A 1122254-nucleotide genomic window follows, 5' to 3' on the forward strand; every position below is an offset into this window, starting at 1 on the left:
TCATTTTAATAGTCAACATAAGAACATTTACCTCTACCATCATTCATATTCAGAATGACTTCAGAACATTTGGCCTCCCAGCACAGCCATTCGGGAAGTTCAAATTCAAATTTAACCGGGTGTCCTGTACTTTTCTTGGCAGCCTCTGGCAACCTCAACTGGAAACCCTTCAATCCTTCCCCTTTTCCTGAGTAATACTCCTGAGATAGGAGGTGAGCAGCCTGACCCAGTCCGTTTTGTTGGGCTGAATCCCACCCCTTCTCTATAATTCAGGAGGAAAAATTACCTATAATCTTTTCATTATTCTCTTGTCACTGAGTCCAGATTGGGATTTAGTGCTTGTTTGCCATTCAGAGCCTGTTCTCCCTTTTCCCTCATGAGCTCTGATAACCCTGTTAAGGAGTTAGGAAAAAAAAATCCTTAGCTAAAGAAAAGAAGGAAGAATCTTCAGGCACTCAAGAATTAAATTTTCTTGATGTTATCTCCTCCCTCAGCATTTCAGTAACTTGTCATTGACATCTTTAGTCAAGGTGATAATTGCAGAAGAGTTGAGTCACCCAGAGAAAGGCTTGTGCTGAGACAGCCGTCCAGAGAGACTGAAGAGCCTAGCCCCACAGGCAGCCTTGGGTGGTAGAGGAGACACGGGGAGTAGTGCAGTGATAGACTAGAGGCCTTGGGACTTGCCAGTTGTAGACCTCACCATCCTGATAAAGCACGCGTCTCCAAAATCTCCAATTCAGAGCTTCTGCCTTTGGAACTCAGCATTCTACCTGCAATGTCATCCATCCATCATGCCCGTATTACTGGTTTTCCCTGCTGTTGGCAACTTTAGGTCCTTGTTTCCTATGTGCTAATCCATCCTAATCCATCAGCTTCCAGCTGGAGTCCCATTCTAATCTGCTTTCTCGACCATTCAGTGATATCATAATCTTTTGACCTCTGGCACTGTCCAGCATATCTATTCCCAGTTCAGCTTGTCTCCCTTATCTGCCTTTCTGCACTCCTCCCAGACTGTTAAAAGTAGCAGCGGAAAGTCTTGGAGAATACAAAGTTGACGCTATCTGACTTCAACTGGTACCCAGTGTTACTCGGCAATCCTATTACACCTAATTCTTATTAACACCCTGTGAATTCCCCCGAAGTGTCTGTTCAGCTTATTTTTAGGTTTGAAGACAACGTCCAAGAATGGGCATTGACATTTCAGCAATTCGCAAGAGGGAAATGGTTTCTGTTTTAGTGGAATTAGCACTCCAATTGTGTGGGGGAGGGGGTACAGACAATAAACCAGTTAGTTAATAAATAAGATAATTTCAGATGCTAAGTGCCATAAGTAAAATTAAACACAGCGATGTGATAGTAGAACATCTTATGTGGAGGGAGGTCACATTAAGTTGGTTATGGAAGATCTATCTGAGGAGGTAATTTAGAGCTGAATGACAGGAAGGATCCAGCTTTGCAAGACCTAGAGGAACATTCCGGTGCAGACGCTTGGAGACGGAACAAGTTTGGTGTGCTCCAGGCACAGGGAGACAGCCAGTGAGCAGGAAGCTGACGCAGGTCGGGGAGCGCAGTAGAAAGAGATGTTAGAGAACCTCAGCCAGGCCAGGCTCATGGAGGACAGTGGTCGGGAACTTAAATTTTATTCTGACCACAGTGGAGAGCTATGGAAGGATTTTAAGCAGAGAAGTGACATGGTCTGATTATTTTCCTAAAAGATCACTCCAGCGAGACTGGGTTATAGGGAGCAGGGATGGAAGCATCCCCTCACCGCTACCCCATTAGAGGTTATTGCAGTGTTCCAGGAGTGAGAGAATGGTGGACTTGGACAGTGGAGATGGTCAGACATAGAACACACACTGGACTGGGTCAACAGGAACTGCTGATAGATTGGGTCTGGGCGCAGGGAAAGAGGAATCAGCAGTTCCTCCTGCCTTTCAGCTTGAGCTCCTAGGTAGTAAGGCCACTTACAGAGCTGGGAAAGACCAGGGAACAGGCAGGCTTGGGGGGGAGTAACCAGGCGTTCTATTTTGGATAAGTAGTGCTCGGTCTTTGTTAGACCTCCACGTGGAGATGGCACCTGCTGCTTCTGCTTCCTTCACCACTCACTCTTTCGTTTCTTGCAAACAGGTGCTCACCCCCATCATTTTCTTAAAATTCCCTTCTCAATGTTTCTTGAGGCTTCTTCTTCTCCTTTTTTGTTTTTTTGCAGGGGAAGATTCACCCTAAGCTGACATCTGTTGCCAATCTTCCTGCTTTTTGTCTTCCCCCTAAAGCCTCAGTACATAGTTGTGTATGGTTGTAAGTTCTCCTGGTTCTTCTATGTGAGCAGCTGCCACAGCATGGCTACTGACAGACAAGTGGTGTGGTTCTGCACCCAGGAACCGAACCAGGGCCGCCAAAGCGGAGCATGCTGAACTTTAACTGTTCGGCCATCAGGGCTGGCTCTCCTGTGACTTCTTTTTGTGAGGAGATCAGCCCTATGCCAGCATCTGCCAATCCTCCTCCTCTTCTTCTTTTTTTTTTTTTTTGTGAGGAAGATCAGCCCTAAGCTAACATCCATGCTAATCCTCCTCTTTTTGCTGAGGAAGACCGGCTCTGAGCTAACATCTATTGCCAATCCTCCTCCTTTTTTTCCCCAAAGCCCCAGCAGATAGTTGTATGTCATACTTGCACATCCTTCTAGTTGCTGTATGTGGGACACAGCCTCAGCATGGCCGGAGAAGCGGTGTGTTGGTGCATGCCCGGGATCCGAACCCGGGCCACCAGTAGTGGAGCGCACGCACTTAACTGCTAAGCCATGGGGCCGGCCCATCTCTTCCTTTTTTTTTTGCTGAGGAAGACTGGCCCTGGGCTAACATCTGTGCCCATCTTCCTCCACTTTATATGGGACGCTGCCACATCACGGCTTGCCAAACAGTGTGTCGGTGCATGCCTGGGATCCGAACCGGTGAACCCCAGGCCGCCGCAGCAGAGCACGCACACTAAACTGCTTGTGCCATCGCGCCGGCCCCTCTCCTGTGACTTCTTGAACCCCAAATCCAGTGGCATTTGTTTGGTTACTGTCTGTCTGGACTCTAGGCAGTATTTCAGTGTTACCCACTTTCATCATTGTAACCTCTCCGTCCTTGACTGCTTCACCTTATCTCCCTCTTAACTTCTATATTTCTCTGTGGGTTTGCTTTCTTCTTCCTCTTGCCTCACATTCAGGACCCTTTGATCTGGGTTCACTTATCTTTCAGCCTTATACCCCTTGACTTTCCTTCATGGATCTTTGGTTCTAGCCGGAAAAAAAAAATATTATTCTCTGAACACTCCTTGAACTTCTTTCATCTTCACCCTTTGCTGCATCTCTGAGCTTGTATGTAGAGTCATTGACCTTCAGCCTAAAAAACACCCTATGGGATTTCTTTGAGGGTGGGGCTGCTGTTGGAGAACTCTCTCAGCTTTTGTCTATCTGAAAATGTCTTTTTCTTGCCTTCATTAATATTAAAGGATATTTTCTCAGGGTAGAGAAATTTAGTTTGGCAGTTATTTTGTTTTCCAGCACTTTGGCAATATCATTTCACTTCCTTTAGGCTTCTGCTATTGCTGCTGTGAAGTGATTCTCTTTCTCTTTTGGGGATCCCAATTAAACACGTTAGACCTTCCAGTGTATCCTGTATGCCATTTATTCTCTCTTTTGCATTTTCCGTGTTTTTATCTCTATGCTGTGAAGTGATTCTCTTTCTCTTTTGGGGATCCCAATTAAACACGTTAGACCTTCCAGTGTATCCTGTATGTCATTTATTCTCTCTTTTGCATTTTCCGTGTTTTTATCTCTATGGCTTCTTTGTGGATAGTTTCCTCTCACCAATCTTCCCTTCACTAATTCTCTTGTTTTCCTACAAAAAAGTTTTACTGCTTTATTGAGGCATGGTTTATGTGCAATAGAATACACATATTTAAAGTGAACAATTTTATGAGTTTTGACACGTGTATCCACCCATGAATCCGTTACTATAATTAAAATGACAAACATTTCCATCACCCCCAAAAGTTTCCTCATCCCTTTGATAATCTATCCCTCTCTTCAATCCTATCTCCAGGCAACTACTGATCCACTATCTATCAGTGTGGATTAGTTTGCATTTTCTAGCATTTTATATATGGAATTGTAGAGCTTGCTCCACAGCTGTCATCCTGCATCTTCCCTATACCATTGTTGTAGGGTGACTCTTCTCCTCTCTCCAGTGTTGGCAGCCCTGCTTCCTGTTTTATTCCATTATTTTGGTGGAGCAAATCTTCCCACAGTTTGAGAACTTGGGTGCCCTTATCCTACCTTTATATTTGATAGCTAGTTTGCCAGACAGTTTGGCTAGGTATAAAAGTCTCGGGTTTTAAATTTTTTCCTCAGATTTTTGAAGGCATTGTTTTACCATCTTCAGTTTCTCAAATATTGCTGGCAATAAGATTGACTCTATTCTAATTCCTGAGGCTTTGTGACTATCTTGTTTTTTCTTTCTTTGGAAGTATTGTTTTTATTCCTGGTGTTCTGAAATTCCGTGATGATATTCCTTTTACGGATCTTTTAAAATTCATTGTACTGTACATTCAGTGGGCTCTTTTAACCAGGAAACTTCAGTCCATCACTTCTGGAGAAAATTATTTGATTGTTTGATCACTTAATTCCATTGGTTTTCTTACATTGGTTTGTTCTTATTGGAACTCTATTTATTGTGTTGTTGGACCTCCTGGAATAATTCTCTAGTGTTGTTATTTTTTTTATTTACATCATTTTGTCATTAGTCTTTTTTTGGGGATCTCAACTACGTCTACCAATTCTTTGGTTTTTAAAAATGTTTATGTGGGGGCCAGCCCAGTAGCACAAGAAGTTAAGTGCGTGTGCTCCGCTTCAGTGGCCCAGAGTTCGCTGGTTCAGATCCCAGGCGTGCACCAACACACCGCTTGTCAGGCCATTCTGTGGCGGTGTCCCATATAAAGTGGAGGAAATGGGCACGGATGTTAGCTCAGGGCCAGTCTTCCTCAGCTAAAAAAAAAAAGTCCCTTTAAAAAAATAATAAAATAAAATGTCTATGTGATAATGTTTTTTAGTTTTCCAGAGCTCTTTCTTGTTCTCTAATCATTTTTTTCTTTCAAATAGTTTTATGAATGCAATATGTTCTCCCAAATCTCTGAGGATGTATTTAAGTTTTATTCCACTCCCTCACTGTTTCTATTTCCTCCTAGTTATTTTTTTTCCTGTTTGTTTCTTTTGTGGAGGACTTCCCTCAAAGCTCTGGTGATCCTTGGCTGTCTATTCATGGGAGCTCCAGGTACATGTTTGAGGCTGTTCTTTTAGTGGACCTCTTGGAGAGTTGTCAGGAAAGGTCCCCCAGATGTCAGATCTGTAGGTCTTTTCTCATGGGTGGATTGATTTCCCCAGGGAGGAGTCCTCCTTGCTCTTTTTTTTTTTTTTTTTAATTTTTATTTATTTTCCCCCAAAGCCCCAGTAGGTAGTTGTACATCATAGTTTCACATCCTTCTAGTTGCTGTATGTGGGACGCGGCCTCAGCATGGCCGGAGAAGCAGTGCGTCGGTGCGCGCCCGGGATCCGAACCCGGGCCGCCAGCAGCGGAGTGCGCGCACTTAATCGCTAAGCCACGGGGCCGGCCCCCCTTGCTCTTGCCTGGGGTATGTAAAAGCCCTGCAGGGAAAGGGGCTGGGAATAGCATTTCAGTACCTAGGCATTCACAAAGTTCCCATTTTCAGCACAACATCTGGTGTCTAGCTATACTATGATATCTAGACTCCAAAACCTTTCCTGTTGAGCCTCACCAGGGAAGAAACCTCCTATAGGAGTGGGGTGTTGTAGTTGCCTGGCTGGGTAGATTGGGAAAGGATATCTGGGGTTCTTAACTATTCTTTGTGTCCAGCCTCCAATTGCTGAACCACTCCTGGATCATGCAGCACAAACCAGCTCAGTTTCCAGTTGTCCTACCCTCCCTAGGCATTTAGCAGAGTGGAGAAATCTGTAACCTAAGTCTGTGACAAAGGGCCCCTCTATTTTACATCTTCCAAATTTTTGTTGACATCTTTTGTCTGATGTTATCTCCTCTCCCATTCATTTTGTCCGTATGCATTTATACCTGTTTAATTCCTCTATTATCATTTTATTTGGATTTCTCGAGGGAGCAAAGACACATTCCTGCATGTGACTCATCAGCTTTAACCTAGGTCCCTTTGTACAACATAATGTTATGGCACTTACCCATTTGTACCACTTATATTCCACTGACAAATTTCTATCATTTACACATTTATTTCCTCGTCAGACTGTAAGGTCTTTGAGGCAAGTGCTCACAATATTTCGTGTTTATATTTCCGACAGCATTGTGTGCCTGGCTTAAGGCACATGCGTGTATTTAATGTATGCTAAAAGTAAGAGGAGAGAGAGAGCTGGAAACCAAAGATGATGGAAGTAGAGAAGCAGAGAGATGTTTCCATCCACTGATAGGCAGAACAACAGAGTTCATGTTGGAGTGCCAAGGACCCTCAGGAGAAAAATGCCAAGGAAAGCCCTAAGTCTTTCTGAATTGGGGTAAATCAGCCCTCTCCCCAGCATCTCTGATCTCAGGAAGGGCATGGCTCTGCAGTTTGGTGAGCTGCCCATCTCCCTTGCCCATCTTCTTGGGAATCGCCAGAAGAGAAGGTGGCTGTATCACAGAGGGTGGTTGAGTGGGGGCCTGCCTTGAGCACAGAGTCAGACCAGGTTTGAAGAAATGGTTCCTTTTAAATTAAGTGCCAACTTAAAAGAAAAACCTCTAGGTTTTTTTGTTGGTTGGTTGGTTATTTTATTTTGTTTTAATTTGTTGTTACATTTTTTTTTCAAACAGTAAGATGTTTATTATGTAATGTAACGAGTCCTGGAGCCGGGTGGTTCCAGAAGTGGATAGGTCAGCTGCTCGACTACATCATTGGGAGGAAGGTTCTTTCCAAGTTGCCTCTCTGCATTTTTGGGAGTCATGTCTACTTAGACTGGATCCTCTTATGGTGACTAGATGGCTGCTGCAGGTCACTTAAAAAAAATACATGAGCTTTTTATCTTAAAAAACTATCGGGAGTCCTTGGAAGGAGGAGGAACAAGGAGTTGTTTAATGGGTATAGAGTTTCAGTTTTGCAAGATGGAAAGGGTTGTGGAAATTGGTTGCACAATAATGTGAATGCATTTAACACTGTTGAACTGTACACTTAAAAATGGTTAAGGTGGTAAGTTTCATCTTATGTGTATTTTATCACAATTTAAAAATTTTAAAAGTATATTGGGAGTCTTGATCTCTTGCCTTTGGGTGGCTTTTAAATCCAGAGACCTTATTCCTGACCTCACTGTCATCTAGAAAGCCAAGCAAGTGATAAGCAGAAATGCTACCCATCATTCTGGGACTGAAAGTTCTGGAACTCAGCAGAGAGTCAGCACTGCTTAAGGCCACACCTGACCTATAGTGAGGGCTAGTAGCTTGCCTTTCTGAATGAGTTTTCAACTTGAGGGAAGCACAGGTTCAGCTGTAGACAGTGGCTGGCCAAGGCCTTAGTTCTTCAGTTGTAAAGCTAAAGACACTTCTAGAAAGGCCAGAGCAGGGTCTCCAACCTTAGCGCTATTAGCATTTGGTGCTAGATAAGTCTTTGTTGTGGGTCTGTCCAGTGCACTGGAGGATGCCAAGCAACATCCTGGCCTCTACCCACTAGATGCCAGTAGTACCACACCCCAACTGGGACAACGAAAAATGTCTGCAGACATTGCCAAAAATCTCCTGGGGGACAAAATTGCCCTGGTTGAGAACTGCTGGGCTAAAGATGACCATGCTGTTCATAAACCACAAGGATCTCAACGCCCACTTCTCCAACCTTGGCTTCTCCCACTCTGGACACTGAGTAAAATTTTCTAGTTTCTGGAATAAAATGAAATGAAAAAGAAAAATATTTAAGCTATCATCTATGGAATATTTACTATGTGCCTGGCACTGTGCTAATTCATTATCTCATTTAACCTTTCCAGCAATTTTCTGATGTAATTATTAGCAGCCTCATTTTACAGATAAGGAACTTGGGTTTAGAGAAGTGAAGTGCTTGTCCCAGCTTGGAGAGCCAGTAAATAGCGAAACCAGGATTCCCATGTGGGTCTGTCTCCTTTCATGACTGCCTTTATGTTTATTTATTTGTTTTTTCTCTTTCAGACTAATTTATATAATGATCATCATTTATGTAATGATATTTCAGAGGACTTTTAGCCATATATGTGATCATGCCAGCTTTATCTTATAATTCCCTTGATGAGTGGTGTGTAAAGATGTTATCTGGGACCCACAAAGTGGGAAATATTCTGTTGCCCACTCAACAGCTCTGATTCCGAGATAAAGTCTCTATGAATTAGGAGATGAGTACATTTCTGCATCCATGGCGAGGCAGCTGGTCAAGGGGCCCAACACTGATCCCCTTCTCAGTGGTAACAATGCTAGAATGTCCCTTAACCAGCAGAGGGCAGACCTGTGGTCCCAATCAACAGCAGTGGGCAAAGAAAACTGTTCCTGGGAGTTTGGAACAGAGAGGGGGAAAGGTTTCCGGAAAATGGCAGCCCCATCACTTGCTTGTCCAGAGGTGGGACCATTTTTACATTTTTGTGGACAATGTATTAAATTGTCCTGTTCTTTTAAAAATGCACAACCTCCTTCCATCAGGATAAAATGACGTTAAAAGACCACCTTAGCTTTGCTGTCCTCTTTCTGACTTTTCATTATTAAGCTGATCTTGGTCTGTAAGTATTACAGAGCAAAAACTGTTTCTGCTGTGAAATATAATGAAGGAGGAGAAGGTTTTCCTCTACATCCTCCTTCTTGATAGGTTCTCAGGGGCTTGGTGCCATGACTGCAAGGTGGGGCCATGTGTTCAGACCTCAGCACGCTACCAAGGCAGGACACTGAGTCCAGAAGGTGATGGATGTCTTAAAAGAGGACAGTCACACCAGTCTTTGTTTCATGAAGAAAGAAATTACCCACAGAACCTATAGCCAAAATTCTGTCCAGGCTGATGAATTTACCAAAATCTGCCCTTTTACATGCTTACCTGCATGTAAGAAAACAGGCTTTTACCTGCTGCCTGGCCCTTCTGTCGGCTCCTCAGAACTAGTTATGTGTCTGGCAGAGCTGTATTCATCATGATAAGCTATTCATATAGAGGCTTTTCCTTTCCTGTCCACGTCACTGCCAGCCATTCTGTAGGGTCGAGCATTTTCAAAATCTCTTCTGAGTTGGAGTGGTGGCGGGTGGTAAGTATTAGAAACATTTCTTTCCCTTTCTAAGTCTTCTGTACTCCTCACTTCCAAATGCGTCTGATTATGTTTAAAGCTGAAGGTTGTTGCTAAGCCTAGGACAATGGTCGTTTGGGAAAAATCCAAAGAATGCCACAGATTCTGTTCGTTTGATAAAGGAAGAGGAAATTTCCCGCTCTGAGCAATGAGTTGACTCCAGAAACAGCCCACCTATCGGATTCATGTGTTTCATGTGGTGTTAGAGCAATTAGTTCCTTGCAAACAATACAAAGGGACAGAAGTTTCAAGGTTTGGGATCACCATGGCAACGCCTCTGATTCCCTGCCTTACCCAGGTCTCAGACTGATAGGAACTGGTCATGCCATTCCTCTGAAATTGGCCGAAGCCTCAAGACCCACAAGGTCACCCATTTGGTCTCAGAATGTGAATTTTTGCAGCTCCCAGGGCAAAATCTCCTGTTATGTGGGTGTAGTGGGTGGAATAGCAGCCCCCCCAAAAGATATGTCCAAGTCCTAATCCTTGGAACCTGTGAATGTGACTTTATTCGGAAAAAGGGTCTTTGCAGATGTAATTAAGAATCTCATGGTGAGATCATCCTGGATTTAGGGTGGGCCCTAAATCCGACGACAGGTGTCCTTATAAGAAAAAGGCAGAGAGAGGTTTGAGAGACAGATGCACAGGGAAAGGAGTCCATGTGAAGATGGAGGCCGAGATTGGAGTAATACTGCCACAAACCAAGGAACTCCAGGAGCCTCCAGAAGCTGGCAGAGGCAGGGAAGGATTCTCCCCTAGAGCCTTCGGAGGAAGCACGGCTCTGCTGACATCCAGATTTCAGACTTCTGGCTTCTAGAACTGTGAGAGAATAAATTTCTGTTTTTTAAGCCACCCAGTTTGTGGTAATTTGTTATGGCAGCCCCAGGAAACAAATACCATGGGTGACTTCTGCTCCCCACATCCTGAGCCTCTCTATGCTTGTTATAGCAGAGAGTCCTTTACCCTTGACTGAAGAACACACATTTTTCTTAAGAAAAGGAAACAAAACAAAAAGGTAAAGCAGTTTTGGGATGGGCCGCCAGCCAGCCAGATCATCAGGATCAACCCAGGGTCAGCGGGCTCTGCTTGGGCTACGAGTGCTCATCCTGGGTATCTTAAGAGCATTGCTCTTCCTAAAAGTAGCTCCAGGAACGGCTCCTTGGTTTTTCCCTGTCCTTCCCTCTACCAGAGGCTCATTTGAAAGCCAGTTTTATTGCTACTACTCCTTTCTCACTCTGGTCAGAATCCTCTTTTTGTGGCATCATAAATGGTTTCCATGGAAATGAAAGGTTGCGATAGAATGGTGCCAACGTGCATGTAAACTTCGGAATTAAACAAGGGCTATTGTTTTTGCCAGGGAGCTTCATTCATTCTGAAGATGTCACAGAGAATTTTGGAATGTATATCCATAACTTCCTGATTTTCTACCACATTCTAGCCCACCTGGTAATGAGCATGGAGTGACGTGGGAACACCCCAGATCTGCATGTCCCTCACTCTTCAGGCTTTCTCTTAGTTTTGGCATGTGTGTGTAAATGTCAACAGGTGAGGTGAGATTTGCTGTAAATAAGCAGATGGTCCCCACAGGGTAGGCTGTGGATGAGACAGAAATTCTAGCAGGAGATATCACCAGCTAAAGATTTTACCAGTCTAAACTCATCCTTTGTTTAGTGCATCAGAACCAGTGAATGGAAGTGGAAGGCAGAGCCAAGGCTGTGTGCTTGCCCTCATGACCCTGAGGACAGGGCCTGGAGTTTGCGCCTGCTTCCTCCCGCTACCAAAGGCACAGGCTCTGATGTGCACAGACTTCTCCAAGATGGTTTAGTCATAGGGAGAGGCAGACTGTAACCAATCCTCTAACTGGCTCCCAGTAACTGAGATGTGCAGCTGGTGGACGAGCCCAGGTAGGGATTCTGAGTCACTGAAGCTCGGCACCTTCGCTTTGCAGGAGATGCCACCTGGTAATTCTTTCTTCAGAGTAGGTGGGGTGTAGATGGAGTGACCATATTATCACCCGAACTGGAGCACTTTTCAGAGTGAAAGGAGCCATAGGCACAATAGGCAAAGGACCATAGGCACAATCTGCATTTGTCCCTGGAAAGGAGGGCCATCTCGTCACCCCAGCTTTACTCTGTTCCACTATAGATCTCAGTGTGGAAGAGCCCTAGGACTCAGTGGTTGGACCTCTTCTTTCTAATATCTTGTGTACTCCCTAGACCAGTGCTGTCCAACGGAATTTTCTGCCCTGATAGAAATGTTCTGTGTCTGTGCTCTCCAATGCAATAGCCATTGGTCAGGTGTGGCTATTGAGTACTTGAGTGTGGCTAGCGTATTGGGCAGTGCAGGCCTAGATGATTTCAGCCAGTCTCACGGCTTTAACCACCATCTCTAGGCCGTGACTCCCAAATTTGCCTAGTCTCCCCACCATCTCCCCTAAAATGCAGACCTGTATATCCAAGTACCTACTTGATAGCTTTCCTTGACTGTCTAACAGGCACTTCAAACGTAAAATATTCAAAACCAACCTTCTGATCACAATAAGATACTACTTCACACCTATTAGGATGGCTGTTATAAAACAAACAAGCAGAAAATAACAAGCTTTGGCGAGGATGTGGAGAAATTGGAAGACTTGTGCTTTGCTCATGGGAATGTAAAATGATACAGCTATTGTGGAAAATGGTAGGGCAATTTTTCAAAAACTTAAACAGAATTACCATATGATCCAGTACTTCTACTCCTAGGTATACATCCAAAAGAACTGAAAACAGGGACTCAAACAGTTATTTGTACACCTGTGTTCATGGCAGCTTTATTAACAAAAGCCAAAAGATGGAAGCAACCCAAGTGTCAATCAATAGATGAATGAATAAACAAAATGTGGTATATTCATATAATGGAATATTATTCAGCCTTAAAAACGAAGGTAATTTTGGGGCCAGCCGGGTGGCACAAGCGGTTAAGTGCACGCGCTCTGCTGCGGCAGCCTGGGGTTCGCAGGTTTGGATCCCGGGGATGCACCAATGCACTGCTTGTTAAGCCATGCTATGGCGGCGTTCCATATAAAGTAGAGGAAGATGGGCACGGATGTTAGTCCAGGGCCACTCTACATCAAGAAAAACGGGGAGGATTGGCATCGGATGTTAGCTCAGGGCTAGCCCTCCTCACACAAAAAAAAAAAAAAAAAAAAAAAAAAAAGGAAGGTAATTTTGACATGCTACAATGTAGATGAACTTAAGACATTATGCTAAGTGAAATAAGCCAGTCACAGAAAGACAAATGCTGTATGATTCCTCTTCTATGAGGTTCCTAGAGCAGTCAAATTCACAGAAACAAAATAGAACGGTGATTGCTAGGGGCGGGAGGAAGGGGGAGTGTTTAATGGGTACAGAGTATTAGTTGGGGAAGACGTAAAAGTTCTGGAAATAGATGGCAGTGATTGTTGCACAACAATGTGAATGTAGTAAATGCCACAGAATTGTACACTTTAAAATGGTTCAAATGGTAAATTTTGTTATGTATGTTTTACCGCAATTAAAAAAAGCCCTCTGATATTCCCTCCAAACCTGCTCCTTCTGCAGACTTCCCATCTCACTGAACACTAACTCTAGATTTCCATGTGCTGAAGCCGAAGACAACCTCTGTCTCTCACAGCACGTGTTCAGCACGTCAGTAAATCTTACTGGCTCTACCTTCAAATACACGCATTCAGAATCTCCCCACACCTCACAACACCCATCACGCTGGTCCACGGATCATCCCTCTGCACGCATCTCCATGGGCTTCTCATATCATTCGGTGATAGCCTGTCTTTACTAGGACCCGAAAGCCCTGCACCGTCTGTCTCCTGCCATCACCTCGCCGACTTTATCTCCCGCCTGTCTCCATGTTGTCTGCTCTGCTCCAGCCGCACAGGCCTCCTTCTCCTCCTCAGACATCCCAGGGATGTCCCTGCCTCGGGGCCTTTACCCTTGCTGTTTCCTCTGCCTGCAATGCTCTTCCACCCAAATCTGCATGCCCCCGCCCCCCGTGTCTTAGATGCGCACCTATACCTCAGTGAGCCCTGCCCAGGCCACGCTGGAAAACCTCAGCATCCCCTGACCCTTCCTGTCCTTCTTGCTTGCTTTAGTCTTTTCTCATTCACACGAATCGCTAACATATTATATATTTTATTTATCTTGTTTATTTTCAGTCTTCCCTAGTAAAAGGTCTGAGGTTTTAAGGCAGAGGTTTTAAAATCTCTTTTGTTTTCTGTTTTTCCCGTAGTGCTCAAATCAGACCCAACATATAGTTAGCGCTCAACAAATATTTGTTAAATTAATGAAGGAATCTGGACGTTTAGGGAATTGCTCAGGATCCATCTCTGTTAGGAAATCTTCTTTGATTGATGTATAACCACCCTAACCTCTTTATATGTGTTCAGTCTACTTGAAGCATCTTTATAAGCTTGGCCTACATTTGATTTAAACCAGTGGTTCTCAACTAGGGGCGATATTGCCCCCTCAGGGCACATTTGGCAATATCCGGAGACATTTTTGGTTGTCACAAGAGAAGGAGGAGTGTACCGGCATCTGTGGTTGGTAGAGGCCAGAGATCTTGCTAAACATCCTATAATACACAGGACAGCTCCCCACAACAAAGAATTATTCTGACAAAATGTCAATTGTGCCAAGGTTGAGAAACCCTGATTTAACCTAGTCATGTTTGGAGTTATCTAGTCTGCATTTAATAAGAGGTAAGTTCCTTGAGGGCTGTTATGGGTTGAGTGGTGTCCTTCAAAAAAGATTTCTTGAAGTCCTAAGCCCCAGTACCTCACAATGTGACCTTATTTGGAAATAGGGCCTTCAAAGAAGTAATCAAGTTAAAATGAGGTTATCAGAGTGGGCCCTAATCCAGCGTGACTGGTGTCCTTATAAAAAGGGGACGTCTGGACACAAACACACACAGGGAGAAGACCATGTGAAGACACAGGGAGAAGACGGCCATGTGGCTGGAGTGATGCAGCTACAAGCCAAGGAAAGCCAAGGATTGTTGGCCGCCACTTGAAGCTGGAAGAGGCAAGGAAGGAGCCTCCCCTAGAGCCTTCAGGGAGAGGATGGCCCTGCCGACACCTTGATTTCGGAGTTCTAGCCTCCAGACTGTGAGAGAATAAATTTCCATTGTTTTAAGCCATCCAGTTTTCGGTACTGTGTTAGGGCAGCCCTAGGACACTAATAGAAGGGCAGAGCCAGTGCTAAATCCAACCTTGATACTAATGGGGTCTATACCCTGTGTCAACTAAATTAGTTTCTTGGAAAAATGAGAGATTTGACCAGACTGGTGGTTAGATCCTCATCTGGGAGGAGAGACAAGGATATTTAGTCTTTTGCGTATTCTGAAACTCATGACCTGGCGTCAGCAAAGAGCATTTGTATAATAGATGTTCAAAGCCACCAGTCGCCAAAGCCTTTCATGGGAAAATTACCCCAGCACAAAGTGTTTTTTGCTAATATTAACTTTGGTTCTATTTCAGATCAATGGAGGCAAAAACCAAGAGATCCCATAAATCCCGCTGAGCTTGTCATAGCTGCCAAATGACGGCCTGATAGAGGTTCTGGTGGCTAAGGATACGGCTGTTCACCCAGCGTGGACGTGGGTGGGAGGGGGCTTTCTGGAGAGCATCTGGCCCACCGTGGAGACACTTGTCATGGAGTGTTATCTGAAGGCACTTTGCCTCTAATGAAGGGTGAAGCTTTGAATGTGATTATTTCTTAAAAAAAAAAAGTAAATAATGAGAATAATTTTAAAATAAAGAAAGACCTGGATTTAAAGGCTACTCACTGTCCCAGGACCAAGATTAATGGTGAGTGGCAAGTTTTCGTGAAGATCTTCTGTAGCCCGATTAGCCCTGCTGGGATTCCAGAGAGATAATGTCTTTTCACATATAAAAGATCCTATTGATTTCCTGTTAGTATTATCCCAAAAATGTGCAGTGTGTATCTATGGAGCAGAGACAATCTTCCATCACTTGCTTTATGGGAAGAGAATGGTTATTGTATCTCTTCCCATAAAATATAATCTCTTTTTCTCTTCCAAAATCTACCTGTCCGCCTGGGAATTTCCAGTTGTAATCTGTGGAAGTGAATTGATTTTTCTTCTCTTTTCTTTTTTTTGCATGTGCTAGTGTTTTTATATTTGGCTTCTCTACATTTTCTCATTGTTCTCTGGAGTCTGGCTTTTCTAGATTGTTGTTTGATCTTGTCTAAAAATTCCTTTTTTTAAACCAGTCCCATTGAAACACACACAGGATGGTGGATGTCAGGCTTCTTGTGACTTGCTCAGATGGGGGAGTGCCCCTCTCATACCCTCCCGCGGGGTAGGGGGGTGTGGCTCTTGTTAGTGAGTGCCTAGGAGGGCTTTGGAGGCAATGAGAGGTTGCCTGGTGTATTCCAACGGGATAAAAATGCACGAAAACCAAATCACTGAAGGAAGGAAGTTCTCTTCTTGTGGATTGGGGTTCTTAGCATTACCTCTGGACATTTCTTCAGGATCAGTTAAGATACAAGAGCAAAGTCCCTCATAAGTAAATGTCATGCTCTGAACAGTGGCTTCCTAAGCTAATGAGATTGGCTAGAAGACTCCAGCAATGCAGTCTTCTCCAGACCTTACATATGGAGGGCTGCAAAGTGTGGCTCCAGCTGCAAAGCCTGTCTGTGTGGTTCTGAATTCACCTCTTTGTTAATGCAGACCCTCCCTCCATTCTCCTATCCCAAACCTACCCACCCTTCGAGGTAAAACCCCTCCACAAGCCCCCTGCCACACTCTCTGCCCTCTACACAGGCTTCTCTCTTTTCCCTGCACTTCTGTGGTACTTATGGATTGCACCATCCCAGCCAGCGTTTAATTACAACCACTTTTTATTCTCTCTGCTTATCGCATATGCATTATTTTACAGCACTGCAGCGGTCCCATGTCTTCATGCTTCACTCTATTCCTACTCTCTCCACTTCTGCACTGTGCCTGGAGCCAACCAATTTATTTTGCACTATTGAGAGATGATTTTTTTTTAAAGCCTAAGTATATATATATATGTAAATATACATATATATAAAATATAAATATAAATCTCAATGTTATGGGCTGAAATGTCCCCCCAAATCCATATGTTGAAGTTCTAACCCCCAGTGCCTAAGAATGTGACTATATTTGAGACAGGGTCTTTAAAGAGGTAAGTAAGTAAAAATGAGGTCATTAGGGTGGGCCCTAATCCAGTATGACTGGTGTCCTTATAAGAAGGAGAGAGAAAGACACAGACACACAGAGGGAAGACCATGTGAAAACTCAAGGAGAAGATGGCCATCTACAAGCCAAGGAGAGAGGCCTCAGAAGAAATCAACCTGCCAACACCTTGATCTTGGACTTCCAGCTTCCAGAACTGTGGGGAAATGAGTTTCTGTTGTTTAAGCCACCCAGTCTGTAGTCCTTTGTTATGGCAGCCAGAGCAGACTAATTCAATCAAGTGGTCACAGAGCCCAGTGACACAAGACAAAGGCCAAATTTTTTAGCTTGATATTCAAGACCTTCTATGTCCTTGTCCCATCCCATATTCCCAATCTGTCTTCTTTCTTCCATATTGGAGCCTTCTGTCCACACTATCTGGTCCCAGGCTTCTCACACCCCAGATGCCCTCCCATCCCTGCCCCTTTGCCTTTAGTGCATTCTCTTCCTGGATGGCTCTCACCTCCTCCCATGCAGACCCAAACCAAGGCCAACCCAAATCCAACTCTTTCTTGAAGCTTCAGTGATATTCTATTAACTAGGAGAGAGACATGGAGGTTTGTTGTGGATTGTGTAGTGGTTTTCAAACTATGCTCCCTAGGACCCTGCCTCAGGGGCTCCTGTGTGTAATGAGGGATGAAGACAAGAGAAAAGGGTCAGCCTCTCCTAGCCATCCGCCAAGCAGAGCTGGCTGACTTTCTTCTGTGTGATTTGTTTGTTTTTTCATATATTATTTAAAAAAGCCTTCTGTGGAATGGAAATGATGCTGGAGAGCACCACTGAAAATCCTATCCGGGATGTAATGACAACAAAATGTCCAAAAAAGTCATACGAAGCTAATGGTCCTTGCTCAGGAAACACTTAAGCAAACAAAGCCCATAACGCTTTTATCTGGATTTCCTAGAACTGTACTCATTGCGAAGGATAAACTCAATTATCAGAACTCATTGACTCTGAAAATGTAACTTGCATATACTACTGCCCATTCCAATTCATCAGACAGGCAGCTGTTACACTATTAATGCAATCATGGCTTGCCACATTATTAATCTATTTTCTAAGTAGGAAAGGATGGCAGTTTGGATTCTCTGACACAGATGTGGACATTTGCCAGGTCACATCTGTCCGAGGGTTTGTTGAACAATGACTTCATGAAGAAATCAATTCCTGTTCCCTTCAGCTGACCTTAGGGCCATCTTCTCAGGCTTGCTTTTTCTCTATTGTAATATAAAAATGAAATTTCACTCTTTATAACTTATGCAGTGCTATTTCTTTCAGAAGTTAACGGCACATCTTGTACCTTAGTGAGGTCCCAATGAGGCAAGGAGGAAAAGTCTATAATTACGTCCCTTTGAGAATTAAGCTAAGGTCCTTTTCCAAAGTTTAGAGCGAATTTCCTTGGACCTTTTGGCTTCAGAGGCCCAACCAGAATATTACGCCCCCCCCTGCCCCCCGGGGACTTAGTGCTTTCTTAAACTAACCTTTTAATATCCAATACTAATCTGTGAATCTACAGTGGATTTGTAGAATTCTCATGGGATAGTGAATCAGGAAAGTAAATCTTCCCCATCGAAATACTCACGTTTTTCATCGTTCCCCGATCCCCCCAACCTGCCAACACACACACAACTTTTGAATCTCAGATCCCTGGATATTTTCAGAGAAAAAGTGCAATTTCCTTAGAATCAAGGTGAGGTTATTTATTCTGACACAGATGGATGTTATGTTGAGATGAGAAACCCCTCGTTCTCTCTGAAGGTATAATTCTTTTTCTCATAAAATTCCATAACTAGATTCATAAGTCAGTATCATCTACTCTGATTACTCTGTTTCATCAGAGATTCCTGTGTGATAGATTTCCTATGTTTCTGATCAGTTTCCATGGATATCGCTTTGGTGATCACAGTTCTCAGTAACTAGAGCTGTACTTTTGTGGGCTTCACCCACTGTAAGAACTAATCTGTGCAAAGCTCTCAGGATAAACCTTGTTTATTTGTTTATTTTTAATTCTTTTTCATGGGAGTGGAAGGATTACAGATCCAGGGGAAACAGTGGGAAGGGGAACGGAAACAAATTTGCCATATGCTTGTTTATTATCAAACATTTGCATCTCATCTTCACTCAGAGTGTAAATTTCAAATGTGGTTTAACCTTTGGAGACACTTCCCTCTGAGCAGGCTGAGTTTGGGGACCCTTTCAATCATTGCCTTCCTCTCCCTATCATGCTCATCACAGCACAGCATAGTTACTTGTTTACCTGTCTGTCTTCTTGTCCCTTTCCCCAACCCTACTGTGAGGTCCTTGAGTGGGATGGCAGCTCGTTGTTGCCTCCCCAAAGCCTGGTGGAGTGGCTCAGGGCACAGAGTTCTCAGTATGTGTTGAATGAATGAATGGCTATTTTCTTGTATGTCTCTCCTCTTAGCTGAAAAGTGCAACTAAATCTAAGATCCCTTGTTTGAGACAGGGCTTCTCTGGTTGTAAGAAAAAAAAAATGATCAAAGACAGGGAGTGGGGGAGGAGAGGGCTATGCCCAGGCAAGGAGCCCAGGAAAAGCTGGACCTACATACTTAGGAATTACAGAAGCAAGGGGGCTGTTCTGGATCCAGGGCTGCCCTAGGGACATCAGGAGCAGGAGTTTGTGGGCTTTACTCTGGTGTTCTGCCATTAACTCGAGTCAGCCAGGCTACTCAGGGCCTCTCTATTCCCTGCCCTCCTCCTTTTTGCCTTTTAGTCAACATCTTTTCTCTGCTCTAAAGCTTCTGCCTATCCACAGGTCCTTCTCCCTCATCACTTCCGTTGCACAAGGCCCACTGTGGCCTCTCTTTTCTGCATTGTCATGTTTAAACTTCAACTGTGAACATCAACTTCCCCCTTCTGTCAGTCCTACAGTGTCTTCTTTCAAATGTCCAGAGCAACAATCTTTTTCAACTCATCTTTCTACACAGGGCAATGTGTAGCCAATGGACTGGCGGTCCCCGGGTCAGGTTACAGTGGTCCAAATACAGCTAGAGGTCAATGTCACATGCTAGAAAACATGGCTGCCCATGGCTGCTTTCACCAAGGGATGTGAGCAGGGCGTTGGGGCGGTCATTTCAAGTTGTCTCTGCAACACTCTCCATAGCATAGCAGCAATGTGGTTGGGGGGCTGGACCTCAGCTGGCCTGGAAGAGGCTGCTGAAGCCACTCAAGGTAATTTCACCTCCCCCACCCTTGCTAGTTCTTGGTCAAAGAATCCAAGGTTGGGTCAGCACAAGGCATTCCTCTGTGCAGGGATTGGTCCAGGGGTTGGTTTATAAATCAGTTTGGTGTTTCACAAGGGGAGATACGCAGAGCATTGCTGGGGAGGAAATGTCCTTGCTCTTAGGAGAGAGCCATGAAAGAAGGCGGTCTCTCTTCCTTGGGACATTGTTGTGCACAGCTGGTGGGGCCCAGAGCTGCTGCAGTCATTCTTGCTTCTGTCCTGAGGATGACGTTACCGCCCAAGAGGGCAGAGCTCAGAGCACGGCAGGGAAACGGAGCCAGAGCCAATGGATTAGGTAGGTCTGGAAGCTCACTCTTTCTCTTGACCTCCAGTCTGCGATGCAGTACATGTCCTTATTGTTTAAGCCAGTTTGCGGTGGGCATTTGTAATTTGCCGTTGAAAGCACTGCGGAGGGGTAAGAGGGGTAGGAGGTGGAGGGGGGTGGCAGGGCGAGTCTTTGGGCACTGGGGGCGATGGGTGGTACATGTGCTGCAAATGGTCAGTTCTGAATCTGGAGCAGGAGCAGGGCCAGTTTCACAAGTGGGCACCTGAGGCGGTCACACAGGGCCCTGGGCTTGGCTTAACGCTCTGCAGGTGCCGTCTTGAAAACTCCTAAAAATTTTTAAATGAGGGCCTGCATTTTCATTTTATACCAGCCCCACAAATTATATAGCTAGTCCTGGGCAGGTGATATAATGCATGGAAAAGGAGTTGTAAACCATAAAGCACTATACAAAGTATTATTATTTATAAGCCTCTTGTCCCTCCCTCCAGGGACAAAAGAGACTGTGTGGACCTCCTATGTCTAGTGTCACATTCTTCCTGCCAGGAAACCTCTATAATCCAACTGTCTGCTGCCTGACCCCCCGTAACCTGCACAGACATAGGTCAGCTCAGACTCCATGGGCTCTCATGGGATTATGGAGAGAGATAGGTGGAGAATCATTGCTGAGAGAAGGTTCTTTCCATTTTCAGGAGTTTGGGAAAGCACAGGGCCCAAGTTAAAGTTTAACTGTTTGATTGTTCAATTGCTAAACAAACATGCAAAGCGCGCACACACACACACACACACACACACACACACACACACACACTACTATGTTTGCTGGACCTGAATTAAATCTTCTGCTCTGTTTGCAATCTTCCTCTGCCCTCTAGGGACCTATCATCAACCCATGGGCCGAATTGTCCTACCTTTATCCTTCGTGTGTGTGTGTGTGTGTGTGTGTGTGTGTGTGTGTGTTCACGTGTCTCGGGTGGAAGGAATGGCTGTCTGGTTCAGCCTGTCCTTTCATCCTGCTAATGTTGTTACTGAGGGAGTGTTACTTAGGAGATAATTAATGTGTCCCATTTTAGTGCAAAAATATACCTTGTCCCAGGTCACATGACAAATGTAACCATAAAAAGTTTAAAATACTATTATTTAAAATTTATTTTCTCATAAAAAATGGTTCCTGAAATGATCATAATTTGAATAACTTACTCTATAGTTATAATACATTATGCCCTGGCTTGGGTCCAGGTTTGGTAATCTTGGAGCTGAGCAAGATCTCAGAGTTAGGGCTCTGCGGCTGCCGTCTCTGTTAGCAAGTCCTTCTTGGGGAGCTCAGTTCCATGGCCATTCCATTTTGCATCAACCTGAAGCCCAGGCTGCAGATCATCCATTTTATACTCTTTCCTCCTAGCCCCTAAAATGGCATTTCTTTGTGAAGTTATTGTAGAGGTACAGAGATTTATAAAAAGTGGACTTTAGTTCTTAGATAAAGGAAAAGGCATGATCTGCCTGGAATCTTCAGGACTAACGTCCCCTATGTGCTTCTTCAGGGATTCTAAATCTTCGCTTTGGGGACCGCCCCCCCCCCCAAGTTTGTCTGACCTCAGAGTCATCGGAAGTGCTTGGAAGCAGGAAGTCCATGGTCGTCATTTAATGATGAGGGTTGGTCCCAGAAACCTTCAGTGTTCGTGGTGCAGGGTGAGGGTGGGGGTCGCCACCTGATAGGGCTGCAACTATGCCAACGACAGCAATAAAGCACACATGTCCCTGCGGTGCACCCTGCTAACAGTTGCAGCTTACGGAGTGCCAGGCTCTGTGCTGGGAGCCCCACCTATACAGCGTTTCATTCATCTTTACAACCATCCTGTGGGAAAGCGGATGTGTTTCTGATGACTGCTGTAACAAATTACCATAGATTTAGTGGCCTAAAACAACACAAATTTATTATCTTATGTGTTCTGGAGGAAACGGGTCATATGGGGTTAAAATTAAGGTGTGGGCAGACTTGTGTTCCTTCCAAAAGCTCTAGGGGAGAATCTGTTTCCTTGCCTTTTCCAGCTCCTAGAAACTACCCTTCATTCCTTGGCTTGTGGCCCCTTCCTCCATCTTCCAAGCCAGGAGCATAGCATCTTCAAATTTCTCTCTCTCTGAGCTCTGCTTTTGTCATCACATCTCCATGTCTGGCTCTGATCCTCCTATCTCTCTTATAAAGAGTCTTGTGATTACATTGAGTCACCCAGATAATCCAGGATAATATCCCTAACTCAAGATCTTTAATTTAATCACATCTGCTAAGACTGTTTTGCCACAGAAGGTCACGTAGTCTCAGGTTCTGGGGATACGTACTGATTTGAGGGCCATTATTCTGTCTCCCATAGAGAGGTACCATTATTAGTCCCACTTTACAGATAAGGAAACTGAGGCTCAGAAGTACTTGACCAAGGTCACTTGGCTGATGTGGAACATCTGGGACTTGAACCCCAGTGTGTTAGACTCCCTGGTTTACCATTTGGGTCAGCATGAACCCTTTCTGCAATGACACACTTTCCCCTAGTGGTTAGTGGGTGCCTGCACCCCCCTAAACCCACAGGGGGTTCTGGGCAGCGCCCACATTGAGTAAAATTTTCCCATGCGGCAGATACAAAATCATGGTCCATTGGCTCCAATGCTGACCTGCACAGCAAGGCCAGGATTCAGAAAACATTCTCCACCTTCCACACCTTACCACACCTGAATAGCCCACTGCCATTAGCCTCACCCCCAACCCTCATCCCTATTTGCTCTCTGTGCCTGGTGGGTTTTTGTTTTGTTCCTGGTCCATGGGCCAGGAGCATTGGCACACCTGGGCACTTATTAGAAATGCAGAATCTCTGGCCCCACCCAGACTCGCTAAATAAGAACCTGCATTTTATTTTTTATTTTTATTTTTTTTGTGAGGAAGATCAGCCCTGAGCTAACATCCATGCTAATCCTCATCTTTTTGCTGAGGAAGACCGGCCATGAGCTAACATCTGTTGCCAATCCTCCTCCTTTTTTTTTTCCTTTTTCTCCCCAAGGCCTGAGTGGATAGTTGTATGTCATAGTTGCACATCCTTCTAGTTGCTGTATGTGGGACGCGGCCTCAGCATGGCCAGACAAACGGTGCGTCGGTGCGCGCCCGGGATCCGAACCCCGGGCCGCCAGTAGCAGAGCGCGTGCGCTTAGCAGAGCGCGTGCGCTTTACCGCTAAGCCACGAGGCCGGCCCCAGAACCTGCATTTTAACCAGCTCCCCAGCAATTCACATGCATGTTAGAGTTTGAGAAGCACAGGTCTGGAGGACCATGCTCCACGTGGGCTGCTTCTCACCACACCTGTTTCTCCTTCTCTCCTGCCCCCTCTGTAAGTGTCTGGGGCCTTGACTCCAGCAACTTGGGAGGAAGCGTCAGTAAAATGTCTATGTTGCTCTTTCTGTCTTAGCTTCTAAGAGTTGGCAGTGGAAAAGTCACCGCCTGGCAGTGCTTGGCGAGCCCTGCAGCTGGGTGGGGGCAGCGACTCTGTGGCCGGCAGGTCTGGGGGCCCCACCAGTTCCTCCTGCTGCAGCCTCTCTCCTGGGCAGTGGCTGGACAGCTGTCTGGGGCAGTGCTGGGCGTCTGATCCCTCCTACGGTGTACCAGCCCCAAGGAGAGGCAGGGGGAAGGCGCGAAATGACTTTGACCTTGGTGTTCAGTCCGATCCCTCTCACTGTGAAAGTGCTTCAACACGTTGGCCTGGTACGTTCTGAGCGCTGTGGAGTTTTGGCAGAGTGGCCGATAAGTATTTTTAGTTCTTTCCTCCTTAATGTTTGCCAGAAAACCACAGTCATTACTCATGAGGAGAGTAAGTTTCCTCCCTCCCAGTCTCCAGAAGAGTCCGGGTTTGCCCTCAGATGCCCACTGAGGGACCCCTGCCCTCGGCTTCTAAGTTGTCTCTGAAATCAGCACAACGCTGACATCTATGATAACGAACAGTGCTGTGTCCTTTTTTAATAGAATAAGCCCTAAGCTTTTTTAAAAAATCATTTTTTTAAATTGTAGTAAAATATATATAACATAAAATTTACCATTTTAACCATTTTTAAGTGTACAGTTTGGTAGCATTAAGTACATTTATTTTGTTGTACAAACATCACAACCATCCACCTCCAGAACTTTTTCATCTTCCCCAAATGAAATTCTGTCCCATTAAATACTAACTCCCCATTCCACTGCCCACCTCCAGCCCTGGCCACCTCCATTCTGCCTTCTGTCTCTGTGATTCTGACTCCTCTAAGCACCTCATAGGAGTGGAATCACATTGTATTCGTCTTTCTGTAATTGGCACTTTTCACTTAGTGTCACGTCTTCAAGGTGCATCCATGTTGTAGCATCCTAACCTTCTTAAAAAATCACTCATCTAATTGACAAAAGTAATGCTAAATTAAAGCACAACTACATTTTTTGTTTTAGGCAAGTGGTTTTTGATTAGTCCTAGCACGTGTCTGCTACAGTGGAGCAATATCTGCTTTCACAAAAGGGCTAGCCAACTAGGAGGGTGCCAAACGCAGACCACCCCTCACTCCTTTATGGGAATGGTCTGGGGAAAGCTGGATGGCACCATCAGGCCAGGAGAGAGAAGTCTACAGACATCTTTCCACAAATGCCAGGACGCCAGTTACGTCTGCCAAGGGGAAAGTGCCTGCATCCTCAGCATCTTCAATTCTAGTTCCCTGTGTGGATCTTATTTTTAATGGCAGTACCTTCCAGACCACAAGGGACGAGGCTCCCTCAGAAAAATCGCAGCATTAGTGGAGGGATAATGGCCCTAAGGATCTAGTTCAGTAAACACAGGATTCTTTTGTGATGCACTTTCCAAATGAAGCGCACACTTTGGGATTAATTAAACTCTTTTCTAGCTGTCTGACAGTGTAACCTTTCCTTTATGCTTCTTAGGGGGGCATACGATGTAAAAAGTCAAATCTATTACGTTCATGACTTGGAGGGAAAGATCTGGGACAAAATTACCTTACACACTGTTGTGTTTTTTTTTGTTTGTTTGTTTTTAATTTTCTGAGTGTTGGATCAAGTGGAGAGCTCTTGGAGCTGTGTGTTAGGGAAACAACAGATTCAACCCAGAAGGAGAGTGATTTGGAATTAAAGCCATAGAGACCACTGATGACAGCGTGAACCCCCAATTTCTTGGCACACCTGGCGGAGATGTTAAGAAGGTATGTGAAAGTTGAGTGCTGACTGCTTAAGCTGTAGCCCATGTTCTTGTTCCAATCTTGCATGTGTGACATTTAATTAATTTTACAGTTAATTCTTTTCACTGTTCCTTTTTTGACAGTGTCACTCTCTGATCTCTCAGCTGGTTGAGAAAAATCTCTATCAGTCATTACCCTTGCTGGAGCCCAGACAGGGTCATCTGACCGCAGCAGGAGGCAGTGAGGAGCAGCAGCAGGAGTGGAGCAGAGACACAATTTCAACGCGAGGACAGTTTCCTGGAAGAAGCTTGGTCCAGAAGCTCCGTCTCTGTGTCCCATGAGTACCTTTCAAAGCTTCCCTTTCCCTGGCCTCGATCTCCAGGAGCTTTGAAGAAATGCTTGCATTTTTAAGAATTTTTTTTTTTAACTTTATGTCAAAGCAACACACACACACAGTAACAAATAAAAAAGTAGAAAAGAGATAATGTTGAAAGGCAACGTTCTCACTCCAGCCTTCTCCCAAAAGCGACTTTAGCTGTTTCTTGCTTTAATTTTTCTGGAATTTCCTGTGCTGTTCTATGGTTATACCTCTATTGTTTGATTTATCAATTGCTTTATCTTTTGACTCCTAAGAAGGAAGATAGGATTTAGCTCATCTACCCACTCCTTCTTCTTTGCCCTCTTCTCTTTTTTATTTTTGTAACTGCTTTATTGAGCTAGAATTCACATACCATAAAATTCACCCTGTTAAAGTGTTCAAATCAGTGGTTTTTTAGTACATTCACAAAGTTGTGCAACCATGTCTAAATCCAGTGTGCACCATTCTCTAAATCCAGAACATTTTCGTCCCCCCTAAAGAAACCCCATATCCCATAGCAGTCAGCCTTCATTCTTCCCTCCTCCCAACCTCTGGCAACTACTAACTTCTCTACATCCTCATCAACACTTGTTATTTTTCTGTCTTTTTTCTTATAGTCAGCCTAGTGGATGTGAAGTGGTTTCTGATTATTGTTTTGACTTACATTTCCCTAATTACTACTGATTTTGAGCATCTTTTCATGAGCTTATTGGTCATTTATTTATCTTCTTTGGAGAAATGTCTATATAAGTCCTTTGTCTTTTAAAATTGGACTGCTTGTTTGTTGTTGAGGTATAAGAATTCTTTATATATTCTGGATACCAGATCCTTATCAGATATAGGATTTGTAAATATTGTCTCCCATTCTATAGGCTGTCTTTTCACTTTCTTGGTGGTGTCCTTTGAATCACAAAAGTTTTAAATGTTGACAAAGTCCAATTAATCTATTTTTTCTTTTGTCACTTATACTTTTGGTATTATATCTAAGAAACCATTGCCTAATGCAAAGTCATGAATATTTACTTCTATGTTTTCTTCTAAAATTTTTATAGTCTTAGCTCTTACATTTAGGTCTCTGATAGGGATTATGTTGAATCCTGTGGACCAGTTTGTGGAGCTGCCATCTTAACAAGATTAAGTCTTCTAGTCCATGAACCTGGATTCTGTTTATTAAAGTCTTCTATAATTTCTTTCAATGATATTTTGTAGTTTTCAGTTTTTGATGTTGTTGCAAATGGAAATGTTTTCTTAATTTCATTTTCAGATTGTTCATTGTTAGTGTATAGAAATACAATTGATTTTTGTATATTGATTTTGTATCCTGCAGCCTTGTTGAACTTGTGTAGTAGTTCTAATGTGTGTGTGTGTGTGTGTGTGTGTGTGTGTATGGATTCATTAGGATTTTCTATGTAGAAGATCATCATTTGTGAGTAGAGATAGTTTTACTTCTTCTTTCCAATCTAGATGCCTTATTTTTGCCTCCCTTAATTATCCTGACTCGACCCTCCAGCACAATATTGAGTAGAATTGGTGAGAGTGGCTAGCCTTGTCTTACTTCAGATTTTAGGGGAAAGTATTCAGTCTTTCACCATTAAGTATGATGTTAACTGTGGGCTTTTCATAGATGGCCTTTATCAGAGTGAGGCAGTTCCCTTCTATTCCTAGCTTGTTGAGTGCTATTGATGTGAGAGAGTGTTGGATTTTGTCAACTGCTTTTTCTGTGTCTATTGAGATGATTATGCTGTTTTTGTCCTTTATTCTATTAATATGGTGTATTACATTGATTGATTTTCATATATAAATAAGCATTGCATGCCTGGGATAAATGCTACTTGGTCATATAATCTTTTTTATATGTTACTGGATTTGATTTGCAAGTATTTGGTTGAGAATTTTTGCATCTATATTCAAAAGGGGTATTGGTGTGTGATTTTTTTGTGTATGATGTCTTTGTCTGGTTTTGCTGTCAAGGAATACTGCTCTCATAGAATGAGTTGGGAAGTGTTCCCTCCTGCTTTAATTTTTGGAAGAGTTCGTGAAGGATTGGTGTTAATTCTTCTTTAAACATTTGGTAGAATTCACCAGTGAAGCCATCTGGGCCTGGTCTTTTTGTTTTTTGGTGGGAAGTTTTTTTGATTACTAATTCAATCTCTTTACTTGTTATAGATCTATTCATATTTTATATTTCTTCTTGAGTTTTCTCTCTTCTCTTAATGTTTGATATTTACATTATTATTTTAAATTCTTCTGTTAGTTACTTTCCTAACTTTAAATGATGGGCTTATCTCTTGATTTCTTGTACATCAACTATCTACAATTTCATCTGATCTTCCACTTTATCAGATAAGGATATTTACACCCCATCCTTTCCTCCCTCCTTCCTTGTTATAAAATCTATTAGCTACATTTTCACAACATCAAGATTGGTAACACTTGCATTCTGTCCTGATAACACAACCAAGTCTTGGGTGCTATGTCTGCGGTTTGAATCAAAAAGTTAAAAACCAGTGAATGGCTTTGCGTTATAAAGACATCCTCAGGAGTGTTCGATGCCTGGCCTGGGAGCAAACCCTGTGTCATTTTTCCAAATATAAAAAAAGTTACTATTATTATATTCTGTTAATTGATTAAAATTATGACACATTTTGTTTGCTTCATTTTTGGACCATTATTTCTTGTACACTTTTTGTTGTTTTTCGTAGAGGGTCTCATTGTCTTTCTTTTCTTTGTTGGGGTGAATTGCCTTAATCCTGATCTCAGTTCTTTTTCAAGCTCTCAGTTATTCCATCTATGTTCAACAGAGAGCTTCCTCCTGGAACTCTCTGCTTTCCTGCTTCAAACTGGACAGTTGCTTGCTAGATTCCTAGCAGCCTTTGAAAGCTGTTCTGCTTGATCCATCACTAAGCACTTGGCCCTCATTCTCTTCTTGGCCAGGGCATCTCAGCTCCTCTGAGCTCTGGCTCTTCCCTCCCTAGTTAGTCTCTTTTTGAATTACTTCTTTTTCCAATTTTTCTTCCTGTCATCATGAAATTTTGCTTTACCTCAGTTTTCCTGTCTCTAAAAGGAAAAGTCTTGATCTTTCTAGAATATAACTTCAGCAGAATTTAGAAGAAGGCAATGAGCTCATATTGAAAATCTGCCTCAAAATGCCCAGGAGAAAGAGGTGTGACACAAAATCAAGGAATTGATTTCATTGTTAATTTCTTGTGACTTTTCCCTGGTTTTGACTAATTATCTGTCCTACAGGCTAGATTAATTTTTGAATTTAATATCATTATATAGTGTTCAATCAGAAAAAGGGATAATCAAGGTTAAAAATGTTATACAATTAAGTCATAGGTTTCCTTTCCTCCTAAAACGGAAATGTTAAGAATTTACTTCAACGTTAAAATTAATCCAAATATTGATAAGTCTATCAGCAAGTTTTTGGGGAAGATAATTTAATGCATAATCCCTGCTGAGCACTTATTAAACATAAGACTGCTTACTTTAGCGGGAAAAATTTGTATTTGAATCAGGTGCTTCATTGGAAATTTTTTGGCTAAATTCAACACATATTTTAAAAGGCAAAAATAAATTGGATGAGCAAATCTTCTTTGTAAGAAGAGGGAAAAATCATTTTATTATGAGCAGTAAATCAAGAAATCAGGCTTTTACACCTGTGAGCTTTAGGGGCAGACTGAGTGGGTGCTCAGACTCTGACAGATCTCATGGCATCTCTCTTCCTATTATAAAGCAAATGGCAATGAGTCAAGTTTTTAAATTTGCACGAAAAATTCAGGCCAGAAATAAGGGTAAGGGTAAATTGAAGGATGTCAAAATCATATAAAAATTAAGATGTTTGGCCTCTCATGTGACTTTTAAGAAGATTTTATGATTTTTGCCTTCATCAACACAAACCTTTGGACAAATGTTAGATGAAACGTGCAAGTAGCTGCAAGAAAAATTGCCAGCTCATAAAATGTTTTACTTGTCTACCGTTCCCTCATGTGGTAAATAAGGAAGAAAACCTCATCTTTTGCCACCTTCCCAGGTGAAACAGTTAATATTTCTAGGCAAGTGGGCTGGTAGCTATTTGTGAGGCAGAGTTAAATAGATGCCATCTCAAAGATAATGCATATCACTTAGAACTTGAAATTGACACATCATAGGTTTCCCCCCTTAATTTATAGCGCAATAAAAGCAGCAATAAATGTAGGTGCACTTCACCCTTGCAAAGAGTTACCATTTTTACGATTTTGATAAGTTCACACTCCTGGTTTTACCCTCACACTGTCCCGGTCTCAAGTATTTAATATTTAACAATCTGTATTCTATAAATAATAGATGTGCCTGTCTTCACAACTGAAGACCAGCAGCAGATTTTATTGTTGACAAGAGTGATAATGTTCTCTCACCTTCTTAACTTTTTATGTTACTGTTAATTTTCCCTTTGTGGTGCGAGTCGAGGGAGGGGTTTGGGTCATTCTGGAGAGAAATGGGCTGTAATAATCCAATTGGAACCAAGCACTAGGAGAAGCTTGGATAACTCTACTACCATTTCAGCAGTTTGAGGTCACAGACTCATGCAAATGTTGGAGCTGGAAGGCACCCCAGCAATCATCCATCGTCTTCCTGTTACAGAGAAGCAACTGAAAGTCTTCATCCAGTAAATCCTAGGCTCATGCCTACTAAGTGCAAAGAAGACCCTGCGGGAGAGCTGTTGGTGAAGGGATTTGGCCAAGGTCATGTGGCTAATATTGGCAGAATGGATGAAATTCAATTCAATTCAATAAATGGTTGGAAACCATTGAGAAAGAGAGTCCTGGCTCCCAAAAAGTTTAACTCATATGATTTCCCCTGCTGAAAATCCTACAAAGGGGCTTCTACTACACTTATAATAAAATCAATTCATCACCAGGGCCAACAAGTCCCTTGAGTTCTGGCTTCTTCCTTCTCCATCTAGTGGTCATATCAGCTCCTCAGACCAAGCTTTTTCCATCCTCAGGGTTCTTGTTCCCTGTGCCTGATGTGCATTTCCCCCAGATATCCCCACAGCTCCAGCTAAAACAGCACCCACTCACTGTCCCACAACCCCAGCGAGGCATCCTCTCCCCCATTTTCCTGCTTTGTTGACTTCGGAGCACTCATCCTGTAGGACACCATCATATTTATTTGTTTTCTCTTTTGTTGTCTATCTTCTCCACTCTGCAAGGGCAAGACCTTGTCCCTGTCCTTTCCCACCATATCCTCAAGGCCAAGAACAGTGCCTGAGCTGGTACAGAAACAAAATTTTATCACGGTCAATGAATGAATAAAGAAGGAGTCAACTGATCTGAAAGCAATCACAGTGCTACGGGATGGTTATGCCCATCTTGCCTTCAAAGCCCATCTTGGTCAACCCTCTCCTGTGAAGCTGCCCCAATGTCCTTCCATGGAGGCGAGCTCTCCTTTGTTCTCCCCAGCATTTATTGTGACATTTCTTGGGATACCCATATTGTAACTGTCTGGTTACGACGATAGTTAATTTTATGTCAACTTGACTGGGCCACAGGATGCCTAGATTTAACATTATTTCTGGGTGTGTCTGTAATGGTGTTTCTGAATGAGATTAGCATTTAAATCTGTGGACTCAGTAAAGTAGATTGCCCTCCCCATTGCAGGTGGGCATCATCCAATCCTTGGAGGGCCTGAGTAGAACTAAAGGTGGAGGAAGGAGGGATTCACTCCTTTTTGTTTCCTGCCTGTCTGCTTCAGTTGGAGCGTCTTGCATTTTCTCCAGCCTGTGGACTGGGATTTAAACCATCGGCTCCCCTGGTTCTCAGGCCTTTGGCCTCACACTGAATTACACCAATGGCTCTCCTGGGTCCCCACCTTGCAGACGGCAGACAGTGGGACTTCTCAGCCTCCGTAATCACTTGAGCCAGTTCCTCATAATCAGTCAATCTCTCTCTCGGTCTCTATCTGTCTGTCTCTCTCTCTCTCCTACTGGCTGTTTCTCTGGAGAATGCTGATCAGTATAGTTACCCTCCAGTCTCCCGCTCTGGAGGGCAGCTTGGAGTTCCTTCTCTAAGCGGGATGCCCAGCAGAATCCTGAGTTTCTGGGAGGTCAGTGTGTGAACAAAGCTCTCTGACTGAATGGAGGTGAGTGTCTGGGATTTGTGTAAAGCATTTCTCCTCACAGATCATGAGCGTGTCATTGGTGGCTCCAGTTTGATCTATGCTTTACTCAAAAGTTAATAGTACGAAAAAAAAAAAGTTAATAGTACGAAGCCTGCATTTCTTCCTTGCTTTCTGAACCCAGAATGAAGGCAGCCTAGTTCTCTTAGCTCAGCATGGTGAGTTAAATAGCCTTTGTAAACACAAACTGGAAATAACATAGAAAAAAATAAACAAACAAAATGTGCTTTGAGGGCTGGCCCCGTGGCTTAGCGGTTAAGTGTGCGGGCTCCGCTGCTGGCGGCCGGGTTCGGATCCCGGGCGGGCACCGACGCACCGCTTCTCCAGCCATGCTGAGGCCGCATCCCACATACAGCAACTAGAAGGATGTGCAGCTATGACATACAACTATCTACTGGGGCTTTGGGGGAAAAAAAATAAATAAAATTCAAAAAAAAAAAAGTGCTTTGAAAGTCTCCATTGGAGTCTCCAGGGCTTGCTTTCTTAATTCCTACAACCTCAAACAAGGGTACTACAATTTAAAATGAAAATGACCGGCTAGACAAGTAGAGAGCTGCTGCAGATCTCTAAAGGATAAAGAGCAAATAGCAATTGTTACACCTTCCATTTCTAGTGTATCTCGCATTTTCAAAAGACCTTTTACAGGTATTCTCTGACATTCATAACAACTCGTGATATGCCGCAGTAGGTATTATGCACATTTTCAGACAAGGAAATCAAAACTCACAGAAGCCATACGACTTGCCCAATGCCACTGTGTAACTTTGGCAAGGGGAGGACTAGAATCCAGGCCTGGCCAGCGTCCAGTGTCGCTTGTAGGATGCTCCCCAATTGCAAAGTAACGCTAGGAACAACAGTGAAAGAAGCTGAGGAGTTTCTGCTGATGCCACGATACCGATGGCCAAATGGGAGTTTGGAAGCAAACTCCGTCGAATTCCCTCCCCATTTCCTTTTCCCTTGTGCATGTTTACTGCTGACTCTGCGATGGTTTGGAGAATTAGTCTTGATAGTGGCTTCAGGCTGTCGTCAGCCTCATGTCACAAGGATGCCAGGGTCTTGTTGGATAATCCTCTGCAGCATTTCCTTGTGTCTTTTGGAGCCCTGGGTGCAAACTGTAAGGAAGTGCTTACTCCCAGCGTCGTGCATGTGCAGGGTGGGCACCCGAGGCCTCTCTTGCCTCCCCCTCATCCTGGCTCTGGCATTGGGTGCCCACAAAGCCTGCTGCTGGAGGGCGTGCAGGGAGGAGAATGTTGTGTTCAGTTGAGCATCATCATTTTAGGCTCTGGGTGGCTCATCAAGATTGCCTCTCTGTATGGGCAGAGTCTCCTTTATATTTGTGTTCCAGCCACCCTTCCCCACCCTGCGTCCAGGAGCAGACTCGGTTTATCCCCCGATGAGGGAGAGCTCTGACAGAGGCACGCCCTTCCCCTTCCCAGAGCCTGTCACTATAACTCGGGACTATTTTTGCCCAGAGAAAGTGGCCTCGAGGAATGGGGTAGAAAATGAGGGAATTCTCTCCCTGTTCTTGATGCAGACTCCTTGTGTGCACTGGGACAAGCAGCTTCTCTTTCCAATCCAGGGTTTCCAGCTCTGGAAGTTGGGAAACAGTCTGGTGACCTGTCTCATCGAGCTGATAAAAAAATATTGTATGCCAAATCAGTGCTGACTCAGCACTCACCGCTCATATGAAATTCCTGGCATAGTTATTTTCCTTCAATCCCAAGAACACATCAATGAATGGCAAGACAGTCACATTAGATGGATGGGCCACCAGACTGTGGGACTGTCAGAAGGGATGGATAACTCCATGTGGTTCTGAACCCATATTTGGTAAGCTTGGCAGTGTCTCATTAAGCATACAGCTGGATTGCTGTAAAGACTGAAACTTTTATTACAAAAAAGAAAAAGGACAGAATTCTTATGCACTTCAAATGATAAGGCAGGCTAGCTTAGAAGAGTTTCCCCTCTACCCTATTTAGAAAGAGTGAGACACGAAAAGATGCCACACCAAAAGAACAGTTGGTTTTATCTCAATCACACAAACATTGAAAAAGTGAGCCTTGTATTTGCCTAGTGTTTTAAAAACAACGCTTGGCATTTTTACCACTGTTTTCCTCTGCAGAGAAACTTTGTAACTGTCACAAGAGGAAAAGGAGAAAAAAAATGTCACAACGTTGTCATTCTTACCATTAAAAATTGTATAAGTCATCTGTGTTATGCTTGCCAGAGCAACTGGACACATATGTGTATAATTGGTTAAGTGCCCTCGACAAATGCTTGGATGTGGTCCCCACTGCTTGCATGGGTGCATGTTAAATAAACAGAACCAAGCTATAAATTAGGAAAGCTCCAGACAGGGCGCCTAGAAGGTAAAGGCATCAGAAAAGTCCCTTCCCACCCCAGCCTCCAACTTTCTAGTGTTTACCCCTCCCAGAGGTAAAGATTAAAGGGAGTGAGTGGGGGCTGATCATCCAGAGCAGCACTTCTCAAACTTCAGAGTGCATCAGAATCACCGGGAGGATTGGTTAAAACACAGATCGCTGGGCTCCTCTTCTCCAGGAGTTTCTGATTCAGTAGGTCTGGAGTGGGACCCCAGGATCTGCATTTCTAACAATTTCCCAGATGATGCTGATGCAGCTAATCCGGGGACCCCACTTTGAGAATAACTGATTGAGAGGCATGTCCAGAAAAGGGTGTGTATTACTCACTTAGGGACACCCTCACTTCTGACACATCTGACTCCTCAATATTCCGAAAGTAGAGAGGTATTTACAGAAACTGTCCACATTTAACATAGAAAAACTGAAATCAACCCTTCACTCTTTCCTGGCACCTAAATCACGTTGACATTGACTCTGATAATCAAGAGATGATAGGGCTGTGTTTTGGCTGCATTCTAGTTCTCTAACAAAAGGCACTGACTACAAAATTATTAACATTTTATTCTTAACTATTCTTAAATTAATTATTAACATTTGTTCTTAAATTGTTAACATTTATAACAGGTTTATTCTCGATCTACCAGTGGCAGAATGAATGGGAAGTAAACTCTTGAATACTAGCGTTGTGACATGGTAGAGAGACTCCGAGGTCATGTCTCTTCCTGAGGGAAGCTGGAGGAATGGCGCTGGGAAGGAGTCAGCTCGCCCAGGGAGAGAATCGGCCCAGAGGACGATGTAGCCATCCAGTGGGAGCTTAATCCTCCCCCACAAACACGCCTCCCCCTCTTGGAATCATTCTTAACTTTTCCATTTCTATCACACTCCACACGCAATCCGCCAACAGATCCCAGCTGCTCTGCCTGAGTCGATCCAGAGTGCGACTTCTTCTCACCACCCCACTTCTCTCGCTCTGGTGCAACCCACCATCACCTCTGGCCATGATTACGCAATTGCTTTGTAACTGATCTTTCTGCTTTTCCGCTTGCCACCTGCCCCTCAACTGTCTGTTGTTCACACTGTGGCCAGATTGATGATTCCAGCCCATACGTCAGATCATGGCGCTCCTATCCCCTCTGAAGGCTTCCCATTGCACTCAGAAGGAGAGCTGAAGTCCTCATCAGATCTGCTTGCTCACAACTTTAAACTCTGAGCACATCTCCTGCCGTGTTCTCCTGTGCTCACTCAGCTACAGTCCTGTAGCCTCCTCACTCTTGCTCTTCCTCCAAACCACAGGAAAGCGCCTGCCCCAGGGCCTTTGCACTGGCTCTTCCCTCTGCCTGGGCTGCTCTTCCCCCAGAGACCCACAGGGCTCTCCCTCACCTGCTTTGGTCTTTGCTCAAATATCCCCCGAGGGCTGCCTTTCCTGACTGCCCTTGTGGAAACTGCAGTTCCATCCCTCACTCTTGCTCCCCTCATCCTCCTTTTCTGCCTTATTTTCTTTCCACAGCACTTACCACTATCTAACGAATGTGTGTAAATTTGAAACTTTATTGTCTATCTCCCACCATGAGAATGTTAAAATCCACAAGAGCAGGAATGCCCACCTGTTTTGCTTCCAGGGCCTGCCACATGGTAGGTGCTAATAAATGCTTGTTGAGTGAGCTTCGATGTCAAGTGTGAGAGTAGGTGGGCCAAGGAATGAGAGCATCGGAGGATGACACGGGAGGGGAGAGGAGGACGGAAGGTAAGGTCTGTGAAAGGGAGCTGGTAGAAAACACATCCAGCCTGTTGGTCAGTCAGCAAGAGGCCGGCCAGCAACAAGCTGCGCACGGGCTCTGAGAGCCAAGAAGCATGTGCACTACGTAACGTCGTCTGATAGTTTCCCCCACTCCGTGTTTTCTCTTTTTTCTTCCCCTTCGTCAGGTAGGGGGCTGGCTCTGCATTGCATTGCCTCTGACAAGCTCTGGGGCTGGCAGATTGTAGGGGCAGCTGCAAGACTCTGACTCTTTTTTCTGAGAACCTAAACCCAGGGGTGAAAGGGAGGAGCAGAGTGGCTTGGAAGAAGCAAGAGGGTCCCCTGGGAGTGGGCACAGGGTGCCTCCCCCTCACGCCTTGGCACTAGCAATGATGCTGGAATCCAGGCATGACTAAGGGAGAGGAAAGGCCCAGGGATGGCTGAGAATGTCCTCCTCACCAGTGCAGACCCCACTGGGGATGGGTTTGATGCTGAAGTTAAGTTGGCCTTTAGACACAATATTTCTCATCACCTGAGTTTGTGAACAGAAGTTCACACTAATTACACATGTATTCCATTGTCTATACTATCTGTGCACAGCTAATCATCACAGTAAACAAGCTCCAAAGACCGAATCTGGGTTAATAAAGATACTCAATACTTACTGAGCATTTAATGTGTGTCAGGTCCTATGCCTGGTGCTTCACCATATATTATCTTGTTTAATCTACACAACAACCTCTGAGGTAGGAACTATCCAGTCTTTATTTTACGGATGTCAAAACTGGGGCTCAAAGAAGGCAAATAATTCATATGAGGTCATGCAGTGATGAGGGGTTAGAATTTGAACCCAGCTCCTTCCACCTCCAGAGGTTAGGCTCCTAGCCACTCCACCTTGGCTCCCAGCTTGGCCCGGTCCTGATTCACCCAGGAACTGGCTACAGTGGAGGATTTCCATCACCCATCACCCAGAGATTCAGACCTGGAAGATGGCACAGAGCCCTGGAATCTTTACTTTCATCAGGAGCTTTAGGTGAGTCTACTGGTTGGACACATTCAGGAAGCCCTGCGGGTAGTCTTCTGCCTCCTCCATGCAAGGTGATGACAATAAGAGTTTCTCCTCTACCTACCCATTCCAAAGAAGAAAAGATCAAGTCAGAATACACCACCTATTTGTAATGAGAGGCAAAAACTTTTACTCTGAAACATAAAATAAACCCTAATTAAAACCACCTTTCCTTCAACCTATAGACAGAACCAAGTCTCTGCCATCTTTGAAAACCAAGAAATCAAGAAAAGCCCTTGATTCCCTGTAGCTCTCACCCTATCTTCCTCCTGCTTCTGTAGCCACCTGTGTCCGTGTCTTCACTTCCTCACTTCCTCAGGCCTTCACTTCCTTCACTTCACTTCCTTCAGTCATTCCTTAACCTCCTATAGCTTGGCTTCTGCCCTTTTGTTTCCACAGAAACTGGGCTCATCAAAATCCCCAGTAACTTCCAGGTTGGACTCACATCCACCCTCTAACTTGATTTGTTTTTTTTCTTCTTCTTCTTCTTTTTTTTTTTTTGTGAGGAAGATTAGCCCTGAGCTAACGTCTGTTCCAATTCTCCCCTTTTTGCTGGGGAAGATTGGCCCTGGGCTAACATCCATACCCATCTTCCTCTACTTTATATGGGACGCTGCCACAGCATGGCTTGACAAGCAGTGCATTGGTGCACACCCGGGATCTGAACCTGAGAACCCTGGGCTGCCGCAGTGGAGGGCGTGGACTTAACTGCTACACCACTGGGCAGGCCCCATGATTTCTTTTTTTATTGTGGTAAAATATACATAGCATAAAATTTACCATTTTAACCACTTTTAAGTGTACAGTTTGGTGGCATTAAGTATATTCACATTGTTGTGCAACCATCACCACCATCCATCTCCAGAACTTTTTCATCTTCCCAAATTGAAGAATACCCACTAAACACTAACTCCCCATTTTCCCCTCCTCCAAGCCCCTGCCAACCTCCATTCTACTCTCTGCGTCTATGATTTTGACTCCTCTAGGGACTCATATAATGGAAACATACAGTATTTGTCCTTTTGTGACTGGCTTATTTTTTTTTGATTGATTGATTTATTTTTTTGCTGAGGAAGATTAGCCCTGAGCTAACATCTGTTGCCAATCTTCCTCTTTTTTTGCTTGAGGAAGATAGCCCTGAGCTAACATCTGTGCCAATCTTCCTCTGTTTTGTATGTAGGTCACCACCATAGCATGGTTGATGAGTGGTGTAGGTCCACGCCTGGAATCTGAACCTGCGAACCAGGGCCGCTGAAGCAGAGTGTGCCAAACTTAACCACTAGGCCATGGGGCCGGCCCCTGTGACTGGCTTATTTGTGACTTAGCATAATGTCTTCAAGTTCATCCACATTGTAGCATTGTCAGAATTTCCTTCCTTTTTACGGCTGCATAGTATTCCATTGTACGGATATACCACATTTCGTGTATTCATTTATCCATCCGTGGACACTTGGATTGCTCTTACCTTTTGGCTACTGTAAATAACACTGCTATAAACATGGGTGTACAAATATCTGTTCAAGTCTCTGCTTTCAGTTCTTTTGGGTATATACCTGGGAGAAGAATTTCTAGATCATATGGTAATTCTATGTTTAACATTTTTAGGAATTGTCATACTATTTTCCACAGAGGATGCACCATTTTACATTTCCACTGGCGGTGCACAAGGATTCCAGCTCCTCCACATCCTTGCCAACACTTTTTATTTTTTTGGTTTTTCCTTTTTTTGATAACAGTCATTCTAGTGAATGTGAAGTGGTTCTAACTTGACTTTTCTGTGGCATTTGACTCTATGGACAATTCCTTCTTAAAACCCCCTTCCCTCCTTCCCTCCATACTCTCTGGGTTTTCTTTCTACTTTTCTAGTTGTTTTTTTCCTTCAGTTTCCAACCACCTCACCAACGTTAGTGTTGCCAGGGCTGCATCCTAGGTGCGTCCCTCCTTGTACTCACGTACCCATATATTCATACACTCCATATATTTCATATAACTCATATATATGGATTCTTACACCTATATACCCAATCCAGACCCTTTTTCTGAGCTCTGGACTTGTTTTTCCAACCATCTACTAAAAATAGAAGTTAAAAAACATTTGAAAAAGCTAATATTTATGTCAGGCACTGGGATGAGTGGTTTTTAAGCACTTTGTCATTTAAACTTTGTGTTTAATCATTTGACATTCTCACCACCCCTAATATTAACCCTATATTGCCATTTAGGAGACTGAGGCTTAGAGAAGTAACTTCAAGGTCACTTTACTCCAAAATCCATGTGTTTCGCCACCTCCCCAGCTGACCATTACTGGCCATTCCAGACTCCTTAGAGAAAACAATTCTCACCCTGAGTTGTAATTATGTGTTTCCTTCTGTCTCTGTTACTGGACAAGAACCGATGAGGACAGCGTCAAAACTTTGCGTTTTAAATGTTTATTTACTTCTGTATTCACAGGTGCATAGTGGTTGGTGTCAGAGTACACGCCCAGTCAGTGCTTGTTAATATATGAGTGAATGGGTAGACCGCATGCATCTCCTACCATATGTATTCATGATCACCTAATACATATATGTCATCTACTAAAGAAATTAATGTTTCAATTTGTGTTGTTTTAGAGCAAATATTTTATGATTAAATATTACTTGTAGGGAGAACCTCACAGGATGTGAGATTGAATTTTTTTCTGGACAAGGGCAGAAAGGGTAAAGAAATACTTTGCAGATGCTAAAGAGAGAGGAAATTTAAACTTTTATTTATTTATTTTTTTGTTTTTTTTTGTGAGGAAGATCAGCCCTGAACTAACATCCATGCTAATCCTCCTCTTTTTTTTTTTGCTGAGGAAGACCCGCTCTGAGCTAACATCTATTGCCAATCCTCCTCCTTTTTTTCCCCTAAAGCCCCAGTAGATAGTTGTACGCCATAGTCACACATCCTTCTAGTTGCTGTATGTGGGATGAGGCCTCAGCACGGCCAGAGAAGCGGTGCGACGGTGCGTGCCCAGCATCCGAACCCGCGCTGCCAGTAGCAGAGCAAACGCACTTAACCACTAAGCCACGGGGCAGGCCCTAAACTTTTAATTTCACTATTAAGTAACTCAATATATTTAATAATTATTGTCCAGTATTTTGTGTTTTGCTTCAGAAGATAACTTATCATTTGAATAACGATACCAAATTCATTTTAAAAACAGGACTGCTACTCTTAAAAACAATGCATTTTAAAAACAGGTAGCAAGTATATGGTAAAAAAAAAATCAGATATATGGAAGGGTTTCTGATGAGAAGTCTCCTTCCCACTCCTGTCCTCCAGGCCCCCAAGTCTTTATGTCAGAGGTAACCCCCTGTTACTGGTTTCCTGTTATCACTTCAAAGTATGCTCAGCATTCACAAGCATTTATAAATGTCCCTTCCTGCCTTTTTTTTTTTAAACAAATGGTAACACCTTTTCTGTACCTGGATTTTTCACTTTGTAATATATCTTGGCAATTGTTCCATATCAGTACGCAGAGAGCAGTCTCATACATCTTCACGGGCATAACCATCATTGCTTAAACTTTTCTACCAAAGTACCTGGGATGGCAGAAACACATAGGCTGCAGCAAGGACACACTTTATTTGAAATCTTCAGTTTTATGTGCGTTTCATGCCAATTTTTCATCCTGTTTCCTAATGCATCTGTGCTTATTTTAATATAAAGATCATATTTTAAAACAGATGCTCTAGAAAGATGGACTTTGTTTATTCTGAGATTTATACACCTCTGCAGGCACACGCACCCCGGTTTAACATGGAAACATGGCATTGTGGGGGCTTCACAGAGACATTATGAGGCAGGCAGAGCAGGAATTATTATTATTTTATTTATTCATTTTTTTGAGGAAGATTGGCCCTGTGCTAACACCTGTTGCCAATCTTCCTCTTTTTCTTTTTTCTCCCAAAAGCCCCAGTACATAGTTGTGCATCATAGTTGTAGAGTTGTAGCTCTTCTACGTGGGATGCCACCTCAGCATGGCTTGATGAGTGGTGAGTAGGTCCATGCCTAGGATCTGAACCTGTGAACACGGGGCTGCCGAAGCGGAACACATGAACTTAACTGATATGCTACCAGGCCGGCCCCCAGGGCAGGGATTATTAAGCCCCTTCTGAAGATGAGGTGACTGGCATTCAGTGATGTTGAGTGACCTGCCCCAGGTGACAGAGCCTGTGGGGGCACAGCCAGGAGGGCACCAGCACCTGATAATACATCATACTGCCTCTCAGATTACGGACAAAAGATATAGAACACTGGGATCTTAAAAGACAAGTGGAGCAGGGTTTACATTGAAGGGATACTTGCATAGCATGTTTGCTGAATGTGGGATGAAAATGTAGCCTTAGTTAACGCGGCAGGAAATGGGACCAGAGCTCTTTTGTTTTAAAAAGCACCAAAGTACTGAATTTTAGTGTGAGAATAGTCCGTATCAGTTATGGGCCGAAATGCGTTCCCCCAAAATTTGTATGTTGAAGCCCTAGTTCCTGGTAACTCAGAATGTGACTGTATTGGGAGACAGGGCCTTGAAAGAGATGATTATGCTAAAATGAGGTCATTAGGGTTGGTCCTAATCCAATATGACTGGTGTCTTTATAAGAAGAGGAAATCTGAACACAGAGAAGCACCAAGAATGCTCGTGTGTAAAGGAAAGACCACGTGCGGACACAGAAGACGGCAATCTACAAACCAAGGAGAAAGGCCTCAGGAGAAACCAACCCTGCCAACACCTTGCTCTTGGACTTCTAGCCTCCAGAACTGTGAGAAAATAAATTTCTGTTGTTTAAGTCACCCAGTCTGTTGTATTTTGTTATGGCAGCCAGAGCAGATTAATACAATATCCACCCAAGGGCCATCTTTAATTCTCCTCTGTGTGAATTTCCTGCCTCCACAACAATCTGGTTCCTTTGAATAAGGCTGGGCTGAGAATTCACTCATTCATTCAGTATTTGTTGCATATTGTCCTGTGCCTGGTCCAATCTAGGGGCTAGGCACAGAGCAGTGGCTGTGACAAGGTCCCTGTTATTCTGGAGCTACCGTCTACCTCCAAAATGACCTGCTCTCCAATGTCCATCCAGAGTAAGACATTGCAAACATTTACCAGGGAAAAAGGAAAAAGAAGAGGCATTAAAAATAAATTAAACGACCCAAATCATGATTTATAGATGGTTGCTTATTTGTTTGTTTTTGCTTTAAAATATAGCTTCTCTTATAGATTGCCTTGCTGAATGCAGACATGCAAGAAAAAGTCATTGAGGTGGATTGTAATTATGCTTCTCCTCATTATGAAAGTGGTTCAAAGTGCCCAGCACAGCCAATTTGGAGGCTGGCAGCTCTGACAGCGCTCAGAGCTATTGATTTCCTCGCATGTGTTTGTGTGTTTCCAGAGACCACCCAGAGTCAGAGGAGAGCTTGGATTCTACCAGTGCCGTGCAGGATTGTTTCCCCTCTTGGCAGGGAACCGAGGGGTAAGACTGAGTGACCAACACATGGGTCAGCTTCTCTCCCATACGGCAGCCCCACCAGCTTCCCAGGCCCTTTATGCTACTGAGCGCTAGCAAGAGCTCAAGTCGCTGCGAATCTGGCCATGACTCATCCACCTCCCCAACTTCACTCTCAAAATGTGCTCTCCAGACTTTTTCAGGCAAGCCTGAGTGGCTCACTGCAGATACCCGTCACTAACGTGTCTTTCATGCTTCTTAATTCCCTCCAGAACTTTAACAATCATCGCAAACATGGGTAGGATATTCTTCTTAGAGAAAGACATTCATCACGACTGTACCCAGCTTCCGTCTGCAGCGCAGGAATTACTTCAATTGGCAATGGGAAGAGGGAGCCAACAGGTATTTTTAAAGAGGCTCTATCCACTGGGGGATCGAAAAGAAAATATCCCCTTTGAGCATTTAGTCACACACATCAAAGGAAACAACAGTTTCAATCTTCATTTGCATGGAGCAGGCATTAGATGTGGTCCAGTTACACTGAGCTCCGCTTGAAAAGGCAGAAGTGCCAGTACTTTTAAGCCTTGACGGAGACAGAGAGAAAATGCAGCCAGGCAAATAATATATCACCCTGCCAAGGCATTTTCCATTTTTAAAAGGACAGAACAATTTTACATTATTTCTGGAGCCTCCTTGCAGCAAATATCCCTTGACATTTGTTCTAGCACCCTGGCCGGCTGGCCTAAAAGCGCTGGTTGGTCCCAGCCTGCTGCTCCTGTGTGCCGGGGACCACATTCTGCCTTTTGCTCTTGAAGCTCCAGACGTGAGAAGGGCAAGTGGCCCATTTCTTTGAGCACGGGCAGACTGAGGTTGGCTCTGCAGAAGGAGCCAATTAGGACACTACCCTGGTGGAAAGAACATGGCGTTTTAGGTCGCTTGAAGATACTAGATGGAGAATCAACACTCAGGGCTTAGAGCTGCCAGAACGAAAATGTAAAGGGGGGTTGGGGTTTTTCAGTGAAGTCCCTAGGAGGCCCCAGGGGATTCAGAGATAAAACAATGAAGTGTGCTTGCACTTGATGGTGAGGTCTCTTGGGAAAGCTGAGAACGGCCACCCGTTCTAGAATAATTAGCACAAACAACTTCTAGTTAAGGTGACGAATGAACACATTTTTGCAAATCTGGAGAGTCAAGATTGGGTTATTTGATGAAATTTCCCAAACTGTTCTTTCTAAGGTGGTCTATGGTCCACTCCTTGCCAAGTGTGAGGTCTTTTGTTAGAGCACGAACTGTGGTTTTATTGTTTCTAAATCTCAGCCCTGGCTGGCCTGAAAAATCTCAGGGTGCTGAATGATTAATTCCAACCTGCCCTAGAAAACGTTAGTCAGCTGGCAAAAGGAAATAGCCCAACATGAAGGCAAAAAGAGCAAACTGACTTTATCTTTGAGTGATTATGTTTGACAAGATGAAAAAGAAAGAAATCTTTTGTCACTGAAGAAAATTGTGCTTTGAGAAATCTTTGCACAAGTCTTAAGGCTCAGCTTCACACAGTTTGAATTAAAATGGAAATAATGCCAGCCCCCCTTTCTCTCCCAAATAAAGTGCAGAGAAACCCAACTTCATTTTCTTATGTTTACTACAGCAGAGTTTCAGAAATCAGATCAGAGGTTCCAGGTCTACTCCAGAGCAGCACTTTCATTAACTAGCAAATTCTCTTTCAAGAAACCTATTTTTGAATTGCTATTTACTACCAAAATTTTAATTTTTCCTTTAAGTAGTGTCACACATGCAGTCTAATTCTTTGTGGGTGAAATAGAGAGGCTGATGGGACTCTCCTCCAATAAAAAAGAAGAGCCAATTTTCATTCTGAAAGGGGGAAAAGATCAGGACTGTTAAAATTATTCTTCTGATTTCACATTTATCTCATACCCACAGCATCACAGTCTGCTTAGAATTTGAAAGAACGCGTTGCAGACAGGAAAACAAACTGTTTTGACTCAGTCTATGATTCAAATTTTAATGCTTAGATTTTTTTCCTTCACTGATTAAAAACAAGATTAACCTTCTTTAAAAAATTCTGCACTCTTTTTACATTTTAAATAATCTTCTTTCAGATATCCATATGGCTAACTCCCTCACCTTCTTTGAGTTTTTGCCCAAATGTCAATTTCTTAATGACATCTACACTGACCATTTCTATTTAAAAATGCCTCTCCCCAACACTGGTACTCGTGATCCCCTTCAATCTGCTCCACTTTTTATTTTTTCTGTACCACTTATGGCCTTCTCACACATTGTAGAATTTCTTTCTTTATAATGTTTATTAAAATTAAAATGTTTGTTGCCCTGCTCTAGAAGTGAAGCACCAAGAGATCAGGGAAGTGTGTTTTATTCAGTGATGTCCTTTAATTGCACAGAGCAGTGCCTCTCACTTAGTAGGTGCTCAATAAACGTTGAATGACAATGTAGGAAAAATTGTCCCAGATTTGGAAATGAGCCAGAATGTCCTTTCAGCAAAGTTCTGGGCATTGCCTAGCGGACCCTCTGAGGAGGACCTGATTCTATAGGAGTGAGCACCTTTAACTGCCTTTCTATGGACTTGGTAGAAGTAGAAAACCGAGAGTAATACAAATGATTCTTGCCCATAGATGCAACTGATTTTTGCCCTAAGAAAAGATAACCCCCGACATGACACTTTATTGCCCTATAGGATATGAATCAATTTTGCATCTTTTAGTAAGCATTCTTCCTTGCTTATAAATATACCTCTGTTCTACAAATTGTCCTTTGAACTAGTTTCAACATCTTACTAGTTCCCTGATTAATTAAAGAGCTAAAGAAAATTCTTGACACATATTCACTTTATATTTCTATGAGTCATAATTTTTTAAATCTTTTTGAAAATTATGATTGAGTAAAAGAGTGAATTAGCCAGCCCTGGCAGTCTAGTGGCTAAGATTTGGTGCTCTCACCACTGAGGCCCAGGTTTGTTTTCTGGTTATGGAACCACACCATCCATCTGTCGGTTGTCATACTGTGGTGGCTGCGTGTTGCTGTGATGCTGAAAGCTATGCCACTGGGATTTCAAATACCAGCAGGGTTATCCATGGTGGACAGGTTTCAGTGGAGCTTCCAAATTAAGACAGACTAGGAAGAAGGACATGTCCACCCACTTCTGAAAAATTGGCCATGAAAACCCTATGAATAGCAGCAGAGCATTGTCTGATAGGGCTCCAGAAGGAGAGAGGATGGTGCAAAAAGACCGGGCAGGGTTCTGTTCTGCTGTCCACAGGGTTGCTAGGAATCGGAAACGACTCGATGGCACTCAGCAAAAAAGAATGAATTATACTCTCTTCCCTAGGAAGTCTTATCTAGTCCCATGGTTTTAGATACCATTGAATGCTGATTACTCCCAAATTTGTATCTCTAATCACAACCTCTCTGTGCCTCAGATGCGTATATTCAGTTGCCTTCTTGATATCACCACTTGGATATCTAATAGGCACTTCAGAATTAACGTGTCTTAAATGGAATTCTGGATGCCTGTCCTAAACTTGCTCCCCACTAGTCTTTAAGAAGCAACATGATCAACTCAATTGCTCAGGCCAAAATCCTATGAGTCAAATCTTGGCTCAAAGTATTTCTTTTATACCTCACATTCAATCCTTCAGCAAAACCTGAGCAATATCTCTGCCTTCAATACATACTCCAAATCTGCCTACTTCTTAAGACCTCCACCTTGATCTAAGACCTGCCACATGTTTTTGTAAATAAAGTTTTATTGGAACATAGGCATGCACATTTGCTTACATTTTGTCCATGGTTGCTTTTTTGCTGCAATGGCAGTTGTGACAGTTAAATAGTTGTGATATAGACCACAGGGTCTGCAAAGCTTAAATATTTACTATCTGGTCCTTTACTGAAAAAAATTTGCCTACCCCTCATATGGTAGACTGAATAATGGACCCCAAATTATCAGGTCATAATCCCTGGAACTTGTAAATGTTATCTTATTTGGAAAAAGGATCTTTGCAGATGTGATTAAGTTAAGGGTCTTGAAATGCGGGAGATTACCCTGGATTATTTGAGTGGTTTCTAAATACCATCACAAGTGTCCTTATTAGAGAGAGGTAGAGGGAGATTTGACACACACACACCTACACACACACACACATACACAAAGGATTTGAGGGCAACGTGAAGATGGAGCAGAGAGAGGTTTGAAGACGCTGGCCTTGAAGATTGGAGTTCTGTGGCCATAAGCCAAGAAATGCCGACAGCCACTAGAAGCCGGAAGAGGCAAAGAACGGATTTTCCCCGGAGCCTCCGGAGGGAGCACAGCCCTGTCAATACCTTGATTTTGGCCCAGTGAAACTGATTTTGGACTTCTGGCCTCCAGACCATAAGAGAATAAATTTCTGTTGTTTTAAGCCACTAAGGTAATTTGTTACAGCAGCCACAGGAAACTAACACACCTTGTTTAAGCCATCGTTTTCACGACTGCAATAATCTCCTAATGATTCTCTCTGCTTCCTCTCTTGCCCCCTTGCAGTCTATTCTCCACATCATAGTGGAATGATCCTTTTATAACACCGTTGAGATAATGCTCCCAGTTCAATACCCTCAGAATAAAATCCAAAGATTTCACCATGAAATTCAGAGTCCTATGTGATCTGGCTTTATATTCCTCTTTGGATGTCCCAGTACTCCTTCTGCATGGCTTCATTGCAGTTCCTACACCAAGTGTGCATTTGCCTCAGGGCTTTTGCACTTGCTGTTTCCTCTGCCTAGAATGTTCTTTCACCCCACTCATAACTGATGGCTCACCCTCACTTGCTTCAGGTTTCAGAGACCCCACCCTACCTAAAATAGCTCCCTCATCACTCCACCCTCTCCTCCTACTATTTTCTTCAAGCACTTATCATTCTTTAACCTTCAGTCATATATTTGTTTATCGTCTGTCTTTCCCACTTCCATGTCAGCTCCACAAGGGCAGGGATTTTGGTCCATTTTGTTCACTACTGTATCCTCAGCACCTAGAACCAGTATCTGGTACATCATAGGCACCCAAGAAATATTTGTTGAATAAATGAATGCACACATAAAAAAATTTAAATCATATCAAGTGAAGAGTAAGACTTTTTTTTTCTGCTTGACCCACAAAGGTAACTATAAGTAACAGTTAAATTTATTGTTATTCTTCCAGAAACTTTGTTTATGCAAGAATATCTATATATGCCATAAATGTTATATCTGTATATATCTGAGTGTAGTATACATTATGCCGTATGCCTCACTTTTTTCAGTTAAACATTTAAGCTGGAGAACCCTCCCTAGTAACACAAGTCGATTTACCCCTGTCTTTTTAATGGCATAGTATTCCACAGCTTAATACTTAAAGAAAAATAAATTGCTCACCTTGTTTGAAAAACGGAAAAGCTAATGACAATTAAATGCCTCTGAGTCCACATCATTTTTATCGTTAAATGAATAAGAGAAACCTCAACTAAATTGGAGTCACGAAGGCCTGTAAGGGGAGTTTTCATGCCCCGTCATACATAGTCAATTACTCCAAATAGGAAGAGACTACGCTTGTATCCCTGACAGGAAGTAAAACTACTTTACTACTGAAGGAAGATTTCTCTCTCCACCTGGCAACAGCCCAGCCAATGAGAAAAGCTGCAGCTCAGCCAATGAGAAGCTGTTGCTGCCCTGAACTGTTCCTTTCCCCCCATGGACTTTCTTTAGAACGGCCCCTCCTCTTGCCCCCTTTTCCTCCATAAAAGCAGCTTCCGTCCTTTGTTCTCTGGATCTGCCTATGATTTGCCACACCATGCACATCCTGAATTGTAATTCTTTTGGCTATTTCCAAATAAACTTGTAAAATAACAAGGGTAAAATAACAGGCAAATTTGCTTTTTAAGTTGACATTATTTTCTTTGGTAGATAGTAGCGGGCTGATTTTTCTTGGGTGCTCCTCAGTGACCGTCAAAGACAATACTGCTGATACATCAGGAGCTTTCTCCTTCAGGTGTTTTGACAGGTCATGTTACTTTCAACAACTAAACAAAGTTTCCTTGGAAGACTGAGTTGAAATAAATTACATTGGAAAGTGTTGAGGCAAATAAGTAAGAAAACAAACAAAACAAAACTTATGAGTCCTCCAAATGATCTCACCAGCCTTAAGTGGTGGCCAGGGGGTAACTTGAGTGACTTTGTCATCTCCATTAGCCTCCCAGAGTCACCCCAAATAAGTAGACAATGGATGACGTGCAAGGAGGGGCTTGCTGTGCAAATGCTCAAGTGCCCTCGCCCCCTCCCTTCAATCAGACTTCTGCCCTGAACTCCTCACTGTATACAGATTTTGGGGGCTCCCCTGACGCCTCTCTGGGTCACAGGAAGCAGAGGTGATGTCCTGGTCTCCTAAATCTGTTAACTTCGGAAGTTATGAAGCTCTCTGCATACGTGCCCATCTGACCCAGCAAAGCCCCATGTCTTTAGTCTTTTCCTTCTTTAGAAAAGAAGCCATTTCTTTGGTCCTGAGTTCAAATTCAATAAAAATCTATTAAGCTGCAATACCAGAAGGCTTAAGAGGGAGGGGAAAGACTCCAATTTTAAAGGGAAAGTCCAGAAAAAACTGGATTGACTCTTTAAGTAGAGTATGAAGGTAAGATACATTCCATCAAAGGCATTTAGCTGTAACTCCAAGGAGGGTCCCTGTAGAGCACATGAACTCAGGCCTGTTTTATGAAATAGCTGGACAATGTGGAAAGGTTTCGTATTGTTTAAACAATATCTTTTGAAACCCCTATCACGAAGGATAATGTTCTGTTCTGGGTTTTAATACTAAAAGGAAAACAAAACCACCAGATGAGGTGTGATTGGTCCTTGGTTCTACTGTCCATCCTGACTTGGCTATACTTCAGTAAAGTAAATATTGAACAAATGAAACTATTTATTCATTCCCAAATTTCGACAGATTACTGGTCCACAAAGAAGACCTTTTATGTTCACATTATATTTCAAATGAGCTGGAATTCAGCCCTACTAGGCCCAAATATCTCATTAGATTTGGAGTATCTAATAAGTCTTTACTCCCGCATATTCAGAGGAGACATTCCGAGATTATAGCGGCTGACATAATTGCGAATGGAGGCAGGCAGGGTGCAGAAATGAGGAAAGATGGGGGTTTGCAGGATAGGAAAACAAAGAATATCTAGTGAAAGGTTCATCCTAACAAAGCTCACAGGTTTTCATTATGTTTTATCTTGAAAAGGCAAGGGGATACGGGATCTCTCTGCGTTATTTCTTACAACTGCAAGTGAATCTACAATTATCTCAAAATAAAAAAATTTAATTAAAGAAAAGGCAAGAAGAGAAACTATTTGGAAGCAGAATGTTTGGATATCACGACCTTTAACAATGCAGTGCTTTCAAAGCTAAGGAAGGCACAGATAGAACTATTTCTTTCTTTTTTGTCCGGTGTTGGGTGAAAGTGTTTCCAGTCTCTCTTTCTGGAGTTCTTAAGCCTCTGAAATGGGTTCAGTCCATGCTTTCCTCTCTCAATCCAGTAATATGGAGCTTCAGTAACTTCCAATATAAGGAAGCAAGTCCAAGCACTTTTATTGTCATCATCACCAGTAATAATAAACAATCATTTTAATTACTTCAGAAAGCTGACCAGGAAAGAATGCTCTTTTACAAAGAATGCTCTTTTACCTTTTTGAGGTAAAAAAGTAACAATTTAATATTCCCATTATTTACCTATCTCTGTTTGTTTCTGGACGGTGGCATATTTTCCCTGAAGAACATTACAGCCAAAATGGGCAAGGATTTGGAGGGTAGGGTGTCCAGCACATCTTCTGACTCCTTTCCTTTCTAAATGAGCTCCTTTAGCAACCCAGGCTGCTTTCCTTACGGGAAATGCCCTCCTTTTGGTTATCCTTCCAAGGAAAGACAAACGCCAGCTGGTAAGGACTGAATATTTGTGTCCCCCCCAATTCATATGTTGAAACTCTACTCCCCATGTGATGTATTAGGAGGTGGGGCTCTTGGGGGGTGATTAGGATTAGAAGAGGTCATGGAGGCAGGGCCCTATGATGGCATTAGTGTTCTTTTAAGAATCACCAGAGAGCTTCCTTCCCCTCTCTGCTTACTTCAATGTGAGGATGCACCCTGATCTCAGACTTCTATCCTCCAGAATTGTGGGCAATAAATTTCTGTTGTTATAAGCCACCCAGTCTATGGTACTTTGTTATAGCGCGAACTAAGACACCAGCCAAACAGCCCCCTAAGTCATCTCATCCTCTAGACCAGTGGTTCTCAAACTCATCAGTCTCAGGATCCCTTTCCACTCTTAAAAATTACCGAGGACCCCAAAGAGCTTTTGTTCATGTGATTTGTTTATTTATAGTTTATGTACTGTGTAGAAATTTAAAAAAATTCATTAGTTCACTTAAAAATAATAAACCCATTACATGTTAACATACATCATACTTTTTATGATAACTAAATTTTCCAAAACAAAATAGTGATAAGAGCAGCATTGTTTTGCAGTTCTGCAAATCTCCTTAATATCTCACTTAATAGACAACAGCTGGAATCTCCTACCTGCTTCTGCTTCCAGTCTGTTTTGATGTCATATATTATGTAGCCTCTGGAAAACTCCACCGAACATGCATGAGAGATTGACATAGCATCTTTAGGAAGATAGTTTTGACCTTGTGGATCCACGGAAAGAGTCTTGAGGATCCTCCCCATCTCATAGGTGCCCAAGATGTACTTTGGGAACTGCCATTCTAGCAGAAATCTAAGGTGCTTCCCATAGGTGATTTCAACAGCGATGGTGATGCTTTCTTGAGGCTCAGATGATATTCATTAACTCCTGTATCCCCACTGCACCTTGACCTGCCGTTTTTTGTTTGTTAACCCCTTCTAGGCTGTGAGCCCCTCAGATGGAGACCCTCAACTTTATTCACTTTTATATTTCAGGATCTAACACAGTGTCTGTCTAGTAAGCACTGTATAAAATTACTTTTTAATTTAAATACATGTTTTAATTATAAAAGCTATATATTATGACTGTATTACAGAAAATAGAGACAATAAGAAAAACCACCCATAATCGCCCAGATGTATTTCTTGGGGGTATTTTGTATCAGTCTTTTTACAAAACGCAGTTTTTAGACCTAGAATCACATCACATATAATAAATCAACACCATAATTTTGAATACTATTTTTCCCCACCTAGCAATAAGCTTTTCTGTTTCTGATGTCTGTGACTACCATAATGTTCCATTGTGTGGATATAACACAATTTACTTACTAAATATCCAACATTAGCACGTTTCGGATGCTTCCAATTTTTTTGTTGTAATAAATACAGTGATCTTGTGAAGAATACCTTCACACATATAGCTTTTTTGGCATTTAGTATTATTTCCTTAGAATAGATTCCCAGAAGTAAGATTACAGGGTCAAAAGATGCAGACATTTTTTATGGCTTTTAATATGTACCGTAAAATTGCTTTTCAAAAGGGTTATACCAACTTTCAATGCCACCAGTAATTTTAAGAAAATGTTTCACTACTCAAATCGTCAACATAGGTACTGTTAAGAATGCTAATTGATAAAATATTGTACCCTAGTTGTTAAAATTTTGCATTTTTTGAGGCTCATAAAATTAAAGTCTGTTGAAGAATGAGTGTGTAATACAAAATAATCTTCTGGGACATCTTTATTTCTGGAAAACTTAACTTGTGAAGACTAGAAAAAGAACACGTTGTTAGGATCGGCACAAAGTTCACGTTCAGTCCCTCTTAATGACAAAATATTCGAACGAGGATCTTTCGCTGATTCTGCTAGTTGTCATCAACGGTAGCAAAGAGAAAAATGAGACGTAGAGGAATGAAATGTTCTCACTGCAAACCTTACAAGATCCATACAGAGGGCTTGGAGCTCTGCTTTTTATGAAACTTTTCTTCCTTTTTTTGAACTTTGAGATTTCAGCCCTCTCCTTTGTTTCCAATATTACCTGCCCACGTGCACAATTCCTGAATTTCTCTGGAAGGGGGCATTTTCGTCTTTGCCATCTCATCTGGCTTTAGGCTTCCCTGCACAGCGTGTGCTGGTCCACTAGGTGTGGACGAATTTCCAGAAAAGCTGCAGTGTGTCTAGCCCCCACAGGTTGGGTCCTAATCTGTTTCTAGGCTCTCTCTCCCCGACTGACACCTAGCTGGTCTCCCCACTTGGCACGGAGCGTGAGTCAGTGGACGCTGGAATATTCGTTCGGAAAAGCCATGAAAATGTGAGCCCAGGATTGAAGGAAACTTGGCTCGCTTCGCCCTCCGAGCAGGCGCGCCGAGGTTTAACATTTCTCTCAGATCTTGTTCAGCGGCCTCATCCTGGGACCGGCATTTATGAGTCATCGGCTCTGTGGGTCACATGGCCAACGTGACCAAAATAAAGTTTCAGTATTTTAAGCCGCTAGAAAAGGGGACAACGGAGCACACCAGGGGCGGGGAGTGGAGGGCGGGCACGGGCGGTCCGGGCACCCGCGCGTGGGGCCGCGCGGCGCGGGCCGAGGGGGCGGGGCGCCGGTGACCGCAGGGACGGGGGCGAAGGGGCGGGGCCTGGCGGGAGGCGCGCCCCTCCCCCATGGCCAGCAGCGACGCCCGGACTCTCGGGCCGAGCGGCTCCGGAGCGCGGCGCCCGGCCGACCTCAGCCCCGAGGCCCCCCGGCCCCCGCCGACCCTCGGCAGCGGCAGGCTGCGGGATCCCGGAGATCCCGCCGCGTCCTCCACTGCGACCGGGACCCCACGCGCCGGCAGCGGCTTCCCCGGGAACGTCCTTCAGCCCCGGGAGCACGCGGGAAAAGCCCCAGCGTGCCAATGAGCAAGCGCCTTCCTCATGACGGTCACGCTCGGGGGCGGGGCTTCCCTTCACTGCCCCCGAGTTCCGGGAACCCCCCTTGATTGGTCTGGACGGCCTGGGAAACACTGTAGTAACGCCCAATCAAGACGCCACATCGCGGCCTCGAGGAAATATTCCGTGTCGGCCCCTTCTTGAGTGGACAGTTCTTTCGAGATCTGGCCACTGGGAAGCTTTGTTTAGGTCTGGAAGGCGGGCTTTCCTGGGAGTGGGTGGGGAGGGGGCGTTGATTCTTGGCCAATCCTTTCATTCCGTTGGGTGGTGACCAGCCAATGGGCCGGATGGATAGGACGCTCCTCCCGGAGAGTAGTGAGACCTCTGGTGCGGGGCGATTGGTCGCGGGAGCGATGAGTGGCAGCCTCGCGGCCCAACGGGCGCAGTGCGTGGGCCGCGGGGCGGGGCCAGGGCGGGTGCGCGGCGGCGGCGGGGTGGCTGGGCCGGCGGCGGCGGCGGTACGAGGCGCGCGCTCGGGGTCCCGGTCGCGAGGAGGAGGAGGATGTGGCGCGCGGAGGGGAAATGGCTGCCGAAAACAAGCCGGAAGGTAAGAGCTGGAGCGTGAGGGGCCGGGGGCGGCGCCGCGGGCGGCGGGACCCGGCCCCGCCGGACATCCCGGGCATCGGTGGCGCCGGGCGGGAGCGCGGGGGCGCGGCGGCGGCGGCGGCGGCGGGCGGGCGAGCGGGCGCCCCGGGCCGGGGAGGGGGCGGCGGGTGGAGGGGCGGAGCGCGGCCGGGTCCTGAGGTGACTCGCGGGGCGGCGGAGCGCGGCGCCGCACACCCCCACCCGGGGGCGGGCTGGGGCCGGAGGGGCGGGGGGCCGGCGGGCGGGGGCCGGGCCCAGCGAGGAGGAGGAGCCGGCAGAGGGAGGGCCGGCGCCTCCCCCACCCGGACCGGGCATCCCCGCCGCTCCCGGGCCCGGCGCGGCCCCCGCCCCCCGCACCGGGCTCGACGGGGGCCGCGGGGCGGAAAGTTTATCCGCCTCAGGCCCCCTCCGGCCCCGCGCCCCACTGCTCCGGGCCAGTCCCCGTCGGGGCACGGCCGGGGCTCACCCTCGCCGCCCCTGCCTCCCGGGGGGCACGGCCAGGCGGACTCAGTCCAGCATCAGCCTCGAGCCCCGTGGGCGCCTCCCAGCGCCGGCGGGGGTCCCCGCGCTTCTCCCCACCAGGGGGACCCCCTCCTGCTGAGCGTCCCCGGGCAGAAGGGCCTCGTGTGACCCCTCCCCCTCCCCTTCCTGGGAGGGGGCCTGCGCAGCATCCCCGCCCCTGGCAGTCGTTCTCCTCCTACTCTTGCCCCCTCGCAGCCAAGAGGGTGGGGTCTCCACACTCGTTTGCCCTTTACCTTCTGTGACCCTGATCCTTCTTTGGCAGAGGGGTCCGTCTCATACTCTCATCTTCTGTGGAATGTTTTGGGGCCTCCGCACACCATCTATTGACCCTTTTGCCAGGACAAGGGGACTCGGGCTGCCCATGTTCTTCTTCCCTCACCCGGTAGATAGTGGGGGCCTGTGCAGCTCTGAAGTCATTTCTAAATAGGAAAGCAGATACTTCTTACAGATTATGCACACTGTCCGCACACTTTCCTGGGTTAGGGTGAGCTCATTTCCTGAATACCGTTTGAGTTGCCCTCTTTTTCTTAGGGGGGAAACTGGACCTTCCAGGGCGCCTTTCCCCATTTGTTTGTCTACCGAAACATGTTCTCTTTCCTCTGAGTTCCTTGTCTAGGGGAGGGTGTGTGCCCCATCAGATGTAGGGCAGGGCTTCCATTGTGCCCAGTACTTGAGTAAGAAGGGGCCACGGTAATTGTCCCTCAGACATACTCCTATGTCTGAGAGAAACAAGGGTATAATTTTGCTTCCAGTTTTCTCTTGCTTCTTAGGTGGGGGCAGCATTCACCAGTTGACACTATGCCACCAGGAGGAGGGTCGTGTGCCCTTGTTTTTTGGTGTTTTGATTACTGTCTTCTGTGCAGTAAGAACCAGACTTTGTACGTCCTACATTCAAGAGTCTTCGAACCTTCCCTGGAAATAAACTTCCCTTTTCTTTTTTAAGAGGACTCGTATCCTCCTTATGGTTTCTGTTTCCCAGTCAGCCATATTTAGTGAGCCTGTTACCTTGACTTTTTCTGATTTTCTTAAATTGTGTTCCTGTTGGCTGGCTAAGAAGAAGCCATATGCCTTTCCATCCAGAAAAGGGAGTGTAGATGCCCATGTCGCCCACGTGCCATTCGGGAAGAGGTTGCTATTGTGCTCCTTGTTGTACTAGAACCTTCCTTTGGCCCTGGTGTTGTCTCTGGTGGGATCCAGACATTTCTTTTGATCTTTCGATCTTTCAGGCGAAGGGGAAATTTGGATGCTTTCTATTTTTTGCTGTTCTCGTTCTCTTTATGGTGAAAAAGATTATCATGATGCTATGCATTTGTTTACATATACACACATGCAGGCATATATTCGTAGATGAAATCACATCCATTATATGTGTTCAGAAAGTTAGAAGGGTTAGGTGATCACCTATACATTTTGGGTATATGTGGGGACCTTGATGTGTAAGAATAAAGATATATATTACTGTGGTTGGTAACTCTTCAGGCCTAGAAGAATCAGAAGACTCATTGATAAATGGCCAATTCTTACCACTCTTTCATTTGTCATTTGTACTGTACTGAATAAGCAGAATGACATCCTGAATGTTCACCAAGTCCCTGAATACACGAAGTGTAGAGTGCTTGCTGATGCACATCAAAACTTAGGCATTCTGAATTTAGGGGCAATATTCTCTGCTTATTTCTTCCTGGGGTTTAAAGTTCTTATCTTGATTTCTTTACTGCAGTGTCGGGGAAAGAGATCTCGTGTATTTTGGGGAAACGATAGGAGTGGGTGAGAAGAATATGTGTTTCTGTGACAGAACTAGGAATGAATGGCCATAAATATGTCGCTGTTTTATTTTGGCCATTTAAATAATTGAGAGAAGTTGGGCACATTAGGAAAAGGTACCTTTGGAAAGGCCTGTGACACTTTATGAAGGAGTGGGAGGGATTATTCTCCAGGTTTTTCCTGAGTGTCACAGTTTGTGTATTTGGCATTTCCCCTTGGCTCTGGGGCAGGGGAATGATTTGAGCCTCGTCTGGTCCCTCACTTCCTTCTCTCACTAAGCTTGGAATGGTTGCCAGCTGCTGTCACTCAGCAGCAAAGTCTTACTTTTTGAAAGGCTTAGTTCGGAGCCTCATCCTCGCCAACAAGCTCTGTCAGGCTCTGAGCTTTTGGACCTTTAAGCACTTTTCTAGTAAGGAGACTCTCTCCACCTGGATTACTGAGTAAGGAGACAGGGTTATCTGGAGAATTGGTCAGCTTTAGGCTTTGACTTCCAGACTTTGCCCTTCAGTTAATATTGAGTTATTCAGTGGGCATAATATTCATTGACTGAAAGTAGCGTTTTTGACCTCATTTTCCTTTTTTTTTTGGTTTTTAAAATTTTTTATGCTGTTTTTATTCTGTCTGTATCTATACCCAGCTTGATGGAATCGTGTATTTTCAGGGTGTAGCATTAATGACCCTTGGAAAACAGGAGTTGAACACCTGCTGTATGTGTTGAAGTGTGCCCAGCAGAGTCATCTCACTTCCAGTGGTGGATCCTTTCCTGCCCTTCACCGTACTACTGACTGCCTTTTGGAGTTTCTCCTGCTAACCGGGGCGCTCCATACAATGGGCAGTGGAAGGAAAATGGTAACGGTTGGAGGGACACACTTGAGGTTAGTGTGTAAAGTTAGGTTCCTTTCTTTGAGTTTAATACGGTTGTGCTTTCTGTGTCACCCATCCCCGTAGATTATTGGAGATCAGCTTTTTCCTCTTCCTCTTCCAGTGCATGGTGTTCTCCTGCAGTTAGTCAGGCTAGATGGGTTCTCTTAACTACTTTTCTTTTTCACATCTCTCTGCTAGAACTTCGCTCTCTCCTCCCCTTCCCCTTTCCCCCCTAGCTTTTTGGACAAGGTTGGGTGACCCATGGGACATCTCTTCCCTTGTCTTCTTAAAGACCTGACTTACCCTGCATCTGGGAAATGTTGGGTTGCTCCATTTCATCGTTGAGTAGATTCAAAATGTTGACGTGTACACAGCAATCTCTATTCAAGGTCAGATTTTCCTTTTCAAAAGAGTAGGGCAGCTCTTGCTTGCTCTTTGAGACATATATTTATACATCCTGCTTATCCGCATTTTTCCATTTCTGTAGTTTTTAGACTTTCCCCCTAAAATAGCTGATTCTTTAGAGTCAGGTGACATTATTTTAGTTCTCTGTTTATACTGGGTGTAGCCTATGTGCCTGGTGGGATTATAATTCTTTCTGGCTGATTTTGAGGTAGCCCATCTTGTGGCTGAACATTTTTCCCACTCCTTCATTACTTGGGGCCATTGTTCGTTTCTCATTTCTTTTGGTTTGGGGAAATACCTGTTTGTGTGCAGTTGTACTTCTTTCTGATTTCCTTATGGAAAAAGCAACAGAAGGTGATGCTCATGTTCTCTTCCTTTCCCCTCATAGTTGTTCCTGTTGCCTCCTTTGTGGGACCTTTGAATTTGTCCTTTTGGTGAGAAGTTGTTTTGACATCCATATTCCCATCACTGGAGCACATTCATTCCAGAGACCTTTACTGAGCTTCTCTTATGTGCCTGGATCTGTGGGGGTTATGTGACTTTTCTTGAGACCATAGAGGTCTTGTTAGCCTTTTAGTATGAATGACATTTCAGGGTATCTTGTGCTTGTCTTTTTGTATATTCTTGTAAGGAATTCTTTACTGAATTTTAACTGTTTGGATTGTACTATCTGATTGAGCTTTTCCCCCTCCCTGCAGGAGTAGGGGTGGTGGAGAGGGTGGAGGGCGGATGGGAGAGGTATTTGACAGCTTTCCTCAGACTGTGTAGGGGGTGTGTGTGCGTACAAGAAAGTAGTCAACCTTCTTTCTAATTGTCTAGGCATAACTTTTAGGTCATTTAGATATATCGTTGGTTGGAATGCTTGTTTAACATTTGAACAGCGGCGTACTAGGTATTGTGTAGAACATAAAATCAGATGTATTCTTTGTATAAGGAAGTGATAGAAAAATAATTTTCTCTTATGATGAACTGGTATGTTTCATAATATCAGATAGTAAGAACTAAATGAGCTGCTATTACATTTTCACTGCCAGGAAGTGTTATATCTAAATTTAATGCCTAATTTTGGTGACCATTCTTAGGCTAGGTATCTGGTATAATTATCAGATTTATTTATTTATTGTGTGACTTTTAATACTTTATGCTTTTTAATGGTAGTTTATTTGTGCCTTTCCTTTTTTTTGATAAATAGCCTCAGATTATTTTTGGATGTAAGTTAGGTGTACATAATGATGACAATAATAACCTGAAATGTACTTTCTCATTTCCTCCTATAGTAAATCAGATTTTCCCTCCACGATGTCTGTAGAAACCAATTCTGCTAGTATTTCACTCTTAAGAAGAACTCTTGTTTAGGATCGTTGCAGTATGTGGTTTGGCAGTGTCCTTTATTCTTGTGAATATGTGATTGACTATTTTTTGTGGTGACAGGTGATGGGTATATCTTTTGTATTTCCATTATAACATATCATTTTCTAAAATGTTCTGTATCTTCTAGAATCACTTCCCATGCTCTTTTTTTTTTTAATGTTCTAGATGACTTACATTCTACCTCTCTGTATTTGCCACATAAAGAGGTTTCTTTATTGCCTTTGTCATCATTATTATAAAAAAGTATTTGTAGATGTACTGTATTCATAGCCTTTCTATCATTCAGTAAAGAGGGGTGCCCACCGTTCTGTTGTTCTGTGGTAAGAGGCAGTGTTACTTCTTGTTTCCCACAGGATAGGGTAGAGGGGGACTTAAGTCACATGGCAAGGGTGATATTAGTATTTGTAACTGGATAGCCTCCTGGGGTGAAACACTGGGTCCTTCTGGCATCTGGGCCTCCCCATGTAGGATTTTGGAAGTTTGTTTTTGCTGCATTTAGCCAGCTTCCTTTTGTCTCTTTGGCTTGATAATGGTAGATTTCTTTGGGCAGAGCCAACAAGTATACCACTTCATCTGGGGCCTGTATTCACGAGGGTGTGTGGGGTCCCCTAATGTTACTTTGCCCATTATAGTACTATCTTTAGCCTTTGTTGTATTTGAGGGTGAGAGTAAGAAGTGTTGTTGCTCTCTACTTCTTTGTCCATATGACATGAATAAGGGTGCTTGGTCATTCACTCTGTTTTCCAGTTTATAGTGTGTAATCTATTTTTCTTTTCTTTTTCTTTCTGAATACCTAATAAGGTTCAGGATATAGGGTGGTCAGACACTATCAGATGCTTATATTTTGTGCCGTCCATGGATGTAGCATCCATCAGTTTTGTGATTTAGATGTGTTTCCATCTGTCATTAGAAAGAGGGGCTTGTAAACATATAGATGGTCTTCCACCCCATGATATTTGTCATGTATTTGTAAGAAAGTGTTTCTCTGTATACTGACAAATGGACAGCAGTCTCTGATTTTTTATATGGTGGGACAAAGTAAGGGTGTCTTTTTTTTACCATCAGTATGCTGACTGTGTATTTCTAAGATTGTATTGCATCTCTCTGCTTTAAACGCCATTGCTTGTAGAAGGTCATGGGCCTCCTTATGTAGAGATTGGTAATGCTTCCTGAGCATTTTTTTAGCTCATTACCCTGGACTAAAAAAGAAATATTGTGTACCCCACTACAAAGAGAGGCCAAGTGTCAGCCACATTACTTCCTTTTTCATTCTTTTTTTAGAGGATTGTTTATTTACTTTCAACTGATTGACATATCATAAGATGGAATGACCAGAGATTTTTTTTTCAGTGGTTCTTCTACATTCACCCCAATGTTTTGCTCATTCTTAATAGAGTTGCATGTTCTCTTATACACGAGTTCTTTGCTCATTTGCAAAAATACAGTCACATTTTATTTTATTTTTTTAAGATTTAGCCAGGCCTTTCAAGTCATGTAACATATCCTTTTCTGAGACTGAGCTGACTAGCAGAGAGTGACTGTGAAGGAGATGTGCTGGTTTGGGGCTGTATTCCTCACTCGGTTCTCTGCAGTATGGTTTTGTAGTTACAAGTGCACAAAGTGACATGCCTTGAAAGAAATGGTTGGGACTGAGTTCTTTTTTTTGTTTTTTTTTTAATTTTATTTATTTTTTTTCCCCCAAAGCCCCAGTAGATAGTTGTACATCATAGTTGCACATCCTTCTAGTTGCTGCTGTATGTGGGATGTGGCCTCAGCACGGCCAGAGAAATGGCGCGTCGGTGCGCGCCCGGGATCCAAACCCGGGCCGCCAGCAGCGGAGCGCTCGCACTTGACCGCTAAGCCACGGGGCCGGCCCAGGGACTGAGTTCGGAACAATCTTAACCATGTTACTACCTGGAGACTAATTAAGTGGCATTACTCTCATCACTAATCTCACTTCCTGATGTCATCTAAAATATCTCCCCCTGCCTTCTCTCCAAAAAAGAAATCCAAAATTGACAATCATAACAAAATCCCCCAAAAAACCCACGAAGGCCAGCTCTGATTGCTCCTGTCCTACAGTTCAGCCACTAGCTTTGGACATGTTGCTTAATTGATACTTTTTGTATATATAGTCTTCAATGCGGTTGACAAGTGAAAAGCCTTTTGGAACACATAACATTCAGTCATTTAACAGACTACTCATTGTCTCTCTTATTTTTTCCTTGTCAGTTACCATAAGGTAAGATTATGTATTTAGTCACTTAACAACACTTGAAAAGTGGATTATTTTTCCTTCTTTATTTCCACCTAACCATTGGAGTGAGTACTGGAGTTTATCTTCTCATAATAATAGTAAATTACTGTGTCCCTACTTTTGTGTTCAACATCTGTGAGAAAATGGGGAGTTAACTCCGAGTAATGGCAGTACGACTCGTCAGGACTCTTGATTGTCTCTCTGTAGCCTGTACAGTATCTTGGAGATCATTTATACTTTCAGCTAAATCTAGTGTCTGTAACAAGTGATAAACCAGATATTTAAGTTTATTTAGTCTTTTCTACAGTATACATTTCACAAGATGTATCTGTGTGTTATGTTAGAATTGTACACAGATACAACCAGAGATGCTCCTGCACTAAAAAACAGAAAAAGGAAAAAACAAAGCCTTTATTTCTGGTTTTGATCTTTTTTTCTTTCATCAGGGTTGATTTAGATTGCCAGGAAGCATTTCTGAAGGTATAGAATATAATCAAGAATTAATCTTTTTAAAACTTAGATTTTGTTTTTAATCTTTGTCTAAAAAGTCATTTCTGAGGATATATGTGCCCCATTGGATTTCTGGGGCACTTGGATATCAAACCACTTGGAAGCAATAAAAAGAAATTGGTGCAAAGTGTGAAATTATCAAATAGAAAGAAAACAGTTGCAATAGTGAAGAAATTACCCATGTATTGTTAAAAATAATCTGAAAGTGATGACTGGAAGTGTAAATTCAGATATTCGGTGGAAAAATGGAATGTTGATGTGGTTATCATGTTGAAATAGGCACATAGACCTAGTGTATAAAGAACACTCCCCAAAACGGGGATGTTTAGAAGATAAAGAAGTTGATGGAATTGGTTATTTTAAAGTGTTGTGTTTTTTTCTCTTTTTAAAAAGTGATTGAAATAAAATAACCCTTCTTAGTGAAGAAAATGTAAACTTTAGTGGAAGTTCAGCAGAATGAAACATTTAAAAAGATTGAAGATAAGGATTTTTTATTGCGAATCCACAAGGGGGTAGTGATGTTCTATCAAAGATATTTGTGGTGGAAATGTGAGATGATCTCTTTTAACATTTAGATTTACAGATAAAACTGGTATGTTTGCATTTTAACTTAATAAGGTCTTCTTTTTAAAATGTTTATTGGCAAAATATTTATTGCTTAAATTTTTAAAAAATCCATTTTGGGTGAATGGCTATTTTAGGCTATATGAATGGTAAAGAGGACAGAATGTCCTTGTAGTTTTGTGCTTTGGTGAGGTTACCAAGGCTCTGAGGGTCATTTATTTTCGAAGAATATAACAATCTTAAATTTCCTGGGAAACATTAGGAATCTAGGAATCAGTTTCTTAAGCGTCCTGAATGAAAAGATTTTAGTAAGTTGTGTCTAAACTTGACAGAAGTTTCTGTGTAGTGTTAGTTGTATTTTCACTTCTGCCAAGAGATGAAAAATGTGAACAATCCACACCGATAGCGGCTTTTAATAGTTCTAAGTAAATCAAATTTTTATAATCTCCTTTTTTATTAGTTTATATTACATCATTAGATAAAAGCATTTTTTCCCCTCTCACATAAAAATTCCAGTAGCTTGCCTGAGGTCACTGAGTTCCACCCAATTATATTCAGAGTTGCTTAAAATTAGGCGTGGTGTGGCAATGTCAGTAGTTTTCAATGAAGACCTAAAACTATATTATGCACTCTTTTTTGAATGAGATGGCACATGATGGGAGAAAGATTTAAGGCAGAGATGGGACTGTGTTCTACTTACTTAGAGACACAACTCACCATATCTTTTAAGAATTTTACTTTTAACAACAGTATGAAACTTCCATGGTTATGCTTGTTTGTAGCATATGCGTTGTGTATTTTTCATATTTGGTCCAGGGAAAAGGTTGTTAATACAGTTTTTCTCTCTCTGTCTCTCTCTCTCTCCTTCCCTTCCCTTGTTCTGAGCAGGGGCTTTTTCTGTTTCATCTCCTTCACTAAATGACTGGTGGTTTAACATCGGTTCTTCTTCACAGACTCCCCTAAGCTCTGCTGGGAGCTGAACTATGACGTCAGCATTTTCATTCATGAATTTCATTCTTCTCAATCTCTTTTGGTGTTTTGTATTCCTGAGCTGACTTCTGGCACATGCACAAATCAGTTTACCATCAGTCAGCCCCTAAATCAGCGATAAAAGGTAAAACAGAAGATAAGATACTGGAGTTGTTTTGATAGAGCTCGAGTTGCTCATGCTGATTTGCATCAGTGTAGTTTGGACAAGGTTTCTGGTGAAACAGATTGAAACCTAAAAACAGTCAGTTTAATTATCTCATGATTTTGTGGATCGAGCTGTGTTGTGAACATATTGACACTACATTTTTGTTCTCCCATGAAGTTCAGAGTGCTATGCTGTAGCTCCTTTGTTTTAAAGTAGCGTTTCAGTTGTAATTTGACTAAATTGGAGGATTCTACTTTATTTCAGAGAGGTTAGGCCTGGAGATTAAATTATGTTCTATTCAGATTACTTTTGCAATGCATTTGGATTTTTGGGGGGAGGGGCATTTTGTTGCTCTTGAAATATTTTAAATTTATTGTTTGATACTTGTATTTTCAATATGTTTTGTTGTTATTATGTAACTAGCATAGCATTCCTTGTGTTGGAGTTAGGTTTCATCTCCTCTAGGTTGTACACCCGTGTAGCTGTTGACTCCAGTTTCTTCTCCAGGGAGGTCACTGCTTGTAATTTAGTACTGCGTGAGAGCAGTTCTTGAAGAAATCTTATTTGGAGTTTTCCTCTGCAGGGCCGAGTTTGAGGCCATCCGGCGCATGGCATCTTTCGAGCCTCCTGTAGTTGATGAATGGTGAGCTTTAAAAAAGTTCATTTTCTCTGCTTTCTTGGGTTTTTTTTTGGCTTTCTAGATATTTAATTGCCAAGAAACATTTAGAAATAAGATGTGTTATATTTAGAAGTCATTTTAGTTCAGTTACAATTTATGGTTAGAGTAGATGATTTGAAATGCAGCCATTTTGATTGATACCCAGTATTACTTCTGAGATGACTTTTTAAACCTCATGACAACTCAGATACCGTCTCTTCCCACCCTTAGATGAAATGAGAGCTTTGTGTTGTCTGAAGGGGAACAGAGATGTTTGTTTGGTCTCTTCTTTAGCTTTGTCTGTTAAGTAGGTGTTCTAAGAAAAACATAAGAGCAAGTAGACATGAATAAGCATTTGAAGATGACTTAAATGATGTTTATTATTTTCTCTAAGAACTAAATTGTTTTAAAATTGTTTAAATGTAATTTCTAGGAAGGAATCTAATTGTAAATAGTTGAAGAAAGGAATATTTCATGGTAGAGGGTCTCTGTAAACATTTCCTAATTTTCAAAACTATGTACCACTGTAGGATTTATGAAAAGTTACAGGTTTTGATATCATATTTCAAAATGTTGAGAAGACTAGCTGTAGTGTCAGCATTATCATTTTTGTCTTACCCTGAGCCAAACAATGCTAGATGAGTCCTCTGGCCATGAAGGCTGAGATTTCCTACGTGGCTTTTAGAACAAGCCCACTGTGATTCCCAGCTCATCCTCTTCTCTTTTTCAGTAGAGAGGAACACTGGCGAACGGGACCAGGGACCCCAGCTAGAGGTGTATTTTCTGCTGTCCTTGCTGCCACTTGTGTAGGTCTGGTGCTAGAAGCCTCTTTCCTTGGCCTCCGCAACTTTATCTTCCTTACTAGATACTATTTCATCACTCTTAATTCTGGCACAGCTTCTCATCTTGCTTTTCCCAGACTTCAGCTCTGCTATAGTGTTAGTTGGTAATAATTTTGAGGGGATTCATGTGTTGGGTAAAGGATTGTCCTAGTGATGACCTCTCAGGTTCCTTCCCATTTTGACTTATGATTATAAGAAAATGAAGTTCAATATATGGAATTTTGCTTTATGGCTTCCTTTGCTGGTATGCAGCTATTCTGTTCTGCATAACTACATCTTTTCTTTTTGAGGTACTTGCTCCAGGTCAGGAATTAAAATGTTGGCTCAAGCCATGTAGGAGGAATTTGAACTATAGTCACTGAGGTGTCTCCTTTCTGGTGTATGTAGAGGGCTTAATTTTTTAGGTCTGTTTAACAATTTGCAAGTGTTTACTTTAAAAAATGTAAAAAATTATAAAAGCTGTTAAAGATACACAGCACAAAAATGTTCATTTTGCTTGGTTATTCCTTATGACACACGTCAGGTCTTTTATTCTGATATGGATGAGAGTTCATAGTTTTGGAAAAATAGACTTAAATAACATGATGACAGATGAAAAAGTGTCTGCTAATCTCAGACTTTTTATGTTTTAGGTAGTATTATTTATATTCATTTAGTTGTAGTTTCTGGAGTTGATTAATATAAGTGTTATTAAAATGTATTGATTGCTAGTAATTCAGTAAATAAGACTCTTCCTATTAAGAAACCTGTGTGGATTGGGGAGTTTTAGCGGGTCCATTGTAATGGATCATATGAGATCTTTGCTTGGGCATACTCCCTGGGTTGTTACAGGCCTCGCATTTAGAGAGGCCTTGAATATAACTTATTTTTCCAGAGTTTCTTTCATATTTAAAGATACTGAGGGACAAGTTAAAGTGCCCAGTGTTCTGCCTTCTCATTTCTGTCTCTGCCATTGTGAAATGTGCTGGCTGAATCATTTGCTTTGACAAAGCTTCTGATGGAGGTCTCTTCCTCATTTAATTTTATTGATAGAGGCTCTTGTGCTTAAAAAGAAAACTATAACAAGCAGAAGGTGGTGAGTGGGTACTCAACATTTTTGAAGTGCTTTCTTTCTTCCTAGGGGTCCTCCAGAAATTGATCATAGATTACTTGACCAAATTCAAGGCCCAGGGATTTATTCCAGGCAGTCTGGGAGGTGAGGAACATCAGTCTTTCTCTTGTGAATCTGATTGTTCTACGTATGACCCATTGTTGCCTGTATAGGTGTCTTCTGATGTAAATCTGGTGATAGCGGCAACATTTCTAACTGGGCTGAGTATCCTTGATAGCTGTTATCTGTCCTCCCCAGGTATTTTTAGTCTCCAGCCTCTGTGGTCATGTCTAGAGGAACTGGGGATGAATTTAACTGCTCTGGGACTGCTCCAAGTCCTTGCGGATGTTCTCTGCCACCTTCTCCAGCCTACCACAATACTACCTCGGATGAGGGTCTTTGCCCTTGTCATTTGATGAAAGAGCATAGACAGAAGTCATTTGTTTAATAAGAATGAAAAAGTCATGATTTTCAGAATGCTTTTAAAAATAAACAATGGTTAGTGGTGATGGTGCACAACAGTGTGAATGTACTTAATGCTTCTAAATTTTATACTCAAAAAGGGTTAAAATGGTAAATTTTATGTTGTGTATATTTTACCACAATTGAAAAAAAAAACCCTCCAAATGGATTCAAAACCTAATGAGAAAAGTAGCTTTAAGGTCCTAACAGTAAATATATGGCAATATTTTCATTACCCTAAGGTGGGAGATTGTGCCTTATATAAAGTGTCAAAATCTCTCTGTCTCTCTGTCTCTCTCTCTCTCACACACACACCAACACAAAAAGTAAACGATGGTAATCAGGCCTTTGAGATTCATTTATACAGAAAGTAGACGCTAGAGCAGTTGATGTCAGGGAGGGTAAGCAGGCCCTACTTTAGTTGGAGCAGTTTTTTTTTTTTTGGTGAGGGAGATCAGCCCTGAGCTAACATCCGTGTTAATCCTCCTCTTTTTGCTGAGGAAGACCGGCTCTGAGCTAACATCTGTTGCCAATCCTCCTCGTTTTTTTTTCTTCCCCAAAGCCCCAGTAGATAGTTGTATGTCATAGTTGCACATCCTTCCAGGTACTGTATGTGGGACGCAGCCTCAGGATGGCCAGAGAAGCGGTGCGTCGGTGCGCGCCCTGGATCCGAACTCGGGCCGCCAGCAGCGGAGCCCGCGCACTTAACCGCTAAGCCACCGGGCTGGCCCATAGTTGGAGCAGTTTTGATTGCAAGGGACACAAGCCACTCAAGTTAGGTTAAGTGAAGGTGGTTTTTGTATAAGAGCAGAAGCAGTCTCAGCCTCCCAGGATGGAAACTGAAGTGTAACTGGACAGTCTGGGCACTGGGCCTGGAGAGTCTGAAGTAGACTTTTCCTCTGGAGACCCCTTGGGCTGAGCTGGGATCTCTTCTGGGACACCATGCCTGCTGCTCCTGTTTCTGCTCGCAGATGAGATTTCTCCACTTACGTGTAGCTTCCTCGTTCCCCCATAACTTTCCTGTAATCGTGACTTGCCGTGGCTCCCGTCGTGGCTCCTGCATGTCCTGACTTGAGTTTCAGTGCTCACTGTCATCTGACTCTAGTCTCTACGGCTCGTATTTAAAATACTCAAGATGAAGAATTGGACTGACTCCTCTTAGCCAGTTGCTTTGTTTCCATAGGCCGGGTGTTCATCCTGGTCACGTCGACTGTGAAGGGGTTGGTTAGGATCCGTTGGCCTGCTGATCATTTAGAGGGGCTTAGGGTGAAAGGAGATTGTGTGAGAAGGGGACCGTAGCAGGGGGTCCTGGCATTTCAAACTGTCTCCATCAAACAGTGTAAACAAAGAATATTGACTTCAGAATGGATTTCTTATGTTCAGTTGCTATAGTGAGTAAACTTTTTGCAGAGAAAGTGTTCATTGTAGCTATAGATAGGAGGCCAAGCGTCCTCAGTCAGCCAGCTGGGTGTGTGTGGAGTAAGTCAGTAATGGGTGTAGTAACTAAGGCTGTGCTTTGAGCAGTGGGGAAGCAGGCAGGACACACTGGAACGAGATGGTCTGTGCAGTCTTTGGCCTATGTGGGTTGTCAGGTAGAATCAGGCAAATTTGGGGAATGTCAGTGTCATCTGACGTTTTCCACAGTTCAGATATTCGGGTGAGCTTCCTCATTTTCCCCCTCGTTGTGGACAGTAAACTTGAAAGGTTGTAAACCTGCATCCTTAGTAAGAAAGGGAGACATTGGCTCAGAAGAGGGGATCTGGGGGGAAGGAAACAGAAAACAGCCTCTGTTTAAGCGTATGGGGCCACCTGTGTGCACAATTGTTTGGCTTTTCTTGGATATATCCTTCCTGCCTCTAATCTCTGGTTTTTCTTGATTTCTCATGGTAGAAGGAGAAAACAATTATAGTCGACAGGTGGAAGACTATGAAAGAACAGTAGTTTGGAGGTACTATGTAAAGGGCTAATAGCCTAAACACCATCGAATTCTCTGAATATACAGCTGCTTAGTAATTGATGTTTCATAGTGATGAAGTTGAGTGTATTCAGAAAAGCAATACTACTTAGTATGTTCTGCTTAACAAAAGAGGAAAGTATATAAGGTTTTAAAGAAACATAACCATCAAAGTAGTTGTTAGTAGTTAAAGGGATTTGATTCCTTTTTTTAATAGTTTATTGAGATACATTCATATACTATAAAATTAACCCTTTTAAAATGTACAATTCAGTGGTTTTTAGTATATTTATACAGTTGTGCAGCTAGCGCCACTGTCTAATTCCAGAACATCTACATGCCAAAAAGAAACCTCTACCCATTAGTAACTCTTGACTTTATGGATTTGCCTGTTCTGGGCATTTCATATAAATGGAATCCTACAATATGTGGCCTTTTGTGACTGTTCTTCTTTCCCTTAGCATAATGTTTTCAAGGTTCATACATATTGAGGATGTATCAGAACTTCATTCCTTTTATGGTGGAATAATACTCTATTGTGTAGATATACCATATTTTATTTATCTGTTCACCAGTTGATGGACATTTGAGTTATATTCACTTTTTGGCTATTATGAATAATGCTGCTGTGAACATTTGTGTACATGTTTTTGTGTAGACATGTGTTTTCAGTTCTTTTGGGTATGTATACCTAGGAATGGAATTGCTGGGTCATATGGTAACTCTGTGTTTAACTTTTTGAGGAACTGCCGAACTGTTTTCCAAAGTGGCTGTAGCATATTACATTCCCACCAGTAACGTTTGAAGGTTCCAATTTCTCCACATCCTTGCTAACACGTTACTGTCTGTCTTTTTGATTATACACATTCTCGTGGATGTGGAGTGGTATCTTATTGTGAAGTGGTTTTGATTTGCATTTCCCTTATGACTAATGATGTTGAGCATCTTTGCATGTGCTTATTGGCCATTTGTATGTCTCCTTGGAGAAATGTCTATTCAAGTCCTGAGCTCATTTTTGAATTGAGTTGTTTGTTTTTTGGCTGTTGAGTTGTAGGTATTCTTTATATATTCTGGATATCAGTCTCTTCTCAGATGTATGATTTGCAGTCCCACTCTGTGGATTATTTTTTCACTTTTTTGAGTGTCCTTTGAAGCACAAAAGTTTTAAATTTTGATTAAGTTGATTGTATCTGTTTTTTCCTTTGTTGCTTATGCTTTGGGTGTCATAATTAAGAAACCATTGCCTAATCCAAGGTCATGAAGATTTACACCTTTGTTTTCTTATAAAAGTTTTAGAGTTTTAGCTCTTACAGTTAGGTCTCTGATTTATTTTGAGTTAATTTTTGTATATGTTGTGAGATAGCTAGGCTTCCAACTTCATCTTTTGCTTGTGGATATCCAGTTGTACCAGCACCATTTGTTGAAAAGACCCTTCTTTTCCTGTTGAAGTATCTTGGTACTCTTGTCAAAAATCAGTGCACCATAAATATGTGGGTTTAATTTTAGAGTCTCGATTCTAATCTGTTGATCTATATATCTGTCCTTATGCCAGTACCACACTGTTTTGATTACTGTAGCTTTGTAGTAAGTTTGAAATCGGAATGTGTCTGTCCTCCAACTCTGTTCTTCTTTTTCAAGGTTGTTTTGGCTATTCTGGGTCCCTTGAATTTCTATATGAATCTTAGGATCAGCTTGTCAATTTCTACAAGAAAGGGAGTTTTGATGTTGACAGGAATTATGTTAAATCTGTGGATCAATTTGGGGAGTTTAAATCATTTTATGGATCTGCTGCGTGCTTGGAAACTGCTGGCTAACTCAAGTACCCAAGCATCTTGCCTTAAAATATTGTTGAAGAGCCAGCCCTGATGGCCTAGCGGTTAAAGTTCAGCGTGCTCACCTTTGGCGGCCTGGGTTCGGTTCCTGGGTGCAGAACCACACCATTCATCTGTCAGTAGCCATGCTGTGGTGGTGGCTCACATAGAAGAAGCAGAAGAACTTACAGCTATACACAACTGTGTACTGGGGCTTTGTGGGGAAAAAGAAGAAAAAAGGAGGAAGATTGGCAACAGATGTTAGCTTAAGATGAATCTTCCTCTACAAAGAAAATATATATCGTTGTTTTAGTTTATTAATACAGTAGGCTGCCTTGGTGAAACACTGTAATTCACTGTTAGGCTGGAATTGGACTTTTCAGGTTCCAAGATAGCTTGTAGGTTGGCTTCTTGTAGTATGTGTTCTTTTGATGTGAGTTTGCTGATGCCTTGCATGTTTCGAAAAAATGTGGTATTCTGGTTAACATTCATTCTATTAATAGAGAATTAACAGAGTCCATATATGAATGTTTAATTATCAAAGAGTTAGAATATGTTACAATAAAATTCTGGTATTAAATTTATTTAGTTGTTACTATTATTATTTTTGGAGATGTCAGAAGATGTTTTAAGATCTTGTAGTCCCGTGGGGGCCATGTGAATATCAGTTATTGTTAGACTCTTAAGTCAGTTCATTTACTCAACAAATGATAATAAAATACCAGTCACAGAGAAGGACAGACACAGTCCCTGTCCTCATGGAGCTAATGGGGAAACCAACATTAATCAAAGTGCCATGTGAAATTACAACTGATACAGTGCTATGAAGACATATATGCTATATATCTTTCTTTATATAGATATAGATATATGCTATGAAGTCAAGTGCACTATGTCATAGAGGGATTTCACTAATCTGAGAGGTTGGAGGAGGCTTCTTGAACGGAGCTCTGAAGGAAAATGGGAATTGAGGTAAGAATGAGGGAAAGAAGTTCCAGGTAATTGGATGAACTGGTTAGTGCTGTATGTGGGGATACTCTGGTGATATTCTGGCTGTTTATAGCTTTTGAGAAAGAGTATCTGAAGACTTGACCCTGGTCTTTATTCTGTCCCTTAAGTGCCTTGTGACTTGGAGCAAGTAACTTAATGTTTCTGAACTTATTTACTTACTGTTTTTTAATCTTATGAAGCAGTGTATAGCCATTTTTATTTAGAGATACTTATATGAAAACATACAGAAATCTAGGTTTTTGATTGATTGTATATATGTTATTCAAAAATAATTATTTTTTCATGACCTTCCATGGTTGATTGCTTAGGAATGCAATACTGGCAAATTGAATATTTTTCTGAACGTTTTCCCTAGTCTTTGAAATTAGGATTCACTTCAGTTCATACATACTCTAGAAGCCTCCAGTCTGCAAGGGAGTGGGTAGGGATGTAACTGATTCAAGTCAGGTCGTAGTGAATGCTGTAATCAGGTACCAGGAGGAGTTGGGAAGACTTCTTGAAGGAGGTAGAATTTTACGTGGCATCATCGACAGGCAAACATGGTGGTTGGAGGAGAAATTCCAAGTAGAGGAAATGGAGCAAAGGCCCAGAGCCAGGAGAGTACAGGAGATGGCTGGAATTCCGGGTGTGTGTAGGTAAATGAGCCTGGAAAAGTAGGTAGGGGTCAGGTTGTAGGGGCTGAAAGTCAGACCGAGGAGTCTGGATTTTATTGTCTCTGCTCTGGGAGAGGCTTTTAGAGTTTTTTTTTTTTTTTTAAGCAGAGGCGTGGGATTTATTGGATAAAGTAGTTCTCCTTTAAGTTGCTAATAAGGGCCACCTGCTTACCTGTCCAGCTTCTTCTCCACACCCCAGCCATGTTAAATTCTTTTAGATTCTAATGGTGCCAGGGTGCCATGCTTTCTCTTGGTTTTAGGGCTTGCACGTTGCCATCACCTTGACTTAGAAGGTGCATCTTTCTCCAAAACATATGCCTACATACACATAGCTCTGCTTTGCTGACTTTCCTTGTCCTCTCCTTTTCAGCTTAAATAAGACTTGTCTGAGAAGCCTTCTTGACCTTGCCACTCTTTTCAGAGTGGATTGTGTGCCCCTCCTGTGTGCACCCCTAGCACTCTGTGCTTTTCCTGGTCAAAGCACATTTTTGTTTTTATTGGAGTTGCTTGTTTACTTCTCTTCTCTCTCAATTAGATGTACATCTTTACCGGTGAGAGACTTTGAGTACCTGGCGCTTAGGATGGGCTTAGTAAATGTTGGTTGATTGAATGAATGAATGAGCAAAGAGGAAGGACTAGAGTTGAGAGAAAATTGCTCCTGGCGAGAATGTCTGTAGCAGTGGGTTGGAGAAAGGAGCTAGTGTGGCTGAGTTGTGTGTGTGTGTGTGAGAGAGAGAGACAATTTTGTGACTGATTGACTGTGGGCCTTGATGGATGAGAAGAGTTGAAGGTGACTCCTAGCTTTTGAACCTCAACAACTGGAGTTAGGTGAGGCCATTAACTAAGAGAGAATGTAGGAGGGATATGTTTTAGGGAGACTGGATGCAAATGTATCAGTTCTGTTTTAGATATAATTGGGGTATGTACCATGTATGTATACAATATGACATTGGAAATGTGGGTCAAAGATTAGGGAGTCATTCATATCACCCTGTTTTTTCTTCATCATTGAACTTTCAGAGGGCAAGGAAGCCCTGGTGATGGAGTCCATAGAGGTCAGCCTCCTTGGCACAGGGCAGGGTGGAAAAGGGTGGTGAGTAGATCTGGAGGGGCAAGTAGAGATAATGCCAGCACAGCCTCTGGTAGAGTGTATAATCTTCATGAAAGTAGGGACCTTGTTTGTCTTGCTCATTGCCACATCTGTTTGCCCAGAACAGTGTCCATTGGCTGAAAGAATGAGTGAATCAGTTCAAAAGAATTAAGAGTAGAAGTTATAGTAGTGAGTGAAATTGTCTTGGGAGAAGAGAAGGGACTTGAGGGCAGAAATGTGGTGAATGCTCTGTTTAAATGTCACTAGAGGAAAGAGGACCAGTAAAGACTAAGAAAGAATGGTCTGGGAGGTAATAGAACAAGAATAATATAAAGTCAGGGATGCAAGGGGCACAGGGTTGTAAAGAGGTTATCAATTGTAATGCTGCGGAGAGTTTGAGTAGAATGAAGACTAAGGACAAGGTATTGATTTTGTCAGTTTGGTAGTGAGTTGGAAGAATGAGAAAGAGGTAACAAGCGGGTAGATCATTCTTTCACAGATTTTGGTGGTCAGTGCAGAGCGCTAGTAAAAATGATAGTGAAATGATTGATCACGTCCAGAGAGAGAAATGAAATCACTGGGACCTGATGGACTGTGGGTATATTAGTTATCTATTGCTGCTGTAACAAATTACCACAAACGTAGTGGCTTATACAGGACACATTGATTATCTGATCCTGTGGGTCAGGAGTTTAGGCAGAGCTTTGCTAGGTCTACTGCTTCAGGGCTTCACAAGCCTGCAGTCAGGGTCTGGCCGGGGCTGGGGTCTCATTTGAAGGCCTGACTGGGGAAGGATCCTCTTCTAAGCTCCCGTAGTTTGAAGGATTCATTCTTTGTTGGCTGTTGGACTGAGGGCCTCAGTTCCTTGTCACATGGGCCTCTCCAGCATGGCAGCTTGCTTCGTCAGAGCCAGCGAGGGAGAGAGCCTGCTAGCAAGACCGAAGGCGTGATGTATGTCACTTAATCATGGAAGTGACATCCTATCAACTGTGCCAGATTCTGTTGCTTAGGAGCAAGTCCCTAGGTCCAGCGCACACTCAAGGGGAAGTGGCACACAAGGATGTGTGTGAATCAAGAGGTGGGGATCGTGGGTGGTCTACCATGAAGTTTGTCCACCACGGTAGGGAGGGATGATGCCACTAGAAGGCGTGGAACAAGCAAGAGGCCCTGTAGGATGCAGATGGCAGGATGGGAGTTTTTAGAGAGGGGAGTTTTGGAGGTGAAGTTCCAGATATAGTCGTGTTGGTGACCCTCCTCTGGAAATCTTTGCTGCCCTCTCTATCCCCTAAACAAGGAAGGTAGGTGCCTCTCGAAGTGTGCTCTCCTGTTAGATGGATTAACAGACTGTATTATAATTGCCATTGATAAACCCTTCTGTCTTGCTAAAATTGAATTATTTACCAGCAAATTCCTGGCCAGTGGAAGTATCTGTCCTGCTTGCCTTATGATATTGTTGAGGATCAAATAAGGTAATTCATATGGAAGTATTTTATAGAATGTAAAATGATATGCAGACAGAATTGTACTACTTTTTTCCCTATGTTCAGTAGAACACATGGACTTTAACATACATTTTCCTTGTTAACTTGGCTTTATTATGTTGTACCTAATTTATTGAACCGGGCTTTATTTAATACTGTGATATTTTTAGGGCCTTTTGAGTAGAGTGTTTGCTTTTATGATAAATGACCTCAAACTGCTGCACCTTTCAAGTCCTTGTATTCAGTTTTTATTGTCTTAAAAAAATCTGTCCTTGCTGTCCCTTGTCTGTCTTTTGCTTCTGCCTGTCCATTTCTAGCTATCCTTTCCTCTCTGATTTGTTGCTTCTGATCTTCTGTGGGCTTGGCAACTGATAATTAAGCTTATTAGAACTGTGAGTAGTTTAATAGTAATCAAGCTAGGAATTCGGATCCAAGAGCCCTTCTCACAGTGAAGTATGTGAACTCTTGTGCGTGGACTTTGTAAAAATCTCTTTTGGCCTCAGAATGGGTCTTGGCTTCCTTCCTAGTTCTGGCTGTGCTCGGATTAGGTGAGGTTCCCACATAGTTGAGTTCCATTCAGAGGAGTGTGGCTGCCATTTTCTTGGCATACGCCTGATTGCTCTGCTATGAGAAACAGCGTCATTCTCTCCTTTAGTTTTGGTGAGGTTTTAGTTTTTTGGGCAGTAGCAATTAGTGATAGGTGATGGGTGGTCTGTGGTTCATGGACTAAAAAATGTTTGACAAGCACAGAAAATCTTATTTCCACCAGATCAACATCTAAGCGTATGTAGTAGCATTCTGTTCTATTGCTAGCCTTTCCTCTAGGATTTTGACCTCTCAGCTTAGATGACTAGATATTCTTTGATATTTATTCCTCAGTGTCTACGTTTGCTTTTAGCTTTTCTGTCAGAGCAACTTGTGTACTTTTTCTGCCCAAACTTTTGCATTGTTTCTTTGTGGAGAGCACTAGTGCATTATTAGGGAGAGAGCCTGTGTTCTTGTGGAAATAGCACAGGAGTAGTGTAGGAAGAGCTGCTCCTGGTCTAGTTCTCCTTCCTTGCTTGGGGCCCTTGGCAAGTGTCTGTGCGGTGGTGTCTCCTTTTCCAGAATAGGCATAAGGTCTGCTCTGCTACCTGTTGGGACCAAAACAAGATTTTATATATGCAAATGCTTGTTATACGTACATAATATCACGTAGAATGCCTAGTTAATTGGGTTGATTTTGTTGCTATTTTATAGTGCTCTTTGAAGAGTTAAAGAAATTAATGTCATTAGTACAAGTAATAAGTGCCTCTAAAACAATATAATTTTAAATTTTATATAGTTTTTTCTGAATATATTCTACTGGAATGTATTTGTACAAATGTGGACCTTTAATAAGTGCTCTTTGAGTATTTTCATAATATTGACTATACCAGCTTCCTAGCAAAATTAAATTTATGAAAATTCTAATGATACTGTGATTCATATCTAGAAAGAACAATTTTTTTTTCCGTTCTGAAATAACTTTAAATACGCTTTACATGAATCTCTGGTGATAGTGAATCAATTAATGTGATTTCTCAGGTCATAAATCAGACTTAATATATTGTAGTATTAGTTCCTGTGTAAGCTTCTTAGACCTTCAGCTGTTTTTGTGGTCTGTTTTAGCTACTTGTTTGCTTTTGAACTAAATTCTAGGTGTTGAACTCAATTTGAGAGCCTAAAATGGTCTGTGCCCCAATTACCTTAGAGGTTACTGCTTCACTTTTTTATTGAGCCTGCCCCAGTACTAGAAAGTCAGCCACCTATCAGATGGTTTTCCTTTTAACTTGAGTACATACTTTAATTTTGTCTCTGTCCCATAGGAGTGTTGTGAGGGTTATTATAGTAGCACTTACAGTATATTTTAAACTTCTTGAAAAGAGGTAATATGTGAGCGCAAAATATTTTTGTATTGTACCACCTAATTTTATTCCCCACTAACCTTTTGTGGTTCAAAAAAAGGATGAGTTATTTGTGTTTAGGGGTACATGTTGGTTTTCCAATCTCAGAGTTTGTTAGCCCGATTTTGTGGAGTGTCTTCAGAGCAGGGCCTTTGACAGAGCCTGGGCTTCTTTTTGTTTAGCAGGCTTGTGCTCTAAGCCAGACATGTTAGTATTGGCTCTGTTGGTGTCCTTGAGCACCAGGGAGTATTTTTACCCCTCAATTCTTCTAAGTGGGTCTCAAGTAGCTTTTGTCCTCTTGCTTGATTGTTCAGGGACCAGAGGATGGGTGGCAACTCAGGGCGGCCTTAGGAGAGAAGAGAAGTTCTTAAAAAGACTGATGGCCTTCAGTAAGTCCCACCATCACCAGGGAAGAGATGGGACCACTCTTTTTCCTTTCCATGAACTTTTGGGAATATCCTTCATCTATGAATTTAACAAATATTTGAGCTTTTGTTATGTGCCAGATATTAAGTATTAAGTACCAGAGATACTGGGGCGAAAAGCCAGGCATCCCTTTAAGAATGCCCTTGTTAAGTCTTATTTTGAGTATCTTAGAAAAATATTTATTGGAGAAGAAAAACTACCAGATTGGTTTTAGATGTTGAATGGCCTTAGGGGTGAAATGTGGAGTTGTAGGTTAACGGAAGACATTTCTGAAAGGAATGGTTCTTCTGTAGTTAAAAAAAAAAAAAAATTACAAATGGCGTTGTGGCACAGATTGCTAGCTGATCACGAAATCCATCTCCTCTTCCTGGGCACGTGGCCAGACTGCATTTCCCAGCCTCCCTTGCAATTAGGTATGGCTTTGTGGACAAATTCTAGCCAATGGAATGAAGCAGAGAAGTGTGCCACTTCCAGGCCTGGCCTGTAAAACCCTCTGGCATGGTTATCTGTGCCCTTTCCCTCTCTGCTGGCTGATGCAGAAGAGCCCAGTGACCTAGGAAGACTCCTGCCACAAGATGGACGGAGCACAGGTGCCAGAGCCACTGCTTGGAGGAGAGCTCTCTACTGATAAGGAACACCTCTTCTGGACTTTACACGAGCAAGAAGTAAATGTTTATGGTATTTGAGCCATGATACAGTTTGTTCTAACTGATCTAGGCATGATGTCTAGAATGCTAGGCAAAACTGGTGAGTTTAGTAAAGGTGCTGCGAATTTTGCACTCTGCTTTAATTTTGATTATTTATGTGTCATGTTATATGTAATGACCGGTGAATTTCAAGAATCAATTTGTCATGATAAAATGTGACAGAATTTTTTTAATGTATCACTTCTAATTGATACAAGTGGTTTATTCTGTTCAATGTGGCCTCTATCTTTGATTTAATAAGCTATGTGGATCCTCAGTTAGCTTTAAAGGGACTCTCTGAAGACTTAAAGAACTGTAAATACAGTTTTCATCATGCTGCTTGTCTGTTCAAAAGCCTGTAATCACTTCTTATTGTGTAGCATGTTGTTTCACTTATTCCATCATCGAAAGACTGTATAGATATACAGTGAAGGTGGCTGTGTGTAACACCCAGACCTAGGTTCTCTGAAGGGGTACAAAAATGAACAGAACATAGTCCGTGCCTCCAAAGAGTTTGTGCTTGGTACACAGATAGTTACTGAGTTTCTGGACTGTTACCATCTACCCCTCATTTTAGCCTTAATAAATCATGTTATTATTTCTTCATTACAGTTTTTTACTGTTGTCTGCAACTAGATAGTGTACTTTTTGAAGGCAGGGAATACATTTTATAGAGTTTCTGTATCTCCCCTCTTGGGCACTTCTAGCAGATGCTGGGTACTATACTTAATTGAGTAACCATCCCTATAGTTTCTTTTAATTATCTTGCTTGGATAGTCTGGTATAGTTTTTTATTATAGTTTGTATTAACAGACAGAAGTACTTTTTTAGTCTATTAGGAATTCATGGAATTATGCAGTAGGAACGTTGGAACTAGAAGGATCTTTTTTAGATCTAATTCCTGAGCTGTAGATTGTCCAGTTCCCGATACTCAAGGTGTGGCCCTGAATCATGGCCTGGGCATCACCTGGGGGCTTCTTTGAGGCACAGTCTCAGTCCCCACAGAGACCTGGGAATCAGAACCTGCATTTTAACAAGATCCTCAGATGGCCTGCGTGCACATTAAAGGTGGAGATGTACAACTCAAGGTCAGCCTCCCATTTTACTCTTGAGAAAATTGGGAAAGTCAGAGAGTTGCCCAGAATCACATAACTGTTTATTTCAGTGGTTCCCATCCTTGGGTACCTCTTGAGATTACTGGGGAACCTTTAAAAAATACTGATGCGTGGGTCCCATCCCCATACATTCTGACTTAACTGGTCAGGATTGCAGCCTGGGCATCAGAATTTTAAAAATCTTCCTAGTTGACTAATGTGCAGCCAAGCTGAGAGCCACTCATCTGGTTAATGAGAGAATCCAGGTTTCTTGAAGCTCCAATCAAGTAGTCCCTTCACTACACACGCAAATATACATTCAGAGACAATGCTTTCCCTACCTGAGTTTTCACCATAGCACACCACCCGTTTTATTTCCTTCTCGGCATTTATCCCACTTACCACCTGCCTCCCCCACTGGCATGTGCCCCACAAGGGTATGATCCACTGCTGGATTGCAGCTCCTAGGACAGTGTCTGGCACATGTTAGGTGCTCCTTTAATATTTTTAGAACAAATGGAAGGAATTATGATAAAGAGGAATGCATTCTATGAGAAGGAAACACAGCCTACTCAGATGGCACCAGTAGGACTGCCTAACTTGGTCAGCGGACGAGAAGTCAGAGTCAGACTTAAGAGTCAGCTAGGGAGGGCAGCATGAAGACTTGCTGTGGAGGGAGGACTTGAACCCAGATCTGCCTGATTTTATAGCTTGTGTTTTCCCCACTTTGCGTGTTGTCCTGTGGACAGAGAGTTCAGCTATTTGCCCCAGACTTCTCAGCAGGAGGTGGTGGAGCTGGACTACAGGACTCCGGCTCTCCAGACCCTCAGACTGGGCTCCTCCCTCTGCTGCAGAGCCCCTCTGGCTCAGTATTGTAAACAGACTTTTAGCAGTAGATCTCAAAGGGTCCCGCGAAAGAACCTAGCTCAGAGTCTGGCACTTGGGTATTTGATAGGTTAGCCATTTCTTACGTGAGTTTTCTTGGGTTTTGGCTTATTTGTTTTGAGAACCTGGTGTTTTTGAGGATAGAATGACATTGATTTCACTCTCAACTTATATGGGTGAGTTTCTTTCCCGGTTAAATGAACTATTAAGACTTTGTTATGCCAGTACTATAGAGAAAACATGGTTGGTTGATCATGATATTTCTGTTACATATGTTATTTTTAGTGTTTAATTCTTAGAATTTGTTATTTGGTATATTTTACCACTAATTTACCTATCATCACACTTTGAAGTCAGGTGTAGAAGTCTTTTTTTATGAAGCCGTTCATTAGTGTGTCCCACTGTACATTAGTGATTTTTAAAACTTTTGATGTTAAGACTGTTGTTATGATGTCTTGATAAGAGGTAAACTTAAGCTATCTGTTTTTTTAAATAGGAAGCCAGAAAATGTTGGGCCTTGAGTGTAAGACTTTCGTTTTAACATCATAAAATTTCAAGTTTGAATTCAGAAACTCCATTAAGATGAGATGTTGCATTAATGTGGTTAGAAGGCTGTTGCTGGTGACTCATATAGATGTTTCATGAAGTAAGAGTACTGCTGACTTACCCTCAACCACTTTTCATAATATACTATAATTCCATGCTCATAGTCCTGGGGAGAAACTACTGTTGAATTTTCCAAAGGATATATGAATTCTGAAGTTAGTCCATAGTTTATAGGGAGAATCCTTGGGTCCAGATGTTACCACAGGTTGCTAATCAATAGTTATCACTATGGATTAAATCAAATAGAAGAAGGACAGTAAAAAGTCTTGGAATAAGAACTTTACAGAAGCAGAAAATAATTAAGGAGCTGATGTTTATCCTGGTAGCTAGGAGTCACATTGTGGAGAAAGACTTATTCTTTGGTGAAGCACTTATCACGGATATAAGGGAGAGGAGAATTAAAAATTGATGGAAGTCAAGTTTAGTCAGATTTCAACGCTTTTTGGCACAGAAAATTCAGGCAATCCTGTTTGTTCTTAGAAAATGTTAACATTGTTAGAGATTATCCTTATTAACCATAATGACAATAGCATTTTGTATTTGTGTGATACTTTTGTATTTAAAGCACTTTGTATGCAATATCCCATCTAATTCTCCTAACAACCCTAGGAGGTAGGATAGAGAGGTATCATCTCTACTCTTTTTGATAAGGTAATAGGGAGAGGTTAAATTACTTTCCTAATGACAGCTAGTGGGAGAACTGAGCTTTTTATGTTTAAATATAAAATGTTGCGAGTGGTTGTTGAATTTGTAAACTATTCTTGGTTTTCTGAATATATCAGTATGTGGTTTATAATGCAAGATGAATAATCTAAAAATTTATTTAATACTGCAACCTAACAAAAAGGATATTCTTAGGACCGAAAGTAATTGGCTGGCAAGACTCAAAAAAGTTTTATTTTTCCTTTTTTTTTAAAGTTACCATTGTGTAGGTTTTATAGGAAAACTTTAATTTTATCTACATGAAGCAGCCTGAGAGCAGAGACCTGATCTTCCAACTTCTTCCTGACTTATTACACCTGCCATGCTGTTAGTTGGAACTCAGTAGATTATTTTGAATGAGTTGGGTGTTGGGCTTACTGTTGGGAAGTGGTTAATAATGTCATTGAGCATTGACTGAACTGCAAAATGAATATGGCATTGGTTCTTCTTACTAAAAATTTACTATATGTATAGCACATACGCTCCCTAATTTAAAAAAATTATACCACTAATACATGTTCACCAGCATATATCTTTTTTCACACACAAGTATTTTAAATTTTGAGGCACATTTAAGCCTACAGAAAAATCGCAGGTGTGAGTGCAAAGAACTTTCCTCCCTGAACTGTGTGGGAATAAGTTGCCAACGTGTTTCATCACCCTCAAATGAAACTTCATGTATTTCCTGCAAACGAGAATATTCTCCTCCATGACCACAATAAAGTAATCAAACTAAGGAAGTTAACACGGAGAGACTTTTCTACCATCCAATCCTCAGATGGTATTCTAGCTGTGCCAGTTGGCCCAGTGGTAACCTTTGTAAAAACGGTCTAGCCAGAACTTTGGGTTGCATCGGTTGTCTCTTCAGTCTCCTTTAATACAGAACAGTTCTCGGTCCTTTTTGACTTTCATGACCTTGATACCCTTGAAGATTGCAGGCCAGTCATTTTGTGGAATGTTCCTCAATTTGGATTTGTGTGATGTTTCCTCATGATTAGATTCAGGTTTTGCATCTTTGGCAGGAATATCACAGAAGAGCCAGTATATATCTTTTTCAAAGATTAGTTTTACATTTTATTTTCTGTTTCCTTAGAGCGTTTCCCAAAGTGTATTCTGCGGAACTAGCACCTACTGTGTTCTCAACACCGTGCCACCTATAGAAGGTAGGACTCGAAAAGCTTTTGACTTACAGAAAGGGGTGGGCTTGGCAGTGAGAATAATTCTGTCACCGTAGTGCAGGGGAAATAGCCTGTGACCAGGACTTAGAAGACCTAGGTTCTGCCTTTAACTTGCTGTGTGATCTTAGATGAGTTACTTAATCCTTCTGGGGATAGCAAAATAATACTCCTCTCATAAAGTTTCTGTGAGGATTAAAAAAGGCAAAGGGTTTAATCACATGGAAAATTCAAAGCTGTCTGCAAATGTTAGCTACTAATACAACAATTCTATAATTCCAGTGTCTAGTTCCAGGTGACGTGGAGTAGGAGCTGTGTGGTATTGTGAGAAAAACCACAGGGCATGTTTGAATCCCATTTGAGCCACTTACTAGCTGTGGCTCTTGGGCAAATTAATCTGAACCTCGGGTTCTTCATCTGTAAAATGGGGGTAATTATGCCCTGATGGGTAATTGTAAGGATTAAATGAGAGAGCGCAGCGTAAAATCCTTTCTGGATGCCTGATATAGAGTCCTGCAAATGTTTACTCTCTAGTAAATAGTAGAAAATAAATGTACTTGATCACATGTAGGTAAAATTGAAATTGAGGGCCGGCCCCGTGGCTTAGTGGTTAAGTGCGCGCGCTCCGCTACTGGCGGCCCGGGTTCGGACCCTGCGTGCGCACCGACGCATCGCTTCTCCAGCCATGCTGAGGCCGTGTCCCACATACAGCAACTAGAAGGATGTGCAACTACGACATACAACTATCCACTGGGGCTTTGGAGGAAAAAAAAAAAAAAGGAGGAGGATTGGCTCTAGATGTTAGCTCAGAGCTGGTCTTCCTCAGCAAAAAGAGGAGGATTAGCATGGATGTTAGCTCAGGGCTGATCTTCCTCACAAAAAAAAAAAAAAAAGAAAAAGAAATTGAATGGAGTGAAGCAGGAGAGGATGCCCCCAAACCCAAATTGAAGCAATCGATTGCAGGGTTTCTGTGCTCCCACTTTATCTGCCCCACCCACATATTTTTAGATTGAAAATGTACATGCAGGTAAATAGTGAGGTAAATAGTGAGAAGTTTACTGAACCTGAGTTATGAGTTGACCTAAGCCTGGACCAGAGATTTGGTAATATGATTGGCAGGGAGAGGGTAAATCTGGGCCACGTGGAAATAGAAAGGGTGAGATTTGATGATCACACACTCTTAAGAAGAGGAAAGGAATTGTTAAATCGCAAAAGTAATTATCTTTTGCTATTAAAAAAAACATTATTTTTATTTTTTAACCTTAAAAAAAATCTTTTGGATAATTACAACTGAGCCTAATTCATTTTGGAGAATTTCTTTAGAAAAGACTAAAAAGAAATCCTGCCAATGCTTGGCGCATAGTTGGTGCTTAATTAATATTTATTTTGGATGAATAGTAGTTTGAAGGTCTTAGGTTAGTAGTGGCAATATTTGTTGCTGTGAGCCCTGTGCTGACTTCAATATAACGATATGTGCTTATGTTTTCTGGAAACAGTTCCTATCCTACTAATTAAATCTAAGCACATAACAATTAGAGCTAAAGAGAAAATTGTAGAGCTTCCTTTTAATTTTACCACTCCAAGTTGTTGATCAAATGTATTCCCAGTAAGATTTAACAATTTGATATACTGTTATACCAACTTATTTTGAACAGTTGGTTTAGAGGTCGAGCGATTAATCATAATCAAGTTGATTGAATAACAGTGTTTGTAATTAATTCACAGAATCAAAAATTATTTAATTTTTATTAATTATGAATCAAAATAAAATGGAAGTATCAGTTCTAGGTTAGAGTTACATAGTTATAATTTACCTTGCAGAAGTCAACAGTGTATTCCAAGGAAGAGGTCAAATACATTTCTTTGGATTTAAATAATGGATTTGGTAATGTGAATCTCAGTTGTTTTAGAAATAAAGCATGAAAACAAGAGTTCTATGTTTTGCCTAATTAATTAAGTGAATGAGCATTTTTATACATTTTAGAAAGTTTTAGTTAAATTATACTGTGCCTCTAAAATTATTATTTGGAAAATATTTGAAAGTTGTCTGGAAAGGATGGTTCATTCTCTAGAATTATAGCTGTCAGCCAAGCATATCATCTGTCAATTTCAGGAGCTTCACTAGTTATTTTTATTGTGAAGTACGTTAGAAAATTATTTTGTAAAGTCATATATCATACACGCATATTTTGCTAGATAATGATAATGAAATGTTTTAGTGTATTTGGTTGACACTTCCATTTTGCAGTGTCAAAGTTTAACTATTTGATTAAATACTGAGATGCAGTTGAAACCAGTGTATACCTTATTTTCACTGTTAACTCAAGATACTGTTATAATCCTTGTACTGAGACAAGGATTTAAAAACTGGCATGTGTATTTATCTAATTATTATATCATTTATAGTTATTCCAAAAAACGTTAAAAAGCAGCTTTTAATTAAAAGAACACAATTTTATACAGTGTAGCCACGTGAGCAATTCTTTTCCAAGGTGAAAACAAAGTTACTCTTTATCACACTTTTACTGGAAAAACTGAAATTTGAAAATTTAACATTTTGCCTGTTTGAGTTCCTAATATGCTTTTCCCAGTATTAAAATTGCCATCTTCATAATACACAGTGGGAAAATTTACCCATTGTTAATGTTTTTTAAAAACATCCGATTTATATTCAGCATGAACCTAAAATCCTGGAAATAGCGTAGTTTAAAAACTGATTAAGGGGAACCCATTGGCCTGTCATACTCCTATTCCTTTTGAACTCATGGCTGCACATCCCCATAAAGTGCTATATTTAGAAACTTGATTGAGACACTGCTTACACAGCCATTCTCCTTTTCCTCTTTAAAAAAGACTTTGGGCCGATGCAGTGCTGCCTGATTTGGTGTCAGAGTGGAAGACGGAAGCCTTTTCTATAGCAGTTAGTTGTGCTGTTGAGGAGAGTACTTTCTCTCTAAACACGCACAAACACACACACGTACATAGGAGTATACATACACATACATACATACATACATACATACATATATATACTTTATATGCCACATGACAGCTGGATTCCTCAAGGAGGCTAAAAGGACAGATAATTAATATCAGGTGGTTATCACAAACAGAAGTTTATATTCTGTTGATTATTGTTCAAAATTATACTTTAAATAAAGTTTTCTCAGAGGTATGAGTAGTCATATACAATTCAGAGTAAGCCCATTGATTGCGCACCTAGCATAGTATTGTTTTCATAAAAGGCACCCTGTAAATGGTGAATATTTGAATTGAGTATAGATGTTTTGCCTCTTTCACCTCTACTTTCAAAATCGTCCACAGCATGGGAGATTTTTAAAAATGAGAATAAAATCACTTTAGGGGAAGAGAGAAGGGAGGTAAAGGCTCATGTGATTTGGGATTCTGTGCTTTAAAGTTTTATGGCCCATGGTACCTCCCTTGGGAGGATGAAGTGCAGGGAGCATGCATAAGCACATAAAATTACAAAGATTTTATAGTGTGTAATTAATACAGAACTTTCTATGAACTTGTAGTTGAATACTTTCTTTTTTGGTTTCATAGCAAGATTTTTAAAAGTTTAATTTTATTTTGCTATTAAATTAAAAATTTTGGATTCTAAAAACAGTCAGTTTTTAAGTTTTTCAAGTTTTTATACTGCTTATAGGAATAGAGGATGGGCATTATAATTCAATTGGTTGTGTAGTTCATGGACCAAAAAAGATTTAGTATGCTAAAACTGTCTTAAGGTCTTCCCTATAAAATATTTCCATATCATGTAGTAAATTTTTTAGACTTTATTTCTATGCCCAATATTTTCCTGTTGAGATCTTTTCCTTGATAAGAAGTGTGTTAATCAGATGAAAAATGTTTGGAGAGGATTTTATTATAACTGTAACAAATATTTTTTATTCTCATATGTTTTTCACATGTTCGAAAAATAGACTATGCTAAACAAAATTATAGTAAATGATTGGAAAAAATATATTGTTGTATTTCATTTTTGACATTATTAACTAATACCTATATGCCTGTATAAGGTTGTTTAATTGTAAGACATTTTAAGTTATTGAATGACAGTTAATTCTGTGGAAATTTATGCCTGGAGGAGAATAAGAAATTATCTAATTCTCCTTGATTTGGGAAAACTGAAAATATTAAGTAACTTACCCAAGGTCACACAATTAGAAAGTAGCAGAACTGGGCCAGAATCCTGGACTCTTGACTTGGAGTTCAGTGTTTTTATTATTCCTTATTAATATCAGAATAAGTTATTTCAACTGTGACTTTCTGGAGCAAATTCAGTCTTGAATATTTTTATGTGTTGCTCCTTAATAGCTGCTTATGCACGGCACCCCAGATATTGGGACTTCCATTTTAGCATTAAAAAAAAAATTGGAGCGAGTAATTTGAAGCTTTGACCTAAATGTGCCAAAACTGGCAAGAAGTTTTGAGCCAGGCAAAGGGACTTTGTTATGGCAGTGAAACAAGAAATCATATGTAAATAAATAATTGAATGAAACAAAACAAAGGAAACGATCTGTTCTAGAAAATATCATGGAGACTGATTATCAGGTAGTTAAGACATACCATCTAGTCTGAAAGTAATGAACTTTTCTCTCACTAATTTAGAAGAGTTACATTTTGATGAAATACATTAATTATATGGATCTGTATATATAAATCAAGTTAATTAAAATAGTATGTTAGATTTAGGCTAGACAGGCCAGGCTCTGTATTACCTGGGTAGCCAACTGTGGGTTTAAATTCCTTATATTTATAAGATTTGTAATTTGCTTTCCAAGGGTAAGCCTCATTTGTATTCTAGAGGATGAAGTAGTAGTAATTTATGAATAAAATAATCATATTTTATTATCATTCTCCTTCATTAAAAACCTTAAAACTTTTTCAGCTGGTTAATAGAAGATAGAATTCTGAGTTTTGTGAGGTAAAATTATTTTGTGATTTTGTTGTACTTCATGGAAACCTGGTAAAAGAACCTTTAAAAGTAACTTTCTGGTTATGGGCAGCTGCTAGGATAGTCCCTGTTCACTGGATTGTCATGGAGCAATAGCTCGATCTTATTTTAGAGCCTCTTGACCAGATTCCTGCTGCCTTCTCTCTGATAAGTGTGTAAATGAGGATTGTTAACTCAGAGGAGTGATGCTCTTGGTCTCACAGAGACTAAACTGAGCTGCTGTTTCTGATCTTGCCAGTATACGTAAAAGGAGATTTTTCTCTATTATTTTCTCTGAATGTATTGTTTTCTTCTTTATAGATGATCATGGGAACAGCAATAGTAGTCATGTAAAAATCTTTTTACCGAAAAAGCTGCTTGAATGTCTGCCGAAATGTTCAAGTTTACCCAAAGAGAGGCACCGTTGGAACACTAATGAGGTAGATAAATTTCTATTTTTAGGGGTATAATTTTTTTAAGGGCAAACTTGTTAGGTCATTTTGTATAGTACTACTTTATATTAGCTTTAAATTCAAAATATTGAACTAGGAAGTAGTAAATGAAGAGAATATTTAACCTGGATTTGACAGATACCAATATGTTTCTTGAACTCTCTCTGATCTCTTGGCTTACGTTGAAATATATAAAATGTGCACGCTGTCTTACTAAGGTAGCATGAGTTTCTTTCTATGTTTGTGTTTTCTTGCATTTGGTGGTTAACTCTGCATCTCAATTAAACATTCCTTCTTATGTTGTCCGAATTAATAAAGATACAGCCCCAGCGTTCCACAGAATGAACAGTGTCTTGATAGCGTGAAGTTTCTGTAGAATTGGGAAGGGCAGGCTTCCTTTAGCACAACAGCTCCTAGTCCTCTCTGATGAAGAAGATTTGCACGGACAATTAACTGGGTTACCTTAATGATAGGAATTTTTATTAAGAGTGAAGGCTGTATAGTAGATTGTATATTTGGCATCTGATTAGAAAGAAGATTAATGAAGTAGGATGAATAAAAGATTATCTTTCTGTTTGATGTTTCCTGTTTTGGTAAATCTTAATCTGAGGGTCTTAATATTAGGGGTGGATTGCTTTGTCATCTTTTTTATTTAGAAATCTGAATATTTCAATTTAGGGTAGTACCCATTTAGTGTGGTGATAAGAATTGGGTATGTGTCCATCAATTTGGGAATTACATTCCTTTAATTCAAATGGCTGGGGTTATTGGTTTTGCGAAGTTGATCTAAGTCAATTTGTGTTGCTGTTTCAACATTTACTTCTAAGTTAAGTTAAATGTAACACTTTATCCTGTGTTGGGCACTCAGTTTTGTTAAAAAACACAAGAAGAAAATAGTGCTGCCTATTTACCCTTATTTTTTTAAGATTATTTTGCTCTAACTTCTTGACTTAGAATGCTTTTGCTTTGAGTTGTAAGAAGTTATATGGATGAAAGTCTCTTTACTCTTATCCAGTTTCCCTATTTAAATACTAACTAGAACCTCATAGCTTTGTTACCTTGTCTCAACTGATTTTAAATTTCTTTTAAGGTATGTATATTTTGATTATTTGCGTAAATTATATTTCCCCTTCAGACAGAATACTTTTGCTTTGATGAATATTAGGTGGTTTAGAGGCCTGTTGTTTTAATGTCATTTATTAACTAGTTCAAGCATTTTAGACATGAAAACAAAGTAAATATGCTGAAAATTAGTCTTAATCATAGATCATTACTCTATCAGCAAAATAGTATGGTTTGGGAGCCATTCAGTCGGTCACGACTACGTCATGAATTATTTAAAAACTCGTATGTTTCTTAGTATTCCCTGAAACATGAGTTTGATACCATATTATTATACATTAGCTCCAGTTTATTTATAAATGTAACAAAACACATAATAGGTATGTATTTTTTCAATATTATACTTTGTATGAAATTGGCAATTTATTTTAGTTATGATTTGAATCACATTCGAAACAGCAATTGCTTAATGAATTAAAATCAGTGGTCTTAAGAGTCTTATAAAGCTGGAGGTAACTGTCAGAAATTTAGTTGGTACACTTGTTAGATCCGTGGTTTCGAAACTTTTTCAGAATTTTGGAGCACAGCCCTTCAACTTCCACGTATTTATTTACGTCTAAATTATTACTGTTCCACTTTACTAATATTTTAGATACATTATAAAATACCCAATAAAGAATTTTTATAGAGGACGAGATTAAAAGGAAAATAAGAAGCTGTATTTTCCTCCAGCACCCTAGTATGTGTAGGATACACTGGTTTAGGTCACAGTGTTGCTAAAGTCCAAGTCCAAAGAGAGGAAACTGCATTCCACTCTCTGACTGGTGAAATGTAAAATTGGGGGTCTGAGAAGTGTGGATTATTTTGTGCAGGCTCTCACCACTGCTGAAGACATAGAAGAATGTGTGTTCTGGGGTGAGTGGAGGCAGCAGAGGGTAGCTCAGCTGGCAGGGGAAGGCGCACACCCTTTTCCCTTGTGATCGGTTGTTCTCTCAGTAATCTGTCAGCCCAACACTTTGAAAAACTCTTATGGGAGAACTGAATTTAAAGATTGGCCCATATTTCTGTGTAGAGGACACTGGCTTTTTCTCTTGTTTATTTTTGGCTTTAGGAAGAATAGGGGAGTCTTAGAGTGACAGCAGAAGACTTATACTCAGAATTGTTAATTCTGTAGAGTATCATGTGGTGATGGTAACTTGTCATTTCTTTTTAACTGGCTTGTATAATAGGACCAAAACAATCAGTACTCCTATTAAAGCACTTCTTTGATCTAGCTGGGTATTGGCATTTTCCCATGTTCTTCAGCCTGCCACCCTTCATGCTGACACTAAAACCTGAAGGAAACGTACTTTAGTGGACTTGTCTCTCAATGGATGTTTGTGGTCCTGTGTAAGGCAGAGTCACGTTTAAGTCAGAATTGCCCATGAAATATCTTGAATCCCTCGTAGAGTAAAGTTTAGTCATACTGCCATTATTAAGGGCCCATTTTCACTCTGGAGTTGAAATAGATTGCTGTGTTTTGGTGGAGGACCACATAAAGTAGTTGGCTTGTATTTAGGAGCTGTGTTGTACAAAAACTACATTTCTTTAGATCCCACTCACGGGGACAAGGCACTCTGACTGTGAGAGGCATGTGGGAACGAGAACAGTTGAGAGCACGGCTGATGCGTGTTTTCCATCTCGCTCTCTGCACAGCATATGTTCATGAAGTAGACTGGCGGCCAGAGTTCCCTGTAGGAGATGTCAACTGTCATCTTTCTCTGTCTGCCATGTTCTTTCTCTCTGTCGGGTGTGTGCAGTTGAATTCCTGGGTATAATGTGACTCCTCCATGCTTTTGAGAAATTCTTTTACTCAGACCTGTGTTGTAATATTTGTGATTATTTGAGAAAACCCATCTTGTATACTCTGTGTGTGTATTTGTTGAGAGAGGGAGAGTGAGATTGTGCCCATTCAAATGCTGCCGTTTATTGAGTACCTGTTCTTTGATAGTGACTGGGTACTGTATATAATTATTTTTAAGCCTTATAATAATATTACAAGATGCCTAGTATTTCCTTTTACAGATGAGGGAGCTTTGGTAAAGAGTGGTTAAATAATTTGGTCAAGATAGCACATTTGATAGGGCCTGTCTCTGATGGAGCTTAATTTTTTCTTTGTTGCTTATTAATTCTTAGGAGTGTTCATTCTGTTGTCCATTGTCTAGACTTTTAATCAAAGACCTGTAACTCTTAATTAACCACATTAGTGTACTCGGCAAATCCATTCTGTAATTTAGTTTTGGATTAAAAAGAGTTAATATAGGATTAGTATTGTGGGTTCATATGCAAATATTTGGTGAAGCTGGAAGTCACTAAAAAGGGAGGACTATTAGAAGATAAGAGAGATCTTAGGGCCTAGTTAACCTTCTTTTAACCTTTTCTAACTCATTGGACTAGGTAAAATCTCCTGCCCTTCTTGAATGTTATTTGCAATTGTAAAATAAATATTGTATCTAAAAACAAATCAATTTTAGATTATGCTTCTCATCCACAAACACCCTTTCCCAGGTTCTGAAGACAATAAAGGACATGATGATGATAACAGCAGTAATTATGGCAGCTCACATTTATTGGCCATCTACTGTGTTCTGGGTGCTGTTGAGTCCTTTTCACGAATAATCACATTTACTCCTTGAATTAGTCCTATGACATAGGTTATGTGATTATCTTCATATTATAGATGAGGAAACTTAAGCCACGGAGATGTTAAATAATGAAAACTGAACTTTGGAGCCCAAGCCCATAGCCTTATTTTGGAGCCCATACTCTTACAGTTCTGTCCCAAAGAACAATTTCAAATAGACTTTCCGAAGATCTTCTGCTATTTAGTGATTTCTTTTTTTTTTTTTTTGCAAACTTTGAGGCTGATTTTATTTTATTTTATTTTTTTATCCATTATTTATTTATTTATTTATTTATTTTTTAAACTTTTTTGTTTATTGCAGTAACATTGGTTTATGACATTGTAAAAATTTCAGGTGTACATCATTGTACTTCTATTTCTGCATAGATTACATCATGTTCACCACCAAAATACTAATTACAACCCATCACCACACACATGTGCCGAATTATCCCTTTCACCCTCCTCCCTCCCCCCTTCCCCTCTGGTAACCACCAATCCAGTCTCTGTCCCTATGTGTTTGTTTATTGTTGTTATTATCTACTACTTAATGAAGGAAATCATACGGTATTTGACCTTCTCCCTCTGACTTATTTCACTTTGCGTTATACCCTCAATGTCCATCCATGTTGTCACAAATGGCTGGATTTCATCGTTTCTTATGGCTGAGTAGTATTCCATTGTGTATATATACCACAGCTTCTTTATCCATTCGTCCCTTGATGGGCACTTAGGTTGCTTCCAAGTCTTGGCTATTGTGAATAACGCTGCAATGAACACAGGGGTGCATGTACCTTTACAAATTGGTGTTTTCAAGTTCTTTGGATAAATACCCAACAGTGGAATAGCTGGATCATATGGTAGTTCTATGCTTGATTTTTTGAGGAATCTCCATACGGTTTTCCATAGTGGCTGCACCAGTTTGCACTCTCACCAGCAGTGTATGAGAGTTCCCTTCTCTCCACATCCTCTCCAACACATGTTGTTTCCTGTCTTGTTAATTATAGCCATTCTGACGGGCGTGAGGTGATATCTCATTGTAGTTTTGATTTGCATTTCCCTGATAGTTAGTGATTTTGAACATCTTTTCATGTGTCTGTTGGCCATCTGTATATCTTCTTTGGAGAAATGTCTGTTCAGGTCTTTTGCCCATTTTTTAATTGGGTTGGTAGTTTTTTTGTTGTTGAGATGCGTGAGCTCTTTATATATTTTGGAGATTAAGCCCTTATCAGAAGTATGGTTTGCAAATATCTTCTCCCAGTTGTTAGGTTGTCTTTTCGTTTTGTTGATCGTTTCCTTTGCTGTGCAGAAGCTTTTTAGTTTGATGTAGTCCCATTTGTTTATTCTTTCTATTGTTTCTCTTGCCCGGTCAGATGTGGTGTTTGAAAAGATGTTGCTAAGACCGATGTCGAAGAGCGTACTGCCTATGTTTTCTTCTAGAAGTTTCACAGTTTCAGGTCTTACATTCAAGTCTTGAATCCATTTGGAGTTAATTTTTGTGTATGGTGTAAGGTAAGGGTCTACTTTCATTTTTTTGCATATGGCTATCCAGTTTTCCCAACACCATTTGTTGAAGAGACTTTCTTTTCCCCATTGTATGTTCTTGGCTCCTTTGTCAAAGATTAGCTGTCCATAGATGTGTGGGTTTATTTCTGGGCTTTCGATTCTTTTCCATTGATCTGTGTGTCTGTTTTTGTGCCAGTACCATGCTGTTTTGGTTACTATAGCTTTGTAGTATATTTTGAAATCAGGGAGTGTGATACCTCCAGCTTTGTTCTTTTTTCTCAGGATTCCTTTAGCTATTCGGGGTCTTTTGTTGTTCCATATAAATTTTAGGATTCTTTGTTCTATTTCTGTGAAAAATGTTGTTGGAACTTTGATAGGGATTGCATTGAATCTATAGATGGCTTTAGGAAGTATGGACATCTTAACTATGTTAATTCTTCCAATCCAAGAGCATGGAATATCTTTCCATTTCTTTGTGTCTTCTTCAATTTCTTTCATATAAAACTATGTGTTTTATAGTTTTCGGTGTACAGATCTTTCACCTCTTTGGTTAAGTTTATTCCTAGGTATTTTATTCTTTTTGTTGCAATTGTAAATGGGATGGTATTCTTAATTTCTCTTTCTGCTACTTCGTTGTTTATTTAGTGATTTCTAATCCTTTTGTTTTATAGAATTGTCTGGCTTCTTTATTCATTTGCATTTTCAAGTATTGTACATAAACTTAATGTATTTTTGTGTGAAGGTTTTTTTTTTAAAAGTAGCAAACACTCATTTCTTAGGGAAGTAGATTTGATTCTTAATGAATATTAATCTGTGGGCTCTGGATAATGAAGAAAATATATTAAAAGTAGAAATTTTATACCTGTGCGTAACTCCAGGGTTTGGCTTGATTTTTATATCCAGGGCAGGAGAGAAAGAATGCATTAAACACAAAGGACATTTGTTAAGGAACCAACTCTTATTTCATAATCACTTTGGTATTCACATCTTCATTAGGTGAACTATTATAAGGTTTCTGCATGTTAAGTTAATATTTTTAAGGCCCAGAGCCAGAAATAATTATGCTAATGCAACTTTCTGATTGCATAAATGACTATTTCATAATTACACATATTAGTGCTCCATATATGTTGTCCAGACTGAAATTTCTTTTGTTTAGTCATTAATTAGCAGTTTGACTTAAAATATAACTGCTGCATTCCCCAGTCGCTGGATCTGGATTTCAGATGGCATTCTTCCAAAGCCAAACTAATGCAGCCCCACGAACCTTTTATAATGAAAATGTTCTCCTTAAATATGTTCAAATCATTTTTGTGTGCTGCTGTTTTTGACCTATTAATGCTTTTTCTTTTGTTTGTTTTCCCTCTAATACAAAGCTTCTGCAGAGTAAGCAAACAAAATAGAACTCTAGTTTATACTGATCCTAAAGAAAGTTGCATCAAAGGTTTTTAGTTGTTGGTAGCTTCAGAGATTTTCATAATAAATACATTTTTTTAATGGTAAGAATATCTATGTAGAGAGCAGTACAGATATCCATTGATACATTCTAAGCTATATGAAAGAACCTGAAGGAAAAAAACCCCCTGAGTATACTGCTTTTTATAGGGAGAGAATTACCCTTAAATCCTGAATGCTTTTTTTGCCAACTTCTTACATTCAGGTAAGAAATTTGAACTTTAAGACTGTGAGAATTATTAAATTATATTTCATTTCAGTTATTTTGTTTTGACAGGAAGCCACCTTTTAAAATTTTCTTCGATAGTTTTTTTGTATGGGCATATATTCTTGAGTGTTTTTTGTATTTTTAATTTTTCTCTTTGTATAACTTATAAAGTTATAGATTTAGGGCTGTAATTTTTTCCATGATTGGTTTTGCTAGTGTATTTATATGTTGTCTTTTTGAACTATAGACCCACATTTTTGGGGGATCACATAGGACTCTTCAAACTTCCAAAATGTGAGCTAAACTGAAAAGCGTTTTAATATTCTGATTGTAAAGGCAAGTGAGAGATTTTGGCTTTGAAGACTCGGAAAGTCAGTTAACCCTGAGGTAGGGCTTTGTTTTGTTTAGCTTTTGGCAGTGCTAAGGGTTTGAATGGTCCCAGATATTCTCTGAGTTCAGGCAGGGCTTTTCTGGTTAAATCACAAATAGGAAAATATGGATATGAACAGCACCACAGAGAGCCCAGGTTTTAAGAGTGACACCATTTGATTTTTGAATACAGTATATGGTGCCAAATTTTAAATTAAATGTTATGATTTCGTAGCAATTGGGTTAACTAATTCCTCTGTTTAACTTAGTAGTATGAAGTGAGATAAAGGGACCAAAATCCAAGTGAGCACACGCTTGTTTATCAGACAGCCTGTATCAATGTAGCATTGGTAGTAGCAGAGATAGAGCGGATGTATTGAAATGCTGGGGACAGGTGTCCTTCCACATCAGGGAGAGAAGACAGGTGAAGAGAGATCAATACAGGCAGATTTGGCTCCAAGGAATGGTAAGAGAAGCAAATCTTACCTGCAGAGAGTAGAGTAATGTTTATAAAATCTGAATAAGATGTTAAAGAAATTTTTCTTTAAAGGAAGAAAATTCCTGTGGATTCTCCTCAGTTTTGACCTAAACTATTTTTATTATAATATTACTTCAAAATGTAGCACTTAGAAGAATACTTGGCCCATAGTCAGTGTTCAGTAAATATTTGTTGAATGAATGAAGTGTGTAAAAATACAAAAAACAGTATAAATTTCTTAATTTTTGGTGGTGTTCTGTAAATATAAAACTCAGATACATATTACATAAAAAGAAACCACAAAACTAATAAAATTTATATTAACAATGTTAGTTAAATGCAATGGATGATATTTTGCCAAAAGGACATTGACTCTTGCAACATGAATGTAATACTATCTGTTCTCAGGCAGGTTCTTTTGAATTTGGCACGTGGCACTATTGTGTGCCCTACACTTAGCCCACCCCTGTCTCCCACTGAACTATTCAGAACCTGTTTTTTGCTCAGCAAGCATTTCTATAAGTCTGTCGTTAGGCTTAGGCACAAATATATCGTTTAGTCTTAAGTTCTCTTCTGGTTTTTCTCATTAGTCCAAGAACAACTTAAATGATACTGCTGGGTACCCAGGCAATTGTAATCGCAAATCACAAGCTTGAGCAATGAATTTGTGTGTCAGAATATATTTGTTGTAGGTTTTACTTTTTCAGATCATAAATTAAGATGTGAAATTAAAACTTTCTTAGTGTACCCAAGGACTACTGATATCTTGGAAAGGCTTTAGCACTGGCAGTTAGGAACAGGTAGTCTTGACTCTTTTACCAGTCAGCTGAGTGTTAGGTAAAACACCTGCCTAGCCTCTTGAGTCTTCAGTGGTTGTGCCAAGTGACCTTTAAAGATTTGTTTTAAGCCCAGTTCTCCAGTTTTGCAGGCTAGAAAGTCCTGTTGCTTTTGGAGTTGTTTGGGAGTGCTTGGGTTCAGCTTGGGAATTTTTTGTTTTTTACTGTTAATTGTCCTTTTATTTATTTTTATTTTTAAAGTGTACAATTCAGTGGTTTTTAGTATATACACAAAGTTGTGCAACCATCACCACCATCTAATTCCAAAACATTTTCATCACCCAACAACTTTGGGGTTTTCTCTCCCTCTGGACTTGGTGGAGTTGGCACCTTCAAGGGGCAGGCAGCCTTTTTTCAGGGGGCTCCAGGTTCTTCTTTGGTATCTTCTCCAAATTTCTATACCTGTTTAGCACTGGAGTTGAAATTTGAACAGGTTATCCTTTTGCCCGGGTCTTAACATACAGTGCTGTTTCCTGGAATTGTTTTTTAAAAATGTTAAAGTGCAAATGAGGATCCAGTTTGGGCCCACATTTTTCTAAGTTGGATGAAGAGGGCTCGAGTAGAGTTTTGGTTGCATTAAAATTCTGTATATTTTGAAAACTCTTTATCAGTGGGTTATATGGGCATAAAATATCCCGCTCTTTTCAGTAATGGTGAGAGACTTTGGTGGTGGTGCCTTTCCGTAAGGAGAAGCTGAGCCCTGCTGAAAGCGAGGTCGGCTGAGAAGGAAGAGGGAAGGGTACGTGGAAAGATTGTATTCTTCAGCTTCGTGGTTTTCAGGCCACGCTGGCATCAGATTCACCTCAAGGGCTTGTTAAAACACAGATTGTTGGGCTCCACCCCCCGAGTTTCTGCTCCAGTAGGTCTGGGGTGGGGCCTGAGAATGTGCGTTTGTAACAAGGTCCAGGTGAAACCCCACTAGATGAAGAATCCCAGCCTCCTAGAAGTGTATTCTAATTAACGTCACTTGACTTTAGTCTTAGCTTTGCCACCCCTTTACCACACAGGTATATTTTGGTGTACTTTGGCTACACAGGATACAACTGAGCTTTCTAGGGTCTTTTTCTCGTGTCTCATGTACTTAGAATGCAGAGTTTTTTTGTGCGTATTTATCTAAAGTATCTGTTAATGTCTTGTTATATAGGAAGCCCCTTTTAAGTTTGGGTGGCAGAGGTAGGGGTATGTGGAGGCATATTCTAATTTTTGTGACTTTTTTTTTTGAGGAGGTAGCATGAAGGATAGGCCCCCGCCCTTTCTTTTCCATCTCCATTTGGCCTGAATAGCTGAAAACAGGAGAACCTTAAAGCTGAATGTCATCATCTACCTACTTATCTGTCTACCCACCTTCCAGTCTTTTTAATACTACCTACCAAATGTTTGTATTGATAGATTCTGTTATCTTGGTAATTATGAAGTTCTGTTGAAGATTTTAAAAGAAGTTCCTAAAAAATAATGTAAGTTTTCCAGTTTTAATGCTTTTACAAAGCTGGGAAAAAATGAAAAAGCACAAAAAGAAATCATTTCTAGATGGCTGAGAAACCACAGGTGGGCTGGGGTGAATGTGATGAGAGATAAATATGTGTTTGGGAGAGTGTTTTGTCTGTAATGGAGAACATTATGGGCAGGATGTGTGGATTTCATGAGGCTTTCTCATATGCTTCTCTGGTTGTATGTTCTTTGGTCTGATGAAGGGTGTAGAGTTGAAATAAATGTAAAATTTAAAGAACCTGTAGTTTACATTTCGGGAGAAATGAGGAAAGTGGGAGAAGCTCCAGCTTTGGGGAATTGGATAGGATGAAGCAGGCAGGTGTGTGTGCATGCATCCAGGTGGGACAGCTCCTTTGTCAAGAACCAAGGTGGAATTCTGAGGAAGCTTCATTCAGCAGTGGGTTAATTTTACTGTGATTCCAGAAGAGTTTATGGGAAAAAAGAGAAGGTTCCCATGTCCAAGAAACTAGGAAGCTGAAAAGTAGTTGACTGGGGCTAGAAAGTAGAGCCACCTGAGCCTGAAGTCAGAGGGAGCAGGTGACTGAGGGGCTGGGCTCCAGGGATGGCCACAACAGAAACACTTGAACCCAGGCCGTACCTTCTATTTTTTACTGTTTTTTTTTTTTTTAAATTAAGATTTTATTTTTTGGAGCAGTTTAAGGTGCACAGCAAAATTGAGGGGAAGGTACAGAGAGTTCCCATATACCCCCTGCTCCCACATATGCACAGCGTCCCCCACTATCAGCATCCCTCACGTGAGTGGTATCTTTGTTACAATTGATGAACTTAACATTGACACATCATCATCACCCAAAGTCCATAGTTTATATTATGGTTCACTCTTGATGTTGGACATTCTTTGGGTTTGGACAGATGTGTAATGACATGTATCCATCGTTGTTAGTTTCACTGCCCTAAATATCCTCTGTGCTCTGCCTGTTTATCCCCCTAGCTGGCAACCACTGATCTTTTTATTGTCTCCATAGTTTTTGCCTTTTCTAGAATACCTTGTAGTTGGAATCATACAGCACGTAGCCTTTTCAGGTTGGCTTTTTTTGCTCAGTAATATGCATTTAAGTTTCCTCCATGTCTTTTTATGGCTTGATAGCTCATTTCTTATTAACACTAAATAATACTCCGTGGTCTGGATGGACCACAGTTTATCCATTCATCTATTGAAGGACATCTTGGTTGCTTCTAAGTTTTGGCAGTTATCACTAAAGCTGATATAAACATTCACGTGCAGGATTTTGTGTGGACATAAGTTTTCAGCTCCTTTGGATAAATACTGAGGAGCACGACTGCTGGATCGTATGGTAAGACTGTTTAGTTTTGTAAGAAACTGTCAAACTGTCTTCCAAAGTGGCTGTACTGTTTTGTATGCCCACCAGCAATGAATGAGAGTTCCTGTCACTCTGCATCCTCACCAACATTTGGTGTTGTCAGTGTTACAGATTTTGGCCATTCTAGTAGGTATATACTGGTATCTCATTGTTTTAATGTGCATTTCCTTGATGACATATGATGTGGAACATCTTTTTATATGTCTGCTTGCCATCTGTATATCTTCTGTGATGAGGTGTCTGTTAAAGTCTTTGGCCCATTTTTGAATCAGGTTGTTGGTTTTCTTATTGTTGAGTTTTAAGTGTTCTTTGTATATCTTGGATAAGCCCTTTATCAGATGTGTCTTTTGCAAATATTTTCTCCTGGTCTGTGGCTTGTGTTCTCCCTCTATTGATATTGGCTTTCACAGGGCAGAACTTTTTCATTTTAGTTAAGTCCAGCTTATCAGTTATTTCTTTCATGGATATGCCTTTGGTGTTGTAACGCTATACCCAAGGTCATCTAGTTTTTCTCCTATGTTGTCTTCTAGGAGTTTTATGGTTTTGAGTTTTACATTTAGGTCTGTGATTCATTTGTTTTTTTGTGAAGGATGTAAGGTCTGTGTCTAGATTCATTTTTTTTGCATGTGGATGTCCAGTTGTGCCAGTACTATTTGGAAGTGTTGAAAAGACTATCTTTGCTCCATTGTATTGCCTTTGCTCCTTTGTCAAAGATCAGTTGACTGTATTTATGTGGGTCTGTGTCTGGGCTTTCTATTCTGTTTCACTGTTCTCTTTGTCTATTCTTTCAACAGTACCACACTGCATTGATTATTGTAGCTTTATAGTAAGTCTTTTTATTTATTTTTTATTTTATATTTTATTTTATTTATTTATTTTTTCCCCTAAAGCCCCAGTAGATAGTTGTATGTCATAGCTGCACATCCTTCTAGTTGCTGTATGTGGGACGCGGCCTCAGCATGGCCGGAGAAGCGGTGTGTCAGTGCGCGCCCGGGATCTGAACCCGGGCCGCCAGCAGCAAAGCGCGTGCACTTAACCGCTAAGCCATGGGGCTGGCCCTATAGTAAGTCTTGAAGTCAGGTAGTGTCAGTCCTCTGACTTTGTTCTTCTCATTCAATGTTGAGTTGGCTATTCTGGGTCTTTTGCCTCCCTGTGTACACTTTAGAATTAGTTTGTTGAAATTCACAAAATAACTTGCTGGGATTTGATTGGGATTGCGTTGAATCTGTAGATCAAGTTGAAAAGAACTGACATCTTGACAATATTGAGTCTTCCTGTACATGAACGTGGACTATCTCTCCATTTATTTAGTGCTTTGATTTCATTCATCAGAGTTTTGTAGTTTTCCGCATATAGTTCTTGTACATATTTTGTTAGATTTATACCTAGTTATTTCATTTTTGGGGGTGCTAATGTAAATAGTATTGTGTTTTAAATTTCCAATTCCACTTGTTCATTACTGGTATGTAGGAAAGTGATAAACTTTTGTATATTAACCTTGTATAATCGCTTATTAGTTCCAGGAGTTTTTCAAAAGGCTTGTGCAAAAGACCATCATTCTGTGTGTAGTTCTCCCTGAAGTAGTTCCCTTTTAAAGAGGTCAGTGTGGTTAGCGCTGCAGGGAAGGGGAAAGTCCCAACAGGGCAGGTCAAGGGCCAGGTGTTGAGAGGTCACACCCTTTTTGAGCTTTTTGTGGGGAACAGGAGCTATTCAGAGAATCTGGCCAAGAGGGAGGCTGTCTCATTGGAAGCTGGGGTTCTTATTTAGGAAAGGCTGCTTTTCAAGATAGAGAAGGGGAAAGAACACTTAAATATATTTACCTTTTTAAAAGTTGAGAGAGTTGAAAGAAAGAGAAAATGCCATCTTCTCATTTCTGAGAAAGGATACTTTAAAATATCTTGAAATTAAGCAGAATTTATAAAATTGAGGTCAGAGTACAGTCAATTATCATTTTCCTGACCTGTTTTTAAACTACTTAGTAACAAGCCCCCCTTTCCTGGCATCAGAAGACAGTTGTGAATGTGCATGTTATATTTTATTTTATGTCTGTACTGGTGAACAAAATTTAGACTTCCTAACTCTATTTTATTTAAGAATCATTTTTGTTAAATGCTTGTAATTATTATTAATCAAAATTTCTATATTTAAGCATTTTTCAGTAATTTTTAACAATCCATTTCTCAGGCAATTCAGAGAACCTGCTGTGTAGTGATTATGTATTTTTTATTTCATAAATGAGGTTAGTGAGACATAAGTGTTTTGGAATTAGTATTTATCATCATCTAATATACTGTATAATTTACTTCTTTTTATTGTGTATTGTCTCACTGTCTCTGCTAGACTATAAGTTCTAGGTGGACAGGAATCTTCATCTGCTCTGTTCACTGGTGGATCCCAAGAGCTTAGAACAGTGTGTGGCACATAGTGGGTGTTCAGTGAATGAATGAATGAATGAATGAAGAATCGACCAACAGATATCATTTAGGTCTGCTACGCAAGTGTGCTGCTAATACTTTGTCCCTGAATCAGACAGCCTGGCTTAGTAATAGTCACTGGTAGTGCCAAACAAATACATGGGAGCTGCCCTTGAAAATCTTGTGATGTGGAGAGGAGGATCAAAATGTGTGCTCCCTGCATACAAGCAGGTTTCCAAAAACATGGAAGGCAGGATCGAGGCAAGCGCACTCAGTTCATTATCTCACACTCAGCAGTCGGATAAGTTACTCCTGTCTAAGGCAGGAGTGAGGGTGAGGCTGGAAGCCAAGACTGCCCTCTGTGGAGGAGCTGTTGCCGTGTGGAAGCATGAAGCCTGGGAGAGGGAGGACTCTTCGCTGACCCACCGATTCACAGAGTGTAGCACAGGTGGAAAGATGGCCAAATCACCCTAAAGCTGACCATTGGAAAGAAATTAACTTTTTGATACATGGCTCTTCAGACATTTTTCTCTGCTGATGTGGGCATGTATTTTATTTATTTGTTAGCTCAGAATAGGTTTATTATACATGGAGTTTTCTAACCTGGCTTTTCTCTTAATATGTTGTATATATCTTAGGCCTTTGTTGACAGTGATTCATAGCATCATGTTTGTTGACTGTATATTAGTGTTCCATTGTATTTCATGCCATCATTTATGCATTCAGCAATATTTTTGAGGGCCTAATATGTGCCAGGCACTGGTTGAGGATGCTGAGGATACCAGACAGACAAAGTTCCTGTCATGGAGTTTAGAGTTTAGAAGGAAAGACAATACATAAGTAAACAAGTAGATAAGAATTTCAGAGAGGGCTAAGAAGAAAATAGAACAGGATACTGAAGTGTGAGCCCTCTAAGTGGGTTGGCTAGGGAAGGCCTTTTCTTAGGAAGTAACACTTGAGCCGAGATCTGAATGATAAAACAGGCCTAGCTATTTGAAGATTTAGGGGAAGAACATTTTGGGCAGAGAGAATAGCAGATGCAAAGGCCCTGAGGCAGGAATGCATTTGGTTTGAGGAACAATAAATAAGACATTGTGGCTAGAGCACAGAGAACATCTGTCTGGAAGATGAGATAGGCAAGGTAGGCAGGGACTAGATCTTGAAGTGCCTTGTAGGCATAAAGATTTGGAATTTTATTTTAAGAGTAACAGGAAGTCATTGGAGGATGAGCTATCAGGCAGTGAGTGACATAATATGCATTTTTTATTTTCGAAGTGTTTCTCTGGCTGCTGTGTGGCTGACAGGGGAAGCAGAGAGACCATTTAGGAGGCTATTGCAGCAATTGGTGATCTTGGTAAGAGATGATGGAAGCAGTGGAGAGAGTGAAAAGTGGGATATATTTTGGAAGTGGAGATGTTAGGACTCATGGGATTGGATATAGGGGATAAGGGAAAGGAGAAATGAAGAGTGATTCCAAGTTTGTGGCCTTAGCTACTACATTGGTGCTGGTGCTCATAATTGAGACAAAGACGACTGATCAAGATGGGAGGATCAAGAGTGTCCTTTTGGGATATGTTGATTTTGAGATGTCTGTTAGACACTGAAGTGGTGATGTTGAGTAGGCAAGTGTCTAGAAGTCTGAGAGAGGTCCTGTCTGGAGATATAAATTGGAGAGCCGGTAGACTAGATGAGATCACCCTGGGGGCATAGGATAGATGGAGTAGGGGTGAGATGAGCCCTGAGCAGAGTAGGAGGAGCCAGCAGAGGAGGCTGCAGGAGAGCCAGGGGGTAGTTGTAAACCAGACAGTGTGAGATGGAAGCCAAGAGAAGAATGTGTTTCAAGGAGGGTGTATCAGTTTTCTATTTGCTGCTGTAACAAATTACCAGAAACTTAGTGGCTTAAAACAGCACAGATTTTGTTATCTTGGAGTTCTGTAGGTCAGACATCTGGCTTGGATCTCACTGGGCTAAAGTCAAGATGTGGGCAGGGCTGGTTCTTTCTGGAGGCTCCAGGGGAGGATCTGTTTCCTTGCCTGTTCCACCTTCTAGAGGCCTCTTACATTCCTTGGCTGTGGCCCCTTCCTCCCTCTTCAAAGCCATCAACATAGTCTCTCTGACTCAGCTTCCATCGACACATCTCTTTCTCTGACTCCTGACCTCTCCTGCCTCCCTCTTCCAATTTTAAGGACCCTTATGATTACATTGGATACATCCAGTTAATCCAGGATAATCTCCCTATTTTAAGGTCAGCTGATAAGCAACCTTAATTCATTCTTCAACCTTAATTCTCCCTTGCCATATAATGCAACATATTTACAGGTTCTGGGGATTGGGATGTGGATATCTTTCGGGGGGGCACTATTCTTCTTGTAAGGAGGAGGAGAAGTTACCACTGGATGTGGGCACCTGGAGGCTCTTGGTAGCCCTGATGAGTGGTTTCAGTGGAGTATGGGTTGAAGAGCCAGCCAGGTGAGGACATGGGACTGCAAGTATTAATGATTCTTGATGGGAGTTTTGCTGTGAAAGAAAGTAAATTTTGTACCAAATTATGAAGGAAAAGCACGGAGTACAGCTCTAAAAGAGTGAAATGGGAGCCCTAATGTAGCTCAGAGATTCAGGGAAGACCTCCCTAAGGAAGAGGCATGATTACAGTGCCCGTAGGAACATGTTACCTAAATAAAGAACCTAGAGTGAAACCAAGAAGTGGTATATAGAGATGGAGATATCTGAAGAAAGAAAGAGTACGGTCATTTTAAAATAAGAAGCAGAATGTGCCGATGACTCTTCTGCTTGCCCGTTGGTCAGTGGACAGAACCGTTGTCAGCAGCCACTACAGCCCACCCCACCATGTCAGATGCTGTCATCATCCCATGGGTGGTTGGCCAGATCTCTGAAGTCAGTGTAGAACTTCTGTCTTTTATTCCTTTGATTCTGGGGACAGCTGTGGTCTGGCCATGACTCACTGCCATGGTGGAGAGTGTGTCCTTTGTGCAACGCAGAGCTACAGTCCTTCTTTTTTTTTTTACTTCATTATGTTTTAATAACATTCATACTCAACAGTATACACTGAACACTAGGCTCTGGGGAAAACAGGGGTGAACCAAACAGATCCCTGCCCTGTGGAGCTTGCATTCTAGAGGACACATCTCATAATTGATAAGTGCGTGCAGAGCTGTCATCTCCCAGGAGGCAAGGCATTGGATTTATGCAGTTCACTCCTCTGGGGCTCTTGGGGACTCTGACCGGCTGTGGGACCCTCTGTTTACTTCCTTACTGTGGCTGCCTGCTGGAGCTGACTGGTGTTTCCTGCTGTTGGCACAGCTCCTGCTCCTTACCCAGAGCTGCCCACAGTTACTGCCCCTTCATTAGCTAAGTCCCTAATTCCTACTCATGCCCTTCCTTAGAGAGGTCTTCCCAGAACCTTCATCTGCAGGAGTCCCTCTTTTCCTTATCCAGCTTAAATTCCAGAGTCCATAATATGTAATCTTTCTTTTACAAATATCAACTTTCCTGCCCTTCTCTTCTCCTGTCATACCCGGCTGGACAAATCCCAGTCCTGAATGAACACTATCTTCTCGCTTCTCTGTGCCTGCACCCAGGCTGCTCAGTGTTGCTGGAGAAAAACAAGATAAAGAATCAGACTTGACTCTCTCTGTAAATCTTGATTGGCAGCCTCAAGTGGGCACTTATCACTACCCACAGTTTTCTAGGATTCTCCTTCAACTCAGCCTGTTTTAACTCTCCACGGTCACTGCATACTTCCTGCGTTCTTCATGCTAGACCACACCCTTTACCGTTGCTACCACCCCTGCCTCTCAGCTGCTGAACCTATTTCACATTTAGAAAATTGAAGCCAGCCGGCACTCCAGATCTCTCCACCACCAAACTGTGAATGTGTCGTCTTCCCTCCGTCACAGGTCAGTTTGTTCATATGAGCTCTGGACCCCAACCCCTCTTTCCTCTCAAGGCTTTCATTCCAGTGGTCATCTTACATTCTCCTGCCTCGTCAGTCCCTCTATTTCTGCCAGATCACACAGATTGACATGCAAAGGTCCTCTGGTTATACCCATCTTGCAGCAAAAAACAAACAACCTCCTTCTCCATCAGTAGTCCCATTTTTTAATCCTCAACATCAAAACTTCTCAAGAAAGTAATCCACATATTTCCTCTACTTTCTCACTATCCTGTTACCCTTTAGCAATTCCTCCCCTGCCCCTTGCTGAAACTGCCCATCTTTTCCAACATCATACAAATTGCCAAACCTGGTGGACACTGTCCTCACCTTATGCAGCCTCTTAACAGCTTTCCACATAGTTGCCCCTTCCTCCCTCCCGAGACTTCTCCGTGAGAATGCCGTGTTCTGGGTGTTCCCCCTACCTCTTGGGCTGCCTCCTCTCAGTCCCGCTAGTCAGATCTTCCTTCTCAATCCAAGCTTCCAAGGGTACAGTTCCTTGGGGCTTCTGCCCTACAATGTCTCTTTTCACACAACACTCTCTTTAAGTAATCTCATCTACCAAGCTAGCTCAAAATACCGTCTGTACGTCCCAAATTAAGCCCTGACTTTTCCTCAGACACTTACACAGATGGTTTACAGGCACCTCAGACAAATCATCCAAAACTGAAGCCTGAATCTTTCCCCAAATCTGCTGCCCCTGCAGTAGTCCTTATTTTTGCTCTCTCCCGCCCCTAAGATCAAATGCAGCCCCAGATCTTACCGAGTCTCCCTCCACCTCTCTCTCACAGGGTTTCTTGGGCCCTTTTGCAGTTGAGTGAAGAAGCCTGTGGATACCTTTTTAGAATCATGTCTTAAAGCAAACCATATATGGGATTACAAAGGAAACCATTTGTATTGAAATGTTATCAAAATCTTAATAAAACACAGATTTGGGATATGACAATATATATACTTCTTAAATAACAAGTGGTGGGTCTGTAACTACCATAAATTTGAAGAAATGATAAACACAAATGATATTTCATATTATGATATCAGTAATTGGTATAAAAAAATCTGGGATTTAAAAGCCACAGGTACTGCCTGTATTGCTGAGGTTTGTTGCCTATATTCACAATTAAACAAAATACTGAATTTCAGTTGGAGGTTAGTGAAGTAAGGATGTAGTTCTTCTCTCATCTAAGTTCATGGATCCTCTTCACTGTTTAACCCTTCTCCTTTCCCATCGTCACTGCCACCACTGCTCACCTGGACACTGGCGGGAGCTTCCTGTGTGACTTCTTTGCCTCTACTCTGGACCTCCTCTCGTTCATTCTCCGCATGGCAGCCAGAATTATCATTTTGAAATACACATGGTCCCCAACATAAAATGGTTCGACTTAACGATTTTTCAACTTTATGATGGTGGAAAAGTGATACATGTTTGGTAGAAACTGTACTTCGAATTTTGAATTTTGCTCTTTTCCCGACCTAGCGATATGCATGCGGTCCGATACTCTCTTCTGATGCTGGGCAGTGGCAGCGGGCCGCAGCTCCCGGTCAGCCACGCAGTCACTTAGAACCCTTCTGTGCCCAGACAGCCATTCTGATTTTCACTTTCAGTACAGTATTCAGTCAGTTACACGAGAGATATTCAACACTTTGTTATAAAATAGGCTTTGTGTGAGATGATTTGCCCAACCGTAGGCTAAGGTGTTTTGAGCACGTTTCAGGTAGGCGAGGCTAAGCTGTGGTATTCATTAGTTAAGTGTATTAAATGCATTTTTCGCTTACGATATTTTCAATTTATGATGGGTTTATCAGGATGTAACCTCATTGTAAGTTGAGGAAGATCTGTAGTAAAATGTGAATCAAATCATGTTTTTCCCCAGCTTTGCACTCTTCAGTTGCTTTCCACTGTTCCCTGGGTATAAATTCAAACACGTTAAGATGGCTGACAAAGCCCTGCTCAGTCTGGCCCTGCCTGCCTCTCTAGCCTCGTCCCAGGCCCTCATCCTCATGTTTGCTATGGTCCAGCCACGCTGTTCTTCGACTGTGCCTTGCTCTTCCACACCTCAGGACCATGGAACACGTGGTTTCCATTCTTTGGTAAGCATGGTAATCTGCTGCAGGACCATATTACCATACACTTAGTGGCTTTAAACACCATACATTTATTATCTCACAGTTCTTGTGCGTCCAGTGTCCAGGCTTGGCTTAGCTGGGCTTCTGCTTTAAGGTCTCCCAAGGCTTCCATCAGGGTGTTGGCCAGGGCTGGAGTCTCATCTGAGGGCTTGATGGGAGAATGATTCTCTTCTCAGCTAATGGGGTTGTTGGCAGCATTCAGTTTCTGGTGAGCTGTTGGACTGTGTGCGAGCCTCAGTTTCTCGTTAGTTATCAGCTGAAGATGGCCATCGGCTCCTCATTACTTGCGCCTTCCCAGCATGGCTACTTGGTTTAAAGCCAGCAAGGGGGAGTGCCGCCTAGCAAGAAGGACGCTACAGTCTTATGTGACGTAATCACACACATAATCACCTCCTTCCCATCACTTGGGTGTGTTCTGTTGGTTAGAATCAACTCACAGGTCCCGCCCACACTCAAGGGGAGGGGGCTTACGTAGGTGGCCAGGATCTTGGGAGCCAGTCAACGCCCTCACATCTCACGCTCTACCCCATGCATTTGTACTCGTGTATATCCTTAAAAGAAGAAAAAAATTGCCACATGCCTCTCCAGAGAAATACCTCACAGACAGAATGTCCTGTGGTCACCATGTGCCAAGCTGTGCATGACATGCTGGAGCTGAGTCTACCTCTTAACAAGTTTGCAGTCTCAGAGATGTCATTGAGTTTTCCAGGTGGTAGATTGAAACAAGGGGGAAAAGACGACTTTCTCAGATTTCTTCTCATTCCTACTTTTCTTTCTTCCGTTCGTTTGCCAATCATTTATAGGTTTCCTGCTGTGTGCAAAGTGCTGGGGTTAGAAACAGGATGAGCAAGACGGGGGCTTGCAGTTTGGAACTATATATTTCTCAGTCGAATACTAAACAATTTTAAAAACAATTTTAATAGCAGTTGAACCATTTTTTTCAAACATAAACTTATGGGGAACCTAAATCTATAAAACAGACAAAAGTGGAAATGCTCTGGTTGAAGCCAGGGAGTGGGGCCAAACTCTGCCTGCTTGGGCTTCTGGCCTTCTCCGAAGGCAGCTACCACAGTGAGTGTTCCGAAGCAGGGTTAGAACACGACTGCTGTAGTCCAGACCAGACTAGCTCTGCAAACTGGTCCCCAGGAGGTGGAAGACCAAGTTAGTTCAGACCAGATTGATTCATTCTCTGGACCAATGGGTCTCAAATGGGGCTGGTACTGACTCTTTAAAGGCTATTTAGAAACAAGTGGGGGCCGGTCCCGTGGCTTAGCAGTTAAGTGCGTGCGCTCCGCTGCTGGCGGCCCGGGTTCAGATCCCAGGCGTGCACCGACGCACTGCTTCTCTGGCCATGCTGAGGCCGTGTCCCACATACAGCAACTAGAAGGATGTGCAGCTATGACATACAACTATCTACTGGGGCTTTGGGGAAAAAAAAGGAGGAGGATTGGCAATAGATGTTAGCTCAGAGCCAGTCTTCCTCAGCAAAAAGAGGAGGATTAGCACAGATGTTAGCTCAGGGCTGATCTTCCTCACAAAAAAAAACAAAAAAAGGACAAAAAAAAAAAAGAAACAAGTGGGAGCACTTTTTGGGTGTCATAGTGAGTGTGTGTTGTTGGGGTGTTCTGTAATTCTGTACAAAATGGTAAAAACACCCTCACTGAGAAGGTTGGAGAAACCAGTCCCTGCTCCTGCTTCCAGTCTAGTGCTCTTTGTTTGTGTTGGTGGTTCTGAGCCCTGGCTGCATGTTAGAATCACCTGGACAGCTTTTTAAACATACCAGGGCCTGGGCCCCACCCCTGACCAATTAAATTGAGGTCTCTGGGGTGGGGCCCAGGCTTGGGATTTATAAAAGCTCTCTAGGAGATTCTAAAGTGCAGCCAGGGTTGAGAATCAGTGCCTTAAATCTACTGTTGACTGCTTTCAAAAGAAGTCTTCATTGTAATTAAATAAATTGTGGCTAAAAGTAAGCAAAAGGAAATCTGAAGGGACATTTGTAATAGACACGTGGGCTTTAGTAAATGTATAGTTATTAGAACACAGATAATTGGAACCAACTGACACTTCTGAATTTGGATTAAAACTCTTAAGTGGTGGATAACACTCAGAGTCTGGTATCTGTTAGGGCAGAAGTTGTCCATTTCTGTTTTTCTGGTAGCCTCCTTTATCCTTTTTTCCCTTCTGATTATTTCATCCTCATACGACAAAGCACCTATTTGTAACAAATTATTTTTTCTTCTTCCCATAGTCCATCTGCATCAGTTAGCTACTGTTCTCTTTCCATACCTTAAGGTTCTTAGATATGTGTTCCATTTCCTACCCAATCCCAAAACACTGTGACAATGAGCCTTCCTGATAAAGTGGCCGTCCAGTTTGGAAAGCCATCATCGTACTTTACAAGATGATCAGTTTCTGAGAAACTGCATTTGTTAGAAAACTTTGTATTGTTGGTTTAGTCAGGGAGAGATCTGGAAAAGTGATCATTAGGGTAGCTGAAACCTCATGTAGGGAGTACTCAGAGCAGATATTTGGCTACTAATGGTCTCAGTTTTTTCATTGAGGAAAGTCTTATTAATTATAATCATCCTCATTGTACATGCCTAGATTTCTTTCACTGTGCTGCTCCTATCTGGCACGTAATCCCACAATGTCAACAAATGCAGTGTGGTTTTAAAAATATTTCACAAATGTGTATTGAAGATTAATCTCACTTGGCTTTCTAACTTTTACCAAAATAGTTATTTTCCTCCAAGCGCATTGATTATCTTTTGGTTTTCTTACTGTTTGACTTGTTTGCATTATTCATCTGTACCACTTAATTACATGCTGTGGTTTTCTATAAATTGATGCCAGTCTTCATGATTTCACCTTATATCTTTCACTCCTTTATAAGATTGCACTGGAAATGCAACTTAATCTTTAGTCAGATTGGCTTCTTTAATTTTTGAAATATGGGCTGGAAATGTTATATGTATGTGAGTAAATGTTATATGCATGTTACATTTATTTCTGTGTGTGTTCTGTATATGTGAGTAAGGATTAGATGTGGTGTCAGAGCACTCTTGGTAGGAATTGTATTCTTACATTAGTGTACACAACTTCGTGTGCAACACTGAGGTTATAAGAGTTTGTTTGCTGGATCCGACAGCCTCCCCTTCTCCTGTTCAGTGTACCTCCAGCACTCTGTGCCTCCAGGATAATCATACTTACTTTTTAAGGATGGTTTGGAGGATTCAGTGAGTTAACAGGTACCACACTTAACATAATACATTACAAACATTCATTTGCCCATATGTGTAGTAAATATATATTAAATAAGACACAAAAAGCACTAACTATATATAAAGTAAAAGATTGATTTGTTGGATTACGTTAAAAGAACTTCTGTTTGTCAAAAGACACCATTAAGGAGCCAGCCTGGTGGCGTAGTGGTTAAGTTCACACGTTCCGCTTCGGTGGCCCGGCGTTTGCTGGTTCGGATCCTGGGCGCAGACCTACCTGCGTCCCACATAGAAGAACTAGAAGGACCTACAACTAGGATATACAACTATGTACTGGGGTTTGGGGAGAAAAAACAAAAAAGAGGAAGATTGGCAACAGATGTTAGCTCAGGGCCAATGTTCCTCAAAAAAAAAGACACCATTAAGTGAATGAAAAGTCAAGTCATTGAGTGGGATTGGCCATCGGAGGCCTATAATCAGAATATTTTGAGAAGTCTTGCAAGTCAGTAAGAAAAGGACAGACAAACCTAACAGAAAAATGGGCAAGAGACTTGAACAGGCACTTCACAGATGGTTAACAGACGTAGGGAAAGGTGCTCAACCTCATCAGTCATCAGGAAAATGTAAAGTAAAACCACAGCAAGATGCCATTGTAGTCTCAAATGACTGAATTAGAAAAGACAGCGTCAAGTGCTGACAAGGATCAGAGCAGTGGGAGCTTTCGTACACTGCTGAGCATCCACATCAGTGAAGGAAAACTAGTTATCTATCAGAGTGGAAGACATGCACTCCACGTGTCTCATCACTTCCACTCCTTATATATATTCCCAACAGAAGTATGTGCATATGTGTACCAAAGATACGTACAAGAATGTTCTCAGGAGTGTGATTCTAAATTTCTCAAAACTAGAAGCAGCCCAGATGCTCACCAGCAACAGAATGGAAAAATTGTGATATATTCATATGATGTAAAACTGTATAGCCATGAAAATGAATGAACTGATGCTATATTCAAGAAACGAATAACTCTTGCAAACATTATGTGGCGTAAAAGAAACCAGACTCTCACTTATATATTGTATGATTCTGGATACAAGTTCAGAACAGTTCAGTAACAGGAAAAATTAACTTATGGGTTGGAAGTCAGGAGTAGTTACCTTTGGAGAGTAGGGAGGGTGAATTAGTGGGGCTTCTGGAGGTACTGATAATATTCTGTTTCCTGATTGTGGGTGTGATACATGTACATAGATACACACAAATACACTTATGATTTGTGGTCTTCTCTGTATATAATATTTCAATAAAAAGTTCATTGAAATGGTATATAGTATAAAACAGATTATTAAAGAGCAATGAGAAATGAGCACAATGCAGCTGCATGCAAAAGCTTGGAAGAATCTCGCAAAATACAGTTTTGATTCTGTTTTTATTAAGTTCGAAAAGAGTCAATGCTAAGCTATTGTTCAGGGAAAGTGAAATAGCTAGTGTATATGGGTGAGGATTCAGTCGGGGAAGCAGAACCACTGTGAGTATTATGGAATAAGGGATTTATTTATTATAGCAATAAGACCGTATACAACTGTGGGAGAAGCTGGAAAAATAGAGCCCAGAGGAAGAATTAGAGAGTCGGAGAAGAGTCAGGAACCACCTCCTGAAGCACTGCTATGGGTGGCCCAGGCAGCCTGCAGGGGATCTGGGATGCCAGGTATGAACAGCTGCTAGAGGGGGACCACAAAGGAATCTGGGAAAAGCTGTCACCTCTGCCTGGCTACCACTTTCTTAGGTCTGCTGCCCAGCATCTAGTGGTAGTTGAAGGCTTGGGTTGTGGGTCAGGAGGGAGGAAGAGGGGGTTTTCTCTTGGTCATGTCAACCTACCAAAACAGGAGCCAGTTTAAGAGGCAAAGTGTTTATTTGTGATCAGAGAATTGCAATTTGGGGAGCACAGATTCAGGTAGAAATCCAGATAGTGTCCTGATTACAGGAGAGGGGCTCAGAGTTTTTATGGGAAAAACGATGAGGTAAGTTGTATTAAAGAAGAGTTCATTGGTGCCAGATAAGTTGGAGCTAGGTTTGTACTTCATAGATTGGCTTGAGATTTGGTCACCAGGCAAAGGCTAGACTTGTACTTGATTGATTGGTTAGCAGTCTGGTCATCAGCAAAGTCCAGTTCCATCACTTCTCACAGACAGGATATTCTTGTCCTTACTGACTTCCTGGAATGTTTTTTGGTCCAGTCTGGAAGATAAAGAAAACAAGATGTGCAAGGCAGTTCCTCTGAAATGGCTGCTCTGGCTCTATTTTAATATGGCTCCACTCATGTCATCTTTCACGGTCAGCAGGGCCAGCAGTTGGGGAACAAAGCTAGTTTTGGAAGAGGAAATGTGGACAAGCTGGAACCCTCTGGCACCTCGGTTTTTATCTGTCACTACCTCTAACTGCACAAGCCCTCAGAGAGTGGAGGCTGTTCCACTTCCACCTTTTAAATCTCAGGCAGACTCAGGGAAGGGGATCCTGGGAAATTCCAGCTTAACCACATCGATAGAGGTAAACCTGGCCACAGCGATGGTTACACAACTCTGTGAATATCCTAAAAGTACTCTTTATGGTATGTGAATTATATCTCAATAAAGCAGTTATTTAAACAGAACTGCCACAGGTTGAAAATGCTAAAGAAAAGCAAGAAAATAATTAGTACAAAAGTCAGGATCTTGGTTCCTTTTGAGGAAGCAGGGGTTGTGTAAAGAGGATTTGGATGTTAGAACACTTTTTTCTTTGTTATTGTTACCCAACCAGGTTTGTTTTGCCCACAGCAAAGAAAGCCAGTCACCGAGATGACGAGATTACAGAGAGAGAGAGTTTAATCACAGGGCAGCCAAGTGAGAAAACGGGAGAACAAGTCTCAAATCCGCCTCCCCGAAGATAGGGACTCAGGGATATTTATCTGGAAGGGGGCAAGGTGGTCTGAAGTGTGGAGATAGATGATTAGAGGTGAGGAGAGGTGAGGTAATTGATGATCTGTGCAAGCATAGTCAGACTTCATGCCTCTTCATAGGATGCATGTTCACAAAATGGCGGCGTTGGCATGACCCGAGGGTGGAGTTTTTAGCTTCTTGACATCAAAAGGTCGCTTATCGGACATCTTCGTGGGCCCAGTTGATGGGTTGGTGGTCTCAACCCCTCTGAAGTTGACAAGTGGTTCAAATTCCTGAAAAACAGCTCAAACATCCATTACCATGGTGACCCAGGCTTCAAGGAGATGTTATCTATAGGAATCTAGTGGGAATCAGACAGCATATTGCTTAAATAGCACAGTTAACAATGAGCAGGTAAACAGCTAAAAGCTGTAGCCGGTAATTGCAAAAAGGAAAAAGACTTGAGTCTTGAGTCCCTAGCTACTTAATCATCAGTGGCTAACTTTTTGCCAGTTTCATTATGGGTGGAGGTTCCACAAGTGTTTGCTTTTTTATCATGTAGTCGTCTGTAAATAGCAAAACACACAAAAGACATGAATTTGCAGTCCAATGTGTAGGCAGTGAAATCAGTGCGGTTTATAAAGTTACAGGGGCACAGGATGTTATAGTCTTTGTTTTCTAGCTTTAATGATTGGAAGATGTTAACATGGATGATTTAAATACTCCATCTTGAAATCTGAAAGTTTCAGGGTAGTGATTGCTTCTATCAGTTGATATCTGTATTACTCTGAACTGTTAGGGAAGCTAGTGGGTAGTGACTGTGATCTATCTGTTGACCAAGTCTCCACTTCTGACAGGTCCGTGAGTAAGTTTTGAAAATAGGTTAATAGGATATTTCTATCACTTTTCACTGTATATATTTGATTTTAAAATTTGAACTAAGATTTCTTGGTACTTAAAAGTAGATTTTACAGATTCATTAAAACTTTCATATCAAATCTGTTTTGTAAATTTTTTTTTTTTCCCCCAAAGCCCCAGTAGATAGTTGTATGTCATAGGTGCACATCCTTCTAGGTGCTGTATGTGGGACGTGGCCTCAGCATGGCCAGAGAAGCGGTGCGTGGGTGCGCGCCCAGGATCCGAACCCGGGCCGCCAGCAGCAGAGCGCACGCACTTAACCGCTAAGCCACGGGGTCGGCCCTCAAATCTGTTTTGATAATCTGAGAAATCGAAACTTTCTCATCATCTGAAACTTACTGGAAAATACCCTTATCTGCTCTCCATTTACGTGGAGCCACTTTTCATTTGAATGTTTGTTATGGCTCTTTTTATTCTCTTTGTAATGAGGAAGCAATTGCCCAAATAAAAAAATATATGCAGCTTTCCTGCCTGGGGCTGTAGTTGTACCACAGTTAGGAAATGGATGTGAAGGTTTTTACAGAAGTTCAAAAGCAAAGACTATCTTGTACCATTTGCGTGCAAAGATTAGAAGAATTTTTGCTGTAGTTATGTAGACTTTTAGCTGCTTCTCTTGATGTAGAACATACATAGCATGTTTTTTTTTTTTTTTTTTTTTTTTTGTGAGGAGATCAGCCCTGAGCTAACATCCGCCAGTCCTCCTCTTTTTTTGCTGAGGAAGATGGCCCTGGGCTAACATCTGTGCCCATCTTCCTCCACTTTACATGGGACGCCGCCACAGCATGGCTTACCAAGCAGTGCGTCGGTGCGCGCCCGGGATCCGAACCAGCGAACCCCGGGCCGCCGCAGCGGAGCGCGCGCACTTAACCGCTTGCGCCACCGGGCCGGCCCCCATAGCATGTTTTTTGAATGGGGTGATTTAACTCCTCAACTAACAGGAACCTCAAACACGTTATTACTACGTGAGTTAAGTTTATAATGTAAAAGCTGGTTAGTATTACTTATGTCGACACAAAATAACCAATGACCATTCCATAGATAAGAGAAATAAGGTGAGTTTACTTGAGCCAGAGTTAGGATTATAACCCGGGAAGGCCTTAGAAAGCAGTCTGGAGAGGCATGGTTTTCAGTACAGTCTTATATCTTTTTAGAACAAAGAACATACATTAAACACACCCAGGATACATTTTCATCAAAATTTCAAAGAGGTATCCAGTTGCGTATTAGCAGGTCAACATGACCGAGATGTCAGGAAAGGGACTAATCTGGCCGTTACCAATAGGGTGTTACCAATAGGGTGTAGGAGGGGATGTATGTATTCTTATTTTAAGAGAGTATATTCTTTAATGGTTAAGCAGATGTACAATGTATGTTTGATAGGCCATAAGTCAGGCTTTTTAGTTCAAGCCAAATCAGTTTTGAACTTGAATAGTTACCCCATATACCTCAATATGTGAGAATCTCTTGTCACTTATAATGCCTCTAAACTATTTGTAAAACTTCAGAGATATGTTTGTTACATAATGGGATTCTAGGGTTTTATGATTTGAGTCAGATGTCACTATAGTTTTCCATTAAGAAATACATTTTTGATAATTTTTATAAACTAGTTTGTTAATTAAGCATCGTCTGTTAATCTTTTTTCTTTTTTTTTTTTTAATTTTTATTTATTTATTTTTCCCCCAAAGCCCCAGTAGATAGTTGTATGTCATAGCTGCACATCCTTCTAGTTGCTGTATGTGGGATGCAGCCTCAGCATGGCCGGAGAAGCGGTGCGTTGGTGCGCGCCCGGGATCCGAACCCGGGCTGCCAGCATCAGAGCACACGCACTTAACCGCTAAGCCATGGGGCCGGCCCATGTTAATCTTTTTGTTAGTAATTATTTTGAGTGCTTATTGTGTGCCCCAAGCCCTGAGGTAAGCCTGGCCATTGGGAACTAAATAAAAGGTGGTCACAGTCATATAGGGAAGACAGACAGAAAAAATAATTGCAATATGGTATGAAAAGGGATATAATGGAATTATGAAGTAGGTATGTACAAGATAAATGTGAGGCATATAAATGGTGGATGTTTTATAAAAAATGACAACTAAAGCTGTTTTTTGAAGATGATTAGGAATTTGCTAGGCAAAGGGAATCAGCAAGAAATCTTTCCAGGCTGAGGGCACTACATGTGCAAAGGACTGGAAGAAGGCAGTAGTTTGATTTGCTTAGGTAATTAGGTCTGGCTGGCTTGGGGCTTAAGGAGAGAGATGGATGAGTTAAGGTTAGAGAGATAGACGGCAGCCAGGTCACAGAAGGCCTTGTATGCCGTGCTGGGTTTACGTTTTTACCTCGTAAGTAATAGGGATCAATGGAAAGATTTTACTCAGAAAAGTAAAATGGTCAGATTTTCATTTTACACAGTCATTCTGTGGGCAGTTTAGAGAATGGTTTGGAGAGCAGCTGGGAATCGGGCGAGGAATCCAAACCAGAGATAATTAAGACCTGTTTTTAGGTGGTGTCACTAGAGAAGGGTCTGACCAGAAAGCTAGAATCAGGAGGATTTATCATGACCTCTAACATGTAATGGCGAAGGAGAGGAGAGGAGAAATTACTGAGATTCTGGCTTGAGTGTGAAGGGGAGGAAGGCTATCCTCTACCCACTCTGGGTCCTTTCTGGCTGGGCTACAAATTAAATTGACATGAGACCGAATAGCAGGAGAAAATGAAACAAAGCTTTATAACATGTATACATGGGAAAAACCAGGGAAACTGAGTTTCCCGACAAATGGTGGAGGTTTTGACCTTTAAATAGCATATTCAGCTAGACAAAAGAGGATGTTGGGGGTGGAGGAGTCAGCTATGGGAGATTACCAGAAAGCACAGTAATCAAGAGTATGCAGATTTAAGTCCTGCCTTCCGCACTGATAAGAGTTTACAGAGATAAGGTCATCCCCCCTTCTGCCCGGTACAGAAAGGGAGATACCTTTACAAATGGAGATTTCCCTTAAACAGAACTTTGATAAGAATGGGCTTAGCAAGGACCCTCCCAGTCTATTGATTTTAGGCAAGTCTATTGCTTTTAGGCAGTTTGGCGGAAGGTCAAATGTCCTTCAGAGAAAATAATCAAGGTAAAGAGACATATTTTGAGGTGGCTAATTCTGACTCCCCACGGGTGATAGTGGTACTGTAGATAATGAAATACAGAAAGAAGAGCAGGTTTCAGGCGACATTGAACCTATATTTGTATAGTTGAGCTTAGAGCACCTATGGAACATTTAAGTAGAGATCCTAGAAGGCATTTGGATATAGATCTGGGAACTTGAGAGAGCTGGAAGAAATGACAGTACAGGTGGAATTTCCAAAAGAAAGTAGGGAGAATGAGAAGAGAGAGGTTCTCGGAATGAACTATTTCCACCATCCTCTCTGGAAAATGAGAAAGGATGAAGGAAAAAGTAAGGAAATTGAGCTTATGAAGGAGACTCAGAAGGAATAGTTGGAGAAGAATAGAACTGGGAGGGTTACAGAAACAAAGGGAGGACAGAGTAGCAAGGAGAATGAGCAGTAGGGATGAGCCGTGTCAGACTGCAAAGTAAATTAGATAAATGTTAAGAAAATATTTTTTGGTTTATATGTGATTAAGGTACTATTTAGAAGAGGAAGTGGAGGGTTATTTATTTAAATGTATTTTGAACAATTGGCTTATCAATTGAAAACATAAGATTAGGTCTCCCTTATACCTTATACCAAAATAAATCTAAAAAGTAAATATAAAAAGTGGAAATAATGAAAATACTAGAGGACAACATGGGTGCATATTTACATAGTATTCAGTGTTCTTATGACACCAAAATTAGAAAGGAAAAGACTGATAAATTGGACTGCATATGGACTGCATATAAATTCACCATTTCTACATGCTAAAAATACCATAAAATTAAAATGTAAATGGGAAACTGGGGGATGTATTTGCCACATATTTGACAGACAAAAGTTTAATATCAATATATAAAAGATCTATCAATAAAATGAGTAACTGGAGATTTCTGGTTAAGCAGTGATGAGTAACTGGAAGATATATTTATCTCCACTTCCTCCCAAAACTTTGGTAAAATGACAGAAAGGAATCAGAAAAGGTATAGTCGTCCTCCTTTATCTGTGGTTTCGCTTTTTGTGGTTTCAGTTACCTATGGTCAGCTATGGTCTGAAAACATTAAATGGAAAATTCCAAAAATAAAGAGTTCATAAATTTTAAATTGCACGCTGTTCTGAGTAGTGTGATGCAATCTTGCATTGTTCCACTGTATACGCTACCCACCTGTTAATCACTTAGTAGCCATCTTGGTTGTCAGATCAAGTGTCATGGTATCGTAGTGCTTGTGTTCAGGTCACCCTTATTTTACTTAATAATGGCCCCAAAGTGCAAGAGTAGTGATGCTGGCAATTTGCACCAGGGCCCCTTAGGCTTTGAGTGGAGGTCCCAAATGCCTGTATCCTAGGAATCATAGTCTCTCACAAGTACTGAAGTCCACCTTCAGATCCTCTCATTCCTTAATTGGATCAGGGTTATCTTGACAGAAGCAAATGTAAATCCTTTCTGGAAGAAAAATGACATCACCCAGAGCCTCAAATGATCTTTGCATTTATTTACAATGTCTGATACTTACCTGCCAGAAGAGAATTTAAGACAGTTTGCCTGAAAATCAAGAGAAACAATAGACCATGCAAGTGGATCTACAGGGATTCAGATGGTGAAGTTTTTAAAAAAGGGTAGTGTATATGTTTAAAGAGATAAAAGACAAGATTGAGAATCAGGGAACTGGAACGTAAAAAAAAAAAGAACCAAATATAAATTCTAGAATTGAAGGACTATAATGGAATTAATTGAGATTAAGATCTTAATGGGTGGGTTTAACAGTAGATTAGTTGTAGAATAAATTGAAAATAAATATTCAGAATGATAAAATGTGGAGAGAACAATGGTATGGGAAATACACGAAAGCATGTAAGAGACATGGAATTCAGTGAAAATGTTTAACAAATTTGTAATTGAAATCCCAGTAGGAAAGGAAGGAGGGACAGTGCAGAAACAGTATTTGGAGGGATAATGGCTGAGAAGAGTCTATAACAGACAAAAGCCTCAAATCACAGATTTATAGACTGAAAATCAGATAGATAAATTCAAACAAAATCTCACTGAAACATAATGTTGCTGAAAACGAAAGATAATGAGGAAATCTTAAAGGTAGCTAGAGAAAAATTACATTTAAAAGAGCAATAAGACTGACTGCTAATTTCTCAACAGAAGCAATAGAAATCAAAAGACACTGAAATGGTATTTTCAAAATGTAAATAGGAAGATAAACTGCCAGACTAGGTTCTATATCCAGCAAAAAATCTTTCAAAAGTGAAACCACAATATCACCTTTTTAGATCAACAAAAATGGAAAGAATTAAAAACACACCAGACCTGCACTAAAGGAAGTAATAATAAAGACTCTTCTTTGGGCAGAAGGTAAATAATCCTGGAAGGTAGCTTTAAGATGCAGGAAAAAGTGAAGACCAAAGAGAGGGTAAATGCAAATGAATACTGATGTATAAAACAACAATAATAATGTCTTGTTTGGTTTAAAATATATATGGAATTAAAAAATATAATAACAGCATATAAGTTTTAGGGATGTAAATAGAGTTATTATCCTGTGGTCTTTGCATTGTCCAGGAAATGGAAAAAAATATTAATTTACTTAAGACTTTGATTAAGTCAAGGATGCATGTTGTAATCTCTAGGATATTTATTAAAAGAACAGTAAAAGAATATATACCTATGAAACTAACAGAGAGAAAATGAGGAGGAGGAGGAGGAGGAGGAGGAGGAGTGAAGTAAAACCTGATTAGTCCAAAAGAAAGCAGGAAGACAGAAAAAGAAACAGAGCATACAGGAAAAATAGGAAGCAAACAGTAAGATGATAGATTTAAACCCAGGATTATCAGAAATTATATTAAATAAAAACAAACTAAAATTTTCAACAAGAAGACAAAGATTGAGAGATTGGGGTAAAAAACAAAGTGAATCACAACTCTGTACTGCTTATGTAATGTGGATGCATAAAAGTGGAAAGTAAAATGGTAGAAAAAGATATGTCACTCAAACACTAACCAAAAGAAAACTGAGGTACCTTCATTAATAAAGTAGAATTTAGGGCAGAAAAGCTTTACTAGGGATAAAGAGAGACATTTCATAATGATAAAACACTCAATTCAATAGTTCTGCATCTGTAAGCACCCTAAAAACATGGCCTCAAAATACGCAAAGCGAAAATTGACAAAACTAACAAAGAATAGACAAATCCACAATCATGGTACGCAATTTTAATATACTTTGTTAACTGATACAGTAAACAAAGAGTCAGTAAAGGTATAGAAGATCTCAATAATACAATTAGCAAACTTGACCAAGTTAAGCTCTCAATGGGTATACCAGTTGATTAGATACAGTAGGAAAGAGAACTAGTAAATTAAAAATAATAAATATTGAAAATGAAATATAGAATAAAATGAAGTATGAAATAAATAGGACACTGTACCCTATAACTATAGACTATACATTTTTTCATATGCACATGGAACATTTATCAAAATTGCTGATCTATAAAGCAAATGTTGACAAATTTCAAAAGACTTAGAGTATCAGACTTATAAAGATAGGGTTACTATTTGAAAAAGCGATCAGTATAAATCTCTAAAATAGGGAAAAGTAGAAAAATGAAGTGATGATGTCAATAGATGCAAAAATTGCCTTTGATAAAATTCAGCATCCGTTCATAGTGAAATGCCTTAACATATTATGAGTGAAAGGTAACTTCCTTAATTTGATAGAGATTACTTTAGAAAAATCCTAACGCAAACACCATATTTAATAGTGAAGTGTTGAAAGTTTTCATTCTGAGACTGGGGAAGAAATAAGTTATTTCGCCATTATCACTTCTGTTTATTATTTTATTAGAAGTCGTACCTAGTTCAATAAGACAAGAAAAATAAAAGATACAAGGATCAAAAAGGAAAGCGTAAAACTGTGATTTTTATGGATGACATGATTGTGTATGTAGAAAATCGAAAAAATTTCCTCATAACATTATGATTATTAAATAAGGTGGCAAGATTCATGGTAACTCTGGATACAATTGCAATTTTGTATACCAACAACAAACAGAAAATATAATAAAAATATTATTTGCAGTAGCATAAACAGATTTTTCAGAATAAATCTAAAGAAATGCAAGGCATCTATACAGAAAATAATAAACATCATTGAGAAGTTAAAGATCTAAATAAATAGAGGGGTATATTGTGTTCATAGATTAGAAGACTCAATATTGTAAGATGTTGATTCTTCCCAAATTTGTCTATGCATTCGGTATAATACCAGTCAAAATACCAGCAGATTTTGTGTGTGTGTGTAACTTGACAAACTGTACATGAAAATGTAAACAGCCAGCAATAGCCGAAATAATTTTGAAGAACAACAAACTGAGCAGACTTACTCTACTGGATAACAAGACTTATTTTAAAGCTGTAGTAATTAAAACAATAGATTTTAGTAAAAGTCCAGAAAAATAGACCAGTCGACCAAAATAGTCCAGACACAGACCCACTATTACCTGGACACTTGATTTATTACACAGGAGGCACTGCAGAATAGTAGAGAAAGAACAGTCTTCTCAATAAATGGTGTTTGGTTAATTAGATTTTCATGTGGAAAAAAAAAGAAATGTGACCCCTACCCTATACCACACACACAAATTAATTCCAAATCTGTATCAATCTGCATCCAAGCAGGAGAGAAGAACCAAACAGTAAATTGAAAGAAAAAGTTTCATATGAAGAACTTTTAACTATGATAGGGAATTGAAGTAATGAGGTATTTGCTAGTAGAAAGTGAAGAGAACTCTCAAGAATATAAGAATAGCAAATATGCAGAGCAGCTGCTACCTCTAGGGCTGAGATAAAGCCCCAAAGAGTCCCCCCTTCCCCCAGGGCTGAGACACAGACCTTGTCCTGAGGGCACGCTGTGGCTTACTGCATGGTGGAAAAATCACTGTGATGTCATGCTGGTGGAACTTGATGGAAATCTGCCTTCTGGAACTTGCCATAAGTCACTCTCTAGTGTGTTGTAGAACAGCTCTTCATGGGGAGATGTCTCACTAGAGGTACCCTGCTCCAAAACCACCCAAGGTCAGGGTGCTGGGGGAAGCTGCTGGTGTTGCTGGCCTCTGTGTGTTGCAGTCTCCTGGAGGCCTGAGAAGCCGCATGCGCTGAGGGAGCTGGACGCTAGGGAAACTGCCTGTGCTGCAGTAGTTGGATGCTGGAGAAGCCATCTGGCTTGCAGGAGCTGGATGCTATAGAAAAACACATTTAAGTAAAAACATCTGGAAGACTGTATATATCAAGATGCCAAGATGGTACCAGTATTTTTTTGTCCCTAGCAAATAGGAGTATGGTGTCCCCGCCTCTTTTCTTTGTTTTTATTCAGCATTTATTTAGTAAGTGTTGTTAAACATTCTCTCGATGCCAGATGATATATTTGTCGCCAGGTGCATAAGAGTGGACAAAGTAGATATTGAACTTGCCTTTGCTAGTGGGACAGCCAGCCATGAGTTGGTCATTGAGCTCCTTCTTTCAGGCACTGTTCTGGTCCCTGGGGATATATATAGTGGTGATCAAGACACAGTTTTCCTTTGAAGGGAAACAGCCATGAAGCAGATAATTGTAAGAATAGGTATGTACTTACAAAATCATGTAAAGGGTTATGAAGGAAAAGTACAGGCTGCTACGAGATAGGAGGATCTACTATAGATCAGAAGCTGGGGAAAGGCTCTCTTAGGCAGTGGTATTTTTAGGACCTGAGAATGAGGAGGAGTTAGGTTGATGAGATCAGTGACCAGAGAGACAAGTGTTCTAGATAGAGGGAAGCTTGTGGGAAGGCTCTCCAGTGGAGAAGAGCTTGGCATGTCTGAAGCAGTGAGAGAAGCGGGGGGTTAGGATGAGGTAGAGAGTGGCAGTAGCAGCGCAAACTACACCTGTTCTGCAGCTTCTTGAAAGGAGCTTGGCTGCAGAGGGGAAGGCGGGGGTAGGGTTGTAGAAGAGAGGACATTGTTTTGTTTTACAGATAGGGTAGATGTGAGTGACTTCTGTTGGGAGGAGAGACCATAGAGAGAAGAGAAGTCAATCATTAGCTCAACAAATATTTGAGTGTCTCTATGCTGGGCTCTATTCTAAGTTCTTGGAATACACGAAACATAAGAACCAGCCCTGTCTTCAGGGAGCTTACATTTTAAAGGGGGAGACTGAAAATAAACAAGTAAGGTGCTAAGTGCATTGTAAAAAGAAAAAAAAAATAGAGCCTGTTAATGAGGAGACAGAGGAGCTGATGTGGGGTGGGCAGTGGGATATAGTTTTAAGTGGTGGGTGGCATTGATGGATCTGATGCCACTAGAACACGAGATGTACCAGGGCAGATAGAGCAACTTTTGTTTTATTTGCTGCTGTGTCCCCAGACTTTGGAATGGTGCCTGGCAGTAGTGGGTGCTCAATAAATAATTGTGTGAATGAATTAATGGTATAGGATCCCAAGAATAAGAAGGAATGAGTTGTGGAATAACAAGTGTGTTGGAAAGACTCAGTTCTCCTTTTGTGTTTCTCCTTTACTCTCATACAACTACCACACTCAACAACACTTCTGACACCAAATATGTGGGGGTTTTCCGCCACCAAGCAATTCTGTGTGACATCAGCTGGGTCCTACAGTTGAACTCAATTCTGACGGTACCTGGAGATAGCATCAGATCCCACAGGTTAAGGGCTCAGTCCACAAGCCTGCCCACCACCCCCTACTTCAGATGCCAATTGTAAGTCCAGGTTGTCACCTGTGCTTCTGACTGATTGGCTATAAGTCTGAGGGTCCCATGACCCCTTCCTCAGGTTCAATTAATTTGCTAGAGTGGCTCACAGAACTCAGGGAAACACTTATTTCACCAGTTTAAGGGATATAAAGATACAGATGAATAGCCAGATGAGGAGGTACACAGGGTAGGGGCTGGGAGGGTCCCCAGCACAAAGCTTCTGTCCCCTTGGAGTTGGGGTGCGTTAACCTCCTTATGTGGATGTGTTCGCCAGCTTGGAAGCTTTCTGAACCCTGTGCTATTGGGATTTTATAGAGGCTTCCTCATGATCAATTATTAATTCCATTTCCAGCCCTGCTCCCCTCTCTAGAGAAATGGGGGAGGGGGTGGGGCTGAAAATTCCAAGCTTCTAATCATTGCTTGGTCTTTCTGGTGACCAGTCCCCATCCAGGAGCCCATTCAGAGTCCCCTCATTAGAACAAAAGATGCTCCTAGTACTCTTATCACTTAGGAATTTACAAGGGTTTTAGGAGCTCTGTGCCGGGAACCGGGGTCAGACACTAATGTGTATTTTCTCTTATCTCCCACTGAGGGACCAAACGAGATCAGTTGTGGATGAAGACATATTGTAGGGATATTAGTACTGATATCCCAATTCAAATTACAATTATATTTGCTTTTAAAGGATTTAACTATTCAATTATGTTTTGAATTCTTTGAGTTAGCTCTGTTTCATGGCATTAGTTTTGTCCACTGTATGTTTCTTGGTTGTATTAATATAATTTGCAGATCTCCTTATCCTTCAGGGCATTACCCAATTGAGAGGTGACTGTTTTTAGTAATTTTAAAATCAAATTGAAATTATATATTGATTTATGTATTGAAGTTCTTTTACAACCTGCCTTGCTCTTGCTTTAAACATTATACTGCCTTAAAGTGGTGTGTGTGAGAGTGGGGTGTGTGTGTGTGTGTGTGTATGTGTGTGTATTGGTTGTTTTATGCCAATTAAACCATTTGAGCTGGCGTTCACTGTAATGGTTATATATTAAGTTTAAAGTTATACTCCTTGCAGTTACTCTTCTGATCGGTTAATTGGGCTGATCCTGTAGTGAGTGTTTTCTTGTGGCCTTTCCTCAGTTTAGCTTCATGATGATCATGTTTGTTTGAAATCGTGTTGACAGGTCGTAACCCCTTTTGCTAATTTAGGCATACATGAAGAAGATTGTCCTTTATTTCCTGAGTCTTATGCTTTTTATTTGAGGGTTCCAGTGCTGCATATAACTTTGTCATAGCTTAAGAAGATCTAACTTCTTCTGACTGCTAAGTATAGGGCATTCCTTTGTTGAAAAGTATTTGATACAGATGTTTTAAGACTGTTCAGTCATAGCTGAAAGTTGGCTTATATTCGAAGGACATCACCTACTAAAGAGGAAAAGAGGGCATGCAAAATCATCCACGTCTGTTTTGCCCTAGGTAGTCTACCCTTTCCATAGAAATCGCTTTATTATATTTTTATTATAAAAGTATATAAACATATATTTAATTATAAAAGTAATGGTCATTGGGAAAATGTTAACAACTTAGGAATATAGAGATTAAAAATTGAAACTTTAACTTTACACCCTAGGAGATAACCATTGTCAACGATTTGATTTATATCCTTCTCAGAACTTTAAAAATGCATATGTAAATCGTATGTGTGTGTAGTGTGTAGTGTGTGTATATATATCTGTCTGTGTATATATATGTGTGTGAGTATACAATTCCCCCCTCCCCCCCACACACAGGAGGAGTCACGTATACTTCTTCCCTAACGGTTTTCTCCATGTGCCCTGATCTGTTGTGGGCATTTTCCATGCCTGTGCGTGAATGAGGGTGTGGACATACGTAACTGCAGAGCATGGGTGTTCTATAAAAATTGTAAACCAGTCCCTTATTGATTGTCCCAGTGTTCTGCTCTTATAATCAGTGAGGCACTTAACATTCTTGTTCACATATTTTTGCACACTTCTCCAGGTATTTTCTTGGGAGAGAGGCCCACAGATAGAGTTGCTCATCAGTGAGTCTAAACATGTGTCACGTGCCCTCTAGAAAGGTACCAGTTTGTGCTCTCAGTAGCTGAATATAAGAGTGTCCATTTCCCCAAACCCTGGCCAGCGCTAGGTATTACAGTTTCTTAAATCTTTCTCAGTCCGATAGGTGAAAAAGTTATGTCTCCTTTTAATTTGCGTTGTATATTCTTGAGATTTAGCATGTTTTGGCTGCTTGTGTTACTTTTTTGAATTGTCTGTTCATTCTTTTGCACTTCTTTCTAATGAGTTCTTTATCCTTTTTCTTTCTGATTTTGACGTTTTTCTTTAAAAAAAAATATGTACGTATAATTTTTTGCCTGGCTCATCATCTATATTTCAGTCTTTATTTTCTTAACTCATTCCATCCTCATGGTAGTCCTGTGAGTCATGCCCTTAGACTCTGAGTCTTCTTGGCCTTGACAGCATACTTAGGCGAGTCTGCCCTCTCCAGTTATTAAGTATTCTCTCTAGATTTCTTCTTTGTTTTGAATTTTTATCCTTAGATGTTTGATACAGATAAACAGGTTTTATATATGGGCAGAGTGAGGTAGAGCTCTGATTTCATTTTTCCCCCCAAATAGATGCTTATTATTGAATCATTGATCCTTTCCTACTGATTTGAAATGTTGCCTTTACCTTGTGCTAAATTTCCACAAACACATGGTTCTTTTTCTGGATGCTCTCTCTTCATTGATCTGTTTATTCTATGCCTACATCAGTACCATCGTGTTTTTTCTCTTTTTGTTATACGCTGTTACAGTTTTTGTCAATCTAGTGTATCGTGAAGAGAAAATTGTTGCTCTTGTTCGATTCTTAAAGATCTATCAAAAATGGAGTGTGACTTTATAGTAGATATTCATTTGTTTCTCTAAATGGTCTGTTGCTAGTGTCTGTAAGTTGAGGTCACAATAAAGCAGCTTTTCTTGCCACTGAAAATGGAATTGAAATAATCTCGAATCTTTGTTTCTCCAGCTGTTGCTTCCCAGCTTTTCTCACATCGTAGAACACATCAAAAATAAAAGTATTTATAGGGCATACTGGGTTAATGGAAGAGCACTCTTGAGGTCAGAGACCACTGGTCAGGGGTGGCCCAGGCCCCCTTGCAGAGCATGAGGTGGTCAACATCTGTAACCCATGTGTCTTGTATCACACATCATTAGGGAAGTGTTTGGGAAGTGCTGGTCTAGGTTCAAGTTCTCTAGCTTCAAATATTTTTCATTGTAGGTCATTTTAGCTTGATATGGATTTAATGTTCTGAGAGCTAGACTTCTTTCTTAAAATTTTTAATTGTGGTAAAATATGCATAACATAAAATTTACCATCTTAGGGGCCGGTCCTGTGGCTTAGTGGTTAAGTGTGTGCGCTCCGCCGCTGGCGGCCTGGGTTCGGATCCCAGGCGTGCACCGACACACTGCTTCTCAGGCCATGCTGAGGCCGTGTCCCACATACAGCAACTAGAAGGACGTGCAACTATGACATACAACTATCTACTGGGGCTTTGGGGGAAAGATAAATAAATAAAATTATTAAAAAAAAAAAATTTACCATCTTAACCATTTTTAAGTATACAGTTCCTTGACATTAAGTAAATTCACATTGTTGTGCAGCTATTACCACCATCCATCTCCCAAACTCTTTTCTTCTTACAAAACTGAAACTCTGTATCCATTAAATGATAACTCCCCATTCTCTCCTACCCCCAGCCTCTGGCAACCTCCATTCTACTTTCTGTCTCTATGAGTTTGGCTATTGTCAGTACCTCATATAAGTGGAATCATACAGTATTTCTTTTTGTGACTGGCTTATTTCACGTAGCGTAACATCCTCAAGGTTCATCCACTTCATAGCATGTGTCAGAATTATTTAATTTGATTTCTCAGACATACTCAAGCAAGTTAACTGCGCCTTTCCTCTTGGCCTCTGGGATGGGGTATACCCCTGGTTTTTCTCTCATTTGCTGAATGTTCCTTCTTGATCTCTTCTACCCAGCATCTAAAGGTGGAGTTTCCTCAGGGCTTGAGACTAGACCTTCTTCTCTGTGTGACTGTTAAATGTGGTTATTTCTCAGGAATCAGACTGAGGCCCCTCACTTCCTGATATCCATTCTTACTCTCCGTGACCCTACTCACTTCCATAGTTTCAGCCTGCCAAGGGTTCCTAAATCTGTTTTTTGAGCTCAGCTGTTTGCTGAGCTGCATGCCAGAACTGCCTACCTGATATCTCTGCTGGAGATCTGACAAGCTGCTCCTGCTTATTGTATCTGAAATAGAACTCATGGTCTTCCTCTCTGTCTACTACCCTGTCTCAATAAAGGGCACCTCCTAGGTGCTCAAGTCAGACCTGAGGGTCAGTTTTAAAATAAACTTTTACATTTAGAATGATTTTAGATTCACAGAAAAGTTGCAAGAATATTACAGAGAGTTCCGATGTACCCTACACTCAGTTTCCCCTATTGACATTGATATGGAACGTTTGTCCCAACTGATCAATCTTATTGATGCATTATTATAAACAACACTGCACACATCATTTGAATTGCTTTAGTTTTCCCCTAATGTCCTTTTCTGTTCCAGGACCCTATCCAGGCCTGCCACATTACATTTAGCCATCATGTCTCCTTAGGCTCCTCTGGATTGTGACAGTTTCTCAGACTTTCCTTGTTTTTGTTGACCTTGACAGATCAGGTATTTTGTATGATGTCCTTCAATTTGGGTTTGTCTGTTCTATTTCTTTTTTTTTTTTTTTAATTTTATTTATTTATTTATTTTTTCCCCCAAAGCCCCAGTAGATAGTTGTACGTCATAGCTGCACATCCTTCTAGTTGCTGTATGTGGGACGCGGCCTCAGCATGGCCGGAGAAGTGGTGCGTGGGTGCCTGCCCGGGATCCGAACCCGGGCCGCCTTCAGCGGAGCGCACGCACTTAACCGCTAAGCCATGGCGCCGGCCCTGTCTGTTCTATTTCTTATGATTAGATTGGGCTTATGGGTTTTGGGAGGAAGACCACAGAGGTGCAGTGCCCTTTTCACCACATCATATCAAGGATCCCTGCTATCAACATGACTTACCACTGATGATGATGACCTTGATCACCTGGCTGAGGTGGTGTTTCCCAGGTGTCTCCACTGTAAAATTACTATTTTTTTTCCCCTTAGAAGTGATTTTTGACACCTCCTCCTTTTATGCCATATTGATTCCAAACCTACTGGTTCTATTCCCAAATAAATTTCCATTCTGTTCAAATCATTCTTTACAGCCACCACTCCAGTCTAAGCCGCAACTACCTGTGCCCAGACTGCTTGGAGGGATCTCCTGACTCCTGTCCCTGCTTGTACCCTTCCCCCACAATCCCAGTCTCCACCCAGATGCCAGAGTGTTCTTTTGAAAATGCCAGTTGGATTATGGTGCCCCTTTTTTCAATCCTTTGAATGATTTCCATCATACCTAAGATATCATGCCAACTTGATCAACATGGTCTATAAGTCTTGTGTAATCTTGTGTCTGTCACCCCTCCAGCCTCCTGCCAAGCCCCTCTCACTTTGTTCTCTGTTCCAACCACTGGTTTTGTCCCCCTGAGTTTCTTTTACACTATCAGGTCCTACCTGCTGCATTGTCTTTTACATGTCATTTCTTCTGCTTAGAAGATGGTCACCCTCCACCTTGTCATCCTCAGATCTCAGCTAAATGTTATTTTAGGGAAAATTTCCAGGCCCCCTTGCAGAGTCGAGGAGGTACCCTTGCCATAGATTTCCACAGTATCCTGCACTTCTCCTTCACGATGCTCATGGTGCTTGAAATTACTTGTTCTGTGTCTGAATCCTCGCTTCAATGGCTAAGATAGACAAGGCTGATACTTTCTCTCTGCTCTTCTCATGCATCCCAGGCACCTACTACTGAGCCTGCCCCAGAGTTAGGTGCTCAGTAAACATTTGTTGAATGAATGAATTTGTCTTTTAATTAAATTAGTGAGTTGAACTGCAGAGTGGAAAACAATTACTCTTCCTTTTTTTGCATGTTAATAGGCAAATAAGTCCTTGAATTTATTTCTCTTATTCCACTGATTTAAATCCCACATATATCTTTTTAAATGCATTTTGAGTAAGGTGCCGTGATAGGTACAGTAGTGGATCTAGAAGTGTATATTCACCCTTGAGGACCTACCTGTTCATTCACTGCCTCATTCCCCAGACATGTGCTGGGAGCCTCAGTGTGCAGAACAGGTGTGAGACTGCAGGGCCAGAGGATCACCTTCCTTCCCTTCAGTGCTAGATCACGGAGCAGGACACATTTGGACAGATCTAGTGGAATTCTAGCTCTGCTGATTTTGAGATTGACGTCTTGAGCTTAACCTTTACCCATCCATAAAAATGGGGATAGCGGTATCTCTCTTGTAAACCTCGGACAGAATCAGATAAGAAAAAGAATGTAAGATGAGCCTCATCATAATTGTAGTAATCACTGAGCTAATGTTTATTGCTTTTTAGGACCTAAGCACAATGCTAAGCAGTTTACTTATTTTCTTTAATTCTCACAGCAACCCTATGAGGTGGGGATGCTATTATCTTCATGTTATAAATGAAGAAAGTGAGGCTTAGTTAAAAAATTAAATAATTTATGCAAGGTCATAGAAGTAGTAAGTGGTAGAGCTTTTACTGGAATCCAGAATCTCATGGCATGATTATAAAGCCCAGAAAGAACTCCCTGTATCTGTACAGCCACTCTGCCTTTCAGTGTAGCTTTATGCTTTTGGGTTTTAAAAACTTTTTAGGCATCTATGGGCATTTAACACTTTTTATAATTTTATTTATTTATTTTTTTCCCCCAAAGCCCCAGTAGGTAGTTGTATGTCATAGCTGCATGTCCTTCTAGTTGCTGTATGTGGGACTCGACCTCAGCATGGCTGGAGAAGCAGTGCGTCGGTGCGCGCCCGGGATCCGAACCCGGGCCGCCAGCAGCGGAGCGTGCTCACTTAACCGCTAAGCCATGGGGCCAGCCCCTAAAATTTTTTAATAGTCTTGGGAGGGAGGACCACCTTAAGCAGTTATCAGCCGGAATTTGTTTCTTTACACTTTCACAGCTTTGACACCTGTGACTCGGTGCCTGCAGGAGGTAGGATGTGTGTATGGGGACTGGAGGATGGGGTTGGACCCACCTGGGCAGTTTTACTTGAAGTGAGGGTTCTGTACTCTTCTGGTCAGACTCACCTAGGGGGTTTCACTAAAAATGCAGATTCTTTAGCTCCTCTCTTGATGTACTAAATTGTAATCTCTTAGGGGTAGGACTTGGGGAACTATTTTTAAATATGAGTTCGTTTAAATAGGGGATTCTCAGCCTGAGGTTGGAGAGTAGATGAATAGAGGAAATGGGAAATGTAGGAGCCCTAATGATCAGACTGAGTCGTATAGGAAGCCAGTAGAGCAAGTAAAATAAGCACTAGAGTACACAGATAGTAAGCTTAAAAACAAGTAATATGGAAATAAAACCAACAGTGGGGGAATCTGTTTCCCTTTTGTTTTATTTCTTATAAATTTGTATTTGGGAGAATTTGGTATATATTGTGTTATTATTTTTCCCTCGTGGGATAGTGTCAGAAAGGAATGGGTCTTGGCTGTGATAGAGTTGACATAATACAAATTTCAAATCTGAAGAAAAAATTTAAGAATATTTGGTGAATTTACGTATCATTTGCAAAGCTAGAAGTATGTCTAACGCTGATTTTGAATATCTTCTTAGAGAAACTATGTTGGACTGCCCTGCTTTTCAATTTAGAAAATATGGTAATTTTTCAGATTTGTGGCTAATATGAAAGTTAGTAATCAATATGAAATGTTTTAAATATATAGTATTTATGTATTTATTTATGCACTTATTTTAAACAGTGAGGATACTTTTTATTATGTCACCTATTGAGAAGTCCAACAGCAGGTGGTCCAGAGTTGGGGTTCAGTGGCTCAGGGAAGGTGGCTCCCACTGGCTTCCCCATGACTCTCTCGGCCTTCTCTGCATGGGTGGCCACGGCATAGCCTCGAAGTGTGCAGAGAGAGGGCAGAGTTCCTGTCTTGTGCCCGCCTCCCCATTCTAAACAGCTTTTTTGAGGTATAATTGGCATATAATAAATTGCATATACTTAAAAGTGTACGGTTAATAAGTGTGCACATGCACACACCACACAGCTGTCACCACTCCACCATAATGAGTGTATTCATCACTCTTAAAAGTTCTCTCCTGCTCTTTTCCATCCCTTCTTCCCACTCCCTTCATCCTTTTGTGAAATCTTTGAAGCTACTAGGGAAAAAAAATTACATTGTTGAGGATAAAGTAATAGGTAGAAAGGTATTTAATCTGTAGTTTTAGCTTTTATTTTCTTTTTGAGGACTATGGTGGAAACGATATGATGATTGTAGGTATAGGTTGCTGTGTCATTTATAGAAAGTTCTGAGAAACAACATCTTAGAACAGACTATCTTTGAGAAACTTGACAAAGGAGATAATATTTTCAGAAAGTTGAAAAAAATGGTAGAGATAGTGACTGTTGGGGGAAGGGGGAAGAGAAGGGAGGGAATAGGGAATGCCTCCTGACTGACTGTATCGGACTGGGCCACACTTGGAGGAGTCACCAACTTGGAAACCAAATGCTTTTATTTTCTTAGTTTTTCACTAGATGGTATTTCTAACATGCCAAAAAAACTAACATAAATTCTAACATGAAAGAGCATTAGAAAATAATCCCCACTTAATGGAAGGATATGCTTAGCTCAAGTGTGTTTTATCCTAGTGAATTGTCTGTTTTGTTGAATGACATGTTGGTGATTTATTTATTTATATTTATAGATTAATTTTTTTTTTTTTGCCCCATCACTGTAATAAACTTTTGGCTGGACATTTCTCTTTTTAATCTCTGAATACACTTGCTGAGGTTAGTTTCTGCTGCAGAAAGCATTATACTGTTGAGTTGATAGTCATTTTGTAAAGAATAAGTAAAATATATAGGGCTTTATTTGAATGGGTTTCTTCAACTGTCTCGCAGCTTCTCTGACTCTCTGAATTTTCTTGGCTCTTTGTTTTCCTTTTCTTTCTGGTTCTTCCATGTGTTTTATTTTGATAGTGAAAATGATAGGATTTCTGTCATGATTTAACCTTATGAGAAATGACATTCTTTATTCTATGTCTGTTTAGTTGAGAAATGAACCAGTTCTCTGTACTTATAAATGCTGGCTGGTCCTTGGCAATAAATAAATAAATAAATAAATAAACAAACAAACAAACAAACAAATTTTAACACAGAGTACAAATTGAGTGTGTTGGACAACGTGTCCCTATAAAAAGTTGTCCAGACACTGAGAGCTTAATATGGGTGAGAATTTCCCTGGAAAAGTATTCTTTGCTAGAACTCTGATGACTTGATGGTTTTGTGAAAATGAATCTTGGTGTTTTTCTTATTTCAGGAACATAACTCACCAATGTGGAGTATAGTTTTCCAGTTTTAGATTTAGGATAGCGTGTATACTAGTTATGCCCATAAAGTTTTGGGGGTTAGAAGGATTTTCGCGTGTTTCCTGTTTAATTCAGTTACTAGTTGTCATTTTGGAAAGGGGCTCTTATGCAGTAGATTAGCCTTCTCTACCCTTGAGGTAAAAATGCCAGTTCTACCAGTTGGGGATTTGTTTTGGGTTAAAGAAACCCCCTTAGTCTTTGCATATGCTGGTATGTATTAATTCAGTCTATTTGTTGTCAGTTAATGCGTGGACCTTATTGAAGAGAAGGGAGGCTTCTGGAGGATAAAGGAAGATGGATAGTTTTGGCTCCGGAGGCACTCTCTCTGGGGCCCAGGCAGGAGGCTAGGAGAGAGTTTTGTATCCAAAGTTTCAGCTTGGGCCAGTCCTTTGGAAAAAAATAAAAAGCTACTCAGGCCCCATAGCCTCTAGAATTTGGAGCAGAACTGTCACTTCAACAGATTTCAGGTTAAGTAGGCAGTCATCAGATTGTTTCTGTGGGGAAATACATGTGTATTCCAAATACCTGCCTCAGCAAAGGGGCTCTGGCGACAGCTCGTTGTGGAAGCTGAATCAGGTGCCCCCCAGGTGTGCTCTGTCCTCTAGCCTGCTTTTACTTATTAAATTATATTCCTGGATCCTTGAATATTAGGGACGTGGTAAACTCCTGGTAGCCTTTACTTCCTCCACCCCAAGTAGGAAACTCATTAAAAAAACATTAGCTCAAGTCCTTCATAGATTTTCTTAAATCACCTAAAATTTGGGCTAACATTTTTGTGAGTTTTAGAAATGATTTAGAAGACTTTTTAAAAAGCTTCTGTATGTACTTTATCATCTTGTTGTCAAGAAGAAATTACTTAATAAATACGTGTGTTTTGATAATGAAGGGTTACATATAAATATTCTATCTGAACAGATAGTTTTTCTCATTGTTAATAGGAAATAGTTTAGTAAAACAAAACTTAACATTGTACCGCTGGCTTCTTGCCTTTTCTTACAAACATGCTGAAGTGGTCTGAATAACAATGCTACTAAAACAACATATGCATTGTTTTGATGGGGTATTGATTCCTTCTGTAGTGTGCAAAATTGCTTGCATGCCTCCCAGCAACAAATACACATGTGACAGACTTTATGTGAGGTGCGCATTCCAGAGAAATGAAATGCTGGTTTACTTTTCAGTAGCTGTGGAACTTAAAAAAAAAAAATCATGTTTTGAGAAACGTGGCTTTAAGGCACTAACACACTTGTATCTAGTGCATGAAGCTCTGCGAGTTATTTTTAACAAAACCTAATCAAGGTTAACAGAAATCTGATATTTAAAGAGTTTATTTATTGATTGCTATGAGCCACCAGAAAGAATATCCTGTTCCTTTTAATAAAATCCTTTTGGGCATTGTCTATATTTTAATATATAAGTATTTTTGGAATTTGATTTTAACAAGGTAAGCTCAAATGTTATATAGTGTAAGATGAAACTGAACTAGGAGCCTAGAAGAAAGAATGGTACTTAAATGGAGTTCTTTTTTGCTAGTCATGCTCCCATTTACTCTCATATATGGGAGCCATTATTCACATTGCATGTTAGAACCTGCTGTCCAGTAAGATAAGAAATTTGGATCCTAAAATCAGGGCATGTAACCTGCTCAAGTTTAGTTTTAGAGAGGAGACTAAAGATTACCCTCTCATGATAGTATTCATTTTATTTACTAGTAAAGTGAATATGGAAATTATTTATTGTAACTATTAATTGCTATGCTTGCTGTTGCTGAAAGTTAAGTATGTTATGATTTAAGTGGTAGCTACATGTTGCAAAACAAAACCTTAGCTCTTTCTGTCCTTTTAAAAAACAAACTATTTTAGTTTGTTAATGAGGAAGATGAGTAAATAACATGAAATTGAAACATACCGTCAGATACTTTTTTCTGTTTTAAAATGTTCCTCGTGTCAAGCTTCTATTAATTCTGTGTAATTCCAGTAGAACTAGCAAGTTATTTTGCTTAAATTGTCTTTTTTCCCCTGCCCAGTGAGAGTTGAATGTTAGAACAGATCTTAATAGATACAGTCACACAGTTTATTTTATCGTGTATCACTTTATTGCTGTCTTCTAGAACATTGTTACACTAAATGTTCCAATAATGGAAATTTTATGCAGCTACTTCAAACGAAACAAATTTGCAAAAACTCAATTTTGGGACTCATTTCTTGAGGAGAGGAAGAAAACTCACCAAGCTGTGACCAAATTAGATTTTTGATATGTTGCCAACTTATCAAACACTGTCATTTCCAGAAAACAGGGTGTGGGGTCTAGTGGAAATGTCAGTGCTTCTCAGTCACTTACATTTGGAGATACTTGGGTTTTAATATGATTGAGTGTTTAACTTTTTACAAAAATTTTGTTGGTAACAGGTAATTTAAATTTGGTTTTGTACCTAAATAAAAATGGCTCTATGCAGAATCAGAAATGACTGTGTTCAATTACAGGGAGTCTTCTTTTCAAGAACTTGATTTAAAATTCTCGGAGATATTAGTTTTACTTACTGGAGCTCCTTTGTTTTGCAGAGATCATGATGCAGCCGTCCTTTTGGATTTCTTTTTAATAATGTGTGACCCTTCACCTTTGATCCCCTGACCTGCATTACCTTGGTAACCATTTCATTTTTTAATTTAATTTCATTTTTTAATTTTGGTGTACAAGCTGTAACATTTCATCTCTCAAAGTGTAACACACTGATTTCCTCAAATAGAGATACCCCTTTGAGCGATAAATTTGCAAAATGCTGTCTTCATTTTCTGTATTAAAATTCATTTCAGTTTTTAAAATAAAGTGTAATCTGTGTTTTCATCCTTTTAAAATTTCAGTTTAATGAGTACAATTCCCCTACAGTATATCTCCTTTTCTATTCATGTTTTAGTCATGTTTTGCATTAGCTAAATTAACTTGGTGTTCATAACACACACACACACACACACACACACACACACACACACACACACACACACACACACACACACACACACACACACACACACCGGACATACACCTCCTCTCCTCCCTCATACCTCTGCCACTCCCCCTCCCACACACCCCTCACCATTACCACATACCCTTCCTTCGCAGATTAACTGCTCTTTCTTTCAGAAATAGTGGCAACTTGAATTTATTAGTCTTAACTGCCACATTCTACAACCTCAGATTACATTTTATATTCTCAAGTATTGTTGGGAGAAAAAGTTTAGCTCTTTAATTCCATTGTAAGGGCTAGAAGATAAGAAAGTTATGTCATTTCCAAAATTCACCTTTCCCCTCCTTTAATATTTTATTTCTTTATTTGAGGCATAAGTTAAGAACAAGCAGTATTTTTAACATAATCAGAAATGTCCTTTTGTTTCTACTGAAACCTGGTCAGTCAGCTGTGATGATCGGTCCATATACCAGATTGCTTTATGCCATATGCTATTTCATGACTGGTTTTCAGACAATGCATTTTTTATTGTATTCCGCTTTTCAGAAAATTCTTATTCAAAAACAAAACAAACCAAAATCTAAAAACAAATATCAAACTTGAGTTAATTCTTTGAACTGGCAAGATATTCCTAAGAAACCATGTTCTTTAAAAAAAAAAACCACGTGAAATCTCTTACCATGGCTTACTGAAGCACAGATTATTTTTTAAGTCTCATTATTTTATTCTCTAACATTTAATGCTGATGCTTTAATTGCACACAGCTGAAGCTGCTAAATGAGCACTGAAATGGATTTAAGTCCTCTCTGAGCTTTGTTGATACCTATAAAAGTTTATGTCATTCATTAGAACTACAAATTAAAATTAGTTGTAGTGAGCTGTTCATTGCTTCTTCAGGCTCACTAGCTCATTTTTGTCTATTATATGTACATACTTGAAAAACTACCTTTGGCCTGTTGGGTATCTTTTCACAGAATCGCAGAATATCAGAGGTGAGAAGTACAAAAAGGTAAAACATCCTATGATTATAAAGCCAGAAAGTACATGGAAAGAATGTTCTAATAGTTGGGAACAACTTATTTATCAAACTTTGCATTTTAAGATGATTTTTTTATGATAATGTTTTCAGAGTTGTGTAGGAATGTTTTTCAGATCCCGTCCTTTATTTGTTCCTCTGATGCCGTATCCTCTAGCACCAAAGCAATAGTGCATAGCTTGGAGTTTATTTGAACAGAAACTCACAGGGAGGGCTGAAAGAGGCTGTGAGTGGTGGTCTGCTCCACTCTTCTTGCTTAAGCAACCCTGTACCTGCCTGACCCCTGAGGGTGAGCTGGCTGATGGTCCCCAGAGAGTCACAAGCTCCTTGTTGACAGAATTAGGACCTCTTGACATCTCCCCCGTAGGCTCCCATGTCCTTTAGAGATAGTCAGATACTTTATTCATAAGTGCAGTAGGAGCTGAAGAGACCTTAATAGGTGCACAAGAGAAGTGTTTTTATGATATTTTATTTTGCAATTAGGTCCTAAAGTTTTATGCTTACTACATTTTAAGATAACCTAATTTTTCTAAGAGAGCTAGTATATGGACACATTTTTAAACTTATTTTCAGTGAGCATTGCTTATCTGGTTAGTATTTAGGATTCTAGTAAGTTGTAAGCCACATGGATGTAGTTTTTGTAAACAGGAATCAGTGAGAAAGCCTTAGTCTGAGACAGAAAACCTGCTTTTGACTAGCAGCATCTGGATGTGTGCCGTTGGTGTCTTTTAAGGTAGTCACACACAACTAAAAAACTCAAATAGAAAAACTTCAGAAGACTTTCTTGTGATATTAAAAACAGTAAAATTAGTTGTTTGGCTTGACATACAGGAGTTTGTAAAACATTTCATTGATGCCACTTTAGTTTTATCCTATGTGAAATGTAGGTATTGTATGTCTCCTGCTTGCTTTTTAGGGTTCTTGGCAGGATAAATGAAACACTGTGTGATGGACATACTGGGAATGCAGAGAAAAGGTGCTTTTGAAATGAAACCTCCTCTCTTGGCTGTGCTGTTGGCAGCTGTAATTGTCATGCTGAAAGGCAGTTGTAGTGAATCCTGTGGAGAATGGCAGGAGCATGGGCCTTGGGTCGAATCCCACCTCTCTGCCCCTTGCAAGTGGTCTGACCGAGACAAATTACCTCACCTCTCTGTGCCTCAGTTTCCTCCTCTTTAAAATGGGGGTGATGATAAGAGTACCTACTCAGAGGGTCATGGTGAGTCTTAGGTGAGTTGATCTATGTGAAGTACTTAGAGCCATGGCTGGCATGCAGGGTGGCTGTGGCTATGGTGTCCAGGCCAGCTCCTGCACACCAGGGAAACCCAGGTAGAATGGCGGTTTCGATGAAATGGAATTCTGAGGGGAACATACACCTTGCAGAAAATTAACTTTAAAGAGTTTCCCTGTTGGTCTTCTAACATTGTCTGGGAGACCCATGCATGCTTACCGAGAGAAGAACTGGATAGTTTATGGTAATTAAACATGTCTAAGATAGATGCAGTTCAGGTGCTTAAAGTTAAATCTGGGTTCCTAACCTTTTAGGAAGAAAAGTTTAGATAATTAAGAGCTACTTAACCCTTTGTTGATAGGTTCTTTTGTTTTAGCTGTTTTTGGCTATGGAGACACAAGAAAAGAGACCCATTGGAGAGACCCATGTTTTACTTAGCGCTTACTCTTTCTCTTTTAGCTTCAAGAAGCTAAAACGTTTAACTGTTTAGAGATTTTCGCCCAGCTGTATGAGGCTTCAGTGCTTCATCCTACGTGGAGCAAGTGGGAAGGAAGTTGCTGTTGTGTGTCACTTATTTTTCCAAGTACTTCCCATACATTTTAATTATCTAAATTTATCTATGAGGTCATGATGTGTTAACCCTACGTTGCACTTGAGAACACTGATGCTCAGGTGCAATAGGTTAAATAAAGTCTCTCAGGGTCACGCCCCTAGTAGATTTCAGAACTGGCACTTAAATCCAGGTGCTGCCCTTCTCTTGGCACCTGCTGCCTTACATTTACTGGCTAAACTGGCTTCACCCCTGACAAGAAATGGTTCTGCTGTTTGATGGCAGGGGCCTCAGCTGTATGCATTACAGTCCCTCAGCCATCAGCACCTCTGACTTAGTAAGCCCTCCCGCGACCCGCCACCACCACCGCCGGGAAGGCTCTGTCACACATGTGGCTCTTTTAGGGGCTCCATACCAGCGGCTTCCTCGATCTTTGCTGCACATCCAGAATCACTTGTACAGCTTTAAAATATGGAGTACTGGCCCCATCCCAGACTCTGATCTGGCCGTTCTAGCAGAGAGCCATTGATCGATAGGTTCAGAAATACAGGAAGTTTATGCTATAAACAAGAAAAAAATGTAAATAATTTGTGCACCTGTAGACCTGTGCTTCCAGAATGTGGGCCAGTGCTATTAATTCTATAGTTAGCTACATTGTAATTTAAAATGGGCCTTTGTGGGCCAATTTAGTAATTCAGCCACCAATAATCAGCACCCTTTCTGTGGGAAAAGCCCCAACCATCTGCTCCATAGAATATAGTCTTCTGGAAGTGGGCATTTGACCATCACAAAAACCAGGTTTGAAATTAGTCACAGAGCTGAATGAAGTAGAGGGCCATGCTTTCTTTCCTCTCTGCCTTCTTTATGTATTTATTTTTCCATTCCCTCCTCTCGTCTTCTTCCCAACTCCTCCTCCTCCTGTCCTCCTTGTCTCTTTTTATCCATCCATCTACCAGATGCTTATGGGAATTTCCTCCAAGGGGCCTAGCACATAGTAGGTGTTCAAGTTGACGTTTCTTATTTGTCTTAGTATCTGCCTTTCAAAGAGGTAGGGATTACCCCTCATTCTATGCCTCATTAGCCTGAAAATTGTCAGATTTGTTTGTAATCGTCTACCCTAACTTGGGTGGTTTATCTTGAAAATTTAGATAGTTTAGCATGATGTATTTAGATAGTTTGTGAAGTGCCAGGCTTCAGTCACTAAATAGGACAGAATGTTGGGCAAAGGGCAGACTTGACTGTTCTAGAGGCACTTGTATCAAGCTTTTAGTGTGTTTGCTGCATGGTTTTTAGAGCTGGAAGGTCTGAGGTCATCTGGGTTGGACCCCTCATTTTGGTGATGAGGAACCTGCTCCTGAGAGGGAGAGGCCCTTCCTCGAGACACTCAGCCAGTCCAGACGTGCTGCTCAGGGTGCCTCCTCCTCCATCATATTAACCGAGGGAAGCAGAGCAAATGCTGTGACACCTGTAGATGTGTGCCATTAACTATGTGCCTCGAGAGATGATGGAGAAGTCAACAAAGTAACCCTCCTTCTGTATTTCTCCCTCTCATCTCCCTTCTCACATGAACCAGTTGCATAAGGTTAGGGCGATTTTGAGGGCAAGCAGAGGGCCGCCTCATGTGCAAGTTGGGAAGCTCTGTGTGTGGCCCCAGCCACATCAGGTAGGCCACTTAGGACTCACTTCTGATGGAGTTGAACCCTTCTTGAGGCAGTGAGGAGACCAAGAAACACATGGTAGGAGTATGAAAAGATTTTTATCATTCTTCAATGAAAATCTGCCCTAGCCAGAAAGGGAGTTAGTGAGGGAGAAGGCGGCAGCAGGCTTGCTGCACAGTCAGGAAATAATGGGAAACATACCCTGTTTGTTCTCTTTTGTGGTGGTTGTTTCCCTGGGAAACTGTGGCTGTGGTTACCCTGGCACCTTGTGACATGCCACAGATTCACAGGATTTGACCAGACTTTCCACACCCATCTGTAGGTGGGTTCAGAAATATACCACATGATAGACAATATCATGTATGCCTACCACAGAACTGTGATTATTCAGGCTTCGATTATCCAGTCTTTTCTCTCTCTCCTGTGTTGACCCTTTTGAGTAATTTGCCCCTCTTAGCCCTTCATTTTCCCAAAGGAGAGACCCAAATGACATCTTTACTTCTTTTGTTATGGTGGTCAGAGAACTGGCAGGGGAGGTGGAAACTCTTGGCGGGGCTGTTTGGCTCTCGGTATCTTTACCTGCTCTGGTGCATGTTACAGTGTCTGGCACAAGTGCTTGCACGTAGTAGACACTCAGCAAACATTCACTCTCCTTTGAGTTCTCATTAGCACAGATAATTAAGAACAGGAGCTGATAGACTGCATGTATCTGTGCAGAGATATATCTGTAATTAAAGTTTTAATTAAAGAAACACCAGACCAGGCAGATGGTTCTTATCCCTGCATTCTGTAAACCAAACAGCCTTGGCTTTTCGATCTTGCAAACAAGCAAAGCAGAGAGTAGCGACACTCGTGGAGGTGTATCGGGGGAGAGGCGGCACTCTTATTAACTAGCCATAATCTAATTTTGGTAGCACTCTATGTGTAGCCAGATCCAGGGATAATCATTACAGTTTGAAATGGAAGTGCAATACATCAAAGTTATGTCCCAACCAAAGCTTTTAAGCCTCAAGTCAAGGACATTACCACAGCCCGGCTGGTATATCACAAGGCATGTGGTTTTGTGCTAGATCACAAAAGCTGACGAAGTGTTATTTAGGATCATCAGCTAAATACAGTATTAAATTAGAGCACTATTATCCTGATTTTTTAGGTTTTGCCATCGTATAGCAATGCAGAATTGAGATGGGACGTGTGCCCACCTGGCTCATGCATGTCCTCTGTGCTATGTCACAGTGACCTTAATGACCAACCAACAGAGGAATTTAAAAAACAAAACAACCACAGGGGATAATATAAAAGACTTATCTCAGGTCTTATCACTTAGAAAAACCTCCACAGCCATCCCCAGCCATTTGTTCTAGTTGTATCACTGTTGGCAGGAAGCCAGAGCAGTGCAGAGAAGTGGGTAGGCAGTGGCACATCTTTATGAGGTCCATGCCAATTCACTTTGACCTCTTGAGATTTATCCACTTTTTAACCCCCAATTTCTTACCCTTCCTCATAATCGTTTGCTTATGTAGGCTCACGATTTTCTGGCATTCAGTTCAGGTAGGCAGTTACACAACTGAATTATATACTAGTTGATATAGGCATGTTTTTACCACCTACATCTCATTTGTTTTCCGTTTGGTAGAACCAGTACTGAAGATGTTCATTTCTAATTTCACAGTGAAACATCTTAGTTTAGAGGGTTAGGAGAGTAGTTTCTACTTTGCTTAATGGTGGGTGACTTTATCATCCCTGTGTGTTTTAAAGGAAGTAGGGCTCTCCCTGGAAAAAGATCCCATGTTACACTGGCACATATATAAATATCTTCACATTAAAGACCATGTCACAAAATAGTAGAATGCAGAAGTACTTTAACTCATCTTAAGACCATCTGTAAATCAGAACTCAGTGATCCTAGCAGAAATGCCAAATCCACAATACCTGTGATGTGCTATGAGTGATACACGTGGATGATGGGTGGACAGACATGTTTTTACCACCTTTCTGCTTGGGGAAGACTTCTGCTATTTGTTGAGATGTTCTTTGTTTTAAGAAAAAGTCAGTTAAATGTTAAGCTACTTTGAGTAAACAGTCTTTTGTGCTTGGGTCTAGGAAATGTTGTCAGACCTATACTGAGCTGTGCTACTAGGTATTAAGTTGGCATTTTACACGTGGAATTTGAACCTGACTATGAAATCTGTTTCTTCTCTAATTTGGTTAGAGACCTGAACATGTAACCTTGAGTATACACATTTCTAGGTTGTAGGAGGTTTCTTATGAGGTTACTCTAGCTACTCCGAGAACGGCGGTTATGCCTCACTTCAAGGTAGTAAGTAGAGTTGTTTCTCCACAGAGAGAAACATCAGCAAACAAACTCACCTGGAACAGGAGGTTTTTTATTTCTCTTTCTGGAGTGGGTTTTTTTTTTTAATTTTTATTTATTTATTTTTTCCCCCAAAGCCCCAGTAGATAGTTGTATGTCATAGTTGCACATCCTTCTAGTTGCTGTATGTGGGACGTGGCCTCAGCATGGCCGGAGAAGCGGTGTGCCGGTGCACGCCCAGGATCCGAACCGGGCGGCCAGCAGCGGAGTGTGTGCACTTAACCGCTAAGCCATGGGGCCGGCCCTGGAGTGGGTTTTAAGAAAGCTTTTGCCCTCTGTCGTATCTGTGTGATGATGATGGGGGGGTGGAGTGTACTGCCCACCCCCAAAGTGACTTAAATTCAAATGTTATTCATTTTTCAATAAATATTTATTGAATGCCTAGTACTAGGCACTGTCTTAGGTACCGGGAATAAAGCATTAAACAAAACAAAGCCATTCCCCTCAAAAAGCTTGTTTTCTGGTTGGGGGGGAGGGGTGATAAACTATAAACAAACAAAAAACAAGTAACACTAATTGAGTGATTCTATGTGCCAATTACACTTATTTAACTCATTCAGTTCTCAGAACACTCTGAGGAAGTAGGTGCTGTTATTCTCATTTCATAGATGAGGAAACTGAGATACAGAGAGGTAAAAATAGCTTGTTCCATGTCACATAGATAAGAAGTGGTGCTGTTGGCATTCCATCCCAGGTAATCTACCTCCAGATTTTGTGCTCTTAAACCATGCTGTTTTGTTTCCCTGTTAAAATACTGCCTAATCTGTTTATTTCTAAATAAAGAAAGAAATAAATGTCAGATGTTAATAAGTGTGATGAAGAACAATGAAGCCAGGTAAACCATTTAAAGGGTTCCTAGATGTCTGCTTAGGTGTTCGTGCGCGCACATGTGCACTATTTAGATGGCATGACTTGAGCAGGTGTCTCTGTTAAGGTGGTTTGAAGGAAGGGAAGGGGACACAGTGATCCATGTAGATATCTGGAGTAAGAGTGTTCCAAGCAGAGGGAAAGGGCCCATGGTAGGTGTGGGTTTGGCAATAGCAAAAGAGAAGCAAGGAGAATGTCGAGGAGGCCAGTGTGGTTGTGCTGAGTGTGATGGGAGGAGCAGAAGGTGAGGTAGCCAGGAGTGACATTCCATAGGCCTTATAGGTCATGGGAAGGTCTTTTGATTTTACTGGATGAGGAGGGAAGCCATCTGAGAATCTTTGAGCAGGAAAATGATATGATTAAAAGGATCACTTTAAATGCAGTGCAGAGAATAGTCTAGGGCAGGGGTTGGCAAATTATAGCCTGAGGGCCAAATCCAGCCTGCTGCCTGTTTTTGTGCAGCCAGCAAACTTGGAATGCTTTTTACATTTTTATGGTTGAAAAAAACTAAGATGACTAATAATATTTTGTGACACATGAAAATTATATGAAATTCAAATTTCAATGTCCATTTAAGTTCCAGTTTTATTGGAACAGAGCCATGTTCATTCGTTTGTGTATTGTCTGAGGCTGCTTTCGAGCTGCAACAGCCAAGTTGAGTAGTTGCAACAGAGACCATCTGGCCTGCAGAGCCTAAAATATTTACTATCTGGCCCTATAAGAAAAAGTTTGCTGATCCCTGGTTTAGGGGGTAGAGATGGAAGCAGGGAAAACAGTCAGGAGACTGTTGCAAGGGCTGATGGTGGCTTGGACCAGGGCAGTAAGAAGTGGTCAGATGCTGGATATGTTTCAAAGGAAGAGCTGATAGGTTGTAATGCTATTATGAGGAGTTGGGAATGATACCAATGTTTTTTCACTGAACAACTGGAAGAATGCAATTCCTCTTTACTGAGATTTGAAAGGCTGTGGGAGCCACAGGTTGGGGAGAAAGGGTGAAGAGAAAGCAAGAGATGTGTTTTGGAGGTGTTAAGTTGAAGATGCCAAGTGGAGGTGTGGAATAGGCAGTCACGTACATGAGTCTGTAGTTTAGAGGAGGGGCCTAGGCTTGGACTAGACTTTTCAGTGTTTTCAGCATATACAAGGTTCTTAAAGCCGTGGGATAGATGAAATCCCGTAGGGGGCATGGATGGATAGAGAAGTTCAAAGAGGAGCCCTGGGGTACCCCAGTGTTAAGAGGGAGGAGAAGAAGGAGGCAAAGGAGAGGGAGAAGGAACACCAGAAAAAGAAAACTAGGAGAGCAGCGTGTCCTACAAGAATGTATTTCAAAGCAGAGAGTGATCATCTTTGTCAAATGCTGCTAAGGGTCAGGTAAGATACAGACTGAGAATTGACCATGGATCTGGCAGCGTGGAGGTCACTGGTGACTTTGATGAGAGCTGTGTGAGTGAAACGGTGAGGACAAAGCCTGATTCTAGCTGGTTCAAGTGAAAATGGGAGGAGAGGAAGTGGAGCTGGTGCTTTCAAGGAGTTCTGTTTTCTGTTGCCTAAGTGCAGGTTAGGAGAGTGCAGCGAGTTGCATTTAACCTGGGATTGCGGTTTTGCCAGGAGAGTGCTATGGAGGCAAGGGAGCTGAGCGCTGATGTGAATCTGATGGACCATGTACTCTAAGTCGGCAGGGAGCAAAATTGACACATGAGGGAGATGGGGTGCAGCACGAGGCTGTGGGGTCAGTGGATTCAAGGCATAGGGTCAAGGAATTGTTGGAGTAGGGATAGTCAAAGAGTGGGGTACTTGAGTTTGATATTATGAAGGGATGCAGTTATGGTTAACATCAAGGTCTAGGGCAGTGCTGTCCAGTAGAAATATAATGTGAGCCACATGTATAATTTTTTTTTCTTCTTTTTTTTCTTTTTTGTGAGGAAGATTAGCCCTGAGCTAACATCTATTGCCAATCCTCCTTTTGCTGAGGAAGATTGGCCCTGGGCTAACATCCGTACCCGTCTTCCTTTACTTTATATGGGACGCTGCCACAGCATGGCTTGATAAGCAGTGCGTCGATCCGTGCCCAGGATCCGAACCCCAGGCCACCGAAGTGGAGCACGCAGACTTAACTGCTATGCCACTGGACCGGCCCCCACATGTGTAATTTTTAATGTTCTAGTAGCCATATTTTTAAAAAGTATGAAGAAGCAAATTAATTTTAATACTGTATATTACTTAGCTCAATATATGTAAAATATTATGTGAACATGTAGTCAAAATAAAAATTATTGAGATATTTTACATTTATTTTGTACTGTCTTTGAAATCTGATATGGATTTTATACTACTAACACCTCTTAATTCAGACTATATACATTTCTAGTACTCAGTAGCCACATGTGGCTTACGGCTACCATACTGGACAGCGTAGGTCTTGGGGATGACCATGGAAGTGCAGTCCAAGATTATTGGAGGAGAGTGGGTCAAGTAACAGAGAGGTCAAGGTTTATGAAGGATTGTCTACATGGGTCTGAAACCACTTATGACTCCTGATGAGAGGAGCAGGGTTGGAGAGGCAGGAGGGGGAGGCCATGGGTGTTGGTAGGGGTCAGTGCCTCAGTGGCCACTGCTCTAACTTTCTACCCACCAAGGAGCATTTCCTGACTCTGATCCTGCCCCTCTTCTCAAAGCATCTGTGAGGTTCTGAGGGATTGCTCTTGCCTCATTTCAAACTAAAGTGGTAACTCCTTGGAATCATGGGTGTGTGGGGCAAGATTTCTGAGTCACATTAAAATATTAGAACACAAGGCCATAATTTTGACAGGATCTTCCAAAAATGGCAACTTTTCATTTGGGTTTTTACTTTTCATCCAGAAGGCCTTTCACTGAATCACTAATGAAAATGTTAACTCAATGTGAGCAACTCATTACAGTCAGTTTTTTCCCCCAGGAAAAAATATCCTTTTGATTCTTATCTTTATTTTGTCCTATCTTTAGATTCCTATCTTTATTTTGGCATAATCCTCAAATTCTACTAGGTATACTTAACAATCCTAAATGTGCTTGAATCCCTGTAGAAGCTTCAAGGCAGTGCCATGTGATACAGGCGGCAGCATACAAAACCTGCCTGCCCTCGTCCGATGCTTTTGAAAGGGCAGATGTGGTCATCCTTTTACTATGCAGAGAATTTAGCTATATATATATATATATATATTTTTTTTTTTTTTTTCTGGCTTTGATCCACATTGTGTCTTTAAAGATCAGTAAGAATTGATGACGAGATCAGAAAACTGTTTTTTAGCCTTGGTAGGCCAGGAAAAGTAAACTGTTTTGAAAGGGTAAACAGGAACACCTCAGCAGCACCCATGCTCTTACTACCTGCCATACCGATAAGGAGCCCCAAGGGGAAAGGTAAATGGATACCTTGATTCTGTACCTTTATCAGGTTTAAATTACTTTAGGTTCCCTTTAGTTTGTTTCCTGCTATATTAAGATAAACCAAAAATCCTACTAGCCCCTAGTATTTAGGAAGAGCCTATTTTGAGCCATGTGCTTGTGAACCTTATGTTCTTGGATGACTTCAGTGTTGAAGGGGTAATTTGCCTGTTCATTTTATATGAGCTAATGTCATGAGAAATTGAGATCTACGTAGTCTGTATTGTCAGTGTCCAGACTTGAGTAATCCCCTAAAGGCGTCATAGAGAATTGCTTGGTCACTAACTGTGCACTCTCTTTTAAATAGAATGTCCTCCTTACACCATTGTATTCACATGAAGGAAAACTCAGTAAACACAATTTAGTAATAATGAAAGCTTACTCATTACATAAATTTTCTTAAACTCTTTATTCTAATTAAAATGTTTCCATCTGATGGGGAAGTGTATGAAGACCAAGTACTGGAAATTAAGCAAGAAATTAAAAGAACATTAATGGCTTTATTGCAATTTGTTTTGAGGTTTTTCTCCCCACTAAATGGTGTTTTGCTTATAAAGTCACTGCTTCACACATAAATCTTTATGACGAATGGACTGGAATGTATCCCAGCAAAAGAAGAGCTATTTTATGATGCCACTTGTAAATTATAACACATGTTATGTAAGAGAACCAAAGTATCAGCTTTTTAAAAGCATTGTTAGCATAATGACTTGATTTCGTACACACACAATTCTAGTTTCTTTGAAAGTCAAAGTCAATGTGTCCAGGAGACTAGGAGAGTGAGTGTTTTGACACTTATTCATTGTTTTTTGTAGACCTGGGTCACTAGCATGCTCTTGTTATAGTTCTTGCCTCAAAAAGTCCAGAGTATAACATTTAAACTTGTAATTTATTCCTTCAGAAATTTACTGCTGAAACTTAGACTTGAACCAATATAACCTTAACCGAGGCGCATATTTGGCCTGCAGTAGGCCAGCACTTGCCCTTCCTCATCCTCAGGGTATTAAGCACCCACATGCATGCCAGCTGTCTGGATGGTTCTGTGTGTTTCATCTGGATTTGCCTTTACTAATAAAGTATTCATTAACCCGAAACTCCCATCTCTGGGTGTAGATGTAGGTGAAGGAAGAGAAATACCATACCCCACAGCCCTTCATGATTAAGTACAACATGCCCCACCAGCCGCATCTGACCTCCTCACTCCCACCCTCCCGAGACTCGGACTCTTCACACTTCTGTCCTTTCAACATGCTGTTTCCTTCTCCATCCCATCCCTTCCTCCCCAGTTCTGCTTTATCCGGCAGACAGACTCTTTTTAGAGGCCACCCCAGATGTCACTTCTCCATGCACCCTTTCTACACAGCCTGTTCTGTGGTTCCCTCTTACCATAGGCACTGCTTTCCATATCCCTGTGAGGGCTCTTGCCACATCATATTGTAATTTATCTCTTTATTGGTGTCTTTAATCCACTAAACTGCGAGCTCTTTGAGGGCAGGTGCTGGGCCTCACCTATTTCTCTTTCCCTAAAGCCCAGCCCAGCATCTGTGGTAGTTGTGAGGGAAGGAATAGGGGTGAATGAATGGGGGAAGTGATGGTGGGGTAATGTACCTTCAAGCCAAAAAGGTGAACTCAATGACTATTTTAGGGGAAGAGAATGAATACTATTTTGTTTATACAAGTCTTAAAATTTTGGTAACAGAAAGCAAATGTGCAAAGAGCAGACTCAGAAGCTGCTGTCTGATTCCACAGAGACGATCACATTTTATGTAAAAAAAAAAATGTAATTTACATTTGATCACCTTGAAATCTTCAGTTTGTTGTTCTGATGTCTTAATTAACCTAATTATTTAATTGAATAACTCCTAGGGATATAGATCATAAATGTCATGAGGACTTTCCTTGAAGAAGCCAGCTCTTTTCTTTTAATAATGTGTCCTTTTTAGTACCATCTTCTAGACTTGTGAAATTGACTGGCCTCTGAGCATTGGACACATGCCTGAATATGATGGTTCTTTTTTACTTACCTTGCTACACTAGAATTCAGTACTCATGCTTATATTCAGTCAGTTTGAGGTTTGGTTGGAAATAAGTCCCAAATTGGAAAAACAGATTAGCATCATCCTTTCCACGGGCTCCCAACTTGCCCTATAAAACTCATTAGTCCAATGTTCAGTGTTTTACCTCAAATCAGTCACTTTATGGCTCTTCCCCCCAACAGTACCTAAGCAAGGGGAGGTAGATCAGAGACAGATTAGAACGAACAGATCTGCTGAGGCTTTCCTTCAGCATCAGTATGCATTTTGGTAGTTTTAAGGGCCACTGTATAAGTCACCTGTGGCTTATTAGGATCTCACATCAGTAGGAAGTGTCAGTCCTTTTTCTCGTTCAGTATCCCTTTTCAAATAATGTATTTTTCTAACCTGTGAAACTGGCCTAGGAAGTAACAACTGGAAGTGCTGGGAATTGAAAAGTCCACCTTCTTAGTGCTATGCTTCAACTAATAGTCTCTGGCAGGGGAGCCTCTCGAAGCATTGTGTTCTCTTATATCAGTATGAATATGTACTTAGACATGTTAATCTGAATTAGAGAGCTGATTGTACATAATGACTCCCCTGGGATGCTGTGTTAGAAAAAAACAAAACAAAAGCTTAAGTAGTGTACTGAATATGCAGTCAGTAAAAAATTCTTCTAAAATTAGTGTTAATGGAATCTGAACCTTGATCCTCTTTGAACCTTTAATTTTTAATTTGATCCTTTAAAAAAGTTCTGTGGTCTCTTAAAGAGGCCTACAACCCAATAAAAGTTATCCTGTAATGATTGCAAAAAGACCAGTTGTGAAAGACCCAATTTTGAGTTAGCATAAGGAAATATGTCAGATGTGTGGGTATATATGTGTATAATAAGTGTGTGTGTGGGGTACATATATGCATGTACATATACATATATGTGTGTTTAATATATACTTTAGTTTGCCTTTATCCAGATGTCTCCTTTTCTCTCTGCCTCTGGAAATGGGGCAAATTTTCTTCAGTTAAAAACAAAAATAGAAGCGACGGTCTTGACCCATTTTACACTTATTTATTTCAGGCTCTCACCACACACTTGTTCATGGGCACAGCAAGAAGAGGGAGCCACAGAGCTGGAGCCGTGAGGGCTGACACATTGGAATGAAAGCTGGCAGAATTCGTAGGGAGAGCTTTGCCATCCTGCCAGTTCCATATCTGGCTTCAAGACAATTCTATTAGTGAATTAATTGTACACAAAACCCGAAATTAATTTGAACCGAATGTTACTAAAAATGACATAGATTAAAGTAACCCACTCTTGCTTCATCTAGAGTTCTTCTGAAGGAGATCTACGGCCTGACCTACCTCTGGGAGAGCAGGTCCCTCTCTACATACCACGTGTCACAGAGGCCTGCATGACCATCTTCACACCAGATGGCATTCTCAGGCCCTTAGCAACCTTCTCTTTTCATAAGAGCACTCACTCCGCCAAGTGATGACATATTTGTGTGTTGGTTACATCTGTCTCCTATGAGAATGGAAGCTCCACAAGAGCAGGGCCTCTCTCTTGTTCACTCTGTGTCTCCGGTGCGGAGGACAGTGCCTGGCACAGTGTAGACTCTAAATAAATACTGTTGGATGAATGAATGGGTCAGTAGCATTGCATCCTTTCTGAATGTTTTCCTTTTAATTTGCCTTTTATTTATTTATTTTTTTAATTTAATTTTATTTATTTATTGTTTTTCCCCCAAAGCCCCAGTAGATAGTTGTATGTCATAGGTGCACATCCCTCTAGTTGCTGTATGTGGGACGCGGCCTCAGCATGGCCGGAGAAGCGGTGCGTGGGTGCGCGCCCGGGATCCGAACCCGGGCCGCCTTCAGCAGAGCGCGCGCACTTAACCGCTAAGCCACAGGCCGGCCCTAATTTGCCTTTTATATATGACTTCAAAATGATAGAGCAGTGGAATTTGAGGGTAAATAGAAAAAATTTTTGTGATTGAAATGATTGGCAGCCTAGTACAGAGTGTTTATGAGAAGCTAGAGCATGTCAGTACTTTGGAATTATGAATTACAAACTTACTGTGTGGTATGGTATCCATGCCTCCTGACGGAGAAGTAGAAGAATCAGATGTAGGAGAAACATGAGTCATGTCTCTGGAATATTTTGATGTCAAGATATCAAAACATCTAGTGAGAGTCTAGAAAGAAACATGGAGAAATAAAAATAGGGAAGTAGAAAATAGGCAGACATTTAAAATTTTCCTTAATATTTAATAATTTAAAATAATAAATTTTGGCATCAAGTAAACAAGATAAATCAAAATATTTCCTAGATCAAATGGGCATTAACAAAGATAGAACTTGGAGGCAATTATTTAGATAATACTAACAAAAGTACCTTTGTTCCAGATTACCTTCATGGATGTCATAGTTGCTCCATCTTTGTTCTTTGTGAGTTGGCATTGGCCAGAATACTGATACTGTTCTTGAAAACCTTTGAGTTTTTTTTTTTTTTTAATACAAAGAGCAAAAACAAAACCAAGGAGACAGTATCCTGTGATGTAGGCTGTTATCGCAAGGTGAGTTTATTTCTGGCACTAACTTGTGACAAATTGTTTGAAGAACTGAAACTTCTTTTCAGGTATAGCGTATTTTATTTGTAAGATTTTGTTCATGTCAGTGTAAACCTCGGTTATTTATTGTACAATGAAGGAATCACCTAAAACCAGGAGAAACAAAGGCCTAGTTAAACTTGAATTTTATTTCATGTAGAGAAGTAACCAACATTTCTGATCAAATCAGTAAATATGTTTCAGTTCCTTTTAAATAAAGTGTGAAAAGCAAAGACCAGATTTTTATGTGCCACAAAGCAAAACGAAAACAAAAAGCCTTTCAGGGCATAATGCATTTTTCGTTAAACTTATCACTGAACTATTTTGATTATGTAATTTTATCCTCTCATGAAAGTATAAGAAGTATGAATTCTGGGGTTAAGAAATAATTGCAGAAGGTGGTTAATGAGGCAGAACTCGCAAATCTGCATTTGTAGTTTTGTGGACAAATCATCAGTGGAGGGTACAAATGTAAAGAAAAATTGTTGATTGCATTCAAGAAATGCAAGGTTGGACTTTTTACTAATGCAGAATTTTACAGCCTCTCAGAGGGATATTGTAAGTATTAAATACATGTAATGTGCTCAGAATAGCAACCTAGGGCGTAGTGAGCACTAGTAAATGTTCGCTATTTATTCTTACAAGGATTTTAGTATGAAAGATTAAATCATGTTTTAATCATGCATAATAAACTGTACTGTAATTTTATTATGGTGAATGTCCACTTGTAATTCAATGAAGAGTGGCTTTTTAAAGCGAAGAAGCAGCTGAAATGTTTTTCTTGGTGCTATTATGTATGTACGTGTAAATGGTGCTGGGACAGGCTATCCAAATGTCAACCCAGCGACAAAAAAGACGCAGGAGCAAATGTGTAACTCTTAGTTTTATTTTGAAATACGTTATTTTCATAAATCTGAGGATTTGATTAACTTATTTTTAGCACACCCTGCTGCATGTGTGTACTTCTAAGTTTTATGGAATTACATTGAAATTTATGGCCAAAAACGCTTAAAGCCATTGTCAAAATTACACACTTAGCACTTCATTGATTTGAAATCTAGTTTTCATTCAACATTCCTGCAATTTAAAATGTGTGACATAAGATATTCAAGAGTGATTACATGAGTTAGTGCCCTCTGGTGGCACGCAGAGGACATCAGGCAGAGAGGGACTGACCCACCAGCCTGCAGATAGCTCTTCTAAAGAGGAGCCACTTGATATTTGGTTCTTTCTGAGAGCTTTTCTTTTTGGTGGATTTTGAAAAGTCCCATGGTGGTTGGTTTATGCTCGTCTATAATTTTGTGTGTTTCGTGTGTGTGGTGCTTGTCAGTTTCCTACTCCGTGAAGCCCTGGCGCTGGAGTTCACTAGTAACAGCCTCATAGTGAGCCGCCTTTAGCAGCTTAGGTTCTGGCTGAATTTCTGGGTGAGAGAATTTCCGGGTGAACTTGCTCTAAGAAGGTATACCAACGTTAAGATTTTCATGGAGGACCAGGACATCTAGTTTTAGATGCATCTCTTAACTTGCCTTTTCAAGGAGGGGACCGTGTCACATCCTGGATCGATGGTCTTTGGGTGACTCACTGGTACAGCTTGAGATGAGCCTGCCTGCTGGATTAGTAGTAGGTGGGCGTTCGTTTCCCATTTCCAACTTCCCTAGAGGGCACCCCTGCCTTTCCCTTGTAGGTCCTTTGGCCAGACTCATTTCGCTTTGGGCTTTGGAGTCAGTCAAGGAACTGGATCCCACCTCTGCCTCTGAAAAGCTGGACCCTGGGAAAGTCGCTCTGTCTTTTATGAGTTTATTTAGCTGTGATATAAGGGCAGCTGTTGCTGATTCTAACCTGTGTCAAGAGACGGCTGTGAGGTTGAAATGGATTGATACGTGAGAAAGTATTAACAAATTGAACTGTGCAGAGTGCTATTAAATACATGTTAGTTTCCTTCTCTTCCTCAAAAGCAAGGTCCTCCCTCCTTTTTTAGTTTAAAAGGTCATTTTAAAACATGTTTCTATTTTGGAGTGATTTTATATTTACAGTAGTATTGCAGTGATGGTACAGAGTTCCCATATACTGCTCACCTAGTTGCTCCTGCAACCCTCACTTTTATACTGTTGAATTTTCTTACAACTTTTTGTATATAATCTCTGTGAACTTTGATCAGATTTGGCTTAAAGTGCCCATTTAGCACTTTCCTAAGGCTGAAATGTTTGCCTTGAATACCTGAATTCTGCTGCACATGTCGCATTTGCTTCTGAACCATCCTTCTGTTTTTACCTTGGTCCATGTCTGTGACCATTTGACATCAGAATAACCTTCCTTAATTTTCCAGGATCTTAACGGCTAAATAGTCTTCCTGTTTATGCAGTTAATGAGCTGTGCAACCAAAGGAAAGACGTGGTAGGCAGTTTGAATCAGTATTTCAACTGGGTGCTTTTGCAGTCTCACAGCTACTCCTCATGCCCTCACAGTTTAAGTCGAGATGGAAGCACGTGCACTTTCAGAAAAACCCCCCAAAATCCCAAAACATTTCTTATCTTCAGAAATACAAAAAGAAACTTACTGGGCTTCCCAATTAAAAGTCCACTGGTTAGTTGTAATGCATAGATAATCTATAATTAGCATTGTTATATAAACAAAAAATAGTAGCAACTCACATTTTATGTACCTTTACAGTTGAAGAAAATTATTTTGCAGACAACAGCTCATTTGGTTTCTTAGCAACCCTGAGAGATAGTCAGGGAGAGCTTTGTCACTCCCTTTTCATGTACCTAGATGAAGTCAGGGAGGCCAAGGAGTGATCTGGTTGAGGCCACATAGTGCGAGTTAGAGCCCAAGTTCTTTAGAGCCATTCTATACACGTGGACTGAGCACCTCCAGTCCACGCCTCCCCCAGCACTTCTGCTTAAAGGGGCTTTGAAAATGCTATTTTCCCCCTTTTAAGTTGGCTAAATTTTACTCCAGTGATCATATTTATGCTTTTATATGCATAATAGCTCTTGGATACCTAATTGAAAATTTATATATTTTGTTTCAGCCCAGATCCTTACTGGATATTATGAGATCTGCATTGTTAGGCTTGATTTAGCAGAATCTCACCATCCTGTGCCTTTGGGGAAACCTGACACTGAGCATCCACAGGCCCTGGTATAAATACAGCCTCTTCTGAGGTGACATCCTGTGGTCTTTGGGCTACATGTTGTGCTGGAGAGAGACCTGGACATTAGAGACACATGTGACATCATTTTTTTTTTTTTTTTGTGAGGAGGACTAGCCCTGAGCTAACATCTGATGCCAGTCCTCCCCATTTTTCTTGAGGAAGATTGGCCCTGGGCTTACATCCATGCCTATCTTCCTCTACTTTTTATGTGGGATGCTGCCACAGCATGGCTTAACAAGCGGTGCATTGGTGTGTGCCCGGGATCCGAACCTGTGAACCCCAGGCCACCGAAGTGGAGTGCGCACACTTAACTGCTTGCGCCACTGGGCCAGCCCCACATGTGACATCTTTTTTTGCAAGAACCACTGTGAGATATTTGAATGAGAAGAAGATGTAGTTTGACAAAATGATAAATGGGCCAGGTTCTTGAAAAGCTAGCAGAACGTTTAGACCTAATCAGAAAACAGAAGTGAGTCTCCTAAGAAAAATTTTTTCCAAATATGGTAGGGCTAGATGCTTTTATATAAATTCTAATACCTGTTGCTCTGGTATAAAAATTTAATTTTGTTCTCATGCTTGTTTATTTTGTTTTGTTTTTGGTTAGGTCTCCATTTCTAACAGCATCTCATTTGACCTTTCTGAAACCATGAGTTCAGATGAACCCATGTGCTGGTGGCTGTAGTGGCAGCTATTCCCAGACTTTTAAGTCTCACTGAGCACTTTGGTGAGTTTGGTGGGTGGTTTTTTTTTAAATCAATAGCATAGACAAACCTACAAAGTCAAGTGTTAAGAATTAGTGTACGTTTTAATCTTTTGAAGTTCTAACAGTCTCATTCAAGAACCATCTTTTTTTTTTTTTTTAAGATGACAAAGCATCCAAGTGTTTGTCTGTTCTAGCCTGGCATCTCAGAATTCTGGAGCAGCATCCAGGGTAAATCCCCGGTGGCTTTCCTAGCGCCTCCAGCCTGGGTGGATGTGCTGCTCCCTCGAAAAAGTTTCAGATGTCACATGATAAAAAAGTCTTTGTTGTTGTGGTTTTGGTTGCCCTCTTCAGGTTCAATGCCTTTTAGGAATTTATGAAACAATTGGGACTGTTCGGCTGGACTGAGAGGTTGGATAACCAGTGATCTGAGATCGTCCCTGTTGATATGTTTGCAGAATTCAAAATGAAGAGTTTATCTTGATGTGCACACTGTGGGGGGAGTTGTGTGTTATAACAGGCTTATGTCCCGGCAGAGGGATACTGGGATCCCGAGAAGCTTAGACTAGCTGGGTCCTTGGTTTCCAGTGGCTGGTGGACTTGGCTGTGGATCACTTGAGAGATTGTGTCACCACTTCCTTTTCTGTGAGTACTGGGGTCCTGGAACCGGGGGTGCAGTCTGAGAGGGAGGTATTTTGTGTTCATTTGTAGTTTACTAACAGTGACTGGGAAAGAGATTAAGGTTTTTGGTTGTATACTTTACAATAATGACCAAAAACATCAAGCCTACTCCCCACAAATGATCCAGTTACCCAAATATTTATTCAAATTACAAATTTCTTTCAGCCATGGATGGGCACTTCTTTCCCTATCTTTTTCCTTTCTGTTTTCTTTACCCACCAGATAGATTCACACTGAAAAATAAAACAGGCTCCAGTATTTACATGTTAAAAATTAAGATCTGTGCTCAGAAGTGCCTTGTGGCAAGCACAGTTAAGTAAAGGGAGAACTAGGGCAATTGTTTATTTGAAAGTTGGGTGTGACATGTGAATGAGCCTATCTTTTTAATACCCACCCGTCTGTCCTGGACTGAAATAGGCATTTGGAGTAGGTTTTGCATTTTAAGTTCAGTTTTGAGAACCAACCATTCACTGTGAAAGCAAAGTTGCTGGGAAGTTTGTTTTAAAGATGATACCACTGTCTATTTCTGTGAACCCAGTAAAAATAGCATGGAATAAAATTTAATTATGCTATACTGAATATTTCATGTGGAATTAAGGGGCAAGAGTTGCCTTTAAAAAGCATTAGGTCTGGAAAGAAGAAAGGCTTTGTAGTTTCTTTGGAAGATACTATAATTAAAAGATTTGCTCAAATGTATTTTTCCCTTTTTGAAGAGTTTAAAGAACTCCATCCCTCCCTTCCTAAATTGATTACCTCTCCAACATCAGCCCTGCTTGGTAGTAAATACGATGAAGCTGCTGCTGTGCTGATTTGACAGCTTCTTTCTGTTAAATGTACAATAGGGTTTTAATCTTCTGATTTAGATGTTTAATAGAAAGTAAATGTCTGACTTGCTTTGGTTTCTGCTGAACCTGTATTTAAATCCACACAAACAGTTTGAATAAAGTGAAAACATCACCGGACTAGCTATTTTAAACATTTCAGGATGTAAGAATGCTAAATGGGGTTCCCTTTTAAAAATAGAAATGGCTGCGTGCGTTTACATAATTACTGCTAACTAGCACAACATTTTAAATGGTGACAAACTCAGGGTAGAAAAGTATCTGTTTTAGAAAGCCTGGTAAAAGGAAGCTGAAAATGCTCTGTGAGCAGCTGCTTCGTGTGGAAGGCCTTTGCAAAGCCAGGAAACGGAGACTTTTCAGTAGGGAGGCGATGTCTTGGGAGGAGGTGAGCAGCCCAGGCAGCTTCTTATAGACTCTTGTAAGCTGTCCCTTAGGCTGGAACTTGCTAACCTTTCATTTTGAAGCATAATTATAAGTATTCCTAAATCTACCTTTCAGTTTTGGAGAGGATGCAGTGTTCTCTGTCCACTGTTAAAAGGTGTCTCGTGAGGATTGAAGTTCAATGTTGGTGAAAAGAGCATGGAAGAATAATTTGTGAAAATGGGGATGAGTGTTGACATACAAACTCAGCAACACCTCAAGCCAGAAGCTCAGGAGTGTCCTTGATTCTGCCCTCTTTTCCCCATCCCAGGCACGGAATCCATCTGTCAGTTTTTTTGTTCTCTTTCCAAGATATGTCCCACTCTGCGCATCTCCCCTGTGCCTCCCGAGTCCAGGCTGTCCCCGTTTTCTTTGTCTGGACACCTGTCACCTTTCCTGTGTGGGCCTCTTGTCTCCAGTCTTGCTCCCTGTGCAGGGGCCAGAGTGATCTGTTAAAAATGTAACTAGGATGAGATCAGTTTGGAGTACAGTCAGCCTGTGTGATCTGGTCCTTGCTACAGCTCTCAGTTCCCCCCACTTGCCCTTCTTCTGTCACATTGACTCTTCTCATACCTGGAACACACCAAGCCTGCTTCCTTTTTGTATTGGCTGTTTCCTCTATGGGAAATGCTCCCTGCCCTGGCCCCCCATTTTTGTACCTTGGCTTCTTCATGCCATCTGGGTCTCACCTCAAATGTCATCTCAGAGAGGCCCTCCCTGGACAACCCAATCTAGTATAGTCCCCCATCACTCTATCATGTGGCAGTTTTGTCTTTTTTTATAGCGTTTATTACTGTCTGAACTTTTTTCTTGTCTTCTTTTTTCTTATTTTTCTCCACTCCTCCACACCCTACTAATGTAAGCTCTTTTAGGGCTGGGACCTTATCTGTCTCCTCAGCTGTATTCCGAGCAGCTAGAAGTGCCTGTAGGTACACAGATTGTCATTGATTAAATGCATACAGGAGAGGAACCCTGGAGATCGCTGCTGTCCAGGGAGAGCTCTAGCCTGGTGTAACTAGGTACCTAGAAGGACGGTCGTAAAGTCCTTGTCCCCAGGTGGTTTTTGCAACTGTTTGGGAAACACTGTTCTAAACCTTGCCTTTTGGCATTGAATGTTGAAGTTTGGAGATTCACGGAATGACTGTACTTAAACAGATCAGCCTGTGTCCCAAGAAGGATGTGAACGTGGTTCTCTTGGCTCCCCCCAGTGAGATGCAAAGTTAGTGTTCCTAGCAGTTTTGGTTCCTAGTGGGAACTCAGTGGTGGTGTGTTACATCCTCGCTGGGGCATTGGGACAGCACTGCCTCCCTTTGCCGTAGCCTGAATTTGAACTCACTCGCACCCAGCTTGAGAGCCAGACCTCATTTTCTGTGATTTTTCCTGTGGCATCTTTCTTAGGAACATGGCGGGGATGCTGTCTATGTTCAACGTTCATTCTGGGGTTAGAGAACAAATATGCTAAGATCTTGATATTTGCAGAAATCTAAAGTTTGGTGGGCAGCTTTTAGCTTCTTTGGTTTTCCTCCTGGCGACATCTCAGAATTTTAGGAGGAAAATGTGAGGTTACTGATACCTGGAAAGTTGGTGAGGGTGCTCAGAAATAGTTAATTGAACCCTTCACGTTCAACTTCCTTAGGAAAGAAAAGAATGACATTTCCAACTCACTGAACCTCAAATATATTATGCCACTCTGAGTTGTCTGTCAAAGCATTTACTTTGGTCTCGAATATGCTAGTTGGGAACTGGGTTGTAGAACTCAGGAGACCTGTCTGCTAAGGAAAAGCTCCCCTGTGCAACTTTTCGTTCTTGTTGCTGTCTTGATCAGGAGATTATTACAGTGGTTGAGGTGTATTAGTAGAACAGTTAATTTATAGTGAAATGGACCCCTTTAGGACTGAGACCTAGAGATAAAGCCCTTGAGCTGGGGGATTTGAGTTGCTTTTGATCGAGCATCAACTCATTAGACTAGATTTAGGGGCATATCTTCTTTCTTGTGTGTGACTGGAACCTAATGCCACCCAAGTCCAGGTGCCTTGACCGCCTGCTGCCCCATGTGCCCAACTAGAGAACAGGTTTGAGCTGGAGGGAACAAACAGGATGAGGGGAGGCAGAGCCAAGAAAGGGCCTGACCTGCACAGGATTGAGGTGTGTGAAATGAAGGTGTGTAGATAGGGCTGGAAAATGGGCTCCGACCAGCTTATGAAGGGTGTTGTAGGTAAGAAGTGGGCAGCCACAGCAGGTAGTTTTCCCATGGTGATGGGCTGGTGAGTTGGTGTGGTTTAGGGTCAGCTGGTGGCAGGGAGAAGAGTTGGGAATATGTGTCATTGGTTTCATACTTATGGAAAACTCAGTAAGCCTGTCTTTATTGGAACCCATTTTTCTCTTATAACAAACACTATGAGAAATCATCTACTGCAGACCCCTAAATTATGTCTTTTCTGATTCAACCCTTTGGTTGGTTGCTTTTGAAGTTAACATGTTGGCTTAGTCAACTGAATATTCTAAACATATTCCTGTACATGCCTGGCTACGAGTGGTCACTAATCCTAGTAAGTATTTGAAGGACAATGACTTTCCCACATGGATTATTAGGAATTAGTGTGTGCATTACACTTGACAGTGTGTTTAATATACATTCAGTGTATATAGTAGTTGTTATTTAATTGTTTGAAAATGAAACAGACAGGGAGGGCCCTCTGGTTCAACTTGAAGAAGAGAGGTTGGTCCTTCTGGATGGACATAACTGGTTGCATTTCACTGGCCTTGACGGTGAGCAAGGGAAAAGCACGTGTTTATTTGTTCATTTCCCTTTTCCCAGCCTTAAAAGAGCCCAAATGATTTCCTGCCCACAAAATGCTTGGTTTTCTTTTTCTAGTCTGTCCTCTCTTATCTAAGATATGTGCAGAAATTTCTGGCTAACCACCAGTCCGTAACTTTCCTCTTCATTGCAGATGCTGTGTTTATTGGTATCTGGAAAACCCCACAAATCCAAAGTTGTTGCCTTAGGAAAGTTGAGATTCCAGGGGTTCAGTTGCTAAACTGCCATTTTATATTCCTTATCTTGAAACTGTGGTTGGCTTATTAAGTGTTTCTTAAAGTTGGTTAAATACTTATTAAATTTTAGTGTGTCCTGACTTAGAGAATATTAATTATTATGTATACTTTACAGGGTCCATCTGTTGCCCATTCCTGAGGTTTTAGTGATGGAAAGAGATGATATAAATGCTGTCTTTCAGGCAGACAAGTTAAAGCTCATAAATGGTGGGAGAGTTATCCTGGGTGGGATTGGCTTGTGAGTTGGCCCCTCAGGATGGTACAGATAGTTTCCAGGGGAGAGTTGAGGAAAGACAATGGAAAGGAATTTTCCTGAGTCTCGTCTCAAATTGAATCTCCCTTGCTTCAGCAGGCCAAGCTCAGCTGGCCCAGCTAGCCTGATTCCTACAAGGGCCTCTAGCTTCTCATCACAGAATGGACCTCCAAACAGGTACCTGGTTGACATGGAGCCTCTGGTTTGTTTTGTTTGAATTCTTATCTTTTTAACGGAGAGATAGATGATCTAGACCCAGCGCCAAAGTGCTCCTGCCTTCCATCCCCTTCATGTGCCTGAGTGTCACAGTGTGCTTTTGTGTGGATCTGTAGGGAAAACCAGGTAGGTCTCTAGGGTCTGTGAGGTCATCTGTGTCTTGGGTGCTTCTCCAGGGTAAGGAGAGTTTACTGCCCTTGACAGCTCAGCTGCCATCATGGAAGCATGCCCACCCTGCTGATCCATGTTAGATGCACTGTGGATGATAAATAATAATCACTGCAGTGTGAGGGTTGAGAGGCAGACTCCAGCCAGTGTGTGCTGGGTTGTAGTGTTTTCCTGATGGATGGAGCCTATTCTGGGAAGCAGCTTATTGTCTCACGTGAACAGGCTTTCTAAAATAAATGACTGCTTTCTTAATATTTTGAATCATTTTCTTCAGCACATGTTTTGTAGCCGTGGTTTGAAAGCTTGCCAAATGTATGCCTTTGCACAACTCCCTGTAGGGCTGGATATACAACCAGACCAAACAGTGTGATTTAAGGTTGAACATAATTGGGAACTCAGCAATCACTTGCCTTGCATTTGATAGAATGGCAGCAGAGTGCTCTAGAGTTATTTCTCCGTTAAAAAATTATATATATAACACACATAAACGCACACACATATATACAGTAGTTTCTCTGCCTCATAATAAAGAAGTCGTGTTTGAAACCACTGGGCAAAAACACTAAGATGATAAATAATTGCTTGATTTTTGTGATAGAGGCTGTAATTAACTTCAAACAGATCCCAGCAGTTGATACCATAGATGCAACTGAGGGCCTTTCTCAAATTATGTAAGGTTTCAGGATGGAGAAAAATCGGATGGTGGCAGAAATACATTTTAAACCTAAGCCCTTGTCGAGTCTTTCATCAGTTGATCTGTTTACTTGTTGCTGTGTACCTACAGTAATTGAGCCATAAACTTGGTGAACTTGGTGCTGCCTCCCTGTTAAACAAGAGTCTTTGGTTTTTACATTTCAAATACTGCTGTGTTTGTTATTGTTGGATTGTCAGTTATGTGTAATTGAGACCTTTCCCCTGCCTCTTATACTGGTGGGAAAAATGCTATTAACAGCCCCATTCCCTGGAGCTCTTTAAAAGATGAAATTAAGATCTCTTTGAAGAGTCACATGTGAAATGCAAAGTTTATTTACCAGGCCGAGAGAGATCACATTATCAGAAACTCATGGTAAATATCTGGATAATAGAGGGTGGAGACACCCTAAAATATCTGCTTCATTCTCTTGTGCACTGGTGTTCTTCAGGCTTGCCACCAGCACTGACACTGCATGGGGGAAAGAGGTAGTGTGTGGAAGATTCGAATAACTTTGAAACTAAGTTATCACAGCCACCAGAATTCCCTGATGATGGCATCCTACTGCCATGCAATGAAACAGCCTCCCATCATCCCTTGTAAGAGGATGTTAATCTAAGAAGAAAAGGAAATAAAGCTCTTAGGTGAAAATTTTGCCATCTCAACTTGCGTATTCAAAGTGAATTTTCTCCAGGTGTTTTTCCCTGAAAATTTGGACACTTCTAATCATTGAAAAGCACCTCTCTTTTGGAGTTCAGACAAATTAATCTAACTCCAGAACTTAACCTTTATTTGCAAATAACATGATTTTGAAAAATCCTATGGAATTTATATATATACGTATGCCACCTGAAAGAATAAGTGAATTCAACAAGACTAAAAGATACAAGGTCAATTGTATTTCTGTATATTAGGAAAAAAAAGAAAAAAGGGGAGATGAAATTAAAAAATAAGTGCCATTTACAACAGTTTCAAAAACATCAAATGCCTTAGAATAAAACTAAGTAAATTTGTATAAGCCTTCTACACTGAAAACTACAAAACGTTGTTGAGAGAAATGAGAGAAGATCTACAGAAATGAAGGGCTATACTCTGGATTGAGAGATTCAGTGTTGTTAAGATGTCTGTTTTCCTTAAGTTGATCTATGAATTCAGTGGCATCCTAGTCAAAATTTAGAAAGCTGATCGTAAAGTTTATATGGAAATGCAAAGGACCTAAAGAAACAAAATCAATTTTGAAAAAGAACAAAGCTAGAATATTGCATTGCCTGATTCTCAAGCTTTCCTATAAAGCTACAATAATCGACAGTGTGGTATTGCAAAAGGATAGACACATAGATCAATGGGACAGAATAGAGTCCAGAAATAGATGCACACATACATGATCAATTGATTTTTGACAAAGATGCAAAGGCAATTCAGTGGAGAAAGGACAGTCTTTTCAAAAAATTATAATGGAAAAATTGGACATCATATGCAAAAAACATGAACCTCGACCCATACCCCATACCCCTGTATATAAAAATTAACTCAAATGGATCACAGACGTAAGTTTAGATTCTAAAACTATAAAACTTCTAGAAGAAAACACAGGAGAAAGTTTTTGTGACCTTGGAATAAGCGAAGATTTCTTAGATACCAAAGCACAATCCATAAGTAAAAAAAAAATGGATTTCAGACATGAAAATTTAAAAATTCTGCTCTTCCAAAGATGCTGTTAAGACAATGAAAAGACAAGCCACAGACTGGGAGGAAACTTTGCAAAGCATATATCTAATAAAGGACTTGTATCTGGAATATGTGAAGAACTCTTAAAACTCAATAACATGAAAACAACCCAGTTTAAAAATGGATAAGAGATTTGAATAAACTACTTTAAAGATACACAGAGGGCAACTAAGCACATGAAAGATGTTCAGCATCATTAGTTATCAGGGACATGAAACTAAAAATCACGAGATACTAGTACACACCTATTAGAATGTTTCAAAACAAAAAAACAAAACCCTGATAATACCAACTGTAATACCTTGCCAGTGGGAATGCAGAATGGTATGGTCATTTTGGAAAGTAATTTGACAGTTTGTTATAAATCTCCACTTTAAAAAATCTTAAATCTGTACTTTCAGTATGACCCAGCAATCCCACTTCTAGGTATTTACCTAAGAGAATGAAAAGTTATGTTCATACAAAAACTTGTATGTGAGTGTTTACAGTGGCTTTATTCATGATTTCCAAAAGCTGAAAACCCAAATGTCATTCAACTGGTGAATGAATGAACAACTTCATTGGGATACTCCTCAGCAATAGAAAGAAAAACACACTGATACAACATGGCTGAATCTCACATGCCAGGATACTTAATGAAAAGAAGCCAGACTCGGAATGCTACATACTGCCTGATGCCTTTTATATGACCTTCCTGAAAAGGTGAAACTATGGAAAGAAAACAGATCAGTGGTTGTTGGGGATTGGAGGTGGAGGCGAGTTGACTACAGAAGGGCACCAGGGAACTTTTTGGGGTGATACACATTTTCTATATTTGTGGTTGTGGTAACACAACTGTAAATGTTTGTCAGAATGTAGAGATCTGTGCACTTTGAACAAGTACTTCACAGAAGAAGATATATGAATGGCTCATAAACATGTGGAAAACTGCTCCTCACTGAACCATCAGGGAAATACAAATTAAAACCACAGTGAGATACCATCTTTTAGAATGGCTAAAATAAAAGAGACTGCCAACATCAAACGTTGGTGAGATTGTGGAGCATCTGGTAGGTACATTAAGTGGTACAACTTTGGAGATCTGTTTGGCAGTTTTTATGAAATTGAACATCTACGCTATGATCCAGCAGTTCCACTCTAAGTATTTACCTCAGAGGAATGAAAATATATGTTCACAAAAGGATTTGTACAAGAATGTTTATGTAAAGCCCCAAACTGGAAACAGCCCATCTGAAAAGTGGACAAATAAATTATCAAAATGGAATATTACTGAGCAATAGAAAGAATGAGCTACTGATACAGCCCATTTTGGATGGGTCTCAAAAACAAAAGAACTTATTTTATGAAACCAAACTATGGTGATCGAAAGTGGTTTCTTGAGGGCAGGGAGAGGAAATGACTGGAAAGAGAGCAAGGAAGCTTTCTGGGTGATGGAATTCTACTAAATCCCTTTTGGGGTTGTGTTTGTGTGGGTATGTAATAATTGTTAAAACATCAAACAGATTAAGATCTGTACATTTTATTGTATGTTAATTACACTTTAATAAAAGTATTTTAACTCACGTTTATATACATTTTATTGACTCCTAACTTTTTTTAACTGTTTATTCTGTTTGGTCATCATCACGTGCGTTTTGCATGACCCCAGTTTCTATGTGCAGCATTTGCCAATGTTGACTGTCCTTTTTTTCTTGAGAAAAATTGTTCAGTCCTCTCCCTTGGTTCTGGGACACAGTTCTCTCTCCTGCCTCACCACCGGTCACTGCTTTTTTCCTGGATGCCCTTTGGGATAGCAGTGCCTCCGATTTATGTCCTTGGCCCTCTTTTCTCATGTGAGAGCACTCTAGCCTGTGTTCCGTGCTGATGGTTTACATTTCCGTTTGTACACCCATGACACCCGCGTCTGTATCTTTAGGATTTAATTCTCTCTTGAGTTTCACGTCTGTTTCATATTGCATACAGAACACTTCCAACTCACTCTGTCCAAAACCAAACTTGTCATTCCCCCCCCGGCCCCCAACTGCTTCTTTCCCTGGTTCTGGGTGGCCCAGGCTCACAACTCTGGGGTCTTCCTTGATGCCGTTTCATGCTGCTTGGAGTCAGTGAATGACAGTCTGTAGGTTGTGCCTGTAAACTTCCTTGTGTTCTCTCCCGTCTCCTTCTCTCCTGTCACTGCCGCAGCAAGGCCCTCTGTGACCAGCTGTTCCTGGGTTTCCCTGCCCTGTTCCTCCTTTCTCTACAACCCACTTCTGCCTTCACTTACCCTCACTCTGCAAGATAAAGCCTCAACTCCTTCAAATGACGATGAAACCCTTTGTCCATGCAGCGCCTGTCCCTTCTGCACCTGGGCAATGGGAACACATGTAAGTTTCAGTTAGATTCTCCTTTCTCTCTCTATTATCCTTGTCCTCTGGTGAATGCATTGGTTCCTGCTTTAGGTTTGTGTGGCACTTTGCATATTTCTTTATTGATAATTTGTAAATGTGTCTGTCTGTACACATTGAGCTCCTTGGGGGTAGTATCTGTATTTCTCACTTGTGTGTTGTGGGGCCAGACACAGTCTCATGCATAGAAGGTGCTCAGTAAAGGGTTATTGAAGCACATAGTTGCTGCTGATGCAGCTGGTGGAAGTGCCCACCACACCCTTCCTGGAAAGGCTCTGGTCTTGTCCTGTACCTGTACTCCCACACACTCTCCCTGCTCCTCCAGATGCCTCAGGGATGTGGAGCTGGTACTGTACTTTCCTGTCTGAATGTCTACGCTCTGCTCATGGGAGCCCATCACCTGCTTGGGAGCATGAGCCCTCCAAGTTGCCCAGGATCTCGTCTGACAAGCCAGGAAGGACCACTCTGTGATTTGAAAGGTTTCCAATGTTGATGAAGAAGAGGGATTCTCTCTTTCATGTTATGTCAAAACGATCCTGGTGATCTGGTTCTCTCAGGGTTCTGCTCTTCCTGGGGAGGGTTGGGGAGAAACCTACTGCCTAGAGTCTTTCTACAGGAGATGGAAATGAATGCCGGACTCCTAACAGAGGAGTGTGTCTTCCGTGGCAAATACATGCATTATGTCTGGGCTACTAATGCTAATTAGAGATGACAAAAAGATTCATGTTGGGTCTGCTCTTTTCTTCCTCACTCCTGGCAGGGCTGCTGGTGGGCAGTGGTCCCTCTTCTGGCCTTAAATAAAGTGGCACGTGGAACCAGAGAAGAGGCTCTCTTCTAGACTGGTTCTATCCTACTGACACAGAAAACAGGGTGGTGGCCGGTCCTGCAGGCAGGGTGGGAGACGTGCCAGGGACCATGGCCATGGGAACGGTGGAGTTGGGCATTTTTAATTGATGCCTTTAATAATTACTGTTTAAGCAACAGAAGGCAAAGTGAGATTATTTCAAAGGCAAATCAGAGCAGCATGAATTTAGAAGTTGGCTCAGAAATCTGCCTCCCCTCCCCACTCTGTGGCTGTTATTTAAATATATTTTTTATTTAATTTTCCCTCCCCTTCATTTTTGAGTGCAGCAGTCTTCTCCCTCAAGGCAGTGAAAGAGGAAGGTGCTATATGAAATATTCTCATACAGTTATTATTTGCCTGGGGCCAGTGCAGTTTTCTTCAGTAAATCAAAATATACATTTTAGTGAAGTTTAAAACCTTACTGCCTGAGCCACTGTGGGCAACTGAGGAGGAGTGTTGGTGACCTGCCAGAGAAGTGGGTTGCTGGTCCCATCTGCACCCGTGACATGGCCTTGCTGTGGTCTAGCAGGGTCCCTGGGGTCTGAAGAGGAAATGGAGCTCTGTCTTGAAGATAGACATCATTTTTAGGCCTCAATATTTAAATATTTGTGATTTGTCTGTTCTAATTGCTTTTCAGTTTGTTTGCTTTTTAAAAATCCGGTGTGTGGTTTCCACTGTGTCCTTGAGTTGGTGAAACAGTAAGAATTATAGGATGTCCTGGAGTCTGAGCAGCATCGTCAACATTCACTATTTGCTGAGTCGCCAGACATCTGGGCTCTGGGACAGATAAAGGGACACAGTCCCTGACCTCTAGGAACTCTCGCTGTAAGGAGACATGACAAACTAACTTGCAACCTCAGCTGCTGCCCTCACCGGTGGCCCACCTCCTGCCTTCCCAAGTTCCCATATTTCTGGGAGGGGTGCAGAGATTTAAAGGACGGGAGTGAGCCGCTGCAGCTTAATTCAGAGAATTTCTGAGCAAGGTGCGCTGTGGGGTGAGCTGCAACTGAAGGCAACTGAGGAGTCCTGGGCTCTGTCCAAACCACTGCTCTGTGACCTTCCTGAGCCAGGGCACCTCTGGGGGCTCATGTGACTGCTGCCAAACAGCGAGCCTGTGCTGTTCCCAGGGTTGACAGTGCCTTCCCGGTGAGAAATTGAAGGCTCTGTGGGCTAAGCATCAGGTGCCAGGCCAGCCCGACAGGGGAGTACAGGTGGCCATCCCAGGGCCATAGCCACCCCAGCTGGAGACTGTGGCCCTGACTTCTCAGAGAGAGCCCCTGGTGGCTAGCTGACCAGCCAGCCCTTTTGTTTTTACCTCTGCGCAGGAGCCAGCGTGGTCCTTCTCAAACCTAGAGCAGATCCTGCCACACTTCTGGTAAAATCCAGAGATAGCCCATGACCTCCAGGCATCGGGTGGTCTAGCTCCCAGCTCCCCTGTCATCAGTGCCTGTGCACTTGCTCTTCCTTCTGCCTGGAACGCCGGACAGTTCTCCCCACGTCCCCTCCCCTCAGCTCTGCTCAGATATCCCTTTGCATGGCTTCCTTTATCACCCTATCTGAAGAGCACTCCCTTACCCCTCTGCCTGCTGGTTTTTGTTGAGGCACTTAAGCTGCCTGACGTGATATCATCTCCTTACCTGTGTGTTATCCATCTCCCCTGGAGGCTAAGCTGCAGGAGGAAGGGGCTTTTACTGTCCAACCACCACTGTGTCCCCTGACCGTCTGAGCCTGATGCAGAGTGGGTGCCCAGTGTCCGATGAGGACTCCCTGCCACTCTCCGTGGTAAGCAGAATGAGGGCCAGGGCTTCTGTCTCGCTTTCACCATCCAGCCCTTCTACCCACAGCTTACCTGTTTCCTGGCATAGGAGACCTGTTCACTGCTCACTTGAATATTCAAGAAGCATATTTAAAAGTTTAGTGCACTTTTACCAAGAAAAACTTTTTGTGTCAGCGAATTGGCAACACGCTCACCTCCTGATTCTCTCTCATAAATTCAAGCCTCTTAGGACAGTGGCCCTGTCACCCTTCTCCAGGTTTGGCACATTTGGGAGTTCATAGTCGTGAACTAGAGTCCGCGTTCGTTTTATTTTCTTAGGGTGGAGAGTAGGGAAGGTAGACTAAAAATCTTAAAAATACACTTTGATTCAATTTGGGTAAAATACTATTCATGTGTCACTGGGGGCGTGGTGTTGTGAGACCAAACTCTACAGATAGCTAGGAATCTCTGTGCTGAAATGCTCCTTGCTTCACACCCCCCAGGACAGTCTGCTCGACTCCTGAATGTGCAATTTTTCACCAGGAGTTGTTATTGACAGGTAAGTGTGCAATATTAATTTAGCCAGATTCCGGCATCTTCAGAATCACACGAGTATTGAGAAATCATTGCTGAAACTGCTCGATCAATTTAAATTTAATTAAAAGCCATCAAATCAAAGAATAACATGGTGAAGTACAATAATAACCACAAGCATCTTGGTGATTTTATATCATAATTCTTTTTCCATTTTTTCGATGGAGGCAAGTAGGATTAAACAGGCTGACTTGCTACATTCTCTTTTACTCTTCAGGAAAACAGGAATTTCCTTGCCTTAAGAGAAGACTTGATATATTTGTCTCCTTTAGTCTTCTGAAGTGTTAGCTGTAGACTGGAGAATCCTTGGGACTTTTAATAATTTAGATGAAAGGGCACATGAAGTAAAGTCATCTAATAGTCTATATTTGGATAGAGTATTTCTGAATTAATTCAAAATACACGGGAAAGGTCAGTTTTGCCTTCCTGTTCCAGCTGCTTTTGGGGAAAAAACCTAAGCTCTTCTTTCTAAGCAAAGTCATAGTTGTTTCATTCTCAGGAACTCCGAAAAATGACATATAAAGAAATGCTGCTGGCCCCTCGGGGCTGGTTGGGACCAGACATCATCTGGAAATTCATAGCCAGAAAGGTCCATCTCAGGGCTGCTTGGCCTTGGGGCCTCTCCAGCAGGGACCATGGTTCTCAGGTGAATGGGGTCTGCACCCTGAGGTGAGCCCTGGAGCAGACCCTTGGGCCAGCCTGTATCCCCAGCAGCCAACCTTGGCCAGCTCACCAATCCCCAAATCCGTGGGCCTTTCTTACAATGTGCCATCGTGGAATCTGCAGGATCGCTTTTTGGCTTTTGGCTTTGTCTGTATATTGACTAGGTCTTGGGGTCCAGGCAAAACCCTTGCTGCGGACATGCTAAGGCGGTGTTACCTGTTGTAGGGCCCAGGTGGTTCGTCTTTCTGCTGGGTCATAAATCAAGTTCACAATCCAGATGATTCCAAAACCGCCATGGGCTTTCCCTAGGTTACCTGCTGAGTGGAAAAGAAGAGCTGTAATCTCAAAATACAACTTGGTTTTTTTTTTTCTTTTTTCCCCAATTATCTTCCAGCTTCTGCATGAGTAGAGTCTCCTGCATGGCCCAGAACCTACATGTGGCTCTTTTGAGCCAGGCTGGAACATAACTTTGCAGGGTTAACCCTCTCTACAGAGACGTCGCTGCTACATTTGAGACTTAGAAGATAAAGCCAGCTCAACTTGTTTTTAGGGAAATGCTGGTCTTGTTTCTTGAAGGGAAAATGCTAATATGACTTGATGTGTGCTTGAGCTATTGGAAAACAGCTCTGCGTCCCTCACATCCTTTCAAAATGTCATGATTTGGGAAGGTCATCATGTCCTCACGGTCCATCTTGTGCCTTCTGTGTTTACATAGCTCAGCGAACAGGGTCAGGAACCCAGGCTGAATATGTAATGAGGAAATATTTAAAAGATGGAGGTGTATTCTCCTGTCACCTAATGGATCTTGCTGTGGGAACCTGTGGTTGCTGAATCCAGGGTGCTTTGGGCCTGGCCTCTGGTCTGCCAGCCTCTCTAGCACTAGAACCTTCTGCTGGGAACACTTCGTAATTGCTCAATATGGAGGAAATTGAAGTGGTGGGCGAGGCACGGACCTAAAAGGGAGCTGTGTGTCCCCATTGCTGTCGTCCAGGATGTCATCCTAAATTGCTGTACATCTGCTAATGAGGAGACAAGGCACTACCTTCCGTTTGGAGCAGCTGCATTAATTACATCCTCAGACACCCCCTGTGCCTACAACTCCTGGCCAGCTTCCTTTGCTTTAAATTAATAGACCAAATGAGAAGGAATTGGGGAGGGTGTCCCTGGAGGCCAGATGCCCTCTGCTCCTTGGACGTGGATGACGACTTTTGCTCAGAGCCGGGAATGACGGGCTGGTTCCTGTAAGGCGGTCCTAGGAAGGAGTTTATGTAGTTACTTGCATGAAGGTGGCCCATTTGAGCCGAGAAGGCACTGCCTGTTGTCATTTCCTTTGACTTCCTGTGCTCTCGTGGGGGACAAGGAGGAGAAGTCGAGTGATCCTCCTGCCTGTCAGTCATTACTGTCTATCCAGAGAATAAGACATTAGTGACAAATCTGAAAGCCAGGAAACAAACCCTTCTGCACAGTGTCTTCACATGTGTTTCATCATCTCTAAATACTCTGTAAGATGGGTAGACCAACAGAAGGGTGGCCCCCCTGCCTGAGGGCAGAGCAGTTCTAGAACCCAGAGCCTTCCCTCCACGCCCCTCACTTGACCATGTCTGTGCCTCCAGCAGCAAGGAGAGTCTGCGGAGTCTATGGTCCAAGCTGCTGAGGGCAGTTAACTTCCCTGAGCCGTTTTCATCATCTGAAAAATGGGAACACTGTGACTGCTTCTTGAGTCTGTTAGACGTAAATCCACAACTTCATTATTTCTCTCTGCTTCCTTGTTTGCTCTTTGTGTACTCCCTGCCCTGTGCTCAGCATCAGGCTCATTCCTGCACACACTAGGTGCCTGGTACATATTTGTTGAGCAAAGGAATGTGACAATGATTTGCACAATGATAGCTAAGGACACCCCACCCCTTGTCTTCCTGAATCCCTGCTCCCTCCCCTCCCCTTCCCTGCCCTCTGCTTAACTGAAGGGTGAGGTTGTTGGCCCAGATTTCAGGATCCCATAATTGGTGGGTGGCTCTCCTGTGACTGGCCTGTGCCTGCGGGGACGAGCAGTATGAGCCTGGCTGGAGAGGCATAGGAAAGGCTTTGCTTCCTTACTTGGTCAGCTCAATTGCTTGGCTCTTGATCCCAATTAGCAGGTTTTGGAGGAGCCTTCCAGGAAGTCTTGCCCTCTTGAGTTCGTTGGACCCTGAAGGTCAAGTCCTTTCTGACTGGCTGCTGCAGGATGCTTAGCAGGCCAGTGGGGTAAACAGCAGTGGTGTCCCCCATTTGTTTCTGAATGAGACATTATTCCCAAGAAGTCAACCAAGTGTGAAAATGTGTGTTGTCTTGCTAATGGGACATTAATGAAATATTAAAGTGCATTTCTTTTCCTGTCAGTCTCCTGAGGGCCACTCTGTCCTCTTGATTTTAGTCTATCTTTACATAAAGAGCCCCAGGGAATTAACATTTCTTAGTACTTTTCAAAATAACCTTGGTATTTCTGCTGCCATAGTAGAGAAGTTCATAATTTACATATGGTGACTGTCTGGCTGGGGTGAAGCTCTCTCCCTCTGCAGGGGGTACTGTATCTGGGGAGGATTATTTTGGTCGGTTCTTCCAGCAACCTGTCCTCCAGGCTGACACCTTCTCCCAACTTCCTTAAGCCTCCACCTCTGCCTCCCTCTCAACGGAAGACTTGATCCCAGTTCATAGTGGATACACTGTCATAGCCGCTCTGGACTGAGCCAGGCCCACTGTCAGTTGCCATGCCTGTGTCACAGAATCCTCTGAACTACTCAGTTGGGCAGCTGGGGAGGCGTTTCTCTTCCCACTTTGCAGGGAAGGAAGCTTGGGCTCAGTGAGGTTATGTGGCCTGCCCAAAGATGCACTGCTGGTAAGTCACAGAGGCAGGATTTGAACCCAGCCCGTGCGCCGTGAATGCCAGCGCCCCAACTCAGAACTGCTATGCTGTGCTGCCTTCCCATCCCCAGCTACGGACATGACTTCCCCAGGCTGCCATCAATGTGCTGTGACCTTGAGTGAGTCACATTATCTATGCTTCAGTTCCCCCTATATAAAAAGATCTAAGTGCCGTCCTTCCTCCTCAAAGCTGTGAACACTCCTGGGGCAAAGGGCGTGGAGGAGGGGGTCGGATTTCAAGGACTAGTTTCTCCCATTGGACTGCCCTCATCTTTGCTCTGGCTGCCACTGCTTGGCCCCGCATCCCCTGGTGTGGATGACTGGGGAGGTTGAGTTAGCCACCCCACATGGCTGTGAGTCCCCCCCACCCCAACTCCTGTGAGTTCCACATGGCTGGACACTGGCTCCATCAGGTTGCTCACTGCTCTGCGGAGGAGCCTGCGGGGGCCTCCCAGAGCCTCTTGCCTTTGGGGTTCCCTGTTCCTCCAGCCTTGTTGGGGTGCCCTTCCCAGCAGAGTGTTGTCATGGCGAGGGAGGCATTTTGTCCCTGGTGGCCAGCAGCCTGCTTGACCCCTAGGAGCTTTTGGCCAGGCCCTGGACCCTGCCTAGGATACTTTGCTCCCCCTTAGGTTCCCCTTAGCATAGCCTCAGATCAGCTTCTTCCTGGAAGCTTCCACCAACACACACAGTTTCCTGCCCTGAATTCCACTCTCTTCTCTTCCTCAGTGTTTTCAAGTTGCTTTATGGATGAGCATTTCTGTATGATCCCCTCAATCTGTGCTGTGCCAGGCTCTGTGCTTCAAGCCAGAGGGGGAGAGGATCAAGAGAGGCTCACAAAGGAGGTGGCATGGAGTTGGGTTCTGAAGGTGGAGTAGGATGTTTGAGAGGTACTGATAGGGGCCTTCCCAGTAGAAGGAATGGCGTGAGTGCAGGCATGGGAGCAGGCAAGGACAGATTTGGAGACAAATGAGTAGTCTATTTTGTCTAGAGCACAGGGTTCATGTCAGCATCCTGAGGGGGCAAAGAGGCTTTATTAGGGCGAGGGTCTTTGCTCACATGGTCTCTACTGCCTTTGGGGCGCTAAGCATAATCACAACTGATGATTTCTGAGGGGTTCTGTTTGATGCCTGCCTCCCCCAGTTGAATGTAGGTTACAAAAAGAGCCAGGGCCCATCTCTGACTTTTTCATTGGTGTATCTCTGGTGTTAGGACAGCGCTTGATATATTTCCCAGGTACTGCATAAGCTTTCAAATGGATGAGTATGCGCTTAAATTAAGGTGAAACAAATTCACACACATAGAGCTACAGAGTGCCCGGGCTAGTGGCCACCCACGGCCATTTATTGTGGCCTCTGACCAGTGAGTAGGCTGCATGGGGCTTTGTCTGCCTCTTCTCAGGTCCTGGTCCCAGGCAGACCCTGGGGGAGGGGTGGCACATGTGCATGATTGGGTCACAGACTTTTCTCTCTTTGAGATGCAGCCAGCCTAGGCCTAGCTTAAAAAAGTCAGGGCTTTTAGTTCAGCAGGTCTGAGGAAATTGGGAGCCCACGTTAGCCAAGGAGGCATCAGGAGCCCCACGCTCTGGGGCACTGTTCTGCCGCTGTCTCTCCCCTCCCCGGGAACACATTCTTGTCTCCATCTCACTACCTTTTTATCTTAATTTACAAGCCTGCTGTAGCATCAATGGAGACATACTGTACTGCCTGAAAAAACACAGCAGAGTTCTAGTTTTGCGCAATTCAAAGGCACACCTTTGGCCAGAGCTGCTTCAGAAACAAGGAAAGCAGAGACGCAGCCCTGCCCCAGCTTCCTAGACTTGTCAGGGAGCTTCATCCCGCCTGTCTCACACTGGCCTTGGGCTTAATTAAGGCTTCTGATTTATTTTTCAATTCATTATTTTTTGAAAAAAGAAAAGCTGCTTTAATGGAAGCTTTTAAAATCCAGGAGCTTTCAATTCCTCTACTTTGTCAGGCAAAAGTGGTTTCATTTAAGTAGTTTTATAAAAAAAAAAAAAATGCATATATTTATGAAAGTTTCAAAAATTAGATTTTTCACTCCTTTCTCTCCAGGAACCTAAAAGCCAAATTGGAAGATAATTTTTGTAGTGGGGTATGTGCATTCACTCAGCCAAGAAATACAGCAATTTTATAAGGTCTCCGAATTTCTGCATTTCGTAATTTCTGTCCTCTTGGGGACTTGGGCTGGAATTCTTTTCCTTCCCGGGCCTCTTGATTTGGGGATGTCAGTGCAGGCTGCAGTTGAGAAGTTTCACAGGAAGATGAAGAAGAGTAGTCAGGTGGGCAAAGTTTGGTAGAGCCAAGTAAACATTGCTTTTCAAGACTGGGAGATTAGTGTATCCTGAAGGGAGAGGGAGGGGTTGAAGAAGTGGTCTAAAAGGAGAGCTTGCTGGGGAACGGTCCGTGGGGCAGGGGGCAGAGGGCAGAGGGCAGAGCCTAGGGGCAGGAGGGCAGAGGCAGCAGGGTGGAGGGGGTGAATTGCATGAGAAGCAGCAGCTGGCCTCTGGCCTCCAGCTCCAGCAGCCATGCCCACTTGGCACGGTGGAGCCATGGGTTTGGGGAGGAAGATGGAGTCAGTGATGTTCATGGGTGCTGAGAAAGGGAGCAGGCAGCCCTGCTGCTGACTAAGCCTGTCTCTTAGGCTGGGGCCTGGAGGCAGGGGTGGCCCCAGTGACTTGTCCCAGGCCCCCTACCCTACAACCAAGAGTCTGATCCCACCGTCAGGCTACTCCCAGAATCTGGCATGAGACTGATCCCCCTGGGGTCTGTACATTTGGAGTCTTGGATGTGCCCCACTGTTGTCTGGTGGGTTCCTCACACTGGGCGTGGGCAGTGAAGCCCCAGAGTCTCCAGGGCACGCCCTGTGAACGCCATTCCTGCCCTCCTGTCCCCAGGCCCAAATGCCTCAGAGGTGACCATGCTGCCTGGGAAGAGGTCAAGAATGGAGCCAGGGCGTGCACTGTTTTTATGTCCTTCCTCTGTGTCTTCTCCTGTCACTGAGTGGTAATCCCCAGGACAAGCGAGATCTCTGGGCCTCCCCCTGGTTGGACTGGATCTGGCTCCCCGACCTGTCAGCACAGAGCCCGGACCTTTCCCAGGCATCACAGAGTAGATGCTGAGAGAGATGGCCAAATTGAGTTAAGAGTGCCAGGAATCCAGATCCACAAGCAGCCACGCTGAGTTCCTGTAAGGCCCGCCCCACCTCTGAATTACAGCTGCTCTCCGCATTTTTGCAGGGAAACCAAGCCGCTCTCCCAGTGGCATTTACCACAGCTTGATTTACAGGCCTGCATGTTTGCTGCACACTTCACATCAATTCTCTCTCCTTCTTTAAACTTTTAAGCCTTTGCCTTATGAAGGAGGCCACTGATTTTCTAGGTTCCCTGTGCTTTTATACGAGGTTTTTTTTTTCTTCTTTCTTAGTTTCTTCATGAACGTATTCTGAACACCTGCTCTGTGCGAGACCTCTGGCAGGCTCCCCAAGGATCCAGAGATGAACACATCACAGTTCTGGGCTTCAAGGAGTTTGCATTCTAGGGAGGGATGGGAAGAAGCTCAATATGCAGACAAGTCCTCTACTTGGTGCATCCACTGAGCAACTATGTAACGGGCCCTTGTTCTGTCCTGGCGCTGTGTGAGGTGCTATGGCTGCCATGATGACCAAGACTGACAAAGACCCTGAACTCACCCTGTGAGGAAGGGAAAGGTGTGTTAAGAGGTAGTAGGGCGGAATCACAGGCCATTCCTGAGCCCACAGCAAAGTTTGTGTGGTCTGGGTGGTCGGGTCAGGGAAGATTTCTCTGAGCAGGTGATGTTTAGGCTAAGACCTGGAGGATGAGCAGGAGTTAGCCAGGTGGCAGGGACTGGAGAGATGAAGGTTGTTCTAGCCAGGGGGAATTGCCCTGTGAAAATGTGGCGTCCAGGGAGATCATGGCGTATCCAGGAAACTGCAGGAAGTCCAGAAAGTGTGCAGCGTAGGGAGTGAGGGTGAGGTTGATTCAGGATTAGGTTGGAGTTGTCTACAGGTACCAGGTGATGCCTGGTCAGCTTTGGTGGATCGTTTATATGACGTGTCTAGGAAGGCACCAGAGGGCCCAGCAGAGGGGTGGCTGATATTTCTGTTGCTCGGAGGAGAAAGCCAGAGTGGCAAGACTGGATGCAAGGAGATCTGTTTAGAGACCATGAACTTGTTGGTATTAATCTAGGTGGCAACTGGATCAGAGTGTGGCAATGGAGCTGGAGAGGTGACAGATTCAAGAGATTGTTAAGAAAAGGAATCTGTAGGACTTGGTCATAAATTGGACATGGAGAGTGAGGGCCAGAGAGGAGTCAAGGACAGCTCCAAGGATTCTATCTTGGCCAGCTGGGCAGGAGGAGATTGCATTCACTGTGATGCAGGACCCAAGGGGATACAGAAGACTGCAGGTGGAGGCCCTCAGGAGATATCCATGTGCAGTAGGATCTATAAGTGTAAAACTCAGAGTTGAGGAGAGTCTGGGAAATATAGATTTGGGAGTCATTGCAGCTGAAGCCCTGGGAGTACATAGAAACCCCCAAAGAGAGAAATGGAGTAAAGGGGGAAGAGAGCCTCAGGGAGCCCCACAAAAGGCAGAGCATGTAAGGGAAGGACAGAGGCAGAACCACCACAGTATCAGGGAGGTCTTCAGCAAGGGGGACATTTGTACACACCCTTTGGTGCTTTGAACACCCCAGCAGGTGGAGACCGTGGGGTGCTGGGGGAAGACATTCCAGGTCAATGGACCGTCATGACCAAGGCAGAGAGGGCAGAGGCATCTGGTCTGCCTGGGGTCTGGGACCTGAGCTGGTGGGGCTGCATCAGATGCCCCACGTAGAGGCCCTGAATGCTCAGTCCTTGGGCCTTACTGCCTATCTTGAACTTTCCTGCTGTGGCCCCCAGTGGTGAAGGCCTTCCCGGCTCCTGTTTGTGAAGAATTATGCAATTATTCTTAAATGGAGTGCATGTCAGCTGCCCTGACGCTGAAGAGAGAAACCACGTTCAAGGAGGAGAAACATTTCACCCAATCCTGAACCAGCTGCTTCTGGAGAGTACTGAAGAAGAATAATATTTTCTTAATCTAAAAGAACTTTACATTTATGCTTGACTGAAGCCCAGACCACATTTGTCCTGGGAGCCAATGGGAAGCCAGTGTTTGGGTAATCTATGCAAAGGCCCCTCAGCTGCCCTGCATCCGTCATCCGAAGTGACAGACTTTACATCATTAATCAGTGGCGGTAATAGAAAAGTCATTGGAATAGAATGTTGTCACAGGATAAATGTCTCCCAATTGCATATAAATGTCTTGGCTTTACTGTGCTGTTTGTGCTCGAGAAATAGTGGCTGCAAAATGGTATTTATCTGGCATCGGGAAACCACCACCACTAGCCTATCCTGCCGACAGCCTCTCCCAAGGAAGCCTGGACTTCCCCTGGGGGCCTCCAGCACAGGGGCATCCACCCACACAGGAGCTGGGCAAAGGGAGGGAGGCGGGTGATGTCGTGAGAGTTAGAAAACATTCAAGATCCAGTAATCCCATCATGTCACTGTGTCAGCCTGTGGCTGGGGGAGGTTTACACCCTCCCCTCCCCCTGGCCTCAGACCATTTGATGCAAGGGAGAAAAGAATGTGAAACTGGCCCAGCCTTGCTGGCAACGCCAACAGTCTCAACCTCCAAGAGTAGCGGCTCCGAAGCGACTGCAGGCTACAGAGAAGCCAGGTGAGACCCAGCAAGCCAGAAGCCAAAGAGCTAACATTTCAAGGCCGCTTACCATTTTAGAAATGAAGTCCACAGCATTTTTTGTCTGGCGTCTTTCTGTTATATGACCTGAAAACACTCTGTTTTTGGAAAGTGCAGATCTGCTGACATCTTTTTCTGGAGGTTTGTGTGTTTCTGTGGCCAGCCTCCCTGCCTCACATGGGCCAGATGCTGCCCGAGGAGGCACTCTGTTTAGGAAGCAAGGCATTTTTTGCTGGGGTTTGAAGGAGTTCTTTCTGTTTGAGCCTCAAGCTCTTCATCCACTCAGTGGTCCTGGAGCTGCAGGGCCCAGCAGGAGGACTGGGCACCAGAAGCAGTGAGGCATGCCCGAGGCCGAGGCAGAAGGCCACTGCCTTCGGTGGGAGGGTTTACAGGGCCTGTTAAGGATCGACTCTGCATGACTGACGAGCTGTGTTAACCAGAGCCAGGTGTCGGAGCGGATAAGCCAGGGCAGGGTTTTGTAGAGTATATTTGGAGGGAGAAGAGCGTGCCCCCCCCCCCTTTCTCTAGGGAATTTCATAAATCATGGCCTGTCAGATGTGGACGTGATCTGAAGCTTTCTAACCAGGCAGTTCCCTGACGTTGGATGTCACAGACTGGTCAATTTAAAAAATTTTTTAATTTGACCAAGTGAGGCCATTAAAAGCCAATTCACCAGCAACTATATCATCATTTCATAAACGGAAGAATATTTGAACACCAACAGTGTAAGGACATAGTTATGAGATAGAAAATATTTCTTCAAATGGAATAAAGTTAGCTTTATGACGAATTTGTTCCACTGTACCTGTTTCTGTTTTTTTCTTTTTTTGCCTCATTTTGCCAAAGACTGGTAAAAATCTGTTCCTGGTCCCCAGTCCCCTCGGTTTATTTTATTATTATTTTTTTTTGTGAGTAAGATTAGCCCTGAGCTAACATCCAATGCCAATCCTCCTCTTTTTGCTGAGGAAGACTGACCCTGGGCTAACATCTGTGCCCGTCTTCCTCTGCTTTATATGGGACGCCGCCACAGAATGGCCTGACAAGTGGTGTGTCGGTGCGTGCCTGGGATCCGAACCTGCGAACCCCAGCCTGCCACAGCGGAGCGCGCGCACTTAACCGCTGAGCCACTGGGCCAGCCTCACCAATCCCCTCATTTTAGATGAGTGAAAGGAAGGAAGGGGTCTGGCCAGGGCCCCACGGTTAGTGAGGCTTGTGTATTGTTCCACTTATTTCTAGCTTCATAACAAATCACCCCGGACTTAACAAATCATTCATTATTACAACTCCTGGTTCTGGGAGCTGACAGGGCGTTTGGTCTCCATGCTGTTGCAGTCACACAGCAGCTGGGCTGAGTCATCGAGAGGGCTCCTCACTCCATGTCTGGGAAGTTGCAGACCGCTGGGGACAGAGCAGCAGGGGCTCCTTGAGCATCCCTCCCTCCCTCTGGTCTCTACGGCGGCTTCATGACACCCAGACTCCTCACCTGGGCTTGGAGGTGTGTGTCCTGAGAGAGAACCAGGTGGAAGCTGTGGTGACTTCATGAAAGGAAGTCGCACAGTGTCACTTCTGAGAGTTGTTAAGGCCAGCTTTTATTCAAGGAGAGGGGAATTAGACTCCGCTTCTTGATGGGAGGTATGCGAAAGGGGTTTGCAGACATGTTTTAAAACCACCACATGGCTCCCAAGCTCCCCAGAGAGCCAGGTTTTAATTTGGGGTGCTGGGATCTTGAACCCCACCCCCCTCTTATGTGTTCCAGGAACAAGCTTAGTGGAGGATACAATAGGTGGCTCTCCAGTGATGGGGGAGGCAGGCTCTGCTTGCTGGTCCCTGCTTGCACTTCTGTGAAGTAATACATTTCATGGATAAGGTAGATTCCATCAAATAAGTATCAATTAAGCTCTTTTATGATCATAACTGAGATGATGAATTAAAGTCAATCTAGAGAAATAACCAAGAAAAGAACAGAGATTTCAGGAATGCAGCAGAATTCTAAGCGCTCACTCACTCTTTATAAGAAGGCAGCCTTCAGCCTTGGTTGAGCGCCTGCTGTGTGCAAGGCCCTGGGCTAGTACTGTGGGGTCCAGTGGTGTGCAGAGACGAGGGAGGTACATGCCTCTGTTCCTGAATATTTATGGTGGGATTAGGGATGTCCTGTGTCACTCCGTGTAGGCCAGAGTGTGGAAAGGGGTGAGAACTGACCCTTATTAACTCCCTCTGCTGGGTGTGGGCTAGTGGGCCAGCTGGCTTTCAGTTCTCAAGAGTGGAGGTGCTCTGGAGTTTCCTCTGCTGAAGGAGGTTTAATGTAAGGGTTCTCGGGAAGGTGAGAAGGAATAACAGGCCATCCTCATAGCCGCACAGCCAGGTCCCTCAGGATGGCCCATGGCCCAGCCCCCAGCATGGTGCTGGCAGCATTCTGGTTTCTCTCTCCAAGGCCTCTTCTGTTCCAGGTCCATTGTGTGAAATGGAGGTGGGTAGATGGGGCAGGGAAATAGATTTCGACCAGCCTGGGAAGGGTCTCGTATGTGAGAAGTGGGCAGCCACACAGGTTGCTTTCCATGGGGATGAACTGGCCAGCTGGGGTGTGTTTAGGGTCAGCTGGGACAGGAAGAAAAGTGGGAGTACATGTTGGTCATTGGTTTCCTAGTTACTGAAAACCAGGTGCCCTCCCCTTGGGTCTGGCCCAGCGTCCTGCCTCCAGTGACCCAGGCTTCCCAGCTGCCAGCTAACTTTTCTCCTCTCACCTCCCAGCTTCTGTGTAAAGTCTCCTTGAGTGCCCTTCACCTCCGCCCCACTGGCTGTGTCTGCTGCACGTGTCTCCCTCCTTGTGTGGCAGACACCCCAGAGACTTCGATGCTTTGAAACATCTGAGGGGAGCCTCCTAGTTCCCTCAGAGTGACAAGCCCCATTCGCAGGAGTCCTCCAGAGCTGGCCCTGCCACGTCACCCACCCGTTCCCTGTGTTTCCTGCGATTCCTTGGGAAAATAGAGTGTGGGAGGCTTTGCGTTCCTGCCCTGCCCACAGTCTCTCCTGAGAACAATTCTTCCAGAGAGGTGGGTCTGCCGCCAGCCCTGGACAAAGCACAGGGGCCATGTCCAAAGACCCTCAGGAAGCTGGCCAGATGCCCCTCAGTAGGCCTGCTGGAGGTGCCCACTCGTGCACAGTGGTTAAGCACCTGTCATGCCAGGCACACTTTGTGGTTCTAGGGACAGGGCAGTGGACACTCTTACCTTCCCCATGGGACTGCCCAGAAGGTCACATTCTTTCTCTCTGAATCACCGAGACCCGCTGGGTTTGGTGGGTAGATGTTTTATACCGTGGCTTTTGCCAAAAGGAAGGGGAAAAACAGTTCCCCAAGGTATAGAGGTCACAGAAACAAGGACACCCTTCAAGGCTAACAGGAAAGCTGGTCTGCAGCCTCCCATGTGAAGGGGCGACCCCAGTATGCTTACCGACAAGAAAGAGGAAGCCCACCCAGAATCAGTAACGGAGAGCTGTGAGCAGAAGCTAAGCCAGGCGGGCCACACAGGTGCTAATCCGTTCACTTGATACATGTTTGTGTATCACGTGCCAGGCCCCGTTCCAGGGACTGGGTGTAAATAGAGAACCCAAAGGGGAAAATCCCACTCCTCTGGAGCTTTCCTTCTAGTTGGGGAGACAGACAGTAGGAACAAAGAAGACGGTGGGAAACAAGCCAGCTGCTGGGGAGGGGGCAGGTCGAGGAAAGCCTGGCTGAGCTAAATGACACTTGAGCAGTGGGCTGCAGGAGCCAGGAGTCAGGGCCTGCCCCCTTCCCTTCCTAGGTTGGACCGGCCTCCACAGCGGTCACCGCGCACAACCCTGGGCCTCTGAAGTGCAGGGAGGTAACCAGGGCCACCCCTCCCTGGCCTGGCTTCTCTCTCCTTCACCTCCTGATGTCGACTCTGCTCTGATCTGGGTGCCTGTGAGGAGGAAATATATATTTAGACTCTTCTGTACTTTCCGTGGTAACAGTCGCTTTATTCCTGGTGAAGAATGAGGAAAATGGGTCAGCTGTATTTACTAAGAAGCGTGTTCCAGCTCCTCTTCCGAGGCTATTTATAAACTTTAAAAAATGTGAGCTAAGTTTTTACATCGTATTGGAAGCCAGCGTGCCTGTGAATACCCGTTCTATTACTATACAGGGAATCTAGCACTTTGGGATTGAAATGAGTCGAGTAGGGCAGATAGAAATCTTGCAAATAGTGATTTTGATGAACTCTGGCAGCCTAAGTTTGCCTCTTGGTCTGATTCCTCTGGGTGTTTTCTTCATGTGACATAGTCTGGCTTTCTTGGGTATGGTGGAGGGGCTATAGCTGTTAGACTCTGGCTGTGCTGGGTGCTTCGTGGCTGCAGGTGGAAGGGAAGGTGGGTTCTTGAGCCTGGGGACTTGGGGAAGCTATTTTGGAACCTGCTCTTTCCATTCCTTGGTGGAACGGGGCCACGGGGCCACTCCGAGGTGGGTCCTGCCGGGTTGGCCCACGGCTCACCTTCTCCCCACATCCCTCCATCTTTGGTGCCTTGCCCTGTGTGTCACGGGGTCACACGTTCACTCAGTGTGCTCCGTGCAGAGAAAATGCAGTTTCTCTTTAAGTGGCCTGACATTGTTTGCAAGAGAGGAGGCCCAGGGTCCTAGATTTTAGGTCCACTCTGGCGAGTTTAGTTGAATGACTTGCAGCAGCCCCTTGAGGTAACTCCGTCTCTGCCTGGCCATTTTGGGTCCGTGTTCAGCCTTTCCAAGTGCCCCTCCCACTCCCCTCTGCACCTTGGGGTATGGAAAGCGTGTGTCCTTTTGCCCTGGAGGTAGCTGAGGGAGAGGGTCCCTGTGCTCAGCGACTCCTCAGGACACTCTCAGGTGCCTGCTGCAGAAAGGTTGGACTGTTGAGCCCCAGGAGCCACTGGCCCCATCAGGACTTTGGGGGAGGAATCCCCATAGGTGGAGCCTGGTCTTACTTTTATCTTTCCGACATCCCAAGGCCCCTTCCAAGGAGGCCTCTCCATCTTGATCATCGGAGGTCTCAGCCTTTCGGCACCCCCTCGCCAAGAAACTGGTCAGCAGGCTGTAGGGTGCTAAGCTGCCCTTGGCTGATGTATCCACCAGGGAGCAGTGTGTGTTGCGAGTAATGGGTGGCTCCTTCCTTCACCAGCCGAACAACTGTGGGGACCTTACTTCTCCTCTGTGCTCCTGCCTCCTATAGGAATCATGTTGATAATGAAAGTAATAATAAGAGCAGTCATCACTTACTGATTGCTTACTCTATGCCAAGCAGTCTTCTACGTCCTCCCATGTATAAGCTGATTTCCTCTTCAAGGCAAAGAGGTTGTTGGGGATGAAATAAGTTGTTCAGTGTCACTCGCTCAGGCCAGAACCTGGCAATCCTGAGTGTGAGCTCCAGACAAGGTCTTAGCAATGATTACTCTCATTATTGCTGATCTACCTGCTCCATGTTGGGAGGGGACGTGGGCTAAGTTTCCCCCAGGACAGAGGTTCCCAGACTTTCTTGGTTCTTGTCACCCTGAGTGCCTCAGTGATGTTTTTGGTGATGTCTCTAGGCCAAAAGATATACCTAACAGTTCTGTTTATTAAGTAGTTAGATCCAAACACCTTAATAAATATGTGTACTAACAACTTAATAGCTGCTTGAAAATATAATACTCATAATTTTTTATTTCATTCTTAAATAACCAAATTAGTTATTAATGGGATATGTGTGCCAACTGGGTACTGGACAGCTTTTCAAATCCTGGAATCAGATTGGATGCCGCCACCCTCATTTCCTATTCCTTGTGGATTTTTGCAAGGTACTTCTTATTTCCGCAACCACTGAAAACCCAGCTTCACAATGATATGACATCCTCAAAAGGGATGAAGGGTGATCTAATGGTGAAAGTGTAAACTACCCCAAGCTAGTAGTTCCAGCAGTGTCTGATAGGTGTCCGACAGACGTTAAGTATTGCTTGTCTCCCTTAATAGGTTCAAATATCCTGCTGGTCTCCTATGAGTTTATTGAGCCTCCTCAGGGTGCCTTGGTGCACAGTTTGGGAACCATGTTCCTAAAGCCTTGTGGCTTTCTCCTCGTTACCCAGGAAGCAGATCATTAGCCTGCAGGTTCTCAGACTCCTACATACCTATCTGAGAGATGACAAGGTGTCCCACCTTCTTCCTCTGTCTCACCCCCTTCCCAATCTCTCAGGACAGGAAGGAGTGGGCTCCACGCTCTTTCTCGCTCTGTAGCCGATTATTCCCCTGCTTGGGGCATCAGCTGTCGGCAGTGGGGTAGAAGGGCATCTTCTCCACACTTGTGGAGGAACCTGATGATCCGAATCCTCCAGGATACGGATTCAGGAAACCCTCCCTCTCAACAAAATGCTTTCCTGTCTGTGGCCATGCTGCTGACACTAACGACAATCAAACCTGCCATTCAGAGCTGAGGATTCTCAGAATTCCCTTTGTTGTTTTGGTGGGTACATGCCCTCCCCCGAAGTACTGAAATCTGTGTTTTCGGTGGGCAGGGAGCTCCCCAAACCACTGGATTTACAAGACAGGGAATCTGAGAGGTTTTTCTTTCCTTTTTTTTTTTTTTTTGAGGAAGAGTGGCCCTGAGCTAACATCTGTTGCTAATCTTCCTCCTTTTTTTCCTCCCCAAAGCCCCAGTAGATAGTTGTACATCCTTCTAGTTGCTCTTCATGAGACACCACCTCATCATGTCTTGATGAGCAGTACATAGGTCCACTCCCAGGAACCGAACTCACAAACCCTGGGCCGCTGAAGCGGAGCGTGCAAACTCAACTGCTATGCCACCGGGCTGGCCTCCTGAGAGGTTTTTAAAATGCTACTCCCACTATGCCAGAGGGAACCGGTGTTCTGCACCTTCCTGTTCAGCAGGTGCCTCTGTTTTAGGTACAGGCCGATTATAAACCAGGTGGGCAGGACTGTGTCTTATTAAGCGGGCAGTAGCCCAGGGCCTTTGCTTGTGCTGTTCGGGCTCTCATAGCCCCTCCTCCTTACCTTTACTCCCACCTGCCTTCCATGTCTTAACCCTCCCCAGGGAAGAGTTCATTACTCCATCTCCCCTGGGAAGATGCCTCTGGTTGCCTTGTTCCCAGACAGGCCCTAACCCGCGGTTCCAGCTGTGTGCTACTGGACTCTCCTGCCCTCACTGGCCCCCTGTCAGTTCCAAGATCTCACCCAGCTCATTCTCACCTCAGGACCTTTGCACTTGCCATTACCTCTACCTGGACTCTCTGTCTTCAACTGCTCCCATGGTTGGCTCCAGCTCATTTGCCAGGTCTCACTTTAAATGTCATTTCTTTTTTTTTTTTTTTTAAAGTTTTTTTATTTATTTATTTTTTCCCCCAAAGCCCCAGCAGATAGTTGTATGTCATAGCTGCACATCGTTCTAGTTGCTGTATGTGGGACGTGGCCTCAGCATGGCCGGAGAAGCGGTGCGTCGGTGCACGCCCGGGATCTGAACCCGGGCCGCCAGCAGCGGAGCGCGTGCACTTAACCGCTAAGCCACTGGGCCGGCCCTAAATGTCATTTCTTAAAGAGGCCGTCCATGAGCACCCTGTCTAAAGAGAGCCCCCAGCCCCTCTCTTTACTCCTCAGCGCCCTTTAAACTCAAGCTTCGCCCTGGGAGAGAGCACATCTGCTGCTTTCTCAGCGCCTAGCCCTGTGCCTGGCCCATCGTGGGCACCCAGTAAATACGTCTCAATGAGTGAGTGCTTTCACCGAGCAGTGCATTTTTTTTTAAATGGAAGGGACTTATAGGATTGCCAACTTTTTTTTTTTTTTTTTTTTTTTTTTTTTTTGTGAGGAGATCAGCCCTGAGCTAACATCCGCCACTCCTCCTCTTTTTTTTTTTTGCTGAGGAAGACGGCCCTGGGCTAACATCTGTGCCTATCTTCCTCCACTTTATATGGGACGCCGCCACAGCATGGCTTACCAAGCAGTAGCGTCGGTGCGCGCCCGGGATCCGAACCAGCGAACCCCGGGCCGCCGCAGCGGAGCGCGCGCACTTAACCGCCTGCGCCACCGGGCCGGCCCCAGGATTGCCAACTTTTAATTTTGCCAAGTAAGACTTAGAAAAACTCCAGCAACCATATATTATCAACATTTCATAAAAGAAAAATTGGAGGACATAATCTCAGAATAAAAGACAGTTCTTTAAATGGAATAAATTTGGGTTTATTGAAAACGTGCTGCATTGTCACTTTTCTCATCTCGAGGAGGACGGATGAAAACCCTCATGAAATGACATAAGTCCGTCAGTGAGCACTTGGGAGACACCACATTTGTCATTGTATAGTCATCGTGACATCTGTCTCCTTCACTGAGCTGGAAACTCCTGGTGAGGGAACCCTGTTTTAGACTTAGGTTGCCTTTGCAAATGCCATTCCTTCTGCTTCAAATGCCCTTGTTGATCTCTGGATACTTCCAAATCTGCCCAGATGCCCTCTCCTGAAGCTTTGCAGGACCAGCCTCACCTCCCCTTGCCCCGTTGGTAACTTTTGACATTGTCGTCATCTATCCACACACCTGTCTCCCCCGTGGAGGGTGAGTTCCCCAGGACAGGATGCAGGTCTCCCTCTGTTCTGTACCTGGGGCCTGGATGCTGCGTTCCTCACTGTGCACATTGTGCTACTTTAATCCACTGAAGGATGAACTGTCGACTGGTAGTGACCATCTACGAGTATGTATCAGGGACCAACCTCAGGCCACAAGTCAGGGGAACACAGAACTTTCTCTCTCTTTTGATAACTGAATTTAATTTTTGTTTCAATCCTTCATCCCATCAGGCCACAGAAACCTTGTTGTTAGTGCTGTCGAGTAGATTCTGACTCCTTGCGACCCTGTGTCCAGCAGAGTGGAGTCCTGCCCAGTCTTTTTGCACCATCCTTTCACCTTCTGGGACTATATCAGACAATGCTCTGCTGCTATTCATAGGGTTTTCATGGCTAATTTTTCAGAAGTGAGTGGCCAGGTCCTTCTTCCTAGTCTGTCTTAGCCTGGAAGCTCCACTGAAACCTGTCCACCATAGGTGACGCTGCTGGTATTTGAAATACCGGTGGCATAGCTTTCAGCATCACAGCAACACACAGCTGCTGCAGTATGACAACTGACAGACAATAGACCGGTGGTGTGGTTCCCTGACTGGGAAATGAACTTGGGCAGACAGTGAGAGTGCCAAACCTTAACCACTAGACCACCAGGGCTGGCTTCACAGAAACATAAGCTCATTTAGTTCTGGGGTTTCTCAGTCAACTTAAAGCTTCCCCTAATCCATCTCTGGATTTGTTGTTGTGTGAGGAGCGGCTGGAGGTGAGGGGTCTGGCCTTTAGTTACTGCCATTTCCTCAGGTTCCTGGCTGTCACCCCATATAGGTCACTGCTGTGCCTCTTTGTCCCCATGCAAGTCCTCTCCAGGGCCACGTCCTCCTCAGCTGCTCCTACACCCCTCTTGAGAGGTGAGGGACCCTTTGCTGCCCCTCACCCCCAGCAGCCATCTCTGTTCTCTGGGGGGCAGGGTGAATGCCATCGGCTCCGCTTGAGGAACAGGCCCCTGCTCTGGAGCACAGGCCTCTCTGGGGTTCTTAGGTCATCCATCACCAGGGCGAGGAGGAGGTGGGACCCACACTGCACATGTCCAACTCCCACTCTCTCTCCAGCTTGGGTCTGGGCGGGAAGAGGCCCCTGCTGGTGGGATGTCCCCTGTGTCTCTTCTGCACATGTCCAGGCCTTGGCTTTTAGAACTCAGAAGTCATGCCTTTGATTCTTCTGTTCTCTGTTCCACGTATCAGCCCTTGCCTGGGGCATAGATGCCTTCCGTCTGGTTAGAATAAAAGGCTACAGGGATTGGGGGCGAAGAGAAACATCTGTTCACACCTCCAACATGTTAACCTGCTGCAGGTAGAAGGTCCTGATCTGGGCTTTTTGGGAGACATCTGGGATGTCTGAGGAAGGGGAGAGGGTGTGGGCTGAGCACCCACAGGGAGCTTGCTTTAAATGTGCACGGTTGTGGGCCAGTAAACACTGAAGCTGCTTGGTGTTCCAGCTTATTTGTTCATTTGTGTGTTTGTATTCACTTAAAACGTCCAGTTAAGAAGTAATATGTGTTCAATGAGGAAAAGTGAGGAAAACCAGACAAGTAAATAGATCTCAGCACCTGGAGACCTCTTCACATCTTGGTGTATGTCTCTGCAGATAGTTAGTAATAAAATAGTGATAATTACAGCACTAAATGTGGCTGACACCTGTTGAGTGCTTACGATGTGCCAGGCATCGTTCTAAGAATCACACAGATATTATTAAATTATGACAACCCTATGAGGTGGATTCTGCTGTTACCCTCATTTTAAAGATGAGGAAATTGAGACACAAAGCGTTTCTGTAATTTGCCCCTAAGCACAGTTGGCTGGGCAGCCCGTCTGTGTCCTCACACCGCACTCCTGCACGTGGGGATGCACATTATGGCCAAGAAAGAGAGCAGTAGGCACACTCCCCAGTCAGGGTTCTTGTCCTCATTCCTTTCAGGAGAGGAACCGTATCTTTCTCTGTATCCTCAGTGCTCATGACATCAATTTACTGAATGAATGAATGACCGAACCAGTGGGCGTGTTTTGAATTCTAATGCAAGCTTTTCCACCACTAATGATGGGCAAATTACTCTTCCTTTTGTTGATTCGTTTTCTTTTCTTTCCTGGGCTTATAGCACCTGCACGTCCCAGAGCCTCCTCACACAGCTTCAGGGGCACCGTTCACATTATAGTCTATTTCTAAAGATACCGCCATTGATGGGGCCGGCCCGGTGGCGTAGTGGTTAAGTGCGCGCGCTCCGTTGCGGGGTTCGCAGGTTCAGATCCCGGGCACGCACCGACACACTGCTTGTCAAGCCATGCTGTGGTGGCGTCCCATATAAAGTGGAGGAAGACGGGCGCAGATGTTAGCCCAGGGCCAATCTTCCTCAGCAAAAAAGAGGATGATGGGCATCGGATGTTAGCTCAGGGCTAATCTTCCTCACACACACACACACAAAATGAATAAAGATAGCACCATTGAGGCATAATTGGCATATGATAAACTGCACACATTTAAAACATAGAACTTGGTGGGTTTTGGCATCAGCATCACCAAATCAAGAGAATGGACATATCTATCCCACCCAGAAGTGTCCTCGAGCCCCTTTATAATTCCTCACTCCAGGCCCATCCCACTACCCTCCCCAGGCACTACCTTTTGTCACTATAGTTAGTTTGTATTTCCTAGACTTTTAAATGGAATCATATAGTCCATACTGTTTTTTTGGTCTCCCTTCTTTCACTCTGCATAATTATTTTGTGACTTGTCCATGTTGCCTGTATCAATTCATTTCTTTTTATCTCAGTAGTGTTCCATTATGTGGATATGAGACAATTTGTCCGTTCACCTATTCATGGACTTTTGGGTTGTTTCTAGTTTTTGACTATTACAAATAAAGCTGCTATGAACATTTGTGTACAAGTCTTTGTATGGACATATGCTTTGTTTTCTCTGGGATAAATAGTTAGGAGTAGAATGGCTGGATCATATGGAAGCCCCCAACTGCTTTCCAAAGTGGTTGCACCATTTTACATTCCCACCAGCAGGGTGTGAGAGTTCCAGTTCCTCCACTTCCTAGCCAATCCTTCCTATGGTCATTCATTCTAATTTTAGCCATTCTAATAGATGTGTGGTGGTATCTGGTCATGGTTTTGATTTGCATTTCCCTAATAACTAATGATGTTCATGCACTTATTTGCCACTCTTATATCTTATTGGCGAAATGCCTGTTCAAATCTTTTGTCTATTTTAAAAAATTGAGTTATCTGTGTTGTTAGTATTGAGTTTTGAGAGTTCTTTATATATATTCTAGATAAAGTCCTTTAGCAGATAGAGGCTTTACAAAGATTTTTTTCCAGTTTGTGGCTTCTCTTTTCATTCTCTTAATGGTATGTTTTGAAGAGCAAAAGTTAAATTTGATGATGTCCAATTTATTGATTTTTTTTTTGTTTTTATAGATCTTGCTTTTGGTGTTGTATCTAAGCAATCTTTGCTCAACCCAAGGTCACAAATATTTTCTTCCCAAAGTTTTATCGATTCTAAACTTAGATCTATAATCCATTTTGAGTTAATTTTTGAATATGGTGTGCATATGGTTCATGTGAGGTTCATTTTTCTTTTTTCTGCACGTAGATGTACAGTTATTCCAGCGCTATTTGTTGAAAAGCCTCCCCTTTCTCCACTGAATTGCCTTTTGCCACTTTGTAAGAAGTCATTCCTCCATATATAAGAGGGTCTATTTCTGGGTGCTGTTCTGTTTCATTGATCTGGTTGTCTGTCTTTAAGCCAATACCATACTGTCTTGACTACTGTAGCTTTATACTGAGTCTTGAAATCCTTTGAATCAAAGTAGTGTTAGCTCTCCAACTTTGTTCTTCTCTTTCAAATTGTTTTGGCTACTGTAGGTCCTTTGCATTTCCATATGGATTTTAGAATTGGTTCCTGTTTCTAAAACAAAACCTGCTGGGATTTTGATGGGGATTGAGCCTTCTCTGTGGGTACTTTCTTCTGGAGTTGTCACCTGGTGGCCCCCTACACCAGGTGGCAGTGGGGTCAAATGAGTGTCTGGATGAGAAAGTGCCTGTAGTCAGTAAAAGGAGAGGGAATTAGTATTTATAAAGCATTTTCGAAGACACTTTGCATTGACCTTAGGGTGTCAAGATGTGATTACTTGGGCTGATCCCGGGTCCCTGCTGAGGAAGGCAGACCTGACAAATTCAAACATGCTTGTGGAAGTTTCCATTGCTTGTGGTCCTGGGTCAAGGCTTGGCAAAGAAACCGCCCTTCCTTCGGGAAAGTGTGCGTGGAGCCCTCCTTTAATCTGCTTGTGTCACCTGCCTTAGGTGTTAGCACTTGGGGTTCCACAGCTGTGAATGCATGCTGGCCCTGTGTGGAGCCACAGGAGACCCTGTGAGTGAGCACCAGGCAGGGATTTCCTTTCCAGAGCATTTCTTTGAGGAGGAGAGAGAAAAAGACTTGGTAATTGTGGCCGTGCCCGGGCTGGCTGCGTGTCTCTGTGTGTTCCTGGCTGTAACGTGTGCCTTGAAATCCCTCACCTCCTTCCAAAGGCGTGGTTTGTGGCAGGCATGGCCGTCTGAAGCCCCATGGGAGGCGCCTTCGCTTCCCTCCGCTTCCGTCAGATCTGCTTTTCAGTGAAGGTATCTTGCAGGGGACGCTTTTTGTTGGAGAGGAAGGGAAGGCTCTGAGGAAGCTCGGCTGTGCCGTTGCAGTGGGCTTTTCCGAGGACTGCTCACTTGAGGCTGCCCCTGGGGAGAAGAAGCTGTTAAACTGTCAAAATAAAAAGTCAGCCCAACTCCTTAGGCTAATCAAGAGCACTTAACTCAGACGACAGGAAGCCAAAGCAACAGGTTTCCCTGCCATGCATTATAAGGGGAAAGGGCAGTTGGGGAATTTAAAGAATGGAGGAAAAGTTTTAAAATATGGGGATATACCCTGGTCAATAATACATTAAATTTGGGATTCATAAAAAGAAATAGTGGTGAAAATCTCCCCAAATAAGTTTTTATTCTAGAATCTGATGACAAGTCTCCTGGAGCACTGGTTATCCCGTAAGTGCGGTATTCTGAAATACAACCCGAGGCATATATATTGTCTAATAATAAAGTATTATGAAACCAATCAGCTGTGAGCTCCCCACTTGGCAGTTTGGAAGTAAAACTCTTTCTCCTTTACAAGGCCAAGTGACTCTTAATTCCTCCCAGGAGATTTCACGTTAAAATGTGTTCACTGCCAGCTGACAAAAGAGGGGAGTCCAGATTTATTACCCTGGCACCTGCAGCAAAAATATGACGGATGATGAAAATATATTTAATTATCATTCCATGCCACATCCCTGTCTGCTCCAGTCGTAGGGCTGCAGCTGTTGGCACACACTTCATTTTAAAGTCAATGTGCTTATCTAGAGCGAAGGCTGCTCTCTCTGAGTAAATTGACTTGTGGGAGGAAGGGGCTGGCCATCTCCTCTAGCCCCAGCTGAACAAATGCAGATTTGTATTCTGTGTGCCCGCTTTAATTGTCTAATCCACCCCACATCATATCAGCTCTGGGATTTGGCTTTTGTAAAGAAAACATTTGCAAGAAGTAAACTTCTCCGTGGCCTCTCTGAGCTGAAATGAATGATTTTCCTTCCAGGACTGTGAGGTGCCAGCTGATGGTGGGTGCTTGCATTTCTGCTGGAAGCATGGAAGTCACTCTTGGTCACGTCTCAGAGGAAAGGAGCCCTATAGAGCCTGTGGGTGGACCCTCTCCTTCACCAGATGGGGACCCTACAGAGTCTAGAAGGCAGGCTCAGAGTCTCGGAGGGTAGGAGGTCTGGGGCTGGAGCCTGGGCTTCCTGGCTCCCAGGAAGCCCCCGTGTTCTTGTGACTTGTCGCTTTGGGAGCTCCAGCTGTTTGGGATGATGAGCCTGAGCCTAGAGGAATACCCCAGAGAATTGCCCTCCTATTTGTCTTCTGTTAGAACCTTCCAGAAAACAAAACCCAGGGCAGAGCAGCAGCCCACTCCGACTTGAGTGGAGTGCATCAGATTTCTTGGAGTGAAGGCTGTGGGGACTCTGGCTTGGCTGTTGGAAGTCTGTGCCATTAGCCCGCGCCTAAGATGATGCAGATTTCCACAAAAATAGCCCAGATAATAGGCAGTATCTAATGTGGCAATTTTCCTGCTATATCTCTTCTTAGGAGAAGCCACTTGATGTTTTGTATATGGTGGGATTTAGTACAAAGTGATGGAATTTCCACTGAAAGTAAAATACAATAACTGGCTTAGCAGTTGGGATATAGGGAGAGGTGATGCTGAGTGTTTCTGACGTGCCTGGTGTTGCCGGTGGTCGGAGGCGGATGCCTGTGGATGGGGTGAGAGGGGATGAGGTTTCTGTGAATGTGAGCTGGCACAGGGAGGGGCTCATTTCCTCTGACCTTCTCTTTGATGAATAAGGATGCAAGATTGCATCTGCTGAGCCTGCAGGACCTGAGGCTGAGGGAGGAAGGAGAGTTCTGGCTTACAGTTTTGGGATGTGAGCAGAGCTCTTAGCCAGTGAACTTTCCATGCATTGATCAGATTTTGCCTGTAACCCAAAGAGAGGAGTCCATCCTCATCACCACCACCATCCCCATCATCATCACCATCTCCATATTCAACATCATTACCATCACCACTTATGCACCAGGCCCTTGGCTAAGTCCTTTAAATTCATCTCTTTTAATCCCTCGAGGCAGATATCGTTCCACCTATTTTACAGATGAGAAAACTAGTTCAGGTAAGTGACAGAGTGAGGACTTGAAGCCAGGCCCTGGAGCCCACTCTACTAATCATACTTTTCCATTTAGGAAATTTAAATAGATATATGTTTAATTTTATAGGATAAAGGAAGGGACGAGAAAGCCAACTCTAAGCTCTTTTCAAGAAAAAAGTATGAGAATGTCAATAGTTTTGAGATTTATTTCTTTCCCCGTGTGGCTGACAGCCCCTCAGCACCAGGACGAGGACCCCTGAGAGAAAGGTCAGCTGGGGTCCAGAGCTGTGAGGGGAGATGGAGGAGGTGCTGCGGAGTCCTAGCCCTGGGAACGTGAGAGAGTCACAGCCAGTGGTGGGGAGCCCTAGAGGAAAGTGCCAGCCTCTGTTCTATCCCGGCAGCACTGAAGTGGGACAGGGACAGGGCCCTTGGAGGTCTGGGGAGCAGACACTCAACCGTGCTGTCCCCCTGGGTCTCTGAAGCGGTGTCACTGCTGTCCCTCACAAGCACGGCCCTGCCCTTGGTGTGTGTTTGTCCTGTTGGTGTCTCCCAGGGGCTTGACCTTTGTATTTCTGGGCTTTCATGACCTCCTCTGGCACCCAGTGGCCCTCTGGGGGCTCTGGGTTTGATGCTTGACTGTAGTGTAGACTGACCGGGATTGTGACTTCATCTTCATGGCTGAGTTGCTCGGACACGTGACAGAGTTGCAGCCACCAGAGCATGGGGGACATGCTGCATTCTCCTCTGCTGCCCTGCAGCTCCACGCTCACAGCAGGATCTTGGGGTTTATACCAGCTCCCCACCACCACTAGCCTGGCTGATCTGAGTCTCTCAGAGAACAGCTTCAGCAAATACTTGTTATGTGGCCGTTGTACTCCAGGCACCGGGAACCTAAGGCTTGGGAAAACTCAGGGAGTTGTGATGGCTCCCAGGACTGCCCTCACATTCACAGGAGTTGTTACCAGACCCTGGGGCCATTGGAACTTGAGGTTGTTGCCAGAGAAGCAGGCGTCTCCCACGTGGATTGTATCAAAGTCGAGGAGACAGGACACGTCATGACCAGCACATCAGGGTAACTATGGGCAAGAAATTAATACTGATTTTATTTCCTAGTGAGGCTGATGACTCTTCTTTCCACATTAATTTTTATTAAGCATTTTATATATTATTCCAAAACCACAGAGTATACAGAGACAGTTTAGAACACATTATGGGTTGTGCGTTTTGTAATTATCATATGGCCTCAGTCCAGAATGTAGAAAAGAAAATAAACACGATTGTTTTCCAATAGGAGGGAATCACCGTGGTGATGTGTGGATAGGCACTGGAGCCACTGGGACCGCCCACGGTCTGGGCTCAGGACCAGTGCTGCCCCATGTGTGGGAAAGTGGCGTTAGCCGGCCTCCTGGGGCAGCCTCCTGGCCCCTTGGCTCCTGGCTGCGGGGCTTCTGCTCAGCCCCAGTCCCTGTGGTGAGTCCCTCCCTCCTGGCCCTCTGCTGCCCAGCACCCTTTCATCCTCTGTCGCTGGACACATCACACAGGTCCTTCTTGCTGCTTAGGTCTCCCCTCAGGGAAGCCTTTCTCCTCTGCCCAAAACAAAGTAAACTCTAGTCGCTCGTTCTCACAGCACAAGGTTTTGTTTTCATTAGGGCACTCATTTACTCTTTGAGGGTTTCCTTAGCATTCATCTCCTCATTTCCATGTAAACTCCATGAGAGTGGAGACCTTATCTATTCATCCTAGTATCTCTAGCACCTAGAACAGCTCACAGCACATAGTAGGCATGCAACAAATAGTTATTGAATGAGTGAATGAATGTATCCTCTCCCAGACTGTGAGCTCCTCAAGAGCAGGGGACAGCCCTACCTCGGCCACATGGCCAGCACCAAGCATCCTGGTGCCTCTGCCTGCATCTGTGTGGAGCCTTGAACAGTCCAACCAGAGGGCAGGGAGCCCCTGTTGGGGGGCCACTGCTGGGCTAGGGGCTGCGTGCAGATCGTTCAGTATAAAGAAGAGATGGGCTTTCTGGGGATCCAGGAGTCCAAAATGAGTAACATCCATGTTCTCTGGAGACAGTAGAAATCAGGGGTTCGATGGTGTGATGTGGATCATGGCAGGGAGGACAGAGAAGGCCATGGCAGGTGTCCATTCTGCGAGCGTCGTCATCGTCTTTGTCTCCTTCTTCATCACCGTCATCACCCACTTCTTCCCATGCCAGGGCCAGGCCAGTACTAGCCCTACCTGCTCGTGGTGTCTGTGGTGCATCCTGACAGGTGGCTGTGGTTGGTCTCACCTCCCCTGGGAGGAGCCCACACAGCCAGTAAGTGCAGGGCAGGGAGAGTTCCCAAGCCCTCTCCTTCCTCCATCTGTGCCGCTACCTCTCTACTTACGTCCCCCCAGGCAGTGTCTCACAGCTGTATGACTCCTAAGTCAGCTTCAGTGGTTGTCATGGGCACTGGGCACAGATGTGCTTGAAGCCTCAGGATGCCGTGGAGATCATGGTGTCCCCAATGGAAAGATGCCCACCAGCCCCCAGTGGTCTGGAGTGCTCACGGTCCCAGCTCTCCAGCAGCTCTTTGCTGATCCAAGTCCCTCAGGGCTCAGACATTGGTGAGTCCATTCAGCAGCGGGCAGCTGTGACTGGAGAGTTCAGGGACTTGATGCCTTCCTGTAGCTCCCCCAGAAGCTGACCCTGAGGCACAGATTTGGGTGCAAGTGGTTTGTTTGGGAGGTGGCCCAGTAGGCATCAATGACCAGTTGGCACTGTGGGCTCAAAGATGGCGAGAGCACACCACAGAGTGGTTCTAGTTGGGGGTGATGAAGCTGGGACATTGGTCCACCAGCTCCTGTCCCTCATGGGCAGAGGGTCACTCCTGGGGTGTTAGTGACCCAGCACTTCTGGGCAGTCCCCCAGGCTGACTGTGCCTGGCCTGAGAGCAGTGGTCAGGTGCTGAGAGTGGTCTGTGGGTGACCTCTGGACCAATGGAGGCAATATGGGTGGGCCAGACTGCTTTCTAACCTTGCCCAGCCAAGCAGTGCCCGGGATGGGCCAGAAGCCAGGTTCTGGGCAAGGCCTTTCCAGGTGTGGCCAGGGCTCTTTTCCAGAACTCCAGAGGAGAGGTGGGAGGCTTGAGTCTTGATAAATTCAGCCACCAAAGAGCCTGGAAATGAGAGGAAGCATGCCAGTGACGGATGGCAGAAGCTGGCCTCACTGGAGCAGCGTGGCTAAGGGGTGGGCGTGGGGCTGTCCTGCTCTTGCAGGAGGAAGCCTTGCCCAACAGGGTTCCACTCGGGGGTCTGTGCCCCTAGGGACTCCACAGGCAACATGCAAGCCTGCTTCTGTGCCCTGATTCTCTTTTCACTTTTTTAAAAAAATCTCATTTTATAAATGGTTTTCTGCATATTACAAGTGCTGTTCGCAGAGCTTACACCCTGTTTCATAATTGGCCCATACAGTACACCCTGTTCAGAATTTTTAATCAACTATGGCAAGTTGCCTCAGCAATTTAAATAAAAAGTATATAAATGAATTTAGTATTTTAATATTACAGTGACATTAGCCTTATATATGTACTTAGCAATTTCATGCAGTATTACAATTTTATAAACTACTCCTCTTGGTTTGGCTGGTGGATAAACCCCGGAGTTAAAACCATGCTCTCTTTTGCAACCAGCAGAGAAGGGAGTGAGCTCAGAAGGAAGAAAGCAGCCTGTAGGCCAGGCTGGGGGCTGCCCTTGTCTTCCAGTGATTCCAGTGTGCACAGCCATCGAGGGGCTGCACTGGGCAGGGTCTGTATGTGCTGGTATGTGGGACTTCAGCCGGGTGGCCTTGGGCACACCCTGACTCAGAGGGGTGCCAGTGGGCCAGATCCCGCCAGGGACGCCACCAGGACATACCTGGGAAACCTGCTCCATGCTGGGTGGGGCACGGGGCGGTGCCTCTGAGCAGAATGAGAGCATTAATGCAGGGGGACCCAGCCCTCCCAGCTTCTAGTAATTTCCATTGAGGGCCTCCAATGTGCTGGGCAGTGTGCTGACCACTCTGCAGACATTATCGCTTGTCAAGGTCACCAGTGACCTGCCTGTGGCTGATGCAGTGGTTGGTTCTCATGTCACTTGACCTACAAGCAGCATTTGACATGGCTTGATCTCTCCTTCCTCCCTGGAACAGTCCACTTGGCTTCCGGGACACAACAGTTTCTGGTTTCCTCCCACCTTGGCTGTGGCTACTTCTTCATCTTCTCTGGTGGCCTCAGGGCTCAGCCCTGGTCTGCTTCTTTCCCACTGACTTCCTTGGGGCTGCCATAGCCTGGAACGTTGCTGCTCCCAAGGTGGAGGGAAAGAGGCTACGGAGCATCACACATGGCGACACCTAACTCCAGAAGGCAAGGAAGTACAACTTGTCATGTGCCAGAAACGGGTGGTGGCCACTACTAGTGACTTCCAACCTCCCAATTCTTTTTCTACTTCTGCCCTTGCCTCCTTGCAGTCCTGTCTCTACTCCGTAGCCAGAGTGATTTTTTAAAAAATCATTTTAAATTGTGGTGAAATATGCATAACATAAAATTTACCACTTTAACCGTTTTTGAATGTGCAGTTCAGTGGCATTAAGTACATTCACATTTTTTCTCAACTATCGCTACCATTCGTCTCCAGAACTGTTTTTGTCTTGCAAAACTGAAACTCCGCATCCATTAAACATTAACTCCCCCCAGCTGCTGGCAACCACCATTCTGCTTTCTGTCTCTGTGAATCGGACTACTTGAGATACTTCATAAAGCAGAATCATACAGTATTTGTCCTAGTCATTGGCTTATTTCACTTAGCAAGATGTTTTCAAGGTTCATTCATGTTGTAGCATGTCAGAATTTCCTTCCTTTTTGAGGCTGAATAACATTCCATTGTATGGATAGACCACATTTTGTTTATCCATGTATCTGTCAATGAGTGACACTTGGGTTATTTTCACCTTTTGACTATTTTGAATAATATGTTCTATGAATGTGGGTGTATAGATACAAAGTGCTTCTTTTAAAACACAAGTCACCATGACAGGCCACTGCTCAACCATGGCCTTCCAGTTCTCTCCTGGAGAAGCCCAAGCCCTTATGATGGTGCACCAGGACATGTCTGCCCTGCCTCATTCACCCCTCTCCTCATCTACTTGCCCTGCTGTGGCCGTGCTGAGCTCCGTGTCTTCCTCACACACACAGGCTCACTCCTGCCTTATGGCATAGGCTATTCCCGCTGTGCCCTAAGCCCAGGACCCAACTCCTTGAGAGCCTCTTGATTTTCTCCTTCATCTGCCTCAAAGCTTTGTTCCAGTGATACATCTGCCCTGATCACCTTAGTTAACGGGTCATGCCCCTCTTCTTCACTGCAAATCCTCCTGACCTGGTTCTCCTTTTCAAAATAGTATTTATTACCTTCTAGCATACTATATAATTTACTTTTTTATTACATTTATTATCTGTCTCCTACTCTTAGAGGGCAGAGGTATTTTCTATTTTGCTAATTTGTGTTTCTTGAGCACCTAGAACAGTACTTGGTACATAATAGGTACTCAATAAATACTTGTTGAATGAATATATGATTCATTTTTTGTAACAGCTTTATTATGATATAATTCATATAGCATACAATTCACCCATTAAAGCGTAAAATTCAGTGGGTTTAGTATATTCACAGTGTTGTACAACCATCAGCACAACTAATTTTTGAACATTTTCATAACCCCCCAAAGAAACCCTTTAGGTGTCACTCCCCAATCTCTACATCCCTAGGCAACCACTAATCCATTTTCTGCCTCTATGGATTATCCTATTCTGGACATGTCATATAAATGGAATCATATAGGGTCTTTTGTGCCTGGCTTCTTTCCCTTAGCATAATGTCTTCAAGGTTCATCCATGTTGTACCGTGTATTGTACTTCAATACTTTTTGTGGCTGGATAATATTCCATTGGATGGAATATATCATATAAATGGATGGATATATCATATTTTGTTTATCCATTCATCAGTTGATAGACATTTGATTGTTTCCACTTTTTGACTATTATGAATAATGCTGCTGTGACCATTCATGCACAATCCCTTTTGTGTGGACGTACATTTTCATTTCTCTTGGGTATATACTCTGGAGTGGAATTGCTGGGTCAATTGCTGATAACTCTGTGTTTAATCTTTTGAGGAGCTGCCAGACTGTTTTCCAAAGTGGCCTCACTATTTTACATTCCCACAAGCTGTATATGAGAGTTCCAATTTCTCCACATTCTTACCGACATTATCTTTCTTTTTGATTATAGCCATCCTACTGAGTATGAGGTGGTGTCTCATTGTGGTTTTGATTTGCATCTCCCTGATGACTAATGATTTTGAGCATCTTCCATTTGTATATTTGTCTATCTTCCATTTGCTTATCTTTTTTGGAGAAATGTCTATTCAGATCCTTTGCCTATTTTTAAATTGAGTTATTTGTCTTTTTATTATTGAGTTGTAAGTATTTTTTCTATATTCTAGATACAAGTAGCTTATCAGATATATGATTTACAAACATTTTCTCCTATTCTGTGGGTTGTCTTTTCACTTTCCTGATAGTGTTCTTTGAAGCATAAAGGTTTTAAATTTTGATGAAGTCCAATTTATCTATTTTTTTCTTTGGTTGCTTGTGCTTTTTTTTTTTGGTAAGGAAGATTGGCCCTGAGCTAACATCTGTTGCCACTCTTCCTCTTTTTGCTTGAGGAAGATTGTCCCTGAGCTAAAATCCGTGCCAGTCTTCCTCTATTTTGTATGTGGGATGCCGCCACAGCATGGCTTGATGAGCGGTGTGTAGGTCCACACCTGAGATCCAAACCTGTGAACCCTGGGCCGCTGAAGCCGAGTGTGTAAACTTAACCACCAATCCATCAGTCTGGCCCCTGGTTTCTTGTGCTTTTAATGTCATATGTTAAGAAACCATTGCCAAATACAAATCCATGAGGACTTAGCCCTATGTTTTCTTCTAAGAGTTTTATAGTTTTAGCCCTTACATTTAGGTCTTTGATCCATTTTGAGTTAATTTTTGTAAATGGTGTGAGGTAGGGGTACAACTTCATTCTTTTGCATGTGAATATTCAATTGTTCCAGCACCATTTGTTGAAAAGACTGTTCTTTCCTCATTGAATGATCTAGGCACGCTTGTCAAAAATCAGTTGACCATAAATGTGAGAGTTTATTTCTGAACTCTCCTTTCTATTCCAATGATCTATGTATCCATCTTTATGCCAGTCCCACACTGTCTTGATTACTATAGTTTTGTAGTAAATTTTGAATTTGGGAAGTGTGAGACTTCCAACCTCATTCTTCTTTTTCAAGATTGTTTCAGCTATCCTTGTATTTACATATGAGTTTTAGAATCAGCTTGTTCATTTCTACAAAGAAGCCAGCTGGAATTCTGAAAGAGATGGCGTTGAATTTGTAGATCAGTTTGGGGAATATTGTCCCCTTAACACTATTAAGTCTTCTGATCCATGAGCATGGAGTGTCTTTCCATTTATTTAGACTTTAATTTCTTTCAACAATGTTTTGTAATTTTCAGAGTATAAGTTTTACACTTCTTTCATTAAATTTATTCCTAAGTATTTTACCCTTTTTGATGTTATTACAAATGGAACTGCTTTCTTAATTTCATTTTGGACTTGTTCATTGCAAGTATATAGAAATGCAATTGATTTTGGTATCTTGATCTGGTATCCTGCAACTTTGCTGAACTTGTTTATTACTTCTAATAGTTTTTTTTGTGTGGATTCCTTAGGATTTTCTATATATTAGATCATCTCATCTGTGAACAGAGGTCGTTATACTTCTTCTTTTCCAAGTTGGATGCCTTTTGTTTTATTTTCTTGCCTAATTTCCCTGGCTAGAACCTCAAGTACCATGTTGAATGGAAGGAATAAATGAATTTTAATTAATCCTCACATCATCCTAGTAAATTAGTTATAACTTTTATTCCCATTTTACTTAGGAAAACTGAGGCTTAGAGAAGTAAAGTAAATTGTCTGAGGATACACAGCTGGTGAGTGATAGAACTGTGGTGCCAGCCCAGAACTGCTACCTATAGTTTACTTGTTAGGGTGCCTTGTCCCTGAGCTATGCCATCTCTATATAGTGGGGACTTGGGAGGGAGACCAAGCCAACATTGTTGATGACATTCAGAGCATTTAATGACAAGCTCTGAAAGTCTTACTAGCAGCACGAAACTCCTCTCAATGTGGCTAGATACGCCCCGTATGTACAAGTGTAGGCAAGAGAGTAAAATGGAAACTCTAACACTTATACATTCCTCTTCTCGTATCTCATTTCATCCTCTAGCAACCCTATCAGATAAGAGGATGAGTCTTACTGTCCCCATTTTACTGATGAGGAACTGGCACTCACAGAGGTTGAGTGACTTGCCTGGCTTCTGGAAAATGTTGGCATGGTAGGGATGGGGGGCTGTCATATGGATCGAACATCTTCCATATGCCAGACACTATGCTGGATACTCTACATACAACCTTCTGCTTAATCCTCATTCAACATCACTACCCCCTTGCTACTGTTCAGAAAACTGATGGTAAGGGGGGGCTAAGTAAGCAGCTCCATGAACACAGTTCATAAATGGCAGGTCAGACTGAGGCGTTTGACCCCAAAATTGCACCTGCTGTTCCTGCACCCTGAGGCCTGAGATGATTAAGGAAATTTATTAAAGGGAAACAAACATGGAAAAAGAACAATCTTCAGAAGGCCCCCCTGGCCAGGTTCTGTTGCTCCCTGAGATGTGTCACCTCACTGTGTCATCTATCTGGTTTAGCTGCTGTTGAGAGATTCTGGATAATCTTCCAGGGAAAAGCAGAGACCTGTTCTCGCAAATTCCTGCCTTTTCCGAGAGAAGTCTGACTAATCCAGTCCCTGTGACTAATCCACTCCCCGACTTTATCTTTAGGACTGATTAATTGAAATGGGTTAAATCACTCCCCTTTCAGCTCCCACACCTGGGTGTTCCCTGGGGGAAGTGGGTTGAGGGAAGGAGAGCCATAATGAGGTTAGCGCCTGGGAGTTGTGAAGGTCTTTGAACTGCTGAGATCGCAAGGTTTCCAGGGGCTGGGGCCAGACCCCATGTGGGAACTGCAGCGTCTTCCGCAGACATCACAGGTGATTCTGTTTGGATGCTCAGGGCAGCGCCAGATGCCATGCGGACAGACATATGCAAAGTGGTCCCCTTCTTACAGACTTTGTGGATGATGCCGTGGGGGAGAATTCTGGGAAGATGATGCTGGCCTCTGTGACTTTCCTTTCCCATTCCACCCCAAGAGCCAGTATTCTGCTCCAAGATGAAAACTCCCTGAAGGCAGGAACAGAGTTGTTAAAGCTGTGAAGTGCTGTAGAGAGGCTGCTGGCCAGGAAATCCACGCCTGCAGCTTGCCCTTCAGACCCTCACCACCTGGAGACCTAGACTGGAGTAGGTAGAACCTGGATGCTGGAGTCAGAGCCCTGGCAACTTGCTCTCTGTGTGACCTTCAGCACGTGATTTATATTTTTGATTCTCATTTTTCTTATCATAGAGCTCATTTAGTTCAAGTTCATTTTTCAAAAGAAGGCACTGAATTTTGGAATCATCTCCAAAGCCACACAATGAGTAAGTGGCTTCTGGAAGGGCAGTGACATGTACCGATGTCAGGCTATGCCAGGCACTTCTGTGTCCCTCATCTCAACTGGTCCTCACAACCAGCCTCCAAAGTGCTGGCTCTATCCCCATCTGACAGGAAAAGAGACAGAGACTTGGACAGGTGAGTTATTCTGCTGAGGCTACCCAGCAAAAACACGGCAGAGCCAGACTGGAATCCATGTGTGCCTGACCCAGGCCCCATGTGGGTCCCACGATGCCTAAGGATGGATAAGTCCTTGGACCTTTCTCTCTGCTGACTGGCTCTCGGCTCAGCCACTGGCCATTGCCCGTTGGATGCTGAGCAGGGGCCTCATCTGGCCAGGGGCGGGGGACAGTGTTGGCTGGGTGAGCCTGCGGAGGAGGCAATGAGGAGGGGATGGCATTCTTCTGCTTCCAAACTACGCCACACGCTCTTCCTTTGCACACAAGCCTAATTACTAAGAGGAGCCTGGGGCCTGTGGAGGCTATCAGCTCCTGCAACATCTTGGTAGCCTCCTATCTTGATGGGAGTTATATGTTATATATTTAAATTATAGACAGTGGGGTATTCCCTTGGCATCCAGGGCTGAGAGCTTTGGGACTCTGAATGGTGAAAAAGGAACCCAAGAGGCTTCTGTGCCAGGCTTCCTCCAAATGGCATGTAAGAATAGACTGTGGGACAGTGGCCTCTAAGCCTCAGTGATTTGAAACAATGGAAGGTGATTTCTTACTCCTGCTCAGGTTCACCGTGGGTGGGCAGGGACTAGGCTCATTGTGGCCACTCTGCAGCCTCCATCTCAAGTGTGTTGGTCACTGTGCCAGAGGGAAAGTGAGAGCCCTGGGGTCTTGACCTGGTTATTAAATGTTCCAGCCAGAAGCGATGTGCTACTTCGTAGCTCATTGGCCAGAACTAGTCCCATGGCCCCTCCAATGGGTGGGACAGAGGGGCAATCCCGCCTCATGCTGCAAGGGGGAAGAATGGGTCACAGCAGTAATGGCGACCACAGTGGGGGAGGAGAAGTGGGACAAGGGATCTGCAAGGTTGAGGGGGGCTCCCTATCATGGACTGTCCAGCAAGCAGGGGTGTCTAGTTGGTGTCCCTGAGGCCTGTGCTGCTCTCCTGCAGGGGTTTGCATTGTCTCTCTTGAGGGAGAAGCTACAAACAGGGGCCTGGCCTTCATCCTGGAGCAGGAGGAGGAGGCTATAGAATCAACTCCATTTTGTTTTTCCTTGTGGTTTTGGGCTGGGAGTTGCAGACAACGATTCAGTAGCTGATTTGGGGTCAGGAATCCTGATAGGGCCTATGGACAAGGTCCCAGAGGAAGGAAACATGCTTGTTCCCACTTTTCTGTGGGGTCAAGTGGTGGAGGGGCTCACGAGACACAGTGAAGACAAGAGTATGATGGCTGCCTGCTGGGGAGGCTGCAGGGCTGAGATCTGGATCAGATAGGCTTCATCCCTCCATCCATCTATCCATCCAACTGTCATTAAATGCTAGCTTTGCATCTTACTAGCTGTGTGCCTTTAGGTAAGTCACTTAACCTCTCTGAGCCTTAGCTTTCTCATCTCTAAAATTTGGGAACTATTCCCTATCTCATAGGGATATTGTGAGGATTAAATGGGATATGTATGGAAAGTCCCTGGTATGGCCTGCACATACTGTATGCAGTGGATTCCAGTTAAAGGAACAAATGTTGCAATTTTCTTGTCTATAAAATGGGTATTACTATATAAGAAGCATCTTTACCTCATGGGACTATTGGGAAGACCAAAAGAGACAGTCTCTGTAAAGCACTGGCCCAGTGCAGGCACTTGGGAAACCTTACTCTCCTCCTGATGTTCAGGGGTGGGGGGCTCCCGAGGGTACCATTCTCCCCCGTTCTTTCCCGTCAGGCTGCAGCTCACCAGAGTGCTTGCTGCACCTTCCTGGGCCGTGTCCTTCCATACCGGGCCTGGAGCGGAGAGAGCCTAGCCTTGTCCTGGGAAATGCCCCTTCCTCTGCCGTTAGCCTGGGGAGGTCCAGGGTGAGGGTGCCGTGCAAACTGTGGGGTGTAGTTCAACTGTGAGAGTGCTGCAAACTGTGGGGTTCTGGACAACAGTGAATCATGCCATGCAAACTGTGAGGTGCTGAGGAGTTGTTTTTGTGACCTGTGTCTGGGCCAGCTTCTCCCTGTCCCCCACCTGCTACCTCTGCAGCACCTTGTGCTCCCTTGAACCACAGCCCAGCCCCTGTCTCCCATCTGCCCAGCCTCTGTCCAGTGGATCCCCACTTATCAGCCTGCTGTCTGCACCCGGTGGTGCCTTTTGTCTATGCTGACACTTGTGCAGAAAAGGAAAACACTGGGCTCTTGAGATGTTTCTGGCATCAAATGGCATAAAATGGTAGAGCTTTCTTTAGGAAGAAATATTATTTAAATATGTAATTTATTTTCTTATAATTAATCCTGATTATAGAAACAATTATTCATTGTAGGGAATTTGGAAAATACAGAAAAGAATTAGGAGGACAATGAGGATTACCCTAAATCTCACCATCCAGAGGTCACAGCTTGATATTGTGGTCAGTTTTCTTCCAGCCCCTTTGCTGTCCATTCAGGCATGTGTGTTTTGTTTTGTTTCATAACATTGGGATCATATTTTTGGTAGCTTATTTTTTTATTTAACAACATATTGTGAGCATTTCCCCTAGTCATTAAATATTCTTTGCAAACATGATTTTTAATGTTTGCCTAATAGCCCATCCTGTAGCTGTCCCATCATTTTCTCTCTACATCACTGTTCTAGCTTTGAGGAATTCAGTATAGCTTTCCCTTCATGGAATCTAGCCCCATCTGAGAGAGAGAAAGATTCTAGAAACAGTAGAGAGCATTCTCCCTTTGCCATGCGTGCCCCTTGCCCTTATGAGCTGTGCAGGGACCTGGAAGAACATGGAGGGGCCAGGGTCCAACCCTGGGCACTTGGCCAAGGCCACGGTGGACTCTGTGCCTTTACTCTGTGTCCTCAGTCCCTGACCCTGCTTTTCGGCCCCTCCCTCAGGCGTGCCCCTCTCAGCCCTGGCAGGGGGCACTTGCACCCTCACACCCCGAGGCTGTGGCTTCATGGACCCACGTGCCTGGGGAACCACATCCCACCCAGTGACCTGTCCTTCCTGGCTCAGGACCGTCGTCCTCACAGTGTGCTGGCTTAGGACCCAAACCCGTGCCCGCAGGGAGCCAGGCTGCTCCGGAATTTCCCATCTTCCTGACCTTGGAATCCACTTTTCTTACCTCCTTATGCCCAGAGTCTGCTTTGATTGAGAAACTCGCTCATACAAGATGGAAAAAACCCAAGGGTATGAAAGTCACTGCACTTTATAGCCTTTTAAGGGCCTTTTAAAAACAATGTTCATTCAATTTTTTTTCTTTTTTTTTTTATGAGCTTTTTGGTACACACAGCACATAATCCCACATAAAATGGCTGAGCATTATACTGGCATAAAAACCCAGCACTGATGTGCAAGTCCGTGAAGTTATGGGCTAGCTTCCGTGGGAGAAGCTGCAGTCCTTCGGTCCTGAGGAGGTTCTGATTCAAGGGCCAACACTTGCCCTCGCTGAACCTGGGGGCAGCACTCGGGTGGTGGGGTCCTTGGGGTGGGAGCCTCAGGCCCCCTTCCTGGGGAATGATGATGACGCAGCGTGAACCCCAACCTCTAGAGTCAGCTACACATGCTGTTTTGTGCTTGTCATTTTCTCATCGTTTCGTGAATGGTTTGCCTTGTTTTCGTCAGCCTGCTTGGGAAAGCTGGTCCCATGTCATGAGTTTTTAGTGTCTCCCCTGAACGCTGGCTTGATGACTGACTGGTCCATAGGCCAGTAAGGGGTGACGACTGTGTGCAGAAGTGCTGGGTGCCATGTGGGGAGACTGGACCCGGCTCGGTCACGGATTCCAGCCCGTCATGGGGTTTGAGGGCATTTATACTCGGGAGGCTCCCAGCACAGTTCTCGGTGCCCAGTGCAGGTTAGAATGTGCCTACGGGTCAAGTCCATGGTAGGGTGTGGGTGGGAAGCTCCAGTTTGATTTATCCTCATAACCATCACTCTTCTCTTTATCCTCATAAACCACAGCACTGTCCCACTTGTCCCAATATTCCATTACCCAAAGTGGATCTCCCACATCATCTCTCAAACCCCCAAATTGCACGCAATTATTTTGTCAGATCCTAAGATCTGAGTTTAGCTGTGCAGAATAGGAATGAGAGTTCTTGTTTATGGCGTGGTCACTCTGTGCCAAGTGATGGGAGTCTACAATGAGACCATAAGCGATTCAGAGAGGTTAAGTCTCTTGCCCAAGGCCATGCAGGAGATAGGCCCTGAGCGTGGAGCAGCCTGTCTCCAAGATCAAGCCCCTAAGGATCATGAGCCCCTTTAAAAGCCCCACTGGACCCTGGGGCAGCTGGGGGTTGGAACAGTGCCAGCAGGTGCTTGTTTCTGAGCATGATGGGGCTGGCTGGGACTCTGCCACCTCCTCAGATGCTTCTGTCCCTCTCCTCGTCTGGGGCAGGGTGGCGCCTTGGCTGGGGTGGCCTGGGGTGGGCTGGGTGGGGAGCAGGGCTGGCTGGGCTTCAACCTTCCCCTTCTCAGGCCGACCCTGACCTTTCTCAGTGTGCGCCTGCACTCCACTTTGCTGTTTCGATTCCTCTTCACTTCATGGTCTTTATTCTCCTGTTAGAAGGGCTTCGTGTTTATTGATTGTTGTTTCCAGACCTTCAATTTTTCTCTGCAGCTCTGGCAATTTGGAAATGAGTCTTCTAGCCTTGTTAGCCACCGTGTTCTGAAGGGCACCTGACCTTTCCCTAGTCAGCTCCAACTAATCCTGGCTGGTGGCTTCCAGTGAGCCAGGGTGGGGGGTGGGGGGTGGGGGAGGGGAGCAGTGCCGGGGGGGTTGCCCGGAGGCCTGCAGGACCACCCCAAAGGACAGATACTGACGGCGACCATGAGACGACACGAGGCACCAGGCACCACGCCTGCTGCGTACCTCACCACGTCTCCCGTCACCTCTACTCCTGCTCTGCCCTGGGGTCAAAGGTGCCTGTCTCTTAACGTGTTAGGACTCAGACTCGGGATCCAGGAGAGAGTCTGCTGCTTGTTTACAGGCCAAAGGCCAGGACCATAGATGGCACTGGGATGGAGCCAGGGCTTTGGTGTCAGTTACATCTGAGTGGAGGTCTGGCCTTGTGGCCCCAGACGAGCTACTTACCTTCTCCATACACTGGGGAGAGTGAGAGCACGTGGGGCCAACGCTGCTGTGTGTGGTGGCACTCAGGATTACATTATTGTCCTTGTGGTGGTGGAGTGGGACCTGGTTTCTCCCGAGGGCCCTGCCTGGATCACGTCTGCATCTCCTGCCTCTTGCTCCACATCTGGTTCGTGGTTCCCTGAGCCCTGCAGCACTCTGGCTGGGGCCTGGTGCTCCCCATTTTGCTACCAGTGGGGAAGAAGCGGTTAGGATTGGGTGGAGCTTGGCTGCCAGGACTGTGAGATCTGACCTCCGTCCTGCCCCATGGCCCATGGGAGAAGACTCAGCACTCAAAGAGATTTTCTCCACTGGGTCTTTCTGTGCAAATTAATAATCCTCCAGGCAACAGCTGGGAGGAAAGCTGCACATGAGGAGTGAGGTGAAGGGCCGCTTCTGAGGCTCTCTCAGCTCCTTTGCAGCAGTATTTTCTGATATTTTTGGCTTGAGAAAGTGCTGCCCCAGGGTCTCATTTTAGGAGCCACAGCTCATCTTTTCCACTGAACAGATATATCTTGAGCCTCTGCTCCATTCCAGGCACACTGCTTGGGGCTCCCCACTCCTGAGTTCAGAACCATCTGGGTCCTGCCAAGTTCTGGCCTTGGCAGCTCTATCAGTGCCCCAGCCCCTAGGAGGAATTTGGGGGGCAGGCAGTATTCTACCCCTCACCTCCGCCAGGTGCTTACCCAGGTGCATGCCATGTGCTTGAAGTTCACAGTCAACTGAGGGGCTGCTGCGTCTGTGTGGGCTTTCCAGAGAGCTCTGCGGGGTCCCAGGTGTCATCGCTCCCTCTGCCCAGCTTGATCCATGGCGTGTGAGCGCTCTCTCAGGCTGGTCCTCCTCACCCTCTTGTTTACCATTGCCTGTTAACAACAGTAATTACAGTATAGTTGTGAGATGAAAACATGACTAAATTATGACACTGCTTGTGTAACAATCTCTTAAAACTGACTTAGAAGGCAACAGCTGCACAATTAGGCCATAAATTCTCTTAAATGAACTTGTCGGTGGCAATGGTACCTGTGTGGCAGTGTTGTGCGAGAGATAACTAGGCTTAATGGGCTTGGAGAGGGAGCACCAAGGATGGCCTCGTAAAGAAGGAAACTTTGTTCTTTGTCATAAACCACTTGTTCTCTTATAAAAACAAAGGGCTCAGTGTTGGCCCATTAACTCCCTCTGTCTGTTGGGGACCCTGGTGGCAGAGCATCCATTTGACAAGCTGACATCAGGGATCCTCTCCTGCCTTGACATGCGGGCTTCTCTGAGCCCCATGTGGAGGCAGTGCCAGCAAGAGGCCTGGGTGGGGCGTAGTGAGTAGTGGCCAGCAAGCATGGCCTTTGTGGGGGCCAGAGTGAGCTTCTGCAGTCTTCCTAGATGGGCTAGCAAGGTCTGCTGTTCTTAAGCTTAACAACACACTGAAAGACGAAATCCCTGAGGCAGGGCACCTTGGCTGTGGGCCTGGGAGCTGTAAAACCGCATGATTCAATGGGGGATGATGGAGGTTGCTTCCACTTTGCTACCTGGAAGAAAACCTTGTATGCCACAAATCTAAGACGAAGGATGGAGACTGGTAGGTTGTTAGAAATGTTTTTGCCGCACCCCACTCAGCCTGTGGTTGGCAACCTGACCTGACGCTTTCGTGGGAGACCCTGTTGTCTGTCTCCGATCAGCGCTCAGCAGCGCATTCACTTCCCTTCACTGCCATAACAAATTACTACAGACTTGGTGGCTTATTATAACACAAATTTATTATCTTATAGCTCTGAAGTCAGAAGTCTGACACAGGTCTCACTGGGCTAAAATCAAGGTGTGGGCAGGGCAGCTTCTGGGGGCTGCCTGCATTGCTTGGCTTGTGGCCCCTTCCTCCATCTTCAAGGCCAGCAGTGGCGGGTGGAATCTCTCTGACCCTCTCTTCTGCTTTCTTCTTTCTCTTCCATTCTTAAGCACTAGTGTGATTACATTGTACACCTGGATAATGTTCCCATCACAAGGTCACTGATTGGCAAACTTAATTGCTTCTGCAATCTTAATTCCCTTTTGCCTTGCAACATAACATATTCACAGGTTCTGAGGAATAGGACGTGGGCATCTTTAGAGGGAGGTTGTTCTCCCAGGCAGAGGCAAGTGGGGAGCAGGGCCTTGGGCCAGTTTGGCCTTTGTAACCTCTGAGCTAGGCACAGGCAGGGCTCACAGCTGAGGAAGGATTGCTGAGCTGGTCCTACAGGAAATCAGAGAGAGAAGGAAGTGTGATAGGATCAACAGCATCGCCTGTCCATGTGGGGGACAGCCGACGCTGCAGATGTGACTTGTGTTTTCCAGGAACTCCCGGTTAGGGACAGGGTGTGGACTTGCGTGAACAAAACTCAGGAGCAGATGCACCCCACAGCGTCACAGATTGTGCTGGAATCTTTTTGAATGAAAATCACAAATGCCCAGTGTCAGTGGCAAGCTTTCCCTCCTAGGCTACCTCCCTGGAGATGGCGCAAATCAGGAAGCTGGCTTTAAAAAATTAAGTTCAGCCATAAAAATTTCCAAAATAAATGAACAACACACAAACCCCAGACATTGCACAGACCCATTGGTGAGACTCATGGCTGTGGGCTTTGATAATTTTCACCGTTCTGGGACCGCAAAGCTTTTCACCCATAGTCGTGAACCAACTGGCTGCCTCCACTCTCTCCCATCCCAGCCTGGCCAGGAGGCAGCCGGACTCTCCTCTCGGACAGCTCTCATGATGATTTGCAGGCATCTCCCTGGACCTGTCCACAACAGATTTCTGGAATGTGTCCTCAGGGACCTCCAGCTCCAGGCCTATTACTGAAGTCCGTCACCCAGAAAATCTGTTGACGGAACCGTTCTCTCTGAACTGCAAGCAAATTGGGAAATTTGAATGTGATGCAATAAAACAGAGCCTCCAAGAAGTGCACGGAGCGCATCTCCTCCCAGCCCCGGTCCACCACGCCTCTGCAGCTTCCCGAGCTGTCATCCTCGAGGGTGGCCACATACAGTATTTATTTTTTTTAATTAAGCTGTGATGCTGTGTGGCTCACCCTCCACAGATGCTTTATAAAGCCCAGCCTTATAAGTTGCTGAAAGTTTTTATTTTTTTTAAGCGGATAGTAAAATTAAGCAGTTATTAGTATTCACGAAAAATGCTCATGGCAGGCTTCGCACACGTAATGAGAAGCCACCTGCAGTTCAAAGCAGTACTTGATAATGCTGTAATTAGATTTGAGATGCAAAAAAGCTCATTAAAATTAAATAACATATTTGTCACTGTTTTAAGAGGTACAGATTGCCTAGAACCATGCTGGTCTCTTGACCTTGAGTATTTTGGCAGAGTCCTTGCTGCCAACAATTGGAAAATAACATCAGCAATTCTGCAGAGAGTCCTGAAAACATGTCCATCCTTGGTTCAGTTTGTGTTGAAAAAAATTATATAGATATCCAGGGAAAATCACAGATTTGTACACAGTGTGTTCTGAGAGAAAAGGATGACCAGAATCCTCACTGAACAGGCAGTTCAAACAACACTAAGGGAAGATGAGTGTGTGTATGTGGGGAGGCTGGAGCGGGCAGGTATGGGGGGCTCCGCACAAGACGTGGGGACACTGTGATGGGGTCTGCTGGAAGTAGCTGTGGTGGCATCAGCTACCACTGCTCATCCCTCCAGCCTCGGCCTGGATGAAGCCACTTTCACAGAGCAGGCCCAGGGCTACTGAGAATCAGACTGTCAAAAATGCAAGTACCAGTGAGATGTGTCCCAGATTTCCGGAGGGTCACAGTCTCATTGGGCAGACAAGGCGGAGAAAAGTCAGGTGCCAGGAAAGTGTGTATTGTTATTAAAAGTAGCTAATGTTTCCTGAGTGTGTCTTGCATACCAGGTAAGAGGAGTGCAGCATGCATTATCTTAGTGCCTCTCCATGGTCTATGGGACGGCTCTGAATGTCGCAGCTTCCTTGAAGAGGTTAAGGCGTTCACCTGAAGTCATGTAGTTGGCACGTAGCTGAGCCAAGATTCAAATCCTCGTTGGTCCTCCTGCAGACCCTCTGCACTGGATGACAAAGTAGCTGACGTGTGATGGCCTGATCAGAGACCTGGCGGGTGGGGGTAGGAAATACACGGGAACTCACCAGAACTCACTGAGTGCCCCTGGTTGGGCTGCTGCTGTTCTAGAAACTTCATATCTGTGAATCATTTCATCCCCATAGCAACCCTGTTACTCCATTTTACGGATTCGGAAACTGAGGCTTGAGAAGTTAAATAAGCAGCCCAAGGTCACCAGGTAGTTGGGGGCAGAGCTGAAACTAAGCTCTGTATTTCTTCTCTCTTGAAATCGGTAAAGCGTTCTACAAAGGTAGGATGTAATTTAAAAGTGAGCATGATTATTTTTATTCTTGGAGGAAGAAAATGCAAGTTGTGTAAAATTCAAGGGGCGGAGATCAGAGGAGTTTGTCTGGAACAGAGAGCTCTTAGCTGGAGGAGAGTGTCTGACCAAATGGTGGGAAAAGATGGCAGGTTGTAAACAGAGGCCTGGCCCAGCCTCCAGGGAGAATCTGGGCTCCCATGGCCTGGGGACTCTAACGCTTCATCTATCCTCAGGGCAGTGAGCCCATGAGAAGCCAGCCTGCAGCCAACTGCCCCTCCTCCAGGGTGGCTGGATTGATTTTCAAGGCTGACTCTCTTGGCACTGGGTCCAGATTTAGTTCTGCGGAGAGCTCGTCTTTCAAAGTCCAGCTCAAATGTCACCTCCTCTGCAAAGACTTTCCCAACCCCCGGAGCAAAATTAATCACCCCTCCTCTTGATACTCCCAGGATAGTCTTATCACATCAGACTAGGATTTATGTGTTTACAAGTCTCTCTCTCCAGCTGACAGGGACTTCTTGAGGGCAGGTCCCCTGCCACCCTGCCTTTGTGTCTTTGCGCCTGGGGCAGTGCTGTGCATGCAGTGGGTGCTCAGTAAATGATGAGTGAGTGATTCAATTTGATTTAATTCGGCAGGCACTTCATAGAGCACTTACTAACGGGCAGGTCTTGCCCTGAGCCCTTTACATAGATGAAGTCACTCAGTCTTCATGACAACCCTGTGAGGTCAGTTGTAGTATGATCTTCATTTTACAGGTGAGGAAATTGAGGCCCAGAGAGGTTGTGTAACTTCTCCATATCATATAGCTGCTAAGTGGTAGAGCTGGGATTTTAAACCCAGGCAGCCTAGGGTGGATACGTTTGCTAACGGCAGTCTTGCCAATAAGCCCATCTCGACTGCGAGTGGTGATTCGTACTAGGGGAATCTCTGGAATTAATTATTTCACTTTTTTTTTTTTTTTTTTTTTACTTGTCTGAATTTAGGAAGGTTTGGAAAAAGTGTTTGGGCTGCAATGCAGTTAAGATTCCTTTGTGGTAAGCCACAGAAACCAACTCTAGCTAAATTAAGCAAAATCAGATTTTATTGTAAGGATATGAGTAGCTTGCAGAATGGACACACTGGAGGGAAGAGCTTAGGAAAGGCCAGGCCGAAGTATGTAGCAAGAACTGAAGGACAGACTTGCTGGGACGTGGTCACTCATCTTCAGTTCTCATGTCACCCTCCCCATTCAGATTCCTTGGCCTGGTGGCCCATCACCATCATAACTATGTGGCGAAGAGGGGGAAGATCTAAACAAACTTGGGGTGCTGTTAAGACCGTGGATGGGTGCTAGGTGGGCAAGAGGGTGTCTGCTGTCTGTCTACTTGAGTTCCTGTTCTTCAGGTGCTTTTGACCGTCCTGTGTCCAGCCCCCCATGTCCACCCCTTGTGTCCGCCCCCTGTGGTCATGGGAGCTGAGGGCATGAGGGCCCAAGGCTCATGGTCGTTTCCTGAGATATAGTTCTGGCATTTGGGGGAAGGTAGGATGATTCTTCCTGAAAGGAATATTCACTGGCAGTGACCTTTCTTAGATTTTTAACATTTTGAGGTGATTGATTGAATTGATCCAAGCCCACTCATTCTCAGCCTCCAAGGACATGAATACCACAAGGCCAGCCCAGATTGGAGGTTTGGAAACTGGGAGGCACATCATTGAGAGCTGGACCTCGTCTCTCTCACCAGAGTGGCACCAGCCTCTAAACCATGGGAGGTGGGCTCTGGCTGGGTGGCCCAGGAGAGATGGGCAGACAGAAGGGACCTGTCTCAGAGGTTGTTGCAGGTTGTTGCTCTGGTTCAGGGCGGGGACCCCTTTCCCAGGGGTGTGAGAGGGGGTCGCTGCGCAGTGCTCCCCAGCAGCCAGTCCATGGTCTTCCGGGGTGAGAATCATCTTGCCTTGTTCTGTCAAATCCAAGCCCACAGCCTCAGCTAGCCCTCCCCACTGTCTCACTAATGTGCCTCCCTCGGCCCTGCCCTGGGCGCGGGCTGACTCTCCCCGGTGTCCACAGTACCGGAGTATCAGCGTCTGCTGGTCTGATGGCCTTCAAGCCTCTCCAAGGTGCCTTTATTCATTCATTGCACAAATACGCTTGGAGCATCTGCTCTGTGTTGGGCACAGAGCGCAGTGGGAGTGAGGCAGACAGGGTCTCTGCTCAGAGACAAACAGGTACCACTGTCTGCCCAGCTGAGATGCCCACCCCTCCCCAACCCCCTCCTCTGAGCCTGCCTCACTTCTCCCCTGTCAAGGTCAGCTCGCCCTTGTTGGGAGGTGGGCCTGGGTGTGAGCATCCTCGGACCCAGGCCAAGGAGTGGGTGCGGGGGGTGCCCGGTCCCTGCCTGTACCGTCCTGCCCTTCTCCCCTTTTGCCCCCTCCCGGTCAGGGCCTACCCCTTTGGCCTCGCCCCTCCCTCTCTGGCCCCGCCCCCTGCCCCTACCTCCTGGCACCTCCCCTCCTCTGCCTGCATCCTCTCGCTCCTTTTGGGCCCCTCCCCTCTCTCTTGGCCCCGCCTCTCCCGCGTTGGCCCCGCCCCTCCTGGCCCCTGCCCTTCTGGTCCTTCCCTGTCTTCTCTTTTGCTCCACACCTCCCTCTTTGGCCCCTCCTCAACCTCTCTGGCCCCGCCCCCTTCGTGCTCCCCTCTGCTCCCTCGCCTCCCCTCAGCCTGGCGTCCCCGGCAGGAGCCAGAGTGATTTATAAGGCCGTCTGAGCGGTGACCTATAAACCCTTTTCTTCAGAGGGTACCTGTTCTTGGATTAAATGCCTCTGAAAGGAGCCTCTGCCTCAGAAGTGTCATGTAGAATGTTTCCGCTGACGGAGAACATGACCTTTCAAACCCCGAGTGAAGGAGTCAGAGCTGCCAGGAGAAGAAGAATGGGGCCAGGCGGCGCCTAACTGGGCTCCACCTTCCTGCGGGGTTTCCGACCCCTCTCCCGAGCCTGCCTGGTGTAGGGGCCGGGGCTCTGGGGCGCCCTTTGGGGACAGGAGGCAGTGACTTGTACCCCGCGAGTGGTCACCAATCCCGGAGGGGAAGAAGAGTGAGTGGGAAATGTCCCTCATCATGGTCCAGGCCCCTGATGGCATTAGTGGGGGGAAAGGGTGCTCTGGAGAACAGTGGGCTCCTCACGACGGCTGGGGTGGCCTGCTTCCTCCCTGAAGTTACTCGAGCTTAGCCCCAGATTGCCCAGGGTTGGGTGCAGCGTTCTCAGGGCCCTGAGAAGGCACAGTACCCTGCTTCCATGGATGGGGCACTGCATCCTGGCTGCTCTGTGTGTCACTTCTGCAGCAACCTGGAGGATGTTGCAGAACCTGGGGGAATCACTGTCCCACCGCGGTCCCGCATTTCATCCGAGACTGCGGGTCTTTGTTGCTTGGGTAGAAAATGTGGTGGTGGCTGCTTCCTCCCCTCCCCGGCCCCACCCCGCTGTGTTGGGGTACACGTGCTCTTGGCAGTGGCCACTCCGTGGTTCCACATGGGCACTTTACCTTAAGGAGGCTACAGTTTCTCACTGTCCTGCCAAATGCTGGTAAATAGACCTACTCACTCATTCCTTTCCACATTTTTGTTAGAAACCTTTGCAGATACTGTTTTCTTTGGTCCCTGTGCAGTGTGTAGAGGGGTGGCTGGATTCTCCTCTCCAAGAGGCCTCTTGATGGAAGCAGTTAGTGTGCCTTGCTTGTAGGATGCCACTAGGAATTCTCTGGAAGAAAGACCAGGAGGTTTCTCTGCAGAGACAAGTCAGTTGTGGGCCTGTGGGCCTTTGTGGCTGAAAGCGGGGTACTGTCTTCCATCATGTCATCTCCCGTAAGAATCGAGGAGGAGAGGCCTGGTCGGCAAGGGAAGGAGCTGTCTCATGTTGGAGGGGTTTGAGGCCCGCCTCCAAGGATCTCAGAGTGCAGGTGGAGATCTAGGTGTGTTATCACAATGAGGGAGGGTCTCTTCTTGGAAACGCCCAGCCCTCTCTTACCTCGGTGCATGGTGCTGGGATGGAAGAGGGCAGGTTTCTGCACTGAGGCCTAGGGAGGCGGGGGCCAGCTGGGAGTCTGGCCAGGTTCTTTCTTGTGGAATGTGTGTGATGTATGCTGCTTCAGGAAAAGCAGCACAATGCATGTGTGTGCATGTACATGAGCATGCTTGCATGTGTGTGTTTTTGTGCCCATGTGTGCTTATGAGTGTGTGTTTGCATGCCAGTGTGTGTGCATATATGTGTGCACACGTGCACGTGCTTGCATATGTGTTCTTGTGCCTGTGTGTCTATGCCCGTGTGTGCTTGTGTGCCCTCACATGAGTGTGTGTGCGTGTGCCTGTGTGTGTGTGTGTGTGTGTGTGTGTGTGCATGGCATGAAGCCAAGTCTAACTCAGGGAGCAGAGGCATTCTGTTGTTATAAATAAGGCTGATTTTTATATTCCCAGTTGAGCAGGGAGTGCAACCAGCAGACCAAAGGTAATGCATTTCAGCCGCCCGTTGGGGAAGGTAAATGTGGTTTATAAGCCCCTCTGGCTCAGAGGGGGCTGGGCAGTGGTGGCAGCTGAAGCAAGGCGTACTCCAGATGGAGGGAGGGGACAGGTTGGTGATTGCGGGCCCTGGTTTCTCTAAAGGAAAAAAATGACATGCTGCCTGTTAGCTAATCAACAGTGAGGAGAAAGTCCTGACAACAAGTAAAGAAAACTTAGCTGGCAATAAAATAAGGGACTTTTTATGGTGGTTTTTATGGGAACATTTTCACTTTGGGAGTTATTAGAGTTAGTGCCGGTTGTGACAAAAGCCGCATTTGCATATCACCCGTGATGGAGGCTGGATGGAGCCTGAACGCGGCATTAACTGCATATCAGAGACCCTTTCAGAAGCCAAACAGGATGACATTTATTGCAAGCTCGATGCCGCGTGTCTGGCATTAGTTACTGCTTGTTGTGTCCTGTGGAATGCAGATTTTCAGTCTCGGGATCTTTCTGAGAATCTTTCTGGGACTCGTCGCAGCAGCTTCCTGTGTCAAGAGCAAGCTAGAGCTTCTGGAGTCGAGGAGCAGGGGTTGGGAGTGGGGCAGCCTCTGGAGAGGGGGAAGGCATGAGGCTCTGCAGGGCTACACTTTGTCTAGGCGCCTGTTGGAGGTTGCTCTAGGGGAGACTGCCATTCTAAGAGTCAGGCCCCAAACCAGGAGAAACAGGAATTTCTCCCAAACGCTTTTTTTAAAAAATTGAGATATAATTTACATACCAAACAATTCACCTATTTAGAGTGTGCAATTCAATGGCTTTTAGTATATTCACAGAATTGTGCAACCATCACCACAATCGATTGTAGAAGATTTCATCACCCACGAAAGAAACCCTTCACCCCTTACCATCACTCCCAATCCCCTAATCCCTTCCAGCCCTAATGACCACTAATCCACCTTCTGTGTCTATGGATTTGCGTACTCTGGACATTTCATTTCTATGAAATCATACAATATGGGACGTTTTGTGTCTGGCTTCTCTCACTTAGCATAATGTTTTCGAGGTTCATCCACGTGTAGCATGTGTCAGTGCTTCATTCCTTTTTATGGCTGAATAATATTCCACTGTATGGATAGATCACATTTTATTTATATTTTCATCAGTTGATCTCCCCCACTTTTAAAACCTCTTTCCTTTTTTATTTTAAAAGATACTCATGAAAAAAATCATGGTTGAGCCCATTGGAACAAACCTGAGGTTTTTTTTTTTGGGAAGTGGAGTTCCGGATAGTGGAAGAAGCAGAGAATGTGAGAAGGGACTGGATGGTGGGGTTCAGAAACACATTTCCTCTTGAAAAGACAGAGCTGATTCTTTGCCATCTGGCCTGGCCAAAGGGCTCAGCCAGTGGGAGGCTCGGCTGCCTCTGACCCCAGAATTGACATTGGGGTCCTGGGGGGATTTGCAGCTTGTCATTCAGAGAGCTTTCTCTATCGAAGGAGACCCTCAGCCTCTATGTCCAAGGATTCCCTGGGGGATGTCAGTGTGGAGAGGGCTCTGGATTGGTGGCTGCGTGTTCCTGCCTTGGCCCCCTCCTCCCCACAAGCTCTAGCCTGCCACATGGGGTAGCCACCACGTGGAAGGTCTGGGCTGAGTCTGCTGAGGAGAGGCAGCAATTATGCATTTCACAGGTGGTCTGTCTTCTGTTGATGGTGGAGGGCGACCACAGGGGTGGTGCAGTGGGCTTCTGCCTGACCCAGACATGGGGAGGGTCTTAGGGGCAGGGTGTGAAGTCAGAATGTCCTATTTTTTTTCTCTCCCGGAAAAATCGGTAGGATCCCTTGGTGACTCAGCTCTTAGTTTTAATTATGCTGCTATGTAAATATTTCTGAGGTCTCTTGGTTTTCTTGGTTGGCATTATCTCACTGTTAATAACTAGAGGGCACATTATAAATATGCAAACTAATAATAATGCATTAACTTGAAGAACATCAATAAATTGCCAAACTGAGCCTGAGGCATTGGGCAGCTTGTTCCTTTTGCTGCTGAGACCACTCTCCATCCTGAATCACGGAACCGAAGAGTTCCCTCGGCTCACCCTGCCCTAGATGGGACCTTCAGGAGCAGCCGGCTGCCCCCTTCGTGTGCTGAGGGAACTGCTTTTCATGTGGCTCTGGCTGTGTCTTCCAGGATCCAGAACTCTCCTGAGGAGAGTGGGCTGTGTCATGTCTGGCTTGTCCCCTGCTTCTGTCTCTGCTGGGACAAGATCAGAAATAAAGGCTGGAGGATGTGCCCTTGCCCTTCTCCCATTCTTGGTTGAGTTGGAAAGGTCACAGAAGCCAGCGTAGGCACTGCCTGAATTCCCATCCCAGCTCCCCACCCATAAGTGTGGCCTTGGGAAGTCATGTCAGCTTGTTCATCCGAAATTCATTAATTTGACAGATATTTACTGCATACCTACTGTGTGCCAGCTACTGCACTGGGCTGTGCATATGGTCCTTGCCATCTTGGGGCTGAGAGCCTCCTGGGGAGAGACAGACAAGCAGGCAGGCGGTGATAATGAACGCGATCAGTGCATGTATTGGAAGCGTAGGTGGTTACTGGAGCTCCTGTTAAGGGTCCTGGGGGGTCCTGGTGGGTCAGGGCAGAGTCCTGGAGGAAGTGCTATCTAAGTTTACACCTGAGGATGAATTGGAGACACCCTGGCAAAAGGAGGTGGGTGGATAGAGAGTGGATGGGGGGTTGGGGTACAGGGAAAAGCATGTTAGGCAGAGGGAACAGAATGTGCAGTGGCTTCAAGGAGAGAATGCAGAGTGCGAGTGTGGCTGCAGCATGGAGAGAGTGGAGGGGAGGCTTAGTGAGGTGGGCTATAGAGGTAAGCGAGGGTCTGTCTCCAAGGGCCTTGTCCATCTTGCAAAGTTGGGGGACATTTAAAGAGTTTGGATTTTGTCCTGAATGGAGAGAGGAGCCACGGAGGAGGGCCCCTGTCTTGCCTTAGAAAGCTCCTGGCTGCATCTCAGTGAGTGGATCAAAGAGAATAAGGACAGCAGCTGAGGTGCACGGTGGGGGCGTGTCCTTGCTGGGCCCAGCTGCTTCATCCCCTGCAAAGTGCCCTTGTCCCATCGGCCCGAGCAGCGCTAAATTAGGCAGCTATGAACAGGATGCAGGTTACTGGCCTGAACTTGGAGTCTGGGCAGGAAGGAGGTGGTGTCTGTGGTCTGTGGAGGCGGCAGCGGGATGCATGTGACCTGAGTGGAGCCAGACTGGGGTGGGGACACTGCAGAAATGAGGTGGGGGAAGCAGGCGGGTGGGACAAGTGCCAGCCCAGCAGGTGGAGTCCTGTGTGCTACCACGTACCCGGTAACCTGGTCGGGCTCCTCGCCTGAAGACGGATGATGATCACACCTGCGTCGGGACTGTGCTGAGGGCTGAATAACATGTGGATGTGTGTGGTACCCACACGAGACGAGCTTTTGGATACAGACCATGGACAGACGGGCTCGGTCCAGCTCTGTGCACTTTTCCTGCCTCAGTGTCCTCATCCACCATCCACAATACGGGGACCCACCTTTTGGGTTTCTTTGAGGGCTAAATACAGCGGGAAAGTGTGCACTCTCGGTCTCGGTGTGTTTACGAGACCAAGGTTGGATGGGTGTTTACTGGCCAGGTCAGGCCCGCAGTTTAGGCTTCATCTGCACTCCTCTGCATTAGCTGTGGACCCTAATTAGATCTATTTTAAACTTTTTATTTTGAAATCATCGTAAAATTACCGGAAGTTGCCAAGATGGCACAGAGAGGCCCATGTACCCTTCGCCCAGTGCTCCCAGTGGCTATGTCTCACCTAACTGTAGTACCACACTGATACACCGTGGTGCTTGGGTCTAGTCATTTCATGTCACATGTGTAGATTTGTGTGACCTCCACCACAATCAAGATCCAGAGCGGGTCCACCACCACAAAGATTTCCTCTACCCTTCATAGTCAACCCGCCCTCCCCTCCTGCTATCTCTAATCCCAGTTAACTACTAGTTTGTTCTCCATATCTGTGAGATTATTTTAAATTATGAATTTGTGTATTTTTATTATAATAATATATAATAATCTTTCAGGAATTTAGGAACACGAAAAGAAAAATATTTTCATTATTCTGCTACCCTCAGCTACCATTGTCATTTCGGTGTACACCTTCTTTCTTTCTTTTGTACATATGCATATATTTAGTGTATCTATAATCCTAATGTATATAGGATTTTATCTCCTGCTTTTTCTGCCTGACACACATAAGCATTCTCCATATATTTTCGATGGAACTGAGGAGTGGGACCCAATTAGCATTCTAGGAAGCGGAATCTGGTGGCAGGGATTGGGATGTGGCACAAGAGCGGAGGCCAGGGCAGATACCAGGCATCGGTGAAGAGGTGATGGGGTCCTTGCTCAGCCATGTCTGCCATCCTCCCGAGGGCCCTGAAGCCCCTTTGCTTTCCAGAGTGCCCTGGCTCTCTATCCTCCAGCTGCTGGCTTGCTGTCATCTGGGGACCACCAACAAGCATAAAGTGGAGATGGAGAAAGCCTTGAAAGGAATTAATAGAGCGAGCACAAGAAGTTCCTGAAGAAGAAAAGCACACAATGGGTCCTCTCTCTTTCCTCGTCCTCCTGACTCTTGATGAGTAATTACACGTGGGTGTCTGGGAGTGGGAGTATTTATAGCGACGCCTCTTTTGCTGGAGTGTCAAAATTTCTTCTTTGTGGCACTACGCTTATAAAAAGGTAATCAAATAGCAGAATGTGCAATTGTCTCCGTGTCATTCTGCTGCAACTTTAATTAGGATTACAAATAAACAGAAAATAGAAAATTTGAAATTGTAATATTCCAAAGTGTGTGTAAGCACGTCAGTGGAGAGGTTCTTTTCCCTCCACACTTACTATGAAATTTTAGTTGTCTCTTAAGCTGTGCAGTGGCAAGAGCACCTTCTGGGTAGATTTCTAACTGAAGAATAGATCCACAGGCAGGCCTTTTATTGAAAGGCATTTAATAACTTTTAAATCTTCGTTGCATTAGAGCCAATTTGGTGCAGGATAATGGTGTCTGTGGCTGGGATAAAAACACCCATGACCATTCTCCATTGTTATCAGGTAAGTGATGGGGATGGATTTCCTGCTCTCTGAGGAAGAAAGGAAAGATGGAAGAGGACATGGCCGTGTTGGAGAAGCAGGCGGGCTTGTCTGCCTGGCTCCAGGGTCTCATGATGGCTTCATCACTGCCACCCAGGGGTGGCTTGGTGCCCTCTGCCGTTAGCGAAGGCTCCCCACCCACTGCCCCTCAGCCTCCTGTGGAGCTGCTGGCTGTTCTCTCAAGTGGAGACCTTTGTGTGTCCCTGACAGGCTGTGAGCAGGAGGCAGGTCGTCTTGGCAGGTTGTGCATAAGGGCAGGGTTTTGCAGAGACAGCTCAGATGGAGGGAGAAGGGCAGGAGGTGCAGATTGAGGGCTCCAGAAGGAGGGCTTGGCCGGATGTCTCCTTTGCCTCCTCTTTACCTCCCAACAAGGAGCATCCACACCGAGAAGGTCTGATAAGGCAGGCAGGGTCTTGTGCAGAGAAGGAGATAACTGTTATTTTGCTCCAGAGGAGAGGGAACTTGGTTTCTGGAATGTCTAAAGATTGTAAGCTTCTGTAAATTGCAGGGAAGAATAATAAGCAACTTAAAGAAAGTCCTGTGTATACTTTTTGTGACACACCTGGTCATTTGTTTTTAATAAAGACAAAAAGCCTTGCTTAAGACATTTACTCATGCCTTTGAGTAAATTAATATTGATTTGATGTTTGACAAGTGCTTGAATTTTTACTTTTTCTGCATTTGGAGCAAGGATCCATGTTTAGTAAGCACTTTCTTGCACCAATATCTACAATGAAGCTTTATTCATTCCGTTCAATTCCACTGAGTGTCTGCTGTGTGCCAGGCTGCTCTTTTCGATTGTTAGGGTGGCTAACCAGGCACATGGTCCCTGCCCTCACTGAACTGACATTCTAAGGAGAATGCTGTCCTACCCAGGGAAAGAGGGAAGTCCTACCCAGCTCTTTTAGGGGCTGGTGATTGGCCAGGGAAATCTTGATTAAGGGGTCTGCCTTTGTCTGCTCAGGCTGCTATAACAAAGTACCATAAACTGGGTGGCTTATTAACAACAGACATTTATTTCTCACAGTTCTGAAGGCTGGGGAGTCTCTCTCCGGGGTCCTTTGTATAAGGGCACTAATCCCATTCATGAGAGCCCCACTCTCATGACCTAATCACCTCCCAAAGGCCCCCGCTCCTAATACCCATCATATAAGGGCTTAGGATTTCCACATGTGAATTTGGGGGACAGAAACATTGAGTCTATAGCAGGGGCTGAAAGTGGAGGGAAGTCAGGATGGGGGTAGACTTTATTCTCTGTATCCACACACAGCCTGAACCTAATTTGTTCTTGACCTTGGGCATGTTTTGGTCTCCTCATCTGCCAGACCACACCCAGCGTATAGGGTTGTCGTGACCTCAGGCACTCAGCTCACGCGTGGACAGTGGCAACTTCTCCTGGGTGTCAGCTGTTCCTGTGGCTGTTAGAGTGAGTGAAGGGTTCCCTTCCTCTCACTTCTGCAGTGGCTGGCTGGCTCCAGCACAGTGCGTGGAGCAGCTTGAGACCCTGCAGCCTGGTGTGGGCTGTTCTGATGGGCAGCTTGTTTGTAATATATATTGTTCTTGTGCCAGGAGCCGTAGCGTCTCAGGTGAGGAACCAGAAGAGGGAGGAGCAAGGGAGCAGGAGGGGAAAACAGAAGCCAAGAATCCAGTTCTTCATATAGTAACAAAACAATACAGTTGCGTATTCCCATAATATCCCTTCAGTTTCTTGGGGTCTGGAGTTGCATCTATTTTTAAAAACACTTGGACCAATAACTCTGCTTTATGCAGACCAACTGGAGGGTCTCTGGCTTGGAGACTTAATGTAAAGTAAACTCTAAATGGGGTGGCACACAGCTTGGCGGCCTGCAATTGTAGGCCAACAATTTTTCTTAAACAAGCTGAGGGAATGATGGAAATGATCACTGTGTTGGGTTCTGTCCCAGAGCTAAGGGCTTTCTGTGAACTGGGGAGTTGGGTGCTGGCTAGGGAGATGGAAAGCAGAAGCTTGTCTGAAGACCTCCTGTCTGCTCCAAACTCCATCCCAGCAGCTGTCCTGCTTGGGCCCCGGAGGGCAAGAAGGCCCCGGAAAGGGAGGTTTTGAGGAAGCTGGACACTGTTCACGTGGCTGAATGTCCCGGAGAATCGTCTGGGTGTCAGGACTGTGGTTTCTTGGCACCTTGGAACTGAGCACAGAAGGCTTAAGTATGGCAAAGAAGTGCTGTGTTCTGCAGATTTGTTTGAAGCAGGACTGGGGGCAATCTCTGAGCCATCTCAAATTGGAATCATTTGCTTTGTCAATCTGTCATGGGCTTAGAGCCCTGCCTTTTGCCATCTAGAACCTGTTTGTTTTTGGAAAAGGTTCTGTCACTGAGATTCACAGCCACCTGCCTAAGCCCTGGCAGCTGAAGTGACATGTCCCTGGGATCCCTGCTGACAAGGCCTTCAGCCATAGGGTGTCCTCAGGATTGTCTTAATCTTCTAAGATTTCAATGTTATTAGTCAGTAAATCATTATTGAACTACTTACCTTTTATTCAAATAAAAGCATTTTAAGAGTTGCATGGGTCTTTTTCATTCATTTATAGTAGGGTATCCACTTTCTTCTGTTCCCAGCCTTTTTTTCTTGAACATTCTATCAGCTGCTCTGTGTCTGTCCCTGGGTTTTGAAGCATTCTCCAGAATCCTTTTAAGCTCATTCTTTTCTTACTTTACCGGGATCCCCCAAACAGCAGAAACTTTTGAGAGACCACACTTTTCTCTCTGCCCTGGTTAGAGAACAGTTCTCTGGTCATTGTTTCAAAAAATAAAACATCAGTTGTCTCCCAGTCTAGAAATTGTGCTTGGCTGGTGAGGTGGTTATGAATTAATCATCTTGAAGAATCCCCCTAAATGTCAGGTTGGAACTGTTCCAAGATGCTGCAAGTGCAGGGAAGGTTACATTTCTTTGTCTAAATAAAATGAAATCCAGTTCAAGGCCTCATCTGCCATGATTAGAGGTTGGTCCCAAATCTGCAGTTCTTGGGGCTTCCCCCTCCCCCCGGGTCATATGAGAGTTCAGAAGAGCACCCCCGTGTCTGGCGCCATGGCTCGCCCGGCTCTGCTGAGGCTGGCAGAGGCCATTTGGGGTTGGGTAGCCCCTCTGGTGGCTCCACTCCTTGCCAAGCAGGGTCACCATGAGCCTTGCTTAGGTGCCTGGTCTTCTCAGGCCCCCACACCCCTTCTGAGGTCCTTCTACTCAATATTGCCATATGTGATAAGCTCAGGTCCCTGTACCCTGAGACCCTCCACCTGTGTCCTCTCCAGGCTATGGAAGAGCCAACACCCCCAGGATCAGGCCTCCTCTTGGATGGAACCTCCAGCCCTCTCCCATCTCAGGAGTCAGCTTAGAGACCTTGGAAATACAAAGACCCCTGTCCAGGGATATTTCTTCAGGGCAGCCAACCAACTTCTCTTTCCAGACCTGGAACATAAGAGAGTTATTTACTTCACCATGGGAGTAAATAATAATAAAAAATCATCCATTCATCTAACAGATATCAAGTATTTGTTGGAATAAATAAAAGGCTTGCCATCTTCTGGAAGAAGCGGAAAATACCTTTCTTTCATTTCTGATAAGTCTACAAGATACAAGTTAGTTTTTCAACAGATTATCCTGCTAAATTAAATTCTCAATAAATCACCCTGCTACATGTGGTTATTGTGAAGGAGGTACCATTGCTATTTTCTATGGAGCAGAGATGAAGTGGCCGCCCAGAGTCGCATGGTCAATGGAGCTTCTGAAGCCAATTCCAGCACTTACTCCACCCACCACAAACGGTGTGAGCTTTGGAGAAGTACAGAACATTGTCCGTGCCTTTGAGGGGCTTGGGATAGTTTCCAGAGGAACAAGAGTGAAACCCAAAAAGTTCAGTAACAAAACGAAGGCAGTGGTATGGTTAACACCTTTTGCTTGCTTTTCTGCTGGTTGTATTACTGTTTGTTTGTTTGTTTGTTTGTCGTTAGACTGTGGATGCCTTGGGAGCAGGGGCTGTATCTTGTTTGCTCTTGAATTCCCGGTAGGTGCAGAGTCATCATATGTTGGATGCATGCATGCGTGAATGAACTGCTATAGGAATTTGAGAAGCTGGGCCTAGAAGGATGTGTATTCTTTGGATACATTGAAAGGAATGACAAATATCAGTTCAGGCTGGTGGAGGAGTATGGTGGGAGAAAAGGGAGGTGGAGCCTGATTGGAGCATAACAACAGCTTTATTGAGATGTAATTCACGTACGGTACAATTCATCCATTTATAATTGAGTGGCTTTTAGTATATTCACAGAGTTGTGCAACCATCACTACAATCAATTTTAGAACATTTTCATCACTCCAAGAAGAACCCCACACACCTTAGCTGTCATCCTCTAAGCCCCCCAGCCCTGGCAACTGCTCATCTGCTTTCTGTCTCTATGGATTTCTCTACTCTGAACATTTCATGTAAGTGGAATCCTACAATATGTGACCTTTTGTGTCTCGCTTCTTTGACTCAGCGTAATGTTTTCAAGGTTCATCCACGTTGTGGTGTGCGTCAGGGCTTCCTTCCTTTCTTTCTGTTTTTTTATTGAGGCAACATTGCTTTATAACTTTGTATAGGTTTCAGGTGTACAACATTGTAATTTGACATCTGTATATACTACAACGTGCTCACCACCAAAAGTGCAGTTTCCATCCGTCACCATGTAATTGACCCTCTTTCCCCATTTCTCCCTCCCCCACCCCCAGGCTTCCTTCCTTCCTTTTGCTGAATGATATTCCTTGGCGTGGATATAGATTGGTGCATCTGGAATGCAACTGGAGTCAGGTGCCAGGACGCCTAAACTGAAGCTGTTGGAGCAGGAGCTTGACCTAATCAAACTGGGAGTTCTGGGAAGCTCAGTCAACAGCGGGATCAAATGAAACAGGGGACGTCTGGAGGCAGAGATGAGCACGAGGCTTTCTTGGGTTTCTTGGTAGGAGGTGATGGTCAGAACCAGGAACCAGAAAGAGAAGCATGAACAGGCGAGATATTTAGGAGGACATATAAGCAGGACCTTCTGTGATGCGTAAAAGGGACCTAGGAGAGAGATCTGGCATTTTTGGCCTGGGACACTGGTGCCTAGGGCAAGAACTGTGTGGTGACTGATGGGAAAAGGAGAGAGAAGTTTCCACTTGCCTTTTGGACTGATGGCAGGCACAATGTTCAGTCAGCTATGGGGCTCTGGAGAGAAGACCTGGGAGACAAGGGCTCCTTCCTTAAGGAAACTGCCTTTGAGAGGGCAGATCCACCTGCAAGTCAGGCTCTTGGAGCAAGTAGCACATCTGTGATGGATGCTATGAGAGTAGATTGCCCAGGAGGAGGTGAGCACAGGCAGGATGGTCCAGGAGGGCTTTCTGGAAGGCAGGAGCCAAGCTCTCTCTGAAGGATGGATGAGTCATGCAGAGAGGAGGCAGAGAAGAGGGAAGGGAATATTCTGGATCCAAGCCAGGCAAAGAGCAGGAGCAGGGGCAGGGAATGAGAGAGAGAGAGCGTGGGCTTGGCCCTAGGTTGGACTCTGCAATCTGCAGAGAACATCGGAGAACGAGCTGGGCAGGCAGGGTGTTATCAACAGATGCACAACATGACAAATAAATAGAGCAAGCTCCATGCACCAAGCACCGGGTTAAACTTTTTATGTTGCTCTTCACAACAACCTACAGTGTGGATTTTATTATTATTACTACTCTACAGATGTGGAAACTAAGATTTAGAGAAATTAAGTGCTTATGCTAAGTCACATATCTAAAAATTGCTGAGCCTGGGTTCCTAAAAAGCTTTCATTTGGGTGTAAACAAAAGGCAGTAATAATTACAGCATGTTTTAGACTGGCTAGACTTACTCTATCAGCAAGTCTAGGAAGCTTCTAGAGATGAGATTTCAATTCAATGAACACTAATTGAGGGCTGGGAATTTGGGGTATAAAGCTGAGTAGGACACACTCCTGAACCCGAGTGTCCTGGATGAGCAGAGAAAGACACACTCACACACATAACCTGCCCGTTTCTCTCCACCTCAGCACCTTTCAGGAGACGCTTGTGGAACTGATGCATAAATTCGACAACAGGAGCTGGCCTGGGAAGCTCGTTCCCTCTTCCACCTGGTAGGGTGGGCGTCTGAGCAATGACACAGATGGGACAAAGCATGGGGTGAGGTTCAGGACAGGGTGAGTGGTTGGGTGTGGCTGGAGGAGGGTGTGTGGAGGGCAGCCTGGGAACAAAAAGGGAGACGAGAGGATGCTACAGAAAGAAGTAGGTGAGAGATGCGCAGCATGAACCGGGCGGGGCAGAGCAGCATCTGTCTCCTCTAAAGAAGTTTCCTGAACTCTCCCTGCCCGCTGTGCATCAGTCTCAGCGCAGTGGGCCTTCCCAGGTAACCCTCCCACCTGCTATGCGTGTGGCGCCACCTCCCCAGCTCCTGGCCCGCTTTGCGCGCTGTCAGGGCCCATTCAATTCTGCATGGAGGCGCTAAATGGGTCTCCAGCAGCTCCAGAGAAAGAGATCCATTTAAACTGCGGTCCTGGGGAGGAGGCTCCAGGAGAGGAGCCCTCATTGAGTTCCTGTACTTTGCAGCCTTCTGGAACAAAGCAGCTTTTAGAATTTCAAGCCACAATTTGTATTCAAATGAAGGTCATATGAAAGGTGCAACATAGTAAACAGCCATTATTTCATTTTGATGGTGGCACTAAAATTACAGTGTTGGTTGAATTATTTTAGTGTAGGACCATTACCATCTCCCTAAAACACTTAGAGGGGTTCTTAGAACGCTGCTACAATCCTAAAATTAGAAGAAAATTAAAAATCACGAAGCTGTGGTGGTGGTGATGTAATTCGGGGGAGAGGAACCTTGGGGTATGGGATACTTTCCCTGTCCCCTTCACGTTCACGGTGCTTTCCTTGCTGCCCCAGCTGTGGGAAGGGTCCAATAAGTGCATGAGAAGTAGGGGGTATCATAGTGCTTTGAAATGTGGGACATAAAGGGCTTCCCTGCCCCCGGCCTCATCCTTCTGTCATTCAAGTCCTTAAAATCCCACCTTTGGGACTTTACTCCTTTGGGCTTTTCTTCTAGGGAGGAGCATCCTTGGAGGAAGCCCCTTGGAGAGGCAGTTTGCTACCCCCTCCCCCTCCCCCTTACTGACGAGTTTGCTAGGAGCACTAGCTGGAGAAGCAGGGAGACCCTCACTCACTTGCAGTAGTGCTTGGGGCTTGCCCATCAGGGGCCTGAAAGTTTGGGGTGGGATCAAGAGCAGGCGTTGTCTTCCCCAGTGAGCAGTTACCATTCTGCTACCATCAGACATCCAAAAGCCTTCCTCTCCTCACATAGGCCTGGGGCTCCTTTCTCTGGCCAGCCAGGCATGGACCAGGCATTAGGAGGAATGGATAGGTCCCCTATAGGGACTCTGTGCATTGCATCATTGTAGCGCCAGGAATCATGAGCATGTGGAGAGGCAGACCCAGGAGAGACTTAAGATCTTCCTCTTTCATGGTGGAAATCTGGAAACTGAGGTCCCAGACAGACATGACTCCTGTAAGATCATGTGGCAAGTCAGTTACAGACTCGAGACTCAGCCGAGAACCTCAGGCTTCCTTTGCTGTCACTGAGTGTGTGTTTTTAAATTTCCATTCCCCTATCTGAAACTCTCCAGGTCAGTTGTTTGCAGAATTCAGAATCCTTTGGATTTCGGAAGAGTAATACAGAGCATATGCTGGCACAACCTCGGTGGCTTTTGGAGCAACACCCTATAAGCAAACACATTGATATTTCTGCAGCAAAACATATGAATATTCACACTAAATGGGATAAATAAGGACTAGAAATTGTGTCGGTTCAGATTAAGTCTTGCCACCAAACGGTGCCAAATTTAAGAAAAAAACTTTGGATTTCTTGAGTTTCTTGGATTCACAATTTCCAATAAAGCTCGTGGCATGTCTAGTAGTAACATGAGGAAAAGTTGAAAGGTTCAAAAAAGTACCTTTAGAAGAAGATGGCAATTGCCCCACATTTTACCAATTTCTAGACTTTTGTCTGTATACTTTTACATAGCTGGGTTCTTCCTCTGTACAATTTTATACTCTATTTTTTCACTACATATTATGTAATAAACACTTTTCTATGTTTCTGAACACCGAAGCCTTTTTGAGAGTCACACAGTGTTAGAAGCTAGGACGACTGGATGCTCAGCCTGGAGCCTTTCTCCCTGCAGCGCACGCGACGTCTCCACTGGTTGGAATGTAAACCCACCCACAGAGCACCCTCCCAGGTTGTTCTCCAGCATCTGGGAATGGCCCGGCTGAGGCCTCCAGATGCTGTGTTGGGGGAGCAGTGCTTCTGGGACAGAGCTCAGGGGGCTGTTTCCAGGATGTTCCCTCTTCCATGCTGGCCACAGGCAGCTTGGAGTCCCTTCAGCTTGGAGAATGAGGGCAGGTGCTAGAGAGGTGGCTCTGCATTTGTCCGCACATGTGGAGGGCGGAAGGAGGGGGCGGAGTGGGGGTCTTCACCAGGGCCCCCACGTGAGAAGGTGGCACAGCCCTCGGAGCAAGTGTTTCCTGCCTGCATTTCACACTCAAGAGCCCCTCATTCACTCCCTCAGTTGTCCTGAGTACTTCCCCCTTGATCCAGTGTCTTTCCTCACAGTCGCAGCCAGCGTCACCCTGGTGCCAGCTCCCTGCCCCTAGGGAGGTGGCAGAGAGTGGCTCCAGACCCTTGGTCCTCAAGAGGACCCCTGGCTGCCTCCACTTCATCCACAGGGGTCCTTCTTCAGCTCTCTGGGCACAGTGGTCCCGGGTGAGTGTGCTGGCCTTGGGAGGACCCTGGAGGGGAGGGGGCAGGGGTGGTGGCCCCTGCCTCTGGTGCTCTGCTGCTACCTTCTGTGCAGCTTTGCCTGCCCGACTCAGGGCTTGGTGCGAAGCAGGCCACTGGAGACTACTGGTCCTGCTTTGTGGGTTTCCTGGAGATGGGGATTTTGGACTAGATGACTTTGAAGTCCTTTCTGGGGCAGGGAGAGCCTTCGAGCTGCCTTGTTTATACTTTTCTAGATGATTCATTATCCAAAACTCTGCTTGGGGTTTGGGACTAGCCACCAGGGCTTATGGACTGTGCCAGGTGTGGGTTCTATTTGCTGTCTGTTTCCTGTGTTACTTTCCCCTGGGGTGGGTTGTCCCAATGTGAATTCTAGAAAGAAACTCAGGAGTGTGTGTGGGGGAAACCTGCGTTCCTGGAAACACTTCCTATGTTGATGTTCTTAGAAAATATATTTGTTTTCAGAAAGAGCTAGTCTAAGCCCTGTGTAGCCCCCTCAGTCTCATCCCACCCTTCCCTCCACCACATTCCAGCAGTCCTGGCCGCTTTTCAGTTCCCAAGGCACTGACACTCTTCTGGCCTCAGGCCTGTGGTACCCACTCTCTCTCCTCCTCCCCCTCCTCATCTGCTAACTCTTACTAAATCTCAGCTTAAGTCTCAGTCCCCCAAATCTACAGGCACCTCTGTCGTAATCTGTCATTACACTCTGTGCTTTTCCTTTGTAATACAGTTTTCCTCTGCTATCTGAAAGTAGAGCATTCTTGTGAAACCTTTCCTAAGCTAAAATGGCATAAAGTGAAGAAGCAATTACCATTAATTTATATGGGAAAATTTTCTGAACGTTCCCAGACCCAAAAAGTAACTTACCAAAATAAATCAAGAGGAAGCACAGATGCTCGCAGACGCGGCTCAAAGCTCCAGTGGCTTGATGCTGGGCTGCTGGGTGTAGTTCCTGGGGAAGGAGCTTGGTGGCGCCACTCTCGCTGCTTGGGGTGCATGTTGCCTTTATAATAGCTTGCTGCAAACAAAGCTGAATGCCAATTTTGCTTTTTGCCTTTTCGGTAAAAGCAAATATCCTCTTTGGATTTCCTTTGGTTAGCGAAAACAGGTATGAAAGTAGATTTTTCGTAAAAGCGAATTGGCATATAGCAAAGTTTCGGATAGTGGGGGAAACCTGTACTTATCACAACCTGTCTTTATGTATTTAATGTTTTGTTTTATTTCATATTTAACTTCTCTGCAAAGCTTCATGGAAGCAGGTTCCATAAATAATTTGTTCACTACTATAGCCCAGTGTTTGGCACATGGTGGGCACTGAATGCATAGATCCATTGGGTGGATGGATGGATAGATGGATGAGAAGGTGGATGGATGATGGATGGATGGATGAATAGATGGATATAGATGGGAATAGATGGGAAAATGGATAGATGGATGGATGGTTGGGTGGATGGATGGATGGCAATACTAAGTACTTCTGGGGCATTCCATGAAAATTAAGCTAAACATCTCAAAATGTTTCTAGATGCATCTTACATTAGCTAACAATATTCTGACTCTTTTGTCACAAGTTACAGAAAAAAACTCAAGCCAGTGTGAGAAAAAAAGAGAACTTATTATGAGGGTATAGGAATGTTTCACAGGGAGAAGCAAGCTCAAGTAGAAGCTGGAACAAGGAACTGGAAGTCTATCCAGACTCTCTCTCCATCTCCTGCCTTTCTGCACATCGCATTGTTTTCTCTTGGCAGACTGGCTGGGTTCTGTCCTCAGTCCCCATGGCATGAGTTTACACGTATTAGCCACACAAAGAGGCAACTGGCAGGTCCTAGAATCCAATCCCAAATTCCTAGGGAAGAGAGCCTGGAGTTGTCTACTTCTGAGGGGGCCAGGGTCCCACATTCGGACTGCTGGGGCACACCCCTGTGACGTGTTATGGGGGTCACCTCCCAGAGAAAGGGATCGTTGTATCTACTGTACCGGTTTTATGTAGGCCACCCTGTGGATCTTATTTCCAGTTCTGGCTAAAGTTCTTATATCCCATTTGATGACCGCCTGGCCTGATGCCTGTTAGGTCTCAGGCCTGGAAGCCTGCGCTGATTGAGGCTCTCCCCTCAGCGGTAAGCCCGGGAAACCTGCCCGTTTGGAGCTGTGAGCGCAGGGGAGTGGGGCTCACTGCAGAGCTGAGGTCAGCCCAGCCAGGCCCAGCCTGGTTTTGGGAAGAGGACTGTGGCCGTAGCCATAGCGGCCCCCCAGTAAAGGCTTCATGGGTTTGCCCAGCTGAGATGCTCAGGGGTGTGTCAGATGCCCACCGTGAAACACGAAGGGGCCGGCGTCTGGGCTCTGCAGAGGAGCTCTGCTCTTTTCTCCCTTGCAACAGGCAAGGTGCTGCCATTTCAGAATAGAAATTTTCCCATGAAAAGAAAGAAATCTTTTTATGCACTTTTATAATGGAGAATCTAATTTAGGTTTCGATAAGGGAAGGCACCATTATATCACCCCACTTCAGTGCTTCTTGTCATTACGTTATATTTTTAAAAATACTTTCATCGGGGGCCCGATATACACTTACAATCTCTCTGCATTTATTTTCTTTTAAGAACACATATAATAAAACTCAAAGTTAATAGCATGAAAATAATTTCTACAATAACAGTTGTAGCAAATCTTAGAATTGCCGGGGCGAAGGTGGCTAGACAGAGAGAGGCAGTTCCGTCTATTATTAGCATCGCCTGGGAAGGATTGATGTACAGTGGGCTGTGTGTAAGCAGAAGCCTTCAGACGTGAACTACATTTTAATAGTGAAATTCTCATAGATTATAACTCCCTTCATTAACATTTTCACACATCGCTGACTAACAAATGAGAAGAGGGGCCCTTTGCACTCTCAGATTTATCGTGCTCTGGATGCTCTCTGCACCTCTGTGTATGGGCAGGAGCTTCATCTTCTAACCTCTAACTGCAGGAGGATTAACTCTTCCTGGGCTGACCTATTTCCTTCAGGGATGGGAGAACATTCTGGAATCATAGGTTGTGCACTTTCAGACTTTTAAGGGGTCGCTCCTGTGTACAGCCCTCCTGGGACTTTCTCTGCATTTCCCTGTTGGCACCTGCAGGTGGCTATCAGAAGATAGAGGGTCTGATGGGACCAGCTCTGCTGCCACTGGTCACCCCGCAGGGCATCCTCCTCCCTGAGACTTTCCCTGCTCAGGTACTTGAGTCGCCAGGTGAGGCAGGGCATCCTTTCGGCACCAGGGGATGGTCATTTGATGGAAAGTCTAGATCTCCTCTAAGCAAGAGGAGTAAAGCAGCCTTCTGTCCCCAGTTGAGGCAGGGGACACAGCCCAGGACATGACAGAGGGAGTTTTGGAGAGGGCTCGCTGGGCAGAGCAGACCCCAGAGAGAGGGAAGTGGAGTCTGGTCAGGGTGACGGTGGACTGACTCCCCGTGTGCACAGTCTTGTCCTAGGAGAGGCTGAGTGTTTTACAAAGGGGTTAGGCGCCATGATGCCTGCCCTGGAGGGATTTACAGTCTGAGGAGAGAGAATGTGGAAGAAGAGACACTGTTCTTTGGTCATTTACCAACAATCATCAGTGGACACATACAAACTGTGAGAGTGAGTGTCGGGGCATGTGGAGAAATGCCATCTGGGGTTACCCCATTAATCAGGGGAGGCTTCCTGGAAGAGTCCGCAAGTACTGGGACTCCAAGAAGGTGGTTCCTGGTGTGTTGTCTGTACCTGGCACCAAGCAGGTTAGAAGAACAGGGAGGATGTGAGTTAAGGCAGGGAGAAAACCTCCCCGGCCTTGGGAGTGGCGGGGATGAGTTTTCAGCCCAGCCTCCCCACTGAAGCGTCCCTGCTGCTTTCTTTCGGGACACAAAACTTTGTGACTTGGGGGCCAATATTTTATCAACTTGCTCTTGGGCAGATTTAGTGATTTGATTGGGCCCTAATGGCACATGAGACTCTTGGGGTCAGTTCACTCCAGTGCTCCTCTGTGTGTCTCTAACTTAGGGCGAGCAATTTGGTAAACTTCAAAGATGATCTGATTCAGGTGTTCTTAGCCCTGTTTGCACATTTTCATCACCTGGGGGAACTTTTAAAATCTGCTGGTGCCAGGAACTCGCAGAGACTTGATTTTAAATGGTTTGGGGTTGGGCTCAGGCTCCCCAAATGATTCTAATGTCTAACCCAGGTTGAGGACCCCCAAGACCATTCAGGCAAGACCTGGCCTTCAGGTGAATTAGCTGGAAGAACATAGGTCTGACCAGAACAGACAATTAAGCTGGGACAAATGAGGATGCATTTATAAAGTCCCCACTCTTCCTTCTCTCCTTTGACAACCTGCAGATATTCATTGCTATCGGATGCAATGTGGGATATACAGGACCAAATCGTATAGGTTATTATGAAAAAGAGACATCTTACCCTTGGTCCCAGGAATCTACATTCCCCTTCCTCCCTTTCACTCCTTCCTTCTCTCCTTCATTCCCAGCCTGTGCCACGTGGTACCCACCCCAGCCTCATGGTCCCTGGGCGAGCATCATCTGCAGCAAGAGCTGGCTTCTGTAATCTTTGATCTCCTCCTGTAACTCTGTGGGGTTGAGCCGGCTCTGTTTGACTCCAGCGCTGCACCATCAGCAGGGGCTGCCCTGCTTCCCATCCCTCCTCCTTGGGAACATTATCCCCTAACTAAAATCAGTAGACCCAGGACATGCTTGGAATCTAAAAGCTAAAATTCACAAATTCCGTTATCCTGTCAGAGTTCTTCTAGTGGCCGTCACTGGGCTGTGCAGTGCTGGGGGAGCAGGAGTGAGTGCATGGGCAAGGGCTCGGAGAGGGCCCCTCTGGGGTAGGGGGGTGGCATGGGTGTGCTGTGCTGGATGGCCCTGCTGAGAAAAGGGCCTGGGATGCTCTGAAAGCTGGTGCTGGGCTTCCTCCCCTGTACGGGGCTCCATCCTGCATCCTGGCATCCCATCAAGCGTTAAGGAGCACAAGAGCCAAACCTAATGAAAACCCAGTCTCATTTTGCATAATCAGATGCTATTGAAATGATCCTTTCAGTGCTGCATGCTGCAAATTAACAATCTGACTTATACACAATAAAAACTTGAGTATTGTACCAAGCGATACTTCTTAGGTGGTGGATACACAGATGGAAATTCATTTAATGAACTACAAGTTCCCGAATGGATCCTAAACTTCTTGTAATTACCCTGGAAAAAACCCCAGTAGAAAACAAAAAAGGCTTTCTGTATGCCCCCACCCCTGCTTCATGGCAGCCAGCTTTCTCCATCTTTAAGGTTGCCTTGTCGGAAATGAGTATCTTTATGTGAAGAGTTCTTCAGGGCCTGGCCAAAGGTAGGGTTGGGCTGCATACAAATTAGCCAACTCCATCCCCGCTCCCCAGATTCTGAAAATAGTGTGATTTGCGAAGACTTTGGTGCTGAACAAAATGTGAGTTAAATGGTATTTTGAAGAGTTTAGCCCATAACCCCGGTGTCAGCCCCTGAGTAATCTGGTTGGCTGCCTGAGGGGTCAGGGAGACCTGATCTTTGAAGCACTAGGCTGACAGAGTCTAGCCTCAGCCCATCTTAGGCAGGTGACATAAGCCTCCTCCTTGTAGCTTTCCTTGGAAGATGTTGTTCCAATGGGGAAGGCCATCAGAAGCATTCCATTAGGCTGGGAATTGCTTTCCCTTCTGATGAGGCAGGAGGGGCAGGGGGACAGGAGGGGTGGAGGTGCCTGGGGCAGACCAGAGCAGAGCTAAGGACCACCCCCCAAGTGAACCATCCCCCGCCTGCCTCCCACCATCAGGGGCCTGATGCAAAGGGAGCGATCCAGGATGGGCCTCTTTGGAGGGGGCAGTTCCACGGAAGGGCGTTAGGAACAGATGGGCATCCACCAAGAGTGCCCCACTTGATAAGTATCACAACCTGTTCCATATTTATTATGGGCAACAATTTGACTAACGGAGAATTTAGATTAATAACATTCAGGCCGGAGAAGTAATTTCCTTTGAGAAAGCGATTTACATGCACTCTGCCAGAAAGAGCCGTCACCGCTCTCTTGTCGTGTCAGCTCAAATAATGAAGTTGAAAATAACATGGAAGGTTAATAGGTCCAACTTATCTCCTTAGAACTGAAAAGGGAGATTTACAGTGTGGAGGCTCTTTTGCATATTTCCACTGGGAATTGAAAGGTTTTTTTTCTCCAAACAAGATTTATGAGAACTCGTGGTTCAAGGTATCTGCTCTGTTATTGCTCCTAAGTGAGGCAGTAAACCTCTTCATTTGGGAGGGTGCTCTCAGGCTCTAGAAAGAGCCATTGCACTGGCCAGCACTGTTGGAATGCTGGTGCTGCTGCAGAAGGAGTTGACTCTGAAAGGACAGTCATCTGCTTTAGACTCTGGAAGGTCACATCATTTGTTTGATAACTACTAAAATAGGTTTAAACATTTCCACCACCTGTATAGTTAAAAAACTTTTTAAAATTTATTTTGTCATCATTTACTGCCCCTAGATGTTGCTAGGCTGGCCCTGGGCTTGAGGAATATAGGGGAACAGCTGGATCAGAGCAAAGGAGAATGCAGGAATAGAGTGGCAAAATGACCTGGATTCCAGGCAAGAAGTGAATGAAAGGGGTCCTTCTACTTTCCCTTGGCTCCTTAAAGAGCATTCCCGGGAGTCCTGCCCATCCACTTCTGCTAACATCTCATTGGCCAACTCTAGCTGCAAAGCGGACTGGGATGGGTCATCTTTTACTTAGTACTTTCCTGCCCATGATGAAATCGGGGTGTGTTGTTTAGGAGGAAAAGGAGAAGGGGTATTGGTAGGCTACCAGCTGTCTTTAGTACAAATGCGTAGTGCATTTATTTTTAATCTTTCTTGTTTTCTCTTAAATGCATTCGAACTATAAAATTCTCTTTAAATACTGTCTAGGCTGTGTCCCACAATTCTTTTTCTCCAACATAATATTATGAAAAATTTCAAACATAAAAGAAAGGTTGAAAGAATTGTAGCTAACATCCTTATCTCCATCACTTTAACATTTTTCTCTATTTGCTTGATCACATATCCATTCATGTATGTATTCATCAGTCAATCCTAGTTTGTGATGCATTTCATCGTAAATTACAGATAACAGTACATGTCACCCCTAAATATTTCAGAATGCATATTGTGACCAATTTATTTACTTTTTAAGGTGATTTATATGTAGTGAAGTGCACAATCTTAAATATGCCATTTGATGAGTTTTGACAAATGCGTATACCCACATAATCCAAACTCCTATTAAGTCACAGACATTTCCATCACCCCAAAACATTCCCTTTTGCCTCTTCCCAGTCAGTACATCCCTTCCAGAGGCAATCACTGTTCTGATTTTTTTCATCATAGATTATTTTCACCTGTTCTAGAACTTCATATAGATGAATTCATATAATATGGAGTCTTTAGGGTAAGGCTTCCTTCCCTCAGCATGTTTTTGAGATTCATCTATGTTGTTGCAAGTATCAGTAGTTTTGTCATTTTTATTGATGAGTAGTATTCTATTGTATGAATGTAACGGAGTTTGTTTATCCATTCATTAATGGACATCTGGTGTGTTTCCAGTTTTTGGCTATTATGAATAAAACTGCTGTGAATATTTTGTACAAGTCTTTTTTGGGGATGTATGTCTTTTATATGTCTGGACTAAATGCCTAGGAAAGAATTGTTGGGTGCTATTTTTTTCTTCAAAAAAAAAAAAAAACCTGGCAGACTTTTTCCTAAAGTGATCGTACCATTTCACATTTCCACCAACAACATATGATGGTTCCAGTTACTCTGCATACTTGCCAACATTTAGTGTTGTCAGTCTTTTTAATTTTAGTCATTCTAGTGGGTGTATAGTGGATCTCATTGTGGTTTCAATTTACATTTCCCTGATGACTAACAATATTTTTCATATGCTTACTGACCATTCGTATATCTTCCTTTATGAAGTATCTGTTCCAATCTTTTGCCCGTTAAAAAATTAGGATTTTCTTTTTATTATTGTCATGTAGAAGTACTTTACATAGTCTGGATATAAGTCTTTTGTCAGCTATGTTTTGAAAATATTTTCTCCTAAGGTGTGGCCTGCTTATTCATTTTTATAATGGTGTCTTTTCAGGAGCAGAAGTATTAAATTTTGCTGAAGTTTAATTTATCACTTTTTTCCTTTTATAGTTATTGCTTTCTCCACCCCCTCTAAGAAATCTTTGCTTACCACTTCTTTGTGAGGATATTCTCCTATGTTTTCTTCTTGAAGCTTTATAGTGTTAGCTTTTACATGTAGATCTATTATCCATCTTAAATTAATTTTCATGCATGGTGTAAGATAGGAGACAACATTTGTTATTTCCATATTGATGTCCCGTTGCATCAGCACCAATTGTTGAAGACTTTCCTTTCCCCATTGGATTGCTTTGGCACCTCTGTCTAAATTAATTGACCATTAACAGTGGGTTTCTTCTGGGCTCTTTTCTGTTCCACTAATCTATTTGTCTCTCCTTATGTCAGTACCTCACTGACTGCTGTAGCTTTGTAGTAAATCTTGAAGTCAGTCCTCCAACTTTGTTCTTTTTCAGAATAGCTTTGGCTGTTCTACTTCTTTTGCATTTTGATATGAATTTTAGAATCAGCTTGTCAATATCTACAGAAAAATCCTGCAGGTATTTTCAATGGGATAGTACTAAAGATATAGATCAATTTGGAGACAATTGCCATCTTTCAAATATTGAGTCTTCCAATCCACAAATATGGTATATCTCTCCATTTATTTAGCTCTTCTTTAATTTCCCTCAGCAATGTTTTACAGTTTTCAGTGGAGAGGTTTTGCACATCATTTGTTGTATTTATTCCTAGGTATTTTATGTTTTTTGGACACTATAATTAAAATCTCCAATTAAGATAATGGATTAGTCTATTTCTTTCTTTATTTCTGTCAATTTTTGCTTCTTGTCTTTTAAGCCCTGTTATTGAGCACATTTACATTTATAATTGTAATGTCTCCCTGATTGATTACTCCATTTATCGTTATCGAATGTTTCTATTTCTGGTAACACTCTTTTTCTTGAAATCTACTTTATATAGCCACTCCAGCCTTCTTATGCTTATGGTTTACATGATATATCTTTTTCCATCTATTACTTTATTTGTCTTCATTTTTAAAGTATGTTTCTTATAGACAGCATATAGTTGGGTTTTGTTTTTTCATGCATTCTGACAATCTCTGCTTTTTAATTGGAATGTTTAGTCTATTTACATTTAATGTAATTATTGATATGGTTGGATTTAGGTCTACCATGTTGGTATTGTTTTCTATTTGTCTCATCTGTTTTTTATTGATCTTTTGGTTGAATATTTTAAAAAGAATTTCATTTAAATTTCTCTATTGGCTTTTTAGCCATGCTTGTTGCATATTTTGCATTTTTTGGTTGTTGCACTAGGGAATATAATATATATTCTTAACTTTTCACAGTATACTTAGAATTAGTATTTGTACCACTTTAGGTAAATTGTAAGAATCTTACAACCATGTAGTTTAACGTATCTTCACTCCTTTATGCTATACTTGTTATATGTATTATCTATAAATACTGTAAGCCCCATAATGCATTTTACTTTTTTTTTGCTTTAAACAGTCACATGTATTTTAGGAAAATAATATCTTTTATAATCACTCACATTTCTGAGGATCTTCATTCCTTCCTGAAATGAAAGCTCCCATTTGTATCATTTCCCTTCAGCCTGAAGAATTTCCTTTAACTTTTCTGTCGGGAAGATTTTCTGGTGGTAAATTTTCTTATATTTTATTTTTCTGAATATGTCTTTATTTGCCTTCATTATTGGTGGATATTTTCATTGCATATAGAATTCTTGGTTGACAGCTTTTCCTTTTAGCACATTAAAGATGATGTTCTCCTCTCTTCTGGCCTCTTATTTTTGATAAGAAGCTATTCAGCATTTATTTATTTATTTATTTATCTCTTTTATGTAATGTGTTATTTGTCTCTGGCCGCCTTCAGGATTTTCTCTTTATCTTTGGTGTTATTCGCTTTAACCATGATTTGGTATTTTTTGCTTTGCTTTGTTTATTTTGTTTGGGGTTTACTGAGCTTCTTAAATCTGAAAATCTATGTCTTTCAACACATTTGGAAAAATTTTGTCCAATATTTCTTCAAATATTTTTTCAGCCCTATTTCCATTCCTTTCTTCTGGGACTCCAGTTATACATATATTTGATCTTGCATTGTTTTTTCACAAATCACTGAGGCTTGTACACTTCTTAAAAACATTTTCACATAGATTAAGATTTATCAACCCCAGCACTATTGACATTTTGGGCCAGATCATTATTTGTTGTGTGTGGGAAGGGTTTCCTTTGCATTGTAGGATGTTTAGCAGCATCCTTGGCCTCTAGCACTAGATGCCAGTAGCATAACCCCCCAGTTGTGGCAACCAAAAATGTCTTTAGACATTTCCAAATGTCCCTTGGGTGACAAAATCACCCCCAGTTGAGAATCACTGAGGTAAATAAACAAATTATCCAGTCTTCAAGTTTACTAACTCTTTCTTCTGTTATCTCTAATCCAGTGAATATATTTCAGATATTTTATTTTATTTTATTTTTATTATTATTATTTGCTGAGGAAGATTCACCCCGAGCTATCATCCACTGCCAATATTCCTCTTTTTATATATGAGCCGCCACCACCGTATGGCCACTGACAGACCAGTGGTGTAGGTCTGCCCCTGGGAACTGAACCCAGGCCGCTGAAGCAGAGTGTGCTGAACTTAACCACTAGGCCACTGGGGCTGGCCCAGATATTTTGCTTTTTAGTTATAGAATTTTCATTTTTTTTTTGTAGTTTTTACTTCTCTGCTGAGATGACCTATCTGTTCATTTATTACAAACATATTTTCCTTTACTCACTTTACTCACAAATCTTTGTTTTCTAATTTCAACATTGTTTTAAAATGTAGGTCTTATTATTATTCAGGTCTGGTGAGACTAATAGATCAAGAGACAATAGTCATTGAAAATGTAGTTTGTCACTCACAGTTCCCAAGAGAAGAGGGTAAAGCATGCCATGCTGGGCCACATGAGGAAGCACCAGGGCTTGTCAGGAGGCAGAGGGAGTGAGGGGGAGATGTGGGCAAGAGTCTTTATTATGATTTTTGTGGGAAGGGCAAGGCAAGGCAGGGTAAGCAGGGATAGGAGTGGCTAGTTTGAATAATTTCAGCAGGATCTGGGGTGTAGCGGCTATCCCTGTCTATCTGGTACTCGCCCCTGGGGTAATTAGGGCAAGAGAATAGTGGTCTGCATGTGAGAGCCCTGTGAGAGCCCAATAAAGGAGATAATTGGCATATGGGCTTCAGATTGGTTGGTTTGCATATATGAAAGTTGCACTCTTGGGCAAGTTGTTTGCTATCTCTAGGAATTAAGTAACCCTAGGAGGGGCAGTTCCTTCCAGTTTCAGCAAGGCCCCGAGATGTCAAAGCATCACAATAAAAAGACATGCATTTGTGCCATCTCAGAGTCAGTCTCCATTGATTGCCTTTCCTCTTGAGTATGGGTCACGTTTTCCTGTTTGTATATTTTGTAATTTGGAATTATATTCTGAACCTTGTGAATCATATGTTGCAGGGACTTGGGACTCTGTTATATTATTCTGAATAATATTGAGCTTTTGCTTTAGCAGACACTTAACTTTGCCAAATTCAAGCTCTAAACTGTCTTTCTTGAGCTGGGCAGCTGTAGAAATCTCTGTTCAGGTCTTATAGCCTTAGCTGGGCTGCTTAGAGTCTGCTCCATGCATATGTAATTCAGGGGTCAGCCAGAGATTTGGACAGAGTTTATACACAGAATTTAGAACTCTTGCTCTGTGGCTCTTTCCTTTTTGGGATTTCCTCCTTCATTTTCTATTTGCTGTGGTCGCCTACACTCTGTGATCTGATTCTACAACTAGTAAGATTGAAGGTTTCTGTCTGAGTATTAGCTGCTCCGTGACACTGACTGGAGTCTGCCTCAGGCAAAAAGCAATAAAAAAAAAGCTCAGAAACTCACCCAGTGCCATTACCTTCTTCCAAGTGTCCAAATTTCTCCAGTTTCTGCCTGCTTTTAGTCTGTCTCTGGTGTCTTCAGAGTAAAAAAATATATAATTTAAGTGTTGGAAGTTTGGTCCAATATGAGCATCTCCTCCATTATTGGAAGAGGAATTCCTTGTGTCCCATAAATTTTGACATATAGTGATTTTACTAGGTATTCTAAGATTTTAAAATTTCCCTTATGATTTTTCTTTTAACGTGGATCAATAGAATGTTTTTTAGTTCCCAGATATATTGGATTTGCAAGCAATCCTTTTGTTACTATTTTAAAATTTTATTATGTTATGGTCTCAAACATGGTTTGTATGATATTGATTCTTTGGCATTTACTGAATCTTCCTTTATGGCTTAGTGCATGTTTAATTTTTCTGAATGATCTTCTTACACTCAAAAAGGATGTGTATTCTCTGTTGGGTGAATTCTCTGTATCTTTATTAGTTAAACCTTACTAAATCTCTTTATCTTTGTTTTTTGCTTTCTGTTTGTTTGAGCCATCAATTTCCGAGAGGGGTATGTTGAAGTTTCCAACAGAATGTCTTGATTTATATATTTCTTTTTGTAGCTCTGTCAGTTGTTACTCTGCATTTTTTTGAGGCCAAATTCTAGGGTGCATATCTTTTCATGATCATTATATCTTCTTGAGTTATTTTTCCTTTCAGAAGCATCTAATGTCCCTCTATCTCTCCTATCTATCCTTTAGCACTCCTTGCATCTTTTCAATGTAAGGTTTTTACACCTCTCTTTAATTCTGGGAAATTCTTGGTTGTTAGTTCCTCATTTGTTTCCCCCTCTATTTATGTTTCTGTCCCTCCAGGGATCCTAGAATATGGATGTTGACAGGTCTACTTCTTTTCTCCCTGTTTTCTTTTATTTATTTATTTAAAAAATATTTTCCATCTCTTTATTCTTTCTTGATGCTTTCTGGGAAAGTTCCCTGATGTGATCTTCTAGCTCACTAAGTTATTCTTTGGCTATTTATTGAGTGCTTTATTTTAGGAATAAAATATGATACTCCTGCACTTCTGGCAGCCTTCATCCCCTCGAGTCCAGAGGGAGGCCCAGAGCTCTGTATGCTCTTGGCATGTGCCCTCACCTCTCCCATGTGTCACATGTCTCCTTGCCACCACTCTCTGCCCCTTATCATCCATCGTCACTAGGAGCCTGGACTCCCAGGGCCCCTCCCCAGTGAGAACTATCCTCATCATTTTGTTGGGAATCTACTCCCATCCTCTTTACCTCCTCTACAGCACCTATCACCATTTAGTATACGCTGCATTTTGTTTCTTCATCTTATTTATTTTCTTTCTCTCCTGCCAAAATATAAGGGCCAGGAAGTCAGCACTTTTTGTCTGTTTTGTTCTCTGAAATTTCCCCAGCATCTAGTTCAAGTGTCTGACATGTAGTGGATGCTCAATAAATATTTGCTGAATGAATCAGTGATTTATGCTACATTCTTTATTTATCACCTATTTTTATTCTTTTATAGGAGCTACCTTTTACTGGACATCTTCTTTGTGCCAGAAACAGTGCTAGGGTCTTTGTAATCATGGTATTATTTAAATATTCATTTATTAATTCATTTCTATATGTTTTCATTGTGGTAAAATATACATAATTTAAAATTTACCATTTTAACCCTTTTTTAAGAAAACAGTTCATTGGCATTCGGTATGTTTAGTTTATAGTATTGTGCAGCCCTCACCACCAGCCATCTCCAGACTTCCTGCATCTTCCCAAATCGAAACTCTGTCCCCATTAAACAAAGATTCTATGTGTTTCATTCCCAGTGTTTCCAGTTGGTTCTTCTTTACAACTGCCTGTTCCTACTTTATATTCCTGGTATCTTCCCTTATCTCTTTGAGGATATTTATTTGCTTGGTTTTAATTCTCTTAATTCTGCTTCATGGACAGATGTGGGCTGTCGCCTGCCGCTCTCTTAGGGTGGCTGCCCTCCTGAGAGATCTTGTTACTTTTCCCTGGGAGCCCCGGCTGCCCTGGATGGCAGTACTTACCTGGGGGAGAGGAAGTGCCCGACTCACATGTGGGCTTCCCTGGTGAGTTTTGGAGAATGCTTGGGGGCAGGGGAGCCCCTCAGGGTGGTGTTACAAAGTCTGAGATTGCTCATTCTCTGATTTCAAGTGCCCCCGCCCCCTGGACAGCCTGACCCTGGCAGGCTCTTTTCTGGGAGCTGCCAGCCTTAGTTGCAATCTCCTCGCCTATGGGGTGCAGTGCTCGGGGGCCAGCCTGCTGCCCATTCCTGTTGTCACAGAGTCCCCACCTTTTCCAGGCCCTGTCACCACAGCTGGCACTGGGTGAGGGGCTGAGGCTTCTATTCTTTTGCTGTCCTCGCTCTAAAGCAACAAGATGGGAAACAACTATCTGGGGCAAGATGGAGTAGAGACTTGGGCCGCTGGAAAGCTTCCTTGCAGCCCTGCTCTCCATGGAGCTGGTTCCTCTCCTACTTCCTAATCCCACAAGCCCCTGCATGGGACTCAATCATCTTTCTTTCCCCCAAGAACTTCTCACAATTCCTACCTCTTGTTCAGGGGCATCTCCAAAGCTTGGAAAGCCAGCACCCTGTGTCAGTTTATGTCTTGTGAGCTATCTCTGTCTTTGAAGGTACTTTGTTCTGAAGGTTGCTGGGGAAGGGGAGTTGGCTTCAAATGGTTGTGCTTGGGGTGGAAGTTACAGAGGAGGGACAGTGACGTCTTGAGGAGCATGTCTTGTGGGGGGGACCAGGGGAGCAAGCAGTGGAACAGTCTGGAAGTCTCCCCAAATCCCATGGAGCAGGCCAGGCCTAAGGAGTCACAGTCCCGCTAGGGAGCTGAGGGGTCGGCAGGTGCCTGTTGGCCCTTTCCTTGGGGCCTCTGCCCACTGGGGCCTGAGGTTCTGGGTTATGTGGCTTCTCTTGGCTCTCACTGTCGGTGTTTGACTGGTTTACTACAGTGTTTACTTTCAAATTCATGTCTCCACTTTCCCATCCTTACCTGTTAACCTTCCCCAGTGCCTGCTCCTCCTTTAGCCCAATGGGCTGCTGAAGAGTCCCAGTTCTCAGCTTATGTTGTAAAGTGGCCAGGCTTGTTTCAGAAGGAGACCTTGTGGGAAGCCACAGACATATTTTTATAGAATTCCAGTGTCTTTGGGCAGAAGGGACTTTGGAGGTGACTGGTCTCGTTGATCTCAGATTATCTTATATTTGATTCACTAATGACTCACTTAAGGAACCCAGATCCCAGGCCCATAGGAAAACCCCACACTTTCTTTTAGCTGCACTCTTAAGTATTTACAGTTATTTGTTGTTACATTTCTAATTTCTTTAAGTTTTAAGAACCTGAATATTGGAATAATAGTCTTGGGAGAAAATTAGATTGAAAGTTCTTCATGATCATGAAAGCTTGTGTGTCGGCAGCACTTCCCACCACCTCATAATCGCTGACTCCTAAACTCCACAAGAACGGGACTTTGTCTTTTGTTCGCTGCTGTCTTCCCCAGCTCCTGGGACAATACTCTCAATGCATATTTGCTGAATGAACAACTGATGTAGTGAATAACCCTACCTCTGAATCCCTTCTCTTAGCTCCCTCCTGAGCTTGAATATTTTCAAGGCTGGAGAGCTCGCCACTTGGCATGGTGGCCTACCTGCCATTTCATAGTGGTACAAATGGTCAGGAAGTTTTTGTGTCTGTTGAGCTTACATTATTTCCCCTGAATATACATTAGTCCTGCTTCTATCCTCCGGAACCACAGAGAATACCTTGAATCCATCTTGTCCGTGACAGCACCTCTGCCATTGAAGACAGCCATTGTGGGGTCTCTTGGATGTCTCTAACAAGCCACAGTCCACCATTCTTTCCATCTTCTTCATAGGACTTGATGTTGATATTCTTCTACATCTTAGTTCTCCTCCTCTGCGTGAGCTCTTGTTTTCAGTACTGCTTTGAAACGCAGTAGCCAAACCAACACCAAACCGCAAACGTGGCTGCTGATCCGAGCAGAGAGTAATGGTATTGCCACCTTCTTTCTCTTGACATTGTTCTTGCACTAACACAGCCCAGTTAACACCTTTCGAGTTTGTTGTGAGTCCCTTTTCCAGTGGACTCTCTCCCTGGACCTGGACTCTGACCAAGAGAGACTTTGAACCTAGATGCAGGCTCTTGACCCCTCAGCAAGGTGGGATACAGAAAGGAGCTGGCTGGGAGTCAGGAGACCCACCCACATTGTGAACTGGTGATGACGATCAAATGAAATAGCCTAGTGTGAAAGTGCTTTGAAAGCCGTAAAGACGTCTAAGGCTACCTATTGTTGTCGAGTAGCTGGCTTATTTTATCATAAACCCATTGAGGTCTGTTTGAATTGTATCTCAGCCCACCAGAATATCAACATTCCTCTCAATGTTGTTGTTCCTCGGATTTCATGTGAATACTGTCTATGACTTTATTCAAGCCGTTTATAGAAATGTCCCACATGATAGGGCTGAGGGCAAAGCCTGGAGCCTGCTGTTGGAGGCCTCCCCCTGGGTGACTGGGATCTATTAGTCCATACTTTGCAAGTTCGGTTATTCAAGCAACAATGCATTTCTCCGACTCCACTACCATCTAGCCCATATGGGTTCAGCTAATTCACAAGGATAGCATGAGGGACTTTGCTAGCTGCCTTGCTGAAATCTAGAGGCGCTGAGATGTACAGAATGTGAGTCCTATCAATAAGGGAAATGCGATGGTTTGTCATGACTCACTCTGATGATGCTGGATCGGCTCCCGGTGGTCACAGCCTCTTTCCAAGTGCTCCCCAAACCTGTAATCCCCAGCATTTCAACACAGAGGACAAAACATACAAGTCATAGAAACTCCTCGAAGGCACGTGATAAAGACCATGGTAAATTGCTGATGGTCTGTCTAACTCACAGTTTCTCAGCCTCGGCAGTATTGACATTTTGGGCTGAATAATTCTTTGCTGTGAGGGGCTGTCCTGTGCATTGTAGAATGTTTAGCAGTTCCCTGGCCTCTACCCACTAGATACCAGTAGCCCTCACCTCCAGACATTGCCATATGCCCCTTAAGGGGGGAAAATTGCCCTGGTTGAGAGCTGTTGGTCTAACTAAAGGAGAGAAGGGCAGAAATATTTAGAACAATGATACCCACCACCACCACCACCACCACCACCACCACCACCACCACCACCACCACCACCACATTTTCTGAACTTGGCTTCAGAATAACACAGGTTTGCTGTCCTAATTGCGTTTTGCAAAGGTTAGTATTAAAATGAGTTTGTATACTTTCATTTTGCTCTGTCAACATAGAGTAATGTGGTCCAGAAGCATGTTTGGTGACCAGGGGTGTGGGGGGGGGTCAAGAGGGCACCACATTGGGATTAATTCCATAGATAACTGGTTAAGTGGGTGGTCTACATAAGAGCAACTGGAATTAGACTTGACTCTTGGGGGAATGCTGATGGAACCCCAGGTCTCATCAGTACATGTCTATAGCAAAGGAGCGTCGGGAATTCATCACTGTGGTCTGGGGCAGCAAAACCGAATCAAGGGGCATTTCCTAAGTTTCTTTGGTTTTCAGTAATCACTCATGCAGGTAGGTTGGCAGTAGTCAGCACCTGTCTACGCTTCAGGGGAGGCCACACAGGTACTTTGTTCAGAAGTTATTGGTCCCATTAGAAAGAGTAATGATTTTCATATACCAGCAAGAATAAACCCACGTTATTATAGGCTGAGGATGAGAACAATGGGAAAACTCCCACTTTACAAAATATCTGGTTTATACCCTGGGAGGCAATAGCAGTGGTGAGAGGTGAGTCAAAAACTGTCATTGCCTGTCAAACAAGAGATTATTCATCATTAGTATTTTTATTTTGGAAATTAACTCCCCAAAGTGGCCAGGCTGTGCTATGCCTCTTGAAGGTATACTTCTACTTTAAAATGTAAGCTGTTTTGAGATTATCTGAGCACAAGAACGCATCTAGTTACAGAAAATGATTTCCCTAGCTTTCCTTGAAGTAAAAAATAGCCCAACATGCTTAGGAAATGGGAATTATGGTGGACACTACATTATTTTCTAGATGGATCACCTTACAAACTAAAATCTCATCATCCAGTTAATGGTGAAAAATTGTCTATTTGAAGAGAGAATAATTGCCAGGGAGCAGAAAGGCCAAGTCTATTGTTTTTTTCAAAAATGGGGGTTTGGCATCAATTGCATTTAGACTTCTATATGAGGCAGCGGGGATCTCAGCTGGAGAACTTGAGTGGGGAACCTGAAACTGGGTCAGGAAGGGGAGGCAGCTGCCCTGGACTGGCTTCTGGAATCTGACCTGGAGGCTTGGCCAGTCAGCTGAGCAGAGCTCAAGTGGTCCCATCCTACTGACAGAATGTTCTCATGATCCCACGGAACCTTCAGAAATGTGTGTATTTTGTTAGCTTTTTAAAAAAATTGTAAATCTTTTTATTGTGACGTTAAGCGCATATATATATATATATATATATATATATATATATATATATATATATATATGTGGTACATTATATAAACAAAACTGTGCAGATCAGTGGAAGTATGAAAACTGTTTATTTCAAGAATATAACATTCCAGCACCTCAGAAGCCTGCTCCCCTAATCACCCCATCCTTAAAGACAACCACTACCCTGACTTCTAACACTATAATTTAGTTTTGCCTGTTTTTCAATTTTTTGAGTTTGAAAAGTTTTAAACCTGCAGAGAAGTTGCAAAAGGAATGTAATGAGCACCTGTCTACGCTTCAACCAGATGGACTGATTGTAACCATTTTGCCATGTCTACTTTCTCTCACCTGAGAAATTGTTAGATGCCAACCTTGGAGCCAGGCTTTTGGGTCATCAGATTACACTCAGGCCAGTTTTCCAGGCAGGTACTCCATTTGCTAAAACCTGACTGATGCTAAGTGTCCATTTGAGGCTCCTGGCAAGATGAAGAGGCTGGGGCCCCTTTGGAGCCTCCAGGGAGTCCAGGTTCAGTTACTGGGGAGAAATGACCCATCAACCCATCAATGAATTAGTTCATTAAATTCTCCCACCCTCCCTGACTCTTCTTCCTTCCTTTTCTCCTTTCTTCTCTTTTTCAACAAGTACTTTCTGAACACAGTAAGCCTCTGTGTCAGGTGCTGGGGTACACTGATGGGCAAGATAGGTCTGGTCTTTGCCTTCATGGATCTTATCTGCTGGGTGTGAGGGGGAAACCCAATCAATGTACAGTTAATGACAAAAAGTGGTATATAGACACTACAGGATAGACAGGAAGGGGGGCTAACCCAGTCTAGGAGGGCCAGGGCAGCTCCATGCAGGCAGGGACCCTGAAACAGAAACTGAATTTTGTCCCCTCCAATTCTGATGTTGAAGCCCTAACTGCCAGTGTATTTGGAGGTGGGACCTTTGGAAGGTAATTAGGGTTAGACGAAGTCATGGGGGTGGAGCCCCATGATGGGATTAGTGCCCTTAAAGAAGAGGAAGAGAACAGACTTCACTCTCTCTCCCCTGTGTGAGGACATAGCGAGAAGGTAGCCATCTGCAAGTCAGCAAGAGAGCCTCACCAGACACTGAACCCTGCTGGACCTTGATCTTGAACTTCCCACTCTCCAGAACTGTGAGGAAATTAATTTCTGTTGTTTAAGTCACTTAATCTATGGTATTTTGTTATAGCAGCTGGGCAGTCTAAGACTGACAGAATCACGCAGGTAAGAAAAGGGTAAAGGTGTTTCCAGCCAGGGCCACTATGAGTCCTATGTACTCGGAGTACGCCCACCTAACACGTGGATTAAGCACTCAAATGCACACAGTCATTCGCAGAATCCACACAACCAGAACACAGGGTCTCGAGGAGCGTGCGTCCGGGTGGAGAGCAGCTGTAAGAGCTGGCTGAGCAGGAGATGGCGCAGAACAGACAAGGGCAGGGGAGTGTGAGGGAGGAAGAACATAGAGAGGCCGGGGAAGGTTAGAGGGGCTATGGCTGAGGCTGGCCTGAAGCATTTGGAGGGGTGGGGAAGACAGTAGGGGGGACCCGCCAGTGCTGTGTTCTGGGCTTAGCTAGATTTGGAAAAAACTGGGAATTGCTTCTTAGACCCACCCACAGTATTTGGGTTTGGAAACTTTCCAGATTTAAATCTAGTCTTGTCTGGGGGCAATGGGATGTCTCTGATATTCCTGAGTCTCTTCTTAAAACCCTGGAGAGTAAGATCTGGTAAGCAAAGAGATTTTTAAGAATCGAGTTTACTTTTTCCCATTAAAGACTAATACATGCTTATTACAGAAAACTCAGAAAGTACAGAAAAGTAGGAAGAAGGAAAAAAATAAGTGGTGGTATTTTGCGAGAGTGTGGCATTAGTTCTAGAACTCCTATTGAGTGGAAAGTGGCAGGCTTTATTCCTTTTATTGTTTTTTTGATGAAAAGACAAGACGAAACAAAACCCTGTACTCCTTTCAGGATTACCTTGAGGCCCAGGCGTAGAAACTAGCTCAGTAATTATAAGGAGGATGATAGAGCTGAGAAGAAGCTCACCCTTCTCTGAGGTGAGAAGGGGGATGAGAAGGCGAGCTGGAGGAGCTGTCCCTCTGGCCACCACTAGTGCTGGGCACTTGCCTTGACAGAGCTCTGATCACCTGTCATGGGGACTCTCTGCACCTGACGGGTCCAAGCTCGCCTCCTCCCAGAGCTGTTGAGGGCAGGAGCCTGTCTCCATCTGAGCCACAGGATTTCTCTTTCCTTCGTCTTCCACACTCACATTCTGTGATTTCTCCTTTAACCTCTTTATGAAATCAAACATTGGAAACGTATAATTTTCAGAGTATTTTTTTTTTCCTGGTCGGAGGACCTATTTATTTACTTTGGTTTACATCCCGTTTGCTTCCAGGAAGGATTTTTGATGGCTTATAATAAAATTCACTTTTCAACAAGGCTGCCATAGAGAAGCAAAAAATAAAAAAACAGTATTCATAACATTATTGTAATTGGCTTTGTGTTTAGCTTCAAGTGCCCTGGTAGTCGGGGCCAAGGGGGAAAGATGATGGGTGCGTGATTATATGTTTGAAAGGACACAGACCAACTCTGGGAAGAGGGCCTCTCTATCCCTAAATCTTTCAAGGCGCTGATCACATAGGATCTTACTTGAGGGACATTAACCGGATGAAATGTCCGTGCTATCAACAGTGGGGTGGAGCTTGTGAGCTTGGAGCATGTGAGCATTTCCTATAATCATCTCCAAATGAAAGCTGAGGCCTAATAGAAGAGGATTCAGAAAGTGAGGGGTCTGAAAATGGGGACTCTTGCTAGAGATGCCAGTCTGCTGAGTGTCCATGGTGGGTAGCCAGACACTCTTGGCTGTGGTGAAGAAACAAGCCCTAAGGAGCTCCCAGTCCAGTTGGGGAGACGGAAAATCACTCCTAGGTCCTTCCTTGCTTCAAGACCCCCAAGGGTATTCCCACTTCCCACAGGAACTAGCTTGAACTCCTTAGGACTCGTTCATGGTCCTAATGGTTGGGACTCAGTCTACCTTCCTGCCTTTAGCTCCATCCTACCCCACCTACATCCCCTTCTTCAGGCCACCTGCTGCTTCACCCAGTCCCGCTGCCGTGGGATGCCTGGCTCTACCTGCTCCTCAGGTGTCACCTCCTTCCTGAAGGCCCCTTGGTGGGCTCCCACCCTCCTGCTTCTGCCTCTTACAGCACCAACCCCAGCCTGCCTGCAGTGCCTCTGCCCTTGTCTACCTGACCCTCCTTACTAGGTTATAAACTTACTAGGTTATAAACTAGGGGGAGAGACCAGGGGCTCATTCAGTTTGCTACCCCCACCCCAGGCCTTTGCACATAATAGGTTCTTAGTGATTATTAATTGAATTGACCCACAAAACACCTAGAGTTTGTAAGACCTGAAAAACAGCACAGTGCACCATTAGTACACATAATCCTGAGTGCAGACGGGCACTTAGAGTGGACAAAAGGGAGGCCTGGCATGCGTGCCCCTTCCTTATCCTGGAGGAGGAAAAGAGAGATTTTCAAGGAAACACGTGGAGCCCTGCCTCGGTCTGTGCATTTCTCTCTGCAGTGGGATCGGAATGCGGGGAGGCCATGGAGGGTTGACCTTGTGGTCAGTGCTCTCCGGGCACTTGGGGGGTAAAAGGGATGTGGGAAAGGAGCCATCTTCTTAAGGAACCTTTAATTCCTATCTGAGGCCTCAGATTTACCCCAACGAGATTCTTCTAGAACTGCACATGGGGATATAACATAAATGCTGGCTGAGTGGCACAGAGAAACAGTGTGTGCAGTGAGAGGAGGCAAAGAGAACTGTGAGCTGGAGCCGTCAGCAAAGGTGTGAGTGAGCCCTGGTGGCGACAGGAGTGTTGTGGAGACAGAGCGTGTGCTGAATAAAAGTTCTGTGGTTTGTTGGTTTCTTGTTTGAATTGACATGAACAGGATGCCAGATGGGAGAATCTGGACAGGCCAGGGATGAGCTTGGCTCTGTGTGGGGCAGGAGACCTGCCTGTCTCAGCAGGAAGGTTCCAGGAGAAGGGAGGAGTTGGGCCTGGCCAGGCAGGTGAGCCCAGGTGGCTGGGCCCCGAGCGCCCTCTGTGGAGAACCCTGTCCAGGGACCGGGTTAGCACATCCTAACCCCCTTATCTATACTGAATCAGTAGAACTTTTACAAGTTAATGACTTCCTCTTGATTGTTTAAATTTCATAAGGCATTGGGACCTCTTACAAGTGGCTCTGAAAGGAATTGGATCGCTAATAAATGCAAACTGTAAAATATTCATCTAAGATGATTATTTCATATTATTAAGTGCAGAAAGAATTAACTTTCTGCTCACTTATGGTAGAATCCATAACTATCTGAGCTATTTAGTGAATGAAGTATTTAACGCAATTTATATGCTTTAAGTGACTGAGGATAAATGTTATGGTTTAGTTCTGGAGAAGAAAGAAAAAGAAATAAACAGACGCTCAGGCCTCCTGCCAGCTTTCCTGGGTGAGGAGCCCTTGGAGGCTGTGGCACCTGTCTGCCCCCACCATGGGTCAGCAGGGACTGTTCAGCCACTGACCCTTGGCAAGGGAGCCTGGGGTCACAGCCCCTTTGCTGTGGTTCTGCCTTTGCCCCAGAGGAGGCAGTTCACGGGTGGGAGAGGAGCGAGAAAGTTGGTGGGTCACTTTGGCCACGTGACCTTGGTTAAGGTCACAGCCCTCGCCGAGTCTCAGCCTCCCCATCTACAACATGGCCGTGACAATCCTTCTTCCTCAGGGTAGTGTGGGGACTCGATTGCAGAACCTGGACACAGTGCCTGGCCCGCAGTCTGCAGCACAGGTGGGCACGGGCCTCTGAGTTCTCTCCTGGGCCCTCTGCTCTCAGGGCAGGGTCAGGACCAGTGACTCCGGGCGACTTCAAGTCTCAGGGCACTCTCCAGGCTGCTGGGTTTCTGCCCCATCTTTCCAGGCTGGCTTTGCTCTTTTCCTTCATTGTCCTTTTCTTTCTGCTTTTCTTCCCCCGGTTCAGCACTGGCCCTGCTCCCAGCTCCAGGGAGGTGGGGTTTGGCCAGGAATGGCTGAGGGAACGTCCCCATTTCTTCTCCTGGCCTGGGAGCCGCTCAGGAGTCCAGGCAGTCCTGGGGTGGGGCCCAGCTGGCTTCCCCAGGGCTGGGGGTAGGGGGCAGGAGGGAGTGTGGAAGCTCTGGTGGCCTCTTTGGGGCAGGCTGGTCTGTCTGCAGGGACAAGCCAGAGCTTGTGTGTGTGTGTGTCCATGTGTGTGTGCATGTGCGTGTGTGTGCGTGCATGTGTGAGAGAATGAGAGAAACAAGCAAGATGAGACACAGGTCAACTGAAACCTGCCCTTCCCTTTCCCTGGGGCCCATGAGCCCCGCCTCTCTGCCATGGTACCAGCTGGTTGCAGCAGGTTACCTGGGTGGCTTGATAAAGATGCAGGTTTGGGGACCTCAACCCTGGGATTTGGATGCACAGCCCTGTTTGTAGGGCCTGGAGTTAGCAGTGACCTCAGGGCTGGGAGGGCACATCCCTTCCCTCTCCGGGCCTCCGTTTGCTCCTCAGTACAATGCAGGCTTGCACCCGGACTCCAGGGGCTCCTTCAGCTTCAGTGTTGGAGGGCTGAGAGGCATCTGCTCTGGCCCTGAGGGGCGGGGATTAGGATGTCTGCCTTTCCTTGTCCACTCCCTCCTACCCCCACCCCCTCCATTAATGCCCTGGAGATTAATGCCCTGGAGAGAGGGACTCGAGGTTGGGTCAGAGATCAGGCTCCCCTGGGAACCAGGCATTGGGAATGGGCAGGCAAGAAACCCAGGGTCCGAGTCCTCTCAGGGCTGTTTGGTTCCAGGACCAGAGTCTACCTCGGTGGCCTGAAGAAGGCCCCTGTCTGCTTCAGCGCCTGTCTGAGGGGCTCGCTGAGTGCCTTCTACCTCTGCTCTTTGCTCTCACTGCCGTCTGCACTGCTCAGGCTGCCGTCCTGCTTTGCTGCTGGGCGCCTGTGCTGCAGTGGCCCCTGGGGACGATTGGCTGCAGCCTCTGAAAGGGGCGAGCTTCGTGCTGCGGCTGTTGCACCGGAACCTGCAGCTTCAGGAAGCTCAGGGGTGAGCCTGCCAGCCACGCCACACCTGTCCCCTGTGCTATGCAGAGCCCAGTCCCCCGATCCAGGCTAACTCATGAGCTTGTCTCGTGGCTAAGACACAGGCCACCCATCAGCTGCTTTGTGCAGAGCCTCTGAGCATCCTCTGACTGATGAGGCTGTGGGTTTGGGTCTGCTTTTCTCCCAGAGCCCCTGGGTCCTGGCTCCGCCCCTGAATCAGTGGTCTCTTCTCCCCGCTGTCCTCATTCTTGAGCTCCAGCCTGCTTTCCTCAGGGAGCTCCCTCTTGAGGAGCAGGCCTCTGGGTCTCAGGTGCCGATTCAAGAGCACTGTCCCTTGGAGGTGTTTGGGGATGTCCAGGGACTGGGCCAGTGTGGACAGAGAAGAGCCCCATCCTGCCACCGGGTTCAAGTGCTGGCTAGGATCTGAGCCTTCTGCCTCCTCTGGACTTATCCCCAGGGCAGATGTCCTCAGGTGTAACCACGAGTCATGGGCTTGCCAGGCGTTGCCCCTGGGAGGGCTCCCTGGATCCTGGGAAAGCTGAAGCCCGCGGAAGGGGGAGCACTTGACTGAAGACGCTGCAGGGAGTGTGAGAATTAGGGCCGCATCTGGTTCCCTGACTATGCTCCTTATTTTGTGTCCAGAGTTCAGGCCCCTCAGCTCTTGCTCCCATGTTTCCCAGGTCAGCTGTGCCTGGCAACCATGGACGTGGGCTCAGGCGTCACCTCCTCCAAGAACCTTCTCTGGACATTCCCAGGTTGGGTCAGCCGGAGCCTGCCAGGAGACCTTTTCTGAAAACAGCCTGCCTCCTTCCTGATTTTTGTTAGCTTAGCTGTTTGGCAAATGGACTTGGGAGACAGAAAGACCAGAGTTCAAATCTCCACTCTACTGTTTGCCAGCTGTGTGGTGTGAGTCCCTGTTTTATTACCTGTAAAATGGAAAATAAACTTGGCCCAAGAGTCCATGAGGCAGTGCATGGAAGGCTCGTAGAGTAGGACCTGGCTTGGAGTAGATGCTCTTTATGTGTTCGCTATTGTCATTTGCTCCCCCCTGACACCCACCAGCTTTCCTTTTTGAACATTTCCAAGTAGTCAGATTTCTTGCTAACGGCTTCTTATACTCAGCCTCCCAGTCACCTTCCCTTCCATTTCAGCAGGATCCTTCTGGGTGGAGCAAGCAGTGGACAGAGCTCTTGTGGCACCTGTGACCTGGCTGGTGGCTGGGCTTGATGCCACATGGATGTGTGGGCCCAGGTGCAGGTGCCAGCAGAGGACGGCTTCTGCTGTCCAGTCCTGATTGTTGGGGCAAAAATTCTAGTCCCCCAAATGTCCCAACAGCTGTCCATACAGACACGTCCTGGTTTGGCAGCCCCTGTCATGTGTGGGAGCTCTGTACTGATTTCCGTCTTGGCCCCATCACTTCAGAAGGAAGCGGCTGTGCACTTTGCGGCTGGCCTTACTAAGGTTGTGGTTGAATTGGTGATTAGATGTTCCAGTTTGGATTGTGTTATTTTGCTGTGAAAACTCTTCTGATACTCCCATTGCCCTCAGTATAAGCTTCTGGGCCTCTCATCATGGCCTACAGGCCCCTTCCCATCTTTCTAGCACCGTCTCTGGCCCCTTTCCCCATCGCGCTCTGTTCTGCAGATACCTGGACCTTCCATCAATACTGTATGCACAGATTGGTCCCTTCTCATCATTCAGGTCTCAACTGGAATGTCACCTCCTCAAGAGGCACCCCTGAGCACTCTATTTAAATAAGCCCCTCCCAGCTCTCTCTCTTATAGTTCTTTTTTTTTCCTTCATGACATTTATCGCAGTTTGTAGCTACTTTATTTTTTCATTATTTTCCTTTTCGGTCCGTTTCCCCCATTGGAATGTAAGCTCTGTGAGGGGGGAGATGCCATCCACCCTGTCACTCAGAGGCTGGCAGGCGGAGACACTCATTAACATATGTTGTCTGTGAGCTGTCCTTACCCACAGTTACACATCCTCCAGATTCTGAATTTGCAAATATCCCACTCTCCGAATACCACGTCCCGTCTCTCTGGCTCCCTCCTCCGAGTTCCCTGACACTCCTGGGACTACAAACCACTGATGCCATGAGGGCCTCTTCCCATTCATCCTCACTCCTTGTTTCTCACTTCACTCCTTCCCTGATTAAATGCCACTTATCACGCTCTTTCTGACTTGGGTTCCTTTCTCACTTCATCGTACTCACTTGGTAAAACCACAACCCTGGTTAAATCAGCTCTTGCCTTGCTTCTCACCCGTATGTGTGCAGCTGACCATGGTTGGAGAGAGAACTGCCGCCTTGCCGACTCCATGGTCCTGGGACACTGCCTAGGGTCTCCAGGTGGTCCCCTGTCCACTCCTCCCACTCTCCGAGGCGACTCTTATGTACTTCTCCCTCTCCTGAAACCCCCAACACTTCCCCTGCTTTCTCTTGGCTGACGACCTTGCTAAGCAAAGATCATCAACAGAGAACTTCCTCAGGCTCCAAACCTGCCAGCTCCTGCACCTGTGCCTGGGCACGGCCTTCTCTGCGGTTACCAGGAGGCTCTGGCTCTGTCCTCCACTGCTGTTCTTGATCTTGGACTCCCGCCTTCCCGAGCATCTATTTTTCTCTCTTTCCTGGATCTTCCCATCAGCATACAAACATGCTATGATTTTTCTATCTTAAAAATATCCCTCTCAATGTGGAGAAATTGGAACCCTTGTGCACTGTTGATGGGAATGTAAAATGGTGCAGCTGCTGTGGAAAACAGTATGACTGTTCCTCCAAAAATTAAAAATAGAATTACCATATGATCCTGCAATTTCACTTCTGGGTATATACCCAAAAGAACTGAAAGCAGGGTCTTGAAGAGGTGTTTGTACACCCATGTTCACAGCAGCGTTATTCACAACAGCCAAAAGGTAGAAACAACCCAAGTGTCCATCCACGAATGATTGGATAAACAAAATGTGGTAGATCTATACAATGGAATATTATTCAGCCTTAAAAAGGAAGGAAATTCTGACACACACTACAACATGGATGAACCTTGAAGACATGATGCTAAGTGAATTAAGCCAGTCACAAAGACAAATACTGTTTGATTCCGTTTATATGAGCTACTTAGAGTAGCCAACTTCACAGAAGCAGAAAGTAGAATGGTGGTTGCTGGGGGTTGGAAAGAGGGGAGAGTGGGGAGTTGTTGTTTAGTAGGGACAGAGTTTCAGTTGGGGAAGATGAAAAAGTTCTGGAGATGGATGGTGGTGATGGTTGCACAACAGCATGAATGTACTTAATACCATTGACTATAGGCTTAAAAAATGGTTAAGATGGTAAATTGTGTATTATGGGTATTTTACCACAATAAAAATCTTTAAAAAGTAATATACAGAAACTTGGAAAGTTTAGAAAGTTGTAAAGGAGAAAATAAAAATCACCTATTAAAAATAACTCCTTTCTTGACCTCACTTCTCTCAGCTACCGCCCCTTTCTCTCCTTCTCCTTTATGGTAAGACTCTGGGAGAGAGTTGCCAGTCCCCGTAGTGCCAACTGATCTCCTGTTCTCCCGTGAGCCCTCCACACCCTGACTCTCACCCCAGCATGCCACCCAAACTGTGTTCTCAAGGTCACTTGTGACCTGTGTGTTCTGGAACCCGTGGTCGCTTCTTAGTCATCTCCTTACCTGCCCGCAGCGCTGGGCTCCTCCTCCTTGCAGTGCCACCTTCTCCTGCCGCCCGGGCTGTCAACATGGACTTGCTCAGCTTTCCTCTCACCTCTTGGGGCTCCTTCTCTGTTTCCTTTGCTGGCTACTCCTCATCCCCCCAACTCTAAATGTTGTAATGCTCCTGGCTCTGTCCTTGGATTCCCTCTATTTACCAGGCACACCCAGTCTGATGCTTCTAAATATAAGTCCCAGCTAGGTGTCTGTGGCCTGGACTTTTCTCCAAACTCCAAACTTGCCCATCCAACTGCTTCTCTGATGCTTCCGCTTGTCAACAGTCCAAAACCCAGCTGCTTTTATTTCTCCCCAGATCCGATCTTCTGATTCTCTTTCCTGTCTCAGTTAATGCCAACTTCATCCTTCTGGTGTCTCAGGCCAAAAACCTTGAGATCATTTTTGAGTACCCCCTCCTCCGTCTCCACATGTCCAATCCATCAACAAACGCTGTTGGCTCCTCCTTCAAAATATATCTTGTATCTCACCACCTTTTAACATGTCTGTCACTTGGGTAGTTGCAGCTACCTCTTATCTGCTCTCCGTGCTTCTGCCTTTGTCCTTCTTCAGTCTTTTTATCAGCTAGATTGATTCTGCTAAGGTGAGGGTGACTCTGTGCTCAGAACCTCCAGTGGCTCCCATATCACCAAGAGTAAGGGGCTAAGTCCCTCCATTGATCCCCAGGCCTGTGTGTCCCCTCGATCCTCCACTTGCCTCTCTTGGCCTCATTCCTGTTTGGCCCTCTCCTGCCCTCTGCCCCAGCCTCGCTGGCCTTGAGCTCACTCTTCCTGCATCGAGGTGGCCGAGTGTGGCTATTGGCATTTGCTGTCCTTTCTTTTCCTTCTTCTGGAAATGCTCTTCCCCTCCTCTTGCATTTTTTAGTTGTTTAACACAAGACCCTGATGCATTATCTGCAAAATGGAGAAAATATGGCCCAAGAGTCCACAAGACAATGCATGGAAGGCTAATAGGATGGGACCTGACGTGGAATACATGTTCTCTTCCTCCATGTAAGCTATTATTGTTTGTTCCTCCCTGAGTGTCACTGGTCTAGTGAGCCCTTTCCGTGCCACCAGTGACAGTTTTAACTCCTCCTCTCAGACACTTCCCATCTCTCCCCATGTTCTGTTTTTCTCCCTCGCACTATCACTATCTAATAAGCCACAGATGATGCTGGTTTACTCACTTACCCTGTTTATTTTCTTTCTCCCCATTAGAATGGAAGTTCTGTGGGCACAGGCATTGGTGTCTCTCTTTCCATCAGTGTCCACAGCACCTAGATCACGGGCTTACACATATCAGGTGCTTGATAAATATTTGAATGAATTTGTTGAACTGATGAATGGGAGTCCTTCCTCTCCCCTATCTGGCAGAGTGAGCATCTGAGCAAAGGCACAGAAATAAGATGCTATACAGTGCGTTTCCAGACCCCAGCAGGCGTTTTGGTGGTTTGTGGAAAGCCCAGTTTTGGGATGAGATTGGAAATATAGTCTTGAATGAGGTTGTCTTTTTTAAAAAATTGTGGTAAAATATACACAGCATAAAATCTGCCATTTTAACCATTTTTGAGTGTGCAGTTCAGTGGCATTAAGTACATTCACATTGTTGTGCTACCGTCACCACCATCCATCTCCAGAACTTTTTTATTACCCCAAACTGAAACTCTGTCCCCATTAAACATTAACTCCCCATTTCCCCTCCCCCAGCCCCTGATAACCACCCTTCTACTTTCTGTCTCTTTGGGTTTGACTATTCTATTCTAAGTGGAATCATACAATATATTTTTTTTGTCTAGCCTGTTTCACTTAGCATAATGTCTTCAAGGTTCATTTACATTGTAGCATGTATCCGAATTTCCTTCCTTTTTAAGGCTGGATAATATTCCATTGTATGGATATATCACCTTTTGTTTATCCATGCATCCCTCGATAGACAATTTGAGTTGTTTCCATCTTTTGGCTATTGTGATTAGTGCTGCTCCGAACATTGTTCTGCAAATATCTGTCCAGGTTCCTGCTTTCAGTTCTTTTGGTTATATACCCAGAATTGGGACTGCTGGATCATATGGTCATTCTGTTTAATTTTTCAATGGACAGTCATACTGCTTTCCTTAGCACCTGCACCATTTTACATTCCTACCAGCAAGGCACAGGGGTTCCAGTTACTCCACATCCTCACCAACACTTGTTATTTTCTGCTGTTTTTTTGTTAGTTTGTTTTGATAATAGCCATCCTAATATGTGTGAAGTGGTATCTCATTGTTTCCCTGATAGCTAGTGATGTTGAGCATCTTTTCATGTGCTTGTTGGCCATTTGCGTATCTTCTTTGGAGAAATGTCTGTTGAAGTCTTTTGCCCATTTTTGGATAGAGTTGTTTGTTTTCTTGTTGTTGAGTTGGATGAGGTTTTGAATGAGCCTGGTTTGCCTGTGAGGCCTAAAGAAGTTGCATTTTATCCTGACGAGAATGGGGAGGTATGGAAGGCTTCTGAGCAGAGGAGTGACATCCTTCGATTTGTGTTTTAGAATGCTCACCTAGGTGGGATTGTGTAGGATGGACTGGGCCAGGGAGAGACTTGAGGCAGAGATGGGTGTTAGGTATTGGACAGGGAGGGCCTGTGAGAGCATGGAGATGTTGAAGGGAGGACCACAGCTAGGGCCATGTCTCAGATAGTCACCATGCCTGGGTGTGGCATGGAGGAGAAAGCCAAGAGGAAGGTTTCCTAGAGACCCTGTGCTCTTTCCCACAACGAAATGATTCTGGAGGCATCACAATGATGCTAGCAGAATACCTACCCCTCAGGTAAGTCATCAGGAAAAAATTGGTTTCGATGCTTCGTCTCATTCATTCGCAATGACCCCACAAGGTAGGCCTGGCTGTGTTCACCTCGGTGTGCAGGTGAGCAAACTGTGGCTCAGAGGTGTTCCACTCCTGGCTGCAGGAAACAGAAGTAGTCAAGATGGAACCAGGAGTTGGACTTTGGGGTACCCAACTCATCACCTCCCTGGTGTGGATAGGGCCCTTTACAGTCTTGGTTCTTCATATGTTCCTGGTGGTGAGGGTGAAGATGCCTTTGCAATTCTCAGCTTCCAGGAGCTGGCAGAATTTTCCTTCGTGTCTTGCCTCTACTCTTCCAGGCCCTGAACCACCCGATAACACTGCCTTCCTCAAGACTCCTCTTCTTTAAAGCCCAAACCACGAACAGCCAGCTGAAAGCATCCTCCAAAGTCAGAGACAAGGAGGCCTGGCAGTGCAGCTGCCACCAGAGGCGAGGCCGAGATCTTGGAATATAGAAACCCAGCGCATTTGCTTGTCCTAAAAATATAGCTCTTAAAATAGACCAGTTCACGTTGGCGGGAGGAGCCTGCCATCTCGCAGGTTCTCTGGGGCCGCTCCACCGAGGGGGCCTGCCTGCTGCAGGCAGCATGTGAGCTGGGCAGCTGGGCCCTTGGAAGGCACTGGTGGCCAGCACCCTTGGCCCTGTCATCATGGGGAAGGCGAGGCCCAGGCTTTGTTTCATGGCTCATCTTCTGGGGTGGCCACATTTAGCCCTTGCTCCTGAAACCACATCAGAAGGCAGTCCCGTTACCTGCTCCATGTCTGCACATATGGAAATCTGAATTGAAGCAGAGCCTTGGGCCAGGCCTTGGAAAAGCTGCAAACAACAGTTTGTGTTTTGGGTGTGAGGCTATAAATAGCCAGGAGGCCTGAGGGGGTTGGAGATTCAGTCAACTGTGAACAAGCTGGAGACAGGCTCCTTTTCCTGGGAATCCCAACGCCCTCTAGAAATGTGAGCTCATCTTTGCTCCCTGTGCCAGCTTGCCCCATTACCCACTACAGTGACAGAGCTGTTGGCTGCTGGGACAGGCCCTTCTGTAACTAAAGCCCAACCCAACTGCAGGTAGAAATATCCGAGCTGCCATTTTAATGCAGCAAGACAGTGTGCCAGCTCTGTCCCATGCCACCCAGCCTCGAATTATTTCTAGTAACTCAACATTTGACTTAGTTCCAAAGAGGAACCATCTTCTCTTTGGTGCCATCTCCAGGCTCCAATTCATAGGTGGGACTGGGCCGGGTTGGCTGTGCTGGAGATGACACATTCCACGTGAGATCCGTGACCTGGAGAAGTCCGGCCTTTTGGGATCGTGTCTGGGAATCTTAACCTGGGACTTGTGGACAGTCTGACAGCCAGACTTGTGACAGTGTATCCAGGATGAGGGTCAGGGTGTTTAGGAATGTCTGAAAATCTTTTGCATAACTGGGTTTCTATGTGTCTTTTTCTGGAGAAAGAGTATGGTGCTCTATTTCAGATTCTTAAAGGCTACCTGACTCAACAACCACGGGCTAAATGACCTGTAAATTTTCTTCCAGCTCTAATAGTCTCTGATCCTATTATTCCAAGTCAAGAAATTTTGAAAGTTATAGGATAGAATTCGTTCTCAGAACAGATGCCAGGAATTTGGAAGTTTCCATTCCTGGTGCCGCATTGGATTTTGTTAGAGGGACGGGCATCTCGGAGTTTTCAATATTTCTAATCTTCAAAGAGGCTCTGGTCTCCTCTACTGGTGAGCTGCCTGGTCCTCACGACACAGTAACCGCTTCGCTGGACGGAGTGGAGACAGTTAAACGTGATGGGCTAAGAACCAGATTTGCTGCCACAGCTCCCTGCTCCTCCCGCTGCATTCCTCACCTCTGCCTGACAGAGCCACCCCCTTCCGTTGCGTCTGCAACGCGTTCCCACCTCAGCTTCTCTGCAGGGCTTGTTCTCTTTGCCTGAAATGTTCCACTGCTCCCGCCTCCCATCCTGCAGCTGTCAGGGTCTGATCAGGTGTCTTCTGATGGGGCCGCAGCTAGACCTAGCCTGCGTTTCCTCTGAATGCACGTAGTGTTACGGTTTTTCAATTTTTTTAAAAGTTTTGTTTTTTAAACTATCACACTGTAAAATTGGCTTTTTGGGGAGTGTGAGGTTCTATGAACTTGAACACGTATAACCCGCGCAGTCAGGGTATAGAACAGCTCCATCACCCCACGCTGCCTGGTGCTGCCCCTTTGTGTCCCGTCCTGCCCCCGCCTAACGGCCGCAGTCGCTGAGCAGCTCTCCATCACTGCGGTCTGGCCTTTTCGAGAATGTCATACTGAGGTTGGTTTCTTCACTCAGCTGAATGCCTCTGAGCTTCATCCAAGTCATGTGTGTCAATAGTTGGTTCCTTTTGGTTGCTGGGTATGAGTCCATGCCGTCAGTGCTTTATTTGTACCTTCTCTTGGTGAATTTTACCTTCTTTCGGACATGTCCTCTGTCGCTAGAGCGGGAGGGCAGGGTCAGTGTCCCAGCAGTTGCTTTTTCTCCAAAAGGGGTTTGATGCGGGACTGGATGCAATTTGGTTCTTCGTGTGACTGGGCTTGCTCCTCTGGGACTGGATTTCTGAGACAGTCTCGGGAGCATCTTTTGTTGAGGATTCCTTTGCTCCACCCTCCACAGTGACTGTTGTCTGGATCTCTTGGGCTCTGAGGGGTCAAGAGACTTGTCCAGGTCACGCAGGTGGAGGGTTCGGACCCATCTCTTGACTCCTACATCAGAAAGCAGCTCCATTGAACAAACCTTTTTATGGTCTCAAATGGGTTTAACAAGAAAGAAGTCGTGGAGGCAATGAATAAGACACAGCTGATGGCAACAGCAGGCGTGTGTTGGATCTGCCTGTGGTTAACTGTGCTTATGGCGTGGGGAGTACGGACGTTTTCTGTCCCCAGTGGGCTTGCCCTGAGGAGGGACAACATTTTATCATTATCTTTATCCCAGAAAGAACAGTAGGGATGAGATTCATGTAGGACTCTCTTTTCTCCATCTGGAGAACTGCATGGTAATTTTACAAACATTCTCTATCCTGCCAACACCCCTCTCTCCGCACCCAAATTTATACTGCTAATTATAGTAGACTAGCAAAAGGGAACTCTCTGAGAAAAGGCTGCTTTCATAGATGTCTTTTCAATAGCTAACAATACAGTCTCAATAACAAAAAGTAGACTCTATCCTCCTTCCAGCCGTGTAGCCATCATAATCACAGTGCGTGTATATGGGAGGGAAGACTTGTTTCCCATCCTTGAGGTCAAAACCATTTTTGGAGTCATTTCTTGGTTTTAATGTCCATCTTTCCCTGCCCAGCCATACAGCTTCTAGTCTCTTCCGGCATCATTTTACCCTGAGAGAAGCCAGCTCTCTGGCTTGATCCGGTGCCCTGGCACTGTTATCTGTGCTCAGCATTAGGGAAGCAGCCTGGGGACCCAGAAGAGAGGGCATTGAGGACAGGAAAAGACTGTCCTTCCTGGCATCAGCATGTCTGTTCCAACTCTGGCTCCGTGGACTGCCATCCTGGCAAGAGGGCCGTGGCGGGCAGAGTGGATGCCTACAAGCCTTTGGTGCCCTGGTGGTGAGGTGGACCTGGCCTGGGAGTGGAGTGGAGGCCCAGGTCCTGCAATGCCTCAGAGCCACTGATGTTTCTTGGGGCTTCAATGCAGTGGTCCCATGAACTCGTGGATTTGGTTGTGTTCTCAGGAGTTGGCCTGCCTCGAGACAGGGGTGGGCTTGGGCAACCTCCGAAGGGTCTTTGTGGCCCAATCCTTTGTTGTTAGCTTCAACAGTTGCTGTAGAGACGAGTTGGGAACATTTGGAAATAGTTCCCTCTGAACAGCAGCCTATTGTTGGCCAGCAAGACCTTCCAAAGGAGTAAGATCGGGCTGGGGATGAGAGGCTGTGTGTGTAAATTCAAGACACCCTGTGTGAGAGGAGACACATGGGTTAGGGCAGCTCCTGGTGGTGTGGGACAGCGGTGACAAAGCCCAGAAATGAGGCGTGAAGTGGTAGAGGGGAGCCCCTTTCAGCAGAACTCTGCATGGGGCAGTGGATACCCTCTCAACTTCCCGGAGGGAACAATGTTTCACTGTCAGAGATGCTGTAAGACCATCAGACTATGAGAAATCAGCAACATAAATGACAAAACCATAAGCCAGAGTCTGTTTGTTCTGGTACTGAGTAAACACAGTAAAAATTTTCATCAAGATAGAAAGCAAGGACGCAGAACCTGTGAGCCTTTTGCCTTTGACTCGGAAACCAAACTGTTTCCTGGAGTAACCCAGTTCTGTGTCCAGGCACTGTGGCCAGCTTACCCCTACGCTGCTGCCTCTGTTGCACCTGGACCCTCCCTAACTCCAGCTCCCTTGGAAACGTTGTTTTGCAATACAGTCTTGAAAGTCAATGCTCCCTTTTCTCCTCTTTCCCAAGTATGGGCTTTGTAATTCTGGAAACAATTTAGGCTCAAACCCCAGAGTGGCAGGCATTGATGGTTTCTCGTTCAGGGGACACTTCGGGGGTTGACTTGACCGGCTGCCTGCTTTTCCAGAGCTGTGATGGCGCGTGCGTATCATGTGATATATCCCCTGAAAAACCTTCCATCTTTTATACCAGGCCATTCTGTTCTGAGTTCTGAAGTAATTCATTCTATAAGCAGGAGCCAATTAGGACTAAGAGTATATTCTGAACATACACAGGTGATAAATAAGTAGATAAAGAAATAATTTCCTATCACCCGATGCTTAAGGCTTAGGGGTCAGGACGCTTTGAGAGCTCCTAGAGTGTGCTCCCTGCTTCTGTCATAGTGGTGGGGGCTGCAAACTGCGGGGTTGGCCTTGAGCTGTGACATGGGGCAGCATGATGATCAGGGACAGACATGAGGGCTAGAGATGGACTGGGGCTGACCCAAGGCAGCCAGGGCTCCCTCTCACAGGCTGTTGTATAGAGGTGGCTGGATCTCCTGCTCTGGGCAGCCAGGCAACCCTCACCTGTCCTGGACCAGCCTCTTGGATTCCAGGCTCGGGCCATGGTTGTTGCATCCTGCAGAGGTGTGGGCTGCCTGAGCATGCTCACTCCCTGCTCTTAACCCTTCCCTGTGCTTGGGGCTGAGGAGTAAGTCCACGGACCTGCCCAGATGCTGAGGGCCCTCATGGCTGACACAGACCATGAGAATCCCCCTTCAGGGCAATCAAGCCCTTGCCAAGTGGAATCACTCCGCATTTACATGGGTAGTTTCTGAATGTGGCCGTGATGAATTGTGCTCTGGCAGGGCCTTGACAGTGAACAATGGGGCGGTGCGATGGAGCATGACGGCGCCGGGTCCCTGCTGAGCTGCAGCCTGCACCTGAGCAGGCATCGCAGCCGCAGGAAGCAGTGGGTGCCTCGTCTGGCCCTCGGGGGAAGTGGACATATGTGTGCTCCTGTTCTCAGCTTCTCCCTGTCTCTCTGTTCCCTGCATGCGCATCCTCTCTCTGTTTTCCCTCTGTCTCTCCAGCCACAATGTGGCCACCAGACATGTGTTCTCCAGCTTCCTCACTTTCCTCACTTTTGGGGATGACAGATACATCTGCTGTCTCTCTTTCCCTCTTTCCCTTTCCTCCTCTCTCTTTCCTTCTTTCTTACTAGATGTTTTTTTAATTGATGTTTTAATAGTTTATAACATTGTGAAATTTTGGGCTGTACATTTTTGTTTGTTCATTACCATATATATGTCTCCCTTCACCCCTTGTGCCCACCCCCTACCCCCATTGCCCTGGTAACCACAATACAGTTTTCTCTGTCCACGTGTTGGTTTATCTTCCACATATGAGTGAGATCATACAGTGTTTGTCTTTCTCTTTCTGGCTTATTTCACTTAACATAATACCCTCCAGGCCCATCCATGTTGTTGCAAATGGGACGATTTTGTCTTTTTCTTATGGCTGAGTAGTATTCCATTGTATATATATACCACATCTTCTTGATCCGATCATTAGTCGAGGGACACTTAGGTTGCTTCCACGTCTTGGTTGTAGTGAATAATGCTGCAATGAACATAGGGGTGCATAAGCCTCTTTGGATAGTTGATTTCAGGTTCGTTGGATAGATCCCCAGTAGCAGGATAGCTGGATCATAGGGCATCTCTCTTTTTAATTCTTTGAGGAATCTCCATACCGTTTTCCATAGAGGCTGCACCAGTTTGCATTCCCACCAGCTGTGTATGAGGGTTCCTTTTTCTCCACATCCTCTCCAACATTTGTTGTTTTTTGTCTTGGTGATTATAGCCATTCTAACGGGCGTGAGGTGATACCTTAGTGTTGTTTTGATTTGCATTTCCCTGATGATTAGTGATGTTGAACATCTTTTCATGTGCCTATTGGCCATCTGTATATCTTCTTTGGAGAAATGTCTGTTCATCTCCTTTGCCCATTTTTTGATCAGGTTGTTTGTTTTTTTGTTGTTCAGTTGTGTGAGTTCTTTATATATTATGGAGATTAACCTCTTGTCAGATATATGTTTTGCAAATATTTTCTCCCAGCTGGTGGGTTGTCTGTTCATCTTACTAGATTTTTTATTATAATCAAACCCTGCCCATTGGACAGAGTGAGCAGGGGCATGAGGGAGGGATGACAAAGGGGCACAAGGGAAATTTGGGGATGACAGATACATCTGCTGTCTTGATTTCGTGATGGTTTCACAGGTGTAGACATATGTCAGGACTGATCAGTTGTACACCTTAAGTATATGCAGTTTGTGTATGTCAATTCTACTTCAATAAAGCTGTTTTTAAAAACCTCACCCATTTGGAGTGGGAGAGTAATGAGGAAATGTTTTTGAATATTTGACTTTTAGAAAAGCCTGTATTCTGCTTCCCTGTAAACTGGAGAGAGGCTGAGATGCATCATGGGGCAATTTATTTCTGGGATTTGGGTGCTCTAGGATCATTGTTAGCAGCATTGTTAACTACTGCTATTCGGGAGCAGTTTAGTCTGCATGACAAGCCCATGAAATAGCTCTTATGTGTGTCCCCAGAGACTCAGAGAGAGGAAGGGAAGAGACCTGCCCAAGGCCACACAGCTGGTCTGTGGCAAAGTTCTGCATCACATCCAGGTCTCCAGAGCATGACCTCTCCTCCACCACCAATGGGATGAAAATGCACTTGCAATCAGCAGAGAGTGTTGGAAATGGCCTGTTACCTACCCTTGAGATTTGGTTTGAATTTGAAGAAAAGAAGGTCTCTGCTTCTCTTGCTCAAGGCAGCCGCCCCCTTGCCTCTCTGCTGCTTCCCCATTCCCAGCAGTGTGACATCTGTGCTGGAGGAAGGGCTCTTATTATCCATTCTTTCCAGAGTTTGTCTGGCTGGCTGTTGAGAGAGGCCTATGGAAAGGGCCTAGGATGGCCCTGGCATGAGCATCGGGTGGGGCCAGTATTGTGTGGGCTGGCTGTGCAACAAGGGGACATGAGAAGTGAGATTTATCTTGGTCTGGCCTTCCTAGATAGTCTAGGATGACATAAAACAGCCTCTCTTTAAAAAAGTCAAATTCCGTCAGATCTTGGTTTCCATGTTTTTGGAATGTCCGGGCAGAATCACCTTGGCAACTTCCGAAGTCCTAGAGATGAAACTGGGCCTCAAATGCTAGGTGGTGTTTTTTTCCCATTATCTTTTCTCTATCTGATTGGATGGTATTCATTGGCCATATGGCTGAGGTATTTGAAGGAGGGCTGGCTTTGTCTATGGTTTCATGTATTCTTGGTGAATTTTGGGCAAGAGTATAATCCCCTTGAGGGAGGGGCGGAACTCCAGTACAAATTCCAATTAAGACAGACTATGCACACGTGGGAATCGCTCCTCTAACTCTAAACCCATGGAAATGTTGGGTTAGATATAACAGCAACAAAACTATAGTTGAATTCAAAGGTGAGACTGGGAGATTTCCAGGTGTCAGAAGCAAAGATGAAATTGAGAGTTGAAGTTGAGTAGCCTCCTGGGGTTTTCCCAGTAAACCCCTTAAGGGCTGGGGTTTTCACAGATCCTGGGGAGGTAGAACTAGATCTCCCACACAAAACTGGGAGCAAAACTAGAAAAATTCTGTCTTTTGGCTCAGGGCCATGGTATGCCCCCACCCCCAAGCTGTAGCTATACAAGGAGTTTCCTACAAGAAAGAGGGATTCTAAGCCTAAAATGTATACAGGTAGGAGACTGAAATGTGCACTCTCCATGTGGGGCAGAAACCCTGGGCTGAGAACCTAACATAAAATTTGGTCCAGAACTAATGGGACCCTTAGGGCTTTGTCAGGCATTAAGTATAAAACTACCCCATGGGGATGCTTCCTCAACATAGGGCACACAGGGGACTCCTGTGGGAAAAAAATTAGGGGACTCCCAATGTAGATAAGCTCTTAGACAAAAATTCTAAAGCAAACAAGAAAATCCACCACTATGAGAGATAATCAATTGATGCTATGAAAGGAGGATTCGCGGGTCAGGAACTATAGATAACGGAGCAATCTGAGAGGAATATTAGACCAAATATGTTTAAAGTGTTTGAAGAGATGAAATAAGAAAAAATCCCTAAGACTTGAATAGGAGATAATGGGGCAGTTTTAAAAAAGAATCAATTGGTTATTCTAGAAATAAAAATATGTAGTATTTGAAACTTAAAAAACCCCTGAACCAAAAAACACAAACCAACTCGTAATACACGGGGTAAACAAAAAACTTTTTCTTTAGCACTGCTAAAGAAAGAGTTAGCAAACTGTAAGACAATCCTGAGGTCATCTAGACTGTAGCTCAAGGAAGTACAGATAGAAAATATGGTTGTGAAGGTCCAACACATACCTAATGGGAGTCTCAGAAGGAGAAGATAGAACGAGAGGGAGGCATACTTGAAAGAAATGTGGCTGAAGGAATAAAGGAAGACATATGCCTTCCTATTGAAAATGAACATGGAATCCCAAGTGGAATAAATAAAGGCAAAAATCCACATGTGGATACATCACGGTGGAACTAGTGAACGTCAGAGATAAGGAGCTGTCTTAAAAACCACCAGGAAAACAAGCACAGTAAGACTTCATTAGTTTGGATAGATATAAAATGGGGAAAAGGCAGGGTAAGGGCAGCTTTCTGTATTTTAATATGTCTTGCTAAGAAAATTAGTAGGGAAAATGTGGTCCTCTTGGTTCTTCAGTCAGTTTGCACTAGGAATGTAATGTTGGCCTTTGAAAACAAAGTGCCCATGTGTGTGTGTCCCCAGGGCTTCGTGAAGTGCTATTCACCTGACATGCTGCTGGTGCAGTGTCTGCTCCAGGAATACCTCTCGGGGACAAACCTTCAAATCTGGGCTGTGGGCCTAGGACCCCCTTGACAGGTGCTGCCGAGAATGAAAATGTGATCTTTCCAGGGTGCTTACCTCCTATTAATAAAAGAGAAAAGCAAACCAAATTAATCCTGGGAAGTAAAGTGCCATATGAATCAGCTTTCCTCACTCCGAAAATAACTTGCTAAGAATTTATAGATCCCCTAAGTTCTGCTGATTTTTTATATTGTTTACTTTCCGCTCCAAAATATCAAATAATTCACAGGTGGTAGGTACGGTGGCTATACGGATAACTTGAAATGAGAAATGGACAGCAAGAGAAATTTCCTTCTAGGGGGTCAGTGCTAGGGTGACTCCCTAAGACTAATGGTGCTGGATTAATAACCCGGGGCTGCTTCAATATTCATAGCCTGTTCCCTCTGAAGGCTGGGATATTTTCCACTTTTATGTCCTGCACAAAACTGTAAAGCAAAGATGGTTTCATTGCAGCTATGTGCGTAATGAGATGCGCAAGAACCGCTCCTGCCCATTAATCAGCATTTGGGGGAGGCTTCTGGAAGCCTGACCTATTGCCGTGGCAGCTGATCTGAATGCAATGACTTTCCCCTGTGGGATTTGATGCCGCAGGACCTGAGAGCTGGCTCTGGAGGCCTGGGGACTCTGGGCATGCAGTTGTGCTGCAGAGAGGAGGGAACGTTCAAACCTCCAGCGTGCACAGGAGAATAGCTGGGGTCTCTTAAATGAAAGGGCTGCAGGATGCTGGAGGGAGCTGTGGGACGTAGGGTTTGCAACGTATCCATCTGTTTCTGGGGTCCATCTCATCAGCCCCTCTGGCCTCAGCGGGGTGGGGGTGGTGGAGGAGGGTGGGTATAGCTGCATTCATCAGGAATTTGAGTACATCTCTGTGCCAGGCACTGGGCTAGGTACTGGAGAGATACCTAAATAATTAAGACATTGCCTCTGCCTTCAAGGTGCTCCCAGGGGAGTGGAAAAGGCAGAGATCCAAACGGATGATTTCAATGAACCAGAATGGTGAATTGGTAGAGATTTGATCAACCCACACATGACCACTGCTGTCCCACTTTAGGGGTGGAGGGTGGAAGAGGGGGACTGGGTCTGGGAAGGTTTCCTGGAGAAGTACGTCTGAGCTAAATCTAAGGAGTAATTAAGATTTGACCAAGGGCAGGTGAGCAGCGGACCGAGTGGGCAAAGGCCCAGAAGGGAGACATGCCATCACAGCAAGGGGCTGCAAGGATGTGGTTGGTAGTGGCATATTCGTGCTATTCTTGTTTATATTTGGGTGGACATACATGGCACATGCTGATGTGTGGTTCAGGTGAATGGATTTCAGGGGGGTGGGAGGCTGGGTGGAGCAAGGAAAGGACTCAGTACAGCAGTTCCCGGTTTTCTGCTGCCTTGTGGCTCCTCTTGCTGGAATTCAGATACAAGCTAAGACCATAAAATTAGTTTCAAAAGGTTTTAGAGACCTTTGTGGGTGGTTTCCAATAGCAGGAAAATAGAGGTGGGGGGTGAAGGGGGGGGCATTTCTTTAACCTTTGACCCAGAAATTAGGGGCTGGGGGGATCCACACTTGTCCACCTTCTCTTTCCTGGCCTCTTCAGTGGCTCTTCTCAAACGGTCTCATCCTTGTGCTGGGGGCTTTCCGTGAGAGGTGGCAGAGCTGGATTTGGGGTGGATCCCTGGTCCTGAGATTCATTTGAGCCGTGGTTGGAGTGTGTGCTTCAGGAAGTCTCCAGCCTCTGATGGCTGGAGAAGCGAGTGGGAAAGCAGCTGGAGGGGCAGTGCCACAGCATTTTCTTTCTCACCTTTGGAGGATAAAGGAAAAATAACCAAATCAACCAGAAACCCACCTTCCCTGTTTGTATTTGGATACACACACACACGCACACACACACACACACACACATCCCTCACTAGCTGCTGAGGTTCGTGATAACATCATGAATATCAACATTAAAAGGCTGTTTGAGGATCAATAGCAATACATGTGCTGCATTTAAATATCAACAATTAAGGTCACAGCCTGAGAGCCTGACTCCTGGGAGGCCTGTTGGACCTGGGGGAAGCAGCGGATTGAACCTTAGTTCTATATTTCAGTGACCTAGAGATCAACATATGCCAGGTTACATTTTCTTATCTGTTCTTTAAATCTTGGGCCTCACTTGGGCCCATATTTTCAGTGTACTCAGTCAGCTTGGTGTTTTTGGTGGCGGATGTGGTGACTTTTTATTTGTTCCCTTTGGTAGTAAGGCCTGGATGTGCACTTACTGTCAACCGGAAATGCTCTTTAGCATTTTTCTTCCTGACACTTTTCTGTGTCCAACTTTATGGCATAAATGGAGCTGAAGAGGAAAAGTGTGTAATGTGGACCAGCAAGCAGTGAAATGGGGGTCAGGCGTTGTGTTGTATTACTTTGAGAACATAGATATTAGTGCTGGTGAGTTTCTGGGTGGTAGGCTAGGGGTCAGAGTGGACCTACAGCCAGAGATCACAGCATGAGCCAATGTGGACAGCCAAACACACTCATTACCCTGCTTTCTCCAACTTAAGAGGCTGTCCTACACACAGGAATCCTCTCCAGTCAGGGCCCTGATTGCTCTCTGCAACTATAGTTCTATTTCCTACATCTCCTCCTTCTTGCCCCTCTCCATGAATCTAGGTCCTACTTTTAAGCTTATCCTTTTTGCTGACCTTTCTCTGACCATCCTAACCCTTGGCCACCAAGCCTGGCTCTGAACTCTGTGTAGCACTTGACCATCAGCATCCGCACAGGGCTTAGAGAGACACTCTCGTATTATCAGTTCTTGTTTTGTGTCCCTAACCCCTGGTTTTGGGGTCCGTCGTCTTCTTGCCCATTTGCCCACCCATTTGCATCTCAGGGTACCCTGCACATACTTGGTAAGTCTTTGGGCTGTTAGAGGTGAATAAACATGCACTCTTGTCCTTTCTGATGTGGCCCTCAAAGTATTCTGAAGTTAACATTTTTAATAACTTAACCCCAAACAGATTAAAGCCTGAGTGCCTAGCTCCCAATCCCTCCCCTTACTTCCTAGATCCAGCTGAGAATGCACAATCACCCCACCTTCCCCCCAAACTAAATAAAGGCCCCTGTCCTAAGATCTGGGGACTGAACACTAACCTGACGCCAGGAGCATCTCCTGAAGCCTCAGGACCCGGAGCAAACAACCCTCTGGAGCTTGATTTCTCCTTCCATGAAGTGGGGAGATATAGCCCTCCCTTATCCATCGTATGAATATGTGGTATGCATAAATTAAGCCCTGTAGAACTTTTTTATTTAAAAAATTGATGAGGACTAAAACAAAAGTCAGTTCAATTGGAGCTCTAAGTGCCACAGATTACAGAATTGTCTATTACCATGATGACTCATTCATTCGCCATTCAGCAAATATTCATTGAGCCATCTGCTGTGATGTCCTGGATGAGTGCTTTAGACCTTGGGATATAGGAGGACAGACAAACATCTCTGCTGAACTCATGGACTTAAGTCCATGCCCCTGCTAATGGGGCAGGGAGAGACAGTATACAAATGCTATGTGACATGAGGTCAGGCAAGTGCTAAGAAGGAAAATACAGCAGAGTAAAAAGGAAGAGAATGTCATGGCACAGTTTCAGAGAAATTTGAAAGTGAGAGGTGTTATTGGTTTGGAATCAGACAGATCTGGATTCAAATCCTGACTCTCTCATCCTCTAGGCAACTAATTTAACCTCTCTGAACCTTGATCTCTTTATCCATAATATGTGAATAATATGTATTTTCCAGGGTTGTTAAAGGTAGCAAGGATTTCATTTTGAGTATAGCGACTGGCACGGAGTCAGGGTTTAATACATGGGAGACTTTGTTGCTATTACGATCGTCATTATTACTGTTACTATAAAAGCAAGGGCTCTGTTAGTCATCTGCGTTGAACAGTCTGTTGCTTGGCTTGGAATCTCCCAGTGATTTTGCAAATATCAAGAAACACCTCCTTTTTTGCATAGCCTATAACTGAGTAATTCAACCTCTCAAGAGCAATGGTTCTGCAACTTTTTGGTCTGAGGACCTCTTTACACTTTAAAAGTTATTGAGGACCCCAAGGATCTTTTTGTTTATGGAATATAGCTATAATATTTACTGCATTAGAAATTAAAACTTAGAAATTATTAAAATCTGTATTAATTCATTAAAACCTAACAGTAATAAACATTTCATGTTACTGTAAAGGCATATTGTTTAATGAAAAGTAACTGTATTTTCTGAAATAAAACAATTTAGTGAGAAGAGTAACATTGTTTTATAATTTTGCAAATTTCTTTAATGTCTGGCTTAACTTAATGAAAGGTAATTGAATTCTCATATCTGTTTCTGCCTTTAATCTGTTGTAATATTTGAAATATATGAAGAAATGCAGCCTTACACAGGTACGTAATTAGAAAAGGAAGAAATATTTTAATTGCCTTTTCAGAGAATTGTGAATATTTTTTTTTGATACTATACCAAAATTTGACAAGTGGTACTTTCTTAGGGGTTAGTTGCAATGTGGAATCTAAAACTATACCCATGAATTTTTTGTAGCATGTTACATTAAAATCCATTGATCTATCCCTTTTTTTTTTTTGTGGGAGGAGTGGCTATCTTTTAATATGGATCTTTGAAAGGATCTTCTACTCAGGCATGGTTTTGTAAAATCACATTGATCATTTTGAAAATATTGGTTTACTGAGTTATACAGATTTTCCGAATGTTGACATATTTCATTGTACAATACCAAAAAATTTACCTTTGTTAATATCATTACCAATGGATATCATCAGAAAAGTTTTTAATTTTTGCAAGCTGTGAAGTTCACCATGGTGAATTTAAGTTTTTCCAAATTCTAATTTTTACTTAAAAACTCAAATTTTTTCATTGGCAACAAATATGGTCAGTTGAAGTAATAATCTTGGTACTACATTCATTTTTAAAAAAATGTCTGCCAAATGCCTGTCTGTTATTAATTTCTAATTTTATTCCATTGTGGTCAGAGAACATACTTTGTGTGACTTGAATTCTTGTAAATTTATGGAGACTTATTGTATGGCTCAGAATATGATCTATCTTGGTAAATGTTCTGTGTGTACTTGAAAGGAGTTTGTATTCTGCTGTTGTTAGTTGGAATGTTCTATAAATGTCAGCTAGGTCAAGTTGATTGATAGTGTTCAAGTCTGCTACAGTCTTACTGTTTTTATGTATACTTGTTTCATCAATTATTAAGGGAAGGGTGTGGAAATCTCTAACTAGAATTGTGGATTTGTCTATTTCTCCTTGTATTTCTATCAGTTTTTGCTTCATATATTTTGAAGCTCTCTTGTTTGGTGCCTAAATGTTTGTGACTGTTATGTCACCTTGATTAAATGACTTCTTTATCATTATGAAATGAGTCTTTTTATCCCTGGTAGTATTTTTTGTTCTGAAGTCTGCTTTGTGTGATATTAATATAGCCACTCCAGATTTGTTCTGATTAGTGTTGGTATGGTATAGCTTCTTTTATCTTTTGATCGTCAGCCTATTTTTTTGTCTTTATATTTAAAGTGGGCTTCCTGTAGACAGCATATAGTTGAATCTTGCTTTTTAAGCCATCTTATAATCTCTTCTATTTGAAGTATTTAGACCATTTACATTTAATGTGATTGTCAATATGGTTGGGTTTCCATTTGATTTATACTTTTTCCATCTGCTATTTGTTCCCCTTTTCTCTTTTTCTACCTTCTTTTGGGTTAACTGAGAGTTTCTTATGATTCCATTTTATCTCTTTTGTTGGCTTAGTAGCTATAACTCTTTATTGTTTCAGCAGTTGTTTTAGAGTTTTTAGTATAGATCTTTAACATCACAGTCTACTTTCAAGTGATATTATACCACTTCATGTATAGTGTAAGAACCTTACAATAGTATGGTTCCATTTCTCCCTTCCATCCTTTTTCTATTCCTTGCATACATTTTACTTCTAGATATCTTATAAATCCCACAATTCATTCTTATTATTTTTGCTTTAAATAGTTGATTATCTTTTAAAGAGAAATAATAAAACAGTCTTTATATTTACTGTTTCTGGTGTTCTTCGTTTCCTTTTTTAGATCCAGAATTCCATCTGGTATTATTTTCCTTCTGCCTGAATGACTTCCCTTAACGTTTCACATAGTGCGTGTCTGCTGGTCATGAATTCTTTCAGCTTTTGTATCTCTGAAAAATGTCTTTATTTTTGAAAGATATTTTCATGAGGAAAGAATTCTGGGTTGACAGTTTTTCCTTTCAGAACTTTAAAGAAGTTGTTGTATGTCTTCTGGCTTGCTTGCATTGTTTCTGAGGAGAAATCTGCAGTTCTCCATATCTTTGTTTCTCTGTACAGAATGCATCCTTTCTCTGTGGCTGCTTTTAAGATTTTCTTTTTACCACTGGCTTTAAGCAAGTTGATTATGATGTGTCTTGGTTTAGTTTCTTGTGCTTGGGGCTCATTGAGCTCCTTGGATCTGTGGATTTATAGTTTTTATCAAATTTTGACATTTTTGGCCATTATTTTTTCAAATTTTTTTCTGTCCCTTCTTCTCCTTTGGGAACTTTATGGGTATATTAGACTGCTTGAAGTTGTCACTGATGCTCTGTTCATTAATTTCTTTCCGTGTTTCATTTTGGATAGTTTCTATTGCTATGTCTTTAAGTTCTTTTGAGTTAATATTTTCTTTTGAGATGTCTAATTTCCTGTCGGTCCTATCCAGTGTGTTTTTCATCTCATATTGCATCTCAGGTTTTCATTGCAGTTTTCTTCCTTAGAAGTTTTACTTGGGTCTATTTAAAATTTTCATGTCTCTTCTTAACATATTCAATCTTCTTATCTACTAATTTTATCATTGTGCAATTTTTGGTTTGGTTGTGATTGATTTTTCTTCTCATTCTGAGTCATATTTTCTTGCTTCTTTGCATGCTTGGAAAATTTCTATTTGATCCCAGACATTATGAATTTCACCTTGTTGTGGATACTGTATATGTTTCCATTCCTGTAAATATTCCTGAGCTTTATCCTGGAAAGTGGTTTGTTTTTTTGAGTCAGTTTGATCTGTTCAGGTCTCACTTTTATGCTTTGTTAGGTGAGTCTGCAGAGCATTGAATCTAGGGCTTATTTTTCCCCACTACTGAGTTAAAATTCTACTGAGTGCTCTACCCTGTGCCCTATATTATGACTTTTTTCGCTCTTGTTAGTGGGAACAGGCACTATTCCAGGCCTGAGTCTGAATGATGGTGATTGTTCTAATTCTTTTGGGTGATTCATTACACAGCCTCAGATAGTTTCTTCACATGTGCACTGATCTGTGTTTATTTGAATACTTGAGGGGGACCCTCTGTACAGCTCTGGAGTTCTCTGTGCCACTTTCTCTGGTGCTCTGACCTGTGACCTCCAGCAGCCTTGGCCTCCTTGCATTCCTAGTTCCTTCTTCTTAACTCAGGGAGATTGCTGGGCTCTGCCTGGGTCCCCGTCCTATGCCAATGCCTGGAAACTTTCTCTAGCAAGTGGCTGGGGTCTCTCTTTGTTTATTTCCCATCTCTCAGGGATGACTGTCCTTCATTGCCTGATGTCCAATGTCTAGAAAACTAATGTTTCCTGTATGGTGTCCAGCTTATTAGTTGTTCCAAGCAGGAGGGTACATCCAGCCCCTGTTACTCCGTCTTGGCCAGAAGAAGTATGCCAAATACCCACATCTGAATAATCATAGTTTGTTAGTCATTCTTTCAAGTAAAAATGGTGTTCCATGGAAAGAGTGGCTAGTTTAGCTTGCAACTCAAGCAATCACACAAGTGCTTTTCTTTAAGACAACTGTCATACTTCAATTTGCAAAAGTGCTTTACATATACTTCTATTTTCTCACATAGAATATGGAAAAGATATGTAATCAAAGATTGAGATTTAATAAAATCAATAATTTTTACTGCTTCATTAAGGAATTTAAGTAAAACAGGTGTGTGTGTGTTTCTGTGAGTGCATGGTGATGAAGACTACATGACTACTGGTACAGTTTGTTGCTGCTGCCTTGATTCATGCACAGGCCTCAACAGTTTTACTCACCATTGCTTTTGCTCCAGCAGTGCAAGTGTCAACACAGCAAAAAAGGCGAACAACTTCTTAGTATTTTATAAAAATAGTTTGGAATTCATTTAAAAGGGTGTTGGGGATGCCCCAAGTGTCCACAGACCGTACTTTGAGAACTGCTGCCCTACAGACACTCTTGTACTGTGCAGAGTGATATGTACAAGAATGTTCTTTGTAGCATTATCTAGACTAATACAAATTTGAAAACAAGTAACGGATCATCAATGGTAGAATGGATAAATAAATTGTGGTATATTTATATAATGAATAGTATGTAACAGTTAAAATGAATAAACTAAAGCTATATGTATCTACAGTACATGTATAAAGATCAAATCAGCTGAGTGGAAAAAAAAGACAGGTTGCAGAAAGAGATGTATTGCATGGTACAATTTATATAAGCTTAAAATGTAAAAAATATATGTTGTTTATAGATACCTCTATATGTAGTAAATAAAAACTAAGTGGAAAATAGTGGCTATGTCTTAGAGGGAGGGAAGAGAATGAGATGGATAGGTAATAGGAACTGTAGTTATATCTGTAATTCTTATTTTTTATTTCTAAAAAATAAATCTGAGGAAATCTAGCAGAATTGTAAGGCTTGAAAATATGGTTGGTTGGCTGGTGGGTTTTATGATATTATCCTCTATAGTTTTTGGTAAGTTTGAAATCCTTCATAATCATCATCATTATCCTTGTCAAGAAATATACAATGAGAAAATGCATCAACACATGATAGATTCCCAGTTCTTTGTGAAAAATGCTCAGTGGGTGCTAGTTGGTGAGCTTACCCTGGTATTATCATGGTGCTAACAGCTGCCGTTTACGGAGAGACTGTGATCTGCCAGGGGTTTACCTAGCTCCACAAATATTTAGCTTTATGATCCCCCACGAAGTAGGAATTATTATCCTAATTCAGCAGCTGAGACTACTCGTGTTCCGAAATACGCAACTTGCACAAGGTCACGCTGTTAGTCACTTGTGAAGTCACAAGTGGAGCCCAGGTCTTTAGGGTTCGAGGTCTGTGCTTTTTCCTCCCTGCTAATATCTGAGATGACTGGCTTTTCATTTGAAGTTATTCTATTTCTCCTTTAACTCTTCTTCCAAACCGATTTTTTCATAGTTTATGTTTCTACTAAGTGAGCCAGCTGTATCAATTACATTATGTTTGTTGCTACAGCAACAATGATGCAGTGGTATTATTACTGTTTCGTTGTGTTGTGAGATTCAGCTAGGCTGATGCCCTGCTATTTGCACGGGGCCCTTTCTAGTGGCTGCAGTTTTCTTGTCTTTGAAGCTAATTGCATTGAGACTGTGTTTCTGTGAGGCCCGGGAAGTTGAGGGCTGATACTATAGCCTGCTGTAGGAACACTTCTTAATCAGTCCTGTAATGGGATCATTTATAATGTTTGAGGTAATAAAACGAAAGAACCTTTTGAGATTGTTGATGGGAATATCCCACTGACACATCAAGCATTGTCTAAAGATTTATTTGAATTAATTGAGTAGACGCTAGACAGAGAGATGACATACGTACCTACGTAGTCGTTTCTACTTGCAGCTGTCTGATAAAGAAAACGGAGGCAGAATACTTGAGATTATGTTAATGCATTTGGGAAGATGGGTTGGGGATTTACAGAGTTTAAAAATAGAAGTTTGAGAGTTTTGTAGGTATGTTTGCCTGCCAGCACTACTGCAGAACCTGGAGAGGGTATGTACTACAGAGGTGCAGTTAGATTAGCACGGAAAGGATGCCACGTGGAGGCAGAGTGGTACTTTCCCCTGTGTCCCTTGCTTTAATTCACAAGCACACATTCTCTGCCCAACCCATGCTCTGTTGCTTTCTCTGGGCATTGGGTTCTTTGCATCTGTTTTCATGGTATCTGGAAATATGGACAGTGTTTTCTTTAAGTTTTAGATAACTTTAGAAACAACACAGCCTGGGGAAACAATGACTCTCAAACACTGTTGGTGGAAATATATGTTGGTTTGATCTTTTTGACCATAATTTGTAAGCATGATGGTTAAAAGTACCAACTCTGGAGTCAGACTGCCACTTTCTGGCTGTAAGACGTTGGGCAAGTCATTCAATCTCTCTGTGCCTCAGTTTCCTCAACTATAAAATGAGGCTACATAGTACCTATATAATCAGGTTGTTTTGAGGAGTATAAGAGATAATACAGGAAGAGTGCCGACAGCAGTGTCTGCATAGAGTAAACTTGTAGTTGGTGTCAGCTGTTGTGATTATTATATAGCAAAAGGAAAAATGTGTATTCTCTTTGAGTCAACAATTCCACATTTAGGAATTTATCCTATAGAAAAGCTATCATAAGTATTCAAAGACATATTTACACGGATACTCATTGTGAGGCATTGTCATTGTAAAGTAACCTATGTGTCCATCAATGAGGGATTGGTTAACAAGTCGTGGTACACCCATAAAGTGGAATCTTGTGCAACTGTTAAAAACGATGAAAAGATTTGTTGTATCGACATGGAAAGAGATCAATGCCGTATTATTAAATGAAAAAAAATTTATTAAATTTTATTAAATTAAAAAAAGTCTTTTTGCCATTTCTGTTTGAAAACTTTAAACATACAGTAAAATTGAAAGAATTTTGTGGTGAAATTTATATGCCCACCAACTAGCTTCCACAATTAACATTTTATTCTACTTGCTTTATCACATGTCCATCCCTCTATGCATCCATCCATCTTAATATTTTGATTCATTTCAGAGAAATTTGCAGACACCAATATACTTCCCCCCAAATATTTCAGCATGCATGCATATCATTCGAGTTCATTATTTGTTTACAGTTCTTTTGAAAAATTAGTTTTTATAACAATACAGATATTGTATGAACCCATTTATGTAAAAAACAAAGATATTTATATATGCAGGTCTACAAGGACCACAGGAAACCACTTGGGTGGTAATCTGTTAGGAGCAGGACACTTTTACTTTATAAGTGTATGAGGTTTGAAGTATACCTTTTAATATATTGTTGGAACATGGCATTGTGGTTTTCTTCTTCTTTTTCTTCCTCTTCTTTTCCTCCTCCTTCTCCTCCTCCGTTATCATCGTCATCATCATCAAACACAGTTATAGAAAGCTTTGCTTCTGTTGTAAAAGTGAAAAATGCTCAACCTCTACCTTTCATACGACAAAGAGGACAACAATGGGGCATTCTGATTAGAGACACTTGTTTTGTCTTTAAGTCTGGAGTCCTTTCTGGTATCTTTGTATGAGGACTCTGAATTAAAACTAATAGCACTTCTGTAGATACCTGCACTGTCATGTAAGAGCCTGATTTTAACGAAATATTGAAAAACAAATGGAGATATGTGGAAGAAGTGTAGGTGTGTGGGGTGATTTATCTTAAGGGGCGTTTTATTCTATGAAATGCACAAAGTTAATTGGCATGTGTCAACTTGGCTAATGGGACTTGCTTTAAAGTCTGAAACCAACTTTCTAAAAGGCAGAAAGATGAGGCTGTTAGGTATCCAAGGCAATTAGGTATCCAAGTGCTTAAACCCACTTGATAATTTTCTCTTCATTTTTGTGGGCTGTGGCACGTGGGAGGAAAAGTGGGTAACCTATAGGGGAGTGGGAGGTGTGAATACAGACCTATATATAATTTACTTTCCTGGAAAGATGTATAGTCAAGTCATTTCACTTGCTTTTTCTCTGGGGGCGTGTATCCTACAGATCCTGCTTGGAGTTGGGTGGAGTCCATTAGAAGTGGCAAAAGCATTTTTTTATGGAGAAATTCAGGAACTTTTAGAGCTTTGCAGTGCATATTTTTAAATACGTTAAGTGCTATCAGAGGGTTTGGGTACCTCAATCTTCCTTAAATAAATGGATTTTACAATTGCAAAGTGGTGACTTACTCTTTTTTGGGTTGCAACTCACAATAGCTCCACCTTTCAAGTGAAATTTTAGACGCAGTGGGTTCCAAAATGCGAACTGTGAATTTTTTGGCTTGTAGCATTTGGGGATAGAGTTTAAAGTTTCAGAAGCAGCCAGCACATTTCAATTTAATCTACTGCTGCTGTGTTGTCTCTTGTTGATAGCATAATGCCAGGGCCACAGAGATGTTTTCACGACGTAAATAATTTGTGTATTATAAGTTGTCTAAACACGGCATGCGTGTGATAGGCTGCAATAAAATTGCCTGGATATGGTTTTACATGACGGACTGTAATAGTTGCTTCAGAGTCATTAGAGCCCAGTATGTAAATAATCCGCATTTTAAAATTGTCTTAAATGTGCTTAGACAATGGATGTGAATGCCTCCTCCAGATTCATTAATTCCATCAAGAATTCACAGTTCACAGCTCCTGAAGGCATTGGCCTGCTTCATCTCAAACCAGTTTTCAGCACAGTCGGTTTGCCCATCTCTCAGATGTATTTGTGAATAGACGTCATTGGCTTTATCATTTTACCTTTAAAAGCATGGAGTCGTGAATATAGCGAGGTGCAGTGCAGATTAAAATCCCGACCCGGGGCTGTCTGCCTTTCCCTTAGATCTCTCTCCCGTGTTTTCTAAAGTTAGGGACAGATGGGAGCAGGGACACGGAGGGCCCCTTATATGGTGTCCCAGTGTTTGGAGGAGCAGGGAGATGAGAGGAAGCTGACAAATTATTACTCAAAGGTTGCCCCTGAGCCAGCACGGGCAGTGGGGTCAGGTGCTCTGCTCATTTTGCACACGTGGCCCCGATGGGGCTGGGAGCTGGCACTCTGACCCCAGGTTTGTCTGTCTGCCCCCTTTTCTGCTTCCATTTTGGAGCAGTGGAGACAGACAGTCGGGTGAGACCTGTGAAGGCTGCGATTTCGTGTGCGTCTATTGTTTAAGAGGGCTGGTAAGCTCTCTCTTTGAAACACACACATAACATAACATAATTCAGAGCCAGAATCTTTTAACATTTACAGTTTTAAATGAAATTCCTGTTGAGAGTCTCTTAAGCTAGATTTATATCTGATTTTGCATTGAACTGTGTCGTTATGTGGGGCTGAGAAACTCTTACGAAATTAAGCATAATGCAAAAACATGCTGAAAAGACAGTTCTGTAGAAATGTGAAACATTATTATGTTATAGAATATTGGAGTGAAGAAATATGCATAAAGGCACAATTACCATGGACATTTTCCTTTTAATGATCCTTGTACAATCCTTGGCAGAAAGGTTTGCTGACGTCTCCTTACAGATAAAGGAAAATTGAGACAATATTGATATTCTACATCCATTTTGAGTTTTAAAGAATACCAGGATAGCAAACCAGTCTGTTTTCATATTCCAAACACTGAGGGCCAGCCTGTCCAAACGGATGCTTGCAGGGATCTTGGGAGAATCTGTCATCTGTGTTTGGGGATTTGGCTGAAGTCTACACACCATGGATGGAACAAGAGGTTGAAATAACATGTGGAAAGATTAATTTCTGGATGCTCTGAACTGGGAGCTTCTAGAAGCTACTAGAATGAGTGACTCTGAGGTTGTGGGATCCTTTACTTTGAAGAGTTTTTAGGATTTAAAAGCAGCTATCTAGGATGGTGTGGGGGTGGTCTTGGGGATAGGGTGATAGAGAATCTTATCTTGGGCTAAGCTTTATTGCTTTCGGCTGGGGGCAGGGCTGTATTCCATATACCCATCACGCTCTCCCCCACAGGGGACCTGCTTCTTTGTTTCCCACGGAAGAATCCTCATCCTCACCCCAGATGTCCACAGACCTGGCTTAGGGCTATATGGATATTTGTCACATCCCTGGGATTTTGTTCTTCCTTCCTTCCACCTTGAAGCCAGCAACTCCAGTCTCCAAAATGACTGCCAAAGCAAATGCTTCTTCTCTTGCCTTACCTCACCCCTCACCTGGGCTACCCTGGCCCCTTGGCATGGGGACGGTGTGGGCAGAAGCCCCTTTCCCCCTCTTGCTCCAGGCAGATTTTCTTCTTTTGGCTGGAGGTTACGATTCCGATAGGGAAAGGAAGCACTGTTTCTCTGCCTCCCAGATTCAGTCCCTAGGCCTCTGCCTGCTGGCAAGAGGTCCAGGTCAGCTGGAGCAGGGCTGGTAGGCGGCATTGAGATCACAAGCCTTTTAGAACGCGCCCCCCCACCCTCCCCCACCGAGCTCCTAGCAGTTCCTCTGGCAGGGTTGAAGCTTTTCCCAAAAACCTCCCTGAGCCTGTGCCCTCTAAGCCTGGCATTGGGATACCACCAGCTGTGAGGGGAGGGGAGGCTGAGGCTGCGATGTCGCCCTAGGTTGGAGCTCAGAGGTCTTTTGCATTTGTGCAGGTAGCACCATCTGAGAAGCCCTGTGCTGGGTTATGCTCAGGGTCAGGTGACAGCCAGCTGAGACCTTAGATGGAGCGGGCAGTAGCTGCCATCTCTCCCTGCCTTTTCCTCCGCTCTTCTTGGAAGCTCTTAAAGGACCTCAAGGCATTTCTTACTTAGAGTTGCTTGAAATTAAGCAATTTAATTCTAATTTGGATCTGCAATGTCTGGTTCTTGACCACCAGAGGTCACTGTAATAAGGTGGAAAGCAGGTGTTTCAGAGTCTTCAGTTGGCGTTTGGCTCAAAAAAATAAAATGAAACCACACAAAATCCCCCAAATTTTCCAGCTGGCCTGGGTGTGCTGCAGTGTGCTCTGGGGCATGGACTTGCAGCCCCTGCTTTCTTCTCACTTGTGGAAGATGTATCCAGCTGCAAAGCTTGGCAGGACCAGGGCAGGTGGCTACTTAGGGAATTCCCAAGGCACCGGGTGCGGGCCCCGTGCAGGCTTGCTCTCATAGTGTATTAGGGGCCTACGCTCAGCGGGAGGGGCTCTCGTCCCCACCCCAGCCAACATACATGCTGAGCTTCATCCTCAAAATCCATTTCTTGCAGCAATCTTGGGGTTAGGCTCTCTTAGGAGTGCATGTGTGCGTGCGTGCATGTGTGCACTTCTCCCTCTGTGACATGGGGTCAGTAGTAGTACTGTCCACCTCGAGTTGTCTGGTGTTAGAAAGAGGATGCATGATTTAAGGGCTTAAAAGCTCAGTGCTTGTCTCATAGCTAGTGCTTGATGAACGTTGGCCATAATAACATTCTTCTTAGGAGCAGGATCAATGGAAACATTTACACCCCCAAAGAGTGGCTTGGACTCTTTTTCGGGGGGTCACGATGCTACCCTCCCTGCCCTTTTTGGTCACCTTCTCTATATGTTGACGCTATCAGTAGAGACTAAGAAATGCCTGCCGTTCTTGGCAGCAGTTCCTGAATGTTTGTTCCAGGGAAGCGTTTTCGTCTTTGGTGGGTGGCTGGCAGGAGAACTTTAGGGCTTTGGGAGGGGAGAGAGGGGCCTGCATTTAGCCAACACTTGGGCCCTCTGGCTAGAGCCTTTGTGAGGCTTCCCATGCACTCGTTTCTTTTCTAGTTCTAAATGCCCGAGTTGCCTGAGCACAGTGAAATTAGAGATGCATGCGGTCTCTGCCAGCGGCCAGGTAGCGTGGGGAGAGGGCGGTTTTGGATGCAGGTGCTCACATTCCTCACTGGGAACATTTCGAGGATATATGGGTCTTGGGAAAGGTGAATGCATTACCTGGTCCCCTGGAGGGCCATTTGGGCTGCCGGTGGAGGAGGTCAGGAGCAGTGATCTACAGGACAGGCTGCTGCCATCCGCCTTCCGCGGTAATTTCCCCTGATGTCTCTGCAGAGGTCTCTCTCTCTCTCTCTCTCTCTCTCTCTCTCACACACACACACACACACACACACACACACACACACACACACACACACACACGAAAAATTGCTATGGCTGCAGAGCAGGCGCTCTGGTAGCATCAACGGCGGGGCTGTAGCGGCTGGGCCTGTGAATCCAAGCCCCGCCTGGCCACCCAGTCTCACCATGACTGGCTGGGGAGGCGGGGAGACCCAGAGAGACAGAGCAGTGCCATTGGGGACCCTGGTGTTGCAATGTGCCTTGTGGTGTGACTGAAGGCATGAACTTCGGAGGGTTCAGCAGGTCCAAGAGGATCTGAGGCTGGAGAGGCACAGGCATGCTTAGCAGATGGTGATGGGACCCTGGCGCACAGATGTTGTCATGGGCACTGAGAGAGGAGACGTGCTCTCTGACCTTGAAGACACAGCATTTAGAGCCTGAATGAGCTAGAAGCAGGAAGTTCTTGGCCCTCTCCTCTCTGGGTGACCTTCTGAAGCACGAGCTGTTCCCTTGCTTTGGAGAGGGAACTTATCCCTGCGTGTCGTCCTCTTGCTTCCTGCCTAGTTTGTCTTTCCTCTCGGCTCCTCCTCATCTCGTCTCTCCCTCCCAGCCCCCCTGCGCTTTTCTTTTCTGTTTCTGTCTGCCAGCCATATCTCTTCTCCCTACATCATTCCCATCATTTTGACTTAAAAACGAAAACAAAAACCCATGCATGTGAGGGGTTTCTATACAGATTCTGGAGTTCTTTGGAAGCAGCCCTCTTTATAAACCCAGTGAATAAATCTCTTCAATTGGTGATGACTTCTGCATGAAGAGACCTTGCACAGTATAGCCTGTATTCCCAAACTTTGCACAGCTGAGTCTATCCTGTTTTTAACTGTATGCCAGACACCAGGCAAATGTTTTATATGCTTATCTTTTTAATCCTCCAAAAAACTCCAAGAAGCCAGTACTAAAGCTATCCCCATTTTTTAGATGCAAAACAGAAGTTCAGAGTATTTAAAAGATAACTTCCCTGAGGTCACCCAGCCAAAAGGTGGTAGAACCCCAAAGCCTGCACTCTCCATCCACTCTGACGTGTCGCCTCCAGGGAGGGTGGTCAGCCTCTTCCGGGAAGGTCCAGCTGTCACTGGCCACCCCTGCCTGTCCTACTCCTTCTGCTGTAGTTGGAAGCTCTCTCCTGCGCCTTTGGTCCTTAGCTGAGAGAGAAAACAGCTGGTCTCCGTCCTGCAGGAAATCTGCCTTCATGTGTGTCTGACTAGTCATTAAGATGCCCCCAGGCCAACCTCAAACTCTTTAAACTTTTAAGTATATCTACATTTGAAAGGTGATTTTTATTCCATTAGAACCATTACATGCTTATTGTAGATGCCCTTAAGGAAAAAAGGTTTCTGGAAGGGGGACATGGATGCGACTGATGCTACTGTATCCTGGTTCTTTCAATTCAAGATATGAAATTGGCTTTTAGAGCACACTGTGCTGATGGAGCCTGCATAAAGCAACAGGAGTGGGTTTCAAAAGCTTCGTCTTTGAAGTGTCCTCCAGTATCTGCTCTTGGATTGTGTGACTGATAAGCGCTTGGAGTTAACACATCCTATCCTGATACTAGTTCTCCTTTTCCATTAAAAAAATGTAAATTCTGAGGCCTTAAATGTGCCTGATTTAGATTTTTAGATACTGAAAGGCAATGTTAATCAGGGTGTTTGGCAGTGATGTGATATTTAAATCTGAATAAAATCAAAGAGAAGATTAAGTTAATGGCTTAGGTGCTGCTGTTCCTTCCCAAACTGCTTTTCCAGCTGCCCAGAACCCAGCTCCTCTGAAAGGGCCGGGGTTTCTCCAACAAGGTGACTTGTTGGGGAGGAGACCCCTTTGTGAGAATCTCTTGCTTCTGACCTCTCTCGGCAGAAGTGCACAGAAAGTCCAATTTCAGATCTGCTTCTGCATATTAATAGCAATATTATTTTTAAATTGAAAATTTCATTTTTCCTGCCTGGTGTGCAAGCAAATAATTGAGACCTAATTTACTTTATTTAATAAGCTGGCAGCCAATGTGGTTAAGCCCACACAGATAAAAACTTGGGGGGCATTTGTTTACAACCTTCCAGATTTTTCTGGCTGGCTTGTTTGGGTCTGAGCATGATCCCGAGCAGTAGGAGGCAAGGACAGCAGAGCCTCCCCAGTCTCCTGAGAACTCCCACATGGTCTCCCATGTGCTCGAGGCATCAGCTTACCTGGCTGTGACTGCCATGCAGAGCTGTCCCTGGGTCCTGTCGTGGGGAACTGGTGGAGCTCCCGGTGCTCAACAGGCAGGGCACAGCGTTCTGGAGCTGCACAGCGGGAGAGAGGGGAGAGCGCTAGTTCCCTTTAGGCAAGAGTGTGGGATGGGGCGGGACTGCATTTTGGACTCGTATAGGACAGTTTTTGAGTACTGTGCTTTTTACTCATTAGACGTCTGACCTCAATAAAGATATTTAACTTCTTTGAGCCTTAGTTTCTTCACCTGTAAAAAATGCACATAGTAATGCTTTTATCTTGGGCTTGTTGTAAGGATGAACTGTATAAAGGAATGTAGAGTGGCTGTCCTGGGGCAGTGCCCATCACGGCTGCTGGCCCAGGGCAGATGTGGGGGTGGCCTCAGTGCTGATCATCAGTGTTTCTGCATTTCCTTCTGGGGGCCCATGGTGGGACTGCAGTTCCCTCTCCTCTGTGAAGTAGCAGGTGAGTGTATGATTGGCTTTGGCAGATGCAGTGTGAGCAAAAGTGACATGTGTCTCTTCTGGGCAGAGGCTTTAAGAGCAGGCATGTGTTTTGCTAGGTGCCCTTGCCCAGACTCTGTAACAATGGATGTTTGTGTTGAGGTGGCGCCTCCATCAGCATGGATCCCTGAGTGACCACACTCAGGGTCCCCTCCCCCACAATGTGCACTGGACCTGTGGTGTGAGCCAGAAACAAACGTTTTTGTTTTAAGGCACTGAAATTTTAGGGTTGGTGTTACTGCAGCGTAGCTTCACATATCCTGACTCAACGTTTGAGAGGATACATTTTCTCCCTTCGGTGAGAAGGCAGATGCTTCACAGAAAAGGTTAACTCTGAGCACAGTCAGCATTTTCCAGGTGCAGAAAGGGACAAGGGAATTCCAGATGGAGGAGCTAGCACATGGAGGCCTGAAGAATAAAGCCTTGAGCTCTCTCCAGTAGATTTCTGTTTCCTGTTTCTTCCTCCTCTCCTCTCTTCCACTTGCCTTTCTCTTTCTCTTTTCTCCAATCCTGTCTCCTCCCCTGCAGCTCCCTCCCTCCTTTCTCTTCTCTTGCAGGTGTCCTGAGGCTCGGGAGATCCTGGAAGTTGTTGTTTCACTGGCCTGTGTCCCCAGTGAGCTTGTCTCAAAGCTCTTTGCAGTGGCACTTTCTCTGCTCTCTGGGTCTCTGATTGCTGTCCCGTTTCCCAGGGATCACTGGGATCCAACAATGAGGCTGATAAGTGTAAATTCTCCCTTGGCTGGGTGGAGATGGCGCTGAGGCGTCAGCCATGCGAGAGATGTGTTTGAGTGGAGTCCACCCCGGTTTAACATCTCCCCAGGAAGACATTAACCCTGGATAAACCCTGGAATTTGTATTGCCAGGTGACTTTTTCTGCTTTTCATTGACAAAGAAGAGATTTGTAGGGCTTCACTCACCCCTGCCCTCCTATTAATTCCCTGTTTAACTCGGTGGTGAATTCCAGGCAAAGTCCTGGGCACAGGGAAGCTCACTGGTCATCATTGTACAGCCGTCTAGGGGTCTGGGACACAGAGAGAATTTTTTTGTGGGGGAAGGTGGAATGTTTCTGGCCTAGTGGGGATCAAGACTTTGCTGGATGGCACTCAGATCTGTGCTTTACTAAGATAATCTGCATATAATCACTGTAGGAACAGAACCTATTAATTATTATGACAAGGAGAAATTTTGGAGTATGGAAACAGGGAGAGAGAGAGAGTTACTCCAAGGTAAAATAAACCACTGTGGTTGGAAAGTCCAGGTAATTACCAGAGTGAGACAAACACTAACTAGACAGTCACAGTGGGAGTCATTTGAAAAACAAAATACAATTAAAAGTTTAATATTTGATGGAATTAGTAAGTTAAGAGTTGCAGGAATGGGTCTCCTTGGAGAAAGGAGAGTGCTGTGTGCTTTGGAGCGGCTGGGTGGCCCGCGGCAAGGTAGGCCCTGTTCCCAGCAGCCTTGGCCTGGAGAGACTCTTTCCATGTCACCCGTGAATTATCTTCCCATTGGAGCTCTGTAAGAAATCCAGCATTCCTCTGTGTCTTGAGCATTCCCAGCCCCCATCCCTGAGTGTTCCCTTACCAAATTCTTGCCTTCCTTTCATTCCCTTCTCAGCTGCTCTAGAGTCAGAAGGGGGTGGTTTCACTTGCCGCTTGGATGATGGCTTGCACCACACCTGGGTATAGGAATCTGCAGATGTGCGCAGACGCGGAGCTTGAACGGGTCTCTGTGTCTTCCTAGGTGGGATGACTGCTCGAAGCTGAGTTCTGTGATAAGGCCTTCCCCAAATGCATTTGAAATTGTTCGTAGGACTTTCGAGACTTTAAGATGATCCATCAACCTGTGTTGCAAATCTCCTCCAGCTTTAGGAATTAGCTTAAAATGAAAGTTACAGACAGGCCAAATCTCCCTAGGCCCAGGCCGACTCAGGAAAGTACAGTGTGTGGCTTCATTTTAACAAGCAGCTCCCCGATACGGTACACGAGGGGACTGTCACTGAACGTCAGTTGGTTAACTTGACACCAGCCATCGGCCGTTCTCTGGATCTCGAGCTCAGTGCATTTCAAGTGTGGGGGGCACACACTCACTGAACGTTGTTTCTGAGGTCTCAGCCCAGGCTGAAGATCCAGTTGGGGTCAATATGAACAATACAGAGGGGAGACTGCCTGGTCAGAACGGCCAGCGGGCCATGAGCCTGAGGCCGAGAATATTCGTTAGGAAGACCTGTCAAGGAGGCAGAGCTGATGGCCAGTGGTGCTCTGCTGGGCGGCCCACCCTGTCTCCCACCTGCACACGGATCCTTGATGCTGGAGAAATGAGATGAGTCATGCTACACATTTTGATGCCTTCCATCCTTATTTTGTGTCTCTTGTTTTCAAAGTAATAACTAACAGTCGATAAAATGAGATGCTTTTCTAAGTGTTTACTCATCCCACAAATATTTATTAAGCACTTAGTGTGTACCAGGTACCATCCTGGATGCTGGAGATGCAGTATGTAAAACAAAGATCTCTGCCTTCCTGGAGTTTGTATTCTAGTGGGCAGAGGGAGTCAGACAGTCAACAGGATAAGTAGGTGAATTTCATGATGTCTCAGAGGGTGACCTGTACTCTGGGAGAAAGTAAAGGGAGGCTACGGATAGAGATTATGGGGGGGCAATATTAAATAGAGCAATCAGGAAGTCGGGAAGGCCACCCCGAGTGATGGCCACCTCCAGATGGGAGGGACTGGGCCATATGGACATCTGGGGAAGGACATCCGCTCAAGAGGGGACAGCAAGTACGGTGTCTTCAAGGTAGGATTGTGCCTGGTGCATTTGAAGGACAGCCGGGAGATTGGGAGGCTGAAGCTTGGTGAATGGGAGAGGGGGAACGTGGAGGGATGTGAGATCGAAGTAACGGGGACTCAAGCCACTGCAGGGGGCTGGGGGCTGCTGTTCCAGACCAGTACCCTGTCCTCCGTGGTGGTGGAGGGATGGGGAGCCTCCCCATCTCGATTTACTGGGGAGACAAGGCAGGAGGGGTCTACAGATAGTGAGCCGTCTGCACCCTTAGATGCCCGAGAGGCAGCATCTGCCTACACTGGGGTCAGGGAGAAGAAGCTAGAATGTGAGTCCCCTTGGGTGACAGAATCCACACTCCTGCTGCTCTTTGCTGCTCTGGATCCTGATGGGGTGGTGGGTTTAGACATAGACCCTCTCTCAGACAGGCCTGGGCTACACCAGACACCATGATGAGGTGGTGAGGGGGCACACAGAGTCTGACACCAGAGTTGGAGGATGGACTTCAGACTTCTGCAAATACCGCCTGAGGCGTCAGCTGCAGCAACCACAGGATATTCGAATGTGTTGTTGTAGGCACATCACACTGATTCTTTGTATTCAGGTAGACCAGTTCGATGTTTTGCCATATTTCTGTATGTGAGGAACTCGGTAATAGATGAGCTGAATTTGGGGGTTGTCGGGGGATGGGTTGGGTGGAGGAGATAGTGTGATGGAAGTTGGGGGAAGAGCCCCAAAGAAGCCCTTGACCTTCACAAATTTCTAGTCCTATGAGGGTGAGATGGGAAAAGAAGAGGGGGCTCCTTTAAGGAGAAAGAAAAACAAATGTGGAGGCATATTTCTGGCAGCTGGGCGCAAAAGCATCTCCAGCTGCGGGTAGCGCAACCTTGGCAGAGTTTATCCCTAACATGAGGGCATAACGGCTGTGCTGCCCATTTCTGGGGTGATTTGGATTGCATGTGCCCGAGGCTCCACCCCCAAGTTGGCCCCTTTATGTTTTGGTCTTGGTTGGTGAGGAGCTGGGGCGCATGGGGAGACACGGAGAACAGTGTCAGAATCGAGTGTGTCCCGGGGAGAGCGGGGCGGGAGGTTGACTTGCCCTTCGGGTCTGCACGTTTTCTCTCGCTGCTTAGGCGCTGAAAATCTCAGAACTCCAGCAATTTCCCTGTGCATTCAGAATGCCGGAGGCTGGTGGGGAAACAGCCAGGTACAGTCGGCGCCTGCGGCTGACACAGGCTCCTTGGTGAGCTGGTGACTGTCCAGCCCCCAGGAGAAAGGAGATTACCTACTCTCACTGCAGTTCCTGTCCCTGGCGACACTTCCAACCCATCCTTCCACTAAACCCTGCACCTGTGGGGCTGAGAGTGGAGCTGGGTTTTTGCCCTCCTGGCTCTGGACCCTTAAAGCTCTATGCAGGGTATGCTCAGGGCTCGTTTAAGGGGCACAGCCTGAGGGTTCAAGGTGGTTGGTGACCAGCTTGGGGACTCAGTTGCTGTTTGCTCTTTGATAAAATGTCCTTTCTGAGGAAACACCCCTATTTGCTGGAACAGACTCAGAACATTCCTGAAACAGAGGCTGTTCCCTTTGGGTCCATATTCATTCTAATAGGTGGCCCCTCCTAGTTCAAGATGGCGCTCCCTGGTCTCTTGAATCGTCCTCTACCCCTGGACTCTAATTCTCTTATGGCTCCATGCATCCCCTTTCCTGACCCCATCTCCTTGTTCCCCCATCGCTGGAACTTTCTCCTCTGGCCTCTGGAACTTGCTCTGGAACTTATGGGCAAACTCCCTATATCCCCAGCCCCTGGTCCCTGACTGCCACCTCTCCCTTCTTCCTCTGAGGGACCTCTAGCTCTCCCATGAGGACTCTGCTCCCTTGGCTCTTTCAAGTGGGGCAGTTTCTCACCCCCATCCTGGGTCTTAGTGGGCTGGAGGAGTAGAGTAGTAGGTACTAGGAGTAGTACCTGTGGTCCTCGGTGCCACTTCCAGTTCACTGTCCCCCCCTCCTCCCTGAATCGTCGTCCTCAGATGGCTCCACTCTCTGCTGCCTTGTTGGGGTCATCTATGGACCCTGGGGTCACTTTTTTTGTTCCTTGAGGGTTGCAGCACCTGGCTTGCTGGCTCACTCTCCAGGGCCAAGCCGCTCCCATTTCGTGGTGTTTTCAAATTCTCTATTGATGTCGTCTGGTTTCTTTGGTCCTTGACGTGCTCCCCTCCTACAGGCGTGTCCTCCACCTTTCTCACTGACTCAGTCCCATTGCCATGGGTCTGCTAACAGTAACTTTAACCCTTTCATGATCTCATGTTCCAGAAACCCCTTCAGACCACCCCCTGTCCTCCTTGCTCACTCCTGCTAGTGCTTCAAATTCAGCCTTTCTTCAGCACTGCTAGAGTCGACCAACTCTACCAGAATCCAATGATCTTCATCATCTTTTTGCTGTCCTCACCACCTTCATAGTCTTGTGTTCCTTCTTCCTCAGCTCAGATTCCACAGTCAGTTATTATGATCACTCCCCAGCATTCTCCATCTGCTCCCTTGCTCTTTCTCACGTCATCAGACTCGCTTGGACAAGTCGCAGCCCTCCTTATATCTAATTCCCTCCTGCTCCGTGTCTGCGCCCACCTCGCTGCCCCTGGAGAACTGTACAGCTGCGCTGCCCAACCACCGAAATTCATGATGCCAACCTTGACAGCACTCCACATGCTGCCCAAAACCCTCCTGCATGATCCATCCCTGACTGTCTTCCCTCTCTCCCCCTCTCTCCTCGAGCCCCTGCTCCCTCCTCCCCATGCTCATGGGCAGCTGCAGACCTGCTCCCCTCTAGAAGTCTGAGGCAGTCAGAAAGCAGAACAGTGGCTTCCACAGCCTTGTCCTTGCCCTGTACACTCAGCTCGCTTGTGGGAGTGGTACAGAGTGGCACACAGCTGGGCAGGGAGAAGGGACACTTGCTGGGGCAGGTGGAAGGGTGAGCTGTTCATGCTCTTCGCCAAGGATACTTTTCACTTGTGAACTTGACCCTGTGCCCCCGTCTATTCCACGTCGTTGCTTCTGGGTTTTCCTTTCTCTTTCCTGCGCTGCCAGTGTCCTCTCCTGCCTTTCTTTCCCTTCTTTCCTGGTTCTTTCCCATCAGCATCCACACATGCTCCCGTCAGAATAAAATCCCTCATTTGCCTTCCGGGTCTGACTCCATTTCTGCAGACCTTCGTGAAGGACGAGCTCTGTACTCACTGTCTCCCGTCTCCCCACCACCTCATGTTTAGACACAGCAAGACATGGCAGCAGCCTCCCATCTCTTTCCTATAGCATGTCCCCCTACATCACCCTGCTTTCCTGTGGCACATTCTGACACAGCCGTCAAGAGATCTTGTTAGGATATACATCAGATCATGTCATTTCTTTGCTCAAACCCTCTTGAGGTCCCTTTCTCACTTGGAGTAGAAGCCAGAGCCTTTACTATGACCGACAAGGCCTGAGAGGACCTGCCCACACATGTCCCTCTGAACTCGCCCCTCCAATCTCCCCTTACTCACCCCACTTCAGGGACACAGGCCTCTGCCATTTCTCATCCCGGGGCCTTTGCTTGGGCTGTTCTGGCCTGGAATGCTCTCGTCCCATGCAGATGCAAACAGAACCTACAACAGGGCCTGGCGAGTGGTTGGTGCTCAATGCACATTTGTGGAATGAATGAATGAATGAATGGATGCTGGCTGTATGCTCCACTGCCTTTGCTGCAGTGAGTCCCTGGGTGGTCCCTGTGCTTGCCTGCCTCACAGACTGTCCGTCCTCACCACCTCTGAGTGTGTCACTCCTGGCACGTGGACCCTGCAGGCAGGGGCCCCTGAGGCAGCTCACTTCTTTTCCTGCTGTTCTCACCCCAAGTGTAACGCCGTGAGCTGCAGTGTAGGGAACGGAGGCTTTCCTGCTGGCTCTTGGGCAGCTCCCACGGGGAGGCTCCCATCCTCCTCCAGGAGGAAGGACGAGAAGAGAATCTGGCTGTCTCCACATCTCACAGTTTCTACAACAAAGAGCAGGCCTCCCTGGTTTTTTCTGAGTTCGAGGGTGGTTGGCAGCATTAATGGATGATTTAGGGTCCTATTCCTGCCAGAGCACATCATGTACATATTCATCTTCTAATTCTTTGTTTTCTCTCTCATTTTGTGTGGTTTGGTGGAAGCAGCTAGTGGGCCCAGTGGCAACTCCTCTCCTCTTGAGGTTGGGCTGAGCTGGACCTGCAGTGGCAGGAGGCAGGGTCAGCGTCACCCTTCTATGGAAAGCCCACCCCAGGGACTGGCCCAGCCCCAATGCAGGTCCTATGTGTCGATGGTGAGGGAGTTGTATAGACCGCTGGCAGGGGGACCCATCCCAACCAGGAGGCAGCGGAGCAGAGCAGCCAACAGCGTGGCCTTTGAGCTCACGCTGACCTAAACTTGAGTTACAGTGCTGCCATTTCCTAGTTCTGTGAACTCAGGAAAGGCAGGCTCTCAGGCTCTGTTTTCTCATCTGTAGAATGGGATCGTAATAGCACCTAGCTAGTTGGGTTGTTATAAGATTAACTGAGAATGTGTGACTAGTGAGTGGTAAGTGTTAACTGGTAGTTATTATTTTAAGCAAAGCCCTAGAATTGAGAACCAGAGACTTCCCTTTACAACAGTGTTAAAATCTGCGTGCACCTCCTCAAAGCCCTGGGTGGGTTCGGCTCTGCCTCTCAGTGGCTCCCATGTGACTTAGTGTCCATGAGCATCCCCTTCCTCTTGCATGAAATGAGGTGCAAATGAGAGAACACGCGAGAAGGGACTCTGAACTCTAATGCACAATACATATCCTAGGGCCTGTTGTTGTGTATTAACATTTACTTATGCAGCAAACATTCATCGTGCCCTTTCTGTTCCGGATGCTGTGGGAGGTGGCAGGCAGCACATGTAGAGACCTGCTGTGCACCTGCGGCTGAGTGTCCTGTGGCACCTTTCCTTGGATGGCTTGGTCCTTATCCGGGGGCTGCAACAGCTTCCCAGTGGGAGGCCCTGCATCTCCGATTGGCAGGCCCCGCATCTCCGATTGGCAGGCCCCAGGCCATTTGCTCAGGCTGTTCCACCCAGAGGTTTACCTGCCCGGGCACAGTCAGAGGCCCTATTCTTCCGTCTTTACCATGAGTCCCTACTGGAAGGATTTCAGAGCTAAGAAACCCCAGTGGAGAACAACTTCTGGCCTGAGGTGCATTCCTGAGGAGCCCTCTAAATTAGATCATGTCCCCGCTTCTCACTCTGCACAGAGAGGGCTCTTTTTAGTTCTCACCTGAAGTTTCTTCTACTCTCTGCGTGATCCCATGTGGGTCCTGTGACTCCTATGGCGCTTCAGTAAGGGCAGGAGACGAGTGTTAACAGACACGGATGCAGAACTGGTTCCTGGGGCCCAGAGGCCACGCGGAAGTTACAGCTCAGGGGCTTCGGGTCACACATCTTTAGGATCATTCCTTACCTGTAGTCAGCCAGGAAAATGGCATTTCATAGCCATGCATGGTTTGGTGACCTCTTTTGATGTTACCATGGTGCTTTTGAATATTTAAATTTATGGTTTCAATAATTTATTTTTAACCACTCAAATAGCTGAACCTGCTATTAGAACACATTGCCGTCAGGTGGGAAAGGGGACCGTTAGCTGACCTATTTGCTTAAGCTGTATATGATTATCTGAAAGGCATTTAAGCTGGCAATTTTTTTTCCAGCTCTTTTTATTTTTAAAAATAAAAAAAAAGTATTCTGTTAAAAGAGAGTCATAAAAAAAGTGCTGCAGAATACCAGATGTAGGGACTCACAGATGGATGAATTTAGCCAGTGTTTACTAAGCACCTTTTATACCCAGGCCCTGTCTTGGTTGCTGAGGATGCAGAGACAGGTATGACTTTGTCTCCCCCTTGAAGGAGGAGCTGAGTCTGAGGACGAGGAAGCAGATCTCTGAGGAGAACCTGGCAGGTACCGAAAAGATGTGAGTTGGAGGATGGCTCAGAAGAGGGGCCTGTTCTGCTAGGGGAAGTCTGGGAAGGCCCCAGGCCTGTGATATTTCAGGGGAGTGGATACAGGTAGATGTGTGTCCTTCCCTCCTGAAGCTATGGGACCATGAGGGCTAATCCTGTCCCCTGTTGGAGTTTCCACGGGGAGACCCACCTGAAGACTCATTGTTGTGGGCCCCAGTGCCAACTTCCCAGGCTCACGTGGTTCTCGGTTCTGTTCATGTCTTCCCTGGGCCTCACTTTCTTCTCCTTCTCATCCTCACGGCTTAGGGCTGCACCTCTCTGGGGTGGATGGAGAGCCGAGTGTGGGATGAAGGTGGAGAGAGACTGAGCCTTGAGCCCTCCACTCTTCTCCCACCCAGGCCTGAGACGGGGGGCGGGGTGGGCTCTGGGCTCGGGGGCCTTCTTTCTGTCTCCTTGCAGTCTGAGATCCTTCCAGAAGTTCACCTGTTTGGAATATGATTGCAATTTCCGTGTTTGCCTTTGGGTATCTCAGCTTGGAAATGGAAATGTGCGCATGGGGGCTCCCTGTCCCAGTTCCCTAGCATCCTGCAATGCGCGTGAACTGTCTCACGCACTGACTGCTTTAGCAGGAGCGGTCCTGGGGATCGATCTTTGAAAGAGCTTGTATCCCTGCCAGAGCAAGATATTTAAAAAGGCCAACTTTACAGGTATTTAAACATAGATTTAAAGTGGATTTTATGACACCTCCATGCAGCAGGCTCGGTGAATTCTCAGGTTGCTGGGATGGCTCTTACTGCATTCAGGTCATACTCTGCTCAGGCTACGTCTCCCTTTCTCCCAGAGGAGCCACGATTTCAGGGGGCTCCTTAGGTGTCTGGGAAGGTGTCCACTGGACTCGTGTGAACTGCAAGGGGGAAATCCCATCTAGGTCAAGCGCAGAGCCGTGATTTTGTTTATACAAGGCCTTTCTTGAAACCGTTTGGCAGTTGGTCCTGACAGCATCCTGATGAAATACAGATGAGGTTTTAGTGTAGTGGGTCCTCTGGCCCAGGTTTTGTCATGTCTGTCACTGATCCTGCGATGAGGCCTCTAATCTGACCATAAAGCCTTCCCCTCTGAGCTGGAATGGACCCACGACTTCTCAGAGTCAGGGTAGGAAGATTTCCTATCTGAGCATATCCCTCCACTGGACCCCAGATCCCGGAGGCCCAGCCAGGCCAGACCATTTGGTCACAGCAGAACTGGGGGGAGTAAGGGCTACTTTCCCCTCCAGAGGCAGGGAGTGGACACTTCCAGCAAGATTGGGTTTTCTCACAGGCAACCCCCTGTTGTGGAGGTTGGCATTACCCAGGCTCTGATTCCGTGACCTTGATGACATTCCCAGGAGGAGCGCCCGGGCAGGAGGGAGCGTGGTCCCCGGTCTCCTTTCCCCTCTCACCAGTTGGAAATAGCCCTGTGGACGTCTGGCTTTGGCTGCTCCGGGCTCTCTCCCCAGGTTCCCTGTGTCGTGACCCCTCTGTAACGTCCAGGACTAGATTCTCCCTGCTCTTCCATGTCCCGAGCTTCCCGCCCTCATTTCTCCGGGAGGAAGAGGGAGTCCTCGGCCTTGCTGTTTTATTTCATGCTCAGCATGTACTCCTTGGCTGGAGGTGGCTTAGGTTTTCTCACTTCTGTCCCAGGTCTGACCTCTTTGGGGGAAAAAGTGGAGAAAGACATCCAGGCACCTTGTTCATGGGCCACTTGCCTGCCTGGGGAAGCTTCACCTAGAATCCTTGTTTTTGGGCTGGTGGAAACTAGATAAAGTTCTTTGCTATAGAGACGGTACTACTGCTTGAAAGGATAAGAGAGGCATTAATATAGTTCCGCTGTGCAGAGTAATGCCCAGTAATGTCCGTGGAATAAATGAATAATCAAAGGATGGTGAGTGACACTCAAGGAGTAGAAAGGTGATTGGCACCCCAACGGGATGTTGGAGTCCTGAGTTTGGCAGAATCCGCTGAAGCTGGGCTCTCCTTTGCCAGAAGTGGCATCTAGGTTAGAAGATTTGCCCATGTTCTAGGGTCTGAACATAGAGGCCAGGGCTTATTAAAATCCCCTCTTCTCGGGGCTAGCCTGATGGTGCAGTGGTTAAGTTTGTGAGCTCTGCTTTGGTGGCCTGGGGTTCATGGGTTCAGATCCCAGGCGTGGACCTACACACTGCTCGTCAAGCCATGCTATGGTGGTGTCCCAGATACAAAATAGAGGAAGATGGGCCCAGATGGTAGCTCAGGGACAATCTTCCTCCAGCAAAAGAGGAAGATTGGCAACAGATATTAGCTCAGACCAATCTTCCTCACCAAAAACAAACAAACAAATAAACAAACAAATAAAAATCCCTTCTTCTCCTTAAACTGGCATATTCTAGATGTCATCTTGGCCCCATAGAAGGATGAAAAATATTTCTGATAAATCAGACAACTTCTAATGGCTAACGCTAGTGTAGAGAATAGTGTGGACACACACACACACACACACGCACTGCCTCTTTCTTTCCTGTTGTGTGTTCCCAGGCCGTCTCTGTAAGTTCTGTAGGCTGAATTCTTCTAGGCTCGATGATGTGAGTTTTGGTCCTTCCTGGGCATCTGGAGGGTTCTGCATCCAGCGTTGCCGCTTGGTTCCTGGGCTCTCCTTTTCATCCACCCCCGGGACCTCCTCAGGATGTCCCACTGCCTCTCTCTCCATCTCAGGCTGCCACCCCGTCCCATCCCTGTCTCTCTAGAAAGGCTTGGGAAGAGGACTCCATTGAACTCCCTGCTTCTTTACTGACCCCACAGACTCAAGTCTGGTTCAGTTTAAGAATGTTGTCAAGTAGACGTTGAGGTAGAAGTGGTAATGGTGACAAATCTGGGGATGTTAGAAGAGTTTAAGAAATCTTATATGATTACCATCCTGGTCCCCTTGTGTTCATTCTTGTTCAAATGGCACCCTCTTTTCTTCCTTTTTTATTCTCAAGGGAACGTCTTCCCAGTCCTTATGCCTGAAGCCATCAGAGTGGAATCGTGTGTGTTGAGGAAGGATTGAGAATAGGATATGATGAGTTGGATTGATTGAGCTTTCCATTGTTCTGGGCACTTATGCTCAGTGCTTTAAAGACATGATTGGTTCCAAATCTCACGAAAACACTGAGAAGCAGATGCTATTATTACCTCTGTTTTAGACAGGAGCAACCTGAAGCCCACGTAACACAGCAAATACGCTGGAGAAGCAGGATTTGAACCTAAGTCACTAGCCCCCAACCTGTGCAGCAACTGCAGCTGCCCCAGACCAGGCTCCGGGACCACCGGGCTTGTTGGTATACCCTTTATGTGCATAATCTATGGTGCCCACAGCCCGTTAAGTGGGTAATTTACCAGTTGGGAACCTTAAGATGGGTAAATTCCCCTTCTAAGGGGCTGTGTTACTCTGCTCGGGCCGCCATAACAAATACGACAGGCTGGGTGACCTAAACAACAGATATTTATTGTCTCACAGTTCTGGAGGCTGGAAGTCCAACATCAAGGTGTCGGTCAGCAGGTTTGGTTTCTCCTGAGGCCTCTCTCCTTGGCTTGCAGATGGCCGCCTTCTTGCTGTGTCTTCATATGGTCTTTCCTCTGTGAGTGCGCATCCCTGCTGTCTCTCTGTGTGTCCAAGTTTCCTCTTCTTATAAGGACATCAGTCACATTGGATTAGGGCCCACCATAACACCTTGTTTTAACGTAACCACCTCTTTCAAGACCCTGTCTCCAAACACAGTCACATACTGATGTAGCGGGGGTTAGGACTTTAACATGTGGATTTTGGGGGGACACAATTCAGGCCACTACAGGGGCCTTGAGACCCCTCCAAGGTGAAGCAGAGTGGTCCCTTTCCTCCCTGTGCACATGTCTGCAGACACCAGGGGAAATGCGAGCCCAGAGCTGCAGGTCGTGGGGGCAGTGGTGCTGGTCCTGGCCACACGTCCTTCTCGTTCCTTGATTTTATGTTCCATCCACAACAGCACACGTTTTCTCCAGACTGTGGAAAGTTTTGTGGCCTCTTGTATAACACAAGATAAGCCTTCTGCATTGAAATTGTTCAAGAATCAGATTCCAATTTCCCAGGAGCACGTAAAGTGTTGCCAGAAAAGCAGAGTTGTTGGAGATTTATGTCGGTTTTTCTGACATAACGAAGATTTCCCTTTGTTTCTTGGAACTGACTGGAGTGTGCTTGCCAAAAGAACGGCTTCAGAAGGAGCAGATCATTTTCTCTTGTTCTCCCTTCCTTTTTTATTCCTTCTCAATTTATTTTCAGGTCAGAGCTTCATGAGGTCGCTGAAGCTGGGAAATCTGACAGACTCACCATCTGAGCAAACAGACTGTCCAGGAACAGGTTTTATTTGGCTCACCAAGTCAAAGTGACAGTCTGGGAAAATCCCCAGTCTCTCCATTTTGTCTTTGCCTGAAAGAGTTTGGTTCAGTTCAACAAATATTAATTGAGTTCCTCCTTTGTGCCAGGTGCGATGTCAGGTGCCAAGGCTCTGAAGCTGGGGAAGACCCAGTCCTGCCCTCAGCAGAGCAGACATGCAGACACACCCTTATTCTCAAGGTGTGTCCCACACAGCCCAGAGTGTGTATCTGGCTGGGCTGTGAGCCACCTATGCTCACAGGCTGTTGACCCACTGAAACAATTTTGTAACTGTTGATAAGAAGGTGCCACTCCAGCTCCTGAGTGCCGCTGCTGTTCTGGCCTGCGTCCACTCTGAGTAGTGGTGTCTGTGCCAGACCAGTTGTTAAGTCTTTTGAATGTCACCCCTGTGGAAGGCACATGGATGGGAGGGGTTGGGTTGTCAAGTATTGGGAAAGGCCTTTTGGAGGAGGTCAAGACTAGGTCAAATTTTGAGTAGATGTTCAGCAAACAGACCAGGGAGGAGCAGGGAGGAGCAGGAGGAAGGCCATTCTAAGTAGAGGATATTGGCTGTGCAAAGGCACTGAGGCAGGAAGTAGCACGGTGGACTTGGGAAAGTGGTGCCGGAGCAGGAGGGAAGGGGAAGGGGGAAGGGCCAGGCTGGATGGTGGGGATGGAGTAGGGGACAGCACCAGGGTGGGCAGTGGTAGCTGAGCAGAAGGTAGCACTGGCAGAAGAAGGAGCTGGAAAGAAGAGCAGGATTCATATAGCACAGGGGTTTGAACACCATGCCACAGTGCCAAGGGCTGTGAGGAGAAGCAAGTGAGGGGTTCATTTTGATGATTTCTATGGTCCCATTACATTTTGTAAGTGTATGTATTTTTTATATTCTACCTTGTTCCAGAAAGGATTTAGGTTCCTCACACATAGCTGATGTTCAATAAATGGCTGTGTAATAAATTATATATTTAAGGTAAATTATAAAGAAACATATAATATAGTCAGTTAAACAATTTTGGTGCAAAAAATGAGGAAAAGGAAAAGAAGATGAGGCAAGATTAAAACATAATGTGCACCATGTAACTGTCTGTCAGATATGGTTTTAAGTTTTGAGCATCCTGTGCAAAGAAGACATATGGTTGGGGGTCAGGCGAGGATGCTGAGAAAGCCATTAAAGAAGGTGCTCCAAGGAGGGACCTGCCTTAGGGCTAACACTAGTCGGCTGCAGTGGAATTTGTGCGGGCTCTGGGTGTGAAGAGGAGGCTGTGGGAGACCCGGGCAGCTTTGCTTTGAGGGTCGCAGGTGTATTATTCTCCTAGGGCTGCTATAACGAAGTACTACAAACAGGGACACTTAAAACAACAGAAATTTATTCTCTCACAGTTCCAGAGGCTAGAAGTCCAAAATCAAGGTGCCAGCAGGGCCGGCTGAGACCCTGAGACTAAGGAGGAAACCCCCTTGCCTCTTCCTAGCTTCTGGTGGCGGCCGTCAATTCTTGGCGTGCCTTGGCTTGCAGCTGCGTCACTCCAGTCTCTGCCTCCGTGGCCTTCTCCCTGTGGGTCTGTCTTCACATGGCCAGTCATATGAGGATGCCAGTCACATCTGTTAGGGCCCATCCCACTCCACTACGACCTCATCTTAACTTGACTACCTCTGCAAAGACCCTATTTCCAAATAAGGTCCCATTCGCGGGTACCTGGGTTAGGGCTTCAACGTACCTTCTGGGGGAGCACAGTTAAATCCGTCACAGTAGGTCCCATCTGGTCTGGAGGTGCTAGTGGAAGGTAAAGGGACATCTCGATGGCAGCACCTCTCAGACACATCAGTGTGCTGAGGCACAGCATCCCCAGAGGGGAAGGCCAGTTCACTAACTTGTCTGACCATCAGCCCCTTTCCGTCCCTCTGTCCTTTTATTATGGGAGAGCATCTGCGGAGAGAATGTCCTGTGGCACACACCTTAGGAAACACGAGTTTAGCTGCATTACAGATTGAAGTCAGGGACAGACAGAACCTTCCAACTCTTGAAGTGAAAGATTTCTTCTAAAGAAATATCACTGCATGACCTCCCTTCCCTGCCCCTGCTCTTTTTGGGTTTTAAAGCTATTTTGGATCTGAAATACTTTCCCTGGCTCTAATTTTCATTTGCATTTAGATTTACAGTATTAGACATTTTCTTCCTATAAAAAACAGCAAGTTGTAGCTACAAAGTGGGGGCAAATTCAACAATCACACTTTTTTTGGGTCACCCGATGTCTGTTGGGCATCCTGCTAGCCCAGGGAACACAATGGTGAATAAGTCAGAGACATTTTCTGCCTCTTGCAGTTTATTTCTAGTGAGGGAGAGAGAAAAATAAATCAACATATAAGTCGGCTTGGGCTGCTATAACAAAGTACCCTAGACTGGACGGCTTAAACCACAGACATTTATTTCTCACAGTTCTGGAGGCCAGAGGTCCCAGATCAAGGAGCCGGAAGACTCAGTTCTAGGTGAGGATTCTTTTCCTGGCTTACAGAAGTCTGCCTTCTTGCTGTGTCCTCACATGGCAGGGAGAACTCTCTCTCTCTTCCTCTTCTTATAAAGCCACGAATCCCATCATCGTAATTACCTCCCAACTACCTTCATGTTGGGAGTTAGGGCTTCAACATATGAATTTGGTGGGGACATGATCCAGTCCATAGTGATCAGTAAATAAATCACCAAGATCATGTCATTTGGTAAGAAATGCTGGAGAGTAATGGTTGGGAGGGGAGGGGGATGCTTACTTAGGGGGCTAGTCCCTGAGGAGCTGAGATGCGAAGGAAGAGAGGAAGGTGGCCTTGGGAAGGGCCAGGGAAGGGCCAGGAAAGGATTCCTATGTCCTTCTCCATGACAGTGGTGAGAGTGTGGTCAGGGGGCTGGTTGGGTGACTATTGTCACCCAGGTAAGACAGGATGGGGCCTGGCAGTGGAGATGAAGAGAAGTGGACAGCTTAGAGATATTCCTTAGAGTTAGACCCAACAGAATTTTCAGGTTTTCAACTTGAGTAGCCAGGTGATCAGCAGTGCAGTATATGGAGAGGGTGAAGCCTGCAGAGAAACAGGTTTAAGGAGGCAAAAAAAAGTCTACTTTGGACGTGTTCAATGTGAGATATTTATTATACATCCAGATGGAGAGGCCGAGAGGCAGCTGGATACTGGCTCAGGAGCCCAGAGAAGTAAGTTTGCATGTCATCAACAAAGAGTTGGTGTTCAGGGCTGGCCTGGTGGCATAGCAGTTAAGTTTGCTTGTTCTGCTTTGGCGGCCCAGGGTTCGCCAGTTTGGATCCTGGGCGTGGACCTGCTGACCACTTATCAAGCCATGAGGAGGCGGCGCCCCACATGGAAGAGCTACAACTCTACAACTGTGATACACAACTATGTACTGGGGCTTTGGGGAGAAAAAAGAAAAAGAGAAAGATTGGCAACAGATGTTAGTGTGGGGCCAATCTTCCTCAAAAAATAAAAAAATAAGTAAATAAAAACAAAAGAGAAAGAGTTGGTGTTCAAAGCCGTGAGCCGGGAGAGGATTTCGCAGGAGCAAGTGCAGAAAAGAGTGAAGAGGGCCCGGGCGGAAGCCTGCAGTGCTTAGACATTTAGACGTCAGGAGAAGGGGGAGGAGATGGTGATGGCGAGGAGGAGGGCCAGGTGCTGCAGGGAAAAAGCAGGTCTGTGGTTTCGCAGAAGCTGAGAGAGGAGAAGCGGGGAGTAGGAGGGAGCAGTCAGCCCTGGGGAAGGCCACTGAGAAGCCGAGATGAGAGGGGTGTCACTGGATTTGGTGGCCTAGCGGTTGAGGGCAGGCATGGGCAAGTTTTGTAGCGAACATGGAGGAGACAAAAGGGGTGGGAATGGAACGAACCAACTGAAGGAGGGCTGCAGGGAGGAGAGGAGAGACATGAATTTTGACTGATTGACGATGCAGAAGAAAGAAGCCTTTAGGAGTGAGGTCCTTGAGAAGGCGAGAGAAGATGGGATATAGAGCAAAACCTGAGGGATTCCACTTGGATCGGGCTGGGTGCTTACTCCGTTGTAACAGGAGGGGAAGTAGAGGAGATAGGTGCCTCTTGCTGCTGGTTTCCATGTCAGCTGATTGGAGGAATCCAGAAAAGGGAGATGGGCCATGGTTAGGTGGAAGCCCCAAGTTGCAACATCTGATTGTAGAAAAGACCAACCAGAGACATAATTGTTCTCTTCCAACCTGGTGAAGGATTTTCCTCCTTTCAAAGCGCAGGTGGCCTCAGGCATGTTTATCAGTGTCCACCCCCATGCTACATTTGAAAGCGTAGCAGTATTTAGAAGGAGTAAGAAGTAGAGAAGAGCACAGAGTTGCTGTTCGACCTCGACTGGGGCTTCTGCACTCCCTGGGAGCAGCTGGGCATCATGCATCTTGAACGAAGAAATGAGACCTGCAGTGCTTGCCCCAGGGTGGACTGGCTGTCGTGGGAGGTGCCGCGCAGTGGATCTGAGGCCACCTGACCTTGACTTCACACCTGTTCCTGTCCTAACTGCTGGCTTCCTGTCCAGCTCCCCTTTTCTGGGTCCCACTCTTGCCCAGAGTCTTCTCTCTCTTGCCTTTGCTGCCCCACAAATCATATTCTTCCCAGCAGTTCCCTCTGTGGGCGACAGTCTCTCACCAGGGTCCTCCTTGGCTCCTGTGGCTGCAGCTGGTTGTCTCACCCGCTGCTCAGGGCCCTTCCACCACAGTGTCTTGTCTTAGGTGGGCTGTCTGTGAGCCATCCTGGGCACTCTGGAGCATGAAGAGGCACATCTGTCTGTGTGCACGCATGCTTTTTATTGATAAACAGGGCGTGTCACTTAAAAAAGTTGAGACAGATTTTTGTGGTCTCTGAACAACGCTTAGGCAGTTACCTATAGATCAGACTTCACTACTTGCAAGATAAACATGCTAACTTTTGGTACACAGCACCAGTAGCCTCTAAAAATGGAGGAACTTCCCTGTTTCCCACAATCTGGGTGGATTTGGTAGAACTTGCATCAGACTGCCGTGTGCAGGAAGCTGAAGTCTTGGATAAAGAAAGAGCAAATTGGTTAAAGGTCCATTCGTCTCCTTGTGTAAACGATTGCCTCCTTTCGGAAGTCTTGATGCTAATGACATCTGTGTCCACTTCCCAAATGGCTGTTGGCTCTGCGATGTCTCAGGGTGAGCATTGATGGCTAGAGTGTACCTGAGTTATAGGTGAAATTAAGAGAAGGAAAGTTTTACTTCCTCGCCGGACTAAGTTTTCATCTGGGAAGTGCCATGGCTCACAGTTTAAGGAACACATCTGTGTCCTTCACCTACATGATTGTATTTGCTGTCCTGACTCCCTGAGATCTGATTGGGGTTTGAATGTTCTCTAATCTATTCCCAGACAGTATCTTGGCTTAATTCCAACTTTCATTCATTCATTCATCAAGTATTTGTGTGTCTGCTGTATGCCAGGCACTGTGCTACTTGCAAAGGGTACAGCAAAGGACAAAATAGGCAAGTTTCCTGCTTTTACTATGTGTATATTTTGCCAGTTTAACACAAAGCGTCTTCAGAGAGTTTCATTTTCTTCAGGCAGGAGTCTTTTGATTGTTTGCCCAATAGCAATCCCCTGCTATTTCTTGCTAACAGGTACCAGGCGTCAGACTCTTCAGGAGAGGCCAGGCCCCTCTCCAGTCCTGGGGAGTAGATCGAGATCAGTCTAAGCCCAGCATGCTTACACTTAGTGGTTTTTTTAGGGGCAGCCTCTAACTCAGTTATTTGCAGTGAGATGTGTAGGAGCTCCTGGGAAAATGAGCTCTTCACTCTTAGAAAGAGTGGGAGTTCCCCCTTCTGGGCTTTGGAAAAAGTGACGTTTGGAGGGTACTGCTGTGTGGGTCCAGCCATGTGTGTCCACCCATGGTCGGAGAATTACTGAGGTGAAAGAAGGAACCCAAGTTCTTGATGATGTCATTGACATTAACCCTACCTCCAGACCTTTTGGGACACGACATAATATGTTTTCCTTCTTGTTTAAGGTTTGGGTTGGATTTTCTGTAATTTTGCACCCGAGCATCCTGTAGATACAGACACTTTGCTCTTGTATCCCTGTACTGTCAACACCGGCCCTCATTTCAATCCTCATCGAGGTTCCTTATGTTGCACCCAGTTTTGTGCACAAGTATATTCTTTTCTAAATTATGAGATGCTTAAGGTAATCTTTCTCTTCCATTGCCTCTCTCCAGCACAGACCTGGCTAGACTGATGTCTTGCATATAGTAGGATATCAATAAGTGCTTATTGAGTTGAATTTGAGTTTTTAGGACAGGAGTTTAAATTTAGTGACTGCCCATGGGCTTCTGAGAAATTATTGAAAGCCAATCAGTAGCCCAAAGGGCGAACGGGCTGATCAAGGCATGTACTACTGGGCCAGGCCGACGGCAGTGGGGATGAAGAGGCCCCAAGCGAGGTGCCGGGGAAAATCCATCATGCATCCTGAGCTCTGTTTTTTATTGAAAAATCCATTTGTAAATAATCTGGACAAATAAAGTAAAAGACACTTTATTGAGATTCAGAAAAATTCATAGCTACAGAACATCGACCTGATCTAGCTCCCCAGCTCCCAAGTAGCTGCCAGCACCTCTCTCCATCACGGGAGAACCCCCTGGCCGCTCCAGGGGCTGCCTTGAGTTTCTTTCTTATTTCTTAGGATGCTGGGTAAGCACACCTTCTTTCTCTTTCTTTCTACATACTTGCATTTATGGGGTGTTCTGGCCAAGTGGAATTATTGGCGTGTTTTCATGTAGTTAACTGACAGTGAAGGAGGAGGAAGACAGACCCTCCATGTTGCCCTGTCTTCATTTTCTTGCTGGAGACCCCCTGGGCAGCAGGAGGAATGGCTGGAGCTGACAGCAGGCCTGGCCTCTGCAGAGCTGTAAAGCAGAAAATGCCGGTTTCGGATACCCATTGCCTTCACGGGCCTTCTTTCACGCCCTTGACCCTGCGAGGCTCCCGGTGCCCTACGAGTGTCTTCCCACTTCACATATCTTTACTTTATGACTGTTCTCTTAACCCAAAGGCAACTGGGAAAGACTGTCATTAGCCACGATGGAGCAGTCATCATTTATTGAGTACCTGTTGTGTGCCACGCTCTGTGCAGAGGGCTTTCCACACAGCACCTCCCGGAGCTCTAGACCTCACAGAGGCCCTCTGAGGGAAATAGGAGACTCTGAGATGTTAAGTGGCTTGCCCAGGGTCACACAGCTTGGAAGCAGTGGAACCAGGATTAGATTCTGCAATTTCTTTTTTGGAGCCCCACCTCCTTCTATCGGAATCACGGTGATCATATTTTTCAGACCAAAAATTGGATGCAGACTGCCTGGCACAGAGGAAGGAGGCAATAAATAGTTGTTGAAGGAATAAACAAATGAATCGGATCATGAGTCAGCCAACAGGATAGATCTTGTGTCAGTGGACCGTTCTGGGCCATCTGGTCTCAGAGACCGTTGGGTCTGTCTCCCCTCTTTGGAAGGTGGGCTAGGGGGAGCAGCACAGGGGAGCCTGGTCAGCAGCCTTCTGGTGTGGCTGTAGGCTTTGAGAGCTGTGTGGGGAGAGGGGCCAGCGGCGGGGTGGCCACAAGACTTGTGCATGGCTGCCTGACCAGGTGAATTTGCCACACCAGCCAGCTCTGGAGCTGAGACTCAAGACTTGCTCTAGACCCAGCTTGGGAAAATATTACGCAGTATAAAATAAAATTAAGCAGTATTAACCACAGGCCCAAATTGCACCTATATTTTAAAAAGCATTGTGCAGCTGAGACTCATAAAGCCTGGTGCCAGCATGAGGCCGTCTTGGTTAATGAGAACCTCTGCCACTTCCTGCTCATTTCCTCGGCCTCCCCCAGTAGTGCTCGCTCATCCTTGGGGTCAAATTGGGCTCCGTTGGAAGGATGTGCCCTTTGCTATCTGGAGGAGGGAGGGCTCTGCTGAGAGGCGGGGCCTGGAATTGCCTAGAACCACCAGCTCCCTGGGTGTGAAAGCTTCAGGGGCTGCAGGCACCTCTCCTTTCTCCTGTCAGAGAAAAGAAGACAGCAGCATCAAGGCAGCTCGTGTGAGAGGGGCCATCTCCAGAAGGCTCCACAGGGCCCCGGCCATCACGGCCAAGAAGGAGCCAGAGAGGAGCTGTGTATGTTGCGCTGGACTTTCTAGACGTTCAGGAAAGAGCATGGGTGTTAAGTAGCCATTTCTGGCTTTATTTCAGCTTCGTCATTAATTCCTGCTGGGTCCCAAAGTAAATCAATTTTCATCCATTAACGTGTTTTTACTCGCTTGAAAAATGAGTGTGTGACTGGTGCCCCTCGTGGTCACTGTTGGCTCCCCGTTTCTGTAGAGTGAGGCTCTGGGGTCATTCATTTCCCTTTCCAGATTCGAAAACAAATGCCTTTTGAGAACCTGGCCTCATCTCCAACATGCAGGTTACGCCTAGTGACATCTAGCGGTGACAACAAAGGGAGCGGTCAACTCAGACCCAGGCCCCAACCAGGACCTGTCTTCCTGCTGGCTCCAACGCATCACTGGGCAGTGCCCTTCTCTGTTGGTGGCAGGGAGGGGCCAGGGAGGACAGTCTTTCCTCAGTCACCTCCACCATCCATCCATCTCTCCATCTCGTCAAACTGTCAGTAGCAGCCAGTTTTTTTCCAAGCATAGAAATGGTCTCTCTGGGTGTTTTAATTCTAGAAAAACCACCCAGGCAAGGGTGAGACTTGCTAAGCAACTTGCTTTGGTGCAAGGGCCTGGGAGCAAATGTGCTTTCTCTGCCTCTGCTTATGTAGGTGAGGTGCACGTCACAACGGGAGGACTGACTGAGTTTGTGTTTCTGGGCAAGAGGAAGTTTCAAGAGGGACGGTCTGAGCTCTAGGCTGCCGCCTCTGGCAGAAGTGACTTGTTCTTGGTGGGTCTCCTGCAGGCTCTCGCGTGGAGGTACGTGTGCTGGTACCTCCAGTGGGAGAGGGAGAGTGGGGGGTGGAATGGTGCCTCCTCCCTCTCCTCTCCTTGAGCAAGGTCACAATGACAAATGAACGGGAGATGGCGAAGGTGGATTGGATAGGATTTGGATATGTTTCACCTGACCTTGATGAGGCCATGTCCCTTCTATTTGTAATCTTGGGCTAGAACAACTGACAAATGGCCTGATAGGAAACAAAAGCAAACAATAGACTCACTTGAAAGATACAGTGAATAGAATTTAATTGAATTTTTTTTTTGTACAGTCATTGATTTGACCCTGTAAGATGTATAGAGTAAATCATTAGGAGAATTAATATACATTAAAATGTAGTTTATTGTCATGGAACTTTTATTGTGCTTATACTTGTGTTTTTAATTATTATTTTAATGACTCTCTATATTTCAAATCGTGATAAATCTATTATATTTTTTAAGAATAAACGGACTATAGTTTTAGAAGGTGATGTGTGGTGCAGAGCTGTTGATGAGTACTGCTCCTCCATTACTGACAATGAACAGATTACAAAGACTGAAAATGCACCGATTTATGCAGTTTTAAAAAAGCCAGTTAATATCTAACCATTAAACACAAATGCTATATATTAGTCTCACTATCTTATCTATTCTCTGGGCTCCTATTGGATCGTGCAGAGATTGACTTTTTAAACCAAGTAAGTGAAGGAAGCTCTAAAAGTGGAAATCTCTGGGACCAATTAAAACGAAGGATTTGGGCCATAATGTGGTGAAAGTACCCCATGCCATCCTGCCTGGGGGATCATTATTGAAATGAGCAGAGAGTGGGGGTGACTGTCCAAGCTGTCTATGAAAGATGAGTGGAGGCTAGAGCTCTGTTGGTAGGATCAGGGTCTTGTGCTATTTCTCCAGTGGTAAAGATGGATTTGTGCTGGCCTGTCTGCACTGTGTTTTGAGTCTTCTTGAGATCAAGCGCAATCCTTGTTACGTGCTTGTTGGGGCTTTGTGTGTAGTATGGTCTACATGGTGATCAGCTCCCTGACCACTCTCTCAGCACTGAACTCATCCGAGCTGTGCTACAGGATACGTGGTATTCGTGTCATGATCATATGTCCTCAATTTCTCAGTACAAACCTCTTATTTCAAATATTTAGTCCCCTTAGGGCTCACATGGGGGCTCACACCAGCTTCCTCCTTGGCTGTATGCTAGTTGGATATTTCTGACTTTGCAAGGTTGTCAGGCAACATGTCTTGGCAACCAGAGGCAGGAGAATGTAGATGGGAGGTGTGTGGGCTCTGGAGACACGAGGTCTAGGTCTGAAACCTGTCACCAGGATTTATTAGCCAGATGGCCTTGAACAGGCTTATTTGTTTGTTCAATAAACATTTATTGAATCTGGGCCAAGCACTGTTCTAGGTCTGGGGATATAGCACTGATCAAAATGGAGGAAATCTCTGCATTCCAGTGGGGGTAGTAGTAAGGAACAGAGAGGGACAATCAAAACAGCGGTATAGCAATATGTTCAGTACACTGCAGAATGTCAGGTGAATGAGGAATCACATGGAAAAGAATCACGTGGGTAAGGGGGACAGGGAGTCTGTAGGGGGTGTTGCTATTTTACACAGTGATTAGGGAAGGCCTTACTGATAAGGGGACATTTGGACTGGGACCCAAAGGAAGTGAGCCCAGTGGAATTGTGAGAGAAGAGTCTATTCTAGGCACAGGGAACTGCATATGCAAAGGCCCTGGGGCAGGAGCATGCTGGTCTGTTTGGGGAGTAGCAAGGAAGCAGTGTGGCTGGAGCAGAGTGGTAGGGAATAGATCAGACAGGTAGTGGGGCTAGATCATGCAGAGCTGGTAGGCTGCTGTGAAGACTTTGGCTTTGACTTTGAATGAAGTGGGAGCCATCTTAAAGGATGCCCCTGGCTGGTGTGTAGGGAACAAGAGTGTAAATAGGGAGACCAGGTAGGAGGCCATTGCAGTCCTCCAGGTGGGAGGTGCTGGTGGCTTGAACCAAGCAGCAACAAGGAAGGTGGGAGAAGCGTTGGATTTTAGACATATTTTGAAGGTAGAGTGAACAGGATTTGCTCATGAATTTGTGAGAAGTAGAGGAGACAAGGATGACTCAGATGTCTGGGCTGAGCCACTGGAAGGGTACAGCTGTCATCTACTGAGATGGGAAACTATTGGAAGAGGAGGGTGTGTGTGCGTGTGTGTGTGTGTGTGTGTATGGGGGGCTTCAAGAGTTCACGTGTGAGACATGAAGTTTAAGATGTCTAGTAGATATTCAGGTGGAGTTATTTAATAGGCAGTTGGATATGTGAACCTAGAATTCAGGGGAGCAGTCAGCCTGAAAATATAAATTTTGGGGTAATCAGTGTGAGGATAATGCTTAAAGCTGTGAGTCTGGATGAAGTGACAGGGGAGGGAGTGGAGATGGAGAAGACATCCAGGGACTTAGCTGTGGGGGAAACCAACGTTTAGAGGGCAGGATGAGGAGGATGAAGAGGAATGAATAAAAGACACTGAGAATAACAGTCAGAGAAGTAGAAGAGAAGAGACAGTGGGGAGTCTTAGAGGCCGAGTGAAGATAGTGTTTCAACCAGAAGGGAGTGGTATCAAAAGATGCTGACAGGGCAAGTAAAATAAAGAACAAGGTTTTACCACTGGCTTTGGCAACGTGGAAGCCATTGGTGACCGTGACAAGAGCTGTCTTGATGGAACGGTGGGAGTGAAAACCTGATAGGAATGGGCTGAAGAAAGGATGAGAGGAGAGAATTGGAGGCAGCAAGTGTAGACACTCTTTAAAGGAACTTTGCTCTGAAGGGGAGCGTAAAGATGGAATTATAAAGTTACTTAACTTTTTAAATTCTCAGTTTCCTGATCCTTAAAATGGGACAATGACAACACCTAAATCACAGAGTTATTGGGAAGATTAAATGAGATGTTGTTGGAAACTCCTCCCTCAGGAGGAGCCGACCACTTAGCAGGAATATGGTGTTTCTGACTTTCTGATCTTTCTATGACACCTCACAACTGCTGACAGTGGGGAATTCACCACTTTTGATTTACTTCCAACCCCAGGAGGGCAGAGTATCAGATTACCTTAAACAACCCAGGATCCAGACACACCAACTCAGATCCTCCTGCCCACACCTCAGTCACGAAGGACCAGTAACAGTACAGGCAAACGTTTGTGGTCGGCTCCTCTATACGACTATGCAAATGGAACATGTTGTTCTTCTCATTCCTACATTCAGTTTTACTGCCTGCTTTGCAAAATGGCACGTTTCAAGATGAAAGCCATTTTAGCTTTGAGTCAGAGTCTTTGAAGTATAGGATATTTTTTTCTGATTATGAAAACACATACTAATTGTAGAAAAAATTGGAAAGTTGAAGAAAATGTACAAAAGAGAAATTTATCTAAGGCCTCACCCCCAAATCAACTGCTGTTAACATTTTAGTAAATTTTCTTCTCATGTTTTTATGAGCTCTTTTAAAACATATTTGAGATTGTTGTACTGTTTATAAGTTTAAAACATATTTGATATTGTATCCTGTTAAACAGATTTACTTCTTGGTTTTTCTCCTCAGCATTGTACAGTAAGCATTAAATTCTCATAAATATTTTTAATGGCTGTGCAATATGAAATCTTTGAGTTTGCCACCTAAACTTATATTAAATTAAAATGATAATGACAGTTAACCCTTGTATAGCATTGACTGAATTCCAGGCTGTGTTTTAAGTCCTTTACGTAAATTAACTCATTTAATCCTGATTGCTGCCTTCTGACACAGGAAAAATCATTATTCCCAGTTTCCAGTTAAAGCCTTTAACACTGAGTTAAAGCCCTTCATTGAGTGTGGGGACCACAGGATGAGGGCCCTGGCATCCCCATAGCAGTCAGTGTTGCCTGCGTTGGGCACACAGCTGCCTGCTTCTTGAAACCCTACAGTGTTGGGAGTAGAGTTGGAGACATGCCTCCTACTTCAACTTTTCAGGAAAAATCATAACAATTTTGATAACAGTGATGTTGTAAAAACAACAAAAGTCTCTCCCCATCCCTCCACTCACAATCTCTTAGTGGTTGTAGCCCTCTAGGTATTTGTTTCTCTTGTTTGCATCCTGTGTTCTCTCCTACCACTGCCTCTTAGTTGAAACTTTGGTCAGAATTCCTGGAGACAGGAGTCATCAGTGTTCAAGAATGGAAAGAAAAACTGTACCCCAAAGCAGTGATTTTCCAATACTTTGTCCTTGGCATCCGGAAATATATTTCATGTCATGACCCAGAACACACATATGTATGTGTGATGTATACATCTATGATGAAAGATCTGAACAGAAGTTTTAAGAAACAGTATTACCTGTGGTGCGCTCTGATAATTTCCAATCCACTCTACTCCACTCACTGCATCCTATCCCATCCCATCCCATGCCCTCCGATCCCATCCCCTCCCCTCCCCTCCCCTCCCATCCCATCTCATCTCATCCCATCCCATCCCATCTCATCCCATCCCATCCCATCCCATCCTCTCCCCTCCCCTCCCCTCCCCTCCCATCCCATCCCATCCCCTCCCATCCCATCCCCTCCCATCCCATCCCCTCCCCTCCCCTCCTATCCCCTCCCCTCCCATCCCATCCCATTCCATCCCATCCCATCTCCTCCCCTCCCATCCCATCCCATCCCATCCCATCCCATCCCATCCAGTCTCGTCCCGTCCCATCCCCTCCCATCCCATCTCATCCCCTCCCATCTCCTCCCATCCCATCTCCTCCCATCCCATCTCATCCCCTCCCATCCCCTCCCATCCCATACCATCCCATCTCATCTCATCCCATCCTATCCCATTAAAAAATACCAATTTCCACCCTAGATTGATTTTTGAACTCATTAATGGGTTAATGAGTTACAACATGCAGTGAGAAATTGCCGCCCTGGAACACAAGGTTGGTTCAGGACTGAGGACAGCTCCCCTGCCCCTTCCCTCCACCCCCCACCCCTTTTTTCCTTCCCCTGTGGTCACATTTTGGTTTCTTATTTTGACGCCTCCAGGCTGTGTAGACCTGGCCCTTCCTGGACTTCCCACAACCCACTTGGATCTTAGCGGTCTTAGAGGCTCATGTCACTTTCTAATTTAGGTGCCTAGTCTTCCAAGACCATAAGCTTCCTGAAGAGAAGGCCTAGGTCTTCTCTATGGCTCATATCACCCATAATGATTGACCCAGATCCCCAAAGAATTAATGGAACTCAACAGTAAGGATAAGAATATTGCATCAAGGCTGCTCCCCTGGGGGTGCATCTGGCTGCAGATCCACTGGGATTGACTTTGTAGACTGTCATCACATCGGACAGGGAGGGACTCCCTTTATGGGAATCTCTTTGTTACACGACTAGGAAAAAAAGGCCAATTCAGGCCTCCTCCGATTGATATTGCCCTATTGTGACCCTTTGAAAAGCAAGCTCCCTTTTTATAAAAGTTTTGACATGTGCATCATCACATCACAAGGTTCTCAGGAAGAAACATTTGATTGACTGTTTTTTACCCTGCGGCCCATGCTGCTCTTCAGATGACACAATATGATGCTTTTGGGCTCCCTATCTTTCATCTTAGTGCTTGATGTTATCAAGAAGCAAGAGAAGAGGAGGATGTCTTTTTGCGTTTTAATGCAATCTGAGATTATGAGGATAGGGCCCACCAGGTCAAAGGGAAGACTGATATATAGACTTAGTAACAGTCAGTTTTTTAATGCATCTACCATTTGTAGTTTAATTAAGGCCTCACATGGACCTAGGCTTGTGTCTTTGGGGATAGGGCATCTGCATGATTGATCAGTAATATCTGAGGGTTGGAGCCTGGTCCTGTTCAGCTTTCCGAAAGGGATTCCTGCTGAAGTAGCATAGCAGTGGGCCTTTTGAGTTGTGTGTCAGCTAGGAAGGCTGTGTTCATGCATATGTTAAGGTCTTCTGAGACCAAACTCAACTGCTCTTCAAAGCAGGGTAGAACAATTACCTCTAGAAAATTCATGAATTCTCCTCCTGTCTACTCTTCAATTCCAAAAGCTCAAAGCTGGGGTGCTTGCTTGCCATGTGGGATTCATGATCACAGGTGTTAGCAAATGGAGGTGGTGACTAAGCTTAACTTTTCTTATGAAGGCGGGTTATAAAATCCAAACACTATTGAAATCCAAACACCTTTCGTCTATTAATGGCCACCAGTGGCCTATAATCAAGTCACACTTTGTTAGCTACACGATTGACTTGTTTGTTTGAAGTGTGAATTAAGGATTTGAGGCATTTGCTAATTAATCTTACTTGCTCCCTACTTTAGCTGAAATCCCTGTGTTATCTGAATTCAGGCAGTTCTGGAATTTAAGGAAAGATATTTGTTGACTCTATTTTCTTCCTATGTGAAATCAGCTTCTGTTTTGCTTTTGCACAGATGGAATGAAATAGGCTCTCAAGCCTTCCTTCCCCACTGCACTCTTCCTTAATTTCATTCTCAGTTTTGTAACTTGTGGGAAGTGCCTCCTCCTTGCTGCAGTTCTAATGGCTCTCTCAGCTTGAGTGTTGTACCCCATCTATGGGAGCAGAGGTGAGCGCTGGAGTCTCCCCCTGTGCCAGCCTCTTTTGATTCTCTCTTTGTTTGCGGCTGTTCTCTGGAACGAGTTTCTTTTGTAGATAATGGGATTCCATTATGGGGTGTTAGGGCTGCTCTGGAGCTGTCAGCTGTGAGGGAAGATAGGAGGTTTTGATCAATGGTTTCTGCTTGTATCTTGGATGTGTTAATTTTAAGATGGCTTGCTTCTGTTTTTATTAGTTTTATTGGATTTGGAGTACGGGAGGGTTTAGGATGAGTGTTGGTGTTTGTTCTGCAAGGAAATTTAGTAGTTTAGACTTAGGTAGCTCTGCTTTGCTTGGAGGCAGGAAGAGCCTGGAGCAAGACAAAATGCTCACCTCTACTCTGTTCCTATAGGCACCAGAGCCCTTGTCTGCTACCTTCAAAGCCTTTTCTGAATGATTTCCAAAAGGCTTTATTGGCTAATGTGTTAGAGCAGAGGTGAAGCTTTTTAGCACTGTGGGTAGGGTTATCTATTGGTATGAAAAGAACACACACACACACACACACACACACACACACACTCTCTCTCTCTCTCTCTCTCTAATATAAATTCCTGATTTATTTAGCCAGGGATTCAGAATTTATCTTGAAGGAAGGTGGCTACACAAAGACCAAATAGATGCAGGATATTTTTACATAGCTTGTCCCTTGTCCCTAGTTCTTAATGGAAGTTGGCAGTGCATGGCTGTCAGTGACAATTTCTGTGCAGATAGAATCTTGCCAAGGTTGAAAAAGAAGCCAAATTCTTGCAACACTACTTCTGTTTTATATTCAGGTTTATATCACCATTCTGGAAGGACTTATAACAACAGTCTGTGCTCTTTTAGGCTCTTCTGATTCTTGAACTGAATCTGTCAGATCAGCAAGTCTACATCATCATCTAGGGGTAGAAGTGAAGGGTGGGTGGTGTTAAAGCAGAATCAGTATTCAGTTGTCCCTGGACACTATCTCTCCTTCCCACTTTTTGGTATTTGAGAAAGCCTGGATCCCCATGAGCTTCATGGTAGCCTCTCTGAGGCAACAATAGCACCCTCAAAGTTTTAACCCTGTTGCCTTAGGCTGGCTATGTCCTTTGTACAAAGATTGCTGACCTCTCAAAGAATAAAATGAAAATCTGAAAATTCATGGCAAGACATCTGCTGCTGTCCATGATGGAGTAACTGGGATGAGATTTGTCCTCTTGCCATCAATGATTATAAAACTGGACAAAATATGTGAAATGAATATTTTTAGATATTATACAATAGTCAGGGTAGGACTGTGGTTCCCAAGAGGAGATTGTGAGTCCTGCAATCACTCTATATTTCTGCTTGAAGGCATTTCAAGACTATGGTTTCAGGGAGGTACCCATAGAGAGTACAGTCATCTTGCTGAGTTGAGGAGACAGAGATCAGAGTTTGTGGAGGTTGTGATGGCCAGAATTCAGAAGGCAGAATATCAGAGAGGAAAGGTCCTTGCAGAGAAAGTGCTCTAGAAATCAGCATGCGTCCCCTGGGATGTTCTTTTGGATACTACACTATTGAAGTATAAGGTGAAACTCCACAAGGTTGGGCTAAAAGCACCTAGGGAGTTTAAGGTGAAAAATTACCAGAGCTCATACAGGACTGAGAGGTGTTCAAATTCTGACCAGCGAGATTGGAGAATCTTCCTTGAATGAATGGAACATTCAGTCTAGAAAGAGAAAAATAATAATACTATGGCTAAAACATTTCTAGAGTAAGAGGTACTGTAGACTTACCTTTACAAAGATTGAAAATTAGTCTTGAGAAGATCAGGTTGATCCATAAGTAACTCAGATGGCTTCCAGAGCAAAGCCTAACACTCTTTATTTAAAGATAAAATGGCTGACAGTTTTCCAATTTGATGAAAACTATAAACCCAATGATCCAAGAAGCTCAACACACCCCAAGCAAGATAAATACAAGGAAAACCACAGCAAGGCACACCATAATCAAATTGCTTCAAATCAGTGATAAAGAGAAAATCTTAAAATCAACTGAGGTTGGTTGGCGAGAAGGGAAGACACATTACAGGGGACGAAGATAAGAATTTCTACAGATTTCTAATCAGAAACCATGCAAGCCAGAATACAATGGAACGAAATCTCTTAAGTGCTGAAAGGGAAAAAACCTGTCAGCCTAGAATTCTATATTCAGTGAAATTATCCTTAAAAAAATGAGAGTGAAGTAAAGATGTTTTCCAATAGACAGACATGCGCACGCATGCACACACACACACACACACATCAGAGAATTTATTGCTTGGAGACCTGCACTATAAGAAATGTTAAGGGAAGTTCGTGTGAAGAAGAATGACACCAGATGAAAACTTGGAGCTATACAAAACAATAAGGAGAGCAGAAAATGGTAAATATGTATATAAATATAAGATATTCTCTTTCGTTTTTAATTTCTTTAAAAGATAATTAACTGTTTAAATCACTGCACTGGGAGTCTAGAACATTTCTAGAAGTAAAATATATGACAACAAACAATATTAAGAATGAAAGAAGGAGTAAAATGGAAGTACACTAAGTCCTCACAATATACATAAGTGATATAATATTGTTCGAAGGTAGATTCTGTTAAATTAAAGACACATAATGTAAACACTGGAGCAACCACAAATAAAACAGAGGCAAGCCTAATAAGCCAATAGTAGAGATAAAATAGACTACTGAAAAAAAAATCAGTTAATCCAATAGAAGGCAATAATAAGAGGAAAAGGGAACAAAGAACAAATGGAACAAGTAGAAAACAAATAGCATTTTGGTAAACTTAAACTGGACCACATCAATAATTACGCTAAATATGAACAGTCTAAACATTCCAAATAAAAAACAGAGAACTTGCAGTAGACAAAGATTTCTTAAATTTGGCAGGAAAAGAAAATATGATAAATGGAACTTAACCAAAATTAAAAACTTCTGCTCTTTGAAACCTTTAAGAAAATGAAAAAGTAAGCCAGAGACTGGAAGAAAATATTTATAATTCATAAACGTGATGGACTCATATCCAAATACAAAAAGAACTATTACAGTTCAGCAATAAAAAGAAAAACAGCCCAATTAAAAATTAGGCAAAAATTAAAACAGACTTCACAAAAGAAGATGTATAAATGGTCAGTAAGCACGTGAAAAAAATGTTAAATATCATTACTCATAAGGGAAAAGCAAATTGAAACTGCAGTGAGATAACTACACACCCACTCAAATGGCTAAAATTGAAAAGACCAAAAGTGATAAGTGTTCGCAAAGAAATGGAGCAACTTTAATTCATATACATTCCTGATGGAAATATAAAATAGTGCAACCACTTTGGAAAACAGTGTGTCAGTTTCATATAAAGTTAAACATGTTCTTACCATATGACCAAGCAATTCCATGCCTAGATTTTTACCAAAGGGAAATGAAAACATACATCCACACAAAGACTCGCAAATGAATGTTAATAATACTTTATTCATAACAGCCCCAAACTGGAAGCAACACAAATGTTCATCAACATTTGAGTGGATAAACACATTATGACATGTCTATACAATAGAATAATACTCTGCAATAAAAAAGGAATGGATTACTACTCATACAAACAACAACATGGATCAGTCTCAAGAACATGATCTTGAGTGAAAGAAGCTAGACACAAAAAGACCACATTCTGTCTAATTTCATTTATATAACATTCTAGAACAGGCAAAGCTAATCTACAATGGCAGGAAGCAGATCAATGGTTGCTTGGGGCTGGAGGTATGAGGGAGATTGACTGAAAAGGGGTATGAAGGAACTTTTCAATGTGCTGGAAATGTTTTATATCTTGAATGGGGCGATAGATAATAATATATTTGCTTGTTAACATTCATTGAACTGTACATTTAAAATGAGTTGCATTTTACTGGATGTAAATTATACCTCCATGGAGCTGATTAAAAAAAGTTTAACCCAGTAATCTACTGTTTGCCAAGAATCTCCATTTATTACCTCATGTAATACAATTGTGTTAAGCCATAATTCAGGTGAGGAAATGTCAAGAGACTTGCCCCAAACCATGGAGCCAAAGGGAGATGAAGTAACTTTTTCCTACTCTACAAGCAATGCTTTTTATCTCCCCAAATAGGCAGATCAGATCTTCCCACAAATTAAAGCGTAGGACACACATTGCTCCAATGCCTTTCAAACTACCGTGTGACTGGCATCTAGGAAACTTGCTCTAGAGTCCTCACTGGGCTAATTTGGATATTTCCCTCAATATAGGCTTCTTTTCCTTCAGGTGTATTTTCATTCCCTCTATACTTTTTAGTAAGTCTTCTAGGATGACACAGCAGTGAGACTATAAGTATTCTCAGGCCTGTGGACAATTTTTATATCAGTCAGAGTCCAGTCAGGACACAGAAACCATATTGGTTATTTGAACAGAAAAAATTTAATATAAAGAATTGTGAACTAGTAAAATGTGGTTGATGACTACTAGGGATAAAAGAGAATTCTAAAAGCAGCTACTACCTCTAGGCTGAGGAAGAGTAGACAACAAATAAACTGACTAGAAGAGTCCCCCCACCATAGGCTTAAATTTGGACCTCTTTGGAGAACATGACCACCACAGGACCACACTGGCTGCTTAAGGGTGTTGGGTGGACCAGAGCTGCAGCCTGCCATGGAGGGAGTGTGCCCTGAGGGCGTAGCTGGAGCTCATGTGCGTGGCCACTGTCTCACTCTGAACAATAATGATGAGAATAATAATAGTGATAGAGGACAGAAACCAGAAGGGACGTGTCTTCTTGCTACTATCATCTTGCAGGGTCACTTCATTGCTCTCTATTGACAAAGCTTAACATTCTGCCAAGCTTGCACAGGAGAAATGTTTAAAAGGCCCAGCTTCAGTGTCACAAAGCAAGACAAATAAGGATAAAATTGGAGTAAGAGATAATAAATTGACAACTGGCACAATATTAGGACAGTCTTGGGTCCAGATTAACCAGCAAATATTATTGTATGAAGGGGCAACGAGTGTTCTGGTTAACATAGCTCTCTTCTAAAATCTGTTGCTCTAAATGTCTTTGTGGATAACCTATAAGGTTCATGATCTTACAATCCACTCAGCTTTCAATGCCAGAAATACGAGACTGGGAACCCCAAAGTCATGTGCCTACAAGGTCCAAGCACGTGTTGTGAGTGAAGAAAGCCAGCCAGATGGGGATGGTGGCCAAAAGAGGCTGTGCTCCTCAGCTCCAACCAGTGGATGTTCTGCAGGAGTGTGGGCCCAGAGTTGCCAGACCTTCTTATTTTTTAAGAGAAACTGGAAGTTTCCATCTCCCAATCTTTAAATATTGACAAATAAACCGAATAGGAACAAATACTGTGTGCACCAAGCAAGCACATCTTTGGGTAGATTCAGCCCCTCGGCTTCCTTTGCTTTGGAGGTGTCCTCACTCCTCACTCTCCCTCATTTTCTACAGCCAATTGGTTTTCAAGCCCCATTTCTTTCACTTAGGAAAAAATTCAACTTTGTTCCACTTTTTCCATTCCTACTGTCATAGTTCAGTATCTCGTCCTCTCTTTCCTGTGCTGTAATCATAGCCCCTGGTCAGTAGTGCCCTCTCTGCCATGGCACCATCAAAGCCGTGTTTCTAAAGCACAACTCTTTCTGTGTCTCCCCTCTGCTTAAAAGCTTTCCGTGACTCCCCTGGCTCTTGTGGATAGAACTTCATTCACCTGGCATTTTAATTCCTCCACAGTTTAGTGCCTCCCTACCCTTTCCAGTGTTGGGTTCTTGCATTCCCCCTGCCCCGCAGGCTCGAGTTACTTCATATCACTCAAAGTTCCCCCAGTACATTTGCTTTTCCTGCTGTCCTGCCTTTGCATAGACTGTTTCCTTTCCCTAATGCCTTTACCATTTGTCAGCCTGGTGACCTCCTACTCATTCTTCAAGACCCAGTTTAAATGTTAGCTCCTTGGAGAAACCTTCGCTTCTCTTCTCAGCACGAACGCATTATTTGTGCTGCTGATTTAGCACTCGTTGTCTGTTTTGCAGTTGACACAATAGCCCTGGATCCTGCATCCCCGTCTGTCTTCCCAGGACCATTACTCACATGTCTTTGTATCATTAGGGCCTTGCGTAGTGCCTGGCATATAGGCCAGGGTATAGGTGCTCGATGATGCATCGAATGATTGAACCAATGAGTGGATAATGAAATGAATGAAAGACTGAATGAATTCCTTCTTCATTGAAGCTTTCTCTGAATGTTGTTATGATGGCTCATTGTTTCTGCTCTGATTGGCACTTTGACGGTCATAAGAATGCTTTACCACGTCGAAATAACAGACAGCCAACTGGGCCAGGCTTTATTTCACAAGTCTGGGCTGTTAGGAATACATTCTGAATTGCTGCTGACCATTTTGTAGAAAGTCCTCCAGATACCCTTGGATCCCTGAGATCCTAATCACTACACCCTCATAAATTGTTAGAGTAGAGCTATGCTACCCCTTATATAAATAAAAAAATATAAACCATTATTCTATATGCTAGCTGTTTATAACAAAAGCTGGTCATTTTTAAAGCATGATTTGGGTTGTTGGTTTTGACCTGTGGATGGGGACCCAGAACATCCTGTAGAAGGTGTTGGCTTGCATGGCCGGGCACTTGGGAGGAACATCAGTGAATGGGGACAGGAATGTATAGAGAAGGGGCATTGCACTATGGGACCCCTGGTTGGAATATTTATTATGGAGGAGGAAACCCACCATCTTTATGCATGGGGTGCCCTGGAGAGAGCAGGTGAGAGATGCCACTGGGACGGGGAGTATGGAATGGCTATTTATTTATTTAAATTAAGGCCAATTATTTTTTGTAAAGTGCAGTGAGTGAGTAGTGGGTTCTGGGAAAATTGCTTCCACTGTAAACCTGTTGGTTAGAAGTCATTAATATGACATTCACACATCTATAATAAAGTACATAACACAGAGATCTGGTACCATTGAAATACCCAGAGGACATTAAGTATGAGTCTTAAAACCAAGAGTATTGGAAACAAGATATTTTTACTTCTCGTTTGGGAGTAATATAATTGCATTTTGTGGCTCTAGCAGATGCTGGGGCCAGCTGCTAGGAGAGCCTTGGCTTTTTTTTCCCCCTCAGCTTTGGTCCTTTACAGATAAAACCCTTGTGCAGAAATCTCATAAAAAACAAACTTTTAAAAATTATCCCTTGGTTGCAAGATCCATTTTTGTGTGTGCAAAGTATTTGAGATTATGTAGACCACAGATATTTTTATTACTTAGCCTCAGGAGAATAAAAAACAAAAAATATCTATATCTATTTGGTTGTTGTTTTTGTTTGTTTGTTATTTAATTTGTCCCAATGAGCACTAAAGGCCCCTCGAGACTGACCCTTCTCTCTCCCTGACATTGAACCCATGTCTTGAAGACAGATCGAGGATGGACTGTCGCAGGGAGAGCCAACTGAAGACCTGGGAGGGACTCTTGTCCTTTTTCTGAGGGCTGCTCCAGGGGAAACTGTTGACGGGGAAGCCAATTTCTCTGGGTTGGACTATTCTATGGGGGTGTCTGCAGTGGGTCGCTCCTCCTCAGAGGGAATGGAGGAGACAGCAAGCTTGGGCTGAGAGATCGAGGAGAAGTCACTTCTCTCTGAGAATCCCATATCCTCTCCCAAACAGATGCAGCTTCCCCCACACCAGAGGCAGGACCCGGGGTCCTCTCCTCTGAGGTGGCCCAATGGGACAGCGAGCCCCACTCTCAGAGGAGGTGTTGGCTGCGGCAGCATCTTCATTCACACGCTGGGCTCCATGTCAGCCTCATGGATGCAGAGGGCTTGGCTGCAGAAGGCACATTGGTTTTTGCAGGTTCCTGTGATATCTATATCTAGAGCTGCACTGTCTAATACGGCAGCCACATGTGACCGCTGACTGAAACACAGCTGCTCTGAATCGAGATGGACTGTAAGTGGAAAATATGCACTGGAATTTGAAAACTTAGTACGAAAAAGAATGTGAAATAGTTCATGACTACTTTCTTTAAATTAGTGAAATCATAATATTTTGGATATATTGGGTTAAAATATAAAATATATTAACAAAATATATGAATGAAATTAATTTTTCCTGTTGCTTTTTAAAAAATGTAGCTTCTAGAAATTTTAAAATCACACCCGTGGCTCGCATTTGTGGCTCACGCTATATTTCTATTGAACAGTGCTGCTGTGGTGCTGATGGACTGGCAGGCGCTGCCTTTCTGAATGTGGAGCGCGTAGCATTTCTGCAGAGCCTCTGCACGCAGGGCATTCATGGCAACTGCACCTTTATCTGTCCATCCCCACAACCCCCACCTTGTAGCAAGAGTGGGCTCAGATGTGGGCTCTTCCTGTTTGCATCCTTTGGAGGGGAACTTTGCATTCTTTCATTCAACCTCTACCGTGTCAACCGTTGTCTTTGGATGCAAGAACCAATCCGGGCTCTGCAGTGATGTAGGAACTGAGACTCAGATCCTCCCCGGACCCTGCAAAACTAGATAGGGAGAACCACCATGCACATAAACACTAGCAACAGAAGACACTGTGTGCTAGGAGTCCAGGAATGGTGCAACCATTGCTGAGAAGGTGCCAGAAGCTGGAGTTCACTGTGGAGTGAGAAGCAGGGAAGACTCGCTGGAGGAGGTGGGCTATGAACAGGGCCTGGCCCATTACATGGGCAGTATTGGTGAATGGGGGCTGAGGTGGGAAGAGGCGAGGAGATCCAGGTTGACACAATGCGTTCTCACCTCCAAGTTCTGGGGCCAGCCTCCGTGGATGACCCTGAGCCTCCTCCCCCACAGCAGGCTCACCGCCAAGATGGACTTGACAGTCCTCCATCAGACCCCATCAGCCTGGGGGTGGTCAAGCCCAGCCCCACCTCGCAATTGGATGGTGAGCAATCAGCGTGCCTTTGGATGGTGGAGATGCACGACGAACAGTTTGTGATAAGGCAGTGATGCTAAGTGCAGGGCTGTGCTGCCCCCTGGTCTTGCCCACTCTGGTCTTCTTGATGGGGCTTGGTCAGTGCCTTGGGGAGGGGCCCACCCGCCTCCCTGGTCTGCAGGGACCAAACCTGATGCCAACCAGATACAAAGGGCCTGTGAGATTCTACTCCAGTCTGTTCCCTGAGCCCCTGCCACACACAGACATCATACCTTAGCAGCAGTTTTTCTGTTTGAACATCTAAAGGACAAACTAAACATTTAAAATCTGCAAGCTGGACACTCTTTGCTTTGGAGCCTGCGGTGAATTCCTTCATCTTGACAGTCTAGTTATTCTTCTCAGCACTGGTGCAGTATTTAGGATCCAGGAAGAGAAAGATACTCAGGGAGCCAGGGAGCTGGAGGAGGCTGTGGGCATGCGGGCATGGCCTGTGGGGTGCAGGGTCAACTTTGTAGGCAGGGAAGGCTGACATTTTCTTTATCCCAATGCCACACCTAGCTGGATGTCTACACTCTCTTTTTGTTCTTTTTTATTGTGGTGAAATACACATAACACAAAAGTTACCATTAGTGGCATTTAGTATATTCTCAATGTTGTGTAATCTTCACCACTGTCTAGTTCCAGACATTTCATCAATCCAAAAGGAAACTCCATACCCATTAGCAGTCACTCTGCATTCTCCTTTTCGTCCAGCCCCTGGCCACCACCAGTCTCCTTTCTGTCTCTATGGATTTGTCTATTCTGGACATTTCATATCAATCAAATCATACCATAGCAGCCTTTTGTGTCTGGCTTCTTTCACTCAGGATGTTTTCAGGGTTCATCCATGTTGTGGTGTGTATCAGAACTTCATTCCTTTTTATGGCTTAATAACCTACTATCGTGTGGCTAGACCACGTTTTGTTTATCCATCTCTCTGTTGACGGACACTTGGGGTGCTTCCACCTTTTGGCGATCATGAATAATTCTGCTGTGAACATTTGAGTACACGATTTTGTTTGAGTCCCTGTTTTCACTTTTTTGCGGAATGCTCTTTTCTTATTTGAACATCTTATGAATTTCCTGGGCTGGAGTTGAGTCTGAAAGGCAACAAGTAAGTGGGGAGAGATCATGCATGCACGGGGAGTCAGGAGCCCTGGGGCCCAGCTTGGCCCAGCCACAGACATGCTGACCTTGAGCAAGTCCCTTCTGCTCTTTGGGCTTCAGTTTTCTGCTCTGTGAAAATGAGATGGACTGGGCGTGTGTTTCCATCTCCACTTTCCTCAGAGCCCTAGGTTGGTGGAGCTTCAGGGAAAGAGTGGGGAGGCCAGACAGTTGGCCTGAAGAGCCTTCTTTTCAAAACGTCTTTCCCTCTTCAGCTAGAGCATCTCTCTTTTTGTCTGTTGTTTTTGTCTGCCTCGTAAGACATTTTAAGCAAACGGTTCCTGGATATAAGGAATTTTCTCTATCACTGAAGTAGATGATCCTATGAATCATACAAGGGTTTTGGGGTAGAAATGAGCTTGATCCTGCTGGAAGGAGAGCATCCCACTGGAGGATGCTCAGTCTGGCTCCTCCTGGTCCCCTGAAGAGAGGTGGGGCAATGAAGTGACCCTAGGTCAGTGGGGAGCAGGAAGCTGTTAGCCCCTGTTGGGGAAAGCATGACTCTCCACATGCAGGTTTTCCTTTTCTCCATCTGAGCACATCGTGGCTGTTCTTTAAGAAATTTAGAACAGTAGTGGAGAGGGTGGGCTCTGGAACTATTCTGCATGGGCTTGGGTTCTGGTTCTATAGAGACTAGCCATGTGACCTTGGGCAAGCTGCTTAGCTTCTCTGTGCCTCAGTTTCCCCACCTGTAAAATGGGCATGGTTCTTACGTCATAGTTTGTTATTAAGATTAAGTGAGATTGTCTTAAAGTCCTGAAGCAGGACTGGCCTTGGACATCACTCCACCAGTGTTAGCCTTTGTGATGGTTATGATGACCCAGGTGATGAAGTCCCTCTTCCCCTTAGATCATTTCCCTTCCTAGCCCAGCTGACTCTCCTTACTCTGAATTTCGTCAGTAGTTCTTACTTTGCTCTATACTATTTGGAATCTGTTATTCTGTGTGGTTCTTTGGCATGTGCATATCCATCTCCCCAACCAGTTCCAAAGCATTGGGAAGGCAGAGTCCGACCCATGGTCTACCCATCTGATGACGAGGTGGGCCAAGACCTAGATAAGAGAAGTTGGCTGGGCAGACTGGGCACCATGGGTCTGGGAGCAGACAGGTGACCAGACATGCCCAGTCCGGCTGGAGCCAGGCAGCAACATGGTGACATTCCCTGGTGGTCGAGTCCAGCTCCAGGGCCCAGCCAACTGGTAGGAGCCTGGGTCTGGGGATTCAGTTTCCTTTGCTCAGAAGGGCTGCTCTTGAGTGTGATAGGTGCTCCACCAAGGGGGCTCTGTGTGGGAGGTGTCATTGTTACCTTGGGGGTGGAGGAGGGAGTGGCCAGTGCTCAAAGGTGGTTCATAAATCAGTGTGATTCCCTAGGGCCTCTGCTTGCTTGCATAGCAGCTCATTAGACCTGAGATGACCCGCTGGGTCAGCTACAGAGTTGACAGGACAGTTGACCCTGTAATAGTGCTTACACTGCACTATTACATTGACTTGTCTCCTACTCGACTGTGAACTCTTTGAGGGGAGGCTTCCTAGTGGTCTTGTTCACTGACTGGCACATAGCAGGTGCTCCATAAATGTTTGTGGAGTCAATATGGAATGCAATAAGTGGTCCAGGAAGTTTTTCTCTTTGAAGGACAGTGAGCACTAGGGGGGCCTGCCAAGTTAGGGTGAGTGTTGGCTGATGATGTTCATGAAGGTTTTCTTTGGGTGTCTGGGGCTTTGGAACACTGTGATAAATGTAGAGGTGCCAGGGATGCACTGTGGCCCCATCCTTCTGGGCCAGAAGGCGTCACTTAGCTCTCAGCATGATCCTGGGCAAGGGCATTCCAGTTGGCACAGACTATTCCTCTGGATACCAAGTCTCCTAAAATTCAGGTAGATGAGCTGATACATATAATAAGTGGCTCAGTTTATCCACTTACTGCCTCCAGCTACTGTCTGCTCTCAGTGTTTTGTGAAACTAAATGGGCATCAATAGATAAATGGAAGGATTGACTCCAACTAATTCTCAACGGTCATTGTGATGTTACCATTCATTGTCTGCAAGCGTGGGCATAGGGATAGAAAGTGCTGGCAGCTTCTGACGTGGACCATTTTGGTACCTGCTACCTCATCAGGGGCCTCTAGACAGGTGGCTCACACCATATAGACCTTACAATGACAATAATGGCCACTATGGTTGTGGGCCATTGCTATATGCCACTCAGTGTGTTAACAATTGTTGCTTCTTACAACTGCCCCATGAGGTGGTGTTGTGTCAGGTTCATAAGAAAGTGAGGTGTAGACAGGTTAAGTAACGTGCTGAAGACCACGCAGCTAATAAGTGGCAGAGCTGGCCCCCAAGCCAGGTCTGTTTGCTTCCAAAGCGTGTACTCTTAACTGTGATGCAATACCACCTTCCTACAGTGACTTAGAGCTAATTAAATCATTGGTAAGGGCTTATCTAGGAACTGCTGCATCTTGCTGCTTTTAAGCTCTTGCTTCAACTATCTTCAGTAGTAAACATACACAAACACACACACACTCAGAACACACACACACACAGACACACATACCCAGTTATAAATGCACATTCATTTCTACAGTGCCCGCTCTCCTGCCTTCTTGCCCTCCCATCCATCCATCCATCTAACAAACATTTATCAGGTGCTTCCTGGGTGCCCCAGGACACCGATGGGGATACATCAGTGATGGCATGTTCCTTGCCCTTGAGGAGCTTATGGTCCAGTGGGGATGATATCCAAGTAAACAAGCAATTAGAACACAGAATGATAAGTCCTATGCACTGGAGGAAGGTGCCGGGTGCCATGGGAGTACATAGGTTGGGCAACTAACCTTGTCATGCATAGCTAGAAGGGCTAGCCAAAGGAGGTGAGGCATGAGGGAAAGCATTTTCTAAGGAGACAAAATAGACTATGAAAAGGCTCAGGGATGAGCGAGAACAATGTTCTGTTTGATCAGCTTCTTATTTTACAATTTCTTTAGCTGCCATCAATGATAGAAACCTGCACAATGAGGCAACTTTATTTTTGCCATAGCTTTCTGCTTCCCAGGTTCTTGGTGAAAGGTCCAGGCTTCTGGACAGAAGTCACTTGGGCTCTGGGTTACAGGTCACTGGCTCCCTCGGGTCGTGGCCAGTTTCCATGGTAATGTGAGACCCTGATCTCCCCCTGGGTCTGTGGCCTTCATAGTGTGTGGCACGGGTGGTGGTTTCTACTTTCACCTGCTCTGCTTACCTGGTTTTGGTGATAGTCTCTTCTTTTTCCTCAAGGCCAAGGTTAGCGCCTCTGGTCACCGGTGTCAAGTCCGTCATGTCCAAACCCAGAGGAGGCTATTGCAGAGGAAGGCTGCAAGCCTCTGGGCGGTGGGCTGCTCCATCACAAGGAGCCCTGGAGGAACCCTGGCTGCAGAGAGAGTTGAGACGGAAGCCTCTTCTCTGCATTTTTCTGATAGTCGAGGGCAGCAGCTCCATGCTGTATCATCACCAAGATCAAGGAAAATGTGTGCTAGTCCAACCTTAATTTAACTTACAATCCCTGCCAATTTCATGTTAGCAGATCAGTTTGGAGCTGGAAGTAATGGGCCATATCATGCCTCAGAGCTGGAGCAATGACTTATGTTGATGTCACCCACTGGCTTTTTATGGAAATTATTAATAAATCAGTAATTCTATCTGCAGTGATGTTGTGTTTATAAATATTTAATTTACCTTCAGGTGCCCACATTTTCTCCATCTTTGCCTTAAACTCTGCTGACATTGCTCTTCTTTCTGAAGCGCCGCTCAATAGATGAAGTTATCAGTAGTGGGAAAGGTTAACTTCTCTCTCTCTCTCTGGAATATGGCTTTATCTTTTCTTTTCTTTTTAATCTTTGTGTGATTTGGCTCAAGGGGTTGGGAATCAAGCTGAGAGAATGCAACGTCTCTTGTGACAATGAGGAAAGATTAGTCCAGCTTCAGAAGAAGACAGACTAAACTTCCCAATTATGACCTTGCATGAGTGGAGACCTGTTGTTGGCATGTGTTTTTCCCTCCTTCAAATTAATGACATTTAGAATCTGAAATGGTGTCTGATGTTTTCTTCCCACAGAGAAATATTTTTGTCCTTGCCACTGACCCATCTTTTGAAACCTATGCTTTGATTATTATTGTACGACAGGTTGAATGGAAAAGACTTAAAAAAATAAAAATAGAAAGAGAGTCCAAGTCGAGTGTTTTTCCAGCAGAGATGAGGTTCCAGCCTCGCAAAGGAGAACAGCAGCTGGGAAACAACAAAAACTTTCTTACTTCTCAGGATCCAACGTGAGCTAATTGTTGTTATTATCTTTTTATTCTTCTGTTTCAGGAAATTGCCGCTTATTTAATAACATTTGAGAAACACGAAGAATGGCTAACCACATCCCCTAAGACAAGGTAATGTCCCAGATCTTGCAGTTTTTCAAATATGTACAGTGAATGGATTGATTTTCATTGATTACTTGATTTGACCAGTCAATTCATGAGCAAGTTGAAAATGCCGTGTTGTGCTTGATAGCTTGTGACATTGAGGTCTCATTAATTCACCTAAGACCGTGGGAGTGAATGCAATCAGCTGGCTTAAAAACAGCACAGCTGCCGTCATGCAAGTTGGAACTCTTAACCTGATGGCTTAACGCTGGATCCTTCAGCCCGGTGCTTTGAAAGTCTTGGCAGGCAGGAATGTCAGGGGGAGTTTATTTTGGGAAAGTGCCCACCTGCCACCAGTGTTCTCTAGAAACTTACTTTTTAAAAGGGAAACTACCTTAACTGTTCACTTTCATCTCAATGTGTTTTACAAACTGAAAGTCAAGTTGTTCTTGATGGTAGTAAGATCTCCTACAACAGAAGCAATGGCTAAGTTTGAAGTTTATTATGCAGTAAATGTCCTTGAACCCAGCAGCTGCCACAAACACTGAACTTCTCCCACCACTTGGGAATAGAGGGAATTGATGAAGATTCAGCCGACTTGTGTTCCGCCAATGCGAGTGATATCATTTTGTGAAGAATGGTGAAGTTGGGATTTACGGTCTATTTTAAAGCAGCCTTTTCTTTCCTCCCCATCTCTCAGTTTTTATTTTTGGTATGTTACCTTATAGAGCTTCGGAAATATGTGGCCACTCTCTTCCAATTGCCACAACTTTTCTATTAGCAGTGACAGGGCCCAGTGTTTATTAGCTTGAGGAGTGTTACCCGGAGTGTGGCTTACAGGATGACTGGGCTGTGGGTTTGAATTTACAAGGTGGAATGCCCAATCTGTTTCCTTGTGGACAGAAGCACCAAATTCTCCAGGTTTGTTAACTGGGACCAGGGAAAGGGGCAGGGATGTGTCCTCTTCCCCCTCGGCCATCAGCTTGACCTGTTCATCCTTTCTGAGCCATGGAGGAAAGAGGATCTTATCCTTTAGAATGTTTACTCATTCTAGAAGGTACTTTAAAATATTACTTCATTAGGCTTAGGTTTTTACTGGTTAGTGTCTTTTAGATGAGGGCAAAAATTTCCATTTTGGAGGAGGTCAGAGGATGCTGAGGAAAGAGAGATTAGTTCCTGAGATTCACACCCCCCAGGTGGGGCTAGAGGTTGGCTCTGATTCATTTACCTTTCAGCCTGAATCCCTCTGCAGGATGTCCTCAACTCCTCAGCCTTCTGGGGCCACAATTTCCTTTTTTATAAAATCAAAGGGCTTATATCAGTCAGCTTTTGCTATGACAATGCTATGAAAAAAACAACCTTCAAACTAAGTGATTTGTAACAACAAATTTTTATTTCCTGCACATGTGTCTGTAGGTTGGCTGTGGCTTTGGGTCAGGTTCAGGGCCGCTCGACGTGTCTTTTTGTTCTAGGACTTAGGCTGAGGAAGCCCCCACTCTCTGGGACATCTGGTTCTCACGGAGGATGGCAGAGACTTAAAAGCCCAAGGCCATCCATGCAGGCACAATGAAAACCCCACTGGATGTGGTATCATATGTCACTCCTGTTCACAAATCCATTAGCCAAAGCAATTCCCGTGGCCAAGTCCAATAAGAATGGGGCCAGGAAGGACTTTCTTCCGTAGAGTGGGGGCGGTGGGGGTGAGTGGAGAGTGAATGGTGACACAATCTGCTATTTGGTGAGCAGAGCCATATCCCGAACCACGGAAGGCCTGGCACACTCATCTCTCCTTTCTTCTGGGAGTGTCTTCTTCCAGGGCAGTGACTCCCAAACTTGAGTGGTCATCAGAATCAGCTGGAAGCCTTGTTCAAATACAGATGCTGGACCTCGCCCCTCCCCCCTGAGATTTTCTGATTCAGTACGTCTGGTGTGGGGCCTGAGCATCTGTTATTTCTAACAAGTTCCCAGGTGACAGGATGCAGCTGGTCTGGGACCTCACTTTGAGAACTGCTGCCCTAGTTTCTTGTGGGGAAGGAATTCTGTCTGATTTCTGCCTCTGCACTATTTCCTGACTCCCAACAGCGGCTCTCATCTCAAGCAGCCTCCAGCCTCTCTATAAGCCCGTCACTCCTCGGTGAAACACTCCTTGAATCTAAGTGGAAGGAAAGAGCTTCTCTGTAGCCAGAGAGTGAGATTCTCTGGAACACGTCCCAGGCCAGACATCTGATTTCAGATATGCAGGCATGTGCCCTGCTTCCGCCGTCTCCGACTGCAAACAGGAGAACATTTCAAGGCGGGGATTTTGCCCTGTGTTTCAGCCTTTGGGTTTTGGATTTCAATTGAGAAGTGAATGTCACTCATGGTTATGCCTGACTCATTTGACTTTTTGGAGTATAAAGAGCCAAGAGACGTCCCATCCCAAGGCACAACGGGCGTGCATGGCAGAAGAGAAGGAATGTGGGTTTCAGATATTGACAGATTCGGGTCTGAGCCCTAGCTCTGTCCCTCAATAGCTTTGTGACTTTACGAAAGTCATTTTAGCCATTTTAAAACCTCTACTTTTCCTTGTTCATGTATGAAATTGAGTTGATGTTGATCCTCTGCTCACTGGGTCGTTATGAGGATTGGATGAGATAATATTTGTGACCTTGCTGTGCACGCCGTGAGAGTCTGTGCTGATGCATCGGGATGTCCCCACTCCTCTTGTCTTCGAGGGGCAGTCCCTGGGCCTGCTGGAGGCTCCGACTTCAGGCAGCATCTGCCGGAATGTCTCTTTGGAAGGCTTTGGAAGGATGAATTTCTTTCCTAAAGGCAGACGGTGAACACAGAATGCTTCCCGTTAGTATTATAATATCCACTCCGTGTTTACACTTGAAAGCTTCTTGTCCCAGGAGGAGGAAAAGTTGCTGTGGTTGTTCAAGGACCTTCCTAAATTAGTTGTTGAGTTGAGTTTGGATCCCCCCCTCCCTTCTCTAGTATTGAAATTAATTGGTGCAGTTAACTGCTGAGTTCATACAAACCGGCCTCCTGGTATTAAGGAATTAATGACACCAATACTCTGCTGAATGAGAAGGCAATACAGCTTCTGTTTGCCACTGCCGCCACCACCACTGCTAATTTCATTTTAGAAAATTAATAAAAATGAATTGCACCACTGACATTTATAGAGTTTCCTAATAAAATGATACATTGTTTGTGTGGAGGAATCCCTATTAAATTAATTGTTGTAATCAGTTCACATATAGATGTTGGTATAGGAGCTGCAGAGGGACCCACTCCTTGTCTCCGTGGCTTGCTGATGGCTGGGGGTTATAAATATAGCCCTTGCTCAGATACTGCCCTAATTACAGGGAAGGTCCCAGGAGCCCCGTTCACCTGTTTAATAATGAGCTGTGCTACAAGAAGGCTCCCAGGGTTGGGGGCCTTGGGGGTGGCAGCGGGTGAATGCTGAATGTTCAAACGGCCCATATTGTATTATCAGCAACTGGGACCTTCTGGAAATGGGAGTTTGAAAAATCACCCTTCAGGATGTCTTTATTTGGCACTTGCTGTGTGCTCAGCACTATAATAATACGATTTGGAGACCCCAGGGAACTCCACACTCCCCACCCCACCCAGTGAATTTAGAATCTCCAAATTAAGAGCTTCCTCCCTCTGTCTAGAATGTTTTTCCACCTCATCCTTCCAGCCGTGTTTCGGATGTCCCTTTCTCTGTGAGGTCTTCCCTGAACACACGATTTAAAATCGTGCCCCTCCCATCCAGCCAGACCGCCTTTCCTCTTTCCCTGTTTTATGATTCCTCAGATGGTGATAAATCTTACACACGGTGTATTTCACCTGTTTGTTTCTTTCATTTATCTCGTCATTATCTGACCTCCGCTCTCCCAAAATGAAGTACACGAGGAGAGGGATTTTTGGTCCAGCTTGGGCACGGGGTGTTCCAGTGCCTAGGACTGTGCTGGGGCACTCAGAAAATCTTTGTGAAGTGAATGAGAGTGAGGTAGAAAACATGAGTCTGAGTGTTGTGAAGGAAGAGACCTGGGTTTACCCTATTTTATTTTTGTCTTGTGTATCTCCCCCCAGGACCAGCTAACTGACCTAGTACTGGGCTCTGGAGCACTCCCGTGGGCCGGGCACTGTGCCTTTAAATCCTTTCAACAGCTCTGCCAGGCAGCGAGATGCAGAGAGGGTACAGGATCAGTCCAAGGGCGCACAGCAAGTGTTCGAACTGGAATTTGAGGCCAGGATTATCCTAGTACAAAGCCCACAGTCTTAGCTTTTATGCTATTCCTCCACTGCACACAGTGGGTGTGGTGATTCCGAGGGGGCCCAATAAATAGCGCCACACTATTCCTTTCCACTTCCCATCTCCATGACTTCTGGACCACCAGGGAGACCCAGGTGCCAGGCAAAGCCTCCTTTTGTTGGCAAGCATGGCTCAGGTGTGTCAGTAGGTGGGTTCCTGTGCTGCCTTCCTGAATTGGATTCAGCCCCCCAGTTTCAAGCAGTGCGGGAGAACTGCACACTCCCCTGTAGGGCAGAGAGCAGCGCCGAGCAGAGCACAGGCAAGTGGACTGCAAAACTTAGCAATCCGTAATTTATTTCTCCTCCTCTGGGAAATGTGCAACCTTCCCTGGAAGCCGGGGACATGCAAAGCTCAAGATGGAATTGAAAGCACTTTCTTCCCAGGAATCCTATGTATACAGCTTAGAAGGAGGCTGAAAAATGCTATTAATTATCTAATTAATTAATTAGATTTATATAGATAGCACCTTAACACTGAAGCACTAAAGGTCTAGTAATAGAATTTTCCTATAATGAACACTAAAGGCTTCTTGGTCAATAAGCAGTAGAACAGCCAAGTAGAGGCAGGGGTCTGGAAGGAAAGGAGAAAAAAGTGAGACCTGAGTTTCCAGAAGACCCACGTGACTCTGCGAGAGACCCCGCCCTCCCTCTCCTGGCTCTCTGGACCCCAGCGGTCCAGTGCCTCTTCTGCCTGGACCTTTCCCACCCCGACACCAAGTCTTGGGTCCTCTGTTCCTTCCTACCATATTCTCCCTCCCAGGACTCCAGGAACTCTAGGGTCTGATATTCACTCTCTGTGGACCATTCCCCGAGTCCGTCTCTCTCTCGGCACCCGGATGTCCTATCATTATCTCAAACCCGCCATCTCTCCTCTGCGTCCTTCCCTGTCTCCCGCTGTTTCCATCCTCTGACTTCCCTGGTTCTCAGAAGAGCCACCTCATTTTTAAAGACACCAAAGCTCACACCTGGTTGTCCTTCATGCCTCCTCTTTCCCTTTTGTCCCCTTAGTGGACTAGTCACTGGTTCTGCCAGTGTTTCAAACTGTAATTCCCATCCTTACTTTCCTGTGTTTCCCGCCCGGGGTTCGGCCCTTACCGCCACGTCGGGCTCGGACTATTGAAACAGCTCCTACTGCGCTGCCCTCTGCAGCTGGACTCCTTCCGCCACGCTGGTTTCCCTAGAATACTCCTTTTGTTACATCATTGTTCTGCTTGAAAACCTGAGAGACTTCCTATGAGATAAAGTCCAAACTCTAGTGCCGTAGTCAAGGTCCTTATTCTGCCTCAACCGACCTTTTTCACTATTTTTTTTTTTGAGTCACCACCTCAGAGTACCTGCGAGAGTTGGGGGCTGCTTACCATCTCCCAACACACCTCACATGTCCCCTCCTGTTGCCTTCCCTGGGGCCGTTGACCGCTGCTCGCTCCGCGCGTGCCCCAAGTCCAGCCCAATCCGCACGTCCTGCGGATCGTCCCTCTTTCTGGCAGCCCTTCCCGAACACGTGGACTCTTTGCTGGCAACCTCTGCAGGCCACATTCGTTTTATCGCCAATCATGACAATGTAGCTTCCATAAGTACGTAAGGCTCGCCTCCTCACTGAGATGGGGGGGCTCCCCAAGGGCAGGGTCATGCTGTCTCTTTTTGTCTCTGGAAGGCTTGTGTATAGAGGAGCCGGAGCTTCCACTGGGGCGCGGGGGCAGTGCGAGGACTTGCAGTGGATTGGCAGGTTTGCAGGGCACAGACCACGAGAGAGGGCCAGGGGTGGTGCCAGTGTGTGAGTAGAGGGCTTCACCTAGAAACTGACCTGATCAGGCTCCAGGCTGGTCTCTGTGCAGTTGGTGCTGCTTTTGCCAGCCCCTCTGTAACTGGCACATGGGAGTGACCTGTTGGCCACCTCTGGGGCATCTGCTCCTTGGGACAGTTAACAGGACTTTTCTAAGGAAGCCCCTATTCCTGGGAAGGCTGCTGGAGGGACCAGAATAGAATTTAAAAAAGTCATGTGGAGTTCCCATTTGGGATCTGATGATTAGAAAGTTCCCAGAACTAAAAAAGAATGAAGTTCTGACAGGTGCTACAATGTAGATGAACCTTGAGGACACTATGCTAAGTGGAATAAGCCAGTCACAAGAGGACAAATACTGTATGATTCCACTTCTATGAGGTACCGAGAGGAGTCAAATTCAGAGAGTCTGAGAGTAGAATAGAGGTTGCTAGGGGCTGGCGGGAGGGAGCATGGGAGTTAAGTGTTTAATAAGGACAGAGTTTCAGTTTGGGGAAGATGAAAATGTTCTGGAAATGGATGGTGGTGATGGTTGCACAACAATGTCAATGTACCTAATGCCACTGAATGATACACTGAAAAATGGTTAAAATGGTAAATTTTATGTTACATATATTTTACAACAATTAAATAAAAGATTCCTAGAGCTGCTTCTGTAGCTCTTTCTGTGTCCAGTTGGGCAGAGTTGGGGGTTGGCGATTGGTCCACTGTGTGTGTGTGTGTGTGTGTGTGTGTGTGTGTATGTGTATGTGTGTAGAGGTTGCTGTTGGGGGACAGAGTTTGGGAGGGCAGCCTTATACCTAGATCATTTCAGGGCCTCTGTTCTTTGAAACTGCAAAAGAAAAAATAAACTAGGTCAGCAATCATTTCAATGTGGTGACCTTTGCATTATGCTGAATTGGGGACCTGCTATCAAATTAACATAATGATGTGTCATGTTACATCCATTTCAGCATTTGCCTAATGTATTGAGCAAATCCTTGATGAAGTCCAAACTATCATCCTTAACCAAAGAGCAAATGTAGCATAAGGGGAGCTCACTGGTGTGGTGTCTGCTCACAAGAAGCCCCAGCTGCCCTGGCTCCCCGGGAAGGCATCTGCCTCGGGGTCTTGCAGTTTGCATGTATTTCCAGATGAGGTAGGGAATTAGCTGTGACCTGGATCCTGGTAAAATGTCTGGTGTCTCAACGGTGGTGGGGAAATCCCTAGCCTCCGTATCGAAGTGGGTCTGTCCCAGATTCCAGTTCATTATCCGGAATTACAGGATGCAGAGTGTCGAAGCAGGAGGGGACAGTGGAGGCCACCTCACTGAATCCCCTCAACGCATGGGAAAGGGGCTAAGGTGGGGGTGCTGGCTGCCTGGGTCCCTGGGACCGTGGGGTGCCTGGGAGCAGACCCAGGCCATCTTTAGGTTTCCAGGCTGCGCAGCCTGTACATGGGAGAGTTTGTTTTTTGCAGTTGGGCAGGGAGAGTTTGTGACACGCATGGAGTTCGTGATCAGAGGACAAGCAAGCCTCCTGTGTCCTCAGCTGATCTCAGTGGCTTGTTGACATGGCACCACCAGCCGTGCCAGCTTTCATCACGGCTCCTCACTTCTGGGAGCCAGGAGTGCAAGTCCCAGGCCTCCTTCCTGGGAGGAAGCTGAGAAAGGGGAATGGATGTTTGTGTCTCATATCTTCCTGGGTTAGATAGCTGCCAGCTTCTGGCTCCTGCATCCCCTTTCTTTTAATATTTTTATTTTTATAAAAAATATACATACACATAGTCTAAGAAATGAAATGGTCCTAAAAGGCTTGTAAGAAAAAAATAGCAGTCTTCTGCCCTACAGCTCAATCCTATTTCCCAGGAGTGGCCACTTTCAATTCTTTTAGTTCTGATATTTACCTCCAGATTTCTCAATATGTTTATTCTGCTATTTCTTGATTTGTCCATTTTAGATGTTACCCTTTAAATTCCTCTTATGCTAAATGAGGATTTAGTTCTCTCATTCTGCCATCCACTGTTTTCCTTACCTGGGGGAAGGGCTTGTTAACGTAGCCAGCCAGCTTTTGGGTGGGGGAGTAGGAGATTCAACACCTCCAGATGCTGATGTCTGGAGATGTCCTCAGGTTCTCCAGAGAAGGATCCTGTCAGTGTGCTGCCTGGTGGTTTGGGCTGGCTTGGCTGCCAGTGGGCTGGGAACCAGGCAGGGAAGGGGCTTGGAATTTCACCGTTAATTAATGAATTCTCCTGGTTTACATCTGAGTTTCCTGCCTCTCCTCTGCTGTCTCCAGGTTTGGAGACTTTCAGGGTCCCTTTCTCCACAGAATAAATGTGTCTCCAGTGGAGGCAGAGGCCAGGTGGTTGCCCAGCTGCTGGGGTGGATGTAAGGCCCTGGGAGGGTCCAATTCATAGTCTTTCCAGGGCTCTGCAGGTGAATTGGCTTGTCCTTCATGGTGTCTCCTCTAGGGCACGTGGGTTTTAGCTTCTATTCTGCTATGTCAGTTATCAACCCTGCGTCTGCTTTCCATCTCTCTAGAATGTGTTGACATCTCTCACCCCCTCTCGTCTCCGTTCCCCTTCGCTCTGCCCTTGTGGGTTTATACTTGTTTGCATCCCTTTACTATCATTGGATTGGAGGTGCCATGCTCAGTCCTCCGTGTCAACTGGCCCTGTCTTCCTCACTGGCCTCCATGGGAGCTGGCCCGACTGGAAGCTGCTCCCCTTTTCTCGTCCTCTTTCCTCTTCTTCTCATGCTCCCTCTCAGTCTTACTTGCTGTTTCACTCTCTTGCTTTTTTCTTTCTCTCTTTTTCAGTCTGTAGAAAGAAATACCTCACAATGCAGTTTTGAGGTTTCTAAATGCACAACCACTCAGGGCCCAGGAAACCCTGTTGCTGAGCCGTGCACACTCCTTGTGTGCAAGGATGCAGCCCCAAAGGCGTGCAGCCCCAGCCAACACCACACCCCCAACACTTGCCTTCTCTGCCTTTTTCACTGCAACACCCTTGGTTCAGAGCCTTTCCTGATGTCAGCACAAGGGGCGTGGGCTCTTCCTGGGCAGAATTTTGGGGGTTCTGGGTGCTGCTGGGGCCATCCAGTATGCCATGCGTGTCACCTGACAATGGCGCCTTGACACTTGTTATCTCTACATGGCTATGAAGGTGTCTTCCTTGGATTGTACAAAAGTCTCATGGCAGGGTGCTTCTCATCAGGGCACCTGTAAAGCAAGGTGGGGTGCTGGGGCACCCTGACTGGAGACTACTCATCCAGGGTGACGCCTGCTGGCCTCTCAGAGCAGGACAACCTGGCTGTGATGACTTCTCCTGAGAATGAAATAGCTCACTGGCACTGTGCTCACACAAACGGAGAGGAATTTACCTACCCCGTCAGTGTCCATGGACTGTAATCTTGTTTTGTTTCTGCTGCCTACCAGTTTATTCTTAGCATCTGCACTCCCGTCTCCTGGATTTGGAAAATTAGTGTTGTCTGGTATTTCTGTAGTGGACCCGGACTGGCATCTGTGGTATTTCCTCTGGATCAATTCTGATCTAATAAATCATTGTTCGCTGCAGGGAAGGGGAGCTGCCCGTGTGCCTAGCGGCACTGCAAGGTGGGAAGGTGTGTTCTCGGAATAGATCATGTTTTGCAATTCATAATTTTCTGTATAACGAGTAATTCCCCCATCAGCTGGATATTCTGGGCTGGAGATTTTCCCACTGTTCTCAGTCTGGCTAGGAGGTATTAATGTCTTTGCTATTCTTAGATTTCCCACTGTCCTTTATTATGGGGCTTTTAAAAAAATTCAAAATCAACCAAAAACAAAGGAGGAAAACCTTTCCTGGTTCTCCAGCTCTACAGCATATCCCACTTTCCACGTGAGCTTCTGCTTTGTATAGTGTGTGTTTACACACATACACACATGTGCAGATATACAATGCACACATAAGACACACACGTGCACAGACACAAGTGCATATACATGCACATATACACGTACTTACACACATACAGACACACAATAAATAGACATGTACACACATATACAATACACACATGTATACACATGTGCACATAAATCACATATGTACACACAATATACACATACACAGTTATACGCATACACATAACATTACAAATACACAACACCCACATACACACATGCACACACAACACACCCTCTCTCACTACAGTCATTGTTTTCTTTTGTAAGAAAAAACGTTCTTACAAAAAAGGAAGAATTTCTTTCTTTTCATTCAATGATTTAATAAGATGGAAGATTGGAACATTTTGGGTAGAGGAAAATTCCACCTAAAAGAAGAAATAAGTTCTTCTGTGCTGGCTGTCCTGACCTCACTCGGTGGGGAACATACTGCTGATTGAGTCGCCTAGTTTAGGGGGCAGAGGGGAGCCTGAGTCTGAGGCTGGGGCAGCCACGTGTGGGGAGAGAGTCCTGGTGGTGCCAAGGGTGAGAGACTCGCCCAGGTGCTTCCGGGCTGGCTGCTTTGTGATTCCCATGACCGCCCAGAGGAGGTCCGTAGGAATTCAGGACCAGGTTTTGGGGGGAGCTCTTCAGGCCCAGGACCTCTTTGACAGTGGGGGAATTGGATTTGTCTGTAAGAGGGCAGCTGGCACCTGGGCTGAGAGGTCAGGAAATCAGACCACTCCCAGGTTTAAGGGGAGAGTCGTAGAGAAAGGCAATGAATTAGGGAAAGAATAAACCGTATCTGCAATGGAGGAGTGAAAGCAGACGAGATGCGTTCGCTTCTCCCCAGGAGCACAGCCCGCACCGTGAAATGTGCCATTTCCACAGATTTTCACACACACACAAACCCGCCACTCTTCTGCCTCCAGTGTCACGGGCTTGTGATAATGAATTCAGTCCACCGACTTTGGGAGATGCTGCCCTTCTGATCTGGGCCTGCGGGAGCTCTGTTTGGGGAAGGGGCGTGTCTTCTTCCATGGGGATACATGTGAGCCCTTTCACTCCTGACCACGTGACACCAAATTTTCCCCTCGTGTCGTTGTTGGTCTCTTCCGTTCATCTGTTTATTCAGTGAATACTTTTGATTGCTCACGGTGTACCAGGCGCCGTGCTGGGCTTTGGGGATGTGGTAATGAACAAGGCAGATCATTTACAAGAATGGCGATTTTGAAGGGCGCCACAAGGGACAAGTGCAGTGAGAGGCAGCCCCTCCACTGGGGGGTGGGGGTGGCAGTGATGGTTGAGGTGCCTTCCTGAGGGGCTGAGCTTTGGGCAGAGACCTGAAGAATGAGTGTGAGTGTGCGTGTGTGCGTATGTGGGAGCGTGTGTGGGAGCATGTGTGTGTATGCACAAGTATGTGAGCGTGAACATGTGTGCATGAGTGTACCTGTATGTGTGAGTGTGCATGTGAATGTGAGCACGTGTGTGCATGCATTAGTATGTGAGTGTGAACATATGTGTGCATGAGTGTGCCTGTATGTGTGTAAGTGTGCATGTGTATGTGAATGTGAGCATGTGTGTGCATGTATGAGTATGTGAGTGTGTAAGCATGTGTGTGTATGAGTGTGTGAGTGTACCTGTGTGGGTGTGAGTGCACGTGTGTGAGTGTTCATGTGTGTGGGATGAGCGGGGCAGAAGGAGAGCACATTACTCCTGGCCGTACTGTAGTGGCCTGTGCAGATCTGAGGCAAGAAGGCATTAGAAGAGTGTGAGACTAGACAGGGAGTCCTTGTGACCGGAGGTCGTGAGGGTGCAGAGAAGCAGGCAGGGCTTAGGTTAGAGAGAGCCGTGTAGACCAGGCTGAGGACTCAGGGATAATGCTGGATGCAGCAGGAACTCCTGGTGAAGGGTTTGAACAGGGCAGTTAAATGAGTTGATATGGTTAACAACCTCGTCCTGGTTGCCCTGGAGGTGGAGAATGCACTGGAAAGACAAGAATGGAAGGACAGAGAAACCCAGGAGATTCCCATTTTAGTAATGGTAAGATTACTAAAGATTGGTAAGATTACAGAGGCACTGTCTGTCAGAAAGTATCCATGTCCTGTTAGCTGCCATCCTCTAGGAAGACACAGGAGAATCTGACCTTATGAGTTTGGAGAGTCAGAAGAAGTTTCAGTGAGCCAGGCTGCCGGGGACAAATTGGTTGCTCAGCGGCTCAAAGCTCAAAGCTTTGGTCCCCCTTGAAGGTCAGTTGCTGAGCATTTGGCTAGTGTTACACCCCACCTGTCCCTTCCTCCCCTCATGTTCTGTACTCCTGCGTGTTCCATCCCTCTACTTCAAATTGGGGTCTTGACTGAGGTTTTGGGGAAGGAAGTGGTCTCTAGGGGCAAGGGGCTTTGCTGGCTGTGATTGCTTTACATCATGGACCACCTACATGTGAGAAAAATATTGACGATGACAATGATGATGATGATGATGGATGACAGAGAATGCATGGGAGAAATATTCTCTTGAAATAATTGCCAAACTTTGAGTCCTTTTTGGCTGTGGTGCAGAATTCCAAGGTGAGAAAAAAACCTCTCCCTTCACTTTATGAGTAAGTGGTTTGGTTCTGCTTCTCGTAGAAAAATTCCATCCTTAACCCCATATATCCCGTCGGTGTTTGTCTGGAATTATCCATAGTTACATCATTTCTCTGGTGGTTAATTTCCTTACCCAGTGCCAGAGGGTCTGCAAGGATACGTAAGAGTTTTGCAGTTTATTAATTTTGCATTAAATAATTAATAGTAAAGTTAATTGGTGAATTATTCAATTTTCAGGTAAAATGGGATGATAAATATTCATAACTTATTTTATTAAGGGAATTTCCATTTCCTATGTCATTAAATCTAGATTAACGAAGGCTGATTTTAAATGAAAATTGAAAACAATTGTGCTTTGGAATTAATTTACTGAGTTAAGGTCATTGCTTTGTGAGTTTACCCCCTGCCAGAAAGTTAGGGCTTCATCATCTGGATAAGTGTCTGAATTCACAGAAGTAACATTGCCATTAGTTTAGGAAAATTCCATGAAGCTGCTGGGGATTTCTCCTACGATGTTCCTACTTTCCGACGGGCACTGAGACGAGCATGGTGAGGTGGGCGTGCAGGGAGGGCAGATCTGGGGTCCTTTTCAGCATGCATCTGGCTGTGGCTTTGAGCTGTTTGCTGTTTGTTCAGGAACTACAACACGATTTAATATCAGCCCAAACCAAATGTGATGAGGGTATATATATCCTGGTAAAAGAATGATAAATGCAAGTCGATTTTAAAATAACTTTGGGTGTTCCCATGGAGTCTTAGGAGGTGTGTGCTGCGATTTCCTATCTATTAATGCTGTCAGCCAAGGGCTAACTACAGCTTCAGTTTTTATTTGTATTTTCTAGCTATCTGATTTCTTTTAGATCTGATTTATATTAATTTGAAAAACTGCTTAGAGCACCAATTCACAGATTGGTACTGAAGGTTTCTCAGTACCTCATAGGCTGTTGATAACTTGCAAAGTGCCTTCAAATCTGGGGTCTCAATCCTCATAACAGCCTTGCAAAGTAGACGACACCTATGGGATATTGAGGCAGAGAGAGAGAGAGATGGATAGACAGACAGAGAGACAGAGGAAGAAGAAGGGCAAGGTGGAAGAGGAGGAGGAGGAAGAAGAGGAAGAGGAGGAGAGACGGAGAGGGAGAGAGAGACAGAAGGAGGAGGGAGGGAGAGAGGGAGAGAGCCGTGTATCAAACATGGCCCTTCTTTCTCTTCTCCAGCCACTTCCCTTAGCTCAAGGTTGAGGAAACTGAGTCTTAGCGATTAGGTTATCTGCCCAACGTCACTTAGCTGATTAGCTACAGAAGAGGGGACCGGAGCCCAGGTCTTTCTGACTCACATTTAAGTGATTTTTCTGACTGCAGTATCTCAGTGCTTTAAAATAGTTTTTTAACCACCCCGAGTAGTGGGGCACTTGGGAGTATTTATAACCCGGTGGAACAGTTTTCTCTGCATCACCAAGTGTTCATTATAATTTTCCAGCAAAATTTCTGCTCTGAAGAAGTTGATCCTACGGTAAATGTTCATTTCAGAAGAGAACATTTGATGTTGCATCTCATGAACCTGCTCTCCTAAAATTATCCCTAATTGGCTTGGAAAGTGACTTCCAACAGGCAGATGGCTTAATATCTCGACTTTCTGATTGTGACTCAGGGAGGTACCAGGGTTCCATCTGGTTTGGGATAGTGGTCTTGTTAATCCGGGGGTAAGATCCTATCACTAACGTGCAGATTGAAATGCTGCCTCAGGGGAGGTGGTGTGGAAACCACCAGGGACAGCCTGTCTCATCAGGGATGTCGGATGGCAGGTGGGGCGCAGACAGCGGGTGTTGAAATGCAATTCCACGATGTCTAGCATTCATCAACAAGCCTTTATTGAGTGCATAGGTTTGTACTAGGCACTGTGCGGTTACAAAGGTGGTAGAAAACATGGCCCCTAATCCAATTGGAGAGACAAGTCACGCATATCTGAGATAACTAGAGATTCATTCCCAGACAGAGCACACAGGAGAGCTTGGTGTGTGTGTTGTGTGTGTGTGCGCGCGCACGCACGTGTGCATGCATGCACTCGCACACACACACAGCTGTAGGAGGAATGCAAAACGGGGCCAAGATCAATTGGATTCAGTTGATTTCATTGGGAAAAACAGCACAGCAACATTTGTAAGGGTGAATTTCAATCAGAAAACCGTGAACTTTGGTGGGGGGACGGCACACCCTGATGAGGGACAGGAGGATGACCCCTGGACTTTTCTCATCCTGGAACCATGGAGAGAGCAGATTAATTGGTAGCTTTGGCATAAATGATTATAAGGCTCTAGAGGCCATGGAATGTACGAGGACAGAATGAAAGCCAAGCATCCCAGAAAGAATAGCCTCACGGAGAGGAGGGCTGCCGCTGGGCTGTCTCCATTTGTGTTGAGTCTCTGGGGAGCCTGGCACTGGCTGCATACAGGAGGCAAAGCTGCTCATGATGCTGAAGACCTGCCCTCAAGGGCACAAACACGGCCTTCTTTTACTGAGTGTATAGGTAGGCTGGGAAGGCGGGGGTTAGAGGGCCTTCAGCTGGGTTCAAACCCACATCTGTCTAATCTGAAAGCCTCTGTTTGCACTTGCACAGCTCATGGGACCATGAGCATAACCATTTACAAGGTCACCCCCATGAGTCATTGGGATCATGCGGACTTCTTCCTATACTTGAAGGCAGTGGTTCATAACTGGGGATGAGTTTGTGACCTCCCACTCTCCATGCTGGGACATTTGACAATGTCTGAAGACATTTTTGGTGGCCACAGTGGGAGGTGGCATGCTCCTGGCATCTAGCGGGTAGAGGCCAGTGCTGATCGTCAGCATCCTACATTTGCACAGGACAGCCCCTCCCATCAAAGAATTATCTAGCCCCAAAGGTCAGTAGTGCTGAGGTTGAGAAACCCTGGGGTCAATTAAGAGAGTTCATGCTGAAGTGCATGGTGGTCATGAGCCAGACTCTGAATTTGAATCCCAGTTCTGCAGTTACATACTTCTGTGCCTCAGTTTCCTCCTCTGTATGATGGGAATAATAATAGCATCTATTATTGTGAGGAATCAATGAGTGAAACGTGTTAAGCACTCAGGACATAGTGTTACTGGTATATTTATTATGATTATCTCACCAGGAATCCATTCAAAACAGCAGTCCCAGATTGCCCTGGGCCTTGTACAGACACAGCCCAATTATTCCCTGCTTCCATTTTTTATGATTGTACAGAATGATGGCCTGAAGTCTCTTGTCATTCTCAGCTACCAAAAATGATCCTTGGGATAAACAAGTATCAGAAAGGAAAGAAGAGAGAACTATGGGAGTTCAAGTTGCAACATTCATAGAGAAGAGCATTTTAAATAGAGGGTGGTTGTCCAGGGGTAAAAAGTTGCACAGGCCAAGCTCAGAGCCCCAAACTCATTTATTTATCCATGCAAAAAATATTGATCACTATGTTAGTTATCTATTGCTGTGTAACAAATTACCTGGAAACTTAGTGACTTAAAATAACAAATATTTATCATTTCACCATTTCTGTGTGTCAGGAATCCTGGAGAACTTGGCTGGATGCTTCTGCCTCAAGGTCTCTCACAAGACTGCAGCCAAGGTGTCAGCTGGGGCTGCAGTCTCATCTGAAGATTCAAGTGAGGCAGGATGCACTTCCAAGTTCGCTCGCATGGTTGTTGGAGGATTCAGTTCCTCATGGGCTGTGGGCTGACGGCTCAGTTCCTCCCCAGTATTGGCCAGAGGTCACCTCAGTTCCTTGCCACACAGGCCTCTCCAACCTGGGGGCTTGCTTCATCAGAGTAAGTTAGCAGGAGAGTATGGGAGGGTGAGGAAGACCAAAGCCACAGTCTCTTTGGGGACTCACAAGGGACATATTATCACTTTTGCTGGGATCCATTTCTTAGAAGTGAGCCAGTAGGTCCAGCTCACACTGAGGGGAGGGGATCACACAAGAGTGTGAATTCCAGGAGAAGGGATCCTGGGGGGCTAACTTACACTGCCTCTCACAGTCACATATGACATGGAGACTGATAAGAAAGGTGAAGTTTGACTGGGGAGCTAATTGTGGCATTAACACTCACTCTCCGTGTGACCTTCGGCAAGGCACTTTTGCCCCTCTGGGACTCAGTTTCCTTCTCCTTGAAATAGCTGAATTGGATTCAGGGATTGCAAATATGCATGATCCATCAATGCCCAGGGCAGACATCACTGATTGTGACTCTGTTTTCCTGCGAGCTGGATGCAGCCTCAGAAGCCTTCCTAACACAGCTCTTGTTTCAGAGAGCCACCACTAGTTGTGTTTACATCCATTTGCTATCCCTGAGCCATCTGTAGAAGGATATTCTGTGGTATGCCACCTCAGACCACCAGTCAAGAAGTTACAGTGAAAAAGGGCAGGTGGACTGTCCTGTTGGCCCGAGTGAGGAAGCCGACTGCTTAGTGTTTGGGAATTTCCGGTGGGTCCGCTCTGCAACCCAGCCAGCCCTTCGTTCTTGTACAATACCTAGAGCTGAGATGGGTGATTCAGAGAGGACACGGCTGAGGAGCCATGGAGTCTGAAGCCCAGCCTGGGATTGACTTGCCCTGGCCTTTTCATTGGTGGAGTGGGCTTCTATCCAGTTCCTTGTGGGGCAGATTTGGCCTCAGTAACTCTTCTGCCTATGGCAGCCTGGAAAGGGAGCATAGGTCATTCTGGAAATGAGCTTGAGTTGGCCTGAGGTGTTTCCACATTCAGTTTGTCTGACTTTCAAGTGATTCATTCTGTTCCTTCCTGGAATGTGCTCTTGGTCTCCGGGTGTTAACTTAATTTGCTTCTGAGATCTTGATACCAGCCATTCATCCCTTCCAGTAGCTGCTGGGGCATCCTTTTAACAAGGGACAGAGCACATTTTCTGGACTATGTACCCTTTATCCCAACGCATTAGAATTTTCAGCCCGCCCGCCCCCCCTTTATAAAGTTTCTTTTCCTGAAGGGCTGGAATGTTCAGAGGCCGTTTAATAGACATCGATTTGCAATGATTTTTAGCCACTGTGCTTCAGGAGAGTTGAGAAGCCAATAATTAATCCTTTCAACAGCTCATCCCTTTTGTTTCAGAATGACCTAATAGCTGAATTGTTCAAGCAGGCCGGGCCAGCCTGACCCAGTTGAGCTCCTTGCCTTCTGCTGCCTCATTCAAATAAGTCTGCTATGAATTATTCAGCCCTGCTGCAGGGGCGAGTGGGTCCTCTTGTTGTAATACCTAATCAGCAAGCTGGGAGGCCAGCGTCACTTTCACAGACAGCTGCTGCTCCCCTGGGGCAGATGAATGGATGTTCTTAGAAGAAGGGTTGGATTCTGCCTTTTCAAGGAGGTTGGTTTGTCCTCTGATCCCAGAGGGACAGCGCTGATCGTCGGGTGTGTGCATGTTCCCTTTTGGTTAGTCTTCTTTCTGTGCCACCAGAAAGTGACCTCAGGACCTTTCCAGCTTAGGGACTCTTGTGTGACTCCTATCTCCACACGCATTCCTACTGTAGTAGTTTCCTATTGGCTCCATAACAAATCAGCACAAATGTAGTGGCTAAAAACAACATGTATTTCTTCTCTTACAGTTCTGTAGGTCAGACCTGCGACACAGGTCGCACTGGGCTAAAATCAAGGTGTCGGGAGGCCTGTGTTCCTCTTGAAGCACTAGGGGAGAATCCATTTCCGTGCCTCTTCCAGCTGCTAGAGGTGCTGCGCCCCTTGGCTTGTGGCCCCTTTCTCCATCTTAAGAGCCAGCAGTGAGGCATCTCCCTGACCCTCTCTCTGTTTCTGATCTCTCTTGCGTCCCTCTTCCACTTTTAAGGACCTTATGATTCTATTGGGCCCACCTGGATAATCCAGGATACTCTCCCTATGTTAAGGTCAGCTGATTAGCAATGTTAACTCCCCTTTATCATGGAACCTAACATATTCACGGGTTCCAGGGATTGGGACGTGGATGTCTTTGAGGAGCATTGTTCTGTCTCCCATACCTTTCATTGCACTGGCTTCATTGTCTCTGGTTTTATGGAAATTTCTATTGAGAAGGAAACCCCCGAGAGCTTCTCTGAGTGGGCAGTCTGGTGTAATTTTAAGAGTGTGGGCTTTGGTGACAGACAGACCTGGGCCCATCTAAATTCTGCCATCTGTGAGCTAGGAGAGTGGTGTGGGACGCATGAGGGCAGATGACCAGTGGGCAAGTTGCTTCATCTCTCTGAGCCCCAGTGTTTTTTTCCCCTGTAAAATGGGCTTATAAATACCCATCTCCCAGGGCTGCTGCAAAGATTAAATGAGATAGTATGTGGAAAAGGCGTGCTGTATAGGAAGCAGTCCCTAGACGGAAATGGTTACTATGATTGTCAAGTATCTTTGTTTCCAGTCTGAGTGTGTGGGCATCGCTGTGGTGGGAGGTGGGGTTTGTATCTTATTAACCCGTCACCTGGACCCTATGTAGGAGAGGCTGAGTGGGGTCGCTTGGGGGCATTTGTCTGATTTAGGAGCCAGTGCATTTGCTGCAGGACTGCTGCACAGAGCTCTTGGTTGCTGGTTCCCTTTGGCCCTGTCTCATGTCTGACTTCATTCAAATCCATTCTCTTACTTTTAGGATGTGAGACCATATGTTCCTTAGAGGCATGGACTGACTTTTTTCTTTGTCTCTCTCAAGATACCTGTAGATAATCTTAATAACACCCATCTTTGGGTTAGTTCTCTTATACTTCTCAGAGGGTTTGGCGATGCCGGCTCACGTGTCTCCTCACGGTGACTGGCAGAGGGAGAGGTGATTGTCTCCATTTTACACACAGAAGATGAAGAGTACACAACCTGCCCAAGGTGACACGGTTGATAGTGGCAGAGCTGAACACTAACCCTGGGTCTTCTCATCAAGACGGAGTGTTCTTGCCTTTGGGTTCTAGCGCCTTCTCTCCTCAGACGCCCAGCAGATCTTGGCTGCTCCCTCTCCCCCTCTCGTTTCTGTCCCCCTTTGTGGCAGCACTTTTGGGGACCAACAGCCTCCTTTCACTCGTGTCCTTGACCCATGAAGAGCAGGGCAGCAATCGCACAGAGCTGAGTTTTCCCCTTTGGCTCCGGTGTTCCTTCCGGGGGTGCCAGTTCTCCAGCATTTTCTCCCCACTGCTCTCACATGAAGATCGGGATCTGGTGCTGAACCACAGGGGCCACTTGTTTATCTCTCCCACTTTCCAGGACTCACCTCCTTGCTCGGGGCTGTGGTGCCCTGGGGACAGCCTCTTACGTTTTGTGGCTGCCCTGTTGAATGTATTGCTTCATTTTCCTCATACTTCTCCCTTTGCCCCATCAGTGGGAGCCTTTCCAGGCAGCCTCATGTTTCCTTTTTTGGGTACACTGGCCCAGTCCCTCCTGCTCCTTCCGCTGGGCTCCCGGTTCACCCCAGGGAAGTGTAGCATCAGCAAGAGAAGCAGCAACCTTCTGAAATGCAATGTGTGCAGATAAATTATTCAGTGAAACTCAGTCTAACTTTATTAGGGCCAGAATCATCCTTTTCTGTCAGAAGCCACAGACAGGGCAAGATCAATGGGAGGCCCTGGGACCTGATGGCTCCTAGGGCCGGAGAGTTGTGGCTGGCAGAGGGCTGAGCACCAGTGTGTGGGCTTGCGCTGGGACACCTGTGTGTGCCCTTGGCCTTGTGCTCAAACAAGCCTATGTAGCCTCTTTAACCAGAGGGGGCTGCCAGGAAGAGCCTTGCTTGGTCTAGAGAAAAGGATTTGGAGCTGGAGTGACTTCAGGTCAGAGTGTCTGTGAGTACAGAGAGAAGACCTCCCACTACAGACAGACCAGGGCAGCATGTATTTATTCGTGGTATTTAACATCATAATAAAGTTAAAGAGTTTGTGGCATTTTAAATGCTTTTCAAATTAATTTATATTCCAACATGGTAATGAGCAAGTGGCTTTTGTCCAAGAGGTGAGATATGCAAAAATAACCTTTAAGTTTCTCATAATTAACCTTTAATGATATTCTCTCGCTTTAGCAATATATTTTATGCTTCAAAATGTAACAGACAGAAGGAAGCAAGGGCTTCTTGCATCCAAAGGCCTGGTGACAATGAAGTCACTGTGACATAGTGGTTTCTACCACTCAGTCCTTCTGGTCAGACTGCCTGGGAGGGTAAAGTAGTGAAATGACCACAGGAGCCCTTGGCCCTGTGCCCTTTGGGCCTTTCTTTTGATCAATTGTGAGCCACTGTTTCTGATTCTTCACTGCCCAGCCTCGCTCCTTACAGCCTTTCCCACCATGGCAGTAAGCAACCGACGTGCCCAGGGCAGGGACCTTCCTCTGTCCTCACTCCCCTTGACCTTTTGTAGTGTTTGACCCAACATACTGATCGGCCCATTGTCAAAATCCTCTCTAGTTGATTCTGTGAAGCACCTAACACACGCCCAGCACTGTGAATAAGGCTCTTGTCAGCCTCAGAGCGCAGGTCTAGTGGGGGCTGCACGTACCCAGACCACAGTGACAGGGGCAGGAAAGTGCCATGATGAAGGGAGTGGGAGAGGGGAGAGGAGTGCAGGAGAGGGAGCGGCCATCTCCCCTGAGTGGTCAGGGAAGGTGTCTCTGCTATGTCCCAGCTGCCCTCTGTATTAGCCAGGGCTCTCCGGAGAAACAGAACCAATAGTGTGTGTGTGTGTGTGTGTGTGTGTGTGTGTGTGTGTATACTTATATACATATAAAGAAATTTATTGTAAGGAATTGGCTCATGTGACTATGGAGGCTGACAAGTCCCAAGATTTGCAGTCAGCAAGCTGGAGACCCAGGAGAGCCAATGTATAGTTTCTAGTCCAAAAGGCGGCAAGCTCAAGACCCAGGAAGAGCCAGTGTTTCAGTTCCAGACTGAAGACAGGAAAAGACCAATGTCCCAGGTCAAGGCAGTTAGGCAGGCAGAGTTCTCCCTTACTCAGAGGAGGGTCAGCCCTTTTGTTCTATTCAGGCTGTCAACTGATTGGATGAGGCCCACCTGCATTAGGGAGGGCAATCTGCTTTACTTAGTCTGTGATTCAAATGTTAATCTCATCAAAAAACACCTTCACAGGCACACTCAGATGTTTGACCGACTATCTGGGCATGCTGTGGCCCAGTCAAGTTGACACATAAAATTGACCATCACATCCTCCTACCTTCAGAGTCCTCTTTCCCTGTCACGTTCACTGGGTCCTCCCCTGTTTTTTGCTCCTTGCCTTATACTCCTATGCCTTCAACCATCATTTCTAAGCAGACGACCTCCAGTGCTTGACCACTGACCCAGCTGGGTTGAGTCATTAATCAGTTAATTAAAAAAAATTACTTAAAGTAGAGAACCATCATAATGATAGATACATGGCTTAAGAATTTTAACTTAAAAGCTATTAATGCATGTTGACTTACCAATCTTTTGACGTGGGGCCAAGGTTCTTTTGGTTTTCCCTAGTCTGGGCCTGCTGTGTATGTGTGAGTTCCATCTTCTTTCACAGGTCACCTTGTAATACTTTCCCCACGATTTCCAATTCAGATTTCCTCAGAGTGGAGGAGAAACCTAGGGACACTTGTGGAGCATTCTGAGAACAGACTCTTTCTAGAGGTTTATGATGCCCACACCCCAGTATTTTTTAGCTGAATCAATCCTCTCTAACTTGGCAGCATTCTTTAAGCAACTCACTTTTATTGAATCTAAGTATTTGACTTAGTTTTCACAGAATTAACAACCATCTTTCCTTTTATACTCATGTTTCATTATTCTATATATTATTTATTTACATAATTACAATAAAAAATACAGCCAGCACCAACAGGTTTGAGAATAAACATAACCGACTCTTGGTGCACATACAAACTCAACTAATGGGACAGGAAATGGGTGACAGCCTGGAGAATAATTACTACCTGTGGTGAATGTGCTGGTAGATGTTCAACAGTGGGGGAGGGGGGCTGCTAACTTGTAGCATTTGTCAATTTCCATGGTGTAAATACTCCCACCATCCTGATTTCAAGGTACCAAAGGTTAAACAACCCAAGCAGCTCAAAAACCTCCTGAAAAAGTAACAACTGTCTCTCCTGAGTGGCGGGAACTGACTCCCGCACACACTGCCTACCACCCAGTGGTCCTGGGCAGGTGATGGGCCTCAGGCACTGGGTTTTACAGAGGGAATGGAGAGAGGTGGTTCATCTGACTCCTTGATGGAGGTGAGACCAGTTAAGAGAGCTTTTACCGTACCTAAAAATCTGCATGTCTCAGCCCTCATTCGTCTTCACTCAGCAACCTGCTCCTCCTTATGCTCCTAATCCCTCATCCTCCTTCCTTCTTCATGACCACTCATCCTTCTCTTGTCACATCCTCCAGACCCTTCATGCTGCCCTTCTGCTGTCCCTGATCCCTACTGGGCCTGCCCTCCTCAGACGGCCCGTTGAGCTTTTCTGGCTCTTTACTCCTCCTACAAAATTTCTCTGTTCTTGGCCCCATCCCTTAGGGTCTTAACAGGCGGTCGACTGACTAATTTAATCAGCATTTTCAGCCAAGGTTTTGGCTTAAAAAGGCTCCATGTACTTCTGTGCCTGGATGACAGGCTGACTCATGTAGGCGTTTCGGGTCTCAGGGCACCTCAAATCCTCAGGTACCCATGGCTCTCTCTGTTGATGGATAGAGCCAGCTCTGATTGCTGGGAACGTATTTTCGGAATCCTCCACTATTCTTTCTGTCCCCTCGGGGCACTGACTGAACTAGGTTCTCCTAGTTCAGGAGTAGGATGGGTCAGAATTAGACTTCAAGTTCTTGACATCCCATTTTGTCTGGGCTTTGATGCCTTTGATTCTAATCAAAAGGTGGGTTTTGGAGTCAGAAATGTTTATGACTATGTTCTTACACATTGTTTGCAATTTTTCGTTGTGAAAAAAAATGCACGTCCCCGTTTGTTAGATAAATGGCACTTTGTTCCCTTTTGCAAACATGTACTGCACGTTAGAAGAGGGGGATATGGTTTGGCGGCACCAGAACCATCTGCGTGTCAGGGACTGAGGCGGGAGACCTTGATTGAAGGAACTAAACATAATAGAGAGCTTACTATTCAGACTCACTGAATACAGACCCATTTGTATAACAAGCTGTGTTTGTTAGAAGATGAGCTGACTTTAGAAGCTGATTTTTATGTTGAGGAGCAGAGTGTGGTATGTGTAATGAACAGAGTTTATCATTGTGTGGAATGAGAAATAATTTGCTAAGCCAGTAACTTCTGTACTTCCCAGATACTGTGCCGTTCACATGCAGCCTGTGGTCTAGGGGGCAGGAAATCGCCCTACTTCACAGAGCTCTGCAAAGACCCCTGATGTCAGTTCAAATTTCAGAAATTAAAGGATTAAATGCTTTCTGTTTTCTCCGAAGACTTGCTAGCACTTGATCTGTTTCATTTAAAAGACTCCTTTGGTGCGGTGTCCCCCCAAAACCAATCGGGCGCTGCTGCGGCACTGCCAAAACCCCAACTTTAGGTCCAGCTGTCGTCTAAGCTGCGACCCAGACAGAAACCAGTGCAGGAGGGGTTGGAGAAGCCTCGCAGAAGCAAAAACGCACGAACGCAAAGCACTGAACGTGAGAGACACGAACCCCCAGAGCCCTTACCCTCCTCACTTCCACTCTCCTTCCCAAACCAATACAGTCCTTGGAAAAGCATGACAGTGATCAGAGGTGGAAGCGTTGTTTTTATTTCTGTCCTGCAAATTTGAGTCCTAGAGAGTTAACATGGTTGAACCCCTGGACTCAAAATGTAGGGGAACGTGCTTGTTATTGGCAAAAGTGCTGATGTCATTAAATCACTTGGAGATCTGGCTTCTGGGGGTCTTCTGGGCTAATTGGTGGATAGAACAGGCAGCTGTTTCTGTAGCATAAAGGGGGCTCAGGAGAGGCCCCTTGATGCTAGAGCAGACATTACTGAAGTCCTGCCTTTGGAGAATCAGGGCATCTGATGTAATATACAACAGTAATAAAAGATACAGCTACCGTTCATTGAGTTTTTACTTGCAGCCTTTCTTACCTGGGGTTCTATAAGAGAATTAAGCCACATAGAAAATGATGTGTTTGGCTTTTTCTCAGTTCTTTCAAGGATGGTGCCTAGCTAGTGCCATTCTGATGCACAGGCGAGATGTTAATTTCTTACATCCCATGGATGCCTGTGGGCATTAGGGCTTGCTCCCTCAGGGAACCCTAGTTGAGAGCAGCTGAATTCAAGAATGCTAAACTCTTTTGGTGTTTTGTCTCATTTAAACCTTAAAACCACCCCTTGAGATAACTACGATTATTATCACCATGGTACAGATGAAGAAACAGGTTTAAAGATACTGAGTCACTTGCTTGAGATCACAGATAGTAAATGGTGAAATGAGGAACCCAGATCTGTCTGAGTCTGTGTGAGCTATCTGTTGCTGTGTAACAAATTACCACACACTTAGTGGCTTAAAAGAACACATTGGTCAGTTTCCGTGGGTCAGGAATCCGGGCACAGCTTAGCTGAGTCCTCTGCTTCACAAGGCTGCAGTCGAGGTGTCAGCGGGGCTGCCATCTCATCTGAAGGCTCAGTTGGGAGTGACCTGCTTCCAAGCTCATGTAGTTGTCAGGATTCAATTCCTTACAGGCTGTTGGACCGAGGCCCTTTGTTCCTTGACACTGGGCCCCTCTGACATTACTGCTTGCTTCATCAAAGCGTGTAAGTCAAGAAGGCAATAGAGAGTCTTCTAGCAAGACAGAAGTTATAATCTTATGTAAATTAATCACAGAAAGTGATGTCCCCTCACCTTTGCCATGTTATATTGGTTAGAAGCAAAGCACACATTCTCCTCACACTCGGGAGGGGATTACACGATGGTGTGAACACCAGGAGGTGGGGGTGACTGTCCACCACAGACTCTGAGGCCCAACCCAGGCCCTGCTGCCCCCCTTGTGGAGTGGAGAAGACCCGACTTGATGACAGTTTGGAGACGCTCCATATGGGCCCAGAGGTTTGATTGGACTGTTTGCATTTAGGTGATGCAGTTTCCATTGTTTCCTACATCTCTGATGTTATCAGGGACAGAGCCACACTTTTGATTAGTGTATGAGATGCAATATTACACATTTCATAAAATTATCTTTCAAAGAAACTGAATCTGCTTCCAGGAGAGATGTCAAGGGTGTGGGTTGTTTTGCAGAAGCTCACTCACTTTTGCCAGCTAAGAAAAGCTGGTGTTTCTGCTAGTGGTGTCGAGCATCCAGACAGCCTCCTAAGGGCCTAGTGCCCACAACTGAAGGGAAAAAAACCTTCCGAGAGGCCACGCCAAGCACAGTGACTGGAGAATGAGTACAAAGTGAAGCAAAGATCTCTGTGTCACCAAGCCACCCTGGCTTTGTGTTGGGGCTGAGCCGGGCCTGGGTTTAAATGGAAAAGAACGCAATGAGCCGTGTGTGTAAAGAGACCTGGTGGGGACCCGCGAGGACATCCTGGTAGATACTGTGGGGAGACATAAAAAATGAGGCATGGTTTCTGACACACAGTGGGGGAATAAAGTGGCTTAGATAAAGCTCTAACGTGGTCAGGAATTAGATGTTCCTATTGATGGAACATTCTGGTTACTAGAGAGCAACCATATATTCCCTCACAGAAACAGTTAGTGTTGAAAGAATTAGAAAATTATTAGGGTCATGAGTGTAGTTCATGGGTGAAAATGTACATGAGAGCCATGATAATTGACCGTTAATTCACTTTTTTCTGATGATTCATGGGCACTGCTGGATGTGTCCTTATCCCTGGGTTGCATTTCTGAATTTCTGAAGGTGCACTGTTGGGTTATTGGCATGTTAGATCAACTTCATCCTGAAGGGGCTGCTAGAAAGAAGAACAAGACACAATCCTGCTCTTCTCCTCTGCTCACTGGTGTGGAGGTTCCCAGCCTGAGAGAGGAGGACCTGCACGTGGGGTCCTGGCAGCTCTTCTCAGGGCGGATTCCCTGTCCTGGGTTGTTTGCACTCCGGCTTGGCGAATGACCCACTGTGGTGGGAGGAGAGCCGTGAGGTGGATACCAGTCGATCTTTGGGAATCACTCTGTGTCCCTGAGTCTTACAGGGGTTTGAAGGGGTGAGAGGCTCAGCTCTAGGCAAGGCACTGCGTGGGTCCCTTTGTCCCCTCACTGATGTTACCTTCTGCCCACAGGAGCCAGGGCAATTCTGTACAAGTGCACATCTGACCGTATCACCCTTCTCTCAAAACCTGTATGAATTCCAGCTCTTCCCGGGATGGAACCTGAGCCCCCTTATGTGGCCAGCAATCCTCGTATGCCCAGCCCCAGCCTGCCCCTAGCCCCGTGTGATGGTTAGATGCTGTGTTAGTTTCCTGGGGTGGCTGTAACAAAGCACCACAACTGGATGGCTTAAACAATAGGAATTTATTGTCTCACAGCTCTGGAGGCCAGAAGTCTGGCTCCCTCTGAGAGCTGTGAGGGAGAATCTGTTCCAGGCCTCTCTCCTAGATTCTGGAACCCTCAGGCATTCCTTGACTTGCGGATGGTCAAGTTCTCCCTGTGCCTTCACATCTGTCTTCCCTCTGAATGTGTTTCTTTCTGTGTCCAGATTTCCCCTTTTTATAAGGACAGCAGTCATCTTGTATTAGGGCCCACTCTAAGTGACTTCATCTTAACTCGATCATCTGCAAAGAACCCATTTCCAAATAAGGTCACTTTCACAGGTGCTGGGAGTTAGAACTTCAACATCTTTTGGGGGACACAATTTAGCCCACAACAGATGCTGTGTGTGCGGTGCGCCCCCTGCTCTCTCCACACTTCTCTCTCTCCATTGCTTGGGTGTGCCAAGCTCTTCCCTGCTTCACCCAGGCACACATGCCATCCCCTCTGCTTTGGGTAAGCCCTGGGCACAGCCTGGGTGCGACCTTGGCCCAGCTGAACTCTGATCTCCTCCCTGGTTCCTTCTGCAGGGCACCTTCTCTGGACCCCTGACTTTGTTTGGAGAGCCCTGCTGTCACTCCTGTAGCACCTGGAATTCTCCTTTGTGGCACTCACCTCCCTGGTCTGCCCGCTCTGTGGGGATGTCTGCCCCACAAAGAAAGAGACAGTGTCCAGCCCTTTCACTGCTTTGTCCCTTTGGTAGTGCAGTGGGAACCTTGGTCTTTCAGTGAGAGAAGCCTACAGGCTTGCGTCCAAGTCCAAGGGCAGCAAGGGGAGTGGTTGTAGGCTTTGCTGGGAAGGTATCTCATGGGCTCAGCCAGAGAGGGTAAACTCGGTTATAAGTCATAAGGACATGCCCTGCCCCAGCCATCCCTGCTGCTTCTCATCTGCTGGGATGTGTCAACCAGAGATGGGTTAGGCTCTGAGGCACAGACCTCCCACAGCTATTGGAAGGAATCCTCTCCCTCCCAGACACTTGTTCTCTGCTGCATTCTTCCCTCCAGCCACTGGGACAGCTGATGAGGCAAGCTCATGCTCCTTCTTGTTGTTGGAGCAAGTTCCCCACCTGGAACATTCTATTCATCCTTCCAGACCTGGACCAAATGCCCCTGCTCTTTGATGCCCTTTTCCACATCCACATCCATTCAGTTGCTCTTCCTTTGTTAGGAAATTTTATGTGGCGTGTAGATGGCACCTAAGCAACTGTAACTTGTTCAATAGACATTTATTCTCTGTCTGTCCCTCATTTGGCTGTAAGCGCTTTGAAGTCAGGGATGATGTGTTGTTCAATACTTTATGTTGCAGATAGGGGATACCCAATAGATTCATTGACTGATTTTTCAGGCTTTGCCATCAGTAAATGTTAAGCAGATTCCTTGAAGTTTAGGGGCGTAGGTCTCGTTCTTGCATCCCCATGCTGAAGGATGGTGTTGACAGTAAGGCAAGACTTAGTAGGTGTGTATGGAACAAACGAAGTTGCTCTTTGAGAAGATTTAACATCTGACTTCCCAGGTTTTGTGCAGTTGAGTGGTGAACTCTTAGAGAACAAAGACCCTTAGGCTATAAAGAAATGACTTTTTATTGGCAGAAGTGTAGAGAAGTGGGGGTCAGGAAGGGAAAAGGGGGTTCTCCTGGTGCCCTGAAATCTACTCTAAGTGCTGTCTGCACCCTGTCCTCTTATCTGTGAGCCCTCAGGGAGCTCTGAGCTGGTTTTTCTTGTCAGATTGAATATTCAATTTGTAAAAGTAGAAAGTCGCCATCTATCTTCCATTCTCTACCTCAAGCCACACCAGCTCCCCTGAGTAGAGTCCCCAGGAAACGACTCCTCTGCCTCCACACCACCTTAAGATGGAGGAGCGCACCTGTGGAGAAGGTTAAGCCAGGTATGGGAATCAATGTCTGACCCCTTGCAGGGGGCTGCTCCTCCCCCAGGTCACTCTCCTCCAAGTTGGCCATGGGGACACGAGGAGATCTGACAGGTCTAAGGTAGCTGACCGTCCATCTATCCATTTGTCCATCCATCCGATGCTGATTGAGCCCCTCTTGTGTCCCTGGTGCCATGCCAGGCAATGAGGATCCAGGAGTGGATAGGACCAGTCCCTGTGACAGGAAAGTTCAGAGTGATGGAGATACAGTCACATAGATACTGTGTTCAAGGTCAGCAAGGAGTCCCATGGTGACATACATGGCAGCCACTTACCCATCCTAGATGCCTTCCTGGAGTAAGTGACATCTAAGCTGAGATTCCCAAGGAGGAGTAGGAATTAGCCAGGCCAATGGGAAGAGGGAAGAGGGTAAAAGGCACTTGGAGGTTGGAAACAGTATCGCAAAGGTCTAAAGGCAAGAAAGCTAGACTGGGATGATTGGAGGCTGAGAGGTTCAGTAGGACCAGAGCATAGAGTCAGAGGGGGCTGGAGGCCCCTAGAGGGCCTCATATATCACCCAAGCTGAGGAATTTCAGCTTTGGCCCAAAGACAGGTCACGTGGCAGAGGCTCCAGGTGGTCCTTCCTCCCAACTTCCCTCCCCAAAGCCCAGCAATCCCACAGACACTGGACAAGTGCCCTCCCATCTTCTGATGCAGCCTCGGACTGAGGGCCCTGACACAGGTTTCCCACCCACTCCTCTTCCCCTTCCTCAATGTGATCTGCCATTGTCCCCTGTTCAGGCAGCTAATGACATGGAGCGGCATTTAATTCTGAACTCTGCAAACTCGAAAGATTAAGTGATGGATTTTGTGATCTGCCGAGCTCTTTCCCGGGTAGAATAATAAGGTGTCAGTTGGAAGAATTTAAATATTGATGAATTTTAACTTTTGTATTGATTAGGCAGTGACATATTTTGAATAATGATTCACATTAAAAGTCCAAGGATTCATATTGATCGTGCAGTATCTGGCTGTATTAAAATAATTGAGTAATCCTTAGACCTTGATATGCTTTTAAAAATTTGTTTCTCCTAACAGCTGAAGATCCAACCGACGCATAACTTGCAACAAATATTTGAAATTCCTCCATCTGCCTGTCTATACTCTTCTCTTCTTTTGTCCTCCAGGACTGCTGCTCTTTTGGGGGGCTGGGCAGTCTGGGGGCTTGGAGACAGGTGGCTTCGTTGTATGTGGGAACCAGCAGATGTGGGGTACGGGTGGATTCTCTGGGAACCCCAGGGGAATTCTCAGACTGTTCAGCTTTTCCTGGGTGCCTGTGGCTCTGGGGGGTGAAGGAAAGGCCAGAGGGGTTTTGAGGGTTGTTTTGTTTTTCATTTTGTTGAGCTCGAAACTATTCCCTTGGGCTTTGAGATGGAAGTCTTCAACTGTTGAGCCCAGGGGCTCTGCTCACACTCCTTGAACTCACCTCTGCCCTTCTTGAGACTTTTGGCCATGGTGTCTTGAAGTTTCCAGGCTATGTCTTTGTCTATGCGGTTACACTTCTGACTTTCTTTGCTTGTGGCTATCCATCTTCCCCCAGGACTCTCACAGAGGCTCAAGAATCAGACAGTTAATCAGAATAGAACTACCATGTGCTGGTGGTGATCATGTGCCAGGTGCTTTACTAGACTCTACAGTCATTCATTCTACATTTGTCATTCATTCATCCAATGCATGTTTATTAAACTTGAACTGTGCCAAGCAGGCACCATGTCTGCCGTTTTGGAACTTACAGCCTAGAAGGGGAGACAGATGTTAAACAAATGGTTCACACAAGTAGTTCATGCATGACTCAGTTAATTCCAGGTGTGATAGAGGCTACAAAGGAAACACACAAGGAGACTTAGCCTAGTCTGGGGTGGTGTGCAGAAAAGAGTTAACCTAGTAGACCTACTGGTTATCCTTAGAAAGGCCTGCTTGCAACCTTAGTCTTTGGCTGGTGTCTGGGAACTTGAATGGTAAACAGTTCTCTCCTCTGATATCAAACTTTCTCTAAATGGTAAGAGTGGCTCATTGTGCCTAAAGTGTTTGCACAAACAGTGTGATTTATGCTAACACGTGATTTCCTTCTTGGAGTCTGGAATTTTGATACATGTTAATCAGAGGATGCCTATGTGACCAGCCCAATAAGAACCCTGGGTGCTGAGACTCTAATGAGCTTCTCTGGTAGACAACACTTTGATGTGTTGTCACAACCTGTTGCTGGAGGAATTAAGTGCATCCTGTGGGACTCCACTGGGAGGGACCCTTGGAAGCTGCTCCTGGTTTCCTTCAGCCTTCGCCCATCACCTTTGCTGATTTTTCTCTGTGTCCTTTTGCTGTAATAAAGCTTAGCCACGAGTATGACCATATGTTGGGTCCTGTGAGTCCTTCTAGTGAATCACCATGCCTGGGAGTGGCCTTGGAGTCCCCTGACACGGGGAGTCAGGGAAGGCCTCCTGACGAGGTGACATTTAGCTAACACCTTAAGGAACAGTAGGGGTGAGACAAAGTGTATTGAAAGCACTCTAGACAAACCCAAGAGCCGGTGCAAAGGCTCTGAGGTTGGAAATAAAACAAGTTAGAGTGGATAGAGGTGTTGACTGTAGGGCACAGCATGAAATGGGCCCAGAGAGGTAGATATAAAATTCTAGATCAGGTTGGGCCTTTTAGCTAGGGTAAGAAATTTGGACTTTATTTCTAGAGTAACTCTACAAAATAGAAAAGATTAGCCCCATTTTTAAATATGGAGAAAATAAGATCACTTGCCTGGCTTCCCACAGGCAGTATGTGACAGAACTTGCCATGAATTTAGGTCCATCTAGCTTCTAGAAAGCCTGGGTTCTTTCCACCAGATCCTTGGTACAGACAAGGGCAGGACTTGAGCCTTTCTGAGAAAGGTTATTGAGAACACTCAAGCCAGGTTGCTGTCTTCTTTCCTTTTCTTCTGGATCTGCTGTCTCTTCAGGGCTCACTGCTTTTGAAGAGTGCTGTGCACAGTCACCATTGGGTGTAGGAGAGAGCTTTGTGACCAAGAGTCCTGTCCCTGATGCGACAGAGTGTCTGTGCTGGAATCCCAACTGTGTGAGGCTTATGCTTCAGGCAATGTACTTAATTCCTTTTTGCCTCAGTTTTTGTTTCTGTAAAATGGAGATAATAACAGTGCTTAATCAATAGGCTTGTTCATTTATAGTTTTGTTGAAGTATAATTGATGAACAATAAACTGTACATATTTAAATTGTACAATTTGATGAATTTTGACATATGTATACACACATGAAACCGGACCACAATCAAGATAATGAACATACTCATCACTCAAAAAGTTCCCTTGTACCCTTTTGTAATCCATCTCTCCTGCTCCTTTCCCATCTCCAGACAAACGTTTATCTGTTTTCTGTCAGCAGAGATTAGTTTACATTTTCTAGAATTATATATAAGTTGTGTCACACAGTATGTACTCTTTCAGATCTGGCTTCTTATACCCAACATAATTATGTTGAGATTTATCCATGTTGTTGCATGTGTCAATAATTCATGCCTCTTTTTTAATTATTGAGTAGTATCCCGTTTTATAGATATACCACATTTTTTTTTCTATCTATTCACCTGTCAATGCACAGGTTTATTTCTATAGTCTAGGTATATTCTAGATACAAATTCTTTGTTGGATATGTGTTTTATAAATATTTTCTCTAAAGAAAAAGTTTTTAATGTTGATGAAGTCAAATTTGTTGACTGTTTCTTTTATGGTTCATGCATTTTGTGTCATATTTAAGAAATCTTTGTCAAACACAAGATCATTAAGATTTTCTCCTATGTTTTCTTCTAGAAGTTTTATACAGTCACACACAGCATAATGACATTTTGGTTAATGATGGACCGCAAATATGTCATTGGTCCCGTAAGATTAGTATCATATAGCTCACATGTATAGCAGGCTATAACATCTAGGTATGTGTAAGTACACTCTATGATGTTCACACAATGATGAAATTGCCTAATGACTCATTTCTCAGAAACTATCCCTGTCATTAAGTGACACATGATGTAGTTTATCTCTTATATTTAGGTCTGTCATATTTTCCAGTTAGTTTTATTTTCTTTTAATTTTTATTTATTTTCCCCCAAAGCCCCAGTAGATAGTTGTATGTCATAGTTGCACATCCTTCTAGTTGCTGTATGTGGGACACGGCCTCAGCATGGCCGGAGAAGCAGTGCGTCGGTGTGCGCCTGGGATCCGAACCCGGGCCGCCAGTAGCGGAGCACGCGCACTTAACTGCTAAGCCACGGGGCCGGCCCTCCAGTTAGTTTTTGTATGTGCTATGAGATAAGGGTCAAAATTCTTGTCTTTTTTTTTTTTTTTTGCTATGGCTACCTGATTGTTTCAGCACTATTTGTTGAAATGATTATCCTTTTCTCATTGAATTGCCTTGACCCTTTTGCTGAAAATCAATTGACTGTATATGCCTGGGTCTTTTTCTGAACTTTCTATCCTGTTCCATTTTTCTATATGTCTGTATTTGTGCCAATACCACACTTTATTAATATAGCTTTATAAGATATCTTAAAATCAGATAGTGTAAGTATTCCAATTTTGTTCATTTTCAAAATTATTCTCACTTTTCTAAGTCATTTTCATTTCCATATACATTTTGGAATAAGCTTATCAATTTCTACAAAAAGCCTGTTAGGATTTTAATTAGGATTGCATTGCATGTATAGATAAATTTGGAGAGAATCAATGTATTAATAATACTAAGTTTTCCTTTCCATGAACATGGTATATCTCTCTGTGTTTAATTTCTTTTAGTAATGTTTTACGTTTTCATTTTATAGGTTTTGTATATATTTTGGTCAAATTTATCCCTGAGTATTTAATATTTTTTGATGCTATGGTAAATGGCATTTAAAAATTTTTCGACCTTCTATGGTTGATGCTAATATATAGAAACATAATAGATTTTTGTGTATTGACCTTATATCCTAAAAACTGCTAAACTCAGTTATTAGTTCTAGTAACTTTTTAGTTGATTCTATAGGATTTTCTACCTAAACAATCATGTCATCAGTGAATAAAGACAGTTTTATTTTTTTCCTTTCCAATCTGTATGCCCTTTATTTCTTTTTCTTAACTTATTGCAATGGCTAGGACTTCCAATACAATATAGAAAAGAAACAGTGAAGCAGAAATCCTAGCCTCATTTCTGATATTAGAGAAGAAAGCATTCAATCTTCTACCATTAAGTACGATGTTAAGTAGGTTTTTTGGAGATGTGTTTTATCAGGTTGAGGAAGTTCCCTTTCTATTTCTAGTTTGCTGAGAGTATTTTGGGGGAGTGGATTGACTTTTAATTTTGAAATAATTATAGACTCTTAAGAAGTAAAAATAGTATAAAGCGTCCCCCTGTACCTTTTACCCAAGTTCTTGTAATGATAGTATATTACACAGCTATAGGATGTTATCAAAACCAGGGAACTGAAATTGGCACAATACTATTAGCTAGACTACAGACCTTTATTGTATTTCTTCTGGGAGTTTTTATCATGAATGGATATTGTATTTTATCAAATGCTTTTTCTGTACTTATTGAGATGGTCTTATGAGTTTTCTCTTTTAGTCTGTTGATGTAGTTAATTACCTTAATTGATTTTCAGGTATTAAAGCAAACTTTTATTTAGCTATGATGTATTATTATTTTTATATATAGTTGGATGTGATTTGCTCACATCTTTTTAAGGATTTAGCATGTATGTTCTGAAGGCTATTGGTCTATAGTTATCTTTCCTTGTAATGTCTTTGTCTGGTTTTACTGTTGGAGTAATACTAGATTAATAAAATTAGTTGAAAAATGTCCCCTGATGTATATTCTGGAAGAGGCTTTGTTCAATTGATATTATTTCTTCTTTAAATATTTGGTAATATTCATTAATGGAGTCATCTGGGCCTGGAGTTTTCTTTGTGGGCAAGTTTATAACTACACATTTAATTTCTTTAATACGTAAAGGTCAATTCAGATTATCTATTTCTTTATAAGTGAACTTTGCTACTTTGTGTCTTTTAAGGAATTGTCCATTTCATCTAAGTTGTCAAATTTGTTGCCATAAAATTGTTCATGATATTCCCTTATTATACATTTAATGTCTGTAGGACCTGTAGTGATGCACTCTCTCTCATTCCTGACATTAGTGATTTGTGTCTTCTCTCTTTTTTCTTGATTGGTTTGTCTAGAGGTTTATAGATTTTATTGATCTTCTCAAAGAGCCATTGATTTTTCTCTTGGCATCACTGTCCTGCATTGTCAGTATCTGCAAACTGTTGTTTCATATATTATATCCTTTTAAAAATGTTAAGATGAGAGGGTAACTCCAGTCCTTGTCACTCCATCATGGCTGACAGCAGAAGTGATCAATAATTTTTAAGGGCATAGAGGATTTCTGAGGTAAAAACTTTGGAGAACTGCTGTCACAGGAGTATTACTCCTTTCCTGAGATCGCTACTCCCCATCTGTCCCTCTCAGTTGTGGGTGTTTTGTCTCTCATACTCCTGGTATCACTGGACCTGGAGGCAGTGTATGTTCTCCGTTGCTCCTCATTTTCACTCCCAGACCATTTTCATCCCATCTCCCCTGAAATCCCTCCTGCGCCTTTGAAGCTCATGCCTTCAAGGTCCTACCATCTGAGATCCTTCTTTCTTGCAATTATTACACAGTCCTGAATTGCTTTCTCTCATTCCTTGAAGATTTTAGCACCTGGTTCACTGTCTCTTTCAAACGCCACACCTGTCATAATTCTTGGTGATTTTAATAACCACATAGAGAATCTTTCAAAACCCAAGAGTATTAGTTACAGTAAGTAACGCTCTCCTCTGTTACAAACAAACCTCAAAATCTCAGTTGCATAATCCAATAAAAGATTATTTCTTGTTTATGCCACATCCAACACACCTTCCTGGTACTCACCTGGTAAATCCAACTTTGTACATTCTGAAGGCTTGCATCCAAGCAACCCGATGTGGCTGGATAAACATACATGCCAATGCTAACTGATTTCATTTTAAGTTTACAATCTCTCCATGACCCTGGTGCTACCCAGAGATTCTATGCACTATTCTGTTCGTACCTGTGCCAAACTATGTCACAGCTTCTCCTCTCTCAGACAGAACCTCTTTCTGCTCCTCAGTCTCAGCTCTTGGCCTTGCTTCTTATTTCACTGAGAGAATAGAATAAATCAGAAGAGAATTTCTGCATGTGCCTCTCAGCCCATCTACCTGCATACCTGCATCTGCATCTATACGGCAGCCTTCCCTCCTGTTCCTGTGGATAACCTGTCTGTACTCCTAGCCACAGCCAACCCTTCTACTTGTGTGCTAGATCCCTTTCCTTTTCACCTACTCAAGGACATTGTTCCCGCCATTGTTCCCTCTCCCTCCTTCAACCTTAGTTTTTTCTTCTTTATCAGATCATTGCTATCACCATAAGGCTGTAATATATCCTATCTTTAAAAACAGCACCTCCTTGCAGGTACTGCCCCACCTCTTGTCTTCTCTCTGCAGGAGAACAACTTGGATGGTCATCTTATTTATTCTTTCCAGTTCCTCTTCTCCACTTCTCTCTTAAACTCAATCAGGCTTTTGTCTACTTCACTCCCTGGAAAAACTCTTGTTAAGGACACCAAATCCAATGGTTGAGTCTCTGTCCTCACCTCACTGGCCTCAGACTAGCATTTGACCTAACTGGCCACGTCTTCCTCAGGAAACCACTCTTTCCTGGCTTGCTCCTTTTCAGTCTCCGTTGAGCATCTCCTTATCTCCCAAACCTCTTAATGCTGGAGTGCCCCAGGGCTCAGTTATCATATTCTCTACTTCTCTACCCAAATGCTCCCTGGCCATCTCTTCCAGGCCCTTACCTTTACACATCATCTATATGCTGATGACCCCAAATTTATAATTCTAGCCCTGACCTTCCCCTGAACTTCAGATTCCTCCATCTGCTTAGATGTCAAACAGGCATTTCTCACTTAACGTGTTCAAAACAAGACTCGATTTATCACCTCCTAAAATGCTCCTACCCTGAGCTTTCCCATCTCAGGAAATGGCAACTCTAACTGGCCCTAATACCTACGAGTCATCTTTGACTTCTTTCTCTTTCTCTTCCCTCATCTAATATATCTGCAAATCTTGTTGGCTCTGCCTTCAAAATAGATCCAGAATCCATTGACACCCTCAAAACCCTCACCGCTTTCACTATAATCTCATCTTTCTCCTGCACTAGTAGTAGAGCCTTCTTTTAGGTTTCCTTTTAACACTCACATTCAATCATGTCACCCCATTGCTCAAAAGCCCCCAGCAATTCCTGTCCTACTCAAGGACTACAAAGTCCTGTTGGATCTGGCTCTTGCCACTATTTTGACCTCATTGCCTGCTTGCCTGTTCTGTTCCAGCCATGTTGCTTAAATATGCCAGGCATGCTCCTGCCTCAGGGCTTTTGCACGTTCTGTTTCCTCTGCTTGGAAAGCTCTCTCCCCAGATGTCCTCATAGCTCCCTCCCTCACTTCCTTCAGGTGTGTCTCAAGTGTCACCTTCTCAAGCAAGCTCTCCTTGATCACCCTACATAAAGTAGCAACTCTGTCCTTCTCTCATTCCCTTTTCTCTCATGCCACCTGGCTATATATTTGTTACTGTCTGTGTCCCCCTACTAGAACATAAGGGGCAGTCCTTCTGCCTCCTTTGTCCACTGGTGTGCTCCCTGGTGCCTAGAGAAGTGTCCAGTCTGTCATACAGACTCAGGAAATCATTTTAGAATGAATAAATTTCAACCCATATTCTCAATTAATAAAAATAAAAGTCCCATGCTTTCCTTTAATATTAATCTACATTTAAGAAATTAAATATGATGATTGAAAAGAAATAAAATCACTTAAAATTTGAATGTGCATTTTTAGCATTAATAACTATTATAAAAAATTTCTGCTAATTTTTAAAGATTCAAACTGTACAGAAATGCATAATAAAAAGTGAAATATGGCCCCTTTCACATTTTCTTCCATTGCTATTTCTTCCCATCACACTTTCCACAATTGTACACCTGTTGACAGTTCTGTATACATCATTTTTCTATAAAGATAATACATACACACTTAAAAAAACATAGTATCTTCTTCTGTACTATATAGCTCATTTTTTTTTTTCAATTAAAAATATACCAAAGTGAGGGCTGGCCCAGTGGCACAGCTGTTGGGTTTGTGCGCTCCACTTTGGCAGCCCAGGGTTCGCAGGTTTAGATCCCGGGTGTGGACCGACGCACTGCTTGTCAAGCCATGCTGTGGCAGCGTCCCATAAAAAGTAGAGGAAGGTGGGCACAGATGTTAGCCCAAGGCCAATCTTCCTCGGCAAAAAGAGGAGGATTGGCAACAGATGTTAGCTCAGGGCTAATCTTCCTCTCACACACACACACACACACACACACACACACACACACAATATGTATACCAAAGGGGCTGGCCTGGTGGCATAGTGGTTAAGGTCAGGTGCTCCACTTCGGCGGCCCGGGATTCGTTGGTTCGGATTCCAGGCATGGACCTACACACTGCTCATCAAGCCATGCTGTGGCAGTGTCCCACATACAAAATAGAGGAAAGATTGGCACAGATGTTAGCTTAGGGCCAATCTCCCTTACCAAAAAAAAAAAAAAAAACCAAAGATATTTTTCTACGCTGGTACCTCTAGATCTTCTGTGACTGTCTGACACCTGAAGACTCAGTTTTGCCCCCTCCTGCCTCCCTCCAGGGGCATGCCACTTGTTAAGACCACTGTTTATAAGCCCCTCCCTGGAAAGCCCAGATTCTCAGAATCCAGTGTAACATTTCCCACTTCAAAACCTTCGCCGCGCTTTTCCTCATTAGTCTTCTGCTGCCTCCTTTCTGCCAGCAGCGTTGATACTTACTTATCTGATTCCTTAGATTACAAATTCCTTGGGTACCAGGCAGTGTGTATCTTTTGTAGTTTTGTATCTCCCATAGTTGTGGGCTCAGTGGGTGCTTGTTAAATGGATGGATGGATGGATGGATAAGTGGAAAATGAAGACTAGCTTCTCTTCTATTTTTTTCACTGACTAAGTGACACCTCAAAATGCTTCATAACTCAAATTGTGCAGGTTTGCTGGCTGGGGCATGAGCTTTCTTACTTTAGCTCATCAGGTGAAATTGCTGGCTTGCTCAGCCCTGGTGTAGCATTGGCATTTTTTAAAACAAACGAACAGCAGCAATGACAGCAATAAAAATTGCAGTCACCATGTATTGAGTGCTTACTCTGTATGAGGAATGCACTTAAATGCTTTATATGCATTGTCTTCTTTAATCTTCAACAGTCTATATGAATTACACTCTATTATTATTTCCATTTTGTGGAATAGGCTCGGAGAGGTGAAGTAACTTGCACACGAATGCACAGCTATTTATTGACGGAGGCAGGATTCAAACCAGGGCTGCTTGATCCAGAGCCCAACTTCTCAAGCCCAACCTTGCACTTCTGATGGAGAACCAGGTTTGCATGGAATTGTTTCTTCCTGCTAGAACTGGTTGCATTTTTAATTGCAGAAAGCATCCAACTTGTGATTAATAGATTAATATGGCAATTTTTTTTCTTTGAGAAAATAGTTCTTTAATTTGCACATAAAACTAGTAGTGAAAAGACTTTCCAGAAAAACTAACTCTCTCTCTGCTTTAAAAAAGAATCCTTACGTGGCTTCAACAGGGTCAACTCCAGCTCCCTGACTGCTTGATTTCATTGGCTGCCTTTCTACTTTAGCGAAGAGAAGGTGAGTTCGTGAGGTACACCCTGGAGAATAAACACTTAGGTCCCAGGTGGCTTGTTATGTAAGGAGTCAACACTTTGGACAGAATCCAAAGTGTTTGTCAAACTCTGGGTTCTGCAAAGCCGGGTTTAAAAGAAAAAAAAAAGCTATCTGCGGAGATTTTGTTAAAGTTCCACTTGGTTAGCATGCTTGCAATGCACACTGTAACAAAGCTTTAATATAATTAAATTTTAAATTCCATGTAGAATCTAGTGGGTAGGCAGATGTACTGGTATGTTAAACTTTATGTCGCTTGAAAATGGTTTTCAAGTACATCAGAGGGAGACCATCCAGCTGTAAAATTATCTGCTTTATGATGTCGCATCACAGCTCTGATCTTTTTCTTTTAATTAAAAATGTACCTTAAAGTTGAACTGTCCCCACTCTCTGCTACCTTTTCGCCTCTTTCTTAAAATTTACTGACAGAGGATGAAGTAGCACGACTGTTCTGTGAACCTTTGGGGATGTTTATGCAGGGAATCACTTTTCAATTAAATATTAATTTTTGTGGCTCTTCAGCTGGGCTCGGACCCTCTCCAGGCCAAGGGGTAGCCCCTCACGTATCTAGTGTTTTCCAGGCTGTGAGGCCTTTGGTTGGTCAAACCTTCCAACCTCTTGTAGCCAGTTCCAGAAATGAAGAGAGTAATAGAACCTTGCTCTTCCTGGTCTGGCCAAGGTGTGAACAGCCTTAGAAGGTGTCTTCCCTCAGAGTGGCACGTCAGGGTCCCTGGGAGGACCCTTTGCTTGCATCCTCCCAAAAGCCTTTCTTCTGACTTTCTGATGTCTGATTTTTTCTTCTGGGAGTGTTATCCCTTTAAATTAACGTTTCATTCTCTGTTGATATACAGGCCACTGGCAGACAGGTGGTTACTCATCAGTCATTGACTACTTGATATGGCTAAAGTCCCCAGATCCTTCATGGAAGACGGTGCACATCGGTGCCCAGGAAATGGCCTTTGCAGAGGGAAAAGGACACAGAAGGGCAGATGGGGTGCTGGAACCCTCCTGAGCCTGGCTCTGGCTGTAGCTAATTAACAACTGTAAACACACTCAGTGTTACTTTTTAAATGAGATCAATCTTAGAATGCACCTATGATAGAGCCCGGCACACAGCAAGCACTGAGTAAATATTGGCTATTATTGAGATGATGAATATTTTATTGTTCTAATTATAATCAGATCCTGGTAGGCCCTCTTTAGGATTGTTCTGGAACCTGCCGATGTTCTGGGTAGAAGGAAGGGAAACAAGCAATTCCTTATGTGGCCCGGAAGACCTGTCGGCCGTCGGACAGGGATGGGAACTGAGGGATCATCTTGTTTAATGCCCTCATCTTTTCAGGACAGAAAACAGGTGCTCCTAGCAGAGAAGGGACTCATCTAGCGCATGTGGCAAGCCAAGGTAGAGCTGGCTCCCCGACTTCACCTGTTCTTTCCAATAGGTTGGCTGCTTCCCCTTTCCCCAGCTTCCTCTGTACCAGGAGGGGCCAAGGCTAAGCTGCTGGGATTTGGCTGTTCCTTGCAGCCATCAGTTACTTTGTTGTGATGATTGCCCAAGTGCCCCCTGCTGTCTTAGAGAGCCTTGCCATGCCATCACCCTCCCAGGCCTTAGGCAGAATGGCTGGCCAAAGAGGGTATCCCTGGACCTTAAAGAACCTTCTGGTAGGTAGCAGCCTCTCGGCTTTCTCGAAACACTACTGGGCATCCAGTACCATCACACCCTGTACCAAGAAATGCCACTTCCTTCCCTTGTGCTAGAACGTGGTTGTGATGATGCTCTTTGAGAGCAGTGGTCCAGGACCTGCATCTTCTAGACATCCAAAGTGTTTTGTGGGAGGTTTGCTATGAGGGGATTGGACTTGGGAGAAAATTCGGTCAAAGGATTCTGCTCGGAGCTCGGCCTGGGGTAACTTCGTCTGGGGGCTTGGGAGAAACCAAGCTTCCCCCGCCCTCCCAGAGCTTTCAGTAGGCTGGCCTGAGAAACAACCCACACACGTATGAATCTGGGGCAGGTGGTGTGAGGCATTATCTACAACCCAGGCCGCGTTGTGTCATAGATGCTTCCTGAAGCAGCCAGGCTTCCTGGAGGAGGTCAAACCTGAGGTTAAAGGGGAGAAGGCCGAGAGGCCCAGGTGGTGGGTGGACATGCTGATTCAGTGTGGCATCCCAGCATCATGCAGGGTACTGTGTCCTGGACCTGGGGCAGCCGTTGCTGGAGGAGAAAGACAGCAGGACAGTTTGTGGACAAGTGAACTGTTTGTATTTCAGTGACAGGCTCATGTCTCCCTTTGAGTTAGGACGACGGGACAGTCAGGATGGGACATGGCCACGGGGCTGCCTCACGGCTCTTCTTACACTCACTGTCACCCTGATTGAGGTGCTGTGGCTGCCCTTGTAACGAGAAGGCAGAGACCCCTCGAAGGGTGAAGGTGGGCGTGGATGATTTTGGGGAGACAGTGCGATGCAGGCCGACAATGTGCAGTGATGTGAAGAGGGTCTGGCCCAGCTTGGCCTGCGGCTCTGTGATCATGGACAGGTGACATCCCCTCCCTGGACCTCAGGTTCCTTCCCTGAAAAGTAGCAGGCTGGGCCAGCTGGTTTTCAAGGTGCTTTCAGGCCACACGTGTCAATTCTGATTTGATGTTTTCATACCTGCACTGGTCTTGATTTCTGCAGTCTAAGATCTACTTTGGAGGATTGGCTCTAGACCTCTCTCCTTCAAGTCTGCTCCAACGGGAAGATGGGCTGCTGATCTGACTATTGCTGGCCCTTCCAGGGACCGGGGGGGAGGAGGGCCAGACCAGAGCATGTGGAAACTGAGAAGGGCCTGGGACGCTGGCTCTGAGGGTGCACAGCTCCTATGGTGGGAGGAGGGGTGTCAGCAGCAGGGTGAGATGGGCCAAGACTTAGACATGCTCCGGGGAGGGATGTTGGTGAGAACCAAGCCCTTGAACTGCTGGGCTGAGGGTCAGACATGGTGCAGTCAGTCTCCATTCCAATCTGTTATTACGTATTTTGAATATCAATCGCATCCTCAAGTATTAGTCTCCATGAGAAGCAAAAGCCTTCCTTGAGACACCTCCGAATGTTCCAGAGTTAGCATAGTTCAGAGCCACTTTAGATGTGTGAGACCAAAATTAATTATATTCTGCTCACGTAATCCAACTCCTGAGTGTCAACAGTTGGCTTTCTCCAACGGTTTCTCTGGATGGAGCTGGCTTTTCTGGTCTGATTATTCTTCCAGTTGGTGTGGGATTTCCTACTGGCTCCTTGGGAGAAATCTTTCCTGCCACTGCCTATGAAGGGAGGCGTCAGCTCCTTTCCATGGCAACAACCCACATCTACAGCTGACACTGAGGGTCTTTCCCTAGAGGAATCAAGATGCCCTGGGTGTTGTTTCATCCAATCTTCTCACCCTCTCCTGAGGAGACATCACAGAGCAATTAATGCACATGCATAAATATGGGTGACCTCTGCTAAGGCGAACACCCCCTTTCCTAATGATAGGATAAAAACGTATTTTTGGCCAACTTGAAATAGTGACTTTTAGGGATTTAGATAAAGTATTCAAATGTCAACTTACACTATTTGTTGTATTACTTTAGTTGTATGGACATGTAGAAAGTCATATGTATGTAAACTAAGTTATTTGCAGAAATGTGGCTTTTTTCCATTCTTACATTTTGTGAAATAGTTTTTATTCATATTCTTTGTGTGCATGTCATGGAACACAAGGACATTTCACCCTTTGTTGTTTGAGAGACACCACTTTTTGAGTCTAGGAATGATGCTGCACTGGAAATTTTATCTGTGTGTCTTAGTCAGCTCAGGCCACCATCACAAAATACAATAGATTGGGCAGCTTAAACAACAGAAAATTATTTTTTCACAGTTCTGGAGGCTGGAGGTCCAAGATCTGTGTGCTGCTGGGTCAGGTGCTGATGAGGACTCTCTTCCTGGCCTACAGACAGCCATCTTCTTGCTGTGTCCTCAATACCTTTTCCTTGGAAGAGAGATCTCTCTCTTCCTCTTCTTATAAAGCCACAGTCCTATCCGATTAGAAACCCACCCTTATGACCTCATTTAACCTTAATTACCTCCGACAAGCCCTATCTCCAAATACAGTCGCACCGGGGGTTGGGGCTTCAAGATATGAATTTGGGGGGGAACACAATTCAGTCCATAGCACCATGCCACAAGGCCCCGTATATGTAACATTAGGCAAGATTTTTAAATTTGCCTTGTAGGTATATGTCTGTGATCTTCATATTGTAAGGACTTACTCTCGTTTCAAGAGCTCTTTACAAAGCTCATTTATACCAACATCAGAACTTGCAATTGTGAGATCAGACCACTCAGAATAAGTGCGAAAACTGTGTCGAATGTGTTCACCTCCTTTACCAGTTCCATCTGGTGACCTCTAAGCATCCCAAACTAGTATTGATTGAGGTCATTTTAGCTAATGTGTCTCCTCCAGGAGACAAACAGTACTCTATTGTTTCAAGTAGAGCAGTTGAGGATGTTCCCTATAGTTGGAACAACTGTAAGAATTCAACTCTAATGGTCACCTTTCCCTCACAACAAACCGTGAGAGAACCTTGCTTATTTGTCCCATTTCACGGATGCAGACACGAGGGAAGGTCAAGCGAGGGCTCAGAGCACACACCTCGACTTGAACCTGGACGGATTCTCTTTCTCCCGGAGCTGTGTCCCTTTTTGCTGTATCACTGGCTCTGGGGGGAAGAAACGCGACGAAAGAGAGAGGGTCAGTGACGCGGCCGAGATCTTTCAGGGGACGAGTGGCAGAGAGTCCTTTGTCCAGAGCCCTTCTCGCTGCATCTCCTAAAAATCCATAATAACCCTATGAGGGGGAGAGGCCTGCTCTCCCCTGGGGCTGCCCCTCGGCCATCAGCCTTTTGCCTTCCTGGGTCCGGGCAGGGAGAACACCTCCCCGAGGCTCCGCCATGGCTCACGCAGGACTCCAGGTCCCTCTTCATCTTGCCTTAAATAAGGGTTTTAGTTGGCTGCCAGATTATTCATCTATTGTATTTATGGAAACCACTCAAGACTTCAAAAAAGGGTTTAATTCAATGTGAGGTTCTATCTTTGAAGAAATTTGTTTAATAGTGCAGGGAAAATTGGGCTTTTAATACAGAAGGAGCTGAGCTGCTCTGTAACTTACAGAGAAAATGGAAATGGAGATAGGAGTAACAGGGAAGCCACTGGGCTCAGAAGAAGGGTGATTCGGGAACAGGTGGAGCTGACCACAAGAAAAGGCCTCCCAGGGCTTTAAAGGCCCATGACTGCCCTTGGGAAGGCGAGGGTGCAGGAAAATGGCAGCTCAGCGTCCAGTGGTCCTGCGTTGGCGGCAGGAGCCAGAGCCTGGTCTGACAGGATAGAGCAATCTTAATCCATGAGTTTGTGAGCCCCTGGGGGCTGAGACTATGGCAGTCACCTGGACATCCTCAAAGCACAATCTTCTGCACACAGTCAGCTGTTTAAGGATGGCTGACTTCCTAGCTGGGTGTGTGAAGCCTCTGATTGAGTTGGAGGAGAGGTTGCCTTTAAGGGAAATGGAGAGTGGGTTAGGGGGTTCTTGTAGTGAAGAGGACAGAGTTTTGGAATAGCAGTGTCCTGGGTTCAGATCCCCTTCTGCTTTTATGAGCTGTGTGACCTTGGGCCTATTTCCGAATCTCCCTGAACGTCAGCCTTCTCGTCTACGCAGCAGAGATGGTCCGTGCCCTCAAGCTTGTTGCATCTGTGAGTCATCGCTTCCATCTACTGAGCACTGACTAGTGCGTGGCGCTATGCCGACTTTAACTGGATCATCTTCAAATGAGATGTTTCTAAAGGCCCAGGGAGCATCTCACCCTGGGGGATGCTCAGTAATGGCAGTTCCTTATTCCCTGCCCTTAGAACTGAGCAGCCCATTATTCCAGAAGTAGCCCAGGGGCCTACAATCCTGCCTGCGGTGCAACAGGGGCCTGGCAGGCCCCTCAGCCCTGAGCCTGCTCTCTGATTGTCTCTCTCTTGGCTACGTGGACTAGCCAGGGCCTTGGGGTATTAGACGTTAATTTTCACAGATGCTGCAGGGGGAAAGCATGTATGAAAGAAGTGAAGAGATAAGAAATGTAGGAGGGTTATCTTTCCATTAAGAAAGGCAGTGATTCCTCCTGCCAGGAGTCTTGTCTAGGAATATCCGTTTCAGTGGTTTGATGAGAAGGAAATTTGTGGGTATTCTGAGCTGTGTGAACATTGCCAAGCAGGACACCCACCTCCCCAGCCTTTCTTTCCCTCCACATGGGAAACCCACTGCCTCCCGAAGGCTCCTCCCGAGGGGACTCAGAGCAGGGCCCTGGCACCTATGATTGGAGTGCGAAGATCTGGCCTGGGGCTGGGTCCTTACTGGGACTGCTGGCAGGGGTGGCTTGGGGTGTCAGATCGGGGAGGGAGGGAGGAGCTTGGCACAGTGGGGTCTCTCTCTCTCTCTTTCTCACTCACACACACACACACACGCGCGTGCACGCACACGCGTGCTCCCTATCCAAACTTTGCTGGACTTCGAACAAGGAGCTGGAGGGCTTTTGTTCCAAATCTCAGTACTGCGCTTTCCCTGACTTTTTAAAAATTAAGACTTTACTTTTTTAGAGCAGTTTCAGGTTTACAGGAAAAGTGAGAGGAAGGTACAGAGAGTTCCCACATATCTCCTGACCTTGCACATGCACAGCGTCCCCCACTATCAACACCCCACCAGATGGTACATTTATTATAATTGATGAACCTGCATTGACACATCGTTGTCACCGAGTCCATAGTTTACATTAGGGTTCACTCTTGGTGTTGGACATTCTGTGAGTTTGGACGAATGTGTAATGGCATGCATCCACCATTCTGGTATCATGCAGAGTATTTGCACTGCCCTAAATATCCTCTGTGTTCTGCCTATTCATCCTTCTCCCCCACCCCCTTAAGCCCCTGGAAACCACTGATCTTTTTGCTATCTCCATAGTTTTGTGTATTCCAGAATGTCACACAGTTGGAATCATACAATGTGTAGCCTTTTCAGATTGGCTTCTTTCACTCAGTAATATGCACTTAAGTTTCCTCCATGTCTCCTCATGGCTTGATAGCTCATTTTTTTTAGCACTGAATAATATTCCATTGTCTGGATGTACCACTGTTTATTTATCCATTCACCTACTGAAAGACATCTTGGTTGCTTCCAAGTTTTGGCAATTATGAACAAAGCTGCTATAAACACTCATGTGCAAGTTTTTGTGTGGACATAAGTTTTCAACTCCTTTGAGTAAATACCAAGGAGCATGATTGCTGGATCATATGGTAAGAGCATGTTTAGTTGTGTAAGAAACTACCAAACTGTCTTCCAAAGTGGTCGTCCTATTTTTCATTCCACCAGCAATGAGAGTTCCTGTTGCTCCACATCCTCACCAGCGTTTCATGGTGTCAGTGTTTTGGATTTTGGCCATTCTGATAGGTGTGCGGTGGTATCATTGTTGTTTGAATTTGCATTTCCCTGATGACACATGATGTGGAGCATCTTCTCACGTGCTTACTGGCCCTCTGTGTGTCTTCTTTGGTGAGGTGTTATACCTGCCTTTACAGCTCACTTTCCATAGGCCTGGCATCTGTGCTCACCACCAGGCATCTTTACCTGTCAGAGGGTGGAGTGGGTCCGATCCCAACATTGCCCCTTCTGGTGTGCAACCAGGGTTCTTCTATTCCAGGGTGGTGCAGCCAACCTGCCTGCTCAGCCCTGGAACACCCAGGAGTTCAGTGTGTCACCTGCTCACCAGGTTCTAGCTCCTCCCTCCTTTGTCTGGGGATCACAAGGGCCTCTGAGTGTGGCCGCCACTTCCCAGGGTACTGAGATGGTGGCCCCTGCACAGCACTGACCTGCAAGCATGGGCAGCACCACTCTCTCACCCATCCCACTGTTAGACATCTGGTTACTTGCTTCTCTGCCCAGCTTGACTGTGAGTTCCCAAGGTCAGAGCCTGGGTTGCTGTCCCTAGGCCCCAGTGTCTGCTCTGGGCCAAGCACAGAGAAGGGCCCAGAAATGCCTGTTGCCTTGTTCGCAGTGCGGAGGACATGTGTGCCCAGTGGAGTGGGGCCCTCCGCCCTAGGGGCACATCTCTGAGGAATAGGATGGAGGGAAGTGACCTGTGCTCTTGGGCTCTTCTCTTGGTGGCCTGGTACCTCCAAATGATGCCCTTTCTGCCAGCTGCCCAGAGATTGGGATGTGGCAGAGGTGAGGCAGGGACTCCTCTGGGGACTTGTGGAGGGGCAGGGCGAGGCATGGGTCCCTTCTTGTTGTCCCCAGCCAAGCCTCAGCTGGGTTGAGATGGTCAGCTTTCCCCACAGGAAATTGGGGGTCACAGATGCCTCCCTTCTGGGCTTGGCAGGGGTGTTCCTCCCTGCACAAGCCGAGTGCTTGTGTCTGAGCATCTTGGCCTGGTTTCTGAGCAGCAGAAGTGCTCCCTGGCAGGGCAAGCAGTGGTCAACAAACTGCAGCCTAGAAGGGTCCGACCTGAAAATAGGCTCCTAGGGCAGCCTGGTCAGGGCTGGGAGGCCTGGGGGCTCCCACCTAAGGGAATGTGCTCATTTTCTGTCTCTCTATTTGATCGAATGTAGCAGGAGAAATGCTTTCCCCTCTACAGCCCTTAGATATAGAAATACCAACTTCAGCCCAGGGTGATAGTTTGGTTACTTAACCGCTGTGTGCTCTTGGGTCAATTGCTTAACCTCTCTGAGCCTAGGATAATTACACTCATCTCCTAAGGCTGTTAGGAGGATCAAATGAATTAATGTCCACGAAGGCAGAGTGTCAGTAATGTGAGTTATTCCTTGTTTGGGTCTGAACACTGGGCTAGATTTCCTAGCTGGTCCCAGACACACACTGAGAACAGGAGACAAGCCCTGGGTGCTTAGTTCTCCAAGGATGGCTGTCACTGAGCTTTGGGGGGAAGGGGCACGTCCAGCCTAATTCCCAGAATAACTTGGGCCTGGGCGGGCGGCCAGCAGGTCAGAGCCAGGCCAGAGGTGCCGACAGTGCCTGGGGTGAGAGGGGCAGCGAAGACAGTCAAAGAGAAACAGCTGGCCTCTGTGGGGAGCAGGCAGTCTTGATGGCAGTGAAAGTCTTGATAACAGTTCATGAAACAATGGCGGTCTTTCATTCCACAGTTTTCCAGGCCTGTGGTGCCAGGGGAGCATCCGTATTGTTCATTTCATTGTTGGGACAGGGATTGCCCAGATTCAAACGGGGGAATGGAGACTCAGCGATGTTCAATTCGAACAAGGAAATGGAGGCATTGACTCTGCCAGCCCGACTGTCTCATCCGGCACGCAGCCCAGCAGCCTCTCAGAGAGGAACTCTCTGAGGCTCTTTGAGGACCGGCGCCGTCCAAGGTTACCGAGGAGTGAGGCAAGTGCAGCCAGACCCCAGCAGCCTTCTCTGCAGCTGACTGCAGTCTTGCCTGGCGGCCCTGGCCTGGCTCTGCAGGTTGTCCCCGACAGGCAGGTGGACACAGTGCTCATCAGGAAAGGCTGGGTGAGGTTAACTGGGTGGGAACAAAAATGTTTCTCGACTGGAGTATGGGAAAGGGGAAGTCATGAAGCCACAGGGCATAATCAAGGAAGATCCACACTTCCTCCCTTGTAGGGACCTCATCATATCAGGGAGAGAACACGCATTTCCTTGAAGATATGAGTCTCTACACACAGGCTTTTCAACCTTGGCACTACGGACGTCCTGGGCTGGATAAGTCTTTGCTGTGGGGCCGTCCTGGGCACTGCAGGATGTCTAGCAGCATCCCTGGCCTCCCCCCACCAGATGCCAGTAGCACCCCCCTGCCCAGCTGGGACAACCAAAAATGTATCCAGACACTGCTGAGTATCCCCCAGGGCAGAACCACTGCTCTACACAATGCAAAGATATAGATTCTCAGCATTTAGCGGATCAAATCCAGGCATGTGCACAAGGGCAGGATGTGGAGCCCAGATGCTGGGGTAGTGGTCGTTCCTTCTGGAGGCTCCAAGGGAAATGACCTGGTCCTGGTCGGACATAAAAGTGGGAAGCGGATTTCTCTTCTGATATGGCCCCTGCTGGCTGGTGCTGCAGATGGGCTTAGAAAGCCCGTTTCCCTTTGCCCGAGCAAAGATAGCAGGCATCGTGTGCTGTTCATATATTGATTGACTCATCAAATGATCTGCCTCAGCTGCCTGCATTTGTTTACAGGGTGAAAATTAATGCCACAGATGTTTACTGTATAATAGGATTTGAAATCTGTTGGGGGGAGTAACCGTTGAAACCATTGGGCCAAGAATGAGAAAGACTTTTGCATAAAGGAGGATTCGGTTCACTAAGTAACACGCGGTGCTCGCTGTCAAATGCTAACAAGAAACGTGGGCCTCCTCTCCCTTTTGGCCAGTGTTGGCCCGCCCGTCTGTCTCCTTGGCTTTCTTCTGCATTGTGCTTTGATGTGGCACCTTCTAAAGTGTTTTCATTTTTGAGAGATTTTCTTCTGAAAGGGAGCACCCCAGGCTAATTATTCATCATTAGCACCGATGCGGGCCTGGGTCCACCTGCTCCCTTTCTGTTCGTCTCTTTTTGGCAGTGGGCAGTGGGCAGCCCTGATCACCTAGCACGCCTGTCTGGACCTTGATGTGTGTGTAGGGGGTCCCCCAGGTGACTCCCCTTTGGCTCAGGCCGTTTCCCTGCTATGTTGCTTGGAGTCAGATCTCCGGATACTACTGTCCTCTAAGATGTGAGCTCCTCATTTTTGCCAGAGCATTGAAGCCACACAACAGGGAGAGCCGTGGAGGCATAGCTAATCCCTGGCTGTGGCCAGGGGCTTCTCTCGGGATCGGGGCAGGTGGGGACCCCAGTGCTTTCTTAGTGGCATTTCCTCTTCTGGCTTTGGGGCGGGTCTCTGTCCCAGTGGAGAATGTTGCAGGCAACTGGTGCAGTGCCGGGTGACCACCAGGAGGTCCCAGAGGGAACCATCTTTCTGGAAAGTTCTCTTCCCGTGGCTTCAAGTGCACACACTTCATTTGTATTTTCACTTTCCTTACGTTTTTCTCTTCAACCGGCTCTGATTGGATTCACCACAGATTAACATTTTCCATTATACGTTATAATGTGTTTTTTTAAAACCAAATCTCCCTTCACAGATTGCTGTCTTTATAATATAGGAATTATTTCTCAGTCACTTTAAAAGCCCTGCTTCATTAGCTTGGTGACTGTTTGGTAATTTGCAAAGTCACTTTCACAAGTTTTAATACTGCCCAGTTGAGAATCACAGTCATAAATGTATTAGATCTTAATAGTGTTATGATTCTGTCTGAAGTGAAAAAAATTAGAACCAGTAATTAGCTCTGACCTCAACACAAGCCTACACTGAGCAGGAGATAGTGCCGATTATGGGATCAAAGCCCCGCCATTTAAAGAATCTTCCGGTGAGGCATTGGGAGCCCTTTGTTTCAGCTTTGCTAAGACCGGCAGCGATAAAACCTAGCATCCTCCAGCACCTTGATTTTCCCTTTCTCCTTATAATGGCTTACCGCTGTTCCTTCCATGTAAAGCATCTCACGTCTAGACTCAGCACCCCGGGAACCACGCGGGACAGGGGGGATTTCTACCCTTTTGCAAGCGGACACTTTGCAGCCCCCAAGCTCGGCACCCCCCCGCCCTGCCCTCGGCTTTATTCTCTGACAGATGATGCTCCCTGCTGGGAGGACGTGTCCAGAGGCTTTGTTCAGATTGTGTTTTGGCATTCTCACTTTTCTCCCTCTTCCTGTGTCGAGGCCACCTCTGAGTCGTCTCGGCAAAGGGGAAAGTCGACAGGGGCGATGATGTCCAGTCCCTGCTCTGGGGTTTCCAAGCCCCTGTCTGGGGAAGGGTGGGGGGTGCTCCATGCCTGGGTGACTCCTCTCTCTGCTCAGTTCCCAGCAGCACCTCCCCCTCCCTGGTGGCCTCTCAGGGTCCCTTCTAGCCGCAAAGCCTGAGACCAGCTCCCTCTTGGGAGAGAGGGTGGGTGGATTCAGAAGAACCCGGAGCGTCACGGGGCTTTGTCATGTTCCGTTCACCCTGATTAATTTGGCGTCTGTATGAGCCAGAGGGAGTGGTGCTCTCCCCTCACCTTTCACAGATGTTTCAGGCCAAGTTTTTCTCGCAAAATCAATTTTGACATTTTGATAAGAACCCATTCGCCGTGTCCTGTATTTTGAATCTTTGACTCTAAGCTGTTCTGAAAACCAGCTGTGAACCTAAATCTTATTTGTAAAATCTGCATACTGCACCAGCAGCAGAAACTGCAAGAACCTTGAGGTCATTTCATAGACACTTGAAGCAAGTTAGGCGGGATGCGGTGATATTGAATCGTGGTAGTTTATCAGACTTCTGCCATGGGAGGCACTGTGAGAGATGCATAATGAATGTCTTGAACCTGCTTCTGTCTCTTGCAGTGTTTGGAATGAAAAAAACGTAGCTCTTTAATGGAAATATTTTGTATTCATGAGAAAGACAAAGTTGCTTCTATGTAGGAAACTTGGTTGCCGTGTGAAACTGAACATCTACATTGGGAGCCCGGATCTTTGTCACTTGATATAAAGAAAAAAAATTAAAGATTGGATTGGAAGCATTTTAGGCCACTGTTTGAAAGGTGCACACCATCTGTCCAACTTGAGCTTCCCGTTTATAAGCGTTATTTTAGGCGGAGAGGGAGCGGGAAGGATTGGCCTCCACCCCGCCATCAGTGAGTGGGGCTCTGTCTCTCGCTCCATTGAAGAAACAACATAAACAGAAGGAGACAAGCAAAGTGTGCAAGGAGAAAGGTCTTGGACCAGGAGGGGAGGGGAGGGGGCTGGAGATGGTGAGTGGCCGGCGCTCCTGTCTGCCCTTCCTCCCAGTGGACAATCCACATGAGGTGTTTGGTGGGCGAGAGGGATTGGAGTACCGCCCCCTCCCCCCCTGTGGGCTGGCTTCCTGCACAAGGGCACTGCCAGTTCTTGGTCCTGGGCTCCTGGACCCTCTTCCTCTTCCCTCGGCTTGGGGTCCCTTAGTGTGAGAGGGAGGGAATCTGGGTCTCGAGTGCATTTCACGAATGACGGTGCACATGCCATTAGAAGGCTGGAGTTAAGGGCCTAAGAAGGTTGTGTGGTCACATGGAACAAAGACTGAAGGAGCCAGGAGCCATTCCACCTGGGCTCCTGTCATGATCCCGCCACTGGCTTCCTATGTGGTCCTGGGCACAGCAGATCCCGCCTGGGGGTACCAGCTGTCCCAGATGTACCTGGAGGTATTGGGCTAGAAGATTAGCGAAGATGCTGGAGATTCCACCCCACTGTGAATAAGCCCTTGTTTTCTCACTACACAGAGTTGTTTCATCACTATGCAGAGTTAGGTTGGGCTTATGGGAGGTACTTTGAAAAGCCCTTGTAAGAGAGAGCAGCGAAAAATGCAGGGAGATGCGGGGGTCCACCTACTTATATAGTTTAGGGGTACCCTTTTCTGGAATCAGAAGATAAATGGATTGAACCCAAGCAGTAACCACCGACCTGAGGCTCCTGTTTGTAGGTTCTGGGATTCCACAGCCTGGTGTTGCCCAGCTCCAGACCACACGTCTCCCTGGGTCCAGTTTGCCCTGCCTGTGGCGGGAGTGGATGGTGCACCTTTTCCATCCATTTCTGCATTTGCTCAGTTCCGCATGTACCGAGCACCTCTTCTAGGTATAGCTCTGTGCCACAAAGGAGATAAAAAGACAAATAAGAGATGTCTCTGTCTTCTAGGAGCTCACAGTCTAGTGGAGAGAGCAGACACGTAAATGGCTAGTTATAATGCAATGTAGGAAGGACATTGATAGAAATACACATGTGGGAGCAGAGAGAAAGGCGCCTAGCTGGCCTGTGGGGGCCAGAGAGGGCTTCTCAACAGGGAACTATAAGAGAGAGGCTTTTAAAGAAAAAATTCTCAATAACCTCTCTTGTTTCTATGAAAATCATGAGTCAGAAAGAATTTTTATGCAGTAAAAAATATTTGATAAAAATTAATGATAAAAATGTTTAACAAGTTAGGAATAGAAAGGCCCTTTCTTAGTGTGATGAAAAGTAAGTATAACTATCAAAAATCCATAGTACAGGGCAATGCAAATTAAAACTACAGATACACAACTCACCCAACCAACTGGTTCACATTTAAAAAGACTGAGGATACCAAAAGTTGGCAAGGTTGGGGAATAACAGGAAATGTCATACATTATCGGTATGACCAATTATTTGTATGATATAAAATGGTATGACCAACTTGGAAAAATATCTTGCAGATTCTTATTAACTAAACTAAGTGTATATCTACCAAATGATTCAGTGATTCTTCTCTTGGACATTTACCAACAGAAATAAAAATATATGTTCACAAAAACACTTGTATGAGAATGATCTTGGGAATTTTATTCATAATAACTAAAAATGGGAAGCAACTCAGGTATCCACCAACAGGTGAATGGATAAACAGAGGTATATTCATACAATGGAATACTACTGAGCAATAAAAAGGGACAACTTACTGATACATGCCACAGCATGGATGAATCTCAAAAACATCATGCTGAGTGAAGGAAGCCAGACACAAAAGAGTGTGTATTATATGTGTCGTATACATGAATCTTTAGATTTTGTTGTTAGTGCCATCAAGTCAATTCTGACTCCTAGAGATCCTGTGGACAGCGGAGCAGAACTCCACCTGGTCTTTTTGCGCCATCCTTCCACCTTCCAGTGCTATATCAGACAATGCTCCACCGCTATTCATAGGGTTTTCATGGCCAAGTTTTCAGAAGTGGGTGGCCAGGTCCTTCTTCCTAGTCTGTCTCGGTCTGGAAGCTCCAGTGAAACCTGTCCACCATGGATAGCCCTGCTGGTATTTGAAATACCAGTGGCATAGCTTTCAGCATCACAGCAACGTGCAGCTGCCATAGTATGATAACTGACAGAGGGGTAGTGTGGTTTCCTGACCAGAAACGAACTCCCGTCTGCAGTGGCGAGAACTCTGAATCTTAACCACTAGACCACTAGGGCTGGCTATAGGTAAAACTAATCTGTGGTGAAAAAATTCATAACAGTGGTTGCCTCTGTTGTGGGTGATGGTGTCTGCAATTTACTGGGAAGGGACATGAGAGAACTTTCTTCGGTTATAACAATGTCCTATACCTTGACAGATGTTTGGGTTACACAGACATGTGCATTTGTTAAAATTCATCCTGTGATACATTTGAGATCTGTGCATTTATTTTACTTTGTAAATTTTGCCTAAAAAAACCAAAAACTGCAATCAAATGTTGAACTCATGCCTGAAGAAGTGTAGCAATATCTACAACTTACTTTGAAATGCAACAGAAAATAAAATGGATCAATGTATGCATAGAAGGATGGCTGGCTGGATCGTTCTAAGATAGAGCAAATACAACAAAATGTTAATTGTGGGATCTAGATGGTGGGAATGAGGGTTTTTCTCTGTAAAATTCTTTCAGCTTTTCTGTATGTTTGATAGTTTTCATAATAAAATGGTGGAGGGAAACTAACAATATATCATTCATGGGTTCATACATATCTAGTAAAACTAGGTTAAAAATGAAGGGAATTTTAAGCACAAATATCAGGATAGTGGTTCCTTCTATGGTTGGGCCTTTGAGAGTGGGGCTCAAAGAAATGCCCACAGTGGCTTTGTGTGGAATATTCTAGTTTCTAAGTTGGGGGTGGGGTAGAGGTGGGTTAATGGGTCTTTAAATTTACATATACAGAACATATATCCTTTTGTGTATTAAGTATTATATAACGAAATTTTTAAAAAATTATAAGGCTCTGAAGATTTTTTAAAGGAAATAATGAGACCTTAGAGGCAGGGCAGTTCAGTTTTAAATTGGCTTTAAATAGTTTGGGTCCAAGAGGGGCTGCTCTTCATCCCAGGCTGAGCTGGAATTCAGGGATAGCAGGAATCCAACATGGGGTAAAAGGTGATGTTCCCACGACTTTGGAAAGTGGCTCTCCAAATTTTGACTTTATTTGGTTGCAAAAGTTCAAAGTGATGGGTATTTTCAGTATGCTTATTTTTCAATGTAAGTAGAAAAACATATAAACCACTACAGTTGGAATTCCAACTCTGGTAACTCAAACCTCAAATCCAATCACTTTCTCACCTCACTCTCAGCAAGTGATTTCACTTCCTACTACTCCAACCAAAACAGAAGACATGAAACCAGAGAGTCCTCAGCTAGCCCCACAGCTACCAACTTCCCGGCTTCCTCCCCCTTGGAAAGCTCAGAGAGCGAATGAGCGGTGCATCGTTCTCCATCTCCCTGAGCTCTGCACACCACCATCCGCTCCCTCCATCTTCTGGATAGATGTAGGCATGGCCTTGCCTCTCTGTGCCTACTTCAATGTTGTTTTCTAAAGACTAAGTGATCAATATGCTGACAGTGCTTGGAATGGTGCCTGGCACATCATAAAATTCGGTAAATATTAACTATTATTCTTAATGACTTAACTCTCCCCATTATACCTCCTTTCTATATCTTTCTGTAAAATTTATGTATAATCTCACCCCCTTTCTGCCCCTCACCCAAATGTCTTGACATCCTTTCACATTGGCTGTCTCTACCTTGTGACCTGGCCCTGAAAGTGCTCCTGCCAATGACCTCCTGGTTGCCAAACCCATCGGACGTCTCTCAGTCCTCATTTCTCTGGGTGTCTCAGCAGCATCGAACACTCTGAACCATGTTTTCCTCTTCAAACAGGCTCCTCTGTGACACCACGCTCTCTGGCTTTCCTTCTAACTCTCTGGCCGCCTTCTCTCTTATCTTTGCAAGCTCTTCTCCCTATGCCTATTCCTTCAATGTTTGTGACCCTCAAGATGCAGCCCAAGGCTCTCTGTTTCCCTTACTCTAAAACTTTCCTTGGGAAATTTCATCTGCTTTTATAGCTCTGGTTTTAATGATGACAGCCAAGTCTTTATCCACAGCCCAGGTAGCTCTCCTGGGTTCCAGAACAGTAATCTATTTGACTGCTGGACACCTCTCCTTGGATATCCCACACTCATTTCCTCCCTGCTCTGGAATGTACTCTCCTCCTGAGTTCTCTATCACAGTATATGGCACATCCATTTGAGTTCTCCTTGTCTCACAGCTCTCACATCCAATTGATCACCACTCATGTCAACTCTACCTCCTAAATACCTAGAATTAAATTCTTTCTCTCCATCCTTATTGCACCCGTCCCAGGTCAGGGTTCCATAACCCCCTTCTGGATTGCTGCAAAAGCCTCTTACTCTTCTCCCTGTTCCTTCTCTTGATTCTCTCTACTGAGACCAGAATAATTTTTCTAAATCTCCATTTTGATTATGTCATTCCCTACTTAAAACATGATAGTACCTTCCCACTGCTCTTTAACAAGATCCAACTTCCTGTCTTCAGTTCACAAGACAGTGCCTAATCTGGCTCAGGCTGCCCATGCAGCCCCTTCTCCCACCTTTCAGGTCCTCTAACGCTGTGCACTCTTTCCCTGCAGGCTTCCACATCTTGTTCTCTCTTCCTGTGACACCTCTTCAACGCTCATTCACTTGGATAGCTCTTATTCATCCTCCAGTGCTCAGCTTAGCTGTCACTTCCCCTAGGAAGGCTCCTCTGACCTCTTTCCTTCATTCATGCAACAATTATTCATTGAGTGCTTACTCCATCCAGGCGCTGAGGGTGCAGTGCCGAAGAAGAGAGGCAAGGTCCTTACTCTCAGAGAGCTGGCATCTATTGGGGGAAAGAAAGTAAGTGAATAAATGATGAATATGATAAGTTCCAATAGCGATAATAGCAATGAAGAAGGTAGAACAAGGTAACGCAGTACCTTGTGACCTTGTAGGTCACAGTAAGGAGTTTAGATTTTAACAGATTTTAAAGGTTTAAAAGTTTTAGTTCTCTCCTGCTGTGGAGATTAAATTTTAGAGGCAAGAGTAGATGCAAGAACATCTAGTAGGAGGCTGCCGCAGGCCTCCCGAGGAGAAGAGATTGAGATGGAGCGAGTGGACAGGTTAGGGATGTGTCTTGGAGGCAGAGCTGATAGGGTTCCTGGGGGACTGGATGTAGAGAGAGAGAAAGAGAAGAGTCCGCAAGGCTTTTCCCTTTAGGACTGGAGTGGGCGGTTGTGCCGTTTAGTGATGTGGGGAGGACTGGGTTATAGACCAAGTGCTCTCTTTAGGATAAATGAAATTTCAGATGCCTATTAGGCATTCCAAGAAGATTTGGGAAGAGGCAGTTGTGATGTGTGAGTGTGCAGTTAGGACTGGAGATACACATTTGGGATCATCAGCATACAGATATATTTAAGGTCAGAGGATGTTCGCTAACCTGTGGAGGGAGTGAAGGCAGAGAAGTGGGTCTAGGATTGAATAAAGGGGTATTCCAACACAGGGGTTAAGCAGAGAAGAATCCACTAAAGGAGACTGAAAATGACCTCTAGTGACGGAGGAAGAAAGTCAGGAGACCATGGAGGTATCATGGAAACAGAGAGAAGGAAGACGTTTTAAGAAGGAGGGTATAGGCATCAGTGTCACATGCTGCTGAAAGTCACAGTCCTTTGAAGGCTGAGAAGTGACATTACATGTGGCCACATGCATGTCAATTTTAGTGGCGTGGAGAGCGTGTTGAAATGACGTGAGTGAGTAAAGGAGAGAAAGGGGGGGAAGTCGTAAGACTGAAACTTCATCAGTCGATTTTGCTGTGAAGGTGGGCAGAGAAATGGGATGGTACCTGGACGGGGATGTGAAGTCAAGGAGATTTTTTATAATTCAGACACTAGAGCATATTTCAATACTGATGGAAAGAACCCCTTAGATAGGTAGAACCTGATAATTCAGAGAGGGGGTAATGGGAGGAGAAAAGTCCTTGCGGAGGGGCCGGACCCAGAGCCCAAGAGGACAGTGGCCTCTGATAGGAGCAGGGATGCTTTTTCTCCTGGGCCAGGAAAGAAGGCCGGGAAGGGCAGGTGGCGCTGTAGGCAGGATAGAAGGTTGTGGAGGGAGCCTTGGGAGTTAGTTCGTGACCGAACACTCCTATTTTCTCAGAGAAATGTAAAATCAAGTCACCATCTGGGCGTGGAGGACAGAGTGATGTTGGATATTTGAGGGGTGAGAATGTGTGACATGTCATCTGAGTGCCGCCGAGTGGACTCACAGGGAAGGGAAGGAGGGTGTGTGGTCATGGATTTCAACTGAGACTCGTCAGTGGAGTTGCCTGGACCGTTCCCAGCAATGCTCCATTGTCTGGACACAAGAGTGTAGTTCAACAGTTTGGTTTGTTCTTTTCTTTCTTCCTCCTTCCTTCCCTCTTTCTTTCTTGCCAATAGTTTCCTTTATCCCTCCCTCCCTCCCTTCCTTCCTTCTTTCTCCTCCTTCTTCTTCTTTTTCTCTCTCTCTGTCTCTCTCTCTTCTTCTCTTCCCCCGTCCTCTCCTCCCTGTCCTCCCCCTCCTCCTCCTTTTCCTTCTCCTTCTCCTTCTTCTTCTTGTCCAAAGCATGGAGAGGGGCAAGGTGGTCAGGATGTCTAGGAGGACATATAACAACAGACCCTAAAATCCAGGTAAGGAGAAAAGTGAGGCTGTGAGGGGAGCGGCGGAGAACAAGGAAGCAGTGTGGTTGGAAGTCTTCCCTAATCCCAGAATTACCAGGTGTCAGCCCTCGCATAGGAGAACTAGAGGGATAGGAGATGCTGGTTGGAGAAAGTAAGTTTGCAATGGCAATTTCAGAGTGGTGCCATTATTGGTGTCTGGAGGAGTGGGTGGTCCGGGTTGGGGTGGAGGGGAGGAGGTTGAGGAGCTGAGGGGCCAGGGGAGGGGATGGATCATCACATGGATGTTGAGGTCACCCAGAATGATGGCAGACACAGGTTTGGAGAGGAAGAGAATGATCCAAGCGTAACAGACCAGAGTGAGCGTGATGGCTGGGAGGTCTGTAATGGCAGGGATAAGAAGAGAGGAACAGATAGTAGCTTGCAGTGGCATCAGCTTTAAAGGAATTGGACTCTTGAAGAAGGAAGTAGGAAAAATATTTTGGAGCTGGTCATAGGGAACAGGGAGGGCGCCAGCTTCACATTTAGGCTCTGTGATACTTGGGGTATGAGAGAAGGGGGAGCACCAGAGACGGCCACAGAGAGAACAGGTCCTTGCGGAAGAGCAGATTTCTTCGGGTGTCAACCTGCAAACAGATTGGAGATGTTCATAGAATTGTCCTCCTTCTAGACTGTACAGTCTCTTTTATATGGAGCATATCTGTATTATCCAGTGCTGTATCTCCAGTTTCTAGCCCAGGGCTTAGCATCTAGTACGTGCTCGATATTTATTGAATTAATGAGAGTTTGGTTGAGATTTTTCTTATGATGCCGTTACAGTTATAGCAACGAGCTGAGGGTCCCGGGAGCTGAGTATCTAAAATTAGGGGCTTTTTCATTCCCTACTCCTCAAGTTCCTCCTCATTCTGACCCTAGTGTAGAAGTCAATCCTGCCCTGCATTTTATCTCAGAATTTTTGGCAAATAACAAGGCGTAAGATATCGGCTTAGAGCTATAACGATCCCAACAGGCCCCAGTTGGCCCCATTACTAGCTATTTGGAAGTTGAGGCAGACAGATTGGATTGGGTTGTTGAAGGAGTTTGCCAGTTTGTGGTGGGAATTGAGTTGAATTTATTATCATTTTTGCCAGTGGTACTTTGCCAAATATTTATGTAATCTGAGAATTCTAGAGAAGTGCTAGTGGTTTGATGGGCAGGCGGCCGGCTGCCAGCATGGCCTGTGTTTGAGCTGGCATCCCTCACTCTGCCTGGCGCTTTATTAATTCCAAAGCTGTGGAGCCTGCAACACAGAGCAGCCAGAGTCTTGGGTCGCGTGCCCAGGACTGGCCTCATCCTGTCATATGCAGAGTTGGCCTTGAGGTCAGACCCCACAGAAAGTGCTGAATTCATATTTGCACCTTTGAAAGCCAGAGAGAAATGGAATGGACAGGAATGGAAATAGAAATGTTTGAAAATTAAAATCGTTTCTTGTTTTTGCAATGTTTCAGCCAGTAAAGGTGTATTTCACCTTTATAAAGGATGATTAACTGAGCTAAGAGAAGAGCAGCATCTGATTGTGTGAGTGTATTTAGGACAAAAGGTCCAATAATTCCTATGATTATTGGAATGCCAAGAGAAATGATGCAGACAAGTATTTATGCCTGCCTTGTTTGATATTTCAGTGGTAAAAACATCTATAATGATATTGTTCTCTTCAGGAGCATCCTATGTTAAAATGGTTGCCCCTTTGTCCCTTTTTGGAACTGTCACTTTTCTTTATGAAAAAGTGTTTGGAGAAGGTGCTTAAATACAATATGGTTGAAAAATGTTGAAATTATGACAATACTAAAGTAGACATCACTGCCTAAAAAGAAGATCTATTTTTTAAAAAGAAAACTAAAAGTTGGTCAAATCACTTAAAATTGGTTAAGATTACAGAATTGCCTTTGGATGGACAAAAGTTGTCATATATAAACTAGTGGTTGGAGATCTTTATTTAAAATGGATTATTAACTGCTTCATAATATGATACCTATGGACAAATATAGAGAATAATATAATCACACCTGTTTACATACCATCCAGCTTTATCAAATCTTACCCTTTGCCCCATTTCATTTGATATTTTTGAAAATAACTAAAGCATAACATACACATACACAACTTGATCCCACTTTCTTCCCTCCTGTCCCAGAGATGGTGTTTTTTATTCTTATGCATATTTTTCATTCCAATGTATTTTTTATGCTTTTATCACATATTTATGCATTCATTAATAATACACAGCATTGTTTTGCAGATTTTAAAACTTTATATAAATGAGACCATTCAATATCCTCTTGCAACATTTTTCTTAAGTTTTATCCTTACTGGTGCACACACACACACACACACACACACACGCTTGCGCACATATAATTCTAGTTCACTTATTTTACCTGCTGTATAGAATTTCATTGCATTAACATATATTTGCTAGAGTTTCTTTAAGGGATGTGTGTGTGTGTGTTTATTTATTTATTTTGTGGAAGATTGGCCCTGAGGTAACATCTACCAATCTTCCTCTTTTTGCTGAGGAAGACTGGCCCTGGGCTAACATTCATGCCCATCTTCCTCCACTTTATATGGGACACCACCACAGCATGGCTTGCCAAGTGGTGAGTCTATGCACGCCACGGATCCGAAGGGGCAAACCCCGGGCCGCCGCAGTGGAGCACGTGCACTTAACTGCTTGCACCACCGGGCCAGCCCCTAGTCACCTATATGTATTACAAATGTCTTCTTCATTTTGAGACTTTAAAAAAAAGTGTTCTTGATGTCTTTCAGTGGATAGAAATTCTTAATTTTGATGTAGTTTAATTTTATCAATTTTATTTTTTATGGTGAGTGCTCTTTGTTTTTGTGAATCTTTGCCTATCCCAAACCATAACTATTATCTTCTGAAAGTTTTATGTTTTTGGCTTTCACATTTAAGCTTTAATACATCTGAAATTTATTTTGTGTAGGAAAATTCTTATTTTTTTCCATGTGGAAAACCAGTTGTCCCCATACCATTTATTGAGTGGTTCATCCTTTCCTCAGTGATCGGCATTTAAGTTCTGTATATGATTTCTGTCTTATATCAAGTGGTCATATGTGGGTAGGTCTGTCTCTAGGCTCCTTATTTCATTCCAGTGGTCAATTTGTCTATGTCTGCCCCAGGCCTTATTGTCTTAATTGCTATAGTTTAACATAGTTTTAAAATAAGTCTTGGTGAGCGGTAGATCAAGTTCTCCCCCATCCCCTATGCTGTATGTTTTCCTCAGATGTGTCAGGCCTATTCTTAGCCTTTGCTGTTCTATGAACGTTATGGAAGATAATCTTGTCAAGATCCTCAAGTTCCCATAGAGATTTTGATCGGCATTACATTGAGTCTATTTATCAGTTTAATGAGAACTGACCTTTTCATGATATTGGTCTTCTATCTTTGAACATGTTCTACCTCCCCACATATTTAGGCCTTCTTTAATATAGCTCCATAAAGTTTTATATTTTATGCATAAATTTATTCTTAGGAGCTTTATATTTTTAATTGCAATTGTATATGGTATCTTTTAAATTATATTTTTCTGTTTGTTGCTGTCATATAGAAAAGTAATTTATTTTTGTATGTTGACCTTATATCCAGCCACTTAGTAAAATCTTTTATTAATTTAATACTTTGTCTATAGATTCTGTTGTAGTCTATGCAGATAATCATATCATTTGTGAATATTGAGAGTGTTCTTTTTAAATTTCCAAACTTATAGCTTTTATTTCTTGTTCTTGCGTGACTGTGCCAATTAGGATTTCTGGTACAATGCTGAGTAGAAATGGTAATAGTAGGAACACCTGTCTCATGTCTGATATAAAAGGAGATTCTTCTAATATTTCATGGTAAAGTGATGTTTGCTGTAGGTTTTTGTTTTTTGTTTTAATATAAACTCTTTATTAACTCAAGAAAGTTTTCTTATATCCCTAGTTTGCTAACAGTTTTGATCACAAATGCATGTTGCATATTATTGAATGCTTTTAATGCAGCTATTAAGCATGATCATATAAGTTTTCTCCTATAATCTGTTAATACAGTGAGTTATATTTATTTTATAATGTTAAGCTAACTCTGTAATCCTAGAATAAATCTACCTTGTTCATGATATATTATCATTTTTCTACATTGCTAGATTTGGTTTTTTGAAATTTTGTTTAGGACTTTTGCACCTATGTCATGAGTGATATTGGCATCTGCATTTCTTTTCTTATGATGTTCTTGTCAGGCTTGGTGTCGAGACTATTAGTTTGAGACTATGGAATAATTATGCTTTGAAATAATTTGTGTAAAATTGGAACTATTTGTTACCTGAATATTTAATAGAACTATTTAAATAGTACAACCCTCTGGGCCTGGTATTTTTTATCTACGGCTTCAATTTTTTGTGTGTTTACAAGAATATTCAGGTTTCTATATCTTCTTCAGGCAGTTTTGATAAGTTTATTTTCTTGGAATTTGTCCATTTCAAGTTTCTAATTTATTGTCATTAATAGATTGTCATATTTCCTCTCAATAACTTTTTAATCTTTGAAGCTTCTCTGGTTATACTCTTTTCATTCCTAATATTGTTGTCTTTCTTCCACCAGAGTTTTGTCAACTGTGTTGTTCTTTTCAGTGAATCAACTTTTGGCTTTCATATCTGTTTGGTATCTTTTGGTTCATATCTGTTTCATGTGTGTTTTCTATTTCGTTACTTTCTCTTATGTATTTATTTCCTGCTTTCTACATTCTTTGAGTTTATTCTACTTTCCTTTTTCTAATGTGTTAGGTTGGAAGGTTGGCTCATTAATTATTAACCTTCCCTCTTTTCTATATGAGCATTTAAATTTATAAATTCCTCTCTAAATATGTTTATGCTGTGTCCCACAGATCTCTTTTTTCCTACTTTTGGATTTTTTAAATTAAGGTGTAATTGATATAAACATTATATTAGTTTCAAGTGTACATATAATGATTCAATATTTGTATATATTGCAAAAGGATCACTACAATGTCTAGTTACACTCATCATCATAGTTACAATTTTTTTCTTGTGATAAGAACTTTTAATATCTGCTCTCTTAGCAACTTTCAAATATACAATACAGTATTATTAACTGTAGTTGCCATCCTATATGTTACATCCCCATGACTTTATTTATTTTATAACTGGAAGTTTGTACCTTTTGACTACCTTCGCCCATTTCGCCCCCCCACCCCCCTCCCCCGCCTCTAACAACCTCCAGTCTGTTCTCTGTATCTATGAGTTTGTTTGTTTTTCAGATTCCACATATAAGTGAGACATACGGAATTTGTCTTTGTCTGACATTTCACTTAGCATAATGCCCTCAAGGTCCGTCCATGTTGTCACAAATGGCAAGATTTCCTTCTTTTTATGGCTGAATAATATTCCATTGTATATATGCGCCACATTTTCTTTATCCATTCATCCATCAGTGGACACTTAGGTTGCTTCCATGCCTTGGCTATTGTAAATAATGCTACAATGAACCCATACATCTTAATTTGTAGTATTTTGTTTATTATTCAGTTCTAAATATTTTATAACTTTCATTATGTTTCATTATGTTTTGTGTTGTTTAAAACTGGTTTCTTAATTTCCAAACATATAGGGGTTTTTCTACCATGTTTTTCTTACTGATTTCTAATTGAATTTTGGTTTCTAGTTTAATTAATTGTTATTCGGAAAACACAATCTATATGATGCTAGTCCTTTTGAAATTTTTGAGATCCAATATTGGTTCCAGTAAATATGGAACATAGAATACTTATTCTCTATTTGGTGGGTGCAATGTTCTAAATATGTCCTTGGGTCAAGCTTTTTAATTACGTCATTCAAGTTTTCTTTATCCTTACTGGTATTAGTTCTTATTTGATTTACAACTTACTGAGAAAGTTGTGCTAAAAATGTCTCCCATTTATAATGGTGGATTAGTCAGTTTCTTCTTGTCTTTCTGTCAAAGCTTTCTTTTATTGACTACTTCACTTCTTGATAAATTTGTTTTCAACCCGTTCTCCTGGAACTAGAGGAAAATACAGCTTGTTCCTTGTTCCATTTGTCCAGTGGCCGGTTCAAGGAAGGTTGGAACCACATCTATCATTTTCAACAGCAGTGAGCTGTTAAGAATATGTTCAATTGTGTTAATTTAGGAACAGGGCTGCACATTCGTGACTGTGCCTTTGCTCCCTCTGCCCAGAAGGCTTTTAACCACCCATATTCTCTATCCCTGGTTCACCTGGTGAACTTTTTATCTGCCAAGCTCTGCTCAACGCTTACCTCCCATGATGATTATTTGTTTCCACCTTCATGTCCTCGGCTATCAGTGTTGAGCACAGGGTCAACATGGAATAAGTGGTCGACAAGTATTAATGGGACTGAAATAGCTTCTGCCCTCAAGGAACTCCTGCCTATGACTTATCCCCCCCCCAAAAAAAATCAAATCCATCCCTTAAAATTTTTTCTTTATGGAGGTAAAATTCACGTGATATAAAATTAACCATGTTAAAGTGTATAATTCAGTGGCGTTTGGTGCATTTACATTGTTGTGTGACCACCTCTATCTAGTTCCAAAACATTTTCATCACCCCAAAATAAAACCCAAACCTATCAAGCAGTCACTCCCATTCCTCCCTCCCCCCAGTCCCTGGCAGACACCAATCTGCTCTCTGTCTCTTGGATTTGCCTATTCTGGATCTTTCATATACATAGAATCATATGATGTGTGACCTTTTGTGTCTGGCATCTTTCACTCAGCATAATGTTTTCAAGTCATCCATGTTGTAGCGTGTATCAGAATTTCATTCCTTTTCATGGCTGAGTAGTGTTCCATTGTAGGAATATGCCACCTTTTGTTTATCCATTCATCCGTGATGGACATTTGGGTTGTTTCCCATCCCATTCTTCCTTTTCTCTCACTCTGCCCCCTCACCCAGCATTTTGTTTTGCACTGTCATGGGAGAGGCTCAGATTGAAGCCAGTGGAGCTGGAAATCTCCTCACACTGCTTCTTAATGCAGAAGACCTGCGAGGGAGGTGAAGGTGTGGGGGCATCAGGCAGCAGCATGGTGGGCTGGGACTTTGAATTATCATGGCGCTCAGCAAAGAAGGCCAGGGCACTGAGGGAGTTAATAAGCACAAGAGAGCCTGAATTTCTGCACGTGCATCTCTGGTGGGGGCACCCAGCCTTGGGACCTCTCCTTGATCTTTAGCAACCGTCTCACCAGGCTGCTGCGTCTCTGCCAGCCCGATGTCTTCATCCTCACCAGGCCTCCTCGGGGAGGCGGGAGGACACTTGTACTCAGCAGCAGGAGTGACATTTGCTTCCTGGGACAGCGCCCGTGGGCGGCTGGCATCCCTGGGGCCCTGGGCGGTGAGATGTGAGGGACAGTGACACAGACGCACCAGCTCCTCGCATCGCGAGTCTTTGCAGATTCTTCATCTGTGATCCCCAAGGTTGGGAACAGCCAAGTGTTTAATGATCTTCTGCACCAGCAATTTTAGACTCTGCGAGCTAAAATTAGATTCCCTCCCCAGTGCCTGGAGGAGGATGGGCCTGCTCTGTCCATCCATCCCGTGCCAAAGGGTGGCTGGTAACAGCCTGTGTGCGAGGAGGCTCAAATCACCAGCTGCTAGACACTGCTCCCCTTCAGTCCCCTTCAGCTTATGCCCTCCTCAGAGGCAACAGAAATAGCATTTTGCTGCCCTTTGTCCTCTTGAGGGTCAACATGTCTGTTTGAATCCCAGTTCCACCTCTACCCAGTCCTCTGACCTTTGGCACATTCACCAAAGCTGGGAATGATCATTCCTACATCATGGGGTTGTGAGGATTAAAGGAGGTATAGAAGGTAAAGCACCTACTCACTGCCTGGCAGTAGTAGGTGCTCAATTAATGTCAGGTCCTTCAATCTTTGTGCCAGTGCAGGAAAACAGAGAACAATTAAAAAAACACTTGCTTGTCTCTAGACTCCTTTATATGATCTTTGGTTGAGGGGGAGGTTGTAGGGAGGAAGACAATAGTAGATTTTCCTTTCCTTGAAACCCAGCAGAGCTCAGCAGGGCCCAGCAGACCTCAGTGGAACTTAGTGGGACCCAGTGGGGCCTCGTGGAAACCAGCATGGCCCAGTGGGACCCAGTGGAGCCCAGGGGATCCCACTGGAACTTAGTGGAGCCCAGCAGACCCCAGTGGAACCCAGTGGGGCCCAGTGGACGCCAGCAGGACCCAGCTTTTCCTGTGGGTCACCTTTGTCACTGAGGTTTCCCTACTATGGCCCTCCAAGGAGCATTTGGGAGCTGTGCCTGGTCCCTCGGTAACTTTTCTTATTATAGTGATTATCAGATCCTCTAGTCAGCTGACACACAAGCCACTCCATACCTTTCCTCACCTCCTGCCTCCCTCTTCTGAGGAAAAATGGCCCATCAAGGAGCATTGTGAAGAAAGCTCTCCAGGTCCTGTATCCCCTGAAGGAGCAGCTCTGTCAGGCAGTGAAACGGTGGTATTATTCTTCTGCAGAACTTATTAGATTAGAAACTTAGTATAAACAGTCCCCGTTGCAACCACTATACAAAGTCACTATCAACAAGGAAAATTTATGCTTTAAAAATAAAAAGAAACTCAAGTGCATTAGTCAGCGTGAGGAAGTGTTCACAAGAAAGGTTTGTTCTCCAAGTAAACAGCCACAATGGAATTGTAATCAAATTTCTTAATTATTTCCATAAATCTTGTGTACATAAAAATACACAAGGCCCTTTTTCAAAAAGTCACTGTTTACAACTGCCTTGGATGAGAGAAGAGGTAACCCAAAGAGGCCTTGTGTGACTGGAAAATTCCAGAAGGGGAGAAGCTGTGAGACGGGGCTGAGAGCACACTCCCTTCTCTCAGACCAGGAGCGTGAGGGGCGTGTGCTACCCACCCATGAGCCTGCTAACAACACCTGGCCAGAGGCATGGGTGACCACTCTGAGGGGACATCAAGAGACTGCTTTTAGGAGAAATTGGGAACAGACCCTGGACTCCTGTTCTGATTATTCCAGCTGCTCCCAGCCAGGGACAAACAGGAGGAAGTCGGTTCTCTGTAGCTGTTTTCCAAGTGAGTGTCTCCCTGCACTCTGGGAACGGGGAGCACCTTGGGAAGGCAGAAGAAGTTGGGAATCATTGGTGCAAAGCCCAGGAGGGACAGGTGTGCCTCTTCGTCCTCTCCAAGCAGCAGGCTGTGGTCTTGGGTGGATGGTTTCTCCTCGCAGTGTGGAGCAGTCCACAGGAACCATCGAGGCCAACACGAGGGAGAGAACCCGCTGATGTAGGTGCTTGGCCTACAAGCATCTCCCGTCAGACTTTGGGCATCCCACCTGCCCCTCGCCAGGATTAGGGTGTGGTGCTTTTCTAAGGTCTTTTTGAAAATAATTTAGAAAATTAGAAAGGATTTCGAATATTGTAACCCTACAATAATTTAGAAAGTTAGAAATTTAGAAAAAAATTTCTTAAATTATGTTGGCACTTCCTGGCGTGTGTGTGTGTGTGTGTGTGTGTGTGTGTGTGTAAGAGAGGGAGGAGAGAGCAAGAGTGAGAGACAGACACTCTGGCCCAGGTGACGAAACACACGCCTAGGTGTTGGCACCTTTCAGGTGTCCAGGTGTTGCCTCTTGTCCCTGTGGACGCTCTGAGAAGGACAGTAGTCAGGGTTATTGACATCTGGCTGTGATGCTGGTGGCAGTTTTAATGCCATGGAATGTGTGATGGGGACATTAGATGCAAGTCAATAAAATAACAGAAATATTTATTTTAAGGCATAGATGTCCGATACTGGAATTACTATTCTTTGGTTTTCTCTTCTTCCGCCACCCGCTTAGCTCTTCAAGAAAGCCAGATCGAGTGTCTTGTTTGAACAGTTGGCCACACATGCGCGTGATAACCCAATTCCATTAAAATGTTCATACATTCAGCAGAAAGGCACCACGCCAAATGGTCTATGTGTTGTATTAAGCCATAATCAGAATTAAAATGCAGAATCCTAACCTTTCCAAAATGTACTTTCCTCAGCAACGCTGAGTGAAGGAGGTGCAGGGGGGCAGCAGCTGGGGGAGGGCCTGCGTGGATGCCCGAGGGATGGTGGAGACAGGCCAGCTGGACTGGCACGCGTGGGTGCTCACATTCTGTCTGGGTGCGAGATGGGTGACCTGGCCAGCTGCTTTGCTCTTCTCTCAGGGCCCACCATGCTGTGCCAAACCTGCTGCCCAGCCTTGGGACCCCTGCCTGGAAGGCACCCGTGTGCCCAGGCTGCGGTGTGCCCTTTGATCCTCAGCACAGACTTACAAGGAGACACCCCTCTCTGCTCCAGGTGGGGGCTGAGGTCTCACAGCCAGGATCCAGGTCTGGGCTGTGCGTGTCTGTGTGCGTGTGTGTGTGTGAGTGTGCATGTGCCTCACGCTCGCCATCTGCTACCCTAGATCTCCCCTCATTGGTCCCTGCTGCTTCTTGCCTCTCGGCGTCCTGCCTTTCTGGGTTCCACCTGGCCTTTGCTTCCTGACCTCTTGTTGTCCTGCGCGCGGTGACATTTGCTTGCCTGAGTTGTATTCGTCTTGGTATTTTGGGGGCTCATCACACAGTAGGTGCTTAATAAATGCTCGTTGATGGGTATGTATCTATGAGGCACCACATCAGGGATATATCCATTTTAAATACGTAAAAACTGAGGCCTGCCAAGGTGAAGTGAGTTTCTCCAGCCCATGCTGCTGAGTGGAGGAATCTGGGCCTGGACCTGTGTTCCCTGATTAGAGACGCCCTCGCCACTAAATCCATGGATTTCAGTGGGGTCTCCAGAGCCCCAGGGCTCCATGGCAGTGCCCCAGTGCTGCTGGTGTTGCACTGAGCAAGGGAGAGGTTGAGGGGTGACCCTGGCCCCCCCCTGTCACCCAGAGAGCTCCTCTTCTGTCTGGGTGAGAGTTCATTTGCAAAGACAGCTCCACTCCTACACTGAAATTTGAATGCCCCGCAGTGTCTCGTGCAGCCACCCCGCGCCATGGAAAGTGGGATGTGTCCTGGTGTCAGGCTCCGAGTCAGTTGGTGGGCTCCGAGTTGGTGGAACGCTGCTTTGTGCAAAGCCGTGTCCCCGGCGGGGGTCTGTCACCCCACTCTTCGGGGCACTGGCCAGCTGAGGGGAGCAGGCAAGGTCCCCTTGAGCCTCTCTGGCCATTTGCAGGTCCTGGACTGGCAGGCTCTGCCTAATGCTGTCATGGTTTCAGAAAATCTGGTGTCCAAGAGAGCTCTTTCCTGCCAAAAAACACTATGATTTCTCAAATATGTTATTTTCGTTGTTATTGATCTTGTCAGTGCTTCTCCACACTTTTGTGTCGGTTTCTCTGCTGCTGCCCTTATGGAATTAATGATCTATAGGCAAATCCTGAAATGGATCAGAGAGGCCACCCCCTGGGGTGCTACACTTGGCCTGAGGAGGCCTCGACACTCCCTCCTGGGGCCGCAGCTCCTGCTGCCTGGCCTCGGGTGTGCACAGCCTTCTTTGTCCATTCTGACCTTAGATCCTCCTCTCTGGACATGGGGCTGTGCTGGGGATCAGCTTTAGACTCATCAAAATTATGGAATCCTTTTGTAATGTGGTCAGCCACCCCTGCTGCATTTGTAAGATGAGATTTTTGCAGCAAGGATTCTCTTAAAGTGAGATGCGCTGGGCACTGCAGTCAGGTCTCTGCCCGGCAGGGAACAGGTGTGGAGGCAAAACCGAAGGGAGGAGAAACCCAAACCCAGGGCATTTGGAGCTCTGTGGTAACCGAGAAGAATGCATGCTGGGGTCCCCCGGAGGGTCTTGGGGACTGCAAAAGCCCATGGTAGCTCAGAGGGGCCTGCTCACTCTTGCCACCTGCTTGGAGTCTATGTGAGGGACCTCTCCTGAGGGAATGGGGATCTTGCGTTCTGGAAGAGCTAAGGTGGCTTCAAGAGATGAGGTGCTTGTTCTAGAGTCCCTTGAAAATCTGTACGGGGTGGCCAGGTGTCCTTGGCCTCAGGGTCGGGGCGGATGCGTGCTGGAGTCCGCGTGCCTTTGAGTCCACCACTGGGCACCTGCTCCAGCTGCTTCTGACCTGCTCACTCCTTTGCACTTTTTCCTTATCGGCCTGGGTCAGGGATGGGGACGGACAGATCCCGAGGCTGAACTGTCCAGGACACCCTGTCTGGGTGTTTGCTGTGGGGGAATGAGGAGCAGTTGTGGATTTCTAGACTAGATGCTGGCATATGCTATTCGAGAAATTTTGGGAAGAATAGATGAACTGGGAGGCAGCACAGTATAGTGAGAGAAGTGTGGATTGTAGCAATGGTCACACCACCTGGAGTCTCCCTTGAGGTTTCCCAAACTCATTTTCCCCACCTTAAGGTGAAGATAATAAAAACATCTACCTGAAATCAAAAACAAGAAATCAATAGAGACAACCAAAAAAATCAAAAACTGGTTCTTTGAAAAGATCATTAAAATTGATAAACCTCTTGCCAGGCTAAGAAAAAAAAGAAAGAAGACACAAATCACTAATATCAGAAAAGAAAGACCGACCATCACTACTGATTCCATGGACATTAAAAGGGTAATAAAGGAATATTATGAACAACTCTGACCACACATTTGGTAACCTAGATGAAATGGACTGATTCCTTGAAAGACACAATCTGCCAGCACACACACAAGAAGAAATAGATACTCTGAGTGGGCCAATAGATATTAAAGAAATTGAATCAAAAATTAATAACCTTCCAAAACAGAAAGCACCAGGCCCAGATGGGTTCACTGGTGAATTCTACCAAGCATTTAAGGAAGAAGTTGTGCCAATTATCTCTGATGTATGTCAAGAGATAGAAACAGAAGGACCACTTCCTAACTCATTCTATAAAAATATTCACCTCATAGTGTTGTTGTGGGATCAAGTGAGATGTGTGTGTCAAATATTTAGCATGAGCCTGATACCTATGGAATGCTAGTAAAAAATAAGCTTTATTTTTTTGACCAGTTTTAGATTTGCAGAAGTTGTGAAGACCACACAGAAAGTCCCATATACCCCACTCCATTTCTCCTGTTGTTAACATCTTACATTAGAATGGTCCTTTTTATAATCAATGAACCAATATCGATACATTATTATTAACTAAAGTCCATACTTTATTCAGATTTCCGTAGTAAAAACTAGAAAAATGTCCTTTTTCTGTTGCAGGAGCCCATCCAGGGCACCACCTAACATTTAGTTGTCATGTCACCTTAGGCTCTTCTCAGCTGTGGCAGTTTCTCAGATTTTCCTTGTTTTTGATGACCTTGACAGTTTTGAGGTATCTGGTCAGGTATTTTGTCAAGTGTCCCTCGGTTGGGAGTTGTCTGCTGTTTTTCTCATGATTAGATTGGGCTTATGGGTTTTGGGAGGAAGACCACAGAGGTGCAGTGCCGTCTCATCACATCATATCAAGGGTCCCTGCTGTCAACATGACTTACCACTGATGATCTTGACCTTGATCACCTGCCTGAGGTGGTGTTTCCAAGGTGTCTCCACTGTAAAGTTCTCTTTGTCCCCTGACCCCCTTCCATACTGTCCTGTAGGAAGGAAGTCACTATGCAGCCCGCACTTAAGGCCTTGGATCCTCTGTTGGAGGATTGGAGGCTCCACCCCCTTCAGGGTGGAGTATCTACATAAATTATTTGAAATTCTTCTGCATGGGAGATTTGTCCCTTCTCTCCTATTGTTTATTCAGTCATTTATTTATATCAATATGGATTTATGGATATTTATTTTATGCTTTGGATATTTAGTATGCAATGCTACTTTATGCATTTTCTTGTTCAAATTGCTATACCTTTGGGCCATCTTTCAGATGTCTCCTGTGTCCACGTTGACATATCTACGTTGACATATCTACATCATTGTGGATTTTTTTGTAATACTTCCTTACTTTCTGGCAGGCTCCAGCTCCTCTTGTATGCTTCCTGCCCCAGCCCTAGAATCAGCCATTTCTCCAAGGAGCCCGGTTCCTTTTATTGGAAAATAGTATTAGAAACCAAGATCTGGTCCACTTAGTCAACTTTAACCATCACAATAACTGTAATACCACCATAGCCCCTCTTGGGTGGGCTATTACGTGGGTAACTGATTCGAGTGGCTTTCATTCTTTTTGAGACTTTTTAAAAGGAAGCTTACATTAATGAGTGAATCCAGGTATGCTAACTGTGATAGCAACCCCCAAATTTCAGGGGCTTCACATCATAATGTATTGTTTGCCTATTAGTCCAGAGGTTGACAAATTTTTCTGTAAAGGGCCAGAGAGTAAGTATGTTTATGTTTGTGGGTCATAAGTTCTCTGTCCTTGCAGTATGAAAGTGGCCATGGGCAGTACATCGACGAATGGGCGTGGCTATGTTCCAATAAAATGTTATTTACAAAAACAGGTGGTGGGCTGAATTTAGCCTGCAGGCCATAGTGTGCTGACCTCTGTCCCCATCCAATGCAGTTGTTGGAGTGGGGGCTCCTCCGTGCAGTCATTCAGGGGTCTAGGCTCCTTCACCTCATGGTGCTGTTATGTTCCAGGCTGGACTCTACATCACCGTGGAAAGGCAAATGAAGATGGAGAATCACATGGGAGAAATTGTTGTGGACCAGGCCTGAAAGTGGCGTACGTTATTTATGTCACATTCTGTTGGCCAGAAGTGGATCACATGACCCTATGACTGCAAAGGGCTGGGAAATGCAGTTTTGTAGTGTGTCCTGGAAGAAGAGGAGGAAAACACATTGCTGAGCACCTGTATAGTAGAGCACCTGGGACAGGCAAGGCAACAGGCTAGGCTCCTCCCACATACTGAGGCCCCTCCCACACACCAAAGCTCCTCCCACACAGCAAGGCCCCTCCCACACACTAAAGCTCCTCCCACACATTGGAGCTCCTCCCATATACCAGGCACCTTCCCACACATGGGGCTTCTCCCATGCATTGATATGCCTCTCTTCCTGGGAATTCCTGTCTGAGGAAAAGGCTTGAACACTTCAAACGAATAAGAGGGTCTGTTCTCTTTCCAGTAGCTTTTGCTCCTCTTTCTCCATGACCAGGACTGCCAGAGCTGTTGCAGAATGTGGGTCCATAGGAAAGATCCCCCTCTCCACTCCTGCCCCTGGCCAGGCTGTATCTCTGCTGATATTTTTAAAAGGCTCTTTTAAAATGTTTGTGGACAGTTATCCCCTATTTGTGTCCCTGCCCTAATTTATATTTCTAGTGACTATTAATTGCCCACCAAATGAAAGCTTAGCATTTGTAATTAGGCTGGCAAATTCTACCAGACTGTGTGTTGGGGCAAGAAGTGAGCATGTGTTAATAGTGTTGAACTAAGCCACACTCCCTCCCCTAGCCTGCTGATTAACCCCAGGTTTGCTTGAGGCTGTCTGGTACTCTGCTAATCAATGAAGTCTAGCTGACTCTCTTTGTCTTTACATCCTGACTTGACTCTTAGCCAAGGGCTGCTGGCTTTAGTTCCAAAATGCTTTGTGTGCTCAAAGACAGTGCCTCTGCTTTGCCACTTCTACAGAGGGAGCTGGCTCCTAAGTGGGCAGAGAGGGGGTTGCATGAAGAGGCAGAGGGGAAGGGTGTTGTGGAGAAGCCAGGGTGCAGAGAGCTTCCTGAAGTTGTTCTGGAGCATGAAGCCTTCCTCAGTCTCCTCATAAGAAGTCTGCTATGAATCAGCTAATCAGAACATGGTGTTGTGTCAAGAATCCATAACCTCGGGGATTTCCTTGGCTTGTCTTAATCTTTTAAAAACATGATTGGGCTGGAAGTGTCCATTCTCAGCAGCAGTAGGTTGCTTGGCTTTGGATGTGGAGGAGCTCTCCAGGATGCCGGCTGAGTGGACAGGTGGGAATAGCCCAGGAATCATGAATTCTTTTTAGAACAATTGGTGTCCTAAGTGAGAGACACCTGTACTGGAGCCCGAGGGTGTCTTCATGACCAAGGCAAGGCTTCTCTGTGTCCCTCTGTGACCCTGCTTTCAGATACATGGAAGGATAAAAGACGATATGGATACTGCCGTGCCTGTATCAGGTGCTCAATTAGTGCATTCAGAGAAAAGGGGGTTAATAACAATTCAAAATAGTCAAATAAGAAACAAGGAGATTTAGGTAGAAACACACTAATAATGGGAGATTTTAATGTATCACACAGCACAAAATAGATCAAGTGGGCAAAAACATAACAGCATAATCAATGAGGTAGATATTATGGATATATATGTATTTACATATAAGTGTGTAAATTTACACTACAATAATATAGAATATACCTTCTTCTCAAGTGCACATGGAACATTTACAAAATTTTGTCATATATTAGGTCACAAAGAAAACCAGTAAGTTCTATAAAGTAGAAATATTACAAACAATGCTTTGATCACAATGCATTAAAATTGGACATTATAAACAAAGAACCAAAAAGATCCTTTCCTCTGAAAATTTTAAAAACTTTCTGTTGAACAACTCTTGGATGAAAGAGGAAAAATGAACAAATTAAACAAATGAAAAAAGAAATAATGATAATGAAAAGACTACCAATCAGAATTTATGGGATACATTTAAAGCAGTGATCAGAGGAAAATGCACATCCCTAAATTTTTTTTTTTCCTGAGGAAGATTTGCCCTGAGCTAACATCTGTGCCAATCTTCCTCTACTTTATATGTGGGTCATCACACAGCATGGCTGATGAGTGGTGTAGGTCCGCACCGGGAATCCAAACTTGTGAACCTGGGCCAAGAAAGTGGAGCACACTGAACTTAACCAGTATGCCATGAGGCCAGCCCCCCCAAAACATTTTTATTAATGAAAAAAAAGAAAGAAAATAAATGAACTAAATTTCCAGCTCAGAAGCTAGGAAAAGAATCACAGAGTAAACTAAAAGAAAGTGTAAGAAAGAAAATGGTAAGTGTAAAAGCAGAAAGTAATAAGGTAGAGAATAGAGGAATAATAGATCTAATCAATAACTCAAAAATCTAGTTTAGAACATTAAGAAAATGGACAAAACACTTACTAACAATAAAAAATGGAAAGCACAAATATATAAAATAAGAAATGATGAGAGAGACATAACCACTGAAAGAAGAAATTGAACAAATCATGAGACTATTTTGCAGACCTCTACAAAAATAAATCTGAAAACCTAGATAAAATACAGTACCAAAATTGATTCCATTCACTATAGGAAGCTTAAATAAACCAATTTCCATAAAAGATCTAGAGAAAATCATTAAGGAACTACTCCACAAAGAAAGCACCATGCCTAGATGGCTTCACAGGGGAATTCTACCAAACTTTCAAAGACCAGATGTTTTTCATTCTTTATGAATTGTATCAGAGTATTAAAAATAAAGAAATACATTCTAATTCTTTTTTGAAAGCAAGTATAACATTGATACCTAAATCTGAAAAAGCAAGTACAAAAATGAAATTACAGAACAATATCACTTGTAAAGATTGAAGCAAAAGTCCTAATCAAATTGTTCATAAACCAAGTTCAACACAACATTAAGATATCAATGCACCATGACCCAGTGATATTTTTTCCAGGAATGCAAGGTTGGTTCAACCCAATGGATATAAATCCATTAAGATAATAATATGCTTAAGGAAAAAAATCATATGATTATCTCCATAGATGCTGAAGCCTTTTATAGAATTCAACACCCATGCGTAATATGTCAGTTAAGAAAACAAGAATGGATGGATACTTCTTAACATGATAAAATATTTTATATGCCTGAATCCTAAAGTCAGCATCTTATTTGATGGGAAAACACTAGAGCATTTCCACAAAGATCAGGATCAAGGCAAGGATGCCCATTATCTCCACTAGTATCCCACAATTGTTCTGGAGGTATTAGCGATTGGATAAGATAGATCAATTAGAGGCATGAGTATTAGAAGAGAAGAATCAAACTATCTTGATTTGCACATGATATGATAATATACTGGAGAAAACCCTAGAGAATCAATGATGAAAGTAAATCAAACAGTAAAAGAAATTATAAAGATAGCAGAATAAAAAATTAACATACAGAAATCAATAGCTTTCTGATACATAAATAAGAACCAGTTAGAGGACACAATAGCAACAAAGAAGATAAAATACTTAGAAATAACCTTAGCAAGAAATGGGCAAAGCCTATATGAGAAGAACTTTAAACACTTCTGAAAGAAATAACAGTTGTTTTGAACAAATAGAAAGACATCCCGTCTTCTTGGATGGGATGACGTAGCATCATAAAAAAGTCAGTTTTCCAAAGTTAATTTATGACTTCAATGCAATCCTGGTGAAAATACCAATAAATTTTTGTATGGAGCTAAGCAATTGATACTTCAGTTCATATGAAAAAGCAAATGTGCAATAACCATGAAAATCCTGAAAAATAAAATCTCCTAGAGGAATAGCTCTACCAGACATTAAAACAAACTATAAAGCCTCTATAAGTAAACCAGTGTGGCATTGGTGCATGAATAGACACAATAGCAGTGGAATTGAAGACAAAGTCTAGAAGTAGAGCCAACTATGTATGGACATTTAGTATATGATAAAGTTGGCATCTCACATCAGAGGTTAACTTTTCAATACATTGTGCTGGGACAATGGGGTAGCCCTTTGGTAAAAGACAAAATTAGATGTGTATCTTACACCATACACAAGAATGAAATCTGAATGGATCTGAGACCTAAATATAAAAAAGGAAATCATAAAAGTGCTATAGGAAAACACAAGTGGATTTTCCTATAACATGTGTGTAGGGAAAGGTTTTCTAAAACCTTGATTTAGTAAAAGAAAAGATTGATAAATTTGATTACATAAAACTAAATACTTTTGACATAGCCAAAAAAACTCCAAAACACCCCACCACAAGCACAGTCAAAATGCAATGACAAAGTGGGAGAAAATATTTGCAACATACATCAGATGTAAAGGGTTAATAACTTTACTATATAAAGAACTGTTAAAATTGGAAGTGAAGGGGACCTGATGGAAAAATGGGCAGAAGACATAAAAAGATAACTCATAGATACAGAGAACTGATTGGTGGTTGTCAGAGGTCGGGGTTGGGGGGTGGGAGAAATGGGTGAACTGTTTTTTTTTTCAGTTTAAATAAATAGAATTTTAAAACGTTTTAAAGGAAGATAATTCACATAAAAGATATACAAATGGCGTTTAAACATATGAAAACACGTTCAACTTCACTCATAGAGAAATGCAAATTAACACGACTGTGATATCTCAATTTTCACCTATCAGATTGGCCAAAATTGAAAAGCTGGACAACACATCTGTTGGGAAGGCTGTGAGGAAACACGTGCTCACATGCATGGCCAGTGGGAATGCAAATAGGTACAACCAGGTTGAAGGGAAATTTGGCAATATTTATCACAACTACCTATGTGTTTACATTTTGACTCAGAAATACCACTTCTAAGAGTTAACCCTGAAGATATACCTCGAAAGTATGAAAATATTCATGCACAAGAATATACCAGAATTATTTGTAATTGCAAAATATTGGAAGTAATTTAATGTCCAAACATGGTGAAGTGGTTGAGTCACCATTGGTGTAGACATACAATGGAGTGCTATGCAACTGTTAAAAAGAAAGAGGGGGATCTCTATGAACTGACATGGGGTGACTTCTAGGATGTAGTGAAGTCAAAGCAAAGTGCAGAAGGATATCTTCATGAGAGGTGGGAGCAGGAATTGAACGCAGATGAACACAAGAGTACTTTTTGGAGGTGATAGAGGGTTCTAACACTAGATGGTGGTGATAGTTGCACACTGTATACTTTTATTAAAATTCATCAGACTGTATACCTAGAGTGAGTGAATTTTATGGTATAAAAATATACATAAACAAAGCTGTTAAAACAGAAGAACATCTTTAGTATGCAACTGTTGTGTAATAAAGAAGGTAAAATAAGAAAACATACACAAGTCTATGTATTTTAGCAAAAAAGAAATGTAGGAAGGGTGAGCTAGACTCTAATGAGATTGGTTACCTATGGAGGTGGTTGGGACCAGGGTTGGAAGGATGAGAGGATGGGAATGGGACAGAAGGGATGATGTGTGAAATTTCTCTGAGATATCTTTTTGTATACTTTTGACATTTATAATCATGTCAATATTTTACAACTCAAAAAAAAAAAAAAAGAAAGGAAGCATCAAGGGTGAGAGACAAAACCCCATGTGGAATAATAACAGAAACAAAATGAATCCAGCTGTATCTCAAATGGATAATAAACCACACTGAAGGTGAGTGCAACTCCCCAAGTAACTTTTGGACTCAGTATTTTGACCAGACACCCTCAGGCTAATAACAAAAAATAACTGTAAACAAATAAATTGTTACTCTAGTTAGTAGGTTTGTTTTTTAGAGTGATGTGGATTAGCAATTCTGAAATTACTTTATTTATATTCAAGTTTGAGGAAATATGTAAATAGATTGTGAGTAATGGGAGCTAGTTTTCTCCAAATCAGTGAAGGAAGGTACACATATGGAAAGGTGGAAGGCTAGAATTAGTCCTGTGGTGTGAGATTGGAATTTGAGGTGTCGGTATGAACACACACACACACACACACACAGAGATAAAGAGATATAGAAATATGTATGTGTGTATTGATGTAGGTGTCTGCTGAGAGAACCTAGAAGTAATGACATCCCAGTAGCAAAACCAGGACCCAGATCTCGTATTCTAAATAACTTCTCCACTAAAAGATACCAGGGATCTTTGGAGACATGGTTAATTCTAGGACTGGGACAGAGAAAGTACAAGATGAGCCTGAAACAATTTAGACCAGAAAGTAAGGAAGTGCTCAAAGAATGATGGAGACACGGGAAAAGGACATAAGAGCCAGGATCCTAGGGGTCAAATCAGGGATAATTGAGCATCAAATTAATATAAATAAGTAAGTGGAGAAGAAAAAAAAGTGTTTCCTTATAATAGATTGCCAATGTAGAAGGAACTTATAAAGTCCCAACATATCTCCCCACAAAATTCTTATTAATTTCAAATTGGAAATGGTAATTTTACAATGGAGAAATATGGCAGACCCTACCTTAATCAAGTGATCAATGTTAACATTGCCACTGATGGGGCAGTAGCCATCCTGTGCCTCCAGATATGATGCACTGAGAAGGACACAGCATCATTTCTGTGATATTGCTGCCAAAATGTACAACCTGAATCTAATTATTAGGAAACATCAGACAAACCCAAATTGAGGGAATTCTACCAGATAATTGGCTTGTACTCTAAGAAAAATGTCAAGGTCGTGAAGGAAAAAAACTTACAGATTAAAGGAGACTAAAGAAGGGTAAAAACTTGGTGTTAGTGAGATGCTGGATTGGATCCTGGACCAGACAAATTTTTGTTCTTTTCTTTTGCTCTAAAGGACATCAAACGACAATTGGTGAAACTTGAAGGTCTGTGGATTAGATAATAGTTTTATGTCAATGTTAATGTTCTGATTTTTAGGAAATACACAATAGAGTATTTAGAGGTAAAGGGGCATTGTGGCTTCATCTCACTCTCACATAGTTCAGAAACAATATGTAAGTGTGGGTGTGTATAGAGAGAGGGAGAGAGAAAGAGAGAGGGAGAGAGAAAGTAAATGAGGTATTTGTGAACATTTGGGGAATCTGGGTGAAGGATATTCAAGAATTGTACTATTTTTCCAATTTTCTTTAAGTCCTAAAGTGTTTCAAAATAGACATCTCTAAAAAGGGGTTGGTAATGTGCCCTCCCTTTCAGCGTTGAAGGATTAAATGAGATAATACATATAAGTGCTTAGTCCCTGGCCTCAGACATAGGAATCACCAAGGAAATGTTAACTCTTACTGTCAGCTGGGCGATGCTGCTCAGAGGCTGACCTGCTGGACATCCTTTTGTTGTTGGGAGATGATGGATAGAGCCTCATTTATGGTCCGGCTCTGACACCTACCCACTGTGTGACTGTGCAAGTTGGTAGTCCCCACTTAAGCCATCAGTTTTTGGAAGGATCTTCCTGATAGACCTACTTTAGAATGAGATTCAGTCATTCATTGTTTAATTTATTCACTCATTAAACATCATTTGTTGAAAATGAGGTGCCAGGCACAATTCCTTGCTATAAGCCAGCTCCTGAGGGAATGAATGCTGAAGTTTAAGGGAAAGAAATATGCAAAACGATACAGTGTGGAGAGACATGCACGACCTGGTGCATATTCCTTTTGGGTGTATTCAGAGTCTCCTGGTGGGTGTAATTCAGGAGTCTCCCTGGTGAGTGTAATTTGGAGTCTCCTGGTGGCTTTATTCGGTAGTCTCTTGGTGGGTGTAATTCAGAGTCTCTCTGGGGAGTTAATGCTAGTGGGTCTGGGAGGAGGGCTGGAGGTGCTCCCCTGTGAGAGAGGAATGTGGGATGGAGAGGGAAGCTCTGCTGGTGACAGTTTGGGAGACTGGCTGGAACACAGGGCAGGAGGAGGACTGGGGGCATTTGAACTGGGATTGGAAATGACTCCAGGTTTGCAGATGGGGAATGTGGGCTGGGGGAGGGGTCCCTAATCCAGGAACCCCGACTAGTGCCAGCCTCTGGAGAGGTATACATGGTCCATGGCATAACGTGGGAAATTAGGGCAGTATGGCGTCTGAACACTCATATTGGGACGGGCTGCCAGCTTCTCATTCTTAGGAAAGAAATCTTTTATGTTCAAGCTTATTTTTTAACCTCAAATATACCTTCTTTTATGAAATAATATTGAAAGCAGATAGCAACTTTTTAAAACATCCTTACTTAGCAAAATAAAAAGTTGTCAATCCTATATTTGTCTTTCCATTACATTTTTAAAAATTGGATTATAAAATTGAAACATTTGGGAACCTAGGCATTCTAGCTTTCCTGAATAGAGTTTCATGGCACTTTCCAGTAAAAAAAATAACAAAAAAATTTGTTATTATTATTTTAAAATATTTTAAACATACAAAAATTGTAAAGAATAAGAGGAACATTCGTTTGCTTGCCCTCTAGATTTCAGAAAAGCCCACACTCATTTGCACCGACGGTATTATTGCCGTTTTCATTGTCATTGATGATTTGTTTACCCACCCCGCCCTCCTCCAACCCCTTAGAGTGCGACGTTTGAAGGCAGGGACGGATCTCATTCAGGCACCTGACATTCGATGCAGTTCTTTTCATAGAGCTCTTTGGAAGCTGCTTCTTTGAGGCAGCGGTTTTGATGCAGGGACATAAACCATTACATTTTTTTTTTTAATTGTGGTAAAATATACATAACAACACTTGCCGTTTTAACCATTTTCAAGTGTACGAATAAGTGCACTCCACTATTGTGCAACCATCACCACTATCCATCTCCAGAACTTTTCTATCACCCCCAAACGTAAGCTCTGTCCCCATGAAACACTAACTCTCCATTCCCTGCTCCCCTCAGCCCCTGGCACCCACCACTCTACTTTCTATCTCTATGAATATGACTACTCTAGGGACTTCCTATAAGTGGGATCACACAGTATGTGTCCTTTTGAATCTGACTTATTTCACTTAGCATAATGTCCTCAAGGTTCGTCCACGTTGTAGCATGTGTCAGAATTTCCTTCCTTTTAAAGGCTGAATAATATTCCATTATATGTACATACCACATTTTCTTTATCCATTCATCTATCTATGGACATCTGGGTTATTCTTACCTTTTGGCTATTGTGAATAATGCTGCTATGAACATGAGTGTACAAATATCTGTTCAAGGGCCTGCTTTCAGTTATTTTAGGTATATGCTTAGAAGTGGAATTCCGGGATCATGTGGTAATTCTGCGTTTAATTTTTTGAGGAAGGGCCATACTGTTTTTCACAGTGACTGCACCACTTTACGTTCCCACTAGCAGTGCACAAGAATCCTGATTTGTCCACTTATTATTTTTATGTTTTTAAAAATAATAACCACCTTAGTGGGTGTAAAGTAATATCAAACCATTACACTTGAAGCTTTATATTTTTATTACCAAGTAACGTGCAGACCAGACATCTGTCCTCTGTCCCCAATTCCCGTCCTCTGTCCGGCTTCACCCTCCTCCTCAGGGTCACCATGTGCAGGAAATTGTATGCGAGACACTAGTCCTTGCTGCATGGTTTTCAATAGGGAAATGTTGCAGAAAACCTAAAAGCTCGTCAGTAAAGGGAAGAATAAATAATGTACGCCATGTTCAGATCATGAATGACCATGCAGCAATTAAAAAGAATAGTTCTGGGGCCGGCCTAGTGGTGCAAGTGGTTAAGTGCGTGCGCTCCGCTGCGGCCGCCCAGGGTTCGCCGGTTCAGATCCCTGGCGCGCACCGATGCACCGCTTGTCAAGCCATGCTGTGGCGGCGTCCCATATAAAATGGAGGAAGATGGGCATAGATGTTAGCCCAGGGCCAGTTCTCCTCAGCAAAAAGAGGAGGATTGGCAGATGTTAGCTCAGGGCCTGTCTTCCTCACACACTCAAAAAAATAGTTCTGTCTGCAAGTACTGACAGAGAATGAGTCCATGATACATTGTTAAGTGAAAAAAAGCAAGCCAGAGAATAACATATTAAAAACTACGTGTGTGAGTGGATGTGTGTGGAAGTGTATACATATTACATATAATGTATATAAGGATGTATTATATATAATGTAAATTATTCTTATTTATGTATACGTAATATAAATGATGCAATACAAATGTATATATATATTTTATAAACACACACACAGAAAACTGGGAAAATATGCATGAAGTTGTTGACGGATTACTTCTGAGAGAGAGACTGAGGTTAGTGGGGGAGGGGAATTTCAATTTTTACGTATTTACTTACTTCTAGTTGTTTGAGTTTCTTTTTACACGAATGTATTACTTCTGTAATTTAAAAAATAGAAAGCAAACCCCCCCACAAATACAGTAAGCCTGATGTGCAAGTCATAAAGCACAAACCTTGAATCATGGTACCACATATATTTTAGATATAAGTAATGGTGATAGTTAATATTATTCAAATGCTTCCTGAGAGCCAGGCTCCATTCCAGGCACCTTAAATGCACTAATCTTTATCCCACCAATCCACACGATGAAGGAGGTTTATCCGTATTTTACAGATGTGGAAATAAGCTCAGAGAGGTGAAATCACTCACATAATGTCACGCAGCTAGTGAGTGGTACGTATTTAGTTTTTTAATAACCACTTTCTTCTAGACAAGGTCACAGGTAATTTTTAAAAATCTGGATTTTAACTTCAATTTATCTTTAAAAATAATGAGATGCTGCAGACTGAGTTTGCAAGATTCTAGGACCATTAGAGTCTGACGTGTTTTTGTTTGTTTGTTTGGCTTTATTTGAACACAGCTCTGTTTACAAGAGCCCTTAGTCATGGGAAAGGTGCCAGGAACCTGTCAGCAGGGACCTTCAGAAATGAAAGGTTTTGTGTTTCTATTTTAAATAAACAGAATTACTAGATAGGACACCTCATAGCTTTCTTCTGAACCCTAAATGTGAATGGAGACTTGACAGATTCTTCTCAAGTTACTGTTCAAGTCTCTAATTTGGATAGAAGTGTCTTATTAATTTACCTCTGCATAAGCACTATATAAATTGCTCCTGATAGCCTGAGTGGTGGGTATGTTATCCGTGTTATCAATAATTGTGCACTTTTGAGAAGCATTATTTTGTTACTTTACAAATCATCCTTTCCTTTGAAGGATTTCTTGGGTGGCACCATGCCTTCTGCACCTAAATGAACAGCTTCCACAACAAAGATTTCCAAGTGCATCATTTTGTTAAACTCTTAAAACTGTTAAATTAATAAAATCAGCTTAACAGAACCCTGATTCGTTCGAAATTGCTTTAAATTTGGTCATTAAGTTTCAGGGAACATGTAATTTTCTCCACATCTGGTACAGCTGCAAGGCGTGAAGGATGAGGACAGAAGTGGTGGTAAAAAATGCAAAGGATGGTGAGGAAATGCTTTGTCATTGACGGTTTCTGCGCCGCTAGTTTGCAACCCCCAGGAATAAGCTTCCTGGCAAAACATTAGGCCCTGCGTTATTTCTCTAAGAGCGTTCTCTTCCTGCGGCGAGAAGGACAGTACGGAACAGCTGGGCATCAAGGCAGCTGGGCTCACTTCCTGAGAACCCTGGAAACTCACTGTGTCACCCTGGACATGAGTTCCTGCTTCTCTGTGCCTCAACATCCACATCTGTGAAATGGGCTGATGGCCAAGATGTCCTGTTTCTTCAGCATGTTTCAGAGGCTGGTGTGGGAACAGTGCTATCTTTTGTTAGGAGCTATTAGAAAGATCTGAGGGGGCATTATTTGGATAATCACATGTCAATATGCATTTGACTGTCTTTTTTTGCTGCTAACCTCCTAGCTCTTTTGCTCGTCTGGTTTATGTTCAGGATGAGACCTGTAAGACACTGACGCTGATGTTGGATGAGTGTTAGCAGCCAGCCTCACTGTCTGCATTTTTCTCCACTTTGAGGCTGAGGCTTGAGAAGCCCTGTAAGCTCAGTTTGTGCTGTGTGGGTGTCTAACCTGGCCGAGAACCTTGGCACTTGGTCTTCGGCTGGGACAGCACCACTTTATTCACTACGAGTGGCTGCCACCTCCAGGAGCTTTTATATTTTCTCATCGAGGAACATGTCAGTACTTTATGGGCAAATCCTGTTACCGGTGCACCGGGTCCTTGTTCCCCAGGATGGAAATCAAGAGAGACAACAAACGGGAGTAGAAAAGGAAAAGTTTATTAGCTTGTGCACAGGAGAGGCACAAGGGGGCCTATGCGGAAAGGAAAGGGGCAGGTGGCCGGCTCATTAGGGAGCGGGATTGTGGGGCTTTTATTAGGCAAAGGCCGGGGAGGAGCCTGGTCATGGCATGTCGAGGCGGGGTTTTTCTTGCGCCTGCACTGTTGTTCGACATGCCACCATGTGCACTGCATGTATCGTTAGCATGCTAGCTGTCCACCCCTGGGTGTGATTTTTACTATGGTAATGAGGCTAGGGTGACCTTCAGACAACTCCTGGGTGCTAGGGCTCATGCGTAAACCCCGGAGAGTCCCAAAGCTGTGGAATGTGGATGCTGGTAGTCTCCTTCTGATTCTCCTAGCTTGCCGATTGGTTAGGGGCTTTATCTTGTTAGACCAGGGGCCTTGCAGATGGCCCTGTCTTGTTAGGCTGGTTCCTGTCTCAATCCCACCGTCAGAAGGGACTGAAGCTGGAGAGTGCAACAGTGGAAATACAGTCATTGTAGACAGAAACGCCCAGGATCTCGTATTTGGGAATTCTTGAGTTAGAGCTAGAAGCCGGGGCCAGGGCAACTCAGATGGAACCGTATGTGCTTGTGGCCATTGCTAGCCATTGAGCCGAGTGCCCAGCGCCAGAGCAGAGATGTTTGTAGCGAAGATAGTTCTTGAGTACCCGCTCCCTGCCAGGCGTGGTGCTGGGAGCTCTCTTAACAACCTTCCAGGTAAGGATATGACTCCCGTTCTACAGATGAAGAAGCCAGGCTTAGCGGGGTTACGTGACTTGCCAAAAGCCACACTTCGAGTCTTGGGCAGGGTTAGGATCTGAACCCATGTGTGGCTAGTGAATGTGGAATCCCCAGACGGAGCAGGAGCTGAGAAGGTGCGGGCGATCTGTGTTGGGCAAGCGTTAGACTGAGGGTCTAATTCATGCTCTAAGAGCTCTCTGCAGGGTCACTCGTTGATTTCATCATGCAGAAAGAGCTTGGGTCCAGGCGGCTCTGGGGAGGGGCTCCATACCAGGCGATAGACTCCCACAGGCACCAAAACTTTCTGAGGAGTCCAGCATATTCTGCTGGTCCTTTAAAAATAGTCATTTGCTCTCTGGAAAAGTGTGTCATTTTTCAAGTCACACGTCTCCCATGGAAGCCAAGTGCCTTCTAGAATTTATGGTACTTAAGTAGGTTACTGCAGCGCAATTGCGTCTGTTTCTCAAAAACTGTTGACGTTTCTGATAATAGTAGATAAGTCCCACAGAACTTCAGCTGCTGGGGGAGGGGGTGGTTTAGTAGGAGAAGGGACATCAGCAGGGAGGTGAAGGACGCAGACCCCGGAGACAAAGAATCCGTCCCAGGGAGAGTGGGACAGAAGCTGGGGCCCAAGTGCCCAGAGCCCAGGTGGTGGCTGTCCTGTATGATACACCACTTGACAGATGCCCAGAATTCTATTAGCATGCAATGGAAAAAGGATATGAGGTTTGGAAAATTATTTTCTCTGGGTGCTCCTTCAGGTTTTCAGCTAGGTTATACAGAAGAGGCTAACGGCTTGAAGTTATCACCAGTTGTCAGATTTCCATTAGTGATTTCCACAGTCTCTGAGGCTGAAATGATAGGACCCTTGAAGACAGCAACAGAACCAGGGTAACCTGTATTTTATTCAAAATCTTTCCTGCCCTTCGCACCATGTCTCATTGATATGTAGATAGATACACATGAATGGAAGCATTAGGTATATTTACATATGCATATGTGGGGCCTAAATTTAAAGGATACATTTTAAATACAGAATTGTACCTAATAATAAGTATTTTTAGCTCAGGAAATATGGTCTTTAGAAGCATAACATGAAGACAAATAAAAAACAAGACAAGTAAAAAAGACAAGTAAAAAAAAAACTTTTACTAAATTCCTTCCCTCTGCAATCCCCTTCTCTCCTCACTATCTGGTCAAAATACAGCTAGCTACCTTTTTGGTAAGTTGGTTTTTAAAAACAGCCTTCTTTCAATAGCGTGGCAAAGTTTTCTGGTTGATGTCTTTTGATCCTTTACAATATTCTTCGAGTTCACTAGCTTTGAGTGTAGTTGGACGAGATCTATACGGAGGATAGATTTGGACAGGTATTGAATATAATAAACTATATTTAAATATTTATATGTGGAATTATTTTTTTTATGGTGCTGTTCTTTAAATCATTGAATAAGGCCCTATCATTTCTCTGAAAGATATACGAGCGCTGCCTTTCAGCATATAGATCATTTTTGCCTTTGAACGATATCTCAACTTAAAAATGATTTCTACAGATGATCTTTTACATACATTTGTTATTGTGGAAAGCATTATATCCTGCTGTTTTACAGCAATGCTTGGAGGATTTCTTCTGCAAATAGCACTTTATTTGTGGAAAGCTGAAAGGGGAGAGGGTAGGGAAGAGAACTGGCTGTATTTCATCTGCCCAGAGCCCCATGAGGAGGGCCGGAGGTGGGAGCAGTCCCCAGCCCGACCCCACCTTTCCTGAGCTCTTGTGAAGCGGCTCCAGGCTGTGAGAAAGTTTTGGCTCTTTTCCGCTAAGAGTCTTAGAATTCTGTGATTTTTATTTTCCACTTATGCCTCCAAGGCCTCCTTCCCTCCCTCCTTCCTTCTTCTTTGTCAATTTGAAGAGCTCTCTTTCTATTCCTAGTAGTTATCTAGATAACAGCCATTTGTTTTTAAGATTGATTCTGATAAAGAGTACATTAGGCATCTCAGGGGCTAAAATGTGGCAAACTGTCAGACTTTTCAGAGTAGAAAGATGCTTGCTGGCCAGGCAGAAGGTTCCTGGTTTTATGCTGAAAACAAACAAAGCAGCCCACCCCAGAAGTGGTAGACGTTTGCGTGTCTAGCACACACGAGAGAAGGGTTGGGCAGTTTGATAGCCATTAGTGCTGTCCGCCTCCCAGGGGTATGGTGGGCTTCTCCTTCCTAGGGCCTTTTGATGTTTGGGGTGATCTCGTTACTGGCTTTGGCCAGTGAAATGTGAGTGGAAATGACACTTGTCACTTCAAGGCACAAATTTTAAGAGGCCCAGAGTCATTTACCACATTGATTTTTTTTGCCGTGGTGACCTTGGAAGCACACATGGAGAGGAGCTTCTATCAGCTCAGTTCCCTGAGTGAGGACAGCCTGTAGCAAAGCCTCGGCTGAGCCGTAGTGGCTGTGTAGTGTGAGCAGGAAATAAACCTTTATTGTTATTGCAGCATAGTCTAACCTACCCTGACTGACGCAGTGAGATTAAAGCACGCAATACTGGTTGGGAATTCTTCCATCGTACACGGTGTTCTCATACCATTCACGCACTGGAACTCTTCTGGAGATAACTTGGATCCTATGAGGAAGCTGGCTTGCTAATACGCTATTATATAGCCAATCGTTGTCCACAAGTGGAAGGATAAAGGAGGGTCTGATTAAGAGTGGGGTGTGTGTGTGTGTGAAGAAAACGTAAGTTTCTTTAGAGACCTGTCTGCCTGCTCCCACGGAACTCTCACCAGTGAATGGACGTGCCTCTCAGCGGTGTGGCGGCTGTGGTGGCGTTCAGTGTTGCTGGAGGAAATTGCTCTAACCAGGCTTCAGTGCATGGGCAGATTTTGGAGTGATTTATATGAAAACAGTTTAAAGCATTTACTAGCTGTAAGAACTAATTTCCAATAAATCAGACAGGATTCCCTTGGGAAACAGAAATAAATGAGGGCAAAAGAAATTGCTCAGGGTTGTTGAGCAATAAAGAGATGGGTTCTAGATATCTTAAAATGATATTTAAATGGACAAAGTTGATTTAACTGTCTTTTTTCATGTCTGGGAGTAAGATTTAAGTCTATAGCGTGTCGTTATAACCAGGAATTATTCACCAGGAGACTTTCAGCATTTCATGCACATTCCACTGAATGGCAATTTTAATATTCCAGTTTCAGTCCTAAATTGTAATGAAAAGGCATTAATTGCTTGGTTCCCTGCAAAGTCCATTAAAAAAAAAAGTGTTTCTAGAAAAAGTTCATATTTGGTACGTGAGGCAGAACTTTCATTATCTAATTTTAGTCATTTTTTTCTAATTAAAAGATTTAAATGAATATATATTTTATTACCTTTAAGTCCACAAGTACCTATTATTCGCGTACTGGTAGCTGGCTTTGTGCCATGAGCTTTGGAGAACACAGGAAAAATAGAATATACATGTGGTTCTTGAACTCCAGACGTGTAAATTTCAGGGGAAGATTAAGCGGTGAAACCATCTGAGAATGCTTGCCAAAACAAGAGGACAGGAGGATCCCCAGAGGCTAGTGGACTCTGATGTAGCTTCAGGAAGGAGGTGAGACCTGGGGGCCAGAAGTGCTGGCTAGACTTGGCCGGGGCAAGGAGGGGTGCACTCTCCTGGATGGGGGATAGCTGTGGTCAGAACTGGACACAGGAAGGAATTTTCAGAGTTCTCAAAGACAAGGAGAGGCTCTCCCAGCAGCCCAGGCTAGGTTCTGGAGAAGGCTGGTTCCTTCGGACATGGGCATTCCTCGTAGCCAAGATTTAGCATCATTTCCTAAGAAATGGCAGGCTCCCAGATCCCTGGGACCTGCGAGATGACTGGTCTTTTTAGGAACCAGAGTGTGGGATGTTCTTGGGAGAGGTGAGGAGAGAGGAGGAGAGAGGAAGAGAGGGAGGGACAAGGGACACTGGTGGCATCGGCCCCTCTGCCGGCCCCTGGGTAGGTTCTTGTTATCTTACTCAATTCTCCCAACACCCGGGGTATTTTTCACTCCATTTTTATAGAGGAGGAAACAGCCTTCCAGAGGTTGGAAATCTTGCCCAAAGTCACTTAGTCAGAAGGCTGCAGGTGGTCTTTGAATTCTGGCCATGCCCCTTTCGGGATATGGAAAGCGTTCCAAAGAATAGCAGGCCAAGGCCTACCTTGTCAGTAAGTACTAGGATATTGGGGTGTCCCCAAAACCCAGGAATCCAGTTTCTGCACTTGCTCTTCTCTTGCATAAAGAGTAGAATTGTTGGAGAGTGTGGACCTCCCCCAATGGCCCCTGCTCGGCCCTCTTAGCAGGACCAGGACTCTCAGGTGCTGACCCTGCATCTGGGGACCCCGAGAAGACATCTCCTGACAGTTTGTGCCCTAGGCAGCTCGTTCCCGCACCCCAGTCCTGATCCTGACTCTCATAGGGGGCAGCGCTGCAAGAGGTAAACGAGAGCCCATTTGCAAAGTCAGGCACTGCCCCAGCGTGCACCCTGATGTCCCCCTTGGACCCTGGGGGCTATGAACACTCGAGAAGACTTCAGGAACTCGTCACTTTCCTGTCACTCCTTTGCTCTGAAGCCTCCAGCACTCCCCACATCACCTTGAGCACAACTTATAGCCGACCAGGACCCCAACACCTTAACAATCTCAACACTACTCTCCCGGTCACCCACGCGGCCACAGTGGCTGCTTCTCCTGGGATCCACCAAAGGTAGGAGGCAGGCTTCTGTCTGGGGCCCCTTTCCTTGCTGTTACCACGGCCTGGAACCATCTTTCCCCCATACCCACAGGTTCCCTCGTTCCCTCGCCTTTGCTCCAGGGTCCTCCTGGGAGGACAGAGGCTCCTGTTGGGTTTTTCCACTTCTCCCCCTCAGAGACTTGAGATCGGCATGGCTCATAGCAGGTGCCCCTCCACCTCGCTGCCGGGCTCCGCACTCGGCAGTGTTGCTCAGAGGGCGGGTAGAGGCCTGTTCCCAGCCCTGCCGTGGGTCTCGAGTTCCAGCCAGCCCCTTCTCTGCCCATTCTGGACTTCCCGCCTGGACAGGCCTCCTCCAGCCTGTCGGGGAAGCCAGTGGCCATCAGCGGGGCATTCCAGGACCGGAGGGCCAGTTGTGATTCAGGCAGATGCCTCTTCCTTTGTTACTCGCAGTCCATGTGCAATGGTGGGTTAGCTCCATTTTAGGGAAGAACTGGCTCAGAGTCACTGGGATTACCTGCTTCCAGAGGCAGCAATGGGAACCCCATACTGCTTCCCAGACCTGGGTATCCCCCAGCAGGCTCCTCCCTGCGGCTGGGAAGCCACCTGCCCCTGCGGCCCCAGACACCCCCAGTCCTGGTGCACAGTCTTCTCCTCCCCTGTCCTTTGCAGAAGCATCCAGCTCCTGTCTAGTAAGACGTCTTCCTTTCCACTAAGGCAGACAATGTGTGTGTGCTGTTCTCTCTCTTTGGTCATTTTCTCCAGGGAATCCATCCCCTGCGTGCAGTGAGAATTTCTCAATGCTGTTGAAATATATCTGAGGGCAAGAGGGAACTGACTGCTTTATAAAATCCTGCATTGTCGGAGTGGGGGAGGGTAGTGGATGGAAGAGGGGAAGGGAGTGGTGAATGGATGAAGGGAGAAGAGTGGTTTTCTTAAATTAAAAAAATTATTATTCAATATTTTAGATCTACAAAAATATAAATAATAATAAAAAGCTTAGCCCCATACCACCATTAGCTTGAGAAATAAAACACAGCTATTGTATACTCCATTCCATCCTCCCCAGAGCTAACTACTATTATGAATGTTTCTGTACTTTTGCTATATATATGTATGTGTTCTTTTTTCTTTTTTTTTTTTTTTTGCTGAGGACGATTCACCCAGAGCTAACATCCATTGCCAATCCTCCTCCTTTTTTGCTTTGAGGAAGATTAGCCCTGAGCTAACATCTGTTCCAATCTTCCTCTATTCTGCATGTGGGACACCACCACAGCATGGCTGGTGAATGGAGTAGGTCTGTGCCTGGGATCCGAACCCGCGAACCTGGGCCACTGAATTGGAGCGTGCAGAACTTTAACCACTCTGCCACAGGGCTGGGTCCTGTATGTATTCATAAACGATGAGTAGTTTCCTTTCACATGTTTTAAAACTTTATATAAATCACTGCATGTACTGCAAACATTTTTTTTAATTAAATTTTTTATTTGAAACAATTTCAAAATGTTGGAAAGTTGCAAAAAACAGTGCAAATATCACTTATATATCGTTCACCAGATTCCATAGCTGTTAACATTTTACTATATATGTTTAATTGTTTTCTCTCTCCCTGTACATACACACACACCCACACACACACATACATTTTGTGTCTATATATATACACACATGCACAGACATACATGTATATATATATGTATACACACACACACACACATATATATACACACACATATATGAAATAGTGTACATATGTAACATTTTAATTTTCTTCCAAAACATTTGAGATAAGTTGTAGACATGATGCTCCTTTATATCTAAATACATCAGTGTATGACAAAGGACATTCTTTTACACAAGCACAGTGCAAGTATCAAAGTCAGGAAATTAACATTGATACAAAACCATTATCTAACCCTCAGACCTTATAGAAATTTCGACAATTGTCCCACTGATGTTCTTTACAGCAAAAACGAACCAAATGGTTTTTTGGTTTCTGGTCCAGGATCCAGTCCAGGATCACGGGCTGCATTTAGCTGTCATGTCTCTTTAGTCTCTTTTCATCTGGCACAGTCCCTCAGTCTTTTCTCTTTCATTCTTGAGTTTGACATGCTTTGAAAGTATTGGCCTGATGGTTTGTAGATGCCCTCTTAGTTCTGGTTTGTCTCATGTTTCCTCGTGGTTAGATTAGGTTACGCGGTTTTGTCCTAAACACCACAGACGTAATGTCATGTCCTCCTCAGTACGTCTTATGAGGGGTGGGGAGCACGTGATGCCTATTTGTCTTGTTCCTGGTGATGTTATCTGATTGCTTGATTAAGGGGATATCTGCCAGGTTTCTCCACTGCAAAGCTGCTATTTTCCTTTTTGAAATTAATAAGTATCTCATGAGGTGGTACTTGGGAACTGTGCGGATATCTTGTTTCTCATCAAACTTAAAATTAAAAAAAACGTTTAAAAACAGCTTTATTGTGATATAGCTCACATACCATACAATTCACTCATTTTAAGTATACAATTCAATGGCTGTTAGTATATTCACAGATATGTAACGATTAACTTTAAACATATTCATCACCTCAAAAAGAAATCCATATCATTTAGCTATTATCCCACTATCTCCCCATCCCCACTCCCTACACCTCAGCCGTATGCAGCCACAAATCCACTTTCAGTCTCTATAGATGTGTCTCCTCTGGACTTTATGTGAATGAAATCACGTACTGTGTGGACTTTTGTGACTGGCTTCTTTCACTTAGCATATGTTTTCAATGTTTTTTCAAATTGTAGCGTGTGTCAGTACTTCATTCCTTTTCATGGCTGAATAGTATTCTGCCATGCATTTTGTTTATCCACTTGTCTATTGCTGGACGTTTGGGTCATTTACACCTTTTGGCTATTATGAATAATAAGGCTATAAAGAGTTGTGTACCATTTTTTTTCTGTAGACGTATTTTTCATTTCTCTTGGGTATATACCTAGTAGTGAAATCGCTGGGTCATGTGGTAACTCTATGTTTAATTGTTTGAGAAACTGCCAGACACAGACTTTTCCAGAATGACAGCACCATTTTGCATTCCCACCAACAGTGCATGAAGGTTCCAATTTCTCCATCAACACTTGCTAGTATCTTACTTTTTGATTCTAGACATCAGACTAGATGGGAGGTGGTATCTCATTGTGGTTTTGATGTACATATCCCTGATGACTAATGTTGTGTATATTTGTATATCTTCCATTTGTGTATTTTCCTTGGAAAAACATATATTCAGATCCTTTGCCTGTTTTAAAATTGGGCTTCTTGCCTTTTTATTATTAAGTTGTAAGGGTTCTTTTACATTCTAGATACAAGTCCCTTATCAAATATGTGGTTTGCAAATATTTTCTCCTATTGCGTGGATTGTCTTTTCACTTTTTTGATGTTCTACTTTGAAGCAATAAAGTTTTTAATTTTGATGAAGTCCAGTTTATTTATTTTTTCTTTTGTTTCTCATACTTTTTATATCATATCTAAGAATGCTTTGCCAAATTCATGGTCATGAAGGTTTGCTTCTATGTTTTCTTCTAAGAGTTTTATAGTTTTAGCTCTTACATTTAGGTCTTTTATTCACTTATTTTGAGTTAATTTTTGCATGTGGTGTGAGGTAAGGGTCCAATTTCATTCTTTTGAATGTAGCTTTCCAGTTGTCCCAGCACATTTGTTGAAAAGACTATCCTTTCCTAATTGAATGGTCTTTGCACTCTTTTTGAAAATCAATTGACAATAGACGTGTGGGTTTATTTCTGGACTCTCAATTCTATTCTATTGATCTACGTGTGTGTCCTTGTGCTAGTAACACACCGTCTTGCTTATCATTGCTTTGTAGTAAATTTTGAATTTGGGAGGTGTGAGTGTTCCTACTTTGTTCTTCTTTTAGGATTGTTTTGGCTATTCTGTGTCCCTTGCAATTCCGTATGCATTTTAGAATTGGGCTATCAATACCTACAAAGAAGTCAGATGAAATTCTGATAGGGATTGTTGAACCTGTAGAGCAATTTGGCGAGTATTGCCATCTTAACGTTAAGTCTTCCAATCCAGGAGCATTGGTGTTTTTCCATTTATTTAGGTCTTTAATTTCTTTCAACAATGTTTTGTAGTTTTTGCAGTGTAGTTTTGTACTTCTTTTGTTAAAATTATTTTTAAGTATTTTATTATTTTTGATGCTATTATACATGGAATTGTTTTCTTAATTTTATTTTCAGATTGTTCATTACGGGTGTATACAAATACAATGGATTTTTGTATATTGACCTTGTACCCTGCAACTTTGTTGAACTTGTTTGTTAGTTCTAATAGTGTTTTTAGTGGATTCCTTAGGCTTTTCTGTGTATGAGATCATCTCATCTGCAAATAGAGATAGTTTTGTTTCTTCCTTTCCGATATGGATGCCTTTTCTTTCTTTTTCTTGCCTGCTTGCCCTGGCTAGGACTTCCAGTACAATGTTGAGTAGAAGTGGTGAAAGTGGACATCCTTGTTTGTTCTTGATCTTAGAGGGAAAGCAGCCAGTCTTTTACCATTAAGTAAGATGTGAACTGTGAATTGTTTGTAGATGCCGTTTATCAGGTTGAGGAAGTTCCCTTCTAGTTTGTTGAGTGTTTTTATCATGAAAGAGTGTTGGATTTTGTCTGATGTTTTTTCTGTGTCTATTGAGATGATCATGTGATTTATGTTTTTTAGTCTATTTATATGATATATTACTTACTTGATTTTCAGATGCTGAACCAACCTTGAATTCCTGGTATAAATCTCACTTGGTCATGGTGTATAATTCTTTTTGCATATTGTTGAATTCAGTTTGCTAGTATTTTGTTGAGGATTTTTGCATGTGTATTCATAAGAAGTTTTGGTGAGTAGTTTTCTTGTGATGTCTTTGTCTGCTTTTGGGTAACAGTGGTTTAATAAAGTGAGTTGGGAAGTGTTCTCTCCTCTTACAATTTTTGGAAGAGTGTGTGAAGAATTGTAAAGGATTAATTATTTTTTGAATGTTTGGTAGATTTCAGTGGTGAAGCCATCTGGGCCTGGGATTTTCTTTGTGGGTAATTTTTTGATTACTAACTCAATCTCTTCACTTGTTATAGGTATATTCAGATTGTCTCTTTCTTCTTGAGTCAGTTTTAGTAGTTTGTGTCTTTCTAGAAATTTGTCCATTTCATCTAAGTTATCTAATTTTTTGGTGTGCAATTGCTCATAGTAATCCTGTATAATCCTTTTTATTCTGTAGTAATATCCCCTCTTTCATTTATGACTTTAGTAATTTAAATCTTCTCTCTTTTTTTCTTGGTCAGTGTAGCTAAAGATTTGTCAATTTTGTTCATCTTTTCAAAGAATCAGCTTTTTGTTTCATGGATTTTCTCTGTTTTTATGTTCTCTATTTCATTAATTTTCACTGTAATGTTTATTATTTCCTTCCTTTTCCTTGCTTTAGGGTTACTTTGCTCTTCTTTTTCCAGTGTTAATGTGGAAGATTAGCTTATGAATCTGAGATTTTTTTCTTTTATATATTTCCCTCTAAGCACTGCTTTTACTGCTTTCCATAAGTTTTGGTATCTTGTGTTTTCATTTTCATTCATCTCAATGTATTCCCTGATTTCTCATTTAAATTCTTTTTTAACGCATTGGTTATTTAGGAGTGCCTTGTGTAATTTACACATATTTGTGATATTTCCTCCATTTTTTTTTTTTGCTAGAGATTTCTAATTTCATTTTATTATGGTTGGAGAACGTACTTCGTGTTATTTCTATTCTTTTATATTTGCTGAGGTATGTTTTGTGGTCTAGTATATGGTCTATCCTGCAGAATGTTCCATGCCCTTGAGAAGAATGCATATTCTGTTGTCGTTGGGTAGAGTGTTCTCAAGATGCCTGTTAGGTTAGTTGGTTTATAGTGTTATTCAGGTCTTCCATTTCCTTGTTGATATTCTACCCAGTTTTCTACCCATTATTGGAAGTAGGATATTGAAGTCTCCAAATACTATTGTAGAATTATCTATTTCTACCTTCATTTCTGTCAGTTTTTTTCTTCATGTATTTTGGTGCTCTGTTATTAGGTGTGTATGTGTTTATAACTGTACTATTTCCTGATGCGTTGACCTTTTTATCATTAGGAAATGTCCTTCTTTATCTTTAATAACATTCTTTGTTTGAAGTCTACTTTGTCTGATATTAGGATAGCCACTCCAGATTTCTTGCAGTTGATGTTTGCCTGATATATTTTGTTCATCCTTTTATTTTCAATCTATTTGTATGTTTGAATCTAAAATGTGTCTCATGTGCAAAATGTCCTTATTTTATGTAGTCATATTTATCAATCTTTTCTTTTACTGCATCTATATTTTTGAATCATAGTAATAAAATCTTTCCCTACACTCAGGTGGTAAAGGAATTTGCCTACATTTTCTTCTAGTACTTGTATAGTTTCATTTTTTATATTTACATCTTTGCTCCATTTGGAACTTTCTATTCTTGTGTTTGGTGTGAATTATGGATATAATTTTATCTTGTTCCAAATTGTTAGCCAGTTGTCCCAGCAACATTTATCAGAAAGTCCCTCGTTGCCTCAGTGAATTGAGAGGTCTCCTTTATCATATACAAAATTTCCAGATATAGCTGGGTCTATATCTGGATTTCCTCCTCTAGTCCACTTCTCTGTCTAGTCATACAGCAGTGCCACACTGTTTTAATTATGGAGGCTTTGTAGTATTTTTAATATCTGTTAGGGCTTACTCCCCCATTGATGCTTTTCTTTCTCAATGTTTTCCTTGCTATTCTTGAAGATTTATTTTTCCATACGAGCTTTAGTATCAATTTGTCTAGCTCCGTAAAATTCCATGAAATTTATAAATTACCTTAGGGAGAACTGATGTCCTTATGACGTGAAGTTGTTTCATCCAAGAACAACTTATGTCTTCCCATTTGTTCAAGAATACCTTTGTGTTAGTTTAAGAAAGTTTCCTCATAGAGATTTTGTACATCTCTTGTTAAGTTTATTCCTACGTAGTTTGTCCTGTTGTTGCTATTGTAAATGAGATTTTTCTTTCTGGTATTGATTTCTGAATGTCAATTTATATTCTGCTACTTTACTGAATTTTGTTTTTTTTTTTTGAGTTATAAATGTGGGTTTTTTGCAGCATATTTTCATGAATTAATCTATGTACATGCCTGTAGCTCTAGTTTATTTATTTTCACTGCCGTATTGTATTCCATTGTGTGAATATGCCACAATATATTTATCTATTCATATGCAGATGGACGTTTAGATTGTTTCCTATTTGTCAAAGTTGCCAAGTAGTTTTCCAAAGTCATTACATCAGTTCTTACACTAATCTTTAGTGTATGAGTCCCTGCTACTTCACAGTTTTGCCAGCATTAGCTGTCGTCAATCCTTAACTTTAGTCAGTCTGATGGGCAACAAATGGTGCAATAGCGTGATGTTTAATGACTGCTCTTAAGTTCTTGGTTCTAAAGAAGGAAGTTCTCGGTTCTTGCTCTAAATTCTGACCCAAATGATCCTTCTCACAAGGACGTAGTCTCTGCGGGTTGCACCCCTCTGTGCCTGCTTCCTCTCAGTGCCCTCCTCTCACTCAGAAACGTTTGGCTGCTGTTAGGAGTTGGAAACTATGATGACTCTTTCATAACCACCTGAGAAGGAAAGGCACCTCTCTAAAGAGTAAACACACCCTTTATTAGATGAGGAATGCTCAGCCTTAAGTCAGGCCTCCTAGTGAATTTCTTTGCTGAGTTATTTGCATTTATAACTGTTATATAATTATCAACAATCAGCATTTACTGATTGTACCTGGCACTTTGCTAGGCTCTATACAGGATTTAGTGATGAATTAGACCCAGTTCCCACCCTCAAGGGGCTTATAACCCAATTGGAGGAGAAGATACGTTTACATTAGAAGATAACACTAGCTAACACCAATGACACCCTGTGAGGATGTTAAGTGTCAGATCACTGATGCAGACAGAAAGGTCTAGATAAAATGAACTAAAGAGAAAAGGGCATATCTCTTCCTTCATATTATGTTACAAATTCAGGAAGAAAATCTGTCACTGAATTTTTTTCTTGTTTTAAACAAGCTAAATTCACTATAGTAAAAATGTATACACCAACTAAAATATCTCCTCCATCTTTCCAACCTGTACAATCACTGACAACTTGAATTTCACCTTTGAGCTGAGTTCTACCTCTAGTGGGTGGATCTAGGATCAGCCTTATTCCTAAGTGGGTCAATTTTAGCATCCTATGTCATGAGACCTGGTGGCTGGTCCAATTGTGACCTAGCACCAGGTACCTTGTCCTTGTTTCTTGTGATCAAATCTCTGGCTCTGTGGTTCTCCCCACGCTACAGTTTATGCTGAGCTCCTGGTACCTCCAAGACTGGAACCTGGCCTTGATCTCTCCAGCCTTCCTGAGAGCAGCACTCTTCCCTTCCTTGTGGTGTCTGGGGCCCTGCTACCTCTCCTGGGCTTCTCAATGCCGAATGCCCACACACCCCAGGTCCAGGTGTTTCCTCAATTAGCAATTCCCTCCCGCTGCCAGCCAAAACTGGGCTTATGACTAAGGTTTGGTCACAGCATATGGGTAAGAAGTTTCCATGTTCAATAAAGTGCCACCTCATCCACTTTACATAAGGGTGACGTGTTCCTTCAGAGTTGGAAGCCTCTCTTTCCATTGCCCGGGCCTCTTGTGGCCGACAGCACACCCTCGAGGCAGCTGGGCAGCATTGCGTGTGTAGACTGTGCCAAGCAGTGCTCTCAGAGGAAGCCAGCTGGCTTGTGTAGATATCTTGTCTGTAACCTTGACCTTTCTAGGTCCACTTCCTAGCCTACAGAGCAGACTGGCCCAGGCTCATGATAATTGGCTTGCTCTTTTGTTTTCTTGTTCATTTATTCATTCATTCATTCATTTGTTAAATATATATCGTGGGCTTCATTGAAAGTTCTTCAACGATCCCATCAGCTGAAATGCACATACATTCAAAGAGCCTCTCTCTCCCTTTACCCACGGAGCCCTGGGTGTCTCTGAGCATCTGGGAGCTTGTGGAGTTGTGCCAGAACTTCATCTGTTTGTCTAGCCCTGTGCTAGGTGATGTGAAGGCTATATAGGGCATGATCTTGACTCCTGAAACCACGTGGTTCTGTTAGGTGTGCAAATCAAACCAGCCCACATGGAGCAATGAAAGAACATTTGCCATCATGGTTTGGAGGAGAGGGGCTTAAATTGCTCGGTGTTCACTGAGGGCTGGAGTGGTTTAGGATTGCTTTCTAAAACTTGAGCTGAACCCTGAAGGATGGGTAGCCTTTAGACAGATTTTGGGGAATAGTATCATACTGAGTGTGCTCAGAATGAGCATAGTGGGTTCTAGAGCTATTGCAGAGACCAGCTTGATGGTATGTGTTAGATGTTTCACACGTCGTATCCTTGGGACCTCCTACTCGACTAGATTAGCACTTGGGACCTTTGTATGGGAAGCTGTGTCCTGGAGTGGCCAATGCTGGGCAGAACTGGCTGGCATGGGGCTGTGGTTGACCCTCTTCCCTGAGAAGGGCTTTGGAGGTACCATAGCCTAGCCTTGGTATGTCATGACCATGACACAGAAATAGCCTTCAACCACGAGTCAAGCCTCCCATCCTTCTCCCATGTGACTGCTGCTTGAGCACTGTCATTTTTTGTTGAAACTGTAGGGTAATTACCCTTGTCCTTAATAATTGCGTTAGTTTCATTGATGAGCAGTGATGCTCTAGAGTCTGTGCTGTTAAAAGGAGGCTAGGATTAAGGTTTTCAACCTGCTGCTGGTGTGAGAGGGATATCTCCATGCCAATTACTGTCTCCTTGATGGGATTAGTCACCGTGTTAATTGCTACTCAGAAAAACTGCCAAGTTTGTTGTTTTGGATTTTGGCTTTTAAAATATTGCAGATGTCATCTTAAATGCAAATTGTATTTGGTATTAGAGATAACTGTTGATCTATTAACACTCTGGGCTTGATTTTTATCCAAGGCTCTGTGAGATAGAGGAGTCTTGCCCTTGGATTATTAATTGCATCTTTGATGGTGGTTCCAGAACTGGGAGGGGGAGGCAGCTGTCAGGCCTGTTCCTTGGCACTCTCTTTGAGAGAACTCAAGGCTCTGTCAGCAACAATCTGTTGGAATTGGCCAGAGTAATGTATGAAACAACATCGCTCTTCAACCCAAGAGCGTTTGCCCATCGTCTCTGCAGGTCACCCTGGTTGGTTAGCTTCTGGTTCATACCTTCAACGTTATGTCTCTTCAGGGAGCGTCACATGGCCACAGCAGCTCTCAATCTTTAGAGATTTCTAAAGCAGTGGCACCTCTCCATTTTGGATCAGAAGAGACAGGTCAGAATTAGAGAATAGTCTACCTTGTGTAGCATTTTATTTTTATTTTATATTTTAAAAACTTTTAATTTTGAAATAATTTCAAAATTTTAGAAAAGTTGTAGGAGTAGTACAAAGAAATCTCATATGCCCTTCACCCAGATTCCCCAATTGTTAACATTTTATCATTTTTGCTTTATCATTCTCTGTGTGTTTATGTGCCTGTGCGTTTTTTCTGAACTATTTGAAAGTAAGTTTCAGACACGATGCCCCATTATTCGTAAACACTTTAATGTGTATTTCCGAAAAACTAGGGCATTCTCTTGAATAACCCAGTACAATGATCAAAATCAAGAAAATTGCACTGATAGAATACCATTGTTTAATCTATAGACTTCATTCCTGTAACCAATTATGTCTCGATCATGTCCTTTTTAGCAAAATGCAATCCATCATCGTCATCATCATCATCTCATCTCAGATCCAATCTAAAGTCTCACATTATATTTAGTTTCCATGTCTCTTTAATCTCCATTAATCTGGAACAGTTCTTCTGTCTTTCTTTGTCTTTCATGACTTTGAAATTTTTTGAAGAATACAGGCCAGGCAGTTAGTTATTTTGAAGAATGTCCTTCAGTTTGGGTTTGTCTGATGTTTCTTCGTGACTAGATTTAGGATGTGCATTTTTGGCAGGAAGACCTCAGAAGTAATGTTGAGTCCTTCTCAGTGCATCATATTAAAAGGCCCATGGTACCAGCTGTCCCTCTACTAGAGTTGTTAACTTTGCTCATTGGTCAAAATGGTACCTGCTACGTTTCTCTAGCATAAAGTTATTGTTTTTCCCCTTGTAATTAATTAGTATTTTGTGAGGAGATAGTTTAGGTCTATGCAAATATCTTGTTTTTCATTAAACTTTTACCCGCTTGTTTTAGCATCCATTGATAATTCTTGTCTGAATCAATTATTATTATAATGTGTGCCAGATGGTGTTTTTTTCTAAATTTATTTGTTGTTCAGTACTTTCTACTGTATTGAAGAGCTTTTGCTTTCTTACACTTATTTATTTACTCATTTATTTATTTATACCCATATGGCCTCATGTATTTCTATTTTAGTCAATGGGTTACATTCACTAAATTACATTGACTAAGTTACATTCAGTGAGTTATATATTTGTCCAACAGTTTATAACCTAATTATTTTGATGATTAAATTATGACAGATTTGGCCAGTGGGAGCCCCTTCAGTTTAGCTGCTGTGTCCTTTTGACAAATCTTCATAATATTTTTCACAACATTTTATTATGAAAATTTTCAGACATAAAGAAAATTAACAGACTTTTTTCAGTGAACACTCATATACCTATCACGGACATTCTTTAATTAACATTTTACCATGCTTTCTTTCTAACATATCCACCCATCTATCCATCTAGCAATCAAGCTGATTTTTAAATGGCATTTCAAAGTAAATTGTAGACGTTAGTATACTTCATTCTTAAACACTTTGGCAGACACGATATTATCTAGAGTTCAATATTTGTTTATAGTTCTTTTATGTGGTGAAATTTACATACAGTGCAATGTACAAATATTAAGTGGACTGTCTGATGAGTGTGACAAATACATTCACCTGTGTAACTCAAACCCCTATCAAGATGTAAAACACTGCCATCGCCCCCAAGAAAGTTCCTGCGTGTCTCTTTTTGATCAAGCAACCACTGTTCTGATTTTGATCCCACTGTAGATTAGTTCAGCCTGTTCTAGAATTTCATATAAATGGAGCATGTACAGTAAGTATTCTTTTGTGTAAGGATTATTCTCATCATGAGATTCTTCCTTGCTGTTGCTTATATCAGTATTCATTCATCTCCTCATTTTTTGAGCTCTTCCTTACTTTCTGGCACCTAAAATATTTCAGAGTCGCCTTGTACTTTCCTTGCACCAGCCCTGGGATCCGGTCCCTCTTCAAAGAGCCCTGGTTCCTTTTAGTAGAGAACGGTTTCTAGGTTCCGGGTGTATTCATTGCTACTGGTGTTGTCATTGCTTCTAGGCGCTCTCTCTCTTAATTGAAAGAGCTGAGAAACACGTGTGAGTATACACTCATAAATACACAAACACATATCTACATCTATTTCTATACATATGCATTCATGCATGTGTGTGTAAAAACATGCATTCAGAATGATACCAATTTCAATCCAACACCACTGGGTTCATGCTAGCCTTTCATCTTTCCATATATGGAACTTCCTTCTCCAACAGGGAGAAATTTTCCTGAATATATTTAGTTATTTTATAAATCCTAAAATATATATACAGTAGTTAAATAAGAGTTCACCCATACCATGGAAGAAAACAAACCTACTAACTAGAGTTCAAAATTTGTTTACAGCACTTTGTCTTTAGTCTGAGTGTGAATAGTTGAAATACTGTGTTCAAAATGTACTTGGGTTAGTCTCCCTCTCCCCACCTCCATTCACTCTGGTTGTGTTATTCTTGGTAGTAAAATACAGTTAGGTTCTTTTGATTTTTGTTTGACCTCAATTTTAGGGATCCTCCTCATCCATGTTGATTTTTTTTTTTTAGTGTGTAAAACATTAACATGTTACAAAAGTTAAAACTGTGGAAAAAAGGTAGACCCAGAGAAGTGTCACTGCCCTATCCTTCTCACCACGTAGGTAACCATTCTCTTTGTTTTCTCTTTATTTGTCCTGCGTTTCTTTTGCTAAGATAAGCAGGGACATGCATACTCTTTTTTTTCTTACATGAAAGGGAGATATTCCTTTGTTCATTATTATTATTTTTTAATTAAACTTTTTACTTTGAGATAATTGTTGATTCACATACAGTTGTAAGAAATAATACAAAAACATCCATATTCACGTACCCTTTCAACAGTTCCCTCAATGGTAACATCTTGAAAACTGTACTACACTATCACAACCAGGATATTGACACTGACAACCATCAAGAAACAGAACATTTCCATCACCACACGGATCCTGGCTGTTGCCCTTTTTAGCCACACCCACTTCCTTCCCACTCCTAACCCTCTTTAACCTCTTGCAACCACAAATCTGTTCTCCATTTCTATAATTTTATCATTTCAAGAATGTTACATAAATGGAATCATACAGTAAGTAAACTTTTGGGATTGGCTATTTTCACTTAGCATAATTCTCTGGAGAGTCATCCAGGTTGTTGTGTGTCAATCATTCCTTCCTTCTTATTGCTGAGTAGTGTTCCCTGGTGTGGGTGGACCGTAGTCTGTTTAGCCATTTATCCGTCAAAGGACATCTGAGTGTTTCCAGTTTTTGGCTATTACATATGAAGTTGCTATAAACATTTGCGTACAGGTTTTTGTGTGACCACAAATTTTCATTTCTCTGGGATAAATGTCTAGGAGTCCAATTGCTGGGTGGTGTGGTAGTTACATGTTTAGTTTTTAAAGAATCTCCTGAATTGTTTTTCAAAGTAGCTATACTTTACATTCTTACCAGCAATGTACAAGTGATTGAGTTTCTCTATATTCTTGTCAGCATTTGGTGTTGTCACTAATTTTTATTTTAGCCATCCTGATAGGTGTGTACCGGTATCTCATTGTGATTTTAATTTATATTTCTTTAATGGCTAATAAAGTTGAACATCTTTTCATGTATTTGCCATCTGAATAGTCTCTGTTGAAATGTCTGTCTGTGTCCTTTGTCCATTTTCTGATTGGATTATTTTATTTCATTGTTTTACTATTGAGTTTTGAGAGTTCTTTATATATTCTAGATACTAGTTCTTTGTCCAATATGTGGTTTGTAAATATTTTCTGCTAATCTGTACCTTGTCTGTCCATCCTCTTAACAGCATCTTTCACAGAACAAAGTTTTTTTTTTAATTTTGATGACATACAGTTTATCTATTTTTCCTTTTATGGATTGTGCTTTTGGTGTTAATTTTAAAAATTCTTTGTCTGGCCTTAGATCTCAAATTTTTCCCTATGTTTTAAGTCCAGCATCCATTCTGAGTTAATTTTTGTAGGTATGGAATGGACTTAGGTTGAGGTCCCCCTCATCCTATGGTCCCCTCGCCTCCACCCCCCCCATGGATGTCCAATTGCTCTAGCACCAATTGCTGAAAGTCTATCTTTCTATTGAATTAATTTTTCACCTTTGTCAAAAATCAGTTGGGCATATTTGCGTGGGTCTGTTTCTGGGTTCTCTGTTCTGTTCCATTGGTCCGTCCATCTCTTCCTCTGCTAACACTGTCACCCAACTTTGGTAACTGTAGCTATGCAATAAGTCTTCTTCTGTTCTGATGCCTAATGCCCCCTTGTCATTCTTATCTTGGATATTTGTGCTTTCTCACTCTTTGATTAAGTTTAGCTAGTGATTATCCTATGTTGTTGGAAAAATCCAGAATTTTTATTTGTTTATTGGGTCTACCTCATTATTTCTATATCTAACTTTATTTCCCTTCCTTGGCTTTTGTTGTTGTTCTTCCTCTTCTAGCTTTTTGAGCCCGGCATTTAAAATGTTATTTCCTCCATTTTTATTGAAATAAGTGTTTAAGGCTATGAATTTTCATCTGATCACTGCTTTAAATATGTCCCATAAATTTTGATATGTAGTGCTTTAATTATCATACATAAATTTTTGAAATTTCTATTTTAATTTTTTTATTTAAAAAATTAATTCCCAGTTTTGTCATACTATGAACAGAGAATATTCTTTGTAGTATTTCTACTTTCTCTTTCTTCAGGTAAGTAGATGACCTTATTGATCATGTTTTTTAGGACTCTGTATTCTTACTTATTTTTGTGTCTACCTGGTCTCTTTTGTGCCCAAAGTGGTGTGTTGAAGTGTCCTATTATTATAATTAGTGTATGATTATTGTTAGTACTATAATTAGTGTGTTTCCATCTATATTCCCTTTCATTTCCTACAGTTTCTACTTACAGAGGTAGTTGTAGTCTTGTTTGGTGCATCAATATTCATTACTGTTATATTTTCATTGTGAAATGTGATTTTTTTTTAGCATTAGAATGTCACATTTAATGCTTTTTTCCTTGAACTCACTTATTCTGCTTTGTCTAATGTCAAGATTGCAAAACTTGGGGCCGGCCTGGTGGTGTAGCAGTTAAGTTTGCACACTCTGCTTTGGTGGCCCGGGGTTCGTGAGTTTGGATCCCGGGCACAGACGGACACATCGCTTGTCAAGCCATGCTGTGGTAGTGTCCTATATAAAGTAGAGGAAGATGGGCACAGATGTTAGCCCAGGGCCAATCTTCCTCAGCAAAAAAGAGGAGGGTTGGCAACAGATATTAGCTCAGGGCTAATCTTTCTCATACACACAAAAAAAGATCGCAATACTTGTTTTGTTATTATTTTCATTTGCTTGGTATATCTTTGCCCATGCCCATCTCTTTATTTTTACCCTTTCTGAATTCCTTTTTAATACCCTTTTTGATGCCTCTTATATATGACATATAGTGGAATCTTACTTTTTAAGCCAAATCAAAAATCTGTATCTTTTCGTAGGTGAGTTAAGCAATTATTCATATGTCCAATATTTATATGATTGATATGCTTGGTCTTAATATTTCCATAAAATTCTGTGTTATAAATACTATGTATTATGTAATATTTATTGTACTTTCTCTACATGAAACATTTTTTCTTTGCTCATTTATTATTTCTTTTGATACATAAAAAATTTTCATTTTTTGTTCTGATGGTTACCTTTGTACTTATTACCTTTTAAAAATTCCTCAGTCCCCGGTAAACTGGTTTCTCGGTTGCTGATGGGATCCTTTGACTTCCTATGCAACCATCATGGTATACAATGTATTATACATTGTATACAATTTCCTATACAACCATCATTGAGTTTATTCTGTTTTTGTCTTTCTTTCTTTTGTTGTCTACCATTTTGTAGTTGCATTATTTTCACTTTGACCAAACATGTAACGTTTATATATTATTCTTCTACTTTGATTCCTACATTTAATTTAGATCTATAATTAAATATATTAATTGTTCCCTATAAGTCCATTTGCCAAAGATTCCCCAGTTATCTCTTGGTTGGATGAAGAAGGGCTCATGGGTACATTATTCCTTTAATTCTTACATGTTTAAAACTCTTTTTCTATAGCTTTGATTTTTGAAGATCTGCTCTGCTGGGAATAAACTCTTTGATTCACACCTTTTTTTGAGCTTCATGAAAATGCTGCTCCGTCACTGCTCTTCTTCGTAGGTTGCTTTTGAGAAGTCTAGTGACGGTCTAAATCTCTTGCCCTTGTAAGTTATTTGATCTTTTGGTTTGTAGGCTGTGAGGATATTTTCTCAAATGCTTCTTTGAGGTTTTTAATTTCCATTTGCAGTGTTATGTTTCGTTTTTTTCTCGTGCTTTCTGGTTGTATTTTTGGAGTAATTTTCATGGGCTGAGCTATTTGGATTCTCATTTTTGTTTTCCTTCTTTTAGTAGCCTTGGTATAGATGAAGATGCTTACACCTCTGCATTTCACAAGCTGGGCTGGCTTTTTGAGTGTTTTATGTGATTTTTAGTTCAAGAGCCCCCTCTCCTGTCAGTGTAGCATAGTGCAGTTTCTTCAGTGGTTGGCTTTTATGGCAGAAGATGGACAGGGGTGAGGGGAGAAATGTGTGTCCCTGGATTTATTTTATTTTTTTTTCTTTTGCGAATTCCTTAATGTCCACGTCTTGCTTTCTCTCCCTTCACAGCACACTTTCTAGATGGTGCCCTCCGCTCCGTTCTCACCTTCTCTCTCCTTTTCCATGCTGCCTCTGGAGGCCCATGCTCACCTTTAAGCTCCTTCCCTCTAGTCAATGTTCTGGTCTTCCTAATTCTTTTTCACTATTTTTTCCACTTAGGGTGTACTTTCTCTTTCTTCAGGTAATTTCAGCTTACTCCTAAGGTCTCCGTCCTTTACTTCTGTCTTAAGGTGGCCTTGGGATCTGCACCCCCCCTCCCGCCCCCGCCGCGGACTTTACTCTTTGCAAAGGTTTTAGGTGGGAACTCAAGAAAGAACTTCACTGGAAATTGGTGTTTATTTTTCTACTTATAAGTAATTTGACATTTATTGTGTCTCTCTCTTCTAGTCATGCTAAAATTGTGGGTTGTGTGTGGTTTTATTGGTTCTTCTTGTTCATCTGTGTCATTTTGGGGGACATGTTGGGAGATTTGGATTTCTGTGGCCATCATTACCTTGGCTACTGCGAAGACCTCTATGTAGCATTTTAAGAGATTGTAGAGTTACATCAATTTCAAGAACAGTAGTAACTCAAGCCAGTTGTTAACAAAGTATTTTCATATTAATTGTACACAAATGAATCTTGAGGACATTCTTTAAAAGGTATGCTCTCTCAAGAAGGTTAAGCACCTCCCCTGTAAGCTTATTTACACTTTTCATTTGTTTAGCCAGGCCCTTCTCCTAGATACTTCAGGTGAATTAGGGGGTTGGACTCAATGAGACTTTTACTGTGGGTGTGACACATTGGAGGGAGCATTACATTCTGTTGCCAGATCTAAGTGTGAACTAGTGGCCATGATGTGTACAAGTGTGTAAGTCTTTATCAAGAAGAGACTGCTCACCATTCAACCATATTTTCACAGAGTTTTCATGCAAGGCCCAAAGCCTGAGTCGGATTCAGCTTTGCCTGGTGAGGGGAGGCAGCTCAGTGCCTGACTCATTGCAGGGGCTTAGGAATGTTTGTGGAAGGAATGAATTGAGTATCTTTCTTGTGAAAATAGACCATCTATGAGTTACTGTGGTAGAAAAATGCAGGCCCCCTCAAAGGAGAGAGAAAGCTTATAAAGGATGTGTTCTTTGGCCCCAGGAGAGCAATGGAGAGAGGTGGGGCATGCTGGAAATCTCCCTTTACAAATCCACCTCTGAAGGGAGCTTCACTCTGCTGTTGAAAGCAGGCCAGGTCATCGTCTTGCCCTCCTGCTGGCTCGCAGACCCTGGCCTGCCTGTTTTACCTCTGGATCGATGCTCTGCCTCTTGGCACAGTGAGTGCTCCCAAGAGGACCTAGATCACTGGGGACAGTTTCTATCTTCTCGGAGACCACTGATAGGTTTGGTCATTTGGTGTCCTCAGGGTGCTGCCCCATCTCCTCTTGTTCTCTGTGGGTTCCAGAAAAAGGGGCCACCTCAGCTCTCTGGCTTCGGACCCCCTCAGAGGAGGGGCAGGTACCTGGACAGCTTTTCCAAAAGGACTCCGCCAAAGTCTGAGCTACCTTTTCAATGTGAAATGTGATCTGAATCTGAGTTGGACAGGGAGAGAGGAATTCCTCCAGGTACCTGTGAATCCTGCAAATCAACAGACAGTGGGTGAGGTTAAGAATTTGTGCTTCGGCATCCAGACAGCACCTTCCAGTCCCTCAAGCCTGGCACCACTGTTCCGACTTTGGGTTTCAATCTCCCTGAATGCCCAGACAAGGGGGCACACAGTCAAGACTAGGAGGACGTCTGATGGGGCAGGTCTCTGAGGAGGAAGCGTTTCAGTCATTAAGGCCTCTTCCTCAACTTTCCCACACCTCTCAGACAGGGCCAGGCAATCTCTCTTGCATCTTGTCAGTGGGCATCGGAGTGAACCCTGGCCGGAATTCCTCCTGGAACCCTCCAGGCAGGAGAGCTGGAGGCGGGAGGCCCTGAAAGCCCCTAAGGCACCAGCACAAATAAATGGTATGGTTTCCTCAGAATCCATCATGTGGAACATTGGAGGCAGCTCAGGAAGGTCGAACACTCTGCGAGAAGCTGTGAGTGATGGGAAATACTCTCAGACAGGAGGACACTGTAGCCTTTTCTCCCAGAGCCTTATTTTTTTAAATCTTTATACAGCACTCTCATTCATGGCATTATTTACTTGTTCATTCATTCATTCATTCACTCACACATACAATGAATATTGCGTTCTCCTACCTTGTGCCCCAAACTATGCTGGACACTGAGAATCGAAGATAAGCTCAGAGCTCTTGCCTTCAGGGAGCTTGGGAGAGCAGTGTGGCTACCGTGACTTTTGGGGAGTCACAGTGTGTGAGAACCTTTGAAGGAGGAAGTCTGTCCAGACTTGAACCTGTTCAATTTTGTTAAACTGAAAAATTTGCAAATTTCTTTGGCCATGGCCTCTACTCTTCCTTACACTGTTAACAGGCAGAGACATGAACACACAGTGCAACACCACTCGGGTCCGTTGAATGGGGCAACACTGGGGTTGTAGTTGAGAGTGTGGACTTTGAGACAGATCTGGGTTAGAATCCCAGCCCCACTGCTCGTAGCTATGGGATCTGGGCCTCATGAACCTCGCTAGGCTTTGCTTTTCTCATAAGTGGTTTGGGGATAATGATTCCTGCTCCAGTGGGACGATTAAATACGGTAAAGAAATTGGCAAGTTTTACCCCATGGTCAGGAAGGATGTGACTGCGTCATGCCATGTGGTAGCCCCTGCTTCCCTGCAAGGCATGTGCACACGTGTGTGCACACACACACAACACGGGCTTTCCGTACTCCTAGCCGGGGAGGCAGCAGTGACTCTGGCTTGTAGAAGTTGTCTGAACTGTCGGCTCCCCAGATGGGGGGTGGCAGGACTCTGACTCGCCGAGATGGGTTATTGAACTGCTGTGCTGCCAGACGCGATGTGCAGCGTTCTTATAATGTCAGTTAGATCTGGGAAATGGACCAAGCATGATTTCCAGCTAAATGAAACACTTCAGGGCCATCAGCTAAATAGATGATGCTTTTGAGAAAATCCCTTGAGTGTTATGTCAGACAGGCGGTGGGACCCTGGGGGCTGCCTTCCTCTGTCCTCATCCTGGTAATGATGCGTTGCCTGGCCTGGCTCCTAGGGTGCCTCTGGCTGTGAGGTCCTATGCTTCCCATCTTAATGTACTTGCAGGGGGAGCAGAGATCTGATCTGTATGGAACACTGATCCTTTCTGCACTCTGCTCTCCTCCTCCCCCTCCTGTTCCCTTTCTCCCTGACTCTGGCAACTACAGAATATTATTTAGGAAAGTCACATTGCCTCCCTAGCCCACTCCACTCCTCCCCATCAGACAGTGGCTGTGCCCAGGGGGAGAGGAAGCTTGCGTTTTTGTGGAATGGGGGGGTCAAGCATACTGGGCCTTCCCCAGAAAGCCCAGACCTCTTGCTCTTTGTTCTGAGGGGCATGGCTGCCACGCCAGCAAGTTCATCTCTGTGCTCTCCACAGAGATTCCTTACAGATACTTCTTTCTTCATGGTGCCATCCCATGCTGGGCCAGGAAATGCCCATTGGTCTTCCGGTCATCATGGAGGGAGCTTGTGTTGGGCCACGTACCTGATCTCCAATCCTGGCTCCACCACGTGCTGGCTGTGCAGGCTGATCCTGTGGAGCCCAGTTTCCTCCTCTGCATGGGCAAAATACCTGCCTCAAATGTGGTGTGAGGATGCAGTGTGATGATTACGAGATGCCCAGGACACTGCCTGGCACAGAAGAGGTGATCAGAAAATATCAACTCACTCTTCATGCCACCCTTCATTTTCCTTAAGATCTTGGAGCTGTTTCCTTCCAGATCTTCTTCTCTTGCTGACCAACACCCTCACTCCTCCCTGACCTTGCCAGCTCCCCCCCAGTATATTTTATCATGGGCCACAGCTTAGGCCTTTATCTTGCCTTTTCTTACCTATTCATCCATCCGCCCATCCACCATCCACCCATCTACCCCACCCATCCACCCATCTACCCATCTACCATCCATCCATCCATCCATCCCTCCATCCATCTATCTATTCCTTGCTTCATTCATCCAGTGACTTATTGGACATTTTCTCCATGTATATGCCAGGCTGTGGATAGTGAAGCAGATTCAGTCTCTGCCCTCACTAAGCCTACAGTCCAGCAGAGGATAGAGACATGAAACAGGTGTGTATACATACATGTGCGTCCACATGTGTGTGTGTTGGGGGTGAGTGCTAGGCAGGGAGAGTAAGGACTGCTTGGGAAATGCATAGCAGGGTCACCAAACCCGCCCCCGCAGGGTCAGGAAGGCTTTGTGAAGGAAGTGACTCTTACCTCCTTGACCATATGTAAGCAACTTGAGGGCAGGGGTTGTGCATTTTAGGGCCTTAGAAAACCAGCATCATCAACAGGCAGTCAACTGAGTGCCTACTATTTATATGAGGTACTAGGGTTACAAAGAGGGATGAAGATGCAAAACAAATAGTAATGCAAAATAATGGTTAATAAATGCTTGTTCAATGAATTCATTTTTGCCTGGCTTATATTTGCTAAGAAATCCTCCCAGCACATGATAAATCTCTGACTCCCCATGAATAAGAAGCTTAGTAGAGCTCATCCGAGTTTTCACTCTGTTCATGAATATGCAAGCAAGCTTCTTTTAATCTCAAATTTTATTTTATTAGATGTATTTTAATTAATTTATTAGATCTCAGTTTTTCATTTGGATCCATGAGAAATTTAACCAAGTCATCATCCTATCTTCAGTGTGGTAGGTAGAGGGTAGATGAGGCAGTCAACCAGGTGATATTCTGGGTGGAAGATTCCTGAATACCTTGATCAGCCATGATGACCAGGGAGATGCTGGGCTTATTGTGGCACAGAATAGCCATAATTACAGTCACTACCATAAATCATCATGTTGTGTAATCGTATATGTGGCACCTCGACTTGTGCAGCACCTTTACGTAGACCAGTGAGCTCAGACCATTCTCGCACATCCCCTGGTGTGAGAGAGGCCCCCCTGCAAGGGGGGGCCGTAGGTCTTGCTGGCCTCATTTTACAGCAGGAGAGACTTAGTTGGAAATGTAATAGCTGCTCAAGGTCAGGCTATATAAGCCAGGGGCCGAGGCACTTGGTGAGCTTTCTGCTGGATGGCCTAAATTTGCACCAGTCTGCAGCCCTCGTCCCGGTTGGCAGGGGCACCAAGACGGGGTGGCTCAGTTTCCACCCAGCAGGAGGGGGAGAAACCGGGAGCTGCCGCATCAGAGCCGGTGTGTTCACACTACAATGAGGTGCACAACAGAGAAGTTTTCTAAAAGTATTTTCCATTTGCCAAAATTATTTTTGTAGGAAATTTGTTGTGTATTGGTTTTATCTTTAAACATCATCATCATTTTGGACAGCAGCACAAAACTCTCAAGCTCTTCTGCCCTCCCCTTCTGCCACTCGAATGGGTCCTGATGCCCCGTAAGCAGGTCGGAGGTGCAGAGGGAAGTCCTTTCTCCTGGTGTTTCTCCTAGACAAGCCTCTAGGGCCAGTCGGGCACTGGCTGCGGCGTCCTTGTGGCTTTTGGTGTGGGAATGCTTGGTGGATGTAACTTCCCTGTGGCCCAGCTGCCCAGGGCCCTGTAACGGCTGCTCTGTGTCATTTGGATGGGCACATGGCATCCTGCCCGTCACGCTGCAGCTTCTTTTGCTGCCTCTACAAGGGCTGCTGCTGTTGACAACCTGGATTCACGGAGGATTGAGATGAGCTGCATCTCCAACAGCCTGCAGCCAACAGAATGGTGGAAAGAAAGTGCCTTGTCCCTCCCTCAGTCACAAAGAGGGTTGAGGCGAGTCTCGAAGTGTCAGGAAGGAGCCAAAGGGTGCCAGCAGGACAAGGGTGCCTCAGACTGGTGCACATTCTTGCTAACAGTCACATCTTTTATTCCCCCACAAAGCCCCACTCCTCTCCCATCACGCTCTCCTTCCCCACCAACAATATCCCGGGAACGTCTTCTCTGACTAGCTGCAGGAATTAGTTTTCTAAGGCATCGGCTTTCTGGAGCTTGGAGCTTCTCTTTCCCGGGGGGCTGAGGACACCTGGGACGTCAAGTCACGCGTGAGGAGTGATGAGACTGGCACCCCATTGCGGTATGCCAGGCGGTCGATGGCTACCCAGAAAAACAGAGAATCCCGAGGACGTTTAGCACGATTTTTGGGGTTCTCTGTCTTGGACTCCTCTCTGGGAAAGGTCATGGTCACAGAAGCACAGACTTTTAGTGGGCTCTGAGTCTCTCCAATGCAGAAGCCTGTGGTCCACTGTCCCCAAGGAAGGCCCTGTTCCCTGCTGGAAAATGACGAGTGACGAAACTCGCTCCCTCACCTCCCGGAGTGTGGCCCCGCCGCTCCCCCCACCAGGGCCCCTGGCCAGCTACCCACCTTTCTGAGGCTCTGTTTCCTCACTTCTAGGGTCAGGGCCCTCACACCCCCCGTGGGTCCATCATGGGATCGATCACACGAGAGAAGGAGCATGACATGTGCCCCCAGAGCCCGGCCCATGGCCCACTCTCAGTAAACACCTGCTCCTTTCCTTCTCCGGCTTCAAGTTTGTTGTCCCCACACCACGTGGGGATCCATGGGCTTTTCACTCTGCTCAGTGAGAATCTTCCTCCAGGCCAAACACCTGCCTCTGAGGAACCCACTCTTAGGGTGTAGGCAGCCCGTGGGTTATCACTTAAAAGGGGGGATAACACAGAGCTGCTGCCTCCCCTCCAAGTCCCCCACTTACCTCGCGTCCGTCATCGCCTGTCCCTCCTGGGATTACAATCATCTTCTTGGTGTTTGTGATTTCCACTTGCCTGTTAGTCCTTCTGGGCAAAGATGGAGTTGTGTTCATCTTGGTGTCCCTCGGACTGGGCACAGAGCAGGTGCCAATGTTTGCTGAGTTAATCCAATAATGCCTCTCCTCTAATTTTATTTTACAGTCTTCTCGTATTGCTCACTGAGGAACATTCTGTACACCCTGAGAGATATACCAAAACCCCACAAATCCCCTGAAACCCTGTTCCCAGGGACAGTCAGGGTCGACACTTTAGAGACCCTCATCCCTCCAGGCTTCTCCACGTGCGTGTGTAGATACATAGGTGCTGGGTATATAAATAATTTTATATCAACGAGATCCTTCCATACATGCTGTGTTGCAATTTGCTTTTTCTTTTTAACTCATGGAACTCTTTCCATGTCAGTAAATATAGATATGGACCATCCTTTCTAGTGACTGTGTACTATTCCATTATATCAATATACAATGATTTAGTCAGCAAAGTGATTCACTGAGGCAATTTGTAGGTGGCATCCACACTTTCCTATCATAAACTAGGCTGTGGTGAATGTCACTCTGTGTATGTCTTTGTGCCCTGTCCACCCAAATTGGTAGGACCAACTCCCATCCTTTTTTTTTTGTGAGGAAACATCCAATGCCAATCCTCCTCTTTTTGCTGAGGAAGCTTGGCCCTGGACTAACATCCATGCCCATCTTCCTCTACTTTATATGGGACGTCACCACAGCATGGCTTGACAAGCGGTGCTTCAGTGCGCCCCCGGGATCTGACCCTGTGAATCCTGGGCCGCTGAAGCGGAGCGCGTGCACTTAACCGCTGTGCCACCGGGCCGGCCCCCAACACCCATCCTTTTATAAGAAGTTGACATGACACTAATTTTCTTTTGGGAACTCATCCCTTTGTAAATGTTAAGTTGCTTATTTGTGGGCCAATGATCCTGGGAGCTTTCTCAGCTTCCTAAAACGGGGGTAATAATCACCTAGGACAAGGGGCACTGTGAGGAGCGACTGAGAAAACCTGGGGGTTCTCTCTTGCTCCAACAAGATTGTATGCTGCATAAGGACAGAAACTAGTTTCTTTCTAAGCCAGACCCTAACCCTGCCCCTCTCCCAGGAGTCCTTGCCCAGTGTCCTGCACACAGTGGTCTCTGAGGTGACTGCTGACTGCCAGGGGAGAAGGAGCTGAGGTAGGAGCCCAGGCTAGAGCGCTTTGTGCCTCAAACCTGCCTTAAGGTCATCGCTGGGCTTTTACTCATCCTCTCAGCGACCTCGCTCCCCTGGCAGTAAAACATCGTTTTCTATTAAATGATGTGTCTGACATTTACCAAATTTTTATGTGACAATTTAGAAGGAACTGGTTGCATTAAACAGCCTTATTAATATTGCGGTAACATGATTAGGGGAACATCATGGCCATTAGACCATAGGGCTCTGATTTACAAGTTCTGGAGAGAGGAGGCGAAGAGGTCTCTATTGACCAAAACACCTTCAGCACAATTCATGTTGTAATTAATGAAAGTCAGAGACGAATCCCTCTGATGATGCAGCCCTGCAACGCAAGGGTGGTGCTGAGAGCTCTTTGAAAAGTCTGGATTATACATTTCCATCTGGGGGGTAGATGCATTGGACTTGGGGGGACCTAGCACCGAGAGGTATTTAAACTATTCAGACAGCCTCCTCTGGTAGGGGATGACTAGATGCTTTCCTAGTAGTCTGATGCTTTGGTTGGCATTTTGGGTCTCTGTGCACGTCATAACCATCTTCTGAAGGAGGCAGCACAGGACAGTGGTCAAAACGTGTGCCTGGAGTGAGACCTACCTACATGGGAATCCTGGTGTCACCCATAACTGCTGTGTGGACTTGGGCAAGTTGTCTTACCTCTGTGAGCCTCAGTGGCTCCATCTGTGAAGAGGAATGACAGTATGACCTACTGCACAGGGTCATTGTGTGAATCAAGCAGGCTCGTGCATGTAAGCCCTCAATCCAGTTCCGGACACTTACTCAACCCTCAGTACGTGTTGGCTCCCATTGGGGTTCAAGGAGGCCCCTACAGATCAACTCTGCTCCCAGCCCCAGTTAGGAACCCATCAGACATACTTTTGGAGATTTATCATAGTTAAGACACCCTTCTAGGTCTGTGGAAGACCCCCAAATAAAGGGATATGGCTCCTGCCCAAGGTTTCCAGCCTTCTGGAAAGGCAGATATGTGGAACTAACTGGAATAAACCAAGGGCCAGTGTAGGGAGGGCCCAGACTGAGGGTCCCATGTCATGCTGTGGGGAGGTTGAGGAGGCAATGTTTAATTCCATGCTGGTGAGGAGAGGGAGATGATAGCAGTAACATTTGAGATGGGTCTTGAAGAATTGGCCAGGATTTTGGACTTTGGCCAGAGGAGGAAGAAAGGGACTTTGGGGCTAAGGTGATACCCTACACAGTGACACAGAGGCCTGAGGGCAGACATTGTGCAGGTGACCCACTGGGACCGGGTCACTGGGGCTTAAGGCCATTAAGTGGAACAGAGCAGCAAAGCAGGCTGAGCCCAGCGCTGGAAAGCTTTGGATGCCAGGCTAAAGACTGCTCTGTTCACAGCGGCACGAAAAGTGTGAGTTGGGATGCGTGTCCCCGAGTGTGGGGAAGGTCACCCTGGACAGGCAAAGGGGCAGCTCTCACAGTGTCTGGAGGGGGTGGTGAGGCTCTGCCCCAGGGTGGGCATCACGCAGATCTGGGGCAGAGAAGGGAGAGCACGTCAGAGGCAGGAAGTGAGAGCAGGGGGCAGGGGACTCAGGGGAGGTTGTCAGTAATGGAGCATCGCCTCCCTGTTCATGCCGTTGTCCTCGCGTGAAGGGCTGGCGCTTGCACAGTGGGACTGGTAAAAGGTGTAGAGACCTGTAAAACGTGGCCCTGTTCTCAGGGAACTGGGCAGGTAAAAGTAGACGTGGGAAACTCTCAAGTGCCAGATGATGAGCCAGGGTCCGCAGGTGCCAAATTGAAGAGCAGAGGACTGGGGCTCGGGTCCTGTGGGTGGGGAAAGGAGGGGAGGGGAGAGGAAGGCAGGAGTGTGGGCCTGGAAGGGGGCAAACCCCGTGTACAGACGGCAGGAATCGGCTGACACAAACCTGAGAATTCAACTTTTCAGGGACAGAGAATTTCCCCTTTTCTCTTATTATAAAACAGCCCATGTTCATTATAGAAAAATAGGAAATACAGGTAGATAAAGGAAGAAAACAGACTCTGAAGTCCTATGGGCTACAGCAAACCATTGCTAAGGATGTGGGGCCTGGTTCTCCTTACTCTCATCCAAATAGTACCTTTGGAAGTTTTGAGCTGGTTGGGGCCCAAAGAATGGCCTTTTGAGGCCCTGGTGGAGAATTCCCAGGGGTCCTTCAACTTCAGGGCCCAAGTGTTAGTGTCATTGAGAGACATCCCCCCTGTGCAGCCAGGTGGAGGAAGTGGAAGATTGTGAGCTCGTGGAAGGTTCCAGAGCTGGTGCTGGGCACACAGAAGGAGGGTTCCTGGCTCCCCTCCCGCTGACCTGGGGAAAGCGTTGCCTGGTCTTCTCATGGCCCCAAAGCTCTGTGTTGGAAGTAGCAGCTTAATGACTCCCAGTCCCATCTTTGGGCTTGGGTTGCAGAGGCCTCCTGGAAAACTGAAGGAGCCCTTGCCAATTAAAGGAGCTTCCGGGAAGCAGGAATGAGAGTTGGGGTCAGGGATGAGTGGGGATGGGGGAAGGAAAGAGTCTTTGAGGGAAACTGGCGGCTCCCAGCTCTGGCCTGTTCTCTCCCTACCCCCTCCTCCTCCCTACACCCTGCCCCCCGCCCCCCGGCTCTCAGGCTGCTCATCACCCCACTCCTGCCCTGATGGCTCCTCCTCTAGGCTGACCCTGCTTCCCCGCAGCCCACCCCAGGCCAGCATTCCTCGTGGAAAACTCCTTCCCCGCCCGTGTCCTGCCATCTGGAACATCCCCCTGCATCTCTCTGCCTCATCATCCCTCCATCTGCACCAAAGGTCATTTCTCTGATTCTGTTATTAATCGTGGCAGTGTTTACTGGGGTTTTCAGTCTTACATGTGGGAGAAAATTGTCTTTTGGGTCAAGGGAGGTGATGGCTACAGGTCCTGGCCTTAGGTGGAGGCTTTTCTTTCCGGGAGCCCAAGCCTGAGAGACCGGGGAGAGTATCGTCATTTCTCAGCCCAAATGAAGGGCAGCTGAGCTGATTTCAGGATGCAGCCCCTGGGCGCCATGCTAGTTGGGCACAGAGAACTGGTGCACATGGCTTCTCTATGAGCTGAGGGCTCAGGCCATCAAGGCCTGTCCTACTGTGAGCAGGCAGCATGTTTCCTTCTCGAAGGTCCCTCTCCCGAGCTCAGAATGACTTGCCTCCATGCCCACTGCTGGTGGGAGCCATCAGCAGCCAGTGTAGGAGGGACCCTTCAATGCCTGGGACTTGGCAGGCAGAACAGGAGCCATCACTGTGTCCCTAAGTGCCCATGTGCAAAAGGAGGAGGCAGATTTGGTCACATGGCAAAAGGGGCTTCCTACTCGGGGTGTACTTAAGTCTGCACATCGAATGAGAGCCCCCCGTGGATGCCCCTCCCTGAGTGGGGCAAGCAGCTTCGGCTCAGAGCCTTTGAGGGATCTTCCCAGACAATGTATTTGCCCTGTGATGGTGGGTTTGAAGTTGGGAAGTAGCCAAAAGCTGTCTGGGCCAGGTCTGGAGAGGAAGGGCTGCAGGAGATAGAGGAAGGAAGCTGACAAGCTGGCTGGGTGGGGAGCATCTGGGGGCCCCAGCACTCAGCTAATGCACGAGTGGTGTGGGATTTTCCATCAAAGGCAATGTGTGACTCCAAAGTCATGAGATGGAGGTGGGGGAGGCAGTGATAGCTCCCTTCCGCATCAGACAGACCAGGGGCTGAGTTCAGGCTCCACTTGGCAGCTCTGTGACCTTGAGGCATTTGTCAACTCTGAGACATGGCTTCTTCCTCTGAGAAATGGGGAGCTAACGGCAGCTACCTAATGGGGTTGTACAGATTAAAGGAGAGCATCCTCTTAGCTCAAACAAAACAAGCAGGGTCTTTGTCCTCACGAGGCTCCAGGAGCAGGGACACCTCAGCCTGCCAAGTGTCATGATGGGGACACACACAGTGCAGTAGTGTGGGTGGAGGATGTGGCAGGGGTCCACCATTGTGGGGAGATACCTCCCCATGGTGGCGAGCCCAACAGAGGGAGCAGGGCCTGTTGAGGGACTCCTGGTCTGAATGCTCTTTCCCAATCCAGAGCCTTCCAGCCCTTTGCCCTAGGCCTGCTGGGCTGAAGTTGGCTGTAGGGCTGGAAGACACAACGTGGCTGACCAGCACGTGCAGGGATGGGCTCTCCGAGTTCCATTCGTGGTGGCTGAGCCACGGCATGCTGGACACCCATGGGCACAGACGTGCTTGTGCTGGGCAGTGGAGTCAGCCTGAGCAGGGCTTGTCTGGGTTCGTGGGTACTCATGGCCAGTTCCCACCTGCCAGGAGAAGCTGACACCTGCTTCTAGAAGCTGCTGTTCATCCCAATTATCCTGTTTGCTTTGGAACCAGAAGCATGATTTATTCCAGAGTGCATTTTTACGTTTTCCACTAAAGATGAAAAAAAAAGTTACTAGATAAAACAATGCTATTTTAATGCATAGAGTTCTTACCTTGGGTTATTTTCTGTATAGCACTTGTCTCTTATTAGTTTATTTGTTTATTGCTGGATTTCCTTGCTAGGCTCTAAGCTCCCTGAGGACGAGGACATGCCTGTAGGTGTAGTTTGCATCCCCAGAGCCTGCAGCAGTGCCTGGCATGGAGGGAGCCACGGGAAACATGTGTTGGGTGGAGGGAGAGGCCAACGTTGGCAGTGACCTCTTTGGGTCCACCTGGAAGGTGGCCCTGCCTGATGTTTACTCAGCCCCCACTTGGTGGTATCTTCTCGCTGCCCGTCTTTCTCTTACTAGCTATGGACTATGGAAGAGAAGAACAAGCCTGCTCAGAGGTCCCTACATTTGAGCTGAGGACGTTCGCATCAGAAGGGCTCTCTTTATTGGCCTTTAGTGTGTAGCCTTATTCCCTCTCACAAAGTGAATATTGCCTTGTCTCCTTGAGAGAAATTGATTTCAACCAGGAAGGAGAAGAGCAAACTCCCTCCTCCCCTTTTCTTCTTCTTTCTTCCTCCCACCGAGACAGAATTTATCTCTTAGGTAGGTGCGGGGAGAAACAGGAGTAATTGGACCAGAAGCTAATTCCCAGAAATTCATTGTCTCGAAAGCTCCCACCAGAATGTGGGGAGCTCACCTTGAATTGCATGCTAATAATAAATGACAACTCTAATAGACCGTCGCATTGAGATGTTTAGTCCTTCCTGCTAGGAGATGACACGTTAATTTCCTCTCAGATTTACACTGGATTATTAATAAAATATCGGTGTTGGAAAATGACGAGTGAGGGTCTGTGGAAGTGCCAGGCTCTGTTTAGGGGCATAGATTTTGGCCAAATGAGATGTTGGTGAGGTAGAATGTGACCAAGATGCAGGGTGGCATTTGAATGATGTCCTTTTTGCTCCGTTGGGCTCAGGCTCCTGTAACCTGGGCTGCACCAAGCAGCAGGAATGGAAGGTTCTCTTTCCAGTAGTACTGAATCCAAAGAAAGGGGGTGCTGTTTATTCTCTCTCACCTTTTTTCTTTGCTTCGTCATTCACCAAACACTTTAAATGTAAGTGATGTTTTCTGTTTGTTTTGTTTTCAAGAAAAGAGAGGATTTCCTTTGTTCCAGCCTCTGAGTTGCTTGATTAGCTCACTCATTTGATGGGCATTTATGGAGTGTTTACTGTTTACAAGTTGTTATGACAGGTGGGGGAGGCACAAGAACAAGCCACAGTGTGAGTGAGCCGGACATGCTGAGTCAGACGATCACCCCACTTCTCTGCTTAAGAACCACCAGTCGTTCCCGTTCCCATGGAGGTGAAGTTCAGAATTCTCAGAGGGGGTCGGGGGCTGAGGGTTGAGGGGGCATAACATCCTGCCCCAACCTAGACGCAGCCTCCTTATGACACCCTCTTGTGTACCCTATGCTATTTCTTCACTGCATTTTCCAAAGTTGCATTTATGGAGTTTAATTTATGTTGTCTGGCGTTTCGTGTCACATACGCATTAAAATCCAGACTCCTCACTTCTCCTTCATTGCAGTTAACACGGTTGTATTACCTGGTTAACTGGTGTTTTTCATCACACTCAGAACAAAATCCACCCTGGTTCAAGACCCCCCTAACTGGGCCTGGCCCGCTCTCTTCAAGGTCTCATCTTCTGGCCCCACCCCCGCTTCTCCCTGCCCTCTGGCCACACCCTAGGCACGTTTCTCAGGCCGCTGACCTTGCTGCTCTCTCTAAGAGAAAAGCTCTTTCCCAGGGAGCCTTTCTGCTTGTGGGCTTGCCTCTGTCTAGGCTTCTGTTCAGATACTGTGTACCGGGAGAGGTCTCCTAGTTGCCTGTCACCATGTCAGTGCCAGCTGTTACAGGACATGCTTACTTGTTGTCTCCTGTCCTGCCCACTGGAGCGTGGTCTTTTGAAGGCCGCCATGTGCTTCTTTCCCCTCTTCCAGATCCTGGCCCACAAGGTTAGGCCTCTTTCTCCCCCACAGGACCCTGAGCTTTACAAAGGCAGGGCTTTGGACTGTTCACGACAGCACCTAGAGGGCCGCACACCAATGCCTGGCCCATAATAGCTGCTCAATAAATATTAATTGAATAAATCACTGGATGTCATAATAGAACTTCAAGCTGAGCTCCCTGGGAGCCCTAGGAAAGGAGCCATGAATGAGTCCCTGCAGACTTGCTCTGGAGTGATTCCTGGTCATTACCATGTCTTCATCTGGGCAGCCTTTTCTTTTCAGTGACCTCCAGCAGTGATTTAAAAGAACGAAACTGTGGTTAACAGTCTGCATTTAATGATCCTTGGGAAATACACATTGGCTTCTGCCTCTGCGTTCTGGAAGCTTGAGCTGCCCCTCGTCCTGCTTTCAATCCCCCCCAAAGATGTCTTGGCCCATGGAGATGAGAGTCTAGGTGGCCACCCGCCTGGGGTTCCCCTCGCCTGGCTGTGCGGGGTGGGCCTTCCTCCTGGGGTTGTAGTGAGGTCTGACCGTGACTGACCACGTTCAGCACTCGCTGCTGGATAGCACCAGTGCTGTCTCTGCCTTCACTCACGAAAAGGCGCTGAGGAGCCCGGCTTCTTGGGATCTGCTCATCTAAGACAGTATGAGCAGGCGACGGGGCTGAAGTCTCAAGGCTTGTGGGGGGCTTTTAGGCATATGAATCTACCCAGTCGTTTGTTCCCTGATAAGGAAGCCTCTTTTACGATTTTCAATTTGCCCTTATTTTAATGAAAAGAAGCCGGGGTTGGACCGCCCAAGAAGGAGCTAATCAAATAAAGCAAATTGGTGTTACCTTCTCCTCGTCCTTATTATTTCTATGGCTCCAGCTGGAATTTATTATGAAAAGCAATTGGTTTTCATATCTGGTGGATTGCAGCCTGGGCCAGGCCTGACAACCCTTTTTTCCCTATCTTTCCATAAATAGCTCAGAGTGGCCAGACTGGGCTGGAGGAGGGGAGGACACGGAATGCTCCCCACTAGACTTCTTGCTCCTAGTCCCCCAAATCGTGAAGACCCTATAAACAAGTCAGAAGAAAATGTAGGTTGAAAGTTAACAAACCAGCCCCTGCCTGTGAGATTTGGGCAGTCGTGGTGGCTTCTCGGGGTTCCATTTGGTGTCCTATCAACCTTGCTGTGCTCCAGCCATCAATTACCAGTCTCTCTGGGTCTGTGTGTGATGGAGATAAGCAAGGAAGACATTCCTTTTCCAGATTTTTTTCCTTCTTTTGCAGCAAAAGGAAGAACTATAGGAACAATTCAAATCAGGCTCAAATGATCCTTCCTTTGTATGAAATGTTCTGCCGTGGGTGGTTCCCATGGGGTCTGCAAGTGCCCTGGGTTGTTGCTACTAGAGAAGAGGAGAGGGTACCCGGGATGTGCCAGAAATTTGTAGCAACATGCCAGGAAGGCATGCAGTGGAGTGGTTCTCTGGTTCTGCCTTTACCAGCTATGTGACCTTGAGAAAGTTACTTCCCTTCTCTGTGCCCCAAACATTCTCATCTGTAAGGCAAAGATAACAATACCCACCTACTAAAGTTGTTGTGGGATTAGAATGAGAGGTGGGTGTATAGGTCTTTACCCTGTGTCTGACACATCGTAAATGATTGACAAATGGAGGCTCTTGTTGTTGTCATAGAATTGTCGTCATGCTTGTTATTGACATTTTGGACCAGGCCATGTACTTCTAATGGTGCATTTAAATCAGGTCATTCTGTGTTGGAAAGATCAGAAAGAAAGGTGTGGGTACATAAAATATGTAAGCTGCAATTAAGGGTGGCATTTCTCATTTTCTAACTGCCCACTGGAACGGAGATTTAGCACCGCCTCAGGAATGCATCCACAGCTCTAGGACACTGCAGTGTGTGCCTTGTCACAAGGGCCTATCTTACATTTGGGGTCAGGGCTTGGATGCTGTTGGAAGTGCAGGAACTGCATTTCCCTCTATCCAGGCCCTTCCATGTGCCTTGTGGCGGGAGGGATGAGACGGAACCCATTGAGGAGAAAGGGGGAGAAAGGGAGGAGCCTGCACAGGTTTGGGTTCCAGCTGGAAAAAGGGAAATTCTTGGAGATATTCACTGTTTAGAAGCCATCCAGATATTGTTCTTGGAGTCCTGCTAGCAACAAGGGCATCATCTTTTCTCAGAGGGAAGCTACAAGGCAGATCTTATGAATTCAGGGGAGCAATAGCTGGTCACCCAGAACAGAGCTTATGCACAAAACCTGCTGCCTCGAGGCCAGGCCAGGGGAATGGACTGACAAGGGACTAGTACCCTAGGAAGTCCACGGTTTCTGGAGTAGCGGGCTGGGTCTCAATTGTTTGCATGGAATTTTAGGTGGTGGGCAAGGTCCTGGAAATGATTGGTTAGTGACAGGGAACATGGGGTTCCCCTTGTTCCCCATGGCCTTCTAGGGGGAAGGCTGTGAACCTGAGCTGTTTTGAGTACATTGGTTTCTAAAGTTAGACTCAGGCACTGGAAGGAGTATCCAGACCATTCTTTTTGTAGGATTAACCTAGTCTTGGATGCAACCCCCAGTTGCTCCATAAATTGCTATTTAATATCCACACACAAAACCTCTCAAGAACACGTTACTCCTCTGATCTTCAGTTATCAATCGTCTTCTGTCTACCAAGACATATAAAGTGGTGGAAGAGTGTGTATGCCTCAAGTGTTCAGGAATGGCTTCTCCCATGGGTGGATTTTCCAGCTGTTCCCAACAACACGCTATTTCATTACTCCCTAAGTCCTTCCATCATTGTTCCCTGCAGGGAACCCTACAAAAAGGGGCTAAGTTTGTTGTTATTAGTCATGAAGAATATGTATTATATGGCAGTCAGCATGCTGGGCACCATGCATACATTACATCCACTACAACAGAGAGATCGAGTAATCTGTTCAAGGTCACACAGCTCATAAGGAACTGAGCCAAGTTTTAAGATGTAACCTAGAGCTTGCTCCAAATCCCATGATCATTTTCTTTTTAAAAACTTCTTATTATGGAAAATTTCTAACATCTATAAATCTAGACAGAGTAGTATAATGAACTCCCATATACTCATCATTCATTTTCAACTATGGCCAACACGTCACCAGTCTTGTTTTGTCCACCACTGCCACGCGTGTGCGTGCACACACACACACATTATTTTGAAGCATATCTTAGACATTGTATAATTTCATTGGTAAATGTTTCAGTATATATCTCTAAAATATAAAGTCTCTTTTTAAAAAATACTTCTGCACTCCAATGATCACTCTTAAAAATTAATAATAATTCTAAATATCATTAAATATCCAGTCACTATGCAAAATTCCAATTGTTTCACAAATGCCATGTTGTTTTTTACAGTTTGTTTGGCTCAGTATCCAAGTAAGGTCTACACATTGCGACTGGTTGATACATCTCCTTATCTCTTTTAGTCTATATATTCCCACTCTAGCAATCTCCTACTCTCTTCCTCATTGAATTCGTGGAAGACTCCAGGGCATTTGTTCTGTAGAGTTTCCTGCAGTCTGGATTTTGCTGACTATATCCCCATGGGGTCCGTTACTGTGTTCTTCTGTCCTCTGTGGATCTTATAAAGTGGTAGTTAGATAAAGAGGTCTGAATAATTTCAAGCTCCTTTTTTTTTTGCTATGGATAAATGTTCTTCCATCGGGGACACATACTATCTGGTTGTCTCTCTTTTGTGATGTCAGTCACTGTTGAAGAACTGTTAATTAATCAGGGGTTGCAAAATGGTGATATTTTAATTCTCTACTTCTTTTTCATTTATAGGCTGGCGTACTTTTATAGAGAAAGTCCTCTCTTTTGCTATTTGCTAACTGAAAGGAACAGTTTGTATAGGAAGTGGGATAAATGCCTGATTCTTCCTTCTTTCTTTTTAGTTTTCAAAATAATGTACTAGGTCACTAGCATCCCCCAACAATGGTCAATTAATTTTTTGTTTGTGTGCTTCAGGATCATTATGAACTTATGGATTTAAACATATTGAATGTATTTTAGTCCATTGAAGTTACTATTCTTATTGATGCTCAAATTTTGCCATCCTTTTTTGGGAGCCTCTTCAAGTTGGTTCCTGAGTCTTTTTCATATGATTTTAAGTCTTTGATACAGCTTGTATCATACATATCATACTTAATCATAGTGAAACTGAATGTTTTTCCTTTACGATGAGGAACAAGACAAGGGTGTTTACTCTCACCATTTTTATTCAACATTGTACCAGAGGTTCTAGCCAGTGCAATAAGGCAAGAAAAAAATAAAAGGCATCTAGAATGAAAAGGAAGAAGTGAAACCATATTTATTCGCAGGTGACTTGATTATATATGTAGAAGTTCCTATAGAATCTTCAAAAAAATTACCAGAATAAATGAGTTTAGCAAGGTCATAGGATACAAGATCACTACACAAGAATCAGTTGTATTTCTATATAGTGGAAAAGAACAATCCAAAATGAAATTAAGAAAACAATTCTATTCAGAATAGCATCAAGAAGAACAAAGTACTTAGATAAATTTAATTTACAAAGTGTAAAACCTGTACTACAAAGTCTTACTTGAGAGAAATTAAAGATTTATGTAAATGGAGAGCACTCCATGTTCTGTGATTGGAAGCGATTGGAAGGTTCAACATTGTGAAGATGGCAGTTGTTTCCAAATTGATTTCTAGATTCAATGAAATCCCTATCAAAATCTCAGCGGGCTTTTTTGTTATTGTTGTTGTAGAAATTGTCAAACTAATTTTAAAATTTATATGGAAATACAAAGGACCTAGAATAGCCAAAACAATTTTGAAAAATAAGAACAGAGTTGGAGGACTTATAGTCCATGTTTTCAAAACTTACTATAAAGCTGCAACAATCAAGACAGTGTAGTATCAGCATCAGGATAGAAAATAGACAGAATATGACGTCCAGAAATAAAGCCTTATGTTTATGGTCAATTTATTTTCAACAAAGATGCAAGAGCAATTCAGCAGGAGAAAGGATAGCCTTTAAAAAAATAAAAACAAAAACAAAAACAAACAGTGCTGGCACAATTGGATATCCATGTGCCAAAAATCACCTTAGACCCTTACTTCACACTACACAAAAATTAACTCAAAATACATCATAGACTTAAATGTAAGAGCTAAAACTATGAAACTCTTAGAAGAAAGCACAAGAGAAGATTTTTGTGACCTTGGGTCAGGCAAAAAATTCTGAGATATGACACTGCAAGCATGATTCATAAAAGAAAAAATTGATAAATTGGACTTTAACAAAATTAAAATCTTTTTCTCTTTAAAAGAAACCATTAAGAAAAAGAAAAGTCATGGACTAGGAGAAAACATTTGCAAATTGTATATCTGGTAAAGGACTTGAATCCAGAATTTATGTAAATAACTCTTACAACTCAAAAAGGGGAAGACAAACAACTCAATTAAAAGTGGGCAAAAGATTCAAATAGACCTTTCACCAAAGAAATTATATGAATGGCTACTAAGAACATGAAAAGATGCTCAACATCATTAGTCATTAGGGAAATGCAAATTAAAACCCTACTGCACACCCACTGGGATGGCTATAATCCAAAAGACAGATGCCAAATGTTAGGGAGGATGTGGAGACTTTGGAACCCTCATACATTTCTAGTGGGAATGTAAAACGGTGCAGCCACTTTGGAGAACAGTCTGGCAATTTTATCTTTATGTAATCAGATGTACCTATCTTTCACATATCGTCGTTAGGGTTTTAATCGTGGTTAGGAAAGTTTTCTTCACTTTCAGGTTATAGAGAAATTTACCTATATTTTCTTCTAGAGTATGTATGATTTTATTTATTACATTTAAATCTCTGTCCCATTGGAATTTATTCTGCTGTATGGTGTGAGGGATAGACCCAATTTTATCTTTTTCTGTATGCCTAGCCAGTTATCCCAATATCGCTTATTAAGAAGTCAATCCCCTCCCCCCAAGTGAATTGAGATACCTCCTTTATTGTATACTAAATTTGACAATGGGGATATTTCTGGATTTTCTATTCTGTTCCATTGGTCTCTTTATTTGTATGCCAATTCTATACTTTTTAAAATATAGAGCTTTTAATCCTGAGAGAAAAGAACAAAGCTGGAAGCATCACAATCCCTGACTTCAAAATATACTACAAAGCTATAGTAATCAAAACAGCATGGTACTGGTACAAAAACAGACACACAGATCAATGGAAAAGAACTGAAATAAAACTACACATATACGGACAGCTAATCTTCAGCAAAGGAGCTAAGAACATACAATGGAGAAAGGAAAGTCTCTTCAATAAATGATGTTGGGAAAACTGGAAAGCCACATGCAAAAGAATGAAGGTAGATCATTATCTTTCACCATACACAAAAATTAACTCAAAATGAATTAGACTTGGAGGTAACATGTGGAAACTTAAAACTCCTAGAAGAAAATATAGGCAGTATACTCTTTGACATTGGTCTTAGAAGGATCTTTTCGAATGCCATAACTACTCGGGCAAGGGATACAAAAGAAAAAATAAACAAATGGGACTTCATCAGACTAAAGAGCTTCTGCAAGGCAAAGAAAACTATGAATAAAATGAAAAGACAACCCACCAACTGGGAGAAAATATTTGCAAATCATATATCTGACAAGGGGTTAATCTCTAAAATATATAAAGAACTCATACAACTCAACAACAAAAAACAAACAGCCTGATCAAAAAATGGGCAGAGGATGTGAACAGACATTTTTCCAGAGAAGCTGTACAGATGGCCAACAGGCACATGAAAAGATGTTCAACATCACTAATCATCAGGGAAATGCAAATCAAAACTACAAAGAGATATCACCTTACACCTATTAGAATGGCTATAATTGGAGAGGATGTGAAGAAAAAGGAACCCTCATACACTGCTGGTGGGAATGCAAACTGGTACAGCCACTATGGAAAACAGTATGGAGATTACTCAAAAAATGGAAAATCGAAATACCGTATGACCCAGCTATACCACTACTGGATATTTACCCAAAGAACTTGAAATCAACAATTCAAAGAGGCTTATGTACCCCTATGTTCACTGCAGCATTATTCACAATAACCAAGACATGGAAGCAACCCAAGTGCCCATCGACTGATGAATGGATAAAGAAGATGTGGTATATATATACAATTGAATACTACTCAGCCATAAAAAAAGACAAAATCGTCCCATTCACAACAACATGGATGGAACTTGAGGGTATTATGTTAAGTGAGATAATCCAGTCAGAAAAAAGACAAACACTGTATGCTTTCACTCATATGTGGAAGATAAACAAATACACGGACAAAGAGAACAGATTAGTGGTTACCAGAGGAGAAAGGGGTTGGAGGGTAGGCATAAGGGGTAAAGGGGCACATATATATGGTGACTGACAAATAGTAACATACAACTGAAATTTCACAATGTTATAAACTATTATGACACCACTAAAAAACATATAGAGAGCTTTGTAGAATGTGTTAATAGCTGATATGCCAGCCTCTACACCTTGGTATTCTTTACTGGAGTTTTTCTGGCTATTCTTGGTGTTTTTTCCTTCCTATACATTTTATAATAAATTTTGCTAGATCCAGAAAAAATATCCTGGTGGGATTCTCATTGTCATTACATTATATTTATAAATTAACTTCAGGAAGATTGACATTTTTACGATTTTATCTCTTCCTAACCAAGAACATGTTATGTTTTTGCATTTATTGAAACGTACTTTTGTGCCTTTTAGATTTTTATAGTTTTTCTTCTTAGGTGTTGGGAATTTCTTATTAAATTTATGCCTAGTTATTTAATTCTCTTTTTCTATTTGGTAAATGGAGTCTTCCATCACTCCTTCTGTAGGTTTTATTTGTGTGCGTGTGCATGCATGTGTGTATATGACACACGCATAGACACACACACACATATATAGCTATTATATAAGCATATATATATATATATATATATATATACTATTGATTATGTATCTTAATTTTATGCCTGTTTCTTTACTTTTATAATCTGCAGTACTTTTTCCATTGATCCCATGATCTTTTTACCATATTGCACTGGGCGTTATTGGTTTTGCTAGCTATTAGTTTCTTAGATTATAGGTTACTTGGCTGGAAGCCTCCCTGGTTAGAATGAAGCTCCCTGTTGCTCCCTTTTTTTTTCCTTGATGTTCCTCTCACTGCTGCAATCTAGGTCTCAGATTGTTTCCCGAGGCTTTCTTAGACTATTTGGCTTAGTTTGGCTTCCCCCAGAAGGAGAGCCTGAGATGAAGATTTGGGTACAAGCAGTTTATCTGAGAGGTGGTCCCAGGAAACGCCAGTAGGGGAGTGTGAAAGTGAGAGACGAATACAGATAAAAGGTGCTTTTCTCCAGCAAGTTGCCACCGTGGGCAACTGGAGCTTATGCTCTGGCAGACCATACAGAACCCCCAGAGTTACCCTAACCACAGGGTGAGGAGGCCTGGGGTTGCCTCAGACTTATCCCAACCATGGCGCCAGGAACCTGGAAACTCAGCTACCACATCCCCATCCATTGGGTGAGGAGTGCTTTTAGGGCATTGATGATCACCCAGCCAGTAGAGCAGAGCTGAGATTCAAACCTGGACCCGCCCCTCAGTCTATGTTAAACCAGTAGCCTCGGGGGAGGTTCTGGAGTCAGACTGACTGTGAGTGGATCCTGCTCAGACACATTGTGGCTAGGAAGGCTTGATTTCCTCATCTATATGTTGGGAATGATAATAATACCCATCTCATAGAGTTGTTGTGTGTGGATGATAGATACAGATGTAGATGTAGATGAAGATATAGACATAGACATAGACATTGATGTAGACATAGATACAGATATAGATACAGATGGTAGACACAGATACAGATGTAGACAGATATAGTTGTAGACATAGATACAGAAGTAGACATAGATATAGATGTAGACAAAGATGTAGATAGAGGTGTAGACACAGATGTAGACATAGATACAGATGTAGACATAGATATAGATGAAGACATAGACGTAGGTATAGGTATAGATATAGATGTAGATGTAAAGATAGATGTAGACATAGATACAGATGTAGACATAGATGTAGATGTAGACATAGATGTAGATATGGACATAGATGTAGATGTAGACATGGATGTAGACATAGATACATATGTAGACATAGATACTGATGTAGATATAGATGTAGACGTAGACATAGATGTAGATGTAGACATAGTGTAGATACAGGTATAGACATAGATATGGATATAGACATAGATACAGATGTAGACAGATATAGATGTAGACAGATACAGACGTAGACTTAGATACAGATGTAGACTGAGATACAGATGTAGATATAGATGTAGACACGCATGTGGCCTGCTCCACCCAGCAGGGCACTAACTGGGAGTTGGTGGCATTAAGTGTCGGCAGGACTTCCCTGCCTCCTCCTTGCAGTCACCATTACCCTCTGTCCTCAACTCTATTCCCATTTCCCTGCTATTCTCAGTGGTGCTCACTTTTGAGCTGTCATGAAAGGCATTAAAGCCCCTGACTGGCCCCTCTAGTGGGGCCTAGCCTACCCCTCCTTCCTCCCAGAGCAGCACTCCAGCCCCTCCCTCGTCCCTCAGATCTCTTCCCGGCAGCTCCACTTTGCTCTTGATTATATTCTGGGATGGCAAAACAGCCTCATTTTCTTTGCATTGTGGGGCACGTGGGTCCTTCTGCAGCCCTCTGGCTTTCCCTTTGCCATTCTTAGGACCTGTGAACTCTGGAGGGAGTGGCCTTCCCCCATCATGCAGAGCAGAGGCAAGTTCTAATAAAATCAAAGTGGTGGATTAAACACCATTAGTGTGCTCATTATTGCAAGTTAAAATGATGATTCCGTTGATTAAGGCCATTTATGTTGGACACTTCTGTTCCCTGTGGGATTATGTCTTGCTAAAAGTGTCGGATGATAGGGCCATCCTCGCATTCTCAGAATGCAGAGGGCAGGTCACCAGAGGAAGACGGGGTTCCTTGGGTGGGTGCAGCTGTGATTCTGACTGTGGACGTGACGGTTTTGGAGAGTCCACTTTCTCTGGGTCATACCAGTTACATTCTGGGGACAGTTGGCCTGAAGATGCTGCTGAGGTTCATTGACCACGTTTAGAAAGGGCAAGTGGATGGAGCAAATCACAGTTCCTGTCTTAGTTCACAAGAAGCTGGATTGGATGAATGTTGCCTCTTCTTCAGCAGATGAGTTTTCTGGGGTGACGGGGGTCCTTGCAGCACTCTCATGGGTGTCTTCATTCCTGTTTGGAGAGGGCAAGACAAACGCAGGGCCCGTCTATTTGATCAGATGGATTCCTCTGCTTGTTCCTTAGGCACAGTAGTTGGGCTTCGGAGCCCTTTGAATGGGTCTCTTAGCGGGTGGCGGACCCTCCGCACTCTGAAGATTAGGTACGGTACCTAGAGCAGGCTGAGTGGGAAGAGGCAGCCACTGTTGGCCCCATATTCAAGCCTACCTACCATTTAGAAATGGAAGACTACTGTCAGGTTTTCAATGCAGACTTGTAAGTGCGAGAAAGATACGTCAGGTGACAGCGTTGTGACAAGCGTGTGGAGCTGTTTCCCGATTGTTTTAGTCGGCACACCCTCAGGGAGGAAACCAACACTGACACAAACCAATTGCCCCGTGATCGGCAAACAATGAAGTGCTGGGAGTCACTGTTGAAAGTCTATAATTTCCAACGGAATTGCTGTTTAGTCATCACCTTGCTGCTGAATGACACAGCCCAGCTGGGTGGGAACCACAATTAGCTGCTGTCACCCTGGCGTGATTTTTTTTCCACCTACAGACAATGGAATAGTAAGACGTCAATAGCCAATGTTCTGTGCCCATTGTTCAAAGGAAAAGAAAAGAATGGGATGGAGGCTCTTTCCCCAGGCCACAGAGAAAACTGGGCGGCTCACTTTCTCACCTCTGCTGTAGCCGAGAAACAGGCCACTTGCATTAGAAGAAGCCACTTCCTTTGCCTTGTTTGTGTGTGGCACTCTCACCTTGGCTGGGAGTGAGATGGAGGGCCTGTGCTGGTCTCCCAGGTGCACAGAAGCAGTTGCTGTTACTTTTTTCTGTGCTGTGCATTCAGGTGCAGAGTGACACGGAGCTGGCCAAGAGGGAGTGAGCCACGTGCTGCAGATTTCAGGGGAGTCTTCCTTGAAGGTTGGATCTGCCCACACCTGCTGAAACTTTATTCTGGATGTGGTTCAGCACCACACTCGCACTCAGCTGCCAGAGTTTAGTTCTTTCTCTCCTTGGTGTTTCCAAACTAAAATATGCGACCTCTGCAACTGTCGAGATGCGCATAAACATCCTCTGCTCTCCGTGGTTGATGCACGATGTCTTTTAGGAAAATTCAAGGCTCTTTGTGTTTGTTTTTTTAAATGGCACAAGAATGGCCATCCCACTCTCAGCATTTAGCAAGCGGCCAACTATTTTCCTAAGATACGGTGGTCCTGGACCGAACAGACAAATTTACCTGGCAGTACTGAGCCCTCTGACCGCTGAAGCCCAAATGGGAAAGAATCAGGCACTTAGCTTGCTTGAGAAGAAGGACCGTAGATGCTCTTTTGTATCTAGCGTAATCTAAATGCAGGCAATGCATCAGGAGCATTTGGCCTCGGCGAATAGTTCTTCCATTGGTCTGTTCTTAACATAGTCATCTAGCGTCTGCGTTAAACTTATTTATTTCCTAATGCTGGGTGATGGATTAAAAGATGTGTAGAAAATCTTTCTACAAGAGATAAGATATTGCAGGCTGCCACAACACCCCCGGCTCTTTTTGCTTTCTCGCTCTGTTTTTTCTGCTTTTCAGTGTAGAGCTCAGGCCCCACATCGTATATCCTGATTAGATGGTGGATATTACTAAGGGGATGTTTTTTAAGCCTATCATTGACACATTTAATTCATTAGGTACCGAATCCACAAGCAAATTTTGGCTGGCCATAAAACATGGTTAATCCAGGGAGCTGCAATAAAAGGTGAAAAATTATGTTCGAGCAAATGTGGAATATTGCTTTTCAGTAGAGACTTTTACTGGTCTACGATATCTTTCTTCATAAATTTTTCTTCTGCTTGGTTCTCTTGGTAATTTAACCATTTGTTGTTTCCAGACCACAGAATGGCTCAATGATACTCTACAACAGGAAGAAAGTGAAATACAGGAAAGATGGGTATTGCTGGAAAAAGAGGAAAGATGGGAAAACGACCAGAGAGGACCACATGAAACTGAAGGTCCAGGGAGTGGAGGTAAAGAGCAGAATAAGGCTCTCTTGTTCCACAAATGTCATTTCTAGGCTGCAATGAGGATGGAATTGCTTTGGAGTCCTTTGATGCCAGTCACCTCTGTCAAAAGTATTTTTGCTTGCCAAGACCATATTTGTTGTTTTTCTTTTTTTCTACCTTCTTACTCTACAGTCTCCATTAATGTTTTCCGTGAAACTGGATTTAACTGAAGCACTCCTGTTTCTCGGGAGTCATTGGTGTATAGATTGGGATTGGCAAGGTTCCTGCAGAATCATGTGTTGTATTTATCACGGAGGAGCCTCCGGGTGCATTGAGAGTTTGCAGGTGCTAGATAAGAGGGGAGCTGCGTAAGGAATCTCCCTCTCGAGGTGGCTGGGGCCTGCCTCTGCTGGGTGGGTCCCCTGGGAGCTGGCGATCCCTATACAGAGCCTGGCTTCACTCCCTCCACTGACAGCCGCTTTGGTTTCCCTCTGGATGTTTCAACCTCAGATGTTAAAGACAGATGTTAAAGACAATTAGGTGGGATACCAAGATGTGTGGGATTCTTGCAGGGCTGGAGTGGAGGTGTGTCCTGCAGAAAACATCTTCAGATCTTATGCAAACTTCAGTTTGGGTCGTCGGGGGAAAATGGGGTACAGTTTGGTTTCCTTGCTGTCGTTCTGACCCCACAGGCTCTCACCCTTGGGCAGCCATGGTGACATTCCTCTAGTTCCTCTTTTTTGTCATTTGAGGGTCCGAGGCATGTGTCACAGCGGTACAGGGAGAGCATCTGAATCGTGATGCTTTCTGGGCCTGCTAGTTTGCTAGCACCCACTTCTCTGCATTTCTTGCTGATCCTTGTAAGGGATCTTCCCCGGGATCATGGCGGGTGCTGTCTTGGGCCAGGAGCTAAGAAGCTGGCTTGTGATCCACCTGGTGTTTCAAACTGGTCAAAGAGAGAGGTCCTGGCGTCTGTTGGTGTGTTGGGTCCTCTAGTGTGCCAGGATTGATAGCCAGGACCGTAAGCCCACTTGAGTTCAATGGCTCACCCTCCATGCTGACGTTTTTTGTGACACACTTTATCATTACGACTTTTTCTATATTAATCATGTGCTTTTATGGCTGTTAAAAATAGCATCCAATGACTTTTATTATATTGTCCCACAGAGAGAGATGATTTTTGTTTTATGTTTTCGGGTTTTTTTTTTTAACACCTAATAACAATGCTTTATGATGATGAACAAAGAAAAGCCCTGAAACGAGAAATTCCAGTTCCCCACATTCTCTTGTGTTCAGTGCTTGCAAAGACTGCACGGAACATTAAAATGCAGATCACTCGACTCTGCTGCTCTGGACCCACCTCTCGGCCTGTGAGTCGTGATTTTACGAACAGATTAGCCTCTGTTAAGACAGCCCAGGGAGGGGGTGGTGGTTGTCACATGCATCAAGTTGGCTCCGACTCCCAGCGACCCTATGAATGAGTGATGTCCACAATGTCCTGTCCCCAACACCCTCCTCAGCTCCTGTAGACTCATGCCTATGGCTTCCTTTAAGGAGTCAATCCATCTCATATTTGGTCATCTTCTTTTCCTGCTGCCTTCTACTTTTCCCAGCATTATTGTCTTTTCCAAAGAATCCTGCCTTCTCATGGTGTGCCCAAAGTAGGACAGTCTCAGTTTTATCATTTTTGCCTCCAGCAATAGTTCAGGCTTAATTTGCTCTGGGACCCACTTGTTCGTCTTTCTGGCAGTCCAAGGAGTCCATAGAGCTTTCCTCCAACACCATATTTCAAATGAATCAATTCTTATCTCCCAGGATGGAGAAATAGGTAGAAAGTGAGGAGAAGTGTGGGTGGGGCCCAAGAATGAGGGGGCTGCTCATGCTGGGAATTCACTCCCAAACCACTGCACACAGCCCCTGTGCCCACAGGCCTCTGGGATATTTCATCTTTAGTGATACATAAATCAGGAACTTCTCGTTGTAAGTAACAGCAGGGTGGAATTCTTCCTCAGCAGCAGCACAGAAGCCCGGGGGGGGGAAAAAGCCGTAGTGTTCATTTTCTTCCCTCATGTTATAAGAATTGTCACTGGGTGGAGTCAGAATTATTTATGGTTATTTTTAGGCCATATTTATGTTTGGAGTTATTTGTGGTTCTCACACTTGCAGTCCAATAGGTAGACACATGTGTGGGGGCAGTCTGGACCCTCAGAACACGGAGGAAGGGAATGTGCACGATGGTGAGTGGCCTCCATGACTTTCCGGGCGCAAGTGGCAGTGGGGCAGGAGAATCGGGAGGCGGGCTTGGAGAAGCCTTGGCGGGCAACACAAGGGGTGTGCTTTCGGGGTCTTGGAGAGTGAGGCCACCTGAGGTGGGTGCCTGGTGTGGTGGCCTTTCCCATTGAGCTCAAGGAGTTGTCATATTGAGTTGTTCAGCAAACACTGACTCTGTGCAGGGCCCTGTGGTGTCTACAGAGAAAATAGGAGCCATGTTCAGTAGCCCATAGGCTCACAGTCAAGTTGAGGAGATGGCTGAGTCTATACCTCAAAGTCATTAACAGTGCTGAGAAATACAGAAGCCTAAGCTTCTAGGATAAGTGTTCTGGGATTCAGAGTGAGCTGGGATGATCAGAGAAGTTTGCTAGGTGAGATGGGCTATAAGCTCAGCTCTTCAAGTTGAGTAGAATTTGTATGTAAATAGCTTACGTTTTTCACTTAGCCTTGTGGTCTTAGCTATATGTAGGTCAATACTTAGCTCCTCTCATCCCTTTTATCTGCTCTATAGTATTCCACTGTATAAACTCTTGAGCCATTCCCCAGTCAGTGGACTTCTAGATTTTTTCAAGTTTTTCAACTTTACAATACTTCAGTAAACATTCTTATGCATGTCTGTGCGCGTGTGCCACCTAGACCTGGAATTGCTGGGTATAAGGTCTGAGGGTTTTCAGTTTTACTAGACACTGCCAAATTCTGCCAAGTGGCTGTACTAATTACACCCTCACCAGCACTGAGAATTAACATTTCTCCCACACCCTCCCGCACACCGATGGATGCAAGATGGTACCTCGTTCAATTTGAATTTGAATTTTTCTTAATTATTCGTGGATGAGCACATTTTTGTGTCAATGGAAGTGCTTTGCTGTGCATTGTCTACCATGGGCATGATTTTTAAGTAGCCCCAAAGAAAGATTTCTCTGGCAAGAGCAGCCTCACATCTCACCGGCGTTTCTTCTGCATTTGCTCTGATCTGGACCAGTGGCTGGGAAGCCCAGTGGTTGTGCAGGAGACAGTGGGCAGGTAGTCCTTTCTACCTGGGAAATTGCAGTGGGGATGTACATGGGGCTTTACATCTCACAGGAGGAGGGGCTGATGAGTTTGGACGCTGCTTCCTCCTTCAGTGGATTCAATCAAGTGATTCCCATTGACTCAGTACCTACATCATGCCAGGCATGATGCCAGCTACCTGTGCTGCTGGGAGAGGCAGACAGTCCTGCCCAGGGTCTTGGAGCTCTGATTTTCTATCTCCTGAGCAGGTTTCCTCAGTTCAAGGGCATGATAAAGATATTTGGATCTACCGTTTAACATATCACTTGCTATAAGCCTTCCCTCAGGCCAGGAAAACTTCCAGTCCTGTGTCTGGAACTGCTCAGCAGTCTAGCTTCTTTTGTTCTCAGAGGCTAGGGCCCTAGGTACACACGGCCACTCAAAGGCATATTGATTTTCTCAGCCAGGCACAGGATGGGGGCAGCCGCTTTTGAAGCTGACGAGCTGTTAGGTCCATGATTAGTTGTCTTGTCTGTAAGCCAAGGAGAAGCTAGTTCAATAGGGTTTCCAGGAGTGACAAAGGTTGTCAGGGAGGAAAGAGAAGGTGGTTGCGATGTCAATGTTTCTCGAGATGAAATCTCAGCAGGCCTGAGGCTGGTCCTGCTCCCTATGCAGCTTTATGCCTCTTATCTGGGCCTGACAGGGTGGAGCAGCTCTGGGGGTGGGAGAGGCCCTGAGAGCAGGGGGCCAGTTCTCAAGTGTCCCCATGCCTCTCGATCCCAAGCCAGGAGGCAGCTGAGCTGCATGAAGTCAGCCTGAGGTGACGTTGTTCTTGAGGCCAAGCTGGAAGAGTACTTTTCAAGTTCACGGTGCTTTTCTCTGGTCCCAGAAGCTTGTGGGGCAGTCTTCTGCCCGGTCTTCACACCTCTCTCCTGAGAGTGCCGGCGTCTCAGAACCCAGGCAGCTCCTGCTGTCTGCCTCCCAACTCCTTCGCCGCTGTGTTCCCACAACAGATCGGGGCCACATACTTAATATAGGGATGGCTGCAGGCTTACGAATCTCCTGTATACCAGGTACACTGTTTTGTTCAATCCTTGTCAAAACATCCATGCAAAGTCCCTGTTATTACACCCATTTCACAGATGAAGAGACTGAGCCTCAGAGAGGGTTTCTCTTGCCCCATATCCCGCAAACCAGTGGGGAGCTAGGACTTGAGCTGCGGTCCACCTGGTTCTAATGCAGAAGCACTTGCCACGACATTAGCTGCTCCTGGGCATTCTGGTGAGATATGTAGTTTTTCACATACCCTTCACTCATCAGCCAGTTGTTGAATGCTTTCTATCCACCAGCACTGTGATGGGTACTGGAGATGCCGTGATGTAAACAAGAGCACTCCCATCTCATGGGGAGACAAAAGATCAAGCATGCAACCCTAACGCAGGGTCGTGAGGGCTGTGATGGGAAAATGACAAGGCCTCATGTGGAGCACAGGGGAGGGGTACCTAAGGCAGACTTTGGCTTGAGGAGGTGACACGAACATAGGGAACTAGGTACTGATGGGAGCCAGACAGTCACAGGGTATGGATGGGAAATAGCGATGAGCAGTGACAGAAGCTGTTGCAAAATAGCTAACGTGATTTAAAGCAACAGGTGGCCAGAATTGCAGTGTGTCAGTATCTCTCCCAGCCTCATCAGACCAGATGTTTGCCTCCTGGGGACAAGGCTTTCTCTGCTCTGATCATAAAGCGTGCTTGCCGTGGACGTCCTGCCTTTGGAGCCAGTGGGTGGTCATTGCACAGAGGCTGTTGGCTCAACTGTGGGTAGCACGGACAGACATCCTTCCCCACTGAGCCCATTCCGCAGTGGACAGGAACCCCCTGGCTTGGGCCATCTGCCCGGCAGAAATGCCAGCCATCATCTCTGATGGGAGTTTTCAGTCGTGAAGAGAAAGTTTAGTTTTGCTGACTTGTTTGTGCTGCCTAGAAGGATGAAGAGTTTCTTTGACTTTTCGACTAACTGCCGGAAAGCTCGAAGCCCGTTGTGAGCGTGGCAGCGACGGGAACAAGGTTATGTTTCTGGACTCGGCCTCATTAGAAGTGATGTTCTTTATTTGGACACTTAGGCCACATATTAAAAAGAAAAAAAAGCACCTCTTTTAAAAGTAGGAATGATATTGTAGTTACCGCATTAGGAATTAACAGGGCATGAAATAACTCTCTGCCTCGTGGCGATGGCAGATCATTTCAGCTCTGCTTGCAGCCATAAGATAAATAGGTATCTTGCTTGCAGCTGATGGAAAATATTTAAGATAGCCAGCCACAAACATGTATGGTGCCCAAATCAAGTTTGGAAAACAGCAATGAATAGATAAGGAGGAGGTAAGTTGGCTGATGAAACAGCTGAGCAGCAGAAGCTCACAGGGGCAGATGAGTCCGCATGTTGCCAAGATGTGTTTTTAAACAGAACACATATTTTTTGCTTTTCGTAAACGATTGTGTGGCTTTGGTCTGTGGACATACTGTTTCACTGCATTCCCCCTCAGACTCGCCATGCGCCCGCCAGTCTACACTGTATAGCGTTCTCTGCTCAGAACCTATTTTTTCCCGTGTCTCCATTGAGACTGTGTTAGCCCTGTAATTTCTGAACCTTCCAGGGCATCTTCCCTGATCTTCTTCAGCCCGAAGTAATTATTCCCTCCCTTTACTTTCTGCAGCTCTCCATCTGTACCTTTCCTAAGGAAATATTTTCTTTGTCTTTATATTAGCTCTGTCCAGTTCAGTAAACATATATTAAGTCTCTAGTATTTTCTACATACTAGAAAGCCTGTATCTGGCGTCTAGATACCAGATGACCTGTTAAGCGCAGGATATAGAGGCAAGTAAGACATAGCATCATACTTAAAAAACTTACGGAAGTGTAAAACTGGTCATTTCAGTGTGATGGGGTAATGTTGCCACAGAGGTTTTGAGTGTTGGAATGAACTTGTTTCCCCTCTCTGAGGACAGGGTCTGGACCAGTTTCCACAGGACCTTGGTCTGAACAGTGGGGTCTGCCGAATGACTAACTGTTTTCACAGGGACCCCCTCATCTGAGCCTCCCCCCAACCCTGCAATTCAGTCGTGGCAGATATTTTTATCCCTACTGGTCGCACATCTGGGACTTGAAACCAGGTCTTCGATTTCAAACCCGGCTGCCTCTGCTGCCTGGCGTCGTGTGCCCGTGTTGAGGTGTTCTCGTCTCATGACTGTCTCCAATGTGTTCTGGTCTCATGACCGTCTCCGTTGGACAGAGCCGCTCTGTTCAGCCATGCCTCAGAGGATCTCCCAGGGCGTTCTTCTGACTTTGAATCATCCAGATTTTTGTGCAGCATTCTGCTGGTACATTAACACGTTAAAACTTAATTTCCTGTTACCTGGTTGTGTTTTGGTGGAATCAATTCAGGCGCTGAAATCCACAGTATTTCCTTAATTTCTAACTATTTAGCATCCCTGGTGACATGTCCCTACTCAATTCATATAATTAAAAATTTCCCTAATAAATAGCATTAAGCTGGCTATGTTTTGAAGTGGCAGTAGCAGCCCTCTCTGTTCACATTCTGCTGAGCTCACGGAGGCCTGGTGGGGATGCGGTTTTGCTTCACCTTCTAAAGGCTCCCTCTTCTCTGACCACAACCAGTTAACAACAGCAACAACAATGATGGTGTCATTTATTGAACATTTACTGAACACTGGTCCTGTGCTTGTCACTTTGTGTGCACATCTTATTCAGTGACTTGACAACATCCCTACTAGGCAGGTACTGTCATTATCCACGTTTTTGCAGAAGATGTAATTAATTTCCAAGAGGTTAAGAAATGTATCCAAGGATACCTAGCTGGTTAGTAACAGAGCCAAGATACCACCCCAGGTCTGTATGATTCCGAATTCCCAGTTTCCTCATCACTATACCACTTTGGCTTCCAAAACACCTTGATCCTCAGAAGATGTGTTCTTATTCCACAGAGTTCTGGGAGTGAAGGGTTGAAAATACTGCACCATGTATCCAAGCATGGGTCTCAAGTAAGACTGGGGATAAGGAAGGCCTTTAGTAGAAGTGATGGGCCCTCTTCTGGTCACCGGGCCTCCCCTCCTGGTGCAAAGGGAAAGAGCCCATACCACACTGTTCCTCCAGCCCAGGAACCTGGCTCCCTTGGGCCCCCAGGGACTGCAGGACGAAGATATGGAGGCCCCTCGTTGCCCTCTTCAGTGGTTGGGAGTTCGTCCTTCAATACTCTAATACCTGCAGGACCTGCCATCATTCCTTAGCTCTGATTTCATCCAAGTCCTTAAGAGCCTCTTATATTCCCATGTCAACCTTCACTTAGGGGTAACAAGTTGTGTTTATCTGCTCCTACCATGATCTGCCTGTTTCCATTTGTCCTGAAGCTACAGCTTTCAAGCTTCCAGGATCTGCTCACTTGGGTGGTGAGGTTCTCTGTGCTCACTCTCCCTATGTAGTGTTGCCAGATTTAGTGCACACACATACACACACACACACACACACACACACACACACACACATGCAGACACGAGAGACAGGATGACCAGTTAAATTTGAATTTCAGATAAACAATAAATAATTTTTCAGTACAATGTGTCTCATGCAATATTTGGGACATATTTATACTAAAATATTATCTGTTGCTTATCTGAATCTCACATTTACCTGGGCATCTTGTATTTTATCTGGCAACCCTCCAGCCATCAGAGCAATTTCTTTTGAGTCTTTGCAGACAGAGATTTGGCTGCTTGGGTATTGGTCTCACTGAAGATTTGAGGAAGTGAGTTAGTTTATCTCCAGACACATTATTGATGTAGGAACCATAAAAGCCAGGAAGGCCACTGGCCACTGCTAAGGAGAGAAGGCACTCTGGCAGTTTGCTAGTGAACTCAAGTGCTGCCAGGCCTGGGGACCCTCATGCTCTCTCTGAAAAGCAATTCCTGGGTGCCTTTCACCCACCAAGGCCCTAGGACCATGGAAGCCCAGGCTTCCTGCCCTTAGAGGCTGCTACCTTGAGGCATGCAGGCCTTCTGCCAACGGTGTTTGGAGAGCAACTTGTCAGTGGAAGATGTGCCAGGAAGATTTTGAAGGAAACTTGTTTGTAGTTTCTGCAGAAAACTTGTTTGTAGTTTCTGCTTTCCTTATATGTCTGGTAGATTACAATATGTAAAATATTTTGCAATTTCCTTTTTTAAACTTGATTTGAGCCTTATTGAGCTAGCACATACCTGTCAAAGATGGAGCAGCAGAATATCAACTTAGTATGCTGAGCCTGTGTTTAATTATTATCATAACGGTCCCTTCACATCATTGCAGATTAACTCACAAGGACAGGAATAGAAATTTTAGCATATTCAATTACGATGGAAACCCTTGAACACTACCATCAGAATCCACCAAGGGCCTTTCTCTCTTTGGGCCCGAACATACAGCAGGCACAGAGTTAGATGTTACCCAGGACACACAACCTTGATTCTGTAAGCATAACCGACATCCTCATCCAGAAGCTGTGGTTGCCTTTTAAGAGCATGATTTATATCCCCTCCCTTGGTAAATGACCAAATATGGTTGTTTGCGTTGGGTAAAGAATATCTCTGGCCTTCACTTGACTGAATAGTAAATTATTGATCTTCTCTACATCTTTCAATTCCCTAACATTGCTGGGGAAATTTACTCCCATCATTGGTGGCTATGGCCTGTCTCCATGTGGGGCAGTCCACACTCAGAGGACTCGAATCTCCAGCCTTGTCTTCAAAGAGTCGCAACAACCGCCTTTAGCTGACATTGTTGGTCACCGACACAAGGAAGGTATGTGGTTTGCAAACTAACAAGGCCCACGTCGCTCTGTCTATCTGCTTCCCACAGGCCAGCAAAACACATGGGGAAAATAGAGGTGCAGTGAAGGGCTTTTGAGCTCCCAGTGGGAGCGGAAGAGAGAAGCGTCGCTGCGTAAGGGAAGGAAGGGGCGAGTCCTTCGCACAGCTGCTGGGATGGAGGCTGCTTCGACAGAGGCTGGCTCTGGCCCCCTTGTTTCCTCTTTGCACTTGCTTGGCTTTCTGGCTGCCGAGCTGCTCTCTGCCGGCCTTCCCTGGATGCAAGGCTGGAGCCGTAGGTGGAAAGCAGGGGATTTCACGAAAGAGCACCTTTCTGCTTCTTGAGTTTCTTTCCTGGACAGATGAAACGACCTTCCCTTTCCTCTTTACATTTCTTAATTCTAACCCCTTGTAACGCTGTGTACCCTTCAGGGCATGCCTTGACTTCTTGTTGCCAAACACCCATATCTCACTCTTGCAAGACCTGAGACCAACATAGACACATACACAGCCATGTTGCCGCTTCTTACCCATAGAGTGGTCCATCCACCAGTAGTGTCAGCCTCACCTGGGAGCCTATTAGAAGGGCAGATTCTCAGGTCCCACCCCAGATCTACGGAATCAAGATCTGCCTTTTAGTGTGATCCCCCCTGATTCATAGGCACGTTAGTTAATTGGGAAAGTACTGACGCACACCATCCTCTTGCTGCTGGTAGGGTCCTCCCTTCGTGCCTTAACCCTAGGCAGGTAGGTTTTTTTTAAAATCTTATCTTAAGAAAAAAGTCCAAAGGAAAATTTCACAGGTTGGTCTGGCAATTCATTACGTGACTCCCAGCACCTTTTAAAAATATCTAGCTGAAGTCTCTGATTATATGGTTTGAGCCTATCATTCCTTATTCTGCCCTTGGCCATGAAGGAGAGAGAATAGCAGGTTTCTGGATGCAGAGCACACCAACTGGCAATAACTGAACAGTTCCCTCGGCCCTCCCTTCTCCAGGGGAAATAGCCCTGTTCTGTGTTGTTTAGCTCCACTCGACATGGTACTTGCTGTCCCTCGCTGTAGCCCAGTGCTTGGCATGGTACCTGGTACACATTTGGTGCTCAATAAACAGTTTTTGAATAAATGGATGAAATGATGGACTTCTTCTGTGAGGGGCTGGACAGTAAATAGTTTTGGTTTTGCCAGCCAGACAGTCTCTGTCGCAACTATTGTAGCATGAAAGCAGCCATAGACAATAGTTAAGGAATGGGTGTGACTGTGTTCCAATAAAACTTTATTTACAAAAACCAGCAGGGGGCCAGATGTGGACCATGGATGTAGTTTGCCAACCCCTGTTCTAGATTATGGCAGCAGATTCTAGAAGGAGCAAGGTGCTATGGGAACTGGTGAGAGACTGGTCAAGGACTTGCCACAAATGCTTTTAAGGACTTATGCTTGAGCAGTGGTATGTCCTAGGACTCATGTTTGCAGCCTGATGGTGTTCATACTCAGCTTATATTTCTGCTAGGAATTGACACTTTTATTCACGACATGCCAACTTTCTCATCAGACAATATTGTTAGTCTTGTTTGTCCTGGCGAAGTTAGAGTCTCTTCTTTCTCTTTACTTTTAGTGGCAACACATCCATGTGGCATAGACTTATTTGTTCTCAGTCTGAAGAAGCTAGGCAATGTCTCTTGCAAAGGACAGTTTGGAAGTGGGAGTTGGGAAGTGTCCTGTTTCTCCTATAAGCCCAAGGCACTGCTCCATGGCATTGCAGAGAGGGCAGGGCATGTCCTGATGATGCACTCTGTGCTCCCTTGTCCAGGGACAGCTGAGCCAAAGGTGTGTGGCCTTGCTGAGACCAGGTGGGTTAGAGGATCAGGATCCCATGGAAGAGAGAAAGGTTGAACCACCTGCGTCTTTAGGCTTGAAGCTCTTTGAAAGCAGCCTGGATGTGTTGGGTGTGACAACGTCCCACTAGAATAGAGGCTGTAGGGAGGGTGCAGATGCTGTTTGTCCGCGTTTAAGTATTTACATGACAGCAGGAGAAAACGGGGGACTGTCTCTTTCATCTTTGCTGCCACAATTTACATACAGTTTTATGATGGATGCCAGAGGTAGACATTTATTACAAAAGTGTAAGAGATGTTGACTCTTCCAGAATTGATTATTTAGAATTTATTTTATTAAATATTCTAGGTGGCGTGTGATAAACTGAACCTCTGCTGGTTTGCAGCTTAATGATTCATGTATTTGCAGTGGCAATAAGGAAATCAAAGACTTGGGTTGCCATTTCAGTGGAAGAATATGGATTATTATTAAATCTGGAATGGGCCTCTGGAGAAGCCTTCCTTAAGGGAGCACACGTATCAATAATTTCTTCTCCATATGAGAATCCTAGAGTTTCACTTATGGAAACATAAATTCTAAACAAGTGGCTGTGGTTTCTTCCCTCCCTTTGGCTCCTGACATCCTTTACTCATGGAGGAGCTGCTCTTATCCCTTGGTCAGTGTCTGGTGTTCAGAGTCCTTTAATCTCCCCATCTTCATTTTCCCGTTTCTAATTTTTAATGTGGAAAAGCTCTGCTGAGGTCTATGTATTTCAGCATCTAAGATGCTGGCAGAGACCAGGATAGTGTCCCTTTTGCTTGAAATTTCCTAAAATATTTGTTTAAGTCTTGGAGGAGACTATGAATGACTATTAGATCTCAGAACTCCGGTGGAAGTGTGGTCAGCTCATGTAGGATGTAGGATGTTACCCCGAACCCATTCTTGCAGAAGCCAACAGGCAGCAACGCCTACCTGGTGAATTGCGTCTGTACCAAGGACAGCAGATGGGACCGCTCTGGGGCTGTGCTACTTCTCAGGTGACCCGCAGCTAGGGCGGCTTGGCAGTTGCTGCTGAAGGCAGTGCAGGTGTGGCCGTCCAGCCCACCACCCCAGGACAGACAGCACAGGCAGAGCTCCCCGGTGATGTTTAGCAAAGATGACAAGTCTGCTCACCTTATGGTGACATTTTGAAGGTATCAGTTTGTCTGATGGCTCGAATTTCAAAATACTCCATGATTTCTTTCTCTTTCCAAAATATGAGACAAATGGTTAAATACTATAATCTTTTCTGTAGGAGACTATGGGGAACTAACTTGGGAAACCCCAAGACTCCTTATTTCCCCCAAGATTCCTTGCCCGTCCATGTGCAGCGAAGTTGAAATGCACATTAATCCCTTTCTGCGGTGTGACACCCTGACACTGACATTTTACTAAAAGCCCTCATTTTGTTGTATGCTTTATACATGGATTTAGACCTAATTGTCGATATAATGCCACAGTAAGTTCAGTTTCCCCAAAGAGCACACGCTGAACTGTTCTTCCATCATTTCTTACAAACAGAATCTGCTTGGCTTTCCAGGGCACTGACCAGTCCAGGAGGAAGTGAGTTTTTGCTGACCTTTACTTCTTTAATTGATGTGAAATAGCTGAAAGAGGCTAAATTATAGCCCCCACCTGCGGGTGGGCACCATGAGGCTCCCTCAGTCTCTTTACAGCAGGGCTGTGTTTTGGTGGTTCTGTTCTCATCAAACTGAACTCCTGGAGCACCCTAAAGGTGATGTGGGTCTGGATGACGCTCCCCTTTCCTGGTTTGCTTGGTCAGCTTCTGCCTCACCAGCACCAGCACAGTAGGGACTGTTTATATTTCTTGAACGACTGAACGAACGTTTGGAGAGCTGGCCCATGCGAGCTTCCGGTACCCAGTGCGGGGTGGTGACCTTGTGATGACTGAGCCGATCCATCTTGCCTTGCCGGGCACTCTGACCTTCATTCCGGGTTAGTGGAGCCACCGCGGGAGCTGCAGAACCCAGCACATTTGCCTTTTCCCGGGAGGCGGTTAAGTAAACCCCATTGAAGTAGCCTCCCTCCCCAATTAATGAACACTTTCAGACACGATATTAAATGTTTGGAAACGAGATACAGCACAGTAGTTTGGCCGTATTTTTTTTCTTTTCACAACACCTGGCAATAAAATTCTCCGGCTACGTACCAGATGAGCATGTTCCTCATTATGTGTAGTAACTTCGTCTATAACTTTTTTAAGCCCTCCAGATGGAAGCACGGTATAAATGTGGAGAGCTTGAGAAGGGGAAATGAAAATAAATGCACTAAGAAATAAAGAATCTGTTTTTTATACTTTCTTTTGCAAATAGTGTTTGCAATGACATATTGTGAATGGACTGAATTATAACAAAAACAGAAATGAAACAGAGCTCGGGGGTAGGAAGAGCAATTGTTACACTTACTTTAACGGATATAATGCAAAGCAACGCTTTTTACACTCAATTAGTTTGCACATTGTGTTGGACACAAACCAGAATGTAGAACATTTTTGGATTTTGTTTTTACATGATTAAGGGAGATGAGATGAAATAAATTCAGTAAATTACCCTCCGTTCCTTTTCGGTCTGAGATACTTTTGTTTTTCTCGCCCCTGGTGTTGAATGAATGAGTCTCGTTCCTCTGGTGGGGGAGGGGGGCGGCCCAGACAGGGGCCCCTGAGCTCTCTTCCAGTAAAAGACGGTCCTCCCAAAGATCAATGCGTTTTCCGTGGAGTTCCTTCCTTTACCTTAGGGTCATCTTTTGCTGTATAAACAAGGTTACGAATAGGAGCTATTTACATTTGGTATTTGGCCATATTTTGTGCTTTGAATATCAAAAAACGATAGCAAACGTGATAGCAGCTAACAGATGTTAGCGAGCATTTAGGCAGCAAAACTATTTCCAAGGCTGTGTATTTCAAGATGCTTGTTTAATTTATTTTGCTTAATTATCCTTTCTTGCATTTTTAATGCTCCTAATATGATAATATTAAGAATTGCGGTGTGTGATTATGTATTGCTCATTTTAATACATACTGGATGTGAGGGGAAATGTGGGTTGATGCTGTGTGCTGGGAACAGATGGACGGGGAGGACCCAGCCCCATGCCTTCCTGTGTGCAGCTCTGTCTCCTGCAGGAGGGAAGGGACTTGGTCTTCACCACAAATGATGTAGAAAAGTGTTTTTCAAACTTTAATGTGCGTACAAGTCCCCTGGGGATTCTGATTCAGTGGATCTGGGTGGGGCTGGAGGTGCTGCGTTCAGAGCAAGTCCCCAGGTCCTGCTGCTGCTGCTGGTCCTGGATCACCCTTTGAGTAGTGAAGATGGGATGACATTAGGGAGTGAAAATGATGTTGGTTGTATCCCACAGGCTGCTGATCAACTAGTACCCTACACGAGTTGAAAATAACCGATACCTGCTGACTAAGCCAGCCCATAGTCATGGCACATGTAGCTTCCTTCTGGCACAGAAGTTGGGGTCAAGAGCTCTGGTCTGACTCCTGTCTTTCCAAAAGGTCATCCTCATTTTCATACGGGCAAAAGAATAGCCACAGCTGTAGTGCACTCAGTGATTCTGCGTTTTATATTCAAAACCACAAATACTAATAAGAAAACAATGGGAGAATCTGTTAGGTATAATATCCAATTATAATTATTTTTTACTCCAAAAGGCACGACAAATAAATAATGCAGTTTATGTTACTTCTAGAAAATGCAGCAGCATTAGTTAATTTACATAAATTATACAACTCATTATCTTTGTTTATAAAAAGACTTAGCAATATTTTGGCTTATGGATCTAAAAGGGAAGAAAAAAATCCCAGATTTCAGTTCAGTGTAATTTTCCTTTCCTGCACAGTTACCTTTTTATTTATTTACAGAAAGAGCGTCTGTTTGACAGATCCTCTTAGGATTACTGCCCTTTCCTCATGATGAATGGAATGCATTAAGTCTGGCTTTTGTTTATAAAAAGCCAAATAAATACAAGTGAGTTAATCCAAGCATCCAGAGAGAGCTCTAAGCAGCGGTCGTATTTCCTCTGCCGGCTTTGCCTGCTGTCTGACACCAGTGCTGGCGCCGGCGCTGGCAGGGTGGGGAAGGGGCTTTGGAGACCAGGGAGCAGGATGTTCCTCCTTTTTGTCTTCTCTGCCATGTAAGTTCTCAGGCAGCTCGGGTTAGGTGCCCTGGTGCCTCCTTCTGATGCGCCACCTATGAGCAGCTGGACTTCCAAAACAACAGCCACGAGCCACATGTCATTACTGAGCTCCTGCCACGTGCCTGGTCCCAACTGCGACGTGCTGGAAGTGTAAAATACACACTGCACTTCAGAGACTTAGTATGAGAAAAACGCCATGTTAAATAACCCATTAATATTTTTATTGATTACATGTTGAAGTGATATTTTAAATATATTGCCTAAATAAAATATATTATTAAAATTAGTTGCACCTGTTTCCCTTTACTTCTTTACCTTTGCTACTGGGAAATTTAAAATGTGGCTTTGTTATACTTCTACTGGACACCGCTGGGATTATGCTACACTAATGAAGAGGCTGGAGACCTATATTACTTTTAAGCATGCCCATTATTTAGACTCTGATTTTAATTCTACCAGCCCTGCAGCAGGCTCTGACTCATAATCAGAAACTTAGGATGTGATACAGTGGAAAAGGCAAGTCTTGCTTGATGGTGTGGCTGAAGATTTGAGAGGCCTGTAGGAGAACAACATGATATAAGAAAACTGAGCTCTTTTCCCTCGATAGTGCTTGGCTGGTGCTTCCAGCTTAAATATTAAAGTGTTTGCCCGTGGATGGAGGAGCCCAGCTCCCAGGTTATTTCAAAGTGGTAACTGGTAAATCCTAAATTCCCCTTCCTTGCTTATGCCGACCCGTCAGAATGGCAAGAGAAGAGGGCTGCCCCATGGCAGAGCTGTGCACGCTTGTTAGAGGAGGGCATGGCGAACACAATTTCATTTGTGGGAAACCTGTTCCTTGCCAGGCGCTGGGGTGTCTGGACTTTGACATCAATGTGTTCAAAATGGAACCCAATGCCAGCAGGGCTTCTGGCTGGGGGGAGTGGCACCCCAGGGTGCACCACAGGCATAGCCTGGGACCCCAAATCCCCAAGGTGCACCCTGGAGGGAAACAGGGCCTTTCCTCCACTCATCAGATCTGCTGGATCCAGGTGAATCTCTTTACCTCATAGCACTTGAGAGGTTAGAGACAAAGCGATTTCTGTGACTCATTAGTTGGTGACTAATTATTTAACTCTTCCATTCATCCACTTATTCCAGAAACATTATAAGCCCACTGCATGCCAGGCACTTTGCTAGGCGTTGGGGATGCGGCGATGCACAAGACAGATATATTCTCTGCCCTCTTGAAGCCCCCACCTTAGTGGGGTGGGGACAGACAGGACAGAGGTAAGCAGTAAATACTTCAGGACTACCTGAGGGAAGTGCTGAGGGTGACAAATGAGCCATGTGCCCAGACAGAGAATAATGACTGGGCACTAGGCTTCGGTGGTCCACAAGGGCCTAAATGAGGCAGGAACGTTCAACCTGTGACTCAGGGGGTGAAGGGCCATTGCTGTGAAGAGCTAGGGTGAGGCATTCTCAGCAGACAGGACAGCATGACTCCCTCAGGCCAGAAGGACCTTGGATTCCTGCTGACAGAAAGGGATGAGTGTGCCTGGAGAGCAGGGACAAGGACAGAGTGGCATGAGGTGTGGCTGGAGGGGTCTGGAGCCAGGTCTTGTGGGGGTTCAGATGTGATTAGGATTTTGAATTCTGTTCCAGGAGTCATTAGAAGCCACTGAAGGGATTTAGCAGGAGTCTAGGAGGCAGTGGGGAAATTTCTGCATGTGTAACTCAGCCCTGGGCTAAGTGATACTGGGCATGTCACTTAATTCCTCTGGGTGTTGGTTTCTTCATCTATGAAGTAGAAAGGCTGAGAGAGGAGAAGGGAAGTTGGCCAGAATGTTCTCCAAGTTTCCTTCCTGTTTAAAAATGCCATGATTCAGAGAGAGCTCAGTCTTTTCCCTTCTTGGAGTCAGGTAACCTTTGTGTCCCCCTAGGACTGATTCTGGATGGCTTACAAGGCATTGGCATATTGAAGTCTTCAACTTTCATGTTTGTGAGTTCTTTGGCCTCCTAAGATAAGAAGACAGAGTGTTCTTGGCTATGCATCAGAATTGCCATGGGCTGCCAAGGTTCTAATTTGTAGTCTGAGGTGGTATCTGGGCATTTGTAATTTTTAAAAATCTTCCAAGGTGATTGATTCTGCATATTAGCTGGATTGGAGGTCTCCTGGGGATTGTGCCTCTATGAGGGGACAAAGAGGGCTCTAGTACCCAGAGGATCTCCGTGTAACAATATGCCAGATGCATAGGGTCTCCTGGGACCCCTCCAAGTTCAAATATCTAGAGTTACCATTAGACCAAGGGTCTTAGTTCAGAAATTATGATCACATCACTTTGCACAAAGGGAATCTGGTGCAACCTACAGAATAAACAAATCCATGGTAGACTGAGGGGCTTTCTGATTGGTTTTTGTCTCACATGGACAGGTTGTGCTGAGAAGGCAAAGGGATTGGTTGTGATAAGTGCTGCTAATGAAGATTTGGGATTTTGGAGTTATTACACAGCTGATGAGGAGCATTTCTGATGAATCTTCCTACCCCCCTCCACTGCCCACCATGAATAAGCCAGTCGAGTATCTGCAAAAGGCTTAAGAACTTGGATGGAGCTAAGTGCTAATCCCATTCCCTCTTGTACATCTCTAAAAAGGCCCAAATACCTCTAATGGCATTGACAAAGTAACTGGTAGTAGACTTTCCATCCCACCAAAATCAACTAGAACTCTGGACGACATATGTGAAACAATCATTGTTGGGTGTTGGACAACCGGACGTGCAGGACTGTGATATCTGAGAGGAGTAAACAAACAAGATGAGCTCTGGCTTTCTGGCTGGAGGCATCTTCCAGACAGCAGCAGGAGGATGGAGGGTAACCAAGCAAAGCATGGCAGTCTAGCTGAGTTGAAGAGATGGAGATCAGAGTTTGAGGAGACCAAAGCAGCTAGAATTTATAGGGCAGGGAACTGGAGAGAAGGGAGATAAACAGAGGAAGAGAACCAGAAATCTGCATAGTAGGTCCCCTTGAGTCTTTGGGTAAATACTAAGTGAGTATGTATAAGGTGAAACTCTGTGAGGTCAGTCAAAAAATCAACCACTGGGAGCTGCAAGCTAAAAATTCTAAGAGCTCACACAGAACTGAGAGATGTTCAAGTTTGGACTAGGCCGTGTGAAAAGATGTTATTGAACACCAGAGGTGTTCAAATAGAGATCCCAGAAGGGTCATACCTTAATAATAGGACTAAACTCTCCCTAGAGTAAAGACTACTATAGACCCACCCTAGCAAAGCATAAAAATAAACCTCAAAATGAGCAAGCTGATATGCAAGTAATGCAAATGCCTGATAAAACAAAACTCAACATTCTTTAAAGTAAGACAGCAAAATCCACACTCAACAATGTATCATTCACAATGCCCTGCATTCAATCAAAAATTACTATACATGTAAAGAAACAGGAAAACATGACCCATATCCAGGATAAAAATCAGTCAGTAGAAATGGAGCCCAAAATAACATAGATATGGAATTAGAAGACAAGGACTTTAAGCAGTTATTATAGATATCCTCAGTGATTTAAGGGAAGAGATGAACAGTATGAGGAGAGAGAGATAGAAAAAAGAACCAAATGGAATTTTTAGAATTGCAAAATACAATATCTAAAGTGAAAATTTCACCAGATGAGTGTGTTAGTTGTTGACTGATGTATAAAAAATTACCACAAACCTAGCAGCTTATAACAACACACATTTATTATCTTACAACTTCTGAGGATCAGGAATCCATACGTGGTTTAGCTGGGTCCTCTGCTTCAGGGTCTCACACAAGTCTGCAATCAACATGCCAGTCAGGGCTGAGGTCTCATCTGAAGGCTCAGCTGAGGAGAATCTGCTTCTAAGCTTTCTTGGTTGTTGTAAGAATTTAGTTCCTTGACAGATGTTGGACTGAGGGCTTCAGTTCCTAGCTGGCTTTTAGCCAGAGGCCACCTTTGGTTCCTTGCCATATGGACCTCTCCAACATGGCAGCTTGTTTCATCAAAGTATACGAGCCCAAAAGACAATACAGAGAGTTTGTTAGCAAGACAGAATTCACAATCTCTTGTAACCTAATAACAGGAGTGACACCCCATCACCTTTGATGTATCCTATTGATTAGAAACAAGTCACCAATATGCCCACAAAAAAGAGGTGGGGATTACACAAGAGTATGAATAATAAGGGTAAAGATCATTGGGGCCATCTTAGAGTCTAACTATCACAATGGCCTTAATAGCAGATTAGACACAGTAGAAAAATACATCAGTGACCTTGATGATATAGCAGTAGAAACTACTCAAACTAAAGTACCCAGAGAAGAAAGGGTAGGAGAAAAATAACAGAGACTTGGTGAACTGTGAAACAATGTCAAGTGATCTAACATGTATGTAACTAGAGGCCCAGACCATGGTGGAGGGGTGGGGGCAGCAGAAAAATATTTGAAGAAATAATGGCCAAGATTTTTCAAAATTTGATGAAAACTATAAAATCACAGATCTAAGAAGCTCAATGAACCTGAACATGAGGCAGGGTAAATACAAAGAAAAGAATACCAAGAAATATCATAATCAAATTACTGAAAACCAGCAACAAAGAGAAAATCTTTTAATTACGCAGAGAAAAGAGACACATTACAAAGATAAGAATTACTACTGGTTTCTCATCATAAATGCTGCAAGCCAGAAGACAATGAAACGTCTTTAAATTGCTGAAAGAAAAAAACTACCTAGAATTCTATATTATGTGAACATATTCTTCAAAAATGAAGGTGAAATAAGGACATTTTAGACCAAAAAAAAACTAAGAGAATTTATTGCTAGCAGATCTATAGTACAAGATATATTAAAGGAAGTGCCTCAGGCTGAAGGAAAATGTAGATGAAAACTATTTGCGCAAAGGAATGAGGAGCACCAGAAGTGGTAAGTGTGCAGGTAAACATAAAATATCCTCCTTCTTTTTAAAATTTTCTTTAGGACGTAATTGACTAAAGCTTATAAAGTTATAGATCTTAATGCCTATATCAAAAAAGAAAGAAAATCTCAAACAATAACCTAAACTTCCACCTCAGGAAATTAGAAAAAGAAAAGCAAACTCAACCCAAAGTGCTCAGAAGGAGGGAAGTAATAAAGATCAACTTATATGAAATAGAGAATAGAAAAGTAACAGAGAAAATTGGTGAAACCAAAAGTTGGTTCTTTCAAGTGATCCACAAAATTGATGTACCTTTAGCTAGACTGATAAATATGATAGATAGATAGATAGATAGATAGATAGATAGATAGATAGATAGATTGATAGACAATAGCTAGAAAGAGGACCCAAATGACTAAAATCAGGAATGAAAGAGGGGACATCACTACTGACTTTATGGAAATAAAAAGGATTATGAAGGAATACATGAACAACCATATGCCAAAAAATTAGATAATTTAGATGAAATGGACAAATTCCTAGAAAGATACAATTACTGAAATTGACTCAAGAAGAAATAGAGAATCTGAAACAAGTAAAGATATTAATTTAAAAATGTTCTGACAAAGAAAAGCCAAGGGTTAGATAGAGGCACTGGTGAATACTACCACACATTTAAAGACAGCACAAATCATTCACAAACGATTCCAGAATGTAGAAGAGGAGGGAACACTTCAAAACACTTCAACTGTGTCTCTTACACTAGCAATAAACAAATTGAAAATCAAATTAAGAAAACAGTTCCAGTTATAATAGCATCAAGAAGAATAAAATACTTAGGAATAAATTTTTAAAAAGAAGTACAAGACTTGTAAACTGAAAACTACACAACATTGTTGAAAGAAATTAAAAAAGATTTGCTAATAAAAAGAAATGAGGTACCTATTCATGCTACAACATGGATGAACTACTAAACATTATTCTAACTGAAAGAAGCCAGTCACAAAAGACCACATATTATATGATACCACCTATATGAAATGCCCAGAATAGGGCAATCTATAGTGACAGAAAGTGGATTAGTAGTTGCTGAGGGCTGGAAGAGTGTGTGTCAGGTGGGGAAGAGGAGTGACTGCTAATAGGTGTAAGGTTTCTTTTTGGGGTGATGAAAATTTTCCAAAATTAGATTATGGTGATGGTTGCACAAGGCTGTAAATATACTAAAAACGTTGAATGTTTACTTTCAACTGGTGAACTCTATGGTATGTAAATTATAATCAATAAAGTGTTAGAAATAAGATGATTGTCTAAAGCAAAAATAATAACAATATATAGAAGCAAAATGTATGACAACAGTAATACAAAGGAAAGCAGGGGGAAGTGGAAGTGCACTGTTGAAAGGTTCTTACATTGTTGGTGAAGTAGTATAATATTTTTTAAGGGTAGAATACTGTGATTAAAGATTGGTATTGCAAACCCTAGGGCAACCACTGAAAACTAGAGAAATAGTCAGCAAGCTAATAGTGGAGATAAAGTGGAATACTAAAAAAAATGAATTCAGGAAAAGAGGAAAATGAAACAGACAGGACAAATAGAAAACAAATAGCTAGATGGAGGAGAGAAACCCAACTGTATACATAATTACATCAACTGTAAATGGCTTAAACATTCCAATGAAAAGCTAGAGATTATCAGACTGCACAAAAAAAGCAAGACCAAACTGTATGTTTTCTACAAGAAACACACTTTAATAATAAAGACACAGATAAGTTAGAAGTAAAAAGACTTCTAACTTAAAGGAAAAGGAAAGTAAAAGGAAAAAATATATAGTGTGCAAACACTAGCCATAGGAAACTAAAGTGACTATATTATCAAGCAAAGTAGACTTCAGGACAAGGAGTGTTATTAAAAATAAAGAGAGACATTTCATAATAATAAAGGGGCCAATCCATCGAGAGGGCATAAGAGTCCTAAATGTGTGTATACCTAATTACACAGCTTCAAAATACCTGCCAAAGTGACAGAACTGAAAGGAGGAATAAATAAATTCACAATTATTGTGGGAGATGTCAACGTTCCTTTCTCAGTGACGAATAAAATAAGTAGACAGGAAATCAGTAAGGACATTGAAATCTTGAATAATACTATCAACCAACTCAACCTAATTGGCATTTTGAAATGAAGTACCCAAAAATAGAAGAATATACATTTTTTCAACTGCACATAGAACATGTACTAATCTAGACCATATGCTGTGCTATAAAACAAGTCTTATTAAATTTAAAAGGATTACTAGCTGTTTTTCTGACAGTAACTTAAGTAATTTAGAATTCAATAGCAAAATATGTGTCTGAAGAATTCCCCAATATTTGGAAATTAAACAACACACCTCTAAGGGTGAAAGAAAACAATCACAAAGGAAACTAGAAAATATTTTCAAATGAATGAAAATTAAAACACAATATGTAAAATTTGTGGGATGCAGCTAAAGCAGATCTTAGAAGGAAATTTATAGTTTTAAATGCTTATATTATATGCTCACATGATATTACATTTAAAATCAATAAATGTAATTCATATTAACAAAAGTTTAAAAGGTGCTCCAAGCTTTCACATTAAAAAACTAGAAAAAGAAGAGCCAATGAAAATCTAAGTATGTAGAAAAAAGGTAATAGTAAAGCTAAGAGTGAACTCAATGAAATAGTAAATACAATTTGTAAATAGATAACAAATAAAACAAAAAGCTGCCTCTCTGCAAAGATCAATAAAATGATAAACCTATAGTTGGTCTAATCAAGAAACAAATGAGAGAAAACACAAATTATTAATATCATGAATGGAAAAGGATGCATCGCTATAGATGCTATAGACATTAAAGGTAAAATAAAGGAATATCATGAATAACTTTACAGCAATAAATTTGGCAACTTAGATGAAATGGACAAGTTTCTTGAAAGACAAAAATTATTAAAAATGCCACAAAAAGACATGAAATATCTGAATAGCTCTGTATTTATTAAAGAAATTGAATTTGTAATTAAAAATCTTCCCATAAAGAAAACTCCTTCAAAGTGAATTCTATCAAACATTTAAGGAAAAAATAATGCTAATCTTACCAAACATTTTTGGAAATATAAGAGGCTGGAACATTTCTCAGTTTATTTTTTAAAACCGGTATTACTCTGGTACCAAAACCAGACAAAGACATTACAGGAAAAGAAAACTACAGGCCAGTATCTCTCATGAACCTACAGATGAGAAAGAAACGAGTAAAACTCTCTTTGTTTGCTGATCACATGCACACATATAGAGAAAATGCTAAGGAATCAATGGAAAAAACTAGTGGAACTAGTAGATAAATTTAAGAAGTCCACAGGGCACAAGGTCAATATGCAAAAAACAAATGTTTTTCCGTATATTAGCAATGAACAATTGAAAATAAAGTTAAAAAAATGTACAATTTAGAACAGCATTAAAAAAACCTGAAATATTTTAGGATAAAATTGGCAAAATATACATAAACAGAAACTATAAAACATTGCTGGGAGAAATTAAATAACACTTAAATAGATGGAGAGATATACCTTATGCATGGATTGGAAGATTCAGTGTTGTTCAGATGGTAGTTGTCTCCAAATTCATCTATAGCGTCAATGCAATCCCAATCAAAATCCCATCAGACTTTTTTTTTTTTTTGGTAGAAATTGAAAAGCTGATTCTAAAATTTATGTAAAACATAGAAAGGACCTAGAAGAGCTAAAAGAATTTATAAAAATAAAGTTAAAAGAATTATACTACTTAGTTTCAATACTTAATTTAAAGCTACAATAATCAAGACAATGTGGTGTTGGTATCATTGAGTCGGTGTTTCAGGCAGGCAGATTTCAGGTCTCAGTTTCTGGACTTTTCTGGGAGCCAAACTAGAGAACTAACTTAATCTTCCCTAGCAATGATGTGTGTGTGTGTGTGTGTGTGTGTGTGTGTGAGAGAGAGAGAGAGAGAGAGAGAGAGAGAGAGAGAGAGACTGTGTTCTTTTATGTGAAAGTCAGTCAGGTGCGGCCACAAGAAGGGACACAGGAGAGGCCCAGGAAGGCAAAGTTTATCATACTCACAGGTCCTAGGAACAGGAGGCACACAAGGCTGCATGGGAAAGACACCAGGTTGGGAGGCAGAGGTGTAGTGTCTAAGGGAGAACCTAGGACACAACTTTATTTGAGTTTCCTTGGGAAAGGCAGGTCAGGGCAGGGTGAACAGTTTAGGATTGGGTTGTTTGAATAATTTTGGTAGGCTCTAAGCTATAGGGATTTCTCGAGTTGCCTGGTGCCTGGCCCTGGGATGATTAAGGCAGAAAGAGATTGCCTCGTGGGATGTACTGACCAGATAGAGGAGGTCTGGCTCTGGGTTGGTTAGTTTGCATATCAAACACATGCTCCTGGCTGAGCCCTTTGCTGTCTCTAAGAATGGGCTAGTCCCCAAGGGGCAGGTTCTCCCTAGACAGAAAGGTTTTTTAAGTTTCAGTTACGCAAGATGAATAAGTTCTGGAGATCTATTGTACAGCATAGTGCTTACAGTTAATGATACCGTATACTTAAAATTTGCTAAGAGGGTAGATCTTATGTTCTGTTCTTACCACACACACAAAATAATAATAATGATGATAACAATAATAATGGGGGCAGGAGGAAGCTTTGGGAGGTGATGGATATGTTTATGGCCTTGATGGTGGTGTTGGTGTCGTGGGTATATATTTATCTCCAAACTCATTGAGTTGTGTATATTAAATATGTACAGCTTTTGGGCCAGCCCTGTGGCTTAGCGGTTAAGTGCATGCGCTCCGCTGCTGGCGGCCTGGGTTCGGATCCCGGGCACACACCGACGCACCGCTTGTCCGGCCATGCTGAGGCCACGTCCCACGTACAGAAACTAGAAGGATGTGCAACTATGACATACAACTATCTACTGGGGCTTTGGGGGGAACAAAAAAAAAAAGGAGGAGGATTGGCAATAGATGTTAGCTCAGAGCCAGTCTTCCTCAGCAAAAAGAGGAGGATTAGCATGGATGTTAGCTCAGGGCCGATCTTCCTCACAAAAAAAAGAAAAAGTATATAATCCCTTTGCTGTGACGCAGCCAGTAAATCTTGGTCTAAACTGCATTCAGAGAGACAGAGTACTAAGGACTTAAAAAAATATATATATGTCTAGCTTTTTACATGTCAATCATACCTCAATAAAGTGGTTTTTAAAAAGATGTCAAAATATCATAATATGCAGAAAATATAAACAATACAGACTCATTCTTGAATTGCCTCATGGATAGACTGAATTTCCCAAGAAGCCCCTCCATGGCAGAAAGTATATGTCATCTCCTCTTCTATCTCCATTTCCTCAAAATAAAAATGCCTTTCCCTTTTTTAGTTTCAAAATGAAGGTATACTCACTGTAAAAAAAAAAAAATCAAGTAAGTTAGAAAGATGGGGAAGAGATTAAATTCATCCTAAATCCCATTGATAAAACTGCCCATGGATGTACACCTTTCTGAATATTTTCACAGATACACATGCATACACACACACATTTTTACCAAAATGGGAGATTATATCATATGCACTATTTTGCACTTGCTTTTTTTCACTTGATTCCATATTAAGTGATTTAAATCATTTTTAATGGCTCTGTGTGCTACCATATATTCTACCTATTCACTGCCATTGGACATTGAGAACGTTACTAGTTCCCCATTAGAAATCACACTGTAACATCCTTGTATTTATTCAGTATTCCTTCAGCAAATATTTAAGAACTTACCACGAGCCAGGCTTTCCATACTTGTCCAATTGTTTCCTTGGGTATATTCCTAGAAATGGAATAGTGATGCTGGGTCCAAGGATATCTCTACTTAAAAATTTGATACATATCTAGATCGTCCTTTAGAAAGATCATGTTCATTTACAAGTGCACCAGCAATGTTTGCGAGGTCCTGATGCTTAAACAAATGTGGTGATGGGCGAAACCTTTCGTTTAGCAAGAATTATTTGTAGCACATCACCATGGGTATGTATAAGGCTTTCTAGCTCACAGAGAGGAAAGCAGGAGCCCATCTTCAGTGTGCAATTGGAGGTTTTTTAGTGAGTTTTACAACCTGCCATTCAGCTATTTAATAACAACACCAACAACAATAAAGATAATAATGGAAGCTAGCATTGATTATGTTAAGTACTTTTCATACGTTATCTTAATTTCACAACAATTCTGCGATGTTTCACAGATAAGAAACTGAGGCTCAGAGAGGTTAAACCATTGCCAAATTCGCTCAGCTAGTGAGCAGCAGAGCCATAATTCAAATGCAAGACATTGTGACCCCCAAGCTCAGACTGGCTCTCTAACTCCAATCATGGATTTTCCACTTTAACTTGTAAGTCTGTCTTTTCCCAATAGCCATAGCTTTGGAGTTCATTCATCCAGTCATTCATTCTAGAAATACTTGTTGAGCACCTTCCCAGGGTCAGGAGAGGATGTAGCGGACGAACTCCAGCCCTCCTGGAGCTTCCAATCCGGGAGAGGAGACAAATTTCACCACCTAATTGTGTAAAAAGAACTACGATTAGTGCATAAAGGAAAAGTGTGGAAAATCTCAGATCTTATAGCAGGAGGGTCCGATCTAATCTGAGAATCAGGGAAGGCAGCTCTGAAGAAGTGATGTGTCACTGCGATTGTTGGTGATGGGGGTGGGGAGGGCAATGAGGAGAAGGGGAAAAACATTTTGGCAGAGGGAAAGCGTATGGAAAGGCCCCGAGACATGAGGAAGGGTGGTGTGCTGGAGGAAAGGAGTGAAGGCCAGTTAGTGTGCTTGGGGCACAGAGGATGAAGGGGCAGTGAGGAGAGGAGAGGCTGGTGAGGAGGGTGGGAACTGAGCCTTGCAGAGCCTCACGGGCTGTGTAAGGTGCTTAGAACTTAGCATTGGAGCAATGGGAGCCATTGGAAGGTTCTAAGTAGGGGAGTGGCATCATCTTATTGTTTTAAAAACATGGCTTAGGCTGTTGTATGGAAGATTGACTCGGGGTAGGATGCAGATTCAAATAGGAGGGACTTCTTTTTTCATTGTTCAAAACAGGTGGTCCGGCTCCTCTTTTTTTCTTTCTTCTTCTTCTCTTCCTTTTTTGGGTTACTTTCTTCTCCCTCTTCTGTTTTACCATTCTGGGCCCCAGGCTTCAGAAGTGAGAGGCTGCAGATGGCTCAGGTCTTAGAGCAGCGAAGCCAGGGGACCAGCGGCCCCGAAAGCTGTCGTATGTCACACAAGTCATCCTTCCAGAGCTGCAGCTACCTTCCCGGCAGAATGTCAAGCAGCTTGGTACGAGGAGCAGCTGCTCTGAGCAGCTCTGAGCATTGTCAGAACACCGTAAACAAAATGGTCAGGTTTCTGCAGAGAAAACCTCCTGGCCTCCACCCCATACTTCACCGCGCCGTGGGCCGGGCTTTCTATTCTGGCATCTGTTTTTGGTATTTCTGAAGCCCACGATACAGGGCTTTGGGACATTGTGGAGCCTGCATGCTAAAATGCCCCTGCCAAGACAGGAGCAGGACTCTGAGAGGCGCTCTCACCGCATCTGTCCTCTGGAACAGGAGGAAGGCTGAGCCCAGCCTCAGTTACTGATGGGGGCGCCTGGACCACAGAGAAGACAGTGGGATCCTTATCATCCCAGAGTCCCCAGGGAGGAAGGCCCAGAGAGAGGAAGTGCACTGCATCAAGGAAGGAACCCTTGGTCACTGGAGAAGCCTTGCAGCATCTGTGAAGGCCACTCAGCCCTCGGACGCCTTTATTCCTGTAAATGTCAGAAGTGCCTGGCCTTAAAAAAAAAACAAAACAAATAAAACCCAGTGACCCTGATCTTCCCAGTCTGATGCGTATCCATGCCTCTTGCCCACCTAGGCGCCAGGCCTTGCACGAGTTTCCTCCGCCCCATCTGGCTGGCCAGTCACTGGAAGCCCTCCGGTTTTCTGAATTGTGCTCACCAGAGAAGAACCCTGAAGGATTCATCTAGATAGCGTCTCCTTAGCTCATCTGAGGGAGTGCTGGTATGATTCCCAAGTCCCCTACTTATATGGTAGGACCCTCCTGTCCCAAGGAGGAAAGTACTGGGGTTAGCAAAAGTCTGTGACTGTAAGAAGGGTTTCTGCAGAAACAGCCTCGCTCTGGACTCTTGGTGGCAGCACACTGTGTAAGGGTGGGCTCATGGTGCCACGTGGCCATGGAGAAGCTCGATCAAGGGCAAGCTCTTCTTGGGGAGGCAACATTCTAATTGCCGTGTGGCACAGGTTTGCAGTTACTGTTCAGGTAATTGCTTTGTAATTGATTGCATCACCTTCTTCCTGTTTAATAAATAGCATGAATAAAACCAACCTGCATGTGGTGGGATTGTAATTCAAATTCCATTGACTATAGCTGCACATTTTTCATTTAGCATGTAAAGGCAGTTTCTATGTAAATTATTTCGAAAGGTTCTCCATGGACTAATGACATTAGTGTCTGGATGGATTGAAATTGTCTAAGTAATTGATACTACAACAGTGTGGTGCATCTTGGAGAAAGAAATTGGCGCTGTAACTTGTACATTTTTTCTTTTTATTAAAGCCAAATTAGGAGAAAACTGCTGAAAAGCAAGAACGCATATTTTGTAAACAGGAATCCAAAATGTGACACATTTGTTTTGACTTAAAGAGCCAAATTCTTTACAAACACAGAATTAATGATTCCATTGATGAACTTCCCACAGAAAAATTATTAGTGCTAGCAAACATGGAGATATTCTCTTTTTACTCACCCAGTCAGCCATTTCTCCACCTGAACACAGGGCCCCTCTGTTTCTAGTCCCCCTACTGGCAGCAAAAATTATATTAAAGACATTAGTTCAGTTTTTAAAACACAGACTCATAACTTTTTTTATTTATAACTAGGCAGAATATTAATCTTGCAAACCAATTCAGGAATCTCTTTAAAAAATGGCCTTCTGGGCTTCAGGGTTGTAGGTATATGTTTAATAAATTGAAGTGGTTTACAGTTAATGTGTCAAAGGCCCGGTCTGCCACACGGAGAAAATAATTGTTGTAGAAACAAGAGTAAAACCCTATTCCCAGGTAGGTAAGTGTCCTGAAAAATTGGATTCCATCCCTTTGAGTGCAAATCCCTTGTGAATTAAATATTCCAGCACAGAGAAGTCAAAGCAGCGAAATAGGAAAACAATCAAAAACTTGAAAATGAGTGTGTTCCTAAATGAAAGAATTAATCATGCTAAATTAGAAAAAGTATTAAAATAGTTTTAGATTAATGCAGATTGTGAATATCAATATAATTGCAGCAGCTTAATTTGGCATAAAAAGCATCTAATGAAATATTTTAATATCACTGTCCATTCAATTTACCAGCTTGAATTTCACGGGATATTAAGTGCTTTTTAAATTATCATTGCAAAATCTTCTAAATCCATGTGTTTTGTTGTTGTTGTTATTTATGGTAAGAGTAAGAAAGAAATATGTGTCTGTGTGGGTTTAATGAGTCTAAATCTAGACTCTTACTTTGTAGAACAGGTGAGAACCAAGCCCTCGTTCTTGCCAGCTGTGCCAGGAATGAGCATTTCTCCACGTCTGGAGCCTTTGCCCCTGGGGGCCAGAGCTGTCTGTGTTATCCTGAGAAACGCTCGGTTTAACAAGAGGCTCAGCTGTTCCAGAGAGAGAGGCTAAGAGCAGAGGGGCCTTACGGGCCATCCAGGTCAGCCCTTCATTTTGCAATGGAGGCAGACCATCACCACATGATTACAGGAAGGGAGTTTTAAGGGGGCTCATTTCCTGTGAATCCTCTGACTCATGGAGCTCAATAAAACACCCAGCACTCTAGAGAGGAACTCCAGATGGTAATTGTCTAAGCCTGCTTTTCCAAGATCCTGCAGTCCCAACATCCTTCTGTCTCCTGACACAGCGTTTTCCTGGCTCTCCAGCAGCTCTGAGGCCGTCTGTTCCCCACGTCCCGTAGGCTCTTGCCCTTGTGTCCGAGTCTGGCTTTCTCTCTCCCCCATAAAACCTCCTTCTCCTTCCCCATGGCTCTGGCCTCTGATCACTGCCCCCAGATCTGGAAGAGCAAAACTGCCGAGCCCACAGTGACCAGTGATCTCCACTTTACTCAATTGGAGGGTGTTCGTTCCTCATCTCAGCTGAATTCTCAGTAGTGTTTGATAACAGCTCATCTTGCCCGCCTTGAAACTCCTTTTTCTTGGTGTCCTCGACCCAGAAATCTGGGTCTTGGTGACCTTTCTCTCACCACTCCTTCCCCATTCAGGTTTTGGTCTGAGGCTTGAGAGCGACTACTTGAAGGCTGAGTAAAGAAGGAAAAGGAAGATACAGGAAAGGAGGAAGATTCGGCTGGCATTTAGATGTCGCTGGGGTACAGAGGGGTTTTGTTTTGTTGCCTCGGGCAACAAAGTGAAGTTTTCACTTCAACAAGTGAAGTTTTTGAGCGGGATAAAAATATGACAAATGTCCACAAGATTTATGTACAATGATGCTCATTATAGCGGTATTGATAATAGTGGGATTTTGGAACAAGCTAACTCTCCAACAATAAGGAACTAGTTAAATAAATCACAGTACTCTACAAATATTTGTTGAATAAATGATTATGTAGAAGAGCGTAAAGAAGAACAAAAAAGAAAATAAATCATCTCTAATGCTATCCCCCGATATCACCACTGTTCAGGTTTATGTGTAGTCTCCTTCCCCAACCTCCACAGAAGACACACTATACACACTGCCGTCAGACTATATTAGTCCTCTTGGGCCTCTGATGCAGCTTTTCTACTTAACATTATGTTGTAAGTGGTTTCTCATGTCCTTGAGTATTCCTTCAGTCCTGACTTTGGATGGATGTGTATTGTTCTGGGGTATGGCGCTCCTCAGAGTTTGGACAGAGACCTTCCCTCCCACTCGCCACTTTCTTCAAGGCCGTCTCATCTATGCCTGTGGCTCCATTAGCACCTGCCCACAGGTGACTCACCCCCAGCCCTCTTCTCTGAGCTCCAGACAGGACAGTCAACTGCCCATTTGACATCTCCCATTAAACTCAGCGGGTCCAAACAAACTCATGACCTTCATCTTCATATGTCTCTATTTCAGGGAAAGCCAGCATCATCTATCCAGTTATGCAAACCAAAAATGAGGAGGAGTTCTTGATACATTCTTCTCCATCAGCCCCTTAGCCAAATAAACTCCAATCCCTTTACCTCCTGAAGCTTGCAAATCCATCCCTTTCCTGCCGTCCTCTTGGCCATCACAGTAGCCCAAGCTACCACCACCTGGACTTAACATTATCCTTCCAAGTAGTCCACCTGGGGCAGCTCTCAGCCCTAATCCATTCTGCATTCTGCCATGAGGGTCTTCCCACAGTGCACATGCCATCAGTCCCTCCTTGTTCTCACGAGGAGCTTTAGAACTACATGGTTGGAAGCTGGGACTCCAGAGCTAGACTGCCCGGGTTGAGTCCCTATTCCTCCTCTTAATCCCTCTGGGGTCTTGTGACTTGTACCTACATTCTCAGTGTTCCAGCTTTCTCATCTTCCATGAAGATTAGGTGAGTCAACCACAGACAGTGTTCCTCGACCAGCTCTGGCACATAGAAAAGCTGTTTCAGTATTTGCCATTGTTGTCATTATTATTTTGCTGTTGTGACCTGTAAAACGGGGATTATAGTAAGAAACTTGTGAGTTAATATGGGCAAAATGCTTACAAGTGTGCTGACTGCAGAGTCAGCCATTGGTTAACGTTGGCATTGTTACTGTCCCTCCAGCCTCATCCTGTGTCATGTGCTTCTTCTGTTCCTGTGCTCCACACAGCTCCTTCAGGTCCTTGTGCTCGCCATGCGCCCACCCACTGCAGGGCCTTTGCACACAATGTTCTTCTGCCTGGAACACTTCCCTCTCCTCTTCCTCTAATTAATGTATTCTCAGGTCTTAGCTTAACTGCTATTTCTTGGCCTCACTGACCAGGCCGCATCTCCCTGATGTTGGGAACTCCTTCCTAGAGAATGCAGAGCACTTGTTCAAGGAAGGACAGCATGCTGGAGCCGAGCTCTCAGCTGTCCAGTCCCACGTGTGGGGGGAAGATACAACTCAAGCAGCCCTCTTGGAAACCCATTGCTCCTGCAAGTCTCTCCCCCAGTGCTCCCTGTGGTCTCTGCTGGTGACTCTCCATCCCAAGGCTCCTTCTGGCCATGTGGCCTCAATGGCCATGTGTCCCAGAGAGAGGAACTGTCCAACCTGAGCTGGAGAGAGAGCCATGCGTGCACCCAGCAGGTGGGCTTCTTAGGCAGCTCACTTCCACGTCCCCCTGCCCCCACTGGCACAGCTGCAGATGAGAAAAATGGGTCATGATGATCAGCAAGAGCCAATTTCCTGTTCTTTGTTTTATTTGAATTTGAGAGAAGACAGACAGAACTTTGTCAGGTAATTACATCCCAGAGGGGAAAGTGTTGGATCAACTTTCCGGCTGAGTCCTCGATTCACAACGCATTCCGTGGTGGATTATTCTGATAGGTATTTGGAGAGCTCTGAGGTGAGCAGGCTGACCCTGGCCATGGTGTTGCCTCTGTGGGAGTGTTCAGCCTGTGGTGTCATTGACTTGTGGCTCATGGTCATCCATGTTTCTCTCCAAGCCATCAGAGGGCAGTCACCAATGCCTTGCCTGTCTGCTGGCAGCTCTTCCAAACAGATACCCAAAGGCTTTTTTTTCTTTCTGAAATACAGACCACAAATACTAGGGTTTATGAACAGCTAAGCTATTTTAAAGATGTTGGTGCAACAGAACTCCCTAACCTAAGCATTGCAGGAAGAGAAACCAGCTCCCAGATCTGCCCCATCTCTTTTTACTAAACCAGAGATTCACACGGCCTCCTTTTGGGGTGAAAGAAGGGTCTCTGGAAGGATCAGGCAGCCTCATAATGACACTTGGTGACTATAGCACCTGGCAGCTACTATAAATGTGCATCGCTTGTTCCAAGCCCCACTGGTGGCTGAGATCCTACAAGGCAAAACTGGGACCAGCAGGAGGCTCTTGATGCAGGCGACCATGTACATTTCTAAATCTTTTACAAATTCATAGGCCACGTGTCTCCTCTTTTCACAGTGGAAAGGCCAGGAAAGAGACCTGCTCCTCTAGCATGCGTTATCGCAAGTGGCTCTTTCTGATGCTTCCACCACTGTGCTGAGGGAGCCTGTTGCATACCAAGTGCTGCACCGGGCTCTGAGGACCACTGCCACACGGTCTCTGCCTTCAGGGCACCTACAGCCTGAGTGCTAAGTGGGGGGCAAGCAGGGAAGACCTCACAGTGAGATCAGCATTGAATGGAGTCCTGAAGGGTGAGGAGTAGGTCCAGTAGAGATCAGCCTCAGGCACAGGCACCAGCCCTATGGAAGGACACATGTGCCAGAGTGCCGCATGCTTTAAAACTGCCAGAGCAGCGATTCCAGATCCAGGGCTCAGGGCGGTCCCTGAGGGTGGTCATGGGGGGTCTACAGCAGTTTGTAGCATTTCAAAAGCCCAAACAGAGATCTTCCGTGATAAGGTGTGGCGATGGCCATAGCGTCTAAGCTCTTCTCTTTGGCTGGGATTGTATCCGTTCAGAGTGGTAATGCCACTGTCATCCCGAGAAGCGCTCATGGGTAATGAAAGTGATCATCGTATCAATCAGTGTTTTGGTACCCAGCGTTTTTCTGCGTGGGGTGAAGACTTTTGGAACCATAGGGCTCGAGCACTGGCTCTTGAATCTCATGGTATGTTAGGCTCAGAGTATGACCTTAAATGTTCCTGTGTGACAGTCAACAAGTTAGAATTTGGGGGGCTACTGAGGCTGAGTGAAAAGAAAACAGGCCTGAATGAAAATCCCAGCTCTGCCTTTACCAGTAGTGAGACCTCAGGCAAGTCAATTAACCTTCCTGATCCTTGATTTCCTGCTCTGAAAATGAGGACAGAGGAGCGCTGAGGACTGCAGGTTGTGTGTAGAGGTTAGCCCAGCACCTCTCATCAATTGGCCCTCCATGAGGAGAACTGGAGTTACTACTCCTACTCCTGTGACTACGAGTATCAACAGTTGTGTGATCACCACTGTGAGACTTACTCTACCAGTATAAATTAATTCCATCTAATTCTGTCTAGCTGGGATTGGCCTGCCCTGAGAAACTGCAACTTTTGGGGGGAGATAAGAGAATGAAGGAAAGCTAAGTTATTTTTGTCACAAAGCACTTGGCAAGGAGAACAGGCTTGGGGGTGGAGGGAGGGAGATGCTACAGAAGGGGTTTTTAGCAGTCAGGAGCAGCTTGAGTGTAGTAAGTAACTAGTAGGAGGAAGAGGGTGCCTGCATTTGGAAGGGTCCCAACACCCCAGCCAAGGGCACTTGTGTCTGCAGAATGTATGTTAGTGTGAGTAAGGCTGAATATGATTATTCCTTTTCATTTGTTTTAGGACTCAAATTGGGTCTTATCTCATTGTGATGGTGCAGTCGTGGGGCATTGTAGTCATCTGAGGGCAAAGACCTCTGAGTCTCACGAGATTTCTAACTTGTATGTCCAAAACTGCTCTTGGGACTGAGTTGGGCTATTCTGACCAAGATCCTCCACCTTCCTCCCTGTCTTCCTTTTCCTTCATCATAGCTAATATTTTTACATGTTATGTTGGTCAGGATAGGCTAGGCAATGCTCTGGTAACAAATAAAGCCTGCAATAGCAGTGGCTTAATGTGATATGAGTTTACTTCTCACTCACATTACAACCCTGGGAGGGTCAGATACCTCTCCAGAGTGGCTCTCCTCTGGGCGGTGACTCAGGGTCCCAGCTCCTTCCATTGTATGGCTCCACCTTCTTAGAGTCTTTACTTCACAGCCTTGAGGACAGGGAAGAGAGAGAAGGTGTTTTAGGAGCCAGGCCCAAACATGGCATACATCACTTTTACCCTCATTTGGTTGGCCAGAACTCAGTCACATGGTCAACCTAACTGCAAGAGAGGCTGGAAAATGTAGTCTTTCTTTGCTCAGGAAGAGGAAATGACTTTGATGAACATTTGGCCAGTTTATACCATGTGAATGTTATCTCGTTAATTTTCTAGAGAACCCCATGAACTCAGTGCCATTGTTATTCCTATTTATATATGAGGAACCTGAAGTACAGAGAAGTCACCTGACTTTCTCTGGAAAGTGGTGGAGCCAGGATTCAGGAATAGGAATGTATGACTCTCAAGTCCGCACTTTTACAGGACCACCTCACACAGCTCTAGCCCACACGAAGAGTTTAACATCTAGACAGGAAGGGGTTGCTTTTTGTCCTAAACCAGAGCACTTTACCTTTATTTTACTTTGCACTATGATTACTCAATTTATCTTCTCTAGTAGACTTTAAGTTTCAGAATCAATGCTGGATATACATAATCTGCATTGTCCTTAACCTAATAAATACTTAGTGAACACTGGCTGAATGGAGTAACTATGATGTGGGTCATTATGTCAATAGAGAGTTTAAGGTCATAGGCATGGAAGGGAAGAGGCAGGAAAAGAAGAATGGAGTGAAGACCCAGAGGAAGGGCAGTGTGCTGGATGCAGCAAGGCCAAGGGTGAAGCAAGGGTTGAGAAGGAGGAGTTGGTTCATTGTGTTACATGCAGCAGAAGCATGAAGGGGAAGAAGATTGCAAGAGAACAGTAACCAAGAGGTTATTGGTGCCCTTAGATAGCACAACAAATGATGGGCAGAAGCCCAGGGTTGAGCAGAGAGTGGTAGGAGGTGGAGGCGGCCAGTACAGACTGCTCTTGTAAAACATCTGGTATTAACGAGAGAGGTGTGGTAGTAGAGTCAAAGTCGGGGTGAGGTGGGGGGTCTTCCATGTGTGTCTGGGTGAGAGAAAATGAATTGAAGGGGCAAAAGTGAAGAGTCAAGGGAAAGGGTTGGTTTTGAGAGCCAGCCCCAGAGGACAAAGGAAGGCAAGAGGTTAAGATCACAGGTGAAGGGTTGACCTTGGGGAGGAAGGAACACTCTTCCCTTTGAGATGGCAACAAAGAAGAATACGGGCCCAGTTTCCCCATCTATGAAATAAAGGTGCTTCTCCCTGTACCTCTAGCCTTCATGGTTATCATGGGTCTATTGGGTTAAATAGTATGCCCCAAAAGTTATGTCTACTCAGAACCTCACAATGTGACCTTATTTGGAAATAAAGACTTTGCAGATGTAATTATTCAAGTCAAGATGAGGTCACACTAGGTAAGGGTGACCCTAATCCAATGACTGGTGTCCTTATAAGAAGAGAGAAATTTGGACACAGACACACAGAGGAGAACGCCATGTGAAGACAGAGACAGAGATTGAAGTGATGCATCTATGAGTTTAGGAATGCCAAGGATTGGTGGCAGCCACCAGCAATGGAAGAGGCAAAGAAGAATCCTCCTTTGGAGCCTTCAGAGGGAGCTCAGCCCTGCCAACATGTTGAGTTTGGACTTCTGGCCTCCAGAACTGCGAGAGCATAAATTTCTGTTGTTTTAAGCCACCCAGTTTGTAGTAATTTGTACAGCAGCCCCAGGAAGCTAATACAGTGAGGAACATATGAGGTGCATTTGAAAGTAGCAGGAAATGTATAATTGCCATGAAATGTGGGGTTTTCAGCAAAGTCATCATAAAGGGGAAAGTCAGGCAGCGGTGCACAGACATGGCCTGGTAGAGGCAAGTGGGTGGAGGTGAGGGAACTCAAAGTTTCCACCTTGGAAGGTGCTTTCGCTTGGCTTGGAGCTTTTCTCCCGCATTATATGCAGTTTCTCCGGAATTAGGTGATTAAGAAACCATGGGTTCTTCCCTTACTGGTTGCCCACAGCCTCAGTGGAAGCAGTTCCTCTGCTTCTGCTCTAGATCGGGAAAGAGCCGTAGGCGGGGTGCGTGTTCCAGCACGTTTCCTGCCTTCCTCCACACACCCGGGGGGCGTGTGATGTTTGCTAGAAGGTGCCCCCCCTCCCCCCCACCCCCCGGTCTCTATCAGACCATTTTGCGTTTCCAGATGGCTGTGTTGAAACCACTACCACCAATGTGCCTGTTCCTTACTCTTCTAGCTGGTACTGAGATACGTTTTAAATATTTTCTCCACATTTAAACTGACTGCTACCTTCAGCTTTTCTTTACTTGTGTCAATGTAAATCCTTCTCATCCATTTTATCGTCATCGTCATCAAAATCATCATTGTCTTCATCCTCATTATCATGTCAGTCTAGTGAGTACAGTGGCTCTCACTTGCCCTCTCTGACAGGAGAGACCAGTAGAAGGAAACCCCCAATCACTGGAAAACCCTCAATATTTTTTCAGTTTGTGCTTTTTCCACCATGTTCTCTGAGGCTCTTTTTGACTTTGCTATTCTGGAATTTCCCCTGATTTGGGAGATGGAAACAGGCTCTCAGGTGGAATGACATTCCCAGGACGGCTCAGCTCCCAGTGGCAGGACGGGAACTGACCCCTGGCTCTCGGATGCTGAGAGCACGATACAGGCTCCCAAGTCCATTTTCATGTTCTTCTGATCTTCCAGAACCTTAGCCCCGTGCTGGGCCATGGGAGGTGCTGGGCCATGCCCTGATGGGTGGGGAATGCAGGGTCTGGTTTCTTCATGGTGCGCCCACTGAAAGCCCCAGGTGGGCCTTCACTCCAGGAGCAAACCCAGTGCCCCACTGCTGAGAGAGGTGGAGACGAGAATAGGCAGAGAGATGCAGGGGTAACTATGCTGTGGCAGGACCACCCCTCGTGCCGGAGGGGGAACCTGTGCCTGACGCTGGTGGGGAGAACCTGGGCTGTGGAGCCAGCCTGACCCAATTCTGCCATGGAGTAGTTATATAACACCAGTAGCCCTCTCTGAACCTCAGTTTTCTCATCTAAATTGGAGTTAATAATGCATAACTCCTAGGAGTTGTTGAGAGAAGGTGTATGTTAAGCACCTGTTCCTGGTAGGCTGACCACTCCTCTAAGTTTACCCTCCCCACCACACCTAGCGAATGGTCTGCTTGTCTTCTGAGCCCAAGTTATTTCCTAGCGATGAATTAGCAGCCGCTGGAGGGACGCTCACTGGGGGTACTTCAGCGGCCTGAACAGCTCCAGCCTGCACTGGCTTTTATGCTTCATTCTTCTCTGCTGGCAGAACTGCAAGAGCAGAGAACGAGCCCGGGAATGGGTGACCAGTGTAGACAGTTCAGTCAGCCTGGTTCCATTCCATTGGCAGCCTTATCATCAGACGTTTTTGGTTGTCACCCAAATTTGGCTTCTTAGTTGGAACTCTAGAGGCACATTCCTCTTTCCAACAACTGTCTGGAAACTGAGAGTGGTGCAGGGAAGGAAACCAGATACCAGCCTCCCCCACTGTTTTGACCAGGCTCTGGAAATGGAAACATCTGAGAATCCCATCTCCAAGCTGGCGCGTGAGTCGCGGGGAGCATGTATGGCGCAGACACACTCTGACGTTTGTATTGAATATTTTAGTTTGCAGAAATTTGAAATTAAATATACTTTCCACCTACCCTATGAAAAATCCATTTATAGAAACCAAATCGAATTGGAGATCTAAGGACTGGTGGCCAGAAATGAAATATTTTAAGAATAAAATATATGGAAATTGAATTGCGGAAGTGGTGGCTTGTTCTGAGGCTCCCTGGACCGTGAGCTGGGGGGAGGGCTTATTGGACAGGTCCTTCTCTGAGGATCAATTCTGAACTACTCTTACATACTGGCAGTTTGAAAAGGAAAAAAGAAAGTTCTTTGAAAGAACTTATTCAGCAGGCAGAGCCAATATTCCGTGTTTTCTGGAAGCCACTTTGTATTTCCGCTCCGGCAAATGTGTGTGTCTCTCGCGGATCTCTGTGGGAATTGCTTGAACACTCTGGAGATGCTGGGGGCGGCATTGAAGCCGCCTCCCCTCTGCTACTCCAGTCTTGCCATTCGTTCTGAGGACTTCATTATCTTCTGAAAGATGATCCACACTGGTACTGCTTCTGTCTTAGGAATGTCAGCCCAGATACTGAATCCCCACTCTCAGCACTCAGGAGAGAGAAGCTCAGATGCAGCTATGGCTTAAGTTTCTGAATTGATCCCTGATTGAATTCCTTCTGAGGAAATCTCTTCCCAGCCCTTTCAAAATCACTGAGGGCTGCTGTTTCTTCCCTTCTTATTAGGGGCTCCTGCGATCTGGCATTCCTTGATTTGTGTGCTATGCTGTGCCCACTGACAACTCCAAGGAAATTCAGCCCCTTTGCCCAAGTGAGCTGACATTACTGCCCCCATGTTCCCGACCCCCTTCAAGAGGATTCCTAATTCAAAGCTAAGTGTTTTATGCAGCTCTGCTTTCACCTTTAGGAAATAGGCACAGGAGTTCCTGCAGAGCACTTGCCCACCCCAGCCCCACCTCCCATCTCCCCACAAACAGACAGCAGGAGCCATCTCTTGGAAAGGCTGTCCTTGCCCCATCTCCCGGGAATCCTGGGGAAGAACCATCCTAAGAAGCAGCAAGCGCTCTGCACGGTGTCCAGCTCCCTGCTGGACAGCTAATTTCCATGGTGGTTTTTCTGCTTCATCCCACCTATCGCCTGCTTTCCAGTAGGTAGGGAGGGACTGGGCTGGAGGAGCTGTGGGGGCTGGTGAAGGATGGAGCCCACATGCACAGCTTGTCCCAGCGATGAGAGACCTCATCTCCAGAAGCTGCAGCCGGAGGCCCGCTGTGATGGGATGACGTGTGCTGGCAGGCGGCCGGACGGAGAGAATCATTCCCTCCTGCACCTGGAGGCCATTCCGTGGCTGGCGTTGCTCTGGCACTCCGTGTGAGCAGAGCCCATTTGGTCGTTTGTCAGCCAAGACAGAAGAGTCACGATGAGCCGATTTATAGAGCACGCAGAGTGTTGTGGGGTGAAGGCCCAGACTGTTCTGTGATCCATGCACTCCTTCCTGTTTTGGTTTGTTTGTCATTGGCTTTCTCGCCATCCACCGGGAAATGTATTTATCACCATGGCTTTCATAATGCAGTGGGCTGTTTTCATCTCTTACAGCGAAATGTTCCTATTTCAATGTGGTTGGAGGTGGGGGGTGGAAATGGATTGCCTCCCACTTAGGACTCTTGGTGAGGGAGTCTAGACATGAATTACCCCGGCTTAATACCTCAGGAATTGGGGTTTCTCCTGAGGATGATGAGGACCAGGAGCATCTTCACAGCTTCTTGTTATACTGCTGCCACCTGATGGCTGCCCGGGGTCCCGAGCTCTGCCGTGCCCCCATCTTCCTCCAAAAACTCAGAAACACCCCACAGGGCCTCTTTGGAGCCTGTTGGAGGAAATTTTGAGGTAATGAGCATTTGGCTTTTGTAATTCTTTTTCTGCTCCATGCCAGCGGCCTCGTGCTTCCCACCTGTTAAAGCTTGCAAAAATGTCATCAGCAGGCATTTCCCCCTGGGAAACGCCATTGAGCTCCAAGCCCAGGGCAATCCAGGCTTTCCTCATTTCTGCGCAGAGGGCATCGGTTAATCCTGGGTGCCTGTGGGAGGAGGTGCTGGAGAAGGTCACCCCAAAAGTAGCTCTCCCTAGAAGTGCACCTGGGGTTCTCAGGTGGAGGCAGATGGAGGCAGATGGAGATGAGCTCTAGGGGGCAGGAGGCTCCCACATGGGTTTGTGGATGGGGCTGTTCTGTGCAGCCAGGTCTGACCCCTCTTGGGGTTTATAGTGTTGATCACTTGCTGAGGGTTAGTATATGGGACCACACTGAGTTTCTCCCAAGAGCAGGCAAGGAGGGAAACTCAATGGCTCTTAGCATTAATTGTGAAATTTCAGAGATGTGCAGTCACCTTAAAAGGACAGTGGCTCTCAGGCCCTCAGGACTGGACTGCACCTGATGGAAGGTGCCCCTGGGATGAGGGAGAGTGTCAGAGCAGCAGCATTCGGGGGATAGGCAGTCTTGGCCAGCAGCCAGCTCATACATCTTCCGTGGTGAGACCAGCCCTGTGGAGAAAGGGCTGCCACAGCCACGTCTGCCATGGAAACCACCCACATATTCTCCTTTGGCATCCCAGAGAGAATGCGCAAATTGTTTACCTTCCTGGTCCCTGAAATAGTAATTTCTTGTCAGACATTAATAAATGTGTATTTTCACTTTATCCCTATGTCTTTTGAACTTGGTTAAAGGGAAGACGGTCACTCTCAGACTGCAGTCACATGGGGCCCCAGAGCCTGCCGGTGAGGACCAGCCCTGCCCAGGGTAAAGTCACTGGGCAGCGACTTTCGCCGAGATCCTTCCCCTGATGGCCAAGGCCGAGGCCATTGATCACAAGTCTGCCCCACAACTTCCCTCCACACTTGACCTGGTCTGCACTTTCCTCCCCTCACACCCTAAGAGCCAGGAAGGAAACCCTGCCTCCTCCCTGCTGCCGGGCCAATCATCACATGGTGGTCGGGGCACTAGCTGCAGTCAAACTTCAGGTGTCAAATACTGGCTCCACCATTTACCTACCCTGTGACCATGAGCAGTATTTAACTCCTTTCTGCCTCGGTTTTGTATTTGTGAAACCGGGGTCATAGTGGCACCTACCTCTCTGGGGCTAGTGGTCTAAACAAGTGGGGCAGCACGTGTACAGAGCTTGGAGCAGTGCCCAGCACAGTCACGTACTTAGTGTTATCAAGGGACCCACTCCGGTCCTGTCTCTGGCACTGCATCTTCACATGTGATCCTTCAGTCATCACCCAGGACTGAGAACTAAGTCCCTCTCCTCGTCTTCACGAGCTAACCTTTTCCTTTCTACCAGACTCTACCTCCTTGAGGGGAGGGTTTGCTGTGCGTTTCTTTTCGGTCTGCGCAGTGGCACCCAGCAGAGTTCTAGGCACATGGTGAAGATTCGGGGAACACATGCTGGCTGATTGAATGGTTGGCAATACTGTGAATCTGGGAGTGTAGATTAAGAAGTCTATTCCAAATTACTTTCAGGTATTCATCATTTCAACATCACGCAGCCGCATGGGGAAAGGCACACTGTGTGATATTTATTCATCTATTCAACAAACATTTATTGAGTGCTTGCCGTGGCACAGTTCTAGTTCCTGGGGATTCGGATGTGAATAAGACAGATAATATTCCTGCCTTCGTGTGGCTTACCTGGCAGCAGGGGAGACTGACAATGGACAGATACAATCCAGAAGGTGACTAATGCCACAAAGAAAGTGAGGCAGGGTGTATTAGTTATCTATCTCTGTGTAACAAATTACCCCCAAACTTAGTGGCTTACAGCAACACACATTTATTATCTAACCATTTATGTGGGCTGGGGATCCGGTCATGGCTTAGCTGGGCCCTACAGCTCAGGGTCTCTCCCAAGGCTGCAGTTGAGGTGATGGCCAGGACTGCTGTCATCTCAAGGTTCACTGGGCCAAGATCTTCTCCCAAGTACACTCCCATGGTTGTTGGGAGGATTCAGTTTCTTGTGAGCTATTGGACTGAGGGCTTCAGTTCTTCACTAGCTGTTTGCTGGATGCCACCTTGGTTCCTCACCACATAGGCCTCTCTGGGCACACTCACAACACAGCAGCCTGCTTCTTCAAAGGGAGCAAGTGAGAAGAGCCAAAGAGAGGAGCCTGCTAGGACCCTTGACTCATAGTCTTTTGTACTAGTCCTCTGAGTGAGGTGGGTGCTGGTAGGAACCTCACTTTACAAATGGAAACTGAGTCACAGAGAAAGTAAGCATTTTGCCCAAGGGTTTGCAACTACCAAGTGGCAGGGCCACAGTCTGGCCCCACGCTGCTTGGCTCTAGCACCCAGGTTCCTACCTACCACTTCAGACCGTCGCTCTGCCTTTTAGTCTTCCAGACAAGAGAAGATGGCGGCTCAGTTGCTTTAGCAGCTGTGGAGGTGGTGAGAAGTGAGCTGACTTGGGATGCATTTTGAAGATATTGTTGGTAGAACTTCTTGATAACTTGGATGTGGGAGTAAGGGGAGAGAAAGACATTAAAGATGATTCCCAAATTGAGATCTAAGACACTGGGTGAAAGGTGGTGCCATTACCTGACATAGAGAATTATAGGAGAGGAGGGTTTGGGGGAGAAAATCAAGAGTTATGTTTTGGCCATGTTAGGGGTGACGTCCAAGTGTGGATGTTGAGTGGAATACACAAGTCTGGAGCTCAGGGGAGCAGTCAGACCAGAGATAGGGACTTTTGCAGGCATCAGCCATGGATGGCTACCTAGGGAGAGAGTATAAAGGAGAGAAAATGACCAAGAACTGAGGCCCAGGGCACCTAACACATTTAGCAGTCAGGACGAAATGGGAGAGCCAGCAAAGGGAATGGAGACAAAGGGGCCCATAAGGCAGAAGGAAAACCAGGAAAGTGTGGTGACCTGGAAGCCAAGTGAAGAGGGACTTTCAAGAGGGAGAGAGTGGTTAGCTGTGCCAAATGCCTGATGAGAGCATCATTGGGAGGGGATGGAGGATGGAATGGGAAAAGAAAGCTGCAAAACTGAATATTCAGAAAGATCCTAATTTTGTAAAAACAATTTATCCGCCCTGTAAAAAAAGTTCTTTTTGATTATGATTGTTAACTCTGTAGACCAATTGCGATCCATGAACATGGTATATTCTAGATGTTATGGAAGATATGTTGTAGGGAGTCTGGATTACATTGTTTTCCATAAGGGTGCTGAGTTTGTTCTGACAGGTGGTTAAATCACTGGCAGGTCCTCTTGGTCTGCTCAGGCTTGGTTTTCTTCTTCATTAGAGTTGGTCTATTTTGGTTTTTCTCTTAGTTGTAGGCTCTGGCCCTTACTCAAGGGCATGGTCCTCACTCTAAAGACCTAGCCTTTCGGGAGTCTTCAATGAATGCTGCAGATACTCAGAAAGGGTTCTCCCATCTGGCTGGGACAGAATTCAAATCTTCTCCAGCCCTGCATGACCTCCAGTATCTCTGGTTAGCTTTCAGCACTACAGCAGGTGTGGAGTCTTGCCTGTATATGAGCAGCTCTGCCTTCAACCAAGTACCCCCAGGGAACCTCCAAGTGGACTTCTGGGGTCTTCCTTCTGCACAGCTCCATTCTCTCCAAGGCCCAGACTTGCGAGTTCTAGCTGTTCTCTGATTTTTGCCTTCTCCAATCAGGGAGGATGCCGTGCCCAGCTTGGACCACACCTCCCTGCGTGATGGTCCAGAAAGCTGGGCAGCTGTAGGGCTCTCCTCGTGTGTTTTCTTTCTTACAGGATCGCAATCCTGAACTGCCTGTGGTCTGGTGCCCAAGAAGAGTAGCCTCAGATATTTTTGTCTAGTTTTATGCTTGTTTCTGGTGGAGGGCAGGTCCAATATTAGTCACTTGCTTGAAGCCAAGTTGCTTTGATTTAATGTTTACCGTTTCTTCCCATTCCCTGCATCAGATCATCACCCTTATCAGCAACAGTTCTGTATGCATTTGTAGTGTGATACAGTGCAGTCCTTTTGGTTGAAATAAAATCAAGTCAAACAATTTGTAATCTGAAGTGAACAAAGATTGTTGTAAAGATTTTGCAGTAACACCTGTAGGCTGGTGTCTGTAGGGAACTCCCTGGGAAGGGTTCTCAGGGAGACTCAATGGGACGCCCTTGGGCAGAGAGCTGTGGGGCTGAGTCCTGGGGTAGACTTCCTGCAGGGGAGGTGTAGGGCAAGAACCAAGGGGAACATGGCAGGGGTCCTGGGTGCAGCAGTGGGGGCTGGATTCCTCCTCAGCCTTCCCCAGACATACATAGTCCCCCCAGCACCCAGGGTGCTCATACACAGGACAGCTCTCTCTTCCTTATAGCAAGATACTTTTCTGCTTTAGAAAAGCCACTGATGGGTTCTGCCCAGACCCCTGGGGTCCCCAGGAATGTATTTCCTGCTCTGAGGGACAGTGATTGTCTTTTCTCTGGCTGTGAATGGAAAAGGGACCCTTATCTCTCTCTGACCTGGTGCATGTAGCCAGCACCAGGGAGTCATGTAAACCAGCTCTCCTGGGAGTCTGTTCACACAGGTACATTTCCCTATCTATAGACTCGGAATTGCTGTCTCTTGGTACAGGGGAAATTCTGGAGTTTTGTGCCCAAATGGCCCTAGGTTACTAAAGTCTGTTGTACATTTCATCATTTCTATCTGGGGGATCATTTATGTATTTGTCAGTACATTCTATAATAGATACTTAGTAAATTGTTTATCTACCAAAGTTTTATTAACCACCGAAGATGTACCAGGCATTGTGCTAGGTTCTGGAGCCCCCAAATCCCTAACCCAGGGTCTCAGAAATGCACTCAGGGACCGTTTCAGAGAGATGGGTGAGTTTGGTCTAATGCACTGAGCTGGGGGTCACCAAAATGTTCAAGACAGAGCACTCTCGAGCAGTCAGCATTTTGGCCTGCCTTCTCCTCTCCTCCATTGCCAACCAGGCTCAGAGTTTCTGGATGCACAACTGGCTTATTCCTTTTACAGCAGTGAACTAAGGAGGTCACTTGCTTTAACGAAGGGGCTAATATAATAGAGTCAGATGTCCTGAGTTTGCATCTTATCTGTCCACTGACTTTCTGTGTAACCTTAGGCAAGTACCTTCCCCTCTCTGGGCCTACTTCCTCATCTAGATATCTGAAAATTCTGATTCAAAATATGGGCTGGAGGTGCAGAGACCAGGGTTCCCTGTCCAGCATATTCCATGTGTCCATGGGTTGGTCATTAAGAAGATATTACTTCTTCATGGTAAAATGGTATATGAAGCAATGACTTGATTTCTTTATATTAAAGGCACTTTGTACATCTAGAAATAGTATTAAAATCATCTTAGCCTCTGAGCAAGAGCTTCAGTTTTGTCCCTGTGACAGCATTGTCAGCAGTCTCTCCCCTTATGACAGTTCTCTACATGACTCAATAAGGACTAAGGCAGGATGACAGGGGTAGGTGGTCTGGCCCACCCCACTAATCCATGCTTTCCCTGGAATTCTCCCACTTGTTTATAGTCTGAGCAATTTGCCTCCTGCCACTGCATGACTCAGACTTGGAGAGCTTCCAGCCTCATCCTGAGCTAGCAGCTCCCCTGAGTCAGAAGCTGGCCATTGTGTCTCAGTCTCCTGGAACCTTCAGATAAAGCCCTCCATCTCCATCTCCCCCCTGGTCACCTTCAGACAGCACCACCCTAACTGCACACACATAGACACACACACACTTGATGGAGAACACTCTGTGTCAAGGTCCTCAAGAGGTCCCAACCCTACCCTGGGACAGGATTTCTGGCTCCCCTTAGGGGTTTGGTTTGTTTTGTTTTGAAATGTAAGTTTATTTCTGATCAGGGGCAGATCCCAATTTTATGGAATCTGAAGCCAATACAGTTGGAGGGCCCTGTATAAGTAAACAATACAAAATAGTGTACATAAGATCAGGCCTAGAATCTTAGAAGGGGTCCATGCAATGCGAGGGGTCCTGGAGCTGAAATGCCGTTAGGTTCGTGGTAAACCTGACTGTGGTTCTGATTCACTTAAGATCCCAAATAGGTGCTCCCTGTACCTTAAGTACATTATAATTTAGAATAAACTGAGAAAATTGCCTGCTGTATATTTATTTTAGAATCAAGTAGCCACTGGGTAATTCAGGTTTGAGATAGCATTCTTTCAAAAAATTTTTCCTTCACATTAAAGCAACAGATTGAATGTCTGATGAGTCACAAATGTCCTTCTGAAAACAGCTGCATCAGAGGGACTCACTCAGAAAACTTTATTTTCCTTCTTCCAAGGCTGGCTTCAGCCCTCCACCATTTCCCTTGGACCCCGGCACACAACCACCCTCCCCTCCTCTCTTCTTTCTCCTCCTGCCTCACTCCTGCTCACGCTGCCGGCTCAACAGACACCTTCCACACTTAATACATCACATCTAACACCAACGTTCTAACTACAGTAATTGTTTAGAAAATTGTATAGAAATTGATTGAACCAGAACAGTGAAAGATTGTAAGTAATTGGTGGACAATAAGGGGAAGCGAATTCAAGTCCTGATGTTGGGTGGCGACATTCTCAAACTCTCCTGGTTTAAAGTGATTCCAGCAACTTTATTTGAATAGTCTGTGTTGCACTCAAAGTAAATATTAATTCCATTATGCCATAAACTTTTATTTATCATGACAGCAAGTCATAAAGTTCTCTTACTAGAATATAGCTTCTAAATTGCATATCATAGATGAGATACAGCACACACATTGGATGCTAGCAGCAATTACCCACCATCCTTTATGCAAGTTGGTATTAAATGCGCTCTCTAAATATGACACAGGCTAAGCTTATGCACAAAATCTTCCATGGCTATTATCCAGAAGCCCAGAAATATGAGAAGAGGGTGACAGAGAAGTCACAGCAGGCAGAGGCCTGACACAGGGATCAAAGTGCACCAAGTTGCCTGGTAGTAATTCACTTGAAGCGCTCTTTGCATATTATGGGTCTGACACCTTAAATTACATAAATTGCTCATTAGAAGTGCCTTGTAATTGCCTTACTCTGTGGTATTGTGAGAAGTGTAGATTTTAATTATTCTTTTTTGATTTGTAGTGTGGTTTGACTTGTTCAGGGTGATGGTTTGAAAATATGGATCTGCTTTAATTGTTGTGCTAAATGAAAATAGATGACTCTGTTTATCAAATTTCTTGACTTTCTGTTTGGGGAGGACAAGGAGGTCGCGTGGTTTCTCAGCCCTTGTTGGTAACTGTAAGGGGTTCACCAGACGGGGCCTGGGGAGAATCCCTCTGAGCCTGTATAGGCAGCAGATTGGGCTCTCCCTGACCTTCGGGTGACCTGTGCGAAGCCTGGAAGTGCTTTATCTGTGGATAGATTTAATGACACCTGCCTGAAAGTCCCCCCCACCTCTTCCCCTGAATACGTCTAGGACAGGAAAAGTCAAAGCTCTCTTATCACCTTTGGAGAGCGGGGCAGGGACAATGGGTGGGGGGAGGCGGGAGGGGTGCTCCTGGGATCTCTGCTGCAAAGCCGCCTTTTCTTCTTCTTCCCTTTTCAAGGGCAGCTGGGCACCACTGCTGCCCAGCCAGCTCTCATCTCCTGCAGCATGGAGGCCTCCACCTTCCCAGCCCCACCTGGAGCCAAGCTGTTCTGAGCGCTTGAGCTCTGGAACGGGCTACAGGCTTTCCTGGCCCCTGGGCCCAGCCCCATGTCATCCAGCACATGGAATTGATGAGCTGTGAGACCAGAGCCCTGGCTTCTGGGGTAAACTTCCAGGACCCGCTCTGGCTCATCTGCAGCCACTGATGAATAAAAACTCGATTAGGACGTTGGTCCTTGAAAGGCAGCTATTTTAGGACTCGCTTTTGGAAAGACAGGGGATTTCTTTTTCCAAGATAAAATTATGCATTTGTCAATACAGCAATAGCATCGACTGCTTACTCTTGGGGGTCTCTTGTCTTAATCATTCTCCATCAGAAAGCTTTTCTCTTTGACGCCTGGCTTGCAGTGGGCTTCCATGCGTCTGGCTCATCGAGAGATGCTCCTTGACCCCCTCCACATCTGCCCTCACGTCCCCTTTTTGGAGCAGCTCACCTCTCACCGACAAAAGAGGGGACAGCCTTTGTGAGTCTTGGAATGTTTTGTCATAAAAGCCCCTAGCCCATTTCCTCTTTTTGTCACCTGTTTTATGCACGTGGCATTCCATTCTAGGCCAGATTTCTGCGACATGAAAAATACACTAAATATGGGCTGCCACAGTAACTGTCATTAGCCAACCACTAGTTGTGCCTTTATAAATTTTTACACACCACTAAATTATAAATATGCAATGCTGAGAGTAATGAAATATGTACCTGTAATATCTGCAGTTGTAAGATTTGTGATTCCACATGCACATGGTATAAATTGGGAGGAGTTAGGGGCTTCATCTGTTTCCTAGTTAGAGCCCATGTTGGTCTTCTCTCCCTGGGAGTCCTTCGTGAGTGTCTTTCCTCCCGAGGGGAGCCCTTGAGGGGAGCACCTCTCAGGTGCTGGCCTTCTCTGCCTAGTGCCTTTTCCTTTGTTTGCTGTTCATATGTATTCAGTAAACAAAGGTTCAAAAGCATCCGCTGTGTTTCAGAACTGTGCTAGGCTGGAAATCCACAGTTGAATTAATCTTTGAAAACATGCATAGTCTGTTCGGGAAGATGCGTAAATTACCAAGTGAAGACAGTGCAGGGTGGTAGGCCCAGAGGGAAGGGTACCTAGGTGCTGTGGGAGGCTAGGATGACTTTAAACAAACTCTGTGTCTCAGTTTCCTCATCTGTGGGTGGGGGCATACCCTGCCTCCTTCTTGGTGCTATTGGGGGCATTATATGAGTTCCTGCAGGTAAAAGCATTTATCTAGAGCAGTGCCTGGTGCAAATTAAGCATGCAGTAAATATTACCCATTATAACCACCGTTATTATTACTTGATTACTTGCTGTCTTATGTTCTAAATTATTGGTGGAGATTGTGGTGAGAGCATTTTTTTCCTTGTTCAAGAGCATGGCCGTCAGCATTGCAAGGTTTGAATGAAAGAGACATTGTATTTTCTCCAACATGGAAATATTTTCATCGTCTTTGTTTTGATATCAAAAGTAATCTTTTGTAAAAATGCAAAGAGTATAAAAATATATAAAGTAGAGAGTAAAAGTCCCCCCCTAAATCCAGTGTGCACATACACTCATTTCCACAAAAAAAAAGTATCATTTTTAACCAGGATTAGATTGTGAACTTTATTTAAATCAATACCAATAAATATATTTTAACAGCTTTGTGGTAGTCTGTTGTAGTGACCTACTCTACAGTTGGATAGTTGTTTCCAGATTTTTTTTCTATCCACACTTTTATGAATATCCTTGAACATATGTTTTTGTGTACCTATCCAATTATTTTCTTATGATACATTTCTAGAAGTGGTATTGTGGGTTAAAAGAATTTCATAGTTTTAAAATTATGCATTTTTAAATTACACATTATGCAAACTTTGAAGGAATAGCATATAATAAAGAATTCAAAAGGTAGAAAAAGATGTACGGTAAAAAGTAAGTCTCCCTCCCACCTTGCCCTCCCCATCAGTTGTCTTCTCCCAGAGGCCACCATGTTACCATTTTCTTGTTGGCCCTTCCAGAGATGGACACTTTTTCTTTTCTTTTGTGCAAATGGTAGCATACTTCATGCACGTCTTGCGCCTTGCTTTTTCAATTTAACACTATAACTCGTAGACTGGTTTCTGTTAGGACATACAGAGCTGCCTCATTCTTAGTAAGAAGTGTGTTGAGCAGCTACTAGGTGTCTGGCATTTTTCTAGGTGCCGAAGATGTAGTCGCCCTTGTTGATGTACATTCTGGACCGAGAAATAGACAGTAAGTAGTGAAAATATACAGCATGTCAGATGGCGGTGGGCATCATTAAGAAAAATAAAGCAGAGAAAAGGCATAGGATGTGGGCGCGATTGTAAATTGGAAGGTCAGCGAAGACCCCATTGAGAAGGTGCCTTGAGAGCAAGAGCTGAAGGAGCAAGGAGCCCTGTGGGAATCTTGGGGAGAAGTTTTCCAGTTACGATAGCAAGTGAAAGGCCTTGAGTTGGGAGCTGGTTCAACAGAATGAGTGTACCATGATTAATCAACATTCTGATGAAGAAAGTTGAGCATATTTTCTTTTTCTATGAAATGTCTATTCATATATTTGTAAAATTTTGTATTAGACTGTTGGTCTTTTTCTTATCGGTTAGGAGAAGCTCTTTATATATTCCAGAAATAAGCTCTTTTTCTATAATATGTATCGTAAATCATTTCTAAGTTTTTAAGTTGATTTTGTTTTTTGATTTTTTTCTACTTGTTCATAAATAATTTTTTTAAGTAGTCTGATTCATCAGTCTTTCTTTTAGGCTTCCAAAGTTATGGCACAGTGAAAAAAAGCCTTTTCTTACTCCAAAATTACAAGAGTCTTCCAGTACTTTAATGGTTTCTTTTTGTTCTTAATTTAAATCTTGGGTGGATTTGGAATTTATTAAGGTAGAAAGGGTAGAGTCAGTATACAATTTTTCTTTTCCAGTTAGCTACTCAAGTGTCCCCAAACTATTTATTGAATGTATCCACTTTTTTATCTGTTGATGGGCATGTACCTTCTCATATCATATACTAAACTCCCACTTGTATTTGGATCTATTTTTGGATTGTCTATACCGTTTCAATGATTCGTCTGTTGATTCACGCTCTACTGCCACACTCTTAATTATTGTAGTTATGTAATACATTTTCATATGCACGGAGCAAACCCACTTTTATTACTTTTCCTTTTCAGAATGTTCCTGGCTACTCTTGCTTGTTTATTTTTCTAATGAACCTTAGAATTAGTGTCCAGACATAAAAGCTGACCCTGGTATTTTTATTGTAGTCATACCCTTACCCCACCCTGAAACCCTGGCAACCACTGATCTGTTCTCCATTACCATAGTTTTGTCTGTTTCACAGTGTCATATAAATGAAATCCTACAGTATGGAACCTTTGAGACTGGCTTCTTTCATTCACCTTAATGCCTTTGTGATTCATCCAAGTTATGCTCAGTGTGTTCCATGGTGTGGATTTACCACTGTTGTTTCCCCAGTCACTGAACAAACTCGTTTTTGGTGATTACAAATGGAGCTGCTACAAACATTTGTGTATAGGTTTTTGTGTGGGCGTAAGATTTTATTTCTCCAGGCTAAATACCCAGGAGCAGGATTGTTGGGTCATATGGTAAATATTTGATTAACTTTATAAGAAACTGCTAAACCATTTTGTATTGTTTTAGTTCTTTTTTTTTTTTAGCTGTTCTAATAGATGTATACGGATATTTCACTGAGGTTTTAATTTACACTTCTCTAATGGCTAATGATGTTAAACTACTTTTCTTGTGCTTATTTTGCATTTCTATATCCTCTTTAATGAAATGTCTGCTCAAGTTTTTTGCCCATTTTTGTGTTTTTTTCTTACTGTTGAGTCATAAATGTGATTTGCCAATATTTTTTCCCCAGTCTATAGCTTGACTTTTCATTATCTTAAGAGTGCCTTTCACAGAATAAAAGTTTTTAAATTTTAATGAAATCTAATTTATCAATTTTTAAAATAGATCTTGCTTTTGGTGTTATGTCTAGGAAATCTTTGCCTAGCCCCAGGTCACAATTATTTTCCCCTATATTTCTTTCTAAAAATTGTACAATTTTATATATTGCATTTAGATATATGATCCATTTTGAGTGAATTTTTGTGTAAAGGTCTAGGTCAAGCCTCTTCTTTCTACTTCTTCCTTTTTTCCTGCATGCGGATGACCAATTGTTACAACAACACTTGTTGAAAAAACTATACTTTCTCCACTGAATTGCCTTTACACCTTTGTCAAAAATCAGTTAGGGTCTATTTGGACTTTATATTCTGTCCAATTATCTATATGTCTATCAGTTCACCAATACCACACTGTCTTGATTATCATAGGTTTATAATAAGTTTTTAAATCATATAATGAAATTTCTCCAACTTGATTTTTCTTTTTCAAAATCATTTTGGCTATTCTAGTTCCTTTGCTTTTTGATATAAATTTATGAATCAGCTTGTTTATAACTACAAAAATTCCTGCTGGAATTTTATTGATATTGTATTAAATCTATATGTCACATTGGGGAGAATTGAAATCTTTATGATGTTGAGTCTTCTGCTCCGTATGACGTATATCTCCATTTATTTAGGTCTGCTTTGATTTCTTTCATTGGTATTGTGTAGTTGTTAGTATACAGATTCTGTAAAAATTTCGTTAGAGTTATATCTAAGTATTTCAAATTTTTGGAGCTATTGTAAATGATATTTAAATTTTTTTTATTTCCAATTGTTTATTGCCAATGTATAGGAATACAATTAATTTTTGTGTGTTGACCTTGTACCTGTAACCTTTCTAAGTGGATCTGATGTCTAGAAGTATTGATTTTTTTGGTAGATTTTTTGGGATTTTCTACGTAGACAATCATGTTGTCTGAAAATAGCAACAGTTTTACTTCTTCCTTTTCAATTTATATGATACTTCTTCCTTTTCAATTTATATGACTTTTATTTGTTTTTCTTGCCTTATTGCACTGGCTAGGGCTTCCATATAATGCTGAATAGGAGTTGTGAGAGTTATGAGAGTCCTTGCTGTGTTCCCAGTCTTAGAGGGAAAGCTTTCAAGCTTTCACCATTAAGTATGATGTTAGTTGTAGGTTTTTTATAAATGCCCTTCATCAGGGAGAAGTTCCCTTTTATTCCTATTTTGCTGAGACGTTTTTTCATGAATGGATGTTGAATTTTGTCAAATGCTTTTTCTGCATCAATTGATATAATCATGTGGTTTTTCTTCTTTAAACTGTTAAAGTGATGAATTACATTGATTTATGGATATTGAACCAGCTTTACATTCCCAGGATAAAATCCATTTGGTCATAGTATATTATTCTTTTTACATATTGCTGAATTTTATTTGGTAATATTCTATTGAGGATTTTTGCATCTATGTTCCTGAGGGATATTGATCTGTAGTTTTCTTTTGTTGTACTATCTTTGTTTGGTTTTGGTATCAAAGTAATGCTGGTCTCATAAAATGAGTTGGAGAGTGTTCTCTACTCTTCTGTTTTCTGGAAGAGATTGTGTAGAATCAGTATTATTTCTTCTTTAAATATTTGGTAGAATTTGCCAGTGAAATCATCTGGGCCTAGAAAATTCTTTTTCAGAAGGTTTTAAACTATGAATTCAATTTATTTAATAGTTATAGAAGTATTCAAGATATCTATTTCTTCTTGGGTGAATTTTGGTAGTTTGTGGTTTTCAAGAAATTGGTTCATTTCATCCAAGTTGTTGAATTTATGTATGTAGAATTGTTAGTTTCCTTTATTATCTTTTGTGTATATGTGTGTGTGAGAAAGATTAGCCCTGAGCTAACACCTGTTGCCAATCCTCCTCTTTTTTGCTGAGAAAGATTGGTCCTGGGCTAACATCTGTGCCCATCTTCCTCTACTTTATGTGGGACACCTGCCATAGCATGGCTTGATAAGCAGTGCATAGGTCCGTGCCAGGGATTGGAACCTGCGAACCCCAGGCCACCAGAAGTGGAGTGTGTGAACTTAACTACTATGCCACGGGGCCGGCCCCCTTTATTATCTTTTTAATGTCTGTGTAGTCTGTAGTGATATATCTTCTCTCATTCAATATAGGTAATTTTTGTGTTCTTTCTTTTTTCTTTGTCAATCTTGCTAGAGATTTATTACTTATCTTTCAATGAACTAGCCTTTGCTTTCATTGATTTTTTCTATTGTTTTTCTGCTTTTAATTTCATTTGCAATTCATGCTTATATTTATTATCTCTTTCTTTTGGCCTACTTTGGGTTTAATTTGCTCTGATTTTTCTAGTTTCTTTAGATAGAGGCTTATATTATTGATTTCAGACTTTTCTTTTTTTCTATTATAAGCATTTCATGCTATGAATTTTTTAAGGACTGCTTTAGCTGCATCCTACAGATTTTGATATGCTATATTTTAATTGTTTATTTAGTTGAAAATATTTTCTAATACCTCTTGAGGCTTTCTCTTTCACCTGTGGGTTATTGAGAAGAGTTTTCTTTTTAATTTCCAAGCATTTGGAGACGTTCCTGTTATCTTTCTGTTGTTGATTTCTGGTTTAAATCCATTATCATCAGAGAATATACTTTGTATTATTTCAATTCTTTTACATTTTAAGGTTTGTTTTATGACGCAAGACATGATCTTTCTTGGTGAATAGTCCATGTACACTTAAAAAGAATGTGTATTCTGCTATTGTTGGATGGAATGTTCTCTAAATAACAATTAGATTCAGCTGGTTGATAGCGTTATTCAGTTTTATTAATATCCTTGCTGATTTTCTGTCTACTCATTCTATTTATTACTGAGAGAAAAGTATTGAAGTCTCCAACTGGAGATGTGGATTTTTCTGTTTTCCCCTTCAGTTCTTTCAGCTTTTGCTTCATATATTTTGAAGCTCTGTTGTTAGGTGCAGACACATTTAGGGTTGTTATGTCTTATTGGTGAATTGATCTTTTATCATTATGTAATATTTCTCTTTATCCTTGGTAATTTTCTTTGCTCTGAAGTCTACTTTGTCTGATATTAATATAGTCACTCAAACTTTCTTTTGCTTAGTATTTACACAGTATATCTTCTTCCATCCTTTTACTTTTAACCTGCCCATGTCATTATATTTGAAGAGAGTTTTTTGTAAACAGCATATATTTGGGTCATATTTTTTTTTATCCATTCTATCACTGTCTTGTAATTGGTACATTTAAACAATTTATATTTACTGTAATTATTGATATTTTTTATTATTTGTTTTCTCTGTTTTTGTCCCTTTGTTTTCCCTTTCCTGCCTTTTTTTGTCTTATTTGAACTTTTTTTTTAGTATCCTATTTTATCTATGGTGTTTTTTTACTATATTTCTTTGTCTAGTTTTTTAGTGGTTGTTCTGTGGATTACAATATACATTTTTAACTTTTCACAATCTACTTAGAATCAATATTTCACCATTTCAAGTGGACTGTAGAAACCCTACCACCATATAGATCCCTTTTCTCCTCCACCTTTACATTTCAGTTGTTTTCTATATTACATCTACATACCTCGAAAACCCCACTAGAGAATGTTACAATTTTTGCTTTCAATCATCAAAAATATTTTAAAGAACTTGAGAGGAAAATAGTCTTTCATATTTACCCAGATGTTTGCCATTTCTGTTGCTCTTCCTTCGTTACTGCTGTTCCAAATTTCCATCTGGTATATAATTTCCCTTTTATATGAAGAATTTCTTTTCGCAGTTTTTTAAAGCAGGTTTACTGGCAACTAATTCTCTTAGTTCTCCTTCATCTGATAATGTCTTTATTTCACCTTCATTCCTGAAGGATATTTTTGCTAGATATAGAATCTTGGGTTGATAGTTCTTTCTTTCATCACCTAAAAAATGTTATTTCACTTCTTTTTGGCCTCCATGATTTCTGATGAGAAATCTGAAGTCATTCAAATTGCTGTTTCCCACAGCAGGGGTTGGCAATTTTTTTCTATAAAGGACTAGATAGTAAATATTTTGGCTTTGCGGGCCATATGGTTTGTGTCACAACTACTTAACTCTGCCATTGTATCACTAAAGCAGTTATAGACAGTACGTAAAGGGACAGTTATGGTTATGTTCTAACAAAAATGTATCTACCAAAACAGCTAGTGAGCCAGATTTGACCGTGGACATAGTTTGCTGACCATAGTCTGCCCTATAAGTAACATGTCATTTTTCTCTGGCCGCTTTCAAGACTTTTTCTTTGTCCTTAGTTTTCAGCAGCTTTATTATGATGTGTCTGATTGTGGATTTCTCAGATCTATTCTGTTTGGAGTTCACTTAGCTTCTTGAATCTGTACGTTTATATCTTTTGCCAAATTTGGGAAGTTTTCAACCATTATTTACTCAAATATTGTTTTCTGCACCAGAGTATTTCTCATCTCCTTCCAAGACTCCATTGACACAAAAGGTAGACCTTTTGGTATTGTCCTACAGTTCCCTGAGGCTCTGTTCATTTTTTCAATCTTTATCCCCTGTGTCATTCAGGTTAGATAATTTCAATTGTTCTATTCTTAAGATCACAAACTCTTTTTTCCTGTAATCTCTCTTTTGCTATTTAACTCACCCAGTGAGTTTTCTGTTTGGGTTATGGTACTTTTTAGTTCTAAAATTTCTATTTGTTTCTTCTTTATATTCTCTACTTAATTTCTGAGACTTTCTATGTCTCCATTTGTTTTGAGAATGTTTACTCTTACTTCTTGGAATATTTTTATAATAACTGCTTTTAAGTCTTTGTCAGGTAATTCCACCATCTATGTATCTTTTATCATGAAAGTTGAGGTTTTTCTAGTTCTTATTATACCATTAAATTTTGGATTGTATTATATACACTTTGAGTATTATGTTATGAGACTCTGGGTCTTGTTTAAATCCTAAGGGAAATATTGCATATTTTTGCTTTAGCAGGTAATCAGCGCAGTTGGGTTCAGGCTGCAAGTTCCAACTGCCTTTTGTGGATTGTGATTTCAATGTTAGTTCTTTTTTCAAAGACTTTGTTTTCTACCAGGAGCTGTCCTGCATGTGCATTGCCCATGGCCAGTCTGGGACAGTCTATCTTGTAGCTCAGTTCTCAAAGTCTTTGGCATGCTATTTAGGATCAGATTCATGCATATGCAGTTTGAGGGTGAGCCCAGGAGTTCATGAACAACTTAATGGGATGGTCCCTCTCCATTATCTCTCTGAGATTCTCCTTTTCAGTCCTCTGGCCAGAAATCTGGGGCTTTACTTACCTTGCTCTGTTGTGCAAATCCCACAGTCACCCACACCAGGGGCCACGACATTAAGTCAGAGAGAGAAAAAAGCAATAGGGATTTTCCTCACCCTCTTGGGACCACAGATCTTCCTGTTGGTGATGAAGTTTCCCTTTCCTCATGATTTTAGGCACCTGTGGGTCCTGCTGTTGCTGCCATCACCACCCCAGGATTGCCTGGGGGCTGAGGTGTAAGGGAACAGGAAAAAGAGAATGAGAGGTTTCCTCTACTCTCTCTGAGTATTTGGAGCCCCCTTTTCTTGCTCCTTGAGCTACAACTAGAAAGCATCTCCTGGGCTTTTTCTTCCCACACCCTGGTGCCCCATTCCCAGTTTCAGGCTGCCTTGAGTCCAGGCTCAAGGATGAAGGAAAACTGGGTAGCTCATGGCTGCTTCAGTAGCACTTCTAAGTCTGGTCTTCTTCCCCACTCTGTCTGCTACTATTTCCTTTTCAGAGTCCTCAAATTGCTGCTCTGGCATCTGTCCAGGTTTTATAGCTTCCTTCAGTGTGCTCATTCTATTTTGTCCAGAACCAGAACTATTTCCACTTACTTTTGCTCGTTTTCCCAATGCTATCCTCTGTCCATTACTATTTTTTAGCAAGTTAGCTCTCCTTTGGGCTGCTTCCAATATGGCCTCATGTCTTCGATGGCTTTATTTTGTTTTTCTCCTTCTTTCCTGAGCTCTGCCAACTCATGTTTTATTCGCTGTTGTTGCCATGCTGGACTTTTCCTGGGCTTTTGTATCTCTCTTTTGAGTTTTTGTTTTAAAGAGTCAATTGTTTTATTTATTTATTTTTTTTGAGTTCATGGTAATTTTTGTCAACAATTTTTAATGGCTCCATGACATTTTTATGGTGAGTGTTCTAAAGCCATTTATTTCCATTTTGTTCCTACTTTTTTCTGTATTTTTATAATCATTTAATTTTGATTCCTTTCCTGTTATTCCCAGTCTTTCAATGAAGTGGATTTTTTCCCCTGGATCTGTTATTTGAAGGAATTTTCTAGGGCAGTGTTTCTGGCTAGGAAGAATTTTTCCTGAATCACAGTCAAGTTCCTTGTCACAAAGAGTTGTAACTATATCTGTGATCCTTTACTTCTCCCCAGCCAACAGAAATTAGCAGCTGCAGGGATGCTACCAATTCAGTCTCTCTTCTCTACTCTCTTCTCTGACCTCCCACATCCAGTTCTCTGGAGTAGCCTGTGAATCCTGGCACTTCTCTGCTGCCAGTCTATGAATCCTGTTTCCATTGTTCCAAACACAAGCGTGCCCCAGGGCATATGCTCTCTGCTGTGATGAATTATGCTCTGTGGGCTGTGCCTGCTCTGCAGTTGTAGACATCCTCTTTAGGCATCTCCCCATAACCCTGTTAGACCTTATTGCATTGGGCAGCCCTTCTTCAGACGCATTTATAAGGCAGTAGAGATATTTTCTGGGTATCAAGCCTAGAGTTTGTATTTCTCTTTTTCTCCTTGGTGTTTGGGGGTGATTTTCTAGAGGAAGGGGTAACATCATATTTACTTCACATATGATAACCGGAGTTTCTTTGGATAGGCTTATTTTAAAATTTTTATACATACTTAAATTGCCCTCAAGAATCTTAGATGTCCTTAAAATTTAACCTGATGTACTAGGGAAGAAGTATGTGGGGAGACAGAATATGTGAAAAATATACTGGGAAGGTGAGCTACTTAGCTGTACTCCATCCATCATCCTCAGATAGGCATTTAGGAAGCAGAGGGAGGGTCATGTGAGTGCAGAGACAGCTGTCAGGGCCATCAAAGGGCCATGTAATTAAAGGATTCCATGTTCCAAAGGCATTTTTGTGTCAGGAAAGTGAACTCCCACTCAAGGATGCTGGAAAACCAACCCCAATATTCCCGAGAGGTGATTCTTTGCAGGAACAGGAGGCTCGTTCCCTTGGGAGGGGTCTATTCCTAGGGCTGGACAACTTGGTTCCTGGCAAGTTCTCACACAGACCTGGAGTCTGCCTTCCAGCTACTTGTATCTTTTGGTGCTGCTCTGTAGTTTGGATCCCCACGAATCTGTTCCTCTCCACACATATGGCGGGTATTCCTGTACTAGAAGGCAGAGTCCTTCAGCAGAAGGCTTTCCCAACAGCAGCTCCTCATGTGCCAGCTCTGGAAAGGACGGCAGTCTTGGGTGCTGCGTGGACACAACCCTGTCTGGGTCAAGGACTACAGCTCCCAGTCAGACAGAAAAGGGATCCTGGGGTGCTTGTCTGTGCACAGGGGAAGAATGTGTTTGCGGTGCTTGCTGTCCATGGTCCTCAACCACAGTTTCATGGCGCTCTCCATGGTCCTCAACCACAGTTTCATGGCGCTCTCCATGGTCCTCAACGACAATTTCATGGTGCTGTCCCTGGTCCTCAACCACAGGTTCATGGTGCTCTCCATGGTCTTCAACCACAGTTTCATGTTGCTGTCCATAGTCCTCGACCACAATTTCCAGTTAGAGCATTGTTACTTCTTTTAGTCATGGAACCCAGGTGTCTTTTAAATGTTGGCTCCCAACAATTCTCAACCAAATGAATGAATAGGCTATGATGGGAGAGAAAAAGGGAACAATGAGAAAGAAAGAGAGCTGTGGCACTCTATCACCATAAAACAAATGGAATCATGACTTAGGTTTCACAATTTAGGTAGCTTATTCCATGTGTTATTGACAAATCTTTCACATTTCTGACAGTTACAGATTTCCCCCTCTGGGATATAACTCCCTTGCCCCTAATTCTACATTTATGGGGCTGAGCTTCAGGCACACCCCCAGAAGGCCTAAAGTACTTTACTATACATCTGAGATCTAATAGTAACAGCCTCTGACTCCCAGGGAATCTAGCCCTCTTTCTAAGCCCCCAAGTTTTAATCATCCTGAGACTCTCTCCAGCTGAAGGGCAGACATGACCTTGAGACATCTGCAAGAGGAATGATTGGATTTGGAGAAAGAAAGACCAGGAGTGAGGATGTTGAAAGGGTTTTGGACCTGCAGGTCCATGGTGGGTATCAGCGAGCACAAAGAGTGAATAAAAACATGCTTGAAGGTTCAATTTCATTGCTCCTTCTCCTGGAAAGCAATTGGCAGCTGTCGACTTTCAAAGTAGTGCTGGGGCTGAAGTTCATGTTGGATCTACCCATGCACCTTATGACTCTGAGCTGCCTGAGAATGGGACATTCAGGGCATAGGGTTTGGCCTGGGCCCATATGTGGGGGAGGTAGAAGTTGGTTCCCTTTTTCTTTTCTATGCAAAGGAATTGGGGCGTAGAGACCAGGGAGGTGGGTGGTTGCTTTCTCCATTTCTTTCCCCCGGTGTGGATGGTTCAGCAGCTCAGAGCAGGGCTTGGGAAGTAGCCAGACCTTGTTTTGACCCTAGTTTACTACTTATTATTTGGGTCAAATGGACAACTCTCTAAACTATTCTGAACTGTTGACTGCTTTGCTTGTCAGATTTTAGCCGTTAGGATGCTGTATTCATTTCCTAGGGCTGCTGTAACAAATTCCCACAAACTGAGGGGCTTAAAACAACAGAATCTTATTCTCTCACAGATATGGAGGCCAGAAGTCCAAATCAAGGTGTCAACAGGGTTATGCATGCTCTCTGAAGGCTCTAAGGGAGAATCCTTCCTTGCCTTTTCCAGGTTCTGGTGGCTTCCAGCAATCATTGGTGTTCCTTGGCTTGTAAACACATCACTCCAGTCTCTGCCTCTATCACCACATGGCATTTCGCTGTGTGTTTCTGTATTCATATTGTCTTCTCCTCTGTGTCTCCACATGGCCTTCTTATAATGACACCAGTCATTAGTTTTAAGGCCTGCCCTAATCTGATATGACCTCATCTTAACTAATTACATCTGCAAGAACCCTTTTTCCAAATAAGGTTACATTTGAGATTCTGAGTGGACATGAATTTTAAGAAGACACTATTCAACTAAGTGTAGATACTTTAAAGATTAAGTGAGATGATACATGTGAAATATTTAGCATAATTTCTGACACGTGGTAAATACTCAATAAGTGGTATCTATTATTGTAACTTAAGTTATTACTACTTTTACTATTTATAGAGTCCTCACTAGGTGGCTTAACTGTTACTTCTGGTGTTAATAACAATTCTGTTCATTCATTTATTGCAGACCTCATATGCGAGGCATTCTGCTAGGCTTGGGATGCAGAAATGAAAGACATGCCCTCTTGTTTTCAAGGAGCTCACAATTGGGGAGGAGGCAGACACGTAACTCTGTTCCAGGATAATTGCAGTGAGGATGGATATGTGTGCCAGGAGAACAGGGGAGGAACCTGCTCTCAGGCTTCCTGGAAGAATCAGGGAAATTCTCAGAGGAGGTGGCTTTTGAGATGAGACTCAAGGATGAGTAAGGGTTTCCCCAAAACAACTGAGGGAGCAGCAGTGTGTGAAACAGCTGGGAGGAGCGAAAGAGCATCGTTTGTTCATTTGCTGCTATGGGGACCCCAACACTGTGGCTGAGTCTGTCCTGTCACTGGGGGTAAGAGAGGTGATAGAGAAACAAATGACCAAGACCTGGACCCCATCCCTGGAACTGAACATGCATCCTTCTGTGGGGAACATGGTCCTCTCCTTCCCTCCCAGGGACTGCTCCTGTGAGAAAGGCAGGAGCTCCTTTGCCGGGGGTCACAGGGAAGGAAGCCTAGGCTTGGGAAGGGATAACATCAGACCTGTGAGGGTAGAAAGTGGGCAAAGGCAGGTCCCAAGCAGATGTTTGGTCCCATGAAAGCTGACCTCAGAGCAGCCATTCACTCTGCTTTCCCCATCTCTTAGCCTGGGGCCTAGAACCTTGGAGCTGCTTAGGTTAGCTGCTAGCTGTAGCTGTTGAAAGGGTGAATAAACTCAGATGTATCTATGTGACCTCGAGGTAGTTACTTAACCTCCTGTAGCAACCTGTCCTCATCTGCAAAATGGGAATGATGATAGTATCACAATGAGCGTTAAATGAGTGAATATACACATACAGCACTTACAACAGTGCCCAACCCAAGGAAACCCTGTTTACAGGTTTGCTCATATTGCTAATAGACTGCCAAATCAAAGAGGTTTTAAGTGAGCTGGAAACAACTCTTTGTGGGTGTCTCTTAATCATGCTTGGATGCTTTCAAACACAGGTGGTAGAGGAGACAGCACAGGTCTGAAAGCAATTGAGCTGACTGCTATCCATATGGCAGGCATCATCTCTGAGCCCATGCTCTTGGTCAGCGACAGGTTGGCTGGGAGCCTCTCCTGGGTGGTCAGCTGGTATATCCTGAGTGGAGTGCAACATTGCACAACTTAACCAGGAGGCAGAGGGCAGCAAGTTTCACAACTCTTTTTGGGGATATTTATGAGAAACAGTCACATTGATTGGTTGAAGAAGAATGTAATATGACCGTAGCTAAGTATTATTGATTTTTCTCTGTCCCTGCTCTGCCTTGGGCACATTTCTTGATCTTTTTAAAGGCCTGGGGAGAGGCAAATGCTTTGTTCATAGAGGTCCTTCCTACTACCAAGGCCCTGCTGGCTAATGCACCACACGCCTATTGTAGGGTGGGAGGAAGCCCGGGGGAAGTGCGCAGGTGTTTGGAGCTAGCATGCTTGAAAAGAAAAAGAAAAAGATCTACTGCAAAGCTGATGTCGGAGCCCAGTGCACCCAGGTAGTGCCAGGGAGGCCCCTTCCCTGGCTTGGAATTTACTGCTGCTCAAGGAACAGGCCGGGTTCCTCCCAATAAGGCAGAAATTGCACTGCATCGATGCAGGGAAGCATGATGCTGTACCAAGTGGCACATTTCACACATTGCGTGGGTCAGTAAAGGCTTCACTGGGGGATGTGAACTTGGTCAGTGACAACTTGGCTGGGAGCCTCTCCTGGGGGTCATTGGCATATCCTGAATGAAACACAACGTTGGGCAAACTTAATGGGGGTGAGAGCAGTGAGTTTCACAACCATTTGGGGGGAATATTTATGAGAGACACTTACCTTGGTTAAAGAAAAATGTAACATGACCAGAACTAAGTATTATTGATTTTTCTCCTCCATTTTGGTATTAAGTGAATCACAGCTAGTACAAGCTCTGACTATATTAATGGGGTTTCCTTTGATGACTACTCAGCCGAGAGGGCTACCAAATTGATATTCCATGGGAGAGGATTCTTGGATGTGACAAATAGGAGAGGAGGAATGTTTTTCCTCAGCTATTTTTTGGGAATTACATAAATGTTGTAAAAATGGAGAACCCTTCTCTTCTGCAGCCAGACAAGAAGATCTGTCTCATTGTTGTGTGGTGGGTGGCCCTCCCCACTACCAGTGAATGCCAGCCCTGGAGTGCAATGTGTCTTATTTACTGCTGCATCTCTAGATCCTAGCATAGTGCCTGACATATGCAGGGGTCTCAGAATATGTTTGTTGAATGAATGAATGAATGAATGAATAGTGTCTGGTAAAGATGCACCTGGTAGAGAAAACAAGGAAAAGATGATGGCAGCAGGAAGCCATGTGTGTTGGATGAGTGGAAATGGACAGATGAAGAGCCTCAAAGACCTTATTGAATTGCAGGTAACATTGATTCATTAAATTAGTCAGTCAAAGAATATTTTGAGGGCACCTCCTTATGCCAAGTACATGTCCTGTCCTCATGGAATATACATTCTAGTAGGGAAGGCAGATATTGAAGAGCTACACAATTAATTACTTAAGTACAGTTGTGCTGGGCACTTCAATACAGAACTTATGAAAACATGGGGACCTAACATGGTACAGGGATGAGGGAAGGTCTATCTGAGGAAGTGACATTCACATGAAGATCTGAAGGAAGGGTGAGTGTTAGATAGTAAAAAGGGAAAATACCATGTGCATACATATACATTTGTTTGTTCAGTCAGTCATTCATTCAGCAAATAATTATTGAGCACCCATTATGTCCCAGGCATGTTCCAAGTGCTGAGGAGATTCAAAAGTGAGCAAAATAAGGTCTTTGACCTCAAAGAGCTTAAAACAAAGTGTAAAGTTTTGTGCATATTTTGTTAGATTTATTCTTAGGGAGCTGGGATTTTTGATGCTACACTAAATCTTATCTTTCAAAATTTTTGTTTTGTATTCTATGGCTGCTGATATAGAGAAATGAAATTCATTTTTGTATATTGACTTTGTATCCAGCATCCTTGCTAAATTTTTTTATTCAGTCTAGCAGCTATAGAATCTTTTGTATTTCTACATATACAATCATATCAGCTGCAAATAAAGAACGTTTTATGCCTTCCTTTCTGATCTTTATACATTTGATTTCTTTTTCTTGTCTTATTACACTGGCTAGGGTCAGTACAATATTGAATGGAAATGGTAATTGTAGGCATCTCTGTCTTGCTCCTGATATCAGAAGGAAAACTTTCAATAATTCATCTTTAATTATGATATTTACTCTAAGGTTTTGGTGTGTATTCTTTATCAGATTAAGGAAGTTCCCTTCTATTCCCAGTTTGCTCAGAGTTTTTGTTTGTTTGTTGTAAAGGAATATTATCATTATCTGTTCAATGTGAATGAAAATATTTTCTGAACTTCTTTTCTGATTGAGATAGAAAAGAACACACTCATTAAATCAGTTGCCCTAGGCCATATATCTGAGGCCATAGTAATCTGCTCTAGGAAAGACATCTGGCATGAGCTTGCAGTAGTCTACAGTCATCCTTCAGGATCCGTCTGATTTATGCAGGGGCTACACTGTGAATTAAGTGATGACATAATGGGGACCACCACCTGTGCTTCCTTTAGATCTTTAAGTATACACTCATCTCTGCCAACCCCCCTGGGATGTGATATTATTCTTGGTTTTCTATCTTAGCCAGCATGGGGCAGGGGTTATTTCAGAAACTTCTACTTGGCTTTCCCCCATTGTACCTCACAGACTAAGATCCACTGTGGGGCTGTGCCAACTGCCAAGTAGGTTAATCCCAATTCTACATTTGAAGGTGAGGGAAATGACCATCAGATGGATCCACAGACCCACAGACCCACTGTAAGTGGACTTTAGGCAGGATTCTGTTTATTACAGGTCTCTACTCTAACAGGGGGGCCACGATAACACTTGGAGTCTCTGAGTCTCAATATCAACTCAGGCTCTGTGTCCAACGTCCTCAAAATTTCTGGGTATACACAGTATGTGCACAGATACCCAAGTAAATGGCAGTAGGAATGACAGGGGGCATCATTCCAGTGTATATTCTTGCTGTGGAATTGCAGGCTCCTTTCTCTTGGGCACTTGGCCATCTCTTCTTCCAGTGAGTTCCAGGTGTAAAAACTGGCTCAGGTCCAGAGATTGGGTAAGGATTATGACTTTTTTGGGGGGCAGTTGCCCTGCCTCATCTTCCCAGTTGTCCATCCCCGATTTCTTCTGCTAAACAAGCTTGTGGCTGCCCATCTCTTTAATCCCATGTTCTAATCACCTTCCCTGTAACTTTCTGCAGGTCTCTGGCTTCCACGGTGACCTTGCTGCTTCGTTCAATAATTGTGACCCCTGACTGCTGGTGGTTAAGCACTACCACCTCTATTGCTTTGGCATCCGATCATCCCATTGCTATCAGCAAGCCAAGTTCTCTCTCAGCCTCTCCTTCTGTCAGCCCGCCAGCTCTGGCCTACAAAAAAGCTGTGGCCACAACTGAATTTGTAGTGATGCTGGTCCCCTCTCACTGGCACATTCCTTATGCCTGTGGAGCACAGTGTGTCCTCTGGTCCTTCCCATGGAGCATCTTTATTGGCAGGTGTTCTGATTGTAGGTCCATTCTAGCCTGCTTCCCCGGCCTTTTCATCCCTTCTTCCACCATCAACCAGGACATTCCTAGCATTTAAACTTCTCCTTTTGCATATTTTTGGGAGCCATCCCAGGAAAGAGTTTATGCCATCTCTCCAGGGGTCGCTTGCCAGGATGTTAGATCTCGGGAGAGTGCCCGAAGTCCATACACTCTTCATTATTCCATTTTATGGTCAGCCCTCCTTGAGCAAGCACCCTCAGAATCCGTCCCTCCTGTCTTTCCTCCTTCCTGCTAGTGCTTGTTGGCCAGGACTTCCAGCTCCTTTGGGGTGTGGAGCCTTTCCTTCCTTATCAGGCCAGCAAATTCCCCCTGGGTTATGCTGCTACTCAACCTAGTTATAGGCCTGATATTTAGTAGGGGAAGTGGGAACATATCCTGAATTGAGGGCTCTGCATTGTTTTTCAGCACAGGAGACTGCTAGCTCTTCCTAGGGAGGGGTGGGCACTTCTGCAGTCTTGGAAGATTCCGGGTTGTCTTGGGGAACCAAAATCTTTGGGGCATCTTCCCAGATTCCTCCTTCCCACGTGTCAGGGTTCCCAATTTTCTCAGCTTTGTCCCTGACCCTGGATAACAAAGGTGCATTGGTGGGCATCTAACCTGCTCTGCAGTTCAGTCACTTGTCGGTTAGATCCTGGGCTTGGTCTGCCCTGCACCAGAAGGCTCTCTGGCTTTCACTCTTGACTTTCAATTGCTTATTATTTGCTCTCAGCTTTTTATTATCTTCCTGGAAAGCAGGGATCAGCGAACTTTTTTTCAAAGGGACAGATAGTAAATATTTTAGGCCTGCAGGCCGTACTGTCAGTCTCTGTTGCAGCTACTCAACTCTGCCTTAGTGAGAGCAGCCACAGACGTGAGTAAATGAGTGGATGTGGCTGTGTGCCAATAAAACTTTATTTACAAAAACAGGTGGCCACCTTCGGGCAGTTGTTTGCCCACATCTGCTCCAGAGCATCAGTGGCAGTAGCCATGCAATCCCATTATCCCAACTGGAATTCTCAGACACTGCGGGAGAACTGTAAAATGGTAGAGCCACTTTCCAGTTCTTTTTGAGTCACACTGGTTATTTGCATTTTTCTAGTGATTCATCCATCTCACCTAAGTTTTCAAACTAGTTCGCGTAAAGGTATTTATAACATTCTCTTATCTCTTTAATCCTCATTTCATCTGTACTTTTGTCCCTGTTGTGTTCCTAATTTGTTTGAATGTCCCTTCCCTCTTTTTCTTTTGATAAAAATTGGCAGAGGTTTGTCAATATCAGACTTTTCACAGAATCAGCTTTGACTTCATTGATCCTCCCTGTTGTATGCTCGTTTTCCACGTCATAAATTTCAGCTCTTGTCTTTATTCTTTCTTTCTACTTTCTTTGTGTCGATTCCAATTTTTCTCTGTTTTTAGTCTTTTATTTTTTTCTGTTACTTAACTCAATGTTTTCTACTGCTTCTTCAATTTTTAAAAAATAATCCTTAAAGTATATAATTTTTTCTTCAAAGTGCTATTTTAGGTGCACTCACAAGTTTTGATCAGTAGCATTTCCACTGTCACTTAGTCCAATATATGTTCTAGTTTTCAATTTTATTTCTTCTGTAAGATTTGTGGCTTGTCTGGTGTGTTTTAAAGTTTCCAAATATATGGGGAGGGTGAAGATTCCCATAATATTCTACCTAGAACACTCTTCCTCCAGATATCAACGTGGTTTGCTCCCCCACCTCCTTCAGATCTTTGTTCCAAGTTCACCTTCTTAAGAATCGTATCTTCCTCTTGAATTGAGTATTTCATCAATACATAGTGATCGTCTTTATCTCTAGTAGTGCTTTTGACCTTAAAGTCTATTTTATCTATTTTATTAATTAGTATTTCGTGTATCTCTTTCCATCTTTTTACTTTAAACATTTCATTTCCTTATGTTTTAGCTATGCTAGGTTTAAATAGCATATAGCAAGATTTTATTTTTAATCCAGGCTGGCAATCTCTTCTTTTAACTTGAGAATTGAGTCTATTTATATTGGCTATAATTATTGATCTGTTTGAATTCATTCTTACCGTCTAGTACTTTCCATTCGTTCTGGATTTTTTTGTGTGTGATTTTTTTTTTCTCTTTTCTTGTCATGTTTTCAATTGATTGAGCTTTGTGTTTTTCCCTTTTTAATTTTTTTAAATTTCTGTGGTTTATAAGTTGTATCCTTTATTGCATGTTTTGATGGTTACCTTAGAAATTTTAACATGGATATTTAACTTAGAGTCTAAAGTTAATCAATAGTTTGACCATTCTCTCAAACAATACAAGAAACAATACAAGGAATTTAACCATGGCCAACCCGCACCCAGACCCTCCCCATCCAACTAATATGTTCTTGCTTTGAAGATGTTGATTGTGTCTTGATTTTTTATATCCCACAAAATAGATATTATTATCATTATCATATACACAGTTAATATTTTCATTCTTTTCTTCAACAGACACTCATTGAACTCTGTGTTGGGCACTGTTCTAGGCACTTGGGGTACATAATGAGTGGAACAGATAAGGGTCCCCACCCTCATGGACTTTACATTCTAGTTGGAGAGGTGACAGATTCTAAACAATAAACATAATCCATGAGTAAATTTTATAAGATGTTAGAAAGGGGTAACTACTATGAGAAAACAGTAAAACAGGATAAGGGAAGTTGGGAATGCAAGTTGCAATTTTCTATGGGGTGGTCAGGGCTGGCCTCAGTGAGGTGGTGAGATCTGAGTGAAGGCTGGAGGGAGTGAGGGAGGGAGACCTGTCTACCTGGAGGAGGAACATGGAGGAGGAGGGACAGCCATGCAGAGTCTGAAGGTGGGAGCTTCCTTGGCATGTTCAAAGAGGACGAGGAGGCCAGTGTGGCTGGGGCAGAGTGAGCCAGGAAATGAGGGCAGAGAGGAGGTGGAGGGCCCGGTCCCAAAGGGCCTGATAGGCTGTGTATTGTAGGGGCTTTGGCTTCCACCCTGAGTGCAATGGAGGCCCACCGGAGGGTTTTGAGCATGACAGCAATGGGATCTGCCTTGTATTTTATTTTATTTTATTTTTTTTTGTGAGGAAGATCAGCCCTGAGCTAACATCCATGCTAATCCTCCTCTTTTTGCTGAGGAAGACTGGCTCTGAGCTAACATCTGTTGCCAATCCTCCTCCTTTTTTTCCCCCAAAGCCCCAGAAGATAGGTGTATGTCATAGTTGCACATCTTTCTAGTTGCTGTAAGTGGGACACAGCCTCAGCATGGCTGGAGAAGTGGTGCGTCGGTGCGTGCCCGGGATCCGAACCCGGGCCGCCAGCAGCGGAGCGCGCGCACTTAACCGCTAAGCCATGGGGCCGGCCCTGCCTTGTATTTTAAAGGTTTCCCTTTCACTGCTGTGTTGAGAACAAGCTGTGGGAGGAGGAAGAAACATCGACATAGGTTGTCTTAGTCAGCTTGGGCTTCTATAACAAAAGACCAGAGATGGAGAGGCTTTTAAATAGCAGAAATTTATTTCTCACAGTTTGGAGGCTGGAAGTGCAAGATGAAGGTACTAGCATGGTTAGGATCTGATGAGGATCCTCTTAGGTTTGCAGACTGCCGACTTCTCATTGTATCATCATATGGTGGAAATAAACTGAGGGAGCTCTCTGGGGTTCCTTTCATAATGGCACTAATCCCATTCATGAAAGCTTGACCCTCATGACCTAATCACCTCCCAAAGACCTCACCTCTTAATACCATCACATTGGGGATTAGGGCTTCAACGTATGAATTTAGGGGGGACACAAACATTCATTCCATTGCATGGGGGGGACCAGTTAAGAGGCTAATGTCGTAGCCCAGGCAAGAGATGATGGTGACTTGGACCAGGGTGTAGCCAGGTAGATGGATGGTGAGTCCAATACTGGGTGTAATCTGAAGGTGGCACAAATAGATTTCCTCAAGGATCAAGTATGGGGTGGAGTCAAGCAGGTTTCTGAGGGTTCTTGAGCAACTGGAAGAATGGAGTGGCCATAACTGAGATGAGAAGCTGTAGGAGGAGCAGGTTGAGGGGGAAGAATGGGAGTTCCATTTCAGACATATTGAGTTTAAGATGTCTCAAAATTCAGATAGGCAGTTGGATAGCCAAGTCTGGAGTTTCAAGGGCAAATCCAGGCTTTGTGGGCCAGAAGCTTATACAATTTTAAGGGCCTTCTTTAAGGAAGAAAATGCAAAATTACATTAAAATATGATACAAAAGAGGCCCCAAAACTTTAGCTCCACTAGCTCTGCAGGGAGCAGCCTTTTGGGATTGTGGGGAAAGTCTACGCTGGAAATATAAATGTGTACGTTATCAGCACAGAGGTGGTATTTCTTGTCATGAGATTGTCTATATTCAAGTCCTAACCCCCAGCACCTGTGAATGTGACCTTATTTGGAAATAGGGCCTTTGCAGATGTAATAAAATTAAGATAAGGTCATACTGGATTAGGGTGGGCCCTAAATGCAGTATGATTGGTGTCCTTATAAGAAGAAGAAAAATTGGATCCAGACCCACAGGGAAGAAGGGCACGAAATGATGGAGGCAGAGATTCAAGTGGTGCAGCTTCAAGCAAAGGAATTCCACGGTTCACCAGAAAACACCAGAAGCTGGGAAAGGGCAAAGAAAGATTCTCTCTTAAGCCTTCAGAGAGAGCATGGCCCTGCCAACACCTTGATTTCAGACTTGTAGGCTCCAGAACTGTGAAAGGATACATTTCTGTTCTTATAAGTCATCCGCATTTGTGGTACTTTGTTACAGCAAACCTAGGAAACAAATGCAATGAAGAGGGAGTGTTCTTCTGTCAGGACACCAGGATCAGCTCTGAAGCTCGTCAGGGGAAGATGAGATCCAGGAAAGCAGGGGGAGAAGACAGGAGCATGAGGGAGGAAGGAACCCTGAGGAGAGCAGGGTTCCAACAGCTAAGTGAGCAAAGCATATCAAAGAGGAAGTGATGAAATGGCACCCCCACGTCACATTCCGGGAGGACTGAGAATTGACCATTGGATTCAGCCATGAGGAAGTCATTGACAAGAATAGCCTTGGTGAACTGGTGAGGATGCAAGTCTGTTTGGAGTTGGTTTAAGAGAGACCAGGAGGTGAGAAATGGGAGGTAGAAAGTGAAGATGGCTGTTTTTAGGCATTAACTGCAAAAGAATGAGGTGGTAACTTGGAGACATAGGGACAAGATTTTTTTTTAAAGTGGAAGAAATGACAGCTTGTTTGCCTATGAATGGGAATGATCTGGGAGAGACTGAAATACTGATAGTATAGGAGGCAGAGGGGGAGAGCTGCTGAAGGAATGTCCTTGATTAGGCAGGAACAGCAGAAGAATTGCTCATCTTTACTCTCTATTCACAGCTTCCTTTCCCACCATATATCCTCACATCTCAGACCTTCCTTCTGGGATCATTTTCCCTCTTTCTGAAGTATATCCTTGAGAAGCTTCCTTAATGGAGTCTCATTGGTGGTGAGCTCTCTCAGGTTTTGTTTTGTTGTGAAAATATCTTCATTTCCTCCTCCTTCTTCAAAGATTGTTTTGCTGGACATATGATTTGGGGTTGACAGTTACTTTCTCTCAGCACTTGGAAAGATTAGCCCAACGTCTCTTGGGACATATTGTTGCAGTTGGGAAATCAGCTGTGGGTCTAATTGTCATTTCTCTCTTTCTGACAGCTGTTGAGATTGTCTCTTTATCTTTGTGTTTTGCATTTTCACTACAATGAGGTGAGATGAGGGTTTGTTTTTGCTTTTCCTGGTTGGGATTCATTGGGCTTCTTGAATCTGTGGACGGCTGGCTGCATTTCAGAACTGAGTTCTGAAAAATTCTCAGACAAACTTAGTTGTTACTGCTGGCCTAGTCTTCTCTCCCTGCCGTCTTGAACTCAGACTGTGTATATTGCACTCTACCCTCCACATCTTTACCCCTGTTTCATCTTTTTCCAAGATTTCCCCTCTGTGATTGGACGTCTTAGTAATATCTTTTGATTTGTCTTTCAGTTCACTGATTCTCTCTTTGACTAATATTTTCTTTACATTGAGTTTTGAGTTTTAATTATTGTATTTTTGTTTCTAGAAGTTCTACTTACCTTTTTTTTCAAATTTGCCTAGTCAGTTTTCAGATTCTTTTGTTCCCTCATCATACTTTTATTTCCCACTTTTCTTAACTTAAACGGAATAAACAAACATTTTATATTCTGTTTCTGATGATTTCAACATCTGAGTGTTTGCAGTTCTGAGTCTTAGCTTTTTTTGTTTCTGCTGCTTCTTGCTCATGGAGGATTGTTTCCTCTTGTGCTCAGTGATTTTTTTTTTAATGACCTCATGCTCCAAAAGCTGCACCAGAGATTAAATAACAATGTTTTAACTCCACTTAATGCATTTCCATCCTTCCTGAACGTGCCCTTAAAATCCAAGGAGTGTGATCACTTTCATGTACTCCAGGCTGCAGAAGTGTTAAGTCAAAGAAGTTGAAGTAACATCCAGAAGAAAAAATTCTGAACTCTAAATTAATAACTCAAGGTAATTTCTAATTATGTTGGGATTTTAAAATCTCCTTCCCTAGATGAACATAAACTGTGACTAAATGTTTTATAAATAATTAAATTTAATATTTTTTAATAATTAGGACATTGCCGTTATGTTCATAATTAATCATTTTTTTTCCCTTTCTTTAAGACCTTTTTCATTAGTGGAAAGAAATTCCAAAATTTTAAACCAAACTTAGAACCAAGAGATTCTCAGATTGCTTTTTAAAAATTTTGCCACTTTACGATGCCAAATTGTCCCACCTTTGGCCAACAAAGTTTTGTTCTCAGCCTTTAATTTTCTGAGTTGGAAAACTCCTTTAATGTTTATCCCGTGCCTAATCTCTCTAGAATCACAGACCTGAGAGCCAGAGGGGTTTAGAAGTCCATCCCTCCCTGAAAGCTGACAACTAAACATCCAGAAAAAGTGTTTTCGAACAAATACCCTGCATGTGTGTGATGCTGTTGGGATGGGCGAGGGGGTTCCTCTGATTACAGAAGTGATGCCCATCTCTTCTACGTTTAACCCCAAATTCATTACTACTGAGGTTCTATGATGCCAAGGCTTGCAAAAATATCACTTTAGTGCATAATGAAGTCTCATTTAATGATGATTATCCCAATATGAAGACAGGTTTTCCTTTTTTATTATGATGAAATACACACACACTTGGTAAAAATATGTACAGTACAAAAGGATATGCAGTAAGAAGCATCTCTCCCACCTTGTCCTCCAGCCCCATGCTCAGAGGTAACATTCGTCACATATGGATTTTCAGGCTGTTGCCGGGGGTGTCCCAGCCCTCCACTCCCTTCTTCCCCTTGCTTTGTCTTCAGCTTCTAGGCAGGCAGCAGGCGTGGAGATAGGAGTGGTGATCATGAGGTTCAGCTTTGTGCCATTACTGCCAGGAAGGGAACGAGAGGACCTTGCATGGACTGGGTGGCAACTGTTTGCCAGGCACAAGGCTCTGCTCATGAGATCTCCTCTACTCCTCAGAGCGGCTCACAGAGGTAGACATATTATCCCTGTTTTACAGTGAAGTGACCAAGGATCTAGCACACCAAATGGCCAGCCCATAGCTACATGGCTAGTGGTAATAGGAATAAAACCCAGTGCTTTCTTGTCACAACCATGCTGGCAGGAAGAGGCCTCAGGGTGCCAGCTAATCCTGGGGAAGAGGCAGGTCCCTCCCCTACCCTGAGCTCCCTTAGTCCCTTAGCATCATCTGCCTTGGCTGGGAGACGAAGTGTGAACTCTGGACCCAGATGTGAGTAGAGACTAAAGAAGGAACCCGCAGCACCTGCATGAGCCACAAGTGACCCCAACAGGATTTGGGCATTTTGCTTCATTGAATCCTACCTTTCATTGTAAATTTAAGATGACTCCAGTCTCACACCCTGAATTCTAAACGAAGGTATTACCCATGACAAGTGAATATGTACTAGGAAATATAAAGCGATTATTCAATCATTTTTACTTCCTGATTTGCTGTTAAGCTATGAGAGAAAAGTATTAAATGCCAGAGGCCTTCGCTATGTTCATTCTCTCTCTCTAATGTAGGGACTGGCTGTACAGACAAAGCAGGCCAAGCAGGAGCTGTGTTTGTCCCCTGAGCCAGATGTCAGGGGAAGGGGCAAAGGTGGCGTCTCTGTCATGCCAACAGGCACCCACCAGAGGCAGGCTGAGCCTTGTCATGGGGTTTGGGAGGTAGGGTCATATTTGGCTCATGAGGTTAGAGTTGAAGCTCAGTGAGGTCCGCCAGGCCTGAGTTTCGGGGGAGCATAAGCATGGGGCTGTGGTCAGCTCAGCAGCAGTGCTCAAACAGGTTTCGGAGCTCCTTTACACCTGAAAATTCAACGAGGATCTCAAAGGGCTTTAGATTATGTGGGTTATATCTACTGGTATCCACTGTATTTGAGTTAAAACTGAAGAAATTTTAAAACACAAGAATACACAAGCATTGCACATTCCATGAACCATCAGAGCGACCACATTACCATGTCATGTCACCTCTGGAAAACACCGCTGCACACTCAAGGCAAATCGTGTCCTGGGGTCATTATGAGGAAAGTGTGGAATGCCCAGACCATACTTGGGGAACCTCTGCCCTCGGCACACCCCTAGAGAGCTGACCAGAGGGAGCTCTGATACCAACTCTGTGCCCGGCAGGAGCAGAGGCGACCTCATGCTGTGGTCAGCATCTTTCTTGGTTTTCTGCCTCTTGACCCTCTTACTAGCAATGGACTAGAACAAGGGGAAGGTCAGCCATCATGGGCTGCCGGCTTTATTTGAGCAGCTTAGCTTCCCCAATCCTTTTTTCTTGTCTGGGTGGTTCCATGGAGCTCTTTGGAGATCTCCATATTTTGGTGGCAAGAAGCGCATTGCAAGCTATTTGGGATTCATGACTTGGACACCTCTCTTGGACTCATTTGTGCAGGAAGATTGGGTTTCCCCACATTGCAAATGTCCCTACCCAAACCCCGCAACTCTGTCCTTATTACACAGTTCAAGAAAGACTCTGGGATGGTGCTTTGTGGTTGCTGTTTGGGCAACAAATGGAAATGCACCAAGAGGACAGCTGGGCCTGGAGTGGGAGCTGCTGGTTGGGGTTTTGGTGGGGCCTGCTCTGCCCGTCATTCCTAATTCACTGTCAGGAGACGCTCATAAAGAAGTCCTGCAAGGACTGGGAACACATGTTTATTTTATGAATGACTTCAGGGAAAGAGGAGAAAAAGATCATCCAGAATGTCATCCAGGAGGCTGTGTTCTTTTTATTATGTTTTGTCGGTAAACAAAAAAAATTGCCACATTTAATACTTACACCAGTCCTGTGGGATTTCTCTGACTAATGTAAAATGACAGTTGTCGCAACATTCTATATAAATACAAGTCTGCTTGCGGGAGCCTGTTCTATTTTTAATGTAAACCACACCCACCTTGTTCTGAAGAATTGCACCCTTGGAATCGAGAGTCCTGTCTCTTGCCTATTCATGACACTGTATTGTGTTAGGAGCAGCCCGGAAGAAACCAAAGTCATCCCAAACTTTTTAGTTTAATGTGAGAATTATTCACCTAATTTTCCCACAGCTATTTTGTTACTTACTTTATTGTGCGGAGCTGTGAGGTGATGTAACTAATGAGTGACACAGTGTACTTGGTGAGACAATCTATAATTTAGGAGGCTGCTGATGTTGTCTGCAGTCTGAGCAAAGCGAGCAGTAAAAATAAAAAATAAAGAATATACTCACAGATTATATAAATATGCACAAATCTGTAGATACACACACACAACATCTATCAGTAGGGTTGTAGCCCCTTTGGTTGCACAAAACATGAACTTACCCTTCTATGCTGAACGGGGAAAGCTGACGCTGTGTTTTGTAAGTTTACAGCGGACTCCGTGGCCAGCCCTTTGGAGGACTGTGAACTTATGGCGAGTGGGAGGGAAGCAGACTTCCACGAGGGGCAGGCATGGTGGACCTGACGCGCTATCCCTCTCATTTCTGACCTACTTCTTCCTGCACCTGTTTGAAATGGCACTAGCAACAGGAGCCCCCTTAATCCTGGCAGTGGGGCACCCAACAGCTAATTTAGCATTTAGGAGCTGAACCGATAGGAGACTTGAGGATGGCACCCTATGCAGTTTCCAGACAGGGATGACAAACGTGTGTCAGAATTTGACTGTAATGGTGATGACAGGCTTCCCCGTTGTGTCTGGGCTCTCTGCAATCCCTGGAAATTGCACCAGTTGAATCTACTTGTCATTCTTGTCGATGAGGAAAAGACCCATGGATGGATGACCCTCTGATCCAACACTGGACTCCCAGTCGAATAAGAGCAATCGCACAGGTGCACCTTCATCAAGGTCGCACCTGGAAAAATGCATCCTGAGTGGGTGCAGAGAGAACACGCCATTCTTTCTGTTCTGAAATTCCCTTTTCTGCAGGAGGTTTCCAGGCAGAGGTCCCATATTTTGTCAGTGAGAAATGTCGTGGGCTTCTCGCCGCGTGCAGCCGTGGGCATCAGGATTTCTGTGTCTGCTTCAGACAGACAGCTTGCAAAGGGAAGAGGCCAAGCCTGCATCTTTGCAGGGGTTCTTGACAGCCCCCAGACACCATGTTGCAGATTTTCCAATAAATACATAGACTCTGTGCATACCTCTTAGAAACAGGGAGCCCGGCGTATTTACATAGTATGTAGTAGGTTTAAAAATCAACTTTAGATTTGCTTTGCCTTTTGCAGTTTCTTGAATAAAGCATTTTTGTAGCCTACTCAAAATCCTCTCTCTGTGTTTACATTTTAATGGGCATTCCAGTGAAATGGAGGATTTTTTTTTTTTATTACTTACATTTATCAGGAGAGGAGGTGGGGATGGAAACAGTCCAATGGTGGGACTGCTCTCTTTATCCCACCAGCTTCTCTCTCCATCAGTGGGCCACGACCTGATGGAAGCAAAGCATGTGATTTAGCCCGGCAAGCAGAAAGCAGAGGAAAGTGCATTTTTATTTGAGTTTAAAACATATATCCCTGAGAGTTTGTGGAATTTTAAAATAGTACTTTAGATCTCAAACGTCGCTGAAAGAAATGAACATGTGTAAAGAGAATATTAAATCTCATTGGCCTAGGTGGAAAGTAAAATGTTTTATTTAATGGGGTACCATTCAAGAATTGTCCTTACAGAAAAAAAAGGGAGAAAGAGTCAAGATCCCTGGCAGAGCCGAGAAGCCTGTTGACTGGTTCCTTGTCACAAATGCTCTTGGCAAGAGAGTCCTAAGGTGACCTTAACTCCTTGGGGGCATTTTAGGGACAGATCTGGTTTCTGTGGCTGCATAAGGGGAAACCCAACTTGGATATTGGTGCACAGAAGCTACTTTCTGGAGGCAATAGGTTCTTTTGGGTGCGGAAACAGAATTTCTGCTTATCCCAGCATGTAGCTAATATTAAGATCCTTTTGTGCAAAGAGCTCCCCTATTGCAGTGGATCATACAGTATAATAAAATCAGCTTCTGGCTTTGCATCAGTGGAACTGCCAATGTCTTAATCTTCCCCTGGGGATGGCTCTCTCTTTCCTCCCCGGACATTCCCAGGAGATCCCTAATTAAAGTTACAGATGCTGTTTAAAAGTACACTCACCAGATGTTAGTTTAAAATGACCTATAACTGGCAGCAGAGCTGGAAGAGGCTAACTGTGTCTGAGGCCTTTGGTTGCCTTTTCCTGTGCTGTCATTCGGTATGCAAATGAAGCCCGGCAGAATCTCAAAGCCAGCCCCGCCAAGCCATAAAACCAACTGCTTTGAAAGCAATGCATCAGTAATTCTTATCACCTGGCATCTGGAGTGCGGGAAAGCTCACTTCCTAACTAGAACATGTCATAGCCTGACTTAGGAGGAAGCTCTGATTTTGCACTCTGCAGACAATTTAGACTGATGAATCTGCTTGCTGAAGCTCCTACAGCTTCCTTTAGGACAAACCATTTTTTAAACCAAATCCAGGCTCTGAGATGCGCCTGCCATAATTTGACTGGACCTGAGCACTGTGGAGGAGAAGGATCCTCACGCTCCCGCAAAACAAGAGACCAGCACTGAGCCTTGAGTTTTGTTTTGATATTTCTGTGAAAGTTCCCATTAAATTCTAAGTGAGTTGGATCTCAGACTTTTAGTGTAGCCCTGGTGTGCCCTGCAAAGCTGAGGGATGAGGAATGTAGTGCCCAGGAATCAATATCATTGGGAATGAAAGGACTCTTTTCCCAAGGACTGAAATTTATAGGCAGCACATTCCATTGGCACATTTATCAAAGTAAACATATAGGTTAAATTACAGTTTACCCAGCAGCCACCTGTCAGTTCCTTGGGATGCCAACAGTCCCTGAGATGCCTATCAGAACAGCTGAGTGTTCTTAGCTCTGCTCATCACCAGCTTTCCAGCCTGATGCCCTTGAGCTGGGCCTCTCGCTTACAGCTTTCTGGTGCTTTGGATGAAAAGATGACCCTGCACCTGAGAGTCATATGCATCTTGCTCTGGGTTGAAAAGCAAGATGGGGCTTTCACACAGAGGCAGAGCAAGGCCAGGGTTCGGGTTCAGAGAGGATGGGCAAATAGCACCCACGTGTGTGTCCTCCCAGGCGAGCCTACCAGGTGGACTCACGGTGCAGGGATTTTGACAGTCAGTAGGGGTAGATGTGTTTATAGATACTGCTGAAAACAAAGCTTCTGCAACCTTGGTATTTTAGATGCAGGCACAGGTTTATGTAACACATAAAACGTGGTTAAATAAGATTAATCTGTTGGTGGTGGAGAAGAGAGCCTGTTGGGCAGATTGGGTGTCTCAAAGGTGTAATTATTTATCAAACTAATTAAAATGTAAACACTGGCTCACTGACTCTGATAACCGGGCTTTCCTGCTCAAGAAACAGCCCTTTGGTGAGCACCTGTGGTATTTTTCCAGTCATTATCCCACAGAAACATACAACAGCAAAGCCCGGATTGGTGGTCTGGAGTGGCCACTCCCACCGTCTGCCTCGCTGTTGCTGACCTGGACTGGGTGTTTGGCTGGGATACTTGGGATGGTGTTGGTTCAAGGGGGTGGGGGGTGGGGAGAGTCCAGCTAGCCCCCAGTGAAGCCCCCAGTTCAGTTGAGAAGCTGTGCTGGCCGACAGCCTGGAGCCTTGTACAGTGGAGTGCACGTGTGTTTGTCAGGGCAAAGGCCTGGGCTGTTTACATAGCCCAGAGTTGCCTGGTGGGGATCTGGCTTGGATACCTGGCTTGGGGGGGCAGCCCTGTTAGAATGGGCACGTGAACCCAGAAAAGGCTAACTGACTCGCGGATACAGGGCTTGTTGCATAAACTACTTGGGAATGTTGAAGAGGTTTGAAAAGGTCTGTTGAAAAATGAAAGGCAGAGAGACTGAGCTCAACAAGGCCTGGACGAGGTGCCAGATGGGTGGCCTTGGTTTATTGCATTTCCGTGTTTCATGTCTTGAGGAAGGCGGGATGGCTGGGTGTGTCCTGTCCAGGGCTCAGGGCTAGGCCTAGTCCACAAAGCTCCTAGAGCCAACTGCAGGGGTAAGCTGGTTCCTTCTCTCTTCTGCCCTCCTATTCTCCTGAGTCCCCAGGTGTGACCCAAGAACAGAGACCTCCTTTCACATCTTCCTTCCAGTGATAGCTCCCAGGTCCCATCCAGGAAGAAAGAATGGCAGCAGCAGCAGGGCCCAGAAGCCATTTTTCTGTTTGGCTTACATTCCTGAGGCCATGGAAGCAACAACCAATAAATGGCCTAATACAGTTCCTAAGGATTTGACCTCTCTGAGCAGTTGCTTATGCAGATTATAACAGATTATTGAGCAGAATGTTGGTGAGTCCACAGTCACCCAGTAGTTCCAGGAGGCCTGGCCTAGAGTTGGTTGATTGATGCCTGTTGCCTCGTGACACAAGCAACACGAGGGGTGGGCACTGAGGGCCTGTGTCCTCTCTGCAGTCTTTGCCAGGTGTCCCCTCAAACTGCCACATTGCCCTCTTCCTTTGCAAGGTGGGCACAGGATGTGTGCAGTTGAGGGTCGTGATGGTTAATTTTATGTGTCAACTTGGCTAGGCTCTCATGCCCAGTTTTGGTCAAACACCAGTATAGATGTTGCTGTGATGTTTGTAGATGTAATTAACATTTAAATCAGTAGACTTTGAGTAAAGCAGATTACTCTCCATAGTGTGGGTGGGCCTCATCCAGTCAGTTGAAGGCCTTAAGAGAAAAAGACATATGTTTCCTGGTAAAGAAGGATTTCTACCTCCAGACTGCAACATACAAACCCTGCCTGAGTTTCTAGCCTGCTGCCCTATGGAATTTGGACTCAAGACTGCAACATCAATTCTTACCTGATTTCCAGCCTGCCCCAAATTTTGAGCTTGTCAGACCCCACAATCTTGTGAGCCAATTCCTTAAAATCAATCTCCTCTCTCTCTCGCTCTATCTATATATATATGTATATATACATATGCGTATATATATCTGTTTCTCTGGAGGACTCTGACTAATACAGGGAGGGCGGTGCCACTCTTCCTCCAGAATTTTGGGGGTTCTATTCTCAACGCTGCTCATTCACCCTCCTGCTTAGCTACCCGCCCAGCCCCCAGCTCTCTGTTAGGCCCCACAAGGAAGGACTCAGAAGAAGTACAAGAGCACTCACCTATCCTATGGAAACAACTGTATGCAAATGACAATGCTACTTACAGCTTCATGCTGGTGATGAGGGATGAAGGCTGCTCACAGGCTCCAGGGATGCTGCACAAAAGCATTGGTGCGTTTCTGGTGGGTTTGGAGCTGGCTGCCTTTGTCTGAGTATGGACTGTGCTCCAGGCATGTCACCAAGGCTTTGCATAAAGTACACCATCTGGGGGCTGGCCCAGTGGCGTAGAGTTAAGTTCGTGCGTTCCACTTCGGCAGCCCAGGGTTCACCGATTTGAATGCTGGGTGTGGACCCACACCACTCATCAAGCCATGCTGAGGCGGCGTCCCATATAGAAGAACTAGAAAGACCTACAACTAGGATATACAACTATGTACTGGGGCTTTGGCGAGAAAAAAGAAAAAGAGGAAGATTGGCAACAGATGTTAGCTCAGGGCCACTCTTTCTCAAAAAAAAAAAGTTCTATAAGGTATGCCCTCCACACAATAGTGGACTCAGTACATTGAGTCATCATTCTCTCATTTATTTGAATGTTTCTTGAGCATCTGCCATGTCTCTAATGCTCTTCCAAGTTTGGGGGATAAATAGTGAACAAGACCAAGTCCTGCCCCCATGGAGTTTACATGGGAAAGACATTCAATAAACAATAAAACTTAAGCAATGATATATTTTCAGGTAGATGTAAGTGCCGTGAGAAAAAAAATAAAGTAGGACAAAAAGATAGAGCCATGGTGGTTATGGTTGCAAACAACATGCTTGTATTTAATGCCACCAAAGTGCACCCTTAGAAGTGAGTGAGACGATACGTTTCATGCTAGGTGTATTTTACCACAATTTAAAAAATGATTTTAAAATGTTCTCAAATTTATTGTGCTGATGGTTGCACAAATATATGAATAAACTAAAACCATTGAATTGTATGCTTTAAATGAGTGAATTGTATGGTATATGAACTATATCTCAATAAAGCTGTTTTTAAATAAAAGAAAGATCAAGCCAGATGAGGGTGGACCATTTCAGATGCAGTGGTCAGGGAAGACCTCTCTGAGAAGGCAGCATGTGGTGGAAATTATTGTCACCATTTTTCAGAGGTTGAGTGGCCTGCCCCAGCTGACAGGTCTAAGATGCAAACCCAGGCCTGCTCTCTGGAGCCCCTCCTGCTCTACATGCCCCCTCTGAGCTCTGTTTCTGTTTTCCCTTCCCAAAACACTTTCAGACTGACTGTCTCACCCTGTTCTGTTCTAGGCGTCCTTATTTTCTATCTTTTTTCTAGCAGACATAGTGAGAAGCAGATGTTGAGGGCCTGACCCGGGTCCCACATCCGATGATAGGGCCCCAGACTGTACTCTGTCCCAGGAGTCAGTGGATTTGTTCTGAATAGGGCCAGTTAGTAAATATTTTGGACTTTGCGGGCTATGTGGTCTCTGCTGCAACTCCTCAACTTTGCTATGATAGGACAAAGGCAGTGATAGATATGTAAACACTTGGATGTGGCTGTGTTCCAATAAAACTTTATTTACAAGAACAGGCAGCAGGCTGGATTTGCCATAGTTGGTCAACCCTTACTCTAGCTTGTCGTTTTCTCTTCTCTGGAAAGACTCCCTTTTTTTTTTTTTTATAATTTTATTTATTTATTTTTTCCCAAAACCCCAGTAGACAGTTGCATGTCATAGCTGCACATCCCTCCAGTTGCTGTATGTGGGACGCGGCCTCAGCATGGCCGGAGAAGCAGTGCATCGGTGCGCGCCCGGGATCCGAACCCGGGCCGCCAGCAGCGGAGCGCGCACACCTAACCACTAAGCCACAGGGCTGGCCCAAGACTCCCTTTTTTTTTTAAATTGATGTTTTAATAGTTTATAACATTGTGAAATTTTGGGTTGTACATTTTTGTTTGTCCATCACCATGTATATGTCTCCCTTCACTCCTTGTGCCCACCCTCTACCCCCATTGCCCCTGGTAACCACAATACAGTTTTCTCTGTCCATGTGTTGGTTTATATTCCACATATGAGTGAGATCATACAGTGTTTGTCTTTCTCTTTCTGGCTTATTTCACTTAACATAATACCCTCCAGCCCCATCCATGTTGTTGCAAATGGGATGATTTTGTCTTTTTTTATGGCTGAGTAGTATTCCATTATATATATATACCACATCTTCTTGATCCAATCATCAGAAAGACTCCCTTTTAAAGAAGATGAGATTGGAGGGCAGCTTGACGTTCTCTGTCTCCCCCTTAAAATTGTGTCCAGGAGAAGGCATGTGAAGTGCTTCATCCAGCTCGATTCCCCCAGAGCAACATGATGAAGCAGGACCCCTGTCAGACACACAGACATATCTCTGTGGAGAGGCCAAGGCTAAGGGAGGACCCAGGAAGTAGCCCTTTCTCAATGGTTACTTTCTTCCATGGGCAGCTAATGAGCTGTCATCTCTCCATCCATCCATCCATCCATCCATCCATCCATCCATCCATCCATCCATCCATCCATCTATACATACATACATGCATTCTTCCATCCTTCCATCCATCCATCCATCCATCCATCCATCCATCCATCCATCCATCCATCCATCCATGCACTGCCTCATTCACAAACATGTCCTCAGATCCTGCTCTCCACCACACCATGAATTAGGCCACAGGGCTTCAATGGGGAATAGTACACAGTCCCTGCTCTCAAGGAGCTCATGCCATGAACAAACCCATACATAGTCTATAAACCAAGGGAGTGAATGCTGTGATGAAGATATGGCAGAGAGTGGCCTGGACAGTTGGCCCAGAGTCCTTGTCACCTTGGAAGCCCTTGCTTCTTAGGCCAAGCCAAGACTCACTCTTGTCAGCAGTCCATCACACTCTCTCAGGACACCAGCTCCTTGACCCTGAAGAGTCCCTGCTGTAGAACTTTTCCTACAGGGCTCTGGGCCAGCCTGCATCCCGAGCCCTGGATCATGGTCCTGGGCATGCAGAGGGCTGTCTTGCAGCTGTGCAGGGCTCTCAGCCCCGTGTTGTTTGGAGTGGGAAAGAGAGCCAGTTCCAAAGATACAGAGACTGTGCTCAGGAGCGTCTGGCAGTTGTGGGGCCAATTTATGAGGAAGAGAAGCAAAGTCACCTCTCCCTTCCCACCCACGGAAACAGGTGACCAGCCCATGTGTGCCAAGCAGAATGGGACACCCTCCAGGAGGTGGGGAGCAGTTGTCATCGTGAGCAATGAAATGAAAATATTTTCTTTCTCTTTGTTATCTAGGAGCAAAGAAAGTAGGTCGGGGATTGTTTTTGGTAACGAAGGCTAGGCTGAGCTCTTTCATTCGGGGGGTCCATTTCTCCCTCTGAATTGAGCTGTCGCCCAGTCTAGAGCTGGCTCCTCTACAAATGACGATGAAAGCAGCCCCGCTGGCATTTGCCAGCCTGGGTTTCCCGCGGCTGCCACCAGCCTGATATCTGCGTGACTGCTCTGCCGTAAACATCATCTGTGTGTGCGTTATCTTCAGACAGGCTGGGCTTGGCAGGCTGGCCAGGGTCCAGTGCTTTCTCTCTCCACAGAACTCAGAATCGTGACTGTCTCATCTCTGCGGGATAAATGAGATGCAGTGTCCACGCCCCAGGCGGGAAGCAGAATTAGATTTTGGAGGGAGCTCCAGGCTGGCCTCCTGGGGAGCTGTGAGGGCAAGCAGGGGCAGGCTAGCCTGTGTGTCTTCTCTGCTCCCTCCAGCCACTGGTGCCCATCATGATGGAAAGCAGATAACAGGAGCAATGATGCTCAAGTTACTGGGAAGCCCATCATTGAGTGCGTGCTGGCTCTATCCTAGGAGCTGTTTTATGTGCAACCCCTTATTTCATCTTCACTCAAACCCTGTGAGGTAGATGCCATCATCATCTCTATTTTATGAATGAGGAAACTGAGGCACACTATGGTTCCTTCATCAGGAAAATGGACGTGGATCTCTTAAGTCTGCCCACCAGGTGCTGTCAGAGCCACGTAGGGGCCATCAGGTCTCAGATGGCCTAGAATGGAGGGCGGGGTCCTGCAGCCAGCTGACCTCAGACTTCCAGGCTCCATGGCCTGTCCAGAGGCAGTGATGCAGAGGCAGAGCCAGGGAGTCCTCTGGGCTTCCTGGGGTGGAGACAGTCCCCCTCCACCTCCCAGACTGACCTAACTGGCTACTCCTCTTGCAGTCTCTGGGGTTGCCCCGTGAGCCATCCCGGGGTCGGGGGAGCAGAATTTGAGTTCTTTCCCTGCTGAACCGTCACCTGCATGGGGACTGGCTGGTCACCTGCTCAGCTTGTGCTCAGAGGAGTGGGGCTTGGGCTGTGGGAGGAGGTGGGGCTGGAGGGCTCTGAAGTCCTGGATGGGAAAAAATGGCTCACCGTGCTCAGGGCTGAGTGCCCACAGCGACTCTGGAAGAACGTTCCCCGTTTTTAAAAATCCTACAACACTTAGAATCCTAGAACATAGGGCTGGAGCCTCTGTAGGAAACAAGTAATTCAACCCCTGTGTTGGAAATGGGAGACAATTAGGGAAGAAGGAAAGGATGCTTGTGACCCAGCAGGTCATTGGACAGACGTGACTAGAAGCTCAGGTGGCTGGAGATGGAGCCCTCTCTGGGCCAGAGTCTGAGCGCTCCGGGCCTGGGTTGGCCAGTGGGCAGACTGTCCACCTTCCCGACTGTTTTCCACAAGCCTGGGCCTGTCCTTCGAGAGGCATTTCCCACGTTCCCTGAGACCATCAATCAGACAGGGTCTCCTTGCTCCTCTGAAGGCCTCCGCATCTCACTGCTCAGGCCCCCGGCTCCTTCTCCCTGACCCTGTGCACGGCTAAAATATTGTCCTGTGGATAGGAAATGAAAAGGGTACAACCTTATTTCTTCAAAGATCGCCCAATCTAGCCCAGAGGTATAATAAACCCCCAAACTTTCCTTTCAGGAATCATCTTTTATAAGTAATATCTTTCTGCGTTAAGTGGTAGGCGCACAATTGTGAAATAAAACACAAGGCTCAGTGACTCCAAGCGGCTCGGGGTGTGCGAGGGAAGGCTGCCTTTTATGGTGGCGAGTCGCCTGTGCCCTTGCCTTCCTGGATGGTGGGGTGCGTGGCACCTAGCGGTGATTGATGCACGTCATGCTTTATCAGCCAAAGCTAGAGGCTTCTGCCTGGGTCATCTTGGCCATCCCCCTGCGGTCATGCAGGACTGGAGTGTTGGTTATTTGTCCAGTGAGGGGTTTGCTTTTAAAACAGAGGAGGAATCAGAGTGGTTGGATTAATAATAATCTTGAGTTCACCACACACTGTTGTTCTCTACTTTAGAGGGTTAGTTTAACCATTGTAACCACTAATGTGTCACCTTTGTCCTCCATGGGGGATGCCCTGTCCCTCCCCCAGCTTCCTGTCTGCCAGAGATAATCACTGTCCTGAATTCATACTTATATGCTCTAGCCTATTATTTCAGTCTTACCACTTATACGAGTATTCCTAAATAATACTTTGTTTAGTTGGGCCTGTTTTTGATCTTTATGTCACTGAGAGCCATTTACGTTGGCATGTGGCTATAGTCCACTCATTTTCACAGCTGTATAATAGTCCATGGTGGGTCTCTGCTACAACTCACTTAACTCTTCTCCTGCCTGTGGGCATTTAGTTGTTTGTAGTTTTTTGCTGTTATGAACAGCACTGCCCAGAGTCACCATGTGCGTGTCTATGTATCTCCTGGTTACTTGGATAGGAGTTTCTCCTGCGAGTGGGCTTGCTGGGTGCCCTGCCATCTACTGCTGTGACACAAACCACTCCACACAACCACATCATGTGTGCTGCTCAGAGGGCTCAGAGGGGTGGCTGGAGTGCTTGGGGCTGGAGCCCTGGGGCAGGCCTGGCACCTCTCTCTCCCCATGAAGTCCAGGACCCCCCACATGGTCTTTTCACCTTGTCTCTCCCAGCATGGCAGCTCGGGGTTCCTGGAGCGAGTTTTCCCTTCACCCAGTGGGAACTACAAGGCTTCTTATGGCCAACCCAGGAGTCTCAGAACGCCACTCCCACCACATTCTGTTGGGGAAGCAAGTCCCTAGGGCCAGCCCAGATTCAAGGGCTTAGAAGCTGGATTTCTCTTCTGAGAAGAGGAGTAGCAAAAGCAGTTATCTTGACTGGATCCCATAAGACAGGCGAATACTCATCTTTACAAGTTAACCCAAGTTGTTTTCCAAAGTGTTGTGTCATCGACAGTCCCCCCAACAATGCACCAGTGATTCTCAAGGTCTCCACCCTCTGCAGATCATGTCAGGTTCTTAATTGGTGTCAGTTGAGTGGGTATAAGATGGGATCTGGCCGTGGCCTGATTTGCGTTTCCCTGATGGTGAGTGAGGTGGGGCATCTCCTCATACAATTGTTGGCTACAAGTTTCTCCTCTTTCCTGTTCAAGTCTTTTGCCCATTTTTCTATGGGCAAAGATATCTTTTGATGAATAGAAGTTCTTACTTTTAATAGGGGCAAATTCATCAATATTTTATTTTATAGTTAGCACTTTTTCATCTTCTTTAAGAAATTCTTTCCTATCTCAAAGTCAGAAGGATGTTCACCACAGCATTTCTTAAAGGCTTAAAGTTTCGATGTTGACTTAGAGTTTGATGTTTGAACTACAACTTTGAACTTTGAATCTATCTGGAGTTGATTTCATTTTATTGTTTTCCTTTGGGGATAATCTGTGTTTCTAACTTCCTTCCCATGATCTGCCATGCTCTTTCTGATGTGTCAACAATGGTGAGCGCATCCCGATAGCCCTTTCATTGTACTTAGAAGATTTTAAGAGTGATTTGGGTGAGAACAAGTCATACCCGTGGGAAGATTGCTTTTAAACCCTGTGGCTCACTTTCCACATCCACCTTGATCTTTGGTGGGCCGACTGGGCAGGCTGAGCCGTGAGCTCTCCCAGTCTGACTGCTTGGGCTCAAACCCATGCGCATCTGGTGAGCTGCTTGTACCCCCACACACACCCCCACCCCCCAGATTCCTATCTCTGTCCAGCGTGTGGTAAATGTTAATGCCCGGAAGCAGTCATCTTTGGCCTGACGTTTCAAGCATAGGCCACAGTCACTCTAGCTAAAATATTGTGACTGACCTACCTGCCTTCTGCTCCCCAATATGTGCAAAGAATCCCACTGCATCCGTGGAAAGACAGAAGCGAGGAGCGAGAAACACCACGGCTGCTGGATCCTGAGCTGGTGTTTTGGGTGTGCAGGGAGGTTCTCTGTTGGAGCCCTCCCCTCGTTGTCAGCCACGGAAAACCCCTGAATGCCAGAGGGGTTTGCAGCTGGCATTTGCATTTGGGAGTTCAGTTGAAGAAGGGCTGGTTGCAGTGGTAATGTGGGGCTGGCTTTTAGTGGAGTTAATGGTGTTAGGGTTTGAAAGCCCACGGGGTGAGTTAGCCCATCTCTTACCCAAGAGTGAGAACATATTTCCTTGGAAGCTGAGAACCAAGAAGAGAAAAGGGCACCAAAGTCCTGGATCTGGTTCCAGTTCCACCTCTGCCTGCTGTGTGACCTTGGACAGGTCACTCTCACTCTCTGATCCTCAGGTTACTTCTGTTTAGAACGGAGGGGGCGATCAGTGCTCTAGTCTCCCAGCACTCTCCTCTTGCTAATGGTCTCCGGATCTACGACGGAGGCAGGTGTTTCATGATGCCATCCTGCCTTAAGCCAAGGACACAGAGGAACTAGAGCAGGAAAAGTCTGAGATTTAGCTTGAAAGGTAAGCAGGCGAGAGCTTGCTTCTTAACTGGGTAAACTTCACATTGTTTAGAATCACCAGGCCAGCCTAGGAGGTGTTACCCCCAGGAGGTGGCCAATGTGCAAAGATGGGCTCCGCCAAGATTTCCTCCTTCACGAATGATAACAGTCATCAAGTGTTGTTTTGAAAATCTGAAGTATTTTGTTTTCTGTTTTTTGTTTTTTTTCCAGCTTTATTGAGATAAAATGTACAATAAAAATGGTATATATTTAAGGTGTACAACATGATGATTTGATCTCTCTCTCTCTCTATATATATATATAGTGAAATGATTACCACAATCAAGTTAGTTAACACATCCATCACCTCACAGACTTACCATGTTTTTTTAATGACGGAAACACTTAAGATTTACTCTCTTAGCAAATTTCAAGTATACGATACAGTCTTGTTAGCTATAGTCAGCATGCCAGACATCAGATCCCAGAACCTGTTCATCTTATAACTGGAAGTTTGTACCCTTTGACAACATCTCCCCTTTTCTCCCACCCTGAAGTATTTTTAAAATGGGATTTGCGAGGAAGAGAATGGAAAGTTAAGCTGGAGCCTCTGAAATGGAGGTGGGCTCACTCTGGGGATAATTGTCCTCCTCCCAGCCCTCGGGGCCAGGCGGGAGGCGGCTTCCTAGAGCTCTGACCTCTGAAGGGGGTGGGTTGTCTGTCTGAGGGCAGGTGGCACCCTGGCAGTACCCAGACCCATTCATCTCCTGCGGCCGGGCTTCTGACCCGGAGGTTTTCTTGGGCGCCCTGCGGGGCAGAGCCATGCGGCCGAGCTCGGTGCCCTGGTTCCGCTCCTCAGCTGCACGCACGGACGCACAGAGCAATCGGGCAGACAGCACTGGTGCGTTCGTCCTCCAGCTCCGCAGGGTGACCTGTCCTGTTAAAACCCCACACACTCCTCTCCAAACTGTGAGCAATTGACGGTAAAGAGATTCCGAGCTATTTATGGCAGGAAATAGTCAGCCATCTCATCCCCATGCTGTGTCTGAGTAACGTTCCTCAGAGAGGAGAGTGGCAAACGATTCTAAGAAATAATTCAGGATTTGTCCCCTAATCATTGGTCTAGTTCCATTCAGCCTTTTCCATAGAAACCTGCAGTGAGGCTGGGACTGTTCCATCAGGCTCATCCTGGACTGTTCGAGGCTCGTCCTTTGTTTTCTAAAATGAGAGTTGAGCTCCACTGAGAGGAATGACTCGCCCAAGGTTACAGAGTGGGTGGTGCCCAGGCAGATCTGGAGCCCGGTCACCACAGGCCTTTGCTGTCACACCAACCCCCTGGGTCACAACTTTCGGCTGTGTTTTTTAAAACGTGTTCTTCATTTGGTTGCGAGGAGCTAAGGCTTGCTCAGACCATCTGTATTAGTTTCCACAGCAAATTACCACAAACTGGGTGGTTTAATGCAATAGAAATGTATTCTCTTGCAGTTCAGGAGGCCAGAAGTTCAAAATCAGGAGTGGGCAGGGTTGGTTCCTTCCGGAAGCTGAGGGAGAATCTGTCCCACACCCCTCTCCTAGTTTCTGGTGGCCGCCAGCAGTTTTGGGCCTTCCTTGGCTGGTGTATGCGTCACTCCAATCTCTGCTCATCTTCACTTGACCTCTTCTCTGAGTCTCTATGTGTCCTTTTCTGTCCCTTATAAGGCCATTGGATTTAGGGACCACCCTAATCCAGTATGACGTCATCTTGATCCTTTATTACATCTGCAAAGAAACTGTTCACAAATAAGGTCACATTCACAGGTTCCGAGAGTTAGGATATAAACATATCTTTTGGGGGGACACCATTCAACCACACCGCGCCACCTTAGGAGGAGTGTGGTTTGACGAACCGTGGTGGAGAGCTGGACCTCGCGGCAAGCCATGGGCCGGGGCAGCTATGATGGGGGCAGGCAGGGGGCTGTGCTCACTCGCCCAACCTGTTTCATGGGCAGCTTGCTGTCTCAGAGTCTCTGCCTCCACTCAGCGGGGCTGCTCCTCTGTCTTCTCACCGCCAACCGGCCTCTTTGTTCTCTCTGATATTTCTCTTTTCTCCATCTCGTGGCATCTGTTTCCACTTCCTGGTATGTTGCCTTCATTCCTCCTGGTCCCATTTCGGCTCTTCTGGCCTCAGTCTGTGCAACTTCTCTGCTCCAGTGTCTGCTGCTAGTTGCTCATCTCTGTGCCGTGTCCTAAGGGAGGGAGTCCTACTGGTTGCCCCATCTTTTCACATCAGTGGAGGTGACACCCCCCAGGCCAGCGTGCCGACTGGTTGTCCTGGGGTCGTGCGCCCACTCGGACCAACAGCAGGATGGGGCTGTGGTACCAAGCATGGCCACCTCCACCTGCCCCTCAGAAGGGAGGGGAACGTGGCAGGCATGTGGGGGCGGTTAGGGCGCCCACAAGAATCCTGAGTGACTGCGTGCTCCGTGCAGCAGAACCTCAAGGAGCCGGAGCCAGTGAGGCAGAGTTGTCAAATTGCCAGCGCACTGGGACATTCAGTTTTATCTCAGTGTGAGGGGAGAGAGAGATAGATAACAGGAAGCTGGAAAAAAGCAACTGCAGGAGAGTGTTCTGGCGTTGGTCCAAGTCTCATTCATCCCTTAGATTCGGAACGGTGACTTTCAGGGATGCTGAGATCCTTTAAGCATCAAGAAAAGGTGGAGCCATGCTCGCTGTATTCTGACCCTCCTCAGGCAGGAAAGGATCTCTGGGACTGAGGAGAGATTGTCCAGCAACATCCTCGGTGCCCCACAAAGTTACCCACTCCTCATTTCCTGGCTTTTGGGGTCTTCTTCGGGTTTTCCTGGGCTCCTCTGTGTTATCACGATGCTGTTTGCAGTTCGGACAGTGAATTACCTAGTTGTGCAATCCCATCGTTCGTCTGTAAGAGACTCCGTCCCAGGGAATATTGCGTCCCTGTGCTGTGGGGCTTAAGACGGCAAATCAGCGCTGTGATAGAAACGTAAAAGTCATTACCATTCTCCTCGAGTATATGTTAATGACACCACGGAATAGTGATAATTAGATGAAGCATCATTTCACACCATCACCAGTGTGCTTTACATGTATTTATCGCCATTCCTTTCTCCAAAGTCAGCAAAATGGAGACTTGTACAATATCCCAAAGCATCGAGGAGAGGAATATCTTGCGACTGTTAACTACTGCCTTATGAGCCTGCCGATCCTGAGATACACCTCCCCCTCTTTCTTGGGATCTAAGAGGAAATCTCATCCTCCTGCCTGTCTTCTCTGTCCCTTCCTGTCCCAGGACCCATCTGACAGTGGCATATGCCCTCTGTTCAGGCACCCACGGTGGCTGCATTAGTCTGCTCAGGCTGCTGTAACAAAGCACCACAGACTGGGAGGCTTAAACAATAGAAATTTACTCTCTCACTGTTCTGGAGACTAGAAGTCCGAGATCATGGTGTCAGCGGGGTTGTTCCTTTGGAAGTCTCTATCCGTGGCTTGCAGATGGCCGTCTTCTCCCTGTCTCCTCACATGGTCATCCCTCTGTGTGTCTGTGTCCTCATCTCCTCTTCTTATAAGGACACCAGTCAGATTGGATTAGGGCACACCCCTATGACCTCAACTTGATCATCTGCAAAGACCATACTTCCAAATAAGGTCACATTCATGGGTACTGGGGGTTAGGACTTCAACATTTTGGGGAACACAATTCAACCTATAAGAGCCCTGAAGCGAGATGCACCTGGACCTCATCGTTACAGTCAGCCCTAAGGAGCCACGTGGCCTCCCAGGCCTTTCAGCCTCAGTCCAGCAGGCCCTGTGAGTACAGGGAAGTGGTGAGGGATCTTAGCATGGGTTTGCACTGGGGTCTCACTCGGGGGCAAGAGGACACTTTTCCAAGTGTCTCACCTGTGGATCCTTCAGAAGCTCCCCCTCCTTCCCAGCTGGACCCATGCCCCTTGGCAAGGCCCTGATCCAGCCTCCCGGGAGGGGTGCTCTGTCCCATGTACTCCCTGAGCACCCTGCTGCCCTCCATCCTAGCACCCATCCTCCCACCTGGCTCCCCACACTGAGTGCAACTCGGCATCAGGAAGTGGGGCTATGCTCAGCCCCGTGTCCTGGGGCCTAGGGAGGGTGCCCAGGGCCGATGTTAAATGGTGACTCTCGCCAGGTCCTGAGTCCCTCCAGTTACCCTAGCCCCTGCGAACACAGTCACACAGTCGCAGACTTTGGGGGGGACCTGACGTGTCATCTTTTATTTTATTCATTTTACCCTCCCTTAGCCCAGGAAGGATTTACGGGGGGCGAAGTGTAGTCCAATCGGCTCTGTGACGTCACCAGTAAGAAGTGGCTGTTCGGCCTTTGTTTGAAAACCTCCTGTGATGAGATGCTCCTTATTCCTTGCTGCAGCCTGTTCCTGTGCTGGGAAGCTCCAAACTGTCAGAAAATTTCGTTTCTTTTCTTTATTCTGAGCCAAAATCCGTCTCCCAGGACTTCTACCTTTATGTTGAGCTGTTGGTATAGAATTGTGTTGGGTTTTTATACAAAGGAAATCCTAACAATGTGTGGGTATGCATGTGTGAAGGTGTGAGGATGTGTGTGTATGCACAACACACACACACACACACACACACACACACACAGGTTGTACAAGATAGAGTGTTCTTGGAGTTGAGTCTCTGTCCCACCAGGTTGTGCCAGGGCCCCGTTTCCTGCCTTGGGGTGATGAGGAGGGAGCCGCTGCTGTTTGAAGATGTCAGTGTGCTTTGCAGCCGGTGTTCCCCACACAAGCTGCTCACCGGGTCCTCCAGGCCTGTCTTGGGAAGCAGCTCACTCCTGCCCCAGCACTCTGCCGTCCCTCTGAGCACTTTGGGGGTGGCAAACCTCACTGTCCTAGGACACCCAGGAATTGTGGGGTCTTGGCAGCATGACCCCTGGAACTTGACAGAGACAAGGCCACCTGCCAAAGTGAGCATTTTGTCAGGGAGAGAATCCAAGTGGCCTGTGCTTTTCCCAGGCACGATCCTGGTGTCTGAAGAATTGCTTTCATTTGGAGAACGCGCAGAGCTGGTGAAGCTTTCTGCCTTCTAATCTTAGTGCAGCACCAGGCGTTCGGGGAGCTGGAAGCAGCCAGGTAGGAACTTCTGGCAAAATGAAGGCCAGAGATGCCTCCAGGCTCCTGACCCGCCAAAATGCAGGTTGCATGGTTGAGGCTGCTCTGTTGAAAAGGACCATAGCACTTCCCAAACTCTGAGGTCATTTGCCAGAGAGGGAGCGAGTCCCACCACCCAGGACAGTCTTCCTTCAGCAGGGATGTCACAGGTGGCCTCTGCCTGGTCTGCAGGTCGGTGGTTCAACCCCGTGGCTGTGCCCTGAGCCCAGCTTCCGGGGAGGCAGGCCAATCAGGGAGATGAACTTGGAAACTGAGAGCAGAGAAAGGATTCCATCTTCTGTCCAGGGCTTTGTCCCCTTCTGCTCACCTGTCCCATCAGGTGGGTCAGCCAGAGGGCCTTCGAGGAGCCACAGTCATTTGGGAAGACTTTTCCCTCTGCATTTGGAGCTGGGCATAAATCCCCGAGTTGCAGAATAAGATGCGATTGCAGTATGTTATTTGGGCTTGACGTTTATGGGCAGTATAAACAGATCCTTATTACTACTGAATCATGAGCCTCCTCCGACCAAGGGGAAGGCAGTGGGCTGAGAGTGCACACAAGTGAGAGAGGAGTTTCCGTACAAAAGAGAACAAAGTGGTATGCTCCCGCTCTTAATACCACTGCTATAAAACAGGAGAGCGCAGAGCAGAAAATTGAAACCATCAGGAAAGTGTCAGGTCTGGGGCAGCCAAGACAAAATTCGATGCTGATGAAATAAGTGGGCTGGCTCATCCTCCGAGGGATGGAGGGATTGGCTGAGATTCCAGGAGAGAGGAAAAGAGGAAAAGTGGGGAAGGGGAGAGAGAAAGATGGAGAAAGGGGAGGGGCGGAAGGCAGAGGGAGCATGGGGGAGAGGGAGAGAAAAGGGTTCATGTGGTCGCCACACTCCGCGTGGATTTTTCCCCAGTTACTGCCAACCTGGGCTTCCTAGTTCCTTCCAGCGGAAGGGGACAACTTTGGTCATCTAGGAGGTTGGAGCACATCCGTGCCTTGACGCCTCCTAAAAAGGGTGATTGAGAAGATTCTTGAGGCTGTGGACTCTAAAACACAGATGTACTGTGGATGTTACCAAGTGTTTTTGTCCCGATGTTTGCACAAAAGCCCCCTGGATATTAATGTCTTGTCGGGTCATTAACAGGGATGGAGCGGCCGAGGTGATGACTATTCTGAGCTCCGGAGGTCAAGTGTTTGTTTCAGAAGGTGTCTTTGCTGATTCCTCTCCAGAGGACTCCTTGGCCATTGGCCAGCGGTCCCCTTCCCAGGAAAGGAATTTTTAAAGTCAGCCATAAGGAGCTACGTGTTTTCTGGGCCTCACTCCAGCAGGCCCACTCCTGGGCAGGCCCTGTGAGTGCAGGTGGACCTTCCGATTGGAGGGAAGCGGTGTGGGGTCTCAGCATGGGCTTGCACTGGGGTCCAACTCGGGGGCAGGGTGGACACCTTTCCAAGTGTCTCACCCGTGGATCCTTTAGAAGCTCCCCCTCCTCCCTGGCTGGACCCATGCCTCTTGGCAAGGCCCGATCTTGAGAGAAAAAGCCAGGAAGCTAGTGTGAAGATCTCTTTCCCCATCCAAGTGAGCCAGCCTCACCGAGGAATTGAGAGGGGGTCCAGAGCAAGCCCTTTCCACCCCCAGGGGTCAGTGCAGTGTGTCAAGATGGCCGCAGATGTTTGTGGAGCATCTGTAGGTTTCAGGCCCTGTCTGAGATGCTCAGAGGTCACCATGCTTGACCACCTGGTGAGAGAGATGGAGACAACGAACTCAGTGGTCAGGAACCTAGGCAGTCAGCCTGGGTCACAGTGTGACCTCAGTCAAGTTACCAAACCACTTGAAGCCACAGTTTTGTCTTCTGCTCACCATTGTTAGTGCTGTTTCTACCCCATATGGCACCAAATGCTACCTTTACGCCAATAATCCCCCCGCCGATAATTTGTTTCTCCAGCTCTGACCTCTCTTCTGAGCTCCAGACTCCTGTACCCAGTGCCTGCTCAGTGTCTCCTCCTGGATGTCTAATGGCCTCTCAAATGTAATATAACCAAAATGGAACTCTTTCTAATTTCCACCAAACTCCTTCCTTCCAAATCTTCCCCATCCATCCACTCATCCATCTTCTCTGAAAACCAAGGAGGCATCCTGGATTTCTGTCTTTCCCTCTCTTCCTCATTTAATCACTCAGCCAACCCTGACAACTCTATTCCAAAAAGAAGTCCATCCTCTTCTTTCCTCTACTGAGTCTCCTGCAATTCATTCTCCACTCAGCAACCATCCAAATCACGATACCTCCCTCCTCGAAATGCTCCAGTAGCTCACTGTGACTAGAATAAAATCCACACTTCTTCCAATGGCCTTCCACCCCTCCCTGGTCAGCCCTTCACTCCAGCCTTGCTGGTCCATGGGGTTGCCACACCTGACTACAGGGCCTTTGCACATGTTCTTCCCTCTGCCAAGAACACTCTTACTCCAGATTTTGCACACCTGGCTCCACTCATCCAGGGCTAAGCACAAATGTCCCCTCACCTCCCCAGAAGGATCTGGGGCAGCCTCACTGTGCATGGCCCAGGGACAGAATGGTTCACCCACCATCCAGAAGGCTGGAGAGAGCTCAAGCAGAGACTGTGGAAATAAAGGAGACTCCACATCAGGGCTGCTGTTGGCAGGACGGTCGGCAGGGTTTTGTGGAGTAGATGTGGAGGCTGAGGTGCACCTGACCTCAGGAGGCTTCTTCTTGGTTGGGGATTCTTACACACTTGGGGACATGCCCATGAAGAGGTGAGTGCACCCTCCAGGCAGTTCTGGGCTTTGGTCTGAGCCCCCAGGTCCTTGGAGGAGAGGCCTGGGCTCTGCAGTGCACCACACCTGAGCACTCACTGCGGAAGTTTCCAGCCTAGCACTGGGCTTTGCTGACGTCATTTTGGCTCCATCCTAAGTTCGGCCACACCAAGTGATCTTGAGTGAGACTTGCCTCTCGAAACATGTTTTGTCAGAGCCTCAGAACCTCTTCCTCCTCAAAATACACGTGGAGTCTACAGATGGTTCAAGGGAATTTGGAATCATGTGTGAGTGACTGCTACCGCACCCTCCTCAAATGCCCAAATCTAGGTGAAGGGGAAGCCCCAAACCTATGGGCCACCAGCAGGCTGCCTGCTGTGGAGGTCCCTCCAGTGTGCCAGGGCTCAGCTCTGCAAGTACCCAGGCCACCCCATTCCCAGTGGCTGCTTTTATAGGGAAATGATAAAATACTGGTTAAGAACAGGGCCTTTGGAGTCGTGTAGTCCCAGCTTCAAATCTTGCCTCTTCCACTTACTGTGTGACCAAGAACAAGTTACTTAACCTCTCTGAGCCTCTGTTTCCTCTCTCCTCCTCAGGCCAGTGCAGTGCCTGGCTCCTGGGGTTGGGGTGAGGATTTGATGAGACGCTGTCTGCGAAGACCTAGGTTCGTGTTGGGTGCTGCCATCGTCACCCATGCTCAGCACAGCTCCATCTTTGTGGCTGCCCTCACTCTAGCTTCCCCACACAGGCCTTCAGCCAGTTCACGGTTGATACAGAGGCTCTGCGGGGTCCTTCGTTCTGGCATCTTCTGGGTCCAGGTGAAGGATGTTGCTGTACACAGACTCCATTGGTGCTTTGGTGGGTTTCTTGGCTCCTAGGAGATTTGGGGATAAAACCAAGGTCCCTGTGACGTTATCCAGTGTCATGGAGCACCTAGCCAGGGAGGAGGGAATGCATCTGTGGCTTCTCCACTCTCCCTTTCTTTCCAGCCTTAACACTACAGGGAATAGCAGTTCCAAAGAGCCCAGGACCCCACGTGCCTTCCCAAGCCTTGTCCCTTTGGTTCATGAGGGGCCACCCAGGGCCCTGGTGAGAAGGAGGGAATGACTTGGTGGAGGGGGAGCAGTGAGGGAGAGGAGCTAAGTGGCCTAGATGCTGGGGTCTCAAGTCCTGGCACTGCCCCTCCCAGCTGGGCAACACTGGACAAGTCACTTAACCTCTCTGGGCCTCAGTTTCCTTGTGTGTAATGTGGGGATAGTGATTCCCATCTGAGGGATGTTCAGTTCTTCTCTCATTTAACAAATGTGAGAGGAGGAGCGATGAGGCTCAGAGGGATGGGTTTATGCAGGGCCATCCATGCTGTCCTAAAGATTTCACCCTTTGTCCAGAGGGCTCTGGAAAGCCATAGAAGGGTTTTGGCTTGTATGTTTTTGTTATTTATTTATTTATTTTCTATGAGGAAGATCAGCCCTGAGCTAACATCTTTTACCAATCCTCCTCTTTTTGCTGAGGAAGATTAGCCCTGGGCTAACACCCATGCCCGTCTTCCTCTATTTCGTATATGGGATGCCGCTGCAGCACGGCTTGATGAGCCGTGCATAGGTCCGCGCCTGGGATCTGAACCTGCAAACCCCAGGCCACCGAAGCAGAGCAAGTGAACTTAACCACTACGCTACCGGGCTGGCCCCTGTTTTTGTCATTTTTAAACAGGCGAGTGTCGTCAATTTGTGTTTTTAGAAGATCACCCTGACTCCCAGGTGAAGAACAAATCGGAAACTGCGACGGGAGTGAGGTGCAGGCGAAGTGTTGAGCTCAGAGCTGGCATACGGGAGGCGCTCAGTTGTGCTGGCTCTTGTTCCGACCTTCCTGACGACCACTGTTGTTGCACGGGCGGCCCTTCCTAACGAGAGCTGCAGCGCCCGCTCGGGAAACTCTGCCTCCCAAGAAAGGGGCTTGATCTTCAGCGGTAGGTCCTTGGGCCGCCCCTGCCCGGGGGCCTGAGGTCCATGCGGTGTGATAGAACCAGCATCTGGTCAGGTTGGAGAGGTCGAGGGGGTTCTCTGAGGTTGGGGGGTCTTGTGGCCTGGCAGTGGGTGGACGAGGGTCCTGGGCACACGCTGGCTCCAATGCTGCTCGGTGGCCAGAGCCGGGGCCCGCCCGAGTGCGGGGAAACCTGCCCCGGGCCCAGAAAACAACATCGCTGCTTGGTACTTTCACTCGATTTCCACCCAGTGAGTTCAAGTTCATCAGTTTGATACAATCAGCCTTAGGGCATTTTGAACTCAGCGGAAGGAAATTTAAAATTTACTTTATTGTTTCTTAGCTCATTGTTTCTGAAATTTTAAAAAAGTTCTTTTTAGTTCAAGGTCATCATTCTTCCCTGATTTCTGTCTCAACCTGTCCTTCCCCTGCTTCTGCTTCTTGCCTTTCCAGCCTCTTCTGGCAGGAGCCTTGGCCGGGAAACCTGCCCGTCTCCACTGACATGGCCATCACGTATACACCAGTCTGGGTTTGTCTTTCCTTGCTTTCTCCCTCTTTTTTTTTTAATGATTCTTTCCTTCCTTCTTTCTCCTTCCCTTCTTAGCTTCTCCCTTTGTTCTGTCCTATCCTCCCTCTCCTTCCCTCTTTCCCTCCCTGACATAGTGCAGGGGTTAAGCACAGGTTAGAGCAAGCAGAAGTGGATTTGAATTCCAGCTCTGCATCCTGTCAGCTCAGCAACTTTGGGCCAGTCACTTAACACCTCCACCCCTCGGTTTCCACACCTGAGACATGGGAACAGTAATAATTCTTGTCTGCTAGACTTAGTGTGAGGATGTGATGTAAACACCTGGCATCTGGAACTTGCTCAATAAAGATGAATGTCATTATTTAGAAGCAGCTTCCTTGGGGGGATCTGTATTCTACCTCCATTTGTGGCTGCTCTTGACGGCCAAACTGAGACTCGCTTCATTTTGGGTGACGGTGGACTGTACTCAATGCCACTGCCAAGAGTCATGGCTGCTGGCTGATCTGTGTGGACGGCCAGCCCATTGCCCCCCTTTATTCTGGCCACAGGACGTCTCTCCTTCCCTCCTTTCCCTCAAAGGCAGCTCCTATTTGAAATTCAAGTGTTGCTTCCTAGGCTCTTGTAAGTTATGTGTGTGGACCTTTCTATGCTGCATGTTCCCTTTGATTTGGGGAAATCCCTGGGTGGGCTTCCATTTAATGTCTGAGCAGGGTGCCAGCATGCCCTGCCCCCCAGGTCCCCTCCCCACCCTGGGACGAGGTGGGAGGCCATCATCTTTCCTGGAATGCTGTTCTCACCCTCAGTGACTCTTTGGACAGCTGCAAACACGGCCCAGGGTTTTCTGGGCTGTGCTAAGAGGCTGTTTGTGTGCTGGAGGGATAAGGGGATTGTGGGCTCATTTTCAAAATGAAGCTCCAAGCCCAGATGTTTGAAAGGCTAATGGAGACAGAAAACGTCCCCTTTTCCAGGGTTATCGGAGTTCCTCTCTTTGATGATGAAGGGGTAACTGGGAAGGTGGTCACAGGGAACAAGAAAGAGCAAATCCCGGTGTTCTTGTTCCCTGGAGGAGGAGGTGGGACCTCCGGTTGCTTTTCTGAATCTGTAGCTAAAAACCCTAACTTGATAAATGAGATGTGACCTTGAGGTAAATTTGCCTATTATCTAGAAGTCATAGAAGCAGATATTAAAAATGGACTTTGTATATTTTATGAGGAGTTGGAGCATGTCAAGCTTCTCATAATTAGTAATAAACTCATCTCTGCTTGATGAATTTTTACATTGTTTGTATTTTTTATTGATGTAGTCACGCTCAGGTAGCCATCACTTAAGGCTGCTGTGATGGGGCTGCTTATGGTGCAGTTTTATTTTTCCTCCAGGAGACCCCGTGGTCCCGCCAAGCCCTGGCACCATGCCTCCCGCACTTTGCTTCTGCTGCTCCTTCATCACCACACTCAGACTTGCCTCTTCAGACTTGGCTACCTCCGTGAACTTGCAGAAATAAATCGTAGGTGCTGAATGTAGATATATTTTCCTTCCTCCTCCTTCCGGAGGAAGTGATTTGCAGCCTCCTTCTTGTGTCGGCCAGCCACCCTCGTGTGCCATGGTAGGCACACGGTCAGGAGAAGGACTGCTGTTTCCAGACCAAATGAGGCCTCGGGGTCTTGTTAACGGGGCTCCTTGCCGTGAAACGCGTGGTTTATGGACAGGCAGGTCGCCCCGGCTTTGTCTCCTCAGCCCTGTGGCGAGAGAGCATGTCTTTGATTGGCATTAACAGTCAAGAAAGAGAGGGAGGAGCTGCAAGTTTCAGGAACCTCTAGCCTAGCGGCTTTGGCTGTAAAGTCTCACCCTTCAGCAGCCCAGAAGGCACAGGGAAGTGGGAACCTCCCTTCTAGAAAATTCTGGGAGGCTTGCCCTACCGATGGAGCCTGGGGGAGAGCAGGCTCACCTGTGTGCCAGGGCAGTGCTCTCCACAGGCTCATGTGCTCTTGCTCCGTCTGTCCAGCCCCGTTCTCAGTGGGGGAGGCCAGGTGACCCCTTTCCAGTGAGACTCTGGGGACGGCCAGCCTCTCCACATCCCTGTGCCGCGTGCGGGGACCATGGAAGGTCCAAGAAGGGCATGCCTAGAGGCCACAGTGGGTCCCAGGCTTCACGAGGAGCTGGGCAGCTGGATGGCTCATGCCCAGGACAGGGAAGGCAATTTATGGCCTCACCAAACTGTGCCCTGGAAGAGGCTGGAGAGCCCACTTCTCTGTTGGCCCCCTTAGTACTCCTCATGGGGACCCAACCAACCAGGGCGAGATGGACTCAGGCAGCCCATCCTCCAAGCCTTTATTCTCAGAACTGTGCTCATCCTTCTGTATGCAGCTCATCTCTCCTTGCAGCCGTTGCTTCCAATTTATTCTCTCTCCCCTGCTCCCCTTTTGCAGTTGAGTTTTAGCTCTTTTGTGGCAAGACACCTTCTTGACCATCGTAATTTGCAGAGGTATGGCAGTCTGCAAATGGACTGGTGGGCCATGTCCAAAGGTAGTGGTTTCTTTAGAGCTGGGGTGGGGGCTCCAGCCTATGTTCTTGGACTGTAAGCTCTGAAAAGGAAGAGAGTGTGATAAGCAGAGAAGATGGAATTCCTGCCTTCTTCTGAACCAGGGCCTGGTAGAGTGTTTCAGAGCTAGTGTATGAGTCTGCTGGGGCTACTATAACAAGACTGAGTGGCTTAAAGAACAGAGATTTATCCTCTCCCAGTTCTGGAGGCTGGAAGTTCCAGATCAAGGTGTTGGCAGGGTTGGTTTCTCCTGAGGTCTTTGAGGGAGAGTCTGTTCTAGGCCTGTCCCCAGCTCCGGGTTGTTTGCTGGCATCTTTGGTGTTCCTTGGCTTGTAGAAACATCACCCCGACTTCTGCCTTCATCTTCACATGGCCTTCTCCCTGTGTGTGTGTGTGTGTCTAAATTTTATAAGGACACCCATCACATTGGACTAGGGCCCATCCTAATGACCTCATTTTAACTTGATTACTTCTGTAAAGACCCTATCTCCATTAGGGTTGCATTCCAAAGTGCTGGGAGTTAGGACTTGAACATATGAATTTGTTCAAGTAGTGGGGGGTGGGACACAGTTCAATCTATAATAGCCAGGAAAGGGGAGATGCAACTTATTGACATGGAAGCTGGAATTCACCAAAGAGGCAGGTTCCGGAGGTGATTCCCACTGAGGGTGTGTCCGCCAGGACCCTAGTGCTGAGGCAGTGGAGCGTGTGGGGCTGAGAAGACGGGCTTGCTTAAACCTCCGTTCAAATCTCAGGTCTACTATTGACCGGCACATGACGTCTGTCAAGTGACTTAACTTTTCCAAAGCTCAGTTTCCTGTTTGTAAAACTGGGCAAGCACCCACCTTGGAGGGCTGCTCTGGGGGCCAGTGAGGTAACAGACAAAAAGCCTCCATGCCCCCACACTGTGCCGGGAACATAGGAGATGCTCACAGACTTTGCACGTTCCCCCGGACCGTACGACCCCGAGGCCGTTTCTCTCTGTCCTGTCCCCCTTGGCCTCGCCCTCACCTGGCCTGGCATGTGATCGGGCAGCGTTGGCCAATGCAGGTGCAAGGATCTGCAGTGAGGGAAGGACTGTGAGAGAAAGCAGGAGGCCAGCCCCCACTGCCACGCCTGCTACCTCCTCTCCACCGCTCCGTCTGCAGCCACTTGGCAGTCAGGGCACACCACGGCTTGGTTGAAGGGAGTTTACTGCTGAACTTAATAGGGTCGTTTTCTGCAGCACATAAATCTGTCTGTGCTCTGCTGAGGTTCCCAGGCGGCTGGTACCCAGCCATTGTTAATGGGACTTGCCCCTGGAAAAAGGGGCTGTGGTGGGAGAGTGTCGTTCTGGATGTTCATTCCTTGGGAAGGGATAAAGCTCACAATTTGGTAATAGAAGCTTGGTTTGGCTCTTAAGTCGCTGCCTGCCAGCCTGGCCAAGGGGTTGCCTTAGACGGAAAATAGGAGGGACACCATATTTGTCTGGAATTTGTGATCCCTCGTGGTGACAAGCTGCCACCACTGGGTTGAATGAAAAGGGTGGGTCCCACAGTTCTCTCTGAACACCAGCTCATTCATTTGTTCAACAAACGTCTCCTGGGCTCCTAGCTTGGGCCAGGCCCACCGCCACTGCTGGGGATACAAAGGTGAACAGGATGGAGTTGGTCTCCAGCCTCAGGGACCTTAGAGTCAAGCGGAGAAGCCTCAGGGGAGGGGTGGTGGTCACCTCAGGGGAGGAAAAGCCTTTGGCTGACGCTTGGTGGGTGAGTCGGAGCTGGCCAGGCCGAGAGGGAAGGCTGCAGAATCTGGGACCCCTGAGAAACTGCATCCTCTTCCTTCAAGGACTTCTGTGATTCTCGTTGTTTACTGTGTAGAAGGAACCAGAATGTACAGGTCCTATGTTTCCAGTCACCTAAGTGACTTTTCCACAGCTTGACTTTTTAAAAAGTCAAGGTGAATTTCATTTCATGCAATAAATATTAACCTGGAAGGTTGGGGTACATTAAACTTTTATACATCACAATCAATTTCTTATGCAAGAGAGGACTTGCTACTGGTTAAAGGAGTCTGGGGTGAAAATCCCCTGGTGGAAATCATCCCACCTTATCCCTCTGGGCAGCGTCCATGTGTATGAGCCATCTTTGATTCCCATTCCCTTTGCTTGATTTCTGCATCTCTGACTCGATTCCCAGTGCCCCGGGGCTGCCCTCTGCCTTGGCTCCTCTGTGAGGAAGAGTCCCTGATAGCCACCCTCTAGGAGTTTAATATTCCTAAAACATATAGGCCATATTCCATCTGTCTTAGAAAACCAACCTTGAGGCTTCTCTCTGTATTTGGGTAGGGCCAGGTAGCCCCTTTGCAAATAGCCATGCCTATTCACAAATGACCCAGTGTCCTCACAAAGCCATAACACATGACCCCTACCTGCCTCACATCCCAGTCACATGATTTTGTAACTTATTCTGTCTTCTTAGTCTTTCTCTTACGCTTGGTGGTATGAGTGGAGTTGGGCGTGGGTAGAGTTGACGAATTTGGGTCCTTGGTGCCAAGACAATTGCAAGAATACGACTGGAGAAACAGGACTATTTTTGCCAACCCACCCAGCTGAGGAAGCTCTCTTAGAAGTTGGAGGATTTTTAGGAAGTTTTTTAATGCAGACATCGACATCTGCTGAGTCGGGAATGCGTGAGATGTGGGTAATATGTACCGCGCCCTTGTCTGACCCAAGTGCTAAATCAGCGTGGATATGGCGCTCACTCGTTGTGTGGCTCATGGACATGGGCTTGGCTATTTTTCTTACATCCATTTCACTTGGTGATTAATATCTTTTTTAATGTTCAGCTGCAGTGAATTCTTAATAAATTATTTTGTAACACATTGAAATCACTTTGTAAGCTTCTTGTTAACACCTCTAAGATGTCTCCAGGTATAAAATATTACTTTATCATCTTCCCGATGCTGGACATTTGATGTAATGCTCATGCCTAGGAGGTTGTTAATAAATAATGAATGGAGGGATGATCTGGGGGGTGACCTTTTGTAGAACATCATCTGTCAGCCGAACTTCACTTAATCCTTTCTTTTATGCTGCCTCCTGGCTTTCAGGGGACAGCAGTGTGCAGATCAGGTGGTTTGGATCCTGCTGGTGAGGGATGTTTCCACAGGATGGGTGACACTGGACGGTTGCCCTGTTGCTGGGACATTAGGAGGATTTAGGCCCTGTGATAGCAGGTCTATTTGGGATCCACCCACTGTGGGAGGGAAGAGGTGTCTTATCTGTCCCTTCGAGGTGGTGATGCAGCCCCGACGACCCCAGCAGGGGCTCTCCGTGTATGGATTGGCGGCCGTGTGGCCAGCTAGCCAGGTATGGGTGTCTCTTGAATAAGCTTTGATAGACAGGCCTCTGCTAAAGCTTTTGCGCCTTGCTGGCCACCCTGCTTCAAAGGCACAGCAAGCCAGAGCATCACAGGGACCAGGGCACCTGGGGACAGCACCCAGGGGAGAGTCACAGAACTGAGAAGTCACTGAAGTTTAAAGCCAGAAAAACCACAATGTGTATCTAGCTCAGTGCTGTCAGTTTACAGAGAGGAGGTGGTGTTCTGAAAAGCCGATGGCCTTTCCCGAGGTCACACGTGGGGTCTAGCAGATTTTCCACTTGAATCTTGCACTCTGGCCTCTGTATCAAGTGCTCTCCAACTATGGGATGGCTCTAGATTCACTTCATTAATTCATTCATAAATGAATGTGGTATGCAGGTGCTATGTGACATCCTGGGGGCCCCGCAGAGAACAAGACAGACGTGAGGTCCCTGCCCTCCTGGAAGATATCTATTAAACCAAGGAGTGCATGGATCATCATTGCTCTGACATGTGCTATAAAGGATGTGGAGGATGCTCGGGCAGCAGACATGGGGGCGGAGGAGGGGGGATGGCTTCCCCAAGATGGGATATTGAAGGTGAGACATGAAAGATGAATGGGATGTTCTTGGGCTGGTGGAAGGGTGTCCCTCTATGTCCTGCACTGTGGGGTACAAAGATGAGGCCACCTGTCTGTGACACTTGGATAAACTCAGTGGAAACATTGCACATGGCACTTTTGGCATCTGTCAGAGTCCCTGGCACAAAGCAGAGGTTCAGTACATATTTGTTGAATGAATGAAGGAGCGAATGAGCCACCTGTCAAACCGTGATTTCTCCGATCGTCAGGTCAGGGGATGGTGGAGGTGGTGGGTCTGTAGTGGATGACCTCCTGTCTGGGTGTGGCTGGTGATGAAGGGTTACGTGTCATCCTAGAAGGTGAGGGAGCAGCTGTGACGCCCAGCCAGCCTCACATTTGGCCTCAAGGCCGGGCCCCATGAGGGCTGACCCAGCGAACTGAGTGCCAGGGCCCCCAGAGGTCGCAGGAAGGAGGCCCGTGATGGGTGCCACCTTCCGGCCTCTATGAGGAGGCCTTCGTAGCATCAAGCACTTGGCTGCCCCCTCCCCCTGGTGGGCTGAATGGCCTGAACCTGTAACACCAATTCAGGCATCTGAAAATCACCCTAAAAATTATCTCTAGAGTTTTATTTCCTCAAATCCTGAATAGATCACATTTTATTGTTGAATACTGAAATCTCATTACTTTAGGAAGTGCTATTACTAGGCTATTACTTGAAAGGAATTCTTCTCTCCTGTTCTGATTAAAACCTCCTGTTCATATTAAAAAAATAATTTCAGATCTTTCTATTTTTTTTATGCTTCTAAAATTCTAAACGTGCAGCAAAGGTTCTCTCCCAGGGCCTAGAGCCAGGATGTGGCTGTGCAGGGGTGTGGCTGTGCAGGGGTAGGCTGGTAGAGAGGGCGGCCCTGCAGGGGCCAGGACACCGGGTCCCCTTCCAGTACCCCTGCTTGGGGAGGTTGGTCCCCTTCTCTCCCTCTGGCTTGCTTGCTTCATAAGATTCTAATCGTATGCTAAGATTAGACATAAGATTCTCATTGCAGTTCTGGCCCAAACAGCAGCTCCCTTTGTCACTGGTTTGAGCCACCTCTCGGGTGATTTGCCAGCAAGACGATTCTGGGAAAGCTGGCCCTATACCCCAGAATTTGGCCTTTCCACTGATAGATGGCACCCAGGGGAGCTGGCTCAGCCTCTGGGAGGGAGGTCAGGCCCTGGGGCGGGAGAGTGGTGGGAAGCACTGCTGCGGGGCAAATTCCTTCTCTTCCCTGGAGGTTCTCCCACCTGGCACAAAGCCATCCGGCTCCCAGGGACTGAGTGTCTGACCTGGGGAAGTCCTCCAGGCCCCACAGGGCTCGCGTGGCACCATCACATGCTTAGCTCACTGCATCCTTTCTCCTCGGGGCCTCTGCTTGTTCCCGGGGACCCTGGGGGACTCAGCACAGGCGCTGGCACATGGCACTCAGAAGATGTTGCCTGATGGACAGCGGAATTAACCTCAGCACCCAGAAAGCAGAATGGGTGTGGGGAGGGATTCTCCGCGAGGTGGCTTTAGGACTTCTTAAGGCAGAGGTGATATTTTCGGCACACCTGGGTCCCCCAGGCCAAGCACATCCTGCCCGGTAAATTCCAGCATGCCTGCCTTCCTTCATTGCCTCAGTTAGATCTTGGTTAGCTCCACTGATCTAAACCTGGAGGTGTGTTTCCACCTGGTACAAAGTCCTAGCGATGCAGACCCCTGTGGCCAGGTCTGCTTGGGGGGAAGGAGCTGCCAGTCCTTGGCTGGTGGGAGTCTGGTGGGGAAGGACCCCCTTCCTCTCCAGGCACTGCTCCTCTGAGGCTGTGGTTTGCCTTGGAGAAAACTCAGAATAGCTCTGCAGCCCCCACATAGGCACTGGTTGGGTGCACACGTGGCTAGAATTATTTTCTGGACTCCTGGCAGATGGAATTATTTACAACCACCAGGGCCAAGATTTCCCTGCTCCGCAGACGACTTGCGGCAGGTGAAGTAAGATGCTCTCTGCCCACAGAGAGCTAATGACAACATTCAGCTCTTTCCTCCCCTCCAATGTGTCTTCAGTGGCGTGGCTGTGATATTTTTATTTCCCTGGGCACGTCGGCATCTAAGCATTCACATCGACTATAAGGCTCTCGGACCACGAGCTGCAGAGGCATTGGCGCCAGCCTCTTGGGTTGATGTGAGGCTGCAGCAGCCTGCCAGCTGGGCTGCCCACACTCTCTCTGCAGTGTCCCTCCCTGAAATGGACAAGGGCCAGCACCCTATATCTGATCCGTCTGAGTCACTGGTTCCAGAGCTAATTTTGGATGGAACCTCACAGTCACCTCGCTTCTGGTTATGCAAAACCTGACCTTTGCCTTCTTCTCTGGGCCCCTTCCCTTCGCGTCCCCCCATACCGCCTGCTTCCTTCATCTCTGGCCATTCTTTCCTCTTAAAAAAAAATCCTGCTGACAGGAGCTTTCTTACTTGTCATTTTGGAGATCATCAACAAATTCTATAGAGAGGTGACCTCCATTATGAGAAAGAAACAAGGAGTTGGACGGGACCCAAGCTGAGGAGCTGGAACTCTCTTGACTGGCAAGGTGACATTGTGTGTCATATCAGCATTCATGGCCAGCGCTCTTCTCCTCAGAGAGTAATTATTTCTTTCAGAGCGAAAGGTCCAATTTGCTGTAAAGAACAGAGCCCCAGGTAAAACGGAAGAGCTAGCTCTAAGCTCCCTTCACATAAAGGAGACCCGACTGCCCCCAACCCCAGCTCCGATTCAGACTCTCCATCATAATGACCATTCCACTGGATTTATTATGTTTATTTGTACTTCCTTCCTGTCATAACACATTAGGGTGGCTGCACTTTCCTTTGGTGAGGCCCAGCTCAGCAGATCGAGCTGAGTGCCCTGTACTTCACCCTGGCTCTTGCATCCTCAGCCTGGCCTGGCTCTAGGCAGGGACCGAGGTGGGGAGATCTGTTGTGCTCTGGGAGAAATGCTGGGAGATCTGTTGTGCTCTGCACTCTCCTGCTCTTTCCCCGCCCCCTGGGCTGATACAGGGAGAACAGGTGGACCGTTTACAGTCTTGGACGCTAACACTGCAGTAGGCTCCGTTCATTGATTGCTCAGAACAGACAGTTGGCTCTCATTGGGTCCAGACAGCTAGCCCATAAAGCAGCCCTGTACACCCATTTTATGGATGAGCATAGTGAGGTTATGGGCAGTGAAGCCTTTCCAGACACTGGCCTCCACTAGGACAGAGGCTCCTGCTCTCATGCGGTCTACCCCTAGGCGAGCACTTGTCACATGTACCATCTTTGCTTTTCTACTCGTCTGCCCATCCCCTGGCTGCAGCCCTGTTTCTTCTTGCACGCTGCTGTAGCCTCAGTGCCCAACACCGTCCCTAGCCCACAGCAGGCGCTCCATGCACTTTTGTTAAATGATTGGATGAAAGTGAAGGGAGATGAATTCCTGCCCCGAGTTGCCCAGTTGGTCATCCACAGAGCCTGGGTTTGAGCCCCTGGCTGTCCCACTACAAAGCCTGTGCCACAGCCACTGCATTTCCTTGACTTCCCATCACACACAACTGTCACACTGCATTTTGACACACTATACTTCTGCCTTATCCCCCTCTGCTTCTGGTTTTTAGGGTTCAGTCAAGGCTGACATGTTGCCCAAGACGAGAGGGGAGGGAGTGTGGAGGCGCAGGTGCCCAAGGGGGCTCGGCCAGGCCGGGTGGGCTGAGTTGCTTCCTGCCCCTCCTCTACTCCTGTCATGGGGACCTGGAGGAGGTAGGGTGGGTCCTCAGTGAGAAGTGTCTGAACTGGACCCTCAAATTGGAGTGCAGGAGCAGTGGGGGGACTCCCGTTTGTCATGCTGGTCTTGGTTGGGAGCCAGGGTGGCCTCCAGATGCAACTGATCCAGGCCTATGCATAAGGTTACTTGGCTGGCTCCAGGCAGGACAAAGTTGAGACATGAACCTGGGACTTCTGGTTAGTGCTCTTTCCAGCACACCTCATTTCCCATGTGTGAGAGTTGCGGGGGCCGTCCCTAAGACCACCCTCACTTCTGACACAAGCTGCAAGTTCTCGTTTTTCCTACTTCGTAGTCCTTCTCTTTTCCGGGCTCACAGCAGCAGCAGCCCCCCACCCATCCGTCCACCATGAACCACGTCTTCTGTAAAACCCACGCAGCCCTCCGCAGGGGCGGCAGGGTCTGGTCTACACAAGAATGGCATCATGTTCCTCACCTCTGGCTGCGGCAACAACTTGATTTGATTTGATGTATATGAAAGAAATAAAACTCAGAAGCCAATTGACTTAAACATGGAACAAATGCAGCTTGGTTATTATGGTGTATGCTAAATTTTAATGGCATTTAGGAAGCGTTTTGTGGGGTAGAAAATAGAAGCAAACCCATCAAACCTCAACTATGCTCCATGTTTTATAGCGCAGAACATTTTTCTGCTACAATCCAGAGACTTTAAAATGTAATAAGGTACATTTGAACCCAAGGGTTTTAAAATAGACGTAAGAAACATGCATATCCAGAAATGGAGTAAAATAATCCATTATGGTCCAGGTCGGATTCGAGGGAAGACGCACATTACTGGAAACGCTTGTAACATTTCGTGTCCCACAGACTGTTATTTATTGACACGTGTTGTTGTGCAAGGATTAACATATTGCCGAGTGAGAAAGTGGAGCGTGGCTGGAGAGGGGGTCTCACACTCGACGTTGTTGGCCTTCTTGCTATTTATTAATGTGTTTACTCGTATATGTTTAAAATCACATGCCACATAAATTAATATATCAATTGAGAAATGATGCCAATTTCCTATTTTTACATTTCATCAAAAGGTTATTCCAACTCTCCTGTGCATCTTCGACATCAGTGGTGTCTTTACCAGACCTGGGTTTTCTTTGCTCTGCGTCCTGGGGTAGAGCACTTTGTAACACTGTGGTTTCATTGCCCTGTCTTCTAATGTCTCTTGGTCATCCTTACCAAATCTGCTCAGTTGTTTCTGTGGCTGAAGATGGCCTGAGAATTCTCTGGGAACAGGCCCGGCCTCTGCTGGCAGTAAAGCAGTTACCTGCAGAAATCTGCTCACATCTTCAAAATGCATTTGAAACATGAATCTGAGGGCTGGAGAAATCCTAGTGATCCTCTAGTTAAGTGGTTCTCCCCCAGGGATGATTTTGCCCCTCAGGGACATTTGGCCAAGTCTGGAGATATTTTTGGTTGTCACACCTGGTGTGGGGGTGGCACTCCTGGCATCTAGTGGCATCTGAGGTCTAGGAAGGTTTTGTGTCTTTTTCGATCATACAGCTGACCAGTGGTCGAGACGGGGCAAGACCCTCCTGGAGTCCACCCAGCTGTTTCCACATCTCTGACCGGGCCTGAGTGGCCCAGACCAGACCTGGGGAAGTCCTGAGCAGACCTCGAACCTCTTTATTGGGGGCCCCTGCTCTGGCCTGTCCTCGAAGTTTCTGCTGCTGGTCATGTGGTTTGGCCCCATAGCCTCAAGGTCTGCCCAGGGCCGAGGCTGCTGGAGGTGGCCGCTCTCCCATCTTAAATCCCTCCCAACATCCCTGCGTCTTTAACCACCACCAGGGCCAATTCTTGCCCTGCCGGCCTCTCCTCGCCTCTAGTAGCTGCTCTCTGCCATCCAACATCAGTGAGGCCGTTTCAGGCTCCTTAGTGGGGAGCAAAGACCTACTTTATGTCAATAAACACAAATCCAGGTAAAACCAAAAACCCATCCTAAGACTGAAAATGTTGATGATTTTTTTCTGAAGATTCTTGCTGGTGTGTTTATGTATTTTATTTTATTTTGTTTAACTAGCATTTAATTTCTTTTGCAAAAGATAGCAAATATCCAGAGGTCTACATCCTGGGCCACCATCTAGTAATGTGTGGATCTTTCTGGTATGGGTCTATTGCAGGCTCATTACCTAGGAGTTGCAGACATAATGGGCACATGATTTGGTGTCTCATTTTCTTACTTAGCCTTAAACGTGAACACTTCTCTGTGTTTCTCAATCAACTTCATCATCATCGGTGTTAATAATTACAGTAGCCCACAATCACTGAGACTGACATGTGCCAGCACTGTTGTGAGTGCCTGTGTGTGAGGGCTAATTCAGTGCCCACAACAGCCTTATGCTGCAGGTGCCTGTGTATCACTCCCATTGCATGAGAATGAAGCTCAGGGAGATTAAACAAGCAGCTTCAGGTCGCAGAGCCTGTCGGCAGCAGGGCTGGAATCTGAACCCAGAACAACTACCCTGAGCCCACGTGCCCTCTTAGCCACCACCCTACACGGCTCTTGGTTCTCAGCGGCTGCACCCTCACCCTCGTGTATCAGGCTCTGCTGAAGGAGCCATGGGCTAGTGTGGTGGTTCTTCTGCAGGGCCTTCTATGGCTCCAGAGCTTCACGACCTGCCTAGTGTCCCAGCTGGACGCTCCACAGGTCCTCGCTGGCTCCCTCCAACCACGCTTAGCCAGCAGGAGGAAATGAAAAGGGGATTCTCTAGTCCAGACTTCTCAACCTTGCACTCTCAGCGTTTTGGATTGGGTAATCCTTTGCTGGGGTGCCATCTGTGCATTGTAGGGTGCTCAACAGCATCCCCGGCCTCTGCCCACTGGAGTACCAACTCCCCCAACCCAAGTCATGACAACCAAGAATGTCTCCAGACTTTGCCAAATGTCCCTGGTGGGCAAAATCGCTGGGGTTGAGGACCACTGCCGAAGCTCTGGGGTAAGGAAGACGTTTGCTCAAGTGCAAGATTTGATCATCTGTGGATTTCGTTCTCCTTGTTCCCCTGTAACCCTGAGATGGCTGCAGTTGAATGAAGTCAGGCCCAGTCATAGACTCCCACACTGCAAACCAGTGGGAATGCTCCATCTCCATCCACCGGCCCTGCCCTGTGCTGCACCCCACCATTGCCACTGTGCATGGGAGAGTGTTGCATCCAGACTCACCAGAGCCCAGAAGAGCAGAGGAGTGAGACGGCAGGAAACCCAAAACCACAATCGCCTGCTTCCAGACAACTTTGCTCTTTTGCCTTGTGGGGAAACTTATAAATTATTTGGAGAGCAATATTAGTCTTTTTGCTTCTGAAAAGGGTTCTGCATCTTTAATAGAGCCTGGTTTTGAAACATAACTCACAGAGTTGTACAAATACCCCATCAATAGTGCGGTGGCTCATTTCATTGTTCTCAGCGCATGGAATCTTCATTATTTGCACTGTTGATAAAAGGCAGCATTTTCAGCAGATCTGCACTACTCCATTTAGCTGAGAACGATGATTTATTCCTCCCTCACTATTGGACATCCTCAATTTCCTTGGGTAATAAAGAATGCTCCCACGGATGGGATGAACAGGGACAACTGGCTGCTCTGAGCTTGGCAAAGTCAAGAAGAGCGGGAAGGGGTCCTGACCGGTGGCCCCTGCCGAGGGAGAAGGCCCCAGAGGCTGCCTCCCAGCCTGTGCTGGCAACTACAGCCTCCGGTGGAAGCCCGGAGTTAGCACGTCATTGACAAATTGCCCAGGAAGCAGCCCAGTCCCTGATGGAAAACCACCCATCTCAGTACAGGCAGTGAGTGTGTGCCCTGTCCAGACTGCTCCTTCCTACACAGAGATGCAATTCTAATAGAGCCTTTATTCAGTACCACAACTCAGGGATGGGCAAAGTTGTGAATGTGTGTGCATGTGCCGGCCCGTTGTTTTCTCCGTATTAGAAAATTCACGGACTGCTGAGAGAGGAGAAATCAGATTAATAGCCTCAGACTGGAGATGGAAGAACTTTCACATTCAACACAAAGGGGAATTGTTGCCATCCTGGGCAAACAGGAAAAAACAGGAAAAGAGCCTACTGCTTAGCAGAGGATGTATTTACGGAGAGAGAGGGAGGGGCCGTGGACAATGACAAAAACTTCCTGAATAGCTGCCTCTCCCGAACACAGAAGCGATTTGCTCCATCTCAGCCTCACTTGGGCAGAAGGGAATAAGGTTTGAGAAGTCTTTTGGCTTCAGAGGCTCTGCACGTATTGGTGGAATGGCTCCTAGATTAACCTTTAGAAGTAGCCAAACTTGGGGAAGGGAGTGTGTGGGGGCCCCTGAGCGAAGGGTACGAGTGCTCCCTAGAGGCCAGGATGATCCAGGTTTAGGAGGGGAAGAGACAGCTCGGGGAGGTCTCTGGGGTTTCTACCAGCCACCAGGCCCCTATTCATGCTAAAATAACTGGTAGGTAGCCCTCACCTAGCAGAGTAGACAGGAGAGGGAATGCTGTTTCCTTTCTTCCCTACTTCCTTGGGTTTTCAGCAATGTGATTGCAGGGAGGGGGCTCCTTGGTGGAGCTGTGTTACTGGAAGGTTCTGGAAGCAGAGGACTAATGAGTTTGTGGCCTGGGTCATTTCAGTTGGGAGCCACGCAGAGAGCCGAGATGGCCTTCTGCGAGAAAGGTCACTTTGGGGCATTTTAGAGAAGACATCAATGCAAGCAGGGCCATTGTCCTCAGTCTCCAACCAGCCAACAGAGTCACTCAGCCTGGTGCTGGGCCGCCCACAGCCTCTCCCCACCATCAGTCACACCCCGCTGGCTCTAACAGGACACTTGGGCCACCTCACCAGACGGAAGCGAAAATCCTGTTTCAAAGAGCAATTGTTGCTATGGCAACCTGGCCTTAGGAGCTAACCAGTTGCCACTGGGGGTCTGAGGCAGACACATGAAAGTGTTGACAAAGAAATGAAGGGTGCCAGCCGAGGGGCCAGAGCCCTGTGGGGACAGGCGAGTTTGCTGAGGTGTTCAGCCATCATGATGCGTCTTCCCTCCCTGAGCAGTGGGCTGGGCCTTTCACCAAACAGGCCTGGCTCCTCCGGTAGGGGACCTGTGTCCCTGTAGTTGCCCACGCTGGAGGATGTGATACGTGTTGGGGCCCTAATTCTGGGCAAGAGACTGAGACTCGGGTTTGTTTGTGAATTTGAGAATAGGATGTTTCCCGCCATAGTGGCCTTTCCATTGACTAATGCAAATATAAAAGCTTTATGGAGTCGGCTCCGTCTGGGACCCCCTTTGTCAGCAAAAATGGGGTCCAAGGGAGTGTCGCAGGGAGAGGGACCTGGGAGGGTAGAATAGAGTGGGCTGCGGGCAGGGACCACCTTCTGCTATCCTCAAGTGGGCCCTTCTTGCAGGGAGCAGCCCCGCCAAGGGGCCTCCCAGCCACCTCATCCGCTTGCCTCCCTTGGACTAAGAGCCTCTGAGTCCTCAGCTTTTAAAACGCTAATGGGGAGGCCAAATAAATATTTCAAGGTCACCCAAGGGCTCCCTTGGGTCTCGTTTATTTAAGGCATTCTGTCCATCTCAGTCTAGAAATGTTTCAAATTGCAGAAGTATGAATAGTAAGAACGCAGCTCTTTATTTATTTATTTGATTATGAATTTATTTATTTTTGCTGTCTCCACCACTCAGCTGGGTCTGGGCATAACTGGACCTCAAGTGGCTGTTCTCAAGTGCGAGAAAGAAGCTAGCCAGCTCCAGGGGCTAGGGAGGCAGGTGTGCTGCTTCCACACCTGCACGTGAGTCAGGGTGTGCTGTCGTCTTGGTAACCCTGGCCCAGCACCTGGAACTAGTCTACAGAGACGGGGCATAGATGTGCCTGACAGAGAGAGACAGGCGGCATGCCCGAGTGACTGGTCCTTCTGTGCCAGTGAACTCATGTGGGCAGAGGGGCTGATAGGCGCTGCTCTCCATTTCCCTCCTCCTTCCTCCTTGATGATACGGCCCTCCTAAGAGGCAGGCATTAGCGTACCCACTTTATACTACAGGCCAGAAGAGGGAAAAATTGTGGTCCCAGGACATGTACCTGGAGGATGATGGAGCTGGGATTTGTCCCCAGGTCTGTCTGACTGTAAACCCCCTCTGCTGTCTGACCTGGTACCATTTTTGCCCTGGAGATGAAAGCCAACACGCTGTCTGCCCAGCATTGGCTACCATTTGCCCCATGCCCTGCCCGCATGAACAAAACCGCCTCTCAGATGGTGCTGTCCCTGGGCTTGCTTTATCCTGAGCCCAAGTCCAAAGGCTCCTGTGAATGAGATCACAGACTGGATCACAGATTTGGGTCAATGTGGAGGGCTGGCCCCTGCCGCATGTCCATTCTGAAGAGGGCTCTGCTGTGGCAGAACAGCACTGCCAGCAGGCTGCCACCCTAGTCCCAGCGCATGGAGAGCACCAGCCTGGCAGGTTCACAAGAGAGTGTGAGCTGTTCTGGCTCATTCACCTGTCCCCTCTTCACTCCACTACCCCAGGAGAGATCTGAAAATCTCCAAGAGTTCACTCATTTGGCAAATTTTTGCTAAAGACTTAAAAAGTACTAGGCATTGGGAATACAGCAATTAACAAAATCATCATGATGGGGAGACAGAAAAGGAGATAAATGTGTAAGGACGATACATATGTTAGGCAGTGCAAGTCCAGATACAGAGAGAACTTCAGGCATGACTTGATCAAGATTCTGGTCCTGTTCTCTTGTGATTCTTTCAGTGTTTCCCTTCTCCTTGAGTTTTCCCTATCCTTGGCTGGCTTCCCTCATATTGGTAAAATGGCCGTAGGCATTTCAAGCCTCACAGACTTACACTCCACTGTCCAAAAGAAGAGAGAACCTCTCCTCACTCTGATTCGATTGATTTAAGTCATCTAACCACCTAGAACCAATTGCTGTGGCTGGGAGGGTAAAATTACTTTAGACTAAGTGTTGACAAGCCAAGGACTAAATCCAGCTTGCCTCTGTTTTTGTAAATAAAGTTTTCGAATACAGCCATGCCCATTTGTTCACGTATGGTATATGACCACAGAATCAAGAAGGTGCAACAGAGACCATATTGCCTACAATGCCGTAAATATGTATTATCTGATCTTTTACAGAAAAAGTTTGCCAACCCCTGACTTAGACACATCTGAGTCTATCCTGGAAGATGGTGTTAGAAGAAATTCCCCCACTTTTATAAGTGGTACATATTGGGGGCAAGCGGTGGAATAAATGCTAGGAAGGCATTCAATCTATCCACTTTAGTGCCTCCTATTCATTTATTCATTCATTAAATGAAGCTCGGTCAACTTATTTGGAGCCAACCCCCTTCACTCTGCCAGAGAATGCCTGATGAAAAGAGAGAGAGAGCTAAGACACATTAAATGATTAGAATGGCCAAAAGATAGAAGCAACCCAAATGTCCCTCAACTGAAGAACAGATAAACAAAATGTAGTCTGTTAATACAACGGAATATTATTCACTCATAAAAGGGAATGAGGTACTGTACATGTTACAGCAGGGAGGAGCCTCGAAAATGTGATGCTGAGTGAAAGAAGCCAGACACAAAAGGTCACATATTATGTGATTTCATTTACATGAAATGTCCAGAATAGGTAAATCCACAGAGACAGAACGCAGATTGGTGGTTGTCAGGGGCTGGGGGGAGGGGACATGAGGAGCAAGACTGAATACACAGGTACCGGGTTTCCTTTTGGGGTGATAAAAATGTTTGGGAACTAGATAGTGGTGATGGTTTCACAATGTTGTGAATGTGCTTAATGCCACTGAATTGTGCACTTCAAAATGGTGAATTTTATGCTATGTGAATTTTATCTCAATTAAAAAAAATCAGAGCTTAAGTCAGCACTACACTGCGTAGGAAGGCCTGTGGGCTCTGTAGGTGTTCAGAGGAGCCCCAGGGCCAAGGCCTGGCTTCCTGGCAGCACTTTGTTCCTGCTTCTCCTGAGCTCCTGTCTCACACAGGCTCCCCGCCAGCACCCACCATGCCAGGCAGCCCCGGTCTCCCAGCGCAGAGGTGCTCCGACAGCAGTGTGCATGCCTCGGGTGGTGCCACAGGCGCTCCTGGCCCGGCTCTCTTTAGCACCCTGGTGGTGAAATGCCGCCTTGCATGACAAGAGTCTAAATTTGCCTGCAGGTTTGGCATTTGTTTTTGCCACCTTTGTAAAAATATTATTTCCCATTGCTACCCAGCTTTTATAATGTCAGTGTACTAAGATCTACCTCTCAGTATTACATTTTACACACAATGCCACTTTCTTTATACCCTAGAGCACATGTGTTTTTCTAACTTGGCTTTCAAAAATAGTTGGTTTTCAAAGAGATGTCGCAGGAGAATTGCTGTTGATGGTGAAATAAGTTTTTTTTTATTGTGGTCTGGAGCAAACTATGTGATGGAATCCTTAATTGAAATTCACCTTTAACATTCAAGTTATATTTGTATTACAATTTGAAATCCATTGTGAAGGATCATTATCTGCAGAGATTCATTTCCTTCAGGAAGTTCCTGTTTGGTGATGTAATTTAAATTCAGGGAGCCAGGAACAAACACCGGCATCTCCTATTTCGAGCTGGTGGCAGAAAAGGAAACAGAAAGCAAAGGGCTCTCTCTGCCTATGGATCCTCTTCCTCTTGGGTTCTCATCAGGGTGTTCTGGAGCACTTCTGAGCCTCTGAACTGGCAGAATTCTCTAGAAAGCAAGGGCAGTGGCTGTCTGAACTAGCAGGCAGGATTGAAAGGGGATTGAACTTCTTGCTCCGTTTCTGATTGTTACTCTGATCTTCCGGTCCTCCTGATCCCCTCTCCTTGCCTCCTCCTCCTAAGGAAATGTTTGCTTGTGTTTCCATTCTTCAAAGCATATCCCATCAGGGAGCCGAGAAAGCCTATCCGCGTCTGTCTGCCTGTGTTCTCTAGCAGAGACTTGATGAGGCTGCGCCAGGACTGTCAAAGTGAGCAGGGTGGAAAGGGCAATTCTTAAACAGCAGTCACCACTTTGGGAAATATAATGGCAATTTAATTAATTGCCCAGTGCCAGTGCTGAGGACAGAGTCTGCAGGAGCTTCTCTAGAATTTGAAGAAATTATTACAGATTGTGCATTCAACTCTTAGGATGAATACCAAAATTCAGACATCATATGTTTTGACATGTCTATTATTTATATGCAAATCTGGCTCTTGCTGAAGGGTTTCCCTAGAAACCACTGGGTTAGTTTTCCTGCGAGCTCAGAAAGGGACTGTCCATCTGCCTGGCATGTCCCTCTCCTTGGGCGTCCTTAAGAAGGTTGCCCAGTTGGGTCAGATTTCACCACTTCTGGCCATACTTCCACTGGGGCTGCTGAATTGAAAAAAGCCTCCCTCTTTATAGCCCAATTCCATCATGCCTAAGTAAGACTCTGGCATAAACACACTATTAGTACAAATAGTTTCAAGACTCTTTCTGGAGCTGAAATAACAGTTCTCCTTTCTGATGCCAGGCGGGGTGGGCACTTGGGGCTTTATGAAAGCTGCCTTGCCCGCCAAGCTAGTTGATCCGGTCACTCTGGATTGCTAAGCAAAGCTGTCAGGGTGGAACATGTTTGCAAAGAGCAGCAGCAGTAGCCACAGAACAATGAGAACAGTGGCTCATTGGAATTTATTGAGCATTCACTCTGAGCCAGACACTGTGCCAAGGGCTTTATCGTAATGTCCTAAGGTCTTGGAAGGATGATGAAGATAAGCTGCTTTCTAAAGACAGTGGTTAAGAAGATGTGCTCTGGAGTCAGACACACCATTTTAGTTTAGCAAAAGTGACCAAAACCCCAAAACTACCTTGGTTAGGGGATCCAGAACCAGCATGGTGGCTGGTGGATCAGAGTCGCAGCTTTCTACAACATAGCATCACCATCCTCAGTATATGGCTTCCACCTTGTGGCCCAAGATGGCTACTTGAGCTCAAGCCATAGTGCTTGCATTCCAAGAGCAAGAAAGGGGAGAACAATACTTCTGCCTATTGACTACAACTCAGTTATAGCCACATCTAACTGCAGAAGAGGCTGGGAAATGTAGTCTTCATTCTGGATGGCCCTATACCCAACTAAATTTGGAGGTTCTAGTACTCAAGGAAGAAGAGAATGGGTAAAGGGGTGCAGATAGCTATGTCTGCCATAGATATCTAGATGTAAGCTACTTGTTTGCCTTGAGTGAATTAGGATCTGCCCTCTGAATATCATGTCTTTATCCATAAAGTTGGGTAAACACTGTTACTTGATAGGGCCATTGTGAAGAATATGTGAGAAAATCGCTCTACAATGTGTAGTGTAGCGGCAGGTGTAAACAAGGGCTCGAAGGGTGGAGAGAGTTATCATTGTTCCCAGGACAGTCACAACCCTTTGTTCCGCAATCTGAGGCCAGGCTCCATTACTAGGGATGGGGAATTGTAAACCAAGTAATTTATTTTAGACTTGGTAGTTTACGCAAGGTCTACACACCTGGCCACGTTTGAATTCCATGATAACCCAGTGTGTAGGTGTCCTTGCGCCCCGTGTAGAGAGGCTGGCCCAAGAGCTCAAAACCGTTCCTCTGATGTCACATCTATTGCTCTTCTCGTTTCTGCATGCACGTGTGCACCTTTCTTCACATGGGAAGAATAAAAACTCACACACACACACACACACACACAGGCGCAGACACATGGACATAGGAATATGGATATATTAACATAGATATATTTCTATGGCTTCCAAAGGTTGAGTCTAAGAAATTTGGGGGGAAATTCTTCTCTTTGGCCTATTAGTTCATTTATTTTTACAACCTGTATCTATTTACTAAGCACCTCCTATGTGCCAGGCATGTGCTAAGCACTGGGAATATAGTGATAAACAAACAGACCATCTCCACGTTCGTGTGGAGCTTGATGTTTTATGGGGCAAGAAGCAAAGTCATCACATCGTGACAGACCAAGGGCATGCTGACTCATAAATGGCAAGGCGGAAAGAGCACGATGCTCTGAGTGTGGGTCCCACTCCCACATCATTAACAAACTGAGACCTTTGCTATAAGAAAGGAAGAAGGAGGGCCAAGACGGATGTTGTTGCCAAATACAAACAGTGGACAAAGCATCCTTTATTCCCTAAGGCTCCTTGACACCCACTGAACATTCATCCATGCACTTAGATGCCTATTTATTCATTTACTCTTTCTCACTCATTCAACACGGTGTAGTATAATGACTCAGAACATGGACTCTGGAGACAGATTCAAACTGGTTAAAATGCTGGTTCTGTCTCTTACTAGTTTAGTAACTAATCCTGGACAAGTCAGGCTCACTTCTATGTGCCTTAGTCTTCTCATCTGTAAAATGGGGGTAAATAATAGTATACCTACTTCATAGGGTTGTTGAGAGCATTGAAGTGAGTTACTACATATAAAGCACTTAGAACAACATATGGCACAGGGTAAGCCTATGTCTGACCCTATGATAGTGCTGGCTCAGGATGCGGAGGATATTGATGATACTGCTGATGCTGATGACATCGATGATGATGAGGAGGAAAATGGTGATGATGATGATGATGATGACATTGAGGAGGAGGAGGATGATGAGGATAATGATGAGGATGGTGACGATGATGATGACATTGAAGAAGAGGAGGGGATGGTAATGATGATGATGGTGATGATGATGATGATGATAGGGACTTACAGAGTCCCTACCATGTGCCAACCACTACCCTCCATGCTGGGTGTGCAGAGAGGAACAGAGAGAATCTCTGCCTCCATTCTCCCAGTAGAGCAGGGAGTGAACATGTCCAAAGGTGACCACAGGGTAGCATAAGTGCAGTGGAGCAGCACAAGGGGTCTGGCTACAGAGGAAGGCGTGGAACTCCCACCAGAGCACAGGGCTGGGCTGATCTGCTCCCCCACTCTCCACAAGAGGCCACTCTGGAAAGGGAGAGGAGTCGTGGGAAAGCTGTGGCTTCCCTTTCAGGAAAGCTCCATGGGCAGGCTTCTTTGCAGGGTCTGTGGGCACATGGGACAATAGATTGAAAGATGGGCATGGCTCCTTTCAGCCGTCTAGAAGTGCTGCCTGTAACAAAATTTATCACTGCTTCTGATGGAGCTTTGAAAGTGGCCAGGGTCCTCTAGCGCTGCAAACCTCAGCCGGTGCTCATCCTGAGTGCGGGTCTGGTTCTTCTGCACTGCTGTGTGGGGCCCTAGGCCCCAGCACTGTGTGCGATGATCCATACAAATGAACGTGTGGGCCTTGGAGAGCCTTCTGTGAATCCATTGCTAATTTTTTGGCAAACCAGTAGCTCAAATGGCTGATATTTCCCTTTATTTCATTCAAAGTTAAAAGGAGTTTGCGCCCATCTAAGCAGCAAGGGCGCACGTTAGATAAATCAGTAAATCTCTGCCATTTTGTCACTCTTAATTTTTTGTTAATTTAATTAGGATAGAGATAGTCGAGTCTAGGTGTGCTAAATCACAGACCATAAAACTCCCTACATCGCTTCAGCGTGTGGCCGGGTATGCGGCGTGGTTGTTAATCAGGAGGCACAGGGCTGCAGCTTTGGGGATCAGCTTCTGGCAGGGACCCTGAGTCGGCCCGTCCTCCAGTTTCCAGCCCCCCCACATCTGTCTCCCTTCCCAGACCTCAGCCTCCTTTATAGCTGTTTCTTCTCTCTCCTGTCCCATGCCTCCAGGGAGGTCCAGTGCCACCCTACTGTCCTGTAGGGGGTGCCCCCTTATCAAAGCCATTCTGAAGAGGTAAGGAGATCTGAGGCCAAGCAGCCTTTGTGTTAGAAGGGGGGCTTCCCTTCTAACAGTGGGGGTCTCACTCTCTAGGACCCCTGCCTGCCTCTCCTCCCTTGGAGGCTGCTGCCTTAATTTCCAACTCAGAGCCTGACGGAACCCCCTCGGGCCCCGAGTGTGAGGCAGGCCGGCCAGAAGGCCGTTCCGTAGGCTGTCAGAACCGGGTGGGCCCTTGGACATCTGCTAGTCTGGCTCTTTCATTTATAGAGAATGCTTGGTCCAAGGAGAATGGCTGGCGCTGGGTCACACCCACAGGCACACATGGCAGCCCTGGGGTTAGAGCCAGTGAAAGGCCAGCCCTGCTAGCCCCCAGCCTTCTCCGTACTCTCCTCAGCTTCTTGAACCTGTCCGCGTGGCTCCTAGTGTTGCGTCCAGCCAGAGAGGCTGAAGGGAGCAGCGTGTGGCTAGAATCTTTTCCAACAAAATATGAGTGGCAAAGGGTGGAAGGACTCCCGGGACACGTCTGACCCCTTCTCGGGCCATGGAGGGCTCCTGCTCCCCTCACCGGTCAGTGCCTCTGTCTGGGGATGGGTCCGCCAGGTCTGGGTGGGGTGGGCCAGGACTCACAGCCATGAGCTCCGGCTGTGGGAAGCGGTACTCCCCCCGGGGGGCATCGGGGCCTCCCAGCTTCAGCAAGAACGCCTCCCTGACCCTGGCTCCACCCCACCCTACTGTGCCCCTGTCCCTCTTATCTGTTTGCTATTACAGGACACTTGATTTTAGCTGGACAGCAGCAAGTAATATTTCCAGAACAAATAAAGCTGTGTAGACATTTACTTTAGGTGTTTTGCGTTTCAACTTACATGTTTATTTTGGCCTTGCTGTGTGAATAGCATCTCTGAGGGAAGGTTCTGGACATTTAGATTTCCTGTCTGTATGCCAGTGCTTTAAGGGAGGGGAACCAGACAGGCTGGGAGGGTCCTGAGGGGCCACTTCACACTCCCAAGTGAGCGTGTGAGCTGGCAGGAGAAGCAGCCACATAGAGAGGAGCAGCAGACACCAGCGGAGCTGGGCTGGTGAGGCCAGGTCACCCTGAACCCTTAGGGACATCTCCTCAGGGTGCTTGGCCGTAGTGATCTGGACGTGCGCTGAGCTGACTCCACACTCACCACCCCCGTGGGCATGATGCTCCCAGGTTTCCAAAGCGACTTTGGGGTGCCCTCTCCCCCCCTCTCTTCCCCCTAAAGCTCAGCTCGGGCCCTATCCTGCCAGCCACTCCCATCCGTGTCCAGCTCCTCCTGCCTCCAGGGGCTTCTGACTGTCTGATTGGAAACCCGGGGCTTAGCTGGTGGTTCTGCACTGACCCTTGCGGTTTCGAGCTTCTTTCCACATGCACGGGGCTCTTTCACTCTGAGGTTCTGGGCTGCCAAGGGCACCTTGGAAGACTGTCCTCACTCCCTGAGGCCCTTCCACTCCCCATGGGAGTTAAAGGCAGACCCCCTTGGAAAATCTAGTTTTGCAGCGACCATAGTCAAGTAGAGACACTGATGCCTGGCCCTGTGATGGACTGGGGGACGCTGTCCACGGGAAGATGATCTGTTGGCAGAAAAGCTGCATTTTGAGCCTGTCTTTCCATCTGGGAGAAGTCTGCACTGAATTGTCCACATTTGTGCCAAGGGCATGGTTTTGAACTGACTTCACGGGCCCAAGGCGCAGAGCTCAGTTAGCCGTCCCGCATGCGCATCCACAGATGCCCTTGGCCTTACGGATCGCTGCCGCCACCCAGCTGAGCTGCTCAGCACAGAGAGAGGCATGGTGTCCAAAGACCTGGGCTCAGGCACTGCTCTCTGGGAGGCTGCAGCCTCTCAGTCACCCCTGATGACAAGGGGGACCCCAGCCCCGATGTGTGGTTTTCAGCCATGGCTGGGTCCTCAGCTCTGCTCCCCGGAGCTTCTCCTCATCTCCTGTGGTTGTGTCCGTTTCCTGGCCTCCTTCATTCTCCCAAAGCCTCCAGAGGCGCCCTCCTGCTCAGTGACAGCCCCCCTTCCACCTGAGAGGAACATGCACTTTGACACGGGACCAATGGTTTGGCGACCCAGCCCTCCACCAGCTGTGTGACCTGCAGCAAGTAACTTAATCTCCACCATGCCTCGGTAAACGGAACGGGCAGGGTTCCCTGTTGTGTAGGGTTGAGGAGTCAGTGAGACAATGCATGCAAAATACTACACCTACCAACGTGACTCCTTCCTCCCCCTCTGACACCCGCACAGGCCACTGAAACAGCTCTGAGAAATCCCTGCTGCCAAGTCCAGTGACTTTCCAGTCCTCGCTGGCATGTCCTCCTGGGGTCTGGTGCTGCTCACTCCTGCCTGGAGACTCTCGTTGCCATGGTTACCATGATGCTACTTCTCAGATCCCTCTTATCTTCTAACCTTTTGGTTCCCAAAAGGTTCTTTTGTGGGCTTCTCCTGAAAGTCAAGTCCCTAGAACTCCACCCTCCACCTCCTTCCTTCCCAGAGTCTCTATATTCTGCCCCTGGGTGGATCTTACCCATTCTCATGACTTCAGTCCCCTGCCCAGACTTCTCTCTCACACACTGCTGTCTCCTGGTTGGCGGCTCCCCTCTCATTGGGCATGCTCAGACCTGGATGTCTTACCTCCCACCCTCCAAGCCCTCCACCACCACCACCACCACCACCAAATGACTGGCTTCTCCCTCTCCCAGAGTTACAGCAACATCACTATCCACACAGTCCCCAAACCAGGAGACCTCATAATCCTAATTCCTGCTTGTCCTTCAAGTCCCAAATCCAATCCCTTATTAAGAACCCCCAATTCTCCTCTCCCATCTGTTCTGTTTCTGCCCAAGCCAGGCCATGAGGTCTCTGAGCTGCACGGCTGCAGCCACCCCTGCCAGCAGGCGGGGTCCCAGCTCCTCTGGCCCCATCACTGTCACGGTGAGGCCCCATGGCTCCCTGCTTTTGCATGTCCCTCAGGCCTCATGTGATCCTCTGCTCGTCTGAAAGCTAGAGGTGGCATCCTTCAAGTAATGCACGTACAGAGAAAGCTGCAAAATAGATTTTAAAATGTGCATGGTATAAAAATGATAGTGGGAGATTGGACACAGATGGGTAGGAGGTTATGATGGAAAAGAATTTTGCTTAATCTTGGGATGAAAAATACTCTGATCCTGGCAGAGTCCAGTCAGAAGGAATTTCCAGCGAGATCTGTCTTCCTGCCACATTGTCTTCAACACGATTGATCTTTGCTTTTATTGCTTTTCTCCTCCCTTCCCCTCACTTGGCTTTTTTGCAGATAATGCACAGAAAGCCCTTTTTTGTTGTTGGAGCCATTTACTGGGGAGGCCTTCGGCCGTCACGTACGTCTCCTCCCCCAGTGCTCCCTTGCGGGCTGGGGAGACATGCCTGTCTTTGTCTGTGGCTTGCGGACCGTGGAGGGCTTTGGATTCCACTCCCAGCCCTGCCACTAGTCTTGGGCAAATTGCCATTCTAAGGATCAGTGTTTTCATCTGGAAAATGGGGATATTGTCCCTTCCCACAGGGTCGTGGTGAGGATTCAGTGCAATGACACAGGGGAAAGGTTTAGCTTTCGTAGGTGCTGACTCTCGCTGCTGTATTTGTGATGTCGTCATCGCCGCCATGAATGTGAGCAGCAGAGCTGAAAGTGCAGCCTCTCCTCAGGTTCATGCTCTCACCAGCCACCCTCAGCTTAACTGGCCCCGTCCCTATTGTGCTGCAGGGAGAGGAGGCAGAGGACATCTCTGTCCTTGGTAAGCCAGGCAAAAGGGAGCGTCTCTTTGCCTTTGTCCAAGCAGCCTTCTGACCACGAGGCTTCGGGTGCGCCAGGCTGGCATGGAGATGGACGCATCCAACTCATGTTCCTCACGAATTTCAAATGTTCATGCTATCAGATGGGAAGTGTTTAACTCTCTCTTCCTGGAAGGAATGTCCTGGGAGGGTTGGTGTCAGAAGCTGGAAGGGAAGTGGCCCCGCCTAGGAGCCCAGCACTGGCCGGGGGCACTGTCACGGGGGCCGTGGTGAGTGTCCTGGCCTTGGGCTTCCTAGTTGAAGGGTCTCCTGCTGCCGCGCCCTGGGGAGAGCACTCCTGGCTCCCACTGAGGATGTGCCTCCTGGGAACCCTCTTCCGGTCATGGCTGGGAGTCTGGTGGAGCCAGTTTGATGCTTCCTGTTGGCAGCAGCTTCCATTTCGTACCCTAAAAGGCCTGTCCCTTGGCCGGCACAGACACTGAGACCCGGCCAAGATGGCCTCGGGGCCTCTGTACTGCCCTCCAGCCAGAGCAGGGGTCTCTGCTCTGACTCTGCCTCATCAGGGCGGCATGTCCTTGGCACGTGCTGCTCATTCTGCCTGGGCCTGTCTCCCCACTAGACTGAGCACGGCCAGGCAGGGCCCACGATGTTCCATTGCTGTATCCCCGGTGCCATGCACAGAGCCTCACAGCACTGAGGAGATGGTCTATAAGTGAAAGGAAGGGAGGGCGGGACCGAACAGAGGGAGGGAGAGAGGGCAGGCAGGATGCTCCCTGTGGCTGCTTGGCCCTGGTTGCACAGCTCTACCCATCCTAGAGTTTGGCTGGAGGGGCAGGAGCAAGTTTACTCTCTGTTATGAGGTGGCCCTCAGGTGACTGGGGATGCTCTCCCGGCCCTGAGTTGTCTCTCCTCTAGCCTGTTGCTCCCCAGCTCCGTCCTTTCTAGTCCACCCCCTTGGGGTAAGTTCCTTTGGTTCCGGGCTCTGCCAGTGTTCCCCTCTGCAGCTCTTGCCAGGTCTCTTTGGGCACCGGAGGTCTTGGGTGTCCAGACCATTGCTCTCACACATGTCCAGCATCTCTCTTAGCACTGCTTGTAAACAACCCATTCCCTGACCAGATGGAGGAGACAGGCAGAAAGGAACAGCTCCCAGTGCCCTCGTGTCCCAGGCTTAGCAGGAAGGTAGGTGTGCGGCTCCACCTGAGTGCCTCTGGCTGAGCACAGGCCCAGCTTCTGCTTTGATTCACCCTTGACTGGTCCCTTAGAAACACGTTGGCAGCCACGAGGCTGAAGGAGGCTCCAGTGAGATAACGTGTGGGCAGAGCGGGGGTGGGTAACTGATCTTCCTTAGAGTGGGGAGGATGTGAGAGCCAGGGTGGGAAAGCCTGTTTCTCTGGGAGGTGACAGAAACCCCTCACGGTGGTCTAGACAGGTAAGGATGGAATCCGAGCACAGGGGAGCAGGGTGAGGCTGAGGGAGGGGGGATGCAGGCAGGAGAACCCCGGGGGCCTCCCAAACCTTGCAGGAGAAGACAGGATGGTTAGCGCAGATGGGGGTGGTGGGGCAGGGTAAGCAAGGTTGCAGTTGGGGGTCCAATGGCTGCAGGGGGTTTGCTTTCCAAATCTAGGGAACTAATTTAGCACACGGGCACTATTTATCACCATTCACTATTTTAGCATCTGCGTAATAACTTCTGTAGACTTACCTGTTGCCTGGCCTGCAGTCCTGAATTAGTGACTTTCCTGTGGTGCAGATCTGGGTTCAGGAGAGAAGGCTGGCACAGAGCCAAGAGCTGGTCCCTTCCCACTCCTGTCCAGTCACGTCCCCACATGCACTCTGAGGCCCCTAGAGAAACTTGGCTAGGGCCTGGGCCTCTGGAAGCTACTGGACTTCCATGTCTAAAGTTACAGGAGGTCAGCGTTCACTGGGTCAGAGCAGGGTTCACTTTCTCCAAGCAACACAGGGACCTGCTGTGCTGGGGCTCGTTCCAGGTGGGCACCCTGATCTGCACTCCAGACCAGCCGCCCTCTGGAACTCCACCTGGACCCATGGTGAGTGCCATTGCTTGTATGACACACCTGTGTGGCTGTCCATGGAGCCAGCTGCAAATGCCAATACCAGCTTTGGGAAGCAGACAGACCAAGGCTCCAAGAAGGGCCCTGCTACTCACTAGCCCTGGGACCCTGCAACTGATCTCCCCTCTCTGGGCCTCGGTTTCCCCTGTATAAAATGGGAATGATAATAATGCTTCTGTCAGCAGGTTTCTATTCAGACACTATTTTAAAATGTACCCAAGATCTGTCTTAATCAGGTATGAGAAGACAAGCAGACACGGAAATGACTGTCATAGAGAAGCTTATCCTATAGACCCCTAGAATTAGGATGCCACACAGGGCCACGTGGGGAAGTACCAGAGTTGGTCAGGAGGCAGAAACAGCGGGAGGAAAACATAAACAGGCTTAGGATTGGTCAGTTTGAATAATTTCAGTGGATATTGGGGTGTAGGGACTGTTTGGTACCCAGCCCTGAGATGATTAGGCAGAGGCATACCGCTTCTTGGAGTGTAAGAGCCAGAGAGAGGAGGCAGTTCTTGGTATGGGCTCTGGCTTGGTTGGCTTGCATATGAAAGGCCTGCTCCCAGGTGAGTCATTTGCTATTTCTAATTATTAGCTAGCGCTGGGAGGGACAATCCTTCCCAGGTCAGGTCAGCAAGGCCCCAGATGCCAAAGCATCAAGAATACAGAAAATAAGAAAATATACTTAATACAGACACCCAGTCTATGACAAGTTCCTGGCAGGGGCCCCACGCTATGGTAAGCACTTACTACCAAAGAATGAGGGATGCCAATGAATCCCCCTGCCCTATAAAGAAAAAGAGCAGATCTCCCTCACGTGTTCCTATGAGGAATGAGTAGCCTGCAGCCCAGTGGCATCCTGCACTGCAGTTGAGAGACTTTGCCCGGGCCTCGGGCAGGCGCTTCGACACTGCCTGGTGTCCCAAGGTGGCGTGGCTGTTTCTCTCAAGATGGTCTGCACTTCCTCATGGGAAGGAGGTCTCTCCTCTGTTGGAGGAGCTGGGTGGTGTGTCCAGCTGGTTCCCTGGTGCTCGGACGGTTTTCAACACTCAGGAATCTGAATGTTAAATGTGACCCTTTACACAGAGCATGCAGGCACAACTTCAGCTGATCCTTTGCACTCTGTAAGTGTTTTACTATCCCCTTCTTGTCCTTTAAGGACTGAATGTAATGATTTTGAGGTTCATCCATGTTGTGGCTTATCTCAGTAGTTCCTTCCTTTGTGTGGGTGATCGGTATTCCATTGTATGATATACTGCAGTTCATCTAACCTTTCGCCTGTTGAAGAACATCAGGGCTGGTTCCAGTTTGGGGTTATTATAAGTCGAGGACTATAATCATTCACATATAGGTTTTTGTGTACGTGTAAGTTTTTATTTCTCTTATGTAAATTTTTGGGAGTGAAATTGCTGGGTCACCTGGTAAATTTGTTTAACTTTACAAAAATGGCCAAACTGTTTTCTGAAGAGACTATACCATTTCATATTCCCAACAGCAAAGTATAAGAGTTCTAGTTGCTCCACATCCTTGTCAGCATTTGGTATTGTCATTTTTTAAAGTTATTCTAATAGGCGTTTAGTAGTATTTCATTGTGACTTTAATTTGCGTTTCCCTAGTGACTAATGATGTTGAGCATCTTCTCACGTGCTTATATACCATCTGTATCTCTACTTTGGGGCATATCTGTTCAAATTTTTATTGCCTATTTTTCATTGGGTTATTTGTTTTCTTATTGTTTCTCATTACTGAGTTTTGAGAGTTTTTTATATTCTAGATACAAGTCCTTTATCATACATGTGATTTGCAAATATTTTTCCCCCAGTCTGTGGCTTATCGTTTATTTTCTTAACAGTGTCTTTCAAAGAACCGATGTTCTTATTTTGATGAAGTCAAATTTATCAATTTGTTCTTTTATGAATCATGTTTTTGATGTTGTAGCTAAGCAGAGTTTGCCTAACTCAAGATTACAAAAATTTTCTATGCTTTTTCTGGTTTTAGGTTTTACATTTATGTCTATGATCTCTTTTGCATTCATATTTGTATGTGGTACGAGGTATGGATCGAAGTTTTTTTTTTTTTGCGTACGAATATCCAATTTTTCCAGCACCATTTATTGAATTCTATCCTTTCCCCATTGAATTGCTGCTGCATTTTTGTTGAAAATCAATGAACCGTATATGTATGGTTCTACTTCTGGACTCTTTTTTTATTGATATCTACCCATTTGCCAATTCCATGCTGTCTTGATTACTGTAGCTTTATGGAAAGTCTTGAAATCAGGTAGTGTGAGTCTTCCAACTTCGTTCTTCTTTTTCAAAATTGTTTTCGCATTTCTGCTTCCTTTGTCTTTCCATATCAATTTTAGAATTAGTTTGTTGATTTATTAAAAAAAAAAAAATCCTGCTGGGATTTTGATTGGAATTGCATTGAATCTACAGATGAGTTTGGAGAGAATTAACATCTTAACGCTATGAGCCTTCCAGTTCATCAACACGGAATACGTCTCCATGTATTTAGGTCTTCTTTGATTCCTTTCACCAGTATTTTGTAGTTTTCAGCATACAGCCCTTACACATATTTTGTTAGATTTATTCCTAACTTTTTTGTATTATTTGTTGCTATTATAAGTGATACTGGTTTTTTTCCATTTCCAGTTGTGCATTGCTATTAATAGAAGTGAGGCTGATTTCTGGTTGTTGTATATTGAGCTGAGTTCAAGTCTTTTTGGCTGCACATCCAGCCACCACCCGCCCCACCCACCCCCACCCAGCGGCTCCCCACCCCAGGCTGTCTCCTTGGCCCCAGGAACAGGGACTGGAAACTGGGAACTGGGTAACTGGGTTACTGTCCTGGCGCCTGACTCTGAGTCACCAGCCTCTGGCTGTACTTTTCCTCTCCCTAAAATAAAGATTCAGCCACCTGCTCTCCCATCACTCTCAGAAATGTTAAAGATGAGTGACTCAGGCAGCGAGGGCCTCAGCACTCCAGCACGAATTTTTTGACATGGTCAAGACCCAGCCATTTTTGTTTTTGTCTCTAATCCAGGTGTTATCATTTGCGTCTTGGGGACGTGGATGTGGGTGGGTGGACGATGAGTCAGTAGACAGCTGCTCATGCTCTGCAGGGCTCCAGCTGCCGCCCACCACGCTCTCACCTGGGCTCAGTAGACCCCGGGGGCTTCCCTTGTTTGTGCCCACTGCTTGACCTGAGAGCACCTTCTCCCCTCACCTTTCTCTGCTACCCATCTGGGAGACCCAGGTGAGCCTTCCCTCCTCACTGTCTGCCGCGGCACACTGTCGCCTCACAGTTGCCAATCTCCCTGAGGCAGCAACTGATGGTACTCCATCCTCGCTGGGGTTGGTTATCTGTCCTGTCCGCCAAACTATGGGCATTGGGTGGGCATCAAATTTGTTTCTGTGGGCTGTCACAGGGCCCATCATATGCCCGGTCATGGTGGGGGCTCAGCAAATATCGCACGATGCCGTGCCTCTCTCAGGGTCTCCAGCTTCTTCCTCTCTTTCTCCATGGTTTGCAGTTGGTTTTGGGGGAGCTTCTGTTGGGTTGGCAGTGAACCCCAGCAGGCAAAAGTCCCAGGATCCTTGCCAAGAAGAAGTGGTGTGCAGAAGCTGGGGGAGTGGGGAGCTGCACCCGAAATTACTGTTGAAACTGGAAGAGAAGTAAAGTCTAGAATACGTCAAGGCTTCAGGAGTCATCCCTCACTCAGACAGCACCTTTGCCAAGACCCTGTCAGTAGGAAATGTTCTCAAAGTGTTTCCTACCATGGAGATGGAACAGGCGAACTGTTGCCCATTCATTATTCTTTTGTCCACAAAATAGGCCCCGGCACAGAGTAAGTTTTTAAGGAATATGTGTTGAATAAATGGATGAATGACCATGTATTATGTGCCAGGCACCAATCTAGGTATTTGGGATACTAAGATGAATGGGAAATAGTATTAACCCTCAAGAAGCTTGTGGACTAGTGAGGGAGGCAGACACAAAAATAAAAATAACAATGTAGGTAAGTCTAATGATGGAGATCTCTCCAGGTGTATGCAGTGAGGATAGGAAAGAGGGAGGTGCCTTGGAAGGCTTCCTGGAGGAGGTGACACTAGACCTTCAAGGATGTGTAGGAACTGGACAGGTGTTATGGGGAGGGGAGAAGACGGGGAAGAGACAGGGGACAACACCAGCCTGGGCATGGGAGCAGCCTGGAGCTTTGGCCGTCTGAGCCCCCCCAGAGCTCCGTCTGTGCATCCTCTCTGTGGCCAGACACCCACCAGCCACATGACTGCTGGTCAGCACTGCAGACTGGGACAATCAGTAGAACCTGGTTTGTTGTCCATAGGAAGAAGTTATCGAGCGTCGCCATGTCTGGCCTCTATGCTGCGCCTGCGAGGGTTCTCACTGAATCCTCTCCACAATCCTCTGAGGGAGGCCCTGGGGTTATTTCATTTTCCAGAGGTGAGGTAACTTCCTCCAGGTCTCTGGCTTCTAAGTGGTGGAGCCAGGACTCCCGCCCACCGCGGGATCCTGCCTGGCCAGAGGAGTCCTGGAGGAGAATGAGGGGGTACAGTTTACTGATCGCCCATCGTGTACGGCACTAGACTGAGCAGCTGACATCTGTGATCTCATGTAATCCTCACAAACCTCTAGGAGGTGGTGTATCTGCATTTTACAGATGAGAACACCGAAGCTCAGAAGGTTACCTGCTGTTCTAAAGGTCACACAGGTGGGATTTGACCTCTGGGTCATGACACCAAAGCTCTGGTACTTAAGTGGTCTGGCCTGCCCCTTATGCTACCAGAGAGAAAGGCCTTCAGGTGAGGGCAACTGCCCACAGTCACAGGGGGCCTCAGGAGGGCAGCAGGGCCAGGCCTCTGCACTGTCACTGTGTTTATGCTGGGGCTGCCACCTGGGCCGCACGTCCACTCTGTTGGTGACTGTGTTTGCTTCTCTGGTTTGGGTAACTAGAGCTCCCCTCCAAAGTCCATGAGGCTCTTCCTTCCCCACTCACCATGGCCTGCACACGCCGGGCTCCCTCCTCAGCCCTGGGCCACTCCACCACTGACCTCTTCACCGGGGCTTGTTGCCGCCCTGCTCTAACCACGGACCTGACCAGCCCAGACCTGACTCCAAACACTGTGTTGACCAGGGCTGCCCCCAGCCATGCTCCCTGGGGTCCCAGCCTCCCCCGTGGTGCCAGCCACATTGAGCAGCCCTCCGACTGCAGCCCTCTGGGCCACGCTCACGTTTCTCAAGAGGGTCTACAAGCGCTGATCCACGGGCACCATCTGGGCCCGGCCAGCCTGTGAGTCACTTACCCATACTGTCCCTGGCTGGCAGCAGGCCCCCAGGCAGCCTTTCAAGGCTGTTGGGCTGAATAAAGCACCATTTATAACTCTGCAGCCAACAAGCTCGCCTCTCCATTAATTCGGCCCTGCTTGCCAAGCAGCCCGGGGTTGAGAGCAGTCTGTAGGCGAGATGATTTCCTACGACTGCACCCCACCCAGGGCAGCTCCTCGCTGGGGTGTCCGGACCCCTTGCTCTCTACCCATCCCCAGGGCCTGGAGTGGACCCGTGACTGTACTTTCTGGATGGTGAGGTAAGGGCATGCCAGCCAGCCGTGTTCCTACTCAGCTTTGACCCTGGATCTCTTACCATCAGCAAAGTCCAAGTCAGACCAGCAGGACAAGCCAAAACATGTCTTCTTGATGTTTTCAATGTAATTGTTTAAAATAAGTAATTATATTAGTTTCTTATAGCTGCTATAAAAAATTACTAAAAACGCAGTGGCTTGAAACAACACAGCTTATCTTACAGCTCTGTGGGTCAGACATCTGACACGGGTCCCAGTGGGCTAAAATCAAGGTGTGGGTAAGGCTGCACTCCCTCTGGAGGCTCCAGGAAAGAATCCATTTCCTTGACTTTTCCAGCGTCTAGAGGCCGCCTGCATTCCTTGGCTTGTGGCCTCCTCCTCCATCTTCAAAGCCAGCAGTGTTGCATCTCTCTGACCATTCTTTCATGGTCACATCCACCTCTGACCACAGCCAGGGAAAGGGTCTCTGCTTTCAAAGATGCATGTGGCGACGTTGGGCCCACATGGATAATCCAGGATCATCTCCCCATCTCAAGGTCTTTAACCTAATCACAGCTTCGCAGTCTCCTTTACCATGGAAGGCCACAGAGTCACAGGTTCCAAAGGTTAGGACAAGACATTTTTGGATGGCTGTTATTCTGCCTGTCACATTAATATATTCACACGGTTCAAGAAACAAAAAATTTTATAAAGTTATATGTTGAGTACTTATATTAATTTCTTTTGTATTATTCCAATGTTTCTCTGTACAAATGCACATACGTGCTCATACTTGCCCCCTTCTTATACTTCTTGCCTACTTATTTATTCATAGTTATGAACTTTTGCTTGTGTCATTTACTGATGTATCCCAGAAGATGTTTTCCATGGTACATCGAGAACTTCTTGCTCTTTTTTGCCTTTCATTCTCTCTAACACTGCATAATACTACATTGTGTGGCCATACCATAGTTTATTATTGTTTCTAATATTTTGCTATGACAAACATTATGGTGGGAAATAATTCTGTGCATACGTCATTTTGTCCTTGCACAAGTGTATCTGTAGGATGAATTTCAGAAATGGGCTTGCTGGTTCAGAGGGTAATTATGCATTTGTAGTTTTTCTATTCAATAATTACAACGTATCTTGTCTCGGTCTTCTGTATCCTCGCATACTGCTGTCTGCTTTATCTCCCTTGGACTGAGAAAGGGCCTTAACATCTCCTATCATTAACAAGTTTCTATTTTCCGTTCATTTCTTTAACTTCTGCTTTATCAAGGTTGCTAGTTTTTGTTTGGTCCCTAACCGTTCTATCTTCACTGGGAATTGCAACTTCAACATCAGAAAGTGTCTCTTCTGCCTTGTTTTTCGCTTGTTGACCTGGAGTCTACCTTCTCTGATGTTGCAGTTTTGACTTTCATTTTACCATTTTCGCTTTACTTCTCCCCAACACCCCTGCGCTCTTGTCCAGACTCCGGCCTCACCGGCCCGTGATCATAGCATGTTGTGGCCCCATTTCTGACCCCTCCTTGGTTGTTCCCACCTGCCCAAATTCCCCTCACCCTTGCTTTTCCTATTGGATCTTGCTCTTCCATTGTGCCTCTCTGGGACCACCTACAATGAGCCCTGCTCCCCTTTGAACAACTCCACATGTATGTAGAGACTAGTTTTTGATGTCTCCTGGCGTCAATGACCCTCCAGTTTCCCCAAGAAGGTGAGGCGCACCCTGGGCTGCTCACCCGCGAGATCAGCCTCTTGCCGAGCACAAAGCTGGTGGAAAAATTGAGCTCTTGAGTCAGAGGGGCTGCGTCCTCTGTGTGGTCTGGTTGGTGGAGACCTCTGTGCACATGCTTTTCAGGGACCTCACCCTTAGCTTGAGCTGCAGCCTCAATGTCGCTCCCCGGGCCCTGGCTCCCCACGGGGTCTCCCAGGAGTCTTGCTAAGGGTTCCCCATTGGAAGCCGGGCTCTGAGATATAGAGGGCCACCCTCAGCTGCCAGACCCTTCCTACAGGGAAGACCAGTCCTCCCTTCCTTTGGAAAACAATTTAAAACACATTTTGAAAAAGTCGGTCCCTGCAGAACAAGGAGATTGATATAAGCAACTTCAGGTCTCTCTATAACCAAACTGGAGGGTGAACCCTCCCTAGTTAATGATCAGCATAAAATAAAGCTCTTTTTAGTATAACAATAGGTTATCCGTTAATTTCACAACTGAGTTGAGGTGAAAATACCATGAAGATGGGGCAGCATGAAACTTTACACCTATTGTACCTGGCACTCACCGCAGCTGAGAGGTGAGAATCACTGTTAGGGGCTGGTCTCTGGGGGAGAAAGAGTGCGGGGTCCTCCTTCTTGCTCACTTCCTGCAAGTCAATCGAATGCATCCTCTACGAAGCTTCTGCTTCAATTAGCACCATCTCCTGACTCGACAGTGGAGTCAAGTGTCCCCAAAAGAGTACCAGACATGGGGTCCACAAGAAGGGCATCAAAGCCTGGTGCCTCACTTACAACAAGCTTTGACTTTGGACATGTGAGTTATTTTGGGCCCCCCAAAATATGGGAATAACACCACTTTTAGTGCATATGAGGCCTCTGTGAACAGTGGGACATGACTAGCCCAGTGACCAGGGCTCCAAGGCGTAACAAGCTTGACTCAGTGTTGAATGAGAAGCTGAGTACTGGCGGGGACGGCACCTCCCAGCTGTGGGGGACAGGAGGGAGCATCATTCTGTAGCATGCAGCCAACCTGCCGTCGGGACTTTTGTGCTGTTGATGGAACTCTACCACCCGTGCTCCTTGCCCAGGCCCCAGAACTGCAGTGGGAGGTTTGGAGAAAAATCAGGACAGAGGTTCAACTGTGAGGATCGAGTGTCCTTCTAAGTGTGGAGCCAGGGCTTCTGCAGCTGCATGGACTTGGTGGTGCCCGTTCCTCCCCGTGATAAGTAAATCCTGTCCAGTCTCCAGATTGCTTTGGACCAGGACGCTGGGAAGGGGAACCCCAAGGAGGGGGTCTATGCAAGGAGTCCCTGGGTGTGGCTGGAGGGGAGTAAAGTGGCACCAACGAGCATGGAGCAGCATCCACAGCATCCGGGCACTGGGGCGCCCAAACCCCAGAGTCTGGCAAGGATGGAGGAGGCTGTCTGGAAGGGCAGTTTGCACAGCAGCTAACTAGCGCTGAGTGATCCTGAAAGACGGCACATGAGGGCAGATGCCGTCGTGCAGGGCAGTTCTCAAAGTCTGTGGCCTGCAACCAGGAGTGGGGAGAATTTTGAAAGGACTCTTTTAAAATGGGCGCTTGGAAGACGTCCTTGAGTTGCCAGCGGTGCCCTTGGCTTTGCCTTTTCTCTCCATCTTCAGGTGCTCACCTGTGCGTGCTCACATGTGCATGCACACACACTCACTCGGGGACATGCGTGCAAAGGGACCGCACCCGAGGCTCCTGGGCTCCAACGGTGGCACTTCTGCCCGGAAGTGACCGTGTCCTCACACAACCCAACAGCTCGCCGCTGCCCCAGCAGCAGAGACTGTTCATTGGGCTTTTCAAGAACCTCACTTGAGTCTCTGTCAGTTGTATTTCTGAGTTATTTGTGTAGAAACCACCCCCCAGAGGGGAAGTTTGTGCCTGATTAAATCAGAGGGAGGCCTGTGTCAGTGCCGCATCTCAGTGCCCAGCCAGCCAACTCTTGGGACTTGGAGCGCTTTAAACCAGGCACCCCCAGCCCAGCTGGGTGAGCGAGTGCACTTAGGGAGACGGTTATTATATGGTTGCTAAACACCATTTGATTAACAAAGACAGATTGGTTGAGCAAACCCTTCTGAAATGGATTTTGGTGACATTGCTGCACAATCCCAGGCATAGGTTTTCAATAATATACTCCTACCTAATTACCTCAAAGCACCCGTCATCAGGCAGAGGCTGCTGGAGAAGCTGACTTGGGGGCAGCGGGGTGGGGGAGGGATGCGGTCTGGCTGCCGGGGTCGTAACTCGGGGGGAGGACACAGATGCCATCAGAGCTGGGCTCGGGGCCACAGGGCTGTCTTGGGGGCTGCAGGTAGGCACCTGCAGTGCATGGTGGGAGAGGCTGGGAAGGGCCCTTGCTCGGCTGGCCCTTCTGTCCTCATGCTGGAGCCTGGAGTCCCAGGTCTGGAGAAGAGGCTCCCGTGAGGTGGGAGGAGCTGATGCATCCGGAAAACAGAGACCTTGAGAGAGTCATTTCCTGGTGTCAGCCTCACCTCCCATCTATAAAACTCCAAGAGTGTGGGGTGGGTGTTGGGGGATGATTGAAAGGTGGTCTCTGCACCCCTTGTGGCTTTTAAGAACGTAAGTTGTTGTTTGATTTGCGCCAGGTATTGTGTCTGCATCCAGCGTACAGGGACGCCGGCCCCCCTTCGCTGCCTCTGCGCGGCTCGCCCATGGGCGGCTACCTGGCTTTATAAGGGGATCTGATGCGTGGCCAAGGCCTAGGTGTCTATTTGGACCATCAAGGCCATTGCAGGGCACTGGGGACAGGGGATGGCACCCCAGGAAGGAAGGGGGCCAAGACCATCTTGGTCTGCATTCCATTTTTGCCTTGGACTACCCCTGCATTCAGGACAGATGGTCCCACCTCCCAGGGGAGGACTCGTCTTTGTCCGTAGGGGCGCCAGGCATTTTTGACAAACAGTGATGCCAGCAAGGAGTGGGCCCAGGATCCTGGCCCTCAAGGAAGCTCAGAAGCAGTCCTGGCACCCAGGCCCTGGGGCTGCTGCTCATGGGGACAGGCTTGTGGAGATACCTGGCCCCCCTTGTCCTTCCTTGGGAAAGGCTGCCAGCCCTACTTCTGCAGCCATCAGCCCCCAGTCCCTTCGCCTCACAGGCTGGTCGAGGACCTGGCCAGGCTGCCCTGGAGGGAAAGGACGGGCATGAGGACCCCACCAGCCTCCGATCACAGGCTCTCAAGGGCCTCCCAGGCCACAGCAGGGCCAAAGGCGGACATTTAGTGACCGGCACCTGTGCCGCCTGTGTTCGGCACTCCCGCATGATGGCAGTGACCCTCCTCGCCCCCAGCAACCCCGTGGGGAGGGGTAATTACTGTCTCCACGGGAAGAAACAGGCTCAGAGAGACTGACTCACCCGCCCAAGGTCATGTGCTAGAATGTGAAGTTAGAAGTTAAGTATTTTGTCCAGGACAAGAGACTGGGACACCTCATTTAGCTTTCATATGAAAAATAAATTATTTTTCTTCTCGGAGGGAAAACACCCAACTCTGCACCCCAGGTTTCTCTGCAGAGCGCCTAGGGGGTGACGCCCAAGCTCTTTTGGTATCAGCCAAATTGTTACACCGGGTGCTGAGATCAAGGAACCTTCCCTGTTGATCCAAGGACCGAGGCCTGGACCTGGCCATGAATAACAGAGCAGGTGAGTTCCTGAGCAGAAGGAGCCGCTGCCCTGCAACTGTGGGCGCTCGGCTGCTGCCTCGGGATAAGGAGCTTTGAAGAGGAGGTGACTAGAAGCTTTGTGTTTCAACAAAGGGCAGAAGGTGTGGCTGGAGCCTTTTATCTCGCTCTCTCTCCTCCTTGAAGGAAAGTAGAAAGGATACATTACAATTGATTTTCAAGTGAGCAGTAAATGGGCGAACTTCTTCCATAAGGCAGAATTGGAGAAGGACAGGCCTGGGATTTCTTTCCCTCCAGTACAGCCTGGACCCAAGAAACACAGAGATGGCATGGAGGAGAAGCAGCCAAAGACCTCAGAAGAGGCCCCTGGGAAAATCCCTTGGACGCGTGGCCCACCAGGACCTGCTGCACAGGTGGTCTCGGACAGCTGCTGAGCAGGATGGCCAGGAACCCACGTGGGGTGCAAAGTGATGCTGAGACTGTCAGATGGCTTTGTGTTAGAACAGGCTGAACCACAGTCCCTGACTCAGCAATGTCTTCAGAGATTTGATAACCCTGAAAATGATAACTCTCTGCAAAAAAAAGAAAAGAAAAAAGGGTGATGCCACAGAGGAAGAGGAGGCCCTGGCAAGAATATATTACCAGGCACCACAGGCTCCTGAATATACTTACTTCTGCGAGGGTTGAAGAACTCGTGACCTGAGCGTCCTGGAGTGTGGACCACTCGGGGACGTCCCCACTGCCCCCGTGGCAGGGCTGTGAACACGGAGTCCTGGGGTTGCAGACTACTTAATGTGTCAGAACACAGATCCACATAGGACACAGGGCATTCCAGACTCAAAGCTTCCTGCTGAGAGATGTTTGTTAGCTGTGTGACATACTTGGGTGGAAGGAGGATTTCTCCAGGGCCCTGCAGGAGTGTCAGATTCCTAATGCGCATGGAGGGTGGGCATATGTGCATGTGCGTATGCATCCTAGTGTCTTTTTTGGAGAAGCAAATAGTTGGGTAACAGATCATATTCTCACCACAGGAGGCCTGGTTCCCTGAGAGGCAGATCTTGTCCTGTTCTGCAGGACAAGGGGCCAGCGGGCTGGGAACAAATCTTCCCACGCCTTGCTGCCTATGTGACCAATTAGCATTCAGAAGGGGACATTTCAGGCCCTGGGACAGCAATTTCAGTCATTTAAAGCCACTCTTGTCCTCTTCATTCTGGCACATGAATAAGGATTTCCTCTTCAACACAGTGACTTGATGAGGTCTGAGAATTGGTACAGGGATGTTTCCGGATTTTCCCAGCCCTCTCCTGTCAATTCCGCATCCTGGGGGTCCTCCTGAGCTCTGTTCCTGGGCAGGCGTGCCTCCGCTGTGCTCGGTGTCCATGCTCTGGTCAATTGAGGCAGCTCACTGACTTGAGGAGAATCATTGGTCTTTAAAGAATTAGAATCAAATTAAACTAAAGACCAAAACCAACACCGACTGGAAGGGGACCTTTCTTCTTGGGTGATGATTCAGAAGGCCAAAGCCATCCCTGATGGCAGCTCATCTCATTGGTCTTAGATTAGTTAAGAGAGAGAATCTTGGCCCATGTTAGGACACAACAGATATGGTTAATGAATGAATGAATGATTGTCATGAAATAAAGCCAGCTTTTTGCCATGGTTTGGGAAAGCAAGTCTGAAGACCCAGGCCCTTCCTCCTGTCCCCACCCCCACCCTCTCATTTCTTCTGTTGTTTCCCAGCCAGTCTTGGGAGACTTTGGCATAGCCTGTTTCTCCCGTCTCTTAATTTGCTACTCAACTTGGTCTCCAGGACACCGCCTTCGCCTGGCTTCCTCCTTCCTCTCAAGTTACTCTTTTTCTGGTCCTTTCTCCCCAGTTCTTATTGGTGGGGTGCCCAGAGCCCACTTCCTGGTCTTCTTCCTGCTTCATTGACACTCACTTCCTGGTGGTCTCAGCCAGCCCCAGGACTTGAAACGCCATCTCCATTGTGGTGTCTCTCAAATTTTTATCCCTCGCTCAGATCTCTCTCCTGAATTTCACATTTGATCATCCAGCTGTCTACTCCACATCTGCACTTGGCTACCTAGCAACTGTCTCAATGTCCTACGTCCTGCTCTTCCCCCTCCCCCACACCTCCTCAGCCGCAGCCTTCCCGTCTCAGTCAGTGGTGACTCCATGCTTCCAGACTCTCGGGCCAAGTACCTTGGAGCATCCTTGACTCCCCTCTTCTGATCCCCTCCTCCCCCATGTAAATCCTTTTGGTTCTTCCCGTCCATTGCTGCCTGGGTCTGAGCTATCATCTTCCTTTGCCTGGACCCCTGCAGCAGCCTCCCAACTGGTCTGTGTGCCCCCACCCTTCCCCCTTCCATCGATTCTCAACACCGCAGCCAGATTGATCTTCAGACGTAGGTCGGATCCGGTCACTGCCCTGCAACGACTCCCATCTCACGGGTCACCGGAAGCCTCTGTATTACCAAACTCGGAGCTCAGTCTGCAGTCCTCTTCTCACGTTGTCCACAGCACTCCACACTATTCACGTCCTCATTCTTGAAGGGCTTTTTTCACTCGGTTTTCAGACTCCACAACCTCCTGGGTGTCCTCCTACCTTGCCGGCCACCCTTTCTCAGTCTCCTTGGCTTGTTTCACTGAATCATCTGGTCTTGTAAATATTGGAGTCCCCAAGGCTCCCTTCCCGACCTCCTTTCTATCTACACACATTCCCTAGGTGAGCTCACTCGGTGTTGTGGTTTTAAATGCCATATGTGAGCTGATGACTCCCAAGCCCACACCTGGGTCCTGGACTCCGCCCCTGAAGTCTAGACTCAGAGACCTAAGTGTATAGTCAATCTTCCCGCTGGACGCTTACATCAAACCTGCCGGAGCCACACCGAGCTCCCAGCCCCCACTGCCCAACACGCGCCTGCTGCATCTTCCCTGGACCAGGACATGGCAACTCTAACCACCCAGTTGTTCATCCAAAAACGCGGGCATCGTCCTTGACCCCTCTCTTCCTCTCCACTTCACCTCCAATCCATCAGCAAATCCCGCTGGCTCTTCCTTCAAAGTGTTTCGCCACTGCTCGCCGCCTCCATGATTGTTATCACTCGGATCACTCCACTGCCATGTTTCTCCGGATTATCACAGTAGCTGCAGTTTCCACCTTTGCCCCCCATGGTCTCTTTGTCACAGAGCAGCCGTCAGTTCACATCACTTCTCTGCTCACAAGTCACCAGACGGCTCTGCGGCTTCCTCAGAGCCATGGCCCAGACCTTCACTGTGCCTGCGGGGACCTCCGGGACCCACCCCGCCTCCTGTCTTGACTCCACCTTCCCCAGGCACGCCCCTCGTCGGTGGGGCTTTCATAGTTGCTACCCCGACTACCTGGAACACCTGACCTGTTCCGCCCCGCCCCCTTCTCTTCCTTCCCCAGTCTGCTCAGATATCCCCTCAGTGGAGAGGCCTCCCTGCCTCTGCACCAAACAGCCATCCCCGCCCGACCGTCCAGCGCTTTCTGCCGGCACAACCCCCATGCCCGGCCCTGTCTTTATTCTTCGCCATTGCATGTATTACCATCTAGAATAATCTGTGTCTTCTTGTTTGTTTATTGTCTGGCTGTCCACTAAAGTGGAGCTGCATAGGGGCTGGACGTGTTCGCTGCCATTTCCCCAGGGCATACAACAGCGCCTGGCACTCAGGAAATATTGTCTAAGGAACGAGGGACTGAGTGCATGGGCTGAGCAGGGCTTCTCTTTCACACGCTCCTGGCTTGCCCATGCCCCCGAACACCCGGCCCAGCCTGCTTCTCCATGGAGCTGGGATGTGACGTTTGCTCTGTCAACAAGTTACTGTTCCACAGTCAGTCTCCTGGAAGTCCATGCACATAACTCCACAGTCCAAATATTAGCAGTGTCCTGAGCCAAATCAGCATATTCTTTGAGCCTCCAAGCTCGTGGTGAAGCAGTTGGAGCACGCAGATACAAATCCTTCTGTGCAGCAGGGCCTCTGAGCAGGGCACTCAGCCAGGCGGGCAGAGGGGCCTCAGCTGGATCGGGAGGGGTGTGTCCCTGGCCATATGTCCACGTGTTCAAGTCATCCTAGACTTGAGCCCAGAGCACCCTGAGGCGTGGGCTGCAAGTTCTCTGTTCCCTAAGAGAGTTCCATAAGTTTGCATATTGTTAAGCAAAGTGTGTGCAGCTGCGTGGCTGAGCGCAGGGACTAGAGCTGCATCTCTCTGTGACTCACTAGTGGGGTTGCCTTGGGCAAGTTACTTAACGTCTCTGGACCTCAGCTTCCCCATCTGTGAACTGAAGATAATAATAGTACCCCCTTGGGCTGCGGTGAGGATAAATTAATGTTAAGCCGTTGGAACGGTGATGGGGCATGGCAGGGCCCTAGGTGCCGGCACTTATTGTTATCAGCATGTCAGGGCATCAGGCGGGGTCCTGGGGTGGAGGACGTGAAGGTAAGGACTACTGAGGCGGGGGGCTGTTCTCCCAGGCCTGGACGTCCATGGTCAACTGGCACAGTGGACCCCACCACCAGCTCAAGGCAGGTGAGACACCACCCAGCAGGTCTCGCTCAGCACAGGATGCCTCCTCCTGTGACTTTGTTTACGTGCTCTGTTGATGCACAATGAGGTGTGAATGGAAAAGCGCAGTCTCTCCAGCACCGTCCCAGTACCCTCCTTGGGGTCCTCGAGGTAGTTACAGGCAGCCTAGGGAGAAACGTGCCACATGTCAGAAACCTTGAGAGCATAAAACTGCTGAAAGCGGGCGGGTGTAAGCACGGAGGGGGAGCGCGATGGACATTGATGAGCCCCCCATGTCGTGTGCCCTGTACTCAGGCGAGGACTCGGGGTTCAGGTGTGCAGTTTCAAAGGCCAGGTGCAGATATGTACACACATGACAGGGGTTCAAGGGAGACAGTGAGCCATACAAGGGAGGGCCAGAGGGGGGCCAGGGGTTCCAAGGAGGGCCTGGTTCATACTCCTGCTGGGGGCAAGTAAGGGCGCTTCAGGACAGCTGCCCTGGAGGAGACATTGGGTCTGGACCTCTGTCTTGGTCTGCTTGGGCCGCCATAACAAATACTACAGACTGGGTGGCTTAAACAACAGACGTTTATTTTCTCAGTTCTGGAGGCTGGAAGTCCAAGATCAGGGTGCTGACGTGGTCTGGTTCTGGTGAGAGCTCTCTTCTTGGCGAGCAGACAGCTGCGTTCTCTCTGGGTCCTCACATGTCAGAGAGAGAAAAAAGAAAGAGAAAGAGAGCAAGCTCTCTGATATCTCTTCTTATAAGGGCACTAATCTCATCCTGGGGGCCCCATCTCATGACCTCATCTAAACCTGATTTTTTCCCAAAGGCCCCATCTCTAAATACCATCACATTGGGGGTTAGAGCTTCAACGTGTGAATTTTGCAGGGACACAAACACTCAGTCCACAATGGCCTCTAGGGACAGGTGGGTGGACATTCCCACCTGTGGGAGCATTGTGGGCAAAGAGGGGGTTAACAGTACAGCCAGCTGACCTCCTCCACACGCGGGCTCTGCTGCTCACCCCAGCAGCCCAGCAGGGCATGGGATGCCATGATGAAGGTACAGTTTTAGACAATGGACTAAAAATATAAAAAATAAACAAATAAGTGTTTTAATATCCCTCTTTTACAGGTAAGGAAAGTGGGGGCTGGAGAGAGTAAGACCAAGGCCAGGCAGTTCACAACCAATGGGGCCAGGCTGGCAATGCTGCCTGCAGCCCCACGGCCCCCCATGTTGACTCTGCCAGCCCAGGGTCGCCGCGTCCACAGCGCCAAGCTGAGGACAGACAGACGTTCCCTCTGGCTCTCACAGGCTGGTCAGCGGGTGTGAGTGGCCCTCTGGAAGCTATTCATGGATTTGTGTCTGAAACTGCAGTTAACGCTTCTCGCAGGTTGCCCCACAAGATTAATTTTCAGAACACAGATTAATGGAAGTGCATGTTTAAGTGGTTTCAAAATATTTTCTCTATTAATTGCGATCGGAAGCCGATTACTGCCAATAAGGCTAATGAAGACATAGCATGAGCTAGGCAGAATCTCGGGGAAAAGAGCCCCAGCTGGGGACCAAGCCTTCCTAAGTGGTTTAGAACCAGGGCACAGACAGTGCCTGCCGCATGCACCCACCCTCTCCTGGCTGGGCATGCTTTGTTGAAAATCCCTGGGAAGTGTAGCTAAGGGAATGAAGATATCCACACCTACCCTCCTGGAGCCAACCTGCTGTTAACATTTTGGAGTACTCCCTCATTCTGTACCTGTTGTTCTTCTTAGGTGAGATGATACTGCACATTCAATTTTATATCCTGCTTTTGTCAATTAACATGAATTCCATAGTGGTCAAACTCTTTAATTTCTCTGCCTCAGTTTCCTGATTGGTAAAATGGGCCACTACCTTCCTTGTCTGCCTCATAGGGCTATTATTTGAGTCAATTGTGGTAATGGGGGTGGGGGCTTTATATAGCCAGGCGTTTTATGCCTCCAGGATTTTGTGTGAGCTCTTTTTTCATTCATTCATTCATTGGGCAAATCAGTATATAGCATGTCAGGTGGAGAAAGTGCTCTGTGAATAATAGAATAGCATATGGGGGGAGAGAGTAATGGGGTAGGAAGGGAAGGGACTCTGAAGGCTTTTCACCTCTGTCCACCAGGTGAACTCCTATTCATCCTTCAAGACTTGGCTCCAAAGCACCTCGTCCTTAAGGCTTCAGGGAGCACTGTGGCTGTTTGGTTGCACTCACCATCTGCCCCAGCACCAGGCTGTGCCTTTCTGGGGGTGAGCATTCTGCTCTCCTTTCTGCTGCACCCTCAGCAGGTTTCTGGTGGGTGACTGATGAAGGGAGGACAGACAAACGCACATACACAGACCTTTCCTCTGCTGACTGGCCTCCTTCTCTCTGGCGGATCTTTCTTCCCTGCAGGGTCCCAGCCCCTTGTGCACAAGCAGCTTCTTCTCTCTTGCATCAACAAAAAACAACAAGAAACTTTTAAAAGTCATTTATCATATAAGCATTAATAGACATTTTATAAAAGAAACAAAAATAAAAGCTGCCACTTTTCCTCTGCTCTATGAATGAAACGACTCTGATATTTCTTACTCTCTGGCAGATCTTGAAAACATCATTTTTGCACAGTGTGTACTGGTGAGGTGTCTTCCATGAAGCAGTATTCCTCCTTTGGATGAGCTGGGAGGATAAGCTGTGGAGGGAGGGTAGGTGGGGCTGCCCGCCTGAGGGGGACACCACATTATGACTCAAGCTCACAGCATGGAAGCCTTTTGGCACAGCTGATGGATTGAGGGTTGTCCTCATTGCTGTGACACTGGTGACACTTTCTCGTGGGTTAAATCCTCCAGAGTCATGGCCCAGGCTCCTGGGAGGTGCAGTGTATAGTGAGGGACCAGAGAAGTGTGGCCTGAAGGCACCATGTTGCAGTTTGATGATAAGGCATAATGGGGACGTGGTCAAGTTCAATGTGGTCTGGGACTTGCACTGAGAAGCCGTCCCCAAGCCTGATAAACTGTTCTCCTCTGACATGAAAATAACAATGTGTGGGTTTGCGTGTGGCAGTAAGCGTCATCCCCAGAATGCTATATTCTAGCTTGGGGAGGGGGTGCAAGAGTAAGGGGGTGTCCCTCCACAGGGAGGGAGGCAGAGTGGAGCTGGGCTCAAAGTCACTTCCAGGAGAGCTCAGGAATCAAATCTAAGCCCTTAGACCATAGTGCTTATTTATTTCTGGGAGAACTTGAATGCATTTGAGAACTGGACCCAAGCTGTAAACCTAGTCCCCAGGGAGAAACCAAATACATGCCAGCCCACCACACACGTGTTTGCAGGGCTTCAGAGGGTCCACAGACCCCAGGCTAAGAGGCTTTGTCCGGGGATGTGTGCCTTTGCTGCTGCCCTCATTTGGGTCGGCTCGTGGAGAAGACCTTCTGCTCTGAGAGCAAACTCCAGGAAGACAGGAGAGTGGGAGGAAGTGCTGCTTCCTCCAGGAGGAAGGTGCAGGCTGAAAGCAGGAGCCCACGTACCCATCCATTCATCCACCAACATTTGCTGAGCAGAGCTCTGTGTGCAGAGCCTGGCACTGAGATGGCAGCAGACAAGAGTCGAGCCTCGAGGGGCCCTCAGTCCAGGGGGCAGGCAGGTCCACAGCTCGGGCAACCTCAAGGACTGGCCAGAGGTTCAGCTTACTCTCTGGATGGCCTTCCAGGGATCCTGGAGGAAGGGCAGCACAGTCACCTCGGGTCTCAGGCGGGGCCCTTGGTATTGTGCTCTGGATGCACAGGTGGTGTCTCAGACATGGGGAAAGAGCCCTGACCTTCCCTCAACCCCCAGCCACTTGTCTCTGTGAATGCCGGTGGGAGGCAGAAGGACAGACTCTGAGGGGATTTTCTGGGGTGGGTGCTGTACAACCAGCGTCCTTGAAAGCATGAGAGGACAGTCAGAGGGAGGCCGGGAGCCCATCCTCCTACACTGCCCTCCTCTAGGCTTGGGAGGTCCCCCATGTGCCCGAGGACCTCCCCTGGGGCTGGCAGGTCCCCACCCACTTCACTCTGCTGGGCAGGGCAGGAGCAGAGAGGGTCTTGTGCAACCCTCTCGCCTCCTAGGTGAGGGCCCCAGGGCCACTTGGGCTCCAGGTCCCCCCTTGTGCTGTGGACTCTGGTCTCATTCTATAGTGAGAAGTACCAGTGTGGCTCCACGCTCCCCACCTTCTCTCTGCACCCCTCTAATCCCAGATAGCCACTGGGCAGAGCAGGCAACTATGGGTAATCAGTAGTGGCCATGGTTTGTGCTTTCATTCATTCAATGTGCATTTATTTACTGAGCACCAGGCGCCAAGAAAGGACGCCGCAGTGAATATAAGCACCTCACACCTTCAGGAACTTGAGTGAGCTGTGGCCCTGGAAAACATGGTGGGGTACGAGGCCTCTTGGCATCTGGAGGGGCCTCCCTCCTTCCCCCAGCCCCGGCATCCACCCCAGTCCCTAAGCATTCACAGTGGATTACCTTTCTAGACTGACATTTCAAAGTTGACGAAGGTGAAGGCATTTCCTGCAGGCCTTGTTCCTTATCTGTATACACTGGTGCCCAGGGGCCAGAAGGAGTTGCACAGCCAAAGCTCGGGGTATCCTCAGTAGCATCTCTCTGTCCCCTCAGAGTTTCCCTGGGTACCCCGCCTGGTGGGGGCATGGGGCCAGGAAGGGGCAGGGTGGCAGGAACAGCATCATCTCCTGTCTTGGTGCTGACATAGGACCAGCAGGAGCCATCTCTCCCAAGAACTGCCAATCTGGGGTTTCCAGCTTGCAGCCCATTATCTGCTAAATAACGGCACTGATTTGACTGATACTATTTGTTAGATAAAGCAAAGGGCCCTGGATGGGGCTGAGCGAGGCCTGATCTGCATAGAGGTCATTTAAAAGATTAACTTTAGTGACAGCTTCAAGGTTTGGCGAATCCATAATTAATCAGCCTGGTTCAGAGCTTCTGTAATTGGAGGCTGGTGACAACTGTGCAAAAAAGCAAAGATGGAAAAACAAGGGTGGAGAAACTCCCTCACTCACCACATTTAGGGAGCAGGAGTCTGAGACTTGGAGGAGCGGGAGTTCTGAAGCGGATCATTTTGTGCTTCATGTCAGCATATCAGCTTGCACATGACTTATAAATAAAGACTGTCGTGAAGTTGCAAAACCAGAGTTAGAAAGACCTGAACAGTTGTCCTCCTGGGAGGCAGGTTGAGATTAAATTTGGTCCTTAAATCTGGCCTGTGTTTTTAGTAATTTATCAGGGCACCATGAAGGCCTTTTGGCTCAGCAGTGGCATTTAGAATTGTGTTTTCCTTACTCAACATTCTGAAGTGTCGTCCCCTCTTAAGCTGTCCTGGATGAATCTTCCAAAAGCAGAGCAGTGACTTGCAGGAGGTCTGAAGAAGTGGTGTCCCCATCCTCAGGGACAAGTGAGAGCGCCAGCAGGTGGGGGACAGAAGGTGTCCAAGTCAAGGGCGCTGTTTAATGCAATCTTGAAAATGAGGTTGGCCATCTTGGATAAAAAATTAATACCAGATGATGTCGACCTTTTGGCTGCTTCCTAAGTGGCCCACAAATGTCAGCAAAGCTCCGTTCCGATTTAACTTTAGTGAATTTAGCATTGTGAATTCCAGTATATTTAGTCATTAATCTAAAGAGATTAATGCCCAGCTGTTTGGGTTTGGGGAACATGAATGCAATATTTATAAGTTGATTGTGAGTGACCCAAACTCGGTATTTCTACAGCAATGGGTTAGAAAGACTTTCTCAAACACTCGCTGATTGTCGAGCTTGCCAGCATCACCAAGCTCCAGGAAGGTCTGCAGAGTCTAAATTGGAATGTGAAGATTTAGTACCAGGCTACACAATAATTTGCTTTAAGCTGTATAAATAGTATTTTATTTGGGAATTCATTGAAAGGAAGTTTTGAAGGTCAAATCCGTCCCAACATTGAGTGCAGATGTATTTAATGTTCAAACTCTGGTCTCTTTTATAATCCTGAGTGGCTTGGCTTCAGATGTATTTTTAGCAATGGGAAATTGAATGTCAGTTTGAGAAAGCCTTCCCCCAGGATGCCCCTCCTGCCCTCTGCACACATTCCTCAGCCCGAAGGAGAGTTGTAATCCCAGCAGATCCTCTGGGAGAGAGTGAGTTACTGTTGGCCAGTCGGCCCCTCAGACATTGCATGTCCTCCGTGATCAGCCCTGGGGTACAATTAGCTCTGGATTCCAGAGTATTCTCCAGGCCCCTTGCTGCTCATCCTTTTTTTTGGGAGGCTACCCTCCTCGGGCATTATAGAGATGAGCTAGGAACTAGAGAAAGGACCCAAAGGAGAACAGAGGGTTCCAGGACTCGCTGTGGCCCACCCCTCACTCACCCACACAGCCTCCCCTTCCAACTCACCATGGACCCGAAACAGTCAACATCAGAGTTGGGGTCTGTAGAATATACCACATGTCTGGAAGGTTCTGGCTAGCACACAGATGTGCTGTCTGGGGGTAGGTGGGGGCAGTGAGGCCACTGGCGCTCGTCAGACCCTGGGGAGTTGTGGGGATGTCAGTGCTACTGGGAAGGACAGACTGGAGCAGGGCCTTGGTCAGGCAGTCAGGGCGGCCTGGCCAGGAATGTTGTTTCTGTGCATTGGACAGTGGATTCCTAGAGGGCAGGACCTGGTCTGGCTTCCTCACCCTTCCAACCCCAGCACCTAGAACAGTGCCCAGCGTGAAGTAGGCAGGCAATGAGTATTTGTTGTGATAATGGGGTCTTTGGGGTGGAGACTCAGCAAGGGGAAAGGAGACAGTGTGTTTAAGGCATAGCTTGCTGCCTCCAGAACTTTGCCAAGGGCTGATCCCCAAATCAGAGACTGGGGGACTCTCATGACCTTGGGTCAGTCACCTTGGGTCATTCTCACACAGAGCCTGACACAGAGTCAAGTCCAAACCCTCCCCACATAGCACAGGTCAGGGCAGCCTGCAGTGGGAGCCAGCCTCGCTTCCCACCAGTGGAAGCTTCTCTCCACATCCTCCCGAGAATCCTATTCTGAAGGCGCTCGGAAGTCTGGGCTACTCCTCTGCTTTCCACACTGCCCTCTCCGCTGGGATGATGTCCCCCTGTCCCATATCCACCTGGTGAAATTGTATCCATCCTTCAAAGCCACGTGTAAGTGCCTCCTTTTTCATAAAGGCTGCCCCGCCCCTGCACCCTGTGCCGAATCAGAGTGACTCCCTTCGCCCAGTGTCTCGTGCTGCACGGCCCTTGCGTACCTGATGTAGAGCTGGCTGTCTCTGTGTGTCTGATCCCTTCAGCCAGCCCCAGCGCCTGGCACACTGCAGGGCCTCAGCGGGCGTTTATAAAGTGGTCTTTCCTCTGGTCTGCGGACAGTGATGGCGTAAGTCATCTCAGCTCGCGGTTTATACAGACCAGCACGGAGACTTCTAAGAGAGAAGATGCCCCGCATCATGAGCTTGGTTTGAGTGCTTTCAGGTTTCATGAAAGGCTCTTCCATTGGATGCAAGTGTTGTCAGGACTTTGGAGCCAGAATGACCTGGGTTCCAATTTAAGTTTCACCATCTACAGGATGTGTGTCCTTGAGTAAGTTCTAAATCTCTTTAAACATTGGTTTCCACATTTGATAAACATAAGAGTAGTTCACAGGGTTATTGTGAGGATTACACATGATAATTTATATAAAGCCCTTAGCATAGTGCACGGCACATTATGTGTTCAACAAATGGAAACTATTAGCATGGTGATGATGGTAGTGATGGTGATAATGGCAATGATGATGTTGGCAATGATGATGGGGATGATGATGATGCGCATGCAGATGATGATGATGATGATGATGATGATGATGATGATGATGTTGATGATGGGCTGTTTCTGCCATTTTGAGGCTCAGTGAGGATCCATGCCTTCTGTAAGCCTATCTGATATCTGACCAGTGCCAGGCCCTGATCAGGCACACAGACCACCCTGTCCTCTCCCCTCCCATCCTCTGTGCATTTACCCACAGGAAAGGCCACTCTGGAGGCCTCTAGTTCTGCCCTGTGGGCCAGTAAGGACGCCAAGTAAACTCTTTGCTAACTCCCGGCACTTCCAGGGCCCATCAGCTGTTTCCTATTAGAGGTTCACGCATCCTTTTGACATATTTTTATTTTCAGGTTGGAAGAAAATATTCCACTCGTTTGCAACATTCTCATTATATTCCCTTTATAACAATTTCTAAAAGAGAATAAATATAAAATATTTCTCTGTATTGTGGCAATATTTCAGCCTGACTTTAATATGCTGCATAGTTTTCCAACTCACAATTCTTCTAACCTTGTGATGACAGTTAAGAAATCTTCAGGCCTGGGAAAACATGTGGATCAATGAGTTAGTGGAAGCCCAGGACACTTTATGGGGATTCGGGGAGAGCAGCTTTCTGCCGTCTCATCCTTGTGAGAGTAAGCTGTTCCAATAACCCGAGGTTCCCTTCCCCTGGGCCATTTCTGAAAACTCAGAGACATCTCCTTCAGGAACAATCAGCAGCCGCGTCCCCGAGGAGCCTGGTCAGGAAGCTTGGTCTGGAGGGGGGAAGTGGGGAGCCCTTGGCCATGGCCTCTGGCTAAGCCCGGCTGCCTCAGGTGGCCCTCACAGCCCACCCCAGAGGACTCAGTCACTTGCGCATCCAGATTTCCAGTTTCCACCTGTAGTACAGCTCCCACTGTGCCTTCAGCCCCGAGCACAGGGTGGGCCCAGGTCCCTGCCTGTCCCTAAAGTGGACTCAGTGCCATGCTGGCCAGCCCCACTAGGCCGATGGAGGAAGGGGCATTCCCAACTCCTCTCCGGGGATAGACGGCCACTTTGGGTGGACGCAAGGCGTTAAGACTGCTTGTGGACTCTACTTTACCCTGCCATGGGAGCTCTCAAGCTGGGTAAATTCCTGCCCCTACACACCTTGCTTGGGCCTCCTGCCCGGAACTGCCTTTCCTCTCCCTCGGACGGCCCTAGTCCTCCTGATTTTTGCGACCCAGCTCTGTAAACCTTTTCTGATACCTGGGCCCCTGGAGGCACCCTCTCCACCCCCACCCACCGCTCTGAACCCCCAGAGCCGTGAGCCTTCTGGTCAGGGCCCTCAGCACATGCAGTTGGGGTGGACTTCACCCCACCAGATTCTGAGACCCCAGAGGGCAGCGACTGTGTGTTGGTTGCCTACCTCCCTCCCATGGTGGGACGCTGGACAGCGCGCAGCACGCAGGGGGCACTCAGGTGGTTTGTGGATGGTGGAGCCGGGGGAACAGCTGAGCCCTGAACCAGGCAGAGGCAGCCCTGGTCCTCAAGAGGACTGCAGTTGTTCTGGGGAACAAGACCTAACCCTGGGGAAATGAGGACAGCCCTCATAAAGAGACCAGAAGCAAGGCTGACGCATGGGGAGAGGAGGGGGCCCCAGACAAAGCTGGAGCCCCGAGAATTACTGTTTATTGAGTGTGTGCCAGGTGCCAGGATTATCTCATCTCCCTGTTTTCACTCTCGCCCTAACCTTGTGAACTAGGCATCACATCCCTGTTCTACGGATGAGAAACAGGCCCAGAGTGGGGAAGTGACCTCTCCAAGATCACACAGCCAGGAAATATGGTAGCTAGGATTTGGACCTTGACTGCAAATTGGAGTCCCAGAGAGTTCAGTCTGGGCGGTTCTGTAGGTGTTTCCACCATGACCGAGAAGACCAGCAGGGGTGGAAGGAGTGTGCCCCAGGAGCATTGGGGGAGGTGAGGCACACAGACCACTCTCTGCTGGGCAGGATGAGCAAGGGCTCTCACCTGGGTGAGGAAGCCCCTTGGTGGGGCCCGCCGCTGGGCCAGGATGGTGGGGGCTGGGGCCATCGCTCTGCCTCCGCCTGGGCGAGGCTGCGGGGTCAAGAGCAGGGCTAGCCTTTGGCGCTGTGATAGCCCCTCCTGAGCACAGCCCTGGGAGAGGCAGGCAGTTCCTTTCCATAAAGCAGCCGACTTCTGTTGTCTGAGTTCCATGCAGTCAAACAAAATTTGCTGTCCCCCTTGTGGCCCTGCATCTCCTGTTATCTCTATCCAGGGCCCTTCTGTCTTTCAGCTTCGCTGGGAGAGAATTATTTATGGCCTTGTTTATTTCACTCTCTGCAGGAAATGCCCAGGCTGAGCCCCATGGGGAGGCAGGGAGCAGTGAGGGGGCAGGCGGCCCAACCAGGGCCTGCTTCCGTGTTGTTTATGGGTTCTGTACCAGGGCCAGCCGCAGAGGGATCTCCAGACTCGACAGGCCCCAGCCTGGGGGAAGTCAGCCCCACAGAAGGAAGCAGGCAGCCTCCCTCTGACAGTTAGGCCATGTGCTGGCCCCCAGCCTCCATGCTCACATAGACCCCAGACTGCCTGTCTCCTGCTCTCCAGGGTCCTGAGGGAGGAACTCCCCAGGAAACGGGCGAGCCTGAGGCTTGTAGCCACCCCAACAGGCTGGTGGTGGGCTTCAGAAAAGGAGAGGGATGGGAGAAAGGCTGTCCTGCCTACCTCCCCCCTCCTCTGTCTCAGCCTCCCTCCTGGCAGCCAGGGCAGGACCCCCTTGTCTCCTGGGCAGGCCGGCGGCTCTGTGACACCTCATTCCCTTTCCTCACCAGCCCTTTCATTGGGGCTTTTGCAGCCGGGGGGCTTCTGAAAGCCATTGGCTTGTACAATTTCCCACTCCTGCCCAGGCCCACCCCTGCACCTGTGAGGTTCCCGAGGCCCAGTGGGCAGTTTCCTGCTGCAGGGTGCCTCCAGGCACCTGCTTCTCAGGCGGTCCCGTCCCGCAAAGCCAGTGGCAAGGAGGGGCCATTGGTAACTCACTGATGGGAAAAAAAAAAAGGCAGGAACTGTTGATACACACAACCACCTAGATGACTCTCCAGAGAACATTACTGAGTGCAGAAAACCAATCCCAAAAGACTACATGCTATGCGATTCCATTTATAGAACATTGTTGAAATGACAAAATTATAGAAATGGAGCACCGATTAGTGGCTGCGGGGGGTTAGGAAGGAGGTGAGGTGGGAGGGAAGTGGGTGTGGCTAAAAAGGGCATGGGGGGATGGGAACTGCTGGGTCAATGTCAATATCCGGGCTGTGAAGGAGAGGGAGACTTGCTGGTCCCAGGACAGCGGGCAGCCCAGCTCTCAGCCCCAAAGACAGAGATGCAGAATCAGCCCTCCTCAGGCGGGGAAGGACAGGCCCTGGTGGAGGTGAAGTGGGATGCCGGTGGGCCAGCCTTGGGCTCCACCCCACCTGCCTGCTCTTCCGTGCCCCTTCCCCAGTGTCCCTGCCCTCGGCTCTCTTCTTTTCTATCCTTTCCAAACTCGCTCTCAGAAAAGAGAAGCCCTGCCCGCCACAGCTCTGAGCATCTGCAGAGCTCTTTGCTCTGTCCCCAGGGATCAGCGCACTGTGGCACCCATGACCTTGTCCCCCTTCAAAGGACTGCGGGAATGCAGGAGCCAGGGAGCAGCCTAGACACGGTGCAGGGATGTCTGCCTTCTCCATCTTGGCAGGGGGCGGATACTTGTGAGCACGGCTCTCAGTGGGGAGCTGGGAGGAATGCACCATTCGTTCATTCATTGATTCATTCAGCAAATGCCCTCTGGACCCCCACTATGTCCTAGGACCCTCCCTAGGCACCGGCTGTTCTGCAGTGGATCTGACGTCATTGGCTTGCCTGCCGCTGATAAGCTCAGAGTCTAGTGGAGAGACCAGGCCCCAGAACTCCTTCTCTATCAGGCGCTAGCTCAGGCCAGGATCCTGTGAATCTAAGGCCTAGAATTCCAAAGCTCCAGAATCTCGAGTTTGGGACCCCAGTGCCTCTCCTCATGGGATCCCTACCCTGGCTCCCAGCTGGGCCCCTGCCCTGCTGCCATTCATGTTTTGAAGGAGAACCTTATGGTTTTCCAAGAGCAGAGTCCTCCTCACTGCAAATAGCAGCCAGCCAGCAACGGGCTTGTGCCTACAGCGTGCCCAGCCTGGTGGAGGTGTCCAGGCTGCTGAGCACAGTCCCTGTCCTGGGGGTGCAGGGTCACGTTAGCATGGGGCTGACCTGTGTGTGGGGGGGATGGTACATGCAGAGGGCCCTCCTGGGTGACCCGGCTCAGGGGCTGCCCCCTTGGCTTCTGGTAGGGCCTGGAAGGCACCGTGCTCATAGCATTCAACCCAGGGTCCTGGCTCTGCTGGACCCTGTGGAAGGTTCTTCCTCAGCTAGGAGAGGTGTCACGGGAGCAGAGGAGGGGCTGGGAAGCACCCCACCACCCCCGCCTGTAGCACCCAGCCTAATCTGCAAGCAGGAGAGGGAGGCTCTGGGCTTCTTAGCCCATTATTTATCAAGTAGATTCTCAGCGTCTCAGCAGCTCAGGCCGCAGCCTGGTGTGAATACTGATTGGAGAAATGCCCTCCCCTGGTCCCCCAGCCGAGGCCTGGGAGCTCTCCCGGCATTTTGGGAGGCGAGAGGGGGCCAGGCAGTGGAGATGCCACAGGAGGAGAGGGCAGGTGAAGCTGGGAAGTATGCCAGCAGTGCTGTGGGGCCCTGTCCTCGGGACCAGAGGAAGCGCTGGCTCCAAGGCTGATTTCTAGCACACCGCTGTGAGGATCCCCTCTGGGACCCACCTGGAGGACTTGTCTCAGGATCTGGAAGTGCCTTTGAGAAGACCTGACGTCCTATCTCGTGGCGTGTGGAGGGTTGGGTTGTAAACACTTCCTGTCAAGCTGGCAGGGTGGCGTCCTCCTGGCCTGGCTCACCTGCAGATCACAGGGCCCTGAGGGAGCCTGGGGCGGGAGGAGCAGGGTGAGCACAGACAAGGGGCCCTCCTGGCTGGGCCTGGCCCTGTATCCCCAGCTCCTACCACCCCAGATGTCCAGGCACATGGGGCAGTTTAAGGCTGATTGCTGGGACTTGCCCCCTCTGCCACAGGCCTGCGGCATCCTCAAGGTTAACTGAACTCCAGGGCAGTTGATCCAGTTTCCATGCTGTTTCTTATTAACTTGAAGCTCCCATCTTCAGGCCTGGGAAGGAGGCATTGGGGCTGGGGTCCCTGTGGGAACACAGAGTGGGATGCAGAATGTGGCAGGGAGCGGAGGGCCCCACTGTCCTGGTGGAGGACATGGAGAGGCTGCAGAGGCTGGAGCCTCACTTGCCGGGCATAAGGGTGGGGTGCATTCTGACCTGTGTGAGAAGCCTGCCTCCTGGCAGGGAAGTGACAGGACAGATTGCATTCTAGAAGGATCTATCCAGATCCCCCACCTCAGCCTCTGTGGGGCACAGGTAGGCAGGCTTGGCCACGTGGGGCCAAGAACAGAAAGGGGAAGGGGGCAGATGTGGGCAAGCAAGGGAGGCTGCCCAGGTGGAAGGGGGCCCAGCAGAGACCCCTCCAGACCCCATTCCTCCCCACAGGCCACTGATCTGAGGCCCCTCTCTGGCAGTCCAACCAGCCGGCCCGGCCCCTCCCATGGCCTGCAGCCTCTGGATACTGTCTCGTCCACGTAAGGAGATGTGTTAGTCAGCTCAGGCTGCCTAACAAAGCACCGCAGACTAGGTGGCTTATAAAACAGAAATTTAGTGTCTCAGTTCTGGAGGCCAGAAGTCTGAGATGAAGATGTGAGCAGGGCTGGTTCCTTCTAAGGTCTGAGAGAGAGTCTGTTCCAGGCCTCTCCCAAGCTCCGGGTGGTTTGCTGGCATCTTTGGCGTTCCTTGGCTTGTAGAAACATCACCCCGACATCTGCCTTCATCTTCACATGGCCTTCTCCCTGTGTGTGTGTCTGTGTCCAAATTTCCCCTTTTTATAACGACACCAGTCACACTGGATTGGGGCCACCCTAATGACCTCATCTTAACTCAACCAATGACATCTGCAAAGACCCTATTTCCAAATAAAGTCATATTCTGAGGTACCGCTGGCTGGGACTTCAACATATAAACTTTGGAGAGACACAGTTCAACTCATAACAGGAGACCTCCGACTTTTAAGCAAAGAAATAGACCCTTCCCCTGGAGGCCTCAGTCTTTTGGTCTGAAGGGAAGACGATGGCTGTGGGCTGGATTGAGGGCCCTGACTGGGGGTTCTGCATCCCCAGAGGACCCCTGTAGGGTAAGTCCAGGGCTTCATTCAATCATTCATTCATTCATTCCCTCAACAAGTAATTATTACTGGCGTCTCGTCCACACGGGCACTGTCCTCGTACTTGGGACACAGCAGAGAGCAAGACAGGCAAGGTTCTGCCACCTGGACCTTACTTTCTACGTGGAGTTAGACCCAAAAAATGGTCAACAAATATAAAAAATAATCCCAAGGGGGCATAAGAGCTATGAATGAAATAAAATGGCGATATGATAGAAAATAGCAGAGCGCCCTGCCAAGAGAGGGACGTTTGAGCTGAGATCTGAGGGGCGAGTTGAGGAACCAGAGGAAGAGAGTTACAGTTCTGGGGATGATAGATGCGAAGGCAGGAGGCAGAGGTGAGCCTGGCGCGCTGGGGGGACGCGTCAGAGCAGAGCGCCAAGGGAGAGGGAGGAGATGCCAGCTCTCGTGGGTTGTGGTCCTCAGAGCTCGCTGCCCAGGCAGGTGGCAGAGTCTGGGCAGCTCAGAGGCCTCCGCCCTTGGGTGAGAGGCAGCCCTGGACACTTGCTGCCAGTGAGACGCTGTCCAAGGGGCATGCTTGGATGATGGAGTCGTAGTAGAGAAGGACTTTGTTCTTGGGAAAAGCCAACTAGAGCTCTCTTTGAAACCTCTCAAATCCTTCTGGGAAGAAGCAGAAGTGATGAGCCAGCAGGGTGGCTGGGGAATGAGGAGCTGGGAGAAATGTGACCTAGAGATTGTCTCAGTCACTCGGGGCACCCGTCACTGTGGAGGCAGAAGGGGCCCCCCAAGGGCCTGGGCTCAGTCATGAGTCCCCATCCTCACTCCAAGGACTGAAGCCTGAATGCGCTGGTTCCAGTGTCCCCCTTGTCCCTGACTGGCACTTGTGTCCCAAGAGCCGGTGGGCAGGCTGTCAGGAGGCAGCCAGGCCCCCCTCACGTGGGGCTTTTCTTCTCATTGCTGCATTTCAGCTGCGGCACCTCACGCCCCACCTGCAGCCTCCTCTGGCCCGTCCCCTCTGAGGGCTGGGCACAGGCAGAATCAGGGAGAGTAGGCTCCATGCCCGGCACATGGCTGCCACCCTAAGTTAGACAGTCTTTGAACTCAAAGGGCCTCAAAAGTCCTGGTGGAGCACAAAGAATGTGGACTTCGGGGCCAGGAAGGCCTGACCTCCTCTTACTGACCAGGGTTTGACGCTAGGACAAGTACTGGCCTGCTCCCTGCCTCCACTTCCTCATCTGAACAATGCAGAGCCTGCAGAGTGTTTTCCTAAGGATTGAATGGGAGCACTTAGCCCAGTGCCCGCACGTGAGAAGTCCCCTCTCCAGTACACTATGAGTTGTTAGCCTTGGGGGCACTGGTGAGGGCTCAGGGCTGGGATGTGCAGAGCTGGGCCAGCCATCCTACAGAGCCTCCTGAATTCAGATGCCCATTCAGGCTCCTGAATCCAGGCCCTTACCATCCGGTTTTCAGCCAGAACTGCCCCTCTGTGAGTATGGGCAGGAACACAAGTGGGGAGGCCTCCAGGGTGCAGGAACCCCACTGGCGTGGGTGAGAGAGATGAAGGGAGGGAGAAAGCAGAGCGCCCACCCTCACAGGAGCAAAGACTGGGTCGGGTGCCTGCGGCTTTCCAAGGGGCAGAGCACTTAACGTGCACAGTGCGTGATGCACATGGGCAAGTCACTTGGCCACTTGGGCCTTGGTTTCCTCATTTGTAAAACAAGGAAGCCTGAGGTCCCTTCACAGAATCCTCTCTAGAATTCTGTGAGGCTTGTGGAGACCCAGCAGGCCCCTCTCAGTGGCAAGGGAGGAAGGCAGTTCCCGGGAAGGCAGGAGGCAAAGACGGGGGCTTCCACACGTGCCACATGTACCAGTGCACCAGCCCCTGGAAGAAGCATCACGGTTCCCATTGCACAGGTGAGAACAGGGGCTCTGGACCCCTCACACAGGCTCTCGGCGCCTGGCACCTGGGGGATAGGTTTTCAGTTCAAGGCCTGGGTGCGTGCTGCATCCCCCAGTGTTATGACGGGTTGGGAGCAGGGAGCCGATGTGGCTACAAACCTGACCATCTGCAGCTGCTCCAGACAAGTAAGCAAACGGAGCCCTGGCCCCTCCTCTCTGTCCTTGCTGGAGCCTGGAGAGGCCTTCGGCAAAGGTCTCCTGAGGGCAGAGCCAGGGCGGGCCCTGTAGGAAGGAGGCCTGGCCCGGGGCGGACTGTGGCTCAGGAAGGAGCCGGATGTTGCCAGGAAGGCCCAGAGCGCCGGGTGAATCTGCATCTCCAATGCTTGATTGATCGCGCCGCTCAGAGTGGATGTATTTTCTAATAATCTGTTTCCAAAATTAGCCTTTCTCTGTATAGCAGCGATCACAAACAGCATGAAACACGCTCTTCTTACCTGTCGGTGGTAGACACTTGTTTTCCTTCAAGAGAGCGGCAGATGAAGGTGCTGGTCCCTGGGTCCTGGCAGCCTGGCAGCTGGGCAGCCCCTGCCCTCTTGGAGCCCATGAGCCAGGCGAAGGCGAGGAGGCCTGGCCCGCCTGACCCTTGGCCTCCTCTGGTCCCCTTGCCTGGGGCTTGGGGACAGGTGATATCATCTCTCTGCACCTCAGTTTCCTCAGCCGTAAATGGCAGTAGTTATAGTTATTTCCTGAAGCTATTTTGGGGATAAAATAGAGAGTAAGTGTAGTGTTCGCACATAGAAGATGCTCAGGAAGCGTTCGGGAAGTTGTAGCTTCATCCTCCCGCCTTTGCCCTCCTGGTGGCTTTGGAAAGTGATCTGTCTCAGTTTAACTGGTCCTGTTGGTGCCAGGTTTTAAATCCGGGTTTTTCACTCAGTCTGCTTTGGATGGACATAATAAACCTCTCAGTGGCCCCCAACCCCTGCACAGGTGCCCATCTTCTGTCAGCCCCTGTTGTTTCTCTAACACCAAGATTGTTGTGAGTTTTCCGTTTCTGTTGTTTATGATTCAAAACAATACGTTCTTTCTGCATTTCCAAAATAGAAACATGGGGTAATAGTGAATATGTTTGTTCAGACTACTCTCCACCCCAGCATCCTGATCTGCCCCCAAGGGCACATGCCCTTGACTCCTCATTGAAAAACTGCCAGGAATGCCGGTATCTTGTGGACTTGAGAGTGTAAAAGCTGCCAGCATTGCATTAAGTGCCTGCTGCACAGCCTGCCCTGTGCTGGGCCGTCCTGGGGGGTAAAGAGCAGTGTCAGGGTCCCCCTCGCCCTCACAGAGCCCTCTCTCTGGTGGAGGAGGTAAGAGATGTGAAACAGTGGAGGCCGAGGCACAGGCTGTACTGCAGTGCCCACTGGTGTGGGGCGGGCTGTGGGTGGGAGCCGTAGGAGCTTGGGAAAGGGAAGGCTGTAGTTAGAGTCAGCTTCCTGGGAGATCCTCAGCTGAACTTTGAAAGACGGCAGAACTGGGCTTGGCTGAGAGGAGGGGCAGCTTCACAGGTGGAGTCAGCACCTTGAACCAAGGCCTCAAGGAGAGACCAAGCTTGGCTATGGGGCAGCCAGAAGGAAATAGCTCGGTGCTGTTGCTTGTCTTGTTCACGAATTGGGCATTAAGTCCTGAGGTGCTCAGCGTGGCTGGAGGACCCGTCAGACTCAGGCACGGCAGCCTGGTCGTGCATGCTTCCCCCAGATCCTAGACCACAGGGGCTCTGCCTACACTGCCCCCCTGATCCCATCGTCCAGCCAAAGGGTAGACCCAGCCTCTGAGCAGAATCATGGCCCAGGGGAGGCCTTGATTCCAGAAGTTTCAGAGGGACGCTCCATGCCTGAGTCAGGGACCCATCCTCTCTCAAGAGCCCCTACCTCTGGCTCCTGGGGACCCCAGGAGTTCCCCAGTGCTGCCCTATCCCTTGTGTTTCCATGGAGAAGTGCTGACTGGTTTCTACCGTCCCGTTTCTGTCTGGAATTCACCTACATCAAAGCGAGATCCCTTATGCTCAACGCTCAACAAGGCTGTGGTGATTAAGCACTTAAATTGATTAATCAAATTTCCTGTGATGAGAACTACTGTCATTCATTAATCTGAGTGGGATTATAAATAAGGATGGCAGATACAGGAGACAAACGTGTTGACAGATCGATGCGACGGCCTGAATCACAAGTAGGCGCCTGCTTCCTGAAGGCTTTAGCTGTAGGCAGCCTGGGGACAGAGCTTCCCTAAAGACAGAATTAGGCTGAGATTAAAGAATCCCCATTTTAATAAAGAAATATGCACAGATGAGCCAGCAGCCCAGAGAGGGGAGGGCGCAAGTCTGCATACCAATGGCCGGGCTATGCTCATGGAGATGGTGGCAGCAGCTGAAGAGGGAAGCAGACACCAGAGGGACTTGGCTTCAGAATTGCACACCAGCCAAGAATACAGGTTTTGGAGTCCCACCAGCCCTAGGTTCAAATCCTGCCTCCATGGCTCACTCGCTGTGTGACTTGGCTAAGGCTCTCTGGCCTTGGTTCCCCCTCTGGTGAGATGTGGATGGGACCTCCCTTGTTAGGGGGTCATTAAGATTGGATGACGTAATGTCTGTGAGACATTTTTTATTCATTCTACAAACATACACTGGTATTTAGAGATTTGCAAGGAATAAGATGAGCGTGTGGTCCCTGCCCCTGTTAGAGCTGATATCCTGTGGCAATTAGCCATTGAACACAGATCCTGCTTTACGGCTCAATCCAGTGGTGGTGAGGGCCATGAGGAAGCACAGGGTCTAGGAGAGTGTGTGGTAACTGAGGAGCCTGACCTCCTCAGGGGCAGGGAGACTTTCTTGAGGAAAGAGCATTTAGGATGAACTCTTAGGAAGGCCTAGGGCTGACTTGGTGTGAAGAGTTGGTGGGGGGGGGGGGCAGGAGGCCAGAAGACTGTTCCAGAGGGACAGAAGAGCATGGATGAGGCCTTGACATAGGAAGGAGCAGGGCATGGAGGGGAGCCGTCCAGAGGCCAGGTGGCTGGGCACACAGCAAGCCAGGCAGGCAGGTGGCAGCCCTGGGAGAGGCTGGGGTGGACAGCAGCCAGGTTACTCGGGGCTTGTGGCCATGTTGAGGATTTGGGTTTTACGTAATCAGCACTCTCGAAGTGGGAGATGGATTGTGAGTGGCTTGGGGAGGGGAGGGATCTCCTCACTGAGACGCAGAAAGAGCGTCCTGCCAGGCTGCCCACTGCCCAGGCTGCCCACTGCCCCAGCCTTCCCAGGCATCGCAGTCTCTGTTGACCTTCTGGACAGACATGTGATGTTCTTTCAGTCCCTGGTCTTTGAACACTTCTTCCCACCTGTGGTTCCCGCCCCAGGATGCTCTTCCTGACTTCTGGCCTCCTCGATGCCGACAGAACTTCAGTTCCCAGCTCAGTTGTACTGCTTCCCCACCGAGGTCTAAGCCCCCATGACAACCCCGCAGAGTGCTGCGGCCTCTTGTTACAACCCAGTCACAGATGCAACTCACCCCTTAGATGCATGTGATGGTCTGCCTGATGCCTGCTTCCCCACTCACATGGTGTAGGCCCCAGGAGGCAGGGACCAGGTCTGCTCTGGTCCCCTTCACATCCTCAGACCTGGTGTAGGGCCTGGCACGTGGCAAGCCTCAGCATATACTTGTTGAGTTCACACATGCTGAGTCAAGGTAGCCTCGGAAGCATCACAGAGGTGGTGGTGGCTGTGCCAGAGAGAGCAGGCAGAGTAGAGGACTCCCAGCCCCAGGCATCCAGGTCATATCTTCTGGGTATCAGGACCTGGACCACCTCAGCACAGAAACATTGATGGAGCTCCTGCTTGGCATATGGCCCTACTAAGGCACTGGGATCCTGCTCCTGCCTTCCAGCAGCTTCGGGTGGGACAGGGGGCACGGGCAAGTAAAGAGATCACTGCAATGCACTGAGGTGAGGGAAGCCCAGAGCAGGGGTGGGGAGACTTCCTGAATGGGCCAGCGCCAGTGCTGCGTTTTGAAGGAGACGTGGGAGTTGGGGAAGACGGGAGAATGGGGGTTCTAGGTGGAGGGGTGGACACACCCAAACCTCCCCTGCCCCTCAGGTCCCAGCCCCCCTTTCCATCTATTTTTACCTCCCAACATCCTGTTCAAGATCTCAAGGCAGCCTCTGCAGGGGGCCCCGGCTATGCAGGCCAGAAGGAGGAGCCCAGCCTCTCACCCACACCTCCACCTGGACACAAGGCCCAGAAACGTCGTCCTTGGTCTAGCTGGGCTCACATGTTGTAATCAGTCAGTGAGCCATTGGAGCCTGCCTCCTTCAGGCCTCCTGCAAGAAAAGGCGGCAAGAGTTTGAAGGCGGCTGGGAGGGAGCAGGGAGAAGCCGGATTCCCTCATTTGGAGGAAACCCACTGGTGCTCAGTGAGATTAAAACCATCACTCCTTGCTGAATTGGCCTCTTCCACTGTTTTGCTAAATAATTAAAGACCCCTTATTAAAAGAGTTACCATCTTAAAAATGTCAGCTCTTCATCTGTCATGTTTTTCCTCTGGAGTGTGGCTGTGGGGCCGTGTCCCAGCAATCCTGCCGAGAATAACCTTTGCCCAGGGACCCAAGATGGTCGCAGGCAGCTTTTGAGGACCCACTACGTGCCCAGCTCAGCCCGACCCCTCCTGCTGCACTGGCTTCTGCACCATGACAGGCCCGTGCCAGCCTGAGCAGGGCCCAGGGAATAGGAAGGGGAGGAGGCAGGTCAGGCTGCAGTCATTTTCCACTTTGCTCAGCCCAGGGTTCTGGGTGTCACTTCCCTCCTCCCAGCCACTAGGCTGGTCCAGGGCAGAGAAGCTAGGGAAGGAACTCCCACCTAGGGAGAGAGGAAACAGGGAAGCAGATCCTTGAGGGTCTCAGCCCTGCTATGGTGGCCGGTGAGCAGAGGGGCCAGGAAGGACCACCTAGCTCTGCCTGGGAGAGTCAGAGCTGGATCAGAGAAGTGAGTGTTTGCACAGCACCCGAGGGATGAATTCACTGAGCCTAGACGCAGGGCTTTCCCCAACTCTTCAAAACCAAAGCAGAGCAGAGGCAAAGATAGAGAGGTCTGAAAGTATGTGGCACATTCAGGGATTTGTTCAACAAAGAACTGAGCGCCTACTGTGTACCAGAGACCATGTCAGACCCTGAGAATACAGAACGAGCATGATGCATACCTCCCCTCACAAAATTTGCAGTCTAGCAGGGGAGACGGATTAGAAACAGCCTATTATGCTAAATAAAATGTGCCCTAAGAAAAGCATGTTCCAGCAACCTCTTGACACAAAGGAAGGAGTGATTACTTCTATGCATCAGGTGGGAGGTGGGGTGGTGCCTTCAGGAGGAGGTAACATCTAAGCAGGTTTTGAAGGGCTCGCCTGAATTCACTCAGAATGCAGGGTAGCTTGGTCTGACCCGAACAGATGGGGCATGGAGGGAAGAGAAATGAATGAGACAAAGAAAGGGCTGAGGAGTGGAGGGGACAGGCATGGGTCTCTCAAGTGGGAGATCCAGAGTGCTGGGAAAGAGGGAGCTAGAACCTTCTGGAATGATCCAAGCAAGGAAGGATGCTTCTCTGAGAAGAGATGGCGGAAGGTCTCACAGAAACAAGATGGTGGCAGAACTGATAAAGAAGGGGAAGCCTGTGGGAGTTGTGGTTTGAGCCGAGTGTGAAGGGATGGTCAGCGGAGTGATGCCCACGACCCCCAGCAGGGCTATGAGGCTGGGCCAGGGTGGCCTGCATGGTGTGAGTGCCCAGCCAGAGCAAAACTGCCCGAGGTGACCCTGCACCAGGGAGAGGCTCAGCCTGGAGTGAGGGGGTGTCCCAAGACCCCTCACAGGGTAGAAGGATTTAGTTGACCCCTGGACTGGGAGGCACAAGGCTGCCTGATGCCAGAAGAGCCAGAGACAAGGTGGGGCCCTCAGGTCAGGGCGAAGACCTGGCCTTCAGCAGAAGCTCAACCTTCAGTCACATCTACCCTCATGTTAGAAGAGTCCAGCACTTGGTTTGAATTTTTCAAGTCTTCCAAGAAGGTCTGAGGTCACCTCATAAGTGAACATCTCAATTTGCTGCTGCTACAAATGGCAGGGGTAGAGGGACCGAGGCTCGGACGTGTAACCTGATGTCAGCCCCATGGGGGTGGGGGCTGGGCCTTGATTCGAGCAAACATTCAGGAGTCAAGATGGTGTCGTGAATGGGGCTCCCAGTGTCTGAGAATCCAAAGACCTGGGTTCCCATCTGGCCGTGGCCCCGGGTGCCTGGCCCTCCCTAGGATGAGGTCGTGGCCACTCCAGGCCTTACTTTCCTCATCTGGAAAATGAAGGAGTAGACAATCCCAGCAGTTCCCTTCAGCTCCAAACATTTTCCAACTCAATGCCTCTCCCACCCACCCACTCACCTTGCTGTCGGCAAGAGTTAAGTTTTAATGAGAAAAGAATTTCTCTCCGGAATATTGAGTATAATTAAAACTCTGCCATGAAAAAAAAAAAAAAAGCCCAGCAAACACTGAGAGTACTGGAGGAAGTGAGAATGTTAGAACATAACCCCCATTTTCCTCTCCCTATGACATGGATTATTAAGTCAGGTTTGAAAAAGTTCCTATTAAATATTTAAATATTGCATTAAATATTCATCATCTCAAAAATTGCTTCCTAACAGATCCTTAGGTAAATATAACAATATTTGATCACAAAGGCTGCACGGCCTCACAGAGGCTCGGGAAGGGTGAGAATCTGTCTGGGGCTCAGTTCCCACGGGCACAGGGATTCCTGCTCACAGGAGGAGGTTGGGAGGGCAGGACAGAGACACGAGCCTTGCCATGGTGAGGGGCTGGGTGATGGCCGGTTTGCCGATGGGGTGAATGAGCCTCAGAGAGATGAAGTGACATACGAGGTCACAAGGCTTGTGGTGGTGCCACTGGGAGCTGAGCCCGCGTTGGTGGGGCTCTCCTCTAGGGGCGCCTCTGCAGGCTGTGAAGAAGGCTCTCCCACAGGAGGGCTGCCTTCCAGCTTGTGCTATCCCAATACGCGCCACTGTGGGAGGTGTTGTGAAAGGGCCGTCACACCAGCAGCTGGGCTGGACACCTTTAAGATCCCTCTGGGGGTTCGTGAAGGATGTTTCTCCAGGGTTCTCCCAAACTGTGCCCATGGCCCCGCCCTTCCTTGTATGGGCATCTGGTCTACCAGAGTGGAGCATAAAGAGCTGTCTGTGGGCAGCACCTGTGGTGGTCCCCCCACCCCCATTTTTCCAACCTCCCAAGTATCATGCTAAGGTCTGCAGGGGGCTCAGCAGCGGGGCTTCCCAACTTCAGCACTGTTGACATTTGGACCAGATTGTTCTTTGTGGGGGAGCCATCCTGTGCACAGGGATGTGTAGCGGCATCCCTGGCCTCCACCCACTAGATGCCAGCAGCACCCACCCCACAATCATGCCCACCTAAAATGTCCCCAGACATGGCCCAGTGTCTCCTAGTGGGGCCAAAACTGCCCCAGGTTGAGAACACCGCTCTGAAAGAAAGGTTCTCAGTAAACATGTGCTGTGCATGGCTGGCTGTGTGGAGGCTGGAGGAAAGGGTGCGGCCGGAGGGGGAAATCAAGCCAGTTGTGGTGTGGGGCCAGTCTTTGGCTTGAAGGGCTCTGAATGGGTGTGGGTGAGAGAGAGCAAGGCTGGTGGGGGGGTCCGTTAAGCACTGGATGTGAGCAGCCACAGGGCCAGCTCACTGTTCCCACGTGGCACCTTTCCTGAAGGCCTCAGGGCCTATGGCCTCCATCCCTCTCCCTGCCCCCTTGTGGACTTCCCCTACCTTGGCCCTAGCCTTGCTGCCGCAGAGCCCCTACTGCACACCAACAACGCCAACACCCCCCTCAAGGCCCACCTCGAGCCTCCTTCTGCACCCAGGCTCCCCAGACTCCCTGAAGCTCGCTCTCTCTCTCTCCCCAACCTGCCTTCTCTGGGCTCCCCTCAACTCAGACTCATGGCGCAGTGGACCGGGCGCCAGTCTAAGGGGTGGAGACCTGGACTCTGTTCACCTCCACCCGGCACTCACTAGGTACACAGGGCAGATCCTTCTCCTCCTGGGTCTCAGTCCTCAGCTGAATAGCAAGGACTCAGCCTGGCCTAGTGGGTTGCCAAGGGCACGCCCGCCTCTAAGTTCTCGCGCCCTCCTGAGAGGTTTGGGGGTCTGTGCAGCCTCCCCAACCTGAATGCAGCACTCAGAGGGCAAGGACCCCATCACCTCCTGCCTGCTGGGGACAAGGCTGGCATTGATGCCGGGACCCCAATGCTGAGTTTGAGGGACTGCCGTCTGTGTCCCAGGCCAGCGTTCACAAGTGCACGAGGTAGAAGCAATTCTTCTTCCCTTTTCTCAATGCGGACACTTGGGCCCAGAGAAGCTGAGCTATTTGTCCAAGTCATAGGTGCAGTGAATCCAGGTTCCCATCCAGGGCACTCTGACCCCAGAGCCCAGGCTCTCAGTAAATACCCTCTCAATAGCCTGTGTCACTGAGTCCCCCCAGCAGGTGAGCAGACCCCCACCTCTGCCACCACCTCGTCTCCCTTCCCCCTCACCAGCCCTGGGTGTTTGCAGAGCAGAGAGTCTGGTGCCCACGCCCAGGCCTCCCCCACCTTCCTTCTCTCCTTCCCCGGGGAATATTCTGGGGTGAGGAGGAGGCCACAGGATTAACAGGCTCCCCTCACCGGCAGGAGGCATGGGCATGGGTGGGGGCTCTCCTGTGCAGAATTCCCATAAAGGGCATCTGCTGCAGGCGCTGCCCTCGCCAGCTCCCTGGGCCGACAGACGGGAACGCGTGAAATCCGATGCTTCAGTGGCTCTGGAATGTTCTTGAGCCTCCATGTCCCGGAGGAAGGACCATGTGCTGGGAGAGCACCTAACCTCCTGGGTGTGTGGGCTCTGGGCTGAGGTCCCTGCAGAGGCCTGTGCTCTGCATCCAGATGGGGGCGGGGCCCCTCACAGGCACTGCACCACCTCGCTTGTTCTGTGGCAGCTATCCAGGATATTTTGCACACGCAGAGGGAAAATGGTCTCAAGGTAGAGAAGCAACATGTTTCTCAAAACAAACAATAACCTGTTGTGAATATTGATCCCGATGTGGCCTGTGTGGGTACCATGGGCAGGAGGCGGCAGCGGGGAGTGACTGGAGGCTCAGGGCAGCTGCTAGAAGCCACTGCTGAGCAGGAAAGATGGCTGGTTTGCACGTTTTTAAGGAAACCAGCAAAGAGGCTCACCCCGGGAGTGCAGGGTGTGTTCTGGATAAGTCACAGGGCTGATGAAAAGGGAGTGCAAGCCTAGATCCCTCATTAGGGTGGGACTGGGTTTTCTTAACCTGAAATCACACCCCAGATGGTGGGGGAGTGTGTGGGGGGGTTGTCCACTGACATTTTCCCGAGACTCCTGACTTTCATCAGGGAGGTCAGAAGCAGCAAAGGACCACCAGGATAGGCAGACGGCTCCCATGGTCTGGAGCAAAGCCAGAGCGGCCAGAGCGCTCCGAGGACAGGCGTGGTCACCACCCACCTCTGTGATCCAGAACCCATCCCTTCATTGCTGTGGCCTCTGTTTCTTCTAGAAGGCAGGCCTAAGTAAACACTGGGCTCCTCTCTCAAAGTAGCTTCCGGTGAGAAAGGTCTTTGACACCATCCTGTGCAATGGGTGGAGGCAGCTTGGGGGAAGAAGGAGCAGTGAGTCCAGGTCTGAGTTCGGGCCCTGCCTTCATGTTACTCTTAAGGCCTGGTGTCCTGCTTGGGGAGATGGGGCCAAGGGTGAAGTCCACCGTCCAGTCCAGAGGGGTTGTGGCCCACCTGGGGCCACGGGCACTGGCTTTGAGGCTACCATCCAGCAAGCCCTGAGTCTGAATCCTTGTTGAACGTGGACAAGTCCCGGCCTCTGTAAGACTTGGTGCCATCCTCTGCCGAGTGGCAGTCTTAATTCCCTCCTTAAAGGGTCATTGAGGACAAAAACAGAAGATGTGTGCCAAGCAGCCAGCGTGCAGTAGGCAACTTTGGCCAGAGACACACACAAGCCCAGGGAGATGACCCAGGTAGCCAAGTGTAACGCAGAACACAGGAATGTGGCGTCACACAAGAAATTTCTGTAAGCAGCAGCAGCAAGAGGGAAAGCAGGACCCTAAGGCCTCAGCCCACCTCTAGGGTGGAGAAGCGAGGAGGGGAGGGAGGGAGCCACTGCAGCTTGCTGGCCTTGTGAGCAGCACAGATGCAGAACGGAAGACAGGTGGGATTGAATTATCCACAGGCGCCCGGGGCTGCGAGCCCTGCCGCTTCACCACTCTGCCTGCAAGATTCAATACCGCCCAGCGCAGGTTAGTGGCGTATTGGATTCCGACGAGTCATATTTTAACTCTGCCGAATAGTTGCAGGCGACAGAAAACCTGTTTCTTTCCCATTTTATACATCCAGGAAATTTGTACCACATGCAGCCTGCATGTCATTACACACTTTAAAATAATGCATTCTCTCTTTCCAGAACCTACAGATCCATCACAAGGCAGATAAAATGCAAGGCCGAGGGTGAGCGTCCCTCTAAGGGCCCCAGAGAGAGCAGCTAAATGTTGGGTGCCTGCATCTCGCCATTAAAAATCTAGCCCACCACCCCCACCCCCTGGGAGGCTCATCTCCTGGAGGCTGCGGGACAATTTGTTATTTCCCAAGGGAGGCTGGTGAAGGCACTCACTGGGGAGAAGCACGTGTAATTACAGAGGCCCAGGCAGGGCACTGCTTTAATGGATGCAGGATCTGCTGCTCGACTTAAGTACACATTGCTGAGCCCGGAGACCACCCCCCTCACTGTGCTTAGGCTCCCTGTCCAGGGAGACCACGCCTCCCGCCTTGCCCCATTAACTTGTGGATCCAGCCTCCCCCCCGCACCCCGCCCCCGCACCCTGTCGTCCCTCCCTCCTGGCTCCAATTAAGAGCCATTTGTGTTATGTTCTCATCTGCAGATTGTACCTCTCAGGACCTACAGGGGTGGGTTTTGGAAAGTGAATTTCCAGAGCTCCAGATCTTGGCGTGCAGAGCACCTGCGGCTGCCTAGATGGCCCAGAGCAGCTCAGCCCCTGGGCTCCGCCCTGCACAGGGCCTCCTTCCCCACTGGCACCACCTGGCTGCCATTCCCACCTTGGCACTGCCCAAGGGAGGTCTCGACTCTGCCCTGGGGATGCAGATACGAGTAAGCTCCATCCCTGCTGGAAACTCAGGCTCTGTCTCTCTTGACTGACTTTTTCTCCTTCAGTCCTTGGCCTAACCAGCTTTTTCAGAACATTCAGTGCCAGGGTTAGGGAGATACAGAGGAACATGAGTCCAAACCTCTTTGAGAAGCTTTTCAATGGGGAGAGAACCTCCATTCCTTTCTTCCTTCTCTGTGCAGGCTCCTTGCGAGGCCTGGGGTAGATTGTTGAGTGTGGGCAGACCTCTGCCCACAAGGCTCCAGCAGGGCTGAGTTGTTGCCAGCCCACACAGATGGCCCATCAGCCTCTTTCCTTGGCAATCCTGTTTTCCTCCGAGCTGGTCCCAACAACATGCCATTCCATGTACCTCCTCTGTGCCAGGCCTTGTGCAGACCCGGGAGGGTGAGCTGAGGGGAAATGGAAAGTCTAGCCTCTGCCCATGAGGAGTGGACGGTCCCACTGAGAAGTGAGACACTCAAAACTGAATAGAGAGGGGACGGTGAGACGCAGGGCGGCTCCCCATTCAGGGCTGACATCTGGACAGCAGGCAGGCAGTTTAGGCAGGACACCAGGCAAGGAGGTGGGCCAGCCCCCTCCCCACGATGTGAGCGCCCGAGGGCAGGGTGGGCCTCCTCTGGTTCCCATCAAACCCCCAGCACCTTGAAAGGGCCCAGCAGTAAGAAGTGCTCAGCAAATGCGTGTCCACTGCACAGGTGGCTCACAGGCGGGCCTGTCTCTCCTGTGTCCTGCGAGTTCCTGAAGCTAAGGCAGCTCCCCCTGGGACTGAGTGCAGTGGGGACCCTGTCCTTTGTCTATGCCTGGGCCACAGTTTTGTTTTCTTAGTTGGGGTGAAGTTCACATAATATAAAATTAACCATTTAAAGTGAACGATTCAGAGGTATCTCATACACTCACAAGGTTGTGGAACCATCACCTCTATCTAGTTCCAGAACATTTTCATCACCCCAAAGGAAACTCTAGACCATTAAGCAGTCATTCCCCATTCTGCTCTCCCTCAGTCCCTGGTAAATCTGCTTTCTGTCTCTATGGATTTGTCTACTCTGGATATTTCACAGAGAAGGAAGCATACAGTACACGATCTTTTGGGTCTGGCTTCTTTCACTCTGCATAATGTTTTCAAGGTGCATCCAAGTTGTAGCCTCTATCAGTACTTCATTCCTTTTTATGGCTGAACAAAATTCCATTGTATGGCTCTGCCACATTTTGTTTATCTGTCCATCCATTGATGGCCACGTGGACTGCTTCCATCTTTTGTGAAGAATGCTGCTATGAACATGAGTGTCCATACGCTTGTTTGAGCACCTGTTTTTAATTCTTTGGGAATTTCTATGTCATATGGTAATTCTATGTTTAACTTTTTGAGGGACGGGCCACAATTTTTCTACAAGATTCAAAAAAGGTTTTCTGAATAGCCTCCCAATTGACTGGCACTGCCAGGCTCCAAGGAGAGAGAGGGTGCACACCATTCAAGGGACTAAAAGTGGAGTGCGGGGTGCTGCGTTGTTGAGAAACAAGGAGAGAGAGGACGTGGGAGCCAGACCACAGGGGCAGGGCACTTGAACTCTGTCCTGAGACAAGAGAATGACCGCCATGGACAGGATTTATGGTGGAGAAGGGGATGGATCAGATTCCTGCCGTCAAAACACCCTCCTCACTGTGGAGTGGGGAAGGGTTCCTCAGGGGTTGTGAATCCAGGGGAGGAGAAGAGGGCTTGAGTGGGGTCTTGGCAGTGCAGGGGGCATGAAGGGACTGCTGGGAGGGGAGCTCCCAGGCTTAGGGGTGGGGCTATGTGGGGTGAGGTTTCAATGGGGTGCCATTTCAGAGGTGTGCCCTGGGGGGCCTGGACCTGCGGCACCTGCAGGACCTGTGGGCAGTGCTCTGGCCAGCAGACTGATCCTATTGGCCTTCCCTCCTCTCGCCGGAGTAGAAGGCAACCTTCTGACTTTCAGGCAGAAGAGAGGGGCACGGCTGTGGTGGGTAGAAGACCCCCAGAGGTTGCAAGAGGGAAGGAGAGAGGAGGGGCAGGGGCTCCCTCTCACTTAGGGTCTTTGCTCCCACAAGCCTCCACCCCACCCCACAACCTGGCCCACCACAGCCAGGCCAGGGCCAGGAAATGTGCCCACTGTAGTCCGCTGGGATGGGATTTGTTCAGAAAAGGTCAGTCTGGTTGGTCCTGAGGAGGAAACCGGAACAGAATCCAGGAGGATCTGACTTTCCTTCCCAAAGGAGGGTCCCTGCGCTCATTCAGTGGGGGAAGATTTTCGATCTCGGGGTCCCGAGGAATTTATGAGGCTTTCTCCTCTTCCATTTGCATTTTGGCAGGGCTCTAGGAGTCTCAGGCAGCTGCTGCTTGGTTTAAAACAAGCCTGGGCTACTTGAGAAAGCTGGAGAGAAAAGACAGGGTGGTGATACCGCCCACCCCCACGCACACACAGCCTGAGCAGGGGTCTCTGCCAGGCGGCTCTCCTGAGCTACTGGGGCCCCTGAGGGGATATCGTTGTAATCGCATGGGTGAGATAGAGTCCCTGTAGAGTATCATCCTCAGATTGCAGGAGGAGGTGTATCTGGGGAAACTGAGGAAGCCTGCATTTATTGAAGACCTACGTGCCAGTTACTGAAAACATGTCATTTAATCCAACAAACATGCAAGATTGGGGTCATAATCCATCCACCTTCCACTAAGAAGGATGTTGAGATCCAGAGACTAAGTCCCGCCCCGCTGAGTCATTAGTGCTTTAACAAGTACAGGTGTGGCTCCAACACCTGTACCCTGCCCCCAGGCGCTGGGGTCTTCCACCAAGAAGGAGGAGGGTCAGGAAGGACGGGGAGGGGCCTCTGTCACTCAGCTCTCCTCCAGAGGTGCCCAGGCCCGGAGAGCAGCACAGAACAGAAGGCTCCGGCTGCGAGTGGCCTGAGGGCACGAGGCTCCTTGGGGACCATCCTTCTTTCCGCTGCTCTTCCCACGAGGACCAGTGTTCCTCAAAGCCCTTCATGCAAAGGGCTATTATTTATTCTCTGTGCTAAACCACAGACACCTCTTTGTGGAGCAGTTACTATATAAGCCTCACTCCTATTGTCATCATCATCATCAGTATTATTTCCATTCTACAGATGAGGAAATCGAGGCTCAGGGAGACTGAGGGACTTAGTGAAGCTTCATACTGCTACTAAATGCCACCAGGGCCGCGGAAGCCCCAGAAGTACTCAGGCCCTTGGAGGCACCGACGGCAGGGCCCAGCTCAGAGAGGACGTCCACAGATGTTGTCAGGACGTTTGTTTTCAGGGGAAGGAGCATGGCTGAGCAGGCCCTGAAATCAACCAGACTTGCCGCCCATCCTGGCATCTCTCTTTGGCGCAGCCGGCCGCTTGGCATGATTCTGTTTGTGTGTGTTTCTGACACTAGCCCCAGGATGGATCGCCTGATGTGGGGGGTGCTCCCTTCACAGGCGGGCTCTGCCCCCCTGCCCTCTCATTTTTGTAGGGATGTTTTTGTGGACTTGAGAAAAAAATCGGGAAAAGGCCAATTCCCTCTGTCCAGCCCATTAATTCTGCATGCTCGGGCTCGAATTAACCTTGGCAAGGCTTCGAGAGGAGAGAGTAATTCTAACCTTAAAAATCTGCTGATTAAAGCTGGTTTCAGGAATTCGATTCCACTTAATGTCCTGGCGGGGAGCCCAGCCTCGCATTAACACAGGGCCCTGGCATTCCCTCCACCTCCTTAATAAACAAAACCCCTTCGCCTGTTTTAAGCAAGAGTTCCTTTCCTGGACTCCCTTGCTGCACGTGGCTGCGTGTGTTGAAGAGTGCCGTGGGTACCTGGGTGGTGTCACGGGGCCTGGATGGGGCGGCGCTGGGAGCTGGGTTCCAGCAGGCTCTGAAGCGAAGCAATAATTACATTACGGCCAGAAATGCCGGGCATTCCAGCCCCACGCCTGCTGAGCAGGGCAGGCGATAGAGAGCGGGCTGATTTCTGGACAGCACTTGCTCTCCACGCTGTCAGAAGGGCCTCTGTGGTCCCTGCTCCTTCTGGGAACAAGGGACCAAGGTACAGAGGATGAGTAAGGACAAGGGCCAGCTACCTGGAATGTACACTGAGAACTCTTAGCACCAAAGCACAAAGCCCCTGGCCTCCTACAGAGGCTCCATGTGCAAAGCCCTGTTAAGGTGTGCCGGCCTAAACAAGCCATTTGGCAAGGGCAACACCAGACCACGCGTTACTTGTGGGAATCCGTTTTCCTCCTCCGAGTCCTCAGTACAGGCACGCCTGCTAAATTGTGGAGGGCTCAAGAGCTGTGAGTGGAGGGAGGGAAGGGAGGGGGGAGGGGATCTGGGGAGGGGGGAGGGAAGGAGGGAGGGAAGCCGTGATCAGTAGAAACCACTTTCAAGATCAGTTCCAGCCACTTGGCGGGGCTCCAGGAAACAGGTCTCAGCAATATACTTTGATAAGAGAAAGGAAATTTCACTTTATTTATTTATTATTTATGCCCAGTACTTTTAGGAAGTATCTGAGATATAGACAGCCCAGACATACTGAAATAGGCTGAAAGAACAAGAACGTGAGGGTGGGAAGATAACTGATTCAGAACATATATATATATGTATGTATGGCAGGACAAGTGGTGCTGAGCTGAGCTGCCTGGCCCACCCAGCAAGAAGAGAGGTTGGACTGGATCCCCTCGTAGGGTCCCATGGGGGACCAGGTGCCAGAAGAGAATTCTGAAACAGAAATGACCCAGGCAGCCTGGTTCCCCAAAGCAGTTTGGCGACTGCTGGGGAGGGGAGATGGAGAGGAGCCCACGTTGGCCTGGCTGAGGGTCCCAAGAGTGTGGGAAAGCGGGCAGGCGAGGGCACCCAGGTACCTGGCCTGGACCCCCAGCCGAGGCTCCTCCCCTCAGTCACGGAGCTGGAGCCGGAGTGACTGGAACAGCCACGGGGAGAGAGCACAGAGTTAAACCCGTTGCCCTCCCTCCTGCCCTGGTCTTCTCTGGCTTGAGATTCATGACTCAGATCAACTCCCTCTCTAAATCTAAATTTACCTTATTATCAATTTTTAGCTATTATTCCATTTTATGCCCACTAATTTATTAATCCTGGAACCCCAAAAAACAATAAAGCTGAAGCTCTGGGGATTTTATTTATATCTTTAAACATGATTTTTATGCCTTTTTATCTAAAAATTCATTTAATTTTTATTGCCCTCCTCACTCATGTCGTGGTTAGGCTGCAGCCAGCTTTATTTAGATGTGCTTCTCCTGCACATGCTCAGCCTCTCCCTCGGGAGGGCGGCCCAGGTGAGTGGAGGCACGCGGGGGCACAGAGTGGGGGGGGCCCCAGCTTGGGCCAGGACCCAGGTGGGTTTGATGCTGTGCAGTGGCCCTGGAGCAGGGCTGTCACCTCCCTGACTGTCACAAAGGCCAGCTGTGAGGGGGCTTCTCAGAGCTCACACGGTCCCCTCGACTCTTACCTCTGCTCCTCATTTCCTCTTCAGGCCCCTTTCCATCAACCGAAAGGGCTCCGTGCTATAAAGGCAGTCTAGAACTTTCTGTGGAGATGTGGGGGGCCTCCAGCATAAGAGCTGAGAGTTCTTCTCTCCATGATCCACCCGAAGCATTTCTCCCTACTCCTCACCCTGACGCAGGGGCCATGAGGCCTGGGGGTGGGGGGGCAAAATACCTCCTCCCTCCTTCCCCCGGGCTAGAGCCCACCTGTCCTCCCCTAGCAGAGCCCCCACCTGGAGGGTCTCCTTGGCCCTCTCTGCCTGCCCAAGGCGCCACCCCTACCCCTGTGTGCCCCCTCCTCTGAGCTCCTGCTGATGGAAGTGCCAGGGGGCTCTCCTGTCTCCAGGGGCTGGGAACCCACAGGCCCTTTCTGTAGGGCCATGGGGCAGGGTGCTCACGTGTCCCGGGCCTGCCAGGCACTGCCCCGTTCTCCTGGCTCTTTCTCTTGCACGCTGCCCATCTGGGAGGGGTGGAGATTTGCCAGCCTCACCAAGTTTGCTGCCCCCCTATCTATTTCTCTCTGCCCCTCAATTCCTCCAGCTCTGAGGACCTGAGTTCCATAGCCCACTGGGCCACCTGGTCCCCAGTGTCTGGGATGCGTCAGACCTTCTGCCCTATGAGGTGGGGTGAATCCCTGGAGTTCAGATTCCAGCTTGGACACGTCCCTGTGACCTTGGGCAAGGTATAGACATCTCTGAGCCCCAGCTCCCACATCTGCAGAGAGGGGTTCATACCACCCCTCTTTCAGGATGGCAGAGAGGCCCCTGACCCAGCCTCCCTTCCCTGTCCCCCTGGAGCACCGAGCCCAGGGTACACTAGATTACTTGGCTAAAAGACCAATTTGATGTCACGTAAGAGTAGGCCACCAGGATGCCAAGTCCAGGAGTAGCCAATCTCCCAGGGAGGAGGATTTCCCCAAGGTGCTGGAGAATGAATTTTGGCCTACACCCATGCCTGAAGGAGCCTCCCAAGAAAGTGCAGTGCTCAGGGGCTGTTTCCAGGGAAGGGTCTGGTCCCACTGGGGCAGCCTGAGCCTGACCAGGGCTGGCGTCTGCCTCTGTGACCCACAGGCATCGGGTTGTGGGGCCCCGACCAGCCCCCTGTCGTCTGGCCACAGCACCCTGGTGAGGCAGGGCCTCTGCTGCTCCGGGAGATGCCGTCACAGATCGTCTTAGGAGAGAAGCCAGGCTGGAGGCCAGGTCAATGATGATCTAATATTCCAGATCTCTCCTGTCACCCAACCCCGGAGGCTGAATCAGACTGCAATCCATTTAGCTCAAACTAATTTTAAAGCAATTCACTATTTAACAAGTTCTGAGGCCCAGTGCTGTTGCAGGCAGCATGTGAATTGAATCATTTGGTCTAATCTTAGATTAATACAAACCAAATCCTTCAGTGAGGACAGTCCTGGGAGCAGCCCAGGACTTCATCCTTTTGTCTTTGATGAAGGCAGGCTCTGCAGAAGGCCTGACCTCGACTATTGGCATGGGTGCCTGGGTGAGGCTGCCAGCGGGTGGCCTGCTAGGGGGGAAGCAGCCAGGGCCTTGGGTCAGACAAGGGTGGGTTCGAGTCCTCCTCTGCCTCTTTCTAACAGAGTAAGCTAGGATGGACGGCTAGCCTCTTGGCTTTGGCCTCCCCTGGGATGCCTCTGTGCAGGACAGATGTAGAGCTAGAAATGAGAGGCAAGAGAAGCTCCACCTCATCCTCCCTTTTCCCCCACGCGAGATCTTCCCAATGCCTCCTGGGGTCTGTTTTGGCTTACAGAGTGCCTGGAGAACAGCAGGGCTGCTTGGACCTACTACTGGACCTTGCAGAAGCTGCCGCTGGTTTGGGGAGATCTGGAAGGTGCTGGAGGGTTTCCACTTCCACCTGCTCTTTGAAGAGCACCTGCTTCTCCTGGATGTCAAAGCTTTGACAGCAAAGAAACCGTGTTTAACCCCAGGAGCCCTGCAGCTCTGCCCACTCAGGTGCCTTCCTGCCCCACTGAGAGTCCCAGGGCCAGGTTCACGGCCCAGGTAGGTGAGAGTCCCTCCCTGGTGTTATCATCTCAAATCTGGAAGAGAGAGACTTTCTTGCCCCGTGAGTCACACTGGAATGAGGAACTCTTGCTACCTGCTACCTAAAGACAGCCCAACTGTAATGGGAGAGAAGAAAGCACAAGCAAAACATACAGCCATGAGAGACGGAGACAGGGAGGGGAGAGAGGGAGGGAGAGGAGGAAGGGGAGAGCTGATGGGGTCAGATACGACATTCTACTCCTGGGCCTGCACTTGTTCCTTGAATTGTCAGAGCTTCCCATAGTTCTTCTAGGACATCTGCTTCAATGTGCAGAGTCTGGACCAGTGCAGAAGGGCAGAACCATAAAAATCACAGGGGCTTTGCTTCAAATGCAAGGCCATCTGCCAACCACTCATCACGGGTCCCATGAGGTTTCAGCAGAACAATCTGTGGATTCTCAGAATCACCCACCCAACTTGGTCCCGCACGGAGAATTCGGATGGGAAAGCTGGGAAGGGGCTGACATCCTGGACCATGCTCATCCCTCTGCTGAAGATACTTTTCTTGTCCACCTGGTCTGCTCTTTTCCACCTTTGGTCCACCTGGCCAACTCCTACTCACCCTTTTGGACTCATCACAAATGTCACTTCCTCTTAGGTGACTTTGCTGACCTCCAGCTTCCCTCCTCGGGCTCCATCCCACCCCCTCTGGGGCACTTCGCACTTAATATCAGGGCTGTTTTGATCTGGTTTTGTTGGTTTGCTTGTCTCCATCTCCCACTGGGGCCACTAGGGGATCGTGGAGGACAGGGGCTCAGGACGAGCACAGAGCAGACAACAGCAAAAACTTGTTTACATGGAAATCCAGCTCAACACCCTCTTCTTGCATCTAGCCAAGGCCCAGCCCAGCCCAGCCCAGGATGCTCTTTTTTGGAGGGTGTGGCTGTCACTCCACATGCCCAGGCACAGCCTCTCACCTGCCCCTGCCTGGATTATTCTGAATAAATGGCCCCTGCCCCTTCATCGCTTCAGAGCAGGATTAAATCGTCATCTTCTGGGTGCATTTTCCTTGCCCTTCTATTATCTCTTTATCTTCCATCACTTTATACCATGACACATTTTTACAACTATTCATCTTTGTCACATGTGCATCAGATTCAAGTGTGTGAGATAAACCAGGCACCAAAAAATCTATTTTCACTCTGATTGCCTCTTTGTGCAGACCGTCACCTCCCAGTGGGAGAGAGCTGAGGCCAGTGCAGGCCCTGTGGCCAGGCCACTGGGGGAGCATGGGGACCATGGCCACAAGCCTAACCCAGCACTCAGGATTATCAAAGGGGATTTGCTGTAAACACCCTGGTCTGAGGACACAGCAAGTGTTACCCCTGCATTAGAGGAGGCTTCAGTGGGGAGACAAGGGAGTAGGGGAGCGAGCTTTTCTGTTACGGGCACGGGGGCTCTAGGAGACACTCGCTGACTGAGTCAAGCTGGCCCAGGTAGAATGACAGGTACCTACCTTCCAACGTTACAGCTCTTCAAAGTGAAACCGCCCCTAAGAGTCCCAACCTCCACACGTCGCCTTCCCCCAGACCCTGGCTTTCCTGAATCTCAGTACCTGGGGTCTCTGGCTCTGAGAGCCTCAGCCAAACATCTCTGAATTAGATCCCCACTCGGGTTCTTTAGAATCACAGTGTCCAATAGAACTCTCCGTGGTGACGGAATGTTCCACGCCGTCTAACACGGTAGCCACTAACTACAAGTGGCTGTTGAGCAGTTGAAATGAGGCTAGCGCGACTGAGAAACTTGAGTTTCAATTTTATTTCATTCTACTTAATTTGAATTTAAATGTGAACAGCCACACGTGGCTCGTGGCTGCCGTGTTGGATATGGCAGCTCTAGAGAGGCCTGTCGAGGATGCCAGGGATGTATGTTCCAGCCCTATCCCACGGGGTAGGGCGCTGGGCTCACGCTTTCCCAGAGAGGGAAGTCAACAGCAAGCCTTGGCTTTGGGGGTTCCCTGCCTCCTGTGGGAGGTGGCCCCAGAAAACAGCATGAAAAGGTCTTCCCCAGAGAAGAAATTTCATAGGTGGTCAAGGCCACAGGGCTGACCTGCTCCTCCCAGAGAAAGTGCCAAAACACCTACACGTCCCCAGTACTGCTCTAGCTGCTTTCAGCTTCCTCTACCTTAAATCATTGAATTCTGCCTACTTAATGAAATGAAGGCGCTTAACAGTGGAGGAAGCCGTGTTTCACTGAGTACCCACACGTGCCAGGAAGCACTCGGTCCAAGCGCCGGGACTGAGTGCCCTCTAACCTCACACAAGGTGTTTAGGATGATGATGCACATCATACCCAGGCTGGAGAACAAGCATCCACAGCAAGCCCAATTTGAAAGACATCCAAGTCCTCTGAAAGCTGCCCCTGCGGTTTGTTCCATACTCTCACGCGTGTTTGTGGAGTGTGCAGTCTATTATCTCCGTATGCCTGGTCTTTGCTGCTCCTTCCTTGCCCTGCGTAGATACTGGCATCATGTGGAAATCAAGCAAAGACTATTGAGGACCTGCTACATGGAAGTCACTGGGGGGGAATTTACAAAGGACTATACAATTGACGTTCTCCCCAGTCTGTTGGGTCAGGGGTCGGCAAACTATGGCCAATGGGCCAGATCCGGCCCACCACCTAGTTCTGTACAGCCCATGGGCTAAGAATGGTTTTTACATTTTTTAACGGTTAAGGGAAAAAATCAAAAGAAGAAGAATATTTATGATGTGTGAAAATAATGCAAATTCAAATTACAATGTCCGTGAATAAAATTTTTTTGAGAACGCCACACCCACTCATTACCTTTCGTCTAAGGCTGCTTGCCCTACAAAGGCAGAGCTGAACAGTTACAACAGAGACCATCTGACTCACAAGGCTGAAAATATTTACTCTCTGGCCCTTTACAGAAAGTCTGCCACCCCCTGGGATGGGTGAGGCAAGACGTCGGACGTGAAAAGTTAAGTGACAGTGATGTGTATATAAAACCCTAGGCAGAATCCACATCCCTGTGGCTGCCCCCTGACCCCTGAGGGGTCATTTTGAGGGACTCCTTCCACTGGCCAGGTTAGGAGAGGCTTCCTGGAGGAGAGGGGACCTGAGATGGACTCAGGCTGGGTGAGGTTTGCATAGGAGTGGGACAGTAGGAGGAAAAGTGTGGAAGTGGGAAGCACCAGTCTGCCTGGGGACAGTGAGTCAACCGTTTTCTGGAGCGGAAGCCGAGTGGAGGGGATGAGAGGAGGCAGGAGGGCTGAGCTCGTGCCTGAGAGAGAGTGAGAGAATCAGCCATTGAGAGCCAGACAGAAAGGGGAAGCACCGGGTAGTGTCCCAATATCCCAACCAGTAAAGCTTCGTTCACTACCCCAGGGTTCTTTATTCTTTGGCCACTGAAGCCACCGGGTGTGGAGCCCTGATGAACCGTCTGGCCCCTGGGACCCCTTCACAGCTGAGTCTGTTGGGGAGAAATCCATTTGAGATTTGTGGCCAATGCTCCCTTCAGAAACGTCGCTTTCATTGTGGGAAGCGTTTGTTTTTAACTGAAGGGAGTTCTTGTTTACTGTTGGTTTCTCCTGTAATTTTATCTTTCCTTTTTATTTAAGAGGGAAAAAAAAAAAGCCCCATGGTGTCATAAAAGCAATTTTGAGTATTAAGAAAAAATTCTTCCTTTCTCAGCTGTCACGTTAACAGGAAGCTGTCAGGCCTTAATTCCCCAAATATAACTCCTTTGAAAGTTGCTTTCATCTGCAAGGTGAAGTTCTCCTGAGTTTCCTATAAATAGCTGGCTGGTGTGTCTTTTTCTTTCTCTGTGTACACACGTAAACAAGGGACTCTGCATGCTTTCCCCGCACACCCCCACACACGTGTGCTCACGCACCTCACGCCACACAGGCACACACAAGCTATATCTGCCAGCCCCGGGATGCTACTCTCCCTCCAACTGCACTGTGGCTCCCAAATGAAAAGCTCGACCCAGGGAGCACCCAGGGGAGCCCCAAGCCTGATCAAAAGGCACCAGGAGTTTGTACAACACAGATCGCTGCAGACTTGATTGCCTTTTTTGATTAGAGGGTAAAGGGAATGGATTTGATACGCTGCCTCGTGGAATTGTGTGCAATTAATCCCCCATCAGCTTAGTGATGACGCTGTCAGACTGGCTGGAAACCGGCAGAAAGGCTGCAAAGTGAGGATGAGGGTGACGAGGAACTCGCCAGAGAGCCTGAGATCAGGGCCACAGGGGCAGTTTGGGGTTGTGCCATGAATGAAGGAGGAGCAGGCCGCAGGCAAGGGCACGCCGTGAGGCAGGCCCGTCACATGCTGAGTGCTGGCACGTTCTCACCTCGCCTATTCTGTCCCCCTGAAAGGCTGGGCTCTGCACTGCAACCAGCCTGAGTGGACACTGACTCCCAGCCTCTCTGCTGGCGTACAGCTCCATCCATGTGCCGGTGACGCTCAGATAGCTGCTTCCTGCCCGGACCGAGCCACAGATCTCTGCAACTTACTGCGTTCTGTGCCTCCACTTGGATGTCTTATGAGCTCCTCAAAGTCACCACGTAGAAATCTGAAATCAGCCTCTTCCCCACCAGCCTGCGGCACCCCCAGGGTTTCCTGTCCCGGTGAAGGGGACCACTGTGTAGCCACCGTCTGCGCAGCCAGAGAGCTGGGCATCACCCTTACACCTGCAAACATGGCTGTTTCTCTGCGCCCTCTGCTCCTGTCATCATTCAATCCTGGCGAGCCTCCTGGACTCATGGGACTGGCCCCGGGCCCCCAGCCTTCCTCAGCTCTGTTCCTTGGCCACACTGCTGCCACAGTGAGCTCCCGAAATGCAGTCTGATCATGATGTTCCTTTGCTCCCCGCCACCCCCAGGGTAAAGCCAAACTCCTTGCTGGGGCCCCCATGGCCTTTTGTGATCTGATCCACTCTGTCTCCTCCACCTCACCCCTCACCACGCCTCTGTGCACTTTACACTCCCGTCCATCCCGGTGTCCTTACGGTTCCTCAAGTCAGCCTACTCTGTCTCACCTCCCCCTCCCACCTGGTCCAGTGACGATGGCTGACGTGACAGCACAGGCATCAGCCCTCGACCCTCACAGCCACCAAGGAGACAGAAGGAGGACGGTGCGCATTTTACAGCCCGGAGGGACAAGGACCTCCCAGCTGGTGAGCAGCCACTCTCCCACCCTGCAGGATCTGTTTCTGCAGAAGCCCCTCCTTGCTGACTCCAGCTCTCCAAGAGCGGATTACCGGATTACCGGAAGCCCCTTTCCCCACAAGGACTGTAAATCAGCTACTCAACACCAGTCAGTTTTCCTTGAAACTGAAGCTTAACCCTTAAAGCACTACATGGAGAGCCATTTTTCAGGATGCCTTTCTAGTATGTGTTATCGAGTCCTGAGCCTTCAGAGTAGCACAGCAAAAATTACACGTTTACTGTCTCTGGTCCTCTCCCGTATGAGGCTGCAGAGACCCGTGTCCTGGGGGTGCCGTGGTGGGAAGACTCTCGGCCATCTTCATTCCGAAGGTCTGAGGAGGCTCCCTGCCCTCAAGGAGCTCCTGGTCCAGGGAATACAGCCCGGCCAAGTGAGTCCTGGGGGTGACCCTGTGTGCTGCACGAGGCTGCAGGGGAGGGCCGCAATGCCCTTGGGGTTCTTGAATCCCAGGGACTCTCTGGGGAGCCCTCCCTTTCTCCCTGATGTCATTGACATGGCTGGCTCTCGTCGGGGGTCTGCCTCCAGATGTGCTTGCCTCTCTCCCACCTCTCCTAAGATCCTGCTTCTCACCTTCGGAGACCCGAGACATGGGATCACCAGGGCAGTTAGAGTAACAGCTAAAAATAGAGTAATGAGGTTCTGAGCGAGGCCCCGAGGGCTCCTCTGATTAAAATGCATGAGCCTTGATGTAGAAACGGCCGTTTTTCTTTTAAACATCACTCTGCTTATTGGATGGTTCTGGGTGGTTCTGGGCAGGCAAGGTTGCCAGAGAGAGGTGCTGGATGGCTCAGGGGAGCAGGCCGTGCTCTCTTCCTCTTGTGCATTCTCACAGAATGGATGCACCGCATGTGTTCAGTACATTCTCCCGGATTCCTTAGTCTGTGGTTCAAGAATGCTGCAGCCCAGCCCAGATGGATAGGCAGTGAATCGAGGGGGAAATGCTGTTGCAAATCAACCATGTTCTTTTCAAGTTCAAGAAAAAGCAGTGGAAAGAGAAAGAGACAGGTGAAGAGGGGAAGTCTTTGCAAACTCTCAAGGGGAATGAACAGTGGGAAGGAGCCGACGTGAAGCCTTTAATTCAAAGGGACGGGAGAGATTTCTCTCAGCAGTTTATATCTCCCTCCATGGGGCTCTTTGCATGAGTAAAAGTAATGCGACTGCCCATGAGAACAGGCAAATTCCAAAGGATTGTAGGTGGGTTGCTCATTCATTTCAACCAAACACTTACAGAAAATGTCCAAATGTGAATCTCCTTTGGCAGGAAGGAGTGAGTTATCAAAAATAAAAATAAAAAACACACAGTGTACTAAAAACCGGAAAAGTCAGGGAAGAATATTGCCTTCTCAATAATAAATACATTTCGTGGGCAAGAATTGCAAGGGAATCGTTTAAATTAATTTCCGCTTTGTTTGTTTGGTTTGTACAGGGCTTAAGTCCCAGCTGACAGCAATCTGTAAAAGTTCTCTAACATATTGGAAATCTGATTTTCTTGCAGCCAGAATCCCATAGTCCAAAATAATTTCTCTTTCAATTCTGCTAATCAGACAGGCAGGGCCCAAATGGGCTCCTAGTCGAACCAAATTGCACTTGGTCTTTTTGGGGGTGTAAAAAGTATCTGAGGAAAGCTTTAAATGCAGAGCTGCTGGCCGTTTCTCTCTGCAGAGCTGGGGCAGGGGTCGGGGGACCACAGTGAAATTAAAATGAGGAATGAGGGGTGAGCAGAAGACCTTGCCCGTCCTTCATCCTGAGAGGCTCTGCTGGTGCTGCCTTCTCTTTCTGCCTCACCCTTTCTGGATCTTGTGCTTTGGGAAGCCAGGGAGACTCTGCGGGAGATGGAAGGACAGCATTCCAATCTGGAATTGGAAGCTACAGAAGAAAAGGCAAAATCCCCTCACACTCAGACTCTCGGAGTTCGTTTCAAGAGGGACCTGATGGGCTGCTCTTTTCATTAGCCCCCTTTCTCCACCTCTGCCGGCGAGCCAGCCCCACAGCGCCCAGTGCTTGTGCTCAGGCAGCACCCTAGATGCACCACGTGCCAGCCTCGACTTGTCCCACCCTCTGGTCAGCTCCAGCCGCCAGGGTCCACGTGTCCCTCCTCACGGTCCACCCACACACCGTTCCTGACCTTGAATTCTCACCCACCTTATTCCTTAAATCCACTCATACCCACCTTATTCTGCCACCTGGCCCTGGCTGTTTTCCAAAATCCAATCTATCCGCAAAAGATGCAGGTTTATTCTTAGAACAAACAAATATATGAATAAACAAACTGTAAATAAACACCAGAAAGTGGGGATGCACCCAAGGGGCTCTGGAGGTCAGTCCTAGGAGGTGCTGCCCCTCCCGGCCCCACTAGCCTTGGAGCTCCTAACAGCCAGGGCCATCTTGCCCGGCAGGATGTTCCTTGGCCAGGAAAGGTCTGGAGTGTGAGTATGACTCAATTCCGTAACCTTCAGTCCCCCACCCCCGCATTTCAAGGGGTCTTAACCTAGGCTCTGTGAATGAACTCCAGGGAAACCCCAGGCCCCTAACATTATGGGCACAATGTACATGTATGTGCGTTCCCCTGGTCCCTGGCTTTCCTGGGCTCTCAGGGGCCCCCGGGACCCCCACAAGGGGTGCACCCCAGCTGTCCATCATGTTTGCCTGCTGGTGTTTCCCAACTGTGCTTCTTAGATACCGTCCCAGACCTTAGTTGTGGTCCGGGAGCCAGTCTCCCCGGGGCGGTGGCAGGGTCTGTGGCCCTCTCTTGCTCCTTCTCTGTTGCGCCGTCTTCCCCCCTCCCTTCCCTCTTTCCAACTGAATTCTCGTTTTTCCTCTCTCCCTAGTGCTTGTACGGCTGCTATGTCCATTCCTCCATCATCCCCACCTTCCACCGGAGGTGCTACTGGCTCCTTCAGGTAGGTGGCTGGGACCGGATTCTTCTTCTGTCTCCGGTGCTGGGGAAGCGTCTGTGGAGGGAGCTGAGTGGGGTGGGCTCCTGTGTGCGGCAACTTTGGGCTGAGGTGCCCTGGTGAGCTTTCCTAGGGACATCGGTGTGTGGCGCTGAGGCTAGCTGTGCGGCTGGCCTGGTGCGATGTCAGGTGCCAGGAAGGGGAGAAAACCTGGTGGGGGGCAGTCCTTGCCGGCCCCATGAGAATAAAGCCCTGCCAGGTGCTTCCAGGGTGCCTCAGTTTCCTCTTGACCAGGACAGAAAGAAAGCTGAGCATCCTGCCCCTGACTGTGAGATACCTGCTGGCTGAAAGCCATACATTCATTCTCTCTTGTGGGTCAGTTAGTTGTTGGCACATGTGGAAAGTCTGCTTCTGGAGGCGTGCCAGTTACAGTTGGTTTGATTGGAACAGTTGTTGGGAGAGGAGGAGCCCCTGGCTCAGTGGGAAGAAGCTCGGTAATCAATTTGTGATGTCTGCCTTGGAGGGGGATGGAGAAAGGGGTGGAGGATCCACCCAGTGGCCATTGCTCCAAGGGTGACCTGGCTCCCAGATCTCTGTCCATGGTGTTTGTGCACAGCCTCACTGAGTCAGGCCTGGGTCAGCGCTAAGGCCACCCAGCCTCTTGCCAATTGGTGGTCATTGCTGGTCATCTTGCCTAGCAGAAGGTGTTGCTGTGTGAGTGGGAAGGTCTGAGGGACACATCTAGTCATGCTGGACCTGGATCCTTTTCAAAGCTTGTCCTCTGATTTGCAGTCACTCTCTGTAGATCCCATCCCTGGTGGGCCCAGCACTATCACCCTAATTTCTTCCTGCTACCTCTGCCCAGCATTGCTGCCTTTGCTTTTCCCGCCATGGGCCCCACTTTCTGCATCCACTGTTGTTTAAGTTAGCCTGGGCCTCAGTGGTTTGGGGATCTCTCTGATCTGGGGGTGTGGTTGGGAGGGGCCCAGCAGATGGGAAAGCAAGACCCTCGACGACCATGGCATGTGTTCAGAGAAAAGAGAGCTGCACATGCCATGGAGTGCAGAGAGGCCACTGTTCCCAGGGAAGGTGGCCTGGAAGGTGACCAGGGGCCAGGAGCCATCTTGGTGTGGATGCCAAAGCTCTGCCTAGACAAGGCCCTCTGTCCATCAGCTCTGCCCAGCCCCCACCTCCAAGCCTTTCTGTTCTCCCTCAGTTCCCAGAAATAATTGTCTATGGTTCAGCAAGTTCATTAGCGAATGACGCCTGAGACGGTCCAAGGATGTGCTGATTTGCAAAGACACTGCTTCCCCGACACCTTGCCCTGTTGTCAGTTTCCCGGGGTCCGTCTCCTGTGGAGGTTTGCGTGGTCACACCTGGTTTCCTAATTGCCCCGCCATGCGTCCTTGTGAAAGGGACCTTCAGCATGGTCCTGGGATGATCCTTTCCCTGTCTTGTTAATAAGAATGGACCCAAGGCATTTCACCATGTGGCAAAGGGTTTTCTCTTCTACCTGGCTGCAGGAGTGGAGTGTGGGGCTCCACCCTGAGAGCAGAGGTCTAGTGGTGTTAGAGCATGTCCCGTGTGCCCCGGGGTCACACTCTGGCTGCACACCCTGAGCAGCCTGCAGCCCTTGAAAACTCCTTCCTGGGCCTCCCAAACACTGGGTCCCATTGTGGCTTTTTTCCTTTTTGGTTTCCATGCCCCATCAGAACACCTCTTCAGCATGCTCTCTCTACCTGGCCCAACCGCTGCCCTCCTCTTGGAGCAGCACCCCAGAAGCCGGCATCTTGCCAGCTAGCCTCTCAGGCAGCCCCAGCTGTCTGCTCTTCAAGGATGCTGCCTCGCCTCCAGGCCTGCTCTCCCGCACCCACACCTCCGCCTGCCTCGTCTCATTCCATCACACTCTTGTGGCTTTTTAATTCCACTAAATTTACTTTCTTGGAATCAGACACCATCAGGCAGTGACGGGGTCTGGGCTCATCACTCCTCAAACCGGATCCCACTCACTCAGACCCCTTGAGCCAGGTCCCTCTTAGATTCGGCTGCTCCTGCTTGTCTCTGGGGCCAGGCGAGCAGTAGGAGGGGTCGTGCACCTCTGTCCAGCTCTCTCTCCCTGGTGCTTCCATCCCCCCACTGTATGTTGGAGACATCCCTGGGGGATTCCTGTGTGTCTGGGTTTGTCACCTTCCAGCTGTCGGGGGAGCTGGAGTCTCTCCAAAGGCCAGTTATCACAGGCTCCGGTTTCTTCTGGCTGATCTGGGCCTCCTCATCTTCTCTCCCATCCCCTCTCCTCTTGTTTCTGTGAGAGGAGACAAGGAGGGAATGCACATGGTGTGAGGCTCCTGCTCCCCGGTCAGTGCAGGGCAGCAGGAGGCCAGAGCAATCAGCGCGGCGCACGTCCCCCGCAGAGCCGGGGAGCAAGTGTGGCAGCCGGTGCCGCTCAGGGCGGTTTGTCCTGGTGCTAATTACAACACCAGGATAATGACGGCGGCCAGGTTTAGTGTCTCTGATGTTAAATAGGAAAGAAGCCGCGAGACACTGGCCCAGACGTGTATTGGCCAAGTTTGTCTCTGACACCAATTACCAGGAGAAAGGACTGGTGGGAGTGAAGGTGTCGGGGCAGTGACTGCGGTGACAGCTGAGAAAGGAGGCAGCTCAGGGTGCCAACTCTGCTCCGAAGAGGGGGGCTGGCTAGGACAGGGGGAGCCTTCCTGAAAGGAAGGGGGCTTGCAGGAAGAGGGAGGGAGGGAGGGAGGGAGGGCTTCTGGATAAAGGAGAGTTTCTTCAAAGAGCAGCCCCACCGCTCCACCACTGCAGTCCAGGCTCAGCAGCCATTCCTGCCAGTGGACTTAGTCCAAGCTGACTCCTGCCTCTGAGATTCACAGACTGACACCGCTTATCCCAAGGCCACTTAACACAGCAGGGACCTTGACCCACACAGGCCTAGTTTTCCTCTCCAGACTGTAAGCTCCCCAAAGGAGGGACCTGCATCCCTCTGTCTCCCCCATGGGCCCAGCACAGAGCGTCAGCCAGACAGGGAGGGGCCAGCACTTCCGGAGGCCACAGTTCTGCTGCAGCCGGCCTGCTGCCCCAGGACAGGGAATGAGGGAGCAAGTCAGACCTGGGGCACAGAGGTTGGCCACCCCTACTGACCAGAGAGTCAGGGACGAGGACAGGAGCTGACTCGGCACTTAGAGTTTCCGAGTGACCTGGCTTTCAGGAGAGGGTGCTCCCTCTCTCTCTCCCTGTTGCTAATAAATATTTACTAGGATCTGAACAGGGAGACAAGGGAGGAACCAGAGCCTTCCCCTGGAGTGCTGCGAACTGAAGCCCGTTTAGCCCATGGTGCATAAGGTCATTGCCATGACCAGTGGCAGCACATGAGGTCACCTGCCCAGGACAGCATCTCAAGGCCCCAGGCTGCTCTGGGCCCAGGTGACCTGAGCTCAGGCTACTTCTACAGCCGGGACAGGCCTTTGGGGGATTTGCCTTGGAGCCTTATTGAGCTCCAGCTGCTGGCCGGCACACACATCTCCCTGTCACATCATCAGCACACTGGGGGTCCATGTGTCACAGCCAGCAGGGCCGTTGGGTTCCATGGAACTCAGCTGCTGCATTTCCTAGATAGATGCTGAGGCCCAGAGAGGGCAGGCCCAGACCAAGGGTCACCTAGCTGGTCAGCAATAGAGCCGGGCTGGGATCAGGCCTTCCGACTTCTTGTCTCTGCCTTCTGCAGCCTGAACACAGTTATCGCTGCAGCCGTCTGGGCCCTGAGCCTTGCTGAGGGCGGAGGAAGCGCAGCCCCTCCTGCCGGCTGGGCTGCTCCAAGGCTGAGCCAGACAGCCTGGTCCTCCATCCCTGCCACCCACGGCCTCTCCTGTTTGGGATTTTCTAGCGCTTCAGCTCAGGGCCTCACTGCCACCTCCTGGGTCCCCTTCTCGAGAACCTACATTCCATCCTTCTGAGCACTTCTCCCCTGCCCACCCCCCGGAGAACAGGCCCCCAGTTCAGGCCAGACTTCCCAGCAGATTCTGTATGGCTCATTTGAAAACTATTTCTGCTTCTAATGAGTGTTTTTCTTTCTGCCCTTGTCCTCTAAAATGCTTAATGAATGTTTTCTGTGCTTGAGTGAAGCAGGGGGTGTGTCCCTGTGTGTCTGCCACCGCCGTTTGGGGTCTGTTTGCCTACTAAGACCAGCTCGCTGGGGCAGAGGCAGTGGGGGACTCCTTCCTGGCCCACCCTGGCAGCACACACCGAGCCCTGCGGGCCCGTGAGCACTGCTGTGCGAACACAGGGACCCTGAGGCTTTAGGGGGACACTGGAGCTGGGGGCTCCTGAATCACTGGAGAATGGTGGATGTTTGGGTTCTCAGGAGGAGCTGGGTTCTAGGTCTGCCTTGACGACCCTGAGACAACCCCCACATAGCCACCATGGGCACCAACTCCCGGCCGGAGTGCACTGGACCCACTGGCCAGTGTGCTGGCCCCATCTCACCCGTGAGAAGACGAGGCTCCTAGGAGTCCCCCAGTCACCTAGTCAGCAGAGGGCGCCTCCCCAGGGCACCATCGTCATCTCACCTCTTCTTATAGGGAGGGGGTAGAGACAGCCAGCTTTGAGCACTTGATCCCAGGTCGCGCAGCCAGAGCGGGGGCAGCTGCTGCCCTTTGCCCCCACGCTCTCTGTTCCCCGCCTGACCTTGAGCTCTGCCCCGAGAAGTGGTGGGTGCAAGGGCGCCGTCTCCACCAAGCACCCGTCTGCTGTGGTGCTGTGCAGCCAGCCCAGAGGAGTGCAGGGGCGGTGGGAGGGGCACCAGCTCACCAAGGGGCTCACTCCAGGCTGCCCTGTCCCCAAAACGCCCCCCACCCAGGAGTGGAGGGAGGCCTCAGCCGCAGGACTCACTGCCTTCTCAGGAAGGATTGTGACCCTTGTTCTTGCTCAGCAGAGCTCCAGGCTCCCTCACAAATGCCCGCAAGGACCACATTTGCCACCTGCCTTGTACTGCCAGTGGGAGGCGAGGGGCGAGCTGAAGCCCTGAGTGCCTCTGTTGGGCTGCAGGCCCACAGCTGTCATTGCGTCCTCTGCGTGGCCAGCTTCCTGCCCGTCCTTGTGCTGGGAGCAGGCTTTCCCGAGCCAGAAATGGCAGGATGGCCAGGGCACCCCGGAGGAGGGCTCCTGCGAGGAGCGCGTTTCTCATGCCAGACGGAGGGGGCTAAAAGGACAGCCCCTGAGGAGAGGTGGTGACCGGCGGCCTCCCCAGGCTGACCCACGGCTCTGGAGCTTCTCAGACAGGGTCCCAGAGACGCCACCTCTGCTTACGTGCTGGGGACACGGCAGTGAACAGCTCAGTTTCAGCTTCTGCACCACATGCAGGCCTCAATCCCCGCAGGTCCCGAGGGAGCCCTGCCTTCCCTCTGGGGCCTCTCTTCCTGCCCGGCTTGCGCTAGCGGCCGCGGGGGCCTCCTCACCTCTGAACCAGTCCTTCAGGTCCTGAAGGGAACCGAGTCCCAGGCATCCCCAGTCGGCAGGGAAGGGAGCAGGCTGTGAGCCGACTGGCCTCTTCACCCAGCCCTCGGACTGCGGCATCCCCAGGGGGCCTGGGATGTGTCCCAACACCACTGCTGATGGGGCCTCGGTACGTATTTCTCTCCATCGATGCCAGACCTGTCTGTGGAATGTGGTGGTCTCTCTGAGCTGACTGCCTCTGGACCCCCAAGAAGGGTCTTCAGACTCATCACTTCCTGAAGCGGCAAACTGGGGTGCGGCCGGGTCAGGTGGAGGCATTCTGTGGGGGTCCTGGAACACGAGCCCGTTTCTGCACATCGCCCAGAAGGCTGCCTGTGGGCTCCCCTGGAGCACTGAGTGGGCAATGAGCACTCCCTGGCCCTGTGTTTGGGACAGTGTTTATTTTAATCCCTTAAAATCATGGGGTTGGGGTCACCCGGGGAGCACCTATTAGCTGACTGACTCTGGGCAGTTTATCCAATTTTTCTGAGTCTCAGTGTCCTCATCAGTAAAATGGGGATAACAATAGCATCTACTGCACAGGGCTGTTGTGAGAATTAATGTAAATGAAACGTAGTGCATGTGACAATGTAGCCCAGCTCCTGGCCCATGGCAGCCACTTGGCAGATGATAGCTCAATGCCATCAGTTCCAGGTGGACCTGTAGGCCGGTGTCCTGGCATCCTGACATCTCAGAGAAAGCTGTCGTGATCCCCCCACGTCTCGTCTCCCCATCATCTCTCACAGTGAGGTTCAGAGGGGCTGGAGCCAGCGCCCCCCACAGCATGAGCTGGTCAAGACAAGCTGGCCAGGGCGTCTCTCCTCCTGTCACGCCGCCCTCTCCTGCAGCCAGACACAGAGGGAGACGTGTTTGTGGAGTAGTGGTGGCACTGTCATTGCTATAAACGTTCCTTGGCTCCCCAAGACTTGAAATCTGTCTGGGGAGTGATCAGCTCTTTTGCAAACCAAGTGCCTCCCCCACCATCCACCTCACTCTGTCTGGAAGCGCAGGAAGGGCTATCCTGCAGGTGAGCTAGGTCACGGGAGGGACAGGGAGCCCCAGCGGGATGACCAGAAGAGCACATCCACACTTCCCCTTGGTCCTCAGGCTCATCCTAATGGTGGGCACATCTCCACTCAGAGTGAGCTGGACTCCACCAGCAGGCCATCCCCGAGATGCAGGAGACAGTCCAGCAGAAGAGAGTCCTCCCTTCCTTCCTTCCTCCCTCCCTCCCTCCCACCCTCCCTCCCTTCCCTTCTCTCTCTTTCTTTCATCTTTTTTTTTTTTTTAATGGAAGGTATTATCGCTTCATAAAAAGTACTCAAGTCTTCTTGCTCAGTAACCGTTTTTATGTCTCACCGGGGTGAACTAGAAGTGGCTGAGAAAGAAAGCATCAAGGAGAACACTCTGTATGTGGGCCCTTGAATGTGCTGTGCGTTACTGAGACCGTGACATTCCGCAGGGCTCGCCACAAAATGAGGCTTCAATAGGGCTTAGGAGGCATTGCCGTCAGGCTGACTCTGTCTCAAAGGAGGCGTTTTGACCCACGTGGTTCAAGGAAGGGAAGCGAGTTGGTGCCTGGTTGGGGTGGGGGGTCCCTGGCCTTGGCCTTGTTGGAGGGGAGGGGAAGGTACCCCAGGCAGTCAGACCCTCTTTGCACCATCCCACAGACACCACGCTGTGAAAGCCGGGAGCTCAGCCCAGCCCTGGTGTTGTACTCTCAGCCACAAAGAGTAGAGGGTATGGCAGATGCCACATGGGTCTGGGCTGGGACAGAGGGTCTTCCGACAGCGTGCATGGCTCAAGGAGACCACAGCCCTGGTACTGGGGGGACTCCAAGTCCAGCATCTTTTGTTCTCACAGCTGCCCTGGAAGGGAGACCGGGCTGGGCGAAGTCACCTTAATTTTCACAGAAGAAGAAACTGAGGGTCTGGGAGAATAAGGGACCTGCCTTAGGTCAGGCAGGGCTGAGTTTAGGCCCTTTAAAGAGACACAATCCCCATCCTTTAAACAGACACAGTCCCTATCCTCAAGAGCTCACAGGCCACAATGTCCAGGCCCGAGGGGTGCGGTGCAGCGGCGAGTGGAGATGAGAAGGAAAAGCAGCTCATAGATCCTGGGTGTGCTAATCTGACAGGGATCGGGTCCCAAGGCCAAGAAGGACAAGAGAGTCTGATGCCCGGTCTCTTTATTCCACGCCCTGGCTGTCACACCCTGGCTGACCATGAGCACTCTCCAGTCCAGCAGGGACTGGGCAGCACAGCGGAGGGACTAGCTGGGCAGGCCCCAAGCGTTTGGGGAGGACTCCTGTGTGGAGCGGCAGGTGGAGGATCCTGTGGCATCAAAGTCATTTCTGACCCTGAACTTACGTGCCTAATAGGTGACATCTGAAGCCAGTCAGTGCGATGACTCCAGAGAAGGGGACAAAGAGTGGGCTGGGTGGTCAGAGGAGGCTCCCTGGGGAGGAGGTGAGCTCAAGGATGGAAGAATGGGGCGGGGCGGGGATGTTCTTCCAGGCCCTTTCTGACATGCGGCAGGCATGGGCCACCGTTCACAGCAACAGGTGGGACCAATAAGGCTGTGTGGGGTCCCAGCTCCACGGGCCCCAGTTCTACAGACCAGGCCCAGGGCTGTCTGGGAAGAAGCCCTCAGCACACGTGTCCCAGGCCCCAGTGCCAGTCAAGAGACTTGGAGGGAATGTTGGCGGAGCCCTCGCCCACCGTCTCTGCTTGGGCCCAGAGAGAGCAGGAGAGACGGGGCCAGACCACCAAAGGTTGCACGTTCGATGCTGCTGTGAAAGCTTCTTCAGGCTGACGATGGCCTTGGCCTTTCATTATTGTTACTGGAAACAGTAACAATAGCCGTGGCATTCGACGGCTTCCGTGCCCAGGTACTTCGAAGCACTTCGCATGCCCCGTGAGGCCAGTACTTTGTTATCACCAGGTGGAAACGAGGCTGGAGCGCTCGGGGAACATGCCTTAGACCAGCCTGTCAGCTGGTCAGCCGGTCAGCAGGCCTCCACACGCACGAGGGATGCCTGGCCCAGACACCAGCTCTGACCTCATGGCACTTACAGTCGGGCAGGAAAGACGAGCTTCCAGCACACGGTTGTGTTGATTGCTGATTATGGAGGTGGACAAGGTCTGGAAAGAAGTGGGAGGTGCTGTGGGGCGGTAGGATGGGCTCCAGGGGGGTGCAGCACTGAAGGAGAAGTGGGGGGAGGGCACCAGGCGAGGCAGGGTGGGGTGGAGGAAGGAGAGGGGAGGGCAGCATTCCAGGGCGAAGGAGTCCCCTGGCAGAGAGACCATGGGAACAGGAGGAGGCTGCAGGACAGGGTAACTAGACCAAAGCCCCGTGTTACGAGCCACTGGACGGCTTTTCATCAGGGGAACAGGAGCAGACAACCAGTGAGCGGTGAAGGCCTTTGCAGCTGGGGAGGCGCAAGTGTTGGGAAAGCGAGCTGGAGAATGAAGCGTGGTATCAGAGGGATCATTCTCGAGCTGCCTCCTTGTTCCGGTTTTATTCTGACTAGCAGCTTCCACTTCTTTCTCCATTTAATGTGCCTTGAATAACGTGATGAGAAGATAAGGTAGACACTAGGAATTTACGGTGCTATGCAAAAAATTGCTCAATTCCATTAAGATTTCAGGATCTTTGCCAAGGCTGCACAGCAGAGCCGATATTATTTCCTTCTTAGACATCTTTGCTTGATTGCAATTTACGATGCCAAGGCCTCTGCCTTATCCACCTAAAGCCTCCAGGAAAATATGGCCGTGCCCCAAAAGAGGCCATTATCCTCTCTAAGGAAAGTCACTGGGTATTTTCCAGAAGATTCCCTCATCCTGACACCCTCCTCTGGGGACAAGGGGACGTCCAGGCAGGTGCAGCAGTTGGCTTTTCCAGCTGCCACCTTCCAGGGGAAGCAACTCAGAGTCTCCTGTGATCAGGTCTCAGCTGCTTGACCTTCACCTTGCAGATCGCAGCTGCCTGTGCTGTCAGCCCTCTTGGGGGGTGGCACCCTCTGCCCCGGCCTGGTGGACAGGGGGTGCTGAGTGTGTGGGAGACCTAGAAGCAACTGGAAAGGCTTCCTACTGGGACCACCTGGACCCGTGGTCCTTCCAGGCCCACAGTTTGTAATCACCTCCTTCTTTTGCTGGCCAAGTGAATTAACCTCTTTGAATCTTATTTCTTTGTCTGTAAAATAGGCATAAAATGCGTCCCTCCTGAGGTCACTGGGTGGATGAATTGAGCTAATGCCTACAAAGGTCTTAGTGTCTTGCTTGGCACAGACAGCCCCCAGGCAGTGGTGGCTGTGGTCATCATCCTGCTACGACCATTTTCAGTGGCTTTGGCTCCAGGGGATTGGCTGTGGGTGTAGTTGGGGAGGGGGTCCCCTGAGAAGGTCCCATCCAGAAGCAAAGTGCTAGGTCCATCAGATGCGACTGCTTGATGACAAGCCCCCTTTGCTAATTTCCTCTGTAGCCTCGATGCACAGTTAGTGAGACAGAACCTCCTCATTCTAGCCATGCTGCTGCACACTGCCTCCCCCGCCGCCCCCTCAGCTCCCTGCCCCGCAGTGACTGACCACCATCTATCCTGGCCCATCCTACCAACCCTCCTCTGTCCTTCAGCCCTTAGAGGACAGGGCTGCCCAGGCCAGACTGGAAGACAGCGGAAGAATGAAGCTGCGGGAGTGGCAGTTCCTTAGAGATGGAAATTATTAATTAGTCTTATTATCCAGCACTTGTCAGTCTCTTAATCCTTCCATCTGCAGAGGGGTTTCTGCCTCCACAGTGTGTGTTGTCAGCTTGGCTAAGCAACTGCTCTTCATATAAAGGCAGGACAATGGGCGATACAGTTTGGTTGCTATCTTTACTTATCAAGCCAGACAATTCCTGCTGCCCTTCGACGGAACCCCCTTCAAAGACGAGGAGAAGGCAAAAGCTGCTTAATTTCCCTTCTAGATGGCTTATAATGTGGGGCTTTTGTTTAATTATCCTTTCCATGTAATCTTCAGCTGACTTCTGTCCTTAACATCCTAATCTTCTTTGGAGCAAAGGGGAAAGTGGTTTCCAAAGAAAAAGACAGAAGTTTGCCTCAAGGAAACACTTCGATTTTGCCTCTGAAAGAACTCAAAGGGCCAAGAGTGAAATTCAGATGTAATTTGATAGAATGAAATGAGAAATGTGAATCTTTGGTGACAAGCTCCATGTGGGAACATCAGCCGCTTGCTCAGGCCCCCAGCGGCACCCCAGGGTGAAGTTGGTCTGCTTGGGGGTGTTATAGATGCTGGTGCACGACATGACATCAGCTCCTTTGACCACTGTTGATATTTCAGTGGCTCCAGGATGCAGGTGTTCCCGTGCAAGACACACCACACACTCCAGACAGGCAAATGATTTTAGCTAGACGTGTGTACACAAGTGAACACAGGTGAGCACAGGTGTACACAGGTGAGCACAGGTGAACGCAAGTGTGCACAGGTGTACACAGGCGTTGCTGCTCCCTCTCAGTTCTTCTGCTTTCCTCCCAGTGAAGGGCTCTGGGTGACCCAAAGGAGACTTCTCACCATCCCTACCACCACCCCCTAAATGGACAGGACTTCCTGGGGGCTTTCCCCTCTCCTTTTCCAGAGACACTGGGGTCCCCCTCAGAGACGTGTCTGGTTGTCGTCGTCCCTTGCCCACCTCCCGTTCTTTCTTCGCCCTGCTCCTCCAGCTTTCCTTCTCCTTCATGCCACAATGAGGCTGTCTTGAGCTCACCAACCACCTCCAAATTATGAAATCCAAAGGTCACATCACTGCCATCCTTATCTTTCCTGACCTCCCAGCACCACTTGCCAAGGTTGGCCATTCCCTCCTTCTGGAATGTTCTCTCCTCCTGGCTATCTCCCTCACTGCCTGTTCTTGGTAGACCCCTCCCCTTGTCTTCAACCTCTAGATGCTGGAGTATCCCTGGGTTTCCCAGGCCTTGCCTTCTCTGCCTACACTGTCTCCTTGGGTCCCCTCATCCATGTGAAGTTCCACGGCTTCGCGTGCCAGTTTTATACTAATGACTCCCACGTTGTACCTGTACCCTGACCTGGCCACTAAGCGTCAGACTTTATATCCAGCTGCCCACTCAGTGTCCCCTCCTGAATGCTGAATCAGCACCTCAAACTCCTTGGCCACAGTAGAACTCTCCATTTCCTCCATGAGCCCATCTCCTCCTGTCTTCCTGCTGCAGTAAACACATCACCATCCGCCCAGGGGCTCAAGCCAAGCATTCCTGACTCCTCTCTTTCCCTCACTACCCTCCTTCCCCCTTCAAAAATATGTCCTGAACCGTATCCTTCTCTCACTCACTTCTGCTTCTACCAAGTCCAAACGGTGGCTCTCTCTCATATCAGCACTAGTGGCTCCTTCGCGGATCCATTCTCCACAAAGCAGCCAGAGTGGGCCACTCAAGTCCCAAATCATATCATATCACTCTCATGCTCCAGTCAGCTCACTAAGTCTGCACTTAAAATAACAGCCAAACCCTTACCAGACCTCCGAGGGCCTGCACCATCTCACCTTGCTCTTCCTCTCCTTCGGCACTCTCCAGCTACGCTGGCTTCTCCCTGCTCTTCAAGTGAGCTGAGGTTTCCAGCCTCAGGGCCTTTGCACCTGCTCTTCCTGCTGTCTGGAGGAACAACTTGGGTCTTCCGTGGGTGACTGGTTGACGCTAAGGTCTCAGCTCAACTGTCAGCTCCTCAGTAAGGTCCTCCTGACAGCCCATCTAACATTCCTTCACTCTCTGGCAAACCACTCTGTTTTCCCCTACCCCAACATTTTATTATGAAATGTTTAAGGTATACAGAAAAATTGAGAGAATTTTACAAGCACCCTTATACCGACCACCCAGGCTTTACCATTAACATTTTACTCTATTGTTTTATCACTTATATGTCTGTCTATCCAGCAATCCATCTTATTTATTTTTCATGCATTTCAAACTAAGTTGCAGACAACAATACACCTCCCCCAGGCACTTCATCATGCCTATCATTAACCAGAGCTCAATATTTACATACAGGTCTTTTTTGGCTTTGAGGGAAAATTTACACACAATGCAACAATTGAATGCACAAATGCAAGTGTACTAGCTGATGAGTTTTTTGTTTGTTTGTTTGTTTTGTTTTGTTTTCGTGTTTTGTTTTGTTTTGTTTTTTGTGAGGAAGATCAGCCCTGAGCTAACATCCACGCTAACCCTCCTCTTTTTGCTGAGGAAGACCGGCCCTGAGCTAACATCTATTGCCAATCCTCCTCCTTTTTTTATTTCCCTTTTTTCCCCCAAAGCCCCAGTAGATAGTTGTATGTCATAGTTGCACATCCTTCTAGTTGCTGTATGTGGGACACGGCCTCAGCATGGCTGGGCAAGTGGTGCGTCGGTGCGCGCTCGGGATCTGAACCCGGGCCACCAGCAGCAGAGCACACGCACTTAACCGCTAAGCCATGGGGCTGGCCACTAGCTGATGAGTTTTAATCAATGCATGCACCAGTGGTCCCAGGCCACATCAGATTTAGAACATTACCATCACCCAGAAAGTTCCAGCATGCCCCTTGCCCATCCGTCCCCACCCCCAGGTCCTAGAGGTCACCAGGTTCTGACTTGTCCACCGTGGGTCAGTTTTCCTGTTCTAAAACTTCGTATGCACAGAGTCATACAGCATGTACTCTTGAGTGAGGCTTCTGTCAGCAGAATCACTTGTGAGTCACTCATGTTGTTGCAACGTCAACTGTGTTCTTTATCTACTGTCGTCCTGCCCCACCCCCATCCTTCAGAAAGAAGCTCTGTAAGAACAGGGACGTCGTCTGTCATGTTTGCTGCTGTAGCACAAGTGCCTAGACCTGTGCCATGTTTGTCGGCTGGGTGTGAATGGTGTTTATTCCCATCCAGAAGGTGGGCTTCCTGAGGACAGAGCCTGGTCCCCACTTCCTGGGCTGCTCCCAGACTCTCCCATGGCTGTGCCCAGGCCCTGCCTGCACCCCACAAGTACGAGCGACAGGGTTGGTAAAGACATCAGAATGGATGAGCTTTCCCAGCAACATACTCCCTGCTCTCCTCCATCCCTCCTGCCTCCTGCCTCCTGCCTCCTTCGGCCTCCCTCCTCCCTCCTCCCTCCTCCCTCCTGAAGAGAGAGAGGCTTGCTCTTTGGAGACACAGCTTAAACCATCCTTAGCTTGGGGAGAAGACATCCGAGTCTCTGGCACGCCCAGGAAGGGTTACCCTGGGGAGAGGAGGCTTGAGAATTCTCCGTGAGGTTAGCTTGGAGGATTGAGAAGGAAATCCAGAGCAGAAAGATTTGTTGATCCTGAATTGCTAAAAGATTTCTTAATTTGGAGACAAAGTTCTCGGAAAAACACTGTCAGTCCTAAAGAAATTAGCTCCCGTGGGTCTCATTTGCTCTCTCCGTGCTTTCCTCCATGCTTCTCTGCGGGAAGGCGGGGGTTCAGGAGGCTCCTGCGGGGAGTCCCCAGCTCAGATCCCTAATGCAGGTTCAAGTCGGAGGGCAGGTAGCAGGACACAGGTGTTCCAGGAGCCCACGCTGCTTTATCACACGGGGTGGCCTGATCCGTAAATGTGCTAGGCCCCCACCTGGAGTCATCCTGGGGGAACTCTGGGCATGGAGGCCCTGCTGGCTGTCAGGGTGCATCTACAGCCTGAGAGGGCTTGTTTCAAGACAGGAGATGGAGCCAACCCCATGACAGCTACAAGGAGCCACCATACCCAGCCAGAAAGTCACTCGAATAGAGAGACTGGGGGGAGCTAGGCAGGGAGCCCATCTTGGCTATGCTTAGGCCTCGTCCGGCCCCTCACTTAATCATAGGCTGAAATTGCAGACCCCAGCACTTGCTTGGGGCTTGACCAAGCAAAAGAAATAAAACCCAGCCACTTGCAGGCCCTGGACTTGGGGTACCCGGGCCATCAGCAGCTCATCTGAGAGACGGTGCAGGGTCCATGCTGCCCCCGCGTCCCCAGTCCTGGGCCAGGCCATGTGGGACAGTGGGTGAGCACCGGGCTCCGGGGGTGCTCCCTTCAGGGCCCGTCCTTCTGTCTGTGAGGCCCTTCCCTCCAAGAGGGGTCACCTGGCTCCCTCAAGCCAGCCCACAGCCCCAGGAGACCAAGCCTCTGCAGCAGGGAGGCCAGGAAAGGGCCAGACAGGTACCACGGTGGGCATGGACCCAGGCTCGGCCAAGGTCCTCAACTGTGAACGCCAGAAGCAGAGGCTGGGCGGAGGCAGGGCGTGAGACTCTGGTGATGGTGAGGGAGGGAAGGGTCAGGACCAGGACTCTGGGGGGCCCAGTTGGGAGTGGGCAGCTCTGTCGGGGTTCGCCCGGGGTGTGGAACACAATGGCAATCGTGATAACAATAGCTGCAGTTCACTGAGTGCTGGCCTGTGATGGACCTGATGCAAAACACGTTAGAATCTCTTAGAATCCTGTGACAGCACTGCAGCATTTTAGGGGTGAGGAAAGAGAGCCCCAGGTATGGGTCCATTAGCCCAAGATGACAGGGGTCCATGCAGCTTTAGAAACTCAATTAGAACCCAGGTCACTGTGACCGCCAAGACCCCAGAACTAGACCAGCTCCTTCTGTTGCCTGCAGTAAGATAGGATTCAGAAATTCTGCCCCAAGATCTCGTCCTGCATGCCCCCTGAGACTCACCCCACCCCACAGCCCCACCTTCCCCTGGCTGTGCTCTCCCTGCGTTCTCCAGCCTCTCAGACTGAAACCGCCGGCCTGTGTGTGCACGCGTCAGGCAGCTGCAGTCAGCCATGTGTCACCCGTGGGTGGCTCCGTCACACCCCCCCTCCAAGGTGTCGGAGCAGTCAGCTCCACTGCCCCAGGGAAGAGGGGGAAGGAGGCCCATCTTGCCAGCCCTCCTGATAGACATCTCCTAGCTGACAGCCGCAGCAACGCCCCCAACACACCGTCACTCTCTGCTTCCTGGGAGCAGCTGCCTTTGGTGGCAAGTGGGGAGGGGAGAAGGGTTTGAGCCAGGCCCAGGAATGGCACGGCGCCTCTTCAGCCCAGCCCTGACCCTGAAAAGTTAAATAGTGTGGGCAGTGAGGGGCAGAGAGCTCAGCAGATGGAGAGTCCCTGGGGATTTGGGGCTGGGCACGCTCTGCCACCCCTGGTCTACGTCACTGGTGGGCTCCTCGCTTGCTGGGATCCTGCGAAGCTCTGCGCTGCTGGGCGGTGAGCGTCCAGAGGTGCCCCTCCTGCTGAGTCAGGGTCCCCCTCACCAGGCCATACCCCGCTAGATATGGAGGTTTCAGCTTCATTGGCAGCAGAGCCCAAAGGACTTCAGAAACCAGCTGGCCCAACCTCTTATTTGTATCAGAAAGCTGTCACCCAGGGAGGCTGGGTGACTTACCTTGGGGCGCCCTGAGTTAGAGGAAGAGCTGGTTCCCGACGGCCAGGCCCAGCCTCCTTCCAGGACACCTCTAGACAGGGAGACTACGGGAGATCCACAGTGTTTTAACATTCCAGGCCAGCTTCCCAGGCCACCCCAGCACACAACTCAGCTGCCAGCCGTCGGTGTCTGTCTGATCAGAGAATGCAGGCTCACAACATTAGCCCAAGTCGAGCTTAATTAGATCAAAGATCATTCTGCTGCCAGAAACAGATCGTGTTTTCAGCTCCAGAAATGATGTTGGAATATAACTGCTGTTTGGGATGGTGATTGCCTCTGTGGAGAGAGACAAGCAATTGCCCCTCAGCTGGTGTGGCCGATTGAGAGACAGCCAGATTTTTGTAGGCGTTAAGATATTGTCTTGTAATGCAGTGGTGTGCTGGTAAATGTTTAACAACTGGCTTTCTGAGAAAAACAAATGCCTGATGGGTAGCGTTTGCCAATTTCCACGGTGTAAATACTCCCACCATAGCTGATTTCAAGATTCCAATTTGATGTCCGTTGGCTTGCAACATTCTTGAAATTTAGCAAGCAGCTCTCGCCAGCCAGTAGGATCCACTCCAGCACAGCCCTGCTTCAGTGCCTCGGCGCAGCACAGACGTGGAGATTGAAGCCCCCGGCCACATCACAGGCCCTGTTTTGGCCTCTCCACTCCTTGCCCAAGACTGAGGCTCATGCCTTGGGGAGTGAAAGGCTGCAGCATGTTTTATTTGAGTCTCCACTGGGATGAGTAAGCTGCTACCATGGAGATTTCTGAGGCCAAATGGGGCCTATTTGGGACGTCTGAGATCTGCCTCCACGGTGGTTTCTGTCTCCTTTGTTTGTGTCACTTAATTCTCCTGCAGTTGCTGATGTGCTCAGCTCCCCTAGACCTCACACTGTCATGCCAACTCCGGGCTCCAGCCCACCCCCTCTCTGTGTTGCCCCTCTCCCACGCCTGGGACGACTCAAGTGGACCTTCCATCAGGGTCACAGCAGTGCTGCCCTTGGGTTCCACTCTGATGGGCAAAGTTCCACTCCGAGTGAGCCCAGTCTCTCCTCCCCAGGGCCCCACCTCCCAAGGCAAGGTCCTGCCCCTGAAGATGCCCTCGCTGCTCTCACCCAAGGCAGGCGGGGGCTTCCCGGCCTGCCCTCCCAGCATACCCAGGCTCTGGGTTTGATTCCCAGCTCTGCCCTTACTTCCTGGGGAGTAGCTTAAGCTCTCTGTGCCTCAGTTTCCTCACCTGCATAGTGGAGATGCTAATAGCCTCAGGGGGGCATTGGGAGGAAGAAAAGCCCTAACACGTGTGAAGCACTCAGCATGATGCGTGGCACGTGGTAAGTGCTCAGTAAATGAAGCTTGTGATAGGAAAGGCTGTGTTCTGACACACAGCCCTCTGCACCTCCGCTGTTCCTATTTCCTGTCGCAGATGCACAACGGCCCCTTGGCGGTGACTGGCCGCTCTTCAGCTTCCTGGGGCAACCCAAGGAGCAAAGCAGTGGTGGCAACCAAGACTAGGAGGCCAGCACTTTGGGGAAATAACACTTCCCTCCAGGTGGATCCGCCATCTCCCAGCTCTGGGGCCATGCTGAGCCATATCGGAGCTTTAAGGCAAAAGGAGAAATCTGTAATACTGAGCCTGTCTTTATTGAAAATGTTGATATTTGGTTCATCATGAGTTTTTGCATTAAGCTGGATTGCATTAATGTTTTTAAAAGGTTGCATTAAAATAGCATTTGTTGTGATGGCTGAGCATTTTTCGCCCCCTTGAATTTCCAGCCGAGACGAGGGCCCTGTCCGTCACCTCACCCTAGTCCCAGCCCAATCTGGGACGTCCACTGAGGACCAGCCCATGCTCACGAGTGTTCCCAGTGGGATGATCCAGAGAACTGGATGGGTTCTAATGGGATGATCCAGAGAACTCTCGAGAAGAAACCTTATTCAGATGCCAGACCTAGAGTGGCCTGGAGGGCAGACTGAGGACACAGTATCTTCCAGGCGTAGGGCCTGGCTCGGAGTAGGTTTCCAGCCCTTGGTTGAGGCCTAAGGATCAGAGGACCATAGAGAATGTCCCAAATGCTGTGCTTTCCAGGGCACTCACAGCTGGCCCCCCAGTGAGGAGACCCAGGCTCTAGCCTGTCCTTGGCCCTGTTAATTACTTCCTGTTTCCCTCCTGTCTGGGTTCTTTGCTGTGTTCCACCTGAGGCCTTCTCGGTGCCCACACATCACAGTTCTGCTCCCAGACCCGGCTGGGCCTCTGGGGGATTTCCCAGAGCCGTGGTCACTCTGTCACCTCCCACGCTTCCTCCAGGGAGAGAAGACCACGGCAATCCTTAGAAACAGGCCTCTCCCTTTTCCTCTGGGACTCTCTGCCCATTGACCATCTGAGTCTCTAGACGATCGTCCTTCAACCTAGGGGCCTACTCAAGTGACCAGAGCCTTTCTGCAGTCAGAGCTGGAGGCCAGCAGCCACCTGGACACTGGGCCCAAGGGCTGGTGTGCCCGTGGTGGGATAGGGTGGGGGCCTGGAGCAGCCAGAGTGGGTCCAGACCCCTCCAAAGAGCCCACGTCATCCCCAGCTTCATTCTTTGAGCCTCAAGGACCAAAGGGACCTGGGGAGGGGGTTGGAATCAGGGACTGCAACCTGGCCTTGTTCACCCAGCATTTCTGCCCATCACCTCACACAGAGATACACACACACACACACACACGCACGCACACAGACACATGAACACAGATACACACATACACACAGACACACACAGATACACACATACAGATATACACAGACACACAGAGACATACACACACAAACACACGCAGGTACACAGGGATACGCATACACACAGATACACACATACAGATACATACACACAGATACATAAAAATACACATACACAGACACACATACATACACACGTACAAATATACACAGAAACACAGACACACAGACACACACATGGATACACACATACACACAGATGCACACAGATACAATACACACACACACACCCCCACACACACACCCTGCCACCCCCGGTGCCCGAGGAGCGTCACAGACCTGCAGAAGGAGCCAGCCTGCAGGAGCCTTGTCTCCGCTAAGGGAGGGAAGGAAGGCTCGCAGAGACGTCCTGCCCCAGAGACTGAACACGCTCAACGGAGCGAGTGTTCTCTCTCTGAGGTTTTTATACGTTATTTATTCACACTTAGGCTACATTTTTTCAGTAACTGGCTTGAAAGGCTCATATGAGTGGAGGGGTTGCAGCCCGGCTTGCTCTTGGGGTGAACGGTATCCCCGGGCTCTCTGCTGACTCCGCGTCATGCCCTGGTGGTATTGTCCACACTGAGAGTCCGCCGCCTGCCGCCATGAGGAAGATGGACGTTAACACAGGCAGACCCGAACCGCGCTACGCTCTTGCTGCTGCTGATATAGCCTGAATTAGGGGAGGAGGCAAATTGACCAAGCGGCGGCTAGACGCAGAGTCCTTCCTAGTGTGGAAAAAGTGCTTCTAAAGGGTCGAAATCACAGCCAGGCTTTGCAAAATCAGACAGAAGGTTTGGGTGTTTCTAGCAGACAACAGGCGTGGGATCCCGGGGGCCAGCAGCCCCTGCAGAGGAAGAGGCCTGGCAGCTGTGGAGGAAGCTGGTCCCGCTTGAAGCTGCCGAGGGTCCTCTGGGGAGGTCAGGCCTGCCCCTAGCCTGGACGGGGCCAACTGGGCTCTCTGCCTCGGTGGCTGACGTGAGGGACATGGTAAATGCCATGCATTTGGCTTGGGCAGGAAAACCTCCCCTCCTTTTTAGACCCTAGGCGCATCTATGGAAATCTCACGGAAGAGTCGCAAAGCTTGCAGAGTTGTTGAGGAGGAGGCTGGGAGGACAACAACATCCTTTCTTCCTTCCTGCTTCTCAGAGTGCAGGGATGTCCATCTGAGAGATGGAAAATGGAGACCCAGAGAGGCAGGCTGGGGCCTGCCCAGCACGTCACACAGCTTCTCCCCACTACCAGGCAAAGCCTAGAATCTAAGTGCCTGTTTCCTGGGAGGTCTGGTGCCTCTCCTGCTGGACCAGCCACCTTTGCCAGGTCCTGTTAGCTGTCAATGTCACAGGAAGTCCTGTGCCTCCGCTCTGGAAGAAGACAGTACAAGAAAAAACCCATCTGAACCGAAGCTGCCTGTAGCTGCTGCCCTGGGCCTCTGCCCCGGGTCCAGATAGCTTTTGTTTTCCTAAACAGCCTCTGCTTTGTCCTGCCGCAAATGGCTCCCAGCCCTCTCCTGCCGAAGCCCTTACAGAGACCGGACAATGTTTCCCAACTGAACGTGGGTTCCACAATCTATAAACTAGGGAGAGCTCCTGTGTCCATGTCAGGGCCCGGGCACCACGAGTGGCAGCTCTTAACGGCCACACTCACAGCCTAAAGGCCAGAAAACTTGGGGCTAGAGGTCCTGGTCCAGAATAGGCCCCACTGGCCCAGGCCCCAGGGTGGGGGCCACCCCTGTGGCCTGTGGTACCGGAATCTCACCCAGCACTGTCTGTGCAGCCTCATGAGAAAGACATCCAGGTGACTGAAGGGACCCAGGAAGAATTGGTCCCGGAGATTCAGTCTCACTCGTGGCCAGCTCTCTTCCCCCTCTGGTTGCTGGAAATCAGGCCCAAGTAGACACTTCGGACTTTTTAACAGGCATGGAAATACCTTGTATTCAAAGCTCTGGGCTTGAGGAATAAAGTCAGGCCAGCAGCAGAGGGCCCAGAATATGATTTAGCTCTCCCGAGGCTCCAGGCTGGAAATCTGCTGTCCTCATTCGTTCACTCATTCACTCATTCACTCATTCCCGGGAAGGCCTGTTACTGCTTCGTTCCTCCAGTAGAAGCATATCGTGCCCCTGCCCGTGATCTGCCTGCCCATGCATTCCTCACGTGCCCCCTGCAGCACGCAGGATGCTGGTCTTCCCATTGGCTGCGTGGTGAGGAGTTGAGTCAAGGAGCTGCTTTCCATCTCCCGGGGGCCAGAGACACGGGCCCGAGGAGGGTGTGGCAGTCTGCGTTTGGATGCTGAGCCACTGGTGGTTCCTGACTGTTTTCCACCATCAGCGTTTCTCCTCTGTCACCCAGCCGTGTGACCCCAGGCATGTCTCTTAGTCTCTTGGACTTTCGGCTTCCCTATCTGTAAATGGGTGTGCAGAGACTTGTTTGGTAGGGACAAGTGTCATGAAATTGCCAACGTAGAGCTTGGCACACGGTAAATCTCAGCTCGCTCTGCTCTTCCTTCCAGAGGGCCTTGTGGGAGTTCCTTCTCTTCTCTGGGCCTCGGTTTCCTCATCTGAGTAAAAAGATGTGGGTCTGAAGCAGCCTAAGTTTGCCCCACCCCGGGTCTGAGGGTCTAAGGGCCTGCCCTTCCTCCTCTCCTCTTCCTCTTCTGCACCCCCTTCCCTTCCCCTTCCTCTCGCTCATGCCAGATTCTGCTACTGTGTCCCCTAGCTGCTGAATCTGCCTGTGTCCTCAGTGGCTCTCCTCACTTTGATCACTGCAGGAACAGCCACTAGGTCTGTGGCTTCCCATGCACCTAGGAAGCCCCTAGTAGCCAGGGCCCTCTCCCTGGCCTGGGAGGGGCGGTGACACCCTGCCACCCCCCAGGCATGCTCCTATTTGTCCTATTCAGCTCTCCGATGGCATATCATACAGTACCTTCCAGAAGGGCACAAATAAACTCACAGCCAAGCTGTCTTTCATGGAGTCTTTGTGGGGGAAGGAAAGGCTGTCAGGGCCTGGTGGGGCTGATTTGACGCAACTCTTCAGGAAGAGGCCGTACCTAGGGCATCGGCAGACCAGCTCCACCCCTGGTGGGCAAGGCACCCTGCGGGGCTCTGAGATCTTGTTTTAACTGTGCTTGTTTTAACATACTAGGCATCAGTGCATATTACGAGGGGTCAGGCCCCATGTCAAGTGCTGGGGACACAGGGATGAACCAGGCAGACAGTGTCCTCACCCTCAGGGACCTTACAGTCCAGAGGGTGCACCTATAGCACACACATACTCACAGGGGCCCAGTGGAGAGTCTTCTGGAAAGCAGAACTTGCCCCGGATTTTTCTGTTTTTCGGACGTAGACTGTCATGTATGAGACTTTCTAAAGTGGGACACATCCTCCTGAGGCTGATGTGGCGGAGGGTGGCCTCCCTGGCCCCCAGTCCAGTCCTCTGTACCCCACGGGGCTGGACGCCCTGCCAGACATGGTGGTTTCCACCCCAAGGGCCCTCAGCTGACATCTCTTGACCTAGAAGAGGTGAGGACATGTCCCTGCACACTCCTCCATGCCTGGTCCCTGCAGAAGGGTGACAGGTACAGGCGTCATTCGCTGCCTTCCGGCTTCTCAGCACGTGGGGTTACAGGAGGGCACTTGGGTCCCAGTGGAAATGTTCATGTGCTTGGACACTGGGCCTCACGGCCCGCCCTGCCACGTGTCTGAAGGTGAAGCTCTCCTCCAGGTGAACGCTTTCTCTAAAAGTGACCTGGGCATTATGGTTAATGTCGTGGAGTGCAGTGGGAGTGACTGGCTCTTCCCCCAGACCCAGAATCAGACTGTCCTCTTTGGAATTGGAGGCTGAGCTTCCCTCGCTGGGCTTCCTGGCTTCATATCCACTCTTTGGGCAGTTTTTGAGAGTTTATTTCCTTAAGAGATGTGGTTAAAAACAGGCAGTCACTGTTTTGAGTATGACCCCCAGGAAGCACAACAGTTAACCCTCAATGAAGCTGAAACCATAATGACCATGATCCACCTGGTGAGGGGCTGGTGGGACCAGAAGCATTGGCGCCAAAGCGAATCCGTTTCCTGTTGGGGTCTGTGCTGCTGCCCGCAGGGTCTTCCAATCTAGTTGTGAAGACAAAGTGCCCACTTCCTGAGTCAGGTCCTTGGAGAGGGAGATGGCCTCCTTGGGCACTGCAGGCGGGATGTACTGCCCTCTTCCAGGCAGGACGCTCTTCCCTGGGGAGACCTTGAGCCCTCCAGGCTGAGGATGTGACCCAAAAGCAGTTCGGGCCTTCTGGTTCTAGCAGCAGAGCACTTCCCTCCGTGCACACGTCTCTCTACCGGATCAAGAGAGCCCCACCTCTCAGCTCCAGTCCACCAACTCAGGCTTCTTCTGAGAATGTCGTTTACTTTGAACATTTGCATTTTTTTGTTGTTGTTTGCGAACAACCTAATGAAAACTCCTTTTTTTTCTTTCCAAAACAAAAGGGAGATCATAGCACTTGTTCCACCTACACATCTGAAATCCTGCAAACTTTTTCATAGCATTTCTGTCTGCACAGCACCCCGAGAGATTGCCCTGTTCACCCCCTGCCTTTGTGTGGCTGTTCACCCTTAACCCACCCCAGTTGGAGGCAGACTGACTCTGTCCGCCATCTTCCTTGTTCATAAAGACTTCTCAAGGAGGAGATGTCCCAGTGCTTATTCATTTTAAGGGTGAAGGTGAGCTCCCGCTCTGACTTGGTGCTTTCCCGAACACAAGCAATAGGAGTGAATGCTGTTTCCAGCACTTTCTGGGAATGGCCAGAAATAGCCCTGAATCCCCCATGTTTGGATTTAGAGTAGACACAGTGGAAAATGGTTCCTGATATGTTGGTGTGTTCTATTGAATGTCCAATTGTTTGAAATAGGACTTGGGTTTTCATTGTTTTGGTCATTAGTTAACATATCTGGGTAGGGAGCAAGGGAGAGAGCTAAATAATTACAAGCACTTCAGTGATTTTTTTCTTCTACTGACTAAGGTTAAAATGAATAGTGTTGATCCATTGCCCAGGCAGTAGGCTTGTTAAAGGAAATGGTATTTAAAATGATTTTTGAGCCAACGCAATTTGGCTGCTCCAAGGCACCCTTTATCTTTTGCTTTCAAGAGGATAATAATGTTTAAAAACGAAGTCACTCATACCATTTCCTGTCGGGAAGCCAGCTCAGTGATGGGCAGCTCTTCCTCTGGGTTTGTTTACTCGGTCCATGATGGAAAAGGCAAGCTTAATGGGCTCCCTTCTGCGGAGCCCTGGGTGTTCTGACAAAACAAAGACCGCTGCTGTGGTTGAATCTGTGTCTTCAGCTGAAGTCTCTGTCGCACATTGCTGATTGCGGACTTTCAGCAGCTTGGTTGGAGCTTCGGAACTGGAGGCTCACAGCAACCAGCTGGTTCCAGGAGTTGAGTAGAGGGATCTGTCCAGGATGGGATGCTCCCCCATTTGGCTAAGGGGCGCCCTCCCCGAAGACAACATAGTGGGTCACCCCCTTGGAAAGGTGCTAAGCAAGTCCTCATGAGTAGGGAGTATTTCCTGTCCCATGTGAGTAGAGCTAGAGCAACTGACTCCCCTTTTGGGGTGAAAGAGGCAGACAAGCCAACTTCCCAGTGATTGGGAATGAAGGGGAGGTGCTGTCCCAGAAGGGCCTGCTCTGCCCTGCTTTGGGCTGGGCAGGGTTTACATGGGTAGCGTGTGTTGAGGCTCAGAAGAGCTGGTTCAGCCCTTTGCAGTCCTGGGATCCTCAGCTCAGATGTGCATATGAGCAGGGCGTGGTCCACCCACCTGCCACCACCTCACAGAAGCCCAAGGCAGCTCAGGAGGCAGCAGAGTGGGATGGAAAATGGAGATGACAGCTACCCCTCAGTGTCGCCCAGAGCCTGGCACACAATAGCAGAACCACACTTTCTAGATCCTTCTCTGACCTTTCTTTTATTACTCGAAAGCGGAGCCTCCATCCTCCAGAGAACAGGTGAAGAAGAGTTTATCCTCTGGGCCACTTCCTGACCCAAGTCTGGCCAAAGAGGAGCTGATAAAGTTTAGGAATGTGAAATGAGGATATTTTGGGGAGTCTGTGGTTTTGCTAGGTACACTCTTGGCTCAGCTTTGGGGTCACATGGCACTGAGAGGGGGCAGGTGCTGCTGAGACCTCAGCAGTGACAGACAGGCCAGTGGGGAAACACGGCTTTGCTCCCCATCTCTACTTCCCACACTGTGCAGCACCTGCTGGCCTCCCTTGTCCTGTCTCGTAGGGGATTCTAGAGCCGCCCCCCCCCCCCCGCCATCCACAGGCTGAGCAGGGTAATTTAGGATGGCTGCTACTCCCTTGATGCATTTTAAACACACTTCCAAACTCTGTTCATTTTGCCTTTGATGGGGAGGTGGCCTTCTGGGTTTTTCTTTCAAGAGATGCAGATTTAATGGACTGTGATTTTTCTCCAGATCTGCTGTTTAAAAAAAAAAAAAAAGAAAGCAGCATTAAAAAAGCAACTCAGAATTTCTATTTGCTCAGGAAAAAAAAAAATCTGCTTGCTATTCAGGCCCTAGATTTTCCTGGGAGATTAGTGTACTTGCCTGCCAAGATGTTAGCTAAAGGAAAACACATTTGCTATAGATCAGAAATATTTATCCTTTTCTGGGCAGGAGATCCAAAGAAGAACTTCATCTGAATGTATAGCACCTGGAAATGTGAATGAATTCAATCTCTCAAGCTGCAGGCATCTGCCAGAAAGGCCGAGTCACCAGGGCGGGGCGGGGGGGCCGGGGCTCAGAAAGTCTCCAGGGAATTGAAGCCATGGCGGGGGGGCTGTGAGCGACACTGCTGGGGTTGAGAGGGGGGTGTATAGGTCAAGGGTCAAGAGACAGGAGCCAGGGGATCAGCCGGAAGGGAATCACAAAGGGCAGCAGTGAAGGTCCCAGAGCCTGGTGGCCTTAACCAGCAAGCTTGCTTTGTCCTGGGACAGAGGACATGGATGTCCTGCTTTATATGCCCTTGGAGGCAGGTCAGAGGCCGAGGACGGCAGGTGTCTTGGGTCAACCCCACTCCTCCTTCTTGACGAGAGAGAAGGAACCCCATCTCCTGTTGAGCTCCATGCTGTCACCCCAAAAGGACAGCCTCTGTCTTTTAAAACCTTTTTTCAAACTTACCAGACTCTTCTTTGATTGCTGCAGAGGAGCAAGAGATGCAAGCTCATAAATAATTAAAAATCTAATCATTGTTTCCACCCAGACGGAAGCCCCATCCCAGGGAGAGACAGAGAGTGAGGAGTGTTTCCCGGAGCATACTTACAAACTGTTACTTAGCAATTCTTCTCATTTGGCTCTGTCATTCATCTATCATTATTATTAGAGTTCATTTGATTCCTGCAGTTGTGTTCCAGGTTTTTTGGGGAGAGGATCAAGTCTGGGACATGAGTGGGGAGCAGCGGGGAGAGGGAGCAATGAATTCCTTGTGACATCAGAGCCCCTTCTAAGATCATGTGTCTTGACACCCAATTTCCCATTCATAGAAGTGATTTGCATTGACCCCCCAGCCAGCGTCCACCCTGCTTGGGCATGGCAGGGCCTCAGTCCAAGGCTGTCGGGCCCTTGACACCTGGCCTCTCTTTCTGAGGGCTAGCTAGGCCTGTTGGCATTGCAGGGGTGGAAGCAGCACGCAGAACACTCTGGCTCCTTCCAGGCAAAAAAGATCCACTCTTGGAGTCTCCGTGAGCTCCTGGCCAGGTGTGGAGTGAAGATTCGAGTGTCTGTCAGGGAGGTTTCTGCTAACAAGGATTCCGTTAACCAGAGCCCCTACCCTTTCACGTGGAGCCCTGTAGATCTTGTTCAAACAGAATTACTCCCGGAGCTTCTCAAGGATAAACCAGTCCAGGAAAGACTGCAAATCTTGGGAATTTATAGTAGAGCCGCGTGTTTCCAGTTATCTATTTTGGTCTTGTTCAGAAGTGCCTCCTGGCTATAATTTAATCTCAGGTAGATGAAAGCTCTTTTCTTCCCCCTCAGAACTGTGGAACCACTTCCTCTCTCTCTCCTGGGCCAGGGCCAACTCTCTGAGCTTCCCCCAGGAGCTGGCAGGGAGCAGCCTGAGCAGAGCTGGCCGTCTGGACCCGGAGGGATGGCTCAGAGCAGCGTGGCGGTCGTCATCTTTGCTTGAGGTCCGCCTTAGACGGGTTGCCTGAATAGGCTGGGCTTCTTTGTACTTGAAAAGCAGCCCACATGTGGGAAGGTGCACGGGAGAGAGAGAAAGAGCTGTGTGTGAGCCAGTATCGGGTTCTCTATGGGATGGGCCATATGTGGGACATGCAAGCCCTCGTGCGTGGCTTTCTAGGTGTGGGGTGGCCTGCAGATGGGGATTCTGTGTCAAGAGTAAGCACGTGGGTGTGAATGTCAGCCCCAAAGGGCGTGAAAGTGCAGGGGTGGGGGTATAGTGTGCATTGACTGTGACCATGAGCCCATCGCAGCCTGTGAGTGCTGGTGCCTTTGGTTACACGCATGTGCACACGTGTGTCTGTGTTCCTGTGCGGCAGACAGGGCAGACGCGATTCACTGGCTGCCGTATCAGCTCAATACTCTGCTGACGGCCACCATGCTGAAATGTCACGGCCGCTGCAGCATTTCCCCGGGAACAGATCACCAGCATCTAAGTCAGAACTCACTCATCTGGTGCCAGCCATAATGAAAAAGCAGGTGCTTCAAAAAATACAGGCAGAGAGAGGACAGCGTCCTCTGCCCCATTCTGTTGCCCCTGTAGAGGACGGCGCTTGGGAGGTCATGCCGTCCGTCCCTCTGCCTCCCAGAAGGCTGCGGTCCCACTTTCCTTTGAGCTCCTCCTGCCTCAGCCCCACCTCCTGGGGCCACTGCTCATCCACACAGTTAGGCTGATGCAGCCCAGGAGCCTCCGTCCTGAGGGTCTGCAGAAACACGCTCCCCTCTTGGGCACAGCCTGGGGAGAGAGGCACAGAAGTCAAGCCGGGCTCAACTCCCAGGAGACCTAGGGCCAGGACAAATAGCAGAGCCCACCAGGGCCATTGTCCTTTCATTTCACCGAACATTAAATCCATCACTCAAGACATGCAAAAAGAAAAGTGGCTGCAGCTTTGCCCAAGGCCGCTTGCCTGAAGGGCGCCGTGAAGAATTTGTCAGGCCAGAGCAGCTGCTGGTACCCCTGCCCCCCAGAAGGTGGAGCCCCTATCAGGCTCCCTCCCTGTTCTATCAGCCACAATCTGGTCATGGGCACTGCCCTGTCCCTGAGGAGGCTGAAAGCTGGCACCTCCCTGTATGTCAACAGCTCACCCAGGGACCCGAGCCCAGGCCGGTCCCACTCCGATCCTCTGAACCGCTTGCTCTGCCCCTCACTCACTAGAGAAGCTTGTGCAGTCACGGCCCATCTAGAGGATGAGCATGACAACCCCGGCCCTGCGTGACCGTCCGCAGTTGCTAGCACACTGTTCCATGTCTAGAAATAACCCCTTGATTGTTTACCCCGGCACGTTCTTGGTGTGATGCTAGAATGGTAATCTGCCACATCGTGTGGCTCTTCCATTTGTGCTTCTAACACTCTCATGAGCAGTATCTCTTTCATTTTTCCTCTGCGCCTTATCTTAAGGGACTTATCTACTTAGAGAGACAACCACACAGTCAGAGCACAGAAGAGAATTATAGGAGAGCTCATCCATGAGGGCAGAAGACAGCCAGGAATGTACCTTAATAAGGGGAAACATTCCAGAGCATTCCACAGAGTGGGTCAGTCCTAATGTGGAGAGAGAAAACGCTAAGGCAGAGATGGGCGTAAGCAGCCCACCCACAGCCTGGGCACATTAGCCCCCGAGGATGTGGGCTGACCCTCTGGGCGGGCATCCCAGGCTCTACCCTCCATCTGCAGCAGCGGCAGTGGCAGCCCTCGTAGGGCTTCCTCCATTCAGGCCATTTCATGCTTGTGGTAGCCCAGCCCTGATACCATGCTCAAAGTCAGAGGTGTGGGCTGGCTCCATCCAAGACTGAGGGCAGCTGTTGGTTTCCCCTTCCTCTTGGGGTTTGCAGCTAGCTTCAGAGAGGAGGAAGCAAATACCCATTTACTTTGCCATCTTAAAGCAGCAAGTCTGGGTGATGCTGAAGCCCAGCGGAGATCCTGCGGTCTCTGCAGACCCCAGTAAGTGTCAGGGCTTCATACTCAACTGGTCAGACCCAGCTGACAAGAGGAGTCCCAGGTGGAGACTCTGGAAACCTGTAGCCCAGACCCAGAGCCATCGCCAGGTGGGGGCTTCAGGGCCAGGGCTGCTTCCCACAGACCTCTCGGGGAAAGCTGGTTCTTGCCCATCTGCCACATGTGCCATTGTTTGCTGTTGAAGCCGGTGTGTTTGTCGGCCACTGCCGGAGAGCTAAGGACTACAGCCAACGGAGAAGCAGCTGAATAAGCTGATTCTAGAGCATTCTCCTGAGACCCTCCAGGGAGGATCTCCCTGGGAGGCTGCCTCGTCCCTGCCCTTCCGGTCAGCAGTCATTCCAGAGTCAGGCATCGGTCTGAGAAGAGACCAACAGAAAGGGCGAGACGGTGTGGGGGATGGTTTGCTGAGATGAATTACAAGTGTGGGCCGTGGGTCTGGAGCACAAGGTGGAGGGAGAGGCCTGAGGACATTGATTTGTTGCCTGGATCCCAAACTCGATATGCCCTCCCAGACACGGGTCTTCTCGCACTCCCATTTTGGTCTTTTTCTTCCAGAGCCCGGAGAGAGGGCTCATGGAAGACGTCTCAGTGGGCCTGGTGCTCGGTGGGGTGTGGGTTTTGGTGGGACAAGAAGACAGAGATGGTTTGTGCAGAAAACCCTGGAGGCTAGTAGGGTGGGCAGATTTAGCAAATAAAAATTGTGGATGCCCGGTTACATTTGAATTTCAGATAAACAGCAAACTTTTTAAAAATTTAGTGTAAGTATGTCCCACATAACATTTGGGACACTTATACTAAAAATGTGTTCCTTATCTGTCTGAAATTCAGATGTGACTGGCGTTCTCGCTCTTATCTGGCAAGCCCTCTGCTGTGGGCTGTGCCCTGTGTGCCTCTCTCTGCTTTCCCATCCATTTCGGCACTGAGTATGAGTTCGGTGATCACAGGATGGATGGACACCCACCAGAACCCAAATTCCTCAGCAGCCTGTGGGGCCTCCAGCTGAGGGTGTTGGGCCCTGTGATTGCAGCAAGCCTGTGCCTCTGGAGGCTGCAGCAGGGGCTAGGGAGCAAGCCAGAGGATCCTCCGTCTTAGCTGTGACCCCAAGTTCCTTGGAAGGAGAACACCAGCAAGGCAGCTGGCAGGGTTCCGCTCTGGCTTGGGACATGTGGTGCAGCAATGGGGAGATGGCAGTTGCCAGGACAGGTCCAAGGTCAGTGGAAGCCTTGGACGGGGCTGGGAGGATACACAGAGCCGTCTCCACCCACCCGTTACCAGGTGGAAGGAAAGAGTCCGGCTCTCTGTAGCTGACTTCTCGGCTTCGCTCTGGGCTCTGGCCAAGGACAAGGCCAAGCCCCACCTCTGTGCAGAGAAGTGGCCTTTGAGAAAGTGTGTCCTCCGCTCTGGGAAGGAGCATTTGCAGTCACGTCTGTGCACGGAATTTTTATTCCTCTAATACAGCCTAGGCAGGATTTAGTACACAGGTTCTCCAGAGGAAATGCATTCAATAAAAATTTGATGGGCTCCGGCAGCTCAGCAGAATCTCCTTACGAATTCCAAGTGTTTGGTCCCGGGCCCGGGCAGGAGCCCAGCGACAAGCTGCAAATGGCCTTTTTAGCAGGGGCCCTTGGATAAGGACCTACCCCCCAGCCCCCAACTTCTCAGGGAGGTGCAGGTTGGGGAGTGGGGGTCCTCTCAGAGGAAGAGCTAAGCCCCAGGGCCCTGGGGAGCTCAGGGAATCATAACAAGATGAAGACACTGGACACTTGATGGAGATCGAATGTGTATGAAGATCTGAAGCCAGTTAAGGAATAGAAATGAATTTACTGTGGATAGTAAGGGAGTGTAATAAATTTTCATTTATTATCTTCTGACACTTCTCGTTGCTCAGCGCTCAGAAAAAGACTTCTAGGCTGAAGAGAGGTTCGAGGCCCCTGCTCAGCATCTGTGGGTCCCGCTGGGCACAGACAAGCTTGGAGGGAAGAGCATGCTGGAAGCTAAGCTTCCTGAGGGGGGCGTTGTTCCACTCACCTCGCCATTTTCGGCTCCTAGCTGGGGCCTGGCACAGAGGGCGAGGCTGGTGAGCGTCAGGTAGACGAGGGAGGGAGAGATGGCCACGCTGTGGGCCTGTGGGAGAGGGGAGCCTGCAAGTCGCCCTCTGCCTCATTAGGAAACCCCAGGCACCACCCCAAAGGCCCAGACTTCATCCTGGTGAGACCGTGCCCGGTCACTGGAAAATGCTGCTGCAGGGTCAGGGCTGGAGTCCAAGAGCAAACGTCCGTGGGACGGAGGGCCCTCCTGCCTGGGCATCTGCTGCGGAAAATGTAGATGGAGGGTAGATGCAGAAAATGGGGCTAGGAAGAGAGAGGGTGTGCTGTCAGGTCCCAGTGCACAGAGTGATTTCCTTGAGTCCTGGAGAAAGACACCGAGCCCAGGTCGGGGCCAGTGGAGTGGGCCCTTTGGCCTGGCCCTTGGCCAGACACCTCACTGCAGGGAAGGGAACGGTCGCCACCCTCACCCTTGGCTCCCAGGGGGCAGATTGTGACAACAGCTCGTGGTGAGACGGCGGAAGTGAGCTCTAATCTCAGTGCCCGCATTTAGTGCTGGGCGGCCCCCAGCAGGGAACTGGACTTCCTCAGCCAGTTTAAACATCTGCGAACATTCCGTGGGACCACGTTTGTAAAGACTTAGCCGGGAGCCAGGTTGTTCGCAGCAGCTGTTCCTACCGGTAGTTGGTAGTCGTCTACAAGCTACAAACTCAGAGTCAAACCCAGAGTCGCAGGCCACCCGGGGCTTCCCTTCAGGCTCCTAGGAGAACCATCCAGCTCTCTGTCTTGCCATGGTTTCCCCTTTCTAACAGGGACCCTGCAGCTCACAGTCACTTAGGTTTGCAGCATCAGAAGGTGGGGGAGACCCGCCCATTTGCAGTTTGCCCCCGTTAACCCACAGGGCAGACCCCACTCCCATCCACGTTCCCTGCAGATGTGATCTACCCGGGCCTTCTCACATCCCCTCCCTTGAGCCGCCTCAGCCTGGAGCCCCTTGTGTCAGAGGGGACAAGACCGTGGAGGGGCTTGGGCCCAGGCAGGAAGGGCTTGGAGGAGGCAGGAGCCGTGGGCCCAGGAAGGAGAAAACCAGGGGACGGTGACGTGACAGGGGACTACCTGACCCCAGGGGCTCGAGGACTTCCAGATCCAGCCAGAGAGGGGCCTTCTGGGCAGAGAGGACTGCTCCCCACAGCCCATGTCCGGCCCTGACCACCATCCAGCAGGTGAGGAAAACAGTCTCTCTCCCAGGACTTCAGGTGGCCACAGGCACTGGTGTGGGGGCCCAACCACAGGTGGACCAGTGTGGGCTGAGAGAGGCCCGGGCAGTCAGCCTCCCGTGTCCACATGGCTCTGCTGCCCGGGAGGAGAAATAGAATCCTGTGGCCAGTCTCTTGGCCCAGAGAAACCAGCAGCTGAGGCTTCCGGGTACCCGGGTGTGGGGAGTGTGCTGCTTCCAGCTGTCTTGCCCCCTTGTGACCTGGGCTTGGCCTCCAAGTTCGCCGATGCACAGGGCTCTGGCTTCCCTCTGCTATCCTGGGACTCCATGAGCTAGACAGACCCGTGTCAGGGAGGGAGGGGACCTGGACAAGACTTCTCAGCCTCGGTCAGAGAGTATGGGCCCCACAGGCCACCTGTGTTCAGTTTCCTTCAGAAAATCCCCTGGTCTCTCTGCCAGCTGCCTCTAAGATACAGACCCCGGGCTTCCAGTTCTTCATGGGGTTGTGTGAGGTTGACCACACCCACCTGCTCTATCTGCAGGAGGGAAAAGGTGGGGGACACCAAAGGACAGTCCACGTTTCTGCAATAGAGGGTAAGGTCAAGAACACTCTAGAGCGATGGTCCTCCATCTTTTCCTGCCCTAGCACATAGAATGAAGATGATCCACGCCCAGCACTTTGGGGAGCAGACCAGACTCTCCTAGGGGGCATGTGCGTTCCCAAGAGTGCCCCCACAGTGACATGGATGTCCTTTCTCAGAATGGCATGCCCTGCCTGCCCACACCTAGATTCAGATCACTGGGGGGGGTCTCGGTGTGGCACACAGCCCCCCTCTCAGGTGTACACAGGCACACACAGGCAGGCATCTCATGGGACACACACGATGCTGTTCACCTGGAGCCCAAATACACACATTGTGAACACACACTCGGGAGCACACGTGCTCACCCAGCACACACACACGTACGTACACCCTTGCACTGACACTCATGCACGCCCCCTCCAATCACCTGCTGCAGGACCCCGCAGCCCCCTCCAGAGACCCTGGTCCACCTCGTGCCCCTGGAGCTCCTGGAGGTCGGAGCCAGCTGGCCGGTGGTAGGGAGGAAGCACTGGGTGGGCCTCCAGGCCCAGGCTCATGGGCCACTGCGGGTGGAGGTAGGGGCTCTCTCTGGTCTCTGAGGGCTGCTGCAAACACTGGCCACTGAGTTCCCCTCAAGGCCAGACTGAGGGGTTTCCCAGGATGTGGGCATTTAGTGCAAAACCGGAAAATAGGCAGGAGGCAAGTCTCAGGCCCTTCCTGAACTGGGCATCTGGCCCCGGGACTCAGGGTCTCCTGGGGCAGCAGGAGGCGGGGGTCTAGGGGTGGTGATGGGCACTGGAAGGGCAGGAGCAAGTGCCAGGTGAGGCCCCAGCAGACACACCTGGCCCTGTGGGCGCTTCCCCTGCATGACCTCACCTGACACTCCCAGCCCCATGAAGGGAGCTTCCTAGCCCGGTTCTCAGATGACTCACAGCTCAGATTTATCAAGGGTCTGCCAGGGGCCCCACTGGCCTCCACGCTCTGTGCTGGCACATCATGTCGTTGGAAGGAAAACAGACAAGACTGGGGCGGGGTGGGCGGGGAATCACAGAAGAGGAAGCTGAGCGAGAGTCCTGTGCACTCGTGGCCTCCCACTGGGCTTCAGAGTCAGGATTTGGGGCAGGAATGGAATGAATGTTCCTCAAAGCCAAGAAAATATTCCAAGTGCTTTGAGGGAGAGCAGGGGTGGGGGCCGAGTCCCAGGTGAACGCGGGTCCTGAGCCAGCGTCTGAGGAGGGCAGGTAGGCCCAGCACAGCTGCACTGAGCTCCCAGCCCCACCCCGAGGTCCAAGCCAGGCTTCCAGAGGCGAGGCCGGAGGTCTGGGCACCCCCAGCACACACGCACAGCTCACCCTCCACATTCACACTATCACACACACGCTCCTCACACTCACACACTCACACACTCATCACCCTTCACATGCCCTTGCGCACACACACCCTCTCAGTTCACTCACATGCACTCACACCCCTGCAGTCCCAAGCTCCCCGGGCTCCCTGCTCTGGCTCCAGTGCTCTGGCTCTGCCCTGTCCTCAGCCCCTTCACTTTGGGGAAGCGGGTCTCTGCCTGCGGGGTGAGGGTGGAGGGGGCACCGCAGCTTGCAGGGCGGGAGGAGGAGGCACGACCCCAGCCCTGGGGTCTGTTGAAGCATTTGCTCCTCCAAGCAGCACTTAGTTTCACTTCCTTTTTCTCTCTCCTAAGGATCCTGGAAAACCCCAAACATTCCCAGGAGGGAAAACAGGCCTTTTATTACCTCGTGCGCTCAAAACACTGCATCTACAGTAATTGAAAGTGGCTTGACTCAAATTGCATTTTCCAGGAGCTGGAGAGATGGGAGGCGAGAGGGAGGGAGTCAGGGGTGGAGGGAGTTGCGAGTGCCAACACAAACAAGCATGAAGTTCTGTTGAAGACAGAGGCCCAGTCCCCAGAGGTCTCCCTGGGGATGTTGGCATTGTCAGGGCCCATGGGCCACACCCAGATAAGGGCAGAACTTTGATGCACACCCCACAAAGAACATCAAAGCTCTGAGTGGGCGAACATGCCCACCGCCTGTGCCAGCATCCTAACAAGCTTCAGTCTGGGAAGGGCTTTTATTGTCTCCCCAGCTGGTCCCACGGTGGCACCTTTGCCTGGCACATGGCAGCCATTCAACCCATGTTTGTTGACTGAATGCTGGTTCATGCCTCAGGGCCTTTGTTCACACAGTTCCCTCTCTCACTTGTTCCTTAAACAAATCATTACAATACTGGCAAGGCTTATTGAGTATTCAGCTGCGATCCAGGAGGGAGCTATGTGCTTTACTTCTTTATCTCATAAAGTCTGCCCAACATCCTCATGAGGAGGGAATCAGTATCGTCACCATATTACAGATGGGGAAACTGGCACACGGAGCGGTGAAGCCCCTCATCTAAGAGGAAGTGGAGCTGGGCTTTGACTCAGGTCTCAACTCGGCTTGTGCTCTGAAACAGGGCTCTCCATGTGGCCCACACTGTGCCAGGCCTGTCGCTCCCCAGGCCCTCTGCAGACCCCTGTCCTGGCCATGGTGACCCCCACTAGTGAGGGCCAGTGGTGGGGAGAGGGCACTCCTTCTCCATAAGAAAAGGCATTTAAGAATCCTCTGGAAGCTGGGATGTGAGGCTGTGTGGTTTGAAAAATCCTCCTCAAAATGTCTGTTACTTCGATTTGTTCATCATTACAGCTATTTTGAAATTCCATATAGCATTAAAGGAGAGGAGCAAAGGGGGCGCGGGGTCACACGGGTGGGGGAGACACTGCCTTAGTGACCGTGCATTTACAAGCGGGACTCCCACGAAACAGGTTCCGGAGTCATTGGTGTGTCCCGGCGCCCAGCCAATGGAATTAATGAATGAAGTGGGGAGGGAGGGAGGGAAGGAGGAAGGAAACGAGGAAAGGAGAGAGGAAGAAAGGAAGGAAAGAAGGAAGGAAGGAAGGAAGGAAGGAAGAGGGGAAGGAGGAAGGAAGGAAGAAGGGAAGGATGTAGAAAGAAGGAAAGAAGGAAGGAGTTCAGGACAAGGGAGGGAGTAGGAAGGTCAAAGGCCATCATCACTAGCCCTTGAGGAAAGAGGAGGAAATGATTATGGTCTGGTTACCTCCAGGGCCCAAATCCCCGTTCTGATTTCTGCAACACACGCAGCTAATGAGTAGGAAAGTGAGGCCCCCAGAAGGGACAGCAGAATGCTGGAAAACACGGGAAAAGATGGCTGAGGCCTGAGACCGGGAGCTAGACGCTGTGGGCAGAGACTAGCGTGGGCTTCCCTTCCTGGGCCTGTGGCAGGCTCTGCGGCCCGGCTGGCAGCTCTCAATGAGGACAGGCCTCCCTGTGGAAAGTCGGCCGCTGCGGGTCCCTCCCAGCGGAAGGGCAGGAGAGTGGCCCCTGTGACTGCGGCTTGTCCCTGGGGCAGCTGAGCTGGCGAGTGGAGCGGGCACGGGTGCTTCCACCACCATTTAGTGATGAACTTGTGTCTCTGGTGAGTAAATAGAAGGCTTCCTTCACCACGTTTTTCAACGTAAGCAAGAGTGCGTTGGAACCTTCTTACAAATGCATCTGCTCCGTCAGACCAAATAGTGGACCCTTCTTCCCTCTTCCACTCTATCCAATCCTCATGCTAAATATGCAGCTGGAAGATGAACAGAGCAGCATCGGGCCAGATGACAGAGCCGCACGCCTCCACCAGGGCTGGCGTCACGGCATGGGGGCCACCAGGATTCAGGGTAGAGACCAAACATTGTGACACTGGGTTGATTTCTGAACTGTCGGCCTCAGCAGACTTTACGGTCCACGGACACTTGTACCATTTTTTCTCCTCCTGGTTTACTCTGTTACCGGATTATTGTCTGTAAGTTTCAAAATGGCCTAGGATTCCTGAGTGGTTTATAAATTAGGGCTGTATCCTGGGAGCACCCAGTAGTGCTGATATATTTTAGGCGGTGTCAGAGTTTCCATTATAAACTCCATTTCTCAGAGGTTTATAACTCGGCCATAAAAACACACAAGGCCCGAGGCCTGGACTGTACCACGCACAGCTGCCTGGGTCCCTTCCAGGTCTCCGGGCGGGGACATCCAGCAGACGCGCCACAGAACAAAAAGCTGGGGTGTGAGGCTTCCACATCTCGATGTGAGGGGATGTGAAAACGGGGCCTCCTTCCTGCCAGCCAGCGGGCTGTGTGCTCCAAACAGCTGCCACAAAGGGCTGTCGAGACTTAGTGAAGCCAGGATGCCTTTTGACAGGTGGGCAGAACTCCAATGGGGAAAATCTCGCTCACCCATCAGAGAGTCTCCTGGGCCCACAGTCTCTGCCATTCTTCCCTCATTCTGCCCCCAGAACAGCTTCTCCAAGGCCATTTGAGTGCCCTTCCGGCAGGCCCACTGACCCAGGGACCAGACAGATGACTTTCAGACTGATTTTCAAGTAGGAAGAGTTTCCACGTTGAGTAGGATAGGACTTGGAATAACGCTCCCCGTTTACATTACAGCGCTGGTTACACAGTCGCTTGTTTTAGAAAGTGGAAGGAGGAACACCAGCCGTTCTCAGGCCCCAGGAGCTTGTAAAGGAAATGCCGATGCCCCCCGACCCCTGCCTCCCGCCCCGGAGTTAATTGGATTGATCTGGGGCTGTTTAGTTCAGCAATCCCCAGGTGAACCCGCAGGTGGTTGTCAGGGAAGGACACAGCCTGGAGACAGACCCGGAAAGGCTGGTGATGTTTTTGGGACCCTCTTTCCCCCCAGAACGTGGCCAGGCCCCTTCTTGTCGCTGAGGCTCCTAGGCACCTCGGATCTGTGCTGAGACTAGACTGTCAGCCAGCAGCTTTCCTGGTCCCTGAGCTCCACTCTGCAGAGGAAGCCCCTTCCACACCGTCTCCTGGGAGCCACAGGGACAGAACAAGGCCAGCGGGAGTGCTGGGCCGCGGGAGCCCACTCTGTTTTCTCTGTTTCTTCTGAGGCTCCCAGGATTTCTGATCCAGACTTGGGAATCACAGGCTTGTCTGGATAAACAGAACCACATCCCAGGGTTGCCCAGCTCGGAGCCTGGCTGCTACTCAGGGACTCCTGCCCACACAGAGCTGAGGCCTTTCCTCTGTGGCGTGCCAGCTGTCAACCCGTGAGAGTGCTTTCCATTCATTCATTCATTCATTCACTCGGAAATGTTCACTGAGCACCAGCTCCATGCTCGTCCCTGCTCTGGGCATCTGGAATGTGCCAGAGACCAGAGCAGACCCAGGGCCCTGCCTCGGGGCCTTACCCCCAGCAAGGGAGACGCCACTGAACAACAGACAGCATCAGTAAACTATGTAATACGGAGGAGGTGACCAGTGCTGTGGGAAAGAGACAGTTAAGCAGAACAAGGAGATCAGGAGTGTCCTGGAGGGGGGAAAGGCTGTGATTTCAAGTGGGGGGGGGCAGCAAGTTAGTCAGGTTTGCTACGATACTGCTGCATAACAAACAGCCTGGGAATCTCGGTGGCAAGAACATATATTAGTTTCTCACTCCAATCGTAGCGGCTGCAGTAGCTCTGCCCAGGCTGAGGGGCAGGTTCGGGTCTGTCCTGTGTGCCTCTGGGACGGTGGCTTACTGGGGAGTCATATCTGCCCCCACTGCAGTAACCAAAACAAGTCACGTGGTGGGCCAGCATCCATGGCCTGGGAAGTAGAGAAGGAGAGAGTGCTGTTTGCAGAATAGCAGTGCAGTCTCCCGAAGGCGCAGGCCACGCTGAGACAGTGGCTCCTCTGTGGGAGCAAAGCCCAGGAGGCTGGAGAGAGGGGCCAGGAGAAAGTGGGGCAGACCTTCCAGGAGAAAGTGGGGCAGAGCTTCCAGGTAAAGGGACCAGATGGTGCCAGGGCCTTTGAGTGAGCCAGGCCCCTTCACGGAAGTGAGTGGTGCTGTGGCGGTGGGAGGGAAGGTCCTAGAAGGGGAGATGGTGGCGGGCTCTTGAGCTGCTTTTCTCCGAGTGAGATGGGAGTACTGTGGGTTTTGAGTGACTTACATTCCAGCACCATCCCGCTGGTCTCTTTATCAGAGGGAGACTGTAGGGGGACAAGGTTGAGGCAAGAGGCCAGGTGGGAGGTGCTTTCAATGACCCAGATGTGAGACACTGGTGGTCTTCACAGTGGAGCTCTGGGGTGGTGAGAAGAGGCCAACTCCAGACAGGTTCTGAGGTTGAGCCATGGGGTCTGCTGGCCAACCAGATGTGGGGTGTAGAGAAAGAGAAGGTTCCAGATTGAGTCCTGGGGTCTCGTCAACAATGATGGAGGCCGTGGGGGTTCAGGAGTGCTGCCCTGGAATTTTAGTTGGAGAAGCCTGTAGATCTGCATTAGCTTCCCAGGCCTGCTGCAATAAAGCACCACAGACTGGATGGCTTAACAATGGAAAGTTGTTGTCTCACAGTATGGAGGCTGGAAGACCAAGATCAAGGTGACGGCAGGGTTGGTTCTGTCTGAGGGCTGCGAGGGAGAATCTGTTCCAGGCGTCTGTCTGAGCTTCTGGTGGTTTGCTGGCAATCTTGGGTGTTCCTTGGCTTGAGGAAGGATCGCCCGGACCTCTGCCTTCATCTGCACTTGTGTTCTCCTGGTGTGCAAGTCTGTGTCCAGATTTCCCTTTTTGTAAGGACACCCATCACATTGGATCAGAGGCCCACGCTACTCCAGTATGACCCCTTCTTAACTCAACCAATTATGTCTATTTCCAAGTAAAGTCATGCTATGGACTGAATGATCGTGTCCCCCCAAAACTCATATGTTGAGGCCCTAACCCCTCGATGTGCTGGTATTTGGAGGTGGGGCCTTTAGGAGGTGATTAGGGTTAGATGAGGTCAGGAAGGTGGGGCTCCCCTGATGGGGTTAGTGCCCTTATAAGAAGAGGAGGAGACACAAGAGCTCTGTCTCCACCATGTGAGGTCACAGCTCTCACCAGGAACCAAATCTGCCTGCACCTTGACCTCGGACTTCCAGAGAAATAAGCGAGAAATAAATGTCTGTTGTTGAAGCCCCCCAGCTTGTGGTATTTTGTTAGAGCAGCCAGAGCTGACTTGGTCATAGTCTGAGGTACTGGGGACTTCAACTTGTGGACTTGGGAGGTACAAATCAGCCATAACAGCAGCCAAGTGAGGAGGGCTCCTCACAGGGCCCCACATCTGGCTCTGATCCCCCACGCCTCGGAACCTCTTCCCAGCTCCCCAGGCAAGTGGGGGAGCTTGGATTCTCCTTGGTCATCCTGCTCTGCCCAGCCAGCCCCCAGCTCCCGGAAGGAGCTGTCCACACACTGGGCAATGCCTGGGCCGACATCTCCTCTCGGGAGCTGGGCAGCTCTGGAAGGGACGTGCACATGTGGGTAGAGGCTGCCATTCTGTGGTTGATCTGTTCAGCATTGAGCACCTACTGTGTGCCGTGCCCCCTGGGGAATTTGGGAATGTGTCAGAGAGAGTCTAGGGGCTGGGAAAGGGCTGGAGTATGGCCTCCTGGGAAGACTTTGAAGGACAAGTAAGATTGGTCCTCAGGGGAAAGAAGGGACCCTCCCCTTAGAAACTACTGCTGGGGAGCACAGGCGGAGAGCCCCGTGCCCAGGCGGAGCTGTCACCAGAGACAGGGGCCGTGAGGAAACAGTCTGAGCAGCTATGGGTCCTGGGGCGTCTGTGGCTGTTTCACATGGGACCCCTGGGGCTCCCTCTTTGTTACTGCAGAGCACAGAGGCTGAGATACGACAGAGATTCAAGATGGTCCTGGAGGAAAAACCAAAAGGACGAGTTTCTATTGCTTTCTGCTTGGCTCTGAGACCCAGACGGGTCCTTGCAGGCCCTCCCTCTCAGATCACGGCCCCTCATCCACATCACTCATGGCAGTTTTTGTCTGGCTCCGGCGGTTCCTTGCTCTCGTGAACTTGGGAGTGTTCCTTAAGATGTTAGGGAGAAAGAGGCCACAAGGAGCAGCATCTAAAGCACAGACTATGGCGCCAGACTGCCTGATTCTCGTCTGGCTGCCACTTTCCAGCTGTGTGACTTTGGATGAGTCACTTAACCTCTCTGTGCCCTCGTGTCCTCCTGGGTTACATATGCGAGTACTGAGCACAGAGCTCGGCGCCTCTCTCAAGGGCTCAGTCAGGGGTGGGCTCAGCCCAGGAGCCCCTGTCCAGGGCTCTTGCTGGGATGCCAGGCTGTCCCTTAGCAAGGGTGACTTCTCCCATGTGCCCTGTTCCACGCCAGCCTAGCTCATCTTAAAGTGAGAGGCAGCTAGTCCAGGCTCCAACGTTCTCCCAAGTAACTCTTCCTTCGTCCCCTGCTCAGCTCACCCCTGATGTGAGCCTCAGACAGACCTGACTTCACTTTTGCCTGGAATCTGCGGGTCTGCTAAATAACCCAGGCTCTTGCCTTTCCTTGGGACTTAACAGGTGCAGAGGACAACAGGGCAGAGGAGCATGGGTCCCAAATAAGACCATCTGCCTGATCCTGGCCTCTGAGCAGGAAGGATTGTGGAGCCTGGTGGCTCAGACCCAGGGGCTCCGGGTGCTGATGGCCCCCAAGTCTTGGCCTGCCCTGCATCACGCCCTGCCCAGTGGAGCATCTCAAGATAGAGAGGCCCGGCTCGGCACCAGCCTCCCCCAGGCCAGCCCCCTGGTCCAGCGCAAGAGAACTTGCTCCGCTCCTGCCTCCCTGTGGACTGAGAGATGTGTGCTGCTTTTGTAAGTCTCTGCCACTCCACACAGAGTCGCAGGCTTCACCACAGAGGGGTTTTGTTTGGAACTTAAAACACTTGCTCAAATTAATGACCAAAAATGTCAGATGTGTCCACAGCTAATTATTCATTAGATGCTTAATTAGTGTGGGATGATCATGACATTTTAATGTTATTAATTTTTATACTGTAATAGGAATTAAATTGTTCTGCTGTCCAGAAGCCTCCTGTTGGAATCATGTTGTGGAATTGGGGGCTGGGAGGAGGCAGGGGTCGTGGGGGCAGCCAGTGGCGTCCAGGCAGCTCGCTGGTCAGGGTCCAGAGCCCACACGCCCCTCCTCTGGCCTGAGAGAAGCTTCCTCCAGGCTACAATGCAGCCTCCTCGGAGCTCGACCCTTCAGATGGCCGGGCTAACAGTAGGAGCAGCTGGAGTGGGAGGAAGAGGTAGACCAGATGGCTCCCCAGGGCTCCCTCCTCTTCAGATGTTTCAGGTTGTGTGTTCCTCGTTCCCTCACCCCAGATGGGTAAGGAAATCCAGGAAACCATCCTGAGAACCCCACCTGGAAAGGGGGAAGGGACAAAGGCTGTCCCACCCCAGCGGGCAGCAGAGGACCACTCTATGGTCACAGACCTGCTCCCCACTCCCCACCGTCCAGAGAAAGGGGCCCACTTGAAGGAGATGGTGCATATTTTTAGACAAATGAAAGGAAGGCCTGTCTGCCAGTGACGGGGGTCGATGTGTGGGACACTTAGTGGTCTCTTCTTTGTAAAATGGACATAGCTCTATTATTAGTTTCTAATTATGAAAATCATCCATGCCCATGTTTAAAAATCCAACAATACAGAAAAGTAAAAAGCTAATAGAAATCACATGAAATCCCACCATTCAGATATAATAACTCTTGATACTCTTAGTGTATGAACTTCCATGCTATTTTTAGGCACATAATTGTGTGGACTTTTATTAAAAAAATACTTATACTATATAGTGCTATCTTGCAATGTGCTTTTTTTCACTAGATAACATCTCATGAGCATCTTTGCAGGCTAATGGATATAGATCTACATGATCCTTTTTAGTGGCCACGTCGTATTCCATTCCACAAATACGCCGTAATTTACGTGAGCAGTCTCGGTAGCGTCCATTTGATTCTCTGTCAGTCTTCACAGTTAATTCCCACTGCTCCACTATCATGCTTTTTGTGTCAGTCTGGTTATGCCCTCGGGATAATTCCTAGAGACGGGATTGTTGGGTCACAGGGAGACTTTTCACAGCAGGAAAACTCTGAGTCCACATTTACCTGTGACTTGGCCAAGTGTCTTAATTTCCCTGAAGCTCTTCCTCCACCTGTGAAATGGGTATAATATAATAATACTGTTTTTCTGAGTCGTGGTGAGGATGGCAAGACCCAGCACAGAGCCGGGCACTTAGTAGGTGCTGCGAAATGTCCTTCCCTTTTCTGCAGCCACTATGTGCTAACTCTCAGTTTACAGAGCATTTTAGTGTATTTTATCTCTTCTAATCTTGTTATTCCAAAGGGAAGGACAAGTGAAAAAATACGAAGGCTTGAGAGGGGCTTGGCTAAATTCCTGGGTGGGTGATTCTAGTTGAGCTGGTAGGGAGAGGGGGTGATCTCTGGGGTTCATCCTTAAACCTTCAAGGTCAGAGGTGCCTAGGGCAACCAACACGTGCTTCCATACACCGTGTCATGGACCCCCCCATCAGAGAAAGAAATGTGGTATCCATTCAGTTCTAGGAGCTACTTTCTGATGATAAGACCCATCCCAAAACGGACAGGGGAGTCCCAGCAAAGGTCTGAGCTGAGATCCTGCCGTGGAAGGTGGTGGTCCCCCAAGGTGGCCTGGAAGACCCTTCCTGCACCCAGCTCTGAGTGCCCGTGACTCCGACCCAGGGGCTGTTTCTGAGGTTGAGCCTCTTGTTTAGGAAGCTCAGGAAATCAACAGAGTCGTCAGATACTCTCGACTTTCTGGCCTGGAGAAGAGGGATGGGGGCACAGAGAAGCTTCTCTGGGGGGATGAGAAGGCATTCGGGCAGCCACAGGGCATCAGGTTAGATTTAAGAAGAATGTGTCAGGGACAGGAGACCCTATCGGCAATTCCCAGGGCTGGTTGTAGACCCTCTTTCTCACACAATTTGAAAAGAATGCCTAGTAAAGTGAAGCTGGCCGTTGGAAGAAGTCCCCTCCAGAGGTGGAGCTGGACCTCCTAGAGGCTGAGCCGCTGTTTCTAATATGCGTCTTCTCTCCTCTCCATTGGCCCCTCCATTCAGGCCTGACCCTCATCCATGCCAACTTCATCAGGAGCCCCAGGGACGGCCCCGTGCTGGGTGACGAGGTGTGAGAGTGGAGGGGTCCATGTATGTGAAGTCCCCACAGGCAGCTGCCTGTGGGAGAGGCGCCCCATCCACCCTGAGGAAGTCAGCCGGAAGAACAGGGCGTGAGGTTGGGCAGCCTGAAGGGCAGGGCGCCAGGCTGACCCCATGCAGTGAGGACGACGTGTCTCACAGCTCTGTGCAGTTGACTCTTCCTGAAATGGAAAGTGCCCATCACTTACTGCTGCCATCTCCCTAGAAGCCAAATGTCATAACAAAAATTCATGAGTATGCACACATCCCGAGGGCAGAGGGAATCTAGCAAATACTAATCTCCCTTCTGAGGTTGAACTTGACAATACCCCCGGTAAGTGTTCCGAAAACACGGCCTGTGATGCCTGCATGCCTGCCAGACCCTGTGCCCGAGGATGGCTCTGGTGCCGAGGCGAGGGACCCTGGCCCTGGGCCAGGAGCAGAGCCCATCCGCCCCCCTCCCAGGAGAAGAAGGGGGCCCCCAGGAAATCTCCCAGCCTTCCTCCCTGCCCACCCACCACCGCAGACAGCCTGCTCCAGATGAGAGGGAGACGGAAGAAAAAAATGTTAATATGCAGTTGAAGTTGAGATAATAAACAGATGCTCTAATTAGAAGTCTTCTCAGATCATCAAAAGCTCATTTACAAGGTGAGATGCCAGAGGTGCCCTGGTGCCGTGTGGAGCTCTGTGCTGCGAGGCGTTTGGGGAGGACCCTCACCTGTCTCCTTGTGGCCTTGGCAGGTGGGCAGGGGCCGGGAGAGGCGGGAGGGGCAGGGAGGTCTTCAGCCAGGCCTCGGGAAGGGCGGCTCCTGCTCATGGCACGTCCACGGGTGGCTCTCCTGCACAGCCACCTACCGGGCCGACTTGGCAGAGGTAGCTCCATGCACCTGGAGCCCTCTGCTGCTGGGGGCAGCCTGGACACCCCGTCGAGGGGTCCACGGATCCTTGGAGCTGGAGGCAGAGCTTCTTCCTGGCTTTGTGAATCTCCCTGGAATGTTCCTCCGCCAGGGACCTTCCTTGTCCCCGCCTCACTGTACATCGACCTGAGCTGCCTGTAACCACCTCCACGACCTGGGCTGCTGATACCCAAATCTCCTTCTCCAGCCTCGAGCCACCCCTGAGCTGCAGACCTGCATATCCTGGTGCCTGCCCAGACGCTCCCCTTGAGCAGCCCCACACCCTCCACTTGGTAGGAGTGATGCTGAGGCCACCTTCAGCCCACCCTCTCCTCCCTCCTGCTCCTCCTCTGCTCCCTCTGTCACCCCCACTCTGGGCAACTCACACCTGTCAGTTCTATCCTACACATCCCCCCAACCCTGTCTGTCCAGCCTCTCTATCCTCATGGTCATGCCCTCCCCGGGTTTCCCACATCTGCCCTTGGCTGTTATCATTTCCCCGCTCCTCTTGGGGACGTCAGCTGTCCTTGGCTGCTCACGTCCACAGTGCCCTCGGTGGTGATCTTTCCAAAACATGTCACTTCATGTCATTCCCCACCCAGAAGTCTTCAAAGGCCCCTTGTCCTACAGGAGAAAAAGCAACTCCCACACAGAGCTCCCGCTGGCCTTGGTAGACTCCGGCTGCCCCCGCCAGCACCCCGGCTCTGTCTCCAGGAACACCAGACTTGGGGCTCACAGACCCCCCTGCCGTTCCCTGACGTCACCAGGCTGTCTCTCAGGCTGCTGCCCTCCACCTGGACCACCCCCTTTCTCCTCCTCCTCCTCCTTTTTCAAGAAACACCTCAAACCTGAAGGAGAGTTCACTTTGGGCAGGTCCCCTGAACCCACCCCTCCCAGGCTCACATGGGGTCCGTGGACGGGGGTCCATGGACCGCTGCATCAGAAGCACTTGGGAGTTTATTGAAAGCGCAGAGTCCTGAGACCACCTGGGTCCTGTGGGATCAGAACCTCTGCAGGTGGAGCCTGAATCAGCCTTTCAAATACGTCCCCACGCTGAGGTTCAGAAACTGCTGTCCGATGCTGTCACTGGACATTAATGGACTGTAAATTTATTTAGGGCCAGGATGGCGTCTTGTCTTCTCTGTGTCCCAGCGTCTAATGCTGGTTGTGTGTATGTTTGTTTTCAACCTTCTTTGAGGGCTTTCTCGCTCAAGCATTGTGTTAAACTCTTTACTTGCATCAATCATGTAATTTTCAAAACAACTCTAGGAGGCGGTGCTGTGGTCACCTCCATTTCACAGATAAGGAAACCGAGGCACTGAGAGGTTGAGTGACTTGCTTAAATTCACAGCTAGTAGATGGTGGAGCTGGGATTCGAACCCAGCAGTCTGGTTCCAGCTCTGAGCTCTTAACCACTCTGACGGATTCCCTCCCAGTGTCCGGATGAGGTAGATGCTGAATGGATGGACGGATGAGTTCATGAAAGGTCACTTGCTTGGATGAAGGGACACACGTTGTGTTTGGGAACATGCTCAGCTCCAGCTTCCGGGTCTGGGGCTCTTGGCCAAAGCATAATCTCCCCCCAGCATGGCTGTCTTATAGGGGAACGCGGAAAAAGAGGCACCTCAATCCCCACCACAGCCCTTCTGCCTGCCCGTCACTCCACCTGAGGGTGGTGAGATGCTGGGCCTCTTCAGCTCCTGGCCTTGCCCCTCAGCCACGCAACAGTCCGCTCAAGGAAGGTTCTGGCAAAGGCACGCAGTATGTTCAAAGGGAGTCTGGCCGGTGGGACTGGTGTCTGTCAGCACACCTGGAGCAGATGCAGGCTGACAATGGCCTCTGCCAGGGACTATCTATAGAGTTCTGCTAACACAGTGCCTGGAGCTGGCTGGGCGAAATCTAATTCCTGGCCAAATGGAATAACTTGGAGCAGAGAGTTACTCCGTTAGTGGCCGGGCACCGGGGTGAGGTCCTTCTTAGAAGGGCTGAGTGTGAGCTTCTTGGTGGGAGTGGGGCAAGCAGGGCATAGCGTTGGGTTCCGATCTCCCTGAGCCGTCAATCATGAGTGTCACAGGGCAGATGTGGATCTGCCACAGGGAGGGTCCTGCTGAAGGTATGCTTCTCCTTGCAGCAAGAGAGAAGCCCATGGGGATGCATGATCTGCCTGCTAGCCTTGTTGGGCAGCTTCCCAAGAGGACAGCAGGGGCATCTCACTGGGTACCATGTTGGGGCACAGTGGCTGCTGAGGATGGCCCCTCCCCCTGCCGGTCCCGGGATCCCATGCTGAGGACCCAAAGAGCCACGCTGCCTCCTGCATCTTGCTGCAGAATGGGGAAGGAGGATGTTGGTGTCTGATCCTTCCCATCTAAGAAAGGCCCTGGCACCTTCCCTACCTCTGATTCCTCAGGTATCCACAGTACCTTCCAGAACATCATGGCCTGTACCCAGACCAGCCTTCCCTGAGCACAGCCCTCCAGAGACTGCAAAGTCCCCTCCAGACAGACAGATGCACGCACACGTCACCTTTCCAGTTATAATGCCTGACTAGCCAGTACTGAGCATTAGTGGCTCCCAAATGCTTGTCTTCAATCCTTTGTAGCTTGTGATAAAGTTCTTATCAGTGCATGGAGAAATGGGAGAAATACGAAAAATGTGGTGAGCTTTGCATAAACTAAATGTTCAGTTTAAACAGACTCTTTTATTCTGAGACTGTGACCTTCCTGTTTTTTTAATGCTTAAAACGCCCTTTCTCTTATGAAAGCATGGTGACAGTAGATGGGGTGATTGTTTTTTAATGACTTATTTGGCGCAATTAAAAGGCGACATCCTTGTCAGTTCCCTCATCTTTAATTGAAAATTTTTATTGAGATCATTATAAATTCATATGCAGTTGTAAGAAATAGTACAGAGCAATCCCATATACACTTTACCTACTTTCCTCCAATGGTAACATTTTGCAAAAGGCTAGTACAATTTTATAACCAGATGTTGACACTGATACAATCCACCAGTCCTACTCAGTTTTCTCCATTTTTACCTGTTCTTATTTGCATGCACACATGTGTGTGATTGGTGCTATACAATTTTATCACAGGTGTATGTTTGTATATCTACCACCACAATCAAGATATTGACTGGAAGTGCATCCACGTTATTTTGGTATCAACAGTTCACTCCTTTTTATGGCTGAGTAGTATTCCATGGTATGGAGGTACCACTGTTTGTTTAACCATTCACCCATTGCAGGACATCTGGGTGTTTCCAGTTTTGAGCTACAAATGAAACTGCTGCAAACATTATGTGCAGGTTTTTATGTGCACATAAGTCTTTGTTTCTCTGGGATAGATGCCCAAGAGTGCAATGGCTGGGTCATATGGCAGCTGCATGCTGAGCTCTATGAGAAACTGCCAAACTGCCTTCCAGAGCAGCTGTACCGTTTTACATTCCCTCCAGCAGTGTACGAGGAATCCCTTTCTCACTAGCGTTTGATGTTGTCACTATTTTTCATCTGAGCTGTTCTGATAGGTGTGTGGTAATGTCTCATTATGGTTTTAATTTACATTTCTTTGAAGCTAATGATGGTGAACATCTTTTTATGTGCTTACTTGCCGTCTGTATATCATCTTCGGTGAAATGTCTATTCACGTCTTTTGCCCATTTCTAGTTGGGTGGCTTGATGGTTTTGACTGTTGGATTTTGAGAGTTTCTTTATATATTCTCCATACTAGTCCTTTGTTGGATATGTGGTTTGCAGATATTTTCTCCCAGTCTGTGGCTTGTCTTTTCATCCTCTTCAAATGGGCTTTGGCAGACTAAAAGTTTTTAATTTTGATGAGGTCCAGTTTATCAATTTTTCCATTTTTGAATCATGCTTTTAGTATCAAGTCTAAGAACTCTTTGCCTAGCCCTAGGTCCCAAATATTTTCTCCTATTTTTTTTCTAAAAGTTTTATAGTTTTACTTTTTACATCTAAGTCCATGATCCATTTTGGTTAATTTTTGTATAAGATGATTTTTGCCGGTGGACGTCCAATGGGTCCCACACCGTTTGTTGAAAAGATTGTCCTTCCTCCATTTAGTTGCTTTTGTACCTTTGGCAAAAATCAGTTGAGCACATTTGTGTGGGGCTATTTCTGGGTTCTGTATTATGTTCCATTGATCTATGTGTCTGTCTCTCCTCCAAAACTGTACTGTCTTGAGATACAGATATAAATATAAATATAGATACAGATGTATGGTTAGCCCTCACTATCAGGTAGAGTGACTCCTCCTGCTGTATTTTCTTTTATTTTAGCTATTCGAGGGCCTGTGTCTTTCCGTATAATTTATAGAATACATTTTTCTATGTCTATTAAAAATATTGCTGTGATTTTGATAGGAATTGCATTAAACCCATAGATAACTTTGGAGATAGTTGACATCTTCGCTATGTTGAGTCTTCCAATCCATGAACAAGGTACATCTTCTTAGGTCTTCTTTGATTTTGTTCATCAGCATTTTGTAATTTTCAGCATATAGATTGCATATATGTTTTGTGAAGTATACACTTAAGAATTTCATTTTCTTTGGAGCTATTGTAAATTTTATTGTGTTTTTAATTTCAGTTTCCACATGTTCATTATTAGTGTATAGAAATGCAATAGCTTTTTCTGTGTTGATCTTATATTCTGTGACTTTAATGCACTCACTTATTAGTTCTAGAAGATTTTTTCCGTAGGTTTTGTAGATTCCTTGGGATTTTCTATGTAGACAATCATGTCATCTGCAAATTGGGACGGTTTTATTTCCTCCTGGCTGACCTGTATGCCTTTTATTTCTTTTTCTTGCCTTATTGCCGTAGAACCCTCTGTGCTACATTGGATAAGAGAGGCGAAAGCAGACATACGTGCCTCGTTCCCCCAGCTGCAGGGGGAACGAGGCACGGGGGAGAAGCATTCAGTCTAATCATTAAATATTATGTTAGCCATAGACTTTTTGTAGATGCTTTTTATCAAGTTGAGATAATTTCTATTTCTAACTTGCCCAGAGAGTTTCCTTATTTGTTAAACTTTGCTGTTGGTAAAATCTGAAACTTTGGGAATTGCCAGATTGTACCATACACAGGGCTGCATTTCACAACCACTCTCTCATTCGATCTTCAGGGGTCCACAGTGGCAGGTAAGGGGTCCAGGGCTCTCAGCTCAAGTTTTTGACTCTAGATCCTATCTTTCTGCCCACCCATTCCGCTCTCCTCCGCTGAGGCCACTCTTCTGGGCCATGATCCCAGCCAGTGTCCAGAAAAGAAGCTCTGACAAACCAGTGCAGGCCACTCACCCCTTCGTTTATTCACTATTCATTCATTCATTCATTCATTCAGCAAGCCCTGAGTCCCCTAGGCCAGGCCCTGGAGGACAGAAATGAAGGCATGCACACTTTGCCCTTGAGCAACCTGGTCTAATACACAAACTCCGTGTGCCCCTCCCTCCGTTGTAGCCCTAGCACGTCATCTGTGACTGTCCCCCTCCCTGCTCCCCTGGGGCTGGCCAGGGCTGTGGTTCCAGGAGTTGTTCGCTCCACCATTGTCTTTTTCCAGGAAGCATGTATCCCAAACAGCCCCAAAGCCCACCCTTCTCCTGGTTGCCCTGCAGCTGGGGGAAGCAGCCAGCTGGCCCTGGGCCTCCATTTCACTGCCTCTCCCGTACCAGAGCCTCCAGCCCACGGCAGGCAGAGGACAGACCAACCTCCTCATGCCATGCCTGTCCCAGCCCTGATGCTGGAACCTTCTGCAGAGCCACGAGCCGCCTTACTCCCCACAGCCACAGTTTGATATACTATTGATGCTCTTTTTTTTTCAATCAAGGGAACAATTTCTCTATATGCAAATCTCTTCGATAATAATAATATTATTATCAGAGTGGCCTCAGGCAGAGTCTGGATGAATTGGAGAGCAGCGAGTTTATGGTTTTCAGCATAACAGCCATGAGCATCATCACGGGCTCCTGGGAGCAGAGGGAGGCTCATTTCCCCTTGAACAGTCCCAGCCAGGAAGATGGCGGCAAGTGTCAAGCATTCTCATTTGAATACCTGAGAAACCACACCACCCTCCCCTGCTCCCCGCACTGCCCCTCCTCCTGCTCGGGCGGGGGCCAAGGTTGGACCACCTGAGCATCAGGCAGCCCGGAGCCAGGCCCTCCCTCCGTGAGCATTTGCTGAGCAGCCACTAACTGGAGGCAAATTACTGCCCAGGCCAGGTGGGCAGAGGGGACGGTGGCGGTGGCTGCTCACAGTCTGACGGGGGAGGCAGGCAGGACAGGGCTGGGTATATCGCCCGTCCATGACCCCACAAGCCCGGGGCCTATGGGAGCCCCCCACCCAGACTTGGGAGGCCCGCAGTGCCAGGACTCAGTGAGAGAAGTGAAGCACTCGCCACGGGCAGGAAATTTAAGGGGTGCCAAAAATCTCAGTGGTCAAGCCAACTAATGATTTAAAACAATGTTTTTAAAAATCAAAATTAATGCCAAAAATTCATGATAAACAAAACATCAAAATTTTAAATAAAGACAGGAAGCCTCTGGGAAGGCTTCCCAGAGAAGGGATGTCTTTGCTGCAACGAAAGCAGAAGACCAAGGAGGACAGAAGACGCACAGGGAAGGGGGCTTCCAGGCACAAGGAGGAAGAGCACCAGGGACCCCCCTCCTGCCCTGCCCCTGCAGGATCAGACCCAGGGTCCCGGGGGCTGGGTCCCAGCCTGGACCTGCAGCATCTGCCCTGAGCCCCTGCTGCGGCAGAGCCCCGGCCAAGCTCCACTGCCTCCACACCTTCCCCTTCCTAGGCCTGCAGCCCTGAACCCTCCTGCCTCCCCTGCAGTCAGGGTGTCGAGACAGGCTGGATGAAGGCCCATCCACAGGCCTCCCCTACAGCGGAGGAGGCGGAGGCTGTGGACACTGCACCGCGGTCGTAGCTGTTGGGTGGTTTCCTGGAGGTTCAGAAAGAAGTACCAAGAGCCATTTGGAGGGCAGAGGAGTCAGGGACAGAAATCCGAGGGTTAAGGGCAAGGTTGGGACAAAATGTAAGTGCACAGACAGGACTTCCATTGGGACAGCACAGACAGCTTCCTCTTGTCACAGGGGCAGGACCCCATCCAGGCACTGCCAGCCTCTGATAGGAAGGGGTTTGTCTCGTCAGGACCTGGGGGGAGGGGGTGGGGATTCACTGACAACAGACAGCCAGAGAGACTGGGGATGAAGCCCCGGTGGGGGGCGGGGACAACAGGAAGCAGAGGGGACAGCAGAGGATGTGGGGGGTGTGGCAAGCAGGGCAGCACGGAGGCCGGCCTTGCCTGGGTCCTCACCCTGCCAGAGCTCCACTGCCACCTGGGGGGAATGGAGACAACGCTGGCTCCGTGGCCCAGGGTCACATTACACAGGGCAAAAGAAGAGAAGGGGAAATTCCAGCAGTCCCCAGGCGTCTCCCTTTCTGACCCCATGGCCTGAAATAGCCACATCCTTGAGTTTCCATCCAAGGAGCAGCCCTGCGGGAACTAGACCCCACTCTTTCCCTGGTGCACCCCTTCCCTGCACCCTAAACCCACGTGAGGGCGTGGTCCCAAGGCCCCTTGCCCCCATCAAGGCTGTGGTCCTCACCCGAGCAGGAGCCTGCCCTGAATCAGAAGGGCCTGTTTACGGTTCATTCTTATAATGCCAGCAGCAGGGAAGAAGGACGTGAAGGGTAGTAAAATCAGAGAGGTGCGCCTGGCTTTGTTCAGAACGGATGTGCAAGGCACGGTCAGAAATGTCAGGAAGGACGGCGCGGTGAGGGGCGGGGGGACAGACAGCCCCCCAGCCAGCACCCCTGACATACACACTCACCCTCGCTCATATTCCCTCTCTCTCTCCTTGAGAACTTATTTATGCTCCAGACATGAATTGGAGAAAATTACCAAGGATTCCTTTGTCCCCCGTGATTTTATTAATACAGATGGCCTTGATGTAAGAAGGAGATCCTGGCTCACAGAGCAGGCCTGATGCAGAGTGGGCACCAAGCCCCTGCGCATGCTCAGGCCCACTAGGCACTTCCGCTCTCTTTCTCTCTGTGGAGGGACTGGCACATTTGCATGTCGGTCTAACCCCTTTATTTTTCACATGGGGAAACTGAGGCTCAGAGAGTGGGTTGCCCGAGTCACACAGGAGCAGACTGTGTTTTAAGCCTTGTCTCCAGCTCTCACTGGCCCTGTGACTGCACACAGGTGCCTCTCTTTTCTGAGCCTCAGTCTCACCTTCTGTGGTGGAGTTTATGCCATTAGGGTGGACTTGAGCATTAAACAAGGTAATGCCTGTGAAGCCGCCAGTCCAGAGCCCAGCACAGAGTCTGTGCTCACATACAGAAACTTCTAGGCCCTTCCTACACCCAGAACCCATCCCTGGGCCCTCTCTCTGGGGGTCCCATTGCAAAGCTGCAATGATGGGGAGGGGAACACGGGGGCTAAGCTGAGCTGGAGAGAGACAGGAATCTGCCCCGCACCTGCCAGGGACAGCCGCACCCTCTGCTGCTCGGCCTGGGCTACCTTGAGCCAAAGCTGCTTCTTTTCCTGTGGTTCATGAAATTTGTTGCTTCTTCTGCTGGCGCCTCCCTGGGGCCCTCGGAGAGCGAGAGTAGAGCAGAGTCTGGGAGGGCTCCCCCTCTCAGATGGAGAGGTGATGCCGCTCCATCCAATGGGCTCCATCCGTGGAGGGATTCCCTGTGACAGACAATCCCTTGATGGGGGGGGGGGTGTCTTACCATCCCCATGTTACAGATGAAGAAACTGTAGAGAGGTGACTTGCCCAGGGTCACACAGCAGGTACGTGTATAATCAAGATTCAGACCTGGTCTATCTGACCCCGAGACCCATGATGCACTGGCCTTCGCCCTCTCCTGCTACTTAGCTGGTCATTGAAGGAATGTGGAGAGCTGGGGGCAGCAGGGAATCCTCAAGTCATTCTCTTAGGCACCAGGCTCTCCGGATCTTCGCAGGAACTCAGAGGAGTGAGCTCTGCCCATTTTTCAGAGTGGAAGCGGGCAGCGAGGGCCTGTGAAGGGTACATGTGACCTCCCATGGGTGTGACATGCCTGTGGCTGACACAGCCAGGCCTGGAAAGACCCAGGAGGAGGAGCAAATGATACTGTGCAAGTTGACACCTTGCAAGAGGAAGAGGACCGTTAAGAGCCTGCCTGTCTACAGCTGAGGGGGGAGCTTGACTGCCAGTCCAGGCCCCACACTCCAGGGCACGGCTTTCTACGCCTGGTCACACCTTGTTCATATCACTTGTCCACTTATCAACTCTTCTTTTGGGAACCAAATAATTAAAGCCTAAAGGTCATCATAGTATTCAGGGCTCCATCTACAGCCTTGAGAGGGAACAAGAGTGACATACACCTGTGTTCCTGCCTTCTACTGGTGACCCTAGGCTCCAGTTCACCTCCTTGGCTGCCCTGAGGTGAGCAGGTGGCTCTGAATGGAGAGGCCAGGGACCCAGCCCTGTTGGGCCCAGCAGAGATGCGCCTCTGACATCCGGCAAGTTCCGGGTCCGTTGCCTCTTCTTTTCATAGCTCTCCTGTCCCTGAGCCCAGGAGGGCACCTGGCTCTTGGTAGGCACTTGAATACTTGAAAAATGTGTGCCTTTGTTTGCTCCATGCAGGTGGAGCAGGGCCTCTGTTCGCACAAGGTACAGAAAAAGCCAAATTTGGCATTCAGAAAAAGTGGGGGACGCAGTTGCAGGATGTATTAGAAAAGGACGGAGTTTGGAGCCAGATATAGATGGATTTTAACCCCACCTACAGCATTTCCCAGCTGCATGACCTTGAGCAGGCTACTCAGCCTCTCTCAGCACACGTTTTCTCATCTGTTAAATGGGGTGAGAACACCTACTTCCCACGGTTGTGGTGAGTTACATGAGATTCTATATGTGAAAGTGCCTGGGAGAGGGGCTGGCGTGTAGTAGGTGTGTTTAACAAATGGTGATGAGCGTGCAGCGCCTTCCCTCTTACTGTTACCCCACCCCATCTCCTCTCCTGGCTCACCCAAGATGGGGATGTTAGCTGTTGAGTACCTATGTCAGCATTACTCTGACGAGAAGACATTCGTCCGTCAGCAGTGGCTGACACTGCCGTCGGAATAGCCCACGGTGAAAGCGAGGCTCAAATCTCCACGTTCCTCAGCTTTCTGAAACTCGTGACACCTACAAGGAAACAGCCTGTGTGCGTTTCCTGTGGCTGCTGTAACAAATTACCACAAATGTTCTGGCTTACAACAACATGAATTTCTTACCTTACAGTTCTGGAGGGCAAAAGTTCGAAATCAGTCTCAGCAAGCTAAAATCAAGGTGTGGGCAGGGCCATGATCCTTCTGGAGGCTTCAGGGGAGAATCTGTCTCCTTGCCTTTTCCAGCTTCTAGAAGCTGCTTACCTTCCTTGTCTTGTGGCCTCACATCTCTCCAACCTCTGCTTCCATTGTCACATCACCTCCTCCAACTCTGACCCTCCTGCCTCCCTCTTATAAGGACCCTTGGGACTCCATTGGGCCCACTAGGATAATCCAGGATCATCTCCCGATCTCAAGGTCCTTCACTTAGTCACATCTGCAAAGTCTCCTTTACCACGGAAGTTCACACAGGCACAGGAACTAGACGTTAGGATGGGGATAGTTTGGAGGGGGCCATTATTTGGTCTACCGATCCACCCTACATTCTGAACAGTCACCTCTCTGACGTTTCTTACAAAAGAGGTAGCACCCGGGCCGGTGTCCTGAGGATTCCAGCCAGGTATGGGGTGCTCTCAGATAAACAGCCTTTCCCCTTAACTGATTGGGGCATGAAGCTACAGCTGGACCCTCAGTGCCCCGGCTCTGGGTGGAGACACCTCTTCTGGTGACTTCCAAGAGGAAGCACTGGGCTGTACCAATGAGTGTTCTGGCCTCTTTTACACTCCAGAAGCGTGGCCCCAAGCCAACTGCACTGTTTTTCCCTGCTACCTCTTTTGACCTTCCCCTGTCCAGTGCAACTCTCCAAGGTCAGGCCCAGGCTCTGTGCTAGGCCCTTGGCTCTGTTCCCAGCACACCATGCGGCTCCCTTGTCCCAGGAGTGAGTTTAGGCATCTTCACATGCCAATGAGCTAACTGGGGGAGCTTTTCTGTGTTTTGAGGCCAGAGGTTGACCCGGGGCTGCCCTTCTTCCAGGTTTGCCCTTCTGGCCCAAGGAAGACTCTCTAAGGATGCATTGTCTGGGGGATGATGGCTCCTGGCTAAGAGCGTGACCCAATTCAGATCCTGACCCGTCACTAACTGGCAAGTCAGGTCTCTGAGCCTCAGTTCCCCTCTCTGAAAACAGTCACATCTTCTTCAAGGGGCTGTTGTGACACTTACACAAGATAATCATCTATCAAGCTGACCTCGATGGCTGGAATACTGCAGTGATGCAGAGTCAGGGCAGGCCTAGGAACCCCGCTCCTAGCATCAGAGGGAAGAGTCAGCTGGCCGGAGGCAGGAGGAGGCAGGCCTGCCAGAGCCTGATGACAGCCCTGGGGGTAGGCAGACTTTCCTGGCACTTAAAGCCCCTGTTTGAAAGGCTCATTTCTGGGAAACGCAGGCCCCAGCAACTGAGAGAGGAGGAAAGTCATTTGATGTCCAGTGAGGCAAATAGTGTTGATTATTCAAACAAAGCTCCCAGAGGTGGCCAGCCGAGGCTCTGGTGGGGCCAGAGTCCAGCACCATCTGCTGTTGGAGTGCAAAGGTGGGAGAGCCAGAGCCCCTAGTTGAGCCAGACCCTCTGGGCAGGCCCTGGCCCAGCTCTGGGAGGCCCTGAGGGTGCCCAGATGGCCCACTTCCAGAACCCACGCTGGTATTCTGCAAGTGAGTGGCTGATCCTGTCCTGTGCCGAGCAGTACGAGGCCCTCACTGCTGTGAATCGTGCCCAGAGAGCTATTCCAGGCGGGAAGGGCCCCCCAGCGGTCATGCTCAGGCCCTGTCCTGCCTCAACGTGTCTCATCTGGTACAGCCCAGGCGCTTCCTCTTGGAAGTCACTACAAGGCATCTCCACCCAGTGCCAGGGCGCTAAGGGTCCAGCTCTAGCTTCATGCCCCCATCAGTTAAAGGGAAAGTTTCTCAGGTCCCACAAATTTCAGCCGGTGCTTGTCTTCCCGCCCACTCTCCTCCAGACCCATCTCTTTCAGAAAATGGTTGGAGATTGGGGACACAGCCAGGCTAATTCTCTAGACGTGGCTCCCAGAGGATGGATCTTTGCAGGGCCAGAAGGCAGGGGTCTGGATGGAAGCCCTGGGGGTGGGACCAGCAAGCCCCACCCAGGCCTGCTGCAGCACCGCCCGCACCCCACGCCCTAGATAAATGGCCCACATCTCCAACCGCTCCCAGCACTATCCTTGCTGGGTCTCGGGGCGCTGTCCACCTCTCTCCGCAGCAGAGCAGAGAGCAGGCCCGCTGAACTTCCCCGGAGCCGAGGATGACTTTTTCAGCTCCAGAGAAAACCCGACTTGTGTCTCTGCGCCCTCCATTGGCACCACCTTGTTACCGACGAGGGCAGCTGTGGAGCATAAGGACCTCCACAATTAGCGCCCAACCTTCCCAGCTGCCAACACCGTGACGCAGAGGCCGGGGCCTGGCCTGAGGAGGAGGGTCAGCAGGCCCGCCCTCCTGGGATTTACCGTAGGAGGCTGATCTGGTCCGAAAGCATTCCGTGTGGCTCCTTTGCCCTCTTGGCAATCAAAAAACAGAAGTCAAGACTCAAGGGAAAGGGCCTGGGGAGTTACTGCTCCACCTCCTTGAAGATCTTCCTCACGATGCTGGCGATCCATGTTCCTCGACGGAAGTGTAGAAACTACCGGTAGAATAGGCAGGACTGATCTCAAATTAAAGTGGCCTCACAGCCTGACTCTCAAAGATAACCACAGTTCATATTTGGGTAAAAATTCTTTCTTTCTGAAGACAAGCACAACTAGGAGCCACCTTTTCAGGAACCCAGATTACTCAGCTGTGAATAGCTCTGTACTTGCCGTCGGGCTGTTGAGTGTCTGCGTGGGTGTGGGCAAGGAGCTTTCGTACTGGGTCTGTGCCCTCACGGAGGTCCTGGCAAGGGGCAGTGGCGTCCCCAGTTGACAGATGAGAACACTGAGGCCTAGTGACTTGCACCAAGTTTCCTTGCAAATTTCCTTGCAAATCGAGGAAAGCAAATAGCTGCTGAGTGAATGAATGAGTGAATGAATGAGTGAAGGATGAACAGAGGTGCTCCACTCCACCCCGTAGTGCCTGACAATGTCCGTGAGAATATGTTCCCTGCCCCCCAGTGTAGAAAAGAGTGGAAAAGAGCAGAGTGGAAAAGAGCAGGGCTGGTCCCCCGGTGCTAGTCACCAGCAGGGAAGTCAGCCCCCTGCTCGAAGCTTCCTACCAGCTAACCAGAGCTTTCACCAGGTCCTGCCGTCCCACAGGCCTGTTGTGGGCACCGAATGCGTGGAGCCTCCACGAGGCCCGGGGAAAGGTTGGGACACCTTACAGAAGTCCAGGGGTACTCCAGGGGTGGAGGGGACCAGAGGCAGCATGAGCCAGCGAGGCAGAGGGTACTGCCTTGTGGGGAGGTGTGGGACAGAGACGGGCATGGGACAGGCTTGCCCCAGGTCACTGTGACCTTGAACTTGCCCCCACCTGCTTACCCAGGTGGAGTGGGCTCAGCCTGGATCCCTCCTCCTCCTCCTGCATGAACCGGGGTCCAGCAGCCCTCCCCTCTCTCCCCTTGTGGAGATGTGAAGCGATGAGATAGAGAAAGTGTACGTAACACATGGGCCTCTGGACAGGATTATAACAGCTCATCTTGACCTCATGCCAACCCTGTTTAGACACTGTCAACTCACTTGGTCCATACAGCACCCTTCAAGGCAAGTGCTGTTATTGTCACCCTCATTTTACAGATGAGGAACTTGGGGCACAGAGAGCTTAAGCAACTTATCTAAGATCACACAGTAAGTAAGCAAAAGAGTCAGGATTTGAACTACGCAGTTGGGCCCAGAGCCCTTGTTCCTCACTGCTTCCTCTGTGCAGAGGCTACAAACATTCACTCATGGGTCCCACTGGCCTGGCTGTAAATCCCAGATCTGCTAATTATGAGCTCTTGGCCTTGGACAAGGAATCTCAATTTCCATATCTGTAATTTGGGGAAAACACCTCCTTCATAAAGATGTTGTCAGGTTTTTTTAATGGAATGGCATAACGTGAAGCCCAGCACATAATAGGTGTTTGGTGAATGGCAGCTGTGATTAGGGTGGACCCCAGAAATGAAGCTGTCCTGGGGGCCACATGCTGAGAACATGTCCAGAACGGGATAGATATGAAGTCCCAAGCACAGGGAGCATCTGCCCACCCCTCCTACTCTCGGCGTGCTTCCCTCCTGAGCTCCATGAGCTGAATAAGGCCTCTCTTGGTCTAGGAAAGGTGGACTCTCCAGGGCCATGTGGGCTCAGACCTCTGCCCAGGCCCTGCCCACCTGTGGCTACCGCCTGCAGAAGGATCCAGGCCTTGTGCATTGCTCAGCCCGTGCACAGCCGTGTTGGCCTCTCAGGCTGCCGCTGGCCCCAGCTCATCCTCCTCCCTCCCCGTTACAAACTGAACCAGAGCTTCATGAAAGGAACCGAGGCTAATAATTTAAGAAGTAATTTGTTATTAGTGTGGCGCTGATGCGTTGAGCTGACCGAAGTGCCTTTCAGCAGATTATTATTAAATATTAAGTCTATTGATTAGATGTGGAGTGGCGCCCTGGTCGGTCCCTAGCAGCTAGGGATGCGCATTTGTTTCCGTGATTTATGGAAACCAAGCCCACTCCAGGGAGCTCTGTGGCCTCACAGATGTGACCGTGCAATGTAACCCAGGTACCCTCCCAGGAGCACTTGGGGTATATTATAGATGAGGATCTTGAGGGTCTGAGAAGTTAAGAAAATTGCTCAAGGCCACACTGCTGGTAGGTGACAAAACCAGGATTCAAACTCAGGTCTGTCTGAGTCAATTCTCTGCCACTTTGAAGCTGTGTGCCAGACACACGGTAGAGACTCATTAATGTACATTGTTATTTCCTCCCAAATGTGAGCTCTGCATCCATGAGAACAGAATGTGGATTTCTTTGTTCACTAAAGTATCTCCAGCCCAGAGTCTGAACTCTTAATACGCTCAATAAATATTAAGATGAAAGGATAGATAAATGGATGGAAGGAGGAAGGAAGAGAGTAAGGAAGGAAGGAGGGAAGGAAGGACGGAGAGACGGGGAAGTCCTAGTCAAGCACCCAGCAGACTATGCTCTATACGAGTCACGATTTTTCTAACTTGATGCTACGGTGCATCTTCCAAAGTCTCGAAGTCTGTGTGTTCCTCCGCCTGTCCATGCTTCACTTTGCTTATCTGCAAAGTGGGCTGGCTAATCCTGGCACCCACCTCGCAGGCTCACTGGAAGTATTAAACTAGCTAGCACCTGGAGCCACACCCAGCGCAGTGCCAGGAGAGGAGCCTCCACCCTTGGTACGCTGCAAATCTGCACAGAGGGTCCAGGCTCCAGGGGCCCCGGGAGAGGAACCACAGGTCCAGGCAGGAGATGCGCTCTGGCCCACCAGGCCTCCAGACCAGGAGCAGGTCTGGGAGAAGCGTGCCCAGGTCCCCTGAGCCAGAGGACTCTGAGGAGACGGGCCTCCCTCTGGCCTGGCCCCAGCCCAGGTGCGCGCTGCCTCTTTGTTTCTGAAGGTTCTGAAGCTGAGCTGCCTCTGAGAGCAAAGAGCTTCTTAGAGCAGCATTGCAGAACAAGCAAAGCGCCTCCATGCCGTGCCTGCAATCCTTAGGGGCCCTGAGGGCGTGGGTCAGCCTACAAGCCGATTGGCCATCCCTGTTTCCCCTGTCTGTGTGTCCATCTGGGGCAGCCACAGAACCTTTGGGCTGGACATTGGCTTCAGAGTGGATGAGAAGTTTTTTTGTTTTTTTTTTTTAAAGCAAAGAATGTTTTTCTTGCATTTGTTGTTTTTCAAGTGTCTTTTTTTTTTTAAACCTATAATTTTTTTTTTTGAGGAAGAGTGGCCCTGAGCTAACATCTGTTGCCAATCTTCCTCTTTTTCTCTTTTCTCTCCATTGCCCTAGTACATAGTTGTATACCCTAGTTGTTGATCCCTCTAGTTCTTCTATGTGGGACGCCGCCTCAGCATGGCTTGATGAGCAGTGGGTAAGTCTGCACCCAGGATCTGAACCGGCGAAACCCGGGCTGCCGAAGCGGAGCACCTGAACTTAACTGCTATGCCAATGGGCCGGCCCTAATCCACCTACGAAATGCCCCAAACTGCTGGCATTCTTGTGGCTTCAAATGATACTAGTCTTTTAGGTGTCTGATGCTTTGAAGAAATGAAAGCAATGGAAGGGAGGGAGGGGGATGAAATGAGTGGAGGAAGGCGGGTCAGGTGACACCAGGAGTAGAGACTCCAGGCCCCTCACTGAGGTGCTGGGGTGACCAGCTGATGGGGAGCCCAACCCAGCCCCAGGCTGCATCCCTCTGCCCCACGGGGGCAGCAGGGGCAGCCCCCTCCTTCCCGTGTAGCTTCAGAATCTTGGTGGAGGGGCCTTCTGGCCCACTAGTGCCCCCGAACAAGCCTACCCAAGACCCCATTCCAGCCCATCTTCTCAGCTTCCTTCTCAACCCGTTGCTCAGTTGGCAAGGTTTACCAGTCAGGTATCAAAGACGGCAAATAAGCGTCAGGCTTGGCAACCTCCGGGCTCTCTGGAATTCTGGAAGGCGGTGCCTTCTTCCCAGCCAGCCAAGCACAGGCGGGGTGTGGAGGGTGCGCAGTCTCTGCCTGGAGGATGAGTGAGGAGTGAATGGACAGGTGATACATGTTGGAGAAGGAAGAACAGAAGGACAGAAAGAGAAAGTAGCTGGCAGGGTGGTGGTGCAGAGGGTGACAGGGTGAAGCTGGCCCTAAGACCCAGGAGTTCTGGGGGCCAGGATGGGCAGCTCTTTGGGAAAGGGGGGATTTTGTCCGGAAATGAAGAGTGTAGGCTCAGATGGGAGGTTGAGGATAACTAGCACCTTGTTCTCCCCGCTGAATTCTGAACCTATTGAGAGAAACAAAGGAGTAAGGCGGTTGGAGATGAACAGCAGGCTTTATGAACATCTGACAGAGCTGTTCTGCCCAGGTGTGGGCAGCAGTGAGGACACACCCAGGTGTGGGCAGCACTGGGGACATGCCCGGGTGTGTGACAGAAACGGGGCATGCCCAGGTATGGGGCAGTAATGGGGCATACCCAGGTTTGGGGCAACAATGGGGACATGCTCAGATGTGGGGCAGCAGTGGGGCATACCCAGTTGTGGGGCAGCAGTGGGGCATACCCAGGTGTGGGCAGCAGTGGGGACATGCCCAGGTGTGGGGCATATCCAGGTGTGGGGCAGCAGTGGGGACATGCTCAGGTGTGGGCAGCAGTGGGGACATGCCCAGGTGTGGGGCAGCAGTGGGGACATGCCCAGGTGTGGGGCAGCAGTGAGGACATGCCCAGGTGTGGGGCAGCAGTGAGGACATGCCCAGGTGTGGGGCAGCAGTGGGGACATGCCCAGGTGTGGGGCAGCAGTGGGGACATGCCCAGGTGTGGGGCAGCAGTGAGGACATGCCCAGGTGTGGGGCAGCAGTGGGGACATGCCCAGGTGTGGGGCAGCAGTGGGGACATGCTCAGGTGTGGGGCAGCAGTGAGGAGATACCCAAGTGTGGGGCAGCAGTGAGGACATGCCCAGGTGTGGGCAGCAGTGGGGACATGCTCAGGTGTGGGCAGCAGTGGGGACATGCCCAGGTGTGGGGCAGTAATGGGGCATACCCAGGTGTGGGCAGCAGTGGGAACATGATCAGGTGTGGGGCAGCAGTGGGGACATGCCCAGGTGTGGGGCAGTAATGGGGCATACCCAGGTGTGGGCAGCAGTGGGGACATGCTCAGGTGTGGGCAGCAGTGGGGACATGCTCAGGTGTGGGCAGCAGTGGGGACATGCCCAGGTGTGGGGCAGTAATGGGGCATACCCAGGTGTGGGCAGCAGTGGGGACATGCTCAGGTGTGAGCAGCAGTGGGGACATGCCCCGGTGTGGGGCAGAAACGGGGCATGCCCAGGTGTGGAGGAGCAGTGGGCTTCTGACCAGGCTTCCAGAATCAGTCAGGGACTTCCCTAACCTGCCCCTGGGTCCATCCTAAGCCTCCCTCCAGGGCAGGCCCTTCCCCAGGCTCCATGCAGAGTGGAGGGCAGGCCAGCTGTGCCCTCTGCTGGCAGGGGTGGCAGGGGTGACTGCACGCAGCTGCATTGCCCTCAAACCCCCGAGTCAGGGGACTCCCCCAGGGGGCATGAGTGCACCGGGGGCCTGGAGGGGCTGAGCCTCGCTATAACCCTCTGCAGCTTCTCCTCAAGGAAGGAAGCACCAGGAGGAGAGCCAGGGACCCCAAAAGGCACGCAGACGTGGCAGGAACAGAGGCCGGAGAGGGGAGGGTGTGAACAGAGGGGCCACCAGCACCGGCTCCCAGACTTTTCCATCTGGAGGAGACAACTTTCAGCCCAACCTCTGCCCCGAGCCCAGGGAGGGGCCTTTCCAGAGACCACGTGGTGGAGCCTAAGGGAGCCTAACTAGCTAGACCTGCAGCCCTGTGCTGACCCGAGCCCAGCGCCCCGCCCTTCACCTCCTCCCTGCCCTTGTGTCGCTAGGATCCCCTCAGACCACCCCCCAGGACCCCGTCCCACCATCCATCACCCCCTCCCCCCGCCTCCCACAGCCTCATATCTGCCAATACAAAGCCATACATCTTGGTGTGTGACAAATCACTTTTTAATTGCCTCAAGGAAGAAATCCATTAGTCTTTCCCTTACGTGAGAATCATCATAATATTCAGCGAAGCCCGAGCTGGCAGCAGGCCGAGGCTGGGGGCTGCCGGGCTATTTTTAGTTTGCACCAACATCCCGCTCCCAACATTCATTTTAGAGAAGGAGGAATTAAATCTTCCTGACACCCCAGTGCCTTCTCTGCCCACTTCAGGAGAGCTTGCTGCAGACCCGGGAGAGGGAGGCCGCTGGGGAAAAGAGGCGGCTTAAAATGGTGTATTAATTGTCCGAATAAATTTGTGTCACGTTTCATGCAAAATCCATTTCCCCTTAAACATGTTCCAGTCACCAGCCTCCTAAGCAGCTAAGCCAACCTGAGGTGTGGCCCTGTGGGGTGCCACTGCCTGCTCCCCACCCTCTCGGCACCCTCTACGTCGCCCCAAAGATGCCTGCAGCCCCTCCTCACCCTAACCGACGCCCTCCATCTCATCCTGCCACCTGTCCCCTCTGAGCATCGGGTGTCCCCTCTGAGCATCAGGCTCTGGCTGCAAAATGTCAGCAGCTGGACGGTCACAGCAGAGAGGAGCTGAGTCCCCAGCGGACCCCCTCCCGCCTTGAGACCCCGAAATGCCACAGGTGGCCATGCGGGGGCCTCGGGGGGCCTGTCTGGGGCTCCAGCACTCCTCAGCCGTAGAGGAAGGTCAGCAGAAAGCATTCTTTATGGCTCATCCTGGGGGCCTCGGGGACATATGGAGCAGGCCCGCCTTTCCCCTTACAAACCACCCTGTCTCGGTTTCAGAGAAGATGGAGAAAGAAAGTGAGGAGAGAGAGAGAAGAGGAGAATGAAGGAAACGGGGAGAGGGGAGCAGAGGAAATTCTATCCAGGAAGGGGGAGTCAAGTGAAGGGAGGTGGCTGGGACCACAGGCCAGGCCCCACTCAAGTCAATCACACAGGCCTTTGAGACACTGAGCTGCCGGTCCATGCCAGGGCTGAGGGCTGGGTCCAAAGGAGAGGCTCAGTGCATTTCAGTGAGTGAATAAATGGATGACTGTGGTGACACTGGGCTCTAATTGGCTGGCATGTGTCTTCTGCCATCAGGCACCCCTGGCAGGGCCCCAGCCCCCTCTAGATGATGCCCACTGAGAACCGAGAGCCCCTGTAAAGGCTGGGGTCACAGGGAGTGTGTCCCCCACTCTCACAGGCCAGTCTTTTCTTTACGAAAACTTGCTGGTTTGCAACAGCAAGCTGACTTTTACATCGGGGAGTGTGTGGGCAGGACCTCCAAGACATTATCCTGAAGTAAGGATCTGAGGGGCTCTGGGGACGTCCAGACTCCGGGGATGGCTCCGTCACCCAAGAGAGATGGGCAAGGCTGCTCTGCCCCAGTGCTTTCTCGGGTGCAGGATCGAGAAATAGGTTGGAGAAACCCTTGGGAGGTATTATTGAAGCAAACAAACACGGGGTTGGCCAAAGATATTTCCTGGGGAAGCTGACTCTTAGACAGACCACCACCTCCCTCTGGCCACAGCCCTGGGCCAGGAGGTGACGCCCCAGCCAGCCACTGGTTCTTTGATTCCCATGGGCATCTTCAAAGAGGCGCTGCAGAGAGGTGTGGAGACGCCATGTCTCAGCAAGGGCAGCCCTCACGTGCTCTGGTCATTATTTCTTTAAATCAGAACGAAAAGCACTACTCGCTTATTTCTGCGCACACATTGCGAGGGTACCAAGTTTAGGTTCCACCAGATGCTAATAACCTTAATTGTAAATCCTTTAATTATAGACTTGGCCTATAACAACCTCCGCCTGGTATTAAACTAAATGCTGATAAAGGCAGAGGTGGGCTGAGCATCCCTGGTGGCCCCCAGAGCTCAGATTCCAGCCCCCAAGGACCATGTCTGTGTATTAAGTGACAGGGCTCATAAAACCCGTGGCTCCCCCCCTCCTCCGGGAGCCCAGCTCCCAGGGGGCAGATAGTTGGAGATTCTCATGCAAAATAAATCGCACTGCATTTTCATTAAAAATTAACTACATTTGACTCAGCACTTTAGTGGTGGGTGGTGGGGAGGAGCTTTGTGGCAAAATCAGAGGACAGGCAGGAAGTGTCAAGGCCGCTGAGTTTGCTCCATCCCCTCTGGCTCCTGGCCCTTGTTTCTGCTCTGGTGCCTCTGCTCTCTAGTTCACTCTCTGTTCGGGCGCCGTCAGGTGTCCTGAGAGAGGCAGCTGGAGATCCTAGAATTAGAATATGGTTTTATTGGGGCTGGGCAGGCCTTGAGAGGGCCTCTGGCCCAAGGTTCCAGAAGGCAGGGCTGCTGGGGGCAGGGGCAGGCCTACTGGGGGCAGGGGCAGGCCTGGGATGCAGGCTCCTGGTCCCTGCAGGCAAGAGCATGAAGGGCAGTCTCTATGGGACACCAGGGCAGATGTGTGGGGCAGGTGTGGATTTCTGGGCTTTGGCAACAGCCACATCAGCTCTTTCTAAATAGCAGGTCCACCCAAGGCCTTTGACCCCCAAGTGCTGCCCCTTGACCTACAGTATGAAACCCTAATTCCCTAAAGGTCCCCTGAGTGACTCCCAGGGACCCCCTTGGGTCAGGGTCTGGTTCACCACAGGCCTCAGCCTCCAATGCTGTCCTCACCCCTGCTCTGCCTGCCGAGTTCCTCCTGGTCCCTCTGTCCTCTCAGACACAGCCATCTCCAGGGAGCTTCCCCAGACCACGTCTGGTCAGTGGCCCTCGGCCCCTGACCCCCCTCCCTGCAGGCTCACAGTTTGGGCAGAGGCTCCTCATCCAGCCAGGTAGCTTTTGCTCAGCAGGTGTCCAGGAACAGGCTGGGGTGACATTCAGCAGCAGCTGCAGGCTGCAGCAGGCCACCTCCTCCCCCACAGCCACAGACACAGCATTCCGAACTGAGGCATATGGCCTAACCAGGAGGGACGCATTGCCCACAGTTTACAGGGCGAAGCGTGATTAAGTGGATGGGGCATCAGGTCTATCTTTGAAGAGGACACTCTTCCTGTGACCCTTTGCCTGTTGGCAGCAAGTCCAAGCCCACAGGGACCCCCTCCAGCAGTCAGCAGTCGCCCGACCCCGTGGAGGATGCTTTGAGCCCCAGTCCCCTCTGGTCTCCCAGCCCGTCAGCCTCAGCCATCTCAGAGAGTAGCCGGCAGACATATGGAGGGGCCAGCTTCCGAGGAGCCTGATATGGTCAGAGAGGTCCCTCCCTGGTAGCGCACAGTGCAGCACTGGCTACAGAAATCCTAACAGCCTTGCCTATAAGTGTCTGTGCATGCCAGGGCTGTGCTCAGGCCCTGCAACCCAAGCTGGGCTTCCATCAATGGAAGGAGTCTGGGGCCAGCCTCAGGGGCCGGTGGATGGAGGGCTGAGCCTGTGAGGTCGTCTCCCAGGAGCTGGGCCCGGGACGTGTCTGGGGTGCGGATGTGCTGGCCTCCAGCCCAGTTTCCCAGGAGGGGCCTCTCTTTGCTGAAGGGCATCAGGACACGGGAGCTGGAGCAGTATTTTCCCCGGAAGCTTCTCAGCCTGTCCCCGCTGATGAATCTCTTCCCTTAAAACGAATTTAAATCCTTTAGTCCCAGACAAATAGACACATTCTCCAGCCCCTTGAAAGAAATGAGATTTTAATTTGGGATGATTTTATTCAGCAAATGCCCCCAAACCATGCACTTTTCAAAGGGAAACTCCAGGTTCACTTGAGCCTTTGGGAATCGAAGAAAGTCTTTTTCTTCCTCTCTCTCTTTTCTTTTTTTTCCCAGCTCAAACTGAGAAGGGAAAACCTCTTCCTCTCAGAGGGTCTGTTCCTATTTTCTTCTATTTTAGAGAAAAAGCCTTCCTCCTTTTTTGATATCACTGTTCTGTTGTGTTTCCTTTCTGTCCTTCAGTGGATTCCTGCCTAATCTATTTTGGTCAGAGGCAGGTTTACCGTGAAGCTAGTGGGGCTTGAGCTTCAGGCCCCCATTTGGGCGTGCAGTGGTGTGCGGGTAAATGCTTACCAGTCGGCTCTCGGGGGGAAAAAGCCTGATTTGTATCATTTGCTAATTTCCATGGTGTAAATACTCACACCATGGGCAATGTCTGGCTACCCACACGAAGGCACTGACAGCCTTGTTGGGAAGAAATATGTATAATCAGCTCCCGTGCATCCGTGCAAACCGACACCAGCACACCTCTGTCACAGGCTCCCTGCACCTGATATTGTGTTCTAAATTATGTGTTCTTTTTCTTAACAAATGTCCCCCAAGTTGTATAAACCTTAGACCCCAACCGAGTCTGCCCCTGATGATGATGCAGGGTGGGGGGGGGTTCTTAAAGAGGAAATACGTGAGACCCCCGTCCCCCAGTGATGGCCCTGCACCAGGCTGTGCTCAGACCAGGCAGCGTGGAGCTGTCGGTGCAGGTGAACCCCAACTTTCTACTCAGGGAGGATGGGGCTCTCCTCCAGTCTTTTGAACCTCCCCAAAACATACAGAAGCTCTGAACTGCTACCACTTCCTGGCAAGTCCCAGTTAGCGGGCTCTGAGTCCTGGGTCTGCGTCTGCTTTATACCCCACCCACCTCCCCATTGCTCAGAGCTCCTCTGGGAGATTACAGCCTCCTGTTCCCCAAAGCCTGTACCTTCCAGGGCCAGGGTTGCCAGTATGGAGCCCTCGGGCCTTCCTGTGTGTTTGGCATACACAGTGTTTTATAAACATTTGAGCCAACATTAAAAATCTGGAAATTTCACATAAAAACTCAGATTTCTGACTTTTCTTGAAAAACCAGAGATCTATCCTCATTGGCCTAAATCTCTGCATGGCAACAATAGGCAGGAGTCGCTGAATAGCCACAGGTCCCCAGGCCACACCCCCCCATGCTATCTCTCCAACGCCCAGGCCAAGAAACAGTTGCCATTTCTCATGGTGCCTGCACTGTGGTTTTTCTTAGAGAAATATTTCCTTCTACACAGGTTCTTTCAAAAGTGGGAAATGAAAGATAGAGCCAGCAGGCCATGTGTTTCAAGAGGAATGTGCACAACATATTTCTTTGTGGGAGTGAAGAATATTCCTCTTGGGGCCGTTGCCCTGCACCATTCCAGGGCACACATTCACATTGCGGTTTGTGGGAATGCCGCCTCCCAGAGTTATGCACTGTGCAGCCTATGCAGTCTGATTCTTGTGTGCTCAATGTGCAAATTGGAACAGTGTCAAAAGAATTCCACGTAAGATGCCATTGTGCTTGCACGTAGTTGGCCTACTTCACTCATGCATGCGTCTGCATGGCTGAGCAGACCCTCCGAGGTCTCATGGAAATTCTGGCAAGGCATAATGAAGGCAGACATGGGCAGGCAGGCCCAGAGACCAGCAAGCCCAATGTGGAAGGTCCCTGCACAGGTAACATGAGAAGGGCCTGGTAGACAATTCTCGTGTCAGAGGAATACTACATGGCCAGGTGGAAGGTTGGCCTCAGAGCTGAAATTCCAGGCAGGGAACCAGGCAGGCCCCTCTGTTGGGCACACCCTTACTATTGCATGGGCTGCCTGGCAAACTTCTGTTCCTCCTACAGAACCCAGCTAGGATGCTGCCGTCTCCAGGAAGCCTTAACTTTCAGAGTGTTAGTCATGCCTGCCTCTGGGCTCCCTATGAATGCTGTACATGGCCAACAAACATTGTACATATAGTTCTGTGTGCTGTGATTCTGTTGACATGATCTGGCCCACTGTGTGGTTCATGTGGCTGGTTCATGATTATGTCCCCAGTGCCTGGAACATTGTTGGGACTCAAGGAATAATTGTTAATTAAATGAATAAATGGATGGATGGATGGATGGATGGATGGATGGATGGATGGACGGATGAAGGGATGGGTAAGCAGTGGATGAATGGAAGGGTGGGTGGGTAGATGGATGGATGGGGATAGATGGATGGATGGATGGAGGACACATAGGAATTCCAACCCTGGGAGGCCAGGCTGGGGCCCAGCATTAGAACTTGAGTGCAGGCAAAGCTTAGTCAGGGTCAGTTCCTTTTAGGAACCAGATTTCACCATGAGAGCAGAATTAATCCCTAGTCTTGCCACTAAATCTCTGAGCTCCTGACTGAGAGTTTCTTGTATCCTACCGCCCCGCTCATGCAAAACAGTGGCCCCAGCCGGAGGGAGCAGCAGCTAGAAGGGTAGCGGTCCTGCTTCCCAGGCCTCTGCTCTGCTCCCAGGCCCTCCTGGCCATGAGTTCAGTGGATTTCCACTTTTCAGGGGCACGTGTAATTGATGCGGGCAATACTTTGCGGCTTCATCTTTGCAAGACAGCTGGATCAGTCCCCTCTTTCCTGCCTCTGTTTCTCACGGACACCAACCTAGACGCATGGCTCTAATTGCTAGCCCTTCCTAGTCTGCAGGTGGGAACTCATGGACCAGTTGAGGATGAAAAATGCGGTAAGTTAAAGGCTTCTGAGGGATACTTATATAGGCAAACAGAAGTCAAGAAAACTATTGCTAAGCTCCAAACACCAAGTGAAACCCTGGTCCTTGATTAATTGCCTAAATCATAGGGGCTTTGACCTACCTCTCTGAAGTTTAATGAAGTAGTTGATTAGTTGGATAAAGTTGCTTCGCCACCTGAGGACGGAGTAGGTCAGGGGTCTTGAGCTAATGGCACGCTCAGTGAGTTGCTTCAACTGCCCTGGCAGGTCGACCTGGAGGACTGGGGGTGCAGGGTCCCCTGCAGACTGGCTCTCACTGAGAAAGGACAGGGGCTGTGCTGAGCAGGACAAGGTGGCCGTCCTTTCTGCCCCAGCTGGATGTGGCCCAGACTGTCTCCTCTTCTTTCTTCTCTCAGCCTTATTCCGTTCTCTCTCTCACTTCCCTCCCTCCCTTTCTTGCTCTTTCCTCCCACGTCTCCACATCTTGACAGTTTGAAATTTGCTTTCGGACCCTTGGCCTCATCTCATGGGCAGCCCCTGCCTGTTCCTCCCCAGCTCGGAGAAGGGCGCACGGGAAAGCGATCCCTCTAGATAGATCTCATCAACGCTTCTGGGCTCGGAGGAAAGAATCACCACCCTTGTCATAATTATTGATATGAACTGGATTCGCTGAGTTAGAGGATGGGAGAAAGGTTGGTATTATGGGCACTGGGCTTGATTTGGTCAATAAAGCAAATTGGTTTAAGTGAAAATAAAGAGGCGCTCGCAAGTATATTAGAAGAATAAAGTAATTGCTGTCCAAGGTGCACGGAATATAAATCTCTGTTTGCTTGAAATTATTACAATGTGGTATTGATTACTTAGAACCTGCCACAGCCTTTTAAGTTATAGTTTATTAAAGGGTAATGTGTTTAACAGATATCTTCCTCGGCGTGCAGTACTGAAACATACAGGGGTTACATGGGCAAGTAGCCCCCGGGGGTCGTGGGGTCACGTGCTTGCCCCTCCAAGCTCAGCTTGCAGGCACTGGTGGCTGCCCACCTAGGGTCCTGCTCCACTCCAGGGTCTTCCTGGATCCGAAGGAGAGGTCCGTGGAAGGCTCTGGAATGCTATTTTGTTTACTCCCCTGCCTCACCAACAAGATGAGGAGCTTGTGGAGTCAGTCAGACGCCCTCTGTCCTTCTCACAATTCCTCTGTGTTCTTCCAGAACCGAGCATGGCTCCCGGACAGAGGAGGCGTCTATAAGTATTGGTTGAATGTGAATGAATGGCGTTTTTTTTTGCTTTTCTTTATTAAAATTTTTTAATTACAAAAGCAAACAGGCTCATTAGAACAAATGAATACATTATTTTTAAATATTTAAAAATATTTTTCTAATTATAAAAATTAGATATGCTCAGGGTAGAACATTTATAAGATACAGACAGTATTAAAAAGATAATAAAAATCACCTGTAATCCCATCACCTGGAGATAACCCCTGTTTACATGTTGGTGTATTTCCTGCCAGTCTTTTCACTATACTCATGTACATAAATTTATTTTTACTAAATTAGTAATGTGATATATATGCAGTTTAATGTTTTGTATTTTTTCACTTCCCATTATATCAACAGCATTTTCTCCTATCATTCAATATTCCTCAAAACATGGTTTTTAATGCGTGCATAATATTCCATCTTGTGGATATACTGTAATTTATTTAGTGATTCCCTGTTGTTGGACATTTATGATGCTTCCAGTGATCAGCATTATAAATAATACTCTGATGAATGTCTTTGTTCAGAAATCTTTCATCTCATCTCGGAGTATTACAAAAGGACAATTCTTAAAGCAACAGCCAATGGTGATGATACTAACAGAACCAATTCTGGTGTGTGACCTGTGCAGTCCCACAGGGCCCCGAGCTTGGTTTAATGCACTGCTGTCGCATCTTGAAATTCTTAATTTTTTTAACAAAGGACCCCACGTTTTCGTTTTGCACTGGGCCCCACAAATTATACAGCCAATCCTGGTTACAGAACATTCTTCCCCGCTGGTGTGGAGTCAGGGCCACCTCTAACCTCGAGCACCTTTGTGCAGGATCTGGCCTTTGTGCCAGGTCTCGCCTTTCGTGCCCATGAAAACCAAAGAGCAGTGCGTGATCTCCTCGTGGGCCCAGCTTGCGAGCCTGAGAATCGCCCCACAAAGTGACCTTTCCATAGAGCTGAAGTTTACCTTTCAAACACCAAAGTGTACGTATTATTGTGGTCATTTGTGTCTCATTTTATCTTGCTTTTTATTTTGAGCCATGAGTTGCTTATGCAGGATTTTGTTTGTGTTTTGGAATTTCTATTTTTTTTTAATTTTGAAATAATCGCAAACCTACTAAAAAGTTGGAAGTACAATTCAAAGAAACTTTTTTCTGAACCATTTGAAAGTCACCAACCTGATGCTCCGTTACCCCAGAATACTTTTGTATGTATTTCCTACAAACAAAAGCGTTCTCCTACATAACCATTGCAGAATTCTCAAAATCAGCAAACTAACATTGATAGGTTACTCCCACCTAGTCCTCAGTAAGTTTTACCAATGGTCCAATAATGTCAGCATCATGTGTCACATTTAGTGGTCGTGTCCTTCAGTCTGGAGCAGTTCTTCATCCTGTCCCTGACTTTATGCTCTTGCCCCTTAGAAGAGTACAGACCAGTCATCTGGCAGACTGTCCCCCCATCTGGGTTTGTCTGATGTTTCCTCGTGGTTAGATTTAGGTTGTGTGTCTTTGGCAGGAATCTCACAAAGGGATGCTGAGATCTGTCGTGTGGTACAGGACTTCCGTGTTGCCCGTTCCTGGTGGTGTTCACTTGGGTCACCTGATGAAGGTGGCATCTGCAAGGCTTCTCCACTGTTGAGTTACTCTTTCCCTTTGTAGTTAATACGTATGTTGGGGGGAGGTACGTTAAGACTATATAAATATACTCTTCCTCATCAAACTTTCAGTATATTCATTCATTTATTTATAATTTTATGAACTCAAAATTTCATTATTCATGGGTTATAATCCATTATTATTATTTATTTTGATGCTCAAATTCTCTGAGATTTGGTTGGTGGGTGCCCATTTAAATTGGCTTCTGTGTCATTTCATATAAAGCCACCATGCTTTGAGTACTTCCTTGCTTTCTGAACAAGATGTTCCAGGCACACCTTGTACTTTCCCAGAATCAGCCATCTTTCCAAAGAAGCCCAGTTCCTTTTAGTGGAAGGTGGTATTTAGAAGCCAAGATCTGGGCATGAGTGTGATCATTGTTATTGGAGTTTCACTACTCCCAAGCCCTCTCAGCTGATAGAGCCAGGGAATATATGTATGTGTGTGGATGTGTGTGTGTGTGTGTGTGTGTGCATCTATACACACATTTACCTCTATATTTCTATGTAGAGAGGCAGATATTTTGAAAACCATTAGTTCACTCCGATATAACCAATTCCAATACATCACCAGAGAATTCACTCTTACTGTCTCCTTTTCCACATTTGTAACTATCTCCTCCAATAGTAAGAAAACTGTCTGCTATTATCCTTAAATATGCTTACACATTTGATGGATCTCCCTGTATATAACCAATCTCACATCTCTGCCACCGTCTGCTCCTCCACATAGACCCTCCTCACCCATCAATATGCCCTTATTGCTGTTGTAAGAAGGATTCTAAAGCTCATGGGAAAGTCTCCAGGCTCAAGGGAAAGAGTGATGTGATGGATTAGCAATGTCTGCCACAGACAGAGGAACAGGAAATATGGAACAACCTGCCATGCATAAGCTACTCCTCACTTAGGATGATCAAAAGGAGCATCCATATTGATCATGTGACCATATAATTTTGTGAGAGAAATACTTAATAATTACAGTTAATAAAAGTTGATTATTACACTGGAACACCAGGCATCAACCAGGTCATCTGGTCCTCCTGTATACTGGGTGTACTGGGAAAGCACAGTTCTGGGTCTGCTCTTGTGATCTTTGACCTTCTTTGTCAAGGTCACTTCCAGCTCTATAGGTCACACTATAGCTCCTTCGCGAATTCCCTTCTGGCTCACTGCCCCTCTTGTGTAGACTGGGAAAGTCTCTAGGAGACTTGTGAAGAATGAAGGTGACCATGCAGGGGTGCTAGGGCCTCTACTTGGGGCTCACAGGGCCGTTTTTTAATTCCTTCTGGGCTGGCCTGGGTGGCAGCAGGAAGCTGACAGTACTTGACCTTCTCCTGCCATCCAAAAGCCCCCCTGCCCAGCTCCCTCACCCTAATTCCCCAGACTGGTGCCCACAGAACCTGAGTTCTGCACGTGGTGGTCAGCAAACGCATCAGAACTGGGATGACATATTTCCTCTCTGATGCCCTGGCTTTCCAAAGAGTCCAGTGATGCAAAGTGCTTTGGATCGAACGCAGTTGTGAGCTTGCCCAGCTCTATCTTAAATATGTTCACCCTACAAACATTTGTTGAGGACCTGCTATCAATTAGACATGTTCTAGAATGACCCTTGAGGTTCAGAAGTGACTAAAACAAAGACCCCTTCTGGCTGGGGGAGACAGACAGAAAACAAAAAAGAAGTCACTCTAACATGTCAGGAAATGACCCTGCTGTGTGGAGAAGAAGCGGCTCAGGGTTGGAACGTGAGGGTAGGGAGGGCGAGTTTCATTGCTTATGAACTAGAGAGCGCCCCCTGCATGCCTGGCACCGGGGCCCGGCCCTGCTGGTTCAGAGGAAGGACTGCCCCATCTTGGGGGCATAGCTTCTAGTTGAGGAGAAGACAGACGAGAACACAAGAGACTCAGAGGAGGAGGAGGTGCTTCCAAGCTGGAGGAGTCTCGAGGAATCTGAAAGAGGAAGGAGCAGGTGGGAAGCAGGAGGAGAATCTGGAGGAGATGGTGCTGGGGAACAGAGGAGGGGATGAGTTTCCAGAAGGGTCGGAGCTGCCCCGAGGCTGGGGAGGAGAACTGAGCCAACTGGTGACTTTGGGTTCAGAGACCTTTGAATCCACAGACCCAAAGAGTGACGGGAAGAGAAGCCAGATGAAAAGGGTTACTGGACGGGGTGTTAAGTGCAGACTCTTCTTGGGGAACCGGAGCTGAGAGAAGAAGCAGAGGAGGCGGTCCTGGGGCTCCCCCTGCATTCTTTTTAACCTTGAGGGTGTGGCCCTGCCCCAGAACCTTGAGTGGGGATTCTCAGTGCCTCCCACCTGGTCCCTCCCACCTGGCCCCTCCCACACAGCCCCTCCCACCTGACACTCTCCCTCCCAGGCCCAGCAACTGTGTGTATAGCTGTTGGCTCAACCAGGAGGAGCCTTGTCTTCCTTCAGAGGGAGGCTGGAGGAAGCACAACATCCTGCCAGGAATGGAGCCGACAGGGTGGAGCATCCCCGGTTCATGTGCATGATTCTTGTCAAATTACTGATTGGAACACGTGCAAGGACTGTCTGTGCCCAAGTGTTTCACTGGAAGTTCTTGGGGGAGAGCACATTGACCTGGAAAGGCTGGTTGTGACTGTCACCCTCACACAGAGGGACGCAGCCACTGGTCCTTCCCCTTCTCTCCACCCCCGGCCATCCTGGGTTTCCCTATACCCCACCCAAAGGGGAGAAGGTAGAAAGGGGAAGAGGTGTCACCACATTCTGAGGCCACGCTGGGCTCTGGAAGCTGGACAAAGACTGCAGGGCGTGTACACACGTGTGTGTGTGTGCACACGCACATGCACCTACATGGGTGTTTGTGGGGGAGGGTAGTATAGGGCACAGGGAGGGAGGTGCCCACCTGGTGTCCAGACTCCTAGACCCTCGTTCACTCCCTCCATCTGCAACAGCACATGCGTGAAGTTGCATCAAGCACCAGGAAGGCGTCCTTCCCTGTAACTGTCAGGTGAGACCCTCAGCCCAGGCTCCCAGCAGCCCCCTCCCCTACTTGGAGGACTCTGGGATTTAAAGCAGCCTGACTGCCCCTGTGGCTTTGCCTGAGCAGGGCCTAGGTGTCCTGCTCTCAGAGCCTCAGCCCTGTCCCTGCCTCTGGGCCCTGCTGCCAGAAGGGATCCCTAATCAGCTCTCTAATCCAGCTGTCTGGTCCTTTCTCCAGCGGCAAGGACCACATCTTGGGCTCCCCGGTAGGCCTGATCGCCCTAGCACAGAGCCACACACAGAAAAAACCCTAAAGAGAGAGAGTTAATGGGACTGGAGCCCCGGTGTAGACCAGGCCAGGCGTCAGGCTGTGCACGTTAAACAGATCCTCTCATTTCATCCTCACCAAAATCCTACAGGTAGGCATGTATATCCTTCTTCTGTCCACGAGGGAAGAAAAGCTCAGAGAGGTTCTGCGAATTGTCAGAAGTCACCCAACCAGGAGATGGTGGGGCTGGGATTCAAACACTGACCCCAGTGCACACCAGCATCCTTCAAAAGAGCAGGGTGACGGCCAGAGGCATCAGCTCAACTCTTGGCAAGTAGCCTTCCCAAGGCTGTCACAGTCCTGTCTGTGCCCCCAGCCTGGCTCTGGAGTCCAGGGAGCACAAGGCAGCCTTTCTGGACCCCTGTGCCCCTGACAGGACCCCTGACCCCTGATCTCACTCGACCATTTGCAAGGTGCTAGGCAAAGGGTCAGGCAAGCGATGGTTCCATTTCCCAACCTCCCCAGGGCCAATTCTAGTTGTGCTCACTTGGACAGTGAATGTGCTGGTCCTGGGCAGACCTGGGAGTGAAATGGCATTTGATGGGCTCCCCTGTGTGTACACCTGATACCCAGGGGTCGAGCAGGAGCAGAGCACTGGCCTCTAGGAAGAGAGGTGTGGGGAGGTCCAGAGCTGGCCCTCCTGGCCTTCCTGGTCCTGCCACTCTGAGCCATGTCTGCCCTAGGTCGCCGCCCATGCCAGTCCAGCAGGTTTCTTGTTTAACAGAAAGCAGGTGAGGTCTGGCTCTCCTGCTTCCTGTTCAAAGGCTCTGGGCTCTGGAAAAGCCCTTTGGCCCCCTGGTGACGCAATGCAGCAGAGCAGGAGTGAGTGAGGGAGGACGAGCCAGCGAGGCCCCTGCCACGGCCCCTGGAACCGTGTGCTCCAGAGTGACCTCCACGGAGGTGAGGAGGAACCAGATAACAGTCCAGTGACTCTAGAGACAGCGTGAGGGCCTGCGGGCATACGGGGCGTTAAGCAGTAGCTGAGCAGGAAGACTTGGCGGTGAACCCGCCCCTCCCAACTTGTGAGGACAGAGGAACCCACGTGGGCTCAACAGGAACCGCCAGCCTGGTTGGCTTTCAGAGAGGCCCAACTCTGATCCAGAACAGAGCCTGGCGTGCAGGAAGTATCTTGAATAAATGAATGGATGAACAGTGAATGAATGAATGAATTCAGGGTCCCAGGGCGGATGAGAAGGGCATGCTGGCAGAGATGTGAACAAGTCAGCCCTTCAGAGAAACTGAAGGCATCCGTTGACAGCAGCCATCACACACTGATGTGCTCTTGTGTGCAGGGGCCGGGAGGCAGCACTGACTACACTGGGTCTCTCCCTGCATGGGGCTCACATGTGTAGTCCACAGAAGACTGAAGACGAGAGAGAGAGAAAGACAGAGGGAGAGAGACAAAGCTGGGTGCCTATTCTCTGTTCCCTGCCCTCGGACCCTCTCTGGTTGTCCCCATCCCTGAGCAGAGCCTGGCTTAGAACTGGCTCTCCACAAATCCCCTGGATGCCTGGGTGAGTCAGCTGCAAGAAGCTGAGAGAAACTTCATCTCTGCTTTAGCCCTGGGACAGGGAGAGGCCACTCCCCAGAGGTCTCAGGGCAAAGTGCTGGTACCCCTGGGGCAGGTGGCTTCAGGGAGAAATTCTCACCGGCAGTCAAGAGCTGGTGTGGGATTCAAAGAAAAGGGAGACACTTTCTGAAGGGCTGTCACAGCCACAAGTGAGAGCCAGGCCTGAGCCAGCACCAGAGAGGCAGGGGCTGAAATCAGAGATGACCGTGGACCTGTGCTGAGCGACGGCACCACACGACTCTGGGCAGTTTGTCCTCAGGTTCCCCAGCCTGGCGCACGGTGATGGATCCTGGACTCTGAAATCCCTGGATGTTCTCGGACATGCTGCAGGGAGGCGTCTGCAAGGAGGGAAATGAATGCTGAGGACGCCCCAGGCAGTGGTGGCCCAAAATTACCTCAATCAGAGGAAGGGCCAGGAGTCATTCCTGGTTCATTTCATCGCATGGCAGGAGAACGCTGTACCCCTGCCAGGACAGTGTCGGTCTTTGCTGGCCCGGAGCTTAGGAATTCCCCAGAAGTGGTCTGCCCTCCTCCTGTCCCACCCACATCACTCACTCCCTCAGCCGGTCAGTTAGCAGGCGTTTGCAGAGACCTCTTATGTGCCAGACAGTGTTGCAGCTGCTGACAACACAGCTGTGAGTAAGACACGCACGGCCCGGCCTCAGGGAGCTTCTAGTCGGTCAGGAAGCTATTAGAGATGAGAGGACGCTGCGAAGAATAAACACAGAAAGCAGCATTTTCTTCAGGTAGCTCCCATCACTTCAGCCCCACATTCCAGCTGTCACCTAAAAGGAATGCTCTGGAAGGCGACACTGCTATTTCTCATCTTAGTTCTAAGCCCTTTGCCTTAAACTCAGGAGTGACAAATCCGCTGGCTTCCAGCTTCCCCTCCTGTGCCTGGGGCAGACATTACTAATGGATCACAGCACTGTTTCCTGCTCAAGCTGCATGCAGTCCCAGAATCCTTCTCAACCTGGCCCTGCAGCTGTCGGTAGAAGCTGGCAAATAAGGTAGAAGCAATTGGCCCTCCCTGCTCTCACGGCCCCCTGTCACTGTCACCAGCCTGCTTGTCGCTAGCCCTTTGCTCTTTCTCCCATTTTCAGCCTCACACAAACACCGAGCATGTCCCTCCCAGGGTCTCCTTGGCAGCTCCCTTTGACCACAAGTTGGGGTCTTCCTCCTCCCCGAGGACTTAAGCTTCTGTGACCTTCCAGAGCTGTTCCAGCTCCTGGTACCCCTTTCTTTGGCTTGCTCCATTCCCAGAAGCAGGAGCCAAACCTCTTTCGGGGCAGAAACAGAATCCAGCTGACTTCCCAAGCCAGATGGTGGGGGCCCACATCTGAGAGCTGAATTTTTCAGATCTTTTTTTCAAGCAATCTGCTAATGGAGGCAAGAACAGGCTCACAGAGTTATCAGCTGCCTCTGTCAACACTGGGTAATGATGTGCGAAAGCTGGTGCCTCACAGTAAGCTGTGAACTCGGGTACTCCAAGCACCTGCACCCCTCGGTCGGTCGCCCTCCAGCAGAGGGGGTGGTGCCTGAGCAGAGCCTGTGAGGCCTGCAGTGGGGCAGGGTCTGTTCTGGGGGCTGGATTGGCATGCAGCTTTGGAAATCTATTTGTGGGACCCACAGAGCTCTCCTTTATTTAGAACTAGAGGAAACTGACAGCTTCAATTGACAGATAGTGCCACAAAAAGCAAGGGAGCATTGGTTTCCATTTTTAAAGTGGACAATTTTCTTGGGGTTCACGTGGGCTGTACCTAGGAGGGCAACTGGGACCAGAACTTCTCTGAGCCTCTTCATCCCTCCTCCCTCCACTGGGCCAGTGGGGGCCCTGGCCCCCAGCCCAGCTGTGGCCACCTGCAGCCCTTCTCCTCTGCCTTCTTTCCTTCCTGAGACCCAGGGCTGGACCCTCCTGCAGGCCCACTCTCTCCTCGTTTCCCAGGGTTGATGGAGCCAGGGCCCAGCACATCAGCCAAACACCTGGCCTGAGTTGCCCCAAACCAGGCCTAAACCCCAGAAGTTGTCCATGCCACCCCCTCTAGGAACTGGCTGGGCCTGGGAGGAACAGTCTTTCCAGGGTCAGAAAGACCCCAGACGTCAAAGCATCAGAATTACAGAAATTGAAAAGGCATGATGGTTACACCTTCCCCCAGACCCTTGCCAAACTCTGGCCCTTCCAAAACTCTTCTCCACGCAACAGCCAACAGTGGGGAAAACACTAATCTGATCATTTCATACATGCACACATGCACACACACCGTTGCCAATTAAAAGCCTTCTCTTTCTTCAAAGGTTGAAGATCTCTGTGGCCCTTCCCGCTCTCTGGCCTCATCTCGAACCATGCACCTCCTCCCCACTCTCCAGACAGCCTGGCCTCTTGCAGGTTCTCCAATGTGCTCCATCAAGATGAGCACATCCATGTGCTCCATGGAAATATGCTCCATCTGCTGGGCCCCCCACTCCGCCCCTCAGCCTGCTCACACCTGCTCAGCCTCTAATCCCTGTGGAAGGATGCTCACAGAACCAGGCTCCTCTCTCAGCGAGGTCCTCAGCTGGTGTGAGTTCTAGATCCAGGAGCATCTCCTCACTAGACTGCACTCAGCAGAGCACCCCAGCATCTCTCACAGGGCGCAGCTCATGGCAGACATCCCGTAGATATTTGCAAACAAGTTTCTGAACCTGTTGGCAACCCTGTAAGGTAGATGTTCTTGCTTATCCCCATTCTTCAGATGAGCAGATGGAGTCTCAGGAGGTTCAGTCGCTTCCAGGTCATGCAGTTAGAAAGGGACAGAGCCAGGGTTCTGAGCGAGGCTGGCGTTATCCCAAAGTCCACGACCTGTCGAAGCTGCCTCACTGCCCTCACCCCCAGGAGTCCTCCTTTTGGGGGACAATCAAGGCCCGGCCCCCGAGGAGACTTGACTGTGCCCTGAACCCACCTCCCGGCTCCTGTATTCTATTTTGGGCAACAGCACTAGCACTGGCTGCTGAGGGTTAGGGGCAGGTGTGACGGGGAAGGGTGTTCTCCCTGCTGAATGCTGCTCAGGAGGCTGTATTAGTGTCCTCGGGCTGCTGGAACAAAGTTCCACAAATCGGGTGGCTAAAAACAACAGAAATTTATTGTCTCACGGTTCTGGAGGCTAAAAGTCCAAGATCAGGGTGTCAGCAGGGCCCTGCTCTCCCTGAAGCCTCTAGGGAAGGAGGTTTCCTGGCCTCTTCCAGCTTCTGGTGGCGGCCGGCCTTCCTTGGCTTGTAGATGCGTCACTCCAATCTCTGCCTCCACTGTCACAAGGCCTTCTCCCTGTGTATCTGCGTGTTTGTGTCCAAATTTCCTTTTTATAAGGACATTAGTCATTTTGGATTTAGGACCCACTCTCATTGTTTCACTTCATCTTAATTTAACTAATTAAACCTGCAAAGACCCTTTTTCCAAATAAAGTCGCATTCTGAGGTTCTAAGTGGACATGGGGAGACATGATTCAGCCCAGTCCAGAGGGACTTTCTCTTCCTCCTGTCCTATTTCCTGGATGTGCCCTGAGTGGCCTTGACCTGGGCCCCGTCAGATCCCACCATGTCCCAAATCGGGAATGAAATAGCGTGTAAAAGTCCTGGACCAGGAGTCCAGAGCCCCACCAAGCCACAGGACCAGCTCTCTCTCCCCTCTCTGAGCCTTCACTTCCTCAGCAGAATGGTGAGGATTGGACCAGAAGCTTTCCCAGCTGTTACTCAGCTGTGACATTCTAGGATACAGAATGTTCTGTAGCCTCTTTTTTTATAGGTCCTTATTTTTTAGTAGAAAAGCAAATGAAAGATATAATTTTCATTGCTTTCAAAAATTATTGGTGGAGGACTACACATTCCCAGTAAGATGGCAGAACTCAGCGGGGAGATTTGGTCCATTTCTCACCATGGCTCCTTTCAATCAGTCAATTGCCACATATCCCTTGAGCACCTGCTGTGAGCCAGACGCTGGCCTAGACACAGGGGATGGGGTGAATGAGAGGACAGCATCCTTGCCCTCAGGGGGCTTGCAGCCACAGATCCTGATGTGATTATGGTGGGAAGATCTAGCAAGAGGCGTTTCCAGGGTCTGGGGTGCCAGAGGGCCTTCTCTGTCCGTGAGCATCTGAAAGGAGGATATAGAATCAAGGGGGATCATCTGGGGCTGCAGTGGAGGAGGGAGGCAGGGGAGGGGGCGGATGTGCCTGACCAGCACCCCAGTGAGCATTTCTCCCCCGAGGAGCCGTGTCTGTGGGGCCTCCAGCTCTCAGACTCTCTCTCTGCCTCTCTGTCCTTCAGGGGAGTCCTGAGGTGAAGTGATAACCAGGATTCCTCCATGCTTGGCTCCCTGCCTTCCCGGCAGCCACTTTCCTGTGACTCAAATCCCCTCCAGGCTCATCAGGCCCCAGCAGCCTCTTATCTGCAGCTTCCCAGAGCCCTACTCGCCCAGCCCCAGCCCCGCTGGGCCCCCTGGGGCCTGCTGCCTCTCTTCTAGGTGGGGCTGGATTTGCTCCCTTTGGACACGGCAGGAAGAGGGGGATCAAGACCCCAGGGGTTGAAGAGGAGGAGAGGCGGGTGCCCTCTTGTATGGGACTCTCCACGTGGAGGTCCTGCGGGCCCAGGAGGGAGCATTCAAGTCCCCACCATCCACCTTGAGCGGGAGACCCACAGGGTCTAAGCAGCTGCTCCCTGGCCCACAGCAGAGAGGGAGAATCTCTGTTCCTTCCTTGGGGAAAATTATGAAAATGTATTTAGGGAATTTAGGGACCCACAGTTGTTCCTTCCAAAGGTGCCCTTGCAGCCTTCCGTCCACCAGGGCTGATGGGCAGTGAGCGCAGTCCTGAGACGGAAGGGATGCCTCAGCCCCAGTACACACGGGGGCTTGACCCTTCTGTTGGCACAGAGGTTAAGCAAGGGGCTCCCGGGTGAGCTCGGCCCATCCCGCCTGGCGTCTGTGGGGCCAGTCCCCTCTCCAGTGAAAGCCCATTTGCTGCTGCTGTGGCAGGAGGCCATCAGAATTAAAGAAGGATTTTAGCAGCTGTAGTCATTAAGATAGAAGTCGCACTAATGACTCGAGCGTTATTTAGTTCTGATATCTTAATTTAATTGGATTTTTTTTAATTAAGAAAAAGACCCATAATCCTGCAAGCACTGGGCTGGTGCAGCCTTTTCGGAAGTTAACCTTTAAAGGCTGGGCCCCAGAACCCCCATCCCTCCTGCCTGAGGCCAGGGTCACCCTGGGAAGAGAGACACTGGGGTCTGAGTCTGAGCCAGGAAGTAAGTTCAGCAGCTGCTCAGAGAGAAAGGCCAAGGTTCAGCCCTGGTGTCTACAGCTCAGGAGGGAGGTGGCAGTGGTGCTGATACTGTCTGCGCCTGGGAGGCGGGACGTGGGCACTGACGCCACCCCGCTGACAGGGGCCCTGAGTGGCAGCTCTCTCGAGGGCCGTGGGCCATTCTCTGCCCCCAGACACAGGCCTTCTGCCTCCCACCTGTTGCCCAGCAGCACTGTCCTTCTCAAGGTCACACCAGCTCTTCCAAGCCCAGGGCTCTGCCCAGGGGAGGGGGCTTGCAGGGGCGTCCCTCCTGACTCCCCGCCCTCACTGGCTTTGGCCTCCCCCACTCTTCCTGCTGCCCTTCCCCACCAGGCTCTCAAAGCCAGAGGCTGCTTGGTGATGGTGATTGATGGTTTACCAATAGGAGTGGAATGAAGTTTTAATAGTCTCAGATTAAAAGATCAGGGAGCAGAGGGAGGCAGGGAGCTGGCATTCATATTTTGCACCAGGCAAAGCCTGGAGCTGTAAAGCCACAGACCAGTCTGGGGAGGTGGAGGGTCCACACTGGAGGAGTCCTGAGAGCCTGCCTCTGTCGCGGGGGTGGGGTCCAGAGCAGAGCCCCACGAGCTTGGCGCCCTCGCTGAAGAGTGAACACCCCTGCCCCGGGTCTGGGCTGAACCTCCAGCCTCCGGGAGATAAAGGGACAGTCGAGGCCTCGGGTCCTGGCTGGAAGAGACTTCTGGGAGGAAGCACAAGCCAGAATCTCAGTGAGTTTCGGAACATGTCTGGGTTCTTGGATGAGAAATCAGTTCTCTGCTCTTCATAGGAAAATGTGATGCTTCTTTCGTTTGGGGGATTCTTTGTAAAGTAAATGCACTCTCCCTCCAAAATCATCCGTGACTCTGGGAGCCCGGAGGCCCAGGCTGACGGGGGATCTAAATGGGGGTTTGACGTCCAGCTGCAGGAGGGTAGTTCTTCTCGTCTGCCCTCTATGGGGTTATCCTTCTCCCAGCGGAGAGGGAGGGGAGCACCTGCGTGGCACCTGCCACCACTTCCTGCAGCCCCACTGCCCCTCATGTCCCCTCATGTCCCCTGAGACACTTGTGCTGACTCACCCTGCAGCCCAGGCTCCTGGGACTGAGCCCACGGGGGTGAGAGGCCGAGCAGAGGCTTACAGCGGCCTGCAGGGCACCCGAGGTGGTGTGGCAGGGAGCAGGGGCCCGGGACATAAGATATCTGTGTCCTCTCTGGGTGTCAGTCCCTCCTCTGTGCGTGAGTCAGTGGACAAGATGGGACCATCTGTGTCTCCAGTGTCTCCTCCAGACCCTGAGAAGACATGGCCATCTGGGCCACGATCAAGGCCCAGGCTTCCGAAACTAGCCATTTAGGTCCTCCAGACGTACAGGGTCAGACAGGGCTGGCTGGACCAAGGGATACAAGCAAGAGCGTGACCTGATGGGTTATGTTTTGAGGTCACTGGGAAAATATGCATTTCAGCTCGTTTAAGACCCAATGTCACCCACCGTGGTAGCCCATTACCTCCCTAATGTAATGACCTAGGGTTGGTTCATCCAATCGGGCTGTTGGTGCCCTCAGCAAAGAGCATCATGAGAGAATGGGACACGGGCTGGGCAGTTTGCTGCGAAGAGAGAAAAGGAAAGCCTAGGAGCTAGGGCTTGGAGAAGCAAGGCCAGGCATGGCTGGGAGTGACCAGAAGGAGAGTCGGGGTGTTGACCTCACCAGAACCACTCAAGAGGCCTGGGGCAGGACTCTCTCAATGCGACTGTGGCTAATGAAAGCTGTGAGGAACCAAGTTGGCATTGAAAGTCCTCACCATCCACCTCCTGGGTGTGACCCTGGGCAAGACATTTCATATTTTGGTAGGATCCTCATCTTTGTGCCTTCCAACAATACAAGGAACATCCCAGGCACAGCCAGGCGCTGGTTGAATGGGGACAAGTGGGTGGGCATGTACAGGGCTTCCCTCCCCGCTGCCCTCAGACGAGGCCGGAGGAGCCCGGCCCAGGCTGGTCAGGAGCATCTAGTTATTGATCACCTCAGGCCCCTCTGCCATCTACTCAGCCACCAGGGCTGAGGTTAACACTCTCAGAGGAGCCTCCAGAGGCCCACTGGGGTGATGGACGGACAGAGGGACGGGCAGCCAGATGGCCGGCAGGAGGCAGGACGAGCAGGAGACCTCCTCTTGTGAGTCACTTGGCCGGACAGTGCTGGGTTCCCAGTGCCTGCATGGCGCACACCACGTGCAGAAACACACTCTGCGTCTTGTAGGAGGAGCAAAGCCCCCCGTGAGAGCTCACCGCAGGCCCAGGGAGGGGTGCCTCATGGGAGGAGTGGAGACAGCAGACTCACTTGCACAGAGCGCTGGAAGGCAGAGCGGGCTCTGAGGGGCATTGGCTCAGCGTGCAGGGCCATACAGATGCTGCTGCCCACCGGAGACCACCCACTCCCTTCCCAGCACCCCCAGGCCACACTCCTAGAATGACTCCTCGCTACCTCCCAGAGGCAGAAATGGCTTACAGATCAGAGAGAGTAACCTGCTATTGTAACCAAAAAATGAACTTTAAAGAATATGCATTAGACAACTGTTACTCAGCATATTTTATGGTGGTTTGCCTTGGTTTGAATATGTAGAGGCACTAAGCTGTTTAATTCAGCACTTTCCCGCATAGTTCAGAGGCATAACTCAGTTTGACATGAGCGGTTTGTAGCCGCAGCCTGGAAAGGCGCTGCAGTCGGGTAATTTAAGCTTTGTCTGCCGCGCCGCTGAAACTTCTGCCTCCCTCTCCACGTTCGTCCGCGTCATCCGCCTTGGCTGAATTGCTCTGCCGACTCCCTCTGCTCCCTCTGCTCCATGCCTCTGCCCCCCTTCACAGCTTCCTGGACCCCCTGACAGCTTGTCGTGACTCCGCTGCCAGGCTACCTGCACTTCCTAGAAATGTTATCTCCTCTTTTTCGGAGACGTCACCCACTGCCGTTCGAAAAGATACCCGAGTTGTTGCACGATGTTGCTCAGATGGCTTATCTGACTCAGGCTGGCACCCAGGCCGCTGCACATGGAGACAGTCTGGTGTTTTCTGCATCTGTCGTTAACCCTTGCAAGGCCAGCCATTGCATGCCTGGTTCTTGTTTTCTGTTCCCCAGGACGTCCAAGAGAGGCAGCACTGGCCCTTGAATTCCAAGCCCACTCACCTGCAGGCTGTAAACATCCTCCTCCCTGAACCTCCCTGTGGCTCCTGGTCTGCGTTTAGCCAGAGCTCAGGGTCCGCCCACCCGCCCGGCCTTGAATCTGATTTGGTCTGGGGCTCTCAGGCCCATGGCAGAGAAGTTCCCTGGGTGCCCCCTCCCTGCCTTCCAGAGACAGCTCTTGACTGTCCTGCTGTGGCCTTTGAATATATCCTGTCTCCCCTCCCCATGCCCCAGTGTGACCTCAGCCCCAAGCCAGAGTGTCCTGGTCACCTCCTCAAGGATGTTGCAGCCCCCAGGCACCAGGGCAGCCTCCGCCCAGCCCGGCACCCCCTCCCCCTTTCCCTCCTGACTGTCCTCACATGTGGGGGCTAGTGAGGGAATGGTCAGAGTCAACGCAGGTCCTCGGCCCAGCTGAGCCCAGAGAGATACTTGTCCACAAGAGGGTCCGTCGCTGGGCCTTCCACTCGGCTACTGGAAACAAACCAGTTTCCAACCTGCCCAACTCTTTACCACAGTGCAGGCGTGGGGCTGGTTCTCGTGACCAGGCTGCACCTACAGACGCCTGTTTTGGGTAACGGTCAGGACTGAGGCCTGCAAGCCAGCAGGACCCAGGAGGGCAGCAAGGCTTGGTGGGCAGGCTGATGCCAGAATCTCCCCGTGCCTTCTGTTCCCCCTCGGGCCCAGCGAGAGCTTGCTGTCCAGGCCTCAGGCCAGTCTCCTCATGTGGAAAGGATCCCAGCTCTGGGGGCTATAGCAAGTTTTGTCTTCACCAAATAGGGTCTTCCACATCAGGGTGTCGGGAGCTCTTGGCTTGGGTTTAGTTCAGACCGCCGTCCTGAGACTGGACAGGAACCTGTGCACTGCACACGGCCGCATTGTCTGAGTGTCCCATTTGCTGCACTTGACCATATTGTCTGAGCGTCTTGTTCGCTGCACACGGTCCCGTTGCCTGGTGTCCAGTGCACCGCACACAGCCGCGTTGTCTGAGTGTCCCGTTCACTGCACACGGCCGCGTTGTCTGAGTGTCCCATTTGCTGCACACGACCACATTGTCTGAGTGTCCTGTTCGCTGCACATGGTCCCGTTCCCTGGTGTCTGGTGTACTGCACACAGCTACGTTGCCTGAGTGTCCCATTCGCTGCACACAGCCACGTTGTCTGAGTGTCCCGTTCGCAGAACATGGGCCCATTGCCTGGTGTCCAGTGTGCCACACACAGCTGTGTTGTCTGAGTTTAAGGTGTGCCCGTGATACTCATACGAATGGAGAAACCACAGCATCCTGGGACTGCACGTTTTATTATGCCCATTGGGGAAACTGAGGCCTAGAGAGATTCAGGGACTTGCCGAATGCTACACAGCTATGAAAAATGGGGGCTCATTCATTCACTCAACAAATATTTATTGTGTCCCTAATGCGTACTAGCACCGAGAACAAAGCAAACCCAAACCCCTGCCCCGTGGAGCTGATGTTCTAGAGAAAGAGACTTAAACGAGAGAACTAAGTAGAATACGCAGTGTTACATAGTGGTGAGTGCCACAGAAATAAAGCAGGGCCGGGGGGGGAGCCTGTGTTTGAGGACTGAGGCTGGACTTTTAGATGGAGGTGTCGGATTAGGTGTCTGATCTATAAGGTCCCTTTCAGCTTTTAGGATTCAAATGAGGAGAATCAAATAGAAGTTAATCCTATTCTACAGAAATGTCGTTCCATCTGCTGGGCCTGTGAGGGCAGCTGGCTCCGGAGACTTCTCAGGATGGCCAGGACCTACTCTCTCCTCCACCCCGGGGTGCCCATCCTCCCCTCTGGTCCTCCCAAACCCCCATGGAGAGGGGAGCCTCGGCTGCTGGGCAGGGTTGGCCCTTATCACTCCCCTGCCAGGCCAGCTTCCAAGGCAAGAGTCCCTCCTCGGAAGGAGACCGAGGAAGCGCTAACTCAACTCTAATCGTCCCCTTCCCCGAGACAGCACGCTGCGAGGATGATCCCCACTGATGTGATTTGTAAGGGCACCTAGAGGCCAAGGGAGGGACCGCCACCTTGGGTTTCAGGGTTTTACATTCTACAATGAACTCTGAAATTAATTAGAGGGCGGCGTCTTCCCCTGGCAAGTGGTGGCGAGCTCCTTTATTCGGCTGTTCCTTAAACTCCCGGCTGCTGCTGGAAAGCATCCTCCTTCACCTTCTGTTTCCCATCCTGGGAAACAGAACCAAATATGAGATGGAGCAGATTCATGAGTCATGGGTGTATTTGCATGTGTGTGCATGTGTGCCTGTGTGCATGCATGTGTGTGTATGTTTGTGCCCATGTACTTGTGGTTTCCACACATGATCATCGTCCAGAAAGCCCTCCAGAACTTTCCACCCTCCATGTCTCATGTGGACAGAGAGCTCAGGGACAGGGAGTGGAACAGAGGAATCTTGGAAGGTCCATGGAGCAGAGGAGGAGGAGGTAGAGGAGGAGGAGGAACCGGAGGCTGAGAGGAGGAGGAAGGAAATGGAGACCAACAGTAAGAAGGAGAACTGGGAGAGGCAGGAAGCAAGAGACAATGAACAAAGAAAAATGGTGTGAAAAAAAGACAGAAAGAGGGAGAAAGAGAGGAGAGAGAAAAATGGAGGAGGGAAACAAAGAGAAAAAAGAAATGAGAGGGGCGATGAAGAGAGTGATGATCAGGAAGATCAAGGTGGACAGAGTGGGAGACAGAGGGAAGCCCCCCAGAGGGAAGCTGGGGGAAGAAAGAAAGCAGGGGAAGGAGAGAGAGAGGGGTGGGCGCCAGCAGGAGCACAGGGAGCAGGGTCTCTTGGGAGGCGAGTCTCTGAGCAGCTGCTGCTCCCGTCAGGGTGCCCTGTGCTGCCTGGACCCCTGCCCTCCACTTGTAGGGAGATCCCTGGGGAAGAATGCAGGACATCCTTCTGTCTGTCCTCACTGCCTACAGAATCATACACGGTGGGGTCAAGACAGGTTATGGGACAGTGGGGGTGAGGCCCTGGGCTGGAGGTCGGGGGCTGACCCAGCCTCCTGGGCCCCAAGACAACTTGGCTCCCAGACCATCTGGTAGGGCTTCAAGAGGCCAGGGGCAGAGGTCTGGGATGGGCGTCCACATCAGGGGCCTGGAGCTGCCCCGTGGTGCCAGCTCTGCACAGAAGCCACCATCGTGGACAGGAACAGGGCAGGCCGGCAGACCCTGGGACCCGGCTTCTCCCTCGAATGCTCTTTAGACCCACCCAGCTGAGACCCCAGGAGAGCTGTGTCCTCCTCCTGCCCTGGAGGCTGCCAGGGGCCTCAGCCACGCCATGAAGCCTCTCGGGTAAAGGAATTCCTGAATATTTTCTGGAGTTGTTTGCCTTGTTTGTTTTTCCCTTGAACTCACTTTTATAAGAAAATGGAGGTTTTCCTGTATCTTGTGCTCCCTCGACGCTGTAGATTGGAGCTCTGGGGCAAGCTGGCCTGGGCCCCTGTGTGACCTCAGGCATTCACTGTGCCTCTCTGGGCCTTTCCCTCCATTTATAAACCACAGAGTCGACCCTGTCTCCGGAGGATGTTGGGAGAGATAATTAAGGTTATTTCTAAGGATGTGAAGTGGTCTTTGGAGACAAGTCTAGTGTAAATAAGGTTGGTTTTATTATTAATAGTAAACATTTATTAAGCACCCACTGAGTTCCAGGCACTGCACAGAATACCAAAGAGACCCTGGCCCAGCTCCTGCCAGACTTCCTACCCGCCCTTGTCCTCCCTCCCTCCCTCCCGTGGTTGAGATGGGGCCGCAGCCACAAACAGGCAGGCATGGCCCCGAGAATGTCTCATGGTCACAGCTCCGCACACCTGGTCGGAACTGAGGTGACTCCAGATCTCGGCCTAGCCAGGCCACAGAGCCCTCTGTAGGGGCGGGGAGCCCCGGTCCCCTTGGCTGGGTCACACTCAGTAAGTCTCTTCCCCTCTCTCAGCCTCTCCTATATGAGGGGAGGAGGTGAGATGCCCACACCTGTCCTTCCATATCCAGTGGGGGAGGGAGGTGAGGGGGAGCGGTTGAGACCAGTCCAAGCCCCAAATCTGCGTAGTTGGTACAGGGAGCACTTCACAGGCTCAGGTATTCCCCAGACAGACTTCCTGAGGGCCCCTCTGTTCCCAGACGGGGCTGGCACTGTGAATATAAAAGGGGCCCTGTCTTCATGGACCTTATGAGCTGGTGGGAAAGACTGAAAACAAGCAAGTGTTCATGAATCCATGAAAATGGGGACTCCCTGTGGTTCCCTGCGAGTCCCAGAGCCTGGGACACGGTCTGGGACACAGGAGGCCCTGAGCAAACAGCTGCTAGTAAATAATGAGGCCAGCCCGGTGACGTGTGTGATGGGGACTGTGAAGGCAGAGAATAAGGGGGCAAGGGTCCACTTCCAGTAGTGTATCCTAGAAGGCCCTCCAAAGAGGTGACATTCCTGGTGACCTGATGGAGGAGAAGCCAGCCAGCACCGACTAGGGAGGGACACTCATGCTGGAAGCATCAAGGGCCAGGCTCTGAGGTCAGGAGGGCCGTTCTGTCCAGAAACCAGATTGAAAGAACTTAGTGCTTAGGGGTTGGGAGGGTGGAGAGAGGAAGCATAGAGAGGGAAGCCAAGGGCAAACTCTTGCCAGTCTGCGCATGTGCCAAGGGCTAGCCCAGATATCAGCAGTCACCAGCAGGGGTGGGAGTTTGGCTGCATGTCACCTCAGCCAGGGCCCTGGAAACTGCTCTATCAGTTTTTAATTAAGGAGATTTGTTTAAGGTCATTAAACTTGTCCTGAGAGTGGAAGGTCAGGGGCGCCTTGATGATCCAGTCTGCTCCCTGAGCCTGGCACTGCCCTGTTCACCAAGTCTAAGGTCCTAATGGGATCCTGCTGGGTCAGCGCAGACCCTGCCGGGACCCCACTTCCCCAGGCCCAGTCATTGGCAGGTTTGATGGGTGGTGCCTCTGCTCTCCACCACCTGCATGCCGGGCGGGAAAGTCAGTGTCGTCAGGGTGGGGACCACAGGGTACGGAGAGTGGAGAGAGCCTAAGGGCCAGAAGACAGGATCAACCCCAACTCCCTCATGAACTGGCAAAACAGGGGCAGTCATTCTGGTCTCACTAGACGTTGTATCTTGATCTGCTGGGGCTGCCATAACAAAATACCACAGATTGGATGGCTTAAACCACAGAAATTTATTTTCTCACAGTTCTGGAGGCTGGAAGTCTAAGACCAAGGTCCAGCAGGGTTCAGTGTCTGGTGAGGCTCTCTTCCTGACTTGCAGACGCTGCCTTCTCACTGTGCCCTCACGTGGCAGAGAAAGAGGGAGCTCTGGTCTCTTCCTCTTCTTATAAGGACACTAATCCCATCATGGGGTCCCACGCTCATGACCTCATTTAACTCTGATCACCTCCCAAAGGCCTCACCTCCAAGTACCATCACAATGGGGACACTTGGAGCTTCAACGTAAGAATTTGGGGGGAACACAAACCTTCAGTCCATAACATGTTGTGAGACTTAAATGAGGTCTGTCTGTAAGATGTGTGTCCCTGGTCCCTCGCAGAACCAGGCCTGTATGTGCTCTGCAGCAATCAGCTCCCTCCCCTACCCGCCTCTGCCATCTTGAAAGGTTAGACAGTTTCTAAAGAGAGAAGAGAAACAAAAGACAAAGATAAGAGGCCCTGCGATGGCCAAGGGCTTGGGCTGAGGAGAGACCAAGGCTCCAGGTACCTGTGCAGAGGCCTCCCACCCTGCCTCCCAGCCCAGCTCTTCTGGAGAACAAGGCAGCTGGCGTCTGAACTCATCGCTGCCTCCCTCCTGCCCTGTGTTCTGCAAGGAAGCAATTGTTTTCATTTTAAGCCACATTTGTGCTTCTAGTTCTAAGGGGCCTCTCCCTGGACCAGGTCTCAAATCCTCGCCCAGGCAAGCCTAATGGAGTGGATGCAGGAGTGGGAGTGAGCGCCCTACACACGGATGGGAACTGGACAGGAAAGATCTCCCAGGCCCCACTTACCCTCAGAGCACGAGGCCCTGCTCTCCCAGTCACCATGGCCCTTGCAGCTGGACCACGGCAGGGTGGACAAGGCCCTGTCACTCAGACAGGCATGGCCATCCCATGAGGGCGGATTATTGTTCCCATTCCAGGGTCAAGGGAGCCGACTTTGGAAAGTGAACTGTCTGGTCAGCTGCAGCCTGGGGGTCTGCATTTGCTCCGGGGTCACGGCAGCTTCCCTGTCCCCTGGCATGGACTCTGTGGAGTTTCCAGGAAGGGGACTTTGACCCCAGGCCGCCATAACAAAGTACCACAGACCAGGGGGCTTAAAACAACAGAAACTTATTGTCACAATTCAGGATGCCAAAAGTCTGGGATGAGGGTGTCGCCAGGTTGGTTCCTTCTGGAAGCTCTGAGGGAGAGTCAGTCCCAGGCCTCTCCCGCTTCTGGTGGCTCCTGGCAATCCTTGGCTTCCCTGGCTTGGAGCTGCATCTCTGACCTCTGCCTGCATCTCACAAGGCCTTGTCCCCGGTGTCTCTCCTCTTCTTATAAGGACACCAGTGGGTCCGTCAGTGGATCTAGGGCTCACTCTAACCCAGTGTGACCTCACCTTAACTAATTACTTCTACAGAGATCCTATTTCCCATCAGGTCACGTGCTGAGGTTCCAGGTGGACGTGAATTTTGTGGGGACACGATCCAACCCGATACACCAGCTAAGTGGCAACATCTGCATCCCTGTGGTGAGAGCCCTAGGGAGGGGAGAGCTGGAGGGAATCGGCCTGGGGAGGGAACCTGCACCTATGAGGCAGTCACTGCCCGCAGGACGGGAAACCACAGTGTTCCCAGTGTCTTCAGTGGACGAGCCACTGGTGTTGTCTCTACAGCCATCCGTGGCCTGGGAGCCCCACCAGGCAGCCCGAGAGCGCACCCAGGCCAGGGGCCAAGTGTGACTACTGCCAGGGCCCAGAGAGGGCTCGGGACCTCATGCAGGTGCCCACCCGAGAGACAACAGCAGGGCCGTCCCGGTGATGACAGGAGAGGACGCACGGCCGTGTGCTGATCTCTGAGCCTCGGGCTGGGGGCTGTAGCTGGTCCCATAAACCTTCGAAGCAGCCGTATCCAGGGGTTACTAATTACTGGGGAGCCGTGCACTGTCTGAATGGAACCAGAAAGCAATGGCAGCCCCTCCTCCCAGGTTCGGGCACCTGGTGAGTGAGCCGGGGTGTGCAGGACATGTGGCCTGGTTTGCACAGCCCACGGTGTATGGGGGGTGCTCCCTGGCCAGCTGAGTGGAAAAATAAATTACCTGAGGGGCTGACTCAAGCCAGTCATTTTGCCAATGAAGCTCTGATAACTCACTCTGGGCACGGCCTCCAATCAATATGCCTCTATTTTTAACTCGGGGATCAGCAGGGTCATTTGCCAGAGAGGGAGGGCTGTTTACTCAGCTCCCTCTCCTTGCCGATGAGTCTCCCAGGCCAGCTCTGCCCCCCGCCGAGCTACCCCACCCACCCTCCGCCCTCTCCACCTTCCTGGGAAATTGGACTTTCAGGGGTTGGTGGAGAGAGGTAAGGGGTCAGCCTGGCTGAGATGGGGCAAGTGTTCCAGGCTCCCCCACTCCAGCCAACTTGGCATCCAGCTGCCGGTGTCACTTCGCAGGCCCCAGACCCACCAGCTCTCAGCCTACTCTGAGGTCTGTGCTTACGGGCGCTGGGGAGGACAGAAGTGTAGGCTCGACCCTTCATAACATGTTGCTCTCCGGGCTGCTGCTTCATGCTCGTCCCCTGCCTTTCCACACGCTGCCCCAGGACAACTCTGCGCCTCTCTGTGTCTCTGTGGGTAGTCTGTAAAACGGGCTTGTATTACATCCTTAGAGGACAGGAGGGTTTGGCTCGGTCCCTGGCCAATGGTAGGCACTCAGTCCATCTCAGCTGATGTCTTCTGGTTGTTCTTTGCGAAGCCTCATAACCCCGGAAGCCGGGATTCAAGCCCAAGGTGGCTGACTCAGTAGCTGGGCGGTGCCTCTGCACTTAACTAAGTCCTCCAGCCCACCCTGCCCCAATCAGCCTCTCCGGATGGAGGCCTCCCTGTTTCTAGTGCATCAAAATCACACCCACCGAGCAGACAAGTAGGAAGGTGGGTCAGGCCTCATCCCAGGAGCACGACTCCTAACGGGGACAAGTCTCTCCCGCTTGTTTGAGGCAGGATGTGATCTACAGAACATGGATCTAGAGTCTGCAGACGGCCTGTCTTGTGTAGAGCACAGGGCCAGAAGGAGGGAGACAAGAGACCTAAGCCTGGCTCTGCCTCAAATGGCCATGTGATCTTGGGCCAGCCACCTCCCCTCCCAGGGCCTCAGTTTTCACCCTAGTAAAACGATGGCATAGGGATCATCACTTTTAATAACATTTGGCAAGGGAGAGTCTGAGTTCTGGCTCAGAGACAAAGAGAACTGTGATTGATTAGCAATGTCTGGCACAGGTGTAGGCAGGAGAAGATGAGGCACACTTGTCACGTATTTGTCATGCCCATTCTCTATGATTGCTAAGGGCCCTTCCAGTCCCTGCCTCCCTGGATACTTCAGGGAGGTAGGTGGCAGAGGAGAGTGTTCAAGGCAATGGAGCAGGGAGATGGGCCTGATTGCAGGGAGGCTCAGCACTGGGGTATGGAGGAATATTGAGCACCTTAGGATGCAGAATGCGGCCATATTATGGAGAGTACTCAAAGCCGGCACTGCAATTTAGAGGAGCAGCACTAGGGAGCCAGTGACAATTCTTGAGAAGGGGCATGACACCATGAAAGTCATATTTTAGAGAGATTTGTCCGGCAGGGGTGTGTAGGATCCACTAGCACAGGGAGGTAGGACGATGAGGGATCATCAATTGCCAATGCTGGTCACCTGCTGATGAAGGTCTGACTCATGGCTCTGAAAGCAGAGACAGGCTGAATTTAAGGGGCCCTAGGAATGCAGCATCCCCAGGACTGATCAACATGAAGGATCAACAAGGCCAGCATCCTGTGTCCTCGCCTGTGAGACTAGAGGCCGGAGGAGATGGTCCTCAGATCCCTGCCGCCTCCAGCTGTCAGGACCATGGCGCCCAAGGTGCTCCAGAGGCACATCTGGTGTGTAGAGCGAGGCGTGCGTGAAGGTTCACATGTCCCCCCAGTGGTGTTTATGATTTATTTTAAGATTAACGAGCTTTAAGGAGAAGCTCCCACCTCTCCCAGCTGGTGCTCATGCTTCACCCGCCTGCCTCCCCCAGGGGGACAGGGGCTGTTGGCATCACAGCTCCTTGTCACCGACACAGCCAGGGTGCCCCCAAAGGATGGCTGTGACACGCAGGGATTTCACCCTCTCTTGCCATCTCACTGTCAGCCCTCTTGGTGGGAAGCCCCAGTCCAGACATGAGCCCAGGATTTTGTTTGGAATATGAGATGCTTTTTTTTTTTTTTGCTGAGGAGGACTTGCCCTGAGCTAACAACCGCTGCCAATCTTCCTCTTTTTGTACATGGGTTGCTGCCACAGCAAGGCCACTGACAGACGAGTGGTGTAGGTCCATGCCCGGAAACTGAACCCAGGCCGCCAAAGTGGAGCGCGCCAACCTTAACTGCTAGGCCAGGGGGCTGGCTCTTGAGATGCATGTTTTAGCATCAGATTTCCTTCCTAACTGGAAATGCTTCTGGTAGTATAAAAATGGGTTGATATTCTTTACACCCCCATGAGACTGCATTTCTCTAAAATGGTCTCATAAGGCCTTGGTCTAAGGCAAAAGTCAGCAAACTTTTTCTTAAAGGGCCAGATAGTAAGTATTTTCTGCTTCATGACCTCTATCACAACTACTCCACTCTACTTTGTAGCAGGAAAGCCGCCATAGACAATACATACATGAATGAGCTGGCTGTGTTTCAATAAAACTTTGTTTACAAAAACACGTGGTGGGCCAGATTAGGCCTGTGGGCTGTAGTTTGCCAACCCCTGGTCTAGAGCATCATTTCCAAAACTGTATTTCAAGGTCATTGTTATTTGCTGTCCCACAAAACCAGGGTTCCATGATGGGGTGACTTTGGGCAACACTGGATAAAACGAAGTTCAACAGGTTTTCCCAGAAATGTATTCCCAAACTCATTTGGCATGCTTCCCAAACTCATTTAACTGTGGAACCCTTGTTTTCAGAAGAACCCGGTAACTATTTTTTTTCTTTTCCTACACACACCTGTTAACATCTCTCTTAAAAGAGTTTAGGAAAGATCACTAAAGGAACCCAGGTGGTCAGATGCTCTCCAGCTCCCGGTCCTGTTGGAGGGTAGGACGAAGGAGTGTGGCCTGCTGCAGAGCTGTGAGCATCAACAGTTCTGTGACCCCCCCCCCCCATTTCACAAAGAGAAAACCAAGGCCCTGGGCCCTCCAAGGAGCCGGGACCACCAAAGATGGAGCCACGTCTGCCCACCTCCCCGAGTCCCCAGATCCAGGCTCTCCCAGTGACCTGTCTCAGGAAGGCTCCTGGCCCTGTGGCCTGGGGTCCCACAGACGCTGCTGGGGAAAGGCCAGCCCACCTGCCCTCAGCCGTGACTGACAAGGTGCCCAGCACACAGACACACCTCCATGGAAATGGGGCAAAGGCGTTCAGACCATCCCCATGGTGGGGGCTCTCCCACGACCACCACCTGCCCCAGCGAGCACAGCCAAAGGGTTTAACCCAACCTTCTCCTTCAGTGAGCATGGAGCCTCAGGTTCATGAAAGGAGCGACAGGTAGAAAGGGCTGTCCTCTGCCATCAAGAGGCCAGCTTGAGATCTGGGTGCTAAGGGAGAGGGCGGTAGTGGCTGAGGCGAGGACTGAGAGGGGACTTGCCCAGGGGTAAGTGGGCAGGTTCTGGGGGCACCTGGGCTGACCTTCAGTCCTCCGACTCCCCAGGTCAGGGACAGGGCAGCTGGTCCCAGTCTTTGGACCCTCAGACCAGTGACGTGATTGACATCTCTTGCCCCGACTGGAGAAGTTAGAACAGCTTCCAGAAAGAATGCAGATCCATGCCATCACAACACAACAGTAATCACGGTGGTGGCGTCACAGCGTGTGCTCACATAACCTCACGACAGCCCTGGAGGAGGCACAATTATTTCTTACCATTTTATACAAGGAGAGTGAGGGTAGAGCATTCAGGAAATTTCCAAGCTATCAGCACTCAGAGGCAGCAGAGCCAGGATCTCTGTTTTAGTTAGTTTTACTCCAAAGTCCGTTTTCTTAAATTTCTGGACAGAGCCCGGGAAAATACGGCCTTCTCTTTCGTCACTGGCTTTGGTGCAGCTCCTGGGGTCTAGGACGGAGCATCCGGATAGTGGGTTTATGGCGGCACCGTAAACTTTGGGGCTTAGCTAAATCCACCCCGCGTCCAGTCAGCTCACGGAACGATTTCTGATTTCTCTAGGGCTGGGAGCTGGGGTTTCCTGGGCTGGAACAGACTGTCCAGCCCTCAGGGGGCTCGCAGTCCGAGAAAGGAGGCAGATACGCGAACTGAGGCAGCAGGAGGTGTTTCCGGCAGAAGCCTGTCTGTTCTGACTGGATGGGGAAGGTTCCACTGGGGGCTACCTGGGGGAATGTCAACAAGGAGGTGACATCTGAGCTGGACCTTGGGAGCTTTAGGGGGGGCAAGTGGAGAAGAGGGAGGAGCCTTCCAAACAGGGAGCCCTGCGGAGGTGGGGGATTTGGGGAGGGAATGGCGGCAAGACAGCCAAGGGGCTGATGTGCGCTGACCTCCAGGCTTGGGGAGCCACATGGGCAGCGTGGAACCACATGGGCAGCGTGCCCTGTCTTAGCACGGCAGACCCCACAGGGGCCACAGGGTTTTGTGGCTCTTTTCCTGTGGGCCAGAGGGCAGACAGGACCCCCACACATGGAGCAGCCACTAACAAGCATGGAGCCTCCCATACTTGTTCGCCGGTGTGGCCAGAGAAGTCTTTGGGAATCACGTGGGTTCCCACTGGACCTCAGAAGGCCCCGGGTGGAGGGGATATGCGGGAGGGGACAGTGTGAACAGAGATGGGATTGAGGAAAGGAGGGACTCAGGGGGAGGAGGAGGTGGGGAGGAGATGGGGCGCCCAGGCCATAGGGGGAGGTGGTGGGAGGAGAGGGGGCACCCAGTCTGTAGGGGGAGGAGGTGGGAGGAGATGGGGCACCAGTCTGTAGGGGGAGGAGGTGGGAGGAGATGGGGCACCCAGTCTGTAGGGGGAGGAGGTGGGAGGAGATGGGGCACCTAGTCTGTAGGGGGAGGAGGTGGGAGGAGAAAGGGGACCTAGTCTGTAGGGGGAGGAGATGGGGCACCTAGTCTGTAGAGGGAGGAGGTGGGAGGAGAGGGGCACCCAGTCTGTAGGGGGAGGAGGTGGGAGGAGATGGGGCACCAGTCTGTAGGGGGAGGAGGTGGGAGGAGATGGGGCACCCAGTCTGTAGGGGGAGGAGGTGGGAGGAGATGGGGCACCTAGTCTGTAGGGGGAGGAGGTGGGAGGAGAAAGGGGACCTAGTCTGTAGGGGGAGGAGATGGGGCACCTAGTCTGTAGAGGGAGGAGGTGGGAGGAGAGGGGCACCCAGTCTGTAGGGGGAGGAGGTGGGAGGAGATGGGGCACCAGTCTGTAGGGGGAGGAGGTAGGAGGAGATGGGGCGCCCAGGCCATAGGGGGAGGAGGTGGGAGGAGAGGGGGCACCCAGTCTGTAGGGGGAGGAGGTGGGAGGAGATGGGGCACCAGTCTGTAGGGGGAGGAGGTGGGAGGAGATGGGGCACCCAGTCTGTAGGGGGAGGAGGTGGGAGGAGATGGGGCACCTAGTCTGTAGGGGGAGGAGGTGGGAGGAGAAAGGGGACCTAGTCTGTAGGGGGAGGAGATGGGGCACCTAGTCTGTAGAGGGAGGAGGTGGGAGGAGAGGGGCACCCAGTCTGTAGGGGGAGGAGGTGGGAGGAGATGGGGCACCAGTCTGTAGGGGGAGGAGGTGGGAGGAGATGGGGCACCTAGTCTGTAGGGGGAGGAGGTGGGAGGAGAGGGGGTACCCAGTCTGTAGGGGGAGGAGGTGGGAGGAGATGGGGCGCCCAGGCCATAGGGGGAGGAGGTGGGAGGAGAGGGGCACCCGGGACGTGGGGGAGCCAGGACGCCAGGCCCAAGGATTTGGTCTTTGTCCCTTGACCTGCTTTTGGCCCCTCATCGTGGACCCAACAGCCTCCAAAATGCCTTCAACACACAGTGGGCTGAGGTTGGGCCTGGGCGCAGCGGGAGGCAGGCTCACACCGGCTTTAGGACAGTTGTGTCAGGGACTAATAATATCATCATTGTAGGTGACACCAAAGGCTACCATGGCCTACAGGTCAAAGGCCCCCAGCCCCTGGGCCTGAGGACTGAGTCCGTGCCAAGCTTTGTGCAAAACCCCTCGTGTGCTTCGTCTCCCTGGATTAGGTGCTGGTCAGAGGGGAACCAGGGATTTGGCTCTTTGCCTTTGGAGGGTCTGGGTATCCCCTACCCAAGCAAAGTCTCCCCAACCTTGTGCCCATTGCAAGCCTCATACATAGAGGCACTCAGTGGAATACAGTGGGAAAGGCCATGTCCTGACTGTGTGACCTTGGGAAAGCCACAGAACCTTGCGAGCCTCAGGTTCCTCTTCAGTAAATGGGAATAATAATTGAAGCCACCTCAAAAGGTCATTGAGAAAAAGGGACAACGTGCAGTGCTTATAAAGTGCAGCCACACAGAACGTAGTTCTTGATGCCTCAGGGCCCAGGCACTGGGGAGCCATGGAAGGTGTGGGAGCAGAAACCAGGGGCCTGATGGAGGCAAATTGCAGCCTTGCCATATGCAGGCCTGAGGGTGGAGGCACCCTGGCCAGGTTGGGGTTTCTGGACCCAGGGAAGGCAGGCACCCCCTTTTTTCTCTAGGTGCCCTGGCAGCCCAGAAGGGTCAGAGGGCCTCACCTGGGTGTTGGTGCCACTGGTGCCAGTGGGGACTCGGCTCTGCCCCTCCTGCTGCCCCTGGGGGCTCCCGCCTCCACCCCGCCAGGCGCTGTGAGGGAGAGGATGGGTTTGAAGGGATTTCTCCTGGAAACAGCCTCCTTCCTTGGCCCCAACTGGCTGTGGCCCTGAGAAGGTAAGTTTGGTCGTCTTTCTAATGTGCCTCAAACACCAGCAACTTTCGTGGCGATTATGGCAGCCTCCAGCCCGTGGTAATGTTCTTTGAATTGCTAAGCAATGCGCCGCTCTCTCACTCCGAGAAAATTGAAACATTGATTTATCTATTTGTTTTGCAACTAGCACTGGCGGCTTCATTACTCTGTTCCCCAGGGACACCCTCCCACACACTTGAATTGAAAATTAACTCTTTTTACCTAGGAAGGGGCAGCAATGGGTTTTTAATTTGGAGAAAGTACAGAAACAGTGGTGGGGCCAGGCACCAGGAAGCAGAAGGCGAGGCCGCCCCAAGGCCGAGGCCTGGGGGAACCGCAGAAAGGCCAGCCCCTCCCGACAGACTGGCCTAGAGCCGCCAGCCACCCTTAGGGACCAGCCTCCCACGGGCCCTGTGCCCTGGGCGTGTCTCCCACCCTCTCTGGACCTCTGCCTCCCTCGCGGCTCTGGCGTTGGGAGGCTGTCAGCATCCTCTTGCTGCGCGTTTCCTGGAGTAGAAGGAGCACTGCTTCTGGAATTCAAACAGCAGTTCTAGTTTCCAACTCTATACTGGGGGCGTTGAGCACCTCCTTCAGCCGTGCCTCAGTTTCCTCGTCTGTCACAAGAGGACAGGAACCCTTCCCCTGTGTTTCTCGCGCGGTTGCTATAGGGTTAAACACAGCCACATAGCCCATGCCGGTGGTTTGACAAGTACAGCGTGCCAGCAGGCTCCCTCTCCGTCTCACCAGCTCTCTGTCACTGCTAGCTTTCTGGGATGCTCTGTCCTGGAGGACCAAAGGCAGCGTATGTTGCTTCTGTAAGTCTCAGCAATGGGAGCTGCTGGCTCTGATCCCCAAAAGTTGGAGGCCCGCTCTAGGAGCCTGTCTCCAGGGAAAGCAGTGACCTCTTTTGCTAAGAACTGGCAACTCCCATAAGTGATAGCCCAGGCGGCAGCTGCTCAGCGAAAGAAGGAGCTGTCTCCTGTCCATTTGCTGGGAGCGCTCCGTTCTTCCGATCATGTGGTGCTTTAACTGGCCTCCTGATTTCTGAATTCCCTGACTCCTGAGGGCCTCAGTGCCCTGACCTTCACCAGCCCCCTGCCCTGACCCTGGGGTGTGGCCATGAGTGAGCCTTCTGTGATTATCTCTAGCAGAAAGACCTGCCCAGGCTCTGGGTTTGTTGGGGTTGGATTCAGCTGCCAGTGACAGAAAACCTAAACTAACAGAGACTCAAAGGATGAAGTTTCATTTTTCTCTCTGTAAATAGAGGCAGCCAAGGGCTAGTATGGCAGCTCCACAATTTCCAAGGGACCCGGGCTCCTTCTGTCTTGTTGCTCTGCCACCCACTCCAGCAGCTTCTGGTCCAATATGGCTGCTCTAACTCCAGCCATCATGTCTGTATCCAGCCACCAGGAAGGAGAGGGGCACAGCCCCTCTGTTTAAGAACACTTCCTGGGACTTGCACACACCCCTTTCACTTACCTCCCCTTGACCAGAGCTTAGTCACATAGTCAGGTCTAGGAGCAAAGGACTCTGGGAAATGTCGTTTTAGTCCAGGCGACTGTGTGCCCAGGAGATTGGGCACTGAGGCAGAAGAAGGAAATGGACACTGAGGACAACTGCAGCCTCTGCCATGGGCTCCATGGCCATGTCCCAGACTGAGCCACCCTTACCCTGACCACCCCTCTGCACTCAGCATCACCTGCTTGTCAGCTGCCAGCTGCTGGGTGTAAAAGAGCCCCACCCAGGCCTTGAGTGCACACTCTCCAGAACCTTCCGGTGGAAATTAGCTAAGAAGGAATCGGAAGGCAAGGCCGAGGACCGGGCACATCCTTGATGGAGCATGGCTGGGCTTCTTCTTTAACAGGAAGTCTGGTATCTTCTGAGGGGGATCCCTCCCTGACCCGCCCATTACCCTGGGGAACAGCAGACTCAATTCCATATCATGGGGAATATGGGGGAGGGGATGGAGGCTAAATAGATGCCCAGGTGAAAGTGAAAGGGGTGCTGTTACTAAAATGCAGAGACTAAAACTGGGACTGTCCTGGAAAAGCCAAAATTTTGGCATCCCTGTGTGGATGTGAAACAAGGGAGCCTGAGAATGCCAGAAACACCATGGTGCTGGGGCATTGGTCTGGTGCTCTGAGCTCTGAAAAGCAGGGTGGGACCACCAGGTAAGGCTACAGGATTTCAGCTCAATTAAAGGAAGGTCTTTTTGACTGTTAGAGCTGTCCTCTGGTAGACTAGGCTGCCCCAGGAGGGGATGAGCTCCCCACCACTGGGGGTAAGCAAGCAGAAGCTGAGCTATCACTGAACAGAGATGTGAGTGGGACCCAGTAATCTTTCTCACCTCGTGTAATCTGAGCACTTTTTACGAGGGCAAAAGCCAGAGACCAAGGCTTACCAAGGACCCCCATCCCTGACCCTCCCTCCCTCCTCAGCTTGTTCATGATCACACTCTGAGGGTCATCTGGAGGCTCTGGCCCTTCACAAGTCAGCCCTAGTCTACAAGGCCCTGCCGTGCACCCAGACCTGTGCCAGGTACACAAGAAGATAGGGAAGTTCAACTCCATACAGTGAATGAGTGTCTAGCCCTTTGTAAGGCACCGTCTCCCAAGACGTGGGCAAGGGTCATTGTCCTCACTCTAGGGATCAACGGTCTGAGGTCAGCAATGTCCAGACTTCCCTGTGGCAGTGGGGTCAGATGAAGGAGCTGGGCGGCTACCCAGGGCTCCACACCCTTATGGGTACCATTGCATCCCCGGAAATGAGCCAGGAGGGAGAGCGGGGTGTCCACTGCACTCTGATCAAGGGGCATCTGATAAATCCGTGGGATGAAGACTCCAGGTGCCTGCTGGAGGAACCATAGAATCCTCCATTTCTTTATGCAACAATGATTTATTAAGTGCCAACTCTGTGATAGACACCCCTCTGGGTGCCTAGGATACAGCAGAGAACAGAACAAATACAATTTCTGGCCCTGTGGGATTTACATTCCATGTAAGTAAGCGTATCAGTAGAGAGGGGTCTGCACTCCCTCGGCTGAAACTCCTAAGGGCAGGTGTGCTCAGCCAGCGGTCCTCAGCTGGGGACAAACGGGCCATGTCCAGAGACACTTTTGGTTGTCACAGCTGGGGGACAGCTACTGGCTTCTAGTGGGTAGAGGCCAGGGATACTGCTCAGCATTCTGTAATGCACAGGACAGCCCCCACAGCAGAGTCATTGAGCCCACAAGGCCAAGAGCGCCGAGGTGTGGAAACCTGGTTGGGGCATTCAGACTTTTGCAGTTTAGAAGCGTCATGTGGTGCGTAGACCCTATATGACGCGACGTCCCCAGCAGGGTGTGGAGTAACACCCCGTAATCAAACGCGTTAATATTTCTGCAGCACAATGTATGAATATTCACACTGAGAGGGACGAACCAAGACTATAAATAGCCGCACGTCAGTTCAGATCACGGTTTGCCGCCAGATGAGTTATGAACAAGCTTTTGGTTTTCAGAGCCTTATGGATTTTGGAATTGGATTGTGGGTCTGTAATATAATTTCAGATCGTGATAAATGCTGTAACAAAAGCCAAGGCGAGAAGGAAGGAGTAATACAGGGTTTAGAGCGGCCAAGAAGGGTCCTCTGCGGAGGTGACATTTGAGCAGAGACCTGAGGGAAGTGAGGAAAGGGGCCATGAGTACTCTGGGGAAAAGCAATCCCAGACGACAGAAGAGCATGTGTAAAGGCCCTGGGGTGGGAGTGAGCTTGGAGTGTTCGAGAAACAGCCAGGAGGCCAGTGCACCTCCAGCGGCTGTGCGAGGAGGAGGCAAGTGGGCAACGAGCTGCAGAGGTGACCGTGGAGCAGACGGGCCCAGCCTGCGGCCCCTGTAAGGACTGGGGGGTTCGTTCTCAGTGAGGAGGGAAGCCAGGAAGAGTGTGAAGGTGGGATTATGCTGGCTGCAGGATGGAGAATGGGCTGCAGGAGGGTGAGAGCAGATGGCCTCAAGGGACAAAGGGGGGATCGCCAGAACTCAGGGTGCCCCAGCTCATGCATCCTGGGGGGCTCACACTGGGAAGTAAAGGGAAGTGGATGGATATATTGACAAGCCAGCAGACACAGCCCATGGGTCCCTCTCCACCGCAAGCTTCCTGCCTCCAGGCCTTTGCTCAAGTCAGCCCCCACCTAGACCACCTTCCACCTGCCCTCTCGGCCACTCCTTACCCATGTGTGCCATGTCTGGTGATGCAAACATGTCTAGTTCCCCAGCTGGGCTGCAGCTGCCCGGCGGGCCGGGCTGAGCCTTCGGTCTCTGTGTCTCTGGGTACCCCAGGCATAGGTCCTCAGGAATGCTCACAGGAGCAAGGACGCCAGAAATCCTCAAGACATTCAGAAAAGGCAGGGGTGGTCAGGGCAGTTCCCGGAGGCAGTGGGGGCTGGGGAGAAGGAGCCCGAAGGAGGACAGAAGGTGTTTGCAGGAGTGAAGGGGAAGTTCAGGAAGGGGGCTCCCATTTCCAGCCAGGGCCCTCTTCTGCCACAGGCATCTTTTGTGTCCATCCCTCGAACATGTGGGCCCCCACCAGCATGAGCAGCTCCTTCCTATGGCTGCATCTCAGGGCCAAGCCGCTCGGGAAGTGAGCAGCTCATCTTAAAGCAGAGCAGCTGGTGACTCTGCGCAGGAGCTGAAGATAAGACCCCGGGAATGAGGGAAATGTCCTTGGTTCACATACCCCTGGGAAAGGAGCTTTATCTGGACTCTCCCGGGCCTGAGATAAAGCCCACACTCTCCTGTGTGCCCCAGGGCACTGTGCAGCCTCCAGGCTGGAGTTCTCAATCCTGGAGCCACATGAAAGCCACCTGGGAGCTTTCCAACACTACCAGCACCGTGGCCTGTCCCCGGGCGGACTCTTTGAGATCCGAGGCAGGCCCAGGCACAGACAGACAGGTCTGGCTGCAGCCAGGACTGTGACCCCCTGCTCCAAGCCCCAGCCCTAACCGGCCCCTCACCAGTCCCCATTGGCCCGGAAGCCTCCCTCCCATGTCAGCACTCTGCCCTGAGTGCATCAGGCAGAAACACCGGAAAGGAGAGAGGATGCCCCTTCTGGGCACACTGGGCTGGCACTGTTTCCTCGGAGGTGTCCCTTCAATCCTCATGGCCTCCAGGGGGTGTACTGCAGTCCCGCCACATCACAGAGAAGGCAACACAGGCTCCGAGGGGCTCAGCGCTGTTGCTACAGGTGGCTGAGCCAGAAGGGAGTGTTCTGAAGCCCGGGCTGCCTGGTAGGGTGTGGACTGGGGCTTCCCCCATCCTGTTGTTGGGGGAGGGGGTTGCACTACCCAAGAAGGGATTGTTGGCCCAAGGCGGCCCAGATATTTCAAGGCAGAGGCCTCTGATGTCCCTGAAAGTTCCCCATGGTATCCCACATTGTATACCACCTGCACACACCGAGCTCCCCTAAGACCCCCACACACCCACCGCCAGCTCCCCGAAGACCCCCACGCACCGCCACCGGCTCCCCGAAGACCCCCACGCACCGCCACCGGCTCCCCGAAGACCTGACACACCCACCACCGGCTCCCTGAAGACCCCCACACACCCGCCACCAGCTCCCAGGAGGAGAGGGATATAAACGCCAGTAATGTTCCTGTCTCCAGGCCACTCAGTCTGTCTGCACGCCTCCCCCACCCTCACCCTAGGTCAGGTGAGAAGGAGTCCTCCTGGACAGGAGCAGGGGAGGGGAGCCTTAGGTGGGCACATCCACCTGCGTGGGGGGCCAAGCCTATGCAGCCCCCATCCTGACTCCTGCAGGCAGCCCTGCTGTGCCCGGCAGAGCCCTGGGCCAGGCTCTAGTCAGGAAGATGCCCCCCCAGCTCTCCCCTTCCGGAAAGGGTGAATCTTTCCTCCCCAAGGTGCTCTGCTCGCAGATCCATCTAAATCCAATTACTCCAAGTGTGGGGTGTGCGTCTGCCGGGGACTGTGCTGCACATCTCGGCTCTAACTGCCTGTGATTTCAGAGCTGAATATCTTTCAGAGTTATTTAAGAGCTTCTTCCCTTTTTTCCCATTTTGATGATATGTTTCTAAATTATACATTAAACTTATCAGAGTGAGTAATACCTCACAGCTTCCCTGTGTCAGACCTAATGTTACTTACTCATCTGCCGCTCCGTGTTTACATGGTTGAGGGGGAAATGCTCCTTTCAGATCCATTTATCTTCACATTAAGTGTTTCAAGATGAGAACCTCAGACAGGTTCAAGACACCTGGGCTCCCCAAGCACTGGGCTTCCATGGGAACCTCTCCTTCGACGTGCCTGGCCAGGGTCACATTCCCAGGCTGGCTGGGACCTGGAGGTGCCCTCTCCCCAGGGAAGGGTCATGGGGGCAGAGAAGCCCCCAAAGGGAGCAGAGCTGGGAGGTCAGACTCAGAGATTTAAAATATTTTTTCCTGGAAGGAACATAAAAGGCACCAGTACCTCCCAGCCCTCCTCCCTCAGCCCGGAGAAGTGCAGCTTCTGGGGAAACAGACCCTCGATCCCCAGTTCCTGCCTGTCTCTGGTGTTCATTCATTTGTTCATTCATACATTCAAATGGTGGTGGCAGCCTCTGCTGTGTTGAGTAGGCCTGGGTTAGCCTGCTAGTGGCCAAGGACCCTGCCCTGGGTCCCCAGGGCATTGGGAGAGCCCCAGGGGCTGACATCCAATAGAAGGGTGCAGCCTTGGCCCATTTGGGACTCTGCTGGTGAGGCCTTCTGGTCCTCTCAGCCAGGAGAAACCCCATCTCTGGGACAGGCCCCGAATCAGCCCCCAGGCCAGGAGGCCGCGCAGGGAGGGACTGGTGTGGTGCTTCCACCCCAGCCCTGCTGCCCTCCAGCACCCACCACTGGCACAGTCCAAACCCCAGCTCTTCCGCATTTGGGGAGGGGGGTTCTGTAGTCTGGAGAGACTCTCCGCCTGGGTGAGGCCTGGGCTGAGGGCTGGAGTGAGGCATGGCCCCCAGGGGCCGAGGAGTGCTAAAGCCTTGGTCATCTCTACGGTTTCTTGTGTGGGTGCTTAAGCTAAGCTCGCGGCTCTGAGTGCGTTGTTTTATGTAACCCTCACCACTGCCTTCACTGCCTGCATTTTACAGTGGGGGGTGTTGTGAGGTTGGCATGCCCAAGGTCACACAGCAGAGCAAGAGGTGAGGCTGGGGTCTGAACCCAGGCCAGGCAGACCCCAGGACTTGGACTTGGAAGCCAGGCCCACAGCCTCCAGGCAGGAGATTCACCCACAGGGAAGTGACGGGGCAATCCAGCCTTTCAATAAACTTGCTCAAGGCACACTCTGTCTTCCCGTAATGAAAGGGGATGCGATCCCGCCATGTTATTGGACGCCAGGCAGGTCTGCGTCAGACTCTGATTATTTTCCGCCACTCTCAGGGAAGACCGATCGTGCTTGGATAAGTGCAGCTTAAAATTGAAAACCCAGCAATTTACCTTCAATCGCTTCTCAGAATTTTGTGCAGCCAGAGACAGTTAAGGAGAAATAGACTCCCCTTCCATTTTAAGTGTTTCCCATTAACATTTGTTTCCTCCCTGAGATTGGGGTTTGGCTGGGAGAGGGGAGCATTGGCTGTGATGGCGTCTTGCTCCTGCCTCCTTGGGCAAAGCAGATTGCCTTTAGGTGCCTCTTTCTTGAGGGCTGACAAGGTTAAGGGCATTGGGGTCACCTCCCTTCCTCCTGGCAATGCTGTCCCCTGCGTTATTTCTGCCTGCCCCTGGGTCACTGGGTCAGTCAGTCAGCCGGGCACTGGGCTGGGCATGGTGCCCACAGAAGTGAAGATCCGGCCCTGCCCACCGGTGTCGCACAAAGAGGGTGCCCAAACAGGGGTGGGTGGTACCCTCTTCCTGGGGGCACTGCACTTCCCACCCTGCAGGGCAGGGCTCCCCACATCCCTCCCCACATTTCAGGGGCAGATGTTCCCAAGCCAATCTCCTAGGACATTTGTGTCTCTTTTCCCATTAAGGAACAGAGGGTGACTTTGGGATGCTTGGGGACGTGAGAAGGTAGACGCTTGGTGAGTGCAGAGTCAGGCTCTGGCTTTGACGGTGGAGAGTTGTCTGTGACACGTTTTGTCTGTCGTGTTCTGAGGCCAGGCCCATGTGCAGCCCCCTGACTCCTGGCTGTTGATGGCTCTCTCCACCCAGCTCCCCAGTTCTCACCCCACCCTCCACCCCAGCCTCTGCCACACAGCGTCTGCACCGTGAGTTCTGCGAGGTTTACTCAACAGTCTAAGAAAGAAATCCTCTGCTCTAGTGGTTGGCAGTGGGGAAGCAGGCAAGTCCTCGAGACAGACCCCAAAGCCCTTGCCTCTCTTCTCCTTTTATTCCAGGGATGATAAGAGGGTCATTGCTGAAATGTAAATGGTCTCTGCTTGTAAGTTTAACAGTTGCCTCCCGAGACCCCTCCATCGATGCCGCAAGATAAACTGTTGTGATAGCCTCAAACCCGCTGCCCTCCTGCTGTGCAGCGTCAGCCCTGGCCTCCCCTTGTTTGATCAGCCTCCCCCATTGCTGGCTGCATGAGGCTGAGCTGTGTGCAGATGGGATTTGCCAGCCCTTTGCACACCTTGGCTTGACAGGAGCGCACCGAGCATGCTCTGCAAACAGGAACTTGGGGGCCAAGCCCTGAGTTTGGATTCTCGTCCTAGAGGTCTCCACCCTGAACCTTGAGGTCCCTATCTGCCTGTGCAGGTTGTCCCGGGGCTCCTGCCTTCCTGGGGTGTGAGTGAAGGGGTCTGTGGAACAGAAGCCACCATCACTGCCCTGAAAACCAAGGCACCTCTGGGAGGCTTCACATACAGCCTGGAGTCATCAAGGCCTGCTGCTGGCTGCGGGTGCCTGGGCAGGGCCCTTCTTGGGCCTCTTACATGGGAGCAATGAGTTAAGAGGAAGGAAAACTCTAGGCAGAAAGAGCAGCTTATTCCATAGGGACAGAGCAGGGTCTTAGGCACAGGCTGGGGCAGCTTGGATGGACTCTGGGACCCCCCCTACACACACACCTCAGTATAACCAGGGCAGTCTGGTTCTAGAGAATTAAGGACAAAGGAGCCCGGGGACCCTGCAGCGGCCCCTGGGCTGGTGTCTCTGCACACAGGACCATGATTTGCGACAGTCTGGCCTTAACACTCGCACCTTAGAGGTGGTTCATTGGGGCTACGGCTGGAGAGGCCCCCCCGCTGGCCACACCTGGGGTGGGTGGCTGGCTAACAGCCACCTCAGCACCTCAGCATCCCCCTCCGCCCCTCAACCAGTCAGGGCTAATTTCAGAGACGCCCTGGAGGAGTCCCGAAGCACAGCACCAGTCACTTTATGATCCTGCTTTCGAGGTGACCGGCACACTTGCACACCCCTAGAGCCACCGGATACTGGGTGTCAGGCTCCGGCAGCGTTGGGAGGAGACCAGAGAGGGGATTTCACTGTCCTGACTGCTTAGCACACTTCCAGGGCTCTCCCAGGAAGCAGTCTGGAAATCGAGGTCACTAAACACACACTCTCTACCTTTTCATGTATTTTCACTTTTGCATTTGCTCTTGTTTTTATTGTCATACCTACAGAAAAGTGCATAAAACATACGCAAACAGCTGGATAAATAATCATAAAGCATGTGACCACAACCTAGGACAAGGAAGAACATTAACAAAGGCCGGTTCTCTGGGGCTTGCCCTTCCCCCGTGATGGACACAGTAACCAAGACGAGGACGCCCCCAAACTGAAGTACCTCTGGGCAGTTCCGGGGCCACGCAGCAAGCCCTGCCCCCACTCTCCATCTTTGCCCTTCCTGGTGCCTGGGAGAAAGGACCACTCCAAAGATGACAGGATTCAGGAGAGATTAATTTGTTATTTTAGACCTTTAGAAAGTGCAGTTGCACAGAAACAGAGTCCCTGGATCGTAAGGAAGTTCAGATCAATTAAAACAATTTACTTTGCTGCTAATGATTTCAGACCATTGTAATTTATTGGTACGTAAAGCACTTCAAAAGCGCATTCCTTCCGTGGTTGCACAGAGGGAATTTTAACAAGTTCTTGGATAAATTAAGTCTGGAATTTGTTAACAGACTGTTATTGTAAAACATTTAAAGTAGGCCTTTCACACCGCTCCAAGGCCTCAAAGTTTCTAGAAACAATTAAAACTTCTAATCAGTTCTTCATTGTTTAAGCAAATCAAATAGCAAGAAAGGGATCCTGATAACAGGCAGGAAAGCCAGGCCCTGCAGGGACGGCCAAGGGACCAGTGGCCACCAGAATCCTTCCCCCAACTCCTGCTCTCAGGGAAAAATCCAAATTACTACTCCGGCCAGAATATGCCCTGCACGGTTGGGTGTCCCCCTGCCCCTCCAGCACGTCTCCGCTTCCCTAGGCCTGCGGGCCTGGCTGCGACTGGGGTTGTCCTCGGCTCACCCCTCTCTTGCCCGTGGACCCCCTACTCCGCAGCATGTTCCCTGTGCTCAGGATCTGTTGTGCCCACACCTTACAGGAGCACGCCCTCTCCATAACTCGAACATGGTGAATATTCGATGAGTGATTGAACTGGTGACGGCTCCAGGCATGAACTGGTGACGGCTCCAGGCATGAGACACGGGTAATGTCCCATTGGGATGGGCCAGAACACTTGAAGGGGGTCCCCTGGTGCCTAGGGCAGAGACTCATAAGGACCCAGGGCCATGCGAGAGGCCTGGCTGTCCTGCGAGCCACCTGCCAGTGCAGGACGAGGTTGTGCGTGTCCAGGCGTGGCCTGCAGGCTGCCTTCGGAGCTCTGGATCAGGTCAGAAGCCTGCTCGTCTATGCCTTTTGTGGATGGCCCAGAGGGCCCTCCCTGGGGCCAACTGGGATCTCCCGGGCCTTTTCCTTGGACAATGAGGATTCTCCGTGAGTTCTTCCCAACCCCTAACACTTGAGTCTCTTGTCAATAACAACAGGAAGAATGACAGCTGCAGCCTTTTGTGAAGCGTCTGGGCAGGATCAGGCATGTGCCCCTCAAAAAATGCGGGCTCGCCTTTAAAGCTCAGCGGGGCCGTGAGGTAGGGACAGCCGCGCAGGGGAGAAGACCAGCGTTCAGAGTTAAGGAACTTGCCCAATCACACAGCGCTTAAGTGGCGGGGTTGGGCTTCAGAGACCTGTGTTCCAAAATCCATTGCGCTAGACTGCCGTCCGCACCTTGTGACGCTCCTTAATGCCACCCCGCTGCTGGGGCCGGTGACTTCCGACCCAGGCCTGCTTGAGAGGTGGCTCAGCAAAGACTCGGGTCCCACTGTTAGATGGAGAAGTGGTGAGCATCTAGCACAGAGGTGGCGTGCAGGTGGATGGCTTGGGACAGGTCCTACCCGTCCTCTGTTCACTCATCAGGATGTATTTATTGAAGAGCGTGTGCCGGACGGACATGATTCTTGGTCTGAGGATTTGGAGTCTTGGGGCCTCTGCTCTCACAGAGTGGGGGTCCTAGTGGGAGGAAGCAGAGACAATGAGCAAATGAACAAGGAAACACTGGATGTGTTTAAGGTCCAGGGTCAGGAAAGGACTCTCTGAGCAGGTGGCACTTGAGCCATGACAGAATGACATAGAAGAATGTTCCAGGCAGGGACCGGCCAGTGCAAAGGCAGCAAAGTGGGAAGAAGGAGAAAGAAAGCAAGGGCAGTAAGCAAGAGGGAAAGGAATAGGCAGGTGGGCAGCCTGTAGCCGAGGATGACCTCCGGGCCCTGGAGGAGGGGCAGAAAGTGTGGATTTTACTCAAGTGCAGGGAAGCCTTTGGGGCGTTTTAAGAAGGGCAGTGACATAATCTGAATCATGTGTTTTAAAAGCTCCCTCCATGGGGGCCGCTTGTCAAGCCATGCTGTGGCAGAGTCCCATATAAAGTAGAAGATGGGCACGGATGTTAGCCCAGGGCCAGTCTTCCTCAGCAAAAAGAGGAGGATTGGCATCGGATGTTATCTCAGGGCTAATCTTCCTCACACACACACACACACACACACACACACACACACAAGCTCCCTCTGGCTGGTTAAGGGCAAAACGGATGTTTGTCAAGACTAGAGTGGAGGCCTAGAGCCCAGCCAGAGGCCCCGGCAAGGTCCAGGTGAGGGGATGGTGATGTGGACCGGGGCAGATGCGTGGGGACGGAGGGAGAGAAGGACAGAGGTCTGGGATCCATTTTGAGGTGAGGTTGACAAAATTTGCTAATGGTTTGCACGTGAGCTTAACGCAAAGCGAGGAATCAGGGCGGGCGATGGATGGAGTCGGCTTGGAAGAACTGGGTGGTGGTGGTGCCGTGTACTCAGAACAGAACACCGGGGGATCTCAAGTGTGCTTTGGCCATATTGCCATCAAGGTGCCTGTGGACACCCGGGTAGACATATTGTCTTAATCTGCTTGGGCTGCTATCACGAAGAACCACAGACTGGGGGCTTAAACAACAGACATTCTCTCTCCCAGTCCTGGAGGCTGGAAGTCCAGGGTCAAGGCACCAGCAGATTTGGTCACTGGTGAGGGCCTTCTTCCTGGTTTGTAGACCCCACGCTCTCCCTGTGCTCTCACATGGCAGGGAGAGAGAGAGAGCCAGCTCTGGCCTCACCATCTTCTTATAAGGGCACTAATCCCATCATGGGGCCCCACCCACATGACCTCACCTAACCTAATCACTTCCCAAAGGCCCCCCTCCAAATACCATCACACTGGGACTCAGGGCTTCAACACATGGATCTCAGAAGGACACAATTCAGTCCATAGCATGTGTCGAATAGGCAGTGGATGCTATGGGTTTGGAATTGGGTGAAGTCACGACCTGAGACAGGAATTAGGGAGTCAAGGGTCAGGCTGTGGAGGATCATGCAGGAAGAAAAGAGAGGGGCTGCACACCGAGCCCAGGGACACCCCAACATTTAGAGGTCCTAAGAGGAGGAGAGGAAGAGGAAGGCACAAGGAGAGAACTGACTGGTGTGGGCTCCATAAACCAAGACTCTTTCAGGAGGAGGCCCAGGGGGTCCGTGGCAGATCTCTAAAAGGATGGGCTTCCATGGCACTCCGGATCATCACACTGAGCGAAATGAGCACCTGTGTTTCAGATCAAATGTGATCAGTTTTTAGATTATTTGAAGCAAGTTGGCAAACCCTTTCAGAGCCAACATAGACTGCATTTTAGTAATGTTCATAGTATTTTTGGCAGCTGCAGAGACTCTAAGGCAAGGCGGAGGACCTTTCAATGGAGCATTGAAAAGTGGTTTTTAAAAATACCTTTTAGAAAGCTATTTAAATTCTCCCATCTGTGGGAAAATTAATGTATAACTTAGCGCCTTAATTTGGTTCTACTTTAAACAAAGGAGGTGGGAAGCTGTTTCTTCCCACGGTTCTGCTGAATCTGGAGGCTGGTTCTCCTTCAGCTTCTCGGCGCCCGGACATTTCCTGGGATGCCTGCGTGGGCGCGGCTCCAAACGCTTTAAGTTATTAAGTCATTTAACCCTCAGAATAATCCCATGAGGGGAATCCTGGGATCTGAGTCCCCCATTTAGAGATGGGGAAACTGGCCCAGGCTGGTTAATAGGAAGCTAAGTGGGTTTAGCCTGATCTTGGACATGAAGGGGGAAGTGAAGGAAGCTTGCCCAAGATGACAGAGCTCGGAGGGACTGAGCGGGACCCTGATCTGGAAGCGCATGCTTGACTTCCCCTCGGAGCCTCCCCCACCTGCATCACAGATCCAGGCACCTCCCCGGGTCGAGTGGGGGTGGGGGCCTGGGGTGCAGCATTGTTTGGATCCTCTGCAGAGGCCTTGCTGCAGCAATGCTCAGAGGGGTTAGGGCCCCACATCAGCACCCCCAGGGGACCTGTTAAGCATGCAGTTTCCCCAGGCTAACTGGGGTTCAAGGGAGCAGATTCTTGGGGTGCTCCCGGGGTGATTGTGATGCTCAATAAAGTTTGAGATGCCTGCCTCTCTGTTCCCCAACACATGCCTTCTCAGTGGTTTCAGATCCAAAGAATTAGGGGAGGTTGATGCAGTGACCACTCTCCTCCACTGCTGAGGAAATGGAAGCCCAGAGGGAAGACGTTCCCTGCTCAGAGTCCTGCAGAATCCAGGCCCCAAACTCCCGTGGCAGTATCATCTCACAGACACCCCATCCCAGGCCCTGTCCCAGCCCCCAGGTAGCAGCACAGGGAGGCAAGCTGTCTGCCCCAAAGAGCTGTCCTTTTCAGGGACGAGGACAGGAGATCAGTGTCCAGGTGTGAACCCTGCCTGGAGGCCTGGCTGCCCTTTGGTGGAGGCCTCCCCCGGCCCCCTGGGGTCCCGGTTCCAGCTGGGCAGCGAGCTGGGCAGGGTAGCCTACACTGTCCCAGCCCCTCTCTCCTCCCTCCCTCCTTGGAGATGGGTGGAAAGTCCATGAGAGGCCACTGCACTAAGTGACAAGGCCTGAGGGCCCGCAGGTGGGGATGGAGGGGACAGAGCTGAGCAGTCGGTGCAGGTGGAGCTGACAGCACCAGGAACCACCTGGGCAGGAAGCAGGAGGGCTCACCGAGTCGATGGAGGCTGATGGCCTGTCTGTCCCACCCACCACAATCTGAGACGGGGCCTAGAGCAAGGTGCCCCATCCTCGACCCGGCGTGGAGGGGCAGCCTGCCCTGTTGCAGCCAAGCTACGTGACCAGAGCCTGTAGATAAATGTAGGAGGGTTCGGAAAGGGTGGTTCCACACCAGGTGCTAGCTGGATCTTGGGAACAGGGGTTCATCGCTCGGAAGACGCAGTTTGACTTAGAACAAACCTTGTCAGGGCTCTAGAGTCCTTGACCCAGGATTTTCCCAGCGTCTCCCAACCCCCATGCCTGCTCATACCCACGCATGTGTCGTGTGCTGACCACACACCCCCACCTCCCCATCCACAGAACTCGTGTCTACCCACAGCTCCATGCCGTGGCCTGTCCGCCCCCTGGGCCCATGCACGAGGTCTGCTCGCACAGGGGCTGACAAGTGCCCACTCTTCAGTTAAGCAGTGGGGGCCAGGTTCTCAGGGTCGCTCACTCCCTGGACCAACTGACTTCCATTTTCCTCCATGGTTGAACTGGCCGTCACCTGCCAGGGACAACCAGATCTGTCAAGCCCCACGCCACTCACTTTTATAGGTGCTCTTGGCTTTATTGCCTTTCTTGGAGCAGTGAGGGGCAGCCAGCTGCTGGAGAATCATTCAAGTTGACATGGCTTTTTACATTTCATTTCCCCCCTGGCTGCCCCCAGCCCTGTCTCTATCTGTGGGAGAGAGAGACAAGGTGACAGCACTCAGTACCTCCTGACATAAGCAGAACTGATGCCCTGGGGGCAGGCTGTGTTCTCCCGGGTCACCCCAGGAGCCTGAGGACATGGAGGGCCTAGCCTTGTCCCAGATATGGATCTGTGTTTTATCCATTTTTAGTCCCAGGCATTTATCTTTGCTGGCATCTTCTCCCTCTTTGTTGTCCCAGCATGCTGGCCCACTTGTTTATAATACCACCAACCTGCTCCCCAGGCTTCCCAATAAATACCAGCACCAGAACCCATGGCACAGGCAAGGGCCTCGGACAAAGCCGGGTCCAAGTCTGGACTCCACCGACTACCAGCTGCACTTGACCTTGGGCAAGATGCTAGACCTCTCTGAACTTCCACGTCCTCTGCTTCCGGATGGGAGTGATGATGGCACCTGCCTCCTGGGTTGGACATGAGATGACGCGTATGATGGGTTAGCTTAGAGTCTGGCATAGAATAAATGCTCAATAAGTAGCAGGAAGAACTGTGATTTCTCTTATTACTGACTGGTTGATTGATTGCTAACTCTGGTCCCAAGACCTGCACAGGAAGGAAGAGAGAGCCTGGCCTGAGCTGGACAGCCTCTGAGGATTGGATGGGGTCAGCGCAGTAGAGCTTGGGTTTCCTGGGTGGCAGGTCTTCCAGAGAAACATAAGCAATAGGATGTATATCAATTGATAGAAAAGGAGAGAGATTTATTTTAAGGAATTGGCTCACGTGATTGTGGGGCTGGCAAGTCCAAATTCTGCAGGGCAGACCAGCAGCCTGGAGACCCAAGGAAGAGTTGATGTTGCAGTCTTGAGTTCAAAGGCCATCTGGAGGCAGAATTTCTTCTTCCTTTCTTTGGGGAAACTGAGTCTTTTTCTCTTAAGGCCTTCAGCTGTTTGGATGAGGCCCACTCACATTATGGAGGGTAATATACTTACCCAAATCTACTGATTTAAATGTTAATCTCACCTAAAAAATACCTTCACAGAGACATCTAGACTGGCATTTGCCCAAATATCTGGGTACCATGGCCTAACCAAGTTGACACATGAAATTAACCATCACAAGGATGTACAGCCAAGTCCCATTGGCCATCCTATGTCAATACTGTGGTCTCTTGGCCCTACCCCTGCCTGGTCTGCACCTCTCCTACTCTTGACCTCCTGCTCTTGGGGGTAGCTTGTGGGAGAGATTCAGCAAAGGACAGGCACCATATCAGAAGCCCAATGTCCTCTGAATCTTATGACCCAGGTAAGGCCCCTGGGCAGAGAATAAGGAGGTTGCCCTGGTTGGTGTGGGAGGAGAGAGGCCAGTGTTGTCAGTGGAGCATGGGACAGGTCCCCTAGTCCTGGTCCTGAAGCAAGATCCCACCCAGGTCCATGCCTCTGCCCCTGCAGCCAGGCTAAGGCTGACAGGCGCCTCTGTGGGGCCCTTAGAAAGCAGCAAAAGGGATTCCAGAGGTCAAAGGCTACCAGAATATCTCCAGAGGAATGGTTGGGGAAGGCCTGAGACCCAGCAGCTGCCACCCAGGACAGACACAGGCCAGGAAATGATTCCTTTAAGACAGAACTTGGACACCAGCAACGCACGACACTTCCACAATAGAGGCTCAGATCAATTCTCTTGCTTTTATCTTTTCTTGAGGCTGAGTGTGATGAAAAGTGGCCTATATCTATGGCTGATAAATAACCAGAAACTTGCTGTATCTGCTTTCATTTGATTTTCTTGTACAATTACCACCAGCATGCCTTACATTCAGAGGCTGAGATTTTAATAATTTTATTATATATTTTTTTCCCCCAAAGCCCCAGTAGATAGTTGCATGTCATAGCTGCACATCCTTCTAGTTGCTGTATGTGGGACGAGGCCTCAGCATGGCCGGAGAAGCGGTACATCGCTGCGTGCCCGGGATCCAAACCCGGGCCGCCAGCAGCGGAGCTCGTGCACTTAACCGCTAAGCCACGGGGCCTGCCCCTAGAGGCTGAGATTTTAAGTGGCCAAAAGAACTTCCCAACTGAACCCACCAGGGACTCATTTGAAATGTTCTTTGGTGCATTGAAAAGCAACCAGATATGGTCTGTGAGGGAGCTTAGAAGAGTGTTTCATGTTAATGGCACAAACATTTCCTCCTCTCCAGGGGATGGGAACATGGGAGGATGGTTCCCACCTCTAGCCTTAAATCCCAAGAGAGACTGCCCTGACAGACCCTCTGAGCTGAAGAACCACCCCCTGGGCTCTGGCCAGGCCTGCCCACAGCCAGTCAGGGAGAACTGTGTCTAGACCAGACAATGCCCAACACAATTCCAGGCATTGAGTTTGAAGAGAATGGCGTCTAGACCAGGAGTCATCCAGAGAAGGTTGATCAGGGTGAAGGGGGGGTCTGGAATCCTCAATATGATTGGGGGAGGCAACTGGGAATGTTGAGCTGCAGAAGCCTTTGATGCTATTTTCTCTCCTCTAGTCTAGTACTCAGGTTATAGTGTGATTCTGGTTACATGTCTGCCTCAGCACCAGGAAAGGAAGCTCCTTGAGGCCAGAGATTGCATCTTTCAATACTCAGAGTGGTTTCAGCATTTAACAGGTCCTCAATACATGTTAAATGGAAGGAAGGATTGACAAGTGGGCTGGTGGATGAATGGATGGATAGATGAGTGAGTGAGTGGGTGGCTTGGTGGAGGGATGGATGAGTAAGTGGATGGATAGATGGATGGATTCATGGAAGGATAGTAGGTAAATGTGTGGATGGATGGATGGATGAATGGGTCGATGGATGAGTGAGTGGGTGTGTTGGTGGATGGATGGATGGATAGGTGAATGAATGTGTAGACGGATGAGTAACATGAATCTGTCTTCAAATCTTTGAAGGACTATCACATCATGAAGAGTGGAGTCCTATTGTCTATGGATCCAGAAGAAAAAATCATGGCAGATTCTCTAGGGTAGCGGATTTGGACTCAGGTTAAGAAAGAACTTAAATTACTTTTGGTGGAATGTATGGTGTGGAGAGGGAGCAAGCCCCCATCCCTGGAAGTGTTCAAGAAGAGGAACCTGTCGGGTGTAGTAGAAGGTGTCCCTGTGCTGGCAGGAGGCAGAGCTGGATGACCTCAGAGCTGCCTTTCCAGCTCTAAGCTTTCGTGATGCCTCTTGAGCCCATGTCCTCAGCTGGATCAAGGGGCTGATTTTTCTAGGTCAGGCCTTGGCCCCTGCAGAGGACCAGTACTTTACCTTTGCTGCTGCTGACCCATGGCTGGGGCACTATCTCCTGGCTACAGACTTGCACTCTGCCCCGCTCCTCTCACACCAGCGGCACCTGGTGCTCACCTCGGCAGGCCCGGTTGAAGGAGATCCGCAGAGAGAACAGAAAGCACGTGACAGTCAGGCAGGCCTGGTCCTGCTAGAGGCGAGGAGTATGATCCACAGTCGGGAAGGCAAGAAGGTGCTGCGGAAAAAGCCCCTACAGGGGTGGCGTGAACAGGGCCAGGACAGAGCCTTCCGGACCTGGTTCCTGGCATATTCTCAGTGTCCAGGAGCCCTCATCTGGGGGCAGGTGTGTGTCTTTGGCAGTCTCTTCCCCTCATAAGAGCCAGGGCCCGAAGGAGCAGGAGAAGGCCTGAGAGAGAAGCTGGGCCCACGACTAGGTGACGTGAGGGCTGGGCCCCGACAGGGAGGGACAGAAGGGCCCCACAAGAGGCTGACCGCAGGGAGGGGAGCCATGCACCCCTGCCAGCAGGATCCCCTTCGGCCTGTGTGGGTCTCCTCAGCGGCTCTTTCTCTTTAGAAAATCTAATTGCTTGTAGCTTCCACTCTGGCCATCAATTTGATCTGCGCTCAAGGGTGCAGCCGAGGTTCACCTTGTTCTGCTTAAATAATGCAGGTAGTGAGGCTATTGACAACCTGTCATCTGCTAGAAAGCGGCTTCAACACGGCCAGACGCCTGGGAGGCCCCCTGGGGCCTCAGCCAGCCACAGGTTCAGCCAGGTGACCAGGAGGTCTCCGGGAAGATGCCAGGCCCTTGGCACGGTCCAAGGTGGACAGATGAGAGCTTGAGGCCTCAGCGGCCTTTTCCGGAAGGACAATCTATTGGGAAATTCTAAGAGAAAGCAAGGGCAGGAGCTGTTGGACTGAGAAGCCTGCGTCTCGTATTGGAGAGGAGGGCCCCGTGGGGCTGGGGGCGATGCTGAGTCCCTTCCTGTCAAGGTTGCCGGTGCCCTCCCGGCCGGCCCGCCCGCCCCCGCCTCGGGGCCCCAGTAGCGACAGACGCGGGGTTTGTGATGAGTCTGCTGCAATTCCCTGAGCCCGGGTTGCATTTTTTTTTTTTTAAATGTTTAAAAATTCCCAGCAGCGTGGCAGGTGCCCAGCTGCCGGGTCACCCCATCGGCTGTTCTGTCATCAGACATCATGTTTACCCGTCAGACACTGTTTTCCTGACACTCAACACTCAAAATAATGATCTTGTTGGAGCACCTGCGTGAATGATTCATGAGGCTCTGCTCAACTTTGGGTGTGTTAACAGCAAATCAAAGCCCCTCGGCTCGGGAGCTGGGCGATGGCAGGAAGGGTGCCTTGGCCCTGGACTCGGAGTCCCTCAGGGATGCTCAGGGCCCACCGGCCCTCCCTCGGGGCTCCTTTCCCTCAGCCCCAGCCCAGCCCTGCAGTACCCAGCCCACCAGGCCATGGCGCAAATGGGGAGAAGAGTAGGGTTCTAGGATCAGGGCCTGGGGTTGGGTCCCCAATGTCACCCTGTGTCCTTGCTGAGAATGTCAGAGCTCAAGCCCTGAGTCCCCACTGGATCTCTCCCACCAACAGGCTGTGTGACCTTGAGCAGGTCACTTGACTTCTCTGAGCTTCCCTTTCCTGTCTGTGAAGCCTGGTGGGGCTGGGTCTCCCACAGGGCGGCAGTGAACATGAGTGAGCCTCTGGGGGTGCAGGTCCTGGCATGTGGGAACAGTCAAAACAGGGTAGCTATTATTATTCACTACTATTACTTCACCTCCCCCCAGCCTTTCTTTTCTCATCTGTAAAACGAGAGGGTCAAGCTAGGTGGTCCCCAAGCCTCCTGCTCACCTCGAATAGGCATAGCTCTGTGCTTGTTCCACTGCAAGTGGGTTACAGGAAGGAGCAGAGCCACCTTGGCCTGGTCAGCAGGCTCTCAGGGACCTTTAACCACGCACTGGGATGGAGACCCAGCCCAGACCCAGCCCCACCTTCCCGAGCGCACAGCCCAGTGAGGAGCTGTGCATGCACGCGCACACACACGTGTGCACACACACATAGCAGCACCAGACAGACATGAGGGCTTCTCAAATACCCACATAGCTAGCTCAGCACACAGAGACTTTCAAGTCAGGGGCTCCGAGGGAGGAGATGGCCTATCTGGGTTCTGTCCTTCCTCTACCCCGCCTGCCCTTCCCCACGCTCAGCTACCCTCAGGAAGGGTGGGGTCTGCCTTGATCTCTGCTCCATGCCCCACTCATGTATACACAGTGCTGGACACCAAATTTATACTTAATAAGTATTAGTCAAGGGCCGGCCCGGTGGCATAGCAGTTAAGTGCATGTGCTCCACTTCAGCAGCCCGGGGTTTGCAGGTTCAGATCCTGGGTGGGCACCGATACACCTCTTTGTCAAGCCATGCTGTGGCGGTGTCCCATGTAAAGTGGAGGAAGATGAGCACAGATGTTAGCCCAGGGCCAATCTTCCTCAGCAAAAAGAGGAAGAATGGCATTGATGTTAGCTCAGGGCTAATCTTCCTCACACACACACAAAAAAAAAGTGATGGGGAGTGGCCCCTCCCAGAGAGCCTGTCAGCAGTGGGTGCGTGGGGGCAGAGGGACAGAGAGGCTCATACGTGACACTGACCCCAAGGACAGGAGGCATGTGGAGCCACAGACACTGAGCAGACCAGAACTGACCTCTGCCCTCCGGGGAAGCAGGATTCAGCCCCAGCTGGGAAAACCTGTGGTTTTTCATTTTCTTCCTAAATGGCCTGGCAGCAGAATGCCAGAAATGTATGTTGGTCCCATTGCTGAGCCAGGTCTCCATGAGGAGGAGAAGGTTTCCTCCAGCCCAGGGACCTGAGCCTGACCAGGGTGGGTGTGAGAGACCAGGAGGCCGGCTGTGCCCAGCATTGGAACATGACAGGTGGCCCCAGGGTGGCCTGGCTGCGGTTCGACCCAATTCGCTAATGAAAGTCTGACAACAGCTGCATGTAGCTGAAGACTCGTTCCCGGCCTCGCCTTGTAGACTTCCCCACGGCACCCCGTGTGCCAGGGCAGAGTGAGGGCTGCTGTCACCTCAGCCTGCCCCTCAGCCCCGCCTCTCCCCCTTGACCACCACTGGTGGAGCCACCTGGTCCTCACGGTTCTGTGCCTCACCGAGCCCTGCCTCGGCCTGTGACAGTGCTGGCCCCACCTGCCCAGAGGTAACTAGCGGTGCGTGGAGGGATGCCTGCTAGGCATAGCCATTCTGACATTTCAGGAGACTGTGGACCGTGCAGAGGCCGGACTCGGAGCACTGCCATGCTCAAAGCTCTAGCGCCGTCCCACTGGGGCCTGTGGGGACATGACTGCCCTTTGCAGGGTCATAAGGCATTTCAAAGAAAAGGTTCAGGTGGAGCTGGAGGCAGTGGGAGTGACCCGTGGGGCCCGAGAAAGCAGATTCCTGGCCCCACACCCCCTCCTCTGGGAGTGCATGGTCCTCAGGAACCCCACTGCCCCCTGGACTGCTCCTCTCCACCCGAAGGATCTGTGGTCTTCATTAATCAGTCCACACATGCCAGTCTTGTCTCCATCTCCAAGTGTGTGTTTCCCGAAGACAGGGACCCCATCTTAGAAGTCTTTTCATCTCTCCCCTTTGGCATCAGCAGGTGCCCTGCCAGACCCACGACCCATAGATTAAAGGACCTGGGAGAGAGGGAGCTTGAAGACATCAGGCCATTGTGTCTAGTCCGTGGGTGAGAGTCTGGTGTCTGCACACAGTCAGCTTTTCACCTTGGAATTGCAACACAAGGCAAAGCCACAGAGTCCTAGCTGATCCCCCACAGAAGTTCTGCCATTCATCCGCTCATTTATTCAAGACCCACTATGTGCCCAGCGCTGTGCTGGGATGGACAGACCAGGAGGTAGGGGGGTCCTGAGTGCTGGGTGGGAGCTGCAATGATGACCAGTCCAGGCTGGTCCCAAAGCACACAGGAGGAGCCCCGGCCTGGTGCAGGGTGGTCCCTGGAGGTGGTAAGCCAGAGCTGAGATGTGGAGAACTGGTGATGGTTTGCCAGGCAGAAAGGGAGAGGACATACAGAGGCAAAGGAACAGCAGCCAGCCCCTTTGGGAACTGCAAAAGCGTATATGATACGGTCCTTGCCCACAAGGAGGTGGTGACAAATTGGGGACAAGTTAAATAGAACAAGATTTAAGCCCCATTGCCAAGCAGGGAATGTGAGCCTCAGCACGGGAAAGCATGAGATTAAGTGCCAGATGAATCGCACCCACCACACTGGCTCATGGTTGGAGGAGAGCGATAGGGGGCAGGGCAGGCTGGACTCTGAGGGGTGCGCAGGCAAAGAGGGGACATTAGCATGAGAAATGACCATGAGAGCGAGGAAGGTTCAGGCTGTATCCAGGGAACAGTTTGGCTGGAGCAGATGAGTTGGGGTCAAAGCGGTGTGAGGGGGCTCCTTTCAGGGACCTGAGCTGGCCCCTCTGCCCCCTGCTCCCCCCCGAGGGCCTTGGGAGCTCATCCCACGTCCTCTGACCCTCTTCCCCTTCACAGCTCTGAAGTGGACCATCCCACGCCAGCCTGAGCCACATATTTGCGTCCATCTTCTCCTGCTCACACAAACCCAGCCCCCAGACACAAACAGGGAGACATAAAAAGGAGAAAAGATGAAGATTCATTGACGCCAGAACTGACTCTATTCTGGAAAATTGAAATATTTTGTACGTAATGACAATCGAGTCACCGGGCGACCTTCCCGGAATAAGTTCCCAGATATATGACAGCGACAACAGCCGCCCCATTGGCGCTGACACGCTGAAGGCTCCCCAAAGCCACCACTTAACAAATGCCTCCTGTGTTATTAACATTCCTCACTTGGAGATGTTTATGGCTCGTCACTGTTATCAACAGTAACAAATTTCAAGAACCTATAAATGACACCACCCCCAGAGATAGAGCCTGGGACAATCCGCCATCAGCCTGCCCGGCCCCGGCTAGACCGTGAGTGTCAAAGCAGGCTTATCTGATGGGCCCCTGTGCCACCTCCCAAGTCTCACACGCTCCTCACTCACCTTGAACCCTGGAAGCTCTGGGCCCTGCTGCATCCTCCTAACCTTAGCCATCAGGAGCTATCAAGGCTGCTGGGGGGATGCTGCAGGGGGTGTTCCATTCAGGATCAGGGCTCTGAGCCAGGGCGGGCGTTACATTTCCTGACTGCTACTGTCTTCCGCTGCATTGTCCCCACTCTGCACACCCTCATTCATTCATTTATTCATTCATCCATGCAGCAATGTGTTTGTTGAAGAGATTGCAATGTTGCAGGTATGACTGGGCAATGCACAGGATGTGGTCCAGTGACTTCCCATCCTGAAGGATGTGAGCAATGCCAGGCAGAGGGGCAGCCTTAGGACCTGGGATGTCAGAACCCACAGGGCTCTGGTCCCCACCCCAGGAGCAGCCCGTGGGAGGCAAAGAACCTGGCCACTCACAGGAAATGCAAAGCAGACCTCATACCCCACCCAAGTCCTTCCAGTGGCTGATACTGAAAACTGCCCTCAGAGGCAGACAGGAAGTGTGTGGTGTTGTGACGGGGAGCTCAGGCTCTGGAGCAGGCTGCCCCAGTGTGGATATGGCCATAACACTGACTAGCTATAATCTTATGAACATCAGTTTTCTTCGCTGGAAAACGGGACTAAGAACATTCTCAGAGTTGTGAAGAAGGTCAGACGAAATAATGCATGTCAAGGATACAGCACGCTTATTGGCAAAAAGTAAATGCTGAATAGATGAAGACTATTGCTAATTTTAGGGATTTTCTCCTTTTGCCTGGGGCTGTAATTCCCCTGGAAAGGCAGAAGCCCCCGTGAGGGGTTCAACTGGCCCCTCCATTTGGAGAAACTGTTTGATGGGAGAAGAGATGAAAACTCACTTGGGGACGTGGGAGAGCACGGGGCGGGGGGGAGGCGGCCTGCTGAAAGGGGTGGCCGGCACTGCCGCCTCCTGGCCTTGGCCAGCCCTGCCCAGCTTTGCCATCACAGACTGATCTCGAGCCAGTCACTTACATGCCCTCAGCCTCAGTTTCTCCATTTTCCAAGCAGCCCTCACCATTCATAACCAGCACCTACAATAGCTATTTGTGGGACATTCTGAACAGGATTGCTGTGAAAATCTAACGAGATAATGAATGTAAGAGGGCTTTGAAAATACGCAGTGTTTTGTAAATGTAAGAGATTATTATTCCCATTTACCACCCTTTTAAAAGGATGTTTTCCCTCGATTCAGCCAAATTTAACTTGGATGATGAAGAACCAAGCTCGGGCGTCCCCAGCTATAATTTCCCTGCTTCCTTGTGCCTCTGAATATTAAGACACAAAGGCTCCCATTGCTGAAAGAAACCCAAACAGCAGCACATTAGAGGCGCGATTGCACACACAGAATTCAAAGTGATATATCAAGCGAGGTGTTCTGTTTATGTAAACCTTGAGAGCACTCGGATGTCAGCAGAACTTTGAAATTAAAATCGCTCCTTTTTTCATACGCTTCTCACTGTTATTAAGCCTGTGTCTTGGGGTAGTAGTAGGTTAGAAACCACTTGGGGTTTATTTTATAGTGTTAGAAATGCTAAGAGATGAGGCAGGGAGTCCTCAGAAATGGCTCTGTAGGGGTCAGCACCAGCCAAGGCCAAGCCTGTTTAAGTGACAGGCCTGGAGCGCTGTCCGGAGTGCTGAAAAGGAAGGCCAGGCCCTGGCAGTGACTGCAGGGTGAGCTTCCTCCCTGGAGTCCTAGAGGAAGGGAGGTGGGCCCTGGGGAGGCCAAGTCCCCCTAGTGGGTGGGTGGGGGGGCACTAGCAGGCAGAAGGAGAAGCGTGAAGGGGAGGGGAGCCGGGTCCGCCAGAGTGACAGCTGCTGTGGAAATGAGGAGAGAGAGGTGAGCACGGGAGCCAGAGGAACTGGAAAATAAAGTAATAAAACAGAGAGATATACCCAATGACAGCGGAGAGATAAATGGAGCAAGTGATACGAAGGGCTCATTTTTGTGCAAATATTTGGGGCTCTATAAAATAAGGCTGTTTATTATAAATCTGTCTCCTGAATAAGTCTTGCTATCCCACAGGTGTCACCTGCAGTGAAGTTTTCCCTCCACAACATGGAGGGTTGAGCTCTCAGGGTAAAGTGTGGCCACAGCTGCTGTCTGTTTTATAAATAGCCCTTTCCTTGGGGGAATGTGGCTGCTGGGAACCAAGAGGAGGAGCTGGGCATGAGGCCAGGGCTTCCTCTGGGCTCAGTTATGGCTGCTTGGGTGGCCCTGACCTTCATTTCCAGCCAACAGGCTGCTGGGGCTGTGCAGTGACCTGGAATCCAGGTGACTGAGATCCACGGGTCGTGCAGGGCCCACTCTTGGCTGAAGAGTCTCTCAGTTCTGTCTTTAAATATCAGGAGGGCACGTCTGCCAGGCCCCTCCCCACCTCCAGTGGAGGAAGAAGCAACAGAGCACAAAAGTGTAGCAGCAAAGAATATGGTGAGCCTGAAAGAAGGCTTCAGGGGCTTATCAATCCCTCTGCGGACTTTGAAAGTGTAAACATCCCTCTGCCTGAAGTGGCTCAAGGCAACCTTTCCTGGAACCTAGGGGAGGACAGGAAGACTTCAGGAGCTTGGGGAAAATCCAGGAAGGACCTGAGTCCTCTACCCTCAGCTTCTCAGGCCAGCGTATCAGCAGAGCAAATAAGGCCTCAAAGCTGACCAGTGCTCAGATCTTGGAATGACACCTTTCCCTGCTAATCAGACACTCAGAAACCCAGGAGGACACGGGCAGGGACGGTGGATGTCCCACTGGCAGGGTTCACCCTGGAGATGTTGGTCAGCACACACACACGCGCGTGCACACACACACACACACTTAAAGTCTAAGGCACTATTTCCAGAGGACCAGGATTTATCGTCCTCAGAGTAATTCGCTCTCAGATCAGAAGTCTTCTCAATTGTGAACTAGTCCAACAAATGGAGAGTCAAGGGTCTCAACCGTTCATATGTCCAGCATTGCAGCCAGGCTAGTCAGGACACAATGAGATTGCTCTGAATTCAAGTGCTGGCACCTCTAACATGAAACTGTGACCAGAAGCAGGTTCCCTAACTTCTCTGGGCCCATTCCTCAGCTTTAAAGCAGGGTTGGTAACAATAATAGCACCTGATAACGTTCTTAGGAAGATTCAATGCAGGAAGGCAGGTAAAACCGGCAGCCCAGGGACTGGCACAGGTAAACATTAGCTCTTAGTAGCATTGACCAGGCAGGAACTCAGCACCCTGCACAGAGTGGGTGTCCTGAATTGTTCAGATGGGCTTGAGTCTGCTTCCAAGATGTGGTGCTCCCCTAGAAGCCTGGACATTGCTGCATCATGGTCATCACCGCTATCATCCCTTATTGTCATCTCAGCTGACCTGGATCTTGTCAGGCTGTATGGTTAGCACATCATCTGTCTGCCCCACCAGGACCCTGTGGACAGGGACTCTCTCTTCTGTCTCCACACCTCCAGTGCCTGGCACATCGTAACTTAGGAAAGTGTTAGCTAAGTGATAAATGGAAAGATGGCATCTCAGCCCAAGCTGCCTCTGGAGCCAGCACCAAGCCGGAGCAGAGCCCACCAGAAAGGACGATGTTTCAGGATGGGAGCAGCCATCTTCTCCCAGTTCTGTGGCCTGGCCCACTGTCATCTTGCTCTGTGTGTGGCTCCAGACTTGCAACTCTGCTCCTTTGGAGGCAACATCCTGCTTTGCCCCTGGCCGGGGGCCTCCACCCTGGGAACTGGCTTTATGCCATTTATGTTTCCCTCATTCTCAAGGCTTTGGCTGGAAATTTGGCTTCTCGTGGTTGATCCCAGTCGGTTCCGATGACATTTTATAGCGCCTTCCTAATTTACTGCCTTTTTATGACTATAGTAAAAGGCCACACGTCAGAGAACGCCATCAAGCAGGAAGAAGCGTCCCCTCTCCTTGTCAGCTCAAGTTGAGCGTTGTAATTTACAGGGAAACCTTGTGGCTTAGGGTGTTTACCTCCCACGGAACCAGTTTCTTCTCCCGTGATGAGAATGAGATAATTAAAATACTTCCCTCTTCCTTTGATATTGAATTAGGTTCACTTAGCCCAATTGCAAATGCCAGTTTGAAAGCTGTTATGTTATTTGGGTTTCAATTGAGAGCCATTCATTTCTTCCAGAAAGGTTTTTTTATTTTCCCTTCACCTGATCCTGGATTACACGTCAGGAAGGGAAATAAAAGATTTATTCAAATTTGGTTAGGAAATTTGCATCTCAAATGGATGCAGATAGTGGCTGCAGATTTTAGGGAGGCTGGGGCGACCAGAGCAGCTGAGGGTGTGCGGCTTCCCCCCGAAGCAGCAGACTTCTCAGCTTGCCAGCGTGAGAAAGCACGAAGAGGTGGACCATGAGATCTGGTTCTTTAGGAAGAAAGCCACAATCCAGCTTCTCTCCTCCGCTGAGCCTTCTACCATCTCTACCAAACCATGCCATGGCAAGATGTTCCTGCCCCAGGGAACTCAAACTGGCTTAAGCAATAAAGAATCTACAATATCACGTACAAGGAAAGTCAGAGGGAGTGGAGGCTGAGGGTTAGATTGTTCAGAGGCTGGGCCATGTCACCAAGGACCCAAGTTCTTTGCAACGCTTTGCTCAGCCATCTTTAATGATGGCTTCATGCTCCTGCTGGGAGCAAGATGACTGCACCGAGTCCAGGTTCACATCTACACACAGCTGTGTTGCAAGGAAGCAGCGATGGGAATAGCAGCTGCTGCCAATGAGAAACCCTCTCTCGCTAGCCAGAACTAGGTCATATCCTCATTCCTGAATAATCCCCTTGAGGGGGATGGGAGAACACTTGGCCAGTCGGGCCCCTTCCCCACTTATTCCCCCACCTATGGATGGATTTTGGTGAGGAATAAATGCTGGTAGACAACCGAGCAGCATCCACCATAAAGCTATGTAACACTCTTATTAAATGTTGAACACAAAGAAGTGTATGGGTAAGAAACCAAACATAACAATAAAATGAACCCTCAGAATAGACCAGAACTACTTTTAAGTTCGCTCTAAAGACAGTCTTACTCTCCCTCATCCCTTTTGGAGTCTTGAAAGTTGAACAACACAGTATCTGGAGAGTAAGTGAGACCTGGGGTCATTGTGTAGCCCAGTGGTTCTCAACCAGGGCTGATTTTGCTCCCAGGGGATGTTTGGCAATATCTGGAGATGTTTTTGCTTGTCACCATTCTGAGATGCTACTGGCATTTAGTATTAGTGGCCAGGGGTGCTTCTAAATATCCTAGATGCACAGGACAGCCCTCCATAACAAAGATTTAGCCAGCCTCAAATGTCTACAGTTGTGAGGCTGAGAAACCGTGTTTAAGCCTGCTTGCATCCAGGATAGTCCCATGATGCTTTGCTCCCTGCAGGAGGGGAGAGAGGAGGATGGCTTCCCAACTAGGTGGGACTGGAAGCTGGAAAGCACAGAATGAGTCATCACCCCTCCTTCCCCTTCTCCCACAGAACTTTCCTTTGCCTCTGGCAAAAATAGAATATATGTCACTCTGCCTTGTTCCACATTAGTATGTCCCTGGGAGGCTGTTAAGCATTTGGAGAGCGGGGCCCTGTTTAGCCGTCCCTATATCCATGCCAGCACTCACATAGTAGGTACTCCGTAAGTGTGGGTTAGGAGGGAAGAGAAAGGGAGGAGAGAGGGGTGGGAGGAAAGGCCTGGACTGAGTAGAGACAGGGTGATGTAGAGGCCGAAGCCCTCAAGGCAAACCTTGGCTGGGGCTGAAATCAGCTGATTCTTAGCTGGGGAACAAAGACATTCAAGAGCTGGCCAGAGAAATTCAAAGGTTTTGCTTGAGAAATTGAACCTGACTGTTCAGACCAAGCCAAAGAGTCCCCTGACAAGAGAAGGTGGGAAAGAGAGATGAGAAGGTGGGAAGGTCAGAGGAGGCGGCCCTGAGGACAGATGCAAGATGAATGGCCGGAGGAGGTGGAGCTAGGAGGAGAGAGAAAGAACTGGGAAAGGTCACAGAGCCAGAAATGGAACCTGTCAAATTTCCGTCTCATGATGGAAAGAGCAGGGCTAGGAGGTGAGAAAGGCAAAAATCCACAAGAGGCAACAGAGCCCTGATTGGAGGCTGGAGGACAGAGGGCAGGGCAGAGGCCGGCCAAGGGAAAGAGGCCCTCTCATGGGGGTGGCCAGAGGGAGGCGACCACAAGGAGAGGAACTACTGATCGGAAAGCAGTGATGGCTCTGGAGACCACCACCAGAGAACCCCAGGGCCCTTCCATTTCATAGTCAGACCACAGCCAGAATATCTTGTCACTGCCACCTGTCAGCATCAGCAGAATTTTCACCGGGGGCTGCAGTCTCAGATGCTGGGAATTTTCCATTCTTTCCTGAGACATTTGCTAAGCCAGGTGCCAGCTCGAGAAGGTGGCAAGAGAAGCTGTACATCCAGCTTTAGTGCCAATTTCCAATATTAAAATTGCTGGAAGCCCCGGTCAACCTTGTCCTGGCAGCACTGCTCAACAGAGATGCTCCTCTCAAAGTTAATAAGAAACTAAGAAATTAATTTCCTGTCAGGTGCCCCCGCCTGGCAGTGACAGCTCAAGACTCTCCATCATCGGGAGTGTATTTAAATAACAAGGAAGGGGGGGACGGGGGTGCCAAGTGCTGTGCTGGCCCTTCTGGAAGTTTACTGGAAAAGTCTGTGCAACCTGGAGCAGGGCAGGGGTACCCAGCAACACAGCCCGGCCGTGGGACCATCGCCTCTGAGAAGGTCACTCTGATTCTTCACTTGGCCATGGTTTGTTGCAAGACTCCAGGCACCAACCCAGCTCTGCCATGTCTTGGCTCCCCTGCACCTCTGGAGAGAGGATGCTGAGACAGAACAAGGCATCTTCTCTGGGGTGACCTCCTGTGACATTGGAGTCACTTCAAACCTGTGGTTTTATAGAAGCAACTGTCAAATGGGGAGTTATTCACCTCCGAAGGCACAGTAAAACTGACCTGGCTATTTCGGTTTGTGACCCCAGACCCCCAGGGGCCAGAGGGGGTAGAGATGGGTTTGTTTGTGAATTCATTAATCAATGACTGCGTGTGAACCCCTTGCTGGGCGCTGTGTTGGGGGTGCTCCATTATTTTCTCACTTGATCCCCCCAATGACCCTGGCAGGTAGGTGTGATGATCCTCATTTCCTGGCTGAGGGATATGAGGCTGATCGGGGTTAAGTAACTTGCCCAAGATCACACCGTTTACAGTGGCCCAGGTGGGGTTTAAGCCAAGGTCTGATTCCACGTCCAAGTTCCTTCCATCCTCTGGCTGCAGGCAAGAGAACAGATTGGGGCACTTTTTCTGTCTTATTTTAATTCCAAAATTAGTACCCGCTGCTGAAAGCAGCTAACGTAATTATAACCCATCTTTTGTGCCTTCGTTCAACAAATAGCCAACAAAACAGATTGTTTTTTTCAGAACAAGCCTTAAACAAGTTAAACTTTGGTAACTTTCTCACTAATGGGTAAAACTGTATGTTCCATCTCGTGCCGTATCGTGGCTGCCAGCAGAAGCCTTTCCTGGTGATTTGCTCTCAAAACGTGGAGGTTTTTCTTCTACTGAGAGATTCAATCTTAAGTTCTAGGTGGAGCTCGTTCAACACTAATGGGTTTATGGACTGTTTTGCTTATTCACCAAAGACTCAGCAAGCCCAGAGCCAGGCCCCAGGCAGGACAGGGGCAAGCAGACACAGAGTCACCATCGTGGAATGTGGCCCAGGGCTCTGTTCTCAGGCTGAACCTCTGCTGCTTCTCTTCATGGCTATTTTCCTGAATGGCCCTTGGGTCCCGAGGCTGCTCTTCTGTCACACCTCCCTGTACCTGAACCCTGCTTCCCCCAAATCTTCCCCTAGCTGTATTCTTGTCATTTCTGACTCAGCTCAAGGCTACCTCCCCAGAGACCTTCCCCGAGTGCCCTGGCTAAATTCCCCACCTCTGTCTCCCGCCACCTGGGTTTTTTATGCTCATAGCACCTAGCACTTATCCCAAAGAAAAAACCTTTTTCTTTCTTCAAATATTTCTAGGTTGTCTTTTCCATGTTCTTTGATAACAAGACACCTAGTTCTGTTCACCATAGACTCCCAACCTAGACCAGTCCTGGCACATCATGGCTCTTGACAGATAGCTGTTGAATGAGTGAATGAATGAATGGATGGATGGATGAATACCCTATGAAGTGAGTACTACGGTTACCCCTACTCTGTAGAGAAGGAAACTGTTCCTCCAAGTGGCTGGGAATCTTACCCAAGAACAGCCAGCTGGTGAGTGGGTGAACAGGGCCCCACCTTCTCTCAAGTTAACTGAAGAGAAAGCCTTGTCTCCTCTGGGCTCCCAGCACCGGCATCCTTTCTCCTAGACTGCGAGGGAAGCACACAGAAATCGATAGAAAGGCACCTTGCTCCAGGGACTCCAAAACCTCAATCAGAAGAGGTATTTTTTCAGCTTTTGCCTTTTACCTCTCCTTTCCCATCAGCTTTCTCCAGAAGGAGCTGCTGGCTCAATTTACCTACATCCACCAGAATTAATTGCCATCCCTGGGTAGCTAACTTCTCTTAACAGCTCCATAGCAACAGTGGTTTGCAAATGCCAGCAAGTGTTTTTCTAAAGGGACTCTATCCCTTACACAAAATAGAACATTCTGAGTGAAATTTAAACACAGTTTTTGAACGGCGCTCTTCTGATTTCTTCACACTTCACAAATGCTTTCTTTGCAAACATGGGTGTCCCAGTTACCCTGGGCTAGTGCCAAGGCCCTCGGCCCAGCGTCTGTCTTCTCAACTTCAAGGCAGCCGTGGGGAGACCTAACAACAAACAAGGAGAGGGAGCTGGGGCATCACAACTGGGGGGGTGTGTGTGTGTGTGTGTGTGCGCACATGCGCACACACGGAGGGGATGGCCATGTTTTATCAATTAGCAATGGCTACCCAGAACTCTGCTTTGAGATTTCTGGGACCACATTTGAGCTTAGCGAGAAAGGGGGCCATCCACCGCGGTTTAGTGTGAAATTCCAAGGGCCAAGATGGGCAGTGGGATTTGCATGTGTGAGATTGGAACAAATCATCCTGGTATATGCCCACTCCCACAGGTGAAAATAGAGGTAAAATCAGGTTAAAATGAAGAGTCTAATCAGCTCAAACCAGAATTACCCAGAAAGGCCCTCGCAGCTTCATTCCCTCTGCCTTGGCAATGGCAGAAGATATGAGGGGAGAGAGTGATGGGGGGATGGTGAGTATATGAGCCACCAATTGGCTGACATGCTTGCTCTCCTCCGAAGGCACAGCCCAGCTCATGGGGCTCTCCCCGCCCCCCATGGCCAGCCCAGGCTACACACCCCCATTCATCACTGCCCCAAGGGCAGATGTGGTCAACCAGCCACCGACTGAACCAACACTTGTTGGCCTACTGGGGAATGAATTTCCTTCTGACATAGACTCTGCTCTCAGGAAGCCTGGGATCTAGAGGGGGAATGTAGACCCAAGACCAAAGACCAGTGAAAGGAGGCAGGACTGGCCAGTGGGGCATGAGAGGTACAGAGGGCTGCTGTGGGAGTCCAAGGAGAATGCTGTTATTTTGTTTGGAAGGATTAGGGGAAGCTTCAAGGACAATGTGGTATTGGAGCTGAGTCTTGGCAATTAGGTAGAATGGGGACTTGCCAAGATGAGTGGAGGGATTCCAGGCCTTAGGAACAGAGTGGGCAGAGCGGGTGGGCAGAGCAGGCTGAGTGGTCCCAAGGACTAAGCCAAGGGGTGTGAGGAGGGTACATGGGAGGTGTAGACAGAAGGTGGATCTAGCCAATCACGGAGGCCTTTGGTATCAGGAGTGGGTTGCATTCACAGAGATGAGGAGCCGTCGAAGGTTAGCAGTGGATGGCGCCATAAGAGCTGGCATCTGGGAAAATGGCTCTGAGAGTCAGATGGAGGGGCTGGCTTCAAGGCAGGGAGACCAGTCAGAAGGCTGGTGCCAGGGTGCATGGGTAAGGCAGTGAGGACCAGACTGGGGCGGTGGACTTGGGGACAGAGAGAAAAGCCTCACCCCTTCCTACATCTCTACCTTCCTTCTGCTCTGCGGGCATTAGCTGCGCCATAGATTTGAGCAACATGAGAGCCATTGCTGTGCCATCACTCTAATGTTTCCAAGCTCTGTGGCTCCATTCTGCCCCCAGTGGCAGATGTGGGTCTTGGTCTCTAAGTGTGATGCTGACAGATGCCCAGAGGAAGCTGGAGGAGGCCCAGGTCTCTCCATTGCACCATCTGAAGAGGGGTGGGGCCATCAGCTCCCTGTGGGCCACAGCCCCCCGCCCCACTGGTGCCTTTGGCATTTCCCAGGAGACGGGGACATTTCAAAGAGGTGTTGGAGTTGGTGAGCTCGCCCTCCTCTGCCATTTGTAAGGGGCTGGCCTCGGGCAGCCCAGCCACTCGGCACCGGCCAGTGGTTTCAGGATGCGGCTGAAGCGATCGGGTCGTGATCCGTATTGGTATTCAGGATGTCGAGCCCACTGGTTTGGGGAACAAGTCGGCGTTGCCTGCAAGGGCATGGGCCCCCGGGGAAGAGGCGGACCCGCCACAGCAACTCTGCGGAGGAGGCGGCCCCCGGATTTGCCTGTGTCATTAGTAACGCACGTTCCGTTATTACCCAAGGAGGTTTACAGGTTATCAGCGAGCTCCAGGAGCCACTGGAGAAAGGAGGAAGGAAGATAAAGAGGGGTTTAAAAAGAAAATAACCAAAAGAAAAACTCTAATTTCTAATCCAAACCTCGCCCTGCAGTGGCTTTGTTAACCCCCAGTCACTCTTTCAAGACATAAACTGTTGAGTGCCACAATTACTTCAGTGATTACACTTTATCTTGTCCTACCAAGGTATTAAAGAGGAGCTGGGGAACACATTAAAAAAACATACAGCCCAATTTAATCATGATTCCCTCTAAAACAATTGCTGGAATCTCACCGTTACAGTTGCCAGAGCATAAAAATCCTATAGATGCTTGATGGGCCGAGCACAACCCATCCTCTGCTGCCTCCACAGTCGGCCCATTTGTCAGTCAAGGGAGAGTTTGGGGGTGTCTTTAACAGGATTTAGTGGAGGGGATCCCCAGATGCCCCCTAGAACCAGGGAGGGTGGCCCAGGTCCTAGTCTCCCAGACTTCCCTGCTTAGAGCACCTGCCCCGCCATCACCACCACCAAGAAGATGCTGAACAGAAAGCATGAGCTCTAAACAGCTAAGCGCAGGGCCCCTTTCCAGCCCATTGAGGATTTCGGGAGCCTGTGCACAGTCAAGGTTGCAAAGGAGGACGTTGGCCGGGAAGCCAGCCTCATCGTGAATGCCACATTGGGTGAATAGCATCCAGCTCTCCCCTTCTGCACATTCTTTCTGCAAAGCAAGGGGAGTGCAGCAGTGGCTCCAGGGTGGTTCTGAACCCCAGGAAAGGGCAAAGCTAGGAGGCTGGCAGAGGGTGGGAGTGGAGTGTGGCTCCCTGTCCACACTCGCTCCCTGTCCACAGGGTGACATGAGACAAGTCACAGCCTCTCTTGGCTCAGTTTTCCCAATTGGAAACGGAAGGGGATGGATGAGCTGGCCTGGACGACCCCTAAGTTTCCTCCCCGCCATCATCCTCTGTTCCAAGAGGACTATGAGGGAGAGTTCAGGAGGCCCATGATGTGCAGAATCCTTGAGGATCTTTTCTGCACGAATTCAAATATAAGAAGCATCCAGGTGAGGAGGTGAGCAATAATTATTAGAGAAGGATTTGAAAGACCTGGACTTCCTCGAGGACCTGCAGGTCACCTGCCATCTGTGTCTTCCAGCTGAGGCCTAGAAATGACCCCAGGGCCTCAGGAGAATCCCACACGTTCAGGCGATAGGGCAGGATGGGGAGAGGGAGATTCTCTTTGAATTCATGGGCACTTCAATTACAGAATGTTTTTCGAGAAATATAGTTTTGTTTTCTTCCAGCACTTGGAAGATAGCCGAGAATTGTCCCAGAGATCCTGTTTTCATGATTGGACAAGAATGATGGGTTTAGCTCCTCAAACCCCTCCGTTGGCTTGAGCGTCCACTGGAGATAACAATGCGCCCTCAGTGTTTGAAAACAGTTTCTGAACTTTGCCTAGATGGGCTCCTGTCTTAAAGAATTACACCTCCCAAATAAGCAATGTCTGAATCAATTTGATTTTGTTCCACATACAGTTCTGTAAGATCTTAGGGAAACTTGGTCTGTGACAGTATCGAGAGATGAAGTGACGATGGTTTGAGAGGTCGGTTATGATAATTCCAGGCAGTTCGGAAGGTTGACTACGCATCAGGCACTGTTCAAATGCTTTATCTCCTCCAGTCTTCACAACAACATCATGGGGTAGGTACTATTATTCTCTCCATTTTATAGGAGAGAAAACTGAGTCATAGTGATGTGCTTGCCCAAGGCCCACAGCAAGGAAGTAGCAGAACCAGACTCGAACCCGGGCACTTGTCTCCAGAGCACAACTCTGGACCACGCTGCCTCACCGTCACCTTCAGCATCAGACACACCTGGGTTCAAGGGTACATAATTCTTTTTGCTTCATGTTCCTTATATGTAAAGAAGAGATGATGATAACCAGTCCTACCTCGTGGGTTGTTGTGAGGATCAAACCAGCTAAGGCCTGGGAAGCACTTAGCACCCAGCACTGGAACAGACAGGTGCTGACTAAATGGTAGTTCTTAGTAATCACAGTGATTGTCGTTGTGGTAGGAACTAGAAGACAGTCTGAACTGTGTAGTGGAGCAAGTACTGGCTTAGCAAAAGAAAGACATATGATCCGTTTAGGAGTTAGGGCTCTTGGTTGATGCAACAGAAAATTCGACTTGAACTGACTTCAGGACAAGAGGAAATTTTGGGGTTCAAGTTACTGAAAAGTCTTGGGTGGACTGGCTTCAGACATGACTGGATCCAGGAGCTCAATTAATGGCAAGAAGGCTTAGTGTCTCCTTCTCTCAGCTCTGCCTCCTCCACGTTGGCTTCCTTCTTGGACTCCATGTGCTGGCAAGAGATGGCTTCCAGGAGCACAAGGCTTCATCATCCCAAGTTCAAGTTCAGCAGGAAAGAGCATCCTGTCTCCCAGTGGCTCCAGCCAAGTCCAGGGATTAACTCTGGTTGCCTCTGGTTGGGACTCACAGCCAATCACCATTGCCCGGAGAATGTAGGCCTCCGATTGGCCAGCCTGAGTCATGTGCTCCACTCCTGGACTGAGTTGGGAGAAGTGATTTACTCCCTAAAGAACATTTGGATACTCTTATCACATGAACACCAAACGCATTAGAGTTGTGTCCAGCTCTGCCTCCCATTAGCCGTATGGCCATGAGCAGATCGTGTAGCACCTCTCAGTCAGAGGGGGCTCGTGGGTTGGTGGCACATGCCCAACTTCCTCTAGAGCTATTGTGAGGAGCAGATGGACAGGAAAGGCTCCAGAGTGCATCGGTCACTCTGGAGACGGCTGGATGACAGTTTGGTGCCGTTGTCATCTGATGGGAGTGACTCACTGCTTAATGGGGCATGGTTCCGAGCAGGCACACCAGCCCCGGGAGCGAGACTGAGGCACGCATCCTTGGAAAGGGAGGGCCAGAGAAGGTGGGGGCAGTGTGCTTAGCTTCCAGCCTTCCGAGAGGACGTGGCCAGTCTAAGCCAGAGGCAGGGCCTCTCTGAGGCTGGTGAGAAGGGTGTCATGTGGCCCAAGTGAACAAGGAGGCCATGTGGCCTGTGGATTTTGCTCCTGGGAGGGGAGAGGAGGTCAGAGGTGGGGTACTGCAGCCCTCTGTGACCTGATCACTGGGAACCTGTGCCACCGGCCCTGGCTGCCTCACCCTCGGTCCCTGCTGGGCCAGGGCTGCGTACCCTGAGCAGGACCCTGCCCTAGAGTTCTGCGTCCCAGCAAAAGGTCAAAGGCTTCTTATCCCAAGGCTGGTTGGAGCGACTCTTGCAGTGACTTCTAATAAATCAAAAATACGTTCAAGGTGAGAGCAGGAGACAAACCAACAGCCTCATTCACGCTCAGGCTCTGCCAACTGCACAGTGACGGCCGCCTGTGTCCCTAGTGATTGCCCGACAAGCAAACAACAACGGGCTCCCAGCCCTGGATCTGCCTGGTGGGGACACCGAGCATCGTGCTGCCTCCTGGATCTGGGTCCCACAGAGAGATGACCCCCAGCATCCTGATCTCCTTCCATAACTCCTTACGGACCAGCCATCCAGGAACTAATGTCACCCACTTAAAAAAATTTATTTCTATTTTTCAGCACATGTGTCCCCTGGGATAATGAGTCTCGTATATTACCTGCCCACTGTGCAGAGTTTTTGTTTGTGCTAAAATTACCTCCCCGAGCTCCAGGGGGACCCTTATTCTTAGCATTCGGGGATCTGGAAAAGAATGCACACATTCACCTTCTTCTCTTTCTGACCAAAAAGACTCGAATCAAACATTACCTCTCATGTCATTTTGGCCAGAAAAATCCTCATCTTAGTTTTCCCATGGCCACTCCCCCCTCCGCAATGGACACTCCCCTCGCCCCTGCACTCGCTATTCCAGATCAAGATTTGTCATAAAGAGCCTTCGCCGTTCTGTTTCCAGCTCAGGGTGTGCCCAGCTCTCCAGGTGTGGTCCTTCCTGGTCCCAGCAGCGACTTTGGACAGTGGCCTCCATGAACCCCGGGGGTCTACCCGGGTTTGATGTACGGCGCTTGGGCCCACAGCCTCCGTGGGCAATTTGTTTTACTCTTCCCGAGCACATTGCCCCGCACTTCACCCACACTGGGATCCATCTGTCACTTTTCACCCACTAAATACGACCCCGCGAGATCCTCTCCTGACTGATCACAAATGAAAGTTCAGTGTCATCAGCAAATGTGGAGATTTTATTGGGCATTTCTTCCCCCAGATCATTTATAACAATTTCAAACAAGGCGAGCCCTGGCCCCCAGCCAACGTGAATCTCATGGCTGCCATTTGTGCATCCAGAAACGTGGCCACACAAGCCCACAGTTGGGCAGTCAAGTGTGGCTGGGCAGCCGCATGATAAAACGTTCTTCCCAGCAGCGTCTGTCCAGGTTGGCTTGACCTTCTAGGGGCCTTTGGGTAGAACTTCCTTAGAGGCTTCTGGAAAGTCTGGATGGATGGCATCCTTGGCTCCTTTTTAAGCACACGCGTCTTTATCTGCTCAGGGAGAGCGTAAATTCTCCTTCACTTCAGCCTTCCCTGGGGGTCCAGGATGTGGCCAGGACTGCGCCAGGCGTGATTTCCCGCAATTAATGTGTTTGTAATATGTCACCTATGGACTAAAGAGGGCAGAGCAGGCCAGCCCCTAGGCCGGCATGGTTCCCGGAACCCCGCACCAGGTGGAAATTGTTTAACTATATTCCCATGACTGGAAAATTCTGGTAATTGTGTAATAACAACAGCAGCAGCAGCACTCAGCAATTACCCAGGGTTTTTCATCTTCAGACCACTTTACCCACATTAACTAATTAAGTCTCCCAGGCTCCCTGTGAAGCAGGGAAGGGCTGCCGGCCCCAGACTCCCTGTGGTGCGTGTGCTGGCTTAATGAGGGCAGCCCGGCTGGAGGGGCCACAGGGGCTCCCCCAGGGCAGCCGGCCTCTGCCTCCACTTGGGGCAGGAAAGGAGGCCCCGTGTGGGCCCTCCAGGCCTCTCGCCTGTCATCACCCCAAGACCCTCCCTCCCCGCTGAGCACTGACATGGAAGCAGGGAGGTCATCTGTGTCCCCTGCCATGCTGGCCTGCAGTGGGGATCCCGGTGCCCAGCACGTGATGCGGGCCCTGGTCCCAGGAAGTGCACAGCTGACAGCTGGCTTTGCCTATTACTGGTGGCCCCAGGACCCCCCTTTTGGTTCCTACTCTCTTACCTTTCTCTCTCTATTTGCTTCATCCCCAACTTTAGAGACCTGGGTCTGCCCCCTAGTTGCCAAGTGCTCAGCTCCTGGCTGTCCCCCTGCCCTACCCCATAGCCCTGCCTGACCACAGAGGGTGTCCTGACCCCTGCAGGCCCTCGGAGACAGGGACTCTGTTGCCTTGGCCCCGCCCTCAAGAGTCTAGCGCTGAGGTTGGGACTTCCAGCCCCGTGCCTGTTCCCACCAGCTCCCCGCACCCATCATGATCTAGCCAGGCCCCTCAGACCCGTTAGCACAGACACTAACTGAGCTGCTGCTGCCCCGGACACTGAGACTAGGCACACAGCCCTCCATCCACCGTCCTGCAGGATCCCTCGGAGCCCCAGGGGCCCAGCAGAGAGGGGGCATGGAGACACGGGCTTGGGGCTCAGGGCTGGGTTGAATCATGAGTCCTGAGCAGTAAGAGTCTGCGTCCCTTGAATACATAACAGTAACACCTGCATCCCTGGGTCATCAAAGGGACTATGTGAGCCACCACACATGGGGCTTGAAGGGGGCCCAGCACACAGCTGACACTCAGAAGGCAGTCTTTGCAGATGGAAGGAAGTGCCCACTGGGAGGTGTGTGCTGGGGGTACAGGCAGGGTCTTGCCCCCCGAGGAGTAGGGATGGCGATGAAATGTGGCAGTTCCGTGCGCGAGAGCACACCAGGATCCCCCTCTGCAGCAGGGAAGAGAGAACTAGGAGGGAGGCAGCAGACCTGAGCAGCAGGGCCCACCCACCCTGGTCATGCTGAGGGTTCATGCTCATGGCCACCGTTCTTGCATTTCTTGGGCCTGCATGACCCTCCCCCTGCCTGCTGGCAGCCCTCCATGGGGGACAGAGGAGCAGAACTCAAGCCTGCCAGGGCTCCCTGACAGGCCTCCCTTCTGATGGGGACACTGACTCTACCTCATGCCTTTATCCAGAGTGGAGGGTAGGTGCCAGGCTGCCAGGGGCAGCGGGAGCATGGGTGAGAGGACCCTTCTCTGCCTTGCAACGTAGTGACACCCACAGCCCTGAGCTGCCTGGTATCATCACTTATTCATTCCCTAATAAATCCCACCCTTCTTCCTGCCGGCTTTGCACACTGTTTTATGGGCGCCTGCCCTCGTTTATTAAGCACCAGATACAGGGAAGGCTCTGTCTCTGAAGACCAGGCTTGTGGGGCTTTCGGAATCTGCATAAATGGTGCTAATATGACAAAGGCAATAATAGAATGGGCTCATGGCGCAGACAATGCTGATTTTCTCTCTGTCTCTCTCATCCTGGGCTGGTGGTGCGCAGGCCCACTCCCCTGCACCCCTCCACCCCCGCAGCAAGTGGGGAGGTGTGTGGCACTATTACATGCTATTATGACTTTCTGGGTAATGTATACATTTTCACTATCACACAGCCTCTCTCCTTCATTTTTCATGAGAACTGGTACGAGATTAATGACTGAGCCCCAGAAGAAACGGAACGCCATGCCACTCTGATTTATTGACCACTTAGCGTTGATGAAGCTGCAAACAAGAGTCAAACAGATGTTGCAGCTGCATTTTTCTTTATCAAAACCAACCGCTTTTTGCATTTTTAACCACTTCTTGCACTGCTGTCCTGCTTACTCCACAGAAAGGGGTGCAGGCTCTGGGCCTCCTCCTTCCCAGCGGAGGCGGATGAACCCAGGCTGGGCTCTGGGACCCCCTGGCATCCAGCTGCCCAGCACCCACCCCTGGCAGTGGCCAAGAGGACTTGCTCTGGGCGCCCTGGATCCCCGCGGTGGGTCTCTGGTGAAGAGCGCACTGCTGCACCTTCCAGGGCCTGTTGTACAAGCCCTGGGGTGGGCTCGGCGTGCGGGAGGTGCAGGGCTCAGCGTCCCCTTGCAAACTGGAATGCCTCCCCGCCCCCACCTCGCCCAGTAACAGATGACCGAACACCCATTCAAATCGGCAACGTCGGCGGCCTTGCATGTGAGCACCAGCTGGGGGTCAGGCCCATCCTGAGCCCCTGCGCGGCCTCACCTTCCTCCCAACAAGGTCAAGGCCAGTCGTAGTCCTCCATCCTAAAGAGCAGGCACTAAGGCTTGGCCAGACCCAAGCTTGCCTTGCCCCCGGGGGAGCACCCGCCCCTGCACTCTCATCTCTCAGAGGCCAGAAGCCACAGGAGCTGCAGGGCTCTCGCTCCAGGCTGAGAGTCGGAGCTCTCTGAGGGCTGGGGGAAAGCCTGGCACCCCCTCCCCGCAGTCTGTGCTACCCCCACCCACCCGTGGCTGCCCCCTGCTTGGGCTCCCCCCATCTCTGCTGTGCCTCGTGGTCCGTTTCTCTCTCCTGCCACCTCCCTTTCTCCACCTCCACCTCCTGCTGCTGGCCCTGGCCTGAGGTCCAGCCCTCCAGGCCCAGGTTCTGCCAATGGGGGGCTGAGTCCAGTTCTCCCTGGCGGGGGCTCTGCTGTAAAAGCCTGCAGCCCCCAGGCCCTTGCGGTGCCATCAGAGAGACACTGCATATCCCTTCCCCCACTGCCGCTCTCGCAGGGGCATGAGGGTCCAGAAATCTGCAGTGTTTGCGTCAGGAGCTGCTGCAGATTAATCCGGATCATAGGTGCCGCTGTTGGTACCCCTGGCAGCCCCTCTGCTGCCCGCCGGCCACAGCCACTGAACACCCGCACAGCAGCTGCCCCCCTCCCGGAGGAGCAGCTTTCTTGTTCACAGCAGCCTCCCGTCCTCAAATCCCCGTCATTAAGAAGACAAAATCCACTGGGCAGTCGCGCTTGTGCCCCCCTCACTGCTGGGCCACTTGCTCATCTCCCGCCTGCCTCTCCCCCCACCTCCACACGCTCAGCTGTGGAGCAGGGAGGCCACCCTGGTCCCCAGGTCTCCCCACAGGGACTCCAGCTGCCTCGGGTACCCAGGTCAGTAAGGACGAGCCCACCTTCGAAGGGGAGACAGGATCGCACCCCCTCACCTCTTTCTTCAGCCCCAGTCTTTTCCAAAGCCTCACCCCACGTAGGGGAAGAACCTCGGCCACAGCTACCAGGAAAGACAAGCTTTGGGGAGGGGAGGGCGTGTGGACGGTGCCCCAGATCGGGGCAGAGTATCCTCAGCCCAAATGCCAGGTGAGCAACGGGCCGGGCCAGGGATGCAGCCCAGGAGAAAGAAGGCAGTTCTTGGGCATCTGAAGCCCCGCTGCCCCAGAGACCCAGGAAACTGGGGAGGGCCCATGTCTTCCAGTAGCTGCTGAAGGTTTTTCCCTTTGGCTTTGAACTCGATCAGCGGTTCCCAAACTGTGTTCCAGAGAACCCTAGGGTCCTAAGAGGTGCTCAGGTTCATGGTCAAATAAGCTTGGAAAGCCTGCCTGCACAACACCCACCAAGAGATCCTCCTGCCCAGGGTGCCGTCAAGGCTCTGACAAGTCCTGCAGCAAAGAAGCCAGTTTAACTTTGGCTGAGCATTCTCTCTGTGGAACACTCCTAACCCCTCCCGTGTGTTTGGATGTAAGGGTCCTCAGCTTGTTCTCCCTGCTCCTATTTGTCCCTGCAGGGTGGGTGAAAGGCACTGTCTGGAGAAGGTATCTTAGGAGACTAACTCTAACTCGGGCCCCCAGGAGATGCCCTTCCACCACCTTCAGGAACAGGTCCTCTGCCCGACAGTCCTGGCAGCCGGGAACTGGGCTGATCAGCAAATCCAAACCTCACGCTTTCAGATGAAAACCCGAGGTGTAGCTGGGTGGAGGGACCAACTGAGCCTCTGGCCGGGGGCCAAGGGCTCCTGGGGGTGGACGCCTCCTCCTCCTCCCATGCTGGGAGGAGGCCTACTCGCCCCACTCCCCCCTCCTCTAAGTCTGTCTGTCCCTTAGGAAGGACACCTGGGGGTCTCCAGCTGAGTCACAGCTGCCCGCACCACCTCCTCCAGCCGCCCCGGGGGCAGTTCAGCCGTCACCCCACCCTCAGCGTTCTGCAGGTTGGGGCAGAGCCTGCTGCGTGCCAGCCCCACTCTAGAAACAGGGAGCCCGCCGTGAGCGAGCGGAAGTCCAGCCGTCGGAGCTCACGGTTCCGGGCAGGAAAACAGGCCAAACTGAGCAATAATTGCCTAGAAATGAGGAACGGCTGTGAGAGCTGCAAAGAAAGCGGAGGGTCTGCGAAGACAGACAGGCCCGAACTGGGGACAGGACTGAATAAGGTGTCCCTGAGGAGCTGGCACTGAGACTTATGCCAACGTGTGGCACAGAGCACGTCAGCCAGAGATAACAGGTCGGGGACAGAGAGCCGGGGGGTGACAGGAGAGGGTGAGCCAAGGGGACCGTGAGCAGCTGGAGAGAAAACAGGTGGCGGGTCCCCGTAACCACAGCAGGAGTGTGGGTTTCATTCACGGTGCCAGGGAGCCGTTGCTGGAATTACAGGATCCCGCCAGCCGGTGTTGGGAGGATGGATTGGGAGGGAGGGGAGAGAGGAAGGGAGGAGACCCAGGAGGAGGGTTCACGTGATGGCGGGGGTGGGGCTGGGACTCAGTGGTCTCAGGGGTGTGGGGTGGTACTCTTAGGGGGTCAGGCTTCCTTAGGAGGGAGAACTGACAGAGCTTGGTGACGGACGGGCCGTGGAGGGAGAGGGAGAGAAAAGACAGGACGACTCCCAGGTTTGACCTGGACAGCCGAGGCAGGTGGTGCCATTCGTGGTTGGGTGAAGCCTGGGGGGGCCGGGGGCGGGAATTTTGGGCGTCGGGCCCGCCCGCCCGGGCGTGAGCCACGGGTGTTTTGAGGCCCCCACAAGAGCTGTTGGCAGGCGGTCGGACAGGTGAGCTGGGAGCAGAGCAGAGAGTGAGGCTGGAGAGAGGAATCTAGGGATCCTCGGGACGTGGTGGGCTGACGGCCACGAAGCTGGGTGAGGACACAGAGGGGGGTGGGCAAAGAGCCAGCTGTGAGGCCCGTGGAGGGAGGGAGCCTGCATGCAGTAGGAGAAAGTCAGGACAGAGGGGCTGTCCGCAAGGAGGTGTGTGTTTTAAGAGGGTAAACTGCCCCCTGGGGGCTTAGCTCTGGTCAGTCTCTCAGGAAAAATATCAGTTTGGTTTAGTTTGGGTTTGGTGGCAATTGGTAGTTAGAAGAGCACGGCTTCTGTCTGTCCGTACGGGACTTCACGCCTTTCAAAGGCCCGAGGTGGCTTCTGCAGCAGCCTGGTGAGAAGGGCAGGGGCTCCGTTTCCATTTACAAATGAGGAGCTTGAAGCACCAAAAGGGAAGGTTGGGATCTCCTAGTCCATGGCTCTTTTCAGAAGGTTCTAGAACTTCTCTGAGACTTTTACTTATCCTCAGCTTTGCCCTCCGCATCCACAGACCACCCCATCGGGCTTCCTCACCCAGGCCTTTAACACAAAACAGGCCTCCTAGATTTTCAGGGGATCGTCTTCAAAGGTCATGCTCTCTTTGGGGGGACGGCCTCTAGCGTCTTCATAGAAATTCCGTAGCCCAGGGAGGAGCCTCTGGAGAAGCTCATGTACAACCCCCTCCCTGCGGGGCCTGCCGTGTGGTAAAGCCCGGGGAAACCTCAGAGCAGCCCGCGGGACGAAGGGAAGCTGGCTCCACAGCCGGCCGGCGTGGACAGTCCTGATGGTTCTGGTGGGTGTGTCCCCGGCCGTGTCCCCTGGGGCCAGGCACGACCCCAGCCTGTCTCCAGCCCGCCCCACGCGGCCAGCAGAGCAGCGCTCCATGTGGCTCTGACGTTGTTATGAGCACTCCATGAAACTGATACATCGGGACTCTACAGCTAATATATTTTTCTGCCAAAAACACCCAATAAAATGTACAACTAATGAATAAAATCGCAACGTTGCCAAGAAGCGATGTGTGCCCCAAATTTCCAAAAATACCTCAATCACTCTGCGTCTTAAAACCAGCCCCAAGCTAGGAAGTTGTTGCTTAAAATTCAGCATGGGAGCTTCAGCAGCAAGAACTCCAGGCCCTGGGAGGGAACCTGTATTAAGGATACAAACCACGACCTCCTGCTTCTGCGTTTCCTGATCCCAATCCCGGTATCCTTAAACCTTCAAGGGCAGGACTTTCTCCTAATTGTATCAAGGAGACCGAGAAGCACAAGGCCCAGGGTGGAGGCTCCTGGAAGGGGACCTCCGTGGTGGGCATGTTCCTGATTCGAAAGGAGCAGTGGTGGGTCTAGAATCCCTAAGTCAGAAGCTACAGACGTAGGTTCCACGGACCCCTGGATCTGTGAACCCCTGAAATGCAGTGTTGATGCACCTCGGGGCATTTCTCGATGCTGGGAAGAGCATCCACAGCCTTTATCAAACTCTCAAGAGGCTTTAGACCCAGAAAAGGATAAGAACCAGCCTTGCCTCTTAGTCTCCTGGGAACGAACGCCCCACGTTCAGAAAGGCTGCTCTGCCCTTCGTAGACGCAGAAAACCGAAGCACAAGTCTGGGAAGGGAAAGGACGGGAGGCCCGAAGTCAGCCTAACTCGATTCTTCAAACGTGAAATGAGCGCCAATTATTGCCAGATGCTGTGACAGCTCTGGGGCACTGTCTCTGACAGACTAAGACAACCCTGATCTCCATCCTGCTGTGGTAGAGGCACAGAGAGTGAGGTGTCGGGGAACTCTCCCTGGAGGAAGAGGCGAGGCTTGCGCCTGTCCTCAAGAGTAGGCGGAGGTGGTTGTGCAGAAATGGAGCTGGGCCCTGAAGGAAGGGCCAGAGCTTCCTAAGACAGGAGAGTTCCGGGAGCTCTAGGGTAGAAACTCTAGGTTTGGGGCTTTCGGTGCACGGTGAAGGCAGCCGTTTGCTCCCTAAGGCCCTGCCTGTCCTCCCACTGCCTCAGCCTCCCCAGCCCTTCCCAGGTGCTCAGTGGGACTGTGGGACAGGAAGCCATAGGCCTTTCATCTCCCAGGTGTCTGACATCCCAGCTCCCTCCCGCAGGGCCACGCTCCTGCTCCTGGGGCTGGGATCACAGGAAGCCCTGGGTGGCCTGCTGGCCCCTGCAGCCCTTTGATCCTTCCTCCGTCTTGCTCAGCAGCTGGTGCTGCCGCCTGGCCAGGCACCGACTCAGGCAGGAGCCCCCAGCCCAGAGGCAGCCCCGGGGTGGCCAGCATGCTGGTCTGCAGGAAGAACACAGGGCTGGGACTCAGGTGTACCACCCCATCTCTCCTCGGCTACCCCATCTGTGCGGTGAGCACAGCAAATCTCCCCAACCTACCCACATCTTGGGCATGTTGCAAGGATGAAGTGAAATACGAGGTGGGAAAGCTCTTAGACCCAGCGAAAAGAGGCCACAGATGTCTTGGCAGGACCTGAATTTGGAGTCAGAGCCCTGGCTTCCAGCCCAGGATCTGTCCCTCGCCAGGCATGCAGTTTGGGGCGAGTCACAACTCCACCGTGCTTCTGTCTCCTCATTGTAGACGGAGGGTGCCCTGCCCTGCCGGGCCCTGCCCAGCCAGCCTCCCAGCCTGCGCGGGAACCAAATGAGATAATGGCTGGAAAGTGCTTTGCAAAGAATGAAGTGCGGCACCGATGTCAGGGATTATCATTATTATTAAGGAGCATGATTACCGCGATCCAGAAAAGCTGCCATTAACGAGAAAGCTCCTGTTCTTGTTGATTTAATTTCCTGGTTAACTGAGCGTTGGCAAGAAAAAAACTCTATGTTTCAACCCTTATTGAAATCTTTTTAAATTATGCCAGTCTGCTTTCTTGCACTGGTCACAGTGTAGTCTTGGGTCTTTGTTTATGAATGCATTGATTGATTCACGTATTCATTGGTTACTCTTGTTCTGACCATATCTAAAAGGGTTACTGCAGACCCAGCCTCCTCCATGCCTGGGGCCTCATGCCCATCCAGGACTCGCGGTCGGATATCCCAGGGGAAAAATGGAGGAGACAGGTCTGGAAAAAGCTTGGGATGGGGCCTTCCAAGTGGCTCTTTTCACAGTTCCCTGCAGCATCCTGACATGCTGTCATATGTTTCCTTACAGTTCAAGAAATACCTTCTGATTGGGGTAGAAGGTTGTTCTGGGATTATCCAGAAGCATTATACAGTGACATGATTGCTTTTTTAACAAATTTGTCAGGACTGACATGGCCAAATAAATGGCTTCACCTACTGGGAGCCACAGAAATCCACGGAAGTTCCACGCTCTTTGCAGCGAAGCTGCTGCCCCCCTCAGCGTGTCGCTCTCAGAGCTGGTGGTGGGCAAAGGGATGGAATTGAATCTGATGGGAAGAGGCTGACTTATGTCAATAGAACCATTTGGGGACAAAACTGCCCTCAAGGTCTTCACACAGAGAGTTCTTTCCAGTCTTAAGCTCCAAAGAGGTTTCCAAGGAGGGGTTTCCAGAGGCTCTGAGTGACAGCTGCTTCTGGGGTGCTGCGTGGACGGAACATGCTGACGGGGCTGTTTGTGAGGGGAGAGGACCACAGGCTGGAGGGCAGAGGGCATCTGGCCCTTAGAAATGGGGAGCCTTAGTCTCTGGGAACTCCGTTTCCCCTTGGGAAGAAGGGGGTGAGATGCTCGTGTCGGGCAGCGAGCTGTGCCGAGGAAAAGCGTGTAGAGCACGGAGCAGCGGCTGGTGCTCCTAGGGCAGCTGTCGGCGTGAGGTCTGGAACTCAGGGCTACAGTTACCCCTGACCTCGTGTGCAGTCGTAGTTACACAGGAATCAGCCCATATGGTTCTCAGCTGTGTGTGATTTTTCCCCCAGGGGACAGCGGGCACTGTCTGGAGACATTGCTAGTTGTCACAGCTGGGGAGGGGGTGGGGTTTAATAGCATCTAGTGGCTGGAGGCCTGGGACGCTGCTGGGCGTCCTGCAGAGCACAGGACGGCCCCCACAACAAAGAACTATCTGGTTCCAAATGTTGGTGATGCCGAGGTTGAGAGGGCTGGTGTGGGGACACTTGGCCTGCCTGTACCTGCTAGGGGATGACCTTGGATGAGCTCCGGGCACCCTCATGCTGCCAGTCTCTGTGCTCTCCCTGCAGAACCCTGACATCGTCCTGGTGCACTACCTGAACGTGCCAGCCATCGAGGACTGTGGCAAGCCCTGCGGCCCTATCCTCTGCTCCATCAACACCGACAAGAAGGAGTGGGCTAAGTGGACGAAGGAGGAGCTTGTCGGGCAGCTGAAGCCTATGTGTGAGTAGCCTCGGCCCCGGGGGCCCAGGGTCCTGCACTCCCAGGCCAGCGCCATCCGGGGGGCCAGAAAGGTCCTCCATGGGCTTGGGGACCCGGGTGTGGGAGCCCCATTCCGCTGGGACGATAGTGACCAGGGAACCTGGCTTCTATAAGGATCACCCCCATCTCTACTTTCCCTTGATGCTCGTCGACTCCCTGTGCAACAGCCAGGGCACAGAATGTCAGGCCCCATTACAGATGAGGAAAGGGAGGTTAGAGGCACAGAGCCACGTAAACGAGGAGCCGGGGACCAAGAGTGTGGGAGACTGCTGTCTCATGGGCCACAGACGGAAGATCAACGGCGGCCCAGGGAGAGAGCGGCCTGTGGGACCGGGGAGGGGCGGGCCGGAGCTGGCCTGCCTCCTGCCCTCGGCCCATCTGCTCCTGGACAGGGGGCCAGCCTCAGCTCCCAGGCCGGGTGGCACGGGTGACAGTGATTGAGCTGGATCTCATTTTGTCAGCAGTGATGCTCTCCGGAGCATCTGTCAGGGGCAAATCACTGAATGCGAAACAGCGAGTGAGTCCAGAAGCCGGCGCCTCGCTTCCCCGGCCGCGGCTCCCGGCAGCCGCTGGGGCTCCTGGCAGCCTCTGCTGCCACCTGGACAGCTGGGCTCAGGAAGAACAGACGCGGGTCCGCCAGACCCAAGAAGAGCCAGGGGGTCGTCCAGTGCTGGGCACAGGCCCCAGGGCTCCGGAACGTTGATCTCCGAGGCTCAGGGCAAAGACTTGTCGTCACACAGGACCTCAGGGACTCAGGCTGCAGGCAAGAAGCCGTTGGCCTCCACATACAGGGAGCAAATGAAATGTCCTTTCCTGGGGCCGGTGAGTGTCCCGTCCCTGGGAGGGTCCGAGCCTAGGCCAGACGGCCCCTGTAGTGATCAGCTAATCCTGAGATCCCCAAGAGTCCCTCAGTGCTCACACTGGAGGATCCCCCCACCCCACCTCAGGGTTGGGGATGGAGTCAGGAGAGACAGAGGGGTCTGTGGGGGAAGGGAGGCCCCCAATAGGCTGACGGCCCAGCCCACCAAGGGCTGGACCCCAAGGCTGAGCTCACTCCCATGCCATCCTCCTGAGCCAGGGCCCCACGTGGAGGCCCCAGCCAGCCTAGTCTTGCTGCTGCCTCTGCCAAGAATCTAGAACCAGGTGGCCCAGGGGCCTTCTGAGCCAGCCTGTGTCCAGCAGAATCCTCCTTAACTGCTACTCAGACCATATCCTCCTTGTTACACCAGCCAGTGCCCCCAGGATGGATGCGGCACGAGGTCCTGGGAGTGCAGGCAGAGCGTCCACCCCCAGGCCCCCGGGCCCCCGTGCCCCCACCCTCCTGGGGCTCTGTGCCATGCGGTTCCTCTGCCAGAGCCGCCTTCTCTCTTCCCTCTGCCTGGCTCCCTCCCCTGTCTTCATCTGCTCACCCCACCTCTCCGTCTGCTCTCAGCCTAAATAGTACCTCTCCCACAGGGCCCCTGACCACCCAGGCGGGGTTCACGCCTCAGCACCCGGGCTGCCCTGAGACCCCCAGGGAGACATCAGACTGAAGTCAGCCCCCCACGCTTAACCAGAAGGGGCCATGCAAGCCTCTTCAAAACTCTGCAGAGCACCCAAAACTTGGCAGACATTACAGCCAATCCCCATGAATCTTCCCTCTCTCTGCCGTTCCTGGGACCCCGCCGAGGGCTAGGCACAGAGAAGGCCCTCTGTAAACATTTGTGGGAGGGCTGAGTGGAAAGTGACTGGACCCAGCTTTGGTCCACTCCCTACAAGGGCCTGTGCCCTGGGAGCCGGGACTGCTCAGTGGCGCCCCTCCAAGGCCAGGCCGGGGGGATGGTGCCAGGGGTCCTGCTCTCAGGCTGGCCTGCCTGCCCCTTCCGATTCAGGCCTGGCTGGTGTCTAACGTGCAGGGCTTGTCCTTGACACTGGGTTTCCTCCCCAGGGCTGCTCTCACTTCCTCTCTGGCAGGGCCGTGGCTGGGCCGGAGCAACGGCTCTGACAGCAGGGGGCTCTGACACCACCTGGCCAGAGCAGGAGAGTCAGAGCCAGGGAGTCAGGAGGTGGCACCATCCTAGTTCCGTGACCGCTTCACTGTACCTCAGGCCAATTGCCCAGCCTCTCTGTACCCCAGTTCCCCTTCTGGAAAGTGAGAGAAAGAATCCAGCGGTCTCTGCACCAAGACCAACAGAGTCCAGCCAAGCCCAGCCGGGCCCAGCTCGGCTCCTGGGCCTCTGCAGACCCAGGTGCCAAGGGCTGAGCCACTATTCCATCCCACTTCCTGGAAGGTTCTGGAGATTGAGTTACGCAGAGATTAGCCAAGGGGATGTTCCCAAGGGAAGAGATGCCCTTCCAGGTAGCACCATGGTCAGAGGCCTCCGGCCTGGGCCTCCCAAACGCCCCTCAGCACACAGCCCCTTTCCTGTAAGCCAGCGCATCGCCGTCTTCCCGGCCCTTCCCCACTCCGCTCCTTTATGTGACCTGCTTCCTTTTGCTCTCCTCATTGCCTCTACCTCCCCACAATGCCCCCAACCCTCCGAGTGGCCCTGCCCTGGAAACACGCCCTCCTCCTGCAGGAGGCTGCCTGGGGCTGGCCAGGAATGCCACCTCCCAACGGGCAAGGAGATTGAGCTCTGTGAACTGCGGGGGGTGGAAACCAGCCCCGAGTCGGCTTCTGCTGCTGAACTGGAGGGAACTGCGAATGCCTGTTCAGAAGTCTGCAGAGCATCAGGAAAATTATGTAAAACTGCAACAAACTCCCCATAAATCTAATAACACTTGGCTCTCTGGTGTCTGGGGGCGGGGAGCAGAGCAGCACGCAGTTGCTCAGAGTGTGCATGTGTGTGCACGGCTCTGGTTACAGATGCACTGTCTGGAATCGCAGCCCTGGAAATACAGCTCCAATAAAACGTTTAGATGCCAATCAGGCTGGAAACACACAGAGGGCACCAGCTAACCGTGTTTGGGGAAAGCAGAGGTGTGCTGGGAGCCAAGAAGGCATCAGATTTGGTTCCAGAATCAGGCGTGCCACCCAATGCTGGAGCCAAACACATTAGCTTCATCACATTTTCACATAAATCACATTCCTTCAGAGACTTCACAGTTTGATTTCCTGATGTTTCCAAATTTCTCTGCCCTAGAGCAGAGTTGTCAGTGGTTTAATCAAAATGTTGTGCTTATCAGTGATGAAGTGAAAGTCTGATTTGCAGCCTTCACCTCACCTGTTGCAAGATGGAGGGCTCGTTGTTCTCGCACCTTGGGAATCTCACAAACACCAGCTTCTGAGCCAGACTGACTCTGAGAACCCCACCTTTATTCTTGCAATTTTTCCCTTTGGTCTCATGGGGGCTTCCTTCCAGCTGGTTGCTCTGCCATTCCTATGGTGTGGCCCTCTTTTATGTGGTCCAAGGTGGCTGCTCCAGCTCCTGCCATCACGACTGCATTCCAACCAGTGGGAAGGAGAGAAAAGAAAGTGGAATGCAAGCTTCTTCCCTAAGGACAGGGCCCAGAATTTGCACACACTTCCACTCATATGTCATTGGCCAGAATTTGGTCATGTCCTCACCACTAATTGCAAGGGAGTCTGGGAAGTGTAGTCTTTTGTTAAGCACTACTATTCTAACATACTTTGGGGAATAGGTTCTGCATGTGAGTCATTCAGGGCTGAATAGAGCTGAGCTCAGCCCCTTGTAGGGCCTCAGTTGAGAATTGCTCATCTCAGCTCAAGGCCTGAGGACGATTGCCTCAGGTCCCGTCTGAGGGTTGGAGTTTATAAAATTTAAGTGAACACTATCTAAAGTTGAGTGTGTCTCATCCTAGAAATCCTGGGGTCTGTTCTAGTGCAGCTGGTCTGCAAGAGCACTGCCTTTGGACCCCACAAACCACCATAGAGTTGGTGAGGGGCTGGGCAGGTGGAGGCCTCTCCACCGGGTCGACTCTGCACGGGGAAAGAAGGCCAGGCGGGCTCTGGGCCCCAGCCCTGCCAGCCTGGTGGAAGCGTGCTTGGTGATCTTTGGCTGCCCAGAACTGCAGTGGTTCTGAACCACTGTGGCCGGCCCTTCCACCCCAGCTCTATTTGAGCTGCAAGGAGCCAGACGGAGCCAGTTCCCGTGGAGTGGATCCTCGCCTCGGCGCGCCTGTGGCTTTCTGCCCTGCCCCATTCCTTGGCAGCTGGACAGGGGACGGGCATGCCAGCACTTCCTAGCAGCAGTTTGTGCGGTCGTGCGTCCAGAGCAGTGGATGAGGGCCTGGGTTTTAAGCTGCATTCACGGCCCTCCCCCAGGAGGGGAGCCCTCCCCCAGCTGTCCCACCCAGGGCTCCCGTTGGAGCACCCCGGCTGCCAGAGAGCCCTGCATTGCCCAGCAAGGCCTGGGCCTCCCTACAGGCCTCCGTGCCCCAGAGGGCATCAGGCTCCACCGGCCGCCTCTGGGCTTGGCTCTGCTCTGTTCCCTGGAGCCCCGCTGCTGCTTGTCCGGGTCCCAAGACCTCTGTGGCAGACGTCCTCAGCAGCACTGGCGGGCAAAGCAGGAGGGCTGGCTGGGGAGCCTGCACGGGCCTAGGGCCTGCACCCACATGTGTGCTTCCACACATACCCCATGCGCTCCTGCCCACAACACCCACACGCACAGCACGCAGGGACCCTGCTGGTTTGCTGGCACCTCCGCCTCCGACACTCTCTCCAAAAGCCGCCTCGCCTCTGTGCCCGGGAGCAAAGATCAGCAGCACTCAGGTAGAGAGGCGGCGCCGTCTGGGCCAGAACGAGTGCCGACGGTTCCCCTGAAAAGTGGGTAAATGTGCTCACATAGCAGTGGGAGCGAGAGGGAGGATGTGCAGAAGGACTTCCAGGATCCGACTGCCCCGGGAGGCACAGACCTGGGTGGATTCCAGCTCCTCCTCTGCCTAGCGGGGTGGCCTCGCACAAGTCGCCTGACCTCCCTGAGCCTGACCGTCCTCCTTCAGGGAGGGAGTGGCAATGGGCCCTACCCGGTGGCCCTGTGGCTCTGGGGCTGTCAAATGACCTCTGAACATAAACTACGCAGGTGTCAGCACTGCAGCCACTTGCAATAGGGGAGCTCATCCGGAGCCAGAAAGGCGGCCCTTTGTCCTCAGGTCGAGCACTTCGCCCGTGCCCAGCTCTGTGCTGAGGGCGGGCACACAGAGGCGAACTGGACAGTGCTTCAGGGACCCTGCACCCACCAACACTGGACCAGAACAAGCTTTCAGAGCCCCTGCCCTGAGCTCAGCCCTGGGAAAGCTGCCAGGGGGAGAAAGTGCAGGCCCCGCCCTCAGGAAGACAAACAAAGGAGGCTGTGCCAGCTGCTGGGTCCCACGCAGACAGCACTGAGGGCACAGTAGACGGTTATGCCTTCAAGTCCCTAGAAATCTAGAATATCAAGTGTACGAGTAGTCAGCAAGGCCTCCTGGTAGAAAGAGGACTTATCCCTGCCTTTACCTTTGATGACGTGGGACTGGGAGACGGGCAGGGGGCAGAGAGGCTCCCAGGCAGGTTCGTGTGGAACAGCATGAAGGAGGAAACAGAGGCAGAAGCAAACACACAGTGTGGCACTGAGGTGATGGAGCTCTGTCACATTTAAGGGTTAGAGGACGTGTTGAATATGAAGTGATGGAGGCTATTTCGAATGTGAGAGGGTGAGAGGGTAGAACCATGTGGAGTGTGAGGGGGTGGAGGCCATGTTGAGTGTGGAGGGAGTGGAGGACATGTTGTTAGTGAGGGTAGAAGCCAACCATATTCAATATGGGGGATGGAGGGCATGTTGAGTGTGGGGATGGAGGCCATGTTGAGTGTGAGGTGATAAAGGTCCTGTGAGTATGAAGGGGTGGAGCCATGTGGAGTGTGAGGGGATGGAGGCTATGTTGTGTGTGGGGATGGAGGCCATGTTGAGTGTGGAGGGAGTGGAGGCCATGTTGATAGTGAGGGTAGAGGCCATCCGTATTCAGTATGGGGGTTAGGGGACATGTTGAGTGTGGGGATGGAGGCCATGTTGTGTGTGGGGATGGAGGCCATGTTGAGTGTGGGGATGGAGGCCATGTTGAGTGTGGAGGGAGTGGAGGCCATGTTGATAGTGAGAGTAGAGGCCATCCATATTCAGTATGGGGGAGGGAGGGCATGTTGAGTGTGGAGAGAGGTGGGGAGAGGCCATGTTGAAGGCGTGTGGAGCCCACGTTGTGTGTGCGGTGATGAAGACCACGTGGATAGTGGGGTGGAGCCCATGTTGAGTGTGGAGTTTGAGTGTGCCCTCCCGGCTCCAGCAGTCCTCACTTACTCCATCACCTTTGGTCCCTGGGCACTTGCAGCCTGTTGGTGTTTTCAGGAGCCAGAGTCTCAGCGTCTCCCCATGTGCTCTCTGGAAGACCAGCTCCTAGCCTCCGTGCAAGGTTAAGGCTGGTGTGGCAGCCACAGGGACCCGGGAAAGGCCAGGGTGGCTGGAGACGGGGAACCCCATATTGCTGAGGAGCGGCTGATGTGGCAGAGAGACTGGGAGGAAGCAGGCTGCTTAGCAGGCGCCTGCCTCTTCCGGGAGCTCCTCTTCCCGCGTGTTAAGCCAACAGAGCCCTCAGTCTCCAGAGCCCCCACCCCTTTCTGCACTTGTCCCGGAGGCGCTCGATGTTGCAACACCAAGCCTTGGGGTGTATAGTCAATGCGTCTGCTGTTTTCTCATAATTTTCCAGACAAAGACCAAAGATCCAGTAAGAGGGGCAGTGTTTATTTGTTTTGCGTTTTTGCTTAGATTGTAATCCTGGTCATTATAGAATATCAAGAAGTAAAATCAACAAAGGCTTTCCTTTCCCAGCCCCACATGGAACCCGTTCCTGGTCAACTAGTGCCACCTGGTGGCCTGTAGCAGCAGAGCGGCTCAGAGATGCGAGCCCTCTGGAGGGGCCCCGCTCCCCAGCGTGCCACAGGAGCCAGCAGACATGACTCACTGTCCCGCCGCTGCCTGTGGTTCTGGAGTCTGGGATGTGGTGGGGGGCCATCTGGGGCCTGTTCTGTGGTTCTGGAACGGTGGTTTTGGGGTGGGGCTGGAACGAGCAGAAGGGGGCCCTAGGGAGAGGCACATACACCACCTTTCCTCTCCAACTCGGTGTATCCTGATCAGACATCACCCGGCTGGCACGAGGCAGAGGGGCTGGCAGCTTCGCCCTGACGAGGAGGGCGTGCTCCCAAGTCTTGGCCAGAGTCTGGGGCATGGAGGGACAGTTAGCAAAGCAAGTCACAAAGGTTCTGTCCCCACAGAACTGCAGGTGGGGGCACCCTGAGGTGGGAGGTGAAAGGTGGGGGTGAGGGGAAGACCAACCTGGGACAGGGCCACTGGTGTTAGAAAGGTTTAGTGTTTCTCTCTGGCCAGAAATGTTCGCTTGGAAGTATTTTCCAGTGTCCCTACCTCTGAAGTGAGACTCTCGGATGGGAGTGAGGGACCGAAGTCAGGAGTGAGCTTGGGCACACCCAGGCTGCCGGCCACGGGGGCTTGGGTGGGGCGGGGGCAGAGCAGCTGTGGCTTTACTCCAATCCTCTAGGACCAGCAAAGCCTGGGCAGAGAGGCTGGCTTCATACCGGGAGCAGCAGTCCACATCCAAACCACCTGGGCAGGTTGATAAAAAGCAGACTCCTGTAGCCCCCCACCCTGTCCCCCAAGACATTCTGATTGCACAGGTCTAGAGTGGGCCCTAGGAACCTGAATTTTTTGACAAGCAAGATTCTCATGCTTTTTGAGAGATCCCAACCTAAAACAGCCTCCAGTGAGAGGCCGACCAAGGAGCCCTGTCGTGGAGATCAGGGCCAGCACCTCCGTGGGGCCACAGGCCTCTTTGAGTATCAGCTCCTTCTCAAATCCTGATGGGAGAGAGGCAGGCACTGGAGGCAATGCTCATCTCAAACATGCGCAAAGAATTCGGTGTATAGTTTCTGGGTATTCCAAGATCCCGTGTGATCTTTCCATAGACTCCGGGTTAAGACACGCTACCCTAGAAGTTTCCTTGGGTTGAAACTTAGATGTTAGTGCCAGCACATAATGGGGTCTTGCCAGACACTTCGTGACTTGAACTCATAAGAAACCCTGGAGTGCCATAAAAGGGAAGCACATCTGAGTCCCCACAGCGGGCCCAGAGCACAGGACGGCAGCTCTGTCCCTAAGAGCAGAGGCACTCGTCAGTGGATGGAGCCTGCGAGGCCTGCAAGGTTCTGCCCTGCTCCCTGCCTGTGTTCGCAGGATTTGGAGTCATTGGGGGAGGCGAGGACAGGACAGAAGGGCCTGGAAGGGATCTTCCTGCCCATTGTGCTTGTCCCTTTGATGAGAAGCTGCACAGGGAGCAGGCAGGGTGGGCCCCTTAATCCCCCGCTCCTGCCAGGATGCCTTCCCAGCACCCCCTAACCTGGCACCCCCCAGCCTGGCACCCCCCAGCCTGGCACCCCCCAGCCTGGCACGGAGGAGAGCAGGCAGTGGGCGACAGAACAAGGCTTTAGTCTGGGGCATGCCTGCTTTTCCTGCTCTGCTGGGAGCATCCGGCTTGTTCTGCAAACATGCCTTTCTCCCTCAGGCTACATTTTACTTAGCTGATTTGGCCCCTAAGTAGAACTAAAAGAGAAATACTTCTTTTGATTCCCTGTTTCTCCCCGGCTGCTTGCCCCTGGGGGCTGCTTGGGCGCCGTCACCCCCTGCTGTTACGGAATTCCCCGCTCAGTCTTAACCATCCGCTGATTCACTGAGCGTTGATGGAGTGTGCCTCGGCGCTGCTGCTGGGGATGCCGCAGTCCACCCAGGCCCTGTGCCTGATTGCCACGGGAGCTGGCACAGCCCCCCTCAACCTGGGGTGGTTTGGTTAAACTTAGAATTATTGCCTACATTTAAATCTCCAGATTTTCAGCTTCTCTTTGAAAATCGAAGATTCTGGGCCACATAGTTAAGGAGCCAAGAGGCAGCTACCGCTTTCAATGGCACCTAGGTCCCTGCAGGCGCCACCTCTGGGCACATGGAGGAGGCATCTAAGTCCAGGGTCCTTGCAAGCCCAGGGTCTCGCAAGAAGCAAGATGGAAAGCATCCAGAATCCCACCTGGTCCCCTGTACCCGATGACAGTGGCCTGGATGGGCAGCTCAGACAGGTGGTCACTCCTGCCACCTCTGCCCCTGAGCAGCTCCCGGGAGAGTGGGCTGCAGTCAGGCCAAATGGGGAGGATTCCAGAGCCCACGTGGCTCCCTGGATGTGGGATAACAGCTTCTTCTCTCCCTGCCACATTGCGCATCCCACGTTCCTAGACAGTCAGAGAGCTTCAGGCACATCCACACTCTTCCTACAGTGCGAAGAGTTCCTGGCCTCGGGAACAACGCCACTTAGCGAATCAGGAGGAGACTCTGAGAGCCTTACAGCAGCTCCACGATGCCACATCCTTGGCCCGGTGAGCAGGGCCAGCGTGCAAACACTCAGCCAAGGCTGCTTTTGAGGTCACAGAGCCCCTAGGAGATTGCCTGTGAGGCCAAGTGCGGAGACACTGGCAAGGCCACCCCACGTGGCCTAAATTTCCCGATGTCGGAGCTGCAATGGCCCGAGCAGCCTCAGTCGGCTCCTGATGGGGAAGCTCCTCTCCACCCCCACCCCAACCTCCGTGGTGTGAGGTCCGTCCCACCTGGAAGAAGACGGTGGCCGTGTTGAATTCTCAGGCCTCTGCCTCCACCCAGGGCCTGTGCCTCCCAGTGGAAGATGGAAAGGGAGCCCCATGTCCCCAAACATTCAGAACCAGGAATTACAAGCTCATTCAGGACATGGCACACACGTCCCCGTGTGCACACGCCTCCACGCTCCTCGAAATGAGGTTTCTGAAAACATTGTCCCCAGGACCAATACGAGAATGCGAGTGGAGGGTGAGATGGGGAAATTGAATAGTATGTGGGTGTCTGGATATGGGAAGTTAAATCTAATGAAAATTTTATCCAGTTGAACCAAGAAATCAGAAGCAGGACCTTTACTCCCGTCAACAAGAATACAGTGGAAATTCAACCAACGCGGCTGCCATTTCCCAGTGACCTTGTTGCCATGGAGACAGTTTTCTTGTGTCAACAACCCGGAGGAATCCAAACGGGCTCATTCACGCTGTGAGAGGCACGTGGCGGCCCCCTCCCCTGCCCGCCTCTGTCACGTGGTTCCTAAGGAGGGTGACCGCACGCCCAGGATTGCCGGGGAGCACCCCGTTTATACCACTGTCCAAACAGATGATCACAGCGCCCCTTCAGTCTCCAAGGTCACCTGTCTGGACAGCAAGTTAAACAGTCACCCTCTGTATGGGTCCTTCCTGAGTGCTGAGTACCTGGGCAGGAGTACTGGCTGAGCCCAGGCTGATGCTGACCAGGAGAAAGGGGCCCCCCACAGGCCTCTACTGTTAGGGGGAAGGATTATCTTGTCACCAACATGCCACTTGTCACCTGCTCATCACAGCACCAAGAAATCTCTTCCCATGCAGAGAAGGCCAAATGTTGATTCCAGCCGTTGATTCCATAGTGAACCAAGCTCCAGCTGACGTGCCCTGTCATCCTTGTAGAAGTTACTGCCCCACAGAGCAAAGCAGGGCAGGTGGCTAGCTCTCACCAGCTCCCGGGGCCACCGCAGGGTGATGGGGACTTCCAGAGTTCTCCTTTCTGCCTCTGTGTTCAAGTCCCTTCCAAAGTGTTCCAGACATGACATTTCAGAGCAGAAAGGGTTTCTCACTCGGGGCCCTCGACCCAGCCTGCCTCAGAGCTCCTACAGATGCCACCAAGTTGGAATGCTGGGTGTGGGCCCCACTCATCCATGTGTCTTCACAGTTCCTTGGGGAACAACGGTGTGTAGTCAGGTGAGGCACCCACCTTACAGATGACGAAACTGAGGCCAAGAGGAGTGAAAGATCTTCTCAAGATCATACACGTATGAGGAAAAGAGCTGCAGCCACTGGGGTCTGACCCTAGGCCAGCGGAGTCCTGCCAGCCGTCTCCTGCAGACTCTCCATGTCTCTGGATTTCAGCCTCTTCTTCCCAGACCGCTGGCTGGGCCGTTGAGCTCAGAAGTTTGCCCTGCCCTTCATGAAAGTTCCACCACTGCTTAGGGTAGCCACGTCAGGAGTAGATGTTTGTGGCTTCTGCAGACAACCAAGGAGAGGCTGCCCGGGGAGTCCGTGACTCGATGGGTCTCGTCCTCACCCCCACTGCACCCCAGTGACTGGAAGTCCAGGCGAGGAGCCCCCATGTCAGAGCCGGACGCTGCCCGCATGAATCCCACACTCTCCAGGAGGAGTCTTTCTTTCGGCTCCCTGTCTTTCATAGAAATTTCCCCGCTAGATGCACCCCTAGCCAAGCACCCCAGTCTGCCACAAGGAAGGAGGCCAAGCCCTCCTCTGGGAACCCCAGCCACCCAGGTCAGAGGCCGAGATATTCTCCACGCACAGGCTGCCCCCCGCATCTCCTTCTCCCTCCCTCTTTTACTGGCTCCTGATCTTCCGAGAGCAAGTCCATGCAGGGCGTGCCCCCACTTCCTGCCCTGCGCCCTTGGAGGCCTCAGCCCCAGTCTGGGGGGCCCGTCCAGCTGAGTGGCTCCACGCTCCGGCCTGGCTGCCCACCTGCAGGCCCAAGAGAGAAAAATCATGAGGGAGGGGCCGGCGGCTTTAGAGCTTCTGCCCCCTCCCCGCCCCAGCCCACCTGGCCCCACTGAGGCAGCAGCACCCTCCATAGTCAGAGAGGGCAGGAGACAGCAGGGTGGGGTGCCGGGCTGGGGGCAGCGCCTGGCCCAGCTCCAGGTTTCCAGGCTTCCTGCACAGTCACCGGCAGCCCGGGAAATCGGAGGCTCTCTCTGTGGGAACTGAAGTGAGTCCAGCCTGAGTGGAAGGAATCTGGCCTCCTGGTGGGGTAGCCTTCCCTCCTCCTTGCACTAATCAGCCATCCTGCTGTTCCTTGGTTCCCGGTGGGATGCAGGCTGGGAAGACCCTGGGAGGCTGGCGGCTCACTGGAAAGAGCTAGACTTTGCAGCCCCTCCCTGCCCCTACTTATCTGCTGTGTGACCTTGGGCAAGTTACATAAGTTTCCTGACTCTTGGTTCTCACATTAATAAAACGGGATGGTAATACTTCCTCAAAGGATTGAGAGATTAGAGATGTAATCTCTGTACCAGGGGGTCTCAAACTCGAGCTGGCATCGAATCCCCTGGAGGGCTTGCTAGGACACAGATCGGAGCCCCAGCCCCAGAATTTCTGATTCAGTGGGTCTGGGTGGGGCCTGAGAATGTGCATTTCTAACAAATCCCAGGTGATGGGGCCACACTTTGAGACCCTCTGCTCAGTGCCCTGTCCACAGTAGATGCTCAATAGGGGTAGATAATGTTGTGATTTATTTCTTTGAGTAATGGAATCAACATGTAAAGAACCTAGTACAGTGCCTGGCACAGAGCATAAGTTCAATAAATATTATTTTTGTTATTATTGAGATGTGAGCTCTGCTTAAGGAAAATAGTGAACCAATGAAACAAAAAGAGAACAGTGCTAAAGAGGAGTTGATTGACAGAGAAACTGTCCATCCATTTATTCACTCAACCAATCTTTCCTGAGCCCTTTCTTTGTACCAGGCATCATTCTAAGCCTGGGGGATAGAGCAGCGAACAGCTCAGCAAGGCCTGTCCTCATGACTCAGACTCTGACTCCAGTGAGGACAAGGGCCGGAGTAGCCAGGAAGGCTTCCAGGGGGAGATAAGGCTTGAGCTGGGCTGTCCTGGAAAGAAGGATGAGATTTAAAGTGGCAGAGGAGAGAGGCCTTCTGGAAAGCCCTGATCTCAGGACCCCTTGCATGTGCAAACGCGCACCCCAAGTGTGCAGGGCACAGGGCTGGCAGGTCTCCCCCAGGGGCTTGTAGGGCTTCAGCCAGGGAGCCTGGGGTGGGGGCAGCCTGAGCCCCGATGGGAGCTGGATTAGTCTGCTCTGGCTGCCATTACAGAATACCACAGACGTTCATTTCTCACAGTTCTGGAGGCTGGAAGGCCAAGGTGGAGGTGTCTGCAGGGCTGGTTTCTGGTGAGACCTCTCTCCCCTGCTTGCAGACGGCTCCTTGTCACTCTGCCCTCACACAGCCTTTCCTCTGTGTACACACACTCCTGCTGTCTCTTCTTCTTCTTCTTCTTATAAAGCCCCGAGTCCTGTTGGGTCAGGGCCCCACCCTCATGACCTCATTTAACCTTAATTACCTCCTTAAAGGTCCTATCTCCAAGTACAGTCACACTGGGGTTAGGGCTTCAACCTAACAGTTTTGGGGGACACCATTCTGTCCATAACAGGCTGACAGGGGAGCTCGACCTGGGCTCAGGCCTAGCCTGCCTAGCCGACTCTCTACCTCTCCCCTGAGGCTGGGGCAGAGCAACTGTAACCCAAGAGGCCCTTGGCTGGCAGTGGCCCCATGTGGAGATTCACCCCCACACCTTCCCCCAGCGCCTCTTCTAGATCTCAATTACTCTTCCCAGCGGTTGGCCGCCTCTTGGGTGAATTGTTCATCAGAAGATGCTCTTCAAAGCATGGCCACATGCTGTTGTCGTTGATTTCATTTTGATTATTCATATTAGTGGAAGTGCTGCCACCTACCCACAGGTGGTAATTAGGGTAAGTGTCGAGTCCTGGCCAGGTCAGCGTGGGAGTGGGCAGGTGGGTTCCTGCGACAGCCACCCTGGCCTTAGCTCTAGAGACCAGTCCTCACATGGGGCATGCTGCAGGCAGGCCCAGGTGCGTGTGTCCCAGAGCAGCAGCGAGACTTTGGGGGGAGCCACAGGAGCACCCCACAGCACCCTGCTTTTCAGGGGCCAGCATGGCCCTCCTGGCCATCCCTGTCCTGTGCAGGCCCATGGGGGAGTTACGCCCACCTTCACCCTCTCTGGTACCTTCCCCTGCCCTGAACTCCCTGGGCACACAGGTGCCCCCTACCACCTGAGCAGCCCAGGGACCACCACCCAAGCCCCATGCATGGGGAGCTGAGGAGGCCCTTCCGCCTGCGACGCGGCACAGGCTGGGCTGGAACACTCAGGATATTCTTCAGGCGAGGTGGCCAACGTGGCCTGGGAATGAGGAGCCAGGTGCCCACCACCCGTCAGTAAGCAGAGGGGACAGATGTGACCAGAGCCACCAGGAGGTCATTTTTCTGGGAATTCCCTTTTCTCTCTCTGTGCCCACCCCCCCCCCAAGTCATGACCTCACACTTAATCAAGTGTACTTTTAATGCACTTTTCCTTCTGCTCCTTCCACGAAGGGAGAGGGGCCGGGGCCGGGGCCAGGGCGGCCGGCGCCTTTATTAAACTTCCTTCCACAAAGCGCTCTGTTCCCTATAGAAATCTCCTTCCCGCTGATTCCTTACGTGTCGGGAAGCAGAGCGTGACATGTTAAAAGCCGTCTTGATAGTATTTGATATTCAGTACTAAAAACTCACCACCTCGGAGGAGGGGCTTCCTCCAACCGAGGGAGGAGGCGATCTGCATACTGGGTGTGCCAAGACAGTAGGTAATTTGCATCAAGCATCCAGAAATTCTCTGCGTGCAATCTGTCACCCTTCACTGGGTTTTTGTTTTATAACCTTCACAACATAAGGGGGAGAGCAAGAGACAGAGAGAATGCAGCAGCCGCACCCCCACAGGGGCTGGAGAGGAAGCCTGGTCTGAGGGTCAGCTGTCAGCGCAGAGAGCGGCACTGGTCAGAAATGCCACAAGACTCCAGCAGAGGCCGCTACCCTTCAAGGGATTAGTGAGCCCACCAAGACCCGAGACCTTGGGGTGAGCTGTGGCCACGCAGCCAGAAGCCAGAGGGGGGCTGCCCTGAGCACAGCTCATCTCTCCGAGAGCCAAGTTCAGACTCCGTGGGCTTTTCCCTGAGAACATCTGCTCTGGCTTTGCGGTGAGCGTCTGCCCCAAGTCCCCCATAAGTAGAAGCACTGCTGATGAGCTCTGGCGGTGTCTCTGCTCCCAGACTTGCAGTCCCTGCAGAATTTCAGCTTAGGACCGAGCTGTGTGTTCACCATCCTGATAGTATGTGAGGAACTCCTGGGGAGCTTGAAAAAAAGCCTGGGCACCACCCCAGACCAAGGACATCAGAATCTCCAGGCTGGGGCAGGGGACAGAGAGCTGGGACAAACCATCAACATGTGCAGCAGTGAAAGGGGTGGGGGGATCCTCAAGTCCTGCCCTCTGGACCCCCAGACTCTGTTTTCTCATCTATAAAGTGAGGAGTCTGGAAAAGGTCCTCAGCCAAGGGGGGCCGGGCATGGGGACAGGCTGGGGGACCCTGGCCCTCACTCCTGCCTCAGCCAGGCCTCCTCTGCTATCTGACTTCCATACTGGATTTCCAAGTAGAGGTTTATTTGAGAAAAGGGCTCCATAGCTGTGATGAGGTTTGCAAACCCCTGGCCTGGGCCTTCTCTCCAGCTGCCGGGGACAAGGTCGGCCTGAGCCAGCAGGAGCACAAGCCGCCTGGGGCTGCTGAAGAATTCCCCAAGGGATGCCAGGGCAGAGGCACTGCCCACCTGCAGAAAGGTGGGCCATCAACCCCACCACCACGCCTGCACGTGCCCATCACATAGTGCTCTGAACAGGCACACACGACCTCAAATCCAGGCTACTCAGCTAGCTCGGGGACAGAAGCCACTCAGCACCCCCACCCCCTCCCAGTGACCCACCAGAATCCAGGCCCCGGCGCTGGGGAAGGCGCGGAAGGCAGAGCCCCAAAGGCCTCTGGAGGAGCCTCATCAGAATGGAGCAGAGGGCGAGGACAGAGCCAACACCTGGGGCAGGTGCACGGAAAAGGGAAGCGGCGCCCGCGAGGGATTCCTGGCAGATCACAACCCTCACACGTGGGGTTTTCTTTGAAAAACACTGAAGTTCTACACAAGGGTGCGGACGAGGAGCAGAGGCATGAGATGGATGCCGCGCGGAGCTCTCCCCTCAGCCATCCAAGGCGGGGCCTTCTGTGGATTTCACAGCAAAAGCCTTCCTTCCCCAAGCCCAGTCCCACAGCATCAGCCAAGGCACAGGGCAAGGCCAGGATTGCATGCTGTGTGTCGCCTTCGTCACCGTCACTGCTGTCATCGCCTTCCTCACCATTGTCTCTATTAACAGTTATGACAACAGCTACTCTTTGTCGGGTACACACGGAGTGCTAGGCAGGTAGATGGGGTTTCCTCCTGGCCACCTGTGAGGCAGATACTATTATATTCCCATTTTACAGATGAGGAAACTGGGGCTCAGAGAGGTCTAGTGACTTGCCCAAATTCACACAGCAAGTAAAGACCAAACCTGGACTCAAATCCGAGTCTGAATCCAACCCAGCCCCTACCCACTATGTAGACTGTCTCCTTGTGCATCAGCAGTCTGGAGCACCACCCCCGCAGAGCAGGGGCAGTTGTGACAGTTCTTCCCCTGGAGCCCACATGAGAAAAGCTCAGCCAAAGGAGAAAGGAAATTGTTCCTGCCTTAGCCAAGCCGCTGGCCTCTCTCTCCCATGACCCCGTGCCCTGCTCCTCCTCCCAGACTGCCTGCTCCCACCGTCTCCCGCTCCCAGCGGCCTGGGGCCCTCCTGGAGCCCCAGGCACCAGCTTCAGCCCCTGGGCCAGGAATTCACTGCCTCTGGAACCCAACCCCACCAGAGCCACCAGAGAGAGCTGGGCTGTGCCATCTGCCCAACGTGCCAGCCCAGGGCTCCACCACCTCCCGGCCGGGTCTGCTCCAGCTGAAAAAGCACAGGAAGAGAGCAGTCAGTCCACACACCAGCGGGGAAGTCAGTTTGTTTGACTCCAGCCCCCATCCTGCCAGGCAGGTGGGGAGCCCACTCTCAGGCATTCCGGGCCCCCACCCCAACACCCAGGGCCAGCAGAGGTCCAGGGTGGAAGAGGGTTGAGCCAAAACCGCAGGGCGGCCGTCCAGGTGGCCAGTCACCAATGGGCACCCACTGTCTGGGCCACGTGACCCCTCAGCCCTGCTCCTGTCTCCCTCAGCCTGGCCTGCAACCCTCGAGGCTGAGAAGCCTGCTAAGCAGGAGCTGAAGCGTTCCCCTCCAGGGCTGGATGCCCACCCCAGCACGCTGCAGGGAGCCGGGCCCCCAACCTCCATCTCCTCTCCGAGTCTCCACGCCCAGCGGTCTGGGGAGTCCCTCAGCCTCGCGTCACCCCTCCTTCCCAGTCCTTGCTCCTTTCTCCTTCACTCCAGGACCCCTTGAAGGGCCTCCCTGGTGTACTAGGACTTTGGGAAACAAAAGCAAATCTTTCGGCGTCCACTCCCCGGGCTGCACCGCAGGGAAGGGAGGAGAGGAGGCAGAGGCAGAGCAGAGGTCTTGGTGAGAGTGAGGGTCTGGTGGGGCAGCCTGGCCCTCCCTCCTCCCACCTCCTCAGGTGCCTCAATTGCTTCAACTGGTCCCTAGAGCCAGCATCCCAGCAGAGAGGGGGCTGCTGCAGCTCTGAGAGGGCCTAGATCCCAGCTCTCACGGGACCTCCCCCTGCACCCCATGTCCCCTGACGGCCCCTCTGCCTCTCTTTCCCCGCAGTCCATGGCATCAAGTGGACCTGCAGCAATGGGAACAGCAGTTCAGGCTTCTCGGTGGAGCAGCTGGTACAGCAGATCCTCGACAGCCACCAGACCAAGCCACAGCCACGGACCCACCACTGCCTCTGCACTGGCAGCTCAGGTGAGCAGGGCTCCCGGGGGGCAGGCAGGCGTGACAGGGCAGAGGGGGCTCTACCAGGCAGTGGGCACAGCTCTCCTCCTTGGGGGTGGCCTTGATGCCCAGTGATGGGAGACAGGTCGGCCAGACAACAGCACAGCACCCAGGACAGACTCACCCTCGCCCTGCCCCACGGGGCTGGTAGGGCAGCCCACTCCGGGCAGGAGAGAGCAATTTCCAGAGAGGCAGCTCCCGCCAGGAGTGGGAGCAGCAGAGTTGGGGAGGGCACGTAGTCAGGGCTCTGGGCCTTGTCCACCCACTGCAGGTGCCCCCCAGGCCCCACGATCTTGGGCGTCGTCAGCAGGAGGCCCAGGTCCCTGGGCAGTGGGCCAACACTGGCTTCTCAGGGAGATCAGCCTGAGTCAATGGGACCACTCAGGCTAAACGTCTTTCTTTAACCCCTGTCTCCTCCAAGAATGGAAAGTGTCCCGCACTTTCCATCCTATTGCGTCTTTTTCTCTCATAATGGTATTTGCTCTTTAAAATGTGCGTTCTCCGCTCCCTCCGCGGCCTTAATTAGAGATTTCCATTAAAGGGTCATGCCACTTCTCTGCAAAGTCTTCATGCGTTTAGGAATCTTGGTGATGAGGCTATAACAGGATCAGGAAAGAATTCACCCTTTTATCAAAAGTGAAGTGACCCTTATCAGATAGAATGAAAAGAATGGCGGAGTGGGAGAGAAAGGAAGAGAGAAGCCATCCTGGCCGCCTTGGGGGAAGAGCCCTGTGGGAGATTGGCCAGAGCTCCACACCCTGGGTGCCAGAGGCTTTTTTTTCTTCTCTGCCCCTGAACTGGGGGTTTGGGCTCTGTCTGTGCTCAGGTTGTAGGAGGATTTTGTCCCACAGGAGCTGAGGACAGGCCAGAGCTAGCTAACAGGGGTGGTGGCCCCAAATACTTGTCTGCCTCTGGAGCAAAGTCTAGAACCCTCTTTGGTCACTGCCTGCAGGAGAGGGGCTTCCCAAAAAGCAGGCATGGAAGATTTCGTGGGAGGGGAAAGGGACCCACCACTATCCTGGGCCGAGCCCCTCTGGCCAGCAGGAGCCACTCCAGCGAACGGTGTCTGCCTCTGAAGCTGGAAAGGTTTTTCCTGGGGAATGACATTCTCTCCACCTCCTCCTTCCCGACCTCCTATGTCCTGGGCTCTATTCTTACTATTTGAAAAGCACATCAAGGAAAAACCCCCTGGTCTGGAGGATGGTTACATGGGGCACATGAGAGTCCAGGGTTGGGGTAAGTGGGCCCGAGACCTTGAGTGTCTGTGACCCACCAGCCCCGAGGGATCAGTGGCCTCCCTGGACTCCCGGGTGGGGCTTTACCAGGCCCCAGCTGTCAGGGACAGGGTCCGCCACAGTCCTAGCTCTGACACTCTCTTTGTGTGTGCGTGTGTGTGTACACGTGTGTGTGCGTGCGTGCGTGCGCGCGTGCATGTTGTGCTTCTGACCTCCGCAGGAGCGGGCAGCAGCGTGCACCACAAGTGCAACAGTGCCAAACACCGCATCATCTCGCCGAAGGTGGAGCCGCGGACTGGGGGGTACGGGAGCCACTCGGAGGTGCAGCATAATGACGTGTCCGAGGGCAAGCACGAGCACAGCCACGGCAAGGGCTCAAGCCGCGAGAAGAGGAACGGCAAGGTGGCCAAGCCGGCGCTGCTGCACCAGAACAGCACCGAGGTCTCCTCCACCAACCAGGTGGAGGTCCCCGACACCACCCAGAGCTCCCCCGTGTCCATCAGCAGCGGGCTCAACAGTGACCCCGACGTGGTGGACAGCCCCGTGGTCACAGGCGTGTCCAGCATGGCAGTGGCCTCCGTGATGGGGAGCTTGTCCCAGAGCGCCACGGTGTTCATGTCAGAGGTCACCAACGAGGCCGTGTACACCATGTCCCCCACCACCGGCCCCAACCACCATCTCCTCTCGCCCGACGCCTCTCAGGGCCTTGTCCTGGCTGTGAGTTCCGACGGCCACAAGTTCGCCTTCCCCACCACGGGCAGCTCGGAGAGCCTGTCGATGCTGCCCTCCAACGTGTCTGAAGAGCTGGTCCTCTCCACCACCCTCGACGGTGGCCGGAAGATTCCAGAAACCACTATGAACTTTGACCCTGACTGTTTCCTCAACAACCCCAAGCAGGGCCAGACATATGGGGGCGGAGGCCTGAAAGCCGAGATGGTCAGCACCAACGTCCGGCACTCGCCGCCCGTGGAGAGGGCCTTCAGCTTCAACACCGTCCTCACCAAGGAGATTAAGACCGAGGACACCTCCTTCGAGCAGCAGATGGCCAAAGAAGCGTACTCCTCCTCCGCGGCGGCCACAGCCTCCAGCTCCCTCACCCTGAGCGCTGGCTCCAGCCTCCTGCCGTCGGGCGGCGGCCTGAGCCCCAGCACCACCCTGGAGCAGATGGACTTCAGTGCAATAGACTCCAACAAGGACTACACGTCCAGCTTCAGCCAGACAGGCCACAGCCCCCACGTCCATCAGACCCCTTCCCCCAGCTTCTTCCTGCAGGATGCCAGCAAGCCCCTCCCCATCGAGCAGAACGCCCATGGCAGCCTGAGTGACTCTGGGGGCAGCTTTGTGATGCCCACGGTGAAAACAGAGGCCTCGTCACAAACCAGCTCGTGCAGCGGCCACGTGGAGACCCGGATAGAATCCACTTCCTCCCTCCACCTCATGCAGTTCCAGGCCAATTTCCAGGCAATGGGGGCAGAAGGGGAGGTGACCATGGATACCTCACAGGTGGCTGAAGGGGGTGAGGGCCTGCTCAAGTCTGGGGAGCTGCAGGCCTGTAGCTCTGAGCACTACCTGCAGCCCGAGACCACGGGGGTCATCCGCAGCGCTGGCGGCGTGCCCATCCTCCCGGGCAACGTGGTGCAGGGACTCTACCCCGTGGCGCAGCCTGGCCTCGGCACCGCCTCCAACATGGAGCTCAGCCTGGACCACTTCGACATCTCCTTCAGCAACCAGTTCTCCGACCTGATCAACGACTTCATCTCCGTGGAGGGCGGCAGCGGCACCATCTACGGCCACCAGCTGGTGTCGGGGGACAGCGCGGCCCTCTCGCAGTCGGAGGACGCAGCCCGCGCCCCCTTCACCCAGGCGGAGATGTGCATCCCCTGCTGTAGCCCCCAGCAGGGGAGCCTGCAGCTGAGCAGTGCCGAGGGTGGGGCCGGCACCATGGCCTACATGCACGTCGCCGAGGTGGTCTCGGCCGCCTCGGCCCAGAGCACCCTGGGGATGCTGCAGCAGAGCGGACGGGTGTTCATGGTGACCGACTACTCCCCAGAGTGGTCCTACCCGGAGGTAAGCTGCTGCTGCCCTCGCTTCCCCGCCCACCTCGCCCGCCCACCCGCCAGCGCACAGCAAAGGGAAGCTCATTTGATTTGGCGGCCCTTTCCATGCAGCGCTGGATCACACAGACAAAATCGTCCCCTCCCTCTGTCCCCACTTGAAATACCTCCGCCTCTCTCAAGCAGTGGTTCAGTCTTCACTGGAGCAGGTGGCTTTAAAGTCAGGGGTCTCCTTGGAGGCCAGGTGGCCCTCCCAGCTCCGGCCCCAACAGTCCGCCGTCACCTGGCTTATGTGTTAAGATTCCAGCTATGTTTTGCTTTGCCTTTGTTTTTTGGAAAAAGTATCCTGCTAAACAAACCATTTGAGAATCACCACCATAGAGCATCCATATCCATTGTTCTTGATTTACTTCACGAAACGAAGCAAAAAAAAAAACTCCCATCAAATGGAGAGGGAGGGTGCAGCGTCTGAATAGTCATCCATGAGATTTTCTTGGGTAAATCAGGCCCGTACAAAATCAAAGCCATAATCATGACCTAGGATCTCCCACCTGTGCCCCGCCACCCCACCCCTATCCCACCCCAGCTGTCTCAGTTCCCAGGGGCTGAGATCTGACGTTGAGAATCGCTGCTCCAAAGCCCAGGACCACGAGAAAACCCTCGTCTTGCCACGGTGGCCCACGTGTTTAAGGAAGGAACCTTTGCTCTTTCTCTGAAGTAGATGGCATAGGAGGGGGACAGAGTGGCCCGGGCTTTCTCTAATGCCCTGCTGCACCCCGGGGCATGCACACTCCCTGACTCCTTCCAGCCCGCCTGCCCAGTGCCTGGGGCGCAGCCCAGATGGGCACCTTCCCCTGGGCGGGGCTGCCCACGGCTCTCTTGGCCGCTGCCAAGACACCACTGCCAAGACACCACTGCCATGCTCCATAGACACTAGGGCGGGGGCCGCTGCCCGGGACACCAAGGGAGGGGCACTCCTGAAAGACCCTAAGTCTCACAGGATGCCTTAGGGCAGTGATATAGACCTCACAAAACGTCTCCGGGCATAGGCAGTGCAGGATGCTGGCCAGAGCCCTGCATATCCCAGACCCAGGCGCTGGCCAGGTCTCCCAGACGATGCCCGAGTCAAGACTGGGTTGATGGGGTGTCCTGAGAAGCGAAGCACTTCTCAGAGCCAGTCTCTGCTTCAGCATCCCCCCCAGGCCCTGGTGAAGAGGACAGTGAGGCCTAGTGGTGAAGGGCGCATCTCAGGGACACTCCTGGGTGTCAATCCAGCTCTCTGTGCCTCAGTTTCCTCCCCTGTAAGATGGGGTGATAACAGTACCTGCTCAGGGCGAGGTATGGTGCTCCCAGGAGAGTTTGTCATGTCTCTGGGCCATAGTAAGTAATCAGTGAACGTGGTTATTATTCTGTGGCCGTCACAGCTCATGGCCACTGTGTTCCTTTTCAGGTCTTCCTGCGGTGGCCGTAGGAAAGAGGCTGCTCGCTGGTTGACCATGTGCAACCTTGGAGGGGTGACCTAGATGGCGGGCCTCAGTGTCACAACCTTCACCAGGAGGCTCACGCCAGCTTCGCCTCCTTCCTTTATGGCAAAGCTAAGATACAACCTGTGTCCTGATGCCCCCAGCTCTCAGATCCACATCAGCCCAGTGAGTGGCCCGGCCTTTGGACAGGAGAGTCCTGGAAATCGGCAGGTGTCTGGACAGAGCAGCCTCTGCCCTGCACTGGGTCTGTGTACAGCCTGTTTATAAAAATCCTCGGATGTCCAGAGGTGGCTGCTCTGTGTAGTGAGAAGCCTGGGCCTGGGGCAGGACAGTGTGGTTCAAATCCTGGCCCCACGCTTACCAGCCGGTGACCTTCGGCAATGCAGTGCCTTCCTCTCTAAAATTGGGGCAATGGCAGCGCTCACCTCACTGGTTGTTGTGAGGACTAACTGAGGAAAGTGCTCAGGCAGCCCCTGCCTCTTCAGTCCACCTCCATCTGCTTACCCTCCACCACCCTTCCAAGATTCCAGAAGATTCCCACCAGGCTTTCTCTTGGTGTGGCTTGGTGTGACCCAGGCAGTGACACTGAGCTCAGGGGCATCCTTCTAGAGCCCACCACACTTCCCCCAGGGTGAAAGGTCAGCTCAGCTCAGCAGCTTGCCCCCCACAGGGCTTAAGAAAGCAATTCAGAGGGATAAGGAGGGAGCCGGGGCTTGGGGTGCAACGAGAAGGTCAGAGCTGGGAGTCAGGGCACTGTCTTTCGATCTGAGACCTGGCTCCCTGGGCCTCAGTTTCCTTATCTGTAAATGGCTGAGAGGGGTGGCCGCAAGGCCCTCCAAGTCCTAGGACCTAGAAGATTTGGCCCTTGGGACACTTCAAGTCTTCCTGGAGCCTGAGTCCCGCGGGAGCTGGAGGATACAAGGAGGAACTGTCTTTCCCTAGGCCTCGGCCTGGGTGTGCAGGTCCCTGTCCGGCCTCCTTGGGCCTGGGGTCACTAGTGACAGAGCCCGAGGCAGGCCTGGCACTCTCTGTTCTGTACCAAGTACTGCCGGTAAATCCCTCAACTGCACCTCGGAGCGAGTCAGTTCAGCAGCTCGCCACACGAGGGCAGCACAGGAACGGGAGAGGAAGGATGCTCTGGCGCCTGGCAGAAGGAGCATCCAGCCCTGGTTTTCCAGAAGCCCTGGATGCTTCCAGCTCCCCGGAAACAAAAGCAGCTCAAATTCAATTTGATTTGGAAAATGCACAGATTCCATCAGCTGGGCCCTTTGGAGCCCGATGGCCACAAGCGGAGGCCCCTGCAGAGGCCCCAGCGGCTCTGAGCAGCCACTTCCTCCTTGCTGTCCTCTCCCACCTCTCCCACTGTCCCCAGTCCCGGAGCAGGAGCCACCCCCTCCTGGGTTCTCCTACAGGAGACAGCCCTTCTCTCCTGACCCTTCTCTCCCCTCACAGCCCCCTGGCTGGCATGCTTGCCCCTTCCTCGCCCCTTCTCTGCCAGCAAGGGGCCTGCTTGCCTACCACGTCAGGAGCCCGGTTCTAGCCCGGCTCTGCCAAGTTCCTGGAGGGCTCTGCGGCAAGACACATAGGCCTGCGGAAGCTTCCTAGTCCGTAAATATGGGGGCTGGCTAAACAGTCGCTCAGCACCCAGCTCTGAAATTCCGCATTGCCCAGGCACCCACTTTGCAGGGATGCTAAGGCTGGAGCCATCTGCTCCCATTTCTCATATGCTCTGTCCACCTCTTCACCTCCAGCTGCAGCTGGTCACCAACACACACACACACACACACACACACACACACACACTCTGGAGTGCCTCTGGGCCCCAGGATCTGCCCCAAGTGCATCAGAAATCTGGGTCCCTTATCTCAAGACTCCCACGGCAGAGACCTCAGGTGGTATTTCTTGCCCCCTCCCCACCCCCAAACCCTTCTGCGTCATCTGCCTCCACTGGCACTCCTGCTGCACCAGGCAGAGGAGGCTGCAATTAGAGCCATCAGGTGCCTGCGTCACAACGAGTCAGCAGGCGCAGCCAGGAGAGTGTTGCCATGGCAACCGCCCCTTGAGCAGATAGATGCTGAGCCCATCCTGCAGCAGTTTCCATGGAGAAGGTCCTGATGTTCTCCAGTAATTTCTGCAGCCCTTTGTTCCTCACAGCAGCCCTAGCTTCATGCCAGCCGCTGTTGATTGGGGTTATTATTTTCTTCCTTTTTTCTCACATGGTCACTGTCTGTGGCCTTTTGAAGCCACAGCCCTTCCACTTCGCAGGATCCAGGGAGGATCATGTCCTGAGCCGGCCTCTGGTACTCCCGGACATCCCAAAGTCAGGTTCTATCTATGCCATGGGGCACACCTCCCTGCCAGGCACCTGCTCCCAGCCTGTGGGCCGAAGGGTGCCAGCCCCAGCCCCACCACTCCGACAGACCTCCAAGTCTCCTTGTGGAGCCATATATCAGAACCAAGGCATGTTAAGGCCCCTAGAGATCAAATGCCTCCCAGAGAGGTTGGGCCACTTGCCTGAGGACACACGGCTACTGAGGGGCAGGGGCCGGCCTCCTGCTTCTGGCTCCCAGTCCTGAGCTCTCTCCACTGTCCCCCAAACTTTGGTTGCCTAGCGGGAAAATGACTTCTCCAAAGCCATCCCAGCCCAGAGGAAGGCCCATCCAAGAGCAGAGGTGAGATGCCTGCCATTCTGGGAGAGCCCCTTCCGTAGTGGAACCCTCTCTTCTGTGCTGGGCTATGGGGAGCCACCTTCACTCGACCCTGAAAACACCCCCTCCCGATACTGATGCCCAAGACCAGCCCCGGGCCAGGGCAGGGTTCCAGGAACATTGTGAGGAGCAAGCCCCATGTGGAGGCCGGGGGTCCCTCCAGGGCCGAGATAGCCAAGGAAAGGCCACCCAAGAACCCGTGACTGAGCAGGAGAGAGCATCTCACCTGCATAGGGCAGCGGCAGGGGTCTGGGGTCTGGTCTCTCTGGCCTGGAGAGGTCGGGGAAGGAGGGTCTGGGGTCGGCACTCCTCACCCCCTCCATCACCCCAGTCTCAAGTAGGTGCCACTCTCGGCCTTCCCCAGCCTTGACACTAGGTGGCGCTCTCCACTCTGTCCTGACAGCTCCTGGCCCCCTGCTGGGAAAGGTGGATGGAGCCTGGCTGGGGTGGGCCCACCAAGGAGAGCCAGAGAGGCCAGCACCCCCACACTCTGCCCCCCCCAGTGTGGGCCTCACCACTCAGTGACTGGGCCCTCCCCTCGTCTGTCTGAGCTCTGAGTAGGGCACCTACACCTCATCCTTCACATCGGGCACATTGAGTGCAGGAGGCGCTGTTAATCCCTAAGGGGGGATGGTGGCCGTAAAGCAGGACCCTCCGAGGCACCGGGACCTAAGGCAACCCTCCTCGCTCTGGGGCACACCCTGGCTGGTTCCAGCAGGAGGTCAGGGAGCACCTTTCCTGGGCCCCTCTAGCCGTGTGGGCAGCGACAGACAAGCGCCCTGGATGGCTCAGCACAGAGGCAGGGGGCCCATGCTCAGTGCCACCCTATCCTCATCCCCCAGCTCTAAGACGCTCTACAGCCCAGGGCAATCTCTAAGCCCCTCCAACTCAGAGCCTTCTTCTCCATCTTTGTATTTCTGCCGTCATTCTCGTTGCCTTCTTCATCCACCCCCGTCTCCTGCCCCCCGTCTCCTCCATACCTCGGGGATCCTCGGTCTCTCCTGGTTTCCCCACCAGAACTTCCAGTCCCTGGGTGACACTAGGATGCTCAGGCCTGTTTTCAAAACTCAGAGCTCCCTCCACCTGTCCACAAGCAGATGACAGAGAAAGCCCTCCAGCTCCCTCCACTTCCTTCCCAGGGTCCCACCTGGCCAGCTCTCAGGTGCATCATGGGCTGGAAAGGTTTGAAAAACTCTGTGCTCCCTTCTGCCTAGAACTGGAAGTTACACAGGAGAGGGCCCGGGGTCAGAACTGCCAGCCCCCATGCTGGATGCCAGCTGAGGATGGCAAGGAGCAACTGGGGTCACCTGAGGGACCGGGGGAGGAGGGTTACGGGTCCTCTCTTCCTGCTGCAATCCTGAAACAGTGGTTCTCTAAAGCCAGAGCTTGTTGGAACCAGGAATCTGCATGTTCAACAAGCACATGGGGTGGGGTGCAGACCACGGTCCAAGCAGTGCGGCCGCGAGGCTGGCATCCTTCATCCCTCCCTCTGTAGCTGATGCTCGCCTCTGCTCATGTCTGTTCCCTCCAGGGAGGAGTGAAGGTCCTCATCACAGGCCCGTGGCAGGAAGCCAGCAATAACTACAGCTGCCTGTTCGACCAGATCTCAGTGCCTGCGTCCCTCATCCAGCCGGGTGTGCTGCGCTGCTACTGCCCAGGTGAGACAGCTGCTTCCCGGCCGAGGGCAGGGGCCCAGGAGCACTGGACCCCAAACCTGGGGTGACCTTGGACAAGTCACGTCATTACTCTGGGCCTTACTTCCTCAGCTGTGGAGGAGTGGGTCCCAGACCAACTACTGTAATGTCATCTCTCCTGCTCATGGACCCCATATCCGACAGGGTCGTGGCATGCTTAGCTGGGATTCTGAGGAGAACATGATGAGGGGACTGTTTAGACAACCAATGAGCCAGGTCGACACACCCAGGACCGGCCACAGCAGGACCCTCGACCTGAAGGGTCCCTGGAGCTGCTGAGAGCCGGGCAGGCAGAGGGCCCGCAGGGAGCTGCACCTGGGGTCAGAGGCCATCCCTCCTCCTGCCCGTGCCCCCCATGGCCATGCCGTCCGCAGGGTCAGTCCCCCTGGGGCACAGAGCAGGTCAGAGAGAGATGAAGGCCTGGCGGGTGGTGGGGGAAGGAGTGTCCAACTAAGAATAATCTGCACAAACTCCTTCGAGAATTTGCAGCCATCTGCCCCGTCCCCAGGAAGAGGCGCCTGCACATAATCCGCTTCCAGTTTCGGGGCAGGAGCCCCTCTGTGCTGCCTCAGAGGTTCCAACCTTCTCCCCACTCACTTGGGGCTTCACCATCACTGACTTAGCTTAGTGTCCCTGTCTGGTCAACTCATCCTTGACCTCTGGCCATTACTACCTCCCCACGGGCCTGTCGGCTCCATGAGGGTAGGGTCTGTGTCTTTCTTGGTCACCGTGTGTCCTGAGGGCTCGAAAAGTCCTTGGCACGTCACGAGGAGGAGATGGGTATTTGTGAGGGAATCTGTGTCTAGATCTCCTTTTCGGTTCCCTGGGTGGTGTTGGGAAGACCCCTGGCTGACCCCTTGCACACATCATTTGCTCCAGGGATGGGCTATCCAGCTAGCCCAGGCAATGATCAGAGGGAGATAGGGAGGTGGGGTGGTGAGGGCGAAGGGCTCCCCATGTTATCTGAAGCCAGGAGGCCTACAAAGGAGAGAGAATGCTCCCCGTGGAGGGCTAGGGATGGGAAGGGAAGTGCAGCGGTAGGGGGTGGGGGGGCTGGGCAGGGGAAGGTTCCCGGGTAGGAGCAGAGCTGGCCCGTGCCAGGTGCCAGGTTCCACCTGGAGCAGTCCTGCTTGAGCCTTGGGCTGCCCCAGCTGTCTGCCTTCCTGCAGCATCCCCCCAGCCTGGGCTCTTGAGCTCACATGGAACACTCTTCCTTCTCTCTCTCCATCTCCCCATGCAGCCCGCAGAGCAGAATGTTCCAGGCCTGCGCTTACATGCTTGGCCTCCATGGGAACCCAGCACCTTCTTCCCCACAAACATTCCAGGGAGCCCGGGCTGGCGCCATGGTGGCCTCTCCTGCTGGCCCTGCCCCCTCTGGCTGCCTGGCGGGCTCCAGAGAACCCACTGGGCCCCCTTTTCTCCCAGCAGCCCTGCTCACTCTGGAGCACAGCCCCCCCAGATGCCAGCCCGGCTGGGTCAGCCTATCACGGCTCAGGGCTGTGTGTGGCTAATGCTGCCTCCCCACCCCCACCAGCAGGGTACAGGGAGAGGGCAGCGTGTTATTAAACTGTCCACTTATCACCTGCTGCTGGCACAGGCCTCGCCTGTCCTATAAATAGAAGCCACTTCCTGTACCTGGTTCTTGCCTGGCTGAGGACTCAGACCTTGCCTGTCCTAAGTTATCTGACCCCTCCAAAAAAAAGACTGGCCTTTGCGTGCCCTCTGGATGATGTCCCAGACCAGGACCTGGCGACTCCTGGGGGCTGGATCAGTCACACCGCAGCACATCCCAGATCAGCCAGTTACCATCTGGCAGCTTCGGCTCAGCGGCTGACCTCTCTGGGCCTCCATTTCTACATCTTTACAAACCACCTGCCAGGAGGGCCAGAGCATGAGCTGAAGGAAGGCCCGAGAAGCACCTGGAGTGCGTGCTCGATCCATGAAGGTGCTCCATGAGCGAGGCCTCGCTCTTTCTGTCCTGAGGGGAAGTGGGGAGAGTGGACCAAGGCTGTTCCGGTCGCGGCAGGCAATTCTCCTGGTCCCAGAGCATTTCTGGGTCCCCAGAGCTGGCAGGAGAGTCTACCCAGGCCACCGTGTCTCCCAGTCATTCAGCTCTTCTAATGCCGCATCTCAGACCCAGGGACGAGGAGCCACAGACTCAGGTGGACTGAAAGCCGGGCCTCACCACTAGAGCACCATTCTGTTCTACAGCCAACGACAAAGAGGGGGGCACCTTTGGACATCTCTGTTTTGAGGCCCAAATTGAAACACATCACTCTGTAAGACAGCCCTGGATGCATGCATGCCTGCATTCATTCATTCATCAAATAGTCTGCCAGGCACTGGTAGGCACCAGGAATGGAGCAAAGCCCAGCCCCTAACCCTAACCCTGACCCCCGGGGATGATGCTGGCTGCTAGGGACCCTTCCCTGGGTCTCCCAAGGACTCAGGGAACCTGGAACTGATCTTGAAGAAGGAATACTTGGAGGCAGAACCAAACCGGCCTCGCCGAAAAGAAGGGCTCAGAGGCCTGTGAGCACAAGGCAGGCCTAGCCCTTAGGGGCTAGGAATGACCTGGGAGGAGGGGACCCAGGGAGTGAGTGGGGGAGGGCACAGGGAGCACAAATGGCCGCCGCCCACCTGCCTGGCGCACCTACTCAGGCAACACGGGTGAGGAAACTCAACCACGACCAAGAACACGATTCTTCTCGGACAGCTCCCCCACCGTCACTGGCCACAGAAGACACACAGGAAGGAGTCTGTCTCCTACAAGATTCCAGTCATGTCCGAGGTCGAGAGGGAGACAAACACGTCAGGGCCCTGAGCTCAGGGTGAGGCGGTGGAGAAGGAGGACTTGGGACTCAGGAAAGGCAACCAGGGCTCAGGAGAAGATGGAGGAGCCCACCAAAAGGAAGACTTTGCCAGCCAGACAGCCCCACCCTGGATTCCTGGGATGGCCCTAAAGGCAAAAGGTGACATTCAGAATGAGGAGAGCAAGTGCCCTGTGTTTTGAAGCTATCCATTCAACAAACAGTTATTGAGTGGACATAGCATGCCGGGCACTGACCTGGGCACTGGGCATAAAGAGGTGATCAGGACAGACCTGATCCCTGCTCTCACGAGCTTACGTTCTACTGCAGGAGACAGAAAACAAACAAGGAAACCAAGAAATAACCAAGACAACTGGAGAAAACAATAGCGGGACACCGGAATATGGTCCTGTGACAAAGCAGCTTGGAAGACGGGTGTTCCTTTGGATAGACTGATGAGGGAGGGCCTCTCACAGGCTGGACCTGGATGAGGAAATGGAACCAGTCACGGGAAGAGTGGGGGAAAGCATCCAGGGAGAGGGCAAAGGAAGTGCAAAGGCCCTGAGGCAGGAGGAGTTTGGGCAAGTGGGATGAATGTAAAGGCGGAGGAGATGAACATGGCAAGGCTGGAGAAGATGGCAGGGACAGAATCACGTCCATCCTCCTAAGTCACCGGAAGGAGTTTGATTTGATTTTACTTACAATGGGAAGCCTTTAGTTTTAAGTGGGGGAGCGACTTGATCTAAATTACATCTTTAAGAGATGATTCTGGGTGTGTGGGAGAACGCCTTGTAGGGAAGAAGAACAGAAGCAGGGAAACCGTGGGAAGGGGCAGAGGGGTCATCTTCCCTGACTTGAGGAGGGGGGCTCCCTTGGGCAATGCACTCCCACTGGTTTCGTGTGGGGCGTTGGGAGGTGGCCTCCCGACACCATCCCGGCAGGAACAGCTCTCAGGGGTGCTGAGGCTGCCCTCAGCAGGAGGCCGACGCAGGAGTCCAGGGAAGAGATGAGGGCAGCTTGGACTAGAGCGGTGGCTGTGGAGACGGGAGAAGGGGAGGGACCCAGGACTCGCTGACGGACTGGAGGTGGGGAGGGAAAGAGAGAGTCAAGGAAGCGTCTGTGTAATGGGCCTGCACGAGCCGGGCCGCTGGGCCAGGACCCAGGAGTCCACGATCCGTCCTCTCCACTCCGTCTCTCTGGAGAAGACGGGATGCCTTTGAATCTGCCACCATCCCAGTGTCACTGCAGGTGGTTCAAGTGCCAGGAGGCGATGGAGGAAGAGTAGCAGTTGAGGCGGGCCCTCTAGCCAGGGCATCTGGCACAGAGAAGCCTGAGCTCCCCAGGGCATCTGGCACAGAGAAGCCCTGAGCTCCCCGGGGCATCTGGCACAGAGAAGCCTGAGCTCCCCGGGGCATCTGGCACAGAGAAGCCTGAGCTCCCCGGGGCATCTGGTACAGAGAAGCCTGAGCTCCCTGGGGCATCTGGTACAGAGAAGCCTGAGCTCCCTGGGGCATCTGGTACAGAGAAGCCTGAGCTCCCAGGAGCTGGCGGAGGGGCGGGAGACTCACTAAGAGGAACAGAGCTGAGCAGGCTCAGATGGGGGTGTGCTCACCGCCCTTCCTTCCTGTTGGTAAACCAGGCAGATCCCCAGGGCAGGCGAGCGACCATGAGCCTGGAGGGCTGCCCAGGGCGCTGTCAGAGCCTTGAGAGGCTCTGGACTTGGCTGGAGTCCCTGCCCAAGAGGCGCCATGGGAGGTCCTATGGGACCCCCACCCCGTGGAGCCATTGGTTCAGCCTGTGGCCTGGAGCCGAGGTGGAAAGCACAGGGGAAAACCACTGGTCACCCTTGGGCAGTGACTTCCTGAAGACCTGCTCTGGGGACGATGGCATAGTATGTGGCCCTGGGGTGGGCGGAGGCCACAGATCAATGAGTTGGTTTTCCCCCGGGAAGTGAGGTCTACACCGGGCGTCCTCAGAGGGAAGCCAGAGCTGGACTCCGCCCTGGGGAGCAGCTGCCTTGGACAGCTTCCTGGAGTCTGTAAGCTGCTGAAAACCAAGAGCCCAAACAGTAACACGATCCCCGTGTGCGTCCTCCCTGGAAATCTGTCCTGGGGAGGCCCTGGGCACTGCTGTCTGGTGTTCCAGAAAAGCAGGGCAGAGAGCACACAACCCTGAGAGCTTCCCGGGGCTGGGGCCTGGCGGGGCCGGGCAGCCCGCACGCCCGCACTGGCCACCTCTGCAGGCCACAGCCCCCAAGATTTCAACAGGAGTCACGGAGCAGCAGCCTCAACCCCAGAACTGAAGCGGGTCCCCACCAGGGGTGGGCTTTCCTCTTGCCCACGTGAGAATGTCCCATTTGTTTATTCAACCAATACTGTCTTCATTGCGTCCTGTGTTGGGGGCAGAGCAGTTAATGAGACCCACAAGGGCTCTGCCTTCCTGAAGCTTCTGTCCAGACACTGAAGGGAGGCACAAGCTTCATGCCAGCACCCCTGGCTCAGCACCACGGGGACCAGGGTAACAGGCTCAGCCGAAGCTCTTGCTCTCATCGGGAAGGCAGAAGAGCTTCTAAAAATACATGGAAGGCCATGCTAAGTGAGTCAGGACAAGCTGGTGGGAAAAGGTGAAGCAGAAATAAGCACAGAGGAAGCAAATTCTGTCCCCGAACTGCAGCTAGGAAGGATTGGATGGGGAGAAGTCAGGCAGCCATGGGGCAGGGTGGGTGACCATTCATTCACTCATTCATTCATTTGGCAAACCCACCCTGAGCTCCCAGGCCCTGCCCTCACCAGGGAGCAGAGGAGCAAAGAGGCAATTACAATACGGGGCGTGGGAATGACCCCAGCGCACCTGGCTGAGTCTGGGGTCCAGAGACGGTTCCTGGAAGAAGAAGCATTCATTGAGCCTTGAGGAATGAGCAGGCACAGCTGGGATTACCCAGTGAAGGGCAATGGGGAGGGGGCGCTCAGGTCCTTGGGTGGTATACCAGGCTGAAGGGTGCCCACCTGGTCCCCGCCCTGACCTCTCTATCTCTTGCTTACAGCCCACGACACTGGTCTTGTGACCCTACAAGTTGCCTTCAACAACCAGATCATCTCCAACTCAGTGGTGTTTGAGTACAAAGCTCGGGCCCTGCCCACGCTCCCTTCCTCCCAGCATGACTGGCTGTCACTGGACGGTAAGAACGGTGCTCAGGTCACCTTGCCAGGCACCGCGGGAGAGGGACACTTGGGGATTCTGTACACAAGGTGTGAAAAGGAGGAAACATATTGGTTCCCTTGCTCCTGGGTGGGAAAGGGTGCAAGTCTCAGCCACAGGAGGACCGGCCTGGTCTCCACCGTAAGGCTGTGCGTGTCTTTGCCCTGAATCTCAGTCTCTCCCTGGGACAGAAGGAAGTACGTGAGCTTGGGCCTGTGGCTGTCGCTCCTGCTGGGGGATCTGAGGGGCCAGACAAGCCCCCAAGTTGCTGAGAGGCCCCTCTCTCTACAGACTTGGAGTAGCAGGGTCCAAGCATCCTCGCTGCCCCCCGGGGCTGTCTCCAGGGTGTCCTCGAAGCAGAAAGAGCTCCTGGAGGCCATCACCAAGCCCCAAGCCTCTTAGGAGGAAAGCAATGTGTGAGGCTGGAGGGAGGCAGCTTGGGCTGGGCTGCTTTCAGATTCCAAGGCTTGGATCGCAGGGCTGTGCGTTGAATGCTTCTGCTTCTTAGGGATAATGAGCCAAAACTTCTTCTGGAAGCACTGAAACCCCCGTCACCCCCTGCTTATAGGCGGTTTATACTTAAGCCTCTGTCCTGTAGAGCATCTGAAACAAGCCTGAGATCATGATCCAGGCTAAGGGTGGAGGGCCAGGGAGCGCCACTAGGCTCCAAGGGAGGAGGCAGGACCCGCTGGCCAAGGTGGGGCAGGGGCTCAAGAGCTGCTGGCCTCACCCACAGGGGTGGTGAGTGTTGGCTGCTCCTCCTAAGGCACCAGAGGCTCTGCGAGAAAAGGTGTCAAAGACAGATGGGGAACGCCAAGGTCAGAGGCCGCCCTTCCAGGCCTGGGCATGCCTAGGGGAAGCACCAGAAATGGCCTGAGGGGCTGAACTGATAGTCTGCTCTTTGCATTGCGACAGAGTGGGAGGGATGGCTGCACGTGACCTCAGTATCAGGGCAGCCCGCTGAGGGGCCAATCTGTGGGGTACCTCGCCAGAGACCTCCCAGCCCGAGGTGCTGGGGTCTTGGCTAAGCCACCCGGGGCCCTCCGAGGGGGTCAGTTCCTTAAGCACCCCTCCCCGGCCCACAGCAGCCCTTTGGCCTTCTCGCCTCTCAGACTCCCCTTTGCTGCTGGCTGCTGGAGGATTTCTGGGCTTGGGTATATGCCCTCGGCAGCTTTCCTGAGCCACCCAGTGTGCAAACACCAGCCTCGTCCCAGCCTCGGCACCAGCAGTGACAGGGTGCCTGGCAGCCGCTCTGGCCACTGAACCCTCTTAGCTGTTCCCAGAGGTGGCTTTGGGTCAGCAGGCATCTGCACCCTGGCAGTGGCTGCCTGGGAGCACCGGGCTGGCCTTGGCAGCATCCCTGGCCAGCCGCAGCTGTGACGACGACCTGCAGGATGTAACAGAGAAGAGCAGGGCGACCAGGGGCTCCTGTTCAGGAAATCCGGTTTCAGTTTTGCAGAACAAATGGGAAACGGAGCAGGGAACTCTGCAGAGCCCTGGCTCTCTCTGAGTGACCAGGTCACCTCACCAGGGTGGACTGAAGGATGTCGGGACCAGTGTAGGACCTGCTTGGGTGATGGAGCCTTTCAGAGAACCAAGTGTCAGCCAGGTGGTGCCTCGGAGCACGGAAACAGCCGGCCCCCTGGAAGCCCAGAGAGCAAGTAGCAGCAGGAGGTTGCTGGCAGCGGGAGGATGCTGTGAAGGCGACCATGAGGAGGGGCAGCCACATTAACTGCTTCATGACACACACACCCCTGAGTCCTCGGCCATCCCAGGCCCCTCGGGCAATAGGCCTGCTGCCAAGCTGGACACCTGCTCCCCAGCAGCCGCCACCCCAGGAGCTCTGACCTCCATAGGCCTCCAGTTGAAACAGCACCCACAGCCCCTGGCAAAATACACAGGAGAAATGACAGGAGTTGGGCAGGGGACATGGCAGGGCCACCTCCCTACAGGGAGCAGATCGGGAGCCCTGAAGGACCCTGTGCATCCCCCTCCCTTTGGTCTTGGCCAGGCGTCCTTTCAAGTGATGGGAGGGGAGCCGGAGGCGGGGGGCAGAGGAACCAGGCCAGGAGAGGAGAGGAGCTCCCCTTCTTGTTCTTTTTTCTCTACATGAATACAAGTACTTATCCACCCAAAGATCATGTGCCCAGCCTTTCTCCAGCCTGATAAATAATAACTGTGGGGGGAGGGCGGAGCAGGCCCGCAGCCGCAGCGCCCGCACAATCTGCCCAGTGCAAAGGGGACAGCTAGGACGGCCAGGAGGGTGGGAGTCCCCGGGCCTCTGGAACCCCTTGGCCTAGCAGTGAACTGTGTGTCCGGCAAGATGCTGCAGTGGCCGGGCTGTCAGAAGCCTTTCTGTCCTCTCGCCTCGCGTCTCTGCAGCTCCTTTTCTCAGCCCCTCCCGCCCCCACGGTTACTGGGCAAATTCTCAATTAAGCTGCTGGGAGGCGGAGTCGTGTGTGCTGCGGCGGGGGAGGAGTGGTGGTGGAAAGGGGAGGGGGCGAGGGGACTGCAGCGCCGAGCAAACTGGGGCGCGGCGGCCGGGCGGCGCGCCTGCACACACGCGCACACACATGCACGCCGGCCTGCCCGGCGCAGCTGCAATGCAGGGCCCTTCGCGCACCGGCTGGCAGCGCTGAGCCCGGCGCCCGCCCCGACTGCGGCAAGGCACCGCGCAGTGGAACGGCCGGGCCTCCCCCCGGCGCTGGGGGAGTGAACAGGGATGTGCAGGGGGAGCTGCGCGCTCCCGTCCGGGTGGCCGACTCGGCTGTACGCGGTTGTTTCCCTCCCTCCGTCGCCCTGCTCTCTACCCTAGGAGAGCTCTTTGCCCCCTCCTCCCATTCCAGAGGAGGAGAAATGTTTTGGGAAGAGAATTTCTGCCTTCGTTTGATTTTAAAAATGGATTTGTTTGCCGGACTAAAGGCTAGGTGGGGGGCGCAGAGCGCAAAGAATCCGCGCGCGCGCGCGCGCGCGCAGCAGCGGTGGCGCAGCCTTTGTCCCCGGGGCGCAGCCTTTGTCTGAGCAGCCCGGCCCGGTGGGGGGCGATCGTCCCTGCGGAGGGGCATCGGCGCAGGGGCCCCAGGTCCCCAAAATCTCAGCTGAACGCAGCCATCCAGGCAGAAACAGAGCGTGGAGATAGGGCGAGGAGGGAGAACAGGGAAGAGGGGGCGCTGCCGCCGCCATCTAGCCGTCTCCAGGCTGACCTGGGGAGCGCAGCCCTGTCAGTCCCGGGAGCTGCAGCGCCTCCCCTAGACTTACGGGGCTTCCCCTCCCTTCCTCTGCCCACCCCTCCCCACCCCACTGTGAGCTCTAGGGGGCACAGGCCCCGTCTGCCTGGACCCCCACTGCCTAGCGCAGGACTGGCGCATTGTAGGTCTCCATGTGGGTCTTATGAATGCATGTGTGAATGAATAAATGAACGAGTGCCCACAGGACACATCAGAAGAGCTTAATCCAGCCCAGCGGGCAGGAAGGCCTCAGGGAGAAAGTGACCCTTCTGCTGAGACCTCAGGCCTGAGCAGGCATCGGCCAGGTTAAGAGGGATAGGAAGGAGTATCCCAGGGAGAGGGGGCAGCAAGGATCCGAGGGGTTGGAACAGTGGCTGTCCTAGCCAAGGCACTCCAGGGACTACCATTTTCACCATTTCTTCCCCCAAAGGTCCAGATTCAGAACAGATTTCCCCAGTCCTGACCCCAGGCCTCTACACCAGGGCCCCAGAATGGTCTGGGGCAGGCCAGCCGTGCACTTGGGGACTCAATGGACCTCCCAGACTAGAGGCAGTCAGGCAGTGGGTTTCCCCTGGAGACTGTTTGCAGAGGGACTCTGGGAAATGTCACTTCTGCCTGCTGGGTCCTGTGGATACAGACTGAGGGTGGAGAGGATGTGCTGTCTGTTTAGATGGTCTCGCCTGTGCCTGTGTTTGCAAAGAGAATAAACCCAGGCCCTTTGACACAGCGGCTCTGGAGCCGAGCAGGTGGGGCTCACATCGGCTAAGAACACTGGGACAGCTTTAAGACCCCTGTCCCTGGAAGAGAAGGTGAGTGGAACTTCTAGGCACTCCGTTCTTTCTCTTGCAGCCATCTGATTCTCCCCAGGGCCAGGTTGAGAAGAGCCGGGGTCCCTGGCCCCACCCCCACCCCGCTGGCCCCCTTCTCAGATCCCCACTGAGCCGCTTATTCTTAGACTCTATTTTCAATCGCTTCTCGGGCAGCTGAGCCTCTGGCCCGGCTGAGAGGATTGGAGTAAGGCATAGATGCAGCTTTCTTGGGCTCAGCCAGCTCGCCACATGGGCAGGCCTCCTGCTGTCCTTCAGGGGTGGGGGAGGGACCTTGTCATCTCAGCAGAGGGGGGAACAGGGACTGGAGCTCACACCTCATCATCCAGGTGCCTCCTCCTGCATAGGAAGCCTCAGGGCAGGGTGGACACCTCTGGGCAGGCTGTCCCTCCAGCTCACCAGGACCAGAGGAGGTTATCACTGGGGCGGCCTGGCTCCGGGTCAGCTGTCTGGGAAGACTGAGAGCCTTGCTCCCCTCTAAGGAGGTGGAAAGAAGGAAAAACAAGGTTTGGCCTCCGAGTTTGGCCTTCCCAGAAGCCTCTGGATGCTTTCTTCCTCCCATGCTCACACTCCAGGGCTTTCTGCTGGGTGTACCTGTGCCGGCTCCTCCTGGCCTGGCTTCTTCCCTCCTGCAGACCCCCCAGCCCACCTCCCATCACCTCCTCTGGGCCTAGTGTGTGATGCTGAACTGTCCACATGGGAGAACATACACAGAGCCGAACAGAGACTGGAGAAAAATTCCAAGAACATCACTTCATCAGCTGATCTGGGGGGAGGAGCAACAGTTAAGTAATTTAGTTGTAAGTAATTGAAAATGTCACTGTTTTACTAAAACAAATACAGTTTGTTTTATGGAGTAGAATACAAAATTCAGAAGAGTTTTTAAGGTAAGACATACAGCATCAGTGAATTGTCTTGACTTTGGAGAGCTGCTGTGAATTTCATCCACAGTCAGCGCCCGAGGGTGCCCCCCACCCCCACCTCTGGGAGAAGCTTGAGAAGCACTGACATAGGGGTCTTCCCTGTGAGCAAGAAGGGGGCACCGCTGAGAGCCTTCTGGCCTTCACCTGGAGTGCAGTCTGGGGCACACCGAAGCTGGTTAGCTCATGGGTCCCTGGGTACTTCTTTGCAGACTGGTGACCTAAGAGACAGGGGGCAGTGGAAGAAGCTGGTTTGACCCCGTCTGTGCTTGGGACCTGAACTACCTCTCTGAGCTGCAGCCTGCCCAGCCAGTGCCTTGCTCCACAGCACGGGATCCCTCCTCACACTCAGCCTCTCTGGTCTCTGGGGTCCGCATCGTTACAAATTGGGGGCAGGTGTCTGCCTGAGCCCTCCTCAGCCAGGGGCCAAGGGGCCTGGTCCTCAGATGTCGCCTGGGGAAGTGTTCTCCTGCTGTCTGCAGTGGGAGCCCCACCAAATGGATCTGTGTGCAGCTCCTCTGTGTGGCAGGGAGTGGGTCACCTTGGGGCTGGCCGCACCCGCCTCCTGGCAGCAGTGACAAATGGTGCCCTGCAGAGAAACGGCGCTGAGGAGCAAGCCCAGCATCTGCAGAGGCCTGGGAGGCAGCCTCGCGTCTCCTCCTGGCTGCTGGGGCAGGAAGCAAAGTAAAATCCGTGGGCGAGCCCGGGGTGCGGCTGCTCTTGAGGATTGGCTCCCGGCCACCTGGGGGCTCATCCCGAGGCGTGAAGATGGAGGCTCAGACCCTCCGGTGGCCGATATCAACCAGCTTTTCCTGGACCGTTGCATTAGTTTCCTAGTCCCACAAACTTGGGGGCTGAAGACAGAAACATGTTCTCTCCCAGTTCTACAGGTTAGAAGTCCAAAACCAAAGTGCTGACAGGGCCACGCAGCCTCTGAAGGCTCTAGGGAGCCTTCTTGCCCCCCTGGCCTCTGGTGGCTGCTGGCAGTCCTTGGGCTTCTTTGGCTGGTGGCCACATAACTCCAATCACTGTCTCCATCATCATACGGCATCTTCCCTCTGTGCGCGTCTCTGTGTCTCTATTTTCTCTTCTTATGAAGACACCAGCTGTTGGATTTGCGCCCATACCCAATCCAGTATGAACTCGTCTTAACTAGTGGCATCTATAATTAACTAATTATAGAGACCCTATTTCTAAGTAAGGCCACATTCTGAGGTTCCAGGTAGATTTGAATATTTGGGGGATGCTATTCACCCCAGCACAGCCATCTAGTGTAAGCTGTGTCCCAGGGGAATCCAGAGATGCGCGGTGTGGGCCCAGCCCTAGGCCTCGCTGGAGGTGAGACTGACCCACAGAGAACAGCAGCAAAGCCCTGCCCAGGCTCCATCCGGCGCGAGGCTCTGACCTGGGCATTATGACGGACGTGGGGAGGCACCAGGGACAGCCCTGGCTCTGGGAGCTGCCGCTTCAGTCAGCCAGAGAATTGAAGGCACAATTGTATAATCGAAGGTGGCCTGTTTTAAGGAGAATAGAAGTACAGTGTGATTGCACATTTGTTGATCATTTATCACGTGAACGGTGGGACACACTAGGAGAGGGGTAACATGAGAAAGACACATTCCTGGAGGATGCCTTCCTGCTGGGATAGAATGGGTGCTGGCATCCAGCTTCTGGCCTCCCGTGGCCACCCATCCACCCATCATGGGCACGCTGACTGATGTGGCTCTTACCAAGGTCACAGTATGTCCTTGTTGACTCCAGGGCCTGTTCTGTCCTCATTCAACTTGAGGGCTGTCAGCACCTCTGCCCCTGTTGCCCGCCTGCTTCCCCTCTAAAGCCCTCTGACCCTAGGCTCTGTGACTCCACCCTCTCCTATGTCCCTCCGACTCCCCCAACTGCTCCTTCTCAGTCTCCATCACTGGCTCCTCATTCTGGAACATTCTGTAAATGTCCCTGTAACTGGCTCTCTCCTGGGCCACTCTCTTCTCCCTCTGCCTGCTCTCCCTGAGGGCTTATCCCCATCCAGGGCTCTCTTTGCCATATGCCAAGGCAAAGGTGCACCAATATCTCCACCTTTGTCCCTCTTCTCAGATCCAGAACCATCCATCCAACTGTGCCTAGGACAGCTCTCTCAGATTTCTCTTGGGGAGTCAACATGTCCCAAATGGGACTCACAGCCATTCTTTGTCGCCCCCACCCTGTCCCAACCCTACGTCTCCTACAACATTCCCACTTCAGTGGACAGACCCACCCAGAAAACCAAGAGTCACCTCTGAAACCTCCCCACACCCCGGCACTGTCCTAGTGGTTTTCTCTCCCTGATTTCTCCCACTTCTGCCACCACCTTAATTCAGCCCAAAATAACCCCACACATCCTGACCAGTCTTCTGGTCTCTAATCTGCCTCCTTCCACTAGGGCTGTTTCTTCTTCCATCATCATTGGGTAAATAGGTTCTAAGCATCCACTGTGCGCCAGACCCTGCTCTCGGCTCTGGGGAACCTTTCTTCTCATGGACTTTAGAGCCTAATGGGGGAGAAAGACAACACACAAATCACAGAGGAAATATCAGGGCACTTGAAATGGGCGGTAGGGGGGCCCGGGTGGCTACTTTAGGTTAGGGGGTCAGGGGAGGCCTCGATGGGAAGGTGATAATGACAGGAAGGAGCCAGCCACGTGAAGATCATGGGAAGAACATTCGAGGCAGAGGGAATAACGAGAGCAAAGTCCCCAGGGAGAGAACAAGCCTGGCGTGTTGGAGGAGCTGAGGGGGCTGCTGTGGCCGAGCAGAGTGAGGGAAGGTGCAGTGGCGTGAGAAGGGGCCAGGGAGGGAGGCAGGGGCCAGGCCACGTGGGGCCCATCAGCCAAGGCAGGGAGCTGGGATTTCATCCTGAGGACAGTGGGGGCCACGGGAGGGCTTGAAGCAGGTGAGTTGACATGCTTAGGTTTACGTTTTCAAGACCCCCAGGCTGCTGCATGGAAAATGAGTTGTGTCTCCAGTCACAGGGAGACCACGCTGGACGCTCTTGCATCAGTGCAGGCAAAAGACGACAGTGGCTCCGATGGGGCTGGTAATGACACATCCCAAGAGACACAGCTTGGGGCTGTTCGAAGGTAGAAGCAAGGGTCCTGCTGGTGATCTGAACACGGAGGGTGAGAAAGAGACTGATGGGTCATGCCTGGATGTGGGGCTTGAACTACTAGAGGGACACTGGACCATTTCCTGAGATGGAGGAGCTTGAAGAAGAAGCAAGTCTGGGAGACAAGGGAATCTAGGGTTTGGTTTTGGTCATGTTATGGTTGATAGACTTCTTAGAGTCGCCGAGTGTACAGCTGGGCATGCAAGTCTGCAAGCCATGGAGAGGTCCAGAATGGAGATAAAATGTAGGAGTTGTCAGCTCACAGATGGAATTTAAAGTCATGGGTCTAAATGTGACCACTGCATGAAAGAGTGTGGATGGAGAGGAGCGGGGGCAGGCTCAGCCGTGGGCTCCCCAGCGTTTGGATGTCAAGCAGAAAAGGAGCTGGCAAGGAGGCTGAGGAGAGGCAGCCAGCCAGACAGGAGGAGGATGGGGAGGATGTGACCCCAGGGAGGCCAGGAGGAGAGGGTCTTTCAAGAAAAAGGACGTGGCAGTCGTATCAAATGCCAGGTGGAGAGGAGAGGCAGAGCCTTCCAGGCAGGGGAAACCCCATGTAGGAAAACCCTAGGGCAAGAGGGAGCAACAGGAGTGTGAAGACCCCAGAGAAGTGGCTGAAAACTCTGGACAAGATGGCGCCAAGCCTGTCTCTGAGCTCAGAGCCCTGGCCTTCCCTAGACAGCAAGGACCAGGAGCCCCTCAGACTCACGTGGCCCAGGAGAGCTCGTGCCTCCACCGCGTCCCCCTCCTTATTGTGCAGCAAGAGGAAAGGCTCGGGCCCTGACTTTCCTGCCTTCCTTCGCTGTTGGCCCAGCAACCATTGGTAGGTCTGCAGGCCCCAGGAAGGCAGTTTCCCCATCCCTGGGATCAGGGGGACATCCCACACCTGCTCTGAATCCCAGAGACAAACTCCCTCCTCATTGCTCCCCATTGGGGTGCAGGGGCTGGAGGCAAGCCCCGAAGCAGGAACAAACTGTGACTCACTCCCAAACGGTGTGTGGATGTCGGGCCCCTCTGAGACAGCTCTCAGCCCTGACCACTGCTGGAATGCAGGAACCCTGCAGATGGGCGGGGAGACTGCCTGGCGGGCCTCCTTGGGCAATTACACCCTAGTTCCTAAATCAGTTACATCGGACTCCCGTTATCCTACCACATCATTTGGGTGAGGATTAGCTGGGCTCCAGAAGGTATAGCCTCGAAGAAAGGCCTTTTGGCAAAGCTGGGACCCCAGAGAGACCAGCAAGCCTGGGGACACAGCCAGTCCAGGCCAGAGTTATACTGGCTTCCTTAGCGTTTTGTAGGATCCAGCCCCCAGAATCCACCTCCCTGAAAAAGAATGAAAGATGCTGATCTGTTTGTCCAGCGGTGGGGAGCAACGGTCCCGAGGCTGCAAGACTCAGAGCATCATCAGCAAGGAGAAGAGGCTGGGGGCGGAGTGGGAGCTGGTGTGGCCTCCAGGAGGAAGTAAGTTCCTGGAGGTCCCAGAGCAGAGTGACAGGAGACACTTCTCATCCAGTCCCGCTCCATGCAGGGCTGAGAAGGCAAAATAGCTTCTGGCCGGGACTGAGAGCAAGGCCTCTCCTTTTAAAAGCTCCTAAAAATATACACGTTTCTGATTCCTTCCAAGAAGCCCAGCGACCTTGTCCCCACCTCTGTGACAACAGGACATTCAAAATAGTCTGATAGGCTGAAGACCAGCTTCCTCCACTGCAGCAACCTGCTGATACTTTGCACTTGTGAACTCAAAGTCCTTTGTTTGAGAAATAAAAGTGACAGGCAGGTATGTGGCAGATGTTCTATTCTTAGTAAGAATAACAGGAGACATTCTGAAAAATCAGTGGCAGAGTGGTAATAGTTGACACACCGGAAACAAACTTAGAATCTTCAAGAGTTAGAATTTGAAGGAAACTCAGTTGTCATGTAGTCCAGCCTCCTCCTCCTTCTGGAAGGAATGTAGGCCCCAAAAAGAGTGATGACTTGCCCCAAACCGTGCTGAATCAGGACAGAAGCTCCTCCTGACTCCTCATTCAGCGTGCTTTTGTCCCCCTTTCCTCTACTGCCCCTTCTCCATCGCACAGCCAGACTCATCGAAGCTCTGGAAGCAGGGACACAAGAGCGGCCGAGAAAGAAGCCGGCCTGAAGCCTTGGGTGATGTGTGGATTGCGGTTTCCTTGCTGGGTCAATTTTGCCTCAGGTGTCCTGGCTGATTGAGCCCATGCTCCTTCCCAGCATTCGCAGTGACAAGAGAGGGAACAGCCACCTGGCTCCCACCCAGTGCTCCAAGCCCCTCAGCAGAGGGACCAGTTCTGACATCAGCAAATGGGGAAGTCCCCCGAGTGTCCTTTGTCCTGCCCAAGTCCAAGAGGTGCTGGGATGTGCGCAGGGAATTCTGCCCCAGCCCTCACCCCATCCGGCAGCACCCACATTTAGAAGAGCTGGTGACATCTTTAGATTTTAATCCCTTGGAGGTTGTTTTGTTCTCCAAGGTCACCCCAAGTGAAATTGCTAATTCAGTCACTTCAATGGCACCACACTGCATCCATTGGTTTTGAGATACAGGGGAGAGCTGACAGACCCCTGAGCTGCTGTGATTGTCTCTTTTTGCAAAACCTGCCTCTTGGCACAGAGCTGCCCACCCAGGGGTTACAGCAGCTGCCATCTGGGTGCGGACCACCTGCCAGGCCCTATCCATTAGTGGATGGACTCATTCAAACTTCCCAGCAGCCTACAAGTCCCCCGTTCTACAGATAAGGACACTCTGACACAACAGCTCTGCAAGCTAGCCATGCAGAGAGAATCGTACATAGATGGTCTGACCTCATCCACCTGCTCATGACCTTCCCACAATAAGAGTCTTCCTCTGAACCTCTTTTCCCTACAATTGTGCTGCTTCTGACCTGGCCTCCAGATCTGGAAGCATCCTTGTCCCTGCTTCTCCCTCCCCATGATCCTCTCCCGCCATGCCAAGCAGTTTGCAAATTAAGACCTTCAACCCCACAGAGCTTCCTCCTCTTGGCCACTTTTGTCTCTCAGGCCTTCATCATCTCGTACCTGGACTGGGGCCTCCCAATTGGCTGCCACTTTCTTTCCCTTCCTGTCCATGCTGTGTATGTATGACTCGTGCATTCGGAAAAGATTGACAGAGCACCCACTGTGCGCCAGGCACTGAGCAAAAGGCTGTCCCCTGGGAGAGACAGACAAGAAAACCAGCAGTCATAACCCAGTGCAGTAAGATCCGGTAGAGAGGGAGGCACGGGGCTGCGGGAGCCTGTCGGGAGGGTAGTGGTCATCGGTTCCTTGGGAAGGTGGGGATAAGCTAACTCTCCAGCATGGAATACAAGCCCTGTATAAGCTGACCTCAGCCTGTCTTTCTCAGCTCATCACTGGAGCATAATGCTCCACCCTCCACTCTGCTGAAATACTCAGACTTCCATGTTGTTTCTCACCTCTGGGCCCTCACACACTCTGTTCCCACTGGTCCCTTCGGTCTTTCCCCTGTGGTCAGTTTAGAGAACTCCTGCTTTATTGAAAATTTCTGCCCTAAAACCCCTCTGCTGTAAAAGCTGACTTCCCACCTCATCCTGTTTGCCCACACGCAGGATGCCTTCTTTTTGTTTGGCTTTCCCATCACACTTTGTAAATTCCTCCGTTAGCAATTCCCTCTTTGTAATCATTTATTCACCAACTGGTAATGGAGTCCCCATCAGGTGCCAGGCACTGGGCCAAGTGCTGGAATCAAAACAAATAAACAGAAACAGATGAGGTCCCTGCGCTCACCCAGCTTACCATCTGGGGGAGGAAAAATCAGACCTGACCACCAAGCTTCCCACAACTGAGAGTTTAGGGAGTTTGTAATGGGGGGAGGCAACTTCTCAGGGAGGACTGGAGGGGATTTCTTGAAGAAACGACCCTTGAGCTGAGATCTGAAGGGGCAGAAGTTAACTCCATGAAGAGGGGAGGCAAGAAAATCCCAGGCGGAGGGAACAGTATGCACAGAAAGCTCTGTCGGGGGAGGGAGTCTCATGAATGTAAAGGAGCATGTGAAGGCTGATCAGGTGGAGAGGGAGGCAGGGATCAGACCAGACAAGCTGGTTGGGTGCTCAGGTGCAGGGCTGTGTGGGAAGGCATTGAGGGTTTGAGAGGCAGTGACATGACCAGGTTTGCATTTTGAGAAAGGCTCTTGGCTGCTGTGTGGAGAACAGATTGAAGCAGGGCCAGAGCGGATGAGTGTAGATAGTTAGGCTAGAGATGATGCTGAACTTGGCGGTTCTGGAGAGAAGGGACAGAGTCAACAGACTTTTAGGAGGTGGGATCAATAGGACTTGTAGATGGATTAGATATGGGAGCTCTGTGTCATACACCCTCTAGAGGACTGGTCACGAGTTGGGTCTGAGTTTGAAGGGCCTTTGGGACATCATGTGAAAAATCAATAGCCAGCAAGTGGTCATAGGCTCCAGAGCTCAGAGAAGCATATAGGCAGGAGAGAGAAGCCTGTGACATGTCTGCATGGAGGGGGCACTGGACAAAATGAGTCAAGGTGTGTGGATGAAATTGACAAAGATGAGAATATAGCCGAGTCATGGGGCCAAAGACTTTTGTCTTAATTATCATTATGCCCCAAAAGGCCGTAATACAGTGCTCAATAAATGTTTCTTCAAAGGATGGACAGATGTATGGATGGATGGGAGTGTGGACGGAGGGACAGAAGGATGGATGAATGGATGGATGGATGGACAGCCAGTAGTGTCTTTGTGACCATCACCCTCCCTGCTGACTGACCTCAGCTTTGAGCTGCAACATCTCTAATGTCCTCCCTGATGTCAGAACCAGGCGAGGGAGGGTGTCCAGAACTGACCAGGCACCATCGCCCCCTTTCTGGTCTCTCTGTTATTGGACAAGCTTCAGGCAGATAACCCAACACAAGAATGAAGAAGTTTAACTGTAAGGTCTTTTACTAAACATACCCTGGGGTTGCCTTCAGAGCTTTTAAGGGGCCACCTGGTGAGGACAGAGAATTCTCTCCTCAGCTCACTAGGGCTGGAAAAGGAAAGGAAAAAGCAAGTCTCTCCCCTGAGCTGCTCAGACCTATCCACCCTCCATGCCTCAGAAAGGAAGGGGACTTCCCGGCCAGGTCTTTGGCAAATCATTGCATGGTGTTTCACAGTCCTGGGTCCTGGAGGAGGATCTCAACTGACCCTCTGTGACTCCCCCATCATCTGACCCAGTCCACCTTAGCCTGATGAATAAATGAATGAGTGAATGACTGGGTAGGTAGCAGAGTCAGGAGCCATGAAAACCTGCCTATCCACACTCACCCCCATGGAATCCCACTGCCGCCAAGTACACTGGTATGACAGTGACAGCCATACCAGCCAGGCCCCGTGCCAAGTGCTTCATGTTCGTGGTCCTGTTGAAGCCTCACAACACCCATCTCCTTTGCCACCTGTGGCCTCAGGTTGTCATTCTAAGGTAGGCAACTCACCCCTCAACCGGTCATAAACCACTATGGAAGAAACAGCCTTGGTAGAAGGCAGCCTGTCCACTCGCCTGTCAGTCACTTGTACCTGCTGAGCCCCAGCTGCCCGAGGGGCACTCTGCTGGACCCAGGTCTTTAAATGCCAACTGGGCATGACCCCACCTCTGGGAGCTCATGGCCCAGGAGATGGGGCAAACCGGACAACACCATTGGTATGATGAGTGCTCCACAGGGGCAGGTTCTGGGTGTTAGGGGAGCATGTGACAGGGATGGAGGGAGTCCTTCTGTGTCCCCATCAGAAGAGAATGCACTTAATCTTATATGAAAACTATAATGCTTTTTCATAGGAGTGCTCCTCATATATAGAAAGAATGTGCATGAGTTAGCCAACTGCGAAGACCATGCTCAGGTTCGATAATTCAGTAAATGGACTCACAGAACCCACAAAAGATGTTATACCCACAGTTACAGTTTATTACATCAAAAGGATACAGATTAAAACCAGCCAAGGGAAGAAGAGCATAGGGCAGAGACCAAGAGGGCACCAAACACGCAGCTTCCGTTGTCTTCTCCCCGTGGAGTTGTGGACAGCGTTACTTGCCCGGCATCGATGTGCAACAATGCTCATGGAGTATCACCAGCCAGGGAAGCTCACTCAAGCCTCAGTGTCCAGAGTTTTTACTGGGGCTCCATCATGGAGGCGTGAATGATTGCCCACCTAGTGATCTGTCTCCAGCCTCTCCAGAGTGGGCTGATATGTGTGACCAAAAGCCCCCACCCTAAGTCACATTGTTGGTCCTTCTAGTGTGGCCAGCCCCCACCCTACAACTAGCCCATGTGGCCAGCTCTTACCTTAAATCATATCCTTAGACTATCCAGTGACCAAAGGCCCCCAGGCAAACAAAGACACTCCCATCAAGCAAGACATTCTGAGGGCTTAGAGATCACCTCCCAGAAGGCAAGGACAAAGGCTAGACCTCTCTTTGGGCAAGGTTAAGTTCTTCACTGCACAAAACGGCCCCTCCCCCTCCTCTGCCCCCACCTGCCTTCACTGGCCTCCCCTGCTCCTCACCTCAGCAGACCAATTTCTTTTTGCTGTGCTTGTCAAGAAAGGAAACAGTGAGTGTCCAATGTGGTTTTTTGTTGTTGTTGCTGTTGTTTTTAAAGTGTTGCCCCTACACAGATCTTGTGTAGTCCTCAGCAGTTCTTTGGGGCAGAAGAACACATTTTATTCTGAAAAATGGTTTGGGTGAATACTTTGTCTTCTGCAGAGAATATTGTGCGAAGCTCGGGATTCCCTGGGCAGAGATGTGAAATTAACTAGCTTACAGATCAGTCCACCTAAATGTGAAATTAAATGAGAAATTCCAGGAGCCTTTGACAGCTAAGGTTATTATTGTAACATATTATTTCAATTACCTCTTTAAATTACTCACCTGTGCTACGGCCCATGGTGCTCTGTAAACGAGCCCGCACCCCATTTCCATCCTGCAGACAGCACCCCTGGCTCCAGCAATGTTCTTTTCTCACTACAGTGTTCTCCTGATGGTTCCATTTGCTGCCCGCAGGGTTATGAGCAGCTCCATTTGGAGACGCCCGGCTTCCTCCCTCCTGCCCTCTCTCCCCCTCTCCCTCTCCAGGGCTGGGGCGGGGAGCCTGGAGGAAGCCCCAGAACCAGTGTCCCTCTTCCAATAGTGCTCCCCCTCCTTCCCCCAACACTGAAGGGAGTAGACCTGACCTTGCAAATGGTGACCAGCTGGGTGCAGACAGGGATTTCAGAGCCAGGGTGGGGACCTGGGCAAAGAGCATTCCTACTCAATAATTCACCTTTAAGAGAAAAGGAAGACATAGATGCAGCATTCAGCCATCTTCTAAGATGTTAATAATCCAGTGTGATTCTTAAGACATAAAAAATGCATCAAGGCTCTAATTTTATAAGGTTGGTGATGTTTCTTATGACATCAGAAGGCCCGGCCTGGGTCACCTGGGAACAGCTAAAGCCAGTGGAAACTCCGGTGTGTAGCTCTGAGCAGGGCCTGCACAGGGGTGCTGTGGAGCCAACCCAGCCATGCTGCAGACATGGGCCCTCGAGGTTGGGCCTGATGCATTCAAAGCCCCAGTGCTCTGGAATTGGAAATAGCTGATGCATTTATCACCAGTCTTTACGCCCATCCCTGGAAAAGCAGCAGGAAAGAACAAGCTCTGAGCAGACAGCAGACGTGCCGCAGAAAGTCTGAACCTCCAGGTCCCCTGACTGCTCTTAAAGACGTCATTCCTCCCCCTGGCATCCTCGCGTTTGATTCCCAGTAAGAAAGTGAGTGGGTGCTCATTTTACATTTGATGAAAGGCGCTGGCACTATTCTAAGTTACTTGAAAGTGAATTAAAGCCAGGAGGATTCTTGGGTGGGACTGCATTCCTTGTGCCAGCATCCCAGGGGAGGGCATTTCTCTTTGGAGTGGATGGCGCTTCTCAGGCCCCTGGGTGGCAGAGCCCAGCAAGGGACTGACTCGAATTTACTGGTCCCAGAGAAGTAAGTGAGCTGCTGGCCTGTGTGGGGTCATGGCTGCATAGCAAAGGGCCACCCCAGAAACGTTCCCCAGAGTGTCAAAGAGAGACCAGCTGGGGGTGGGGGTACACAAGTGTGGGTAACACATCTGTGCTTTTCGCTGGCCACTTTTTTATTCTTCTCAGTAACGGTGTTTAGCACCTGAGGTGTCTCAAACTCCCCCTGAACTAAATGTCAGCTCTGCTTTCTTGAGGCGCAGGAGATGGTTGTATTTTAAAACGCACCTGTCTCTAACTGGGCCTTGCCTTTTGATTGTTCTTTCTTCTTCTCTGTAACTCGGAACACGATTTGACATGACAGCACACCTCCTCCCCTCGTGACCTCGGTATCTGTTATTTGTAGGTATTAGATAGTTGCTTCCCTAAAAGGGGAACTTTCCAGCTCTGGTTTTCACTGGGGCATGAGCTTCAGGTTTTGGTTGGCAGCAACTGTCAGGATGGTGATTTCAGAGTTGTTCTCAGCGTAACTATCCAGTTACTCTGGATATACTCAGATATTTTACTCCGTTGTCACCGATGAGACACTACATTCATTTCTCTTTAATCAGAGTCCCACATTAAAAAAAAAAAAAAAAGAATAGTATCTACTTCGTAAGAAAGTTTCAGTAAGCACATTTTGAGTGTACCTTTCCGGTAAACACGCCCGTTCTCAATCGTGACCCTGTCGGGCCCTAGAGTGCACGGTGGCCTACTTGAAGGCTCATTGAGTTTTCCTGCCTCATGGAGAAGCCAACAGCAGCCCAGTGGGAACCTGGGATGCTCTCTCAGACCCTGAAGACTGGAACTTCCTAAGATCCTCTACAGAAGGATCTAGAGGGGTTGGGCCCTGGTTTGGCAAGAGTGGCCTTGAATAGGGAGCCATAGAGGAAGCCCCCAAGTTCTGCACATGGAGGTCTATGAGCCCTTAGCCAGGTAAAGAGATGCATGGAAGTGTGGGGAGCTGTGCTTTGAAGAAAGAGCTTGTGTTAGTCTGCGCGGGCCTCCATGACAAGGTACCACAGACTGGGCGGCTGAAACAACAGAAATTGGTTTTCTCAGTTCTGGAGGCTGGAAGTCCCAGATCAAGATGTGAGCAGGTTTGGTTTCTTCTGAGGGCTCTCTCCTTGGCTTGCAGATGGCCACCTTCTCGCTGTGTCCTCACATGGTCTTCTCTGTGTGTGCACATCCCTGCTGTCTCTCTGTGTCCAAATTTCCACTTCTTATACGGACATCAGTCAGATTGGATTAGGGCCCGTGCTAATAGCCTCATTTTAACTTAATCCCCTCTTTAAAGGCCCCGTCTCCAAGTACAGCCACATTCTGAGGTGCTGGGATTTAGGGCTTCAGCATGAGAATTTGAGGGGGACACAATTCAGCCCATAACAGAGCTATTCTCCAAAAATGGGAAGTCCTGCATGAAGGGGTTTTCATCACTGTCCTGAAGGCTCTTCCAAGGCCCCAGACTTTCCCTCTGAGACCCCATGAGGGAGCCCAAGCCTTGGACCCCCAGACCAGGGGCTTCTGCTGGAGTTCTGCTGGCTTGTGCCTGAGTTTTCTGGCCATCTTGGCCAAAGTATGGACTAGTTACCTGGCCCTGTCATTTAGCTAAGACAAGGTGCTAACACCTTTTGGGCACCAGGCTGTGAGCTCCACAAATATCTCCTTGAGTCCTGACGATGACCCTGGGCTGCAGCCACCATCATCATCCCGGTTTTACAGATGAGCACACCAAGGCCTAGAGGACAGAGCCCGTCCTAGGTCTCAGAGCTGGAGAAGAGCAGATCCCAGGCCCTTCTGACTCCTGAGCAGAGTGCTCACCACTCTACTACTCTGCCTTCTAGGGGTTTTAGACTTCTGATTCAAACAAAGCGCAGAAACAGACTGGCCTGAATGGCCCAGAGTAGGGGGCCCCCAGGCCGGAAAGGACCCTGTTTCTTTGAGTATGTCTGAGGTGTGCCACCCATACCCCTGGTGCCATTGCGTCGAGAGGCACGGCTTCAGGAAGGGTGCTTGGGGGAAGATGGGGCAGCGGCCCTGCCAGCCAAGCCTGTCCTTTCGTCAGGGAGGGGCCCTGCCCCCCGTCCTTGACTCCTCATTTCACCTGGTTGTGCCGTCCCTGCAGCTGTGCTTCTCTAGCTCCCACGTTCTCTAGCTCTGTTCTGCTGGACAGAGAAGCGGCTGGAGCTGCAGTTCTGGAGTGTGGGAGATCGGGGGCTCTGCTACTCACGGGTGCACAGTCCAGGGCAAGTGACTTAACCCACTGTGCCTCAGTTTCCTCCTCTGTAAAACTGCAATAATGCTAGCACCCACTACGCAGGCTTGGTGTGAAGATGAAAGAAACTAGCATGTGTCAAGAGTGTAGTCGGTGCTCAGTGAATGTTATCTCGATTATGACGATGGCAGCTCCCACCCTAAGAGGAAGAATAAGCTCTCTGCCCTCCCTGTTGGCATCTGCTTACTGGACTCTCCTCACCCTTCCGACTTACGGAGGTTGAACCACCTTTTCCATGAGGACCATTTTGCCCAGAGACCTAGAACAGATGGGACCTTTGGTGAAGTGGCAGGAGGTATGGGCTCGAGCTGGCCTGGGTGGGACCCACGAGTTCAACTGGCATGTGCTAAGGGGTCTGGCTCCTCTTGTCCCAGCTCCTCCTGAATGACTACAAAATAGGATTTGGGTAGAGGCACCTCTCCTCCACCTGCGTGTGATTGCTGGCCATGCCTAAAGCGTCCAGGCCACCTCCCTCACACAGCTACCGTGCGCTCGGGGAAGGAAGCTCGTTTTAACAGCACAGGAAGTAAGCTGTGATGGGAAAGAATCTGCCATCCCAAAAGATCCCGGAGAACATCACAAAGACAGTAAAACCCAAAGGGATAGTGACAATCCTGGTGCTGGTGCCCAAGCCCTCCCTGTATGCCCGCCAGGCCCTGGGCTGCCCACTGTACATTCATTATCCAATGTCATCCTCTCTGTGTTTCCAGGAGACGTTTCCATCCTCATTTACTGACGAGGAAACTGAATCTCAGAGGGGTCAGGTAACTGGTCCTGTGTCACACAGTTAGGGATTCAAACTCGGGCTGTCAGACACTAAAGCCCATTGGGTGCGTTATCACTACGCATTACTATTTCTTGAAATTTATTGTGGATTATCTGCCTTTTGACACTCACTGCCCCTTAGGGCAGAGCATGTCTCTGCATGTCCCCCACTCTAGCAGAGAGACTAGCCATGTATTTTATCATCTGGCATGTGTATAATACTGGGGGAGGAGCAGGGAGGGACTGAATGGGCCTGTATGAGCTACTAGGGAGAAGGAGTTGAAGGTGTCTTCACCCCAATTCTTTGGATTCTCTTTCTGCATGATGTCCCTTAAGACAGATCCCCAAGTTCTCAGGCTGATGGCTAATGCGTCTCTTCCTCCCTCCAGATTAGAGAGACAGCCTTCCCAGGCTGATACCAATAATGGTAGCATGGTTTGCCCTGGTAGCAAACGCCTTTTTTCCCCACTGCCCCCTATACCACCATCCCCTACAGATATCTATTGCTGTGTAACAAACCAGCCCAGAGCTCAGAGGCTCAAAACGGCAAGCACGTATTAGTTCTCTTGATGCTGTAGGTTGGCTGGGCTGTTCCTCTGCTGGTTCTGCCTGGACTCACTTGTGCTCACTGCATTTGTGCGAATGGTGATTTCCAATCCAGAGTCCCTGCAGCTGAAGCACTCGGGTGCCTGCTGTGTCAGGTCATGCTGGACATGAACCAGGACCACATCAACACGGCCTTAGACCTCATTTTGCAGAGGAGAAAACTGAGGCACAGAGAAAGGAGCTTGCCACACAGGTAGTTAATGGTGGAGCTAGACCAGAGCTCAGGCTGCTGACCCCAGGCCTGGGCCCTTCCCCCTACTCGTCCCTCATCTGGAAGGCCCAGGGGCCCTGACAAGGACAACTGCAGCTCAGCTGGAGGTGTCTGAGACTCTCTGCAAAGCTCGCCTTCACCCTCGGATCAGCCAACCTTTGTGATGAGAACCCTGACATGTCAGGGATTTCTCCAAGGGGAACCCCAAGTTCAGACGCTGTTGTCTCCAGCATCCCTAGCTGTGGGGGAGGCAATCACAGCAAGTAGGAATTTAATGGGCTCACCCCTGGCTTTTTCACAATGCTTCAGAAGCACAGTTAGAAACAGCCCCTCTCTGACCTCCTTCTGCCCAGGCATCACCATCATGCGACTCAGTGCCTCCCCTGTGTCCGTCTTGTCTCCTCACTGAGCAGTCACCCGGCACAACCTGTCTACCCGGATTCTCCACCCCCACGTATCCCACATGGGGCTGGACACAGGGGGCTCGGGGAGCAAGGGGGTGCTGACTGACTCCCATCAGGCACTCCGGACCTTGGTCTACCTTCTCCTATCTTTCAGCTCTCTTTTCTAAAGTTAACCCATTGATTCTTTTTTTATAGTTCTTCATTCTTTTTCTCTTCTTATTGTGTGCTTTACAAATTTATTGAGATACAATTAATATACCATACATTTCACTCTTTTAAAGTGTACAGTTCAAAGTTTGTTGGTATATTCAGAGTTGTGCAGTCATCACTACAATCTAACTTTAGAACATTTTCATCCTCCCAAAAGAAACCCTGTACCCCTTAACAGTCATGTCCCATTCTCCCCAAGCCTCTCCCCGTCATTCCAAGGCAACTATTACTCTACTTTCAATCTCTATAAATTTGCCCCTTCTGGACATTTCATATAAACAGAATCACATAATCTGTGGTCTTTTGTGGCTGGCTTATTTCACTTAGCATAATGTCTTCAAGGTTCATCCATGTTGTAGCAGGTGTCAGTGCTTCACTCTTTTTAATGCCAAATAAATGTCCATATGTATGGACATCTGTTTTTATTTTTCTTGGGTATATACATAGGAGTGGAATTGTGGGGTCATATGGTAATTCTATGATTAATCTTTTGAGGAACTGCCAGACTGTTTTCCAAAGCAGCCGCATCATTTCACATTCCCACCAGTAGGGTATGAGTGTTTCAATTTCTCCACATCCTCACCAGCACTTGTTATTATCTATCTTTTCAACTATAGCCTTCCTAGTGGGTATGAAGTGGTGTCTCACTGTGGTTTCGTTTGCATTTCGCCAATAACTAATGACACTGAGCGTCTTTTCATGTGCTTATTGGCCACTTGTATATCTTCTTTGGAGAAATGTCCATTCAGATCCTTTGTCCATTTTTTTTTAATTGGGTTATTTTTCTTTTTCCTTTTGAGCTCTAAGAATTCTTTTTATATTCTAGAGACAGGTACCCTATCAGATATATGATTTGCAAATATGTTCTCCCATTCCATGAGTTGTCTTTTTCACTTTCTTGATGGTGTCCTTTGAAGCACAAAAGTTTAAATTTTGATGAAGTCAATTTATCTATTTCTTTCCTTGGTTGCTTGTGCTTTTGATGTCATATCTAAGAGACCATTGCCAAATCCAAGGATGTGAAGATTTATCTCTATGTTTTCTAAGAGTTTTGTAGTTTTGGCTCTTACATTTAAGTCTTTGATCCATTTTGAGTTAACTTTTATATATGGTGTGAGGTAGGGGGTCCCACTTCATTCTTTTGCGTGGGGATACCTGCTGTCCCAGCACCATATGTTGAAAAGACTCTTCTTTCTCTATTGAATTGCTTTGTGACCCTTACGTGTGGTTTTTAAAAATATTTTTTTTATTTCTTAGTGCCTTAAAGACACACTGAATATGCATCTTGCACTTATTTTTAGTTGTCACTTAGTTTGAGAAGAATCCTATTTGATTATTTTTTATTGGAAGTTGATATATGCAGAACCGTATCTGATTTCTTATGAGATAAGAGAGGCGAGGTTATGCTGCAGTAACAAACAACCCAACCTCAGTGGTTTATTTCTCACTCCTGCTACAAGTCCAATGTCAGTTGGTAGAATCACTCAGGGACCTGGCCTGGTAGAGTCTACCTCATTCACAGTTGCAGGGGCTGGGGAAAAGAATGTGGTGGGCAGATCACTGGCTCTTAAAGCTTCTATCTATAGTCACGCATGTCACTTTTACTCACATTTTATTGGCCAAAGAGGATTCAGACCAGTGCAAAGTACCCCAAAGAATGACAACCAGAAATACTTGGTATATAATATTAATGACCATTATTTCCCTGGATAGTATTGAATGAAATCACCTGATTTTTACTTTCTGTTGTGCAGATCGAGCCTTAAATAATCATTGTGAGAAAACCCCTTTGTAGAAATTTCCAGACGGCTTTCTTACACAAATGGTATCTAAATGATGTAGGAGTTTTTAAGTACTTGGAGAACCATCATAGTGGGGTGGAATGAGCACAGGCTCAGAACTTGAAATCCAGATCTGCTGCTCACCATCTGTGTGCCTTTGGGCAAGTTATCTGACTTCTTGAAGCCTTCGTTTTCTCCTCTATACAATATCCAACTTGCAGGAGAAACAGGAGCAGTGTATGTGAGTGTCTAGCATAATGGCAGGCAGATATCAGGCATCTGATAAACAGTAGTTCCCTTCTTCCTCATCTGCAGCAGGATGCACCTAATAGGTTCATCATGAGACCCTCAGCGGAGGTTAGGGCTGGGATAAGGACTCCTCATATCTGCTCTAGAGGGCACAAACTGCACTTGGTCTGGGTGCTGCCAAGTGGATTCACCATTGAACAAAGCTTTCTTTTTCTCTATTTTTAAAAATGACCCAGGTATACTTAAAGCCCCATAAAAACCCAGTGTAATAATCTGCTTGAAGCACATACCTGCCTTACCCTATAATTTCCTAACCTGGAAGAAAGGAACGTGAATTCCCATGAGCAATGACACCTCTTGGGCACTCCGTTCCAGCATGCCGTCAGAGCTCTGAGCTTGCTTCGGAAGTATCCAGCTCGCCCCACCCCAGCTCCATCTGACTTTCCGTGCATGGGCCCAAGGAGGGCACTTGCTCTTGTGGCGTCCATCCTGAGACAGGGGTGCAGTGGGGAATCAGAGTGGCAGATCGTCCAGCAGCGGAATGGGCCCAGCCAAGGCACAGTAAGGGGACTTTGCCACTGTAAAAATGTCACCTCATGCTGCCTGAAAGGAGAATTCCAAACTCCATCACCAGGGCACAGCCAATGTGCTGAAGGATCCATGATTCTACCTTTCTCACATGCCAGGTGGACACGAGGCTGCTGGAGGAAGGGTGAAGAGTCATGGGTTTCCCAGAGGCCCCTCCTCAGGCAGCTGGGATGTCCAGGTCTGAGCCCAGGGCTGAACCTCTGCCTTTTTAAAACAAACCCAGGAAAAGGACTTCCCTACCTGAAAGACAGAAAAGTCTGGAGGCCCCTCTCTTTAGCTGGGGTCCAGGTGCCCGAGTTCCCTGGCGCTGCAGAGAATGAACGTGGGCGTGCCCCTCTTGATCCCACCTCCCCGTTGGTTTCTGTTGCTTGCGATCCATTCAGGGCAGTTCAACAACTATTAGCTGAGCACTCACAGCGCAAGGTGTCAGGATAAGTAAGACTTCGTTCCTGTTCTCAAGGAGAGTAGAGCTCTCTCGGTCTTAGCTGGTAACTTTTTAAAACAACCTGTATTAACATACAATATACATATGGAAAAGTACACGTATCATAAGGATGTGAACCTCAGCTCACAAACTAAACTGAGTTTTCACAAACTAAAACCCGTGCCCAGGTCGAGAATAGAACAGGACCAGAAACCCAGAAGCCCCCCTTTCCAGTCACTATGCACCCCCCCAGGACACCCTGACTTCTGGTAGCAACAAGAAGTAACATGTAGGGAGTGAACTTTGCGTGCCAGGCACTGGTATACACACTTTACATCGATTGGCTCATTTCATTCTCACTAAGAGATATGAAGGCACAGTGAGCAGGCACACAGCTAGCAAGCGTGAGAATCTGACTTTGAACCCAGGCTGTTCGTCTCCAGAGCTGTTGTTCTTGACTACTTCCCTTTTGTCGCCTCCCCTGGAAACAAATAGCACCTGCTCACTGTGGGCTGCAATACGGATGCATAACAATGCTCCGGGGTCATCAAGAAGAGCCATAGCAGGGGTGAGGTTTGAGCTAGGTCTTGAGGAACGGACAGGAGCGCCTCTAGCATATGCATAAAGGGGAGGAGCTGCATAAGCAGAGTTGGGAGGCGCAGGGGTCCTGTGTAGTGAGAGTGGGGTGGAGGCAGATGGAAATATGGACTTGTGGGAGCAAGATTGTGAATATGTTCGGATGTTTGGACTTGGGCCAGGGCAGGTGAGGGATTTGTTGAGGTTTAGAATCAGTGGTCAGCCTCCAAGAGTGAGACCATACATGACCTCTTGCTTTCCTGGCTCAGAGGTGTGGCACAGGATGGGACCCAGCTTCGCCAGGGATGTCCTTGGCTTGGCCTCTAACCAACGATTCCTTTTTGGTTGTACAGGCTTAAGGTGCAACATACTGCGGTTGTTTTCGTGTGTGTTGGGGTAGGGTCAAAAAAAGAGACTCCGCCTCCACCTTTTGAGACTCTTTTCAACCCAGATGGCAGAAAGGAGGCATAATCAATTTTAAAGATAATTTACAGTAGGAAGGAAAAAAGAGAAGATGGCCTCACGACAAGTCTGCGTGGGTCAAGCACGTTCTACGCGCAAGGCTGTGGGTGGGAGTGGGAGCAGATGAGTAACAGCAGAACTGCAAATGTTACAGGGAAAGGAGAAGGGGCGGTGGTGTCCACTTGGGATGCCTCCCTTGGACACGGTCAGCCTTGATGGAGGTGTGACTTGGGTTTGGGCAGGAGGCGAGAAGCAAGAGAATATTATGCAGAAGTACCCAAGTGAGAAAGCCCAAGCCAGAACTTTTGAACACCACAGTTAGACCAGGGCGGAGGCCCTGCAACTCCAGCTAAGGAGGTCGGGCCCTGCGCTGCTGGAGTGGGAGCCTTGGACGCTCCTAAACTCCCAGGGGAGCCGCCATTCACCGTCACTGCCCAGGCAGACTCGGCCCCGCCCTGGCCGACTCCCCGGGTCCCTCCACTCCGGCCCCAGGACCCGCCCTGTGCCCTCGCGGCCTCCTGGGCGCTGCCCGGGCTCCTCAGCCGTCGGCCGGCTCGCCGCGCCCCTCCTTCCCGCCCAGCCTTCCGCGCTCCCCCGCTCTCGGTGCAGCGCAGCGCAGCGCCGGCTCCTCCTGCGGCTGCATTGCAGACGCCGCCGCCGCCGCAGGGCGCGCCGGGGCCGCGCCGGGAGCCCGAGCCGGGCACGCCGGGCCCGGGGTGCGGGGCTCCCGGACGGACCCGACGGCGCCGCGCGGTCGGGAGCCGCGGGGTCGGGCGCGCGGCGACTCCGCGGGCCGGGAACACGCAGGCCGAGCGCCCCCGCCGCGCGGCGCGGGCCCCCGAGGAGGCCTCCCGGGGCCGTGGGCGCGGCCGTCGGACTCGGAGCCGTCCCTGCCCTCGAGTGGACCGCGCGCGGCCGCCCCCCCGGAGGGCCTCCCCGAATCTGGGCGGGGAGCGCGGCGACCGCGTCGCGAGCGGCCGTGGGGCGCCCGGGGCCGCGCTCCGCCCGCACCCTCCGGGCCGGGCCCGCCGCCGTCCAGCGCGGCGCCGCGCGGCTCGGGCGCAGTTCCGGCGCAGTCCCCGCGCCGAGCGGCTCCGCGCCCCACACCTGCCTCTGCCCGGCTCCAGGTGACGTTGCGCCCTTCGATTGGCCCGCGCGGGCCGGAGGGCGGGGCCGAGGCCGGTGAGCTCACCGCCGCGCCCCGCCATTGGCCCGGGCGGTGCACTCGGGCTGTGGCGGGGAGACAGCGGTACCCGGAGCCCGAGTCGGTCCAGCTGCGGCGAGTGGAGCTGAGCGGGTCGGGCAGGGCTGGGCTGGCGGGGCCGGGCCGGGCGGGGCCGCGCGGGAGGAGGAGGAAGACACAGGCGGCTCGGCGCAGCCGGAGCGAGCCGTGGCCGTGCTCACCGAGTCCGAGTGAGTGTCCGTGTGGCCGAGGGGAGAGTCGGCCGGGCGCGTGCGGGGCGAGGGCGGCGGCCGGCGGGGGCGCGCGGGGCGGCCGGGGCGCGCGGGGGCGGGGCCGGGGGCGGGCGCGCGCCGCGGCCCGGGCGTGGGGAGCACGCGTGCTCGCGGCGGGGGCGCGCGTGTTTACATGAGGGGGGAGGGAGTGTGTCGGAGGAGTGGGTTCGAGGACGCGCGCTTGCGGGGGGGAGTGTGGGGGCGCGCGTGTTTACGCGGGGGGAGCGTGTTTTGACGCGTGAGTGTGCGTGGGCACCGGAGTGTTTACGGGGCAAGTGTGCTGGAGGGGGGTGTTTGGATGAGTGTGAGGCGCGTGTGGATGGAGCGCTGGTGCCGGAGTGCGCGTGTCTCAGGAGCGGTGTGCGAACACGCGTGTTTACGAAGCGAGTGGGGAGAGCGAGGGGGCGGGCGTGCTGATGGAGCGAGCGAAGGGACCCAGTGTGTTTGAACGCGTGAGTGTGCGTGGGGGCCGGCGTGTTTATGGAGCGAGTGTGTCTGGGCGGGGCAGCGTGTTGGGGAAGGGGTGTGCGATCGCGCGTGTTTATGGAGCGAGTGAGGGAGCGTGAGGAGCGAGGCTGAGCGCGCGTGTTTATGCGAGGGAGTGAGGGCGGGAGTGGGTGTGAGAACAGGCGAGTGTGCACCAGGGAGTGGAGTGTTTGGCTGAGTGACGGTCTTTGGGCGCGCGTGCGGGGAGTGGCCGCGTCGGGGGGCCCGGGGGCGGCCGGGCGCGAGCGGCGCGGGCTCCGGTGGGCCCGCGGGCTGCTTTTTGTCTACGAGGCGCAACTCCGCCGCGGGCTTTTCAGATCCAGCGCTCCCTCCCGCGGCGGGACGCGGGGAGAGGGGCCGCTGGGACAGGTGCACCACCTTCGGGGGGCCGCGGGCAGAGGGGCCGGTGGGACAGGTGCCCGTCTGGCGGGACGCGGGGAGAGGGACCAGGACAGGTGCCTCCTGGGCGGGCAGAAGGGCCAGGACAGGTGCCCTCTCGCCGGGGAGCGGGGAGAGGGGCCGCTAGGACAGGTGTCCCTTTGGCGGGGCGCAGGGAGAGGGGCCACTGGGACAGGTGCCCCTTTGCCGCGGCGCGGAGAGAGGGGCCGGGACAGGTGCCCTCTCGGCGGGGTGCGGGGAGAGGGGCCGCTGGGACAGGTGCCCCTTTGGCGGGGAGCGGGGCCGCTGGGACTGGTGCCCCCTCTGCGGGGTGCGGGGAGCCGGGGATAAGGGCCCGGACAGGTGTCCCTTTGGCAGGGAGAGAGGCCGGGACGGCGCGGCACTTGGTTGGGGCGTCTCTGCGGGACGAAGCGGTTGGAGGCTGCCTTTCCGAGCAAGCCAATGGAGTGAATGAACGTTTTATTAATCCGTGCGTAGGACGCGGCGGGGAAAGTTGTTTGAGTTCGGAGACTAAAGGTTTGGAAGAACTTCCTGAGAGCTTTGCTTACCTGCAGACGGTGGGCGGGAGAGGTGCACTGACCCTTGCTTCCACCAGCCGGGCTCAGATGGGCTGTAATAGAGGCTCAGTGTGGCCTTCTTGCGTTTATAGGCTCTCTCACGATTTGGTTTCCTAGGTTTTGCACAGCGTCAGACGTGGCCCTGATGGTGTTCAAATGTTTGAGACTTTTTCAATCTCCGTAGTTTCCTGCAGGCATCAAAACAAATTTCTGAAACTAGTTTACTCGTGCAAATTATCTTCTTAAATTACTTCACTAGGGAATGATGGCAATTTTAAAGTCTATTTTGTCCACTCTTGCTTGGTATGATTTCCAGTGATTAACCTGATGAGCAAAGGCAGATTCAGTAAACGTGAGGAGTGCTTTCAGGTTATTACAGAAATGCCTCATGTATTTGTTTGGTTGAATGCTTTACATTTCTTTGACTAGTGAGGCCAAAACCTGAAATTTTAAAATTGTGCTCCCAAGTTTTGTCATATAAAGTGGCTGGCTTTTCTCTTTCTGCCTAAAGGAATTGTTCGGAGAGTTTCTGTACAGAATCGGTCATATGGAGAAACTATTGCCTGGGAACCTGATAAAGAGAAATACATTAAGCAGTGGCACTTTTCATGGTGTGTGTTTGTAGGAAAATATTTATTGTTTTAAGACCAGAATTAGATGATAGCAAATAAGCTTATGTTTCTCTTTTTCTTTCTCTTAGATTTAGGAAGTAATAATGTTTAATGTTCTAGAAAATAACATTTACTTACAGGATATTCATTTCCCAAATAAATTTATCTTCGTAGTGAAAACAAGCGGAGGACCGCTGCAAATTCCTAAGGGATCTTGATTCGGTCATCCTGTTTAATTGTATTCCAAGTAATGTAAGTGGAAACACAGTATTTAATGCAATGGTTAACAACAACATTGTATTATTTAAGGATTCTTATCAGCTCTTCTGCTTTTGTGATTAACACGCAGACAGTATGATTTTCTTTAGTCCTCTGCTTGGGACTCTGCTGGGCCTTGTCTGCAGCAGCAGCTGTCACTGCTGCAATACATTCATGTCGGACTGTTCTAGAGAACATGGATAACAGGTGGAACGGAGAATTTTTGACTTCATAGGAGAAAGATAGTGAAGTTAAAGAATTAGTCATTAGTGTTGACAGTGAAGCTCTTACTGATGGCTAAGGTTCAAGGGCTCCGCTCAAGATCACTCGTCTTCTGGCCGTGCAAGGAAATAGACATTTTGGGGATCTAGAGTTCCCTTTGGGAACTGTCAGAATTTTTCTGATGTTTTGGTCGTTGCTGTTGTGATCTTCTGAAATTGTAGAGCTGTGCTTGTAAGCTGCTTTTTAAAAATGTTTGGGGGAAAATTGTTAATACATTTATTTAAAACACAACGTTAGGTATCACCCAGAAAGGTCACTAAAGACCCTTTTGTTAAATGTGGCACAGCTCTTTAGCGGTGCAGTGGTGTACTGGACGTGCTTTATTCATTCTCAGCTGTGTACACTTCCCCACCCCTTTTCCCAACTGTTTCTGTGGGCCTGCTGTGTCTTCCCACATTTAAAAGGCTTTTCTTTCTCTGACTGAAAGTGGTTTAATCTTTGTATTCCATCGATCTTTTCTAAAGGAGCCTCTCTGAGTGGTGCTAAGTCTTCATTGTTGAATATCAACCATGGCTTCCTGTCACAGTACATAAGCTGAATATTTGGGAGTTTATTTCAGTTATGTATTCCATTGCCAAAAATCTTTTGGCATCCCCACATGATATAGTTTAATCATGTACACCTCACCTTTTTCAAAAAAATGATTTAAGGGAGCTTACAGAGATACATACTACACGATGAAGCAAGAGAAAAATAGATGAAATGAAGAGGGATTAGGCAAAAGGAAAGTGAGGGTACGGGGACGTGAAATGGGGGTACCACGGAAGTTAGTAAACAACGTTCATTCCATAAAATCTTGTACGCTTTCTAGAGGCAAGCCACACACTGCCTCCTAGGCTTTCTGGCAATTGCAGAATGAGTGACACAGGGCTAGTTTTGTCTTTGTTACACTTCACACACAGTGAAGTTCCTTAGACTCTGTGTAAGATCTGACGGCCATCAGTTAGTTTTAAGTGATGAAGGGAGAAGTCGAGACAAGACCCGTTGAATTGCATTAAAGACCACGTGTGGACATTAGTCACATTTAACATTTAGGACGTGCTTTTAGGAGCCTGCTGGGCGTCATCACCTTATGGCATGAGGGTATTGGAGCTCACGGCGTGAAGATCATCAGTGATGGTCTTATCCCCTTCCTGAATGGACTGCCCTGTAGTCCAATGACCAGCTTTTCTTTGCTGTTCTCTGATGTGCCTAGATTTGGGTTGACGGCAGCAGGCAGACAAGGAGATGCCTTGACCATCAGGAAATAGTTACTCCCCACCCCCTAAGCGGTATAGCACAGGGGCTCATGACAACTGTGATGGGATACTTCGTAAATAGTGGCTTTGTTTTTTTTAATGTTGGGGGTGGGTAGATAATGCCAGTATGACCTTGGTTGATGATTCATTTCAGTAAAGTTCCTTTCATATACTAACTGAAATTTTAGTTTCAAGAGCATCATGGTACCTATAATTTGCTTAATTTTATATATCTTGTAAGCATTGAAAATAGATCATAACTTCAGACATATGACGTATGGAGAGATCTGTCAACACATTTTTAAGCACCTACTGTATGTTGTTAAGTAAATTATAACTAATAATTAAACATTGAGGAAGGTAAAGTATGGAAGGCACTTAACCAAGGTAAATGTTTATAGGAGTTAAGCTGCTGATGCTAAACTTATATAACGTTTTTGTAACATGGAAAGTGATGGCAAATAATGTAAATAAGTTTCTCCAAATATACTAAATTAACATTTATCAACTACCAAAATTAACCTGTTAGTCTCTCTATATATACGGTTTTTTCACCTTTCTTCTACCGGACTTGCACCACCATCGGAATCTGATCCCACCCTGTTAGCCAGCCTTCCCCCGCCCCCAACAGCTGTCAGCATGAACCATCTATTGCAGTCAGGCTAGTCTCCTACCCTTGCCCCACACTCGGTTCTGAATTCTACCTCCTTACTCTCTGAGCCTAACTCAGATCTTATCTCATCAATGAAGCCTTGCCCTCATCTCTCAAATTAGATTATCAGCTCTTGTCCGGGCAGGGCGGCACCTAAGCTATATCTTCTCCTACTTCACCTCACATAATGAAATCTGGGAATTGGAGTTTCATAAATACTGTTAGATGACCAAAAGATTATTTGCATGGTGTCACTCCTTGGATAGAGCGAGAAGAATGTAATGTGTTCCTTCAAGCCTAAAACAAACCTAACTCTGATCCTATTTCATGCATTCAGTTCCGTCTTGTCTGTGAGTAACTTAGGCACAAACTCCACACGATTTCCGTTCTGGTCAGTTCAAGGTCCCTGGTGGATTTGGGTTTTCATTTAAGTTTCATTTTTATTTCATTAAGGGCCATGCAGTGGTCCTAAAAGTCTTGAACTGTACCAGCATGAGATAGCTAGGTCTGACACCTGAATCATCTTCCTGGATTTCTTAGGATTGGCCAGAAGCTTGCTGTCTAGAAATATGTATAGGTAACAGCTGTTTGCTTTAATATACTACAGGAGGATGAGGACTAGGTTTTCGTTTCGGCTCTACCACTAAGTGAATGAGAAATCTCCGGGAAATCACCCTATATCTCTGGATCAGTGCCTTACCTGTTTGCTAAACCCATAGTAGTGGTTCATTAATTTAGTGGGCAACATCATCAGTTTTTAAAATCAGAGTGCACTGCACATGGTAAGGGTAAATATTGGTTTGGGAAGTCTTTTGTTTCAGGTGTGTGTGTGTGTGTGTGTGTGTGTGTGTGTTTGTTTGTGTGTGTGTGTGTAGACACTGGGTTCTATATTTTTCTGTGGGTCACAGTCAAAAACTATTGAAAGCCCCTGGACCGGATAATTCCTAAGTTCTCTTTAAATCTTGGTGTTCTATAGTGATTCTCTTCTGTGGGAAGTGCCTGTTATAACAGTTACTTTGCCTGTAACCTAAGGCCTGAACAAGTTAAGATACTTCTGTAGGTATATAATTCAACAACAGATGGTCTCCAGTTAGGCTGGAGCTCAGTATACCTTTTCCCATTTTTCTCATTTCTTTGGGTAATTGAAATGTTTCAAGTAAGCATGACAGCTTAATTCCACCATAATTTATCCCATGTTTTATAGAGAAATTCTAATGACATTTGTACTACTAAGGTATATTAAATGATATTGCATAATTATTTTATTTGTAAGTGGAAGCAGAACTTTCTCAATATTTGTTTAGTGAAAGGATCCACATTTCAGTTAATAGATTCACCTTAGACCCCTCTTTTAGCTGCAAGTGACAGAATTCCAACTCAAACTGGCTTATGTAAAAAAGGGAATTTATTGAGTCTTATGAAGTCCAGTTTTGGAGTTATCTTCAGGTACAGCTGGTTCCAGATGCTCAAATGATATCATTAGGAACCTGTTTCTCCCTCTCCTGGCTCTACTCTCCTCTGTGTTGATTTTATTCTCAGGCAAGGGTTCCCGAAATGGTAGCAAGATGACCCACTCAAAGCTCTAGGCTTCTGTTTTGCCAATTTAGCAAATATCTCTGGGAAGACAGCGCTTCTTTCCCAGTAGTTCCAGGAAATGTTCTGTTCTTATTGGCCCCGATTGACTCACGTGTCCACTCACTTGAATAAGGGGAGGTAGTACTCTCATTAGCAAGGCCCGGCTCACCTACCCATGGAGACAGGAATTGGGGTCAGCACCACCTGAACTGAGCATAGGGCAGAAATAGCTCCCAGAGGAGAAACAAGATGCCATGGCCAGGGAGGAGAGAAAGGATGTTAGGCAGGAATACCATGAAGGAACTGATACTTTTTGATCTTCACCCTTGATGGTCATATTCCTAAAGAAAGCGCCATTCATTCGGAAACCACAGAAGCTCGTGATAAGGATTACTCCATGATTTTATTCTAGTCCCATTTTAAATGAGCAGGAAACACCACAGCCCATGACCTTTTAGTGCCTTTAAATGGGTGCTGACTAACAATTCCTAGGACCATTTTCAGAAAATATGATTCAAGCCCTTAATATTACACAATGAAGTTTGGATTAATCAACAAAAGAATTTACTTAAATATCCTTTTGTCTTTTCTAGTGAAAGAAGCCATTCTACTTGAGCCAGCATCAGTGCCCCTGGCATTTTTGTGTGTATGAAAGATGTTTTATGTAATAATGTAAAAAAAGTAGGAAGTGCCCAGCCTGAAACTGGTGATGTGCTAAAAGCATATAAGTCAATTGAACAGTATTTCCCAGATAAACCATGTAACTATGGTAGGTAGGTACCTAGGCTAGCTGAGAACAAAAACATTTTGAACCCATAATAGACACTCTGCATTTGCAGGAAAAAAATAATGTGTGTGCATGTATATATCACATATAGACTGTAAACATTGAACTACATAATCTACATAATATGTAAATATATAACATACACTTATGTGACAAAATGAAATCGTGTACCTCACATTTACATATTAATTGATGTTGCATGAAGAAAAATAAATGTATATATAAGATGACTTCAGTAAATGAAAACTTTTTGGTGGAAATTCTTAATTCATAGGGTAGAACTCAAAATGGTTCTCTGAAATTACAAAGTCTAGCTCTCTGTTTAGAAGAATAAACAGAGAGAATAAATAATTTGTTTATTGATAACATAACTCTAACATTATTATCTGATAATTACAATTTTATTTTTATTCTCAGATGGAACAAAGAGAGAGAGAGAGAAATCCTTGGATTTGGATACCTCAGAGAGGTGTCTTGAGTTAGAACAATAAAAAGGGAAGGAGACTGTGGGTTCAAAAGGTGGTTATATGTGTCAAAGGTTGTCTGCAGTGGCATTAACTGAACCATAAGCAGTTAGAGAAGGAGAGACTAAGAAGGAAGAAAGGAGATGGTAGGAAGAGATGTTGGGTCCAGCAGTTTCCCATACTAGTCGTTGGGTGCATTCACCGTTAACCCACATCACTGATTGGGGTCTGTGGTAGACAGGAGTGGCCCTGAGCCCCGCCTAATGAATGAAGAAGGAAAATGAGAGTGGACAGGAACTTCCTAACTCAGAGACTGTCTGTATCAGGGTATTCGTGAGGACTGGTTTTAGTTCCTAAACGCTTCTGTGGGAACATTAGTTACGGGAAATGCTTATAAGAAGCTCCCCCACCACTAAAAAGTTCAGATAAGTTTAGGAAACACACCTACTACCATTAGCTCTCTACCAGCAATTTATAGTGAAAGCATTTTAAGATTTAGAAAAGTTGTACATTAAAGAAATGCAAATGTATTTAGTTGTGTTTAACCTAGTATTTCTAAAACATCTCGGACACATTTTGTTTTTAGGGTCTACTGAGCAACATCTCGTGGAAGATGTTCTATCGCGTGTAGTTTGGGAAACGCTTCAGTAGACCATCCCACAAAATGGTTTTGAGCCTGGAACCCGTGGACCTCCCATGGGTCTATGAGTTCCCTGAAATTGAATATAATATGTATGTATTTTTCCAGGAAAGTATTGATAGCTTTTATCACTGACAAAGAGCCCATGAACATAAAGAGTTAGAATCATTGTTATGGGTTCTTTTCCACCAAGGGCAGTCTGAGTCCAGTTTCTCTTAAATTTCTCTCATATGTATATTTTACATCAGTATAGGGTTATATGTCAGTAGAGATGGGCGGTCACTCAGGGGTTGCTCAAAAACATTGAATGGGCCAAGTTGTAAACAGGGGGCCAACTAATCACTTGATTATTGTGTTTATTGTCAAGAAGATTAAAAAATTGGTAGCTACTCTCTTTCCATCAAAAATTGTGGAAAGAAATTACCTACGCAGGACACTGCCTTATTGCCAAACTCCAGATACATTTATTCCCAAACAAAGAGGAAGAAAACATGTTATTTCAGTGTAGTAAAGAGACTTTTTAAAAGATAAGGGCCACTGACCTGTAGAAGAGAAATCCATTGACAGTTACTTAATGATAAACAACTAAAAACCAACTAAATATAGAACGCTTTTCCCTCAAGACATTTAAAATATTCAGCTCACCTACTTTTAGATTTAAAAATCAGGATCATAAGATATTGTTCAGGAAAGAGTAAGCAGTAAATAACGGATACGTGTTCTTCTGATGGGTGTAATTTACCTTGACTTAAACCAAATCATCGGAGGGCTATGAGGCTGGCCCACACTGGACCTTTGTTGACTTGCTTTCATGAAATGGTGCTTCAGTGTTCGTTAATACCAAATGGTAATAAACATTCATTTTAAACCCAGTGTTGCCTTTATTGCAAGGATGTTGAAGTCTGTTATGTTACAGTGTCTTTCTTAGTAGGATCTACGGGAGAAATTTCTTTCAGATCTTCGTGCCAAGAAGAGTCGTGCTCTCCAAAGCAACTGACAGAGTGATCCTGAAACCGATTGCCTCCCTTTTTGCTTGCTTTGCTAAATTCAGCCAAAGTTGGGACTTACAGTTAACCATTTTGGACGATTTAGTATGTGTTTCTGTATAACAGATTTACCTGAGCTTTACTTTACTCTTTCTTTTGATGAATCTTGGTCTACCTAATCTGTTAGTAATCCTAAGTATTTTTATCAGCCACCTCAAACAGACACACCTGGATCCAAGATTGTTACCAGTTAAGTGAGGGCAGGGAGGGAAATAAAGAGATTGATGGGGAATGGATTGGAGCAGGGAAGGGAAATTGGGAAAAGTGAGGAAGAGAGGAGAAAAGGAGACTGGGGCTGTGTTAGGGATTGGCGATGGATGCTCCCAGGGTTAGCGCCCACTGCTGTTTGAGTTGGTTACTAACCTATTGCTCCATTATTTAACTGCTTCCTGAACCTATAGATCAACTACAGGCTGAGTGGGATGGATAAAGAAGCCCAATCTGGGGACTTCCATGAGGATAGCGTGACAGGACAACACAACTGTGTGAAAGCAAGTTGCATCCACGTTTAGTGAAAAGCACTATAAGTTTTTAGCTTTTCCACCTAATCCAAGGGATGTTTGAATGCTAACCTCAATAATATATTCATTCAGGCCTCACTGATTTGGCATTTGCTAAAATTTGAAGATTCCTCTGGTCTCATGGAGTGCTAATGGGGGATGTAGTACCTAAGTTTCCGCCTCCCAACCTCAGAGTGTGCGGTGAGTCACGTGGGGACGTGGGAGAGCAGGCCCTGGTGCCTTCTGACGTGGCATATGGAGCCAGGACACAAAACGATCCTCACAGGGATCATGACACTACTAAAAAGGAGCTTAACAGTTAAAAATTTCCTAAAACTCTGGTAGCTCCCTTGGAGGAATATTTTATTTTTGAATAAAATGTTTAAAATTATGTAACTTGGGGGCTGGCCCAACAGCATAGTGGTTAAGTTCTCTCGCTCCACTTCAGCGACCCGGGGTTCTCAGGTTCAGATTCCAGCTGGGGACCTATGCACGGCTTATCAAGCCATGCCGTGGCGGGCATCCCACATATAAAGTAGAGGAAGGTGGGCACAGATGTTAGCCCAGGGACAGTCCTCCTCAGCAAAAAGAGGAGGGTTGGCAACAGATGTTAGCTCAGGGCTAATCCTCACCAAAAAAAATATGTAACTTGAATTTTTTTAATGTTCTCTATTATTTGTCAGAAAAGCCCATGATAAATTGTAAAATAGTATTCTTAAATCATTTTATCTATCAAGACCTATCTATAATATGTCCAATATTTTAAAGTAACACAACTATTTCCTTTAACATATATGCATTTCAGTCTAGTGATTTGGAAAGGACTTCACCTATGTTTATTCCAAATTTTTACAAAATCTTATTGTGAAAAAATATTGTATTTAATAAACTTTTGAGTTCTGGAACTGAAGCCTTTCTATGTAGAATCTAGTGTTTTTAAAAATACATATCTTTGGAACGTCTTGGACTTTCACAAGTTAGCAAGACGGGAACATCTGTGCAGATGGCGTCCCTACAGTGGGCTCTGAGAGCGAAGCATTGCCAACAGCAGACCTCTAAATAATGGATGGAGAATGCGCTGGAAACAGAGAAGGACTCTTCCAACTAGAGCCCCAGATACATGGTTTTGGAGTAAAACCAGAAACTCAGGGCAAATAACATCTATTATGTTTAGAAGTGTTAGCTAGAAGCAGCCAGTGGTTTTTGTTTTTTGTGTTTTTTTTTTTTAACATCCTTTCCCCAGGCACCATGTACCACATCTCACTAACAGAGTTTTCTTTTTTATTGAATTTTCAACTTTTCTCCCCATTGTCTCCGCCCTAACCTTGTTAGAGAACACTACTTCTAAGTTGAAAACTACTAAATGAAGGAGTTATTATGTACCAGCCTCACTGAGACGTTTTGTTTGTTTTCATCCCTGCTGCGTTTGGTAGGATGGGGTAGGAGGTGGCCGTGTGAGGAGGGAGGAACGCTCTCAATAACTTGGCTGGAGAAAAGCGCATCATAGAAATGACAAATGGGAACAAAGATTTTGTTCTACATCATATCCTTGACCTTGTCCTTGAAATTCACATTTTATATTTCAAACAGATGAGATTAAACTCCTTCCTCAGTAGCTATTGAGGGCCTACTGTGTGCCAGGCGTTCTGCTAGGCCTCGAGAAGGTGGCAGTGGACAGACGAACGCAGTCGCTGGCCCCCCGGAGCTCTCAAAACTTCTCTCGACCTTCATTTATATTAGACCAAGGGTCTTGAGATAGAGGCTCGTGTCTTCTTTGGTTTTGTATCCCTGGTGGCCACCGCCACAACTCGGGTTCTCTTGCTCCTCGCTGCACCCCAGAGCCTGGCGCACCCGTGCTAAGGAGGAGAGTCCTGGCAGAGGTGTCGAGTCGACGTTTGCGGCACGAATCTGTTCTGGCCCTGATGCTCCGTAGCTCTTCCCAGAGGATTCAAGTGGCTTTTTTGTTACAGCTGGGCACCACAGAACAACCTGCTGGCGGTTAATTAATGTATTCTTGCCTCCTGACAATTCCTGTGCCTTCCGTAGTTTCTGTCTTGGAAGCTTCAGGTGCTAAGGGTCAGGATGTTCATTTTCCATTTTCCTTTCTGCGGCCTTTGAAACGTCATCCCGCTCTCACGCCTTCACGTTCAGGTCAGGTCCTTGTTTGTCTCCACGTCTCGTCACCCCGCTTTCTCCCTGAAAGACCTCCTTGGTCTTAGCGGTCACGTGCTTCCCTCAGTCCTCTTGGTTCTTTTCACTGCTTTAGAACGTCTCAGTTCGTGCTTACGGCGGTTCTCGTTTTCGCTGTGTATTGAGGCAGTGTCCACCAAATGTGTTGCTTTTTGAAAAGTTAGCAAACTGCAATCGTTCTACTGTTTTGTAAGCGATATAAAAGTGGGTATAGCACCTGTGTCAGATTTCCTAATTTCCTTTTCTCTCACGCTACTTAGCTGCAGTTTTACTGCCTTTAACCCCCGTTGGATTTGCCACTGTGTGGACAGCAATGTTGGCTCCTGGGTAATCTGGGGTGCTCTTGCAAACTTCATGCCCTGTTGCGACAGAGGGGAGCTCCTCGGGGGTTCCGCTAAACCTTAGTGTCCCTGGAGAATAGGTTTGACGTGTTTGCCCTCCTGTGCCTCGACCTCTAGTATTGAAAGATTTCAAATGAAGAATAATCGTGGATTTGCTTTGCTGCCCTTGTGACGTTTTGTCTCCTAATCGCTGCTGGTCGGTTGTTCCAGCAGCATCCTAAATGATTTCTCCTGACGTGGCTAAGACTCTGAATTTGTAAATAGCGTGGAACACAGACCAAGGAAAAGAAATATGAAACCAAAATCACTGCAGATGAAAAAAGTTGAAGAAGAATTGCTAATTTCCATTTCCAGTGTTTTGGTACCTAGAGTTGAGGAGTTTTTAAAAAGTGGAGGATGGCAGTTTTTTCTAAGGCTAAATTTAGCCATTGCTTTGGAAAATCAGAGTGGTACAGCTTGTGCCTTATCTCCGTCTGGCCCTTACCCTTTCGTCTGCACTTGGACATCTTAAATGGCTTGCTGGGAGGAGCAGCTTAATGTACTCTAGTGGCCCCATTTATTCTGGGAAGGAATTAAGTGACTTCATTTTCCCTGTCTTTCTGAGCTTCCTAAAAAATTGAGGAGACATCCTAAGCAGCAATTACAGTTCTCGACAGAAATAGTTCAAGTCATGCCTCCTTTGGTTCATCAGCTCCTCTTGCCAGCGCAGCCCAGGGCTGTAAATGGAATGAGAGATGGCCTCTCAGTGCCATCCAAATAGCGACAGGAGGCACATGTGCACTTGAGCCACAAATAACGCGTTTTAAAATAGCAGATGGTATTTGACGATCGCTCCTTCATTCACTTACCTGCCAAGGCAAAACTTTTTCTTCTACTCTGGCAGCAAGACCTTAGGCAGCTCAGACCAAGTGATTGTAATAACAAGTTCTCGTGTTTGCAGATTTTATTCATGAGCCGATTTTCAGGCATTCAATTCCATGCACACTTTCTGAGGCTGTTCTAGAAAACGTTTCTTTTGTTGAACACAAATCAAAATTTCATGTTTCGGGCCGGCCCAGTGGCATAGCGGTTAAGTTTGTGCGCTCCGCTTTGGCGGCCCTGGGCTCGTACCTACTCACCACTCATCAAGCCATGCTGAGGTGGCATCCCACATAGAACTAGAAGGGCCTACAACTAGGATATGCAACTATGTACCAGGGCTTTGGGGAGAAAAGAAAAAAAAAAAAAAAGAGGAAAGATTGGCAACAGACGTTAGCTCAGGGCCACTCTTCCTCAAAAAAAAAAAAAAACTTGCATGTTTATACAACAACTTAACCTGACTGGCTTGTTAAGCACTTTTGTGACTAATTATAGGCGCTCCTTTCATTAATGTGTGCTCCCAGCCATTTGTGTTCCAAATATTCCATTTTGCCAGAGAAAAGTGGGAATATCTAAAGGGTAGGAATCCGTATTTTTAATGTGAAGCTCAGTGGACACAGAGAGTGACATTACTGTAAAATTCCAGTTTTTGTGAAGAAGTCAGATACGCCTCACCTTTTCTTACAGCAACACACTGTAGTTACATAATTTCCTTACCTGAGCTGAAGGGAAATGGCAGCCAGCCAAAGAAGCTCAGAGAGCTTCCTCACATGCTGTCAGGTCAGCTTCGTTGGGTTTTAATCATTTTGACCACTCTCTCTGCCCACTGGAATCAGTGATAAAACTTCTACTTGGTGTGTAGTCACCTGGAGCCCACTGCAGATCACAGAGACCCCTGAGAGCCCTCACCCCAGAGTTCAGATGACCTCATCAATAAATTGGCTTCCAGAAGAAGCTTAGATTAGAAAATAATATTCCTTTCCATTGATCGAGCTGTCTGTATCTTTGCCAGGGAAATGAAACAAGGTCCCTGCTTTCACAAGCTCACTCTAATAGAAATGACACATGTAGGAAAATAACTACACATTCATTTGCTAAGTACTATTGGGACACATGGCAGAACATGAAGGTTTACCCGGCATGGTGGAAAGAACATGGATCTGAGTCCACCATGTGTTCAGATCCCTGCCCTGATGCTTGTAAGTGGTATGACCTTGGGTAAGTAACATATATTCTGAGCTTCGACTTCCTCATCTGTAAAATGAAGAGGAAAATCTTTCTTTCAGAGTTATTTTGAGGATTAGAAATAATACATGTAGAATGGCCTACTGTAGATGCCCAGTTGTAGCTCAGTGGCTGCTATTACTGATAATACTGAAGTGACGTTTGAGCCACACTCTGAAGAATAAGAAATTCACCAAGCATATATGGGAAAGGTTGGCATCACCAAAGGCCCAAAGGTCTGTGAAATTCCTGGTGGATTGGAGAACAGGGAGTGATGAGAGAACCCCTAAAAAAGTAGCCACACAGTTCATAAAGAGCATTCCATGCCACACCAAAGAGTTTAAATTTTATTTTGTAGGTCATAGGGGAGGGATTTAAGGTTTTTTAAGCTAGATTATGGATGGTCCCTGACTTACAATGGTTCAACTTATGATTTTTTGACTTTACAAAGATATAGCGATACACGTTCAGTAGAAACCATACTTCGAATTTTGAACCTTAGTCTTTTCTCAGCCCAGCGATGCGCAGTAGGATCCTTTCTCGTGATGCTGGGGGGCGGCAGCGAGCCACGGCTCCCAGTCAGCCATGTAATCACGAGGGTGAACAACCGATACACTTACACCCATTGTGTTTCTCACTTCCAGTACAGTATTCAGTCAATTACATGAGATATTCAACACTTTATTGTAGAATAGGCTTTGTGTGAGATGATTTTGCTCAACCGTAGGCTAATATAAGTGGTCTGAGCACGTTTAAGGTAGATGAGGCTAAGCTATGATGTCTGGTAGATTAGGTGGATTAAATGCATTTTCAGCTTACAATATTTTCAGTTTACAGGGGGTTCTTCGGGATGTAACCCCGTGGTAAATTGAGGAAGATCTGTATCTGATCTAAGTCAGAAACTGCCTCATGTTGTATTGCTCAGTACAGCCATAAAAATTAATTCGGCTCCAAGAGTTCAAGTGAGTTGTGCATAATCTAGAGGAAACAGTGGGTGCAGCGGAGTCCTGAGAGGTCTGGCTAGTAGTTGGTTTCCTGATGTAGACACTGTCTTACATCAGATGCCAAAATACTTGGGATTCTCCACTTTGACAGCAGCAAATCCCAAACTTTCTAAATTTAGAACATACTGTGGGCGTCTGACTTCATAAAATCTTCTCTGTCTTTAAAACTTTGGTATTGCTTAGGAATTTTACAGTTTTAGGTAAATATTAATTTGGGACATTTTTAAATGAGTCCCTTTGAGGGTTATGAATCCCTATCAAAGAGAGATGAAAAGATGACCCATGGCTGCCACTGTGCTATGTGACACTTTTCATAACAGCCCTCAAGGAGAGGCTAGGACAGGGTGAACCCAGCAAAGGAAAAGGGGATGTGAAGCACCAGCTAACCCATTCATTGACTCTTGGCCAGCTATTGGCTGGAAATGTCTTTTCGTCGTCTTCTTGGTCTTTGTAACATTTAAAGCTATTCTGGGATAATGAGCATATGCCCCCTAGAAGGCTGGGATGGACACTGCAGTGCTGTGTTAGAGTTGGAGGCATCAGTATGAACTTAGGTTTATTTTAACATAGTCATGCATTGCTTAGTGACAGGGATACGTTCTGAGAAATGCGTTATTAGGTGATTTTGTGGTTGTGTGAGCATCATAGAGTGTACTTACGCAAACCTGGATGATACAGCCTAGTACACACCTAGGCTATACAGTACTAATCTTATGGGACCACTGTCATATATGCAGTTCATTGGTGACTGAAACATCGTTATGTGCCACATGACTGTATATACAGATAGATACAGAAATAATTAGAGATATGTGTGCATACATGGATTATTATACTTACATATATTTCCCAGCTCTGTCCACTGAAAGGGCCTAGAAGCAGTGACACCCCAGCAGCAGTGAGCACACTCAGCACCCAGATCTTGGTTTCTAAATTTCATTCTCCTGGGCTGGCCCCGTGGCTTAGCAGTTAAGTGCATGTGCTCTGCTACTAGCAGACTGGGTTTGGATCCCAGGCGCGCACCGACCCACCGCTTCTCCGCCCATGCTGAGGCCGCGTCCCACATACAGCAACTAGATGGATGTGCAACTATGACATACAACTATCTACTGGGGCTTTGGGGGGGGGAGAAAAAGGAGGAGGATTGGCAATAGATGTTAGCTCAGAGCTGGTCTTCCTCAGCGAAAAAAAAAAGGGATTAGCATGGATGTTAGCTCAGGGCTGATCTTCCTCACAAAATAAATAAATAAATAAATAAATAAATAAATAAATTCATTCATTCATTCATTCATTCTCCAATAAAAGGAACCAGGGCTCCTTAGAGAAACTGCTGATTCTAGGGCTGGGACCAGGAAAATAAAAGATGAACCTAGCACATCTGGTAATGCCAGAAAGTAAGGAAGTGCTCCAAAAAGAAGGAAAAGGCAAAGGGCATGTCAAGGGGACACAGGAGCCAGCCTGAAAGCGCTCCCAGTGGCCAGAGAACAATTTGAGCAATAAACTAATGTGGTATGAGATTATGACCAAAGAGTAAAATAAATATACATAAGTTTATACTGGTATAAATAAATGATCGAGAAGAACAAATCTTCCTTATAGGAGAACAGGAAAACTCCAAATAATATATGTGGATACTCCCCCATCCATGAGGTGGAGCTAATTCTCTCCACTTGAGTATGGGCTGAACTTAGTGATTTACTTCCAAAGAACAGAGGATGGAAAGAGAAAAACACAGTCATGCATTGCTTAACGACGGGGATACGTTCTGAGAAATGCATCGTTAGGTGATTCCGTCCTTGTGTGAAAATCATAGAGTGTACTGAAGGGCAGCAAAATTTTTCGCCCCAAAATGTGTCTCTTAAACATGAGGATTATTTTAGGCTATTTTTATTTCAGTTCTTATGATGCAATCTAATTCGAGTCTATACTGTAATTTAGTTAATAGTAGTGATATACTAATGTTAGTTTCTGAATTTTGACAAATGCACCATGGTAATATAAGGTGTTAATATTAGGGGAAACTGGGTGAAGGGTTTATGGAAACTCTACTATCTTTGCATTTATAAACCTAAAATAATTCAAAGTTTTTAAAAATTTTATTTATTCATTTATTTTATTGATTTATTTTTGCTGAGGAAGATTCACCCTGAACTAACATCTGTGCCAGTCTTCCTCTATTTTGTACGTGGGTTGCCACCACAACATGGCCACTAACGAGTGGTGTAGGTCCACGCCCGGAAAATGAACCCAGGCCACCGAAGTGGAGTGCACTGAACTTAACCACTAGGTCATGGGGCTGGCCCCTAAAATTTTATTTTAAAAAAAATACCTCCATAGTTATGACTGGGTAGGAGGCCCCAGTTCAATAATAGCTCAGACTTAAGAGAGACTTACCACCTAAAAAGATTTCACATGTTAGTTTATCTCATCTTCACAAACAACAGTAAGATAGATAGTGATAGTCCCATTTTACAGATTGGAAAATTGTGCAAAGTGGTCACTATTTTTCCGAAGTCACACAGTGACAGGATTAAACCTAGAGCTCTTATGTCTACTCCAGAGTTCTGTCCACTCTGCCATAGCTGCCTAGACATGCTGCTTCCACTAAAAGCGGGTGCAGGTAGAACAGGCTGGTGAAGACACTTCGAATGAATCACGAGCCAGACTCGCTGCAAAGCCATCGGAATTATTTACTTTTTGTCTAGGGTACAGGTATGTATGTGCGTGTGTTTTGAATGTCGTGGGAAGGAATTGCTGCTTGATAGTTGAATGTCCTCGTTCCCTGAAACCGTGCAAGTACATAGACTGCTTTGGAGAAAAGCAAGGGGCGAAGAGAGACCCCTGGGCAGACGCCCCATATAGTCCACTAAGAGAAGCAGAAAGCAGCAAAGAGGTCAGGTTTGATGAGAATGCTAGGGTAGTGCTTGATTGGTTGCAGAGAGCAGTGCAGATGGTGGATTTTAAATAGTTTTCATGTATTATCCGATCTGGATTGTGTGCTTGAAAAGAAAATGTGCATCTGGTATTGTGGACAGAGCTAGTGTGGACGGACCTGGCGTGACTCACTTGAGGCAATGTCTCGTGTGTCCATGTTGGCTTCTGCTCGAGCAGGTCGTTCTTGGATCATTCTTTACCAAGCGCTCTGGTGAAGAGAGGATTCAGTCTGGTGGAAGGAGGCTTAGAGCAGTGGTTCTTGAAATGTTCTTGAAAAGAAGCCCTCCCGGTGATTCTGGTGCCCGCTACAGTCTGAGAACCACTGGGAGGAGCAGAAGCCTCCCATCCCGGCGGCACACCGCATGCAGCAGGGGACAAGCACGATGGATGGGGCACACAGGCCCTCTGTCCCAGAAGGGACACCCAGACACACACCCAGAGGTTCTACGAAGGAGAAGTAAGGTGATATTCAGAGCTCACCTTGCCCCAGGCTTCAGAGCCAGGGGTTATAAGGTGAGTTATCCCGGGGGGTTAAGAGCGGAAGAACCTTTTTGTACAAGCCGTAATTTGTTCTTTTGGTGAGACAGATACAGCCTTTTACTTCTAGACAAGAACCAAAAGCTAGGAGCTACCAGGCGGGAGCTGGCTTTCTGAGCTGGGACCTCGGGAGTCCCATGTGCTCGTGGAAACGTGCATGCTCAGCGTGCTTTCTGTGCAGGCCTGTTCTCACGATGGAGTAGCTCAGTGCTTCACTCACGCTGTCCACTGTCCTAAGGTGTGGAGCTCGGAATCCCTCAAAGCTGAGTCACTGTTGGCTTTGTTTGAAACATCGTGGGTGAGAACCGGGGCCAAATTCATCAGCCCTCTAGATCTACACATGATTTGTTTTCTCTCTTCTCCCCGTCTAACCCCCAGCGTGTTAATTTAAAGATCCAGTCCCATTCAGGCTGCAGAAATTATTTGTTGGTCAACAAATGAGGGCAGGGACATCTTCACTAATGTTCAAGGCACCCTCCCGCCAGTGCCTGGGGCATGTTAGGTGCTCAGTAAATATTTGTGCATGAATAAATGAATCTTTAATTGTACTTTTTTACTCAGATGTAATCAGAAGAAATTTTTGCTCCTAAGTAATTATATTCCCTTTATACCATAATCACACACAATATACAACTAAGGCAATATATAGCTCCGAATTTGCCAAGTAGTTTACAATAATGTTTTAATTATCATAATAAAACTGTAAAACCAAAACAAGCATAAAGTTGTTGCTTTTGACTTGCCAGTAATGGAATGGTGAAGACCATCAGCTTATCCGTCTGAGTCAGCCTTCCAGATGGGGTGCTGTGCCCTGGCCCTGCTCAGAGGAAAGGAAGTGGGCCCAGAAGGTCTCTGGTTCTCGGGCAGCACAGTGCCACAGACCTGCGCTCTCTGGGTGTGGCTCAGTCATTTCCATTTGAGATTGTTTCTTATTTTAATGATCACTACCTTCTTCCTTTGGAGTTGAGAGGCTCAGAGATGCCATTATGCATGATGTAATTTTGTTAAGAGGCAAATAATTGCTTCTGAGTATCTTCATGAAGTGCTTCTCAGAGCAGCTTAATAATGTGCAAGAGCTAACTGCATGGTTAGCGGTGGGCATGGCGCTGAACACACGCCCAGCCGGGAACAAGAGTCAGGAACGTCTGTGCAGACCATGGGGTCATTGTGACTGTCAGAGGGTTTTGACCTGGCAATGCCGTGGGCAGGGCCTGGCTCCATGGTGTTCAGGGAGGGTCTGTCTCTGCAGTGTCCACTCTCGGCAGGGGGATGGGCGGGGATGACAGACGGACTGCACTGCAGCACTGCCAGCCCAGAGCCGCCTCCGGCAGGGACGGGCGGCGGGGCAGGCGCCCCAGCACTCCCTGGGGCTGGCCGCGGCTGGGCAGCGCTCTCTGTGCCCTTCTGCCCCTTTGCCTGACGTGGAATGTTAATCTTGGCCTCCGGGCTCCAAACAAGTGCAAACCATGCTCTGAAACAGAAATGGATTCTGAACACTCACGTAATCGACGCAAGATTTGTAGGCTCGCAGAAGAGATAATCAGTAGATGGCTACAGAGGCTTAAGCCATTTCAGTGGCGTGCATGAGTGTCTCTGAGTAGACTCAGAGAGGAATGGTTTCTGGCTAGCATGGTTGGGAATAAGCAGGGAGAGCTTATAAAGCACCACAAAGGATAACTGCCTTTCTGCTTGGAATTGAACTCTAACTGAAAGGGAAAATTCTTAGTCTTCACTTGGCCCCAAATGGAGGAGTTCTGCATTCTGCAAAGTTTCCATTTTCTAATGCAGAGGCGTGGAGTAGGATTCTAGCACCACCTTGGACGTCATTTTGTGTTTTCCATCAGTGGTCCCAGGGTGGCGACGGCCGTGTACAGTTTATCACATGCAGATTCAGGGTTACTGCCTCACTGGGGACTGTGCCACTGAGATGCTTAGCAGTGTGCTCAGAGTTTGTCATGTCTCTCTGGATGTGTGAAATTGGAACACAGATGTTATCTTTCACTTTAAAAGGGGAAAGATTTTTCTTTTAGTGTTGTTCCCGGAAATAGCTTATTAGAATATAATACCACAATTCTTGAAAAGCAGTCTTCCTCTTGCTTTTGTGGTTTGGTAAAAGGAAATCAATTTGACGTTCAGCATTGAAAATTTTCATATGAATCAAGTATTTACTATCTTTTTACTCTAAGAGAAGAGTTACATTCCCTAGGGTAAGACTATCTGATTCTTGTGCATCTTCTCTTGCCATAACTTTTCCTTCCTGTTGTGGTTATGCTCCAGGTCCGAGAACCAGATGGATTAGTTATCTTCTCGTGCCTCGGTTTTCTCATCTGCAAAATGAGGATGTTAACAGTACCTACCTCACCCGATGGTTGTGACGAGTAGATGAGTTAATATTTGTAAAGGGATTAAAACTGTGCCTGGCATGTGGGAAGCATTCTGTAAGTGTTAACTCTGCCCATTGTTTTGTCCCATGTAGAGTCAGTAAGCTTTGCTTACTGGTATCGGGATTTATAGTCAGGATGGCAAGGAATGCTGATAAAATATTTCTTTTCTGAGTTATTCCTTTTTATGATTCAGATGGCTGTATTTTGAAAATAGTTATGCCATTAGCAATTTAAAGGAGAGAGATGTTGTCACAGCTGTTCAATCAATTTCTTTTTTTTTAAATAGTTTTATTTATTTATTTATTTATTTATTTTTTTTTTTTGGTGAGGAAGATCAGCCCTGAGCTAACATCCATGCTAATCCTCCTCTTTTTGCTGAGGAAGACCAGCTCTGAGCTAACATCTATTGCCAATCCTCCTCCTTTTTTTTTTCCCCCAAAGCCCCAGTAGATAGTTGTATGTCATAGCTGCACATCCTTCTAGTTGCTGTACGTGGGACGCAGCCTCAGCATGTCTGGAGAAGCGGTGTGTTGGTGCTCGCCCAGGATCCGAACCCGGGCCGCCAGTAGCAGAGTGCACACACTTAACCACTAAGCCACGGGGCCAGCCCTCAATCAATTTCTAACAACATTTAATTCATTTGCCTGAAGATGATGATGGCTAGCACCCTTATCTGGAACTTACCATGTTATGAGCATTCACATATATTCATTTAATTCTCACAGCAACCCGCTGAGGTAAGCACAATTACTATCCCCATTAAGAAGAGCTGAGGAAAGTGAGGCACCAAAGCTTTTACAACTATTCTATGGCAGAGCCAGGGTTCTTAACAACTGTTTACTATCTAGTCCTTGGCCACGTCTCCACCATCATCTTCTACTCTCCTCCCTGCTGTGGTCCAGCCACAGGGCTTCTCCTTGAATGCCCTGCCTCAGGGCCTTTGCATGTGCTGTTACCTCACCCCAGCTCTTGGCAGGTCTGGCTCCTTCTCATCATTCTGGTCAAACTCAAGTGTCACCGTTCCTGACTTATTTAGATTCTACCTGCACCCCATCACTCCTTACCATGTTATCCTGCTTGCTCCCTTACTAGAGCAGGAAGAGGCCTTTTCTGTCCTGTTCACTATTAAATATCTGGCACAGTGTTATTTAAAATTTGTTGAATGAATATAGGTGCTAATGATTTTAATAATGAGTTTAGCTCCTTTTTTAAAAAAATGCAGATATGTAACCCAACTCTAATATAGTGTGTGCATGCACACATGTGGTGTTAATGCCTGAATGTGGAAAGAGAGAGATTCTGTCGTAGTAAAGCAGCACAGAATCACAGACTTCTTCTCTGAGTTACGATCCTACCTCCAGCAGCAGCGCCCTGGTGTTTATTATGTAGAGGTGAAGCACCTAGTTGTGTTTGTCTCTGGAAAGCCTGAGACACATGTTAAAAGAAATATGTAAGGGTCTCAGGCAGTGAATGATACAATTCCTAAAATAAATTGTAAAAGGTAGAGCCTGGATGAAGAAATAAAATCTTCTTCTTTTCAGTGTTTGGGGGTAAAACAAATACTACTTAAAAAAAAAAAAAATATATATATGTATATCCTTCTTTCCCACAATAATTGCTTTCTTCCGCTGATTGAAATTAAATTGTATTCATCTCATTTGTTTGCTCTAGGGGCCTATCTACCAGATCTCTTCAAAGTTTCCACTGGGGCATTTGACAAAGAAATGGGGTACCAGGAACCTGAAACCAGGACTTTGACATAACGGGATTTTCTTTTGCTTTAGCTGAGAACTTTGGGCTACTGTGCACGCTGCGGTCTTGTGTGAGGTTTCAGACTCACTACCATGCAGGGGAAGTCTGGCCGGGACAAACCTGTGATTTGGTTAAGTTGATGGCAGTCCTCTGAATAGGCCACGTGTTCACTGCCCTTCTTCCGGAACACAACCTCACTCTTATTCCCGTTCTGCCCTAGATAACCAGTTCAGGATGTCCATCCTAGAGCGACTGGAGCAGATGGAAAGGAGGATGGCTGAGATGACGGGGTCCCAGCAGCACAAGCAGGGGAGCGGAGGAGGCGGCGGTGGAGGGGGCAGCGGGAGTGGGAACGGAGGAGGTCAAGCCCAGGTACGAGTCTGTGTTGACCATCACCTTTCCTCATGTTTCGTGTTTTATTGATTGGTGAGGCACTTGGTCCCAGGTCTCTTCTCTGCTGCTGCTGGTATTATTTCTGGATGAGACAAAAGGCCAAGGGAGTGCTTCCTTCTACCTGTGCTCTTAAGTATTAAAATCCATGTGAAATGGGAGAAGCCTTGGCATGTGGGGCTTCTCAGTTGTTCTCCTCCCTAAGCCTGAAGTCATTGTCACTGATCTGAGAATTCACTGCTGTTCCTTGCCAGTGGGAGTTGAGGGCATCCAGTTAAAACACAGAAGCCAAGTGGTGACTCGGATCTGCTGGGGCTCAGAGTTCAGTTAGAATCTATTTTGTATTTCATTTTTTATCTCTATCTTAAGTATAAATATAAAACTTAATTGAATTCAGTAATTCATAAGCCTTTTCTGAACTCAAGAAGATCAATATGAAAAGGGCCCAGAGAAACTGTCTCTGTAATTCTTCAGTGTAGAACAACATTATACATTCTACCATCTTATGGTTTTTCATAAATTCCATGAAGAATTTGCCAAGTACAGGGAAACTGCCAAATATTGTTTTACATTCCCATTAGTCTTGAAGGCTTTATATAAATTTCATTTAGGAGCTTTGTTTTGAGAAAATCTCCTAGGCAGAAATTATTTTTCAGGAGACTCTAGAAATAAATTTAAAGGGACCGATAGTGTCTCTTACCCCCACTACTGAGTTGCTGCCTAAAAACCTCAAATAATTCCCCCTCTTTCTCTTCAAGATGAATGATGATTTCTTTTGAACAGTTACGTTTTATACGTGAACATTTTCAATTTTATGGTCCTTGTAAATATCAGGTAATATTTTTATAATAATAATAGGCAAAAACAAAGCATCATATACCACACCCAAGAAACTAATCCCCTTTTTCCGTGAATTTTATTCTGATTTCTCCCCTGTCTTCAGAAATCAATGGAAAAGGAAAGACTTGGCACACAGTAAAATATCATTAAGGCTAAGCTAGGCTTCTTTTTCACCTGATCCTACTACGTTTTATAAAAGAAGTAATCATTGTTTAATGTATCTCATGGCTAAGATAAGAGATAACCCATGAAACTCTTTTCCTTTTACCAAGGAAGTTTGCATAAGGGAATGGAATATAATGTCATCTTACTGCTCAGCCATACAGCAGCTGGCCTATTATCATCTGATCCCATGTTAACTACTGTTGAATACTCTTTCATCAATTTAAGTTGGCTTCCATAAATGTGTCCACCTGACGTGATAGATATGTGGCTGTTTTTGTTAATACAAAAAAATTCCCTCTTCATTCACAACCCAGTGACTTCCGTGTGCTCGTGAATATGTGTTTGGTGTTTACAGAGTGGCTCTGCCTGGGCCTTTGGGTGAAGGTCATTCTCCTGCAGGTTGGGATCACCCAGCTGTGCTCCTTTAAGATGTTTTGACAGCTCTAGTGAGGATGACATTATATCCATCATCTGCCTTGTTATTTTTCCAGGCATTTTTTTCCAGATTTAAAAATAAAAAACAATCAGAAGCAACAATATTTCTGTAGTAATTGAATTTTATGGGGTTTATTACTGGAAAATAATATAATTTAAAATAATCCCAGAGACGAGAATTAAGCTAGAAGGGCCGTTTATTTGGGGGAAGTATTAAACATAAAACGGCTGTCATGGAGACTCAGATAAGCTGTTGAGGTTACTTTGATTTTATTTTTCCTCCTTTACAACTGAATCAAGGGAAGAAAGCCATGTGGTTAAAATTAGTGAATTTCTCTTCCCTGGATGCCTCTATTGTTATTAATGACACTTAAATTTCAAGATCTCTAATGCTTTCCCCAAAGGACTGGATTATTACTGGATTTTTTTTAGGGAAAAAAAAATCCCATCTAAGTGACTTCATCCTCCTTAAGAAGGAACAAGGGAGTCCAGGTCCAGGTCCCCGGATGGAAGAACTAGGAGAGCTGCCCTGCTTGGCTCTCTCACAACAGCTTATTACCTGCAGTGTTTACTCCAACTGGAGGCTAGAGCCACTTTTTTTTTTTTTCAGCAGTATACGCTTTCCCTGAGATGGATCAGCATGAGGTTCATAATCAGAGTGTCAGCTGGATAGACAGACTCGGGTGATCTTAGAGTTGTGGAAAATTACCTTGTGCCACGACTATAGTACGTGCTGCCGAGCTGAACCAAGCACGTTCTATTCTCTGTTTCATGATGTCTCTTTGTTTTCAGTTTCGTGTCTTCTGTTTGGAGTTGCTAATCATAAAGCATTTGTTTCCCCTACATCAAAGGCTGACTTGGTGGAGGGCCTTTGGTTCTCGGACCGTAACCTGTGCTTCTGCGTTGTAGTGCGCTTCTGGCCCTGGGACGCTGGGGAGCTGCTTTGAAAGCCGTGTGGTCGTTGTCTGTGAGAAGATGATGAGCCGAGCCTGCTGGGCAAAGTCCAAGCATTTGATCCATTCAAAGACCTTCCGTGGAATGACCCTCTTACACCTGGCCGCTGCTCAGGGTTATGCCACCCTAATCCAGACCCTCATCAAATGGCGGTAAGGCTGGGGTGCAGATGACTCGTGGTCGTCCTCACCTGTCAACTTGCAACTTCCTCTTGAGCATTTCCACTAGCGGAGAGAAATCTGGCCCTTCAGGGAGCGTGATAGGCTGTGAGCAAAGGGCTTTCTCTGAGGACAGTTTCCAAGGGAATTGTATGAACTTCTGCCCAAGAAATACTGAGCAAGGTGCTAACTAAATGTTGGACTGTTTATTTCCTCTGGGCTCCTGGCAAAACAGAGAGTCCAAACCACCCTATGAAATTTGGGACTCTGTATTTCTTCACATCGGGGATGTTTAGATGCCCAGTTTGGTTTCACCTTTGTGGGGTTGTATAATGTTCTGGTATTTCCTTTTAACGTTGATTAATCGTGCAGTAATTGCCGGTACCATCCTTTACAGCACAAAGCACGCAGATAGCATTGATTTGGAACTGGAAGTTGACCCCTTGAATGTGGACCACTTCTCCTGTACTCCTCTGGTAAGGAAAGGGTTCAGTTATTCTCCAGCGGTTTTCTAGGCTGGCATAGGGATGTGCCTGGTTCCCTTTGTGATCCTTCATTGACATATGACATTTATCAGAGCTACTTGGTAATAAATGTTTTATGGCGCCATTGAGATTGCCAGCAAGGACCAATTTGTCAATTGGCAGCAATGGCAAAGTAAACTATGTTTTAACTCTATTGAGAAAGCTTGCATTGTCTTCGTGTTTTGTAGATGTGGGCATGTGCCCTAGGGCACTTGGAAGCTGCTGTCGTGCTGTACAAGTGGGACCGTCGGGCCATCTCTATCCCTGACTCTCTGGGAAGGCTGCCTTTGGGAATTGCCAGGTCAAGGGGTCATGTGAAACTAGCAGAGTGTCTGGAGCACCTGCAGAGAGATGAGCAGGCTCAGCTAGGACAGAACCCCAGAATACACTGTCCTCCAAGCGAAGAGCCTCATACAGGCAGCTGGATGACCCAGTGGCACAGTGAAGCCATCAGCTCTCCAGAAATACCCAAAGGAGTCACCGTCATTGCAAGTACCAATCCAGGTAAAAATTCAAAGTTATTACTTCTCAGAACTTGACAGATTTTCCATTTGCTTTCTTGCAACCACCCTCAGAAAAGTCCATACGATAGTCACATTTTTTTTTTTTTTTATGTTTCTGATTTTCCTTTTAGCTGTAAGAATGCCTATTGCTTCCTCCCTCCCCCTCCCCCCACAAATGCAGAAAGTAGCAAAAAATCTATGTCCATGCAAGAAAGAAATGCACATTTTGGAGGAGGATTATCTGAATACAGTATATGCTGCTGGGGAATAGTTAAATGTTAGGGAGATGTGTTAAGTTCCCGCTTTGCACTTTGTGTCTCTCAGGCATAGAGAAAGTGTTAATTCTTTAGGATTCCTAATTTTATCGCCTGTCCTGACTATCCTTTCTACTGTACTTTTCAGAGCTGAGAAGACCTCGGTCTGAACCCTCTAATTACTACAGCAGTGAGAGCCACAAAGATTATCCAGCTCCCAAAAAGCATAAATTGAACCCTGAGTACTTCCAGGCAAGGCAGGAGAAGCTGCTTTCCACTGCACTGAGTCTGGAACAGCCAAATATCAGGAAGCAGAGCCCTAGTTCTAAGCAGTCTGTCCCCGAGACAATCAGCCCCAGTGAAGGAGTGAGGGACTACAGCCGGGAACTCTCCCCTCCCACTCCAGAGACTGCAGGATTCCAAGCCTCTGGATCTCAGCCTGTAGTAAAGTGGAATTCCAAAGATCTTTACATTGGTGTGTCTACAGGACAGGTGACTGGAAATCCGAAGGGGACCAGTGTAGGAAAGGAGGCAGCACCTTCACAGGTGCGTCCACGGGAACCAATGAGTGTCCTGATGATGGCTAACAGAGAGGTGGTGAATACAGAGCTGGGGTCCTACCGGGATAGTGCAGAAAATGAGGAATGCTCACAACCCATGGATGATATACAGGTAAGCAGGGATGAGGTAAGCCTGCAGAGGCTGGGGTGCCCATCACAGCTTCCCTGATCTTTGCAATCAGTTTCCAAAGGTCATGTGATTTTCTCACCGGCGAAGGGTAGGAAGTCTGGTCTTATGCATGAGAATGTTGGAGTATCTTCTTTACTTGGGCCATATGTGCATTCAGTGAATCAAGCATCGTGAATCGGGCCTGACCACCAGTGACCCAGGTCTCAGCAAAGCCTCCCCTCTTCGCACCAGCTCCTCAGAACTCGCTCATCACCCTACATAATTCTTCTGCTTCCTCCTTGCATCCAGGGTGACTGATTTCACTGTTTTAAGTACTAGTTATAAGTGAGTCACCGCCTGATACTGGCTTGAACAGGAGGCCTGTGGACAGAATTTGGACGATCTAAGTGAATGGGTCAGCACAACCATCATCTAGCCATCATAAAGGGCACATATGGTGTGAGGCTCTCATGAGGTGCAATGATAATTGACTGCCCTTATAATAAGTCTAGAAAATCCAGGGGCCACCCCCATGGCCTGGTGGTTAAGTTCGGCATGCTCCGCTTTGGCGGCCCTGGTTCAGCTCCTGGGCACGGACCTACACCACTTGTCAGCCATGCTGTGGTGGCGACCCACATACAGAATAGAGGAAGATTGGCACAGATGTTAGCTCAGGGCGAATCTTCCTCAGGGAAAAAAAAAAGAAGAAAATCCAGAATTCTTTTAGGGCATTAAACTTGCTGTAGATTAAGAGAATATATACTGAAGTAAACTTGAGGTTAGGCTGTTAAGTGAGTAAATTCCATTAATTAAAATATACTATGTGGGGCAGGACCAAGCAATCTAAGAGCATGTGTTTGACTTCCTCTCTTTCCAACTTCCCATTGATATAACCCAAAACAAATGTCAAAGGAAAAGCTCCCACAAGGAATTCAGTAGGGCACCCATGCCTTTGGAGATGAGGCAGCGAGAGGAGATGCCTGGAAGAGGTCGTATCCCGGACAGCATTCCTGGGGAGAGGTCTGATTGCTGAACTCTCCTGTTCATTGCGTCCTGGGGTACCCTTCCTGCCAGCCCTCTGCCACTAGCACAGGGTGAGAAGCTTGCGTGCTCACCAGCGTATCATTCCTTGTAGGTGGTGAGGGGCTCCACTACTGATCTACCAACCACTGCAATCATGGAGAGGCCTGCCAGGGAAATAAAACAACATTTTAGACAAGGGGTGGGCAAATTTTTCTGTAAAGAGCCAAATAGTAAATATTTTAGGTTTTGCAGGCCATACAGACTTTGTCATGACTGCTCAGTCTGCTCTTATAGCACAAAAGCAGCCTTAGAAAATATAAACGAATGAGTGTGGCCATGTGCCAATAAAACTTTATTTACACAAACAGGTAGCTGGCTGGATTTGACCTTCTATAGTTTGCCAAACCCTGTTGTAAACAGTTTCTGATGGAACTCATACCAAATATCAACACTAAGCAATCTAGAACAATATTTATAAATATAAACACATAATAGTAAATCACCAGACTGTGAAAATCAGCAGCTCAAAATCCAGTTGAGCGTGCAGAACAATGCTGTATAGTAGAAGGTTCTATAGGGATGGAAATGTTCTGTATGTGCACTGCCCAAGAGGGCAGCACCAGCCACGTGTGGTATTGAGCTCTTGAAATGTAGCTAGTGTGACTCAGGGACTGAATTTCTAATTTTATTTAAGTTCAATTAATTTGTTTAAATATCCGTTGAGTAGCACAGCTTTATAACAGTTGGCCACTGAAGCCGAGTTGATACAGGAAATAGAAAGTAACCTAAAAAAAAATCTACTTTAATTTTCACTGAGCCTTGAGAGAATAATACTTTGCTAAATTAAGAGCATGTATCTATGAAAAAAGCAGCAATCTAAAGAAATATTTTAGCCAAATTAAAAAATAACAATTAAAAATAATGAAATAATTCATGAAATGGCAAGCCAGAGTTCATGGAGGAGTGAACAATAAAACCAGTAAAACTGATGTCTGAGTAATTCTCAAGAGTGGGGTTGTACATACAAGGCAGTTGTTTAGAGGGGATTCTTTAAAAAGAAGAATAAGAATGTTTAAACAGTAACCTAGAACTAAAATCGTAAATTATTTTAATGAAACCAGGGAGCTGGGGAAATGAAGAAGTTGAAGGGCATTCAAGTGGCTCTCCCGTTCAGGGCAGATCAGACTTTGTTCCACTTGTGACACTGATAGATAAGGATAGGCTGAAATGCGCTTGTTAGAAATGTCAAGGTAATGTCAAGGTAACGTAAAAACAGGCCACAGAATTTCTAAGTCATTGAAGGGGGCAAAAGGAAAATTGGCCTCTCTGAGAGAAGTTCAGGAACGGTAACAAAGAGAAAAGCAACAACAGAAATAATAAACAGAAAACATAGTATTGTAAGAATATTTCCAAACGTGATTCATTCCCACTTTGATAACTGATAATTCTATTAAAAGATTCTCAGATTGGGTAAAAAAGAAGGCAAAATTGACTGTATTCTGCTTGTAAAAGACAACAAAAATGAAATGAAACAGAAAGAAATGAAAATGAAGCAATGGGTAAAGATTGACAGACAAATGAGTATAAAAATAAAAAAGATAAAAAGTACAGTTCAAGGCAGATAGTATATACATATAATTTATCAAGGAGATATGAGTCATGAACCATTGTGTACCTAACAACATAGCTTCTAAATATTAAAGCAAAAACTAGTAAATACAAAGAAATGTGGAATTATAACCATGGTCATAGTGAGACTAACACACTATCTCAGAATTTGTCAGATTGAGTAGATCTAAAAAGGATATAAAAAAATGAACAATACAATTAGTTTGATTTAGTATATATAGTATATATATTTAATATATGATATAATTATGTAGATATATGAATACACATAGCAAATATACGTATCATTGTTCTTTTCAGATATCCAAGACACATTTATGAAAATTGCTCATATACTAGGACCCAAAGAGAATTTAAATAAAAACCCAGTGCTGCACATTTAAAGGCTTTCTTCTCTGCTCACAATCCAAGAAATTTAGAAATGAATTATGATTTTTAGGTCCAACTGCTTGGAATATTATTTGGTTTAAAGTCATTTAAATTTCATTGCCTTTTGCAGCCATCACAATAAAATATCAGATTCTTGGTATCTCAGAGTAAACGTCCCATTATTATGATGTTAAGGTGTTCTTACACTGATACGTGTTTATAAAATGGAGGATTTGGGGGGTGACTATATATTATAACCTTTAGTCTCCAGAAATTCCATTTTTTAGTACTTTCATGGAAAAAGAATCAAGGTAGGACTTACTTCCTCCTGTTTGAGTCACAAATCAAGAGGGCTAATACAGAAGGAGAAGAAAAGCTGCAATATTTTTTCCCTAAATGTTTTTGTTGTTATTTCTATTACAATAATCGTTGTTTGTTGAAAAATTAGAAAATTACCCAAGATTAGTGTTTTTAACGCTTTATTGAAGCATAATTTATATACCATAAAATTCACTTATTTAAGTGCTCAGTGTGATGAATTTCTGTCAATTTGTATAGCTGTGCAATCATCACAGTACCATTTAGAACACTTCCATCACCCCCAAAAGTTCTCTCTCCCCATTTGCAGTCAGTCTCTGCTCCCATTCCAGCCCTAGGCAACCACCAATCTGATTTCTATCCCCCAGAGTTTTGCTTTCTCTAAAAATTTCATATAAATGGAATCATAAAATGTGTTGTCTTCTGTCTGGCTTATTTCACTTAGCATAATGTTTTTGAGGTTCCTTCATGTTGTAAGATGAGCATTTTGTCACCTTTGTATAGATCCTTTCAGAACATTTTCAATTCACTTAAAAACGTGAATTGAACTTGTGCTGGGGCCAGCCTGCTGGTATAGCGGTTAAGTTCGCACGTTCTGCTTCTGCAGCCCGGGGTTCGGATCCTGGGCACCTACTCACCACTCATCAAGCCGTGCTGAGGCAGCGTCCCACATAGAAGAAATAGAAGTACCTACAGCTGGGATATATAACTAGGTACTGGGGCTTTGGGGAGAAAAAAACAAAAAGAGGAAGATTGGCAACAGATCTTAGCACAGGGTCAATCTTCCTCAAAAAAATAAAAATAAAAACGTAAAGTGCTGTATTTCAATTTCCATTTTCAAGAGATGTGCAAGGAAATTTTTAAACACAAGGCCATATCCCTGATCCTGAGAAAATATATCTCACTCCAGAGTAGTTTTGAGGATTCGTAATTGTATCTATTAGGAATGTCTTTTGGGTGCAAGTATCAGCAAGCTAAATACAGTGCTTTAATTAAAAAATGATTTATTTTTCTCACGTGACAAGAAGTCCAGAGGTTCAGTTGTTCAGGGATGCCAACAGAGACCTAGATTTTTTTCTGGGTTTTCTGCTCTTTTTGTCTTTCCTCTCCATGCTTTTGCTTTATGGTTACAATTCGGCGGTTCAAGCTTGTCTCTGGTCAAGGCAGGAAGAAGGAGGAAGGAGCCAGAGTCGTGGATACCTTTCACCAGGAAAGCAAAAGCTTTGCCCAAAACCCTCTGAGCAGACTTCCGCATCGTCTCATTTTCCAGAAGTCAGTCACATACCCTCCCCATGTGCACGGGAAGATGGGAAGTCAAGAAGAGGATTATCATAATTGGCTTTTATATCATTCATGAGCTGTCCCCTGGGGTTTGGCACATTGCTGCTCGATACAAAACTGGGGTTCTCTCGGCAAGGCAAAAGGAGGACTTGGATATTGGTTAGGTGACCAGTAGTGTCACCACATTAATATGACAACTCTCTATAGAACTGTCCAGGCATAGTGTCACTAATTGACTGGTCCTAGCTGAGAGTAGAGACTAGGCACCAGCCAGAAGTTCTCTCAGACTTGACTGAAGGTTTTGGCCAAACTACAATTTGAAGATAATCAGGTCTCAGATATCCGGGTGAATTGTGTGAAACCTTACAATGATGTTGGAGTGCATTGGATTGAGGTGTCAGCTCGCCCTCCCTTACTTCTTTCTTTCCAAGGTGGGCGAGTGGAGGTGAGCCTGGATAACTTCCAAGATTCCTTTCTAATGTGAGTGTTCTGTGAACTCCGGATTCCAGGTGAATATGATGACCTTGGCAGAACACATCATTGAAGCCACACCTGACCGAATCAAGCAGGAGAATTTTGTGCCCATGGAGTCGTCAGCATTGGAAAGACCAGATACTGCCACCATTAGCAGTACAATGAGCTGGCTGGCCAGTTACTTAGCTGATGTCGATCATCTGCCAAATGCTGCCCAGATCAGGTCAGTAAAAGTCTGTGGGTCACTACCCACGACAAATTCCTGGATGTAATTGGAGGCATGGGAGACTAATTGGATTTGAGGAATGCTGGATAATATAAGACCTTATTCAGGAAGGAAGGAAGCATTAGGGTGAGTGCCACTGCCACTTTCAAGGCACTCTCGTGTCCTCCCCTCTTCCATGATTTTTCTCCCCATGTCAGAGCATATGAGATAATGTATCAGAATACTTCCCCCAATTCCATCACAGTTTCATAAAGGCAGGATAACACTATCCTCAGTGGGTTTAGTATTTAGCATAGTCCTAAAGTCGCAGTAGGTGCTCAGTATGAACCTACTAATTGAAGTCGGGGTACGTTTAGCAATTTCCCTGACTGAACAAAGCCATGTTCATAATAGTGCACAGTGGCTCCTGGTGGATACCATCTTGTGTCATTGATCAATATGTAACAGGTTGTGCAAATCAATCACCAGTCTCTCCCCTGTCTCCTCTTGTTTCAGAAGTGCATATAACGAGCCTCTAACCCCTTCTTCTAACACCAGCCTGAGCCCTGTAGGCTCTCCAGTCAGTGAAACAGCTTTCGAGAAACCTAGCCTTCCCTCAGCCGCAGACTGGTCAGAATTCCTGAGTGCGTCGACCAGTGAGAAGGTAGAGAATGAGTTTGCTCAGCTAACTCTGTCTGATCGTGAACAGAGAGAGCTCTATGAAGCTGCCAGGCTTGTCCAGACAGCTTTCCGGAAATACAAGGTAAAATAGAACAGAGTCCCGATGCTGTGACATGCTTAAGATCAGGAAACATCAGAATCATTCAAACTAAAATGTGCCATTTCTTTTTTTCCTCTGAGTTTACAGAATTTTTATTTGAAATTATTACATCTCATGACGTTATTAATAATTTTCAGAAGCTTTAGTAAAATGAAACTGACCGGTAATGGGATGGTTATCACCATCTCAACTTATTTTTGGTAATGGTAACGGACATTTATTATTTAGTTAATGTAAAATAAGTTGACACCTCTGCCATGAGGAATTTATGACCCAAAGCAGGGGTTTCTAACTGGAGGCCTCGGAATGACTTTAGGCAGCCCATGAACTCCTAAAATTCTATGGTAAAGCATCTCTATGTGCATTTTTGGTGAGAGAGGGCCCATAGTCTTCCACAGATCCTCAAAGGAGTCTTTTGACTGCCCTGAGAAGTTATTAAAAGCCATTAATTATTAATCTAAAAGCAGAGTACTTGGGGTTATCTTAGGAAAGCAATGGAGATCTGGCAATTTATAAGGACAAGTAGTACAATACCTAACTTGTTAAATACTTTGAAAATGAACATTTTTTTAGGTTCCAAATATCATGGTTCTCTTTAGAAGCAAGAATGGTTGAAGATTTATTCTGTAAATTCATTTTTCCTAATTTATACTTATAATTAATTATCACTGTATTTTGGTAAACCTGGTGTCTCAGTTCTGAGAAGTTAATTAAATGAGTAATGATTCTATTTAAGTCTTAAGGAAGTTGACATTTCTTATACTAAATCATTATTGATTTGCTTTTCCTCACTTTACCCTTAAGGGCCGACCCTTGCGAGAACAGCAAGAAGTGGCTGCTGCTGTCATTCAGCGTTGTTACAGAAAATATAAACAGGTAAACCACAGTTTGGGTTACAATAGGAAATGTGCCTCGCCCAGACAGCGCCAGGCCCCCGAGGATTCTTGGGTGTGGTTCGGCCAAAGAGGACTACATCCAGTGCCCCATTCAAAGGCTGACTTTGAATTGCCTTGATTAAAAACCAGAGGAAAATGCTCCAAATGGAAAGAAACAAAAACACAAAAACCCAAAACCATCTGCAACTAAACAACTTGGGCCACAAAATAATTTTTGTTCACATTGTTGGCCTTTTAGTGTTTTCACCTTCCTGAGATACTGGTCTGATACAAAGAACGTTCTTTGTGTTTGAAGTGAGGTTCTATGTTCCAGTAATTCACCTATAAACTCTGTAATAACTAAAAAAGTCTAGGGAGTTGGATATGGTGGCTGGAGAAGATAAATCCTGGCTTCATCTTTGACCTTGGATTCTATAAGTTATATAATCCTTAGCCATTTTTCTTTTCAGCTTCTTCTTATGCATTTTAAAGTGAAGCATTGTAAAAAATCTTTGAAAATCTTAAGAAGCCCAGAACATCTTAAACTGCTTTTGCATTCCTTAGTTGAGTTAAGCAAGAAGAATATCTTCGTAGTCTTTCATGCAGTATTACTGTTTCCAGAACAACCTGTGTGGTTACAAAACTCCTGTCAGCTGGCAAAGGGGAACTAATGTTTATGGAGCACCCACTGTGCATCAGATCTTTTAGGCACACCGTCTCATTTGCTCCTTACAGTTACTTGAAGTAAACAGTTTTATTTCCATTTTATAGATGAAGAAGCTGAGGCTCAGAGAAATTACATAAATATCAGACCTTTTAACCAGCTAGGTGGTTACAAAAGATAAAAAGTTGCCCAATTGAGTCTTGACTGGGTCATATGATAAAGTGCAGTGCCGTCAGTAGATTCTAGAACCTTTTATTTGGTTGTGCTTTAGGTAGGTTTTAAATTTTTGTTTAAGGAATAGTAAATGCTGAGAGGTATAATAGTCACATAGAAATTTGGGATTATGTTCTCTCGTTAGGATCTAGACCTTACTTTCATTTCTGATATGGGTTCCCATTTTCTCGAATTTCTCTAGGGTTAAGCCCTGTTAATGAGGGGGAGGGAAATGTCTGCAGCTTGTAGCCAGTTGAGTTCATGATCCCAGAAAATGAAGGTTTATTGTGTAAACGCTGACACCGCAGTCCCTGTAGCTCTGCAGCAGGAACATACTGGCTTCTATCTGGTGAACAGGCTTCACGTTAGCACAAGCGATGCACAGAATCGGTTTCAAGTCTGTGATTGCAACAGGTATTTATTCCAAAATATGAATTTGGTGTTTTTTTTTTAAAAAAAAATCTCCTCCCAAAGAAGTGTTGTCTACAACCAGAAGAGGGAAGGCATTATTTTTTGAAATATTGACAAATATTTTGGAAGATGGAAGGCATTGATATAGCCAGATTGCCTTTTTTTTGGTTGGGAATTTTATTGATTCTGGTTTTTAATTTCATTATATTCAGCAATCTAACATTAATCTTGTATTTTCTGTTTCTCCCCCAAGCTGACATGGATAGCCTTGAAGGTAATGATATACCCAAGTCCTCTCACAAACCATTCCACCAGAGTCACAAACTTCACACCCATCACCAACAACAAGAAGGGGCCATTAAGATGGCAGGGTCATGGAATAGGCATACTCCCCTTGCCAGGCCACCTAACCACAGTGCATCTATCCCCTGGGGACCACGTGGTTATTCAGTTGGAGTGGGTTTTGGCAGTAACAGTCATTGGACATTTTTTCTTGGCCGGTATCAATCTAAATAATCCATCCAAGCCCATTACCGTGAGCCCAGTGACCCACTAAGTAAATTCACCTTTTTCCCAACGTGCTTCACTGTGGCCCAGTGGGTTCTGAATGTGCGGTGTGCACAGGCCAAGGTGATGGAAACCACCAAAGCTCTGTAAGAGATAGCATTCTTATCTTAAAAGACTTTTGGACAAATAAAAATGTAAAGCAGGTCAGATAAGACTAAAGAGGATTCTTGCAGAAGGGTCCTGTATCTTGAACATTCTGAGAAGTCAGTTTCCTTCCCTCATTCCACCTCATACATGCAGAGATGGACTTAGGCACAGGGGTTCTGAGGAATATTTTTCCCTGCGATGGTAAGTTGCCTTCTTGTAAGCAAAGTGCTTCATTTTGACTTCTTGTCCCCAGAGTCGTATTCTATTTCATTAGCAAGTTGGACAGAGCATTTTTAAACATGGCGAGTCCTGTATTTTTAGTGCCTAGACACTGAAGTGGAAGAGAACTCATTCTCCCGTGCCTTCGTCCCTCGCTTTTACAGCTCTGCAGCAGGCTGGGCGGAGGGCTGCTGGTACTGGCTCCTGAGCCGTCCCCGATTCTGTGACAGCTTTCCAGGTTTCATGGCTTCACCCCTGTGTTGGTCTTATGAGTGTTAATCTTTTGCAGGTTAGAACGGCTTAAAGGTGTCAGCGTTTCATGATAAGCCTTGTATTTGGGACCTTGTAACTCAGAAATTCGTCATATGGAATGATAGCTAGGAGTCAAATGCTGACTGCTGAGTAGACTTGTGTATGGTGGGAAGTGAGAGGCATAAAAATGTTTCAAAATTGGATAGTAAATATCGTAAACATTTTTAATTTTACTTCCTAAATATCTGTTTAAGATTCTTAAATGTCTAAGTTTATTGCTATTAAAAGTTTTTTTCAAGAAGGGCAAAAGATTTTGATACTTTGGGAAAAAAGCACATTTCAAGCAATATATTGTCTGAAGGCATTTAGGAAAGGTAGGTGAAGATTCCTAGTTCGCCTCTTTAGTGATTAAAAGCAAAACAGGGACTCTGATAATAAAGGGAAAAAAGTGGTTTGTCTTCTTCCCTCCCCAGTCAGCTCAGAGGGCACGCAGACTCGTGCGGCTCCTCTTGTTACTGCTGTGCTTATTCTTGTGTCCCCTGCAGTATGCACTTTATAAAAAGATGACACAGGCCGCCATCCTCATCCAGAGCAAATTCCGAAGTTACTATGAACAAAAAAAATTTCAGCAGAGCCGGCGTGCTGCTGTGCTGATCCAAAAGTATTACCGGAGTTATAAGAAATGTGGCAAAAGACGGCAGGCTCGCCGAACAGCTGTGATCGTACAGCAGAAACTCAGGTGGGTTGAGAAGATGTCACGGAGGTAAAGCTGTCTTGGCGAGACAACCCTGACTTGGTTGAAGGAATCGCCCTGGGCTGACATTAGGGTCTGTGTAGGGACTAAAGCATCTTGCAGTTCTTTTCTTTCCAGATCATTCTGGATGTTGTGACTTGGTATAGCTATGCCTGTGCTATTTGTCTACTTTTATCTATTTAGCTCCTTCTCTCGCCACCCCCCACCCAATTATTTTGGTGTCACTATCCAGTTTCAACTTGTAACTGAATTGGGCAGGACCAAAGTTTCTACTCAAGATGGCACTCCCTTACAGTGATCTAAATTGTAGTGTTACTACACGTAAGACCTTCAAAAGTAATTAGAGTTAAGTTATTCCATTTTAGAAAGTGTAGTAAAAACTTGTAGAACAGTAAAATACATTGATAAAAGCAATTTAGAAAATAGTAGCCCAAAGAGGGTATCAAACTCAGGCGAATCAGTGTCTAAGTGAAGAAAGCCCGTCTGATGCCAGAATACTGTTTTTAACAAGATGAGCTTATAAAGAGTTGTGGAAGGACAGTTAAGTGACATCTGATTTTCGATCTTTATCTTGTCTCCCTTAAAGCTCGAGGAGAGTGTTCATACACGCCCTTCCTCCTTCTCTTCCAGCCGAGCCCAGACAATTCTATAAAAGCAGGATCTATTCATGCTATTGGATTTGCTACATGAACTGTTGGAAAGAGTTCTCTCTCTCACTGCTGACCCGTTTTCAGCTTTTGCATTTTAAGCTTTACAGCACCCTTCTCGTGACAATAATTAATATTCTGGGTTTTTCAGGAGCAGTTTGCTAACCAAAAAGCAGGACCAAGCTGCTCGAAAAATAATGAGGTTCCTCCGCCGCTGTCGCCACAGGTACATTAATCCTCATCTATACGTTTTACTCCTCAAGGATGATAAAACAACCCTAATCTTCTTAACCACTCATTAACTCCTATGTAAAGCTAATCCCCCTGCAAATCATCAGGGTAAACGTCCTAAATTACAATAGGATCATAGAACTCTAACTAGGGACTAAGTTGCTGCTATTGGAATGCTGGTAGCTGTTCCTGACTGTGCTGTAGATGTTAATGGACATTCATGCCAGGGTTTTTCTGTTTTAATTTGGGTGTAAGGACAACTTAGTTGGACTAGCTTTTAATTCCAAGTTTCTCTTTAACCTCTTATTTATATGCCATTATAGTATGTTCTAAACCCTTACTATGCTAATGTGTCTCCAAACAGAAAATAAACAGTTTCTATTCTCAGGGAAAGGATAGAAAGCCACTAATCCATCCAAGTTTTCTGATGTAGAATTTCCGCTAAATAGCTGCTGCCCTCTGCTGGATATGCAATGGCTAACATGCTCTGTCAAATTACCAATTAAAGCTAGTCTGCGATGAGGAACGGGAGAAATTATTGGAATGAAATTGTGCAGGAAAGGAAGAACATCTGAGATTAGAGGTGTATTTTCAATGACTCTCGCATTCCCTGGAGACACAGCATCTTCCCGTGGAGCTAAGAGGGGTTTCTCTTTGTTTCCTCAAATGGGAGCTTTTTTGTGAAGACGAGGTTCTTTACTTAGGTTTGGGGGGCTGGTGAAAAGTGTTTTGTTTTCTTTATTTAGGTTAGTATTCCACTCTGACATCTGTAACAGCAGCGTCTGAGCTGCGTTGCGATGACTGTGGTATTGCTGTTTCTCTGTGCGTGCATCAGGAGCTGCGCAGTTGGCAGAACCGAACTTGAAAGCAAACTCTTTAGTGCCTTACTTCCTCTTCCTATTTAATTGTACCGAAAGCCCAAGTGTCCAGATTCAATTTGATCCCTCAGAGGTTTCATTTTACGTTAGTTTTTCTTACTCCTAAACTATCTGCTTGCTAACTTTGAAAATATTTTGACTTTGAGACTTAATAGGGGTTAACTGGCTACTTGTACTTAAATTAACAAAAGAATTCATTTATATGACAGTAGAAGGAAACATGCACAGGGCCACACATTAACAGTCATAAAAACTTTAAAAAGAACATTCTTTAGGATATATGTAGTATTCCAACGTCAATACTCTGAAATAAGAAGTCTTTTTAGGAAATGCACATCAAAATATGGGGCATGGCTATGACATGATGGATTTAATCCTACAAGCCTCCCCAAAGTCAGTCTTTCTTCTTTATGACGCAGTCATACCTTTGACTCGGCAGTAAATTACTTACAACCAAATATGAACAGTTGGCCACTTTCTTCGTTTGGTGAACACATGGAGGACTCTCCGAGGCCTTCTCCGTGTGTTCTCACATGTGCTCACACTCCCTTCTTCTCTTCTCCTGTCCCACCTACAAAATGAAAAACCCAGGAAGGCTATCTAGCACTGCTGAGACTGTAGTTAACATGCTCCCAGCAGGTTTTATTTTCAAGAAAATTACCTTAACATTGTTCTTCTTTAGGTCACTTCAAACAAATCAGAATGTTCACAAGTTAAATTTTCCTTGTTTCTTCTAGTCTTATCCTCAAGCTTTGAAAATATGTACAGTAATGCAACCTTGGTGATTATGAGCAAAATCACATAAAGTCCCATGCTCATTTTCTCTTTTTTGGCCAAGGCCATGCCGTGTTTCCACTGGGTGAGTTGAGAGAGTCAGATATTTAAACAAAGCATAAATGCCCAAAAAGGCTGCCTCCCAGAGTAGGCTGAACAGAGGAATCCTTTTCCCGTGTTTTTAGAGTTCTCTTTTTTGTAAACTAGTAGAGAAGAATTTCATGAAGATTTTACCTTTCTTAATTCATATTTTGACTAGTAATAACCTAAGGCTAAGAAGAAGGTTTGTTATGAAGAAAACATCAGATTATGGACTCTGAATTTCTATTCATTATTTGGAATTAAATAAAGACCCCTCTTGGCTCTTTTCATGACTTGCCCTTTAGTGGTTCAGATGTTAGAAAAATGTGCAGGCAAATTTTAATAACCTCTGTATACTGACCATATAAGGTCATTCTTCACTTCCCATTCCTGTACATTCAGTTAAGGAACTTGAAGAAATCCTGAAAAATCTGTCCCTGAAGTTCAAACTCATATATTCCCTAGGATGTATGTAACCCTGTTTCCATTCTGAGTTAGTGAACATTATTTTAAGAGAAACTGTCATGTTTATCGTCCCTTAGAAGCATTAAAATCTATATAAAATAAAAACCTCATATGACACCCACTTAGAAAATGTAGGTAGGTGGCTTCAGGAATCGATAAGAGGCATCTCATTTCTTAAGGATTTTGCTAAGTCTTATGACCCCGACATTTTTTCAGTTAAAAATAAACTGGTGAACTTTCTACCTGCTCATTTCACATACCCCACCACCACTCTCCTTTTCTTTCTTTCCCAAAAAGGAACCACTTGATACTCTTTTTTTGTTGAAATAAAGCTATTTATAAGATTTCTGTTGTGACCCTCACGTGCTAATAGCTCTTTGGTGTTGTTTTACTGTCTAAAGCCCCCTGGTGGACCATAGGCTGTACAAAAGGGTGAGTGTAGCTGCCTGCTAGCCAGTTTATCTGTATCTTCCATTTTCAATATTTTGCTTTTTGCTTGCTTGCATGGGGCTGCAGCCTAGGTATGCCAGTAAGTTTCACATCCATTTTGAATGAAATAAGATAAAATAAAAACTAACCCTAATTACTAACACTCTGCTACTTTATACAACAGGGAAACAGTCACATACAGTCGATGTACAAATGCATGAGTCAGTGGCAGGGAGGACCTTGGGAAACCGCCACAGGGCATGCTTAGAACTTGGTGGAGAAGGCTTCAGTATAAAAAAATGGCCGGTGGTACAAGTTCAAGTCTAAATAAGGCTGCACTATAAGAAAACATTGAGCAAGTAGTTATTTGGGATTAAAACAATTCGCCACATGAAATTTTCTCGACTACTATTGTGTCCAAATTTCTAAAGCAAGAAGCCTCACTAGGTGGTACTGGCCTTTCTTTTTTTTCTTAACTAATATATTTCTTGTTTAGAATTACCGTTTCCCCATTACCCTGTCCCTATAGTTTTATTTTCTAAATCTCCCTTTCCCTGGTGCTATGAGGTAAGTCAGTACACAGGACGTTCACTATAAACTAGTGAGTGAACCTGACTTCCAGCATTTAATGGCAACGCTGACTCAAGAAAATGTAGTGTAAATTGTCTTAAATCTATGTATTCTATGTTGCAGTTAAGAGTGGATGTTCCAATAGAATTTGTATTTTAAAGGAATGATAATGAATAGGTGTTCAATAGACACTAGTAGTGTTCTTGAGATTTTAGAATCTGATGCTGATTTCTAAGTGTGTGTGAGGGGCAGAAGTCTCTGCCAGATGTGACTGTAACACGTCTTAAGTTATAATAAAGTATTTAGTGTCAGGAAGCTGTTTTTTTAAAAGCCAGGAATAGAATTCACCAAAATCAGACTTGAATTTAGATTAATTTGACAACTTTTGTCCTATAGATAGTCTTAAGGAAAGATGCATTTAAAATATAACCTGGGAGTTATCTCTATCAACTCAACCACATTCAGCACCCTCCCTTCTTAACCTTCCGCTAATACTTTATATAATCATATGTAAGATTTCTGAGAAAAGATTATAATTCAAAAAATCTAAAGCTTCTAACGTTTCCAAAGATATTTCTCATCTAACTACATTTATGTTGATGCTAATATTTATTCATTATATTTTAAACCAAGGGTTGGCAAACTTTTTCCTAAAAGACCAGAGAGTAAATATCTTAGACTTTATGGGCCATACAGTCTCTGTTGGAGCTACTCAGCTCTGTCATTCTGGCACGCAAGAGGCCACAGACAGTATATAAACGAATGTTTGTGGCTGTGTTCCAATAAAACTTTATTTACAAAATACGCATTGGGCTAGATTTGGCCCATGAGCTAGAATTTGCCAACTTATGATGATAGGAGAATTGAGTTTTTATAAGTTCTCTGTAAATCAAGACCTTATCCCTATCAAAGATTTAAAGTCTCACCTATTTAAAACCACAGATAGTAGCAAAAGAGAAACTCGTTCAAAAAAAAAAAAAAGCTACACTCATTTGTAAAATTAACTAGTTAGTCCTCTTTAGAATTAGGCAGTTGTTTACAACTGAAATATTTCAAGTCGCATGTGGTAGAGCTGGCTCAGAGACGTCTGTGTTTGAAATATAAGAGAAAAAGTGGACAAACATCTCCATTTGTCTCTCTCTCTCTATTCCCTCTCACTCTCTGCATACACAGATAATATTTCTTCCCGTATTAAAAAAAAAACCTCCAAGAGAACAGATGCATGCCCTAGTTTTCAATTTAACTAAAAGTTGTATCTTGCATGTCATATGCAATTAATATAGTCTGCTGCAAGGAACCAACGTTTCAGTAAAAGTGGTTGCTTATGCACTGTTGAAGCTTGTTAGTTTCTGATATGTTAATGATCATTTTTAAGAGTACATTTTCTAAAAGTGCTTTTCAATGCCAACCAGAATCCCTCCCTTAATTTCTTTAGTGCCTGCTGCATTCTGTTGTGAGCTCCTAAAACATCTCCTCATGCATGGAAAGTCAGAATTTCATAACATCCCTCATGCCTCTCAGTCTTTAGAGAGTTTGAGAGACAGGAGCTGAGAAGCATTAAGGTTCCTTCTTCTAGTATGATCATGTTTATCTAACTGTACAAATTGAGAAATAGCTTATCTATGGCTTTGTTTAGTTACAGATAAGATCTCCTCCCCCTCTGTCCCATCAGGGATGTCACAGTGACACTCCCTCTGATAGTCCCCAGGTTGAAATTTCTCTTGGGAGGCAGAGCATTCTCTGAGGAGGATTCATATTCCTGGAATTTATGTCAAAGAAGATAATATACTTATTTTATTAATTTTTAAAGTATACCATATTTAAGACATTTAAGGTTTACACATCAAAAGATAATATTTTAAAACTTAAAGAATTAAATTTTATGGTACAGTGTTTGTAAAACACTGTTTGACCCCAGCTCCTAGGTTAATGAGGCAGAAGGATATCTAAAAAGGTAGGCTTGTCAGTCATCAGAATTAAGACACAACAGGCTAATTCCAGCAGCCTAGCAATCAGAAAATACCATTTGTGTCTTCAAACTTTTAGTCTTCACTTCTGGAAGGCTAAGAAAAAGCACCAAATACTCTTTGCTGAGTCTCACTCATTTTTACTTTCATCTTAGCCCCTAATGTACCCAATAACTTAAAATGGAGTTATCAAATTCTTGATTCTGTCCTAGGGATTTGTTTTGTCTTGGATGCAATGACTATTTAAGAGAAAACTTTGGTATACACAGAGAGATATTTGAATCAGTAGTTTTAATTATTTTTCTTGATTAATTTAGGTGTTATACTACTTTCAGCATATGCCTGAAGGATTTTTAAGGCTGAAGAAACTTTCAAAGTGCACAGACTGAAAATACTACTTTCCAGTTGGATTTTGAGTGTAACAGGATGGTATTCAGTGCTATAGCAGAAAACCCAGATACCTCATATGTAAAGGGAATAGTAAATAACTGAATTATACATAGATTTATCCTCAAGGTATTAGACCAAAAAGGACAATGCCTCTTTTTCTAGTTGGAATATAGATTTCCACTTTTTCTCTAAGACATTTCTTTTTTGTGGGTATTAGAAACTGTTCTCATACCTCAGCAAGACCACTCTCTGAAAAGCAATTCCTAAACAAATTCCTTCTTTCCCTAGATGAGATAATATTTCTGGGAGAGGGCTTTAAAACCCATGACAGTCACTACAGGTATTATGACCAGTGGGAATTCTGGTATTCAGATAATCTCTTTCTTGTAAATTGCTGGCCTAGTACCCATGTTCAATAAGGGTGGGTGAAGCTATCCTTCTGGAATAAAAGAACCCTCGTTTGAGGAAGAAGAGATAACACTTTTTGGTTACAAATTTTTAAGCCACAGATTTTCTCTATATTTGCCAACGGGGTTTCCAAACACTAACCTTGCCAGATGCTGTCAGTTCTTGGTAAGTAGAGGTGTCGGCACTGTGGAGAGCAGCCCTGGGAACTGTCTTCAGTGGGTCCTCATCAAGTTCTGCAGGTTACGCTTGCCCTTCTGCTTTGTTATATACACTTTTATCCAAGGGACAATTCTCTGACGATGCCTGAACGTGTATTGTTTAACTGGGAAAAGTCAACGGTACTCTAAGTCAACAACCATGATATCACCCATCTTTAGTTAAATTTGACCAGAGGTATAGTTTCCAAGTGTCCAGTATATTCAGTGAGGAGTAAGAAATGAATGTGGGATGTGTCGTCATGGATGTAATTTAAATCTCCAAAGTAATTTTGTCTTACTTGCCTCTTTTAGGGAATGAATCTTTTTGGAACACAGTGGTGTGTGTTAAATTGCAGACAACATGCTCTGTGTCATTCTTATTGGGCCTCTCTGTCTTTTTTGTTTTGCAATCCAAATGAGATTTCTGGAAAATGGCAAGATCTCTCTTTTCCTAAATTCCCCCACAAGCTATTGCAGCTCTCAGAGCAACAGGTAACTAATCAGAAAGCCACATCTGGCTGCCCTGTATATTTCTGACGTCCAGCATTGCGAGAATATACCTGCTGAAATCCACTGACTCATGAAACATTTCTCTGGCTGAGCATTACTGAGTAGATGTAATGAAGCAGCTTCGCCTTATGCTTTACCCATGGAGCCATTGTTCGCTACAAGTTTCCAAAGGAGGCCTACTTCATTTATTCATAAATTATCATTGGACGTCTGACGGAAGTAAACCCTGTGGGCTTTGCTGGCTTTCGGTGCTGTTGCTTACTACATCACTTCAGTACATTATGATGCAACATTTTCTTTCTTTTTTTTTTTTTTTTTGGTTGAGACTGCAACAATATCCCAAAGTGGTGATTATTTTCAGCCTAGAATGCTTGGGGAAATCCTGGGATTATCTTTAATTTTAATAGTTGAATGGTCACAGGTCAAAGTCTTGCTGTCTGAATTACCTTAACTCCAAGCCAGTAATATGAGTAGTATTTTCCAAGTTACTGACATGAGGTTCAGAAATGTGGTCCCTGCAGCTCTCCTGATGGGAGCAACAGCCTTGTACCTACAGAAGCTATAGTTGCTGTCCTGTATTAATTATCTTTACAATCTCAGGGAAGACTGCTTTGCCTGTCTTCTGTGTGATGAAATTCAGAAGTAAGTGTAATTATAATGAGATTTGTTTTTAGATAATCTGGACATTTTTAGGTTCAGTTCTTTCTTAGCTCTGAATGAGCCTAACAGGTATAATTCCTTAAGAGAACCAAAAACTCAAAAACCCTTAGCTGAGTTTGCATAACATAACACCACAAAACTTTATTGAACATCTGCCTTCTAAGTTCTATAGATATGGTGACCATAGGTACTGGATTTTCAAGTATAATTCCAATTTCAAAAATTCTGGTCTATATTTACCAAGTTTGTATACTGAGAAATAGCCTTACAACACTAGTAATATCAATGAAACCAGTTCAATCAATTGATTTTGGTTTAGGTCTATAAAATTGAATTTTTTTTCTTCCACTGCATTTTTCAGTTTTTTTTTTATGTCATGTAAATACAACATTTGTGAGACATAGTAGTGGTAACAGATGGATAGAAAAACATCTTATACACTTTTTTTTTTTCAAAGAGTGACAAACAGGAATAATTATTATTACAAAAGAAGTACATACTCATTGTAGCACATTTTGGAAACAGAAATAAGAAAGGAGAATCACCCAGAGATAATAACTGTTAAACTTTTACTCTGTATCCTTCTCGTGGTAGATGTATTTTTACTTAACATACGTCTTTTAATGATTATTCATGTCTATTTGAAATTCTGAACATCTGTTTCTTAGAATTTGCTAACAAAATTCTAGTATCAGATGTTGTTTTAAATCACTTCAGTGACATAATTGTTTTCTGTGTCTTTGGAGGCAATATAACATTCAAACATTATTTTATCCAATTGACGTTGATATAAAACAAAACAAAAAATTAGGCACTTCTATCTTATCCTAATCATCTACCCTCAAGTAACATAAAACTCCACTTATAATTTCAAGAGAGCAGATTGTAACAGTCTTTCAGTTTCATCCAAACTTGCAGAGGTACATTAACAACATGGTCTGCAAATTGCAAGCTGGAGAATGAGGCTAAAAATCTTCCGTTTCCTTGATTCTTAGATCCATTCTTTTTACAGGTGTCAAATCTGTGTAGTAAAATTGATAAGTACATTTTATGTGTGGTTATTTTTTTCTCAAAACATTGTAATCAAATGAATATAGGGTCTTACAAAGGATGGCATCTTAGAATTGAGAAAATATAATTGTTAGTTCTCATCAGTTTTCAACAACATACTCATCTCCTGCCATGGAAATTTTCCAAATGCATGTTTTCTATAAAGTCTTTTGGAAAAACCAATAATATAAGAATTGTTTTTAAAATTTTTTGTTATCTCAAGATATTATTAGAGGCGGTGGAGTGGAGTGGTGAAGTCAGACAAACCTGGGTTCAAATCCCTGCTCTGCCATTTATTAACTATGTTATTTGGGGCAGGTTGCTTAATTCCTGTAAATCTGGGGTTCTACATTTACAAATTGGAGATAATGGTGGTGTTGTAAGGACTAAATAAGGTAACAAATATTAAGTAACCTGTACAGCTATTGGAACATAAGCATTCTCTTCCTTTTTTCCTAATTCCTCTTTTAACGACTTTCTGTAAAAAAATGCCTATGCCATTTAAGTCATTTGGATACCATTTATAATGCTAGTGTACTATGAAAACTTCATCATGAAACTAAGAACTAAATTCTCCACTTTAGCTCAGGAGTTATGAAAGCCTAGAATATATACCTGAAAATTGGAATGTCTCATTTTTCCAGTGTAGACAATCATAGTCATCTCTGTGTGTGGACATGCATCTCTTCTTAACTTAGTGGTGTGTGAGGCTATCACTAGTATAGCCAAGTATTTACATGGTAACTTGAAAACTTTGTGAAAACTTAGTTGACTTTTTAATTAGTTCAGAAAGAAACTGCAAAAAACTTCAAAAACAAATGTGACCATTTTAACTAAAAGAAAAAATGTTTTAAGTTATACCCACTGTGACCAACTGATTACAGATTCTTTGATATAAAACATTTCTGGTTTATAATTCGCTCTCCTTTTTATTTCATCTCAATGATGAACCTAATATTTTTAAAGCATTCCTGTTCATTCTAGAAAAACTGAATGGATATCTTTGTGTCTATGCTATCAGATTTTGACTTCAGAATTCTTCAAATTCTAGAAATCTCATCAGTGATGGAGCCACTATTGCATATTTGTGAATGAGTCCTGTACTAGTGCAGAAATAAAATGTAGTATTGGAAGTAGCATGCACATTTTGCGGTAATTCAGCAACTAGGTCTGCACAAGTACAGATATATTGCATGCCCAGGAGGAAGGTGGCATCGGTGCATGCCTTGCATTTTTCCAGCCACAGGGCTGTTAGTATAGATGTTGCATGTTTAAAAATTGAACACAGAATATAGCATGTTTCAATTTTTAAAAGCCATTTATTTATCAAGTATGCATGTCCAAAATTAGGGACCTATAATGATGCACAATTCTGTAATGTCATCCAAATTACCCTAAAATTTAATAATCCATGGTATATTTAATTATAAAATTTAAAACTAAGTAATACCTGGAGCCAGTTATGAACATAGCACTGTATTCTAAATGTACCTGTTAAGAAAGAAGGATTTAACAGCTTTGAGGATAAACTGTTCAGTCAAGCTGGGCTTGGTGTATTTAATGAATAAATCAGACAAATAAGAAATTTTCAAACATTATCATTCTTTTTAGTATTAATGACAATAAAATGACAAAGCTTTTTTTCTGAAAGAGAGCATCTTCTCTTTGAAGAAATTCTATCAACTTTGCAGAACTGATTCTGCTTGGAGGGGGTAAATATCAGTGTTTTCTTAAATTGCTGTTATAGCATGTGTTCCATTCCATTGAATCCCAACCTATATAATATGGCAGTAACTTATTACCAGTTTTTCAAAATGTTTTCTTCCTACCCAAGAGTTATCAGGAAAGTAAACTAGCATTTGTTTTAAAATAAAATTTAAATTTTTGGTATAACTTAAGATAACAGGAGAGAACTTACTCTTGGAGAATCAGAAAACTATATTTGGGAATTATTGACCTCTGTATAGGCCCCTATTAGAAAAACAAATCAGACTTTTTCTTGTCATGCTGTTGAGGCAGAGTGTACGTGTCCTGAGAAACGGCTGCTTCTGTTTGGCTAACACCATCCTCTCACACTCATTTTGGGGAAACGAATGTTATTGTATGGTGTGCAGCACTGTAAACTCTCTGTGACATACCCAGCATGCAGTGGCTTCAGATGTTAGACCCTACAGTCACACTTGCACTTGATCATTCTGATGTTAAGGCAAGCTCTTAATTATTTGTCAGTAAAGAGAAATATTCTTATAGCTTACAACCTCTTCCCTGGTACCCCATCTACACCAGGCAGCCATATTAAAAAACAAAGGCAAATTTTTATATTAAAAAATGTAGACTGGAAGTGATAATTAACAAATAACTTGCTGATATGGACTTTCCATGACTCGATAACAATCTCGTTCGAATTTGTTGACTATGACACGTTTGATAAAAAGAACAGAGTACCTTATTGGTCTCGCAGCCTACTGCTGTCCATCTGGGAGCACTGGGGGAAGTGACCGGAACATCTTTTAAAGCTACAATGTGGAATGGGAGGAAAGTAAGGAATTATGAAAATCAAAAAGACTCCACAATACACGAATGAAATCATAGAGTTGTGCAGATGGATGATCAGGTTCAAGATACCTAACAGTCTTGAGTCTGTGAGCAAAGCAATAGTTTAGTCCCTCAGTATATCAGAAGCTAAGTAAATGTGTGTGCAGTTTCCCTAATTTGCATCATATGGAATTATAGGGCATTAATAGTGGTCCACCAGGCTAAAAAGAAAGTTATTTGAACAATTAACTTTTTCTAAGATGAGCATTTATTGTTGCACTTGATTTAATGCAGTAAACTTCGGTTTTGCCTTGTTTTTAGAGCACTTGATATAGAACAAAGTTTCAGGAAGGGTCATGTCATCTTCTTTGAATATTTCCCCCAGCAGTTTAACAGGAGTTTCTTTTGCCATCAGTCCTCAAGAGGGTTTTTGTCTGGGCTTTTCACTTCAGAGGGAATGGTAACACCCTTTCCTTTATCTGGTCACAGTGTCATTATATATAGTTGTCACCTGGTATTTTGTTTGTTTCTCTTCCAGAGTGAAAGAATTGAAAAAGGCCAAGGAACTTGAAGACATACAGCAGCATCCCTTAGCAATGTGACATTGCTTTTCAGACTGTTTTCATTTGTTTTTAGCAGAGACATGCAACAACAACGACACACACACGCACGCACATGTACACACACACACACACACACACACACAATCCCTCTGCAGTTTTGGGGCGATCAGCTGCAGGATTTTAACAGGAATGTTTTGGTCATTGCATTTGCACTTTCATGGACAACTTTTAATTTGATCAGCAAGACATCTTGGAACTCAATCTTCTGTTGGATCATGGGAAAACAAGACACCACGAGGAATTGAAAGAGGCTTCCTCTTAGGAAGAGGCCGTTTTCCTTCTCATATAGGGCTGTATTCAAACATCGTGTGGAACTGTACAAATATTTATACCAAAAATATAGATAAGAAAAGGTGGGGATGCACTAGCCACAAAGGAGAAGGCTGTTCCTGCACCTGTCAGTGATTTCCAAGAAGCTGAATCGTTGGGACTGGTTCTCAGTGGAGGGCTTAGATCATACAATCTTCATTGGGTCTGTGTGTTCTCATTTCCTTCACTGTTTTTATTTCATTTTGTTTGTTTGTTTTTGTTTAAATCTCTACAGCACACTTAATGCAACTTTTAAAATCTGCAGGTTTTTATTGTCTTGTGGAAATTTGCAGAGGGGCGGGTGTGTGCTCAACGGGTAATGCATGGGAGATAATGAGAAACAGCTTACAGAGGTTAAACTTATTTTCCTGTCCCTACCACCTCCCAAGGACCTGTGAGGATAGTAATCATCTCGTCCCTTTTCTCATGTCCAGCACTTTAATTTTTTTGCCTTACTTTCATGTGCAATGAGAATTACTTAGAGAATTGGTAAAGCATGTAGCTTTTTTTAGTAACCTTGGAAACTGTAGTCATTCTAAGGAATCATAAACTTTGCCTGGACATCTGCCACCTAAAAGATCAGTGTGGTGCTGCGTTCTGGCCAGTAAATTCCATATTTTTGGCTATATCTCATCCAAACAGAACAGTTTCTGTGTATATATAGAAGGTAGAAATGGAAAGTGAGAAAAATATTTGAAAGGGATTATATTAATTGCTAAATATTTTATTCACAAAGGTCAATAACATGGCAAGATAAAATTATTTGTATAGTTTTGTCTGAATGAGCGAGAAAAATGAGGATGTATTGTTTGTATATATTGTATATATTAAAACAAAGAGATATGTGCATGAAATCAAGAAAAAAGAAACGAACAAAAGCAAAGCATTAGTGGCTATGGTCTGTAAAATGAAACAAAAAAACTTTATTTCACTATAAGAGTACTTTATTTTAAATGTTCTTTAGAAGAACATTTTGCTAAAGCATGACTAAACTGCAAAAAAAAAAAAAAAAGAGCTACTGTATTTAGACTTAGGAAAAAAGGCAGAGTAACATTACTTAAAAAAAGGATATGTTTACATTTAATTTTGGCTACCAGTTTATTTTATTTTATTTAAAATTTTTTTTTGCCAATGGTGCCAAGTAATGTGAATGCTAATATTGCTTAAGAAAATTAAGTTCCTTTTGCTAAACAGATAATCATAAGACGAATCAGTATATAGCCTAACACCGTCCACTCACTCCAACGAAGAACACTTAGAATGATCAAAACTCGACAAAAGAAATAGTATGAAAAGTAGAAAAATGTCTCATGTTTTCATATCTCCTGCTGGAAATCGGAAAATGTAATTTAAAAAATTGCACAAAAAATAATGAAAAATTAAAAAGATGCACACTGGTCTTGTAGGGATGCCATGGTCTATTACTATTTCCACATAATGAGGAGCCAAAGAAATCTGATGCTTTTAAAAATTAAACTACTCATGTTAAATCGAGAGAATAAAGTTCGCATTTGCTGATGCCAGTTTAAAATTCCCAGGTTAAAGCTTCAGAATCAGTTGGTGTAACGCTGAGATCATCATTTTTTCTTGGTTCTGGCTGCCAACTGTAAGTTAAAATTCAAGGCTTGTTGTGAAGCCTAAAAATAGTCACAAATAAGCTTTTAAACTGGTGTCTTTAGAAGGAAGGTAGATACAAAAAGATTGCGGTAAAAACTGGGGTCAGTGCTCTTGGTGCCTTTTCTATAATTGTACTTGTTTTTTAATTACTTCCTTTCACTGCCAACCTCGACTTACTGTACAGTATACGTCTTACTGCTTGTGATCAGCTTTGACAACTGTGACAGCCCCACCGTCAGTAGCCCCCTGTACATGTGTAAACGGAGCTGACTCAATTTTGTTTTTAAATGTGTGGGTTAAGTTGCAGCTGTTGCAGTCTCCCAAACACCTATTATTTTACATAGTTTGACCTATAGGAGGACACTGAGTAATTTACAAACACACAATTGCATTCATAAATGGGAATCGAATGTGAAAGCCAGCTCTTTCAGAATATCCTATATTAATACTGAATTTAGATATGTTTATTCCATTTATTATGGTACAAATAACTGATCTTTTGACAAGAGTAATGACCTCAGTGGATTTGCTTTAACCCTCACATTTATTTATTTTTTTAATGTTTCACATGCTACATTATTAGCTGAGTAAGTTAGAAAATTCTGGAAGATAAAAACTTACATAGAATTAGGAGGGTTCTTATGGAGGGGATAGGAAGTAGGTTCAAAATCTACCCGTGTAACCTACCAGTACATCTGTGAATCCTAGTTGAGGTACGAATGCACTTCCACTGAAACGGAGCATTGCTGACCGCTTTTTCTTGGTTGTGAATCTTAATTTTGAATCTAAGATGATAGGTAAGCGCAGCTTTCTTGGATAATCTGAATTCCCAAGTGCCAGGAGTAGGATTTCATTATAAAATTAATAGCTAATCTTATTCTGTCTCCTGAAGACTTAATTGCTATTCTTGTTACCCATTTGAAATCAGCTGTACTGTGTGAACGAAATAAAGACAAAAACTCGAACCCCTCTCTGGCTGCACCGTCGCTTATGGCAGTTCCACACAGTAGTTGGCGCCCAATGGGGGGTCCCTGAGACTTGCATGTAAAACTAGTCTAGATGTCTTCTTTTTTGTAAGTTTTATTTTTGTAATTGTGCATGTAAAGCATCATTGAATCAATGGATCTGTTGAAGAACTCAGCTGCTGGAAACCATGCAAAATGTTTTGAATTGCCCTTAAAATATGGAAAATGTTTTCTGAATGCTTTATATTCTTTCTGCTGTAAATTAAAAATGAAGAAAATTTCCCCATACTATGTGTGTGTTTTGCTTTAACTTTACCTGATATTGAAATCCAAGGTGATCAGCACATTTCGAACCATATGAAATAATTTCAAGTATTTCCTTCGATCCAGGCACAATGTTTTAACATTGAATGTTACATAGTTTCAGATATGTCCATGACAGAAAAAATCTCTAAGTAGAGCCACTGTTCCTAGAACACTTGCTTTTCAGCTATCTTCCCAGGCACTTCTCAACATGTTAATCATTTGTCTAAGTGCAGTTATTTGAAAGATAAAGACATCAATCTAAATTCACTTTTTCAGTTAAAATCCTCCCAAGTTTTTTAAAAGGCTTTTTCCAGCTGACACTGATATCAATCTTTCTTTCTGAGTGTTCTGTCATCCTTGTCTCATTCCATTTCACTGCAGAGCCTCATCTTGTCTCCCTGGTAGTCCCTCTTCCACCTAATCCTTCTCAGTGCTACTGTCCGACAGATTGTACATGACGGATCTCCCAACTTCATGAGGCCTCTGTGGTTTCCAGAGCCACTGCATTTAAATGACAACTTTTCTTGTTTATCCTCACTCTTTATCCAATCTTACTTTCGCCTATGCCCCAACCTGCATCCTCTGGTTGGTCTGTACAAACCATGCCTATTTCCACTGTTGTCTTTGTTCATGATGTTTGTCCATCCCTTGCCTGGAAAGTTCTCTTTAGCTGCTTACCCAACTCAAATCCCACCTCCTCTGTGGCACTCTCTTGTTTATTCTCATATACACTAACATTTCTCTTTTCAAATTATTCCATTTAGAGTTGAAGAAGACAGTTCAATATTTAAGTATTTTATTTTTCATTTCTCATCTAATCTGCCAGTTAACCTATTAGTGTTTTGGAGTGTTTTGCTTGTTAACGTAATAAGAGTTGTCTATGCTGGTAGGAACTTTCAGTAACAAGTTGAAATATGTTGCAAAGTAAATCACTGCATTCACATTTGTGCCTCCGCCTCCATCCGATCAAAAGTTGAGGACCTACTCTGTGCTAGGCCCAGGAATACAGAAATGTAGAACCGACAGTCCCTTATGTCAACCCATAAACAGATTATAATATGGTCTGTGCAATGACAAATATGTGTCACAAATGAACACACGAAGAGAGGGACTCTAACCCAATCAATGCCTGTGACAAATACCCCAAACGGACTTCTTATCTCAATTTAACCAGTTTCTCGGAAACACGTAGTGTCTCCAGGACCACCAGGTGAATGTGAGACACACAGGCTGTCTCCAATATTGTAACGGCCAGAGAAATGGCCCCCGAGCCCCGAATACCGTGTAACGCCCCGACCCTCATTTGCCTACGCTGTCCCTTTCCGGTGCCTAATGCACCACGTGCCCCAGGGTCTGCACGGCGGTGGGTAGCGGCCGCTGCCGCTCACCCACCGCCCCAGCGCAGCCGCCCCGCGCTCTCGGGCAGCCGCACTCCGGCCCCGCCCGGCGACGCCCCGCCCCCTTCCGGCGCGCCCCGCCCATCCGCCCGTGACGTCATCGCCCCGGCGCCGCCGCCGCGCCCAGGTCTCCCGCCCCGGTGCCGCTGCGCCGCTCTGCAGACCCTCGCTCGCCGCCGCCGCCAAAATGTGAGTGACGCGACGCGGGCGGCCTCGGGCTCCGGGGCGGCGGCCCGCGCTGGGACCCTCGCCTGGCCCGGTTCCCACCGGCCGCCGCTGGGACGCGGGCCGAGACTGCGGGGGCTCCCGAGGCCCGGGGTGGGCGGCGGCCCGGGGGTGCGGGCTGCAGATGGGCCGGGCCGGCCCCAAGATGCGGCCGACCGCTCCGGAGGGCCCGCGGCCTTCGGACGGACGAGGAAGGGGCGGGGGGGGCGGCCGGGGGCTTCCCGGGGGTGGAGGACTCCCCCCACCCCGCCCGTGTCCCGCCCCGTCCCCTCCCTCCCCACAAGATCCCTCAGAGGAGTGGCGGCGCCTGCTTTCGTCCTGGAGCGCCTGCTCGCTGCCTGATGCTGGGCTGGGCGCCGGAAGTTGCAAGGGAAGGACCTGGGCCCTGTGTTGAGGCACCTGCGGTCAGGTTGGACTCAGGAGCATAGCTGTGGGCCTTCTCTGTTTTTAAGCAGAAGCACTCTTGCAGTGGCCCTTGAAAACGTGGAGTTTCCCGTGGTAATATCCAGAGAATGCTAACTGCCAAGAATCACAAGGAACCTCTGTCACCCTTCTAACCGCCTCATTGCTTACCTACAGAGGAGAAAGGACTCGGTGCTTTCCCCGGGTTCCTTCTAGGAACCAGGGGCATCATTCTAGAGTGTTCTTGCTGAGGCTGCTATGCCAGTGATCACAGTGGTTAAGATCTAGATCCGTGGAATTATACAGGAGCCTGGTCCACGGCATGGCTTATTATTATTATACAGGCTCCACGGCATGTTGACTATGTAAACCTCACTTTACTCATCTATAAAAAGGGGTTAATAGTAGTATCTTCCTCAAAGAGTTACAAGGATTAAATGAGAAAACGCTGGGAGGAAATGCACCAGTACATGGTCCTTCGCTATTATCTATCAGACAAACTGTGAGGGCAGGGATGGGATCTGCTGCATCCCTGGTCTTTGGCACGTGATAGGTATAAAAGTGTCTGCTGAATCAGTGAGTCAGTGGCTGTTGTATGCAAGACACATGCTAAATGCTGTCTTGGATACAAGGAAGAGACGTCTAAGACACAGGAGTCTGTGATCTGTTAGGGAAGGCAAGATGTTATCTATATATCTGAAAAATCAAAGCGTTGCCAACCAAGTAATGGAAGCAATAAGGACTTCACAGCCAGAGTGGTTAAGAAAGATCTGCCTGGGGAGAAGCAGAGCATTCAGTGAGGATTTTAAAAGAGGAGCTCCTTTTAAGAGAGGCAGCACTGCTTCACATCTCACCTTTTCCACCCCCAACCCCCATCCTGGAGCTGCTGACCTTGTTTCTGTAAATGAATCTATTTCTCCGTACTAGAAAAAGGGCATTCTATAATTGTTCATAACTATGAAAACAATGCTTGCCACAATGAAAAGATCAGAAAAGTACTGAGTGCATTTAAGTAGATGTATGCCTTAGAACAAGTAATAAAACATTGGAAAGTAGAGTTTACCTATCTTAGGATCAGGTGCTTCAGTGGTGCAAAGTAGATCCTGTTCAACCTTCACTTTAGACCCTGGTCACTTTTAAGATGTGGGTGAATCTTGGAAATTATAGAGAAATCAGAAGAAATGTCATTAGAACCTTCGTTCATACTGCAGGAAAGATTTCTTTTTCTCCTTTAGTTCTGAAATTCCTAACACTGAGGGTCCTGGAATAACATCTTCATACTTACAAAAATGTATTTGGAATCATAATTTACCCACGCCTTTACGTATTTCAGGTCTACAGGTACGCCTGCAGGTTCAAGCGCTGCCTCTGGCAGCAGTCGAAGACTTCAGCAGACGCAAAATCAAGTGGATGAGGTATATCTCTGAAATGTTGAAGACATGAATTTTAAACCAACATGGGAACACTCTGGAAATAATTATTTTTTGAAAAAGTATCATAAAAGTGTGAATCTAAAGTAAATTTTGACTGTATCATAAATGTAACAAAAACTTCTTCCCTTCTGTTCTGAAAGCCCTGATCTAAGCTTTTGAGAAGTCAGATTCTCCTTGTTTCATGCTTGTTTTCCTGTGACCGAATCACATACCTAAAACACAAACACTCCTCCCAGAGAACATCCCCCCAAGAACCACTCTATAATGTGTATTTTGCCACAATAAAAAAAAAAAAAAATGGAAAAGAAAAAAGAACCACTTTACAAAATAGGGTAATGGAATTTTAAGGATTAGGCCTATAGATTGCCAGGACCAAACCTTCTGACCAGATTTTTCATGAAATTCTTTTCCAATAGCCTGACTTACTAGTTACCCAGCCTGAGCAAGCCTCTGTGGAATTCACCCCCGATGGCTGCCCACCGACATAGAGAAGGCAGGTGCCGGCAAACTGCTCTAGCCCAACAGATCGATATTTGTGGAATTCTTGAGTTAGAGGACCTTCACAGGTTCTTTTGTTCTGCCCTATGTATGCAGACCCACAACGGAAGATCGTTTGAGAAATTCAGACGTATTTCCATAGTCCTAAAAGCAGTCACCGTGCAACAAGGCTATCTTGGTCTTTCTGCGTTTAGCTACCTTGAAAAGCTGAGTTAAACTTATGTTAGATTCCCTTTTTAAATCATGTGGTAATATTTTGGTCTGATGGTTTTGTTATGAACTTAATTCTGAAAATTTTATATTTTTATGGTAAGAAACCCATTCTAATTCCATCCTGCATAAAACTTTTGTTTACTTACAAAATCAAATTGGGTCCTTTTTCTTAACCAAAGGAATTTTAAAGAGATTTTTTTTTTTAATCAAGGTGAAATTCACAACATACAATTAACCATTTTAAAGTGTACAGTTCAGTGGTGTTTGCTATATTCACAATGTTGTGCAACCATTACTTCTGTCTATTTTCACAATTTTTTCATCACTCCAGAAGAACACCCTATAAGCATTTAGTAATCACACTGTATTCCCCCTTTCTTCCATCCTCTGGTAACCTCTAATCAGCTTTCTGTTTCTATGGATTTGCCTATTCTGGATATATAATATAAAAGATCATACAATATGTGACTTTTGTGTCTAGCTTCTTTCACTTAGCATAATGTTTTCCATGTTCATCCAAGTTGTAGCATCTATCAGTGCCTCGTTTTTATGGCTGAGCAGTATTCCATTGCATGTGTAGACTTTTAATTGTTGATCCATTCATCTGTTGATGGATTTTTTAGTTGTTTCCACTTTTTGGCTATTATGAATAATGCTATCAACATTTGCATACAAGTTTCTGTGTGGACGTATGTTTTCATTTCTCTTGGGTAGGTATCTAGTAGAATTGCTGGGTCACATGGTAATTCTATGTTTAACTTTTTGAGGAACCTCCATTACGTTTCCACAGTGGCTATACCATTTTATTTTCCCACCAGCAGTGTTCAAAGGTTCCTATTTCTCTCACCAACACTTGTTATTTTCCATTTTTTTGGTTGTAGCCATCCTAGTGATTATGAAGTAGTATCCCAGATTATGGTTTTGATTTGCATTTCCTTAATGACCAGTGATGTTAAATATCTTTTCGTGTGCTTTTTGGCCATTTGTATGTATGCTTTGGAGAAACATCTGTTCAAGTCCACTGCCCGTGTTTTAATTGGGTAGTTTCTCTTTTTGTTGTTGAGTGTAAGAGTTCTTTATATATTCTAGATATTAAATCCTTTTCAGATACATGATTTGCAAATATTTTCTTCCGTTCTGTGAACTGTCTTTTCATATCCTTGATAATGTCTTCTGATGCACAAAAGGCTTTAAATTTTATAAGTCCAGTTTATCTATTTTTCTCTTGTTGCTCTTGCTTTTGGTGTCAAATCCATGACCAAATCCGAAGTTATGCAGATTTACTCTTATGTTCTCTTCTAAGAGTTTTATAGTTTTAGCTCTTATACGTAGGTCATTGATCCATTTTGAATAATTTTTGTATTTGGGGTAAGATAGGGATCCAACTGTGTTCTTTTGTATGTGGCTATACAGCTGTCCCCCATTGAATGTATTGGCACCCTTGTCAGAAATCAATTGGCCGTAGATATTTGGGTTGATTTCTGGACTCTCAATTCTATTCCATTGGTTTATATGTTTATCCTTATGCCAGTTTATCCTTATGCCAGAACCACATTATTTTGATTATTGTAGCTTTGTAGTAAGTTTTGGAATTGAAAAGTGTGAGTCTTCCAATTTCGTTTTTCTTTTTCAATATTGTTTTGGCTATCTGGGGCCCCTTGCAATTCCATGTGAATTTGAGGATTGGCTTTTCCATTTCTGCAGAGAAAAAAACTAAGGCAATTGGAATTTTGATAGAGATTGTGTTGACTCTGCACATATGTACATCACTTTGGGGAGTACTGCCGTCTTAACAATATTAAGTCTTCCAGTCTGTGAACATGGAATGTAGTCTTTCTTCAGCGGTGTTGTATAGTTTTCAATGTGCAAGTCTTCTGCCTCCTTGGTTCAGTTTATCCTTATGTATTTTCTTTTGGATGCTATTATATATGGAATTGTTTTCTTAATTTTCTTTTCTTCACTAGTATATGGAAACATACTGATTTATGGGTGTTGCTCTTGTACCCTGAGATGCTACTGATATTGTTTATTAACTCTAGTAGGTTTTTGTGTGGATTCTTTGGGATTTTCTATATATTGTGTCATCTGCAAAAAGAGATCATTTTATTTCTTCCTTTCCAATTTGGATGCCCTTTATTTCTTTTTCTTGCCTAATTGCTCTGGCCAGAAATTCCAGTACAGTGTTGAACAGCAGTAGTGAAAGTAGGCATCCTTATCTTGTTCCCAGTGTTAGGGGAAAAGCTTTCTGTTTTTCACCATTGAGCATGGATGTTAGTTGTGGGTTTTTCCATAAATGCCCTTTATCATGTTAAGGAGGTTCCCTTCTATTGCTAGTTTGCTGAGTGTTTTTATCATAAAAGGGTGAGCCCCGCTCCCCCTTTTTTAACGAAAGTTTGGCTCAAAGTAATAAAGTGATGACCTGAAAAAAAATGTGCCAGTGGGAAGTTCATTGAGAATTTTTGTTCTTCCATTCCTTTATGAGTAACTTGGTGTGATCATATTCATTCAGGTGGTGGACATCATGAGAGTCAATGTGGATAAGGTCCTGGAAAGAGATCAGAAGCTCTCTGAGTTAGATGACCGTGCAGACGCACTGCAGGCAGGAGCTTCCCAATTTGAAACAAGTGCTGCCAAGTTGAAGAGAAAATATTGGTGGAAGAATTGCAAGGTAATTCTCTTTTAACTGGTCTTTACATTAAGTCACCCTCTATATTCTCAGAGGGTTGACAAAGGCTACAAATAATGGACTTCAATGAATCTTGGAGGTGAGTTTGAGTTCCCACACATGGAAATTTGGATTGACTCTGAATCTAAAACACTGACTGCATACCCTTTTCCTGTCCCCATGACTAGGAATTCTCCATGATCTGTGGCTGACCTTAAGAAGCGTGTAGAACAGGAGTGTCAAAAACCAATCAGACATAAGCCCCTTCCAGCCCTCCACCCCCCGAGGAGCCCAAACACAGATTGACAGGAGAGGGCTGGAATTGGTCAGTTTACGTGTGTTCTGTGAATGGCACCGGTGTCAAACGAAAGAGCTGCTCGAAAGCCACTGTCTGCTCCACAGAAGAGCAGAAAGCAGCCACACGAGGAGCATGGCTCAAAGCAGATTTTATACAGCCACCAAAGAGATGCACTGTGATCAGATCCCAGATATATCCTGCCCCTTCCTGGTGTAGAAGTGACACTTCCCGATACAGGGGACGAGCTTAGTAGCCCTTCTTTAGGGACCACAGATCATTTGAACATCTTAGAAAAAGCAGATAAGTAACTTTCAGGCCCTAGTTGAGAACATTAAAGTTAGGCTTTAAAAATCATGAATTATTTCAGATTGTAGTGTACCTTAATGTCTTTCAGTGACTAGAATGGTATTGTATGATACTCTTCAGTAAGCACATTCATCTGTATTTTTGGAATGTAAAATGGACGTATGTTTCATTCCAGATGTGGGCCATAGGGATCAGTGTCGTGGTCATCATCATCATCATCATCGTCGGTGAGTTCTCCCCCCGTTCTAAGTGGGGACAGGTCTCCTCTGTATGTTCACAGTGAATTTCATGTATAAGGACTCAGAATAGAAGTTCCCTCAGAAATGTTAGTTTATTCCAAAGATTTTTGTTTTCTTTACTAAATGTTTTAAGTACTTGAGTGTTATATGATTCAAGTCTGAGATTTTTGATATAAACATTGTACCTTTGAAGTTAATGTATTTCCTTTGAAGAAGTAACCTTTGAAGAAACTGTATTCATTTCCACTGACCTATCAGTTTTCTCTCTGAGTATATTTCCATCATATATTCCCTTCCATGAGAAACAGTATAGTCTAGTGATTAAAAGCATGGATTCACCCTAGGTCCACCACCATCCAGCTGTGTGCCTTGGGCAAGCAATTTAATATCTCTGAACCTCAGTTTCCTCATTTGTACAGTGGGGATAACAATAGTACCTACGTCACATGTTTGTTATGAGGACGAAACTAAGGTTAATATATAAAAAGTGCTTAGGATGGTGACTGGCATATAATAATAATAGTTATATAAGTGAATAAATAAACACACACGCACAACTATTACTACTATTATTACTACCACTGCTCTATACAATATTGGAACAACCCATTGCCATTTTTAGCCCAGTACATGAGAACTATTTAAAGAAACATGTCTTCAGTCCTTTCTCTTGACAGTCTCCTCTAGTCCTCTACAGCATGTGGAGAAGCCACTACTTGGAAATTGGCCAGATTGCATTTCTGTTCACATTTAGACTGCAGCGTTCGAATTAATTCTGGATTTGCACTGAAAGACTAAACTGCTGTTTTCCCTGCTTTTTTGTATCTCCCCTGCTGTTATTAGTGTGGAGTCTTTCTTAATGAAGAACCAGTGGAACTCCAGCCTGCTGTTCAAGAAACCTCTTCAAGACTTTGACTTAGAACCTGCTACATTATCAAGCTTACCTACTGTTATATCTAAAATGATTCTTTTCTGTTAGTTAATGTCAAGTTTGATTTCTAGGAAATGTGCCTTTGTTTTTTAATATGCACTCCAAACCAGAAGTATAGTCAGCCCAGCTCGCATTTTGCACAGTGCCTTTACAAATTTATATAGGGGCTGATGAAGAGGACTTCTTAAGTTCCAGAGTGTTATAACCTAGCAGTAACATTGATTAATTGCCGTTAATTCCAGTGAAGGAAATTTGTTCCACGTTAGCTGTCCTTGTCAATATGACGTTATCCTCAGAACCATAGTTTAAAAACCTTTCAGATTTCCAATTTGTGCCTTCCAGAAAGAACACTACTGCCTAACACAAATCTGTGACAATATCAGGCTGTGCCTTATTTTGCTTTTTCTGATTCCCTGTAAGAGAAACCTATACTGTTTATAAGCACTACTGACTCTTTCGCTGTATTTAAAATAAGATGTTGGTAAAGAGTTTTTGCTCTTACATTAGATATGAAGATGTTTACTTTCTTGTTGTTGTTATGTATCACTTGCCAAAAATATTATTTTAATTAGAAATAATAACCTCTTTAAAACATTTTTATAGAACTATGGCTGTGACCAAAGTTTTTATTTTGCCAAAAAGTTAAATGCCGGTAAAATGGCCTTAAGTTTGTTCCTGACAGATAAATTTAGAAAAGTGACAAATGGAACTGAAGGTGCCCTTCAGAATTAACACTGTGATGGTGTGTGTGAGCCTTCCACATCTTGACAGGCCTTTCTTGCCTTTGAAATGCTGGAGGTGGTGTGATTCCCCTTCCGATTCAGCATTTTCCCCAGAGGTTGGAGAAGGTTTGAGCTAGACTCTGACCATCTCACACCAGTAGACAGTGTTACCCAGCAGTTGGCAGATGTGTCAGCTGTGGACCCCAGTATGTTTCTAATAATTATGTGAGCAACACTTCTGTAGCCTTCAAGTGAGACCTGTGACTGGGCGTTATCTGACCCAGTCCCCATAGACTATAACTTGTGGAGTTTGTTTTCAATTTTTATCCATATTCCACTTCCTAAATCTGTCTTCTGAGTTATGCTTTCAGTTAGGCATTGGTCGGAGTGGATGACTCTTTCCACAGAGGACAGCTCATCAGAGCCACACTCTCTCTTCGCTGTCACAGACTGTCTACGGGATGATGCTTTGGGAATAGCTGTTGTCATTTGAGAGACTTTTGTTGGGTACATGCGACTTTCACCATCAGGGCATGTGGCTTAAGGATGGGAGTTCAGGTAGGAATGAAGACAGGCAAGGAGGCACTGAGGGAGACACACAGAGGTTTTACCACTCTGTGGCCCACTGTTACTGGAATACTCTAAAATTCTTGTTCACATGCTAGTATGTAACTTAAAAAGCAAAACAGTTGAGTGCACCAGGACACAGGTTCCATTTCTTTAATAGCTGTGCCCCTGACATCACTGAGAGGAAGTAACGTTGGAGACATGCCGTGCAGTATATGCCCAGCTGTGAGAAGAAAGCAGCCATCAGTGTCGGGACATTAGCCCACTCTCAGCTCAGGGTCTCTGGCCGGGTCTGACTCTGAAACCTTGGTGCTCTCTCCTTGGCCTCGATGCTCAGTCCCATGTAACCCACTGACTCCTGCATTAACCCAGGAATACCTCACTTGTCTCTCTGCATTTAGCTGGGAACTTGCCCCTATAATGAACTGAATAAAGTGTTTATAAACATCACTTATACCCGTGTTGCTTGTGGAGGAAGAGCTGCGCCTGGTCCAAGTCCTCAAATGGCACTGCTTGCTGCTCCCCTCCCACTTCTCAGAAACCCCCAAACTCCACCTTCTCACCTCCTTCCTCACCTGTCCCCAGCCTGAGCACTCGAGTTTCCCGTACCCAGCATTTCCCCGTACCCTAGTCAACAGAAGCAAACCACTCCCCTTGTGAAAAGTGCTCTTCCGTATAGGAGATGAGTGGGGAACTGCTTTTCTCATGATTACCAAAATGTTCAGGATTTGGCGTTTGAGTTTCTTAAATATATGGGCTTTCAAAAGTGGCATGCAGAGCGGGCCGTGTATGCGGTAGCATAGGCAGCTGTCGACGTGAACATGAGGAGGAGAACTGGGATGGCTGAGGGACATCTCCGGACACATGGCTCTTGTTTTGATTCTGCATATCCTTCCCCTTAACTATACTCCCACTCTTATTCTACAGCCCCTAGGGAACGATATAATATGGGTAGAAGTAGACTTTTGCTTATATTTTCAGTAAAATGCCAGTTTTTCTATAAAATCCTGTTGGGAGAGGAGAGTTTCACTTGTTTCCATTGCCTTGCATAGACGCTGCTTTTCTTGTCTGACATGCTATTGTGTCCTGGAAAAGCACTAATTGTAGAACTGTGCCCTTTGTCCAGCACCTTTATATAATGAAATCTATATGAACTTTTGGTGCCATTTTCAAGATTTTGAAAGAAAATCTACCGTAAATGGGCTCCTCTTTCTCTGCCCCTCCCTTAAATGTCAGGGTTCCTTAGGGCTGGGTCCTCGACCAGCTTCTCTTTCCATTCTACATACTCTCTCTGGGCGATCTTATCCATTCCTGTGAAATCTCCATTCATTAATCTACTGATGATTCCTGGCCTATTGGACAAGAGCCTCTCAAATTCAACATGCACCAAACAGAATTAAGCATTCTCCTGCCTCATGCTCCTCTTCCTATCATTAATGGTGTCCATTCCAGAGAATGGCCCATCACTCACTCAGGGTCCACGCTAGATGAGTCCACTGGACTTGCTGATATTTTTGCTCACCTATATATCAGGATATATGTAACAAACATCCCCCAAGTCTCAATGGCTTAAAGCTTTTTCCTGGCTCGTGCTACATGTCCAATGCCAGTGGGCAGGAAGGCTCTCCTCAGTCCCTCCGGGAGGGGCTTCCTGTACACGTTCCTTTCAGGTGATCGCTGCCGCAGGAAGGAACAGCAGGAATTGTGCGCTGGCTCGCAGAGCTTCCGCCTGGAAGTGGAGCCAGCTCTGTGAGCTCTGCTCACATTTCACTGGCCAAGGCAAGTCACACGAGCAGGCCTAGCCTCAGAGGTGGTGGGAACGCAGTCCGCCCTGTCACTTGAAGGAGAAATGGGACGTTTATGAACATTTGCCTTCATGGCCACAATTTCAGTCACAGCATGGGGGCAAATTCCACTTGTGTTTTCTAATGAGTTGTGCCTCCTACATGATAATTCTATATTTGCATCACTAATAAAATGTTTTTTAAAGTATGGTGATTTTTTTTTTATTGGTTTTGAGTGAGGATTAATTGTTTGCTTTAAAATTGACCAGACCACTTAGTGCATTTAAACGGAAGCATCCTTATTTACAACTGAGCTGCCTTTCATACTACCAAAAAACTCAATCTGTAAAACTAGAATTTACTAAATAAACCAATTATGGCATAATCATTAGAAAATAATTGGGTTTTTTTCTCATCCTTTAAATAGCAAGCTAAGTGAATTTAAAAATCAACGTGTCTTGATACTGTCAAGATCACAGACAATCCCGTGAACAGAAGCACCTGCCTCTGTCTGGCCAAGGCTTTGGATCCCCAGCCTAATAAAGGATTTCGCTCCCGCAATTCCCTCCTCTGCAGCTCTTCCGTCCTGTCTCGTTCACTTCTCCCTCATTGGGTCACCCCATCCAACAGACCTTAATAGTGATCCCCACGTCCCTCCCGCCAGCAAATAAATACTTGCGTATAGCCCGTCACAGCAAAATTCCGCCCTACAGCTCCCTAAAGCCACTGCCTCACGTCCCACTTTCTCTTCAGTCCACATTATTGAGACCTCTTTAACCAAGGTCACCATCTTGGCAAAACCCAACAGGAAATTCTCTGCCCTTACCTTAGTCTGCTTGTCACCAGCATTTGATACAGTTGCCAGCTCTCTTCTTGAAATACTCTATTATCTAGCTTCCATGACCCCACACTTTTCTGGTTTTCTCTCAACCTTACGTACTGCTCCTTATTCTTTGCTTGGCTCTCTGCCCAACATCCAAATCTCCATGTCCCCCAAATCTTGGCCTTCGGCCCTTTTCTCCCTATCTGTACTCCCTCGTTGACACCATTTCACTCATCACTGTAAACTCCATATAGACTGCGACAACTCCCAAATGTAAGCTGTATCACCATTCCTGGCTCCTCCCCTAAGTTCCATACTGGGAAATCCAATTGCCTACCTGACAACTCCACTTGGATGTGTAATGCACATCTCAAACACAATGTGGAAAACAACTCTTGATTCTCCCTTCATCAAAATTTAGCATCGCCAGACTTGCCCACCTAAGTTTATGTCCCATCATACGCAGCACTGCTTAGACCAAAGACCTAACCAAAGACCCAGGAGTCCTTGATTGCTCTCTTCTCACAACATACATTCAACTCACCCGCAAGTCTCTGTGCCCCCAAATGTATCCCAAGTCCAACCTCTTCTCTCACCATCTTTACTGGCACCACCCAAGCCCAAGCCATCCTCAGCCCTCTCCTTGTAATTAACAGCCTCCCAACTGTTAACTGTTTCCTGTGCAGCAGTCTGACTGATACAGATCCCTATCTTGCTTAAAATCCTCCTCTTTCCACCACCATTAGAAAAAAGTTCAAATCACTTTCCCTAATTACAAGGTCCGCCATGATCTGGCCTTTCCTAAGTTCCTGACCTCATCTCACACCATTCCTCCCCCATTCCTATTCTCCAGGCAAAGGATACTGTCTGTTTCTCAACAACAAACCTGCTCTGCCTCAGGGCCTCTGCAGACGCTGTTCCCTCCACTGGGTCCACGTCCCCGCCCCCTTCTCACACTCAAGTTTTAATTTCACCTTCTCAGAGAGGCCCTCCCTGGTCACCTGGCTAACGTGCCTCTTGCCTCCTTCACCGTGCACGCCTGTCCCAGTTACACTCCATCCCATTAGCTTGTTTCATGTTCTACACGGCACTTCCCACTTTCTAAACTTTATGGAGTTTGTCACGTTTTATGTCTTAATAAAATGTGGACTCCCTGAGTGGCAGGGGCTTTTACCACGTCTCTCTCCCCAGGGACCACAGTCATCCCTGCCCAGATATGCACTCAATAAATATCTGTTGAACGAATGCAGTTTGACAAAACGGAGCTTCAGAGAAGAGTGAGATCCGCCATCCTTTGGAAAAAATAAGGTGGTTTATCCAATACAGGACATGGACGATCGCCACACTTCACCCGGCACCCCCGCTCTTTTATATACAGTTCCTTTCATTTATCCAATAAATACTGAAGATTTTTGACGTACCAGACACTGGAGAGGGGCGGAGCTCTGCACTGTACCTTCCATTTCGGAGGAGTTGAGACACAATCTAAAAAGAGCCTTCAGTCTGCTGTTTTTTCAAAGGGCTTCTCTACACCTTCCTTTTCTGAAACACTGTCTTTTACTTACACTTGTCTTCCTCCAGTTGCCAAATGAGTCTGCAACTTTAAGAAGACCAGGGAAATGTTTACGTTTCACTGTCAAAATTCCGTTCCTGAAAATCGGGTTTGAGTTCTCCAGGGCCCTCACCTAGAGTGAGAGGAGAGCAACGAAGTTAAGATGGAAACAACGGGAACCTGAGAAGACGCAGAGAAAGCGCTCGGATCTCCAGCGCCTTCTCCCGGCTGCCCAGGGGTATCCAGAGCCGCCTGCCCGCCCGCCGCTCCGCAGTGCTCTCCCGTCACTCCAGCGCCGGCAGCCGCGAGCACCAGCGCGCCTCCCCGCCCCCGCCCCCGCCCCCGCCCCCGCCCGCCTCTCACGTGGAGGCCGCGCCGGCCCCGCCCACCCCCAAGGCCCTGGGTCCCGCCCCCATGTGACTGGCGTCTCGAATGCCCTATCACTGCCGCGCTGGCTGCAGGCGCCGCCGCGGCCCAGCCCCCGGCGCCGGGAAAGGGGCCAGGCTAGCGACTCGCGCGGCCAGGACTCGAGCCTGTTCACGGCCCCTCCGCCCCCTGCATACGCGCCAGCCTGCCGGGATTGGCCGAGCGCCCCTCTCCGCCCGACCCCCAGCGTTATGTAACGAGCACTGGGGCCTTCGGCCCCGCCCACTCGCCTTCGGTTAGGTAACCTGGGCGCCGCAGCGCGGGCCCCGCCCCCGGGCCAATGGAGGCCCGCCGACCCGGCGGTGGCGGCCAATCGCGCGGCCCGGAGGCGGGGCCGCGTCACGTGGCGCGCGGGGGGCGCGGCGCCGGCGGCCGCCCGGCACGCGGTGGGCCTCGAGACTGCGCGCGGCCGGGCCTGGCGGGGCAGGCGGCTGCGCGCGGGGCGGCGGCGGCGAGTGAGTGCTCGGCCGGGCGGGGAGAGCTCGGAGCTCGCCGTCTGCGGGGCCTAGGTCGCCGCGAGCCTACTCTGCGCTCTGGGCCGGCGGCCGGGCGTCGCCGGGGGCGGACCTGGGGTCCCCGGAACTTTGTGCCTGAAGTTGCCGCCGTCGCCGGGTCCCGTGTCTGGGGCACGCCGCCTCTGCAGAGCTGCCGGTGGGCGAGTCGGTGAATCGGAGTCTGGCCTTGTGAGCCCCGGACTGAGGGTCCTCCGCGGGGCTGCCCCGCTGGCGAGCCACTGCCTGGTTTCCGGCATCAGGTTGTCAGCGTCTCTTGACACTTGTCACCTTTGTCTCCCCCCTGCCCCAAGGCTGGCGCTCCCGTGAGTGGAGACGTCCAAGACCGTATGGAAATTCCAGGAGAGAGAGGTGCCTCCGGATGAGCAGAGATCAGGAATTGCCGGTTTGTGATGACCGATGATTCTCTCTAAGGCGATGGCGTGGACCAGAATGAGAAATAAATTTCCGTCGCTGATTGCAAAGTGAAAAAGAAGCAGGCGACAGACTGAGACTGCCAAGCGGAAGATGGACCCTTGTGAAGATCTGGCATTGCCCAGCAGTAAGCTCCACGACTCCAGGGGCCGTGAGCCCAGTGAACTTGAAGGAGCACAGGCCGGGGCTCCTGAGGCCCTGGGGAAAGAATCTGGCAAGATGTGGAGCCGGAAATACCAGCTGCAGAGCAGAAACGTGGAGAGCAGCAACAGGTGAGCTTCTGTTTTTGTCCCCACAACCTGGTTGGCTCTTCGCTGGACTAGTAAAAGAGAAAAGAGGGTTGAAATCGTTTTATTCTTTTGTTTGTGAGCTTAGGAAAAAGGTTAGCGGAGACTCAGACAACTTAGAATGAAATACCCTGGAGAAACAAGAAAATTACCCAGGAGTACCAAAAGTAGGTAAAAAGTGGTTAAGAAATTTAGCTGAGTCAGGGCTGAAATGGGAATGAGAGAGAGTGCAAAATATTTGACATTTACCAATTTCTTTGCTTAGGATTCCCTACCTGTAAAAAAAGGGATAATTAACCTGTAAACTAAATGAGTTAAATGTTAAGCAGTTAGAAAGTTGGACTGGCACATAATATGCTATTCAGTAAAAGTTGACTTGCTATAATTGAAAGTTTATATATTTTTTGTGTTACAGTGAACGGCAAGATCGAAACAGAGTTTCTGAAGAACTTAGAATGGTTGTCCAAGAAATGAAAAAGTACTTCCCGTCAGAGAGACACAATAAACCAAGCACCCTAGATGCCCTCAACTATGCCCTTCGCTGTGTGCATAGAGTACAAGGTAAACAGGCTGGAGGGAAGATAACAGTCATGCAAGTGCAGTGTTGCTCACGAACGTCAGCCAAGGCGGAGGAGTTGTCAGTGTAGTTTTAGTCACTTAGGTGTTTTGAGTTTTTTTGGTGCTTTATGTAAGATGAGCAGATCTGTACTGATTCCGTTAGTGTCTTAGTTTTTCAAATTAGGAACCCCAGGAGAACCTTATTTGTGTAACAGTTTAGTAACTGTGCAGTATGCTGCTGGTTTGTTGCAGGAGAGTAGAGTTCAGCATAAGCACGTTTTGAAGACTCACTTTTTGAAGGAGCATTATCTTCTATGGATATTAGGGGAAAAACTTACATTTTTCTAAATACAATTTACCTTTCCTTGTTCATACATATACCTTTAAAATACAATCATGACATATCAGGAATTTACCAAATTAAAAATGAGCACCTGTAAACACTTTTTCCTTTTTATCTGACTTTTCTTCTCAAAGGGTTTCCTAAAGTACACATTCTCTAGCACAGACCTCTGTCGCTTCATGTATGATATGTTGTTTCTGAATACTGGGGGAATGTTTCTGCCGTAAACATTTCCTGTGTGTGTATTTGGAATTTTTGGTTTCAGTCCCTTAAATGTATCTTGTTCCTGGTGATCTAGAAATGCAGAATTCATAAAATTCAAAATCTTAAGTTTGCATAACTGTCAGTCTTTTAGGTGAAAGAAGAAAATGGTCTGATTTCGAGGAAAGCACACTGAGGTGTCCTCATCCGAAAAAATAAGCTAGCTTTAATAGTGATAAAAATGATGTCCTCAAGATATTGTTGTCACTGGACTACCTATTTTCTTGTGTTTCTTAGCCAACAGTGAGTTTTTCCAGATTCTCAGTCACAACGGAGCACCTCAAGCAGATGTGACCGTGTACAGTCTTGAAGAGCTGGCCACTGTTGCTTCAGAACACACTTCCAAAAACACGGTAAGAATCCGTGAATTTTGCCATATCAACCTGGGTGATTTTTCCTAATGACCTTATCTAGATGTCTATTTTTAAAATAATAGCAGAGTTTCAGTAACCACAGTTTGAGGTAAACAGTAGGAGAACACTAGTAAAGAGACGTTGTGTGGGCGTTGTGTACGTGGGAGAAAATGTCCAAAAACAGGAAGCAGTGCTTCAGTAGTAGCTTGCTTTACTTGGATTACGAGGTGCCTCTCTCTCCTGAGCGTCCCTGAGTTCTGTCAAAGTAAGAGAAAAAAATAACACTGCAGAGTAATTTCCTGCATCTTATTCTAATCTCTGAAATGTTCATTTCTATTTATACCATTCTTAGTTCCAATACCTAAGACTTCAAGTTGTAACAACTGGATTTTATAGAACAGGTGAGTTGAGATGCTGTCATTTTTTGTAAAATGTGAAAGAGACACTTAGTATATCTTTTTTGAATCTCTTCATGTTGACAGAATAATTAAGCCTCGTGTTTTGCTGATAGGATGGAGATTACTTAGTTTTATGTTTAGCTCTCAACATAATTATAACTTAAAGATTTTATAATATTGGAACATGAGCTATCCCTAATATTATAGTAGTGCTTATTTTACTAACTGGTGTGTTCATAGTACTGTAGTAGGTGCTATGGAGATTTAAGAAAAAAAAAGTTTAAGAAAACATTTCCCCTGTAAGATCTTCAAAATAAAGCTAGAGAGGAAAACATACACCAATGTTAGCAGATCCAAACAGTGGCTGATTATAAAGAAGCCACATCTCTGTCTAGTGGAACAAATTAGAGAAATGATTCTTATGTCATGAGGTTTGTTAAAGACACCGTCTTGAGGGAGGTGAATCTTGAGCTTGGTCTTGAAGCCTAGTAGAAGCATGGTGAAGAGAAGACAGTCTCTCCAGGTGGAAGGCGGAGGAGGAGAGATCAGAAGTACACATACTGTTTGTATGTTTAGTCAATGTACAATGAGCTGCTGTATTTTTTGGCGTAGAAATCAAACCTTCAGGGCCGGCCCCGTGGCTTAGTGGTTAAGTGCACGCGCTCCGCTACTGGCAGCCCAGGTTCGGATCCCAGGCGCACACCGACGCACCGCTTCTCCAGCCATGCTGAGGCCGCGTCCCACATACAGCAACTAGAAGGATGTGCAACTATGACATACAACTATCTACTGGGGCTTTGGGGGAAAAAAAAAGGAGGAGGATTGGCAATAGATGTTAGCTCAGAGCCGGTCTTCCTCAGCGAAAAGAGGAGGATTAGCACGGATGTTAGCTCAGGGCTGATCTTCCTCACAAAAAAAAAAAAAAGAATTCAAACCTTCAGAATGTAAAATGCTGGTTTTACGGTGACAAGAAGTATGTTGGAGAGTTTTGTTGCCTTTGCAGGATGTGTGTGTGTGTGTTTTAAGCTATTGGTGGTGGCGGAAGTCTAGAAGAAATTTGCCTTTCAGGAAATATTGCTAGTAAGTATCTCCGTATTTGCATTTATTTTAAATGTTTTCCATAGGATACCTTTGTGGCAGTTTTTTCATTTCTGTCTGGAAGGTTCGTGCACATTTCTGAACAGGCTGCTTCGATCCTGAATTGTAAGAAAGATTTCTTGGAGTCCTCTCATTTTGTTGAGCTGCTTGCCCCTCAAGATGTGAGGGTGTTCTACACACACACTGCCCATGCTCAGCTTCCCTTCTGGAACAACTGGACCCAAAGAGGTAAGGGGACCAATATTCAGATGTTTATCTTGTCTGGTAAAGATCAGTTTCATTCTTCCAGAAATAGTACAGAAATTAATGCATTATTTAGAACATGCCAACTATATGGTTTTTCTTATTTCTTTACTTAAAAAGGCACAGAATGTGATGAAAATAGCATTTTAAATGCTTCCAATAAAGATCCAATAAATTTGCTTTCATTTAGTCAAGTTAATTTCACAGATTATATATCGTAAATATAGTTTGATTACCAGCTTACTGTATGACAGATTAATTGCTGTAAAGGCTCTGTTTCCTTTAAGTTAATAAAATTAAATATCTTTCCTCTTATATTGACTTCATTCTTTCTTTGCTTTGGAGATGAACTTCTGATGGTTAGTGCCCTTTTCCAGTTTTTCTTGTCCCTAAAAGTTCGTGAATCTCATTACTTTGTTTTTCTTCTGAAATGCTTATTTTCCTGAAGTGGGGTGCCTGTTCACAGTTTTCTTTGTGACATTCAGTCCTGTGTGATCTTTAAATAATTCATTACTTCTTTTTAAGTCACCCTTTATTACTTATTTCATATTCTTTGTAAAGTTAGTATAGATCAACCTTTTTTTTTTTTAATGATTTTTTTTCTTTTTTCCTCCCCAAAGCCTCCAGTGCATAGTTGTATATCCTAATTGTACACTGTGGGACTCCACCTCAGCGTGGCTTGATGAGCGGTGAGTAGGTCTGCGCCCAGGATCCCAACCAGCGAACTTTGGGCTGCGCAAACTCAACCGCTGCACCACTGGGCTGGCCCCCAACCTTCTTTTTGATTCCAAGCCCTTTTCTCTAATTTTTCTTTAAATTTTACTTTAATTTTTTTTATTATGGTCAAAAACACATGAACAAAATGTACCATCTTAGCCATTGTTAAGTGCACAATTCAGTAGGGTTAAGTACATTCACATTGTTGCGCAGCAGATCTCCAGAACTTTTTCATCTCTCCAGTCTAAAGGTCTGTACTCATTCCATTTTTTTTTTTTGTGAGGAAGATCGGCCCTGAGCTAACATCTGCCAATCCTCCTCCTTTTTTGCTGAGGAAGACTGGCCCTGGGCTAATATCCGTGCCCATCTTCCTCCACTTTATATGGGACGCCACCACAGCATGGCTTGCCAAGCAGTGCGTCGGTGCGCGCCCGGGATCCGAACCAGTGAACCCTGGGCGGCCACAGCGAAGCGCGCGCACCCAACTGCCTGCGCCACCAGGCAGGCCCCTCATTCTAATTTTTAAATCCAGCACTTGATCCAGGGAAGAATAGTCTTACATGCTTCCTTTTTTCAGTGATAGACCTTTGCTCCGTTTTTTGTACGCATTTCATATAAGCTTTAGGAAACACACCTATCATGCTTGCTTCCTTTTGGCTCCTTCTCTCCTGTTCCCATCGTTCAAAAACATTGAGTTCATTTCTATTCTCTTTCCTAAACACATATTTTCAACCTTTAATTGTCCATATTTGTTTCTCTGCTTTTATTAATTATTTATTCATTTGTAAACATTTATTCAACAATCACTATGGGCCAGGAACTATTCTAGATGCTGAGATACAACTAGGAACAGAACTGACACAATATTGTTTGCTGGCTCTTTCACATTTTTCTCCAGGTATTTTTCCTTCAATGTTGCCTGTATAGTCTCTGTTTTAGTTTTTCAACCCTTTTATCTTTGCTAATTACTTATTACTATGATATTTCTCCTACATGTAAAAACATAATGTGTCCTGAAATTGTTGTCTTTTGGACCTAAAAGTTGACTTATTCCATGAAGATATGATGTCCATCTAGTTTACTTCTCACGTTGTACTTTTGTCTTATAATAAATCTCAAGCGTTCAGACTCTTCCTGAGTGCTGTGCTTTAGGTCACACCATGTCGGGGCTGTGCACATGTTCCCTCCCTCTGTCCCTTCCTTTTGAGCTCACAGAACGTTAAGAGGACATAGGAAGCTGTAAACTCAGCACTTGTCAGCTTTTGGCCCTACATTAGAACCTGTTTCAACTTCCGTTTGTTGTATAGACCTCTCAGAAGGATCTGACCACTATTTCTTTAGAACATACTTCCAAAAACGAGAATTCACACATTATAGCCTAGGTGTGAAAATGATAATGGCTCATGTGTGCTGTTTGAGATCCCACAGTCTGGCTCCATGGGTTATGCGACTCCTACTGAATGCAGTGGAATTCAGGGGCCTGATGTGCATAAAGAGTGTAAGCGGGTTTACCTCACAGTAGAGTTGCAGGGTTTTCTATGTGCCAAGAATTTTAAGCTAGGAATCTGAAGGTCTGAGTTTTAAATTGAGTTCTGTCCCTTCATGAACCTTGGAGGCCACTTAGCTTCTCATTGTAAAATAAGAGTGATGGTTTCTGAGCAGCCTCTCATCAAGCAGGCTAACGGTTGGGCAAGCACTTTAGCTATTTGGAGTATTTGACAGCATGAAGGATCGTCTTAATTGCTGTCATCTGTTGATCAGTTACTGTTTGCCAGGGACTCTTCTTAATGTTTTAGTAGATTAACTGATCTTCACAAAAACCTTGTGAGGTGTAGATACCATCATTATTTCCAACTGACAGATAAGGTAACTGTTGGTTTGGGTCTGCTGAGAAGCAAATGCCGAAATGGGATTAGCTGCACAAGAGACTTACTGGGGGAGGGAGAAGGAGAAGGTGAGAGGAGCCCACAGCCCTCAGTGCAGGTCTGACCCCTGTAGGAGGAGCAAGGAGGACTGGGGAGGAGGAGTCAGGGCCTGCATGCAGCTTGGCCAGGCAGCCAAAGGGAAGTTCAAGCCACAGTCATGCATTGGAGGAGGCCTGCGTCTCCACAAGAGGAGGGGTCCTGCCTCAGGGCTCCCTCTGCACAGCCCTGGGCTGGGAGCAGCCGGGAGGAACCGGGGCTCAGGGGTGCAGCTGCGGCCTGCAGTCAGTAATGTCCCCTGAAGCCAGGAGCCGCGCCCCTTCTCAGCTGCCACAGCCACTGAGGCACAGAGCTAAGTGACTCACCAAGGTCACACTGCCGCTAAGTGTGGAGCTGGCTTTCCCTTGGCAGTGTGACCCCAGAGCCCCTGCTCTGAACCCCGGCTCCTCTGACTGCACAGCTGCCTGTGACTGCCCCTTCAGAACAGGAGAACCGTAATCGGACAAAGGCGTGCGTTTGAAAGTGGCACCAAGGTGTGGTTCCTGTCTGTGAAGATGATCCCAAAAGTTAGGGATGTTTTTGAGACGTCCTTACATTGCCTTAATTCCTCCATGAGTTTAAGCCTTTCCTGTAGCAGTTTCTATGGTAAGACTGTAGCATGTCTTAGGGTAATTAATTCCTGAAGCTTTATCAAGTTGTTCTTTCATTAATTTCTCACAGACATGCTATAAGAATTGTCTTCTGATTTCAGAATTCTGGGACTGTGACTTTCATAGTTTTATGAATTCTAATGGTTTCATCATTGGTCCCTTTACTTTTAAACTGGAGTATCTTTTTAAAATCACGTACCTTTTCCTTGATCATTCCAAAGCCCGTTTTCTGATTCTTCCTATGACCCTTTCCTTAGAAGTGCAAAGACCTGGCCCATACTCAGTATTTGGGTTCTTGAGAATTCTTGTTGTTTGTGCTTCTTCAGTGTATACTTTTTAAACATCTCATTGGTTTTAACCATTTCCTTGGTTCCTGTAACCAAGGACTTTTCACACCATTGAGCAAAGGCCCAGAAGATATGTTCAGGGAACCCTGCCCGGAGGAGATACAGATCATCAGCCAACACCAGGGAAAGGGTCAGTGCCCTGATTTACCCTAAGATAGGCATGTTTAAACATTTCTGAATTATCACCTCTCAGATCAATACAATTAATAAGAAAATCAATGAAATCGATGCACACTGTTTGCATGAGGTTTGTGAGAAAGCGTTATTAATGACCCTGTCAGCTGGGACAGTCTTCTGGAGATTCATCTGCCGGTACATGATGAGTTGTTATTTAACCTAGGAACACAACTGTGGGGAATTTATCCAAGGAAAGAGGAAAAAAAATGAAAGAAATTTACATATCATATGCCTAAAAGCAGTAAGAAGTCTGAATTCCCAATTTTTGAGACATGTCCAGATGTTATAGTGTAATAGAATATTGCCACCAAAATAGTTGCTGAGGGATTGTTATTTAATTATAAATAATTATGGGATTATCGTCAAAGGCTTATTACATTGATGTGTGACATAGTGAGTATGGGCAGTTAGAGAAATACAGACGGGATGTAGGAAGCAGTAAGGGAAAGACCCGATGAGAGGCTCACACTGTCTTACCTGAGGGTCCCTGTTAGAATACAAAAGCCCCTGGAAAATACCACATGTGACCCGATCTCAAAGTGAAGGGGGAAGGGTCCTATTTTAATCACGACTATCTGTCTCTCTTAAAAAATAGTTTATCTTGTGTTTGGTGATGGTGTGGCGTGTTTCACTGGGGAGGAACTGCTCTGCGGTGTTGCTCTAGGAGGGGCGATTGACACTGTGTCTCTGTTTGCAGCAGCATCACAGTGTGAATACGCTCCAGTGAAATCCTTCTTCTGCCGGATCCGGTGAGTACAGGGGCTTGTGGAGGCCAGAATGGTGGATTATGCACTGATTTTATTTGATTCTTTTGTATTCAGCTAGGTCTGTTGTTGATACAAAAGACAAGACTTGGTTCTTGCCACAGGAAGTGTGTTTTGATTGAGGAGAAGAAACATTTACTCGAGAAAAGTAGATAAAACCGCAACAGGAAAAAAGATCAGAAAGATCCTTCTTACCTAGGGGCGTGGAAGAATCACTGATGTTAAGTACACTTTCAAATAACCATTGTTTGGGCTTTTTTGTTTTTGTTTTTGGTCACATTTAATTTTTGAAATTTTGAATAACTTTAAAGAAAGCAAGATAGGTGTATATATGAGAAGGGTTTAAAAGGTCCAAAGATAGTGAACTAGAAGAAAAGAGACCAAAATTTTAATAGTAGTTGATTTCTGGTAGTATTTAATGGTGATTTTTTTTCTCTTTTAAATTTACTATGATATGTTAATGTTACTTTCACAATGAAAAGAAAAAATATTTTTAAATGACGTAGTGATTGCCAACATTAGTATTGAAGTTACTAAGTGCTCTAGGTATTTAGAGAAGAGAAAGATCCTTGTTGTAGATTAGTCAAACACTGTGGAACTGGGGAGACTTGAGCTAATCATATTGGAATGCCTGGAGGGATAACCTGAGGAAAGGTGTGGAGGGGAGAGGGCCTGTGGGTTCATTGTCATTCACAGGTGAATGCTGCCTAGTAAGTACTCTGTGTGTTTGCTATGTTAATAAATATTTCTGGGTGCCTTTTTGAGCCAGACACTGTTAAGGTGCTAGGATCAAAACAGAGTTCTTGCCCTCATGGACCTCACATTTGGGGGGAGGGGAGGAGTAACAATAATGAACAGATATCTAAATACACGTGTCAGCTGGCGGTAAGTTCTGTGTAGAACAATAAAGCCGGGTGAAGGAATTCTGGGCTGTGGAGAAATTACTATTGTATTCAGGGTGGTCAAGGAACTCTTCTCTAATAAGAAGCCTAATTGGAGCCAGAGACCTGAAGGAGGTAAGGGAACAGACATACACCTATCTGAGGGAAGAGTGTTGCAGGCAAGTGCAAAGTCCCCGGGGCAGCACATGCCTGGCCTGGGCGAGGAGTAACAAGGACGCTAGTGTGGTGTGAGTGGAAGGACAGGGTAAGGGTGGAGAAGATGGGGAAGCAGGGGCCAAACCGTAGGGCGCTTTGAGTTCAGAATGAAGTGTTTCGTTCAGATTACTCGTTGATTTATTTTTAAAACTTTACTTTGGTAATTTTCAAAGTAATATAAAAAGTAGAGAAAACAGTACAGTGAACTGATAAGTACTTATCATTCAGCTTTAGTGACTTTAACTCATAGCCAGTCTGGGGTCGTCTGTGCCACCACCTACTCCTCAACTGCCCCGCCCCATGATTTTGAAGCATACCTCAGATCTCGTGTCATTTCCTCCATCGGTATTTCAGAATGTAATTCTAAAAGATGAGGTTCTCGTTAAGCGTCATGATGCTCAAATTGTCCCATCTTTGGCCCTCAGGAACCCCTGGAGCCAGCTCCTGTGCCCTGTTGAGAGTGCCCCTATTGTTTGTGACAGCTGCCTTTGTTTCAGACTTGCTGTCACAGGCTCAACCTAGACATTTCCCACCCCAGACCTGGAGTCAGTCATTTCTTCAAGGATCCCTCTTTCTTGGTGGTGGGAAACGGCGTTACCATTTGGGGACCAAATCTGGATGGTCAGGGTGGTGGTTGCTGCAGGGTTATCATTGCTTCTAGGAGTTTTCAGTGGATAGAGATAGGACAGTGTCATTTTTTAGAAGGAGAACTAGTTTACGTTATAAAAGGATCGTGTTAGGTGCTGTGTTGAAGACCCTGGGGAGGGGCGAGAGAAGCAGGGACGCCATTAGCAGGCTATTAGGAGATGCAGCTGGACCTGGGTGGTGGTGGTGGACATAGAAGCATTTAGGATATTCTGGGTATTTTTGGAAGGGAGAGTTACCAGAATTTATTAATGAACTAGTTCTGGGTGTGAAATAAGAAGAGGCGTCTGGGTGACAGGAGGGTCCTTGGCTCAAGTTGCCGTTTATTGGAGTAGAGGAACTCGTAGGAAAGCAGCTTCGTGGGGAGGGCAGGGGAAGAATATGTTGCTTAGTTTAGACAAGTTCAGCTTGCGCTGTCTGTTAGGAATGGAAGTTGTGATGTTGATCAGGCATTGGTACATGGGTCTGGAGTTCCGGGGAGGAGTGCAGGCTAGAGGCAGACGTTCAGGTCATCAGCGTGTAAACGGCATTGGGAACCTGAGGGCTGGATGAGCCTGGAAAAATCATTCACAGGCACGGGAGGGGAGCAGGAAGTACAAGTACAGATGCCTGTGGGTCATCCTCAGGAGAAGGCTCTTCTTCATGGTGCTCTTTTCTCAGTGAAGTAGGGAGCAGGGCCACGGTTGAGAGTGGAGAAGTGGGGGGAGATCCTGGAGTCTGAGGAGAGAAGAGGAAGCCAGAGGGGGAGCGGGAGTGGGCGTGGCCTCTAGAACCTCTCAGCAGCTGAAGACCCACAGGTGGGGGGTGGGTGTGCGTAGTCAGGAATTTAAACGGTGGTGGGAGAGGAGAGGCAGGATTGGTCGGAATGTGGGAGCATGAATTCAGTCGTGGACATTTGACTTGGAGGGGCTGGTGGCATATCGGAGTAGACATGTCCTCTGCTTAGCTGGAGCGCTAGAGCAGGATGAAAGTCTTGCTGGTGGTCCATCAGAGCCACCCCCATCTGGCGAGCTATTGTGAGAACGAGAAAGCGGCGCCTCTGCTCCACAGGGCTTGGCAAGTGGGTGCCCGAGGGAGTGCCCACTGCATCCGAGGCCCTGCGCCCGTCAGGCTGGTGGCTGAGGCCACGAGACTCTGTCAGGCCTTTGAAGTCTCGAGAGGACAGGAAGGGGTGACGGGGATCTGGCTCTGGCACCGATCGCAGGGACCCTATTTTCTGTCGTGCAGTACTTGGTTTAGACGAGTGAGACAAGACGGGCAATTATCCTTCCCTCCTCACAGCAGAAGCGGGAAGTCAGACTGGGAATTGAGGGCATGGAGGTCAGGAGAGAAGTCTCGGAATGACTAGTTCCATTTTTACTTTCGGTAATCTAAGCCGGTTCTCCGTAAAACCTCTTATTCAGCGAGCAACTAATGAGTATAATTGCCCTGGGGCACTGAAAATTTAAACTAACGTTTCCCTTCTTTTAAAAATAAATATGTTTAAACATTTTAGATTTGGATATATTTCTCTTGGAAATTACCAATAAAACCTTTTTCCCGGCCTGTTTCACGGTGGGCTACTGAACCACATTGGGGCGCACTGATCATTTTTGTTCTGTTCAGTGGAGGAGGAGACAGAGGGCAAGAGAAGCATTCCTCCCCGTTTCGGATCATCCCCTATTTGATTCACGTACACAGCTCTGCCCACCTGGAACCTGAGCCCTGCTGTCTCACGCTGGTCGAGAAGATTCACTCTGGCTACGAAGGTGAGTTGGGAGTGTCTGCTTTTAGGTCAGATGTAACCTGTCAGCACAGCAGTGGGAGGCCGCAGAGGCCTGTGGATCTCAGCCACAGCACCAGAAGAGAGTGCTCGATCTTCATTGTGGCCCTGAGCTCTGGGGTGTTTGTAGCTGATGTCTCCTGAGGTCACAGGTTACAGCCCTTAGCTTCTCGTGCCGTCTCTCCTTCAAGGACAGCACGGCCTAAGGGTCTAAGCATAGACTTGGCCACAGATGCTTGGTCCTCTAATCCTTTCTCTGCTGGTGCCCGTCCTGTGGCCTTTTACTTCTGTCTTGTGTAAAATAAGAGCATTGCAATTATTGCACAGAAAAGTCACAAGAATGAATTTATGTTTTTAAAGTGTTTTGAAACCCCCTGAGTAAAAAGTATAGTTTACATCTGCTGATGGCAGAACCACATTTCTAAATTGATGTATCAGTGCAGAAGCAGCTTCCATTTATTACTTGGAATTACAGCCAGTTCTGCTGCTGTAACATGACATATGCTTTCCTAAAAAGTATCATCGTATGCAAAAAAAATTACACGATAAAAACATAGGGCTTATGGGAGAAATGAGATTAGGGGCACAACACTCAAAAACTTAACACACATTAAAAGTAAGAGGAGAATCTAATAAAAATGGTAACCCAATTGTGCACACGTTAAATGATTTGGGATTACACGAACGCTGCAATTATAGCACCCACTGTGGAAAAGCCCTGCAGTTTGCTGTGGACGTGGGTGTTGGAAGGGCCGCAGCATGTGAGTTACTGTGAGGGGTGGAAGGAGGGTTGTCTGAAGGCAGACAGAGTTCTAACACCAGATTGGACGAGCGTGTCCGTGACACTCACACTCGGTGGCCTGAGGTAGCCGTGGACGTCCGCGGTGTGCGTGTTTTTGTGTCTTCCTGTGACTCCATTCAATTAGGTGGTGTTTTCTGCACCTCAAGTTTCTTGCAGATGAAATTGTACATAAGCAAATGCAAAATTAGTGTGATGCTCAAACCATGTATCAAGTCCCAGATTTTCAAAGCACGCTATAGCAGAACTTGTTGACAGCGCCAATTTTATTACACAAGCTTAAAAAGTCCACGTTAGGCTGACGTTTCAAATCCTATGTGCTTGGTTATACACAACCACTAAATAGGACTGCGCTTTTCAGGCCTCAACTGAAGTTCCTCCACCTTTGACTGTTGGATTATTTCTGATGAGTAAGCTGATCAGTGTGCATAGACTTTCTCTCTCTGTTTAAAATTAACTTTTAGTAGGCTTCACATTTTGACCTAATTAAAATATAATTAATAATGAAAATTATCATCATTTAACTGTAGCTTTGGCTACTCAAAGGCCAGGCCCCTAAGTGAGATTTCTACCATTTCATGTAGAGATTGTGTTAAGTGGTTAGTTAAGTAGATGATTAATTAGATATTTGCCTTTAAATGAGTCTTTCTGTTCTTCGTAGCTCCCCGAATCCCAGTGGATAAAAGAATTTTTACCACAACACACACCCCAGGGTGTGTTTTTCTTGAAATAGAGGAAAGGTAGGTACTTTTTTAAGCTTAAAAGACATTTGTTCCTGAAAGTAAATAAAAGTATGTAAAGGTTACATTATGTTTACATACTTCTGCATTACATAACTGACCTCTCTCCATTTGCCTCTTTGGTTTTCGTTAGTTCGAAATTTGTGTTGTCTGATTTTTTAGTGTAAATATCTTGCATGCTGTACTTCTGAGATTTATCAGTTATCATATTTGACTACACACCAGTCTGCTTTAGGTAAGTCAGGAATTATTGTTCCATTTTACACAAGAGGACAGTGAACCTGGGGGCCAATTTGCCAAGAGCGTATGTAGTTTTTATGATTGTACTCAACATGAGACTGAGACTCTGGCCTCCCAGCTGCTAATCCGGTGTTATTTCCACTCAACAAGTGCTCCCACACCAGTTATGATGACATTTTTATTAGTCCGAAGTGAGGGGGAGAAAAAAAGGGAAATCAGGAGAGGTTTTATTTTTTTGGTAAAGCTAAACTTATTTAATTTAAAGGATTGTTGTTTATTTTGAGCTTGTGTCCTTCCTACATATTTTGGTGTTAAGATAGTCTTTCTTATTTGAAGAATAGTCATAATGGGTAGTAGTTGTTGCTTATTGTTGTTTTTTAGTATCTTTATTTGGAAAAATAAAACATTATCTGCTTATCAGTACCCTCCATTTTTCCCCATATTTATTTTTAAATTTTACTTACCCATGAAATCTGGGAACCAGTGCACCATACCACACATAAATGTAAAGCAAAAATGTCAAAAACCTGGCGCAGTTATGAGAGGTATTAATTTTGATTTTTAAAAAATTTTAACATCTGAAAATGAGTTTATTTAATAATAGTGTCCCTGAAACTAAGCAGTAATTGGTGAGTTATTTTGTATAATATAATCTGTAGACAGTAAGAAAATTTAGCTAGAGGTATTCTGAATATGGCTTAAATTTATTGCATTAGGAAATATTTGTGAATTTGTACACATAGAAAATGTCTGTGGAGTCAGTTCTTTCTGAGTCGCCCTGAGTGTCTTGCCATCACTGTTTCCCTGTGAAGCTTTATCCTGCACGTGTCTTTTTGTACTGGTTGTTTGTCTATTCAATATTATGTTTTGGGGTCATTGGTTTTGTATAATTTTAATGACACTGTATAAATTTGTAGCCTGCTATATTCATTTAACATCATAAGATTGTTCTGTGTTATGATGTGATCTGTGTAGGCTGGTTAAATGGCAGCAAAATGGAGAGACCTCTGAGGAACTGGTTAAAAATATAGATTCCTTGTCTTACCCCAGAAATTCTGATTTTGTTAGCTTGCAGTGAGCCTGCGAATCTGTTTTTTAGCAAGTTCCGTAGATGACTGTGTCAGATGACCACCTTTTCTTAGATTAGGTAACTATTTCCCCACAGTGTGGGCACTTAGATTGTGTGTTGCTTTTCTAAATGCTGTAATGAACATCTTTTGCATACTTCTTTTTTCATATTTAGAGTTAAGTAAAAAAGTATTTTTAAAAAGTGTAAAAATTACTTGATGCGTAAAACACGCTGCTCGTGCTGTGTGTCTGTGTCCCAGAGCCGTGCCTTTGCTGGGTTACCTACCTCAGGATCTGATTGGAACATCTGTCTTAATGTATTTGCACCCGGAGGACCGTTCTCTGATGGTTGCCATACACCAGAAAGGTAAGGACCTACTTCTTTATAGGAGGAGATTTTTTTCAGTCATTTTTTTATCATCTGTGCTAATTTTTTATTTCATTTCTTATTAGAGCTTCTCATAAGCTCTAATCATTAGAGCTTAACCTTTAACCAGGTAAGCAATATATTGAAACTGCTAAAACAATTTCTTTTTCTATTTTGACATTCTAAAAAATTTACAAATAAAGGCCTAAAAAAAGACATTTCTAATAAATATGTGTTAAATAAATTGTGATTTTGTCTTATTATTTTATGTAGTCTTGAAGTATGCAGGCCATCCTCCCTTTGAACATTCACCTATTAGATTTTGTACTCAAAATGGAGATTACATCATATTGGATTCCAGCTGGTCCAGCTTTGTGAACCCGTGGAGCCGGAAGGTTTCTTTCATCATTGGTCGGCATAAAGTCCGAACGTAAGTCAACGAGTTTTCTAAAAGATCTTTTTTACCAAATAATCTTCCTTTGCCTGTTGACTCCCCTTTGAATCAGTTGACGCATGACCTAAGTAGAGCACAGAGTTTTCTTCAGTGCTTTTGGAAAACAGTGGCAATATGTATCAAGAGCCTCGAAAGATTTCTACCTCTTCGACCTAATGATTCCCTTATGGGAATATTCTAGGAAATATGCCTAAATACAGAAAAGCTTTATAAAGAAAAGACAGATTTTGCAATGTTCTTTAATCATAGTGGCAGACTTAGAGTAGCTTAAATGTCCATCATTAAGTATGGAGTATTTGCTTGACATGTTATTATATTGGTCAATAAAAATTTTTACAGAGATTATATGACACGGGAAATTGATATATTAGATGTAAAAAGCAGCATATAAAATTATTTCTACCATATGATTATAATTCTGTTTAAAACACACACACACGCTAACTGTGAAATAGGAAAAAGAAGAGAAGGAAATAAGTTGAAATATAAATTTTAGTTATGTGTGGGTTGGTGGGATTATGGATGAGGCTTTTTTTTTCTTTTTTTGCCTTTTCTGAATTTTCCTGTTCTGTTTAGTGAACATGTAAACCTTTTTATATCAGCCTTTTGCTGTAAGATTCCACTTATTTGTGTCTATTTAATCAAATCTTTATTTTTAAAATTCAGTTCTTGGGGCCGGCCCAGTGGTGTAGTGGTTAAGTTTTCATGCTCTGCTTCAGGGCCTGGGGTTCACAGGTTCAGATCCCGGGTGTGGACCTACATACTGCTTATCAAGCGATGCTGTGGCGGCATCCCATATAAAGTAGAGGAAGATGGGCACAGATGTTAGCCCAGGGCCAGTCTTCCTCGGCAAAAAGAGGAGGATTGGCAACACATATTAGCTCAGGGCTAATCTTCCTCACCAAAAAAAAAAAAAAAAATCGATTCTTTAATATCTGTTTTATTGCCAGCATGGCTGACTCAGGCCTGTTTGATTGCTCTTACCTGTCCATATCACAGAACCCTGTGAAATGGGTCTAGAACACCTGGCCCGCCACTCTTGTAGCTGAAAATGCTCCTAGTCCCCTGACTTTTGGTCCATTTAAAATTGGCCTGTAGGTTTCTCAACCCGGCCATAGGTTTCCCTTTGATGCCTTTTTTTTTCTTTTTTTTCTAACCATGGAAATCATACTTAACTCTTTGGTATCATGCTGACATTGAGAAAGTATGTCTTTTGGTTTTTGTTATGCAGCTTTGTGCACATAAGCATAAAACTGAGAATAGTAGATCTACCCGTAAGGCTTATTTTATCACATCTTAATATTATAATTGAGTGACCTGTGGGCGTGGGGAGAAAAGGTCTCCAGGCTGCTCTTACCTCTTTGTGCCCCAGGGTTTGGCGTCTCAGCAGAGCCGGGCTGGAACCTTAATGCAAGAAATGGGCTCCGTTCTGCCCTAACTCATGAGACTGATTTGTGCTAGAAAACTAATTTAATAATTAAGATAAGAAATATGACTGCCGAGTAAGTGCTATTCATGTTGGTCAGAAAGGAATTTTTTTTTTCCCCAGTAGGGAAACCTATTGGGAAATGAAAATAAAATCAGATGGTTGCTTAGTATGACTATAGGAGACCCCAGAGCAAGTACGATTCCTCTCCTCTGGGTGTCTGTTGGTTGGTCCGTGTGCCCTCCCCAGTCAGTGCTGGAGATATGTCCTAGATTCCCCAAGCGGTCCTTTCAGTTCTTTGATTAAATACATATGACATTAACTGACAAAAAAGTACTCCCAATGTTTTCAGTATTTTTTTTAAATTGCACCAATATTTACATCTCAACATCCAGAATTATGTGAGGGAAAGAACTTATAATCTAGTAAGTATTCATCTCTCTTGTAAAATAATTATCCGTTATATGTATATAATTGTTTTAGTGCATTTATTCCTCCAGTAGGTGTTTAGGGATCTCCTACTGGGTCAGGCATTGTGCTCAACCCTGAGACTGAGCCGGCAGGCAGGGCAGACGTTCTCTGTACCGCTGTGGAGCCCACAGTGTAATGAGAGAGACAGGAAATGGAAATGGCACTGTGACTTAGCAGTAGAGTTTTGGAAAGTGTGACAGTTGAAATGGGAACGGGGCTCTGTCGTCCCTTTGGGTCCTTCCCAGGGCTGTGCGGGCAGGCTGGGGGCTGTTCCTCTCGCTGTCCAGGTAGAATCCAGCTGCAGTGAAGTAGAGTCACTGTCCCAGGGACCTCTTAGGGACAGAGTTGCAAAGTGGAGACGAGAACCAGACTTTCTTCCTTCTTCCCGTCCAGTTTCCTTTATGTACACAGCGGGCGGGTTCGCCACTTTTTGGTGAAGGCTGTGTCTGTGTCACCTACACATTAATCATTTTGAGTTATATAATTACTGATTAAAAATACAACTTAGTTTTGTAGAAAGTTTCACAAATAGGAATATCTAAATCTTATAATACAAAGCAGTCTCTTCTACTGTTTTCACTTGAAAAAGAAAACCCAAAAACCTCTGGAAGATATTCAGGCTCATAGTGCACGGGAGGTATTTATAGCACAGATCTGATGCACTCTGCTTCCAGGCTGGTCCTGCATTGGTGTGCTCATTGTTGTGTGTGCCAGGCGCTGTCGGAGGTACGGGAGGAGCAAACAGAATAGACAGAGGAGCCGGACCCCACACAGCACGCGTGGTGGCGGGAGGAAGCGGGGGCAAGCGGCAGAGTCACGATTGAAGAGAATGGAAAGTGTGTCAGGCTGTGCTTTCAGGTCCAGGTCACCGTTTACGTACGACGTACGTGACGCTGTGACGATAGGTGTGAGGGGCACCTTCCCCGGTCCAGGTGGTGAGGGGAGATGCCGCCGCGGCGGGGGAGCCGGATGATGGGAGAAAGGTCTCCAGAGGAGGAGCTCCTGCTGACTACTTTATGACACTGCTAACATCCTGTGGCTTTTTGATAATAATTTCTGTCTTTGGGCAAATGTTTCAGTTTTTAGGGAATTGAGCTGTGTGTTTAAGTTGTGAGAAGCAGCAGGATGGCATGATGGAGAAAGGAGAGCACTGGCCTTGGAGTCAGACACGTGGATTCACACCCTGACTCTGCTGCTGCTTGGTTATGTGAACTCGGCCAGTTGTTAACCCTCTGACGTCAGGATCACCCCCACTTCCCAGGGATGTGAGGACTCAGGAGATGGTGTATGTGACTCAGTACACCTCACCAGTAGTGCTCGCGTTACTGGGGTCCCGGGAGGTGTTGTGGTGTGAAGAGTGTGCGCTCTGGAGCCTGGACCCTGGTCCCTCCGTGAATTCCTGCCTAGACCTTACCAGCTCTGTGACCTTGAGCAAGTTGTCAACGCAGGTGCAGGAGACGATAGTTGGTAGAGCACCTGGAACAGTGCCTGGCACATCGTAAGGGTTTAGAAAATGTTAGTTATTCTTACTGCATATTATAAAACTAGTACAGTTCCTGTCACATAGAAGGTCCCAGATACATGTCAGCTCTTCTCTCCTTTGTGATTCTTTCTGAGGGGCATGCCTTCCTCTCACTGTGTTTAGATAGTAGTTTTAAAAAGCTCTAGGATTTGCGGATCAGTAAGATTGCGGTATTGTGACAGCCCCATTCTCACCGCTAGAGTGGGTTGCAGACTCGTCTTTATTACAAAGCTTGAGTGATCAGATACATTAAACATTAAATGTTGTTTGGCAAACTTAGGGTCTTAAAATTCCTACAGTAGGTCACTCAGTTAATGTAAAATTTTGAGACTGGTAGTTGTTGAAGATATTTTAGTAGCTGAGGAGGTTGTCACTGATTTTAGGTTTATACAAATACAGTGCTGAAACAGTCATAGAAAATTAGAGCTATAGAGAAACTAAAGAAGCCTGTTAATGTCTCATTTGCTTCTTAATATTTTCTCTACCTCCATGAATAGACTCTTAGCTTCATATTTTCTATATTTGGAGTCAGAGTTGCTTTGTAAAAGCATAGATTTATTATTTGAGTATTCTATTTAAAAATCACTTGAGACTTTATTGTAAATGAATGTTAAATTGCTTGACTCAGTCTTTCACTTGGCATTTTGTAGGAGTCCACTAAATGAGGATGTTTTTGCTACCAGAATAAAAAAGATGAACAGTAATGACAAAGACGTAACAGAATTACAAGAACAAATTCACAAACTTCTCTTACAGGTAAAGTGAGAGATTTTAAAAAATCAAACACAAAATTCCCATAATGATGTTTTATTTTAACATTCAGTCTTGGTAAAGTCACTTCACAAAAATAAACTGCAAGGAGAGAGATCCTTACCCTCTGCTTTCCAGAAAATTTTCTTCCTGTTTTTGTTTTTAAGTTAAATTTTATTAATCTTGTTTTCCTTTTTCTGTGTTAAATACATAGAACATTTTTATAAGAACCCTTTGTAAGAAAGCAGACTGAGTCACAGTAAGCAATGAGATAGAGAAATTATTTCTAAATGAGAGAATTCTCGTATTCCAAGTGCTACCAGTATGCTCAGCCGCTGGGTTTTGGCTTCCGTATTTTTTAAAATAATTCCAATGTTAAAGGTGGGGGCAGAGGGATGGCAGGTCTCAGTATCTCTAGTTATTACAAGGCAAAAGTAGAAAAAACTACTTGTTGGAAACAAATAACCAAGATGATTTCTACTAGAGATTCAGTCGATAAACTTGTGAAGTATTTACTGGTGGTGTCACATAGAAAACTGTTAGTCCAGTAGTTTTCAAATGTCTTTCATAAAACTCTAGGGTTCGTAAAGTATCTGTGAGGTTCTTGGAAAAAAGTATGGTATATATTTAATTTGTTCTGTCTGTTCTAAACTCAGCATAAAAAACTAGAGTTATTTTCATATTTTGTTAAATTTATGGCTTTTTAAGAATTTCTTGTTCCAGAAATGCCCACCTAGACTAGAAAATTAGACTTTGCCCTTGAGAATTACTGAAATGAGAGAATTTAGAATGTCCTTCATGTCAGCATCAGGGTTAAAAGCATGAACCTTTTGACACATCTGATTTAGGTTTTCAGAAGTGTTCATCCTGATGTGCAACTATGACATACAACTATCTACTGGGGCTTTGGGGGAAAAATAAATAAAATTAAAAAAAAAAAGAAATGTTCATCCTAATTTTCTGATGATTTTAGATGGGCTCTGAGGTGGGTAGTGCTGTCTCTCTCTTCTACCTGCCGTACACCCAGAAACTCGAAACCCGGGCCTCCTTTCTCTTTTAGCCGGTTCACGTGAGTGCCTCCAGCGGCTACGGAAGCCTGGCGAGCAGTGGTTCTCAGGAGCACCACATCAGCGTAGCATCTTCCAGCGAGTCCAGTGGGCACTGTGCAGAGGAGATACAGAAGGAACCGGTAAGTGCAAGAATGTTGTGTTTGTACAGGTGTCATTTTCTCTTTGTGCTGTTGTCTGTGGTATGTCAGTGCTAGTTCTGCCCCTCAACACATGTGACTTCTTACTATATGTTCTTAACTTGAAGACCTTACCTGGTAATAGACCTTCTAATCCATTTTGGTTCTGGAAAATGCCCGTAAAAAGGAAAATATCACCTTTGGAAGGTATTAGTTGGGTTAATTGTGTGTTTCTAAAAATTAGCATATTGTGGACAGATTTATTTAAAATTTCATTTGTACCAGTGTACTGTGGCATGGTGGAAAGCTGAATTAATGTTATTACTGTGCTTTTGGTCATTATGTCTTCAGAGAACTAGAAATGAAATGTATTTTGTTTGTGTATATGTAATAATGTAAAAAAATTTTTATAAATTTTTGAAACATATTTTATCATTCTTTTCCCTAAGTTGACTTTGCAGCAGGTGTATGCCAGTGTAAACAAAATTAAGAACCTAGGTCAGCAGCTCTACATCGAGTCAATGACCAAATCACCAGATAAGCAAGTGATGCGGACGCGCACAGGGCGGCTTGGTGGTGAGTCAGCAGGGCAGCCCCGGGACCCCTCCCATGGTTACGCCCTTTTCTGCGTAGATGTAGAGAGTGTGAGCGTAAAGCCATGAACCCACTCTGCTGCTTTTCGTATCAACTTGCCCAGAGAATAATAGTAATAACAATAATAATGGCAGCAGCAAATACTATTCTTAAAGCTAAATGGTATTAGAATGTAGTTACAGTATACTTCTAAAGAATAACGTTTCTGATAATACCAGAAAATTCATAGGTCTCCCCCATGTATAACAAAGAGTTAATTTTAGAATACATTTCAGATAATAACGTATATTAAAATAATAATCCCTTCCTGTCATCTCAAACAAATGGAGAATATTTATGACTTAAATTGAATGAAAAACTTGGCCTTTTTCTTGATACATTTCCTTTTCTCAAATATGAGGTAAGGAACATTGCAAAGGAATTGGATCAGTCGTGATAATTGACATTATTTTGAAAAGTTAACCTATTTGCATATATAGCAGAAGAAAGTTCTATAATATAAAGATCAAATTATACTAACTTCTTAATTTAGCTGATTTTCCTTTCATTTTCTTCCTGAATATTAATATAAATTTGGAAGTCTTTATAGATTTTGGTCACCTAAATGTTATTAATGGTTTCTATTATTGTCAAATGTGAGTATTTTACACAGTAGGGGTGAAATTTCTTCTGTAAGGTCACTAATATTAATACTAATAGCAACTTTATTTGTCAGGAATTGACATGATTACACAACCATAAAATCACACTGCTGTGCCTACAAGTGGTGTCAGTGGAAGCCCATAGGACGCCCTGCAGAGACAGCAAGTCCGCCCCTTTAGTTTTAGCTTTTCACCTTGGTGGGAGGTTGAGCGTTCTGTTTGTTTCTTTTGCTACAGATGCAAGGGCACAAGATAGAAATAACAACTTTTTCTGTCCCTTGAAACCATCAGATCCTCTCTCTGCAAAACAATTTATCTTAAATATCTTTCTTGCTGTGTATCATTATCCCATGTCCTGGCAGAGAACATTCTTTGATATTTTAAAGCTAGATTTCTAAATGTCTTCCTCATTGTCTGGTCCAGTCGGTGCGACTCACTGCTGTCTTGGCCGAGGACCTCACATTAGGGCCACAAGCTTATGTCCTGACCTGTGTGTTCCTTCTCAGAGTGGAAATCCTTTCTACCTCCTGCATTATTCAGTTTCTTATCGTCATACCATCGGTTCTGTTGTTTTGAAGGCTGTGTATTTAAGCAGACATCAGTATTCCATCATTCACCATTTTATAAGGTATAAGCTCTAGCTAACTCTGTGTACTTATGCTGCAGTTTTAGAGACTGAAATTCTCCTGCTCCTTAGATATATGCTCTGTTTGACTATAACACACACAGGATGTGACTTTTGGGGAGAAGGGAAATCTGTTGCCATTTGGTATAACCTTGGAGAACTAATGTTACTCAGGCATCTTGATTTTATTAATACTTTAAAACCTATAAGTTTGAAGAGCTAGTAAAAAATCTTTATTACTCTTTACTCAAGAGAAATAAGTATGCAACTTAAAAATGTTACAATTTAAATATTAGAAATTGAGCAGAGATATACACCAGTGAAAAGGAAACTACTAAATAATCATTGTGTACGTGTTTTATATGTAGGATGTTAGAGCCAACGAGAACATCAAGTTTTAAGTTTATATTTTTACCTTTCTTACAAAGACAGGTTATGCTTTAAAATAGAATAAGAAGGGAAATTTTTAAAGTTAATCTGGAAGAACAAGAAGCATGTAAAGCCCCTGTGAGAGCTCTAGATACTGACGCCAGCTGCCGGAGAAGGAATTGGGGAAATTCGGGAAAATTGAGTGTTCCGCTTCTAGAGTGATGCAATGCCAGAGTAAGAGAAGATGATCCAGAAACAGCTAATTCAGAGATCTGGGAAGAGCATCATTCTAAACTTACAAGGAAAAACCCAGACAAACAGCAAATTCATGATCTTTTCTGGAACCCATCTGTGTGCTGAGGTTGCAGGGCAGCCAACGGGCCTAAAATCTGAGGAGAGACCTGCCTACAGGGAGAAGTGAGGGGCAAGCCCTGGGTACCGGTGCACTGCCCCACTGAACCAGGGAACCTGCAAGAGACTGACCTTCTCTGAGGCACAGTGCAAAGGGAAGGCCAAAAGCTGCAAGTGGAGCAGAGTGAGGGACAAGCTCTCTACCAGACCAGCCCTACCTGAAGCACCATGTGTCACCAGAGGAGTTTGGAAGCTGTAATGCACTGAGTGAAACCATAGCAACAACAAACCTCACACCTGGCCTGAAACTTAATTCGATTAACTCACTCACAGGCCTAGCAGAAATAAGGCACACCCAGTCTCTACGGTTCTACAAAAGATGTTCAGTTTTCAACAAAGTATGAAGCATATGAAAAGGCAAGGAAAACAGACTCCCCAGAGACAAAGCAATCACCAGAGAACCAGAGTCAGATGTGACACCAAGATGTTGGAGCTATCTGACAGGGAATTTTAAATAACTATGAATAATACATTCAAGGTTCTAATGGACAAAGTAAACAATATGCAAGACGACAGGGGTGATCACAGCATAGAGATGGAACATAAAGGGTCAGACGGAGATGTTAGAATGCTAGCGATGAATATATGCCCTTGATGGGCATTAACACAACCAAGAAAAGAATCAGTAAACTTGAAAATAGATAAATAGAAATTACACAAACTGAAACACAGAAAGAAACAGAATAGAGCATCTAAGCATCTTGTGACAATATCAGATGATCTAACATATGAGTAATTGGAATCCCAGAATAAATATTTGAAGAAATAACGGCTGAGAATTTTTCACAGATCCAAAGAACATCAAGTAGCGTAAATACAAAGAAAAGAAAGACCGTAAAATAAAACCACACTTGAGCATATCATATTCAAGGCTGAAAACAAAACCAAAGAGAATATCTTGAAGGCAGCCAGAGGAAAAAAGATACGTTACATATGGAGAACAAACATAAGAATTACAGTAGACATTTCTTCAGAAGCTATGCACACTGGAGGACAATAGAGTAATGTCTTTAAAGAAAAAACTCTTAACACAGAATTCTATACCTAGTGGAAAGTATCATTCAGAAATGAAGGAGCTATAAAGATTTTCTCAAACAAAAACTGTGGAAACTTATTGCCAGCCTGTCTATTTCATAAGAAATGATAAAGGAGTTTCTAAAGATAGAAGGAATGTGATATCAGACATAAAATTTGGAGCTACACAAAAAAATGAAAATCACTGGAAATGGGATGAATGAAGATAAAATAAATTTTAATTTTTTAATTGATCTGAAAGATAACTGACTGAAGCGAAAGTAGTATTCTACATTTATAGCATATGTAAAAATACTGCAAAGGATGGGAAGGAGGTGTTGGGAATATACTGTCATAAAGTCCTTACACTATACTTGAAGCAGTATATTATTTGGAGGTAGACATTGATTCTTTAAATGTATATTGTAAACTTTAGGACAATTATTGGAAAAAGTTTTTAAAGAAGTATAAATTATGTCAGTAGAGGAGATAAAATGAAATTTAAAACACTTAAGCCAAAAAGAGGCAGAAAATGAAGAAAAAACAAAGCCAGATGGAAAAAATGGAAAACAGCTAGCAAGACTGTATATTTTAATCAACTATATCAATAATCAGTTAAATGTGAATGATCTCAGCATACTAGTTAAAATATTGAAATCGTAAAATTGGATGAAAAAACAAGATTCAGCTGCATATTATCTATAAGAACCCATTTTGAAAATAAAAACATAGATTAAAAGCAAAAGGTTAGAAAAGGTGTAACATGCTAACAAGTATTAAAAGCTGAAAAGCTGTATGAAGATCAGGCAGAGTAGACTTTAGAACAAGGAACGTTATCAGAGTTACAGAGGGATATCACATAATGACAAGGAGTTGATTTTCTGAGAACATATAACAGTCTTAAATGTTTATGCACCTAACATCAGAGCTTCAAAATACATGAAGCAATTAGTAAAGATAAAGTAGACCTGAACAACACTATCAACAAGATTGACTGAATTGACATTTGTAGAACACTCCAACGAACAATGTAATACATATTTTTCTCAAGGGCAAATGGAATGGTCATTAATATAGACTATATTCTGGGCCATAATACAAACTTGAACAATTTTTAAAGAATAGAAATCATACAAAGTATATTCTTTGACCTAATGGATTAAACTAGAAATCAGTAACAGAAAGGTATCTAGAAAATTTCCAAATGTGTGAAAATTAAATAACACTTCTAAATAACCTACAGGTCAAAGAGGAAGTCTCTAGGGAAATAAAACATTTTGAATTGAATGAATTGAAAAGACGGCATGAAATTTGTGGGATGCAGCCAAAGCAATGCTTAAAGGGGAATTTACAGCATTAAGTGTTTCTATGGGAAAAGGAAGAAAGGTCTCAAATCAGTAATCTAAGCTTCCTCCTTAAGAAACAAGAGAAGAGCAAGTTAAAGCCAAAGTAAGCAGAAGAAAAGAAATAATAATACCAGAAGTCAGTGGAATTAAAAACCAAAAAAATGGAGAAAATTAATGAAATCAAAAGGTAATAAAAATAAAATTAACAGTGTCAACTTAAAAAGCAAATTTCCCTGTTATTTTATCTCAAAATTCGTTTATTAGGGAATAGCCAAAGAATTGTAATTCGGGATGTGTGTGCTACGGCAAACCATGGGCAAATCCAGCAAGCAAAGGGGAGCTGCCTTTGTAGAGAAAAAGTGGGAGTAGGGAGGGGCCGTTCTGAAGAAAGTCCTCTGGGGGGAAGTGACAGTTCAGGGCAGCCACAACTTCTCATCATCTGAGCAGCAGCGTTTCTCAGTGGCTGGGCTGTTGCGGGTGGGGAGAGAAATCCTCCTTCAATTGTACTTTTACTTCCTGTCCACACAGTTGTCAGTCTCTCCCTGTTGGTGTAATTGACGATGTATGTTAGGGTGTGAGAGTTCCCCCTACAGGCCTTCCTGACTCCAGTTTCATTAAGGGTTCTTTTATTCATTTCTACACAAACTTTTAGCTATACTGAACAAAAGAAAAAGACAACACAAATTGCCAATATCGGGAATGAAAGACCCTACAGATGTTAAAGGAACTGCAAACAACTGTGTGTAAACATGACAACTTAGAAGAAATAGACCAATTACTTGAAAATAACAAACTATCAAAACTCTATGAAGAAGAAATAGATAACTAGAATAGACTTATATGTATTATAGAAATTGAATTTGAAGTTAAAACCTTCCAACAAAGAACACTCCAGGCTCAGTGGCTTCACTGGAGAATTCCATCAAATATTTACGGAAATAATACCAGTTCTACGTAATCTTTTCTAGAATATAGAAGAGGAAGGGAAACTTCCAGACTCATTTTATGAACCCATTATTATCCTAATAACTAAAAAACAAGATAAAGACATTGCAAGAAAACTATAGACCAGTATCCCTCATTAACATATTTGTAAAATCCTCAATTATATGTTACAAATTAAACCCAGCAATGTATAAAAAGGACAAATATATCACAACCAAGTATGATTAATCTTAGGAATGCAAGGCTGGTTCAACATTTGAAAATCAATCACTTTTATTCACCATATTAGCAAAATAAAAAAGACAAACCATCTGATTATTTCAGTAGATGGAGGAAAAGCTTATGGTAAAATTCAACGTCAATGCATTATAAAAACCCTCAAAATTTAGAAATAGCAAAGGAATTTCATTAATGTAACAAGGAAAAGGCGTCTACTGAACACCTACAGCTAACATCATGTTTGGTGGTGAGAAAATGCTTTCACCCCAACTGTGAAAAGAAGTCAAGGCTGTCCACTCACCACTTCTTCTTAACATCAAACTGCAAGTCCTACACAGTGCAATAGGCAAGAAAAAAAAAGGCATACAAATTAGAAAGGAAGAAATAAAACTGTTTCTATTCACAGACGACATGATTGTCTACATAGAAAAATCCTGAAGAATCTACAAAAAAATCTCCTACTAATTTTAGCAAGGTCACAAGATACAAGTTCAGTATGTGAAATCAATTAAATTTCTGTGTCCTAACAAGGAATGATTGGAAACAGAAAATTTTAATAAAATACCAAAAACCTGAAATACTTAGATATAAATCTAACGAAATATGTAAAATATCCATATGTAGAAAACTACAAAACACTGATGAAAGAAAATTTTTTTTTAAAAAAAGAGTTAAGTAAATGGAAAGATGTATCATGGTCACAGTTTGTAATACTCAATACTGTTGAGATGTCATTTCTCCAATTTGATCTACACGTTCCAAGTAATTCCAGTTAACCTCTCAGCAGGATTTTTTTTTTTTGTAGATATCATCAAGCTGATCCCCAAATGTATATGGAAGGACAAAGGAACTAAAATAGCCAAAACAATTTTGAAAAAAACGATGTTGGAGGACTCACACTACATGATTTCAAAACTTATTATGAAGCTTCAGTAATTAAGACAGTGTGATATTGGTGAAAGGATGGGTCAGTGGAACAGATTAAAGAGTCCCAAAGTCTACCTGCACACATATAGTCAGTTGTTGACAGAGGGGCAAGGGCAAGTAAGTGGACAAATGATAGTCTTGCCAACAAATGATGCTGGATGATTGGGCATCCATACATGTAAAAAAGTGAACCGCAACACGTACCTCACCTGTTATACAAAAATTAATTCAAAATTGGTCATAGACCTAAATGTAAAACTTAAAACTACATTTTCTAGAAGAAAATATAGAAAATCTTTGTGATCTTGGGTTTGGCAAAGAGGTTTTAGATATGACATCAAAAGCATGATCCATAAAAGAAAAAAAATTGATAAATTGGAGTTTATCAAACTTAAAAACCCCTCATCTTTGAAATACCTTAGTAAGACATTGATAAGACAATGAAAATACAAAATATTTACAAAGCATATATATACAATAAAGAATTTATATCCATAATACATAAAGAACTCTCAAAATTCAACAATAAGAAGACAAACAACCCAATTAAAAAATGGTCAAGAGATCTGAACACTTTTCCAATGAAGCTGTATGGATGGCAAACAGCATATGAAACTATGCTCAAACTCATTAGTCATTAGGAAGTTAAAACCTCATGAGATTCCATCACACACCTATTAGAATGGCTAAAATTAAAAGAAAAAAACTGACAGTACTGAGTTCTGGCAAGAATGCAGAGTAACTAGAACTCTCGTATGTTGCTGAAGGTAACGTAAAATTGTACAGCCACTTGGGAAAGTTTGGCAGTTTCTTATAAAGTTGAACATACTCTTACTGTATGACTCAGCAGTTCATTCTTAGTTATTTATCTAAGTGAAATAAAAACTCAAGTTCACACAAAGAGCTGTCTGTGAGTGTTTATTACACTTTATTCACACCCACCAAAACCCAGAAACAATCTAGATGTCATTCAACAAGTGAATGGATTAACTGTGGCACATCCACTACTCAGCAATAAAGAGGAATGACCCTGATTCGTACAGCAATGTAGATGGATCTTAAATGCATTTTGCTAAGTGGAGAAAACCACAACCAAAAGATTACATATTGTATGATTGCATTCTGGAATGTGCTAGATCTGGAAAACAGATCAGTATTTGCTAAGGTTGGGGGATGAGTTGGTTACAAAGGGGGCAGCTCATTTGAGTGATGGAAATGTTATGTTTGTTACTCTGGTGGTGGATACACAACTTTGTGTGCATTTGTTAAAACCCATAGATCTGTACACCTCATCCCACTGCGGAACGTAGAGGGAACCCCCGGTTGATATGTAGGCTGTGACAAATAAATGTGACAGTATTACAAATGAATGATGTAAACGTCCTGGAGGGAGTCAGGAAAGAAGCTAGGTAGCTTTGGAAATCAGTATTTTAACTGGATACCCTTTGACAAAATACAAAATATCAGTGTACACAAGCACTTGTGTACATTGCAATCAAGTTGATAAACTTGTTTCTCACCAGAGTGAGGGCTAGCAATTCTCCAGCCACCAGTGAGGGCTAGCAATTCTGCAGCCGCTTTATCTGTGTAGTAGGACTGAACAAATCAGCATTTACGTTATAGAAAACAGTAACCAGACTCCTCACTGTCAGAGAAAGAAGTTACAGGTAAGCAAAGAGGAAATGCTGGAATGCACTCTGTGGTGCAGGGTTGGGGTTCAAGGTATGAGCATAAACTCGTGCCTTTTTGTTTAATGGATGGATGAACGGGTGGACGGACAGACAAAGGTCAGCATATGTACATATATTACTAGTTTTGTCCATTGAGAGGACCTACAGGGAGGGACACATTTAGCAATGAGCACACCTAGCACCTAGGTCTTGGTTTCTAAATGTGCTTTTCCAATAAAAGAAACCAGACAGTAAGGAAGTGGCTCAAGAAAAAAAACAGAGAGGATGGCATGTCAGAGGGACACAGGAGACTACTCTGGGAGAGCATCCAATGGTCAAAACTGGAATAATTTGAGCAACAAAGTAAATAATCATAGTATTGGATTATAACCCAACAAATAAATACCCATGGGTCCATACCAATAAATAAATAATTGGATGAATAAATAAAAGGTAAAGGGGAGAAGGAAAACTCTTTCTACCAGGAAGAGTTTGATTAATAAATGTGAAAGGAATAAAGAAAATAGAAAACTGCTATTAGAATTCCACAGTAATCAGTATGCTGTACATCTTAAACTTATATACTGCTGTATGTCAATTATATCTCAGTAAAACTGAAAGAGGAAAAAAAAAAGGGATTCCACAGTAATAATTGCTGCAGGAGTATCCTTCCATGAATGCCAAAATTAGATGAAAGTTTTTTTTTTGTTTTTTTCTTCCCCAAAACCCCAGTGCATAGTTGTATATCTTAGTTGTAAGTCCTTCTAGTTCTTCTATGTGAGCCGCCGCCACAGCATGGCAACTGACAGATGAGTGGTGTGGTTCTGCAACCAGGAAACGAACCCAGGCCACTGAAGTGGCGAAAGTGCCGAACTTTAACCACTAGGCCATTGGGGCTGGCTAGAAAGGTTTTTTCAATTGTAATTTTATATATGTATAAAATTAACCATTTTTAAGTGTACAGTTTGGTGGCATTAAGTACATTCACATTGTTATACAACCAGTAAGGAAAGTATAAGTGAAACAGAATGTTTGCATGGTCTCCAAGTATTCCTCCAAAGCATTTATTATTTACATTATTTCTTACACTGTAAAATAGTAACTTTACATAGGAGAAACCTGGCAGACTCCACCCGAACCAATGATCAAGGTTAATACACCAATAATAAAACATACCAATATCATATACCTCCTGGTATGACACCCTAGGAAGGGTACCTCTGTGGTCATCTTCCCCAAGATGCATAACCTCGTCCTAATTGTGAGAAAACGTCAGAGAAACTCAAAACTGTTGAGATGATGAAAGACAGGGAAAGGCTAAGGAGACATGGACAACTAAGTTCAGTGAGAGATCTTGGATTGGATTCTGGAGCAGAAAAATGACATTTGATGGAAAACAGGGTGAAATGCTAATAGCCTGTCCATCAGTTAGTATGTACCACTGTTGATTTCTCAGTTTTGTTCGTTTTGTTGCGGTTATATAAGATGTTACATTAATGGAAGCTGGGTGAAGGGTATACTGGGAATTCTGTACGATTTTTGTAACCCTCTTGAAGTTTAGATTATTTAAAAATCAAAATTAAAAAAGTTAATGAGTGAAAGTTAAGCATTTTTCCATAATTCCATCTGAAAATAGAGAAGCCTCTTCAAGCAGCTAACGTGACCTTTATTAATAACAGCAACGGTAGCTAACATTTCTCCCTCAACCTCTCACCAGTGTTTGACATAGTTAGTTACTCCTTCCTTGACAGAGTTCCTGTTCCTGGTGCCCATGGCCCCATACTCTGCAGGATCTCGCTTACCTTTCTGGATGCACTTTTTCAGTCTCCTTTACTGGCTCCTTCTTCTCTACAGAAATTTTAAGTCCTTCACTGCTCCAGCCTGAGACCTTTTTTCTTCTTTCTAGACCACTGCTATTCGATTTGGTGGCCACTAACCACATTCTGTGGTTTAAATTCAAATTAATTACAAATAAATAAAATTTAAAATTTAGCTCCTTGGTTCCTCTAACCACCTTTCAAGTGCTTAACTGCTCTGTGTGGTGTTAGAGGCTGCTGTGTTGGACAGCACAGATGAAGACCAGTTCTGTCACCATGGAAAGTGGTGTGGGACACAGGTTGAACACCGGCAGTGCTCTGCACGTTACATTGCAACAAAAGGAGCACACAGCGTCTGGTCACCACCTCCTAGTGCTGACAGGATCCATCAGTTACAGACAGTGTTGGCTCTGCGTTGTCAACTTCCTCTCAACCTTTCACCTAATAGTTTTATTCCTTGAAAATCTTTGCCTGAAACATTTGTTTAACTCCTTTTTAAAAAAAATACAAATGTAATCATTCCATGTGAGTATCTTTCTGTATCACGCATTTAGATCTGAGCTCATTTTAATAGCTGCATAATCTGTTGAATGTATATATTATAAAGTACCATGATTTAATTTTGCTGAATAAGTACATCTTCTTAAGTATATGATAATTTTAATTGCACATCCTTTCGTTCTCTTTCAGGTGAGCAGAAGGCCTTTTCTTCCTTCCAGACACTGAAAAATAATAGCAAGTACAGTGAGTCTTGTGAGGATTTGAGAAAAGATCAGCATAGCCCATCCTATCAGCAGATCAACTGTATTGATAGTGTTATCAGGTATGAGACACAAGTTTTGACAACATGTTAGTTTTTCCAAAAGCGTACATTGTCACTGTGGAGCCTTCATATCATTTTTACTGGCCTTTCTATCTTGATTTTTCCCTGTAAGTCAGTAGATATTTATGGAGTGCCTACTACATACAGTTCAAAATATACTGAACATTCTAGGGGATGCCTCCTTTCTTGAAGCAGCTGTAGTACAGTTGACAAGATAAGACCTACTCTTGTCAACATTAAATAATGCAAGATTTGAAGATCAATTCAAGACCATAATAAAAGAGATGTTACAATGCAGTGATTCAGGCTGGAATGGTCAGGGAAGACTTCATCAAAGAAGGAAGAACAAAGTACCCCAAGCAGAAGTGGTGTGAGAAAAGCAGAAAGGTGCGAAATGGCCACGTCAGGACAGGTGGGAATATGTGACCTGATTATGTTGTTGCAGATACCTGAAGAGCTACAACATTCCAGCTCTGAAAAGAAAGTGTATATCCTGTACAAACACAGCTTCTTCGTCCTCAGAGGAAGACAGACAAAACCACACGGCAGATGATGTCCAAGCATTGCAAGGTAACAGGAATGCCCTTCACGGTTAGACAAAAGGAAAGATTACAGAGCCACTCCTTTCTCTCTGTCTCTCTTTAATTTTTTGTCTATAATTATTTCACAGTAATCACAAATAATCCTAGTTTCATATTGCCTCTTTATGGCCAGTAGGTTTTAATTTTCCAGTTATAAATGTCTATAAACTGTGAGTGTTGAATATAAATTTCCTGCTGGGGATTTTTCTTTTCACTGTCAGTTTCTCTTATATCACCAGCTGTTTCTCAGATCCCAGCCATACCTAAATCGGAAATGCCCACTGATGGACAGTCCATGGACGCTGAAGCAGGAGCTCCCCGGACCCTGTCCACGGCAGCACTGAGCCTGGGTTCTGGCATCAGCCAGTGCAGTTACAGCAGCACCATTGTTCACTTCCCGCCCCCGGAGTCAGGTACCACGTTTACCATTTACTTTAAAATACGCTCACCATTAAATATGCTGTTGTGAGAAAACAAAAGTCATTAATATTATTTACATAGTTATAACTTCTAAATTACAAATACTTTTTCCTTTAATTCAGTTAGAGGATTTTGGAAATATCATATTTATGTTGGTTACATATTTTGGACTGTATTTCTTAGTTATGTCGTTTGTCCATCAGATCAGCTGACACAGCTGACTTAGGGCAGCAGTACCTAGTATGTGGGAGGAAGCCCTCGATCAGTCTTAGCCAGTATTAGTGCAGTTACTGAGGGGACTGCTTCAGGTCACTTTGTTGCTGACCTTGAAATAAGGTATCTGTCAAACTTTGACCACAGTTGTGATTCATGAGATCATGAATCACACACAACACAACTTAGAGAACACAACAAAAATCATTCAGATTTTTGTATTGATCTGATAACAACGAGTATGTTTAAAACTCTCTTCCTTTAACAGCATAATGACTTGGTATATATTATTCTGATGTCTTCTTTTTATTCCTTTTTACTGCCTCCTATCCTTTTGACTTTTTCATTACTCATCATGATTTGTTGGATGAAGAAATGGTGACAAATGTGTTAAATCAGGTTTTCGGATTATCTAATTTATCTTCGCTAGCCTTCAGTGGTCTGTTAGTTAACATGTGTTGAGCTGTTACTGCGCACCGTTCCCTGTCCTTAGTTCTTCATAGGAATTAACTCATTTAAACCTCACAACCACCCTTTGAGTTGGAGAGGGTAGTGTTGGCAGGTGGGCTGTGGATTGGTGGGAAAAGACCGGACACACAACTGTTGTGAGATTAGATTATGTTTCTAATTAACCAGAGATGGAGTTTTATTGGAACTGAGCTAGTCACTCAGGACAGGAGCAGATGCGTATTTTTTAGTGTACTAAAAATATTACTTTTCTTAATATTTTGGATTCCTGTGTGGGCATGAGGCTGCCAGTGACACAGCCCATGCAAGGTAGGGTCTCACCCAATCAGGAAAGCTCTTTTTTTGACTAGCCACTAAGCTTTTCATACTCTGGTCTTATATTACTATTTTGAAAGAACTTATGCTAAAATCTATATGCTTTAATTTAAAGAATATTTGCTGGTAATCATTTCTTCAGATCTTAAACTAGTCTCAGCATCTGCAAGGCCACATCTTTATTCCAAGGAGAGAAAGCAGAATTAGCCCAGATGTTCTTTAACTGTATCTCTGTCTTCTGCTTTTTGGAAAGCCCATATTCCTGCAGTTTACACTCTAACTCTAATAATGAGTTGGGTCTAAGAACCATGACCACAAATGCATTTTACACCTGAAAGTTATTATCTCCTTTTTATATATTGGAACAATTAAGGCACAAACAGGTTAAGTAACTGAACTTGCCCAAAGTCACAGCAAACGAGTGGCAGGGACTCAAACGTCAACAATTAGTCTTCAGAAACCATTGCAATTACAGATGTTTTTGAACCTATAGCAGAGTCTAATTAAGGTGGAGTGTGAGATACAAAGATTGGCTAAAAAGCCAAGAAATAAATTAAAACGTAATTTTTAAGAATACTCAATCCAAAAGGGCAGGAAAGGAGGAATAGGGCAACTACAGCAACAACTAAAAAACGGGGAACATATCAAACTGATAAAATAACAGCTCTAAACCCAACTGTATCAATAATTACATAAAGTAGACTAAACACTCAAATTAAAAGGCAGAAATGGTCAGAACAGATAAAAAAATCACGACCCAACTATATGCTCTCTGCAAAGTACAATTGAAATATAAATTCAGGGCCAGCCCCATGGCTTAGCGGTTAAGTGTGCACACTCCGCTACTGGCGGCCCGGGTTCGGATCCCGGGCGCGCACCAGCGCACCGCTTGTCTGGCCATGCTGAGGCCGCGTCCCACATACAGCAACTAGAAGGATGTGCAACTATGACATACAACTATCTACTGGGGCTTTGGGGGGAAAAAAAGGAGGAAGATTGGCAATGGATGTTAGCTCAGAGCTGGTGTTCCTCAGCAAAAAGAGGAGGATTAGCATGGATGTTAGCTCAGGGCTGGTCTTCCTCACAAAAAAAAAAAAGAAAAGAAATATAAATTCACAAGTGGGTTGAGAATAAATGGATGAGAAGGATGCACAACCAAACAACAGTGTGAGAAGGCTGGAGCACCTGTGTTAGTAAAATAGACTTCGAGACAGAGTCTGACCAGAGACGTTTCCTAATAACACAGTCAGTTCATTAGGAGGCCTAACAACTGTAAATGTATATTCCCTACTTACAGAACTTCAAAGATATGAAGCAAAAATGGAAAGAGTTAAAGAGAGAAATAGACTTTCCATAATCATAGTTGAGGAAGTTAACACCCCCTCTTTGCAACTGATAAGACATCTAACAAAAGGTGAGTGAAGAAATAGATGATCTGAACAGTGCTGTCAGCTACCGTGATCTAATTGACGCTTAGAGAACACAACACCCAAGCGCTGCGTAATCCACATTCTTCTCAAGTGTGCACAGTGTGTGCACTGAGAAAGTGTGTCGGGCTGTAATATCAATATCAAGTTTAAAATAATTGATGTGGTACAAACTATGCTCTTTGGCTGGAGTTAATTCAATTAGAAATCAATAAAAATAAGATGTTTAAACCCAAACACTTAGAAATTAAACAACATATTTCTGAATAATCCATGAGTCGAAGAAATCACAAAGAATATTAGAGAATATTTCAAAATCAATGATAATGAAAGTACAGCATACCAGAATTTTTGGGATGCATTTAAAATGGGGCTTATGAGGAGATTAATGAATTTAAATGCTAATAGTAGATAAGAAATATCTCAAATATTAATCTAAAGTTCCAGTTTAAGAAGCTAGCAAAAAAGAGCAAAGGAAACCCAGGTAGAAGGAAAGAAATAATAAAGATAAAAGCAGAGATCAACCAAATAGAAAACAGTAGAGAAAATTAAAGCTGAAAGTTGGTTCTCTGAAAAGATGAACAAAATTGATGAACCCTTTATGCCAGTACCACACCGTGTTGATTCCTGTAGTTTTGTAGTAAGTCTTGAAATCAGGTAGTGCAAATCATCCAACTTTGTTCTTTTTCAAGATTGCTTTGAATATGCTGAGTATTTTATCCATATAAATTGTAGGATCAGTTGCTCAGTGTCTTTTTTAAAAAATTCCTGCAGGGACTGTCATTGGGATTGTATTGAATCTGTACGTCAATTTGGGAAGAACTGATATCTCAAAAATATGGAGTCCTCCAATCCTTGAACCTGGTATATCTATCCATTTATTTAGGTGTTCTTTAGTTTCTCACAGCAATATCTTGTAGTTTTCAGCGTATAGATCTTGCGTGTCTTTTGCCAGTTTTATCCCTGAGTATTTCACATTATAAATAGGATTGTTTTTTGGTGTCAATTTCCAATTGTTGCTAGTATATAGAAATATAATTGACTCTTGTATGTTAATCTTTTTCTACAGCCTTGCTAAACTCGCATACTAGTTCTAGTAACTTTGTAGATGCCGTAGAATTTTCTACATGTACAATCATGTGTGTGAAAGTCAGTATTATTGCTTCCTTTCCAATATGGATCTTTTTTATCTGTTTTTCGTCTTATTAAACTGACTAGAGTCTCCAATAAACATTGAATAAAAGTTGTAAGAGCAGCTATATCCTTGTGTTTTTCCTGATCTTGGAGAGAAAACATTAATTATGTTAGTTCTGGGTTTTTCGTAGATACCCTTTATCAAATTGAAGAAGTTCCATTCCTGTCTAATCCTAATTTCCTGAGAATTTTTTTAAAATCAGAAATGGACATTGGATTTTGTCAGATCTCTCTGCATCTATTGAGATAATCATAATATTTTTCTTTTTTGGTTTCTTTTTCAGTTTGTTAATATGATGAATTACATTTGACTTCTAAATGTTTAAATATGTTCGCATTCCTGGGATAAACCCCCCTTGGTCATAATGTATTATTATGACCATTATCCTTTTTATATATTGAATTCATTTTGCTAAAATTTTCATAAGAATTTGTAGATCTGTGTTTATGAGGGTATTGGTGTGTGGCTTTGTCTGTTTTTTAATGGCTTGGTCTGGTTTTGGTATCAGGTTAATCCTGGCCTCAGAGCATGAGTTGGGAAGTGTTTTCTCCTCTCCAAGTTTCTAGAAGAGTTTATGTAGAGTTGGTGTTATTTCCTCCTTAAATATTTGCTCGAATTTACTGGTGAAGCTATCTGGGCTTAGAGTTTTCTTGGTGGTGAAGTTTTTAACGACAAATTTAATTTCTTTAATAGATATGGGGCTAGTCAGGCTTTCTACTTCTTGTCTAGTGAACTTTGTTAGTTTGTATCTTTCAAAGGATTGGTCTCTGTTGTCCAAGTTGTCAAATGTATTGGAATCAAGTTGTTCATAATGCTCCCTTATTCTTTTGATATCTGTAGGATCTCTAGTGATGTTCCCTCTGTCCTTTCTGAAATTGGTAACTGTGTCTTCTATTTTTTTCCTGATCAGTCTGGCAGAGTTTGGTCAATTTTATTGCTCTTTTCAAAGAATCAGCTTCTAATTTCATTGATTTTTCTCTATTATTTTTCTGCTTTCTACTTCGCTAATTTCTACTCTGATCTTTATTTTCTGCCTTCTGCTTACTTTTGTTTTATCTTGCTCTTCTTTTTCCAGTTTCTTAAGATGGAAGCTGAAGTCATTGATTTCAGACATTTTTCTTTCTTAATAGATTTTAATATAAATTTTCCTATTACCCTTAGCTGCATCCCACACTTTTTAATATATTGTGTTTCATTTTCATCGTTTTCAAATACTGCCTAATATTCCTTTTGGTATCTTCTTTGAAATCATTTATGTTATCGTATATCTACATATATCTTATGATATATTATTTAATTACCATATATTTGGATATTTTCCCGACTTTGTTATGTTATTGATTTCTAATTTAATCCCATTGTGGTCAGAGAAAATAAAATTCTTTTACATTTATTGAGACCTGATTTATGGTCTGTAAAATGGTCTTTTCTTAGTAAATGTTCTGTATGTGCTTGAAAAAGATGTTTATTCTGCTGCTGTTGGGTTGAATGTCTTATCGGTGTAAATTAGGTCAGGTTGGTTGATAGTCTGTTGAAGTCTTCTCTGTCTTTACTAATTTGCTGAGTACTTGTCCTACCTCAAGATGAGTATCGACTCTCTGACCGTACTTGCGTCTTTGTCCATTTGTCTTTGTGGTTTTATGGGTTTTTGCTTCATGCATTTTGAAGCAATATTTTGTGCATAAATGATTAGGATTGTTATGTTCTCTTGATGAATCACTCTTTTATCATTTTCAAATGATATTCTTTATCCCTTGTATATTCTTTGCTCTAAAATACTCTTTGTCTTATATTAAAATATTCACTCCAGTTTTTTTGAATTAGTGTTACTATGTTATATCTTTTTCCAACCTCTTACTTTTAGCCTATGTATGTCTTTATATTTAGAGTGGGCTCCATTTTAGTGGTTGCTTTAGAGTTTATGGTATATAGATTTAATTTTTCACAGTCTACCTTCTAGAGATATTATGCCATTTCCTGTGTGGCATAAAAACCTTGCAATACCATACTTCCATTTCCCCCCTCTGGCCTTTGTAGGTTGGCATATATTGTACTTCTACATATAAGTCCCACAATACATTGTTATTATTCTTGTTTCAGTAGTTATTATCTTTTAAAGAGATTTAAATATTTATCCACGTAGTTGTCTCTTCCACTGCTTTTCATTCCCTTATGTAGATCCATCTGGTATCATTCTCCTTCTGCCTGAAGAAGTTCCTTTCCTGTCTCTTATAGTATGGGTCTACTGGTGATGAATTCTTTCAGTTTTTGTATGTCTGAAAATGTCTTTATTTCACCTTCATGTTTTAAAGGTATTGTAGCAGAGTATAGAATTCTAGGTTGACAGTCTTATCTGTCAGAGCTTCAAAGGTGTGTGGCTCCACTGTCGGCTCATTTGCATTGTTTCTGACAAGAAATCTGCTGTCCTCCTTTATGTTTGTGAGCAGGTCTTCTCTCTGGCAGCTGGTAAGACTGTCTCGTTGTCACTGATTTGAACAATTTGATTATGATGTGCCAAGGTGTAGTGTTCATGTTTCTTGTGCTTGGAGTTCAGTGAGCTTTTTGGATTTGTAGGTTTACAGTTTCCATCAAATCAGAAAATTTTCTTCCCTTATTTTTTCAAATATTTTTTCTGTCTCCCTTCTGTCTCTTCTTTTTCTGGGGCTCCAATTATATGTATATAGGTTGCTTGAACAGTCCACTGGTGCTTTGTTTATTTTTTTTCCTCTAAGTTTCATTTTGGATAGTCTCTATTGCTGTGTCTTCAAGTTCACTAATATTTTCTATTGCAATATCTAATCTGTTGTTATTTCCATTTGATGTATGGTCCATCTCACATATTGTAGTTTTCATTTCTAGAAGTTCTATTTGGGTCTTTTTTTCCATCTTCCATATCTCTATCTAGCATTTTTAATCTTCCCTCTAGCCATATGGAATACAATATAATAACTGTTAATGTCCCTATCTGCTAATTCTACCATCTCTGCCAGCCCTGGGTTGGTTTTGCTTGGTTAATTTTTTTCTTTATTATGGGTTGTATTTTCCTGCTTCTTTGCATGCCTGGTAATTTTTGATTGGATGCCAGGTGTTGTGAGTGGGTGCTGAATATTTTTGTATTCCTGTAAATATTGTTGAGCTTTATTCTGGGACCCAGTTAAGTTACATGGAAACAGATTGATCCTTTCAGACTTTGCTTTTAAGATTTTGGGTGCAGGACTAGAGCAGTGTGTGTGTAGCGTAGGCATAATTATTCTCTGCTGCTGAGCAAGATCCTTCTGAGAACTCTGCCCAATGCCCCACAAACCAGGAGACTTTCTAGCCTGGCTGACAGGAACAAGCACTGTTCCCTACCTGTGAGAGCGTCAGTGTTGTTCCCTCTGATCCTTTCAGGTGGGTTTTTCCTCACACCAATGCACTAGCGAACACACGGGGGTTCTGTGCAGCTCTTGGGGTCCTCTGTCCATGCAGCTCTCCTCTCCAGCACTCATCCCTAAAGACTCCAGCCGCCTTGGTCTCCCCAGGCTCTCAGCTCTGACTTCACTCGGGGAGCTCACCAGGCTCCACCTGGTGTCCCTACCTTGCTCCTTGGAAGCCCCTCAAGGCAGTGAACTGGGGCAGTCCAAGGGCTCACCTTGTTTGTTTTCTGACCCTCAGGAGTCACTCTCCTTCGTTACCTGATGTTCAGTTTCTTGAAACTTATTGTTTCGTGTGTTTTGTCCATTTTTTTAGTTGTTTCAGTCAGGAAGGTAAATCTAGTTCTTTTTACTCCATCTTGGCTAGAATCAGAGGTCCCGTGTCTGCTGTGCTGATTTGACTAATCAGGGCCTACTCTGACGTGGAGTGGGGCCAACCCACCAAACCACCTGATACTGCCCAGCAGGAGAAAGGGTGGAGGGGATGGTGGGGAACTCACTAGGGATCACCAAAAATCTTCTGCACTTGGAAGAAGTAATTTTTTAGGGCTGGTGATATGTGATATGGTGTCTTCTCATGATGCTGGGCCATGGCAGCGGGCTGCAGCTCCCGGCCAGCCCTGCGATCACAAGGGTGAGCAATCAACACTTACAACCACTCTGTACCCAGACAGCATTCTGTTCCCTTTCAGTACAGTATTCAATAAATTACAAGATATGCCACACTTTATTATATAATAGGCTTTGTGTGATGATTTCGCCCGGCCATAGGCTGATGTATGTGTTCTGAACACATGTAAGGTAGGCGAGGCTAAGCTGTGATATTGAGTAGGTTAGGTGTATTCAGGACATTTTTGACTTAAACCCACCATAAGTTGAAAATATTGTTATTGGGACATAACCCCATCATAAGTTGAGGAAGATCTGTAATGTTAGGAATTAAAATTAAATCTGCCTTCTTCCACTTCAGCAGAAGTGACTCCCGCAGAGGATCACACCCGAGCCTCTGAGCCCTGGACTCTAAGCAAACACCCAGCTCCACCGACCTCAGAGGAGCTTAAACACGTAGGGCTCACTAAGGCTGTGCTGTCAGCCCACACGCGGAAGGAGGAGCAGAATTACGTCGGTAAATTCCGGGAGAAGATGCTGTCATTGCCCTACAGCTCCTATCTTCAGCAAGGAAGTAGAAGCAAAGCTGAATATTCATATGTTCAAGGTAGCTAAATTTTTTAAATATAATCCATTTATCTAGAGAGCCGTCAGTTTTATAAATCGTATGTAAGTACTGGGAGAGGTGGAGTGAAGAGTAGGAGTTTAGCTTGTAAGAAATTGATTGAGAGAGGCTTAAATAAGTTTATATCAGCAGTTTGTTGTCTGGGATCTTTCTTAGATCCTGGATCTGAGAAGCTGATTTTGTAAGATTCACTGAGAGATGCTGAAATAAGTTTATTTTATAGCAACAGCTTTTATCCAGGATCATGTTCATCTTTTTAGTTACTTTTCGCCATCCCTGTAGTAGACATAGTTACTATTGGCAAACGTTAGTTCGTTTGTAATCTACTTATAATAACCTGTAAATGGCGTCTCTCCCTTCTTTTTTGGGGTTTAGTTTTCCATTATATGCCTCCCTCTTTATCCTTTCAGGAGATTCCGCTTCCAAGCAGAGCAGGTCAGCTGGTTTCCGGAAGGGGATGCACAAGCGGAAGAAGCGCCCTGTGCCATCAGACAGCAGGAGCTCTAAGGGCACCTCCCATCCCCACTTTAGGGGAGAGGTCCGGAACGTACAGCCCTGGTTCCCTGCCCCTGCCTCCTCTCCTCACGCCTCTGGCCTGTCCTTCCCGGCTGCAGTGATGGTTCCCAGCCAGGCCCCTTATCTTGTACCAGCTTTTCCCCTCCCAACCGTGAGCCCTCAGGGAAAAGAACACACAGCCTCGGTCACTGCAGTGCAGTGTCCGCCTGAGCCGCTCCTATCCAATGGCTTGCAGTCTCTTCCAGCTCTCCCGCCTCCTTACTTAGACACTTTTATGACCATTTTCCTGCGTGACCCCCTTATGTGTCCTCTGTTGTCACCATCACTCTCCCCATATCCATTTTTGGGAGCAACAGGCTCTTCTGAAATACCACCGTTGGTATCAGCAGTGGCTCCAAACCTGGAACCACCATCTTCAGTCATCGACCAAAGGAGAGGCGAGGAGAAGTGGGAGACACAGAGTGGAGAGCACCGGTTCACTAGCTCGAGAAGCAGCTCACCGCTGCAGCTGACCTTACTTCAGGAAGACCCGCCCAGGTCCTGGGAGTCTTCAGACCAGATGAGAGGGGATGTTTGCCCAGAAGCTGAGTATGTAAGTGATGCTAACTTGCAACACGAGAGTGAGAAAGTACATGTGGTCCTCTTGTTGAAATTGAGGGTCTTGCTCTGGGGCTTAACACTGAAGGCCTAGGTGGAACATCAGCATTGCAGCTGTGCTAAGACAGAAAGCTTGTTCTGCAGAAACATGCAGTGTATCTGACTCCATTTGAAAAGTGGGAATGAAGGAATCTGCCATGTCCTGGTTTTTTAGGTATTTTGTGAGGCTTTTCCCAAAGTGCTATCTTTCAACTTTTCTATGTGGACTGGGTTTTCCCCCTATAAAATTTGTTATCTAGGTATTAAACTTAACATGTTCATTGCCTATAAAATGTATTTTCTTACAACTGAGGTTATGGTCTGGTAAGACAGGAATAAACCATACCAACAAGACGAGAATTTAGCAATTTTACTTTTTCAGACATAGTTTTAGGACAACAGGTATGTATGGAGAGGAGAGGAGCCACTTATGTCATTATTTATCAGTAAAGTAGGCAGTTTATAGTTTCACACTTATACATGTCATTTTCAAAAGTGAAAATTTTGAGGTCAGTTTACTTTAACCTTTTATCCCTTTACCTAAAAAGACATTCTCAGATTTATTTATCAGGTTAAACTTGGGAATATGCTGTCCTATATTTAGGTGTAGGATCTGAGACAGTGTGAATATTTACACAAAGTTTTTCTTCAGTCTTCCCTTCAAGATATAATACCCTTTTTAATAGATGTTCAAAATCTGATGATCCAAATCAAGAAAGTCTGCTCAATTTTGAAAACCTGATATTTGTGCACTTGCTAGAAATCTAATGCGAGGCAATGGGTCCCAGTGAGCAAATCCTGGACCGTGGGGTGAGACATACATTCAAGTCCCGCTCTGTCACTTGGTGGGGTGGGGGGGTGTGTGGCTTAGACAAATACTTAACCTTTCTTTCTTTTGTTTCCTTGTTTGAAAAATGGAAAGATTGATACTTCACACTCATTCTGAGGATTAAATCAAGTAGTATTTATGTAGTCCTCCTCCCCATGCAGGATAAGCTCAGGGAGTGGGAACTCTGTCTGTTTACTATTATATTCCTAGTGTTTGGAACAGTGCTCAAAACATGTAGAATGTTCAAGATATGTTTTCTGAATGACAAAAAATAATAAGCACGTACCTGTGTGGTGCCTGGAATGTAGTGGGTGCTCAAAAAACAGTAGTGTCTTTGATGTTATGTACAAGGGGACTCTGACCACATTCCTGGGGACTATATGTGTACATTTTTTCTGTTTAATGCGTGGAGTTGAAATCTGCCAGTTATTTTGTAATGTGAGATGTTAAAATCTGCTCTTGTGTCCTTACTTGCAGCAGTGTGTTACAGGCGACAGTGGGAACAGGAGCAGTCGTTTTCCCGCCAGTGAACCGTCCATGGTGTTACTTCCCCAGGAGTCTCCGCCTGGAACTAGTTCTGCAGCATCAGGTAGTGGATCAAAATAACCCACTCTTCAAATTCTGTTGCCAGAGATTACTGTGTAATGGGCTATCTGGTTTGGGCACTAGTGTGGAAGTAAAGTTTTTTTTTTTCTTTTTTCTTTTTGAAAGCTTTATTGAGATATATTTACATACAGTAAAATTCGCCACATTTGTGTGTACAAACCAAGAATTCTGACAAACATATACATTAGTGTGACCACCACCACAATCACCATGTGGAACGTTTCCATCACCCAGAAAAGTTCTTCCGTGACCCTTTGCAGTCAGTCACCTGCCATGATCCTCCAGCTCCAGGCAGCCACTGATTTGGTTTCTATCACTAGTTTTGTGTTTTCTATAATGTCATATAAAGTGAATCATTCCATGTGCAGTCTTTAGTGTCAGGAGTGTTTGAGTTAGCATAGTGCTATTGAGAGTCCTCCTTCCTATGTGTATCAGTGGGTTGTTCCTTTATATTGCTGACTAGAATTACACTGTATGGATATCCATTCACCAGTTGATGGTTATTCGTTGTTTACAGTTTGAGGCTGTTATGAATAATGATGCTGTGAACATCGAGTCTGAATCTTTTTGGACATATGTTTTCTTTTCTCTTGGATAAATACCTAGGAATGAAATTGCTAGGTCATATGGAAAGTGTGTGGTAAACTTTATAAGAAACTGCCAAACTGTTTTCCGAAGTGGCTGGACCATTTTGCATTCCTATCAGCAGTGTATGAGAGCTCCAATTTGCAAACACATCCTGGCCAACCCTGGGTATTGTCCATCATTTAAATTTTAGCCATTCCAGTGGGTATGTCATGATACCTCATTGTGGTTTTAATTTGCATTTGCCTGTTGGCTAATGGTGTTGAGTATCTTTTAATGTAGTTATTTGCCATCTATGTGTTCAAATCTCTTGCCCATTTTTTTTTTTTGCAGGGGGAGTTTTTTAGTTTCTTATTGAGTAGTAAGAGTTCTGTATGTATTCTGGATACAAGTCCTTTATCAGATACTTGTTTTGCAAAAATTTCCTCCCTGTGTGTGGCCTACCTTTTCATTTTATTATCTTTTATTTTTATCTTCATTTTGAAGAACAGATGTTTTTTAATTTTGATGAAGTTGTTTGTTGATTTTTTTCTTTTATAGGTTGTACTCTTGTGCCCTTTTTTAGAAATCTTCGCCAAACCAGAAGTCACTAAGATAGTCTCCTGTTTCTCTTGGAATTTTTTTAAGGTTTAGCTTTTATAGCTAGGTCTGTGATCCATTTTTAGTTAATTTTTATATGTGGTTTAAAGTAAGGGCCGATACATTTCCTTTGCACATGGATGTCCAGTTGTTCCTGCCCCATTTTGTTGAAAAAACTAATCTTTCCCCCACTGAATTACCTTGGCACCTTTGTTGAAAATAAATTGGCCATATATGTTTGGGTCTGTTTGCAGACTCTTTTCTGTTCTATTTATCTTTATGGCTAGCTTTAGGGTAATACCACAGTCCTTTGAGTAATGTAGCTTTCAAGAAAGTCTTGCAATCTGGTAGATTAAGTTCTCCAGCTTTATGCTTCTTTTCAAAATACTTTTGGATATTGTAGGTCCTTCATCCATATAAATTGTAGAATCAGTTTCTTAGTTTCTACAGAAAAGCCTGCTGGGATTTTGATTGACGTTGTTTGGAATCTATAGACCAGTGTGGGAAGAATTATCACGCTAACAGTATGGAGTGTTCTGATCCACGAGCTTGATATAGTTCTCTTTTTATGTAGGTCTTTAATTTTTCTCTACAATGTTTTGTAGTTTTCCCTGTGGAGGTCTTACATGTATTTTGCTAAATTTATCCCTAAAGAGTTCACATTTTTTGATGCTACTGTAAATGGCATTTTAAAATTTCAATTTCTGGTTGTTTGTTGTTAACATTTAAAATCCAATCAGATTTTGTATTTTGAGCTTGTATTCTGCAATCTTGCTAAAACTCATTTATTAGTTGTAGTAACTCTTATAGATTCTTGAGGACTTTTCTAAATAGACAATCTCATTGTCTTGCAAATATAGTTTTACTTCTTCCTCTCTGATCTGTATGCATTTATTTATTTGTCTTGCTGTATTGGACTGGCCGGGGCCCCCCCAGTGCAGTGCTGAACAGACAGTCTTGCCTTGCTCACAATCTTAGGGGGAAAGCAGCCACAGTTTCACCATTAAGTATGACGTTAAATGTAGGTTTTCCTTAAATGCCTTTTGTCAGTAAGATTGAGGAAGTTCCTTTCTACTGTTTTTTCCACATCTTTTTCCGAGATGCTTTTTCTGCATCTACTGAAATAACCATATGATTTTTCTTCCATATTTTGTTAATATGGTGAATTACATTAATGAACTTTCAGATATTAAATTAACCTTGTACTCGGTCATGCTGTCTTACCCTTTTTATATAGTGCTGGATTCTGTGTCCTAATACTTTGGTAAGGATTATTGTATCTATTATGAGAAACATTGGTCTATTGTTTTCTTTTCTTGTAATATCTTTGTCTGGTTTTGGTATCAGGGTAATACTGGCCTAAAAAAATGAGTTGGGAACTGTTCCTTCCTCTTCTGTTTTCTGAAAGAGTTTGTATTAAATTGATATTATATCTTCTTGTGTGTTTGGTAGAATTCACCACTGAAGCTGTCTGGGCCTGAAGTTTTCTTTGTGAGATGATTTTCAACAACAGTTTAATTTATTTTATAGATGGGTCTGCTCATTTTATCTGTTACTTCTTGAGTGATCTTTGGTAATTTGTATCTTTCAAGGAGTTTGTCCATTTGATCTCAGTTGTCAAATTTATTGGCATAAAGTTATATTCCCTTATCCTTTTAATGTCATAATTTATGGAATTTATAAGAATTTATAGAACATATATCTTACAGCTGATATTAACAATCTTTTGCTGATCATTCTGGCTGTATGTTTGCCAATTTTATTAACTTTTCAAAGAAGCAACTTTTGGTTTCATTGGGGTTTTTAAAAAAATTTTATCAACTTCTCTAATCTTTTTTATTTCCTTTCTTCTTCTTTTTTTTTTTTGGTGAGGAAGATCAGCCCTGAGCTAACATCCGTTGCCAGTCCTCCTCTTTTTGCTGAGGAAGACTGGCCCTGGGCTAACATCTGTGCCCATCTTCCTCCACTTTATATGGGAGGCCGCCACAGCATGGGGTGACAAGCGGTGTGTTTGGTGCATGCCGGGGATCCCAACCCGGGCTGCCAGCAGCAGAGCATGTGCACCTAACCACTGTGCCATGGGGCTGGCCCCTCTTCTGTTTACTTTTATCTGCTCTTTTTCTAATTTCTTAAAGTGGAAGCTTAGACCATTAATTTGAGACCTTTTTTGTCCTCCTAATATAAAATTTAATGCTTTTAAGTTTCCCTCTAAGCACTGCTTTAGCTGCATCCCTCAAATTTTGATATGGTGTTTTCATTTTCATTCAGTCCAAAAGATTTTCTAATTTCCCTATGTTTTCTTATTTGACCATTATTAGAAATGTGTTTAATTTCCTAATATTTGGGGATTTTTTCAGATATTTTATTGGTTTCTAACTTAATTGCAGTCAGAGAATATTCTTTGTATTTTTTTTAATTTACCGAGACTTGTTTAATGGTCTGGGTTTGGTCTAGCTTGATGTTTCATGTGCACGTGTGTGCAATTGTTGAGTGGTGTCTTCTGTGAATGTGAATTAGACCAAGTTGGCTGATAATGTCGATCCAACCTGCTACATCCTAACTGATTTCTTTTTTTTTGCGAGAAAGATCAGCCCTGAGCTAACATCCGATGCCAATCCTCCTCTTTTTTGCTGAGGAAGACTGGCCCTGGGCTAACATCTGTGCCCATCTTCCTCCACCTCATATGGGAGGCCGCCACGGCATGGCTTGACGAGCAGTGCGTCGGTGCACGCCTGGGATCCGAACCTGCAAACCCCAAGCTGCCAAAGCGGAGTGTGCGCACTGAACCGCTGTGCCACCGGGTTGACCCCTAACTGATTTCTATCCACTTGTTTTATCAGTCATTAAGACAGGGCTGTTAGAATGTCCAGCTATAATTGTGAATTTGTCTATTTTTTTTGCAGTCCAATCAGTTTTTGCTTCATGTATTTTGAAGCTTTTATTAGATGCATACGCATTTAAAATTATGTCCTTTTGATTAATCAATCCCTTTATTATGAAGTGCACCTTGCTTTAAAATCTACTTTGATATCAGCTTTATTTTGGTGAGTGTTTACGTGGCATTTTTTTCCATCTTTTTACTTTTAACTTATATGTCTTTATATTTAAAGTTGATTTCTGGTAACCAGCATATAGTTGGATATTGCTTTTTTATCCATATGACAATCTGCCTTTTAACTGGAGTGCTTAGACCATTTACATTGAATGTGATTATTGATATGGTCAGGTTTATTAAATCTTCCATCTTGCTACTTGTTTTATGTTTGTCTTATCTGCTCTTTCTTTCTTTTTCCCTCCTTACCTCCTTTTGGGTTAATTGCATTTTTTTTTTTTTTTTTTTGAGAAAGATTAGCCCCGAACTAACATCGGCTGCCAATCCTTCTCTTTTTTGCTGAGGAAGATTGGCTCTGGGCTAACATCCATGCTCCTCTTCCTCTACTTTATATGGGACGCCACCACAGCATGGCTTGACAAGCAGTGCGTCGGTCCGCCCTTGGGATCTGCGAACCCCGGGCCACCGAAGCGGAGCACACGAACTTAACTGCTACAGCACTGGGCCGGCCCCTTAATTACATATTTTTAATGATTCTATTTTCTCTCCATTATTGACTTCTCAGCTATACCTTTTTGGTTTTGTCATTGCTGTAGGATTTACAAGTGCATCTTTTACTTCCACAGTTTACCTTCAAATATTGTACCTCTTATATCACTTGATGTCTAAGAAACTTAAAACAGAATACTGCCATTTCCGCCTCTTTTATGCTAATTTGGTCATACCTTTTACTTCTATATATATTATAAACCCCACAATTAGTGTTATTGTTTTGCTTTAAACAGTCAATTACCTTTTAAAGCGATTTTTTTTTAATAAGGAAAAATGTCTTTTATATTTACCCATATACTTACTTTCTTAAAAAATTAGGTACTTTTGTTTGTTTTGTTTTTTTTAATTCTTCCAGAGTCAGTGAGAAGGATCTAGAAGGGTCAGATGCAAGATAGGAAAAGAATGATCCATAAGGTCCATAGCAGCCATAAAGGGATGGGCCTTCAGATGGATGAGTGACTTCTCTGTTGTAAGAGGAGGAGGGTGGGGAGAGAGTGCAGATATGAGTAAGTTTATATTTGGTATCAGGGTAATGAATTTCCTTTCTAAAGTCTTCCTTTTTTTTCTTATAAAATGAGTGAGAGTGAGGAAGGAAATAGAGAAGTGGAAAACAGTCGCTGCTGGGGGAGGCTAGTGTGCTGACCTGAGAACTGTAGCAGGGTTGCCAGGCCTTTTGATGATCCTTTTGGTGATGATGAATTACTATGGGGCCAGTGTAGCTTTCTCTGTGTCTTTGGCTACTTGGGTTTAGATAAGAACAGAATCGAGTATTGGCTTTATCAGAGTTCACGTTTTGATAGTTGTGGAAAGTCAGAAAAAGAAGTCTATATTGCAGAGTGTTATTGAATGGTGGACTTCATGCTCTGAGCTGAATGGCTAAGATACTATTCCACACTTGTAGCTGGAACAGTTGAACAAGCAAACGAGCAAGTGAAGCTGAGATGTTGGTGATTTTGGAGATGGAGCAGCTCTGGGTGATGATAAGGAACATGGTCTGGCCTTGGAGTGGATAGCTCAAGAGGAGTGAGAAGGAGATCTTGGGAAGATAAGGAATGGAAAGGCTGCGGTTACTAACCTGGGATGATGGCTGGGCTGTGTGGCAAAGACAACTATCAGATAGTTGCCAAAGTCTTTGGAGAATGAGAGCCAGTTTGGCAAATCAGTCCCCAATGGGTGTTTTCTAATTTGTTATTGTTGTTGATTTTTGATAGGAAGCAGTGACAGCAGTGTATGCTTTGCTACTAGTGATTTTCCTTCTGAGATCACCCCAAATGGGCAGCAGTCTCAGGATGTACAGAGAAAAGAAACATTTCCCAGTGTAGCTGAAGAGGCCATCTGGAGAATGATAAAACAAACACCTGAGTGCATTCTAATGACATACCAGGTGCCTAACAGGTAAGAGAGCACTTTAGAAGACCCACTTCTATTTGAGTTATTTAATGATTTCTTTCTTTTTTTTGTGAGGGAGATTAGCCATGAGCTAACATCTGTTGCCAATCCTCCTCTTTTGGCTGAGGAAGACTGGCCCTGGGCTAACATCCATGCCCTTCTTCCTCTATTTTATGTGGGACGCCACCACAGCATGGCTTGACAAGTGATGCTTAGGTCGGCACCTGGGATCCAAACCAGCGAACCCCGGGCTTCCAAAGTGGAGTGTGTGAACTTAACCGCTACCCCACTGGGCTGGCCCCTTGAATGGTTTCTTAAGAATAATTTTTAAATGTATTTATATATACCTTTATAGACATGTATTTTCAAATTCATTCATCCTAAGTCAAATGATGAATGGTTTCTTAAAGCAGTGGTTATGGTGGTAGTGCCACACATATTCAAATCCAGACTAAACAAACATTATGTATCCTGAGGCCAGAAAAGAAAGGCAGCGCTTTCAAGATGGCACACAAGTACAAGAACTTTTCTTTTTAGACTCTGGATCTTTTTTTTCCCATTCTAAGAGAATAGAAGAACTAAGGGAAATCTGTTTCTTCTGTATGCCTCGTTAAAACCCTCTACAGATGTTTCCACCAAGAAAAAGAGGCCTGGCTTTACCAACTCGATGAAGAAATGATTCAGTTATTTTTTAATGTGTACATCATATATTAACACGAGATATACCAAAAAGAAGTGCTATTCTTAGATGACATGATAAGAACTCTATGCCTCAGGACTATTTAGGTTGTATTTGTTTGTTTTTAGGGTTAAAGAAATTGTACTGGAAGAAGACCTAGAAAAGCTAGAAAGCATGAGGCAGCAACAGCCACAGTTTTCTCACGGACAGAGGGAGGAGCTGGCCACGGTGCATTCTTGGATTCAGAGCCAGACTGTCCCTCAGGAAATAGACCTCCAGGTAAGCACAATAATGCAGCTGTCGTATAGAGGTGGGTTTATTCCAGGTAGTGTTGTAGGCACTCAGTACACACTGCGTCATCCCACTGAAGCTTTAGTCCTCACAGTTACTTCTGTGGTAGGTGTGACTGTCCCTGCTTTACCAGTAAACAAACAGCAAAGTAAGGTGTACAGATATTAAATAATTTGTATAAGATTACACAGTTCATCATCAGATTTTGAATACAGGTGTTTTGACTCCAAGTGTTTTTTTCTCCCACCAGTTGGAATGGTTAAGGGGCAGTAAGGAGTAAAGACACTGCTTTGATCTATGATTGACTGGAAAGGAGAGGTGTAAGAGGTTCACATTTCAAATATGCATGCATGTTTGAAAAGAGTTAAAACTCCAGATGTAAGATTCACACCAGGGGTAGTGTTCATACTTGGAAGCCAAGTGGTCTTTTTGCTGTCATGAGGTCTTCTCAGTGAGATTAGGTGTGAACAGCCTGAACACTGCAGCTGTGATTCACCAGTGGTCCCAGCGGGGGGCTCTGGGCTCATGGTGGTGACAGTTGTACTAGTAATGAGGTCTTTATTCCTGCAAGATTTGGGAGGTGATGTGTGAAGTTAGAAATTATAACAAGAGAATGAAGTTAGGTGTTCAAAAAAGTGTGATATGAAGACTTATGAGGTAAACATGTCATTGGGATCCTCCCCACCCTCCGTTTTTAAAGAAAAGAATGAGTGCCTGCCGTTGACGAGTGGTTAGATGTGGTCTCACCAAAAAGCAGGGGCTGGGCTGATTACTGTAAGTGTCTTTATTTTTTAAATATTGTTTGTCTGGTTTTTGAGTAGAAGGGTATACGAAGAATGAACCCTAAAACAATTTAAACACAAGTATTTAAAAAGTTGCTGTCATTTACCTTCTAATAATAAGGTATGAACTAATAATGAATCTTCTTAGACATGAGTGAGTTGGGGAATTAGACATAGGTTGCTGGGCCAGGATTTTATTGGTTTTGAAACTTTTTGGATGACATTATGTCAAATAACTTGCCTGCTCTTGTTCTTTTTTGGAGGGCTGTGTCTCTTGCAAAAACAAAGATTCAGTTGGTGATGCTACAGGGTCCTGTGACCAAGAGCCAGCACAAGACAGCAGTTGAGCGACCATGGAGATGTGCCTGCACACCCTTCCCAGGACCTGCTGGACAGCTAGACCTCTGTGTGTGTTTCTTTAAACCCCTGACTCTTAAGTGACCATAAGGTTATCATTGAATGTTAAGGTTTTTCTTTCTTGACTTTTTAATGGACGGTTTTCTGAAGCAGACATTATATATAGAATCTTTTGCGCTCTTTGTTCCCAATGTATTAAAACTGTCAATTAGGCTCTTTTTCTAGTTGAGCTGTCTTTTTTTTTTAAACAGTTTTATTTATTTATTTATTTATTTTTTGTGAGGAAGATCAGCCCTGAGCTAACATCCATGCTAATCCTCCTCTTTTTGCTGAGGAAGACCGGCCCTGAGCTAACATCTATTGCCAATCCTCCTCCTTTTTTCCCCCCCCAAAAGCCCCAGTAGATAGTTGTATGTCATAGCTGCACATCCTTCTAGTTGCTGTATGTGGGACGCGGCCTCAGCATGGCTGGAGAAGCGGTGCGTCGGTGCGCGCCCGAGATCCAAACCCGGGCCGCCAGCAGCGGAGCGCACGCACTTAACTGCTAAGCCACGGGGCTGGCCCTTAGCTGTCTTTTAAAGAGATCGGATGGCTTCTAAAGACGTATGTGTACTGCAAAACTTTATTTCAGGTGTCACCCAAAATAAATTATATTTAGAAGTGTAGCTAGGAGGAGCCCCAAACCTTAGCCTCCTGTACCCTGTTCTGCTGTTACAGAAATCATTTTCCCCAGTAGAGTACCTGAAGGAATCCCAGCCACAGGCCATACACTTTTTCTAATGATCCAGTAATTTAGTACATTCATCTAGTCTCCATACTTAAGATCAAACAGTCCAGGTTTTGACAACACAAATCACTTTAGTATTTACCAGTGTTAAAATATATTGCCCATTGGTATACTGGAAGTTCCTGGTTTTTAGGGTTGAATTTTGACCTTCCTTCTTGTAGATGCTTTTCCTTTTGATTTTCTACCTTCCACTGAAACTCGGAAAGTCTTACCTTAAAAATCAATCAGCTTACAATGGGCTTGTCCCTTGGACAGTTTAATGAGGTTTTGCATGTGTAAAGTTAAAACAAAAGAGTTTCTGACTCAACCAGTGGTGTTTCCCTTTTTAGTGTTTTTGTTTTTAAAATAATGATTGTAAAAGTCTCAAAAGTTATGTAAAAATTAATATTATTCTTATATATGTATGTATTTAAATGTTGTCTTACCAAAACGAACAGTGAACTTTTTCTTAACAACCAATTTACACAAAAGAGGTCTCGTCATCCCTGTCAGAGGTCTGATTGGCAGGGCCTTTTGTTTCCCCTTAATCAGGGGTAAGTGTTGAAGGGGCTGCACAGTGACTATGGGGTCCCGGGAGCTCTGCAGTCCTCGCCAGGGGGTCAGAGTCTGCCCTACGTTAGTGCTTCCCACACGGCCGTAGTTGTCTCTTAAGAGTGAGTGCATTGTACTTGCTAAGTCAGCTCCCCTTTCTTGAGAGAAATGGGTGATTCCTTCTCACACGTGGAACAACATATGCAATTCACACTCGTGCAGATCAGAACAAGGAATAGAAGAAAGTGAAGGTTACAGTAACTTTTTGTCTTTCATATAACATACAACAAACTAACTTATATTTCTTTTTTTGTTGTGTTTTTTTCGTTTTTTTGTTTTAGGAAAAACACTTCCTCCTCTCAAGTTTTATAGCTTTTTATAAAAATGCGTTCTGATGATAATTAAGAGAATCGACCTTTTTATCCACGGTGACTGCTGGACCCTGATTCTCAATCCTCATAGTTTAGATTTCCTTTCTAAAGTAGTAGTTTCCTGGAAGGTAATTCTGTCTTAAGGTGTCAGAACCATTTTCAGATGCTGCCTGTGACATTTATTGGAATTTTCTAATATTGAGCAGTTCCATGCAAATATTCGTCTTTTGAGAATAGACAGCTCTCACAGTCTACTCCATCTTGACTATTACATGCTTTCTGATGCCTTTGTTGTGTTGGTCAAGTCGTGTGGTATTTTTGCCCTTGGTGAGAAACTAAATTTCAAAAAATTAACCATCCTGAATATTGTCCATCGGTGTAATCATTGTGTCTATCTGTAGTGATAAAATTTTTAATTTCTGTAAATCAGAAATGACATGTAACTATCAAAGGATCATTCTGCATTCCTGTTTGCATTTTTTAAACCTTGTGTTCTCTAATAATATATGTCCTTATTTTCCATTCTTTCTGGATATTTGTTTTATCTAAATTTGCTCATTTCTTTGCCTTAGTACACATTTTATGGCGTGTGTATTAGCCTAGGCTTGATTTGAAAGTGGTGCTTGTTGTAGGCAGACCTGTAAAACCATTTATGATTCTCGTATTGGTAATTAGATTAGTTGGTGTGTTTAGAGACTGGACACAATGCTCCTGCTGCTGAGGGTGACTGGAGGAAGCTCAGCAGTGACAGCAGCCGCCCCCCAAGGGGGCTTCACCAGATTGTAACCTTTGTTGTTCACGTTTATTAACTTTTGTATTAATGACTATAGAAATTGGTAATAGAAATGTATATTATTGGCCTCAGTATTTGCAAAACTGTTACCCAAAAGGCTGTATTTTTCTTGGATAAGAGGTTAGGATTTGTGAAAAAGAGAAAGCTGTGTGAATGGAATCATTTTGCAATTAAGTGAAAACTTCATTATAATTCACAAGGTAAATTTAATCCAAATTGAAATTTTGTTTCAACTGAATTTATAATTAATTGTGTGAATCTACTTGTTTTTAATGGTTATTAATATTTTAATTGGGTATCTTTTTTTAAGTAAAAACAACAAATAAACTGTATATATGTAAAACCTAAGAAATTTTCTCAGTGACACCTTGTGTTGCCTTGTCACCTGTGCCCAAGCTCCCGCTGTGTGGACGATACTGGCGTTTTCAGGTTCATTATCTTATTGAATTCTCACTTCAGCACCGTGAAGTGCTGAATTTATTGGCTCCTGAGCGTATGTACATATTTTCAGTACTGATTTTAATGCCTAATTTATAAAATTCAGTTAACAAAATTACTCTTTCCTATTCTGTAGAGTGAACCTGTGTTTCACAAGTCTGTGTAATAGACAGCAACAGAATCCAAAAATTAAAATATGGAAGAAGATCCTGAAGCCAACAGGACTTTTTTGTGTGTGTGTGTGAGGAAGATCAGCCCTGAGCTAACATCTATTGCCAATCCTCCTTTTTTTCCCTTTTTCTCCCTAAAGCCCCAGTAGATAGCTGTATGTCGTAGTTGCACATGCTTCCAGTTGCTGTATGTGGGACGCGGCCTCAGCATGGCCGGAGAAGCAGTGAGTCGGTGTGCGCCCGGGATCCAAACCTGGGCCACCAGCAGCGGAACTCGAGCACTTAACCGCTAAGCCACGGGGTCGGCCCCCCAACAGGACTTTTTAAATGTCACACCTTTCAAATCATCTGCACCTTTCTCTAACAAAACAGCAATAACAATAGCAAGAAGAAAAAGCAGCTCTGTGTTTATTGATGGACACGGCTCGAGTGCTCTCCATGAGGTCCTTCGTTTAGTGCTCACGAGCGCCGGTGCAGGGAGCATCGCTCTTCTGGTTTCCCAGAGCAGGACGCGGAGGTGGAGGGAGGCCTCACGGCTGTGTGTTGGGAGCAGGGATTGGAACGAAGGGGACTGACTCCAGAGCCCTGTCTGTGAGAGTAATTGCCTCACGTTGCTAAAACAAGGGTGGGATGTTGGAATTATACTACAGTGGAATTCCACCTTAATTCTTTCTGGTTTCATAAATATTAAATAGTTTCATGGTGCCCAAGTTCTGTGCTAGAGAACTAGTATTAGTTTAATTTCAGCAGTGAGGGGTACGCCACAGTGTTGCCATAGCTGTACTTAATGTCAGCGCGTTTCTGAGGTTACACATCCATTCCCCAAGTTGAAAACATCTTTCCATATAGATTTATTCTCAATGTCTTAAATAAGGAAAGTGAAAGATTAATCAAACCTGTGCTCTGTAAGAGATTTTTGATATTTGTTGACAAGATCAGTACCAGTTATGTGTGGCTGTTTGGTGCAGACCTGACACTTCATTCCTCCTAAGTGGCGTGGTGGAGGAGTGGCAGAGCTGAGGAGGGAAGCTCACGTTTCTCACTAGAAATTCAGTTCTCCCTGTATGCATGGTTCTGAGCCGGAAGCTACACCGAGCTCTCGGGAGCTCGCACTGTATATTGTATACATATATAAGCTACATTTATAGAGATGTATTAATGGAGTATGTTGGTTTGTACACACACATAAGTGGTTTTTAAAAATTAACAAACCAGGCTATTTCTTCCATTTCACAATCTTAAATCCCACCTCAGCTTTCTTCTCACTATAAGAAACAGATTATGAAGGTGTTTTTCTGGTATAAATGAACTGTGATCCTTGAGGTCACGGGAACTGAGATCAAACAAGTTAAGAGATTAAAGTTCTCAAGTGTTCAATACTGTGGTCAGCTGAGGGAAGGGGCCTGAGCACGTGAACGTCAGGAAACTCAGGGAAACTCAGACTTCCCAGCCCTCATCTTGAGGCATCCTTCACTTTATAGAGATTTTTCCAAGCTAAGACACTGATTTTTTTTAAAGTAATAACTTATATTGTCATTTTTAAGGATTGAGTGGACATCGTAGGTAAGATGATGTAGTTTATTTAAATGATTTGTAAACTATTTTAAGTAAATTTTACTTTTATGACTTTTTCTTAGTATTTGCTTCTGTTAATTTATTAGCTTTACTTTTAAATTTTCAGAGACTTCTTTAAGAATAAATTGATGGAAAGAAAAATTATAGATTTTCAGGATATGTTTCTAAGTAAAATAACCACTCATGATATTTGCAAAACATATAGGTTTTATTTTCCAAACAATAATGAACAAAGTATAGTCTGCCTAGTTTTTCTTCTACACTGTTTTCAAATCAAGCGTTTTTATTTGTAATTTTCTAGCATGGTTGCTTTTGAGTTGACTAGCAGATATTGATTTTACTTCAGACGCAGTATTTCCAGAAGCATTCAGGAGGAGACCCACGTTTCTTATATTGTTTCCTGATTCTGGCCAAAAGATGACTCCGTAAGATGTTAGGATCTTGTCCAGAGAAAGCCCGAAACTGAAACAGTGCAAACAAGAAGACAGGGAGATTATCAATGAAGTAAGAGTCCTACACAGAAAAGAAACTTGAGTCAAGACGTAGGACCTCTACAAAGTGTCCACTCTTGTCCTGTTCTAGGTAACTGCAGTGAGAGCCCAGTGTGGCGACTTGAAGGGCTCCTGTGACCAACGAGAGCACCATGCAGTCTGTTTAGCCCTGTGACTGCCATGAATTTTCCTACACCCCCACTGACCTATTTCTGTTTAAATAATTAGTAACATGTGCTGTACATTTGTTATCTTCTGTGTAAAATAGATCTTTTATCTGTCTTGAAATTAACTTCTTTAAGTGTGGATCCTTAATTTTCTTTTTACTCTAGAATTTCATGAGCAAATCCTACTAATCACCTTTATGATTCTAGAATCTTTAAGTATAATCTTTCTATTCAGAAGAATATGAACATCTGAATGATAACTTCTAACTAGTCACACATAGAAGCCGCACCATCCCCTTCGGGTGGTTTTATTCCACTTGGGACTCCGGTGCTGTATGCCACCTCCAGGATTGAGTGTTTCCAGAGTATAGTTTTACAAGGATGTTAATGGATACTACACCAAAAAAGATATCTCTGGTCAAAATGTTTGGGAAGTGCTTAGTTATAAGTTTATCTCCTGATTTCCTGGAGGCTTTAACGTGCTATTTACACAAAGAAACACCAGGACGGGAGAGGGGCTAGAACACAGTGCTGCCCCATAGACTGGCTCGTGGCACTGGTATCCCCAGAAACCCCTTTAGGAAACACTAATTTAGAGTTTGGGGGGTGATAATGATCGAATATAGATTTTCCTTCTGGCATGTAAGGCCCTCCGTTAATGGCGCACCGTTTCTAACCGTTCAATGTTATCAGTCATCATTCCGTATCACGGTCTTTCCACTGCGCCTGCAGTAGTTTTCTTCATGTTCTGCTCTCTACTGCACCGTGTTCCATTTCAATGTTTTGAGCATTTCATTCTTCCATTTAGATGTAATATTGCAGTGCTTTTCAAATGTTAACGTGCATACGAACCACCAGGGGATCTTGTTAAAATGCAGATTTTGATTCAGTTGGTGCTGGGGGCTGGGGGCTGAGAATCTGCGTTTCTCACAAGCGTCCAAGGGATACCAGTGCTGCCCGTCCTGGGACCACACGTGGAGGTGATGAAGGAGCGGCACATGTGGGTGACAACCTTGAGAACAGGGACCTTATCTATTTTTTATTCTCTTAAACTTGTTATAATAATTTATCCAAAACAGGCATTGGATAAGTTCTTGTATTCACATTTTACATGAATCAAATTTGGAAAAGTTAGTGCTTTGAAATAACACTGACTGGCCAATTATTTTAAGGTGTAATTTCCACCAGGAATGCTTGTCTAGTTCATGACTTTAGGATCCTCTAAAGTCAAGGTATGGAATATTCCCCCTTTTTTTGTTTTTACTGAGAAAGATTAGCCCTGAGCTAACATCTGTGCCAGTCTTCCTCTATTTCGTATATGGGTCGCCGCCACAGCATGGCCGACAGCGAGTGGTGTAGGTCCCCACCCGGGAACTGGGCCTGGGCCACCAAAGCAGAGTGTGCCAAACTTAACCACTAGGCCCCAGGGCCAGCCCCTGGAATGTTCCCCTTTTTTAACCTGACGATCATAGAATCACTTACCTTTTCCATACTTCCTCTTGGGTTAACAATGTTGATACTGAGATCTGGAAAACAATATTTTGAAACCATTCATCATCAGATCTCTTGTTTCTATTCTATGCTTGTTTTATTTAAAACACACCAAATAGAATGTTACTAAATCTTGTCTAGTTTCTCATCTTCCTTTTTTCCCACGCAGCCGTATTTACTTGAAGGAAGATAGGCAGCAGCCTCATTCTTTCTTACCTGTGGGGTTCACAAAGGGCACTGCATTTTCCTCAACAAGTGAGCAGTTCAGTAGTTTATCCAAAATATAACAAGTGAACTTTCTATTAAACAATGTCTATTAAAAGGCTCCTTTTTTGTTTCCAGAGTCCTGAGCACTGTGTCAGTGCAGTCGTGGAGAAAATAGTAGAAGCTGATGTTTTATTGAATTCTTTGCGTGTGACTGTGCTGAACATTTTACTTGCATTTTCTCGTTGACTCTTCACAATAACCATATGAGGTGAGTATTTTTATCATTCCTTTTTACTGATTAACAAACTGAGGTACAGAAAAATTAAGTGATTTGCTTAAGGTTTTAGTAAGTGGGAAACCAGGATTTAAAATTGCGCTTATTGGAAACTGGGATAATACTTCCCTTCTCTCCAAAATAAAAGTCCGTACAGAAAAAGATTATGCCGAGGTGCCAGGTGGAGTGCAATGCTTGCAAGGAGTTGTGGAGAAGAAGAAAACAGAGGATTGCAGAGGGAGCCTGTACCGGGAGGGGAGTGTTGGGTAATTAATTTACTTATTTTATGTAGCTCCTCTTTATGTTCCAAAATAGGGTTATACCTCATCTAATAGATGAGAATAAAGAGCAAATTCTATACCAATAAAGTCAGCCAGCTGTGAACACAAGAATCGTTTTACCTGCTTTCTGAAGGCCATCACCTGTCTCTGCCCCTGACGTCTCCAGCAGCATCTGCAGCAGGGCCAGTCTTTCCAGCTCGTCCAGAGCGGATCTTGCGTCTGCGGCAGCTGCTACACAGGGCAGTGAGAGCAGTAACTCAGTTCAGGCTTCAAGTATTTCTGCTCCCTGCTGTCTTCTCAGGGGTGCCAGGGACAGGGAGATAATACTAGAAAACCTCAGAGGCTGAGTTCGTGATTGTCATCAGTGATTTTAACAGGAGTGGAGATGCTGCAGTCCAGGGTGCAAGCCAGCAGAACAGAAAATCAGGAGGAGCGGACCCGATTCCGGCTCCTTCTGCCTCTGTGACCTTGCACAGCTGCCCGCTGCCTTGAATAGGAGGGTGGAGCTGAGCCACAGGGTCAGTTAAGACACGTTTCCACTCAGAAAGCAGTTCCTCCTCCTTTCTCTTTCTCGGCTGCTGCCTATTGCCTTTTGCTTTTAGGTATTCGGGTGGTAAAATTGGAGTAAGAGGAAAAAAAGAGCGGTTTTCTAAAAGACAAGATTACTTATGTTCTTCCTATAAAGCAAATAGCATGGCATCACCTCTTATCTCTCTAGCCTTCAAGATTTAGATACAATTATTATTAGAAAAGAGTCAGCTTTAAAATACTCTTCAAAGAACTTGGTAGTAACATTTCCAGTGTGAAATTCGGTCAGCTTAATGGCATATAAGATGTATGGTAAGTGTGTGCAAGATGTGTGTGTAAGGTGTGTATGCTAGAGTGTAAGGAAAGTGCGTGTGAGGTGTGGTAAGTGGAGGCTTGGCACCAGGATGGCTCTCTTGGCTGGTGCTGCTGTGTTGAGATTGGAGGCTCTCGGAGTCCTAACACCGGCGTGCTGAAGACTGACAAATACTTAGCCACAACCTTGATTGGAAGACAATAAACAAACCATCATAAAGGCATCTGAGCACATTCACAGTATTTCTGAAAATTAATGACAGTCTGTAAAATTTGGCCACGTGTTTATGTCATGAAGGATCATTTATGGGGAAATAAATAAATGAGAAAAAAATTCAGGCAAAAACTCTAAGGTAAGCTGCCACCTGTTTAGAATTTGAGTGAGATGCTATACTCGTTTCATCTAAGTTTTTCTTAATCATGATATATAAGATGACAGTAATATCTGAATGTTTATTCTTAATTTCATCTTGTGCTTTTCACCATTCTTTTTTAAATAGCAGAGATTCAATCAAGTTAATGCGTGTTTTTGACTTTTAAGACCTGCCCTTTATGAGCTCAGTGACTCCAGAAGTTGATTGACAGTGCATGATTGATAGTGCGTGATTGATGGTGTATGATTGATAGTGCATGAATGACCACGGTGCTGACAGTTGTCAGAAAGCTGCTTGGGAGAAACTGTAGAGGCTAGAAATTATCAAATCAATGGCTTAGAAGAGTTTTTTCCTTTATTTTAAAAGAAATGTCTAAAAGTACCCAAAATTAAAGACAAGATAAAATCCAGTTAAAATGTTTATGGAGCCTTAATCCAAGCATCAATCTTTTCACTTCTTAAACTAAATTAATAGGTAATGGTAATAGCAAAATAAGTATCTGCTTGACTGATAGGTTTATTTTAAAATTCAACTTAGACTTGAACTGAGTGAAACATAAACCAAGGAAAAGATAACATATACTTGGAAATCTGCGACGTCCCTACCTCCAGCTTCTCACTTTTTTACGTTTTGATAAGCATTTTTGTTTCTTATAACACATGTCAGATGATTACTTTTTAACTTAAGATAAAATAAAAATATTTTAAATCTACTATTGGAACAACCAAATTCTACATTCAACCAGTTTATTTAAAATAAAAACTAAAAGTCATGATGTCTTAAATTTAGTGCAATTTTTAAAATTGAAAAAAAAGCTGACCAAAAGTTTGAATTACAGAATTGACATGAAAAAAGCAATGCTACCCTTGTCTTGTATTTTAGAAAGACAAAGACTGTATCCATTACTGAATCTGAATGTGCTTTAGGGATTCTCTAGTATTCTCTTCATAGCTGAGACTGTTAATTTAACAAGACTCCTTTAAGCAAGAATTCCCATTCTCATCTCTAACATTGCATTTAAGACCCTTGAAGACTCTTTCGAGACTAACATAGAGGAAAAAATTCACCTTACCTAAGAGCTGCAGGGACCCTTCCCTGGAGTCAGGGACAGGATGAGATAAGAGAGGATTTAAGAATCCTATGAAAAGCACACAGCAGAAGACCAGCTTATACATGATTAGCAGAGGTAGAAGTCTTCCTTCTTGGCTTCTGTTGTCCAGAACCTTCAACTTGCTCCTTCTGTGATCAGTGATTATATATATTATCCTATGACCTCATATCATCCCCTCCAAAAAAATTAGTTTATTGGCGATGGAGGCTAAAAGGCAATCACTTTGCACTGATGTAATTTTTCAAAGTAACAACTCATAGACAATAAATTTACTGTCTTGTCTAGTGTACAAAATAGGTATTATAAAAAGAAAATACTGTTAAGTTTATAAATCTGGCAAAAGGAGTAACTTAAAGCAATAAATCATGAGTTAAAGAAAGGGTCAGACACTAGTTGAAGTGGCCAAGGCAGAGACGTGGATTGATGAGTCCTCCCAGAGGACGCAGGGCATGCCGTGAAATGTGCCATTTCCTGTCTTTAATTTTCATGAGTGAATAGATGGATCGTCCTGTTGTGTTTGGGCTGCCAGCCCCGAAGAATGACAATGCGTGTACTTTAAAATAGTGAAGATAAGTTAAAATGCACAGCAAAGATTATGGCTCAAGGCAAGTTCTGTACATACACTTGGCCTCACATAAAACTACAAGTACATGAGTCTTCAGAGAAAGGAAATAACTTTCCTTAAAATAGAATATTGTTCATCAAGGAGGGATGAACAAGCCTGAAAACCTTGCTGATAAATATTTCCATAATTTCCCTGCTGCTCACCACTTCCACTCTGCCTGGGTTGTCCAAGCCTGGACTGTTGCAGTAGTCTCCTCACCAGTGTCCTTGCTTCTGTGTTCTGCCCCTCCAGTCTCATCTTAACACAGCCAGCCCAGTGATGCTGTTAGCACATAAGTCAGATCAGATCAGTTCTTAGCTCAAAACCCTGTATTGACCTGAACATAAAAGTTAAAACTACAGAATTGCTAGGAAAAAAAACATGAACAGCCTCACAACCTTGGGGTAATCAAATATTTCTTAGAGAGGACACCAACCAGGTAAGAAAAAAATGGGTAAATTGGACTTCATCGAGATAGAAACATCTGCTCTTTGAAAGATATTGTTAAGAAAATGAAAAGACCAGCCACAACTGTGAGAAAATATTCACAAAACATATGCCTGACAGAAGCCTTTCCAGGATTTAGATAAAGAACCACAACTCTATAAGCCAGCAACTCAATTAAAGAATGGGCAAAAGGTTTGAACAGATGCTTCACAAGAGAAAGTAGGCAAGTAGTTAATAAGGACATGAAAAAGTACTCAACATCATCTTCACCAGAGGAATGCAAATTAAAATCACAAGGAGATGCTGGTGCATGCCCACCACAACCACAGCAGTCAAAAAGACCAACACCACCAAGTGTTGGTGACGGTGCAGAGCACCTGGGTGGGAACGTAAACAGTACAACCTCGCTGGAAAACTGACACTGTCTTGTAAAGTTAAACATACACTAAACTATGCAACCCAGAAATCCCTCTCCTAAGAGATACCCAAGAGAAATGAAAACACATCCAACAAACAAGTGTTTGTTCATAGCAGCTTTGTTCGTAGTAGTGGAAGTTGTAAACAACCCACGTGTCCATCAGCGGTGAGTGGGCAAGTGAGCTGTGCTGCCTCGTGCATTGGAATTCTACTTAGCAATACTGAGGAACTGCTGATGAACACAGCAGGGGGGGATTTCAGAAACTTTATGCTAGATAAAATAAGCCAGACCCAGAAGAGTACATATGGCATGATGCCATTTAAATGAAATTCTAGAATAGCCAAAACGAATCCATAGCGTCAAAAGACAGTTCAGTGGGAGATGGAGGGTTGACTGTAGGGGGACAAGGGAACTTTGGGCGGGGATGGAGATGTTTGATGGAGGCAGCGGTTATATGGATATGTACACTGGCCAGAACTCATCACGCTGCGCACCTGAAATGGGCGCGTTTTATTGTATGTAAATAATACCAAATAAAGTTGATTGTGTTCTAAATCTCCATTGGCTCCTGATTCCAGTTTTTACTTCTTCCAATGCTGCTCTCCCCTTACAACTCCACTCCAGCCTTCTGTCTCCTTTCTGCTCCTGAACACACGCCTGCCTCAGGGCATTTGCAGTGGCCACTCCCCCTGGAGGGCGCTTTCCCCAGACAGGTGCCTGGCTCTCTTCCTCGCCTCCTTCAAGTGTTTGCTAAAATACTACCTCCTGCAGGGGGCCTCCCTGACCCTGCCATTTAGAAATCGCAGCCAATCCACCCCAGCTTTACTCGTCACTCTTAGCTCCCTCTGCTTTTTCCATAGCACTTAGCTCCTAACACACGTTATATATGTTATGTAATTGTTACACACAGTAGGCACTCGGTAAATGTTTGTTGGATCAGTGATGGAGCACCAACATGTGTCAGACCTTGTTTAGGGTAAAGAGTGGTGAACAAAAGAAGTGTCTACTCTCGTGAACTTTCTAACGGGAGGAGACAGGCAACAAAATAAACGTCTGCTGTGATCCTTTTTATTGCCATGAAAGGAATAAAGCAGAGTGAGGAGACAGCACGGTGGGCAGATGGGCAGGGGAGGTGTCACCTCCATCAGGGCAATCAGGAGGCCTCAGGGAAGGGGACAGGTAAGCAGAGACCCAAATGGAGGAACCCACGGAGGAAATCGAGGAGCAGCGGCCAGGGAGGCAGGAGGAGTGTTAAAAGAAGAGTCCCAGTGCCAGGTGGGGACATGCTGCTGCCAGGCTGGGCAGTTGTCCAGCAGGACTCCTGGGATGGGCAGCACACGTGTCGTTGCTGCCTCCACAGGTCGAGGTCAGGGCCATGTCACACTCTCACGTGTGTGTTGGGTGGAAGGTGGTCATCTTCCTCAGACTCCTCCATTTGTTCCCCAGGTATCTCAGTGCCTACGATGTGCCAGCACCGCCAGGTAGGGGACACAGCGTAGACCGAGGGGACAGAAGGTGGCCCTCAAGAACCTGACGGCCGGATTGGGGCCTATAGAAACCACTGGGATCCAGCTTAAGGAAATAAAGTATATTGGAAAGACACAGGGTATCTTCCAGAATTTGAGGAACTGTGCAGTAGTAGGAACCAGAACCCCACTAGGACCTAGAGAGAGGAATTCACACCTGACCTCTGACCTCTGACCTCTGTCTTTCAGTGACTTGACCCCTCACTTACTCTGCCTGTCTGTCTCTCTCTTTCTCTCTCTCTCTCTCTCTGTCTCTCTCTCTGTCTCTCTCTCTGTCTCTCTCTCTCTCTCTCTCTCTCTCTGTCTCTCTCTCTCTCTCTCTCTCTGTCTCTCTCTGTCTCTCTCTGTCTCTCTCTGTCTCTCTGTCTCTCTGTCTCTCTCTCTCTCTCTCGCGCTCGCGCATTCTGTAGTTTCTTGCCTTGGCATCTCTCTGTCCATATATATCTCGTTCTTTTTTCTCTTGGCAGAACTGCTTTTCTTTTCTTTTCCACTAATATTTGGCCAAGCATACCCCCACTGCCGAAATTTACCTTTCTTCAGTTTAAGCAATCAGCTTACTTTTACACGTTGTTTTTCTTTATCTTTAAGTCCAATTTACAAATTCCTAAGAGAGAGGGTCTGAGCGGCCCAGCTCAGCTGGGCTTTTGCTGAACTCCCCTGCGGGAGAGGGTACCTAGGGGAGCTATTTGCAGACGAGAGGATTGTGCTCCAACAGACATACCAAATGGACTACAACATGGCAAGTGCCAAAAGATATTTATGCCCATTAAGACTGCTTTGAGAAATACACCCTAAGAAAATAATACAACAGAATCAAATAATTATGTGAAGGCATTGTCTAGAGTGGAAAAGACATTAAGTCAAAGGTTGCAAACTCAAATGCATATAGGAATCCAGAGGTGATAATGTAAATGAGTGACACAAGCTTGATGAATGACAATAGGGAGTGGTGGTGACTGTAGCAAAGTGGAGGATGTATGCTCTCTCTAGAGCTGGACAACAGCTACTAGTTGCCAGGCTTGAATGTTAGAAATCTGAATTTTAGGGTTATCCGTGATTTCTCTTGGGAACTAACTCAAATTGAAAAACAGCAGCTACCGCAAAGCACTGTGTCACCATGTGTATTTCAAATAAAACATGTCCACAGCCATTGTTGAACCTTCAGGTGCCCAGTTCTGGCCTCAATGCCCAACATAAGTGAATAAGGTAGTAGATTATAGAGCTTAACACATAATTTTAGTAATCATTAAAATAGTAACTAAAAGATTATAGAAACTTGGAAAATAGAATAATGTTAAAGAAGAATATCAGATGATTGACACTATGTAAAAAAGATGACTATGTGGATAAGAACTGGTATGTGATATTACCACATTGAAAATGGTCATGTTAGGGTCATGGGATTTTTTTCTTTTCTTAAAATACTGTTTTACATATATATACACATTACGTGTGTATGTGTGTCTCTGTGTGTGTGTGTGTGTGTGTGAAGCACTCGTGTGGTGAAGCCCTGCCTCGAGGTGGGGAAGCAGGCAGGCTGAGATTTGGGGGCTGTGGGCCCCTGAGGACGTCTCCGAGAGAGGCGGGTGGACCTCAGCCTGCTTCTCTCCTCTTCTCTCTGGACGAGGCCGTCCGCCAAGCTTTGTCATCCCTGGTGAGTCAGGGGTACTGCTGACAGTCATTAGTGATGATCTTACAGCGTGGCCTAATTAAGTTACTACTAAAGGCTTTAGCTTAAAAGAAAATCAGCTTCTTTCCTTCAACAGACCATCAATGACAATGTCACCTTGTCCCAGAAATGTACTAAGCACGTCTTTAGATCCTGACAGTCCTTGTGTCAAGCAACACGGCTTCACGTCTCTGTCAGGACACGTGTGAACAGTGATCACCTGTCAGGAGAGGTGGGATCCCTTATTTAGCTGAAAATTACCTTCTGAAACCAGAGGGGTATTTTTTTGTGTCATGAAGAAGCAAAAAGTTAATATGACATATTTTAGGTGACTTGTGCCCATTGGATATGTGTGAAAGTCCACAGCCCTCTTTTCAGTCTTTGTTCTGAAATTGATCTAAGTTCACCCTCTCTGCTGCCATCTTTGCCCCTTTATAATTGGGCATAACCTTTGAATATAGTGTTTATACTGGACCTGAGGGCTCCATGAGGAGAAATCGATAGGAAGTGACTTAGCCAATTGTTTAAAGCTGTTCAGTACTCTCTCAGTGATGACTAACTCTCATAATTCAGGACTATCTCGCAGGAATGTTTGTGCCCCTCAAATGCTGCAATGCTTATGCCATTTTTTAGGCAGACCTTGGTCAGCGGAAGCTCAGAATATCTGAAACCAGCACAGCTCACATTCAGCTGACATTGAGACTGTTTCCTATGTCACAGGGGTCCACTCATTTCTGTTAATGTAAAAATCAAGGTTATAGACTCTCAGGGATTTAATTTATATTAATTGAAAATCTAATTTAGCTTAGTCTATATTGGCTACAGGTTTAATTTGTGTTAATTTATATCTCAGACGACCGTTTCATGTAAACGATTACCGAATGCCTCCCTTGGCAGCTGGACTACAGCAATAACCCGTGGGAATCATGGGCCCCCAAGGGAATCAGGGGGCTTCACAGGAGAGATGACCAAGGAATGGGTGAGGGCACAGCCTGAACCAAGGCCCAGAGGACATGCCTTGCGAGTTTGCAAGAGGCTGGACACAGCTAGCTAAGACCAGGGAGATGGACGGGGCTAGATCACGTCACCAAGTTAGGGAATTTGGATTTTTGTCCTTTAATAGCAATGAGGAGACAATGAAGGTTTTAAACGGGAAGTCATGTCATTCACATCCAATGCACCAGGTGGTAATAAGTGCCACGAAAAACTAAGTAGGCTTGGGAGGGTGATGGGATGGAGGGGCCATTTTATGTTGGAGGTCGGCATAGAAGGAAATGGAGAGAGTGCCATGTGGCTACCTGAGAAAAAGAGCATTCCAGCCAGAGGGAGTAGCAAATGCCCTGGGCCCTGGGCTATGCCTGTGTGAGCAACACCCCAGAGGTCGGCGTGGCTCAAGCAGAGTGGTCAAGGGGGAGAACAGTGGGAGTTGAGGACAGAAAGATGGTAGAGGGACAGATGCAGGTTCTTGAGGGCTATTTTAAGGACTTGGAGTTTTAAATTGAGTAGGGTAGGAAGCCCCTTTGGAGTAAAGGCATGGCATAGTGTCAACGATGGTTTAAAAGGCTCACTCTGACCACCATGTGGGGAAGAGACTGCAAGGGGGACACGGCGACAGCAGAGAGACCACCTTCCAGAGACTGGAACTAGGGGTGATGAGAATGGGCGGATTCTGCAACTATTCTGAAGGGAGAGCCAACAGGATTTATTAGATGGTGAATTCTATGTGAGAGAAAGACGAACATCGAGACTGACCCCAAAGTTATTGGCCTAAGAACCTGGAAGGGTGGCGTCACCTGTAACTAAAATGTAGCTGGTTGTGGATGGAGCAGGTTTGCAGGGGATTGTCAAGAGTGGTTTGGACACGTTGGTTTGGGGGTGCCCATTAGAGACCTGGGGGAGAGGCCAAGAAGGCAGCTGGAGGCGTGCAGGGTCCAGGAGGAAGATCTGGGCTGCAGATAAAATTTAGGAGTCATCAGATGGTATCTAAAGGCAGGAGCCTGCATGAATCACCAAGAAAGTGAGGATGGAGAAAAGACAGGAGAGTGAGGGCCCAGGAGACCCATGGGGAGACGTGGAGGAGCCAGCAAAGGGGCCACGGAGGGGCCAGCAAGGGAGAAGGAGAACCAAGGAAGAGGCCAGATGAAGACAGTGCTTCTAGGAGGAGGGATCCACCATGATGAAGGCAGATGAAGAAGGACTGGTGGGTTCCAGTGGGCAACGCAGGATCCTAGAAACTTTAACAAGGGCAGTTTTGGTGGCACAGAGGGTTGAAAGGCTGATTGGAGTAGGTTCAAGAAAGAATGGGAAAAAAGGAAGTAAAGACAACAAACAGACAACTCTCAAGGAGTCTTGGTGAGAAGGGAGCAGAGAAATGAGGCCAGCAGCTGTGGGAGGATCCAGGGTCAGGAGAGAGGTGGTTAAAGAAGGGTGACGTCACAGATGTTTTCTTGGTGGTGGGCACGACCAGATCTGCCTTTTGCACGTGGCGCCCTCATGGTCACCTGTGCAGCAGAGCCAAGTGCTGGGGGCCTGACCACTGCCCTGTCCTGCCTCAGCTGGCTGCAGCGGGGCCCCCATTCCCCGGGGGCCAAAGGTAGAAGCAAGCAGGCCCACGGGGATGGTTGTATTTATTTTTTCCTCCTGCAGCTTATTGTCCCAGCCATGTATTGCTATGTAAGGAACCACCCCAAAATGCAGTGGCTTAGGACAGCAACCATTTTATTGGCTCATGCTTCTGTGGGTCAGCAACTTGGACTGGGTTCGTAGGGGTGGGGAGCCTGCTGCTGTTGTCTGGGTCCCTCCTGTGGATGGTTGTCTCAGAGGACCTCACTCACCCGTCTGGAGGCTGGTGCCGGCTGGCAGCCCGGCCTCCCTCTCCTCACGGTCTCCCATCTCCCGGGAGGCTGGGCTGGAGCCTTCACGCGGCATGCCAGGGCAGCACGAGGGCAAAAGTGGAAGCTACAGGGCCTCTTGAGGCCTAGGCTCAGAAGTCCCTGAAGGTCACTTCCACTGCTTTCCCGTGGTCAGAGCAAGTCCCCAGGCCAGCCGAGATTCAAGGGGTGGTGTATTAATTTGGTGGCTTAAACACCAAATTAATTTTCACAGTTCTGGAGGCTGGAAGCCTGAGATCAAGGTGTCAGCAAGGGTGGTTCCTTCTGAGGCCTCTCTCCTTGGCTTACAGACAGCCGTCCTCTCCCTGTGTCCTCACATAGTCTTCCCTCTGTGCATGTCTGCGTCCCAGTCTTTTCTTATGAGGACACCAGTCCTATTGGACTAGAGCCCACCCATATGACCTCGTTTAAGCTTAATCACCTCTAAAATCACCCTGTCTCCAAATACAGTCACATTCTGAGGTACATATGAATTTGAAGGACACAGTTCAACCCATAACAGGTGGGAAGAGAAACCTCATCTCTTGATGGGACCAGCAGGGTGTCACATCGCGAAGGGTGCTGTGTCAGTATGGAAAAGCTGTTGCAGTCTACCACACTTCCCAAACAGGCTGCTGTTCCCACGCCCAGCGTAGAAGACAGCTGCATCTAGAGCCTCTTCTCAGCCCAGAGCAGACAGGAAGTCAGACCTGGAGCCAGTGTGGAAGTGATGCCCTTCAACACCCCCCAGGGACTTCAGTGGCAGGATGAGGCGTCAGTGCAGAGCATGGAGGACAACAGAAATCAGAAAGCCCGGTTCCCACAGGGCAGGGCCCTTGGGAGAAAGTCCACTCCCTTCCACACGAGGCTCCAGCCCTCTCTTAATCTGGTCTCACGTCAGCTTTTGGGTCACCTCCCACAGTGCCAACCACTCCAGACCAGCCTCCAGACAGAGGCCTGCTGGTGCTTCTGCAGTTTTTTCTTTGCTCGTGATGCTCTTTGCTTAGCAGAAATTGACCTCATCTCTAAGACCCGTACCGAAGGCATCTCTGTGCTTGTTTCCTCCTCCCTCCTCGGAGAGCCTGTAGGAATTGAGTCTTGCATCCACCTGTCTCCTCTGATGCTAGGGACGGAGAGCTTGTGTCCCCACAAAATTCATGTGTTGAAGCCCTAACTCCAATGAGATGGTGTTAGAAGGCAGGGCCTTTGGGAGGTGATTAGGTCTTGAGAGTGGAGCCCTCATGAATGGGATTAGTGCCCTTGTAAGAAGAAGCATGAGAGCTCTCTCTCTCTCCACCGTGTGAGGATACAGCAAGAAGGGGGAGTTCCTACAAACCAGGGAGTGGGACCTCACCAGAGCTTGACCACAGTGGCACCTGATCTTAAACTTCTAGCCTCCAGAACTGTGAGAAATAAATATCTGTTGTTTAAACCACTTAGTCCATGGTATTCTAGAAATTCATGGAAGGTGTTGGATGGTCATTCCAGGCACTATGCTAGAACTTTCTATGTCATCCCATTGAACCCCACAATCATCTTCATTCCCCAGGGCTGACCAGAGTACTGGCCACAGAACTGGGGCCCTATCAACAATTATCAAATTGAGTAAGTTCAAAATATATTATCAATTCCAGTTGTGAAAGAAGGGAGACCCTCAAAATATGAAGAACTTAACACAATTAGATGTTGGTTGGTTAAAGGAAAGATGTATTAAATCATATATAGGAAAAAAATATTTAGAAGAGAAATTAGCACAAAACGACCCAACTGTTGAAATGTTTGCTTCTTCCCAGCACAATTGTTTCCACAACCTGAAAATAAACTCAGTTCTGCCAGTAAGTCTCCTAAGAGAAGGCTTCCTCGTACTACCCTGTGCTCCGGCATTTTTATTGATGAAGGTGTCTTCCAGGGTAGCACCTCCTGACGTGTACTCATCTCTACTTTGACCACAGAGTCAGTGTGTTAACGCCCTCAACTGACTCATTGCAGTTGGGGAGCCAGCTGTCCCTTGGGCACATGTTTTATCAAGCCCATGGATGATGCCCCATCCAGTTGCAGGAGGATAATCTTGAATTTTAGAGTTCTAATTTCCCTCCAGACTCAGAGGAGGCAATTTATAGTCCTTCCACCAGCATCTGTTGAGGCAGTGTGTGAGTGCTTGGCCCCATCGACGGGGAGTTGGGGCATTGCTCTGGGGGCACCTAGGGTCCTGCCTGTCCAGCAGACATGACCCACCATAGTCGACAAGCCTGTCTCCGCCAGTGAGAGTCTGCATGCCCATGTCCCTGGCCCCCCACCTCCCACCCCCCCTGCCCCCTGCATGTGACAGTGAACAGACAGCCTAGGTAGGCTTGGCACTTTGTCTGTAAGTCGAATAACAATAATGATGTCGGCACTTATGCAGGTGTCCTGGGCTCTGTGCTCTGTGGGGCAGCACACGCCCCAGTCTCCAGGAGGGAGGTACGGAGCAACGGCGACATCCCTGCTTTTCAGGTGATGGAAGTGAGGCTGCATGAGGTCAAGAAGCCTGCTCAAGTTCCCGCAGCTGGTCAGGGCCGGGCCTGCTGCGGGGACCCGGTCTGGGTGGGCTGTTTGGTCCGCTGTATCTGACATCCCTCGCATGACGCTGACATTGTTGGAAGGTGGGAGGTGTGTGTCCAGTCCCTTTTGAGGATAGCCCTGGGTGCTCAGGGGTCCCTCCACTGCAGGGGTGCTTGAGAGGAGGGAGTTTGTGGAACTGGACCAGTATGGCTCTGCCCACCCCCTCCCGGAAATGGGGGTGACCACATGAGAAAATGGCTACATTCCTGGTGATAAGAGCACTCGCTATTCAACAAGCCTAGATTTTTATAAAGTGCATTGAAAAACGAGTCCATACATTTGCCTTGGAAATGTCACATTTCTCAGGGACCTTGTGGGCAGCCACAGATGGGCTGACGCTTCTCTTTCAGGCATCATTTTTCTAGCAGAGATGTCCATCTCCATCTTTGTGACCTAGAAGGCCACTTCACAAAGAAGGATGAGCTGCCAAAGCAGTGACACTCAGAGTCTGGATTTAATCCACCAGGGGATGCGTCACATACCACAAGTGACGGCACAGGAGGAAGAGTGAATAAATATCAGCTCTATTTATTGATTTGATTCATCCAATTGCATCGGAGGCTTCTTTAGGAGAGGTTCAAGGAAATGACTCAAATGTCACCTGAATGATGCCCAAAGGTCTTCAGCCAGCATTTTTGTCATATTTCTGACAATAAAGGAGACTTTTAGTTACAGAGAATATTAATTGCGACTGAGAGCTGGGTGTAAAGTTAAATGGAAATGAAAAGTTTCAAACAGTCGTGCTGCAAGTGACAGATCAACGAGGAGAATTGGTGCTGAGCCGAGCTGAGCCAGCTGGGTGATTCTACTTAACCATTATCATTTGTTTCCCGTCCTTAACTCATATGTGATGGAAGGTAGGCTATATCCTTGATACTGCTATTCTACTTCAAATCTAATCATCAAAAACAAATTCTGCACAGTGCCTCAGAGTCCCTGACCACAATGAGAAGACTCTCTTGTCCTCTGGAACAATAACTAAGCTTTGATTTCCAAAGTTCTCCTCTGTTTCTTGTAGGCCTTTTCTAAGCTCAGCATTTAGTTTACCTGAGTCTTCAGTGTAAAGACAGAGGGAGAAAATTTTTCTTCAAGTTTCTAAAAATGTAGAATATTAAACTATTGTTTCTGTTCAAATCATTTAATTTTTATTACTTCTTTATTGTCAATGTCTTCTAGCCAAAAACCACCAAGAAGACACCAGTAGCCAGACAAAGTTGGGTTTTTTGACTCATTTCACAGAACCATACACCATGGGAACCATGAGGCATCTCAGTAAGGAGGAATTGAAAAGGACTTATAGGATTTGAATTGGGTGATTTGGGTGGGGGTGAGGGGGTCCAAGGAAGCAGGGCTTTGCTCTGGATTAGATGCTGTCAGGAAGCTGAGTGAGTCTATGCTTGGATATCCTAATAATTCTTATCCAGAAGGTAGAAAGACCCGTGTGAGGCTAAAGCCATCATTGGAAAAGAAGCAGCCATCTCTCCTATTAGTCAGGATAGGGGATGTTGGGTCATTTTTGTGGTTCGAACAATGTTCTTGTTTTTGTCTGAGCAGACCTAATAATGGAGTGCTCTTGTTTTTGTCTTGATCCAGCATGGACACAGGGTGCCCTTGTCTGAGGATGTCCCATGAAATCGTTGCTGTTCAACAGGGGAACACCAAGGCCCAGCTGCGAGGGCCAGGCCAGCCCCACTGTCGGGGACTGCTTTCCTCTCACCATTCATCCATGCACTTAGTTCTCAAACATGTAATACAGCAAGCTTTCTCTGTGACAGACAATAATTTACGAGCAGGAACTCATTTCATCACATGCTGCCTTAGGACCCTCGCTCCCCTCCCATGCCCCCTCACCCTGTTCTGGCTTTTCTCCACAGCCCTTCCCCAAGCTGTGGGTTTATTTACTTCTGGTATATTTGGTGTCTGTAAGCTCCTGAAGGCAGGGCTGTCTGTTTTGTTCACTGCTGCATCCTCATCACCTGGAACACAGCAGGTGCTCAACAAATATTTGCTGACAATGCTGACCATTAATTAAAGAATGTGTCTGTATGGTACACAAATGCCTGGCCAAGTCATGCTTGGTCTTTTCTAGTAGAATGTTCCAACGTCCTGATTCCAGGGGCCACTCTTCCAAAAGACAGTAAGGAGTAGTTTCATCCACCCACCCACCCACCATCCATCCACCTATCCACCATACATCCATCTGCCCATCCACCATCCACCCACCCATCCACCTACAGCTCTTATTGGTTTGTACATAATTCTCACGGGGAAAGTGAACATCTTTGGAAAGTTTTCCAAAGGTCAGTTTTCGTTTCTTGTTTTTCCCTTGTCCATGTGCCCGCGTCCTCAGCAGCCACCGTGTGTCCATAGCGCCTCTTGTCAGGTGCTTTGCTAACACACACCTGGGCTGGGCCCGTGGGTCTGGGAGGGGGACACCGGCGGCCTGAGTTTGGGCTTCGCTCGGGCCTCGCCGAGTGCGAGGTCCTGCCGCCCTGGAAGTGCAGGAGACGGCCCGGCATCTGCGTCCGGTGAGCTTGGGAGCAGGGAGGGGAGGGCGACTTGGGCTCCGCAAGAGGGCGCCGCCTCCTGCACCACCTGCCGGGGCCTCCGCGCGTCCCGCCGCCGCTTCTCCTGGCCCAGGGAGGGGGCGTGACGAGGGGCGTGGCGAGGCGGGTGGGGAGGCGGAGCCTGGCGAGGCGCGGCCAAGGCTAGGCAACACCGAGAGCGGTGGGGCGGGGCAGGCGGGGACGGGGCGGGGCTAAGGCTAGGCGGGGTCGAGCAAGGGGGCCTTGGCGTGGCGCGGCGAGAGGGCGTGGCAAGGGTGGAAGAGGCGGGGCCAATGCTGGAGACACGGGGCGTGGAGAGGGGCGTGGCCTAGAGCGGGGCGGAGCTAGGCGGTGTCTAGTCGAGGCTGGGCGGGGCCTTAGGGCAGTGCAGGTGGAGCCGAGAGGGGCGGTGGGGAAGACGAGAGGGCGTGGCCAGGCAGGGCAAGCAGGGGCTTTTCTGTTCCGAGCCCGGGGGTGAGGGGGAGTCGGAGCCCTGGGCTGAGGGGGCCCGGGAGGGGCCCTATTTCTTGCTCCATCTCTGGAATCAAGAGATCTTCTCTCTCGACCCATCGGGAGTCACCTGCACCGCAACTGTTCCGAGGTATAATTTATCCCGGGTACCCACGTGCGGGACCGTGCGGACCTGCGCCCTCCTCCGGCACCCGGACATCGACGTGGGGAGGGTCTGACACAAAGGGCCTCCTGCCCATGCCGAGTCTCCGGGACCTCAGAGGCTTTCAAGCCTCTGCCCTTTCCTGCTGTCCTAACCCATCTCGGCCCAGACTGAGGGACAAATGACAGTTTGCCCCGAGTGACGCAAAAGATTATTCATCGAACTGAAACAAAGAAAGTATTGTACCATTTCTAGATAGCCCTATCAACTCAGACAGGGATGCTTAAGATAGCGTTCAAGCTAGTGTCAATTTTAAATAAACATAGAAATTATTTCTAGTGTGAATTCATTCGACGCAAACCCATGCTAGATCAGTCAAGGTATATCAGGTTTGGGGTTGTGGACTGACCTGTCGTATACTGGAATCCCCAAAACAAAAGAAATGGGTTCTAGTAGGATTTCCTTATATCAGATTTTAAACAACCCCACAGTTTTATTGTAAATAAACTTTTAAAAAGAAACCAATATTATTTAGAAAGCGAATTCTGAGGCCCATTTCTGCATTTTATAATAGAAGCTGTGTTCTCATAATTGTACTCTGTGGCTCTTATAATCGAAGGTAATTGAAAATGGATTAATTTCACAGTTGGAATTGCAGGGGGATGTATTTTTGCCTTATTAAAGAATTTTTATACAGGATATTTAGTTGTATTTTTGTACCTTATTAAAATTTTTGAGTCATCACATGAGAATAAAAATTTGCGGGGGGGAGATTGCTAAAGAATTGTTATTGGTAAAGGGCATTGTTATAATGTAATATCAAAATATGTAAGAACTTACAGAACACTCCCATTTACAAAGGGCTGAGAAATATTTGTTCTTAATACCTGTACCATTCAGTGGACTTATGTCTTCATACTTAATTGGCCACAGCTGCAGGCCAATTAAAGGTTGTCCCTGCTGGGAAGCCTCATATACACAATACTCCCCTTAACAGATGCTCATCGATGTAATCTAGAGTTTCTAAAACAAAATTATGTTCTAACAATAGTGTGACAAAGAAAAAATTTTAAATGTGCTTTGATGTGGCTGTCGTTGCCTGCTGAAGATGCAGTTGTCTCACAATATTTCTGCGCTTAACCTACATTTTACTCTTTATATTTTTATTTCAAGCACAGGGAAGAAACGTAGGAGTTTCAATAGTCCTCTTGGAATAAAAGAAACATAGGGAGAAGAATCCAAAGATGGGAGCATTCTGGAGGAAGAAATTATTTGTATAATACGAGGAAGCCTGCCACCACCTTACTGAGCTCATCAACAGTTTTCGTCTGAAGGGAAATACCGTCCTACTTAAAAAAATCTATTGACAGTGGTTGGCTATGTCATTTTTTGATAACATGACACAGCACATTTATTTCCTTTTTTATTCTGTTTTATCAGAATAAAACAACAAAAAAAGTGAATTTTCTCTTATGTCCTTGTTGATTTAGAACTGTGCTTTGCAATCCCATGTCTCTTGAACTGGACTGGTAGATCAGATTGGACTCTGATGAGGAGTGTGGATTTCTTTATTTTTTGTTTTTTAATTTTTAAGTTATCTGATTTTAAATTATCATGCAGTGAAATATACATTTTTTGCTAAACAGTTCTACGAGTGTTGACATCAGTCAGTCAAGATACAGAACAGTTCCATCCACCCCCTCAAATTCCCTGATGCTGACCTTTGTGGTCAGTGCGTCCCCTACCCACATGCCTGACGGGCCCTTCTCCATCCCTAAACCTTTGCCTTTGCATGAGTGTCCTATAAATGGAACCATCATACAGGATATAAACTCTGAGTCGAGCTGCTTTCGTTTAGCATAATGTATTTGAGATTCCTCTGAATCAATATTTCAGTTCTTTTTATTAGTTTGTAGTATTCCATTTAATGGTGTACCACAGTTTGTGTATCCATTCACCATCTGAAGGTCAGTCTCTGGCAATTATGACTAAAACTGCTATAAACACCAGTGTATAGATTTTGTGTCCATCTAAATTTTTTTTCACTTGGGTGTGGGATTGTATTTTTTGGTGCTGCTAGAAATGGCCCAGTCTGTGTAATTTCTATTTCTAATTGTTCACTGCTAGTATGTAAAAATACACTTGATTTTTGTATACTACTTCATATCCTGTGACCTTACTAAATTTACTTATTAGTTCTGAGAACTATCTTGTAGATTCCTTCTAAGCACTGCTTTAGTTGGAATCCACAAACTTTGATATGTGATATATTTTTTCGTTGAGTTCAAAATATTTTCTGATTTTCCTTGTGGCTTTGTTGACTCATAGGTTACTTTTGAAGTGTACTTTTTTATTTCAAAATATTTTGGTACTTTCCAGATATCTTTCTGTAATTGAAATTGTAATTACTAGTTTAATTTCATTATGGTCAGAAAATGTACTTTGCATTATTTAATTAAGTTTGTTAATGTGTGTTTTATGAACAAAAATATGGTCTATTTTGTTGAATGTCCCATGTGCACTTGAAAAGAATGAGTATTCTATTGTTTTTGGATGGAATGGTTTATAAATCTGAGATGAAATTGATTTATAGTGCTCAGATCTTATATATTTTGTTGATTTTCTGAACTTCTCTATTATTGATTGTTGAGAGAGAAGTGTTGAAATCCCCAGGAATAATTGTCAATTTGTCTTTTTAATTATGTGTTTTGCTTCATGTATCTTGAAGCTCTTTTGTTATGCATGCACATTTAGGAATGGTATGTCTTCTTGATGAATTGATCCTTTTATCATTATGTAATGTCCTTTTTTATCCCTGGTTATATTTCTTGTTCTGAAGTCTACTTTGTCTGTATTGACATAGCTACTCCAGTGTCTTTTGACTAGTATTTTCACAACATGTCTTCTTTCATCTTTCTGCTTTTTTTTTTTTTTTGGAGAGGAAGATTGGCCCTGAGCTAACATCTGTGTCAGTCTTCCTCTATTTTGTATGTGGGATACCTCCAAAGCATGGCTGATGAGTGCGGTAGGTCTGCACCCAGGATCCCAACCTGCAAACCTGGGCTGCTGAAGTGTAGGACACGGAACTCCAACCACACGGCTGTGGGGCCATCCCCTCATCCTGCTTTTAATCTCTCTCTTAAAATGAGTTTCTTTAAATATAGCATATATTTGGGTCTTGTATTTTTCATCCAGTCTGACAATCTGTCTTTTAAGTGGTGTGTTTAGACCATTTACATTTAATGTAGTTATTGATATAGTTGGATTTATGCCCCCCCTTTTATAATCTGTTTTCTATTTGTTTCCACTGTTTTTTGTTCTTCTGTTCTCCCTTTCCTACATTCTTTTGGATTATTTGAATGTTTTTAATACTTCATTTTAGTTTATCTATTATTTTTTGTCCATATCCCTTAGTTTATTTTATAGTGGTTGCTGTAGGGATTATAGTATACATACTTAACTTTTCAGTCTACTTAGATTTAATATTTTGCCATTCAAGTAAAATGTACAAACCTTATAAGCGTATAAGTCCTTTTACCTTCTGTTTTATATTGTGGTTGTCCTACATATTACACCTGTATTCACTGATAATCCCACCAGACAGTTTTTTCTTTCAGCAGCAAACATATTCTAAAGAACTTAAGAAAACAGTCCATTACATTTAGTCAGATATACGCCATTTCTATTGTTCTTTCTTCGTTCCTGAACTAACAGGTTTCTCTCTGATATCACCTCCCTTCAGCCTACAGAACTTTATTTAGTAGTTCTTTTTGAACAAGTCTGCTGGCAACAAATTCTCTTAGTTTTCCTTCGTCTGAGAATGTCTTTATTTTACTGCCATTCCTAAAGAATGTTTACTGAATATAGAATGTTGTTCCACAGTCTTTTGTCCTCCATAGGTTCTGATGAGAAATCCACAATGATAGCAATCATTTCCCTTTTGTCACTTTTCTCTGGCTGCTTTCAAGATCTTTCTTTTATCTTTGGCTTTCACCAGTTTATGATGATGTATCTGAGCCTGATTTTTTTTAAGTTTATCCTGTTTGATGGTTCACTGAGCTCCTTGAATCTGTAGATTTATGTCTTTCACCAAATTTGTGAAGTTTTTGGTCTTATTTCTTCAAATATTTTTCTGCACCAACCTCTTTCTCTTCTCTTTCTGGGACTCCAATGGCACAAAGTGATGTTGTTCCAGAGGTCCCTGAGGCTCTCCTCAATTGTTTTTGATCATCTTTCTTCTGTTCTTCAAGTTAAATAATTTCCTTTGATTTATCTTCAAGTTCACTGACTCTTTACTCTGTCATCTCCATTCTACTATTTTGTTTCAGATGTATCTTTCAGTTCTAAAGTTTCCATTTCTTTTTTATAGTTTCTGTTTTTCTGCTGAATACTTCAATCTTTCCATTCATTTGAAATGCATTTACCTTTACCCCATGGAGCATAGCTGCAATCACTATGTTAAAGCCTTTGTTAATTCCAATATCTGCGTCAACCTAGGATTGGTATCTGTTGACTTTTTTTTTTCTTGAGAATTGTTCGCTTTTTCCTGGTTCTTTGTATGCTGAACAATTTTTGACATTTTGATGGTTTTGTTGTGAGACTCTGTGTCCTGATAAAATCCTCTGGAGAATGTAGATTTGTCTTTGTTGTTCAGCAGGAAATCACTTGGTTAGGTTCCTACCACAAGTTCTACTTTGCCTTCTGGGAGTACTGGTTCCACTGTCACTTAAGTTTTAAACCTTTGCTGTGCTCCTTTGAGTCTGTCTCGTGCATGTACCACTCAGTTGTTGGCCTGGGGTGCAGGCAGCTGTTTATGTTTGTAGTTCAGTTCTCAAAGCCTTTGCTGTGTTGCTCTGGGTGTGTCCCACACATGCACAGTTCAAGGGAAAGCTGAGGACTTTTGCCCTTTCATACGTAGAATTAGGAGATCCCCTTCTCCAACTCTCTCCTCTCTGTGGTTCCCTGAATACTCTCTGGCTCCCAGGAGCCCCTTTCTCAGTCCTCTGGCCAGAAATCTAGACTTTGTCTCTGAGTTATAGCTGCTATCCCTGCCACCTTGTAGATCTGCAGCTGGGGTTGCTCTCAGCGCAGGGCCTGGAGAGAAAAAAGAGAGAAAGAAAAACAAAACAAAATAGGAATTCTCCCATACCCTCTGGTTTCTGAGGACCCCTTTCCTTGGCTCTCTGGCCGAATACATAGAGCTGCACAGTTCTGTGACTGGGGCTGCCCTCAGGTCAAAGCCAGGAAAGAAAAGAGGAAAAACCTGGAGAAACTCACCCCTACCTCCCACATCGGATCTCCCTCCCACAATGGATCTCCCTCCCAGTGGCCCTCCTATTGTTTACTTTTCAGGGTTCTTAAATCCTTGCTCTTTGTACTTTGATTTCTTCCCTTTAGGATGGGTTGTTTGTTAAGAGGGCTTTAACAGTCACTGGAGTTGAGAACTAAAGCACAATCCTCTTGTGCTGAACATTGATCTTTTCCTCCCTTTTTCTTCATGGATTTCTCAAATAGTGACATTTGCATTCAGAACACAAATGAGTACGCCACACACATACTCACCTCTTTTGCCCAATTTGTAGACCAGATTCAACCCCTGAGTAGAGACGCTCACCAGAACAATTTCCTTACATGAATAGTTTGAAAAAATGCAGCCTGAAGAATGCATCTGTGTTTTTTTGACCTTTGCAAGGTCAATCTCCTGTTTATTCTGCATCCTATACCTCCTCATTTTGTTGGCCTAAATATATGGAGCAGTATAATTTAATCAAGGTTAATTGAATTGCCTTTTAGAGAATAGTGTTTTGTCTGCTTTAGAGTGTAATTACATTACAATGGGAGATTCCATTTCCATTAAATACAACTCCTGATATTATGTGAGGTCTGTATTAAAGTCCTTATGGTGTGAGTGTTAGGGTTGCAGGTTCCTTCCCCAACTCCTCTCTGTATGCAGGCCAGTTGTGTTAATTATTTGGAGAGGCCAAAGTTTTTAGAAGGAAAGACAGAGACATTGGTTTGAAAATGAGAAATGTCAGGTTGTAGCTGAGGAATTTGATTGTTTCATTGAGCCTGTAAGTTTCTAAGTGTGAGTAGGTCTTATAGTTCAATCAAAGAATGTTCCCCAAATATATCTATGTCTGAATTTTTGTGCATACATTTTACCTAAGATGAGCCAAACCTGTTATGAAAAACGACTCTAGTATGCTTTATTCTCTTTCTTCTTCTTCTTTACCACTTAATAGTATGGCACACGTTAATAAAATATAATTTATAATCTGAGAGGCCTTATTTCTTTCAACATTATTTCTTTCTAAGAATCGTAACTGATGGAACTTGTTTTGTATACATTGAGGACATAGAATTCAATGTAGAATTGTGGTAGAAGCTCAGGCTCTGGGGTGTGATGACTTACTAACTAGGTGGCATGGCAAATTTCTTAATCTCTCTGTGCCACAGTTTTCTATCTATGAGAGGGAAATTGCAGTCATACTTGTTAATCTGAGGATTAAAAGAGGTGATATGAGAAAGTGCTTAGCATGGTATGGTGTGTAGTGAGCACCAGGCAGATGTCAGCTCTCACTGCTGTCCTCTGGATGTGGAGGTCATCACCGTCATCACTGTCTAGCGACAGGAAGTGCTCTCGATGTGTCACATGCTGGCACCAACATGCAGAATAAGACACAATCCCTGCAGCACATCCTGATGGGGAAGACAGGCACATGACCAGATCTTCATAATGCAGGGTTGTGAGTGCAATAAGACAGAAGGGTTCCTGGGAGGTACAGGCAGCCATGGGCATCTAGCTTTTTTCAATAATGTATTCCAATAAATAAAAAACAAAAACAAAGAAATAAATAAATAAATTACTAAAAAAAAAAAATAAATAAATAAATAAATATATATATATATATATATATATATATATATAAGTGTATTCCTAGCCTGGGATGTAAAGGATGAACAGGAGTTAGTTCCCCACTAAGGGGAATTGGGGAAGAGGGTAGTGACCAGCATGGGAACAGCATGATCAAAGGTAAGATAGAGCTTAATAGATGCAGGGAACTACTTGAAAGAAACTCTGGAAAAGAGAACCATATTTTTAATAAAGTAAATGGTGGACGGCCAGTTTCATCAAGAACTCTCTTTTCTTTGACCAGGTCGGGATCCAGGATCCTTAACACATGTTGCTGATTTTACATTAAGAACAACAAATAATGAAAGCAGGCTTTGCTATGAAGCTTCTAGAGAGCTGTTACTTTGTGTGCGTATGTGTGTGTGTGTGTGTGTGTGTGTGAAGGTGGGGAGCAAAATAATTCTTTATTGCTCCCTTGTGAATTAGGACAGTTTCAAAACATATCCATAAATTCTTTTACACTTTTCCCATTGATAGGTGGGGTATACGTTACCTTCCCTTGAATCTGGGCTGGCCCTGTGTATTAGTCATCTATGTCTACATAACAAGTTACCCTAACACTTAGTAGCTTAAAACAACAGACATTGATTATCCCAGTTTCTGAGCATCAGGAATTTGGTGATGGCTCAGCTGAATGGTTCTGGCTCAGAGTCTCAGGATGTCAAGATGTCAGCTAGGGCTGCAGCCATCTGAGGCTTGATCCATGCTGTTGATTGAATGTTTGTTTCCCCCCAAATTCATATGTTGAAACCTAACCCCCAATGTGATAGTATTAGGAGGTGGGGCCTTTGGGAGGTGATTAGGTCATGAGAGTAGCGCTCTCATGAATGGGAGTAGTGCCCTTATAAGAATAACCATGGGGGCCGGCCCGGTGGCGCAAGTGGTTAAGTGCGCGTGCTCCACTGTGACAGCCTGGGGTTCACCGGTTTGGATCCCAGGCGAGCACGGACGTACCGCTTGTCAAGCCATGCTGTGGCGGGGTCCCATATAAAGTGGAGGAAGATGGGCATGGTTAGCCCAGGGCCAGTCTTCCTCAGCAAAAAGAGGAGGATTGGCAGATGTTAGCTCAGGGCCGATCTTCCTCAAAAAAATAATATAAAATAAATAAAACCACTACACTCTGTGACTTGCAACAAATACAATGTGGGGAAGCAACGCTGTGTGATTTCTGAGGTCAGATCATAAAAAGCGACATGGTTTCTTCATTGTTCACTGGGACACTCACCCTGGGAGACCTGAGTGACTATGTGAGAGGTTGACCACCCTGACGCCACCATGTTAGAGGAGTCGCAGGCCACGTGGAGGTGTTTCCACTGAGAGCCAGCATCAGCAGCCAGACATGGGCTCATCTGGGGGAGCCCAGCCCAGAGCTGCCACATCACTTCCAGCCATAGAATCTTCCCAGCCAAAGGCCCAGGCTTTTCGGAGCAGAGACGAATCATCCCTGTGTGAATTCCTGACCCACATAATCCATCAGCATGTTAAAATGACTGTCTTATGCCACTACACTCCAGGGCTGTTTGTTACGCAGCATTAGTAACTGGAATATGGATCAATTTTCAGTTTGTACTGTCTCAGCCACTGGTGAGTGCCCGGAAGTTGCTTTTCCCATAGATTTTCTCCAGTTCGTTGCCTGCTCCTTTGGCACTTTGCTTTGTCCCTTTGGATATTTCGAGGAGAGCAGTTACACCTAAAATAATGATTGTGATAGCTTCTACAATCCATAAAGAGGAAATCTGCAAAAGCTAAGTTGGCATTCTACGTTCAACAGGCTCAGAATGAATATTGCTGACAGACTCAAGTTTTATTAGATTCAGAAGTAGTTAAAAATTATTTAACCATCCTTTCTTTCCATCCTCCCACTTTTTATCAAACCCACACACCACTCTCCAGGAGTCCCAAAGCCCATAGGTAACCATCACACAGGCGAGATCCCTGAGGAAACCAGTCTATAGCCACAGTGGGCTGGTCCCACCATGAACGCAGTACTGAAGCAGCTGTTGACTGTTCTACCTTCAAAGAAAGAGAAGCAGTAGCATTTGTCTTCTTAAAGATGTGGAGAAATCAGTAGCCATTGTAGAGATATACGTTTTCATTAAAAGGCAGGGCTGACAGATGAGCTCAGGGGAGCAGGTCCTGCAGATGGGAGAGAAACTGATGGCTCACCAAGGAGCTATTAGCAGTTGCCAAATAATGAATTAAGTCTTCAGACCTTGGCATTAACCCTGGAGCATAATTATTCTTGCCTTTCAGTCCTGATCCCACTTTCAGCTTCGATTCCTTCGTCGACACAGCCTTACATCACTCGGTAACTCTTGCCTGGATTTTTTTTTTTAATTGTCAGGAAAAAATTGCAAAAGAAAGCTCAAACCTGGCCGTTCTTGTAGGCCATCAGTCTGTATTTCTTTCTCTCTGTGTCGTCCCCGTTCTTAACTGCCAAGTGTCATGTGGTAGGATTTTGCCAGCATGACTGTGGCAATATCGCAAAAATCGTCGGGCTGGTTTTTTCCAGTTCTTAAGAGATTCCGTTAGGGAATGAAGTGGCTGGAGTGGCCTTTTCCATGTGGGGCACCCTGCAGTGGGCATCCATCATGTAGCCAACACCCCACAGTGTGTCTCTCTCCGCAGCGCAGGGTCTCACGTAGCAGGTGTTAATATCCAGAGGAAATCCTGCGTTACACATGGACTTGGGCACATATTTACGATCTGGATGCTAAAGCAGAGATTAAGGAAGCAGAAAGGTGAAATTCTTCTAATAATGAATGTGATCGCACATAGCATCATGTTTAAATCTTTATCTGCTACAATAAATGCATTATTAAAAAAATATCTGGAACTTAAAACAGATTAGAAATGAACTTGGGATATTCATCATTGACTTGGGATATGATCATTTTTTTAAAAACAAAGTCACTGAGATTGATATTTTATGGGATTGAATGTCAGTTAAGCTCAAAGGCAAAAATGACCATCTACAGGTGCAGCGGGGGTCTCTTTTCAAAGTCTAAAATGCGTGTGTAGAAGATGCTAAGAATTCTTGGCCTGGCTCTAACCTAAGTGGGCTAAGATTTTAGGGAATTATATGAGGAAATGAGCACATTAAAGGAGTTCAAACCTTAAACACTTGATTGTCTCCATCAAGTGAAGAAACCAAAACAACCACAACTCCTGAATTCATTCATTGCTTTGTTGGGCCATCCTTAAAGTTTGTCTTTAACTTTAACGTCTGTGTTTATGATCCACATGTCTCTCTAATATCGTCGTCTCTAACACCTAAACTGTGTTTCCAGCCACACAACTCATTTTTACATAGACGTCACTTTCCCCTGAAATGCAGCAATTCCAGAAGAGCTCTTGGCACTTTCAGCCTTTGTCATCTGATCCCTCAGGCTGGCTCTGCCTCCGTGCCCCTCATCCCCACCCTATCAGGACCTGCCTCAATCTTTGATGCATCATCTATGAGTCACTGCTCTCCTATAGCCAGTGTTCATTCAATAACAAGGTCGGAGTAGCTTTTTCCAAAAAACTCCTGTATCCTCTTCATTCCTTCTCCACTTTCAATGCAGTCTCTACTCCAAGGTTTCCATTGTCGGCAGGAGCCAATGCAAGGATCCAGCTGCTGAAAATTCCAAGATACAATGTCTAAGACAGTGGAGGTTAAAATGCTGTGCTCCTGCCTCATGAGACCACATATAAAGTGTGAAATTTGGGCATAACCTAATCGTGTCCAGATGATGGCTGAGCGTCTGGAACCCACCTCTTGGATTGAGGAATAATTGAGGCGACAGTTAGCTATGGGAAGGTTGGAGGGATGTCGGGGCTATTTGCTAACATTTTGAGAGTTGTCCTGTGGATGTGAGCTAGACCCGTGAGGCTCTGGGCAGACTTTGCAGGTGGGAATCCTGCCCTGCCTCTGACCAGCTGTGAGTTCTTGGCCAAGTTACTTCCTCCTTCTTCTTAGTTCCCTCATCCACAGATCGGGAATGATAAGAGCGCCCCCTCCAGGGCTGGTGTCAATAGGGTGAAGTGCCCACAAGCGTTGGCCGTGATGAGGATGGTGGTGGTGGTGGGCTTTTTGATTAAAAAGAAGCCCCAGCGAGAACAAACGTGTCCAATTAATGGAAGGTCTAAGAAAGTAGATTTCAATTCAGTATAAGGAAGATCCTCCTTTAAACACAGCCTTTAAAAGAAGTCCCTCTCTCCACCCCCCACCTGTACTTCGTTAAGAGAGCAACAGAAATGCTAACAACAAAACCAACCACAAGACAATCTTTTCGAGCACCCTCAAAATCTCGCCCAAGTCCTTTGTGGTCCCAGCTTCATCACATCCTCAGCCTTTCTCTTTCCTGCCTTCACTGCCTCCAGCTGACTAAGAATCAGATTTTCCTCTCCCTCAAAGCCCCTTCAAGTCGACATCTGACTGTCCCCTCCTCGTCCCAAGGGCCATGGGGGCAGACGGGCACCAATACCAGGCCAGAGGGCTCTTCTGTCTTCATGCCAAAATTTGGCAATATGGTTCAAAAATCTTTACAAAGTAGATCATCTTTGATGCGTCAATTCCACCTCAAGGAAAACATCCCAAGGAGATAATCAGAAGGTACACAAAAATGTATTTACAAAGATGTTTCTAGCAGCATTCAGATGATGAGGCATATTAACTATTGACATAGAAAGATGCTCACAACATATTTTTAACATTAAGAGTAGATTATGTTTAAAAAATCATATTATGTATACCTTAAAAAGTTATACATATACCTACTATGTGAGCTAACCATTCTGCTTGTAGGTATTTATGCAAAAGAAAATATGTCCAGACAGAGACTTGCATACAAATGTTCATACTAGCTTTATTTGTAATAGCCAAAAACTGGTAAAAACCCAAATGTCCAGGGCTGGCCTGGTGGCGTAGTGGTTAAGTTTTCTGGAACTTACAAAGAGTTCTGCTTTGGTGACCTGTGCTTCGCGGGTTTGGATCCTGGGCATGGACCTACACACCGCTCATCAAGCCATGCTGTGGCAGCATCACACATATAAAATAGAGGGAGATGGGTACAGGTGTTAGCTCAGGGACAATCTTCCTCAAGCAAAAAGGGGAAGATTGACAATAGATGTTAGGTCAGGGAAAATCTTCCTCAGCAAAAAAAAAAAAAGTACATACTATATTCTTCCATTTATATAAAACTCTAGAAATTCAAACTAATCTGAGTGACAGCAGGCAGGTTGGTGGTTGCTTGGGGATGGGGAGGTTTAGGAGAAGGGATGAACTACAAAGGGACATGAGGAACCCTTTGGGGTGATGGATGTGTCTGCAGTCTTGATCGTGGTGGCAGCTTCACGTGCACATACACCTGGGGGCTCTCTGCCTGGTGACCTCCCACTCATCCTTTGGGATTGAAGTCTATGTGGCCTCCCCAGGGACATCTTCCCAGGGCCCTTCCCTGAGCCCTAACCTCACTGTGAAATAGGTGCAGCAAATTTGTGCTCTCTCAGGGCCCTGAGCACACCTGTGTGGATCCCTTGTCACACTGTATTGTCATTGTCAGTGTACGAGTTTCCTGTTGCTGCTGTAACAAATTACCATGAATTTAGTAGCTTCAAACAACAGTAATTTATCATCTTACAGTTCTAGAGGTCAGAAGTCTGAAATGGCTCTCACTGGCCTAAAATCAAGGTGTCAGCAGGGCCGCAGCCCTCTGGAGTCTCTAGGCGAGAATCTGTTTCTTGCCTTTTCCAGCTTCTAGAGGCCGCCTGCATTCCTTGGCTCGTGACCTCTTTCTCCATCTTAAAAGACAACACCATAGAATTTTCAAATCTCCCCTCCCTCTGACACTGGCTCTCCCGCATCTTTGCTTCATTTATAAGGACCCTTGTGATGACATAAGGCCTACCCTTGATAATCCAAGATAATCTCTCCATCCCAAGATCCTTAATTTAGTCACATCTGCAAAGTCCCTCTTGCCACGTAAAGTCACATAGTCCTCTGTTCTGGGGATTAGAATGTGGGCATCTTTAAGGGCCATTATTCCACCTGCCTCATTCGGCTTGTCTTGTGAAATCTCAGAGCAGAGACCATGTTCATCTTCATGTTCTAGCTCCCAAGACAATGAGTTTAGTAAATTTTTGCAGGCTGAATAAATTGATAAGTGAATTATATTGAACGCCTATACTATGCCCATTTAATTACTTTTTCTCTCTTTGAATACTGTGTCGCGATTTTGTAATCTTTGAAGACAGAGCACTGGCTCGTAGCAGGAATAAAAAAGTGAGACCTAGGAGTTAAATACTTCCAGAAATGCCATTTTTGCAAACACAGGTGGTGACACAGTGTGGAACACTGTGCGAGAACAAACATCTCGTGAGGGGTCTAAGACCGTGAGCTGAACGTTTTCTGGCTGGGTCATCTCTGTGCCTGCTCTGATGCTGTCCTGGAGGGCACAGTGGCAGGAATTGAAGTGAGTGCCCATAATCCAATATTGTCCTCAGAGCCACCCACCCTTCAGTTACTTACAATAGAAGTATATTTTGTTGCAGTTTTTAATATTAGCTCACAACCCACTAAAACATGATCATCCTGTTATCCTTCACCTTGAGTGGAAGGAAAAACCCTCACAATTATTTACCCCTGTGCTGCAGCTGGGAAAAGATCAATTATTCCTTGTCCAAAATCCATTGAATAAGTCAGAGGCAGAGCTGGAGATAAAATTTGGGTCTGGCGGCCATGGTGGTCTCTGAGGCAGATCACAGGCCTCCCTGCCCCTCTCCCTTAACCGTTGCTTAGTCACCCTATGGGCAGCCAAATAAACTGAGATATTTGAACTCTCCCTACAGACTGGTCTCTCTAGGTTTGCACCTCATCTCTGATTTCTTAGGGCAAAGGCTGGCAGATAAAATGGCCTGCTGGCCCTTCTGCCCGTGTGCTAGAAGACGAATAGCATGCAGTTTAGGGGCACGTGTTCATCTGGAGCCTTTAACAAAGGATAGATACTCTTCTTCTCAATTATTAATTCAGAGGTAACTATCTATGATATGATCAAAACTGAGAAATAGTCCGTCATAATAAGAGCCAAACAAGGGCTTGAATTGCCCAATCCTCATTTCTTATTCAAGAATCGTCAGAGTTCATTCAGGAATTTCATTTTGTAACTGAAATAAGGATTGACTATCCATCGTGGGATGCTCTCACCGTTTCTCAGGCCAGTGTTTGATATACTAAATCCCAGAGGCAACATAGATTTTCACATCAGTGCTCGAGATAACGGCAGTCTGCGTTTCTGTCATCCAGACAAGGTAATAGGTGTGGGGAAGTGAATGCCTCTGTCCCCACTTCAGTTGATTCTGAAAACACTTTCCAAGGGAAATATCACATGTGCTGAGTGGAATTTTTTTCTAGGCTTTGTTTGAACTTTAATGTGTTAAGCTCAAAAAATGTGTTTTCACTTCATCTGTAATTAGCTACTTGAGTTCTCAAGAGTGACATTGCAGATAAGCGGGAAAAGGTTGGTTATCCATGTAGAAGAAAAAATTAAATGGAATCTCTACCTCACACCAAACATAAACAACAGTTCCAGAGGAATTAATTAAAACAGAAATAAAAACTTGATCAAATTAAACCTAAACTCAGATGGCTTTACTGGCATAACGCTGCACATAATGTCTTATTACAGGACCAAGTTCTATCCTACCCAGATTACCTTAAATGTCATGTGGAACACGGATGAGAGGCAGGCTGATGGAAGGCCGGTAAAAAGAATAATGAAGGCACGAATTAGGATAGTGGCAACAGGAAGTGAAACACAGCACTGGAATCTGGAAATACATGCTGGATTTGTTGATCAGTTAAATGTAGATGGTGAAAGAGAGGGAAAGTCTAGGGGTGGCGAATCTGTTTTCTGCCTTGGAGAGAAAATGAGAGGAGCTGGTGTACAGGGGAAGATGATATCATTTACGTGAAGGCTGCCATTCCTTGAGGTATTCTGTGGATCAGGCGCTATGCTACATGATATATATATAAGTTATATATATATAACTTAATTACACGTAAGTATTCTCGTTTAATCCTCGTGAAAGGCCTGTAATGTAGGTATTATTGTCTTCATTTTGCAAATGAGGAAGCAGACCTAGAGAGGTGAAGTAACTATCCAGCCATGAGAGCGGAGGAGCCGGGGTCCATCCATGCCAAAGCAAGAAGTCTTGACCCATTGGGAATGTCTTGAGTTTGAGATGTCTGTGGGGATCCACGCAGATGCATCTAGCAGATAATTTAATGTACCTTAAAGAATTGAATGAGTCCTGGGAGTTAGGTCTAGGGGAAGAGCATTCCAGGCAGAAGGAACAGCAAATTCAAATGCCCTAAAGCACGAAAGAGTTTAGTGGGTTCAAGGAACAGAAAGCCAGTGATACTAGAGCAGAGTGGATGAGAGGGAGAAGTGGGAGATGAGGTGGGGGGGGACCAAGGCCATGGGGATCTGTCCCACCCCAGTAGAGAAGATTGCGGGTGGCAGCCGACCTCCACCTGGTGGAGCAGTGTGGACAGAGCCTTTGAGCCCCCAGCTCTCACTGCTGCCCTCCATATGGGGGTTGTAAAGACCTGACTCCTTTACACAGAGTTTTGTCCTGAGAGAACCGATACCTGCCTCCACGCCTCCCACCAGTGCTTTTCTAATGAGAGTTAGGAACTGTCTTCCCATCTCTCTGGGTTCTCGGCAGGATGCCCATCTGCTCAACGGTCCAGCCGGCTGGTTCTAAGAGGGAAGAGATCATTCTCTGGGGCTGGAGGTAAGTCAGGGGAAGTCCTGACAATTTTACCATTTTGATGAAGACCCTGAAAATCATTTCCATTAATATTATGTCATATGTGCCTAAAAAATGGCCTTGGTTGTTAGTGCTGCTTTTCCCCTATTTTTATTTCCTGTCCATGAGCATATGTTTTATTTCTTCTGGTGAGTTGTACATAATCACTGGACTATTAAATTATTGGGGAAGGGCGTCCCTACTAAGGTACCTCCTATTTCATTCTCTTTAATTTGGGGACGTGTTAACTTTTGAGGATAACAGACTCTGGCAGCTAGCTCCGTGACCTCAGACAGGTGGCTGAGCCCTGCGGTCCTCCCTCTCACCATCCACAGAAGGAGAGGCAGGAATTCCATGATCTCTTGGTTCCTTTCCCGCCGGGGCCTCTCTCCCCTTGATCCCATGCCAGCCATCTGCACAGCATGGTGTCTACTGCCCTCTTGTGGTAGAGGGGTTTGTTCTTTCCAGCTTATTATCTGACTTAAAAGTTCCTAATGAAATCTGAAAGATCAAGTGCTGCAAGAGTAAACGCCTGCACACGTGTGTTATTATATTTATATTTGAGTGTCATGCTTGGTGATAGAAAGAGAAAGGACGGAAGGGAGAGAGAGGGAGAGGGAGGAAAGAAAGAGGGGCGGGCGGGAGGGAGGGAGGATGGAAGGAAGGAGAGAAATAAAGAAGCCACAGGCTTTTAGAATCTGAGCAGGTTTAATCTCTGATATTCAAGAGTCAAAAGGGCTCCAACCAAATGGATACCTTGTTTCTCCTTGACTAGAACCTCAAATTTGGATTTGAAAAATGAACCTCATGTGTTTTATTATCAGCTTGACGTTCTTTTCACACAATTGGTAGGCGAAAGAAGCTTGTGCTCACACTGCTGAAGTTAGAATTTTAGGGTTTTGTGATTTTTAAAATTCAGATCTTAGAATACATTTTTTCTAAGTTTATATTAGAATTTATTTTTCATCTATTTCATTATAATTTAATTTTTATGGTTAAAATATAAATTTTTATTTTATACTTGGTTTTTAAGGAATGTGTCTAATGTGTAATTGATGTTTTTATTGTAGTACTTTGATTTAAGAATACATTGTGATTATTGCTATTTATTACTTACTCTTAAATTTGTATTGTATTACGTAATATTTAAGACATAGAAAAAGGCTTTAAAGAATAATTTTGATGAATACCTGCATATCTACCACGTGACTTAGAAAGTAAACATTGACAATACAGTTAAATACCTTTGTGACGGTTAATTTTATGAGTCAGCTTGATTAGGCTATGGTACTCAGTTTTTGATCAAACACCAGTTTAGATGTTGCTATGAAGGTTTTTTTTTTTTATGTGAGCAATATTTAAATCAGTTTAGACTTTGAGTATAGAGATTACCCTCCATAATGTAGGTGGACCTCATCCAATCAGTTGAAGGCCTTAGAGACAAAGACTGAGATCCCCCAAGGGAGAAGGAATTCTGTCTACAGACAGCCTTTGGACTTGAGACTGCAACATCAGCTCTTCCCTGGGTCTCCAGCCTGCCGGCCTGCCCTGCAGAATTCAGACTTGCCAGCCCCACAATCATGTGAGCCAATTCCTTAAAACAAATCTCTCTCTCTATATATATATATATTTATATTTATATGTATACATCCTATTGGTTATGAATGTGTCACTTCATATGAGTGTGTCATCTTGTATGTATTCTTTGAAATGGCTTATTTTTCCTTAGCTTTCTGCTTGTGAGATTAATCCATGTTGAAATATACAGCTATCATTTATCCATTGTCACTGCTTATGGTATTTCATTTTATGAATATACCACAATTTATCCATTTTCCTGTAGACGAACGTTTAGTCTGTTCACAGTGGTTTTCTGTTTGAAACAATGCGTCCTGGTCGTTCTGTACATGCCTCCTGGTACACGTGAACAAGTGCTTTTCTAGTTTGTGCTCCTAGAAGTGGGATTTCTGGATCCTGGGATGTGCCTGGCTCCGGCTTCATCAGGTATGCCTGAATTGCTCTCCAAAAGGGTTCTGTCTCTTTGTAACCTCACCAGAGTTTCCACTGCTCCGAATCCTGGCCGACACCCGGTACTGTCTGACTTTTGAATTTTTGCCAATTTGATAGATGTAAAATAGCATCTTTTTGTTGTTTTCATCTGTGTCCACCTTCTGACTAGGGCAGCTGAGCATCTTTCTCCTGTGTTCAAGGACCATTTGTGTGTCTTCCCTGGTGAATTGCCTCTTCGTCTCTCTCACTCACTCCTAGTGTTGCGTATCCTTCTCTTATGGCTCGCTGGCCAGGACCTCCAGCCCAACACCGAGTAGAAGCAGAAATAGCAGTTTCCTTGTCTTATTCCTGATTTTAAAGGAGATGCCAGTAATGTTTCATCATTGTGTATGATGTTTGCTATAACTATTTTGATAAATGTTTTTGGTAGATATTTCTTTTTGACTTAAAGGCATCCCTTTCTATCCCTAGTTTGTGAAGAGTTTTTACCATGGATGGATGTTGAATTATATCACGTGCTTTTTCAGCATCTATTTTTTTTTTTTTTGATGAAGGTTGGCCCTGTGCTAACATCTGTTGCCAATCTTCCTCTTTTCTTTTTTCTTTTTTCTCTCCAAAGCCCCAGTACATAGTTGGGTATCATAGTTGTAGCTCTTCTGTATGAGACGCTGCCTCAGCATGGCTTGATGAGCGGTGAGTAGGTCTGGGCCCAGGATCCAAACCAGTGAACCCCGGGCTGCCAAAGTAGAATGCTCAAACTTAAACGCTGCACCACTGGGCCGGCCCCTCAGCATCCACTGAGAAAAACATATGCTTTGCTTCCTGTAGTCAGATAATTGATGGGTGAATTATCTTAATAGATTTTTTTGTTTTAGACAATCCTTATATTTCTGGGATATCTTGATTGTTAGGTATTACTTACTCTTAAATATCATTTGAAGAACCTTTGTTTTCTCCTTTCTCAGAAAATAGCAGAAAAATTGCAAGAATTGAAAGAGGCAATGCAGTATCTTCAGAGTTTCTGTTCACAAGATATAAAATACTATGGGGATGGCAAAATGAATCAAGCGAGGCAGATGGTGTTACTTTATGGCTGATGTCATTTCCTGATAAATAAATCCTTGCAATAATATGGACACATTTAGTCTTGTTGGTTTATCTATCTAAATGAATGATTTTTATTACACCAAGTATTTATTTTAAAGATAATAACAGCATAATATCAATGTTAATGTATTTCCCCATAACTCTTCCTTAAACTTTTGACAAGCAGCTACCATTTTCCTATTGATAGACCTATGTCAAACAAATATTATTGGGGCAACTTGGAAATAGCCAATATTTCTTTTTTTTCAGTAGTATTTTTGTGTCTGGCTATGCTTTGGGTCGTGACTTCGAGTAACCTACACGTTAATGCAGTTATCTTCTGCTCATAAAAGATTTCCTGGTTCACTTAGTATAACTGAATATGCCAGGGCGACATCAGTACTTCCCGTTCCTGTTTGTTGTTTTGGCCACAATGGCCATGGCTTCTGTGGATGCCCTTCCAGTGGATTAATCTGAAGATGACTGGTTTAAACTAACAGAGTCCTGCAGCAGCATCGTTTGAGAACTAGACAGGTCTTAAAAGACCACGATAAAGTGTTGGCTAAAAGCTGAAAGGCCCAAGGAAATACAACCCTTTGTCCAAGGCAGTCTGGCTGGCCAGTGGTCCCAGCTCAGCCTTGGAGCCACCTGGCCAGCCAACTTACAAAAGCAACTTAAACCTTTGTGATATCTTATCATGCTGAGACAGATCCTAGTGTGTTACAATGACATTAAAATTAAAATTTTATCTTTCCCGCAGAGTTAAGAATTAGCCAATGTCAGTGAACGAAAATAGTGAGAACCCATCAATTTTTTGCTGTTGTTTTGAAAAAGAGAAAAGGGAGACATTCTTCCTGTCATAAGACAATGAATATTGCCACGTGATGGTGATGCAATAGAGAGCCATGAATATAGAGATGAGTAGACCTGGATGCCATTGCTGGTCTTATTGTAGGAATTTAAGAAAGTAAATGAGATCTTTCATTATATTTCACCCCGGGGCTCTGCCCACGACCTCACACTGACCCCAGTGCAGTGTCCTAACCCCTTATGGCTCCTTTGAGAGTCTGGCTGAGGCTACAGACCCCTCCTCAAAAGGATCTGTGTCCGCATACAGCTTTGCACACACTGGGAAGTCCATGGACCCCACACCCATCAGGGCCCCCATGCCAGGAACCCAGTGCTGATATTTGGCAATGACACCACAGGCCCCTGGAAGGGCTGCCACTCTTCCCCTTCCCCTCCCTTTCCGTGTTCAGTGCAAGTCCATGGCCACTTAGCACTCAGTTATAGTCTTTCTTGTACCTTTCTGAGAGCCTCCCGTAGCCAGGCACTGTTTCCGGCACTGGGGATACAGCAGAGAACAGGTAACGTCCCTTCTCGGATGAAGCTTGCGTTCTACTCTGGGAAGATCATCAATAAACAAATATCCAAGTAAATATGTGTCATTTCTATGTTAGCTGGTGCTAAATGCTTTGATGGAAAATACAATAAGGGAAATGGATGATGCGGTGGGCAGAATTCCAAAGATGTCCCCCCAGAATGGAATTAAGGTTGCTAGTCAGATAACCTTAAAATAGGCAGATCATCTTGGGTTATTAAAGTGTGCCCAAGGTAATTACAAGATAATCCCCCATCACAAGATCCTTAATTTAATCCCACTATGTGAGGTAACACGTGCTAAGTAAGGCAACAGAGTCAGGGTTCTGGGGATTAGGATATGGACATCCTTGAGGGGCCATTATTCAGCCAGCCAAAATTCTCTTTTGCGTGTTTCTGCTTTTTTCATTGAAACAAAAGGGTCATCAGCTGGGAGTGAGAAGCGAGCAGAGGCTGTCGGAGGTTTGAGAAGAGAGGGGAACATGCAAGACGGCCATCTTGATGTGGCAGAGAGCCGCCTGACCAGGGAAATGTCAGGTGGAGGGTAGTGGTGAGGGCCCCCGAGACAGAGGCAGAGAACTGTGGTGAGGAGCAGGCGCAGGCTGCGCCTTCCTCCAGCCATGCCGAGCTTCTGGAGCGCAGCAAGGGGCAGTCGGGGATGGAGTGTAACTGGGTGAGACTTTCCCAGTGAGAGAACTGGTAGGACGGGACTGAAGGGAAGATGCAACAGAGAGACTCTAATGGTGACCCGATGAAGAATTTTTGGGGTGGCGGCACTGGAGAAAGCAAGCTGAACCTGGAGGGTGAGCCGGGAGTGGAGCCAGTTCAGCCCAAACAGGGGTATCACACAAGTCAGCCCCGGGCGGGGAAGCAGTCATTGGAAATCGACTTCTACAAATTATGCTGAAAATTTTGTGATTGAGATACTTTTAAAGTCTGGAAGTTAAACATCTTCACTCCCTACCAGCTCACGAGTCCATCCAGGGATTGTGTGGGGCAAATTGAAAATCCCTGGTTGGCGGGCCTTGCTGCTGCTTTGCATCACTGCGTGAGGGTATCCAGAGAGAAGGTTATATAATAAAAGAGCGTCACGGGAAGAGCGAATCTGCTCCACACTTTAATCAAATGCCTTCCGAGATCAACCAGAATTCAAATATGAATCCCTTGGATTCTCACAACACTGCTCCTTTCTTCAGTGCAGATAGTCGAGCGTTTACTAATTCCACAGGAGAAAACTGCTGGTATCTATCAAAAATACCCAACATTTAATCAGGCAAATAAATCTTTTTTGCTATAGTGTTTCTTAAGATGAAATGTAAGACTTTTCCCTCCTGTTCTAAAAGAGACATTGAGAATATTTAGGAAGCATTTATTAAGTGCCTATGGTGTACCAGGTACTAGTCTAGGAACTGATGGTTCGGAGTTGAGTAAGCCACAGCTCCTGATCTCAAGGGGTTTACAGCCGGGTGAGGAAGATGGAAGTAGAGATGTATGCAGACCCCGGGAGGCACAGGAGTAGGATCATGGAGGAGGCCCAGGGGAAGCAACCAGGAGGGATAGGGTGCTCTGTGGAGGGCAGTCAGACTCACAGAGGACGGTGCTTCAGCAGACCTTTAAGGAAGAGCAGGATTTTGTCAGACAGATAAGGGCAGGGGAAAAAGCCTATGGACCAGCCCAGAGTCATGAAACAGCATGGTGTGTGCAGAGAACCCCCGGCAATTCCACGGAAGACTGGCTGGATGCCAGCTTTGATGGTGACCTGGGATTTTGAAGTTCACCCTGTGGGCACTGGGAAGCCCTTGAACAATGGTGGGCAGCACAGCAGGGGGCACATTTGTGAGGTTGGAGACATGCTGAGGATGTAAATTGATTTGATGGTGAGGGTGAGGAAGACAGCCTAGGTGACACCCAGCTTTGAAATCTAGACGAAGACAAACCTCTTGCTATATAATGGATTGGAAGTTTTATCTAATCCATCCATCCATCCATCCATCCATCTTCTATCTGTATATCTATGTATCTATCTACATATCTATGTATTATTAAACAACAAAATTCAACTGAGTAAGTTTGAAGATCTTATTGGCTTTATTCAAGGATTCATGAATCAAGCAGTATCCCATCTATTAGATAGAAACGAGCCCCAAGGAGCTGTACAAAATGGGAGACTTTCATAGGCACAGGGGCGGGACTAGGAAGTTACACGAGCAAAGAGCTGATTGTTTGTGGCAAGGTCACCTTCATTAGGGGACGGCAGGTATATCAGGCAGATGCCCTCACTAGTGCTGACCAGGTGATTCCAGATTGACCGGTATAAGGGTCCATTCCCAGGGGGAGGCTGAGACTACACTTAAGTTAGGTATTAAGTCTCAATTTGGTGATGCGGGGCTTAGGACAAGTGACTCTATTTTGGGCCTGTTGTCTCTTTTTTAACAGTATGTATGTATCTACATATCTATCTATTTTTAAGTCTCCATTCACCTTTATCTAATGGTTTCATTCTTTGATGGCCTTTGTGTGAATTAATTATCTCATTAAGGGCTGTAAAATGGAGGGCTTTTTTCTAATGTCATAACTTGCCTCCTCAATCAGGAGTATTTGGTTGCTCTGAAATATGATGTGTATGGGACAGGCAGGATAAATGTGTAATTCCTCCCTTTGATTGGAATTGGAGGTTTTTAATTCAACATTTTTATAGCTTATCCCAGAAAAAATTAGAAAATATGAACGATATTTTTTCTTCTCTCATTAATAGTGACAGGGAGATGCCCTGCTCCACATCAAAGTATTATGAATGGATAGTCATTAGCGGATCCTTCCTCTACTGCAAAGCCATGTGGGCAAATGGTGGTTTTACTTTTTAAATTTATAAGTATTTCCTAATTATCTATGAGTTATTTGTCTAATAAAAAATTAAAAGTTATAAAAACAGAGCTATGGCCATAAAGAAATCCCGTGCAGTGTGGCCCCGAGGCCCCTCCGGGCAGGGCAGAGGGCTGAGCTGGACCCTCAGGGGGAGCAGCTGCAGGAAGATGGAATAATAGCCGGCCGGGGGGAGGCAAGGGGAGGGGGAGGCTCCCAGGGAAAGCAGACAGGTTCTTAGCCGCCTGTGTTTTTCTTGAGTTTTTATTCTGTGTAACACGTCAGAGGAGTGTCCCCTGACAAATTGGATAATGTTGGCATCTCTCCTGAGCACTGACGTAGAGGAGAAAGTAAACCAAGAACAAGAACAAGCACAGATGCCTGTGCCACCAGTCCTCTTGATTCACTCTCCGGCCGGCTCTGGCTCCTGTGTAAATTCAGTCATGTGCTCCTTCCTCCGTGCACTGTACCTTACTGAGCACCTACTGTGCGCCAGGCCCCGGGCCGGGTGCTGGAGACCCCGCAGAGAACAAAACAGCCTTGGTCTCTGCCTTTACTGGTTTTTTTTTTATTTATTTTTAAAAATTGTGGTGAAATATACAAACCATAAAATTTACCATTTTAACCATTTTTCAGTGTGCAGTTCAAGGGCATTAAGTACATTCACATTGTTGTGCAACCGTTACCTCCATCCATCGCAGAACTCTTTTCATCTTGTAAAACCGAAACTCTGTCCCCACTCAACACTAACTCCCCATCACCCCACCCCCTACCCCACGCACCCTCCATTCTACCTTCTGTCCTTATAGATTTGACTACTCCAGGGCCCTCTGCCTTCATCAGGGTGTGCGTTCACAGGGGAGGCCCAGGAACAGGCCTGGGAGGGTTAGGCAGAGCTTCGGGTTCACCTGGAGGGCAGAGGGGGTGCTCACTGCCCCCGCTCCGGGGCACCCCACCCGTCATCATCTGCATTCAAGAGCTCTGCTCACTTCCTGACCCTGGAAAGATCCTCCAGCATACGGTTTCTTTCAGATATTATCAACAGCAACAAAACCTAAGAGCCCAGAGACGATGAGTCCCTGAGTGCCGTGTCAGAGATTTGTGTATTTCTGAGACTCCATTAAGCTTTTAATTCAACAATTCTCAACTCAGAGTAGGGGACAAAAATACGTGAATGCTGTTCCCTCCAGAATATTCAATTTGCAAAGCCTCAAGTCCATCTGTGGTCATTGACCTTTCAGGAGGGTGGCTAGGAAACTGAGACCGCAGGCAAGAAGCCAGAGCCAGCACTGGCTAGACCGACGAGCTGCGTAACCTCGAGAGAACCACATCCTCCCTCTGGGCCTCGGCTCTTGTTTCCCTTCCAGTTTAAAACTTTTCTGACTCTGCTGTGTTGGTTGGCGTGGAAATTGGCATACCTTTTTTAAGAGCAATGAGAAAAAAGTGGTTTTTATTGTGGTAAAATATACATAATGTGAAATTTACCATTTTAACCACTTCCAAGCGTACAATGCAGTGGCATTAGGAACATTCACAATGTTGTGTAAACATCACCACTATCTATTTCCATAACCTTTTCATGATCCTCCCACCAGGCCCTGCTGAAGGACAGTTTTGCAACATCTGTAGTCATTCTACATTCGCATATCCTGTGGTCCAGCAGTGTCACCTCCAGGACTCTATCCTGTAAAAGTGTTCATAAGCCTGCAAGAAGAAACTCATCGCTGTGTTAGTATTCCATTTTATAGTTAATAAATGTGTGTAGTAGAGTAGTATGACCTAATTAAAAAAAAATCATTGCAAATGTATCATTGAAAACACATTTGTTTTTACTATCTGTAACAATTTAAGCATTTATCATTTGAAACAGTTTTTTTAATTTATTTTTATTTTTTTAACTAATTTATTTTTTTATTGCTGTAACATTGGTTTATAACATTGTATAAATTTCAGGTGTATTTCATTATACTTCTATTTCTGCATCGATGACATCACTGAAACAGTTTTCGCACTCTTATTCCGTAACTTTATTTAAAATTTATATCTTAAAACTTATTAAGGCTAAGCATTGATATCTAAAAATTCGAATAGAGCTTTTTTTCTCCATAGTATTGCTTATGAACATCTAAGCTTATTCATTTTAGGAATGCCTCACGTTTGAGATCTATAGGCCAGAAGTAGAATTCTATTTTCAAAAACATGTTCTTCAAATAGTGCTCTTGTGGCACAAGAATAAGCACAGTATAATGTAGTTTTGTTTGCAAAACATTTTATTTGTTAGCATAAATGCTATGCAAGATATTGTCCTTTCAAAGTAAGAGAACACTGTTTCATTGTCAAACACGTGCAGAATTCATTTGTAAAATTTAATACACGGAATGTTTTACATTAAAGGGATGCCCATGCTAGTTTCAACTTCCTGTATTTTTTCAGTGAAGGAGGAGGAATCAGAAAACAGTGATGGCTACCAGACTGCAAAGTGACACAGTCAGTGAGCAGGGACACCCACATGGGACAGCTTGGCTGGGATTGATTTCTGGGGGCCTCTGAGAACCAGCCCAGCCAGTGCCTATATTTGGAAACATCATAATTGCAGGATGTGTGATTATATTTACACTGAGCCTTCAGCATTTGTCACAATCAGAAATGTTAAATCACTGAATAGAAGTGAGTGTTGCACTGAGCATGGCTGAACGTGTTGTTCGTGCTTATTTTAATACGGACATGATAAGATCGTTTCTTGAGTGCTTGGTTTGTGAGGGCACTTTATTAAACATCTTATTTATTTCATCTTTGCAACGGTTTCATGTCATTTTACAGAGGAGGAAACCAAGGTTTAGAGGATTATGTAAACTCGGCCACAAAGGGGTGGTGGCAGTAATGAAACCCCTAACTGGCTGCATCCAGAGCCCATGGGCTTAACCTACACACTGTATGGCCTCAGACTGTCTTATTAAGTGTATCAGATTGAATAGTTTTCCAGGGATTCTGGCTTGTTATACGCCTTTAATAGATAACGGTAGTGAAAAGAAATTTTGAAAGAGTACAGTCTGGGATTTCTTAAGTCTGCCAGCATGTGCCTCATCTGACCTCTGTGTCTGACACGTTCAGTCGTCTCTTCCATGTTGGGGTGAAACTGTTTATTTCACGGGAGATTGCCAACGCCAAGAGCAGAAGCCGAAATCCCACCAAGTCTCAGATCTCCTAAACAGAAGCAAAGCAGGAGCATGGAGGGAATCGCGTGCTTCCCAAATGGAAGATAACATCGTTAACTTTCCCCCAGATTACCCCAAAGGAGAAAATAACACGTATATGGCGCTCAGCCTTCTTAGGAGTGACCAGCTCACCCAGCCTCAGCTACCAGTAACAGGCAGAAGAGAACTTGATAGAATCATATTAAAATAAGTGAAAAGAGTTAGTGTTGCAGAAATATTTTCTTGCCACATATTGCCATAAGGGGATGGCTACCAGTGTGTCTTCTTGATCCCATTCATTCATTCATTCATTCATGCCAGAGTTACTGGCACTTTCCAGGGTTACAGCAGAGAATCAGACAAACCCCTGCTCTCAGTGGTTGGCAGACAGCAAAGTAGGAATAAATATACAATGTAACGTCAGGTCCTGATGAGGGCATCTGGTTACCCTGAATTCTCTCCAGGATAGAATGTATACAACTGTCTGTATAGCCCTGTCTTTGTCATTCTCAAGCCCATTTTCTGCTAACAAAGGCTCTGTGCCTCTTCTTGTTCCATAGAGACGGGGGCAGGGAGAGAGGTGAAGAGAGAGCGGGGGAGGGAAGAAGAGAGCACATTTCAGCTGACATCTTCTCCTTGCTGATGTCCGTCCATTTCCTCCTTGTAATTCTCATCCACCAGAAGAGGCTGTTTCATAGGGTGCTGCGGTGCCCTATCGGCTCCCTAGGCATTTGTTAAGTGTTTTTGATAATCTGTCTTCAGAAAGATTGAATAGTGTATCAAAATGGCCTTTATAGTCAGTACATAATTCACATGTAAAATCTGAACTTGGAATCCTTTTGCCACTCTCTTGCCAATATATTCAACTTCCTCGTCCCACTGACCTCTGTCACTGCCTTTTGGAAAACCCCAGCCCAGGAGCAGTCTGCTCCACCTCTTCTGAGCTCTTGCAGGAACCTCAGCCTCAAGATGGATCTGGACCCACACCCCTGCAGGGTGAAAGGCTCACCTGGAATGAGCAAGCTATGGTTCAGTTTGTTAAAGAGAAAACAGGCCCAAAATGGAGTCACTTGTGCTAAGCCCCATGTCAGCAAACCAAGACTTAATTCCTACCCTAATTGCAATTTCAGCCTCCCCCAGGAATGGAATCTTAACCAGTCACTCTGGAATTTCCTGGTCAGCACCAGTGAGGCCATCAACCCGATAGACTCCTTCAGTCCCCTACAGGAAGGTGACCTTGCCTGAAACAATCTTTATCCTGCCCCCTTCTGCCTATAAAAGCCTTCCTATTTTGCACAGCTCCTCAGAACTCCTTTCTATCTGCTAGACGGGATGCTGCCTGATTCATGAATCTAATAAAGCCAATTAGATCTTCAAATTTACTCAGTTGAATTTTGTTTTTTAACAGGTTCTGTCCAATAAAGCGAGTTCTTTATTCCCCATCCTCCATCCCCTCCTCCACCCCCCATGCCAGCAGGGGACCTGAGGCACCCCCTCTCCTTCCCTCCATTAAACCCAGGAGCCCACCAGCATCTGCATTCATGTGGCCTCATCCTCCTATTAAACTGGAAACTTCCATCCTCCTTTCCCTGTGCTCTGGGCCCCATCCTTTCTGCCCTTCAGGCACTGGCTCTCCGTGATCCCCATTCTAGACTCTTCTTTAACATCTGAACACTTGAACTCATCTTTAACACCTTGCTCAAGTCTCTCCAATTAAAAGAGAACCCAATATTCTCCCTTAACTAGGTTTGCCAGATTTAGCAAATAAAAACATGGGAGGCCCAGGTAAACTTTTCAGATAAACAACAGATAAATTTTAGTAAAAGCATGTCTCAAATATGCATGGGACCTGTTTATACAGAGAAATTATCCATTGTTAATCTGAAGTTCAAATTTAATTGGGCGTCCTATGTTTTATCTGATGACCCTACCCCAAGACTCCATGTGGCCCCCCAGTTCCCACACCATCTCCTTTCTTTCACTGTCTAACTTTGGAAAGGTTTGAGTACATTCACTGTCACTTCCTGTGCATTCCTAGGGTCCCATGGTCTGGCTTTTGTAATTAACACTCTCCTGAACGGGATCCCATTAAGGTGACTGCCTTGTTGCTAAACCCAGTGTACATTTTATTGTCACCTCTCTGGACTCCTGGTGGCCTTTCACCATCTTGAGTCTACTCTCATCTGCTGGATTCCGAAGACTCTGCCCTGGGCCACTTTCCCCCTGTCCCCCATCACCCACCATGTGGCCCCTTGACTGGGGCATCCCATAGGGTTGGTCCCTACCCTGGACCAGCTCCTTCCTCTCTCACCTCCTCCTTCCAGGGTTTCTTGGGTCTGCCAATGGTACCATTACTCTTCAGCTGCCCAAATCAGGAACCAGGGCCTCGTGGCCCACCCCCAGATCAGTCTCCTGCCTGGTGGAGTCTCTAATCTTTGTAATCCATCTTCCTCGCTGTACTCAAGGAGAGCTTTCTAAAATGCAAATCCAATCAAATCTCTTCCCTGGCTCCCCAGTCAGTGTCCACAGTTTAAAATCCAAGCTTCTTAGCTTAGCTTATGAAATCTGGATATCTGGTTCCTGCTGACCCTGCAGCTTCCTTCATCTCCCCTCCGTCTCCACCCCTCAGCCCTCCCTCCCATTTTCGTGGGCCCCTTGCTCCTTCTGGGAAACACACAGCCTGAGTAGATGCCTGCTCCTCATCCCATCCGTCCTCATTATCCCCAGGAAGCCCTCCCTCCACCCCTTCCAGTGTGATCTTCTCCCCCAAGCACACAGGCTCCCTGGTGCCCAGCTGTCCCTTTACCAGCCTGGAGGCTCCAGGAGGGCAGACTCTCACCTCCTACTTCACAGTCTATTCCTGGCACATAGTAGGTCCTCGGTAACATTGTGTCTTTTATCCAGTTGTACTTAGTCCCTTGGACTGAAAGCCCAAAGGTGGGAGGTGGGTCCTTCATATTTATGTCCCAGCCTGGTGCCTGACACAGAGCCCTTGCAGGCACGCAGCTCAATAAAAGGGCCATTTGTATTTTAGAGTCAGCCCCTTCAACGGGTTTGTCAGAATCAGCCTCTTCAATGAATTTGTAAAGGACATGTTGTTTCAAAGCCTTCAATGACTTAATCAATTTGAAATACCGCTATCGGAATCAATATTGATATAAAAACAGCATTCATTTTTCTGTGACTAATGTCAGTTGTTGGGAGCAAAAGCAATCCCAAACTCTAAATCTTTCACATTCCTTGGCACTGAAGTCCAAGTGTCCATGGTTTACAAAGAATAGCATGTTATTTCATTATCAGCCTTTATGATTTGCAGTTGCAATAGTAATATGAAGTTTTTACACAATAAGCTATCTTTTTCCTTAGATATATTTTTTTTCCATGAAAATGATAGATTTGTGTTTTATAATAGAGCACTTTTTAAAAATATCTGTAAAGATTTCTGTCCTAGCCCCACCACACACAGACCACACATAACTCATTCGAGCTGTGGTCCCTGGGTACGTCCCACCCACAATGGAAAGACCTGCTCTGCAGGGGAGGAAGACACCCACTTTAGTGGCCATACGCCCCTCATATCAAAAGTTTCCATTAGAGAGATGTCTTCCACTAGAGAAGAAAATCAAAATTTGTTTCAGAAGTAGCCTAAGCTTGTTTTTAAGCATTTAGAAAACTGTTTCCAACTGGTATAACCCTAAGTGTGTTCATTTATTTTGACTGTAGAAATTTACATTCATTTCTATTAAACAATTATTAGATTTCCTAAATTAACCCTAAAAGGGGATCATTTTATTCTGTCTTGATTTTCTTTCTTGTTAACTGTCATTTAGGGGGAAAGATGACTCATACTCTAAGTTCCTGTGTTTTTCATTTATAACTTTTCACATGATACCAAAATATACTGTGATAAAGTATTGTACAGTCTGTGTAATAAACACAGCCTCTGACAGATAAGTAGAATAAACTGTGGATTTTCTGTGTTTATAATCTGAGACAAATGAGTTTAGTTATCGTGGGTGACCCAAGCCTGTGGGTCATGACCAGCCCCTTTGGATATGTGGATAATAGATGACAGAGAATTAAACACAGGTGTCCAAAGCCAAGAGGGGAATCCATGTTAAAATCTACAGCACCATGATTTGGAAGGGGAAAAAAGTTACACCTCACCCTGTTCTTGCCATGGGACTGAGAGCTCCCTAAGCTTTGCTTTACCTCCTGTTTTAAAAGGATTGCACCACCAATGATCATTCTCTTATTCTTGCCAGAACACCAGGTCCACAAGATTAAAAGCCAAATGAAGTCACTTCATCTATTTAAATTAAAACAACAACTTTTGAGCCAACCCTGATGGCCTAGTGGGTAAAGATCAGCCCGCTCCTCTTCGGTGGCCCAGGTTTGCTTCCTGATCGCAGAACCACACCACCCGTCTGTCAGTTGCCATGCTGTGGTGGTAGCTCACATAGAAGAACTAGAAGGACTTACAACTAGGATATACAACCATGCACTGGGGCTTTGGGGAGAAGAAGAAAAAAGAGGAAGATTGGCAACAGATGTTAGCTCAAGGCAAATCTTTCCTTGTGGGAAAAAAAACGACTTTTTTCTGACCACATATAATTATACCACACACTAAAGCATTAAAAAGTACATCCTTTAAAGAGGGAAGATAAAAAGGAATACCTATGATTCCATTAAATCTCTTTCAGGCAGTAATTTTCTTGGAATGTTGCTGAAGTTATTTCCTGTTCAAGGATGATAGAACCACTGGCTGAGTCATCTGCAAGCAAATGCATTTTTTTTTCAGAAAGATTTCAAATAAAATTCACCTCCCATTCATGATTAAAAACTAAAAACTAACCCTTTTCACAAACTAAGAATAGAAGGAAATTTCCTCAACCTAATCAAGTACATTTACAAGAAAACCTGAAAGTGTCCCCTAAAAATAAGATAAAAAACAGACTACTGCATTGTAGTGGAGGTCCTAGCAATAAGTCACACAGTATGTCAAGCAAAAGAAATTAAAAAAACAAAGGACTAGAAAGGGATAAACTATTATTATTGCAAATAACATGATTGTATATGTAGAAAACCTGAAAGAATCTACGCACATATTGTTAGAAATAATAGGAAAGTTTAGTGAGAAAGCTGGCTATAAACTAGTATAAGAAAATCAATGACATCTCTATACTCCAATAACAAATAAACTATCTAAAACTCTTTAGAACTATCTAAAAAAGCAACAATAAAGCAAAATATCTAGAAATAAACCTAACAACAAGGGATGTACATACAATTTCTGAAGAAAGTTTATAAAACTTTGTTGAAGGACACTAGAAGGACTTGTCCTACCAGGTATCAAGATCTACCACGTATATCAAAGACAGTGTGGTATTGGCACAAGGACAGACAAATTGACCAATGGAGCAGAATAGAGCCCAGAAACAGACCCACGGATGTATGGAAACTCGATGAATAAAAAAGTGATATTGCAGACTCATGGGGAAAAGATGGGTCATTGAATAATAATGGTACTGGAACTATTGGTTATCCATATACAAAACTCAAAATTGGATCATTACGTCACCACACACACAAAAATCATTCCTGATACATTAGACCTAAATACGAAAGACAAAATTTGCAACTTTTGGAATAAAATGTGAGGAACATCTTTATGATGTTGGAACAGGGAAGGATTTCTTTAACCAGGAAACAAAAAAATGTTAACCATATAAGAAAGGATTGTAAATTTAACCAAATTAAATTAAGAACTTTTCCACTTACTACCAGAAAGACAAAGAAAGACACAATGAAAAAGAGAAAAAACAAATTTCAAATAAAGCATATATTTATAACACATATAAGTGACCAAAGATTATTATCTAGAATATATAAAGAACTTCTACGAATCAATAAGAAAAAGATAAACAACCAAGTTTTAAAAAATGAGCAAAAAGCATGAGCAAGCATTTCACAAAAGAGAAACACAAATGGTTTAAAAACATGTGACGAGATGCTCATTAGTAATCAAGGAAATGCAAAATAAGACCACAGTGAAATGCCATCTTGAACCCACCAAACTGGCAAAATTAAGAGAGTCTGATATTGTCACCTGAATAGTGCCCCAAGGAACTCAAGGGTGGCTTTGGAAGCATTTAACTGTTTTTATGTTAAGGAGACACAACCAGCAACCATCCTGAAGCTAACCAAGCCTCCCTACAAGAGCTATGCCCATGACCTTGCCTTATTTTTAATGTGAAGATCTCTTCAGGAGACGAGTAAGCCTCGTTACCATAATCTGTAGTGTACCCACCTCTCCCTTTTGAATATTCATTTCCCAACTGAAATAAAACTTTCTGCTTCCCTTTGTTCAGGGATGCTTTAACTTTGGAAATGATTCCTCATGGCTTTCTACTTGCTGCAAGTACACTTTACTTTGTGAGACAACTTCCACTGGTGTAGAGTCTTATATAACTCACCAGGAGGCAAGCCCACTTGGTTCGGTATCAAATCGGCAACCCAGAGGGGACATACCCCCTTCGTGGTGCCTGTGCTGCCAGCTTGATGTCACTGCCCTGTTGGGGGACCCAGCGGCCGCATGGAGTGCTTTGCTTGGAGGATCTCTCCATGGAGGTGAGTGGCGCCAACCCCACGACACAGCTATAAGAGTTATTTCCTTAAGTTGTCTCACAAAACCTGTCTGTTGGGGCCTGGCTTCAGGCTTCAAGTCCCCACCCAGAGGTAGCCTGGCTCAAGGGAGTGAGAGTGCCCTCTGTTTGGAAAGATTGCATGACGTGTCCACTCCAGAAGGGCCAGTGCTCGGTTCTGGTGAAACGGGAGCCATCCCTGATGACTAGTCAGGGGTCAAATCCCCTCTGGAGATTGAATCTCATCTGGAGTGACAAGGTAGGGGTTTGAGGCCCCATGAGGTCACTGAGTCTGTCTTTGTGTTGTGCCTGTGATCGGGAGGAGGGGTCCCCTTGGGTGACGTTAAACCTCTCTGGAGTTGCTGAGCCTGGTTTTTTTGTTTATTTGTGTGTGTGTTTTGGTCGAGGACACTCGACGTTTTCCACAGTCTGTCTTTTCTGGACTCCGAGGTCTTTTTTTTTCCCTTGCCCTCCTTATCAGTGGTCGCTGGATGAAACCAGCGTCCACCCATTTTATTCTCCCTTTAAGGACTTAGTTATGTGGCCTGGGTCTGGTTTCAGGCTATTACAGTGCTAGACTTCCTCTGGGCACAACCTTGTGGCATCTGCGTCACCACTAACCGTCACAGGTTGCTCTGGGGAGGTTGGAAACAGACCATAAGGAAAGACGCTAGAATCCACAGTCAGAGAGCTCTTGCAATGACTAGTCTTAAGAACTTTATCAAATTTGGAGTCTCAGCCTCCTCTCGCGGTCTTAATAAAAGCTCCAGATCCCACCCCCACCCCTGGGAGCTCTCCTCTGGGTTCTGGTTTTGGAGAGTCCGTGCTCCACCTCTGGGAGCTCTCCTCTGGTTTGTGGGCACCTGGAGTGATTCCGTGTTGGCCCCTGGTCAGTCATTTGACTATCTGGAACCCTGTTTAGTCTCCTGTCAAGAACCTGTTGAGTATTTTAGGCGCCTACTGAGTCAGTTATGGGGACAAGAGACCTATATTCTGTAAACTGTCCTGCAGGGTTGTGTTGCCCCAGTGGGGGAACTGTTGTTTGTGTGACCCTTATCTTGATAATCCTTGGGAAGAGGCCATGAGGGCAAGGCCTGATCACCTTTTTCTCTTCTTTGTCTGTCTCGTTTGTCACCTCCACTTTTGTCAGCAAGTCAAGGTTAAATTCAGGCTGGACCTGAGCAGAACCTGGACCTTCTGTCAAATTGAAAACTTGAAAACCTTTTGCCAGGGACTTAACTCTCAATCCCAGCAATGGGAGCCCTGGCCCCCTACCCACTCTAGGCTTTTACCTCTGGCTTCCCTGGCTTGCCTCGTGCTGGCTCAGAAGCTAAGTGCCCGGGCTGAGTGGGACTTGACTAAATTGTATAGCTACGTTGACACCCGCAGTTGGGCTCAGCACCCTTCTCTGGCCCGCTGTCAGTCAGACACTGGCTTTACTGCCATGGAGAACGCCCCAAGCATCCTTGGAGCTTGGGCGCTCTTTAGTAATTGGAAACACTTTCAGTTGGATGAGTTATGCCCCAGAAACTTCATCTTAAAGAAATCTTGACTGCTTTCTCTGTGTTTTTATGATGTAGACTTTCTGCTCCTGTCTTTTCTAGAACCTCAGAGCCATTATTTGGAATGCAAATTTTTCTCAGAAATTAGTGAGTTTAGTACCTCACCAGATTCATAACAAAAATTTAACGTCTCTGTCTGTGTCTACCTGTGTGTTTGTGTCTATACGTATGTGTGGGGGATCAAGATTGGCCACCTCAAAATGTGTCTCTTTACCTTGATTGTTTTGGGAACAGGATATTCTGAGGGAGGACTTGACCTCCCCAACCACTAACTGCCTGAAATAATTTAAGATAAGAGGACTGTACCCAGGACAGGCCATCACCATAGATAACTCTGGGTATTGATAGACTGGGAGGGTCCTTGCTAAGCCCATTCTAATCAAAGTTCTGTTTACCAAACATTTACATTTGTAAGGGAAATCTCTATTTGTAAAATTATCTCCCTCTCTGTATCAGGACCAGGGGGTAATGACCTCATCTCTAGAAACTTATCAGTGAGGAAGGTGAGGCCTTAAATCTGCATAATAACCTTACTCTTGTTTACTGTGCTTTTCCGGTAAAAGCAGCCCTAGAGGCAGTTCAGATTCCACCCAGTTCCTTTATCTCAGAAAGGATTATCACCTCTCTGGGGAGTATTATCTAGCCCATCACCAAGTCCTAAGACTGGAGGAAAAAAAAAGGGAGAAAGGCCAAAAATCAGCCACCAGAGCACTGTTGCCAAAAATCTAGCATCTTGAGTGTCTTCTCCAAAAATATTAGTAAAAAGTCTTAGAACAAAATTTGAATTCATAACTAGGAAACCTTGTGCCTGATTCATGACAGTAATTCTAAATCAATAGCTGTGGAACCTCTGTGTATGTGTGTCTATATGTATGTTGTAATTGTGAGATATTGTTCTACCTCCACATGGTATGACCAAAATTAAGAACTCTATTGAAATTGGCTTAAAGTAAGCGCTTACATAAACTCTAAATATAATAGAAACGAATCCAAATGTCTTTCAAGTTAACGTGATATAAATCAATTTTGGTAAATGAAAGCTGGTTTAAGTTTGTTGGTTTGATTGAAATAGGCATGCCCTCAGAGCAGTTAGTATTTGGGTACAATAGTGACATGCAGTCTGGGTTTATTAGTCAAATAAGCTCATGTTATCTGTTACAAATTCATCAGCAAAAAATATCTTTAAATGATAGCTAATTGTGTCTAATATCTCATGAAGTTTTCATGGGTAATCTAAACATAGTTGTTGGAAACAAATGATTTAGGTAGAAGAAAATGGGTAAGAGCTTTTGGTTACAATAATTACTTTTTATGGTCAGTATACTAGGAAAAAAAACAGCTTCCAAATCCTTTTTGGTAACTTAGAACTTTAGAGTTTTGCTAAATTAAATTAAATGATAAAAATTTGTTGAGTATCTGAGTTATTTCCAAATAAGATAAAATACTGAAACATTATTGCTAAACATATCTAAGTTTATCTACTTTTGGCTTCTTATTACAGAGAAACTAACAGTTGTTTTGGGTCTATTGGTAAACTGGTCTTGTGTTTTATTAAGATTGTACCATGAAGTAGCATGTTTCTGAAAAAATATATGAAAAGTGTTTAAAATGCTAATGTAAAAGAAAGTTTATAATTTCTTACTTAGTTTTTACTTAAAAACTAAGGTTCCTAAGAGTTAAAACTTCTAACATGTGATTAAAGCTACTAAAAATTAAGGAGGAAAATATCTTTGTATTCAAGGAAGGTAAGATATATGTTTTCAGTAAAGAAGGTATAAATAATGGAGATATTTTTGTTTTGATTTGCTTAGAAAGACAAATTTGTCCTTAAGTGCTAGAAGGGAAGAAAGGAAGGCACAGAACAAATTCTGAATGCAAAAAGTGACAGAAACTTTGTGAAAGTAAAACCCTGTGGAGTTATATGCATGGTCAAGTTGGCTAAAATTAAACTAAATCCAATTAAGTAAATGAATTTAATGTCAAAAGTAAGCTGGTGCAAAATTAAAATTTGGTATTCTTTCTCTTAAAATAATTTCCTCTGTTCAAAAAACTGAGGTACTATTTTAACACTCTGTTTGCCCTTGACTGTTTCTGTTGTCACTTTGGTTGAATGGATAACTGAGCATTGTTTCACAGTGAGTGTTGTTTCCTACTTGATCAAGTGTTTTGAACCCTTTGATATTTTTGACAAGCTTCTCCCTACAAAATATTCAGATCCTGAATGAAGTCTTTCTTTTGACCTGGAAGAAGAAAAACAAATTTTTTCCCCTTTGAGAATTCTCAGAGGGCCCCTCAGGACTTCTCAAAGAAATTTTCTTTCTGCCTATAAAGAGGAAGATACCACACTTATTAGGCTTATATGGTATGTTATATTCCATGGGAAGCATTGTCAAATAAGTAATGATAAACCTTCTTAGGTGGTATTATGTGGGTAAATATTACTGATATAAATGTTTTAAAAACTGTGTAACAGTACTAAAATTCTGCTCTGTCCTGGTTATCAGTCATAATTCTGGTTATTATTATTATTTTTTTTAATTTTATTTATTTATTTATTTTTCCCCCAAAGCCCCAGCAGACAGCCATATGCTATAGTTGCACACCCCCCTAGCTGCTGTATGTGGGACGCGGCCCCAGCATGGCCGGACAAGCGCTGCATCGGTGCGCACCCGGGATCCGAACCCGGGCCACCAGCAGCGGAGCATGCGCACCCAACCACCAAGCCACGAGGCCAGCCCTCTGGTTATTATTTTAAAGTGTTGTATGTCACAAAAATAAACCAAATTTCTTTGTTAATTGCCATTTTGAGGTCTTATTGTTTACAGACAATTATTGTTTTACTGTGATACTTTTGCAAAATATGTTTCATCTTCAGAGAAATTCATGGAAAGGACTCTGAAACTTACTCCAGAAAAAGGCTTCTGAAAAACCTTCCTATTATAAAACTGAACTGGGTAAGAAATTACAGAACTCTAACAGAGAAACTGATGACTTCATGAAACTGCTAACAGAAGATTAAGATCAAGAATTGATTATACAGGACTGAATGAATGGAGGACGATGATTATAATTTTTATGATTTTTCATTTGAAATATTGCTGATTCTTTGATGTTTTGTTTTTTGCAGATTTAAGGAAACTTTTTCTCTTTTCTCTTAAGCCAACTATGACATACCAACTTGGTAAATTATAACTTTGTAAGCAGAATTGAAACATTTATCTTTTTCTCCCTACCTGATCCCTCCAGGATTTGGAAACTCTTAGAGAGTGAGTATTGTTTTCATGGCAACATAGTTATTTGCTTAAGTTCAATAAGAATCTGTTCTCCTTATAACAGGACACAATTGGAAACATTGGTTATATTACCAAAGCTTTGACTGGAATATCATATTTGAGAATACATGCATAAACTCAGATATGATCAAACAGCTTTTGAAAGACAAAGATTGGACTTCATGGAATAAAGTCACTTGGAAACATTGGCCTGATACCTTGTTTACAGAAGGTCCAAGCAATCTTATCCGAGTGAGTAAGGAAGGTCACTTATCTGGCAGGTGCCTGGAACCTCAATATTTTGGGGAACCTCAAAAGAAGAGAGGGATTCACCCAAATCTGTAGGTATTGCAGGCAAAATCTGATGACAAAGTTCTTGGCTTGGTTTTCTTGGCATTGAGAGGCCTTTAAAGTTCAATCTGAGATTCCTTATAAGAAAGCCTATCTGATCAGTTGCTATTCTTGTTGCACTTATGTAAATAATTGAATCAAGTTTTATTGAAACTAGACTTATTTTGCAAACCAGTTAGTCTTAATTAAGCTATCTTTGGTAAAAATGAGGGTGATTTTAGAGAGAAAAATTATGTTTCAATAGAAACTATAGTACACATTCATGGATATTAGATTCTAGTTCTGCTAATTGTCTTTGAGGTTTTTGTTTTATATCTGTTAACTGGACTGGATCCTGAATTCTTCTAATCTCCTGAAATATCTGGCTACAAATCTCCAAAGTAACGTTTTCAATTTTCCCATCATTTTCACTTGGAATCATTGAGAACTGAACCTGCACTTTTTCCTGAAGCCTTGGAAACTGAAGCTGGAGGACTTGATATAAACTTAAGAGATTCATGTCTGTTGCTGTGTAAGGCACTCAGAAAGATATCTAAATGCAGGATGACATCATCAGAGACATTTTAAGCTGCAAAAGATGCTTCAACACTGACATCTAGAAATCTTCTTAACTGGCTGTCCTCTGAACTCAGAAACTGGTTTATAATTTACTCCAACCATTGACCTTGTTTTTCTTTTGTTTCCATAGAAATGTTTCTTATTAAATACCTGATTGCTTGCTTCCACAATATAGTCCTAACTTTGGGAGCCCATGTGCATCACTGCCTTCTAAAATGAACTTAACTGGACTGATCTATTATCAGGACTAAGAGATGTGTTCAGTGAGATGGAACCTACCACTCAGCTTCTGGACTATGAAACTTCTTTAAGTTTCAAAAGGACTGTGAGATAGGATCAGAATTGCTGAAGCATTCTTTTCTAAGTAGTCACCCCTTGGATCCACCACAGATGGGTAAAAAAGGCGCCCACGCCTGAACATCAAGAGAGATCATCACAGACAATTGATGACTCTGAGTTTTCCTGAAAACCACTCTCTGATTTGAAACTCTTGTTTCAGTGACACTATGCAGATAAATAATGACTGGCTATCCACCCCAGGCTCTGCCCTGGATCCTAACCAACCCCATATCATTTAGGTGCAGTATGCTTACAAGGAGGTTGCATGTTCCTGGGCAGCAACATTGGGTCCATCAGAGAAATGGGCAACCCAGTAGCTAGACTATAAAGAGCTAGTGGAATCTGGACCGGGAAAGGGGGGCAAGTATGCCCAGTTCCTGAACACATGGAGGCCATAAAATTACAAATGGTTGTTACAAACAATTTGGGGCTATGCCTCTGGTGACCCACAAACCTATTTGAAGATTAGCTATAAATTCTGCTCCTACTGGTCCCTATGACAATGCCCATGCTCAGCAGGGATCAGCTACAGAAGATGGACCTTTGACCTGTACCCCTCAATAATGAGGAGCAGGATAAAACTAGAGGGGGGATTTGTCACCAACTAGTGCCCCAAGGAACTCAAAGGTGGCTTTGGAAGCATTTAACTTTTTATGTTAAGGAGACACGACCAGCAACCACCCTGAAGCTAATCAAGCCTCCCTGCAAGAGCTACGCCCGTGACCTTGCCTTATTTTTAATGCAAAGATCTCTTCAGGAGAAGAGTAAGCCTCATTACCATAATCTGCAGTGCACCAGCCTCTCCCTTTTAAATATTCATTTCCCAACCAAAATAAAAGTTCCTGCTTCCCTTTGTTTAGGGATGCTTTGACTTTGCAAATGATTCCTCATGGCCTCCTATTTGCTACAAATACACTTTACTTTGTGAGACAACCTCCACTGGTGTAGAGTCTTAGGTAACTCACCAGGAGGTGAGCCCACTTGGTTCCATATCAAGTGGATACGGGATCAATGAACACTTATACACTGCTGAGAGGAGCATGAATTAGAACAACCACTTTGAAAAGCATTTCAATATTGCAGTGGACTCTTTATTGATCAGAAATATTTTCTGCCCCTCCCTGAGTGAAGATTATACTTTCTGCCCTATTGATGCCCAGTTTGGATTCGTGACTTGCTCTAAAAGTTGGAGTCTAATCAACTACATAGGAGCAGAGTGACATGTATTCCTTTGCCATGAGACGGCCAACATTCCAAATAGAAGCTGCTCCCTCCACCTACGTCCCAGAGTGAAATAGCGTGGAACAAAGCCACAGCCAGCCTGCAGTGGGCATGTAACGACAGCAAGAAATGCACCTCTGTTGTTTTGTTGTAATCCATTAAGATTTGGGGGGGTCATTTGTTATTTCTGCATAACTTAGCATATCTTTATTGATACAAGTACTAGCTCATAATGTTGAACACTCATTTGCCCTAAGATCCAACAGTTTCATTGTAAAGAAGTTTCCCTGGAGACACTCTTGCACAGGAGACACACAAAAGAACATTCATAGCAACATTAATCATAACTGAAAAAAACCTGGAAACAACCCAAATGTCCTCAGAGAATGGATGATAAATTATGGTATATTTGCAAAATCATACAGCAGTCAAAATGAATGCATTCTAGCTACATACAACAACATGAATGACTCTTATAAATATAATTTTGAGTGACCAAAGCAAGTCGCAGAGGTCTCCATACAGTACAGACCATTTTCAGAAAGCTCAAAAATAAGCAAAATTAAATAATATAGTTTTAGGGTACATAATTATATGATAAATGATTTTTTTAAAGCAAGAAAATGATAGACAACATTCATGAGAGAGGTGGCCCGGGGGGGGTGGGGGGGGAGGTAGAAGATGAGAGAGGGAAACAGCCCACAAATGGATACTCTGACCTTGACTTTGACCCTATAAAAGGTCAGATAGCAAATATTCTAGGCTTTGTGGGCTATACAGTCTCTATCACAACTAGTCAACTCTGCTGTTGAAATGCAAAGACCACCTTAGACAATATGTAAATAAATGTGTGTGGCTGTGTGTTTCAATAAAACTTCATTTACAGCCTCTGAAATTTGAATTTGAGTTTCATATAGTTTTACATGTCATAAGGCATTATTCTTCGTTTGATTTTTTTTAACCATTTAAACATATAAAAACCATTCTTAGCTTCTAAGCCATACAAAGACACGTGGCGTCTCAGATTTGGCCCTTGGGAGTTGGCAGATCCTTCGCTAGTGCTCTGGTTGGGTTCATGGTGTGCTTCATACTTATTTCACTTTTTATGTATTTCAAATATTATTTTTAAAATTTTTAAGAATTAAAGAAACATAAGCCCTGGCTCAGTGGAGAGCAGGACAAAAGCAGATGCGAGGAGGGAGATATCATGGTGCATGCGGGGACTTACGAACTCCTTCCAGAACTCTTCCTCAAGATCTGAGATTTTTGCCCTTGACCCCAAACTTGGGCACTGTTGTCATTCTCCTCCTCATAGTGGGGGGGGGGGGTCACTGTGTTGAATACTGAATCAGTAGAACATTTGGTTGGGGATATTTCATGCATCTTATGGCTTATTGTCAGATGTTATATTAGCACACAGAAAAAAAGTGAATTATTTTGATTATAATTTTAGCTAAACCATTGGCATACATGATTAAATTTAAAATATAATTCTCTTTGGATTTCAAAAAAAACTAGCTCAAGCCTGTTAAGCAGTATCTAGAAAATGCCCCTTTACCACCAGCTGTGTCTCACACTTCTGTTCTGTTAAAAGTGGTACATTTTTAAAGGCCAACTCATTAACATTTGGAAAAAACTTGTAGGGGGTAATCCTGTGTCTTATCCAAGATGGTATTTTTCAATTTAGAAAGATATGATAGCGCGTGGCTCGTGTTTCTCCTTCGATTCTTCTCAAGAGAGTCCCAACAGTTTTTTGGATTTCTGCTTCACAGTTCGCATTCTCCTTCTTCTTCTTCTGGAAATCGGCAGCTACAGGCATCTTCCTCTTGGGCAGTTTGTGCTGGTCTCATAAATGCTAAAAAGTAATTTAAAAGACACTTAACTTTATCTATGCAGAGATAGAAGTATAATGATGTACACCTGAAATATATACAATGTTATAAACCAATGTTACTGCAATAAACAAAAAAAAAGACACAACTTTTGTTGTCTGTTTTAATCATTTAACATCTATTTTCCATAAATCACAGTTGCAGAACATCTCTAAGTAGCAAATATTCTCAACTTTAATTTGAACAAACTCATTGACAAGAGAGGTATTAGCAAGCACAAACTTTTTCTCAAGATTATTCAAGATTTTTTTCTTTTTACTCAATACTCTTATTGGTCCTGAAAAACTATTTTCTTTATTTTCTACAATGGCTAAAAACAGTCTTGAGCATGAATGACTATAGCATAAAATTAGTCATATCCCAAACGTAACTATAGTTTCAATTCAGCAGCACATATTTTAGTCTTGAGGGTTACTTAGATTACACATTACATAGTTTCTTTTGAATGCTTTTGGCTTCAAGATGTTAAACATACTCTCATTACTTCCATATATTAGTAATTAAAGAACTGATTTATGCATTAGTTTCCAGGTGTTCTTTTACACATTAGTGTGAAGTATTTGTGTTACTGCTGAGCAATCTTTAATCCTAAGAAGATATTTTTTTATAGCCTGACAAAGCAAAAGGCCCTACTCCAATTTTACATGCTTGTTACCATAAAGAATAACCAAAACCCAACAACCACACTATCTCCAAGAACTTATGAGAAACTGGCAAGACATTCAGAAATACCAATAGGACGTCTTTTTTCTTTTGAAATAGCATCAAGGATTAATTTTAAAATGGAAATCTGCTTCTGGAAAGATGAAGTAGTCATACTTTTTCCCATTCTTCCTGCTAGGTATCACTGAAGACTCCAGACATTTTATATACAACAAACATGAGAAAAATCTGAAAGGTGGAGAGAAGAAGGCAGACCAGCTAAGGATCTTGGGACCCAAGAAGAACATAGGCATGAGTTCCCTGGTTTTCTTTCTGCCTCGTATGCTCCAGACTGGGAACTGGAGAAGTCAGCAACCTAGAAATGCTGATGGATGTAGACTAAAAAAATGCCCCAAGAAAAGTCGGCTCTTGCTAGCTACAAAACCAGGAAAGGAGTGGCATAGCAAGACTGAAAACTTTTAGATAATAATCACTCTACACTAGAAAAACATCACAGAAAAAACTGTGGCCCCCACACCCAAGCCAACTAGCAAAGGCCAAGTGGAGAGCCTAGACTTCCACTCTTGCCAAGTTGTATCAAGGCTCACCTCCCTCTCCTCACGAGGGTAGTATCAGAGGAGGCCTAGTGGAGAGCCAAGACTTCACTGCTGCTCAGCAGCAAGGAGGCCACCCCCTTCTCACTTCTTCAATGTCAGTGGAGGCCACCTGGAGAGAGTAACAAAGTGTCTTTCCTCATCCCAGCGAGGGTGTTATCAGCAGAAACTCAGTGGGGAGCCTGAACTCCACACATGTCTAGCAATAACAAGGAGCCCCTCATCTCCAGGAGATCCAGTGTAGAAACTGGACTTCTCCTTCTTCTGCTGGAGTGTGGTGTTAGAGGAAGCCAAAATAAATACAAGCTTCCAATTAGATCCAGAATCTGATAACATCATATCCAAAATGTCTGGGTTTCAATCAAAAATCACTTGTCATTCTAAGAATCAGGAAGATCTCAATTTGAATAAGAATAAACAACAGATGCTCACATCTAGATGATATAGATATCAGAATTATCTGGCAAGGACTTTAAGGCAGCCAACATAAAGATGCTTCAACAAGCAATTGGAAACACGTTTGAAACAAGTGAAAAAGAAATAGAAGATATTTTAAAAAGAACCAGGTGGCAATTTTATAACGGAAAAATTACAATAACTGAAATTTTAGAAATCAATGAATGGGCTCAGCAACATAATGGGAAGGACAGAGGAAAGAATCATTACCTAATCTGAACAACAGAGAGAAAACACTAGAAAAAAAATTAACAGAGTGTCAGGGACATGTAGGACTATAACAAAAGACTTAATATTCATGTCATTGGAGTCCTGGAAGAAGAGAAGAAAGAGAGTAGGGCTGAAAAAGTATTTGGAGAAATAATGGCTGAAAATTACCCAAATCCAGAAAAAGGCATAAGCTTACAGATTCAAGAAGCTGAGTGAATCCCAAATAGGATAAATCAAAGAAATTCACACCAAGATGCATCATATTTGAAGTTCTGAAAACAAAAGGCAAAGAAAAAATCTTGAAAGCAGCCAGAGAGAAGCAACCGTTACAAGAGACGTACAGAGAGACATACTCAAAAAACTACAGATAAATCAAGATGGAATTCTAAAAATGGAATTAATTTTTAGTAATCCACAAGAATGCAGAAAAAAACAAAACAGAGAAATGAAAACCAGAGAAAGCAAACAAAAAACAAAAAAATAAAATGGCACCTTAAGCCTTCACACATAAATAATTACACTAAATATGCATGGTTTAAACACACCAATTAAAAGACAGAGATTGGTAGAATGACCCCTATATGTTGTTTACAAGAAATTCACTTCAAATATAAAAATGTAGGGAAGTTGAAAGTAAAAGGATGCAAAAAGATATATCACATATATATTAATTTAAAAAAAGCAGAAATGGCTATATTAATAACTGATAAAGTAGACTTCAAAGCCAAAAAAATTACCAAACACAGAGAGGAACTTGACATAATTATGAAAGAGTCAATTCACCAAGAAGACATAGCAATACTAAATGTGTATACAGCAGTCCCCCCTTATCCACAGGGGATACATTCAAGACCCCCAGTGGATGCCTCAAACCACAGACAGTCCTGAACCCTACACATACTATGTTTTTCCTATACATACATCCCTATAATAAAGTTTAATTTACAAGTTAGGCACAGTAAGAGATTAACAACAATAACTAATAATAAAATAGAACAATTATAACAGTATATTGTAATAAAAATTATGTGAATGTGGTCTCTCTCTCTCTCACAATATCTTATTGTGCTGTACCCACTCTTCTTGTGATGGTGTGAGATGATACAACGCCCCTGTGATGAGACGAAGTGAGGTGAAGGATGGAGTGGGACAGCACAAGATTTCATCATGCTTCTCAGAACAGTGTGCAATTTAAAACTTAGGAATTATTTCTGGAATTTTCCATTTAATATTTTTGGACCATGGTTGACTATGGGTAACTGAAACTGTGGAAAGTGAAACCACAGAAAAGGAGGGACTACTGTACACCAAACAATAGAGTTGCAAAATAGGTGAAGCAAAACCTGATAAAACTGAAAAGAGAAATACACAAATCCACGATTATATTTGAAGAATTAAATGGCCCTCTCCCAACAGTTGATAGAACAACTAGACAAGAAGTCAGCAAGGATATAGAACTCAACAAGTCATCAATCAATATGATCAAATCAATATTTATAGAACACTCCACCTGACAGCAGAATACACATTCTTTTCAAGTGTCCTTAGAACATATAGCAGGATAGACTGTATCCTGGGCCGTGATACAAACCTCAACAAATTTATTTTATTTATTTATTTTTTTGTGTGAGGAAGATCAGCCCTGAGCTAACATCTGCCAATCTCTTTTTTTTTTTTTGCTGAGGAAGACTGGCCCTGGGCTAACATCTATATATGGGACAGTGCCACAGCATGGCTTGACAAGCAGTGCGTCAGTGCATGCCCGGGATCCGAACCAGTGAACCCCGGGCCACCGCAGCAGAGAGTGTGCACTTAACCACTTGTGCCAGCGGGCCAGCCCCTTCAACAAATTTAAAAGAACTGAAATCATACAGAGTGTGTCTTCTGACTATAATGGTATTAAATCAGACATCAATAACAGAAAGAAAACAGGAAAATCACCAAAACAGGAAAATCACCAAACACTTGGAAACTAAAAAACACACTTTTAAATAATCAATGGGTTAAAGAGGAAGTCTCAAGGGAAATACAAAAATACATTAAACTGAATGAAAATAAAAAAACAACATATCAAAATTTATGGGTCACATACTGAGAAGAAAATTTATAATGTGAAATTCTTATGTTAGAAAAGAGGAAAAGTCTCAAATCTATCATATAAGCTTCCACCTCAATAGAAAAACAAGAGCAAAATAAATCCAAAGCAAGCAGAAGGAAGGATATAATAAAAGTAAAAGCAGAAAATAGTGAAATAAAAACAATAGAGGAAATCAATGAAACAAAGAGCTGGTTCTTTGAAAAGATCAATAAAATTGACAAATCTCTAACAAGACTGATACAGAAAGAAGAGAGAAGACACACATTATCAATATCAGTAGGTGATATCACTATAGACCCTGCAGACAGCAAAAGGATAATAAGGTAATACTATGGATAACTGCAACACATAAATTGGATAACTTAGATGAAAAGGACCAATTCCTCAAAAAACACAAACTACCACAACTCACTCGATATGAATTAAATAAATAGACCTATAATTATTAAGGAAATTACATTTGTAGTTAAAAATCTCCAAAAAGAAAATCTCTAGCTCCAGACAGTTTCACTAGAGAATTCTACCAATTGTTTAAAGAAGAATTAACACCAGTTCTATAAATCTCTTCCAGAAAATAGAAGAGGGAAAATGTCCCAACTTATTTGATGAAACCAGTATTACTCTGATACTAAAACCAGATAAAGACAGTACTAGAAAATAAAACCACAGACCAATATATAGCTGCAAAAATTCTTAACAAAATATTAGCCAGCAGAATTCAGCAATATATAAAAAGAATTATATACTATGACCAAGTGGAGTTTAGTCCAGGGATGCAAGGCTGGTTCAATATTCAAAAATAAGTTTATGTAATACACTATCTTAACAGGCTAATGAAGAAAAATTACATGATCACATTAATTGATGCAGAAAAAGCACTTGACAAAACTTAACACTCATTCACGATTTTTTTAAAAATTCTCAGAAAACAAAACAGAGGAGGAATTTCCTAAATTTGATAAAGAAGATCTACTAAAAATCTACAGCTCACATCATACTTACTGGTAAAAGACTGAAGCTTTCCCCCTAAAATTAGGAGCAAGGCAAGGATGTTCACTGTCATCACTCTTATTCAACATAGTACTGGAAGTTCTAGCCAGTGCAATAAGGCAAGAAAAAGAAATAAAAGTCATTACAGATGGGGAAAAAAAACAACTGTGCCTATTTTCAGATGACATTATAGTTTATGTAGAAAATCCCAAAGAATATACAAAATACTCCTAGAACTAATAATTGAGTTCAGCAAAATCATAGGATACAAAATCAATCGGCAGAAATCAATCATAGGGGCCGGCCCAGTGGCATAGTGGTTAAGTTCACGTGCTCTGCTTCAGCGGCCCGGGGTTCACAGGTTCAGATCCTGGGCACAGACCTATGCACCGCTTATCAAGCCATGCTGTGGCAGGTGTCCCACATATAAAGTAGAGGAAGATGGGCATGGATGTTAGCCCAGGGCCAATCTTCCTCAGCAAAAAAAGAGGAGGATTGGCAACAGATGTTAGCTCAGGGCTAATCTTCCTCACCAGAAAACAAAACAAAACAAAACAAAAAAATCAATTGTATTCCTATATACCAGCAATGAACACGTGGAAACCAAAATGATACAACACCATTTGCAATTATTTAAAAAAATTAAATACTAAGGCCTAAATTTAACAAAAGATGTACAAGACTTGTATGCTGAAAACTACAAAATGCTGATGAAAGAAATCAAAGAAAAGACACATAAATGGAGAGACATATCATGTTCATGGATAGGAATACTTAACATAGTAAAGATGTCAATTCTCCCCAAATTGATACACACCTTTAACACAATTGCTATCAGAATCCCAACTGACTTTCTGTATATACAGATAAGATTATCTAAAATTTATATGGAAATGCAAAGGAACTAGAATAGCTAAAACAATTTTGAAAAAGAAGAATAAAGCAGGAGGAATCACTCTACACTCTACCCAATTTCAAGACTTGTTTTATAGATACCATGATCAAAACTATGCGGTATTGGCAGAAGAATAAACACATAGATGAGTGGAACAGAAGAGAGAAAGCAGAAATAGCCCCACACAAGCACAGCCAACTGATTTTTGACAAAGGCACAAAAGAAATTCAATGGAGGAAGGATAATGTTTTCAACAAACGATGCTGAAGCAATTGGACATCCATAGGCAAAAACATAAACTTGATCTAAACCTCTCCCATCTTACACAAAACTTAACTAAAAATGAACAATAGATTTAATTGTGAAAGATAACATAAGAGAAAATCTAAATCTTTGCAACCTAGAACTTGGTGAAGAGTTCTTAGACATGACTCCAAAAATGAAAAATATTGGCAAATTGGACTGCATCAAAATTAAAAACCTTTTCTCTGCAGAAGACGCTGTGAAGAGGATGAAAAGGCAAGCTCTGGACAGGGAGAAAATATTTACAAACCACATATGTGACAAAGGACTCATATCTAGAAGATATGAAGAACTCTCAAATGTCAACAGTAAAATAAACAAACAATCCAATTAGAAAACTGGCAAAAGACATGAAGGAACATTTCACTGAAGAAGATATACAGGGACTGGCCTGGTGGCACAGTGTTTAAGTGCGCGCATTCTGCTGCACCAGCCCAGGGTTCAAGGGTTTGGATCCTGGGCACGCACTGACACACTGCTTGTCAAGCCATGCTGTGGTGGTGTCCCATATAAAGTAGAGGAAGATGGGCATAGATGTTAGCCCAGGGCCAATCTTCCTCAGCAAAAAAAAAAAAAAGAGGAGGATTGGCATTGAACGTTAGCTCAGGGCTAATCTTCCTCACACACGACAAAAAGAAGATATACAGATGGAAAATAAGTACAACAAAAGATGTTCAATTCTTAGGGAAAGAAAAATTAAGACCACAATGAGCTATTACTGTATGCCTGTTAAAAGAGCTGAAATAAGAAATTGTGGCAATACAAAATGTTGGCAAGGATGAGGAGAAACTGGATCTCTCATGCATTGCTGGTGGAAAGTTAAATGGTACAACTCCTCTGGAAAATAGTTTGGCAGTTTCTTAAAAAAATAAACATACACTTACCGTACAACCCAGGAATTGCACCCTGGCCATTTATCTTAGAGATATGAAAACTTATGTCCACACAAAACCTGTGCATGATTATTCATAGTGACTTTGTACACAATAATCAAAAACTAGAAACAACCAAAATGTCTCTCAGTAGGTGACTGGTACAACCACACCACGGAATACTAGTCAGCAATAAAAAAGAATGAACTATTAAAACACACAACAACTCAGATGGGTCTCAACCGCATTAAGATGAGTGATAAAAGCTAATTTTAAAAGGTCACATATTTATGATCCATTTATATATTGAATGATTCTATTTATATAACATTCTTGAACTGACAAAATTGTAGAGATGGAAAACAGAATTGTGGTTGCCATGGGTTAGGGGTGGTGGGGGGAGAGGGAGTGGATGTGACTATAAAGGCCTAGCAGGAGGGAGATCTTTGGGATGCTGGAATAGTTCTGTATTTTGATTGCGCTGGTGGTTACACCAATCTACGCATGTGATAAAATGACATACACTATACACACAGTGTGCCAATGTCAATTGCCTGGTTTTGATATGGTGCTAAACTTACATAAGCTGCAACCCCATGAATGGCACATGAGACTTTTCTGTACTGTCTTTACAATTTCCTGTGAATCTAAAATTATTTCAAAGTGTTAAGTTTTAAAAATAAAGTTTTTTTTAAATGGATTACAGTTCCATCGCAACTCACTAATTACTCATAAATAATTTTGAAAAGCATTTTATAAAGAGCTTTATCATAGTTTGGGGTGAAGATGAGAATGATAGTTCTTTAAATCAGAGGTTTAGGTGAGAGCTTAGAGGTTTAAATCAGAAATTTAGACCTCAATAAGAGAATCAAAGAGCGAACCACAGAGTAGGAAAAGATAATTGCAGCAAATGAACTGTGGACTAAAGAATACCCATAAATTAATAAGAAAAAAACAGACAACCCAATGGAAAAATGCTCAAAAGCCTCGATCAGGCACTTCACAAGAGAGGAAGTCCAGATGGCCAATATAACATGAAAAGATATCCAATCTCACAAGTCATCAGGGAAATGCAAATTAAAACCACAATGAGATACTACTATCCACCCACCAGACAGATAAAAATTAAGAAATCTGGTAATATCAAGTGTTGGCAGGGATTGGAGCAAAAGGAACCCTCATACACTGCTGGGGAAGTGTAAATGGGGTCCCACCATTCTGGAAAACAGTTTGGTGCATCTACTAAGGACCAAGATTCACGTTCCTCACATCTCAGCAATTTTATTCGTAAGTTAAGAAAACAAAAACAAAACAGAAACACGTCCTTATGTGTACTGAGATACGTAGACAAAACTATTCAAACATCATTGTCTGTAATAGCCCCAAACTGGAAACAACCCAAGTGTCCATCAATACCGGACTGGGTAAACAAACTGTGATCAGTTGTTCAACAGAAGAGCATTCAACAGTGGAAATCAACCAAAGACAAATGCAGCACTTGGAAGAGTCACCAAGATACAGCGTTGAGTGAAAGAAAGAAAATGCAGAACAGATAGCACAGTGTGATTCCACTTGTATGAAGCCCACACGCAGCCGAATTAGACTGTGTTGTTAGGTAGCAAAACCATAAATAAGAGCACGGAAGTGAAGACCATAAAAATCTAGATGTGGTTAGTGCTGGTGGGGATAGAGGGCTTTCATCTGAAAGGAGTTCGTGAAGCACGTCCAGGGAGCAGATAATGTTCTATTTCTTGACCCGGGTAGGGTGACACAGGTGTTCATTTTACAACACTTTGTTAGACTTTACATGTATGCATTTTTTCTGTATATTTCACAATGTAAAAAGGTTTTACATTGCTTTCAAAAGAACCTTTTTTTTTTTTTTTTTGTGAGGGAGATCAGCCCTGAGCTAACATCCATGCCAATCCTCCTCTTTTTGCTAAGGAAGACTGGCTCTGAGCTAACATCTATTGCCAATCCTCTTCCTTTTTTTCCCCCAAAGCCCCAGTAGATAGTTGTATGTCATAGCTGCACATCCTTCTAGTTGCTGTATGTGGGACGTGGCCTCAGCATGGCCGGACAAGCGGTGCGTTGGTGCCCGCCCGGGATCCAAACCCGGGCCGCCAGTAGCGGAGCGCGCTATGCCATGGGTCTAGCCCCTAGACTTTTTTGAATAAATATTAATAGCTTTCGTTTAGTGAGTGCTGCCTCTGTGCCAGGCACCTGCTGAGTTCCTTCTTAGTTAGTATCTTGTTTAATGAATGGAACCCATTATTGAAATTTCTCAGGGCCAGCCCGGTGGCATAGCAGTTAAGTGCGCGGGCTCCACTTTGGCGGCAGGGGGTTCACAGGGTCGGATCCAGGCACGCACCTAGGCACCGCTTGTCAAGCCATGCTGTGGCGGCGTCCCATATAAAGTAGAGGAAGATGGGCATGGATGTTAGCCTAGGGCCAGTCTTCCTCAGCAAAAAAGAGGAGGATTGGCAACGGATGTTAGCTCAGGTCTGGTCTTCCTCAAAAAAAAAAAAAAAATGAAAAGAAAGGAAATTTCTCCTTTAATCCAAATTGGTGTCATAATAATCCATTTCATTAAACGCACTTCAAACTCCCTCCTAGTTCTCTGTGTCTTTCCTCAAGTCGTGATCTAGCTCAGATTAAGGCCGTTTATCAGCCAGAGGAGCAGTACTGGAGGGGGCAAACATTATTTTCTGATTCCTCTTTGCCAGTGTTCTGTATGCACAATGGACTGGCTGTACGTGCATGTGTGCACGTGTGTGAGTGCATGTACGCACGTTCACGTGCACACACACCACACACACACAGAGTTATCCAAGACCGAAGCATACGTGAATTATCCTTTTCCAGAAGCCTTGGATTATGTTCTATCACCAGCTCTGTCCACCTCAGCACTATTGACCTGGGGGCTGGATAACTCTCTGCTGGGGGCTGTCCTGCGCATTGTAGGAATTTTAGCAGCATCGCCGGCCTCCACTCACTAGATGCCAGTCGCACTCCCTCCCCACTCCCCTGAGTTGTGACCACCTAAACCATCTCCAGACATTGCCAAATGTCCCCTTGGGGGCAAAATTGCCCCTGTTTGATACCACTGTGCTATACTAACCTAGTTTCTATAACTTAAAAAAAAAATCATCGTTTCCTTTCTATTGTAAAAAGCCTTGCCTCCAAACACTAATATCTAATACTTTTATGTTAGTCTTACGTTGTTTGAATATATACAGGAGTTTCTTTCTGCCCTGTTTAACAACAGAGAAACGGAGCACGAGGAAGAACACCAGGAACAATGCCGTAGATGACGTCAATGCGAGAAAGATGATGAGCTGGGGGGTGTGACCTCCTGCAAAAGGAGAAATGCCTGTAAAAATATAACTTTGCAAACATACTCATATTTATATTTACATTTGTAAACCCCTAAACATGAGGAGAAGAGGTGCCTTGGGCATCTTCAACCAGCTAACTTAGTAAACTTGCCTGCGTATTAAGAAAACTTAAAAAAACAAACTTTAATACTTTTCCTAGAGGTTCACAAAAATTAAGCTGTTTGGCCCTTCTAGCATATAGGAAATATGGAATCTGTAACCCCCTTTACTTGGCATTAGCAAAGGTGTGGTATCTGCTTGGGTCAAGTCTCACCTTGGTCTGCTTACTAATGTGTATCTTAGACTAAGTGACAAACACCTGAGAAAAACGGATGTCCCTTGATTCCTGGGTAAAAGAAGGGAGGCGTTCTGGAGGTGCCTGTCGTGGGCAGAGAAGTAAGATATCGTGATATGGGGGTGACTTAGATTCCAATCATAATGGCCACGGTACATTTGCTTCGATTTAACAGCAACAAACCAGCTACGTGGCACTCCCGAGGGGGCAGGTGTGGTGGTGCAGGATGTACCTGGAGAGAAGTCGGCGGACGTTGGTCCACACACCACGTCGCGTTCCTTCGTCCCATTCACGAGTACAGACTTTCCATCCAAAGAACAGCTTAGACAGTCCAACGAAGAGTTCAAATGATTAGTTCAGGTACAGGTCATTCTAACTAAAAACAGTGACATTTTATACGCAGTAAAGCAACCTAGTGACTAAACGTGTGAGTCTAGGTTCATAAAGATATTTTGAAAAACTTCCCCTTGACCATCTGGCTTCCTCCAGCTTTCACTCAGCTTTCCCGGCTGTCCACAGTTCTCCCAGCTCTACCCACCTAACTGGATTCTTCTTTCTTTCCCGGGCTGGAGAGCCTTGTTCCACGACAGCTCAGTTCAGACTGTTTTGCCGGGTTAGTCTCACACCCCTAACTTTTCAAGCATACTTGACCATCTCCGGCACATATGAAAGACAGATGAGTTAGCATGAGGGTTAGAGTTCTTAACCCTGTGACGTCTTGGCCTCAGACAGACCAGGGTTTGAGCCCTGGGTCTGTCTCTTTGCAGAATGACCTTGGGCAAGTTAGGAATCTCTCTAAGCCTCAGTTTTCTCATCTCAAAATAAGATACGCATGTTCCCAGGACTGTTGCGGAGAGCAAACGAATGACCCCAGGGACACACTTCCACGTGCCTGACCCACTCCCAGTAAGTAGCTAACACCATCATCATCATTGTCACCATCACCATCATCATCATCATCGTTGCTCTTACATCTTTTCCCTCGTCTCTTTACCTAACCCAAACCCACCCATTCTCCAAAGCCCCAACTTTCCATGCAGACTGACTTTGGATTATTTGTGTTGAAAGACCTTTTCTTAAGAAAGAAAACTTCCCAATCTGTTACAAACTAATGCTTTTGTAAACCATCATAAGAATGTAAATGATGATAACGATAATAATAAAAATAGATGATAATAAAAATGATTTTCTAGTAAGAAAATCAAATGACAAAAGAACAAAGGCATACAAAATACAAGATCTAAGTTTTTATTATTAGAGTCGACAGATACACACAACTCTGCCAACTGCCTTGGCAGTTCTCACTGCTTACTCTCCATGCCTGTGCTGCTCTTGCTGTGGACAGACAGCAAACTGCTCATGGGCCAGTGCCTGTCTGCAGACCACACTTTGATAGCTCTGGCCCAGATCACGCAAGTCAACAGGAATATTCCCATGTACACCACTGGCTGTTTTACTATCTGTGATGGTCTTGTTTGCACAAGTACATGGTAGGTTTTCGAGGGTAGGAAACATACTTTCCCCTCCTTCTATATCATTCTCAGTGCTGGCATTGCACACTGGAAGGCGAGCTGATCAATTAGGGAAGTAAGAGGCAGCAAAGAGATCAGAAGGAAACAAAAGAACCCTGGGGCAGACAGTAACAAAATTTCACCAGCAAATCGGATCTGGATGCTCTGGGCGTCATTTCTGGAGAAGATGCTCACTTTGTGTGCCAAGTCACTATTGCTTCACATTGTTCCCACACTGCCTATTAGTAGGACAATCTGTGTCTACACTTGATAGACAAAAAAGCTCCAGTGACAACGTTCCTTGTCTTTAAAAAAGTTAACATAGATTCTTTATTTTGTAAGCTAAAAGAAAGTATACATACTTTGTCCAGGGTCGACAGACACCGCGTTTCTGATCATTAAACGTCCCAAAGCAACAGTCTTGACAACCTTGCATAAAAAGTAAAGCAATAATAAAAAAGGAACCATTTTTATCATTTCATAACTTTCCCTCTGATGAACATAATCACATAATAACAAAGTTAACTTAACACAATCTATACAGATTGTTCAACAATTCTTCTTGAATTTTATTAGTGATGAACAACTATTTTTTAATATTATTATATGATGAACATAATGACGTAATAATAAAGTCATTAACTTAATACAATCTACACAGATTGTTCAACAATTCTTCTTGAAATGAAACCCCAAGATGACTAAAGTTTTTATTCTAATTGTACACAGAGTATTGTATATATATGTATACAATGTATGAAAATGCATGGTCCTGGTGAATAGAAAATGTGATTTTAAAGTATTTCCATTGATTGAAAAACAATTTTGTGAATATCATATACTTGACTCAGCAGTTCATTGCTTGTTATTTTAAGGTGCTACAAGTCTGTGCTTTACTGTATATTCAAAGGACCAAGACCTAAGCTAATTACCGATGTCTAGATAACAAACTGGTGATAGATTGAAGAAGAGCAAACCTACCCTCTTTGGTTAATTCTTGACCTTGTTTACAATCTTGTTCACACATGGTGCATCCTGCCCCTAAGCAGTGGAATCCCGAGATGCACTCGCACTCTGCATTGCTGGTGGGGGAGCAAGCCTTCTTGGTCCTGAAAACACCTAGAAAGTTCTCCCAATGTTACATTACACTCGACCTCTGAACCCAGGAAGCAAATTTATGTTCTGCAATAAAAACTGTGCTCACTCTACTTATAATGTTTCTAATGATCTTAGAATGTAGAATTTACTTTTAAATCTCTATAGAAGGCATTTTTACATTTTGTACATTAAAAATTTCTCTCTTAAGACAAACACTGTATGATCTCACTCATATGTGGAATATAAACCAACACATGGACAGAGAAAACTGTACTGTGGTTACCAGGGGCAGTGGGGGTGGGGGGTGGGCACAAGGGGTGAAGGGAGTCATATATATGGTGATGGACCAACAAAAATGCACAACCCAAAATTTCACAATGTTAAAAACCATTAAAACATCAATAAAAATAAATAAATAAATAAATAAATAAATAAATAAAAATTTCTCTCTTAAATGTTTCCTCTAATATTTAAAAAGCTCAATCCACAAATAATTGCTGTTATAGTAAGTTATTTTACTGGACCTGCTTATCAACAGAGGAACCAGCATCTTTGAAACTTAAGACTTTCAGTAGAGATCAGCAGACTAGGGAATAAAAGCTTGTCTTCCCAACATGTATCCGGATGAAGAATACATCTTTCAACTCATACCTTGACATTGCCTGCATATATCACAGGTCTTTTGTCCACTTGTGCTGGAGAAACTATTTGGAGGACAGGGAAGGCAAATCTGATTCTTGTCTTTCCCGCAGAAATTACCTAAGGAGGGTAGATAATAGCTTTACATGTTTGACAAGGGACAGTCATCACTCGGAGCATAATGAAGGTCACAAGAAAACTAGAATGTGAAACAGTGATTAGTTTCTACCAATAAAGTCTCAATGATAGACTTTATTTTGTTGATTGACTTCTAAAAATTATACATTTGCAAGATTGCCCTTAGCATAATCACAGAATTAGAAATAACAAAGTATAGATAGTGCACCAAATAAATCAACAGAAAGGGAATCATTCCCTTTATTGAATAAAACAGAATGATTTCTCTCGATTGATCCAGGAGATCAATATGACCAGACTCAGGAGGAGATCAATCTCTTTCATTCATTAAAATTTAAATGTGTCTGCCTCTCTGCCCTCTGTTAAGCCTGCTGCACCCCCAGACTGAGCACAGGTCCCCACACACAAAGCTAACATTTACTGAGGTCTCACCATGTGCCATGCACTGTTCTAAGCCCATCATATGATCCTCCAAGAAATCCCGTGAAATAGGTTCTCTTACTATCCCCAGATGATGAGGCTGGGGTGCAAGAGATTAAATGACATGGCTGCATTCACACAGCTATGATGTAGGATCCAAGAAATATTTGTAAATGAATGAAGAAAAGATCATTAAAACAGAGCTCATTAACCCTGACTACTAGACTAACTGAACCACGTTTTCAACAGAACAGATCAAACACACATGTTAATTTGGTTCTTACCAGCTGGACAGTTACTACAGGAATCCTGTGTTATTGATCTTGTCCTCTCAAAATTCATGACCAACAGCACAGTAGCCACTATGTTGTAACAGCCATTTCCCATGATGAAATCTTGCATAGATATGATACTAGGAAAGTAGATTCCAAAAGAATTGAATCAAATTAGCTGGTTTCACAAACACCACTCTGCAAAAAAGCAAAAAAAAATTTCCAAGAATGAGGTGGTTTCTCCTTTTAGAATTATCTACATTTCAACCATTACCTATACAATTCTACAAGACCACAACTCAAGGTTTTTCAGGAACAATTAATGATGGAATATTATGGAAAAGGTAGAAAATTCATAGAAACTTTTATGATAAGACAAGCATGACTAAACATGTAGCTTTGTACATGTTTTCCCAAGTCTAAGCGTGCACTTTCCAACATGTTCTGCCAAAATGAAGAAATAACAATAGCAAGAACTTTTGGGGACTTTCATAGATACTTAGCACCTGCATCCAGATTTCAAGAATGCCAGTTGCTTGCTGCCCCTGAAACATAGCCCTTAAAAAGAGAATCTGTCAGTGGAAGCATCTAACAGTTTAGCTCAATGAGAAGACATTTCATTATTACTATTTGTCTGAACAGCATGTGGAAATTTCAACACCTAATTGCTAAAATGTTGAAACACCACTCTGCTCAATTCATTATCACATTTTCTTAACACATACATATTTGCTTATTTTGAGATTTGAAGCTCATATAGTAACAAAACTAAGGAGCCAAAAAACATCTGTTTAGCCTGGTTCTTAATCTTTATTTAATGGGCTATGGAATAAAAGTTATTCGAAATTAGAAGGGAAAAAAGTCCAAAAATGTACAAAGGGAACAAAGCTTCTATCCTCACCCCAACTCGGTTCCCCCTGTCTGCCCCAAATGAACAAACCTTGAGATCTCAGGGCTGGTGGAGAACTTTCCACTCCTCGATCTTCAGAGCAGTGATGCCTGCAGCTCGGAGGACTGCAGGTCAAACGCGGGAGCTTCAGTGACTCAGCCGGGGGCGGGGCCTCGTGGGAAATCCCCACCACAACTCTGTGAGGTAGCTCATTTGATATTTGCTGACCCCAAAATCCCCTAGAGCTCCTGTCCCCCCTCGATAATGGCACTTCAAACCGTTTCTTGGAAGCAGCTCTCTCCTCCTGGGACGTTTCTCAGATGATTTTGGGAAAAGGATTTTGTCATTTGAAGTAGTCTCCACGTCAAAGCTTTTAACGCATCCTTAAAGTATTTGAGAGTTGAGGGAGGAAACCCACTTCTAAATCAATATCAGCGCTTTTGCCATATGCTGCCCCCTAACTCAATAATAATGGTGATGCCATAGTGATAATTTATTGAGTGCAGCTGACATACCAGGCATCAGAGAAGCACTTTAATGAATACCATCCTCAAAAGAACCTTAGGAATTGATATTAGTATTACTATTATTGTAACCACCTTATGCAAATGACAACATTGAGGCTATGCCTCTGGTCAGATGAGCAGCAGGATGAGGAGCTGGGATTAGAACCCAGGACAGCCTGCCTCATTTTTACTATGCTCCCTGTCCTGTAGGTGAGATGGGGGAAGAAGGAGGGAGAAATGGAGGGCAATGGAGACTAGGGAAGTATAGAATTTATATGGTGGGGTGACATTATTGGGTAAAGTTGAGATCTATGAGGGCTTTTTAGAAAACCATTATTTCAAATTTTTTTTTAAAAGAGGAAGAAGAAGAGGAAGAGTGGGGGGCTGGTGAGGAAAAGGAGAAGGAGAAGAGAAAGAGGAAAAGAGGAGGAGGAGGAGAGGAGGAGAGAGCAGGAGGAGGAAAGAGAAGAGGATGTTTCAGAGAGGCTAAGATGAACCTGTCTGGCACTGAGTGGCTCGGGACCCTCAGGAAGACAACCAGGGGGCCTAATAGCAAGAGTGGTTTTGACTAAAACAGAAGGTTTTCCATTAGGAACCACACAGAAAAGAGCTGTTTTTCCACAGGGGTCATGGCGGGCGGCTTGGTCTTGAATTGGGGGAGGAAAGGAGAGGAGAAGGGAGCTAATATTTTTGAACACTTGCTATGTGCTAAGCACTTTGCATGTTTCCATGACCCCTATCATGCCGCTATCCCCCTTAGAAACTTTCAGTGGCTCCCTGTTGTCCAAAAGAAAACCTGGACCCCACAGTCCAGTATTGAAAGACCTTCTGGATCTGATCTGAAGTTGTCTTTTTTGAAAATTAAGACATAGTTCACATTAACACAAATTTCATCATTTTAAAGTGTACATTTCAGTGGATTTTAGTATATTCACTATGTTGGGCAACCATCACCAGTATATAATTCCATAATATTTTTATAGGTCCAAAAAGAAACCTTATAGCCATTAGCAGTCACTCCCCAGTCCCCTTCCCCCAGCCCCTGGTAACCACTAATCTACTTTCTGTCTCTATCAATTTGCCTGTTCTAGACATTTCATATAGATGGAATCATACAATGTCTGGTCTTTTGTATCAGGTTTCTTTCACTTAACATAATGTTTTCAAGGTTCATCAATGTTGTGGCATTCACTCCTTTTTATGGCTGAATAATATTCCCTTGTATGGATAGACAACATTTTGCTTATCCATTCATCAGCTGATGGACATTTGAGCTGTTTCCACTTTTTGACTATTATTAATAATGCTTCTATGAACATTTGTATACAAGTTTTTGTATGGGCATATGTTTTCAATTCTCTTGGGTGTATATCAAGGAGTGGGATTGCTGCATTGCACAGTAATTCTGTTCCACTTTTTGAAGAACTGCCTGACTGTTTTCCACAGTAGCTGCACCATTTTACATTCCCACCAACAATGTATAAGAGTTCCAATTTCTCCACATCCTTGCTACCACTTGTTATTTTTCCATGTTTTTTTAAATTAAATTTTTTTATATAGCCATCCTAGTAGGTGTGAAGTGGTATCTCATTGTGGTTTGATTTGCTATGCTAATCTCAATTTCATCACCCCCCCCCGCCCCCGCCATGTAATGGGAGCATAGCACATGGTAAAGAGCCCAAGCTTGGGCCAGCCCCGTGGCTTAGCAGTTAAGTGCTCGCGCTCCGCTACTGACGGCCCGGGTTCGGATCCTGGGCGTGCACCGATGCACCGCTTCTCCGGCCATGCTGAGGCCGCGTCCCACATACAGCAACTAGAAGGATGTGCAGCTATAACATACAACTATCTACTGGGGCTTTGGGGGAAAAAAAGGAAGAGGATTGGCAATAGATGTTAGCTCAGAGCCGGTCTTCCTCAGCAAAAAGAGGAGGATTAGCACGGATGTTAGCTCAGGGCTGATCTTCCTCAAAAAAAAAAAAATGAGCCCAAGCTTTGCTGTCCAACTGACTTGGATCGTCTAGGCTCTGCTGTTGACGGTCATGTGACCTTGAGCAAATTTCTTAACCTCCCCAAGTCTCAAATTTTCCAACCATACCTTTCAGATACACTAACACTGTGCCTTATCCTCATTTAGTGAGGATTAAATGAAACAATGAACATGAAATCCTTAACTCAATGCCTAGCACATAGTTCCCAAGAAAATAGTAACTGTTACTCTGAGGCTTACTATTTTGAAACTCACCTTCCCTAGCCTCCTGCACTGATCAGAAGGAAAACAACCCAGAGCAAGTAGCAACTGAGAAGGAGAAAAATGCATGGGCCATCTACAGCCTTTATTCCCAACTTCTGACAGTCATTTTATCTGTGGCAATTGTGGGATCCCCTCCACTGACTTCACTGGAGCTGGCCGAGTGTATGAGTATCGTGCCAGAAAAATTATACCGCGGATCACCTCCTAACACTTTCAAAGTCACCATCTAACCAAGGAGCCTCCTCATTTACATGTGGTACTCTGTGCTTAACATTGCAGCATGACATTTAACTGGACTATATTTTCATTTCACTAAATGCTACTTACTAATCTACTTTTTGATATTCTGTAGGCAGAGATGTTACCTCCCCTGAAAGTGACGTATGCAGTTTCCCAGCACAGAAATTAGCTCACTGTTTCAAGCTGAGCCAGTGACATAAAAGTCTTTACTGACCTAGAAGATTCTCAAGATTAGTTTTACCAGCCTACAGTTAAGCAAAAGCAACCACTTCAGAATCGTTCTACTGAAGGCTATGCACAGTTTTATTCAGGTGTTTTAAGAGTTTTATAATGTTCGTGTTACTGCATTCTTGTTTGATAAAATCATCATGGGAAGCTAAGGCAAATTCTATAGTTAACCGGATGCACATACTGTCGAAGCTAGCCCACGGTGTAATACACTTTTAGTACAGTTTTCATTTGCTTTAAAATATGTGTCACATTACTTCATCCATTTTAGCCTCTTAATCTTTCATATGCAACCAAAAATTCATCTCTTCCAAAAAGCCCTCTCAAACTAAATCAGCGATGACCCCAACAAAACATCAACACCTTAGCAATATCAGCAATAATATTTGTTTCATCACATTCTAAACATCTCATTCCACGTCAAGGAAAAGATTTTATTTTGATTGACTGTGGGTCTAATATTGAATATCTCAAGTGAATATGCTTTAAGGCTAAAGAGCATGAAGGTTCAACTACTCTAAACAGGATAAAGACGATATTTAGAAAAAGAAAGAAAAACAGCCCCTCAAAATATGCTTCCTATAAAATATGCTCCTGTCCTCCCAGGACACATCTTAAAGGCAATCTCATCCATGGAATCTTCACTATTTATACTTGCTATTTCCCAAGAGATTGATTCTTTCAAGATTTGGTGTCCCCAGCCCCACCCCAAGCATCTATCCAGCGCAGGCAGTAGTCGCTGTTACAGATATCTGTTGCTTGTGGTGCCAGTAGTTCTGAGGCAGGGAAGGAGCAAATTAAAAAGGAAATAGAAAAAAGAAAATGAGTGCGAGATCAGAGAAGAGGAAGGAGGTAGAGTAGGGAGAGAAGGAAGCACACATTGTAAGGAAAGGTGAGATGTTAGCAGTCATCAGATTCACTCACTTTTCCCCCCTGGTCACACTTTCTCTATGTGATATCCACTTATATGTTAATGACTCACGAATATTTACCTCCAACTTCAAACCATCTCTAACACTGTGCAGCCACGGGGCAAGAGTGCAAATGGAGGTCCATGTACCATACGTCCAAATATTTAGAAGTTACACATCAGGCTAAATACACTGTTAAATAAATTATGTTTCATCCAGGGCAGAGCCCCACAAATCACGAACACCGCAGTTAACAAACGGGTGCGTCTGTGACGGGGGATCTGGCGCTTTGTGCTGGCTTAGAGGACACATAACTCTACATGTAAAGAACACATAACACTGTCAGTCCCCAGGCAAGCACTCCTCACAGCTCTTGTTCTGTGTTCTGGAAACACACGGTGACAGCGCCTCCATACTGTGCTACTGCCGAGTAGAACAGTGCTGCCTCAGAGCACAGGGGGAGTGTGAGCCACAGAGGTGCTGGGGCAGGGGAAGTCACGTTAATTTGTCAAATCCTCCTCAGATACCCAGAATGTAATAGATTCTTGCATAATCTATTATTACACAAGAATATTATGGAAAGTATAGTTTCCCAGAAGTCTCAAGTGTCCATTTTCTTGATCCTATTCATGTTCCCATTTGTGGTTCTGGAAGTCCTTGTGAATTAGCATGGAACTCACAACAGTTGCCCACGAAGTCTGGGGAATACTTGGCAATATTAAACAATTTATATTACTCTTAAATATGCATATAGGTAGTATGTAGCACAATAACTGTAATACCTGTTCTTTACTAGAATTAACCAGGACACTGAACCCCAGAATTGCAAACTGTTTTAACTTTTATAAAAATATTTAAAATTTAATTAAATTTCAAAAATTAGTCTCAGATCTATTTAAACAATTTTAGATATTTGATACTTATCAATTATTAAATTTTACTTATCAATTTTTAAATTTTAATAATTTTGAAACTCAGATGAAAAACAACTTAAAAAAATTATTTTATTGGGGTCATATTGGCTTACAACACTGTGTAAATTTCAGTTGTACATCACTATATTTCAGTTTCTGTATAGACTGCATCAAGTTCACCACTAACATTCCAGTTTTTATCTGTCAACACACGTATGTGCCCCTTTACCCCTTTCACCCTCCCGTATCTCCTTCTCCTCTAGGAACCACTAATCTGTTATCCTTATCTCCATATTTATCTTCCACATATGACTGAAATCATATGGTATTTGTTTTTCTCTATGTGACTTATTTTGCTTAGCATAATACCTTCAGGGTGCATTCACGTTGTCAAAGATGGCATGATTTTGTCTTTTTTATGGCTGAGTGGTATTCCATGGTGTATATATACCACATCTTATTTATCCGTTCATCAGGTGATGAGCACTTGGGTTGCTTCCACATTTTGGCTATTGTGAATAATGCTGCAATGAACTTAGAGGGGCATAAATCTTTTTGAATTATTGATTTCAAGTTCTTTGGATAAATACCCAGTAGTGGAATAGCTGGATCATATGTATTTCTATTTTTAATTTTTTGAGAAATCTCCATACTGTTTTCCATAGTGGCTGCATCAGTTTGCATTCCCACCAGCAGTGTATGAGGGTTCTCTTTTCTCAACATCCTCTCCAACATTTGTTATTTCTTGTCTTGTTAATTTTGGCCACTCTGACAGGTATGAGGTGGTATCTCATTGTAGTTTTTATTTGCATTTCCCTAATAATTAATGATTTTGAACGTCTCTTCATGTACCTGTTGGCCTTCTGTATATCTTCTTTGGAAAAATGTCTGTTCATATCCTCTGCCCATTTTTTGATCAGGTTGTTCATTTTTTCATTGTTGAATTGTATGTGTTCTTTGTACATTTTGGAAATTAACCCCTTGTTGGATATATGATTTGCAAATATATTCTCCCAGTTGGTGGGTTATCTTTTCGTTTTGTAGACGTTGTCCTTTGCCTTGCAGAAGTTTTTTCATCTGATGTAGTCCTATTTGTTTATTTTTTGTTTCCCTTGCCTGAGTAGACATGGTATCGGAAAAGACACTGCTAAGACTGATGTCAAAGAGTGTACTGCCTACATTTCCTTCTAGGAGTTTTATGGTTTCAGATCTTACATTCAAGTCTTTAATCCATTTTGAGTTAATTTTTCTGTAGGGTGTAAGATAAATAATCTACATAATCTACTTTCATTCTTTTGCCCGTGGCTGTCCAGTTTTCCTAACACCATTTATTGAAGAGACTTTCCTTTCTCCATTGTATGTTCTTGGCTCCTATGTCGAAGATTAGCTGTCCATAGATGTGTGGTTTTATCTCTGGGCTTTCAGTCCTGTTCCATTGATCTGTCTGTTTTTCTGCCAGTATCATGCTGCTTTGATTACTATAGCTTTGTAGTATATTTTAAAGTCGGGGATTGTGATGTCTCCGGCTTTGTTCTTTTTTCTCAGGATTGCTTTGGCTAGCCAGGGTCCTTTGTTGTTCCATACAAGTTTTAGGATTCTTTTTTCTATTTCTGTGAAGAATGTCATTGGGATTCTGATTGAGATTGCATTGAATCTGTAGATTGCTTTACATAATATGGACGATTTAACTGTTTATTCTTCCAATCCATGAGCATGGAATATCTTTCCATTTCTTTATGTCTTCTTTGATTTCTTTCAATAATGTCTTACAGTTTTCACTGTATAAGTCTTTCACCTCTGGTTAAATTTGTTCCTAGGTATTTTATTCTTTTTGTTGCAATTGTAAATGGGGTTGTATTCTTCAGTTCTCTTTCTGCTAGTTCGTTGTTAGTGTATAGAAATGCAACTGATTTTTGTATGCTGATTTTGTACCCTGCAACTTTACTGTATTCGTTGATTATTTCTAATAGTTTTTTGGTGGATTCTTTAGGGTTTTCTATATAGAGAATCATGTCATCCACAAATAGTGACAGTTTACAAACAACTTTTTAAAAACATACATGAAAATAATTTTAATTAAAAAATTCTACATACTTACATTTACATTTTACATTACATACATACAAATTCTGTATACTTTGAGTACAATTATATTTTATTTTTTAATCCCTTAAGTCAGTACTGTCAACAAAACACCAATTATGTGAAATTCTCAATTATAACAAATGAAATGAAGGCAAGAAAAAAATTTTATGGAGCAAATATATAATAATTTATGAATTATGTGTCTTTACCACCCACTCAAACATTTCTGGACCACCAAAGAACATTCAGACATCTGCAATAATTAAATTCAGTCACTTTTGATAATTTGCCAACTTTGTCACGTAAAAACAATAATTTTTGATTTTGTCATTTTGAAGATTTTTCTGTTGAAGTAGAACAGAACACATTTAACACTTCTTTAGCTTGATTTGCCACTTTTAAATATTTAGATATATGGTATGAGACTCCATTTCTACACTTGCTCCAGGCCCCACAAGTGTTAGTGAAAGTGTTGAGAGGCATGTAGTAGGCATTTGAGAAGCCTCTATTGAATGAATGAATGAATTTATTAACTCCAGTCTCATAATCTGCCTACGTCCTCATGACCTAATGTTTTATTTCTCCTCCTCTTCCTTGGGAAATCGTTGGTGTGTATACCCCACCTAAGCTGTGCAGTTTTCCTTTCTCAGGCCTCACATAAAATACTTTTCTGCTAATGGTGACAGTTACTGAGGGTTTCTTACACGCAAGGCCCTGTTCTGTGTGTTTAGTTTCCTCAGTTACACCTTCCAACAGCCTTCACCCCTACCTTACAGATGAGGAAACTGCAGCACAGAGAAGCTGGATAGCCCACCCAGTATCACCTGGCTGGTGAGGAGGAGAGAAAGGGTTCAAATTCAGCTGTCTGGAGCCAGGGCCCACATTCTTACCAAGGACTCTTACCCTTTCTGTGCCCAGGACCCTTTCATCTTGTGGACCTCTCAGAGAATAATGTTCTTAAGTTTGTAAAATACAATACAAAGGATTACAAGGGAAACCAATTGTATTGAAATATACTTACCAAATATTTTTTAAAAACACAATTTTTGATGTGGTAATATATATACTTCTTCATTAACACACACCTGTCATAATTTCAAATTACTCATGAGTGTAAATGGTACTTCAGGGTATCTGAAAGAAATGTAATGTGATAGAAAAATAACTGATTACTATTGGTGCAACACCACAGGTATTGTTCCTTCGGGCCATGCTTTGTGAACTTTTAAATTCAAGATTGAAGGAAATGCTAGATTTCCATTAGAGGTTAGTGAAAATAAAAGACGTAATTTTCCCCATCCAAGTTCACAGACCCCTGAATTTTATCTGAGCCACTTAGGCATCTGTGGACCCCAAGATCACAACCCCTGTACCAAGTCTCTTCGCTACCTTTCATGCTAAGATACATGTCTTGTTTTGAGACAGATACTCAATACTTAAATAGTTTTAGCACTGGGAATTTGCTCTTACTCCAAGAAGAGCTATTTTCACTTTATTTCTTCTTTTGAATCCTTACATTACATCCTGTTGCTGTATCTTAAGGCAAAAACTCTACCTATATAATTTCTATCCCTCATCTTCTTCATCCAGACGGCACATTTTTACAGTGCATTGCTTTCCATGTCCCTCTCCTATGGGCCCTTTGCCACTTATTAAACAGATTGCGACTACTGATAAATGACTGTGTTCTAATACAGTACTTAATAATAGCTAATACTTATGGGTTGCTTCCTACATTGCAGATGCTATGCTTAGCTCATTAATTTTTTTTTTTTTTTTGTGAGGAGGACTGGCCCTGAGCTAACATCCGATGCCAATCCTCCCCTTTTTTCTTGAGTAAGACTGGCCCTGGGCTAACATCCGTGCCCACCTTCCTCTACTTTATATGGGACACCGCCACAGCATGGCTTAACAAGCGGTGCATCGGTGCGTGCCCGGGATGTGAACCTGCGAACCCCAGGCCACTGCAGCGGAGCGCGAGCACTTAACCGCTGCATCACCAGGCGGCCCCAGCACATGAAATATTTTATTTAGCCTCTTATCAATTCCATGAGGTAAGAACTATTGTTACTATCCTAATGTTAAAGAAATGGAAGCTGAAAGAGTTCAAATAACTGAGCCAAGTACTAACGGCAGCATCTGAGTGTTTACTGTAGGCCAGTGTTCTAGCTTCATCTCCATTAACTCCTTTAATTCTCACAATAACTCTCTGAGGTTACCCCTGTTCCACTGACGGGGAACCTGAGGCATAAAGCATAAGTAAGGTTCAGGATCTCGTAGCCAGCACGGGGTAGAGCCGGGCTTAAACCCAGACAGGCTGGAATCACTGTGCATATTATTTTCCCACCACAAATACTGCCACATTTAAGGAATGGAGAAGCCAGGGATGGAAACCAAGTCTTCTCATTCCAAGGCTACCTTAACATTTGGCCAGGTATTATGACTAACTGAGGAGCTACTCGTAATGGAGCTACTCATTTCTGTGAATGAATAAAAAGACATGTTGACTCAGCAGCCAAGAGTGAGACTGTCAGTTCAGTGGTTTGAGAGCTGAATCGGAAACCACATTCGACCTCATCTACGTGACTGATTGCCAAGAAACTGGCAGTCAATTTAAACTTTGAGAAATGTTGTGAAGAGCAGAATTGATCGCCCGTAGTAGCCACTTTTTCAAGGGAGTCAGACTAACTAAAAAAATAAATTTTAAGAGCACGTAATAAAAAACTATTATGTAAACAAGTGTTCTGTATTTTTAAATTCTGCTAGAAAGAGATAGTTGCCACATGCCACCAAGGGGAAAATGTTCGTTGGACTGCAAGTGACAACTGTGATCAAAGCAATATCACCCCAACATGCAATATTACCCTGAAGCTTATGACTTCGTGCTGAAGGCCAGGTTCTGCCTGCGGACTACGGACTCCCTATCCTGAGCATTCACTTAGCTCTTGGGAGGAAAGTGCTATTAAAATTGATAAATACACAAATTTATCTGATTATTTCACAGACTCAACTTTTGCAAACTAACATTCAAGTAGTTTTCCTCCAACTAAAAAGCAAGCAACATCAGGGGATAGATATTGTTTCCTTCTGAACTTTTTAATAGCAATCAGTATTATATACCAAATAATTCCACTCATGCATCAATCCATTTCTTCCTCCAAAAATCTGCCTCCTCTTCTTCTGGGTTTCCATTATAATGAAACATTGCTGCATAAACCATTGGTTTTCATTAACATTTTTTTCAGTTAAATATCACTGCACTGGGGCCGGCCCCGTGGCTTAGCAGTTAAGTGCATGCGCTCCGCTACTGGCGGCCCGGGTTCGGATCCCGGGCGTGCAATGAGGCACCGCTTCTCCGGCCATGCTGGGGCCGCGTCCCACATACAGCAACTAGAAGGATGTGCAGCTATGACCTACAACTATCTACTGGGGCTTCGGGGGGGCGGGGATGTCACTGCACTAAATAAGGTTTCCAATGTACATGTGCGTAAGTTGTGAATACTTTATATGTCTCCTGGGTCTATCCCACTCAAGCAATTCCCAGGTTGCATTGTCATTCATTAAATTATTCTCTCTCCCTTATCAATTCAATAAATCCAATTCAACAAGCATTTATTGGATGTCTAAGGCAAGCGTGTACATGATCTGACCCGCCTGCTCCTGCTTTGCGTCCCTCCTCTCCCCTCCAGCCTGACTCCCTTGCTGTTCTTTAATGTACCAAACACACTCCTGCTTCAGGCCTTTACTTTGCTGCTCTCTCATCTAAAACACCCTTCCTCCTGCTTTCTATGTGACTTGTTGCCTCATCTTATTCAGGTTTCCTCCTCAGCATGAGCCTTCCTCAACCACTCTCTAAAAGAGCACCCTCCCTGGTATTCTCCAACTCCTTTCCCTCCTTCACATTTCCTTCACCGGACATACCACCACCAGGCACATGTAGTTATTTCTGCATTTGCAGATGGCTTGACTTCTCCCAACTAGAACACAAGCTCTAGGAGAGGGGACATCGTTTTTTCCCTGCTGTATCCCAGCACCCAGAGCAGGGCTGGGCACATGACAGGCACTCAGTAAGTGCTTCCTGAATGCGTTCTGCTGTCTTGTGAGGCATATATGGACAAGGCACCATCCCAACAGCCTTCACAACCTAGAGAGGAATGGAGAAGTTTATACAACTAAGATAAGGCCACACAGCCTTATAGATCCTGTAACACGAGGACAAAGTGCTCTGGGAATACAGTTTCCTGGAGGGACTGCACTGTAACTGGGTTTTTCAAGATGGATAACACAATGAAAGGCTGCTATGGAAGCAGAGGGCATTCCAGTTAGAGCGAAGCGCTCCGCCCGAGCATGAAGGAGGCGAAGTACAGGTATGTTCCAGGAACCCAGAAAACGAGTGAGGGAGTGAGAGAGCTGACAGTGTGGAAGATAAGGAAGAAAAGCTGTCCGAACCGCAGTGTGGAGGGATCTGAACGTCGTCGGCAGAGCTACTACGGATTGTAATCCCGCACGGAGCGGGGCAGCGCCGAGGTCCGCAGACCACAGGACTATGCAGACCTGCAGTATCTGCAGAACAGTTTGTTCCCACCGCGGGGGCAGCCACCGCTTAACAACACGCAGGGTAAAGGGGCCTCAGGAAAAGAAGGGGACACGAGAGACGGTCAATGGGCAGGGGCAGGGGGTCCGGAAAGTTCTGCTCGAGTCAGACGTGCACACTGACTCCTCTGCCCACTGAGACAAACGCTGGGTGGCTCCTGGGTCATCGTGTGTCTCCAAGATCACTGGAATCTGAAAACATCTTACAGCAGAACTAGAGTAGAGAGCTACAGTAGGAAAGACGGGGAGGACTCGACACTGCAATCTCTTCGAGCAGGGTGTTTCACTAAGGTCTCCCAGGTCCTGCCACGCTGCGGGCAGGCATTCCTGCTCCCGTTTTACAAACGAAAGGTGTTCTTACAGCTCTTGAAAACTCGGGACTGAACATCTAATCAGATCCTACCCTCACTTCTAGAAATAAGTGCAGGGTGTGGCATTGCGAGTTTTCCAGAAACAAGAGAGGCGCGCACGGCAGGTGTTCCAGTGAGCCGCAGACGTGGTTAACGTACTGAGCGCCGCAGAGCCTGGACTGGGATTCTTCCAAACACCCAAGCCCCCGGGACCGGGACCAGGGTCAGTGTCGTCGTCCCCGCGCGCATCCATGTCTCCGGCCACCACGACCCATCTGGAGGAGGAGGTGGGCAGGGGCCACTTCCTGCCTCTCACTCGCCATCTTCCCCGGAAGCGCGCGGGGTCGCTGAGGTGAGGGGGCGGCGACCCCAGGCGGCGGGGATCCTGACGTCACCGGCCGGGTCGTGCGACCCTCCTCGCCGCCAACCAGGAAGCGACCCCGCGGGCGCGCTTCGCCGGGCAGCTCCCAGCCGCGGTGAACGTGCCCCGACGCGGACCGCCGCACACTCGTGCGCCGCGCGCTGGCGGCTGGGAACGCGCCTCGCCCCGCCCCCTGGCGCCCCGCCCCGCCCACTGCGGCGCGGCGCGGCCAATCCGGTCGCCGCCGGGGGTCGCGCGCCCCTGTCGGCGGAAGTCGCCCTTACGTCACTGCGGGTCCGCACCCCCTTTTGGCTCCTGGCCGGACGTGGGAGGAGTGCTTGGTGGCCCACGCTTGGGGGGCTTTTCGCGCCGGGTGGGAGCAGAGGCGAAGCCGTCCCCAGAGCCCTTCACAGACGTTGGTGTCAGAATTTCCCCCCTTGCGCCCGCCCCGCCTGAAATGTCAGGGCTCGCCCACTCTTCTCCGGTCTCGCCGACCTAACCTTTCGGGGGCTCCGGAGGGGAAATTCGTCTTTTCTGCCAGACCTCGCTAGAGCGTGCCCTGAACCCAGCCTTTAGTGGATGTTCAAAAATACATTTATTCCATGTTCCAGATGGCTTCCTTATGCCCAGTAACTTCAATTTATTCCCCCCCCCTTAGTAAACAAAACAAGTGAAAATAATAATGATAACTTCCCCCTGCGCATACAATTACTCATTCACTGTCTGGTGAAATGAATTTGATGTGGCAAATAAGAGTAAAATAGGAATAAGAAATTGGTTGAAATCACATCGTGAACTGTAGTGTTCTACAAAGGAGAAGTATTAATCTATACGAGAGGAAGGAACATCCTAGAGGGTGAAATTAGGGTAGGAAGTATTTATTGAGCACCTGCTATGTGCCAGGGACTGCAATAGATGTTAGGGATTCTCCAGTGACCAAGACAGGAAGGTCCTATCATGGAGTTCACAGGATTGAGGAGAGACAGACAATAAATAACTAAACAAAAGAAAATGCTAAAATAATTGCTATCAATGAAATAAAAGGATATATTCATAGAAAACGAGTGTTACTTAATAAGATGAAATGCAAGATATCTGACCCATAAAAAATAATTAATAATCTGGCAGCAGTTTCTTTGCTATTTATTGTGATCAGGCTAATTCTAGGCAGAGTTGCTTTTTGGGACCAGGATCAGAAGGGCCATGGGGCTGCTGTTGCTAATGTAGGGGAGGCAAAAACTTTACCTCTACCTTCCTAGGGTCTCTGGCTGGGCCTGAGAATTAAATTGACATAAAAAAGATTAACAGGAGAAAAGCATATAAATATATTTAATATGTTTTACCATGACCTGGGAGCCTTTAGAAGGAAATAAAGCCTCAAAGTGGCAAAACCCAAATGCTTATATACTGGGTTGAACAAAAAGTGGCAATTGTGGAAAAATATCTAAAATAAAATGGAGAAACTAAAGGATGATGCGAGTTACTTTAACAAGGTCTCTTTGTACAAATTCTGCCAGACTCAACTCCCTCTCTGGTGATAAGAATGTTTCTTTCCTCCTGGCATAGGGAGGGCAGTTCTCACATGCAAGTTTCATCTTCTGCTTTCAGGAAGAAAAAAAATGGGAATCAGAGTGCCTTTCTTGAACCCGCTGTTTTCCAAATTCCTCTAACTCAAAATAATCAGTATGCTAAGGTGGCATATCTGGAGGTGGCATGTCCTGTGTTCCTTCACTGACATTATCAACAGCATTTCTCCATTGCTGGACTGTGAGCTCTACAAAGCAGAACAGCATCTCTTAATTAAATGTTCCAACTGCTGCCGGAAACTGATGATTTTAAGCTCCTTGAAAATAGTCTTTTAGTTTGTACTTCCCACAGTGCCTAAAGACTTGTCAAATATTGAATTAAAAATGTAGTGGATCAGAATGGGGTGGTTCTACCTGGAAATAAGGGACTGAACTAGGAAGTGTCAGTGTTTTCTGGTAAATGGTTTAAATTTTTGGCTTTGTTCTATAAATGTGTGATGAGAAACAGACATAAACTCTAAAGTTAAGAGACTGTCATGAGTGTTGCTGACTTATTAATAAGCAATACTGATAGAATCTATGGTGGGTAGAGTGTGAAATTTGGCATCAGAATATCTGAATTTGACCAAGACTCTGCAGGACCTTATACAGTCATTTCACTCTTCTGGACCTCAACCTCTGCATCTGTGAAATAAAAATTATGTTAATACCTGCCAGGAAGTCAATATATAAAGTCTAAAACCAACAGATGAAAAATATTTTTATGTACAGCATTAGCATATTGTTTAAAAATTAGCATATTGTTGAAAAATACTGAGATAATTACCGTAAGAAATACTTTAAAGAGTTGAAAATATTTGCCTCTGGAGAGCAGGGCTGAGGGGTAGAAAGTACTGAGTTAGAAGGCTGCTGTCTTTCATTATGAGCCTTTTAATGCTGTATCAGTGAGCTACTGCTGTGTAACAAAATCTGAGTACTTCAGTCTGCCTTTAGGCTGTGATGATCTGCTTCAGGTACGGGTACAGGTTGACTGGGGCAGCTCTGTTCCACGTGTCAGTTCTGAAACCCAGGCTGAAAGGGCAGCAGCAACTTCCCTGGGGGAAAGCTCTTCCTTTTCAAGATGGCAATGCAAAAGTACAAGAGAGCAAGCCTAATCATCATGTCAGTGTTTTTCAAGGCTTTGATCAGGTCATGTCTGTTAACATCTCATTAGCCAAAACAAGGATGACAAACCCAAAGTCAAAGGGCAGGAGTACCCTCCACTCCCGCAGGCGGAAGAGGAAAGAGTGAATATTTCTGAAAAATAATCCAATCTACCATAAGTAACATTTGAGTTTTTAAAACCGTGTGCAATGGATTCATTTGATAAAAATTAATGCTGACAGGTCCATTTCAGATCTCGATGGTAATGCAGATGTCTCAGGAGTGTTAACTCAGGTTCGTTCTCTCTCTCTTTTGCTGCTGAACCATCAGTCTTGCCATTTTTATTTTGCTGTGGCTGTCTCATGCTGCAGCAGGCCACCAGCATGGTTGTTTCCTTACAAGAGTTTATTGTGAGGACTAGAGCAAAACAGCCTGTCTTCTCTTGCTTTTCCTAAATCCCTCTTTGGTTCTTGAAATACATATCTGACCACTTGCCTCCTCTCCCTCTCTGGCCCTCCTATTTCCCATGCTCTTTCAAAGCTAAAAAGGGGTGGCTTTTGCCTGCTTCCTTTGCAAACAGCCAAGGGTGAAGTCATTCCAGACTCCCAAAACGTTGTCTTCTTAAAATGGGAAATGATTAAAGACATTTAAATTTTTTGCACAAGTGCAGATTATTGCATAAATGAATCAATTTACAATTATTAAAATTAAATAAAAACCGCTCTCACCACCATTGTAAGGATCCCATCAGATATACGAAAGTACTTTGTAAACCAACAAAAATAACATTATTTCTTGAAAATAAACGTGTTTTTAATATCTAAATTGAAACTTTAAAAACACTTGACGTCTGTAAAATACTAGTCTCATGTGTTACCGGTGAGAGTGCTCAGTGATTCAACTTGTATGGAGTTGCTCAAATGTATTTCCCACTTCTGGGAATTTTCCCTCCAGGTATATCTGCACAAGGACAGATGAATGTCATTCAGCACAGTGCTGTCTGTACAGAAAGTGACTGGAAATAACCCGTTATCGGTAGGGTACCGGTAAGTAAAGTATGGAATATACCTACAATACCATAGTATCTATGGGGGGGGGGAGGAAGTTCTTTTTGATATGAAAAGATCTCCAAGATATTCACTTAACAAGGTGGTGGCGGCGGCAGGAGGGCAAGTGCAGAACAATGTATACAGACTGCTATATTTTTATGAGAAAGAAGGAACATAATAGTACATATTTGTGTGTGCTTGTACTTACATAAAGAAATACTGGAAAGATGCCCAAGAAACTAATAATGTTATCTGTAGGGGGTGGGGATGGAACTGGATGGGGACAGGGCTAGGAGCCCGTCTGTTCAATGTAACACTTATCACTTTGGTTTCTGAAACTAGTGATAAGTATCAATATTCAAATACTTTTAAAAATATAATTTGAGATTATAATTTCGGTGAACTTAATTAATCAAGTACTTGTTAGACCTATGTGCTCAGCACTGCGCTAAAACTGGACGCAGAAGCAGCACTGAGATCCTTAAAAAAACAACTCTGAGAAACGAATGCACGTGCAATTACCGCGCGTAACTGATGAGGCTCACAAAAACGAGGGACGGGCGTGGGCGAGATAAGGCCGGAGGACCTTGGAGAAAGAGTCCTAACAGAGCGGAGGCGACGCGGGAAGGTGACGAGGAAAGAGGAACAATGCAAAGGGAGACAGAAGTGCACAGAGGAAGCGTGAAAGAACAACTCCAATACGTGAAAACGCACGTCGACAGCAAGCCACCCCACTCTCGAGACGCGCATTGCGCAACTGGGCCGCGGCAAAAAAAAAAAACGGGGTAAATCCCGCGGGCGCCGGGGGCAGGCCGGGCCGTGCCACTCGCGGGGGGGAGATTTCGTGAGGATGCGTGAGTCCACGGGATTCTCGTGGGGCTGAGTGTTCCAACTGGAACCATCCTAAGCGCACAATCGGGAGGCCCAATGGCAGGCCGTCCCCCGCGGTTCTCCGAGGTGGGTTCGTCCGGATGTGACGTCACGGATGCGAGCGGCATGCGCCCGCGCAGTGCGGGGGGCGGGGGGCAACGAGCGCTTGGACAGCGCGCGTCTGCGCAATGCGGCACTGAAGAGCCTTGCCGAGCGGCGCGAGTCTGCGCACTTTGGGGGCATGAGGGAGGCGGGGCAGCGCGCGTCTGCGCAGTGTGGGGGGATGAGAAACCAGGCGGCTTGCGTCTGCGCAGTGCGGTACGCGTGCGTGCTTGCGTGAGTCTGCGTGTAGGCCGCTTCTGGTTTCCCAGTCCCGGCGCAGAAGACGAGGGCCCGCGTCTGTGGGAGGCGAGGCTAGGTTCGGGTCGGGGCTAGGGGAGCGTGCGCGTGCGCAGGCGGTGGCCCTGTGGGTCGAGGGGGCGCCGGGCTTGGGAGGGGGCCACCCTCAGGCGGGTCCCCGACCCCGCGCGGGGCTGTACGAGTGCGGCTTTCTCTTGCCAGCGTAGCAGCAGCTCTGAAGCTTCCAGAATTGTGTACATGGCGTCCCAGCAGTTTGGAACTGCTGGTTAAACCTGTGATTGTTGAAGTGGATTTATTAAAATCCATTTTGCATGGTCACCAATTCTAGAAAATAGTCTAAAAATTCTTCAGACCCTGGTTTAGCAGCTTTCGTTTACGATGAGAGCTAAGTGCAAAGAGAGGGAATTTGGTTGGGTTGCCTTTACTTAGGGGGATTCCCATCTCTCTCCATTATTAAAAAAAACAGTGTTCAAATATTTAACACTGTTAACTCCCTCCAAATTTTTAGTATAGTTATTGGAACTAAAAAAAATCCCCTCCAAAAATCTTACAGGCTAATTGCTAACTGTGTATTTAGTTTTTTGCCCGTGAAATTTAGTTCAGTCGCATCCCTATGAAATAGTACTTCAAAGAAAGGCTGTCTCCCCGCATTGTGTGAAATGCAACTTGTGTTTTAGAAAACCTCATTTACAATATATTATTAAAAATTGAATTTTAAAAAAACAAGGTAAAAGAAAATCTAAACAACACTAACACGCATTAACAACCTTACTGTGTTTTCATCTCAAAAAGACAGCATTTGAAATTGTGCTACGTAAGCCAATATTAACCTAAAATGCATTTTTCATATTCAGTTGTGTTTGCCTATCAGAACCTTTTCTCTAGGAGGCACTTAGTTACTCTGCTTAAAAATATTCCTAAACTTAAAATTTTTGGCTTTTCCAGGGTTGCAGTGAATGTTTTTTGAGAATCTTTTTTTTAATTATTTTTTATTAAGTCTTTAAAAAGTACAGCATAGAAATGGCTTCAAAAAGAGCTCTGGTCATCCTGGCTAAAGGGGCAGAGGAGATGGAGACCGTCATCCCTGTAGATGTCATGAGACGAGCTGGAGTAAGTCCCTCAACGTTTTCTAGCCCTCCTCTCTTTTAAAACATTCTTGGATTTTTAAAAATCATTTTGAATAAAATCGTAGTCAGTGTACTTTATGAAATATTTCAAATGTACACAAAAGTATGGAGACTATATAATAATAATTACTTATTTATTCACTGTCTGCATTTAATACTTGTTAACATTTTCTCATGTTTCTTTCAGACCTATTTCTTGAAGAACAAATGCTTTAAAGAAATAAAGTGTTGCAAAGCCCTCTTTGTAAATTTCCCCAATCCTTTTCTCCTTCTGGCCCCAGAGATAACTGCCATCCTCACACTGAAGTGTATCCATTCCATGCATGTCTTTAAAGTAGTATTAGCGTGTAGTTCTCATTTTGCATGTCTATATTATATATCTGTATATGTGTATGTAACCATAGTGAACAATAGCACGTACTAGTGTCATTCTAAGCACTTATATAAACTTGTTTAAATTTTACAGCAACCCTATGAGTTATTGCCATTTCATTTTATGGTTGAAGAAACTGAGGCACAGAGACACCAAATAAAGTGTCCACACTGTAGAGTTAGTAAGTAGAAGAGGCAGTACTCAGGCCCTGGCAGTCTGGCCCCGGAGTCTGTTAACCCAGCGTTCCTCTGGTTCTCATAAGTGAAGATACATATAGATCCAGTTTGTTTATTTAAAATTGCTGTTTAGTGTTGCACTGTATGAACATGCCCACAGTCCATTCTTCTGTTACATTGTTTCACTACACTGTGTATTACAATACTGTATTACGTTACAATGTAATATATTACAATACTGTAATATTCTTGTCCGAGTTGCCATGTGCAAACTTGTGGAAGTTTTTCCAGGCTCTCTGCTTAAAAATGGAATTGCTAGGCCAAAGGATGGTCCATAATTGGCATTGCTAGATTTTGTCAGATGACTCTCCAGGGTACCAATGTGTGGCCCATCAGCAGTGTAGGGAAATGCCAGTTTGTCCAGTACTGGCTCTTGGTACTGTCAACTTTTTTGTGAGGAAAAAGTAGTATATTTTCTTAGCTTGCAATTCTGCTTTAAGAAAATACCATAAGGTTTAAATGGCAGCAGTAACTTTGCAAGATGGATTATTAATAGGATGATCATATATTTTATTGCCCAAACCAGAACACTTGTGGGAGAAAGGACACTAACCAGAGAGGGCGCAGAGGCAGCATCTGTAAACCAGTCCTCTCCCGGGCAGACTGGGACAGACCTAGTTATTAAATATCTTTAGCCAACTTATTAGCTAAAGTCAGCATGGTTTTGTTGCAGTATTTCCTGCCAAGTTATTTTAAAACACAGGGCAGCTGTGAAGTGTTACTCTAAATTTATGTTTCTGTATTCTTAAATATCATGATGGTGTCTTTTTCTTAGATTAAGGTCACCATTGCAGGTCTGGCTGGAAAAGATCCAGTACAGTGTAGCCGAGATGTTGTCATTTGTCCTGATGCCAGTCTGGAAGATGCAAGGAAACAGGTGTGTTCTCCATACTTGGAATTATTCCTTCCTGTGGCTTTTTTATCAGTTTCTTGAAATGTGTTTTGACTGCATCTAAGGCTGTGGTTAGCACAGACTTATTTTAAGAAAGTTACTATGCTTAGATGTCTTCCCCACTAAACTGAGCCTTGGGCAGTCGAGGACTTTGCCTTTTCCACCCTGTGTTCATGGAACCTGGCAGTTCCCTGATACGGCATGTGCTCAGTAAGTGGGTGGGTGGGTGGACAGGACACTTCCATCAGGATTCTGCTGGCTTACACAAGCAGCCTTGCCTCCTGGTATAGCTTTGTTACTTGATATGAGAGAAGCAACTGTCAACGTTGCCTGTTCGTTTCTTATTCTTATTCGAAAGCAGCTTTTTACCTTTTCTCTTTTAGTGACACAGATGTCATTGTGTGACTCATTTTATGTGGAACACTCATACTCGATTAGTGGTTGGATTAAGGGAGGAGTAAGAGTTCTACTTAAATTGTGTCACTTTTTCAATATGTTTAAAATTACAGTTCTCACCTTTGAGGGTGACCAGCACTTTTGGGAATCTGTCAAGAGCTGAGGTCCCTTTCCTCAGAAGCATGCCCGCCCACACATGCACAGCCACTTGTGCACACCCTTTCATGGCGTTCAGGGTTCACGGGCTGGTGTGACAGGAGTGTGGGCTGTACCCTTTTGGAGTGGAGATGTGGCAGGAGAGGAGGCAGAGCCAGCTTGTGGGTGGCCATTCGTGCCCTTCTGAGGAACCCCGGAGCGTGATTTCCCATGCTTAGCTGTCCTCAAATGCATAGGAAAATGTTTATTCCTTTCTAATAAATTAGAAGAATGACCTAATTTCTAATAAATTCATATATTTCAATGCTAGATTGTGAAGTATTAGAATATTGGTATTGATATAAATTGTTGAAATTTTCTAAATAGCGTGTTAAGAGTTAGAGCGTAGAAGTAAATATTCCTTCTTCTCTTCTTTTTTGTCCTATGGTGTCTGGGTGTTTTAGAACAGTAGTTACCTTTTGTGTCTATTGTTCACATTCTAAAATGTTTTCACTGTTTTTTTTAAAACCATTACAGGGACCTTATGACGTAGTGGTTCTGCCAGGAGGTAATCTGGGTGCACAGAATTTATCTGAGGTAAAAACTGCATCAAGAAAGTATTTCAACAGCTGCTTGTGTTTTGTTGATTTTGTTATTAAAATATTTCAGGAAAGTGGCTATGAATAAAATAAGAACAGGTGAAATTAACAAAATGGTGTTCCAGCTTCATTTTCAAAAACATTTCTAGTGACGTTTACCATAGAAGTAAGCTGAATTGGTGGAACAATTATTTATGTACAGATTCAGTGAATACGGTCCAAGAAGACTACTTATTTTTTCCCCCCAGCAGCAGAAGAATGACCTAATTTTGTGTTTTATGAAGGGTTAAGCATAGAAAGCTAAGAGATTGCCTGTCTACTCAACAATCGAGGTTGGGGGTGGGGGGGATTGCAGGGAGCTAGAGCTGCCAGTTTGAATGAAAAATGGCATCAAAAGAGGCCACTGCTTCTTCATTTTAATTACATGAGGAGTCAGCCTGCAGGACGAAAGAGAGAGAGAGGAGGGAAGGGCCCGGCAGCCGGAAGCTCGTGATGCTTCGAATCAGGTGGAATCAGACATTTGGGACTGCTAGACTCTGTTCTGACTCGGCCATCTGAAAACACCCAAGGCACCACATTCCCTGGAGTACAGAATGGCAAGGGTCAACACGCCCAGGGGAAATCGCTTTTCTCATGTCGTCTTTAAACATCTTTAAGAAAAGGATGCCTTTCTCTTATAATAAATGCCTTGATTGGGTTTAAGAATGTGGAAGCATTATAAATTTGATAATTTTATATTAATAATTTAGAAATATTGTTAAAAACTAGTCAGATTGAAGATCTTGTGGTTTAAGCTAAAATCAGATTCTACCCAAGTTTCTAGCTGGAGGTTTGCTTGTGGCTTAATGATAACTTGAAGTGTTTTTGGTTTTCTTTGAATAGTCTGCTGCTGTGAAAGAAATACTGAAGGAACAAGAAAACAGGAAAGGCCTCATAGCTGCTATCTGCGCAGGTAATGTAGAGAACCATCCTGTGTTAAAATGTGTTGTTGATTTTCTTCAAAAAATATGTGATCGGCTAGTCTTTAATCTCAAGATTTTGTTCCACATACTTCTTCCCCTTCGTAAAGCGTGAAGGGCATCTGTATTGGTGTTTTTAGTTTGGGTGGCATGAAGTTTCTGTCGTTTCAGAAATGAGTACAGTTGTTCTGTTTTCTGCCTCTCCGTGCCTTTGGTCTACATTCTGTGAAACTCAGTGTTTTCCGTGTTTCGTTGACCTCGGAGGAAATTAAGGCCCTCTGGCATTGAGTAAAGAGCTTGTCACAGCAAATCTCTGTGCCAGAAAGTATTTCTGCCAGCACATAGTCAGCAAGAATCGGTCAGACATAAACATAACAGCTCTGCCCTGCACTTGCCCTGGGAGATTCAGAGGCCCCGGGGTACTTTCCATCCGATCCGCAGTGCTGAGTGCTAGATCTCAGGCACTCTGTTATCTGCCACATGATTTAGAATAAGGTTGTCAGCACTTTGTAGATATCCTCACATCTTTGGAATTCAGTAATATTTTGTTTTCTGATACCATTTTTAAATCCATTCTTGTTGCTCTAATATCAGATGATATTCTGCCATCTTGCATTTTGTCAAAACCTAGTGTAGTTTTGGCCAGTGCCTTCCTTGCTATAAATCTTTATTAAATGTTTGTCAAAAGAATAAATAAATGAGTAGATGGTTTGATAAAATGACGTGTTGATATTTTGTTCAATTCAATAGACTCTTTAAAAGAAGTTACAGGTTAGGGATCCTGGGGACTTTGCTTTAGAGCAGTGGTTCTCACAGTTCTTCCAAAGGATTCGTAGGGTCAGAGCAGATGCTGCTAAGACATTATTTGCCTTTTTCCTTCTTGTTCTCATAAGAGTGACATCAGAGTGTGACATTGCTGTCATTCAGGCATGGTGTGTGTGCTCAAGTATTCTATGTTGTAAAAATCTCCCAGTTTTAATTTCTAACGTGGCAGTTATTGATCAGTGTAACCCACTTGAAAGCTGAAGGGGTGCCGAGACCTGACTGTTTGAGAACTGCTGCATGAGAGCCTGGGAAGGACCACACTCCCAGGCCCTGTCCTTCGGGTCTGCTCCACACTAGCCTCCCGACCTGCCCTTGGGGCACAGGAATTTATCTCAGCTGAAGGACACTGCAGTCCCTGCAGCCTGAGAGGCCGTGCCCTCTCTGGGGAGGAAGTCAAGGGTCCGAAAGTTGTACAAGGACTTAGTCCAGTCACCCCTGACCACCTCATTCTGAGGTCTCTAACTGAAGGAAGAAAGGAAGGGTCTGGGCCGGCTTTACTCCCTTATGACTCTGCTGAAAAGAAAAACCATGTCAGTTGGTCCTTCTGTGTCACTAAGTTTGCAAAATTTATCAGCCACATCTGGGCCACTGTTCGTGCTCAGGCAAGCTGGACCGCCATGCTAAGGAGCTTAGACCTTATTGTTGTTTGAATCAACATTAACAAGTAAACAGCACTCTAATGATGTGTTTGTATTGTTGAATATCCTGCACTCCTCTTCTGGGTGCTACAAAAAATAGGAAGAAGTGTAATAAAAAACGAGATGGTTTTTAAGTGTTGTAGTTAGGAATTGGGAACTGTTTATTGAAGTGAAAGAGTGTAGCCTTAGCCCCTAATATTGAGTGAATGAGAGAAAAATTGGAGGAGATCCTATCTTGAGAAGAAAATAAAATGAGATGCCCTCTGGGTGGGGAAGAGGGAAGGAAGCCTGGAGGTGGAGCTGGCAGTTGTCAGGTGCCTGGCTCTAGGTAGAAGCTTGGGACACCTGGAGGGGCTAGGGGTGGGCGTGGTGTTCTTTCTGTAAGTCACCACACGGTGGCGCTGTTGGCTTTGTCTTCTTGGCTGCCCAGGGGATTCTGTCCGCGGTAACCTCTGCTCCCTGCCCAGAGCTGGGTCCCTGCTGCAGACCCGGCTAATTTCATCCATCAGAATTTCAAGTAATGGGAGAAGTTAAATATCTCTTCTCTAATTTTCCAAATAGGATTCTTAAGCCCCAGAAAGCAGTAATTATGAGCTTACCACGATGAGTAAGTAAATTCCTATGGTCAACTGTAACGTAAATTTACTAACATTACTGTAGGCGGCAATTTTGTCACCTGAAGGGAGCGAACTAAAAGTTCCTAACTTGCTGTACAGTCACTGTCCTCACTGTACGATCTTCTTTTGAGGTTTCCTTTAAAATATGAGACAGTGTAGGCGATTATTTCTTATTTCTTAAAATCTTACAAAATAAGAATTAAGAGTAATTCGTGAATCCATTCAGATAAAAATTGAGTGATAATTATTCAGTTTTTTATAACTACTTTTTCCTTGGAGTTGGGTTGAACAGTGAAAGGTCGTTAGAGCAAGTGCTCAGGTTTCCTGCAGCTGCAGTGTGCGGGCTCTGTCCTGGGAGTCACCACAGGACCCTAACCGTGTAGATGGTCAAGGGGCTGTTCTAAAGCATGTTCCTCCAGGTGTGACATGAGGCTCAGTATTTCTTTGTGGTTTAGAGAAAAAAAATAGAATAACTACTTTTTAAAAAGTTTCAAGATAATACCACAAAGGTAAAAAACCTTGATTTTAGTCCTCATTTGAGGACCATTACATACACAATATGTTTGTGATTATTGATGAAGTTGACCATTTTCAGCAAATACATTTAGATAAAAATCTCAAGTTAGCAACCGCATGTTTTTGAAAACTTCATTTTAAAAGGAAAGAATGGAGGATCACAAACCCACATTTGTGCATGGTTGTTCTCTTAAGTAGTTTTAATAAAGAAACACTGATGCCATTATATCTCAGACTTGTGGGTATTTCACAAGTATCTCCTTCAGGGCTGGACAGTGTCCTATTCATTTAATAACCCTATCATCTGGTACGTTTGGATGGATGGATAGATGGATACATGGACGTGTGCTCATTTTTCGTTTTCAAGTAGAAAAATAAAATTAGTTTGTGAAATAGCAATCAAGTCCAGAAGTTTGGAGAGTACCAGTTCCTTTCATGTGTAACTGAATTTTTCATTTGCTAAGAGTAAGGCAAGCCAGTTAGCCTTCCATGGTCTCCCCTCCTTTGTACCTCTGACACACTTGCTGCCTGCTCCTTGAGGGGGCCACTGTCCGTTTATCTGTAGGCTCGGATATCAAGGCAAATCTTTTTGATTAAATGGTTATTGAAGTATTTTGAGTTTGTATACTTTTGTCAGATGTGCTCAGCAGATGGTTTATTATAAACATTTTCTCTCTCATACCAAGAAGTATTTAATTTCAGAATCATAAGTATATTTTAGATAAGAGCCTCCTGATTTTGAAGAGTACTCTCTTCTGTTGCAATTTCTAAAACATGGGTTTTCTGTATCTATGCTTAAATCTTTTTGTTAATCTTCTTTTTAGGTCCTACAGCTCTGTTGGCTCATGAAATAGGTTTTGGAAGCAAAGTTACAACACACCCACTTGCTAAAGACAAGATGATGAATGGAAGTAAGTGTGTGCTTATATTTTAATGTTCAAAAAGTGGTAATTTAGCATTGTTTTCCACTCAGTGTAATCTAGTACGTAGAGATCCTCTGTGGGTTGAGGAGTGACGTGTTCCTTGCTCTCTTTGCAAGTTTTTTACTAGAGAGATGGAGCTAATGGTGGGCTGGAGAGGGGCTTCGTGCCTGTCTCTGTGTGTACCCGATGTGGGGCATGGGGGCTGAGCCGGAGGCCAGCCGGGTTCCTGATCGTCACAGATGGAAGTGATTATGAAATGCCAGTTAACTAGTATTCTTACTAAATCATTTGCCAATGGCCTGCAGGTAAATTTTAAACCTCGACAGCAATTTCAGAAAGTGCCCTTTTGCCCACAGTCCAGAGTAAAGTGAACATTGCTCTCTTCCTCCAGAGAATGCTTGGGTGGCAGGCCTGTCCGCTTCGGTGACGTTTCTTTTATAAATATCAGCTAGACCTTTAACTTTTATTAACTTATTTTTATAAAAACAATTTCTATTCATGGTTGAAAAAATGCGAACAGTAGGCAGTGAAGGCAGTGAAGTGAAAAATCAGTGTTCCTCTTTTCCAGCTTCCCACCCTCTTTCTACTTTTCAGAGGTAACTTCTGTTAAAAGCTTCTTGTGTAACTTTAGAATGTTCTTTGCACATACTCATTATCCTTAGTGGTTTAATATTTTTACTCAAGTGAGATCTAAATATATTGCTCGGCAGCTTGCTTTTTTACCCTAACGTTATATCTTTTTTTTTGTAATTTATCACGTATTTCTTTAATTCTCTTGTGTTGCTTATTATTTGGAGGCTATGAAAGAAGCATGGCATTGTCTCTGTCTTGCGGGAGTTCACAGCTTTCAGAGATTTATACATCAGATTTAAAAATACCAGGCAGCGTGTAATTAACAGCAGACCCGTAAAACCGGCCACCTGCCTGTACAGCTGTGTAGCGACGGTGCTTCCTCAGTGGCAGCTCCTGCTACTCAGGTGACATTCAGAGCTCCAGCCAGGCGGTGCCTTTTGTCAGGCGGGTGGTGTCCTCTGCCATCTGTCCCTGGAGTGCACGTAGCAGAGACGCAGAGACCCTGGGACTTGCAAAGAGAGAGAGAAATCACACTAGTGTGGGGAATTGCAAGAGAATCAGAAATTTCCAGTCAGAAGCCAAAAGTGGTTCAACCGGCATTCAGCCAGCCAGGAAACTGAGTGACCGGCTCTGTGTAAAACACCAGCCAACCAAAAACCAGTGAATAAACAAGAAGAATAATAATATCTAATTCTGATTTGAAGACAGCTGTGCAATTGATGCATTTTCTCCCCTTCAGTCCTGCTCTGGGCTTGTTCTGAACTAAAACAAAAAGTAGGACAATTATGTTGTCGTTTCACAGCAGAGTAAAGTGATGCGTTTTTCATTATATTGCTTTTTTAAAAAAATTAATAAACCTGGGGCCAGCCTGGTGGTGCAGTGGTTAAGTGCTCGCACTCCACTTCGGCCACCCAGGGTTCGCAGGTTCGGATCTCAGGCGTGCACTGACGCACCGCTTGTCAAGCCATGCTGTGGTGGTGTCCCATATGAAGTGGAGGAAGATGGGCATGGATGTTAGCCCAGGGCCAATCTTCCTCAGCAAAAAGAGGAGGACTGGCATCGGATGTTAGGTCAGGGCTGATCTTCCTCAAAAAAAAAAAAATTAATAGACCTTATTTTTTATAGCAGTCCTAGGTTCACAGCAGAATTATGCAGAAAGTACAGAGTTCCCATATACCCCTGTACCCACATGTGTGCAGTCTCCCTCACCACCAGCTTTCTTGCCAGCACCAGAGTGGGATGTTTGTTACAGTCTGTGAGCCGACAGTGACAGCATCATCATCACCCAAAGTCCATGGTTTACGTCAGGGTTCACTCTTGGTGCTAGACATTCTGCATATTCATATTTTCTTGAAAATTTATAATTTTATTGTAGTTGCTAGAAAGATACAAAGTTGTCAATAGGGGGCCGCCCCGTGGCTTAGCAGTTAAGTGCGTGCACTCTGCTCCTGGTGGCCCGGGGTTCGGATCCCCGGCGTGCACCGACGCACCGCTTCTCCGGCCACGCTGAGGCCGCGTCCCACATACAGCAACTAGAAGGATGTGCAACTATGACATACAACTATCTACTGGGGCTTTGGGGAGAAAAAAAAAAGGAGGAGGATTGGCAATAGATGTTAGCTCAGAGCTGGTCTTCCTCAGCAAAAAGAGGAGGATTGGCGTGGATGTTAGCTCAGGGCTGGATCTTCCTCACAAAAAAAGAAAGTTGTCAATAAAAACATCTATGTGAAAATTGATGTCTTTTTTTTTTTTTTAAAGGCTCTGGCTTCTGGGCATTTTTTTTGTTTTATTTGTCTTTTGGTGAGGAAGATTAGCCCTGAGGTAACATCTGTTGCCAGTCCTCCTACTTTGCTGAGGAAGACTGGCCCTGGGCTAACATCCATGCCCATCTTCCTCCACTTTATATGGGATGCCGCCACAGCATGGCTTGACAAGTGGGGCATTGGTGCGCGCCTGGGATCCGAACCGGCGACCCCCGGGCCGCTGCAACGGAGTGTGCGCACTTAACTGCTTGCGCCACCGGGCCGGCCCCATCTTCCTCTACTTTATATGGGACGCTGCCGCAGCGTGGCTTGACAGGCAGTGCGTCGGTCCACACATGGGATCCGAACCTGCAAACCTCAGGGTACCGAAGCAGAGCACACGCGCTTAACCACTACACCGCCGGGTCAGCCCCTGGGCATTTTTGAATATAGGAATTTAGTTTACTTGGAGCTAACGGAGAGGTTTTGGAGAGTGGGAGAGAGCAGACTCAGGTTCCTTGGGCAGTTACATTAGAAGGAAGACTCCAGTAGAACACGCTCCTGCGTTACCTGAAGGTATGTCTGTTGTGTCTTTTTTCTTGTAATGCCTCAAGAACATCGAGGTTGATCAGGAAGGGAAAAAGATGAGGTTGTGAACCCCCAGGTGTTTGCAGAATACATTGACATGGGTTATTTCTGTGGAGCACCACAGCCCCCAGCGCCCAGCAAGGCAGCTGTTGACTTCACTGATGAGGAAACGGGGGCTCAGGGAGGCGAGGCGACTTGCCCAGCGTCCGGGCAGACCCAGGCCCAGCCTCTGTCCTCATCGAGTTCCCACACACAGTTAAGTTACCAGGCACTGAATTTAGTCAGTAAGTCCTGTTATGAGAAAAATGTTTGAAATGTCTGCCCCTTCGGAACATTCTGAGAAGTGGAGCTGTAGTCACTTCCTGGGTGTCTGGTCCGATGAGGCCCTTCTGCTTGTCTTCATTGTGAACCTCATAGATCAGGATGAAATTTTTTACTCAGACAAGCAATCCAATCTGAAGGGCTGAGTCTTTCCATTTCTCAGTTTTTAAAATAAATCTGTTGTGACTTTCATGATTTTTTTCATTTCTCATTTGTCTGTTGTTTAAGCAAGCAGCTAAATGCCTGGTCACTTAGATGCCTGGGCACTTAGATGAGCAGTGAGGAGCTGGGTCTCTAGCCACACGACGCGGGTGTGGCTCCCAGCTCCACCACGCACTGTGCGACTGTGGGCAGGTTCCTTAACCTCTCTGAGCCTCAGTTTCCTCGTCTGTTATCTGAGGATAACAGCAGCACCTGCCTCACAGGGTTGTTGACAGGAACACGGCGTGAACAGGCTGCCCTCGGCCACTTTGCGAAATAGTAACCCCCATCACTTCATACTGGTGTCTGGCTTGATTGGATTCCCACAATAAGCCTGTTAGGTTGGTGTCATCCCCATTTTATAGAAGAGAAAAGTGGGGTTCAGAGAGGTCAGACAGTTACTAAATGACAGACCTGGGATTTGAACCCAGCGCTGCTGTGCTGGGGGTTGCGACTTTTCCTTAAAGGTGCCAGATAAGAAATATTTCGTGCTTTCGGCAACTGCAGGTCTCGGTGGCAACTACTGAACCATTGTAGCTCAAAAAGAGCCACAGACCAAGTAGGGGAGGCGTGTCCCTCAGACGGCCCTCGGTGGCTGACCCTTTGCCCCAAGCCTCGCCATTGCCAGACTTCCTAGATTTGGGTGTTTGCCTGAAGTTAAAAAGAAATAAATGCCTGATGCCAGATTGCATGTGGGGTGTCAGGTTGCTGAGTTCACCCGAGTCGACTGCCATCTGAGTCGACTGCCGGGCGGGCGCCCGTCTTGCTGGCAGGGGTGCCTGCGCGTTGTTTTTCCTCGTCACTGCCACTAGGTGGAGTTGGTTGATAAGTGTAGACCTTTTGCTCTTCCTGGTTGAAATTTTGAAAACCATGGACCTTCTTTGACCAGGTTAAGCTTTATTTGTAATATTTTACCCACAAAGAGATTGTTAAGTGAACCATTTAGAGTTATGCCTCACGCTGCCAGTCTAGGCAGTTCATCTCACAGCTCTGGAAGGCCCCGCCCAGCCGGTTTTCTAGTTTAGCATTTAAGATGATCTTGGCCTGGCTTAACCATCAGTAAATGAGGTGAGATTATGAAAACCTTGTCCCCCCAAACCAGGGATCCTCTGTTCCTCTACAATAGTGTAACCAGGCAAATTTTGATGTACTGTATTCGGTTATTTCATTGGGTGACTTGGTTTTTAATGAGGACAGTAAGACATAAATGACAGTAGGTATCATTAATCCACTTTGAAAGAACATGAACATCAATATGTGGTTTCTGAAGCTCATTCACACAGCAGAAGGATATTGCTTCTGCTCTGAGGGGGGTCGTTGGGTGATTTTTTATGTATTCATTGAACAGGCATTTCCTGAGCTCCTCCTTAGGCTCTGGGAACAGAAAAGCACCAAGACAAAGCCGTGCCCTCGGGCATCCTCAGGTTGGTGGGAGGCTCTGCATGGTCTCACTGAATTTGGGGGTGAGGAAGGAAGGTGGTCAGAGGTGGTGTGTGTGCCTGGCTCTACCTGCAGAGACAGAACGGGCAAGATTGCACAGAGGAACCTCGTCGCCTTAACTCTTCCCCTAAATCTGCTTGTCCTTCGTGTCCAGGTCGCTAAGTGGCATCATCACCCCCCAGTTGCCTGGGAGTCATCCTTGACACCTCCCCATGTCCGATCCTTCACCAGGTTCTGGGCATCTTAATCTCTAAGACACACCTCAAGCTTTCGTTTCCTGCCTATTGCCGCTGGCCCCGTCCGGGTCCCCGTGTGCTCCCACCTGGACGGCAGGTTCTCCTCTGTCTCCCTTCTGGTTCCTTCTAGTCCAGTCTCTGTGCAGGCCAGACCCAGAGGGCTTGCACACCATGACGTGGAGCTCAGAGTCACCGTTAACTGCTGGAGAAAGTTGGCGAATGGGGAGAGAACTGTGTATGCTCTGATTTGCACTTGGGAGAGGTTCCCCTTTCGGTGGTGCTGAGCGTGGGGGGTGGGGAGCCAGAGGGAAGGGCTGTAACAGAGATGCTGTGTTAAGGCGGTGGGCGCGGAGAGGAGACAACGGGGAACGTTCCCTCGTTCCTTCATTCACCTGGTACTTGGGGGCACCTCCTTGGTGACGTCAACATTCTAGGCCAGGCAGGAGCAGATGAAGGCCCAGCCGTTTAAAGAGTAGATGGTAACAAGGGGAGCGAGGAGCTGAGAAGAGCTCTTTGTGCAGAGGGAGCAGCCTGCGCAGCTCTTCCTGGGGCAGGAAGGGGTGATGGGCTCAGTAACCGAGAGCTCCGGGTGGGAGAGTGATGGGGACAAGCTGGGGAGGGTGGAGGGGCCCAGTCACAGGCGCTGCTGCGTGAGGAGTCTGAGCCTGGTTCTGTGTGCCGTGGGGGTGATGACCGTGGGGTGAGCGCCTGAGGCGGCCTCGGGAGGAGCCCCAGCTTTGTGCCCTGAGACCTGCCCAGAGCTGGTGTCGTTTCCTGAACGCAAATATGGGAGACGCACATTTCTAGTTATTATATTTGCACAACTACAGCCAATTAGGGGACACAGAAGGAAAGTCGTCCCTCAGAAATGAATGTGGGCTCCCTCCACACATCTCCATCTCCCCCTCCCGTTATGTTAGGTGTAATTTTCGTTTGTTTGTTGTTTTTGAGGCAGCAGAGAGCGTGTGTGCCTGCATCCTTGTCTGCCAAAACAGGTCGTTTCTACCTTCAACGCTATTCCATCCTCGTCCCCGTTGGCCCCCGGCATTTTGTAGGGGAGGAAAAATAATTTTCCCTCTACCCTTCTGAGTTCTTGATTGAGACTCCTGTAATAAAAGACAGATTGACAAGAGAAAAACAGAAAAGTTTATTAACATGTATGTCCATGCAAATATGGGAGAGACCCAGGGAGAGACGAGTAACTCCCCGAGGTGGCTTAGAACTCAGACTTAATACCGTCTTAGTAGGGGACTGGGAGGGGGGCAGGTGGGCCTCTCTGGGGAGTAATTGATTTTTAGGGAAGATGAATGGGCCCTTAGAGACTAGATGGGAGGAATGACAGATGGGAAGAATGACAAAGTTTGTCTGGCTCTGGTTTCCTCTCCTGTGACGAGGGTCCCTCCTGCCTGGTTGATGAAACTCTGGGAGGGGATCTGTGACAACTGAGTCCCTTTTGGACGTCTGTCTTTAGGCAGATAAGGGAGTTCAAAGAAGGGCTCTCCCTGAATTTGTTGCTTTTCAGGTGCCTTCGGCTCAAAATAATCAGTATGCCAAAGCGGCAGATTTGGGGCGGCGCATCCGGGACTCCTGTGGGTGTATTTGGGGCGGCGTGTCCCGGACTCCTACAGTCGTATTTTGGGGTGGCGTGTCTTGGACTCCTGTGGTTGTATTTTGGGGCGGCGTGTCCTGGACTCCTACAGTCGTATTTTGGGGTAGCGTGTCTTGGACTCCTACAGCCGTATTTCGGGGCGGCGTGTCCCAGACTCCTACAGTCGTACTTTGGGGTGGCGTGTCTTGGACTCCTGTGGTTGTATTTCGGGGTGGCGTGTCCTGGACTCCTACAGTCGTATTTTGGGGTGGCGTGTCTTGGACTCCTACAGCCGTATTTCGGGGCGGCGTGTCCCGGACTCCTACAGTCATATTTTGGGGTGGCGTGTCTTGGACTCCTGTGGTTGTATTTCGGGGCGGCGTGTCCCGGACTCCTACAGTCGTATTTTGGGGTGGCGTGTCTTGGACTCCTGCGGTTGTATTTCGGGGCGGTGTGTCCTGGACTCCTACAGTCGTATTTTGGGGTGGTGTGTCTTGGACTCCTGCGGTTGTGTTTTGGGGTGGCGCGTCCTGGACTCCTACAGTCGTATTTTGGGGTGGCGTGTCTTGGACTCCTGCGGTTGTGTTTTGGGGTCGTGCGTCCTGGACTCCTACAGTCGTATTTTGGGGTGGCGTGTCTTGGACTCCTGCGGGCGTATTTGGGGCAGCATGTTCTGCTACCCTTCAGTTCGCAGAGTTGACTCTTGAGCATTTGTTGTATGATAGAAATGGGAATAACTGGCCTTCATTCCGACACCTCCCTCATGACTTACGAGGTCTTCCGCAGCAGCATTTAACTGAGTGTATTTATTTGTTTTGTCCCCACAGTTGTTAGTTTCTCTGGCCCTTCACCATCCACAGCTTCTTTCATCTTTTCATGCTGTGCTTTGAAGAGCTTGCAGGGCCCAGTACGTGTTTTTGAATGACTGGCTACAGGGTTGTTGTGGGTTTTTTTTCTTTTTTAATTTCTGCGAGACCAATAATGTGCAGTAACGGGGAGTTACATTGCTAAGTGATGCTCGTTATTGTCTAGCATAGCCCATTAGGATGTAACCTTTACCTTTTTTATTTTTACATCGAAGGTCATTACAGCTACTCGGAGAACCGTGTGGAGAAGGACGGCCTGATCCTCACGAGCCGAGGGCCTGGGACCAGCTTCGAGTTCGCTCTTGCTATCGTCGAGGCGCTGAATGGCAAGGAGGTGGCTGATCAAGTGAAGGCTCCCCTTGTTCTTAAAGATTAGGGCAGAAATATTTGATAATGGGTCAGAGAACTGGGCCATCTGTCATCCCTTCTCACCGTATTCACTTGAAACAGAAAATGGGTGGTTAACGTGCAGCAAAGCCGTCATCACTGCCCTCGTGACGTTTAGTCGTTAAGTGACGCCCACACGGGTTCCTCGACCTGCAGTTGTGTCCCCACATTTCTGAACCTTGATGCGGAATAAACAGCGCATTTAGTGAACTGCTGATCGTTCCTTCTTTTGTCTCCCGCTTCCCTTGTGAAACCACATTCATTATCAGCTTCGTTTGTAGCTTTTACCTGTTGATGTAGCTACTGAAATAAATGAACGGTGAACGCACATTCCTCCTTACACAGCAAGGAGGAAAAGCATAAAAGCAAAGATTTGAGAGACTTGTGATTTCTCTCCCTTCATTCACTGTATCTTTAATGGGCTTTTAATAAAGTACCAATGAAGTTGGCTGTAATGTTGAATTTTTGTAGACCAGTTCCCTTTTCCATTGCAGAAAGAGTCCTCAGATGGAACTGAAAACTTCTCAAGGCTGTCCCAGCCTCTGTTTTCCCTTCCTCGGGTGAACCACCCAGCTCCCACGGGTGGTGGGTAAAATGCACACCAAGGGTAGGCAGGTGACTGAGGCCCAGCCAGTCAGAGTCCTGTATACCATGACCACGTGACCCAGGTGAGACCAGTCAGCCAGCGAGACTCAGTTTGGAGGCCTCTGCTTACCTGCTGGTGTTCTCTCTGTGCTGGGTGTCAAGAGGACACGCAGTAAACCTGGAACCCTGGCAGCACCTTGTCACTGTGAGGAAGGAACCCATCCGAGAGTGGCTTTAATGAGAGGGAATGCTGAGAACGTGACGAGGCCCGGGATCCAGCTATACCCGGGCAAGGACAGCCCCTGGACTTGTTAACAGGAGCCAACAAATTCCCCTGTGTTTCTGTCTCGTCACTAACGAGTGGCTGACATGATGGCAGAGGGATCCAGTGCTGGTCAGGCTTCTGACACAGATCTGGGCTACTAAGTAAGACTTTTAATACTTAGTGGCGCTTCGCTGTACAGCCTGATGATTGGTGTCCTTTCTGTGCTTCCTCCTGTTCCTTTCCCTCCCCTGTGGTATAGTATAAGTGTCAGCAGGCTTTCTGAAAAGCCGGTGGTAGGTATTCTAGACACGTGGGCCCTGAAGTCTGTGTCACAACTACTCTCCTTGTGGCACAAAAGCCGCCCCAGATGGTAGGTTAGGAGTAATCACGGCTGCGTCCCAAGAAAACTGAGAACACCAGGCAGCAGTGGGGCTGGACCTTTGGGCCGTAGTTTGCTGACCCCGGACCAGAAGGCAAGGCCAATGTTAATTTTTTAAAGTGCCTATGTATGTAGTTGCACGTTTTGTTAAGCACTACCAAGATATGGAGAGAACAGGAGAGACTTGATGTACGTGGTGGGGGGTGGACGGAGGGGAGGCCTCTCAGGAGACGACGCTTGAGCTGAGACCTGACATGAGAGGAGAGGTTGACTTGCATTCGTTCATCCGCTGTTCTGTATCTACTATGTGCTGAGCCCTGTTGCTGTTTCTGGTGCTGGGAATAAGCTATTGAGAGGCACACAGTCTGTCCTCATAGAGCTAGTATTGGGGGAGAAGGAGAGAGAAACACAATCTACATTCTGTGAAGGAAAGTAGAGGGAGGAGGCAGTGACTGCAGGGTGGCTAGAGAACCCCTCTCTGAAAAGGGACCTTGGGAAATCAGAAGAGACTTGGGTATGAATGAGGCAGGTGTCTGTTAGGAGCATTCCAGGCAGACGAAACTGGAAGTGCAAAGGCCCTGAGGCAGGAGCACTTGAGGAGTAGGGGGCCAGGTTGACGGGGACTCAGAGGAGGTGAAGTTAGAGAGGTGGCCAGAGGGAACTGCCACAGAGCTGGAAATCATTGGAGGAGGGGTCTGATCCTACTCTTCAAAGCCTGGCTCCACGGAGAAGGGAGCCCGCAGGGGGCGGATGCGAGGTCTGTGGCCGCGGGCCCCAGGGCAGGATGATGCAGTGGTGGGTGTGAGAGGAAGACAGTCAAGGGCAATTCCCACAGTTCTGGCTTGAACACAAGGTCTAATGGAGATTCCGTGTCCTGAGCTGGGGAAGGAGCTGCTGGAGGTAGGAGGGGTGAGTTTGGAGTTCAGATTGGTGAATTTGAGACATCTATAAAATACACTTTTAGTGAAGAGAGAAGAAGTCGAGACCTGTTATTTTGCAAGTACTGACCTGGCCTGGAGGGAATCGATTATTCACAGTGGACGCTGGTCCACTCCCCCAAGTTCCCAGGCATTTCCCCAGCAGCCTCTGCCTGTGAATAAACTCCCTGGAATTTCAGAGGGGTCTGGGAATTTCAGAGGAGTCTACAGGAAGGGAACTATCGAAAGAGAGAAGCTCTTTGAGTTTTTTTGCCTTTAGGGCAGCCAACAGGTGGTTCTAGAATGGAGGACAATGAAGGAGCATTTCTGAGAGAATCCTTTATCAGCCCAGGTGTGGGTGAGGATTTTTTCCCTGGCAGAGGTTGGGGCCGAGGAACCTGCTTTATCTAAACCTTGGGCCCTTTCTGGTCAGGGCGAGAATTACCGGCTTGAGGCACATTGATGACATTTAAAGCCTCTGCCCTGTCTATGGGCTGCTGCTTTTCTATGCTAAACACACCTGCTCTCTTCCTTCTAGGAAGTGGGGGGGTGGGGGGGGACTGAGGTGCGAGGGAGACTGTCAACGTTTGAAAGTGACCTGGAGTTGGAATTTCCGTGTGTGGCCCGTCCAGCTTGACCGGGCCTCCCCCTAAGCATGGGGTCGCCGAAGGTCCAAGTTCGAAGGACGTGGGGCATCGACCACTCTCACGTTAGGGACCGTGGCTGCAGCCCCTGGAGCCCCCGAGGTTTGCCCATGGCCACTTGGAGAGCTAGAGAGGAGGTCAGGGCCAGAAATCAAGTCTAGCCCGGAGCTCGGCCTCCCGGACCAAAGGAGAAAATTCCTCTTGCAGGACATGGCTCGGAGCCCCTGAGCAGCCAGCTCTTGGCCGTGGCTTTCCCAGCACCGGGCAGGAGGCTGCCTGGCTCCAGTCCCTAAGGCCAGGGTCAGAGTGTCGCTCTAGGGAAGCCACGCCTCTTCCAAAGGGACGTTTGGAAACTGTCCCTCACATATCATTGTGACAGCCGATGAATGAAGGGCGCAGAGCCATTCACTTCCCGGGTGCTAAATAGTAGAACAGGGAAGGAGCCAGGGCTCATTGAGCACTTGCTGTGTACCCCAGCACACTTCACACGACAGGGGCCACGTTATGTATCGCACCGTTCTGCCCCTGCTTTTTCACTCACGATATCTTAGAGAACTTTTTCTCTGCCAGCCTGTGGAGTTGTATGTGCTACATCATTCAACTCAGTCCTCACACAGCCTCACAACGTGGCTGCTGTTGTCATCCATTGTAGAAAAAAGAGAAAACCTCGTCTCTTGAGAGGTTGTCTGGGAGGATCAAAACCACAGTACCAGGGGAAGTTCATTTCTTAAACTGTGAAAATTGAAATGTAAAGTATTATTTTAGTGTAGCCAACTGTATCATCTTAGAGTCTGGTTATGTGTTCTGTATTCTAGAGCGTTGGTTCCTTAATGAATGAAGAGAACATTAAATTTTCCTGCAGAATCGCCTCCTAGTTTTTTAGAAAATTCCCTGCCTTTGCCTTTAGTAAGGAGACTTGGGCCCCCAAGGAGCAGTGGTGGGTCAGGGCTACTCTCATACGCCTGTGAAGGTATTAGCCACAGCATCTTCCCTCACATGCGTGGGATCAGAGTCAGTGAGGTGCACAGGAAGGGGCCACAGGAAATCCTGTTTGCATCTAGGCTGAACACACCCTGATTGCTCCTATCTCCCCAGATCCCAGCTCCAGCCTTGAGGCACCCAGGGCCAGGGCTCCCATGTGGCCATGCACTGAGGAAGGATTCATCACCATCACCATCACCACCATCATCAGCACCACCACCATCACCATCACCATCACCACCACCACCACCACCACCACCATCACCATTTATTACCATCATCACCATGACCATCATCACCGTGACCATCACCACTACCACCATCACCATCACCATTACCATCATCGCCATGACCATCATCACCGTGACCATCACCACCATCACCATCATCACCACCATCACCATCATGATCATCACCGTCACCACCATCACCACCATCATCACCACCATCACCATCACCATTACCATCATCACCATCACCATCATCACCATCACCATCATCATTATCACCGTCATCATCATCACCATCACCATTATTACCATCACCACCGTTGGGGAGGAAAGAATTCTTCCTCTACCCTTCCAGGTTCTTCTGGCTGGTCTAATAATCAAATTGACCTGAGACAGATTAACAGGAGAAAATCAAATTTAATTTCGACGTACAGGAGCTCCATAAGAATATGATGCCCAAAGATAGTCAGGCAATTGGGGCTTACATGCCTGTCCTTAAGGGAGTAGGGGTCTGGGACTTCAAAGGGAAGGAAGACAATTCACAGAAAGATGAATAGAGCATTGGTAAACAAATGTTTGCTGGGCCATGCAAAAGCAATAGGACACAGGAATTTTAACAGACTTTGCTAGGTTCTTCCCTGTCTACCAAACTAGTTTATATTATACTGTAGTTATTTGTGATCATAGCTCTCTTTCTGGAACAGATCCTTTATCTAAATTCTTTCAGACAATTAAGGGGGAGGTAAAAGGAAAAAATTCCTGAGTCTTTTGTTTCTTAAAAATAATCAGTCTAAAATAATCCTCATGCCAAAGATACACATTTTGGGGTGGCAAATTTTGCTCCCCTACACTATCAACATCATCGCCATGCCTATGATGATGATGATCATCATCGCCATCACCATGATAACCATCATCATCCTCACCATCACCATTATCATCATCACCATATAGCCATCATCACGGTCATCGCCATCCCCATCCCCATCCCCAGCCCCATCATCATCCTTGCTTCCTGCAGCCTGCAGGGGCTGTTTCAGGTTCCCAAACAACTCCTGGGCCAGCTGCAATCGGTTGTCATATCAGATGAGATCTCCCCACTGGGCCTCACAACTCAGCTGCTTTATTTTGCTTTTTTAATTCTGTGTGTGATCACATCCTCAGGTTTTCTCTTCAAAAAAGTATTTTCTTTTTGAATTCAGCCGGCTCTTGGAGATTTTTACTTGGCTTAAAAATAACGTTAGAATGAAAAGTTCCTTGTCTTAAAAAATAAAGAAGAAAAAAATAGTAGGTTATGGAGGAGAAGTCTTCAGACACAGATGTTGGGTTGGCGTCAATAGACTCTGAGGCACTGCCTTGAAGAGATCAACCAGGATCAGGGCGCTGGGCTTCACTGGATCCCCGTCTTTGCTTGAGTGGTTTTTTAAAAAAGCCACGCAAAGGTGAGTATGCCGTAAAAAGCATGCTGGCTCAGGTTTCTTCTTGCAAAGGGAGAATAATATTTCACAAAGTTTACCAAACAGACACTTGGGCTTTTTTTTTAAACCCAAATGGAATGTAGCCGGTGTCAGCCCTGAATTCCCGAGTCCTGAGGGTTTGTCCTTCCAACCCAGCCCTCCTTGGTGTTAAGGTGAAGGTCTTGGGCCCTGACTGCCTTGAGCCTCAGGGCCCCAAAAGGATGCTTGTGGTCAGTTTCACAAAAAGCAGAATGCTCTCCAATCGCACTGCTGAATGACTAGCCCTGGGGATGTAGGGTGATAAGGTGGCAGCCCTGTTATGCACAACTTGCCAGGTGAGAAGCAGGTAAAAGAGGTGACACCTGAACTGATAGTTGTGCCTTAGAGCCCGAGACTGTCCCCTCGGATTCACCCTAAGCCGTGAATCAGTGCCAGGACAAAATGTACGAGTTCACCAGCTGGAATGAGATCATCCTCTTTTCTAATTCTTGGTTATGCTTCTCCATCCCTCATCCGAGAATGACAGCCACTCAGCATACTTACGACGGAGTAAATTATCTCCGGATTGCGGATAATACTATGTCATTAGTCCATGAGGCATCTAGCTTAGTGCCACCTGGGTCTTAAAACAGTTTTTAAAATATTTAATTATATAATGGTTACGTCAATACTTGCTCCTTGGAAAAGACTCAAGTGATACATGAATGCATAAAGCAAGACTCGAAAGTTCTCTTTCATGCCCTCCCTCTCCCCAGTCTCTCTCCCTTTCCCAAAAGTCCCGCTTTGGGGTCATTCTTCCAGTCTATTTTTTATTGACTTACAAACATGCAATCATACGCATCCACACCCACACACATTATATTGTGTTGCACATACACATGGATACGTATATTACAGTTTTAAAAATTATTTTAGAATAAATAAATAGGATCCTACTGTGGACATTGTTTTGCAAATTGAATTGTTTAAACTTAATATGTCTCAGAGATCTGCCTATGTCAGGCCGACCTTGTTTATTTGACAGAGGAACAGGATTCCACAGCGCTGATGTATTGGAAGTTACTTAAACCATTCCTTTACTAATGGATTTTTTTCCCCAATTTTTTTTATTCTAGTAAAATATACATAACATTAAACCTATCATCTTCACATATTTGTGTATAGTTGAGTGGCATTAAGTACATTCACATTGTTGTGCAACCATCACCATCTTCCATTCACAGAACTCTTTTCATCTTGCAAAACTGAAGCTCTGTCCCCGTTCAACACAAACTCCCCATTCCTCCCTCCCCCAGCCGCTGGCACCCACCCTTCTACTTTCTGTCTCTATGAATTTGACTACTCTCGGTACCTTATATAACTGGAGTCATACAGTATTTTTCTATTTGTGACTGGCTTATTTGATTTAGCATAATGTCCTCCAGGTTTATCCATGTTGTAGCATGTGTCAAAATTTCCTTAGTTTTTAAGGTTGAATCATATTCCATTGCATGGATAGACCACATTTTCTTTTTTTTTTTAATAATTTTTTTTTAATTTATTTTTTTCCCCCAAGGCCCCAGTAGATAGTTGTATGTCATAGCTGCACATCCTTCTAGTTGCTGTATGTGGGACGCAGCCTCAGCATGGCCAGAGAAGCAGTGCGTCGGTGCACGCCCGGGATCCGAACCCGGGCCGCCAGCAGCGGAGCACACACACTTAACCGCTAAGCCACGGGGCCGGCCCAGACTACATTTTCTTTATCATTCATTTGTTGATGAACACTTGGATTGCTGCAACATTTTAGCTATTGTAAATAATGCTGCTATGTACATGGATGTACAGATATCTCTTCGAGAGCCTGCTTTCAATTCTTTTGGTTATACACCCAAAAGGGACATTGCTGGGTCATATGGTAATTCTATTTTTAATTTTTTGAGGAACTGCTAAATTGTTTTCCACAGTGGCTGAGCCATTTTACATTCCTACCAACAGTGCACGGGGATTCCAGTTTCTCTACATCCTTGCCAACACTTCTATTCTTCTCTTTCTTTCTTTTTTTTTTTTTTTTTTTAATTAGTAGTCATCCCAGTGAGTATGAGGTGATATCTCATTGTGGTGTTGATTTGCATTTCCCTAATGATTAGTGATGTTGAACACCTTTTCATGTGATTATCAGCCATTTGTATATCTACTTTGGAGAAATATCTAATCAGTCCTTTGCACATTTTTGAACTGGGTTGTTTAGTTTTTTTGTTGTTAATATTAATGGATTTTTAAGGTTGTTGATTTTTTTTGCAATTATTCAATATTTTAGAAAATGTCTGAGGGGACAAATATGTGCACACATCTTTGTGCAAGTGTGAATATTTTTAGAGAATTTTTTGGATCAAAGAGCAGGCACACCAGTTTGATAGATATGGCCAAGTTGCCCTCAAATTTGCCTGTTTCTCCTTATGCTCAGCAATACAGATTATTATCCATCTTTTTATTTAAAAATCTTTATTGTGAAATGGCTTACATACAAAGAGCGGATGAAAATCCACACATACAATTTTAAGTGAATGGCTGTTTACCCACCACCCACATTAAGAAAAGGAATTTTACCAGTGTTTTATTGTATGGTCCTCCTCGATCATAACTCCCACCTAATACCCGAAGGTAACCACTTTCATGAATTCACCGCACGCATATTCCACAATTTATCCATTGTACTGTTGATGAGCATTTGGGTCATTTCCAGTATTTTGCACATATCTCCTGATGCACGTGTGCAAGAGTTTCTCCGAGGTGGGTACTTCGTTGTGGACGATTCATGTTTTATTGCAGCAGTGACGGGGGTTCTTAACTGCTTATTGTTTCACAGACCCCTTTGGCACAGTAGTGAAATCTTTGGACGACTTCTTAGAAAAACATTTTAAAATACATAAGATACACAGGATTACAAGGGAAACCAATTGTATTGGAATATAGTTTTCAAAATATTAAAAATACAAATTTGTGATACAGCAATACGTGTCCTATTATTACATGGTACTATTTAGCAGTCGGTCTAATAACTACCATAATTTTGGAGTTGTGATGAGCATAAACAATATTTTGAGATATCTGCAACACGTTCGATGTGATACGCCAAAATCTGTATTCTCTTGGGGGAAGGTGCAGGGATTGCCAGCACGACTTTGGGTTGGTTCCTAAGAGAAGGAAGTACCAGTTTCAGTTAGAGATTAGTGAAAATACAGACATAGCTTTTTTCCCATGCAAGTACACAGACCTCGGAATTCTACTTGTGCACCCCAGGTTACAGCCCTTGCACCAGGAAATGCTAAGCTGTTTCCCGAGGGGTTGTGGCAGTTCATACTCCACAGGCAGAGAATGAGACTGACTCCTGTTCCGTGTCCTGACAGCACCAGCTTTTGCCCAACTTCTAAATTATTGCCAGTTTGGTGGGTGTGAAATGGCATCTCCTTGAGGCTTTAATCTGCATTTTCCTGATTACTCAGGAAGCATCTTGTCATACAATTTCTTCTGTGTATGTGACTATCTTCTTCTGTGACTATCTTTTGCCCATTTTTCTGTTGGGTTTTGTCTTTTCTTTTTGATTTGTAGGATTTCTTTATATATCTTGGATATTAATCACTATTATTTATATGAGAAGAAATGAGGAGAAATGGCTGAACTGTTTTCAGTTTTTAGTTTAATAAATAAAGAAGGAAAAAACAACAAAAAAACTATTACTTACATGTGTTGCAAATATCTTCTTTTGGATTGTGGCTTACCTTTTCACTCTTCATAGTATCTATGATAAACAGAAATTCTTAATTTTAATGTAGTCGAATCTATCAATTTTGTGTGTGTGTGTGTAAGGAAGATTAGCCCTGAGCTAACATCCATTGCCAATCCTCCTCTTTTTGCTGAGGAAGACTGGCCCTGAGCTAACATCCGTACCCATCTTCCTCTACTTTATATGGGGCGGCGCCACAGCATGGCTTGACAAGTGGTATGTTGGTCCGCACCTGGGATCCAAACCTGCAAACCCTGGGCCCGCAAAGCAGAACGTTCCAACTTAACCACTACACCACTGGGCCAGCCCTGAATCTATCAATTTTTGCCTTTAGAGTTTGTGTTAAATTCTTTCCTATCTCAAGATCATAAAGATGTCCACTTGTATTGTTTCCTAAGTTATTTACAGTTTGTCATTCCACACATAAGTCTTTGATCCATCTGGAATTAATTTTGTGTGTGTGTGAGGTAGAGATCTGATTTCAGTTTTTTCCCATATGGTTAATTAGTTGTCCCTGCACCAATCGGTGAACGGTCCATCTTTTCTCTGCTAATCTGCAGTTCTAATTCTGCCCTAAATCAAATATCCGTAAGTGCTTATCTTTATTCCTGGGCTCTGTGCTGTTTCATCAGTCTATTGGTCTGTGCCTGCATCAGTACCACATGGTCTAATTTCTTTACCTGGTTGAGACTATTCTCCCAACTTCTTCAGAAGGTCCTTGGCTATTTGTAGCCTCAGCTCTTCTGGATAAATGTTAGAATCAGCTTATCAAGTCTCACAAAAAAATTGTTGGAACTGTTATTGGGATTGCGTTGAATTTGTAGAGCAATTTGGGGAAAATGGACATCTTTCTGATACTGTCTTCTTATTCAAGAATATAGTATACTTTCCATTCATTTAGGTTTTCTTTAATATCTAATGTCTTTCAATAAAATTTTGTAATTTCTCCATCAAGGCCTTGCATTTCTTTTGTTAGATTTATTATTAGGTCTTTCTTTCTTCTGATATTGTAAATACCTTTAAAAAAATTGTTTCCTGATTGTTGCTGGTATATAGAAATGCAGATACTTTTATACATTGATCATTTATCCAGCCTTTTTAAATGCTCTTATTCTAATATAAGGTAGCTATAAATTATTTTGATTTTTTTTTAGATATTCGTATCATCAGCAAAGAATGACAATTTATTTCTCTCTTTCAAATCCTTAAGTGTTTTATTTCTTTCTCCTGCCATTCTATCCTGGTTAGGATCTCTAATACAATGCTAAATTCAAGTGATCACAATGAGCATCTTATGTCGTGTTGGATTTTAAAGGGAATGAAATATAACATTTATGGTGGAATTTCTAATTTATTTTTAACTTTTTGGTATATATTTATATTAGGCTTCTATTGTAGTTGTAACAAATTACCACGATTTTAGTGGTTTAACAACACTAATAAATTATTTTACAGTTCCGGAGATCAGACTCTGACACGAGTCTCAGTGGGCTAAAATCAAGGTGTGGGCAGAGCTGCATTCCCTCTGGAGTCTCCAGGGGAAAATCTATTTCCTTGACTTTTCCAGCTTCCAGAGGCTGCCTGCATTCCTTGGCTTATGACCCCTTCCTCCATCTTCAAAGCCAGCAGTGTTGCATCTCTGACCTTTCTTCCATGGTTACATCTCCTGTTCCGACTGACTGCAGCCAGGAAAGATTCTCCATATTTAAGGATTCATGTGATTAGATTTTGCACACCTGGATAACCCAAGATAATCTCCCATTTCAAGATTTTAAACCTTAATCATATCCTCAGAGTCCCTTTTGCCATAAATGGTAACATATAGGTTCCATAGATTAGAACTGGACATCTTTGAGGGGCAGAAGAGCATTATTCTGCCTACTGTAATATTCTTTATTAGGTTAAGGAAATACACTTCCATTCTTTATTTGCTAAGATTTTGTCATACATGGATGTTGAAATTTATTAAATGCTTTTCCCACATCAACTGAGATCATTTCTCCTTTAATATGTTAATGTGGTGAATTATGTCAGTAGATTTTCTAATGAACTACTCTTGCATGCCTGAGATAAAACCAACTTGGTCATCATGTTTTATCTTTTTTATACATTACTGGATTCCATTTGGTAAGTATTTAATTTAGGATTTTTTGCATCTCACATGTAAGGTTGAATTGGAATTTTCCTTTCTTATACGATTTTGGTGTCAAGGTTATGCTAATGTTATAACTTGAGTTGGGGGGTATCCCTCTTTTTCTTTTCTATAGAAACATTTGTGAATGGTTAAAATTATATGCTCTTTGCATGTTTGATGCAATTTGCCTCTAAATCCATCTGGGCCTGGTTTCCTTGTGGTGAGATTTTTGTTTTAATTAAGCTGAAATTCATGTAACATAAAATTAACAATTTTAAAGCATACAGTTCAGTGGCATTTAGTACATTTGCAATGTTGTGCAACCATCACCTCTATCTAATTCCAAAACATTTTCATCACCCCCAAAGGAGACCCTGTACCCATTAGCAGTCACTCCCCATTCTCCTCTCCTCCAACCCCTGGTAACCTCTATTCCACATTCTGTCTCTATGGATTTACCTATTCTGGATAGTTTATATTATATAAATGGAATTACATTATATGTGACCTTTTGAGTCTGGTTTCTTTCACTTATCATGATGTTTCAAGGTTCATCAATGCTGTAGTATGTGTCAGAATTTCATTCCTTTTTAAGGCTGAATAATATTCCATTGTATGGATCTACCATATGGTGTTCATCCCTTTATCCATTGATGGATATTTGGGTTGTCTCTACCTTCTGGTGGTTGTGAATAGTGCCGCTCTGAACATTCATGTACAACCGTTTGTTTGAGTACATTCCTGGTTTTCAATTCTGTTGTGTGCATACCCAGGAGTGGAATTGCTGGATCATATGGTAATTCTATGTTTAACTTTTTAAGGAACCATCATTCAAAGTCTTTAGAGGTGACAGGATTATTCAAGTTCTTTATTTCTTCTTGAGATGGTTTTTGTTTAAGTTGTATTTTTTCTAGGAAGTTATCTATGTTATCTAAGTTTTCAAGTTTATTGGCATAAACTTGTCTGTAATCTCCTCTTAGGGTGCTTTTTTTTTTTTTTCTTTCCCTCAAAGCCCCAGTAGATAGTTGTGTGTCATAGTTGCACATCCTTCTAGTTGCCGTACGTGGGACGCGGCCTCAGCATGGCCAGAGAAGCGGTGCGTCGGTGCACGCCCGGGATCCGAACCTGGGCCACCAGCAGCGGAGCGCACGCACTTAACTGCTAAGCCACGGGGCCGGCCCTAGGGTGCTTTTAATCTTGGCAACATCTGTAATTTTGTTCTTATTATTATTTGTGCTTTCTTCTTTTATTTTTCTTGATTAATCATGCAAGAGATTTGTCTGTTTTATTAGTCTTTTTAGATAATCAACTTTTGGCTTTGAAAATACTTTCTATTTTATGTTTTTTCTACTTTTCAAAAATTTCTATTCTTCTTCTTTCCAGACTTTCCAACTTATAAAGTTGAATGCTTGGCTCATTAATTTTGAGACTTTCTTTTTCTCGAATGTAACCATTCAAAGCTATATATTTTTTCTATATATTGATGTCAGTTTGTGTTAGCGCTCAATTCTGATTATTTCCAAGTGTATGCATTTTTTTTTCAATTTATCTAGCTATATTTTTGTTGTTCATTTCTAACTTAATTGCAATGTGGTCAGAGAACCTGGTCTTATGGTACCAATCCTGTGAAATATGTTGAACCTAATAGTTGGTCAATTTTTGTAAATATTTCATATATGATCGAAAAGAATGGGTCTTCTTACACCCATCAAAATGGCTAAGATGAAGGCAGAATAATACCAAGCATTGATGAGTGGAGCAACTGGAACGCTCCTACACTGCTGGTGAGAATGTAAATTGCTCCAACCATCTTGGAAAGCTTTTTGGCAATATCTGCAAAAACTAAACATCAGCTAACCACACCCAGCAGAAATATGTACACATGATCATTAACAGACGCGTACCAGAACGTTCCTCACAGCACCATTTGTACTAGCTACAAAGAGAAAATGATTGAAATGTCCATCAGTGGAAGAATGGGTAAATATCTTGTGGGTTATTCATATAATGGAATGAGAATGAAAAAGTGTTGTGTATGTGCATAAATCTCACAAACATAATATTGAGTAAAAGAAATCAGACATGAAGAGTATTACTCTATGATTCCATTTATATAAAGTAAATATGGGCAAAATTAATCTATAGTGTTAAAAGTCAGGATGGTGACCTTTAGCATGCATTGTGACGGGGGAGAGGGCCAGCAAGAAAGGGGGTTTTGGGTGCTGTAAAGTTCTATGTCCTGATCCAGTCCAAGTCTTGGCTCTATAGAATTCACTGTCATACATTTTTCATTTGTGTACACTTCTCTATGTATGTTATCATTCAATAAAAAGTTTAGTTAAAAAAAAAATGTGTATTCTTTAGTTGCTGGGTACAATGTTTATATATTCATCAAATCAAGCTTGTTAATTTTGCTGATAGAATAGTCTCTATCTTTACTTATTTATGCTTGATCTGTCAAGTCCTAAACTTTCCCACTGTAATGGTGGATTTGTCAGTTTCTTCTCATAGATCTGTAAATATTTGCTTTATAAATCTTGGAGCTATATATTAGAGGCATACAAGTTTAGAATCATTATTTCTTCCAGTGAATTGAATTTTTTTATCGTTGTGTAGTCCTTTTTATTGCTAGTAATGATGTTTTCCTTTAATATCTATTTTGTCTGATATTTAATAAGCTATTCCAGCTTTCTTTGGGCTACTACTTTTTCTATATTTTCAATTTTTTAGCGTCCATATGCTTTTTTGGAGGCAGCTCTTGTGAATAGCATATAGAGGAATTGTTCTTTTAAATCTGGCCCGACAATGTTTCTTTTTACAAGCATCTTTCTTCTGACTCTCACCGTCGCAGGTGAGAATTTGCTCATCTCATTGTTATTCCTTTGCACGTGATTTATTTTCTCTCCTGCTCTGCCTGCTTCTAAACCTTTTGCTTTCCCTTCCTTTGTGCAGTCTGACTGCAAATCCATGATTTGTGGATATATTTTCCCCCTTTTTTCCCTCCCTTCCTTTTATCTGTTGGGATTTATTAGGATTTCTGCATTTGAGCCTTGGTATATTTCAACAATTCTGGAAAATTATCATTCCATTATCTTTTCAAATATTGCTTCTTCCTCATTCCCTCTGGTCTCTCTTTCCAGAAAACCTAACTTACATCCCTTCATTCTATCTTTCATTTCTTTTAGTCTCTTTTTTCATCTTTTCCATCCCTTTGTCTTTTTTCACTGCATTCTGTGTAATTAATTTCTTCAGATCCATTTTCTAGTTTCATTAATTCTAGATTCATTAATTCTTCAGCTGTGTCCAAGCTTGTGGCTGGCACATCCATTTAATTATTAATTTTAATTATTACATATAGATTTTATTTTAAAATGTTTTATTTTATTCTTTTTCAAATCTGTTTGTTCTATGCACACATTTATTTATTTAAACATAGCAAACAATGTCTTTTATGTTCTGTGTCTGATAATTCTCAGATCTGAAGTCTTTGCCATTCTGTTTCTGCTGTCTGTGCTTTTTCTGTTCTTATTTATGGTTCTTTGTTTCCTTGTGTGTTCTGTGGTTTTTGCTTGGGAAGTGTTCATTTTCCTTTATTTTTCATTCTGTAGGAATTCTTTGAGGTTGGGACTGAGGGTGAGTTCTTCCAGAGACGGTTTGCATTTGCTGCTGAAAGTCCCTGAGGGCCGTATTACTCCAAGACCTGGTGTGTGTGTGTGCGCATGTGCGTGTTTGGTATCAATTTCAGAGTTCAGTGCAGGAAACAGAAACCACTCAGTGTATTTTGGGTAGAAAGGGGTTTAAAACAGAGAATTAGGTGCTTATAAAATCCTTGGAGAAACTGGAGGAGTGGTAATCAGGAGGCCTCCCGTGGACTATTGAGTTGAAGACCACATCACCGTAGTCCAGATTCAGGCACAAGGAAGCCAGGATTAGGAGGCCCCTTCTGCTGCTGCAGCTGTTACTGTAACGACCAGATCTACCCACAAAGCTGCTGATACAACCCTGAGATGCCGAGTCTGGCCACTGCCACAGTCTTTTACCCTCAGCTCCATGACCTTGGTTGCCAGCAGAAAGACAGCCCTGCCTCGATATCATTTACCGAATCTCATGCAGGTTTCTGCAGTTGGCAGAACGTGATTCACACCTAGAAATTAGTGGCAAAGGAGCATCAGAAACTGTTTACTTTCCAGCCTCTACGACACAGGAGTTGGGAATGGGTGCTGAGTCCCACTGATCACAGCCAGCACAGAATGACCAGGCAGTTCTCCATGGCTCTGTGACCACTGGGTTCTTGTTAGCCTTTTGTCTAGTATATTTATATTTATATATTTGTCAGCATTTGTCTAGTACATTTATTTTTTATTTTTTTTATTTTTTACTTTTTTGTGTGTGAAATTTTTGTTGTACATTATTGTTTATCAGTCACCATATAAGTGCCTCCCTCCACCCCTTGTACCCACCTCCCACCCCCCTCCCCCAGCCCCTGGTGACCACCAAACAGTTCTATCTGTCCGTGTGTTGGTTTATCTTCCACATACGAGTGAAATCATGCACTGTTTGTCTTTCTCTTTCTGGCTTATTTCACTTATTTCACTCCAGGTCCATCCATGTTGTTGCAAAAGGGACGATTTTGTCTTTTTTTATGGGTGAGTAGATTCCATGGTATATATATACCACATCTTCTTTATCCGGTCATCAGTCGAGGGACACTTGTGTTGCTTCCATGTCTTGGTTATAGTGAATAGTGCTGCGATGAACATAGGGGTGCATAAGCCTCTTTGGATTGTTGATTTCAGGTTCGTTGGGTAGATACCCAGTAGTGGGATAGCTGGATCATCAGGTATTTCTATTTTTAATTTTTTGAGGAATGCCATACTGTTTTTCACAGAGGCTGCACCAGTTTGCATTCCCACCAGCAGTGGATTAGGGTTCCCATTTCTCCACAGCCTCTCCAGCATTTGTTGCTTTTTGTCTTGGTGATTGTAGCCATTCTAACAGGTGTAAGATGATATCTTAGTGTGGTTTTGATTTGCATTTCCCTGAGATTAGTGATACTGAGCATCTTTTCATGTGCCTATTGGCCATCTGTATATCTTCTTTGGAGAAATGTCTGTTCATTTCCTCTGCCCATTTTTTGATTGGGTTGTTTGTTTTTTTGTTGTTCAGTTGCATGAGTTCTTTATATATTATGGAGATTAATCTCTTGTCAGATATATGGTTTGCAAATATTTTTTCCCAGCTGGTGGGTTCTCTATTCATTTTGACTCTGGTTTCATTTGCCTTGTAGAAGCTCTTTAATCTGAAGTCCCACTTATTTATTTTTTCTATTGTTTCCCTTGTCTGACTAGACATGGAATTCAAAAAGATCCCTTTATGGCTGATGGCAAGTAGTGTACTACCTATATTTTCCTCCAGGTGTTTTATAGTTTCAGGTCTCACCTTCAGGTCTTTGATCCATTTTTGAGTTAATTTTTGTGTATGGCGAAAGAAGATGGTCTACTTTCATTCTTTTGCAAGTGGCTATCCAGTTTTCCCAGCACCATTTATTAAAGAGACTTTCCTTTCTCCACTGTATGTCCTTAGCTCCTTTGTCAAAGATTAGCTGCCCATGGATATGAGGTTTTATTTCTGGGCTTTCAACTCTTTTGCATTGATCTGTGTGTCTGTTTTTGTACCAGTACTATGCTGTTTTAATTACTATCGCTTTGTAGTATGTTTTGAAGTCAGAGACTGTGATGCCTCCAGCCTTGTTCTTCTTTTTCAGGATTGCTTTAGCTATTCGGGGTCTTTTGTTGCCCCATATGAATGTTAGTATTCTTTGTTCTATTTCTGTGAAGAATGTCCTTGGGATTCTGATTGGGATTGCATTGAATCTGTAGACTGCTTTAGGTAGTATGGACATTTTAATTATGTTTATTCTTCCAATCCAAGTACATGGAATATTTTTCCATTTCTTTATGTCATCATCGATTTCACTCAATAATGTCTTATAGTTTTCATTGTATAGGTCTTTCACTTCCTTGGTTAAATTTACTCTAGATATTTTATTCTTTTTGTTGCAATTGTAAATGAGATTGTCTTCTTGAGTTCTCTTTCTGTTAGTTCGTTGTTGGTATATAGAAATGCAACTGATTTCTGTAAGTTGCTTTTGTACCCTGCAACTTGGCTGTAATTGTTGATTATTTCTAGCAGTTTTCCAATGGATTCTTTAGGGTTTTCTATATATAAGATCAGGTCATCTGCAAACAGTGATAGTTTCACTTCTTTGTTGCCTATTTGGATTCCTTTTATTACTTTTTCTTGCCTAATTGCTCTGGCCAGAACCTCCAGTACCGTGTTGAATAAGAGTGGCGAGAGTCCTCACCCTTGTCTTGTCCCTGTTTTCAGAGGGATGGCTTTCAGTTTTTCCCCACTGAGTATGATGTTGGCTGTGGGTTTGTCATATATGGCCTTTATCAAGTTAAGGTACTTTCCTTCTATACCCATTTTGTTGAGAGTTTTTGTCATAAATGGATGTTGGATCTTGTCAAAACCCTTTTCTGCAGCTATCGAGATGATTATACAGTTTTTATTCCTCATTTTGTTAATGTGGTGTATCACATTGATTGATTTGCGGATGTTGAACCATCCCTGTGCCCCTGATATAAATCCCACTTGATCATGGTGTATGATCTTTTTAATGTATTGCTGTATTCGGTTTGCCAATATTTTGTTGAGGATTTTTACATCTACGTTCATCAGGGATATTGGTCTGTAGTTTTCCTTCTTTGTATTGTCTTTGCCTGGCTTTGGTAGCAGGGTGATGTTGGCCTCGTAGAATGTGTTGGGAAGTGTTCCATCTTCTTCTATTTTTTGGAATAGTTTGAGAAGGATAGGTATTAAGTCTTCTTTGAATGTGTGGTAAAATTCTCCAGAGAAGCCATCTGGTCATGGACTTTTATTTTTTGAGAGGTTTTTGATTACGTTTCAATCTCTTGTGATTGGTCTATTCAGATTCTCTATTTCTTCTTGACTCAGTTTTGGGGGGTTGTATGAGTCTAGGAATTTATCCATTTCTTCTAGATTGTCCAATTTGTTGGCATATAGTTTTTCATATTATTCTCTTATAATCTTTTGTATTTCTGTGGTATCTGTTGTAATTTCTCCTTTTTCATTTCTGATTTTATTTATTTGAGCCTTCTCTCTTTTTTTTTTTTTTTCTGGTGAGTCTGGCTAAGGGTTTGTCAATTTTATCTCCTCAAAGAACAACCTCTTTGTTTCATTGATCCTTTCTACTGTTTTTTAAATTTCAATTTCATTTATTTCTGCTCTAATTTTTATTATTTCCCTCTGTCTGCTGACTTTAGGCTTTGTTTGTTCTTCTTTTTCTAATTTTGTTAGGCATAGTTTGAGGTTGCTTATTTGGGCTTTTTCTTGTTTGTTAAGGTGGGCCTGTATTGCTATGAGTTTCCCTCTCAGGACCGCTTTTGCTGCATCCCATATGAGTTGGTATGGTGTATTTTCATTTTCATTTGTTTCCAGATATGCTTTGATTTCTCCTTTAATTTCATCAATGATCCATTGGTTGTTTAGTAGCATGTTGTTGAGTCTCCACAGCTTTGTCACTTTCCTAGTTTTTTCCTTGTAGTTGATTTCTAACTTCATGGCATTATGGTCTGAAAAGATGCTTGTTATGATTTCAATCTTCTTAAATTTATATAAGCATGCCTTGTTTCCCAACATATGGTCTATTCTTGAGAATGTTCCATGCATGCTTGAGAAGAATGTGTAATCTGCTGTGTTTGGATGGAGTGCTCTGTATATGTCTATTAAGGCCATCTCATCTAGTTTTTCGTTTAGGTCCATTATTTCCTTATTTATTTTCTGTTTGGATGATCTGTCCATTGATGAGAGTGGGGTGTTAAGATCCCCTACTATTATTGTCTTGTTGTTAATATCTCCTTTTAGGTTTGTTACTAGTTGCTTTATGTACCTTGGTGCTCCTGTATTGGGTGCATATATATTTAAAAGTGATATGTCTTCTTGGTGGAGTGTCCCTTTTATCATTATATATTGCCCCTCTTTGTCTCTCATTACCTGTTTTATCTTGAAGTCAACTTTATCTGGTATAAGTATGGCAACACCTGCTTTATTTGTTTGCCATTAGCTTGGAGTGTTGTCTTCCACCCTTTCACTCTGAGCCTGTGTTTGTCTTTAGAGCTGAGATGTGTTTCCTGGAGGCAGCATATTGTTGGGTCTTGTTTTTTAATCCATCCCACCACTCTGTGTCTTTTGATTGGAGAGTTCAGTCCATTTGCATTTAGGGTAATTATTGCTATATGGGGGCTTGTTGTTGTTATTTTATCACTCTTTTTCTGTTTTTTTGTGGGTTTTTTTTGCATTTGTTTTGTTTCTCATCCTGTGTGTTTTGGACTACCAATTTAGTTTGGTAGTTCTGTATGAGGGTTCTCTTAGTTTTCTCTTTCTTTATCGTGTGTGATTCTGTTCTGATTATTTGGTTAGTGGTTACCATGAGGTTTATATAAAAAATCTCATGGATGTGATAGTCCATTTTTTGATGGACTCTTATTCCCTTAGACTAAGTTGATTTGGTCCCTTTCCTCTTCCTCTTCTACGTTATTCTTGTCACATCTTATTCCTTCTTGTGTTGTGAGTTCGTGTTTAACATGATGAGGTTATATTTATGCTTGATGCTTACCTTCCCTTGATCTTTAGTTTTATAATTAAGTGTTTGCTAATCTATTTTGATAGATGACTGCAATTTTTCTGGTTTTGTTGACCTATTTTCCACCTTGTTCAAAACTTTGAATCCCCTTTCTCTTTTTTTCCTCAGGGATGAGGGCCTTCTTGAGCACTTCTTGTAGTGGGGGTCTTGTGGCAATGAACTTCCTTAGCTTTTGTTTATCTGGGGTAGTTATTATTTCTCCATAATATCTGAAGGATATTTTTGCTGGGTAGAGTATTCTTGGCTGACAGTCTTTGTCCTTCAGAATTTTGAATATATCGTTCCACTATCTCCTAGCCTGTAAAGTTTCTGTCAAGAAATCTGCTGAGAGCCTGATAGTAAATCCTTTGTATGTTATTTTTTTTTTTTTTTGTCTAGCTGCCCTTAATATCTTTTCTTTGTCGTTGACTTTTGCCAGCTTTACCAGTATATGCCTTGGAGAGGGTCTTTTTGTGTTGATATATTTAGGAGATCTATTTATTTCATTCACTGGTATTTCCAGCTCCTTCCCCAGGTTTGGGAAGTTCTCAGATATTCTTTCTTTGAACAAGTTCTCTGCTCCTTTTTCCCTCTCTTCTCCCTCTGGAATACCTATAATCCTTATGTTGGATTTCCTAATTGAGTTGGATATTTCTCGGAGAGTTTCTTCATTTCTTTTTAGTCTTAGTTCTCTTTCTCCCTCCATCTGGAGCATCTCTGCATTGCTGTCCTCAATATTGCTAATTCTTTCCTCTATATTGTCAGCTCTGATGCTTAAGGCTTCCAGATTTGTCTTTATCTCCTCTATTGTGTGTTTCATCTCTAAGATTTCTGATTTTTTTTTTTTTTTACAGTTTCAATCTCTTTTGTGAAGAAACTCCTGATTTCATTGAATTGTCTGTCTGTGCTTTCTTGTATTTCATTAAGCTTTTTTATGATGGCTGTTTTGCATTCTCTGTCATTAAGGTTATACATTTCTGTGCTTTCTGGGTTGACTTCTGGGTGCTTGTCATTTTCCTTTTGGTCTGGAGATTTAATATATTTTTGCATGGTGCCTGTTGGTGTTGGCTTACTTTTCCTCATAGTGAAAATATATGGTCACAGTTTCCTCTTGCTGCCGCTGGGTGGGAGTCAAGGGCTGTGTATTCTGGTCCACCTCAATCCGCACTCTCGTCTGCCTTTGGCTGATCTGAGGCGTGGCTGAGGGGAGGCTGCTGGGGGGTAAGTGTGGGAACAGCTGGAGCCGGAGTGTGGGAACAGCTGAGACTGCAGTGCAGCTAGGCCGAAGCAGCTGGGGCTCGGGTGCAGGTGGGTTGAAGCAGCTGCAGCTGAAGTGCAGCTGGGCCAAAGAAACAGGAGCTGGAGTGCACTGGGCCGAAGAAGCTGGAACTGGAGTGCGCTGGGCCAAAGAAACAGGAGCTGGAGTGCACTGGGCCGAAGAAGCTGGAACTGGAGTGTGCTGGGCCAAAGAAACAGGAGCTGGAGTGCACTGGGCCGAAGAAGCTGGAACTGGAGTGCGCTGGGCCAAAGAAACAGCAGCTGGAGTGCACTGGGCCGAAGAAGCTGGAACTGGAGTGCACTGGGCCGAAGAAGCTGGAACTGGAGTGCGCTGGGCCAAAGAAGCTGGAACTGGAGTGTGCTGGGCCGAAGAGGCTGGAACTGGAGTGCTCTGGGCTGAAGAAGCTGGAATTGCAGTGTGGTGAGCTGAAGTTGCTGGCGCCAAGTCAGCTGGAGCCTGAGCACAGGCCAAGCTGAAGCAGCTGGAGCCAGGGGGAAGAGGGTGGTCAAGCTGAAGGAGCTGGGGGCAGGGCACGGTCCAGCTGAAGGAGCTGGGGCTGTGGCACATTGGAGCCGGGGATGCTGGGGCCGTGGCTTGGTCCAGCTGGAGCATCCAGAGCTGTGGCGTGGTGGGGCCTGAGCTGCTGCTGCCTCTGATGCAGGGGTGCAGGCTCACCCCACTGCTGGTGGGGCCTGGGCACCTGGGGGCCAGTTCCTGTGGGGATGGGGCTCGGTCACGCTGCCCCTGCTGGTGGGGCCCCGGCGCCTGGGGGCTGCTGCTTCTGGGGATGGGGCTGAGCTGAAGCGCCGGTTGGGTGGGCCAGGTGGGGGTGGG

At 46.3% G+C, this 1122254-nt stretch overlaps 6 protein-coding genes across 14 annotated transcripts; 4 read left to right on the top strand and 2 right to left on the bottom strand.

Annotated features, from left to right (window-relative positions):
* Positions 1-53690: 53690 nt before the first annotated feature.
* On the top strand, positions 53691-917936 carry CAMTA1 (calmodulin binding transcription activator 1). Of its 4 annotated transcripts, XM_058552798.1 has the most exons (22): positions 53691-53940; positions 81840-81909; positions 87200-87318; positions 334751-334818; positions 470232-470367; positions 656696-656767; positions 805415-805568; positions 823123-823263; positions 824749-826595; positions 832306-832432; positions 838322-838456; positions 887549-887700; positions 890068-890264; positions 890668-890746; positions 890983-891298; positions 891700-892223; positions 897350-897537; positions 898036-898282; positions 899105-899176; positions 902134-902327; positions 903141-903215; positions 914673-917936. In XM_058552798.1, the coding sequence occupies exons 1-22, from the start codon at positions 53896-53898 to the stop codon at positions 914734-914736; spliced, it is 5022 nt and encodes a 1673-aa protein (XP_058408781.1). In that variant the 5' UTR covers positions 53691-53895; the 3' UTR covers positions 914737-917936. The 4 variants fall into 4 exon arrangements, with proteins under 4 accessions (XP_058408781.1, XP_058408778.1, XP_058408779.1 ...); XM_058552795.1 differs by lacking the exons at positions 805415-805568; positions 823123-823263; positions 824749-826595; ... (11 more) ...; positions 903141-903215; positions 914673-917936 and adding an exon at positions 697870-697926 and having other exon boundaries at positions 53812-53940; XM_058552796.1 differs by lacking the exons at positions 334751-334818; positions 470232-470367; positions 656696-656767; ... (14 more) ...; positions 903141-903215; positions 914673-917936 and adding an exon at positions 150912-151473 and having other exon boundaries at positions 53828-53940.
* Positions 917937-919528: 1592 nt separating this feature from the next.
* On the top strand, positions 919529-927166 carry VAMP3 (vesicle associated membrane protein 3). 3 transcript variants are annotated; one of them, XM_058552802.1, is made up of 5 exons: positions 919529-919540; positions 921312-921393; positions 924632-924790; positions 925567-925618; positions 926385-926448. In XM_058552802.1, coding segments are annotated over exons 1-5 (339 nt in total). In that variant the 5' UTR covers positions 919529-919538; the 3' UTR covers positions 926429-926448. The 3 variants fall into 3 exon arrangements, with proteins under 3 accessions (XP_058408785.1, XP_058408783.1, XP_058408782.1); XM_058552800.1 differs by lacking the exons at positions 919529-919540; positions 926385-926448 and adding exons at positions 919777-919985; positions 926474-927166; XM_058552799.1 differs by lacking the exon at positions 919529-919540 and adding an exon at positions 919777-919985.
* Positions 927167-932955: 5789 nt separating this feature from the next.
* PER3 (period circadian regulator 3) lies at positions 932956-989628 on the top strand. 4 transcript variants are annotated; one of them, XR_009221842.1, is made up of 22 exons: positions 932956-933633; positions 934064-934209; positions 935048-935163; positions 936686-936887; positions 941413-941464; positions 944827-944969; positions 946444-946522; positions 948091-948197; positions 948471-948627; positions 952721-952826; positions 953881-954009; positions 954456-954582; positions 965275-965407; positions 965853-965977; positions 966228-966401; positions 974410-974655; positions 975084-975781; positions 977132-977243; positions 983240-983423; positions 984225-984375; positions 985433-985575; positions 987186-989628. XR_009221842.1 is itself a non-coding variant. In XM_058552803.1 (21 exons), exons 1-21 carry the CDS (start codon positions 933455-933457, stop codon positions 985514-985516), a joined length of 3450 nt encoding a protein of 1149 aa, XP_058408786.1. In that variant the 5' UTR covers positions 932956-933454; the 3' UTR covers positions 985517-985576. The 4 variants fall into 4 exon arrangements, 3 of the variants coding, with proteins under 3 accessions (XP_058408786.1, XP_058408788.1, XP_058408787.1); XM_058552803.1 differs by lacking the exon at positions 987186-989628 and having other exon boundaries at positions 985433-985576; XM_058552805.1 differs by lacking the exon at positions 987186-989628 and having other exon boundaries at positions 974413-974655; positions 985433-985576.
* A 770-nt stretch (positions 989629-990398) lies between these two features.
* UTS2 (urotensin 2) lies at positions 990399-995604 on the bottom strand. The gene is made up of 4 exons (XM_058551915.1): positions 995384-995604; positions 993223-993358; positions 992332-992375; positions 990399-990653 (listed from the first exon to the last, which is right to left on the bottom strand). Exons 1-4 carry the CDS (start codon positions 995489-995491, stop codon positions 990534-990536), a joined length of 408 nt encoding a protein of 135 aa, XP_058407898.1. The 5' UTR covers positions 995492-995604; the 3' UTR covers positions 990399-990533.
* Positions 995605-1049945: 54341 nt separating this feature from the next.
* On the bottom strand, positions 1049946-1065785 carry TNFRSF9 (TNF receptor superfamily member 9). Its single transcript, XM_058552010.1, has 7 exons — positions 1065641-1065785; positions 1064811-1064918; positions 1064043-1064180; positions 1063424-1063490; positions 1061783-1061871; positions 1061099-1061233; positions 1049946-1050761 (listed from the first exon to the last, which is right to left on the bottom strand). The coding sequence occupies exons 1-7, from the start codon at positions 1065756-1065758 to the stop codon at positions 1050673-1050675; spliced, it is 744 nt and encodes a 247-aa protein (XP_058407993.1). The 5' UTR covers positions 1065759-1065785; the 3' UTR covers positions 1049946-1050672.
* An 18104-nt stretch (positions 1065786-1083889) lies between these two features.
* Positions 1083890-1100292, top strand: PARK7 (Parkinsonism associated deglycase). The gene is made up of 7 exons (XM_058552806.1): positions 1083890-1083962; positions 1084902-1085014; positions 1086416-1086517; positions 1087601-1087660; positions 1088545-1088614; positions 1092042-1092128; positions 1099911-1100292. Exons 2-7 carry the CDS (start codon positions 1084925-1084927, stop codon positions 1100069-1100071), a joined length of 570 nt encoding a protein of 189 aa, XP_058408789.1. The 5' UTR covers positions 1083890-1083962; positions 1084902-1084924; the 3' UTR covers positions 1100072-1100292.
* The last annotated feature ends 21962 nt before the right edge of the window (positions 1100293-1122254 follow it).

The sequence above is a fragment of the Diceros bicornis genome, chromosome 13, assembly GCF_020826845.1.
Source record: "Diceros bicornis minor isolate mBicDic1 chromosome 13, mDicBic1.mat.cur, whole genome shotgun sequence".
Lineage (NCBI taxonomy): Eukaryota > Metazoa > Chordata > Mammalia > Perissodactyla > Rhinocerotidae > Diceros > Diceros bicornis.

Coding starts and splice junctions, on each gene's coding strand:
- CAMTA1 (XM_058552798.1), top strand. CDS start 53,896: ATGTGGCGCGCGGAGGGGAAATGGCTGCCGAAAACAAGCCGGAAG. Junction 832,433..838,321: donor GCTGCGCTGCTACTGCCCAG/GTGAGACAGCTG, acceptor TCTTGCTTACAG/CCCACGACACTGGTCTTGTG. Junction 899,177..902,133: donor GTTACAGAAAATATAAACAG/GTAAACCACAGT, acceptor TGTCCCCTGCAG/TATGCACTTTATAAAAAGAT.
- VAMP3 (XM_058552799.1), top strand. CDS start 919,918: ATGCTGGGCTGGGCGCCGGAAGTTGCAAGGGAAGGACCTGGGCCCTGT. Junction 919,986..921,311: donor GTTGAGGCACCTGCGGTCAG/GTTGGACTCAGG, acceptor TACGTATTTCAG/GTCTACAGGTACGCCTGCAG. Junction 924,791..925,566: donor ATTGGTGGAAGAATTGCAAG/GTAATTCTCTTT, acceptor GTTTCATTCCAG/ATGTGGGCCATAGGGATCAG.
- PER3 (XM_058552803.1), top strand. CDS start 933,455: ATGGACCCTTGTGAAGATCTGGCATTGCCCAGCAGTAAGCTCCACGAC. Junction 935,164..936,685: donor AACACACTTCCAAAAACACG/GTAAGAATCCGT, acceptor TGTTTTCCATAG/GATACCTTTGTGGCAGTTTT. Junction 966,402..974,409: donor CTTCCCGCCCCCGGAGTCAG/GTACCACGTTTA, acceptor CTTCCACTTCAG/CAGAAGTGACTCCCGCAGAG.
- UTS2 (XM_058551915.1), bottom strand. CDS start 995,491: ATGTATAAGCTGGTCTTCTGCTGTGTGCTTTTCATAGGATTCTTAAAT. Junction 993,359..995,383: donor CCCTGCAGCTCTTAGGTAAG/GTGAATTTTTTC, acceptor GCCTGAACTGAG/TTACTGCTCTCACTGCCCTG. Junction 992,376..993,222: donor TGATGGCCTTCAGAAAGCAG/GTAAAACGATTC, acceptor ATTGTTTTCCAG/ATCTCAGTATCAACATTGTT.
- TNFRSF9 (XM_058552010.1), bottom strand. CDS start 1,065,758: ATGCAAGATTTCATCATGGGAAATGGCTGTTACAACATAGTGGCTACT. Junction 1,064,181..1,064,810: donor TATATGCAGGCAATGTCAAG/GTATGAGTTGAA, acceptor AGAACTTTCTAG/GTGTTTTCAGGACCAAGAAG. Junction 1,063,491..1,064,042: donor TCAAGAATTAACCAAAGAGG/GTAGGTTTGCTC, acceptor TTTTTATGCAAG/GTTGTCAAGACTGTTGCTTT.
- PARK7 (XM_058552806.1), top strand. CDS start 1,084,925: ATGGCTTCAAAAAGAGCTCTGGTCATCCTGGCTAAAGGGGCAGAGGAG. Junction 1,088,615..1,092,041: donor CATAGCTGCTATCTGCGCAG/GTAATGTAGAGA, acceptor TCTTCTTTTTAG/GTCCTACAGCTCTGTTGGCT. Junction 1,092,129..1,099,910: donor AGACAAGATGATGAATGGAA/GTAAGTGTGTGC, acceptor TTTACATCGAAG/GTCATTACAGCTACTCGGAG.